Genomic DNA, 1,113,446 nt, shown 5'->3' with positions numbered 1-1,113,446 from the left:
AGAGCAAGAGTCTCTACAAAGAGGAAGCAGAACTCCAGAGCCCACATTTTGTCTCTCCTTGAGGGCTGGGAGTCTTGAGGGTTTGTGAGGTGTCCTTCTCCCTTCTAATAAAGATAGGGAGGTTGATAGTCCCATAACTTTGGAATAAACATGTTGTGATTTGACCTTGAACTTGTCAGACCAGTCCATAGGCAGGAATCCTGCTGGCAGCAGAGAAAGCCCACCATGTCTTTAGGCCTCTGTCTCTCATCAGGAGTGTGAAGAAGAAACGTGGAAGTTTGCCATCTTTAGTCCCCCTTTGTGACCCCTCTCTCTACCTGTCTACCTCCTAGTCTCTCAATACTAGGTTGAAACATAAACTTGTTGATAGAAGTCCAAAACATCCATGAATCTAAGATACAATGTAATATGCTAGTCATGAAATAATTATTAAAAATAGTTATTCTTAATGGGGCATGGCCCAGCTATGGATCTCAAGTTTTAAATTAATGTTTTCAGTTGGCTCAATATAGCCTTATGATATATGTAGAAATTAACTTAATGAAATTAATTTAGAAATTTGAAAGTCAGCCTTTAACGTTTTTGATAACTTGAACCTTAGGCCAGAAAGTAAATCTATCTCTTGAGACTTGACTATTTCATCATGTCTGTCTTTAGCTTTTTCTCTTTCTAGTATTTTCAACTCCTCAAACCTCCAAACACTATATGAGGTAGATTTCATATTCTTATGTTCTCAGAGGGGAATATAATTTGTTTTGATGTGTTTTAGGGCGCACAGTTTCCATTGTTCAGAGCTATGCTGCTCATGGCTGTCCTCTCCCAACTATGAACACTGCCTTACAAAGTCGAAAAAGAAGACTTAGTGATGAGCCAGCTGAAATAACAGCTCCAGCAATCATTTACTGAGCACTTCCTATTTAATTAACAATCTCATTTAGTTAGATATTATTACTCTCTCTCATTTCTAATGACAGAAATGCGGCCCAAGATTAAGAATCATAACCAGGGTTATGCATCTGAAAAGTGTTGGGTCCAATCCAACTGTCTTAGTCAGGATTAGTATGTTTGTAATAGAGCACCATGACCAAAAGCAACTGGGAAAAGAAAGGGTTTATCTGGTCTCCACATTGCTGTTGATCATTGAAGGAATGCTCTGCCTGCTTTCTTATAGAACCCAGGAGCACCAGCCCAGCCTCATACAATCGGCTGGGTCCAATCCTATCAATCACTAAGAAAATGTCCTACATGCTTGCCTACAGCCCAGTCTTGCAGCATTTTCTCAATTGAGGCTCTCTTCTCTCTGATGACTCTGGTTTGTGTCAAGTTGACATAAAACTAGCCAGCAGGATAAGGAAATTAATTTTCAGATTCTTGCTCACCCTTGTTAGATTTTTTCTTTTTTTGCTATCCATGATAAAAGCAGACAAAAATAGCAAGGAATGAATGCAGTAGATGGTGGTCTCTCTCCTGTCAACATAGCTTGAACGGGTGCACAGCTAGGCTTCCTGCATGCTACTCTGCCTGTTTTCCTTTACTTACTTGTTATTTATTATGTTCTGTGTCTCCAAGCAGACATTCCCTGTTATTGGGGGGCGTGGTAATGATGATGGATAGAGAGAGAGGGAGGGAGAGACAGAGTTAGACAGAGAGATAGACAGAGACAGAGAGAAAGAGAGACAGACAGAGATAAACAGAGATAGCAAGGGAGAGAGAGGAGGGGGGGGGGGCGGGCCCAGTCTTCATCCCAGCTTCCATTTGAAGGACAGATCTTTCAATCTTTTATCATGCATGTGATATAAAACTGTTAAAAAACTTTTAAGGGAACAGAGCAACTATTTGTCAAAGGTGAACAAACACAGAGCACTACAACCTCCAAACTGCTCATCTGTGATGGCAGGTGATGAACCTGGAGATTACCGAGATAACTGAAATAAGCCAGGCCCAGGACAACTAATACGGCGTGCTCTCAGATGTGAGCGCTGCAACAGGTGACTGTAGGAAGAGAGTAGTATGGAGGTCATCAGAGGCTAGGGGGAAGAGAAGGGAACTGGGGGAAAGGTGGATCTGCCGTCTTAAGGTTCAGCTGGAACAGGAGCAAGATGTTCTGCTGTGCTGTTACACAATCAGTTCACGACAGGTAACAATTGCATGCTGAAGGTCTCAGAACACGTAGGGAAACGTGTCTGTGTTGAGAGGGCTGGTTATCTTGACCCCCAAAGTAAATGCCTTGTATGCTGTTGCAAACAAAACCACAAGTTGTAAAACTTCCAGCCACTCCTGAAAGGTTAGAGAGAGCCAGAACTTCACATTGTTCTGGGGAATCTGTCACCATGAGGTTCTTCAGGGGGGATTTCATCTAGAGATAAAGGCTGCTCTCTGAAGACAATCCTCTGGCCTCTCTAAGTTATCCCCTTCACGGTAGCATGTTCTCTCTCTCTCTCTCTCTCTCTCTCTCTCTCTCTCTCTCTCTCTCTCTCTCTCTCTCTCTCTCTCTCTCCCTCCTTCCCTCCCTCCCTCTCTCCCTCCCCCACTCTCTCCCTCTCTCTCAGTGTGTTGGTGTCTGTCTGTCTGTCTGTCTGTCTGTCTGAAACTGCAGGCTTTAATGGGAAGAATCTCCAGCCCCTTTAAGGCCCCTTATGTTCAGATCTCTTTGTATTATATTGCTTTTGTCTAATGTCTCCCTCCTACCGTGAGTTCCCATCACGGTGCTGGTGTCCTTTCATTATCATAAACCTCAATGAAAGGGATTTCCCACCAGGGTCCTATGTGGACACACTGTTGGGATATTTGCTTTATCATCTTCTCTAACGAAGTTAATTGTATTGACAGAAAAAGAAGAAAAAGGCAGAAGATAGCCTATACAAAAAGAGGAGACATTTAAAAGTTACTTTCTCCATAGGAAAAATAGCTGGGCTGTTAACATACAGATACTTCAGCATTCCTTTTGCAGTGTGATATTTAAGGCAGAGGGCTGGGCACGGCTGTACACACCTGTAATTTCAACATTCACAAGACGGAGGCTGAGAATTGTGTATCTGAAGCCAGCTTGGACTTTGCAACAGTGAGGTGCTGACCGAAAGGAGGAAAAACACTGAAGGCTGAGGGAACTTCATTGTCGGGCTGGTTGAAACTGGCCTGGCCGGTTGGAAAGTTGGCTATCTCTCTAATGCTGATTTATCTGGGAGTGTTTAATAACAACCATTGTTTCAGTGTGTGGACATGGAGTTTTGGCCTGTGACTCCTTTTGGACTCTTAGCCCTGTCTGTTGGAGCTCTAGTGCAAGAGGCTAGTCTAAAATAGACTCCCGGTGCTTCTGGCTGTGCTCTGGCTTGAGTTTGTATTTACACGATGCTCCACAGAATCCCGGCATTTCTACGTCCTCGCCCTTTCTCGGGCCTCCCTTTGTCCTGTGGAAACCGGGACGTCTCGGTGGCTGTGCTACCCGCGGCTCAGTCCGGAGCTGTGAGGACAGAAAATAATATCCAAAGACATTTTTGCACTAGCAGATTGATATGTAGCAAGAAAGATGACCAGTCTGTTCCAGCCAATGAAATTTCCCAGAAGGCAGCAGAGAGCCAAGGCAGGGGAAAGGAGACTTTGAAAAAAGACCTGCTGGACATTATTAAGGACATGAAAGTTGACCTGAACACAGCAAATGTGAAAACAGCAAAGCCGCGTGGCAGAAAACCTTCTGCCAGTCTGGAGGCTACCATTGACAGGCTTCAGAAAGCTCGGGAAGACCCTCCAAAGAAGAGGAATGAGTTCCTGAGTCCTGAGTTGGTGGCCGCGGCGTCAGCCGTCGCAGATTTTCTACCTTTCGACAAGCAGACAACCAAGTCAGAGCTGCTCAGGCAGCTGCAGCAACACGAGGAGGAGTCGAGGGCTCAGAAGGACAGAGAGAAGCGCAGGATCAGCTTCACTCACATAATATCAGATATGAAAATTGCCAAGTCTTCCGTGAGAGCTAGTTCAAGGCCACAGCACCAGATTCAGTTTGACGAAGACATGGACAGTTCTCTTAACCAGGAGAAGCCAGCTGATTTCAGAAAAAGGAAATATTTATTCAAGGGGAAAAGACTTTCAGTTTTTGATGTTAAGGCGTTTGCTGATGAAGCACCTGAACCAGAAGCATCACCTTCTCTCTGGGAGATAGAGTTTGCTAAGCAGTTAGCCTCGATAACTGACCAGCCCTTTGGGAATGGATTTGAGGAGATGATACAGTGGACCAAGGAGGGGAAGCTGTGGGAGCTCCCAGTCAACAATGAAGCAGGTTTAGATGACGATGGCTCCGAATTCCATGAGCATATATTTTTGGATAAGTACCTGGAGGATTTCCCCAAGCAAGGACCAATCCGTCTGTTCATGGAGCTGGTGACCTGTGGCCTTTCCAAAAACCCATATCTGAGTGTTAAACAGAAGGTCGAGCACATAGAGTGGTTTAGAAATTATTTTAATGAAAAAAGAGATATTCTCAAAGAAAATAACATAGCGATCACTTAACATCACAAAGAAAAAAATTTTATTTAAACTTGAAGATGTATATTAAAGCTAAATAGAAATTTTATCAAAAAAAAATAAAAATAAAATAAAATAGACTCCCACATAATATTTATATTACTTTATTTATTAATTTTGTGTGCTCATGTATTAGGAGGGAAGGTTAAGGGGAGTCAGAGGAGGGGTCTATTTTTTCCTTCTACCCTGTGGGTCCTGAGGACCGAACTCTGGATGTCAGGCTTGGAGGTAGGCTTCCTCTTCTTCTTCTCCTTTCTCCTCCTCCTCCTCCTCCTCCTCCTCCTTCTTTTTTGGCAGGCAGGCATCTTTAATCAGCCATCTTAACCACCCATGGTGTGGATTTGTCTGTTTTTGTCTGGTACTGAGAATTGAACTAGGGGTCCCATACATGCAAGACTGACTCTGCCGCTAAGTGATATTTCCCTACTGTAATTTTAACTGACCAGTATTTCCCATATCCCACATGGATCCGCCCCAGTGTTCAAAGCTCCTGGCCATCACAGCTATATTGAAATGCCCTATCTATTCAACATCTCTAAATACTCTCTTCAGCTTCTTATACTATTGCCAACAGGGCACTTCTCGTCTGTCCTGGAAGATTCTAGGTCCTAGTTGGTAAGACATTCCCTGTTTTACCTTGTAAACAGATGGCACCCAGCTAACATTCAGCAGTCCTCCTTGGCTTATTCTTCAGATCAGGGCCCTTCCTTCCCTTGCCCCAGCCTCTGCTTCGCCTCTCACTTTAGGACACTCTGTAAGACTTTACCACTGCCACGTAAACTCTCTCTTTGGGTCTTAGTGTCCTTAAAATAAAAAACTCAAAAAAAAAAATGGTTCAGGAAGAAGCTCAAGGACAATACTTATTAAAGTTGGGGAAAGACAAAAACAAAAGAAAACCAACAGTAAAAACAAACAAACAATAAAACCCAGGACAGGCAAGCTGAAAATCCTAGCCGCCAACAGGAGGAAGGGAGATGAAAAACAAAACAAACCAAAACAAAACAGATAAACAACAAACAATAACAGAAACAAAAACATGCCTTTTAGGTTAGTCATGGAGTTCAGAACAGGAAAAAATCAGAGAGTGTCAAGCAAAGCCTGCTTAGGCGTGCCGAGCGAACGAGCTTCGGGTCTAGGCCAGAGGGCACCCAGTTCCAGGCTTTTGTGTCCCAGCACAAAGAACTGTCCTACTTCAAGATATTTTATATTTAAATTGTCCCTTCATATATCTGGGAGATTGGATCCAGGACCCCTCCTCTGTACACACACAACTCTAAATCCAATGAAAGTCAATTTCCACTTGTGTAAGATGGCGCATTATTTGCCTAGAACCTATGCGTGTTCCTCTGTGCGCCTTTCAATTATCGGCACCTGTGATAACACACAATACAATGTAAATGCTGTACAAATTGATGTGCTGTATCGCTTAGGAAACGATGAAAAATATGGCTGTGCTCAATACAGACAGTTTTTTTTTTTTTCAGATTTTTTTTTAATCTATAGTTGATTGGATTCATACACCTAGAGCCCACAGACCCAGAGGGCCAGCTGGGTACGAGGCCAACAGAGTGCTGTGAGCATGTGTGTTTTCCTTGCATTCTGAGGTCCGCTGTGTGCTGTTACCCAGGAAGAATAGCTAGTGAGCCACTTTTCTGGTCATGTGCTTTGGGAGCCCTGTGGTCTAAGTGATGCATTGATTCCTTCTCTGGATACTAATCATGGCATCTGCTTGTTTGATAAACAGTTGACTCTACAGACTCCTTCACAATTCCTAGCTTGCCACAGCACAAAGAGAGAAGGACACCACCCCCTGCCCACCCCACCCACACCCCCTGCACCCCGAATCAGGGTTGGAGATTGTGCCAAAACCCACTGAAGGAAACACCTGAGAAACAAGCGATTGCAGTTTGACTGGAACCTGGAAGCCCAGGTCTGCACTGTAATGAATGGAGGCCGGTGTCTATCATGGGCAGCGGTAGTCAGTGGACTCAAAATATCAGAGATTCTTTGGATAAAGGCTATGATAGAAAGGCAGGAACCTACTCTTTTAGTCCCTGCTCTGGCTTGTGGCCCATGTGCTCTTTGCTACTGAACTCTTTGTCAACAGCCCAGAAGGGAGTTCGGATGTGTTTAAGGGTAGTGCTGTATTGAGGGACTTGGAAGTGCTATTTTTGGAGAGTTAATTTCTGCCTTTCATTTGGCTCAGACTGCAGAAGTGTTTTACTATTTACTATCTCATATTTAAGTCTGGTGTCTTTCTTTTTTTCTTTTTTTTTTCTTTTTCTTTCTTTGTATTTCACAGACACTATGGAGGTTGAATTGCCTGCCAGCCTTAAGGAGAAGGTGAGCTCACGTTTTGCATGAGAGTTAGGTGTAGGCTTTTCTCCTATCTCAAACACAGAGTCCTTTTCAACTGTGTTGACTTAATACTTTCCCCTTTAAAGAGAACGGGCTTTTACATTCGGTAGCATCTTAGCTGACATAGAGCATACCTCTGGGCTCTTCATTCTCTGTGGATGAAGGCATAAGTCACGTGGCAGCTTCTGGCAGATGATCCTGAGCTTCCAGCTCCCTCCGAGGTTCTCACTCTCTTTAGCACGCGTATTTAAACTTGCTCAAGACCCATCTCTCTTGTTCCACTGTGTTACAACTAGGATTCCCTTGTATAGGGTTTTCAGACTCTGCCCATCTCCTGCTCTCCCCTCCCTTCCCCTCCCCTCCCCTCCCTTCCCCTCCCTTCCCCTCCCCTCCCCTCCCCTCCCCTCCTCTCCCCTCCTCCCTTCTCCTCTTGCCCTCCTTCCTTGCCCTCTAACAATAGGTTTATTTGTTTGCTTGTTTTGAGACAGAATCTCACTCTGTAGCCCTGGCTTGTCTGTGTGACTCAGGGAAGAAGTCAGAGAAGAGCGAAGGATGTTTACCTGTAAATAATTCCATCAGTCTCCCTCGACTGAGTCCCCTGTAGTTAGCATCTTGACTATGTGGAAGAAAATATTATTTTTCTCAGACTGGGTTGTGTGGCTCGGTGGTAGGGTGGTAGAGCGCTCGCTGGCTTATCAGAGGAAAAACCCAGCACCTCAAATCCCAAGTTCCTGGTTTCCAGGGTGGCAGAGAAGGACCAGCTCCTGTGCTGAGCAAGTTTTTATACGGATTTGCAGCACAGAATTTGGTAATCCTGTAGACGGTGCTTATTGGGGAACACAGCAAGCTTCGCTGTTTTGTTTCTTAAGAAAGAGTGTCTACCACTCGTGGTTTGGTTTTGTTTTGATTTGTTTCTTCACAGAGTCTTGAGCCAGTCACACTTGTTTGAAGATCCATCCCAATTTGACTGTCAGATAGGCATTCCCGGCCCTCTGTTCAGCCTTCTCTTCTGGACCACATCCAAAGCCTGCATTTCACAACCAATCTGCCTCCAGAGTTTCCCCGGCAAACAAGCAAGAGCTTTTTTTTTTTTTTTTTTTTCTCAAGAGGGATTGTGTATTTAGATCTCTGAGAATGGCAACAGTTTGCTTCTGACTATTCTTGAAATTTTTGTCTAGGGTGACAATAACTCTTTACCCCAGTGTCTCCTTTGAACATTTTTCTTCCCTCGTTGCTATTCCTTAAACCTTTGTCATGGTAATATTGCCAAATCACTATTAGTGCCAAAATTACATTCTTGTGTGCATCTTTTGGTTTCATGCATGATACAAAGATCTCAAGCAGGATGGTGACTAGAAATGGCAGTGGAGGAAGAATAGCTTTCTGTTGATCCAAGGACCAAGGTTGACTACCCCTGCCACACATAGGATTTGTGGGAAGAGAGAAAGTTAGAAGGGCGTTGACCCTGCGGATTGAATGGAAAATAGGCACACAGGAGTTGATAAAGAATTATCTGCCAGCCTGAGTAGGGCCACAGGCCTCATCCAGCCGGATCAGCGCCGGGGTAGCTGGAGCGCAGGGTTGCCTGACACCCGCCAGCTACCCACGACCCCCGCCACAGGATTTTGGGACTGCTGGTGAGTGGAACACAGCTTCTGCTCCAGTCCAATCACGCGGGACCTGAGATTGCTCTGGTTGGGGAGAGAGAAATCCGGCCTACATAGGGCCACAAGCCTCTTCCGGTCAGAAAAGCACCAGGACAGCTGGGGCGCAGGGTCGGCTGACACTCGCCAGCTACCCACAACACCCGCCACAGGATCTTAAGACTTCTGGTGAGTGGAGCACAGCTTCTGCTCCAATCTTTAAACAGTGACAACGATAACAACTAACCCCAGAGATTACCAGATGGCGAAAGGTAAACGTAATAATCTTACTAACAGAAACCAAGACCACTCACCATCATCAGAACCCAGCACCCCCACTTCGCCCAGTCCAGGGCACCCCAACACACCGGAAAAGCTAGACACGGATCTAAAAGCATATCTCCTGATGATGGTAGAGGACTTCAAGAAGGACTTTAATAACACACTTAAAGAAATACAGGAGAACACTGCTAAACAGGTAGAAGACATTAAAGAGGAAGCACAAAAATCCCTTAAAGAATTGCAGGAGAACACTACTAAAGAGTTACAAATCCTTAAAGAAAAACAGGATAACATAATCAAACAGGTAGAAGTCCTTACAGAAAAACAGGAAAACACATCCAAACAGATGATGGAAATGAACAAAACCATACTAGACCTAAAAAGGGAAGTAGACACAATAAAGAAAACCCAAAATGAGGCAACACTGGAGATAGAAACCCTAGGAAAGAAATCTGGAACCATAGATACGAGCATCAGCAACAGAATACAAGAGATGGAAGAGAGAATCTCAGGTGCAGAAGATTCCATAGAGAACATCGGCACAACAATCAAGGAAAATGTAAAATGCAAAAAGATCCTAACTCAAAACATCCAAGAAATACAGGACACAATGAGAAGACCAAACCTACGGATAATAGGAGTGGATGAGAATGAAGATTTTTAACTCAAAGGACCAGCAAACATCTTCAACAAAATTATAGAAGAAAACTTCCCAAATCTAAAGAAAGAGATGCCCATGAACATACAAGAAGCCTACAGAACTCCAAATAGACTGGACCAGAAAAGAAATACCTCCCGACACATAATAATCAGAACAACAAATGCTCTAAATAAAGATAGAATACTAAAAGCAGTAAGAGAAAAAGGCCAAGTAACATATAAAGGCAAGCCTATCAGAATTACACCAGATTTTTCACCAGAGACTATGAAAGCCAGAAGATCCTGGACGGATGTTATACAGACACTAAAAGAACACAAATTCCAGCCCAGGCTACTATACCCATCCAAACTCTCAATTAACATAGATGGAGAAACCAAAGTATTCCACGACAAAACCAAATTCACACATTATCTCTCCACGAATCCAGCCCTTCAAAGGATAATAACAGAAAAAAACCAATACAAGGACAGGAACCACGCCCTAGAAACAACAAGAAGGTAATCCCTCAACAAACCTAAAAGAAGACAGCCACAAGAACAAAATGCCAACTTTAACAACAAAAATAACAGGAAACAACAATTACTTTTCCTTAATATCTCTTAATATCAATGGACTCAACTCCCCGATAAAAAGACATAGACTAACAAACTGGCTACACAAACAAGACCCAACATTTTGCTGCTTACAGGAAACTCATCTCAGAGAAAAGGATAGACACTACCTCAGAATGAAAGGCTGGAAAACAATTTTCCAAGCAAATGGCATGAAGAAACAAGCTGGAGTAGCCATTCTAATATCTGATAAGATTGACTTCCAACCCAAAGTCATTAAAAAAGACAGGGAGGGACACTTCATACTCATCAAAGGTAAAATCCTCCAAGAGGAACTATCAATCCTGAATATCTATGCTCCAAATACAAAGGCAGCCACATTCATTAAAGAAACTTTAGTAAAGCTCAAAGCACACATTGCACCTCATACAATAATAGTGGGAGACTTCAACACACCACTTTCACCAATGGACAGATCATGGAAACAGAAACTAAACAGGGACACAGAGAAACTAAGAGAAATTATGAATCAAATGGATCTGGCAGATATCTACAGAACATTCTATCCTAAAACAAAAGGATATACCTTCTTCTCAGCACCTCATGGTACCTTCTCCAAAATTGACCACATAATTGGTCACAAAACAGGCCTCAACAGATACAAAAATATTGAAATTGTCCCATGCATCCTATCAGATCACCATGGACTAAGGCTGATCTTCAATAACAAAATAAATAATAGAAAGCCAACCTTCACGTGGAAACTGAACAACACTCTTCTCAATGATACCTTGGTCAAGGAAGGAATAAAGAAAGAAATTAAGGACTTTTTAGAGTTCAATGAAAATGAAGCCACAACATACCCAAACTTATGGGACGCAATGAAAGCATTTCTAAGAGGAAAACTCATAGCTCTGAGTGCCTCCAAAAGGAAACTAGAGAGAGCACACATTAGCAGCTTGACAACACACCTAAAAGCACTAGAACAAAAGGAAGCAAATTCACCCAAGAGGAGTAGACGGCAGGAAATAATCAAACTCAGGGGTGAAATCAACCAAGTGGAAACAAGAAAAACTATTCAAAGAATCAACCAATCAAGGAGCTGGTTCTTTGAGAAAATCAACAAGATAGATAAACCCTTAGCCAGACTCACTAGAGGGCACAGGGAAAGCATCCTAATTAACAAAATCAGAAATGAAAAAGGAGACATAACAACAGATCCTGAAGACATCCAAAACACCATCAGATCCTTCTACCAAAGGCTATACTCAACAAAACTGGAGAACCTGGATGAAATGGAGAAGTTCCTAGACAGATACCGGGTACCAAAGTTGAATCAAGATCAGGTTAATGATCTAAACAGCCCTATATCCCCCAAAGAAATAGAAGCAGTCATTAATAGTCTCCCAACTAAAAAAAGCCCAGGACCAGATGGGTTTAGTGCAGAGTTCTATCAGACCTTCAAAGAAGATCTAATCCCAGTTCTTCACAAACTATTCCACAAAATAGAAACAGAAGGTACTCTACCCAACTCATTCTATGAAGCCACAATTACTCTGATACCTAAACCACAAAAAGACCCAACAAAGATAGAAAACTTCAGACCAATATCCCTTATGAATATTGATGCAAAAATCCTCAATAAAGTTCTTGCTAACCGAATCCAAGAACACATCAAAACAATCATCCATCCTGACCAAGTAGGTTTCATCCCAGGGATGCAGGGATGGTTCAATATACGGAAATCCATCAACGTAATCCAGTATATAAACAAACTCAAAGACAAAAACCACATGGTCATCTCGTTAGATGCGGAAAAAGCATTTGACAAGATCCAACACCCATTCATGATAAAAGTCTTGGAAAGATCAGGAATTCAAGGCCCATACCTAAACATGATAAAAGCAATCTACAGCAAACCAGTAGCCAACATCAAAGTAAATGGTGAGAAGCTTGAAGCAATCCCTCTAAAATCAGGGACTAGACAAGGCTGTCCACTTTCTCCATACCTATTCAACATTGTACTTGAAGTCCTAGCCAGAGCAATTCGACAACAAAAGGAGATCAAAGGGATACAAATTGGAAAAGATGAAGTCAAAATATCACTTTTTGCAGATGATATGATAGTATATATAAGTGACCCTAAAAATTCCACCAGAGAACTCCTAAGCCTGATAACCAGCTTCCGTGAAGTAGCTGGATATAAAATTAACTCAAACAAATCAATGGCCTTTCTCTACACAAAGAATAAACAGGCTGAAAAAGAAATTAGGGAAACAACACCCTTCTCAATAGTCACAAATAATATAAAATATCTTGGCGTGACTCTAACTAAGGAAGTGAAAGATCTGTATAATAAAAACTTCAAGTCTCTGAAGAATGAAATTATAGAAGATCTCAGAAGATGGAAAGATCTCCCATGCTCATGGATTGGCAGGATCAACATTGTAAAAATGGCTATCTTGCCAAAAGCAATCTACAGATTCAATGCAATCCCCATCAAAATTCCAAATCAATACTTCAACGAATTAGAAAGTGCAATCTGCAAATTCATCTGGAATAACAAAAAACCTAGGATAGCAAAAACTCTTCTCAAGGATAAAAGAACCTCTGGTGGAATCACCATGCCGGACCTAAAGCTCTACTACAGAGCAATTGTGATAAAAACTGCATGGTACTGGTATAGTGACAGACAAATAGACCAATGGAATAGAATTGAAGACCCAGAAATGAACCCACACACCTATGGTCACTTGATCTTCGACAAGGGAGCTAAAAACATCCAGTGGAAGAAAGACAGCATTTTCAACAAATGGTGCTGGCACAACTGGTTGTTAACATGTAGAAGAATGTGAATCGATCCATTCCTATCTCCTTGTACTAAGGTCAAGTCTAAGTGGATCAAGGAACTTCACATAAAACCAGAGACACTGAAACTTATAGAGGAGAAAGTGGGGAAAAGCCTTGAAGATATGGGCACAGGGGAAAAATTCCTGAATAGAACAGTAATGGCTTGTGCTGTAAGATCGAGAATTGACAAGTGGGACCTCATGAAACTACAAAGCTTCTGCAAGGCTAAAGACACCATCAATAAGACAAAAAAAACACCAACAGATTGGGAAAGGATCTTCACCTATCCTAAATCAGATAAGGGACTAATATCCAATATATATAAAGAACTCAAGAAGGTGGACTCCAGAAAGTCAAATAACCCTTTAAAAAATGGGGCTCAGAACTGAACAAAGAATTCTCACCTGAGGAATACCGAATGGCAGAGAAACACCTGAAAAAATGTTCAACATCCTTAATCATCAGGGAAATGCAAATCAAAACAACCCTGAGATTCCACCTCACACCAGTCAGAATGGCTAAGATCAAAAATTCAGGTGACAGCAGATGCTGGTGAGGATGTGGAGAAAGAGGAACACTCCTCCATTGTTGGTGGGATTGCAAGCTTGTACAACCACTCTGGAAATCAGTCTGGCGGTTCCTCAGAAAATTGGACATAGTACTACCGGAGGATCCAGCAATACCTCTCCTGGGCATATATCCAGAAGATGTCCCAACCGGTAAAAAGGACACATGCTCCACTATGTTCATAGCAGCCCTATTTATAATAGCCAGAAGCTGGAAAGAACCCAGATGTCCCTCAACAGAGGAATGGATACAGAAATTATGGTACATTTACACAATGGAGTACTACTTAGCTATTAAAAAGAATGAATTTATGAAATTCCTAGCCAAATGGATGGACCTGGAGGGCATCATCTTGAGTGAAATAACACAATCACAAAAGAACTCACACAATATGTATTCACTGATAAGTGGATATTAGCCCAAAACTTAGGATACCCAGGATATAAGATACAATTTGCTAAACGCATGAAACTCAAGAAGAATGAAGACCAAAGTGTGGACACTGTGCCCCTTCTTAGAATTGGGAACAAAACACCCAGGGAAGGAGTTACAGAGACAAAGTTCGTAGCGGTGATGAAAGGATGGACCATTTAGAGACTGCCGTACCCAGGGATCCATCCCATAATCAACTTCTAAACGCTGACAACATTGCATACACTAGCAAGATTTTGCTGAAAGGACCCAAATATAGCTGTCTCTTGTGAGACGATGCTGGGGCCTAGCAAACACAGGAGTGGATGTTCACAGTCAGCTATTGGATGTATCACAGGGCTCTCAATGGAGAAGCTAGAGAAAGTACCCAAGGAGCTAAAGGGATCTGCAACCCTATTGTTGGAACAACATGATGTACTAACCAGAACCCCGGAGCTCTTGTCTCTAGCTGCATATGTATCGAAAGATGGCCTAGTCGGCCATCAATGGAAAGAGAGGCCCATTGGACTTGCAAACTTTATATGCCCCAATATAGGGGAATGCCAGGGCCAAAAGAATGGGAATGGGTGGGTAGGGAAGTGGGGGGCGCTATGGGGGACTTTTGGGATAGCATTGGAAATGTAATTGAGGAAAATATGTAATAAAAATATTAAAAATCAAAAAAAAAAAAGAATTTGAATGGCTTTACCTAGCATGGATAGACAGTGCTGCTCCAATATGGCATGAGTTATTGTGGTGTAACAATTTCCTCCAAGGTTGAAACATTCTATCCTACAAAGGAAGTTCCTTAAGCATCAAGGTAAACTGAAAATAGCTCAAAATAGCTTCAGGAAGTCCCTGAAACTGACCAGCTTCCTTGCCAGATTAATATTATAAAGCTGAAAGTCCATCTCAGAAAAAAAGCCGAGCTGCTGAAAAGACTCACACAAGCTGAGCTGTAAAGGAATCCTAAAGAAGATTCAGACAAGACCAGCTGCCTGGAAGAAGAAACCAGCCCAGCTACATGAAAGAGGTTTAGACCGACTGAGGTACCAGGGAAAGATACTCTCCAACTTGTTGAGCTGCCTGCAGGCTGTACAGTGTGCTCTAGGTCCTCAGCTTTGTGAGCTCTCACCCATGCTGGGGTTGGCTTTGGTAAGGCAGCTGTCTCTGAGTCATTTCTACTCCTATAAGTAAGCCCTCACCCACACTCCTGTAAGTAAGCCCAATAAGCTCATTGGTAAACCAAGTTGGACTTTGATGGTATCTGTACTTTGGTCTGTTGTGGTATCCCTGTCTCTCTTTTGAGTCTCTCCAGGAAACTTTTTTCATACAACAGCTATTAAATGAAAATCTCAGCGCTGGGCATGGGGTGCCTTCCCATGATTTAATTGAAAAGTTCCCAGAGGCCCCTAAAATATCAGACGCTATTGCTATTGCTTTAGGTTGCCCACAATGGATAGATAAAAAGATCTTATTATTGAAGACATCAAAGGTATTGCTTGCAAGAAATAAAGTTCAAACAGTTCAAGAGAGCTCCTCTCCATGAGCTAGCTTTTATAGTACCAAAAGTGTTATGCAATCTTCTAAGGAGAAAAAAATATCAATGGCCTTACTAAACATGGAGTCTGCGTGCTCTAAGACTGATGTGCTGGACAAAATGTACCTCATGCTACAATAGTGGTGCAACTGTTAGGGGATAACCAACTACATTCTAATTTGATTGGAAATGTGTTCCACAGGAGAAAATTTATGCCGTACATCTGATCGAAAGCAGAGCCATAGGAAGGAGCCTAGAGATTGCTATTGAATAGGACTCTCCTGAGGTATAATGGCTGGTTTTTGTGTGTCAACTTGACAGAGGCTGGAGTTATCACAGATAAGGAATCCTCCCTTGAGGAAATGCCTCCATGAGATCCAGCTGTAAAGCATTTTCTCCATTAGTGACCAAGAGGAAAGGGCCCAGCCCATTGTGAGTGATGCCATCCTTGGGATGACAGTTCTGGGTTCTATAAGAAAGTAGGCTGAACAAGCCAAGGAAAGCAATCCAGTAAGCAGCACCCCTTCATAGCCTCTACATCCATTCCTGCCTCCAAGTTCCTGTCCTGTTTTGAGTTCCATTCCTCACTTCCTTTGGTGATGAACAGCAATGTGGAAGTGTGAGCTGAATAAACCCTTTCCTCCTCTAAAAAAAAAAAAAAAAAAAAAAAAAAAAAAAAAAAAAAATTATCTGCGTTGTTAATTATACAAGTAATGCATAGTTAAAGGCTAGTGACAAAAGTAAAGTCTTTCAAACTTTTCTCGGGTGCAACACTCTCACAGGCTTTGGTTTGGTGTGTCTTTGGGTCTCCTGTGGCTTAGGCTGCTCTTGGACTGCTGAGGGTGTTCTTGAACACCTCTGTCTTCCACCCCCACCTACCAAGTGCTGGGGTTGGGGGCATGTGTCCCTACTCAACCCCATGTGGATTATTTTCCTATGTTACATTCTGTTTTGTTATTATCATTTAAATCTTAAATAATTATTTTCATTTGTATGCTTACATATGTAAATAACTTTGATTTTTTTAAAAAATATTTTATTAACAGTATAGGCTGTAAAATTTAGTTTTTATATTTAAGATACAACTATGCATCTTATAATCTGTTTATAAGAGTATCAAAACTCTAACAATTGTATTGAAACATTTTTTTTTTTTTTTGGTTTTTCGAGACAGGGTGAAACATTTTTAATTAACGTTAAAGACTAACCATGAGCACAGTTATCTAGACTTTTTTGTGCTAAATTATGTTCATGAAACCAATATCTCATTTTTAAAGTCTACATTTAGCAAATGATATTTTCCTGAGGAATTAGGTAATTCATATATTAAATAAATAACATTCATTAAACAATTGCTTTTTAGATTATCTCAAGATTTCTGTGATGTTATAAAACTAACATATTAATTTAAAATCACTAACCTCAAATATACATTGTATATAAATATAACCTCAAATATACATTGTATATTATTTTGTATATAAAATGTATAATAATACATTTAAAATTAAAACCAAGAGACTTTCATTCAAGTAAAGTACTGTTCTACTGAACCAAAGTATACTGATTATTGGAATACATCATACAAGTGTCTAGTTTTTCAAATATATTATTTTGATTATTTTTAAATGTGTCTGTGTATAGGTCTGTGCACATAAATGTAGGTACCTTTGGAGTTCAGGACGAGGGTGTCAGATCCCCTGGGGCTGCTGAGTTGCCTGACATGGGTGGGAGCCCAGAGCTTTACAAGGGCAGGCTGTTCTCTGGATGTTCTCTGTGTCATCTCTCCAGACACAGATGTGCGCTTTTTAAACATACGATTATTGAGTGTAGGGTTTGCTTATCTTGATATTTGCATATTCATTTCAGGGTTTCTTGGAGTTTATTGTTGACAAATTAAAAAAATTTGCCATCACATGCTTTATTAGGTTATTTCGCTGTACTTGGAAAATGCTTGAAACTGTTTTTTAATCTCTCTTAAACTTTTTTCTTTTTCTTTAAATTTTTTATTGATTCTTTGTGAATTTCACACCATGGCCCCCAACCCCACTCATCTTTCCATCCCTCCATATCCCTTCCCAACCTGCCAACCTCCTCCCCACCCCCCAAACAAACACAAACAAACAACTATTATTGTGAAAATTTTGCTGTGGGAGAAACAGCCTTTCTTGCAAATGTTAATTGCAGTGCGTCCTTGGTTTGGTTCAAGGTCTCTGGCTTCTGCTACACTATCAATACTGAATCTTCACCAGGACTCTTCTTGGATTTCCTGTTGTTGAGTTGTGTCATGCAGATCCTGTAGCTTTGGTTCTGGAGGAGTGGCCCCTTTACCTGCTCCAGCAGTTCAGAGATGGGGTGGATGTGGGGGTGGGCCAGTATCAAGTCTTGAATCTGGGCCTGGGTAGTAGTAGTTTAGATGCTCAGCCTAACAGCTGCCCTACATCCACACCATCTGAGCCAGTTCTCCAGTATTTCTCAGAAGAGGAACAAGGCTGTCTCTTCTACTCCCATATCACCAGGGCCACCTCTACTGTGCAGCCCAGGCAAGCTGCGAGCCACTCTCCCAGTGAGGGGCAGTGCTATGGCCCCAGGAGTCAGTCCAGACAGGGAATGTCTGCATGGTCTTAGGTGGTAACATGGGCCATGGACATCGACACAGTCGCCTGCTGCTGCAAGACTGCGGCAGACATGGCCTTCAGTATCAGCATAGGTCAGGACCTCACCATGGTCCCCGGTGGCATTGAAGTCTACTCATATCAGCTTGTTCATCACTACCCTCAAGTCTCTGGTTGCCCCTCTCTTCATTGCACACACACTGTTCTGCCTCTCTCTCTCTATCACTTACTTGCTCATCTTAGTAGCTCTCTCTCTCTCTCTCTCTCTCTCTCTCTCTCTCTCTCTCTCTCTCTCTCTTTCTCTTGCTCATCTTAGTAGCACCCGGAGCTTCTGGATGTTTTCTAAATGGTGTCATGTAGGGATCATCTTTTGAGTGCTCTGCCCCTGCATCTCACTTAAACTTCTTAATTAAATTTATTATTGCTGCTACTACTACTGCCACTGCTACTATATGTGTGTAAGATATGCGTTTGCATGCCAGTGTGTACTTGTACAGGTTTAACGACAGCTTTACCATATGTGAATCCTAGGTTCTAGTTTCTATATATGTGCATTTATTTAGGAGTGACTGTGTTTAGAGGCCAGAAAACCAAAAAGAGGCCATGAAGGGAGAGGAAGGAGGTTTGTGGTAGGGGTGGAATATATAAGAGGACACGTGTGATATTAAAACTGAGATGGTAATACTGGGGAGTAGAAAGATGTTAGTGGGATTGGGGTGGGGGAAGGAGTGGCTTGGGGAAAGGGCCAACCAGCACTACTGGTATATGAGAAAGCTGTAAGTAAACCTGCTGTTTTGTAAGCTAAATGTACTTGTTATAATCGTTTGTATGAAACTATGGTGTATGGAAGGAAAAAAGCACTCCTAGAAGACAGTAAAAACAACAGCACTAAGGGTGAACTTCCTCTTTGTGCAATGTTATCAGAGAGCCTCTTAAGGTCTCTAAAACAATGCAGGCTGTTGTCACGGCTAGTGGTTGCTAATAAGACTTAGATAGTTTGGCCTGAACAGTAAAGATTTCACATGTGTTGACTGCAGGACACAAGAAGATAAGAAGTAGGGACTAAGATGGATAGCTTTCATTGTGCCAGAAGGTCACTAATAGCAACAGGACACAGCTGTAGACCCTGTGTTCTGCACTACTGAGCTGCCAGCCGAGATGTGCCCACTGCTGCAATAGTAGCACGACTGTTACAGAGTTAACTGGTGGCTTAAATGATAAGTGTTCCTCCACAGCCTCACTTATGTGTCCCTTTGTGGGTGACACTGTTTGAGGTTATATGCACACCTGCTGGAGGAAGCGTGCTACTATGGGAGGACTTTGATAGCACTCTCCCACTTGTTTGCTTTCTGCTTCCTTATGTGGTTGAGATGTGATTTCTCAGTTTTTTACACCTGAGAAAACATTACATGGTAATGGCTTTACCACCTGACTTCTGACTGGATTTGAGGCCCACTCTGTAGTGGAACTTTAATCCAGCACCATGGCTGCTATGGCAAGGGTTCACATCCAAAGACCCACACCTGTGTGATCTGGCTAGATTGTAGACACACCACACACCATTAATCTCTCTGGCTGGAAAAGAGACACTCTCTTAGTACACACCTTTAATCTCTCAGAATGGAAGTAAAGTTAATTTGTAGAAGTAAACAACCATGTTTGAAAATGGGGTCTAATTGAGAGACAAAGTAACAAAGCAAAGAAAGATTTGATGGAATGAGTCAGGTATAGGATACACCCAACTCTCATGAGAACAGACAGGAAAGGAAGGCTACTTAAGAGAGTCGAATAGAGACAGAGAGAAGGAGAGAGAAGAGGCAGTTAAACATGGACAGTTTTACAGAGAGGTTGCAGGTAAAGACAGAATGAACCAGAGAATGAGGAGGAGCCTGAAGATTAGAACAGATTGCCAGAGTTAGTTTGAGGCTAAGCAGAGCAACTCAGTGTGAAGCCGAGAGGAGCAAGATTGAATCAGTCAGCTTGGAGAGGAGTTTGAGCCAGAACAGCTAAGTTGAGCCAGCCAGCCAGAATTCAGAAAAAGCTAGACATAATTTATTCAGGGTGAATTTATTCATCAGTAAACCTTCAAGAGGATAATTACATGTGACGAATTCAAGTTACTTTTACACTGCTCAATAGGAAGAAATGCATGCTTGGAACTCAGAAGCACTAGAGGGGTAGCCTGTATTATTGTTTTGTTAAATGGCTGTGTTGTGCCATTAAACTGCCTTGTGAATGTTTAAATCCACAGACTATTGCTGCTATCAGCCTTGGTGAGAGATTCATTTATTTATTTATCTATTTATTTTGGAGTGTGTGGGTACGTGTTCTGGCCTCGCCTCAGGTCAAGGTGGCTTAGGAGGTGAAACACAGGGAGCTTGACTGCACTTATCCCACCCCACGGCCAGGCGGGTGCTGGGCTTTAGGGAAGCACCAAGCACTGCTCCAGGGGTGGGGAACGCGATCTGAGATGCGAGAAAGCCAAAGCTGGAGTTCTCAGACCCCTCGGGGAGCACCCAGCCATCCATGGGGTGCTGCACCAAGGAGTCAGGGGTCCATAACCAGCGAGGCCTGACCTGGGTACTCTCACACTCTTGAACATTCAAGCATCTGGAGGATTGGGGGGGGGGGTAGGAGCTCCTGTTTTGCTCATCAGTGAAGGTCCTTAGCTTGGCTGCGGTTGTGGCTGGGAGCACAGATGGGCCTCCTACAGGAGATTTAGTCAGCCTGCGGCTCTGTCGGCAAAGGGCTGCTCCGTGCTCCCCATGGCAGTTCTTGATAAAAGAGATAATCCATGGTCCCAAACTGTTTATTGGTTCTTCACCTTGGAAAATGGATACATACTGTACCAGCTTCTCACAGTGGACACGAGATTAAATACTGTAGCCGCCTGTGGCCATACTAACTGGGTTCCTGAGTGGGAGGGAGGCCAGAGCTGTATGGAAGGAAATGGCGAGAGAAATAATGGAGGCCAAGACACGTGTCTGTTCAAGGCCCCAAAGTTTACTAAGAGTCTGTGCTTATAAAGGGGGGAGGCCCATCCCCCGCCAATCCATTCTTGGTGCCTGTTGCTAGCCTGTAGGCAGGTCTGTCCGGTGCTGTCTCCGATCTGCCGGATGCTGTCTCCAGACTATCTCCAGGGCCTCTCAGCAGGTAGCAGTGTCTAGGAGAAGAGCAGCGGGTGGTGACAGAACAATAGAGCCATCTAAGTTGGAAGGTTCCACCCCAGGTGGTTTCATTCTCAATGGCAGCAAAGTCAAAGCCAGTCTAATCATGACTTGGGGAGGCTACAAAATACCCTCTGCAGGGAGGGATGTCTGAGAAGGGAAGCTTATTGGCTAAACCCTCAGGGCCTCTAAGTACCTCATTACCATGGAGAACTCTGTTCTGACCCTAGGGGACCTACACATCACCATTTCCTTATATGGGAAGGGTGGCTTGTGTTCCAGGCCAGTCTGGGTGTGCAGCCACTAAGTTTCCGTGGTCTCAACCCGCTCTACCCACCGAGCTTCTTGGCCTGTTTTACTGTCCCACAGTAGTGGATGGTTAATGTAGAAATTAATAAATCAAAGTACTAGAACGAGTGACGGTTCAGTGCTCATTTGTAAATGAGACATCTGTGTCACCCACTCCAAGGCTCAGGAAAGATTGTGGGAACAAGAGCAGAAAGCATGTAAGAGCCTGCGGAATGGGTAGAGTGTTATAGACACTATCTTTCAGGCATGATGTGGCTGTTGGACTCACTCACGCACTGTTGGACACCATGAGCCATAGTGACCCACATGAGATCTGAACAGGATTTGTCCTATTACCACTCCATCATGGATAAGTTATGGGCTCATAAAGGCTTACTTCTCCTGGGGGAGAGAGAGATTTTCCTAAGTGATGCAGCCACTTGCCATTTCCCCATGTTCTTGACCTATGTTCATGTAAGCAACCCTAGTTAGATTAGGTCACCAGAACAGACAATAACAACAACAACAGCAACAACACAAGCATATAGAAGGGAGATTGATTGGAAAAAGGAAGAGGATCATTGAGTGCGGGGGCAAGAAAGGCTGAATGTGATCTACACATATATCAACATGATATCATGGAGCCCATTAGTATGTATAACTTATAATATGTTAACAAAAAGCTTTTCAGAGAACTGGTCCTTTTAGCCTTAAGGTTTGTTTTTTATTTCTTAGGTCTCTTTCATCCTTTGAACTTACTGGCTTTTTTCTTTAGCTTTTTTGAGTAGAACTCCTATTGCACTAACTTTCCTTTTCTTGTGTTCTAAATTTTATAAAGACACTTCTTTAGCTGTTTTCCCTAAATTTGATACACATAGCTTCAGATATCTTTTGTGCTTATGCATGTATGTGTGTCACATGTGTGCAAGTGCATGATTTGTGCTTAGTAACATGTGGGGGGGGCAGTGCATGCACACTTGTGTGCCTATGTGTGTGAATGACAGAGGCCATCTCAGGCATCATATCTCTGGAGTGGTCCACCTTGTTCTGACTGAGACAGGATTTGTTACCAGGCTGGAGCTCACCAATTGGCTGAGATTACTGGCTAGCAACCCCCAGATGAGAGAAACCTGTCTCTGCCTCCCCTTTGCTGGAATTCTAAGCACACACCACCATTCCTGATTTTCTTGTTTTCATGTGAGTGCTGTGAACTATATTCAAGGGCATATGTTTACATGGCAAGCACTTTACTTAGAAAGCTTCATCTTTCCAGCTCCAAGACATCTCATGATTCTAAATGTCTTTCTAATTTTTCTTGTGTTCCCAATTTTAACCCATGAAAATTTCTAATTTTATTGCTGTGGATTCCCTGGTTTCAAGCTACCTATGAGAGTTGAGGACTCATTTTAGCTATATGAAATGTGTTGAAAGTTTTGAATTGCCCTCCTCCCCTTTGGGTGTATGATGAATGTGTATATGTATGCTAGACTTCTTGTAAGTGTGTGAGGGTGGGCATATGTCATAGCACATCTGTAGAGGCTAGAGTAGCCTTGACTATGAGTCCTTGCTTTCCAGCTTGTTTGAGCCAGTGTCTCTCTTTTTGTTGTTTTCCACTGTGTATTCCAGAGTAGCCAGCCAGTGTAAGGATTCCCTATCTCTGTCTCCTATGTCACATAGGAGCACTGGGATTACCCACCTGACTTCCATGTAGATTCTTTTTTTTTTTTTTTTTTTTTTTTTGGTTTTTCGAGACAGGGTTTCTCTGTATAGCCCTGGCTGTCCTGGAACTCACTTTGTAGACCAGGCTGGCCTCGAACTCAGAAATCCGCCTGCCTCTGCCTCCCAAGTGCTGGGATTAAAGGCGTGCGCCACCACCGCCTGGCCCCATGTAGATTCTTGTGTTTCAAACTTGGATCTTCACATTTGTACCACTTTACCCACTGAGCCATTTCTCCAGCCTAAGCTTGTCTGTGTGTGTGTCTGTGTGTGTTTCTGTGTGTCTGTGCGTGTGTGTGTGTGTCTGTTTATGTCTGTGTGTGTCTGTGTGTGTGTGTCTGTGTGTGTGTGTCTGTGTGTGTGTGTTTCTGTTTGATTCTGAAGGGAGATAAGCATCCTGATAATGATAGTGGTTATTCAGATGCCAACAATGGGTCTTCATAAAAGCAAGCCTAGCTACTCAACTAAAGGCCTTGCACAAATTGCAAAGTCTTGTTCATACAACTATGCTTAAATAAATGAAATACTTTCAATATATTGAACTTCTTTATGGGCAACCTAAGTCCGTTTGTTCTTCTTCTCAAACCAACCATTCTTTAGAACCTATGTGTATCACCGCTAGAATACTCACACACAATTCACAAACTGTTTTGCATTTTTGTAAATGCTGGTCTAGTTTGTTTATCCTGGTATTGCATTTCTCAGTCAATATATGCAGTCATAGAACATTTGATTCTATAAGCTTACTGTATAGACTTACTCAGTTACTGACTTACCTCCAAGCAGATTCCATATTATGACTGTTGCAACATCTTAATGAATATTTTATTCTGTCTTACTCTTGCTTATTTGGCAGAAGTTTCTAGGCAGTGTAGCATGTAGTTTCTACTACCCACTCAAAGCTACGGGTGGACTGCCCGGGTTCCTTTGGATTGGCCGATGAAACACACACACACACACACATACACACACACACACACACACACACACACATGCACTCACATGAACACACAGACACACAAACACACACACAGACATATACACAGACACACACACACACACAGACACACACACGCCCACACACAGACACACACACACTCACATGCATACATACACACACACACACACACACACACACACACACACACACACACACTGACAGATGCACACAGATGCACACAGACACACACCTCATTTTTAACTTGCCTGATGACTCAGCAGCTGGGCTCTTCTAATCCTCCCTTGGCTAGGGTGCCTTTTTCTTTACACTTTGCTCAAGGCTCTAAATCTGCCCTTAGCTTGATTGCCTGATTACCTTCTCCTTGCTCAATACCTTCATCTGCCTTCATCTTAGTTGCATTTCTAATCTCCCACCTGGGGAGTGGCCAATGGCCACTCCACCTGAGATCTCACATGCCTGGTGACTCTCTCTCTCCTTCAGAAGCACGACCTTCAGTGTTCACATGCAGATTCCCAATCAAAGCATCAGAACCACCCCCCACAAGGCAGTTTACTTAAGAGTAAGCCTTGTAACACCTAGTCCTAAATGGGATGTCTTCATCTCCTGGCAGGGAGTTATGGCATAGACAGAGGAGGCAGAAAGAGCCAGAGACATCATGGAAAAGGTGCCTTCCAGACACAACAGACTAATGCACATATGAACTCACAGAGACTGTGGTTGCATGCACAGGTTCAAACCACAGGTCCAGCACTGAGAGGGGAAGTGGACAGGAGGCTCCATCCCTAACCCAGGACTTATCTAGGACTTATCCAGGAATGGCTTGTGACAACTACTCTCAAAGGAAAACTTAGTTTTCTCTAGGGTATTTCACTGAGTATAAAAATCACATTTAAGGACCTGCCCAATAGCCAGCAGTAGATGGCTAACACAAAACTAAGTGGTTTTTTTTGAGATTTCTTTTCCCTCTCATACTGTTTTTGTTGTTATTGTATTTTTCTTTTGTTTATTTGTTTGTTTAACCTTACAGGTCTATATTTTGATTTTTGATTTTGTGTTGTATGCATGTATATGTGTGTGTGAGAGAGACTATATGTTTCTTGTACTTTAAAAAAATTAATTCTGCTGGGCTGTGGTGGCGCACGCCTTTAATCCCAGCACTTGGGAGGCAGAGGCAGGCAGATTTCTGAGTTCGAGGCCAGCATGGTCTACAAAGTGAGTTCCAGGACAGTCAGGGCTACACAGAGAAACCCTGTATCGAAAAAATAAACCAATAAATAAATAAATAAATAAATAAATAAATAATCTGATTCGTTTAAATAATTTTGCCTGTTTGTTTTCTAAAGACAGAAAGAAATAACATGTGATACTGAATGAGTTGGGAGGATCTGGGAGGAGATGAGGAAGGAGGATCCATGATCAAAATATATTATATAAAAATATTTTCAATAGAAAGAAAATAAATAAAATAAAATATTCAATAGAAATAAATAAAATAAAATATTTTTATTTAATTAATTTTTTATACTCCATATTTTATCCCCCTCCACACTCTGCTCCACATCACTTACCTCCTCCCCATTCCCCTGTCTCCACATGAATGTCCCCACCCCTCACCCCACTTTGTAGCCTCCCCTAGCCTGAAGCAGGCTGGCACAGACCTTGTCACCACTGAGGTGGGGCCACCTGTGGTGCAGCTTTCCAACTTGGCTGGCTTCTTTTGAAGTGACAACTGCCCTGCTCTTCTGCTACCTGCCTAGAGAGGCTGAACCTGTCTTCCTGAGACATTCCTGAATAAGCAACCAGCCTGGTGACCAAGTGCTGGCAGAATGGCTCCAGGCACCAAGAATGGGCTGGTGGGGGATGGGCCTTCTCTCTTATAAGCACACTCTCTTAATAAACTTGCAGGCCTTGATTAGAACCTTTGTCTTGGCTTCATTATCTTCTCTCAAAATCTAAGTCTCTTTCAGCCCCAGCCTGCCTCCCAGGTGTACCCGGTTCATGTAGGCCACAGGCCGGCATACAACACTCACTGACCGCTAAACTCCCTGGGGCCTCCACTCTCTTGAGAGCTAAGTGCATCATTTCTGAATGAACACAGACCTGGAAGTCCTCTACTGTATGTGTCTTGGGGACTCATATAAACTGATATATGCTGTCTGTTTGGTGCTCCAGCGTTTGAAAGATCTCGGGGTGGGGATGGGGGAGGGGTCCAGAATAACTGAGACTGCTGGTCCTCCTGCAGGATCACCCTCCTCCTCAGCTTCTTTCAGCCTTCCCTAATTCAACAACAGAGGTCACCTGCTTCTGTCCATTGGTTGGGTGCAAATATCTGCCTCTGACTCATTCAGCTGCTTGTTGGGTCTTTCTGAGGACAGTCATGCTAGGTCCCTTTGTGTGATTGCTCCATAGCCTCAGTAATGGTGTCAGGCCTTAGGACCTCCCCTTGAGCTGGATCCCACTTTGGGCCTGTTGCTGGACCTTCTTTTCCTCAGGCTCCTTTCTATTTCCATCCCTGTAATTCTTTCAGACAGGAACAATTATAGGTCAGAGTTGTGACTGTGGGATGGCAACCCCCTCCCTCACTTGATGTCCTGTCTTCCTGCTGGAGGTGGGCTTTACAAGTTCCCTCTCTCTACTGTCAGGCATTTCATCTAAAGTCCCTCCCTGTGAGTCCTGGGAGTCTCTCACCTCCCAGGTCTCTGGTACATTCTGGAGGGTCCCCCCAACCTCCTACCTCCCGAGGTTGCCTGTTTCCATTCTTTCTGCTGGCCCTCATGGCTTCAGTCCTTTTCCCTCACCCAATACCAGATCAGGTTCCCCTCTCCCCACCTCTCCCCACCATCCACTTTCCCTCCCAAGTTTCCCCTCCCTCCCTCCCCACTTGTGATTGTTTTCTTCTCCTTCCCAATTGGGACTGCGGAGTCCTCACTTGGACACTTCCGCTTGTTGAAATTTTAGAGTTCTGTCTGTGGACTATTTTCTTGGGTATTCTGTAACTTTTTTTTTCTAATATCCACTTATTAGTGAGTACATACCATGCACGTCTTTTTAGGTCTGAGTTACCTCACTCAGGATGATATTTTCTAGGTCCATTCATTTGCCTACAAAACTCAGGGTGTCCTCATTCTTAATAACTGAGTATTCCATTGTGTAAATGAACCACATTTTCTGTACCCATTCTTCTGTTGTGGGACATCTTGTGTTTTTTTTGTTGTTGTTTTTTTTGTTTTTTCAATAAAATAAGCTTTATGGTAAATGCTTATTTCCAACTCTCCTTCTGGAATCAGTGTGTCAGTGGACAGGACGCCTGGACTCACCAACACCATTGTCTCTTCTCTCACCGTCTGACAGGGGTAAGCACATCTAATGTGAATTCATAAATTATTTATATTTTAATCTATAGAGATGTAGATTATTTAAAAGCAACTGAAGTTTTAAAACATTTAAATATCTATCGTGTGTGTGTGTGTGTGTGTGTGTGTGTGTGTGTGTGTGTGTGTGTAGGAATGGAGGTGTATACAAGCAAGTGCTGGTCCCTGCAGAGATCAGAGAAGTTACAGATGGTTGTGAGCACCAAGTGGCAGTTGGGAATCAAATCTGCTTTTCTGGAGGATCAGTGGGTGCTTTTTCCTATTGAGCTATCTCTCCAGCAATCTTAAAATTTTTATAGTGATATTTTAAAAAATCATAAAGTACCACAGTAGTCTCTGAGAGAGGACACTTTTCTTTTGTGATGATGGCCTTGGCCTTTGGTTTTTCATTTATTTTTAAAATGTATTAAACATTTTACTTGTTTACATTACAAATGTTGTCCCCCTTCCTGGTCTCCCCTCCAAGAACTCCCCATCCCACCCCCTTCTTTGCCTCTAAGAGAGTGCTCCCCCACTCCCCCACTCCCACCTTACCCCTCTAGCATCCCCCTTCTCTGGTGCATCAAGCTTCCACAGGACCAAGCCAGATGAGGCTATGCTCTGCTACATATGTAGCCAGAGCCATATCCCAGCCCATGTGTATTCTTTGGTTGGTGGTATAGGCCCTGGGAGCTCTGGAGGTGAGGGTGGGGTCTGGCTGGTTGATTTTGTTCTTCCTGTGGCATTGCAATCCCCTTCAGCTCCTTCAGTCCTTCTCCTAACTCTTCCATTGAGTTCCCTGGGCTCAGTCCAATGGTTGGCTGTGAGTATCTGCATTTTTCTTAGTCAGGTTCTAGCAGAGCCACTCATAGGACAGCTGTCCTCAGTCACATCTTCTGGAATTTGGTGTGTGTGTGTGTGTGTGTGCTGATGTGTGATCAGTTTCTGTTATAGCCCATCGTTATTTGATACATATTTATGTTTTTATGAAATACAGTTTTCTCCCTATAAATGAAAGACGTGAGTAGATGATCAAGTATGTATAAATATGTATAAATATGTACATGTATAAATACATTGTTTTGAATGTTGCTGCTTCATCGTCATTTCACCGGAAATGTTCCAGTTTTTTGATGTGTCTAGCCTGGGATGACTGTTTAGTTTCCAATGTGGCAAGAACGTATATTACCACGTCGGAAGCACAGACTACGGCAATCTATAAATGATTTGTGGCATGAGACTGATGGCCAAATTTGGGGGGAGGGGAATGATCTTACTTAAGCATTTTATGGAAATTGAGTCTCTCTCCCCGAGACGAGGGTGATGAAGCGGTATCCACGTCTGACTCTTCTTCAGTAACATGCTTGTTATCACCAACGTCCAGCCGATGGTAATGAACTGAAACAGATGCGCTTGAAAGAGATGAATCAATTTGAGATTTTACAAATTGGGTCAATTTTTGTAATGCCCAAGGACCGAAGGAAATCAATAATAGGAGTCCCAATAGGGGCCCCAAAAGGGAGGGCAACAAGGTCAAAATCCAGGGGGAGGTTGAAAACCAATTTTGGTACCATGACTCTTGTTGTGCTCTCTCTCTTTTTCTTTTTTCTAAACTGGCAGTAACCTTGGCAATGCTATCTTTAACTAATCCAGTTTTATCAACACATACGCAGCATTCTTCCTTAAGTGCAGCGTATAAGCCTCCTTGTTGTAGAAAGAGCAAATCTAATCCTCTTCTATTTTGAAAGGCAACTTCTGAAAGGGAGACCAAGGAATCAGTAAGATCATCTAGGCCCCTTTTTATATTCTCTATATCTTGGCTAATAGCCTCATTGAGCAGATGGTAATTGCGCGCATTCTATTGAGACGACACAAGGGCTGCGATTTCGGTCCCGGTCCCAGCAGCACCCAGGCCAAGAAGGACCGCAAGGGTCACCGCTGAGATAGGCTCTCTTCTTTGGTGGGATGGCAAGGAGGCACCTCGATCCCAAAACTTCAGTAAGTCATCTGACTCATGAATACTAAAATTTGGAAAAAGTTGAACCAAGACACAATAATCTCTATTATTTATAAAATTTTGTATAATAATGTACCATGTAAGGACCGTGGAACATGCCAAAAAAGTATCATTTGGGGCAAGAAGATAAGAAAACCCATTTTTATTTACTCTAAACGTGTTATTGCAAATCTCTAGCAAGGGCCACGATGGAAGCATGCCTGGGCCCAACACACAACTTCCTACCCCAGAGAGTTCTGTCAAGGTAAGCTGAACTGACTCAAAGGGAAGCTGCCTAGCATCTGAAAGAGGGGTAAAATTTCCAAATAAGGCTATGCCCTCATAAATGGGCGGGGAAGCAGAAAAGCACATCCAACAATCTTCAAATTCATTATCTCTTTGTGTCTTATCCAACAAGGCTAAAGCAGAAGCATTCAATATAGACCACAGCAAATCAGTGGAAGAGCCCCCCCCCCCCCCCGGGAGAAGGTACCTGGAAGTCAGGGAATGTTTGGGGAATTAGGGTGATGTAATTGGGGGTTAGGTCCTATAGATGCTTTATATTTGTTAGGGATTTCCTTTTGTAGTTTAATCTTGAATGTCAATCCCCAACCTGTGCCCTCTTTATATATGCGCAACCCCCAAGAGAATCCTCTCTTGGTCCAGTCAGCAGTCCTTGCCGCTGTTGTAAAGCCAATTTGTAATGGGTTGCACCACCCTTGTCTAGAAGAATTGGGGGAACAATAGCTATTAAGGGGTTGTTTTCCAGGGAAGGTGACTTTGGAATTGGGGTAAAGTCATTTATCTGTGACATAATCCCAAGAGTAGGATGGGGTCCAATAGGTATCCCCAGTGGTTTCACAGCCCCAAGAGGCGCAGTAAAAATCATTTTCATAGCCACATTTATAATTTAGAGATCTATCTCGATGAGTTCCCGGACAGACATATATACCTCCAGTGTGTAAGGCCAGGGCAGCACGACGAATATCACTGCTGCAACCTGGATCAATCTTTTTATCACCGGTTTTAACTGCTGTTAATTGAGGCATATAATAATCAGGGGTGCCCCAGGCGGCCTCTGCACCCAATGCGAGGACACAGATATCTACTTCTAACACGGGCCAATGGGGCTCAGCACCAATCTTGGAGCTGGAGTTAGAGCAGCCCCAATGGCCAGGCTAATAGACTTAGAAACTTGTTGAGATAACACATCTACCTCATTACAAAGCTTGATCATACCATTTATATCTAAACTCTTGATTTTACCTCTCAGGGCAGCCCTACATGCCAAATTGGCGTTTTCAAGAACAAGTTGTCGGACCAACAGACCCTCACTTACCTCAGGTCCCAAAATTCTCTCAACTGCTTCCTGCAATCTGGCAATGAACTGCACATAGGACTCTTGGGGCCCTTGTATAATCTTGGTTAGGGGATTAGTCAGTGCCCCTGCAGCAGGAACAGCATGCCAAGCTCCAGGGCTGCCTGTTATTTTTGGAGAGAGGCTCTGTATTTGTTTTGACAGGAAAGGAGAAAAGACTTTGGACCACTTCCAGAGTGATATGGATCAGATATGACAGAGGAAGACTCCCTGAAGATCTTAGCTACAGAAAAGAAAAAAGAAAAAAATCAAACAGGACAGGTAGCTTGATCTGCTGATTCCTGGACATGGGAACAGCTTTATAACTGACTTAGACATAAAAATGTCTCTATCTAAAACTTTAGCTAAAATTAGACAATTAATCTTGTTGGTTGTGGAATTCTTAAGATTCATTGTGCCATCCTTCACATGGCATGAATGAAGATTTATCACAATTGGTTATTGATCAAATTAACCCATAAAAAGTCAGTTGTCTTTCACCTGCTCAAACAAGGAGCAAAAATTCATCCTTAGCTGATCTGTGCATCTTTCACAATCCATACGAATATTTTATAGTACTACAGTTTTGGGTGTGAGATTCATATATTGCAGAATGTACTGCTCTGACAAGGTTCATTCATGGGGAAGCTGAAATGACCTGCTGTTACAGCCCTTACTTCTTGAAGCTGCTTCCAAACAGCTTCTGGAATAGCTGTGAATAGGTGATTCCAGAGGACATTGCTTCATTCAGCCTTTCAGACACATCCAGTCTAGCGCTGAGCCTCCTAAGCATACAGAGACTGGATAACAGATGCTAAAGCTACCTTTCTTAAGTCTAACCAATTTTTCTAATTTTTCTACCCCTCCCTACCCCTTTAAAGAATTTTCATGGCCCATAATCACCTGGAAGAAGTTATGGAGTGTTGTCATACCAATCCCTTTGCTTTGGGTACCTGGTTATGGTTTTTTAATAAATTATAGGTAGTTTGTCATTTTAATGAATAATTTGGAAATGGTCATAGTTTTGAACAGGGAGGAAATGAGTGGGATGAATTACTAACTTTATTTTTGAACAAAGCATTGTGTAGCCATAATCTTACATTGATAGAAATCTTCATAATTGATGCAAATTAAAGTTATAATTTTCTACATTGGTATAGAATTTACATATTAATATAGATTTTAGGTTTTCATTTGTATAAATCTTTGTATATTGATACAAATATTAAAAATTAATATTGAAATTAAATATTGTTTGAAATTAATATTGTTACTCTTAAAGAAGCATTATGCTTATGCAACTCATTTAAGGATACAAGGCTTTGACCCAGTCTTTCTGTAGCTGCCATTACAAATGGTTTAGGATGATTAAGTCACACAAGTTAAGGACCAGATAGTAAAATTCATGGTTATATAGATTCTGATTAAATTAAAATAGAATTTTTCAATATTATTAAAATAGAAATACCTAAGAGTAGTCAAAGTTTAGCAGTTCAGATACACTTTATAGAGATAGATAATCTTAAAAAAAAACCACCAGAAATCCACAGAATATGACATTTAATAATACTAATTCATTATTAAAGATCATTTGACTAGAGACAGGTCTGCTCCTGACAGCATCCCTTCATGGTTCAAAGAAGAAATTGAGCATCAAATCCTCCATATGGAGTTGCTCCAGTTGTGGTAAGGGAGCTACTGGACAAAAATTGCCCTAATTCACCTACAGACAAAAATTATTTTCTAGGAAAGGACACACAATGTGGGATAGTGGACAGCATAGCTCTGCCAATACAGAGTATGCTAGTCCTTTGTAGTTCCTGCTTCACTTAAAGTCTGTTAGGTGGTTATGGCCCAGAATGCTGAAGACAGATGCTCTGGTGCTTTGAATAATAGGGGACTGTCCAGGTGGTCAGCTGTCTCTACAATTTGTTTGATTTTTGGAATCTATGTTTTTGTGCTTCCTATATATTCAGATAATATTTTAATTTGTTCTCGGATTTCTGAAAGGGTTAAAAACTAGTTTTAATCTCATAGTCAAACATGAAAGTTAATGTTCTTTAACATTGAGGAAGATGATAAGATTCAAATGGATGGTTTCAGATGGTAATTGTAAGCTCTTTAAGTTAGGATATATGTTAGAATAAGTTTTATAAATTGACAAAATTGATGGACTGAACGTTATTAGTGTATAGCAAACTATATAACTTACATAACTGTTGATTATGTTCAATGTATATATAAGAGAAAAGAGCCTTTTTTTATTAGACAAAAATGTGAGATATTGGGAATTTGACTTGTGCTTACATGGAAATCCTCACATTAGCTACAGGTCTCTGACAATAGTTGGGTTTTTTTTTGTTTTTTTTTTGTTTTGTTTTGTTTTGTTTTGTTTTGACTAGTCAATAAAGAGCCTGCAGGCAATGGATGGGGGCAGAGGTGGGACTTTTCCTGAGAAAGAAATGCACAGGAGAAGAAGGGGTCCACAATGAGAGGTGTGTAGGATGGTGCCCCAGACCCTCTGGGCCCCTTTGTCTGCATGGAACAGGTCTCTAGTTGTGGGTGGGCAAAGCGTCGGATGGAATGACAGACAGATGTACACAGAAGAGGTTGTTTAGAATCTGAATGTAATTTGTCAAATCGAGCATCAAACTTTTTATACAGAAGGCAATAAGGGAGTTGGGTGACATACCTGCAAGGTACAAAGAGGTTACTGGATTCTTACGTAAAACAGAGGAATGCAAACAAAGGTCTAACAGGAACCACCTGGGATAGAATTAATTGTTAACAACTGAGATCAACAAGAGCTCTACCTAAGATTTACTTAATCTTAGAAGCCAGGGTCAAGGGCTTCGTGCCCTTGCCATAGTTCCTATTTTAGTCTATTGTATAGTCCACCTTTCCCATAGGCCATTGTAAATACGTGTGTATGGGTGTAACTCAGCTATCTATAGTTCTAAGTATCTATTCTGGTTTCTTCTTAGGTCTCAAACTTCTTTCTTCCTAGAAGATGGTAAATTCCTGTGTAGGGCAGTGACTTAGCTTTTATTCAAAGTGATAGTGTAGTACCAAAGGCAATTCTGAATGTCACTGAATAGCAACATTCTTACTGAATTCCAAGCTGCTCAAGGACTTTCTAGGACATTGGAATACTGGTGAAGGCTTTAGCTATGTCAGAATTCAATCTTAAAAGGCATTTTAGGGCTGGTGAGATGGCTCAGTGGGTAAGAGCACCCGACTGCTCTTCCGAAGGTCCAGAGTTCAAATCCCAGCAACCACATGGTGGCTCACAACCATGTGTAACGAGATCTGGCGCCCTCTTCTGGAGTGTCTGAAGACAGCTACAGTGTACTTATAATAAATAAATAAATCTTTAAAAAAAAATTAAAAAAAAAAGGCATTTTAATACTAAAAGAGAACATGTGGATCCATACACTAGACTAACGCTGGAATGGAATATTAATGTGTGGGTTGGAGAGGACGCCAGACTCCAGGAGGTGAGTTTCCGTGAAACTCTTTGCCTCGTGAGTAGCTTCTAAGCCTCTCGGCCTGTCAAGCTGACTTGACCAGAGTGTGTGGCAGGATGGATCATGCCATGAAGGAGCAAGAGGTGAGACAGCTGAAGGTAGGTGCAAAGGGAAAGCAGCCCCATGGGAGGGCTGCCCAGAAGGAAACCAGACAGCAAAGATAAAATATAGATTTATAAAGTGTTAAATAAGAAATACTGGAGGGGAGTGAGTGCTAGTCATGGGGAGGTTTGGAAGTGCCCAACCATTAAGCTTGTTAAGGATATTAAATATAAATGTTGCATGTGTATATCTTTCTTTCAAGAATCTCTTGGGTGTACCTGAGAGCTGAGTGGGTACCTGACTGGAGCATAGAGCAGACTTTCAACAATTTACTGCAACAGCCTTTTCTGCACCTGATGTGATGACCATGTGTTTTGTTTTTTTGTTTTTCCCTTTCAGTTTGTGTATATAATGGATTACATTTATGGACTTACCTGAACCATCTCTGCATCCCTGGGATGAAGCTTACTTGATGATTGTGAATGAACTTTTTTTCTCTTCTCTTCTCTTCTCTTCTCTTCTCTTCTCTTCTCTTCTCTTCTCTTCTCTTCTCTTCTCTTCTCTTCTCTCCTCTCCTCTCCTCTCCTCTCCTCTCCTCTCCTCTCCTCTCCTCTCCTCTCCTCTCCTCTCCTCTCCTCTCCTCTCCTCTCCTCTCCTCTCCTCTCCTCTCCTCTCCTCTCCTCCCCTCTCCTTTCTCCCTTTCTTTTTTTTTTAATTTTTAATATTTTTTATTACATATTTTCCTCAATTACATTTCCAATGCTATCCCAAAAGTCCCCCATAGCGCCCCCCACTTCCCTACCCACCCATTCCCATTCTTTTGGCCCTGGCATTCCCCTATATTGGGGCATATAAAGTTTGCAAGTCCAATGGGCCTCTCTTTCCAGTGATGGCCGACTAGGCCATCTTTCGATACATATGCAGCTAGAGACAAGAGCTCCGGGGTACTGGTTAGTTCATCATGTTGTTCCAACTATAGGGTTGCAGATCCCTTTAGCTCCTTGGGTACTTTCTCTAGCTTCTCCATTGGGAGCCCTGTGATACATCCAATAGCTGACTGTGAGCATCCACTCCTGTGTTTGCTAGGCCCCCTCTCTCCCTTTCTTTCTTTCTTTCTTTTTTTCTTTCTTTCTTTCTTTCTCCCTTCCTTCCTTACTTCCTTCCTTTCTTTTTTTTTGATATGTTCTTGGATTCAGTTTTCAAGTATTTTATTGGTAATTTTCACATATATGTCCATAAGGAAAATTGGTCTGTAATTCTTTCTTTATTGGGTCTTTGTATGGTTAGGTAGCAGAAGATCTGTGGCTTTGCAAAATGAATTGGGCAATGTTTCTCTGTTTCCATTTTGTAGAATAATTTGAGGCGTATTGACATTAATTTCTCATTGAAAATTAGGTAGAATTCTGCTCTAAAAGCAGAATTCTTAGTCAAGAGTGTTTTATTTATGGCTTCTATTTTTCCATGGTTTATAGGCCTCTTTAAATTGCTTATCTGATATTTATTTAACTTTGGTAGGTACTGTACATCAAGAAAATTATTCATTTCTTTTATATTCCCCTGTTTGGTAGAGTACAAGTTTTTCAAAATATGATTTATGATTCTGAATTACCTCTGTATTTGTTGTCACATCTCTTGCTTCTTTTTTTTCTTTAAAGATTTATTTATTATTATACATAAGTACACTGTAGCTGACTCCAGACACAGCAGAAGGAGGGGTCAGATCTCATTACGGATGGTTGTGAGACACCATGTTGTTGCTGGGATTTGAACTCAGGACCTTCAGTGTTCTTACCCACTGAGCCATCTCACCAGCCCCCTCTTGCTTCTATCTAATTTTGTTAAACAAGATTTTCTCTCTCCACCTTTTAGTTAATTTGGACAACAATTTGTCAATCTTATTGGTTTTCACAAAGAATCAACTTTTATTTTAATCTCACTCACTCCTTGTATTGTTCTTGGTTTTGCTATTTCTATTTTATTGACTTCAGCCCTGAGTTTGATTGTTCCTTGCCATCTTCTCTTTCTAGTTATGATGTTTTTTTTTTTTTTTCTTTTTGTTCTAGAGCTTTCAGGTATGTTGTTTAATTGCTAGTATGAAGCATCTCCAATCTTTTAAATATGGGCACTTAGTGCTGTAAACTTGCCTCTTAGAACTGCCTTCATTGTGTCCCATAAGTTTGAATATGCTGAATATTAATTTTCATGGAATTCTAGGAAGCTTCTAATTTCTCTTTTTAATTTCTGTCTTGTAGTCCAATCTATTTGTTATTCTGTGTGATTATTGAACCTTTTTGTTAGGGTTGCAGAAATTTCCTTCTAACATTTTGTTAAACATATATTTTTATATTTTAGACACAGTTTCATCTCTTTATTCCAAACATTCTTAGATTTTGGTCTATTCATATTTTCTTAGATTTCCCAGATATATTGTGCCTTTTTAAATCCAACAGTTTCTTTGACAGAGATCTCCATTTCTTCTACTGTGCACTGTCTACTGTGTACTGTCTACTGTGTACTATCTACTGTGTACTATCTACTGTGTACTGTCTACTGTGCACTGTCTACTGTGCACTGTCTACTGTGTACTGTCTACTGTGTCTTTAGTGCCTGAGACCATCCCTTCCTTCTCTTGCATTCTCTTGTTGAGTTTGGCCTCTGAGGTTTCCATTCAATTTCCTAAAATTTTTTTCCAGTTTTTCCTCAATTTGGGTTTTATTGTCTATTCCATTTCCTTCCTCATGTTTTAAACAATTTTCTCCTGTTGTACTTGTTTTGTGTTTTCATACATCTCATTAATGTGTATTTATATCTTCTTTAAGTTCCTTGAGCATGTCCATAATTGCTCTTTTGAAGTCCTTGTCATGCACGTTTCTCAGGGTCTTCTGTGGTGGGAAATTATTGTCTTGGCTGTTGTTGATTGTGTTTTGACACTGGTGTCTAGGCATTTGGATTTGCAGATATTGTAATTATAGGTACTAATTAATATCTGGTCTTGCCTTTGTTGGGCAGGTAATTTGTCCTTTGGTTTCTCTTGCCTTCTCTCACTTTTAGGAGTTTATGGTCTCTGTGGGTTGCCTGGTAGGGAATGCTTCCAATTTTTTCAGATGTAGAAACTGGGGGTCCCTGGTAGAATACATTTATAGGTATTAGGAGGTAACATTAAGAAATGGGGATTGTCTAGAAAGGGGTTGTTAGTGTTAAAAAGGTTTATAGGAGGAAAAAAATCTGAATGCAGTACTAGGATCTGCATAGACTTCTGCACATGGTCAAAGAGCAAGAAGAGGCCACAGCTGATGTTCTGCTACAATGCTGTAATGGTTTGTATATGCTTGGCCCAGGGAGTGGCACTATTAGGAGGTTTGGCCTTATTGGAGTAGGTGTTTCATTGTGGGTGTGTGCTGTAAGACCTTTATCCTAGCTGCCTGGAAGCCAGTATTCTGCTAGCAGCCTTCAGATGAAGATGAAGAACTATGAGCTCCACCTGCACCATGACTGCCTGAATGCTGCCATGTTCCCACCTTGATGATAATGGACTGAACCTTTGAACCTGTAAGCCAGCCCCAATTAAATGTTGTCCTTTATATTCATGGTGTCTGTTCACAACAGTAAAAACCTAACTAAGAGAGAAGCTGGTACCAGGAACTGGGGTATTGCTGTGATAAGCCTGACCAGGCTTTTGTTTGGAAAAATATGGATTTCGGGACTTTGGATTGGAAAGTTCTGGAATGCTTCAAATGGGGCTGAATGGGCCATCCTAGTAGGAATAAGGAAGACTTTGTTGCTGAGAGTAATTTGAACTGGGCAGACTTGGTCCAAGAGGTTTCAGAAGAGAAGAATTTCAGTATGTGGCATAGAGATTGCTTTTGTGGTATTTTGGGGAAGAATGTGGCTGTTCTTGCCCTTGTCGGAAGAGTCTGCCTGAGGTTAAGGTAAAGAGATTTATATTAATCACATTGACAAAGAAAGCCTCAAAAAGCACAGTAGAGACTTTATTCTCTGTTTAAGTCTCATGAAGAGCATTTTGAACAGGCATAGCAAGCTTAGAAAGGTAAAATATAAAATATATGCTTCAAGTATTAGAGGGGTCTCAGGAAGTGAGACGGAGCTGGATCCTGTGTTCTAGGAGATAACAGATTAAGGGAGTAAAACTTTGGGGCAAGATCCTACCTGGCTAAGTTTAGATCCAGGCATAGTGGTACATGCTGCAGACCCTCTGGGCCCCTTTGTCTGCATGGAACGGGTCTCTAGTCACAGGTGGGCAAAGCGTCAGATGGAATGACAGACAGATACACACAGGTGAGGTTGTGTAGAATCTGAATGTAATTGTCAGGTTGAGCATCAAACTTTTTATACAGAAGAAAATAAGGAAGTTGGGTGATACACCAGTAAGGTACAAAGAGGTTACTGGATTCTTAAAACAGGAATGCAAACACAGAAGGTCTGACAGGAACCACCTGGGATAGAATTCACTGTTAACAACTGGGATCAACAAGAGCTCTACCTAAGATTCACTTAATCTTAGAAGCCAGGGTCAAGGGCTTCGTGCCCTTGTCATAGTTTCTATTTTAGTCTATTGTATAGTCGACCTCCCCCCTAGGCCATTGTAAATATGTGTGTATGGGTGTAACTTAGCTATCTATAGTTCTAAGTATCTATTTTGGTTCCTCTTTAGGTCTCAAACTTCCTTCTTCCTAGAAGATGGTAAATTCCTGTGTAGGGCAGTGACTTAGCTTTTATTCAAAGTGATAGTGTAATGCCAGTGGCAATTCTGAATGTCACTGAATAGGCAACATTCTTCCTGAATTTTAAGCCCATGTCAGCTTAAGGACTTTCTAGGACATTGGAACACTGGTGAAGGCTTGGCTATGTCAGAATTCAATCTTAAAAGGCACTTATAATAAGATAAAACTAAAAGAGAGCACGTGGATCCATACACCAGACTAATGCAGGAATGGAATATTAATGTATGGGTTAGAGAGAATGCCAGACTCCAGGAGGTGAGTTTCCATGAAACTCTGCCTCATGAATAGCTTCCAAGCCTCTCGGCCTGTCAAGCTGACTCGACCAGAGTGCGTGGCAGGTACACACCTTTAATCCCATGAGACAGGCATGTTGATCTCTGAATTCAAGGTCAATCTACAGAGCAAGATCCAGGACAGTCAAGCTTAGGCAGTGAAGGAGTTGGAAAGAGAAAGCTGGTGATAATGTAATAAAACAAGTGGGCTATGTTCCAGCTCCTGCAAGCATCAGAATTTGGCAGCTTTAGCCATGTGGCTCTAGCTTTAGAGTCCAGAATAGAAGGGACTATTGAGACTATTGATGCTACTTAGCTGGAGCTAAGAAATTAGTGGTGATTGAGACCAGCATCACTGAGATGAGTGTTTTCTAAGAGCACAAAGAAGCTGTGTTCCAGTGATTGCCAAGGTTCTACTCCAGCTATTAGTGAAGCCTAGTTGCAGCGGAAGACCCCAGTGTATTGGAGATGCCAGCACCATAGATGATCACCAAGAACAACAGCAGCAATGGAGTGGAGTCAACCAAAGCCTCCCTTTCTCAGCCGAGCCCTTTTGATGAGACAGAGGCTTGCTATGTACCTGTGGCTGACCTTGATCTTGCTCTAATCCTCCTGCATCCTCCTCTCCATTGTTAGGATTACATTAGCATGCCTAACTCATGATTTTACTTCCATTGATAGTACATTCAGTTCTTTTAAAGTATTGCCAACATTATGTCTGTCAATTCTACCAGTTTCTAATGAGAGAGTCCTGAAGTTCTCGACTACAGCTGTGGATGTTTATCCTTTATTCTTTCCCTTCTGGCAGTGACTTTTCCCTCTGACATCTATGTTGTCTGTACATACACATCATTTTGGCTTCCTGGTGAATTTGCTTTATCGTTATTTATATTTTGGGTTTTTTCCCCTATACGTTGTTCATTATGTGCTCAGCTTCACTTAAAACTACTAATACAGCCTCTCTGATTTTGTTTTGACAAGCATCTTTCCTATAGCCTGCCACAACGTTGGTAGACAGCAAAGAGTTGGTGAAGTTCTCGTTTTTTTAAAAACTTGTATTTTGCCATTCTTTATTCTTAATTGGTCCATTCAGTTTCCTTAAGGTAATCATCGCCTTTTCAAGGCTCATCTAGTTTATTAATCACTTCCCTGGTTATCTATCTCCATTTGATACTTGTGTGTTTTCCCCTTCCTCTCTTCCAGTGGAATAGGTGTGTGTGTGTGTGTGTTCCATATTTTTTGTTGCAGTGGAGCGCATGAGGATGTGTTGTGCCCCTTAATTCCTTATGAGATAAAATAGGATAGAAGAGAATTGAATTTTATTGTTGATTTTCATTTCAGTTTCTACTCTCAGTTGAGTTTTTTTGTTTTGTTTTGTTTTGTTTTGTTTGTTTTTTGTTTTTTTGGTTTTTTTTTTTTTTTGATTAGTTGGTTGGTTTGGCTTGAAATATTTTTTGCTTATTTGCTTTTCTCTTCTTTTCTTTCTTTTTTTTTTTTTTTTTTTTTTTCTCACTAAGAATCCCTGGTAGCCAGCCTGGAACTTAGCCAGCCTGGAACTTAAATGTATAGACTAGGTTGGCTCAGAACACACAGAGATCCACCAGCCTCTGCAGGAGCTGAGAATAAAGGTATATTGCTTCTTTAAATCTCCAGCCCAGGATTTTTCTTTCTTTTTAAATTACAGTTTATTTTTATTAATTTAGTTCGCTGTATGGTGGGGGGGAATGGTATGTACATATGGGTGCAGGTGCCCTTTGGATCTCTAGAGCTGCAGCAGTTTTCAGCTGCCAGATGTGGGTTCTAGGAGATGAACTCAATCCTTCTACAAGACCAGTGTGTCCTCTTAACCACAGGACCATCTCTCCAGTGCACCTTCAGAGATAATGTTCTTTTGCTTTATCTTTCAGGAGTTTTAAAAACCTTGTCATGAATTTTAATAGAGTATGAAGAAAAAAAACTATGTAAGTTTTCACAGACTGGGTGAATTTTTACCAGCTCTCAAACTCAGCCATTTTCAGTTTTCAGAAATTTTTACTCATTTATTTGGACACCAACTGTGAGAGTTTATTCTACTGGTAGTTTCTTCTGTTTCTTTTCCTTCTTTCCTTCCTTCCTTTCTTTCTTTTTTATGTTTATATGTGTATGCTTGTGAGTCTATGTTCTGTGTGTGTGTGTGTGTGTGTGTGTGTGTGTGTGTGTGTGTATGTGTGTGTGTATGCCCAGGGAGGCCAGATGCTATAATTCCCAAATCCCCTGGAGCTGGAATTACATGTGACATCTAACGAGCATCTAATGATTGTCCTGGCAACTGAGCTCTGGTCCTCTGGAAGAGCATCAAGTATTCATAACCACTAAGGCATCTCTCTGGTTCTTTCCTCAACGTCTTGAACATATCCATTTATGTCTTTTATATAATTTAGAAAAATGAATCATTATATTCACAATATCTTTTATGGCTACATTCATTTTTCTCCTCGTATTCAACAATGATGACACAAAATACTACATCCCTTGTTATTATCTCACTTTTGCCTAATGCTCAATTAATTTAGAAACAATTTATGTTGGTTTCTTAGATTCAGCCATTTCTCCTGACCTATTTCAAAGCTCCCTGGTTCTTTCCTTGTCCTTCCTATTGTAGTTCCAGTCCAACCACTGAGGTTTCTTTACGGGCTGACACTTTTGAGTTCCAGAATTTCGCTGCGGTTCTCTTTCACATCTTCTATATGTTTCCTCTTCTTGCTGTCCTTTTGCTTTTTGTTTTTGAGACATTATCTTATTATGTACCCCAGGAGGAGCATAGGTCCATGACCTACTCACCTGACAGGCATGTACTAACTACAATGTCCAGCTTTTCTTATTTGCTGCTATTTCTAAATGTTCATGGTTGCTTATTGAGGCATTTTGATAAAAACATTATTCCAGTACTACTTTATTAGTGTCTGTCTGTGGTCTGTCTGTCTTTCTGCCATCTTTTCTCATTTACTTTGAGACTGTTCTTGTTCTTGAGATATGATAGCTTTGCGGTGTTATCAAAGAACTCACTTCCTATCACATCTGCTCCACTAGCAGACTGTTGGGCTTCCCAATGCACGTACTGACCCTCGACTGTTGTTCAAATGCAAGTCATTACGAAGCTCCTAGCGCGTTCCAGTGGCTTCTCCCTTATTGTGCACAGGTCATGGCTCGGCCTCCAACAGCCCCAGCTGCATGGACAGCAAAGCACCACATTTTATTGTAAGCCAAACTTTGCAAAGAAAAATTTGTGACCTTAACTGCCCTTAGCACTTCCCCATTACTGCAGTGCTACTCTAAATTGGAGGTCTGTAGCCAGCCTGTGTGGGCAGACGCAACTTTCTGTTGTTGCGGAAAAGGGGTGAGAGTTGAAGTTTTTCAGGAAGCCTCTGAGAGAAGGGAACTGACTCTTGCTTCAAGAGTTCTTGAAGTCAGAATCTGTGGAACTTGTTATTACAGCTGAAAGGGAAAGCCAGGCCTCTGTGTGCTTGCTCTGCCCTGCAGTGTACTTGAGATTGTGGACAGGGTGTGGTCTTTTGCCTGATGTTCATTCTAAGAGAAGCCAGGTAAGATGAAAGGGTTTCTGTCTTTTTGAGGGCCATTTTGCTCAGTGTGAGGTTTTTTGTTTTTTTTTTTTTTCTTTTTCCCCTTAAAATTAAATTTCAATCCTGGGCTGGGAGTGCTGGCACACATGCCTTTCATCCCAGCATTTGGGAGGCAGAGATAGGTAGATCACTCTGAGTTTGAGGCCAGCCTGATTTATAAAGTGAGTTCTAGGATAGCCAGGGCGATAGCACAAAGAAACCCTGTCTCAAAAAGAAAAGAAAGGAAAAGAAAAGAAAAGAAAAGGGAAGGGAAGGGAAGGAGGAAGGAAAGGAAAGGAAAGAAAAGAAAAGAAAAGAAAAGAAAAGAAAAGAAAAGAAAAGAAAAGAAAAGAAAAGAAGAGGAAAGAAGAGGAAAGAAAAGAAACAATACACCCCACCCCAAATATTCAAACCTGTACACTGTATGTTGGTCATGTGCACACCCCCAACTCTCTCTCTCTCCAACTTTCTTTCCCATACATCTCCTTCATAATTTCATGTCATCTTTTTTCCTCCATAATGCACTGAGCACAGTTAGTGGTGTCACCATGAACTTAGATGTGGCGCATAAGTCACCTAGCAATTACCACCTTTCCTAAAGAAAAGCGGCTCTTGTTTCCTTACTAGCCATCAACTGTCTTTAGTTCACTATCTAGGATAAGGCACTGGGAACTGCTTTTCCACTCCGTGTTGGGGCTGGGACCTTTAACATGATCTTTTACAGATCTTGTTCAGGGAACCACGACTGCGGTGAATGCATGTGCACACTCAGCAGTTACACCACGCCCAGCAATCGAGAACACGGCTTAGCACTTCTTCCCATTTTTTGACCTCTTTTCTCTCCCTCTCCAGGGATGGTCCCTGAGCTTTGGTGGGAGGAGTTGGAATGGACTTCCCATCTTTGGCTGAGTACTCAGTCTCTTATTTTCAGCTCTCTGAGTGATGTGTCTCTGCCTACTGGTGCTCTCTGTAACCTCTGAGCAAGATTGAAAGCAACACAGATCTATGAACACAAACACACACATTTATAATGCTGTTGACAATGGGACAGTTAGAAAAGCATTGTGGGGGCTTGAATGAGAATGCCCCTCTTGGTTCAGGCATTCGAACCAAGACTCTGTCCCCAGTGGCTGAAGTCATGGAAAGGAGCAGCCTTGTTAGAGGAAGTTCATCAGCAGAGGAAGACTTTAACAGTTTAAAGCCTCACCCTGCTTCCAGTGTGTTCTCTGCTTCACGGGTGTGTTTGAACATGACATTTCTCTGCTTCCTGCTCCTGCCACGAGGTCTGTTTGCTACCATGCCTTCCCATTATGATGAACTCTTATCTCACTAGAACTGTAACCCTAAGCCCAAGTAAATATTCTTCCCTTAGTTGCTTCTTGTCAGTGCTTTATCACAGCAACAGAAAGACGATTAATGCAAATACCAATAGTACCACTAGGGTCTATGGTGTTTTTTAAGCCATAGATTTTTGAACATGTTTATAATATCAGCCATTAATACCCACCTGTGGAGCAAGCTTCAAATCCAAGCAAGGGAGAGGTCAGCTAGCTCCAGGAGCTTTCTCGCCACTATGGCACCAGTGGGCCCATCTTGCCTGAAATGTCTTTTAGCACGCAGGATCGAGTGCTAGGTAAGAATACTGACATGTTTTCTATTCCCAAATCCTGCACCGCACTTTGCAGCACTAGGAGGGCTAAAGAACAGTGAGAGAACTTCCTGTTCAGTTTAAGATTGATATTTCCTTGTCCTGCAACCAAAGTGTAATGTGTCTACTGCAGTCCGAGGTCGGACCCACTAGCTATAGTGGGAGACCAAGAGTGATGGCAATACTTTGTGTTTTTTGGTGCCTCCAGAGTTTCTCTGACCATTAACTCACAGCGACGATTTCCTTGGATATCCTTGGTCTTTTATGCCTCTATCTAAATTTTGACAATGACTTTTTTGTCTGTAAAGAAAGGCCCTGACTTTTTTCATTGACATTGCACTGAATCTGTAGATTATTTTTTTGTAACATGATCATTTTCATAATATTAATTATTCTAATTCATGAGTATGGGCGGCCTTTCCATCTTCTGGTGTCTCCCCCAATTTCTTTTCTTTCTTTTCCTTCCCTCCTTCCCTCCCTCTATCTCTCTCCCCCTCCCCACCATGTGTGTTGTGTGTGCTCATTGCAGAGATCTTTAGCTTCTTTGGTTAGGTTTATTTCCAGGTATTTTCAGGACTTGCAGGGCTGCTGTGAAAAAGACACTGCTCTGACTTCCTCGTCAGTGTGTCAATACAGAGGTTATTGGTTTTGTGTGCTTATTTTGGGTGTATGTGTAAATGTATGTGTATGTGTGTCCATGTGTATGTCTGAGAACATTTTTGTGCATTTGTGTGTATATATGTATGCATGTGTGTCCATGTGTGTGTGTGTCTGTCTGTCTGTGTTCGTGTCCATGTGTGTGTATGTGTGCCTGTGTGTATATACGTGTGTGAGTGTGTGTGTATATGTGTATGTGTGTATATGTGTATGTGGGGCATGTATGTGTGTGTAGGTGTGTGTAGGTGTGTGTGTGTGTGTACGTGTGTAGAATGGAGTGTGTTCATATGGTCAGCTTGTTTGGGAGCAGAAGTTTCTACAGTTCCAGCCTTAGTAATTGCTTGTTCTCACTGCTACTGTTAGTTTATTGAGACTGGGACTTGCTTTGAGTCCAGATGGCCTTGAATTTAAGACTGCCCTGCCTCAGCTTCCCTCGGGGTTAGCATCACTGGCTTTCTTGTCTCTACTTGTCTGCTCCTGAGCATCCCTACTGTCCTTCCTTCTGAAGGGACTTTGGTCTTCCAGGGTTCTCTTCAGAGTATCCACTTAGGCTGCAACAGGAGATTTTTTTTTTTTTTTAGTAACATGCATCCTGTCTGCTATTTTTAATATTTCAAAAATTCGAAAACAAATCTTACAAAATATTAAAATCAAATTATTTAAGACTCATTTAAAACTTATGCATATCATAAAACAATAATGTACAGAGAGATTTAAATAAAAGTATGGACATTAGTTGGTATAGCATTTAAATAAATAATAAGAATTTTCTTTGCTTTCTCTATGTAAAGGAATTTTTAAAAATCAAATTAAGATACTGTTAGAGTTTTAAAAAAAAAAAAAACCTGAAATAAAACTCCTGAACTCTTCTGGTCATGAGAAAGAACCTTTGTCCTCACCAGTTGAGCAAGGTCACTCATTTGGCCAACCTAGCTTCTGGTGGATAGCAGGGTCACCCTAAGCCATTCTAAAGCAATAGTGAAATGCTCAGGCCCTCAGTGGGATGACGCACTTTTAATTCCCAGAGTGCTTGCTGCTAGTACATCAGCTTTCCAGGTAACTAAGGAAAATGTAACTTCTCCTTCTCTTCTTACTCTCTCTTCTCTAATCTTGCCATCCTTAACACTTTGGGTTTCCCCACTATTCCCGGCTTCTTTACCTGTTTTCTGAAGCCTCTTTCCCTGCTATATGGCTTATCGTTCGTGTGTCTGGCCCATGCCATCTGAGGCGAGTTCCCGTTCTTCTCAAGTCTCCTCCTTTAGGAAGCTGCCATGTTTTTATTACTACCTTTGTTTAGTTTGTTTTATTCTTTTAGTAAAATTGTATTTGTACTACACCTTGAGTCTGTTAGAAGTTATTATATTATTATTATTAATTATCATTAATGAGAGCAAGAACTCCAAGAAGGGGCCTGATTCCCACTGTATCAGTATGGGATGGGATGACGCGTGGGAAATCAACCCTAAGGTTTTTAGGAATAGTTGTTATGATTGTCTCCATTGACTTCATAGACTTCACAGCTGCAGTGACACAAAAGTCAAATTAAAGAGGTAAAGCAATTGGGTGAGAACCTAAAACGAACCCAGAGAAAAGACAAATACCTTCTAAAAATGACCTGTCAGAAGTCAAAAGGTCTATGACAACCCATAGTTGAAAATAAGGTAATTTTGAAAGGCAGTATGGGGTTGATTATTTATTGCAAAAATTGCTTTTATTTATTATTTACCATTGTAATTAACATGGGCATACTTTTAACAAAAACAAAATCATGAAATTAAAGAGTTAAACTAAAGTGAGAAATAACTTAGTCTTTTATTCGATGGGTTAGATAAATTCTCCAGCACTGGTGTCCACCATCACTAGCAGCCAAGGCTACCCGTTTCCGCCGGTGCCTTGGCTATTTTCCCCTTGAGCATGCGCCGAAACCCGCATTAAGCCTTCACCATCATGGCCTCTCTCTTTCCCATCTAGGCTCAGAAGCAGTCTTTTGCATACATGCCTCCCCAATCAATGTCTTGCATGACATCTGGTGCAGGTTGTGATATTGTGGCCCTTGGATTGCCACAAAACACTTGCAAAGGTGACTAAAGTTCATTATATTTGCAGGAAAGTGTCAAAGGCAAAAATATACATTAAAAATTATTGTCCTGAAAAATTCTGGCTTTACTTTTAGCATTCGGTCCATCCTGCTTTCAGTTTTTTTATTTTCTGTGTGTCTTTTCTGCCTCTATGCTTGAGTCTGATAATTTCAGTTTTCTATGTGAACCATGTGACATCTATGCTTTTTACCGCTACAGAATTTTGGCTGAAGCCTTTGTGAGTGACTCTAAACACTTGGTAAGGGCTTCTACATTTTCCTTTTGCTTTCATGGTAACTAAGCTGGGTAGCTTAGTTACCGTGCTTTGTGCTTTGTGTTTTGTGTGCTTTGTGTTTCCAAATAGTTGGAATATTTGTTATTAACTTGGAATGTGAAGAGAAAACATAGTACAGTATGTTTACATTGCTAACATTGCTTACTTTAATACTGTTGTGATAAAACACCAGGACTAAGACAGGTTATAGAAGTGAGCTTTGAATTGGGCTAGAGGATCCAGAGGGTTAGAATACATGATGGTGGTAGAAAATGCTGGGGGGCAGGGGGGAGGAAAGAGAGACAGAGAAAGCGAGAGAGGGGGGTAGGAGAGGGAGGAGGAAGAGGGGGAGGAAGAAAGGATGGAAGGGAGGGAGAGAGGGAGGGAGGAAGGGAGGAAACTCAGTGACGTGTGTTCTCTAGCAAGGGCAACTTTTTTTTTTTTTTTTTTTTTTTTTTTGGTTTTTCGAGACAGGGTTTCTCTGTGTAGCCCTGGCTGTCCTGGAACTTACTTTGTAGACCAGGCTGGCCTTGATCTCAGAAATCCGCCTGCCTCTGCCTCCCGAGTGCTGGAATTAAAGGTGTGCATGAGCCACCATCGCCCGGCGCAAGGGCAACTCTCAATCCTTCCTAAACGACCAGCAACTGGGGAGAAACTCCTCGCAGGCCAAGACTTCGGGTGTCTCACTAACGCAGCCGCAGCCTTACATAATCTGTCCTTTGGGGACTTTACTGTTATGTTTCTTTGTGATTTGAGATATAATCAAATATATTAGCTGGGGACATCTCAATAAGTAGGGAACTAGGCGCTAAACCTGATAGCTTGAGTTTGATCCCAGGGATCGATGTGATAGAAGCTGAGAGTCAGCTCCTTAAATTGTTTTCTGGCTGCCATGAACTCTCTCTCTCTCTCTCTCTCTCTCTCTCTCTCTCTCTCTCTCTCTCTCTCTCTCTCTCTTTCTCTCTCTCTCACACACACACACTCACACATCCATCAATGAAATAAAATGTAGATGTAAAGATAAATAACTGTTCTTGTCTACTCTAAACGTTATATAGTCTCTTTTTTTAAAGCCAAAATATTTCTTAGAATAAACATTTCTCTTCAGGAGTGGTGGTGTATGCCTTTAATCCTATTACTAGGGAAGTAAAGGCAGACAAGTCTCTTCGAGCTAAAGGCTAGCCTGATTTCCATAGCAAGTTCCAAGCTACGTAGGGTTACATAATGATACCTTGCCTCAAATATACATTTATATATATATTTGTGTGTGTGTGTCCCTGTCTGCTATGTGCTCAAAGCTATCCTATGGTCTAGTTCTGTTATTATTCACTTGGTCTAACAAACTGAAGGTAGACTATAAATTCTTCTTCTATCATTATTTGTTATAAATTTTGTTTTTATTTTAGAGCAACACATTTGGAATATAAATATAAATATAAATTGCCGTGTCTTCAGAAAGAGTAGCTGTGGCTGGCTTTCGCCATATCCATGGCTTTATTTACTTCCTTTCCTAGAAATGGGCCTTGGTTACACAGTTGAGAGCACCAACTTGGTGGTTTTCTGAGCTCACTGAATAATAACATATGGCCTAGACTAGCAGATAGATTCTAATCACCTCGACAACATAACTGTGAGTATGTTCACATTAGTAATGATCAATAAAACATAACAAAGCATAGATAGTCTGTTAGATTGTGATCATAAATACAGGCAGCAGCTAAGGGCTAGTGAGCAAAGACTGTGCCTATTTTGTAGCAAACCATGCCTTAAGCACCTCCCATAGTCTGTAATTATTAGTCAGCAAAATATTCTTGCCCAGGCAGGATCAAAGCAGCTTCAGTGCATTGGAGAGAATTATTTTAAAATTCAAATCAGTCCTGAATGCATAGTATTCTTTCTTGAAACTAAAGGTTGTTCTCTCTTAAATGTCAACACTTTTCTTTTAAAGCCTCCTCTCAAGTCTATTTTGTTAATAGTTGACCTTTCTTCTTCAATAGATGCATCCACAGTAGATTGAAAGGATCTGGATTCTCTCCTTGTTTTTTTCCTGAGAGCTAATTTCAATGATTGGTGTAAGAGGTTTCTACTCCAGCTCTGAAGATATTTTATGTTGCCAATCTTGGCTTATAATGATTTCAATTTATATAAACGAGGAGAAGGTAAGACATTTTGTGCTTATTGTCAGGGATAAGTTATTTTTCTCAATATTGAATTCTAAATTAAATTCCATATGAATTATATAAACTGATTCTCGGCTCAATTTACAGCTAGGTATCTGTTACCTTTAGGAGTACTGCTACATTTTAAATTATCTGTTATAGCAGAAAAATTAAAGGATGTACTTTAGAAAAATTACAAAAATATTAATGGTTGGGGTAAAAGGTATTTAAAAATACAGCAGCACTTGATCTCACCACCCCTATTCCTTTACAAAGGTAACATAATACCTCATTTCCAACCAATATAATCACTCTTATTATAGCCATATTTTATTCTGGGCATACCTGGAGCTTGGCAAGCTCAAGTAGAGTGGCAGGGAGACCTTTCTTTGTAGGACAGTATGGTCAGCGCCCCCTGGAGTCCCTCGTTCTTCTTTTTCCTCCCAGGCTGGATACTGAGGTGTCATGTAGTTCAGTGGGATGTGCTCAGACTGGCTTGGAAAAAAAACAGGCACATGAGAGGATGTATTCATGAAATAATGATAATAATAATAATCAGCAAAATATTAAGTTAGAACATGTTCAAAATACTATGCTAGTGTAAAGGTAAGAGCTCACAAGTTGTAAGCCATCTTCCCGGTCCTACGGCCTTGTTTTCTTCCCAGGAGAGCAATGTCTTCACAACAGAACAGTATGGTTTAACCATCACAATATGGTCACTTACCAATTCCTGCTGTGTATCCAGGCTCAGGCAGATGAAGTCAACAAAATTCAGTCCTGACTGATAGTTTACAGTGTTTGTTTGTTTGGTTGGTTGGTTGGTTTTTGTGGCAACAATATAGGTTACCCTGACTTTACTAACAGCAGATGTGAGCTGAAGAAAGTTAGTTAACATTTAGGCCTTACTCCATGGAAAATACTGAATTCCTTGCTAGAACACAACACTTAGTCACTCCATATTAGAGCAACTATTGACTTTAGGGAGAGAGGTTGGATGGTTGGGATACCCTGATCACAAGTAAACTAGAAACATTACAAAAATGTGTATACAGAGCTATCTATAGAACTATCACCAGGATGTAGACTTTTACCCACAACCATTTATGTCCCAAATCATACTACTAAGTATACTGTTCATCAGTCAAACTTGACCTCCAGACCTCATCCAGGCAACACAAAGGCTCCTGAGCCTTTGAGGTGATGGTGGGGACTCCTATAATTAGATTGGCAGGTTGTATTCCTCCTAACCTCGGGGGCACCATTTACATCTCAAGAGATTTGACCACATTCTTGAAGCAGGAGGGAAGGGAAAATAGAGCATGAAGCAACTCACCAATTAACATTTCAATAAATTATCCGGCCACGTGCATTTTGTTTTTGTTTTTGAGGGAGGAAGAGAGTCTATAGCTTTTATTAGATTCTCAAAGCAGAGAGAAGCTGATTTCATCCAGCAGTGGATGTATGTCAAACCTCTGTATTCCACAAAGCAAGAAAACATCCCATTTGCATGGCTTAGAGACTCTTTTCAGAGTGCTGACACAGCTATGAGCTTTGAGTGGACTCATTATTTTTTTATTAAATTGGGTCAGGGTGGAACTTGCATTCAACCCAAATGCAGATGGGGTCACTGTGAGAGAACTGCAATATACACAATAGGTAATAAATTCTGGGAAATGAAATCTGTCATCAGACCACTTTTTCACTCAACAAAAACCAATATGGGGTCTAACATTAGGACTTCAGGCAGAAAAAGAAACAACCCTGCAAGATAAAGAGGCAGAATTGCATTCATTGAGTTAGAAAGCAGGGGCAGGGGTAGAGGGCATCTTTTATGTATTGGACAGGAAAGGGTCAGGAGCTTTTCACTCAAAAGCATATAAAAGTACTGAGCAGAAGAACATTGCCGTAATGGAGGGAGCGCGTGTCCAGCGTGGACTTTTCATAAATAAATGTGGATACCTGAATGGGAACATCATTATCAGCCCATCTTCAAGTGCAGGGAGAGAAAGCTTTCAGAGTAGCCGGGAAACCACTCGGGGTTAATGAAGAGAGCCTGCACTAAGTCATAGCTGTCTTTTTAAGTGCTCACGAAAAAGATTATTTTTAACTGGCATTTAATTTTGTACAGAATCCAATTGATCAGACCTAGAGCCACAATTAATCAGTTGAATAAGGCTAGGCACAAATGGATTCTGATGGAAAGTAAGCAGATGCCCAAGTCCCATTTTCACTGATGTCCTCGAAATGGGTACTCTCGTAGTGCTGCTTTCCATTGCCTTTAGAGGATGCTGGAAGCCACTGCTTAGGTCAGTTCAATTTAGTCTTTTGTTACTCTGATTTCGCAGTCCTCTAATAATTTAAAAGAATCAGAGCTCTCAGCATTTCAACTTGTTATGTAATCATACTTCATATTTTGTGTGTGTGTGTGTACGAGCGTGCGTGCAGGGTAGGGGGGTCCACATGTGTTTGTGTGTGCTTCTGCGTGTATGTGCATGTGAGTGTGGAGGCCAGAGACCAGAGGCCAGAGAATGACTCTCGTGTCATTCCTTCTTTTAGGTACTGTCCTCACATTTTTGGAGACATGATCTCTTACCTACCCAGAGCTTCCCGGTTGAGCTATGCAGCTTGCGAGCAAAGCCCAGAACCTTCTTGTCTCTGTCTAGTTCTCTGATTGAAATCTGATCCTCACTATTGTGTGGCAAACACTTTGCTGCCTCCCTAGCCTCTTACCAATTTTTTTTCCCTATCATCACAGAAATTAATTCACCTATAGAATGATTGCTTACAGCGCTTGGAGACGTTTGGGCAGCAGGAAGCAACACACCGTCCCTCTGTATGTGGCGATGCTCTCACCTCCACTGTCTGCCTTTTTACTTGTGAAATGGGGAAGCATGCCTTCCAAACAATACAACTGGTACTCTAAGTTAAATCCCCAGAGTGGTGCTTGGATCTGGCTGATACTAAGGAGCCATTTTCTTGAGCCAATGTCAGAGTGGGAGTGACCAATGCATATACACTTTTGTCTTGTGAATTCTAGAATGGTAAACTTTTTGAGCTGGAAACATCCTCACATTGGGAAAATGGAGACTTGGAGGGGAAAGGAGCATGGCCAAGGTCTGCACCATTTCTTTATTCAAATGTCCATCTGTTGAATGGACCACTCATCATCAAAAACAAACTTCCTGTGTGCCAAGTATTGATCTATTCCTATACATGTGGGATTGAGATTGACACGTGACCACAGGAAACGTTAAAATTGGAAAGTGATTAGAAATTTTACATGAAAATTCCTCATCTGAAATAGAGTTTTCTGTTGGGAAATATGATTAAGCTTTACTCTTGAATGTAGCTGGTGTTTTGTTTTGTTTTGTTTTGTTTCTTTTATTTGTTTTCTTTGAGACATGACCTGCTGTAGCCCAGACAGGCCTCCAGCCTTGAACTCCTGATCCTCCTGACTGAGATTACTGTGCCTGGCTTACTAGCTTGCTAATTTACTTTAAAAAGTGACATTGGCTTATAATGCCAAATCAGTTGTTTACTTAGACTTTTATGCTTACTGTGTTTTCCTTGCACGTTAAATAAAAGGCCTCAGTTGCACATGGATAATTATGAGAAATAGTAAGGATTTCAGTTGGTTCATTGCTCATTCAACCCCATACAATCACAAAAATAAACTCACCAGTGTGTAACACAGATCGCTTGACACACTTCTGATGCTTAGAACTTAGGAAGTTTGACTTCCCGGTATGTCAGTCTTATCAGATTTATATGTGAAAAATACCTAAATGGCGGATTTCCATATAAAAGGAGAGGACATTATAATGTATGAATTTTAAAATAGTGGTTTTTGAGAAATTGCACTGTGGTAGTCCTGCCTTCCTGGGGTTATTCAACAGCACTTCAGCTCATATAATTGCCACGCATGCCTCCCATACAGCACCCACAAGGCTCCCAGGTCGGTTACCATGGCAACAGATTCTGAATGAAGCAGCCCATCCTGATACTCTGCATAGGGCTTTTTCCTGGAAAAAGTTTTATGTATTTATTTATTTTAGTTTTAACATACTCTTCCAAATTATGGCTACACAATTTGTGACTTCTTGTGTTTTGTTGAATATATATGTAACGTAGCTACTAAATACCTGGGCACACACAATTTCTTGAGCAATAAAGGAAACCCGGTATAAAAATGTAAATAGAGATTGCCTTTTCATGATGGTACCATTTTGAGAAGAAGAGAATAATCTTTCAGAACAGAGAACACGTGATGGGATGGCCATTGGAGGAAAGCAGCTCCTTCCATCTTCATGTTGCTATGAGAAGCTTCATCCACAATCCACAGATATAAGTCCAAATAATTGCAGGGTTTTGTGTGTGTGTGTGTGTGTGTGTGTTTTAAAAGAATGAACACACACTTGCTGTAAGCTTTGCATTCAAAAACATCCTATAGTAATGTTTTCCTCAACCAATAAACAAGAGAGCACACAGACTTGTGTCTCCTGACCACACTCATCCCTCCAGGAGGCCCTGAACCACTGGCTAAGTGTGAGGCTGCTGGTGACAGCCAGTCCTGCCAGGCCTTGCAGCTGTGTGACTGAATGGAAGAAGAAAGGCTAGCAGTGCTGACCCATCACTAGGAAATATGACTCCAAGGCCCCGGTCCACCTAATAATTCACTTGAAACACAAGGAAGCCTCTCTTCTTTCCTATAGTAAAAAAGATTCTTGCATGTTTTGTCAAAAAAAATCCTTTTTAAATTTCCAGGGTTGCAACTTCTTCACAAAATAAGCTTAGCTCTTACTGTGATTTATTTTTAGAGACCTCAATTTAACTGATTTTATCCAGTATTTTCATTTTAGCAGCCTTGGTTTGATTTGATTAAGCCCTGGATCATACCATAGAACCCTTCCCATTCAGTTCATTTTCGAGTGTTTTCCATATACACATCCTTTGGATTTCTGGTAGCCCATTTCTGAGGAAGGATCTGTATTGTCCACTGAGTGCTATGGGGGGTGGGGGTGGGGGAAGACACATAGTCCCTTCAACTGTTCTGCTTGCTTCATCGAAGTCAGACATGGTATTGAATGAGCTCTACCTTGCCAGAACCTGAGAGTCAAAGTAATTGTCCCATGGTTTTTAATACAGACTTTCCTTTGCAAAATAATTTTGATTCCTGCTTGCTCTTCTAACTAATGGGAAACAGGAGCAAGATGAGTAGGACTTTTTCATGTGCCCAGTCTCCAGGTGTATTTAAAAATAAAATGCACAAACAGGGTCACACTAGACTTAAAACGAACTTAATTAACATGGAGCAGTGACTTCTGGGAGGAATGTGTGCTTCTCTTCTGGCATCTTGAATGTACCTAGCTGACTCTGCATATCTTGCCTCTCTCTTCTTCTTCTTCTTCCTCTTCCTCCTCATCCCCCCCTCCTCTCCTCCTTCTCCTCCCCCTCCTCCTCTCTTCCTTTCCTCCCCCTCCTCCCTTCTCTTTTCAGACAGGGTCTCTCTATGAAGGTCTAGCTTTCTCAGAATTTGCTATGTAGACCAGGTTGACCTGGAACCTACAGAGACCCACCTACCTCTGTCTCCCAAGTGCTGGACTTGCAGGTGTTCGTCCCCATGACTAGCTTGTTTGTTTATAAAGGCAAATGTTCAAATGTTTGGTTTTTTTTTTTTTTTTTTTTTTTGGTTTTTTGAGACAGGGTTTCTCTGTATTGTCCTGGCTGACCTGGAACTCACTTTGTAGACCAGGCTGGCCTCAAACTCAGAAATCCACCTGTCTCTGCCTCCCAAATGCTAGGATTAAAGGCGTGCGCCACCACCGCCCGGCTAAATGTTTGGTTTTTAATTAGTCTGAGATCCTAACTCAATATCCTCTTGCTTCAGGAGAGAAATCTCCTCACCAGAACATTAAGTTCAAGGGGGACTGTGTGTTTAAAACTTTGGATTTGATTTCAGTGGAGGCATAAATGGCAAGTTAGTCAAGGCTGCTGATTCTGGAGTAGTCGTCATGCATACTAGAGACAATTCTGGTTGTTTTACATATGGCAACATGGTCTGCTTTATGAAACTGTAGAAGAGAAACTGAAACCACAAGGCTACACAGTATCCTTGTGTCTGTGCTCCTGAACACTACAACATTCTGCCTCTTATCCAACACACAGCAGAAAGCGTAAGGACTGGAGGATGGGTCCCCAGAAGGCAGACATGGTGGGGGTCGGTAATAAATTAGGTGATGGTTAGCAATCTGTGGATTGTCCCCAGGGTTGAGGGAATTGGGTACATGAGGTTTAGATCTGCGCTCATATTTTCTCTCCACAGAATGTGTCACAGGCAAAATGGAAAGCATCATTGTTCTGTGACACATGGAGTCAGGGCAGTTGCGCAGACCCCTGTGCTGAGAGCAACCCACCACGTAGATTAATGATGTGTTGCTGCCATCTTGAAAGTCTTAATTTTCGAACCAGGAACTCTCGGTTTTCATTTTTCAGCATGTTTGTGGGGTGAGGGAGGGTGGGCAACTCACGAAGCCCCCAAGGTTCCATGTCTCTGTGAGTCCTTTGGAGCTGTAATGCTAGGAATGTGCAGTGGGCGCCGAGGAGATTCGCATTCTGCTGCAATGCAATCCTCTTCCTCGCAGAAGAAAGCAGTCAGTTCTCACTAATAGGAGTTTTAATGACGCTTTGCCAGAGTCCATGTGCACAGCCTGGAGCCAAAAGGCTCAGAAGGAGCTTTGAATTCAACAGCAGTGTTAACCACAGAGGGAGCCTTTTGCAGAATGATAAAACACAGCTAACCTCAGTTGGATTTACAGTTGGCCCCGTGCGGCCCTCGGCCGAATAACTCTGGTCTATGTACAAAACTTCAGTTTTGTCCTCCGGGAAGCTTGACCTTCCAATTCAGAAGTGTTTGCATAATTTAGGCAAACTGACCAAAACTTGTAGAGAAAACAAAACTGCCACAGTACAAAAAACCAAGCCGATAGGCGGTTGGCTTCCTCCGGTGCTGCTTGAGAAGGTTGGCACCAGGATAAATAATAACAGCTCACCGGCGGTGAGTGTCTAGGCAGCCCGCTGCTGCGGCACCTCCCTCCGTGCCTTTCTCCGAAGTGAACGGTAGAGTAAGCAGAATGTGTCCACCAGCACAGCCATGATACCAGTGAGCAGAAACTCCGTGGTGGGGAGGGGCATATCGAGTTCTCCGAGAAGAAAGGGAGGTTTGCACCTCTCACTATCAGTCAGGAGAGTCAGAGCCTTCATAGTCAAAGCAAGCTGCCTTGGTACACTGAATTAATAATGATGGCTAACATCTTCCAGCATTGACTGTGCCCCAGACACTCTTGTAAAAGGGCTTTACACATGTCAACTTAGTTAATCCTCACAACAGCTCAATGAGGTACATATTATTATGATCTCCGTTTTAAAGGTGAAGGGTGGGAGGCACGGAGAGAGGGCAAGCGGTTAAGTCAGGAGAGCAGCTGCCTGGCTGTGGGAGCTACAGGTTTATCCCGGACAATAACAGGCACTGATGAGTTCCTGGTGCGGCCTGGCTGGCTGTGCAGCTGCAGAGCTGGCGTCCTGTTTGTGCTCACAATAAGCCCCCATTAATGAGGGAAGCACGATTGGGCTTCCTTGCTCTGGCAACCTGAAAGAGCCTATAGAATACAGATGCTATTGTGAACGCCTTTGTAATCTGGAACTTCCCCCACCCTCTTAAAAAAAAATAAATAGAATAATCAACTTCTTAATGTATCCATAGGGAATTCAGGAAAGGGGTGAAGAAGCCGCTTTTGTTTTTGAGGCATTTGCAATCATTGTTGGCGAGACAGAGCCAACAGATGGGGAACAATGGGGAGAGACTTGAGGCCGGGTGTAAGCAAACAGCCCTGTAGTCTGCCTGTGAATGGTGTGGGAAACAGAGGGAGGCAGACCCTTGATGCCTGCGAGGGGGATGCAAAGGAGAAAGTGAATGGTGCTGCCCGCAGTTCCTAATCTTCAGCTTTTCCTGAGCTGAAAATGAAGCCATAAATTATCTTCAATAAATTTCCAGCTCTAGTGTACCCTTTTATGCAAGGGAGATTTTTATGGGTGATATGTATTAAAAGTCAGACACACCCAAAACTGGTATGCCCAGACTACAGATCACATGTTCAAAGTGATACAGTTTCTTGACCCCTGGGAGCTCCCAAGTGCATACAGATGCCAGCTTTCATCTCACCCTTCCCTTGGCAATTAATCTAATAATGATGCTAGCAACATTCTGCCCTTACTAATATCACTTAGTTATTTGTACTTTCATTTGTGTGTCTAAATATGAAATTATAGTATACAAGAGCTACAGATCTTAATAATTCAACTGATTTGACTTTTCAAAGAAACAAATTTATCAAATAGGATAATTAGGCATCTTGTTTGTTATCGCTTAATTTTTTTTCTTGTCTTTGTCCTGGTATATGTTTTAAATATTTATTTATTTATTATGTGACTATCTATTTTTTGAGGCAAGGTCTGACTATGTAGCCCAGGCTTGTTTTACACTATGTAGTCCAGACCAGCTTTGAACTCTATTGACGACTTTTCTGTCTGAGATTCCCCAGTGCTGAGAATTCATACAGGACTATGCTATAACACATGGTTATTCATTTAAACACTTCAAGTTATTCTAACTACTAATAACTGATTGTGCTTGCTGAGCTGAGAATATAGTTTAGAAGTAATAAAGTCTGTAATGGGAATGCAACATATTATTAAAAATTGATTTATGTGTCATTAAGCACACTTTTTTTTTTTTTTTTTTTTTTTGGTTTTTTTGAGACCGGGTTTCTCTGTGCAGTCCTGGCTGTCCTGGAACTCACTCTGTAGACTAGGCTGGCCTCGAACTCAGAAATCCACCTGCCTCTGCCTCCCAAGTGCTGGGATTAAAGGCGAGCGCCACCATTGCCCGGCTCACACTATATTTTTAAACAGTAAAATGTTTTTGCCAGGCGTGGTGGCGCACGCCTTTAATCCCAGCACTTGGGAGGCAGAGGCAGGCGGATTTCTGAGTTCGAGGCCAGCCTGGTCTACAAAGTGAGTGCCAGGACAGCCAGGGCTACACAGAGAAACCCTGTCTCGAGAAAAAAAACAAAAAACAAACAAAAAAAAAAAACCAACAAAATGTTTTTATGCCAGAGACATATGGCTAAGATAAAAAACAAAAACAAACAAACAAACAAACAAACAAACAGAAAGTGGCTGAAATGAAGGAGGTGAGATTGAGAAGATACTTCTGTGAGTGATCCTAAGGTTGGCTTTCTGCAACAGGAACTCTCCTCCAGTAGAGCTCTAGAATACTCTCTGAAGCCTGGGACCATTAAGGGTGGGTTTCCAGACCAGCAACATTGACACTTAACAAGTTCTAGATACCAGACTTTATCAGAGATGGCCCGGCAGGCTTCTGTAACAGTATCTTCAGCTACTGGTTCAGAAGCACATCAGCCTTTGAGAACTACTGTTATAATGCAAGCTGTCGATAGCACAGTGTGTGGCCATACATCATTCCTTACATAGTCCCTTGCTGTGCCCCCCATACAGAATTTATGCAAAAAGACAGGGTGTGCATGATGCGCACTGATTCCCCATTGCATATTGTTTTCAGTAGGAAGTACTTTTACTGCATGCAACTAGAGCCTTTATGGATTCAAATTGTGTCTCCAATGTTATGTTCCATTCCTCTTGTGAATATCATTTATTTATTTATTTATTTATTGAAGGTAGATCACATGCATGCTTCCCCCTTAGTCTTCTCTCCTTGTCTTGAACTATCATGGCATCTCTATGAAGGCTAGAAATAGTCTCGAAGAGGCTGTCCATCTCTAGAAAGAAAAACATCCTTCCTCTAGCCTCTTGGCCTCTATTTATCAAATCCCTTTCTCAAATACCATTTCTTCAGTGAAGTGTTTCTCAAACCCCCATACCAGTTGATATAATCTCTCCCTTTTATAATGCCCCATCCCTCAACTTTTCTGGTTTTGATTCCTATAGACCAGATTTGCATTTTGTATCGTAGTGCTGTGTGGTTTCTTTCATTTACCTAAAGGAACTGAGATCTGGATTACAATTCACTGTCTCTTGGCTTCTGCCCGGTGGATCCCAGTAGCATACAGCAATAACTCAAGTCCATAGCCATTGAATTACGGTATGTGGAGGCAGGGCTTCCAGCCAAGCCAGAAATGTGTCAGATAGCTTTCAGCCCAGGCAATTTATTGTAGCATGTTGGTGTTTGTTCCTAAGTCGCCTTTGCAGGTGACTGTTGTACCATCCTTCTAACACTCCTGGAAAACTCATAGTCATGTTGAAGAAAGAAATTCACCCAGGAGAAACGCCAGAAGGATCAGGACTACAAACTCCCCGCCTTTTTATGCCCTGGAGCTATCAAAGGCCACCTATCAACATTAGACAGGGAAAGGAGGGCACATCTTTGATTTCTCAGTCTTGCCTGGGGCCTTGACTGACAGTAGCTGCTGTTTTAACCTCCATCTGTGTCTTCATGCCTTTTTAGAAGGGACTCAGGAAACCTTGCTCTGGCATTATGGCGAATATCATCAACCTAGGAGGAGAATTCTGAACATGAGATGCAAGCTTGTCTTGCTTTCCCACAGCCCAAAACAGACGTATATGACAGTGAGTATGGGAAATAAACATATAGAAGAAAACACATCTAGTTTGTTTACAGCACACTTCTTAATACCAGTGACGAAGGAGCAAAGGATCGTGGGTGGGCGGCTACTCCTCCCTGACAAGCCTTAATTACTTTTATATTTATTAGACACACATCTTGAAATGATTCTATAGCAAACCTATGGTAAAATTTCAGCAGAGAAATTCATCCTCGAAGCAAAATTTAATCAGCAAGGATAATGGTTTATATGGATTAAAACACATTTTTTAAAATCTGTGTTTGATTTCATTTAGACCTCGTTTTTTATCTGCATTGGCTCATTTCTCCCATTTTTGAGAGATTTTGCAGCTGGTCTTTCAGGTTCATTTTTCAAGGAATACTGCCCTCATGCGGCCGGGTGTGCCAGGACCGCTCACTCTCTGATTCCCTCCAGAGGACCGTCTGTGTGGCTCTGTAAGAGCTTTTGCTGCTTGAGGCTGTGTCTGTGGGTTCCTTTCGAAAACATGAATCCTTAAAATGCTTGCCAGGGGATGCACTCTGGTGCAGCTTTTGACTCAATTATCTGCTTACTGCATCAATAACCAACACATGCAAAAATAATCAGTCGCTGATCATTTTACACACTCGGAAAGTCCTCACAAACCCGACTATTTTAAAGTCAGTAGAACGCGTTAGCCTTGTTTATTCCCGTTAGCTGCCTCCTTGTTACGATCCATGTAAATTAGCCAAGGCAGAGAGAACAAAACAAGAATCCTAAGATGGGGTGAGGGAAACTTGTAAAGGACTGAAATTTGACTCTCCTCAGTAATTAACATAGTGAACAAACAACGGAGGTGGGCTCTGTACTTTCTTAAAAAGACAAGGTTTGACAAGATACTGTTTCTCAGCTCCAATTCAGCCGTTCTATAGCAAGAATATCTGTTAAGCAGACAGAAAATATGCAACCCTTCTCTCCACTTTTCCCGGGTCCTGCAGCTTTATTTGCATGATCCACTCCAAACAAATTCTCTGCAAGAATGTCGATTTTACATTATATCCAGGGAAATGCGCAAAGTACTACCCCAAAAGGTAAAATCAAATCGATGAATCTTTGCAACTGGTAAACAGCTTCTTGGTTTCTGTGAACTCTGAGGGCTAAAGGGCATCCTGCGATCTTAGGAAAGAAGGTTTAGAAGCCTGCCATATTTCTTTCCCACATGAAAAGGAAGGGCAATTTTCTTCCCTAGCTATACTTTGCCTTCAAAAATTTGTCAGAGGTAAAGAAAGAATGCAAACGCTGCCTGGAGTACAATTGCGGGGTCAATGTTCTGATTGAGACAGAATTATGGCGAATTATTCCCATGAGTTGATTTTGTGAAGTGTGTGCTGGTGTGAGGGTGGAAATACAAGCCGGGCGCTAGTGTTTAAACAAGGCTGCAAGGGCAGTTGCTAGGAGACCCCGCACACAGCTGATGCCCCCACTGCGGGCTCAGACATGCTTTGTCTGAAGAACCCGGCCTTTCGCAGTCAAAGATGACATTAAATGTATAGTCTGTCAAAATTTAGGTGGAGGAAAAATTCAGGTGGACCAGGGCTCCGTTATTGCTTGTGTCAATCTAGCTATTCTGACGTCCATCACCCATTAAGGATGAGTTTTGAAAGGGAAAATATAGCATTGTGCCAGGAACCAAGAGCCTCCGGAAACGCTCAAGGGAATTTAGTTACAAACGCAGTTTGAATACCCCGATATGAAAGGCAGATGGTCTGGGTACCAGTTCCGGGAAGCAGGCGGCCCCAGCTAAGTGATCACTTCAATGTTCCAAATAGAGGACCTCGAGTCCACAAACAGAGACTTCTAAGAGGAAAGGCGCGCGAGGGGGACTTTAGATCCCGCCGTTTACAAACAACCATTTTAGTCATTTGTGGGAACCGTTTAATAGACTTTTATGAGAAACACATAGGCTTCCAGTTTGTAATTTAGACCTTAGAGATGCATCGAACTCGAGAGCTGAAAGTGGCTTAGAAGTTCCTCAAGCGCCCCCAACTGGTAGAACGAGAAAACTGACCCGCTTTGTGGATAAGTGCAGTCTAAAAAAAAAAAAACGTTGCTTCCTTGGTTTTCAGTAACTCAGGCAAGTAAAATAATATCACCCACCCTCTGCCAATGCTCAAGATACGATACCCGGTGAGGAGTAAAGTAGAGGAAAGAGGAACATTTTGAATTTTGTGTTTTGAATATCAGTAGCACGGGAGCCAGAGACACAGTCTGGGGGTCCTACTCTAGCCTTCCTTGACAGTTAAGACTGCCTGTCTTCTCCAGGAGAGTCATGTTGTTCTGTGAGCATCGAGACCAGAATAATCCACAACTCTTTGTAGTGCTTTTCCGTGTACAAGCACATTCTGTGTATTGAGTTTTTTCATTTGTTTCACAGAGTCTGGCAATTGCTCTTACATGGTGGTGGTGAAACTAACAAGGATTTGATACAAAGTTTAGTTGTAACTCCACTACTCCAAATAAGGAGTAACTTCCTTGGCCAGTGATCTCACAGAATAGCTAATTGAAATCCCAAAGTGGTTTGAATTTTTAATTTTGTTTGTTTTGTATTTATACTTTATAGCCAGGAAAAACAAAACAAAAAACAAAAAACCTCTGTACTTTTTTTTATGAAAAAAGAAACCCCATCATCACTTCCCATGTTGGAGAAATTAGTATATACTAGCCCTGGTACATAGTAACGTTCAGAATGTTGTTCCAGGCAGCCTTGAGAGAACTGAGCTTGTTGGGTTCAAGAAACAGAAGAAAAGAAATAAAAATTACCCATCAGTCCCGCTCTTAAACTTTACTGCAAAGAGATGTATTTAGAGAGATGGAATCCGGTGGCCGAGCATGGCGCCTTTGCATCATCTCGACAGAGTTTAGGGGCCCACAAAGCTCTGTCCTTAAAGAGAAAACCAGTCTCGATGTTCCCTCCCCTCCCCTTTTCCTTCCTTCCAGGAGATGCCGACCACCATGCTGGGAGGGTATTCAGACAGGCTCCTAGAGAGACTGTGTGGACAGAAAGCAAGGCATCAGCATCAACTTGTTAGTTCACTAATCAAGTCAGTTCAAAGCGGGATCAGCTCACCGGTGCCTGGCCTTCCGGTCTTTCATCTGAGGTCTCATGCATCAAAGCGCCAAGATAAGCCTTTCCATTGTCCTCTGACCTAGGGGAAGTTACCTGAGAAATGATTACAAGCTTACATGGTTGCTTCAAGCCAGCACATTTGGGGACTGTTTGTTAGGTGGGAAAAAAAGAAAAGGAAAGGAAATAAAAACTCCACAAACACAAAAACAATCCAAAGTAAACAACTAACAAACAAAAAAAACCAAAAATTATTTGCCATTTGTTGTTGCAGAGGTCCACATAACCCTTGGTTCTTTTTTTGTTTGGTTGGTTTTGTTTGTTTGTTTGGTTTGGTTTTTTCGAGACAGGGTGTCTCTGTATAGCCCTGGCTGTCCTGGAACTCACTTTGTAGACCAGGCTGGCCTTGAACTCAGAAATCCGCCTGCCTCTGTCTCCCGAGTGCTGGGATTAAAGGCATGCGCCACCACGCCCGGCTACAACCCTTGGTTCTTAGTTTTCCTGACTTCTGCATTATAAGTAATGATGGTAATTTCAATTACAGCACTATCCCTATTGCCTGTTGGTATAGAAACCTTGGATCAGATCTCTGCTGAAGCCCATACAACTGGAGGCTCCCACTGCATTTGTCCGCGTTGTCTATTAACCCAAGTAAATCTACAGTTAAAGCAATCTCTGTACAAAGCTTTAACATGCAAATATATGAGACAACAACAGCAAAAATTGATGCAGTGTCCTGAGATTTTACACAACTCCTTAAGTATGACAGGAGAAAAAAATGGCGGTTTTCAAGCAATCCCATAATGCACAGCTGTGAGTCCATAGCAAGGATAACCCAACAACTCATCTGCCGGAACGTCAGAGAGGGCAAAGGACTTTGCTCCCACAAACATTCTAATTTCTGAAGATAAGTTTTAGGAATCTGCTTCTTACTTCTTCCCTGTGTTTGCATTTAACAACTGTAGCTTAATAGTGTTAAATCCACGTTTAAAATGATATAATAAACAAAGGAACCATTTGTGTTCCAGAGATAACACACAGTGGGTAGCTTGTATGGTATACAAAGAGATAACACACAGTGGGTAGCTTGTGTCGCATACAGCCATTGAGATAACAAGCACCTGGGCCTTTGTGCCTTCTCAGGTTCCCAGGGAGTACAAGAGGGTTTGGAACCATTTGCCTCAACACCATTGTCCTGTCAGGAAGGTCTTCCTACCATCAAGATCAGAGGACATGTCTGAGACATGTTGTTAAACACTAATGAAAAACACGTTGTCCAGGACGGGAGTTTTCATTTTAAGAGACAAAGCGGGGGAGGGTTCCTGTCAGGCCAGACTAGATGGTGTAAAACATGGTCACTTCAAAATGTGGTCTCCTGTGGCCTAAGCGATGGATGCTATTTGAAGCGAAGCCTAGGTAATGACATCAGGCCTCAGATTTTTTGTTTTCATTAGTCACAATATTCCAGATATGTTGCTATGACTTCAGTGGGTAATTTAATTATACTTCTGTTTTTTTTTAAAAAGATTTATTTATTTATTATATATAAGTACACTGTAGCTGTCTTCAGACACTCCAGAAGAGGGCATCAGATTTCGTTACGGATGGTTGTGATCCACCATGTGGTTGCTGGGATTTGAACTCGGGACCTTCGGAAAAGCAGTCGGCGCTCTTAACCACTGAGCCATCTCGCCAGCTCCTAAACTTTTATTTTTTAAAATGCAAATTATCTCTGAATTTTATTCTTTGGTTCTTTGCTTCTAGTAGAATGGTAGAAATAATGTTCTTAATTTTGAAAGTTTCTTCACAGAAACTTTGCTTTCTCAAAATATTTGACAAAGATACATTTATTTTTTTACAGCTATGAACCTGGATCTTTAGAAAGGCAGACGTTATACAAATCAGATATTAATAAGATAAGCTTTTGGAGGTTGGGGCAGTAATTGAGTGGAAAACACTGGCCTAGCATTCATGAGGCTGTGCATTCAACCGCAGCATCCAACCCAAACTGAACCAAAAGACCAGCAGCTGCCCCCAGCGCAGCTGAAGCAACAAGAGAACAACAGAAGCAAGGACCCGGGGGCTTAAATAATAGCATTTGTTCCACAATGCAATGATAAGCCCTGTATCTTGGGAGAGAGATCAATGGGCTAGTTAACCTAGGAAGAAAAAAGTAAAAGTTAAAGAGGAGTTAACACTTCCCAGATTAGGCATTTTCTAGCCAGGATGAAGTCTTGCTGGATTAGGAACAGAGATACAAACTAGTCCTGGGGTTAACGATACAGTCCCCATCCCTGTTCACACTCTTTCAATGTGCTAGCTTTGCTCTTTATGGTCCCTGCATATGGGGTGGGGGTGGGGATGGGGGTAGGGTGGAGGGTGTCTCTGGAGAGAAGTCATACCGTTTCTGAAATGGCCAATAATTGATTGCCCTAAAGTATCCATGTGGCTACAATGAATGAAGAACCCATAGCTAGTGGCAAATGACTGGAGCCACATACTGTATGAGCAGCAGAAGCTAGAAGGTGACTAAAGCTAAATAAGACCTGGTGAGTAGAAGGAGACACTCTACCACCCTGCACAGAGTTCAGGGATGGGGGTCCAGAGAACGGTGAGCCCATTCAGGACTCCTTTATTCTTCAGACGCACATGGTTCTGGCCATACCCGTAACTTATGGCATAGTCTTTTATGTGCTGCTTGTTAAATACCGGTGCTTTAAATATTGTGTGCAATGATCACATCTTCCTGAATGTCCTTTTACAGGGAACATCAGAACTGGCAAGGATACCCTTAACTCCTAGAGTTGTGACTACTTATATAAAGAGACTATTATGTATTTGGACCATATTAAACATATCTGTTTGGAATAAAATTAAATTGCCCTTTACTTAATTGCCAAGCAAAGTAGGGGTGGGGGTATCTGTGAAGGGTATCAGATCAATGGAATTGTCACAAGATACATTCTGTGTGAAAGTCAAAGAAGTTTGTAACTTTGTGAACAAAATCCATTTGGACAGGTGATGGAGAAGGTCCTAAGTCATTAACACAAAAGTCTACTTCAGTGGGGATTCTTGGATGTTTTTCTCATTGATACATTTCCAGTGTTCTGAGTAAGTGACTGTCATACACTAAGTATTTGCTGAAGAAGGTATCTGTGGCTAAGTTCAGGCAAGCCTCTCAGAAGAGTCTCCGATATAAGTTCAACAACAGCAAAAGGTCTTAACAGTGTCCTGGGGTCTAGAGCCAGGGTTGAGCAGGCACAAGGTCCCTGTCTCTTTTTTTCCGTGTCTCTTGATCATCTCACCCTTGCTGGAGCCACCATTGTAAAATATGTATATAAATTTAAATTAGTAAACTTTTAAAATTTCAAATCAAAGTTTTTTAAAAAGTATTTAGAACTGATCCTCAGTGTTGGAGGTCGTGGTAGTGGGTGTTGGCAGAACGACTGTTCCAACGAAGAGTGTGTGAGGGGGTTCTGGTGGGCTTACACTACTCTGTTGGGTCCGGGTGTTGAATGTGAAGACTGTTATGATTTGGTAAGTTCTGTGCTCAGGCCTGGCCAGTTTTGTATATTTATGTTCCACATCAGTGCATCAAGTGAAAGGGAATGCTGATTTGCAGTTCTGTTTATAGACATATGTGTTATTGAAAAATTAAAAAAATTCACACTGCAACTACTGCAGGGATTTTTTTTAATATCATTTTTCTGAACCTATCCATGATATGCAAATTACAGCTAATTTGTATACTAGTTAGCACTTGATAATTTTCTGACATTAAAGACACTAATAAGTAAAATTAAGTCTTCAGTTTTGTCTCTAACTTTTTCTGTTGAAAAACTAACAGGGAGAAATTTTAATAATAAAAACTAGCAGGTAATGCATGCATATTGCCCATGACAGTAACCAGCTGCTTAACTTTGGGCCACATTTGTTCCCTGTGTTCTCTCTGTCTCTGTGCCTCTTGTCCCTTGCTCTCCGTCCTATTTACATGTTTGAACTATTTTAAAACAAAAGTGTTAAAGACCTTGGATGGAGTTAGCTCAGTAATAAAACACAAGCTGTGTGAGTCCCTAGCAAAACACACACACACACACACACACTATGTAAACAGACAGAGGATGTGTGAGACAGTGTGCTAATTGATTAGGCGTTGCTTTAATTGAGGACAAACGGGATTCTTTTACACAACCCAGATACCTGACTCACATGTTCAAATCAATAAGCTCATAGTAGAAAGTAAGATCCAGCTTGTATTGTTTTTGTAATTTGTTCAAACATGGCTTTTTTTTTTAAAACTGACTTGAGAAATAAAATGCAGGGTTCAATAAAGTCCACTCACTTGTTGCATTGATTTTCTTGTTTCTTCAGGTTCTTTTTTTCCCCCTAAAACGACCCCCCCATCTCACTACCCCACCCTGCTTTTTTCATAATATTGAAAAACTTTTAAGTGTAGGTTACTGGCAAACCTTCTGTTTGTTTTTAGATGTGCATAATTAGGCTCGATTTTACAGGCTCATTTCACAAAATCATTAAAGGTTTTCAGTAGCACGTGTATCAACAACTGAAACAAATTCTCATTTGGGGCTATTAGTTAGTCAGACTAAGATACTGCGGCTCCAGCCAGGCGCCAGATGTTTTTTGTTGAGGAGAAAACATAAAGAGAATTAAGAGCTTTGTAAATCTTACACTTTCACTTTGGTCTTGTAAGAAATAATTGTGACATTTCATGCTCGGAAATGTGTCACAGAAGCCTTCCTTCTTATCGACACCACGTACAGCGGAAGGGACCTGCTTACGTATCTCCAGTTTAAAGGACCTGAGAACTCAGGGAGAGTCTGGGAGGATATTTTGAAGTTTGAAATGATCCCTATATAAATAGAACCGGTCAGCATAACTTTGGGATAAAATTAGCCGGCAGTTTGTGGGCTCTCCAGCCTTGCCTGTGTGCTGGGTGCTGCTCTCCTGATAAATCATTGCTCCGCTTCCACAGGGCTCCGAGGATGGACGGCATCACTGCCCCTATCAGCAAAGCTGGAGCTGCCAAATTAGTTAAGAAAGATTTCCTGGAGGCTCTAAAAACAAATGACTTCGGAAAACTGAAGGCTATTTTAATCGAGAGGAAAATAGATGTGGACACAGTGTTTGAAGTTGAAGATGAGAACATGATTTTGGCATCTTACAAACAAGGTAAAAGAACTGGAGAGGTGTAATTGTGAAATTGATACAAAATGGATTTTTAGGTCAGTAGGTCAGCTTTTGTCTTTAAAGCAGTCGTTCTTATTATTTAAGTATTTGTTTAGACAGTATTTCTTATTTTTAAAAATCTTCCCTTCCTTTTAAAAATCAGAGCGCATTTGGGGGTGGTTTTCATAGATCCATACAGATTTTTGTCTATGTATTTCTATTTATTGCTCTTTTCCATTCTTGCGCCTGGAATTTGGGACCCTGGGAGGTTGTATTTGTCATGCACGGTGTGTGGGAGACTTCCCTTGTGACTGTGTTGGTACAGAATAAAGAAAAGCCTCTAGGCTCTGCTTAAAGACGCTGCGATCTCTGTGTGACAGTGTGGCTGTCGGTCTGGCTGCTGATTCTTTCCTAACAGCCACTTACAGATATATCACCTCTGTGTCTCCGTGGATGAGAAAGGGGACCTTCTTTTCCATTTAGAGAGTTAATGAATGGCGAAAGATGCGCCAGGGGCACTTTCATGGTCTGCGTCGGTTTAATGGGTTTCAGTGCAGGAACAAAAGCTGAACTCTAAACACCACAAAGTTAACTTTTATTTTTCTTTTCTGCTTGGCTGCAATAGTAGAGAAAAAAAAATTGAAAAATTAAAATTCAGAATCTCTGCTTTGTCCAAAAAATTGGAAATCAAAAATTATAACAAAATTCTTTAAGTCTCCCCCTCTCCTGGAACTCCTCTTTAATAAATCAGAACAAGATTAACACACTCATTCTGATTTCTCAAATCAACTAGATAATGGGAAAACTTCAATAGTTAGACCCTTTGGCGAGCATACTGCAAAGAAAGACTCTCTGTATCTTCACTGCTGCCTAGAGAAAATATGTGGGAAAGTCTTGGGAGTGAAGGGAGTCCTATTTATGTTCAAATATAAATCTGTTTTTTATTCATACAAAATCGTTAGTGTCACCAAGTTGCAGATACAAACACAAGTAGGATTTCTCTCTACCTAATTCTCTGTCATTTCTGAAATAAGTAGAGATGAGTTGAGGTCAGTTGCTGGACTTGCTCTTTGAATTGTGTTTTATGATAAACTGTCATTGCTGTTTTGTCTGAAAAATTAAGAGTTCTATTTTTTTTTCTACAAAGTTCAAGAGATTCTATTGAAGAACAAATTATATGCTGTATAATTAGGTGTCTTGGACCTTATAACTTTGTTTCATGGTTCAATCTGGATACTAAGTTTATTTAAAGAAACTTCTGTATGCCATATACAACAGGGCTCAGACTCAAGCAGTAGCTAATCTATTTGATATTGAGCAGCAAATACCACCTTTTTTTTTTAATCTCTCAGACAGGTAAACCCTGCAGACAGGCTCAGAAGTTCTGAGACAGGGAACTTAGAGGTTTGGGCTCCTGGAGAGCAGGCTGTTTTTTTCTGTTATTTCTTGGGTATCATAATCCCCAAATGTGAAGAAACTGTGTTTTAAATTCTTCTTGTCAAAATAAGCTAATTCCTGTGGTCCCTGTGGAACTAACTTTTTATTTATGCCAATGATTGTTTTACTAGCATTCAGGCTATGAGGTGTGGCTTACAGTTAGAGGCAGAGATTTAAACTGTCTCCAAAAGAAAGAAAAGTCTTATGTAGGTGTCCATGTGGAAATATCAGGGTTTGTGTTTGTATTTTCAGGGCTGTCCAGGAGATCAGTGTGCGTGTGTGTACATAATATCTATAGAAATAACTTTTCTCTCCATTTATCATGAATATGTAGTTGTGAGCCTGGGGTAAAAATCCCACTTTCTCAAAAGTTACTTGACACTTTTTCCTAGGTGCCCACCTCCAGGATTAATGCCAGCTTTTATACTGTTAGGTGTAGGAACGGAAGCAGTGAATGGAACCCTCGCCTCTGCCCTGTAAAGTAGATCTAAGTGGTGATATCAATGTCTTACCTCACAAAGAAATTCTCAGAACAGTGTGGGACAGAGCGCTCTACAACTGGGTAGCTAATTAGTCAGTCCCCTTCTGGAGTTTGTCTAAGGGATGGGGCAGCCCCTGTGTGGCCTGGAAGAGTGTGTGTGGCTGGATTACTGTTTCTGAGACTTTATTATTGTTGTTGTTGTTGTTGAATAAAAGCAGACTGTGGGGATTGGTGAAAGGCTACGTGTTACTCTTTGATTTTTTTTTTTTAAAAAGTACATGGAAAGGCTGCACTCCTAAAACTGAATAAGGAAAGTTCACACAACACTCTGGCTCAGTTTGATTGATTTTTATAAGACGTGAAGAATCTTCGTACTCACACATACTCTCAGCAAGGGGACACATCTGTCTAATCTCAGAGTGGCTGTCTTCAGCTCAGTTGGCATTGATAAATGAAACAAAGTCTACTGTCAGCAACAGTTACTGGTCACCTTGAGACTTTCTTGCAACTGATAATGTGAGTCTGTATTCAACAGTTGATTATCCTCAGAGGACTAGCTGGTCTGAAGTCCACCCTTAACCAATCTGAGTTTCCTTTAAAACACCCTACCTCCTTTTCCACAGGATTTCAAAAAGTAGTTGAATTTGTTACTAAATACACCCTGTGCCAGATAATGTCAAGATCCCTGTGTGAGTGCTGAGAAGGTAACATAGAAATCCACTGGCAAAGATACCAACTCAGAAAATAAACATCCCAGGAACACTAAGCTAAAAACCGCAGCAAGTGCACCAGTAATTTAAAGATAACACCGCTTGCTCCCCTAAGCTAGTGTGCATTCTGTAAGGAGTATAGAGCAGAGATATTGGGCTAGACGGCTCTTTCCTCCTTCTGTTTCTGGATCCTTCTTAAGAAATTCCCAACAGCGAAGGCAACCGGTTAAAGCAGGCTCTACAATAGTTCTCAGTGTGTGCCAGGGGTTTGCCCGCACTTAATATTAATTCTTAAAGCCAGCACTCACTCTTTTGGCACACCCCGTTATTTTCAGTTTTATCATGAAATCTTCAGATAAAAAAAATCCCAGTTTGTTAATTTTAAAAGTCCACTATTTTCACTTTGTAAAGCTAACCAACCATTAAAGCATGCTGGTCTGTATTTCTGATAACTCGCAGAGAATGACAGGCAGAGATGGGGGCAGAGGGGTTTAAAACATAGAAATATAAGCAAAATACAATCTACTGGACCATCACTTTATTTTTATTTTAAGCTAGTGAAGCCACATGTTATGGCTCAAAGGACAACTTGTCTGAGCTGCTTCTCTTCTTTTGCTGTGTGTCACAGAGCTCAAACTCAGGTATTCAAGCTTGGCAGCAAGCACCAACTCAGCCATCTCGACAGTCCAGACAGTTGCTTAAAAATCACAGCGACACAAAGAAATCCTGACTGCCCAAGTGAGGTGGTAAACTGCTGGGTGAAACTAATAGTTGAATGGTTAAAGGGAAGTTGTGACATAGTTTATTCTGAGACAAGTAGAAAACATTTAGGGTAAAGTCATAGCTAGGAGAAATCTCCAGAGCTTTTCATGATATTGGTTCTCTCTGGTAGCCTATATTCTGGAACCATGGGTGGATGTCCTCCAGGCTGTTTTTTTGTTTGCTTGTTTGTTTTTGTTTTTGTTTTGTTTTGTTTTTCCCAGCTATATATTTTGGTTCTTCCTCAGATGAGCTTTGGCTCCCTCATGAGATAAGCAGAGTATCAGACCTATCTCTGGTATGAAACTCCCTGGTCAACAAGGTTAATGAACACCCTTTATTAATCAGTGCAAAGCACTTTAAGTACTTCATTTATGGCCCACAGCTTCTTCTGGTCCCTTGTATGGTAGTCATAGTTTTAATTAAAATAATCAATGAATGATTTCACTTGAAGACGTCCTGGCAGATACTCTATCTTCCTAAGGAGCAGCTGATGCCCAAACATCATGAACACTTTTTATGGTTAACAAATGATCTCGTTTTCACTTATTTTTTCTTCTTTTAAAAATTTTTCTTTCTTCCTTTTTTTTTTCTTTTAATTACTGGTTGGAGATGGGGTGGGGACTTCCCCTTTTCTAGTTGCTGGAAAAGTTTTTCTCTTTAAAACTTGGCATTTCAAGCCTGTGTCTCTCTCTCTCTCTCTCCCATCCTCTACGGAACCTCTGAGAATTAGCCTCAGAATGTTAGCTATTAAACTAGTAGCCTAGAATTGTGCTTGGGTCTCTAATCTTTCAGGGCTGTGTAAACACAGGGGCATGGTCCCAGAAACTGTCTGCTAATCCAACCAGAGCAGTGGGTGCAAACTTTGGCGGCAGCCAGAGGTTTGTCCTGGTGTGGGGCTGGTTTCCCTTTGATAACATTAGCTCTGATAACTGCTGTGGAGCCTGGGTTTAAGCTTTAATTTAACCAGAGATGTGTAGCCTTTCCAAGTGCTGGAGCAGAACCAATGCCCCCTTTCAAGGGTGGGCTGCAAGCCTTCCGTCCTCACCACATTCCTTGAATGAGGGTGCTTTCTGCGTAGCTTGCAGGCTTATGACTTCAGTCTCAGATTTATATGAAACACTCAGAAGTGTACACATAGCTCTACATAGTTTTTATAAGGCTAAAACTTGTAAAATTTCTTTATAACGTTTAGCTGTGCAGATCAGAAGTAGCTTCTGACAGCTTTGGGGAGATTGGAGTTTGAGAGTTAAAAAAATGTTTTGTTATTACTTTTAAAGATTTTCTTTCTTACAGGGACATATGTACCTAAAACACAAACTCACCCAGTCTTCTCTCCTACTAATCTCACTTCTTCCCTTGAGAATTTCATTTCTACTTCATTTAGTCTGTACACACGCGTGTGCTCACACACACACACACACACACACACACACATACCATGGCATCTAGGTATTGTAAAAGACAGAGAGACATATTACCTTTCTGTAGCTAACTTACTTTGATCATTTCCAGTCACATCTATTTCCTGAAACCATAGAACTTTCTTCCCTTTTAAGGCTGAAAGAAAAAAAAAATCACATTTTTCTCACCTGTTCTGTTTTGGGCACAAGCCAGCAGATCACAGAGACACGTGTACAGCCATACCTATGCATAACTCAGCCATAACACTGCATGCTATGGATGAGATACAGAGCCAATGCAAGTGTCAAGCCACACACTTAGAGAGTTTGGCCTCTGCCACTAGTGTTTAGATGAACATGGTTGTGTCCCATGATTTTGATTCGACCCACACTAGGTATCCCTCATGGAAACCCTTGCCTGCGTACAGATACACTGTGGTACGCTCTAGGTGGACTGCATGAGCAGATTACATCATGGTGTGAAGAAGGGCAGCAGTAAACATGAATGCTACAGATCCCTGTGGACATGGCTTGGACTGGGGGGTTTGTGCAAAGGGAATATCCTTGTTCCTGTCTCAGCCTCTCTTCTACTAAGCCCATTGCTGAAGCCAAGCTTTTCTGAACCCAGCTTGCAGCCATAGGAATATGAGTGGCTTTCCCGAGAAGAAGGCAGCACCTTCTTTCCTGCCCCTACCCACAAGTGTTTTATCATCTCCTTCCTTTCCAGCCTGCCCTCTGTGCAGCCCGAGCACACAGTTCAGTGGCAGCTGGCCTGTGTAGAGGTGCACAGAGCTGTACCTTCCAAAGGTCAAGAGCAAGTCACGTGCTCCTGGCGTGCTGCAGCTATTGGTGGTGATACTACATGTATGTGTGTGCAGGCACGTGCGCATGAGAAAGTTCTGATCTGTTGATATATAGGCGTTAGCAATAGCACATGAATTGGCACACCTCGTCCTTGGTTTCAGAAGCTCGCATGACCTCAGATCTTGTTCTCTGTAAGGCTCAGTGAACTTATTTCCATATTTTTCTGGAGAACCTGTGCTCCAGCCCGGTGTTAAAGATGGGTCTCTTTGCTGAGGAGTGTTCTTTTTCTCTGCTTAGCACAGTTAGCTTTCCTGCTTTGCTGGGTTATTCAGGCCCTTCCAATGCTACCTCCAACCCTACCAACAAAGTTCTGAAGTTCAGACTAAAAGCAAACATAAGCATATTCACAGTCTGCAGTGAGGCCTCTAGGGGCAGCAGCTAAGGTGTGCGCTTCTCTCCCAAATACACCATGCTATGGGAAGGAGGGGTGGTGGTGGTTAGAAATAGTTCCATTGTAGCCTTGGTGACATTCCAAGATCCTGTGGTCTGTGAGCCTGGTTCTCCAGTTCCCAGCTATGATTATAGACAGATGAAACTGAGTTTTGAAAGCCAAGGATAACTGACTGGTCCATGTAGTTAAATGTTAAAGGAAAACTCTTTTGGTGCTGCTGGGAATTTAGGAGAGGGAAACACAGTAAGCAAACACATTTCCATGCCAGCAACGCGGCACGTTACAGATGCTTTCAGGAGTATCTTCCCTTCTTGGTAATCTGTATCATCGTCTTGGAACTAAACCTGTACCATTGCCATAAAGACAAACAGAGATGGAAACCCTGCATGGCAGTAGCCCATGATATTGGACTGAAGCAGGAGATCTGTGCATCTAGCAGGCTGAGAAAGTGGCACTCTTGTCATCTGGAGAATCAGAGGCTGGGGCAGGATGATCTGCCCTCCAGAGCCTGCATCCTGGGTTTCTTTGGCTTTACATCAAAATGGTGTTTTCTTAATCAGCTCTCTGTTCTTTCTTCCAGGCTCACTCTTTTCCCTATGCAGTTGCAGGCACAAGTTTTCAGTAAGTTGCAGCATGACAGTGACATAGGAATAATGATAGGAAAGATCATGCAGCATCTTTGCCGCCAATAAGCAAACAAAGTACACTTTGGTTTTCAGGTTCAAAACCAGCTTCATTCTACGCAGATTATGGAAACTGTCATTGCAAGTTGCTTGCTGAGGAGCGTTCAGTACAGAACGTTGGGATGATCTGGGTTCAGTGGAGCAGGCCTATTGTCCCGCTACCAGAGAAACTAAGGGAGGAGGATTGCTGTGAGTCCAAGGCTCATCTGGGCTATACAGAGAGACTCTGTTTCAAAGAGCTAGATTAGAAGAAGAGCAATCAAACATTTCAAGTGGTGAGAATGATCTGTCTAAGAAAGTAATTCTACAAACATCCTCTTTACTAATTTGTACCTAGTCAATGGGCAAAATTGTAAAGGAACAGGGATCGAGGAGCCATAGAGATTGTAAGAGTTGCAAAAAGACTGACCCGTGTCATATCTCAGAAAAAGGCTCTGAGAGACTCAGTGGCTGCCAGTGACGAACTCCTGATCCATTTTTAATTCAACCTTGTAATTGTGACCAAATAAAACACCTTGTCAAAATCCTTCCAAAGCAGGAAAGACCAATGGGCAGAGCAGTTAAACTCCTCTCCTATCCTTTTTCAGGCTATTGGTTGCCCAGTTATAAGCTGAAGTCTTCCTGGGCCACAGGCCTGCACCTCTCAGTTTTGCTTGGTCATGTGGAGTGCCTGATGGTACTGCTGGACCACAATGCTACCATCAACTGCCGTCCCAATGGGAAGACCCCTCTGCACGTGGCTTGTGAAATGGCCAACCTCGAGTGCGTGAAGATTCTCTGTGACCGTGGCGCAAAGCTCAACTGCTACTCCCTGAGTGGGCACACTGCTTTGCACTTCTGCACCACACCAAGCTCCATCCTCTGTGCCAAGCAGTTGGTGTTGAGAGGTAAGACACGCCTGGTGACGGGTGTTGGGCTTATACACACATGGTTTTTTGTTTGTGTTCATACACACATAATTTGAGGACTTCGTCATTCCGCCTGGCCTCAGGTTGATGTGGTAGGCCTTCCAGCACCTTCAACCTGATTTCATGGTGGAAATCTACATATACATGAGTATTTACATCTTTTTTGTTGTTGTTGGTTTTATAGTGTGTGTGTTTCCTACTGAGGTCCTTCAGTGACTATCACATACAAATCTTAATATTTAAGTGTAAGAAATGAATTAATTTTTATAGCTACTTAGTGTGTTTATTTAACCCTTATTATGCATCAGGTAAAGTAGTAACAAAGAGAAACCAGTTTCCATTCTCAAACTTATATATATATTTATAGATGTACACAGGAATTTATGTATATGTGTACATATTTCAGTCGAGGAGGATATTAACAAAATATTAACAAAATAAATTTTAATTATAAAAGTAGGGAAGTGTCATCAAGGAGAAAATATCATGTATGTTTAGAGTCAACTGTTACAAAATATTAAAGACTTTTTCAGGTCAATTAGTTGTTTTAGTTGCCAAATAATATTTCATGTAGACGTGCCATGCATTTTACACAGGTCTCAGTCAAGAACTTGTCAACTTTGGAGAACTGTGAATGTGAGTACCTGTGTGTAGATTCCTGTAACTGGACACATTTTGATTTCCCTTGTAATACACATCTAGAGGTGAGAAGATGGATGGCACACTTATAAGAGGCTGACACCCTGCTTCCCAAAGTGGCCAGATCACTTCTTAAATTCCATCAGCAATGTGTGAAAGCTCCAGTCGCTTGCTAGTCCTGCCAAAATTGATAAAATATTTTACTTTATCTTAAAGTACAGGTATTTTACTTTAAGGGTAAAAAGTTTATCTCTCTCGTAAGTGCATAGCAGTGTCTCTCTGTGGCCTGAGGGTTGCCTCCTTTCTGGGTGAATGTCATCAAATAATACTTGATGGATAAATTTTCACTTGGAGAAATATCCGTCCCTTTTCATGAATGAGCTGCTGGCTGCTTGCTTATCCTGTATACAAGATGAGGAGTTTGCCTTTATAAGATCCTTAGCTAGCATGTAATCATGTTCTCTCTCTCTCTCTCTCTCTCTTTCTTTCTCTCTCTCTCCTTTCCTCCTCTATTTCCCTATTTCCTTACCCTCTTTTTCCTACTTTTTTCTTAATTTATCTCTCCTCATTTTTTCATGACAATGTCTCACTATATAGCCAATGCAGTCCTGGAATTTAAGAGTTCTAGCACTTTGGGAGACTGAGACAGGAGGATGACAGGTTTCAGACCTGTTCAGGCTATAAAATCAATGAGAAATTATCTGTAAAACAAAAGAAATAATAACAAATCAAAAAGAATGAATCTAGACAAAGTCAAGATAAATGCTAACATTTAAATGGACCAAAGTCTAAGGAGAATGAGAGGGACTGAGGAGCTTTGGTGACTCAGGACTAAGAAAGAGGTGTGCTCAAGAAGCAAGGACCAGCCAGCTACAGGAAAAGCTTTCAAGATTAAATGAGATAGTCCCTAAATCAGGTGAAAGGTTAACACCAACGAATCAAAACAACAAAACTAAACAAAACGAAAACCGGTTTGATGGCATCCCATGGAAGCCCGATTAGGCTGGGGAGGGTGTAAATGGATGTTTTGAAGAGAATATGGTAAGAACCTCTGAAAGCTGTCTGCCTGGGGAAAGGGCTCAAGAATAACCTGATTATGATGGCTGCGGCAGGCTGCAAGGCTAAAGGTGACTGTAGGGGAGGCCAAAGGAAAATTGCAGACCACGGGCACAGCAGACTTACTTTAGTAATATTTCAAGTACCCAGGTTTCCAAAGATAAGATGGGATGAAATCTGTAGATGACAAGACAATTTTAATAACAATGCCCTATAAGATGATTTCCAACACCAGAGTAGATAAGGTGAGTCCATCCAAGTATGAGGAATCCCCCTCAACCATTCGGAGGCAAAGGCATTGGCGAAAAATGAGAGAAAGCAGGAAAGGTAGATATTTCTGTGAGAGTAGGGACGAGTGCAAAATAATTTACTCAAGAGGTGTAGTAGCACTACTGAGTCCAAAAGATGCCCCTGAAACCATGGGAATGAAGGGGTCATCAGCATTGCTGATCTCTGAGGAGGGAGGGGGGAAGGGGGAGAAGGGAAAGGGAGAGAGACAGGGAGGGACGGGAAGGGCTAGACTGAAGTGAGTGAGAGAGAGAGACAGAGAGAGAAAGAGACAGAGAGAGAGACAGAGATAAACAGACAGAGGAAATGACAAACACAGAGAGAGAAAGACAGAGAGACAGAGAGAGACTGATAAAAGGACAGAGAGACATATGGAAAGAGACAGAGAGATGGAGAGAGACTGAGAAAAGGACAGAGAGACATATGGAAAGAGACAGAGGGAAAGAGAGACAAAGAGATGGAGAGAGACAGAGAGAAAGGGATACAGAGAGATAGAGATAGAGAGACAGAGGAAATGACAAACACAGAGTGAGAGACAGACAGAGAAACATATGGAGAAAGACAGAGACAGAGATAGAGACAGAGGCAGAGAGATGAGGAAAAGAGAGAGAGAGAGGCAGAGAGAGACAGAAAGAGAGCAAGAGAGAGAGGGGGAGGGAGGGAGGGAGGGAGGGAGGGAGAGAGATAGAGATAGAGAGAGAGAGAGAGAGAGAGAGAGAGAGAGAGAGAGAGAGAGAGAGAGATGAACGAATCACTGTTACCAGCTCGCTTAGCTCGTATGTTCTGAACACCCCCACATTTTATATTTACTTCCTTCCTCATGTTAGATTGAGTTTGGATTTTGTTCATATTTAAATAGTTTAAACGTTAGATTTCATATCACAAGAAATGACAGATCTGTTGTTCTGTTAGCAGGGACAGCAGGGTGACACCTGGAACCCACAAGCATGTCCTAACTGTCCTCATTCTCCTTTCCCATTTTTAAACCTTTAGAATTCCATACATGTATACAATGAAATATGACGATTCATCCATCATATCCCCCACAACTACTCCTAACATTTCCTGCCTTTATATCCTCTCCGGCTTCTGTTTAAAGTAACTCACTAAGTTCACTTGGTGCTTCCCATATAAGTGTGCGTGTGGAGCCATCTCCTGGAGCATGGGCTGCCTAGCAGTGCCTGCACTGCCAAGAAGAGTGAGGGAGGCTTCCTCCAGCTGCTCTTCAGCGGCAGCTGCCAGGCTTCCTCTCACACACCCCTAAGGTAGTACACACTGGGGTGAGTCTTGACTACACACACCACCTTTTACTTGGGAATCCCATTTCTGGGATTAGAGATTCGTTTTGGACAGGAAGGCGTTTGACCCAGAGGTTTAATTTATTCCCAGGCCCAAATTCAAGCTGTAGCTGTCCCTCCAAACAGGGCTATCCAGAGAGTTGGAGACAACAGAAAAGGCGAGCTAGACACATTCAGCATGAGTCTAGGACTGGGCTCCGTAGCTTCCCGTGCATCTGCAGAACAATCTGTCAGCCACACAGTTTGTAAACTACGCCTGAACTTCCAGACTTTACCTATTATACATACATACCCATACGTATGGATAGATACACATATATGCATATATGTATATTGTGTATATGTATGTATATAAATATATATATGTGTATATATATATATATTTATAAAATGTTAAGACATACCTGATTTACTTTCACCACGACAGAATTATGTATATTACTGAAAAATTTAGAAATACTTGTCTTCTTAGTAGAATATTTTGTTATGCTATATACATCCCATGTACAAATTAAATGATGTAAAAGTGTGTTCATTTGTACAGACAGTTTTTATTTGTTTGTTTGTTTATTTATTTATTTATATAGGGTCTCACATTGTAGCTCTGGCTGGTCTGGAACTCAGTCTAAGGGAGCCTCTAATTTGTAGGAATTTTCTTGTCTTACACTCTTGAGTGCTGGGGCTACAGGCATGAGCTACTCATTACAGTTAGACTTGGCTAATGTTTAAAATTTTTTTAAATAGGCTTTTATATGAAGGCATGAACAGTATAGATATATATTTTAATTATGTAATACTATGTGTATCAGAAAATAATATGTAAGTTATTTATCAAACATTACTGTTAGCTAATATCTAACAGTATCTAAATAACTTTTTGTAATCTTTGCTTACAGTGTGTGTGTGTGTGTATGTGTATGTGTTTGTGTGCTTGCACATGAGTGTGCACACACACCATGTGGTTGAGGTGCAGAGTTCAGAGAGCAACTTTTGGGCTTCAGTTGCCTCCATTTATCATGCACCTGTTGAGCCATCTCTCTGTAGTAATCTCTCATAAGTAATTTTTTTTAAGGCACGTTATCTATAGGTTAAGACCCTGAATTTTAGGACTTTTTAAAGATAGGGTCTCTGTAGCCCAGGCTATTCTTTGACTTGGTATGGAGTCCGGGATGGCCTTGAACTTCCGTTTCCCCTGCCTCTGCCACCCAAGTTCTGAAATTAGAGGTGTGTGGGCTTATGCAGTGCCAAGCCTCATGTCTGCTGGGCAAGCATCCTAACGACTGGGCTACAGTTCTTGCTCCCTCTTCCTATTTGGAAGGAATCAATAGAAAAACAAAATTGCAAATGAAATAATTGGGAAGTGGTTTTTTTTTTTTTTTTTTTTTTTTTTCCTTTTATCTTTGCTGCTGCTTCCTTGGAGGAAGGAAAAGCAGGTACGTGCTTGTGGGCCAGCCTTCCAGGCTGGAGATTCCAGAAGAGTCTAAGGTTAACGCTCCTGCCTTTCTGGGCATCTTCGCGTCCTCACCTCCGGGGGCAGCACTTGCTAAGCATGACTGCACCCTCTACCAACGAATTAGTGCGAACTGTCAGGGTCACAGCTAGTAATGGGGAGCTCCAGGCTGAGCTCGCACCCCTGTCTCTAGGGAACTCGGTTGAGTTCTGTCTTGCTGGGATGATGTCGTAGGTAGGTGCTTTGGGGAAGAAGTCACATACATGTCTTCCTGACCGAACAGGAGAATGGAGACGGCACACAGGCAAGGAAAATAAGCCAGTCTAACGTGAACCTCGGGACCAGAGAAGTCCATTAGAGGAAGAGCCAGTGCCATGGCAACTGAAAACCGATGTAATTTCATTTGCTATTTAATGGGCTCTTTGTGGGAAAGTGCTCTTTGTGGAAAAGGCTAATTGAGTCCAAAAATTGCATGCAATTTTCTCTTAAAGGATTTTGCCCTGTTTTTCACTGTTGCAGCGGTGACTGTGTCCCACGCTGGATTTTGCCTGCTATTTTTTTGTTTGCCTTTCTACTTAATGCCACCATCTTCTGGCCTTTGTTTCCTTTGGTGTTAGTATAATGGTGTTCCGCAGTCGAGAGGGCTTATTTACCTCAGCAAAAATGTCCATTCTTTGCTTTCTGCATTTCCCTATGAATAAAGCAAGTCAGATCAGGTTTGGCTGGCTCCTAAGCTGTGCATTATTTCCACTCAGCCCCTTTCCTAAGAGGAAAATGAACACTGCTTGCTTTGGGCCACATGAAGCAAATCCTGACAGTAGGAGGAAAATTTGTTACCTGAGGAAAGCTATAAAAATTCAAGTGGCTTCTGACAGAATGTAGCAGGAGGGGAAATGTAAAGAAGACCCTGCCTTTGAAAAGACCACCCTCTGTTCCTGAGGACCACAGTAACCCAAGTCGCCTACCTACTCAGGAGTCCCTGACCGTGAGGCCCTCATTTTAATAAGGAAGCACCCACGCACGCTCGCACAGGACAGCCCGCCCTCTCCCTGCCTCGCTGCTGCCCACATTCCCATCCCTTGTGCTGTGCACTGTGATCGCATAAATCTGGCCGCTTCATTCATTCATAGCCCACTCCAAAGATGCTTCTGTGGTATTGTAAGTATATGTAGGCCAACTGAAATTAATTTTTTCTCTAAGTTGGTGTTATTTGTTAAAATTATTTTTAAAGGAAATGACATCACTACTAAAACAAAACAAAACAAAAAAAGCAGCAAAGGGAAAAATCTTTCATTGCCCAAAGAGAAACAGAAGCAGTAAATTATAGGCATTGACTTTGGTGACCGCCACCTGCTCAGAGCTCGTCCTCTATCGGACGGCAGAGAGTGTCTCTAAATGGCTTTGTCTTCCGAATGCTGCCTCTGTCACCTTGTCTCCTGTACCGAATGAGAGAATGGAAATAAGTTGGGGTCCTTTCTCATCTCCATCAGATAGCTGCTTCTCCAGCCTTTATGGAGAATCACTGCACATTTTGTAAAACACAGCCTTCAGCAGGGCCCTGTAAAGTCAATGATCCCTTGTTAGTGGAATGTTAAAGCCTCCTTTTCAGAATTGAGGCTACTTTCTCCACATCTCCTCAGCCCTGGGGTTCCTGGGGGGAGTCTCAACATAAATAGAAAAGAGGAATTAATAATGTATGAGGAGCAAAGAGGAGGAGGAAAATTGCCACTATTTCCTACAATTATGTTTATCTACATAAAAATAAAACCTTAGAAAAATCTACCATCAAATGGTGAGGACTAATAATTGAGTTTAGCAGTTGTTCTGCATCTCCAATCGTTCTACCAACAAGTCAGCTGTATTTCTATATGTAAGAAATAAGCAGTTAGAAGTTGTAGAGTAAGAAGATGCTGTATAGGCCTGGAGAGATGGCTCAGTGCTTAAGAGCACTGACTGCTCTTCCTGAGTTCAATTCCCAGCAACCACATGGTGGTTCACAAGTGTCTGTAACAGGATCTGATAATGCCCTCTTCTGGTGTGTCTGAAAACAGCTACAGTGTACTCATATACATAAAAATCAAATAAAAAGAAGATGATTTATAAAATCACAAGAAATTGAAGAAATCCAGAAATGCATGTAATACAGGAGATAGGATAATGTGCTACTTGAAAAATATTAAGATATTACATTCAAGGTTCATTATGAAAGATGCAATGCCCTTTTTTTCCTTAGAGGCAGCTGCTTTTGCTTCTCTAGTTTGGTTAGCCTAGAGTTTGCATATTGCCAAACAACTGTCACTTATTTACGTTTGAGAACAGAGAAGATGTAACAGTGTAAGTTCTGTGACAATCAAAATTAGAGAGGCATGATTAGGACCTATGTCCTTTTTGTCTTTGGAGAGTCATATGACACCTACCTGCACTAGGTCCTTCTCAGGCCCCAGGTCCCTGATGAGTTACATTATAACCCAAAGCTCACCACAAATTAGAATAACAATGTCTTCTTTTAATTAGTATTTTGTCTTTTTTTTTTTTTTTTTTTTTGCTTAGATTTTGATGACTTGTTGATATTTTAAGCCTTTTTCTTGGTATAAGTTGCGTTGTTTTTGTTTGGTTGGTTGGTTTTTATTACAAAAATATTTAACCTCAGCCAATATTTTAATCAACTTCATGTTCCAGGAGGAGGAGTCCCTTCTAAAGCCTTCATGTCTTGTCCTGGGAACCTCTGTCACCCTGGGGATCTTTTTTTGACATCCAGGTCTCCCTCCCCTGCTTAGGTCAGATTCCTCTCTCCCTGAATCATGCTTTTTCTTCTTCTTCTTCTTTCTTTTTAGTTTGTTGCTTTTTGAGCTGACCAAATCCTTAACAAGAGCTCTGAGAACTCACGCTGGAGATGATAAACACCAATCTTCCTTGATTGACAGAGAAGCCCGGATTCATAGTTATTTCCCTCTAGCGTGATGAAAGCATTCCCCCACAGCCTCTGTTTTTCAAGATGTTGGTGGCAAATCTGAAGCCTTTCAGCCTTTGCTCAGTGACCTGTGGTACTCTTTCCTGTTGCATTTAGGGTTTTCTTCCCACCCTTGTTCTGAAAATTCACAAAGATCTGCTGGCATGCATTTGCTTTAGTGTGCTTTCCCAGGTCCTTCCAACCCACTCAGTACTTCTCTGTCCATTTCAAGTGTTTTTGTGCATGAATTCTTTCCTGCTTTTTAAAGTTGTTTTTGTGTGTGTGTGAATTTTTATCATTTGAATATTAGTTCCCTGGCTTTACTCTTGCGCCTGCCTTTTGCTAATTTCCTGTCCTGGATAGGTTTTACCTTTGTGCTTGCTTTCTGGATTGTCTTAGAATCCTTGGCTGCCTCTCTGTATGTAAGATGGAATGACTGAATTTCAAGTAAAGTTTATACATTATTAGCTTCACTCATTCTATAAGATTTGGCTAGATTAGTCATTCAAATTTTTTTTTACTGGTTAGATTCTCCAAAGGAAAAATCTGACTGGCTTCTTCCTAGAGGATCAAGGTAGAATTGCCAGTATTCTCGGTGATGGGTCACAGGTAGTGCAACCACAGTAAATCTACCTCCACTCTGGGATATTACCCTCTCCTTTTTACAGTGCTAAAAGCTACTCCTGCGTGAGCCTTGAAAATAGCCTTCCATTCTGAAGTCCATTTTCCATGCGCACCATTACAGCTGCGTGTTATGTTCCATATTCCCATCAGACATTGTTAGGCTCTCACAGGACATTGTCATTTTCTTTTATCATACTTATCTTTGCTTACTTCTTTGATTAATGTCTACTTGTGGGTTTCAGGAGGACAGATCTTTTCCCCAGCATAGCTAAATGCACAGTAGTACCTTTTGCATGTTGACTGTCAGGTCTATATTTAATCTTCAACCCAGAACAAGGGCTAGTGCTTGAGGGACCAGTGTACTTAAAACCTTGCCAGTACCAGTACCGGAACAGTTGTATTCAGTTTTTGGCTTATTGCATTCATTTCTTTCCCATGAGAATTTACTTGCCAGAGAGAGAAGTCAGAGACATTCAGTGTTACTAGGAGATACAGTGAGTTGGGGATTAGGAGATCTCTGTTGATCTGGTGTCACAGATGGTGTTAAATATTGCAAAAATTAAGAGACAGGAACAGAACTGAAGATATTGATGGCTAAAAGCGAGGTGAAAAAAACTTAAAAAGTATTATGAAGGGTAGGCAAGAGGGCGATTCTTCTTTTTTTATGAAACACCTGAACATAAACAAACAAAAATATTAATGGAAATTCTACTTGGTGTTCAGAGTTTGAAGACAGAAAGAGGTGGGTGGGGGTGTGAGGTGTCTGACAAGTTTAGGTTCCACGGTCCAGAGAAAGCAATAAGATTGCCTCTGGAGAGGAAAACCCCACTTCTCCCATACCCTACAGTGAAAATGCGGGAGGATGGAGACTTTGTTGTGTGGTTGTCAGGGTCTGAAGGAGTCTCCATTTGCACTGCATTGTCTAAGTAAATCAAGTCATAAAGAGATCGGCTCAGCACAAGGATTTAAGACTGAGAGAAAAGTGTTTGGGGTAAAGACTATAGAGCATGAGAAATAAGTTAGAAAGACAAATGCTGGACCGCCTGGAGGGGCCAGCTAAACCTCTCCACTGACCTCTGTGTTGGTACCAGGCTTGTTCTGAAGATGTCATAGCCACAGTGCGGTTCTTGCCAAATGGCATTCAGCTGTTTGGAAGCAGGCACTGCCACCATCACATCTAGTGTAAGCGGGTGCTGTGATAAAAAAGGGAGGGAATTGGAAATTTGGGCAGCAGAGAGGATGGGATGGTAGGGCATAAAATTATCTGGAGGGGATGGGATGAAAGTAAGGAACTCCTAAGGGGCAAAGAGATTGTAGGAAGAACATCCTGCAAGCTCTCAAGATGGCTATAGGCAATGGTATGCTAGGCAGATGTAAAGAGAGACGGTAATGTCAGAGAATTGGACATGTGAGTGGATGGTTGCCAGGGACCAACTAGCTTCAGAAATGGCGCAATCCATGCTGGACAGTAAGTAGGAGTTAGAAGGGAGGGAAAAGTCACTGATGAGAACGGGGTCCAACATCTGAGAGGCCAGGGTCCTGGGTCATCCCTGCGTGTGTTTATTAGACACCCAAACGAATGGTGGGCTCTTCTATACTAAAGCGAAATGCAACACTCAGGTGTCTGAATCTATAGAAGCTGATGGGAAGATAAATGTATTTAGGAAGGAGGTTAGGTAGCTAAAGAAGCAAAGCCTTCAAAGAACCAGGGATGTTCTTTTTATTTATCCCCCCCCCCCGGGAATTAAGGAGTAATTGGAAACAGCAACGGGGAGTCAGATATATGAAAAAGAACACCCTGCTCTATACTTCAGGCCAGAGCTAAGCATCCTACATTCCTTGCCTGAGCTTGGAACAGAGCAATGTTAGCTTGGTCGCCATGGTGACCAACGCCATGTCTCCGCACTCATTAATCCTGTGTTCCAAACTAAGCCTTAGCAGTAGCTCCTGAATAAATGCAACAGGGCTCTGCATACTGAAAAGGGCACATTCATGCTAAGCAGGGGAAAAAAGGTTTTCAATTTCATTCATTAAACTTGAGTAAATAATTTAATATCTTTGTGCGCCAGTCCTCCAAGCTAATGAATAAGGATAAATGCTTAATGGAAAAAGCTGGCTTAATAAAGTTAACAGCATCGGCTCTACACATAAAAGAAATTGATGTTGCCAGCATATATGCACGCGGAGGAGAAAATGGGAAGGAAAAGAACGTAGATTAAGCACGTATGGTATGGATATGTCAGGGACTTTAGAATAAAATGTTTCATTTAATCCTCTGACAACTGTGAGAAGTGCATGTTATTTTCCTCATCTCACAGATGAGAAATCAGAAACTCAAGAGAAGTTAAAAGAGGTTCACCTGGCTTGTCTCATCTGAGCAGGCTCAGGGCTGTTTTCACCAAGTCCATGTTGGTTGGTCCTACTGTGCCTCAATGCAAAATGTATGCCGCTCTCCCTTCTGAGGCGGTGGACTGATTAAAGAATTCTACAGAAACTTTGTGCTTCCTTGACCTGATCTGGGACGCTTAACCATTATAAGTCACCCACCATGAGGTGTTTTGGATGTCGGCTGGGCAGGGTAAATGTGCTTAGTTAAAGGACACACACACACAAACAGTTGATGCATCTTTGGCTCCCCCAAAGCAATCATTTATTCCCACTTCATCATTTTCTAGCACACAGAAGATCTAGTTTTGTAAGCAGACAACCTAAGGGAGAACAATTCAGTCCTTTTTGACAGGATAATGCCTTTATATGGGTTTTCTGATTTGCTGCAACAATACAAGGAGGCAGAGGGAAGTGATTGAAGAAGTTATATTAAAAATCCATTTATTCATTTTCCTTAAAATTAAACTCTGTAATTAAAAACACCTCTTTGATCAATTTCCAAATTACTGCCTCCAGCGAGGAGGAATTGCAAGATATTAAGTAACAAAAACAGCTGGGTGGGTGTGAGTGGAAGCTCTGACTTCCAGCAAGGAGACCCTGTAAGATGCTAAGCAACAGATGCAGCCCGTTGCCAAGCAAACCCCTGCCTCTAAACTCACTTGTTACTAAGCTGCTTCTTTTTAAGCGGTACCCATTAGCAATCCAATTGCCAATTATTTTTACCTACAAGACTATTCTAGGATATTTTCTCAAATTACAAATTGTGAGGTGTTGCCAACAGGAGTCTCCAGCATCCTCAAGATCAGTCCCCTCTCCTGGCAGGCTTTCTTGAGTTTAAGCTCCCCCTTCACAGCCAAGGCAGCTTCCTCTCTAAGCTTTCAGACTGGGTGTGTTATCTGGGTGCCTTATAGCTAGAAGCATCTAGAACCGGAAATTAAAGGTTGACATTTTCTCGGGCCTGAATGACTTTATTTTTTTCCATCAGTGCTTCTATAATTTTTCCTTGTTTAGAGGAGCCTGGACCTCATTATCCTGTGAACACTTTAAACACCATTTAGCAGAGAGATATCAGATTTGGAAGCAGAAAGGCACTGTTCTCTTTGTAAGCTCTGCAAGTCATGACTTACAGAAGAATCGAAACAATTCCATCAGGTGCTCCCGGGCCCATAACAATTCCATCAGGTGCTCCCGGGCCCATAACAATTCCATCAGGTGCTCCAGGGCCCATAACAATTCCATCAGGTGCTCCCGGGCACATAACAATTCCATCAGGTGCTCCCGGGCACATAACAATTCCATCAGGTGCTCCAGGGCCCATAACAATTCCATCAGGTGCTCCAGGGCCCATAACAATTCCATCAGGTGCTCCCGGGCCCAGGTTTGGAGGACAGAAGATAATCTAACAATTCCATCAGGTGCTCCAGGGCCCATAACAATTCCATCAGGTGCTCCCGGGCCCAGGTTTGGAGGACAGAAGATAATCTAACAATTCCATCAGGTGCTCCCGGGCTCAGGTTTGGAGGACAGAAGATAATCTAACAATTCCATCAGGTGCTCCAGGGCCCAGGTTTGGAGGTACCCGTTAAATCCACAAGACCCCGAGACTCTCATCTCAGCTCTTTACTAATCCAAGTGAGAAAACTCACAAGGAGGGAAAATGGCAAAAGTATGAGGTGCATGCCTGCTCTTAAGACATTTCTACTCATTGGAAAGGCCCCTGGGAACTGAAGAAAAGCAGACACTTGCCTTTTCTGAGACAACCCCCTTCCCTGCCCCTGCAGCAGTGAGAGGAGTTCTTAGCCAATACCACCAGAGATCCTCAACACAGCATCCTTAGCCTTTGTTCACTGTGGATTTAGGATTTTGGTACACCTCCCCCCACACACACCTTTTTCCAATGGACAAGGTCAGACTTAGTTAAGAAGGGGGCATGATAGAAGTAAAAACAGAATCTGCTCTCTGTAAGGAAGGTTGAATCACTGTAGATAAGGTCAGAAGAACCCTAGGAAATCACAGACTGGACTTAACAATAATTGTAAGAAATCCAGGTGTGATGGCACAGACCTGCAGTGCCAGTGCTTGGGGGACTGGGCTGTGAGGATGCCGAGTTCTAGGCCAGGCTGGGTTATAGAGCTTTGCCAAAAGGAGAGAGAAAACCAAAACCTTATCATACATGGTGTTTTATGGCACACCTGGAATTTTGTCTACACTCCCCTTAACTTTGAAAACCATCTCATGAGGCTAACTGTATTCTCTCCGTTGAACCACTTAAAACAAATTTGGGAGCAAAGAGCTTAACTTGTAAAAACCAGATAGTGTTCATAGTGACCTCAATGCAGAGTACCTGTGCTGGACACTAGGTGGTGCTGTCTCACTTATCCTAGAAAGGGTGACTGGTAAGGTACATTAGTCTTGGGACTGTCCTGGACTTTGCTGTTGCCCTGCTCAAAGAATGTTTGCCTCCACTATAACCTGCATGTCCCTCAATGAACTTGAATTCTCCGGTGATTCTGATAAGGGAAAAGCAGGTCGGTGGCACGTCCTCCTTTGCCAACATTTCTGGTTGGATCAGGGTGGGCAGTGGGCACAACTGTCTTGGTTGTGACAATCTAAACTCTGAAAAGTGACTTCTAAAAATGTAAGTTCTGTAGCAAGGTTTCCTGAGTTAAGATCTTAACTAGTTGTGCAGAACAGAGATGGAGTGACAAGCCCCTTGAATCTTGGCTCTCACCAGTTTACTGAAGACACTGTTAATAGGTCAAGCAATTCAGCATTGGAGGGAATGGTGAAACAAGCAAGACCCCAAGACCCTCATACCTGCAAGTGACCCTGCACCATGTCTGGATCATTCTTTCTGTGTTGTGTCTGTGTGACATCTTTGCTTCTGTCTAGGAATAAATGCTCCAAAGTCCACTGTATTGTGTGGCTAGCAGGTGTGGTACAAAAGACAGACGAATGACCAAATTATTCTGGGTAGGCTCTTGTTAAAGACATCAGCTTCCCTCCAGTCTTGTGCATGATAACATGGGCCTGTACAAAGTTGCCCAGAACACACACATTTATCTAATCACAGAGTTCTGTTAAATATACCACACAGTATTAATATGTCATAGAACAGAATTTGGGAAATGCTGATCTAGAATAATGATGTGGGCTTATAGGTAAAGGAGAAACCCTCATTTAGTGCAGCAAGAACATGAGGTTTTGTATAAATCAGTCTCGCTCCCTGCTACCATCTCAGGGAGCCCCTGGAAAGAGCATCAGTCAGGGGAAAGGATCTCCTCTTGCAGGTTGGGAAGACAATCTGCTTTTATTCAAAACCTATAGATTGAAATGAGAATCTTATCCAAAAAAAAAAAAAAAAATCACTTTTACAAAAAGAAGCAAGGAGGCCAGGGAGTAATATAAAAATGTTGACTTTTTTCATCATGTGTGAGTTTCATATATGTACAGAAAGTAAGGGCAGAAGGGGGACTGTGTGGGTGGGTGGGGGAAGAGGGAAATAGCACGACAGCATGGGGATAAACAAGATACAATGAAGGATGTGTAGTAAGTATATCTGTGTCATAATAAAACACACTATTTTGTATCTTAAATAAATAAGTTAGCCAAATGTTATTGGATCCAAATTTTATCGAATACTATTCTAGATGTTTCTTATGGTGGTGCTTGTTTTAGTTGCTAACTTATTTATTCTTAAAATAAAAAGTTTAAAATAAGATTGGTTGTATCTCAGCTATAGAGTGCTACATGATACCCTATGTTCAACTCCAATAACACACACACACACACAGGAGAGAGAGAGAGAGAGAGAGAGAGAGAGAGAGAGAGAGAGAGAGAGCGCTTAAGCAGATCTTTGGTAATGCAGTGGTTACAGAACACACCAGATAATGCTCATGGACTAAAAGAGCCCTCGATCAAAACACTGGCGGCTCCAACAGACACAAAATTTTTCAACCAAGATTTTAGTTCTATCGCTGCCTCTGAGAAGGAAATGTGTGGTTACTCAGCTGTTTCCTTATCCTGTGATGCTTTCTGCCACCTCGGTGCCGCCCCCCACCCCCACCCCTCATCTTCATACCATGTCGGCATCCTGTCCTAAATCAATGCAGACATGGCTACTCAACTCCATCTCTGCACTGGGGCCATGCTTCCTCTTACTCCGAAAGCCACCAGAGCAGAATTGTGTCCCTGGGTAAAGTAAAAAGCCTATATTCTGTTTTTTTTTTTTCCTTCAAATTCATAGCTATTTTTTAAGTTCCTCTGGATTAGGCTCTTTTTTTCAGTTGAATGGCAATAATAGCATTCATTTCTACAGAAAAGCATTTCAACAGTTTCAAGGGAAGATACGGTCTCACTTCATGTGCCCCACAAGATGAATGCAAGACTGCATAATAACAGCCCATTTTCCACGAGTGTGAGCTATTCACTCTTATCTCTGGTTACTTGGCTAAATTTTAATCAGTGGGTTTTGGAATTAAAAAGATAAAAGAAAATGAAGTAAACATAAGATGCCTGAGCGCAGTCAGTGCTGGCATCTTGTTTTCCAGCTGCACATCTAGAAAGATATCTTTTCTTTCAGGTTCAGTAACCTTAAAATAAACAAAATGATAAATAAACATAGGCTGTTTGAAAAACATCTGCCTCCCAGGGGACGAGAAGCAATATTGTGAGGAAGCCGGCAGGTAAGCCTTGATATGAAAAAGATTTGCTTCAGGAGTCTCAGGGAACTAGTTTGCTATCTCTGCTTCCTGTTCTCATGCGGTTAAGGCAAGCACACCTCAGCTGGGCTTTGGCAGGATGCCTTCTCTAAGAAGAGGCAACTGTGGAGGAGCATGGTCAGCTACAAGGACAGAGCTGAGCTGACAGCTGGGCCCGGCCCGTGCTTTGCTTCAGTGCCGGCAGCCACAAGGACGGCATCTCTTTCTCTGTTGTACAGGGAAGTGTTAGCGCATTGCTACAGGTTTTCTGGTCTAAACTCAAATATGGCTGTGCCCATCCAGTCCCGTGGTTTCAATACCATCCAAAGGTGTTCACTTGAGATTTTCCAGCCTGCCTCACCTCCCGGACATCCAGAACCCTCTATTTCACTGTTTAAAACTCACCACCCCTGGATATTTAATAATGATAATAAATAATGTCAAATTTAACACACCAAGAAGGAAACTGTTCCTGCCCCTCTAGCTACTTTGCCTCGGGGACAAGAGTGAGGAACTTCCTTTGCTTTAAGCCTCAGGCATTTGAATGTTGCTACAGAAACACACTTAACTTATCCTGATTAAATCCTGTCCTAAGGAGAGCTTAGCCTATGTTGGGAATCAAAGAAAAGTTGAATAACTTAGCTAAGGTCACTTGGAAAACATTATCCAGGGACTCAAAGTGAGCCTAACAGGGTGGACACGGGTAAGCATTTAGCAGAGAATCTTCAACAGGCAGGCCATGCAGGTGCTTGATAATGGTGATGAAATTTTCCCCCAGAAGAATCAACCACTGTAACAGAGAGTCTGTTGGGTGGGTTACCCACAAAGGCTCCTAGAACAGTGTCAGGGTAGAGGGAAAAGAAAGAGTGAACCAGAACCTTCGGTATTCTGTGAAATAGAGAAGTCACTGTAGTTGGTGAAAGTACTGATAAGAAAGGATAAAAGCAACCCCAGTGTGTGACATACACTTTAAAGGACAGTCTACAGGGAATGAAGAGGTGTCGGTTTCTGTGGTAATGGGAGAAATGAGTTTTGACTTCACACCACAGAAAATGCAAGTTCTAGGGTAATGGGACCTTAAGGACAACAATCTTTCACTTGAGGTTTCATTTAAGACAGGGCTATGAAAAATATAAGGGGGTATATTTGCTGTAGATTGTAGACCGAAGGGACACAATTGAAACCAGAATAAAGCAGGTAAGTGAAAATATGCTTTGATGGCAGTTAATGACAATCTTGACCCTGTACAAAACTGCATCCTTGACAAAGAAGCAGACCTGAGGAACAATTCTAGAACTCAAGGAAAATGAAGAGCTCTGAACAGGAAAGAAATGAGCTCCAACCTTGGAATAAGAGGTCTCCTGAAAATAATATAAGTGTTAATAAGTGAGAAACAGTATGGAAAGTGCCTGGGAGTGCTCCAAAGTAGATTTCTTTCATATATTTGTAAAGGGGCAACTAGACAAACATGCTATGTTTTACCTGCATGGATGGATGTATCCTGCCACCCTTAAACCGAAGCAGGTGTAGCTCACACCAGTGAGAATGAATGGAAAAGCACTAAGATGAATTAACTCCAGTAAAGCAGCCAGCCAGCTGGGAACTAAACCCTTATGAAGTCAGTAAATGCAATAGGTTCTTCCTGAGACCTGTACTATCCATCTGAATTAATATTTCCTTTGTATGCTCATACGTGTCACGGGTCACCGTAATCTATGGCACCATAAACGCTTCATCCTATTACCATTTGAAATAAAAGAATAGTTACTTAAGATGACGTGAAAGGGGAGGCCACCAAATTGCTGTGATTTCATTTGTATCGTTGAGGACTGTGGCTGAAAAGTGGTAAGAAGGGATTTCTCATCAATGGTGGTAGCTTGATAATGAGTGGGTAGCATCCGAGTTAGGGTTCCAGACCCTGTGGTAAAATACCATGACCAAAAGCAACTTGAAGAAGATAAGGGTTGATTTCAGCTTAGAAACCCCAGGTCATAGACCACTGCCAAGGGAAGTAAGGACAGAAACCCAAGGCAGGAACCTGGAGGCAGGACTGACTGCCTCCCATGGTGTACTGGCTAGTTGTGTGTCAACTTGACACAGCTGGAGTTATCACAGAGAAAGGAGCTTCAGTTGAGGAAATGCCTCCATGAGATCCAACTGTAAGGCATTTCCTCAATTAGTGATCAAGAGGGAAAGGCCCCTTGTGGGTGGGAACCATCTCTGGGCTGGTTCTATAAGAGAGCAGGCTGAGTAAGCCAGGGGAAGCAAGCCAGTAAAGAACATCGCTCCGTGGCCTCTGCATCAGCTCCTGTTTTCTGACCTGCTTGAGTTCCAGTCCTGACTTCCTTTGGTGATGAACAGCAACATGGAAGTGTAAGCTGAATAAACCCTTTCCTCCCCAACTTGCTTCTTGGTCATGATGTTTGTGCAAGAATAGAAACCCTGACTAAGTAAGACACATGGCTTACTCAGTCTGTTTTTTTGTTTGTTTGTTTGTTTTGTTTTTTAATCAAGGACATTTTTTTAAATCCAGGGCACGATGCCACTGCCAACAGTGGACTGGACTCATCCACATTAATTCAGAAAATATCCCACAGGCACTCCCACTGGTCAATCTGGTAGGAGCATCTTCTCAAATGAGCTTCCCACTTCCAATATGACCCTAGTTTGTGTAGAGTGACCCAACACAAATAAGAATTTGTTTTTAAAGGATGGCTTTATAGTTTCCAATTTATCAGAAAATATTTAATCTAAAACTATATTATTTCAAAAGGATAGATTAAAATATGAACTCCTTTGGAGAAGTAGACAACTCTTTTTCTTAGAAAAAAATAACGAAAAATGTAAATGTAACCACATCTTTATGATATATGAAGCTTTGCCAATAAAAATAGTAAATCATAAAACATTAAGTAAAAGTTGGTTATTTGTTAAGGAACAAAACTTGGCCAACTTCCATTTCTTTATAATATTCAAAATTTTAAAAATTAGTAAATGCCATCCTTATGGAATTAAAACGACAATCTCATACATACTAGGCAGTCTTTTTACTTTATTTATTAAGTATATTAGTAAATATCAAGGCCTGAGGTGCCCTGCCTGGGCTTACACTCAGTCTGCCTCTCCAGCTGACCTTGTCTTGTGTTCCCAATTCTCGAGGAGCTGGTATTGCAGGTTGTGCCTTAAGGCTCAGCTTTAATGGATATTCTTAATCTAGGATGCCAACAGATGCCTGGCCACAGAGTCCTGACTTATTTAAAAGTAGACCAAGAGTTATCCTACTTAAAAATTCCATTGATCATGGGCGACTATAACTAGATCATGTATGATACATGTAATATAGTCATGAAATGCTTCTGTTTTTTATTCTGGTGTCTCTTTAAATCATTATTTTGGAGCTCTAATTTCTCCCCTACTGTGGAATGTAGCAAACTCATGTTACTTCCACTAAATTTTAGGTAACAAAAGGTTGCCCATCTCAGAAAAACCTTCAGTCTCAATTCAAAAGTTAGATAACCAGGGCTGGCTAAGAACTCAAACTTGATTTAAAATCACACTCCTCTCGGTCCTTTCTGGCTGGGGCTCGCCTGCTTTCAGCCAGAAGCATACACCACAGAGAGGCTGCACAAAGTCCTCCCATCCATTCACAAGCCACAGGATAGGGCCAGAGAGAGGTAGCAGATAGGATCCTCTGACCTCTCGGGGTCTACCTTGGCTACCTCTGGAGTTTACCTTAGTCACTGTGAGTCTGGTAGTTGTTTAAAGCAGTAAAAATATGTCAGCTCACAGAAAGAAATTTACCTTAGCTTGTTTATCATTCAAGCAAAGGCAATATTCAAAATAATTAGAAAACATCCACTTTAGAATGGAAGCTTTATCTGTAAGTGGACAAGCAAGGAGGATTGAGTTGGGTGTTTTCGAAAACTCTGTCTTATGGCAAAGAGTAAAACCTTCCAGATAGAGGCAAGTCATCTGTGTGCTTTAACACTTATTTAATTTTATATGCTTGATTATTGCATATTTAGAAAAAAAAAGCCAAAATTTAGTGCTATTGTAATAATAGATATTTGGATGCAGTAACACAATAGAGATATAAGCTAACTCCATTTTACATATAAATGCAAAACACTTTGGCATTTTAGAGAAATACGGGCATTTCTGGGAATGCAGCTATAATAAAAATCAGGGTGGTTTTGGTTTTGTGTGCTCAGAACTTTCCTAACCTGTTTCTCCTTTGAGAGCGTCATTCCTCAAAGAATAAAATTCAGCCTACAGCAGAACAGAGTACACAGCATTTGACCACACTGTAAATTCCTGTTGGAGGCCCAGTGTCCTTTGAGCCTGGATCCCCATTCTGTGACTAGCCCCACTCTCCTTTCCAGTCTCTGCTCTACCTCATCTGTCTGCCCGGTTCTTAGTGCACATGAATTACAGTCCTTTGCCCACTGACAGATTTTAAAACTATCTCATTCTTTGCTACTTGGGGTAAAAGTCAGTTTGTATCTATCTCCTTCGCTGCCATTGAAGCTTCCTTCTGAAGACAGTCTTACAGCAAGGATTTCGGTAGGCTCTCCCACTGTGAAAAGTTATTTCATCCCTGAATGATTTACCCTGCTCACTTAGAATGAAAATACTTGCAAACGTTTGGGGATGTACCTTATGAGAATGTAAAACAATCCTTTTAAAGAAACCTCCTCCCTCCCTCCCTCCCTCCCTCCCTCCCTCCCTCCCTCCCTCCCTCCCTCCCTCCCTCCCTTCCTTCCTTCCTTCCTTCCTTCCTTCCTTCCTTCCTTCCTTCCTTCCTGAGACAGGATTTCTCTGTGTAATCCTGGCTGTCCTTGAACTCACAGAGATCTGTCTGCTTGTGCCTCCTGAGAGCTAGGATTAAAGGCCTGAGCCACCACTGCCTATCAAGAGGCCATGTTTCTGTGCATAAAAACTCCATGGAGATTTAAAGTCTTCCTAAATCCATATGTAGATCAAAATAAACCCAAGAGCAAGCAAATGTTAAATACCCCCTGGGGGAAAAGGCTAGATTTTAATTAATCTGGAAAGTCATTGGACCTTGAAGTAGTAGTAGACCATTGTAATGCAAAAGCAAAGAAAATAAGCAATAAAACAACCCACAAGGAAAAACTGACTAAAGTCATTATCACCATATTTATGAGAACTCAAGCTAAAATGGCTAAGAAGATATTCCATTAGGATACTATACACTTAGATCTCCATTGGAGAACTCATACAAATGCAAATCACTCAGAGTTCTATACGCAAACAAGACTGTTTGGATGATTAATCAAAGAAAAGATTTTAAGAGTTAATAATTATAAGGTGACTAAATAAATTCAAAACTATAAGAAATGGTATTTTTAACTTTCAGAATTAGCATAAAATTTTAAAAATGTGTAACACACTGATAGCAGAAATATCTACTCCACTGTATCAGTGGGATAAATGTAAATATAATTCATAAATATGCCAAACACACCAGACATCTCTGCTTTATAATTCTGTTTTCATAAATTTATTACAAGTAAGCAATACTAAAATTTCTACCTACTTATTATTACTAGTGTTAGTTATAAGATCAAAATTTTGAAAGAAAAAAAAAGAAGACCCAAAGTAAGGCACATTTGCTTCATGGATCATTACTTAATTATTTTAAATAGTCTTTAAAGTCACAATTTAGTAGCATAGAAATGATTAGGAGAGCAAATTTTAAAAGGAATACAAGTATTATACCACATCTAACTTACTCAAAATCTAGGGGGAAACATTAAAGCACAATGAGCTCTCACTGTGCATGTACCAGATTGATTGCAGTTAACCGGACTCAAAGTTTCATTCCTGATGAAGGCGTGGCTTAATGAGAACCCTCCCACGTGAGTTACTGACATATAAGCTGGTCCAGCAGCATTCATTCATCCTGTTTAATGAAACTGAAAGATGTAGTGCAGCTGCTTCATTCAGAAGTCAGAGAAACTCCCATGAATTATCTACTACTCATAGAAAGGACAAACTGTGGACAGCTTATGCTGAGAGCCAGCGCCAGCAAAAAGAACAGGAGTAGTAAGACTCACAACTGGATGTCGGGTGAAGGAAGCAAACCAGAGATATTTCCTCATGGTTCTTGTGTTCAAACTTAGAAAAGGAGACCAAACCATCTGGTTTAGAGTTCTGCATACAACTGGTAGACTAAACAGAAGTAAAGATGGTACTTGCTTATGAAGAGGCTGATGAAGGCAGCTAGAGTTGCCTATGGCTGGATGAAATTCTAACTGGGAAGAGAGTAGGAGGGCAGGGAGCTCTTCCACATCAAGAAATGTTTGTTTTCCCACCAGGGCATGGTGGTACATGCCTTTAATCCCAGCACCCAGCATGCAGAGGTAGCCTGGGCTATATTAGTGAGACATGATCTCAGAAGAGAAGGAGTGAGAGAGCAAGAGTGAGAGGTGTTATTTGCATCATCAACAGGGATATGATTATAATAATATTGAAGCTGTGCAGATATATTTGTATATATCATATTGCATTTGCTATATTATGAGCTTGAGTCAAATTCCTCAAAAAAAATTCATAGAAGCCCAAATATCTAACATATTAGCCTGTGGATGTGCTTGGAAACAGCATGACTGCAGATGGCATCACTAATAACAGTGAAGCCATTCTTGAGTGGGATGGACCTGTTGGAGGATGTGCAGTGTTCTTCCTTATGAAGACACAGATGAAGAAATGTAGAGATAGAGCTGAAGACTGAAGGAACACTTCTACAAGCAAAGTGCCACCGAGGCTCGGCAGCCAGCACCAAAGATGAGACAGATTCTCTTTCAGAGACTGCAGAGAAAACTGGCCACACCTGCAAACGCTGGGATTTCAGACTGTCCTCTTCATCATCACTGCAGGAAGATTAGCTTAGGAAGTTGTTGAAAAGAAATCCACTAATGTTCCTCCTATGGGGCTGCAAACTCCTTCAGCTCCTTGGGTACTTTCTCTAGCTCCTCCATTGGGGACCCCGTGCTCCGTCCAATGGATGACTGTGAGCATCCACTTATGTGTACCCCCAGAGCTCCTTGGGACTAATCCACCAATCAAAGAAAACAGTGTGAAATTTGTGGCTCTAGCTGCATATGTAGCAGAGGATGGCCTAGTCGGTCATCAATAGGAGGAGAGGCCCTAGGTCCTGTGAAGGTTCTATGCCCCAGTATAGGGGAATGCCAGGGCCAGGAACAAGGAGCAGGTGTGGGTGGGTTGGGGAGCAGGAGGAGGAGGGAGGGGATAGGGGGTTTTTGGAGGGGAAACTAGGAAAGGGGATGACATTTAAAATGTAAATAAAGAAAATATCTAATAAAAAAAGAAAGAAAAGAAAAATAATCCCTTGTATCTTCCTGCTAAAAAGCACTCCTGAAAGTTCCCTCACCGAGCCTCTGAACTCTAATTTCTTGAAGAAATCAAGAATCTAAAATTTAAAAAACACTATACATTCTTTTGGAAAGTTCTTGCTGGAGAAAGAAATTCAATTCTAAAAGTGAGACATTCCAGCTCAGAGAAGGTAACTCTACCATGCATTCAGTTATCCCAAGATAACTGAAGGGCCAAGAGTACAAGTTCAAGTCCATTACAAAAAAAGCCCAAAGGCTGTGGTTCCCTCTAAGTTGGCCTGTAAAATTTTCCTCCTGACTCTTTGATTCTCTTTCTTACTGGAAACTCTCTTGCAGCTGAAGTGACCCTGCATATGGCTTCCAGAAAGACATTTGTATTCATCCTATCTCACCTAGGAGCAGAAACCTGACCAGAAAGGAAAGAACCCTTCCGGGTCAGAATACTGATGAACACGGGCCCAGAAAGAATGGCTTTGATTACAATTCTGCCTCCTGCAAGTGAGAAGCCCCAGTATGTGCTAAGCCGTGCTGGAGAAACCTCACTGGAGAGTTGATTTCTTAACCAGACACAGCTTGTGGGAGAGTTTCCTTCTTTAAGTATATTCTGAATAATCAGGGGATGCTGTAAATAAGGCCAAGAAGGAGCCATTCATGTGAGAAAGCTGATTTTAAATTTATAAAATGCAATGGCATCTCTACTACATCTGGTTTTCATATAACAAGCAATATAAAATTTCCTGCAGAAAAAATAATAATGAGGTAGAATAGCATACTAATAAGGGATTTTTTTTCAAACCAGCTGCCTGCTTGCAAATTTCTGCTTGCAAGCTCAGTACCTTAGTGCACTTTGTGCAATTGTTAACCCAAGGATAACTTTCTCCAACTATAAAATTAGGGTAAAAACTGCATCTACTGCACAGTTGCCGGGAGATTCCATGAGGTTCTGCATGAAGTACAGGTTATGATGCAGTACATTGTTCAACTCCAAATTAATATTGGTGACTGTAATATCAATAACACTACCATCCTCAATAACTGATGATAATGATGATGAGTCTCTTTGATCTTGTATTTGGAGGACCAATGAAAATTTCCAGTACAATTATTTACGACGCTGGCCCTTAGGGCTCATTTGGTCCACCTCTTTAAATTAGGCAGAGAAGGAAATTTCTAGTTTCTCAGGTTGGTAATTCTAACGCTTAAAATTTGTTATCAGAAAAATAAAAAGCACACTGGTTTCCTGTTCTGTTCAGTAAGTGGGTTTCATGAAGGCATTCCCAAAGTGCTGTCCAGGGAAATCATGCCTAAGACTGCGTTTGCCCAGTTGTCTGTGAAATCATTCTCCCAGTCATAGTTCTGTTCCCTCTCTCTCCATGACTGTTTCTATAATGCTGATTTTTACACTTCTCAATACGAACTATGATGTTTAAGCTGTTTTGGTGCTAAAAAGTGTGTGTGCGCGTGCGTGTGCGTGTGCGTGTGCGTGCGTGTGTGTGTGTGTGTGTGTGTGTGTGTGTGTCTGTGTCTCTCTGTGTCTCTCTCTGTGTGTCTCTCTCTGTGTCTGTTTATTATATCACAAAGACATAGCTCCCACGATACTGTGACTTCAGCCAGTGTAGCTGGAAATTTCATGCCACCATAGTTAGTTTGCATCAAACTTTAGATCTACCTGCTTTGAAAGAGAAGAAAGATTATTTTATAAAATGGTTAAAACAATCTTTAAGGACTGGAAAGATGGTTCAGTGGTTAAGAACACTTGCTACTTTTGAAGAGGATGTGGGCTTTCCTCATAGAACCCACAGTGGGATGCTCTTAGTCAAATGGAACTCCAGCTCAAGGCAGGTCTGCGTACATAGGGTGTACATAGAGAGGAGTGAGCACACTCACACAAATAAGTAAAAATTTAAATTTAAAATCTTCATACATTTTAAAGTCTCCTGTATGAGCTGCAGTTTTTAAATATATTCTTTATTTTTAATTTAAAATGATGTTTATCTATCTATTCTTATTTGTGTGTGTACACATATGTGCATGGGACTCACTGGGACCATTAGTGAAAGTTGGTTCTCACCTTCCACCATATGGATCCCAGATACCAAACTCAAGCAGTCAGCCTTCAGTGGCAAGCTCCTTTACCTATTTCCACCCTTTAAATTAAAAAAAAAAAAAGCCCACAAAATTTTATATTTTTATATGCTTGGCATTTTAATGATATAAACCGTTTTGTTATAGACATCATTTACTTCTAAATCTACCAGGGAATGAAGACCAGTGCTCAAGACTTGTGAAAGAGATCAGATTGTTAGCTCTTCTTCTGGGTGCATTTGTTAGCAGTCAGGAGGACGGTGGTGGTGGCTTAAGGAGTGACTTACACTAGGGTCAGGAATGACCCTTTATGGCTAGGTGGGAGTCAGGCGTGATAGGCAAAGGTTAAAGAGAACCCGTGAGAAAGAGTTATGCTCAATGAACCTCATGAGGAAAGTCATGAATATGAAGGAACCATAAACACATTGTATGTTTAAATATCTGTCTGCTTCTAATTTCCTCCACAGGTGCAAACGTAAACATGAAAACCAACAACCAGGATGAAGAGACACCCCTGCACACGGCGGCCCACTTTGGTCTCTCCGAGCTGGTTGCCTTTTACGTGGAGAACGGGGCCATCGTGGATAGCATGAACGCCCACATGGAGACCCCATTGGCCATTGCCACCTACTGGGCCCTGCGCTTCAAGGAGCAGGAGTACAGCAGGGAACACCACCTCATCTGCCGCACCCTGCTGGACAACAACGCCGAGGTCAACGCTCGTGATGATGACTTCAAGTCCCCTCTACACAAGGCTGCCTGGAATTGCGACCATGTGCTCATGCACATGATGCTGGAGGCGGGAGCTGAGGCCAACCTCATGGATATCAATGGCTGTGCTGCTATCCAGTACGTGCTGAAGGTCACCTCCGTGCGTCCTGCTGCACAGCCTGAGATCTGCTACCAGCTGCTGCTGAACCACGGGGCTGCGCGCATCTACCCCCCACAGTTCCACAAGGTGAGGCTGCATCCCCGCTCTTAACTCAAATAAAGGTGTGAGTGCCCGGTGTGTGCGCCCTATAGTCTTCCCGTGATTCCAACTTGTTCAAGACTTGAGTCTTTGCACTAACCTCCATTCGACCGGTCCACCCTCTCATTGTGTGTTTGAAATTTGAGCACAAGCTGGAAAGTCAGTACAGAAAGAAAAGGCATTCCTACCTAATGTCGGGTCTAAAGACTACAGAGCCTGTTTTAGAATGAGTTAGCTTAGGCCAGGAAAGAACTGCACATTCTTCCAATTTGGCAAAAGTTAGCAATAATGTCAGCTAACACATAATAATGATTTGTAATAAATACAGCACATTGTTACAAACATTTGATATATGCTCATTTGATTTCCTTCAATAATTCTATAAAGGATTCATCATTCTGTTTTCCAGCAGAGGAAACTGAGGTGGTGAGATTAGGACCTGACCTTAAATAATTTATTCAAGGATTTATTCACAAAATAACATACAGCATGACCTCTTTTTCAGAACAACACTAATTAATAATCTCTAATGGGCTGGCAGAGAGCAGATGCTAATGATGTTGATATGACCAAGACAAGGTACCTACTAAAGTAGCTTTGTCTACTGGGAAAGAAAAGCACACACAGAGGTCATGACAGAGTAGCGGGACGCAGGCGGTGCTAGCCTCAGGTTAATGATGATCATTAATTTGTAGTCAAATGCATTTAACACTTAAAGCAAGCCAGATGATACTGGAGCTCTGAAAGTTTAACTTAAAGAAGCTGAGAAATTTGGAGACTATTCTTTCTAACTCAACTGAGACCATCCCTCCCATATACGTATATAAAGACATATAGAATACATACATGCACGCATATATACACATATAAACATATAGGGCACACACACATATGTATATGTATACACACACATATATACATACATATATATATGAGGACAATCTGAGAAAAGTTCTAGAGATGGGAGGACAGTCAGAAGTGGTGATGGGCATGCTCCTATTGGTCCAGCATTGAAGAAATAGAGGTAGGGGGATTGTAAATTTGAGGCCTGGGTTACAAGGTAAATCCTTGTTTCATACTATTAGAATTACAAAAACCCCAAGCTAACTACTAAACAAACAAAAAACACAAACAGAAAGGAAAGGAAAAAGTAAAAATGGTAGAAATCACTCAGGAGTAGTGAATTCCATGAGGGAGACCTTCAGATAATCCAAAGTGGGTTAAGACCCAGCGAGTCAGTAATCCTGACTCAGGAGGGAATTCTCACTTGCATCTCAGTATTTCAACTGAGGATTAATCTTCACTTGCTGTTAGGGACAGAGCCTAGCGATTGGGAATGCTAAGTGTCTACTTGGCCGTGTACTGCTGTACAGTGTATGAACACATCCCTTAGTTTCCCAGACCTCCCCTCACCCCCAGACTTCTACAGCACTAAATGGAGACTGGGGGTGGCATACCCACCTGTCTGGTGAGGCAGCGTCCCTCTCTTCCTCTTCCTTGTGCTTTGGGGGCAGGGTAAGAGCTTCTAGCACCAGCCCTGTTTGGTGGCTCCTCCCATTTCTGTGTCCCAAAGAACGCTGAAAGCAGTGTCAGGTTAGTCTTCCTTTGGGTTTTGTTTGCTCCTCTGACTTCCTGTGCTTTAGCTGATTGCTAAGGGATTTAATGTAGGCTTGGATAGTTTCATTGCTGTCCATGAAAAGTGTGTAGGCTTGGGAAAGTGGAAGAAAAACTTCAATGTACTATGCAGATGCTCCGACATGATTTAGAACAACCACTCCACCGCCCAACTTTCCTAAGAGAAAGTCGTCTTGACAACAGGGAAATGACTGACTCATTTATCCCGAAGATAAAGTGATCTGTTCTCCCCTGGATGGGGAATTCAGTTTCCTTATTTACAAGGAACAAGGTCAGAGCGGCAGATGCTGTCTTCCCAATGCAAAGTGGATGGGCAGACATTTCACTGAGAGCCAATGTATAAATTACATAAGCAACGTGGTGGGGGAGGATGATAGGGTCTACGATTGCTTTCCAGGGTACAAAAGGACATTTGATTCTTTTTTTCTTCTTCTGCTGCTAGCATAATTCTGAAGAAAGCGACACCCTGGGGAGCCAGAATCAAGATTTCTTGTAGGTCAAGAAAGACAATTTTTCTGGGGAAGGGAAAGATAATGTGAGAATTTGGGGGAGGTAAATGTGATTTCTGCCATTGAATAATGTAGTGTGTAAAGCCCATTGCTCAAACAATTCCCTTGATAATAAGTGGTGTGTGTGTGTGTCTGTGTGTGTATACACAAAAACATAGCATTCTATAGGGTTCAAGGTAGCTTTAGGAGAATTTCTTATTGAAAAGTGTCTTACAAGTGGCACCTGAAAGAGTTAGAGAGACATCTTTAATCTCCCTTGTGTGTTTCTCTCTGTGTGTCAGGGTATGTAGGTACCTGTGTATGTGTGTTTGGAGGTGAAGCCAATTTAAGGTTGGCTTCATCAATCACTTTCCACTGTATTTTTGGAACAGGCTCTCTCTTTGGACTTGGAATTTGCTGCTTAATTAAGGTAACTGGCCAGCAAGCTCCCAGGGTGGCATTCTCTTATCTCTGCCTCCCCAGCACCAGGAACAGGATGCCAATCTCTTTTAGAAGGTCTCAGGGATAAAAGTCAGGTTCTGTGCTTGCCTAGCAAGTGCTCAACCCATTGAGTCATCTTCCCAGCTCCTCGGATCTATCCCATGTTTGTTTATGCTTTAGGAGTTGGATGATGAGGGGGTGGCATCTGATCCACTCCCCGGTGATCACTGTTTTAGCAAACAATTTTATCTCTGTCTAGTCATTATTCTGTGATGGAAGAAAAAAGTCACTATAGAGACAGAGTGTGAAGTCCTCTGGTGTCCTCTGCTTCTTAGCCCATCAGAGGCTAAGCAGAAACAATGGCCCCCTGTCATGTGTTAGTTTAGGTTCCTGGCAATCAGTGTCCAGTGATGCTTTAGAGTTTGTTATCATCTCTCCCTCTCCCTCTCCCTCTCCCTCTCCCTCTCCCTCTCCCTCTCCCTCTCCCTCTCCCTCTCCCTCTCCCTCTCCCTCTCCCTCTCCCTCTCCCTCTCCCTCTCCCTCTCCCTCTCCCTCTCCCTCTCTCTCCTTCCCTCTCCCTCCTCTCCCTCTCCCTCTCCCTCTCCCTCTCCCTCTCTCTCCTTCCCTCTCCCTCCTCTCCCTCTCCCTCTCCCTCTCCCTCTCCCTCTCCCTCTCCCTCTCCCTCTCCCTCTCCCTCTCCCTCTCCCTCTCCCTCTCCCTCCTTCCCTCTCCCTCTCCCTCCTTCCCTCTCCCTCTCCCTCCTTCCCTCTCCCTCTCCTTCCTTCTCTCTCCCTCTCCCTCCTTCCCTCCCTACCTCCCTACCTACCTACCTATGTATTACCTGGGTGAAATACTGAGGCCTGAGGTGAGTCTAGTTGTGTTAGCCCCAGGAGCTGAGGTTCTGATAATGACAGTTAGGAGGCTGTCAGGCAAAAAAGGATCCTTATACAGTTTGAGAATCAAGACTTCTGTCAGAAGAAAACTTAGTAGTTAGAATGTGTGGTGGTTTGAATAGGAATGGCCCCATAGACTCTTGTGTTTGAATGCTTAGCCCATAGGGAGTGGCACTATTAGAAAATGTGGTCTTCTTGGAGTGGGTGTGGCCTTGTTGGAGGAAGTGTGTCACTGTAGGGGAGGGCTTTGAGGTATTATGTGTTCAAGTTAGGCCTAGTGTGGCAGTCTCCTTCTACTGCCTGCAGATCAAGATATAGAATCTCAGCTCCTTCTCCAGCATGATATCTGCCTGCCTGCTGCCATGCTTCCTGCCATGATGATAATTGACTAATCCTCTGAAACTGTAAGCCAGCCCCAATTAAATGTTTTCCTTTATCAGAGCTGCTGAGGTCATGGTGTCTCTTCCTAGCGATAGAAACCACATCTAAGATAAACCATCAGCAAAAACTAATGCCAGCAATTTAGGCCTGTGGTCTCTGAAGATTGCAAAAGGTCAGGATTTGGTCAAAATATTTGGCCAGATATTTTTCCCTAATGAAAGTTGAAAGTCATTGCTTTGTTATACACAAAAGGATGTTGGGTGCAAATGGAAGCATCAGACATGTGAAGTTTGGTTTCTAAACATCTACATTTCTGTATGTACAACTTTATTTGAACCTTTTCTGCCCTTCCTTTTTGTAATTTCTATTACACATGTCCCAACTCCATCTCTTGGTGTCTCTATGCCCCTTAAGTCACAGGAGCCAGACATCATTACATGCTATTTAGCAGAGGACGGTCAGGCCTGTTGTCTCTTGTTTTCACGACGCTCTTTCCACGGCCCCTAGCTTGTGTTTCCAACCTTGCTATTTGACACACTGATGGAGAGCTGCAGGAGGATTGGGTTGGCTCACTGATCCTTGGACCTGGAGAATATGTGAGCTCTTTGCTCTTCAGGGTGGCTACCCTCCAGAAGTGAGCTTGACAACTAGAGAAGGACCTGCAGACAGAGGGTAGAAACATCATTGGAGCAACAGAAGTCCCACGAGGCTGGTTGTTCAACAATGGATGTAATGAGCTTTCTGCTCTAAAGGTGGCTTTCTGATCTCCATCTACGTGTTATTCTCACCTTATTCTTACTGTACACTTTATCAATAAGAGAACATCACTCACGGGGCCTCTACAACCCTGAATGCTATAACATGGAAGGTCTCAGAGTTGAGGAGCTGTCAGCTCTCCTGTTCATCATCCTCAGTTATCCCTCAGAATCTGGTTCATTCTTTATTCTTTATTCACTTCACCTCAAAAATGGTGGGAGAGTTTTCATGGAGGGTGATGTGTGTGTGTGTGTGTGTGTGTGTGTGTGTGTGTGTGTGTGTGTGTAGTCAACATGGAGAGAAGAAGCCTTGGCAATTTGGGTGTTCCAAATTAATTGTGACACTTGTAGAACTCACACAAACCTTCCTATGTAAACAAGAAGCCAGTGTGGGAGGCACCCATGTGAGGTTATATTGATAGCTAAGACCTTCCTTTCCCCTTACTCTACCTCATCTAACCAGTTGAGAGATGATACACCATGGCGCAAACACTCAGATATGGTGCACACATGCCAGAGACCTTTCTACTGTCCAAGATGGAGAGGGGACCTCTGCTCCTTCAAACGAGGATCTGTGCTGACTAGACCCAATTTCTACAGCTCCCTGGATTGGATTGATGTAGTTTTTATGTTTTAGTTTTATTTTCAAATTTTACTTTTAAGCTTTCATCTTTGGTGTATTTGAGGGACAGGTTACACTGTGTATCCCAGGCTGGCTTTGGACACTCAATCTTGCTTCAGCCTCCTAAGTACTGCCATTATAGGATTGTGCTGTAGCTGGGATTTTTAAAAACCATGTAATATAACCCTTAATTAATTACATGGGCTAACCCTTTATTACCACTTGTCATACCTAGTACATGTGGTTTTGTTTTTTTCTCTCATTATCATAATTAGAACCTAGTGAGGTTTGTGTTGTTTGTTTGTTTTTGCTTTTTGCATATTTCTGCTTTGTCTTCACATTTTGTAACCTAACAAATGCTACTTGATTGCTCTAGCAGATTACGCAATATTGATGGCTAGTAAAAGCTTTGTTCAGGTGGATTAATAATCCAGTTTAGTCTAAATCTAAAATGAAATCCCTTTGTGTACAGTGGGAAATGTTGATGACTTTGGCTCACCATGGTTTTGTTTGCTCAGTGAAGTCTGGAATGGAATATGCTAATGACATAACTACATCTCATGTTACCTTTCATTCTTAAAGAAAGTGACTGAGTATGGCTTGGTATATGATACCAGTCCACTACAGGTGCTTTTCCTGGAAGATGTCTTTGGTTGACTCACTGGTGACTCTTGAAATTTGCTTTGCCACATGGTCACCAGCAGACCTATCATGGTGCTATTGTCCAGCCATTTTATAATAACAGAGTTAACAACCTTGCAGAATTCAAAGCAGCTGGAAGTATGTGTCGAGACTGCCTCTCTCCGCATCACCTCACTTATGGGTAGAGCAAGGAGTTCTTCAACATCGTGTCTTTCTGTTCTTGTTAGTACCTCATCTTTATTGTTCATCGTTGATAAAGTTAGCTTGATTTCATGAATATGCCCATCTACATTGGATCAGGCAGTAAAACCAACCATACCCAAAAGATGTGACACTCCTTAAAGGCAGAGTGCTCCAGACAACATGACAGGCATGGCTATTCTTCATAGATTGTGTGGTCTTGGTGTGGTCCCTTGGTGGGCATCAAGGTCCAGAGTCTTGGTGATCCCAAAGCATACTGACAAGGGGAAACTGAAGACGTGTGAAGCCATAACCAACCTTGGTTGGGGATTCTTGATGTCTGTGAGAGATGTGAGTCATGTGCCCACACCAAGTGACAAGATCTCTGTTTCCTCTGCAGGTGATCCAGGCTTGCCACTCTTGCCCGAAAGCCATTGAAGTTGTGGTCAATGCCTATGAGCACATTCGATGGAACATAAAGTGGAGACGAGCCATTCCTGATGATGACTTGGAGGTAAATGATTCACTTTCTGTGGTCTTCACTATCAAGTGCTGCCAGATCTCTGCATAAGCACTCAGCATTCTTGTTTAACACATTGATTTTGAGAATGCTTTCAAAGCTTATTTTTTTCAAATGTAATGAAACAAAGGATTATAAAATGCAAGTATGAGAAGGTAAAAATCTATGCTTGTATATCTGTCAAATATGTGATATAGGAAGTCTTGGGAATTTCTCTGAGAGAAGTTTGAGTAAATATATAAAGGTGGCAGTTCTATTTTCCTCTAATTTAAATGAGTTAAGGGATACGATCCAGGACTGCTCACTCAGCATTTTTTTCCCAGCACACCATAGTGTTTTATGTCACTAGTTAGTTTACTTTCAACTATATCTAGGTACTTATGACTAAGCAGAAAACACTATTTCAGAGTCTGCAGTGAGCCACACGCAAAACCCTTAGTAGAACCATGCCCTCACTTGTGAACTTAAGACTTTGGTCCATCTGTAGACTAGCCCTTCCCACAGAGCATCCTGTTGTTGACTTCTGAAGTCTCTGCTGTGTCTAGTATATGAGAGGTGCCAGGTACAAAGTTCCCTGAACTTAGAGGCTCATTTGTATAATCTTATTCTGCTAATTGTTAGCTCTTTTACCTTTTTCAAGTTGCTTGCCTGCTAGGCACTGCCAGTGGATATTACCAGGAACATAAAGAACATGCTATAATATTGAGCTGAATTAGAATTGCCATTTTGGTTTGAGTTCAAGCATGGCAGTTTATATCATGTCCTGGATTGTGAACGTGTTCCCCTGCTTTTCTTTCCAGTCTTATCACATGCCACTTTCTACTCTCCCATTTTTGTTTTGTGCTCAGTTTTGTTCACGATCAGAGACTCTAGAAAGCTCTTCTTATGTGGAAAGGAGGGGTAGATGCATCAGTGCGAGTCTTTATCTGGGGAAGCTGAGGAGCCGCCCTCACATTAACCTGTGCCGCCTTGCTTTGCAGAAACACTGGGACTTTTACCACTCTCTCTTCACGGTGTGCCGCAACACGCCCAGAACCCTGATGCACCTGTCAAGATGCGCCATCCGAAAAGCGCTACACAGCAGATGCCACAAAGCAATCCCCAGGCTGTCCCTCCCACTGCCATTGAAGAAGTACTTGCTTTTGGAGCCAGAGGGAATCATTTATTAAGTCCTAGGAGACAACAGTTGCCAGTCCTAGATTTCTAAGTGGACTCACTGGGTAGACACAGTTTGCATGGATAAAATGGTCCTTGAGTTGGTTATCACACTTTAGGGATTTCAAAACACTTTACAAACACCAAGCCATTATTCCTAGAGTAGCATGCTGAGGGAAAATAAGCAAGGAATGTTAAAGAATTTTCAGAGACAATGGCTGCATTTAGAAGGCAGATACTATTATAATAGCTCATGTGACAACATACAGTGACAACTTTTATTAGGTACCTGATGTAATTTGTAAAACTTTCACATATGATTTCATCTCAAAAGGGACCCACATTTTCTTATAACCAATCTCATTCACTACATTGTCAGTAATAAGTTTACATGATTGTTTCATCTGCAAAGTAGCAGGTTTTGTGAGTGAGCGCTTAAGCTTGGTGTCTCTCACCAGTGGCTATTGAGGAGACATTACTGTTACTAGTTTTAGAAACGCCTTCTCCCCAAATCAAAGTCATCCACTCCTTTTGGTGACAAATGCACAGTAGTACAGTGGGAACAAGATCTTTGAGTCTAGATAGAAGAAGAAGGAAAGAGCAGTTTACTTTATAGCCTAGGAATAGACATTTCAACACACTGAGCCAGACACTGGAGGCCACAGATGGACCTCCAGGGTCATATGTTTAAAAGGGGATCCAAACATACGAGCAGATGACTGCTGTATGAAGTGATGGGGCAGGAGTACAGGTGCAAATTCATATGTACTGCTTAACTTTCTGAAGTGTGCTCTGACTTGAAGTGCGTGATTTATTTTATTATTTTTAATCATGAAGACAAAGCACGGAGAACTGTGTAGAGGAACCTGCTACTATTAGAGTAAATGTCTTTGAATTTTTCCAGACTATCAAGATAGTGTTTTATTTTGTGTGGTTCCCTGATTTTAGTACCTTTTCAGAGTCTGAGAAAAAATATTCTACACTCCAGCTCTCATGTAGATGAGAAAGAAATTTACGGAAGTTTTTAGGCAAAAGCAGTTGTAAAGAGAATGTCTTAATTGATTTTCTTGGTGTTTTCATGGAACAGGTAGACAATTTAGAGCATTTTAGCTGATAGAAAAGGAACTTGTGTTTTAACAGTGGCTCCCCTCAGTCAAAAAAAAAAAAAAAAAAGAAAAAGGAAGAAAGAAAAAAGAAAGAAAGAAAAAAAACCCTTTGCATAGAAGAAAATATGCTATAAGACTTATTTAGTATTTGCTAGTACAATCACATTGGTATGCCTCCTGGAGAACTTTGTTTTCCTCATTTGGTTCTCAGTGATCACTGTTGGATTAGCTTGTTGCCTCTGGGCACAGACTTAGTACCAGTTAAAGTAATAAGCAGACACTGTACCTGCCGCTGTGGGCAGACTCCTTTCATTTTTCTGTGGTGTTGCTTCCTGCTTCCTGTCGGATGTTCTCCTGTTGTGGTGACTAGAGATGTTGTCAGACATCCCAGTAGTTCCCCATGTAGCTGTGTTTGTAAATCGAGACCCTCTTACTCCCAGTTTTGTGTAGGTGGACATGTTCATGTATTTGATGTATCAATTTAACTCAACTGATTTCAGAAAAAAAATTATTCTGTATTAGAACAAGATCGCTATCCTGAAACAGAATGCTGAATCTGTACAGATTACACATAGAAAGTAGTTTGCTTGACTGAGTGTTATTTAGAACATATTTCAGAATATTCAAAGGGTTGGGGGCTTCTCTCCATCACCAGGAACATTCTGGCAGAAAAGTCTGTGCTGGACTGATTTATCACAGGTATAGTGTGACTGAGAACAAGCAGACAAGGTTTTCCTCATATAGGGAGCTAGGGATGTTTGTCATAGTGTTGCAATGTTTCCCTTAATCTAGTGTGGATTATGTAGCCACTTGTTTTGAATTGCTTGCACATGGGTTTAATGTGATTATTTCTGTACCTTGTCCTTTAATAAAACTTCAATAAAGATCATAAATAAAGCTCTGGCATTTCCTTTCATCGTTGGGAATTATATGTCAACAAGACTTGTCTTCCTCGCACATTATTGACTCTCAATACTGACACAGACCCCCCCATCCCCACCCCACGCCCCCAAAAGGACTTGTTTCACTGATTACCTCAACATTTAGGAAGAGGGAAAGAATAAAGAATTATACCCAGTCAACAGATAATGTTTTCCAAAGAAAGTGAAAGGAGGTAGGGGTGGGGAATGTGGCTGGAACAAGACAAAATGGAGACTGTCGCCATTTTAGTAAGTGTACTTTAGTTAAACGTAGAAAATTGAACTGAACGCTCCTGGTCTACTTACCTTCTCTGGCATCCTGGGTTTTTCATTTTCCTCTAGACCACAGTCCTCTTCAGAATGCTGCATGAGAGGTGGTGGCTTTAGTATGAGGAAGAGCCTTCCTCTTCACTCTTCTGGACATCTCTGCATCTACGCATGCCTGTGTTTTTAATCACCCAATGAATGGTACATCTCCACTTGTCCTTCCATTTGGAGCCCAGTGGGTTCTGATAATAACACAGTAGTCAGAAGAAGATGGGAGAGATCAGAAAAGCAAGAAACCATTTGCAGTGAGTTATCAGCCTGGCAAAAGATGGCAACACCTTCAGTCTTGGTCCTTATGTGATTGACTGTGACAAACCCACGAAGTTCTCAGCTTATACATTTTTCAAAACTTTTAAAGAAGAATGTAACTAATGCCAGGCTCTGCTCATCACAGAATACCAACAGGGAGGGCTAGAGAAATCCAGCCACGTATTCTTTTTCTTGGAAGAATGCATTTAGCATCTCTACACATGTAGTGGTTAAAGGTGGATGGAAGAGAAAGCAGGCCTCACCGGTCACTGTAAGATCCACTCTCAGTAGGCCAGTGCTTCAGTCTACTTGCTTTTACTCAGAAGTCAAGAATGAAAGGACACAGTGTCTGTGTCTGCTTAATTAGAAACTACCTAATACTATCGAATTGAGCTTCTTTTCGTGACACAGTGGCTGATTAGGCTGGGTTGTGGAAGCTGTCTTTCTGTGCAACATTGCCTTATTCAAGCGTGCAGTCACACCTGCCACGGATGAGCTGCAACCCACAACACAGGCTGAATTCCTCCCCTTCGCCCCCACTGCCCTTTTAAGCAACATGAATTGGATGAGGTACATTTAAATTTGTTCTTTACTAATTGGTTTTCTCAGATAGAGGTGTGCCTCAATGATGTTGGGTAACAACTATGCAAATACATGCTAATTGAGTCCAGGAAATAAAATAAGGATACACTTTGCATTTTCTAAATTAAATAAGGTCCTGGATTACTTTAGACTTTTGTGTTTATCAAGTACAGAGGAACCAACAAATCAGAGTTCTTACTGGAGGGTATGTAAGGCATTCTCAGAGATAGAAGATGGGGAGCCAATCCAGGGGCCCAGATACTATGTTCTCAGAGACATAAAGGAAGACCCCTTCCCCTTTCTAGGTTTGGAGAAAGCTGCAAGTCAGTACATGGCTAATGGGCAGTAAATTCTAATGGAAAATCTAAGCCACCTAATGGAGGAAGGGAAATGTAAAACCTGAGCTGCCCTTCTGAATCCATTCCCTCTTTCTCCTGCTCAGAGCCTTGGAAGGGTGACTTCCATTCAACTCTCAGTTGGAATCTCTTCTCCTTGGGTCCAGGCAATGGGAAGAACAGTGGGAGAGGAGATCACCTTGTCTTGGCTCCCTCTTGCTAAGCTGCTTGCTAGGGGCTGGGTTCATTGACATAAACATAGGAGAGAGGTTTCCGTTCTACCTGGGCTATTGGAGCTGCTGCTTGCTTCCCTTGTTCCTTCAGACCTAGGAGAAGTCAGTTTCCATTGAACTGCCTTTGCCCCCAGCCAGGGCTTTTCAGCATGCTTTGCTGTTTTCTCAGTAAATAGGCTTTCATTAAACTCTGGCCAGTTCTCTGCTCAGGTTCTCTAGGGATCCTGACAGGCCCAAAGTCACCCAGTGTTGCCCAGGCAGTATGAGCATGGATGGCCTTGGTTAAGTGTTCCTGGGGAGGTCACTGGGGCCAGGGAAGGCAGTCAGAAGACATACAGGTGGGCTGGATTCATGATGTGAGAGAGGATGGGGCTGGGGTAAGAGGAGGGCAGGGGAGCCGTTAAGGTCAGGTTGGCACTGGAACAGATAGTGAAAGACATCACACCAATCTTACAGACACGATGGAGGGAGAAATGGACATATACTTGGATCTTGGGGAAAGGTCCTGGAAAGTCATATTGTTACCATTTTCTCCACTTCCCTCAATTCTTCAAACTAACAAACAAATGATAAATAAATATATAGTGCTGAAAAAGTATATAATCATGACAGTAATTAATGCTTTCCTTTGCCTATAAAACACTCCAGTCTTATAGTCCAATTATTCTTGAGTGGGAAATAGATTACATTTTTAAATATTCTTGCATTTTAAGATATTGAAACCTAAGTACTTTTAAAAAACCTATTAAGGAATGGGAACTGACAGATTGGAAGCCATCTTTGGAAATCCAGGATCTCTGCCATTGCCAGCACGGCGGGACTCATTGGTAAACTGTTTATAGGGGCAGAGGATGGTTACAGTCCTTCAGGGTGAGGGACGTTGTAGAACTGATGTCAGAATGGACCGTGAGAGGCTCTGAGGACAATGCAGCAGGGTAAAGTGAGGTGTTAGCAAACTGGGTCTTAAGAAACCACTGTTCAATCTGCAGTGAGTTCATAGAAAACAGAAATGTACATCCCTAAGCTAGCACTGTAGTGAGACATAGGAACAAGCACGCCAATGGTGTCATTTATTACCATTAATAATATCCCTTCCCAGAGGAAGATGTGAACAATAACTTCCCTTCTCCTAAGGTCCCAGTGACAAACTAAGTCAGGATTCCACCACAGTTCACCCTGGGGAGCTAAAGAATTTACTGAGTTTCCTTACAGAGCATAGGTGAAAGGTCATTTACGGAGCTATGGGTGCCCCCACTCTGCAGCAAGCTGCATCTGGAAAGCCTTTGCCTGGCTGGGATGGAGTCATCCCTGTAGCAGATAGCCCTCCCCTCCCGTGGTCTTTCCCTGGTCACTCTAGCCCCTCTCCAAGCCATGCTCACAGCACAGGTGGAGAGGAGCAGCTGGATACTCAGGGGAGGGTGCTTGCCCTCACCCCTGCAAGGTCATCCTTTTGGAATGGAGCAGTGTTAACTCTATACGATAGTCAATAGTCAACTTCCTACCTGGAATGCTAATTCTTCCCTTTCTTTCTTCTTTTTTTCTTTTTTGCAGTGGTGGGACTTGAACACACATCTTTTCAAGGCTAGAACAGCATTGTCCTATGCAGCCACAAACCCAGCTCCTATTTTTTTCTTTTTAATTTTGATAGGCATGATTAAATACCTTTCACACAAGACCCTTTGGGAAATGGAAAGAAATGACACACATGTGCTTAAAATTCATGGATGTCCTCAATCTCCACTCAATGGTTAGAAGGTGTCCCAGTGTCTGGAGACACCTATACTGCAGTGCTGGGTGGCATGCTATGGCTTGGAAGGGAGACACAATTTCTGTCCAGTTCATTGCCCCTTCATTGATACAACTTCCCACACTCCTGAGTTACACTCCAAAGGGCAGCAGTCAGAGCGACCTGTTAATGACTCTTGGCTTTGGGTAGTATGGTCTGAAGGGTACAATGTGGGAGAGCTTTCTCCTGCCATATTGCTGAGCTAGGCAGAAGTAGGCAGCAGTCACTACTGAAATGAAGCCTCTGTTGTGGTTAGTTTTTTGTATACAGCCCAGAAATAGACAATTCATTTCATAGGTCTGTTCATTTAGTTTTTTGTCTTTTTTTCTCCCTCTCTCCCTCCCTTCCCTCACATCTCTTTTCCCTTCCTTCCTTCTTTCCTTCCTTCCTTTTTTCTTCCTTCCCTTCCCTTTTTTCTTTCCTTCTCCTTCTCCTTCTCCTTCTCCTTCTCCTTCTCCTTCTCCTTCTCCTTCTCCTTCTCCTTCTCCTTCTCCTTCTCCTTCTCCTTCTCCTTCTCCTTCTCCTTCTCCTTCTCCTTCTCCTTCTCCTTCTCCTTCTCCTTCTCCTTCTCCTTCTCCTTCTCCTTCTCCTTCTCCTTCTCCTTCTCCTTCTCCTTCTCCTTCTCCTCCCCTCCCCTCCCTTCCCTTCCCTTTCCTTCCTTCCTTCTTTCTTTCCTTCCTTCCCTCTTCCTTCATTCCTTCCTTCCTCCTCCCTTCCTTCCTTCTTTCCTCCCTTCCCTTCCCTCCCTCCTTCCCTTTTCTTCCTTCCTTCCCTTCCTTCCTATTCCCCTCCCCCTTCCCTTCCCCTCCCTCCCTCCCTCCCTTCCTTTCCCTTCCCTTCCTCTGTCCCTTCCTCCCTTCTTTCCTCCCTTCTTTTCCTTCTTCCTTCCTTCCTTTCCTTCCCTTTCCCTCCCCTCCTCTTCCCTTCCCCCTTCCCTTTGCCTCCTTTGCTACCTCCCTTCTTTTCTCTTCCCTCCCTCTCTCTGTCTCTTCCTCCCTTCTTTCCTTCCTTCTTTTCCTTTTCCCTGTCAGTTTTTCCTTTGCTTTCCAGGCTGTGTTTTTTGCCTCTTCTGGGGTAGAATTTCAATGTGGGCATCTAGAAGGCATGTTGAGATCTTTTTAACAATTGACTCGTGCATTCTGTAAATTGTGGCATGCATTTAGTTTACTCTTAAGCCTTGGAAAAAGTGGGAAAGTTGCCCCCACTTTAATTCTTTGTTTCTTTGATTCCAATTTGAAAGCCCAAAATATGGCAAAAGTTCTTCTCTTTCTAGCAACAGATTGTGGGTGAGGTGTAAAGGCCAAGCTAGAAAGAAAATCTACCAGAAAGTTAACAAGAGAGGCTACCTAAATGACACACTCAAGTATCTGTCTGATCCCTATGATGCCAGAGACAAGAACCACATATCTAATCTGGGTAACACAAGCTAACATGTTGGTGTTCTGAGTCAGGCAAGTTCACTGCCAGGCTGTAAAGTTGTAAAGGTCCTTTCCTTGGGGAAGCACAAACTAATTACTTCCCAGGCGACATCAAAACAGCTGGCACTGCCTGGCTCAGATGCACTTTATATCTTTGGCCACTAGGGACAGTGGGGAGTATTTGTGTTTCACTGCAGTTTATGGAACAGTGGGGAGAAAAACAAAACAACCCCTTTCTTTTCCTCCTTTCCCACTTCTCTTCCTTTTTGTTCTTTCTTCACCTCCCCCTCCTCTTCCTTCTCTTCCTCCTCAATCTCACCCTTCCCTTTTCCCTCCTCTTTGTCTTCCTCCTCCTCCTGTCTGCTCCAGGGCCCCAAGCATGCCAAGAAACAGTCTACTACAAAAGTTACGCCACCAGCAGCCCAACTTTTGACAAATTACAGTTATTATTTTATACTTGATCATTTTGTATGATCAAATGATTTGTGGCCCACAGACAAGTCATAAAAGGCTAGGCACACATAATTAACAGTCATGCATGAGTGGAATTCATGCCTGTATCTCTGTGCTTACTGCATATCCTGCAGTTGGCAGGGGAAAACCTGCCCAGTAACAGAGGGGAGACAAAGGCAGCATAGGTCTATTGGCTCAGAAGAGGCCCTCTCTCAACATGCTGACACGTGAACATGTTTTCAACCTATTGTCATCATGTTTTCTGCATTGAAACAGAGATCTAATTCACTCAACATGTGCTTTGCCTTTCTTATTTGAGTATTATTTGGTGCTTAAGTCCAAGCGGTTCTGGAATGGCCAGAGCATAGCACACATTGTGCATAACAACGCTTGGCATAGTTGACCATTCTTGCCTGTTGAAGCCTCTTCAATGCTATGTCTTGACCCCCTCTCCTAATTGCTTGGACCCACTGGGCAACATGAAATAGACTCATCATTTCTGGGTTCTAGGCTCAGTGTACTCCAAGACTCATAGTCACTGTTACAAACCTGGAAGAACTCGGAAGGGGTGAGGGCTCTCTGTACAGGGGTTTGAGGGTCTTTGGATCAGAAGAAGCATGTAAGAATTTGTTAGAAATTTTGCCCTAAAGTTAAATAAAAAAATCATTTAATGTTTTTAAAATAAAATCCAGCAACCCAAATTAGAATTTTTGAAGATCAAATATTCTCTGCCCTACAACTCAAATTACTTACATGCTCATGGAAGGTTTTGTTTGTTTGGCTTTGTTTTATATTTAAAGTTATATGTGCCTATAAGAGAAGAAAGCTTTAGATGATAAAAACACAGGAATTCTTAACACACAATTGTTATCTTTTGAGGGTGATATATGGAGGGATGGTACAAATAGTGCAAAGTGTTTATGTCGTATGTCCAGAACCAAGGGTGCAGTGATGTAATACGACAGAGGTAAGAGCTGCTTAAAACACTCCACGTTCATTGTTTGCTTTATTTTTATAAACAAATAATCGTTATTTTTTGTTCAGAAAACATTTGCTGTTGTAAAAGCTGTCACTACCTCCACATTTAGCAACATGTTCCCATATGCGGTTGTGACTCACTGCTTAAGAAGCTGGGGCTTGCGGTGGTTTGAAGGAGAAAAGTCCCCCAGTAGACTCATGTGTTTGAATACTTGGTCCTTTGCCTGGTGGTCATGTTTGGGGACCTTTAGGACCAAGTGGAGTCTTGCTGAGGAAGTGCATTTCTGGAGGTAGGTTTTAAGGGCTTATAGCCTTACCTCACTTCCTGTTCTCTCTCGCTCACTTGCTCCCCCTCTCCCTCCCTCCCTCCCTCCCTCCCTCCCTCCCTCCCTCCCTCCCTTCCTCCCTCCTTCCTTTCCTCCCTTCCTTCCTCCCTCCCTCCCTTCCTCCCTTCCTCCCTTCCTCCTTTCCTCCTTTCTTCTTTTCCCTTTTTCCTCTCTGCTACCTATGAGTAAACAAAGATGGGATTATATTAGCCATCTTCCTACACCTATTGATACACCAAGCCTTTCTACCACAATGAACCGTATCGCCCTAAAATAAGCCCTTTGTTCCTTAAGTTGTTTTTGTCATGGTATTTTATCATAGCAGCAGAAAAATGACAAATACAAGGCTGTGCCAGATAGGCTTATGTAAGTAGATGCTCACACAGCTATTACAGTCACTAGAACTTATCTCCTTCATTAAGCAACACAGCTGAATATGCAGCCTATTGGATATTTCTCTAGAAAACTGTGACTTAATACATTAGAAAAATCTGCTCTAAATACTCTTACTTAAGTATTTTGTGGCCATATTTTAATTTTTCATAGATAAAGAGAGTTTAGTGAGAGGAATTACGGTTGTCTGTAGGTGCATAATTTCTGGGATGACAACTTGGTATCAGAGAACCAATCATGGAACTCATCCTAGAGGAAGACTAACCCACTCCCTGAGTGACCCGTCCAGCAGGTCCAGTTATTCGAGGGTCTCGAGGGGACCTTCTCCTAAGAACCAAATGGGGGGAGAGAAAGACGGACACCAAGTGTGAGGAACAACGCGGAACCAGTCTGATTAACATCAAGGTGTCACTGTATTCAGCAAGGCTCAAGGCTTAAATGCACAAGCAAAAGGGGAAGTACTTCTCAGCAGGAGGGGTGGGGCAGTGGAAATTTTTCTTTTGGCAACTACACGAGGAAGCAGGAACTTGGTGGCATCAGGGTACATCTTGTGGTCAGGACATCTGATGCTGACTTAGGGCTGGAACATTCTGTGGTTGTTCTTGGAGCGGTGTGTCGGTGGCCCACTTTTGACCCCCTTTTCTTCTCGGGGGGAGAGGCCCAATTCAGAGATCAGGACAATTGTGTTGTCTTAATAGCTCCCAACACCTGAGGAATCATCAATTGCTTCAGCTCTTCATCTTCGCTTGGGGCTCCATGAGATTTTTCTTATCCAGAATGGCATGTCAACTGGTGCTATCATTGCCGACGTCCTGTTTAGGCAGCTGTACTGCTGAAATCTCATGGGTGTCTTCGTTTCCCTGTCATTTCTAGAAGACACATCTCCTAAAAGATTCCCAGTCCTCTGTCTGTTCACACCCTTTCAAGTTTCCTAAATCTTCGGTGTAGGGGTTGTGTTGTGGATGCAGAGGGTGGATTAGTGTTCCTCAAGGAGGTGCTCCGGGATGGGTTCTCCAATACCAACGGGAGCTGTGGCCCCTCCCCCAGCTCTTGTTCTAGCATATTGGCTAGTTGTGGCTTTCTGTAATGGTCTTTGTGTGCTGCAAAAGAAGAGCTTCTTTGGTGAGGAGCGAGACCTTCACTTCCGTGTTTCAAGGCTGAGGACTGAGAATGCAGTCAGAATTATGCTGGCTTAGGAAAACAGCAGAAAAAGGTTTTTATCTAATATCCATGACCTCATTAGCCATGGGCAGTTGACTGTTTATAGTATCAGGAGTTGAGGCCTTCTGTTGAGAGGGCCTTGTGTCCCATTAGACAGTGGTTGGTTACCTCCAAGATATACGTAAGTAGCACTATTGCACCTTTAGGGCTATCTTGCTCTTTCTGTCTTTTTCTATTTTTGTGGTTCATAGGCATTTAATCTGGGTAAGACTATTATTGATTGATTTCCTCTCTTGACAGCTTGCATGGTACCTTCTGCCACTATGAAAGTTAGCCCTCAAGTAGGATGTGTTTGGATCAGTTCCAGGCTAATTTCCAAGACTTCTATGTTCAAAATACACAGTGTTTTTTTCAGCAGCAGGAACTTACTTTCAACTTCCATGAGAAACTATCAAAAAAAAAAAAGTCCAAATGCCATCCATTTCCCCTCCCACCAACAGTATCCGAGGTCTCATCGCTGAGCAGTCTTGCCCATAGTTAGGGAGGTTAGTTTTCCCATCTTTAACCATGCTGAGCGCACTGTGGTTGTCTCTGGAGTTTTAACTTAGGTTTTGCTCAAAGCTGATGATGTCAAATAAATTTGACTTGCTATGATAGTTTATTGTGCTGTCAGCCTTCCTGGATTAAAAGGCACTTAGAAACTTGGAAAGACAAACTTCAGCGAAGGTCTGTAAAATTCTGTCCAGAGATGACTGCTGTGTGAGGCACCAGAGAGGGAGAAGGCCCTCCTCCCATGGGAGTGGCACTCTCAAGCAGGCTGGGGTCTCACTGGAATAAAAGGTAGGAGAGAGAAGCCCATTCTCACACAGCAGCGAGGCCTTTCTGAGGGACGTTGTTATTTGCTGCTGCCATTGCTAGGGAAAGGGGACACTTGATACCAAGTCTTGTGATTGAAGGAATGGTGTGTCGTTTGTCATTGCTGGTTATTTGAAAATGATGAGCATGTGCTCACAGAGGCCTCAGCTAAGTGCTGCTGGCAGAGTCGCCATGAAACAGTTCGTACACTGAACCCTTACTTCACGCTTGAGGAGACAAGAACTGCAGAGTTCCATGACTTTTTAAAAATTAATTAATTTATTATATGTAAGTATATTGTAGCTGTCTTCAGATGCACCGGAAGAGGGCATCAGATCTCATTACAGGTGGTTGTGAACCACCGTGTGGTTGCTGGGATTTGAACTCAGGACCTTTGGAAGAGCAGTTAGTGCTCTTAACCGCTGAGCCATCTCTCCACCCCAAGTTCCACGACTTTATCAAGATCATGGTGTCATACTGTCGAATGTGCTGATCATGTCTGGAATTCCCACATCTATTGTTTTTCATTTTTTGTCGTTAGTTATTAGTAGCTTGATGAATCAAACACAGGGATCATAATTAATACTGCAATTTTGGGGGGGCTATAAATACAGAGATCTAGTGATGCTATAAATACAGAGATCTAGTGATGCTATAAATACAGAGGAGATCTAGTGATGCTATAAATACAGAGGAGATCTAGTGATGCTATAAATACAGAGATCTAGTGATGCTATAAATACAGAGATCTAGTGATGCTGACTGAACAGACAATTTGATTTGTACTCCAACCCTATGACAATATGACAGTTTTCATCATCTAGATGATGACACTGTAGCACAGAAAAATCACGCCCACTGCCCAGTGTCACACAGCTAATTAGAAGTGTAGACAGGATACACGCTTAATTACAAACAAACAATGTCTGTTCATGTTCTGTGTTTTTACACACACAAACATTCATATACATATGTACAGATACATATGCACATATTTAAACATATACATCTCTCATGTCATAACTAACTGTGATCCTCTTAAATTTGAGAGGTTTATGGATCAGGAGGGAGAATTCCAGTAGAGCTATGACTCAGGAGAAAATTGCACGGCAGGAGAGGGCTTACAAGAAGACTGCAGTCAGTCAGCACAGGGCAAGACCTTGAAAGAAAAATCCACAAGGAGTCACGGGATAACTTGCTAGCGGCCTATACAGGGAGGTAGAGAAACAATCAACTTTGAGAAAGAAAGTTCTGGCCCGTCTTGTTTATAAGAACTGGTGTGTGGCAAAGAAATCTGGTCTCTGATTTAGATGCCCTACAATACTTAGATTACTGCTTTTAAGGTCAGAATCCAGAAAGAAAAGCTAGGTTGTTTACCGCTTTTCTATTCACAGGGAGCAAGCCATCTGAGGCCCAGCAGGGACCCCTCATACTAGCTGACCCCTCCTCTACCGGGATTTCACCTTCCAGATAAGGGAGAGCGAGAGGCCTACTCGCTGGCTTTGGCCCGCTGGTGTTAATCTGTGTTATTTTAGCTCCCACAGGGTGAGTAATGTGGCCGGCCAGAGGAGCTCACGGTGGTGGGGGTGGGAGTGGGGGGGGGGGCGGGTGGAGGGGCGGGTTGGGGGGGGGAGGGGAGCAGGGTAGCGGAAACAGGTGCGAGACCTAAAAGCTACCCCAGTGACAGCAAGGAGGTTAGCTGAGACCATATCTATACTTGCTCTTTCTTCGCAAGTGAGTATTTTTGAATCACGATTTACTGGAACAGTTAGGCTCCCTTAAACTTTATTTCGGCCTCAACTGAATGAGTGTCACGACCATACCAACAAAGTGCCTTGGACACGGTGTTGGGTGGAACTTGCCGATCAAGTCTGAGACCTCCTGACACTCCAGACAAGAAATAATTTGTTACAAGGAACAACTTTACTTGGTGGTTGCACAAGCAAACATGTTTTTTAGTCCTTTAGGCACCCGGCAGGGAACATGTCGTTCTGTCTGGGAAGTAGCCAGAAAAGTATGAGAGAGTTCGAGCAATGCCAAGAACAAACAGCCAGGCTGCTTTCTGCTCAAACAGGGACATTGTGTGGTGCTGGACTGCCTACCCTTCTTTTCTCCTCCCTCCCATACTGTGTACATTGCTCTTCTGCCCTTCTCAATCCTTGGCTCGTTTTAAAATTATTACTAGAGTCCAGTATCACCCCGGGCAAGTGCGATCTTGCTATCCAGCCATATGTCAACAGGTTCTTGCTTCTTTCCTGTAGTTTGTGTTTCCGGAACTCATACCATGAAGCTTTAGGGTGGAGCCAGGAGAGATCAGCTGTCACTTTTCCCTCCCTCCCATCCTTGCCACAGATTGAAAATAAAGAGTCTCAGAAGTCAAGCCCCCATTCTCTCTTTGTTCTCGCTATGGCAAAGAAGCTTACGGACCCTTGGAATTCAGCTAGTACCACCGAAGTTAGAGAAAACTTGGCTTTGACTCCAGAGCCTGCACGAGCCTCCACCCTTTCCTGAGTCTTCTGCTTTCCCAGTGTATCACCTTGATTCAGCTACAAACCCAAGTTTATTCATGGTGATCCCTTTATAACAGTGCCGGTTTAAAAAAAAAAAAGCACTATTTCTGTTTACTTTAAAAAGAAATATTTGCAAAGTGAGCTTTTTCAGACATTCCTTATGTTTATACGAGGCATAGTTTCTTGTTTCAAAGTTGTTAAACTGACTTTCTAAGTCTCAGTCCCTTTTATTAGTTTTGAAACTTCCGATAACCAAGAAGTATCTATAAGGTGTCAGCCAGCGAATGCTAAAAATCCTCCTTATTCCCATCCATTCTCGTATTCATCCATCCAACAATCCATCCTTCCGCCTGTCTATCCATCTGCCCATCCATCCACTCACCCACCTGTAGTATCAGGCATATTCTGTGTGCTTAGTGCCTAAGTGTGAAGACTACCTTTTATATGGTAGAAGAATAGCGTAAAAAATCTATTGCAATTATGTGATGAAAATCGATGTATATACACATATACTTATCACTTACCAAATAACTGAAAATAGAAAAGTTTAGGAAAGAATGATCTTGGTGGTTGTAAAAGATTCAGCAGGAAAAAATGCAAAATCTAAAGAGCCCAGCCCAGGTAGGATGGACTCACTCTGGGTTTGGGACCTGTTGATTGCTTTCACATGTGTGGGAATGGAGCCATCACATGGCGGGATTCCAATGTGGGGAGATAGGGAGATGAACGAGGTGCTTTGCTGACAGGTATGCCTCGGTGGAAGGTGTCATCAGCTTTCGTGTGAAGAGTTGACTGACCATTCCAAGGCAGTGAGTCCAAGTCCCCTCTTAGCATTCCTAAGCATGACCTTGAGCTAGTCATTTCCATTGGTTTGGAGGCCACATGTAAGTGAGAAGGATAGTGGATGATGTCCTCTGTGCCTTGTAAATGTCCTACCCACGTTCTAGCAGATGCCACAATTTCTTTTAATTTTTTTATTACATTAAATTGTATATCTGTACATATGTATGTGTGGGTGCCTGTGTGACACAATATGTGTGTGTAAATCAGAGGACAACTTGTGTGAGTCTCTACCATGTGAGTCCTAGTGACTGAACTTAGGTTGTCAAGTTGTGTGAACCTTTACCTGCTAAGCCATCTTACCAGCCCCCTCCTCCACTCCCCAGTTTCCTTTTGTAAGGCTGAATAGTTCATTGTGTATGGAGATTTTTCCTATTGCTTAAGACTGGGCAACTTGGTTCCGAATTTAGTGAAACACAAATACCATAGAGGTCAGAACAACAACGGTGTTATTAAGAGGCAAGTCTATCTCCATACTTCAGTTATCACTTGATGATCATTATCTTCAAGGAGCTGTTGGAGTGAAAGTCACAGCTACAGAATGAGTGGTGTGTCTTTTTCTCCAGCTCCAACAAGTCAGTGACAAGTTCCAAGAGGAAGACCGGTAAAGATTAGATTCGTGTGTAAGAAGTTGAGCCTGGAATCTAATTTTTCAGTTGCATGGCTACTTATGCAATGAATTTGCCAAACTGTTCTTTTCTGCCTACTTGAGCAGTGGGAAAGAAATTTAAGAAGAAAACTCGAGGTGGAGAAAATGAACAACCAGAGAAGGCAGCTCATTCGCCCTAGCTGGCAGAGAAGGGGTTCAGGAGTCATCTGTAGAGGAAGCAAATGCCATGGAGGGCATGAAACTTGAACAATAATGATGGAAGTGCCACCTGACTAACAGTCACCAAGAGAAGAGTCCCAAGAACAGCAATCTACAGGCTGGAACATATCGGAATGGGATCAAAAGGAGACTGTGAGAGACCCGTGGGGATTGACTTCTTATGCTGGGTGGTCACACAGTGAAGAGACAGAGAATCATCAGATGTCACCCAGGAGGTGCAACACTAGGAAGTCCACCTGGGCAAGGGTAGAGGTCCTACCAGCCTCTGGTAAGCAAAACATCTCATTCCGGGTAGTGTATCTTCTGTCTGTGACCTCCACGTAGAAAGAGAAGCAGAAGACAAAGGGATTTGAGGGGTGAGGTGGGCCAGAGAATCTTCCCATCCTGCCACTGAATCCAGTGTGGGTGGTAGACATTTATACTGGTCCACAAACTAAAGCCGATGGCTCTGGAGTTATACCTTTGCAATCACAAAGGCCAGGGAGCTGGGACCTGCTGGAGGTGCCGTAGAGTCTTAAGAACGGGCAATTCTCTGGGGCTTGTTAAAACCAGTATTGGAGGCAAATAAAAACCCGACAGTTTGAACCCCGTGGAGGGCACAGAATTCAAAAGCTTTAAAAGACTGGAAGGAGTTTGACAAACACTCAAGGCTCCACAGTGGTGGATATTATTCCTAGACACCCAAAGAGAGTAAATATTTTGACAATATACACGTATTTTTTTTACTGAAGGGAAAAATACTCTATTTGTAGTTTTGGCTTATGGGAACACACGCTATGCGCTGTCTCCAAGTTTTCATTTCACCTCAGGAAGGGAGATGCTTTTCCGGGGTTCACAGTATTCTCTTGTTGCTGTGGATATTTGCTTTCTTTGGCATTGTGTGGACCTCCCTGTTTTCCAGGAACACAGAGGTCATCTAATGTTGCTCTTACCCGGTTAAGAAAAAGAGCTGAAGGGCTTGAGAAAGGGAAGAGGAGTGTCTGTGGGGGGCGGGGTGGGGCGGGGCGGGGCGGGGCGGGGCCCCCCCCGCTGAGCAAAGAGGAAGGAGGGGAACTACAGTCAGGACGCAAAGTAAAGTACTGAAGTAATTTTAAAAGAAAACAAATTAAAATGAGAAAAGAAAAAGAACTATTTCATAAAGAAAGAAAAGAACAAGTTATTAAAAACAGAATGTTTGCCGGTTGTGGTGGCGCACGCTTTTAATCACAGCACTCCGGAAGCAGAGGCAGGCGGATTTCCGAGTTTGGGGCCAGCCTGGTCTACAAAGTGAGTTCCAGGACAGCCAGGGCTACCAAACCAAACCAAACCAAACCAAACCAAACCAAACCAAACCAAACAAACAACAACAACAACAACAACAAAACCAGAATGTTTTGTGCAAGAGTGCAGACGGATCAATTTCTGCAGACTTATGACACCCCAAGGAGACAGAGTGGCCAGGTAGTGAAATAGAAGCAAGAAGACAGTGGGCTTGGGGCTTAGTGTGTATGTTTTAAACATTTTATTTGTGTGTGGTGGGTGTGCCCCCTGTCACAGGTTTTCCCTAGTGTTGAGTGAGTGACTGACGCTGTGCCCTTGCCAAGGTGTACACGTAGATGTCAGAGGACAGCCCCAGGTGTGTCTTATCTTTTGCCTTGTCTGAGATCAGGATCTTGCCTGTTGTCTGCCACTGTGAACAAACACACAGGATAGCTGGCATTGCTTTCCAGCAGCCTAAGAATGAAGAAAACACATGAATGATATTGACTTTTAATGGAGGCAAACACAAGCCAAAAAGTCTTCATATTTCACGCATATGAACATGGAAAGCCTTAATCCTAATTCTGAATGTTTATTTACAATAAAATGTTATCTGTCTGTGTTAGAGGAGAACAGCCTTGGAGAACGGTGGGCTTTTGTTACAGGCCTCAGTGTTTCTACCGCAGCTGGAGTTTTTGTTACTTAAGGCTCAGCAGTCAGCTGGCTAGATCCTGGGGCGCAGCCTGGGCTGTGAAACAGTCCTTTGTTCAAATAAACAAAACAAATCAATCAGGCAGAGAAGGAGTTTCTATCTCTAAACAGGCTTGACTTCGCTGTCAAGCTGACGGAATTGGAGAGGAGCCTTGTCCTGGGGCCGAGTCCTTGTTCTCTGTAACCCTCTTTCAGGGAAGATCTACTTACATATTCTGGGAACACAGAACCCTGGTATGGGTGAGTCTGTGCTGCCAGATCTGGGATAGTGGGTCAGTTGTCCCCACTTACCAGAGCCTATGAGGGATCCCAAAGACTATTTTTTATGTGGAGTTTAACTCTCTGGGCCCTTCTCAAAGTATGGCCACCTAGCAATTATTCTGTAAATAGTGCAGATCTCAAATTCTTTAGACACTGAAATAATAGTCTCAAGACTGAGAGGCCGGGTGGTGGGGCAGTGGCTTTGCGGGTAGTTAACAACAGCATGAGTTCCTGGAGTTCCAGCTGCTGGAAATGGAGACTGCAATCACTAAACTCATTTTGGCCAGGAAGTTTTCCTCCGTTAACTATTACAGTTGTTTGTTTGATTTTAAGGGTAATGTCAACTTTGGTTTCAGGCAGATACTTATAGGCTATCTTTGAACAGTAGTGGAACCCTACTGTTCACTGACAGTCACTAGTAAAGTGGTATAAGCCATCTGTCAGCCAAATAGATAGGAATAGCCCGGGGCGGGGGGGTACTTTCTACCCCCAAGCTTTTTTTCTTTTTCTTTTTCTTTTTTCTTTTTTTTTTGTATTTTTTTTAATTAGGTATTTTCCTCATTTACATTTCCAATACTATCCAAAAAGTCCCCAATACACTCCCCACCCCCACTCTCCTACCCACCCACTCCCACTTTTTGGCCCTGGCGTTCCCCTGTACTGGGGCATATAAAGTTTGCAAGTCCAATGGGCCTCTCTTTCCAGTGATGGCCGACTAAGCCATCTTTTGATACATATGCAGCTAGAGTCAAAAGCTCTGGGATACTGGTTAGTTCATAATGTTGTTCCACCTATAGGGTTGCAGATCCCTTTAGCTCCTTGGGTACTTTCTCTAGCTCCTCCAAGCTTTTTTTTTTTTTTTTTTTTTTGAGGTAGCAACAGTGGAAAGAAATCTTCCTGTAAGGCAATGTTGCAATTGTGAGCCAGGATCCAGGGAGCGAGGTGAACTGATTGACCAGGAATCTCAGGGAGGCAGGGTGGGCTTGGGAGAAATGCTAGTTGAGCCATGAGCCAAGGCTGAGGCTGGAGGGCTTGACCCCTGAAACTGCACCCACAACGGGTACTGTCTTATGGGAAAATGTTTCTTAAGCCAACAAAAACACAACAAAGCAAAACAAAAACACCAATATAATGGGGTTGGGGGGTGTCTCCGAGATGTCTCAGAGGTCTAAAAAGCTTAAAGTCCGGATTTTGATTCCTGGAACTTTCTCTCTCTCACTCTTTCTCTCTCTCTCTCTCTCTCTCTCTCTCTCTCTCACACACACACACACACACACACACACACTCACACACACACACACAAATCAGTTGTGGTGGAGTGCATCTCCAGGCTAATGATTTGTAGGAAAAGATTGGAGGTAGAAGAGACCAGAGAATTGCGTAATAGTTTGAAGGCTGGGTAGCCAGAAGTACACAGTAAAATAACAAAAAATTAGAGAAGCCTTGCTTCTTCTATGGGGTGGGAGGTGAGGGCTGACTTCTGAAAGTTGTCCTTGACCTCCAAATAGCTCATGAGTTTCCAAACACACACTGGTGGCAGGGATTAAATTAGAAATATTAGCAAACCTAGTCTTACCATCTTAAGAATGGGGAGGAATTAATTTTGTGCAAAATAATAAAAGTAAAGTGTAAGTGAATAGAGTTACAAAATCATCCAGGAAACCGAAGTGTGAATGTGTTAAGGGTACATGTTAGAGGAGCTGGACTGCCCTATTGAGGGCCACTCAGAGAAGCAGCTTATGGTTTGGTCAGGACAGAACACCTCATGTGGAAGGAAAGATGTACACAAAAGTGTCCTCTTACTCTGTGTTCCTGGGAGATGAGCCTTAGGTCTTCCTTAGGCACACATGCAGTTATGTGGCTCCCCCATCCAGAGATACCATAGTGAGGGAAAAGGAGGGCAAGGAACAAATGAAAAGCCATGGCTAGAAGTGACTATGCTTTCATCACGGGGTGAGGAAAGGGTCACAGTTATGACCTTCCCCAAGACCAACAGTCATTGGCATCTCGCCTTCCCCAGCTTCTCACTGTTTTGCTTTTTTGTTGTTGTTGTTTTTTTTTTTATGTCTAAGGAAGTACCATTTAATGATAATGCAAACAGTACTTTCATTATACATTTTATATAGATTGTTTCATGATGTTACATGGAAATTACTAAGATTTAAATTTGTAAAAAGTTCTTCTCTCAGTTGAGAATTCTTTTTTTTTTTAATTTTATTTTTTTTAGGTATTTTCCTCAATTACATTTCCAATGCTATCCAAAAAGTCCCCAATACACTCCCCCCCCAGTCCCCCACCCACCCACCCCCACCCCTTGGCCCTGGCATTCCCCTGTACTGGGGCATATAAAGTTGGCAAGTCCAATGGGCCTCTCTTTCCAGTGATGGCCGACTAGGCCATCTTTTGATACAAATGCAGCTAGAGTCAAGAGCTCTGGGGTACTGGTTAGTTCATAATAATGTTCCACCTATGGGGTTGCAGTTCCCTTTAGCTCCTTGGGTACTTTCTCTAGCTCCTCCATTGGGGGCCCTATGATCCATCCAATAGCTGACTGTGAGCATCCACTTCTGTGTTTGCTAGGCCCCGGCATTGTCTCACAAGAGACAGCTATATCTGGGTCCTTTCAGCAAAATCTTGCTAGTGTATGCAATGGTGTCAGAGTTTGGAAGCTGATTATGGGATGGATCCTTGGATATGGCAGGCTTTAGATGGTCCATCCTTTCTTCACAGCTCCAAACTTTATCTCTGTAACTCTTTCCATGGGTGTTTTGTTTCCAATTCCAAGAAGGGGCACAGTGTCCACACTTTGGTCTTCGTTCTTCTTGAGTTTCATGCGTTTAACAAATTGTATCTTATATCTTGGGTATCCTAAGTTTTTGGGCTAATATCCACTTATCAGTGAGTACATATTGTGTGAGTTCCTTTGTGAATATGTTACCTCACTCAGGATGATGCCCTCCAGATCCATCCATTTGCCTAGGAATTTCATAAATTCATTCCTTTTAAGAGCTGAGTAGTACTCCATTGTGTAAATGTACCACATTTTCTGTATACATTCCTCAGTTGAGGGGCATCTGGGTTCTTTCCAGCTTCTGGCTATTATAAATAAGGCTGCTATGAACATAGTGGAGCATGTGTCCTTCTTACCGGTTGAAACATCTTCTGGATATATGCCCAGGAGAGGTATTGCTGGATCCTCTGGTAGTATTATGTCCAATTTTCTGAGGAACCGCCAAACTGATTTCCAGAGTGGTTGTACCAGCTTGCAATCCCACCAACAATGGAGGAGTGTTCCTCTTTCTCCACATCCTCGCCAGCATCTGCTGTCACCTGAATTTTTTATCTTAGCCATTCTGACTGGTGTGAGGTGGAATCTCAGGGTTGTTTTGATTTGCATTTCCCTGATGATTAAGGATGTTGAACATTTTTTCAGGTGCTTCTCTGCCATTCGGTATTCCTCAGGTGAGAATTCTTTGTTCAGTTCTGAGCCCCATTTTTTAACGGGGTTATTTGACTTTCTGGAGTCCACCTTCTTGAGTTCCTTATATATATTGGATATTAGTCCCCTATCTGATTTAGGATAGGTAAAGATCCTTTCCCAATCTGTTGGTGGTCTTATTGACGGTGTCTTTTGCCTTGCAGAAGCTTTGCAACTTTATGAGGTCCCATTTATCGATTCTCGATCTTACAGCACAAGCCTTTGCTGTTCTATTCAGGAATTTTTCCCCTGTACCCATATCTTCGAGGCTTTTCCCTACTTTCTCCTCTATAAGTTTCAGTGTCTCTGGTTTTATGTGGAGTTCCTTGATCCACTTAGATTTGACCTTGGTACAAGGAGATAGGAATGGATCAATTCGCATTCTTCTACATGATAACCGCCAGTTGTGCCAGCACCATTTGTTGAAAATGCTGTCTTTTTTCCACTGGATGGTTTTAGCTCCCTTGTCAAAGATCAAGTGACCATAGGTATGTGGGTTGATCTCAGGGTCTTCAATTCTGTTCCATTGGTCTACTTGTCTGTTGTTATACCAGTACCATGCAGTTTTTATCACAATTGCTCTGTAGTACAGCTTTAGGTCAAGCATGGTGATTCCACCAGAGGTTCTTTTATCCTTCAGAAGAGTTTTTGCTATCCTAGGTTTTTTGTTGTTCCAGATGAATTTGCAGATTGCCCTTTCTAATTCGTTGAAGAATTGAGTTGGAATTTTGATGGGGATTGCATTGAATCTGTAGATTGCTTTTGGCAAGATAGCCATTTTTAAAATGTTGATCCTGCCAATCCATGAGCATGGAAGATCTTTCCATCTTCTGAGATCTTCTAGAATTTCTTTCTTCAGAGACTTGAAGTTCTTATTATACAGATCTTTCACTTCCTTAGTTAGAGTCACGCCAAGATATTTTATATTATTTGTGACTATTGAGAAGGGTGTTGTTTCCCTAATTTCCTTCTCTGCCTGTTTATCCTTTGTGTACAGAAAGGCCATTGACTTGCTTGAGTTAATTTTATATCCAGCTACTTCACCGAAGCTGTTTATCAGGCTTAGGAGTTCTCTGGTGGAATTTTTAGGGTCACTTATGTATACTATCATATCATCTGCAAAAAGCGATATTTTGACTTCTTCTTTTCCGATTTGTATCCCCTTGATCTCCTTTTGTTGTCTAATTGCTCTGGCTAGGACTTCAAGTGCAATGTTGAATAGGTAGGGAGAGAGTGGTCAGCCTTGTCTAGTCCCTGATTTTAGTGGGATTGCTTCCAGCTTCTCACCATTTACTTTGATGTTGGCTACTGGTTTGCTGTATATTGGTTTTATCATGGTTAGGTATGGGCCTTGAATTCCTGATCTTTCTAAGACTTTTATCATGAATGGGTGTTGGATTTTGTCAAATGCTTTTTCAGCATCTAACAAGATGATCATGTGGTTTTTGTCTTTGAGTTTGTTTATATAATGGATTACATTGATGGATTTTCGTATATTGAACCATCCTTGCATCCCTGGGATGAAACCTACTTGGTCAGGATGGATGATTGTTTTGATGTGTTCTTGAATTCGGTTAGCGAGAACTTTATTGAGGATTTTTGCATCAATATTCATAAGGGAAATTGGTCTGAAGTTCTCTATTTTTGTTGGGTCTTTATGTGGTTTAGGTATCAGAGTAATTGTGGCTTCATAGAATGAGTTGGGTAGCGTACCTTCTGATTCTATTTTGTGGAATAGTTTGTGAAGAACTGGGATTAGTTCTTCTTTGAAGGTTTGATAGAACTCTGCACTAAACCCATCTGGTCCTGGGCTTTTCTTGGTTGGGAGACTATTAATGACTGCTTCTATTTCTTTAGGGGATATGGGACTGTTTAGATCATTAACCTGATCTTGGTTTAACTTTGGTACCTGGTATCTGTCTAGAAACTTGTCCATTTCATCCAGGTTCTCCGGTTTTGTTGAGTATAGCCTTTTGTAGAAGGATCTGATGGTGTTTTGGATTTCTTCAGGGTCTGTTGTTATGTCTCCCTTTTCGTTTCTGATTTTGTTAATTAGAATACTTTCCCTATGCCCTCTAGTGAGTCTGGCTAAGGGTTTATCTATCTTGTTGATTTTCTCAAAGAACCAGCTCCTCGATTGGTTGATTCTTTGAATTGTTCTTCTTGTTTCCACTTGGTTGATTTCACCCCTGAGTTTGATTATTTCTTGCCGTCTACTCCTCTTGGGTGAATTTGCTTCCTTTTGTTCTAGAGCTTTTAGGTGTGTTGTCAAGCTGCTAATGTGTGCTCTCTCTAGTTTCTTTTTGGAGGCACTCAGAGCTATGAGTTTTCCTCTTAGAAATGCTTTTAATGTGTCCCATAAGTTTGGGTATGTTGTGGCTTCATTTTCATTAAACTCCAGAAAGTCCTTAATTTCTTTCTTTATTCCTTCCTTGACCAAGGTATCATTGAGAAGAGTGTTGTTTAGTTTCCACGTGTGTGTTGGCTTTCTATTATTTATTTTGTTATTGAAGATCAGTCTTGTCCATGGTGATCTGATAGGGTGCATGGGACAATTTCAATATTTTTGTATATGTTGAGGCTTGTTTTGTGACCAATTATGTGGTCAATTTTGGAGAAGGTACCGTGAGGTGCTGAGAAGAAGGTATATCCTTTTGTTTTAGGATAAAATGTTCTGTAGATATCTGCCAGATCCATTTGTTTCATAACCTCTGTTAGTTTCACTGTGTCCCTGTTTAGTTTCTGTTTCCCTGATCTGTCCATTGGTGAAAGTGGTATGTTGAAGTCTCCCACTATTATTGTGTGAGGTGCAATGTGTGCTTTGAGATTTACTAAAGTATCTTTAATGAATGAGGCTGCCCTTGTATTTGGAGCATAGATATTCAGAATTGATAGTTCCTCTTGGAGGATTTTACCTTTGATGAGAATGAAGTGCCCTTCCTTGTCTTTTTTGATGACTTTGGGTTGGAAGTCAATTCTATCAGATATTAGAATGGCTACTCCAGCTTGTTTCTTCCTACCATTTGCTTGGAAAATTGTTTTCCAGCCTTTCATTCTGAGGTAGTGTCTATCTTTTTCTCTGAGATGAGTTTCCTGTAAGCAGCAAAATGTTGGGTCTTGTTTGTGTAGCCAGTTTGTTAGTCTATGTCTTTTTATTGGGGAGTTGAGTCCATTGATATTAAGAGATATTAGGGAGAAGTAATTGTTGCTTCCTTTTATTTTTGTTGTTAGAGTTGGTGTTCTGTTTTTGTGGCTGTCTTCTTTTAGGTTTGTTGAGGGATTACCTTCTTGCTTTTTCTAGGACGTGGTTTCCGTCCTTGTATTGGTTTTTTTCTGTTATTATCCTTTGAAGTGCTGGATTCGTGGAAAGATAATGTGTGAATTTGGTTTTATCGTGGAATACTTTGGTTTCTTCATCTATGGTAATTGAGAGTTTGGCTGGGTATAGTAGCCTGGGCTGGAAATTGTGTTCTCTTAGTTTCTGTATAACATCTGTCCAGGCTCTTCTGGCTTTCATAGTCTCTGGTGAAAAATCTGGTGTAATTCTGATAGGCTTATATGTTACTTGACCTTTTTCCCTTACTGCTTTTAGTATTCTAACTTTATTTAGTGCATTTGTTGTTCTGATTATTATGTGTCGGGAGGTATTTCTTTTCTGGTCCAGTCTATTTGGAGTTCTGTAAGCTTCTTGTATGTTCATGGGCATCTCTTTCTTTAGGTTTGGGAAGTTTTCTTCTATAATTTTGTTGAAGATGTTTGCTGGTCCTTTGAGTTGAAAACCTTCATTCTCATCCACTCCTATTATCTGTAGGTTTGGTCTTTTCATTTTGTCCTGGATTTCCTGGATGTTTTGAGTTAGGATCTTTTTGGATTTTGTATTTTCTTTGATTGTCGTGCCGATGTTCTCTATGGAGTCTTCTGCACCTGAGATTCTCTCTTCCATCCCTTGTATTCTGTTGCTGATGCTCGTATGTATGGTTCCAGATTTCTTTCCTAGGGTTTCTATCTCCAGTGTTGCCTCAATTTGGGTTTTCTTCATTGTCTCTACTTCCCTTTTTAGGTCTTGGATGGTTTTATTCAATTACATCACCTGTTTGATCTGGTTTTCCTGCATTTCTTTAATGGATTTTTGTGCTTCCTCTTTAATGTCTTCTACCTGTTTAGCAGTGTTCTCCTGCAATTCTTTAAGGGATTTTTGTGCTTCCTCTTTAATGTCTTCTACCTGTTTAGCAGTGTTCTCCTGCAATTCTTTAAGGGATTTTTGTGCTTCCTCTTTAATGTCTTCTACCTGTTTAGCAGTGTTCTCCTGCAATTCTTTAAGGGATTTTTGTGCTTCCTCTTTAATGTCTTCTACCTGTTTAGCAGTTTTCTCCTGTATTTCTTTAAGTGTGTTATTAAAGTCCTTCTTGATGCCCTCTACCATCATCCTGAGATATGCTTTTAGATCCAGGTCTAGCTTTTCCGGTGTGTTGGGTGCCCTGGACTGGGCGAAGTGGGAGTTCTGGGTGAGTGGTCTTGGTTTCTGTTACTAAGATTATTATGTTTACCTTTCACCATCTGGTAATCTCTGGGGTTAGTTGTTATCGTTGTCACTGTTTAAAGATTGGAGCAGACTCTGTGTTCCACTCACCAGAAGTCTCAAAATCCTATGGCCGGTGTTGTGGGTAGCTGGCGGGTGTCAGCCGACCCTGTGCTCTAGCTACCTCGGCGCTGGTCAGACCGGAAGAGGCTTGTGGCCCTACTCAGGCCGGTTTTCTGCTTCCCTAACTAATGCAGTCTCAGGTCCCGCGCGCAATTGGATTGGAGCAGAAGCTGTGTTCCACTCACCAGAAGTCTTAAGATCCTGTGGCGGGTGTTGTGGGTAGCTGGCGAGTGTCAGCCGATCCTGCACCCTAGCTACCCCAGTGCTGGTCTCAGCTTCTCACTGTTAATCAACTGTGGTTTCCCCTATTTCTGTACACACGGCTGCTGAGATTCGACCTGGTCAATGGAGATGAATGTTACTGCCGTTAGGACAGTGAGGGTCGTCTGGCCTTCCCTTCCTAAGAGTTGAAGGGAGAATCATTAGACTATTAGGTGACAGATATAGAAAGTAAAGAAATAAAAGATGTTAGAATCCACTCAAATAATTAAAGGGTCCTCTGTCCTTAGGGACTATTTATGTTTACAATACAGATGGCCCCCTGCCTAATAATATTGATAATATTGCTACTACTAAAGTTACATCAAAAAGCAAAAGTCCTGACTGTGGTGACCAGTTGCTCACGATGACTCCTATTTGTGGTGTGGAAATTTGATTTTCCTCATGGAACTAAGAATGATTAATTGCAAAAGTAAATAAGTAATCAATCCAGGTAAGAGCAGTCAGTCCAGGGTAAAGTTCGTGTTGAAATAATTTAAAGATGTGGCCTAGTTCCTAGCTGTTTGCTATCTCAAGTGCAGCACTTTGGAATCTCCCTGGCTCGTGCTCTCTCCTCATTTCCTCTTGCCATATATTCAATGGTCCTTGTTTATAATGATGTGTGTGTGTGTGTGTGTGTGTGTGTGTGTGTGTGTGTGAGACTGAGATTTGACAAAAAGTGATAAACTAGGCTCATGGGAAAGTTTTGCTTTCCAATAAAATACACAGATGAAAAAAAAAAAAAAGTTTACTGGCTCCTGAATTCTTTTGCCCTAAATCCTAGTAGGATGTCTGGTGTTATGAGAGCCATCCTTGGGGGAAGCAAGGCATCAAACCTAGGACAAACATTCATCATGGTCAGGGTATCAGAAGGAAAGCAGGAGCAACTCCCAGTGACATTATGGAGGGCCTTGATGCTTGCTCCAGAGTATAGACATTGTAGACGAAAGCAAATCAGAAAAGAAAACCCTGCCAGCGATGTTACTCTGCGTTGCTGTTATTTGGAGTTCATAGAAATCAGAATTCTGACGAAGGACATCCTGAAGCTGGGCCAGTGTTCTGTAACTAAGTTTAGAGCAGAAGCAATCTCAGTCGCAAGCTAGCATGGACTGACAGCTAATCTGGATTCTGGGCTTCGTTGTGTAAAATGGCGAGTCTTGCTTTACAGCAAGTTCCTCTGTTTGCAAGGCGTTTCTATTAACCTGGGGTCCTTGTGACAAAAATGTCTGGGAGATTTTTCTGAAAGAAAGAAGGGTCTTTGTTTGATTGGGTTTTGGTCCCCCCCAGTTTGTGAGGTTTTAATGCATGGCTATTTGATGCTGACATTGTTGGGCATGGAATGAGGTAAAACATCATTGTGGGGTGGACCTGGTGGAGCAAAACTATTCACATTGTGGAGCTGGGAAACAGAGAGAGAGAACATGAGGGCTTGAATTCCCAAGATATCCTTCCAGGGCGGCCTGCCAATTACCTACTTCCTGTAGGTAGCTGTGCCTCCTAAAGTCTCTACTGCCTATAGCCAGTCCCAACAGCTGGGGCCAAATTTTTTCACACATAAGCTTTGTGGAGGCACATTTAATATTAGATCTATGTCAAAAGGTCAGTGACAATGCAAGAGAGCAGTGCCCTAAGCTCTCAGAACTTTCTTTCATGGGGTTGAGTGGGATTTTGTAAAGCTTTCTATGGAGACAATTTTTCTTGCTAGCGATTCCTTCCTATTAATTAGATCTAATCACTCTCACTTCCTAATCATGTCCCCTTTGGCAATAAAAAAAGAAAACACAAGCCTTCACCAGTTTCAAAATACCTGCTTCCTTCTTCAAGGCAACTGAAATCTCACTCTGAGTTAAAATCAATTTTCTGAAATCAAATTCTAAATAAACATTTTATTAATTTATTCTAATTCATAGTGTGTATGTGTGGTATATGTGCTGCTTGTGTGAGCACATGCGCATGTGAGTACCACTGCAAGAATGTGTTTATTGCCTAAAGTAACCCAATCACAACAGAACACACATGATATGCACTCACTGATAAATGGATATTAGCCCAGAAGCACAGTATCCTTCTAGAAGGGGAAACAAAATACTCATGGAAGGAGTTACAGAGACAAAGTTCGGATCAGAGACTGAAGAAATGACCATCCAGAGACTGCCCTACTTGGGGATCCATCCCATAAACAACCACCAAACACAGACACTATGGCAGATGCCAACAAGAGCTTGCTGACAGAAGCCTGACATAGCTGTCTCCTGAGAGGCTCTGCCAGTGCCTGACAAATACAGAAGTGGATGGTCACAGCCATCCCTTGGACAGAGCCAGGGTCCCCAATGAAAGAGCTAGAGAAAGTACCCAAGGAGCTAAAGTTCTGTAGGAGGAACATCAATATGAACTAACAGTACCCCAGAGCACCTTGAAACTAAACCACCAATCAAAGAAAACACATGGTGGAATTGTGGCTCTAGCTGCATATGTAGGAGGAGAGGCCCTAGGTCCTGTGAAGGTTCTATGCCCCAGTATAGGGGAATTCCAGGACCAGGAATGGGAGTGGGTGGGTTGGGGAGCAGGGGGAGCGGGGGGGGGGGGATAGGGGATTTTCAGAGGTGAAACAAGGAAAGGGGATAACATTTGAAATGTAAATAAAGAAAATAGCTAAAAAAAAGAATGTGTTTATGCATCCAGAGGTCGCTGTCTTCACCTTTGCTTTCATTGGTTTTAGTCATGTGACTGGCATGTATCTGAGTGTGGATATGTGCATTTGAGTGCAGGCACACATGGAGGCCAGAGACTTTGGATCTCTTCCTCTCTGCTGAAGAGCTGATGTTACAGATGACTATGAACTGCCAGTGGATTCTGGGAAACAAACTCAGGTGCTCTGGAAGATGATGGCCTTGGCCACTGAGCCATTTCTTCAGTCCTACATCTTTTGCTTTTTCACTTGGGATAGGGTCTCAGGGACTCTGGAGCTCATCAATTTGTTCTTTGGTTAAACTGGTGTTAAACGAACTCCAGGAATCATTTCGTCTCCCCAACACCTCAGAGCTTCTGTCAAAGACATGCTATGAACCTGACTTTGTGTGCCCTGGAGAACCTAACTCCGATACTCAGGCTTGCACAGAAAGTGCCTTATGCTATGAACCACCTCTCTAATTCAAAAGATTAAAAAGGAAAGGGACATCTGGGTCTTAGGAGGAAAATGGGAACATTATTAGTGCAGTAACAGAATTTCTTCTAAACTGATTTTATGTCCAGCAAACTTTATGCAGACTCTTCCAGTGAGTGGGTTCTAGTACTCCAGTCAGCCTGGCTTCATCCACCCAGGATATTTGGGGAGAGGGTGATGTACATTGAACAAGGGGCTTCATGTATACTAAAAAATGCCTTACCACACAATGTTTTTTTTTTTTTTTTTAATGTTGTGCTTCCAGATTGTCTTGTTTCTCCCCAGAACAGTTTGTTTGTTTGTTTGATTTTTGGTGCCATGGCTTCATTATGCTGAGGTAAGGTAAGGTATGCGTTATGGTAAGGTGGATCAAGGTAGGTATCATGCCTTGAATTGAGTTCCTCTCTCAATGGCGTTGTGGATCTCACACCTAGCTGCTGCTATGACCACCACCTTTCATTTTTTTCTAATTAAGTCCTTGCATGTGATCATGAAAAAGTATACCATAAAAACAAAAACTAGGCCTTTAGACCCAGGCTAAGAATGTGACCTTTGTGACTCAATGCTCCAAGGCATGCTAATCATAAAACATTCCTCCACCCACCTGCTTCCTGGGTTCAGGGAGTGTTCGTTCAAAGCAAGTCACCCTGAACCACCCTGACCCACCCTGACCGTTGCTGGAATCCGCTATGCAAAGGTGCTATTGTTAGAGGCTCCTAGAACACTGTCTTGATTTTCCACTTCCTCGTGACTCTTAACTGGTATTTTTGGTATTTTCTTGAAATAAAAGTCCTCTTGCAGTTTGCAGCAAGACCGTTTCTCGTGCGTGATTTGGGGTGTCGCCTCTCCTGAGTCAGAATGTGGGGGAGTCCTCACGTTGTGGGTCTTTCAATCATATTAAGATAAGGTCACTAATTCAAATATTAGAGAGAGGAGAATTTGGAGCTAGAACTAAATGGAGAAGATGGTGTGAAGACATAGGGAGAGTAGAGGCCTGCAGCTGAGGAGCACCACATCACAGGAAGCTGAGAGGCCTGCAGCCAAAGAGCACTTCCTGGGAAGCTGCAAGGCCTGGCATGGATTCCCCCCACAACCCTGAAAGAATCAAGTTCTCTGCTGCTTTCATTTTGGACATCAACCATAAAGAATATTGAAAGACTCCAAGAGGAGCCCCTCGCTCAGGCCTCAGGACAATAGCGGACACCCAAGAACTCACGATAGACTGAGCTTGTTGCAAACCATATGAGGCTTTATTCGGGGAAAGCCAGAGCTCTGGGGATGACTCACATCCCACGCAGGGGTAGAGGAGTCGACCTCGAGAGGAAAGAGGTCCCAGTTTTTATAGGCCCTCAGGGGAGAAAGGATAAGGTGGGGGAGTAGGGGATTTCCAGATCTAAACAATGTCTATTCTCAAGAAATGGGTATGGGAGGGGTACAAAGAAAGAGTCTGGTGCAGGTGTAGCAACTCAGGATTGGCCAGGCTGTGGTTGCTGGGGAGATTTTCTGACTCTTTCTCAGCAACCAATATCACAAACACCTGGCAATGGGCTTCATCAGTGGGCACACACATGGCTCAAGGAACGGTCAAAACATTGGCAGACACACAGGTTCAAGGAGTGGCCAGAGCATTGTGCACCTCTATTTTTCTAAATCAGTGAAGCTAGTTCTGCTAACAGTGACATCTATCTTGCCAATTTCAGGGCTTCTGTGTCCTTTTACATTCTGTCAGGATCTTTCAATATGAGGTGTTCTATTTCTTTTATTTGAGTTCAGTTTAGGCACTGTTTTTTGGGAAGTTCTTGGCCATCGACAGTGGGGGAAGACCTTTGTGGTCACATGTTGATGCTCAGAGTCAAAGCCAGGCAGCTACTCCCGTGATGAAAACAGAAGGATATTTTCAAAATCAATCACCTTCTAAGATTCAATCCAGCAGGGAACACAGAGTGAGGAGACAAATCACAGTGATGGAATTCAACTGCTACACAAAATTTCAAAACTGTCTTCTCCTCGCTGTGGGTCCTGGCTTCTGTCCTGGGCTCGTACAGCAGAGTGTGTCTCTGATGTTTCCTTCATCAAAGTGCCAGTCACAACATGGTAAATCCTGTGTCTTATGTGAGAATACCAAAAGGCATATTGTAAAAACTACTCTACCACCTACTCCGCTGCCTAAAGCAACCTACACCTTCAAAGAGACGGTAGTCAAAACTTTAATGACATTTTTCAGAAACTAAAAAAGCCAACTGAGAATCTGCGTAGAAACACAAAGGCCACAAAGAGCAAGCAGTCCTGAGCCAAAGCAATAAAGATGGAGGCATCAGGCAATCTAAATTCAAAATAGACTACAGAGCTTGGGTTATTAAAATAGCATGGCACGGTATAGAAACAAATCAAACAAACGACCAGCGGAACTTAAGAGCAAGTTCGGAAATGAACTTGTCAGTTTTAGTCAACTGGTCTTTAACAGTGGTCACAGGACCACAGGGTGAATAAAAGAATATCTTCTCGGTGTCTTTGTGGTGGCAAAGCTCCCTGTGGGTATAAGGTGGTCATCTTAGCCCATGTGCAAAAATCAACTTAAAGTGGTTACAGAGCCAAACACAAGGCCGACAGCCATGAAACTGCCAGAAGAAAACAGAGAAACAATTGTCTTAGCAAAAATTCCTTGGCTATGGCATGAAGGAGATACACATCCATACATTCACAAATGAAAGGATACAAATGAGATTACACAAAGCTATAAAGCTTTGGCCCAGACAAAACAAACAAAAACAAAGAAATGGAGTGAAGGGAACACATGGAGTGGCCCAGGACGAACATCCATTATGTGCTGGACATAAAGTGGGGATCTAAAACACAAAGTACTCAACCCTGAAAGAACAACAACTACACAGTTAGAAATGTGGGAAGAGGAGAGGAGTGGAAAGTCCCCCAGCAGAGACAGGCATGCTGTGGGTCAGACACAAACAGAGTGGCAGAGCCACTAAGCATCAAAAACTGGAATTAAAATCACAATGAGAGATCACACCTTTAAGAATAATTCTTATAAAAAAGACAACAGTCGCCACAAGGATGTAGACAATTGTATAAATGCAGTAGGTCAAACTATAAATTAGGAAAACCATTATGGAAAACAATATAGAAGTTCTTTTAAAAAAATTGAACACAGAACTATCACATGATCTAGCAATTCCAAAGGAAGTTGTCAAAGGAAATGAAGTTGGTGTGTTGAGGAGACATTTGTTCTTGCCCTTGCATTCCAAATTTAGCCACAGAGCTAAATTATGGAATTTACTGGCAAGCGATCAGTAGATAACTGGAAATAAATACAATGTGGACATGCTACAGAACACTGTTCATCTGTTAAAATGATGGAACGTCTATATATCTGCAACAAAATGGACAAACAGCACACTATGCAAAGTGGGGAAAGCCAAGCACAAATTGCATAGCTAGCACACATTGCACGTGTGGAATCTGAAGCAGGTGAACTCGGGGTAGCAGCCAGAAGAACGGTGAAGTCTCAGGCTGGGACAGGGCAGAGGAAGGGGAGAGGTGTAGACAATGAGGCTTCCTTTGGGCAGGGAAAGTTCTGACATTCGTCTACATGGCCCAGAAACTCTTTATAATGATGTGTTGCATGCCTGGTAAGCACTAAGAGGACAGTTTTTAAATGCTCTCTCCACCAGACAGAGTGTGTTAGATAACAGATGTGTTGATTTTGTTATCTCAAATTGTGTATATGTATATACATATATGCATGTATGTAAACCTCAATTATTTGTCAATTCAAGTAAAAGCAGTAAAACCTAAATTTATAACCCAACATTCCCTAAACCTCAGTCTCTTCTTTATAGCACATGGTTATGAATCATCTAAACTCAAATTGGACCACCACAGACTTAGCAAAAATGCTATTGGAAAATGCAGTTCTATTTTTTTTAAGCTGCATCTGCATTCCACCTAAAGTCAAACAATTATTTTTGGGGGTGGGGTGGGAGGATAACCCCTTGACATCATGGTTCAGAACTATGTGTGCAGTGATTTACTGAGATGATATACTCATTCATGTATCACCTCTGTTAGGGAGTAAAACTCCTCGGCAAGATAATCCAGAGAGAAGTCCCTGTCCTCCTGGGGAATGATTTCAAGTCATTCTACCATCTTCATGGAGGAACATGGGTTCCTCTAATCTCAAAGGTTTTGGTTTTTTACTCTCACTCTTTTGCCTTCTGGGGAAACAATGGTCTTCAGTTTCTCCATGCTAAAAAGTAAGTCACAAAAATGGAAATGGGTTTTAAGCAATCAGCCGAAAATAGATGGCATCCAGTTTTTATATGGAAGTCCCAAAATACCATGTAGCTCAGATTAAAATGACTAAGGAGAGAGAGAGAGAGAGAGAGAGAGAGAGAGAGAGAGAGAGAGAAGTGGGACAGAGACAGATAGACAGACAGAGGCAGAGAAAGAGAGAGAAGGGGAAAGGCATACTCTTAACTGTTTTACTGATCACACCAGCATGCTTTTGCAGAGCTGTGCAACTGCCTGCTTCCTCTCCACACTCTCATGAACATAAATGTATTTCTAATTTTTCTAAAATCCTCTTTGGGTCATTTAGCTCCTCTGGCATTGGCACAGGACAAGGCATCGTATACAGAAATGCCTTTCCACCAGCCTGCTCTCTATCCTACAGACTTCTTCCGCAAACCTCTCCTTGCAAACTCTGATGTGAGAAATCCTGGATCCCCGAATGTCCCCAGTTACTGTTCGTGGTGGGGACTGAGCCGACCAGGCTTACCAGCAGCCAACACAGCCGTCCTGTGTGTGGATCAACTCCCAAGTCTAACCTTTAGGAGGCTCATCCCCAGGCAGTGATGGAAATGACAGCATCAATCCCTAACTCCTGTTTCCACCAGCTGTCGTCCATGCATGGCTGTCCATCATCCCAGACAACCTCAAAATTGTCACCCTCCCTGACAAGAATGTTCTTTTTCCATCCTTTTTGAGTGCCTCTCTGTTTGGGGAAACTCAATGCACAAACGGAACATTTCTTTACTTGATAACGTTAACAGAAATTGGGCTACCTTCAAATCTCTTCTGAAGGTGTCTCATATGATTCATACAAACAAAACCAACCAACCAACCAACCAACCAACCAACCAACCAACCAGCCAGCCAGCCAACCAACCAACCAACCAACCAACCAACCAACCAACCAACCAAACAGTAACTGTGCAGCTTTTATTCTAATCTCTCCTCATTTTGCTCTCAACTCTAAATCTTTCTGAGAAGAAGAAAGATTTGCTCTCCATGTGTCACTGCTTTGGTAAAACATTCGCACTGGCTCTGCACCTAAAAAAAACAAGACAAAACAAAACAAAACAAAACTCCTCAAACAGTGCTGAATGAAACCCCTGATTTTTAAAGAAAAGCCTCCCAGATTCACCACTGAGTAGGAGTCAGTGCCTTTTTCTTTTCTCAGAGGGACCACAGCCAGTCACCTTTAAGTTCTTTTAAAAGGTTCTTTTGGATGCAGGGGAACATTGGGACATACACTAGAAATGTAGTTAATCTTTTAAGAAAGTGAATTGTTTTTGTCTAAATGTTTGTGCTTTCCCACCAATAGTAGATGATTTTCTGTTGTCTTACTTCCAAGCTAATGAGTGGTAGAGACACATTTAAGATGTTTTGTTATCCCAAAAGTAGTGAAACTTCATATATTTCGTTGACAACCTCCCTGTGAGTGATATGTTTAAAAAAATTTTCATGGGAGTACTTGTTATCGGCATAAGGAACCAAAAATAATTTGCCTAACCTCTTCATTATTGCATGGTATGATTTCTCCTTTAAGACCTGGGGAGTGTTTCATTTGTGTGTGTGTGTGTAAATCCTTTATCAGATATATAATATATCATTATTTCTGGTAGCTCTTATTGATAATCTTATTTTTTTAAATGTTATTTTGACAAGAAGAAGCTTATAATCTTTTTCTGGTCCTATGTGCATGAACAACAGGCCACACTTTTGTGGTATGCTTAAGAAATCGTCCCTAATCTAAAGACAAAGTTTTCTTCCATGTTGTCTTCTAGAAGTTTTATCATCTGGGCTTAGGCTAGGTCCTTGATTTAATTTCTATATTCCTGTGATTGAGGTTCACTCCTTTGTATGTGTAAGTCCAATTATACTGGCTCATTTTCCAAAACCACTATTCTTCCTCTGTTTGATTTCTTTGGCACCTTTGTCAAAAATCAATTGTCCATATAGATGTGGGCTTATTTCTGCACTCTCCATTCTCACCAATTGATTTTTTTGTCTTTTTGGTCTCTTCTGACTCCACATGTTCCTGATGACTGGAGCTTCATTATAAGTGTTGAAGACGCACAATCACCGTTTGCGTCTTCCCTTCTCAAGTTTACTTTGGTTCTTCCAGCTCAATCCCATTCCTGTAAGAGCTGTAGAATGAGTTGGCCAATTACTGGTGAAAAACCTACTGAGATTTTGATTAGGATTGAAATGAATCTAAACAACAACTTGAAGTTCACAGGAGTGACTTCTTAAAAATAATGAGTCTTTTGATCTGTAAGCATCCATTTTGTAGATAGATTTGTCTCACCATGTAGTCACATCATCTTTATTTTCTCTGAGAGTTGTTCTTAGTTTTCACTACATGTGTCATGTTGACTTTCCATCAATTCGATATAGTTATGTGGCTGTCTTTTTATCTTCTTGCTTATATATATATTTGTGTGTGTGTGTAAATGTGTATATGTGTGTGCATGTAGAAGCCAGAGACACAGCTCAAGTGGCTTCCTCTGTCTCTTTTCACCTTAATACTTTTTCCATTTTTTTATTGAAAATACATTTTTCATACAACATATTGTGATTATAGTTACCCCCCCCCAACAAAGGCAGTTAATGTTGGAAACGAAGAAGTCGAAGCACCTTGACTTGCAGATGATAGCATACATAAGTGAACCTAAAAATCTCATCAGAGAACATCTCCAGTAAAAATAATAAGCACTTTCAGCAAAGTAGATGGATACAAAAATTAATTCACAAAAATTAACAGCCCTCCTAATATGCAAATGACTAATTAAGAAAAAAATCAGGGAACTAACACATCGTCAATAATATTAAATACCTTGGGGTAATTCTAACTAAATAAGGAAAAAACTTCTGTGATAAAAACACGACAATGAAGACATTGAAGAGACTGTCAGAAGATGGTAAGATCTTCCATGTTCATGAATTGGTATTAATGTAGTAAAAATGGCTCTCCTACCAAAAGCAATTGAGTCTACAGACTCAAAGCAATTCCCATCAAAATTCCAATACAGTTCCTCACAGATCTTTGAAAGAAAATTTCCAGCTTCATGTAAACACACACATATACACCAAAAAACAAAAACAAAAACAAGATAGCTAAAACAATCCTGAATAATAGAAAAATCTTCTGCAGATGCCAATATCCCTGATTTCTGCTTGTACTACAGAGCTAGTAATAAAAATAGTATGGTACTGGCACAAAACCAGGCACATTGATCAACAGACTAGAATTGAAGACTCAGACATAAATACACATATCTATGGGCACCCAGTGTTTGATAAAGACACCAGAAACAAACACTGGATAAACGACAGCATCGTCAACAAATGGTGTTGGTCAAACTAGATGTCCATATGTAGAAGAATTCAAATAGATATATATTTATCACCCTGCACAAAACTCAACTCCAAATGGATCAAAGACATAAATATAAAACCAAATACACTTATTCTGATCAAAAAGAAAGTAGAGTCTAGCTTTGAACTCACCAGTACAGGAGGAGAACTTCTGAAAATCGTATTGTTGCCACAGACACTAGAAACAACACTTGGTAAATGGGACCTCACGGAACAGAGAAGCTTCTGCTAGTAAAAGGACACCATCATTTGAAAAAGCAGAAGCCTAAGGAATGGGAAAAAATTATTATGTACTACACACATTACACACATTTGATAGAGGGCTAATATCCTATCCAAAATATATAGATACAAAATAAGATAAAACAAACCAGAAACAGGAAAAGCCAAAAAACAAAACAAAACAAAACAAAAAACAAAACAAAAAAACCAAACCAAACAGAACTATCAAAGGAAAAAAACACACAAGAAATACATAAAGATGCAGAGATACCTATGTCTGCACGCACAGAAATCCCACAAAAGCACAAAACTAAAAACCCATATTTACCATCTGGGTCTGTCCTTTAGCTTTTGAAATAGATTTTCTAACTGCCCCTGGAGCTATTATATTCATGTAGACTGGCTAAGCAACAAGCCCTGAGGATCCAAGGATCCTCCTCCTGTCTCCATTTCTCCAGTGCTGTGTATTTTAAGCCTGTGTGGCCACATCTGGCTTCATGTGTTTGCTGGGGATCTGAACTCATCTTCATTGCTTCTCTGCAAGCACATTCCTCATTGAGCCATACTCTAAGCTCCTTGCCTTTTCATGACTTAGGGCATATCACAATTCTAATAAAGCCCTACCTATCAACTCTGCTTTCTTGGGTCATACTTCTGGAATTAATGGCATGTTTTATATACTACTACCTGGCCATGGCATTGCTTTTTATTGTTTTAGTCTTAATTTATGTCATTGCTTCCTAGGTCCTGAGGGCTACGGAGGGATACATTTTGCATGTTTTGATTACTATTGCATCCCAAGTCTAACTTTGTATTCGGCACTTAGTAGATACTTAACCAACATTAACTGATCTACTGCTAAATAGTGAGTGATTTATGGCTTCACTATTCAGTGGATTCTGTGTCTCAATTACAGTATTCACAACAGTCTGAACATCTTTATTTTCATCTAGTTTAGCAGGAAGCTCTACATTCACAAATGTCTGAAACCATGCTGGATTTCCTTGCTTGCACAAGATCACAGGTCAGCAAATGAGATCCTCATCAGGGGAAGGCAAGAGTAGTTTTTATATTTTTTCAGAAGTTGTTAAAATAGCCAAGAAAAAGCAATAAAACATATACAGGTCTACAGGATCAGTAATTGATCTGATTTGCATCAGGTCACCTATTTTCAGCCTCACATCTATAGTCTGGTGACTTACCTTTGGGGTATCAGCTGATCCCATCCTTGGGGATATATAAGAGATCAAAGAAATGTCATCCTTGCATATGCCACTTTAGCATAAAGATTATTTTGACCTCAAAGATGTTTTATATGACACTGAAACCATCCTAGATCTTTCCTTGAATAAGAGTAAAAATCAGAAAACATAGAGTCTCATATGCTATCTATCCAGAGGTTTTATGGCCACGGAGAAAATGAAAAGTCTGTGATGAAGTTGATTAGCACATCCAAGCTTCGGTCTGTTAGTTCTGGTGTGTTGTTACCCTTGATATAGTTTGGTGTCCTAGGAAGGCCAAAATCTTCTGTCCTCTTCCTTCCTTCCTCCCTCCCTCCCTCCCTCCCTCCCTCCCTCCCTCCCTCCCTCCCTCCCTCCCTCCCTCCCTTCCTTCCTTCCTTCCTTCCTTCCTTCCTTCCTTCCTTCCTTCCTTTTTTCCTTCCATCTTTCCTTCCTTCTCTCCCTCATTTTCTTAACTACCTTGTCATCATTTCCTAATTTTTTTTTCTCTAAAGACAATATTTAAGCTCAAGTTCTGAGCATCTATTTAATGATTTGTCACTGGGGACGTGTGTGCACATGTTAAGAAATTCCATTCTTGCACATTAGTTTGCCTTCGGTTAGTCTACCTGACTCTAGCCAGTGAGTCCATTATGATACAAGGAAAGGTTTTTTTTTATTTTTTTCTCCCTATTTTTGTCTACCCCTTCCATGTACATCCACATTGGTTGATTTTGAAAATGACATATGAACAAAATTGGGTTTGTTCCTGACTGCAGGAAAATGTGCAGTTTTTTTCTTCACATTAAGGAACTCACTGAGAAAACAAAAGGCTGGACAGAGGTGAAGAAGAAGGGCTATTTCACAGTATTTTAAGTATGATTCTCCTAGAACCCAGGCTAAAGGACAGATTGGTAACTTAAACGAGAATGGAATGGATGCCATGAAACTGGACTCCCAAGAGGTATATATGTTTATATTTTAAGAATTGATAATCACCCTGGGTGGAGAGATACTCCATCAGTTGTAAATTCAGAGGCCTTGGGCTTCTATCTAACCTGCAGTAATTTATTTAATTCCATTGTGAGAAATGTAGAATTCTTCCTCTTTTCTCTCAAGTGACAAGCTGTGTGCATTAGGGAGTATAAAATTCCTCTCCGTAAAGAAGTAATGAGACAACACCATCTCTTCCTCATGAACTCTTAGATTCTCCTTGGTCTCTTTGCCTATAATCTCAGTCTAGCAAGTGCTGGGTGTTACTCATTGGCTGCCTCGCTGTAGAAGGGGAAAAGACCAGGGGGAGGGAGTCAATGCAGCCATCGCTATAGGTAACCACAAGCAGATGGTCCGAGGCTTAGAAATCTTATGTCCAGTCTCAGGATAACAAAAATGAAGATAAAGCTTAAAGCATCAATATTTACAGCATTGACTTCTGTGTTCAGCCATAAGATCTCATGGGACGAGAATCTTTTTGTTTTATCATAGCCTCCTCAGTCCCTGGCATAAACTGGGCAAAAGAAATCTTTGATAATTGCTTGGTGAATAGTAAGTATATTGTCCCGGGCCCTGAAGAAATGAGGGCTGGTCTGAGAATTCTGAAGTTGTGATGGCTCAGCACATAGGTGGTGCTTTCCTGAGATATCTGAAGTACTCTAGAGATTTGTAGCTGATGGAATCAGCTTAGTGATGATCAAGCATTGCCAGTATTCTCCGTAGGTCATTTTTAGGCTGACCTTGGGCATTACTCTAATCAGGTGCTATCTCAGGTACTTTCCTTAGGGGACTATTTTTACAGAGTGAAGGTTTTGTTCCCAGTGTTAGCTTCAGCTTACCTAACAACTCTGTAGCTTTCCCATCTGTAATATGAAGAGGGTAATACTGCAGTTATTGTATCTGTAATATGAAGAGGGTAATACTGCAGTCATTGTATCTGTAATATGAAGAGGGTAATACTGCAGTTCTTGTATCTGTAATATGAAGAGGGTAATACTGCAGTTCTTGTATCTGTAACATGAAGAGGGTAATACTGCAGTTATTGTATCTGTAACATGAAGAGGGTAATACTGCAGTTATTGTATCTGTAACATGAAGAGGGTAATACTGCAGTCATTGTATCTGTAACATGAAGAGGGTAATACTGCAGTCATTGTATCTGTAACATGAAGAGGGTAACACTGCAGTCATTGTATCTGTAACATGAAGAGGGTAACACTGCAGTTCTTGTATCTGTAACATGAAGAGGGTAACACTGCAGTTCTTGTATCTGTAACATGAAGAGGGTAATACTGCAGTCATTGTATCTGCAACATGAAGAGGGTAATACTGCAGTCATTGTATCTGCAACATGAAGAGGGTAATACTGCAGTCATTGTATCTGTAATATGAAGAGGGTAATACTGCAGTCATTGTATCTGCAATATGAAGAGGGTAATACTGCAGTCATTGTATCTGTAACATGAAGAGGGTAATACTGCAGTCATTGTATCTGTAACATGAAGAGGGTAATACTGCAGTCATTGTATCTGTAACATGAAGAGGGTAATACTGCAGTCATTGTATCTGTAACATGAAGAGGGTAATACTGCAGTCATTGTATCTGTAATATGAAGAGGGTAATACTGCAGTCATTGTATCTGTAACATGAAGAGGGTAATACTGCAGTCATTGTATCTGTAACATGAAGAGGGTAATACTGCAGTCATTGTATCTGTAACATGAAGAGGGTAATACTGCAGTCATTGTATCTGTAACATGAAGAGGGTAATACTGCAGTCATTGTATCTGTAACATGAAGAGGGTAATACTGCAGTCATTGTATCTGTAACATGAAGAGGGTAATACTGCAGTCATTGTATCTGTAATATGAAGAGGGTAATACTGCAGTTATTGTATCTGTAATATGAAGAGGGTAATACTGCAGTCATTGTAAGGATAAAAGGAATCAACTTATAGAAGGGAGTCAATATAACAAGGGCTTGTGATGATAAATGGATTAATTAATATGAAGTGCTCAGAGTTACAAGTTCAATAAATTTGGAGGCTACTTATTGTTGAGTGTTTAAGGTACTTGTTTAACCTAAAAAGAATTAAGAGACAAAATAAAATCTAGTAGAACTAATTTCTAGTCTAATGCATGAGATAGACATTTATGGCCATTGAAAAATATAGTTGCGACATCCAAATCAATTGTGTTGTCTCAAATTAAAAAATTGTTTCTACAAATTCAATAGCTAAATTAATCGGTATAGTAAACACACTCAAATTAATCCATAGTAGAAGGATATTCTAACTGGAACTATTCATACTACTGACTACAGAGATTGCAAGATATGTACAGTCAATCACCATGAAATATTCTAAGAACATGAGTTAAAACAGTGATCTCTGCTTTCAAACAGATCAAAGTACTGTTTCCCAAGGCTTTAAAAAAGCTTGTATTTATTATCAATTGGAGGCCTGCTTTCACAAGGTGAAATTATGATATTTAGGAAACTAGGTGGCCCAGGAAACAAATGAAGTGTAGCCTCCCCCAGCCTGAAGCGGGCTGGTGCAGACCTTGTTACCACTGAGGTGGGGCAACCTGCGGTGCAGCTTTCCGACTTGGCTGGCTTCTTTTGATGTGTCAACTGCCCTGCTCTTCTCCAAGATCCTGCTGCCTGCTGAGACACCTTTGAGACAATCCACATTGAGCAGCATCTTCTGGCTGGCTCCAGGCACCAAGAATGGATTGGCGGGGGATGGGTTTTCCCCCTTTATAAGCACAGTCTCTTAGTAAACTCTCAGGCCTTGATCAGAGAAAATTTGTCTTGGCTTCATTCTTTTCTTGCCCTCTAGTCTCTCTTTCAGCCGCAGCCTGCCTTTCAGGAGTACCCGGTTCATGTAGGCCTCGGTAGGCTTACAACTACAGATTGGCGCCTGAACCAGGGACCTAAAAACGACGGGATACACTGAGGGACCGCTGTCTTATGTGGAGCTCTACGAGAAGGGAAGAATAAAAAGATCATATCGGGCACAGTAAGCAACAGGTATTTATGCTGGTTTTAAACTTCATTTTTTAAAGTGTTGCTGGAGGTACGATAGAATACAGGCTAAGTTGAAACAGAGGAGTAGGGTTTGAAGAACAATTGTTAGAAAACTTTTCAGATAAGACAGATTCTTGTTGCCTATAGTTCAGGGAAGAAAAAAAACTTTAGATAACAGAACCTGGGAGAGAGTTGTAGAAGCTTTGAAAAACACCCAGGCAGATAATTTCACCCTTTGCTTCTGGGCGCTCGTAAAAGATACTATTGAAAAGGAGATCTTATCCCAGCACTCGGGAGGCAGAGGCAGGCGGATTTCTGAGTTCGAGGCCAGCCTGGTCTACAAAGTGAGCTCCAGGACAGCCAGGGCTTATACAGAGAAACCCTGTCTCGAAAAACCAAAAAAAGAAAAGGAGATCTTGCAGGGGTCAAATAGTACCCAGGCAGCGCTTGAAGAATCTCAGGAAGAGTGCCTGACAGAGGACTTTCTCAGAAAGGGGCCCTCTCAACCCTAAATTAGAAAGATATAGAGACTCTGGTGATGAGCTAACTTTAGACAAGGAAGATCATTTAGAAAGAGGAGCCGCCAAGTATTTTGATGAGTATTGGCCTCCTCGCAAGTCTCCTGCTCCACCTATGGCCTCCAATATAGGAGATGCTACTCAAATGGACATGCAACTAAGTAAATTAGAGTTTGAAATTTAGTTGCAGAAATTGACTAATAAGCTTCGGGAGCTAAAAAGGATGTCAGATACAGGGAAGAACAACTCTTCTGAAATGTACCAAGCACTGCTAGAAAGAGCTGTGAGTCAGACTCATGGGAGGGGACAGGATACGTCTGATGTGCTAGCCTTTCCTGTAGTTGAGATAATGGACCAGCAAAATAATAGAATCAGACAATACCAGACTTTGGATTTCAAGGTGATAAAGGAGTTAAAAACAGCTGTTGCACAATATGGCCCTATAGCTCCCTTTACACAAGCAGTATTGGATACTGTCATGGAGTCACACTTAACCCCCCAAGATTGGAAGACTCTATGTAAGGCTGCTCTATCAGAAGGAGATTTCTTACTTTGGGATTCTGAATGGTGAGAAGCCAGTAAGAGAACTGCCGCTTTGAATGCTCAGACAGGTAATCCAGACTGGGATATTAACATGCTTTTGGAAGAAGGTCGATATGAAGGCAATGCTAATCAGATTGGTTTTCCTGTTGGAGTGTACACACAGGTTGCTATGGCTGCCCGCCGCGCTTGGAAACCATTACCAGATAAAGGGGATCTTGGTGAATGCTTAGCCAGCATTCAGCATGGTCCTGATGAGCTTTACCAGGACTTTGTGGATAGGCTATTAATACCTAGTAGGATACTTGGAGACTTTGACACGGGAAGTTCTTTCATTATGCAATTGGCTTATGAGAATGCATCCAACTGCACAAAGGACAGACGGATCTAGCGGTATATATCCATCTTTGTGCAGAGATTGGGCTGTCATCTAATCAGGGTTTGGTGCTCACCACAGCTTTGCAAGGAACCACCGTAAAAGCAATGCTTTCACAGAGAAACGAGGGAATAATGCATGTTTTAAGTGTGGAAGTTTGGGTCACTTTTTTTTTTTAATTAGAGAAAAGTCTTTATTTTATTTATTTATTTTTAAAGATTTATTTATTATTTATTATATGTAAGTACACTGTAGCTGTCTTCAGACACTCCTGAAGAGGGAGTCAGATCTCCTTACCGATGGTTGTGAGCCACCATGTGGTTGCTGGGATTTGAACTCCGGACCTTCAGAAGAGCAGTCGGGTGCTCTTAACTTCTGAGCCATCTCACCAGCCCAAGTTTGGGTCATTTTAAAAGTGATTGTCCTAAGAATAAAGGTGCCAGGAGTGGGCAAGCCGGCCATGTTCCAGGAGTTTGTCCTCGATGCAGGAAGGGCAACCATTGGGCTAGGGTGTATAAATCCAAGTCAGACATTCCAGGCTGTCCGTTGCTGGGAAACGAGAGGAGGGGCCAGCCCCAGGCCCACGAAATACCCACAGCAAGCAGCTTATGGGGCCATGAAGCTATTGCCCAGCCAAAGAAATCTGTTTTTGAACTTGTCAGGCAACCCCAAGAAGTGCAGGATTGGACCTCTGTTCCACCACCCACACAGTATTAACCCCAGAAATGGGAGTTCAAACTCTGCCTACAGGAGTTTTTGGACTCTTACCTGCAGAAACTTGTGGATTTCTTTTAGAACTAATCGGTTCTATTGTAAAAGGTCCGCAGATTTATCCAGGTGTTATAGATAATGACTATGAGGGAGATATTAAAATCATGGCTGCTTCCCCTCATGGTGTTATAACTGTACCTGCCCACCAGAGAATTGCTCAACTTGTCTTAGCTCCTTTACATCCCCTACCATCCAGGTTTGTTAAGAATGAGAGAGGACAAGGTGGCTTTGACTCCTCTGGTGTGCATTGGGTTCAATCTATTACTAATCAGAGACCTAACCTTAAATTGACATTTGATGGAAAAAGCTGTGAAGGACTGATACTGGAGCTGATGTAACAATTATTAGAGGACAGGAGTGGCCCTCAACTTGGCCTTTGTCTATTAAGCTTACTCACCTTCAAGGAATTGTTATGCCAATAACCCAAAACAAAGCTCCAAATTGCTAACCTGGAGAGATGAGGAAGGCAAATCAGGACAAATTCAGCCATATGTTATGTCAAATTTGCCTGTTACCCTATGGGAAGAGCTCTCTTGTCACAGATGGGCGTTATAATGTGCAGTCCTAATGAGGCAGTGACCAAACAGATGCTAAGACAAGGATTTTTGCCCGGTCATGGGCTAGGAAAGAAAGGACGAGGTATTAAGACTTTTGAAGGTCCTAAACCTCACTCTAACACAAGAGGTTTGGGGTATTTTCAGTAATGGCCACTATCTTGCCTGCATCCCATGCTGATAAAATTCAATGGCTTAATGATATTCTGGTGTGGGTTGATCAGTGGTCTTTACCTAAAGAGAAAATAGAGGCCGCCTCTTCGCTAGTGTAGGAACAATTAGAGGTAGGACATTTAGTAGAATCTCAGTCTCCTTGGAATACTCCAATTTTTGTTATCAAGAAAAAATCTGGTAAATGGAGATTGTTACAAGATCTAAGAAAGGTTAATGAAACCATGACACCTATGGGAGCTTTACAACCTGGGCTTCTGTCTCCGGTAGCCATTCCTAAAGGATATTATAAAATTATGGTAGTTCTGAAGGATTGTTTCTTTACTATTCCTTTGCATACTGAGGATTGTGAAAGATTTGCTTTCAGTGTTCCTGCTATTAATTTTAAGGAACCTATAAAGAGATATCAGTGGACAGTTCTCCCACAGGGCATGGCTAATAGTCCTACCTTATGTCAAAATTTGTGGCACAAGCCATTCAGCCTGTGAGACAACAATGGCCTATGATTTACATCATTCATCACACAGATGATGTCTTGGTGGCGGGAAAAGACCCCCAGGATTTGCTTTTGTGTTAGAGATTTACAAAAGGCCTTAGCTGATAAAGGATTACAGATAGCTCCTGAGAAGATGCAAACTCAGGATCCTTATAATTACTTGGGTTTTAGACTTACAAATCAAGCTGTTTTCCCCCAGAAGATAGTTATTCGCAGGGACAACTTAAAAACTTTAAATGATTTTCAAAAATTGTTAGATTTTGTTGTGGCAAAAGTCTCCTCTAATGTGGATACATTCGAGGATTTCTCCTAAATGTAATATCCTGCCATATTATGAAGCAGTAGCTCAGATGATCATACTTGGAAGGAAGCAGGCACTAACTTATTTTGGCAAAGAGCCAGATATCATTGTTCAGCCTTATAGCATAGATCAGTATACTTGGCTGAAGCAGCACAGTACAGATTGGTTGCTTGCTCAAATACGATTTATAGGAACTATAGATAATCATTATCCTCAAGATAGGTTGATAAAATTTTTAAATGTACATGAGGTGATATTTCCTAATATGACTTCCTTACAGCCTTTATATAATGCTCTATTGATTTTTACTAATGGCTCCTCTAAAGGATGAGCTGGATATTTTATGAATAATCAACAAGTAGTCAGAGACTCCTGGTCTCTCAGCTCAGTTAGCAGAACTGACAGCATTACTGAATGTTTTTCAGTCTGTGATGCTTTTAGTATTTTTACTGATAGTTTATATGTTGCACAATCAATTCCCTTATTGGAGACTTGTGGTATGTTTAACTTTAATACACCAGCAGGATCTCTGTTTTCACAATGGCAAAACATCATTCTTGCCCGAAACATCTTTTTTATATTGGTCATATACAAGCTCATTCTGGTCTTCCTGGACCTTTAGCTGCAGGCAATGATTGCATCGACAGAGCTCTAATAGGAGAGGTCTTAATTTCAGATCCTGTTGCTTTGGGTAGACATGATCATGATAAATTTCATCTCTCTAGCTATACCTTAAGGCTCCGACACAAGATCACTAAAGAACATGCCAGAATGATTATAAAACAATGTTCTAAATGTACTACATTATCTCCAGTGCTGCATTTAGGAGTTAATCCACGAGGTCTTATGCCTAATCATATTTGGCAAATGGATGTAACTCATTATGCGGAATTTGGAAAATTAAAATATATACATGTTTGTATTGACACTTGTTCAGGGTTTCTTTTTGCTTCTCTACATACAGGAGAGGCCTCTAGAAATGTAATTGATCATTGTTTACAAGCCTTTAATGCTATGGGGTTGCCTAACCTCATTAAGACAGATAATGGGCCATCCTATACTGGCAACAATTTTACTTCATTTTGTAAGGAATTTAGTATCAAACATAAAACTCGAATTCCTTATAACCCCATGGGACAAGGAATTGTTGAACATGCTCATCCCACTCTGAAAAACTGGCTTTTAAAAACAAAACAGGGGCAGTTATACCCTCCAAAATCACCAAAATCATATCTTGATTTTGTCTTGTTTGTTTTAAATTTTTTTGCAAACTGATGTTAAAGGTCAGTCTGCAGCGCATCACCACTGGCATCCAGTTACTTCCAGTTCTTATGCCATGGTTAAATGGCGGGACCCATTAACTAATTTGTGGAATGGTCCAGACCCCATTTTAATCTGGGGAAGAGGTTCTGTCTGTGTTTTTTCACAAAAAGAAGATGGAGTGTGATGGCTGCCTGAAAGACTGGTTTGTCAAGTGGACACAGATCCTGAATCTTCTAGTAAGTATGATTCTAACCTCGTTGATGGATAAAGATCCTTTTTAGTTGAAAAAGTTAATTTGGAGCACAGCTTCCACTCTCAGAGAATTTTCGGCCTTTCTGCTAATTCTCAAAGTCACCTCCCCCACTCCGGGAGGTCAGAGTCTGAGCTTGATCGTTGCTAATTTGCAACTGAATAAAGTACCTTGACATCCCCAAAGAAGCTTTTATCCTGTTGTTTTTCAACTATCTCAACTTTGTTTTTCAAGCAGACCAGTCTCTCCTTAGAGCCTGATTTCAGCAAGTGTGCAGCCTCTCCTCCAGCAAGCGCAGGTAGCAGAAATTCATCAATATGAAGAAGCATTTTAAGTATATATTGTGGCTTTGGTCTGATTTGGGAACAAGGTGTGCTGTGAGGGCCGGTCAGCCAATGACGGGCAACCAGATTTCGGAACTATATCAATCTAAGACAGAGGTATATGCCAAACACCACAGAGCCATGTTTGTGTAAAATAAACACAAACAAGCTGCATATGTACCCCTATGGATAAGAATAGTTCAGGAAAATCTGAGTCCCCAATCCAGGTGCAGCTGCCAACAACCATAACTCCCAGGCAGGACTATGGAGCATAAATAAATTTTATGTCTCGGTCCAGCTATTTTTATTATATAATCAAGGGAGGAATTGTAGCCTCCCCCAGCCTGAAGCGGGCTGGTGCAGACCTTGTTGGCACTGAGGTGGGGCCACTTGTGGTGCAGCTTTCCGACATGGCTGGCTTCTTTTGATGTGTCAACTGCCCTGCTCTTCTCCAAGATCCTGCTGCCTGCTGAGACACCTTTGAGACAATCCACATTGAGCAGCATCTTCTGGCTGGCTCTAGGCACCAAGAATGGATTGGGATGGGTTTTCCCCCTTTATAAGCACACACAGTCTCTTAGTAAACTCTTAGGCCTTGATCAGAGAAAATTTGTCTTGGTTTCATTCTTTTCTCGTCCTCTAGTCTCTCTTTCAGTCCTAGCCTGCCTTTCAGGAATACCAGGTTGATGTAGGCCATGGGTGGCTTACAACTACACTGAAGCCTAATTGTTAATTGAGCCCATTTTTATCCATTCAGCAAGGAGTCACTCAATGTGTCCTGTGGGCATGGTGCTATGGTAGGCTTCTGTGAGTGTGTTTAGAATGTGTAGTGAGGTAACTGGCTTCTCTGTAGTCATGGAAGTACAGTCTTATGTTCCTAAGGATGTTGCCAGGCCTCACGGGATAATACATGGCTCCACCAACAACTAAGCTCTTGATTGGACAGATTTTAAAATAGGCCAAAGTCTGGGTCAGATTTCCATCTTTCCAGCACTGTTGGATCACAGACCAAACTTTCAGCTAGAGATGTAGTTCAATGGTCACAATCAAGCAACAGGTTACAATAGAGCAGATTTGTTGCTGTAACTGACACATGCCAAGCTAACATTGCATGACTTCAAATCTGAAAGACTATATTTATTACTGTAGGAATTTACCATAAGGTATAATATCAATTAATCAATATCTTTGATAAATGAATGCTATTTATATGAAGTGTTGCATGTGTCAAACACTAGTAATATATTTTATATGTGTTAGCGTCTTTCATTTTCATATACTCTATAAGAAAAGTTTATAACGGCAACTCAGTTTCACAGACCAGAAAACCAAGACGTCAGAACTGGAAAGAAAATCTAGGTAGCTGGTGTAAGAGTCTACAAGACTCACAGCTGTGACATGTGGGTGGGATCTACTGTTTCCATTCACCAATCAGCACATGCAAGATTACTTAACTATTAAGTTAAATCTCAGTGTTAGTATATTTTAATGATTACTGCATCAGATTTTGACTGTAAAATATGTAATGTTGAGATTTTAGTTAATAGTTCCATTTTCTTTTCTGTCTTAGTGACTGTCTTGTTGGTACCTTGGGAACCATATCCAGACTTTTAAAGTATCTCTGTATGAGTAGCCACACTCCTTTGCAACATTCTCAGATACTTTCTTCAATGATCCTTCCACCGCCCCACAGAAATGCCCCTATATATATGAGACACACTAGCCTGAAATTACTTCCATTCTGGAAATTTTCACATTAATTAATACTAATACATTTTCATGGGTTTACTAGGGATTAATGCATCTCCTGAATTATTAATTTAAATTGTTGTTAAGACTATTTAAAATTTCATAAACTCATTTTTTGACTTTTCAAGTTTTCATTGGGACTCTAAACCCCTTGAGAGCCAAGAGCAAGTACTGATTGTGTAATAAACTGCTTGAGTTAGTTGTGTGTGGATATTATAGCTACAGCCCACAGTAAATACAGATTATTTCTAAGATTCACAAAACATATTAAGATAAGGGCTAACAAGGTGGCCCTTAGGGTAAGAGTACTGATTGTTCAGTCCTGAAGATCTAAGATTAAAAAAAACCTGGAAGCCAAGGTAAAAGAAGAAAGCAAGCTCTCAAACGTTATTCTCCGAAGTTACTCTCTGATTCCCCTCCTATGCTTGATGTCCATACATGAGCCTCTGTACACAACAGAGAGAGGCCTGGAGGATGGCTCAGTGGTTAAAGCATTTGCTGTACAAGCAGGAAGACTAGAGTTCAGATCCCCAGATCCCACGTCAATGTGGAGAAGGCTTGGAGGCCGACCTGTAATCCTCCTGTAGAGAAGGGAGAGACAGGAGGCGACCAAAACAATCTGGCTTCTGAGCCTATCTGTGCTGGTGAGCTTTGTATTCAAGTAAAAGACTGCCTCAATTAATAGTGTAGACTATCACTAAGAAAGACCCCAGCTATACTTTTATTGTATGAGTTTAGCGGATGCTGGGATGCCCAGTCAATGGGGTTGGGATTTAAGATGGGTCTAGGAATTTGAATAGTATGAAGACAAAAGAGGAGAGAGAAAGGTATTTAAGACTGAGAGAAAGGTTTGTGTTCAGAAGAAAGTTTATTGAACAGATAGAAATTGCATGACTGCTCTGTTTGACTGGATTGTACAAGACCACAAGCATTGCATAAATGGCAGCTTCTTGGGCATTACGAAATTACTACAGGAACTTTTGCTTACAGTGATATTGTGAGGCTGACTTAGAGGAATTAACTTGGAAGTTGTGTTAGAGTAGTAGGGTTATTCTGTAATAGGAAATGTAGATTCTAAAAGTTTTACATTTGTAACCTCTCTCTTAAATTTTAACCCCAAACAAAGTTATTATTCTTGGAAATAAATTTAAGGGGAAAATACTAAAGGGAGTGTAATTTTACCAAATGCCAAGGTATAGTTAGTGGCCAGAACGAGCCAGGAAGGCATAGCTTTGTGAAACAAATCAGACCTCAGAATTTGCATTCAGCAAATAAGCTTAGGTATTAAAGCAGTTATTTACATTTATGAAAGTCAATATCCTAATAAATAATTTCTAGCGGTGCTGCATTATTTGATACCACTCCTATGTTACCAACATGGTATTAAATGGAAATAGTAGAATAAAGTAATATCTTATGTTTGTTGATGAACTCTCTATGTTTTGTTATGAATTTGTCATTATGTGGGCTTATATCATTTTCACATCATCTAATAGATTTGACATATTATCAAGATTGTTGAAATTTCTGTTTTGAGTGGATTTTAATTTTAGCTTATGCATGGAGAAAAACTAAATATGCTCATTTCTAACAGGGGCTATCATATTTGGAGAAAAATGGGTTTCATCAGAGCTCAAGGAAGCAAGAAAGAATACTCATGAAATCTGAAAGAACTAGACCCTGTGCTCAAGAAAGTGGCTCAGAAATTTTATTTTCTATAACTTTTAATTTCTTGTGGAATACATGGTAATTTTCAAAGGCTAGAGGTGCTCAATGAATGTAGTATCAAAGAAAAGCCAGCTGTGAACTAACTAGTTTGGAAACAGATTCTGGAATCTCTGATTATAATTTTAAGTACAAATCCTATGCAATGTATGCACTGCTATTTGTTACAGAATTCCAATCTGCTTTAATAGCAAGGATTGGTTCCAGGACCAGCAGTTAAAAAATATGTTCATTTATGCATTTCTTGAGTGACTATTCATTGAGAGCCTAAATTTCAGGCTGTAAACAATAAAATTGAGCCATGTAGTGTGAAGGAGAACTTCGAGACTAGAAAGGTGATGAGGGTCAGAATGTTTCATTTTAAGTGTTTGTGGTGGAAGTTCCTTGACTTCTTATACAGGGTCCAGTTGAAGAATAGTAGTCCCTAGCCTCTTCTGCCCACAGGCCAGATCAAAGTATACAGATGATGCCAACACATAATTTGCAGTGTGAGTACATGGCCAAATGAAACTGAGCCCTTCAAAGTGCAGTAGGAGATCAAAGCAATTGTCAAAGTTCATGACCTGCTTCTGGTTTCAATGATCTCTGTTTGGGTAACAGTAGCTGAGATCAAATAGTCTTACCATGTATAACTAAGTTTGAAATGTGGGAGAAATGGTCTAGAGATAGACTGCACAAATATCTGGCTCCTTTGTTGTTTAAAGGAAATAGTTTCTTATGTGGGGGCACACATTGACTTGAGTAAGAAAGGCAACATTTTGGGATGTGAAGATAAGACAATGGACAGAGTATTTCTTGCACAAGTATAAGGATAGGAGTTCCACCCAACGAAATCCATGGAAAAAGCCAGGCACTGTGGTGTGCACCTGTAACCACAGATCTGTCTCAAAAATGAGAGGCTGATTGCTCCTGAGGTGCAATACCCCATGTTGAACTCTGGTCTCCATGCACACATACATGCATATGAAAGGAAATAAAACTTGAGACCTGTGATTCATGTAATTTATGTCAAATAGCCCAAAGAGTTGTTTGTGAGCTTTAAAACCTGGGGCTGAGAACATAGCAGAACAGGCCAGGACATGCCCAGACAGGCCCGTCGTTACATGTCCTGACTGGCCTAGTGCCTCCCTATCTCCCGCCCTTCTGACAGTCTGTTGATGTTTAAATGGACCAATCATGTAAAACCGCGCCAATTCATCCCCTGGCCCCACCCCTTTTCTATAAAAGTCCCTAGCTTCCAAGCCTCGGGGTCGAAACCACTGTCTCCTGTGTGAGATACATTTCAACCCGGAGCTCCGCCATTATGGCTCCACCATGTGGTCGACACCTCTGTCTCCTGCGGGAGATATGTGTCGGCCCGGAGCTCCATCATTAAACTATCTCGTGTTCTTACATCAAGTTGGTTGTCTGTTTGTGATTCTTGGGTGTGTGCCGAATCGGGAATTGAGTGGGGGTTTCCCCACTAGGTTCTTTCACATAGATACTTGCACACATGCATGAACATACAGACATATCTGCTCACATACACAAAGATACATGGGTGAAAGCTTTGAGCATTTACAGTGTGTATTATAAGCAGCCTGAATCAAGGAAATTGTACAGTCCCCCTTCTGTATGTATATGTGGGTATGGAAGAGAGAGACAGAGACAAGGGATAAATGGATGAATGGACACATGGACGGATAGATGGATGGATAGATAGATGTACATGTTTTCTTTAGAAAGTACTATGCCCTTCAATTAGAAAGAAGAAAATGTAGTTGGGGAAAAAAAAAAGCATCATTGGTGAAGAGCCTCTGTGAAGGTTTTTTAAGTTGGTAGTATTTTTGCTTTAAATATAGTCTTTCAAATTTTAGTTTTAGTTAACCCATTCCACTAATCTCATTACCCTAATTTCTCTTTCTCCTTCTCTTCCCTTCCTATTTTCCTTTTACAGAAACTTGCCCTGTGTGGTAGTTTCAATGAGAATAGTCCCTATAGACTCATATGTTTGAATATGTGATTCCAGTTGGTCAAAGCCTTTGGGAAGGCTTAGGTGTGACATTTTTGGTAACAGTGTGTTCCACTGATGGACTCTGAGGTTAAATCTTTCCAACTATAAGTTGCCTTGGTCATGAGGCTTTATCACAGCAATAAAAAGTAAATAATACAGAAGTTGGTAGCAGACAGTGGGCTATTGCTGTGACAGACATGACGATGCTGGTTTCTGGGGGGGAATACAGAGGTTTGGGGAGTTTGGACTAGAGAAGCAACACTATAAACTGAACCAAATGAACCATACTATCAGGAGCTTAGAAAACAAAAGTGACCAAGCCAGCTCAGCCAGTCAACAAGGTCTTCAGGGAAGGAGCAAGAATTGAAAAGAAAAAAGACAATTAGACAACACTGTAATATGACCCTAGACAGTTCTGAAGCTGAGTTGGGCTTATTTCTTTCCAATCTGCTTTTATATCATTCTAGGTACATACAACGAATATGGCCAGTCCTAAGGCATAAGCAAAGTAGTCAAGGAACAAACAAAACAATAAACAAAATGCTGTGATCACTTTGTCTAGGGGTTTATCATGATGACCAAGATACAAGGAATACAATACATTGCTTGGCTGTATTTACCTTGAGCCTACTTTGTTGTCCTAGCCCAATGTCAAATCCCTTCCAAATTCATAAAAGCATCCCCAAAAGCTCTCCACACAAAAAGAACAATGTGGACTACTGATGTCTAACTCAAGAGGTTTCAGAGGGGAACAATTTTAGCAACTGAGCTAAAGACCTGCTTTTATGGTATTTTGGCAAAGGGTGTGGCTGATTTCTACCATCATCCTTAGAACTTGCCTGACACCAAGTTAAAAAGTAATGGTAATTTATCTGGTAGGAGAGATTTCAAGGCAGCCTAATACTGACGCTACTCTGAGGTGATTAGTCGCCACTGTTGTGCAAGTGTACAATGAAAAGGAGCGAGTGAAACTCAAAGAAATTCATGGTGGGCACTGAGAGAAAAAAGCACCAGAAACTTTACTGTTGGAGCCAAGGTTCGTTCTAAAACAGACAAAGAGATTAAGAAGACTCCCATTCTACACTGGAATTAACCAAGGATGCCTTCATGGAGCCAAGCTTCCAAATTAGGAAAGGAAAAGACCCCTGGAAGTAAGAAACAAAACAAAAGCTGCTGAAACTGGATTCAAGGGGTAGGCGGGGTCAGTAGTGTAGGTCTGTGGTTCTGGTTTCAGCGTTATGGCAGATAAATGAGTGAAGAGAATGTAGGCACTCCCTCAAAAGTTATGGAGACTTATTGATGTCAGGCTGGTGGCCAGGGAGTCTCTGTATTAAGGCCCTGAGAGGCCTGCGTATGAAGCTGTGAAAATGATGCCTAGATTGTGTTGGATACTTCAAGATGTTGGAGATGTCAGAGCCATGACAGGGAGCAGAACCTGTAGTACAACCAATTGCAGCCTATCTACTACTAGCTTACAAATAAATGAGACTCAGAATATGGCTATTTTATTTGGCTTTGACAATTACTGAGGGGGTAACTCCTAATTTTCTCTTCTAACTGCTGGCCTGGCTGCCTCCCCAGAGGTATACCCCAGATACTTGCTGTTTCTCCTGGCCTTGTGCTCATGGTTCCTCTCCCCTCATGGCAACTTCCTTCTCTATCCCTTCTTCCTCCTCCTCATTCCCCACTACCCCTTCCCAACCCACTCCAAACTCATCTACTGAAAGTATAATGTAAAAACAAAATTCTAGGCCTTTAGGCCCAGGCTTAGGAATGTGACCTCTGTGACTTAATGCTCCAAGGTATGCTAATCAGATAGTGACATTCCTCCACCCACCAGCTTCCTGGGTTCAAAGAGTGTTCATTCAAAGAAAGTCACCCTGACCATTACCGGAACCTGCTATGCAAATGTGCTATTGTTAGGGGCTCTTAGAAACTGAGAGTTAACTGGAACAATTACCAGGTATTCTTTGTGACTTTGCACTTCCTTGTGACTCTTAACTGGTATCTTTGGTATTTTTCCAAAAACGCCCTCCCTACTTCCTTGAGTTGTGGTTTCTTCCTTTAAATATCCCCTTATACAGCTACTCGGGGCGCCACAGTCCTCTACCCCTGCGTGGTGTATGACCGTGGGCCCGAGAGCGCTCTTGAATAAAAATCCTCTTGCAAGTTGCAGCAAGACCATTTCTTGTGGGTGACTTTGGGGTGTCGCCTCTCCTGAGTCAGAACGTGGGGGAGTCCTCAAGTTGTGGGTCTTTCATTTGGTGCATTGGCCTGGAAACGTGACCACCCCTCCTCACACCTGAGAACTGACTTGGAGGTATGGGGATCCCCTCTTGTGTGTGTGCCGGCGGGTGTCTCTGTTTTGAGTGTCTGTTTTCTGAAAGGAACATTGGAACATGTGCTTGTTGTGTTGGGTTGTTTGTGTCTTGTCCTATGTTTCTGAAGCACAGCGAAGTCTGAGTTTGGATCCGTCTGAGTTTATTGAATTTGTGTCTTGGTTTCAGGGTTACGAGATCGTGGGTTCGAGTCCCACCTCGTGCCTTTGTTTTCCGGTTACAAGATCGTGGGTTCGAGTCCCACCTCATGCCTTGGTTCTACATCTGGCAGAGTGAGGAACGAGTGTGCTTTTCTGGTTTTGGTCGTCTAGGTTGAAGTGGACGAAGTGGACTACGGTGTTGGTAGACGATAGGGTAATGGGGTTTTCTGAAATGCGCGCAGTCTGTATTTTCAGCTGTCCTTTTGGGCCGTAAGGATCAAAGGACTGTGGTCGGCAGACATGCTAGGAGGACCACAGGCTGCCACCCTGGGGGAAGCCCTGGGAAGTAAGGAGAGCCAGGGACACCTGGCCGTCTCCGGGGATTGGTCAGATGGACCGAGTTCTGTTGAAGTGGAAGCTTCCCCCTCCAAAATCGTCTAATTCTTTTGCCTGCTTGTGGAGGACAAGAAAAGGTCAAGTGTGTCTGGATCTGTTGGTTTCTGTTTTGTGTGTTTTTGTGTATGTGTTTAGAGCTATGTGAAAATCTAGGGAAGCAAAGGTAATTCTCATAGGTGCTTTATACCCTGACTAGAGATAGTTTACACCTGAGACGTGAGAGCATGGGTTTTGAGAAAAAGCAGTACTCTCCGACTATCTGGGAATAATTTAGTAATAAAATAAAATAAACAGTATCAATTGGTCTTTGGAGCCCTGCACCTGTAGTTAGAAATCTAGTGTGTCTGGAGAAGCCCTGCTAGGAGCTGATTATAAACGCTGCTCTTATAGGGACCAGCAGCTTCTCAAGTTGTATGGTAAGGGAACAGATGGCTGTTTTTCCTAGAAAAATCTCTGTGCTTGTGATTATTAGATTCATCAGGTGACAAGGTGCTCCTCTCTTGAAATTACAGCTAGAAAAATTAAGAATTTTGTTTGGTTTAAATGGGCAAATGTATACAGCCATTTCATTTTTGTTTCTAAATAGTTTCAAAAGTATAAATATGTTTTATATGTCTTGGTTATAGATTAGTAGCTCATAAGTTATTGGTTATGAGTAAAAATTTGTAACATTGGTAACAAAAAGTTGGCTTAAAACTGGTAACTCTGGGTTAGAGTAATTCAGAACATGTGGCATGAGCCAACCCATGGGAACAGGTCTCTAAAGATACACCTGAATTGTTTTTAGAGTTCATTTTTAAAGAAAATAGATTGTTTTCACTGTTAAAATTGGGTTTTGCTTCTCAAAATTGTGCTTGTATAAAGCCTCCTGAGTGGCCTAGTCCACAACTTTCCCCTTATCCACAGCCTCAACCCCTGCCAATGGAGAACCCTGAACCCCTCAGGGTGGCGGGAGGAGGACTGCTGCGGGTACATGGAGCTGCAGAGTGGAGGGCAGACTCTGGTGGACCCGCCCAAACTTTAACCCTTCAGTACTGGTCATTTTCCTCTGCTGGTACTTATAACTGGAAAACTAACCACCCCCTTTCTCAGGATCACCAATGCCTCACAGGGTTGGTGGAGTTCCTTATGTTTTCTCATCAGCCTACTTGAGATGATTGTCAACAGCTGTTGCAGATGCTCTTTACAACCGAAGAGCGAGAAAGAATTCTGTTAGAGGCTAGAAAAATATCCCAGAAGCCAACTGTGGTCTACACAGCTACAAAATGAGATGGACATGGGATTCCCTTTGACTCGCCCCAGCTGGGACTGCAACATGGCTAAAGGTAGGGAGAGCTTAAAAATCTATTGCCAGGCTCCGGTCTCCAAGGTGCCTCAAGATGGGCCCACTAATTTGACTAAGGTAAGAGGTACTGCAGGGGCCAATCAAACCTCCCTCAATGTTCCTTAAAAGGCTTATGGAAGCCTTCAGGTGGTTCACTCCCTTTGATCTTACCTCAGAAGCCCAGAAGGCCTCAGTGGCCTGGCCGGCCTTCATAAGGCAGTTGGCCCCCGATATTGAAGAATGGAAAATTCCTGGTAACCTGCTAAGGTCATAAACACTTGAGTCATAGGCATCTGGTCCCCAGGCCTCAGCCACTCCCGGGACATACCTTACCTTTCCTGGAACAATCATAATGTTCCAACGACCTCTGTAGAATATCTCAACGCCCCAGAAGCATTGCCTAAGGTAGCGCATGATCGATGATCTAATTGTTGAAAATATTTATGATTTCCCCTCCCTTCCCCTGGTTTGTGGTTTTTTCCTTTAAAAGCTCTGTAAAACTTCAGGCCGGGGTCGAAACTCCTCTACTCCCGCCTGGAGCATGAGTCTCGACCCCAGCATGCTGGCCTGAGCTCTCGTCCTGTCTCGTTCTGTCTCACTTTCAATAAACTTCCTCGTGTGATCACAAGAACCGGTCTCAGTGTCCTACTGGGTGCGCGGCGGTCCCGAGACTTGAGTGAGGGTCTCCCTACGGGGGTCTTTCATTTGGGGGCTCGTCCGGGATTTGCGCGACCACCCAGGGGTCCTAGACCCACTTAGAGGTAAGATTCTCTGTTTTTGTCACAGTACTGTGTCTGTATTCTGTGCGATCGCGGTTTCGGTTTTTGCGGACGCTCAGTGAGACTACGCTCTGGGAGAGAGAGTGGTGTGGATAGAGGGTAGACGTACCCAGGTGTTCACCGTCCGTTCGCCCTGGGAGACGTCCCAGGAGGACAGGGGGAGGACCAGGGACGCTTGGTGGACCCCCGTGGGTAAAGTCAGGAGATAGTCCTTCTCCTTGACGATCTGTGTCAGCGTTCTGATTCTAGGCCGACTGACTCTTTTCAGTGCCTTTGGTCGACACAAGGTCGACGTCGGTTTTGGTTTCTCTTTCCTCTTGTGTTTGTGTCTGCTTTTATTGTGTGTGTTGTCGAGCTCGAAATGGGACAGACAGTGACGACCCCTTTGACTTTGACTCTTGATCACTGGACTGAAGTAAGGACTAGGGCCCACAATCTGTCAGTGGAAGTTAAGAAGGGACCTTGGCAGACTTTTTGTTCCTCCGAATGGCCGACCTTCGGAGTAGGTTGGCCACCGGAGGGAGCCTTTAACTTACCTCTTATTTTTGCTGTCAGGCGCATTGTTTTCCAGGAAGTAGGAGGACATCCTGACCAGGTCCCCTATGTCATCGTCTGGCAGGACCTGGTCCACAATCCACCACCTTGGGTTAAGCCTTGGGCCGTGGGGCCCTCCGGAATGACGGTGGCAGTCGCAGAAACTAAACCCAAGCAGGCCCGACCCTCGGCTGGTCCTCCGACACCCCCGAAGATCTACCCTGAGATCGAGGACCTTCCGTGGGCAGAATCGCAGCCGCCCCCTTACCCTCTGCCACGGCCGTCTGCACCCCCTGCCCAGGCCCCGCCACAGGCCCCTGTTGAGAGAGACGGAGCGGTAGGGCCTGCGGCTGGGACACGGAGCCGGAGAGGTCGTAGTCCGGAGGGGGGACATGGACCTGATTCCACTGTCACTTTACCCCTCCGTGCCTATGTTGGTGGCCCCCCACCAGGCCCCGACGAACTTGCCCCATTGCAGTACTGGCCTTTTTCATCAGCTGATCTGTACAACTGGAAAACTAATCACCCTTCCTTTTCAGAGAATCCCTCGGGCTTGACTGGGCTTCTCGAGTCCCTCATGTTTTCCCACCAGCCCACTTGGGATGATTGCCAGCAACTTTTGCAGGTTCTCTTCACCACGGAGGAGAGAGAAAGGATCCTGCTGGAAGCCAGGAAGAATGTCCCAGGACAAGATGGGACCCCCACTAATCTCCCCAATCTTATAAATGAAGCCTTCCCCTTGACCCGTCCTAACTGGGATTACAACACTGCGGAAGGTAGGGAGCGTCTCACGGTCTACCGCCGGACTCTAGTGGCGGGGCTCAAAGGGGCCGCACGGCGACCCACCAATTTGGCCAAGGTAAGAGAAGTTCTTCAGGGTCCAGTGGAGCCACCCTCTGTTTTCTTAGAACGACTAATGGAGGCTTACAGGAGGTATACACCGTTTGATCCCTCCTCAGAGGGACAAAAAGCAGCCGTGGCTATGGCTTTCATTGGTCAGTCAGCCTCTGATATCAAGAAAAAGTTACAGAGACTAGAGGGGCTCCAAGATTATACTTTACAGGATTTAGTAAAGGAAGCTGAGAAAGTGTATCACAAGAGAGAGACAGAGGAAGAGAAACAAGAGAGGGAGAAGAAAGAGATAGAAGAGAGAGAGAATCGGCGTGATCGCCGCCAGGAGAGAAACTTAACTAGGATTTTGGCCGCAGTAGTAGGTGAAAGAAAGTCAGAGAAAGGACAGTCAGGGTACCTGGGCAACAGGGCAAGAAGACCTCCAGGAGAACGGAGACTTCCACTTGAAAAAGACCAGTGTGCTTACTGTAAAGAGAAAGGACATTGGGCCAGAGATTGCCCCAAAAAGAAGCCAAGAGGACCTAAGGTGTTGACCTTGGGAGAAGACTAGGGGAGTCGGGGCTCGGATCCCCTCCCCGAGCCTAGGGTAACACTCTCTGTGGAGGGGACTCCTGTTAATTTTTTAATAGACACGGGAGCAGAACATTCAGTCTTGACTAAACCGTTAGGACAATTAGGAAATAGAAAGACTATGGTAATAGGAGCTACTGGCAGTAAATTTTACCCCTGGACCACTAAGAGAGTTTTGGAAATAGGGAAAAATCAAGTAACTCACTCTTTTCTTGTGATTCCTGAGTGCCCTGCGCCCCTTTTGGGACGGGACTTGTTAACCAAACTAAAGGCTCAAGTTCAGTTCACCTCAAGGGGGCCAGAAGTCACCTGGGGAGAGACCCCTATAGCGTGTTTGGTTCTAAATTTAGAAGAAGAGTATCGCCTCCATGAGCAGGGTCCCAAGCAATTGCCAGACCCCGAATGGCTATCTGCTTTTTCTGGAGTCTGGGCTGAGCAAGCAGGAATGGGATTAGCTAAGCAAGTACCACCGGTCGTGGTAGAGTTAAAAGCCGATGCCTCCCCCGTCTCGGTCAGACAATACCCTATGAGTAGGGAAGCCAAAGAAGGCATCCGGCCACATATTCAGAGATTGATAGAGCAAGGAATTCTAGTGCCTTGCCAATCCCCTTGGAACACTCCTCTCCTGCCAGTACGGAAGCCTGGGACTAATGATTACCGACCAGTGCAAGATTTGAGAGAAGTTAACAAGAGGGTGCAGGACATTCACCCTACCGTTCCAAATCCTTACAACCTACTAAGTTCCCTCCCGCCAGAGCGGACTTGGTACACTGTTCTAGACTTAAAGGATGCCTTTTTCTGCCTTCGATTACACCCTAACAGTCAGCCATTGTTCGCTTTTGAGTGGAGGGACCCAGAAGGAGGACACACGGGCCAGCTAACCTGGACAAGGTTGCCCCAGGGATTCAAAAACTCCCCTACTCTTTTTGATGAAGCACTCCACCGTGACCTTGCGCCTTTTAGGGCGCAGAACCCTCAGATTTCTCTCTTACAGTATGTAGATGACTTACTGGTTGCAGCCTCAACTCAGGAACTGTGCCTTGATGGAACCAAGAAGCTCCTGAATGAATTGGGTGAGTTGGGGTACCGGGTATCGGCTAAGAAAGCTCAGCTATGTCGCACCGAGGTGACCTACCTAGGATACACCCTCCGAGAAGGAAAGCGATGGCTCACCGAGGCCCGGAAAAAGACTGTGATGCTGATCCCAACCCCCACCACCCAGCGCCAAGTACGTGAGTTTCTGGGGACGGCAGGCTTTTGCAGACTCTGGATACCAGGGTTCGCAACACTGGCAGCCCCTCTATATCCACTTACTAAAGAGAAAGTCCCATTCACCTGGACTGAGGAACACCAAAAAGCCTTTGACAGCATAAAGGCAGCCTTGCTTGCAGCCCCCGCTCTGGCTTTGCCAGATCTGACTAAGCCTTTTACCCTATATGTTGATGAGCGGGCTGGAGTAGCCCGCGGGGTTTTGACTCAGACTCTGGGGCCCTGGAAGCGGCCAGTGGCCTACCTATCTAAAAAGCTCGACCCAGTTGCCAGCGGCTGGCCCTCCTGCCTGAAAGCCATCGCGGCAGTAGCCCTGCTTGTCAAAGACGCTGACAAGCTTACTCTGGGTCAGCATGTGACTGTAATCGCGCCCCATACTCTGGAGAGTATTGTACGACAGCCCCCTGACCGGTGGATGACTAATGCCCGGATGACCCACTACCAGAGCTTGTTGCTAAATGATCGAGTGACTTTTGCTCCACCTGCCATCCTCAATCCTGCCACCCTCCTCCCCTTGGTGGATGACTCTGTTCCTGTACATCGGTGTGCCGATGTGTTGGCTGAAGAAGCTGGAACAAGAAAAGATCTGACTGACCAACCATGGCCGGGTGTGCCAAATTGGTACACAGATGGCAGCAGCTTCGTGGTGGAGGGAAAAAGGAGAGCAGGAGCGGCAGTGGTAGACGGAAAGAAGGTAATTTGGGCAAGTAGCCTTCCGGAAGGGACTTCAGCTCAGAAGGCTGAGCTTCTGGCGTTGACCCAGGCACTGCAGATGGCTGAAGGTAAGGCAATCAATATTTACACTGACAGCCGCTATGCATTTGCCACAGCCCACATTCATGGGGCCATCTACAAGCAGAGGGGACTGCTCACCTCAGCTGGTAAAGATATTAAAAACAAAGAGGAAATCCTAGTCTTGCTAGAGGCTATCCACCTGCCAAAAAAGGTGGCTATTATCCATTGTCCAGGCCACCAAAAAGGGCAGGACCCTGTGGCCCAAGGAAATCAGATGGCTGATATAGCAGCAAAGCAGGCAGCCCAGGGGGTGATGGCTTTGGCAGGAAAGAGTGGGCCCTCATCAGGACCCTCACCAGTGACTCACCCTAATTGTATATTCTGCCAAAAGGAAGCAGTCTTGGTGGGGGGAGGCAAGCCCCAGCCCGGACCTCATCAAGCAGCTCGCCAGGACCAAAAAGAAGAATATGATATCAGGGAGCTCATCTGGACTGCGGACCGGCTTCCTTATTTTTCTCAAGAGCATATCGAGCTGTCTGCCAAACAAGGGAGAGAGTTTGTCCAGAAACTGCATCAATTCACCCATCTAGGGGTTGACAAACTCTTGAAACTTATTAAAAATTCCAGGTATCAGATCCAAGGATTAAATGCGGTGGTACAACAGGTAGTGGAGTCCTGTCGGGCTTGTACGCTCACTAACGCTGCCCGACCTTATAAAGAACAAGGAAAAAGGCAACGAGGAAACCGTCCTGGAGCTTACTGGGAAGTTGATTTTACTGAGATCAGGCCAGGAAAATATGGTAATAAATATTTGCTAGTATTTATAGACACTTTCTCAGGATGGGTTGAAGCGTTCCCTACAAAATCTGAGACGGCGCAGGTGGTTGCCAAGAAGATTCTGGAAGAGATTCTGCCTCGGTTTGGGATTCCAAAGGTAATTGGCTCAGACAACGGGCCCGCATTTGTTGCCCAGGTAAGTCAGGGATTGGCCTCACAGTTGGGGACTGATTGGAAGTTACATTGTGCTTATAGACCCCAGAGCTCAGGACAGGTAGAAAGAATGAATAGGACTCTAAAAGAGACCCTAACTAAATTAGCCATTGAGACCGGTGGTAAAGACTGGGTGACCCTCCTTCCCTTTGCGCTCCTTAGAGTCCGAAACACACCTGGACGTTTCGGCCTCACCCCTTATGAAATCCTGCATGGGGGACCGCCCCCCTTGACCGAGTCTGGCGGGATATTGGATCCCTGTGCTGACTCTTCCTCACCCTCTGCTCTGTTTACTCATTTAAAGGCCTTAGAAGTTGTCAGGACACAGATCTGGGACCAGATCAAAGAAGCATATGCACCAGGGACTACAGCAGTACCCCACGGGTTCCAGGTTGGAGATTTGGTCCTTGTCAGACGACATCGAGCCGGTACTCTTGAGCCTCGGTGGAAAGGACCATACCTGGTGCTGTTAACAACCCCCACGGCAGTAAAAGTAGACGGAATCGCCGCCTGGATTCACGCCTCCCACGTCAAGAAGGCTCCTAGCCAGGATGAAGACAGCTGGACGGTGGCAGCTACTGACAATCCTCTTAAGCTTCGCTTGCGTCGCAAGAATCACCCTAGGCCTGAAGGACCACAACCCACACCAGCCTCTGACCTTAACTTGGCAGGTTCTCGGTCCTGATTCGGATCAGGTCTTGTATACCGCTTCCAAACCGGCACCACCAGGGACGTGGTGGCCAGACCTAGCCTTTTGCCTCAAACAGATTATTCCAGCTGCTAGAAGCACTCCCCCTAATTTAGTAAGAAGTTATGGGTTCTATTGCTGCCCAGAGCACGGTAAGCGGTCCGAGTGTGGAGGGCTAGCCTCCTCTTATTGTGGCCAATGGAGTTGTGTTACTTCCAATGACGGTGATTGGAAATGGGCTAGTAGTCATGCCCCTGATAAGGCTGAGTTCTCTTTCCAGAACACAGGGCCTGGACCGCATGCCATAATGGAACTGTATGGAAGAACTGACTGTCGCTCTGATGATCTAGATAGAATACTGATCAAATTTACAGACACAGGGAAAAATCAGGACTCCAAGGCATGGATAAGGGGCATGCGATGGGGAGTAGTTTTTTATGACTATAACGGGGAGCCTGGATCGTCAGTCATAGTTCGTTTGAGCATCAGTAGCCCCCCAGCCCAACCAGTAGGACCTAACTCTGTTCTAGCTGAAAAGCCCTCAGCACCGCTTCCTAAACCTACTCCACCAGACAATTTGGCCAAGACTCACACTCCTTCCTTAGATCGGGTTACTCCCAGGCCCCCAGACACTGAGAATCGCTTGTTTAGCCTAGTACAGGGGGCATTCCTGGTCCTCAATCGCACTAATCCCAACATTACTCGGTCTTGCTGGTTGTGCTATGCCTCAAGCCCCCCTTATTATGAAGGAATTGCTCAGATCAGGACTTATAACAAAACTTCAGACCACTCTCTATGCCCTTGGGGGGAGAACAGAAAGTTGACTCTGGCAGCAGTCTCAGGAAGTGGACTTTGTTTAGGTCAGGTACCTCGTAACAGACGGCACCTCTGTAACCAGACCCAGGACGTCCAGTCTAGTGAAGGTGGTCAATATCTAGTGCCCCCCAGGGACACAGTATGGGCTTGCAACACAGGTCTCACTCCTTGTGTGTCTACTTCTGTTTTTGATGGTTCCAAAGATTTCTGCATTCTGGTTCAACTTGTTCCTAGACTCCTGTATCATGATGACCGCTCCTTTGTAGATGAGTTTGATCACCGAGTCCGCTGGAAGAGGGAACCTATCACCTTAACCTTGGCCGTACTTTTTGGACTAGGAATAGCCGCTGGAGTAGGTACAGGTACCGCTGCCTTAATTCAGACCCCCCAGTATTATGAAGAATTACGTGCAGCTATGGATATTGATCTTGGAGCTATAGAACAGTCTATAACCAAATTAGAAGAATCTTTAACTTCCCTGTCCGAAGTAGTTTTACAGAACAGGAGGGGACTGGACTTGTTATTCCTTAAAGAAGGAGGACTCTGTGCTGCCCTAAAAGAAGAATGTTGCTTTTATGTTGATCATTCAGGAGTAATCAGGGATTCTATGGCCAAGCTCAGAGAACGCTTAGATATGCGTAGAAGAGAAAGAGAAGACAGACAAGGATGGTTTGAAAGTTGGTTTAATAGGTCTCCATGGTTCGCTACCCTTCTCTCTACTATAGCTGGGCCCTTAATAATTCTTATGCTCTTACTTACTTTTGGACCGTGTATTCTCAATAGACTAGTGACCTTTGTAAAGGAAAGAGTAAGTGCTGTTCAGGTAATGGTCCTGCGGCAGCAATACCAGTTTTGGCAAGAAGATAGCATCTAGCTCTAAGATTAGAGCTTTTCACAAAAAGGAGTGGGGAATGAAGAATGGAAAATTCCTGGTAACCTGCTAAGGTCATAAACACTTGAGTCATAGGCATCTGGTCCCCAGGCCTCAGCCACTCCCGGGACATACCTTACCTTTCCTGGAACAATCATAATGTTCCAACGACCTCTGTAGAATGTCTCAACGCCCCAGAAGCATTGCCTAAGGTAGCGCATGATCGATGATCTAATTGTTGAAAATATTTATGATTTCCCCTCCCTTCCCCTGGTTTGTGGTTTTTTCCTTTAAAAGCTCTGTAAAACTTCAGGCCGGGGTCGAAACTCCTCTACTCCCGCCTGGAGCATGAGTCTCGACCCCAGCATGCTGGCCTGAGCTCTCGTCCTGTCTCGTTCTGTCTCACTTTCAATAAACTTCCTCGTGTGATCACAAGAACCGGTCTCAGTGTCCTACTGGGTGCGCGGCGGTCCCGAGACTTGAGTGAGGGTCTCCCTACGGGGGTCTTTCATTATCAGAAAAAACTTCAGAGAAAAGAGGGAGACAGTTATACGATCTAGTAAAAGAGACAGAAAAAGTGTATGTGTGTGTGAGAGAGAGGCGGGAGGCAGAAAAAGGAGGGATCGTAGACAAGAGAGAAATTTGACTAGAATCTTGGCCACAGTGACAGGTAGAAAAAGAAAAAGACAGGATCTAGACAGAAAACCTGGGCAACTGAAGACCGAGCCTCAGCTAAAAAGGCTCAGCTGTGTCAGACTGAAGTTACTTATTTGAGATACACCCTTCGAGATGGGAAGCAGTGGCTAAAAAACAGCCAGGAAAAAGACTGTAACTCAGATCCCCACCCCAACTACACCAAGGCAAGTTGTGGGTCTTTTACTACCTCCTATCCCTTCAGTAGTTGGCTGGCTCCAATTTTATTTAAACAAGTTTTAAATCAAAGATCAAGGTTTGCACAACAAAAGGTTGTAAACAGAAGGCCTATGCCTTCTGGTATAGAATTTATCATTACAATGCATAGCAACAGACCAAACCTCAACATGAAGCAGCCCAAGAGAGCAAAGCCAGAAGGGTGAAGTCATCTAAGTCCTTTGACACTGGACTTGGAGCTTCAAGGATTTAGAGTTTGTCCTGCTGAGTTTGGTCTTGCTTTGGTCTAGTTATTTCCTCAGTATGTCAGCATTTCTCCTTTTTGGAACGATAATATGTATTCAGTGTCATTATATATTGGAAGTGTGTGATTTGGAATTTGATTTTCCAAGAGGTTGCAATTAAGAGACTGCCTTGAATTCAGAAAATACTCTGAACTCTTCTGTATTGAGACTGTGAAAGACTGGAGGCTTTTGGAGTTAGACTAAATCTATTTTGCATTCTATGGGCACAAAGGGGTCAGGAAGTGCAATATGGTGGTTTGGATGAAAAGAGCCCCACATTGGCTTTTATGTTTGCTTATTTTGTATACAGTTGGAGGTACTGTTCAGGAAGGATTAGAAGGTGTTGTCTTCTTGGAGATGATGTGTTGTGGGCTTCAAAAGCTTCCAGTCATTCCCAGTAAAGTCTATTTCCTGTTTGTGAATTGGAGTGTAAGGTCTCAACTACTGCTCCAGAGCCATGAATGTCTGCCTGCTGCTGTGTTCCCTACCATTATGGTGACAGTCACTTATCCCCCAGGAACTGTAAGCTCCAGATAAACCCTTCCATTTATATTGCCTTGATCACTGTATTTTTTTATCACAGCAATAGAAAAATAGCTAATACACTATGTAAAAATGCTATGATGGGAGCAAAGTTGGTCATCTAAAGGCAGAGAAGGATCGCATTAAAATTCAGGGACAAAAATGGAGCAGAGACTGAAGAAAAGGCCATCCAGTGACAGCCCCACTTGGGATCCATCCCAAGTACAGGCACCAAACCCTGGAACTATTACTGATGCTATGCTGTGGGGGCAGACAGGAGCCCTAACATGGCTGGCTGTAGGTGCCTGCAGCTACATGAACCGGGTTCCTGAATGGGAGGCTGGGGAAACTGCAGGAGAAATAAGGAGCCCAGGACAAGATACTGATCAAGGCCCCAGAGATTACTAAGAGTCTGAGCTTATAAAGGGGGAAGGTCCATCCCCCACCATTTCAGGCTCTTGATGCTTTGTCGCCAGGCTGTCAGCCCTTGGTTGCCAGGCTGTTGTTTTTTCAGGAATGTCTCAGGAAGACAGGCTCAGCCTCTCAGCCGGTAGCAGAGTCTTGGAGAAAAGTGCAGAGGTGGCAGAACAATAGACCTATCTAGGTCGGAAGACTCCACCCTAGGTGGTCTCATTCACAGTAGCAGAACAGGTCTGAGCCAGCCTGCTTGAGGCTGGAACAGGCTACAGCTGTCCTCTGAGAGGCTCTACCAGTAGCTGACTGAGACAGATACAGATGCTTACAACCAACCATTGGACTGAGGTCAGGGACTCCTATGGAAGAGTTTGGGGAAGGGCTGAAGGAGCTAAAGGGGATTGCAACCCCATAGAAAGAACAACAGTATCAACTAACACAGATCCCTCAGAGCTATCAGAGACTAAGCCACCGACCAAAGAGCATACATGGGCTGGTCCATGGCCCCCTCTACATATGTAGCAGAGGACTGCCTTGTCTGGCCTCAGTGGGAAAGGATGCTTTTAATCCTGTAAAAACTTAATGACCCAAGGAAGGGGGATGCCAGTGTGGTGAGGAGCAAAGGGGAGGGAAATAGGGTGAAAACCTGATGGAGGTGTGACCAGGACGGGGGCAACATTCGGAATGTCAATAAATACAAGAATTAATAAAAAAGAAATAAAAGGGAACATGAGAATTCTAGGAAATGTGCATTGCCAAGCAGTTACTGAATACATACTTGTAGGTAAACATGTTTAGTTCTATTTGTTCATGGAGCATATACAAACAAGAAAAAGACAGCCACAATTTCTGTACTACTCTAAAACACTTTGGTTTTAAAATTAGGATGTTAAAGTTGCTTTTAATACTTTTCAAAGCCTATGCCAAATGTGTAGATGAGTTATATCTAAAGAAAAATATGAGGAACACCTTTAGTTGATATCGTTCATTATACTTTGAGATTATTCCAGAAAAGAATTTTATAAGACCACATTACTATTATAATAAAAATATTTATTATAAAATTATCACAATTCTTTGCATATAAACTAAAAACATAAATGTAATTCACACATTAATAAGTTAAGTGGGCCTGGGCATTTAGCATCTATCTACAAGAGTTTAAAGCCTCCCATGGTTCATAAGTAATAGGGAAGACTATTTTGATTTAATTTACACAGGTGACGCTATTGAGAGCCTAAAGGTTTTCTCTATTACTTTACACACAGTTCAGGATATTTGGGTTAATAACCAAATGCCTTAGATCTTTGGTAAACACAAGTAAATATTCATGTGCACAAATGCGTAGCTGAAATTTCAATGGAAACGTCAGCAACAAAACAACAATACACCAGATAACCCAAATGCTGATAGTTTTGTGTGATCAACCAATGTGGGAGTCAAAGTCCTGCTGTTAAAGTCACTGCCCTGATCATTTAAGGATAACATCTACAATGCAAAAAAGAAAAGAAAAGAACAGAAAAGAAGAGAAGAGAAGAGAAGAGAAGAGAAGAGAAGGAAGGAAGAAAGAAAGAAAGAAAGAAAATATTTGTGGCTCCCATTGCCACAACCAGGAGCACCTCAGCTCTAGGTCACTGTGAAATTAAATACAAATTTCAAACTCAACTGCGACACAGGACTGATAATATTACAATGCAGGAAAAAATTTCACATTATTTGACATAAATTATTATTTCACCTTGTCTAGTAAGAGGGAGACCCATTGAAGAAGCCATACTGCTTTCAAATATACCAATACATCCTCTTATCCTCCCCAGGAAAGGCACAGGGCATTCCTTGGGTTAGCATGTGGGGAAATTGGATGATGCCAGCCTTCTGGTTCCTTTCTTCCTTCCCTCTCTCCACTGCTTCCCTTGCTCCTCATTTTAATTCTCTCCAAAGGGATCCACATGGATGGCCTCCCGCTGATCCTTACACCTTCAGCCTCCCAAGCCTCATGCATATCACTAGTTCCTGATGTCCCAGTGCTTCACAATGAAATCCTCCTGATATGAGAACATTTTACTTCCAGACTACTCTCATGAAAGATACTCCAAGAAGGATTTAAATTTTCACACTCTGAAGACAATTGGCAACTAGAAAAATTTCAATAGATATGTTAATGTTAGAGTGTAGAGAATGTAGTTATAATATACAACGCACATCTTTTTTAAGAGTAGAAAGTAGATGACCTTGAAATTTTCACTACTTCTAGGTAGCGAAAGTTTACCACCATTTCTTCGCAGTAAAGTTCTAAGTATGAGATTTCTTTCTCTAATATGGGTTTCCCAACATACACAATCCTTGGATCACTTTGGCAATTTAATCTCCCTTTTGAACTCGACTTTCCGAAGTCAGTGCATATTTAACATTTCACCCAAGCCTCGGCACCAGCCAGAAGGCACTGGGTTTTTGAGTGCAAACCTAAAAAGCTACATGATACTGGAGCTGTCTTGACAGAGACACTTTTCTTCTGGGTTTGCACATAGGCTGCCACACTCAGCCACAAGCTCGATAAAGTGCTTTGATTCCTTCCATCCTGTCCTTTCTAGAGCACACTAACACCTATACAATGTACATTTACCCACATTTCTCCCAAGGCGCCAATCTTTGCATGGCGGGGAAACACTGAATATGTTCACTAAACACCAATTTATTTGGCTGGCAGCAAGAACCAACAAACATCCAGCTGTTGCAGCTGCAAGCCTCAGACTCTGTACTTGTTGAGAAAGCACTGTAACTCAGAGGCAGACGTCTTTTCAGTATTTGGAACAGTCATGAGTCGTTCTGCATTGCCAAAGAAGAAGTAGGACACCTGCTATCTCCTGGAGCCCTGCCCTGACTTCTCCTGGGTCATCCAACAAAGCTCTGTCCCTCAGCAGCTCAACGTCTGTACTCATGTTTGTGTTTTGCTTGCTTGGTTTTGTGTTGCATTGTTTTGCGGAATCTAGAGTCCACACACATTCACGAAGCAGCAATGCCACAGACCCACTTTGATCCCGTAAAATGTCAGGCATCATCCGCTTCACACTGCCAGCTTCTCCTTCGACAGGTTCTTCGGTTCCCTGCTTGGGATACACCAGTCATCAGCTTCGGAGCTCATCTGATAATGTTTGAAGGCTGACTTGTTAAAGACTGGGAGTTTTTCTACAGACTCAGAAGATAAAGCCTAAAAGGAGAGTAGAGAAAAAGAACAAATTAAAGAAATGACACATGGCTGTACTGCATTACTCAAAATACATTCAGAGGTATGATTTAATATTCAAGTTCTCTCATTTAATTGACTTTGTGGGAAAAATGTACCAAACCCAGGGTGTTCTAGATATTTCACAAAACATGACTAAAATACTATTATCTTTATTCAATAAAAGCTTAAATTTAGTGTAGTGTGAAATGGAATTAGAAAAAAAAATTATGTTTTTGTGGGTCAATATGCCAAATGTGTTCTGGAATAAATCCTGTCTAATCCTTACTACACTGATGGTCAAGAGAATCAAAAATAAATAAATAAATAAATAAAAATCTGAGACTAGTAAAGTAAAAAAAAAAAAAGCTTAAATTTTAGGTGTGGGATTGTATATACTTCGGTACAGATTTTTTGTTAATAATGACCGTTGGAGACCTCTGGTATAATGGAGTTGAAAAGAAAAGAAAAGAAATTCTTTTCAGAAAGAAACCTGGGTTTCTGTGATGGGGACCTGAGACTCATCGGTCATAGGCTTGCTTCCCTACAGTTTGAACACTTTTGCCCCTTTCAGAAATGAGTAAGTACATCAAGTATTTGAGAAAGTCAAGGGTACGTGAGTATTTAATTCCACCGTACAAAACGGAAGAAGCCTAGAAGCCACTGAGGTTGCAGGTTTTACCAGCTCTAAAAATTTTTTTTGTTGAAAACAGAGTTGGGAAGGTGATCCTAACAAACAAATTTAAGCTTTATCAGAGACAGGAAAATATGTAATCAGTTTTAAATTTCAAACAGGAAATACCTGGCACCCACTGATGGCTTGTGAGTAATCTTCCCCCTGGGTTTTAAATAGAGCCAGCTTAAGGTCACAACGGTCTTGGTTTTTGTTGTTTTAGTCTGAACCTTCCTTAGCACTATATAGCCCACAAGGCTGAGTAAAAAAGAACTCTAGCTATCCTCAGAGATGCCAAAGAGAAGTTGTCTGAGAAAGATTCCCATCAGGATGCTGCCTCTCTGGGGCTCAATCTGTGTCTGGGTCAGCACTGAGTCAGGGAGCACACGTTAGCTTTCTCTTGGGCAAGCTGTGTGATAAGTATGGTGTGCACACATGCAAATAGGAAAGTTAATAGCTGGCTGTTAGACTAACTTCATTTGAAGAGTTCACAGAGGACCGGAAAACACAGAGGTGTAAACCAATCCGTGGCTTTGAAAAGATGGCTTTTGACTGAGTTTCAGGCATACCTTTAAGTAGATGATAGCGTCTGTCCCATAACCTGACATAGAGTAGAGATTCAGATCTCCTTGAAAATACTTGGCGTAGAGACGAGAAATTGGCAAGCCATAACCAAAACCAGCCTGGAGGTAGAAGGTCAAGGGTTAATGAAAATGCAAACATGATCACTGGAATGCCAAATATGGAAAGGCGTTAGGAGCCTCACTGATACCTCCTCCTAATCAGAGTTCTTAGGATCTTCATTCTAATCTTAGCTAGCTTGGTCATATTTCTCATATGCCTGCGTGCCTACTTAGCTAAATAGATTATCTAGCTTAAATACTTCTTTATAAGTCTCATCCTATGTTTACAATGAGGTGGTTTTGAGATAAGTTGAGCTGTATCATTGGCCTTACCAAAGGGGCATTCCGGGAATTGTCCATCACAGGTGTTGGAGCAGTGGAGTACGTGTAACTAAAGAGGCGGTCAGTAATCCTCAGAGGGACACCGCCTCCTCGGTCAGAAATCTGAAACAGGCAAACAAATAGGTCAGCACTGTACTTTCCCGACAATGGGCACCTGTTTACAGAAAGAGGCCTTTCCTCTCTTCAAAGTCACAGGGCACATGTCTCATGGCTTTGAGAGTTGTCCCACGAGATTCCCCATGTCATTATCAACCCTTTTACCCCTCTCTCTAGATAGAACCTCCAACAAAAGCAGGGAGTGGTCACCTTGATTGTAAGGTCTTCTTTTCCCAAGACGACAGTGGCCTCTACTGGGGTCAAGGAAGGGCGGTTTTCTTGATGCTCGACTGTGGCCCTCATGGCATTCTAAGCACAACAAAACCATAAGGAATCAAAAGGAGGGAAGAATAAATGATGAAGCCAATAAATAACCGGTTTTATGTTTAAACTAAAAGCAGGAGAGGATAATTCAAAGTTCCTATTTCTTAAGTGAGTGATAAAACATCTCTGTAAACATAGCCATTTATGAATGTGTCATGTAGAATGTATAATTCAAAATCTTCATTTACCATGTAACATAGCTCCTGGGAGTAATGTCTAATGGAAAAACGATTCTGCTGGCTGTCAAGTTCTTATTTGTAAGCTTAATTTAAATGTAGAAATTGGTTTTTATAGTCCATTTCCTAGTGCCCCATTTTTCTGTCTTTCCATTACATTTTATATCCAAACACCAAAGACTATTACATAAGGAATGAACAGTGAATCATTGGACCAATTTATTGGCTTTTATAAAACTTGCTGGGGAAAAATAAGGTTGCTACTATTTAAAAGGACAGTCAATAATTCTAAATTAAATTTCTATTTGCATTTGAATATGATCTTAACTTTCACCAGGGATGGGAGAGTAACTCTGTGAGTTAGAACATTCAATTAAAATGAAAGTAAATTGATGAAAAAGCATCATGTCTTCTTCAGCGTCAAGGAAACTCCAATGCGCCTTGAGCTCACAGAGGAAACGCCCTGTGGGCAAGGCCTCATTTCACCAGTCTATTTCCCACTATCCTTTGGTGTTTGGGTATGACTCCAGATATTAATGGAAGTGAAATAAAATAGATCAGGTATTTGGAGTTTAATCAATACCTCATTGCCAAACATTAGGATGCCTTGGGAAACAGTATATTCTGGCTTTATGTCCGTATTAGAGGCAGATTTTACTTTGAAAAAGACTCCCTTCCTCCAGTCAGTCTATGAAATCGTCTTAGAGAGCATCACAAACTTCAAGTAACTCCTACTTCCTGGCTCTAAGTTCAGAGCATGAGTACTATCTCAGAATACAGAGAAGGATATGCTGTCAGTACTTAGATACCCAGAACAGAGGGCTAGAGGTGCAATTCTCAGATCCAGGGAACCTAACTACCTCCATCAACAAAGATGGTGGATGGCTGTGACATATACCATCTGAGAACCAGGGGTCTATAGGCTGGTTAGAAAGGGTGGACTGTGGATAACCATCATGTCCTTGGAAATTAAGAATCCAGGACACCACTCCTGACCTGCATAGGAGTTTACATTTTAACACACTCCACATGTGAATTGTGTTCATGTGATGGGATTGGCTGTTCTAGATTCCGAATACCGCCACCCCACCTATAGGACCTCTGCCTTCAAGTCTGCCGTGGTAGAGTCTGTAGTATGGAGGTTGCAAGACTTCATTCACAAAGACCCTGTGACCTCTTCTAAAGAATAAAGGACTAGAGCTTTGTTACAAATCTGAAGAAATGATGGAAACACAGTCTCCACCCTACATTACTGAGCTATAACGAACCATGTTGTATATTCTCAAGTACATTGTTTTACTGTGATCTCTATGTCCTTTCCTAAACACTGGCTACATAGCTTCGTTATATAAAAGTATTCTTAAGAGAATAAATAGAGGGTCTTATTTAATGGAGAATGATAAAACTAAGCACGAAACTATGTAGAGACAAACCCATGATTGCTGGGAAATATCATACCTTGAAGAGTTCAAAGAGCATGTGGTGAAGGTGTGAAGGAACGTACACAATGTGGATTGGTTGGCCTGGAAATTTTCCTAGAAAAAAAAATTAAACTCGTTAGCATCAGGGAAACAATTATTTTGCTGAAATGAACATTAGAGTCTTTCGGATCAATGTTTTAGTTCTAGACAAGATTGGGAGAGCTGTCATTTTCCTCACCTGAAAATTGTGACTTAGAACATTCCCTTTTAAACAGTAAAGACAGCTGGCTTATGTATCCAGTATGGTTCCAGCTGTTTCTTAGCATTCAAGGTTAAAGTTTGCATTTCCCTGTCAATGTTTGTAGTTGGCTGAAGTGTGAGGTCGTGGGATAAATCGTTACATAAGTGGGTCTATTTTCAACATGTTTAAAGTATACAATTTCACTAGTAATACTAAACGCATTTGAAGATAGGAGAAATAAGTATGCTTAGGACAGTAGTAGCTGTAATTTTCATATTTTAATACATATTACATGACATGCTTTTTAAAAATCACCAGAACATTAAATCTTAGAAGCTAAATGTGTCTAAGCTTCCCCAACAGGATAAGGAAAACAGAAACATAAGCTCCGTGATACCGCTTGAAAACAAAAATAAAAGTATTCTCTGATGCCCCGGGCCTTGGGAGACTTTGAATAAACACCAGGAGGGCCTGGCACAATCCTTCCTCTGTGTTGTCCAGCGGTTCGAGCAGTTTATCCCCAAATGTCACACAATTCTGCTTACTCTGGGTTCGTCATTGTCAGCCTTCCTGCTTCGATTTTAGTGTTCCCTTCCATTCCCTTGCCCTCTGTCTACGAGTTAGTCTATTTAAATCAAACAACTATTAATCTCGCCCTAGTAAATATCACTGTATATACTACTTGGAAAAAAACCTGTATTCAGAATGGAAAGGAATGGTCATTTCAACTTAAACATGCTTTGACCGGAGAAGCCACTCTCTTCTGGAATAGAAGAGAATAAGATAAAAATTGTCCCTTGCATTGATCATATAATCACTTTGACATGTGAAGACTTTGTCTCAGCAGACAACATAGAGTTCAAGTTTTGAAGTATGTTCCATTTCCAAATAGCATTATATATTTGCAGGGCATCTTTAAAATTCGTAGTAACAATATTCAAATGAGTATAAGCATACTTTAAAAATTCTTCAGTGTATAGTTCAGTACTGCTAACTATGCTGTGCACCAAATCTCTACAACTTATTCTTCTTACACAACTGACTTTTTATAGTTATTCAACAACAATTGCTTATCTCTTCCCCCGAGCCTTTGGCAAGTACTGCTGTAATTTTCACTTATGTGATTATGAATAATTTGGATATATATCTCACATGACCAGAATCATGCAACATCTATCATTCTGTGTGTATCTTATTCCTTATAGGGCAATTTGTGAAGTATTTTTGTCCTCTAGTCCCATGGATAACATTGTGAGAAGGTTACTGCCATTCACAACTGCTTTCTGTACTTCGGATATCCTTCTTCGTCATATTCTAGCTGTGACTATTCTCCTTTGGGGGACAGAGTCTTAGATATGTTTAGCTGGCCTGGGGGTTGAAGGACATGTAGGAAGAACTTGAGCTGCTCCACCTCCTAAGTTGTAGGGTTGCGGCACCACGCCTGGAGATGATCTTACACATTCTATAGTAAACAATCTTTCGTCATAGTCCAAAAGAATCATAGTAAGCAAGTGGTATACACAATTGAGGCTTTTCAGCTGAGGCAAATAGGGAGAAGTTTGTCTTAAAAAAACAAAACAAAACTTTTACAAGTTCTAAGCAAGCTCAGGAGAATAAAAAGAACACAAAAGCTGCCTTGTATTTGCAAAGACCCACAGTGCTACATTTTAATAGGTTTTCTTATGTCTTGCTGCTGCTAGCTTACCATTGACTTGTGTGAGGTTTAATTCTGGCGATGTTAGATAATACTGGTCGCAGAGCATCTTTGCACACTCAAAGGCATCTGGAATAGAAAAATTTTCATAACAATGAAATAAATTTATTCCAAGTACAGTTGTCATGTGGTACCCAATATGTTTACTACACTTAATCTAAAATTCTAATCACTGGAGAATTGGCTTATGTGTGTGAAAGATGTCTCTTTAATATTTTATTAACACATAATATTTTATTGAAGTTGTAGTAATAGGAATACATATACTTTTAGATCAAATACATTATATAATAATATGGCACATGGACCACTTATGTTTAAATTTTTTATAATACTATAAATGAGTGTTTATACTCCTGACACTCTAAAGCAAGGAAGTTTGATAGCAGAATTCATAAAGCACAAACAGAACACGGTGAACCCAAATTCATTAATGGAATCACCTAGATTACAGACTTGCCAACCATGTATTATACATTTTCAATAAGAGAAAGTCAGAGGTCTTGAAATTACCTTGGACTACTGCTACCACATCACAGTTTGGGTCGATACTTCCAATGTGGCTTGGGTTTCCTGTCTTTGAGTCACTGAATATGAGGACTGTTGAAAAATGAAAACAAAAGCATGTTATAAAACTCGGGGTGGTGACTAGAGCGACCACAAACCCCGTGAGTGCCCAGTCTCGGGCCCTGCGTCAGCGTAGCGTGTGCTCAGTGTCCATGCCTGGGCCATGCATGGAGAGGTTCACTTACTGTGCTGATTCATGAGCATCCGAGTAGAAATGCGGTTCATGTAAAACCGGTCCAAAAAGTACTGAAGATTTTGATTGGTAACGGGGTCCACTGTGCAGGTGTCTTTATACTCCAGGATCCCTTGAGCCATCGTAGGGACCACATTATGATGTCTGTTTCGAACTTTGACCAGCGTGTCTACAAACCTAAGCCAGACATTCATAGTTAGTGGACATTAAAGAAGTTTCCCAAATGTCTCTTGCTTATGTTACTTCAGAGAAAACTAAAGCTCTTTTTGCAGGACCAACCTAAGCACAGTCAATTACAAAATTCTGGGTGAAACTTCTTTTGGGCCCACACTCTACGTTCTTCTACAGTAGCAGAAGAGGCAGCTTCATGGAAGGCTTTGTATTTCCACTCACGCTATGACTGCTGCCTCTATTAAAAATGTTCATTAAGTCTGCTTGTTAAAGACTATTGAAAATCAAAGATGATTCTAGCAAGCCACTGTGGAAAATAACCACAGGGTTTTTTTTCCTCCTCTTTTTAAAGATTGCTATTTAGCTAGATAGAAATTGTCACATGGGAAGGAAGTATGCAATCACTAACGACCCAGGAGTCCATTAAAATTATGTTATGTCAAACTCCCTTGCAAATATAATCTTTGGACTAAATTTAAAGTAAACCTGGCATTCATTGGGAAGCACAAACTCCAAGTTCTCCGCATTGGCTCACTCCAGGCATTCATTCCAGCCCTACATTTCTCCACTTCTAAAACCACAGTTTATAAGGGGTAGCAATTTACTGTGAGAGGCTACAGCTCTGTAAGCTTAAAAAAAAAGATCTGGGAGACATGTCCAGAAGAATCCAGATTTCTAAACATGTATTTGCAAGAAGAAAGCTTACTCTGATAGAGCTTTCTGGTCTTCTGGGCTCTTCTCATGGAACTCCACCAAATCCATCAGGCTCTGGATATACCTGTGAAGACAGACGTTTTGAAATCAATGTCAGATGCGATTAAAATACCTTTAGGAATAACCAGAAAGGGGAAGGGGACCACTACGTTTCAAATTGAAACTTTTCTTCAAAATGTTTGGAAAATAATAGCTTAACATATTTTTAAAGCTGCACTTTTCCCACCCCTCTATTTTCCTGACCACTTTGGTTGGCAGATGTTTTCCATTCTTTTACTAAAAACACTCAGAATCAACATTTAAGAAAGCTTGAGAGACTCTTAGGGCTCAAAGGGAGGGACCTTAGATGAAATGTCCTACAGTGCGGAGAGGGAACTTGTAGAGCCCACCCTCCTCCAGCAGAAACACAAGGTATCAAGTGGAGGGATGGTCTTGCCATCCCACAGTCAAAAACGCTGACCCAGAATTGTTGCTGTCTGAAAGAACTTCAGGAACAAAATTGAAGAAGATCCTGAGGAAAAGGAGGTCCAGCAACAGGCCTAAATTGGGATTCAGCTGAGGGGGAGGGCTCAAGGACTGACGCCATTACTGATGCTATGGTGTACTTACAAACAGGGGACTATCATGGCTGCCCTCAAGACACAACAAGCAGTTGAAAGTCAGATGCAGATATTTGCACCCAACCGATGGATAGAAGCTGCTGACCCCTGTGGTTGAATTAGGGAGAAGCTGAAAGAAGCTGAGGAGGACGGCTACCCTATAGGAAGACCAACAGTCTCAACTAACCTGGACCCCTGGGATCTCTCAGACACCGAGCCACTAACCAGGCAGCACACACTGAGCTGATATGAGGCACCAAACTCATATAGAGCAGAGGACTGCCTGGTCTGGACTCAGTCAGAGAAGATGCACCTAGCCCTCAAGAGACTTGGGGCCCCTTTTGGAGATTGGGGGAGGAGGTGTGGAATGTGGAACAGTCAGAGGGTGGACTGGGAGGAGGATAAAGTCTGAACTGTAAAAAAAAAAAAGATTAAAGAATAAATAAAAAAGAGAAGAAAAACCTAAAGTATTCTGTTTTCTTTTTCCTGACTGTACATCTCTGCAGGAGAGCTAAAGTCTTGACAGTTGCAATGGGTACCACAGCCTGCACGTAATATTTCAGATTGGAATAATTCTCTTTGCATACCATATTTCTTCCAATCACTGGTATGCTGCACAGTCAGTCAATGGACTAGAGTAGGACTCTTTTTCTACTACAGTTTATAGCATGGATCTTCCCTCCAAACATCTGCTTGCTAGGCATCTCTTAGTTTGAAGAAAACAGTCAAAGTATTGAGGTTGAATGTTGGCCACGTGCTTGCTTTGTCTGTCTAAGAAATAAATTACTCCCTTTAATTATACGCAGCATTTCTTGTAACAATAGGTGGGCAGGGAGGGTTTCAGGCACTTGCTAAGATGCTAAGGGAGATGCCAAGATCGAATTTGAACCCAAGGATCGCTTTGCTAGTTGCTGAAAAGGAACAAAACTTAGACCCTCTCCGAACAGCAGACATCTACATCTATTTCTAGGCAAAAGATTGTTTGTACAATTTCAGATTCCATCCTTTGTTATGTAAAGGACAAAATTTTTAAAAAAAAATCCATTATGCCAATTATTCTTCAAACTTATCCCATACATCCAAATTATATTGTAATAGAAGTTGGGTATGGTAGTACATGGTTAAAACCCCAGCAACTAAGAGGTGAAGATAAGTAGAAAGGACTTCAAGGTCATCCTAGGCTATATAAGGAGTTCCAGGAAGCCTGTGATTCACCAGATCCAGCCTTAAGAGCCAAATAACGACAAGGAAAAAAGGAAAAGGAAAAGAAAAAGAAAAGCAAAAACAGAAGCCACACACCTCCAAAGTGAAGGGGAATGATTTTTTTCTTTTTTAGGATATTAACAAACATCTATTTGTAGATTTGTAACAATCCTAATGATAACCTGCCCTAAGTTAATACAAACTTACTTACAACTTTCAAAACTATTTTCTCTTAAGACTGCCTGTTATCCAAGCACGGTGTTAATATGGTATAAGAAGTGGTGCTCAGGTAACTTGTAAAGCCAGAGCCTTCAAACAGTGTGTCCTCACCAGCTCTTCACCAGCTGCACCGAAGGGGTGTTCACTAATCGGTCAGGGAGGATGTCGATCTCCTTCAGGATATTGGCCAGGCGGACGGGCAGCTCTTGCCGCAGAAAAGCAAAGGAAGTCCTTTCACAGGCATTTTCTGAACCTGTCGTGGGTGAAGCGTGTTCAGTTTGGGGGGAAATTTGAGACTAAATAGCAAATACAAAGGATGTTGTAAAATAATATCTTAACTACAGTTAGGTTAGTGCTTATAGACACTTTAAAGCTAGATCTGTAGTGCCGTTTTCTTTCTGTCCAATTCCACCCCCTTTTCACTTTTTAAGAGTGACCAATATAGGTGAAATACTGTTTATTTTCTTTATGAAAAGAAAAAAATAAACCCACTGTGGAGAAATCAGACCAACTCTCCAGTTATTTCCATCTGTGAGTCCAGGGCCAGCCTGTACCACAAACTCAACAACACACCCTCTAATGGGTATGAACCTGAAAGGGTCTGGGTAGAAGGAGACAGAGGCGTTTCCAGACTAGCAACAAACAATGCCACATTGACATCTTGAAATGGTCCGTATGCCACCGAGGCAGAAAGGGAGTAACTTTTCTTTCTTTTTTTCTTTTTGTAGTAGTAGTAATGTAAATACTTGTAAAACAATAAAGGAGAAATAAATAGTAAAGATGCCTGCTAGGCATGCCAAGAGATCAGCGGGGTGTGTGGGGAGGTGGGGGTATGAGTTTAAATCTGTATCTATCAATCTAAGGTAAGTTTGTGTTATTAGGAAATTGGGAAGAAAGGAGTTAGTTTAGCTTCGAGTCCATTATTAAAATGGTGGCTGAAAGGATATATATATATACTCAAATGATCTAGACAGTGAGAAGAGAAAAGTAGACTCCAAGTTGAGTGTCATTATGATTACAAGTGACTTAGCCTTTCTGGTACAAACTGGCAGAAAGTAACCAAACTAGGAAAACAGGTGCACAGCCTTTTGAGAATCCCGAGGTCTTCAGCCAAAGAGACCTCAGAGGTCCTAGCCCTGAACTCAACCCTTCCCATCCTGGGGCCTCCCCAGCCTCAGCGCCACCCTCCTGGGCCCTGCATCGCCCGCCTCTCACCAAAGTCCAGCAGCTGCTTCATGGACAGCGGGGACGGGCTGTAGCGGGAGAACAGCTCGACCTCCCTGGGGACCAGGCTGGCGCTGCTCAGCGAGCTGGCGCTGCGCATCACGAAGCGGGCTGCCTTCATTCTGACGCCCACCTAGGCTGGCGGTGGCTAGGATCCGTAGGGTTGGCGAGGGCTGCGGGTCAGGAGCGCGGTCGAGAGGGAGCAAGTGGGTTGTGGTCCCAGGGTCCCGGGTGCTCGAGCCTGGGTGAAGGGTTGACACTTGGGTCTTCCCACAACCCGATGTCTTGCCTTTTATCTACCTCCCCGCCCTCTCCACAACTCCAGCCAGGAGGAGGCTCTGGGACTCTGAACTTGGGGCCACACCAATCAGCTCAGAGAAAGAACTTTGGGCTCCTCCCTTTGGCCGCGGTCACTAGAAAGGCCTGGCACAGTGATCCCGACACGGTTTCCACGGCCTGCAAGGGGCAAAGGGTGAGAGGGAGGGAGGGTTGGGGTGGGATGGGGGAGCAGCTACAGCAGGCATCCGGGATGACGTGGGCCCCCCTTGGGATAGATCCCAGGTCTCTAGGACTTCAGGCCCGCCCAGACTTGTCCTTGTTTACAACTCCAGAGCCATCTCAAAGTCACGCATTCCTAGCCAGAAACTGTTTCCAAGAATCTCACCGCTGCGTGCATTGGTGTTCGCTCAGAGCGGGACTTTTACAGTAGCCAATCATCTGCTTACTAAAGTATGAGCTTCCTTGCCATTGGACCTCGAAAGCAAGGACCACCCTACAGTTTTACCCACTTTCTTCTTAGCAAACAGCTTAAGTTTAGAAACTGCCTAAATAGGCTTATTATTACTGTGGTGGAAAAGCCCAGTTCACTTCTCTCCTGTAACACTTTCTGCCTGTTAATTAAATGCAAACTAAAAAGCGATTTGCTGAGAGTTTGACTGGCCCTGTAGTCCCCCTTCCCTGTCATCCCCTCTTTTTCTAAGGCCTTCTAGTTTGCTCTTGACCGCCCTCCACTCCCCAGTCTGCTCCAAAAGCTCTTTCTTCATTGCGGCTGCCCTCCTTCCAAAAAGCAGCCTTTGTCACTAGCAGGCACCAGTAGCATATTTTAGTTATTTGGGCTCTTTCATTTCCCAGAGGCTCAGTGCATCCTACCCTACTTTGTTACTGCCCAATATTGGCCTACCTAATGACTGCTGTTGAAACATATTAGCGGGTCATAAAACTCTCATCCTAACCTCTCTCATCCTCCCGTTCACTCTAAATGGACTGTAGAATGAAGCCAGTGTTTAGGGACGCTGATAACGACTTGGTTGCAAATGTAATATAATGGGAACTACTACTACTAATAAACTGCCAGGGCAGTTTGTTATCCAAGGCACCCTTAGCCTTCGACCCTTGCATTTGAGGAGAACGGGGTGTTATGAAAGTCATAGATGATGGTGGGTACACTCTTTGCATTTTCCCCTATGAGACCTCACCCAGTCACAGGACTGATGTCTGATTTCTGCCTCTAGTACAAACTGCACCAGATCCCAGCGTTCTGCTGTCTAGTGGACTTGTGCAGGCACACGTCTAGCATCAAAGTTCCTCCTCTTAAACCTTCCACCAATACTGGGGTCTGAGCTAGTCCTGCCTAAGGTTGTGTCCACTTGTGTGACTTGCTTAGAAATAACACGTTGGCTTTCTGTCCATCCCCCAACCTCTGTCTAGTGGTCACATATAAGTTCTAGCATTTATGCCTGCCATTGTGTCCAAGCATTTTTTCTCAGTCCTATGGGAGAAAAAAAATCCGGTGGAGACCTTCAACAGTCACGGTTTTCTGGTAATGAGTATCTGGTGCAGGTTCTTAAAGACCCTGAGAAATAACCCAGAGATGGATGACCAGACATCAGCAACTGACTCTTGTGAGAAAAGAGGAAGAAAAGTAGGCAAAGTAAATGCAATTCATAGCACTGTGGCTCCAGCACTGAAGCTAAAGGAGCTTAGACAGCACTGCTGGCTGCACACAGACACCACCAGAACCCATATGTCAGCCTTGGAATCACAAAAGCTCAGGGAAGCAAAGAACTGTCCAGGAGATTATAAAACAAACAAAAAGAAAAAGAAGCAAGACTCTCTCTCTCTCTCTCTCTCTCTCTCTCATCAGTCACTATATATCTTCTTTGTTTTCTCTTCAGTTGTAACACATTAAATGACTTGGACAATACATGTACTCAGTACTGGGTTTTATGGACTGGGAGCTTATACAACACTTATGTCAGAATCTCACAAGCACGTAGGAAATGAACATGTTTTCTTGGGACTGTATTTTCTTTTTTTAATGCTAACAATTTTACTCTTAAATTAATATAAATTATGATTAATTAATTGTAAGTTTTGCTTGCAAGAAAATCAGTCACATTGATATGTTTCACATGTGAATGCTTGAGTGACAGACTGTCTTTGATGAAGCAAGTAGAAAGTAGACGTTCCCCTTTTACCCTGGACACACAATCACAATCCTATTTCCTTTCAGGCAACATTCGATGCTACAAAGAATGATATTCTTATCTAGAGAGGGAAGAAACTGTAGGATATGATACGTAGGTTTCATATAGAAAGTCCCATTTTCTCATGCCTATTGTGTGCTCAGCAATACCTTATGGTGTTGTGGGGTGACTAAGGATCAGGTGGTGTCATATGATGCTCACAGAGATGACTAAAGGTTAAGTGTGAACCAAGGTCACACTTAAAATTTTGTTGCCGAGTTATCCTATCCAATAATATTTACCGCGTTGCTCTCAACACACAGCATTCCTCTATGTCATTTCTGGGTGATGGTGGCACACAACAGTGTGGTTATTGGCAGTACTGACGGTAGCTGAGCCGGAATGACCAGGTCAGGTTTTCTTTTTACCTAGTTGGCAAATGTTCGATGTGGCACGGTGACTAGAGAGTGGCCTGGGATCTCTAGCCTCAGACGGGTCACACATCCTGGAAGGGATTCAGTTGAGACAAAGGTGAAGCACAAGGTTTGTCTGAGAATCACGGGTGTGACCCAATCCAGGAGTTCATCTGAGTGATTACAGAACATGCCAAGTCTCCTCCCTGACTCAGGGCTGCGAAGTGGGATCTGCAGGATACGGCATCTCAGCTGGAAGCATGGGATTCTTTCCATTTTCAGCTGGACTTCCACTTTACATTGCTCTGCATCAATTGTCTGGTGAAAACATCATAATATAACGCTGTTAGGGAGCTTTGAGAATGTAAGCCACAGTTTGGCCAGTGTGTGAGGCATGGGCTCAGATTGACAAAATGGATCAAAACCCAGAAAGAGAACTATTAGTCTTTCCCTCACTCTAGGGGCATAGTCCAAGGAAGCCATGGAAAGTGCACATAGCAAAAACTCCAAAGCCATGATGGAAAAGCTAGCAGATTTGACCATAGAGTACTTATTGTTAAAGGAGGATCAGAAAATTTGGAGAAAATGCTTACAAAATATGTCACAGATAAATGGTTATTTCAGAAATGGCTGTTCGAGTAGGATCAAAGTAGTCATGGTTGGTTGGTTCCCTCTTGGAGACTCTGGACTTGGGGAAGGAAATGGTTATTGCTAAAGCAGATGGACTCTGAACCTGTACATTAACTCAGGTAAAGAGCTACAAAGAACATGTTCATGAAGAATGTAGGAACTGGAGTAACCTTGGACATGGTGGTCAGAGATAGACTCCTGGAGAGAATGACCATGAAAGGAGATGGAACAGCTTTCTGTTGGGCTTGGCAGACAATGATGGTGAAAGCAGATTGTCGTAGATAATTGGGTAGATCCGAACCTAACACTTCTTCCACTTGCTAATGACTTTGAACATAGTAGGCCCAGGAGCTGAATTAGGGGTCTTGCTGGATACAAGGCCATCTCCTCTGAATTACCTCAAACTCACAGTGGATGACAGAAAACAATGGTCTTTTATTTTTATACTTATGAGACTTTCATTTAATAGACAGCATAAAAGTTATAACTGAAGACATTAAGACAATAGTCCACAAGAAAGACTTAATCAATGTCTCATAGGCTCTGCTGACAGTGATAATGCCAGACAGCAGCAATGCTATTGAGGCAAAGGGGCAATGGGAGGGAGAGATAGGTTGGTGATCAGGGACTTCTGTCTCTGAGAGTTGCTAACTAGGATCATCTTGGGAGGATGAGTAAGATTGGCCAATTATTAGTAGGAAGGGAACTTGTGTCTTGATTGGCTACAGATATTCTGAGCTGCAGACCCACAAACGAATTAATGGCTAGTTTAATCTGCCTGTTACCTACAGCGTCCTGAGAGAAAAGGAAATGGGAGGCTATCCCACTTGCTCAAATTCATTAGCAGCAATTGAATTCTACTAAAGAAGTTATATGCACCATCGGTGTGAGAGTGGAGCAAGCAGTCAGGGAACCATGTGTGTTTTAAAGGTGGAAGAGACCCTCATATGCAGGCAAGGGAAGGGCACTGACATAGAGAGGGGAAGAGCTAAGAGGAAGCCACTGTGTTTGAAGAATCTCTGGGTTTTGTCAAACACCAGGATGAAATTGACTTAGTTACTTTTTGAAGTTTTTGAAGTAGATGATTTCATCAGTGAAAGCAAAACTATTGGGAGAGTCAGGCAGGTGGACTGGGCTGACTATCGGACAGCTCATGTGACGAGCTGGTCTGAGAATGTGTTTGTTAACAAGCATCCGTGGGAGGGAGAGTCTCAACTCCCAGTGAAGGGAAGACAAGAACCCAGAGGTCACCTAGTCACTGCTGAAAGATGACGAGGATGTGGGTTCTGTTCCCAGACTCTTCACTCAAAGGTCTCTTTGTCTAGCCTCCAGCTATGGCTCTCTTCCTCTTCCTTCTGGAACAGGCTTTTGTTTCAATCTCAGCTTTCTTTCTTTCTTCTTCTTTTTTTTTAAATTATATATTAACCTCAGCTTTCCGACACACATCAGGGCCTCAATGCTTCACAACACAGAAAGTCAACTCATTCTTCTTGCTGCCCTGGTGACTCCAGACCTACCAGAAAAATGAAGGAGGGGTAAGGGAACAAGGGAGGGAGAAAGGGAAGAAGAAAAGATGGGAGGGAGTGGGAGGGAAGAAAGGAGGAAGGAAGAGAGAAAGAAAGGGAGAGATGGAGGGATGAAGAAAGGGAAGAAGGAATGAAAAGAAAACAAATGAATAATTCTGAAGCTCTTAAAAATTTTGCAGGCAGACAAGAAGGATGTTTGTCTCGTGATAACTTATAATTGATCTTTCTCCCAAGAGTTTTTCCAATTACATTTGATGTTTGCTTTTATGAAACAAGGAGGCAAGGTGAGCCCTGGAAATGAGAAATTACTCACAGAGGAAAGATAGATGTGTAATAAGCAAACAGAAGCAGGCCCAAAGTAATGATGACTATGAAGATAAATGTAAGATAGCAAAGCATTATTATCTGCCATCAGATGGGCAAATGTAAAGAAGCCGGTGGAATACACTGATGAAGCTTTAAGTCATGACAATCTTCAGTGTCCTTTGTGTTGGTGTAAAATGACAATTGGCTGATGTGCTGGAAACCTTAGTAATGGTTATCCTGAATCATTCCAGAAGTCTACCCTCCAGCTTTAAGCACAGAGAACACGAAGATTTGTGTACAAGATAACCCATGGGAGCATTACCTGTAACAACAAAAAAATCGGAGAACCTGCCAATCTCAGAAATGAAGTGCAGCCCATGGAATGCATAAGGTAGAGCTTCGCAGCAGCCTTGGAGATCTGTCATTCAAATCTTGTTTGAAGCAAAGGTCGCTGTTAGTTTTGGGGAATGGAATTAGCTGATAGTTCTGGGCTATAACACCTTAAGGACTGTTACAAGATTTAAATAGAACACCTTGACGGACAGCCCATATGGCCATCCCAGGTCATCTGAGGCCCATCAAAGTCTATCCTACTCAGTTCTGCTTGCCATGTCTCATTTTCTGTTTCAGGAAGCAGGTATCCACCATACTTAGAAACTTTCTTACTCTCCTCTAATTCCTCCCTAAGAGAAAATGAGATCAGAACGGCTGTCACCCAGGAAGGGACTGGAGCAAACAGATCCTGCAGGAGTCCCACACTGGGCAGGGAGAGGTTGCTTCCCAGATCTGCAAATGTGTATATTTAACATGGATTTGCATACGTGGCAGGCAGAGTTTGAAATAATTCCATACTGGAATATAGGTCTATGGAGCTAGAGCTGTTAAAACAGGAAAGGCCAAGTTTAAACCCTTCACTTGGAGTTTGTAGTGTCACCCATACTTAGGAATGCTGGCACCACATTTTCATGCATCCGGATTCATTTGTGGTACCTGGGTGGCCCTTTGTGGAAGAACTGTACATGACCACAAACCTTTGCAGTAACAGCCCTAACTACTCCTGCAGAGAAGTACAAGTTCCTATACTGGACACAGTGTTGTAGTTAGAGCATAATAACCGGCAACTGCCATTGTGGAAAACAGTATGCAGATTCCTTAAAAACGTTAAGATCAGTCTGACTGAGGTAGGTGTGGCTTCAGCCAAGAGGTGATTGTTAGCACGTGAGAGACAGCCTCACTCCCAGGTTTATTCTAGCACTTCTCATAAGAGGCAAGAAATGGAAACACTTAGGTGGCCAGTAAATGCAGTACATGGTGACTAGATAAAGAAAATATGTCACACATGCACAATGGAATAGTGTTCAAACTTAAAAAATAAGGAATTCCTGTCATAACACTATGTGATCTTGCTTGTGTGTTCACCCCATCAAAACTTACCACAAGCTCAGAGCTTGGCGTCTGAGAAGATATTGTTCAAAACCACAAAATTCCAGTATTACAACATCAAATGAATTTCATATGCAGCATGGTGGCTATTGTAAATAATAAGGTGTACATATACTTGAAAATTGCTGAGTAGATTTTGTGTTCTAACCACATTAGAATTGTATGCAAATATGTTAATTTGTTCCACTCCGCTGTTCCACAATATGTATATTCACAACATTGAGTATACACTGTACACCATAGATTTATAGAATTCTTGAAAATTAGAGTGTTTAGAAAGGAATAGATTCAGTGTTAAATATGAGAAATTATGGCTCCATGTTCATAGTATTAAGGCACTAACTTGGGTGAGCTCGTGCTGTTCCTTCTATTCAGCCTCTTCCTTTAAAGCCTGACACACTCTTGGCTTTGCATACCAAGAATGGATGTGGACTCATTCCATACACATGCACGAGCTTAGAAAAAAAGCTTTTTTCAAACTGACGTATATGGAATATAAATAATGTACTCTCATTCTAAAGAAGAGAGACAGAGACAGAGAGACAGAGAGACAGACAGAGAGAGAGAGAGATTCATGTATATGCATAGGAATTAATCTGAGGCCAGTGTCTCGGGAACCACAGTAAACAAGCCAAGCACTACAGATGCATGGTAGCAGGAATTTTCACTCCTTAGTTTATAAGTCTTTCCTTTATTCTCCATGGTGCTTACCTCAGGGCATCACACACTAAACCCAGCAATAATCTTTAAATGAACACTGTGTAAGCAGACTGACCTAGGATTTTGTTGTCTCAGGATCTTGCAGGATCCACCAACAGTGACTTGGGGCAACCAGGCATGTGACATCTGCTAGTGACCCCTGCTTGTTCTAGTGTTCCTCTGTGACTTCCATTATACAAAAGTTTGGGTAGATAAGAAGAATCTCATTTCTAGAAATAAATTTCAGACCGTTGGGTGATGATGGTCCAGACATATGGCATGCTGACTCAATGCCAGTGTGCTTAATGACAGAACTGGGGGCTCTAGAAAGAAATATAAACCTACAAGATGTCAAAGTCAAATATCCAACCCTGTAGTCATCATTTTTCTAACAATTTAATCCCAGTAACTTGGACCCAACTCTGCATCTCCATCAACCATTTCCATGGCGCATCACACTTGCCACGCCAACTGATATAGTGGGAATGTGCTCCTTCAAAATGTCGTGGTGAAAACCACAAAAGTGGCATGCAGAGGAGGAGTCTTTAGGAAGCTATTAGATCACTGAGGCTCTGCTCCCTCAAATGAATGATTTACTCATATACAAGGTGGGGAGATTAGCTTAAGCTTTTGCTGTTCTTTAGCTCTTACACTGTGTGAGGTCCGGACTTCTTTCCACCAGATAAGTCAGCAAGGCATCCTCTTGAAAGCAATGAGCAGCCATTATCAGAGAACAAAATTGCTGGCAACCTAAGCCTGCACTTTCTAGCTCCCAGATTGTAGGAGATCAATTTTCATTCTTCATAAATTGTCTGGTTTCACCTTTTTTGTTACGGGTGCAGAAGTGGGCTGTGTACTGTAGTTTTCAGGTAGAATTGCTTCATATCTAAAAACAGGGATTTTCCTGTCTTTTGGGTCCCCACCATCTCTTCTTCCATTTTTTTTATTTGTTCACTCTCTAATATTGCTCAGGCATCCTTCCATTAAGATCTTTTGATCCTAACCCATCCTTTTTTTTTTTTAATAACCCATCCTTTTTATTTACAGAGTGCCCTCCATCTCATTTTGCATCCCCCACCCCCACCTCTAGACTATAACCCGTCTCCATCACTTCTTTCAGTCAAAACTTTATTTCCTTCTTGTCCTTCTTGCTTTCTGGCTAATAACCATTATCTTCTCAGTGATGTTTCCTACCCCCTCACCAGTCTACTAAGGTATAGCATGACAATAGATGAATGGCCAGGCTTTTGCTAAACTTTTGTACATTGAGGAATCCCCCTTTTAGTGCATATAGACTCTGAGTGAACAGTGGCCTTTGGTTCCAGTGATACAGCCGATGACAATCTTTATGTTGCATTCACTGATCATCAGAGCTTGCCTGCATTTGCCTACATCATGCCTAAAGTGCTGATTTAACTGAAGATCCTCTGGACACACTCTCTCTCTATTTCATCCATATTTGACTCATCACTCCTCTCAGTTTCTCTGGGTGTACTCTACTGTGACATAGTTCTCAGTCCCTCTGACTTTTCTTCCAAACACCCCTCCTCCCCCAAAGCTCAGAGACTGTTTCAATCTCCCCACACCCTCAGTGGGGGCGGGGGATGCAAAATGAGATGGAGGGCACTCTGTAAATAAAAAGGATAGGTTATTTAAAAAAAAAAGGATGGGTTAGGATCAAAAGATCTTAAGATTCTCTGAATCTTCTTTTTGTTTTCTTACTGTCATCTGAGCACATCCCATTTCATGGGAGTCTCAGTAGAGATAACTTTTCTCAGCATAGGGCACTTGGTCTGAGGGTGAAGTCACTGCCCTTCTCCTCCATCTCAGCTGGTACTTCTGCCTCCACCCACTTCACATCAGTTCTTGAGCACCATGGAATCCATAAAGATAAAGGCATCAGGTAATACTGGCCACAACCTTTTGTTGCTGGCATTTATAGTACCTGCCTCTGTCTTCATTGCCATATGGTTCCTGTCATCACTGTGGTTGAGAGCAACCCTTCTGTGAACAATCCAGGTACACTGGTTGCCTAGGTAACCAATCTCTTCACCTTACCCCTCCTCAGAACCCAACTCGAGTCTCCATTTCCACGATCATGCTCTTACTGTCTTCACAACCGACACCACCATGTCCAAATAATCCACTGGCTGTGCCCCATCCCCTGAAATCTGCTTTCTATACTTTGAACATTTATGTCACTCCTTCTCTCAAGTACAATATCTCAGAAATATAGATACTTTCTTTTCACTTCCCTTTATCCCTTGTAAGTCTCCACCTTGCTCTTAGCCAACCATGCCTCCAGGGTCCAGCACTATGATTTTATCCTGGAGAAAGCGTTAACTGCCTCTTGATGTTTCACTGCTTGACAAACTAACCCTTGTTAAACCACTCCAAATACAGAGTGTGGGTTCAAACTTCAGTCCATAAACATGATTTCTGCTGTGAGGCCCTTGGATGAATGTAAGATTTTACTTTTTCTTGTTGCCAGGGATGCATTTATATTCCCAGGAGCATATAAACATCCAAATGTCAGGGCAATGAACATTTAGGATGGTAGTGTCCACCGAAATGCTTCTTATCAAATCCGGTCCTAGGTTGTAGTTCACGGAAGCTATTGATCCAACATGTGTATTCCCATCCAAAAGACCAACTTTTGCCTGGCAAACCCTCTCTGGGTTTCTAGTCTCTGGGAAGTATTTTATTCTGCCGCTCCTGAAGCATGCTGGCACATAAGCTTACACTCATCCACCCCAGTGCCTCACTGGGGTGCCACAAAATTTACAAGGCTGATCCACACCTGTGTATCTGTAGTTCCCATGCAAATAGTCCTGTTCCTGCTGCCTTCTGAGTATCTTGGTGTCAGTGTGAGTTCGAAAAGTTTAAAAATTGAAACAATTTATGGCACTGTGAATCTACAATAAATCACATAAAGATTCCAACAATTACCACCTCCTCCCAGCTATGAAATATTCTTTTTGCATAGAGGGGATAAAAGTTGGAGAAGAAATGACAACAGATTCAGTTGACCCATAAAAGGAGATAGTGTATAGAACATAAAAACCATGATTTGGTTTTGTGGGTTTGAGAACAAAGGCAAATCAATATTTTAATTTCCTCAGTAAAGTTAATCTTAAATTTCTATTAAGTATTTTTGGCTTCTTCTGAGGGCTGCCTTATCTCCTCAAATGGGACAAAGTGTCATGGAATCATAAGAAATATTTCCAAAATCCCACGTGATTGATATTTTGAAAACTTAAGCACAGATGTACTCACTATGAAGACTGACAGGATGTCCATAGTGCTTAGATGTTGGTGATGTTTATCTTTGCTCCTTAAATGCATCTCTGAATGTTAAACAATGAAATGATATAGTTTTTAATTGTAAGCAAGTAAATATTTCAAAAGTTAAAATGGTGATATATGGAGCAAGAGAACTGAAGAATTTGGCAAATACATTCTCTTAAGTAGTTTTTAAAAAATAATTAATCAGAATAAATAAATAAATAAATAAGCAAGGTACATTCTCTTAAGAAGGTTTGAAAAAATTAATCAGAATAAGTAAATAAACAAACAAATAAATAAGGTAGTAGAAATGAGCTAGCATCTCTCTTGTTTTCTTTTCAATCCCCTTGCCATGAAGCACGAGCTAGGTCCTCAGGAGCTGGTGTCCTGCTCTGCTTTCCATTTTCACTTAGACCCAGTGTCTTCTGAGAACTGCTGCTGGGCTACGGCAAGCTGGAATTCCGAAACCTTCCAAGGCCTCTTCCTTCCCTCTGCTTACTGACCATTGCCTACGTTTCCTAAGATCATCACCAAACAAGATATTCTTCTTCTGTGTAGTCCCGGCACTCTCGGAACCCATGTAGAAGTCTAGGCCGGCCTCAAACCTGTACTTTCCTTTCTTCTGCCTCCCAAATGCTTGGACAGTGTGCACACCACTATCCACTGACAAAATACACATTTAAAAGTTTTTTCTGCTTTAAAGTTATTGTATTATTATTATTATATTGAAGACTGGTTGTGTGTGGTGAAGAAATGTGCCACAGCCGTAGCTTGTGTGTGTGAATGAATACATGTGCTACTGTGTTTGTGTGTGTGTGTGCAAGAGCACACAGAACACACATGCCATAGCTGACTGGATCCAGGCCCCTGGCAGCTATTGCATTGGGGGGTGGGGTGGGTATGGGGGACTTTTGGAATAGCATTGAAAATGTAAATGAGGAAAATACCTAATTTTAAAAAAAAAAAGAAAGAAAAGAAAACTCCAGTGCTTGTCCTAACCTGTCCTTGGTTCATGTGCTGTGACAGCCTTTGGTAACCTTTCTGACTTTCCACACAGTCAAGCACTCACAGCCAAGTCCTGGGTCATCTGGAAGACACGCATATTCTCTAGAGGAAATCGTTTTGTGGGTGTTTTTATTTTCTCTAACTCAGAGTAGTGTTAAGACAGACGTTATGTCAACATTACCCTGAGTAAGTCACTTCTTGTCGGTCAAAGGACAGAGGCCCAGATGTTATCCCTAAACTGAAAATACTATTTAAATCAAATGTATGGTTTAAAATTGGAAGTTATTCCTTTCCCATACCGCTGGGTCTGCTTCACAAGAAGGTAGATTGTTACCTCTTTTTCTGTTTGGTCTAACTTGCCTTGCCACTCAGCCCTCCAGACATGGTGGAGTCAGTGGCCAGCTTGGAGAGGCTCCATGCTTCTGTCTCCTGGTCTAAGGGTCCACCTGGGCTATGAGCAGCAGCATCTGGCCTGACTCCTTTAATGATACAGGACAGTCCTTAGCATGACTATAGGAGGTAAAAAATTAGAATCCATGTATTATCATACTCTCCTCACTTGCAAAAGAGGACAGAGAGAGCTAGCAGGAAGCATGGATGTGCTAACCCTCAGTTTGAAGAGAATCCTCTGCCTCACTTGCCTGGGGTTCTACTTAAAAAAAACAGTAAATGTTAAGAAAAACTTTTACATTAGTCTTTTTGATATCTGATTATTAAGAATGTCTGTTTACTTAACAAAGAAAACAGGCAACAGTGTTAACTGAGTTTGAAATACACCAGTTACTGTCTACTCTGTATTTTTGTGATTTGAGGGTACTGATGTTTTCTTACATGTAAAGATTGGGTCAGATTTGTCTGAGATAAACTAGAATATCTTTGTAACCATCCTGGCAAGACTGAAAATATTCTAGAGACACTGGTCCCCTCCTTTTGACTATCAGACTATTGAAACGATGATCCCCAAGGAATTGGGAATCCCCTGGAATCGGTTGGGACAAAAAAGAAGCTGAACTCCAGTGCCAGCCATAGGAATATATCTTCCAGAAAGAGATTTCACACAGTTCTGACGATGTTTTTGGACCACCTGGCAGGCAAGACAGGGGCTGGCTCAAAGGGACCCACCCAAACTTGATTATGCTCTTATTTCTGTTTATACCCAGAGATAGACTTGGGAGGGAGGACTAGACTTCTTGACAATGTGGGCAATGGAATATGTCTTCCTCTGTTTTTCTTGTCTCTGTAATTACCCTGTTGAGGATTGTGGAGGAGCCTGGTTTGTTAGGGCTTCCAGGGCCCAGGCTCTGACCCTAACAACTCTTCTAACATCTTCAATTTTAATATCACCACACAGACACACAGTTCTTTCCTCTGCTCTAAAAATAAATTAGAGGAGCCGAAGTGCTGAGTTCAGAAAACATGTTTATAATCTTGAGTGACAAATAGGGTCTGGCTGGATTTCAACAGCCAGTGCTGGGGCCAAAGAGGACCCAGGCAGAGTATGAAAGGTCGGGGCTCGCTCTCCTGTTGCATTCTTCCTTCTGCCCTTCACACACTGGGCAGCACCATCTTTTCTTTTAATGTCCAGACTCCTGAATGCATGCTGATTCGAGCATTCTTTACTTTAACAACGTGCTATTTCGAGCACAGGGATTATTTTACTTTGCCAGGGCAGTAACTTGTTTCTTGTTTGAAAATAAAGGGACTTCCTGTCCCCACAGTTTTATCAGGGTTGTTTGAGAAGGAAAAAAAAAAGTTCGTCTTACAGAAGCCAAGCAGGTACCACCTTGCTTTCCCAAGCCAGATGAAGTGGGTGAAAGGTTAGTCGCACACCCACTCCAACAGCCCAGCCGGAACTGCCTGGCAGCTCAGTCAACACGGGGAAGTTTAGTAGGTGAAGGGTCACTCTTGTGCAGTAATAACCTTCCATGCATCAACGCCCAGGCATCTAGTTTCTGTTTGTGGAAATAGAGTTCTCTGGGGGAAAGGTTACACCAACCTTAGAATAGCCCATGTCATGCCTATTCTAATAGCATCCAAGAGAGGAGTCTAATGTGCCTTTTCTAAATTCTGCTGCCCAAGTGGAAAAACAGGTTGTGAAGTGCTGTAAGGGGCCACCCAGTTCTGACTGAGAGGAACTGAATGTCTTGCAGGCTAGATAAATAGTATACATAACAGAAAGGGGAGAGATTCTTTTAAAAAATCTATTTCTATAAAAAGAACCTGTGAGTTTTCTTACTCCTAGTTCTAGGCTAGATCAGTAGCCCATCTTCAGGCCAGGCTAGTAAAGACACTTCAAAACATGCTCTAAACTCCCGACTTAGAAAACACCATAGCCCGTGTTCCACATTGTGAGCTGTATGGAGCAAGTGGGCCATGGTGTCTGTTTTCGAGGTCATGTATGGTGGGAAAATAAACAAGAACAAAGTGGGAAATCATGCTTGTAATGATGAGATTCTTAAAATTAATACTTTTCATGCAGCTCTATGTAGACTGGTATAAAATCTCTATTCAAGAAACTAGAACAAAAGCTGTGGCCTCGAGCCCCTTCCCTTGTTTCTTGCCCTAAGACTCTGGCTATGCTGGGCGTGGTGATGCACACCTTTAATCCCAGCACTCGGGAGGTAGAGGCAGGCAGATTTCTGAGTTCCGGCCAGCCTGGTCTACAAAGTGAGTTCCAGGACAGCCTGTCTCAAAAAACCACACACACACACACACACACACACACACACACACACACACACACAAAGATTTTGGCTATTAGATTTTTGCTTGTTTGTTTGTTGTTCACTTTATTGTTGTTTTAATAGGCTCTAGATTTTATAGGGCAGGGAGGACTGTGTTTGGGAGGCTACCATGGCATAGTTTTAAGAGAGACCTTGCAAACAAGGTTCCATGGTTCCCAGAGTTAGATAAATTCGATCCTGCCACCCCTGAGAGATGCAGAATAGAAGGAATGAGCATGAACAACATCTCAAGATGAATACATACAAAAGACAGAGAGCTGGCTTACTCACAGCACAGACGAAACTTGCCCAATGTCAACTCCATGGAAAGAGAACAGGGTGAACTTAGATAGGTTCATGTTTGCCTGTCTTATCTGAAATCATTGGGTGGTAGACGAAATGTTCTTGACGGTGTCAAGGAGCAGGCAGCTGGATAGACTGTTATTCTGAGAGGAAAGGGTGTAAATACTGACTGTTAAGGAGAAAACCTAGAAAAGGAGAGCAAGGTAATGGGGGGGGGTGTGTCTATGCTTTCACCTGAGCCCTCTCCTCCTTTCCTCCACTTCTTACTGCTCCCTCTTATTTTTCTCTTGGTCTTCTTTTAAAGACTGATTCTGATTTATTCATACCCTTTCATGACTGTTAGTGGATATTACATTCCATGGCACTTTCCAAGAATCTATACCAACTTGATAGCCGATAGGAGGCCACTCTTACTAGACATACCTTTGAGATCTCCAAATGACTGGGGTTCCAAATTCCTCCATATTTTAACCTAACCTCTAATGGAACTCCTAGTTTCTTCTGACTCTGCACTGAAGAACTATTAGGATACACATTGTCCTTCAGAGAAGAGTTTCTAATGTCTGATCTACCTATTTTAATATTTTGAATTATAAAATCTTTCCAAGCCAGTAAATTGCTACTTCACTGTTGGCCATTTCTCAAGAAGGGAAGATTTGTATGTTTTGGCAACCAAAGAGAAAATTAAGGTAATTTCTCCATAGATCTGGAAAAAGTGGCAATAACTAATGGGTCTGTCCTTTACGAAACATTTTAAGTGAACAGCACATTGGCTACAGAGCCATTTAATGCAGCCCGCACCAGCCATTGGCAGTTTTTCTCATTTAGGCCATGGTTAAATTGTTGCATCTGAGTATTGTAGGAGACATATCAGATAAACACTGGCAAGAATTGGTGAGGTATTGATTTTTCTTCAGTCTAAAAGTTTGCTAAGTAAATGAAAAATAATTTGCCTTCACTGTAACATTTTCCTGAGGCCTCCCTGAAAGCCAACACAGGCTTTTCCGTTAGCACCTGAAGTTTAATTACCAGAAAAGCCAAGGACCTGTTAGTCAATTAGACCTCATACGAGAACATTAGATTCATTTAGGTGTGAATGCATTTTTGGCCCTGACCTTTGATACCCTTCTCCCTGCCCCCTCCAGATCACACCCCTGTGTTCACAGTAACTCTGATAACACCAAAGGGTAGCTACGGGGTCTTCAGTACACTTTGTATGCACATCCCAAACTGCACTCATTTGAAATAGCAGATGCTGTGTTTTGCAACAGGGAAGGATAGGATGAGAATAAACAGATCACGGGCTCTTCATTTCTTTCTCTTTTTCCATTAAAGATTTTCTGAAAGTAAATATAATCACACAGTCTCCCCCCCCCCCATCCCCGCCCCTTCTCCTTTAAATACTTACTCACTGAGAGTGAATCTTTGGGAGAGAAAAGTCATCCATTTATCTAGGACTCAGTTTCCACTGTAATAAAAGTCAAATGTTGCACAGATGAGCTCTGGGGTGTAGTTTGGCTTTACTATCTTGCTGTTCACTCATTTCCCCACAGGATGAGTCTGAATCCTTATTGCAGTTCTTTTGATTCATGTTCACCAAGCATACGCCACTTCTCCAAGGAGGAACTCTGTACAGCATCTGTGGTGGTTTGAATATGCTTGACCCATGGAGTGGTACTATTAGGAGGTGTGGCCTTGTTGGAGGAAGTGTGTCACTGTGGGTATGGGCTTTGAGACCCTCGTCTTAACTGCCTGGAAGACAGTCTTCTCTAGCTGCCTTCGGATGAAGATATAAAACTCTCAGCTCCACCTGCATGTCCTGACCTGTTTTTATCTGTGGAGACTCAGAACTCCATAGTCTCTCCACCCAGCTTGCTAGGTTACCCTCCCCACAACCTTTGTGGTGCTCCTCAGACAAACCCATGCTTTGCTGCCATACCTTTCTCTCTTGAACCTGGACAAGCCATCACATGAAAGAAAAATACAATATAAACTTAGTTCAGAAATGATGATAACTCAATAACTGGGTGCAGCATTAAAATCCTAATCTTACAAGCCTAATTAAATCTAAATCCTCTGGTGGCGAATCCTGACAGATCCGCCACTGAAGCTAGGACACACTCGTAGCCACATCTTGTCCTCCTGCTATCCCCATCACCAGAAAAAACAAAGCGTGACTAACACTCTTGTAGTATCTTCACCAAGCAATTAGTAAATGATTGGCCTGACTTACAGCTGAATGTCAGGTAACACCCTGGGTTCCTCTTGGAGAATATTTCCATTTTGTTTTGTCCTGAAAGTTTGCCTCCCCAGGAAGGAAGCTGGGATCTGAATCAGACTCCTTGATCATCCCTTAATGTAGCTTATAAAAACTTAAGAATTTTCAGTGACGTATATGGAAGGGTATGTGTAAGTAAATACAAGTGGGTGAGTATCAATGGAGTCTGAGCTGTGAAGACCAAATAGCTCTCAGCCATGGACCCACTAAGCTTCAGAAATCTCTACTCCTAAACTCTTCACATCTTTATTGAAACTAATCTTCTTAGCACTTAGAGATTTTTGTGGATACAGGTTAGAGGCATTGAATCTTCCTGGAGATGCCATCAGGGGTATCTGTAGGCCACATGCCATGGATGCTGGGAACTGAACTTGGATTTTCTAAAAGAGTGAAAGCCATTTCTCCAAAACCTCTCATGTAGTCTTGAATCTCATGTGAGCAATGCAGTTGTGAGAATGCTGACAGGTGCTGATCAGTCTATTATTAATGAAGGCAGAGCTGTGAGTACCAAAGAGCTCTCAGGCATAGACTTCAGAAATCCCTACTCCAGAACTCTCAGACATCTTTATTGAACCTGATCCTCTTACCACTTAGAAACTGTGTAAATAACTTTTCTTTTTGGTTCAGATAGTACAAGTCAGGGGCAACTACATATTTGTAATCTAGACCTACAAGCTGATAATCAACACACCGGTAGGAGAACCTATGGAATTTTCTCATGCATATGTAGATCAATACATTCATACTTATACATTACTTTCCTAAGACTTGCCTCTGACCATCCTCAGCCCTTCTGCATCTCATAGACTTACAGTCATACTTAGCTGTAAAGTCTCTCTTATTCTTTTACTCATCTCTTGACAGTGTTGACAAGGACTGAAATGGTTTACGAGGTACCAGTATCTTGCTGTTTGTTGAGCTTACTGTTGGCCGAAACTCCCATACCTAGTCTACACAAACACAGACACTTAACTACTTGCTGCTTCAACTACAATAAGTTTGGTTTGTTTTTGACCTGTCCAAAACTCAGTATATCCAAATTCCTTATGTTGTTTATCTCTTTAAAAAAAAAACTTGTATCATCTAAAATTTGACAACCCCAATCTTGTCATTGAACTAAAGCTGTTGATAAGGAGGGGGTCAAAGCCTAAACTATTTATGTGATCTCTAGAAACTGTTTCTGAAAGAAAACAGAATAGAAATCCAGTTTTCCAAGATGCAATTGAGGGAAGACTCTCTGTCCCACATGCAAATGAGAAATGCTGTATTATTAAATTGTCCTTTGGTGGATTTGAAATACATATGTATGCATGGTTATAAATCTGAAAGGACTTCAGTTAATCTTCCAACTGTAGCCTGGGCTGTGCATGAAATACAACTGAGCCACCAGTGGAAGCAATCCAGTAAACAGCACTTCTTCCTCCTTCTCCATGGCTTCTGCTTCAGTTTCTGCCTCCATGTTCCTGCTCGAACTTTTCCTTAAGCATCATCCTCAATGGATGATGGACTGTAACCTGAAGGCCCCAAACCCCATCTTCTCCAAGTGGCTTTTGGTCATGTTGTTTATCACAGCAAACTATGATAATATTCTTTACCTAAATATGATGAAATAAGCTGGCAAAAGTAAACTTTTGCGTTATGATCAACAGACAACATACACAATGTGAAATATATAGAAAAGCTATTTAGCTTCTATTCGATCTACTGGGCCACAGAGACTTCCTTCCTTTATCAAGCATCTTTTGCTAGTATGTGAACTCAGCCGTCAAGTTTTTTTCACAAAGACTCTTTCAAGATTGATCCGGTCAGTTTGGTAGAGATATCTCAGGGGATATTTGGGGGCTGTGGCTGTTCCACCAGCCCCATATGTCCAAAGTGTCCTACCTGATTTCATGTACTTTGTTTCATTGATGACACACTTATATCAATAATGAAGAAGCATTAAGACTACGACTTCTTGAAGAAACCAGATTTCAAAAACCAGCTTTATTTGGTTTAGTTCTACTTTATTTTATTTATACATTTCATTGAGTCTCACATTTCCCAGGCTGGTCTTGAATTCATCATGGAGCTAAGGATGACCTTGATCTTCCGATGGTTCTGCCTCCACCTTGTAAATGCTGTCATCACAGGTATGCAAGTCATACTCAGTTTAGATGGTGCTGAAGTCTGAACCTTTGCTTCAATGCATGCTAAGCAAATACTCTACAAATACAGCTACACATACAACCCCAGACCCACCAAAAGCATCTCTTTTAGGCATTATATGCTAGTAAAACCTTGAAAATATGACAAGTTAAAAAATGTGTTATTGCATCATCTACCAGATATCCTAGCTTAAGTGTAGCAAAAGAATGTACAATATTGCTTTCTTTGATTGCATAGATGTTGTCCTCTTGAGATTGTCGCTGACTGGGGGTTAGGACTGGCCTCTGCTATACAGTATAGAAAGACTCTTATACTATATATTGCTACACTGAGGCAGTGGAGATCAGAAATGAAGCAGTTTCTAATAAATGTTTATCACTTTTGTATGACAAATTCAATCACATTTAGGGTATGGTGTCCTAAGTAAGGTGGTGGGATACATGTATGTGTATACACACACACACACACACACAGAGAGAGTACTTTAGTATATAGTACACATTTTCTTGTTTATGTTCTCAATTTCATTTCTTAAACAGTTCCTGTGATGGAAGCTTATAATTTTGAAATCTAATTATTTCTTTAATGTCCTCGTTTTTATTAGCACTGAGCTTTTCTAAGGACTCTTTGCCCACCACATTGCCCACCAAGTTTGTGGTGATTTGTCTCAGCCTTTGTGTTAAGACTGTCTCTCTCTCCCTTTCCTGTCCCCTTCCTTCCCATAGACAGCTCATTACCTGTCTGAAGAAGCCTCTAGGCATTGGGTATCTACATTGTCTATTAAGGTAGATCAATAGCTCTGCTCAAGTTTGAAAGATCAGAGAGAATTACGGTTCCTAAACATTTTAAACTGCAAGAATTTTTGAAAGGCCTTCCTTAAACTGCACAGTTACATAAGGCACATCAGGATAGTCTTTATCACGTCACATTGGAGACTTTATTCAAACACAATTATCATTATTTTTAACCATTGCTTGTTTACAAGTTTTCCACCTGACTATCACATCTGCATTAGATTGTATACATTTTATATAAAGTCCATCAGTGATGACCGACTGACTGACAGACCAACTGACTGACAGATCAACTGACTGACTGACTGACTGAATGAATGAATGAATGAATGAAACAATAAGGTCCAAGTTACTGTGTGGCTGGCTATAATGACATCAGTTTGGGATTTCTGTTTCCTAATATTTCACACTGGAAGCCTTCCCTGTAACTTCCACCCACCACTGTACTCTATATCTATTAAGTTACTCTGTGGGGTAAGGAAAGACTTTGCATGGAATTGCAAAGTCCTTTCCTTTAAAAGGAGGCCAACCCTCTCTTACTCCATTTGAATAAAAATCAGTATTCTCTGAAACTTCAGGTGCTCACCCTTTCTTGAGTAAGGGAGGATTCAGGATAGGGCTAATGGAGGAATTATTGTGAAGATTGCTTTTTTCTGTAATTTCCTCTCTAGCCTTTTAGATGGGTAATTAACAACAGAATATTGGTTTTTGTAGATTGTTGCCTGGTAGCATAAGCTTGGTTAAAGCAAATCTGCTGGCATTCTAGAAAGGGTATCATTTACTGGTGTTTATCATTCAGATGCTGTAGTTCACACTAGGTGAAAATTGGCTCGTGACAGCTCTCAGCTCAGTTGCAACTTAGAGGAAAACAGAGCCTGCTTTGCTTAAATTGTTTTCGATTGACTGGGTAAGAATAAATTAAAGGTCCTAGTAGGTAATAGCTTCTGAATTCAATTAAAAATATCAGGCAGCTGCTTTCTTTTTTCTTCCTGAAAGTACAGAAATGATATTGAGCTATCTAACTTTTTTTTATGAAGTTTTTTTTTTTTTTTGACTGACAGGTTGAACCAAATTCTTCCTCTGCATTTTTCCCTCACACAAATATAGGGGCACAGCATGGGAATCAGGAGAAAGGTATAATTACCCCACTATGGGAAGAATCTGTTAAAATCTTAAAGGTCTCAATTTGTCCACCCATTTCCACACTGATTTATTGAACAAACATGCACCTTGTGACTTGGCAAAGTTTCGCAGGGCAAGCATTTAATGTCTCCTCATCTGGGACTTCCTGTTTACAAATCTCTCCAGTCTAGTAGTCTCGAATATTAAAGCCATCAGGCCCAGGACTGGCAAATGGGTACGTTCTCAGAATGGTTGACAGTGTATATGGTACTTTAGGTGAGATTTAAATGGAAGGAAGGAAGAGATGGAGGGAGGGGAGGAGGGAACAAGAAGATAGCAAAGCCAGGGGATAGAAGACACCATGATGTTATCTTCATGTTGAAAATCATGGGATGTTGAGCAGGCAGTGTGCATATCCATCAAATATACCTTTCCTTTTCTCTTTTCAGGAAGGGTAAAGGGAGCATCTTGCTAAGGATGTCTTTTATCACTATTGCTGTGATGAAGCACCATAATCAAAAGCATCTTTGGGCAGGAAGGGTTTATTTCACTCACAGTTCCATATAACAGTTCATTATCAAAAGCAGTGATGGCAGGAACTCAATCTAGATAGGACCCTAGAGGCAGGAGTTGATGCAGAGTCCATGGAGGAGTGAGACTTATAGGCTTGATTTCTTTCTATCACTTGCTCAGCCTGCTTTCTCATAGAACCGGTTACAACTACAATGGCCTGGGCCTTCCTATACAGATCACCAATTAAGAAAATACCCTACAGAATTCCCTACAGCCTAATCTTATGGATATATTTTCTCAACTGACGCTCCTTCCTTTCTAATGACTCCAGTTTTTGCCAAGTTGACATAAAACTTTCCAGCATAGGGAGACACCACAAGAGGTTTTTTTCACCTCAAGTCTTCTCTTAGTTACATTTCAATTATTGTGATAAAACACCATTACTAAGGAAACTTATAAAAAGAAACATTTTGTAAGTTTTGAGGCTTATGGTTTCAGAGGACTAGAATCCATGATGGCCAGACATGGCAGAAGTAAGAGCTGAAAGCTCACATCTTGATACCAAAGTAGGAGGCAACTATAGACACTCAGTGACCATCCCCCAGTCGCATACTTCAACCAAGGCCACACCTTCCAATCCTTCCCCCAAAGTTTCACTAACTGGAGACCAAATATTCAAACCTTAGAGCTTATGGGAAGCAGTCTCATTCAAACTACCACATTCTACTCCCTGGCTGCCACAGGTTTGTAGCCATATCTAATGCAAAGTGCATTTAATCCAACCCCAAAGTTGCATAGTCTTTCACTTTCTCAACACAGTATAAAAAACTCCCAACATCCAAATCTCTTCTGAGAATCAAGGCAATCTTTTAGCCATAACCTATTACAAAAGCAAAAGCCAAAACAGAAATCAAACTTCATACTTTCAACACACAATGAAACAGAATATATATTACAATTTCAAAATGGAATAATTGGGACATAATGGGGGCATACTTGACCAAAGCAAAACCTAAACCTAGAAGGGTGATCTCCAAATTGTAGCTGATTGTTTGAAATCAAAGGACTCAGTTGTCTTCACCTTTCTAGAATTGCTGCCAGTAATACAATTCTCTCCCTTGGGCTAGTTCCAGTCCCTGTGTGCACTTCTCCTTGACAAACGTCTCATGTCTTAGGTGCCTCCCACATTTTGGGGCTTCACTTTCACAGCATCGTGAAATGGCCCCTCAGGAATTCCAGAGAGGACTTCCTTGTCATATGCAAGGCCTCCGAAGCTGTTCCTAACTGTAGGGGAAGATTACACAACCCTTTAAAATATGTCCTTAGGACCCTACATCCAGAAATACATGGACAGCACTGACTGCTGCTTGGGAAGGAGTCTGGCTCCCCTTAAATTCCATACACATAACCTTTCCTTTGCTGTTGCTTTTCAGGAGCAGAAAATGCCTCAAGCCTTTCTGTTTTTATTTCTTTCAATGCAAGCTTTGGCTTCAACATTAAATTTACTACTACCTATTTCACTTCAAATTATATATTTTGTATTTCTTTTTATTCTGTTTGCCCTTTTTCATTATGAACCTGAATAACAGTGATTACTAATAACCACATCATAGAATCAATATTAGACTGTCTTGATTTCTCCTCCACCAAGGAAATCAATTCAGTGTCTTTCAGTTTAGCCTCAGGAAGATTTTTAGGACAAGGGCAGAAAGCAGCCATATTCTTCTCCAAAACATCACAAAGCCACCTCTAGTTCAGTTTCTCATCTTGTTCCCTTCCGAAAGCTCCTTGGGCTGAACTTCTGTAGTTCACATTGTTCTCTGCACTGTTGTCTTCTAAGCTCCTGATTGACTTATGCAGAAAGCACTAAGTTCAATTGCTTTCCCAATCCAAAGACCTAATTTCTTTCATACCCCTCTAAAAAGCAGCACAATCAGGTTTATCCCAGCAGAGTCCCAAGTGCTGGTTATGTTCCTATTGCTGTGATAAAATACTCTGATCACGTAAACTCATAAAAGAGGTTTTCCTTTGGGGTTTAGGGTTCCAGAGGGTTAGAATTTGTGATGGTGGAAGAAACATATGGTGACGGGAAAAGCTGAGAGCTTACATTATGATACCCAAGTAGACAGCAGAGAGAGAGAGAGAGAGAGAGAGAGAGAGAGAGAGAGAGAGAGAGAGAGAGAGAGAGAGAGGTGGGGGAGAGATTGGGAATAAATAATCTGGAATAATCTGGGTCTCTTGAACCATTAAAACCTGTCCCAGTGACACACCCCCACCAACAAGGCCACACTTCTTAATCCTTACCAAAGAGTTCCAACTAGGGACTGAGTATACAAAGAGATGAGCCTTTGAGAAGAATTCTGATTCAAACCACCTTAGTTATGTATGCAGATTGTTTTGATTTTGTTTTTTGTTTTGTTTTGTTTTGTTTTGTTTTCTGAAGCAAAAGTAGACATTACTGGGTTTCATTAAATGCCATAGAATGTCAGGCTATTTTCTTCACATTAAAAAGAAAGCACTTTTCATATTTTGCTGTAACACAGGTAAGGAAATCTAGACTCAGAGAAACGTCTGTGGGGTTTTAATCTATCTTTATTCACTAATAGTCGTGAGACTATGGGCAGCTTGTTTTTCCTTTTTGTAATGTCAGGAATACGTATCCACTGAAGTCTGTAGAGCTAACATGTTTATCCATGTAAATTCACTCTATGGAAAGAAGTACTTGAAGGAAACTTATGCTGATGCTATGAGGAAGAACTGGGATGATTCTGTGGTTTCAATCCAAATGGACTGCTCATCTAATTGGCAGATACCTTGTGACTGAAGCCACCCACCAAGCTGCATACTGTTTGGTGATTCCATTTTTTCTCATTGTCACAACTTGTTGTAGTAAGTGTATGGCAGGATATGTGGAAGAGTTTTGGAGTGCTGTTTAGTTCTCTCTCTCTCTTTTATAATAACCTCATGAGATTTTACATGAGTATTCCTGGGCAATAACGTATCTGTACATACTTATGCTTTGGTCTCTTTATGGCTGTTAAGCTTTAATACAGTAAAATTCTAAAATAATGCAGAAATGAGGAGAAATAGGTATCCATAATGCAATCACCAAGTTACAATGATTAACCGTGTACTCTACTTTCCAATCTTTCCTCCGTTCTTCACAACTACTTCGACATATACTCAGATGATGAAAGTTGATGAAGTTCATGCCTTATAGTTTTATATGAACATACATGAGAAAATGCAGTTTTGTTTTCTAAGCCATTCTTTAAGGGTGGAACGAAAATACTTTGACATTTTCTTTATTACTAAAAAAGTACTCAATAAGAATACTGTTGTATGCCGACCTGTGGCTTACAAGGACCTTACAAGGACAGGATACACCTGGGAGGAAGGCTTGGGCTGAAAGATACTTAGGAGAAAGATAATGGAGCCAAGATGATTCCCTGTTCAGGGTTCAATGTTTATTAGTAGTCTACGCTTATAAAGGGGGGAAGCAGATCCCCTGCCATGCCAGGCTTCTTGATATATTGTTGCCAAGTTGTTAGCACTAGTCCGCCAGAGCCTTTAGCAGTAAGTCACCGGTTCCACACTTGGTGCCTGGAGCCATTCCGTCAGCACTCGGTCACCAGGCTGGCCTCTTATTCGGGAATCTCTCAGGAAAACAGGTTCAGCCTAACATCAGGTAGCAGAATCTCAGGGCAGTTGTCACTTCAAAAGAAGCCAGTCAAAAGAAGCCAGCCAAGTCGGAAAGCTACACTGCAGATGGCCCCGTCTCAGTAGCTGCATGGTCTGTACCAGCCCACTTCAGGCTAGGGGAGGCTACCGAATACAAATATATAGGATATGCCAGGAACGGTTCCTCAGAAAATTGGACATAGTATTACTTGGGGATCCAGCAATACCACTCCTGGGCATATACCCAGAAGATGCTCCAACATGTTATAAGGACACATGCTCCACTATGTTCATAGCAGCCTTAATTATAATAACCAGAAGCTGGAAAGAACCCAGATGTCCCTCAACAGAGGAATGGATGAGAAAATGTGGTACATTTACACAATGGAGCACTACTCAGCTATTAAAAAGAATGAATTTATGAAATTCTTAGGCAAATGGATGGAACTAGAAAATATCATCCTAAGTAAGGTAACCCAATTACAAAAGAAGAGACATGGTATGCAATCTCTGATAAGTGGATATTGGCACAGAAGCTTAGAATTCCCAAGATACAATTCACAGGACACATAAAGCTCAAGAAGAAGGAAGACTTGAGAGGCTGCCAGTGCCTGACAAATACAGAGTCTCAGTCAGTGTCTCAGCCAACCATTGGACTGAGCACAGAGTCCCCGATGGAGGAACTAGAGAAAGGACCCAAGGAGCTGAAGGGGTTTGGAGCCACATAGGAGGAACAACAATATGAACAAACCAGTACCCCCAGAGCTCCCAGGGACTAAACCTGGAAAAACAAAGAGTACACATGGAAGGACCCATGGCTCCAGCCGCATATGTAGCAGAGGATGGCCTTGTCAGTCATCAATGGGAGGAGAGGCTCTGGGTCCTGTGAAGGTTCTTTGCCCCAGTGTAGGGGAATGCCAGGGCCAGTAAGTGGGAGTGTGTGGGTTGGTGAACAGGGGGTGGGGGTGGAGGAGTGGGGGGCAGGAGATGGGGGCTGTCAGAGGGGAACCCAGAAAAGGGGATAATATTTAAAATGTAAATAAAGAAAATACCTAAATAAAAAAAAAGAAAAGAAGGAAGGAAGGAAGGAAGGAAGGAAGGAAGGAAGGAAGGAAGGAAAGAAAGAAAGAAAGAAAGAAAGAAAGAAAGAAAGAAAGAAAGAAAGAAAGAAAGAAAGAAAGAAGGAAGGAAGGAAGGAAGGAAGGAAGGAAGGAAGGAAGGAAGGAAGGAAAGAAAGAAAGAAAGAAAGAAAGAAAGAAAGAAAGAAAGAAAGAAAGAAAGAAAGAAAGAAAGAAAGAGAGAGAAAGACCAAAAAAAAAGATATGCCAGGAAAAAGCACAATTGACTTTTGACCCCGCCACCTTGTTTCCGAGAACACAAGCGTCATAAGAATTTTGTTACAAGTGATTCCCAATCTTTTCCAAGAGTACTTAACAAAGCAGAACCAGTTTTGCTCTTCCATTCTTGACTCTTGACTGTGCAACCTGTTACTCTAAGATTCTTGATTTACCAAACAGAAAGCTCTTCTCCATTCTTAGTTTGAGTCTGCATTTCTGGTGTGTTGGTGAGGTATATCCTAATTGGTCTCAGGCTTTATAGGTCTGTGTAGTTAGTGTTGTTAAGCACTCAAGAATAGAGGTCAACTTAGAGTCTATCTCACTTGCATGATCCAAGGTAGGGATGCTGTAAATGCTGTTATTTTGCTTTCTGTCTAGAACTTTTTCTCTCATCATGGATAAATCTTTTCTGTAGTTATTCATGTCTCTGCTGAAAATGGGTCCTTATTCAAGGTATGCTCTACACCCCTGAAATGATAAATTCCCCCACTTTAATTCTTCTGTTGGTATACCCAACATTAAATGAAACACTTGGATTTTAGAATATGAAACAAGGCTTTTTTGGTCTTGTTTAAAGGTTAGAAATACAGTAGATCATTAGCCAATTTTTATTGAAAGAAGTAATGTCTCCCCTCGTATAAGACAGAAATTTAATTGATCTCTGCCAGTTCTCTAGCTCTAGGAATGCATCTAGGGAAAATGTGATTAAGAGTAGGCAGAATTGCATATTGTGGCAGACAGTGACAACAAAACATTGAATAGTATTACAAACTTGATTCTGTTGATGAGACTTTAGAAAAATCTTTTTCTACCAAGTACTAGCTTGACGCTCACAAAGTCAAAAAGTCTTTAAAGTTCTCTTCTGTTATCCAGAAGGACTAATAAAATCAGATAATTTTCTTTAATAAAGCTGAAGGGGAAAGTGAAAATAGATAATATAGAGCCTGGCAAACTCCTTAGGTTAGAGTGGCTCATGCTGACTTATAGTAATTTCTTTCATGGTATCCTGAATCCCAAAGAAACTCCTAACCATTCTATCATTATTTATTTCTAAACAATAGAATAATAACAATTCATTTGATATTAGAAATATTGATGCCATGTTTTTCTAGGAAAAAAAAAACACAAAGAAACAAAACTAGACTGTCTTGCAATGATGTTGTGGTTTTCTGGAGTACGTTGGTGCACAGTTTGGGACCATGGAGCCTGCCAGATATCCTCAACAATATTTGAGACATGGTTCCTATCATTCCACTTTCATTTGGTTGAGGAATGTTATAGATATTCTTAGGACAAGATGATTAGCCATGTTTGACTCTGGGCTCACAAGTCAGGTGATATTATTTGACTATAGCATATGATATCCTGACACCAGATTTGAATATTGCTATAAGCATGTACTAATGTACATGCCAAAAAAGCATGTACTAATGTACATGCCAAAAAAGCATGACTTACTTTGCCATGAGTGTTGAGGTTTGGTCTGTTGCTAAGTATTGTAATATTAAGTGTGGACCTCAAGACCTGGTTACCCCAGAGATGAGAGAGCCCACACTTATACCAAAGTGACACTATGTGACCTTGCCACCCAAATTATTTCTGATTGGTAAATAAAGGTGCCCACAGCGTACAGCTGGGCAGAATTGGGATAGATGGTGCTCAGTATTCCCTGAGAGAGAAAAGGGTGAAGAGAGGAGAAAGATGTCATGGGTTAGGAGTCAAGGAAATGTGGCCCTTAGGGCTGGCCAATTGGAGTTAAGAGTAGCCCAGATAAAACATAGCAAGAAATAACTCAGGATTATTGATAGGAAAGTAGATAATACCATAGAGGATAGGTATCTACCCATCTCTTGCGACATTTAAGGCTTATTGTAAATAATAAAAGTTGTATGTCTTTTATCTGGGAACTGAATGATCAAAGGTGGGATAGAAACTCAGTATTGGGATTTAAAAAAATCTATAACACCTAACAGACTATATTTTCACTCATTTTTGTTCATGTGTAGCATTACTATGCTAACGTATACTGGTATGAATTCATGCTATCACAAACTTTTTTGCTAATAAGTAATTTACACTCTGGATTAAACAAAGAACAGAAATATAGTCATATAGGTAGAACACATTTGCTACTTAATTATGTCCAGAGAGTTCTTGTTGGTAAACAAAGTCTTTTAAATATTCTTCTAATATGGGGCACAGATGAAGTTACTATTTAACAGTAACATGAGAATAATTCTTTTAGTTCCTTACTTAAATGTGACTGGATGTTGGTGTGACCAATGAAATATCACAACCATACTTTATGAAAAAAGGGCAGATTAACCTGTGTATTTAATGATTCTATGGTGGCAATGTTTTGATGATGATGTTTCACTATCATCATGGTAACATTTCTTTTTCTCTTAGTCTTTGGATTCTAGATTCCTAGTCACATGAACCACTTAGTTGAATAATCTTGGATAGTTTAAAGAAATAATTAGATTTCCTGTAACATAACTTTGGAGATTTCACCTTTAAGATTCAATTATATTTAAAGAAAGCAAGCATGCTTTCTTTTTATTTGAGTAGGGGCAGGATCCTGTTTGGGGGAATTAGTAATCTCAGAGAAAGATTAGGACATGAAATATACATACATGTATATGTATATGTATATGTATATGTATATGTATATGTATATGTACATGATGTATATGTATATGTATGTCATGATTTAGCACTCTAGGAAGAAGAACTACAGGCACTATAAGATTTGAATATAATGAACCACATAGACACAATATGCCCTATAGAGTGAGTACTCAGTTCCACACAAAAAATTGCAAAGAATAGAGAACGTGCTGAGCCATAAAATAAGTCTCACTAAATTGAAAGTATTGTGATCATACAAACTATATGCTCTAACCAGAATAGAATTAGAAATGTTTATCAGTCAGCAATTTATAAATTTCGTAAGTATGTGGAGGGATGGAAGTTAAAGAACCCATTTAAGGACAGTCAAAAGAATTAGAAAATTCATTACATAGACAAAAATGAGACGAAGTAAGCCTGTATTAATAAAGAACTCCCTCACAAAGCAACAACCTCACTTTCTACTTTAAAACAAGAAAAAGAAGAAGGAAAAAAACCCTAATCATAAAATGAGAATAATAAGAGAAGTAACAGCGATAAAAAGAAATGGATGAAGCAGAGAATGAAAAATCAAGTAAGTCTATGAAACTGTGAACAAAATTGACTGAAGTTATTCAGAAATGTATAGAACACTTGAATGCAGTGCAAGTTCATACACAGAGGAAGTCTTCACGTTGGTAAAATGGCAACACCACTGAGCTGTTCTTCTTACTTTAAAACACTGAGAAACTGGGCTTAAATCTGCATGGAAGTTGAAGGAAACTGTACTAATTAAAAATTGAAAAACTAAGTGTCTCAACTTCAAGTTGAGAAGGATAAAGCTACAAATCATAAAAGCAGTGGTTGTACTGTTGTAAAGATGGGCATACAGATCAATGGACTAGAGTGACAAGATGATTAAGTGGATAATTAAGTGAAATATAACCATTTCGATAATCAACATTGGAAGACCTGGCAGCTGTCCTTCTAAAGAATGAAGCTGAACACATATTTCATACAAGATTCTGAAACTCAATAGAAGTGTATGGAAACCTAAGTGTAAGGACAAAATATATAAGAAGTACAGAAACATGGGCATAAATGCTTGTCATTATTGCCTTGGTAATAAGCTCTTAAATTTGACACCGAAAGTACAAACAACCAAATAATAATAATAATAATGGGACCCATCTAAACTAAAACAATTAGAGCTACAAAGATGTCCCAGCTGATTAAGTGCTAACTACTCCATCATGAAGCCCTGAATTCAAGCCCAAGCACCCATGTTAAAAATCACAGAGTGGCCACCCATGTTTGCAATCTCAGTTATGGGAAGCAGGAGACAGAAAGGTCTATGGGGCTTGGTAACAAGCTAGTCTAACTTAGTTGATGAGCTCTGGCTTTAGTAAGACCTCGTTTCAAAGCATATGGCCGAGATTGTCTGAGGAAGACACCTGACATTCGCTTCTGGCTTCCACAAGCATGCAAACACATGTACCATATGTATTTCCACACATATACATGCAAAGATAAAATTCTAATGGAAAGTTTTGTTTAACACAGAATACTATGAACAAAATGAAAAAACAACTTAGTGAATGGGAAAATATAGTTACAGATTATATATCTTTAAAATGATATGTATCTAGAATATATAAAAGAATCTTACAATTCAATAGTAAGTTGACAAACAGTCCAATTAAAAATGGCAAGTGTCCTGAATATTTATCCAAATATTATATATAAATGGCAAAGCAAAGTCATAATGAGCATCAATACACACTTAGTAGTTACTGGGGGCAACTACCATAATGAAACTGATAATCAAATATTAGCAAGAATATGAGGGATTTAAAATGATATACCTAATTTGGAAGACATCCCAGAAGTTCTTCAAAAGGTTAGTGAAGTGATGGTTTACGTTCTTCTTCAAGACCCTTTACTTCACTACTCCCAAGTAGGTGGCTAGGTTTCCAGTTCCGGCCACAATTTTTCTCTTGTTGGTTGGACTTACTTCCAGCCCAGGGATGTTGATTACCAGCAAGGTATGCATGTCATTATTGCACTCCTAGGGATAGCTTGCTATGCTGATGGTTGTAAGGCACTTTTTGATACTACCTCTCAAGGAAGAGGCTTTTGGGTTAGAACCAACTTAGAACTGTTGGATCCTGTGTCTGAAGCACATAACCTCTTCATCAGTCGGGCCATACCTTCGCCTCTTGGAGGCAACCAAGAACACCAGCAAAAGCCTGTTTTAGCCTGGAGTCTATTGGGGTTTACTGGAGAACACTTAACTCAAGAGGGCCTTTTCATACCAGTGTTGTTGTTAGTCTATGGCTCTTGAGGAAAGCACTATCAATCCAGATATACATATATACATACATGTATTCACATAATTACATATATTATAAGTAATCCATGTTTTATGTAGGCCAATAGTATGACTTTTTATGAATCTCTAGACATCCTTAGTTATTTCATCTTTCTGCATTGATTTCTGTCCCCTTTATTTATTAAAGCCATTCCTATCTCTCCAATTTCCTCATTCAAATCACTTGAACTCTGCCCTTCCCCTTTCTGTTGCATTACTCCCTTCCTATTTCACTCTCTTTCATTCTGCAGTTGCTCCAAGTTGTATGCTCACATCTGAAAGTTTGCAGTTTGGAAACTCAGATTAGAGAGAACATACAGCAGTCGTCGTTCTGGATCTGGGCTACTTCAATCAATATTCTAGTTCCACCCATTTACCTGAAGATTTCAGGATTGTATTTTTTTTTCTTTACAGCTGAATAGTGTTTCACAGTGTAGCTGTGCCACACTTTGCTTATCCATTCCTTAGCTGAAGCAAATTTAGGTTGTTTCCGTTCCTTAATATTGGGAACAGAGCTGCAATGAACATAGTTGAGTAACATGTGTGAAAGGACACTGAGTACTGAGTCCTTTGGGTATATGTGGAGGAGGGGGATAACGGGATTAAAAATTTATGTTAGCCTTATTTTAGAAAAGAGACTGATTTCTGGAGTGACTGGACCAGTTTTCAATCACACCAACAGAAGATAGATCTAATTTATTGTCATGAAAAACATTAAGAACTTGGGTCCCCCACCCCCACCCCGTATGTTGAATATGCAATGAAATGGTCATCTGTTGGTTAGACTTGAGAAAATCTATCCTATATAATGCGCCTAAGTCATAACCTCAAAAGGTATGTTTCTGTGGTAGTATGCTAAGTGCCTCTTCATACCATCCACTACCTTCTTGTGTTCCAAAGTATCTTCTAGTGACTTTTGTATGCTGAAGACTTATTTTTTCCATGATGGCTGGATCCAACCCTTCAAACCTCATGATTACACAGTGTACTTTCTCTTTATCTAGAGTCAGGACAGCTTTGCTAATGCTGACATCAGCATTCTGCTGGCTTCGGTGATATCAGCTTGAACCTCTACCATCATTTACTTAAACAGGCCAACCAGAAAACCAACCAGACTCTTCCCCACTCTGTGCATTATTTGTCCTTAGCACTAAGCAGAGACTTGGCAACAGCTGGAGGAAGCAGGAGGTGATTTGTTTGGATTAGATTGTCACCCTTGGAGATATTTAACCCTCATCTGTTGGGCAGCAGTGCTCTCCATTCCAATGTCTCACTGCGCCCATAAGTGATTTTGGAAAACCTCTCTCATAAATAATGCAGGGAAAGATTGTTCCCCTCTTCCTTTTCCTCTTCTTCATCCTCCTCATCCTCTCCTCTTCCTCCTTCTTCTCCTCTTCCTTCTCCCCCTTCTTCTTTCGAAGTTCACCTTTAAATCAATCTATATCAATACAGTGTCATTGCAATCTGCCTGTTTACAATGAATTCCAATTTCTATAAGCTATCCAGAGACGTAAAATTGCATAGCTGCTTGGAAGAAGATTCTCGTGTTTAATAATCTGAATATTTTTATTCGCATGCTATATCAAGTTTAGTAAATTAAAAAAAACAATTAAGTAGAGATGCAAAGAGCTCTCTTTGGATGTTACTGTGTAAATTTTAAATTATGCATCATATTTTGATGGTAACTCTTCTTTGGAAAACATGTAGGCTGCCCATGTCTGATACTCCCGTTCTTCCAAAAGTCTTTGTTCCTTTGAACACTCTTTATTCATTTGCCACATCCTTTATTTTACATGATTATAGAGAAACTTCATGGTTTCCAACTTTGCCTACCAACTTTGTTTTTTGCAACAATTTTAAGATGTAGGAGTCAAATATTCTTTGATTTTTAATTTTGTTGACTACAAAATGTCTATCTTCCTAGAATTAGTGAAACTCTAATGAGGTGGTGATGTTCAGTGATATATCTGGAAGGGTGGAAATGTCCTGTGCAAACTATTTGTAACATTTGGCTTTAGAAGTAGAGTCACTGTGAGAGTATGGTGTAAGGAACTAAAAACTAACCTAACGGGACAGAAAATGATATTTAGCAAATCTAGAGAAACCTGGTGATCACATTAAACAAAGCCATATTTGGGGTTGGGTGACAGTTTGGTCAGTAAAATACTTGCCCAAAGACTGTCAAGTCCTGACTCTTAGCCCCAGAGCCCATGTGAAGAATGTTGAGTGTGGTTGTATGCGCTTGGGAGCTCAGCATTGGGGAGGAAGCGATGGTCCCTAGTTCACTGACCATCCAGGTTAGCCTACTGAGTGAATGGCAGGCCAACAGGCCATCAGGCCTCAAGACATAAGGTGAATGGCCTGTAAGGAATGACATTGAGTTGATTTCTGACCTCTACATGTCCCTGATCACAGATGGACAAACATACACATACACATGCACATCTATACCCCCCACTACCACTACCAACACCAACACCAACCACAAAAATCTGCAAAGCCAAACAAGATGCCATGTAGTTTCCTGGCCCCTTCTAAGTATTTCATGCCTGCTTCTCAGTTTGCACACAGATGGTTAATTGTGTTTCTTTTGCATCCATCTTCTGTCTGCAAGAATGGTCTTTATTTTTATTGAAAACATTTACTTCTAGAAAAACAATTAAGATATGCGTCATGGAGGAACTTAAGGTCTATATAAGTCCCATGAGTAATTACTGTTTTGAGAGTCACAGTAGGAAAAAAAAATCATTTGCTAAACAGGAGGAAGAATTCTTTCTTGTTCTTACCACAGTCAAACTAAATCAGGCAGATTTTTTTTCCAGGAGCTTCTCCAAGATCCACGTTGTTTCCATATTGCAAGAGGCAATCTAGAGTTCCCATGCTACCAGGAAAGGAAGGGGGTTGGAAAGGAGGTGAATGCATACTTAAAAAAATATATATGGTTAAATTTCCACTGACTAGAACTTGATATGAGGCTCCAACCCAATTAAAATTGTTAAAATGAAATGAACACAAATTAGAGAAAGATGCTTCATAGATCATCTCGTGGAGTCTATTTGCTTCATTGTACAGACCAGAGAAGAATCACTGACAACCTGACCAAAGTGCTTTATCAAAGGCCTGTCTTAATTAGGATTTGCTATGGTCATAGCTCATGTGGTCAGCACCTGTCTCAAGCCAGACACTTACACTTATCTCTTTGAGCCCTTAGCACTCACCCTGTGAGAGAGAACAGTTTTGTCTTTAAATTAAGGGGGAAAAAATGAACAGACTTCTCGTTAGGAGACAAAGGGCAGAAAGGAAGGAAGCACAGGCCTTTGTTTCTGCCCACAGAAGACAGGCAGCCTTGTTGTTCTAGTCTCTGGATTCCCATTATCGTATCATCAGGCTGCTGCACGGCTCTAGCATAAAATGTCAGTCTTCCACCAGCAATGAATGGTGCTACAGGATCTTTAAGATGCAAACAGCCCTAATATTCTTGTCTTGAAGACATGTCAAAGATGCATAAATATTATTGGGTTCTAGAATGGCACCAGAAATTTGCTGCTGACTGTAAACAGGTAAGACCCAACCGTAAAGAAGTCCTTCCTGCTTCTTGGTAGCAGATTTTCGGAATAGCAACAGTACACTCACAAGTATAAACGGGGAAAAAGTATGTGCGTGGGAAAAACAACGATTGTGACATGTTCAAGCAGCAAACAGTAAGTCGGACATCTAAATCATTTCTTGGTTTGTTCTTCTAGATGGCAGCAATAAGAGCAGTTTCCATCATAACTACTCACTTTCGAATATATAGTAAGGATTAAAGCTTAGGCCTTTACACTTAACTGCTTGATTATCAGGACAAACTTTCCCATTTATATAAAGAACTGAGAAATATTGTTATAAGATCAAATTATGGGAAGCCCCATGTTGAGCATTACAAGGCAAAAGCCACTCCTCCTCCTCGCCGATCTTCTTTTTCCTCCCCTCCTCCCTCCCTCCTTTCTTTCTCTTCTTCAAACAAGGTGGTAGTCTGTAGCTCAGGGTATTGTGGAACTCACTATGTAATCCAAGATTCCTCAAATTCGAAGTGATCCCCCTGCCTCAACAGCCTAGTCCTGGGCTTGCCAGTGAGCCCACAACCCTGCGGTAGCCCTTCTTGTTCCTAGCTCCTTCCACAGTTCAGCTGGTAAATCGTTTTAGAATCAATTTCCTCCACTTTCAGACTTGATATTATTATTGAATTGTTTATCACAGTGGAAAATTAAAACCACTTCAGGGGAGAGATTAAATTGTTCTTTTTGTAATAATGGGATATTAACCCAGGACCTTAAGCATGCATTTCAAGCACTCTACAAATGAGACAAATTTCCAGCCAGTCTTAAACTTTTATTTTACTCGAGACAGAATCACACTGTCTAGACTGGCCTCAAACTCCTTTTCCCCTGCCTCAGCCTCCTTAGTATGAGATATCAGGCATGTATTACAACAACTAGATTATTCTTTCTAAAGTTGCCAAATGTCCAGGTTATTTTGGCGTGATATAGATGAAAAATCATGCGACCAGCCAGCATAGCAGACAGGAAACCTAGGGAAGGGGAGAATATATTTGCCAGCTACTCATTAGACAGATAGTATTCAAAAAATACATAAAGAACTAAAATCCCTTAATAGCAAAAATCAAGAAATTGAATTAAAATGAGCAAATTATCTAAATAATTATTTTAACAAAATACAAATGGTCAATAAGCAAATGATAAACATTCAATATTCCATCTCATTAGGGAATATAAATGAATATTACAAGAAAAATACCATCTCACTAAGATTAGAACAGGTATTATTTATATATGTTAGTGAACACACAGAGAAGTTGAAAATCAGAATACAAAAAATAACAAGTGGTGAAGATGTAAATTTAAAAACTTACTCGTATGCTTTCTTAGTAGGAATGGTAAATAGTAGGTCATTATAGAAATTGCTATGGAAGTCCCTCACAAACCTAAAATCAGATCTCTGATAGAATCCAGCTACACCCATTGTAGGTCTGCATATTAGTGGGTTTTCTCTCACTGTGATAAAATACCATGGCCATAGGTAACTTAGAAGGAAAAATGGTTGTGTTTGTTTTGCTTTTTAAGCTTTCTGTACCAGAAGAGATATAGTTTCGAGGCCAAAAAAGGCAGCATAAGTGTAGGTCAGGCCTAGAAGCCAGGAGGCGGAGAGATTATGGTCATCTGCAAACCATAGCAAAGAAAGAAAACAAGAGACAGAAACAAACTTGTGACACCTTAAAGCTCACCCCTAGTGACATACCTCTTTCAGCAAGGATCCATGTCCTCAAAGTTCTAGAACATCTTCAAACAGTGCCACCAACTGGGGACTAGTGTTCAAAGAAGTGCCTCTAGGAGCACTTTTCATTCAGAGATGATGAGGGTGAAGCTGACATCATTAAGATGTAGCAGGAAGAGTGTTCAGGTTTGTGTGTGTGTGTGTGTGTGTGTGTGTGTGTGTGTGTGTGTGTGTGTGTGTGTGTGTAAGAGAATTTGAAGCCAATTAAGGTCCAAGAAGGAGTCCCTTTGGGCTTGAAGATGGCCATCTACAAGCCAAGATGAGAAACATGACTAGTAATGCCCCCACTTTGAACTTCCGGGCTGTAGAACTGTGAGGCAATGAATTTTTGTTGTTTAAGGTACCCAGTCAGGGGCATGTTGATAGGCCTTATTGAAAATACACTTAAAAAGAGAAGAGATACCAAGCTAATCAGGTTCCACCCATCATATCTCTGTAAAGGGAAAATGTGTAGTTAATTATGGAGTTCATTCTAGAAAGCTGAAATCTAACGTGTAAGGCTTACTTCTACTAGAAGAAAACAACTTACTTGTCTTTTTAAAATTCTTCCTTTAACTAAACTACTCACTTTTATCTCTAAAATAATGCAGTTATAGTATTCTTACTTTAATGATGATATTTCTACCTTCGAATCTCTAATTAATGAGAATCAAACTATTACTTAATAGCACTGTTGTATTGCTTTGAAGAAACACCATAACCTAAGCAGCTTAAAAAGAAATCATTTAAATGGCAGATTGCTTACAGTTGCATAGGATTGTTCCATGATCATCACGGTGGGAAGCATGGCAAAATGTAGGCAAGATGCTGGAGCAGAAACAGAAAGCTCATATCTGATTTGCACGTTATAGGCAGAGAGAAACAGAGACTGGGCTTGATATGGGTTTTTGAAACCTCAAAGCTTACCTCCAGTGACATACCTCTAACAAGGCCACATCTCCTTATCCTCCTAAACTACAACCGATGAGGAAACCAAACATTCAAATACATGAGCCTATTGGGTCATTTTCATTCAGACCACTGCAATCCACTCCTGAACCCCTCCCCATAGGTTTATAGACATTTCATAATGAAAAATGCATTTAGCCCAACTTCAAAAGTCCAGTAGGCTTTCACTGTCTCTTGACTGTTTAAAAGGCCAAAGTCTCTTTTGAGACTCAAGGAAGTCTTCTAACTGTAACCCAATATAAAAGGAATTACATATATTCCAACACACAATGGTATGGAATATATGTCACCATTCCCAAAAAGAGGAAAAGATGCAGAGTGAAGAAATACTAGACCAAAGCAAGACCTAAATGCTGCAGAGAAAACTCCAAATTCTTTATTTTTAGGCATGATAGCAAAGGTTTTATCCAATGACTCTTCCCCTCTCCCAGTCTTTCCAGTTTTGTTGATCATAACACAGTGTCTCTTGGGCTGGTCCCATACCCTATATGCAGCTCTCTTTGGAATGCTATCACATGGCTCTGGTACCTACAACCTCTGATGATCTTCAATGCAATCCAGGCTTTACAATCACAGCTTCAAGCTATGGCCTCTCCAGGACTCCATGAAGGGACTCCTTTATCATATGTCTGGTCATGGTGGCTTTTCTTAAACACAAAGGAGGATTCTATAACACACTTTACTCTTGTATACTTCATGATAAAACCATAATCAAGTTTTTCTGCCTGCTAGAACCTGGTCCCCAAATTGAATTACATTTTGCATAATTTTCCATTGGTATTATTGTTTAGGCCTAGAAATCCTTTTTTTCTTTCACAGGTTCCAGGATTAGCAAGGTGGGGTCCCCTTCACCCCACCATTGAGGCTACCATTCCTTGTACTCCATTTAACATTTGTTTAAATTTGTCATCTATTTGAATACAGAATTTTCTGCCAAAATTACATTTCCTCATTCTATTTTTTATTATATATCACTGTGTATTTTTATATCATTTTGCCCCTACATTATTCACTGTTCTATTGCTATGAAGAGACATCTTGACCCATGCAAGAAAGCACTTAAAAGAGAACTTATTTAGAGTTTCAGAAGCTTAGTTCATTACCATCATGGCAAGGAACATGGTGGTATGCAGGCAGACTGGCATGCTGGAACAGTAGTTGAAAGTGACATTCTGATCTGTAGACATAAAGATACACTCTTGGCTTGGCATGGGCTTTTCCAACCTCAAAGCCATGCCCCAGTGATATATTTCCCCCAACAAGGCTATACCTTCCAATCCTTCTAATCCTTTCAAATAGTGCCACTCACTGGTGACTAAGCATTCAATTATGAAACTGTGGTGACCATTCTTATTCCAACCACAACAGCCCCTGTTGTTCCTTTTCACTGTAGGTCTAAGAGTGATCACTAATAACTATGTGACACAGTCAATGCTAGATTGTCTTGAAAACTTCTCAGTTTATCCCTAGGTAGATTGATTGATTGATTGATTTTTCATTCATATGTTCATTCATTCATTCATTTTTTGGACAAAGGCAGACAGCAGCCACATTCTTTGCCAAAATACGGCAATAATCGTCTATAATAGTATTTACCTCTAAAAACTGTGTCAAAACAAGTAAAAAAAAAAGAATAAATTAAAAATAACATGGTGAACATAAGAGATAGAAGAAAGAATCTCAGTTGCAGAAGATACCATAGAAAACATTGACACAACAGTCAAAGAAAATGCAAAAAGGAAAAGGCTCCTAACCTGAAACATCCAGGAAATCCAGGAAACAATTGGGAGAGGAAACCTAAAGATAATAGGTATAGATGAGAATGAAGATTCCCCACTTAAAGGGCCAGTAAGTATCTTCAACAAAATAATAGAAGAAAACTTCCCTAACCTAAAGAAAGAGATGTCCATAAACATACAAGAGGCCTTCAGAACTCCAAATAGATTAGACCATAAAAGAAATTCCTCTTGTCACATAATAGTCAAAATACCAAATGCACAAAACAAAGAAAGAATATTAAAAGCAGTAATGGAAAAAGATCAAGTAACATAAAGGCAGACCTATAGGAATTACATCAAACTTCTCACAAGAGACTACGAAAGCTAGAAGATCCTGGGAAGATATCAAAGAGACTATAAGAGAACACAAATGCCAGTCCAGGCTACTATACCCAGCAAAACTCTCAATTACCATAGATGGATAAACCAAGATATTCCATGAAAAAAAGCAAATTTATATAATATCTTTACATAAATCCAGCACTGTAAAGGATAAAAGATGGAAAAAACCAACACAAGGAGGGAAGCTACACCCTAGAAAAAGCAAGAAAGTAATCTTCTTTTATCAAACCCAAAAGAAGATAGCCACACAAACATAAAAACAACATAAAAAATAACAGGAAGTAACAATCACTATTCCCTAATATCTCTTAACATCAATGAACTCAAATCCCCCAATAGAAAGAGATAGAATAACAGATTGGATACGTAAACAGGACCCAGCATTGTGCTGCATACAGTAAACTCACCTCAGTGTCAAAGACAGACACTACCTCAGAATAAAGGGCTGGAAAACAATTTTCCAAGCAAATGGTCCCAAGAAAAAAGCTGGAGTAGCCATTCTAATATTGAATAATACTGACTTTCAACCAAAAGTTATCAAAAAAAAAAAAAAACCAAAAAAAAACAAGGAGGGGCACTTCATACTCATCAAAGGAAAAATCTACCAAGATGAACTCGAAATTCTGAACATCTATGCTCCAAATGCAAGGGCAGCCACATTCATTAAAGAAACTCTAGTAAAGTTCAAAGCACACATTGCACCTCACACAATAATAGTGGGAGACTTCAACACCCCACTCTCACCAATGGACAGATCCTGGAAACAGAAATTAAACAAAGACACATGGACACTAACAGAAGTTATGAAACAAATGGATCTAATTGATATCTACTGAATATTTTATCCTAAAACAAAAGGATATACCTTTTTCTCAGCGTCACATGGTACCTCCTCCAAAATTGACCATATAATTGGTCACAAAACAGGCCTCAACAGATACAAGAATATTGAAATTATCCCACACATCCTATCTGATCACCACGGACTAAGGCTGATCTTCAATAACAACATAAATAATAGAAAGCCAACATTCATGTGGAAACTGAACAACACTCTACTCAATGATTCCTTGGTCAAGGATGAAATAAAGAAAGAAATTAAAGACTTTTTATAGTTTAATAAAAATGAAGCCACAACATACACAAACTTGTGGGACACAATGAAGGCAGTCCTAAGAGGAAAACTAATAGCCCTGAGTGCCTCCAAAAAGAAACTAGAGGGAGCATACACTAGCAGCCTGACAGCACACCTAGAAGGTCTAGAACTAAGGGAAGCAAATTCACCCAAGAGGAGTAGACGGCAGGAAATAATCAAACTCAGGGTCGAAATCAACCAAGTGGAAACAAGAACTGTTCAAAGAATCAACCAAACCAGGAGCTGGTTCTTTGAGAAAATCAATAAAATAGATAAACCCTTAGCCAGACTAAGTAGAGGGCACAGGGACAGTATCCTAATTAACAAAATCAAAAATGAAAAAGGAGACATAACAACAGAACCTGAGGAAATCCAAAATAATATCAGATCCTACTACAAAAGGCTATATATACTCAACAAAACTAGAAAACCTGGATGAAATGGACAACTTCCTAGACAGATACCAGGTACCAAAGTTGAATGAGCACCAGATTAACAATCTAAACAGTCCCATTTCCCCTAAAGAAATAGAAGCAGTCATGAATAGTCTCCCAACCAAAAAAAGCCCAGGACCAGATGGGTTTAGTGCAGAGTTCTATCAGACCTTCAAAGAAGACCTAATTCCAACTCTTCTCAAACTATCCCACAAATTAGAAAAAAGAAGGTACTTGTACTGGCTAGTTTTGTGTCAACTTGACACAGCTGGAGTAACCACAGAGAAAGGAGCTTCAGTTGAGGAAATGCCTCCATGAGATCCAGCTGTAAGGCATTTTCTCAATTAGTGATCAAGGAGGAAAGGCCCCTTGTGAGTGGGACCATCTCTGGGCTGGTAGTCTTGGTTCTATAAGAGAGCAGGATGAGCAAGCCAGGGGAAGCAAGCCAGTAAAGAATATCCCCCCATGGCCTCTGCATCAGCTCCTGCTCCCTGACCTGTTTGAGTTCCAGTCCTGACTTCCTTTAATGATGAACAGCAGCATGGAAGTATAAGCCAAATAAACCCTTTCCTCCCCAACTTGCTTCTTGGTCATGATGTTTGTGCAGGAATAGAAACCCTGACTAAGACAGTACTCTACTCAATTCATTCTATGAAGCCACAATTACTCTGATACCTAAACCACACAAAGATCCAACAAAGAAAGAGAACTTCGGACCAATTTCCCTTATGAATATGGATGCAAAAATACTCAATCCTTGCAAACTGAATCTAAGAAAACATCAAAATAATCATCCATCATGACCAAGTAGGCTTCATTCCAGGGATGCAGGGATGGTTTAATATACGGAAACCCATCAATGTAATCCACTATATAAACAAACTCAAAGACAAAAACCACATGATCATCTCTTTAGATGCTGAGAAAGCATTTGACAAAATCTAACACCCCTTTCATGATAAAAGTTTTGGAAAGATCAGGAATTCAAGGCCCATACCTAAACATAATAAAAGCAATCTACTGCAAACCAGTAGCCAACATCAAACTAAATGGAGAGAACCTCGAAGCAATCCCACTAAAATCAGGGACTAGAAAAGGCTGCCCACTTTCTCCCTACCTATTCAATATAGTACTTGAAATTCTAGCCAAAGCAATTTGACAACAAAAGGACATCATGGGGATACAAAATGGAAAGGAAGAAGTCAAAATATCACTATTTGCAGATGATAAGATAGTGTATATATAATTGACCCCAAAATTCCACCAGAGAACTCCTAAACCTGATAAACAGCTTCAGTGCAGTAGCTGGATATAAAATTAACTCAAATAAATCAATGGCCTTTCTCTACACAAAGGATAAACAGATTGAGAAAGAAATTAGGGAAACAACACCCTTCACAATAGTCACAAATAATATAAAATACCTTGGTGTGACTCTAACTAAGGAAGTGAAAGATCTGTATAATAAGAACTTCAAGTTTCTGAAAAAAGAAATTGAAGAAGATCTCCGAAGATGGAAAGATCTCCCATGCTCATGGATTGGCAGGATTGATATAGTAAAAATGGCTATCCTGCCGAAAGCAATCTACAGATTCAATGCAATCCCCATCAAAATTCCAACTCAATTCTTCACTGAGATAGAAAGGGCAATTTGCAAATTCATCTGGAAAAATAAAAAACCTAGGATAGCAAAAGCTATTCTCAACAATAAAAGCACCTCTGGTGGAATCACCATGCCTGACCTAAAGCTGTACTACAGAGCAATTGTGATAAAAACTGTATGGTACTGGTACAGTGACAGACAGATAGATCAATGGAATAGAATTGAAGACCCAGAAATGAATCCAAACACCTATGGTCACTTGATCTTTGGCAAGGGAGCTAAAACCATCCAGTGGAAAAAAGGCAGCATTTTCAACAAATGGTGCTGGCACAACTGGCAGTTATCATGTAGAAGAATGTGAATTGATCCATTCTTATCTCCTTGTATAAAGCTCAAGTCTAAGTGGATCAAACACCTCCACATAAGAACAGAGACACTGAAATTAATAGAGGAGAAAGTAGGGGAAAGCCTCAAAGATATGGGCACAGGGGAAAAATTCCTAAACAGAACAGCAATGGCTTGTGCTCTAAGATCAAGAATTGACAAATGGAACCTCATAAAATTGCAAAGCTTCTGTAAGGCAAAAGACACTGTCAATAAGTCAAAACGGCCACCAACAGATTGGGAAAGGATTTTTACCAATCCTAAATCTGATAGGGAACTAATATCCAATATATACAAAGAGCTCAAGAAGCCAGACTCCAGAAATTCAAATAACCCCATTAAAAAATAGGGTTCAGAGCTAAACAAAGAATTCTCAAATGAGGAATACTGAATGGCTGAGAAGCACCTGAAAAAATGTTCAACATCCTTAATCATCATGGAAATGCAAATCAAAACAACCTTGAGATTCCACCTCACACCAGTCAGAATGGCTAAGATCAAAAATTCAGGTGACAGCAGATGCTGGTGAGGATGAGGAGAAAGAGGAACACTCCTCCACTGCTTGTGGGATTGTAAGCTTGTACAACCACTCTGGAAGTCAGTCTGGAGGTTCCTCAGAAAATTGGACATAGTACTACTGGAAGATCCAGCAATACCTCTACGGGGCATGTACCCAGAAGAAGTTCCAACTGGCAATAAGAACACATGCTCCACTATGTTCATAGCAGCCTTATTTATAATAGCCAGAAGCTGGGAAGAACCCAGATGTCCCTCAACAGAAGAATGGATACAGAATATGTGGTACATTTACACAATGGAGTACTACTCAGCTATTAAAAACAATGGATTTATGAAATAGACCAATGTTCTTTTGTTTGATTCTTTTTTTTTCATGGTAAATACTGGAAACCTTAATGATAACATATATGGAGATAATCCACTTAATTATAAGAAAACAGGAGGGAAAAGGTTAATTTTCCGTGATAAATAAAGTTTTAAACTTAATCAAACAAACAATTATTTCTAACAAATAGAATTTCCTATGGTATAAAAGGTTCAGGATTAACACTTATGACAAATATTGTATTTCACAGCTTGCACATCCTGGAAACTGTCTGCCCTTAGAAGGCAAATATTTAAGAGTACATATAGTTCTGCTTTCAGCAGTCAGTGCATGCATGGGTAAACTCAGAAGTGCACCAGTAGACAGAAAGAGGACTTTGCCCTTTTGTTTCAGAATTGTATTCAATGGGATCTTGATACCTAGAGATATCAGAGTCCTCTGGTAATCCATCTCTTGCTGATGTGAGAAAACAACTCTACAATGAATCGGAAATATTTATTCTAATTAAGCTCTCATTTCTTGTCAAATACACTTTTGCCTTGTACACAAACACACCTTTTTTATTTTAACCACATAGAAATTACGTTAATTTTATGTTTAATATATTTTCACAGACTAGTTATCTTCTGAAAAATTCCCAGTCTGCTGCTTCATGTGAGCTCAAAAGGTGGGATGCTAGAGATGACAATTTTAAGGACAAGCATCTGCTATGAACTGAGTTGGTAGAGAGGAGCTAGCTCCTTTCGATTGAAGACAATAGCCCACAAGGGCTTAGAGAACAGCATGTACCACAAATAACTCCTTAAAAGAGCAAGAAGAGGAGCAGGAGAGAGAGAAGGAGGAAGAGGAGGAGGGCAGAGAGGAGGAGGAGAATTAGAAGAAGGAAGAGGAGAAGAGGAGGAGCAAAAAAGGAGGAGGAAGAAGAAGGAGGAAGGGGAGGAGGGAGGAAGAAGGAGGAGGAGGAAGGAGGAGAAAGTGGAGGAGGGAGGAGAGGAGGAGAATTAGAAGAAGGAAGGGGAGAAGGAGGAGGAGCAAAAAGGAGGAGGAAGGAGGAGGGAGGAGGGAGGAAGAGGAATGAGGAGGAGGGAGAAAGGAGGAACAGGAAAAAGGACAAGGAGGAGGAAAGGGAGAACGAGGGAAAGGGGAAGAAGAAGAAAAGAAGAAGAAGAAGAAGAAGAAGAAGAAGAAGAAGAAGAAGAAGAAGAAGAAGAAGAAGAAGAAGAAGAAGAAGAAGAAGAAGAAGAAGAAGAAGAAGAAGAAGGGAGAAAACTGCAAATATAATCTACAGGTCTCTGGAGCTTCACATTAAGCTTGCAGGTCTCACATCAGTTCTGTCCTGGCCCATGAAGTTCTGGGTGGATCAGCATCAGCCTTCCCATTTATGAGGCCATCTGTTCAGGATTGTGTACATTCCCCTGGTGGCTGGTTGTTACCTATTCCTAAGAACCTTACAACCCTTGCCTGCTCCTCCACACCTTTCGCGATGTCTTCTCCCTTTTCTGCCTTTGCCCCCAAAGGCCAAACCCACCCCTCTGCCTCATTTCCCAAATCAGAGTTTACCACTAAACTTTTGCCAGAGGACCACAAAGACTATTACAGGGCAATAGGAGCCCAGCACAGATGAAGATGTGAGAACAGCTATTTTCACAGGACGTCGCTGACTTTTGCACAGGACGATCCAGCAGAGGTAATCTTGTGTTCAGCATCGACTGTCATATGGTGCTGGGATTTACAGGGTCCTGTGTTTTCTCTCTTCCTAGAATTTCCTGGGACTTTGGATGCTTTCATCCCCGTTAGTAGGCAGAGGACAAGACTGGGGAGTCAGTGAGGTTCTGAGTGAATCTATGCTGTTGCCATGGGCACAAAGTTGTCAACGACCTCTACAATTCAGCCCTATGGGAGTAGCTAAGCTTTGTCTTGGTGTAGAAATGTTGATAGTTTGCACAGAACATGTCCATTGTCACTTTCTGCCTGTGCCTACAGCCCGTTCTTAACAAGATTAGCTAAACCTTCTTTGTTTAGTTGTACACCATAAGCCTCATCTCCTGTATGCAATGACCCAGCTTCTCTGTTTAACGTCGTGTAATAACCATGCGTGCTTCCAGGGTGTCGATGCTTCTCCCTCTGAGAGTCTGGACCACCCAATCGCAACCTTTCTATAGATACGCGGTATGTCTGTCCTTCCATTCCCTCTCTACCCCTAGTCATGTTTGTGAGATGCAAGCCATGCAAGGACATGACATAATACTCAGATACTTTACTATTGAACACATGTGAGCTTCTGGTTTTTCTTAATCCCCTTTCCTATTGGATGAAAAGAAAAAAAGAAAGAGAGAGAGAGAGAGAGGAAGGAAGAGGAAGGGGAAAGATCATGTCTGGCCTGGGGTTTCAGTATCGCATGAGTGAAACAAGAAATACAAAGTAAAGGAAGCTAAACTCAGGTCCTCATGCCTGCCCTGAGGGCACTTAACCAATGGAGGTATCTCCCTAGCCCTTGCTGCCATTTCTGAGAACTAGCTTTAGCTAAGGGGCGTGGCCCTGGGAAGAGCACAAGGGAAATATTTATCGTGTTTCCAATCCACATGTTATTTTTCAGGTCTACTCTCATCCTTATGAAATACCATTTGCTAACACCGGTGCCCGCTAAGGTGCTAGCTCAGATTCCAAGCCTATTTTAAACCATAATGCTTATTTACAGAATCTTCCTGGCTTGGTCTTGGTGGCTTAAATGGCTGCTGTCTCACAGAACTTTCCACTCTTATGAATGCGCTCTAGCTCAAGGGCAAGCAATGCTAGAGCCTCTCCCTTTATCAGCACAAGGACCCCAGGTTTTTACCTCTGCTTAGTTCAGAGATCCAGATGTTCAGAGCACCAGATGTTCAGAACTCCAGAAGACAATGCTTGCTTCACCCAGGTGAGAATACGGAGGAGAACAAAGCTGACATTGCGTGTGACCACCTGACAGCCAGAAAGTCCCAGGGAACCTGGGTTGCAGATCAGTAATCAAGATAAGGCCTCTGACCCAGGTGACTTAGAGGGCTCTTGCTTGGAGCATGTGATTAGTATTTGGCTTCTACTACAACTCTAGGAGAAGCCAGTGCTCATGGCACCTGCCTGTCAACTGTATCTGGGTCAATAGACCTCATCTCGGCTGTCCATCTGTTAACTTCTTCTTGGCCTGACTGACAACCTGGCTTCATCCTATCTTTCCAGTAAGTAGGAACCTGTTCTTATATGGAAGTCCCCATATCTGAGTCACTAAGAACCATAACAAGACCACTTTGCTCTCCTCCTTGTTCCCGTCTACATCACTAAGGCCAACGGTGCTATGTATGGCCTGCAAGCCGTTTTCTTAACCACTGGCATCTGTTCATATTTATGGCTTATAGCTGTGGCTACTATACCTTCTCCTTGTCCCCAGAATGTCCTTGAGCTATTGATCTCTCATCTTGACTGTTAAATAGCTAATCAGTCTCTAGGAACAATATCATCTCCACATTTGTTGAGTACCTCCTAATATCAATATTATATCTATAATCTGTGCATTCCATCATATCTCTGGGTATGTTTTCTTCCCTGTTTTGTAAATAAGAAAAATAAGTTTCACATTCTTCCCCTGACTAGAAGATGGAGGAGACCGAATCTGGCTGATGTCAGGCATGAAGACCCAAGCTCATCCATTTTGCTAAACTGCCTTTGCTTCAGAACAGGTGGGGAGCAATATCTTGAATCGTCATCAGTACTTTCATCTTCATCTACAGACTCTGGGTGGCCAAAATAATATGTGAGTCAAGACTGACTCAGAAAACTTTCTTCTGCATGATACTTTGTTCTGAAGTTTCACTTACTGTGCTTTAAAAACCACACACTTTCTTGGTAAACACTCAAGCTTCCACTTGCATCCATTGAAGTGCCTGATAACAAGATCCCTTGATACTGCAGCTGAATGCTGAATCGTGGGTTTGGACACTTTTCTTCCCTTCTGTTGTTCAGCCTCTTCATCTGCCCCCTCCACTTGTCCATAGAATGATTCATCTCTCTATCTTCTCTTACAGCAGGTTTCAATTGTCCCTAAGGATGTTTACAGAATTTGAAGTATCAGCTAAAATGTCAAGTTTAAATTACAGTGAGGGATGGAGCTCTCATTCTTCCAGTGACTCATGTGTGCTGATTGGCACCCTCTTTCCCCTTGGATAAATCTATGTGGGATGTTAAACATATAATTAGGAGGTGGGTTAGCAGAGTGAGAACCAGAACAAGAGAATTTAAGTGGGGTGACTTGCTGTGACAGGATAACAAAGGTTTAGCACGTCATCTTTACATTTGGGATTTTGCTACAATGCCCTGGTCTCTTTACTTGAACCACAGAGCCTGGGGAGACTTCCTGTTGAGGTTCAAACAATTTTAAAGAAATTAGAGGCCCCTTGGTCTTGCAATCTTTATATGCCCCAGTACAGGGGAATGTGAGGGCCAAGAAGTGGGAGTGGGTGGGTAGGGGAGCAGGGTGGGTCGAGGGTATTGGGAACTTTCGGGATAGCATTTGAAATGTAAGTAAAGAAAATATCTAATAAAAAAGAAATTGTGAAATTGTCTAGTTATGATCATTAAATATGAAAGTTTTCTCGAGGACTGTGTTAAAAAAAAAAAAAAAAAGATACCGTTTACCTGGATACCTGGCCAGAAACAACATGGGTAAAACTTCAAAGCCTCTTTGTGTTGTTCTCTTATCCCTTTTGATGTTCATTATATTTTACTTGCGATCTACCATTTCTTTAAATCTTCAAATACTTGGACTTTAGATAAAAGGAATAGTACTGCCTGTGGTTTTAATCTTATAGTGTTAAAACTCAGTTTCTCTTTGTGTGGCTGAAATCCATTCCATTGCATCAGTATGCAGTACTCCATTATAACAACACACACCGCACGTTTGTTTTATGTTGATCGGTTGCTTAGAGCTCACTGAGATAAACAATGCAGCTGTTTACATTCATGAGCATTTATTTTGGTGCCTTTATGCATCTATGTCCTAGAGTAGAATCCCTCTGCTTTAGGATTTGCAAAATTTCAATTTGATTAGAAAATAAGGTATGCTTTAAAGTGGCTGTGGCCATTATTGAGACTCCTCTGAATTGTAATAAACTCTCTCCTTTTACCACATCCTCACCAGAGTATAAATTGACAGACTTTCATTTCACAGGTATTGAGTATGTGTGATACCATCTCATTTGGGTCCAAATTTACCCTGCATAATTTCTAATAAAGCTAAGCATCATCTCATACATTCATCTCCTTTACAATTACTCGTGTGTAGAACTCTCATTCAAGATGTTTCCCTTGGGATACGTTGTTTTCCTTTCTTTTGAATTGATTCACTAGAGGTTCACTTTCCTTTTCCTAACCACATGTTGGTACTAATTTTTCATGAGTTTTATATATGTTAAGAGGAACTTTTCTCCATTTTGCACATTGATTGCATGTACATTTTAATTAAAATGATATAATTTCGATTTCAGTCTGGGTTTTTGTGGGTGTTAAGATGCCTTTCCATTGTATGGAGAAAAGCTGTTTTCCTATCTAGTTTTTCCATTTCTTATCTAAGATTTTCATTTACTGAATCTTGGAATGAATTATAATGTTTGATAGGGATATCATCTTAGTTTCTTACCTGTGGATTCCCAGTTGGGCCTGGATAATTAATTGATAAGTTCTTCCTTTAAAATGAACTGCTATACATTTCAATCTGTCCCCAAGCTCTTCTTCATCAGAGTAGGCCAATCTCAGGACTCTCTAGTTGAGTCAGTTGAGTGTCCACGTAAAGGACTTTACCTTGGTGATAATGCTCTCTGGAGGAATGCATGGCCCGAGGACACACTCTCCTTCACATAGACCTTTTGCTTTTCTATGTGAATTTGTAAGTCAGCTTGTCAAGTGCTGCAAAGCTCCTGTTGGCATGTTGATAAGATATCTCTTATTCCCAATCGGTTTTAAAAGGCTTAATTTTTTTCCTGTGGTACCACACTCTCTAAGCTGTGTGCACATACATCAAGCTCTCTAAATCTTTGTTGGTTTACATTTTGTCTTTCAATAAGGTTTTATACTTTCCATCATACAGTTCTTGAAATTTTTATTTTTCCAAACATGTTAGGATTTTGATGTTATCATAAAGGTAGTTTTAAATTTAAATTTCTGTTTTTGGTATTCTGGTTCGTGCCTAGAATCTCTGTAATCCCAGAACTCAGGCAGGCTGAGAGAGGAGGACTGCCATGCATTTGTGGCCAGCCTGTGCTGCATAGTAAGTTCTAGGCTAGCCTAGGCTACCAAATGAAGTTATATCTCGAAACAAAAAGCAAACAAACTAACTGAGAAAATACTAGATTTTCTGTTTGTTGAAATTAATTCTTCATACTGAAGTTTGTATCTTGAAACCATGGCAAGTAAAATGACAAAAATAGAAATATACCATTATGAAACCCATTTCTTGATATGAAAAATATTTATTCATGTTTTTAGGACTGTTATACAGATATTATATCCATACAGCATTAATGTTCTTTATTCCATTGCAACTTCTTTCTACCTTTTAATGCCTTAATAGTTAATATTCTGTATTTCTTTTAAAAGATTTATTTATTTATTTCAAATATGTGAGTACTGTAGCTGTCTTCAGACACACCAGAAGAGGGCATCAGATCCCATTACAGATGGTTGTGAGCTACCATGTGGTTGCTGGGAATTGAACTCAGGACCTCTGGAAGAGCAGTTGGCACTCTTAACCACTGAGCCATCTCTCCAGTCCCAGTAGTTAATATTCTTAATGCTAAGAGTGCCAGTACAGTTTTATCAAGAAGTTCTAATAGAGGTCATGGTGCTAGTCCAACCATTAAGTTTGTTGCACATGTTGTTTGTTGGTACTTTGTCAGATTAAGGATGTAGAATTTCTATCAATTGGTTTTTGTCAGTAGAGATGATTACATCACAGTCTCATTTCATTTAGTGATATGAAAATACACATTAATTGATTTCTTATATAAAAGTCCAATGTCACACTGTGCTAATGTAAATGTTTCTACATTGTATTATTATTGTTTCCACTTCTTGTATATTATGCATGAGCAAGATTAATCATATTTGTTGGATGTTATATCAAAGTTCTGCTAGTGTTTAAAGCCACCTAAAGATACCATACTGTTCTCTAATCTGAGTTTTGTGAGATTGTAACTATGTTTTTCTTTAATGTCTGAATTCATTTTCCTTTATTGTTTTCTAGATATTTTTACCTTCCCCACAAATAATATCAGTGTAAATATGGCAGTGATAACACATACGTAGGCAGAGGCAGGCAGATCTCTGAGTTTGAGGTGAGGCCAGCCTGATCTACAGAGCAACTTCCAGGATAGCCAGGGCTACAGAGAGAAAGCCTGTCATGAAAAAAAGAAAAGGAAAAAAAATGAAAGAGAGTAAGAAAAAAGGGAAGGAAAGGAAATTGTTAACCAACAACAAATAGGCCATATTATTTAATTAAAAACAAAACTATGAGGGTTATTTTAATCTGCTTGTTCAGTTTGTGATGGTTATGCATTTTTACCTTATACTCATTACATTTCCTATTTTTTCCTAAATTAATTTTGGTGAGCCACAATGTTTTTTTTTTTTTTTCTAGAAATGTATTCGTTTGCCCCAGGCTTCAATGTGTCTGACATAAAGTTGTTTAAAACAGCATTTTCTTGTCTTTGTAACCTTTGGAGCATTGCTGATTTCCTCTTCCCAGTGCTGTGTGAGCCTTCTCACCTTTTCAGGATCTGTCTGCAGGGTCTTTGTCCGTTCTAGTTGTTCTGTCAAAGAGTCCTGAGATACAATTTTTTTCTGGTATTTTTTGAGGAAATTTCTCTACCCTCTTGTAAAACCATTTCCTCTGTCAAGCAATGACATTTGAAATTTGATATCACACTGGATTCTTGAAAAATGACTATTTTTCTCCCAACTATGTTGAATGTTTCTTAAGTATGAATTTGTGTTCAATCCTACTAGGAGAAGTAATTACAAAGGCAGCTCAGCTAGGGGACTAGGAGATGAGATATTTCTTACACAGGAGAGATTCATGAAAAATTTTATTAACTACCTTACCTCCATAAGCTTTTTTTTTTCTTGGTTTGGTTTGGTTTGGTTTTTGGTTTTTTGATTCTCTGTATAACCCTGGCTGTCCTGGAAATTCGAAATCCGCCCACCTCTGCTTTACAAGTGCTGAGATTAAAGGCATGTGCCACCATAAGCTTTTACTAACAGATTTTAACCTGCTGTGTTTAAAGCCCTCCAATCAACCTGCCAGCTCAGAACCGCAACTAATAAAAATTATAAACAATGCATGTTGCAGGATTTTCCCTGTCCAATTAGGGCAGCAGGAGGCCTGTGATTGGACAGGGAAAGGGAGGCGGAGCTAAGAGTTGTAGAGACAGGGCACCTCTTGGGAGAGAGGGAGGAGGAGAATGTAGGCTGACGTGATGCTTTCAAAAGATTAGATTAAGTGGGATAAAGCTTTTATCATTTTCAATTGGCTTTGAAATTATTGTATTGGCATCTTATAAATTGTGTTTTTATTGTTACATAAATCTGATTGGTTAACTATAAGCACTGAGCCTTGTTTTTACAGGTTACTGGGTATTGCGTTATTGGTTATTGGAACATGGGACAGAGCCAGTGGGAGTCGCCAGGACATACTGTTGTGGTCCGCTGGTGCCAGTACTAGAGTGGGAATGTGGCCTGGTAGGGCCAGAGAGTTGGTGGGTTGAGAGAAGCAGGAGCGTGGAGAGTTGACAGATTCATTTTTTAATATTTCCCGCAAGAAACACAACTCTAGCTGCTTCATCTGGAGAAAATGATAACATGGTGGGATTAGGTCTGAAGGTCATAGAAATAAATGCTTTCCGCAGATTTCTTAGTTGTTCTCTGCTTCCACACACCTGCAAGCTTAACAGAAACTTGTATTGCTGCATAGACAGGTCCTATGTTTGATTGCTTGACCCCAGTTCTTCCTCTGCCTGCCTGGAATTCTTTCTTCATTTCTCTTTTGTCCCTACCATATCTATCCCCAAAGACTTTAACAGACCCCATTTGAGTCTCTGTTAGACCATGTCCTTCCTTCTTTGAATAGCATCTTTTACTCTGTACAAGACTGTGGCCTGGTACTTTGTGAATCACACATAGCATTTTATATTTCTAGAGCTTATCTGAGCAAAATGACTCTGGCTCAAAGCTGAGGCTCTCAGATCTGCTCCTCAGGTGTTGCACCTCAGAGATTTCCATGTTTCTCGGGGGTCTCTCTCCCCTTTGACCTAGATGATGGATGCTCTGAGGCTGTGGATATCATTCTTCAGGCATCCACTTTGGCTCATGTATCCTCAGAAGCAGCCATTCCATAAATGAAGGCAAGGTAGATGCACACAGCTAAATGCAAAGCCAAGAGAACATTAAAGGACCAGGTAAGGTGAACCTTGCTTTGCTGAGCTTCATATTCCTAGTTCCAGCCCCTCACTGGGCTCAGCACTTGACAATCTTAAATCCCAGGGGCTACTTTTGTATTGAAAACACAACAGCTGCAAAAAATGCCACTTTTCCCATTATGGGGAAGTTTTATATTCCTCCTATGGAAATGTTTCCATTAGTGCTTGCTCAAGTTTATTCTGCTGTAACCTGCAGTATATAATTTTATTTTAAAAATACTATATTAATTTCTACTTTAAATACTTTTGCTTGAGATTGTAATTTAATTATGACACCTCTTCCTTTCCTTTCTTCTCTCCAAAAATCCCAAATATTCTCCCTCACTTCCTTTCAAATTCATGACCTCTTTTTTCATTATTTGCTAATGTATGCATATACATATATATCCTTAAACAAAAGCAAGCACTCCCTTACCTATAGCTAAGGGAACATTGAGGAAGAAGAAGCAGAAATATTGCACAAGCTAGAGGATCAGAGAGTTGGCTGTGAGATTATGTTTCTTAGTAACATCAGAAGCTACACTTGTGAAGTCACAACATCATGACCCCCAAATGTGAACTGAACAGAATAACACCCACAACATGGGGGATGGGGAAAAGACCACAAGGCTTCAAACTTATACAACATCTACACGCAACTAAGTCAAGCTTGGAGCCAGTGAGGTTGTCCACCCTACGGGCATCAGTTGGTGGTCCAGTACCAAACTACAAGTCCTGAAATCCTACATACATTTTTGGATTTAAAATGAATATATCATATGCTGCCTTCCTGAAAGAAAGATCAAGATTAGGTTTGGTTTCTGCCCTCCCCTCTTTCCTACTCCACTTTGATTATGTCACAATGTTATATCATTGCTCAGTAACCATAGGTGTGTGTGTGTCTCATAGTACATTATATACATTACATATTTCCTTTCCCCCATTCTCTCCTGAGTCACCATCCCATACCCTCTAGTTCTCTGTGCCTGTTATTCAGGTTCTTATTTTATCTTACAAAGCCTTAAACCTCCTCACAGCAAACACATCAGCTGCTTTGTAGGTGCATCTCCCATCCCACAGCTCAACGTGATCTGCCCTTTCCTTGCTGCTGAGACCCCCTTGCCATTTGTATAGCTGCCCTGAAGCTCTACTCCCAGCCACACAGAATGTTCCTTTCTCTGCTGTACAATTCCCAAATGTTTCTCAACCTCTTTCCACTGTGGGAGCCCCCTGTTTCACAGGTCTGCTTCATTCTTGTTTTTAAACTATGGCAACCTAGAAAAAAATTATTTTTTCCACAGAAGTGTAAAAGTTCGTTATCACACAGTGGAACTAGGATTTGTCTTATTCATTTTTCTTGATAAATCCTTCGGATCTGGTTTTAGAAGGTTTCTTTTTTCTTGGAAGTACTTTCTCTTTCCTTCAATCTATTATCAGGGAATTCAAGTCATTGAAGAGACTTTCTGGGATCTCGTCTCTAGTTTTCTATTTTCACAGTTTCTTGTTTATCTCCAGTGCTTGGGATCCAACCTGGGGTCTTATATGTATTTCCTTATGATCTTGAAATTTCACTTTGTGGCCTCTTTACCACTTGCGGCGCTTTTTTAAACTGAGTTTTAGAGAATTCTTATATTTTACCTTTTTAGAATTCCTACAATTTTTGTTTTCGTTATATACTGAGTGATCCTTTTAAAGAATTGTTCATAATTCATGGATTCATATTTTCTCTTAGATTTGTAACCTTATTAACTATACTAATATTCTGTGAATAGGTATGAACCAGATCAGGAAGTATCTGTGTGTAATGAGTGACAACAGAAGTTTTCCTTGGGGGAAATGTGTTTAAGACAAAGAACTAAAGAACTTTGTGAGGTTGAAGGTTTGGTGTGAGAGTTGGGTTTATTGATTGCTATGGTCCCAATTATGATGATTAAGGAAGAATTCAACTGCCTTTTGTTAGAAGACATCCCCCACATTTCCTTTTGGACCAATGAGATTTTCCAAACTTTCACTGAGAATCTTGCATTGGGCTGACTTACACAACTTACTTGCAAATTGTGTGTGTGTGTACATGTGTGTATGATTTCATTTTCATCCATTTTAAATTTATTTTATATCATCATCACAAAATAGGCCCTTTTTTCCATGTTACAGAACTTTTATAAGTGAAAATGATGGCAAACAGCATCAGAAATTTTAGCTTATTTTGTGCCAGGAACACATTGTCAATAGGAAATAGACTCTTTACTGGAAAAACATATTAAATTAATGAAGTAAAATATGTAAGAGTCTAAAGAAAGCTGATTACATTTAAATACAGATATTAAACTATTAGACAATATTTACACTGGAGTAATGAGTATAGTTTCCCAAATGCACATTAAATAACACCCAGTGATGGTCTAATAACATCTTTGGTTTTGCTTTAGAAAAGAATCCAAGCAACGTTTTATTATGCCTGCAAATTTAATGTAATAAGAAAATAACTATAATTTCTCTGATGAAAAGGGCACAGATTTCTTGCCTATGTTCTCAAGAGAAGAAAATGCCAAACCTCGGTTAGAATTTTTTGAAAATAATGATGTATTCTCCCAAGTTCATAAGCCACTAAGTCAGATCCATGAACACCATGGACAGGGAAAGAAGAGAGAAACTAACTTTGTTACAGACAGGCAAAAGTGAAGAAAGTCTTATCTCCCCTGACGGCTCCTTGGCTTTGGGCTGAGGAATGAGATTTAGTTCGGTACCCAGCAGCATGTTGTACACACCTTGGAAGAGACTCAACTTCCTTTACCTGGGTTCAGGCCACATGTGCAATGGCAGCCCTGCAATTCCTGCAGAATCTTTTCACGAACCATCAGGAGAGTTGGTTTGCACCAACCAAGTGCAGTGCTGTTTCCACCAAACTTCTCGTTACATCACCTGATGCAGCTATGAGTGAAAGAGATGAGCAGAAGCCTATGAGATTACCTGTAAGCATGCCTCAGACTGGCTACAATGTTAAGGTGCTGTGTACTTCAGCCCTTTTTAGGGAAGCCAACATCTGCACTGTACATTATTTATTAAACAATGCAGCATTTAGTATTTCCTGATGAGTTTAGAAATGAGTTCAAGTTTGAAGTCAGAGTGCTCTTGGCCCTAGTAAATAAAAAATGGAATGAAGGGGAAATGGTTAGTAGGTAAGAAACAAAGAATAAACAAAATGAATCTAAGTCTTTGTATCAGTTGCTCCAACCAGCAACATTACACACACACACAAGACCAACCCCCCCAAGACCCCTTAAATTCAACATATTTCATGTTTTCAGGGTAAACATTAATTCAAATTGAAATATACTTACTATCAAGCACACAGAATGGAAATGTTTTAATAAACTAATTAGCAGTTGGTTGTGCTCTGGAAAACATTAAGCATGACATCTCTGTACATTCAGGATTGCAAGGTATGTGTGACACTACATGTTTAAAATTGGTTTCATTTGCATGAGTATTCTTATGCATGGAGATACTAATTATTAAGGTATTCTTAAAAATATGATTCCAGGGGAACTGTGGATCTAGTTCTCTGGCTAAGTATATCAACAACTACAATTTGTCCTTTGACCTCTGTAATTCTATTTCTTTGGGCCCTAAATGTTTGTTCCCCACTTTATGCTTTCCCAAATTTGTAAATGCCTTTGGGGGTGACTATGTGAGAATCACTTGCCTTAGAGCTGACAGCTGGACAGCTAGATTCCCAGACCGTGAGATGGCAGAGATAGGTAGATGGGATGGGAAGGGACAGTTTGTGTTGTCACATGTCATAGACCCGACTAGGCTGGCAGTGCTGACCTTGAGCCTTGGTTTCCTAGTCTTTGAGGGACAATTGACTGTGATGCGGCTTGTTCTCTTTCGGGGAAATGTATGCAGCGGCATTGTAATCCACATATGTTCCCTTATTTCTTAGCACTTTTATGAGTCAAAGAGTCAAGAAAGTAAATAAAAAGTAAAATGAGAAAGAACATAATTTTTGATAGTTTTATCCAAATTTTGGTTGAGCTTTAGACCTCAATGGTCACAAGGAACAGCTGAGAGATAGTTCAGCAGTTAAGAGTGTCTATTGATACAGTGGCGGGCCCAAGTTAACTCCCAGCATCTGTAGCTATAACTCCAGCTCCCAAGCATCCAACTGGCTTCTGGCTTCTGGCTTCCACAGGTACCTGCATTCATGTGCATGTGCCCCCAGACAAACACACACAAATACACACAATTTTTAAAAAATATTTTAAAATAAAGGACAAAAGAAGCTTTTTATGCGTTTTATAAGGAGTAAGATGCCTCCAATTTATCCATCCACTGCTAACCAAGCATCTGACGTAAAAATTCCCTGGTCCTCCTCTGTGGAGGACACAGAAAGCACAGAGGCTGATAAAGAAGCCAACTCCTAAGCTCACTCTAAGCTAGAGAGTCATAGAGTTAAGATATATTTATCTTCATTCATTGGGATTTCTTGCAACCCACATCTTAAATTTCTGATTCTAAAAATGTGTAGCCTAATTGAAGCTACTTATGGAAGAAAAGTTCAAGGTTTTCTCAAACTGTCTGCACACTGATTTCTGGAAGACCCAGAAAATTATCTGATGCTATAATTCTTCCCCCCCCCCCAGATTTATTTTTATTTAGCGTCTATGAGTGTCTTGCCTGCATGTGTATATGTGTACTGTGGGTCTACCTGATGCACTGAAAGGCACTAAGAGGCAGTAGATCCTCTGGAACCGGAGTTACAGACAGCTGTGAAGTGTCATCTGAGCCTCAAACCTGGATCCTCTGCTAAAGTAGCACGGGTCCTTAACTGATGAGTTCGCACCTGCCTCCAACCTGAATAGGAAATTAGAAAGTGTAACACCAATACTGTGAACACATACATGGATGGGTGAGCATGGCAGGAAAATGACAGGGGTACATGGCTTCTCAAGGCATATGACAATCTGGTAGTAAGAAATAGCTAACACCGGGTGATAGAGGTTGGGTGTCATGGTGCTACATGGAGGCTGAGGGAGGCAGACCAGTTCTCTGACCTCCACACAGCAGGCTCTGGCTGGCACTCTCACATTCATCTCACCCCACACTAATAACAGCAGTAATCATAAGAGTTTTAAAAATGAAGAAAAAATACAAATAATTAATTCTCTTTTATCATGGTAATCATCTTAAGATAATCCCATAAAAGTTGAAGCAAAATTATGAAAACCTTTGTGGAGTAAATATCACACACCCTTCTCAGCTGCCTAAGTGTGTTTTGTGCCACACATAAGGGTGAGGCTATAGCCTGTCACAGTTTCATGCTACCTGAGAAAGTTTCCATTGTTTCCTGCTTTCAACTCATATCAACTTTGCTCCAGCTTATGGGAGAAGGTAAAGAGACAAAAGTTTAATAGAACAACACAGTGGAATATTCTTGTCTTTATTTGCACAACGAGGCATGTGCCAAAGAGAACCTTAGTATGGATTAGAAGATTTCTGTGAATCTGAGCAAGCCATTTAACCATCACAGATGTCTGTAAAATTCCAACAGACCTGCTGTGTATGTGGATGCTATGAAGGTCAAGTTAAATCATATAGGAAAAACCCTTTGCACTTTATTTCTGTCCTCACTCCCTGTTCCCAGCCATATTCTGTAGGTATAAGACATTGATATGATTCTCAGCTATGTGGCCCGGTGTACATTCTCCCATTCCCCGTTCTGAAGCCGCTCCATGCAGGGGAAACAGATCTTCTTTTATTGATCATTACTGCTAACTGTCTAATGGAAGTGTGGTGACATGTATTCTGGAAGCTCTGCTCATCGTGCCGAGGACGGAATGGCATAACCTTGTTATAAAGGGCGTCACTATTCACAGATTACCAGAGGTTCTGGCCCTGTCTCCTGGGTGCAGGATGATTTATAGCACAAGCTATAATAGGAGCTTATAATGCAGCAATCAGGGAGCAGAGATCCCGCTGGTGTTACCCAGTAGACTATACATAATTCTGTTCACAGAATGCACCATCTTCCTCTAATGGTCTGAAGAATGTACTAGCAGAACAGAAAAAGAAAGTAATTTGGGAAATAAACTCAACTGTTATTAAGTGACAAATAACATTGTTAGTTACCAAGCCATTCTTTGGTCTCATTACACATTTATCCATTCTGTGAAAGAAATTAACCGCGCCCAATCTGATGTCTCTCTAATGTAATGGACTTTCTAAAGAGTTTTCATGAAATATTTTTTAATTTCTACCATAGTCAAATAGGGAAAGCAGAGTCCCTCTGTCAATTTTATGGAAAGCAAGATTCAAGTTTGAAAGTCATGACTAGAGTTTGTTAGTATTAACTGTGCATCACACTAGAGTTTTGAACTGGGTTCATTTTTCCCAGGGAACCACAGTCTAAATTCATATTGGCATCAAACGTGAGCTGTGAGCTATACATAAGAGGGTTTGGTTTTCTACTTTTACATACAGAAGATTCTGGAGTGTTCTTCCTATGGTACAACAAATAAATGTACTCTTCAGAAAACCAGAGAAACCAACCAAGACGTCACACAAAAATGTAAACCTTCCCTTATTTATCAAAATGTAGCGTCTATATACAAGGACCTCAGCTGCTCTAGTTGAATCTATATTCATTCACTGGATAAAAGATGAATATTTCATACCTTGTTTTTAATTATTCTGTGATTGTTCCTGTTGTGTATGAGTGTGGTACAAAATGTACTCATCTGATAGCCATTGGCAAGATTGCAAAAATATTTGCATTGGATTCAAAGTCCACTCTTTGCTTTCTCAGAGATAAGAGGCTGAGGTGTAGGGCAAGTCTGTCCACAGCAGTCAGTGAGGAAGGGGATAGTGATTTGGTTTTCCAGTTCAAAGTCTTATTCCATGGCACTCTTAGCCAAGTCTTGTTTATGTTCCTCTTCGAACAAAGTCCTTTGTCCTCTAAGATGTGCCACGCTGTTCCAGGACACAAATATTGCACTCCATTTGGGGAAGATAAGTTGTTGGATGCCCCTCCTCTAAGCTTATATGATACAAACAATTGCAACTGATGGTAGGGACCTAGCTCATTCCAAGGCTCAGTCTGTTGAAGAAGTTTTGTGAAAGAAGTTGACGTGAAAGAGGAGGCTGCATTTAAGTTGCCTTGTCCTCCCTGCACAAGTTGCAGCCACACAGCACTGGTTAGATGAGGCTTTGGCAATTATCTAGCTAATGTGATCAATGTTAATGGACAATCTGGTTAATTTGGCCTTTAAAAGTAGATTTCATCAACCAGCAATGAAATGAGAGAGCTCACAAATGAATCTCCTTTAATTTTTAGGGTAATTTGCAGTTCCTGACGTTATTTCCCAAATACAGCATGATATTAAATAGGCTTGTTGTAATAATAACAGTTTGTTATTGAAGATCCCCTTGCATTCAATTAGTTCAAAGTACATTTGGGATATATAAAGATTGCCAGTGGCATCCAGCCTTGGGGAAGGATGGTTGAACTGCAAAAAAATCAGCAATTTCCTGACCACTGTATTTCTTGTTCTTCCCAGACTAGAACAGCATAATGGGTTTTTCAGCTCTGTACATATACTTACGAATGACTGCAGAGATATACAATTCTTAAAGTTTAGATAGACAAAAATTTCATACTCCTTACTTTAATATGTGAAGCTAGTCTTACCTCTTTTTCATTGTGTAACTATGATGCTTATTAACTCACATCAGTGACTGTTTATTAGCCACACATTGGTTTTATGAAAGAAAGAGGGTTCAGGTTGATTTAGATGAATTTTCTAGTGCGCGGTTACTTTTGCAGTTCATAATTATTTTGTGTGGTTCATCTTAATGTGTGAGAGGCTAGCACTTAGCTTCCTGCCAGCAGCAATCATTATAAACCAGTGCTTTCAAAAAAATTCAGTCCACATACATCACTTAAGTAGCTCAAAGTATATCAATACATTTATTTAGCTTTACTTTAGTCTAAATTGGCCATAGCTTGTTAATGCTTCTAGTATCCCAGCAGATATGAGTTTAGGTATCATCTAAAGGAGACCCTTCACTTAAGTCCTGAAAGAGTCCATATGATGTTTTGAGGGCAATCTGCAGTACATGGCCAAGAGCAAGAAAACCTGATATAAACGCATGGAAAAACAGATGAGGGCTGTGAGAACAAATTGTAAATGATCATGTTCTAAGTTCAATAAAGGAAAAGCTTAAAAATATTGTGAGGGAAGGGAAATTATAAATAGAATGGCAATTTTTAAAGAACTCAATATGGCTGCTAAAATATATATGACTGCAGGTCAGTGCAATAACTGAAAACTCACCAATAAGCAAACAAGAGACCCAAATGAAAAGTTCGACAACTCACAAAGAAGATATACAATGGGAAATGAGTATGTTGAAAGATATGGAGTGTTTGTTATGTTGTTGGGAAAATTCAGGAATTTTGGAAAATTAGGAAATTGACAGTATCACTTATTAACTCACTTCTCAAGGGAACTGAAACCCATTTTATAGTACAGTATGCTAACTACAGAAACAATAGGAACCCCATTTATTGTTTGCTGGGATACAAAATGTTGCAATCACTTTAGAACACACTTTGACAGTTTCTTATAAAGTTAACAATAGCCACGCACCCAAGCGCTGCATCCCTAGGTATTTACCCAAATGACCAGAAATTTAAAAATCTTATGTCCATATAGAAACTTTTCCACAGTGTTTATCAATGGCATCATGAGTTATTCCAAACATGGGAACAATTACGATATCTTTGAAAGGGCAAAGAGATAAATAAGTTGTGGTATGGCCATGCAATTAAAAATTATTCAACAACAGCAAGAATTCCTAACTCTTAGCTATGAAAAAGACAGAAGAGAGACTTAAACACAAATTAGTAAGTAGAGGAAGCAAGTATAAGCTATTATGTTATATGATTCCAGGCATCTAATGTTCTGGATTAAAATACACAAAATCATAGAGGCAATGAAAGGCTCAGTGGTTATCAGGGAGTTGAGGAGTCGGAGGAAAGGGAAGAGTGGTTACAGAGAAACATTGGATTTTCTAGAGTCGTTAACTTAAGTGGTGAACATGTGATACATTTGTAAAAACCCACAGAACTGCAAAACTCAGAGTGAAGGTCAAAGTGACTTCGAGAGAATTGGTAAATGTTATTGAGCCACTTTAGGCGTGTTTATGTCACTGCTACGATTCACTGTAGTGAAGTAGCATAGGTGGCCTTCAGTGGATTGGGGCCTAAGGAAATCATCTACAGCATCTATACACAATGGAGCATTACTGGGTCATACCAAATAATGAAACAACGCTTTCAGGGAACGGATAGAACTTAAGTTCATTGTGTTAAGGAAAATAAGCCAGATTTCCAGAAAAGTCCATGTTTTCTGACACATGATGACTCTACACTAAACCTTTAAAAATGACCTGAAAGCAAAAAGAGGTTCCTGGGAAGCAGAGACGTGAGCTGTTAACTGTGGGAGGCAAATATGATTAAAATACATTACACAGTTGCATAAAACACTGTAACACGATTCATTACTTTCTATAGTTCCTATGCATTAATAACAATGGACAAAGCCATGGAAATACCCAAGGTCATCTGAATTTTCTCTTGTGCTGTCTTTTAGAAGTTTCTGCCATTCTCATGTGTTCAGTTGATAGGAATAAGAGATCCACTCAGAAAGAGAGAATGTTGAAGAGAAAATGCCTAAGTTTTTTTTTTTTCAGAATAAATTCACCAATGGTCATTACTACAAAGCCCACCTGTGTGGGCGGGGTGTGTAGAAACATGACTTGTTTGGGGGTAGAAGTGGTTTTAGAGAAGATCAACTTATTTCTCTGAGTGTGTGGGAGATGCTATCCTGAAGAGAGAAAAAAGGCAGCTTAGCTTCATCAAATCTCTTCATCAACTGGAATTTCAGATAAATAATCAAAAATACTTGCTATGCAGAAAGGTACATATCCCTAGGATGCCTCAGTGAGTTGCCTGTGGACTACTTAGCAAACAAGCCCAGCATCTCTAGATTCTCAACACAGCTTCCCCGAAGAGCATCACAATTTACACAATTCTTGAATCTATGGTGGCGACAACTCATACACTAAACACTCTACTTCCGCTGCAGTACAAGCCTGAAAACTATCATCTGAAGCCTCATGTGTTATTCTAGGTCAGGGAGTCCATGTCTCATATGGGTAGACAGGACCTGTGAAGTGAGTGCCCTTTGATATCCCAGACTATCTGCTTTGTCTGTGCTTTCTGGTGGCCCACACTATGCAATTATTAACAAAGTTTATTGCTTCACAGAGTCTCTGACCTTGATTTGACCATCTGGTCTTATATATTAGCCCACTCCTGAACTCAATAAATGGAGCTCTACAATTACAGCCTGGTTCTATTCTGATCTTTGTTCTACTGAGCCACATTGAGAGATGGAGATAAACCAAAATAGATAACAAATGATTAGTCCTTAGAAATTATTCTACAACAAGGGACCTGTGAATGTTTCTAAGTTAACTATGCTCAAATCAATATCCAATACAACATGAGAAGTCACTCTAGAAAGTCTGGTGAGCATGTGCTGGGATTTCAGTAATAGTTGGGGGGGGGGCAGTGACATACGGGATTTGGTCACTTTTCTTTTACTTTCTCTGTTCTCAAAATATTTTGTATTGCATGCAAACTTCACTTTAAGGAAACATGAAAGATAAACTCTAAAACCATAATCACTCTTGCATAATACACACTTATCACAGAAATGGTTCTTTTTAAGCACACAACAGATAGACTGAAAGGAAATAGACCATATGCTCCTTAGATTTTCTTACAATTGGTAAGATTGGAGTGTTTTGTTTACACTTTTGAAATGTTTCTAACATTTTAACGAGTGTGAATTATCCTTCTAATTAAAAAGCTGAATGTCTATGGAATCCTATGTAATGCAAAATAGTTTTTTAACTATGAAGCTCTGTCTTCATTGATGCCCTCCTTCAACCTCTTATTTCTGTAAAATAGTGTTTGGTGTGTATGTATATGTGCATGTGTATCCGTGTGTGTGTGTGTGTGTGTGTGTGTGTGCATGTGTATGTGTTTTGGATACAGCCACATGTTTGTGCCTGTGTGTAGAGGCCAGAAATAATGCCAAGTATTTTGTCTAGTCACTCTCCACTTTAGCTGTTGAGCAGGGCCTCTCACTGAATCTCTACATTTCTTTGGCTAGGCTGGTTGGTCAGCAAGCCCTAAGAGTCCTCCCCTGTCTCTGCCTCCCCAGTGCTTGGATTGCAAGCATGCCTCTGCACCCTGCTTTTGTACAAGGGCACTGTGACTACATGTTTGCCCACCAAGCATTTTAACAACTGGATATTTAATAGTCATCCTGACTATTTAATAAATTTAATCTTCTGATTAATAAATACATTTAAATCTCTTGATATTTAATAGTAAAAAAAGACAATGTTTATAGACTTTGAAGTTAGCACATGGTAGTTAGAAAGCCACCAACGCCTTCCCTGACCATTATCAATTTTGTTAAAAATGCTGTTCACCTCATAGTCTTATCTACTCTTTTATTACTCCCATGCATAAAAATTTCATCTGATGAAACTAGTCTAATAATTTGAGAGCTGTGTTCTTTACTATCACCCTATGGATATATATTATATTACATTATATATTACATATTTAAATATATTTATATGTAAGTATATAAATAAGTATATTCTATAGTATGTTATAGATGATATTACCTATATATATATTTAATGTTTTTAAGCGTTGTGAGTAGTGCTGCAAACGCATGACACCCATGGCTAAGGCTTCATCAGAACCCATGCAGGGCTCCCTTTCCCCTTTCTTATGTTTTCTCAGTAACTTCTTGAAAGTAATTCTCTGAAGGTTTAAGAATAGAATTTTCATAAAAGTAGCTACAAAGCAAACAGAACTATTTAATCTAGTTTCAGAGCTGAGAGCATAGATTCAAGCTTATGATGCGCTTTGCTGAGTTGTTCCTCAAACATAGACTAATGCTAATTACCATTCTTTCATTTAGCAAATGGTCCCTAGTGACACTTACAGGGTAGAAAATTCAGGAGTGCTTATGGTTGAGCAAGAACTCCCACTGTCCCTGAGCTTGCTGGCCCTGGCATTTTCAGGGTAGAAAAGTTAAGATGTAGAAAATTAAGATGCATCTATAACCTTTGATAAGAGCTTCAAAGGGTTCTTTAGAAAGAGTATGAAGAAGGCCCTGATTTGGATTGAGAGTTGAGGAAGACTGATTGGAGGAGTGTGGGAGGGCTTTGATAGATCACTTTGATAGTGTCATGCTTGTATTATGCTTCAGTTGTCTGTGTCGCCTTACATTGGTGTCCACGTATTTGAAGAAGTTAGCTTCCCTGTCAGTCATCACAGACAAAGTCAAGACTTTTCCTGCTGCATCTCCAAGTGAAGTGGATTGAATCCTGTCTGCTCCCTGCTTTCACTATCTCCAGTTCTTTGAGGTCTTTGGAGGGTCTGTAACCAGTGACCCAATGGTGTTGCTCCCACTTGGTCTCTGGAGATGTCCTGGTTCAATCACTGGTAGGCTTTTCACCAGACCATGGTCACCCTGAGAAGAAGACCAGAAAAGAAAGCCTTTAAAACTTATTTATTTTATTTAATATGTATGGGTATTTTGCCTCCAGATATGTCTATGTACCATGTCAGATTCTTTGGAGTTGAAGCTACAGGTGGTTTTCTCTATCATGTGGGTGATAGGAACCAAACCAGAGTACTCTCCAAGAGTGTCAAGAGAGCTTAACCACTGAACCATCTCTCCTGACTCTAGAAATGTCTTTTCATGAAGAAATAATAGATAATGGAGTCTGAGGATGCTGAAGGGGAGGAAAGCATCAGACTCAGAATAAACAGAGCCAAGGAAGGGGTGGCTGAGTGAGAGTAGATGAAGAAGCCTGTAGTGGAAGTCCATCCCAGTGTCCTAGAACTGACGGACCTGGGATTCCCATGAAGGGCAGCGCAAAATCATTCCAGAGTCTAGAGCACAGGCATGTTAATCTCACCAATATATAAGTCCAAATGAATGTTGTCTTTATATTAGAAAGCAATCTCATGCCAGCATAGTACATGTGCCCCTTACGCTAACACTCAGGGAGCGCTGGCATGTGGATCCCTGAGCATTTGTGGCCATCTTGGTCTACATAGTGAGTTCCAAGTCATTCAGGCCTACATAGTGAATGACAGAAGAGAGGCACAGAATTTCACACTTTGAAGACATAACTGTAGATGGCCTGTATGAACACCAAACTTAACATTAGAGTCTCTGGAATCAGGGACATCACACAGCAAAGAACTTAAGGCTTGGGCCTTGACACCAGATGTTTGCTGTCCCTGCTTTGTCTGTGTGTGACTTAGAGAAAGCTTCTAAACCGGTACAGTGGGAATAATTTGTTGTTGTGAGAACTCGATGAATAATACATATAAAAGTGAACATTGTGTCTGGGACACAGTAAGTGATCAGAAATCACAGCTATTATTTCCTGACTCACTGCCACCGGGAAAGGATGAGATCGTCACACAGCAGACCTTTATGCTCCTTACATAAGCTAATGCCAGAGCTAAATTGTACTCAGTGTTTTCAGAGTAATGAGCCAAATACATTAACTCTTCTGGAAACAGATGAAGCCTGACTATTTTGACTAAATATAGAGATAATTCGAGTCTAGACTCTATCTGTTGATAGGGTTTGGGGAAGCATAATGAGAGTAATCAGGCCATAATAGAATAATACACAGGGCTAAAGGGAGTCAGAAATTTCACAACAGAGATGAGAAACAGCTAATTTTATTGATGTGAGAAAAACATTATTAGTCAAATTTTTCTTACACTCTTAGGATGGCCGTTTCATGCTGTAACAACACCCTAATAAAGTAATCAATTATGCCTTTCTGTCCTGGTACTGTGGCCTTTTCTTCCCCCCAAGCACAGTTTGGCAAAATTATCAAGTGCCAGCTAAAACTCTATTCTGTAGTGTCATAATATGTATCAAAATCACCCAACCTTCGATGTGATTCGATAGAGACATGAAAGGCCCTGACAGATACTGTTTTTCAAGCCAGAGGACTATTTTTCTATATAAAAGGTATTGACTATTTTGCCTGTAACAAGTCCTGCATATATCCACAGATCTGAAATTAAAATTGCTTCCCAAATATCCTATTTTCTGAGTCCTGATATGACATGTAAGGAGAAAAATTCCTGTTTATGAAACTTCATTTCGTGTATTGACATTTCATGCTACACTACAACTATATACATTTTACACTATAAACATACTATATAAAATTAACTGTAGGCTATGTGAATGAAGTGTGTGTGTGTGCGAAGCATGAGTAAATCTGGAGTTAGGGATTCGCTCCAAGATCTCTCGCTATACATACGTAAATTTTGCAATAGGCAAATAAATGCTGGCAAAACTTAAAAATCAAAACACCTCTGACCCCCAGCATCTCATGTCAATAGGAAATTAATTCATATTACCAGGAAACAACACCAACAGAATTGAATAACACATGAGTAAATCTGCAATGCCAATATATGACAAAGGAAAATGATGGACTAAACCACTAGGCTCTGGCCCAGCCTCAGGACCAAGAGCTGAGCTGGTATGATACAACCATTGTGTTCCTGTGTTCCTCCATCCATGTGGCAAGAAACACTATGACAGAATGACTGCTTCCCTATCTTCTTGTGCTTTCCAGTCATAGTGAAGCCTCAGGTCTGAAATGCCAAAATGAGCTGTACTGCAAATTGGGTTGCTAGAAGTTCTGAAATCAGATGGAATTCACTAGGCTAGAATGTCAGGGATCACTTGCAACCACAATTCACTCCTCATGAGTCCTTGGCCTAAGAGAAAAGAGAAAACCAAAGACACAAAAGCCCTTGTTCCAGGTGGTGAACGGTTTAGTGTTCTTCACTACTTTGTATGTGAGACAAACGGGTAAAAAGTTATTTTTAATTAGTGGGATTTTTTTTTCTTGGCAACATAAAATGTTAGGTAATGCCAGACTGCAAAGCATTGAAACAGTTCTTTCTTTAAAGGAAAATTTAATGTACTTAAAAAAAAATCACAAGTGATAATTATCAATTTTGAGCAGTACAGTACAATGTTTTAATATGTTATATGGTGTGAAAAGAGCAGATTGGGATAGGTGGAATATCTGTCACCTCTGATAATTATTTCTTTGTATTGAGGACACTGAAAAAATTCAACTAATTGTCAACTGATTTACCCTACCTACTGTGCCATAGGATATTAAAAATTTTTCCTTGTACTTCTTAACCAATTAGACCCTCTCCAACTCTCCTCAAAATGTCTTCTCTGGGCACTAAGTATGCTAGCTTTGAACTCACACTTGACAGCAAATAACCTTTTCAACTGACCCCTCCCCCCTTTTTTTCTTCATATCTGGAGAACCAACCAACCAAGCAACCAATGACAGTGGAGCATAGCAAGACAACAGAAGAGACTTCTGCTCTCTCAATCCCCAGGGTACAACTTGCCTACAGTCAAGGCTGCTTGTCTATGCAACTTTTTCCTCTTACTTCTGAGCTGGGGTTCCTGGAGAATGCAGTATTGAAGTTGACCATTCTTACTACTTAACAAACATCCTGAGAAGGCTCTGCTTCAACATTCTAGGATGTGCACTTGTAATCTCTAAAAGGGGAGTCAATAATACTTAGTTTACAATTAAATCCCAAATGGCCTTTTACTGTTCTGTGGTTGCTGGGTTAGAAGTATTCATGGTCTCTTTGAGGAATTATAATGTAGTTATAATATACTTTAATATCCTCAGACAAAATAAATTATATCAATATATGATAATTAAAACCCACTATTAGAGAACCTCTGTTTGCTTTTGCTATATTTAACATTTCTAATTTGCAGCATATTGCTGTCTCTAATTGCTCTTTCTCAGAATGACTGTATGCGATGAATTGATATTTTTATGCTTCTCCACTTTCTCCCTTTCTAACACGATTCAGATTTGTTCAGCTCACACAAATCAGTGGTGAAAGCTGGCTTGAAGAGGTCCCTGCTCTGAGGGAAGAGTAATATTGGCCATGTCGGGGAACTCTGTATGTCATGGATAGGGCTTTGTCTTAGGTCAAGGAAACACATGAAACCCCTAGGTTCCAGTACAATAGTGAGAACACAAGACTGGAAGACCCAAGGCAGAAGTTGATGCTGTTAGAGGATCTGAGGTACAAATGAGCACCTTTGTTGGGGCCGGCCTGCGGCTCTCATGTCTGGGTTCGAGCCTGGAAGGCATCTTGGAACTGAAAGAAAAGAGGGAGCCTAGGCGGGTTGAGAAATAATGGAACCAAGACAACTAGTCTGCTCAAGGTTCAAATGTTTAATGGCGGACACGCTTTATAAAGGAGGGGGGAAAGTCCATTCTCACCAATTCATCCTTGGAGCCTGGAACCAGCTGCAGGTGATGACGTGCAGGATAGGGCGTAGTCTCCAGAATAGCTCCAGGGCAGGCGAGGAAGGCTCCACCCTAGATAATCTCCTTAGTGGCAGCAAGGTCAAATTCTGGCTCATCCTGCTTCAGGCTTGTGGGAGGCTACACACCTTGTCCTTAGTGAACTAGAAGACAGACGTCAGCACTGACAGGTAGATGAGACAGGACATAAATAGAGTGCTGGGATCATTCCAAGCTACATGCTGTAGAGGTGTTGAGGATGGAACCCTCAGGATGGGGTTAGTGCCCTCACAAGAAGAGACACCATTGGGCTGGCTAGAACTCCCTTCATAACAAATGAGGGCAGCCATCAACAAATCAGGAACGCAGGCTTCCCAGGATTGGAGGCCTTCCCTTAGCTTTCCAGCCTCAGATTATACATTTCTGTGGCTTAAGCCATCCAATCTACAGTATCTTTGACATTGCAACCTGAGTAGGCCCGGACAAGAAGATGTGAAATTATTTTCCAGATTAAGCTGATTGTCTGGTCAGATTTCACTTTCACTAAAATGGTAGACCAAGAAATGAATAATGGTTTTTAAAACATGCCCTCTCAGGAAGGGCCATGGAAGTGGTAAATAGCGCCATGATGTAAAGATATATATTGTTTTCAGGACAATGTCACAGCGAAATCATCATAGATGGTAACACCATCAGATTTATTTTTTAAAGAATAATTAGAAAGGCAGTTGAGTGCTTACATCCCTGAGCTTAGAGAGCGGAGGAAGGAAGGGTACTGTGTTTGAGGGCAGCCTGGGCTACATAGTGGGACCCCGATGAACAGAACAAAACAACAACAAAATAGATTACTTGAAAGATGAGATCTGAAATTGTGTCTGAATTTTAGGGATTATTATATTAAAAACATTGATAGAGCCTTAGAAATATCAATCCTTCTACCATAAGAGTTCCACAAAGGGGCTGGAGAGACAGCTCAGCAGTTAAGAGCACAGGCTACTCTTCCATAGGACCCAGGTTCAATTCCCAGCAATTACATGGCAGCTCACAACAGCCTGTAACTCCAATTCCAAGGAATCTGAAGCTTTCTTCTCCCTCAGAGGGCACTGCACACACATGGTACACATGCATGCATTCAGGCAAAATACCCATATACATAAACAAAAGAAAAAAAGAGTTACACTAAAACTAAGACATAGGACAGAGGAAGAAGAAAATTCTCTCATGAAAATGTTAAACCACAGAGAGTTAATGTGGCTACAATATAATATAATTGATAATTTTAAATTGTAAGTAAAATTTAAAATGCATGAGCATAGGAGGAAAAATGTACATATATATACAGTTTATATAGCAACAAGGAACCAAATATTTAAAGAGAGCTTGGAGAGATGTCTGGGAAACCAAGTTCACATCCCCAGCACCCACATAAAGCTGGGTGCAATGGCACACATCTATAACCTTGGCATTTGGGGAGAGAGGTGCTTTGTTCCATCTTGACAAAACAGCAAGCTTTAGGTTTGGTGAGACCCTCTCTCCAAAATCATAGTGAAGAGCCATTAAAGAAGATACCAATAGTGGCCTATGGTCTCCATGAGCACACACACTCACATACACACACACACACACACACACACACACACACATGAATTTCTATACTCACATACAAACATGTATATACATTACACACACAAATGTAGACAAATTCATTACCATCAGATATTAATTCGGAAATAAGAACACAAACATCAAATATTTATAAATATTCATCACATGCTGCAGAAAAATTAACAAGTTTGATCTGATTTAATAATACAGAATCCCAAAGAATTCTAGAGAAATCATAAAGAGTATAAATGCTATTTGCTTTTACACATATGCAGAATATTTAACAAACTTGGACACATAATGGTTCCCAGAGCAGTCTAAATGAGCACTTCTGGTTCTAGAGTCCACTTTATGCAGATATTTTGGAATTATGAGAGAATGAAATTTAAAAAAAAATCCTAAACCAAAAGGTAATCACCCTGTTCAGAAAATTTTAAATGTGTTGCTATGCATTATGTGGGCCAACAAAAAGATTATTATATCAAAACTTATGGATTGGAACAGGAAGCAACCTTTACATGAATTACATATGTTTCAGAAAAAAAGTACAAGTTAAAAATATTAGAGAGGAAAGCATTCAGAAGTCAGCAGACAATGGCAGAAATTTGAGCTCCTGATATTTTACAGGCACTGTAGACCATGCTCATGCTGAATCAACGTGTATGGATGCTAACCTGACTCATGGCTGCCCTGCTGAGGAGAGCAGGAGATCCAGGCTGCCTTTGCATGTGCTTCCGTCCGTTAGGAGCTGTGTGATGCTGAGCATACTGCATGATACTGTTGGTGAGGACCAGCTTTCTCCTCCTACTGTACAGTAGGAGCCATAGAAAACAACAACATCCACGTTCTCATAACGTAAGGCTTTACAGGGCTATAAGATATGCCGTAGTATGGAAATGCTAACTAATGAGGTAACATTCTCGTCTTTGGAACCCCAGTTTGAGTATCTTTCTTCTGCACAGCCTCGTCTCCTTTTGTTGGTTGCTCTTTTCCTACCACACACAATGTTTAAATTTTCTGCCATTTCAGATAATGACAGTTAAGCATATCAAATACACACGGAATGAAAATACAAGTTATTGAGGATGTCACTAAGTCAATAAAAGTGGGAAACTCTTTGAGTCGTGTGCAAAGCCATTGTTAAATATTAGGCAGAATTAAAATGTGGTAACAGTTCATGAAAATAAATTGACCAGAAACAGTAGCATGACAAGCATTTGAAAGACTACTCTCTCTATTATTAAGTACTGAGGAAATGGGTGAAAACCTCAAAGGATTTTACATCATCAATCACGTATGGTTGTGTTGAAAATAAAACCTTGAATATAGTTATTACTGGCTTTTATAATTCTTTTTACAAGTTTTTAGTTTAGTTTATGTTTATGAGTGTTTTGCCCCTGTATATTGCTATACACCACATGTGTGTCTGGTACCTGCAGAGGTACCAGAACAGGACTTCAGATCCCCTGGGACTAGAGTTACAGATGGGTGAAAACCACCAAGTGGGTCCTGAGAATCAAACTCCTAGTAGTTCTGGAGGGGCAACATGTATTCCTAATGGCTGAGCCATCCCTCCAACTCCTTTGTAATTTTCTTGGAAAAAATATCCCCCCTCAAACTCCACTTGAATTACTCTTTGTTCATATAAAGAATTAATAAAAATTGAAATTATAATGTTGATGTAAGGTAAACTATAGGTGTCATGGTAATGAGTTAAAACGTAGTATTGTGATCTGCAAAAAAATGGCTCTATGATTAAGAACGAGTTGCTGCTCTTACAGAGCACTTATGTGTGGCATATGACCATCCGTAACACCAGTTCTGGGGATTAGACCCTCTCTTCTAGCCTCTGAGATACCAGGCACATAGGTGGTGCAAAGACATACAATGGAGGCAAAACACCCATACACATAAAACAAACAATAATAAAATAAAAATTAAAAAGGATACTGTTATGGTTAAGCTCCCTGTGTGCCTCACGATCATATACACACAGTTCATCATAAACTGGTGAATAAATGGATTCCGTTTGAAGTGAGACATTTGAATTGGCCTCTCGTGGCACCCAATTATATTTGGATAAGGAGAACCTCATGAGCCTTGAAGAGCTCAAGGTTATTATGTACCTTAATTGAGATAACGACAACAGACTGTTGGCTAATCATCCCATGGAAAGCTATAGCTCTAACTTGAAATGCTCCTCATGAAAACTTTCAATGCAATCTAGTGCTGTTTCCTGGATCAATCCTTACAATTGCACACGAGGCTCTTTATATCTTCCCTGGACACTCTACTTCATATTCTTTCTATGCCCAGATGTCTTTGCCTGAAGTCTAAATTCTGCATGTCCATAGTCTTCAAGGTTCAGTTTCAACACAGCTTCATGAGAAGTCCACTCATACCTCTGTTTGAACAAATATCTTCTCTCATTTTGCGTGCTTTCATGTGAGCTTTCTGGTGATCCTTAACTATGGTTTCCAGGAGGGTTTTACTTCCTGTACCAGCCTGAAATCACTGCTAAGAGAAGGGCCAATGTATGAATTATCTCAATACCTTCCCACTGTCTTGCATGACGTCTTGCACATAACATATTCATTCACCTACTCAGTTATTCACAGACATTTGTAGACTGTAAAAAATAATAGTTTGCTCCTAATACCTGTGTATCACTGAGTGGAGGAGTTAGAGCAGAGCATTAAGTAAATGTATTGGGAAATTTTCTTTTGGCTTGATTATTAAAATCCATCCCCACATTTTCTAAATGATGAGAACGTACAGAAGGCGGTGTGTGTGCCCTTCCGGAGATGCACTTGAAGGGGTAGCATGTGTTATTCATTACATCACATATAACCTTTTCAAGTTTACAATCAATCTTGCTTGGAAGGCTAGTGTCATTTAAAAAGTACAGCAGCGTGCTGGAAGCAGAGACAATCTGAGCTGGCTACAGACTGTGAATCCAAATACCCTGTTTAAAGGTCCAAACATGAAGAAGGGGATGTACTAAACACATCATTTTCTGTCCAACTGATTGAAAAGGGATGGTACATGGAAGCTTTGTTGGGTTTCAATGCATTGATTTTTTTCGCTACCTATTTTTCTTGGGTTTGAAAGGTACTTAAGAGTCTATTTCAAGTTGCCTGCAGACTTCTTTTTTGTGTTTCTTAAAACTATTTGTGATTAAATCGCCCACATTGTCTTCAAGGCTCTAATGACCTTCTTCCTGCTGTACTCTATTTTTTCTTTACAATATTCTGTTTATCACATCTTTATTTTCCACTTCACTGCTTGATTTTGGTTTCCCTGTCAGTTTTTCTGGTTTTCTATTTTTTTTTATCCTCTGTTCAGTCTGGTATTCATTCCCCTATCTACTTGTTCAGCCTCTGGGACTTTCAGGGCATCTTCTAGGTCAAATGTTATGCCAGGCAAAGACTAGTTCCTGAATTTAAAGACATCACAGCCTGAAGTGATGATAGAGTACCCCAAGTTATTAATGATAGCACGTGGCATCATGAGCAAGCGTGGATTAATGCCACCCATATCATGCAGGCATTGCTACTGAAATGCCAAACATTAGTTTTGAGATAGGAGTGGTAGCTTAGATGATAGCATGATGAAAGTTAGCCTTTGAGGAAACCATGGGTAAAAAGAGGACTCTTAGGTTGTATTAAAGAGAGAAGCAGAGATGCGGAGACGTCTGATAGGATAATGGTTGATGCCTGATAGACAGCAGTGTTTCTGAAAGTGCCATAAATGGTCTGATGACATTGGGTCCATATTCTTGAAGCCTTAAAATTTACATGTATGTGGACTTACCCTCCCACAAAATTGAACTGGATTTTCCAGAAATCATTAAAACTGTCTTGGACCGACACTCCCAGATTCAGTTTGTCTCTCCAGGGGTTTAGAAAGTCTTGCATAGAGAGAAGGGGGTTTCAGTTGTCGTGGTTTGATTGACTTACCCAACAAGACTGAAGATGGCATATAAGGACTTCAGTAGCAGAGGTTGTTTTTGTTGCTGTTATGTTACATGGTGTGTGAGATTCCTACCACAAAAGTTGTCAGCTCTCTACTGGCCGGTCCAGGACAAAGGAAAGAACCCAGTCTGGCTGAGTCTCTCAAAGCTGAGATTCACCAGGCCAGCCGGGAGTCCTCAAAGCAGGAACTCATTTTATTGTATTAGTCTTTTGTTTATATAGGGTTGAGGAAGAAGGTGGGGATTTTTGCTGAGGTGAGATGACATAGGGGTTGGGGAAGGGCGACGGAAGGTATGGGGTGAGATGACCAGGGGTGTGGGGTGATCTCACGGGGCCTATAAGAAATGGACACATCAGTGGTCCTAGACAGAGGCAGGCTTAAGCACGAAGTGCTGAGTCACTCCAGTACGGAAGTGAACAAGACAGGTCTCTAAACTCAAGCAAAGGCTCAGCCTTCCTCACTAGCATTTGGCCTCAGTTTCTGGCCGAATAAGGCCTAACAAGAAATGAATATCAACATTTTTATGTGCCTAAAGTTTGGAAATCTCTACCCAAACTCCAAACCCTCAGCTCACATGACCACCTCAGCAGTTAAGCTGCTTGTCTTGACCAAACCCCTCTGACTGCAAGCTTCTTCCTCTGACAGCCTTCCTTCTCAGCATTCAGAAATCGAAATAACAAGCTCCAAATCACCAAACATCCAAACCATTCTCAAAAGATGTGGCAGAAATAATGCACTCACTTGGGAAAACAAATGTCTGTGGTTTTGTACTTTCTCTTCCTATTTTGTTTTCTATTCTTTTTTTCAACTAATTTTTAATTTTTTTCATTAACTTATTTATTGATTTTCCATTCCAATTACAGCACTCCCCTCCTTCTGGTCTCCTTCACACAGTCCCTCCCCATTCCCTTCTCCTCTAAGAAGGGGGAGCCCACCTCCACCCCAGGTATTCGTCTACCCTAGCATATCAAAGTCACTGCAGGACTAAGCACATTCTCTCCCACTGAATCCAGACAAGGTGGTCCAGCTAGAGGGACAGGATCCATGGGCAGACAACAAATTCAGGGACATTCCCACACCCTTTGCTCCAGTAGTTGGGGGACCTGCATGAAGACCAAGCTGTCTATCTGCTACCTATGTGTGGGGCTTGGGAAGCTAGGTCCAGCTCAAGCTTACTTGTTGATTGGTGGTTTAGTTTCTAGGTGTCCCCAAGGGTCCAGGTTATCACCTCACTTTCTAAAGAGACTGTTAATGGTTCCATAGTATGCAGTCTATTTGACACTATAATGCTACTCACCAGCCAGGCACTTGTCATTCAACCGACCAGATTCCCTAGGTTTTTTGGGCAGTTAGCTCTGATTGCACCTTGATTGTGATTGAGGAGAGGCTGGTAGGAGAGTCATGGAGCTTACTAAAGGGACAGTGCTTGATTGTCTTGTTTTCTGTTTCCTTCGTCATGGTAGAACATCGATGAGAAAGCTCAAGTTCCAGAAACTGACTTGTACCATGGTATGAATTTGAGATATGAACTACTCATAAGGTGGGAAGGAGAGAGCAGCCTCTGGTCAATACAATAATGGAATGGCATTCCAGAGCAAGAGACTGTGCCAAGATTTGTTAGACCTGAAGAAGAAGTGTTTCTCCTGTTTAAGCAGTACTATTGCAAGCTTTAGTGTCAGGATCCTAAGCAATACTCCGTAGTACTCTGCGAATCCCCTTTCACGGCTACTTCCTGGTGATGTTCAAGTTACCCGTGATACTGGTACTCTTCACGGCACACAGCACCATTGGCCACTTCTCCAATTAAAGCACTCCCTCCTTGGGATGTCCATGAAGAGCCCTATAGAATGGCATCAGGAAAGGAAATTTAGGATATCCCACACAGAGGCCAAGCACGGCATCAGTAACTACTTGTAGCCCCGTGGCATTGCATGACCTGACCTTTTATATCCAAATGTTCTTCTGTCCTTACTTATCCCTTGCATCAGAGTTCTAAGGCTGGGTAACTGAGAAATTCAGGTTCCTAAGCCTCAGTGCCAGTGAATCTTACATCCTTTTCAGAGATATTGTGTTGGCACGTCTGATCTTTATTAACTCCCCAGAAATCCAGACATAGGATAAAATAGCGTACATATTTCTGGGTTGAAGACCACTGTAGACCTGAGACTTCTATTTACTGCTCTGGATTTTCAGCCTGAACAATCTCACAGTTTTCCAATTTGTCACCACATACATACTAGCAACATTGAAACTAACCATGCCAAGTCATGTTTGAGCTTCAGACTCATGGATCCAACAGCCATTTGGAAGCTCCAGTGGCTGTTTCATTGACATCTAAGGCTCAGCAGACACAATTGCATCTGAATTTTTTCTGGTTCCTCTTCTGTCTGCCTTTACTCTCTATGAATAGGACTGTGATTGCTTTAGTTGTGGCAATTAGAAATTTCAAATCCTTCTCCAATTCCCTCATCTTCTCAGATGCCTGTTAAACCCGTTCTAACACTGGGGATGCCCGGTTTTCCACTCGTGCTCCTTTCCATTCGCCCCTGCCATTTCTGGGTTGAAGCTGCCGTTGCTTCTTGCTCCATAGTCTTGCTTTCTTCTGGCCCTTTCCACAGTTGCTGGGGTGAACATTATAAAGTAGAAATCAACTTACGATGTCTTTGCCTACAGCCCTCCAGGGAGTAGTCATCGATTTAGGATGGATGTCTAATTCTGTTGCCTGACCCACAAGAGTCTCATGCTATGCTACTGTTTTGCTTTCTCACAATGATATGCTCCTGCTTTGTCTCCTAACTCAAGGCCCACTGTTCTTCTCACCTTCATGTATCTTACAGATTGAAAGAGAGGAGCACTCCCTAATTTACACACTCCCCTCCCCTCCCCTCCCCACTCGGAGATAACCCTGGAATATTCTAGAATGCCCTGCTTTGTTATTTTACTAAATAGTCTGTAATGTTACCTGATTGTGGGAGCAGTGTCACGCAGGGCGTAGGAGACTCAACATCAAATGGCTTTGGCCCCTCTGTGGGTTGCAGCTACCACAGAGCCGACCTAATGGTCCATTTGATAGTTGCTGAATGAATGCAGATTCTTAATTATCCTGTAGATAAGTTTATAGCAGTGTGATAATCCTCTCACCATCACGTTAAGAGCTCTAGCTGAAGCTACACTTGATCAAGGCTTGCTGTTTCCAAAGCTCATGCTCATGTCACGTAAACACATAAGGGCATTTTTATGAAAAGGCTGTAATAATGATGATACTTAATACTTTAAAATGTTTTCTGGGGCCTCATTATATTTTCTCATTAGCTGTGGCTTCTGCTCATCAAACAGCAATCTGAAGATGTGCGCATCTAAAAGCAAAACATTTGGTCAATTAAATCAACTTAGTAAAAGAAATAAATAACACAATTGAGTAGTTCTTTGGGCATCCCTGCATACCACCTTCCATTGTAGTTAGTTTTCTCTTCTCATTTGGATTTAAAATCAGAAAACTACAGCTTTTGCTGCTCTTTGCTTCCTCATATCACCCAAGAGGTCAGGGTTGGGTTGGGAAGACAGATGCCACCCAAGTAATATGATGGCTGGAAAGGCCGATGCTTGTGCCGCCATCTTTCCCTGGAGCCATGGTGGCACATGTTCACTCTCAGGAAGATTCTATTACAGGCTGAGGAGAAACAATGGAAAGGAAAGAAATATCCGCCCCACAGAGGAATGACTTGTGCAGCTACCTCACCCCACACACCTACATATGAGCTGTTTGCTTGACTCACAAATAATATGCATGAATCAAATCGGAGAAGAGTCATAGCCTCAGGACCACAGACATGTCATTGTCCCTTAGCACAGGGGCTGAAGACAAAACTGGGCCTAGGTGCTTCCCAGAGATTTCTTTACCTAAAAACAAGTTAGCACTCATAGGGCATCTATACATCCTCTGAGTGCTCACATGTCACCTATACATCCTCTGAGTGCTCACAAGCAATCTATACATCCTCTGAGTGCTCACATGTCACCTATACATCCTCTGAGTGCTCACAAGCAATCTATATATCCTCTGAGTGCTCACATGTCACCTATACATCCTCTGAGTGCTCACAAGCAATCTATATATCCTCTGAGTGCTCACATGTCACCTATACATCCTCTGAGTGCTCACAAGCAATCTATACATCCTCTGAGTGCTCAAAGGCAATCTATACATCTTCAGAGTGCTCACATGTCAGCTACTCACATCCTATAAGTGCTCACAGGCCATCTATACATCCTATGAGTGCTCACAAGCAATCTATAATCCTGAGAGCTCACAAGCCATCTATACATCCTCTGTGTTCTCACAAGCCATCTAGACATCTCCTGACTGCCCACAAACCATCTATATATCTTCTGATTGCCCACCAGCCATCTATAAATCACTATTTGTCCATTAAGCCTAACTCTGATTGGTTTGCTAATGCCAGTTGTCAACCATCTCTTAACTTTTTCAGTAGTGTCTCATAAACTTTTTAAGACTTGCCTAATCTTACTCAAAACAAGAGACGTCATTTTCAATGGAGACAAGTACCATTTTTACCTTTCAGGCTGGCAAAACAAAACAACAACAACAAAAAACCACCCCAACCCAGATCCAATTGTTTAAGCTATGTGAGCCACACTATGAAATAAGAGCCTTCATGAATTGCTGATGAAGTGTATGTTGGCAATGCTTATAACGGACAATGGGGGAATGTTTATGAAAATAAAAGCTGCATGGGCTATTACCCTGCAATCAAATGTTTATAAATGTATTCTACAAATGTACTTGGACAAGTGAAAAATGGCATGGGCATGAAATTTATTATGTGTTGTGGGTAACAGTGCGGGATGCAATCGGCACTAAGTGCCCACCAAAGGGGACTGGTTCAGGAGCAAAGCACCTCTGTGTGATAAAGGATTCTAGAAGTAAAATTCTCAAAAAAGAAAAAAAAAAGCAAATCAAGAAAATTTAATGTGATGCACATTAGCATGAAGATATGTTGTTTATAATTATGCGATCACATTCATATATGTCTGGAGAATGCACAAGAAAATAGTGAATTGTAACATACTGAGAAAAGAAGCGTGAAGACAAAGAGACGGGAGACAGAATGAAAGAGAGCCTGTGTGTGTGTGGGGGGGGGGGGCACACATGTGTTTGTCATAGCAATGTATCATTTAAACATCCAGCAGATACCTTTAAAAGAGAATAATAGAGCCGACCAGTTCATTAGCATTAAAATCTCCAAGTGCATGTTTAGCACTTGGTACTTAACTGTTAACTGCATGCATTGGCTTGCCAAGCTTCTTCTTCTGATCCCTTGCAGGGATCTGAAATGATCTGAAATGATCATCCGTGGTTCAGACGACCCCTTCAGGATGAACTGAGAAGTGATGGGAATGCGTTCTCTTTAAAGGCAGAAGAGCTAAGGGCCCCCAGTGCACGGTTGGTAGTTGGGGACCACAGCTGTCCAGTTGTTTCTGTAGTCATAGAACACATATAAATACAAAGAAGCCAGTTCCCAGAGAGCACATCAGAATGCCAACGTGCTGACGAAAGGAACTCCTGGGGTGGCCTCGTCAAATGCTGTGACTATGGGCAAAGGCCCTTGGCCACTCTGAGGCTTAGTTTCCCTAGTAAAGGTTTTGTTACCATTTTAGATCTCAGAACTCAAGGAGATTAATTGTATCATATTAAGAATATGATACAATTTCTAAGGTAACCTCAAGTCTCCTTAATGCCTGTCTAAGTATAGGACTGCTCAAAGCACAGCCAGAAAGAGACTTTCTTGAAGAAAAACTCTTTAGCGAACAGAACCAGACTAGCTGGATTTTTATTCCCAAGGAACTCTTTAGTGCAGCACAGGCTATTCCTGCTACCTCTGTCATGGCCCCTTTTTCTACATGTTCTATAGGGTTTTGCTGCAATTCTCTTATTGTTTAATAATAAATACCTTATACATTGATTGAAGATAGCTAACAATACAATTTGCTTATGTAGAGATTGCTGGACCCAAGGAGCCATGCTTAGAGCTGACTGAGACAATTTATAAAAGAGCTACCAGGGAATACCACCCAGATGGAACACGAACAGACACACACACACACACACACACACACACACACAGAGAGAGAGAGAGAGAGAGACGGAGAGAGACGGAGAGAGACAGAGACAAACAGTGTATGTGTGAGTGTGTGTGTGGGGGAGAGTGTTATATATGCCCATTATTTGATAATTAAATTTTTTTTCTTTTCATTTTGGACACTCAGAGTTGGGTGTCCTAACTCTTACAATTGAAACAAAAACAAAAACAAAAAAACAAACTCAATACAAAAAGCAAGCAAACCAACCAACCAACCAACAAGACCAAGAAAAAAAAAATTTTATTCAATAAATAGGTGCTTAACCTAACACATAGGCATTGGGGATGAAGATAAGACCCCACCACCTCACCAGTTAACATAGCTACGAGACCAACTGTCTTCATAATATTGTGTGATTTGGCTTATGGAGAACTCAATTCACCACATCCATTTGGAGATGTTTGCTAAAGTCAAAAACACGTATGTCTTGAATCTCACAAGTTTGCTTCTAAAATTTGCATTACAGGGGCACTTTGTCCATGAAATAAAGATGTATTGATTATATCATTGTTTGTAAAACGGTTTGTAAAACCGTTACTATGGCCACCGGTGAGGCATATGTAAAAGTTACGTTCCTTCCAGAAGCTCTGGAAGCCGTGAAAAAGAACGGGTTTTTTTCTTTTTCTGTGAACACAGACAACCCTGTCAACAAGCATTGCTTCAGAAAAACCTTAGAGGCCAGATATTTGTGTAAAACATTTGTACAAAAATCGACGGAGGAAGGGATATCTGCTCTTATGTCTGAAAATACTGAAAAAAAAAATTATTCAAAGTATTTATGGGCTAAGGTGAGGTAAGATCCAGGGAACAGGACTGTTTGTGGGGTTTGTTTCACTGAATTAAAAATTTGCCGGGCATGGTGATGCACGCCTTAATCCCAGCACTTGGGAGGCAGAGGCAGGCAGATTTCTGAGTTCGAGGCCAGCTTGGTCTACAGCTTGGTTCCAGGACAGCCAGGGCTACACAGAGAAACCCTGTCTCGAAAAAACAAAACAAAAACAAACAAACAAAAAAATTGGAGCTATAGTTATAAACTCTTGATAAATATTTCAAAGGAAAAAAAATGCAGCGGCAGTAGAGTTGCCTCTATAATTCTAAGCGCTGGTTCTGAAATGTCAACTGTATAAATTAGACACGCTGGTTTTCCTCCACCTTCTAGAACATGTTTTGAAGAGATCTGTTTGTGCCGCATTGCAGCAGAGCTAGCCTGTGGCAACATCGCCATCTAGCGACCACTGTGAGAATCTTCAGCGTATTTTCTAGTGGGAAGAGCTATGTTGTTGCTGCCTTGCTGATAGCAAGATTCTACCGCGGGTGCTGAACGAAAGAGTTGCCGGTCACTAGCAGTTCACAGTCACGCTTATCTTTTCTATCGTTTATTGTACAGCTGTGAGTAAAAACACTTAATCTTTTGATTCAGCTTTAAATGATTTATCTTAGACATTGCATTTTCCACGTAGGCTATAGTACTATGACACGAAACGTTTTAGTTAATGTTTTTAAAACCATTGTTTCTTCAGGTTTCAAATGTGGATAATATACACCTTACAATGTTGCTTTGGTAGTATTTTGAGTGAGTTGTACCAGTTTAGAACAAGGACCCTGCAAATACGATCTTTCCTCTTCTCCTTTATTTTTGGCACAAATGTTTCAGAACAATATCTTCACCTTAAGATTTTTCTCCTAGCAACATGTCTTGAAGTTTTACATATTACTCACCAATGCATATATTGATTGGTAATTTTTTTCAAACAGTGATTACTCAGACCCAAAATGCTTTGATAGGAAGTGAGTTCTACCCAGGATTAACACACCCCTCCCCCAGAAAAGCTATGAATATGCAACCCAGGAGCCTCCTCAGTCAGCAAGCAAAGGCCACCTTTGGCATCCAGTGGAGGTGGCACAGGTAGAGAAAGATGGAGTAAAGATGAGAGAAAGAATTGTTACACAGCCACTGTTACCATCATTAGAATTCTTGGACCTGTGACTTGTGTCCTGATTATTTGGAGCTTTAGGGCTTATATCCACTTATCAATGCGTGCATATCATGTGTGTTCATATCCACTTATCAATGCGTGCATATCATGTGTGTTCATATCCACTTATCAATGCGTGCATATCATGTGTATTCATATCCACTTATCAATGCGTGTATATCATGTGTGTTCTTTTGCGATAGGGTTACCTCACTCAGGATGATATTTTCTAGTTCTATCCATTTGCCTAAGAATTTTATGAATTTGTTATTTTTAATAGCTGAGTAGTACTCCATTGTGTAAATGTACCACATTTTCTGTATCCATTCATCTGTTGAAGGATATCTGGGTTTTTTCTAGCTCCTGGCTATTATTAAATAAGGCTACTATGAATATAGTGGAGCATGTGTCCTTGTTATATGTTGGAGCATCTTCTGGGTATATGCTCAAAAGTGGTATAGATGGGTCCTCAGGTAGTACTATGTCCAATTTTCTGAGGAACTGCTAAACTGATTTCCAGAGTAGTTGTGCAAGCTTGCAGTCCCACCAGCAATGGAGGAGTGTTCCTCTTTCTCCACATTCTCTCCAGCATCTGCTGTCACCTGAGTTTTGTTTTCATTTTAACCATTCTGACTGGTGTGAGGTGGAATCTCAGGGTTGATGAGAAGGAAGAGCAAAGTGTGGGTGCTTCAGTCCTTCTTAGAAGGAGAACAAAATACTCACAGGAGCCGAGATAAAGTGTAGAGCAGAGACTGAAGGAAAGGCCATCCAGAGACTGTCCCACTTTGGGATTCATCCCACATACAGTTACCAAACCCATACACACTATTGTGGATGCCAAGAAGTGTATGTTGAAAGGAGCCTGATGTGGCTGTCTCCTGAGAGGCCCTGCCAGAGCCTTACAAATACAGAGGCTGATGTTTGCAGGCAACCATTGGACTGAGTGCTGGGTCCCCAATAGAGGAGTTAGAGAAAGGACTGAAAGAGTTGAAGGGGTTTGCAACCTCATAGGAAGAACAACAATATCAACCAACCAGACCCCTTCAGAGCTCTCAGGGACTAAATCATCAACCAAAGAGTACACATGGCTCCAGATGCATATGTAGCAGAGGATGTCCTTGTCATGCATCCATGGGAGGAGAGATCTTTGTTCCTATGAAAGCTTCATAGATGCCACAGTGTAGGGGAATTGAGCGTGGGGAGGCGGGAGTAGGTGGGTGGGTGGAGGAACGCCCTCATAGAAGCAGGGGAGGGAGGATGGCATAGGGAGGGAAAACAGGAAAGGGGATAACGTTTGAAATGTAAATAAAGAAAATATCCAATAAAAAAGAAAGAAAGAGAGAGAGAAGGAGGAGGAGGAGGAGAGAAGGAGAGAAGGAGAGAAAGAAGAAAGAAAGAAAGAAAGAAAGAAAGAAAGAAAGAAAGAAAGAAAGAAAGAAAGAAAGAAAGAAAGAATTGAATTCTTGGACCCAGGCACGCTGTGCTCTCCCGGCATGCTGTGCACACTCGGTTTGCTTTGGCTCTTCAGTTTGAAGGCCTATGATCCCTTTTCCTAAAGCCTGAGGTAGTTTGTTTGCTGTTTTATTCCCTCCTGTAATTAAAATTCTCTGAAGCATTTCATATTAGAAACTTTGCTCGTGATACAAGTGGAAATTAAAATGTGATAACGTTTCCACCGATTGTATTGGCAAAGAAAGAGAATCAGCACTGAGGATGCATGTTGAAGGCTGCATTACAGTGAAACAGACAATCTCCTGTTTCACTCGTGAAGGTGGAACAACCCTTAAAGGGATCTGATTAGGCTTATCTGTTAAAGTTATAAAGTCCTGCAGGTTCAGGCCCAGCGATTACGCTTTTCTGTCATTGGTCCCAGATATAAATACTCATAGTTGTAAAATGGGGCATACATGAGATTACTGGACACAGCACTGTTCCAAACAGCAGGCAATGGGGATCCACCTCCATCACCCCCGTCAGACAGGCACTTCTATCCACATGGTGCAATACTCAGAAGTCCATCAAAGGAAGCGAGTGATTTAGTTAGGAGCTGATAATGGAAAGGCCCACACACCAAATAGCTGTGTAAAGAAAAAAAGCAGAGGACTGTGGGCAGCTTGCTCTCCCTGATGTTGAAGGGGATGGAGAAGGTCCTGTGCTGGCATGTACTTGCATACACATTAAATCTTCTGGAAGAGTAGATACATGAATTACCACCACCAAGATTAGGAAAAGGAAAGTGGTCGTTAACTGACAGAGATGATACGGGGAGGGTTGTTTTTAATGAAGACTCTTTGTACCTAATTTCTTAATCCTGTTCTAACCCGTTTAAACAACCCATTAAAAACAAAATTAAATGGGGGAGATTCCTGTTGTACGGTGGAGACACAAACTCCTAGGCTCCTGCATGTGGGGATAGGAAAGGTACTCACGTGGAACAATACACGAATGGGCTCCACATTCTACAACTTCATCATTTACACCGTTTTCATCCCCGAGAGAACTAGAGGCAGGGTTGGAAAGAAGTGTCCTGTGGTGACCTAGACACTCACAGGACAAGCAGAGGGTGCCTGAGCTCTGTCTGAGACTGAGAAGAATTGGAGACATCAGCAGGGAGCTGATAAGGAACAGTGACCTTCCTCAGAGCAGCTACTTACTGCAAGCCAACTTTCATAGAAACACGTGGGAGGCCCAAGGTTTGGTTTGAAACATTAGTTTGTCAATCATTCATATGTATGTATGTATGTATGTATGTATATTTTTAACATTCCTCTTCATGACTTGAAGGAATAGCAGGGGAGCCTAATATTTCTGAGCTATAAGGTCTATAGACATGAAATGTGTGATATGCTGTCTATACTGTAAGTTAGTGCCTCAAAATTCGTTAAGGAAATTATTTGTCTAGAGAAACTCCAAACAGGCAAACAGCAACGTGCGATTATTCAATCCTTAAGGCAGTCCCCACAGTCCAAGCCCACTGCAACAGTCAGAGAGCTGTTGCATGCCAAAGAGACAAGAGAAAAGTCTCCTACTCCAAGGTCCCCAGCCCCAAGGGGCCAACTAAGATCAAAACAAACAAACAAACAAAGCAGATCACTTCAGCCCCAGGCCAGCAAGACCTTGCAGTTTTCTACAAACTGTGAGATTTCTGATGCACTGAAGTCCACATTTCAACCAGATCCCACTTTCCTGTTTAGCAAAGGGATGCTTTTGTAATTACTGTGTTCTTCCTCTCTTTCTTCCCACTCCGGTCATCCTGGAAGTACAGGCTAATAGGACGGAGGGAGCCACACTAGCATAAGCCCACCATTAAGTGTGGGCTTAAGGTAGTGATTAGAAGAATCTCTGTGGTTCCCCTGAAAAAGAGGAGGTGTAGTGTTAAAGCATCGAGTGATGACTTGATTGGATAGATACGAGTTTTCTTGAAGGGACACATGTGACTATCATGGTGTTGGGCTGCCAGAGGCACAGGTTATACAACACTCGCCCTGTGTACAGGCTGGCAATAGTTTGCCTTCTCTGTGAAGTACCATTTTGATCTTTCAGTGCCCAACTGGACTTCTTATCTGTCACCTGGTCCGTGTAGTTGAGTAATTCCAGCTCTGTCCTTAGCTCCCTGAGAGTGGTTGATTCAAATCTGGCCAATCAGAACCCTGAACCACAGACTGAGTGAGTCTTCTATTGTCTAGAATGTCTAGCCTAGTGTACAAGTAGATATCCTATGATAAGGGTGGCATCTGCAGGAAAGAGTGAGAATTTTTCTGCTTTCTCATTATGGATTATCCGGATCTGCAAAGGAAGTTAGCACAGTATGGGTGTATGTAGGGGGGAGGGATGAATGGAAATGTCTCATTTAGAGCTCCTCAACATAAAAAGTTTGTTACTAACTACAGACAGATAACAGTGAAAGCCTCTCTCTAAAAGATACCCAGGAAGCTGTGAGGAGGAGGAAGGGAAATGGGAAATGTACTTCCCTACATACTGACTCCCAGCTGCCTGGAAAAAGTGAGGTCACTTCATATTTCAGAGCTGGGAAATTAATGTAATAAAACTGGCCTCACAAGGCTCGTGCCTTGTGACTTTATAAGAGTGACAATTCCAGAGAAACCCCACACCCAATGGTCTCTTGCAATTGTCTTCAGCCTTTGAGGTGAGCTCAGGACCTAAGATCCCTTCCCTTAGGAAATGACACCTTGAACAGAGACAGCCCAGAAGAGGCACCCTTAACAAAGGTGCCTGCCTCTAATGGGGCCATGGAAGATTAAAGAAAGGAAGAAAAGACAACCTTCCAAGGAGGCTGAAATGTATGAGTGGAGTCAGGTCCACCTTAAGGTTTCGGGCCCTGCTAAATACGCCGGAGATCAGAGGCCACTGGGCCCTGTTTTCTCTTCTGCTTTTCTATATGAAAGGTTTAATTTCAGTTGTCACCATCTCCCTGCAAGCACACTGTGAGTTATGGCATTCATTTAATCACTTTGCTGGATTTTGACAAATCACATTAATACCTGACCAGGAAGAATATTCATCTCCTGCAGATTCTGAACTTTGAGCAGTACCTGGCTTGTTGATGTTGCTGGCTTGCACACCTTGGCTCCCAGTTGAAGCACAGGAGCTCACCAGGCAGAGTTTAATCACATGACAGTGACAGGGACATTTGGGAAGATGTATGTACAGGTACAAGGGTTTGCTGTCCTGTGGCTTATCCCAGACTAAAGGAAGCTGTACACATCTTGTGTCGACGGCAGCGACTTGGTGAAGTTGAGGCCTGCAGAACCTGGTATCACTGCTGAACCGAGCTGGAGTTGTGACAATGAAGGCCTGGTACCGAGAGGAGATGAAGGCCTGGTACCGAGAGGAGATGGGTCAGACACAGGCTCAGATTTGGTGATATCTTAAGTCTTTGGACCAAAATGCAGATGAAGACAGACGCACGGATGTTTTATTGCTGCTGTTGCTTTGTTTATGCTGTTTCTTCCAATTACATTCTCTGTTCTTGGAGTTGAATTAATATGAAAGGGTGTTAAGCTTCCTCATTGAAAAGAGAAATTTTAAAAAGGAAACTACATGAAGACTCTTTTTAGTAGTGTTGACGAAAGCACTAACATTCAATAGCATACGCTTGGACTGCTGTGGGTCAGGGGTGTTCACACATAGACTTTAGTAAATATGGAGAATGCTATACAAAGGGAAACTATCTCTCTCCTTTGACTAAGAGAGTCCACTTCTCTGACCTTACTGTGTACCTATAATATATTCATGTTTCACACTCCAGGGTTTTAGTTCCCAGGGGTCATTCTCTATCCTAAAGTATTAAAAGGAAAAGTCTAGAAATAAACACTTGATAGAACGCTTGAATTTGCACGCTCTTTTGAGAAGCACAATGGAGCATCAGACCGGCCTACGTCATCCTGCCCAGAGAACTAACCACCCCTTTGTCCACTGCACCTGCATGCCACACCTATCCTGGCCCCTAATTATTTCAAAACCCTCTTAGTGATCAGAGCACACACGCCTGCATCTAACCCTTGGCATCCGCATTCTGCTCCAAGGCTCCCCATTCTGAACATCATCCACAGGTTAATTAATAGTGGCCTAAGTCCACGGGGCAGGGCCCGAGTCATTCAGTTCAGTTCACTTCATCTCCTCTCCTGGGCATTGTCTCCTCTCAGACCATCACAAAACAAAGGAACATGGTGAAATGTTTTGAAACAAAGAGAAAGAGGGAGGGAGGGAGGGAGAGAGACAGAGACACACACACACACACAGAGAGAGAGAGAGAGAGAGAGAGAGAGAGAGAGAGAGAGAGAGAACAGCCATGTAGCTTTTATCAGCATATCTTATCGTTCTTACTGTAGTTCTGTTGTAGTATTAGTTATTAATCTCATACCATTTCCAATTCAAAAGTTAAGCTTTAACATAGGTATATATGTATAAAGAAAATCCAATGTATGTAGATTTCCTTATTTTCTGTGAATCCAGACACTTCCCCAATGGGTAATGGAAGGCTGAAGTAGGAATAGAAGAGAAACTAGTGTTTCCAGTGTTCCCCATGTCTAACCTCGGTTCTTTGCTGCCATGCTTGGACTTCCGGGTGCTAGCCTACTGAATACACTGTAGGTTCCTCTCCTCTTGACTCTCCTTAAAGAACAGATGAGTGAGAGGAAGTGGTGCACAGTGAGGGGGGAAGAGAGAGAGAGAGAGAGTCATGAATTATGGAGAGTGTTCTACAAGGGGACATGCTTCTCTGTGATCACAGCTGGAGTCAGATGGGTTCTCCCATGGTTATCGCCATCACCAGGTTCAGGCAATATGAGTCCTTCTCCATGGTTCCTACAGGTGAATGCTTGTAACAGATTTCTGCTGCGGCTAATCTCTGGGTACTCATAACCCTGCTTTTGCTTTTGTATTCCATAATAACTGTGATACACAGCAAACATTAATTACTTTCCATGTCAACGTAAAGTTTGCACAAATATATTGAGGTATGTTGACTTAGCACATCAATTATATTCACTCAATACCCACAAGCTTCTCTGTCAGCTCGCCTTATCCATGAAGCCCTCTACCACTCCTAGTTCTCTCTCTCTGGCCCAAGGAAACAGACTCTCAAATGGAATTTGGGGTCTAGATTGTACATATTACGTATTTTTAGACTCATTATTTCTATATGTGTATGCATGTACAGGCAAATACAGGTGCCCTTAGAGGCCAGAGAAGACATTTTAATCCTCTGGAGTTGGAGTTACAGATAGCTGTGAACCACTTAACCTGGGCACCAAGGAAACACACTATGGTCTTCTATAAGAACAGCAAGCACTCGGAACCTCTGAGCCATCTCTTCCATGTTGCTTGCAATTTTATGAGTCCACAGACACCATCTTCTTGGGACAATTAAGACACACAAAATTAAGACTGGTGAGGTTATCACAGGTGTGCAATGCAGATCAACTAAATAACAAGGCATCATTAAATGACTGTCGTTCTTTACATGGTGAGGAATTCAATTTGTACTCTAATCGTTTACAAAAGAGAAGAATAGAGAAGAAAAAAGAAAATGGGAAGAGGAGAGGAGAGGGAAGGGGAGAGAAGAAAATGGGAGGGAAGAAGAGGGGAGGGAGGGAAACGTCTGAAGCACGAGCTTGCAAATCAAAACACAATGAGATGATAAAGAAGCCGAGAGAGCATGGCTTTTGACTGTTCTTACACGCCATGTGGATGTGACTGAAAATTAAGTCATGTGCTGACTGCATGCCCTGCAGCTGAACATTTAACCTCTCCAGGTATCATTTGCTGACTAAGACATTTGGGAATAAGGAATTGATTTTTGAAATCAGAACACAAACATGTATATTGCGCTGTGTGTTTTGATCCCTGAAGTACCCCTGGATTGTCCCTCTTCCCCAAGGAATCTTTACTTCCCTCACATACATACATCTTGCAATAGGGTGGTTCCCTCTCCTAGTCCTACCTCTTCTCAGTTACTCCCAGACCTGTAATAATATTTTGATGCTAGCACAGCCAAAAGGGAAGAAATCAAGGTTGGCAAGGGATACATCTCCTTTGGGATGGAGGTAAGAGCTTGCCCTGTAAATTGGTCAGAGTTTTGGACACATACAAAGCATCTGAGTGTAGCAGATGAAACACAAGTGCAGAATGAGTCAGATGCGCAGATATGGAGGTTCACAGCTGACTCCTGCTTCAGTGTGCCACTAGAACACCTGTGTGCCTAACTGAATGAGGTCCAGTCAATGAATGACAGCCTATGGTTAATGAGGCCGTGATAATAACTAGCTTGATTAAAAAGGAGACATTTGGAGTAGGTGAATTTAACATAGATTGCAGAGCCACCTTCCCACCTCAATCAGAACAGCCAAGAGGGTCACAAAACTTTTCATTTACTAAAGGGTTAGGAAATATCTTCAAGTCCTCAATTTAAAAATTCAGATTTAATACGTCTGGAATAACGAGGGGATGTGTTGCCATGGAACAGGGCTGATGTCAATGGCACTAATAGGATCCAGGGTAGAAAGAAGATGCCAAGTGTCTCTGTTTGGCTGTCAGAGATAAAATGAGAGTGATTATTTTAATGAGTCACAGACACCCAATGGCAACCAAGGTGTTTTGACTGGTTCATTAATTTGATACAACGCTAATTGGTGCTGGTAAACAGGAAGAGGAAAGCACCGTAAGTGTTTCTGTGCGATAGATGTGTGCCAGATGCACAGAATCCTGCCTTGCTGATAACATTTCGAGGGCTCAGTGGTCTTAGCATCTGTGCGACAGGTTAGCTGTTTTACCTCTCCATATCATCGAAAAGATGGATGACAGTCACAGTGAGCTGTTTAAAAACTCTTGAGAGAATACCACACATTTTTGGCGGCACCATTTCAGTCCCTTTCCTGAGAAAACCTAGACCAACAGTTTGATTGGAGTTTAGACAAAGAAGTAGTTAAGGCCAGTGGTACACTGATAGACAACCTCCAGCTCCTTAGAAAAGCAAGAAGGCTGGTTTGCAGGATTTATTTAGATTTACAGAGTAAATCCTCAAGCACGGTCAAGTTCTACTTAAAGTTGTGTCACCAGCCAGTGTACAGCACTTCTGAACTCCAAATGATTGGCTCTTCTGAGCCAGTGTGTGTTGTGTATAGCACTCTTGGAAGACTAATGTGCAACAACTAGCTCTGCCTTTAAGGGAACTAAGGACCAACACACACCTGATGGCATCCGACACATTTGTGAATACCGCATGAGTGTTTAAATCCCTCACAAGTGTCACAACGTGACATTGCTATGACTGTGTGTGTGCATGTCTGCATGTTCATCTCTGTATCTACTCATTTGGGCATGTCTCTGTTTATATGTCACATATATGTTCGTTTATATATATATATATATATATATATATATATATATATATATATGTGTGTGTGTGTGTGTGTGCAAGTCTATATGCATACATCTGGGTGTTTGTGTGTACATATCTACAAGTATTGGTGTGCACACGTAAATTTGTACCCTCTGGTGGGCAAAGCTTTAACACTGAAGGTGAGTAAAGGCCAAGCTGAAGCTGTCACTTACTTGAGACACACTCCCACCTTTGAGCTGAGGACTGGTAGAAACTGTGTTTCTGATTGCAGGACTCAAAGACATGCTCTGATGCAAATTCTCACTCATAATCAGTTCTACTCACTCATACCTGCTCATTGTTCTCACTAAGCCACACTTTACTCATTGTCAGCTGTGATCAGTCACCAATCTTCTATGCCTTATTCAGAACATAGCTCTACAGAGGACATCAACAAGGCTTCTAGTTGAGTTTGGCCAATGCAAGGAGATTGACAATCAAGAGGAGAGTGAGAGCAGAGCTTATCTTTACCTACCTCCATCTGCCACCTTCCTGCTACAATTCTGGCAATGGCTGTGCTCAGTCCTAGGACACATGACAGGAGTTATCTTACATCGCTCCAGCTCTTGCCAGCCTGAAATAACACAGTCATTTCCCTTCACTCAGCCTTGTGATAGTGAAGCAAGACTCAGTGTTTCTTAGTTAAGCTCTCTCTATTCACCATCTCTAGTGGGTTTCGTTCCTCTTGCCTAGCTCTATGAAAACAGTTGCTTTAATATTCTCTCTTCAGTTGAACGCTTGAATATATCTTCTCAGTGGCTGACAGGTCTCTGCTTGGAGTAGTGAGTAATGTAGAGAATTACCCCTCCACTGTGACTCCATTTGGAAGAGTAAGGATCGGTGCTTGGGCGTAAGTTTGTTGACAGTGATTCCATCAGGCCCCGGCTTTGTGACCTTTGGCAAATTATTTGTCTTCTCTGTGATTCAGATCACTCATCTGTGTAATGGAAATAACACCAGGCTCCTTGGTGGGTTGTAGTGAGGACTGAGTTAATGCAAGAAAAACACTGAGAAATAATGCCAGAACTCCGAAAGTACAAAGTGAGTGATGTATTGTAGGACGGCTTTTATAGCTTCCATCTGTCTTCCTGATGAACTATCGTTCCCAGACATGGCCATACCTTGATTTTAAAATATAGAGGTTATTTGGAGGAATCTGATCTTAAGCGTGTGACTTCTGAAAGCAAAGAGCTTTCTCCTTCCAGGGGCTTTTGCTCACCTTCAGAATTAGAGCTTTGCTGGTAAAAGGATGGCGCAGATGTTGGACAGATGAACATGGAGCTTTTCGAAGACCCACTTACCTGCAACGGAAGATGGCTGTTCAATTTTTTAATAATTAAGTTTTGAAAAGGAAACAAAAGAAGTTCATAAGCAAAAAAAAAAAAAAGGAATGGGTGGGTAGGGTAGTAGGGGGAGGGTATGGGGGACTTTTGGGATAGCATTGGAAATGTAATTGAGGAAAAGATGTAATAAAAAAAAGAAAGAAAAAAATTTTTTAATAACCCTGCCATTCATTTACATCTCAAATGATATTCCCCTTTCCCGTTACCTCTCCACAACTTCCTCATCCCATACACCCCTCTTCTCACTCCCCTTTGCCTCTATGAGAGTGCTTCCCTCCCCCTCCCCCGCCACTCCCACCCCACCATTCCAGTATCCCCCTACACTGGGGCATCAAACTTCCATAGGACCAAGGGCCTCCCCTCCCCTTCATGTCAGACAAGGCCATCCTCTGCTACCTATGTATCTGGAGCCATGGATCCCTCCCTGTACACTCCTTGGTTGGTGGCCTAGTCCCTGGGAGCACTGGGTGGTCCAGTTGACATTGTTCTTTCTTTGGGGTTGCAATCCCAATCTGCTCCTCCATTCTTTCCCCCCAGACCCCCGACCAGGGTCCTGAGCTCAGTCTGATGGTTGGCTGAGAGCATCCACATCTGCATTGATCAGGTGCTGGCAGAACCTCCCAGGGAGCAGCCACACCAGGTTCATGTCACAAGTACCTCTTGACAGCAGCAACAGTGTCAGGGTTTGGTGTCTGCAGACAGGATGGATCGCCAGGTGGTGCAGTCCACAAATGACCCTTCCTTCAGTATGTGTTCCATTTTTGTCCCTGTTTTTCCTTTGGACAGGAACATTTCTGAGTTAAAAACTTTGAGATGGGTGGGTGTCCCCATCTCTCGACTGGAGGTCATGCTTATCTACTGGAGGTGGTCTCTACAGATTCTATCTGCGAATTTCAGCTAAAGTCATCTCCGATGGGTCCTGGGAGCTTCTTGTTTCCCTGGCATCTGGGAGCCTCCAGTGGTTACCCCCAGTTCCTCATCCCCCACTGTTACATATTTTGATTTGATTTCCTGGTCTTTTGTACCTCTCTTCTGATCCCTCCAATACCTTATCTTGCCCCCTTTTCCATCCCCTTCCTCTCTTTTTCCCAGGCCCCCACCCCTCCCTCCACCTCCCAAATCATCCTGTTCCCCTCTCTATACAGGATTGAAGCATCCACACCCTGGTCTTCCATCCTTCTAAGCTCTATAAGGTCTGTGGGTTGTGTCATGGACGTTGTGAGCTTTGGGGCTAATATCCAATTACCTGTGAATACATACCATGTGTGCTCTTTTATGTCTGGGTTACCTCATTCAGGATAATATTTCCTAGTTTCTTCCATTTGCCTGCAAATTTTATGAAGTTATTATTTTTCATAGCTGAGTAGTACATTATTGTGTAAATGTATCATATTTCTGTATCCATTCTTCCATTGAGGGATATCTGGGTTGTTTCCAACTCCTGACTATTATAAATAAGGCTGCTAGAAACATAGTGGAGCACGTGTACTTGTTGTAAGTTGGAGCATCTTTTGGGTATATGTCCAGTAGTGATATTGAAAGACTCTGAGAGGAGCCCCTCGCTCAGGCCTCAGGACAATAGCGGACACCCAAGAACTCACCATAGATTGAGCTTGTTGCAAACCACATGAGGCTTTTTCGGGGAAAGCCAGAGCTCTGGGGATGACTCATATCCCACGCAGGGGTAGAGGAGTCGACCTCGAGAGGAAAGAGGTCCCAGTTTTTGTAGGCCCTCAGGGGAGAAAGGAGAAGGGGGGAGTAGGGGATTTCCAGATCTAAACAATGTCTATTCTCAAGAAATGGGTATGGGAGGGGTACAAAGAAAGAGTCTGGTGCAGGTGCAACAACTCAGGATTGGCCGGGCTGTGGTTGCTGGGGAGATTTTCTGACTCTCTCTCAGCAACCAATATCACAAACACCTGGCAATGGGCTTCATCAGTGGGCACACACATGGGTTCAAGGAACGGTCAAAACATTGGCACACACACGGGTTCAAGGAGTGGCCAGAGCATTGTGCACCTCTATTTTTCTAAATCAGTGAAGCTAGTTCTGCTAACACTGATATCTATCTTGTCAATTTCAGGGCTTCTGTGTCCTTTTACATTCTGTCAGGATCTTTCAATATAGCTGGGTCTTCAGGTAGAACTATTTGAGATTTTCTCAGGAACTACCAGAATGACTAACAAAGTGGTTTTACCAGCCTGCAGTCCCACCAGCAATGGAGGAGTGTTTCTTTTTCTCCACAGCCTCACCAGCATCTGTTGTCACCTGAGTTTTTGATCTTAGCCATTCTGGTTGGTTTGAATTGGAATCTCAAGGGCATTTTGATTTGCATTTCCCTGAGGACATTGAACAATTCTTTAGGTGCTTCTCAGCCATTTGAGATTCCTCAGTTGAGAATTCTTTGTTTAGCAATTTACCCCATTTTAAAATAGGGTTATTTGGTTCTCTGGAGTCTAACTTCTTGAGTTCTTTGTATATTTTGGATATTAGCCCTCTATTGGATGTAGGGTTGGTAAAGATCTTTTCCCAGTTTGTGGATTGCTGTTTTGTCCTATTGACAGTGTCCTTTGCCTTACAGAAGCTTTTCCATTTTAAGAGGTCCCATTTGTATATTGTTTATCTTAGAGCCTAAGCCATTGGTGTTCTGTTCAGGAAATGTTCCCCTATGTCAATGTGTTCGAGGCTCTTCCCCCCTTGTTTTTCTACTAGATTTAGTGTATCTGGTTTTATGTGGTGTTTCTTGATCCATTTGAACTTGATCTTTGTACAAGAAGATAAGAATAGATCAATTTGCATTCTTCTATATGCTGACTGCCAGTTGAACCAGCACCATTTGTTGAAAATACTGTCTTTTTCCCACTGGATAGTTTTGGGTTCTTTGTCAAAGATCAAGTGACCATAGGTATGTGGGTTCATTTCTGGGTCTTCAATTATATTCCTTTGATCTATCTGCCTGTCTATGTACCAATATCATGCAGTTTTTTATCACAATTGCTCTGCAGTAGAGCTTGAGGTCAGGCATGGTGATTCCCCCTGAAGTTCCCTTATTGTTGAGAAAAGATTTTGCTATCCTGTGTTTTTTTGTTATTCCAGATGAATTTCAGAATAGTCTCCCAACCAAAAAAGGCCCAGGACAAGATGGTTTTAGTGCAAAATTCTATCAGACCTTTTAACAAAACCTAACACCAATACTTTTCAAACTATTTCATAAAATAGAAACAGAAGGAACACTACCCAATTCATTCTATGAAGCAACAGTTACGCTGATACCAAAACCACACAAAAAACCGACAAAGAAAAAGAACTTCAGACCAATTTCCCTTATGAATATCAATGCAGAAATACTCAATAAAATTTTCGCAAACCGAATCCAAGAACACATCAAAATGATCATTCACCATGATCAAGTAGGCTTCACCTCAGGGATGCAGGGATGGTTCAATATACAGAAATCCATCAATGTAATACACTATATAAACAAACTCAAAGACAAAAATCACATGATCATCTCATTAGATGCTGAAAAAAAACCCTCTACAAAATATAACACCCCTTCATGTTAAAAGTCTTGGAAAGATTAAAGAATTCAAGGCCCATACCTGAACATAATAAAAACAAAATACAGCAAACCAGTAGCTAACAGCAAACAAAACAGAGAGAAACTTGAAGCAATCCCACTAAAATCAGGGACTAGACAAGGCTGCCCACTCTCTCTATACCTACACTTGTCCTAGCCAGACAACAAAAGGAGGTCAAAGGGATACAAATTGGAAAGGAAGAGTCAAATATTACTATTTGCAGATGATATGATAGTATACTTAAGTGAGCCCAAAAATTCCACCAGAGAATTCCTAAACCTGGTAAACAACTTCAATAAAGTGGCTAGATATAAAATCCACTCAAATCAGTAGCCTGCCTCTGCTCAAAGGATAAATGGGCTGAGAACAATATTAGGGAAACAACACTCTTCACAATAGTCCCAATATAAAGTATCTTGACTCTAACCTAACAAGTGAAAGATCTGTATGACAAAAACTTCAAGTCTCTAAAAAAAGAAATCGGAGAAGACCTCAGAAGATAGAAAGATCACCCATGCTTATGGATCAGCAAAATTAACATAATAAAAGTGGCCATCTTATAGAAAGCAATCTACAGATTCAATGTAATCCCACATAAAAATCCAACTCAATTCTTCACAGAGATAGAAAGAGCAATTCTCAAATTCATCTGGAATAACAAAAAACCCAGGATATTGAAAACTATTCTCAAGAATAAAAGAACTTCTGGAGGAATCACCATCCCTGACCTCAAGCTGTACTACAGAGCAATAGTGATAAAAAGTTCATGAGCAATCTTAAATTATGAGTAAACTCAGAAGAATCAATAACTCAGTGAAGGGAACATGTGCTAGAAAACATAATCTTAAAGGTAATTCACTCATAATTAACTATCCAGATATTATAACAGAGTTATGAGTCAGTCTAACATAGGTGAATTGATTCTCTATTTCATGATATTTATACCAAATAAAAATTTAAAAAACTAGCCAGGAGTGGTGGCGCACGCCTTTAATCCCAGCATTCGGGAGGCAGAGGCAGGTGGATTTCTGAGTTCGAGGTCAGCCTGGTCTACAGAGTGAGTTCCAGGACAACTAGAGCTATACAGAGAAACCCTGTCTCAAAAAAACAAACAAACAAACAAACAAAAAAAACTCGACAGTAAAGAGGTATAACGGTTCTGATTTGAAACAGTAGATGATCTGGACAGAAACAACAAAACAAAACAAAAAAATCAACAAACAAACAAACAAACCAACAAATGAACAAACAACCAGAATCCCGTGTTTTCCCAGATTCCCCTGCAGGTCATGAAAACAGAGAGGATGAAAATAGCCCAGAGGCTCTGGGACATGGGAGATAGCAGCAATCTAGATGACAATAGTTATAAAGAGTGACCTGTCATTACACTAAAGTGGTCTATGCTGTGATGGACATAGACACTTTTCAGGGTTTGTACTGTAGCTTAGAGGCAGAGCATATGCCTAGCATTTATGTGGACCATAGCAGTTTCAATCACCAGTGTGGCAATGAGTAAAATCAACACAGAAAGTATTGCATCGGCAACACTTCAGGGGCCAGAGAGATGGCTCAGTGAGTGGTAAGATCCAGAGTTCAGACCCCCATAGCTCACATAAAACTGTATCTCTAATCCCAGTAATCCCCGTAATTAGTAAAAACTAATATGGCAATATATGAGGCAAAGACAGAAGGATCTCCAGAAGCCCCTGGGACAGCTAGCTTGGCATATGCAACTGTGAATAACCGAAGAACTGTCTCAAACAAGGTGGAAAGGGAAGACATATATGTATGGGTCTCCTCGACCTCCACATGGGATCCACGGCACACATGTGCCCAGTCATACACATACACCCATCATGGGTGTTGTGCAGAGGTTGAAGTCACAGTTTCCACCAGAAAATAATGAGTAGTTAACCTAGTAACAACACATTATATTAATAATAACAAAGTATTACTTAGGGACACATATCAGATTGGGAAACCAGAAACCACATAGTAATATATGCACACCGTGCTCCTTTGCACTATTAAACTAAACTTTTAAAAAGCATGGGATTTAGAAAAATTTAGGTCATAGGTATTTGGCTAGGTTTCCAGTTCCAGACATGGCCTCCTTCCTGTTGGGATATATACACTTATATATTATATGTAATTTTAGGTAAATATAAAATGGTAGAATTCTGTAAGGATTTTTCAAACACTCTTAGTGTTACTTGTCTCTCCTTCTTCCTTCTGTATTGCCCTCCCTTCCTCTTTCCAATCAAAGACCCCTTCACATTTTTCTCATTTTCATATTGCCCCCACATACAACACTAGCACCATGGTCTCTTCATATATGTTTGGTTTCTGATCCAAGAAGTATAGTCACATACGGAGATGTAAAATTAGAAAGCTCAAATGAGAAAGAACATGCCATGTTTATCCTTCTGGTTCTGGGTTTTCTCACTCAATATAATATAATCTTCTGGGTCCATCCATTTACCTGCAAATTTCATTTTTCTTACTTTTTTTTTTTGCAAACCAGGCCATCCTTTATTGGGAGTAGAGAGCAGCACGGCACAGTGACCAACAACAGACGGAGGCACAGCGTCCTCCACGATACGGGCTTTCTGCTGGCAAACCTGAACTGGAGAATGGGTTCCTGGGGGCAGCTCCCATCCCTGAAGACGACTGTGGGCCACTAGAGATACAGCCCCTCAGGGGTGCCTTCTTGTTTTTTATAAAGAACATTCTCTTTAGATTTTTTGAAGTCTTCATTTGTTACTTTCATTCTGTGTTCCCGCAAGGCCATCAAGCCAGCTTCTGTACAGATTGCCTTGATGTCGGCCCCAGAGAGGTCATCCTTTGCCATGATCAAGTCATCCAAGGTTACGTCATCAGCCAGTGTCATCCTGCTCGTGTGAATCTGGAAGATCCGCTTCTTGGTCTTCTCATCAGGCAGCGGGAACTCGATCTTCCTGTCAATGCGGCCTGGCCTGATAAGTGCTGGGTCCAAAGTTTCTATTCGGTTTGTGGCCATGATAACTTTTACATCTCCCCTCGAATCAAATCCATCCAACTGGTTCAACAGTTCCAACATTGTTCGTTGAATTTCTCTCTCACCTCCAGAGTTTGAATCATATCTTTTGGTCCCAATGGCGTCGATCTCATCAATGAACACGATGGACGGCGCATGCTCCTCAGCGACCCGGAAGAGCTCCCGAACAAGTTTGGGCCCATCACCTAGGTACTTCTGGATAAGCTCTGAGCCAACCACGCGCAAGAAAGTGGCTGAAGTCTGGTTTGCTACTGCTTTGGCCAATAGAGTTTTACCTGTTCCTGGCGGACCGTAGAGAATGACCCCCTTAGGGGGCTTTATCCCCATCTCCTCGTAATACTCAGGGTGGGTAAGCGGGAGCTCCACAGACTCCTTAATTTCTTGGATCTGGTTGTCCAGTCCCCTGATATCTGCGTAGGTCTCCTGGGGGGCCTTTTCCACCTTCATCACTGTGACCAGGGGATCCGTGTCATCCATTAGCACCCCTATCACAGCGTGCACCTTGTGGTTGAGCAGGACAGAACAGCCTGGTTCCAGCAGATCCTTGTCTACAAACGACAGGATGCTGACGTAGTGTTCAGAGCCCACAGATGTGGACACAATGGCGTGATTATCATCAATGATCTCTTCCAAGGTTCCTACAGACATGGGGGTCCCCCTGAGATCATCCACTTTTGATCTTTCCTCCTCTTGCTTTTCTTCTAATGGTTTCATCTGTTCCTGATTTCTAATGAATTCCTCCTCCATGAGAAGATAATCCTTTATTCTCTCTAGCTTCAGTAATTTCAGGCGGCACTGGGTGTGAGGTGTTACCAGTGGCAGTTTGCTGGCAGCATCTGGTTCCTTCATTTTCTTCTTCTTTTTCCCCACTCTAGTTGGGACAGGAGGTTCGTATTTCTTTTTCTTGTCCTTGTCATCCTTCTTGCCACCCCCAGGACCATGGCCACCACTCTGACTTTGACCCATCTTCCTTCAGTCGTCCAAGTCGCCCTCATTTTTCTTTACAGCTGAATTATATGTCATAATATACTTATACTTAGTTAGGGTTTTACTGCTGTGAACCGACACCATAACCAAGGCAACTCTTATGAGGATAGAGTTTAGTTGGGACTAGCTTACAGGTTCAGTGGTTCAGTCCATTATTATCAAGGCAGGAACATGACAGCACCCAGGTAGGCAGAGTGCCGAAGGAGTTCTACATCTTCATCTGAAGGCTTCTAGCAGAATACTGACTTCCAGGTAGCTAGGTTAAGGGTCTTAAAGCCCACACCAATTGTGCCACACCTACTCCAACAGGACCAGGCCTTTTAATAGTGCTATTCCCTGGGCCGAGCATATAAAACCATAGCATATGTCATAGTGTATATGCAGCACATTTTTAGTATTCCTTCATTATTTGAGGGACATTTAGATTGTTTCCATTTCCTGGCTATTGTGAATCAAGCATAAGTGAGGGTAGCTGAACAAGTATCTGTAGAGTAGGACATAGGCCAGGGAGTGATGTAGCTGGGTTCTACAGAAGAGTTAGGACATAGGCCAGGGAGTGATGTAGCTGGGTTCTACAGAAGAGTTAGGACATAGGCCAGGGAGTGATGTAGCTGGGTTCTACAGAAGAGTTAGGACATAGGCCAGGGAGTGATGTAGCTGGGTTCTACAGAAGAGTTATTTTCAGCTCTGTGAGGATTCTGCACACTACTTTCCAGAGTGGCCGCACTCATTTGTATTGTCACCAAGAGAAAATAGTGAATTGTGTTGAAACTACAGATAGACCCTGCTAGTATAGCAAATCTGACTGATGATGAGTATCTACAGTATATTAGTGCTTCTTCTGTGTGTTTGATCAGCATTTTATACTTTGTAGCCAACCGTTCTTTATGTATTTTGTTACATTTTTGGGGGTACCTCATTCAGGATGACATCTTCTGGTTCCATCCACTTGCCTACAAAGTTCACGATGACCTCATTTTTAACAGCCAAGTAGTATTCCATCGTGTAAATGAACCACATTTTCTGTATCTCTTCTTCAGTTGAGGGACATCTGGGTTGTTTTCAGTTTCTGGCTATTACAAATAAAGCTGCTATGAGCATAGTTGAGCAAATGCTCTTGTTGTATATTTTTGGGGTATATGCCCAGGAGTGGCATAGCTGGGTCTTCTGGAAGAACTATTTTCAATTATTTGAAAACCACCAGATTTATTTCCAGAGTTGTACAAATTGCACTCCCACCAGCAATGCAGGAGTGTTCCTCACCCTCTCCAGCATATGCTCTCACCTGAGTTTTTGATCTTAGCCATTCTGATGGATGTAAGGTAGAATCTCAGGGTCATTTTGATTTGCATTTCCCTGATGACTAAAGACACTGAACATTTCTTAAGTGTTTCTCAGTCATCAGAGATTCCTCTGTAAAGGATTCCCTCTTTAGCTCTGTACCCCATTGTTAATTAGGTTATTTGGTGTGTTTGTGCCTAACTTCTTAAAATCTTTATATATTTTGGATATCACCTCTCTATCAGATGTAGGGTTCGTAAAGATCTTTTCCCTTCTATAGGCTATGGCTTTGCCCTATTGTCACTATGGATGTTAGCCATAAAGTACAGGATACCTGTGCTACACTTCACAGATCCTATGAAGCTAAATAACAAACCGTGCCAAGGGAGGGTGCTTGAGCTTACTAAGAAGGGGAAATAAGATGGATAGTCATTGGAGGTAGATGGAGGGAGGGAACTGGGTGGGGATGGTGAAGAGAATGGGAGAGGGGAGTCAGGTGTGAATAAAGCCTAGGAGGACCAAGAAAGTGGATGGAAATCAGTGGCTGATGGAGGGAGTGCATCTCTAGGGCATGCCAGAAACCTGGGATGTGGTTGGCTCTAGAGAGTCTATGAGGGAACTCTGGTTGAGACTCCTAGCAGTTAGGGATATGGAGCCTAAAGTGACCACTCATATAGTCAGGCAGAACTTCCAGTGGAGGGATAAGGGCACCAACCCACCTATGAAAACCTTTGACCCAAAATCTGTCCTGCCTGATTTCATAGAGGCTGAGGAAATGGCCAACCAATGACTGATCCAACTTGAGACCCATCCCATGGCCAAGAACCAATCCCTGACACTATTAATGATACTCTGTTATGTTTGCAGACAGGAGCCTAGCAAAACTGTACTCTGAGAGGTTCCACCCAGTTGCTGATGGAAACAGATGCAGATACCCACAGTCTCCACATTAGATGGAGTTGGGAAAGCCTTGTGGAAGAATTGGGGGAAGGATTGAGGGACCTGGAGAGGATAGCAACTCCACAGGAGGACCTAACCTGGATCTTTGGGGGATCTCAGCAGACTGAACCACCAACCAAGAAGCATACATGGGATGGGCCTAGCCCCTCCCCAACATATGAAGCAGCTGTGCAGCTTGGTCTTGATGTGGGTCCCCCAACAACTGTAAGGGGGTTATCCTTAAATCTGTCACCTGCTTGTGGACTGTGTTGCTATAACTGGGCTGCCTTGTTTGGCCTCAGTGGAAGAAGATATGTCCAGTCCCGTAGTGACCTGATGTGCCAGAGTAGGTTGGTTACCAGTGGGGGCCTCCCCTTCTTAGAGGAGATGAGAGGGGGTTGGGAGGAGGGGTTATGTGCAGAGGACTGGGTGGAGGGGAGGTTCTTTCGATTGAAATGCAAAGTGAATAAGTAAATAAATTAATGGAAATATATTTTGTTTTGCGGATGTCTGATATAAATTTTTGAGTAATTTCAACAGGCTTTGAATTTTGCTTTCTAATGATTGCTGCTCATCTACAGAAAAAAATGATGTTTGATAGGTGTAGGCCTGGTATCTGCAATCATTTATTAGTTCTAATAATTTTTAAAAATTTATTAGTTATAGGTATACTATTTTCTGTAATATGAGCTGATCTTTGTGCTTTTGTTTTGTTTTTTTTTATTTTTGTAACATGATTATGGCCATTGGTTTATGGTTTGCCTTTAGCTATTTGCTACAAAAGTATGAGCAGGCAATGGCAACAAAGACCACAGTAAGTACAAGTAATTACAAAGCTGATGATATGGACTATTTAGCACTTAACAGAATAAGGTTGATGATATATGCTATGGAACATGGCATGATTCGTAAATGGGGCAATTCAATTTTCATTTTATTAACTACATGAAAAAAAAATATATATATTCATATATATATATATATATATATATATATATATATATATATATTCTTGTCTTATTGCACTTACTAGGACTCCTGCACCATGGTAAATATGAATGCAGACATAGCACATGCTTTCTTTGTTTATAATTGTACAAGGAAAGTGATTTGGCTTTTCCTTAGATGGATGGTAGCTGTAGGCTGTGTTCATTTTCTTTATGACATTGAGAAGACCTCCCTATATTAGCTGTAGATTGTGGGGCTTTCTTTGTGAGGTTGAGAAGGCTCTTCTGTGTTCCTGATTTTATGATTGCTTTGTGATGAGTAGATATTGAATTATTTTCTGTGTCAATTACAGTAGATCTTCTCTACCTGATTCTTTGTCTAATCTAATTACCCAGGAAGAGGGTCTCAATCAAGGATTGTCTAGGTCAGGTTGGCCTACGAGAGTAACTGTGGGTTATTTTCCTGATTGTTCATTGACATAGGAAGTCCTAGTCTAAGAACAGGGGACACCATTCCCTGGGCTTGGGTTCTGAATCATTAGGGGAAGTGAGCTGACTGATAGATGTGCAGAATAGAATCTCCCTCTGCTCTTGACTCTGGATGTGATGTAAGTAGTTGACTTAAGTTCCTGTCGCCTTCCCTTCCTCTCAGTGATGGATTCTAACGTGGGACTGTAGGGCAAAATAAACGCAGTGTTGAGCCACATTGATTTTAAAATCAGTTTGTGGCATTTGTGGCAATTTGTGGAATGAGTCCACTTAGCTGTGATTGAGACTTCTCTGTTCTTGATATAATTTGGTAATATTTTTAAAGATTATGTTGTTTGTAGTGTTCTTACTTCATGACATCCTTTTCTTTTGCTGCTCAGGTAATATTAGTTCATAGAATAAATGGAGAACATTTTGTTTCTTTAGTTTCTCTGAAAGTTTATGCAAGTGTTTATGAAATTGTTAAATCAGTTGTGCATTGAGACAGTATTAAACTATAACTATCCTGACCATTTTATTTCTGGAGTTTTATGTTTCCAAATCAGTTAATCAGGTAGTGCCTTGTCTCTGGTAAGTAATCTTGTCAAGCTGGGTTTTTCAAGGACAGATTTTTGTCACCTAAGCGGTCAAATCCCTGTGTGTGGCTGACGAGAGTCTCCCCTTTGAGCCTTCTATGTCTGCAGATAGTAATTCTTCAGTGCTTCATAGCTGTCATTTATGTCTTCTCTTTTTCTTGCCAGGGTTTTCTAGAGGCTTCTCAATTTCATTGATATTTTCTTCAACAATTAGCATTTGATTTGCTTGATTGTCTTTCTTTTTCACACTTAATACCATTGATTTCTGACTATGTCTGTGCTCCCTTCGAATTCCTGGCTCTTCTTTGAGTTTGTTCCTTTCTAGAGATTTGTTGTGCTGTTATGAGTTCTGCCTGCTGGTCTTTTTTAAACTGTTGTTATTGTTGTTTGTTTGTTTGTTTGTTTCTTCAGCCACTCACATTATTTAGGTTGTTTCCCGACTGTAGCTCCAATGTCAAGATACGTTTCAAAGCCTCCATGGTGTCACTGTAGGCTGTACTGCTCACTGCTACCCAAAGATTACCTGATGCTGGATGGCACACTGCAGATCAGATAACTTCTCAACACTTGCTGCATGGTTGGGGTTGAAGAGAGGCCTAATAGTTAAACACACCATTGCTGTTCTCACAGAGAATTAGGGTCCAGCTCCCAGAACCCACATTGGGTAGTACACTAGGCTTACTGTGTCCTGTCCAGCTCCAAGAGAATCTAAGACTCACTTTTAGTCTTTGTGTAAATACACATGCACACACAGAGACACAGAGACACACAGACACACACACACACACACACACACACACACACACACACACACACACAGAGAGAGAGAGAGAGAGAGAGAGAGAGAGAGAGAGAGAGAGAGAGAGAGAGAGAGAGCGCAGCATTATAACACCTCGTTTCCCAGTTCTGGTGCTTCTTCTCGCCCAGTTCTGTTTCCTCTGGCGGTAACTATGCACTTTGTTCAATTCTTTCTATGGTGGTTTTTGGAAAGGGTTTATTGAAGTATGTTTACTTTTCCTTACTTTTTCATCAGCTCAGTGGCTTCTTTATCTGAGTATAACAGCTTCCTAGCCATGGCTGTCCCTTCATCATTCTGATTTCTTTTTTATTTTGTTTCAAAAATTAATGTATTACAGAGGCACTCCCCCCCTCACCCCCACTCTGGCAGGTCTCTGTTTCTTTCACAAGCATTGACTGCCTGCCACACAGGAAGCTTGGCGCTCAGGATGTTTGTAGATGAGCCCTGGAATGCTATCCTTAATTGCAGTGACTTCTGTGGATGCGATTGCCAGAAAATTGCTGCTTCTGCTTCTTGGAAACAGAAGATGGGCTTGAAACTGTTCTTATTCTCCAGCATCTAGAGGATCTATGTACTTTTCAGGGTCCGATTCACTCCAAGGAATATCAGTCCAAAGTCACAAAGAGAGGGTTTCTTCATGGCAGAGGCATTATAGAAGATTAGGGAGGATAGGGCGAGGCAATCCATGGTATTACTTCAGCCCATCTTCATACACACAGTCAACATTCATGAACAAATTTCTACACATACTTAGAGAAAACAATAACACCGCCAATGTTACAAAATGCTTCTTTTTTTTCAAGTTTTTATTAGATATTTTCTTCATTTACATTTCAAATGCTATCCCAAAAGTCCCCATACCCTCCCCCACCATGCTCCCCTACACACCCACTCCCACTTCTTGGCCCTGGCATTCCCCTGTTCTGGGGCATATAATGTTTGCAAGACCAAGGGGCCTCTCTTCCCAATGATGAATGACTAGGCCATCTTCTGCTACATATGCAGCTAGAGACACAAGCTCTGGGGGCTGGTCAGTTCATACTGTTGTTCCACTTATAGGGGTGCAGACCCCTTCAGCTCCTTGGGTACTTTCTCTAGCTCCTCCATTGGGGGCCCTGTGTTCCATCCAATAGATGACTGGGAGCATCCACTTCTGTATTGGCCAGGCACTGGCATAACCTCACAAGAGACAGTTATATCTGGGTCCTTTCAGCAAAATCTTGCTGGCATATGCAATAGTGTCTGATTTGGTGGCTGATAATGGGATGGATCCCCAGGTGGGGCAGTCTCTGGATGGTCCATCCTTTCATCTCAGCTCCAAACTTTGTTTCTGTAACTCCTTCCACGGGTATTTTGTTCCCTATTCTAAGGAGGAATGAAGTATCCATGTGTTGATCTTCATTTTTCTTGATTTTCTTGTGTTTTGCAAATTGTATCTTGGGTATTCTAAGTTTCTGGGCTAATATCCACTTATCAATGAGTGCATATCAAGTGAGTTCTTTTGTGATTGGGTTACCTCACTCAGAATGATATCCTCCAGATATTCCATTTGCCTAGGAATTTCATAAATTCATTGTTTTTAATAGTTGAGTAGTACTCCATTGTGTAAATGTACCACATTTTCTGTATCCATTCCTCTGTTGAGGGATATCTGGGTTCTTTCCAGCTTCTGGCTATTATAAATAAGGCTCCTATGAACATAGCCGAGCATGTGTCCTTATTACCAGTTGGAACATCTTCTGAGTATATGCCCAGGAGAGGTATTGCTGGATCCTCCGGTAGTACCATGTCCACTTTTCTGAGGAACCGCCAGACTGATTTCCAGAGTGGTTGTACAAGCTTGCAATCCCACCAGCAATGGAGGAGTGTCCTCTTTCTCCACCTCCTTGCCAGCATCTGCTGTCACCTGAATTTTTTATCTTGGCCATTTCTGACTGGTGTGAGATGTGATCTCAGGGTTGTTTTGATTTGCATTTCCCTGATGATTAAGGATGCTGAACATTTTTTCAGGTAAAATGCTTCTTTCTACAAAAGAACACACCCTATCTCCAGAAGATCTCAGTGGGACAGTCTTCACATCATCAATTTCTGAATATTGTGTATTCTTTTTATTGTGAGTATATGTGATAATCCATTACCAATAAGAAAAGGTATAATTAAAGTGCATAGCAGTTTGAGCCCCCAGGGAAATGAGAAAAGAAGTTAATCTTATGTGGCTTGTAAAGGAACCATGGTTGACATTAAAAACTAAATATTCAGAGCTCTCTGATTCCACTCTTTGACACAAAAGAGCTGGTTTTCCTGCCTCATTGGAATAAGTTTGAAAAAAAGCAAGCTGACTGGGGGCTTCACCAGCACCTACAGGCAGAACAAGTATTCATGACTTCTAGATGAAAGCACCTGGTGTCTGAGCCAGAACTGCCCCATTCTTCCTCTCCACTAAGATATATCATGTTCTGGGTGGCAGAACTGCCCCATTCTTCCTCTCCATTAAGATATATCATGTTCTGGGTGGCAGAACTGCCCCATTCTTCCTCTCCATTAGAATATATCATGTTCTGGGTGGCAGAACTGCCCCATTCTTCCTCTCCATTAAGATATATCATGTTCTGGGTGGCAGAACTGCCCCATTCTTCCTCTCCATTAGAATATATCATGTTCTGGGTGGTAACAGGGGCATAGGATCCTCTGTGTCAGTGTGAAACATATCTGCCACTAGGTAAAGTAAGAGTTAAACGTGGGTTGTATTAACTCGCTGTATTTTTAAAATTTACTTCTAACCAATACCAGAAAACCAACTTATACATGCTAATGGGATACCATGTGACATGCAGACATATTTATGTTACATAGTATACAAATCATCTTAACCATTCATTTCCTCAGAGATTTACAATACTTTATGTTGAAAACTTTTAAAACATCCCTTTTGCTAACTTTGTGAAATGTTCAGTACATTACTCTTTTTTTTTTTTTTTTTTTTTTTTTTTTGGTTTTTCAAGACAGAGTTTCACTGTATAGCCCTGGCTGTCCTGGAACTCACTTTGTAGACCAGGATGGCCTCGAACTCAGAAATCCACCTGCCTCTGCCTCCCGAGTACTGGGATTAAAGGCTTGCGCCACCACGCCCGGCCAGTACATTACTTTTATAGTTATCATGTTATGCAGTAACACATCAGAACTGTTTGGTGTTATTCAGCTACATCTCTGAATCCATTGATCAATGTTTACTCATCCCACTTTTACTCTGCCTGGTCTTGTCTCTAGTAAATATTATTCTTCCTCCTTCTCCTCCTTGTCCTCCTCCTCTCTCATTCCTCTTCTTCCTCTTCTTCCCCTTTCATCCTTCTCCTTTGCCTTCCTCCTTCTCCTCTTCCTCATTTTTGAATTAGGTCTCATTGATCTGAGGTTGGCTTCAAAGATGAGAATGATTTTTCCAATCTTCACCCCAGGCATGGTGCACACCATAATGCCTGTTATATGCAGTGCTGGGGATCAAATACAGGGCTCCACACGTGTTAGACCAGTACTATCTCAACTGAGCTACTTCTGTTATGCACAAGTTGCAGGTACCCAGAGGCCACTGAGGAGCCAATCCGATGTAAAAGACATATAAGGGTCGTTCTTATGAATTCTAGAGCAAGGTCTCTCATTGTCCTTGTTCCAGAGTAAGAGACCCGAGTCTAGGGGTGAGGGGTATTTATTGTAGTTACAGCAAGCTTGGGAAATTTCCATACGGGTCAGCAAGTTAATATTGTTAAAACAGCATTTATGGTGTAATCTGCAGGAACTGAACATGGGGGCAAAACCACCTGCAAAACAAGATAGCTAAGTCATCTACTCTCTGCAGGATGTCTCAAGTTATCTATCTCTACCCTGACCCTGCTATTGTAGCCTGACTGGCTGTTGCAAAGAGGAGAGGGGGGTGCCATAGAATGCTTGCTCAGGAGGACTCTTGTGAGTTTCTTCCTGGAGTTTAGCCCCTGGTCTGAAACACAAGTGGTATTTGTGTTTCTTTGTTGGACACATCTCCATTTTCGTCAATGTTCTTACTTTTCCTTGCTAAATAGTATTCCATCACATTTTGGCAATTATCTTCTCTGCCCAACCATCAATTCCTGGCTTCCCAGGTTGATTCCCTTTAGGGTCCTTGTGAACAAGACTTCAGTGAGCATGGGAATGTAGATTCCTTTGACATCCTAAATTCATTTCCTTTGGATACATATTAAGTCGTGGTATTATTCAATCATACAGTAGTTCTATTTTTAATTCTTTCAGCAGCATCCATGCTTTCTTTCAGAGTGAATGAACTATTTTATACTCCCACCTGCAGTATGTGTTGGTCCCTCCTCTGCACGGCCTCACAGACACTCTTTTATCTTTAGTTTTTTCTGATCATAGTGACTCTGTTTTTCCTCCTCTGATAAGTCTTAGATTCAGCCTTACGGGTTTTTTCTTATTTATTTATTTATTTATTTATTTATTTATTTATTTACATCCTGAATGCTGCCCCCTCCCAGTTCCCTCCTCACAGAGTCCCTCTGCATCCCCCTCTCCTCTGAGAGGTTGACCCTCCATATCTCCCCAACCCTGGCACCTCAAGTCTCTTCCAGACTAGCTGCACCCTTTCACAATGAGGCCATACAAGGCAGCCCTAATGGGGAACATGTACCACAGCTTTAGGGAAGGCTTCCACTCCAGTTGTTGGGGGACCCACATGGAGACTGAGTACATCAGCTACATATGTGCCCGGGGCCTCATTCCAGCTGGTGTGTGTTCTTTGGTTGGTGGTTCAGTCTCTGAGAGCTCCCAGAAGTCCAAGTTTGTAACTCAGGATCAAAAGGACATGCATGATATGTACTCAATGATAAGTGGATATTAGCCATAAAGTACAGAATACCCATGATACAGCCCACAGACTCAAAGAAGTTAAACAAGAAGGACCAAGTGAGGATGCTTGAATCATACTTAGAAGGGGGTACAAAATAGTCATGTTGTGCCAGGGAAATGTTAGTGATTCCCCGCAAACACTCACAGGAGCCAATCTGATGCAACTCACAACAGGGTCTTTATCCTATTTAAGCTAGTTCAGGCCCCCTCAACGCACTACCATCATGCAGGATGGTTTTGGTGTGTGTGGGGGGGGGGTACCAAGTGTCTATCGGGGCAAAGCTTTATTGTAAGCAGCAAGCAGGGAATCCATGTGCAAGCATCTAATTGGAAAGCTGCTGTGGCCTTTAACATGATTGGCTGGTGCTGGGAGTCACATCATAAACTTACCTTCTGCTCCCCTCTCCATTGGTGGTCATTAGGAAGGGGATGGGCTTGTAACCTGGGGGTGCAGGTTTGTTGGGGATATAACCAGGAGACATTGGTTTTGTTGGGGTTGTAACCTGGAAACTCTGTTCTTGCTGGGGATTAGACGAGAGACTAGAGCTAGGCTCAGGTTCTGTTGGGGGGCAACTTGGAAACTAATGCTAGATACCAGCCTGTTAGTCTACCTAAGTTTAAACTTAGGTCAGCTTCTCTAAAATGGAGCCTGAATTTAAAAGCTTTGGCATCTCAGTCACAGAAGGCAGGGAGAGAGGGACCTGGATGTGAGAATGGAGGTTGAGGGGCATGATAGGGCATATGTGGGAGATACAGGAGACTCAGAAAGCCAGGAGAATGAATGGAAACCTACAGCTCCCAGGTCAGGGTGTTGGCATGGCCTTGGTGGGGACAGAATGACATGGTTCCTGCTCCTGGGACAGAGACTGAGGGTGTGGACCTCCACATGTCTCAATGGCTGCTGTGAGTGATGGCTGCTGTGGGCATAGGGCTTGTTTGTTTAAATAATGTACATATTTTACAGTCCTCTCTGTTAACTCTATGCTAATCACAGATAGCATAAGTCCAGGAAGTGAAGGTATAGCAAATGTCTTAGAAAAATGGTAAATGTTGGAACTTTTAGGACAGCCCTTACATCTGTGGAAAAGTCTTAAAACATTAGCCTAAAAACATTAGTTCAAAAATAAACAATTTCTCAACTATGCAAAAATATAAGGATGGATCATGAGTTGTATAAGAGGCTTTACATATCTAAAGGAACAGAGGCAGCTATACTTTGAGCCAGTTAGAAAGATATACAAAGACAGGCAGATACAAATGCAGGAAGATTCCTGAGTTCAAGGTCAGCCTGGGACAGAGCTAATTTAAGTCCAGGTGTGGTAGAAATGGTAATTTTCCCACCCTTGATAGCTTATTCCTCTGTGATTAACAGGCGGGCAGATCTCTGAATTCCTTTGCAATGTTAAAAGAAAATGTGTGCTTGCTGTCTCCTAAGAATCAAGGAGCTGGGTCACAGGATGCTGATTCATAAGTTAGTCAAAATAGAATCCGGAGTAAATGACTGGCTTGATATGTAAAATAAAAGACTGGACTTAGTATCTGCAAGAGATGTCTTATGCAGAGAATTTTTTAGAATCGTGAGAGAGTACTGCTTGGAGAAATGTCTGGAGCAAAGCATTAGAGCTACTTGGAGATCTCCACAAAAAACAGATCCCAGAGAAAGAAAGCGAAAGAGAGAAATCAGGCTGGAAAGCTGTCACTAGCAGAGGGTAGGCTGCCAGCTTCTACCCAAGATTTGACTTCAAGTCATTTGTATTTCCGCTCCCATGCATCCCTTCTCGCAGAACCCCTCTTCAAGCTGAGGCTGGTCCTTGGCAGGGAAAATCTTGAGGATGTCCTAGAGACCTGAGATGCGGGGAGGCTCCTAGAAGTCAATGTGGGTGATTTTAGCCTAGATACTTAATGGTGGGGACGTGGAACCTGAAGAGGTCACCTCCAGGCAGGACCCCAGTAGAGGATAAAGACACCAGCCCACCCACAAAACTTTCGACCCAAAATTTGTCCTGTCTAAAAGAAATGCAGGAACAAAGATAAAGAAGACATTGAAAGAAGGGCTGACCAGTGACCAGGTCAACTTTAGACACATCCAATGAGTAAGCACCAATCCCTGACATTATTAATGATACTCTGTTATGCTTGCAGACAGGAGCCTAGCATAGCTGTCCTCTAAGAGACTTTACACGGACTGAAACTGATGCAGTTACCCACAGCCAAACACAAGATGGAGGTCAGGAACTCTTATGGAAGAATTAGGGGAAGAGTTGTAGGCCCTGAAGGGGACAGGGACCCTACAGGAGGGCCAACAGAGTCAACTAAGCTGATAGCATCACTTACTGGGGTGAAGTGATAACTTATTGTGGCTTTGACTCACGTTTCTCTAATGATGATGACAATTGTTATCTTTGTTGTTTGAAACATACCCACTGGTTAATTGTATGATGTCATCTGAATAATGTCTTAAGAACTTTTGCCCATACTAGACAAGGCTGCCCACTTTCTCCCTACCTATTCAACATAGTCCTTGAAGTCCTAGCCAGAGCAATTCAACAAGAAAAGGAGATCAAGGGGATACAAATTGGAAAGAAAGAAGTCAAAATATCTCTATTTGCAGATGATATGATAGTATATATAAGTGACCCTAAAAGTTACACCAGAGAACTCCTAAACCTTATTAACAGCTTCAGTGAAGTAGCTGAATATAAAATTAACTAAAACAAGTCAATGGCCTTTCTCTACACAAAGGATAAATAGGATGAGAAAGAAATTATGGAAACATCACTGGAAAGAGAGGCCCATTGGACATGCAAACTTTATATGCCCTACTACAGGGGAACGCCAGGGCCAAAAAGTGGGAATGGGTGGGTAGGGGAGTTGGGGGGAGGGTATGGGGGACTTTTGGGATAGCATTGGAAAGGTAATTGAGGAAAATATGTAATAAAAAATATTTTTAAAAACATTTAAAAAACTCTAAAAAAAAGAAATTAGGGAAACAACACCTTTCACAATAGTCACAAATAATATAAAATACCTTGGTGTGACTCTAACTAAGGAAGTGAAAGATCTGTAGGACAAGAACTTCAAGGCTCTGAAGAAAGAAACTGAAGATCTCCGAAGATGGAAAGATCTCCTATGCTCGAGGATTGGCAGGATTAATATAGTAAAAATGGCTATCTTGCTGATAGCTATCTATAGATTCAATGCAATCCCCATCAAAATTCCAACTCAATTATTCACTGAGTTAGAAAGGGCAATTTGCAAATTCATCTGGAATAACAGAAAACCTAGGATAGCAAAACTATTCTCAACAATAAAAGAACCTCTGGTGGAATCACCATCCCTGACCTCAAGCTGTACTACAGAGCAATTGTGATTGAAAACTGCATGGTACTGGTACAATGACAGACAGGTAGATCAATGGGACAGAATTGAAGACCCAGAAATGAACCCACACACCTATGGTCACTTGATCTTTGAAAAGGGAGCTAAAACCATCCAGTGGAAAAAAGACAGCATTTTCAACAAATGGTGCCGGCACAACTGCCGGTTATCATGTAGAAGAATGTGAATAGATCCATTCTAATCTCCTTGTACAAAGATCAAGTGGATCAAAGAACTCCACATAAAACCAGAGACACTGAAATTTATAGAAGAGAAAGTGGGGAAAACCTCAAAGATATGGGCACAGGGGGAAAATTCCTGCAGAACAGCAATGGCTTGTGCTGTAAGATCAAGAATCGACAAATGGGACCTCATAAAATTGCAAAGCTTCTGTAAGGCAAAAGATACTGTCAATAAGACAAAAAGGCCACCAACTGATTGGGAAAGGATTTTTACTAATTCTAAATCAGATAGGGGACTAATATCCAATATATACAAAGAACTGAAGAAGCTGGACTCCAGAAAATCAAATAACCCTATTTAAAAATGGGGTTTAGAGCTAAACAAAGAGTTCTCAACTGAGGAATACCAAAGGGCTGAGAAGCACTTGAAAAAATGTTCAACATCTGTACTGGCTGGTTTTGTGTGTCAACTTGACACAGCTGAAGTTATCACAGAGAAAGGAGCTTCAGTTGAGGAAATGCCAACTGTAAGAGATCCAACTGTAAGGCATTTTCTCAATTAGTGATCAAGAGGGAAAAGCCCCTTGTGGGTGGGACCATCTCTGGGCTGGTAGTCTTGGGTTCTATAAGACAACAGACTTAGCAAGCCAGGGGAAGCAAGCCAGTAAGGAACATCCCTCCAATGGCCTCTGCATCAGCTCCTGCTTCCTGACCTGTTTGAGTTCCAGTCCTGACTTCCCTGGTGATAAACAGCAGTATGGAAGTATAAGCTGAATAAACCCTTTGCTCCCCAACTGCTTCTTGATCATGATGTTTGTACAGGAATAGAAATCCTGACTAAGACAACATCCTTAATCATCAGGGAAATGCAAATCAAAACAACCCTGAGATTCCACCTCACACCAGTCAGAATGGCTAAGATTAAAAATTCAGGTGACAGCAGATACTGGTGAGGATGTGGAGAAAGAGGAACACTCTTCGATTGCTAGTGGGATTGCAAGCTTGTACAACCACTCTGGAAATCAGTCTGGCGGTTCCTCAGAAGATTGGACATAGTATTGCCGGTAGATCCAGCAATACCTCTCCTGGGCATATACCCAGAAGATGTTTCAACTGGTAATAAGGACACATGTTCCACTCCTCAGTTATTAAAATCAATGAATTTATGAAATTCTTGGGCAAATGGATGTATGTGGAGGATATCATCCTGAGTAAGGTAACCCAATCACAAAAGAACTCACATGATATGCACTCATTGATAAGTGGATATTAGTCCAGAAACTTAGAATACCCAAGATACAATTTGCAAAACACAAGAAAATCAAGAAAAATGAAGACCAACACGTGGATACTTCATTCCTCCTTAGAATAGGGAACAAAATACCCATGAAAAGAGTTACAGAGACAAAGTTTGGAGCTGAGATGAAAGGATGGACCATCCAGAGACTGCCCCACCTGGGGATCCATCCCATAATCAGCCACCAAACGCAGACACTACTGCATATGCCAGCAAGATTTTGCTGAAAAGACCTTAATATAGCTGTCTTTTGTGAGGTTATGCCAGTGCCTGGCAAATACAGAAGTGGATGCTCACAGTCAGGTATTGGATGGATCACAGGGCCCCCAATGGAGGAGCAAGAGAAAGTACCTGAGGAGCTGAGGGGATCTGCAACCCTATAGGTGGAACAACATTATGAACTAACCAGTACCCCCAGAGCTCGTGTCTCTAGCTGCATATGTAGCAGAAGATGGCCTAGTCTGCCATCATTGGGAAGAGAGGCCCCTTGGTCTTGCAAACATCCCTTGCCCCAGTACAAGGGAACTCCAGGGCCAAGAAGTGGGAGAGGGTGGGTAGGGGAGCATAGTGGGGGAGGGTATAGGGGACTTTTGAGATAGCATTTGAAATGTAAATGAAGAAAATATCTAATAAAAAATTGAAAAAAAAAGTGCCCGTTTAAAAATCTGGTTATTGAGACAAGGAGATGACTCAGTGAGAGAAACATTTGCCGCACAAGTATGTTGATCTGGGTTCAAATCCCAGAGCCCACATAAAAGCCCAGTGTGGCAGCAAACAACTGTATCCCCAGATAGGAAGCAGAGGCAGGAGTGTCCTTGGCGTCTGGCAGGTCCGCTAGCCTGGTGTACACAGCAATGAGCATGGAAGACCCTGACCCAGACCAGGTGGAAGGTGAGGGCAGTGCTGGATTGAATGAGAACAGCACTGTAAACTCTTGTACTTGAAACCTTAGTCCTCAGGGTGTGACACTATTTGAAAAGGATTAGGGGGTGTGGCCTTGTTGGGCTTTGAAGTTCAAAGCCCCAGTCAGGCCTAGTGTTGCTCTCTCCCTTCTCCAGCTCCATGTCTACCTGCAGGCTGCCATGTTTCCCACCGTGAAGATAATGGACTGAACCTCTGAACCTAAGCAAGCTTCCACTCATTGCTTCACTTTGTAGGAGCTGCTGTGGTTATGACTTCTCTTCACAGCAACTGAACAGTAACTATGACAACGGCTGACACCCAAGTGTCCTCTGACTTCCTCATTATCATGGCAAGCCTGTATCTGCATGCAAACATGCACACACACACACACACAACTGGTTAATTGTCTGCTGCCATTGAATTTTGACAGTTCCTTGCATACTCTGCATATCCTTGATACATCCTTGTCCGATGCACACATTGGAAATGCTTTCCCATCCTGGAGGCTCTCTCTGCTCTGTTTTGGTATTCAGAGGCCTTTTAATTTGACAGAATTCCTTTTTCTCTCTTTGCTTATGTTTTTGGAAAAGAGACATTACGAAACCCTTGCCTACTACAATTCTTGAAGCCTTTCCTTTAAGTTGTTTTCAGAAGTTCCAGGTCTCCAGGTTTGGATTTCAGTCTTAAACAGAATTTGAGTTGATTTTTATAATTGACAACAGTGAAGGTCCTCGCTTTGTGATCTGCATGCACACAGCCAGTTTTCCCAGCATCATCTATTAAACTCTCTTTTCTTCAATGCATTTTCTTAGCCCATTTGTCAAAACTGAGTTGGCTCCTGATACAGGATGACTGCTAGGTTCTCTATGCCATTGGTCGAGACATGTGCTTGTGTCAGCATAGTACTGTATGAGTTATCAAAGCTTTGTAATATGCTTTGAAGAAAAACACTGCTTTTTCTTCTGTTCAAGATGGCTCTGACGTCCTTCCCATCTTGTGCCCTGAATGCTGGGCTTGCAGGTCCACTTCATTATATCAGGCTTTATGTGGGTTCTGGGGATCCAGTGTCCAGCCATCATGACTTTGGCACAATCACATGACCACTGAGCCATCTCTACCTCGGCTTCTCTTTATAGTCCCATGGCTCCATGCTTGAGGCTGTGTGTCATGGCGGCAGAGTGAATGGTAAGGGCTATTTATCTGGCAACAAAACCATGAGGGAGAACTGAAAGTTTCAAGGACCGTGGGTAACTTTCAAATGCATTCCCGTTTAGTGACGCTTCATTTCTTAAAGTCTGTATTTAAAATAGTGCTGTCTAACAAAGTCATTTTACATTCAAACCATAGCATACTATGCCTGGCTCCCAATAGCTTGTGTGTCTACCATCTGGAATTCCAATATGGTTCAAAGGTTGGAGTTCAGCGTTTCTGACACCCAATGCAACCTGTGGTGTGAGGCTCTGTAAATCCAAAGGAAAGGACATACTTCCATTATGATGACACAGAATAAGGAAACATTCTCACTCCAAAAGTCTCGGAGCACTGAAGCTTTAAAAGAACATGTATGCTCTTTTTAATTTATTTTATATTTTAACTTTGTACTGGCTGGTTTTGTGTGTCAACTTGACACAGCTGGAGTTATCACAGAGAAAGGAGCTTTAGTTGTGGAAATGCCTCCATGAGATCCCACTGTAAGGCATTTTCTCAATTAGTGATCAAGGGGGGAAGGGCCCCTTGTGGGTAGTGCCATCTCTGGACTGGTAGTCTTGGGTTCTATAAGAGAGCAGGCTGAGCAAGCCAGGGGAAGCAAGCCAGTAAGGAACATTCCTCCATGGCCTCTGCATCAGCTCCTGCTCTCTGACCTGCTTGAATTCCAGTCCTGACTTCCTTTGGTGGTGAACAGCAATGTGGAAGTGTAAGCTGAATAAACCCTTTCCTCCCCAACTTACTTCTTGGTCATGATGTTTGTGCAGGAATAGAAACCCTGACTAAGACAAATTGGTACCAGCCTAGTGTGGTATTCCTGTGACAACCAGACCATGTTTTGGGGAAGACTGTGGAAGGACTTTGGAACTTTGGGCTAGAAGATCCATTTGATGTTAAGAGCTCTGTGGGATGTGTAGGAGCTTGGAAGATAATGTTGAGAACAGTGCAGAAGATGGAGGCCTGGCTTATGAAATTTCAGAGAGAAGATTAAAGACTCTTTTCAGGACCATTGCTATTTTGATTGGGAAGATTCTGTGGTTCTGGTTAGCTGGGGCTGAAGAATCAGCTGTGATTAACAAGATACCAGAACAACTAAAGTGAAACCTTTGCATTACTGGAACTATTAATGCTGGTCAGCTGGAGCTAAGAAATTAGCAGTGATTAAAAAGAGACCAGCATCACTGAGGTGACATCTTCTGGGAAGTGTTTTCTGAGAGCACAGAGGCTGTGTTCCAGAGATAGCCAAGATTATACCTTATGCTGTGACTGGACTTGGTAATGTGTAAGAGTCACCCAGGTAGTACTGGTTTTGAAGGCATGAAGGGGGTCACACAGAGCAGCTGCAGCTCGGCACTGTGAGAGACCATGGAAGGCCACTGGTGAAGGTGCAGCTTCAGTTGCAATTGACAGCCCAGGACTGAAGGGGTCATGCAAAGGAGTTGAGGCTTGGCACCATGAAGAGAGCCTATGAGAGGCTGTTGGTGAAGCCTAGTTACAGTAGAAGACAGCAGCGTTTTGGAGATGTCAGTACCATGAGATGACCACCAAGAACAGCAGCAGCAGTGGAATACAGGTAGATGGAGCCTAGAAGACAAGCTGTGTGCTACAAAGGACAGGGCTAGAGAAGTGACCCAAGCCCTTGGAGGAGCCCAGAAGATCTTGAGTGGATCCCAGACATTGGACAGTTGGAGTTTGATTTTGCTTTTGATTGTAACTGTGCCCTGATTTTTTTTCCTCTTGAAGGAAGAAAATATTTTAGTGGAGCCCACAGATAAGAGACTTTGAATTTTAAAAGATATTTTACCTTTTAAAGGGATTTAACGTTTAAAAAAAATTTATTAATTAGGTATTTCCTCATTTACATTTCCAATGCTATCCCAAAAGTCCCCCATACCCTCCCCCCACTCCCCTACCCACCCACTCCCACTTCTTGGCCCTGGCGTTCCCCTGTACTGAGGCATATAAAGTTTGCACGACCAATGGACCTTTCTTTCCACTGATGGCTGACTAGGCCATCTTCTAATTCATATACAGCTAGAGACAAGAGCTCTAGGGGGTACTGGTTAGTTCATATTGTTGTTCCACCTATAGGGTTGCAGATCCCTTTAGCTCCTTGGATACTTTCTCTAGCTCCTCCATTGGGGGCCCTGTGATCCAACCAATAGCTGACTGTGAGCATCCACTTCTGTGTTTGCTAGGCCCCGACATAGTCTCACAAGAGACAGCTATATCAGGGTCCTTTCAGCAAACTCTTGCTAGTGTATGCAATGGTGTCTGCGTTTGGAAGCTGATTATGGGATGGATCCCCAGATATGGTAGTCTCTAGATGGTCCATTCTTTTGTCTCAGCTCCAAACTTTGTCTCTGTAACTCCTTCCATGGGTGTTTTGTTCCCAATTCTAAGAAGGGGCAAAGTGTCCACACTTTGGTCTTCATTCTTCTTGAGTTTCATGTGCTTTGTATCTTGGGTATTCTAAGTTTCTGATCTAATATCCACTTATCAGTGAGTACATATCATGTGAGTTCTTTTGTGATTGGGTTACCTCACTCAGGATGATGCCCTCCAAGTCAATCCATTTGCCTAGGAATTTCATAAATTCATTCTTTTTAATAGCTGAGTAGTGTAATTGTGTAAATGTACCACATTTTCTGTATCCATTCCTCTGTTGAGGGGCATCTGGGTTCTTTCCAGCTTCTGGCTATTATAAATAAGGCTGCTATGAACATAGTGGAGCATGTGTCCTTCTTACCAGTTGGAACATCTTCTGGATATATGCCCAGGAGATGTATTGCGGGATCCTCCGGAAGTACTATGTCCAATTTTCTGAGGAACTGCCAGACTGATTTCCAGAGTGGTTGTACAAGCTTGCAATCTCACCAGCAATGGAGGAATGTTCCTCTTTCTCCACATCCTCGACAGCATCTGCTGTCACCTGAATTTTTTATCTTAGCCATTCTGACTGGTGTGAGATGGAATCTCAGGGTTGTTTTGATTTGCATTTCCCTGATGATTAAGGATGCTGAACATTTTTTCAGGTGCTTCTCAGCCAGTTGGTATTCCTCAGGTGAGAATTCTATGTTTAGCTTTGAGCCCCATTTTTTTAATGGGGTTATCTGATTTTCTGGAGTCCACCTTCTTCAGTTCTTTATATATATTAATATTAGTCCCGTATCTGATTTAGGATAGGTAAAGATCCTTTCCCAGTCTGTTGGTGGCCTTTTTGCCTTATTGACGGTGTCCTTTGCCTTACAGAAGCTTTGCAATTTTATGAGGTCCCATTTGTCAATTTTCGATCTTACAGCACAAGCCATTGCTGTTCTATTCAGGAATTTTTCCCCTGTACACATATTTTTGAGGCTTTTCCCCGCTTTCTCCTCTATAAGTTTCAGTGTCTCTGGTTTTATGTAGAGTTCCTTGATCCACTTAGATTTGACCTTAGTACAGGGAGATAGGCATGGATCAATTCGCATTCTTCTACATGTTAACAGCCAGTTGTGCCAGCACCATTTGTTGAAAATGCTGTCTTTTTTCCACTGGATGGTTTTAGCTCCCTTGTCAAAGATCAAGTGACCATAGGTGTGTGGGTTCATTTCTGGGTCTTCAATTCTATTCCACTGGTCTACTTGTCTGTTGCTATATCAGTACCATGCAGTTTTTATCACAATTGCTCTGTAGTAAAGCTTTAGGTCAGGCATGGTGATTCAACCAGAGGTTCTTTTATCCTTGAGAAGAGCTTTTGCTATCCTAGGGTTTTTGTTATCCAGATGAATTTGCAGATTGCTCTTTCTAATTCGTTGAAGAATTGAGTTGGAATTTTGATGGTGATTGCATTGAATCTATAGATTGTTTTTGGCAAGATAGCCATTTTTACTATATTGATCCTGCCAATCCTCGAGCATGGGAGATCTTTCCATCTTCTGAGATCTTTAATTTCTTTCTTCAGAGACTTGAAGTTCTTTTCATACATATCGTTTACTTTCTTAGTTAGAGTCACGCCAAGGTATTTTATATTATTTGTGACTATTGAGAAAGGGGTTGTTTCCCTATTTTCTTTCTCAGCCTGTTTATTCTTTGTGTAGAGAAAGACCATTGACTTGTTTGAGTTAATTTTATATCCAGCCACTTCACCGAAGCTGTTTATCAGGTTTAGGAGTTCTCTGGTGTAACTTTTAGGGTCACTTATATATACTAACATATCATCTACAAAAAGTGATATTTTGACTTCTTTCTTTTCAATTTGTATCCACTTGATCTCCATTTGTTGTCGAATTGCTCTGGCTAGGACTTCAAGTACAATGTTGAATAGGTAGGGAGAAAGTGGGCAGCCTTGTCTAGTCCCTGATTTTAGTGGGATTGCTTCCAGCTTCTCACCGTTTACTTTGATGTTGGCTACTGGTTTGCTGTATATTGCTTTTATCATGTTTAGGTATGGGCCTTGAATTCCTGATCTTTCCAAGACTTTTATCATGAATAGGTGTTGGATCTTGTCAATGCATCTCCAACGAGATGATCGTGTGTTTCTTGTCTTTGAGTTTGTTTATATAATGGAAAACATGGATGGATTTCCATATATTAAACCATCCCTGCATCCCTGGGATGAAACCTACTTGGTCAGGATGGATGATTGTTTTAATGTGTTCTTGGACTCGGTTAGAGAGAATTTTATTGAGTATTTTTGGATCGATATTCATAAGGGAAATTGGTCTGAAGTTCTCTATCTTTGTTGGATCTTTCTGTGGTTTAGGTATCAGAGTAATTTGTGGCTTCATACAATAAGTTGGGTAGAGTACCTTCTGCATCTATTGTGGAATAGTTTGTGCAGAACTGGAATTAAATCTTCTTTGAAGGTCTGATAGAACTTTCCACTAAACCCATCTGGTCCTGGGCTTTTTTTGGTTGGGAGACTATTAATGACTGCTTCTATTTCTTTAGGAGATATGGGACTATTTAGATCATTAACTTGATCCTGATTTAACTTTGGTACTTGGTATCTGTCTAGAAATGCATCCATTTCATCCAGGTTTTCTAGTTTTGTTGAGTATGGCCTTTTGTAGAAGGATCTGATGGTGTTTTGGATTTCTTCAGGATCTGTTGTTATGTCTCCCTTTTCATTTCTGATTTTGTTAATTAGGATGCTGTCCCTGTGCCCTCTAGTGAGTCTGGCTAAGGGTTTATCTATCTTGTTGATTTTCTCAAAGAACCAGCTCCTCCTTTGGTTGATTCTTTGAATAGTTCTTGTTTCCACTTGGTTGATTTCGCCCCTGAGTTTGATTATTTCCTGCCGTCTACTCCTCTTGGATGAATTTGCTTCATTTTGTTCTAGAGCTTTTAGGTGTGTTGTCAAGCTGCTAGTGTGTGCTCTCGCTAGTTTCTTTTTGGAGGCACTCAGAGCTTGAATTTCCCTCTTAGAAATGCTTTCATTGTGCCCTATAAATTTAGGTATGTTATGTCTTCATTTTCATTAAACTCTAAAAAGTCTTTAATTTCTTTCTTTATTCCTTCCTTGACCAAGGTATCATTGAGAAGAGTGTTGTTCAGTTTCCACGTGAATGCTGGCTTTCTATTATTTATGTTGTTATTGAAGATCAGTCTTAGTCCATGGTGATCTGATAGGATGCATGGGACAATTTCAATATTTTTGTATCTGTTGAGGCCTGTTTTGTGACCAATTTTATGGTCAATTTTGGAGAAGGTATCATGAGGTGCTGAGAAGGTATATCCTTTTGTTTTAGGATAAAATGTTCTGTAGGTATCTGTTAAATCAATTTGTTTATTAGCTTCTGTTAGTTTCACTGTGTCCCTGTTTAGTTTCTGTTTCCACGATCTGTCCATTGGTGAAGTGGTGTGTTGAAGTCTCCCACTATTATCGTGTGAGGTGCAATGTGTGCTTTGAGCTTTACTAAAGTTTCTTTAATGAATGTGGCTGCCTTTACATTTGGAGCATCAATATTCAGAATTGGAAGTTCCTCTTGGAGGATTTTACCTTTGATGAGTATGAAATGTCCTTCCTTGTCTTTTTTGATAACTTTGGGTTTGAAGTCGATTTTATTCTATATTAGAATGGCTACTCCAGCTTGTTTCTTCAGACCATTTGCTTGGAAAATTGTTTTCCAGTCTTTCAGTCTGAGGTAGTGTCTGTCTTTTTCCCTGAGATGGGTTTCCTGTAAGCTGCAGAATGTTGGGTCCTGTTTGTGTAGCCAGTCTGTTAGTCTATGTCTTTTTATTGGGGAATTGAGTCCATTGATATTAAGAGATATTAAGGAAAAGTAATTGTTGCTTCCTATTATTTTTGTTGTTAACGTTGGCATTCTGTTCTTGTGGCTGTCTTCTTTTTGGTTTGTTGAAGGATTACTTTCTTATTTTTTCTAGGGCATGGTTTCCTCTTTGTATTTTTTTTTTCTGTTATTATCCTTTGAAGGGCTGGATTCATGGAAAGATAATGTGTGAATTTGGTTTTGTCGTGGAATACTTTGGTTTCTCCATCTATGGTAATTGAGAGTTTGGCTGGGTATAGTAGCCTGGGCTGGCATTTGTGTTCTCTTAGTGTCTGTATAACATCTGTCCAGGATCTTCTGGCTTTCATAGTCTCTGGTGAAAAGTCTGGTGTAATTCTGATAGGCTTGCCTTTATATGTTACTTGACCTTTTCCCCTTACTGCTTTTAATATTCTATCTTTATTTAGTGCATTTGTTGTTCTGATTATTATGTGTCGGGAGGAATTTCTTTTCTGGTCCAGTCTATTTGGAGTTCTGTAGGCTTTTTGTATGTTCATGGGCATCTCTTTCTTTAGGTTTGGGAAGTTTTCTTCTATTATTTTGTTGAAGATATTTGCTGGCCCTTTAAGTTGAAAATCTTCATTCTCATCTACTCCTATTATCCGTAAGTTTGGTCTTCTCATTGTGTCCTGGATTTCCTGGATGTTTTGAGTTAGGATCTTTTTGCATTTTCTTTTTTTTTTTTTTTTTTTTTTTTTGTTTTTCGAGACAGGGTTTCTCTGTATAGCCCTGGCTGTCCTGGAACTCACTTTGTAGACCAGGCTGGCCTCGAACTCAGAAATCCGCCTGCCTCTACCTCCCAAGTGCTGGGATTAAAGGCGTGCGCCACCACGCCCGGCTCTTTTTGCATTTTCTATTTTCTTTGATTGTTGTGCCGATGTTCTCTATGGAATCTTCTGCACCTGAGATTCTCTCTTCCATCTCTTGTATTCTGTTGCTGATGCTTGCATCTATGGTTCCAGATTTCTTTCCTCGGGTTTCTATCTCTAGTGTTGCCTCATTTTGGGTTTTCTTTATTGTGTCTACTTTGCTTTTTAGGTCTAGTATGGTTTTGTTCATTTCCATCACCTGTTTGGATGTGTTTTCCTGTTTTTCTTTAATGACTTCTACCTGTTTGGTTGTGTTTTCGTGTTTTTCTTTAAGGACTTATAACTCTTTAGCAGTGTTCTCCTGTATTTCTTTAAGTGAGTTATTAAAGTCCTTCTTGATGTCCTCTACCATCATCATGAGATATGCTTTTAAATCCGGGTCTAGCTTTTCGGATGTGTTGGGATGCCCAGGACTGGGTGAGGTGGGAATGCTGCGTTCTGATGATAGTGAGTGGTCTTCGCTTTTGTTAGTAAGATTCTTACGTTTGCCTCTCACCATCTGGTAATCTCTGGAGTCAGTTGTTATTGTTGTCTCTGGTTAGAGCTTGTTCCTCTTGTGATTCTATTAGTCTCTATCAGCAGACATGGGAGACTAGCTCTCTCCTGAGTTTCAGTGGTCAGAGCACTCTCTGCAGGCAAGCTCTCCTCTTGCAGGGATGGTGCCCAGATATCTGGAGTTCGAACCTTCCTTCTGGCAGAAGTTGTGTTCCACTCACCAGAGGTCCTAAGATCCTGTGGAGAGTGCTCTGGGGACCTTGCGAGTGTCCGCTGACTCCACGCCCAAGGTGACTCGGTGCTGGGGCCAACTGGAAGGGGCCAGGATTTAACTTTTAATATGTAAAGACTGTGGGACTTTTATTAAAGTTATTTAGATCTTGGGGTGAATAAGAAAGTAAGGGTTGAGGCTTACTAGTGATGTGTTTGTGTGTCAAGTTGACAAGGGGTCAATTGTACTGGCTAATTTTGTGTCAACTTGACACTACCTTGAGTTATCACAGAGAAAGGAGCTTCAGTTGGGGAAATGCCTCCATGAGATCTAGCTGTAAGGCATTTTCTCAATTAGTGATCAAGGGGGAAAGTCTCCTTGTGGGTGGGACCATCTCTGGTCTGGTAGCCTTGGGTTCTATAAGAGAGCAGGCTGAGCAAGCCAGGGGAGTCAAGCCAGTAAGGAACATTCTTCCATGGCCTCTGCATCAGCTCCTGCTCCCTGACCTGCTTGAGTTCCAGTCCTGACATCCTTTTGTGATTAACAGCAATGTGGAACATGTAAGCTGAATAAACCTTTTCCTCCCCAAGTGCTTCTTGGTCATGATGTTTGTGCAGAAATAGAAACCTTGACTAAGACAAACTTCATCTCTTTATTTATTTATTTTTATTTTATGTTCATTGGTGTTTTGCATGTATGTACATCTGTGTGAATATATCGGATCCCTTGGAATTGGACTTACAGACTGATGTGAGCTGCCATGGGGTGCTGGGAATTGAACCTGGGTCCTTTGGAAGAGCAGTCAGTGCTCTTAACCCCTGAACCATCTCTCCAGTCCTACGCTTTATCTCTTTATCTTTTTATACACCTTATTCTGCTATGATTTCCACTGAATCTTAACCTTCCACTGACTTTGGATTCTGGCTTTCACTTATTTTCTAGTTCATTGAGATTCAGTAATTGGTTACTTGTTGTCTCTCCACATTTTGGCATGTTTATATATGGCACACGTGTGCATGCATATCTGCACGTGTGTGCATATGGAGGCCAGGGGTTGACATCACATCTTCCTCTATCACCCTTTACCTTTTATATTGAAGCAACAACTCTCTTGGGACCCCAGATCTTGTCAGTCCAGCTCGTCTGACTAGCAGCTGACTCTGGAGATCCCTGGCCTCTGCCTTCCCCACACTGGGATTATAGATGGGCTGCCACAATCCCACCAAGTGCCTGCACGGGTACCAGGAACCCGATCGACTCCAGTCAGTCCTCCGGATAATGCAGTAAGTCCTTTCCCCACTAAGCCTTCTTGCGCCCCCCTCTCTGTTTTACATGGCCTCAGGATACTACAAACTTACCCCTTAGTACTGCCTTTGCTGTGCCCTACAGCCTTTGACATATTGGATCATCCTAGTAATTTATGTCAAGAAATGTTTGAGCTTCTTTCTTGATTTCTTTCTTGTTATTTGGGTGCTCAAACAATACCTTGATTTTAGGGCTGGTGAGATGGTTCAGGGGTTAAGAGCACTGACTGCTTCCTTGGTGGTTCTGAGTTCAATTCCTACAACCTACGTGTCAGCTAACTACCATCTGTAACTCCATTTCTAAGGGGTTCACAGCCCTCCTCTAGCCTCCAGAGGCACTGCATGCATACATGAAAACATTGTTCTCGAGTTGATATTAGCTGGGCGTGGTGGTGCATACCTTCAGTCCCAGCACTTTGGAGACAGAGGGGGTGGGTCCCTCAGTGCCATGCAAACATGTCTCACTGCCCTGTTGCTTCCACATTGCTATCCGCTCCTCCTATACAGTTTTAATGTCACTTACAGTGCTTTTCAGGTAAAAAATATGCAATTTTTAAAGCTGCTGCCTTCTCTTTATTAAGTTTGGAAACAATTCTCTGTGTCTTTTTTTTCCCCTAAGCTCTTGAGTTTCCTTTAACATGCTGTTTTAAATTCTATGAGTGTTTGTCCATAAATCGGGCACACATTAGGTCCAAACTGAGGTTATAACTTCCTGAAAACTCTTGATGTTTGTTGGAGTGTGACATGATTTGAGCATTTAACAATCAGGTGTATATTCTAGTCCCTAGTCCCGCTTCCTGAGGCCTTTGATTTTCTTTAAAGCGGCAGTCACTTTCACTGTTTCAACGCTAGATGGCAGCCGTGTCCAGAACTCTGGGCAAAGTGCCAGAGGATCCTACCCAGCCTGCTCCAGGATAACTTCTGCTATTCCAAAGGTCCTTGTCAGGTACTCGTTGGCTTCTGTGAGTATCTGTGATCACGGTTATTTACATCAAAACACAACCAAAATCTCAGTTCTTGTGTGTTCTACTAAATTTTATTAGGGTGGTCTTTGATTCGCCCTTATTATTGCTCATGGCAGTACCGACAGATAGTGCAGAATTCACACCTTAAGCAGAGCTTCACCCACCTATGTCCACAATTCATTACCTGGTGGCAACTTAATGTATAATTAACTCCAGCCAGCTCAGCCTTGCCCTAGATGACAGGTTATGCTAGATTTCAGTTTCAAATGACTGAACGATATTCTCAAGTTCAATTTCATTGTGTCCCTTACTTTGTCCCTCTATGACAGGTTGACTTATCAAGCAAGAAAGCTAGCAAATGAAGCACTTTCAGGTTGATAACAGATGTACCAAGGAGAGGAAGTATTTGCATTTATTCCTGGAGCCTTGTTGAGAGAAAGCATACCAAATATATTAGTCACTTCTTCAAAGATCATATGACATTTTCCCCACCGGCAGCCTGTTAGTCTTAAATTGTGCAGTAGCTGAGTCTCCAGCTGGCTTTCATGTTAGCCCATGATCTCTCTAATTTTTACCTTGTGGGAGCTGGACAGAAATTTTAAGATAGAATGTTTTCTATAAACATTAACTCTCAGGCCAGGAGCAAAGTCATGAAACTCTGATATGAACAGGAACGAATGACCAGGTTTCCTCCGTTCACCCCATTGGTGCCTCTTGTCCCAAGTGCTCAAAGGCAGATTGGCTCTGGTACTCTTTCAAAAAGAAACTGGACCAGAGATGTGTGTACTTGAGAACAGAGGGACAAAGAATGGAAGGAAAACTGACTACGTTAGGAGGCCCGTGTTTATGTGTAACATGTGTGCCTTCTATACGGAAAGCAAGTTTTGTCTAAGAAGTACGTCGCTGGTTCGAATTTCTGCCATCATCAGATCTGATAAATCTGATGTGCCTGGTGATTCCTGGATAAGCAATTTAGGTGGTCACAGGCTCATTTCTGCTCATCAAAGTCCACCTCCAGTATCGATCTTGGTTTCCTGCTTGTTTGCATGGTTGACATTTTGTTTGTTGTCGGACACTGTCCGTTGGATGTTGGCGAGGACTGGGCAGTTGGAGTCCTTATATGTTTACTTTGAGAATTGTTCTTATTTGTTATCTGCAATATTGGAATTGCTGAGGTCCTTTTCAACACAGCATGGATTTCAACTCAACAGATCTGATAAGCTAAACTGTAGCTCATGCTGTGGCATTGTACTGCTGGGTTCTGGAAATCTGAGGAGATGGGAAATGGTTAAGGGAAGGAGGTCATCGAGGATGGGCCAGTGGTGTACTTTGTCCCTGTTCCTTTCCTGCTTCTCTGTCTATGTCCCCTGCCTGACACCAGTGCAGTCACCTACACCAGTGCAACTGGTACCATGATGATAGACTTCATCATAGAGCGAGAACAGCAGAGTATCCATAGATTGAAACACTTGGATAAATGAGGCAAAATAAATCTTAATTTAAGTCAATTTTAGAAGTCAGCATAATGATATTAACTTACACAGCACTCTTTGAAACACAGAGGCTAGGGACAGAATAATTGTTGTCAACTTAGAGTGGTCAGTGAGAGAAGACAAGCAGCAGGCAGCGACTGAAGCTGCAGACAAACATGAGAGGAGTCCTTTTGTTAAGAGAGGTGTTCTGGGTGGCAGGGATGGGGCAGAGACAGAGGTGTTCTGTGGGGGGCCAGAGACAGAGGTATTCTGTACATTAACTACTGCAGACTCATAGCCTTAGTTGCTGTGCTATACTGTATTTTTGAAGAATGTTACAGTTGGGGGAAATAGAGTAAGTCATTACACCATTTACACAAATTGTGCATTAATTAACATAATATCAAAGTAACAAGTTTCATTACAAGTCTCAACTCACAAAACTAAATAATAATCAAATGTCATTAATCAAACATTATTAAGAAACAAAACCCCCAAATTATTAACAACCAAAAATCAAAAGTATTAAGAATCAAAAATTATTAAATCATTAATTAGTAGTAGAAATACTTTACAGAAGAAGATATAGGGGCAGGTGAAAAGTCCACTTAGAAGTTGACTTCATTTTGACTCTGTCCACTGAGACGCCCCTCAGAAGTCAGGAGCACAGCACTTGTAGCATTTGCATAACAAAGACTTAGGAATCATGACCTAAAGCGTAGTAAGATGCTCTGGCATACAGAGCGGAATGGTTAAAACTTAAGAACTGGGACATGCTGCTGAGGTGGCGCTCTGAGCTCTCATCATTTCTGGTGTGGTAAACAATGACAGAGTCACCTGGACTGAATTTAGATAACTTCTTGCAAAGATAAAGAAATAATATCTCTTGCTAGCATACCATTCACCTTTACAGCAGCTGTATTTGCAACCAACAAAATCCGGAAACAAGCCAAGTGCCATCTTTATTCTAAATGGAGTAGAAAATCCCCTCTGTAGAGATTTTAAGCACCACGCCAATTGGGACATAGAAACTGTAATCAGAAAGACCTGTTAGGTTAGAGACTTAAGATAAGGCATGGTCCATAGGGGTGGCTCTCCTGGTGGGTATACTCAACAAAGAGACACATACATACATACATACATACATACATACATACATACATATCATCAGTTGGCAGCCTACTGAGAGAGATGTCCAAGGAGGACATACGTCAGAGAGCAGTTTTATGTACTTGAAGCACCCAGTCACTGAGAAAGAGACTTACACTCTAGCTGGATGCATAAGGAAAACATGAAGGTTATAACCTTTATAGTATAACTAGAGAGATGGCTCAGCTGTATAGTGCTGGCCTCAGAAGCATGAGGACCTCAGTTAAGATCCCCAGCATCCACATAGAAAGCTGGTCTGGTGGTGAAATGCCCACCTGCAATTTCAGCACTGGAGAGGCAGAGGCAGGGGCAGAGGGGGGCTCAGTGCAGAGGCAGGGGTGGAGGCGGGGGCAGAGGAGCCCTGAGTTTGTTGTCCAACTAGTCTAACTGAGTCAGAAAACTTCAAGTCAGCAAGTGACCTTTGCTCAAAAGTAATACGATGGAAAGATACTGAGAAAGTCACCTAACAACCACGTCTGCCCTCCACACACATGTGCACGCACACCTGCATACTCGCAAACCTACAGTATTCCTAATGCACATTTAATGTATAAATAAATGGCTAGTCAACTCTTGTTGCATCTGTACATGGAGATACCCCAGATCAGTCAAGGAAACGTTGCTTATAGAACTCATGATAACAAGACGGATTCTTAAAAGCATAGTGCTAAGTAAAGGAAGTCGCCTCCAAAGTCTGCAGTGCTAGCTGACTCCACCCACCTGGACTTGAAAGGCAAACGCTCTAGGGAGAGAAAAGCCAGCAATTTACAGACGCTGAAGAGATCTGACCACAACGATGAACCTTAGCAGTGATGAGATTCTGCATCCTCACTGGAGTGGTGTCTACCTGCAGGCGTGATTCCAAACTTCATGGGCATATATGCTAAGGAAAACTGAACTATGTGTCGTATTGTAGAAATTATGTTTCAATGAGCTTGATTTTTTTCCCTAAGTATGAAAACTCGCTGGAAAGCACTCTGCCCTTTCCCTGCCCAGCATCAAGATTGAAGTGAGAAATCTCTACCTTTCTCATCATGGATGTGCTTTCTCGGCCGAGGCTTCCCATTTTTATAACTATATTCTAACCTTCTGTCCTTCTGAAGTTTTGCTTTTTCCTCCTGTCCTTTGATAGCTTCAAGATAGAAAGCATAAGGCCTTCACAGTTCTGGGATGTTCTCTGTGTACTCTAGCCATGAGGCACCACTCCCACCTTCACGGTCCAGCTACTCATTACTCTTCAAACGCTTTCCTGCTTTAGTTTTGTTTCCTACAAATTCAGGATATTAACATTTCTGAACTTAAAAATACTTATTTTATCTAGAACTTTGTCTTAGTTAGGGCTCCCATTGCTTTGAAGAGACACCTTGGCCAATGAAACTCTTGATGTAACTGGGGCTTGCTTACAGGTTCAGAGGTTCAGTCCATTATCATCAAGGCAGGAAGCATGGCAGCCTCCAGGCAGGCATGGTGCTGGAGAAGGAGCTGAGAGTTTTACATCTTGTTTCAAAGGGAACTAGAAGACACAGTTCCAGGCAGCTAGGAGAAGGGTTTCACAGCCCACCCCCACAGTGACACACTCCCTCCATCAAGGCCACACTTCCTAATAGTGCCACTCCCTGGGCCAAGCATATTCAAAGCACCACAAATGTTAAGGTTTATGTCTTTTAACCATAATTTCAAGTCCTCCATATTCTGCTGAGCAGTGTCACACAGCTGATTAAAAGAGGAAGGCACTAAAGCCAGGACTGAGCAGCACTGATCTGGTCTGGGCCCTTTGTGGCCATGTGGTCAGATATTAAGGGGATGTCATGGAAAGAGAGTTGGAAGATTCTAAGAACCAGGGGACCAGGACATTGGCTTCAAGGCAGCTTTTTCTATATATGACAGGGAGGCTCCAGCCAGGAAACCTCAGGAATATGAGCACTTAATACAAGACCTGAATACTGACAAGAACCCCAGTTAACATGCCAACACAGATGTGAGGAAACCTCACAAGGCCCCTCCCCTGGACGAAGAGCTGCAAGCAATTAATGCTGAGAGAGAAAAGTCAATTTCTCCAGGGACAAGGTCCATGGTAGGCTATCTGATTCCAAGTGGTTATGCCAAATATGTGAACACATAAGCTGCACTAAACAGACTTGAGAGGTTGAACTTACACACACACACACACAAAGAATAAAAATTAGAGAAGAGGCCATAACTATGGAAGGGGGTGGAACAGGCAGGAATTATGTAAGTATAGTTCTCCTGTATGAAATTCTCCAAAACCTTAAGTTTCAGAGAATGTTAGTCTTCCTTTGATGCCTCGTTCTCTCACCTATGAAGTGAAGGACGTGGACTGATGATGTCTAGGTCCTCTTGCTTTGTGGTATGTCAGAGCAGCTGTCAGCCAGGGAACCTGGGGCACTAGAGGAACTGTGTTAGCTTCTCGCTTCTGCTTTTGGATGTGGCACCTCCTCTCCAGTTCTTCACTGGTACACATACATGCATACACATGTATGCACACACACATTCACACACATGCACACACACATATGTACATACACATTCACACACATGCACGCACATGTATGCACACACATTCACACACATGCATGCACATGTATGTACACACATTCACACACATGCACGCACATGTATGTACACACACATTCACACACATGCATGCACATGTATGTACACACACATTCACACACATGCATGCACATGCATGCACACACACATTCACACAATGCACGCACATGTATGCACATACACATTCACACACATGCATGCACATCTGTGCACACACACATTCACACACATGCATGCACATGTATGTACACACATTCACACACATGCATGCACATGTATGTATAAACATGCATGAACGTGTATGCACACTCATTCACACACATGCATGCACATGTATATACACACATTCACACGCATGCATGCACATGTATGTACACACACATTAACACACATGCGCATCCTGAGGGAAACACCTGCTTCACTTGCCAAAATAAAATTATGCATAGTCATAGAATTGCTTGATATATATTGATAAGAGACAAATTATATCTCCAAAGGATACATACACATTTAAAGCACCACCAACTTCCCTCACTGTTCTAAAAAGCTACAGCATCACTTACAATCAGTTTCTCTGTGTAGCTTTGGTTGTCCTGGAACTTGCGATGTAGGCCAGGCCTCAAACTCAGAGTTTTGTCTGCCTTTGCCTCCTGAGAGCTGGGATTGAAGGCACATGCCACCACACCCAGCTTAATAATCAATTCTTTAAAAAAAAAACTTATTTATTTATTTATTTATTTATTTATTTATTTATTATTTTAAACTCCAGAGTTTAATCCCCTCCCAGTCCACCCTCCGACTGTTTCACATCCCATACTTCCTCCCTGCCTCCTGTCTCCACAAAGATGTTCCCATCCCCCACCCCACCAGACCTTCCCACTCCTTGGGTCTTCCAGTCTCTTGAGGGTTAGATGCATCTTCTCTGGTTAAGGGAGAAATAAAGTCAGAAGGAAACAGGAAAAAAAAAAAAAAAAAAATCAGAAAGGGCTCGTTGCAATTCTAGTCTGCGTTCACTAGAGGGCGATATCACCTAGCAAATGAGCAAAGCTTTTGCGGCACTAGAGATGCAATCCAGTTGTCAAAGTCAATGTTCTCCAAGGGGATTTTCTGCACCTTGGCAGTGACATCATGGTTTTCTGACTGGTCTTTTGTTAGTCATGTTAATAAGGGTTTTCTCTCAGCAGGTATCGGCACTGGCAGCTATTGAAAACTATCCTTTGTTTCAGTTTTCGTTTTTCCTCTTTTTCTCAATCCATTTTAAAAAGCATCGGCCACACTAGACATTATTTTATTCTTTTCCCAATCCACATTATCTACTAAATAAATAACAAGCAAAACTAAAGAATAAAGTAAGTTGAAGGAAGGATAAAGACTCAAAAACAATGTCGTTCATAACCACAGCTCTCCTCGGAGAAGTATGTATTTCAGCGTGTGTCACATCTCATGTACTCAGAACGTTTCACAAACAGTCCTTATTCTGTGAAAGATAGAAATTCTTCTCCTCCTTTCTCCATCCCCTCCCCTTCCCTCCCCTCCCCTCTCCTCTCCTCTCCTCTCCCTTCCTTAAAATACATTTCTTCTTTTCTTTTTCTTCTTTTCTTTTCTTTTCTTTTCTTTCTTTCTTTTTTTTTTTTTGTTTTGTTTTTTTTGTTTTGTTTTTTTTGTTTTGTTTTTTTTGGTTTTTTTTTTTTTTTTTTTTTTTTTTTTTTTTTTTTGAGACAGGGTTTCTCTGTGTAGCACTGGCTCTCCTGGTACTCACTCTGTAGATCAGGTTGTCCTCAAACTCAGAAATCCACCTGCCTCTGACTCCCAAGTGCTGGGATTAAAGGTGTGCACCACCACTGCCAGGTTCTTCTCCCTTCCTTTCCTTTCCCTTCTATCCTGTCTATCCAGTTCTCACCTCTCTTCCTCTGCTACCCCCCCTTGTCCCTCTCTTTCCCTCTCCCATGTCTCCTTTCTCCTTTACTTCTTCTCTTTGTTTTGAGAGGGTCTCATCTGTCCCAATCTGGTCTTGAATTTAACAGGTAACTCAACATGACTGAATTTCTGATCCTTCTGCCTCCACCTCCTTAGTGCTGGGGTTAAAGGCATGCACATTCCCACCCAGCTCATGTGGTGCCGGGGATCAAACCCAGGGCTTCGTTCATGCTACTGCCATATCTCTTCTAAGGAGACTTTGCTACACCATCCCATGTACCCTCAAAGGATATAACCAAGGAATATAATGCTACCTAAGAGGAATGCCAAAATGTGAGAGCAGGTATCTCAGGTTAGAAGGTAAATGTCCTTACCATGTTAGAGAGACTATAAAATGGTGCGGGAAATAGTGCTTCCATAAGCAAAGTGAGTACCTGCATGCCCAGTTATTTAAAGCAGCCACACTTGAAAGCACACTGTGTTGTGCTTTCAATGCAGAGTAGAGTTGGACACAAAGAGATTTTTATGAAACGTGGAAGATGGAACTGAAACAGTTCCAGTCACTCTCAGTACACTGTGGTTAAACGATGTGCTTGACAGCAGATCAAAGCTCCAGGTCTGAGTGATGTCTCTCATGTTGGAATCTGATGTCCAATAGCAATCCTAAGCTGATTAAAAGGTGTTCAGCTGAGGACCCACAGAGAGGCACTGCTCAGAGGATATCGCTTCCCGAAGACCACTCCACAAGGTGCGGCTCCTGAGCCTCTTTCCTGGGTAAACATGTCTGGCCTTGCAGATGTTCTGACAAACCTGAGGTTCTCCCCCCCCCCCCCCCCCCCCCCCCGTGCTGCCCCATGACACTCTGGCTGAGGGACTTCCTCTGCTCTCTGGCTCGCCTAGATTTCCACTACCCCAGAGAGCAGGAAAGGACTGGCTCCTCTAATGCACATCCTCACTCTGTAACTGTGACTACATTTCTGCTTCTCTGAGGGACTCCTAAGTAAATAAATAAATCATTTAGCAGAGGGGAATAAATAATAGGGCATACGGTAGGAAACACTCAACTTTCCTTAAAGGTTTTAAAGTGGGAGATATACAACAAGAAAGCATTCATATATCATGACCAAAAGAAAAATAACAAGATGAAATCTCTTAAACTACAAGAACATACCGCACACAGAAGTGTTTAATGTAGAAATTAAAAATCCCCATGTCCCAAACATCCTAGAATGCACATAAGTGACTTTGATATTCAGATATGTGACTATCAAAGTAACTGTGTGTGTGTGTGGGGGGGGGAGACTATTGACCTAGTCTTTTAAAAAAGTAACACCATTGAAGAAATGTGGGATCAGTGTGTGAGACTGGAACAGCAGACAGATCACCTGCAGATACAGTTCACTTAGCAGGCATGGGGCAACCTGATTTTCATGGGGTGACTCTGATTTGGGGTTACCAAAACCCAGGGGAACCAAGGATGCAAAATAACCCAGCTGCAATGCACAGACCCAGACGGCTTTAAAGGAGAATGTTGGCGCATAACAAAAGCCATCTGGGGCAAGTAGGAAGGTTACCCTGGATATAAGAGGTACTGAGAAGTCACTGCTGACTTCTAAGTTGCTAGAACCCTCTGGAAGAGCAGTCTTAGGACTATTGTGAACTATTTGGGCTGGAGTGACCAATGGTTCACACAATTTTCTCTGATTCAGAGAGTAAGCCCCTCTGATTGTCGGTCTAGTAAGCATGTATTTAGCTCGGTAATTTTTTTCTTTCAGATGAAGAAACAGAAAAGAAATAATAACGGAACAGTGTCAACTTCTCAGCCGTGAAGTGGCAAGGAGCACTGCACCGGCCTAGGTGGCACTGTTGACCCACCCCCGAGGACACAGACACAGCCACTGTCCCCACCCTGCAGTGCTCCCAGCAAGAACCCGTAGACAATCTCTGTGTTTATCTAGGGAAAGGCCAGGTGCAGATCTTATGAATTCTTATGAATTCCCATAAAAGATATTCTACCTGGTATCTGTCCTCATTGACCAATTGAGCAAAATGCCCACTAATTCCCCTTGGTGAACCTTTGCTGTCTTCCTTTCCCACAGACCTCTGAACCTTGGCTTGTGAGGTTAATCAAGCCCTGAAAAGCAGAATTACTTTACCTAAAACCCTGGAGAAGGGTCTTTCCAGCTCCGTTCTTTGGCCTGCTACTTGGTCACCCAACATTCTACCTCCCAGTTCACTCTGGCCTTTTCAGTTTGCCTGTATATTCAAACTTGCTGGCGTCTCCCTGTGCCTACCTAGAACCCAAGCACTTGGGAGAAGTTCAGCAGAGGCTGCAGCACTCATCTTTGTCTTGAGAACAATTTTTAAAGTCTTTATGTTTGGCAATGAGGATGCTTTTTGTCTTGAGGAAGATATCTTCTCTGATGCAATTTCCCTCCCATGTTAAAATACTCTTAACAATCAAGTCACTGTGTGCATAGATGTACTTTTAGTTTGACAGATGGATAGAGTAGACCCCATGTCATTAAGAAGTGCAAGAAGTACACAGACAAGGAGATTTTGGATTCAGGAACCCTAGGTCACAGACACTGGACTCCAAGATAATTGCTACAAGGGCTTTGAAGAGACTATGATCAAGGCTCAAGGGACACCTTGGTGACTTTATATCCTAACCTCAGATATGTAGTATGTAAAGTCTCCAGTACTATGAACAGGTTACCTCTAATTAAGTTCGTGGAGAACCCCAAAACAGCCCAGTCTGTGGCCAAGACTCTCTCCACATAAGATGGTAAGGCCTTATGGCTGAAGACATTCCCTGCACATTCACTGAACACAGAGAAGTTGAGCTGGTGCCTACATAGATAGAAAGGTAAAGACCAACCCAGCTACAGACCCTTCAACGTACAATGGTTCACCTGCCTGCAGGATATGCTGGTGTAAGAGTGGCCCAAACATTGTGGAAGTAGCCAACCAATATATATTTTGAGTTAACAATATGTATCTTTCTACTCTGTGAGGTAGAACCCATGCCTAATGTCACTTGGGTACCCAGAGACCTGAGAAAAAAACAAAGCACTGCTGTTTTTCTAAAGGAACACAGCAACAAAAATAACTCCTAACAGCATTCCTTATATCCTTGCTCAGCCATCAGGAGAGAAGCTTTCTAATGCAGCAGATAGGCACAAATACTGAGACCCACCACTGGACAATATGTGAGAAACCTTGGAACACTCTGCCTCAAACTGTATGTCTCCATCACGAAGGCCCCCAGGTCTCAGTGAACTAGGTGAAAGAGGAGGTGAGAAGATTGTAAGAACCAGAGGGTGGAAGCCACCGAGGAACCAAGGCCTTTAAGACAGGAAAGGGCTTGTGCAGATATCAATCCACAGAGCAGCATGCACAGGGCCTGCATGGATCTGCACTGGGTGGGGTACGAGACCTGAAAGGAGAGGTGGATGCACACCCCATCCCTAACCCAGAAGCTCTGTCCCATTGCTAGTCACTTGCAAATGAGAAAAGCAGTTTCCCCCAAGGGAATCTCATTATGGAAACAAACAACTCCTAAGGTCAGGCCCCACGCCCAGCAGTAGATGGCCAAAAGAAAATGGATTCAATGGCATCGTTGGACATTCTTTTTCTCATAAGATTAAGTCAGAGTTTATTTCTGTTTTAACCTTATAGGTCCTTTACATACATATTTTGATTTCTGGCTTTGGTTTTTCGTGGGGTAACTGTACGTGCAAACCTCTGTGGCTCTGTATCTATATGTGCTTCTTGGACTTTTTCTATGGCTATTTTCTTCTTTGGTTGTTTTGTCCTATTCCAAATTTGCTTTTGTTTTATTTATTCATTTATTATATTCATTATTATATTATTTCAATTATATAATTATATTTTATTTATTTTAATTACATAATTATATTTAATATTATATTAAATGTTATTATATATATTAATTTGTCTATTATATTGTATTTTATTGTTATTCCTTAGATGTCTGTTTTCTAAGGAGACACAGAAAGGATGTTGACTCAGAAAGGAGGGGCAGTAGAAAGGAACTGGGAGGACTAAGAGGAAAGGAAAATTTAATCAGAATATACTGCATATAAAAAACTAGTTTAAATTAAAAAAAAAATCAAGCATTTGTACAACTTGATCTCCTCCAGCAAGTTGTTCATTGGCTTGCAGCGAGTTTCCGGCTGACACTGACAGTGTAGAAACCGAAGCTCAGCGATCACCTTGTTACTGACCGGGAACTGTGTCCTGACCTGAACGACAAACTCCACACAATCACCCAACCCTGAAAACTGGGCCGCATACTTGGTGGAGTCGAGGCTCTAAGGTCTTCCACTGGAGAAGACAAGTAGGAAGTCAGAAGCATTGCTCCTGGATAACCTAGACAAGCCACAGTTGTGTTTGCCATGTTTCCTTCAGTCTCCATGGAACTTCGTTGTCCACAATTACAATGCTGTGGTGGTCTGAGTAGGAATGGCTCCCATAGACTCGTGTATTTGAATACTTGGCCCATAGGAAATGGGACTGTTAGGAGGCGTCCTCTTGTTGGAGTAGGTGTGGCCTTGTTAGAGAAAGTGTGTCACTGTGAGGGTGTGCTTTGAACTCTCAGACACTTAAGGCCAGGCTCGGTGGCACGCAGTTCTGTTCCTGCTACCTTGGGTCAAGTTATAAAATATTCCACTCCTTCTTCAGCCTGTCTGCCTGCATGCTGCCATGCTTCTGGCCAGGATGCTAATGGACTCAACATCTGAAACTGTAAGCCAACACCAACTAAACGTTTTGCCTTCTTAACAGTTCCCGTGATCGTGGAGGTCTCTCCACAGCAACAGAAACCCTAAGACCGATGCAGAATCCACAATCGCCCATTTTAAATAGTGCCCCACTATTCTAGGTTTGGAATTCTTCCCAGGAAAGACAAGCAAAGCAGCACATTCTCAGTTTGTCCTGCAGGGGGCGCCCTTGCCCTGAGCTAAATCTTTCAGTCACTCCTCCAGAGGTAGGATCAGCTGGCGGAACACTTTATACAATCTGCTTTTCAGGATCACAACTCTGCCATGTGTGTTTGGAGACCCTTAGCTCCATGATCTTTTGGGCTACTCGCTTTCTTTTACATTTTATTTGCATGATGTTTCCTATTTTTTTAATAGGTGATATATTGGTATAGTCCTTAAATCACAAATACCCAGTAAAATCTCTCTCATCACTGCCTTTTCTGCCAAGTTTTTGTGTCTCAAATAGAAGGGCAACTATTGTTAGCGTTTTGCGAATCTTCCCTGCAGTCATATTATGCGTATGCAAATGTAAGTACAAGTTACTTTGACCCATTGTTTCATTCAGATACCACACAAGCTGTTCTTCGGTTTCCCTATACCATGGATTTCTAAAGGATGCATTTATTTATTTGCGTGCACGTGTTTCAGCACAGGCACCTGTGTGTGTGGGCATCCAGGCCTTGTCCTCTGTGTGGAGGTCAGAGGGCTGTGCTCAGAAGTTCTTGCTCCATTGCTACTCTGTGGGATTTGGGTATCAAACTCAGGTCATCAGACCTGCCTACAAGTGCCTCTACCCTCTGAGCCATCACGCTCAGGACCTAAGTTAATATATCTTTGAGTTCTTTAATTTCAAATAGCTATATCGTATTCCATTTTATGACTGCATTATAGTTCACTCAATTTGCCTTTTATATTTTAGGTTGATTTTATTCTTTTGCCATTAAGTAATAAAAAAAGAAAGAGGAGAAAAGGGGGGAAGAAGAACATGAAGGTAGTGGTGGGTCTGGTGGTGGTGGTGGCGGTGATGGCGGCAGTGGTGGTGTTATGCTGTGTCTACCACTATTGCTGACCCATTACTATTTAAATCAAGCTATAACCCTGTAAAACTAGAGATTTTATTATAATCATATTATAGTTGGAGGAGGAAAAGCAAAGAAAGCTCAGAAAACTGATGTAAGATTCTCCAGCATAAAGGTGGGGAATATAGACATGGGGTCAGGAAGACTTGGTGGCTGGTGTCAAGTCATGATTCCACTGAACACATGGTTGGGGAGGTGAAGCACTGAGTACTTTTTTTTTTTTTTTTTTTTTGCAAGTAAGGAGTTTTATTTCTTTTTTTTTTAAATTTTTAATATTTTTATTACATATTTTCCTCAATTATATTTCCAATGCTATCCCAAAAGTCCCCCATAGCGCCCCCCACTTCCCTACCCACCCATTCCCATTCTTTTGGCCCTGGCATTCCCCTATATTGGGGCATATAAAGTTTGCAAGTCCAATGGGCCTCTCTTTCCATTGATGGCCGACTAGACCATCTTTCGATACATATGCAGCTAGAGACAAGAGCTCTGGGGTACTGGTTAGTTCATCATGTTGTTCCAACTATAGGGTTGCAGATCCCTTTAGCTCCTTGGGTACTTGCTTTAGCTTCGCCATTGGGAGCCCTGTGATCCATCCAATAGCTGACTGTGAGCATCCACTCCTGTGTTTGCTAGGCCCCGGCATAGTCTCACAAGAGACAGCTATATTTGGGTCCTTTCAGCAAAATCTTGCTACTGTATGCAATGGTGTCAGCGTTTAGAAGCTGCTTATGGGATGGATCCCTGGATACGGCAGTCTCTAGATGGTCCATCCTTTCATCACAGCTCCAAACTTTGTCTCTGTAACTACTTCCATGGGTGTTTTGTTCCCAATTCTAAGAAGGGGCACAGTGTCCACACTTTGGTCTTCATTCTTCTTGAGTTTCATGCGTTTATCAAATTGTTTCTTATATCTTGGGTATCCTAAGTTTTGGGCTAATATCCACTTATCAGTGAATACATATTGTGTGAGTTCCTTTGTGATTGTGTTACCTCACTCAAGATGATGCCCTCCAGGTCCATCCATTTGGCTAGGAATTTCATAAATTCATTATTTTTAATAGCTGAGTAGTACTCCATTGTGTAAATGTACCATAATTTCTGTATCCATTCCTCTGTTGAGGGACATCTGGGTTCTTTCCAGCTTCTGGCTATTATAAATAGGGCTGCTATGAACATAGTGGAGCATGTGTCCTTTTTACCGGTTGGGACATCTTCTGGATATATGCCCAGGAGAGGTATTGCTGGATCCTCCGGTAGTACTATGTCCAATTTTCTGAGGAACCGCCAGACTGATTTCCAGAGTGGTTGTACAAGCTTGCAATCCCACCAACAATGGAGGAGTGTTCCTCTTTCTCCACATCCTCGCCAGCATCTGCTGTCACCTGAATTTTTGATCTTAGCCATTCTGACTGGTGTGAGGTGGAATCTCAGGGTTGTTTTGATTTGCATTTCCCTGATGATTAAGGATGTTGAACATTTTTTCAGGTGCTTCTCTGCCATTCGGTATTCCTCAGGTGAGAATTCTTTGTTCAGTTCTGAGCCCCATTTTTTAATGGGGTTATTTGACTTTCTGGAGTCCACCTTCTTGAGTTCTTTATATATATTGGATATTAGTCCCTTATCTGATTTAGGTAAAGATCCTTTCCCAATCTGTTGGTGGTTTTTTTGTCTTATTGATGGTGTCTTTTGCCTTGCAGAAGCTTTGCAGTTTCATGAGGTCCCACTGTCAATTCTCGATCTTACAGCACAAGCCATTGCTGTTCTATTCAAGAATTTTTCCCCTGTGCCCATATCTTCAAGGCTTTTCCCCACTTTCTCCTCTATAAGTTTCAGTGTCTCTGGTTTTATGTGAAGTTCCCTGATCCACTTAGACTTGACCTTAGTACAAGGAGATAGGAATGGATCGATTCGCATTCTTCTACATGTTAACAACCAGTTGTGCCAGCACCATTTGTTGAAAATGCTGTCTTTCTTCCACTGGATGTTTTTAGCTCCCTTGTCGAAGATCAAGTGACCATAGGTGTGTGGGTTCATTTCTGGGTCTTCAATTCTATTCCATTGGTCTATTTGTCTGTCACTATACCAATACCATGCAGTTTTTATCACAATTGCTCTGTAGTACAGATTTAGGTCCGGCATGGTGATTCCACCAGAGGTTCTTTTATCCTTGAGAAGAGTTTTTGCTATCCTAGGTTTTTTGTTATTCCAGATGAATTTGCAGATTGCACTTTCTAATTCGTTGAAGAATTGATTTGGAATTTTGATGGGGATTGCATTGAATCTGTAGATTGCTTTTGGCAAGATAGCCATTTTTACAATGTTGATCCTGCCAATCCATGAGCATGGGAGATCTTTCCATCTTCTGAGATCTTCTATAATTTCTTTCTTCAGAGACTTGAAGTTTTTATTATACAGATCTTTCACTTCCTTAGTTAGAGTCACGCCAAGATATTTTATATTATTTGTGACTATTGAGAAGGGTGTTGTTTCCCTAATTTCTTTCTCAGCCTGTTTATTCTTTGTGTAGAGAAAGGCCATTGATTTGTTTGAGTTAATTTTATATCCAGCTACTTCACCGAAGCTGTTTATCAGGCTTAGGAGTTCTCTGGTGGAATTTTTAGGGTCACTTATATATACTATCATATCATCTGCAAAAAGTGATATTTTGACTTCATCTTTTCCAATTTGTATCCCTTTGATCTCCTTTTGTTGTCGAATTGCTCTGGCTAGGACTTCAAGTACAATGTTGAATAGGTATGGAGAAAGTGGACAGCCTTGTCTAGTCCCTGATTTTAGAGGGATTGCTTCAAGCTTCTCACCATTTACTTTGATGTTGGCTACTGGTTTGCTGTATATTGCTTTTATCATGTTTAGGTATGGGCCTTGAATTCCTGATCTTTCCAAGACTTTTATCATGAATGGGTGTTGGATCTTGTCAAATGCTTTTTCCGCATCTAACGAGATGACCATGTGGTTTTTGTCTTTGAGTTTGTTTATATACTGGATTACGTTGATGGATTTCCGTATATTGAACCATCCCTGCATCCCTGGGATGAAACCTACTTGGTCAGGATGGATGATTGTTTTGATGTGTTCTTGGATTCGGTTAGCAAGAACTTTATTGAGGATTTTTGCATCAATATTCATAAGGGATATTGGTCTGAAGTTTTCTATCTTTGTTGGGTCTTTTTGTGGTTTAGGTATCAGAGTAATTGTGGCTTCATAGAATGAGTTGGGTAGAGTACCTTCTGTTTCTATTTTGTGGAATAGTTTGTGAAGAACTGGGATTAGATCTTCTTTGAAGGTCTGATAGAACTCTGCACTAAACCCATCTGGTCCTGGGCTTTTTTTAGTTGGGAGACTAATAATGACTGCTTCTATTTCTTTGGGGGATATAGGGCTGTTTAGATCATTAACCTGATCTTGATTCAACTTTGGTACCTGGTATCTGTCTAGGAACTTTTCCATTTCATCCAGGTTCTCCAGTTTTGTTGAGTATAGCCTTTGGTAGAAGGATCTGATGGTGTTTTGGATGTCTTCAGGATCTTTTGTTATGTCTCCTTTTTCATTTTTGATTTTGTTAATTAGGATGCTTTCCCTGTGCCCTCTAGTGAGTCTGGCTAAGGGTTTATCTGTCTTGTTGATTTTCTCAAAGAACCAGCTCCTTGATTGGTTGATTCTTTGGATACTTCTTCTTGTTTCCACTTGGTTGATTTCGCCCCTGAGTTTGATTATTTCCTGCCGTCTACTCCTCTTGGGTGAATTTGCTTCCTTTTGTTCTAGTGCTTTTAGGTATGTTGTCAAGCTGCTAATGTGTGCTCTCTCTAGTTTCTTTTTGGAGGCACTCAGAGCTATGAGTTTTCCTCTTAGAAATGCTTTCATTGTGTCCCATAAGTTTGGGTATGTTGTGGCTTCATTTTCATTGAACTCTAAAAAGTCCTTAATTTCTTTCTTTATTCCTTCCTTGACCAAGGTATCATTGAGAAGAGTGTTGTTCAGTTTCCACGTGAATGTTGGCTTTCTATTATTTATTTTGTTATTGAAGATCAGCTTTAGTCCATGGTGATCTGATAGGATGCATGGGACAATTTCAATATTTTTGTATTTGTTGAGGCCTGTTTTGTGACCAATTATGTGGTCAATTTTGGAGAAGGTACCATGAGGTGCTGAGAAGAAGGTATATCCTTTTGTTTTAGGATAGAATGTTCTGTAGATATCTGCCAGATCCATTTGATTCATAACTTCTGTTAGTTTCACTGTGTCCCTGTTTAGTTTCTGTTTCCATGATCTGTCCATTGGTGAAAGTGGTGTGTTGAAGTCTCCCACTATTATTGTATGAGGTGCAATGTGTGCTTTGAGATTTACTAAAGTTTCTTTAATAAATGTGGCTGCCTTTGTATTTGCAGCATAGATATTCAGGATTGATAGTTCCTCTTGGAGGATTTTACCTTTGATGAGTATGAAGTACCCCTCCCTGTCTTTTTTGATGACTTTGGGTTGGAAGTCAATCTTATCAGATATTAGAATGGCTACTCCAGCTTGTTTCTTTCTACCATTTGCTTGGAAAATTGTTTTCCATCCTTTCATTCTGAGGTAGTGTCTATCTTTTTCTCTGAGATGAGTTTCCTGTAAGCAGCAAAATGTTGGGTCTTGTTTGTGTAGCCAGTTTGTTAGTCTATGTCTTTTTATCAGGGAGTTGAGTCCATTGATATTAAGAGATATTAAGGAAAAGTAATTGTTGTTTCCTGTTATTTTTGTTGTTAAAGTTTGCATTCTGTTCTTGTGGCTGTCTTCTTATAGGTTTGTTGAGGGATTACCTTCTTGTTGTTTCTAGGGCGTGGTTCCTGTCCTTGTATTGGTTTTTTCCTGTTATTATCCTTTGAAGGGCTGGATTCGTGAAGAGATAATGTGTGAATTTGGTTTTGTCGTGGAATACTTTGGTTTCTCCATCTATGTTCCATATTATGTTTACCTTTCGCCATCTGGTAATCTCTGGGGTTAGTTGTTATCGTTGTCACTGTTTAAAGATTGGAGCAGACTCTGTGTTAATTGAAAGTTTGGCTGGGTATAGTAGCCTGGGCTGGAATTTGTGTTCTTTTAGTGTCTGTATAACATCTGTCCAGGATCTTCTGGCTTTCATAGTCTCTGGTGAAAAATCTGGTGTAATTCTGTTAGGCTTGCCTTTATATGTTACTTGGCCTTTTTCTCTTACTGCTTTTAGTATTCTATCTTTATTTAGTGCATTTGTTGTTCTGATTATTATGTGTCGGGAGGTATTTCTTTTCTTGTCTAGTCTATTTGGAGTTCTGTAGGCTTCTTGTATGTTCATGGTCATCTCTTTCTTTAGGTTTGGGAAGTTTTCTTCTATAATTTTGTTGAAGATGTTTGCTGGTCCTTTGAGTTGAAAATCTTCATTCTCATCCACTCCTATTATCCGTAGGTTTGGTCTTCTCATTTTGTCCTGTATTTCTTGGATGTTTTGAGTTAGGATCTTTTTGCGTTTTACATTTTCCTTGATTGTTGTGCCGATGTTCTCTATGGAATCTTCTGCACCTGAGATTCTCTCTTCCATCTCTTGTATTCTGTTGCTGATGCTCCTATCTATGGTTCCAGATTTCTTTCCTAGGGTTTCTATCTCCAGTGTTGCCTCATTTTGTTTTTTTTTTTATTGTGTCTACTTCCCTTTTTAGGTCTAGTATGGTTTTGTTCATTTCCATCATCTGTTTGGATGTGTTTTCCTGTTTTTCTTTAAGGACTTCTACCTGTTTGATTGTGTTATCCTGTTTTTCTTTAAGGACTTCTACCTTTTTGATTGTGTTATCCTGTTTTTCTTTAAGGACTTGTAACTCTTTAGCCATGTTCTCCTGTAATTCTTTAAGTGAGTTATTAAAGTCCTTCTTGATGTCCTCTACCATCATCATGAGATATGCTTTTAGATCCGTGTCTAGCTTTTCTGGTGTGTTGGGGTGCCCTGGACTGGGCGAAGTGGGAGTGCTGGGTTCTGATGATGGTGAGTGGTCTTGGTTTCTGTTAGTAAGATTATTACGTTTACCTTTCGCCATCTGGTAATCTCTGGGGTTAGTTGTTATCGTTGTCACTGTTTAAAGATTGGAGCAGACTCTGTGTTCCACTCACCCGAAGTCTCAAAATCCTGTGGCGGGTGTCGTGGGTAGCTGGCGGGTGTCAGCCAACCCTGCGCTCTAGCTACCCCGGTGCTGGTCAGGCCGGAAGAGGCCTGTGGCCCTACTCAGGCCGGTTTTCTGCTTCCCTAACTAATGCAGTCTCAGGTCCAGCGTGCAATTGGATTGGAGCAGAAGCTGTGTTCCACTCACCAGAAGAAGCACTGAGTTCTTACCATCACCACGCAGCACAGAATATCCTGCGTCACAGTGAGGGGGTTCCTGTAAGCTGGGGATGTCCAGATCTCTGGACCCAGACCACACACATGTTAGGTGTGTCAAAGCAAAGAGACAAGAACATATGGAGATTCAGGGTAGAATAAGTCATAGACTGCTGTAGGGCTCAGATGGTTCTGTCCAGTCATTCACGAAATGATGTGGATGCTGATAGAAAATGCACTCATGTGCCTGGAAACCATCTCATAAGGGCTTCATATCACTATCCATTTTTTTTTCCTCAAAGATGTCCAGTCCTTGCTCAGGAATTTCCACCTGAGTTCCACCATCAACCTTAATGGCTCTTGCATCTGTCTTAACTGTGATTCAAGCCACCACCTGCTTCTTTGTCCCTGTTAACCTTTACTGACTCACCTCTCTGCAATAGCTCCTGGCACACACGATTCCCTTGTGCAGATGGCAGTCACAGCTGGCTGCACCCTAGATCTGTATCTAGAAAAAGAAAGCCATTCCCCTTAGTCTTCCTTGATTTGCTGTTAATAGCATGAACATGAGAACTACCTCGTGGTCTGGCAGACGACTCAAAGTCTGCAGTCTGTATCACCTTGCTTGGGCTGTCCCTCATACACATCAATTTCATGTGCCAACACTGCTAGTACAGGTATAAGACATTGCCACAACCTCCAGTGACTTTCAACAATGTCATCTCTCTCTCCTTTTAAGAAATCTTTGTATTAATCTATTTAATTTATACCCCAATCTTCTCCCTCCTCACCTCACCTCCTAACCATCCCCCTCTCTGCCCTTTCTACTCAGAAATGGCTCATAAAAGGGGAGGCCTCCTATGGATGTCAACCTGCCTTGTCATCTCAAGTTGTCTATATCTTCATTGTCAGGATATCAGTGGTTCAGTCCCATAGCAAACACCAAATACAGCTAGGCACATCTCCCAGTTGCAGCTAGGCAAGGCAGTTAGCAGAAAGGGATCTAAAAGCAAGCAGAGTCAGAGACAGCCTCTGCTTCTGCCTTAGGAGTCCTATATGAAGACCCAGGTGCACAACTGTTACATATGTGCAGAGGGCCCAGGTTCTTCCCATGCATGCTCTCTGGTTGGTAGCTCATCTCTATGAGCCTCTAAAAGCCAGGGGTTAGTAGATTCTGTGGGTTTTCTTGTGGTGTTCTTCACCTCTCTGGGTTCTTCAATCCTTATCCCCCTCTTCTAGAGAATTGCCAGAGCTCCCTCTAATGTTTGGCTGTAGACATAAATTCTTTCCAACCTACTTTAGTAAATGTTCAACCTCTCCTCTAGCCCGCCACCCACCAGAGGTCGTGAAAGAGAAAAGTTATTAGGAAACAAGGAAAGTAGACCTGTTTAGAAATATTTGGGGTGGGGGAGCAAGCCCAGTCTTCTTTGCCAGGATATCAGCAGTTCAATCCCTTGGCAAACACAAATGTGAATCAGCAACTGTAGTTCAATCCTCTCAGTAAGCAAACACCACGTACGAACCAGCAGCTTCAGTTCAATTCTGAAGAAGCTGCAAGGCTCACCAAGTGGCCCAAGGCTGTGGAAGCAGCAAAAGCCCACAGGAATTTCATGAGAAGTTCTTTGGTCAGTTTCTCTCTGGCAGCACTAGTGGAGCTCAGCAAATGCAATGTAAGGTGAACCAAGCTTGTTGTTAGTGAAGAATAGCATTGCAGAGCAAAGCAAGCCAATCCTCGAGCGCCTACTGTCTGGGGAGTCTTATGAATAGTCCTTCATCATGCGCCCTTTCCTGAGTCTGTTATAGAAAAACATCTTTGACCTGTGCCTGCTTCAGCAAAACATTCTTTCACCTGTGTACCCTAGCAAAACACCATTTGATGTAACTGACTTTCCAAACAAACCAGAAGTTCCCACTTCATTTGGCTATGGGTCTCAGCATCTGTTTTCATCAGTGGCTTGTGATGACAGTTGTGCTAGACAGGAGTCTGCTCGTAGAAGAGAATATAATTAATAGTGTCAGGGTTGGGTTCTCTATCATGGCATGGGTCTCCAGCTGGGACAGTCATCAGTTGGCATTCCTTCAATTTCTGTTCCATCTTTTAATCAGGAGAAATTGTGGGTCTAAGGTTTTGTGTTTGGGTTCGTGTCACAGTCCCTCAATTGGAAGTCTTTTCTGAAGGAGACAGACAGTTCAGGTTCCATATGCCCCATTGCTAGGGATCTTAGCTAGGGACTCATAGACCCCTCCTAGACTCCTGAGAACTTTCTTTCTTTTTTTTTTTTTTAATATTTTTATTACATAATTTCCTCAATTACATTTCCAATACTATCCCAAAAGTCCCCCATAGCGCCCCCCACTTCCCTACCCACCCATTCCCATTCTTTTGGCCCTGGCATTCCCCTATATTGGGGCATATAAAGTTTGCAAGTCCCATGGGCCTCTCTTTCCATTGATGGCCGACTAGGCCATCTTTCGATACATATGCAGCTAGAGACAAGAGCTCCAGGGTTCTGGTTAGTACATCATGTTGTTCCAACAATAGGGTTGCAGATCCCTTTAGCTCCTTGGGTACTTTCTCTAGCTTCTCCATTGGGAGCCCTGTGATACATCCAATAGCTGACTGTGAACATCCACTCCTGTGTTTGCTAGGCCCCGGCATCGTCTCACAAGAGACAGCTATATTTGGGTCCTTTCAGCAAAATCTTGCTAGTGTATGCAATGGTGTCAGCGTTTAGAAGCTGATTATGGGACGGATCCCTGGATACAGCAGTCTCTAAATGGTCCATCCTTTCATCACAGCTCCAAACTTTGTCTCTGTAACTCCTTCCCTGGGTGTTTTGTTCCCAATTCTAAGAAGGTGCACAGTGTCCACACTTTGGTCTTCATTCTTCTTGAGTTTCATGCGTTTATCAAATTGTATCTTATATCTTGGGTATCCTAAGTTTTGGGCTAATATCCACTTATCAATGAATACATATTGTGTGAGTTCTTTTGTGATTGTGTTACTTCACTCAAGATGATGCCCTCCAGGTCCATCCATTTGGCTAGGAATTTCATAAATTCATTCTTTTTAATAGCTGAGTAGTACTCCATTGTGTAAATGTACCATAATTTCTGTATCCATTCCTCTGTTGAGGGGCATCTGGGTTCTTTCCAGCTTCTGGCTATTATAAATAGGGCTGCTATGAACATAGTGGAGCATGTGTCCTTCTTACCGGTTGGGACATCTTCTGGATATATGCCCAGGAGAGGTATTGCTGGATCCTCCGGTAGTACTATGTCCAATTTTCTGAGGAACCGCCAGACTGATTTCCAGAGTGGTTGTACAAGCTTGCAATCCCACCAACAATGGAGGAGTGTTCCTCTTTCTCCACATCCTCGCCAGCATCTGCTGTCACCTGAATTTTTGATCTTAGCCATTCTGACTGGTGTGAGGTGGAATCTCAGGGTTGTTTTGATTTGCATTTCCCTGATGATTAAGGATGTTGAACATTTTTTCAGGTGCTTCTCTGCCATTCGGTATTCCTCAGGTGAGAATTCTTTGTTCAGTTCTGAGCCCCATTTTTTAATGGGGTTATTTGACTTTCTGGAGTCCACCTTCTTGAGTTCTTTATATATATTGGATATTAGTCCCTTATCTGATTTAGGATAGGTGAAGATCCTTTCCCAATCTGTTGGTGGTTTTTTTGTCTTATTGATGGTGTCTTTAGCCTTGCAGAAGCTTTGTAGTTTCATGAGGTCCCACTTGTCAATTCTCGATCTTACAGCACAAGCCATTACTGTTCTATTCAGGAATTTTTCCCCTGTGCCCATATCTTCAAGGCTTTTCCCCACTTTCTCCTCTATAAGTTTCAGTGTCTCTGGTTTTATGTGAAGTTCCCTGATCCACTTAGACTTGACCTTAGTACAAGGAGATAGGAATGGATCGATTCGCATTCTTCTACATGTTAACAACCAGTTGTGCCAGCACCATTTGTTGAAAATGCTGTCTTTCTTCCACTGGATGTTTTTAGCTCCCTTGTCGAAGATCAAGTGACCATAGGTGTGTGGGTTCATTTCTGGGTCTTCAATTCTATTCCATTGGTCTATTTGTCTGTCACTATACCAGTACCATGCAGTTTTTATCACAATTGCTCTGTAGTAGAGCTTTAGGTCCGGCATGGTGATTCCACCAGAGGTTCTTTTATCCTTGAGAAGAGTTTTTGCTATCCTAGGTTTTTTGTTATTCCAGATGAATTTGCAGATTGCACTTTCTAATTCGTTGAAGAATTGATTTGGAATTTTGATGGGGATTGCATTGAATCTGTAGATTGCTTTTGGCAAGATAGCCATTTTTACAATGTTGATCCTGCCAATCCATGAGCATGGGAGATCTTTCCATCTTCTGAGATCTTCTATAATTTCTTTCTTCAGAGACTTGAAGTTTTTATTATACAGATCTTTCACTTCCTTAGTTAGAGTCACGCCAAGATATTTTATATTCTTTGTGACTATTGAGAAGGGTGTTGTTTCCCTAATTTCTTTCTCAGCCTGTTTATTCTTTGTGTAGAGAAAGGCCATTGATTTGTTTGAGTTAATTTTATATCCAGCTACTTCACCGAAGCTGTTTATCAGGCTTAGGAGTTCTCTGGTGGAATTTTTAGGGTCACTTATATATACTATCATATCATCTGCAAAAAGTGATATTTTGACTTCATCTTTTCCAATTTGTATCCCTTTGATCTCCTTTTGTTGTCGAATTGCTCTGGCTAGGACTTCAAGTACAATGTTGAATAGGTATGGAGAAAGTGGACAGCCTTGTCTAGTCCCTGATTTTAGAGGGATTGCTTCAAGCTTCTCACCATTTACTTTGATGTTGGCTACTGGTTTGCTGTAGATTGCTTTTATCATGTTTAGGTATGGGCCTTGAATTCCTGATCTTTCCAAGACTTTTATCATGAATGGGTGTTGGATCTTGTCAAATGCTTTTTCTGCATCTAAGGAGATGACCATGTGGTTTTTGTCTTTGAGTTTGTTTATATACTGGATTACGTTGATGGATTTCCGTATATTGAACCATCCCTGCATCCCTGGGATGAAACCTACTTGGTCAGGATGGATGATTGTTTTGATGTGTTCTTGGATTCGGTTAGCAAGAACTTTATTGAGGATTTTTGCATCAATATTCATAAGGGATATTGGTCTGAAGTTTTCTATCTTTGTTGGGTCTTTTTGTGGTTTAGGTATCAGAGTAATTGTGGCTTCATAGAATGAGTTGGGTAGAGTACCTTCTGTTTCTATTTTGTGGAATAGTTTGTGAAGAACTGGGATTAGATCTTCTTTGAAGGTCTGATAGAACTCTGCACTAAACCCATCTGGTCCTGGGCTTTTTTTAGTTGGGAGACTATTAATGACTGCTTCTATTTCTTTGGGGGATATAGGGCTGTTTAGATCATTAACCTGATCTTGATTCAACTTTGGTACCTGGTATCTGTCTAGGAACTTCTCCATTTCATCCAGGTTCTCCAGTTTTGTTGAGTATAGCCTTTGGTAGAAGGATCTGATGGTGTTTTGGATTTCTTCAGGATCTGTTGTTATGTCTCCTTTTTCATTTCTGATTTTGTTAATTAGGATGCTTTCCCTGTGCCCTCTAGTGAGTCTGGCTAAGGGTTTATCTATCTTGTTGATTTTCTCAAAGAACCAGCTCCTTGATTGGTTGATTCTTTGAATATTTTTTCTTGTTTCCACTTGGTTGATTTCACCCCTGAGTTTGATTATTTCCTGCCGTCTACTCCTCTTGGGTGAATTTGCTTCCTTTTGTTCTAGTGCTTTTAGGTGTGTTGTCAAGCTGCTAATGTGTGCTCTCTCTAGTTTCCTTTTGGAGGCACTCAGAGCTATGAGTTTTCCTCTTAGAAATGCTTTCATTGCGTCCCATAAGTTTGGGTATGTTGTGGCTTCATTTTCATTGAACTCTAAAAAGTCCTTAATTTCTTTCTTTATTCCTTCCTTGACCAAGGTATCATTGAGAAGCGTGTTGTTCAGTTTCCACGTGAAGGTTGGCTTTCTATTATTTATTTTGTTATTGAAGATCAGCCTTAGTCCATGGTGATCTGATAGGATGCATGGGACAATTTCAATATTTTTATATCTGTTGAGGCCTGCTTTGTGACCAATTATGTGGTCAATTTTGGAGATGGTACCATGAGGTGCTGAGAAGAAGGTATATCCTTTTGTTTTAGGATAGAATGTTCTGTAGATATCTGCCAGATCCATTTGATTCATAATTTCTCTTAGTTTCACTGTGTCCCTGTTTAGTTTCTGTTTCCATGATCTGTCCATTGGTGAAAGTGGTGTGTTGAAGTCTCCCACTATTATTGTATGAGGTGCAATGTGTGCTTTGAGCTTTACTAAAGTTTCTTTAATGAATGTGGCTGCCTTTGTATTTGGAGCATAGATATTCAGGATTGATAGTTCCTCTTGGAGGATTTTACCTTTGATGAGTATGAAGTGTCCCTCCCTGTCTTTTTTAATGACTTTGGGTTGGAAGTCAATCTTATCAGATATTAGAATGGCTACTCCAGCTTGTTTCTTCATACCATTTGCTTGGAAAATTGTTTTCCAGCCTTTCATTCTGAGGTAGTGTCTATCCTTTTCTCTGAGATGAGTTTCCTGTAAGCAGCAAAATGTTGGGTCTTGTTTGTGTAGCCAGTTTGTTAGTCTATGTCTTTTTATCAGGGAGTTGAGTCCATTGATATTAAGAGATATTAAGGAAAAGTAATTGTTGTTTCCTGTTATTTTTGTTGTTAAAGTTGGCATTTTGTTCTTGTGGCTGTCTTCTTTTAGGTTTGTTGAGGGATTACCTTCTTGTCGTTTCTAGGGCGTGGTTCCTGTCCTTGTATTGGTTTTTTTCTGTTATTATCCTTTGAAGGGCTGGATTCGTGGAGAGATAATGTGTGAATTTGGTTTTGTCGTGGAATACTTTGGTTTCTCCATCTATGTTAATTGAGAGTTTGGCTGGGTATAGTAGCCTGGGCTGGAATTTGTGTTCTTTTAGTGTCTGTATAACATCCGTCCAGGATCTTCTGGCTTTCATAGTCTCTGGTGAAAAATCTGGTGTAATTCTGATAGGCTTGCCTTTATATGTTACTTGGCCTTTTTCTCTTACTGCTTTTAGTATTCTATCTTTATTTAGAGCATTTGTTGCTCTGATTATTATGTGTCGGGAGGTATTTCTTTTCTGGTCCAGTCTATTTGGAGTTCTGTAGGCTTCTTGTATGTTCATGGGCATCTCTTTCTTTAGATTTGGGAAGTTTTCTTCTATAATTTTGTTGAAGATGTTTGCTGGTCCTTTGAGTTGAAAATCTTCATTCTCATTCACTCCTATTATCCGTAGGTTTGGTCTTCTCATTGCGTCCTGTATTTCTTGGATGTTTTGAGTTAGGATCTTTTTGCATTTTACATTTTCCTTGATTGTTGTGCCGATGTTCTCTATGGAATCTTCTGCACCTGAGATTCTCTCTTCCATCTCTTGTATTCTGTTGCTGATGCTCATATCTATGGTTCCAGATTTCTTTCCTAGGGTTTCTATCTCCAGTGTTGCCTCATTTTGGGTTTTCTTTATTGTGTCTACTTCCCTTTTTAGGTCTAGTATGGTTTTGTTCATTTCCATCATCTGTTTGGATGTGTTTTCCTGTTTTTCTGTAAGGACTTCTACCTGTTTGATTATGTTATCGTGTTTTTCTTTAAGGATTTGTAACTCTTTAGCAGTGTTCTCCTGCAATTCTTTAAGGGATTTTTGTGCTTTCTCTTTATTGTCTTCTGCCTGTTTAGCAGTGTTCTCCTGCATTTCTTTAAGTGTGTTATTAACGTCCTTCTTGAAGTTCTCTATCATCATCAGGAGATATGCTTTTAAATCCGTGTCTAGCTTTTCCGGTGTGTTGGGGTGCCCTGGACTGGGCGAAGTGGGGGTGCTGGGTTCTGATGATGGTGAGTGGTCTTGGTTTCTGTTAGTAAGATTATTACGTTTACCTTTCGCCATCTGGTAATCTCTGGGGTTAGTTGTTATCGTTGTCACTGTTTAAAGATTGGAGCAGAAGCTGTGTTCCACTCACCAGCAGTCTCTAAATCCTGCGGCGGGGGTCGTGGGTAGCTGATGGTACCCCGGTGCTGGTCCAGCCGAAAGAGGCCTGTGGTCCTACACAGGCCGTTTTTCTGCTTCCCTAACTAATGCAGTCTCTGGTCCCGCGTGCAATTGGATTGGAGCAGAAGCTGTGTTCCACTCTCCAGAAGTCTTAAGATCCTGTGGTGGGTGTTGTGGGTAGCTGGTGAGTGTCAGCCGACCCTGCGCCCCAGCTGCCCTGGTGCTTTTCTGACCGGAAGAGGGTTGTGGCCCTATGTAGGCCGGATTTCTCTCTCCCCAACCAGAGCAGTCTCAGGTCCCGCGTGATTGGACTGGATCAGAAGCTGTGTTCCACTCACCAGCAGTCCCAAAATCCTGCGGCGGGGGTCGTGGGTAGCTGGTGGGTGTCAGGCAACCCTGCGCTCCCGCTACCCAGGCGCTGATCCAGCCGGATGAGGCCTGTGGCCCTACTCAGGCCAGTTTCTGCTTCCCTAACTAATGCAGTCTCAGGTCCCGCGCAATTGGATTGGAGCAGAAGCTGTGTTCCACTCACCAGCAGTCCCAAAATCCTGCGGCGGGGGTCGTGGGTAGCTGGCGGGTGTCAGGCAACCCTGTGCTCCTGCTACCCCGGCGCTGATCAGGCCGGATGAGGCCTGTGGCCCTACTCAGGCCGGTTTCTGCTTCCCTAACTAATGCAGTCTCAGGTCCCGCGCAATTGGATTGGAGCTGAAGCTGTGTTCCACTCACCAGCAGTCCCAAAATCCTGCGGCGGGGGTCGTGGGTAGCTGGCGGGTGTCAGGCAACCCTGCGCTCCCGCTACCCCGGCGCTGATCCAGCCGGGTGAGGCCTGTGGTCCTACTCAGGCCGGTTTCTGCTTCCCTAACTAATGCCGAGAACTTTCATTGTACTAAGTTTCCAGTTTCTTCGTCCATTCTAGATTTCCCTCTCTCCCTCACTTGATCTCTCCTGGTCCCCTCTCCAACTCTTCCTCTACCTAGATTCCTACCCCTCATGCAACCCCCAGGTATATTCTATTTCCCGTTCTTAGTGAGATTATTGGGCCTCTTTTTAGTTATCTTCTTTGGATCTGTTGATTATTACATGATTTTCCTGTACTTTATGCCTAATATTCATTTATAAGGAAGTACATGCCATGTTTGTCTTTATGGGTCTGAGTTAACTCACTCAGGATGAGCTCTTCAAAATCCACACAGTTGCCTGAAAATTTCATGATGTCTTTGTTTTTAATAGCTGCATAGTATTCCACTGTCAAATGAACCATATTTCCTTTATCCTTTCTTCAGTTGAGGGACATCTAGATTGTTCCCAGTTTCTAGCTATTATAAAACAATGCTGCCAGAACATAGTTGAACAAGTGTCCTTGTGGTATGGTGGAACATCTTTTGGGTATATGTCCAGGAATGATATAACTAGGTCTTAAGGTAGAATTATTTCCAATTTTCTGAGGAGCTGTCAAATGGGTGTCTAAAGTAGTTGTACACATTTGCACTTGTATCAGCAATGGAGGAGTGACCCCTCACTTCACATCCTCACCAGCATGTGCTATCACTTGAAGTTTTGACCTTGTCCATTCTGATGGTTGTCAGATGAAATCTCATAGATTAATTTACACTTTCGCCATGACCAAGGATATTAAACATTTCTTTGAGTGTTTTTCAGCAATTAGAGAATCCCCTCTTGAGAATTCCCTGTTTAGATCTGTACCCCATTTTAAAATTAGGTTATTTGGTTTGTTGATGTCTAGTTTCTCAAGTTCTTTATGTATTTTGGATATATCCAAATCTATAAAGCCCTCTATCAGATGTGAGGTTGGTAAAGATCTTTTCCCATTCTATAAGCTGCCATTTTGTCTTTTAGATGGTGTCCTTTGCCCTACAGAAGCTTTTCAGTTTCATGAGGTACCATTTGCTAGTTGTTGACCTTAGTGCTTGAGCCATTAGTGTTCTGTTCAGGAAGTTGTCTCCTATGCCTATGTGACCAAGGCCATTCCCTACTTTCTCTCCTATCAGATTTAGTGTATTCAGTTTTATGTTGAAATCTTTGATCCACTTGGACTTGAATATGTGCAGGGTGATAGATACTGATCTATTTGTTTTCTTTTACATGCAGACATCCAGTGAGTTCAGCACCATTTGTTAAAGATTGATGTGAGCTATTAAGACAACGCTATTGTCCTGATCTCTGAATTGGGCCTCTCCCCACGAGAAGAAAAGGGGTCAAAAGTGGGCCACCAACACACCATTCCGAGAACAACCACAGAATGTTCCAGCCCTAAGTCAGTGCCGGATGTCCTGACCATACCCTGATACCACCAAGTTCCTGCTTCCCCGTGTAGCTGCCAAAAAAATTTTTTCCACTGCCCCACCCCTCCTGCTGAGAACTACTTGTACTTCCCCTTTTACTTGGGCATTTCTACTGCCCCACCCCTCCTGCTGAAAAGTACTTCCCCTTTTGCTTGTGCATTTAAGCCTTGAGCCTTTCTCAATACACTGGGACCTTGATGCTACTCAGACTGCTTCTGTGTGTCGTTCATTGCACAAGGTTCTCGTCTCTCTGTACCCCCCATTTGGTTCTTAGGAGAAGGTCCCCTCGAGACCCTCGAATAACTGGACCTGCTGGACGGGTCAAAAGATGGTTTAGTTTTGCTTCTTTGTCAAAACACAGGTGTCCAGAGGTGTGTGGGCTTACTTCTGGATCGTCAATTTGATTCCATAATGACCAACGTACCTGCTTTTATGCTAATACCATGTGGTTTTTATTACTATTGCTCTGTAGTACAGCTTGAAATCAGGGATGGTGATACCTCCAAATGTTTTTTGTTAAACAGGATTATTTTAGTTATTCTGGGATTTTTAATTTTTCATATGAAGTTGAGTATTGTTCGTTCAAGATCTGCAAAAATTGTGTTGGAATTTTGATGGGAATTTCATTGAATCTGTAGCTTGCTTTCGGTAAGATGGTTATTTTTAGTATATTAATCCTATAAATCCATGAGCATGGGAGATCTTTTTATCTTCTGATATCTTCTTCAGTTTCTTTCTTCAGAGACTTGAAGTACTTTTTATACATGTCTTTCACTTCCTTGAATAGAGTTACACCAAGATATTTTATATTATTTGTGGCTATTGTGAAGGGTGTTGTTTTCCTCATTTCATCCTCAACTCCTTTATCATTTGTGTAAAGGAAAGCTACTGTTTATTTTGGGTTAATTTCATATCCAAATACTTTGCTAAATGTGTTTACCAGCTGTAGGAGTTCTCTGGTAGAATTTGTGGATCACTTGTGTATGCTATCACATCATCTGCAAATAACAATACTTTGATTTCTTCCTTTCCAATTTATATCCCCTTGATCTATTTTAGTTGTCTTATTACTCTAAGTAGAAATTCAAGTAATGTATTGTATAGATATGTAGAAAATGGAAAGCCTTGTCTTGTCTGTGATTTTAGTGGAATTGTTTTAAGTGTCTCTCTATTTAATTTGATGTTCACTATTGGTTTGATGTATATTGCCCCTATTGTGATTAGGATTGTGCCTTGAATCCCTCATCTCTCCAAGACGTTTAACATGAAGGAGTGTTGGATTTTGTCAATGTCTTTTTCTGCATCTAATGAGATGACCATGCGACTTCTTTCTTCCTGAAACTGGTCAATCACAAAGGGAGGCTGACGGATAGCAACAAAGGGCACAGTCTTAGAGTTAAACACAATCCAGTGGCCTGTCAGTTACTGGAGTTGCTATCATAGGTTTGATAGAGTGAGAGACAGGGAGAAGCCAAATTATGGGTTATACTTTAGTGATGACACTTACGTGATCCCGAATAATAATAATTATGGAGTGGTGGGAAAGGCATTTTCATTTTTTTTAATTATACTTTTTATTTTGAGATAATTGTAGATTAACATGCAGCTGTAAGAAATATAGAGGTAGGAGAGAGACAGGGAGAAAGAGAGAAGGAGGGAGGGAGAATGAAAGAGGGAGGGAGAAAGAAAGGGAAGACATCTTTATCCCCAACAGTAGTATGTTTCACACTACAGCACAGTACCACAGTGAAAACGCTGATATCAATAACTGTAAGTTACAGAGTATTTCCACCACCACACAGATTCCCCCTGTTTCTTTCTTGCAGCCACACCCATTTCTCTCCATTCTGCATATCCTATTCCCTGATATCCATTCATCTGTTCTTCATTTATAGAAATTTGTCACTTATCTATTCAGAGACTCTGCTAAGTTGTTATATATACTAATACTTTGTTTCCTTGTTTTGATGAGTAGTGTCCCATAGCATGGAGTGCATTGTATTTTATTTTTGTAGGCTTGACTGGCTATAATTTGTTTAGCCATTTACGTACTGAAAAACACTTGGTATATTTCTAATTGTTACTGATTTTTAAATATCATTCTGGTTGGATAACATTTTCATTTTTTAATGCTAAAAAAATAAACTCAGCATCTCAGGTGATTCCATAAAATTGTATAAGCAGTCACATCGATAGGTCCCAACTTACTTTCTTTCTTTCTTTCTTTCTTTCTTTCTTTCTTTCTTTCTTTCTTTCTTTCTTTCTTTCTTTCTTTCTTTCTTTCCTTTCTTCTTTCCTTTCTTCTTTCCTTTCTTCTTTCCTTTCTTCTTTCCTTTCTTTCCTTTCTTCTTTCCTTTCTTCTTTCCTTTCTTTCCTTTCTTCTTTCCTTTCTTCTTTCCTTTCTTTCTTTCTTTCTTTCTTTCTTTCTTCCTTCCTTCCCTTCTTTCTTTCTTTCTTTCTTTCTTTCTTTCTTTCTTTCTTTCTTTCTTTCTTTCTTTCTTTCTTTCTTTCTTCCTTCCTTCCTTCCTTCCTTCCTTCCTTCCTTCCTTCCTTCCTTCCTTCCTTTCTTTCTTTCTTTCTTTCTTTCTTTCTTTCTTCTTTTCTTTTTCTTTTTTTTTTATTAGGTATTTTCCTCAATTACATTTCCAATGCTATCCAAAAAGTCCCCAATACACTCCCCCCCCAGTCCCTCACCCACCCACCCCAACCCCTTGGCCCTGGCATTCCCCTGTACTGGGGCATATAAAGTTGGCAAGTCCAATGGGCCTCTCTTTCCAGTGATGGCCAACTAGGCCATCTTTTGATACAAATGCAGCTAGAGTCAAGAGCTCTGGGGTACTGGTTAGTTCATAATAATGATCCACCTATGGGGTTGCAGTTCCCGTTAGCTCCTTGGGTACTTTCTCTAGATCCTCCATTGGGAGCACTGTGATCCATCCAATAGCTGACTGTGAGCATCCACTTCTGTGTTTGCTAGGCCCCGGAATTGTCTCACAAGAGACAGCTATATCTGGGTCCTATCAGCAAAATCTTGCTAGTGTATGCAATGGTGTCAGCGTTTGGAAGCTGATTATGGGATGGATCCCTGGATATGGCAGTCTTTAGATGGTCCATTTTTTCTTCACAGCTCCAAACTTTATCTCTGTAACTCTTTCCATGGGTGTTTTGTTCCCAATTCCAAGAAGGGGCACAGTGTCCACACTTTGGTCTTCGTTCTTCTTGAGTTTCATGCATTTAACAAACTGTATCTTATATCTTGGGTATCCTAAGTTTTTGGGCTAATATCCACTTATCAGTGAGTACATATTGTGTGAGTTCCTTTGTGAATATGTTACCTCACTCAGGATGATGCCCTCCAGATCCATCCATTTGCCTAGGAATTTCATAAATTCATTCCTTTTAATAGCTGAGTAGTACTCCATTGTGTAAATGTACCACATTTTCTGTATACATTCCTCTGTTGAGGGGCATCTGGGTACTTTCCAGCTTCTGGCTATTATAAATAAGGCTGCTATGAACATAGTGGAGCATGTGTCCTTCTTACCGGTTGGAACATCTTCTGGATATATGCCCAGGAGAAGTATTGCTGGATCCTCTGGTAGTATTATGTCCAATTTTCTGAGGAACCGCTAAACTGATTTCCAGAGTGGTTGTACCAGCTTGCAATCCCACCAACAAAGAAGGAGTGTTCCTCTTTCTCCACATCCTCGCCAGCATCTGCTGTCACCTGAATTTTTGATCTTAGCCATTCTGACTGGTGTGAGGTAGAATCTCAGGGTTGTTTTGATTTGCATTTCCCTGATGATTAAGGATGTTGAACATTTTTTCAGGTGCTTCTCTGCCATTTGGTATTTCTCAGGTGAGAATTCTTTGTTCAGTTCTGAGCCCCATTTTTTAACGGGGTTATTTGATTTTCTGGAGTCAACCTTCTTGAGTTCTTTTTATATATTGGATATTAGTCCCCTATCTGATTTAGGATAGGTACAGATCCTTTCCCAATCTGTTGGTGGTCTTTTTGTCTTATTGATGGTGTCTTTTGCTTTGCAGAAGCTTTGCAACTTTATGAGGTCCCATTTATCGATTCTCGATCTTACAGCACAAGCCTTTGCTGTTCTATTCAGGAATTTTTCCCTGTACCCATATCTATAGGCTTTTCCCCACTTTCTCCTCTATAAGTTTCAGTGTCTCTGGTTTTATGTGGAGTTCCTTCATCCACTTAGATTTGACCTTGGTACAAGGAGATAGGAATGGATCAATTCGCATTCTTCTACATGATAACTGCCAGTTGTGCCAGCACCATTTGTTGAAAATGCTGTCTTTTTTCCACTGGATGGTTTTTGCTCCCTTGTCAAAGATCAAGTGACCATAGGTATGTGGGTTGATCTCAGGGTTTTCAATTCTGTTCCATTGGTCTACTTGTCTGTCGTTATACCAGTATCATGCAGTTTTTATCACAATTGCTCTGTAGTACAGCTTTAGGTCAGGCATGGTGATTCCACCAGAGGTTCTATTATCCTTGAGAAGAGTTTTTGCTATCCTAGGTTTTTTGTTGTTCCAGATGAATTTGCAGATTGCCCTTTCTAATTCGTTGAAGAATTGAGTTGGAATTTTGATGGGGATTGCATTGAATCTGTAGATTGCTTTTGGTAAGATAGCCATTTTTACAATGTTGATCCTGCCAATCCATGAGCATGGGAGGTCTTTCCATCTTCTGAGATCTTTAATTTCTTTCTTCAGGGACTTGAAGTTCTTGTCATACAGATCTTTCACTTCCTTAGTTAGAGTCACGCCAAGGTATTTTATATTGTTTGTGACTATTGAGAAGGGTGTTGTTTCCCTAATTTCCTTCTCTGCCTGTTTATCCTTTGTGTACAGAAAGGCCATTGACTTGCTTGAGTTAATTTTATATCCAGCTACTTCAACGAAGCTATTTGTCAGGCTTAGGAGTTCTCTGGTGGAATTTTTAGGGTCACTTATGTATACTATCATATCATCTGCAAAAAAACGATATTTTGACTTCTTCTTTTCTGGTTTGTATCCCCTTGATCTCCTTTTGTTGTCTAATTGCTCTGGCTAGGACTTCAAGTACAATGTTGAATAGGTAGGGAGAGAGTGGGCAGCCTTGTCTAGTCCCTGATTTTAGTGGGATTGCTTCCAGCTTCTCACCATTTACTTTGATGTTGGCTACTGGTTTGCTGTATATTGCTTTTATCATGGTTAGGTATGGGCCTTGAATTCCTGATCTTTCCAAGACTTTTATCATGAATGGGTGTTGGATTTTGTCAAATGCTTTTTCAGCATCTAACGAGATGATTATGTGGTTTTTGTCTTTGGGTTTTTTTATATAATGGATTACATTGATGTATTTCCGTATATTGAACCATCCTTGCATCCCTGGGATGAAACCTACTTGGTCAGGATGGATGATTGTTTTGATGTGTTCTTGAATTCGGTTAGCAAGAACTTTATTGAGGATTTTTGCATCAATATTCATAAGGGAAGTTGGTCTGAAGTTCTCTATTTTTGTTGGGTCTTTATGTGGTTTAGGTATCAGAGTAATTGTGGCTTCATAGAATGAGTTGGGTAGAGTACCTTCTGATTCTATTTTGTGGAATAGTTTGTGAAGAACTGGGATTAGTTCTTCTTTGAAGGTTTGATAGAAATCTGCACTAAACCCATCTGGTCCTGGGCTTTTCTTGGATGGGAGACTATTAAAGACTGCTTCTATTTCTTTAGGGGATATGGGACTGTTTAGATCATTAACCTGATCTTGATTTAACTTTGGTACCTGGTATCTGTCTAGAAACTTGTCCATTTCATCCCGGTTCTCCAGTTTTGTTGAGTATAGCCTTTTGTAGAAGGATCTGATGGTTTTTTGGATTTCTTCAGGGTCTGTTGTTATGTCTCCTTTTTCATTTCTGATTTTGTTAATTAGAGTACTTTCCCTATGCCCTCTAGTGAGTCTGGCTAAGGGTTTATCTATCTTGTTGATTTTCTCAAAGAACCAGCTCCTCGATTGGTTGATTCTTTGAATTGTTCTTCTTGTTTCCACTTGGTTGATTTCACCACTGAGTTTGATTATTTCTTGCTGTCTACTCCTCTTGGGTGAATTTGCTTCCTTTTGTTCTAGTGCTTTTAGGTGTGTTGTCAAGCTGCTAATGTGTGCTCTCTCTAGTTTCTTTTTGGAGGCACTCAGAGCTATGAGTTTTCCTCTTAGAAATGCTTTCAATGTGTCCCATAAGTTTGGGTATGTTGTGTCTTCATTGTCATTAAACTCCAAAAAGTCCTTAATTTCTTTCTTTGTTCCTTCCTTGACCAAGGTATCATTAAGAAGAGTGTTGTTTAGTTTCCACGAGTGTGTTGGCTTTCTATTATTTATTTTGTTATTGAAGATCAGTCTTAGTCCATGGTGATCTGATAGGGTGCATGGGACAATTTCAATATTTTTGTATCTGTTGAGGCTTGTTTTGTGACCATTTATGTGGTCAGTTTTGGAGAAGGTACTGTGAGGTGCTGAGAAGAAGGTATATCCTTTTGTTTTAGAATAAAATGTTCTGTAGATATCTGTCAGATCCATTTGTTTCATAACCTCTGTTAGTTTCACTGTGTCCCTGTTTAGTTTCTGTTTCCATGATCTGTCCATTTTTGAAAGTGGTGTGTTGAATTCTCCCACTATTATTGTGTGATGTGCAATGTGTGCTTTGAGCTTTACTAAAGTATCTTTAATTAATGTGGCTGCCCTTGTATTTGGAGCATAGATATTCAGAATTGATAGTTCCTCTTGGAGGATTTTACCTTTGATGAGAATGAAGTGCCCTTTCTTGTCTTTTTTGATGACTTTGGGTTGGAAGTCAATCTTATCAGATATTAGAATGGCTCCTCCAGCTTGTTTCTTCCTACCATTTGCTTGGAAAATTGTTTTCCAGCCTTTCATTCTGAGGTAGTGTCTATCTTTTTCTCTGAGATGAGTTTCCTGTAAGCAGCAAAATGTTGGGTCCTGTTTCTCTAGCCAGCCTGTTAGTCTATGTCTTTTTATTGGGGAGTTGAGTCCATTGATATTAAGAGATATTAGGGAGAAGTAATTGTTGCTTCCTTTTATTTTTGTTGTTAGAGTTGGTGTTCTGTTTTTGTGGCTGTCTTCTTTTAGGTTTGTTGAGGGATTACCTTCTTGCTTTTTCTAGGATGTGGTTTCCGTCATTGTATTGGTTTTTTTCTGTTATTATCCTTTGAAGTGCTGGATTCGTGGAAAGATAATGTGTGAATTTGGTTCAATCGTGGAATACTTTGGTTTCTCCATCTATGGTAATTTTTTTTATTTTTGATATTTTTTATTACATATTTTCCTCAATTACATTTCCAATGCTATCCCAGAAGTCCCCCATACCGCCCCCCACTTCCCTACCCACCCATTCCCATTCTTTTGGCCCTGGCATTCCCCTATATTGGGGCATATAAAGTTTGCAAGTCCAATGGGCCTCTCTTTCCAGTGATGGCCAACTAGGCCATCTTTCGATACTTATGCAGCTAGAGACAAGAGCTCCGGGGTACTGGTTAGTTCATCATGTTGTTCCAACTATAGGGTTGCAGATCCCTTTAGCTCCTTGGGTACTTTCTCTAGCTTCTCCATTGGAAGCCCTGTGATACATCCAATAGCTGACTGTGAGCATCCACTCCTGTGTTTGCTAGGCTCCGGCATAGTCTCACAGGAGACAGCTATATTTGGGTCGTTTCAGCAAAATCTTGCTAGTGTATGCAATGGTGTCATGGTTTGGAAGCTGATTATGGGATGGATCCCTGGATATGGCAGTCTCTAGATGGTTCATCCTTTCATCACAGCTCGAAACTTTATCTCTGTAACTCCTTCCATGGGTGTTTTGTTCCCAATTCTAAGAAGGGGCATATTGTCCACACTTTGGTCTTCATTCTTGAGTTTCATGCGTTTAGCAAATTGTTTCTTGTATCTTCGGTATCCTAAGTTTTGGGCTAATATCCACTTATCAGTGAATGCATATTGTGTGAGTTCTTTGTGATTGTGTTACCTCACTCAATATGATGCCCTCCAAGTCCATCCATTTGGCTAGGAATTTCATAAATTCATTATTTTTAATAGCTGAGTAGTACTCCATTGTGTAAATGTACCACATTTTCTGTATCCATTCCTCTCTTGAGGGGCATCTGGGTTCTTTCCAGCTTCTGGCTAATATAAATAAGGCTGCTATGAACATAGTGAAGCATGGGTCCTTCTTACTGGTTGGGACATCTTCTGGATATATGCCCGGGAGAGGTATTGCTGGATCCTCCGGTAGTACTATGTCCAATTTTCTAAGGAACCACCAGACTGATTTCCAGAGTGGTTGTACAAGCTTGCAATCCCACCAACAATGGAGGAGTGTTCCTCTTTCTCCACATCCTCGCCAACATCTGCTGTCACCTGAATTTTTGATCTTAGCCATTCTGACTGGTGTGAGGTGGAATCTCAGGGTTGTTTTGATTTGCATTTCCCTGATGATTAAGGATGTTGAACATTTTTTCAGGTGCTTCTCTGCCATTCGGTATTCCTCAGGTGAGAATTCTTTGTTCAGTTCTGAGCCCCATTTTTTAATGGGGTTATTTGACTTTCTGGAGTCCACCTTCTTGAGTTCTTTATATATATTGGATATTAGTCCCTTATCTGATTTAGGATAGGTAAAGATCCTTTCCCAATCTGTTGGTGATTTTTTTGTCTTATTGACGGTGTCTTTTGCCTTGCAGAAGATTTGCAGTTTCATGAGGTCCCACTTGTCAATTCTCAATCTTACAGCACAAGCCATTACTGTTCTATTCAAGAATTTTTCCCCTGTGCCCATATCCTCAAGGCTTTCCCCACTTTCTCCTCTATAAGTTTCAGTGTCTCTGGTTTTATGTGGAGTTCCTTGATCCACTTAGACTTGACCTTAGTACAAGGAGATAGGAATGGATCAATTCGCATTCTTCTACATGTTAACAACCAGTTGTGCCAGCACCATTTGTTGAAAATGCTGTCTTTCTTCCACTGGATGGTTTTAGCTCCCTTGTCGAAGATCAAGTGACCGTAGGTGTGTGGGTTCATTTCTGGGTCTTCAATTTTATTCCATTGGTCTATTTGTCTGTCACTATACCAGTATCATGCCATTTTTATCACAATTGCTCTGTAGTAAAGCTTTAGGTCCGGCATGAAGATTCCACCAGAGGTTCATTTATCCTTGAGAAGAGTTTTTGCTATTCTAGGTTTTTTGTTATTCCAGGTGAATTTGCAGATTGCCCTTTCTAATTCGTTGAAGAATTGAGTTGGAATTTTGATGGGGATTGCATTGAATCTGTAGATGGCTTTTGGCAAGAGAGCCATTTTTACAATGTTGATCCTGCCAATCCATGAGCATGGGAGATCTTTCCATCTTCTGAGATCTTCTATAATTTCTTTCTTCAGAGACTTGAAGTTTTTATTATACAGATCTTTCACTTCCTTAGTTAGAGTCACGCCAAGATATTTTATATTATTTGTTACTATTGAGAAGGGTGTTGTTTCCCTAATTTCTTTCTCAGCCTGTTTATTCTTTGTGTAGAGAAAGGCCATTGATTTGTTTGAGTTAATTTTATATCCAGCTACTTCACCGAAGCTGTTTATCAGGTTTAGGAGTTCTCTGGTGGAATTTTTAGGGTCACTTATATATACTATCATATCATCTGCAAAAAGTGATATTTTGACTTCATCTTTTCCAATTTGTATCCCTTTGATCTCCTTTTGTTGTCGAATTGCTCTGGCTAGGACTTCAAGTACAATGTTAAATAGGTATGGAGAAAGTGGACAACCCTGTCTAGTCCCTGATTTTAGAGGGATTGCTTCAAGCTTCGTACTGTTTACTTTGATGTTGGCTACTGGTTTGCTGTAGATTGCTTTTATCATGTTTAGGTATGGGCCTTGAATTCCTGATCTTTCCAAGACTTTTATCATGAATGGGTGTTGGATCTTGTCAAATGCTTTTTCCGCATCTAACGAGATGACCATGTGGTTTTTGTCTTTGAGTTTGTTTATATACTGGATTACGTTGATGGATTTCCCTATATTGAACCATCCCTGCATCCCTGGGATGAAACCTACTTGGTCAGGATGGATGATTGTTTTGATGTGTTCTTGAATTCGGTTAGCAAGAACTTTATTGAGGATTTTTGCATCAATATTCATAAGGGATATTGGTCTGAAGTTTTCTATCTTTGTTGGGTCTTTTTGTGGTTTAGGTATCAGAGTAATTGTGGCTTCATAGAATGAGTTGGGTAGAGTACCTTCTGTTTCTATTTTGTGGAATAGTTTGTGAAGAACTGGGATTAGATCTTCTTTGAAGGTCTGATAGAACTCTACACTAAACCCATCTGGTCCTGGGCTTTTTGTGGTTGGGAGACTATTAATGACTGCTTCTATTTCTTTGGGGGATATAGGGCTGTTTAGATCATTAACCTGATCTTGATTCAACTTTGGTACCTGGTATCTGTCTAGGAACTTCTCCATTTCATCCAGGTTCTCCAGTTTTGTTGAGTATAGCCTTTGGTAGAAGGATCTGATGGTGTTTTGGATGTCTTCAGGATCTGTTGTTATGTCTCCTTTTTCATTTCTGATTTTGTTAATTAGAATGCTTTCCCTGTGCCCTCTAGTTTGTCTGGCTAAGGGTCTATCTATCTTGTTGATTTTCTCAAAGAACCAGCTCCTTGATTGGTTGATTCTTTGAATAGTTCTTCTTGTTTCCACTTGATTGATTTCGCCCCTGAGTTTGATTATTTCCTGCCGTCTACTCCTCTTGGGTGAATTTGCTTCCTTTTGTTCTAGTGCTTTTAGGTGTGTTGTCAAGCTGCTAATGTGTGCTCTCTCTAGTTTCTTTTTGTAGGCACTCAGAGCTATGAGTTTTCCTCTTAGAAATGCTTTCATTGCGTCCCATAAATTTGGGTATGTTGTGGCTTCATTTTCATTGAACTCTAAAAAGTCCTTAATTTCTTTCTTTATTCCTTCCTTGACCAAGGTATCATTGATAAGAGTGTTGTTCAGTTTCCACGTGAATGTTGGCTTTCTATTATTTATTTTGTTATTGAAGATCAGCCTTAGTCCATGGTGATCTGATAGCATGATTGGGACAATTTCAATATTTTTGTATCTGTTGAGGCCTGTTTTGTGACCAATTATGTGGTCAATTTTGGAGAAGGTACCATGAGGTGCTGAGAAGAAGGTATATCCTTTTGTTTTAGGATAGAATGTTCTGTAGATATCTGCCAGATCCATTTGATTCATAACTTCTGTTAGTTCACGGTGTCCCTGTTTAGTTTCTGTTTCCATGATCTGTCCATTGGTGAAAGTGGTGTGTTGAAGTCTCCCACTATTATTGTATGAGGTGCAATGTGTGCTTTGAGATTTACTAAAGTTTCTTTAATGAATGAGGCTGCTTTTGTATTTGGAGCATAGATATTCAGGATTGATAGTTCCTCTTGGAGGATTTTACCTTTGATGAGTATGAAGTACCCCTCCCTGTCTTTTTTGATGACTTTGGGTTGGAAGTCAATCTTTTCAGATATTAGAATGGCTACTCCAGCTTGTTTCTTCATACCATTTGCTTGGAAAATTGTTTTCCAGCCTTTCATTCTGAGGTAGTGTCTATCTTTTTCTCTGAGATGAGTTTCCTGTAAGCAGCAAAATGTTGGGTCTTGTTTGTGTAGCCAGTTTGTTAGTCTATGTCTTTTTATCGGGTAGTTGAGTCCATTGATATTAAGAGATATTAAGGAAAAGTAATTGTTGTTTCCTGTTATTTTTGTTGTTAAAGTTGGCATTCTGTTCTTGTGGCTGTCTTCTTTTAGGTTTGTTGAGGGATTACCTTCTTGTTGTTTCTAGGGCGTGGTTCCCGTCCTTGTATTGGTTTTTTTCTGTTATTATCCTTTGAAGGGCTGGATTCCTGGAGAGATAATGTGTGAATTTGGTTTTGTCGTGGAATACTTTGGTTTCTCCATCTATGTTAATTGAGAGTTTGGCTGGGTATAGTAGCCTGGGCTGGAATTTGTGTTCTTTTAGTGTCTGTATAACATCTGTCCAGGATCTTCTGGCTTTCATAATCTCTGGTGAAAAATCTGGTGTAATTCTGATAGGCTTGCCTTTATATGTTACTTGGCCTTTTTCTCTTACTGCTTTTAGTATTCTATATTTATTTAGTGCATTTGTTGTTCTGATTATTATGTGTCGGGAGGTATTTCTTTTCTGGTCCAGCCTATTTGGAGTTCTGTAGGCTTCTTGTATGTTCATGGTCATCTCTTTCTTTAGGTTTGGGAAGTTTTCTTCTATAATATTGTTGAAGATGTTTGCTGGTCCTTTGAGTTGAAAATCTTCATTCTCATCCACTCCTATTATCCGTAGGTTTGGTCTTCTTATTGTGTCCTGTATTTCCTGGATGTTTTGAGTTAGGATCTTTTTGCATTTTCCATTTTTCTTGATTGTTGTGCCGATGTTCTCTATGGAATCTTCTGCACCTGAGATTCTCTCTTCCATCTCTTGTATTCTGTTGCTGATGCTCGTATCTATGGTTCCAGATTTCTTTCCTAGGGTTTCTATCTCCTGTGTTGCCTCATTTTGGGTTTTCTTTATTGTGTCTACTTCCCTTTTTAGGTCTAGTATGGTTTTTTTCATTTCCATCATCTGTTTGGATGTGTTTTCCTGTTTTTTTTTTTTTTTAATTCTTCTACCTGTTTGATTGTGTTATCCTGTTTTTTTTTTTTTAAGGACTTGTAACTCTTTAGCCATGTTCTCCTGTAGTTCTTTAAGTGAGTTATTAAATTCCTTCTTGATGTCCTCTACCATCATCATGAGATATGCTTTTAAATCCAGGTCTAGCTTTTCAGGTGTGTTGGGGTGCCCTGGACTGGGAGAAGTGGGAATACTGGGTTCTGATGATGGTGAGCGGTCTTGGTTTCTGTTAGTAAGATTCTTATGTTTACCTCTCGCCATCTGGTAATCTCTGGAGTTGTTATAGTTGTCTCTGTTTAGAGGTTGTTCTTCTGGTGATTCTGAGTACCGTCTATCAGCAGACCTGGGAGACAGGCTCTCTCCTCTGAGTTTCAGTGGTTAGAGCACTCTCTGCTGACAAGCTTTCCTCTTAAAGGGAAGGTGTACAGATATCTGGTGTTTGGACCTCCTCCTGGCCGAAGAAGAAGGCCCAAAACAGGACCTTTCCCAGATGCTGTGTTGCTTTGGTAGGTCACAGAAGCTGTCAGCTTCTGTGGTGCACACTCTCACCTGTGCAGACTAAGTTCCTAAGTTCGGTGGAGTCCTGGATCCAAGATGGCACTCCCTGCTCCTGAGGCAGAGGGCTCCTGTGCAGGGCAGACCACTGTCTTTCGGCTGGGAGGGTGCCGGATATCTGTGGCCCCAAAAGGGTGCTGCCTCAGCAGCTCTGTGGCTCCCGCCTGTCCCAGAAGCTGTCTGCCTCTGTGGTCCTCACTCTCACCTGTGCAGACTAAGTTCGGCGGAGTCCCGGAGCCAAGATGGCGCTCCCTGCAGGGCGGACCACTGTCCTCCGGCTGGGAGGGTGCCGGATGTCTGCGGCCCCAAAAGGGTGCTGCCTCAGCGGCTCTGTGGCTCCCGCCTGTCCCAGAAGCTGTCTGCCTCTGTGGTCCTCACTCTCACCTGTGCAGACTAAGTTCGGTGAAGTCCCGGAGCCAAGATGGTGCTCCCTGCAGGGCGGACCACCGTCCTCCGGCTGGCCCATCTATGGTAATTGAGAGTTTGGCTGGGTATAGTAGCCTGGGCTGGAAATTGTGTTCTCTTAGTTTCTGTATAACATCCGTCCAGGATCTTCTGGCTTTCATAGTCTCTGGTGAAAAATCCGGTGTAATTCTGATAGGCTTGCCTTTATATGTTACTTGACCTTTTTCCCTTACTGCTTTTAGTATTCTATATTTATTTAGTGCATTTTTTGTTCTGATTATTATGTGTCGGAAGGAATTTCTTTTCTGGTCCAGTCTATTTGGAGTTCTGTAAGCTTCTTGTATGTTCATGGGCATCTCTTTCTTTAGGTTTGGGAAGTTTTCTTCTATAATTTTGTTGAAGATATTTGCTGGTCCTTTGAGTTGAAAATCTTCATTCTCATCTACTCCTATTATCCGTAGGTTTGGTCTTCTCATTTTGTCTTGGATTTCCTGGACGTTTTGAGTTAGGATCTTTTTGGATTTTGTATTTTCTTTGATTGTCGTGCCGATGTTCTCTATGGAGTCTTCTGCACCTGAGATTCTCTCTTCCATCTCTTGTATTCTGTTGCTGATGCTCGCATCTATGGTTCCAGATTTCTTTCCTAGTGTTTCTATCTCCAGTGTTGCCTCAATTTGGGTTTTCTTCATTGTCTCTACTTCCCTTTTTAGGTCTTGGATGTTTTTATTCAATTCGATCACCTGTTTGGTCTGGTTTTCCTGCAATTCTTTAATGGATTTTTGTGCTTCCTCTTTAATGTCTTCTACCTGTTTAGCAGTGTTCTCCTGCAATTCTTTAAGGGATTTTTGTGCTTCCTCTTTAATGTCTTCTACCTGTTTAGCAGTGTTCTCCTGTATTTCTTTAAGTTTGTTATTAAAGTTCTTCTTGATGTCCTCTACCATCATCTTGAGATATGCTTTTAGATCCGGGTCTAGCTTTTCAGGTGTGTTGGGGTGCCCTGGACTGGGCGAGGTGGGAGTGCTGGGTTCTGATGATGGTGAGTGGTCTTGGTTTCTGTTAGTAAGATTATTACGTTTACCTTTCGCCATCTGGTAATCTCTGGGGTTAGTTGTTATCGTTGTCACTGTTTAAAGATTGGAGCAGACTCTGTGTTCCACTCACCAGAAGTCTCAAAATCCTGTGGCGGGTGTCGTGGGTAGCTGGCGGGTGTCAGCCGACCCTGTGCTCTAGCTACCCCGGTGCTGGTCAGACCGGATGAGCTCTTTTTTTTTTTTTTTTTGGCTTATTTTTTAGTTTGCTATGGTTGTTGCCCATCCTCACTCCCTAGGTGCACCTTCTAATAAAGCACTGATATATGGACCTTTTTCCTTCTGGTAAATGCATGTGAGCCAGGTGCCATTAGGTGTTGGTCTCTTATGTTGTTAGTCACAGTCTCAGAACTTTCTCTGTGTAGGAGGCCCCATCATTGAGAAGGTGAAGGGAAAGCTACTAAGCTGGGGCAGAGGTTTAGACAGTACTTTAGTTGTCCATATCCTTAATTCCTCATAGGAAAGGTTTAAAATGAAGTCTAGGGGAAAACGTGTGCAGATTTATGAAATGAGAGAAACAACAGACAACAGGTTTTGGAAAAGTCAATCCCAGTATATCTTTTTTGAGTGGATTGAAGCCACTGTCAAAGTTATGTTTGCATCTCCATGTTTCTTGAAGCATTTTGCAAAATATTCCAGGTGGGGAAGCAACCCACATTACTATCAATGGCTGAAGGAATGAGTAAAATTAAACAAAATCATACACACACACACACACACACTCACAGAGGGAGAGGAACAGGGAGAGGGAGAGGAGGGAGAGGGAGGAGGAGGGGGAATGGAGGGGGAGGGGAGGGGGAGAGGGAGAGGGGCAAGCATGGATAGTATTCAGGCTGAAAGACAAGAAACTCATGTCATCTGTCATGGATGAATCTAGTAAGTATTATATTAAGTGAAATAAGCCAGACATAAAAAGGTAAATTATACATGATCTTACTATGTGGTAGCTTAAAATATCAAACTCAGATCAGAAAGATAGCCCAGTGTAAAGTTCTTATTGCTCAAACACATGGTGTGTGTGTTTGTGTGTGCCTGTGTGTGTTCTTTTCATTGAAGACAGAGACTCAGGTTTTCAAATTCATAAGTGGATTTAACTGCTATTAACATGAAGTCCAGGGAAGAGTTTGGTGAGGACCATGAAGTAAGTAAAAGTTTAACCTAACAAAGATAATTGTATTTTAAATTCTGACTATTATGGAATGTCATGTTAGAGCAAATGGCTTTGTCCATGTGTATCATCAAATTCTCCTGAAGACATGAGACACGAGAAGAGAGAAGTCACACCTGGTAGAAGTGTCTGGCGTGGAACAGTGGCTCAGGGTGTTTCTGTGCAGAAGCAGAAAGGGAAGTGAAAGGCTAATAGCCTCAGAAGGACTATGGAGGATCCTGGGTTTGCAGATGACCAGAGAAGGTAGATTTGGAGCTGACCTTATAAGGTTGGCACTGCGACAACTGAGTGCCATACGGGGAACACATTGTGTCTCAGCAAGGGATGAGCTCGGAGCCAGGAAACTTCAGTGTATTGAGACTTCTGGCTTCTTTAATGAGAGGAAGCCTGGGAGAAGCCACATTGAGACCTTGCGTTACAAACTCTTTTACATAGAGGGACAGTGGTATACTTGAAGTACTTTTATAACAGGTAGAACCCATAGAACCAGATGTCCCTGGGGATACGGTGGTTGCATTTAAGATTCCCATGTATGGCTGTAACCTTTGCAATATGGAGCAACATCACACCCCCACTAATAAGCTCTTCTTCTGTGTCCACTCCCACGGGACTGGGCAGTGATTCAAAAGTTGTCATTCTTGCAGTTTTGATTGCTGTGCCCCAGAAACAGAAATGTAGGTGACCCATTAGATGTTGCCAGGCTTGAATCTCAGCTGAGAGAGGAGCTGCCATTTGTGATGGGGGGGGGGGCTTGCATTCCATAGATTATAACATCTATCTGCAATCGTGCATTCATGAACCCGTAACTTCTACAGTCTTCCCAAATGAGCATGGGAGACTAGCAACGACAGAAAGGCTCAAGGTGAGAGTAAACAGTAGATGCTTCCAGAAGACAATGGGTGAGGAGAGGCAGAAGCTAACACAATTAATGAGGGTTTCTAGAAGGTACTCCCTGCCTCGGGTGTGCCATAAGAAGAGCTGGTCATCTCTTAACATTCACTGCAGAGTGATCAGAAATGAATGCATAGTGACTCTCCCTGAACTCTGGCTAAACTAACCAGAAGAGATGTAAATGTAGCGAGGCAAGGCACTGGGCTCCAGCCCTCTGAGACTTGTTTAGCCAACTCAAGGCTGGGGGAAGGGCACAGCTCCAGGCCCATGTTGCCACACTCAGCACAAGATATGGATTCTGGGGATTCAAACTTGGGTCCTCAAGCTTGTGTGGCCGACCTGTTACTAAATCTTCAATCCCTCTCCATCACTCTTCATGTAAAACTTGAGTCCGTCTCACACAATGACTTACATGGTATGGTGTTTTGGTTTTTAACAATATCAATAATATCGACTGACACCCAAAGATGACTGGCAAATGTCCACTGACTGCAGTGGCTGCCTCAGGTCCTGTGTGCTTTCTTCCTCTCATAACTGCACCTACTGAAGAGGCTTAAGGATCATTGCCATTGTTTCTTCCCTTCCCTTCCCTCCCTTCTCCTCCCCTTTCCTCCTCCTTCTCCTCCTCCTCCTCAACTCCCCACCCTTTGCCTGGGTCTCTCTCTCTGAATGCAGTAGATATGAGAAATCAACCTCAGTTGTCATTCCTCAGGAGTCATGCACCTTGACTGTTGTTGTTTAAGAGCCTTTTACTGGGACCTGGGATTTGATGTTTAGGTTATCTGGTCAGTAAGCACCAAGGATCTTCCTGCCTCCACTTAACTAGCACTGGGATTAACCAAGTACATAGCACCTTGGGTAATAGGGACCAAATGCATGTCTTTATGCTTGCACAGTAAGCACTTTACTAGTTGAGATTTCTCCTCCCTGTCAATGTCCTCATTTGCTTTTCAAAATATAACTTTATGTATCCAACAGAACCTGAAATTATCATCAAAGGAAGGTTTCACATAAGTGATTTATGCTATTTTCTATTTAAGTTGACACTACTGAAACTGACAATAGTTGAGCCTCATAGACCTATTTAGACATCCGCTTTTCCTGCCAACTTTGATCATTTGGATTTTCTAGAACTATAGCAGCATCACCTACACTTTGTATGCATTGCTATAAAAGTGCTTATGATATATTGACATGCTTTTATTGTTTTCTAATGCCCAGAAAATCTCCAGAGATGCTACAGCCTTCTTCTATTTGATCCTTTTCTCATTTCTTATTCTTGTTAGAGATTTTCCAATTTTTAACAAACCAAATTTTGTTTTATTTTTGCAGCCGTGGGCTTCTTGCACAACCTCATTAAAATTTGCCTGTATTTTTATTTTATGCTTTACTATATGATCACATAGAATTTTAAAACAAGCTTTGCCATAGAAGAGAAATACTTGTCCCCTGGAGTCTGACTTGTGTCTCCTAATGTAGAGATTGCAGTTTCATCTATTTTCCTATAAATATCATGATCTCATTTCTCTTTCTGGCTGCATAAAACATATGTGTACAGCATTTTCATTACCCATTCATCTACTGACAGACATAAGCTAGTTCCTTTTCCTGGATATTGTGTTATCTACTGACAGACATGGGCTAGTTCTGTTAGGATGCAAGACGGCCAGAGAATGATATCTCAAACTTAAATAGTATGCAAAAGGAAAAAGCGTTTATTCAGCAGAATTTCCCACATACAGGGGTCTCCTCACTTGGGAATGGAGACACCTAGTGGGCTCTCAGGTCCAGCTTTTATTGTCAGTTAGGGGAATTCCAGGAAGGGGTGTGTACCCTTTTACCTTGATTGCTTAGCTCTATCTCTAGGGTCTGACTGACTCTACAATTGGTTAGGCTCTGGAGACTTCCCAGGGGCTTGTACTCATTCTAGCTACCTATGCTTATTTCAGACCAGATGACAAGGTGTCCTCAGAGTGGCTGCCAGTAGATGTGGTTGGCTGACTACAGGTTCCTGGATCTGAGTTTTCACTTCCGGGAAATGGAAACTTAGGACTACTCTCTCAAACTGTCAGTTTGTAGCCTGTCATGGAGTCAGCCTGTCTCTTACTTAGCTTAGTTCCTTCAATTCCACTTCCTGCATATTGTCTCATCTACAGAGAGACATTGCCTAGTTCCATTTTCTGGATATTGTGAATAGCACTGTAATAAAAATGAATTGCATGTGTGTGTGATATCCAGTCCTAGGCATGTGCACAGCATGTTAGAGTTGAGGCAGATGGAAGATCTATCTTCAGGCAGTTGCAGAACCTTCATACTGACTTCCATGGTGGCTTTACAAACTTGCATTACCACTATTCTTGAAACAGAATTCCGTTTCTGCACATCCTTACTAGTGTCTGATGTCATTTGTTATCTTGATGACAGCCATTCTGACTGCAATGAGATAGAATCTTAAAGCAATTTTAATTAAAAAAAGGCTACAGATGCCAAACACATTCAGATATTTATTGGTGTTTATATTTCTTCCTTTTATAACTGTCTATTGAGTTAATTAGTCTATCTACTAAATGGATATGATTTTTTGGGTACTCAAATTTTTGGAGTTCTAGAAATGAACCCACACACCTATGGTCACTTGATCTTCGACAAGGGAGCTAAAAACATCCAGTGGAAGAAAGACGGCATTTTCAACAAATGGTGCTGGCACAAACTGGTTGTTATCATGTAGAAGAATGCGAATCGATCCATTCCTATCTCCTTGTACTAAGGTCAAATCTAAGTGGATCAAGGAACTCCACATAAAACCAGAGACACTGAAACTTATAGAGGAGAAAGTGGGGAAAAGCCTTGAAGATATGGGCACAGGGGAAAAATTTCTGAATAGAACAGCAATGGCTTGTGCTGTAAGATCGAGAATTGACAAATGGGACCTCATGAAACTGCAAAGCTTATGCAAGGCAAAAGACACCGTCAATAAGACAAAAAGGCCACCAACAGATTGGGAAAGGATCTGTACCTATCCTAAATCAGATAGGGGACTAATATCCAATATATATAAAGAACTCAAGAAGGTGGACTCCAGAAAATCAAATAACCCCATTAAAAAATGGGGCTCAGAACTGAACAAAGAATTCTCACGTGAGGAATACCGAATGGCTGGGAAGCACCTGAAAAAAATGTTCAACATCCTTAATCATCAGGGAAATGCAAATCAAAACAACCCTGAGATTCCACCTCACACCAGTCAGAATGGCTAAGATCAAAAATTCAGGTGACAGCAGATGCTGGCAAGGATGTGGAGAAAGAGGAACACTCCTCCATTGCTGGTGGAATTGCAAGCTTGTACAACCACTCTGGAAATCAGTCTGGCGGTTCCTTAGAAAATTGGACATAGTACTACCAGAGGATCCAGCAATACCTCTCCCGGGCATATATCCAGAAGATGTCCCAACCGGTAAGAAGGACACATGCTCCACTATGTTCATAGCAGCCTTATTTATAATAGCCAGAAGCTGGAAAGAACCCAGATGCCCCTCAACAGAGGAATGGACACAGAAAATGTGGTACATTTACACAATGGAGTACTACTCAGCTATTAAAAAGAATGAATTTATGAAATTCCTAGGCAAATGGATGGACCTGGAGGGCATCATCCTGAGTGAGGTAACACAATCACAAAGGAACTCACACAATATGTACTCACTGATAAGTGGATATTAGCCCAAAACTTAGGATACCCAAGATATAAGATACAATTTGCTAAACACATGAAACTCAAGAAGAATGAAGACCAAAGTGTGGACACTGTGCCCCTTCTTAGAATTGGGAACAAAACACCCATGGAAGGAGTTACAGAGACAAAGTTTGGAGCTGTGACAAAAGGATGGACTGCCATATCCAGGGATCCACCCCATAATCAGCTTCCAAACGCTGACACCATCGCATACACTAGCAAGATTTTGCTGAAAGGACCCAGAGATAGCTGTCTCTTGTGAGACTATGCTGGTGCCTAGCAAACACAGAAGTGGATGCTCACAGTCAGCTATTGGATGGATCACAGGGCTCCCAATGGTGGAGCTAGAGAAAATACCCAAGGAGCTAAAGGGATCTGCAACCCTATAGGTGGAACAACATTATGAACTAACCCCGGAGCTCTTGACTCTCCTTCATATGTATCCAAAGATGGCCTAGTTGGTCATCACTGGAAAGAGAGGCCCTTTGGACATGCAAACTTTATATGCCCCAGTACAGGGGAACGCCAGGGCCAAAAAAAATTGGAATGGGTGGGTATGGAAATGTGGGGGGAGGGTATGGGGGACTTTTGGGATAGCATTGGAAATGCAATTGAGGAAAATATGTAATAAAAAATATATATATATAAAAAGAAAAGAAATAATGTTTTTCTACTTAAGTATTATCTAGTGAAAAAAAATTTTTTGGAGTTCTTTATAGATCCTTGGGATTAGCCCCCCATCTGTAATATATTTGTCACTGTCCTTCCCTCGTTCTGAGATCTTCACTCTGATAATTGTTTACTTTTAGTGTGCACAAGGTTTTTTGACTTAATGTATTCTCATTTGTTAATTCTTGAGATTGTTTTCTGTTTTATTAGGAAGTTCTTGATTGTATGTGTGCACCATCTAAGATATGAATCTGGTTTTAGTCTCCTACAGGTGGAAACCCAGTTTTCTTTGACTGTTTGTTTGTTAAAATTGATTATTGGGTCTGAGAATTTCTCAGTGAAATCTTTGAGGTCTTTTAAGTAAAGGATTATATAATCTTAAAGTAGAAATAATTGACTTCTTTTCTGATTTACATCACATTTTTCAGAATCTCTGGTCATATTGCTTAAGCTCTGTACTGAGTAAGCCTGGAGAGAATGATCGCTCTTGTCTCAGTTCAAGTCTAAGAGAAAACGCTTTCAGTTTTCACACTGAGTGTAAAGCTAACTTTGTGCAGCATGCATAGTTTTTACTCTGTTGAGATATGTTCTTTCATAGTTTCTTTGGGGTCTCTATTATGAAAAGATGTACTTTATCATATAACCTTTATGTAGTGACTGAAATTATTACATAATTTCTGTCCTGATTAATGTGATATATTATATCCATTGCTTTGGATATGTTGAACCAATTTTGCATCCCTATAATGAAATCAATTTGGCCATAGTGTATACTCTTAAATTCTTGAACTCTTAACTTTACCAGATTTTTATTAAGAATTTCCCAGCCCACAACTCTGGCAGAAAGCCACTGCTCTACTGGGGGCTATGCCGGTAAACAGAACCCCAGCGGCCACTCTAATACCTGTGACACCAGAAACCACTCCAGCTCCCAGAAACCCAGAGGCAACCCCCACATCCAAAACCCTAGAGATCAAACCCTTCAGGCTAGTAAAACACCAACTGCCTGATACCATGCTGTAGCTGAAAGCTCACCACTCACCAAAACCACATGGCTACTCAGATCAGAAGACTAGAGAGGAATCAGAAACCAAGGGGGGAAAACATCCATCTGATGAAGATAATCTCAAAAATGATCACCTACACTTATAATCACCCTGAACCCAGATGCCTACAGGCCACAGTAAGTGCACAATTAGGAAAAGCACCAGGGTTCAGCCATCCTGCCACAAGCAAGCCCTGTGTGTTGTAAAAGAGGCAAAACAAAAGGAAATGACCTTAAAGGGAATCTTAGGAAGATAATCAAGGCCCTTAAAGAGAAAGTGAATCCAGGAAAACACAAACAAACAGGTAAAGGAAATGAATAAAACAGTTCAACACATGAAAACAAAAATAGAAGCAATAAAGAAAACACAAGCTTATGGAGTCTTGGGGATGGAAAACCTAGGTAAGGAAGCACTGCCAACAGAATACAAGAGATCAAAGAGAGACTCTCAGACCTAGAAGATATAATAGAAGAAACTGATATAAGTGTCAAAGAAAATGTTAAATCTAAATAGATCCTGACACAAAACATCTGGGAAATCTGGGACACTATGAAAAGACCAAGCCTACAAATAATAGGAATAGTAGAAGGAGAAGATCCTTAGCTCAAAAGCCCAGAAAATATTTTCAATGAAATCATAGAAGAAAAATTTCCTAAACTTAAGAAGAACATGTCTGGAGCTGGAGAGACAGTTCAGAGGTTCGGAGCACTCGCTGCTCTTCCAGAGCACTTAGGTTCAATTCCCACATTCACATGGCACTTCACAACTGTCTGTAACTTCAGTTACAGAGGATCTGACACCCTCACACAGACATACATGCAGGCAAAAACCCAATGTACATAAAATAAAGATTGATAATTTATTTTCTTAAAGAGGACATTCCTATGAATTCTCATGACATAAGATAGGGAAATAGTTGATAACTGTATTGAGACAAGAGGCAATACTCATTGGAGATCAATTAGAATTATTGAGAGAACAAATGAAATGAAAATGTGATTGGAATGTTAATTCCTATTTTATTACATGTTTGAGATTGAGTAACAGCAAATATCATAGGGAAAATGTCAAAGTACATTTGTTAGGTCATCCTAATTCTTCTCAAATGATTTATGATTTGCAGCAAGAAATTATAAGAAACATTTTATATAGACTGCCTAAAATAGCAGGGATGGGTGTGATAGAATGTCATGTAAATGTTGTAGCTTTATTTAATCTCATAAATCATTTTGATAAGTTTGTTGCTCTTATAATTTTTATAATTCTATTTGTGATGATAATTTTACTTGCTTTGAAATGCATGCTGATTTATTTGCATAAAACTGAGAAACAACTAGATAGACAAAATGGCATATTTTCTGTACAGTTTCATAATCTTCAACATTATTATCCCTAATCCACTTAAAAACAGAAAAGAGAAAGATATAGTATAGTAAAGTCTTTATACCTGGCTTTAAGTGAAATGTTATAGTAAAGTCTTTGTATCTGGATTTGAATAAAATGTTTCAGCAAAGCCTTTTCTATGTTTGGTCAATCAGTAGTGCCTGAGAAATTGTCTGAACAGTTGAAGACTGTTTGAGCCTTGAAGATATGTTGTCTCTTTAGAGAATCTGCACTCAGTGCTACATAAGGGCTTCCAGCTGCACCAACCTTGGTCCTAAGACAGTTCTGGTAAACCTGAAGTTTTTACATTTGATTATGGGTAGCCATGGTCAGAAGACACTGAGATTTGTGTGGATTGCTTGCTCTAAAGGGCAAGATAACTTTGGTAGTTGAAACCTTTCCCAGCCCCAACTAACCTTGTATAATGTTTGGATAAAGTAGCTGGAGTGAACTAGATGGAAGTCAGTCTCTTCCAGGAAGGCTGAACCTCTCTGCTCCTTCAGGAAATGAAGACTTAGCATCTTGGTGAGCTTTTCTCTCTACTGCAGAACCTATGACTAACATAAGTCAATACCAACGGACAGAGCATACAGACAAAAACCAAACAGAGAAATAATGGAACTAACAGATGTCATGACTCTAATAGAGCTAACAAATATTTACAGAACAATTCACCCAATCATAAAAGAATAAAATTTCTTCTCAGCAGCTTATGGGAACCTTCTCCAAAATTGAACACACACTCAGTCACAAAACAAGTCTCAACAGATACAAGAAAATTGAAATAACCCACCATATTCTACCAGACTACTATGAATTAAAGTTGGATTTCAACAATAGAAACAGCAGAAAGCCTACAAATTCATGGGAAACTGAACAACTCTATACTCAATAAGCACTGGGTCAAAAGAAGAAATAAAGAAGGAAATTAAAGACTTTCTAGAATTCAATAAAAATAAGAGAACATGTTCGAACTTATGGGACATAATGAAACAAGTGCTAAGAGGAAAGAACACTAAGTGTCCTCATAAAGAAATTAGAGAGATATCATACTTCTAGTAACTTAGCAGCACACCAGAAAACTCTAGGAGAAAAAGAAGCAAACGCACCAAGGAGGAATAGATAGCAGGAAATAATCAAACTAAAGCTGAAATCAATAAAATAGTAACAAAGAGAATCAATGAAACAAAGAATTTAATCTTCGAGAAAATTAACACACCTTAATCCAAACTGACTAAAAGAGAGAGAAATAATATTCAAATTAACAAAATCACAAATGAAAAGGGGGCATAACAACAGATACTGAGGAAATCCAAAAAAAAAAAAAAAATCATTAGACCACACGTCAAAAACTTCTACTCCACAAATTGGAAAATCTAAAAGAAATGGACAATTTTCTTGATATACATCACTTATCAGAATTAAATCAAGATCAGATAAACAATTTAAACTGACCTACACCCATAAGGAATCAGAAACCATCATTAAAAGTCTCCCAATCCCCCCCAAAATCTCAAGGCCAGATAGTTTAGTGCAGAATTCTACCAAACTTATAAAGAGCTAATGCCAATAATCCTCAAATTATTCTACAAGATAGAAACAGAAGGAACATTGCCAAATTCTTTTTATGAGCTATAGTCACCCTGATACCTACACCACACAAAGATGAGAGAGAGAGAGAGAGAGAGAAAGAGAGAGAGAGAGAGAGAGAATTACAGACCACTTTCTCTCATGAACATTGATGTAAAAATACTCAATAAAATATTCCTAAAGCAAACCCAAGATCATATCAAAACAATCATTGGGCATGATTAAGTAGGCTTCAAGATGCAGGGATGGTTTAATGTATGAAAACCTATCAATGTAATTCACCACAAAAACAAACTGAAAGGAAAAAAAATCACATGATCATCTCATTAGATGCTGAAAGGGCCTTTGACAAAATTCAATATCCCTTCATGATAAAAGTCTTGGAGGGATCAGGGATTCAAGAGAAATACCTAAACATAATAAAGGCAATTTACAACAACCCTACAGAGATTTAACATCAATTAAATGAAGAGAAACTAAAAGCAATTTTCCTAAAATTAGAACAAGAAAAATTTGTGCACTCTCTTCATTTCTTTTTTTTTTAATTTTTAATATTTTTTTATTACGTATTTTCCTCAATTACATTTCCAATGCTATCCCAAAAGTCCCCCATCCCCCCCCCCCCACTTCCCTACCCACCCATTCCCATTCTTTTGGCCCTGGCATTCCCCTATATTGGGGCATATAAAGTTTGCAAGTCCAATGGGCCTCTCTTTCCAGTGATGGCCGACTAGGCCATCTCTTCATTTCTATTTAATATCAGACTTAAAGTTCTAGCTAGAGCAATACGACAAGAAAAAGAGATCAAGGGGATACAAATTGGAAAGGAAGAAGTCAAAGTATTGCTATTCACAGATAATATGATAGTATACACAACTGACCCCTAAAATTCTACCAGGAAACTCCAACAGTTGATAATCACCTTCAGCAAACTGGCTGAATACAAGATTAGCTTAAAAAAATCACTATCCCTTTTTTATACAAACAAAAAAAGGACTGAGAAAGTAGTCAGAAAAACAACACCCTCACAATAGCCACAAATAACATAAAATTTCTTAGCATAACTCTAATCAAGCAAGTGAAAGACCTGTATGTCAAGAACTTCAAATCTTTGAAGAAAGAAATTGAGAGATATCAGAAGATGGAAAGATCTCCCATGATCATGGATTGGTAGTACTAACATAATAGAAATAGTCATCCTACCATTCTATGATTTCATTGTGAAAGAAAGAAAACTAAATTCAAGACTTCAAAGCCCTAGCCAGAAAGTTTATTCAAGGCCCATGACTCATGTGGCTTGCTAGTTAGGAGGGCTTTTTGGGCTTAGAACAAAAAACAAAGGCTGTAAAGTCATCCCAGGAACCAACTTGCCATAAAGATAGGGAAGACATACAAGAATGTCCGATCTGGCCCAGCGCCTCCCTATCTCCCACCCTTCTGACCTAAGTTAAATGTTAACCAGATGCTCTGCTGGTACCTCGATCTACATGTACAGTCTGCTGATATTTGAATGGACCAATGATGTGAAACCGAGCCAATTCCTCCCCCAGCCCCAGACCCTTTTCTATAAAAACCTCTAGCTTTCAAGCCTCGAGGTTGAATCCAGTCTCCTGAGGGAGATACGTTTTGACCTGGAGCTCCGCCATTAAACTACCTCATGTATTTACATCAAGATGGTCTGTTTGTGATTCTTTGGGTGCACCGAATGGGGAATTGAGTGGGGGTTTCCCCACTAAGTTCTTTCAATTGCAGTTCCCATCATCATTTAAATACACTTCTTTACAGACTCTGACAACTTCTTAGGAAAAAACAGAAATCCCCAGAATAGCTAAAACAATCCTGTATAATAACAGAACTTCTAGAGATATCACCATCCCTGACTTCAAGATCTACTACAGAGCAATAACAGCCACACTGTATTAGCATAAAAACAGACAGGTTGAGCAGTAGACTTTAACCAAAGACTTGAATTTAAATCCACACCACTATGAACACATTTTTTTTTTTACTTATTCACTTTGTCCCCTTCCCAGTCACCTTCACCCACAATCCTTCTTCCATCCCTTCCATCTCCCCTTCTCTGAGCAGGTGGAGACTCCTCTGGGTATTCCCTGGCCTGGCACTTCAAGTCTCTGCAATGCTAGGTGCTTCCTTTCCCACTGAGGCCAGACAAGGAAGCCCAGCCAGAAGAACATATTCCTTGTACAGGTAACAGCTTTGGGATAGCCCTCAATCCAGTTGTTTGGGACCCACATGATGACCAAGCTGCACATCTGCTTCATATGTGCAGGGAGGTCTAGGTCCAGCCCATGTATGTTCTTTCCTCGGTGGTTCAATCTCTGAGAGTCTTAGGGATCCAGGATTAGTTGATTCTGTTGGTCTTCCTGTGGAGCACCTCTCTCCTTAGGGGCTGCAATCCTTCCTCCTATTCTTCCATAAGAGACCCTAAACTCCATCCACTGTTTGACAGTGGGTATCTGCAGTCAGTTGGTGGATGGAGCCTCTCAGATTATAGACATGTTAGAGTCTTGTATGCTAGTGTAACCTTCCCTCAGCCTGAAGCTGGCTGAGCCAGAATTTGACCTTGCTGCCACTAAGGAGATTACCTAGGGTGGAGCCTTCCTCCCTAGATCACTCTATTGTTCAGTCACTGTTCCTCTTCAAGATACTGCTACCTGCTGAGAGGCCCTGGAGCTATTCCAGAGACTACACCCTATCCTGCACATCATCACCTGCAGCTGCTAGTTCCAGGCTCCAAGGACGAATTGGCGGGAATGGGCCTCCCCACTCCTTTATAAAGTGTGTCCGCCATTAAACATTTGAGCCTTGATCAGAATACTGTCTTGGTTCCATTTCTCTCTCGTTCACCTAGTTTCCTTTCCTTTCAGTGCTGGCCTGCCTCTAAGGTGTACCCCGTCCATGTGAGCCACTGGACAGCTCGCAACATGCAAGCATAACAGAATATCATTAATAGTGTCAGGGATTGGTGCTTGCCCATGGGAAAGGTCTCAAGTTGAGTTTATTTATTGATTGGCCATTCCCTCAGTCTCTGCTCCATCCCGAATCCCTTCATATCTTGTAGATAGGAAGATGAGTTGAGGAAGAGAAACTTACTTGTATGTGAAAGGACAGCATAAACTCCATTTGTCTCCCGTATAAGGACCCATTTGATTCCATTTAAGGACCAGGCCTGATTTCGGAACAACAACAACAAAAAAGGCTGTAAGGAACCAACTCTAGTAACAGACCATAAGTTCCAGAAACTAGGCCGTAAGACACCAGCTCCAGGGACATACCATAAAATCCAGAACAAAATCATAAAACCCCTGCCAAAGAAGAGCCTGGGAATAATCACAAAAATGGGAAAACATCTTATCTCAGAATCTACCATCTCTGCTGGGCAGCCTTATCTCATCCTATGGTTAAACATTCATGGCATAGGAATGCAGACCACTGATCACTTGTGACCACCCAGCAGCCACCAATGAAATTTTAGATTACATAATCCCTCTAGAGAATTCCTCCAGCTCCCTATGAAAAGGCCTGTGTGCCTTTGTTTGGGGTCGACATTTTGAAAAATGGTTGACCCCCTTCCTCCTGCATGCTGGTTGTTTCTGTAGAATAAATGTTCTTTGGTTTTGCATACTATCTGAGTCTTGGGTCTTCCTTCAGTGATTTTTGGACCCTTCCATAAGGTTCAGGACCCACAGGTCTAATGAGGGTTGGCAAAGAGGTGGGGGAGAACAGAATTCCCCCTGGGCTGTCAGGTTGCTCAAGTCAGCCCCACTTGCTCCAGAGGACTCAGCAAGCAGAGAGGATGGGTGGGGGTAGGGCAGCTTGCCTGTATGGTTCAGGCTAAGCAGGTGAAGGAGGGAACAGAGGTGGTAGGAGAATGGAGGGAGGTCCCCCTGTATGATGCAGGGTCCACAGGTCTGAAGAAGGTGGAGGAGAGGTAGAGAAGAATTGAGTCCCCTCCTCCCCCAGATAGCAGGCTGCTCAGGGTAGCTCTCTCTCTCTCTCTCTCTCTCTCTCTCTCTCTCTCTCTCTCTCACACACATGTATATATACATATATATATATATATATATATATATATATATATATATATATATATAATGCTTTCTTAATATATTAAGAAAGCCAGAAATATGCACTAGAAAGCATCTTCAATAAATAGTCAAATCGGGTCAAACTGGATGTGAAAGAAGGCAAATAGATCCATATTTATCACGATGCACAAAACTCAAGTCCAAGTAGATCAAACACACTGGAACTGATAAATAAATTGGGAAACAGCCTTGAACACATTGCACAGGAGACAACTTCCTGAACAGAACTCCAATAGTACAAGCACTAAGATAAAAAATTAGTAAATGGAACCTTATAAAACTTAAAAGCTTCTGTAAGGCAAAGGACACTGTCTACTAAACAAAGAGGCAGTCTGCTGAATGGAAAAAGTTTTTCACCAACGCTACATTTGTAAGATATCTAATATCAAAAGTATATAAAGACTCAAGAAATTCGATATCAACAAAACAAATAATACCATTAAAATGGTGTACTGACATAATCAGAGAATTCTCTATAAAAAATTGCAAATGGCTAAGAAAGACTTGAAATATTTCAACATCCTTAGCCACCAGGGAAATGTAAGTCAAAACAACTTTGAGATTCCATTTTACAGCTGCCAGAATGGTTAAGGTCAATAACACAAGTGATAACTCATGCTGTCAAGGATGTAGAGTAAGAGGACCACTTCTTCATTGATATTGGAAGTACAAATTTGTACAGTCCCTATGAAAATCAATATGTCAATTCCTCAGAAAATGTGGAATTAATGTAGCTCAAGAACCATCTATACCACACTTGGGCAACACCACAGGATGCTCTGTCCTACCCCAAGGACACTTGCTCAGTTACGCTCACCGCGACTTTACTCGTAATAGCCAGAAACCGGAAATAACCTAGATACCCCTCAACTGAAGAATGGATAAAGAAAATGAGGTACATCTACACAGTGGAGTATTACTCAGCAGTTTAAAAAAAATGACATCATGAAATTTGCTGGCGAATGGATACAACTAGAAAAAAAAATCATTCTGAGTGGGGTAGCACAGACTCAGAAATACAAATATGGTATGTACTCACTTATAAGTGTATATTAGTCATTAAGTAAATAATAACTAAGCTACAGTTTACAGACCTAGACAATTTAGATAAAGGGGAGGACTCTAGGGCAGACATATGAACTTCCCTGGGAAGGGGAAATATGTGGGTGAACTTGGGGCAGGTGGAAAAAGGAGCAGGAAGGATCCAGTGGGTGGGGATGGATGGATGGAGAGAGTGCAGGGAGAGACAGCTGGAACTGGGGATCATCAGCACAATTTGGTGTGGAAACCAAGTGCAGTGGAAACTCCCTGGAATCTATGATGGTGACTGTAGGTAGTGAGTACACCCAGTAATGGAGGATACAGAGTCTGAACTGGCCTGCTTTTGTAGCCATTCAGGGCTTCCAGTGGTGGGACTGGGTTGCAAGAGAGGGATCTGTGGAGATTCTTAAACAACCCAGACTACTAATACAAGGCAGAATGTTAATTCCTGAAAACTGACAGGGGGAGGGGAGTAGGGGGACAAACACTAACTATAGAGCTCATTTATAAATATAGAGCTCGTTAGTGCCAGTTCATTAAATGTAGGAAGTTGGGTTCTGCATGGAACCTGCACCCTTATGTTCTAGTCTCTTTAGTGAGAGAAGGTACTGTCTAAGCTAAGAAAAGAGAAACCTGGACAGCAATCCAGCCACAAATCCCTTGACCTACAACCCACCTTGCCTGCAAAATCTACTGGAGTAAATGGTCGCTCCAAAATTGTGGGAGTGGCCAACTAATGTATAGTTTAACTTAAAGCCCACTCAATGAAAAGACGCCCATGCCCTACACTGTCTGGATGGCCAGGGACCAGAGTGGATGGCCCAGAGACCTAGGGTAGAACCAAACACTACTGGTCAAAAACATCAGTGAAATGGTTCCAAGTGGCATTCTGCTACAGTCATAGATGAGTGCCGTATGCAGCTGTCATCAGAGAGGCTGCCTCCAACAGCAGGTGAGAGCAGATGCAGGGACCCAGAGCCAGACATTTTCCCGAAGAGTCTAAAGTAGAGATCTGCATTACAACATTCTCCTGAGAGATCCAGGAACCCCGGGGAAGAGGCAGAGTAAAGACTGTAGGAGTCAGAGGGAACAGAACGTGGCCAGCCAAACCAACTAAGCAGAGCTCACAAGCACTCACAGAGACAAACATGGGGTCTGCATGGGTCTGTATCAGGTCCTCAGCAGTGTACGTTGTGGCTGTTAGCTTGGCATTTTGGGCGGACTCCTAACAGGGGGAGTGGGCGTGTCTCTGCCTCTTTTGCCTGTTCTTGGGCCTCCTTCCTTCTATTGGGTTGCCTTGCTCAGTCTCAGTATAAGGGCTTTCAGCTTGTCTTGTTGTATCTTTTGTATCTTGTTTTGTTCTATTTGGCTGTCATCTCTTGGAGGCTTCCTCTGTTCTGAAGAGGAAATGAAGGGGGAGATGATCTGAGGGAGAAGAGGGGGGGGAGTAGAGGGAGGGAAAACTGGCTAGGATGTATTATATGAGAGATTCCAATAATAAAATAAAATAAGTGAGTAAAGAGGCATTAATAACTGAGAAATCTTTTTATTTATTTTTTTCTTATGAGATATTTTCTTTATTTACATTTCAAATGTTATCCACTTTCCTCATTTCCTATCTGAAAATCCTCCTATCCCATCCCCCATCCCACTGCTCACTAACATACCCAGTCCCACTTCCCTGTCCTGACATTCCCCTACACTAGGGCATAGAACCTTCACAATGCCAAATGCCTCTCCTTTCATTGATATAGCACAAGGTCATCCTTTGCTACATATGCAGCTGGAGTCTTGAATCCCTCCATGTGTACTCTTTGGTCGGTGGTTTAGTCCTTGGAAGCTCTGGGGATACTGTTTTTTTTTAATATTTTTTATTACATATTTTCCTCAATTACATTTCCAATGCTATCCCAAAAGTCCTCCATACCCTCCCCTCCACTCCCCTACCCACCCACTCCCATTTTTTTGGCCCTGGCATTCCCCTGTACTGGGGCATATAAAGTTTGCAAGTCCAATGGGCCTCTCTTTCCAGTGATGGCCGACTAGGCCATCTTTTGATACATATGCAGCTAGAGTCAAGAGCTCCGGGGTACTGGTTAGTTCATAATGTTGTTGCACCTACAGGGTTGCAGATCTCTTTACCTCCTTGGATACTTTCTCTTTTTAAACTGCACTTTGGCAAAAATCAAGACATATTTGAGAGAAATTGTTTACACTTCATGTATCATGGACCCTGAATTTAGGTGAAATATGTAACCCCGACATATCAATGATATCCATTCAGGTAACACAGAAAGAATGAACAATATATTTTATATATTTACGTTTCACAACACGGAAAGGTGAATAACAGTAAACACAAGGAAAGATGCACAATGTTCTTGATTAGTGGGGAAAGAAAATTGAGACTACAATGGGACCTGGCCACATCCAGTAGAGTGACTAGAATCCCTAACTAGCAAGGCGCCCTTTTGGTGAAGATGATGCGCAGCTGACTTTCTTCCTCCGTATAATGGTATAACCATTTCGAGACTGTCTAGGCTGTTTCTCATACAGTCAGCCATCTCCCTTGTATTAGAGTTCCCTAGAGAAACAGAACTGATAGAGAACACATACACACACACACACACACACACACACACACACACACACACACACACAACGTGCACTCGGGCATACACACAGGATTTATTAGAGTGGCTTATAGGCTGTGGTCCAGCTACTCCAACAATACCTATCTACCAACAGAAAGTCCAAGCATGCAGCAGTTGTTGAATCCCTGAGGAGCTGCGTGTCTCAGCTTGTCTTCAGTCTACACTGGGATCCTACTGTAGGCTCTAATGCTAGTGAAGGAGTGAACTTGCAAGCAAGAGTGAGGGCAATCAAGCAGATAGGAAAAGCTGCCTTCTTCCATCTCCTTTATACAGGGTTTTGCCACAAGCTATTGCTCAGATTTAAGGTGGATCTTCCCACTCAGAAAGTCTGGATTAAAGGTCTTCCCACTTTAAATAATTTAATTAAGAAGAACCATTCACAGGTGTACCCAGCCACTTGGGTTTTAGTTAAGTCCAGATGTAGTCAAGCTGACAACAAAGTAATAGCCAGCACATACCCATTAAGAACTTTACTAATGCCACTAAGGCATTTCTTTTTTTTTTTTTTTTTTATATTTTTATTACATATTTTCCTCAATTACATTTCCAATACTATCCCAAAAGTCCCCCATAGCGCCCCCCCCACTTCCCTACCCACCCATTCCCATTCTTTTGGCCCTGGCATTCCCCTATATTGGGGCATATAAAGTTTGCAAGTCCAATGGGCCTCTCTTTCCATTGATGGCCGACTAGGCCATCTTTCGATACATATGCAGCTAGAGACAAGAGCTCCAGGGTTCTGGTTAGTGCATCATGTTGTTCCAACAATAGGGTTGCAGATCCCTTTAGCTCCTTGGGTACTTTCTCTAGCTTCTCCATTGGGAGCCCTGTGATACATCCAATAGCTGACTGTGAACATCCACTCCTGTGTTTGCTAGGCCCCGGCATCGTCTCACAAGAGACAGCTATATTTGGGTCCTTTCAGCAAAATCTTGCAATGGTGTCAGCGTTTAGAAGCTGATTATGGGACGGATCCCTGGATACAGCAGTCTCTAAATGGTCCATCCTTTCATCACAGCTACGAACTTTGTCTCTGTAACTCCTTCCCTGGGTGTTTTGTTCCCAATTCTAAGAAGGTGCACAGTGTCCACACTTTGGTCTTCATTCTTCTTGAGTTTCATGCGTTTATCAAATTGTATCTTATATCTTGGGTATCCTAAGTTTTGGGCTAATATCCACTTATCAATGAATACATATTGTGTGAGTTCTTTTGTGATTGTGTTACTTCACTCAAGATGATGCCCTCCAGGTCCATCCATTTGGCTAGGAATTTCATAAATTCATTCTTTTTAATAGCTGAGTAGTACTCCATTGTGTAAATGTACCATAATTTCTGTATCCATTCCTCTGTTGAGGGACATCTGGGTTCTTTCCAGCTTCTGGCTATTATAAATAGGGCTGCTATGAACATAGTGGAGCATGTGTCCTTTTTACCGGTTGGGACATCTTCTGGATATATGCCCAGGAGAGGTATTGCTGGATCCTCCGGTAGTACTATGTCCAATTTTCTGAGGAACCGCCAGACTGATTTCCAGGGTGGTTGTACAAGCTTGCAATCCCACCAACAATGGAGGAGTGTTCCTCTTTCTCCACATCCTCGCCAGCATCTGCTGTCACCTGAATTTTTGATCTTAGCCATTCTGACTGGTGTGAGGTGGAATCTCAGGGTTGTTTTGATTTGCATTTCCCTGATGATTAAGGATGTTGAACATTTTTTCAGGTGCTTCTCTGCCATTCGGTATTCCTCAGGTGAGAATTCTTTGTTCAGTTCTGAGCCCCATTTTTTAATGGGGTTATTTGACTTTCTGGAGTCCACCTTCTTGAGTTCTTTATATATATTGGATATTAGTCCCTTATCTGATTTAGGATAGGTGAAGATCCTTTCCCAATCTGTTGGTGGTTTTTTTGTCTTATTGATGGTGTCTTTAGCCTTGCAGAAGCTTTGTAGTTTCATGAGGTCCCACTTGTCAATTCTCGATCTTACAGCACAAGCCATTACTGTTCTATTCAGGAATTTTTCCCCTGTGCCCATATCTTCAAGGCTTTTCCCCACTTTCTCCTCTATAAGTTTCAGTGTCTCTGATTTTATGTGAAGTTCCTTGATCCACTTAGACTTGACCTTAGTACAAGGAGATAGGAATGGATCGATTCGCATTCTTCTACATGTTAACAACCAGTTGTGCCAGCACCATTTGTTGAAAATGCTGTCTTTCTTCCACTGGATGTTTTTAGGTCCCTTGTCGAAGATCAAGTGACCATAGGTGTGTGGGTTCATTTCTGGGTCTTCAATTCTATTCCATTGGTCTATTTGTCTGTCACTATACCAGTACCATGCAGTTTTTATCACAATTGCTCTGTAGTAGAGCTTTAGGTCCGGCATGGTGATTCCACCAGAGGTTCTTTTATCCTTGAGAAGAGTTTTTGCTATCCTAGGTTTTTTGTTATTCCAGATGAATTTGCAGATTGCACTTTCTAATTCGTTGAAGAATTGATTTGGAATTTTGATGGGGATTGCATTGAATCTGTAGATTGCTTTTGGCAAGATAGCCATTTTTACAATGTTGATCCTGCCAATCCATGAGCATGGGAGATCTTTCCATCTTCTGAGATCTTCTATAATTTCTTTCTTCAGAGACTTGAAGTTTTTATTATACAGATCTTTCACTTCCTTAGTTAGAGTCACGCCAAGATATTTTATATTATTTGTTACTATTGAGAAGGGTGTTGTTTCCCTAATTTCTTTCTCAGCCTGTTTATTCTTTGTGTAGAGAAAGGCCATTGATTTGTTTGAGTTAATTTTATATCCAGCTACTTCACCGAAGCTGTTTATCAGGCTTAGGAGTTCTCTGGTGGAATTTTTAGGGTCACTTATATATACTATCATATCATCTGCAAAAAGTGATATTTTGACTTCATCTTTTCCAATTTGTATCCCTTTAATCTCCTTTTGTTGTCGAATTGCTCTGGCTAGGACTTCAAGTACAATGTTGAATAGGTATGGAGAAAGTGGACAGCCTTGTCTAGTCCCTGATTTTAGAGGGATTGCTTCAAGCTTCTCACCATTTACTTTGATGTTGGCTACTGGTTTGCTGTAGATTGCTTTTATCATGTTTAGGTATGGGCCTTGAATTCCTGATCTTTCCAAGACTTTTATCATGAATGGGTGTTGGATCTTGTCAAATGCTTTTTCCGCATCTAAGGAGATGACCATGTGGTTTTTGTCTTTGAGTTTGTTTATATACTGGATTACGTTGATGGATTTCCCTATATTGAACCATCCCTGCATCCCTGGGATGAAACCTACTTGGTCAGGATGGATGATTGTTTTGATGTGTTCTTGGATTCGGTTAGCAAGAACTTTATTGAGGATTTTTGCATCAATATTCATAAGGGATATTGGTCTGAAGTTTTCTATCTTTGTTGGGTCTTTTTGTGGTTTAGGTATCAGAGTAATTGTGGCTTCATAGAATGAGTTGGGTAGAGTACCTTCTGTTTCTATTTTGTGGAATAGTTTGTGAAGAACTGGGATTAGATCTTCTTTGAAGGTCTGATAGAACTCTGCACTAAACCCATCTGGTCCTGGGCTTTTTTTAGTTGGGAGACTATTAATGACTGCTTCTATTTCTTTGGGGGATATAGGGCTGTTTAGATCATTAACCTGATCTTGATTCAACTTTGGTACCTGGTATCTGTCTAGGAACTTCTCCATTTCATCCAGGTTCTCCAGTTTTGTTGAGTATAGCCTTTGGTAGAAGGATCTGATGGTGTTTTGGATGTCTTCAGGATCTGTTGTTATGTCTCCTTTTTCATTTCTGATTTTGTTAATTAGGATGCTTTCCCTGTGCCCTCTAGTGAGTCTGGCTAAGGGTTTATGTATCTTGTTGATTTTCTCAAAGAACCAGCTCCTTGATTGGTTGATTCTTTGAATAGTTTTTCTTGTTTCCACTTGGTTGATTTCACCCCTGAGTTTGATTATTTCCTGCCGTCTACTCCTCTTGGGTGAATTTGCTTCCTTTTGTTCTAGTGCTTTTAGGTGTGTTGTCAAGCTGCTAATGTGTGCTCTCTCTAGTTTCCTTTTGGAGGCACTCAGAGCTATGAGTTTTCCTCTTAGAAATGCTTTCATTGCGTCCCATAAGTTTGGGTATGTTGTGGCTTCATTTTCATTGAACTCTAAAAAGTCCTTAATTTCTTTCTTTATTCCTTCCTTGACCAAGGTATCATTGAGAAGAGTGTTGTTCAGTTTCCACGTGAATGTTGGCTTTCTATTATTTATTTTGTTATTGAAGATCAGCCTTAGGCCATGGTGATCTGATAGGATGCATGGGACAATTTCAATATTTTTATATCTGTTGAGGCCTGCTTTGTGACCAATTATGTGGTCAATTTTGGAGAAGGTACCATGAGGTGCTGAGAAGAAGGTATATCCTTTTGTTTTAGGATAGAATGTTCTGTTTGATTATTCACCCCTGAGTTTGATTATTTCCTGCCGTCTACTCCTCTTGGGTGAATTTGCTTCCTTTTGTTCTAGTGCTTTTAGGTGTGTTGTCAAGCTGCTAATGTGTGCTCTCTCTAGTTTCCTTTTGGAGGCACTCAGAGCTATGAGTTTTCCTCTTAGAAATGCTTTCATTGCGTCCCATAAGTTTGGGTATGTTGTGGCTTCATTTTCATTGAACTCTAAAAAGTCCTTAATTTCTTTCTTTATTCCTTCCTTGACCAAGGTATCATTGAGAAGAGTGTTGTTCAGTTTCCACGTGAATGTTGGCTTTCTATTATTTATTTTGTTATTGAAGATCAGCCTTAGGCCATGGTGATCTGATAGGATGCATGGGACAATTTCAATATTTTTATATCTGTTGAGGCCTGCTTTGTGACCAATTATGTGGTCAATTTTGGAGAAGGTACCATGAGCTGCTGAGAAGAAGGTATATCCTTTTGTTTTAGGATAGAATGTTCTGTAGATATCTGCCAGATCCATTTGATTCATAATTTCTCTTAGTTTCACTGTGTCCCTGTTTAGTTTCTGTTTCCATGATCTGTCCATTGGTGAAAGTGGTGTGTTGAAGTCTCCCACTATTATTGTATGAGGTGCAATGTGTGCTTTGAGATTTACTAAAGTTTCTTTAATGAATGTGGCTGCCTTTGTATTTGGAGCATAGATATTCAGGATTGATAGTTCCTCTTGGAGGATTTTACCTTTGATGAGTATGAAGTGTCCCTCCCTGTCTTTTTTAATGACTTTGGGTTGGAAGTCAATCTTATCAGATATTAGAATGGCTACTCCAGCTTGTTTCTTCATACCATTTGCTTGGAAAATTGTTTTCCAGCCTTTCATTCTGAGGTAGTGTCTATCCTTTTCTCTGAGATGAGTTTCCTGTAAGCAGCAAAATGTTGGGTCTTGTTTGTGTAGCCAGTTTGTTAGTCTATGTCTTTTTATCAGGGAGTTGAGTCCATTGATATTAAGAGATATTAAGGAAAAGTAATTGTTGTTTCCTGTTATTTTTGTTGTTAAAGTTGGCATTTTGTTCTTGTGGCTGTCTTCTTTTAGGTTTGTTGAGGGATTACCTTCTTGTTGTTTCTAGGGCGTGGTTCCTGTCCTTGTATTGGTTTTTTTCTGTTATTATCCTTTGAAGGGCTGGATTCGTGGAGAGATAATGTGTGAATTTGGTTTTGTCGTGGAATACTTTGGTTTCTCCATCTATGTTAATTGAGAGTTTGGCTGGGTATAGTAGCCTGGGCTGGAATTTGTGTTCTTTTAGTGTCTGTATAACATCCGTCCAGGATCTTCTGGCTTTCATAGTCTCTGGTGAAAAATCTGGTGTAATTCTGATAGGCTTGCCTTTATATGTTACTTGGCCTTTTTCTCTTACTGCTTTTAGTATTCTATCTTTATTTAGAGCATTTGTTGCTCTGATTATTATGTGTCGGGAGGTATTTCTTTTCTGGTCCAGTCTATTTGGAGTTCTGTAGGCTTCTTGTATGTTCATGGGCATCTCTTTCTTTAGATTTGGGAAGTTTTCTTCTATAATTTTGTTGAAGATGTTTGCTGGTCCTTTGAGTTGAAAATCTTCATTCTCATCCACTCCTATTATCCGTAGGTTTGGTCTTCTCATTGCGTCCTGTATTTCTTGGATGTTTTGAGTTAGGATCTTTTTGCATTTTACATTTTCCTTGATTGTTGTGCCGATGTTCTCTATGGAATCTTCTGCACCTGAGATTCTCTCTTCCATCTCTTGTATTCTGTTGCTGATGCTCATATCTATGGTTCCAGATTTCTTTCCTAGGGTTTCTATCTCCAGTGTTGCCTCATTTTGGGTTTTCTTTATTGTGTCTACTTCCCTTTTTAGGTCTAGTATGGTTTTGTTCATTTCCATCATCTGTTTGGATGTGTTTTCCTGTTTTTCTGTTAGGACTTCTACCTGTTTGATTATGTTATCGTGTTTTTCTTTAAGGATTTGTAACTCTTTAGCAGTGTTCTCCTGCAATTCTTTAAGGGATTTTTGTGCTTCCTCTTTATTGTCTTCTGCCTGTTTAGCAGTGTTCTCCTGCATTTCTTTAAGTGTGTTATTAAAGTCCTTCTTGAAGTCCTCTATCATCATCAGGAGATATGCTTTTAAATCCGTGTCTAGCTTTTCCGGTGTGTTGGGGTGCCCTGGACTGGGCGAAGTGGGGGTGCTGGGTTCTGATGATGGTGAGTGGTCTTGGTTTCTGTTAGTAAGATTATTACGTTTACCTTTCGCCATCTGGTAATCTCTGGGGTTAGTTGTTATCGTTGTCACTGTTTAAAGATTGGAGCAGAAGCTGTGTTCCACTCACCAGCAGTCTCTAAATCCTGCGGTGGGGGTCGTGGGTAGCTGACGGTACCCCGGTGCTGGTCCAGCCGGAAGAGGCCTGTGGTCCTACACAGGCCGTTTTTCTGCTTCCCTAACTAATGCAGTCTCTGGTCCCGCGTGCAATTGGATTGGAGCAGAAGCTGTGTTCCACTCTCCAGAAGTCTTAAGATCCTGTGGTGGGTGTTGTGGGTAGCTGGTGAGTGTCAGCCGACCCTGTGCCCCAGCTGCCCCGGTGCTTTTCTGACCGGAAGAGGCTTGTGGCCCTATGTAGGCCGGATTTCTCTCTCCCCAACCAGAGCAGTCTCAGGTCCAGCGTGATTGGACTGGAGCAGAAGCTGTGTTCCACTCACCAGCAGTCCCAAAATCCTGCGGCGGGGGTCGTGGGTAGCTGGCGGGTGTCAGGCATCCCTGCGCTCCCGCTACCCAGGCGCTGATCTGGCCGGATGAGGCCTGTGGCCCTACTCAGGCCGGTTTCTGCTTCCCTAACTAATGCAGTCTCAGGTCCCGCGCAATTGGATTGGAGCAGAAGCTGTGTTCCACTCACCAGCAGTCCCAAAATCCTGCAGCGGGGGTCGTGTGTAGCTGGCGGGTGTCAGGCAACCCTGCGCTCCCGCTACCCCGGCGCTGATCTAGCCGGATGAGGCCTGTGGTCCTCGCCACTAAGGCATTTCATCCTCCGTGTGAAAGCATGCATTTACAGAGAGAATTATGTAAAAAAAAAAAAAAAAAAAAAAAAGCTTCTTATGCCAGCATTGCATATAGTAGCAAAACATTGGAGAGAATCCAGATGCCAATCAAGAGAATGCATAAACAAATTACAGTTTATTCATACAATAGAATGCCAATCAGCAGTTAGGAAGTACAAGCTGACTCATGTGACAATATAGATTAGATAAGTCTGAAATACTATGTTGTAGAAAATAAATCACATAGAGAGGAAATCCTGTTTAGTTTATTTCTATCAAAATCGAAGTTTATTTAAATCAAAATAAGTGTTTCCTCTGGGCAAGGAGGGTCAAATGCCTAGAAAGCTACTTTAGAAAGGTAAAGTGTGATGTCTGCACCACGGATCATATTCTCTTTTGTTTTTTTTAAATTTACTTTGTTTTATTTTCATTGCTGCTGTGTCTGCATGTATGTCTGTGTGAGGGCATCAGAAACCCTGGACCTGGCGTTACAGACAGTTGTGAGCTGCAGGGTTGGTGCTGGGAATTGAACCTGGATCCTCTGGAAAAGCTGCCAGTGCTCTTAACCACGGAGCCATCTTTCCAGCTCCATGATCACATTCATGATTACACCATCTATACTTATGTGACACACTGAGATGGATTTTAAAGTTATTTTATTTTAAATTATGTAATATTTAAACATTTAAGTATCAGCCGGTGTAAATTATCACATTAATAGAATAAATTACAAAATTATGTAGTTATCTAAACTGGAACTCAAAAATATTTGATAAAATTCATCCTAATTGATGAATTAAAAACAAAAACAAAAGCAAACAAACAAACAAACAAACAAAATGACCTTGCATCAGGGACTGGAGAGAGAGTTCAGTGGTTCAGGGCATTTACTTCTCTTGCAGAAGAGAACCCTGACAAGACAAGGGATGCAGGTGGTAGGATGCTGACCTAGATTATTCACCACCCTAAGTGACTGGGAGCAGCTCTCATCAACCCAATAACCTTGGAGTTGGGTGCTCTGAGCCTTAGGCCAATGGTAGTGGAAGTGGGAGGGGGGCTGCAAACGCTGATTGCAGTAGCAGCAGCAGCAGCAGCAGCAGCAGCAGCAGGAGGAGGAAGCAAGCAAGCAAGCAAGAGAACAGGTTGTTTTTGTTTTTGTTTTGGTAGGAATGTGTTTTTTAAGTAGAAAAAGGGGGAGTCTGTGCTAGGATGATTTGGTAAATTCTGATTGGACACATTAGCCAAATAAGGAAATTTGATTGTTGGACCTTGGTGTTTTGTCTCAGGAATTAGTCAGCAACCAAATAAGGGAATGGGCCTTGAGGGCTAGCTTTAGGAATGTAATCTAACAGTTTTTAGCAAGGGGGAGATGGATAAAAAGTAAAACATATTTGCCATTCTCAGGCCTGCTTGATCCCTTCAAGCGCGTTATCACAGAATCCCATAACGCCTCAAATACTGAAACCAAAGATACAGAAATAAGAAAACTGTTGGATCACGATTTCCAAATGTTTCTGGTATAAATAATCAATGATCAGAAGGAAGATACAAGCAAGCAGAGGAATTCAATATAGGACCAGCAGTGGGTGGGGGTGGGGAGGCAATAACAAGAGGAACTGTCAGCAAAAGGGAGGAGAAAATCAAGAAACATAAATGAGCAGCAACATAAATGAAAAATATTGGTGAGGAACGTTGAGATGAATGGATGTATTGGTCACTTTTCTGTTGCTGTGATAAAACACAATGGCCAAAGACAACCTAAGGATTTGGCTTTCTGATCCAGATGTAAGGTTAATAACAGCGAGGGAGGCATGACAGCGGAGGGCCAGAGCAGGAAGCTGAGATAGTTTCATGAGGCAGGGACAGGGAAGTGGACATGGAGTAAGGCGGTGAACTCTAAATAGCAACCCCTGTGATTAGCCAGGCTGCACCACAAAGAGGTGGTACCACCATAACATCCTCCAAACCCTGCTACCAACTCTGGACCAAGTGTTCAAATACTTGAGTCTGTGAGGATGTTTCTTATTCAAACTACTACAAAAACAGGGCGCTAAGAAGAAATTCACCCTCACAGCACAATAAACTAGGAACCCCCTCATTCATTTGTGTCTCTAAAAGAGAGAGGAAGTAAAAGACAGCAACCCAACCATCAAGAAAAAAAGTAACAACATTGCAGGAATTAGTAAATGGCCTCAACTCACTGGATTATAAAACTAGATCTAGCTACCCTTTGTCTCCGAGAAATAGGGTACAGAAGTCCAAACAAAGCTGGCCTTCTATGAAATAGGGGGAACGAACACTACCAAACTGTCTTTATTAAAAACAGCATTGCCTTGATACTGAACCAGAGAGAGATAAAAGAAGATTATAACCTTGTTTTTCTGTTGAACATAGATAAATTCTTTTTTAAAGTTTTTTATTCCTCTTGCAAGTATTACATGTTGATAGCAGTTTACCATCCTTCCTTACCTCCTAATTCTCCTGCCTCATCCACTCCTCCTCCCACTCTCTTCAGAAAATTGCAGGCCTCTTTTGGATAGCAACCAAACCTGGCATATAAAGTTGCAGGAAGACTAAACACCTCCCTTGTATTAAGGTTGAACAAGTCAACCCAATAGGAGGAAAATGGTCCCAAAAGCAGGCAAAAGAGTCAGAGATAGCCCCTGCTCCCACTGTTAGGAGTCCCACAAGAAGACCAAGCTACACAGCTGTAACATATGTGCAAAAAGCTTAGGTCAGACTCATGCAGGCTCTCTGCTTATCAGTTCATTCTCTGTAGGACCCTATGCGAGCCCAGGTTAGTTGATTCTGTGGGTTTTCTTGTGGTGCCTTGGACCCCTCTCACTTCTATAATCTTTCCTCCCCCTATTCTACCTATCAGTTGGTGGATGAAGTCTCTCTGATGACAACTGGGTTATGCATCAATTTATAGGTGTAACAGAATATCATTAGGAGTCATTTCATTTATTTTTGTTTGGTTTGGCTTGCTTTTCCAGTCATGTTTGATTCTATCCTACGTCTCTGGGCTGTTTAGCTTCTGGTTCCTTGCCCTCCAGGACGTGTCAGGGGTGGGTTTCCTTTCATGGCATGGGTCTGCAGATGGACCAGTCATTGGTTCGCCACATTACCCTAGCACTTCTTATAGGCAGGACAAATTGTAGGTAGGAGGTTTTGTGGCTGGGTTGGTGTCCCAGTTCCTCCATTGGAAGTCTTACTGTTTACAAGAGATGGCCAGTTCAGGCTCCATATCTCATATCACTAGAAGTCCCAGCTACGGTCACCCTTGTAGATACCTGGGAGTTTCCATTGCCTAGATTTCTAGCTCATCCCCAAGATACCTCTCCATTCCAGTTATCTCTCTGAGTACTTTCTCCCCCCATCCTTTCCAAACAGAATCCTTCCTGTTCCCGTGAAGCCTCTCCTCCTAGTCCACCTGTGATACATATGCATTCTACGTCCCTTCTCAGGGAGATTCACATATCCCCCCTTGAGTCCTCCTTGTAACGTAGCTTTTCTAGGTCTGTGGTTTGTTACATGGCTATCCTTTACTTTACAGCTAATATCAACGTATAAGTGAATACACACCCTCTTTGTCTTTCTAGGTCTGGGTTACCTTACTCAGGAGAATTTTTTTCCAGTTCTATTCATTTGCTTGCAAATTTCATGATTAAAAAAAAAAACAGTTATGCAGTGCTCCATTGTGTAAACGTGTCACATTTTCTTTATGTATTCTTTGGTTGAGGGACATCTAGGTTGTTTCCAATTTCTGGCTTTTACATACATAAAGATGCTATGAACATAGTTGAGCAAGTGCACTTATGTTAGGATGCAACATCTTTGGGTATATGCCCAGGAGTGGGACAGCTGGGTCTTGAGGGAGGTCAATTCTAAGTTTTCTGAGACACTGCCATATTGACTTCCAAAGTGGCTGTACAAGTCTGCATGCCCATCAGCAGTGGAAGAGTGTTCCCCTTGCTCCACACCCTTGCCACCACTTGTGTTTTTAATCTCAGCCTTTTGGATAAGTATAAGATGGAATCTCAGAGCCATTTTGATGTGCATTCCCCACTTGGCTAAGGATGGTGAATTTATATTTATGTGCTTCTCATCATTTGAGATTCCTCTGTTGAGAAATCTCTGTTTAGATCCTTGTGGGTGGGTCAGGGGTGGTGTGATGGATTGAAATGAGGCAGGAGTATTGGGAAATGCAGCTGGTGAAAGACGGGGTTATCCCTAAAAATTTGGTCTGAGATAAGAGATAGAGTGGGGAAGGTCCATGGAAAAACTACCTTGTCTTCTGCTTGTTCATTTTATTATTTTTGCTATCTTAAGAATGCAAAGTCATTGTCTACATTTATAAGAAGTTCATTGCTTTTGCCTTTATGATTAACAATCCAAATATTTTTGCATTAGATTTTATGTATGAGTTATAGGTCAAGATTATTTTTTATTCACACACATATCTTGTTGATTCAATACAATTTATGGGAAAACATGTTTGGTTGCATTTCTTTGGCATAATTGTATATCAAATTCTGAATTTCTTTTTTTTAATTAGATATTTTCTTTATTTACATTTCAAATGCTATCCTGAAAGTTCCCTATACCCTCCTCCTGACCTGCTCCCCTACACACCCACTCCTACTTCTTGGCCCTGGCATTCCCCTGTACTGGGGCATATAAAGTTTGCAAGACCAAGGGGCATCTCTTCCCAGTGATGGTTGACTAGGCCATCTTCTGCTACATATGAAGCTGGAGACACAAGCTCTGGGGGTACTGGTTAGTTCATATTGTTGTTCCACCTATAGGGTTGCAGACCCCTTCAGCTCCTTGGGTGCTTTCTCTAGCTTCTCGATTGAAGACCCTGTGTTCCATCCTATAGATGACTGTGAGCATCCACTTCTGTATTTGCCAGGCAATGGCATAGCCTCACACGAGACAGCTATATCAGGGTCCCTTCAGCAAAATCTTGCTGGCACATGCAATAGTGTCTGGGTTTGATGGCTGATTATGGGATGGATCCCCAGGTGGGGTAGTCTCTGGATAGTCCATCGTTTCATCTTAGCTCCAAACTTTGTCTCTGTAACTCCTTTCATGGGTATTTTGTTCCTTATTCTAAGGAGGAATGAAGTATCCACGTGTTGGTCTTCCTTCTTCTTGATTTTTTTGTGTTTTGCAAATTGTATCTTGGTTATTCTAAGTTTCTGGGCTAATATCCACTTATCAGTGAATGCATATCTAATGACTTCTTTTTTGATTGGGTTACCTCACTAAGAATGATATCCCAAGTATTTCATAAATTCATTGTTTTTAATAGCTGAGTAATACTCCATTGTGTAAATGTACCACATTTTCTGTATCCATTCCTCTGTTGAAGGACATCTGGGTTCTTTCCAGCTTCTGGCTATTATAAATAAGGCTGCTATGAACATAGTGGAGCATGTGTTCGTATTGCCAGTTGGAACATCTTCTGGGTATATGCCCAGGAGAGGTATTGTTGGATCTTCCAGTAAATTCTGAATTTCTTATTCTGCTCAATTTTTGTCAGTGTTCACAGTACCTGTTAAATCAATGGCTTTCTATTGAGGGAAAGAAGCAGTTCCAAGGATCTTCTGATGTGCTTTTTCAGTGTTGTTTGTCTGATGTGTTTATAAAAAATAAAGAGAGCAGGGGTAAATTTTGCTGGATACGTGGTGAGGTATGGGGGGAGGGGGTGCCTCTGTGGGCCCATGCTGAGGGGGAGGAGAGGAGGGGAGTTAAGAGGGTTGTAGAGGCAGAGAGAGAGAGAGAGAGAGAGAGAGAGAGAGAGAGAGAGAGAGAGAGAGAGAGAGAGAGGAATAGAGTAGAGGCGAGTCATGGGCACATGGAGGTGGGAAGTGGATAGGGAAGAGGAGGAGGGATGAGAGGACAGAGTTGATGCAGGAAGGCAAGAGCAAGAGAGAGCAGAGGGGGCAAGCAGCCCCCTTCCTTTATAGTGAGTCAGGCATACCTGGTTGTTGCCAGGTAACTGTGGGGCAGAGCTTAGACAAAATGCTAACATTGCCTACTCTGAATTTTCCACTTTTATTTTGGTTGTTGTTGTTTTTCGAGACAGGGTTTCTCTATGTAGCCCTGACTGTCCTGGAACTCACTCTGTAGACCAGGCTGTCTCGAACTCAGAAATCCACCTGCCTCAGAAATCTGCCTGCCTCTGCCTCTCGAGTGCTGGGATTAAAGGCGTGCGCCACCACTCCCAGCTCACATTTTTGTGCCAATTATTATTAGCTTAACGATGTATATTACATATTGCAAGTATTTTTATTGGAGTTGAAATAAAAATAATTAATAAAATGAAAACAAGTCAGTTGTAAAGACAATTGATATCTTTCCAACTAGGTTTCCATTCAGTGAACATGAGATATTTTTTTCACATAGTAGATGTTCTTTAGAACTTTCACCAAGCTTTCAAAATCTTCTAAACAGAGGAATTTTCTAAATGAGTCTCATTATCAGTATTCTTGGCACTTCACATTTTCAACACTACTGTAAATAGTATGATTTATATTTCCTTTTCCAATGTATAGGCATACAATGCATTTTTAGTATTTTTTATTATCTTTAATGTCTCCTTATCCTTTCCAATTTCATTGATGAATTGCTTGGAAAGTCTTAGATACTGATGGATGTCAAAGCAGATGTCGTTCCCTTAGTCTGAGACTTAAGAGACATCATTCAGTGCTTACCATGAAATACTATGCTAGCAACAAGTTTTGTGCTTGACTATGATCAGGTTAAATTTGTGTTAGTGTCTCCCCATTGCAGCAGAAATCCATTCCTTGTCTAGTATTCTGCTTATCTAATATCATAAAAAAATGGTGGTCTTTATCAGTTAGCATTTGCTTCTATTGCCATGATCTCATCATTTTTATTTTCTCCTTTACCAAGGTACCTTTCCTTTGCTTGGCTTTCCAAAGAATATCAAATGCTGTATTCCTAAGATATAATTAGTTAATCATGATGTATATCCCCTTATGCCTCTGAGCTGGGGACTAAACCCGGGGCCTTGTCCTTGCTAGGTAAGAGCTCTAACTCTGACTCAAATCCCCAACCCCTATTAGTATTTAATACATTTCAGGGCTCTTTTAGCCAAATCAAAAAAGTTAAATGTAAAAATTTAATTAACTATGTGTTAATTTAAAATTTGTGTGTGATCATATGTGTATGTGCATTCGTACAAACTTTGGAACATATGTAGAGGTTAGAGGACAACTTGCTGGAGTTGGTCTCTACATCAACTGTGTGGAATCTGCCTCAGGTTTGGCAGTAGGTACCTTTACCCACTGTTCTGGCTAGTTTTGTGTTGTCAACTTGACACAGCTGGAGTTATCACAGAGAAAGGAGCTTCAGTTGGGGAAGTGCCTCCATGAGATCCAGCTGTAAGGCATTTTCTCAATTAGTGATCAAAGCAGGAGGGCCCCTTGTGGGTGGTGCCATCTCTGGGATGGGAGTCTTGGGTTCTATAAGAGAGCAGGCTGAGCAAGCCAGGGGAGGCAAGCCAGTAAGCAACATCCCTCCATGGCTTTTGCATCAGCTCTTGCTTCCTGACCTGCTTGAGTTCCAGTCCTGACATCCTTTGGTGATCAACAGCAATGTGGAAAGTGTAAGCTGAATAAACCGTTTCCTCCCCAACTACTTCTTGATCATGATACTTGTGCAGGAATAGAAACCCTGACTAAGACACCCCCTAAGCCAGCTCTCCAGCCTCTACATTTTTATTAAGGCTCCTTTGTCTATATTCATAAGAGGTATTGGTGTGTGTATTTGACCGGAGATATTTGAAAATAACATCTGTGTTTCTCTACTCCTTTAAAGACATTGTTTTTATTGTCTACCTTTCTGTTTGATGGAGTCCACAAATTAAACCAGCAGAGTCGAGAATTTTCTTCCTTAGAAGGTTACAGATTGAATTTATTTAGGATTTACATTAGTCACATTGTCCTGGTGTTTCTGTTAAATTTTATTTGTAGGTCTATAATTAACATCCTATTGCCTATCCTTCATTGTGTCATAAAGGAAAGTAATGCTTTTCTTCCTGAAAGTGTTTCAGTTGATCAGCACAGTTTTTTGGAAGACTTTTCTTGAAGAGAGTAGTCAATGATTGCCACAGCGACCACACATCTTGAGGCTTTGTGTTTCGTTCCCATTCTGTTCCTTTGATCTGAATATCTATACACCAACATAAGTTCTCTTCATCAGTGTAGCTCGATTGTATGTTGTGAAAAATATAATATGTTCACCAAGACTATTCCTTGTCAAAATATTTTTTCATAATCTTCCAATCTTTATATTTGTTTATTTAGACTAACAACACTTAATTTTTCCCAGCAGAGATTGATAGCTTTCTATATATCATTTTAAATACATTTTGCTAAATACATCTTTAAACACTCAAGGTTCACTGCTACTTTGAGCATGTGAATCTTGTTAGTGTCAACTACTAAACTCAGTTGATATAGTAGACCAGGTAGAGAGATTAGATGGTGACTGACAGGCAATCATGTTTTCTTCAAATAAAGAAATTTTCTTTCTCATTTTTTGTTGTTATGTTATTCCTATGTTATCAAATGATCTTGGAATCTCATTATAAAAATGAATTGGAGTGATGGCTCTGGTATCATGGTAGAGGCCTTTACTCTTTCAGTCACAGGTATTTAGTAGATATATTTTTATTAGGGTAAAGAAAATTTCTGTTCTTACTTAATTATTTTTCTTGTCAATGAGTGCTGAGGTGGTTTGGATGAGATGAGACTATCTCCCATGGGTTCGTGTTTAAATGCTTGGTCCAGAGTTCATGTAACTGGGAAGAATTTGGAGGTTTGGGCTTATAAAAGTAAATATGACCTCATTGGAGGAGGTATGTCACTGAGGGCTGACTTTAAAAATTCAAAAGCCTATGCCTCCCCCCACCATGTCTACTCCTCCCTCTTCTCTCCTTCTCTCTTCTTCCCCCTCTCTCTTCCTGTTGCTTATGGATCAGCATGTAAAGCTCTCAGCTACAGCTCCAGGGCCATGCCTGTCTACTTTCTGCCATGATGACTAAGTAAACCCCAAATTAAATGCTTAATTTTTAGCGTAGTTGTCTTAGTTATGGTGTCTCTTCACAGCAAAAGAACAAAACAAAACAAAACAAAGAACAAAACCAGTATCTAAGACACATGCTTAATTTGTGAAGCATTTTTCTGACCCAGTTCTAATGATCCCTTGACATTTCCTTTTTAGTCTATTAATAAGAACTAAAGTGTTTGGTATTCAGCAGTAAATTAATCTATTTTTTGCACTCATCTGTAGATGTATGTGTACATGTGTGCACTTTGTGAGTGCACATATATGTGCCGGTGCATAGATGATGCAAATATGTGCTTGTATGTTTAGAAATCAAGGGACAGCCTCAATTTCGACTCCTCAGGCCCCTTCCATCTTTAGCCATGTACTTTGTCAAGCTGGCATGTGAAGCTGTTCACTGAGCTCCAGGTATACTTCTCAATCTTCCTGGCCATCTCTGGGATGACGAGCATGCACCACCATACTTGATGGTTTACATGGGTTTTGGAAACAAACCCAGGTTCTCATGGACCAACTAAGTCATATCCCAGTACCCAGTTATCTATTATTCTTTGTATATGTGATGGATTTGATTTACTAATATTTTAAGGAATCTTGTTTCTTTTCATATATAGTATATTAAAGCATATTTTAAGATTATGCCTGCTGGGTCCCCCATAATACCAAGCAGCCTTGAGGTTTACTCTGTCCCTTCTGCACTTTCCAGTCCACATGTCCACACACCTGTCTACACATCCATACCTCTACCAGCAACCTCAGAAGCCTCCAGCCATCAGAGAAACTCCTATCCCGATTCCCTCCCTGACAGCCTCTCTGGGCAAACCCAGCAGCAGTAAGTTCTGACCTGTCCCTCTGCAATTCATTTCAGTAGACACAACTCTACCTGCATCCCTTAACACCTGTTGCCACCGAGGATAATCAGGTGAAATCTCCAAAGCACCAAACCCCTGCCTGCAAGATCCCTGTCAATTCCAGCAGCCATGTGGTTGCTTATCCACTTGGCGCTCCAGCTTCCAGTCCATAACTCTACCTGCAATTCTAGAGGAGGAATAAGGACACCGACCTACACATAAAACCTTGGAACCAAAATGTCTCCTGCCTACAAGATGTGCAGAAACAAGGATGGAGTTGAGATGGAGGGAATGGTCAACCAATGACTAGCCCAACTTGAGACTCATACCATGGGCAAACACCAATTCCTGACACTATTAATGATACTCTTTTATGCTTGCAGACAGGAGCCTAGCATATCCGTCCTCTGAGAGTTCCACCCAGCAGTTGATGGTAACAAATGCAGTGACCCACAGCCCAACATTAGACAGAACTCAGAGAGACTTGTGAAAGAGCTGGAGGAAAGATTGAGAGACCTGAGAGGATGGGACTCAACCAAACCAAACCAAACCAAACCAAACCAAACCAAACCAAGACAAAACAAAACAAAACACCCAACAGAGTCAACTAACCTGGAGACCCTTGGGGCATCTCAGAGACTGAACCACCAGCCAAAGGGCAAGCATGGGCTGGACCTAAGACCCCTGCAAATATTTAGCAGAAGTGCTGCTTGATCTTCATGTGGGTTTCCCAATAACTGGAGCAGGGGTTATCCCTGAAACTGTTACCTGCCTATAGATCATGTTCCCCTAACTGGGGTGCCTTGTGTGGCCACAGTGGGAGAGGACACAGCACTGAGTTGACTATATATGTGTGAGGGATGGGGGTATGGGGGAGGGGGGTCGTGGGATACCCAGTGGGGAGCTCCCCCTTCTCAGAGGAGAAAGAGGGGGAGAAAGGGAAGGTTTTGTGTGAGGAGGTACTAAGAGGAGAAGGGCAGCTCTAATCAGGATGTAAATAAATAAATTAATTGATAAAAAAAAAGGCAGAGAGGCTCTGAAATCTATAGTATAAATCCAGTAATACTTTATTCTTAAAATTACATTTATTATTTTTTGTGAGGCCATTCATGTGTGTTTGTACCATTTTAGCAGGAATTTTGGATGTATCTTCAAGGTAAGATTATAAGATAAAAGTTGGGGGTTACTTCTTGGAATTCATAGTTTCATTAATAAAAATATTTAAGCATGGACAAAAGTATACTTTTCCTTTCAGGATCTTACTTTAAGTTTGATAACTATTTTTTTATTAGGTATTTTCCTCATTTACATTTCCAGTGCTATCCCAAAAGTCTCCCATACCCTCCCCCCCCCCACTCCCCTACCAATCCACTCCCACTTCTTGACCCTGGCATTCCCCTGTACGGAGGCATATAAAGTTTGCATGTCCAATGGAACTCTCTTTTCACTGATGGCCAACTAGGCCATCTTCTGATACATATGCAGCTAGAGTCAAGAGCTCCAGGGGGTACTGGTTAGTTCATAATGTGGTTCCACCTATAGAGTTGCAGATCCCTTCAGCTCCTTGGGTATTTTCTCTAGCTCCTCCATTGGGGGCCCTGTGATCCATCCAATAGCTGACTGTGAGCATCTACTTATGTGTTTGCTAGGCCCCTACATAGTCTCACAAGAGACAGCTAAAGCAGGGTCCTATCAGCAAAATCTTGCTAGTGTATGCAATGGTGTCAGCGTTTGGAGGCTGATTATGGGATGGATCCCTGAATATGGCAGTCTCTAGATAGTCCATCTTTTTGTCGCAGCTCCAAACTTTGTCTCTGTAACTCCTTCCCTGGGTGTTTTGTTCCCAATTCTAAGAAGGGGCAAAGTGTCCACACTTTGGTCTTCGTTCTTCTTGAGTTTCATGTGCTTTGTATCTTGTATCTTGGGTATTCTAAGTTTTTGGGCTAATATCCACTTATCAGTGAGTACATATCATTTGAGTTCTTTTGTGATTGGGTTACCTCACTGAGGATAATGCCCTCCAGGTCCAACCATTTGCCTAGGAATTTCATAAATTCATTCTTTTTAATAGCTGAGTTGATAACTACATTTTTAAGATTAAAGGTTCAAGAATGATATTCTTGTAAACTCTAATCAAAAGAAAGCTAATATAGTATACTAATATAAAGTAAATAATTCTTTAGAATACGTAATATTATCCAATTCCAACTCATCAAATTAATAAAATCAATTTAAGTTAATTCATTAAATTGAATTCCAATTAATTAAAAAGGTTTGTTTTAGCTATAGTTACTACTGCTATGATGAAACACGTGACCAAGATTAATACGGAGAAGAAGATTTTATTTCACTCCTAGTTCCATAAACAGTTCATTATCAAGAGCAGAGAGGGTAGGAACTCAAGCAGGGGGAGAACTTGGAGGCACCAACAGATGCAGAGGCGGCTGGCTGTGGAGGGGTGCTGCTTACTGTCCTGTTCTATCCATACCTTACTCAGCCTGCTTTCTTATAGAACCCAGAAACCAGGCCAGGGATGACCACACTCACAGTGGGCTGGGGCCTCCTCCATCATTCACTAATCAAGAAAACATTCTTGATTACAGCCAAATCTTATGGAGCCATTTTCTCAGTTGGGGGGTCCCTCTTCTCAGAGGATTCTAGCCTGTGCCAAATTGATATAAAAGTAGCCAGCACAGCCATACAAATAAAGGACAAAGGAACCAAATGGAAAAATAGACACATCCAAAATTATATTTGGAGATTATGGCAGTCCTTTCTTAATAATCAATGCAACAATTTAGGCCTCAATTTATCGATCCAAAATGAACATCAATATCCAAAAAACGAGCATCTCTCTGTTAGGAATATGAGCAAACATTCTTGAATTTGTTAGCCCACAAGAATAGTGTCAACCAGGAGCTATTTCTCTGGTATTATGTTCATTTTCTTACAATTGTGACAACTTTACATCAACCTCAAACTTCTAAATTAAAAAGAAAATTGAGGGCATGGTAGCTGTGGTGGTTTAAATAGGTACGACCCACATCGACTCATGTGTTTGAATGCTTGGCTCCTAGGAATTGGCAGTATTAGGAGGTGTAGCCTTTTGGGAGTAGATGTGACCTTAGAAGAAGTATGCCACTGTGGAGGTGGGCTTTGAGGTCTCAGTGAAGCCCATTCTGCTACACAGTCTTTTTTTCTGCTGCTTATGGATCAAGATGTAGACCTCTCAGCTCCTTCTCCAGTACCATCTCCAAGTATAAACTGCCATGCTCCCTATCACGGACTAAACCTCTGAAACTGTAAGGCAGCCCAAATTGACAAATGGGACCTCATAAAATTGCAAAGCTTCTGTAAGGTAAAAGACACTGTTAATAAAACAAAAAGGCCACCAACAGATTGGGATAGGATTTTTACCAATCCTAAATCTGATAGGGGACTGATATCCAATATATATAAAGAGCTCAAGAAGCTGGACTCCAGAAATTCAAATAACCCCATTAAAAATGGGGTACAGAGCTAAACAAAGAATTCTCAACTGAGGAATACCAAATGGCTTAGAAGCACCTGAAAAAATGTTCAACATCCTTAATCATCAGGGAAATGCAAATCAAAACAACCCTGAGATTCCACCTCACACCAGTCAGAACGGCTAAGATAAAAAATTCAGGTGACAGCAGATGCTGGTGAGGATGTGGAGAAAGAGGAACCCTCCTCCATTGCTGGTGGGATGCAAGCTTGTACAACCACTCTGGAAGTCAGACTGGCGGTTCCTCAGAAAACTGGACATAGTACTACCAGAAGATCCAACAATACTTCTCCTGGGCATATACCCAGAAGATGTTCCAACTGGTAATAAGGACACACACTCCACTATGTTCATAGCAGCCTTATTTATAATAGCCAGAAGCTGGAAAGAATCCAGATGTCCCTCAACAGAGGAATGGATACAGAAAATGTGGTATTTACACAAAAAAAGCTATTAAAAACAATGAATTTATGAAATTCTTGGGCAAATGGATGGATCTGAAAGATATCACCCTTAGTGAAGTAACCCAATCACAAAAGAACTCACATGATATGCACTCACTGATAAATGGATATTAGCCCAGAAACTTAGAATAACCAAGATACAATTTGCAAAACACAAGAAAATCAAGAAGAAGGAAGACCAACACGTGAATACTTCATTTCTCCTTAAAATGGGGAACAAAATACCCATGGAAGGAGCTACAGAGACAAAGTTTGGAGCTAAGACGAAAGGATGGACTATCCAGAGACTACCCCACCCAGGGATCTATCCCATAAAACCACCAAACCCAAACACTATTGCATATGCCAGCAAGATTTTGCTGAAGGGACCCTGATATAGCTGTCTCATGTGAGGCTATGCCAGTGCCTGGCAAATACAGAAGTGGATGCTCACAGTCATCTATAGGATGGAACACAGGGCCCCCAATGGAGGAGCTAGAGAAAGTACCCAAGGAGCTGAAGGGGTCTGCAACCCTATAGGTAGAACAACAATATGAACTAACCAGTACCCCCAGAGCTTGTGTCTCTAGCTTCATATGTAGCAGAATATGGCCTAGTCAGCCATCACCGGGAAGAGAGGCCCCTTGGTCTTGCAAACTTTATATGCCCCAGTACAGGGGAATGCCAGGGCCAAGAAGTGGGAGTGGGTGTGTAGGGGAGCAGGGCGGGGGGAGGGTATAGGGAACTTTTGTGATAGCATTTGAAGTGTAAATAAAGAAAACATCTAATAGAAAAGAAAAGAAGAGAGGAGAGGAGAGGAGAGGGGGAGGGGAGGGGAAGGAAGGGGAGGAGAGAAGAGAGAAGAGAGAAGAGAGAAGAGAGAAGAGAGAAGAGAGAAGAGAGAAGAGAGAAGAGAGAAGAGAGAAGAGAGAAGAGAGAAGAGAAGAGAAAAAAGTTGTTTTGGTCACCCAAACTAAGACAGTAGCACACATAGTTAATCTCAGAACTCAGGAGGCAGAGGCAAGCGGATCTCTATGCATTCCAAGACATATGGTCTACTAGGGAGTTCCTGCTAGTCTGGACTACATAGTAAGAACTTGTCTCAAAAACAACAACAAAATTGAAGTGGCTTGAAGTTTGCTTGATACTATAAAATCATGCCAAAACCAGGCACCCCAGACAGGTGTGCAGTCCACTGCACTGTGTCTACACCACCTTGGTTTGCTCCCTAGCATGCTGCCATGCTGCCTAGCATGCCGATAATGGACTAACCTGGGAGAGTGTATGTGTACAGTTCCTTTGCATGTGTACCTGGTAGTGTATATTAACTCTTAAATTTTAATTGATTTTTTATATAGTGTAGATAACAGTCTAATTTCATTTGGGCAAACTAAATGGATCAAAGATTAAGCACTACAGCTTCATTTCTGACAAACATGGCTTGTGGTTGCACTATTTGGTTTTCAACGGGCTTGTCCAGTGATTCCCCCTGCGTCATGTTACCATGTCCATGATATTTGGGGCACATGTGGCCTTTTGCTTAAGCTGATTCCCGTCACTCCCTGCACTTTCCTCAGCAGGTGACCCATGTTATAGCATCCTTGTATCATCCCTGCAACTTCGATTTCAAGTCCATAGCTTCACACAGTGGCTCTTTAGGACTTCCATGTAGGACCTCACCTGTTTCACCTGGCCTGGCCTTATAGGTTTTCATCTGGAATCTTGTCAGAAGCTTAAATCATGCAGTAACTCTTGTATCTCTTCATGACATAAAACCCAGTGCCATACAGATGGCACATGTCCTGCTGACAGCTCCAGGTATAAGTGCACCTTCTTGGACCATAGCTTCAACAGCTTCTGGATATATACATGATTGGGCATTTGTCTTAGTTTGGGTTTTGTTGCTATGGGGAGACAACATGACCATTTCCTTATATAAAGGAAAAAATTGGGGTTGCCTTACAGTTTAGTCCTTTATTACCATAGCAGGAAGCATGGCAGCATACAGGCAGACATGGTGCTGGAGAAGGAACTGAGAGTTTTACAACTTGATCCGAAGACAGCCAGGAGACTTCTTCCACGGGCAACCAGGAGGAAAATCTCCCTACTGTACTGGATGGAGCTTGAGCATAGGACCTCAAAGCCAATACCCACAGTAATGCACTTCCCCCAACAAGGCCACACCTATTTCAGCAAGGCCGCACTTACTAATAGTGCCATTTCCTATGGGCCAAGCATATTCAAACCACCACAACATCTGAAAACATTTACATAGATGATTGGGTTTAAGCAGAGCATTCTTTCAGGAGCACCAGGAACTTTTTTTTTTTTCTGGTGAATTTGCATTTTTATGCCTTTGAGCTTTTTTAAATGGCATTTTGCTCTCAAGGAATCTTTCCTATTGTCCTACAACAGAGCTCAGGGCATGTGATTTCTTTTCAATGGTGTTATATTTTTTAACAATTATAACCTCTGTCCATAACGTTAAATGGAGTGGGGCTTACCTTGACTCTGTTGTCTGCTTGTAGATCCTGCTCTCAGGCTGTCTTGTCTGACCTCAGTGGGAGAGGATGCACCTAGTCCTGCAGTGACTTGAGGTACCAGGGTGAGTTATTTCCCTAGGAGGGACCTCCCCCTTCTCAGAGGCAAAGGGGGCAGAGTGGGGGCGGGGGGAGGGCAGGGGAGGGTCCATGTGGGGGGAGCTGGAAGGAAAGGGGGGGTGCAATCTGGATGTAAAGTTAATAAAATAATTAATGGAAGATATGTTTATACATCTTTTCTCACTAAACTGAACATGTTTTACATTTCTTAGCTCTACTTATTGCTCTGTATAAATGAAGTTAAAAGCATCGAGTAATTAATATCAATGCTATGTTGTTTTGTACTTACCTACACCAAAGAAATTAGGCCACTCAGATTTTCAGGATACAGGCCAAATGTAGCCACAATCTTTGCCAGAATGTAACATTGTCTTAGTCAGGGTTTCCATTCCTGCACAAATATCATGACCAAGAAGCAAGTGGGGAGGAAAGGGTTTATTCAGCTTACATTCCCATGTTGCTGTTCATCACCAAAGGAAGTCAGGACTGGAACTCAAGCAGGTCAGAAAAGCAGGAGCTGATGCAGAGGCCATGGAGGGATGTTCTTTACTGGCTTGCCTCCCCTGGCTTGCTCAGCCTGCTCTCTTATAGAACTCAAGACTCCCAGCCCAGAGATGGTTCCCACCCACAAGGGGCCTTTCCCCCTTGATCACTAATTGAGAAAATACCCCACAGCTGGATCTCATGGAGGCATTTCCCCAACTGAAGCTCCTTTCTCTGTGATAACTCCAGCTTGTGTCAAGTTGACACAAAACTAGCCAGTACAAATATGAATGACCTTTAGCCTGTCTCCCAGTAGAGAGAGTCCTTGTTCCCTTCTGAAACTACATGAAAATCATTTACTCAATGTTATCGGCATTCTTGTCCTTTGAATTCTTTGGAGAATGGTCCATTAAGCTCTGCTTACAATATTCTAGGACGTCCCTACGCTACCCTTGCAAACTCTTCCACATTCTTTCAACAAAGCATTTCTAAAGGCTAATGAAGTACATGGACAGGTACACATCACAGTAGTGACTTCACTCTTAGGTATTGCTTGCCTGTGTTGGTTATTTTATCCATCGCAGTGACTAAATGATTAATAAACAGAAAGGCATGTTTTGGTCCACAGTGCCATGGCAAGAGATCACAAAAGCTGAAGCTGCTTGGCCTGTGGACATCAGAGCTTGCTGTGTCTTGTTCACATTGTGTGGCTGTCCACTTACTCTAACTACAACTCATGCCCAAGGATGCCACAACCTTTGAAAAACAGCAGTACAACCTGGGGATTAAGTACCTAAAATGTGGGCCTATGATGAATATTTCACATTCAAATCATAACAGACTCTATTTTCAGATCAGCCTTGGTGAGTGGACGTCCATGTGGTTGAGCCCAAGCATAACCCCTATCTCTGCCACCATGGCCACTTTGTTCATGTGCCCATTGACCAGTGACAGGGATGGCTGGGGAAAGAGGGTGACTGTCCACAGAATTGGTTATCTTAGCCACGTGATTACTGAACTCTTCAGCTGAAGTAACATTTTGATGAGCGTTTACATAGGACAGATATCTTCACATTCTTTGTCGATTTGGAGAGATCTAGCCACATACTTCTTCCCCGCAGACGTCTTTCTCATTAATTTTCCTATCATGCTCTTTCCAAGTCCCTAACCAAAGAGCCAATTAATTAGCTACAGCCCATGAGCCAGTGAACAATCATACATCTGGCCATTTCTCCTTCCAAACAAACTGTAATACCATGTGTACTGCCTTTAGTTCTGCCCACTGTGAAGATTTCCCTTCACCTGTGTGTTTCATGGTTGTCCCAGAAAGGGGTTATAATGCTGCAGCTGTTCACGTCAGGATGGTACTTGCATAATGTGCACAACCATCAGTAAACCAGGTCCTAAATCTCTCTTCTTCAGTCAAACGATTGCAGGGAACATCCCATGAGGCTATAGGCGCATGCTTGGCAGCAGATGGCATTGTAACAGGAGTAGAAACCATAGCCATTTGAGCAACTTCTTCATGTAACTTGCTTATGACTTCGGGACCTGATTAGGCTTAATTGCACATATATCACTTTGATTTGATAACGGACAGCTGCCATGCATGACCTACTTTATGGCTTGGTGGATCCGATAACATCCAGTTAATGATGGGCAGTTTAGGTCACATGATAACTTGGTGTCTGTGATGGTTTGTATATGCTTGGTCCAGGGAGTTGCACTATTTGGAGGTGTGGCCTTGTTGGAGTAGGTGTGTCACTGTGGGCTTGGGCTTTATGTCTACTCCTAGCTGCCTGGAAGCTAGTATTATGCTAGCAGCCTTCAGATAAAGATGTAGAACTCTTGGCTTCCTCTGCATCCTGCCTGCCTGGATGCTGCTATGTTCTGCCTTGAATGATAATGGACTGAACCTCTGAACCTGTAAGTCAGCCCCAATTAAGTATTGTCCTTTATAAGCCTTGCATTGGTCATGGTGTCTGTTCACAGCAGTAAAACCCTAAGACAGTATCCTATTGTCAAACATTCAGTTTCCACTAAGGCCCAATATCAGGCCAAGAGCTATTTTTCAAAGGGAGAATAGTTGTCTGCAGATGATGGTAGAGCTTTGCTCCGCAGATGTCTTCTGTGATTCACCTATAGTGGCCTGCCAAAGGCTTCAAAGACCATCTCTACCTACCTATTACAGACCCCACACAAAGCTAGCAGCTTTCCCAGTCACTTGGTAAATGGGCCTGATTAACACCTCCAAGTGAGGAATATGGTGTCTCCAGAATCCAAATAGACCCACTAAAAGTTGTACTTCTTTCTTGGTGGTGGTACAGGCCAGGTCCAATAACTCATTTTTTACCTTAGAAGGAATATCTCTGCATGCTCCACACCATTGGACTCCTAAGAATTTCATGGAGGTAGATGGTCCTTGAATTTTGGTTAGATTAATTTCCTGACCTCTCATAAGCATGTGCTACCAATAAGTCCAAAATGATTGCCATCTTCAGCTCACTTGATTCAGTCAGAATAATGTCATCAATATAGTGCATCAACGTGATATTTTGTGGAACAGGCAGACATTCAAGATCCCTTCTAACTGCCACAGAGCAGGAGAGTTAATATATCCTTGCTTCAAAACTGTAAAGGTATACTGCTGGCCTTGTGAACTGAAAGTAAATTGTTTCTCATAGTCCTTATGGACAGGTTCTGAGAAGGAGGCATTTGCCAGATCAATAGCTGCATACCAGGTGTCAGGAGATTTGTTAATTTGGTCAAGTAATGAGACTACAGCAGCTGCAGTCGGAGTTGCTACCTGATTTAGTTTTTTATTATCAACTGTCACTCTCCATGATCCATTTGTCTTCTGCACTGGCCAGATAGGAGAGTGAAAGGGAGATGTGGTGGGAACCACCACCCCTGCATCTTTCAAGTCCTTGATGGTTGCACTAATTCCTGCAATTCCTACAGGAATATGATACTGTTTTTGATTCACTATTTTCTTTGGCAGAGGCAACTCTAAAGGCTTCCACTTAGCTTTTTCAGCCACAATAGCTCTCCCTCTACAGGTTAGGGAACCAATGTGAGAAGTCTGCCAACTTTTAAGTAATCTATCCCAATTATATACTCTGTAACTGGGGAAATGACCACGGGATGAATTTGGAGAGCTACTGGACCTACTCTGAGTCGAGCATCAGTCAAAACTCCAATACTCACCTGTCCTTCATAAGCCCCTACTTTAACTGGAGGGCCACAGTGTTTCTTGGGATCTCCTGGAATCAGCATATTTCAGAACCAGCCTCCAATAAACCCTTGGCAGTCTGGTCATTTCCTTTCCTCCAGTGTCCACTTACACTTATAAAAGACCATAGATTTGGAGAAAAGCTAACAGCAAAACTTTTAGGTGTCTTACCAACATCCTTCCCAAGGGGAACCTGGCCACCCCTTCATTCATTCATTCTGGCTCTGCAAACTGGCTAGAGTCTGGAAATTGATTCACTGGCCAAGACTGCATTTTGACACAATCCAATGTAGCTTTCTTTCATTTGTTTGATAATTTGTCTGCTTATACAGATCAAACAGATATGCAGTAGGCTTTTTTATTTTATCTATTTCATGTTTGGAAACACCATGATTGACTAGCTAGCACCAAAGGTCCATATGAATCATGCCATTATAAATTTCACCTCTCCTGTGCTGACCACTATGGGATAGGTCATGATGAACATTGTTTAGTCTATGCTGCCCATAATAACTATGATCACCTTGTCTCTGGCAATTCAATTGTCTTGCCCAGCATTTTCTTCAGAAAAACTCATTGCTGGTATATCAGACTATGAAGGACTAACTTCCTCATGTGAAAAAGGCATTATTTCCAGGGGTGGGGCTGAGGGTACTACTTCCTCAGGTCAGATAAACTCTTGAGAATCTGAGGATTCAACGTTCTAGGCTTCAATTGGGACCTCCCACACATCTCCATTCCAAGTTATAGGGTCCCAATCTTTGCCAACTAATGACCTTACATCAAGTGCTGACACCCTCTGAGGCTGAGACTTGAATTTTCGCTGTCATTCAGCCAACCTTAAAAGGGCTTCAGTTTGATTTTCTGCAACTCAAGCTCTACAGCTGCTGGAGAGAAGATTCTCTTCAAGGGCACACTTTAAAACCTTTAGATTATTTATTTGCATCTAAAACCATTCAATATTATCATACAGTTCATTCCTTTCCTTTAGCAATTTGTCCAGAGATACTAAGAGCAACAAGCCAGCAAAACCATTTTGCTTATTTTCCCCCAAACAGTACAGGTTTTGTATACCAGGTCACCTAATTCATTGTCAGTCACAATTGATGCATCAAGATAATCAAAGACATTATTTGCCTCTTTAATTTTGAAATATAGTTTCCACCACAGGCCATTCATGTTCTCTGAGCTCCCAGGAGAGAGAATATCTGAAGAGGTTTCAATAATTGAAGATGCTAGAGAATTGGGAGGTACTGGCAAAATATTAAGCTAATTCCAGATACATAAAAGATTCATCTTTACATTTCTTATCTTCCAGAACCACTCCAGGTACCAACTTCTGTCTTAGTTAGAGTGTTACTGCTGTGAACAGACACCATGACCCAAGCAACTTTTATAAGGAAAACATTTCATTGAGGTTAGGTTTCCATTTCAGAGGTTCAGTCCATTGTCATCATGATGGGGGTGTGGTAGCATCCAGGCAGGGATGGTGCAGGAGGAGCTGAGAGTTCTATATCTTCATCTGAAGGCTGCTAGGAGTAGACTGGCTCCCATGTGGCTAGGAGGAGGGTCTCATTGCCTACCACACAGTGACACACTTCCTCCCACAAGGCCACACCTTCTCCAACAAGGCCACACCCCCTAATGATGCCACTCCCTGGGCCAAGTATATTCAAACCACCACACAAGGTATGTTTTAGTTCACAGTCTCATGTCAAGTGATCACAAAAGCTGAAGCTACTTGGTCTGTGGCAATGGGAGCTTGGTGTGTCTTGTTCATATTGTGCTTCCAGCTGTCCACTTATTCTAACTATACCCAAAGATGCTACGACCTTTAAAAAACAGCAGCACAAACTGAGGATTAAGTATTAAAATATATGAGCCTGTGATAAATAGTTGACATTCTAACCATGGTGGACTCTATTTCTTCCGTGGTCTTTGAATCTGTTTTTACATCTGTACCATTATGTTTTGACAAGCATAGCTTCCTGATGATATTTTTTAAAGTCACCATTTCTAAATAGTTCAATGTAACAAGTGTGCCCAGTAACTAGTCTTATTAAATTCCTATTGCACTAATGGTCAATGGAGTTTTTTAAAGCCCAATTTTCATAATCGCTGCTTCAAAGACATACATGGATTCTTCTGGAGTGCAAATATAGTTCTTGCTACTTCAGTATCCAGCATGTTGAATTCACATATCCAGAACAACAACAACAAAAATAGCATTATAGCCTAGTTGTTACTAGGGGAAAAACCCATTATATCATTTTTTATGACTCTTGGCCTGCTTCTCATCACCTAATATTACCCTCTCTTGGTCTCTCTCTCTGTTGGTTGAAGCCTATCTACTTTCCCCCTGGTACTTCTGGACTGTAATTCCAGGAGGCTACTTACCCTTGCTCAGATATGCAAGCATTCCTATGCCTTCATGCTTTAATTGGCAACAGAGGTAGACACACGGAATCCCCTCAAGCAACAGTTGCTTTCCTAAAAATACAAAGAAAAATTTTGTTTGTGTTGGCAACTACGGAAGTAGTAAAATTACCTGTGTAATACATGCTTAATTACTTTATGTAAAAGTTTATAACTCTCTCTACCCCAGCCTATTATCAATCTTTCTTCCTTTCCTTGGGTCCCTTCTTGACTCACAGTTTTTATTACTTATATTAAAAATGACAATATCATACTAGTATGTGGTGCCCAGTGGTCATAGTCACTCCATCATCCCATCTCTCACCTCCACACTCCCATCAGTCATTTTCTGCTCAATGACCCCTTTCTGTCTACCCTCATACTCTTCCCTCCCCACTTCTTTATTCCCCCTCCCCCTGCATCTCTTTCTTTCTTTTCCCCTAGGCCCCACGCATCTTGTCTCAACTGCTGTGTATTGGTAATTACAATATCCATGCTATATCCATATAACGATACTCCACCACACTCCTCCCATCCTTTGCCTCTCACGATCCTTGCCTCATCTTCTGTGATATTTTCTAGGTCTTCGAGTGGATGCCATATGTGTCTTGCTTGGGGTCAAAAGCTCCACAGTCACTCATCTTCAGAGAGCATCTTCTACTCTTGGTTCCTACTTCAACAGCTGCGCTCTGCTGAGGGAGGCACTGCTGACCAAGGCTGGGCACTGGGCTACTTTATTGGTAGAAACACAACCTTTAGAATAAACCATGTTTTAGATAGTTCATAAGGTAATAGGGTTTAATGGGGTTTTTCGTATACATGTAGTTTTGGTTGATCCTCTTGCTGAAACATGACTTTCCCCACATCCTGCAAAGCTCCCCCTTCTCTAATCTTCTCTTCCCTAGTTCTCTTTTCTTCTATCCACATGCATTACAGGTTTGCTACCACTCCACTTCAGGACTCTTCCAATTCTCAAGTCTTCTTTCTTGATTTATGGCACTTCAACTTAAACACAGATTTCTGAAAACTTGAGTCAGAAATTGGCCTGTCAGATAAAACACAGTATTTGTCTTCTGGGCCTGGAGTACCTCACTCAGTTTATTTCCCAGTTCTATTCATTTACTGGAATTCATAATTTTATTTTTATTTAAGGCTGAATAGAATTCCACTGTGTATACGTACCACATATTCACTAGATATAACCATTTAGTGTGATTCTATTTCCTAGCAATTATGAATAAGGACACATGGGCATGGTTATGCAGGAATCTCTCATGTGGAGATTAGAGTCTGAGTATATGCATAGGCATGATATAGCTGGTATAGTGGTGTAGTCATATGGCAGGTCTATTTTTAGCCTTTTGATAAACTTCCATTCTGGTTTCCATGGTGATGGTACAAATTTATACTCTCACCAAATGTTTGTGAGGGTCCTCCCTTCCCCACATGATTTCCAGCATTTGTTGTCATTTGTTTTCTTGATAAAGGCCATTCTTACAAGGGTGAGATGGAATCACGAGGTATTTTTAAGTTGAATTTCCCTGACAAGTAGGATGCTGAACAGTTTCTAAAACATTTATTAGCTGCTGCTGTCTTGTGGATTCTCTGTTCATTACCATAACCCGTTTTTTTTTTTTTAAGTTAGGACACCTGTTTTCTTGATGTTTAATTTTTTGACTTGTTTGTATATTCTAGATAAATATTTCCTCTTATTCTGCGGTCTGCCCCTTCATCCATTTGACAAAATCTTTGTTGTACAAACTCTTCTTAATTTTAATTTCATAAAGTCCAGTTGTCCATTGATGACCTTGTTCCTGAGCAAGCAGACTCCCATTAGAGACCCAGCCTATGTCTTATAACGTGCTGCCACCTTTCTCCTCTAGTATTTTAAGAGTCTAAGTTCTTATGTTGAGATCCTTGACACATTTGGAATGGATTGGGCTGGAAAAATGGCTCAGTGGTTAAGAGAACTGACTGCTTTTCCAGAGTCCCAAGGTTTGAGTTCCAGGACCCATGCTGTGACACACACTGTAAATTCCAAGTGGGGATCTGACACCCACTTTTATTCATTCTTTTCTATTAGATAGCCAGTTTCCCAGCACTATTGTTGAAGATACTGCTTACCAGTGTATATTACTGGCAAATTTGTAAAAAAAAAAATATTAAGTGACTGTATTCCCATGGATTTACAAGTGAGTGTTCTGTTCTGTTCTGTTCTGTTCTGTTCTGTTCTGTTCTGTTCTGTTCTGTTCTGTTCTGTTCTGCCCTGCCTGCCCTGCCCTGCCCTATTCTATTCTATTCTATTCTTCTATTCTATTCTATTCTATTCTATTCTATTCTATTCTATTCTATTCTATTCTATTCTATTCTATTCTATCCTGTGACTGTTCTTGTCCCAGTCCCATGCTGTTTTTATAACAGCTCTGTAATATAATTTGGTATCAAGTGTAATTATGGTCCAGAATTGCCCTATGTGCTCAAGATTGTGTTGGCTATCTGGGGTCTTCTGGGATTCCACAACAATTTCAACTTTTTTTTTTCTATTTCTGTGAAGCTATGATACAAATTTTAGGTAAGACTGCACTAAATATGTAGATTTCTTTTGATAAAATAGACATTTTTTTATAATACTAATTCTTCTAATCCACAAGCATGGAGATTTTTCCTCCTCCTAGTATCTTCTTTAGTTTCCTTCTTTAAATGTTTATAGATTTTGTTATAGAGGTCTTTTCACTGCCTTGGTTAAGTTAGGTTTATTTCAAGGCTTTTCTGTTTTTTTGTTTTGTTTTGTTTTGTTTTGTTTTCAAGACAGGGTTTCTCTGTGTAGTCCTGGCTGTCCTGAAATTCACTCTGTAGACCATGCTGGCCTCAAACTCAGAAATCTGCCTACCTCTGACTCCCAAGTGCCACCACTGTCTGGCTTCAAGGCATTTTAAGGCTATTTTGAATGGGATTTTTCCCCTCCTGATTTCTTCTTTACTGTGTTTTTCTTGGTATATAGAATGGCCTTGATTTTTCTATGTTGATTTTATATCCTGCAATTTTGCCAAATATATGTATCATCTCTAGTAATTTTCTTGTGGGGTCTTTGGATCTCTTCTGCATAGAAGCAAATAATCTTAAAAACAACAATAATTTGACTTCCTTTCCTTATTTTTATCTCTTTTATGTCCTTCTGCTCTATTACTCTAGTTAATACTTCAAACATTATATTGAATAGAGATGGGGAAGTGGATAGCTTTGTCTTATTTCTGATTTTATTAATAAAGCTTTAAAATTTTCCCCATCTATCATGATGGCTAGAGCTTTATCAAATGTATGGGCTTTATTATGCTGAGATATGTCTCTCCCATCCCTATTCTTTTCAGGGCTTTTATCATAAAAGAATGTTAGATCTTGAGTGTTTTATTTGCATCTATTGAGATGGTCATGTGAGGGCATTTATATATTTACATGTATTACATTTATTGTATGCATTGTGTATATTGAGCCACTCTTACAGTCATAGAATGGATTGGAATGGTGAGTGACAATATTGGTGTGTTTTATAACATTATGTTAGCAAGCATTTTGTTGATACTTGTTACCACCATTTCATCAGGGGTGTTCTTTTTTTTTTTTTTTTTGGTATTTTAGTTTTTTGTTGTTTATTTAGTTGTTGCATTAGAGTAATACTAACTTTGTAAAGGAAACATAGACATGTTCCTTCTTTGTATATTTTATGGGATAATTTGAACGTTAGTTTTTCTTCTTTAAATATCAGGAAAGAGAATTCTGCTGTGAATTCATTTTGTGGCTGGTGTTTTTGTACTTTGCTAGGAAATAGTACTATTTCAACCTCAGTGCTTATTCTAGGTCTGTTTGCATTACTGGCAGCTTAGATCAGACACATCTAGATAGCCATTTACTTTTTTTAGATTTTTAAACTAAGTAAGATATAGGTTGTGGGGTTTTTTATTCCATTGCTATAGTTTACTATTTCACTGGTATCTGTTTTATAATTTTATTATTTTTTAAATTTCATGGTTATCTGCTATAATATCTAACTTTTCATCTCTAATTTAATAATTTATGTCTTTTCTTCCTTCCTTTTGGTTAATTGTGTAATGGATTTCTCTTTTTGATGAATCAAGAGGAAATGGGAGAGGAGGAAGACCAGGCTAGTGGAGGGAGACCAGGCTAGAGGAGGAAGACCAGGCTAGAGGAGGAAGACCAGGCTAGAGGAGGGAGACCAGGCTAAAGGAGGGAGACCAGGCTAGAGGAGGAAGACCAGGCTAGAGGAGGAAGACCAGGCTAGAGGAGGAAGACCAGGCTAGAGGAGAGAGACCAGGCTAGAGGAGGGAGACCAGGCTAGAGGAGGGAGACCAGGCTAGAGGAGGGAGACCAGGTTAGAGGAGGGAGACCAGGCTAGAGGAGGGAGACCAGGCTAGAGGAGGGAGACCAGGCTAGAGGAGGGAGACCAGGCTAGAGGAGGAAGACCAGGCTAGAGGAGGAAGACCAGGCTAGAGGAGGAAGACCAGGCTAGAGGAGGAAGACCAGGCTAGAAGAGGGGGCACATGAAGGAAACCTAGCTCCTGTCTTCTGCCAACAGAAACACCCAGAGATTTAACATGCACAGTGCAGCTTCTCTAATAACCATATACATCACTTTTTGGTCCTTAAAGGAAGCTGCTGTCTGACAGGAGATGATTAGATCCTGACACTGAGCTACCAAGGAGAGTAGACCATCTCAAAAAAGCCATGGCCATGCAAAGACAAGATCACTCAAATTGTAGGGAAATGAAGAACACAGGGAAGGAGATACAAAGTGAAAATCAAACCAACTTCCATTGCTTCTCCAGGATGAGCAACAGGCCATTGGAGGCAACTGAAAGAGAAAGATGAGGCTTTTTTAGCAAAACTAAAGGAAAAAGAAAAAACAAACCTCCAGATCATGCCTTCATTTCTAAACATCTACTGAGCCCAAATATGTGAAGCATGTGACATCAGAACTGGAATTATTAAATGTTGGTATCTGAAATAAACACAAAAATTAGAAATGCCCCCAACTATTATATCCAAAGTCAAAAATTATGGCTATAAGCTTCTTAGACAGTGTTCTGTCCCAGACAGAATTACCAGACGACTTTAAGCAATATAATTCTAGATTCAACACATTGAGAACACATTGTCTCAGAAGATAGAAAAGTAATAAAATGTGAGAATTTGCACAAATTAGCTTACAGCTTAAGAAGACTCTGTAGATTGCTGTCTACAACAGGTGAAGGTGGGGGAGATAAGGCCAGAGCCTGTGACTGTGCGGTGAAAGGGGAAAGACAAGGCTAGAGCCTGTGACTGCGCGGTGAAGAAGGAAGGCAGGCTGAGAATTTTAGAGATGAGTACAGAGCGACAGAGGGACTGAGGGGAGACAGAGAGGAGGAGACAAGATAGAACCTATAGGAGAGGAAGAGAAGCCAGAACCACTCACTCCTGGGAGCCACAAGTTTTGGGGATTTCTTAGATAGATGATTAAATAATAAGTAGGGTGTGCTCGCCCCATCGAGGTGTGTAGCTTGTGTTTATATCAATTGAGTTCTGAGTTCATTGTGTGGGCGTTTTGTGGGTTGAGAATTTACTGATATAAATCTGACTCTAAAGTTTTGGTTTTACCGGGTTACAGGGATGTGTGACAGCTAGCCACAGGGGGCAGATGGCTAGGAATGTGAGCAGGATCTGCCACAGGAGAACTGCAAGTAGGACTTCATTGCATGGAGACCCTGGTGTCAGGGGAAACCCGTTACTAGAAATGAGCCAGTGCTAGAGTGGGTGCCTTCTTTATATATTTCATGCAACAACTCCCCCCACCTCTAGTCCCCCACCTGTTCTAGTTTCTAAGTGACATAGTTCTGGCAGAACATCTAAGAAGAAGTAGGGAAAGTCATGCCTAAATCAATCTTGTTGGTCAGCAGGAACTCTTCCCAAAGGAAAATAAGACTCAGAATCATTTGGTGCAGCAAGAGGATTGCCATACCCTGAAGACTGGCCTGCCCTATGAAACTGCAGGTTGTCTTGGTTTACTGAGTGATATCTAGGCCCAGATAAAGAGAGGATTCCAGCAGAGCTTGCTTTCCAAGCTAAAGGTCACACCTTTCTTTCTCCTGTGCACTAGCTCTCACTATCGCAACCTCTGGAGCTCAATTCTCCTAGCACCCAGCAGCTACACGGAACTGGCTCCAGATCACAGGCCGCACCTTCCTTCTACTCCCTAAGCCTTAGGGACTGACTCCAAGTGGAACCCACTTGCAATGTCTCAGGCTAGTGTGGTGTACATTCCCCAATGCTTCAAAATGGAAGTCCAGCTTGCTCCACATCACCTCAGAACACACTTTCCTGATCTGCAGTACCCTAAACTCCAAGCACCCCAGAACTCACCAGGAGCTTGCCCAGATTAGAGGCATCTTTCTCTCTCCACCATCCAAATTCATACATAGCCTTTCCTACATCGAGTTTCATCCTTGGGAAGAAGCTATATCTCCCCCTTTCTGGGACCCAACTCCAAGTGTTTCAGGACCCATGTGATGCTCATTCATGGAGGCCTATGTTAGCAGCTCCACATCATCCTATCCCCAAACTAACACCCAGCGTATCAGGACCCTGTAGATTTTCCTTCTAGGTCAGAGGGTGCAAGTGCCTCCTTTCATTGCTATAAGCCCTAACATCTCAGGACCCAAGTGATGCCTGCTCTCAAGTGCCTTCAGATTCATTACTCCAATTAGACACTGTCCTCAGTTGGAATACTAGTACTGTGATGAAACACCAAGCAAGTTGGAGAGGAAAGGGTTTAGTTGGCTTACACTTCCACATTATAGTTCATCATTTAAGGAAGTCAGGACAGGAACTTAAACAGGGCAGGAACCTGCAGGCTGCAGCTAATGCAGAGGCTATGGAGGAATGTTCCTTACTGGCTTGCTTATCATGGCTTGCTCAGCCTGCTTTCTTATAGAACCCAGGACCAATAGCCCAGGGATGTCACCACCTGCAATGGACTGGGTCCTCCCCCATCAATCACTAATAAGACAACTCAATTCCCTACAGCAGGATCTTATGGAGTCATTTTCTACACTGATGACCCGTCCAGCAGGTCCAGTTATTCGAGGGTCTCGAGGGGACCTTCTCCTAAGAACCAAATGGGGGGTAGAGAGAGACGAGGGCCTTGTGAGAATAACGACACGAAAACCGTTCTGGATTGCATCAAGCCCCAAATGTATTAGCCAGGCCCGAGGTTTAAATGCACAAGCAAAAGGGGAAGTGGCTTTCAGCAGGAGGAATGGGGCAGAGGAAATGCACCTCAGCAGGAGGGATGGGGCGGTGGAAAAAGAGGAAGTACTTCTCAGCAGGCAGGATGGGGCAGCGGAAATTTTTCTTTTGGCGACTACACGGGGAAGCAGGAACTTGGCTGTATCAGGGTATGGGTATATCTTGAGGTCAGGACATCCGGCACTGACTTAGGGCTGGAACGATCTGTGTTGTCCGGTGGCAGCTTTTGACCCTCTTTTCTTCTGGGGCGAGGGGGGGGGAGGCCCAATTCAGAGATCAGGATAATAGCGTTGCCTTAATAGCTCCCAACACACTGAGGTTCCATCCTTTCAGTTAATTCTAGATTGTGTCAAGTTGAGATAAAACTAGCCAACACAGAGACCATGTCTCCTGCCATGCAGCATCTAATCTTGCCACTTCAAGACCACGAAAGGGGTTGGCTATTCACATGCTGGAATAGATGGGTGTCTCTCTTAGCTTGGTGGCTCAACAGCTTAGACAGACTTAAGCAGGACCCATCTCCCTTACGTTTGCCCCATTCCAATTTCTGAAGCTGTGGTCTGAATTAACCATTACGTGGATCTTCTTACTTTTGAAGCCCCATCCTTTTTTTTTAATATGTATTTATTTTTGACTTTATTGGATATTTTCTTTATTTACATTTCAAATGTTATCCCCTTTCCTGGTTTCCACTCTTAAAACCCCCTCCCTCTTTTCCTCCTCCCTCCCTCTGCTCACCAACCTACCCAATCCTACTTCCTGGCCCTGGCATCCCCCTACACTGGGGCATAGAGCCTTCACAGGACTAAGGGCCTCTTCTCCCATTGATGTCTGACTAGGCCATCCTCTGCTACTTATGCAGCTGGAGCTATGGATCCTACCATGTGTACTCTTTGGTTGGTGGTTTAGTCCCTGGTATCTCTGGGGGTGGGGGAGGGTACTGGTTAGTTCATATTGTTGTTCATCCTATGGGACTGCAAACCCCCTCAACTCCTTGGGTCCTTTCTCTAGTTCCTCTGTCAGGGACCCCATGCTCAGTCCAATGGATGGCTGTGAGCATCCACTTCTGTATTTGTCTGGCACTGGTAGAGTCCCTCAGGAGACAGCTATTATCAGGCTCCTGCCAGCAAGCACTTGCTGGCATCCACAATAGTGTCTGGGTTTGGCGATTGTATATGGGATGGATCCCCAGGTGGGGCAGTCTCTGGATGGTCATTCCTTACAGTCTCTTTCCACACTTTGTCCCTGTGACTCCTTCCATGGGTGTTTTGTTCCCTCTTCTAAGAAGGACTGAAGTATCCACACTTTGGTCTTCCTTCTTCTTGAGTTTCATGTGGCTTGTGAGTTGTATCATGGGTATTCCAAGCTTCTGGACTAATATCCACTTATCAGTGAGTGCATACCATGTGTGTTCTTTTGTGATTGGGTTACATCACTCAGGATGATATTTTCTAGTCCCATCCATTTGCCTAAGAATTTAATAAATTCATTGTTTTAATAATTGAAAAATACTTTATTTTGTAAATATACCACATTTTCTGTATCCATTCCTCTGTTGAGGTACATCTGGGTTCTTTCCAGCTTCTGGCTATTATAAATAAGACTGCTATGACCATAGTGGAGTATGTGAGCTTATTAAATGTTGGAGCATCTTCTGGGTATATGCTCAGGAATAGTATTGCTGCGTCCTCAGGTAATACTACGTCCCATTTTCTGAGGAACCACCAGACTGATTTCCAGAGTGGTTATACCAGCTTGCAATTCTACCAGCAATGGAAGTGTTCCTCTTTCTCCACATCCTTGCCAGCATCTGCTGTCACCTGAGTTTTTGATCTTAGCCATTCTGACTGGTGTGAGGTGGAATCTCAGGGTTGTTTTGATTTGCATTTCCCTGATGATTAAGGATGTTGAACATTTTTTCAGGTGCTTCTCAGTCATTCGGTATTTCTCAGGTGAGAATTCTTTGTTTAGCTCTGAGCCCCATTTTTAAATGGGGTTATTTGGTTCTTTGGCATGTAACTTCTTGAGTTCCTTTGTATATATTAGCCCTCTATCAGATGCAGGATTGGTAAAGATTCTTTCCCAATCTGTTGGTTGATTTTTTTGCCTTAATGATGGTGCCCTTTGACTTACAGAAGCTTTGCAATTTTATGAAGCCCAATTTGTCAATTCTTGATCTTACAGCACAATACACTGGTGTTCTGTTCAAGAACTCTTCCCCTGTGCCCATATGATTGAGGTCCTTCCCCACTTTCTCCTCTATAATTTTCAGTGTCTCTGGTTTTATATGGAGGTCCTTGATCCACCTGAGCTTGAGATTTGTACAAGGAGATAAGAATGGATTGATTCGCATTCTTCTACATGCTAACTGCCAGTTGAGCCAGCACCATTTGTTGAAAATGCTGTTGAATGGTTTTAGCTCCTTTGTCAAAGATCAAGTGACCATAGGTGTGTGGGTTCATTTCTGGGTCTTCAATTCTATTCCATTGATCTACCTGCCTGTCCTGTACCAGTACCATGCAGTTTTTTTTTTTTTTTTTTGGTTTTTCGAGACAGGGTTTCTCTGTATAGCCCTGGCTGTCCTGGAACTCACTTTGTAGACCAGGCTGGCCTCAAACTCAGAAATCTGCCTGCCTCTGCCTCCTGAGTGCTGGGATTAAAGGCATGCACCACCACGCCCGGCTTACCATGCAGTTTTTTTTTTTAATTTTTAATATTTTTATTACATATTTTCCTCAATTACATTTCCAATGTTATCCCAAAAGTCCCCCATAGCGCCCCCCACTTCCCTACCCACCCATTCCCATTCTTTTGGCCCTGGCATTCCCCTATATTGGGGCATATAAAGTTTGCAAGTCCAATGGGCCTCTCTTTCCATTGATGGCCGACTAGGCCATCTTTCGATACATATGCAGCTAGAGACAAGAGCTCCGGGGTTCTGGTTAGTACATCATGTTGTTCCAACAATAGGGTTGCAATGCAGATCCCTTTACCTCCTTGGGTACTTTCTCTAGCTTCTCCATTGGGAGCCCTGTGATACATCCAATAGCTGACTGTGAACATCCACTCCTGTGTTTGCTAGGCCCGGCATCGTCTCACAAGAGAAAGCTATATTTGGGTCCTTTCAGCAAAATCTTGCTACTGTATGCAATGGTGTCAGCGTTTAGAAGCTGCTTATGGGATGGATCCCTGGATACGGCAGTCTCTAAATGGTCCATCCTTTCATCACAGCTACGAACTTTGTCTCTGTAACTTCTTCCCTGGGTGTTTTGTTCCCAATTCTAAGAAGGGGCACAGTGTCCACACTTTGGTCTTCAATATCCTAGATTTTTGTTATTCCAGATGAATTTGGAAATTGCTCTCTCTAAATCTATGAAGACTTGAGTTGGAATTTTGATGGGGATTGCATTGAATCTGTAGATTGCTTTCAGCAAGATGGCCATTTTTCCTATATTAATCCTGCCAATTCATGAGCACGGGAGATCTTTCCATCTTCTGAGAACTTCTTCAATTTCTTTCTTCAGAGACTTGAAGTTCTTATCATACAGATCTTTCACTTCCTTAGTTAGAGTCATGCCAAGGTATTTTATATTATTTGTGACTATTGTGAAGGGTGTTGTTTCCCTAATTTCTTTCTCAGCCTGTTTATCCTTTGTGTAGAGGAAGGCCACTGATTTGTTTGAGTTAATTTTATATCCAGCCACTTTGCTGAAGTTGTTTATCAGGTTTAGGAGTTCTCTGGTGGAATTTTTAGGGTCACTTGTGTATTGTAGCCTCCCTCAGCCTTGAAGCAGGCTGATTCAGAATTTGCTGCCACTGAATATGAGATCACCTGGGGTGTAGCCTTCAGATTTAGATGGATATATTGTTATGCCAACTACCTCTCTGCTACCTGCTGAGAGACCTTTGAGACATTCCAGAGACACATCCTATCCTGCAGCCTACAGGCTGGCTCCAGGTACCAAGAATGGATTGGCAGGGGATGGGCCTCCCCCCTTTTAGTAAACTGGGGGGTGGGGGTGGGGCTGGTCTTGATCAGAGAAAAATTTGTCTTGGCTTCATTCCTTTTTAGTGTCTGCTAGTCTCTTTCAGCCCTAGCCTGCCTTTCAAGAGTACTGGGTTCATGTAAGCCGTGGGCAGCTTACAATTTCAATGTATACTATCATATCATCTGCGAATAGTGATATTTTGACCTCTTCCTTTCCAATTTGTGTCACTTTGATCTCCTTTTGTTGTCCAATTGCTCTGGCTAGGACTTCAAGTACTATCTTGAATAGTTAGGGAGAGAGTTGGCAGCCTTGTCTAGTCCCTGATTTTAGTGGGGTTGCTTCAAGTTTCTCTCCATTTAGTTTGATGTTGGCTGCTGATTTGCTGTATATTCCTTTTACTATGTTAGGTGTGGTTGAGGGCCCATCCTTCTTAGAAAACAAACATATGCTGTAACATCAGTGATGGCAAACTGATGTGGAGCTACATTTAAGAGTGATTAAAGTACACCCTGATGACCAATGACCAGAACACAGAAAAATGGCTGAAATAATATGTATTATGCTGAAAGATTCTCGTTAAAATTAGAAATCGTAAATGAATAAAAAAAATAAATGAAATCACAGAAAAGGGAAAAGAAAGTGGAATCGTTACTGAATGAAAAAGCAAGAAAGGAAAGAAAGCGATAGAGAAATGAGATTTTAAAATGTAATTGTACAATAAAGACAAGTGCCTAAACGAAACTAAGTAGATATAACAAGAAAAAATAACAAACAAAAACTTTAAGAATATGAAGTCAAAATACATGGAAAGTAGAGTTAAAATCTTAAAAATGGGAGAGGGTATAAAAAAGGAAGCCCTGAACAGGGCATGGTGGTGCACACCTTTATTCCCAGCACTCGGGAGGCAGAGGCAGGCAGATTTCTGAGTTCAAGGCCAGCCTGGTCTACAAAGTGAGTTCCAGGGCAGCCAGAGCTATACAGAGAAACCCTGTCTCAAAAAAATCAAAAAAAAAAAAAAAAAAAAAAAAAAGGAAGCCCTGGAGTTTCTTCTGGGTGTTCCGTAACTGCACTCAGCCAGGTAGAGGGGCAGCGTAGTTGCTAAAAGACAGGTTAGTTGAAGTTAGTTGAGGGAAATCGGTTGACGTTGGTGAGAGGCAGGTTAGTTGAAGTTAGTTGAGGGAAATCGGTTGACGTTGGTGAGAGGCAGGTTAGTTGCCGTTGATAAGAAACATGGTAATTGAAGTTGGTAGAGGGGTGGTTAGTTGAAGTTGGTAAGGGGCAGGTCAGTTAAAGTCAGTGAGTGGCAGGCAGGTTATTTAAAGCTGCAGACCTGTTTTTCCTATCATGTAGGCTGGTTCTGGTCTAGTATGGGATTCTGTCTTCCCTTTAAATACTTTTGTACACCAGGAGCCTCTGCTGACTACATTTAGCTTTGCAGTCTGTATGCTGGTCAAGCTCCCCCAAGCTTTTGTTTTTATTTTTAATCACATTTTTATAGATGTTCTCTTTATTTACATTTCAAATGTTACCCCCTTTCTTGGTTTCCCCTCCAACCCCCCCCCCCTATCCCCTATCCCTTCCCCCTGCTTACCAACTCACCCACTCCCATGTTTTTGAGATTCATAAGTTTTTATACCCTAGGGTCTAAATGTGTTTTTATACCCTAAGGTGTTAATGTGATAGCCAGGTCATCTATAGCCAGAAGCGTGGGTTTAGCAAACAGGTCACCGAGGTTTACAAGGGAAGACAAGTTCTGTCTGTGCTTCCAAAACCTACTCTATATTGAGCATCCTGCTGGAGGGATGCAGCAGGGGACTCAGATGTTAGTTGGAGCTTCAGAGTTCTCCTTTCAGGAAGGGGTGAACCTCAAGGCAGATGCATAGTTCTAGAAGTTAAGCAACCTGCTGAACTCAGACTTAGGACCATCAAATTCACAGTTATCATCAACTGGTGGGGCCAGCTCCTAGCTGCATGGCCAAAGCTGCATCCCATAAAACATTGCCTGGCAAGTCTCCTGATGCAGGAGCATCTCAGTAAGTCAGTGCCTGATCCTACCCCTCTTCCAGACAGACAGTCACAGCTGCCTGTCCCCGGAGCTGTGCCGGCTAAAACCCAGTCAGCTTATTATCAGGTGCCAGTGGCTCCTTCTCAGGATGGCACATGAAAGTGTAAAACTGGGAATTTTTCAAACTGCTCTGGCATAGTGCATGAGATACCACTATCTCTCCAAAGCCTCCTCCAACTGGATTCAAGGCTCTGGTGGCCTTCAGGCTTGTCTTGTGGGCAGGGCTGCCAGCCTCTTTACCCTACAGTTGTCTGGTATGCCTTTGGGGTGTAGCTGTAGGAGGGCTTCAGCTGAAGCCTGGTGCTGCCTGCTTCTTTTTTTTCTTTTTCTGTCACCCTTCTCCTCCCCCCCTCTCCCCCTCCCCTCAGCTTTCCTATTATCTAGTATGTAATCTATAACACACCTCTGATCATTCTTTCCATTCAGAATAGCGTCTATTCTTTCTTATCCTGACACTATTCCTTTACCATGTGGCATGGAGGCAGCTTCTTATCGGCCATCTTACCTCCTAAAGTCCAAATGTGTCTTGAAAGCACAGACATAGATCCATTTATGACCACATTACATTCAATTGAGAAGCAAGAACTTAGTGCTGCCCCATATGTGTTGCTGCATGGGTGGTCTGTCCCTCTCACTATTTCCCTTTATGAAGAAATTATTTTCTACAATGATATGCTTTGCTTCTCTCTTTTTTATCTTTTGTGCAAGTCTTTGTATTATAGTTCCCATGGTGCCTACATAAAATGTGTTATAACAAGGGTTAGCCCAGTCAAACTTAATCTCAAAACAATAGAACTTCGTTTGCACATACCCTGCATTTTCCTTCTTCCTTCCCACATTTGATGTGTTTGATTTTATAGTTTACTTTTTCTAATGTATCTTTTGTACCTATAATACTGTAGGTTACAATTGTGAAATTATTATTTATTTTTAATAGTGTTCGACATGCCCCCTCCATACAGAAGTAGGTGACTCACACACACACACACACACACACACACACACACACACACACACACACACACACATACACACTGCCATCGCAGTATACAGTTTTGAGTTGACTATGCACTTACTGTTACCAGTGAGTTCTGTACTTTTGTTTACATGTTACTAACTAGCATCACTTCTTTTTCAGTTTGAAGAATCCCTTTGGTATTTATTGTAAGGAAGGTCTAGTGACCATAAACCTGACAGCTGAATTTTTTGTTTGTTTGTTTGTTTGGTTGGTTGGTTGGTTGGTTGGTTTTTTGTTTGTTTGTTTGTTGTTTTTGTTTTTTAAGATCTATTTATTTGCAGTTTATGTGTATGAGCATTTTGCCTGTGCACTGCATGCATGCAGCACCCACAGAGGCCAGAAGAGGGTTAGGATCCCCTAGACCTGGAGCTGCAGTCAGTTGTTGGGTACCATGTGGATGCTGAGAGTTGAACCTGCTCACAACCACTGAGCCACCTTTCCAGCTTCAAGCTCATCAGCCTTTGTTTGCTAGAGAATGCCTTTCAAGAAATGGAAGTATTAAATTTGTAGTCTTATAACTTGGAGTGACTCGTGAACCATGAAAAAGACAAACTTGTCATGATCTGAATCTCAACAATTACTAGTAGAAGTGTCATGTTACTCCCATCCCCACCAAGAACGCCTGTGTGGTACACACACACACACACACACACACACACACACACACACCTTGTTCAGGATTGCTAAAAGAGAAAAGGCCAATTTCTTCTACAACAAACTTATCACACAAACAGAACAAAAACTGAGAAAAAAAAGCCCAGACAGAAGGGAGAGATTTCTTCTCTCGGGGTCACTTTTCTGGCACGTGTTATCCAACACCATGGATATTGGTAGCATGGCCTCTTTCTTTAGCTTTGATACTATAGTCACTCATGCTAGAATTGATAGGGTCCCCTCCTTAGCACTCATTCCTATAAAATAATCTATAAAAATTGTTCATGATGCTGATTAGGCTTAGGAGTAAGAGACACTGGTGTATTTTGAGCCCCACTATCGGCAGAAATCAAAAGGTTTAGTATTGGTACCTAACTCAAGTGTTTACAAAGTTAGTTTATATCAGAGACTGGCACAGAGGGCAGTGGGAAGGGGTGGGCTTGATTGGGGAGGGTACTTATGACAGACTCGTGGGAGGTCAGAGAGCCATCCTGAGCAGAGCCACTTAAGACGGCACAAAAAATGGCTGGGGAAACACTGAGAACATGGCTGCTTTTCATCCATGCCCCATACACTGGCGCCGTGATTTGATGTGCTAGTTCTACCTTCCAGGTTTGATTCCTATGGTGATAACTATCAATGCTATCTAACATAGGAGTGTCAGCCTGTGCACCAAGCCATGTTCAGCCACTCATCCTCAATAAATCAATAAATGTATTCAGATTTATAGTGGTGAGCAGAAAAAAAATTCAATACGGCAACATTGGGAGGCAGAAGATCCAGATACTCCCTAAGTCTGTGTTCTGGAGACCTGAGGTGAAATTTAAATTTAAAAAGAGTAGCAAGGATTTGCACATCTGAGCAGTCCTGGTCAAGATGTAGTCCTGACCACCCTGACCCATCACTGTCAGGCCTTCAGACGCATCCTAACAGGTGGTCTGACAATATCAGAACTCTGGCAATGGGCCTTCCCTTCGCACACATGACTCTTACGGAATTTCCCATTTCTTTGGTGTTCATTTTTCCAACAGTATGGCACTCAATTTGAGAGACTGAATGTTTCGGGCATCTTTATTTTTGCCAGCCATGCCATGCCATTTACAACAGAACGTGTATGTGTATGTGTGTGTGTGTGTGTGTGTGTGTGTGTGTGTGTGTGAGTGTGTGTGTGTGTTGGTGTATATGTATGTGTGTGTGTGTGAGGGTGTGTGTGTTGATGTGAGTGTGTGTGTGTGTGTCAGGGGTGTGCTGCACTAGCCTAGCTTTTCCACAGCTCCCCTTCTGACAGTTTGTTGTGGGTTTTTTTCTGTTCCCTATCTCTGGGTCTCTTGGCGAGTCTGTGTTGCCCACCCCCTTTTCACATAGTTTCCCTCTGTTCCCAGTAACAGCTGAACAGCTGCTACTATTTAGTCTTACCCACTATTCTAAAAGAAAAAAAAAAGAAAGAGAGAGAAAGACAGTGGGGGTGGGGGAAAGAAAGAAAAGGGAGGAAGGAGGAAGGAAGGAGGAAGTAAAGAGAAAGAAAAGACAAGCCACCTTAGAGATCTACCAAGACATAATTCGAGGTAATAAATAGTCCCCCGGATTTAATAACAGTGAGCACTCTCTGTGTGTCGTTTTCTAAGTGATTATGCTCTGCGAACATGTTTCAGCCTCAGGATGGCCCAGTGGGATCGGTGACCTCCGTCTTACCATTTCACAATTGAAGAATCCAAAAGACAGCAAAGCAAGCTCACTTGGCTGAGGTCAAGTTAATATCTATCTGGCTGTAATTAAATTTCTGAAAGTCTTGAAATCTGGCTCTCTGCTTCGGTGCTATCACAGACCTTATGAAACGACCATGGCTGTGCAGCTCAGCAAAGACTGGGGTTCTGGCTTCATGCAGCATGAATTGACGGCCTCACCTTATGCTTTACAACCAGTGAGCTTGGTCAGCAAATTACTCATTGTGGTGATTAATCCTCTTGTCACCTTGACCAGATTTGGTGCTTCCTGGAAAACAACCTCTGAGTATACCTGTGAGGCTGTTTCCAGAGACTGGGCTGGAAAGACACAGCTTGAGTGTGAGCAGCAGCATCCCATGGGCTGGACTCCTGGCCTCAATAAAAAGGAGAAAATAGGAGAAAGTGAGCTAAGAAGAGGTATTGGCTTTTTCTCTGCTTGTAGACTGCAGACAGACTTGACCAGCTACATCATTTACTATCATGAAGGAGCTACTCTCCCCCTCAGCGCTTCCCTATGGTGATGATCTCTCAAGGGTAAACAAACAATCCCTTTCTTGTGGAACTTGCTTGTCACACATTTATTTTGTCACAGCAATGGGAAGAGTAACTAACACAATGACCCTTCCACAAGGGTATGGGCCATGAGATAATTCCAATGGCCTCGATATGCCAGGAGAAACCTAACATGAAAAGGAAGCTGCATCTTTAATTCCTGGCACATAGTAGACATTTGGAAGGTATTTGTTGAAGGTCAGCTGTTGCAATAGAACACACATGTATGAAGACCAAGTAACATGGCCCTTCTTTGTATACCTTCAAAACCCCTTCATTCCGCCATCATTTGAGAAAACTTAAAAATGCTTAAGTATTAACATAAGATTACTTTTAAGACAAGCAATATAAACCGGCAATTTGACACATCAGTCATTTACTTCAAAAAACAAAAATGAGGGCCAACGCCAAATCTCTCTCATCCCACAAAATTGATGTTCACTCTTGGGCATAGCTATGGCTGAAGCATATCTGTGATGCTTAACATGTCTTACGTATCCCTTTGATGGTGAAACTCTTAAACATTTCTCTTGGACATGCAGGTGTGGTACCGTGGTAGAGCACATGCTTAACACGTGAGGCTGCCTTTTGATCCTCACACCAAAGGGAAGAAAAAAATAGAGACAGCCCCTCACTGTCTTTTCCTGGTACCCTGGCATAATCAATTATGGGACTTTTGCATCAAAATCTTGAAGAATTATTGATAACTTGTGAATGGTGATTAAAGTGTAAATTTTCCATAAATTTATTCTACCTTAAATAATGTTCATATATATGTATATATATATACATATATATATACATATATATGAACATTATTTATATATGGGTAGGAAAAATATCTATGTGATTGTGAGAAAAAAATTCAAAGAGTAGAGTAAAATCTGTTTCTGAAATTTGTCACCATGGAAATTTTATAGGGAAAAATATAGTCTAATGAAGGAAGAATTCAATGATGCAGTTGGTAAGTTTGTGGACAGGATAACAAGGTAGTTAAGTGCAAATATCAGCCCTCCAGTTATCTATTTACGCCTAGGTAAAAATCCTGGATTTGCACTGGAAAATAAGCCTTGCTTCTAATTATAAATCTTGATGCTTAAAAATAGCAAACCATATGTTCCCAACAGAGAGGGGATATTTAAAAACTGTTAGTGAGACAGTTAGCATCCATCGAAGGCTAAAACGACTGGAACAGTAGAACAAAGCACTCCATCCAATTCGAGATTAAACTCGGGTTGACTGAGCGGTGTCTGCATTTGTCTGTAATTTTTCTGTTTCTTTGAAACATCTTGCCAAGGGTCTAACTGCCATTCATGTTCTCCCCACCCCCATATGCCTCCCTGCTCTCCTCTCTCTTCCTTCCCACTCTACTATATTGTAACACAGAAATGAACATAAAACATACCCTTGTTATCTTGATTGAACAAAACTTGGAATGCTGTTGCCTTGCTGACCTAATATGCTTCTAAATGATTTTACTCAAAGCACAAATTTTTATTTTCAGTTCTTTTAGAATAAAGAAAAAAAATTGCTTTCAGACACTTAATGCTAACCATCTCATTTGACAAAAGTCTGTCTGTCGCATGACTTTGGGAGTATTTGACAAGTGAGAATATTAAACTCTTGGAATAGTTCAGCAATTTATCTCCATCAACACAAGTCTTCAGTGAGAAAGAAAGTGTGACTTAAAAATCATGAAGTAATACTAAGAATGCCAAAGTAAAATATGTAATTGCTTTAAAGAGCTTAGGATAGCTCATCTTTTGCTTTCAGTCCAAATGATAAGGGCATTTTAATAAGAAAAAGTTCTTTAGAAAAAGACATATCTGAACCCACTGACAAAAGCTGAAGATAAATAAGTTTGAATTTTTAAAATACTCAGGATATGTTTATTTACAATACATTTGTTTACTAGTTGTTTTTGTCTGTGCATTTCTGGGAACCAAAACCAGGACCTGATATATATAGTATGGGCATTCCACAAACAGCTTAAATTTTTTACTCATTATCATCCAACCCGAGAACAGCAAAGGTGACCTCAAGGCTCAGTGACAAACAAACAGACAGCTAACATCTCTTCAATGTCGATGGATCATCTTTCTCAACTTGTATGTGAGTGGGCAGTAAAGAAAGTGCTGACTTGCTCACTCCATTATTAGGGGGAAAGTGCTTGTTGTGAATAAGAGAGAGGAAGTATCCAGAGGCATCTGGAAGAGTCCAGGGCAGAGAGGAAAGAAAGGAGACCGCACATGGCCAAGGCTAAGGAATCAGGAAGTGAAAGGGCAGAGATAGTGAGACAGCAAGACACCGAGAGTAAGGCATAGCAAGAGAGCAGGAGAGAGAGAGAGAGAGAGAGAGAGAGAGAGAGAGAGAGAGAGAGAGAGAGAGAGAGAGAGAGAGAGAGAGAGAGGATATAGAGGATAAAAGGAGACAGAGAGAGTGAGTTGAACAAATTATATAGACTACAAGGAAGATGAGTAGCTGGATTGAGGGGAAGGCCAGGAGCTGATATGGACTTAGAAATGTTTTGTGGGTACTTGTGTGATACTGAGAGAGCCTAGGATTTAGCATGGGCTTTGATATGCCGACAGGTACCACAAGTATCCATAGGTCTCTTCTGCGATAGGGAAAAAACCAAAACAAACAAAACTCCTTTTGGCAGATGAGAAATGCTTTTACAAGTTCTTGGGAGAATGATGGCTTTTATCTAACCACCAGAAATCCTTCTATAGTTCAGCTTGAGCTCATTTCTAGATATATGGACTACCCGAGACCTAACAAACTCCAGACCAGTATTTAATGTTGGCGTACATAATTGCACACAATTACACACATTCACACACACACACACACACACACACACACACTGAAAGATTCACTCTATCTATTTGAGCTGGGTATACTATTGCACACATAAAATTAGCACCAAGAACAGGGCACACACCTTTTATCTCATCACTATTGGTGAGATCTCTGTGAGTTTCCAGACAGCCTGGTCTACATACTAAGCTCAAGGACAGCCAGGAGTACATAGAGAAACCCTGTCTCAAAGAAACAAAACTACTACTACTACTGTTGTTGTTGATGATGATGATGATGATAAAGTTAACATTAAGAGTCAGGGCCAAGAAGGATCATGAGTTACTATAGGTCCTCCTGGGCTATATTCTAAGACCCTTTCAGTATATAAATATACAGGTACAACTTAGAAATCTTTCCCAGCTTAGCAAAGACTGTGGTACATCACTATAGAATGCTAGAAGGGACTTCCTTCTTATCTTTTATAGCTCAATGTAACCAGATTGGTGCATGCAATAATCTAAGTCGTCTGTCCTAGAGAGGATACACAGAAGAAGGTCATGATATAGGTTTACACAGGCAGTGTTAGAATGTGAGCATTCCCCTCCACCCCAGCTCCATCCATACCCTGACTCTCCTTGTAGCATGGGGTACTGCAGTAACAGTAAATTCTTGTATTACACCACAATCGCCGCTGAGTGATAAGAATTGGTGTATGTTCAGGATGTGTAAAAAGGAAGAAATTGCCATATACATGCTGACTTTTGTCTGTAACTAACACTTCTACTACACAAACAAAAACAACACTGACATCTATCAGGCTTGCTGGGAAACACAATGCACATTATATAGAAAATATGGCAAACTCAAAAGATATGATGATACATATAATTCCCATGTATGATACAATATAATTCCCTGGAAATGCCATCATAACACTGTATGTGTGTGTGTGTGTGTGTGTGTGTGTGAGAGAGAGAGAGAGAGAGAGAGAGAGAGAGAGTACTATAAATAGAGATGACTTAAAACATGTTCAAAGGCCTCCAAAAGACAGGTATCACACTTCTCTGTTACAGTCAGTCTTTCTAACTAGTGATTACAAAAACTACAAAATATGTTTTTTGGGATCATGTAGAAAAGGAATGTTCCCAAAACTGGGCTATTAATTATTTTAATGCAGGTTTCTTTTATGTATATTAACAGAAATTCAAAATAAGTAATTAAGTAATAAGTTAAAACAGAAATAATATACACACTGATTTCATGTCATCTAGGCAACGGTAGAAAGTGAATTTGAAACAATAAACCCAGTTGTTGTGTAATCATTGCCCATCGGTTTATATTATTTAAATGATATTTCTCAGGTGTAAAGCTCTTCCTTGTTGCTGTTCAGGTAGCTTCCATGATTGTATTATATATGAATTGTTAAAACCATGCATTTTGGGCTTTGTACAATACTTGAAAGAAAAACTGGTCAAGGAAGCACAAGCAGGCGGGTAAAGGAGACGGTACAAAGACACACCGATACAAAAGTGAAGTGGCAGGAAAATGGGTGCTTATGATCCAAGTCTATTACAAATATAGGCAATTACAGTATAATTAGAGTTGTTTTGGAAATTATACAAAGAGTTACTTTGAATAACCGCCTAGTCACACAGCAGACATCTCAGCTCATTGTTCCAAAACTGAGAACAATTATTTGGGGCATAGTCTTGCAGGTGCTTATTTATTTATAGCAAAACCTTTAGCATACCACTTAAAAGCATAGATGCTGTCTCTTAATGAAAAAGGTTCATGCAATAAAGATTGGGAATTAGGGAGTCACTGATTTCTCCATAAGTCAGTCTTAGGTTTTAAAGACACATTCAAACAGAAAACACATACCCATTCCTGCACATACAGTTCCCCATCTGAACAAACTAGCTTCTGTTTAGGACAAACACAAACAGATAGATGGGAAGTGGTATAAATTTGTTTCTTCACAGATGTTTTATTACTTAACCTAAAATACATCATATGAACTATAAGTAAGAAATATTTCAAGCGATTTTCCTTAGTAAGCATATTACATTGTATCATAATTAATTAATCAATATGTTTACTTGGGGGTAAGTCCTCATACAGCCTAGGCTGTCCTCTAATTCACTAGATAGTTAACCTTGACCTTCTGATCCTCCCAAATGCTGGGATTACCTCTTACAGTATGAGGGATGAGCCCTAGGGCTTCACGACAGCTGGACAAACATTCTTCTAACTGAGCTGCGCTGCCAACCTCAAGCACTTTACATTTTAACAGCTGATTCTGGTGCTTCACATCTTGTTTTAATAATTTAGATACCTTGAACCACTGAAGTTAATTTTCAGGGTGTGTGTGTGTGTGTGTGTGTGTGTGTGTGTGTGCATACTAGCAGAGGTACAATAAACTGAAGAATGATTTGCAGAGGAGACTTTGGGCATGGGTGAGACTCAAGGCATCTAAGTGTGCTGTTGGACCTCTATGCAATGGAGTTCTACAGGAAGAAGGGAGCAGGTGCAGAACCACACCCGTATCCAGCACGGATGAAGGATGGGTGCTCTGAGCAAGATGACTTTGTCGTGAAGTCTGGTAGCGATCTGGCAATATCACTGTTTTAGATTATTATCACTTGAATTCTGTAGGCTACAAAGGTTTACATCCCATATAGGCTGATTTAAAGCCTTTGTTAGGGACTGTTATAAGTATCTTTATAGATTAAGTTATTGAAATATCATAGGAAACAAATGTTATTGCTTTATCCATAGTCCTAGGAGATTTGAGTATCATAAGAGTCTAGGAATTTGCATACAGACTAGTGAAACCAGCAAGGTGTGTGTGTGGAGGCGCGGAAGGACTTACATTTGGATCCACGGTCTAATTCCACATGAAAACGTAGCCATACCATTAATTCCTTGGAGGAATCTGAAATGGCTACCTCTTCATGGCCAATGAATGGGAATTTCCCAGTCTATTCTGATTAGCTGGTTAGCTCCTTCTTGAGAACTTATTTCTATCTTGGGAGCGAGGGGTTACTCTTGGAGTTGAGACTATCATCTTGTGGATGATTTTCTTTCGTTCTAATTCTGAAGTCTCTGTAGCCATTATCTATTGGAAAGACAGTTTTAAAACCCATAATACAAGCTCTCAGGTAATCACTCACAAAATACAATAATTCATCACAGAACAATGGATTGTCAACACTGTACAGAATCTTGTTGGAGAGGTTTACATGAGAAAGGTACCCCACTGGCTCGTGGATTTGAACAGCTATCCCAGTTATTGGCACTCTTTATGGAGGTTATGGAACTTTATGTCATGGAGGCTTGCTGGAGGAAATGCATCAGTAGGGATGGGGCTGGAGGAAGTGCATCAGTAGGGCTGGGGATGGGGGAAGTGTATCAGTAGGGATGGGGCTGGGGGAAGTTCATTAGTAAGGATGGGCTTTGAGAGTTTAAAGCCTTGGCCCACTCCCAATTTTTTACTTCCTGTGTGACAAAATGGGACAAGCCAGCTTCCTGCTGTGGCTGCTGGCTGCCACACCCTCCTGACATAGTAAACTCTTAGTCTGGTACCTGAGCCAAACTAAGCTCTTCCTTCTCTAAGCTACTTTTGGTTTTGGTGTTTTATTACAGCAACAAAAATAACTAATACACTTGTGTAATAAAAATAGAAATACATTTAACTTTTTTGTGTTATTGAATAAAACAAGACGCAATATCTTTATTTTGCTATCCCTTAATTCAGAACAAAGTCCACTCTCTGATCCTGGATTATGCCAGAACAGCTGGAAAGATGGAATTTGGTTTGGAAAGCACCACACGATGAGCTATAAGATCTTTACACGGACACATCATTTCAAAGAGACAATATATGGTTTACACTGTCTTTTAAAAGAACTAGCACTAAAACAACTAGAGACCTACATGTAAATAAACAACTAGAGACCGACATGTAAATAAACAACTAGAGACCGACATGTAAATAAGTCAGACACAGATAGTACTTTTTTTGTAGGAACTACCTCAAAATCAACAGAGATTTAAATGTAAAATGTAACACTACTAAACTTTAAAAGAAAACATAGAGATTCTATATATTCTTAGGTCTGGTAATAGCTTTTTAGCTAGAAGAATGAAAAAATACAACCCATGAAAAATTACCATTCTTCTTCACTGAAATTTAAAACTGCTGGAATTAAAGGTAATGTGTAAAACAGAAGAGAAAGGCAAGTATCAGAATGCAGAAAATACTTCCTATCACAGAGCATATATAAAATAATAAATACAAAAACTAAGAACAATTAAAATCCAAGAAAGTCTAAATTCATAAAATGAACAGATATCTGAACAACGAACTTAGACTGATGCAAGCAAACAGATAAAAGACAGTTCACGGAGCATTCTGTGGGGGGGCTCACCAGTTAGAACTACACTAATGTGCAACTACACATCTATCAGAATGGCTCACATCCAAAACACCAACAGCACTCAGGGTTTGTGCGTATCTGAGACCACAGGAATGTCATGCGTTGCTGGTGGAAAGCAAGATGTAGCCACTTTGTAAAAATGCTTATCAGTACCCTAGAAAGCTGATAATTAAGTTTATCAAAGGATCCAGTAGTCATGATTGTAGATATTGATCCAAATGAATCACAAAGTACAAATGCTTGTAAACCCCTGCTTAGGAATGCTCAGAAGAATTGTATTCATCATTATAAAAGCTAGAAGCAGCTAAGATGTCTTTCAGTACATGAGTGGGTAGAATAGTACATTAAAAACTAGAACACTCTGCAGGGCGGTGGTAGCGTACGCCTTTAATCCCAGCACTTGGGAGGCAGAGGCAGCCGGATTTCTGAGTTCAAGGCCAGCCTGGTCTACAAAGTGAGTTCCAGGACAGCCAGGGCTATACAGAGAAATCCTGTCTCGAAAAACCTAAATAAATAAATAAATAAATAAATAAATAAATAAATAAATAAAATAAAAAATAAATGAACCACTAGGACATAAGAAGAAACTTTGCCAAGACAAAGAATCTATGTACCATGTAAAACCACCATATTGGCATTATGGAAAACACAAAGTTGGATGTTAGCTAGATTGGTGGTGGCCAGAGCCTGGAAACAGGGTCCTTCATTTCATGTCTATTTCTAGTCTCACAGTATATTGTACCTGGATAATGCATAATGAAAATCATTTATCACTGCCTTTTTATTGTTAAAACACACAAGCTAAGAACAGTATCTCAATCATTCTTAAGGGTATAATTCAATAGTGTTAAGTATATTCTCATTGTTAAACTATCAATCAATGGAGCTTTTATTCTTACAAAAGCAAAGCAAAACAAACAAACCTTTAATCATTCCTGAAAGTTTTCCTCTTGGAAACTACCTGCATATTTTGTTCCTTATTTTTATTCTTCTACATACTTTATGTAAATGGAACTACACAATATTTTCCTTCTGTGACTGGCTTATTTCACATGACATACCACATTCTACTTTCTTCTATCTTACTGGATTCAACAGAGGGTTTTTGCGGCTGCACAATACACACACACACACACACACACACACACATCTTCCATTTCTACGTAGATGTTTGAGTTGCTTCTACTCTTTGACCATGAGACAACAAAATGTTTCAATGAACATCAATGTTCAAATGTCTCTTCAATATCCTACATTGAATTCTTTTTGAGGAATAAAGTGAAGTAATTAATATGACTAATTTTTCAACTGAGGGATGAACACTTGCTTAGTGCCAGATATTTGTAATGATAGAACTGGACAAAATCATGGAATCCTGTACTGAACTTCCAACTGGTCTTTTCTCCCTTTACTTGTAGATCCAGTCTCCATCCTATGGATGCTCCCAGATGACTCATCCCGGTTTGGGGGCTGTTTTGTTTTGTTTTGTTTTCCACTCAAATGCCTTTAGTGGGTCACCAGTACACAATTTCAGCTTCTGTTAGGGCCCCGTCATACTCTTCATGAATCTGTCACTCTCAAACACAATGGCCTACTTACCGTTTGCTGTGTACATTTCGGCTTTTCTCTGCTTTGGAATTGTATGTGTAGCAATGCCACCCCTTCTTCATTGCTACTCTTAGAATAGCTCTCTGTTCAAACAGCCACAGTCACAGTTGTTTTTAATTATATTTCCTTTCTCTCCCATCCTATCTTTGAGAATAAAGACTGTAGTTTCCTAGGTTTTGGATCATGTGACACGACTACCGCAATGGTTTGAAAGTAGTAGGCGCTGGACACTTTTGTGTTGTAAAGGCAGAAATTTGGCTTCCCAGGTGAGCTGAGTATTAAGGTAAATGTAATTTAAATCTCAGCTAGGCTGTTCAGGAGCTCTGGTGCTTTGTAAATGCGCGGAGACGCAGGGTCCTTTTGTAGACTGTTTTTCAGGGTTATATAGAGGGACATAGTTGAGTAAATGGATATTGGATATGTATTAAAAGAGGATTATTAGATCAACTCAAATGATACAATGTAGGTTGTCAAACAATAGCTATCTTCATACTAAGGAAAACAAGAACCCACTTGTCTTAGGGTTTTACTGCTGTGAACAGACACCATGACCATGGCAGCTCTTAGAAAGGATAACATTTAATTGGGACTGGCTTACAGGTTCAGAGGTTCAGTCCATTATCATCATGGCAGGAAGTGTAGCAGCATCCAGGAAGAGGTGGTGCAGGAGGAACTGAGAGTTCTACATCTTGATTCGAATGTAGTTAGGAGAAGAATGGCTTCCAGCCAGCTAAGAGAAGAGTCTTAAAGCCCACCCCTACAGTGACACACTTGCTCTAACAAGGCTGCACCTACTTCAACAAGGCCACACCTCCTAACAGTGCCACTCCCTGCCCAAACATATTCAAACCACCACACCAGTCCTGACCAGTTAAGGGGATGGATATTTCTGCAGTCCTAGTCCAGTGCAAAGGCCTAGGGAGTTCCTGCAAAGCCTCTGGTCTTCAGCTCACTCTGGAAGTCTGGTGAAGCTGGCTTCTGATGTCTTCAAAGAATGGCAGCATAGCCATGGGTGAGGTAAGCTGGACAAGATGTTAACTATATAGATGTATTTGCCAGGATAACGGGAAAGTACTAGAAAGAAATAATTGGGAAAATGTTTCCCAAATTTACAGTAGGTCTTCCCTTTCAGAAAACCTAATCACAAAAATGCCTAACAGGTGTGGCCAAGGGATGCCTGTGAGTTGATTTCAACTTTAGTCAGGTTGACAACCAAGAGTAAGCATCACACAGCTCTCACAACATTTTGTCTACTCTATCAGGTAATAGAAGTTTTAAAAGAAAATTAATCTAGAGTTGACCTGCATTGAGCATTTCCAGTCCATGGCAACGACATATATTGACTCATGTTATCTTTCTTTCTTAGGATATCTTGAATCTCTTCAACCTAGAAACATTTAGCCTTAAGTCAACTATTTCTATGATCAAAAAGAGCATCCAAGAAGACAAATCTGAAACAATGATAGATAAGACACTGTATTCACAATTGGATCTTATTTTGAAATTACTGTGACATTGGCCAACTGATAAAATCACAAATATTTGGGTATCTATGGGATGCCCCCCACATATATACTCTCTTAGCTGCGCAGTGGTGACCAGGATGTTCCTGCAAAACAATGAAAAGCTCATGTAGAAAGTGATGCCAACCCCACACTGCCATACATCCTAAACTCCTTCCTCAGCGCTGTGACAGCGAGGATGGTAAGCTTCGGGGAAGTCCAAAAGTGTTTCTAAAGCCAAGACATCAGAAAAGCAACGAGAAGCAAGCTACACACACACACACACACACACACACACACACACACACACACTGTAGATAACATATGTACATACATAGGTGTACCTATGTATATCTATTCCTGTATGTCTACATGTGTGTATCAATATGTATTTATGTATATATGATTTATAAACACACATATGTGTGTAGATAAATAGATAGATAGATAGATAGATAGATAGATAGATAGAGGTATGGTATAGGTTTGTATGTTTAACTGTTTGTGTATTTGTATATGTCTGGGGAAACCTGTGTTCAACTGTACCTGTACAGCACAGATAGATCTAAGCTTGTCTGTTTCTTTTTTAAAGACTTAAAGTTTCTCTGTGTGGGAGTGAAAGTTGCCCATGGAGAAAATCATCAGGAGCTTGGCAGACTCACAGCTCTCCTTGGCAGTAACTTAGGTGTGCGCTGCCTGCAGCCTAGGACTGACTGCCCCTGGGTTCCCTCCTCCCTGCCAGGCTGGCCCGAGGCGGTGCTGCGCTGTGCGGAGGCCCTCCCGCGGGAGGCGCGGGCGTGGAGGGCGTGGGCCGTGGGCGGGGCGAGCCCTGCAGCCCTGGTGTTGGGAGCTGTCAGTGTCAGGCTCAGGAGAGAGGAAGTGATCGCTCCGGGAGGAGCGCTAGCCTAGCCGCGCAGCGTGAGACAGCACATCCTGCTGGCGCGGGCCCGCTGCTCTCCGTCCTCCCGCGCCTCCTCCACGACCCCCAGTGAGCCTCCGCGGACAGCATTCAGGTAACCCATGGGTGGGAGGTCATGTCTATATGCAACCACCTCTGAGCCCCGAGCCCCCGGCTAAATCCGCAGGACACCGGGGAGCAACACCGCAGCAGTGACTGCTGCAGCTACCGCTGGGCACACAGCCTGGGCCCCTTTCCCCGTGCTCCTGCATACTGTAGCGCCCCAAGCTGGAGCCCTCCAGAGGCAACCCTGGCTGCAGCTCCCCAGGAGCGGAGAGGTACAGGCAGAGGAGGAAGGGTCAAGGGTGTCATCACCTTGTAGCCCACCTTGTACACTGGGAGAGGGGCATGGCAAGGTTCTTCACCTTGTTTATTTCTCCTCGGGAGCAAAAGGCCAGAAGCTGTGCTGTCCACATCCCCGTGGGCTACCAGCTCATGGCCCCTAGAAAGGGAGACCTACAGAGTGAGGGAAAGGATGCTGTCTGATTACATTTCTGAGCTGTCTGCAAAGCTCTAGGATGCTGTTGCTACCCGCCAAGTCGGAGGGGGCCAATGCACTTCCAACCGAGCTTTAATTAAACACTCATGCAAGATGCCAGTTTCTTTCTCTGCTGGATAAAAAAATAGTGTGGCTGGGGATGTGTTTTGGTAAACACCTCCGCGGTTTTTCTTCCCCCACTCCCACCCAGAATTGCTCTGGCTATGTAAAGCTCTGAATCGTCACCAGAGCACTGATCCTGGCAGAGCTGGGGAGGAACTGAGTATGCGGGTGTCTCATGACTTCTACCTCGGTAAACCGGAGGCTGAGGACCAGGGGAAAGTATCACTTAGGAAACCGGAGGCTCAAGGAAAGGCAAAAAAAAAAAAAAAAAAAAAAAAAAAAAAACGAATAAATATACCGGCTTTCCTGGACTGTAACCACACCTAAGGCAGGAACAAGTAGCCAGCCATTTTCTTGCTGGAGTTGTGTTTGGAATGAGCATTACAGACTTGATGCAGTTTGAAGTTGTGAAGGAATTGCTTCCAGACATTGCAGACTAGCAGGAAGCTTAGCTGACAGTGTAGCATGCCGGCGACAGTCCAAGATAGTCCTGGATAATGGCATAGATATAACTAACCTTCCCCCAAATACGTTTGTGCCATTGTGGAAGTTACCGGGGTGGGGGGCATGCGTTAATCAGTGTTAGAGTATTGGCATCTTTGAAATGGGAACATCCAGTGCAAACTGGATCTTGCATCCCCCGCCGCCCCCCCTTCCCCCCCCCCCCCCCCCCCCCGTCTTCTTGAGAATGTCTGTAATACTTCCTCCATTGTTGGTGGTGGTGGTGGGGGGGGTTTTGTTTGTTTGTTTGTTTGTTTTGTTTTTTAACAATGCCTAGTTTGCTCCTAAAGGTTTTCTATAGGGAAACATATTTAATTCTGTTCTTCTATCCATGCTTCTCAGTGGAACAAAATCTGGCAGTCCTAGCCCTAAGGTTGTGCTCTCTTCACTAGACCCAGCTCTTCAGAACTTCAGATCCAGGCAGCCAGTGGCTAGGAGAAAAACCATCCATCACAATACTGGAGTGCCGAATGTACCCCTTTCCAGCCTGCCCAGGGTTGGGCACTATTTTCCTCCCAGAACATTTTGTGCGTGTCTGTCTTGTTTCAGGTTTCTGCCATCTGTGCACCTGCCCAGATCTCTGGGATGCTGAAGCCTTTTGCTCACTGGCTTCCTGAGGCAGAGAGGGCTGCTTCGTGGCTTCTGCCCAGTGCCTGTCTGACCCCCTTTTCTAGTGAATATATGCCACGGGTTGGTGGTCCATTAGACGCTAACTTGCATCTTTATGGAGAATCATTGTTGAAGTTAGAGGCAGAGGAGAGAAGAAACTCGATACACAAATTGAATAGGGCAGAGTCACTAAACTGTTCGTTTGTTGTGCTTCTTCTCTGTGCTTCTGAGATGGTAGAAGGGACTTTCTGCTAGCATGCTGTCTGTTTAAGAGGAGGTACTGTGAAATTTCCCCTCGTACTTGTCTTTCCTAAAAATATTAGTCCTCTCGTCTATGTGTACTGAACTTTCCCCCTTGATTCCAGTGTTGATCAAGGCGTTCATAGGAAATCCACACACTCTGTGCACGTTCAAACAGCTATGTAGGCCAATGGTGCAGACCGAATGTTGAGCTTTTAGTCACAGGCTGGCCACAAAACAGGCATTATCCTTTATCCTTACAGACTGCTCGTCTTTCCCTGTTTTGTTTTTTTGTGTGTGTGTGACTTGAACAAGCATCCAATGAAGGGATCAAAGACATCCATGGAAAGCTAAACATCATCTTCTCCTTCTGCTTTCTCCCCTTCACATTGTGTTCACTGACCGTAGCCAAACTGATAGGAGCAGTGGCTACAATGTGCTGAACACTTTTTTCCTGAATCCCATTTTAAATATCCTCTCACTAGAATTAAAAAAATAATAATAATCTCATAGGAAAACTTATGACACACAGGCATTGCTAGTAATCCCTTTAAAGAATTAGGTCATAGTGATGTCAAGTCACTCCCTAAAGTTTACTCAAGTTAACCGGCGAGGGTCTTTGATGTAGAAGGCCAGGCCTCTCCTTGTAACCACACTTCCAGACTATGAAGCAATTCTGATTGATTTAATTTCAGACACTGGGTTGTAGATGCTGTTGTTGTTGCTGCTGCTGCTGTTGCTGTTGTTGTTATTGTTTTTGTCCTTAAATTGGTTTTACAAGGTAGACACCACTTAACCATGAAGCAGAGTTAAAGTGATATATATGTGTGTATATATATATATATATATATACATATATATTGTATATATATATATATATATATATCATAGTTAATAATTGGTAGAAGTAGGAGTCTGACCAGGTCAGGCAGCTCTATCCAGAACTCATCCATTTTGGTTACTGTCCTGTGATAAGAATAACACAGAGTGGACTGTAACTGTTCTAGCAGTAGATGACTCTTAAAGAGAGACACTTGGCCTATCACACTATTGAAACAATGTATGCCAACTATTTAAAAGCCACCTCCACACCCCCCAAAAAAACCCTTATATAAGGGGAAGAGAAAGGCCGAAATCCTGGAGTCAATCAGAGGCAAAATTGTCTCCTAGGAAGAGATTTCACACTGTTTTGACTTTCGGAAAACCATCTGAGAACAGGACCTGCAGCCTGACAATGACCACTGTAGGACCACTGCTCAGTTACACATAGCTCCTGCCACAAACTCAACACAAACCAGTCAGGACCTTAAAGAGAAACTTGAGAGGCCCCTGGATCCCTTTGTTTGTTTTTCTTCCCAAGTAGGTGATGCTGAGGAGAGCTCCTTTCTGTGCTTTCTGCTATTATCTTTTTAATCACTGTGTCTAGGATGTGTGGCTTAGCACACCTTGTTGGAATGGGCAGGGTCGACTTTCACCATAGAAACTCCCCTGACATCTCCTAGATTACTCCTGCAGCTACAAGTGTAGCCATATTTTTTCCTCACTCAAGTGGTACCTGTGGATGACATCATAACTCAAAACTCCATTTATTTACCCTTTGGAATAAAACACTGAATACCATGCCCCAATAGAAGATTTCAAAGCTGTGTAAATTGCTGCTCCCTTGACCACAAGTACTTTTTATTAAAAACATGTAGTATCTATATCACCTAGAAAATGTGCAACTGTCTGTCTGTTTGGGTACGTTCCTGGAGCAATGGACAGATTGATATTTTGAGTAGTCCTCAGGCTCCTCAGCCCCTTCCCCCCATACATCCTGGGATAGCTTCCTTTGCTTTGCTGTGTAAGAAAGCCTGTTTGAGAATGGCTAGGTACATAGTCTCCCTGATTATTATTATTATTATTATTATTATTATTATTATTGCTGGAGTTGACCCCTTTATGTTCATAGACACTGAAGAGGAAGCACCAGGAAGTTTTAGGGTAGGCATTGAATCTAGCAACATTGATGAATATTTAATGCATATCTGTATAGGCATTTTAAGGGAAATTTAAGAAACTTTTAAAAAATATGAGGTTAAGAACCACTGGTTCTTAAGGAGCTGGGGCAGGAGTTGGCAGGGGCACAGAAGTTACTGCTGAAATGTGTTGAGTCAAAGGTATGGTGCCAGGGCTATCCAAGAAAAAAGATGTTCTTATCTGTTATATATACAGCATTTCACCTACAGTACAGGCGTCAGGAATGTCTACATGAGTTCAGTTTGCATGCAGGTGAAGCCTGCAGCAGTGGCCCTGGCTGGAACATTGGTCCACTCTTCTGGTACTTACCTGGAGCATGGTTTATTGACACCACTGTTCATCAAATCACCCCAACATCCCGTAAGGTAGATAGATGCTCTTATCTTCTTACACAAACAAGGAGATGCTTAGAAAATCCAGCCGCTTGTCCCAGGCCACATGAGGCCAGCTAAGGAAGTGCTAGATTTCAAATACAGATCAGCCTAACTCCAAAGTCCATTCATTCTCTTCCTGCCACATCTCATTGTCTCTCCATCCGCGTGGGTTGCCCAAAGTGCCCTTTAATGTGGCCTTTTGTTTATTAAGGTAGCACTCGGCATCCTTCCAGACCTTGCTCACACGCTGATAGGGAAAGGCTGGGCATATTAGCAGAAAGAACACAGAACTTACACATTTCTCATTTTGACCTGTCTTCATTGACTGAAGATGAAGCCTCACTCATGTCTGTCTGCCCTGGGCAGCAGCAGCAGCAGCAGCTCAAGGCTATTGCAAAGATGAATTTCCTCCCAGGCTTCTCCTTCTTCTAGGACTTTTCTGCTACAGTAACAATGCTGTGATATGGAACACTGGCTCTGTACTAAATCCTGGGAGGCCTTGAACTCCCCATGCGTCCTTGGGCTCTGCTGGCAGTTCATAGCAATCCTGAAGTTATACTGCAGAAATGGAGAGTTGGAGGGCAGGATGCTCTCACGTGTAAGATTTTGCTTTAGGCTTGGCATCTTTACATTTTGCTGTTTTCTGCAGTACTTCCATAGCATGCCCCATTGTTTCAGTTTATGGTATAGAATAGCTAGTGCTATCAGTATGACCCATGTATAAAGCATTTCTACTAGGGTTTATGAATTCTTTGCAATAAAAGAGGCAGGTCTGAGGTACTTTAATGTGTAATTATGTCCTTAGCCAACAGCTGAGATGGCCACAGGTATCAGTGAACTTCATTATGATTCAGCACAACGATTCTTGAAGAATATTTTTATTTGTTCGTTTTGAGACTGGGTTTTTCTCTGTAGCCCTGGCTATCCTGGAACTCTCTCTGTAGATCAGGCTGGCCTTGAACTCACAAGATCCACTGGCCTTTGCCTCCTGACTGCCACCACTGCCCAGTCCTAAGAATTTTTTCTTTTTTTGAAATTCTGTCACCACTTCTTGGACATCACATTTTTTTTTCGGTTGGCATCTAATGTTTTTCATAATGGATTTTAATAATTATCACAGAGGAAGGGGAGATAGCTCATTGGGTGAGAATGCTTGCAGTACAGTCCTGAACATCTGAGTTCAACGTTCCCAGAACACACGTAAAAAGCTGGATGTAGCTTCATGTTCTTATAACTCCAGCACTCTACAGGCTGGAGATAAGCGGATTCTTGGGAAGTGCTGGCTGCTAACCTAGTTACAAGTTCAGTGAGAGACCTTGTTTCAAGGGAATAGAGGAGAGATTAATAGAGCAGGGCAGCAGATGTCTTCCTCTGACTTCCGTGTGTGCTTGGGTGTGTGCACCTGTGAACACACATGCCAGCCATCTGCCTGCACGCCACACAGATACACCACACATGCTCACACAAGCAAAAGAAAGTGACTAAGTTATATTGAATGTGGTTTTCAGAGTGTGATAGGTTGACAATTAAAGATAAAATAATGACATCCTTCATTAATTCGATTGAAATGTAAATATATTAACTATGTTGAAGATCTCTTTAGCAAAGAGATATTTTTATAGCTTGGGTCAAAAATCACTAAAATTTGGAACTCTTTTCCTCACAACCTCCCTTCCTCCTTCCTTCTTCCCTGTTTCCCTCTTCTTCCTTCTTCCTCCATCCCCCTCCTTCCTCCCTCTCTCCTCCCCTCCTTCTCTTATCCCCTCCCTCCCTCCTCTCCTACCTCCTTCCTTCACTCCCCCTCCTCTCCTACCTCTTTCCTTCCCTCTCTCCCTCTTCTCCCTCCCTCCTCTCCTCCCTCTTTCCTCCGCTCCCTCCCTCCATCCCTCCCTCCCTCTATCCCTCCCTCCTCCCCTCCCTCCCTCTTCCCCTCCCTTCCTCCTTTTCTTCTTTCCTTCTTTCTTGCATTTCTTATTTTTTCCAGTAATATGAAAGAAATGCCTTTGTAAATGGAGCAGGGAATGGAATCCCCACTGAGGCACATTCTCCAGCAGACCAGCTTTAGAGGAGCAGACACACAGAATCTGTAGGTCTAAGATTGGTGCCCTTAGCACCTCCCTTCTCTAGCTCCTTTTGTGAAGCCTCTGTGTAGTCAGTTGCTCCATGACTATAGTGCAGTTACTGGCTCCAGGCGTCTTGTCCTTTGTAGTTATGTTAGAGGAGTGGAGGGCAGGAAGTCTGCAGAGAGTGGATGGACCATCTCCACCTTGCAGAGAGAGGTGGCTGTGTGGACAGTTCCTTCCACTGTTTAAAGATTTTTCAGTAAAGTTAAAAAAAAAAAAAGGAGCCATTTTATGTGTTTTCAGATTGCTGGCTCTTAGCTAAGATCATTTCTCTGTGATTCTGGAATCATTGGGCCAGGTCTGGACAATATCACCTGCTACATTTGGGCAAAGGGATTGAAGCTAGCAGCAAATGGGGAAAAGTACAGGAAGCTGGTAGGCACTTGAGACCCCACAGCAAAGAGTTATCTGGCCTCAACTTTCAGTGAGGCCAAAGTTAAATCCTTCTTAAAATTCTCTAATTTTCTCATTAAAAATTTCTACGCAATTTTAGCCCATCTCCTTGGCCTTTGACAAGGTAGCTGGATCATGGCATCTAAAAGGGAGCATATAGTCATAGGGAGAAAGTGTGAGATGGCCTACCTCCTGCCTATGTGGACACCAGTTTGTTCACTGTCTATGGGAATGACTGCCCAGCCCAGAGAATTAGTGTAAGGATTATTGACAATGAATACACGGGACCCAGGGGATGGTACACAGCCCATCTATGGAGGATGCTTCCTTCTGTCAAACAACTGCACATTCTCTTACCCTTCTCTTCTCTAGGCTGGGCATTACCTTGCCCTCTGAGAACCAATGATAAGCTCTTCATGAAAAATGTTATTTGAGCTTACACTTATTTATACATCTGCCTGCTTCCTTTGCAGACTCCCAGTTCTCTGATACATCCTCCTGTTTCCCAGTAGATTCTCTGACATATAGAAAGCCCACAGCAGGCTTTGGTTGATCTGAAGGAGAAATCAGAATAAATCCCACTTAATTTTCTTAAAAGATTGGATTCCTCCCTGCTTTAGGCCATTTTAATGTTAAGAAAAATTCACTGCCTAAAATGTAGCATCCATTATCAGTTTGGTCCCAGTATACATTTGGACTTGACAATGCCTAGGATTTTGGAAGCCTTGCCTTCCTCAGTCACAGTCATATGGTGCATCTCTGCTGTGGCAAGGAGAGTCTTAGGATCGTTCTGCTAAGGAAACAGCAGGCAGGATGATTTGGGCATATGTTTCCTCCGTGACTCCCTTAAGCTAATTCCTTTGAGACAAACAGAGATGGAGATGCAGTGAGACAGACACACAGAGACGCAGTGAATACATGTTGGCATGATGTAATGTACTAGGTGTGCACATGGGCTTATGTGTGTGCATACGAGTGTGGAGGCTAAAGTTCAGTGTTAGTGGACATCTCGCTTAGTCTCTTCGTGCCTCTCTTTTTGGAGTCGGGGTATGTCATTGAATTCGGGTTTACCCAGTCACCTAGACTGGCTGGCTAGAGAGCTCCAGAGACCTTCCTGTCTCTGTCTTCCCAGCACTGGGTTATAGACTTGGGCCACCATGATGGTCTTTTTAGGTAGTTGCCAGGGGTCTGAAGTCAAGTTCTTCATACTTATGCAGCCAGGGCTTTACCATGCAGTTCCTCTTAGACTAGTTCGTCTGATTTGGCTTTCTATCAGACGCTCTTAACTGAGCAATTCAGCGCTTTGATTCATAGCTAATGTGATGAAGAAAATTTATGACTCATTATTGGGTTTACATTTCATTACAATGTCCCATGTGAGGCCATAATAATGATGATATTTGAAATGGTGCCAGCGGATAAATGACAACAGAACATTTCATCTCCTTTGTCTACAAACAGTTTCCTTTGCAAAATGCAAACTAGAGTGTCTGCTTAGCTTAGGTCTGAAATGGTGCCCATTTCTATGTTGGAAAAGATGAGGATTTTACTAATTGAATAGGAGTATGGTTTCTCCTTTAGTTAAGGTTAAGGTTCTATAGCTCAACCTGTGGAAATGTTTAACTATTTTGTCAAGCTGCTGAATGTTAAAAATGTGAGTACAGAGGACTTGAGAGCCTAGTCTCAGAAAGGAATTGTAGATGTCTGCAGTTGGTGGGATTTGGTCACTGAAAGGGAAACAGGCCCAGGGGAAATGTGTGTTTAGACAGTGTCCTCTTTTGAGATGGCCTGCCTCTCCTGTTACATGGTCCACCCTACTTGCATCAAAAAAGCAAGGGGTTGTGGGAAATGCTGTGTATTTTTGTGGAGGAAGAAAAACCAAACCTTTCTCTGCTTGCTTCCTTTGTAAGTGTGACTTTGTTCCCTCTCAGAAAGGTATAGGTTACTCCCACTGGGAAAGAGGAGCCTCCCTGTTTGAATGCCTCGGCCCAGAGGAAGGCAGGAATCTATTCACCTCAGTTAAAATGTCATGATAGATCTGCTAGTGTAAATGTAGACCTCCCAGGGACAGCACAAGAGGAGGATTTGGCCTAAAGTGTTTCCTTGCTCTTTCTTTCAAGCTGTTAAATATTTCCCAAATCCTGCTAAAAAGCCATCAGCACCTCAAACAAGGGTGAAATCCCACATCTCACATCATTCAATATAAAGGGAACTGTACTCAGTTCCCTTAAATTTTCCAAAATAAATATGCATAACTATCCATAAGGGCCAACAAATTAAAGATTTTTGTTGAAAGTGGGAGAAAAGCATTTACATGGGAGGAAGAAAAATACTATTTTTCAGTGTGTCCTTTCTTTGCTACATTCTGTGAGGGCTGGGCCATGTACAGTAAAAATGTTAGCAAAACTTTCCTTTTAAGGCTGGGTGAGGATATTGAGGACATCTGGTCAACCTCATGATTCCTTTCTGCTACACTGGGCAGTAAATGTGAGCAGCATATGTGGTGTTTTCTCAGCTGTTTGAAGAAAAACAAAAAACAAAAGCTGCTTTAGACCAGTGAGTATGTGTTTTATAAACTGAAATGTCAGTACCATGGTATGGTTAAGGGGGAAGTTTCTGTTGTAGATGTGGGAGAGAGAACAGCCAGAGACTTCTGAAGAGTCCAAAGCAAAGAGAGAAAGAAATAGACTGAACATGGCCACCAAAGTGGATATGGCCAGGGGTATCTGTGAGAGAGGGAGAATATCAGAAGATAAAGAACAGAAAAATCATAGTGTAAAAAAAAACAGGATCAGAACATAGAGGGAGAGAGAGAACAAACACATTGAGAATAATGGGGTCACATGGAAGATGAGCAGTTGCAGAGAGAGAAGGCTGTGAGCTGGAGAGGGATGGGGTAGAGGAAGAGGTGAGACAGGCAGGATGCTAGCTAGCATGGACTTTGAAATATGTGACAGATACTTGTGATACTGAGAAAGTCTGGAGGTTTGGGTTTTGATATACTAATAGATGCCACAGGTAGCCATAATATGTCCCTTCTGCCATACATGAGGGAAATGCCTCCTTTGGAGATGGGAACCGGTTTCACAAGTTTCTGAGAAAAGCTGGCTTTTATCTAACCACCAGAAATCCTCTTACAGCCCAGGTCGAGCTCATTTCTGTGTATTTGGACTACCTTTTAGAGTTTGGGGAATTGGAATTTCCTCTGGACCTGGTAATATTGGATATGGTGCTTTCTTATACTTACACCCTCTTCATAGAACATTATATAGCCAGGGGCAGGGAAGACGTATCCTTGGCCATTTCCAAAACTTGCTCATGAGACTAACCAGAATCTTGCCTTACTGGGATGGAGTAGGGCCATAGGGTACACTGATCAGGTCAGACTGTAAGATAATACTGTAGGAAACAATTCCCCTTCTCCAACAAAGCAACAACGGAAGACTTCCCTTGCACATGCTTCATGTGTACTGTGTGGGTCAGCCAGGGTCTTTCACATCATATGCACTATAAACCCTAAATGTTGAGGCTCCATCTTGAACTGTCTTCACTGCCACAACATTACACATGAATAGGCGCCTCCTTTGTGGGATGACCCATGGCAAGCTTTTCTGGCTTGTATTTCATTGGCAAAAGTCAACCACACAGCCTCACCTTATGGCTTCTTGAATGAAGTGGCAACGAGTGGAACCTTTTGTGATTGACAACAACAAAAAAGACACTGGAAGGGAAGAGGGTTTGCATGGGAACTGCCTATGCTGATGATAACTATTGATGATAACTTCTTCCTAGACACCTGCTCTAATCCTACTCCAGTAGCACCTGAAAAATGCCTGGTTTTGTTTTAGAATGCATAGAAATTGTTAGAAGCATCATGATGAAAATAGGTTCTCAGAAGAATGAGCTTACATATCTGTATTTTTGTTGATAGTTAATAATATCTATGTAATATTAAAATTAGCTTTCTATCTTTCTTTAGCAGTTTTTCAATTTTGGTCAAGAATATTCACTTAGGACTTAGACTGTCTCAGCTAAGATTAATCCTCTGAACATTCTCCCCTTTTGAGTTTGCCAGTCAAACAGACTTCAGTTTTATTGTAGCAAAACCATTTCTACTGATATTCTAATCTTCATTCTCCTCTTTTGTTCTTAGATTTGCTGTGAGAGAGAAAGAAAACATAAAGTATTTATGATTCAGTGGGAATGGATTTGCATGACTAGGAACTCAGATTCAAATCCACTCCGACTGCTTACTATTCATTCAACCTTGACAAGTAATTCTGTCTTCCTGTACCTTGTTTTCCCCATTTATAAAATGGAATTAATGTCAAGAGTATACATTTTCTAGCGCCCTGACAAGACTTAAATAAATAAATCTTAGTTAAGTTTCCGTTCCGTAAGTGGTTAATTTTTCACTTTGTTATTTTTTTAGTATGTTCATCACAAACACTGACTTCCAGGGATGAAGGAATTAACACATTGGACATTTGGGCCTCAACTAACATGGGCTTAGTAAGTCTTGACACTAGATGTTTTGGGTGGAGGGGCTTCTGTCTCCCCAGCTGGCCTCCCATTTGAAATGTAGATGAGAATGACCATGAATTTCTGACCCTCTTGCCTCTACCTCTTAAGTTCATCACCACACCCAATTTGATATCATGCTGGACATGTTAGACAATCACCAACTGAGCTACATCCCTAGTCTGAATCTTAGTTCTTCTGTTGCACGATCATGTTGTAGAGTCTATGTTCTATCTGTACCCAAGAAGAACCTGGCTCAAGGTTGATAGGCTAGAATGATGAGACATTCACTCAACACTCTTTGGGCTTATAAGGTGTTCATAGTTCAGCGATCACAAGAGTGTCAATATGACATCCATTCTAGCCTAGTTACTCAGGTCTGTTGAGATTGTATTAAATTAAAATAAAACAAGGTATAAATCCCCTGTTAAATCATGGAGACATTCTGCTTTTGTGTGTTCCAGAGAGTTGGAAAGGCCATGTGCTTATAGTGTGAACTTCTAAAATAATCAGCAGCGCAGGCAACAGTTGACAACAGTTGAGAGTCTGCTGTGGGCCAGAGGGCAGGTCTGCGTTTGACATCGGTAGGTCTCTTCTATCTTCCTCTTCCCCTGCAGCACCGCATGGTGGTAGGCAGGGCTCTGTGTGTCTATGGTCTTCCTGTGCTGTGGAAATGGAGGACAGATCTGTGGGCGTCTTTCCCCACCCACACCATGTAACAGGGCTGAACGCAGGTCTCTGTCCATCTTCCACTTCCCACGTGGTGCTGCCTGGATTTGATTTTTATGTGTATTAGGTATAAAACAGCTTGGCCAGCAAGCCAGGCATCAAGATAGGATAAACAAAGAATTGTCACCTGTTCTGCCCCTGACTGATAGGTGTGCAACACTACCAAGAAGGTGTGTGTCTCTTTGCCCATTGCTGGAGAAGAGGTTATTTTCTTGTCTTGCTTTTCTGATTTGTTTTTGACACAAGATTTCATGTTGCTCCAGTTGCCTTTAGACTTCTGATCCTCTTGCTACCTCCTCGGGGGCAGGATTATAGGTGTATGTGATTGCCACCAACTTCAGACCAATTCTTTAATGCAAAATGGGAGGAGTTTGAAGGGAACGACACTCAGTTTGTGGGCTGCACACATGCAAATGGCTACATCTAAGGAGTTTATCTTAGCAAACAGGTGTGAGGATGCTTATTAATTGTAACCCAGAATCCACAGCACGGAGATAGATCCCTTGTCTTAACTTATTTAAGAGGTAGACTGGGCTGCCTCTGAGGAGGGAGTTTCTAATTCTCGGGCATTTCAGGTGAGGACTTAGGGATGAGAGGCCAGACCACTCTGTAGTAACTGCTACATGACTTTTCTTCAAATTTAAAAATCTATAACTCTATATCCTAGTTACCCTGCTCTGGTAAGGTCCTGCTGTGGACTTGGAGCCAACCCAGACATGAGTCACATTGAAGCACTAAATGCCGTGGTCTGTGTTGACTTCTTTCCCTTCTAATTGTTCAGTTTGCAGTATTTATCCATTCATTCTTTCTTTCATCTGTTTCTTTGATAAGCGTTCACTAAATTCCTATTAGTCATGAGAAGGGCATCAAAGTATCAGGTGTAGCTGAGGAAAGCTCGTAATGACAGCTTGTAGCAGCCATTAATCCAAACAGAAACAGAGATGTGGTGACACATGCCTGTAACCCAGTACTCAGGAGGTTAAGGACCCCTCCTTAAGCTACGTGACTTAGTGGATAAGAACACTTGCTGCTCTTTCAAAGAACCCAAGTTCAATTCCCAGCACCCATATTGGGTGGCTCATGACTGCTCATAACTCCAATCCCAAGAAATCTGATACCTCTAGTCTCCACGGGCACTCAAAATCAAATGCTCATACATCATACATACACATGCGTAATTTTTAAAGTAAGACAAACAAATCTTAAAAAAAAAAAAAAAGTCAGGCAGTGGTGGCACACACCTTAAATCCCTGTACAGGAAGACAGAAGCAGGCAGATCTCTGAGTTTGAGGCCAGCCTAGTCTACAGGCTGTTCTCCAGGACAGCCAAGGCTACACAGAAAATTAAAACAAAACAAAACAAAACAAATAACACAAAACAAAAATGCAGACACCAAACAACGATATTGTCTCTAAGGCATAAGCCTTTACTCCCTAACCCCAACTATATTGTTTCTAGTTCGAGAAACACAAAACCATCAGATGAGTTGGGAGATAGAATTCACACTTTGAATGCTTACATTATGCAAAGAATGTATATTAGACATGCCAGGGTATCCAGTTTGAAGCTTAATTTCTCACATTTTCCTGCTATAAAGCAAAGGTGTGATATGTAAGAAAGTGTTAATTTGAGTTGTTGGCATTGGTTAACACACTGAATTCAATAGCATTGACTTAATGTGTAAATGCTCAAATTTTTTAAGGTTATTAAATTTTTTTTAAAAAAAAAATACATGTTTTTCTTCTGTGTTGCAACAGGACCAGAAATCAAAAATAATTGCCCTGGGTCACTTATATCCTGAGAGGATAACTTATTGCTCATTGACTCTCTAGCCCCCCAGAGCATTCAACCATATGCTGCAGTCTCATTGAGCTATGCTTTCCCAAAGACACAGCCCCACTTCTGTGACTGGCTCCTACTGTTCTCCATCCAGTTTCCCGGGTCCCACACTAAGCACAAGTCAGTGTCTGGCTGCTGCCGCTCTCCCTTCACAGAGCCCACTTCGTGTTCCAGCTACAGCATGCTGTCTGCAGTGTGCCGTGCCATCTCCTGCATTTACCACATTTCCCCATGCTGGGTTGCCAGGGTTTCCCAACCCAACCGTATTATAACTTTTTGAGACAGGCTCTATTTTGATCGTCTGTGTAAAGTCCCACAGTATACTCGGAACAACACTTTTCTTTGATAGATCCTTAGTAAGTTGTCATTCTGTTAATTAACATAAAGACATAAATTAACATAACATAACATGAAGACAGATTTAGCAATATGGATGTAACCATGTGAGCTATTAAGTCTTTGCCAAAAGAGAAGTTGATCTAAAGGTATTTAAGAGTTGGTTAAATTTTTTTATTTTAAACCACACGTTTCTCTATTATATGTAAAATCTAGACAATAATATGTGCATGTATGTCATATGCATGTATGTATATATACTTTGCACATGTGGTTATAGGATGATATGAGAAAAGAGAAGACAAACTAACTGTAAAGGGATGTGGAGAACGGAATGTAGGTGATGGACATGAGCTATGAAAGGATAAATAAAGACGATTGCCTTCCAAGCTCTGATTCTCTGTGGACCTTTTGGCTTTGGCAGTAAATACGTACGTAAAATATACTTAATTCTGAAGGTATAAAATGTAATGGGAATTTTCCTCAGCTTGTATTTGGAATGCATAGACTGCTTAGAAGTTCCTCAAGATTTTGAGTCTAGTTCATTTTTGTGTGTGATGTCTCTATTTTCAAGGATGTATCCTTTATAATAAAGTTTATAAAATTTAAAAAAGTAAAAATAAAATTTAACTCAAAAGTTTAGCTTACAATAATTGCTTTATAAAGTAATGTGACTCTTCTCACCTTGCTTGAGGTATTTATGTCAAACACTCAAGGAGTTCTCTCTTCTCTTACATCAGGCATGGCACTCCACATTTCTCTTGGCCAAGCCCTACCCTTGTGTAAAGACTCACTCATACAGCAGAGGCTGAATCTGAGGGGAGAACTATGTTCTGATTGCCCAGATGAAATTGAAGTTAATAACTGTGTGTATACCTGTGTGGGTGCACACTCACATATGACTAGGAAATGGTTCTTGAACAACCACAGTCTTACATGTGACGATGTGTCATATTGAAACTATGGATATGGATGTGATCTGAGCTAGCAATTAATATACACACAGGCATTACTAAGGTATGGATTTCAGCCGTGAAATTCTAGATTATTCTTATATAGCCCAAGTCCTTTAGCACCATGGCAATGAATAAGCACACAACCAATGTAAGTCTACATTATACATTACATATACATGATATGCCAACTTTCAACTTGCTGGGAGAAGCCCAGCCTCCTGTGTGTTTGGTTTTGAGAAACGACAGTAATTGACCATGCATGACTTACAAATTCTTCCAGAGTTCCTTAATATCATTACCTGCTACTCAAACTGGAGATGACGTTACATCTATTCTGATATTTTGCAACACTGTGATTGGTTGGGAAGCATCTAATTAAGACAAGGAGTGACCTGGAATAGGGCAGCCTGCTAGAGAAAAGGAGACGGAAGAGCTCTTTTCAATTGCTACATTGCATATGTTGTCACTCCTTGACATGATACAACTTCTCCACCACTTTACAATTCTTTCTGCCAAAACTTGTTCTCTTTCAAATTGAATATATACAAGCCTATGTTCACTCAGAGAGCAGATGGTTGAAAATGGCTGCAGCTAAATTAAAGTTTTTGAATTTAAAAAAAAAAAATGCATGTAGTATCAGGCAGGATTACTCCTTTTTAAGAACCGGTAAATCTGTCCTGAATGCTGTCTCATACCATGGAGTTAGCCATTGAAATACGGCCCTGGGCGCCAGGTCTCAGGCTGCGGTATTTGTAGAAGCTTTTCAGATAGCCATTTGCTTTCTATCAAAGGTATAAAGATCGTGCTGATTGGACAAATGGCCACTACACAAAGCCTCGAGTGTCACTCAGCATTTGTGCTGACATAATGCGCAAGAGCCTGTTCTGCTCCTGCATGTCTGGCAGAGCAGTGTGGGGTTTCTCTAATTTTGTGGAGGTACTGGAATAGTTAAAAATGTAGGTTAAGCATCAGTCTTCAGGGACTTAGCTTGTGTTTTCTTCTTTCTGCTTGCTGGTTGACTTAAACAAGTAGAAGCGATTGATTTTTGGAATTCTGTGGGAGATTTTCAGTGCCCTACGAGTGGGGTATATGTTGTATGTGTACCCAGAGAGTGAAGCTACTAAGATGAACTGGCTCAGTCTCCTTTGTCAGTGGTCATCATCCATTTCTGCCCACCCTGGTATCTTGTGTTAATGTCATGACTCAGGAGTATCATAGCAAGAAAATAATTGATTGAGAAAGAACAAAACTAGAGACAAATTTAGAATTTAAAGTGTATTAATTGTAGAAATAATAATGATTTCTCCCTCTAACTTCCACAAGCAATAATAAATTATGTGGATGTGGTTGCCCGTTCATTACTAACACCATGAAACAGTATTTTCCTTTAGCATCTGCTGTAATGCTTCTAATTTATTCATAGCCAGAACGGCTGTCCACTAACATGATTTCAACACTCTGCAGTGAACTGGAATCCCTGTTTTAAAAGGATGGTACAGTACACAGCTTGTGATAAAAGCAAATTATTCACTGTTGTACATAGTGAAATTCTCCTGTTTCTCTCCTACCTGCAGAGAACGTCAGATCTTCTTGGAGCATAGTACAGCATATCTTTCACTGTAGGGTGACCACTTACCTCGGTGTAGTATTGAAAGATCTCCCCCCTTTCAGGTTCTCTTGCATTTCTGTGCAAACTAGAGTAGTGGCTAACACAATCTCAGGGGTCTAACCTTGGATTTCAATCCCGTTTTCATATCTCCCACCATTTTTGTACTTAATATTGCATCCATATCAAATTACTCATCCTTCAGATGTATCACCCTTCCTAACCCCACCCCAACCCCTTTGTCCATACATCCTCCTGTACTTGGGAAGCACCACTCACCTAGGCTTTCTTGTGTCTTATTTCTTTCGTAATGTGTTTGATTCACCTACTCTGTGAAGCTCTGGCTCATTCTCTCTAGGGACAAGTAAGTCACTGATTTGCTCAGTTCTTGCTAGCTCTGTGTTGTAGTTTCCTTCCGCCCATAGAGCAAACGCTGGGAGGACAACTGCTGACATAAAGCAAGTGACTGCAACCAAGAAACAAAATAAAGGAAGGAGAACAACTCAATTAAATGCTAAGACCGCTAGAGCAGGTTGTGGGACAGAGAAAATGTAGGCATACATAGTCTGTAAGAGTCTGCTCTGTGAAGAGTGTACCTTAAGAGTGGCTTGCTTTGGACAAATTCTCAACATGGTCTTGTTGCACTTCTGTTTCTCTACTTTATGTTGTGTAGGGTTTGGTGGTCCCTGCCATTTCATACACTTGCCAACATTCTATACCAGGAGAGAGGACCAAGATAGACAGGTCTACCAGCCGATGCTGTCAGAATCTAATCCACTTCACAGAAAAATATGGCCCATGTATAAGAACATCAGGCTGGTGATAGTCACAGCTAAAGCTAGTCAGATACAAAGATTTGCTTATTAACAGTTCCATTAAGAACTGATTCTCCAGGTTACTTGAAAGCCACTTATTTTTAGATACACTCATTTATTATCTTAGCAACTCAAAGAAAGCGTCTCTAAGGACAACAAAGAACACTGGGCTGAAGCACAGATTATTTTTAAAGTTTTAAAAAGAAAGAGCAGCCTTCAGCTTGATGATTTAGTCTCAAGCATTTGGGGAAATGAATCCTAGACTGCTGAATTTATTACTTGCGATTAAACAATAGAGGCTGCTAATTATCAATTCAATAGGTTTTGTTAACTAGCCCATTTAGAGTCAGAAAATAGAGATTAAAAATATAAAGCAGGCAGAAAAATTTGTATCAATGGACTTATAGTGGTAGTAATGTAATAAAAGATAGTTTAATATGCGATGTGATATTGGAGTGGGTGTTTACTGTACATTTGTGCCAGTGGGTGTGGAAAGAGTTTCCTTTACCATGGAAATAAAGTGGCTTTGGTTTTGCTTTGTTTGTATTCTTTCATTTTGTCTTTTATATAACCAGGAAATGTCTTGGAATTTGTTCTTTACAAAGCGCAGCATGCTTGAGAAAATGGTGACTGGAAGACTCCCGGCATTTTGCTGAAAGCATAGAAAACTTGCTATTCCTATGTCGTGGTTGGTAAGCTGCAGCTCAAGGGACAGTCACTGCTTACTGAGCTGACTGCCTGGGGCAAGAGCTACATTGCTCACTTAGCTGTGACCCTTAAATGGGGAGCTGTCACTGAAGGGGGAATGTCACACCAAGAGAATGTCGGTATCATGGTAGCACACACCACCCTTTCATCCTGCACAGGATGCTAAGGACACCTGTGAGGTTGGCTTTGCCCATGTTTATGACATGGCCAGGATACAATCCCACAGACCGTAGCACTGAACTGGTGAAATGTGAGAAACAGCGTGCATGAGAAGGTGTTTTTCTCCAAAGTGGTACCCTCATATGAGACATGCCCCTGCCTTGACACAGAAGGTACCCTCATATGAGACACGCCCCTGCCTTGACACAGGAGAACGGTACATCCTTATTGCTCAGGTTCTGTTCTGTATCACCAAAGATACAGAACAGAACCTGGGCAATGGGTCTAATTAATTACTCTTTGGTTATACCATTAAAAAATACATTTGTTTATTTGTTTGCTTGTTTATATGTGTGAGTGGGTGTGCATGCCACTGTGTTTGGGTGGGGCGGGGAGCGGAACCAGGCAATCCCTTCCAACCTGTGGTTCTGGAACTCAGGTTGTCAAGCATGGCAGCAAGCTCACTCACCAACTGACTCATTCCACCAGCCCTGACTGGGAGTCTATATTCTTCATCAAATCTCTACTAAAAACACAAGCTTATCTATTTATTTATGCCTTCAGCCTTATAGAAGGGCAGAAGTCCCCTATGCCATCTAAAACTTATATAAATAGAACTATAATTTTACATTGTTAATTTGTTGTTTGTTAGAGGGTCCTCAGAGAGTGAATTGAAAATAGATAGAAGGAAAAGATAATTTTCCTCTCCCAAATTTGTTGGCTTACAAAAGCTTTCCTGGAGGTCTTCCTGAGTTGATGTGCAAAAAGGTGAATGGAGATGATCAGAGAATGAGTAATAAGCAAACTGTTTTTGAAATTTACCAAGTTATAAAGGCATGGAATGGTTTGGTATGTGATGTCAAAACAAGAACTGGGAAGTAGAAGTCTATGGATGAAGGGATGGAGGAAGGAGAGCATAGTGTAGATGTGTTATAATGAGAATTCATCAGATTTGGGTGACCAAAGGATCATGCATTCATTGTGGAGGGTTTACAATGAGAAACTAGGTTAACAAAGAAGGAAATACAAGGTTAGGAGAGTATAGGGACCACCAGATGAGCAATGATAGAGATTATAAATGGGTGATATGAATGGATCTGAATAAGGGGTGGCAAGATTGTAAAGTTTACATAGTTAAATGTGGCGGACTGCTGACACATGTCTGTGGGCTATGGCAAGTGCGAGGGTTTGGAGGCTGATCAAGGAATGTAGAAAAATATGACATGACAACATTGTGTAGGAAGATTTATTAAATACTTGGGTAGGATTGTTTGAAAGAGGAAGTCCCTCACAATAGACTCTACAACCATAACCACCTGGCCAGAAGCAGAAGAGCTCAAGGAAATTCCAAGTGATGGGAAAAGGAAGCCCACATGTGTTATTGTAGTTGTCTAGAAACAAGGTTGGGGGTCTGAGGGTCAGAGAGCTCTGAAAAGCCTATGATATTCACTGTTGTCTTATTCATGGCTAGCAGATATCACAGGATGTTTTGTCATGCATGCAAAGAAAGCCATGGATATGTCAGAGTTTCTGTTTGTTTCTGGCTGGTAGGCTTTCGGCTAGTAGTATCAGCCAGCATCACAAAAGAAAACCAAATAGAAGCCAATAAACAAGAACCACCTTGCCTTCTTGGCACAGCATGTGTGTTTTGGATGCCTACTCTAGGCCTGGCGTGGTGATGAGGACCTAACATGCCAGTTCCAAAGGAAGCTTTCATCATGGTTTATGGAGATGCTGCCTGCTCCTTCTCATATGTTTCTTGGGGGCATTTAGGTGGAAATTTCTTTCTATTTATATCTACAAACTTTAGCATCTCCAGAACTAGAGAGGTACACTTACTTTTTACCTAAAATACCAGGCTTCTTGGTTTAGATACCTAGCCTGATATTTAACCAAAGTAGATGCTTCGTCCTTTTCAGATGTTTTGATCCATGCATCCTCTGTAAGCCCTTTATCTCTCTTCCTGCTGTTTTCCTTTTGACATTCCCTACAGGGCTCCCATGCCCTCACTTGTGGTTCCATTTTCTCATTCCTTTTCTGCCTTAATTTTAATAGATACAATTCCACAATGCTTCCCTATAGTTGTCCAACTGTTCTATCTCTGCTCTGCTTTTGTAGGCATTTAAAGATTGTACTTTAAATTCTCATTTTCTAAGGACTCTTGATATCATCTGAGCATTTCCTGAGAGGAAATACTCTAAGACCTAAATGGCTGATTCTCTTAATTGAGAGACAATTCTTTTTCAAAGAGAATCATGCTGAATCTCTAAGTTAATGAATGCACTGTAGGGGTCAGAAATAAGACTGATATTTTTCAACTTTTCAGCAAAGATAACACTGGCTTTCGGCTCCTTTAAGATTGAAGAGCTCTCATACCAACTCAGTTAACTGGATGAGGACAGATTCCCTATGGATTGATTTTGTTCTCTAGTATAATGGGTCTCTGGGCTGAGTGCTTGAGTCTCTCCTGTTTAATGTACGCAATTTCCAATTCTCAAATTTCATCTTAAGCAGGCAATTTGGCTCCTCAGAATCAGGAGGCAAAGAAAGAAGGACTAGTGATAGTCCACAGACATGACAGTTATAAACACACCTCTGAAAACATCATGAACATAAAAAGGACTTACTTTGAAAATATTGCCTCAGTTCCTAGTTAAGAACTTACAGGAATACAGTTGAAAGATATATAGAAACAATATAGATATTCAAAATTCTGTGTCTGGGTAGAGATGAAATAGTTGTGTATTGAAGAAAATAGATTCTTTCTAGGTAGATAAAACTCATGTAGTCCTGAAGACCACCCAATACTGGTTTTGAAGATGTGCTTGCAGATTTCACGGGCAAAGGCTTTCATTGCAATTCACATGTTCTGCCATGAGGAGGTGGTATAGAGTAATAGAAAGATTGAATTGAAAGTAGACCAAACTGTGTCCATTCCAAAAGCCTTTTACGGTTTTTCTTTGGCTTAAAGTGTATGTGCATGTGCTGAGGGAAGACAGGAAGTGGGGCACAGAAAAGTTTTTGTTTAGGCATTTGGAGGGGATCCCAGGACCTGTTCAAGTAGGCAAGAGCTCTACTAAGGAGCTACATCCTCAGCCTGTGAAAAAGCTTTGTGGTTCGTATTCCTTACCTCTTGCCTTGGTAGCAAGTGAGGCATCTTTCACATGCAGTTCTACTGGAAGTTTCTCTCAATGCCTCATCCTACCCTTCTATTATTCTGCACTCTGTGTGCTCATAAGTTTTCCTGGTGCTTCTAAACTGTCTTCTGTGGTAGAATTCCTGTACCCAATCTTATTTCTGTGCTTCATGATTTCCTAGTGTTTCTTTCACTTACTTGTTTCCTTAAAACAAAAAGCTCAAACTTGTTCTTTTGGGTTATATCTTACATAGTGACATTTTTATTAATTGAATGTCTCTGCAAGCTTTAGAATCAACTCCATGTTACTAGAAGCAGGTTGAGTAGGAGTATAGTTTGGAGATCTTTTCAGGCTCCAACACATACTTAATGTCTTACATATCAAAACTATTTTCATAATAACACTAAGAGAAATAACATTGATAATTTTCTTTGTAATGATCTTTGTAGGGAGAATAAAAGAAACCTTGAGTTTAATTGCTGGTGCCTGAGTATGGCTCAAGACAGGGGTACCACACCACTAGTGATGGCAGCAAACTCCATCCATTCCAAAAGCCTTTTACGGTTTTTCTGCTTGAAAAGAAACCCAAGTGTGCTTAAGACTATATTCTTCATGAGCACAACTATGAACATTCCTGAACATTCCTTCTTTGGAGTAAATACCATTGTGTGGCAAAGAAAATACAGAAGTTGCCGATCAACATTTAGTGGTTGTCATAAGAAAAATCCTTGTTGTGATAGTTTGAATAGTTTGTGAACTCAAAATATTGCCTTTTCCCTGCATAAATACTAGTGTTTTATTTGAAATAACAACTGACAGACTATGAATTTGGGGATTCAAAAGTTCAAAAAACCAAAATGATTTAGAAATATTGGAAACATTTGTGTGCTCAGAACATAGCATAGAGAACAGTAGTTAGAGAAAATGAGGCCCTTGTGGAAAAGTTCTTATACAAATAAATATGGATTTTCTTTTCACTTGGCTACCTCAGGGAAGGGCCAAGGCATCCTATCAGGGATGGGGGCGGTGCTCAGTGATAAATGTCTTGCCTGGCAAAGGAATGCAGACATATGTCATGTGCAAGGCCCTGCTTTGGGGAGATATTTTTCTAAGTCCATTCCTGAGCTTGTCTCTAGGAGAGTGCAGCCATCTATAATGTTTTGCTAGTGATAAAATTTGAGCTATTAAATTCATTTGAGGGGAGCTTTGATTTGCCACGAGCATGAACTTGAAAGTTCTACAGCGCCTGGAAAGGACATTGGCAATGGCAGTCTTCAGTTTGGATCCTTGGACACTCCATAGCGAAGCTTGTCAACAGTCGGGAGAGTTTGCAAAATTCAATATTCTCCATTTATTGAATTTTCCCAAAATAACTATTATATGACATTAGAAAATCACACATGGCTAAAGGTGCACTCAAAGTGCAAGTCTGTGGACTTGACTGTAACAGAAAGAAGTTCAGTGCACACAATGTTCGTGGGTCGGTGTGCTCTATATGCACATTGCAGCTCCCTTCAAGGAACTGTGCTAGATGTTGACTTTTAGCATAAAATCAGGGAAAGCCCACAATTACCTGAAGAGGCTACTTGAGTTCTTTCTCAGACTGCATATCTATGGGATATGCTTCTTCATATACTTCAACTAAAATACCACGTCACAGCAGACTGCACAGAAGTAGCTAGGAGAATCTACCTGATTTCTACTTAAGATATCTGAAAAGCATAAAAACATTCCACTCTTTTTAATATTTTTGTCTTAGAAGACAACATTTTTAAAATAAAAATGTTACATTTATTGTTCTAAAATTATTAAGCATATTTCTATTTTATTAGCTTTAGTATTTAACATGGTTCATGTTAATAGATATGATCCAAATAAACAAAAGCTGTTAAGATACTTGATATTTTATAAGACAATTTTTATAAGGAGGGTATTAAACAGGTACATTAAACAAAATATTTGAGAGCTTTTCTTGTACAGTGTCACGAGGCCTGGATCATGAAACAAATGTCTTTAGTATTTTCAGTCTACTGGTTGGGTGTAGAAATCTAGGAAATGAGCTAGAATGGTAGCTCAGTTGATAAAGAACTTTCCCTGGGGACCTGAGATCAATTTTCTGAATCTGCACTGAGAAACACCACAAGCACTCAAAGGCTAGGCATAGTAACGTGTGCTTGTAATCCCAGAGATCAAGTGGGACAGACAGACAGACAGACAGACAGACAGACAGACAGATCCGGGGCTCCCTGGCTAACCAGCCTAGCATACTTGATGAATTCCAGGCTGGTGGATAGACCCAGTCTCTGAAAAGAGGTGGGTAGTACTTCCTCTGGCCTCCATATACACACACTCAGTTTTGGAAAGCATTCTGGGGATTTAGCCCCATGGAGTACTTGCGTCACATATGCAAGGCTATGAGATACTTGTTCAGTGCTACAACTACTCCCAAAAGATTAAATACCCTTTGTAAACCTTCTATAGCCCACTCTTAATGGAGATATCTGTTTGCCTTCTATTGTTTTATTGTGAGATGTAGCTATGAAGATGAGTGAATGTTTGTGGTTGGTATCGTCTCTTGTTTTCCCATCTGAGTAGACTGAGCTGTGTACTTCATGGGAAGCCAGGCAGGTGCAGTAAGCCTGTCAATGCTCAGATTTCTTACACATACCCTGTGGCAGATGGAAAGTCCAATACCTGATAGTGAAGAGCTGAGGAGAGCAACTGTTTTCAGGCAGGAAATGATAACTTAAGGCTCTGTGTTTTGTCAATGCATCTGGCCTCAGCTAAGCATGACTTAAAACTTATAGAATTCCAACCTTAAGCTTAAAAATACATTCTCGTATGCCAGCGTTAGAAATGGAATCTCCAGCTGCTGCCAACCTAGACAGCCAAAGGAAATAGAGATTCTGTATTGTTCAGAAGCACAGCCTTGGGAGGGGCTGTTACTGGGCAGCTGTGTAAACTGAGCTAATCCTGTGGCTTCTGCTGCAGACTCTTGGTTCTAAGTGGGAATGGACCATAAGGACATGGGAACGTAAAGGTGTTGGGTCATATTCCTGCACGCTGAAGGTGTGCATTTCCCTGTGGGTATGGATGGGTATAAGAACGGTGCAGGTGATGGTAGGGGAGGTGGGGAGTCATGACCTTGACTGTGCTTTCCTTGGGCTTTATCTTTTTAACTTTCTCATTTCCTCTTTCCCTCTTCTCCCATTCTGTCTTCTGATGAAACTCACACTCCTTGGGGGCAAATGGGTGGTAGCCTAGTAGGATCATGTCTGCCTGGGATTATTACATGATTCCTGTGTTCACAGAGGAATTGATTAAGTCACTGCATTTAATGCATTTAACTTTTTTTTTAATATTTTTATTACATATTTTCCTCAATTACATTTCCAATACTATCCCAAAAGTCCCCCATAGCGCCCCCCACTTCCCTACCCACCCATTCCCATTCTTTTGGCCCTGGCATTCCCCTATATTGGGGCATATAAAGTTTGCAAGTCCAATGGGCCTCTCTTTCCATTGATGGCCGACTAGGCCATCTTTCGATACATATGGAGCTAGAGACAAGAGGTCCAGGGTTCTGGTTAGTACATCATGTTGTTCCAACAATAGGGTTGCAGATCCCTTTAGCTCCTTGGGTACTTTCTCTAGCTTCTCCATTGGGAGCCCTGTGATACATCCAATAGCTGACTGTGAACATCCACTCCTGTGTTTGCTAGGCCCCGTCATCGTCTCACAAGAGACAGCTATATTTGGGTCCTTTCAGCAAAATCTTGCTAGTGTATGCAATGGTGTCAGCGTTTAGAAGCTGATTATGGGACGGATCCCTGGATACAGCAGTCTCTAAATGGTCCATCCTTTCATCACAGCTACGAACTTTGTCTCTGTAACTCCTTCCCTGGGTGTTTTGTTCCCAATTCTAAGAAGGTGCACAGTGTCCACACTTTGGTCTTCATTCTTCTTGAGTTTCATGCGTTTATCAAATTGTATCTTATATCTTGGGTATCCTAAGTTTTGGGCTAATATCCACTTATCAATGAATATATATTGTGTGAGTTCTTTTGTGATTGTGTTACTTCACTCAAGATGATGCCCTCCAGGTCCATCCATTTGGCTAGGAATTTCATAAATTCATTCTTTTTAATAGCTGAGTAGTACTCCATTGTGTAAATGTACCATAATTTCTGTATCCATTCCTCTGTTGAGGGACATCTGGGTTCTTTCCAGCTTCTGGCTATTATAAATAGGGCTGCTATGAACATAGTGGAGCATGTGTCCTTTTTACCGGTTGGGACATCTTCTGGATATATGCCCAGGAGAGGTATTGCTGGATCCTCCGGTAGTACTATGTCCAATTTTCTGAGGAACCGCCAGACTGATTTCCAGAGTGGTTGTACAAGCTTGCAATCCCACCAACAATGGAGGAGTGTTCCTCTTTCTCCACATCCTCGCCAGCATCTGCTGTCACCTGAATTTTTGATCTTAGCCATTCTGACTGGTGTGAGGTGGAATCTCAGGGTTGTTTTGATTTGCATTTCCCTGATGATTAAGGATGTTGAACATTTTTTCAGGTGCTTCTCTGCCATTCGGTATTCCTCAGGTGAGAATTCTTTGTTCAGTTCTGAGCCCCATTTTTTAATGGGGTTATTTGACTTTCTGGAGTCCACCTTCTTGAGTTCTTTATATATATTGGATATTAGTCCCTTATCTGATTTAGGATAGGTGAAGATCCTTTCCCAATCTGTTGGTGGTTTTTTTGTCTTATTGATGGTGTCTTTAGCCTTGCAGAAGCTTTGTAGTTTCATGAGGTCCCACTTGTCAATTCTCGATCTTACAGCACAAGCCATTACTGTTCTATTCAGGAATTTTTCCCCTGTGCCCATATCTTCAAGGCTTTTCCCCACTTTCTCCTCTATAAGTTTCAGTGTCTCTGGTTTTATGTGAAGTTCCTTGATCCACTTAGACTTGACCTTAGTACAAGGAGATAGGAATGGATCGATTCGCATTCTTCTACATGTTAACAACCAGTTGTGTCAGCACCATTTGTTGAAAATGCTGTCTTTCTTCCACTGGATGCTTTTAGCTCCCTTGTCGAAGATCAAGTGACCATAGGTGTGTGGGTTCATTTCTGGGTCTTCAATTCTATTCCATTGGTCTATTTGTCTGTCACTATACCAGTACCATGCAGTTTTTATCACAATTGCTCTGTAGTAGAGCTTTAGGTCCGGCATGGTGATTCCACCAGAGGTTCTTTTATCCTTGAGAAGAGTTTTTGCTATCCTAGGTTTTTTGTTATTCCAGATGAATTTGCAGATTGCACTTTCTAATTCGTTGAAGAATTGATTTGGAATTTTGATGGGGATTGCATTGAATCTGTAGATTGCTTTTGGCAAGATAGCCATTTTTACAATGTTGATCCTGCCAATCCATGAGCATGGGAGATCTTTCCATCTTCTGAGATCTTCTATAATTTCTTTCTTCAGAGACTTGAAGTTTTTATTATACAGATCTTTCACTTCCTTAGTTAGAGTCACGCCAAGATATTTTATATTATTTGTGACTATTGAGAAGGATGTTGTTTCCCTAATTTCTTTCTCAGCCTGTTTATTCTTTGTGTAGAGAAAGGCCATTGATTTGTTTGAGTTAATTTTATATCCAGCTACTTCACCGAAGCTGTTTATCAGGCTTAGGAGTTCTCTGGTGGAATTTTTAGGGTCACTTATATATACTATCATATCATCTGCAAAAAGTGATATTTTGACTTCATCTTTTCCAATTTGTATCCCTTTGATCTCCTTTTGTTGTCGAATTGCTCTGGCTAGGACTTCAAGTACAATGTTGAATAGGTATGGAGAAAGTGGACAGCCTTGTCTAGTCCCTGATTTTAGAGGGATTGCTTCAAGCTTCTCACCATTTACTTTGATGTTGGCTACTGGTTTGCTGTAGATTGCTTTTATCATGTTTAGGTATGGGCCTTGAATTCCTGATCTTTCCAAGACTTTTATCATGAATGGGTGTTGGATCTTGTCAAATGCTTTTTCCGCATCTAAGGAGATGACCAAGTGGTTTTTCTCTTTGAGTTTGTTTATATACTGGATTACGTTGATGGATTTCCGTATATTGAACCATCCCTGCATCCCTGGGATGAAACCTACTTGGTCAGGATGGATGATTGTTTTGATGTGTTCTTGGATTCGGTTAGCAAGAACTTTATTGAGGATTTTTGCATCAATATTCATAAGGGATATTGGTCTGAAGTTTTCTATCTTTGTTGGGTCTTTTTGTGGTTTAGGTATCAGAGTAATTGTGGCTTCATAGAATGAGTTGGGTAGAGTACCTTCTGTTTCTATTTTGTGGAATAGTTTGTGAAGAACTGGGATTAGATCTTCTTTGAAGGTCTGATAGAACTCTGCACTAAACCCATCTGGTCCTGGGCTTTTTTTAGTTGGGAGACTATTAATGACTGCTTCTATTTCTTTGGGGGATATAGGGCTGTTTAGATCATTAACCTGATCTTGATTCAGCTTTGGTACCTGGTATCTGTCTAGGAACTTGTCCATTTCATCCAGGTTCTCCAGTTTTGTTGAGTATAGCCTTTGGTAGAAGGATCTGATGGTGTTTTGGATGTCTTCAGGATCTGTTGTTATGTCTCCTTTTTCATTTCTGATTTTGTTAATTAGGATGCTTTCCCTGTGCCCTCTAGTGAGTCTGGCTAAGGGTTTATCTATCTTGTTGATTTTCTCAAAGAACCAGCTCCTTGATTGGTTGATTCTTTGAATAGTTTTTCTTGTTTCCACTTGGTTGATTTCACCCCTGAGTTTGATTATTTCCTGCCGTCTACTCCTCTTGGGTGAATTTGCTTCCTTTTGTTCTAGTGCTTTTAGGTGTGTTGTCAAGCTGCTAATGTGTGCTCTCTCTAGTTTCCTTTTGGAGGCACTCAGAGCTATGAGTTTTCCTCTTAAAAATGCTTTCATTGCGTCCCATAAGTTTGGGTATGTTGTGGCTTCATTTTCATTGAACTCTAAAAAGTCCTTAATTTCTTTCTTTATTCCTTCCTTGACCAAGGTATCATTGAGAAGAGTGTTGTTCAGTTTCCACGTGAAGGTTGGCTTTCTATTATTTATTTTGTTATTGAAGATCAGCCTTAGTCCATGGTGATCTGATAGGATGCATGGGACAATTTCAATATTTTTATATCTGTTGAGGCCTGTTTTGTGACCAATTATGTGGTCAATTTTGGAGAAGGTACCATGAGGTGCTGAGAAGAAGGTATATCCTTTTGTTTTAGGATAGAATGTTCTGTAGATATCTGCCAGATCCATTTGATTCATAATTTCTGTTAGTTTCACTGTGTCCCTGTTTAGTTTCTGTTTCCATGATCTGTCCATTGGTGAAAGTGGTGTGTTGAAGTCTCCCACTATTATTGTATGAGGTGCAATGTGTGCTTTGAGCTTTACTAAAGTTTCTTTAATGAATGTGGCTGCCTTTGTATTTGGAGCATAGATATTCAGGATTGATAGTTCCTCTTGGAGGATTTTACCTTTGATGAGTATGAAGTGTCCCTCCCTGTCTTTTTTAATGACTTTGGGTTGGAAGTCAATCTTATCAGATATTAGAATGGCTACTCCAGCTTGTTTCTTCATGCCATTTGCTTGGAAAATTGTTTTCCAGCCTTTCATTCTGAGGTAGTGTCTATCCTTTTCTCTGAGATGAGTTTCCTGTAAGCATCAAAATTTTGGGTCTTGTTTGTGTAGCCAGTTTGTTAGTCTATGTCTTTTTATCGGGGAGTTGAGTCCATTGATATTAAGAGATATTAAGGAAAAGTAATTGTTGTTTCCTGTTATTTTTGATGTTAAAGTTGGCATTTTGTTCTTGTGGCTGTCTTCTTTTAGGTTTGTTGAGGGATTACCTTCTTGTTGTTTCTAGGGCGTGGTTCCTGTCCTTGTATTGGTTTTTTTCTGTTATTATCCTTTGAAGGGCTGGATTCGTGGAGAGATAATGTGTGAATTTGGTTTTGTCGTGGAATACTTTGGTTTCTCCATCTATGTTAATTGAGAGTTTGGCTGGGTATAGTAGCCTGGGCTGGAATTTGTGTTCTTTTAGTGTCTGTATAACATCCGTCCAGGATCTTCTGGCTTTCATAGTCTCTGGTGAAAAGTCTGGTGTAATTCTGATAGGCTTGCCTTTATATGTTACTTGGCCTTTTTCTCTTACTGCTTTTAGTATTCTATCTTTATTTAGAGCATTTGTTGCTCTGATTATTATGTGTCGGGAGGTATTTCTTTTCTGGTCCAGTCTATTTGGAGTTCTGTAGGCTTCTTGTATGTTCATGGGCATCTCTTTCTTTAGATTTGGGAAGTTTTCTTCTATAATTTTGTTGAAGATGTTTGCTGGTCCTTTGAGTTGAAAATCTTCATTCTCATCCACTCCTATTATCCGTAGGTTTGGTCTTCTCATTGCGTCCTGTATTTCTTGGATGTTTTGAGTTAGGATCTTTTTGCATTTTCCATTTTCCTTGATTGTTGTGCCGATGTTCTCTATGGAATCTTCTGCACCTGAGATTCTCTCTTCCATCTCTTGTATTCTGTTGCTGATGCTCGTATCTATGGTTCCAGATTTCTTTCCTAGGGTTTCTATCTCCAGTGTTGCCTCATTTTGGGTTTTCTTTATTGTGTCTACTTCCCTTTTTAGGTCTAGTATGGTTTTGTTCATTTCCATCATCTGTTTGGATGTGTTTTCCTGTTTTTCTGTAAGGACTTCTACCTGTTTGATTATGTTATCGTGTTTTTCTTTAAGGATTTGTAACTCTTTAGCAGTGTTCTCCTGCAATTCTTTAAGGGATTTTTGTGCTTTCTCTTTATTGTCTTCTGCCTGTTTAGCAGTGTTCTCCTGCATTTCTTTAAGTGTGTTATTAAAGTCCTTCTTGAAGTTCTCTATCATCATCAGGAGATATGCTTTTAAATCCGTGTCTAGCTTTTCCGGTGTGTTGGGGTGCCCTGGACTGGGCGAAGTGGGGGTGCTGGGTTCTGATGATGGTGAGTGGTCTTGGTTTCTGTTAGTAAGATTATTACGTTTACCTTTCGCCATCTGGTAATCTCTGGGGTTAGTTGTTATCGTTGTCACTGTTTAAAGATTGGAGCAGAAGCTGTGTTCCACTCACCAGCAGTCTCTAAATCCTGCGGCGGGGGTCGTGGGTAGCTGACGGTACCCCGGTGCTGGTCCAGCCGGAAGAGGCCTGTGGTCCTACACAGGCCGTTTTTCTGCTTCCCTAACTAATGCAGTCTCTGGTCCCGCGTGCAATTGGATTGGAGCAGAAGCTGTGTTCCACTCTCCAGAAGTCTTAAGATCCTGTGGTGGGTGTTGTGGGTAGCTGGTGAGTGTCAGCCGACCCTGCGCCCCAGCTGCCCCGGTGCTTTTCTGACTGGAAGAGGGTTGTGGCCCTATGTAGGCCGGATTTCTCTCTCCCCAACCAGAGCAGTCTCAGGTCCCGCGTGATTGGACTGGAGCAGAAGCTGTGTTCCACTCACCAGCAGTCCCAAAATCCTGCGGTGGGGGTCGTGGGTAGCTGGCGGGTGTCAGGCAACCCTGCGCTCCCGCTACCCCGGTGCTGATCCGGCCGGATGTGGCCTGTGGCCCTACTCAGGCCGGTTTCTGCTTCCCTAACTAATGCAGTCTCAGGTCCCGCGCAATTGGATTGGAGCAGAAGCTGTGCTCCACTCACCAGAAGTCTTAAGATCCTGTGGCGGGTGTTGTGGGTAGCTGGCGAGTGTCAGCAGACCCTGCGCCCCAGCTGCCCCGGTGCTTTTCTCGCATTTAACTTTTAAAATAGAGTTTTCTTGGTGTCACACCTCTCACCAACTCTTTTGCTTTCCTTCATTTGTAAACTCTGGTAGGTGGAGGTCTTTCTGTCCTGCTCTCCCCTCTCTAACGGCCTTAGACTTTCAAGAACATGGATTGATGTTCTTGGCTCTTGGCTTCTGATAGTAAATCAGTAGAGTGCTATGCCTGTAAGGTGTATAGCTATTCTTTGATTGGCAGAGATTGTTGGAATCTCTGAGTGATGAAGTAGAGTGGATCTGGGGATAAGAGCTAGGATTCACATGAAAACCAATACTCCTAATAATTGATAAAAATAGAAGTAAAAAGAATCAGATGTCTTAGCTTGAGGGACTGTCGCTGTGATCAAACACCACCACCAAAGTAACTGGGAGTAGGCAGTCTACTTGGCTTACACTTCCCAGCATCACTTCTCATCATCAGAGGAATTTAGGGCAGGAACCTGGAGGCAGAAGCTGATGCAGTGGCCATGGAGGGGTGCTGCTTACTGGCTTGCTTCTCATGATTTGCTCACCCTGCTTTCTTACAGGACCCAGGACCACCAGCCTAGGGATGACACCACCCACCACATGGGCTGGGCTCTCCCCCACCAATAGCTAATTTTAAAATTTCCCTGGCAAGTTTGCCCACTGCCCAATCTTGTGGAGGCATTTTCTTAATTGAGGTTCTGTCCTCTCAAATAGCTTTAGCTTGTGTCAAGTTGACCTAAACTATCCAGGACAGGGGTGGAGGTGCAGGAGTGTTGGCAGAAGAGAAACTCCTGTGAGTGTTTAATATCTGCCAGGCACTGTGATGAGATCTTTCCTTACGTTGGTGCATTAATTGAAGTCAAAAGCATGACTGTTTGCCTTAACCATAAACAAACAGAAGCCAAAGTGATCAAACCTGGGTTTGTAACACCAATGAGTAGAACTGAGGTCATATATGTGTATGTGTATATGTATGTGTCTATGTACATATATAATTATCATGATAGTTAACATGAGGCAGGAGCTCAAAGATGGACCAGGGAACAAAACAGACATCAGAGACAGTTGGAATCGGACTGATTGGTGATTGGTGTTTGGAATCCACACCATATAGAGTAGATAATTTGTAGTAGTCAGTAGATAATAATAGTAGTCAGTGTCACTAGATAGAGGAAGAAACGGGAAAGGTGAGGTGAGCCTGTGCTCCATTACATTGAAACTGGAAGGTTTGGGGGTGCGCGATGAGATGTGGGAGGCTGAGGAATTGTGGGAAGGGTGAGTTTGGCAATGGACACCAGGGAAAGGAGCGCAGCAAGAGAGACCCTGGGGTGAAATGAGAAGAGAGAATGGAACTCTGCTATGGCGAGCAGAGCAGGCACGGGGGTGGCGTACATCGACCGATCCTAGAATGGATGGAATTGAATATAATTCAGCTGCACTTGGCCTGAAGCCCAGTAGAGGAAAGCCATGAATTGGATAATGAATGAGAGGATATGCTATGATTAGACAGGGAAAAGCCCGTCCTCCGAGATGTGTATGATCTGTCTTCCCGACGGATTGCCATCCGTAAGTGGGAAAGACAAGCTTTTCAAGTGTGTGAAGTGAGCATTAGTTAGCATGGGTGACTCTGTTTTCTAGACTGAGTGTCAGAATCACCATGGGACTTTGTTTGTTTTTTGTTTTGTTTTGTTTGTTTGTTTTTTGAGACAAGCATGGGACTTTTTAACTCACTTACCTCAAGTTTTGTGTCCCAACCTACCCCCAGATGCTCTGTTTGATGTGCGGGGAGATACCGAGGGTGGGGCTGGCAAGGCCCCTCAGAAATCCTGTGGAGGTTAGTGCTGACATTGCGTTTAAGTCACTGTGTAAGGAAGGCACTGCACTAGGCCTGAAAGCCCATTCATTTCCCAAACCCTTTATGAGGCACTCTATTGAGGTTTCTTATGCCCCTGGGGGTGATGCTAAGTGTCTAGCTTGGAACCGATCCAAACAATCAATACCCAGTCAAGCCCTCTAGAGTTGAGTCCTTGACAGTGGCTCTGCTACACATAAACAGACGAGCTTTACACTTGTGTCCTTAATCCACTTTCTTTTTTAGGCTCTTTGGTGCTTTTTGGGTTGTCCTAATAGTCTTAGCTCTATGGCTTACAATACCATCATTAGTAATTAGTGCCATCAGACATAGCTGTCTGCCTGCCTGCTCTGGGCTGCTTCCTTATCCTTGTACCTTGCTCAAAAGACAAGCTAACTCTTCTTGTGGTTGCGCTTTGCAGCTATGGTGGCCTGCATATGACTGAACCTGTCTGCAGTCAGTTATGGATTAGGAATGAGCTTCTGGGTGCCCTATCCCTCCACATTGAGTTGTTGCTTACTCATGGATTCTAGAGGAGACACAGCCAGTGTCTTCAGCTGTATGTGGACTGGTGAGCCCATCAGATACAGTGGACAATGACAAACTCTTGGTCACACAGACAACACTGGTTAAAGTCAGTGGGTCATAATACAAAGCAAAAAGGCTTGGAGGTAAGCAATTTGTCAGGAGGAGGAAGACTTGCTGACATAGGATGGGGGAGAAAGAAGGGAAAATGGCAGATGAGAATAATTAGAATGTATTACGTATGTATAAACATGTATGTATATGTGTGTGTGTCTGTGTCTGTGTCTGTGTGTGTCTGTGTGTATGTCTGTGTGTGTGTCTGTGTGTGTGTGCATTGTGTATATACAAGGAATTACTAAAGAAGAAAATTAATTAAAATATGTAACAACCAATATAGGTTAATTTTGGAATGTGATTTGTTCCAGATGACTGGAATATGTAACTAAAATGGGGCCAGGCGATTTTGACCAGGAAGCACATAGGAAATAGTTGGGGAGAGAGAGGGAACAAGGAAAACTGGATGCTCCACAAGTTTCCCCTGTCTGCTTTGAGCTGAGGACAGCATGACTATTGCTCAAACCGTGATTTTCATATTTAAGGATGATACTTTGGCCACCGAAACCTTTCAGCCTCATCAATTCCAATAGATTAGTCTCTACTAGCGACGAGCATGGGAGCTCCTCAGACGGCTTTTGTAAGTAACACCACATCATTTCCCCTGCACACATCTCACACCTCGGGGCTGAACAGTGTGAGCCACCAGTATTTTCTTGATAGACTTTTGTTCATTCTGTCACTTTTGAAACAAAGAAAGGAAAGAGTAAGATCAAAACACATAACCGTTTAGATCCATGGTCCACCACACCAGGTAAAGCTACCACATCGGGTAGAGCTCTTGTGAACAGGCTCCTTGAGCAGGTACTTCCTTGCTACACAACTCCTCAGGTTATTTACATGCCCATGGATTTGGGGTTCAGATTTTAAGTCCTCTGCAGGTGAAGGGCTTCAAGCTTTATTCCAGACCCTCAGCCCCTGGGCTCCCTTTTGATATTTTGATGTGTCAGCTGTGTAGCTGTGATTTCTGTCCATTGACGCCCAAATGTCAGTGTGCTCAAAGGTTGCTGGTTGATGAACACAGATTAAACTTTTCTGACTGCCATTTTGCTTTTGGTCCTCTCCTTCCATTCTTTTTGGTCTTCTCCCTCCATTATCTGAGCCATCTTCTTTGCTCTCTCAAAGCTAAATTGTTGTAGAATATTTCTCTTTTCCTTCCATATCCCTCAGTACCCCCTTGAAGGACTCCATCCTCTGGCTATGCAAGACACAATCTCAATGCCTGACCTGAATTCCACTTCCTTCCCAGTGCAGGTGCAGAAGAATCGGAGCGATGCTGGCACAGTCTCCCGGCAGCTTGCCTAATTTCTAGTGTCTGCTCCTATTGTCATACAGGCAGGGACAAGTATAGGGTTGAGCAACTTCCAATTTTACTTTGTCCCCTTCCCTTTCAGAAAGCTGCTGTGATTGGCTGTCTCCCACTTCTATCAAATAGAAGTCTTTTTTTTTTCTTTCCCTGATACTCTCAGGCTTCGCCTCTGTGCACATACACACTTCAACTGAAGTTTATAACTCTTTGTCTGGATTCCTCACTTCTCTTGGACGCACCCGCCAGGCTTCTCATCTTTCTGCATCTCCATCGTTCCACATTCTGATCTTCCCATCATTTGTGAGTTCCTGATACTGTAGGGTATCCAGTTCATGGTCTGATAACTCCACTGTGCTCACTGTGGTCGATTCTCCCAGATCTTTGCTATGTATTCATTTATTTTGATGGGCACTTTTTTGAGGTTAAACTTCAGGGTTTGGATGCGTGTTGTGGATCATAGTACATGAAAGCTTGAATTTAGTTTCCACACCATGCAGTGGCTGGACAGCCTACATTTCAGTGGGTTCCTCCTTCCTTGTTTCCAGAATGGAAGTGTATGATCACTAGTTACTAATAACAGTGTTCTCCAAATTTCTTGTATTGGAAAATGCTTTGGCCCCATTATCATAAACACTGCCATGATATCATTAAGGTTAAGCCTCAGGGCTGGATAGATAGCTTAGCAGTGAGAATATTTGCTGTTCTCACAGAAGACCCAGGTTCGAGTCCCAGTACCCACATGGCTCACAACTACCTGAAATTCTAGATCCAGAGAATCCAATATCCTCTTTTAACCTCTCTGCAGACTCAATGAATGCATGTGGTACACATACATTCATGCAGGCAAAGCAATAATATGCATAAAATAAGTGTTTTTTTAAAGTGATAAATAAAATTATACCTCATTTGAATGAATTTTCCTCAGAATTCAACCCAGGGTTAGCTCCTATTTCTTGTGTACATCACCACCCTTTACTCTGAGTGAGGTCAGTACCAAAATAAGAATATTGCACTCAGTATGCAAATGAATGTTTATAGAAATCGTGTTATTTGGGAGATGAAATTAAGTGTGACAGATTGGGAGGAGTTTAGAGAAAGAAAAAGATTAGCATGTAGGGTCTTCGGCAGCTGTCTTCTGAGAGGCATGTAATGGTAGGCAAAATGGAATTTCCCTAAGCTCTGTGGAGGACTGTTTATCCAGTCCATAGAAATCTGAGCGGGGGCACACTCTAGGGTTCCTGACAGCCTATTTTCTTTGTGCAGTGTGGAGATGAATTGCTCCATTAGCATCTAAACTCAAAGCCATCATGAGACTCCCCCGCCCTTCTCTTCTTTTGTTTATCTGTGAAGAAACTTGTACAGAAAACTCCTTGCGTCCCTGAAAGTCAGTTGATATTCTTTTTCAAGCCAGATGACAACAGCGAATTTTTTTAGTCACTTTATGGATACATAATAGGAAAAGAATCACACTATGCTATAGCAAAGCTAAGTTCCTGTTGCTGCTTCTTCACCACAGGCTAACTAATACAACCTATTATTGTCCCAGAGTCACATTTGTGAACTGCATTTCCTTTTGAGTGATTTTTGTAATGATAATACAAATAGGATTACTTAGATAGTCTCTTACTTCCTTTCTCTCCTTTTCTCCAAGGAAGCAAACATGTCTGACAAGAGCGACCTAAAGGCTGAGCTGGAGCGCAAAAAGCAGCGCTTAGCACAGATAAGAGAGGAGAAGAAGCGGAAGGAAGAGGAGAGGAAGAAGAAAGAGGTGAGGCTGGAATTGGGTTGCTGTGGGCTAAAAGGATCCCTGGGACCTGAGGGACGGGTTACATGGATGGAGAGAATCCCCTTTGAGAATTCTCATGACATTTGAATAAAATGTGTGAGCGTTATCTACACACGCTGAAGAAGAAGGGCATTTCTATTGGGTAAGTGCTGTCAGGCATTACCTAAGCAGTGGATACTGTGTGACTCAAAAGTTCCAAGCCCATGTTCACTCCAGATTTGAATAGAACTCTGGAAGCGGTTTGTGGTCCCTCTTCCGGTAGCCGTTCTTTAACCGTCCCGGGATTTGTTCTCCCAGCCTTACATTGGGAGCAATGATACGTTTACTTTATGGAACTTCTAAGATTAGGAGGCCCTTCTCTCTGCTGCCTGGAACCTAGTAATAGTTTATACTTGTGTTAGTTTTAAGGGAAAAAAAAAATCTTCCTATGAACTAATTTCCATGTACTTATTTTGTAAGAAACTACCAGTACAGTTATTTTAGAAGACAAAATAGAGAACAGTGCCAGTGGATTTCAGTTTATTCCAACACATTGTGCATTTCCCCTGATAAAAATCCTTGGGTCAGGTAAGTGGGTTACAGTAGGAAGGTGGGTGGATAGCGTAGAATAGTGTCAGCTGCTATGGTATTAGGGGGTTTTAGAGACCTTCTGCTGTGGTCCTTCTTCATGTCACCAAACAGCAAGGACCCAGAGGCAGGACAGCTTTTCTCCTGGTAAACTCAGAGGTCGAAGACTCTTGACCCCAAATTCAAAGCATGTCTGTCATATGTCGTCGTCTCCCATCTCAATCCAGGAAGTGATTTATTCTTTTATTCTCCAATTTGCTGTGACAGTTTAGAAATGATGCATTTGATGAACAAAAACCAGAGGGCAAAGATATTTGTCAATAGTTTTCTAAAAAGAAATCTTTGTACAGTATGATATCCCTGCATTAAGGGAAACTGGACCTTCTCCCCACACAGGAATTTTTAAAAAGTGCACATTGGTGCCTCATGATCTAAGTAGATGCTGCTTCATTCTACAAGTTTAAGAGAGTGAAATAGCAGATTTACAATGTTTATTATTTTCCAACCAAGAAAGACGGAATTGCAGTTACAGCTTAGCCTTCTGGCTTCTCCCACCTTTCCGTGCCTTACACTGTGACTGATGCGGTAGCGTGTTTGTCCTTGATAGTCTGCATAATGGTTTTCTCGGCAAGATCTTTGCTGTTATGTATGCAGGCTGTGGGTGAAACAGAGGTGAGAGCTGACATGGATGGCTATTCATTTGTATGGGAAGCCCCAAAAAGCATTAGGTAATTATGTTTCCCTTCTCTCAAACGTCAACAGTTACTGTATCTTCAAAGCACCTGCTATTCCTTGCTAATAATGGGTTTCCTTTTAAACTGACATTCTAACATCCAAATTGAATTTCATGGAATTACTATGAAGGATGATGTGATATAAGAAATCTGGTTCCAAATTAGGCTGTCTGTTCCATCTTTTTTTTTTTTTTTTAATACATTTTGGGAGAATCGTGGGCCAACAGCAGTTCAAGGCTAGCTTGCTTTTATTTATTTATTTATTTATTTATTTATTTATTTATTGTTATTATTGGTATACCAAGCAGTTTTGCAAAGTAAAGGTCTCACCTCCTGCACAGCAAAGATTGCTCCTGGAGCCTGGGAGGCAGGCAGTGCTCCTGGCCTCCATTTGCCTCTAGCATCGGAGCTACAGAAGATCTTACTCTCTTCATTCCTTAACTGGCAGGGCAGTTCAAAGACACAAGGGCAATTCAGAGTCCTTCACTCTGATCTTCACTACCATTCAGGAGGTTCAAATCAGCACTCAATTTTGGGTTGCCCTAGCCATATTGTATTTAAAGCATGCCTTGGTTTGAAATATCCCCTCTGCACCACCTCTCATCCCTCAGGAAGCTCTTTCTTTTGTATCATTTAAACATCTGTTTTTTTTTTTTTTAATCCAACTCTTTGTCTATTTGGTGAGTGACTAGGTTGGGACATGTGTGTGCTACAGTAAATGTATGAAGTTCCTTCACTCCTTCACTCCTTCCACCACGTGGGTCCCAATGATTGAACTTGAAGATAATCAGGCTACTTATAGATGGGCTTATTTGGGACTTACATTCCAGAGAGATAAGAAATCATCACCACCCTGGCAGGTGGGGAAGGACCAGAGCAATAGGAAAAGTGATAGCTTTCAGGCTCCTAGCTCAAGCAAGAAACAGAGAGCGTGACCTTGGTTAGTGAAGGCTTTTGAAACCTCAGAGACACACTTCCTCCAGGAAAACCATACCCTTATGCCTCCTCAGACAGTGTCATCAACTTGGGGGCAAGTATTCAAGCCTGACTCTATGGGTGACATCTCATTAAAACCACTATCCCTGGGCAGCCATCCCACCAGTCCCTCTTTAAATATCCTGTGTAGACAGTCTGGCTCCATTTGCTTTGAGCAGCCAGTGTCATCAGACAGATGGTTTTAAGCCTGCTTACGTACAGGGGCTTTTGCATTGTATGCCACTCAGAAAATTGGTTCTGCCCTTTACAGAATGACTGTTAGTGTAGGCCTCTGTGAGCTTGACTTTTGACAGAGTTCTGTGTAGATTCCAAAAGATAATAGAGAGAAATGAGTTAGTGAATCCTAATAACCCTTCTGACTCATTGTTGTGACCAAGTACCTGGCAAAGGCCACTTAAGGAAGAAGGGATTGTTTAGTTCAGTTTAAGTGATAAAGGCAGAGACTGCGCCACCTAGGGATCCATCCCTTCTGCAGACACCAAACCCAAACACTCTTGCTGATGCCAAGAAGCACTTGCTGTTCCCGGAGAAGTTCTACCAGCACCTGGCCAATACGGACTCAGATACTCACAGCCAACCATCCGACTGAACCTGGGGACCCCAATGGAAGAGCTAGGGGAAGGACTGAAGGAGCTGGAGGCAACTGCAACCCTATAGGAAGAACAATATCAACTAACTGAACCACCCGGAGCTCCCAGGGACTGAACCACCAACGAAAGATTACACATGGAGGGACCCATGGCTTGAGCTGCATATGCAGTAAAGGGTGGCCTTACCTGACATCAGTGGGAAGAGAGGCCCTTAGTTCTGTGAAGGTTTGATGCCCCAGGATAAGGGGATGCTAGAGCAGTGAGGCGGGAGTAGGTGAGTGGGTGGAGGAGCACCCTCATAGAGGTGAAGAGGAGGGGATAGAGGGGAATGGAATGGGGGTTTGTGGAGGGGTAACCAGAAAGGGGGATATTACTTGAAATGTAAATGAATAAAATGATTAACAAAAAATACAATAAAATATAGACACTTTTTTAAAAAGGGGGATAAAGCCTTTTCAGGTGATAAAGACATCGTAGCAAATGCTACTTTAGTTTTGTCGACAAGAGCATGAGACATCTCGTCACATACCCTTAGGGACATTCCTGTGTGTCTCTTAGGTGATTATAAGTTCCATGAAGATGCCAATCAAGATTAACCACCACAGTGAGAAACAGTTCTTACTGTGCTTCTGAGGTCAGAGATGAGGGGTGAAGGGGCCCATAAAATAGATGCATACTGATTCTCGGTCAGGATGGGATCCTAGAGTCCAAGAACCCTCGCTCGTGAGATTATGGTATCTTTAATGATTGCTTATTTTTAAAATGTGTGTGTGTGTGTGTGTGTGTGTGTATACGCAAGTGTGTGCTTGCGTGTGCGTGCATGAGCGTAAGTACATTTGAGAGCAGTTTCTTATAGATACCAGTGGCATAGACTCCCCCGGAGCCTGAGTGTTTGTGAGCCACTGGATGTGGGTCCTGGGAACCAAATTCAGCTCCTCTGAAAACTCAGTTCTCTTAGCTGCTCAGCCATCCCTCCACCCAGAGGTTACAGTATTTTATATATGAAATATATAACCAATTTATTTTGACCTTTTTCTAATGAAGAAATAAGCCACCCATGCAAGAGACTGGCTCTCTTTGGTCTCCAGCTTCATGGGGGAGTCTGGCCAGTCACTTCATTCGCACTCAGACCCTTGGCATCATTCCGTTCCTACAGGTTGCAAGCATCATCATGGTATGGAGAAGTGTAACAAAACGCTTTTCTTCCCCTTTTTCCACATTCCAGCCAAAGTAGCCTACAATTTAAATATATAGGTGATATTCTTGAGACCAAAAGTATTTCCTGCTTTGGATTTTGTTTTTCAGATCTGGAAATGTCTATACACGCACAAGTTGGAAATGTGTTGGGAGACCTAACACATTTTATACATGAAGTTCATTTGCCTCATAAACATTTTATACACATAGGCTAGACATAGTGTGTATAATGCTTAAAATAATCTTTTTCAAAAGCAAAGTTTCATGGTATGGAATTCTGCATTCCCAAATCATGTTGACATTGAAAGCCTTTGAGATATTGGGATATTTTGCATTTCAGCTTGGGGATGCTCAATCCATATGCACACATTCCTCTATCCACACTCTGCATGGCAAGTTTGCTCTATTCCTCTCATATCGTCCTTCACCTGCTCATTAATTGTGCACACCCATGCATCTTTCTCTTTTCATCTCTCATGTTCCTCACTATGGCAAGCTATCGTTGACCCTCAGGAATCAACAGGGGTAGGAGTCTATACTTTTTTTTTAATTTTTATTTTGTGTCTAACACATGTTTTTCCACATAGTATATGCCCAACAAAAATAGACATGAAAGCTGTTTGAGGCAGGTACTGAAGACGCTGGTCTGGCATTATAATACCATGAGGAGTTCCGACCTGCAGATTCCCGTGGATCTCTGACCTCAAGGTTATGCAGTGCTTAAAGTGACTGCCACCATTACTGACACCTGAGCTAAGATGTTCTGTGTTTTGTGTTGTTTGAAAGGAGTTAGAAACTGGCTTAAGAATTTAAGTTTGATGTTTTATAAACTTTATTTAGGCCCATATTTTAAATGAAACAAATAGATTCAGAATTAAAAAGGAACAAAGTGCCCTTTTGGCGCAAACCTCAGTGGCTTCCTGTCTACGATGATGGAGAGAAGAGGGAATTAGGGCCACCTGGGTAGATTATCCCCAACAGTGGAGAAAATTGCACAGGGAAAACTCACTTTCCACTCCCTTGGATGCCAATTGCTTTCTTGGCTGTGGTATTATGGCTAAAATCTGATTTTAAAATAAATATAGTGGCTAGCATTTAAGAGACAGGCCCAATTTCATGAAAACTGGGCTTCAATGCAGTGAGGTGAATTTCACGGAGGCCATCCTGAAGTTTTTTTACTCTGACCTTGGTCTTAGGCTGAATTGCTAGAAACAGGAACAGACTAAGGCTTTCTACCCTGTCTTCACCTATTCCCTAATGAATGTGAACCTGTCTTTGAAAAAGGATGGACAACGCTCAGCTGGCAAATGTTCTTTCTTTGGTTATTCTCTCTGGAGCTCAACTGTGATTATGCCTCACAAACAAAAATATCGTTTTCTGGGAAAGGCAGCTTTTGGGTTTTTAATTACTAGTGATGCTAACTCAGTCCACGGTGAGTCATTAAATCATGGCAGGACTCTATAGTTCTTACTAGAGAGAATCGTAAGGTTTATCCCTAGGCCTCTAACCTCAGTTTCTTTGAAGAGATTATACTTGGTTTTGTTTACTGTGCTGAGTGATAACTGGCTTGTCTCTGATAAGCTCTGGTTATCTAAGTGCACAGTTCTTCTGGCCAGCTTTGGACATTGATAGCTTTCCTAAGCTTTTGAAGGCCTAGATAAGCAGTTACTTTCAATATATTCCAGCTTGCTGATTTGTTTCTTAAAGAATTAAAAAAGCAAAAAATAGAGCTAGTGGGATGACCAGGCAAAAAAGCACTTGACCCTCAAACCAGGCAACCTGAGGACAATCTCTGGAAGCTACCTAGGAACCAAGCTATGGTAGCCTAGAGTACACAGCAGCAAGACACTGTAAGAGAGACACTGCCTCAACATGGTAAAAGGAGAGAACTGTCTTCCAAAAGTTGTATTCTGACCTCTACACTCAAACTGTGTGATATGCAGGCACACCCTCACTCTCTCTCTCTCACACAGAGAGAGAGAGAGACAGAGAGACAGAGACAGAGACAGACAGAGAGACAGAAAGACATACACACTAACAAATAAATAATACAAGTGTGGGCTTGCGAGATGTCTCAGCAGGTGTGGACACTTGCCACCAAGCATGTTGACCTGAGTTTGAGCCCCAGATTCCACTTGGTGGAAGGAGAGATCCAACTCCTGCAAGTTGTCCTCTGACCTCTGCATCCATGCCTCAGCACGTTCCCACCCACTCTGCAGTCCCACACCTAAATAAATACATGTAAAAAGTTAGTCTGGTAAAGGAAGACAAAGCAGCCAATGAGTGGAACACACACGTAGTACAGAGGAAGTGAACATTTGGGGATACTGTTTTGGTACAATGTGTGTTGGCCATGTTGACACATAATTTGGCCTCTATTATATTTCGTGAGGGCACATAATTTAATTAGAATCTCAAACCCCAAGTCCTAGCTGTACCTTTCCACAGAGAACGCCTATGGCAGAAGGTTTGGTCAGCTATGCCCAAGTTCATTTAAAAGGGATAGATTAGGGAGGTCATTTTCATTTCCTCTGTGAAGTCTTCACTAGCACCTGTCATTTCCATGCTTTTGTGAGCTCTGAACTTCTAGACTTCTAAATATTTCCTCTTCACAGTAGTGTGGTGAAGGAAGAGGCCCCTAAATGGAGTGTAGTTGAAAGGAATTAACCTAAGAAATATATTCACCTATGATTCTATGACCATAAAATAATTCCTGCCAAAGTTAGATATTAATTCATTCATGAAACACATTTCTACTATGTGTTATATCTCAGGCACTGACCCATGGATGAACTCGTGGTGAACAGGTCAACTATGTTGTTCTCAGTAAAACTGAGAGTTCAGTTGAGGCTAAGCTCATCTCTGAAATACCATGCTACTCCATGCAGCAATACTAAGGTTTTTCTTAACCTGTATTTCAATAGCAGCTGTAGCACATCTATTTTCTTTCATCCCTCCCTTCCTCTCCCTATCCTTCTTCTGCCCCCTATCCTTCTTAACTGTATAAAACGTGGACATGGTGGAGATCCTCATTCTCATCATCTGTATTTTTCTCAGATCTGTCTTTGCTCATTGTGTGCACTGACTTTGGAATATGCTTCAGTTGTTTAAATCTCATAATTGGAAAAGAGCATCCATTTTAGTATCATCGCAGAGACAGAATTGCCTTTTAAGAATGGGGAGTGGTGTGAAAAGGCTGAAATCTTCTAAGACTCTCTTCAGCTCAATTTAGATCCCAATGACAGTCTCTCCCTAATGACAGATAGACTGCACAAATAGATGTGCACTTTAAGGCCAAGATGAATAGGAACAGAAGTGTTGAGGCCATAGAACACACAGATACACACAGGCCTTATAATAAAGTTGGAGGATACTGTCTGAGGCAAGCCAAAACTCCCTGCATTATTCTGTCTAGGGCACATAGAAATTAATTACACTCATTGAAGCAATACACCCACTAGGATGCCCAATACCAATGAAAGATAAAGGATGTCTGATAATTAATGGGATAGTTGGTTTGATAGGCTTCAGAGAGCTGCCCTTGTGTGTGCTCATAAAGGTTGCCTGTGAAGTAGATCCTAGTAATCTCCTGGTGTAGAGTTGGGCAAATGGCCTTAGTTACAATTCCACTTAGAATACTTTTCCTCAGGTTCCTTTTAAAAATATTTTAGCTAATTATTTAAGAATTCCACACAGTGCAATTTTGTTATCTTTGCTCCTCCTCCAAGACCCATACTACATTTTTTAAATTTATTAACTCATTTTGGCTTCTCATATATTTTTTGGGTGTGTGGCCATCCATCTAGCATGGTCTATGTACCAGTAGCATACTCTTAAAGAAAACTGACCCTCCATCCCCCAACAGCTATCAGCTACTGACAGCTCCTCAGGTAGAGGTGACCCACCATGCCCTCTTCCAACCGATATTGTACTTTTCTTTGCCAGAGCTTACCCACATCTTGTGAATGTTGTCATAAGCACTATGAATTCATACTTGAAACCTCTCTGTTGGGTCTTGAAAACAGTTTCATTTTAGCCATTCAGTACGCCTCTATCTTTATAATCTCTCCACCCCTCTTCTTCAATGATCTATTGCCCTTGGAGAAAGGAGTATGATCAGTGGAAAGCTTCCTCAGAAAGCTCAAAATAGATCTATCCCATGATGCAGCTATATCACTTTTGCATATGTCCCAAAACTCTGTATTCCACTACAGAGATATTTGCACACTCGTGTTCACTGTCACTCTAGTCACACTAGCCAGGAACTCAAAACATCCAAGATGTGTATCAGCTGATGAATAGATAATGAAAATAAGCTACAATTTAACAATCAAAAGTAATTCAGCTGTTAAGAAAAAAGAAGTCGTGACATTACCAGGTAAACAGAAGGAGTTGGAGGCAGTCATTCTGACTGAGGTAACTCAGACCCAGAAAGTACCAGTGGTTGTATGCTTGGGGTGTTTGCATATGTGTGTTCTATTGAGATACCCATAGAGGTCAAGAAATGAGTTAGAGGCCACGGAGAGGGGCCAGTGTCAAAGGAGGGGAGGCAGGATGCACTATGGTTTGCACTATGGTTTCCTACTAAGTATTTTGAGTTAATGTGTTAATGGCTCCTGAGGAAATCTGAATCTAGGTTTTTTTTTTTTTTCTTTCTTTCTTTAAGTGTATAACGGGGCAATAATGAAACATGGCTGATTACATGGAGTGAGGAATAGGAGGGCAGGATAAAGGAAGGAGTAGCAGGAGGGATAACAGCGAACAGATACTGAACTCCTTTGATTTCTACAGCTACCAGTTTAGTTTGTCACAACCCTGTCATTGGAAATGTAAATGAAATAAATACCCAATTAAAAAAAAAAACAAAAAAACAAAAACAAAAACCACCAACTAGGCATAAAATCTGACTTGAGTCTCTTTCAAGTTGAGTTCTAGATAATTCATGAAAGAAACTCCCAAGCAGAATTTTGTTCTGTTTTATTTGCACTATGGTTTCCTACTAAGTATTTTGAGTTAATGTGTTAATGGCTCCTGAGGAAATCTGAATCTAGGTTTTTTTTTTTTTCTTTCTTTCTTTAAAACTAAAAGGTGTTTTTTTTCCAGCTAGATTCCAGAAATTTCTGTAATGTGAGTATTACTAAGAGGTGCTGAGCAAGAACCAGGAGTAGCATAGAGGCCAAAACAGATAGGATTTACTTTTACAATAGCCCCATCCAGAAATAGTTTGCCTTGATGGTTCTTTCCAAATTCGGAAAAGTTTCTCGTTTTATTTCTATTTACTGCATTTTATTTGTTTTGTGTGCGTCTCTTTTGTGTGACACACAAGTGGGTTCATTTTCCACCATACAGGTTCTAGAACTCAAACTTGGGGCATCAGGCTCAGACGCAGGTGCCGTTACGTGCATCTTCCCAGCCTGGAAAACTTTCATATATACCATGTGATCGAGGTCAGGAAAAGCCCTCAACCAAAAGAGAGAGCCTCTGTCAGTTATTACCTGAGCCGTTAGCGTGGTTTTCATCCTCCATGCACAATTATATCTATGGAGCGCTCTGCCTGGGTTTTGCTCCAGGCGTTTTCCACTTCGATGAAGAAAAATCTTGTCCTTAATTACGTCACTAACTTTCCTTGCTGATATCAAATCTTTTAGGCAGATATGCAGCAGAAGAAAGAGCCCGTTCAAGATGACTCTGATCTGGATCGCAAACGACGGGAGACAGAAGCTTTGCTTCAGAGCATCGGCATATCACCGGAGCCCCCTCTAGGTACTTCCCTAAGCTTACGTTGCTACTCCTCTTGTAAACATACCATGTCCAGCATTACTGTGCTTTTAAGTGTTAGCTTTATTGTTGTTTTCTATGCTTAAAAAAATCTAGGGCTTACTGTTCTAGTTGCACGTACGTTGTAGAACTGAGAGGGCTGGAAGGAGATGGGAATGATACTTAGTCATCAGCATCTGCTAATCTTACACTGGCTGACTATATGCCCATAGTTTTCCCTTGTGTCACTACCAGATTCGTTTATATTGTTAAGAGAGTATGTAGAAGACATCTTGGGATTTTTTTAAGCATCAAATTGCTCTTTGCTTCTGTGGGTGAATCCTAACCTCTCTTTGCATATTCAGACAATGCTAATCTGGTTATAAATCCCGGGAACACTACAGACATAGAATTATTCCATGATGAAAATAGAGTGTTCAGTGGGAAATTTGTTTCAATTCATTTGGCTCGTGTGTACCTTGATTTCATTGCTCGTTGACATTTCCACTGCGGCATTTCCTCCTCCTCCTCCAGCTCATTCACTTCTAGTTGATTGTGAAGTCTTTTGTCATGGAGGTCTGGGTACAGATTAATTTGTATTTTATTTGTTAAAGGTAGTTTGCATGAGCTTATTCTGTCACTATCTTGTTTATCTTTCATGGGTTCTTTTCTTTTTCTTTTCTTTATCTTCCATACATCCTAAAATAACCCAAAGGTGTCTGCAAAACTACATAATATCCACTACATTCAAAATAAAACCATTTAAATTCTGTATAGGAATAAATACTATATCAGGGCCATTTAAAATGTTTCATCTTTAAAATTCCATTCTTGGATTCCATATTAAAATAGAATCCCTTTTATTCTCATAGATACTTAAATTAAGAAAAGAATTACCTATGTGAAATAATCAATATAAATAAGAAAGAGAATATATCCAACTTAAAATTAAGTATTGGTAACTATGATTTAGTGCATAAACATAAAACTAAAATCCTACTAAAAAGCATACAGTGTATCTCAATTGCATGTAAAAAGCATATGTCTATTGCTATAATGAGCCCTCATAAAATTAGATTTTATTTAACTTCTTATTATGCAAGGTGTAATCTATAGAGGATTTGGATGGTGGATCTTCATTGAGAAGTTGGCAAACCTCTTTGTACTTAGCTGACATGTGATGTAAATTAGACATCTATCGATCAATTATATTTTCGCTTCAAAATAGTCTGAAATGTTGTAGTTGCTATGTCAATACTGGTTAAACCCAGTAGAAGTATATGTGATCATCCCTTATCCTGAAAATAGCTGGTGATTAAATTTTAAAAACAAAATACTTAAGTATCCCCAGTCTGCAACTACCTTCTCAACTGCACATGAATCCTTTCCAAAAGGCCCATTTTTCATCTCTCTCCCCAGCTTTCCCTCTGCCCTAGCACGAAGGGTAATCAGATAATTAACTGAAGAGCCACAAGGAAATGCCCAGTTCCTGGGCAATTCCGTCTTTGTGGTACAGAATTTGAGGGGAGAGAGAATAAAAACCTGTTAAACCTTATACTCTATTAAATAAATAAAAGGGACTTGCACATGATTGAAAGAAAATGGGACTCTATGTTCATGCAGCCTCTTTCTGCACATGGCTTCCTTGGCATGTGTGATGAGTCCCCTGAATTGCCTGGCCTGGAGCCATTATGCCTCTTGGGTACAGCAAGTGGCTGATGGACATTTGGCTTAGATATGGAGGTTGCAGAAAGAAAACACATCTCTGTTTGTTTTGTTTTGTTTTGTTTTCCCTTGATTATCCTTGCTCAGATTATCAGCTGACCTGGATCTCTGAGCATCTTTCTCCCACTCTCATGGTGGCAGTTCACTTCTTGTCTTGTGTCAGCATCTACAAGGGCTGCTAGGGACAAAGAAAACAAGTCCCAAGTGAAGTAGAATGTAGGGTTGGGTGAAACCATTTATTAAATGTAAAAATAAAGCAGGCTGGCAGTTTCCTTTGTTTTGAAAGAGATTTTTTAATTACCAGGCTCAACATTTACCCTTCCCCTCTGTCATACGGTCTTAGCACAGTTGTTCATCCACCATGAACCCTTACATTTCTCTCCAAATTAGATACGCAATAGAGCTCTCACCACTTTTGAGCATTTAATTGTTTAGGCTCTTCCAATTTCATAACGTTTAAAGTTTTATAGACACCTCATCTTTTAAATAGGTCACGTCTATACTAACAAAATAAAGTGAAGAATTAGAATGAGCTAGACAGTTCCTACCGAAGAAATGTAGGGTGAACTATCTGGATAGCTATTGTGGTTCTCCACTTTACTTCGTTAGGTGGACATGACCTTGGACTCCCTAAGTTAATTCTGTCTAAATTCATTTCAGACTTTCATTTTCCAAAATATGAAAAATTCACTTGACTTTCTTCCTTTTCTTTCCTTTTTTTTTTTTATCCCATTTCTATCTCTCCTGGCCATACAACCACTTTAATTTGGGCCCGTTTGTTTTGATTTGTCTGACACTGCTCTTCCCCAGTGCAGCCGCTGCATTTTTTAACATGGGATACCTGTTATTTTCATTATTTAGTCCCAACCCCTATGTCTCCCTCTTCGAAATCAGTGAGCACTCCCAGTGATGCTGGAAGCCAAGACTCGGGCGATCTGGGGCCATTAACAAGGTAAGAATTGTCCTTCTAAAAGGCCATAGTGGTATGTCAATGTCGCAAGACAACACTGTTGAAATACCTTTGGATGTGCATGCACCCGTTATATCCTCCCCATGCTTAATTCATGCTGAGCTGCAATATTTAGTGACAGAATGGTTCTTGTGACCACTGGAAATGACAATACCATCCTTCTCTGAGTTGGCTCATAAAGACCACGCATCTTCATTAATCGGCATCCCCATTAGCTTAGGCCTAAGAGAAACAGGAAAGAACCAAAGTTCCAATGAACATATTCTCAGCTTTTCATTGTTCAATTTGACTTGGTTTTTAACCCTACTTTTCATTTCTTTAGCTTCTAGTTTATTTACGAGAACTGAGAAATTGACAAACTCTTTTGTCAAAGCTTTGTTTCTGTTGTGAATTTTAGCAGGTGCTCACTGCCATTCCTGAGATAGTCAGCGACCACATTTTTATTACACTCTGTGTTCAGAAGGTTCTGAGACAGGATGTGGCCATGCTCTAGTTGGAGCACTTGAAGGGATCTCTGAAAAGGAGAGGGGTGGAGAGAAGAAAGACGCTATGAGAGCCATGTCTCTGTTGTGATTGGGTTCTGCATTGCTTGTGTTCTCTGGGATCCCCATATACAGGTGCAACTGTGATGGTGATATGTGTGAATGTGGAGTGGAGAATTATAGCACCCAGACTGTTCAGGCAGCATCTGGTCTTCCTCCTACTTCAAGAAGTTTGAGCTCTACAACAACATGGACTCAATTTGTTGACATCTCTTAGGTTTTCGCAAGAAGATAGAAATTACTTTCAGTGAAAGAAGACATGAGCCTGTCACCTATGGCTGGCAGCATTAGACCTCTTTGTGATTCTTAATATGGACGATTATAAAATATTTGAATCAAGCTTCAAATAAAGCTCTACACTGCACCCTCTACACTGCACTCAAGACAAGCTAGCTTTTGGCTTTTGGTTGACAATGTACCTTTCATCCTTTCCCTACCCATGGACCGATCTAACTACCATACACTTTACTAAAAGAGATATGCAAAATTTTGCACTTTTATTTTTCCAAACAAACCATTTTCATATGCATTTTCTTCTTGTGTCATACACTATTTCCATAGAAACCGAGGCAATTTGGTTGGGAAAACTGTGGCTAAGTAGAAATTGAAGGCACATTCTTAAATCTAGACACTCAAAAGGCTGAGGCAGGAGGATCATAAATTCAAAGCCAGCTCAAACATACACACACACATACACACACCAAACAGGAAATACTCTGAAACCATCCAGACCTGTCCCGAGTTATACATTTGTATTTTTCTTTCCGAAATGACATAGTAGGATCAGAAGTCTCTCAGGAGTAACAGACCAGTGGTGTGCTCAGAAAAGAGCATCTTGTTTTGGCAGACCTCTGGAAGCAGTGGGCACTGCTTTTAGTTTTAGAAGAATGGAAGACTTGTATGGGGGCAAAACTGGTTATTTTAGCAAATTGCCCTCGTGATTTGGGGCAGTATATATCTGCTGTCATCTGTTGCTTTGAGTGCTTCAGAAGGTCTTTGAGGGCTGACAGTAATAACAACATAGTTGGATAAGATTTAACATTTATTTGAGAGCTGACATAATGCGGTCACATTCCTTAGGGCTCCACTGGCCTCTCCTTAAGACACTTGACTATACAAAGATGTGGCTGTGTCACTTAGCTCAGCTTCGAGGGCTGCAGTTGGCTGCATGGAATTCTATAACTGACTTCACAGCTGATGAAGTCTCTTTGAAAACTTGCTAACCTGTGCTGCCCTGTGCTAAAACACTGCCCTGTGCTGTCACCACTCTGGGGACAGTAACAAGTACTGCTCCTCACAAGACCCTTCTTTCCTTTTACCTTCTTAAAGGGGTGTGTGTGTGTGTGTGTGTGTGTGTGTGTGTGTGTGTTTCATGTTTAAACCTGGTGCATTGCTTTAAAGGAGAGAGGCAGTTCCTATTCTCCAGAGTCAAACTCTAGAGAGTTTTACTTCATTATTAGCCAAGTTCTGAAGAGAGTAAGTAGCTGAGAGCCAGAGAGCAAATCCCTGCAAAAGTCTACATTCGTTGTTTCAATAGAATTCAAGAAAATTGGCAGGGAAAAAAAAAGAATTATTCACAACAATGACAACCAAGCATTACTCTACCTGAGGAGAATGAGTTAGGAATATCTTAGGACATGTTTGCCCTTGTTTTGAATGTAGATTTCCAGACAGGTATATGCTTTTGCTTTAGTAAAGTAGGCATGTGTTTCAGTATAGGAGAATATCCTCCTCCAGATTTTAGAATTCCATTTTAAATGTGTTTTTTTTTCCCTCATGTAGAAGTGACATTTTTGAAAAGTCGCTATCGTCTTTAACACCTCACAGAACTGCACATGACCTGGGAAGGTGCTGACACCCTGCACGCAGAGAAGCTTGCCTATTTGCTTAGACTACAAAATCTTTTAAGAGATGCAGGCATCTAGTTAACACGTCTGTTTGTAGCTCAAGGTATACATAAATTCTGCTATTCCTTTGCCAGGATTTAAAGCTCAAACTGAAAAATGTCTCCTGAGAGCCAGAAGAAAATTGCCATACTTCATGTCCCTTAATTAATACAGAATTATAAATAGAAAGTTTACCAAAATCTCATTTTACTCATTTTGAAGAAATAAATGTTTTAAATAAAAATACAAAATAATTCCCAATTAAGTGGTATGGATTAAATATTTTAAACCTACAAGTGTTATAATTTGTTTTACAATTTCCAATTTTTGGTTTTATAGCCCATGTCTCATTCACAGCTTCTTTTGGGGATGTTTTCCTCCTTCTTTTGATTGATTTAGAATAATCAATTATTTCTAAATTAATAAGTATTAGGAAAACAACAGGCTCTTAGAATTAAAAAATAAGTTATATTAATAAAGCATTTGAAAGTGTAATTTTACTTATAATCATAGATATTTTTTATAAAAGCCTTATTATACAACTAGACTACCACAGAGTGCACAGAGAATACTATGTGTTTTATATAATTGATTGATAATTATCGGTAAAAATGCAAGAGTAGCTAATGCATAAAAATACTAAAGGAGAATCACAGGTATTATAGCACATAGAGAGAAGTTTGCTCTATATGATAAGGAATATTAATCTGAACCCTTTAAAATGCCCTCTATGCACTGCAATTGAATAAAAGATACTTCTCAGACCTTGAAGGATGACTTCTGTTTATTTGAATTTGTTTCTTCCTTGAGAAATAATAGTTCTTTGAAAATGAGCAGTGAATTTGAAGTTGAATTCATGAGGTAAGCATTTAGGGGATGATTTTGAATTGATGAGTCTGTTGCCTCAGTTTCTGGTATCAATTGCATCACTGCGGCATGATGAACACTCGCCATTTTTTTCAAGTACACACAGAACAAACATAGTCGAAGTTCTTGTTTTGTTCCAGGCGGATTTACATGAGTTTTCATAAGCTATGTCTGTCCCTTACATTATCTCAAGGAACTAGGACACATGCCACAGAAGGCTCCGCTGAAAAGGAAGCCAATGAGTATTGGGAAAGACCTCGGAAGCAGCATGACATAGTGACTCTGAATCTTAGATATTATTGTTGTAACGATACACGGTTTAAATTATTCTCGCTGAGAATGTATGTGCCATTATCAAATTTGATAAGCATGCTTACATCTTCATCCAAGTAATTGTGTAAACATTTAGGACGCCAGGCCAAGGGTAGATTTAGTCTTATCAGTAGGGTTAGGCAAGCCTTGCTCATTGGACCTTCAGGTTATGAGACAGAGGTGAATCTATCACATGCACCCTCAGGCCACGCTGATTCTTTTCTTTTACATGGTGGGCTCATAAAGGACTCCATACTTGCTCTCTTTCCCTGTTTTGCTGTGGGAATCTTAACATTTTCAAACACACACACACACACAACGAAACCAGCATCTGTGATGCCCTGAAAAATATGGAAGGTATATTGATCTCATAATGTTCACCAGGACCTCAAGTCGGAATCACAGTAGAACTTTTTAAAATGATTCCACATATAACAACCTCACAAGGTAATTGCATAGTGTCTGGTCACCCATTGTAACAATGTCAGTGTTTTCTGGCACATAAATATTCAACATAATCAGAAAAAAGATCTCTGATGTTTGCTTTTCATAAACGGCATGCAGAATGACAACAATAGTCATTGCCACTTTGGTTGTCTATTTTTTTTGTTTGTCTGTTTGTTTATTGACCGCCTGTGGTCTTAACATTGAGTTCTATTTTCAAAATAATAGAAATATTGCATCCCACCAATCATTTTATCATAACTTTTCATTTTCATTTATTTATCTCTGTGTGTTTGTGTGTGTGTGTGTGTGTGTACATGTGTGTGTTTCATTAGTATTTAACACTTGAGCATGTGCATGCGATTGTGAATGTGTGTATGGAAGCCAGAAGTTAATGTTCGGTTTCCTCTTCAGTTGCCTTCTATCTCCCTGCTTGAGACAAGCAGTCTTTTACGTGAGGTCTTTTCCTGACGCCGAGCGCATCAGTTCTGTAGGCTGACTGCTCAGTGAGATGCAGTGATCCACCTGGCGCTGGGCCTCAACCCAACTCCTGGTTGCAGACATGTGTAGCACATCTGGTTTTCGTGGATCGCTGGGAATCTGAACTCTAGACCTCAAGTTTATGTGTCAGGAACCTTTCTGACTGAGCCATCCTCCAAGATACCTGATATTTTATTTTAGTAATCACTATTGAAATATTATCTGTGCATGTAATATAATTATAAAACATAAACAAGTCAAAATAAGAACATCAATGTCCTACCACCAGCAATGAACACCACACTGTATATTCTCTCATATAATATCTATGACATCTTATATACAATTTTATAAAAAATCAATAGCACCTGCATGTGTTATTTTTATAGTCAACTATCTTTATTTTTCTATTCCAACTTTTCTCTTTACTCTAATATCAGCACAATCTTCTAACTTCCGTAATTGCCTCTACTATAAATACTCCAAAATACTTGGAATGGATTTATCACTATCTGTTGTTTCCAAAAGTTCTAGCAGTTTAACACCTGACAGAGTGTCTCTGGGACTTTTATTATTACCTTAAATTCAGATTCTCCAGGACTCTCTGGAGCTACATAAGACTTAGGGACTTTTGACCCACTTTGATGAAAACATTGTCATCTGTCACAGCAAAACTAGAAGTCAAAAGGAAAGTATCAAAAACTTCAGAGGGATAAAAAAGTAACAAGGTAACTAAAACCATCAGAAATTGAATAATAACACCAAATTGTGTTTATTCAAGCATTCACACATTACCATTATTTGTGGGGAATTTCATAGGACACTGTCAGAGAAGCTAAAGACACTGGTTTGAAGCTGACTAGAATTCAGTCTTATTGGGAGCATGAGAGAGCTGGGTTCAGTTCCTAGCACCCAGGACTGACCACTCACAACTACATGTAACTCAGTTGCAGGAGATCTAGTGCCTTATTTTGACCTCTGAAGGCACCTGCACTAATATGTACATGTGCATATATAAATACACACACACACACAATTAAAACTAATAAAACATAAGCATTTTAAAAGTCACTCTCTTTGGCAGCTAAGATTTATGATACAGGATTTCTTTTCTCCTTATGTAGCACACTAATTGATAAATTAAAATGCTGACCTCCTGTGGCTCTGTCTCCAGGCAGAATGTGCAGTGCCTCCGACATGGCACTGCTCACAAACCGAGCATCTGTTTTGGCAGTGGACGCTGTGCCTCCTTCCAGAGAAACCACTTGCTTGGCAGTAGGTTATGTGTAAGACTGGAAAGAACATGTCCTTGTGCTATGCTGAAAATTCTTCATTTCATTTTGAGTCCAGCTCAAAGGGGCACCCTAGAGGCTTTTATGTGGCCTCAGTGTCACTGTGTATGAGGGCTTGGGTGTTGGGGGAAGAGTCTGACATGGAGAATAAAGAAAGGAGGCTTGCAAAGAGAATCTGATAGAAGCACATGTTGCAATGTTCCAATTTTGTTTCTAAGAAAAATAATTTCTAAGAAATAAGAAAATCTTTATCTACATTATTGCCAGTCCCAAATAAGGAAATAATTGGGACTGAGAAGTAAAACATTAATTCTTTATCAAATACCATCGTTAATTGACATAATTTTAATGAATGTGACAGATTGATAGGATGGATTTTTAAATGCCCCTAATTATTTAGTGTTTTGCTTTTAGAAATGGCATTTTAAAAATTATGCACTGACTGAAGATTTCTGCTAGGCACTATACTTGTGTTAGCCTAAATTCTTTTCCCTGTCTGATTTGGAGCTAGTGAAAACACATGACCCCAGAGTTCAGAACAATTCTGATACACAGGGAGGACACTGGGTTCTGCCCTTGACCTTCTCCATCTTGGCGAGAACAGGAAGTACATGGAAACGTGGGTCCCATTTGCAGGGATTCCTTAAAACTGCATAGGGCCCAGAAGACGAGGCCTTCTGACCCTCAGTACAGCACGGCAACATAGCCAACACTTTAGTGACAGGGCTTTCTTCTTCAGTGTGGACATGGGTCTTAAATACCTTCTGAGAGCATATACTGGCATCAGGACATACACAATGGAGTTATTGAACATAGTGGGTCACATAGAGACACAGAGACATCCATACACACACAGACACACAGACATGAAGGTAGAGGATGACTAGTTATGAAGAGGAAGGAAATCATCAAGAGTAGGAGGGGAATAAGAGAGGGTAATGGAGGTAAATCTAATCAAATTCAATATATATATATATATATATATATATATATATATATATATATGAATGTCACAATGAGAATATATTCAATATATACATGAATGTCACAGTGAAAATATATGCAGATATAAACAAAAATAAGTATGTGCTGAATTAATTACAAAAATGCTTTGGTGGATATTTTTTTTATTTTTAATATTTTTATTACATATTTTCCTCAATTACATTTCCAATGCTATCCCAAAAGTCCCCATACCCTCCCCCCCCCCCCCCCCCCCGCTTCCCTACCCACCCATTCCCATTTTTTTGGCCCTGGCATTCCCCTGTACTGGGGCATATAAAGTTTGCGTGTCCAATGGGCCTCTCTTTCCAGTGATGGCCGACTAGGCCATCTTTTGATACATATGCAGCTAGAGTCAAGAGCTCCGGGGTACTGGTTAGTTCATAATGTTGTTCCACCTATAGGGTTGCAGATCCCTTTAGCTCCTTGAGGCAGACACACTCTGACTCATTTTTTAAAAGAGGAAATAAAAGCTATTCACTTCCACCGAACTGACCATCTTACTTCACTCCCATCTACAGGAAAGGCAGGTATAAGCCTACATTGACTCATTCATTCATCACTTCTGTCAGTGACTAGTTGAGACTTCATAGTCTGTAAGGCTTTGCCAGATCTCAGGAAACACAAAGTGGATTCTTTCTCAGAGAGAGAGAAAGGCTCCCTCTTGTAGATTTAATGAAGCCATCCAAGGAGATATTGTTGTACTTTATAGCTCTCAAATATGTGTATTTATAGAGATGAACAATAATGGTATAAAGCATTATTCAAAAATCACCATTAAGAGGTTTGTAATATTATAACTGGGAGAGGTGATTTGAATTCATTTTTATGGCACCATAATGATGTATTAGATACTTGGAAAATATTTATTTGTGTATGTGTCAGTAGCACACATAAATCTGGAAGAGATTGGTGGAGAAGAGATGTAGGTGTTCAGATGAGGACACAACCAAAGACAAGGCCTCTGTGGTCCAGAGAGGGACAAGCAACCTGAGGAAAGTAAGGGTGGGTGCTACTTTGGGAAACATACTAGACATTGCTATAGCAACTAAAGCAAAGGGTGATAATTGTCTTTCAGAAAAAAACAAAAAAACAAAAACAGGAATCCAGTTTCTGGGCTCAGAGCAAGAGTATTTAGTCCTGCTTTTAAAACAACAGCAACAACAAAAGCAAAACAAAACAAAAAAACAAAACAAAACAAAACAATCCTGAAGCTATCAGGACCGCTCCTAATGTCAACTGGATTGTTTATTTACCAAGAGACTCATTTAGTAAGCAGCCACATTACCTCTGTCTAACTCACACCTCATAGAGATACACATTATTTTGCAATGGTCTTACTGTACATACATGTATTTTAGGCTGAGCCTTCCAGAATGCACACGTTTTGGAAAGGTTGAGTTTGGAGGGAGACATTCAGGTACATAAGATGTAGACTAGGGATTAAACAGCAGAAGATAAATAAATAACAAACTCTAGGAGACGAAGTTAGATCGCTAGTTCCCTTACCTGCCCCTCGTCACTCAAGGCACTTAGTAGTTTGTTACTGATGTAGGGTATGATGGATGTCAGCTGGGTCCTGGGTTGTGGCATTTTTATGATGTTTTCAAGACCTGACCACTCACATGGGGAAAGAGAAAAGCTGAAAGTCTAAACGAGGGTTGTGGGGGTAAATAAAGAATGGAAAGAGAGATGAGGAACCAAAGGGTAGGTTTGTCAACAGATAAAACCAAGGCGCATTTGAAAAGGTGGAATTTGGAACTTGGTGGTGATGAAGATGTGGGGGTCAGTCAGTGACAATGGTCCAAGGTAAGGCACAGAAGTGAAAAGGGATGGCATACCCCTGTCTAGGCAGCACACCTCACTATAGAATGAGAAGAGGAGAGATTAAAGAAGAGAAACCCACGTTGAGCATGGGATTTGATGGCACAGAAATCTCATTGCAATCATTGCCATCAGCATCTTCTTTTCCTTTCTCTGAGATGATTTTTATGATCCAGTCTTACTTACAGACTGAGTTTCGTGAAATAAAACCTGTCCATGAGGCAATTCAGTTATGGCTCTTGGTGCCTATTAGCATATGGCTTTAAAGACTATACCAATTTTAATGTCAACGGCAGTGTGCCAGTGGCTCAGCTGTGCTGGGTGGTAGAATTACACATGACAGTTCCTGCCCATTGTGTTCCAAATACTTATTGGTCATTTTCTCATTAGTCAACACCCAGAAAGGGTATGAGCAGAGATGATTTCTGGGGGAACTGTTTAAGGCTTTTGACACTAGTGTGTAATAAAGACAGAAAAAGCAGAAACACGGCCACGCATGGTAAGAAGTGCACAGGAAGCAGTTACTCCCAGAGGTCCATGCACACGCATCAGGATAGCGTGTCTTTTCTATTTAAGTTATACTTCCAGGAGATGGCCAATGATTTTTCTTTTTTAATCTTTATTATTTATTTATTTATTTATTTATTTATTTTTGGTTTTTCGAGACAGGGTTTCTCTTTATAGCTCTGGCTGTCCTGGAGCTCACTTTGTAGATCAGGCTGGCCTCGAACTCAGAAATCCGCCTGCCTCTGCCTCCCGAGTGCTGGGATTAAAGGCGTGCGCCACCACACCCGGCTCTTTTTTAATCTTTAACCTCTCTGGTAAGCTGAAAGTGAGCAAATGAAGAAGGGATCTTACCAGGACTTAGAGAGTTGTAGGTTAGCAAAAAGTATAAAAGAGCTGACATTCTATTAGGTATTCACAAAACCATTGCTATATCGATGATTTTTATGTTTTATCTATTCTTGTGTTTTACAAAATATATACATAAAAACTCAAAATGACCTTCTAATTGTAAACTTTTACATACTTTTACATACTTTTCAGGACTAGATATGAGCAGGTACATTATCTGACACAGATGAACTCAAATAAGTTCTTACTGTGTATGACATGGGAGGCTTTGTGCCTAGTATTTTATACAAAGCTGAAAATTGTGGCCTTAATCATTATCTCTATAGCTGCCAACCAAAATGTGGGAGCATAGGACTTCGATGTCCTTTAGTACAAGGCTGGTAATTCACTGTCTGAACAAACTGAAGGTACCTTGAGAGTTAATCCAAGAAGGCATCTACAATGACCAGAACAGCAAACACGTGGCTTTAAAGCAAGGATGCTTTCCCAGACAGGAATCTTGGATAGAAATCAAATTGACTTAGTTTATTAAAAGAACAGGAGAAAGAAGAGAAGGAGGAAGAAGAAGGAAAGAAGGAGGGAGGAAAGGAAAGAAAGAAGGAAGGAAGAAAGAGAGGGATGGAGGGAAGGAGGAGGGAGAGAGGGGGTTCTAACGAGAAAGAAACAAGTTAGTCTGCCTACAATCTAGAGAAGACTTAAGACAGAGATATGGCAGAGACATGGGCAATGGTGGTCATTATTAGACAGATGAAGACACTTTGGAGAAAAAACAGGGGAGTCTATAATGTTTAAACATCCAACTTCCCCTCTGCTAAATTCAAACTCTGACAGCCATCTTGCTTCAAAGGAAGCTTGTATTCAAGACAAGAAAACAGTTGAGTTTGTATGGTTATCTAGCCTAGAAGTTATTGTTCTCATGATAAATTGGTTAGATGGCAGCTAAAGTCTAGGGGGTCTTATAGAATAACTCAGCCATCATATGCAATAAAACAGGCACTGACAACAGTAAGTGTATGCCCAAATCCTACTCTATCAATCAAGGGCTTAATTAGATGAGATTTCTGATCCCCATGGAGAAAGAGTGTCTCCTACTCTGGCTCCCAAAAGACAGAGGTGGCCCAGCCCACAATCTGACCAGCCATCCAGAGGAGTAACTTAGCAAAGTGAACTTATAACTGCTATTATCTTTAATCGCTTTTATGACATTTTATGTATGTGAGCACACTATTGCTCTCTTCAGACACACTAGAAGAGGGCATCGGATCCTGTTACAGATGGTTCTGAGCCACCATGTGGTTACTGAGTATTGAACTCAAGATCTCTGGAAGAAGAGTCAGTGCTCTTAACCACTGTGCCATCTCTCCAGCCCCACCTTTTATGACATGTATTTAATTATCATCTAATATTAATTGAATTTTTAAACTGTGACAAGCCCTGCACAATTGATGGGAATTGTTTTCTTCTTGGTAAGATGTTATAATTAGGTATGAATACCCATATGTCTAATTTCCCTTATTAAATGTCACATTCTTAAATAGAGTTCCTGTGGCTCTCTGCATATCTGGGGCACCATTGCTGCGCCATGTTTTGCTTTCTAACTTGTCCTATGAGCCCTTTGTGTACATTCCATCACCCCATAGAGAACAGAGGTTGACTTGAAGGTTTTTACTTCTTTATCCCAGTATTTTATGCATTAGGATCTCATTAGATGTTTCTCGAATAAGCCAATGAATGTCCTGATCAAAGAAATTCTGTGCCCTATGCACATTAAGTGGCCCATCCTCCCCCCAAAAAACTCCTAAAACATGAGACTAATGTCATAGTAAATATGGTAATTTCTACATGGAAAAATGTATGACTTTATTTATTTAACTTACAATTATAATACTATTTTCATTTCCATAAATAAATTCCCTGAAATATTCCAAATCCTCTAGGAAGCTATGGATTGAACTACCATTTTATTTTCAATAATATACTAACTTGATAAAGTTACAAAGTAATATTTATGTCAATTGGCTCAATAAAAATATCCCAGAAAGAGGATAACAAGTCAAAATGAAGTCTAATAATATTCTTATTACTGAAGGGCTTTAGACCCATTCTTTCTTGTGTTGGATACAAAAGACTTGTCTGACGGAGCGCAAGCCACACCCAGAGCCCAACACTCTCACCTTAAGGTTCAGATGTGGCTTCCTCAGGAAGCTGCCTCTTGCCCTTTTGCTTCTCTGTGAGTTTGCACACAGAAAATTCAGTGATCACTTAATACAGGGTCCTCAGCCATCCTTGAAAACAGAAAGCAATGTTTGCCTAGTTAAGGAACTGACTTCGAGTTGCTTTTTAATTAGAAAAAAAGAAAGTAGTACACTCTTGGTAACCTGACCTCTCTGCAGATCATAATGGGAAATATGAAAAGAAAATAAAAGCAGCACATGTCATTATGTCTTCAGTTTTACTCCTCATCCCTCCAGCTTTCTGCTGGTAATACCTGGGATTTCTTTCACTGACTAGAGTGTCTGATGGAGTGGAACACACTTGTTTACATGCATCACATCTGTTGCTCTGGTTACACACGCAAGCATCAGGGGCTTGAGAGGCAGCTAAACAGTTACAAGCACCTCGCCACTTGTGTAGAGGACCTGAGTTTGGTTCCCTGCACACAAGCTGCGCTGCTCACAACCACCTTTAGCTTCAGCCCCAGAGGATCCAACACCTCTTCTGGGCTTCAAGGGTATCTATATTCACATACACACATTCAATCACTCACACACACACAAACACAAACACACATATGCACATAGTTTAAAATATAATAAATATTTTAGAATCCAAGCATCAGATTGAATCTTTATTTCTTAAGTTGATGATTCTGATAGAAAATCAAAAGTTAGTAGTCTTTCTAAGTGTCCAATGGGTCCATAGGCAGCAGCACAGCTAGAGCTCTGACAGCTGCACTCTTCTCATGCCAAAGGAGTAGAAGACGCCAGGAAAGTTCACCCATTCAAACAAAACGTGCAGGCACACTGTCTTTAACCTGGGTCCAGCCCTGATCTGGACATGCTCTTCAATCAGTGAGAGTCAGAAGCTGCACTTCTGTCTGTAACAGGAACAATGCCGTTAAGTTAGAGCCCCATAAGTGCTCATGATGGCTTCCATCCCGGGTACTATTTGAACCAAAGTGAACCTGCATCTAGAACAGGCAGAGCTACTTGCTTGAGCATGGAATGGTTCCAGAGCAATGATTCCTATCTCTGGCCATGTGTGAGAAGCACTAAGGGGGATTTCAGTAATTTTAATGCCTGGATCTTGCTTGCCTCAGGCATTCTGGTTATTTAGCCTGGAAGTGGCCAGGCTAAACTATCCTTCAGCGCCTGGTGGGAGAGCTGAGCTGATGCTCTGCTTTCTATATGCTGACAACGGAAAAGCTTCCCTCTACCCAGTTGTCCCCCAAAGACTGTCCCACAGGCAACCTTACACTTTCCACTGGGAACATGATACTCAGACTCTCACCCTCCTCCATCCCAGAACTACTAAAGCAGAGTCTCTGAGTTGGAAGTCTATGTTTTGTATTTCACAAAGACCTCAAGGTCAAGACCCTGATAAACAACATGATCCAGAGAGCAGCAGCATCCAGATCTCCTAAAACTGGCCTAAAATGTAAAATTCCAAGCCACCGAAGCTCTGTTAGTCCAGAATTGGCATGGTAACAAAAATTTCAGGCATCTGCGTTAACCTTGACTCTTTAGAATTGCTGGTCTAAGAAGCAGTGGCCAGTTTGTGCTACCATGGACTTCAGTGCTCATCTTTTTGGAACATTCAGGTAAGAAGTCATGAGCACAGTCAGAGACAAATAGGCAATCTCTGCAAGTTCATCCTTCTGTCTTTGCAGATGGGCTGACGGAACTCTCAGAGACAAGTAGCGCAGGGACTCAGAATGTATTTACTGGTAGTAATGTGCATAGTTACTGATGATTGAGTGTTGTTCATCCTTTCTACGTGCATGTAATCCATGCAGACAATCGGAGAAAGACTCCCTCATTCACTCACCCAACAAATGTTCCACTAGATTAGCACCTGAGACAGGCACAGTTCTAGGTGCACTCCTGCAATCTGGAGATGTGGTTGCATCTGCCATGCTGAGTCTCAAGTCCGGAATCAAACGATATCAGCAATGAACGAAAGGATATAGAATGAAATCTCAAGAAGGTATGGACAGTATGAAGGAGGGACTTCAGGATGACAAAGTCCCACTTAAGATGAGGTAGAGAAATGGAAGAAGGAACATAGGAGCCAAGTTTTGAAAGAAGAGAGTATCCAAGCCATGCAGAAATGGATACAGTTCATCTTAAAGTAGGTGAGGAAAAAAAGGGGTTTTTAAATAATTAGTTCAGAAGATACCAAGCACAGCCTGCATAGCCTTATAAGCCAGGGTAAGTCTTTATAACAAGGAAAGCAAGCAGGAATCCTCAAACCTTAACTTGTTCACAGTAACCTGAGAACCTTGGAAAGCTGCAATCTGGCGCCTGTGTTTTCAGTGATATCTCAAGAGATACCAAGGTTGTTGTTTTTTAATCTATATATTTAGTGAGCAAAGGGGTCCAGTGGCTGAGAGTTTGAACAGCATTCCCAAAGTCACCCAGTTGGTAAGTCAAGCTAGATTTGAAGCACCCATGCCCAACAGAAAGACAAAATATCCATCAATTGTCTCTCAGAAGATCTCATGCTTGCTTCACTGGGGCAGATTCTTTGTTGAAGACTGTAAGGAGCCTACCTGAAGAAGGTCTCTGTGCATACTCTTTTTAAGATAGAATAGTTATCCCATCTTATTAGTAGAAAGAGAAATTAGATGCCATTACCGACATTCTGTGCTATGTGTTACAAAACATAGAGAATGTAAGTAAGACATACTTAATCTCTGGCATCTCAGAGACAAATGTTAACACTGGAGACCATTTCCCGACAGTCTGTATGGATAAAAGGACTCATTGGTTTCAAATGTAATACTGCTATATTTGTCGTAACTGACCCGAGGGCGCCAACTGTTCCCCAGACTTTACAGTCACACTCCATTAAGTCTGACTTTCGCAGATGCTACCATCCTCGTCCATCTGTATTTAATTCTCTCCACTCCATGGAAGAGCTTAGAGCTCCAACATGTGTTTGGGCTCTGAGGTCAAAAGTATATCAGGCTCACATATTCAGTCAATGAATCTGGAGCACGTATGTGTGTGCATGCACACGTGAGTGTGTGTGCGTGCGTGCGTGTGTGCGTGCATGCGTGGCACTGGAATAATTGGCTGTAGGCTGTCTTCCATGAAAATGGCCATAGTTTTTTATGTTAAGCAGCCATTCCTAACCTTCTTTGTCCTAATCCCTGGGGGTGGAGGGGCTGTTCTGTGTGTGTACCGTATATGACGTTGCCTTGAAGAATGACACGGTTTAGTTTGTTCTGTTGCCCTCCCTCTTTGTTAATTCTCTGTGTTCTTTTTCCTTTGTGCTGCACGATTAGGACCCTGCAGTGGGACACAGACCCCTCAGTGCTCCAGCTGCAGTCAGACTCAGAACTTGGGTATATGTCTGCTCTTTTGTTCCTCCTCCTATGATTTCTTTGCTATGGTTGTGTTACGGTGCTAGAGCTCTTGTTGCTCTGGCTTTCTCTCCTTTGTTGAGACCCCCTGTTTGATAAGTTTCATTTCTTCCATTAGTTTTCCTTCTACAGCTTGGGCTAAAGTCTCTCTTTGTGGACAACCCCACAAAAAGATGACTTTTGTCCACCCCGTGATAAATCCTATCAGTGCAAAGTGACACTGATCCAAAAGAAAATTACAAACCAAAGCCCATACCTTCACTTAGAAGTGTCCCACATAAAGTCCAGAATTGGGGATACATGTGGCTTTATCCTAACCAAGTTCCCCTCTTACTAACAACTAATTGTGTCTGGGATCAGTATTAAAATGTTGTGTCCTGTTTGTGATCATTCTTTTTCATTTGTTAAGAGAATTCACAATAAACTCTTAATGTCAGTTAAATTACGAACAACTATAATTCTGTGAAAGAATAAGTCAGTTTGATCACTGATTCAAATATTTGGTGTTAGGTAATGTCTCATAAAGAACGTGTGTTCAGATGATGTCTTTCGGGGGTTGAAAGGTAGCTAGCTTCAGAATTGAAAAGTCAGGAATGAAGTACTGGGCTTTAGTTTTTGTTTTCATTTTCCCTCAGAGGACTGGAGTTAACTATAGTCACACACGACATGCTCTCCATGGGATGCTTTCGTAGCTCAGTCTCAAGCTCAGAAGACCTGACTGTGTACTTTTTCAGCTTCAAGTACAGTTTTAGCAACATGAGATCAGCCATAGCAGGAGTATCTACACAGAAACTGAGAAAGACTGTCATAGAGACATGGCTTCCCCTCCCTTCAGGCTGACATGACACCATTGAGCAACATAAGACTGGATACCTCCAAAAATAGATACCTCAACATTTTATAACAGCATTTTTTTTAAAAAGAAAAACACATCAATGTATCTCCATATGGGTGTTTATTTATTATTTATCCTGAATTCTTCAGCTTGCTAAGCCCATGTCTCTGGGTTTCCATCCATTTCAGCACCTACTGTGCCATTAACATTAAATAGCATGTGTATGTGTGGGGACCTTTGTGCATGCAGGAGTTTGTAACTGACTCACAGTGATACTAAACCAAGGACTATAACACCTTAGCTAACAAGCACATTGGTTATAAATAAGTTCAGAAGATAGCTGTGAATTTTTTTTTTATTTTAATTACTAATTTTGAGGGGGGTTTTCATTAAAATTACTACATTTTGGGATATTTTGTGAGACCATCCATTATCTGTTTCAAATTCTATACTTTTTAAATAATCGAGAAGTATGATTTATGTGAAGCAGAGAAACAATCAGTATATAGTAAGACTATACTGTACACCTCCAAGTTGATACATTGTAGATAGGATGCAGGATTGCTAAGCTGGATGTGCTGATGCGGAGTAGTTCTGGAGTAGTAGCAGTAACAGGAGTAGTAGCAGTAACAGGAGTAGAAGCAGTAGTAGTCACCTTGGTCTGCTTTCCAGGTGGAAATTGAGCATGTTATTTAAAGCATCCTGGGGACAAAGCATACCTGGTGCTGTCTCCTCCCCTGCTTCATCTCACCTGGAGCACTCACTGCATCAGAGAGAGATAAAGAGATGTGAGGTTGCACACTGAGAGGGGCTGGTCTTTAAAAGTTTGTAAGGAATTTTTAGAGAATGTTGGAGAAAGATTATTCAGCCAGCTTACGATTTCAAATACTGCACCATGACAGTTTCCCCTTTTAGTAGGTCCTAAATATCTTTAGGGTACATACCAAAGTTTATGAAATGCTCCACAGGCAAGAAGATTTTTCTTGAGACAGTTTTATTTCCTCAACTTAAAGTCTGTAATTTTCTCTGTGTCTTCACTTAAGAGCTGTACTGAAATCTAACTGACAAAAATTACTATACATGAGCTATTGAAATTGATGTTTGGCATGCTTACATGCTTATCAAACTGTCACTGCCATCAGGAAAGCAAACAGTTGTCACCCTCCAAAAGTGTCTTCTACCTCTGCTTGGATGTAATAATTTCATTTCTTCTACTTATTTTGTATTTAATTTGCATTTCTTTGGGCTGATTTCTTAAAGTGGAAACAGAGAATACTTCCATGTCTATCTCTCTCCTCTTGACCTTTGCTCTGCTATTACTAAATGTTTCACTTTTTGTATATGTTAGGAAGTATACTATCCATTTGCTCTTTTATTCAGCTGATGATCTTTGAAGAGACTTCAGGGACAAATGTAGTGTTCATCCACACAGTTCAGTTTTTTTACTGTTCTTCATTCCCTTGTATAGGCCTGCATTTCTATCTGTGTAATCCTCCTCCTCCTCCTCCTCCTCCTCCTCTTCCTCCTCTTCCTCCTCTATGGGCATTTTTTTTTCAGTAAACTGTCTTCAAATTCCCTAACAATTTTTGCTTGATCAGGCTAACTGTTTTTCAGTTCAGAATGTGTCATTCAGTTCTATGGTGGATATAGTTGGTCCCTTTCTAAAATTTCTGTCTCTTCATTGAGTTTCCTAGCATATAGTAGATTTTTACTACTTACCGTGAAAGCACTGAACTCCCAGCCTCATTGTCATCTCCATGACTGACATTTTCAATCCTCCACTGAGTAAGACATATGGCTCCATGTCAGTGGTGTTGCTTCTGCAGATTCAGGTTGTTCTTTTGTGGAAAATGTATTTCCTTATCTCTCCATTTCCCTTAACTCACTGGTGTTGGCACATTAGGCAAAGCATCACTTCTGGAGATCCCCTCAGATTTGCCCTGAGAGGAGATGTTCTCTCATCACCTCACCTAGGAGTCCTGGGTACTCCAAGACCTCAGTGGTTATACAAGCAGACGTCTATTTTCCTTTGTGGTTCCCTGGAGGCTAGAAAACACTAAGTCCCACATGCGCCCTGACACAAGAGAGATAGGAACCAGTTCTTCCCAGGGCAGCTGGAGAAGTTGGGTTGCTTGACATGTGGTGTGATCCCTTCTGTCTGTAAGATAAATCTAGGCACTGGCATCTATTACCCACTAGCTCTACCAGAAGCTAAGAAAAGACTCTGTGGTAGATTCCTTTATGCTTGTTTAGATGGCATTCACTTTTAAGTACTTTCATTATCCTTTGCAATCTACAGGAGCTGAGTGAAGTCAGCCCCCAGCAGCTTTCAGACACAGGCAGGTTAGAGGCCAGTCTTGGTGATAGCAAACAGACGTGGGGGGCTAGATGGGGATCTGACTCTTCTAGAACGATCCTAGAGAACAGACTTTATTGCTGACTTCAGCTATGGAGTTGATTCACACAGGAAATATCCACACATTCATTCCATTCCAGGGACTAGGATTTCCTATCTATCGGACCCAAGAAACCAGTGAGCCCTTCACCAGCAGCTGAACAAGGCATGAAAGGAAGCATGCAGGATGGCGCTTTCTGTGAATGAACTGGGCCTTGCTGCTAAAGCAAGAGAGCTAGAGTCAGTGCGAGGCCCCCAGAGAGGCTCAGAATCCCCATTTTGTTCTCTGTAGACCTCAGTACTAGGAAATGATTGTCTAGCCCTCCAGCTCCTAGAATAGACAGGTTAGAGTTAGACTTCCAGATAGCTGGAAGAGCAATGCTTATTGCAGAATTTACTTCCGGTTAGAAGACAAAGTCTTATTTATATCATTAGAAGAAAGGTTGTTGTGGAAAGCCTGGAGTGGGTCCATACTTCCAGAGTACTGACTTGTCTTTCTTGTGAGCCTTTGGATACAAGGAAGTTAAAAGCCACACTCTTGGACAGCAGCTAAAAAGGTCAGATATTTGATATCCAATCTTCTCCTTCCCAGGTAAAGGCAGGAGTTAATCTTTATGGCCTGTTGCTCTGTGCTGAGCCAGGACAAAGAGAGAGGAAGAGATCTGAGTACTTGATTTAAAGCTGCTTTTCCTCCCTCTGTGGTCACAGGTGGCTGTGCATGCTGGGCCATCTGGATTTGCACCTGAGACAGGTCATTTGGTAGGAGCCCTGCAAGTGTGGCCCAAACCCTTTAGTCCCCTGGGAGAAGCTCAGCTGAGGTTTGCTTTCTGATGTCAGAGAAAGGTTTACGGCGAGGCTGTATCGCAGTTTCTCACACACTGATTTTGAAGTGGGCTTATTTTCAGTTCTCCAGTTTAGAGACTGTCACTCATTCCTGTATTTTCTCAGAGGGCGGTGGCTAATCTGTTTATCAGATGTCTCTGTAGGGTGAGGGAGGGTGCTGAGCCTCCTGCCTGTGGGTTTCCTTCAGGTCAGGTATGTCTTTGGTTTAGGGGTTTTTTGTTTGCTTTTATTTTATTGCTATCAGAATCTCTGAGTATTACTTTTGTGAGAATTGATTATATTTGTATTCCTGAAATCATTAAAATTTAATATAAACATATTTAGAGGACTGAAGAGAATGTTTAATGGTTAAGAGTACCCAGGTCAGTTTCCAGCACCCACATGGTGGCCCCCAACCATTTGTAACTAAAGTCCTATAGGATCTGATGCCCTCTTCTGACGTCTATGAGCCCATGAATATAAACACTGCAGAGCTGTACACTCAGGCACGCGTGCACACGCATACATGCACACTCTAACACACACTAAGTTCTTTTTTCATTTAAATCATTTTATTTCTAATATCTTTGCTCTGTTTAGATTAGGAAATTTTTGTTCAATAAATAGTTTTTAAAACACCTGTTTACTTAAAAGCAGCTTTGTTTTTTTAGGTCTTACTTTTGGGTTACTTATTTATTTGGGAGCTTTTTTTTTGATTCAGCATCTTTTCTTCCTCACCCAGCCTCACTTCCCTTCCATAGACTCCATCCATTTCCCCAAAGAGTGAATGACTATCTAATGACAGCTCTGGCCTCAAGCTCTGTCCAAAAGACAACATAGAGCATAGGTACTGTACTCTCCCCTTCAAACTGCCCCAGTGAACCCCAGCTTCACTGCTCACTCCGTGGCTCTCTCCACGTGGTTGTTGACCTACATCTTCTGATCCTTCCACTTTGTTCTTGGCTTTGCTGCACTACAGCACAGATCACTGTGCTCAGACGAGCTCTTGCAGCTCTTGGCCATGTAGTTCTTACTAACAAGACATAATTTGTATGGTGTTCTGTACGAATCTAGACTTGCATGGAGTCTTAGCAGTCTGATAGAAGCTGAGAAGATATTCTTGTCCTCAGAGAAAACCCAGAACTGTCACCAATCATCCAAGAATCAGGTCATTCTTCCCTGGGTCTTGGTGGTATTCTGATATAGACTGTGGGTGACTGTGAAGTCTAATTGCTCTTCTGCCTAGCACATATACTGCATGCCACCTGGCCTTGCTTCTGTACCATAGCTGGAAGTGCTATGGGGACCACAGACTGGGACAACTGTGGGGCTTATCTTGGTGTTTCCCCTGTTTCACGCATCTCTGTTATTTCTTGTTGTCTTATAAGGTTTTCTTTTATTCAGACAGATGCTGGTCATTATTTCAGCTAGAATGGTATACCTGGGCATACAACTCCATCTTGGACCAAAGCAGAAATGGTTTGCCCTTGGTGCCAGATTTGCCTGTTAGCTATGTGATCCACATATCAACTAGCAACAGAGAGAAATCTAAAAGGTGATTACTGAAAGAAAGAAAAAAATCCTCCAAGATAATGAGAGAGGGAGAGAGAGAGAGAGAGAGAGAGAGAGAGAGAGAGAGCTTAGTCTGTTTGTTTGTTTTAACCAAACAAATAGCCAATACTTGCTGACATACTAAAAACTCTTTTCATTTTTAGACTACAACTGTAATAGAGAAAGCAAAGTAAAAATGGTGGGAGAAATAAAATGACAAGACATAGGGAGCCAATAAAGTTTCCTCCTGAGCACAGCGACCGTCACACACACAAGAAATCACCTGAGTGAACTGACGAGGGTGTGGTTGCCTGGACAGTTTCGAGAGAGATCACACTGCACACGTTGCCTTTAGAAACGAGCTGAAGAGCAAGTGTCCGCACGAGATGTTCAGTCTCCAGGGAAACAAGCTCCCTTGCTATGGAAACAGAGTGAGTCTGAATAGGGAGGGAAACGTCCTACATCATAAGCAAAAATTAGCTCCAAATTGTTGAGCTCAATAGCCAGGTCTTGTGTGGTATCAGCCTCCTCTGCAGAACGGACTGTATGTAGATAGTGTGCTCCAGTACGTGGAAGAAAAGGCAGAGTTGGGGAAAGGGTCTCAATAAGAATGTGGTCTCCCCTTCTTAAGGAGGAACTAAAAATTTGTTCCAGGCTTTGATTTAAAAGAAGATGAACTTCAGTTTGACCTATTCACCACATATTATTGACCTTTTCTTCTTTGTATCAAACTCAGACAGTCACACATGGCAGGCTGCATATTTGTTAGCTCTGCCTCAGAGCTCAATCCCCAGTCCTGCCAAATAGTCTTCTGTGTGTTGCTTAGATCTCTCTGCCTTGAAATAGTTTTCAATGTTTCCATGTAACTGTATGTCATAGGGTTTCTGTTGCTGTGAAGAGACACCATGGCCCAGCAATGCTTATAAAAGCAAACATTGAACTGGGCCTAGCTTGTAGTTTCTGAGGTTTAATCCATTATCATCATGTTGAGAAGTATGGCAATGGGCAGGCAGACGTGGTGCTGGAGAAGGAGCTGAGAGGTCTACATCTGGATCAGCCCACAGTGGGACATGAACTGGATTGAGCTTCTGAGATCTCAAAGCCTACCTTCTAGTAACACACTTCCTCCACATTTACATTACAAGACCACACCTACTCCAACAAGGCCACACCTCCTAATAGTGCCACTCCGGTGGACAAAATATTTAAACTCATGGTGGGGGGCTTTTCTATTGAAATCATCACACCTTCTTGTGTATCATGTAGGTTGAGCTCCCAAGCAAACTGAAAACATCTGTGACTTCAATAACATTTAATTACAATTGTACTTTCTACAAAAAATGAAAAAATCTTAAAGCACACATACATGCATATCAAAATAACTAGTAAAGTGCACTCAAGAATCTAAATTGTATAGATGAGTATTGACTCATCAAAAGGGTTCATGATGTGGCTTTAAAGGCGCTGATCAAAACCTTGCTGCAAGACAGGGAGGATGTACTCTCCTTGCCTCTTATAATGATCATTATTTGCCCCCGAACAGTTCTCAAGAAGCTCATGTTTGTTAGTCTTTATTTTATGACTCGAGAATCTTTAGCAAGCTATGTTAATTTTTTGTTCTGCCGTAACAGTTCATCTTCAAAAGGGCGGCGTTCCTGTTGCCGTCTGGTTCAGGAAATGAAATCCACTTGGGGAAGAAAGTGCACTCTCACTGAGAAACTCAGTGCCTTACTTGGAAGGCTCTAATTACACAGCTTCATATTACAGATGGTATGAAATTTACTCAAAGTCATCAAGAAAATAAAAGGTCATTCCTGAATATACTTTCTGTCACATCTGTAGCCACACTGGAAAGAACACAGGTCTCTATCATTACTGTCCTGCATTTCCCACTTCTCATACTCGAGGGCAGAGCCTCCACCAGCGTGGCTGTGATGGTTTTAACTCATGTCTAACTCCGAAGTCTTGCAAAGTTTGCTTGCATTGCAAAATCTGAAGCAAATCTTTGGGCTACGGCCATTCATTAAGCCAGTGTTGACATTTGCTTCTTTTCAGGAAAAAAAATGGGTCAGAAGCCGAACTAATATCTCTGCACAGCTAGAAGCAGATACAATGGAAATGCAACAAACACTTCCCAAAAATGATTTATAATGCAAATAGGAAGGATGGAAACCCATCCTTGTGTATGATGTGGGAAGGCCAACGCTCATGCTGCTTCTCTTGGAGGAACATGGCACTCCCCTGAGCACAGATGAGCCTTATGTGTGTGGCAAGACGACCACAGAGCCAGTTACTCTCTGGGTATGGTGCCCTGTCTTCTGTTCTCATCTCTCCCAGAGGAATAGCCTATTGCCAGCTCTGGAAATCTACGCATAAGATGTTACAGCTTGCTACCCACTGTTACCAGAGCACAGTATTTAAGAAACAAATGAATTGTCATTTAAAAATAATAATTAAATTTTTAGAATTTCATATAATGTATTTTGATTGCATTCACCTCCAACTCCTCCCAGATCCACCCGACCTCTCTACCCACTCAACTCTATGTCTTTGATGTTGTTATTTTTCAGATGACCCATATTTTTATTCTTTTAGGTTATAGATTATGAATGTCAGAAACACAGAAGGAAGTTATTTTGGTAAAAAAATACTGATTAATTTTAAAGTAAACTCTTACAGCAGAAGCAGCAGAACTTGTAGTGTTTGCTGTTTAAACATTACTTGACATCCATAAGATGCTAAGGACTTTCTCGGCATAGCTGATGCACTTTCATGATATTGATATAAGACAGAAGTTACAATTGGAGCTAATTTCCACCTAGACAAATATTCTCAATGGCATGCCAGCAAATATACATGCTTGTACATGCATACAAAGGCAGGAGCAATACAACTGCAACACATAGGCATATTCATTCTAATGCACAATAACTTTCATCCAAAATTACTCATGCCTATAGAAGATGCACAGAGAAATGTAAAAACATTCATTCAACCAGGGGCTTCACCAACCTTCATAGATGTAAGTATAAATTTATATTCACAGGTGAACATGTAGAAAAAAAGACATAGACAAACACATAGATACACTCACATGAAACACACACATGCAAAGATCCATAAATACATGCTTATGTACATTTAAGCATTCATGTACAGACACACATAGAGTTAATATTTTTAACCCACTAAGTCCTATTTATAATACTGGAGTAGAGAAGCAATCATGCTCTTACACAGTCGTGAACCCTGTGAGCTACAATAATGAGTGGCCTGGCAAGAGATGTCTACCTGTGCAAGAGTGGTATGAATATCATAGGAGTAACCAAGCACTCCCTGGTTGGACTTAAGGGCCACCTCATACAATAGAACCCACACCCAGCACTATTTTCATTATTTTTCTTTTAAACCTTTTATAGTCCATGATCTGTTTTTCTATGGTTGTGGCATCTTCTTGTGTGACCTTGTGTTGATGTCTGCCAAGGGCTACATTTTCGCCTTTGTCTTCTCTTAGCTCAAAGTCTTACACCTAGAAAACGCTTCTTCAACTCCTCTATGTCTTTGCAGTTATCCCATTCATTTCTCTTCCTACAAACCATGATGCCTTGAAATGTCACTTGCCCATTCCTTCCCTTCTTCACCTTCCACGCAACGTTAGCTATTAATGTAGCCTCTGTTGGTTTTTAGAGTCCCATTCTCATCACTCTTGACCAAGTCTCCAACCTTGCCTTGTTGCCCTGTTTCATTTTCTATTCCATTCTTGAACCTTCAACTTTGTTTGGGAATCTTTTCTTTTCTCCTCTTTCTCCACACTTGGCTTCTAAGATGAGGTCATTTCCTACACCTGACATCTGGCTCCTGATTTTGTATTTCCTATATTGGTTATGTTAATATGATTTAAATACTGCTTTGCAGCTGTGAATTTCTTCATAACTTCCGACAATTGTTCAGTGTCTATGCAAAATCCAAGTTCTTTAGTCTCTAATAATCTACCTTCAATATGCTCCTCTAGATTCATCTTAAGGCCATTGCTCTCCCAATTCAATACTTGTATTTCAATTTTTGGTATAACGTGTAAATTCTGTCCTCGGATCTTTATATATGCAGGATAAGCTACCTGCAGTGTGGCCTACTTACACAAGCTTATCTTTGGAATCTAAACCAGGTCTTCCATTCTCAATGAAGTGAACCCCATTTTTTTTGAAACATAGAAATCTGCCCACCACCCAGTCTTCTCCTAGTTAGGAGACTCATTTATGTTAACATTTACTGTTGTTTGCAGCCTGGAGATTTTTTTCCCTCTCTGATGCATATCTTCTTGCTCCTCGTTCTCTTTGTGTTGTGCCGATCTGGCATGGTGCCTTGCTCAAACACAGTTTATGGTAGCAATGAATGATGCTGATCAAAGTAGTTCCTTGCCACTCCTCAAGGATACTACTCCACCCACGTCATAGGTTGAACGAGGAAGAAAACTGTTATCAACATTACCTTGAGGGTTTATCTATTAAAAACACCTGAAAAGCTTTTAGGAAGATAAATGGGCAAATCGCTGGCAGCATCTTCAAACGCCAGCCGCGAGATTGACACATATGTGTGACTAAGCAAAATTGACACATATGTGTGACTAAGCAAAATTGACACATATGTGTGACTAAGCAAAAACAAAACAAAACAATGAGTTACAGTTGATTTTCATGGGCCAATGCAGACTTCTTTTCGTGCTACGACCTTGGCCTACTTTGATATCTAGCCAAATGACTCCTTTTCCCTGGGAACATTTGTTCCTGGCTTTTTATCTCTTTGTCTGTCAGACTTCCTCTTGCTCCAGAAATGCCCTGTTACTGCAGTGACTTCTTTGCTGTTTCCAGGAGTGAATGCCATTCACTAACCTCTGACCCCCACCCCCTTCAGAAATTTTTCCAGTGAGAAATCTGATTGGTGGATCACTGGTTGTTGAATATTCTGAAACCCATATTTGACACAATTCTTCAGTGTCTTTGTGATTCACTGTTTATAAAATTTGGAAGGTTTCTGAACTCAAGTTTTTTTTTTTAATTCAGACTTTTCAGAACTAATATTTCTGATTCGTTATGTCTGAATTGAGGAAAGGAACCTAAGGGTGTCAGGCTGGCTATACACTGTAACTTATCAATGTAATATCAATGATATTTTCATATCAATGATATCTTAAAAGTAACCCAAATTCTGCTTTTCTGTGTTTCTGTGCTTCAGTCAACAGTTGTCTCTCTCTCTCTCTCTCTCTCTCTCTCTCTCTCTCTCTCTCTCTCTCTCTCACACACACACACACACACACACACACACACCACACACACACACACACACACACACACACACGGGGGGGGGGGAGAGAGAGAGAACTACTTGAGACCAGATGACCAACTAGGGACCTCAGTGCTGGGTAAGGCTATTTCTCCCATTCTCAGCATCCCTAGTTGTCTGTAGTTCCTTGTCTCTAAGTGAGGCCCTGCAGGATCTCCCCTCTTTCACACTGGTATGTCTATTAGTATTGTCAGCATTGGGGTCTTGCTTAGGTAGCCATGCTGTCTAGGGTGTAGCATCCCTGTCGTTTCTAGAAGACAGTCTCACAGCAGATTTCCTGGTTCTTCGGCTTGTATAGTCTTCTTGCTTCCTCTACTGAAATGTTCCGTGAATCTTAGTTTCAAGAGTCGCAATATAGTCGTGATATCAGTGGGGGCTAAGTATCCCGCCATGTATTTCTTCTCTGGTTTTTTGTCCACCAGTGGGTTTTTTGCAATGATCTCCTTCTGTTGTAAAAAGAAGTTTATTTGATGAGCAGTAAGAGCTACATGTGTTTCTAAGTATAAGGATAAATATTTAGAATGCACGTAGGAATTAAGCACCGTTATTGTTAACATCTAGGCATGGGACATTTCAAATACTACCCACTGGTGGGTGAATTAAACCAGTGCATATGCATTCATTAGTATATTCATCATGAAGAAACAACTTATATACTAATTCATTCTACATCCATAAGCATTGAAAACACAGATGGATGGGGACACTGGTTGAGGAGTGATCTTGCAGCTAATAACAGATCAGTACCTGGGCAAATTGCATCCTGCTTGTGGATAGTTTGTTATCTTTTCACTCTGAGAGATACCAAATAACCTTCTCAAGCTTGAAACAGCAACATTCTTCATCTTCAGCATTCTTTTCAGAAGAAAAAAATCTCTAAGTTGGACACAGTGTTGCTTTGCAGAACCAGCTTCCTCAGGAGAGAGGGATGTTTCAGAAAGGACTTACAGGGATCGAGAGGAGCCCAGCCTCAGTCCCATCCTTGTGACAATGTGGCCCCTGTGTCACATTAGGATAATGTGAGGTCATCTTAGGAGAGACCATGGCCCGCTACTCAGTGTATCCAGGATGCCTCACTGGTGCCTTGGGGGTTTTAATTCAAATGCATCCCAGCTCTTTGTTCATAGTTTGTGCACTGCAGTTGGATTTACTCAGTGTTCCTCTTCTTACACTTTTGTTCATCCTGCCCTGCTTCCTAGACCTTCTTAAGGCTGATTCAGAACTGTCTCCTTCTTTCAGGGGCACTAAGTCATGTGCTCTGGAACTAGACTGCTGACTGGGGAAGTCAAAAGGGTTCTGTTCAGACACTGAAGTCCATCTCTCTCCATTCTCTGATATTGCCAGGCCAGGGAAACACAACCTTTAGTGGCCATTGAAATTCTTGGGGATGAGGAGACATTGGTCAGGCTTTCAAATTACAGATGAAGGATTCTAACCCCCAGGTGTTCGCGCTGTGGATTTAAGGTGGTAACTGTGGCTTTTCAGTCTTCTCTCAAAATGCTGTCTGTGCTGCTCATCTGGAAAACCAGCCCCAGGGCTTCACCTATTTGAGTTCCCTCTGTGTTCATTAAACACGGCCACAGTTCATCCAGATAGATAAGTCTTTATTGTGCCTTTTAGGTGATTTTGAATTATTTACTTTATTATAGTTCTATGAAGTCCTATGTAAATCTAGCTTAGTTGTTGAATTTTTTTATTAAAATCCCTTATTTAAAAAAAAAAAAAGAATTGGCAAGGTGAAACTGTGCAGGGTGATGTAATAAAAATGACAAACATCCAGAGCAGAGCCCATTTCCATTTCAGCCTTTATTTTCACAGTGCTTGTTCTCCATCCTCTCTTAGTCCTCCTTTCTGTCCTCCTCAAGAAATGAATTCATAATGTTCTCTCTCTGACATTGCAGTAAGCCCCATAGTGCAGGGGTGGGTAAAGACAATCCCAATAAGTTTCCCTCCAAGTCAGAGCGGACAGACATGGAAACTAGAGAATGCAAGGCTGTGCACTAGGGGTGAGAGTAGAAATGACCTTGTGCCGGGACTATGTGCTATTCTATGTGCTATGTGGGAGGAGCAGCTATGATGTGCTATGATGGAGGAACAGCAAAGAGCTTCTAGAAGCAGCATGGCCAATATGGACATGATGGCTTAATCAAAAAGAATAACAATAGTAGTAGTATTAATATGACAGTGGGTTTTCCCTGTATTTGTTAAATAGTTTCCCTACACCTCTGAATTAAAGAACTATGAGTTTGTAATGCTTTGAACAAAAATAAGGAGCCAGCTGCTTAATGTTTATAAAGGAAAGTATTATATCCTTTATCTGGTAGTCATAAAATTATTTTGTCACCTGATAGAGTTATAGAAATAGTTTGGGGAAACTAAATATTAAAAGACAGTACAAAGCTGTGTGTTCTGGACCAAATAAAGCGTGGTCTGGCATCACATAAGGCCAGCCATGAAGAGACATCACTGCAGAAACAGCTAAAAAGAGGGCTTTGCTATGAAAGCGCACCAACTTCTGGCCAACCTTCCTGGACCCCTCACTACTGAGATCTGTTATGTGCTACTTAATCTCAGAAACAGGGTCTTTCTGTAGCATCCTGAAAATCCAGGCAGGAATCCTACCTCATATTTATAAAATGAACACATACAAGTGGACTGAGACAATGTTAGGTTGTGAAAACCACGCTATAATGGGTGTGGCCATTGGCGTGAGACAAGGTCAAGGTGGCACACGTTTCAAGGACACAGCCCTTTGGCTTACTGTCCAGTAGACTTGAAGCTTGGCACCTACAAGCCAGGAGTAATGTATAGGCACCACTGACCCCGATGGCTCATCTGTGAAACTGGAATAATGTTATGCAATCTTATTCAGTATAAAACAAGATATGTCAAAAATGTTTAGCATAAATACATGATTACCAGAAGAACAGCAAAATTGCCCCAAAGAACACTTCTATTAGAAATGTAATTTAATGTAAATGCACATTTACCATAACTGTAGCTTTGTCAATCCAGAGCTTATAGGGTGCTGTATTACCTAAAATAGCTCAGGATGTATTACAGCAGTGGTTTTACAGTTTTCAGTCCTTTGGGACAGGTCTACTCTGTGGACCAAGAACCCCCGTTTGCCAAACTGTCAACTGATCAGTGCCCTGGGAGATCAACATGGCGACAGTTCAGCTTTTATTTGTTTATGGTGGCTCGGATTGAGCTAAGACCCTGATCTCCCAAACATAACACCACTGAGAGGCTGGTTGACAATTTCCAATAATTATTGAAACAAGAAAATATTTTGTTTTAGTTAGATAAACTCATTTATTCAAGCCAAGGTTTGAAAACTTGGAAATTTCACAGTGATATTTTTAATTAATGCAAAAGTGAATGGAGCAGCCAAGCCCCATACCATGGTACCCCTACCAAAGTAAATGAATAAATGAATAAATGAATAAATAAATACAAATTGAAAGTAGGAGTACAGTTCTTGGATTTTTATTGCCAGGGATGGATAATCAACTCTACAGACTTAAAAACAATCTTACATTTAGAATATCCATGAATCGGCCTCTTCTGAAGTTCCGTAAGTTAAGCAATATCATAAGCAGTCCAAATGATGTCCTGGACACCAAGCTGCCTGAGCCAAAAGCTTCAAGCTATGCCAGGCATCAACTACAGACTTTATGAGCATCAGCCTCATCTAACCCCACAGTCTGGAATTTACTAGGGGTGGGGTGGGGGTGGGGGACAGAAAAATGAGACTTGAAAAGATTTGCTACTTCCCTGAATCTTTCTCCTATTGTTTATTCAGGTTGGTGAGTGCCAGAGCTGGGGATGTCAACCCCGTTTCTATGGGAATTTGCTTCAGTGGTTTAAATGGACTATCAAACTGTGCACTAGCTTTCATATGCTGATGGCCTATTCCTCATTGTCCAACAAGATAGGACTAAAGTCCATGTCCTGTTAGCAAGACTCCCAGAACCTTGCCTGTGTGTAGAGTGCTCACTCCACAGTGCCTGGAGAACCCTGGGCCTTAGACATATTGGTGGAAGGTTAGAAGCTGGGTGATCTCTCTATCAAGGTGGCGCTGACTTGAAGAGATAGTGGTCCATTCCTGAACCCTGTGGTAATAACGGCCCTACTGGGTCTCAGGAAGATGGGTTGGGTGACTAAACAGAACAGTGACCTTTGCTGCAGGCAGACCTGATTCATATTGTCCTCCTCATTCCAGACTCTAAGCCCTTTACCTGTCCTGGTCATTTTTTATTGATAGTCAACTCTGTGTGTGTGTGTGTGTGTGTGTGTGTGTGTGTTCCTTAAATTAGCTTTAGGGAGGGTATGTAGAACTGCGGTGGGGAGACCAGCCAGGACCCGATGCTGCTAACTCTGTATCCTAAAAATCAAGTTCAAGAAAACATTCTAAGATAGATATGTCTAAAAGTTGTACGCATGCATGTACATAACATATCTGTGGTTTATGAATAGCACATTCATGGTGCCTGTGCATTACCAATAAGAATCCCAGCAGAGGTACCATCATCTCTGTTCCCAGAGGTCAGAGCACACACAGAGAGAGCAAGGCCAGGGCCGCTTTGCGTGTTCCCATAGACAGAGGTGCCTCTGTGGGTGCCTGTTTTCTGAATAACTCAGGAGGACCAGGTTTTTGGAGTCACTCACAGTTGCCATTAAGAAGCTTAGGTAGAAATTTGCCTTAGGGGGGGGCATTGTACCAGGATTCAAGTCAATAATAGCATACGGTTTTGTGGGGTCAATAGTGTTTTAACCCGGGTTCCACCAGTTGTAAATTGTATGCATTTGAGCCCTGGAACTGAATCTTTTCCTAGATAAAGTAGAGAAGATGGCATTCCACTCTTCACCGAGATGTCATGAGACAGATGCCATAGTGGGTGTACAGACATCTGGAAGCATCTGAAGCATTACATAAATATTCAAATATGATTACTTACATGGGTGATCATAGCTTGGAGCTACTGCAATGAGGTTTTACTAGTCTGCGCCCATTGATTCTTACATTCATTTGTGCTATCTTAGTGCACCTTACAAACACACTCATTCATTCATTGATTATTCTCCTGGATCAATGAAATGTGTTGCATTCTGCCCAGAATAGGACTCTCACTGTTGCTGGCTTCATAAACAGTGTGTTATGGCATGTATGGCATGGTAGAATTCTCTTTTACTTAAACTTAAAAACTCTCCCACACTAAGAAATTAGAATTTTATTGCAAATGAAAGTTCCTCTATGCATCCTACCGGAGCATCACCAGAGATGCCCAGAGACAAGTCTCACCCGAGTCTGAGCAAGATTTTACAGATGGGAAAGGGGAAGGGCCACTGACAGAGGCTTACATGGTATCACACATCCAGTCTGGGCCATGGTTCCTCCACACCAGGGCCCTGAGCCTGACACTGCCCTGAGAAGCTGAGGACATCTTGGTTTGTTTCTTTTTGTGTTTTCTGAACTGACAGGTCTTTTGAAATAAACCTATTTCCTTCCTAAGCATTTGCCCTCTGCTACTTACAGGAGACGACTGCACAAGCTGGGCGTGTCAAAGGTGACCCAGGTGGACTTCCTGCCTAGGGAAGTGGTGTCCTACTCCAAGGAGACACAGACTCCCCTTGCAACACATCAGTCTGAGGGTAAGCGAAGACGACTTTGCTCCCTTTGCATGCTGTGTCTGCAGAAACTGCCAGGGAACAGCGTTGACCTCAAGTTCCTGAGGTCTTCATAGGATAGAACCTGAGCGACATCCTGAAAGGCAAAGGTGCCACTGGCTCTAAGTTAGAAGGCTCTGCTGAGGGAATTCTTTCGGATTCCTCCAAAGGTCCATGGACTTTCAAGTGTCTAACCGACCTGTCACGTTTCTGTGCTTATCTCTGGACAATGGAAACCATAAAAGTAGTGAATGGACACTTTCATGGTACACACAGACAGACACACATACATATAAATAAAAATAAAGAACTTAAAAATAACTTCATCATTTGTAGGAACACCAAACTACAGCCCACCACCTCTTCCTAAAAACAGAATATTATTGGGCACAGATATTCCAGACAATACACTTATGGCGAATATTCATGCTATAATGGCCTGGTTGGAGGAGGAGAGGACATGGAGGAGACCTTAGCTGGCCCACAAAGCCTAAATTTTGGACCCAATCCTTTATAGGAAACCTTTCCTGCACCCTGATTTTCTGAGCAGTTCACATAAGAGCACACAGGTTAACAATATTCTCCATATGTCAATGAGTGAGGATGGAATTGCATACCTCTTCTATACATACCAGAAAATATCAAGTGGAAAATCTGTATATAAATCTCAGAGAATCATTAAAAGTCAATGTGATGGTTAATCACATTTACCTTGCTGGAATTAGAAGTGGGATGGACATGAGCCTTTGGGTATGTCTGAGGTTGGAAGACCTGCTATATATTCTAGACTTACCATTACTTGGACTGAGGTCTTGGGCTGACTTAAACGGAGAAAGCCACCTGAAAGCCATCTTAGAAAGCCACCCGGCACTCACACACTTGCCTGCTTGTGCCAGCTGCCTCAAGACCCCGCTCCCACAGCCCCTCTGCCATGACGGACTGTATTGTCCAACTGCAAATCCAGATACACTCTTCCTTCAACAGTCTCATCAGGCATTTTTTTTAATCATAGTAACAGAACAAGGGACTAACATAGACAACAATAAGAAAACTTTAAGCTGGTAAATCTTAATGTTTCTTGGATGTAAAATATGCTGAGGGACAGAGATGTATCTCAGTGGCAGACTGCCTATCTAGCATGCATGGAACCCTGGGGCAGTTCTCAATACTGTGATAAACAAACATACAAAGAAGGAGGAGCATGACACTGAAATAAGATTTTATGAAAATCAGAGAGATCCCTACAGAGCACGCTTGGGTAGGTGTGGTTCCATTGTTAGAAAGTGACGTCACTCATAGAGCAGAGCAAACGGTCTTTTTACTTCATGTGTCACTGGGGTTGGGAAGAGGATGTTAAAATACTGTATAGTAAATACTGAGCAAAATCCTAGATAATGAAATACATTAGCATTTCATACTCCGTCTGTAACAGACTTAAACCAGGACAGCTCGGTTTGTGCCAGCTACAGAGATTTTTCCATTTGCGTTGTCCAACACATAATCTTAAAAATGAAGTGAAATCTTGTTCCTTGAAGTTCAGGCTTCCTGCATATCTTCTAGAGAGCTTTACTTAGTAATGGAAGTTTGTAGCGCCTATGAGGCCCTGCAAGGAAATAGCAAATTTTAGACGCAAACAAGTAGCACCCTCTAGTGGTGAAACTGTAAACAACCTAACCAGCAAATTAAGACCTGTGTATTAACTTGACAGGAAAGGCCCTGCGAGAAAACACTTCAGGAGCCCTGTCCTTGGGCCTCCAGACAAAAGCGATTGGGGGAGGGGTGTGGAAGGGGGGATCATTAAGAGGCAACCTCACTACCCAGCCAAAACATTTGTTTGAGTTAATTTGCTGCCAGAGGCACTTGCAGAGCTGTAGCCAGAGGTGTGTTTGTTTAGCCTCAAGTCTGACCTGAAACATAAAGTGATGCATGTGAAACAGGAGGACTGAATTATTTTTAAGAATGTGTATGCTGAAGACCTTGGAAACGGTACAGAAATGTTTACAGGGAGAGATAAATTAAGGATGAAAAGGCATCAACTGTAAACTTCTAACGTGGAATACATCAAAAGGAAAACCCGTAGAGTTCATTTTATTATTGCAGGGAGAGGTTGGGAGCCCTCATTATGCTGGGTCCAAGCAGCAGGAAAGGAGGAATTTATTTCTTAGCAATTGGCAGAAGTTCTTTCTGTTTTCTTAACAAGATCCATAGAGCTTTCTTGTGGTGATGGTTCACATTCCACAATACAGAGTTGAACCCAAAGCCAGCTACCAGAGCCTCCGGGAGCTCGGGAGCTCGGGAGCTCGTGGGAGTACAGTAACACTCAGCAAGTGTAGATGAGAAAACCTTCTTTATTGTCAGCTCAGCCCAGGTCTTGACCCTTGACCTTTGGCTGCCTGGCTGTTGAGGGTGCCCAGGGCTTGCGTACCTTTCACCTTCGAGGTGAGTGACAACAAAGGCGAGCACAAGCGTCAGCAGTGGGACAGTCCACCGTGAGGTCCTTCCAAATGGGAGACTTGGGTTGGTGCCAGAACAATGCTGTGATGACAAGGACAGCCTTGCAGGGTGACTACTGAATTTGACAGCACAGTAAGGCTCTTGGATGGATAATGTTTGCCAACTGTTGTGCATCTAAAGCCCATATGAGTTCTTTGTTAGCCATAATTTATAAAGGCTGGGTTTTTTTTTTACATTGTTTGAAGACTGAAAATTAATGTAGCTCAAAGTAGCACCTTCAGAGCACTGATATGCTCTGCCTTGACTGGAATGCTAGTGTGTTCACCCCGCTACACAAAACATATTGTCCTTAAACAAGCACAGGGGAAGGAGTCGGGATTTGCCAGAACCTAAGCCTCCCTCTTTCTGTACTACACACTATAATGAGCGTTTTCCTCGTAGTGCATTAGCTAGTCACATAATGATCTGCTGTGAGAAATACCCCAAGATGATTTAAACTAGGAAGATTTAGGAACCGAGTCTCCATCAATACAATTCTTTCAAGTAGCTTAAGCCATCCTAGTCTGGATAGGTAATGACCTAGCCAGTCACAGGGAAAGCTTGAGAATGGAGAACTCTGATCAGGAGCAGGCTATGTCTACCCTGAAATGCTTTAAACATATGCTTTTCATTTTCAAGTAAGGAAAGAATATGAATATATATATACATATATATGTATGTATGTATGTATGATTTCTCTGCAAAATTGCCTCTGCTTTGCATATTATTATTTCCCTGGCTGTCCATGAGGTCCTGAGGTCAGAAACCAATGCTGTGTGTATTTGTTAAGATGAGTTAAAGGCTGGTGAGCAACAGGTACCATGCATGGCTGACAGGGATTCTTCCCGATTGCTGTGGAGTCCTCAGGTTTTGCATGGCCACTGGGCAGTGATAATATTTTAATGTGCTGGGAGGATGTCAGCTGAACTGGACAAAAGAAGATGCTTCTGCATCCTGTTGGTAATTTTGAAGGTTCTCTGTACTTCCTCTTCATGGGATCTGATAAGTGGGCCCTTGGGCTTTGTCTTGTCCACGTGATGCCTTCACTGCTTCCTGTCTCTGATTTCTTACTTCCAAGGAAAGCGAAGACTACTGGACTTTTTCAAGCACTCCTGAAGGCTTGTGCTTCTAAGCATGTGTTTATGCTGTTTGCCCATTTTTGAGATGCCACCACCTCCACGGGCCTTCTGTCAGGAGTGTGCCCCTGGGTCAGCTTCTAATCATTGTTAATGCCTGTTTCCTCTTTATTATTGGGTATTGATTCTTCACATGCCTCTCCTAGGCTGTAATGTCCCTGTGAGCAGGGTGTGTGTGATGTCCCTGTGAGCAGGGTATGTGGCCTTTCCCCACTTTGTGCCTCACACTATGCCTGGTTCAAAGACACACTCACCAGATGTGCTGAGGAGCTAGAAGCATCCTATGTATTGGAGCCTGATGCAGCAGGAAGTGGTAATCCTTGTGTTTTTCTGGAGGGAGGAAGGCCATCCTTGTGAAATGGCACTGGTTTTTTTAGAGGCTTTGATGGACACACTATAGAGGTAAGATTCTTCTTTTCAGGGGACTTTAATGTTTCAGCCAGGTTCCTGTTTATGTTCTCAGATGAGAATAGGGATTAGCTGCCCATGAGTGTGCTGTCAAAACTGAAGAACAGAATTACAAGGGCAGCCTGGGTTGGCCCAGAGCAAAGCATAGCAACCTGAAAGCTTCACTGTGCAGAGATGTCTGTAGAGGACCTTGGAAATGGGTATGCAGGGAGGTAGCTAGGGAAGACAGTAAGTTCACCTTTGCACACTCCCCAAAATATGCTCTTGCTAGGGAAAGATTTCGACCTTAACTTTCCATGATCTCCAAGGTATAGTCACCACAGAAGCTACAAACAAATAGTGGTTGTCTGTAAAGTCAAATAGTCTGGTCTAAAGTTGTCCAGTGAAATCATAAGGTGCCACTGATAATTTTAATAATATATTTTGATTGACTCCATCATTTCAAGATACTCAAATTTCAAAATGTAATCAATGTGAAATTATCAATGAAACATCATTCCTCTTCTTTTGTACATAAACTCAGCCTTCAAATGGTGCTTTCTATTCTATCCTGGCAGCATACCCAACTTCAACAACTCCTCCTCCTCCTCCTCTTCTCCTCCTCCTCCTCTTCTTCTTCCTCTCCCTCCCTCTCTCTCTCTCTCTCTCTCCTCTCTCTCTCTCCCTCCCCTCTCTCTCTCCCCCCCCTCTCTCTCTCTCCCTCCCCTCTCTCTCTCCTCTCTCTCTCTCTCTCTCTCTCCCTCCCCTCTCTCTCTCCCCTCTCTCTCTCTCTCTCCCCTCTCTCTCTCTCCCCCCTCTCTCTCTCTGCCCTCTCTCTCTCTCTCTCTCTCTCTCTCTCTCTCTCTCTCTCTGTCTCTCTCTCCCTCTCTCTCTCTCTGCCCCCTCTCTCTCTGCCCTCTCTCTCTCTCTCTTTCTCTCTCTCTCTCTCTCTCTCTCTCTCTCTCTCTCTCTCTCTCTCTCTCTCTCCCTCTCTCTCTCTCCCTCCCTCCCCCCCTCCCTCCCTCTCTGCCCTCTCTCTTACACATTAAGAAATACTTATTGCTGGATTTCATTAACTTTATGATCAAAAAAGGAGATCCATGTGCCACTGTTGTCCGACATGTTCAGATCTTTTCCAATCACAAAATCTAATGTCCATTTTAAAAGTTAAACCCAAATTAATTTTAGTGAGCTAAAAGTACAAGTGCCTCGGTTGCACAGCTAATATTCCAAGGCTGAGTTGTGATACAGGGTCAGTGCTCTTATATGGGACAGCCCTGGTCTTTTAGGATCCATCCTTTTATAAGTTCAAAATCTAAGAGCCAGAATAAACATGGGAGCTTCAGTCCACCATCACTAGGGAGAAGGACCATAGTGAGAAGACCTCCCTGACACAGGGAAGCCCCTCAGATGGAGTATTTGTCTTGTCTTTTGTGAGATCAGCCATATTGAGCAGGGTTAGATGGTTGGACCAAAGCAAGGTTGTACCCAGAAGGGTAACTCACATAGGCCCCAAATAAGCCTCTTCCCGATATCAGAGAGGCATCCACGAGAAGCTTCCGAATGTCCTCTTTTCATTTTTAGTTGAGTCATTTGGATATACAGTTCTCTCATCCTGTCAAATGGAACACCAGAATCCACATAGGACATTATTGGTTATCCTGGCCTCTGTGGTTTCCCGTTTTCCTTCCTTCTCTGAGTCAATGAGTGATAGTAGTTGAGATGGAAGGCTAGCCTACCAACAGATTAGTTATATCTTTTCTCGTACTCTTTGGCTTCATAAATATACTCTATGATTTTAAAATATCACCCACTAAGGGCATTTTTCAGAGAATAAAGGGAAATAATTCTTTTGGATCTGATATTTGAAATCAAGCACTTCCCAAATGGAAGCCAATCCTGAAACACCTTGAAGTTACTTTGAAGAAAAAAAAAAAAACCTGGTAGATAACCTTGACTTAAGTATGTTACAGGCTCCCAAGACCCCTGGGCTCTGCCTCTGAATGTATTACTTAAAAGAATAGCCAAGTGGTTGTTGATAAGCTGTAGGGGTGTCTGGGTGCATATTAAATGTTACTACTAAGGTGAGATATCTTGCCAGTATCAATGTTCTTTAAGTGCAGATAGAGGGTCGAGTCCCTAGTCCTGTTGTTAATAGATGTAAGGATTGGTAAACCCTCCTAAAGTAGGAAATATTTCCCCACTTTCTCTTTTCGGATGCCTTCACTGAGTATTGACAGTACCATGTCCCCAGGTAAGATGCTCAAGGTCTGCTGTTAGGACCAGCTGACACTGGGTACCAAAGATCAAACAGAAAACACAACCATTCACTGTGAAGCAGGGCTCAGTACTCTAGGTAGATGGAGGATGCCCAAGCTTATACATTCCACTTCTCCGTGGCATTTGCTGTTATGTTCTGATTATTATTATAACTTTCTTGCAAATCACCTGTGACACTGATAACTTAGCAGCTTTTATCCAGGGACCCACAGAGTTTACACTTTGTGTTTGTTTGGGGAAACCATTTCTATAAATATTTATGAGCCACAGAGGAAGTCCCTGGACCTATGCTTTGGGAAAAATGGAGGTCTGAGCTTGTCACTCACTCTTCAAGCTATCCGGCACCATGAGAAGTAGACTTCCTCCTAGTGCCACGCACTCAACTCTGTAGCAGTGACAACACAATTCCTCCAAAGCCTTCTTTCCAGTGGCTGCTTCATTAAAGATCTGCACAGAGGAACCACTACTCAACTGTTTGTTACTTCCAACATATCCCACGTGTGAACTCTGAGATTCCTCTTTAAAACCAGCAAGGACACAACCAGTTTCCCAGATAACATGATTCAGATGCCAGCCTTCAAAGTAATGTCTGAGTCTGTGGTTGCCAGAATAGAAATGAAGTCTGCTTCAGTTGAACAGAAAATAATCTTTGGCAGAAGATATGAGATACTTTACAGAATTGATATAAATGCTTGGGAATTTTGGTCAGAAGTAGATATGAGGCTAGGCAGCATCTGCAGTGGACTGAATAGTAGTATGTTCTTAAAATTCAAATACTGAAGCCCTAAGTGACCAGGGCCTTTAGGGAAAAGGTGTATGGTTAAAAGACATTATAAGTGGGTCTAATCTGATGAGATAAGTGACCTTATAAAAAGAAAGGGCACAGTGCCCTTTCTCCGTGCAATATACAGGGGGACATTTGAGAATACAGTGAAGAAACCGTTATCTGATGCTAGCTGAAAGAGCCAGGTTAGAAGTTCTGATGTTCCTTGCACAGGATGTTCACGTTTGTGCCCAGAATTCAAACTCTGCAGTCACCGTCGACTTGCAAGCTTCTAATTTCCCTGTTCTTTTTCGGTGCTCCCTTGAAATTTGAAGAGCCATCTAGAAGCCTATTAAGTAGTCTTGAGTTTTAAGCCCCAATGTTAGCAGTGAGAGGCGATGCAGGGAAGGACCCCACATGCTGTCCTTGCCACATTCAGCTTCCACAATGTCTGGGCAGACTGCAACTCCACTTTGATCTACTGCAAAGCTCCTCTCCAAAACAGAGTATTGGATGCTGGGTAGCTAAAAATATATATGGAAAAAAATAATCACTGTGGTGTAAGAAATGAAAAAGAGAGGTGACCAGCAAAATGGTATTTATGATGTGTGCAGAACTCTCCTATACATTATGAGACTAGAGTGTTGCTGTAGAATTTACTCACCTTATAAATCAAGAGTGCAGAGAGAACTTGGGTCCTTTATTTTGTCTGCAGCTGTCTACAATACTACTGGTTGTCAAGGAAACGGTATTAAATAAACAACCATAGTCCATTCTTTACTTTTAAACAGTTTCTGTTAGTATGTTCCATTCATCTTGGATAGAAATCTTCAGGCTCTCCTAAGGGTCCACTCCTACCCACTTTCCTCCATAATTCATAGCCTAATGCAGGGAGAGATGTGGGGCTTACATGATCATATAACCAACATGGATGTAGAGACAATGTAAAGGAATCTGCCTGGGGCTGGTCCTTGGCTCACATCTGTTGTCCTTTATCCAATGACACTGGTACTCTGGACACCAGGACAAACTGGTACATAGAACACAACATGGAGCTAGTGGAAAGGCGTGGCTTGTCAGTGATTCTAGCGAGCATTCGCCATGGGTTTCTTGATGACTTGATCCCTTCCTGGCTTTCACTGTTTCCAGGCCTTGATTTGATGCCTTGTTTTCTACACAGCCCTTGATCCAGATGTCTGCCTACTATGGTTATCAATCTTCCTAATGCTACAACCCTTTAATATAATTCCTCATATTGTGGTGACTCCCCAAACCATAGAAATATTTTGTTGCTAGCTTATAACTTTAATTTTGCTATTGTTACGAATTGTAATATAAATATCTGATATTCATGATATCTGATATGCAACTCCCAATAGGGTCGAGTCCCCTGGGTTGAGAACTGTTATGGTTTGGGGTTTCAAGATGCAGCTTTTAAGAAGAGAGTTGAATTTTAATTTAGTATTCTATTTTCATTCTTCTATTTAAATTCTAGTCTCCTTACTGGCATCTGAGTACACTAAAAGACTCAAAATGAGAATGACTTCATTCAGACAAATGGAGAAACATACAAATAATTTTTAAACATAACTTCACTCTATACCAAAATGAAGAGAGTAAATATATATACATTAATTAATGCATGTTAAATATATATATGTATATATATATATATATATATATATATATATATATGAAGAGAAAATAGGAGTAGTGAATATTACAGATGTTTACAGGTGATTTTTTTCTCTGAAGAATAGCAGTTCATGTTCTGCTTAACCCAAGAAGCCTGTAGTAGCCCCACTTCTAGCCTGACAACATGTCGTGTTCTGGCCATCCCACATACTTCTTTAAACTCTCTGGAAATTGTAGAAATAACATTTAGCAAGTAAAGAATTTTCAAGAGAACTTATCAAGACTTGATAAGAGCAGTAAGGATCTGTGATCTGGCTCTCCACCTATCCTTGACTCCAGTCCTACTGCTCAGCTCTAAGGAAACTCCTGTCCATACAAAGCAAAGAACACACCCCACCCTTATCCTCACTGGAGGCTGATGGTGTATCCCTGAGAGCAATGGGGTGTTGGCATTTCTCATTCTTCCTTCCCTAATGTGGAAAAGGCTATATTCCAGGTATGTATGGCTGTCAGGCGGAAGCACTTTCCTGCAGCTCTGCCCGGACAGGAGGGATGGATGGAAGCCTTACCTTTGCTTCATCTTAAGACTATGAAGGCCTCAGTTGCAGTTACACTGACTTTTGTGGAAATGTGTTTCTGGATTTTGGCTCTTGGGGAAATCAGAAGGAAGGCAAACTGAGTGACCAGAGGCTAGTTCTGCTGGACACACCTCCAACCCCTTGTTCTTAACATAAAAGTCTAGTTCAAAGCAATGCCACACACCCACAGTCTAGACTCTAGACCAGTGGCTCAGTGATTGTGCTGAGGGAAAGTGGGTACAGAGGAAGAGAGCATGGAATTGAATCCTTTTGCATCAGAATAAGGGGTACTCTACTGTAAGCACACCCTCAAAAGCAAAGCAAAAAGTCACACAAGTTAGACTTAGAAGCCAAACAAAGCCAACAGGGTATGCTGGTGCATGCCTTTAACATCAGCTCTCAGGAAGCAGAGGCAGATCTGGCGTATCTCTGAGGTCAAAGGCTAGTCTGGTCTACATAGAATTCCAGGGTATCCAGGACTACATAGGGAAACTCTGTCTCAAAAGCAAACAAACAAACAAAAGTTAAAACACAGGGCATTTTCTAGAAAGAGCCTGGGGAAGAGACAACTGAAGAGCCCTCCTGAGGTCATAACAAATCTTAAAAACTGAGTTAGAAAACGCCTGTAAATGAGTCAAAATTTAGTGGAAATGTCTGTGCCCCTGGGCATGATGGAGCAGGCGGTCAGTAGTAGAGGTTGACGGTTGATGTCATCTGAGAAAGAGGCTACCAAAAACATTACCAAACCTGTCATTGTAGAACAAGAGAGCACCTGCTGGAGTCTGTGACCTTCAAGGAGCACTCTTTGATACTAAAAGGGAAAAGGCAGAACAGGTTCTACTCAAACCATCTAATCCTGAGAAGGACTAGTCCACAGAATTGCTACATTATCAAATGTAGTTCCCTACACGCTTTTGCAGAAACTAGAAAGCCTGATACAGGGTGAAACAGGCAACAGAATTGTTGTTTGTAATAACAATAGGTAGATTTAGACAAGGCTCACACACACACACACACACACACATGTGCAGTCATATCCAAATAACTATGGAAATAATTCCTAAATAAGTATATATGGTTGTTATAGGTAATCAAATGGATAATAGTGAATTGCTGTAGATGTTATTATAATTCTAGAAGAATAGGGAAGAGAAAAAGGAGTAAAAAATATTAAAAGAAATAACTAATGGGATGGCTAGGAAGATAGCAAAATATGCAGAATGCATATACAAAGCTGGGAGCCCTGGCACACACTTGTAATCCCAGCTCTGTGGAGACAGACATGTTACTGGGGCTCACTGGTCAACCAGACTAACCCACAAGGCAAATTCCAGGACAGTGAATAAAGAGAATGGGGGGAGGGTGCAGACGAGGAGGGAGGGGGAGAAAAAGAGAAAAAGGAGTGGAGGGGAGGGATGGCTAGTGCCTGGAAACAACCTCAAGGGTTGTTTTCTGCTACACACTCACACACACACACACACACACACACACACACACACATGCACGCACGCATGCACAAATCCACATGGACATACACCCTAACATACAATATGACAATCAAAAGTCCATCCTAAGAGGTGGAAGCATTTCAGATTTGAGGAATCACTTTATAAAGCACAAGAGTCAACAGGTTTCAAATGGAACAATCAGAGCTCTAGTAACAGATCACAAGATAAACAAGGTGAACGTTGGAAGCAAAGAACAAGGAGCAGGCCCTGGAAACAAACTGAAAACGAGTCTCCTCCTAAAGCAGACCCCCCCTGAAAGGATTGACCTCTGACCCCTTGTGAAAAACGACGAGAGGACGCCCACCCTGGAAAATGGAGTCAAAAAAAGCACCCCGTCAACCCAAACTTAAGACTTAAAAGAGCTGTCTGAACAGTGGAGGTGGGATAAGGACTCTCACCACCAGCCGTGGAGGCTGCACACCAATTTTACAGAAAATCTTAATGGTCAGGTGTTGAGCACAAAGCTTGAGTATTTTATAGCACACTGGTTCCAGCCCCAGCAGCACCAAAATGAAGTAAGTAAAATGAAAGCCACAGAGAATATTCTCCTTGATACTAGCAAGTGGCCCCAGGCAGGAAGTTAAATGCACAGAAAGGGAAAACAAAGTAGGCATGTAGGCTGCAGAAACTGCATGTTTTTCCCTTCCTACATTCTGATTTAAAAAGCAGCTGTGTGAATGTAGCATCTATACTTGTGCTGTTGGACAGATAATACATAGAAATACAATCTACTCTGTAAAAGCGGCATGAAGAAGCCAGGTGGGAGCCAAGCTGTAGTTGACTTAAGGAAATGACTCCAAGAGACAGTCTGGTGCCCTGGGAAGAAATGGCCCCAGGAACCAGACCTGAGAACAATGAACCTTACATAACAAAAGCTGTAAGTACATAATTGCAATCCTTTCTTCTCTCAACTTCCAGAAAATGTGTAAAACCCTAGAAAGTAACAATTATAAATGCATCCCTGAGCTTGTAACTTTTGTGGATATACTGTGTATATAATGATAGCATTAAAGGGGAACAAAGGGAGTAGACATATATGGGAATAACATTCCTATATTTCATTAGAATTATGTTAATAGGAATTTGAAGTTATAATGTACGTGGTTAGGTTTAGGGCAACCATGGTGATAATAGCTCAAAATAATAGTGAACAGTCACTTAAAATTAACATGCTACATTAGAGAACATTCACTTAATGTAAGGAATAATAATGGGACAAAAAAAGTCCTGAAACACACAGAGAATACAATGTGCTAAGCACATGATGCCGTGGCAGGTTAGAGAGCGGTGAGATGGGGTATGGATAGTGACCCAGGGAGATAGTGACCCAGGGACTGACCCAAGGAGTGACCCCGAGAGAATATACAAATGCACACGAGCAAGTGTGTGTGCCAATACAAGCAAGGGTGTGGTTAGCAGAAGAGAAATTCGGTGACCTCTAAAGAGATGTACACTACAATACCAGGAAAAGGATGCTTCAGTAGAAAAAAAAATGTACTGCTAAAGCAAAAACGGAAAACAAACCAAAGACACTAAGATGACATAAACTAACATCATAAGGAGATAGTGTAGTATCAAGGACCACAGCACATGACGACATCAGGCATACTTGAATAGAAACAGCTTCAGAATCCAGGGAAATACACAAGTCAGGACTGTTTCCGGGTTGAGAAAGATTCTGAGACTTGATCCCACTATATCTAGCGTAAAGAAGCCCTCAGGGACGTGAGGTAAGAAACAAGCTTGTTTGTTAGTGTAGTGCTGTCAGTAGGAATGGCCCCCAAGGATTCATGTGTCTGAATGCTTGGCCGCAGGGAGTGCTACCTATTAGCAGGTGTGGTCTTGTTGGAGGAAGTATGCCATTGTCAGAGGTGGAAGCTATTTTGCTCATACATGCCCAGTGTGGCACACAGTCTCCTTCTGCTGCCTTAGGATCAAGATGTAGAACTCTCACCTCCTTCTCTAGCACCATGTCTGCCTGCCTGCTACCATGCTTTCCATGGTGATAATGGGTTGAACCTCTGAACCTGGAAGCCAGCCCTAATTAAATGTTGTCCTTTATAAGAGTTGCCTTGGTCATGGTTTACTAGGCTTCACAGTAGTGAAACCTTAACTAAGACAATTAGCAAACCTTGTTTTGAACTAGTGTTTTGCATTGAGAATTTGCATTTTTTATGTTTTGTTAGAAGCAGGTAATGGATGACTTTTCGATGAGTTTGCTTTTAGAAAACTCCCAATGTCCTTTGTGTTACTTTCCCAGCCTTCTGACATCCATACCATACTGACAAGCGTTAAAAACTCTTAATGAAAAGGCATCTTTTTTTTGTGGGTGCAACGAACTTTATTGATGGTATTCAAGAGAGTAGGGAGGGCTCCCTAGGCCCCTCCTGTTATTATGAGGTCTGGGATGGAAATTGTGAGGGAGATGCTCAGTGTTGGGGGCCGAGTTGGGATAGGGACTCCTCAGCAACCGAGGGCCTCTCTCTTGCTCTCAGTGTCCTTGCTGGGGTGGGTGGTACAGGGTTTCTTACTCCTTGGAGGCCATGTAGGCCATGAGGTCCACCACCCTGTTGCTGTAGCCGTACTCATTGTTATACCAGGAAATGAGCTTGACAAAGTTGTCATTGAGAGCAATGCCAGCCCCGGCATTGAAGGTGGAAGAGTGGGAGTTGCTGTTGAAGTCGCAGGAGACAACCTGGTCCTCAGTGTAGCCCAAGATGCCCTTCAGTGGGCCCTCAGATGCCTGCTTCACCACCTTCTTGATGTCATCATACTTGGCAGGTTTCTCCAGGCCGCACGACGGACACATTGGGGGTAGGAACACGGAAGGCCATGCCAGTGAGCTTCCTGTTCAGCTCTGGGATGACTTTGCCCACAGCCTTGGCAGCACCAGTGGATGCAGGGATGATGTTCTGGGCAGCCCCACGACCATCACGCCACAGTTTTCCAGAGGGGCCATCCACAGTCTTCTGGGTGGCAGTGATGGCATGGACCGTGGTCATGAGCTCTTCCATGATGCCAAAGTTGTCATGGATGACCTTGGCCAGTGGGGCTAAGCAGTTAGTGGTGCAGGATGCATTGCTGACAATCTTGAGTGAGTTGTCATATTTCTTATGGTTCACACCCATCACAAACATGGGGGCATCGGCAGAAGGGGCAGAGATGATGAGCCTTTTGGCTCCACCCTTCAAGTGGGCCCCGGCCTTCTCCATGGTGGTGAAGACACCAGTAGACTCCACGACATACTCAGCACCGACCTCACCCCACTTGATGTTAGCGGGGTCTCGCTCCTGGAAGATGGTGATGGGCTTCCTGTTGATGACAAGCTTCCCATTCTCGGCCTTGACTGTGCCGTTGAATTTGCCGTGGGTGGAGTCATACTGGAACATGTAGACCATGTAGTTGAGGTCAATGAAGGGGTCGTTGATGGCAACAATGTCCACTTTGCCATGTGGAGAGCAGAAGGCAGCCCTGGTGACCAGGCGCCCAATATGGCCAAATCCGTTCACACCGACCTTCACCATTTTGTCTACGGGTCGAGGCTGGCACTGCACAAGAAGATGCGGCTGTCTCTGGAACAGGGAGGAGCAGAGAGCCGAAAAGGCATCTTATAGACTAAGAATGTTAAAGAAATGAAGACGGAGTGGGTGGGGGAGTGGGTGGGGGACTTTTGGGATAGCATTGGAAATGTAAATGAAATAAATACCTAAAAAAAAAAAAAAAGAAATGAGGACATAATTTGAGCATAAGGAGATACAAAAATAAAAGGCGGCACACAAACACAATAAAAAATATTCACAAGAAGGGCAGGCAAGATGGGTAAAGAGGTGAAAGTTCCCACTACCAAGCTGATGATCTGAGTTGATAGAAAAGGAGAAATTATTCTACACACACAATACACATGCAGTGGCTCATTCTCTCTCTCTCTCTCTCTCTCTCTCTCTCTCTCTCTCTCTGACACACATAAATGCTAAATAAAAATATAATTTTTAAAGTAATTTCTAAATAGAGGAAATGAAGACAACTTTAAAAGTGGAAGGAAAAGCAGGCTTGGCTCTTGTGGAATAAAACAAGGAGGAAAGTCGTAACCAATGAGGACTCAAACCGTTAGAAAGTAGGGCCAGTGTTTTGCCTGGCTCCCTTTAGAGAGTCAAACACTTAATTCTGAAACATCTCATTAAAGAAACTGGCCTTGTGATAAGGGAGAAGTGCCCACTCTCCCCTGACTCTCCAGAAGGAAGAACATCCTAAGAGTATCTTGATACAGGGCTTTTCTTTAAATACCAGTCAAATTATAAGGAACCTGGTAGACAGGAATCAGTGGCCACATTCCCTTTGTGCTGTAACTGATTTATTGCTATTCCTAAGAAGGGAGAGGTCTAGAACCTGGGAGAACGATGCCACACACGTGCGCACCTTCTGAGCAGCTTCAGTTTCCCCATCCATCTTACCGGGAGTGAGGAGGGCAGCTCTGCCTCAGCTTATGTCAGTCCTGATCTCCGTGGCCAGTCTGTATCTTAGTATAAAAGAGTAGTGCTATGAACTTGCCTCTTTATAAACCCAATGTCTATAGGGAGCCTGGAAATCTCAATCAAGCCTTCCTCATAGCGAGAAGGATTTCTACCAACTGGACACACTTTCTATCCACATTCAATGCATCTTCCTCATAAAGGCCAGCTAGGGAGGTGTCCTTGCCTTCCCAATGCTCTATTTCTGTGCTGCAACCTGTAGCCCCGATGCCCTGGGATAGGCAGGGCCTTTCTCAATTATAGGTTTGAAAAAATAAGCTGAACATTTCAGCACACCTCTGATGTTCCCTTAGGAGAACCACAGCACGTGGAAGGAGCACACATCCCTTCCCTCTACTGTGAGTTATAATCAAGACCCCCACAAAAAGGGAGGCCCACCTCACCATTGCCTGTGAGTGGGTGCCTACATCAAGAAAACAATATTTCCATCCCTTTCTCTCTCAGCAGGCAATATTTTATTCTTACATCTTTCTATTTTTACTTTGGTTTTATTTCCCACCTAGGTACTTATTTGATCAGCTTAAGAATAACAATATATATTATCTCTGAGCCCTAAAGGAAAAAACATAATGGTGATAATGTTAATTACTCTAGGTAATTAGACACTAAAGAGAATCTGGGTAGTAGTGTCCACAGTAGTTACAGGAATAGGTAGAACTCACATCCAGAACGGAGTGAGGACAGGGATTTCCTATACTGAGCTAGAAATTGTTAGAATTCTTCATACAGTGTTAGGTACGGAGAGGAAGGAGTGGCCATCTGCACAGATCACAAAGCAACTGAGAAGAGACAGCTTGGGAGATAGAAGCTCCATGGTGTGATTTGTCTCAAAAGAAACAAAACTAAATCCTGCACTGTTACCATAGACACAGAGAATGAAAGGTTTTCTATAGCCTTGTCAGCATGGGACTCTAGTTTTGATACCTAGCTAGAGGAATTTGTTGCAGGAAAACATATATATGACTGTGCCTTCCTTTTAATAAATAAATGATAGGACTCTAGAAACAGTCAAAACTTTTTAAAACTGAAATTTGCAGTTTGGAGTATTCTGTAACGGAGTGAGTAGTCATCTTCACCGTGAATGTGGTATATTGAAGCTTTGTCTCTTTATTGTGCATGATGGGAAACCAAATAGGCTAGATGATTTTAAGGAAATGAGAATAAGCTCTAACTCACCTCTACCTGACGACACTCTAGCATCACATGGTAGCCTCTCGTTGCCCACTCAAATTTCCTGATTGAGCAGTTTGAGTCAGGCATGTGGCCTCGCATAGAACAATACCGGGGATAATAAAAGTTCTAAGAGAACAAGAAGCATGTGACATGTGTGTGGGTTTGTAATGTGTTAGCTGTTCTGTGGATAAGAATTGCCTTAGACACTGCTGGTTGCATAGTGCCCACAGGCTCCCTTGGGTTTATTGTAAGATCACACTGATATCTATCTCCCTATTTTCTGGAGACCAATAAAGAAACGCTTGCCTTCCAGCTTTGAACACTAATTTCTCTACTTCCAGAAGCAGTGTTTTTGATTTGTTTATCATCACCAAGTCCGTGTCTCCTGTTGAGTCTTTGTGAAGAACAGATCATGAGGATAAAATAAGAAAACGGTAGGAGAGTGCTTTTCCCGAAACTGTTATTTTCAGAGATAGGGAGTGTGTGACTTTACAGAAGACTGAGAGAAAGTATTTCTGTCAACATCCCCTCCTGAAATGGACCAAGAGGATGATGGGAAATGAAGGGCTTCTTCGCACTGATGAGCTTTGGAAGCGACGTGCTGACAGTGCTTCTATCAAGTACCTGGCTCACAAGCTGGAGCAGCCGCATCCTCTGCCCTCTCAGTTCCTGTACAGTAGTCCTCAGCTGGGCCTCTTTGCAAAACCAAACAGCATCTGTCATCATCAGATGTTCTCAACAAGCAGTGGTATGGGCTGTTGTAGGGATCCCTGGGTGGGCTCGCAGAGATGCACCTTCCAATTGCAGTTACTCAAAATGTCAGCTTAGGTGAATGTGTGTTCATCTGGGACCATTTGTTTCTTACCCTGCTTTAATATAAGCCAGATCTTGAGACTGGAGTGCTATGTCGAACATGACCTTAGCTAGTGATGGTGAAACGTGACGAGGAAGGGGAAAATGTTCCTTCCCCCACCCTTCCAGTGACGACTCACTGAGGAGTGCTGCTCTACTCACCCTGTTTAGGTAATCCTTGGCTTGGCATGTTTCAGTAAGAAAATGAAAGGTTACCCTACATAGCTGAAATCTCTCGTCACTTTAGATCGTCTGACGCCTATTTGTATGTTGGGATCATTCTATTTGGTTTTGGTCAGGCATGAAAGTGTTCTGTGGTCTCCTCTTCTAGTTTTTTCGAGGCCTCTGACTTCTGGAAAATTGAGTGACTTCATCCCTGTCTGGGCTCCTAGCAAAGTCTTGTATTTTTTTTACTCAAATTACTTGATCAATTAGCCATGTCAGCTGCCCAAAATGTACCTTTTTATTAATAGCGCCTTTTATCAATTCACTGGAATTAGAAATTGCAACCCTGGTCTGAGGCTGGTAACATCTTGCAATAATTTACAAATGTTACTTTTTAAAAATGCACCGCAATTGCAGATTCGTGAGCTTGCTGGATGTGTCCTTGTGTGAGAAACTGCATCTGTATTCTTATTAGTTTTGACAAACTGGATTAGAGCTGGCCTATTGTTAAGTGGTTCTATCTGTCCTCAAATCTACTGAGAGACACAGCATTTTTAATGAATTTAATTAAAACTGCATGTGGTTCATAGACTTCTCCCCAGTTGGTTTGCCATTCTTCCTGCCCAAATCGAGTTGCTGCTAATATGTTATGTTTTATGTGAGAGTCGTCGGGCTCTCAGCTAGAAGCACCAAGGTGGTTTCCATGGAGTGACATGGTGGTGAAATAGTAAAATTCTAAAAAACTTCTTTCTACTTAAGTGAGGCATGTTTACACTAACTAATGTATGCATAAATGTGTTAAGTATGTTTGTGAGAGACATGGGTTGTATTTCAACACCAGCAATATATTAGCAGCTAGAGGTTTCGCAAAATTCGATCCTGGCAGCAGGACTAGTATGTATTATTCTTTGAAGTATGAAAAAAAAAAATCAGACCTTCGTGGAATTTCCTTTGGAAGTTCAGTTCAGCGAGGCAATCACTTTTACTGGCTCTCCTCTAACAAACAGGGATTGCATGTAAAGACAGCTCCCAGCATCGACTTTAAACAATCTGAAAAGGCATCAGTAACAGAACTGTGTGGGTTACTTTTTTAAACGAAGATACCTAATTTGTTTCTTAAATATTTTTGGAAACTGTTTGTTCCATAAAACTTCAGAGAGGGTGTCAATGAAGACCTCTAACAGATCGGCCCCAAATGCTGATTCCTGGAGATGATTTTCGTTGGGAATGGCAGGAAAGTGCACATGTGTGTCGGGGGGGGGGGGGGAGGAGCAGGGCGGGCAGGGAGGATCTCACGTGCCTAGGTGTGCTTATGCATGTGGAAGCTAGAGGTCAGAGGTCAACATCATGTGTTTTTTTTTCAGATGTTCTCTACCTTATTTTTGAGACAGGGTCCCTTGAACCTGGAGCTGGCTGGTGAGCTGGCCAGTAAGCCCCTGGCAGGTAGGAGGAAGAGGAGCGTCTCCTTCTTGTACACCTGGAGCTGCTGTTACAGGCACTCACTGTTGCAGTTTGCTGGCTGTTTGTGTAGGCTCCAGGAATCACTAGTACGCAGCAAATTTTAGCAGTTGAGCCATCTCCCCAGCTCCCAGCTTTTAGTTTTTAAAACACTAAAAACATTACCAAGGGATAAAGTTTTTAAATGTCACCTCTGGTAAATATATAACGCAATAGACTTTCATGGAAATGGACAGGACCATTGTGAGTGGTTTCATAAGATTAGAGGGGGGATTTATGGTTCCAGGACCTAGAGTCCATATGGGTTGAAAGGAAGGCATGGGGTGTTTGCAGAAGGAAACCAGCTGGTTGCATCTTTATGTCCACACAGAAGGCAGAGGAGGTAACAGGGACGGGGAGAAGAGGTAGCACAGGATGTGACGTGAGGCTATAAGGCTATAAGCCCTCAAAACCCACCCTTGGTGATGTGCTTCCTCCAGTGATGCTGTTCCCCCTAAGGGTTCCAGACCTCCCCAAAGAGTGCCACTAGCTGGTATGAAGTTCAAATGCAGGAGCCTGTTGTGGACATTTTCTCATTCAAACCACAGTAGGAAATAAGAAGTTTTAGGCAAGCAGCTCTAAGTGGATTAGAAATTCTAGAAATGGGCACTATGGGGCAAGAGAGATGAGCCCAGATTGTAGGCAGGGGGTGAGCTATGAGTATCCCATGGGGAAAGAATGGAAGCAAAGAGAGGTCATGGCAAGGCGAAAGGTTGAGCTCTTGAGAAATTAGTGAGAAAACGACAGGAATGATCAATGGGTGGGATCTGAGGAGCAGAAATGGACAATGGGTTACGTCTACATTCATCTGCCTCCTACATTTTTAGTGAGAACAGATGTAGTTAGCACTAAAAATCATGCAAGCTTGGGTATGGTCAAATATACCTGTAATCCCAGTACTTCGGAAGCCGAAGCAGTAGGATTGTGAGTTCAAGTCCTGCCTGGTGCAGTCTGGGCCAGCCTGAACATGATCACACACATACACACACACACACAAACACACAAACACACACACCTCATAAAACCAAATTAAAAATAAATATATTGCATAACACTCTTAGTAAAAGTCTTGGTATGGTACCCATGTTAATAAATTTTTAAGATAAAAATTACCATTTAAACATATTATTGGACAATATCTAGAAATTTCCATAAACAGTTTCTTGTATCAGTTAAAAAATGATCAAATATCCTTTCAATAAATATCTTTCACCACTTAAAACTGAAATAATTTTAGATGGTATCATCTTTTCCAAATATCTCATTAACAGGAAGAGAACACTATTGAGCGTTTTAATCAAGAATAAAATTTAAATTCTGCACAGGAAAGGTTAAAAAACAATCTCAGCTCAGTTGGATAAAAGAAGTATGGGTTGCCATAGGCATTGTCCTGGAAAAAAAAGGGTTTTATTCCAGCGCTTCCTTTTTGTCAGCCTTGATTTTAGGACATGAAAATAATCTCTCAGAAGAAAATAAGATGTCTTAGGTCACATATTAACTCTTACCTTTTGGACACAGGTGATGCTGTGGGTCAGCTCCTCCTCCCTGCCTAGTGCCGGCTGTCCACGCACTTCCTCTACAGCCCTCCTGTGCTGGGCAGATGAGAGTTTTACATCTCATAAATTCAGAAGGCTTTCCTTGCTGGCAAAGAGCCAGTGTCGACTTTGCAGCCCGACCTTCCTGACTGCAGTCCCTGCTCCGTGATGCTACCAGTCAGTCACTCTCCTTTAGACAGCAGCAGTGTCCTCTCAAAGCGCTTTGGCATCGGTGAATTGATCAACACTGTCCGAGTGTGCATGCCTTTGACAGAGACACGAAGAAGGGGCAAAATCAGATAGAACACAAACAAACAACAACAAGAACAAGAACAACAACAACCCCCTACCATATCTTGGTCTCCTAGGCAGGTGCTGAGCTGACATAAGCATGAACAGGTGGGAGCTGTTCCCTTTGTGAGCTATGCTGTTCAGGTTCTGTGGACACTGGGCATGAGTGGGATAGGCAAAACCTCCTGGCTAGCCACTCCAGCTTCATGGGTTCCATAGATATGATAGGGTAGCTTTCAAGAAGGTTAATAATGACAGTTGATCCTGGCATCCTTGCTTAAAAACTTCTGCAGGCACCTTTTGCTCCTACTGGGTTGCTATTTCCAGCTCTAATAGAAGGATTTGTACCCGGTCTTTATTTATTTATTTTTTTTTTTGGTTTTGGTTTTTCGAGACAGGGTTTTTCTGTGTAGCCCTGGCTGTCCTGGAACTCACTCTGTAGACCAGGCTGGCCTCGAAGTCACAAATCTGCCTGCCTCTGCCTCCCAAGTGCTGGGATTAAAGGCGTGCACCACCATGCCCAGTTTTTTTTTTTGTTGTTTTTGTTTTTGTTTTTTGTTTTTGTTTTTTTGTTTGCCCAGTCTTTTTTGTATCTTGTTAAAGCATGTTTGGTGGATATCCCTGGGAAGCCTGTTTTCTCTTCTCTTCTCTTCTCTTCTCTTCTCTTCTCTTCTCTTCTCTTCTCTTCTCTTCTCTTCTCTTCTCTTCTCTTCTCTTCTCTTCTCTTCTCTCCCTCCCTCCCTCCCTCCCTCCCTCCCTCTACCCTCCTCCCTTCTTTTAAAGGGAAACAGAGGAGTTGATCTGGGGGAGAGGGGAGGTAGGGGGGGATAAACTGAGAAGAGTGGGGGAGGGGAAACTATGGAATGTATGAGAGATGGGTAAAAGTTTTAAAACAAACAAACTAGCAACAACAACAACAACAATAACCAACCAACCAACCAAAACAAAACAAACTTGCCCCGACTTCTGGACAAGCACAGACCCCTGTGAGCACAGGGGCCTCCCGCAGAGTTCTCACCACCCAGTATCTGTCTGGACTTGCCTCTTCGTGCTCCAGTCTAGTGCTTCTGAAGCCCGGCTGCACACTACTAAGATTTTGGGAGCTTTAAGACACACAAATGTCTCATCTTCACCCCAGGGATTCTGATTTAGTTGATCTTGAGTAGGGTCTTTAGCTCTCCAAGGGGTTTAGCACACACAGCCAAGGACTCTAGAACACTTCACCCACCAAAGACTTCTGACAGGAATACATTCTCTTCCACCAAGTTCAGGGTGCAGTCTTCCTCTGGAGACAATGGCTTACTTTAAAATTTAAATATGCAAATTGCAAATGTTAAAAATTAACGTAAAGAGAATTACACAAACCTTTAAACAGAAGTATCAATATCATTTTTTTTCAGATTATATCTGAATTGATCCCAAGCCTGGATCCCAGGCGTGTTCCCCAAAAGTAAGAATCATTCTAGAACATTGCAAGCCCCCAAAACTGTATTCGTAGTGGTGAAAAGTCTGGGTGCATTATACTCAGGAAAAGCTCCACAGTTCTATGTTCTCAAAGTTACCCATGTATGACCCACCCACATGAAAAAAACTCCCCAAAGAGGCATTCAGTGCTGGCAAGGATCTAGGCTTGACCGTGGTGGCTTGGGGCTAGTTCTCTGTCTTTCAGTCCTTCATGTTGGTCAGGCCTATAGCCTGAGGTTAAAGGCCTTCAAAAATATCCTTATTCTGAGGTTAATTTAGCACAGCATCTATCCTTTGCATTGCTGAATATTTTTAAATGAAAAATGGAATTAGCTGGGCGTGGTGGTGCACACCTTTAATCCCAGCACTTGGGAGACACAGGCAGGCAGATTTCTGAGTTCGAGGCCAGCCTGGTCTACAAAGTGAGTTCCAGGACAGCCAGGGCTATACAGAGAAACCCTGTCTCAAAAAAACAAAAAAAAGAAAGAAAGAAAGAAAAGAAAAGAAAAGAAAAGGAAAGGAAAGGAAAGGAAAGGAAAGGAAAGGAAAGGAAAGGAAAGGAAAGGAAAGAAAAGAAAAAGAAAAAGAAAAATGGAATTAGAATAAGAGCTTTATGTTCTTGGCTCAAGAGAAGTGCAGGTCCCTGGCCTAATTACTCGATCAAAGCAGAGCTGTGCACTGCTGTCCTCCAGCGAGTCACAGAGGCAAATGTTCATGTGATTATGTAAATGTTTATGTATTTCAGGAATATATATATATATATATATATATATAGTCTTAAACCAAACACTGCCAAAGATCTGGTTTTCCGCTAAAAGAATAAAATTCGTTTTGGCAGGCCACCTCTGAGTTCCCAGTGTCTCATTATTTGCTGCTGAAATATTTGGGACTAAAACTACAATAATCAAAACATGACTAGGAAAAAAAATATGACTTAGTAGCTGATCGACATAATTTTTCTATTCCTGGGCACAAAATTGCCAAAAATGCATCTGTCTTCTCAATTGAACTTATTTGTAATTCTAGAACATAAGAAAGAAAGAAAATGAGAAGGATCTCCGCTTAGGTCGGTAATTTTGGTAATTCTGAGGCAACGTGATGCAGGAATTTTGATCAGTGCTTAGCTCCGCGTGGGAGATCTCCTTTCAAAGAATAAAACACGGGTGGAGGAGTCAGAGAGAGTTGCCTGAGGTTTGACCTGCATAAACTGAAAATAACACGAGAAACTGAACATGGTCCACATAACTAATTAGTATAGTTAAATGTTGCATATACGTAACACATAATAATTTTAACACAAAATAATTGCCACAGATGAATTTTACCCTCAATCCGGTGAGACGCTGTTTTGCATCCCTATCATAAAACTAGTGGTAAAATTCAAAGTTCCAAAATTGCAGAAGGTAGGAGGTGATGGGTCACATTTTCAGAGTTCTTTGCTGACCAAACCAAGTACCAGGATCGTCCTTATTTTTCGGTGCGCTGAAGTTGCCACATAGTTTTAGAGATGCTCAAATCTCAAGTGTGCGGGAATGGTCTAATTATAGCAAAACATGATGGATTGACAGGGTCCCCACAATTAGAAGTCCTCTCCTGCAAAGCACTCCGTGAAGGTCACACTGTTACTCTGGTCTGGTGTTTGACAACCACGGCTTTGTTAAAATTCCACATAAACTGCGCTTTAGCGACAAACCATTGAAACACCTGCAAATATGGCCTGGGAAGTAGAATGTCTAACTTTGCCCACCCCATCCTTACTGTGAACCCCTAAACTCTAGACCCTCCAGTGTCACTGGACTTTATAAAGGCTCTTGAAAGGGGGTAATTAGGTTAAAATGGGGTCGTTTCCAGGATCTTTCATCCATTATGACTAGTTTCCTTATAAGAAGCAAAAACGCGGTAGCTGGGAAGATGGCTCAGTTGGCAAAGCATTAGAACCTGAGTTTGAACCCCAACATCTACATAAATAGTTGGGCATTGTGGCATGTGTTAAAATCCTAGCCCTAAGGAGAAGAGGAGCCCTAGGGCTCACTGGCTAGCCAGTCTTGTTTAGTTGGTGAACCTCAGGTCCCAGGGAGAGAGACCTTCTCTCTCTCTCTCTCTCTCTCTCTCTCTCTCTCTCTCTCTCTCTCTCTCTCTCTCTCTCAAAAAAAAAAAAAAAAAAAAAAGGCAATCCCACCCATGGTGGGATCTCTGGCCTCCATAAGCACAAATGTATGTTTGCACCCAAGCACACACACATGAACGTAAATACACATGCACATGCAGAGCAAAGGACACATAGACACAGCTGTACACAATGGGTGGAGCTTGTGAAAGCAGAGCGGTGTGCAAGCCACAGGGAGAAAGAGGCCGGAGACTAGAGCCACCAACACCTGTGAGGAACTGATATTTTGTTATTTAACACACCCAAACTATGGTTAAGATTTCCGAAGCAAACTTGCGCTGACTGTGGGCTTCCAAAGGGAATAGCAGTGGTAGTTAGAAAAGCTGACTTCACTCGCTGTTTGGCACTGAGTCGATTAGTAGGAAACAAGTTGCAGAGAGTCTGAAGGAGACCGACCCCTCTATGTCCTGGGCTTCCTGGACGCATTTGACTTGGTGCGCACGGGTTTCGAGAGGGGGCCCTCATTGGTGATGCGGCAGAATCTTGGGGTCAGGGGCCCAGTCTGGAGTGGGTGGGGAATTTCCTGTCCTTGGACTGTTCACTTCTGAGGATGGTGAAGAGAATTACAGGAGGGGATGGGAAGGATGTAGAGGGTACTGGGAGGGTCCTTCTTTGCCTGCTTCCGGTCTTCAGAACCTGAGCTGATGTGACTTGGGATGTGCCCCGCACCCTCATAGGCCGTACAGTCAGCGTTCACATCCTTCTATCCGTCCTTCCTGGCTGTGCGTTTTAGACGTTTGAAGTTTCTGATGTGGTCATCATTCCTCTGTAAATACTGCGCCTCAGTCACAGAGCCGGCCGGGTAAGTTTTGTTTGGAGAAACATTTTTATTACAAGAATTTCCTCCTGGCAGTACAAATTCCATCTCACACCTGAAGAAAGGAAACATGTTCCCGTACCATTTTCATGACTGTGTCTAGGCAAAATTTAATCGCTGGCTTTTAATGTTTTTCTTCCGGCTCTGTGACTACTGAGAAAAATACCATATTTTTATTAAAATGTGGTACAGAATTGCAAATTGTCTCACAACTTTCTCCTAATAACTTTCCAATTTAATTGGGTTCATGCTTCTTAGTTTCTTGGTGGGTTCTTTAATATTTTCAATTTAATTGGGTTCATGTTTCTTAGTTTCTTGGTGGGTTCTTTAATATTTTCGAACACTGGGCTTTGATAGATTAAAATAAACTCCTGGTTTTAACTTCTATACACATTTAATTTTTAAAGCAGTCTCAAACCAGCTACATTTTCAAGGAATGAATATATATGTATATATCTCCTAAAGTTGTATTATTGAGGAATCAGGGGTGGAATGGGGAATTAATTTGGGGGAATTTCTTCTTCAAGATAATCTGAGAAACCAAATTAATATTTGTAGTAAGACTTGTGACCCTTCAGCCTGCAAGATGGCTTAGCATGTAAAGGGGGATTCTATCAAGATGGATGATCTCAATTAGATCTCTGGGGCCCATGTGATGAAAGAGGACTGACTCCTCCCAGTTATCCTTCTGACTTCCACATGTTCACTGTATGTACATATATACACACACACACACACACATATACACTTATATATACACATATGTATGTATGTATGTGTGTATATATATATACATGTGTGTTAACATAATACACATGAGTATATACACATATGTGTACATATATGAAATTTTTATTTCTAAAGATTTGGATTCAGAACAGTTCTATTCATATATTTTTGGCCCTTTTCTCCAGGATTTTATTATCAGAGGAAGGAAGGGTAGGAAAATGCATGGTATGTTTTGCAGCAGAAAATCCAATAATCCTTTATGAAACAGGCCATTTGAGTATCATCGAGTTTGATTTGCAAATGTCTGGGCCTTTTGTTTAAAATTCTAAAAATGACAAATACAAACCCTCACTTCCAGTACTGCCTTAAAGTTCAAGGCAGTAGGAAACGTTGCCAGGGTTTTATGGTCCCATAAATTGCTTGGCTGAGAACATGTGCCCTGTGCCTCGCTCCCTGTTTTTACACAGGGTCAGTAGTATTGCTTGGCACACCATGAATGTCAACTACCAAATGTACAGAATTGGGTACCAGAGACTGCTGATGGGACAAAACCTGCAGAAGGAGGAGCTGTGGGGGGATGGCACAGCCAGACTCAAAGGCTTTGCTTCTTTGAGCTGTCAGAACTACTAATGTAAATGGAAAATATAGTTAATACAGACAGATGTCAAACAAAGCCAAGGGCCGAGAACAGGAAACGAGAATATTAAATCAAACAGCAGTGAGCTGAATGGGTTGCGACTCAGAGGGGTGGGTCTGCCCTGAGAAATGTTAAAATAGACATTTTGCTGTGGAGGGAACATTTCTTTGGTTCCTCGGCGGATAACCATTTCCCAAGCAATATAGAATTTCTAGTGAAGCCCTGGGTTTTGTCCTCTCTCTCCAGCTCTGTGATGGTTGATCTTGGTTGTTAACTTGACTACATCTGGAATCAACTAAACCCCAACCTGAGGGAGGGTTTTTCCTTAATAAAGTCAACTGAAGTTGGAAGACCCGCGTTTAATGCAGATCTTTTGAGGTGGGGAGGCTACCTCTAATCTGCACGTCAGTTTCCTGCGACAGCCTGGAGAGAGAATGTGGAAGAAGACGCCTTCTCTCTGTGTCTGTTAGTATTCTCTCACTGCCGCATACTCTTCAGGATCCTGGCATATGTTGAAGACCAGCTGAAACAGCCAGCCTCATGGACTGAACATCTACTAGGTTCTTGGACTTTTCACTGGTAGACAGCCATTGTTGGGTTAGCTGGGCCACAACTTGTGAGGCACTCTAATAAATCCCTTGATGCATTCATACATACATATATGTGTCTATGTATGACTATATACATATATTCACTCTATCAGTTCTGTTCCTCTAGAGAACCTCAACTAATAGAAACTCGCAATATATTATTATACTACTATTTAATTATTTTAAATGTTAATGTTATGGTTATACTACTGTTGTGTGAAGCTGCAAATACCAGACTCTTCCTTATATCTCAGAGGCAGTATCCAAAACTACTATCCACATTAGTTCATTGTAACTGCTATAACAACATACAGTGAACTGGATCCCTCTGATTTGCAGGCTTCTCAGTCCACAGTAAAGGCTCTAGGAAGCTTTGTGTAATGAGCTGATCCTTTCTGAGTCACAAGCACTGTCCTCATCTGGTGGGAGAACCTATTCTTTCTGAGGTCTCTTGTAAAGGCACTAATTCCACTCATGAGTCTCTGTCCTAATCTCTGAATCCTGGTCAAAGCTAATCATCACACTGAGTACCATGGCCGTGACAGTATTGATTGTTGGCTTATGGAGTAGGGAAACACAATCATTAGATCCTTTGTATTAGCACTGTGGGAGTAGGAAGTAAGGAAATGTGTCCTCCTAAACTTACATAGTGACAATCTCATCCTAAACTCTCCCCATTGTTAGTGCTGTAAAGACTGGCCACTCACCTGAAGGATGAGTGAGTGACCTTCGGGGGTCATACTGAGGAAGTCAGAGAAACTATTTTCGGCCTCCGTTTTATCCTAGAGGAGTTATTTAAGATGATAGCCAGAAGAGGGCGCTCTCTGAACCTCAGCCTTCCCAGTTTAAGACTGGTGCTTGGCTAGCCAGGGCAGAAGCTGGCTTGCTGCCGAGAAAACTTGGACATAGCTTGTTAACTAATGATGGCTGCTTTCTCAGGCAGTTACAGACACAGGTCATTAGGAGGGTGGCTTCTGATGGGAACAGAAAATCCCTGATGGCAACCATCTGCTCCGGCTCGTTCAGTGAAGTACCCCGATCTTCAAACACCATGGCTATATATGTGTGACAGGCATAAATGGAGGAATAGGCCAGAGTCAAGAGAGTCAGAAACCCTGATGTCTTTCCAGGAGACAAAGGACAAACTAATAAGATTGATTGATGATAAAAAACAAAATTGTGTTGCCTAACATCATGTAATGGCTATAAAAACATAATTTCCCACAGAGCCCTTCAAATTCAGTGCTCCATTTGGTACTCCCAGCAACCTTATAAATCAAGACTGAGTTTTCTTATGATCAGAGAAAAGGGCTGACAAAGATAGACTAAGAATGTGGACCAAGGCTATACAGAAACTAGTTACCATTCAGAGATGGTTTCACTTGGTTCACTGTGACTTGGATAGTCCCATATACTTTCTATTGAAACATGCTCATTGTCAATTTAGGAAGGGTGACCGGGGTGAATGTTGGTGGTGCACGCCTTTAATCTCAGCACTTGAGAGTCATAGGGAGGTGGATCTCTGACTTTGAGGCCAGCCTGATTTACTGAGCCAGTTCCAGGAAAGGCCGGGCTACACAGAGAAACCTTGTCTCAAAAACAAAGCAAGAAAACAAACAAAACAAAACAAAAAGTCAGTAAAGGCCAGAGTGATATCAGGTATTTACTTCATCATCCTGCTGTGTGTGGCCAACATTGCTAGTAGTGATAACACACTAGCCCCATCTTCCAGGAGCCTTGAACACCAAACCCGTATTGTTCTCAGACATTCTGTTTCTGTTATACTAACCCTCTTAACCAAAGTTACCAGGCCGAATTCATACAGAATCCAACGAAAGGGTTTCTTTTTAAAATTTTAAAATCCGACATATGTCTAATATGAGTAAGTAAACACTGGCCGACTTACTACCTACATTGTCACCACATACAGGATGGCTGGGAATTCATATCAATTATTCTCATAAATACATGTATGATGCCACCGTCTATGACTTCTGAAACCAACAGAAAAGGTATCTCTAAGTTACTCAAAGAAGTTGATAAGTTTGGAGTTTGCAAAGTAACACACCAGGGTCCGTGGAGATTTAGGGTGAGGGGCAAGGCTTTAACTGTGTGAGGAAAGGGAGACTTTGAGTTACAGCCTTTGCCACAAGCCGGTTATGCGCACATGGTCATTAACGTGGATCCCCAGGTTCCTGAGCAGGAAGCAGGTCAAGTAACAAACAAAGAAAGTTCCGAGTTCCTTTGAACTTTATAGAAAGGCAGTTTATAAATCCCGGGCAAGCGGGTTTGTGTTATAATTCGTCCAGAGTGACTCAACTTAAAACTCTTGTGAGAGGGGAGGCCAGTACCACATACCGTGTACAGCCAGCCTCTCTCCCTCCTCAAGTAGCGCAGGCCTGCTCTCGACTGCCTTGCTTTCTGCCAACAAGGTTTCTTTTAGATCCCCTTTCCAGCACACCCAGATTAAATGCATGAAAATCTCCACCACCAAGAAGCCTCTCTAACAGGAGGCCTAGGGCAAGAAGGAGAACTCTAGCCTTTGCCATGAGGTAGAATGAATGAGTTATCACCCTCCGGTGTTGATTAGATAAGCTTTTCATCTCCATCCACCGTGAATGGCTGTGCTTCAACTGTATCACAGCTGATCTACCTTCTGGGCAAAGGACGGTTGGTTTTTGTTTGGTTTTTTTTTTTTTTTTTTTTTTTTTTTTTTTTTTTTTTTTGCATTCCGAACCTTTATAGTTGAGTTGATGATTTTTAGTTACATATATAATAATGATACGCTTTCAGTGCTGTGTCATTTTCTTTACCCTTGTAGAGAGATAACATGCAATTATGGAGTGATGTCAGCCTATAACATTTTGGTGTAAAACTTTGGTCACACCAAAATACCAGGCTCCTTAACAAAGCTGGCAGACGCGTCTTTTGGCAGCAGCTGCTCGCCGTGTGATTTAAAACTTCCTGTCACTATAATTGATGTGTTTTTATTCTTTCCATTTCCTGAAGCCTGATCAGAATTAAAATTGCTGTTGGAATTTCCTGTCAAAGCAACTCGTTTATTCTCTGAGCTCTGCACTTTGATTGGACATTGCCTTCAGCAAGAATCAGGTGGAGACTGCGGGAATTACCCTCTCCACACAGGTTTGATGGCCAAGCACAGACATCTGCAAGTAGATGCAAGCTGTCCATCACCGGGAAACTTGTCCTAATGAAAACTCCACGTGCAAAACGTTAACGATTTGAATATCAAGCTTGACCGCCTGCTGGGTGGCTCTGGGGTTCTTGTTCATTTAGGAGGTCCCACAGAGTTTCAAACTGATTGTCTCACCGCAGAATTTAGATCTCTGTCCCCGGTCTCCATTGTCAGAACTTAGAGCCTCAGATCTCATCCTTGCTTAGATAACAAACTTCATAAATCTTCCCGTGCCCACTTTCTTCTTTCCCATATGTCCTCCATATGCTTATATAGAAAACATCTCAGAGCAGCTGAGTGTCAAAGGGCGAGGGCCTCAGAAATGTGCAGTTGCCTTGATCCCTGTTTGCTCAACTAAGGAAGATGCAGGTTGGTTGTAACTAGAGGATGGTAGAAGGACCTAATTTCTATTTACTGTTACATTTTTACATTTATTTTTGTATCTGGAAAAAAGAATCCATAACATTCCTCCATTCATGAGAAAGAATCATGATTTTCCTCAACTTGCCTGTGAGCGCGGAGAGGGGTGTTTGATCAGTTCTAGACTGCCAGTGTGTCATTCCTCACATGGCTGCTTTCAAGTTGAAACCAGGAAAGAATTGGGGTTTGAAGAAGTCGCTTCTGTTCAATACTCGGGACACTGCAGATTTTCTTCGCACACCACAGTGGCGATCCAGGGTGTAGGTGTCTTGATGGGGACCTGGTGTGGCTTTAAAAAGAAATAAGGAAAAATGCATCAAGCTTTCTTTGAAAGGAAACACAGAGACCTACAAAAACAAACACGAACAAAACCAAAAGATCTTTACCATGGAGCGCCATTCCTGGACTGTGGTGTGCCTTGGCTGTTGCAGTGCCAGTGGCTCTTTCTCTGCTTTGTTTTGTTTTCCATTTTCAATACAATTCTGGTCTTTAGCTTGAGATTCTCTGAGAATCTTTGAAATATGGTGTTGCACTTATGAAGTGTGAACTCTTGAGCCGGGGACCCTGCTTTAGTCACTGCTTACCCTACCACCTAAGACAGTGTTTTAAAAACTATATATGACTCGGCTCGTACTCATTATACAGTTGAAGAGACTCAAAAGAGACATCCAACATTCCAAAGATAGAAGAAAGAGATCACACTGCATCTGGAGCCAAAGGCCTAGCACATTAGCAACTTTGTCATTTTTTTAAACTTTATTTATCTTATATTCTCACTGAAGTGCCCCTCCCTTCCCAGTACCTCCCTCTACTTCCCCTCCCCCTCCCCCACCTGCTCCCCCTTTTCTCTTTAGAAAGGGGCCTCTTGGATGGCAACCAACCATGGCATATCAAGTTGCAGTAGGACTAGGCACTACGCTTGTGTTAACCTAAACAAGACAACCTTGTACGGGGAAAGGATCCCAAGGCAAGCAACAGACTCAGAGACAGCTCCTGCTGCCACTGTTAGGAGTTTCACATGAAGACCAAGCTACACAACAGCAACATATGTGCAGAGGGCCTAGGTCAGTTCCATTCAGGCTCCCATGATGGAGGTTCAGTCTCTGTGAGCCCCTATGCACCCAGGTTGGAGCAACCTTGTTCTTGATACATGACAACTGTTTGTCCACTAGAATCACTAGTTGAAAAGTGGTAAAGCAAACAAACAAGCAAACTAACTAAAACTAATATCCAGGTATTCTCGGGGCAATTAAGTTTAAGTCTATTAGTTGGAATCAGAGACGGATGTCAACCTTTGTGCAAGCTCAGTACTCTTGACCTTGAACCCCAGGCTCATCTTGTTCCAGAAGGTCAGGCCTGATTTGTTGATTCTCTAAATTAAGACTCTGTGCATGAACAATGGAGAGAAGGGAGGACAGCTGGTGGAGAAGAACAACCTACAGGCTCACCTTGGGTGACACAACAGGCGTACTGGACACCAGAGAATGAGAAGGCCATTGAGATTCGGTGTTTTCAGTGTTAGATATTCAGAGCAGGAGGAGAGAAAAGACATGACGGAGGACTTTCTCTGGTATTAGGGTAACTTTTGAATGTTTGATATTTGGCATGACGAGTCCCCCAGACACACCTATCTCCACTCTATCATCTGGCCTCTACTTGCCCTTTGTATACGTTACACTTTATTCACCAAAGCCCTTCACAGCAGGGTAGCCCACAGGAAGGTCAATATAAACAGTTTGTTCTTTTAAATATGGTAGGAGGGTCATGTGTACTGTGCACATGGGAAATGTTTGTTCTGTGGAGCTCATGAGTTTTACCCTGACAATATGGAAAGCTTGTACAAGTATTTCTGCTACCTTGTATGGCCACGAGCTTAGGGGATTCTCTCCAGAGGGTTCCTGAGGCTAGGAGGAAGATTGGGAGGCTCCTTCTTCATTTTCAAGAGCACAGCACGGGCTCAGCCCTGGAAAGGAATCCTATTTTGATTCGTATTTCCTTTCCCCTTTAATTCTCATCTCCTTTGGACATTCTGCTCTTCTTTGCCACAAGCCGCTGCAAAACAACCCATACAAGAATTTCGCCTGCTCCTTGGCTAGGGTAGGAGGCTCTTTAGAAGCCACAAAGCCACATCTCCAGGGAACAGTAGCTTTATTAATATAATAATTACCATCCTTGTGGCCTGGTTATGATGCACGCATTACTTTGGAAAGTGAAGGAAGGACAACCTGAGTTTTTTCTGGAGAAGCTGCACTTGAGGTCTCATGTGTAGTGTTAAGGTGGGGTCATGCCAAGGTCATCTCTAAGGAGACCTGGAGTTGGAAGTCCACTTGGAAAATGTTTCCCCATGGAAGCCATCCACTCACCATACAAGCTCACTTTTGAAAAATATCAGAATAGGAAAATATGAGTGCTTGATCCCTTTGCAGACTCAGGCTTTTCTTGGCATCTTGGCTGGCTTGTAAAGGAGGCTCTCTGGTGCTTACTCTTTGCCATTCACCCTCCGTTTCTCAGAGGAATTCAGTAAAAAGGGATTGAAAGCTTTGTTGGCAAGATACATACCATATACGCCTCACTGGGATTTTTTAATTCTATAGAACATTGAGAATAAATGAGTTGGGGCACTCTCTGATTGTTTGTTCTTTGCTGTTTCCAAGTAAGTTTGAATAGTTAATAAGGTACATTCTCAGATTGAAGTTGGTACAAAAAGAAACTATTAAAATTGCATCTCAAATTTCCATTTATGTGTTTGTTGGATATGGGGGAAAAGAAAAGGAAATTAAGTATGGTAAACAAACTGACTTAGCTTCCTCTTCTTTGAGCAACCACATCAGACTGGATACAAGTGACGGGTGCCAGCCTTGGTGCTGGAGGCTTGTGGGAGGTAGCCTGCTGACATGGCAGCCACTCTGCCTCCAGCTGATGTTAGGCCCAGATAACTACCCCTTTCAGCTTAAATGATGCTCTGCCCTAATTGACCAGTGCCCAGTTGAGCTGGAGCTGTGTCCTTTTGGAAGCTGTTCAGACCAACTTTGACTGCCTCCAAATGCTGGGCCAAGATCACATTGGTTTCTAGAGCCTGATGTATAATTCAGGCTGCAATCTGAAGGGACAGTGTTCCTGAATGCTAACAGAATGCAGCAGTGAGTGCACTGGCTACCTTTACCAAATTAAAGAATAATTAATACCAGTTGAAGGATTGATACCAATTGAAGTTACATCGTAACCTTTAGCCAAAACAGGCTAAACACTAAATATCATTTTCTAGCTAGTCTATAAGTTCATCGGGTCTTCTTCTCTTTCTCTTTCTTTCCCTTTCCCTTTTCTTTTTCCTTTTCCTTTTCCTTTTCCTTTTCCTTTTCCTTTTCCTTTTCCTTTTCCTTTTCCTTTTCCTTTTCCTTTCCCTTTCTCTTTCTCTTTCTCTTTCTCTTTTCCTTTTTCCTTTTTCCTTTTCTTTTTTCTTTTTCTTTTTCTTTTTCTTTTAGGAATACCTTTCCTTCCTCCAGCTGCCTCAAGCAGTTGCCCTTGGACTGTTCCCAACAGGTTGCTGATTGAGTCCCAAATGTCTCCCTTTACTTAAAGGAAAACACTACTAGAAGGGTTTTCCATGGATTGTTCAGTGCCATTGCTTCCAGACAGAGGCTTGCAGTCTGGGAACTTGCTAGATGGGTGAGGCCTGGTGTGCTTAGTTAAGGGCTGTCACCTGCTCCAGTCTCTGCTAGACACCGGGATAGCCTGGTGCCAAGACACACTTTTACTTCTTTACTTTTCTTTGTTCTTTTCTCTTTTCTTTTTACTTCTGTTCCCTTCCCCCTCACTCCTTCTTCCGCAGCCTTTCATCGTATTTGTCTTCCAGCACTGGAAGAACCAGCACCATCAGTTGAAAATGCTGTCTTTTCCACTATATGGTTTTAGCTCCTTTGTCAAAGATCAAGTGACCATAGGTGTGTGGGTTCATTTCTGGGTCTTCAATTCCATTCCATTGATCTACCTGCCTGTCACTGTACCAATATCATGCAGTATTTATCACAATTGCTCTGTAGTACAGCTTGAGGTCAGGGATTTTGATTCCCTCAGAAGTTGTTTTATTGTTGAGAATAGTTTTCGCTATCCTGGGTTTTTTTTTTTTTTTATTCCAGATTAATTTGGAAATTGCTCTTTCTAACTAAGAAGAATTGAGTTGGAATTTTGATGGGGATTGCATTGAATCTGTAGATTGCTTTTGGCAAGATGGTAGTTTTTACTATATTAATTCTACCAATCCTTGAGCATCTTCTGAGACCTTCTTTGATTTCTTTCTTCAGAGACTTGAAGTTCTTGTCATACAGATCTTTCACTTGCTTAGTTAGAGTCACACCAAGATATTTTATATTATTTGTGACTATTGTGAAAGGTGTTGTTTCCCTAATTTCTTTCTCAGCCTGTTTATCCTTTGAGTAGAAGAAGGCCACTGATTTGTTTGAGTTAATTTTATATTCAGCCACTTTGATGATGTTGTTTTTCAGGTTTAGGAGTTCTCTGGTGGAATTTTTGGGGTCACTTAAGTATACTATCATATCATCTGCAAATAGTGATATTTTGACTTCTTCCTTTCCAATTTGTGTCACTTTGACCTCCTTTTGTTGTCTAATTGCTCCGGCTAGGACTTCAAGGACTATATTGACCAGGAGAAGGTGGGTAGCCTTGTCTAGTCCCTTATTTTAGTGGGATTGCTTCAAGTTTCTCTCCATTTAGTTTGATGTTGACTACTGGTTTTGCTGTATATTGCTTTGATTATGTTTAGGTATGGGCCTTGAATTCCTGATCTTTCCAAGATTTTTATCATGAAGGGGTGTTGGATTTTGTCAAATGCTTTCTCAACATCTAATGAAATGATCATGTGGTTTTTTTATCTTTGAGTTTGTTTATATAGTGAATTATGTTGATAGATTTCCACATATTGAACCATCCCTGCATCCCTGGGGTGAAGCCTACTTGGTCATGATGGATGATCATTTTGATGTGTTCTTGAATTCAGTTTCCAAGAATTTTATTGAGTATTTTTGCATCTATATTCATAAGGGAAATTGGTCTGAGGTTCTCTTTCTCTGTTGGGTCTTTGTCCAGTTTACTTATCAGAGTAACTGTGGCTTCAGAGAACACATTGGGCAGTGTTCCTTCTGTTTCTATTTTGTGGAATACTTTGAAGAGTATTGGTATTAGGTCTGATCTGAAGGTCTGATAGAATTCTGCACTAAACCCATCTGGTTGTGGATTTATTATTTATTTATTTATTTATTTATTTATTTATTTTGGTTGGGATACTATTAATGACTGCTTCTATTTCTTTATGGACATCAATGAGAGAATAGGCCCTTAGTCTTGTGAAGGCTCGATGCCCCAGTGTAGGGGAATGCCAGGACAGGGAAGCAGGAGTGGGTGAATTAGTGAGGGGGGGTGGGATAGGGGCTTTTAGGAGGGGAAGTGTGGAAAGGGGATACAATTTGAAATGTAAATAAGGAAAATGTCTAATAATAAAAAATTAAAGGATTATATTCATATATGAAAAAAGGAAGAACACTGCATTCCTGGCCCTATTCTTACCTTCTTATTTTGAGACAAGGGCTCACTAAAATAGAGAAGTGTCCTTGAACTCATCCCCTAGCCCAGGCTAACCCTCTACTGTTGAACTGCTGAGCCTCCTGCCGTATGCTCCCAAGTGGCTGTAGGACAGATCCAGGTAGGACTGTCCATCCATTTATTCTGACTTTCTACTGGAAGTCACTGCTGTATAGGTGGATTATCAGTCACTGAAATGGGCTGATCTGCGTGCTGATGCTGACTGATTAAGAGAACACTCATTTCCCAGATCCAGTGACCTCAGTATCCTCTGATACAGCCAAGCCTCCAGAAGGCTTGTGGAGAGGACCAGTGCCATCTCTTGATCCTTGAGCTGCTTCCTGCCAACACTGGTATTTAGAAGTGCCACTAAAGTGACCAAAGAAAGTTGGTGACATTTAAAGCAGACGCCATTTTCCTCCTCCCTTCCACGTGTACCTATTACATGGGTCCAGGAGGAGATAGATAACTACGTGCTGACTCCTTGCTCACAAATAGAATATTTTTCTCTACCATTGAGCCTCACTGAAATGGTTGACGTGTAGAAAAAAAAAACATGGGGTATTAAACTAAAATATGTCTGTCTAGGGATCCATTTAGTTCCCTCCAAATAGCTCCTTTCCTTATGAATGCCAGTGTGTTTATATATATTTAAATGCCCCATTTGCTACACTGGTTTTAGCTTCTTGTTAGCATCACTTCTTGTTAGCATGATGCTCTGCAGCTCAAGGCAGCTGGAGAAGGGAAACACATGTTAAAGAATTTATGCAGTGTCCTTAGTTTCTTTCATTAAAGGCACTGGGAATAAGAGGTGCATATTATAAGGTTGCTGTGCTAAGCAATAGGTTGTACCTGTGTTTGACAGATGCCTTATTTACATTCACATTATATATGGGGGGACTGTAACATTTTAAAGAACGCAGCATTTTAAAACTAATATTTATATTGTGCCTCCACACACGGGGAGCAGTCCTCTGAAAGAATATGATGTACGTTAAATCCACATCATATTCTTGCCTGCTTCTTCTAATGAAAGCGTCCAAGTGTTTTCCTCCCGAGCAGTGGCTCCGTTTATTCTTGACTCGGGCCATTGCAGGTCTACCAGCTGTTCAGGCTCGGTTCATTAAAGGAGTCCTCGTCTTATCTCACTTCAGCTTCCTTTACTTGGAAAATTTTAACCTCCCGCCTTTCCCTCCACGGAAACAGGATTAGAATTGTTATTTTCTAATATCCAGGTTGAGCTCTAGGTTTGATCCTCAGAATTCTCAAGCAAGAGCAGAGAGTAATGACATACACTGTAAGTCCTCCACTGGGAACCTAAAGACAGAGGGAACTCTAGGACTAAGGCAGTCAGCCAGCCTAAGAGCAGTCAGCCAGTCTAGACTAATAGGTGAGCACATCTGAGGCTGACCTCTGGCGTCCATGTGCACATTCACATACTAATTCACACATACATACACACACATACACATGTATACACACAGACACACGTACCATACACACACACACACACACACACACACACACACACACACATACACATACCACATACATACACACACACTACTGGAAGTCACTGCTGTATAGATGGATCATCAGTCAGTGAAATGGGCTGATCTGTGTGCTGATGCTGAGTGATTAAGAGAACCCTGATTTCCCAGATCCAGTGACCTCAGTATCCTCTGATACAGCCAAGCCTCCAGAAGGCTTGTGGAGAGGACCAGTGCCATCTCTTGATCCTTGAGCTGCTTCCTGCCAACACTGGTATTTAAAAGTGCCACTAAAGTGACCAAAGAAAGTTGATCTCTCTCTCTCTCTCTCTCTCTCTCTCTCTCTCTCTCTCTCTCTCTCTCTCACACACACACACACACACACACACACACACACGTACATCTGGGCATAATGTGGTCATAATAGCCTATGCTATAATACCAGAAATAAAAAGGTCAGGAAGCAGACTTTCATGAAATTCAAGGTCATTCTCAGCTGCATAACTAATTTGCATCTAACCTTAGACATATAAGACAGAAAGACAGACAGAGAGAGAGACAGAGAGAGAGAGAGACAGACAGACAGAGAGAGAGAGAGAGAAACACAGAGATAGAGATAGAGACAGAGACATGGAGAAAAAGAAAATAAAAGAATAGAAAACCATTTTTTCCTAGCTGTTTTTGGAATTGAGGCTGACCCCACCCCACCCCTGACTCCCTGCCATTTCCAAACTGACCCGGGAACACGTTTCATGTCAAGGATAATGTCAGTGGGAAGAGGCTGCATTAGCCAGGCAAGACCATGTTAGATTATTCCACATCTATATTTGGTAGCTTGGTAACAAGCCTTTCCACACTGAGGGAGAATGTGAAGCAGGAGACTATGAGAAGGAAAGATTATTTTCAATAAATCAGACATGGTGACAGGTGCCTGAAATTCCAATACCCAGGAAAAAGAGGTAGAAGATTTGAATATAACCTACAACTACACAACAAGGTCAAGGATAGCCTGAGCTACGTAAGACCAGAGTCGAACAGGAGGAGAGCATAAAGAACCAGTCTACCTTCCCCCACACTCTGCACAGCTTTAAGGCTGAGATCACACTCTCTTCTCAATATTCTTTGTCCCCTTGTATCCACACACACCAAATCTATGAGGGAAAGTGTTCCTTTTAACGATTACAGCACTGTGCATTTCTGAAATATCCCTTTTCACCCCCAGAAGAGAGTGGCAAGAATGGTTCTATTTGCTTCCAGCTAGGTAATTAATCAAAGCAAACTCTAGAACCCAGAGGAAATAAAGATGCAGAAAAAGTACAGAGCTGAGATAAAGGACAGGCCCAGGGAGGAGGACTGAACAGAGGTCAAATGTGGTGTGTCAGCCACGGTGTCTGTGTGCAGGACCCAGGGGACAGAGATGGCATAGCCTCGCTGCAGAACTGTCAAAGTCCAAGATTCATGGATTGCCTATGTCTCAGTCCTAGCTTATGTGTTTTGAACTGCTCGTTTGATTTTAACACTGCATCCACACTGTGGGGGTACCAGTCTTCTTTGTTGGAAAGAAAACTGAAGCTCACGGAGAGATCACAATTCTGATATAGAAGCATTAGAAGCAGAACTAGAATCTCTACAATGCCAACTAGGAGGAATTTGCCCCCCCCCCCATTGGCAGTGTGGATCCAGTAGGTTGCCAGTATTCAAGAGATCATTGGCTGCCTCTGCCACTACTCTCTTGAATATACCCCAGGCAAGCAGAGCCAGGAGATAAAGGCAGGTAGAGTGCAGCTTCAGGGAGTAACTGGAGGCAGACCTTAGGCAGCTGATATACAGGCTCACTTAATCCTGTATTTCAATTTGTATATATAAAGCTCTATACTGCACTAAATTTGGCAATTCCCTTCCAGTATAGTCACCAACATCACAGAATGCACATGAAATCAGTACCATTGTTCTGTTCACGGGGGATGGGGTGTGGAGGTGAGGGTAGGGTACACACCTTTAGTCCCAGAACTTGGGAGGCAAAGGCAGGCAGATTTTTGTGATTTCAAGGCCAGTCTAGTCTACAGAGCAGAGCAGTCATCTCTACACAAAGAAACCATGTTTTGGGGGGAAAAATTGAGTTCTGGTCACAGGGACCTTGACAGCAGCTCAGACATTTGATTCATAGTTTCAGCTCCTCTTTATCTCATCATCTTTGAAGGTAAAGGGTGACTTTCACAGCAACTTCTGGATGGACTTCCAGAGAGAAGGATGAGTTATGTTTAAGACACATAATGATGAGGCTTGTGAACCTCACCTGGGGTCTCCTACAAAAAGGATTCATGAAAAATATTCAGGATTGGCCAATAATAGGTCAGAATATGAGACAAGTGGAGGTGCATGTGTGTGGGGGGGAGGGGTGTTGGATTCTGAGCAATGAAAAAAAAAATGTTATCAGACAGTGACAGACCCAAAACATACACACACACACAGAAAGACATGCTTGCCTGATTTACACAAGTATACACACACACGTTTATACTTTTTGCAAACAGACAAATGTAATGTGAGCTTGAATACTCTGAAGACTGCTGTTTTGAAATTTCACATCCATAACAGACTTTTCCAGTTTAACTATGTTTTGAAAACCATGCGAGCTCCTTCTTTGGACTATCTGCACACAGCTAAATCTTTCCTCTCTAACGCCTTGGCATAACATTGCACACGTTGAATTTCCTAGAATCCTCTTGAATGTGCTAATGTTGTATTAATGATCTCCTTAACCCTGAAAACATCCATCCAAGCAGTCAAAACTATTGTTGGAGCTAGTGTTTTTCATAAGCTACTCTCTAGCTACATTTCTTATCTCATTTCTTCAAGTCCTCCGTAGAAGCTAACTGCTTAGGGTAACAGATGACTTTATTGGTGCTGACTTTTGTTATAAAATGTTATTTTTGTTGCCAGAGAGATGGCTAAGCTATCAAAAGCACTGCCTGATCCTCTAGAGGACCTCGGTTTAATTCCCAGCACCCACATCGCAACTGAAAATTGTCTGTGACTCCAGTTCCAGGAGAGCAGGCATGCATGCGATGCACGTATCTGTGCATAAAGGCAAAATCCATACACATAAGATAAAACAAATACATCTTTAAAACATGTTATTTTCATGTACGGTGCCTCTACTGTTTTCTTTACCTACTGGAATGCCTGTTGGAGTATCAAAGTAGCAAGCTAGCCTTATAAAGTGTGGTAGGTAATAAAAACTAGGTGAGGTAGTTTGGAAAGTAAGGGGTCAAAAATAGCAGTATCTTAGAGATATTGAAGTGTAGAGGTCCACATGTGACAAATACAGACACCCTAAGATAGACATTGGTCAACTAGACCAGAGAGTTCCATCAAATCTATCAGTGCCCCAAGAGCTCCAGAGAGTAACTCTGCATGCTTATCAGTGCTTATCCACACTTGAGCTGTGGACCCACCAGCTACAGATCCAAAGTCTGCAGTTCTTTTCCTGAAGAGGTCACCTGGTGCGTCCAGCTTAGGGACGAATGATTCACAGGCTCACTCTAGCACTGGCGGTGGCTCTGACATTTGTTTGTCACTTACTAAAGGTCCCTGATTGTCATGAAGTATTAATACTTTGCTGTGTGAGACATTTTCAAAGGTCATTTTCTAGAGACAGAGATGACCCAAATTACTCATCACAGTTCACTGAGTTTTAGTATTTTTGTTGTCATAGAAGAGATCTTATTCTGCTAATAAACAGATCAAAGTGCTAAATTTTTCATCATAATAATAAAGCCACAAAGGTTACAGTTTTTAATCTTTCAATCGCATACGTTTTTATTTTTACAGTAATGGGGACTGAACCCATTACTGGATGCATGCTCTATCACTGAACTAAATTTCTTCTCTTTCTTTTTTTTTTTTTTTTTTTTTTTTTTGGTTTTTCAAGACAGGGTTTCTTGTGTAGCCCTGGCTGTCCTGGAACTCACTTTGTAGACCAGGCTGGCCTCGAACTCAGATATCCTCCTGCCTCTGCCTCTCGAGTGCTGGGATTAAAGGCGTGCGCCACCACGCCCAGCCTCTCTTTCTATTTTTAAACAAGGCCTTATTAAGTTGCCCAGGCTGGCCTTGAACTTGTAATCTTCCTGACTCTATACCATTGGACTATTAGGTTATGGTTCAATTTTCCTCATATTCCCCAGTTGGTTTGTTTGCTTTGGGGGGACATATTTCTTGGTGGTAGAGCTTACAATGGTGAGAACATATTGATGTTTAAAAGTGAACAGCAAGTTATTACAAAAATACTCCTATTGTGAGATAGATATAGAGCAGTGTTACAGATTTTCTGACTAAGCTATGTTCAGCCAGTAGCTTTTAGAAACTATATGATCACGTGTTAGCTGACAGCCCGTTTCTTTCCAGCAACTTCTTGATGTGTAATCCATACAGCAAGGAAGGATGGGAACTTCCACAAGTCATTTCAGCTCCCTGAGACTGTAGTTACTACATCTGCTAGTGAGACAATAGCACCTACTTCTTGGGAGCTTTCATGGGGCTATTTGCAGATCTTGTGTAGAAACGGTCTTGACCACTTGCTGGAGTAAGGAGCTCAATACTGCTTGATAATTTTTCCTCTCATCAACACATGACTCTTTCAATCTAACTTCTCTGGTGGTTTTAGAAACACTGCCTTCAGATAAGTTCTATCAGGGCTTCAAATAGATTAGGTTGAAGGATACATTTTCTGGTTTATTTATTGTTACTATATACTCTTTTGCCAGGATAAAATTGAGACTTGGTGCTTGTATTCAACATATAAACAACTGGTCTTTATGATTCCAGCGTAGTCTTTGCTAGGTAAAATCACCTTCCTAGAGATCAAACTTGCTGATGCTTGTTTTATTTATAGGAAGCTGCCACATGAAACAGTTTGAAAAACTACAAGCCATTCAATTTTCCCCAAGAAAATGAAATGCTGGGGAAAGGGCTCAAACAAACAAACAAAAAACCCCAAACAACAACAACAACAAAAACTTTCCATGTAAAGGTGAATACCTGATGTCAATCGCCAGCTCCCCTGTGCAAAACCCAGACACAGCAGCTAGCACCTCTAATCCTTGTACTGGGGAGACAGAGACAGAAGAATTTCTGAATCTCGCTTGCCAGCCATATTAACCTACGTGTGAGCTCCGAGGTCAGTGAGAAACCCTGACTCAAAACAATAAGGTGAAGACTGACTGAGAAAAGACACCAGATGTCAATCTATAAACTCCACATACAGCATACACATGTGCACAGACCACGTACAAGCGTACACATGTGAACACACACACACACAGAGACCAAAAAAATGTTAGTGTCTGTGCCACACAGTGGGCAGCTCATTCTCCATTGCTCACCTGTGATTGATGCTCAGGGGTGGTTAAGGAAAAACATCACAGAGGGATAAACCTGAACACTCATGAAAGAAAACAGAAGCATTTTATCTGGGCTTCCATTCCTTTCAACAACACTGGTCACAGGGCTGTGGTTTCATAGCCATTTAAAACAGGGTTCACAGAGAAATTCCACTAAACTCCTTAAGCTCTCTGAGCAGGCTGGCTTTCCCAGCTTCCTTCTGAGATCTGATGGCTGAGCACCCCCTTTGAAATCTGCAACCCAGTCACACATAGGGCTGGAGATCTCTCAGTTACTTGCTTTTTCTTGTCCTGTACCTCTTGGCTTTGGAGGATGCCTGAGAATGAGGTCAGGTCATCTAGGATTGGCTGAGGTCAAGTCGTGAAAGAGTTCCCAGAAAATACATATGGAGGAGAAATGTCAGAGCTTCTGTCCTGCAAGGGAGTCAGCTGGCACCCACAGCTTCTCTCATGGCTGTCTGCTCTCTGCTTGATTCCAATAAAGAATCCCTCAGTGCCCTCCCTTTTGGGTCTCTCGTGTTTTCAGTGGATCAGGCTCCTCAATCTGGCTTCTTACACTCACTCTCTTACTCTGCAAATGCTGGTCCGCCTGCTACATGCACACGCCAGTCCTTGACTGCTCAAGACCCATCTCGCCACAGCGATGGCCTGTGGATCTTCTAAATAAGTTCAGGTTCCCATTCTCTGACTTCACCATAATCATTTCAATTAATATGACACCTAAGTGACCTTCCTTCCTTCCTTCCTTCCTTCCTTCCTTCCTTCCTTCCTTCCTTCCTTCCTTCCTTCCTTCCTTCCACTTATTTATATGTATGTATAATCTGTGTACTTTTGTGTTTGTGTGTGTGTCATCTATGAGTGTTTGCATGTTGGGAGTACACCTGTCTATGCTGATACATATGCATATGTGTGTGGAGGCCTTGATTGATGTCACAAGTCTCCCTCAGTTGGACTCCACGTTATTCACTAATGCAGGGCCTGTTATTTGAAACAAGAGCTTACTAAAATGGCTACTATAGCTAGTCAGCTTGCTTCGGGGATCCTCTGTCAGTGTTGCCATCTAATATGGCTAGGGTAGCTTGCTTTATGGATCCCGAGTCCCTGTCACCATGCCCACCCGCCATTTATATGCATGCCAGGAATCTGAGCATCCACCCTCACCCTTACATTGTAAGTCCCTGAAACTCTGAACTACACGTCAGTCTACATACATGGAAATGTGCCTTAGTCAATGGTTTTTGTTCCACATGGAGTCTCATATTTATTAAAACTTTAGTGAGGGTTAACAGAACTGTAAGTAGAAAGTTAGAAAAGTATAAACACATCGAGATTAATTTTCCACTAATTTAATACGACAGGTGTGAAATAAATGGAACAGTAACAATAGAAGTCACCCAAGTTAGAGCTTCCAGGGAAGGCTGTGTGTGGGGATTTTATAACCATTAAGCATATTTAATTCGCCTGTTATGACTTATACATTAATGATAGTAAGTGCTATTTAAGTGTTGACAAATTCAGTTAAATGTCCTATGGATATTTTATTAAAGGAAGAAAAGCATGATAATTTTTTATGTATGGGGTTTTTTTTAGCCTTGCTGAATCTCCATACAGGCAAAAGTTATTTTTTGACAATACTCTGATATTTTACAAAAATGCAAGTGTTTTCTCTATAGCTTTAATGATCCATAGCTGTTTCAGGATCTAGAGCACAGAGGTCTACAGATTCGCAAATGAGCTATTTTTCCTCATTCTATCCTGCAAGCAAACCTCTTTAATACCTGAGTAACGCTGTGTAGGTACAATTATAAGTTATTTTAGATTTAAATTGTTTTTGAAGTTCAACGACAATTTTTGTAACAATTATGTCTTTTATCGTTTGAAGTATTACTAGGCACTAATCATTAGATAGAAGTGTTTGGGAGGCAATGATTCAGCTGCTTCAATCAGTGATAAAGTTAAAACTTATTGGTTTTGCCCAAAGGGAAGTAACACACAAAATATTAGTTTGAAAAGTCTTAAACTCTGTAGTTTCTCCCACACATTTCGGTGGATTCGTAAGATTGAGATTTCAGACTAGTAGCCCGGCCTCTTCAGAAGCTGAGGGATCTCCTTTTACAACCAGACAATGGGAGCATCCGTGATTGCTTCTAAGTAGTGGAGGAATCCAGGCCTCTGTTTCCCTCCAACACCCGGCTCAGAGTCCAGCAGGCTGAGATGCAGGGTTGGGGGCCAGGGGGAGGGACATCTGCAAGCGTTCCCTGGTGCTCTGCACTAGAGAACTAGCAAACTTAGCATTATCCTAAGTCAGGAGCAAATATATCTTATAATCTAAATCTGTAAAGAAATAAAAAGCTACCTATAAGAGAAGACACAAACTCCATCACAAGCCACTAAGTAGGATTGATGAAAGACTATGGGACTATGGGAGAGTTAAAGAAGTGAATGTAGATAGTGCCTGTCTATCACTGAGCGGAGGGTGGGGGTGGACAGAGGGGAGGGGGAGGGGGAGAGGGTGAGGGAGAGGTGAATAAGATAATAATTCTAAATGAAAGGGAGTGAATAGCAAAATGGAGGGTATCTTGTAGGAGAAGAGATGCCAGTGGATAGAACAGCAAAATAAACCCTGCTGGAAAGTCAAACAGGAAATGGGGTGGAAAGGGCGCATTTGTATATCCTGATAGTGCCATATGCTCGACCATAAGACCTCTGCTTTGGGGTTACATGCACAGTAAAGACCTGCCCAGCCCTGGCACTTCTGTAATCTCAATACACCCTTATGGGATGTCTTCTGTGGAGCCCTGTTATCCTGGCGCTGAGGACAGGGTGGACAGTTCCCACAAATCTCATGGTCTCTCCTGCAACATGAAAGAAGAGAAAAAAATGAAGAAGGAAAAGCAAGACCTGGCTGCGTCCAGAAAGGGTGAAGCTGGAGAGGTGGCATAGTTAAATCACGTCACTGCTACAGGCTGTGGTGGTGGCCGACCTAGTTGTGTTTACATTGGAGGAGGGAGGGGTTTACCCTACAGCTTGTAGCTGTAGTCTGTCATAAAGGGAAGTCAGGAGAGTAACTCAAGGCAGGGAGCTGGAGGAAGGAACTGAAGAGGGGGGGCATGGAGGGGCGCTGCTTACTGGCTTACTTCCCATGGCTTGCTCAGCCTGCTTTCTCATATCACCCAGGATGACCAGCCCAAGAGTGACATCACTCATTGTGAGCTGGGCCCTCCCACATCAACCCTTAATCAAGAAAATGCCTCCCGTGGACCTGTTTCAAGGCAAATCAGATGACAACATTGTCTCAATTGCTGTTGTGCTTCACAAGTGACTTTACCTTGTGTCAAGTTGTACAGACCAGGACATACCTTCAGTTTCAGAACTTAGGAGGTGGAGGTGGAGGAGTGTTGGGTCATCAAGATCAGCCTTGTCACCATAATGAATATAAGGTTAATCTGAGCTAGAGAGCCTAGGTCAAAAAATATTACATCATTCATTTGCCAATGGCTGACATCAATTTCAGCTACTACATACATTATCTTCACCACCTGCTCTGAGCCATCTTCTCAACCATTTCACCTTCTTTGCTAGTCTTTCTCTCCTATCAAATGTATTAATTTGCTCCCTGACTAATAGCCTACCTTTGTAGCTACTTCAAGCCCCACTACCCAGTGTGTTTAGCAGCAGCTCTCTCATTGGCCCCTGGTTTTCATCATCCAGCAATGGGCTCTTGCTGAACTTGTCAGTCAGATCTTTCTAGCCTTACCTCATGCTGGCTGCTCCGCCCTCTCCTCCTCTGACCACACAGATGACTTTGTCACATCACCCAGCTTCCATGGTGCTAACGATGCACAATTATCTTATTACAGGTCCTTTACTTGGATTCTCTCCTAGAAGCCTTGGGACCTCAGGGAGTCTGTGTCCGTCTGTCTTTTAGCGCCTAGTTCAGCACCTGACATTAAGCAGGAGTTTAGGAAATACTGCGTGAAGGGTAAATGTTCCCTCTCATTCGGGACATATTTTGGTTTTCCCCAAATAAGAGCATCTATGCCTGTCTGTCCTCTGCCTTTTCTAGTGCTTTTAAATGGAGAAGGCAAGTGGCTAAACCTGTATGCCATCCCTTCAGGGACACGCACGCGTACACACACACACACACAGCTTCCTTAACTTAGCTGGTAAACCCTGACTCTGTTGTCTTTCATGGTGCCCTTCTCTTAAACCACAGATGCTTATGCAGCTTTGGGGGTGTGTACCTCTTTCCCTTGTCACCTCCCCTACCTTTCTCTTAACCCAATGTCATTCTCCTGACATGCAGATGATGAGTTGACTATCTTCCGACCTGAGGGCTATAGAAGTTATGCCAACTGTACCACACTCCCAGCCACCAGGAGCACTGACCTCCCCCATACCCGGTGGCAGGACTCCTGGCACAGTTAGTGATTGGCCGTTAGCATAAAAGTCACATGTTCTGCCTATGGGATGAGTTCCTGGGCTGGGCTCCTGTCATCATGAGCACTGATCACGTTATAATCATTCATGCTGGGTTTCAGACAGGGCTTGTGTTTCAACACTCAACACCTGACAGTGAAGGGTTGCCTCACTCCCTAGCTCCATCCTGTGGCCTGGTGTATTCCCTTACTCACCTAGTGTGGTGACATTCTAAAGTTTTCCCTTTGTGCTCTCTGTCCTGTGCATTCTTGGCACTTGGCCTCTAGTTATGAGTTAACTGTGAGTTTACTAGTTTATTAGCAATCCCTACTCCCAGGTCAGTCATTGGCTCCCAAGGAAAATGCAGGGGTTTTAGTGGTACCACAATACATTACCACAAATTTAGTAGCTTCAGACCTCATGCGTGAGCTGCTTTGCCTTTCTGCTCATTGGAAGCTTAATGTGAGCAAGAGCAAGCTAAGCTCAAGGTGGTGGCAAGCCTGTGGTCCCTGCTGCTGCTGCTGCTGCTGCTGCTGTGGAGTCTGCTCTGATTTACCTAGCTTCTGAAATCATCACATTTCATGGCTCTCAGCTTCTTTGGATGCTCAGACTCAGGAATGGGCCATCAACTTGTTTTGCTGGTGCTTTCTTGAATCCTGTCTCTGCTACACGAAAGGAATCTTTTCTTTTGGTGATATTAGATGTACTTGGATAATCCATGCAACTCTCTTTGTCTCACGTCTTCTAATTAGTAAGCTAATTTCCACCTATAACCTCACTTCCCCCTTTCCATGTGAGGGGGAGTCCCATGTTCTAGTCTGTGAGTCCTTACATTTCTGTGTACTCTATGAGCCCATTCTGTTTGATTCACCAGTCTCTGTGCAGTGTCCAAGATAGTGTTCAGCACACAGTAAACTGCCGATAGACTGATATCTTGGCTAATTTGCTAACGATATAAAATATATATGGAGCAAGAATGTAGATTAATGCTAAACATCCATGTCAAATAAGCTACAGTACTCACTACTACAGAGCTCTGACAAACAAAACATGGCACTCATCTGCGCCAGCCCGTGTATGAACACATACATGCCCCATGTAAGGACATCTCTAGCAAATGCTGTTTGGGAACCCAGATCAGGAGCATGGCTGCAGGGTTATCTCTGACTATGAGACTTGTCCTGGCCTTACCTCTACTTTGTTGCTCCAGCAAGGATGCTATGAGCATGAAGACACTGCTCCTTGCTTTGTCCTGGACATAGAACTTGGGGCTATTCTCTCTCCCTCCAATTTTCACTCCATGCTGAATCCGTCTTAGGACCTATGGATTTTTTTATTCATATCTCCTTTTAATCACCCAAGAGATAAAACCCCAACTCCAGCCTTTGCTGCATCCCACCTCTTAAAAAAGTAAAATTGAAAACTTTCTAAATTGATTTCTGTATCACTTGATCCCTGCTTCCTCTTCCTGCCCATATGAACAGGCAGAGGCATTCAGAATTTTGTGCTCAATAGGCAGATATTTTGTATTTCCATTGTATTATCAGACATACCTAGCCTTTCTTCTTTGCCACTAAGGCAGAGTGTTAGCCCTGAAGGGATAAGTGTGAGCCTAGGTTGTAAGGTATGGCTTAAAATCAGAAGAAACTAAAAGGAAGGGCAGGGTCTCACAGAGAGCGAGCCTAACATTGGCAAGAGTTTGAAAGCAGGCAAGTGGGTTCAAAGTAGAAGGGTACACGGTCAGGGTACCAGGTGTGGTAAGCTTTGGATGCCTGGCCGTGATACTTGGAGCAGTAATGTCCAGTGCTTAGATTATGGATGTTTATAGTTTACAGACCTGGGTTCAAGTTTCTTCTCTACCATTCTCCAGTTCAGTGAGCATGGAAAAGCTCACAACCCTCTTGCCTGTAGAGTCAAGGTACCAATAGCACCTTCTCAGGTGGTTGTTTGAATAGTAAATAAGATATATGCATCCATCACACTGCTGCTTGTGATCAGTGCATAATAAATGGTGGGCTTCATCATCTGCACTCATACCTTCTTCTCCCTGACCACTATTGACTAGTATAGGGTGTGGAAGCTGTGGAGTCTGTTAGGTTGGAAGGCGAGCACAGACAGCACCATGACAGCAGTGCTGCAGTGCTCTGACTTTCCAAGGAGGCTGAGAAAGGATTTTTCTCCAGGTGCAGACGCAGCCCAGCTGGACTCAGCCAATAGCAGGACGGACAAGTGCTGAGCATGACATAGACGTGGGCAGGGGAGATGTAATAAAACTGCTGCTGTTAAAGATGACAGAGAAGACTGATAGAAACTAGAGAGATCAGCCACCAGTTAAAAACAATCATTCTGTCAATGATGGAAGCAAAATGGGCAGAAGCCAGAAGAAGCTCTGAGACAGGAAAAGGTAGGCACAGTTAGGACAAAGCGCAGCCTCAAACAAGGCAGCCCAGGGAGAGGCAGCTTAGATGGACTTTCTCTTCTGGCCCTAGAGGGCACTTGCATGCAAATGGTAGACACAAACTCAACTCAACCAAGACATAAATCAATCTTTTTCAGTGTCACTAAGATAGCTCTTGTGGCATGCTTGAGATAGTTACCCAAGAAGGTTGCTGCAGTAGAATGAGCCTGGCAGGTCCCTAACTGCTTTAGCTTCCTGTCTCGCCATGCCATCATTCTCTCTTGCTTCTGTGTAATACCTCTTGCCTAAAAATTTCCATTGGAGCCAGGCTGGTGTGAACTTTTAAATATCCACAACTATTAGTCAAATAAAGCTCTTTATTTTGTAAAGTTACCCAGCCACAGGCCTTGTGTTACAGGAAGAGAAAATGAACTGATACAAATCCAGAGAAGTCTCACAGAGGCAGTGCCTGTGTGTGTTGTACGCTTCTTCTTGGGGTCAAGGCAGCTGACCAGAGGTGATGGGAGAGATGAATGCACAGGAGGGGCAATATTCCCCATACCTGTGTGTCAGAGATCAGGCTCATAAGAGAATCTGAGGCCCAAGCTTCTATTTAAGGTCTGACTGAAGTGGCAAGGAAGATAGCAAAGAGCCTGAGCGTGCATCAGAGTCACCTGGAGAGCTCCCGCAGTTCAGACTGCTGAGACCCATCCTTCACATGAGGCCTGAGAAAATGGGCACATAGTAGGTTTCAGGACAACACTTTGTAGGGACACTATTTGGAGAGCCACGGTGCCAAAAGGTCTACACAGCCAAGAAGATGAACAAGGAGAAAAGGTGCAGCTTGTGTTTCAAGCTCACATCAACCAGTTACACATGGCTGATGAGAGCACTCTGGAGACTAGCAAGGGTGCTCCTTGTTCTCATCTGCATTTGAGATGTCCCCGCCCAGGCTCATATCCAAGCTTGTTCTCCATCTGGCAGAGCAACTTTGGAAGGACTTAGAACCTTCAGGAAGTGCAGCCTCCCTGGCAGAAATGTGTCACCAGCCGAGAACCCTTGATGGCTATATCCGGGCCCCTAGTTTCTTCCTCTTTCCACTTCCTGTTCCAATGTGATGGGAACAACCCCTGTCACCTGCTCCTGCCAGGAATCAAGCTGCTCCACTGTGGCTTTCCTGTCACAAGGGACTGAAACACTCTGAATCGTGACTACAAAGTCTTTCATCCCTTCCATTATTTCTGTCCAGCACTTCTGCCATGTCGGGGGAAAGAGAAGCAGCAAAGCCCATGACTCTGGGGCTGGGCAATCCGTGAAGACGTCATGCAAACTGTTCTAAGGTCTCCACTCATCAGATGAGGGCTGAAGAGATGGCTCAGCAGTTAGGAGCACTGGCTGCTCTTCCAGAGGTCCTGAGTTCAATTCCCAGCAACCACATGGTGGCTCACAACCATCTGTAATGGGACCTGCTGCCCTCTTCTGGTGTGCCAGGGACAGCTACAGTGTACTCATATACATGAAATAAGTAAAACTCAAAACAAACAAACAAAAACCTGCACATCACAACCAATATCCATCCATGGCGCAGCGGCCGAGAACTCAGATCCTCACTTGAATCATGCATGTGCCCTGCTTGTAAGCCTTTCAGCTCTGACCTATTCTGTGGCCAGAACTATATACAGACATCCCACAGTATCCTGGGGAATTGGTTTCATAACTGACTCCCCCTGCCCCTGCCTTGGACACTTAGGTCTGGGCATGCAGAAGTTCCCTACAGAAAAATGGTGTAGTGTCTGGATGCTACCTGTGTACACCCTACCACACTCTTTAAATTGTGTAGGTAACTCACAACATTGAACACAACACAGATACTATATATTATCTGTGAATCTTTGGGATAGAGATTAGCTTTGAAATTATGTTATGTCTATAGTCGATTAGATGCCCCAATGTAGAACTCCCAGATATCAGAGTTCCTTTGTGGCTCGATGTTAGCCTCAGCCTGCTCTGCATTTGTCAGATAAGCTAGACAACAGGCAAAAGCACTAATCTGTCACTCCTGGAGAAAAACAACCCAAGCTCCCTGCCTCTCATGGCCGTGTGCTTGTGCTCATTTCCTCTGCTCTGGGAAGCCTGGAGCCCTTCCCTTGGCAGGACAGGCCTGGCTGCTATCCCTACACATCCCCTACTGTTTCCATAGACAGAATCTCCCAACCTTCTTGTGTATTCTTTTCTATTTTGGTTGTTTTCATAAGATGCTTGTAATAATTTTGTAGGTTGCAGATTAAGAAAAGGAAATTTTTTAAATAGGACATTCAAAGTACATGCCTTACCCATATTAGGTCAGCCATGCCATTCCTATGTGTGGATAGAACATTTTCACCCCTTAATAAGATTAGTAACTGAAGATGATATTAGTCACAATATGAAATAATGTTCCCTTTTAAATGTGATGATCGTTCTGATTTATTTCCCCATCGAAATGAGATGAGATGAGAATGATAATTACCCCTTTGAAAATATCATATGGTCAAATTAGTTAATGTTGGACAAGCATTTCAGAATGAAGATACCTAATAATTTATTAGTGGCTCCGCTGGCATGCAATTTGAGAATGAAGTCTGCCTTTGAGGAATTGGCACTTGTGTTAATTCATGTTTTCCTTAAATTCCATGGAGCTCACGAATGTACTCTCTCCTCTGGGTGCCAGCCATACCCAACTGTGGCACATGGCCTTGTAGCCTTTGCCCAGCACCATGGCCACAGCACATGGCGTTGCAGCCTCTGTCTGGAGAAGACATGTCTGAGAGGGCAACAGGCTGGCAGTCAGGATCTGAGGTAGAGACTGGGCAGATAAGCCACTCACATACTTCTTTTTAATTTACTGCCTTCCTTTTGATTAAAAGACTTCTGTTTTTGATTTGTGAGGAAAGGAGAAATCTCACAGCACCCCATTTTCTGCTCTGTGTTCCTCGAGAGCCCTAGACCCATTCATGACCTTGGACAGAACAATCCTATGTCTTAAATGAGACAGGAAACACGAACGCTCATCTTCGTTTACTCCCTTCAGTGCTAGCTTGATAGCAGAGCACTTCCTAATTCAGAAAGCAGTGTTTTCTCTATTCACAAAGGAACCCGTGGAGAATAAACATTTAATTACTAATACATAGTGATAGCTGTCCCTCACTAAATTCTGTATTCTGGAAGCTCCAGCTGGTCTCTACACATCAAGTCCAAAAAAGGCTGTAGCTGGCAAAAATTCATATACCTGTGTAGAGTAAATGTTGGTATTTGAACATGTGTCTCTCTGGTCCTTCACTTTCCTTATTAACATATATTTTCTGGACCCAAGGTAGGGTGTTATATTTCTATACATCTCTATAAAACAGTATGAAGCAAGGTAAGAGAAGCTATCAAATATTCAATGTGGGTTTCTTTCAATGGCTCTATGATAGATATCAGTCAAGGGAAAGTCATGGGTTCACAGAATGGAATTCTTATTTGTCAAAAAATTAAAATCTAAAGGTTTTACTTTTTACTCTGTAAATTTATGTATGCAGATTCCTACATCAGCAATGTCAGAATATTCCCCTTGACCAGTTTTCCTTTGGTATCTCTTCAGCGTTAGTGTCATGCTAATAAAAAGACTCTCTGCACTGCCAGGGCGTGCTAAGAAAGCCCAGAGAAGGAGGGGATCAGGGGATGCAAGAGAGAGTGTGGAGGGGCACTGCCAGGGCGTGCTAAGGAAGCACAGAGAAGGAGGGGAATCAGGGGATGCAAGAGAGAGTGTGGAGGGTAAGCACACAGCGGAGCCTGGTAGATATATGTGTGCAAATGTCAGAGTGAAGCCTATTTCTGTATACAAGCAATACACAGCATGATAACAACAGTTAGGGCACAGGACGGGTTCCTGTGCAGCTTACAGGCAGAGGAAATAAAGCGCCTGGCAGCTCACTCACTCAGTAATAGGAAAGGTGGGTGGGGACTGGACTCCCCAACAGGAAGAGAAAGTATACAACTGCTTTTGCTACTTTAAGTCAGTGCACCTGGAAAGCCTTGAGCTGTTGTCTCTGGGAGGATGTGCCTGGAGCTGTAGCACTCTGCCTGCCTGACAGAGCATTTAGGAGTTACACTGATCCCCCATATTTGAAATACTTATTTAAGAGAGAGCAGTCACTGATGGGAATATTTGTAACTAAAAATCTTGCTCAAGTACTATATATATACATTATACATACATACACATATACATACACACCACACACACACACACACACACATATATATACAATACTTGCCATTTAAAGTCCCTTGGTTGTGGGCTTTGGGACTTCAGGACCAGTAAAAAGCTTCTTGTTATTGTTCTAAATGTGAAACTGGGAATTTGTATGCAGATCCTAGGGAATGGGTGTGAAATTTGTTTAAATTATGTGAATTTCAGGAATATCACTATGTGTTTAATTGTGCAGTTGCTGATGAAGAAGAATTTTAATTTGAGTGTGTATATATTTTTTAAAAAGATAAAGTAGACATTTGCATGCTATAAACCACATTTTCTCATCTTTCTGACAGACTTACATTACATTTAGAATAGCTAAAGTTTCTCACTTAACTTGTAACATGTGAGTACAAATAATTTCCTTAGCATATGTCTTCTTTTGGACATTCATTCTCTTATCTCTTAAACCCTTCTTAGCCCCGCTTTCAATCCTGCATTCACCTCTCTGTGCTTCAGTCTCCCTCTTGTAAATGGGAGTAATACCTACCTCACAGGGTTGATGTGGGGATTAATTAGAGAGGAACTCTGTAAAGCATTTAAAAGTTTCTTGAAGAAGGCGCTATATAAATACAAAATAATATCTTTTTTTTAAATCCTGCATTAGTTCAGAAAACAGCCAGTAGGCGGCGCTGCTGGCTCGCTTTTTGGAAAACCGCTGGCACCCTGGTTTCAGCTCTTTTGAAAACATGGGAATTATTTTAGTTTAGTTAAAGCAATCAGAGTGAGAAAATTGGATGAAATACTTCAAAGTTGTCTTTTCGTGTCTTTTGCTACCTCGATCCAAAAACCAAGAGTAAAGCTAGGCTACTGCTTTTTCTTTACGTGTCTGAGGCGCCCTTAACTGACCCACAGTAAGGATGGCTTTGGGAGGTGAAGGTAACCCAGTGTGATTATCTAATTTTTCCATCAGCTTGAGGTTCTGATGTGAAAGTTCTATTCATGGAGAGCCAGAAGAAGGGGGAAATAAAAACCTGTTTACACTTTCACTTTCCAACTGGCCTTGCCAGTTATTCCTTGACCTGGTGTAATGATGAGAAAATATCTATGCAGCCTTGGCCTCCCGAGCTGTGGGCTGCGAGGGGTCTGTGGGGAGGTTGAAGCCGGGGGAGGGGAGAAGTACAAGGTAAGACTTTTGCAGATTCAAACGCATTCTCCCAGGGTGCAGATGTGTCTTGACACCCTGTGGAGACTCTCTGAAGCCATCCAAAGGGAACTTTCCACCCTTGCCTCACACCTCCATTCTTTGAGATGAACTATTGACAGTCCCTCTGTGTTTTATAAACCGCCATGTAAAAACCGTTGCAAACTGAATTAGCCAGCCAACACACTGCGAAGACTTCTTCCAAAGAAAATGCTTCAGCTAAGCATTTCTTACCAAGAAATGCTGGAACCTCCCCAGCTCGTATTCTGCACAATTCCCCCGCCCGCCAGACACCCCGGACCATGTGAATGTTCAAAGTGTTAGGTTGAAACAGGCACTATCCAAGCAACGACACGTGACCGTCGTTCATCTTTTTGAGTGTGCCTGTTTTGGTCGTGCCTGCGGAAGGCATCTGATGCATCCCACCCAGGGCATCTGAGCTCCCCTTCATGTGGTTTTTCTCCCACCCCACCCCCACCCCCCGCCATTGAGCACTAGCTGGTAGGTGACACTTTTGGCTGGCCTCGTAGCTGGCTGCAGCCGTCTGTCTGTCCTTCCACGGCATGAAAAATGTGTCCACTAGCTAGCGACTGTAGGCTCAGAGAAAGTTCTGGCCCTGGCCTGGGGGCTGCAGTAGCATTATCAATCAATCAGTCTCTGAGATGAAGCCTACAGGAGCAGGGGAAATTTGTGCAATCCTCAACGGTAAACACGGGGACCAGTGGTTGAGGTTTCGGAATTGAGAAACATTTGAAAATGTCTATTTGAGTATCTAAAGTAAACCTTTCTTTTCAAGAGAAGGGGGCGCTGAGGGGAACTCTCTGGGTGGCCTTAGGGAGCTCAGCTCACCTTTTGCCTTCATGTCCCCTTTCTCAAACGGTGGGGGTGGGGAAAGAAGGGGAAAGAAAATAAAACCTTGCTTGCTTTTCTGGTTTGTAGATGAGTCCTTTTCAGTTCCCTTCTCACTCAACGGCCAGTCAGCTAACTTAATTTTCATCCATCTTCTTCTCACAGCCCCTCATACACCCACAACGCATGTTCTACGCCTTCTCTCTCAGCTCTGTGGTCAGCACCAACCAAGCCCTGATGTGACCCCCGGCCCCCATGGCTTTACTGTAGGTTTCCCTTGGAGTCTTCCCTTAGTCTTCTAACTTTTCTTCTATCGCCTGAAGCTCCTTACAGCTGAAGTGCTTCCAAGTCCTGGCAGACAGCTTCCAGCTCAGGAGGACAAAGACAGAGGTGTGGATGGATGCAGAAGCAGCAAGGGAAGCCGCAGGTGTGCACGCTGTGTGCGTGCCTACGTACCTGCGTGCGTGCGTGTGTGCGTGCGTGCGTCCATCTTCTACCAGTTGGCTTTCTTTATCCGGTATGTTGCTGCGTGGCCAAAGAAATCCTTTAGGAAAGAAAGCGAGCTTAACTAACCCAGAGGTGAAGAGAAGGTTGCCGGGGCCTCACGGGAAGATGTGTTTAGAGCTGACATCTTACTCCCCTTTATGCTTGCTCATCTTAAAGTCCTTATTTCAAACACATACTTGTGTTCACAAACCCCATCCTAATTTATTTCTCCTTTCCACCATGGTTTGCATGTCTTCACTTAAGAAACAGGTTCTGTTTCCCTGGATTCCTGCATTTTCTGTTTTAACATAAGAGCCTCTCAGGATTTCACTCTTGTGAGGACTTTGTGAGTACTGCTTAAAGTCCTGGAAACTGCACCATGAGGACAAGATGGGAGAGACAAAAGTCTTTGCTCCTTTGTAAAACAGGAGACCCCAAAATAACCATGAATGATGATTCAATTGTTCTGCAGTAGTGGCTCCTCAATATTAACTCTGCTGTGTTTCCATATCTATTTATGGGAGGCTGTGACCCTAGGAAATTAGCAGTGAATTCTAGTGAAATATGTAAGAGATGTTGTCTGTGAGTTGCACTACTCTCAAATAAGTCAAAACATGATCTAGATATGAGGTTTGATGGCTGGCTCAATGTCCCTTTAAAGGGAGACAAGTTGGCTGCAGGCTAGACGGTTAAAGGCTTGTCATGCTAATTTCGGTTGTAAATGCCATGAGATTTCCATTTTTCTTTCTATAAGTATGGGTTAATTTCACAAACGGGGTTAGTTAGGTTTGAGGTTTGCAAAAGAAAAAGGAAAAAAATGGTCTCTTTTCACAAAGCAGTGTTTGGAGGAAAATACATGAAGCAAAGTCAAAGAAAGAGTGTGAGGCTGGCTGTTTGTGGAAAGCTGTAGCAGCCAGTGCTGGAAACAAGAGAAACCAATGGATGCTAAGCACGTGATTGTCCACCAAGAAAGGACAAGCTCAACCAATGCCTTTATATGCGACAGACAGCATGTGGCAGACCTGAAGACCTGGCCTTGATGTTTAAAAGCATTGAAAAATCAGCATGAAAATTGGCATGTTCTTGTCTTGTACAACCTGGGGAGATGGGACACAAGAACGGAAAGATGGATTAACATATTTGAAAGTGAATCTTTAAGAATAAACTGGGAACACAGCTAGTGTCAAAGCCAGAACACTCTGAACAGAAATGGCGCACATTCCAGGTGGTGGTGGAAGTGTGAGATGCTCACCCTGCGTGAGACCAAAGGCTGGGATGAGCCCAGAGGACGCAGACAGGAGCTTCTCGGTAGACAGTGTCTCGGGCGGAGGCCATGAAACACCACCTGCAGCCCTTCAGATAACTCCTGACCAAGGGCATAGAGTGGGAAATGGGGTAAAGAGTGACCTCCTGGCCAAGAAACCAGGCAAGACCTCAGCCCAAAGGCCACGGTCCACTGCAGCAACAGCAGTTGCCCTGGGACCAGCTGTGGGGTCCTCACCAGAGAAGACTGCTCAGGCATGGGTTCAGCCAATAGAAGGTCTTTATTACCCGGCCAGCTGACGGCTATAAAGGGGTTTGGGGATCCCCCCAGTGTAGCACCAAACCTTTCTCAGGTTGAGCTTTTAAGCAACACCCCCACCACCACCATGTTCTGGGTTGACATACTCCAGTTAACAAGAAGAGTTCACCAGAAGCAAAAAAAAAAAAAAAAAAGCAAAAAAAAAAAAGCAAGCTGATTACATTTTGAGACTTTCCCAGAGCTGTGGACTTTTGGATTAAGCCTTTGTTGTAGTTTTGGCAGGTGATGCTGTCTGCATGCTGAGGTTTTACAGCCTGAATGGCACTCGCATCATGGAGTCATTTGTGCTGAGGTCTGTGGTCCTGTAACAATAGCACGTGTGATAGTATAAGAATGTACTGCCCTTATGTGCCACCCCAACTCCAGTCTAATCGTGAAAAACGTTACCCCAAACTGACATCTTCCACAATCTAGGCACGCACTTCTCTTATCTCTTAAGGTCATCCAGATCAAAGAACTGTTAGGAGACCTAAAAGTCTAGGTATAGTGTGTTTTCCTGGGTAAGATCCTGGGGCAGAAAAAAGATATCGGGTAAAGAGCTGAGGAAATGTGCCCACAGCGTGGACTTTAGATAATAACAACATGTGACCATAAAAGTTGAAGCAAATGACAGACTAGTGTGACACATCCCTGGAGAGTGATGGGAGTTGTGTAAGAAGACAGTGAACTATCTTCAACTGTTTTTGTAAAACGAAAACAGATATAGAAAGTTTAAAGTACATTTTCAAAAGCAATCGTTGTTGCTATGTGTTAGCTCTAAATCTTAATGGAATTCTCTTTCCCAACCCTTAGCAGGTTTGTATGACTTTAAATTAGATAGAGGGAAAATGTCTCTCCCAGTTGGAGCCATGACTAGCGTGGCCGTGTATAGATTCAATATTCTGTTTTGTGGAAAGTGTTTCTCCGAGATAGGGTAGCTTCCTGTTGTAAGGATTGTGGTGACCGTTTATACAGAAGAGAACTCTGAGCGGCCACCACGAGGAGCCAGTTTAACACTTATTCAAAAACTATATAATTTTCAGTGTGTCACTAACAGATAATATCCAAATATCCTCTCCACCTCTGGGATGGCAAAATAGCTGTCTCATAAAATCAGTCATCAGAGTCTGCCTCAAAATGGAATTATATTTTCTTGCATTAATAAGCACTGTGCTCCTAAAAGAAAGTAAAATATATTTCCACTGAGATGAAAAAAATGACCCTTTCATCTAGAATCAACAGCTCACATGAGGTGGAAAATTTATTATGGATATTGCAAAATGTAGTGGGGTGATCTGAGGAATCTAATTATATGTAGTGCCTTGTGGCTGTGAAACTTTCAGAATCCTACAGATCCTTGCGGATGCCAAACCTCGACAGAATAAGAGGCTGTTTGGGTGAGAGTCTTTTGTGGGATCCCAGGGCCCCTTCATTTCACCCATTATGTTCTCAGTTCGCTGCAGACCAAAGACGCCATGCCCGTTTCTTGGTATTCAGATACAATGTGCACAGGGTTTTCTGCCTACAGTAAGAAATACATGGTCTGGGCCTCCTGGAAATTTCTTGTGTGATCCTCGGGTCTTTGATAAATCAGTAAGTTCCCTGCATTTCTCTCGTCTGCAAACACGCTGGTCATCTTACAAAATGAAAGCCCAAGAGTTGAATATGTACCACATTTATGACCTTGTTGACTGACCAGTGACATTTGAGACTGTCACACAGTGAGTGGTGATGCATGTGTCTTTTTCCTCTCTCAAATGACTCCTGTCACAATATGGTTATGGGCAGTAAGGCCCTGGGTTCCCTGTGAACCCGGTAAATGACTCCTGTCTTGTTCTTTGAAGGAATAGTTTAGTTATTTTGAAAGGACTGAGTGAGCGAGTGCCTTGTACAATTACTGTGTATTGTATCTACCCTTGAGATAAAATAATGTCCTGAGAGATTGTGCTACTGTCTTTTAAACCCTTGGCAACAATTTAAGTTCTTAACTAGAACACACTTGAATTTTCCCATGTTTGATCATTAAAAAGGCAAAATTTAATTCCATCAAGTGCAATCAAAGAATTTTTCATAGTAGCAATTAAAAATATGAAACTGGAATTTGAATGACATAAAAATCAAACAGCTGCTAAGTTGTGTTTTTAATCTTCATTCAAATCAAATGCAGATAAATTTTTCATTAGGAATTTTACTTTTCTTCTTTAACATCAGTGGGTTGAAAAAAAATGGTCTGAGTAATTTAAAAGCTCCTGACACAGACTGGTATATTTTGAAATGGATTAAAGCCTCATTTTAACGTGAGCAGCTTTTGTATTTCTGTGGGACAGAGAAGGTAGAGCTCTTGGGAGGAGGACCAACTGGTTAGCTTACTTTGGCATGGGGGGACTTCCAACCATACTGAGCTGTTGATCGAAGGAAACCAAACTCAGTTTTTCCCCCCTGGGTTTGCTGTCTTCGTTGTTCTCCATGTGTGGCACCTACAGTAAAAAAAAAAAAAAAAAAAAAAAAAAAAAAAAGTACAAACCACACATACAGCAGGGGTCTTTCTGCTCCCTCCTTCTCGTTTCCATGCTGGGTAAGAAGAGCTGTCTGTTTTTCCATTTTCATGTGCTTGTATGGTGTCTCTATGTGTGTGTCCATGTTTGCCTGTGTGATCACACTAGTGTGTAGACAAGAGAATTTGTGGGTACATGTGGAGGTCCCAAGTTGATGGCAAGAATCAGCCTCTGTCACTCTTGCAGCACATTCATTGAGCCAGGCTCTCTCAGTCGTTCCCAGAGTTCTAAGTCCTGCTAACCGGATGTCTGCCTCAGCGGTATGGGGGACTTTTGGGATAGCATTGGAAATGTAATTGAGGAAAATATGTAATAAAAAAAAAAAAGAAATTACAAAAAAAAAAAAAAAGTCCTGCTAACCAGCTTCCTCAGGAGAATCTCTTGTCTTGTCTCCCCATCCGGCGTTTTGTGTGAGTTCCTGAGATCCAAACTCTGGTGCTCTTGCTTCTGAGATGAGCACCATAACCACTGAGCCATCTCCTTAGCAAGTGTAGCTGTTTCTGCAGGACACAAACATTTTTATGTGTTTATGCAGACACGAACAAGCAGCAACGTAGGCTGGCTGTAGGCCAGATGATGTCTGTCACTTCATGCACAATGGTACTTCATTATGCTTCCTTGATTTTTAGGTATAAAAGATGAGGGAAATTAACAGAGAGCTCTGGCTTTAAAAAAAATCTTTAAACAGGCTGTCCCTAGGCCTCTGAGCACAGATGTAGCAGATGTGCAGCTTGGTCTTCATGTGGGGCCCGAACAAGTGGAGCAGGGTCTATCCCAAAAGCTGTCGCCTGTAGGGGGGATATGTTCTTCTGGCTGAGCTGCCTTCTCTGGCCTCAGTGGGAGAGGATGCTAGCATCACAGAGACTTGATGTGTCAGGTTGGGGGGGTGGGGGGATACACAGGAGGCCACCACCCACTCAGAGAAGGAGGGAGGGAGGGTTGGGGAAGGATTGTGGGAGGGGGTGACCAGAAGGGGGACAGTGAGCAGGATATAAAAGGAGTAAGCAAAATAAATAAATAAATAAATAAATATTTACACAGATTTATCCTTATCCTATGATGCAAGCCTCTTGGTTTCCTTATTTTTTCTCTAAAGATAGAATTAAATTCTGTGGTCTTGAGTTCTAAAGGTGTTGGTTTAAGGTCACTCTTTCTTTTCATGAAACTTCACTCCTGACTATGCTCAGCAGATTCTTTTGAAATATTTTTAAAAAATCAACCTTCCCACCTGAGTTTTAATTATTTAGGTCCATCTTTTTACTGTTTTTGTTGTTGTTAGAGGCTGGGATCTGTTAAAGGCTTAGCTCTTCTTGCACCAGGTGGGAATTCCTACAAAGCGAATTCAAAGGGTAGTCACTCTAGAAGCAAAGCCTTCAGTCCACCATTTTGTTTAATTATAATCTACTGAATAATAGGGGGATTGTTTTGACTGGTGAAGTGGCTTCTTCCAGGGTTGAGTAGCTTTGACCTATTCGTTGTGGAAAGCAAATATTCTGTAGTTATCAAGCCAGATGGAAGTCATTGATAATATTTGTTTTAGAATATTTTAAAAAATCAAAATGCCAGAGATCCATCCTTCAGGGGCTTTGCATATAAAACCATGTGCACAAAGAAAGCAAAATGTAAACTGTTGGAAACGAGGTAACAGAGGGCTTGTATTTCTCGGATCTCCCTATTTGTGCCGCCCAGTGTTTCTTCTAAAGTTTAATGAAACAGAGTAAACCATGCTTTGTAAACAGTGAAGTCCTAGCCTCATGTGAAGTATTATTATTATTACTAAATTATAGGTTGTATTGCATGAAGGAAGATGGCATGCAGAGAATCATTTTTGTGGGAAAACTACATTTTATAGCTCATTTGCACAAGCTTCCTACAAAGACCAATGGTCTGTTATTATGGGGAAGCAGTTTAAACTCTCCCATAACATCTGTCAACATCTTTTAATTGCTCCTAACAAGTCGTACATATTTGCAAGTTGTATGACTTCCTCATACAAATGGTACTTGAGGGGAGTGGGATTAAAATAGAGAAGTGCCTACCAAAATGTTAGTAGTTCATTGACAAGCCAGGCATCTGCACTTGGCACCAAGGTGCAGGGACAATTTTGTGTGTTCCTTACATTGTTTCCAAGGGACAATAACGGAGGGTATGGCTTTTCATATTGGAGCCTGTATTGAGGGAAGTTTTGATTTTATGTAGCCCGTCACAAGGCACATGTGGGCACTGCAAGAGAAGTTTAGAGAGACCCTTCATAGAGTTTCTTTTTCCTGCATTTTGGGGTTTGTGAAACACAGTGTTTATGATTTATAATCTCCCAAACTTTGAATATCAAAATATCCTTATATTGCTTAGACCTATATTTGATGATGGTGATTTATTACCAATTTTGTGAGGACTTGGTGTGTATGGTGGTGGTGGTGATGGTGTGTGTGTGTGTGTGCATGTGTGTGTGTGTGTGTGTGCTGTGTGTGTGTATACATGTGTGTGTGTGGTGTGTGTGTGTACATGTGTGTGTATGTGTGTGTGGTGGTGTGTGTGGTGTGTGTGTGTGTGTGTGTACATGTGTGTGGTGGTGGTGTGTGTACATGTGTGTGGTGGTGTGTGTGTGTGCGCGTGTGTGTACATGTGTGTGTATGTGTGGTGTGTGTGTGTGTACATGTGTGTGTGTGTGTATAGTCACACTTGTGTGCGAGGCCAGAGGAAGCTGTCCAGTGTCCTTCTTTATCACTACCTATTTATTCCCTTGAAACAGCGTCTCTCTCGGAGCCTAGAGCTAGGCTTGCAGCTTAAGCCCCAGACATCTCCCTGTCTTTACCCCGAATCCACACTCCCCAGGTAAGGTTGCAGGCTCCCACAGCCCTGCCTGCCTTGCTCCTCAGGCGTAAGCAGCAAGTGCACTCCCAGAGAGCCATCTCTCCTGCTCCCTCAGCACCTTCCCATTTCTGTACACGTCTAGTGTAGTGGCCAGTGCTCACAGGAGGTGGCTGAGCATCTGAAATGTGCCCATCCAGGTTGAGATTCTTGCACAACAAACATCAAACACAGTAGATTTTAAAAAGTCAGTGTAAGAAAGTAGTAAAACTCAATTATTTTACATTGATTCTCTATTGAAATCACTGTGTTCTTATCGTTAATGTAACATACTATTTATATTTCTACTTTTTGAATGTGGCTACTAGGAAATTTTAAATCACATGTGTGGCTTTTGCTATATCCCCATCAGGCAGCACTAGACTAAATGGTAGATAGATGGCTTTTCAAGATTTTCATAAGCATGAGAAACGACTTGCAGAATTTTGATATTAAATAAAGATTCGCTCCAATGTGTCTGTTCAAAGACAAGGACATACCATGCTAGCTCAGCACAGTGATCCAGACCATGGCCACCGACGTCCTAGCATGTAGCCACCTGAAGTCACCAGACTGAGTAGGCTCTGATGCAGCTTACACCTTTAACCTGTCCCAAAGAGACAGGACTCCTCTCTCATTAAGACACTCTGGACTCTAATGTGGCTGTGCCCAAGCAGTATAATCACGGCAGACGCTTCTACATCACCGAAGAGCAACCCTTTCATCTCACAACATGAATGCAGTGTAGCACTAGCACTGGTGACTGAAAACTCCAAACTAATTCCCGGTGGCTTCAAGTTTGCGTCGGTATTCATAAAAATGCCTTTTGCCTGTCAAAATAGGACGGATTGCAATATAGGTCTTAGTATCTGCTCACCGTCCTGTCCCAGCTCGGGAAACATGTCCATTACCATTAGGATAGCCTGGGCAGCTGGGTTGGTTCATGTAAGTGGGGACAAGGCTTGCCAATATGTTATCAATGTCTTGAGCCTAAAAATACCTGTTTGGATGTTCGGCAGTGAAGATTTGTGTCTAATCACCCCCTTTCCACTTCCCTTTTGATGAAAATCATCAACATGTTAGGTGAAAGGATCTAATGGGTTGTCTGAGTGTTTTGCCCAGCCCTGTTGGAAATGATTGAGGCATCGGCTTTTCAACATTTCCTCTGAGAAAGCAATTCCAAAGGTTGGTGTCAACTTACAGTTTAGTAATGGACTAATACACATTATCCTGTATGCAACTTGAAATTATAGCCTGCCAGCTGCGATTCGGAACTTTGGAATAGGTTCTGTCCCAAGATTCTAAACAGAAATGGCTTTGACTGCTGCGGGCATGAGTCTGTCTAACCCCTCGAAGGATGGTCTGAATGCAGTAACATTTCTATTGATTTTAACATTCAGCTCTCTGGAAAATAGAAAATAGCCAAAATTTGACAGGCACTTTGCAAAATGATCTGACCCTTTGGAGACGCTGAGGAAGAGCCGTGTTCTCCGGTGACATTTGTGCTTGAACTTGGAACAAACCTGCCTTCTCTTGAGCGCAAGTTTTGTTTTATGGCATAGAATTACGTTTTACTGGATTTGAACCTAATGCTTTAAGTGTTGCTTCATCTTTTTAGTTTTTATTTTTGTCATTTAAATATTTACACTGAAAACTCATAAAAGGAGATTATAAACATCCATGGAAGTAATTTAATGTTATATACATTCTAAAATTCCAAATTCAAAGCAGGAGGCATGACGCGCATATTTAACTGCTGGAGATAGTCCCCGGGGGTGGGATGGGTGTGGGTGAGGGCTTTCCTGCATCACTGCCATGGGAAATAAGTGTAGCAGCACATTTCTCCAAAGCAAAAACATCCAGAAGACCTATATACTGAGCAGTTTTGTCTATATGAGTCAACTCTCCTCAGATGAGCTAAAACACGAGAAAAAAGACCAAAGTATTAGAATGCTCCTTATAGCATGACTATGATACCACAAAATAAATCTTCTAGAAATACCGTGAGTAGGATATCAGTTATGTAGATTAAGGTGCAATTATAAACTGAAGTAATAGCACCTGAGATGCAGTTTAATGATACCTTTTTAGGGAGAAAACAGAAAAAAACTACAAAATAAAAAGGCTACCAGATATCTAAGCGTGTTATATGCTCTATTTTATCAGGTGTTATCTACTTGATGCATATGCCTAGAAATGACTCATATGAGTGCATCAATAATAAAGATGATTATCTTTGAATGTTAAAAAGCTTAAAGATTTTAGGGGCTGCAGAGATGGCTCAAAAGGTAAGGACAGTTGTTACTCTTGCAGAGGACTTGGGCTGGACTCCCAACACCTACAAGGTGGCTCACAACTGTCCATCACTCCAGTTCCACATGACCCATCACCTTGCCTGGCCTGAGGAAGCACCAGGCACATATACATGCAGGCCAAACACTCACAAAGTAAAAATAAATTAATTGAAAGTATATGAGCTTTGATTTTTGCATTTAAAATCTACTTATTGTCATGATTTGAGAAAATACAAGAGGTTTGGCTGAGTGGCTGGATTAGGTATTGGTAAACAATTGACAAACTTTTGATAGCTCCTGGGGAATCCTTTAAGTCACCTCTATTCCTCAGAACATGCCTGGATAAAGGAGTGCACAAAAACTTGTCCTGGGACCAGCACAGGAGCAAAGAGAGTGAAGGAATGACACCATGTGTAAACGCACCCCCTGACTGCCCTGACATGGCCTCGTTAACTACACTGTTGGCTTTGATCGGTTATGATTGTAAAGACCATAAATTTGCCTTCTCCCAAGAGCCTTTTTCAATACAGATACTATGTCTTTTAACTTTCTCATCTTAAATATACTCAGTCCATAGCCAGAATGAACATGGACTGTGTTTTCATCCAATGAGTTACATTGGATTTGTGATCCACAGTTTGAACAATCATATAACCAAATATGTAATAGTTGACAACACCATGGGAGTTTTGTAAATCTATTTCAACAAAATACTCAAGGGCAGCGAGCTGCCATTCCGTTGCTGTCGCTTGATGGTTGTTTTTTCAACAGACTCTCTCAGGCCAAGAGGGAGGAAGTCTTTGTTGTTGTTTTGTTTGTTTGTTTTTCTGAGACAGTGTCTCTCTGTGTAACCCTGGTTGTCCTGCTGTAGGCCAGGTTGGGTCTCAGAGATTCACCTGCCTGTGCCTCCCAGGTGCTGGGATTAAAGATGTGCACCACCACCTGGCTTTTTTTTTTTTTTAAATTGGCATCATGGAAGTCATGAAGTCATTTCATATAAATTAAATGATTCAATACTCTTGGGGTTTTTTTTTTTTTTCAGCCTTCAAAAGGCTTGCTCTCTTGTATTTTAAGGCAGCAATCAAGCAACACAGTAAGGGCAAGATATAATAGTCACAAGAGAGATAATCTACGCACCGAGTGTCACAAGGAAAAAGGACCTGCCAGCGATGGTGTCTTGGTAGAGGTCCCACTTGGCAGGGTCTGAAGGGTGTTTTTAGGTTAACTGACAAAACTGTATATTAATAATAGATTAGTAAACACGGCTATGTCAATAAACTTATTGAAGGCAGTAACTGTTCTATCATCCCTTTAACCAAGAAATACATGAACTGTTTAACAAATGGGGTGATATATTATTTATATTATTGAAATGTCTGAAACAAGAACTTTGTTCTTTGCAGTGTGGCTATTCATTTGAAATCCTTTGCAGGTAGAAAGGGTTTTGTTTTTTTTTTTTTTTTTTTTTTTAGGCCAGCTCTCAGATAAGAGGCTCTTTTGAGGGCAGCTGTCCTTACCAACTATCTTCTGAAGACAGAGCCAGTGCCAGCTTCTTTTTCATTTCCCTCATGTGGTTCCTTGTAGCTATTTGTTGACCTCACTAGACCACTGCATAATTTCACACAAGCCAGGATGGAGGGCAGCGGCGGCGTCTGTGTTACAGACCCACGGCCTGAAATAGCAGGAGCCTGTGTTGCGGTGTGGGGAGGAACCAGGGGTGGCCAACCACACTGGGCCTTGTTGGTTCAGCGTTTTGCTATCAGCCCCTGCCTTGTGGAATAATAGCCAGTGTGAGTAGAGAGAGCTGAGAGGCTGGCTTACAAAACAAAGCCTTCTGCCTTCTGTTGGACCTTGCCCTGTCTTCCTCAGGAAAGCATGCCTGTGTCTTTGAACATTGTGCTGGGAGAAGCTGAGTGCTCTCATTAATGCTATAATACTTTGCATCCCCAGCTGGAAGATGCTGAGTCCTCATTTTTAAGGTCCAGATAACCTTCTCTAACACTTTCACAAGATGACTCAGACCCACACTTTTAAAAAGCCGCTATTCAAATAATATGTTTTCCAGGGCCGTGTATATTCAGGCTCCCTGAGCAGGGTAAGAACTCCAGTGTGAACGCAGCCAAAGAAATCACCCTGCGTCTGAGCCTGTGGGGCTAGGAGACTCCAAATGCTACACTCTGGCTGTGTGGTAGGCTGTAGACTATCATTAGTCTGTTCTCCAAACAATCTCTACTGTTACCAAGGCTGTAAAGACTGTGATGCTCCACCTTTAAACACAGTTCTCCAAGAGCACACAATGTGTAGCTCAGAGTCGGACCCATCGGGCTCACACAGCAGCCCTACTGACTGCTGAAACTAGGTGGGCTGCAGAAAATGAATGAGCCTTGCACAGCCTCATTTGAGCACTCATCAAATGGAGATATTAATAGTTCTCAGCTCCTAGAAGGCTGAGGAGGTAAAACACAGCAGACCGTGTATGCAAGCATGCTGTACAGAAGGCAGTTATCAGTGCTGTGCCTGTCCCACCCATGCACGAATGACTTTGCCTTTCTTTCCCTAAACATACTGACGCTGCTCTAAACTGGTCCAACCGTGCTTAGGGACACTTCTTTGGAGATGAGAGTCCTATAGTGGGATATGATCCAGATGTTCTTCAAGACTCTGAGGTGTACTCCGTAGATACAAAGACAGTGGACACTTAGTTGTGTGGTCTTATCCTTAGGAGTGTGGTTTTCCTTTTCTTCTTCTGTGTATTCTGCACATCTATCTTGCTCTGCACTACACTGCCAAGGTCTAGAAAGTCCCTCTTACCGAGCTCTCGACTTGAAGCCTGGCTTAGTGTCACCTGAAGAATTTGCTCATAAGATAAGCAGGAGAAATTGCTTCCAGAGCACCTTTTACATGTAAACCCTTGATTAAGACAGCACGCTTTACTTTATAAGGCCATTTCACCTAGCCAGTTATAAATTTCTGGAGGATGAATATTGCCCTGGTAACTCCAGCTCCTGCATGAGGCCCTGGAGACAGATGCACTCCCAGTGACCTGTATGGAAGCTCCTGCTGCTGCTGCTGCTGCTGCTGCTGCTACTACCTTGTAACCAGTCTCTAGATAAGAAAAATATCAGGGAAATCCAGAATCCCTCTTTAGTTCTTATTTACCCTGGGAGTAACTCTTTTCCTGCCCTTTATCGTCACAAATTAGTTTAGACTGCAATGGAACGTTCTGGAAACTAAATCCAATCCTGTACATGCCTTTGTTTCTGACGTCTTTCACTTAACACAATGTCTGTGATGCATTCATGCTCTGTGTGCTTGAAGTTCTTTCTTCTGAACAGATCATATGCAACTACATGGATATAGATCATATTCAACTACATGGATATAGATCATATGCAACTACATGGATATAGATCATATGCAACTACATGGATATAGATCATATGCAACTACATGGATATACCCATATTTGTTCTCCATTCTTCTGTCCGTTGGCATTGGGAAACAAAAGCCTTGTGAATTGAATTGGACACGACTGTCTGTCTATCAGGGAAACAGTTCCCCCACTCAGGCCTACAGGGAATAACTCTATCAAATCCAGACCCTACCCAGGGAACCCTGAGAAAGGGGAGGCATACTGTAAGAGCCAGGAGGGATTGAAAACACCAAGAAAGCAAGGTCCTCTTAGTTAACATGCTCAAAGCTGATAGGATCTCACAGAGACTGAGGCAGCATACGTAGGGCCTGCATGGGGCTTTACTGGGGATGGGGTGGAGGTCCCTTGCATATATATTATGGCTTCCAGATTAGTGTTTTAGATGGATTCCTGAATGTTTAACAAATGGGTCTCTGATTCTTGTGCCTTCTTCTGGGTTCTTTTCTTTCTGTTAGTTTGGTTTGTTCAATTCCAATGCGTAGGTGTTTGCTTTATCTTATATTTCATTTTATTATTAACCCATAGAAGCCTGTTCTTCTCTAATGAAAGGCAGAAATGTAGTGGATCTGGATGCAAGGGGAAGGCGGAGATGAGCTGGGTGGAGTAGAGGCAAGGAAAGGTAAAAAAAAAAAAAAAGAAAAGAAAAAGAAACTGAGGAAAAGGGATAGAATAGATAATCGAATGTGTATCCACCAAAATGTCTGCTCTGACACCTCACCCTATGGGAAAGAGCACCGAGGGATGATATCTCGTGCCTACATCCGGCACATCGCCCCCAGTTGGGGTGGACTGTTTGCTGCACCTAGGAGCCGTTTATTCTGTAGCCCAGCCATTCATGAAATTGGTGAAAATCAGACAGAGATCCTTGGACAGCCTGGTGTTTTGAGACTTTTTTTTTTTTTGAGTGTGTTTTACTGGTGATCGTCATGATGGGGGTGGGGATTGTAATCCCTTGTCAGTCTAACTTGGTGCCAGAGTCTTCACTTCTGACACCGAGACACCGTCGAAAATGTCTTTCAGAGGATTTCACTAGCATTTCTGTGACTTGTTTGCCAATAAATACTGAAATGGCATTTTGTCTTATATTTTGATGTCATTGCTTTAATGGGTGACTGTCTGCATGCTCCCCCACCCCCACCCAACACAGATGGCTTTTCCTCCTTTCTGAAGGAGGTTTCTAGGAGTTGGGAGGTGTGAACTTCGGGTTCACACTTTAAAAGGTAAGCTGAACCTCTAGAAACAATAATATCATTATTTGCTGTCTGTGTTAATGATCCCAGTTACAAAGCTTGTTTTTTCATTAATCTGCAATGATGTTTTCTTTTAATTTTTTTCTCCCTCTTCCTTGCTTCCTCCCTCTCTTTCTCTGTGTGGAGTGGATGTGGAGGGTATTTTGCATGCATATATATGTATATACATATATATATATATATATGCTGCATATATATGTATATAGTATGTATATAATATATATATATATGTATATATATATATGTATATATATATATATGCACTATATGCATGCAATGCCTGCAGAGGTCAGTAGTGTTAGATCCCCTGGCAACTTTGAGCTGCCATGTGAGTGTTGGAAATTGAACCCCAGTCCATTTGTAGAGCAGCCTTAACCCCTAAGCCATCTCTTTAGCACTGGAATGTGCTTTTGATACAAGATTTAAAATGAAATGTAACACAGTGCAGCTTGTTCTATCATTTACTTGAGAGGCCAATTGTCCATGATCTTCTCTGAGTGGGATTCTATCTCAGTGGTCTGTGCTTTTTTAATTCTGCAGGCTCTGAGCTGCAATAATTTTGTGTGCATAGGAGAACGAATAGGAGAACAAACCCTGGCATGTTTCTGGCAGGAACATTGCTTCTTGTGATTTTAAAAACATGGTCAAAAACAGAATATTGATACTTCAGATACCAACAGAAATGGTTTAAAACATTATTGCAATTGCTCCTAATTATATAAATAAGTTGTGAATCAATGTTAAGTGGAGAAAAAAATGTAACACTAGAAGTAAGAGAACGTTTTCCTTGACCAGTCCTCTTCGGCTCTGTTTTGTTGCTGTTGTTTTGTTTGTTTGTTTGTTTGTTTGTTTGTTTTTAGAATGAGAAAGCCTTTCCCAGGCTAGTCTACATATTTCTAAATCAGCAGCTGAGCCAAGGCCAACCAGACTCCCACATTTGTTTAAAATTTGGTTGAAATACAGTTTAGATGTCTCTGGATGCTCCCACAGTGTAAGAGCTGAGCAGCGTAGCTCCAAGAGAGAGCGCACAGTCCACGCTGCTGGAAGGTAATGCAGAGTGGACGTTTGCAGAAAGTTTGTTGTCCCTGCTCCAGCTTTGTTTTGCTTTGCTTTGCTTTGCTTTGGTTTTCAAACAGAGTCTCTATGTAGCATGTCCTTGATCACCAGACCACTCCTGGATGCTATGATTGTAGACCTGTACCATCATACCTGGCTGAGATATTTTTCTTTACATCTTCATACACTTGAACTAATGTGGAATTTGTAAGTCATATCAGATCATCCTGTATTGTTCAATACTTGGCTTTTTGTCCCTGTACCTCCACAATTATTTGGAAAACTATATTAACAATTATAGAAGTTAATGTGCTAACCCTGCTACTGTGAAGGAAAGAGGATTAATAAACCCAGTCTGAATCTCAAAATCAGACAGCAAGCATGATGTAAGGAAAACATTTTGTTTTAATTTCCAGCCAGAGCCTCTGTTCAAGGCAGATCTGAGGAGAGTGTCAAGATTGAAGCACCTGTGTTAGAAACATGAAAATTTTGAACACCAAAATTTCTAAGAACTTGCACCAGCTGAACCTGCTCAGTGTTTTCTTTGGACTCTGAGCCTTGCACACATTAAGTGATGTATGATAAACCTCTGTGGGAGGCTGGAAGCATGACTTAGCTCGTCTCCCCGTAGCCTCTTCAGTGTCCTCCACTGGAAATGCCTTCTTTTTATAATTCAAGTGGAATGCAACCAACAGGAGCTCATCAGTCAAAACTCATAGAGTCTATCAGGGCATTTGAAGAACTTTTGAAAACATGATTTAATATGAGAAAAATCTATTTCAGTAATGTCACTTCTGACCTTGTATTGGTTGTTGCCCTCCTAGCAACCCAGCAAAACGAGTCTGACTGATTGATGGCCTGGCAGTTTGGAAATCTGTGCATTGGCAACGCTAGAGTCTCTGTGTGCATTGCAGAGTCAATGGAGCGCTGGTGTAAAAGTCACTGGTAGAACATTTGTCTAAGCAGCACAAAGCCTTGGGCTATGTTTCCAGATTTCCCACAATGTGTGTGTGTGTGTCGGTGTGTGCATGTGAGTGACTTAGATTCAGAGGTAGTCATCTTAGCATGTTCATGCGACTTGCATACTCATGTGCTTTGTGCATGAAATGTTCCTTTAAAGGATGCACACATTGAAGGCTTGGTTCTCTGATACAATAATTTGAAGTTAGGCTTTTGGGAAGTGATTGCATCATACTTCTGACCTGATCTATGAGCTAATCCACTGACCAACTTGTAATAAACTTGTAATAAAAAAAACCAATTTGATGGTTGCTATTCAAAGGTGATGAAAACTAAGAGGCTGGATCTAACTGAAGGAGGCAGACCACTGTGGGTGTGTCTCTGAAGGATGGAGCTTATTTCTGGCCCTTCTGCTCTTGTACTCTCCACTGTCTTGCCCTTCCACCACAAAGATTTATCCTCTACAGGGAGCCAGAAATGATGGAATCAAGGGTTCATGGACCGCAACTCCTAGACCTTTAAGGCAAAATGTATCCCCCCTTCTAGGATGGTTTCTTCAAGTGTCTTGTCACAAGGACAAAAATGTCTAACATGCATCACAAAGCTTTAAACCAACATAAAAATGTAATATTTTAGAACTGTAAGAAAATTGTTTGCTTCTACTAAAGAAATAACCATAAACAGTCAGGTGAATTAACATTTTTCAAGGCTTAGATGTAGCGACCAACCACTGATGAGACCTTCATTTTCACAAACACATGGCTTTCAAATACAGTGTAATGTTCATTCATGAGGGGTACACCATTTGAATCCAAAATCCTGTAGAGGATATATGAAACTGCACAAAAGGGAGTGATATGCAATTGAACAGCACAAAATCACGTAAACCTTTAGAGTTAATGAAACTCCCGCCTTCAGGCTGTCTTTGCTATGCCTCCCACACTTTCCCTCTGTCACTGTTGTTCACGAGATTTATTTTCAGCCTGGTGGTGGTGAAGGAAGAAACACAAAATGCAACCTGATACTCAGAGAATGACTTATTCTTAATTCATAAATTCAGTCTTGGGTCACTTGTGATGCCAAAGAGAGACTTACTTAGAAAACAATCACAGCTCACAGTCGCTAGAGTAGGTAGAGGGTTTTGCCAGTGAAAACTGCCTCTATGCACGTGCCCGCAGTAACTGCCTGGTGGTCTTGGAGCAGAAGGATAAAAGGGAAACAATTAAGGTGAACTCAGCCATTTAGTTTCTTGGCCTAAAAACCATAGAGATCAGGGGAAAGCAGTTGGAAGACAGCTAGCTGGCCCTACCAATGTCGATGACTACAAGGGAAAAAAACAATGTGGGCATTTTGTCAGAGGCACAGGAGGACACTGAGTGCCACTGACTTCTCATGAGGTGCATGGTGTGTGGCTAGTGCTAGAGGGTGCATCATAAAATACAGGCAAGATCTTTGTTTTCCAAATTATAGCCATGGTTTACAAGAACAAGACAAACACATCATAATGAGCATCCACATGGGAATATCTTTCTTGTCGTTCTAGGACCAAGATTTTTAAGCCCTCTCTTATATAAAACAGTGGCTGAATGAATAAATGAAAGCCAAAGTAGGTTGAGGCGGGGGGTGGGGGTGCGGGGCTCAGCTAGTAAAAGAGCTTGGTGCACAACCCAGTGACCTGAGTTTTCTTCCTGGAAGTAATGATAGAAGGAAAAAGTTAATTCCTGAAGGCTGTCCTCTGACTTCCACTCACACACTATGGAAAACGTGCAGCTTTGCTCACCCCACACACCACATGCATGTGCACACACACAACCAATGATAATAATAAATGAAGTCTTTAAAAGGTTATGGTATGGGCTGGAGAGATGGTTCAGTGGTTAAGAGCACTGTCTGCTCTTCCAGAGGTCCTGAGTTCAATTCCCAGCAACCACATGGTAGCTCACAATCATCTGTAATGGGATCTAATGCCCTCTTCTGATGTGTCTGAAGACAGCTACAGTATACTCACACATAAAATAAATAAGTGATTCATTTTTTAAAATGTTATGCTGTTATTTGGGCTTTATAAAAAGAAAAATCCACACAATTCGCAGTATAAAACACCATAGTCACACAATAAAAGGCTCAGAGATCAGGAAAAGGACTTTACCAAGTACCAGTTTTGTTGCTTTTGTTCGATTCTTGGGTTTTACTTACAAATTTTAAAGATCCTGTTTGACTCTCTTTGTCCGTTTCAAATTTAACGGTATTACCTGTTACTATCACTTAAGTATTAAACTCCATTTTTAATACTAACATTTTAAAAGTTAAGAAAATGTACACGGAGTGATAATTTTAAAAGGAAAACAGAGAAACATCTCAGCATGAGAAGATCACTAAGACATTTTTAAGTTTCTGTCTGGTTTGGTTAGGTTGTGCTATGTGTTGTATGGGTGGCCAGCAAGTGACCTATGTACAACATAGTTTTTAAACATGCATGTGCTACTTGGAATACAGGAGTGACGAGCTAAAGCAGGGTCCTAGAAATTACTCACAGCGCTTGACAGACGGTCAGTGCTGCTTCTCCTCTCTCCCAGCCTCTGGTCACGGTGGATCCATTCTTAGACTCTATGAACTTAACTATTGAGATGCCACATTCTAGTCAAACCATGTTGGACTCAAACACTACTATTTGACACATCAATCCATACTGATGTGTAATGTAGAATTTCCTTTTTGGAGACTAAATAAATAGGATTCTGTCTTGCATCTATGCACATTGTCTTATTGTTTCACCTCTACCTAACTTTCCAAATATTCAATGTCTTCACTCTTGGCTACATTGAATAGGGCAGCAATTATCCCGAACATACTAATCTCTCTTTAAAATCCTGATTAAAATTCTTTGTGGTAAGTATCCAGATATAGGGTGGCTAGATCATATAGAAATTCTATTTATTTATTTATCTATTTGTCTATTTAGGAGGAACTGTCAGTTTCTTCACACGGTGGCGTTTCCAATGGCTCTGTGCAGAGAGAGCCAGTCAAAAAGTATCTGCATACATAACAATGACAACGTAGTAAAAAAGCAACCTAAGAACGAATTATGAGAATTTGGAGAGCTGGCTCAGTGGCGAGGAGTGCTTGCTGGTCTTCCATGTGAGGTGGCTCACAGGAAATCTTACTATTACTAGGTCCCAGCTCCTTCTGTGCCTGAGGCATTTCTTACGTGTGTATAACTTCGTGTGCTTCTAAATTCCCTCCCGGTGAGACCTTAGCTATTTGTTATGCTTTCTTAGTCAGTCTGTCAGGGAGACCTTCCTCTCACTTGCATTAGCTCAGAAGAACATTTTTATCTAGATGTATAGAGCTTACATATAACAAATTGGCTGTGTATCTCTCTGCTCACTGATACTTGATTTAGCAGACTAATCTGCTAAGCACCTACTTCTCACGTTATAATAACATTCATGGCAGCAGTGACTTTGATAAAGTTTCTGAGTCTCCAAAGACAGGAGCCGATTGCTTGCAGCTACATGACATCGAGCTAATGCAATAAAAAATTATTCTCATGTTGATAAGATAAATGTTATTTGAAAGTAGGGGGGAAGTGTTACTAAGTTAAGAAAACACAGAATTCGCAGACATGCTGACTTGTGCTTTTGGAATGTAGATTCTTTCTACTCTGATATCGTTTTGAATTTGGTAACTTAACATAAAAAAGTCCCTTCATATTCAAATGATGGTTCTACTACTTTTCAACTTTAGGGAGCTTATATGGACCATGAAGTACATATCAAAATCTCATAGGGATGTTATAAATATTCAATAGGAGCATGCACAGAAAGATTTTTGTAAACTGTAAGAGTTGGTGGAGTGGTAAGGACAATGGTGTAAGGTGGTGGACTTGGTAGCATATAGCAACAACAGAGAGAGTAATCAAGGGAAAAGAAACCTTGATAAAAAGCAACTTGCTGAGATATTTATTTTAGGGATAAATTTCCCGAGGAACCCCTGGTCTCAACCCAATGCATTCATGATAATGTATTTTTAGGGACTGTACAAACCACTGTAAAATAAAGTTTATATACATGAAGATGTGGGAAAGAGGTGTATAACTTGCCCCTAGAATTCAATTATGAGAATCAATATTTATCTTACAATTCAGTCTTTCTAGGAAAGGTCCTATTCTATATAAATCACAACAATTTAATAGTAAGGCTTGCGCCTTCTAAAGAAGGACTTTCTACTAAATGTACAGATCTCCAATTTTTCTCAGTAGTACTAATTTTGCACAAGTATTTCTCCAATTTGAATTCATTTTTTCTGTCACTCTTGTCTTGATTATCATGGAGAAAAGTACTCTCTATAAATAAGTGACATGAAATCGCTGTAAGATGAGCTATCGCATATAAATTCACTTCAGAATCCCATTTTGTGATTTCCCCCCTTTCTTAAAAAAAAAAAAAAAAAAAAACGTACAATGGACTCATTTCTACAGGTTAAATTATCATCATTTACTTTCTTAACATTAAACAGCTAGCAATTTGTCACCCGAAAGACTTCTAATACAAGTATAAAGTAGGGATTTATATAGTGGGGCATGCTTGTTGTCCCAGCACTCAAAGGCTAAAGCAGGAGGGTTGTGAGTTCTAGGGTAGACTAGGCTACATAGCATACATAGCAAGAATGAAGCTGAGTAGCAATAACCAGAAACCAACCAAACAAAAAATACCGTTTCGGATGTGATCTTTGTATAGGAATCAAGAACGTGAGCGGAAGTTCCATTTGGGAGTAAACATCAAGGAATAAATTAAAGAACGGGGACTTATATAATGGGAGAGTGGGTCACTGTGTAGCTCGGGCTGGCCTGGAAGTTGTGCTCTTGCTTCAGCCTCCTGCATGCTAGCCCACAGCTCTGCACCAGTTTGCTGGATCAGCAATGCTTTAATGGTGGATGGTTTTATACCGAAGCTCAGTGTCCTCATCAGGCTTAGGAGATAATGCCACAATGTCACTTGCATTTTTAACCATAAAGTCTCTTCTGTTAGTTCTTCCCAAGCTACGGGTCTTCCTCCGATCTGTAAACTGATTCTCTGTGGGAGGGGATGTGGTTCAAGGTACAGCAAAGATAGGTGAGCTGGAGAAAATAAGAACTTTGTAGGAAGCTCAAAGTCACATGCGTGCTAAGATGAGTGTGGGCATGGTGAACATGCCCATGTACCGCCTGTGCTGCTAGGAACACGTGGTCAGAAAGTGCAGCTCAGGAGAGCCGTTTCAGGGTCTACTCCTATGCACATGAATCCCTTCTGGAATTCTCACCTTCGGCCCTCACAAGGGCAAGTATCCTTGATGCATCCGATCCTTGACTGTTGTGGGACAAATCAGTTAGAGGTGGAAACAAGAGACTGGGCAAAGCCAGTTCCTGCACATTGAAGCTGTGCCTCTCGGTGGCCGTGGGCCTCAGCCTGATCTTCAAGGCACTTGACTTTTAATGAAGGATTGATTTTCTGGGAATAACCTTCCTGGTGTTGTAAGAAATCCAGGGAGATGGCTAGAACCGGCACATGAGCCCTGCTGTTCCCTTGCTGGGTTCCCTTTAAATGCTCAGCGGGAAGTCACTCAGCTGGCGTTCTCAGCACCATGTTAAGAGGGTTTTGTTTTTGTTCTGGGCCATGGCTAGGAACTAAGATGGAAACAGGCTGTTTTCAGCTTACATACTCCTTCTTCTCCTCTGAACTCCAACATCCGTAGGAACTACTGAGTACTTCAGTGCAGGAGGTTTCAGTGAATGCGGCCAAGCGCTCTACCTGTTAGATTTTCTGTTGACATGACTGTTAAGCAGGGGCCTTCCCTAGCTTGCCATAGCAAGCTCTGATCTCCAGGTGTGTTTGCTTTATACTCGTCTCCATTCCCCCTTTTAGAAATGCTTACCACGGCCAGGCCGTTTAGCTCTCCCCCCTCCCCCTTTTCTTTTCATTAAAAAAAATGTAGCACAAAAAAAGAAATAGGGAAAACGGTTGCTTAGAAAACCTAAGGGCTCCGTTAGACTTTTGTATGTCTAGAAGGATTCAGAGAGAGGAAACACTTGGGACATATTATACTAACAAACACTAGACATGAAGGTGACACGGCTCCCTGTTCTCTGGACATAGCTTCAAAGTGCTATATTTGAATTTAATTTTTTGGGGGGAGGAGCAAAGCAGATAAACTTTTTTGTTTACTTTTTTTTGAAGACTAATTTGGTCTGTTTTGGATCCCGCTACATCTCCTTCTTTGACTCCTAGCTGAAATATGCCTCCCTGTCGAATGTCTGAAGAGCAAAGCTTCTCAGTTGTTCTGATCCGTCGGTGCCATTGAACCTGTACAGAACAGCTCATGTTACCCATTAGCAATCAGGAACCCTGAGTGTCCTTTGGCATTGTTTTGGTTTTACAGTTGTAGTTCTCTGGTGGGCCTTTACAAAATTGTCCCAACAATCCTGGGCAGAAAGGCAGGAATTAAGAACTAATTCAAGGGCTGGAGAGATGGCTCAGTGGTTAAGAGCACCGACTGCTCTTCTGAAGGTCCTGAGTTCAAATCCATCTGTAATGAGATCTGACACCCTCTTCCGGTGCATCTGAAGACAGATACAGTGTACTTAGATATAATAATTAATAAATCTTTAAAAAGAAAAGAATATAAAATAAAATAAAATAAAATAAAATAAAATAAAATAAAAGGACCAATTCAAGAGCAAGAATGAAGAGAAATGTGAGAAGGAATACCACAGACAACTGGAAACGATAAACTGTAACCAATCATGAGCTGGCTTAACACCCAGGACCAAATCCAGCTCAGAAACACCACCAACAGCACATGGGTAAAATGCAGCCTTGAAGATGGATGATATTGGCCAAAGGTGGGATTATCATGACACAGGGCTGTGAATCGATCCTCTGTAGAAGGTCCCTCCGTTTCCTCTGGTCTTTGTCTCCCTGTGAGTAGCCATAGAACTTGCCAAATAAACAGTTCTAGTGAGCTAAGAATGAGCAGGGCTAAGACTGAGCAGGGCTAAGACTGAGCAGGGCTAAGACTGAGCAGGGCTAAGACTGAGCAGGGCTAAGGATGAGCAGGGCTAAGGATGAGCAGGGCTAAGGATGAGCAGGGCTAAGACTGAGCAGGGCTAAGACTGAGCAGGGCTAAGGATGAGCAGGGCTAAGGATGAGCAGGGCTAAGGATGAGCAGGGCTAAGACTGAGCAGGGCTAAGACTGAGCAGGGCTAAGGATGAGCAGGGCTAAGGATGAGCAGGGCTAAGACTGAGCAGGGCTAAGACTGAGCAGGGCTAAGACTGAGCAGGGCTAAGGATGAGCAGGGCTAAGAATGAGCAGGGCTAAGACTGAGCAGGGCTAAGACTGAGCAGGGCTAAGAATGAGCAGGGCTAAGGATGAGCAGGGCTAAGGATGAGCAGGGCTAAGGATGAGCAGGGCTAAGGATGAGCAGGGCTAAGGATGAGCTGGGCTAAGGATGAGCAGGGCTAAGGATGAGCAGGGCTAAGACTGAGCAGGGCTAAGACTGAGCAGGGCTAAGGATGAGCAGGGCTAAGGATGAGCAGGGCTAAGGATGAGCAGGGCTAAGGATGAGCAGGGCTAAGACTGAGCAGGGCTAAGACTGAGCAGGGCTAAGGATGAGCAGGGCTAAGGATGAGCAGGGCTAAGGATGAGCAGGGCTAAGACTGAGCAGGGCTAAGACTGAGCAGGGCTAAGACTGAGCAGGGCTAAGGATGAGCAGCGCTAAGGATGAGCAGGGCTAAGAATGAGCAGGGCTAAGGATGAGCAGGGCTAAGGATGAGCAGGGCTAAGAATGAGCAGGGCTAAGACTGAGCAGGGCTAAGGATGAGCAGGGCTAAGGATGAGCAGGGCTAAGGATGAGCAGGGCTAAGACTGAGCAGGGCTAAGGATGAGCAGGGCTAAGACTGAGCAGGGCTAAGACTGAGCAGGGCTAAGACTGAGCAGGGCTAAGACTGAGCAGGGCTAAGGATGAGCAGCGCTAAGGATGAGCAGGGCTAAGAATGAGCAGGGCTAAGGATGAGCAGGGCTAAGGATGAGCAGGGCTAAGAATGAGCAGGGCTAAGACTGATCAGGGCTAAGACTGAGCAGGGCTAAGGATGAGCAGGGCTAAGGATGAGCAGGGCTAAGGATGAGCAGGGCTAAGACTGAGCAGGGCTAAGACTGAGCAGGGCTAAGACTGAGCAGGGCTAAGGATGAGCAGGGCTAAGGATGAGCAGGGCTAAGGATGAGCAGGGCTGAGGATGAGCAGGGCTGAGGATGAGCAGGGCTAAGGATGAGCAGGGCTAAGGATGAGCAGGGCTAAGGATGAGCAGGGCTAAGGATGAGCAGGGCTAAGGATGAGCAGGGCTAAGACTGAGCAGGGCTAAGAATGAGCAACGCTAAGGATGAGCAGGGCTAAGAATGAGCAGGGCTAAGGATGAGCAGGGCTAAGGATGAGCAGGGCTAAGACTGAGCAGGGCTAAGACTGAGCAGGGCTAAGGATGAGCAGGGCTAAGGATGAGCAGGGCTAAGGATGAGCAGGGCTAAGGATGAGCAGGGCTAAGGATGAGCAGGGCGGACCGAAACACACTGCTGTATTTGGATGGCAATGATTATACCTTTTAAAGTTCTGAGAAATACAACCTTACTATTCTCATTATTTTCTGCTCAGTAGACAGGACAATTCTAGAAGTTTGCAGGTGTAATTGGAATTGATTTTTCTCCCCCAATGGAACAGAGCTGACATTCCTTCAAGGTGCTGCCAGCTTTCTTTCCTAGGCTCTCTCCAATGCTGTGGTAAAAAGAAAAGAAAAAAACCTCACTTCATCACATTTTGTTAAAACAAAAAGGTTTCTTTATTTGTACATATATGTGTGTATGCCTGTGTATGAGGCTATTAGATCACCTGGAACTCGAGTCAAGAGTGCTGTTGAGACACGCCCCATGTGGATTATAGGATCTGAATCCAGGTCTTCTTCAAAGACAAGTGTTTTTTGTTTTTGTTTGTTTGTTTTTGTTTTTTTTTTTTGTTTGTTTTTTGCACATAAAGACATACATGGGCACAGAATGCTTTAATAGCCCAAGTTCCACTGTGTGACACTCACAGATGCTCCAAGTTCCAGGGATCTGAGTACACAGGTTGTGCTGAGCCTAGCTCTATGCAACTTCGGCCCTCCACAGAGCTAGACACTCCCAGCCAGAGATTAAAGCACACCTCTGCTCACAGGCAGGTCTTGTTTTTGGGCATCGAGTCCACTCTCATATCCTCCTGTGCCTTTTTGTCTGTGTGTTTGATTTTTGTTGTTTTTTTTTTTTAAGACAGGGTTCCTCTGTGTAGCCCGACTGTCCTAAAACTCAGTCTGGTCACTCTGTAGACCAGGCTGGCCTCGAACTTGGAAATCCACCTGCCTCTGCCTCCCAAGTGCTGGGATTAACGGCGTGTGCCACCACTGCCTGGCCCTTCTGTGCCTCTTACGTTTCTGTTTTTATCACCTTTCCCAAAGTACTTTACTCAGAGCTGTGTCCTTGCTTCCCTTACCCTGGCCATACTCCGACAGACGGCATCTGTCAGGCCGGCTTTCCATCCTTAAATGCTTCGTTTTCTCCCGGAAAGGACTGCTGTCTTCCACAGGCAGACCATCAGCCAGGAGAAAGCTGCCCTCTGTTCTCCGGAAATGGCCGCCGGCCTCATAGCTGGAGAGCTTCGGTAAACGCATCTCAACACCCTTTATAAAGTCCTCCGACTTCCTGGAATGCCTTTTCTTTTTCTTCTTTCTCTTCCGCTGTCTATGGAGGTCAGCATCAGAGTACGCTCCTGAAAAATCAGATTCCTGCTGGTGCCTGCTTTCTTGATCCCGGTGTTTATCTTTGGACTTCTTTTTCTTTTTAGACTTTTTGTGCTTCTTCACCCTTGGCTCCTCTAGCGCGTCCGTCTCCAGGCTTTTGTGGACTTTCTTTTCTAGACGGCCATCATGATTTTCTAGAGTCTCATACCTTTGCTTCCTCGACTTGACACTTTCGTGTTCATGAAAGCTCTCAGGGAGACTGTGGCTGCTGTCCTGTACACTCAGTGCAGCCTTGTCTTGGAGATGTCTCTCGAGGGGCACAGCAAGGCTAGGGACCTCTCGGGGGCTGTTGAAGTGGGGCCATTCCTTCCCCCGGGATTGCAGCTCCCAGCCCTTGCGGCCCCAGTAGCTGTCCTTGTATGGCCGTCCAGACTGGACAAGGCGTTCATGCTCACGGCCATGCAGAAGCCGCCATTCGCGGGCGTCCCGGGCTGTGTAAGACAAGTGTTCTTAAACACTAAGTGGTCTATCCTTCCCAGCCCTTAAGTCTCATTCTTTTTTTGATTGCTCACCAAGTTAGACTTAGTGGTATATTTATTTTAGTCTCTCATGGACTTTCTGTCTGGGATAAGTAGACATGTGTACTGATCATCAGGAAAAGTCTTATCACCTAATATTTATAGATATACATGTATATTTGAATTGTCTGTCTACTGAAGATAATTTTTTACATCCACAAATCAGCCACCCTCCTCCTAACACCACCTCACACAGGACCTCCCCTGACATCCCTCCCATACCTATTCACAAAACCCTGCCTTGAGCATCAAGCACTGGTGATGAAGGTGGGGATGTGCTCCCAGAGGCAATGATGCTGAGGCTTTCATGGTTTGGTCCCACCCACAGTCAAATCCAAAACCTGGATTTGGAATTTGAAAACTTCCCTGGAATCTAAAAGGGTCTTTGGGTTTTTTCTTGTTCGTTTCTTTTTCTTTGTTGCTGTTATCTTTCTGGCAAATAAATAAACAAGTGTCTATTCACCCCAGAGAGGGCACTAGAGACAGATCAACTATATCTTGGTTTATTCATGAGTTCATTGGGATTACTTATGGGATCATGAAGTGAGTGGGGGGTATTTACAAGAGCATAGGTCACCTTGAAACAGCTCGCTCATGAATGGATGGCAACTTCCACACATCTACATGGATGGAAAACTTCCTTCAGTTAACCATCCATATATATATATATATCCTTCCCCAAGACCATGTGCAGCTGCAGCAGGATACCATGCAGCTAAGGGGGAGGAAGTTTCAGGAGAAAGAGTGACAGGAATCTGTGGGGAGGGTCTAACAACACTTCACTTAGGAATCGTCCACAGGCTGGTCTGGCTGAGGGTCTCCTGCAGGTTGGATTACAGCATCTCTGAATAAGATGAATACGGAATAGGGTTCCTTAAAAATTGCATTCAGCCCATCCCCACCTTTATGTAAATTCTCTGGATCACGTTTGCATAGAAAATAAAAGTGTTTGCTTTGTAAAAAAAAATCGCAGTTATTGGTTATATCTTTAAACAATGTATGGAATATAACCTTTTTATTAGAGATCAAAATAAAAATACGTCTTATTAAGGAGCAGTCCTATGAAAGTTTTGTTCATGTTTCAAAAACATCCTGCAGAAAAGGAGAAAGAAAATAGATGATTCCATGGTCCCTCCATTTTATGGAAGGGGAGGCCACATGCCTAGCAGAAGGATCCCTCTGCTGGGGTGATCCCACAGCAAGATGCACATGACAGAACAGTTTCTTTGACAGGCACATTCTTGCTTCTCCTGTGACACCTTCACGCTTGGCCATGTCAAGGGCAGGATCCCCCATCTTCATGCTTCTCTGTGTGTGCCTCTCAGTGGTTCTCCAGAGCCTCGTGGGATAGATTCCTTTCAACATTCCATTATTTGCAGATGAGAAATAACCCAAATTGACAAACAGAGAAGGACCGATTTCACTTAAGTTTTGACTGCCTGCATGATTTTGAAATGTGTGCTCTGAGCTCTGGGAGATTGAGTCTGATAATAGAAAGTAAGACTTGACTTGTCATCCCTCTAGATTCTTTTCCTCCTTCTTCTCCTCACTTCCTTTCTCCTTCCCCTCTCCTTTGTTCTTTGTATTTTCAGAGTGTGTTTCCCCCCACCCCCCAGGAACAGCCACTAGTCCCCATGAAGAAATCTCTCTGTCCTTCGGACTCATATTTGTCCCAAGCCACTGTTAATGCACTTATCACATCTGACATAAGGTGATGGATTTTTCTCAGCTTAGATTTCCCTCTCCTTCGCAGCTCCCTTCACTAATGGCAGAGAGTGACAACTGGTGATTACGGAAATCTTGAAAATGCCACTAGACACTCAGCTTTGAGAAGAGCCTCAGAGAGACTAAGAAATACATTCAAATTCCATCCCCAGGGCCCCTCCCATTTCTTTTATACCCCCCACCCCCTTTACAGGCGAAACCTAAGTCCCCTCCTCCTCCTTCCTGACCCGGGGGTTCTTATTGAAGTCCTCAGCAAGCCCACAAGGGGCACTGCCCCCACCCAGTGCTTTTACGTTGCCCTCGCTGCCCTCCTAGGCAGTATTTTGAAAGCATCACTGTGTTATTACTGTACCTGGCCAAAAGGGGGAAAAAAAACCTTTTTGTGTAAGTGGAGACATAAAACTTGTAAGTGGTATACAATATGCTTAAGAGAAAAAAAGCATTTTTATGTCCTTTCTCTGTCCTTCTGTTTGGTTGTTTTTTTTTTCCTGGTTTCCCTTGTCCTTTGTCCCCTCTTGTCTTCATTTCAAGACTTGATTTGGCATAGTGCTGTTGAGTTCAGGGTGGATCTTGGGGACCAATGGGTCATATCAGATCCTCAGGGTGTGCATGTCCAGCCAGCTCAGCTTCATCCAGACTGCATGATTTCTGGAGGCTCCTCCAGACAGGGCCTGACTGGACAAAGTAGCTAAAGGCCTAATATTACATGTCTCCCTTCACAAGCCTGAGTGTCTACTCAGCAAACACTTGCTATAAGTGTTCTGTGTGGCTAGCTGTTGCTCAGAGGAAGCCATGTAAATAAGGCAGACAGTTCTTCCTTCACACTTATCTCTTAGCCAGTTGCAATTGTTGCAAGAGATTCTTGCTTCTTTTAGAAATAACATTTCTTCCTTTTCGTAAGTCCTTTTTTGTTTTGTTGTTGGTGGTGGTTTTTTTTTTTTGTGGGGGGGTGTTTGGTTTAGGTTTTTTTCTACAAAAGTTAAATGTTAGCCTTCTTTTTATGGAAACGGGGGGAGCCCTCCAGAAGATCTTTTACTTTCTCCACCCAGTTCCTTTTCACCTACGAGAGATGGTGGGCAAGTTAGAATATTCACCACCTGCTTATGGTTAGTTCTTTATTTTAAAATCTCTTTCAAAACAGATCAGACATTACACCGTTGAAAACAATTTTCACTGTAGGTATTGAATATCATACTGTGCTTGTAGTAATAACTGATAGATATCTAGAGTAATCTTCACTGTGGACCAACTTTAAAGAACTGTCAATCATGGACTTTAACTTTAAACACAGATGATTTGAATTCCTGTTAGCAGCGTGAGGAAGCCGAGGAGAAGGAGGGCACTGCTTGGGGAAGGGATGACGGGATTACCTCTGCAGTTCGACTTGCTGGCTGCTTGAGTCACTAAATCAAGGCAAAGTTTATGAAAAGCCTGTGGCTGGGGTCTCCAACTCCTCATTCCCACTGAGATTTCCCCATTATAAATCTGCTGTCAGAAATAAGTGCTTTACTTGTGACTTAATTCTGTGCAGGCACAAATACCTTGACTCAACACTTTGGCCACAAGGCCTTGACTATCTTGAAAGTGAGAGTGATGGAGATCTAATTAACATGGGGTGTTAGGAAGGAAAGGGGTTCCCTGCCCCTCCCCCCCCAGCCATCATTCATCCACTGTGCTGGCAACAACCAAGTGGACTCTGAAAGCCAACAGGAATTTAAGGGACCGTGGGGCTAGGGCCTGGAAAGGCTGGGTGGGTGCTCTGGGTTCTAGTAGAGGGAGTTTGTGTATGGAAAAGCATTGTCCTTTTGGACAAACAAAACAAAACAATTTTGCTTTTAAAATATTTCCATGCCACATCTTTATAAAAGCTCTTTAAAGTTCATCTGGTTTCTGTGATCATGAAGCAGACCTGAGCGACTCAATAAGGGATCACCAGCCACATGGCCTATCTAGACTTAAGGTTTCTAATGTTAATTATTTTTAAGTGTGTTCCTGTGTGCCACACAGATGCAGGTGCCCGTGGGAGCCACAGGTATTCAGGCCTGCATACCGGAGTTTACAGGTAGTCGTGAGTGTTGAGAGAACACTCAAGTCAACCACAAGAGCAGTACAGTTCTTTACAGCAGAGCCATCTCTCCAGCTCATTGTTTTTATTTAAACTAACATTTCAAATCACATATTGAGCTTGCTCTAGCCTGCTTTTCAGTGCTTAGGAGCTGTGTGTGGTTTATCAGGCAACATATTTCTGCCATCTCGGAAAATTCTGTTGGACTGTGTGGTTCTGGGTTTGCAGAAGGTCTCTTTCTTGGTGTTTGGTTCTTCGGCACTTTCATGTTGATTGGACAGCTAAAGTATTGAGAAACAAGAACTGAATGATGTACAATATTCCCATCCTTAAGACTCTGGCTTTATAGAAATTGTCTTCACACTCAAGATAGACAAGTAGAGGCTGGTGGGATGGCTCGGTGAGGAAAGGCACTTCCCGATATATACGCCTGATGACAAGAGTTAATGCTGGATGGTTTGCCTTTTAAAGCAATCTCTACTCCTAGATGACATTCTCTACCTTAGAGGTCTCAAATTGGAGCAGAAGTAGCATGTGTGTGACTGAGGGACATGTAATGCCTCTTTTGTCCCCTGGCCAAGGTTGGAAGATGTGTCCTTCAGCAAATGAAAGCTGTTACTGTTTGAAGAGTATTACTGTATTTGAATTGAAAGAAGATATGTTTTCCTGACTCTCAGCACAAGGGCGGGGCGGGGGGGGGGGCTTCCCTCTGATGTGACTGACAGTCTGTAACAGAAGTATCCTCGGCCTCTGTCCAGTTCCTCCCCACTCTGACGAGCTGCATTTCTGTGCACTGCTTCTTGGGAACCAGTCTACAAAGTACAGGCGTATCCTTGGCTTCAGTCCCATGCCATCCCAGCTTGGCTAGCTATGTGCCTGTGCCCTCCATCCTGGGGACCAGTCTGTGCAGCACAGGCTTATACAGCTGATTAGTCGATGATCTGTAGAATTCAGTGATCACTTGCTGGCTCCCAGCTAAAGGAGAAGACTGTTATCTACCTCAACACGCACAGTATGTGCTCAAACAACTTCATGTAACCAGCTATGGGAGCTATAGGGTACAATAAAAAAAAACAGGTATGCTTGACCTACAAGTCAGCCATTGTGTTCCACTGGTGTAACTTAGATGACATATTTTGCTGCTGGTGATTGTTGTGGAGGCTAGAGTATGTTGTTGAAACTCCAGCTTGATCCGTGACTTGTTTTATGACATGGAAATAATTCTTATTTCTAGGTTCTGCCAGTCCTTAGCCTAAGAAAAATAGCACTGGTTTGTATTAGAGGTGATGCAGTGTAGCGATGAAATCGAACAACTACTATGAAAGGCTAAAGTATTCATGAATAAAATGCTACTGCAAGCCTACCAGTTTTCATTGGAACACTCTGGGATATATCTTGCACATCACAGGAAGCTGTGAGCTGCAGTTTAGAGTTTCAGAGTCAGTAGCATCCTTGTAAAGCCTGGCATTTTAGGAAGCAATCCCCAAAACTGTCTTCTTACCTCATCCCATCCCTACACTTCTTCACATCATTTAACTGACCCAAAGCTCGTAACATCTAAGACAAGACAGAAAGCTATCCAAGCTCTTCAGCCTCTGCTTCAATTACTGCTCATTTGCTGCCTTAGGATTCTGGTCGTTCAACTTCTTGAATGTAGACATTATGGTTGGAGGCCCATCTGTCTGTGGAAGAAAGCTCTCACCCTACAGACCTGTGGGTACGCTCCTGTCTGTTATAGCATGCAAGGCAGGCTACCAGAAGTAGGGTGGCTGATGGCTACAACCTGCAGCCTTTACTGAGAGGAAGCAGCCTGATGCAGAGAGCCCGTGTGTAGCAGTAAAATGTTTCTGCTGACTACAGGATTATAAGAAATTACACACACTTGGAAATGAGTCAAGGGGCCAGTCCTGAGGAATACAGAGTATATCCTTTTTGTCTTGACTTTTTAATGCCTCATTAATGCCCAGAGAAAACACCTTCAACACGAGAACCTTAGTCAGGCCAAGGAAATACTGCTGAGTGATATCCAGGGCATCACAATTGCAGAAATCTATCTCCAGAAAGGAAGGGATGGGCGTTCTGGCTCTTGGCATTGTGGGTGTCAAGCCTGGTGCTCCCTTGATGCTTCTGCCTACTTACTCCAATAGTGAGCACCGCACACATCACAGATGAAAACATCCTCAGATACAATTCAATTATCCAGAATTTGTTTAAATGAAACAAAAGTTTCTCGGTATTGAAAAGCTGCACCATAAAGGTATTCTCTGAGGATTTCAAATGTGCTGCCACTTCTGAAAAGAATCCTAGTAGCTTTCTTCTTGGAAGCGTGTACTTCATATGTCATCACCAAGTGGTTAGTATGAGCATCCTCTTGTGGGACTTGAATACAAACACCTTTAAACATTTTCTAAGCCAATCAAGTCTGAGACTCACATAGGGAATCTGAAGATAAATCATATTCAAGATAGACTGATGAATGGTGTAGACTCTGTGCCATATCTCTCAGAGTATCTTCCTGTTATTTTAAACAATAATTGACTACCTACTATGCTCCATATATTTGGGACACACACCCACCCCCCCTCCACACACACACACACACACCCCATTAGGAGTTTAGAACATTGTAGCAATGGATTGCTAAGCATCAATTATGAAAGAGCGCTGTTCTACCCAGGGGGAAGGAAACTACATCAAAGTGAAGTTGTAAGGAAAATGATCGCGGGGAGACCAAATCAAAGTCCTATGACTACCTACTATGTATTGCAGGATGAATGTGTTAGCAGGATATAAAAGTAAGCAAGAGCACAATGGGCAGGCAAACTGTGTAAAGACACAGAAGAATGAAGCAGCCTGTGTTAAGATCATAAAGGATAACTGGGTTAAAGGACCACATGGCGCAAGGGCATAAAATGAGGTGAGCATTAGAGCCACACTATGCAGGCTTTGGGTGCTGAGCTCAAAGCCATGATGGAGAAACTCTGGCAGAATTGTAGCAAGGGCAGAACAGAAGCTCTTGGCAGCTCTTCTGCACATTATTGGAAGCGCTTAGATAAGGAAGCATGATCAGGAGGCTGCTCCAATGCTCCTGGTGAAAGCTGATAGAGACCTAAATCAAGCTAAGGCAGGTTAGGCAGGAGAGGGTAAAGGAGCTCTTTCAGAGATTAAGAAATCTAATCTACTAGTCTGTGGAGTTCTAGACATAAAGTAGATATTCCTGGTGGATCTCAAACTTCAAGTTACAGTGACTCAGTGGCTTATTCTAATTTTTACAGATAAAAGAATCCAGGTAGAAGATCAGTTTGGGACCTGGAAATATAAGACAGCAGGATGGAGTGGCTATAAACCTTTCAGTTCTTAAGGAGACTGGATCTATATCCAAGTTCTGTTTTGAATGTACTATACTTCCTTGAATCCACGACACTTTTCTGAGCCCTGGTCTTCTCACCTACAAAGGGGTTAGCGCATCAGTACACACTTGGTAGATGATCATAGGGGTTCCATAAGATCATTATTGAAGAAATGAATGCCAGTGCTTGCTGAGATGTTCAACGCACATAAGCCACAGCATGCAGACTCTGGACTTTCTCAATCCCAGGCTGCCCTTAAGCCAAGCAATCCACCCCAAAACAAGTACACATCGACATTTTAATACAGTGCCTCTGTGAAGCAACCATGTGGAGATTAAGCTGTTTAACTACACCTTGCATTAAGAGGAATTATGCAGCATATGACTAACAAACTAGCCAAGAGTTTGATCACAAGACACCTCATGTGACAGCCTTGTTCCTCTCCTAAGTTACAGAAATTCAGTGTCAATGAATTTGCTTCATTCCAAGTAAAGAAGTAAGATGATGATAAAAGCTGGAGCCATGTTAAGGATTTCAGTGTGGAACATGCCTCTTAGTTAGATCCGTTAGTTCAGACACAATCTGTGCTGGGAACTTTCTTTTCCGAATTTTCAACCCTGCAATAATTCAGCCATGGTCGTCTCTAGAGGAGTTTCCAGTCCTTTGTTTCTATGATGATCACCAACTAGAATGCCTTCTCGTTTCTTTTGCATAGCCTCCTTAATAGTATGCAAGCTTTTGTGACTGGGTGAGTCATTGACCACCAAGAAGCTACAAGTGTGGTCACACTCACCTCCCTTTTAATACCCACTTTGCCCTTTGCTAGCAACAAAGATCTATTATTGCTTTCTTTCACTAGACAACTGCATTATGTAAGTAAGCACAGACTTTAACATCCCTCATGTTTGGATGAGAAAGCAGACACTGGAGAAAGTGAGAACGTTGTGTGCTGCATATCATATAACAATGATAATGAATGGGACCCTTCTTCCCCATGCTATCTGTCGGGAGATGAAGGCAGTTTGACACATGAAAACTGTTCTCCTAAGATGTGGTAATGCTGATTACCTAGAGATCCTTAAACTCTCTCAGCATCAACTGAGGCAATGTTGCTTTATGCTGCTTCTCAATGGAGCTGAGGAGATCAAATAGCATAGGTGCAACAGCTTGCTTTTCTTGATCTTTATCCTGTCATTAAGGCCACCACTTACTTCCTCTGCAGATCTTCCTGCCCTTCAGTGTCCACATCTTCCCAATACTGTGGATCTGTGTGTCTAGACTGACCAGAAAGTGAAAACAGGAGAACACTTTGAAACCTGCAGATCTGACCACAACTGAGAGTTGTACCTAGTCCAAGGAACTGGAAACTCGGTGTTTTTGGATCAGACAAATTCTTCCTTAAGACTTTCAGTTGGCTAGTTTCTTCTTTTATAACTCATAGAAAATTATTACATTGACAGACAAGGGACTTCGTGTTTGAGCCAATGGGAAAACATGAAGTTAACACTAGGGGAAATGACTTAGCCCCCAATAAAGCTGCTAATGCCAGGATAAAAGCAAACAAATCTGTTAATGATCTTCGTTCAGAATCAGACTGCGACAGATTATGATGCATTCTCAGATGGGAATTATGTCAGTTCTCCTTAGTCTGAGGATTAGCCAACCAAATTTGGAAATGCTTAATTAAGAAAGAGCCAGCAAAAGACATCACTGTGTCCTTTCTATCTATGGAGAATTTGAAAGCAAATTCTGCGTCATATGTGACTCCTGTATGGAAGAGTCAGATCTGCGGATCTGCGAAGCTCTGGTTTCCATAATCTGGCCATCCAACTAATATTTATTGACACCTGTCATGGACCCAGCTCCTTTTAGATGTTGTGAATTCAGTAAAAACAAGACAGGGTTTCTGACGTTGTTGAATTCTTATTTCTTTTGCTGGGAGAGAAAAGAACTAGACATATAAACAAGTTCATAAGCCAGATAGTGGATAATGTTAGGAAATTGTGATAAGGTTCTGGGACTTAGCTGGCTACAGGATCTGCTTAGGAAGAGAAAATAGGAACGGATGAGATGCCTTGGTGAGCAGAGTCTGTGTTGCTCAAGCCTACGAGTAAGAAATCTATGGGAGCCATAGGGGAAAGGGAGTTCTGACTCCAAGACCTTATCCTCTGCCTCCACATATGTGCTGTGGCATGCATGCAGTTGCACTCATGCATTCACACATTACACACGCACACATGCCTAACCAGGGTGAAGAGAAACAAGTGCTTACTCCTGGTAGAATGGAATGCACTGTGCTGCTGCATTACTTAGGCTGGAAGAGGGGACTTCTCATTGGTAGGATGCACCATGTGTGTATTGCTCATTTTTCTTATTGATGTGACAAAGATACCTGACCCTTCCCCCCCCCCAAGAAACCCCTCAAGGGTTTCTTTTGGCTCATAGTTTGAGAGTATGTTCCATCATGATTCAGAATTGATACCAACAGCCAGAGGCAACGGGGCACACTTCACAGTTAGGAAGTAGAGGTAGATGAACACTGATGTTAACTTTGCTTTCTCCTTTTTATTGGGGCCACAACCTCAACACTTGCAAGTACCACCTACGCTAAAGGTGAGTCAGCTTACCTTAATCAATTCTAGAAGACCCCTTTATAGGCATGCCCAGAGGTTTGCCTCCTAGGCGAGTCTAGATGCTGTCAATGTGACAGCCAATAGGAACCCCCCTGTTGCGTTCCACACTGTTATCATTGCACATCTCTAGACCCTGCTTTATTTCTTCTCTGTCTCAAGCTCTATCTAGGGAAGCCAGAGCAATGTGATTTTGCTATTAGCACAACACCAATCCAAGAAAGGAAAAGAGTCTGTTTTCTTAGGGCTTAGAGTGACTGGGAGTACTGGCTTAGCTAGAATAGTCACCCAATCCAATAAAAAGAACAGTCCACTTCTTTGACACAGGAGTAACACATCTTGAGTTTCCTGAGGCAGTTGATTAATCTGGGAGAGGAGAGGAATTTGCCTTCCTGGTGGATGGAGTCACCACAGGTTTTAGCTTGTCCAGACTGTCTTCAAGCATACTTGCTACCACAGTTTAATTATTAATTGTATATCTAACTCTCTCAGAAGGATTCCAATTTATGGTTCCCTCCACTATAGTATTAAAAACGTCCAATTCTGAGACCAGTCTTGTTGGCTACCACAAGAGATTCAAAGCCTTCCCTTAAATTTTACGGAGGACTTACATGGCTGAAAGTAAGAGGCATGTGTCCATCAAAGAATGAAGGGACTGTTATCCCAAGGAATGGGGTAGTGGCTTCTGGGTGGCCAAAGCCACAAATGTCAGTTACAGTTCCCCTTTCCTCTTTATAATGTTTGGTACAATTTACTAGCAAATTGAAGGAGACTGGGTGTTATAAAAACATGGGTTTGAATCTTGGCTTGGTTGCTTCCTCCAGCTTATTGACCCCAGTTGGATCATCCTGCCTTTCTAAGCTCCAGTTTCCTCATATATACAGAAAGCTAATCATATCTGCCTGGGTGAGTTATGAAGATTAAATAGGTTTAAGGAATATAAAGCCTTTGCCACAAAAACTTGACATATTTCATTCGATAAGCTGATAGGCACTGGATTTCATGGTTCAAAAGAACAATAGCTGGAGCAGATCTGAGTAGCATGGGAAAGTACAGAGTGAAGGAAACCTGTTTGTGTCATGGTAGCCAGAAAACAAAAGGAGCAAGAGAAGGTACAAGGGGCCCAATGACTTCTTAAGGGTACCCACCAAAACCTAAGCATAAGCAAGAAAACAAGCTTTCAACACTTGGGCCATTGGGGGACATGCCATATCCAAAACACAGCACTAAGTAGATCAGAAAATGATCAATGACATTTTAAAGTAGCATGTTTTGTTGTGATGGGGGAAAAAAAACACTTTTAGAGACACCCCGCTGAAATGTTCTGAGGGGCCTGGAGGATAGAGGAATCCTTACTGTCAAGGTAGAGTGTGAAATGAGACTTAAGGAACTGGAGGTCACTAAAATCAGGTCTGAAGGACAACTTGTCTCACATGTGGACATAATAAAGCCTTGGAAGCCCTGAATAACTGAGGTACACCCTACCTGTGTGCCTTCTGCCAAAGAAGGCTCCCACCGACCTGCTCTGCTGCTTCTTCGATCCTTTTGTCTCTAGTATTAGCTCTCAGTAGGGACTTCCCTTCCTTCCTTCATAAAATGGCAGCTCTCACCAGTTCCCACGCTATTCATCTTTACCACCAGCAATTCTTTAACCCATTATGCCCTCTACATGTTGTTTTGTCTTGTGCATTGTTACTTCTCCCAATAAAATGCCAGCAGCACAAGGGTAGGACTTGTTTGCCTATTCATGGCGATATCTCTAGTCCCTAGAATAGTTCCTGGCACCTAAAAGGATAGGAGGGAGGTTATGTCTGAGAGGAAGCCACGAACCAAATGTCAATCAGTATGTGTTTGTGTACCTGACGAGTGGATTGGGACACATGTATGCAATGTGAACAAAAGAGAGGATTGGTACAGAGGAAACACATTTGTACATTTTGAAAACAAGCCAGTTTTCCTCTGCTTGGAATGGAAACAACTGTATGTGTTCCCATGAATGTGATACGTGGTTCTGTTTCTAGATGAGCTATCTAACAGCAATGTTTGTAGCCTGAGTTGGGATGGAGAAAGGTTGGAGGCAAGCACCCCAGCTAAAGACGATCATAACAGTAAACTACAGGAGCTATGCTGGCCTTAAATAACCCTGAAAGGATTAAGAGAGATATACATTAGAAGAGTATCCAATGAAAGAGAATTTAGCAAGAAAAGAGAATTTTTATTTAACATAACTAAGGAAATAACTAAATCAATGCAATTAGAGAACGCTTGATAATGGAATGGCCTGCATGTGGCATTGGCGTGGTAACTGATCTGGCACTGGGAAGCAGAGAGAGGATGAAGAATATCAGGGATAGAAGATGTCATTTTCTCCTTGGAAACGAGATCTTTAATGGGAAAATAATGCTTATGAGCACCTTCTGCTTCTTTATTCTGATTTCATAAATCAACACAACATCAAAACCATTAACACCTGGAGGTCTTGACGTAGCTATCTTCCTTTCAGACATAGCTCCAGTTATTGCTAAAAGTTAAAGATTGTGGTACCTCTGCTCCTGTTACTCCAGCTTTCTTTCTCACAATCAAGTCTCCCACTAAATGGAACTACAGGTATATATGTCTTCAAAACAATAGATTAGTCAAAGCATAAAATTGTCCAAAAGGAGAAGCAGGTGACAAAGGAGTTTAAATCTACAGATCAAACATATGTGTCCTTCTTTCTAAGAAGCTGGAAGTTGCATTTTCAACTGCTTTTGTACAATGTGTATATGTAGTGTGTGTGTGTGTGTGTGTCTGTAAATAGGGATAATAAGCAAAGCCATAGAGGTGATAACCTATACAATTGAAGCAGGTTTTCTTCTCATAGAATACACTGGCAATGATGCTTTTTTAGAGTTGAGCTTGTTATGCCCACTTGGATAAAGAAAAGACTGACTGAATATAGAGGAGAGATGAGAAGAGAGGAAGAGAGGAGGGGAGGGGAGAAGAGAGGGGAGGGGAGGGGAGGGGAGGAGAGGAGAAAGGGAAGGGGCTCTGAGTTTTCAGATGCTCTTACCCTCTTAGGTCCAGAAAAAGCTGATACCATTACAGGTTGATTTATCTGGGTTACCATAGACTGATACAGCAGTGTAAACTCATGTAATTGACTTCTATGGCTGAAGAGTCCGTGACAGTCTGAGAAAGATTTGGAGACATACATGACGATATGAAAGACTAAAGACGGAGAAGATGGGTGTGATGGTGCACCCTTTTAATAGCAGCACTGAGAAGACACAGCAGGTGGATCTCTGTGAGTCTGAGACAAATGTGGTCTAACATAGCAAGTTCTACATGAGGGCTACACAGTCGGCTACTATCTCAAAAAATATTGATAGATAGATAGATAGATAGATAGATAGATAGATAGATAGATAGAATAAGAAAGGCTAAAGAGTGGGACATTCCAAAACCACACTTGGCCTATTCCACACAGAAATGGACCAAGAATTGTCTGACTTGAGAGATAACTCGAGCCATGTAACAATGGACCTTAAATGTTATGCTAATAGAGGACTATAGAAAATGTTTAAAATTGAAAACTGATGGAAACATAAATCAGTCAGCCCTTCTTGTATGGTATGTAAAAGTTATTCATGGTTCCTGACTGAGTACTTTTGGACAATGCATTGTTTGCCACACGTACTGCATGATCACTTTTACCTGTTCACTATGTATTAATTATATATAGTGTGTATAAGCACAACCATACGCTTTAGAAACACCTACTAAAGCACTCATTGCTGGCCTATCTTCCATTTGAATATTTTCTTTCATTTCCTCTCATTTGCAATGTCTTGGGTGACATTCCAACAGGAAGTAAACTTTCCAAGGACTGTCATGTTAGAACCTTAGGAGAGAAGTGATGTGGCCAAGAGTGTTAACAGGGGTGCTCTGTGTGATGAGAAATGTATGTTTTCTTTCCTCTAGCCAAATTTTTCTAGTCCAGAAAGTGAAGGTTTATTCAAATATTAGCATGTAATATATTTAACAAAGTGCTTACTGAAAATCCCACAAAATATGTCTTTCCTGCATACTTTTAAAGCACACATGTGCTCACCTTGGCTTGTGTAAGCATTGAGCGGTACATGTTATACTTTATTTTGGCTGGTGTGACATGTATTAGAAGGGTGGCTCTCTTCAGACTCTGGGTGAAGTTGGCAAGCTGTATACAGACTTGCTCCAAGGATAGGATGACTCTAGTGAGCACTGTACAAGAGCCTTTACTATCTGTTGTGCAAACACATGGGGGAAATTCACAGCTCACGTAGAACTCCCCTTGGCCACCTAGTCAGGCATGGTTAACATCTTGTTCTCTGTGGTTGAGTCTGGCCACGGCCAGCCTTTTGGTTGTTCCCTGACTTGAATCCTGCCCTACAGCCTTCCAGCTTCCATTTTGCCTCTGTAACCTTAAAATCCGAAGGTATCTCTTATTCTTAAAACATCGTGTTGTTCTCCAGAAGAGACTTATGCATGGGAAGTCAGGCTGCCCTTGAAAGACATGTCAGAGCCAACTGGGATGGATAGCAATATGGTTTCAAATGTCTTATTTAGCATTTGGTACCTTGTCTTTCTTTTGAAAGCTTAAGAAATTTTTATGAGCAGAATATGATATACTTGTTATAAGAAAGATACTCTACATGGTATAGTATATGACTAATGTCCAGAAAAATGTTCCTTTAGTATTATTAGTATCATTTTTATTCATAGTATTGGTCACAAGAGTTGACATTGATGATGCTAACATCAGGTCGAACTTTGAGTAACTCATTTTGGTTGTACAGAGGGATAAATAAACTTCACTTAAAATGCTTCCTCTGAGACATCTCTTAGAGAGGTGAACAGGGAAGTGTCAGAAACATGGAGGAATCATATAGATTCGCTAGAGTGAGAGCAGCACCAGAAAGACAGTGAAGAGAAAGTAGACTTGAGTCCAATTTGGAAGTGGAGTTGTCTGTTCTCTTCCATAGGCCCTGACTGAAAACAGCAATGAGCTTCATCTCCTGGATCCAGCTGTGATCCCACGAGAATGTGGTAACAGTTGTCAGAACTGGAGAACTCAGTGAGGGGCATGGGTCTGAGCAGAAGTTAGGTGAGATGCCAGAAGGCCTAGTAGACCCTGCACCCTAGCAGAGATTTGTGGCCAGGATATTAATTCGGGGGTGAATAGAAGACACAAATGTACATATTATTCAAAATGAATGCATGATATGCCAAAGGCTAAAAATATTTCTTTAGATGATCTTTTTAATAAAAAAGAAAGCTTAAAGAAATAGGTCTATTTTTCTATCAAAGAGTTTTAAGTATCTTCTGAGAAGAATTATGACATAAAATGTTCAAATACAGAATCATATAAAAGTGGCAAGAGCATTTCCTCTTTAGTTGAGAACATATCAACAACAGTAAACCTCAAGGTTGAGGGAACATCTCACATAAGCAGGAGGAAAGATTGTAAGAGCCAGAATATGGTAAAGACTGCAGGAAAGAGTGTCTCCTGTATGGGACCCAGTCACTGTTCCCATAAGCTCACCTACAGCTGTGACCACCTGCCAGAGCTCTGCACAACACTGGCTTGTCACCATTTTGTCACACATGGCAAAGGACTCATGAGGCCCCTTCTTCATCAAAAGTCTATTTTTAAAAAGGACATCAGAGATGAAAGGGGAATTTCTGGGCAGGATTTCAGGGAGGGGAGGGGACATGCAAGGGTAGTAGGAAATAAAAATAGTCCCAACTAAGTATATACCTATAGAAAATCCTCAACTATCATACCCAGCTGTAAAGCCTACAAACTATAAAAACTACCTGCCACACAACACATATGCCCACCTGTGCAATAATGGCACAAGGGAGACCAATTGTTCTCTGATTAGCTTCAAGGTCAGCTTCACAGGACTGTAAGCCCCATCAATAATAATAGGAAGGTTATAGGCCCAATGAGGGAACTTACTATTATTATTTAATTAAATTGACATATCACTAAACTGTCTTCTAAATATCTACATTTATGCATATAAGCAAATGCTACACTCAGCTTTAACCAAAAATACTTCTCTTTGCAGTGAACAAAGGAGAATATAGAGGGACTCATAGCTGCTCAAGATGCCTTAGGATGACCTGGCCTTAAGCAAGACATTTATACTCTACCTCTAAGGCTCAGGAGCCACTGCTGAAGAAGGGCTAGGAATAGTGAAAGAGTTGGAAGATAAATGATAAGAACTACAAAATGGTGTCTTTTGGACATGGCATAAAAACTGCAGTCATGAGCTCACAGCAACTGCCGTTACTTTCACTGGGCCTTCGAAGGACTGGGTCAACTGTCAGTGATGGATGAGGAGAGGACTCATGGGTCCCTACCCCTTACTCTTGAACTATTGGCTATTGATAGGCTCTGGAAGATATGGAGTCATTGTCTTTTTCCTCAGTTGGGCACCCACTGCTGAGCTCTGCATCACTCCAGTGGATCTCCAAAGACATGGACCCAGTTCAACTCAGAGGGTCACAAGCCAAAAGAAATAGGCAGGAATGTGGGAAAGATTTGTAGGGGAAAAGGGAGTTGAGAGGAGTGGAAAGGAGTTATGAGAGGTTGAAGTGCAAATCACTAGTATGTAATTATTATGTTATATATATGTATATATATATATGAAATTGAACAAATTTCATTAATAAAAAATGAAAATCTTGAAAAGTAAAAACAAATAGCATTCCTCTCTCAAATGGCATCCCTCTCTACCTCTCCATGTGCCATCAATAGATCCTTAGTGATTAGAGCTGCCTTGGTGTCTTTGACATTTCTTTCCCTTTTGGAAGCAGTTTCTGCTAATTTTATGAGCCACAAACTCTTTTATGAACTCCAATATTCACAACTTTTCACAGTAGAATGGATGATGTAATGCAGTTTAAATAGCAAAATAGCAATCAGCTTTCTTAGGAGTGTATAAAGTGATCTTCCAGACGTTGACCTGTTCAATTCAAAGCCCTGTGGTAATTGATTTGGGCCTCCCACTTTGGACATCAGTTGTATGCCCTTTGGAGACCAGGATGGAGTGACATGGCCCTACTCTGCTCTCTCTATCCATTTTCCACCTGACCCAGACAAGCTGTCTCCCTGAGGTGGCAGATGAAGGAACCATCGCCCTCTCCTGAAAGGCAGCAACTGAACAGCAAAAGCTGTGGCCAGGCCTTCAGCCCTTCTCACCCTGAGGTTTTGCAGGTCCTGGGAGGACTGGGAAAGCAACAACCTAGTGACCTTGTAAAACAGAGGACCTCCCTGTGTTCTCGGGGCTCTGGTTGCAGGCAGCAGACACCAAGTCCAGTGGAATTTTCTAGAAGGAAGTCTGGGGCTGACACCACCTCTGGTGGAATTTATTAGAAGGAAATCTGGTACTTATAGAATCAACAGGAGACAGATGGAACAGTCCATAAAAGAGCCATTGACCAAGGGAATCCAGGCCTAGGTCCTCAGGTCCAATCTTGCCAGCATGTCGGGCATTCATGCTCTAACATCTTGATGACTCTAAATTTATCCCAGTTGTCGCCTTCATTTTACCTCCCAAAGACAAAGTGTGAGTTGGGAATATCTAATCTGTCTGCCGAGGTCTTGCTTTTATCCCACCTCCCTTCTGGCTTCAAAGTTGCTCAGGGCACTATCTTCTAGACAGGAGATATTCCCAAACAGTGATAAACTTTCCACTAGACTCACTTTCCAATATTCCAACTCTTTAAGGCTAGAAGGGCAAGTTGGGGAAAGGCCACCGCATGTGAAAATTGGCTGCCCTGGCCTTATCTGAATCAAGGATTAGCAGAGGAAACTCTTCCAGAGCTCACAGACAGGGCAGGCGGTCCTGTGCTGAGCATGTCACGTGTTGTCGCTGTATAAAAACCATAACCCCTGAGCCTTTCACAAAGTCTCCAGGAAGGAGGACTGTAGTTCACAAAGAGTTTTCTGACCAGGAGAATGACTGTGGCAACTGGAGGTGGCTAAACATGGGTGCTAAATGAAATCCTGTGTCCAAAAGATGTCATTGTATGAAGAGAGCCCCTAGGACACAGGTAACTAACTTCTTCCACTCACTTTAATTTCTTGTGTGAATCCAGCTACAGGAAACCATACAGGGGTGGTAAAGGTTTTTTGGTTTTTTGTTTTGTTTTTTTTTGTTTTTTTTTTCCTTTCCCTTCCAATCTCCAAAGAAATGTAACTGGGAATGAATGAGAGGCCCAAGTCATACATCAGTGGTCTGCAGAGGGTCTACATAAATCCTTTTCTTTAGAGTTATTGAGCTGTTTTGAAAACGGTCTCAACAGAAGTTCTTCCAAGTGCACCAGAAAGGAAACCAAGGCTTACAGAGGAACACACTCACTTTGCTCAGCAAGGCAAACACACCGGGAGTCAGAGAAGCAAACCAGCCGCTTGTGTTTTACTTCCTCAACAAATTCACAGGAATGCTTACTTTATGTCTTTAGAAGGCTGATAGACAAGGAATTGTGTGGCTACTAAAAATTAATACCTACAAATGGTTCATAACCACTTAAAAAAAGGTGGGCACTTGACATTTTCTCTCTCTGTTGTCTGAAGTTCTTTATTGTGGTATTTTGCATATTGTAAACACAGCACACATTTTTGTGCTTTAAAAAAAATACAAATGGAAAGCACACTCTCGGGGAAGAGTTTTCTTCTATCTAAGGAATTAGAATGCAACGTTCCTGTGTTCTTCTATGCATAGACGACAGCATTGGATCACAGCCCTTTGTCTGGCCAAGCACCTAGTAGAGTAATATTTTTCTAATAAACTCTTCATGGCTTTCTATTGTAGTAGGCTTTTAAACTCTTCTGAGAACCATTGTTTAAAATCAAAACCCTTCTATCTGGGAAGACAAGAATGGGCTACTATTTAAAGGTGACTAATGTAGTCATTCGATGAAATGCCTCCAGTTTTGAGATCATGAAGATGCCAGCGTACAGATGAGACAGCTCTATCAAAACCAAAATAACTGAATGTGCACCTTGACCTTTTTCTTCACAGAATGAGAGAAAAGACGTGGCTCTCATCTTACTTCCTCTAGACTTTCGCACAACTCAGTCCCTCAGTTCTCAAGGTCACCCCATGGAGCTTTTCCTGGTGAAAATTTTTTGGTGGGGAGGCAGCCTTCCCAAACCAGAACACTGGCTCCTGTTATCCTTGATAATGTACTTTCTCCGTGCTTGGAGAACGTCTGTGATGCTTAGCATCTGCTGGCATGGTGGTACCACAGGACTGGGGATCTTACACGGAATCTGTACCAATTTAGTAAATGAACGTGTAGAAGAGAAGAGAAGGAGGGATTATCTAAACTCCATTAGAACCAATGAAATAAACTACCTACTTACGTTACTAGAGTAAATGTAATACCGTATTCAAAAATCCATGAGAACAGCTTTCGATACTTTTTCTCATTTGTATTTATGAGTTAGATTTTCCTGTGATACCTTGTTCCCTAAATCTGCTATGTTTCCGTCAGTGGTCCTGAACGCTCCCCTAAAGGAAGCAGGTGGAGAGAGACCCACATTTTCACAGAGCAGAAAGGGCACCAGTTAACATCTGGCCAGTGGAAGTTGCCTGGGCCCATTTGTGAGAGCTCATTGAATTCACATGAATTCATGAACTGTTCTGAATTTGTAAATGCTGTTCAGTCTAGGTTGTTTTCTCCCAGACCAGTGGCATTGACTTTGGGGGTCTGTCCCGGCTTGTTTACTTGCCAGTGGCATTTGACCTGGGGTTAGACCTGTATTTAACCCTTTCCTGTAGGTCAAAACCAAATTGATTTGACAAAGATGAAATTGGAAATGAGTCATGTGTGCCCCAGGTGTCCTGTGCTCAGAAAGCACTGCAGGTGGAAGCATTTTCAGACCTGTTTCTGGGCCATCTCCTAAGAAGCTTCAGAGGTCATGAAGGTGATTCCACGGCATCCCATGTGGTCAGGGTCTGGGGAGGAACCTAACAGGTGCCCACTTGGTGCAGTTTTCCCAGCAGGTTAGGAGGCTTTCAAAGAGGTCCGTTTGGAAGATAATTTATTCATGTATTCATGAGCATTTGTCTGGCATTTTCTGTGAAGTGATTTACTTCAAAGTTGCCCTAAACGACTGGAACTTTGCACTTTATTTTACCTCCCACCATCAGCCGAAGACTTTGATTTTTAAGATGAAAAAATTTTGCATTTTTCTCTTTCTTCTTTCTAGAGGATGAGGACGATGAGGAGATGGTAGAACCCAAAATTGGTCATGATTCTGAACTGGAAAATCAAGAAAAAAAGCAGGAGACAAAGGAAGGTAAGGAGACAAAGGGAGGTATCTTTGGCGGATACACTGGGTTACCACTTGGTTGTATTGTTTTCTTTTACCAAACTAAGAGACAATAGAAGCAAAGAAAGCTGAAGCTCACATGCCCTTTGTATAAGATTTTGTATGACAACTCAGTACATTACCTTTGAAAACAGACGCTGGAAGCTCCAGGTCAAGAATTGGTTGCTTCTAGGCTGGCTGAAATGAATAAAGTAGAAGCAACTTGGGTGATAGTCACAATTTCATAGAATGACTACTAAACACAGAGATAACATCGCACAAGCTGCCAGTTGCCATGTTAGAGCAGAAAAGATAATCGGGAGGAAAAGGAACAGCTGCAATTACTTTATCAATTAGTTCTGAAGGGTTTTTTGTTTTTTTAGTTTTTTGTTTTTTTTTAAATTTTTTATTAGGTATTTTCCTCATTTACATTTCCAATGCTATTTCAAAAGTCCCCCATATTCTCCCCCCCCCACCCCCCGCACACTCCCCTACCCTCCCACTCCCACTTCTTGGCCCTGGCGTTCCCCATGGGCTGGAGACATGGCTCAGCCGTTAAAGGCTAGGCTCACAACCAAAAATAGTTGTGAAGTTTTATAAATAGAAACAGTAACGGCAATCGTTATTCTGCTGAGTAAAGGGCTCTTCCACAGCTCTGCACATGCTAAGACAACTAAGCACATGTTTCAGTGATAACAGTTACTAACACTGCCGAGTTACTTCAATGATAGAGCAAATTTTTTCATGGTAATTGCAAGGTCCTGAATTCAGATCTCCTCACTGGAAGGGAAAAGAAGACAAAATAAAAACTGGCATTGATTAAAGGCTTACAATATACTTGCCTCTCCTCCAAGCAGGTGAAAAAACACTGTCTACTAATCAAAATGTCCTTTGGATGCGTGTACTATTATTATCATTATTGTACTGGCAGAGAACTAAGAGAGAAAGATTTTAAAAAACTGCCCCAGGATACATAACGTATGAGTACGTTAGCCAAAGCATAGGTTGAAGCTTGCATGAGCTAAGTCTTAGGTTGAACCTACAGCCTGCATGCTATACCATAGTGCCATGTTCATGACTTTTCTTTAGAAACTTCTCTTGTTTACTAAGACAGACAGAGAATTTGAATTGTTCTTACTGAAAAATGGCAAGTGGCCCCTGAAGAACTGGGAGCAGGCTTTGAAAGACTCTCCTGAACATCTAATTAGTCTTCAGATCAAGTGCACATCAGCATAAACCTAATAAGCAGCTCAGTTCATATCTAAATTTTAAAAAATGGCTTTGGATCTGGCTTGGTGCGGGTCAAGTTCTTGAGTCGAGAGTTTTATAGGAGTGTGTCTTGCTCCAGTTCCTTGCATTCTCATGAGAAAAAATCCATTTGGTCTGAATAGCTGCCACAGACTGCACCCATGCACACTTAGTAGAATCTTGCACAGATACGAAGTGGTGACACTTCTTAACTTTTGAAACTTGTGTCCTGAGGCTAGAAAGAAGTCTACGCAGTTCAGAGCACTGTTGATCTTTCAGAGGACTTGAGTTGGATTATCTGCACCTACATAGCAGCACACAGCCATCGGTAACTCCACTTACCGAAAATCCAGAACCTTCTTCTGGCCTCTGTGGGTACCAGGCACACAAGTGGTGCATACATGCGTGCAAAACACCCATACAAATAAAATAAAAATAAGCAAATTCTTTTAAAAAGAGAGCGATTAAAAAATAAAAATTGCCTCCTGCTAAGTAAGGCATATTTGAGTTCCATATGTGTGTTTAGCTGTGTCTTGATTATATTTATGCAAACAAGGTTATAGAAAAACCAGTGTAAAGTAGTGAAGCAAAAGAAAGGGGTCTGCAGCCAAGGTGCTTGGATCAAATCTTGGCTCTGCCACTCCTTAGCTCCATGATCAATAATGACTAACTTGGCTGACTTACCTTCTTTTGGCTCCAGTTTCCTCATCTGGCAAGCAGAGATAATACCTACCTCATGAGTTTGTTTTTTAGTGTAAGACTCAAAGGGGCCAGTATGGAACAACTTGGCATGAAATAAGCACTGTGGAAATGTTTGCCAAATTATTATTAGTTGTCTTGCCTTACAGTACTGGGTCTGTAACTGTGCCCTACACATGATGTTATGGCCTTGTGTGCCCCAGTTCCCTGAGCTCATGTTCGGCATAACCCATAGCTTTGAAATCAAAAGATTCAAACAGTTTGGCTTTTTTCTTCTGTTTTGGAGAGCCATCGGTAAGGCTCTTACCATGCCCAGTTTCAGGCATCAAGGAAATAAGGTTCCAGGAAGGACTGAGAACAAGAGAAAGACTCAGTGTCTTAACAGTTGCATCCATAGAAGGCACTGGGGTTGCCTTTTTTTTCTGAGAAGCTCGAAACAGATTGCATAGGAAAGATTTCACATCTAAACCTATACCTAAAACATCTTATTTAAAAAAAAAAAATCAATGAAGTGAATGCCTTTATCACTGGTAAAGCCAGGGATGAAATAAGCCAGGATCCACTGAAACACATTCTGTTTTCTTTTGCAAAACAGCTTAAAACATGCCCAGTGATATACAGCCTCCAAGTTCTTGGTAGGCCTTGGCAGGGACTCACCACTGCCATGCCACCCCCAACCCCAATCTCCAGACCCTCTTCCTGGCAAAGTCAAGCGCCTCCTTCTTAACATCCAAGCAAAAACACCCCTCAGTTTTAACTGCTCCCCCATGCTTATGGAGTTGATTAAAGCCATACTAAAAGTCAAAAAGGAGCTTGAAAGAACATTTCCTGTTACCGCAGCACCCTGTGCCTTGTTCTCCATTAATGACATTTCTGCAAATTAGCACATAATGGGTTAAAAGCATGTTTATGTTAGCATCAAACTATCTGGCTTTCCCCCACCCCCACCCCCTTTAAGCAAGACAGTATTTTACAAACCTTTAAAAGAATCTGTAGCAGATCTAATTGTGGCGCCATTCACAGGACTGTGGAGTAGGGCTGTGTCAGCACTTCCAGCAGGAACCCTGCCTTTAGGGGACTTAGTACTCAGCCATAAAAATTTGCTCTGGGCTAAAACTTGACATACAGCTCCAAACCAGGGAACACATTTTTGGGAAATCTATCTCTCTACCCCTCCCTCCTTCCCTCTTTTCATTTCTCCCTCCTTCCTTCTCCTCCTCCCTCCCTCTTTCCCTCCCTCCCTCCTTTCCTTCTTCTTCTCTTCTTCTCTTCTTTCTCTTCCTCCTCCTCCTGTTTCTTCTTCTTCATGAAGAAAAATATAATAAGACATGGAAAATTCAATATGCACTAGGTTTTTATTTGTTTGATTTTTACATAGTTCTCCATCTGACACCAAGATGCCTTGAGGATAAAGGAAATAGTTTTGATTTACTATTTTGTCATGTGCACTTTCTTGCACAAAGAATATACAATGTTGCAGGTTAGCTTTTTAAGTTTGCGTCAAAACTCTGGAACTCTCCAAATGTCCCTGTCAGGTTAAGGAATTCAGAACAGGAGGATTGGAGCCCTCAGTCCTGTAAATTCAAATGAAACATTAAGCCTCAAGTTAGCTTCAGAGTCCAGTGCCTGTCTGTGTTAGTTTCATTGGTTCCCTGCTGCTGTTTATGAACTGATTGTACTGTAAAATTTCCATTAGGACCATTTGCCCCAATTTCATCTCATGTTTTCACTGGCTGCATGGGATGCTTATTTTTATCTTTTAGATTGTCTTGCAAAACATCTTTTAAGCACCATGTTTTATATTCCAATGCAATGCTGGATTGTAAAAACAAGGCAAGCCATTTATAAAGTGGGTATTTTACATATTAATCTAGACTTAAAATGAGATGAAGGGACTAGGGAGGTGGCTTAGTCAATAAATTCTATGCAATGCATACTTGACCTGTGTTTGTGTTCCCAGCACCCATGTGCAAAGCTAGATGCAGCAGCCCCTTGCCAATAATCCAGGCATTGGAGAAGCAGAGACAGGTAGACCCAGGAGCTAGATGGCCTTTTCTAAATAACTGATGAGGTTGGGGTTTCCTGCCTCAAAAATGGAAAGTGATTAAGAAAGACATCTGACATTGTCTTCTGGCCTGCACACACACACACACAGACACACAGACACAGACACACACACACATACACACACACACACACACTGAAATGAAAATATTCAGTATAAGCTGTGAGCTTCATTATGGACACTTTGTCTTTGTAGAGGCAAATGTTCTAAGAACCCTAGAAACAAGAGAAAGTGGATATAGTAAATGGAACAGTTAAAAAGAAGCTAAATACATATTTGTAAGAAAAGTCAAGAATGAGAAAAAGAAAGAAAACAGAGCCAGTGGGATAGAACCGTCTTAAAGGGTGTGTGAAAAATGTAAGACTTCATACATAAGACTAAGGAAAATTAACACTATATAATTAAGTAATAAAAAGCAGATCCTGAATAAAATTTGTACTAGATTTTAATTTTGCATGCCACAAGCTCATATAAATTCATGAGCATGTTTCATCTCTTCCATGGATGTTATTCAGGCTAACTGTAACTGAATGCATTTATAGGTTAGCTTGTTCTTTGGATACTAAGTAAGTCATATGTATGGAGTCTATTTTTCACACAGATTCTTCTTTTCAAAGGACATTTTAAATGCATAAAGAATTGGGAGCCATCAAGCTCCTGAAAGGAATTCTTTATGCTTTATGTTATGACACTAAATAAAATATTATATAATTCACACCCACATTTTGCTCTGATGTGGCTTTTGATGATAAATTAATTCTACCTTTTTTACATCTCCCTTGAACATATTTTAATATATGTGTGTGTATGTGTATGTATATGTATATATACATGCATATCATATAGATATATACAATCCATTGGACTTAAGAGACAGGAAGAAGCAGCAGAAAGATATTCCAAGGGGAACTTGGGAGTGTATCTGGGGAAAAGAGACTGTTGACTGGATTTGTTCATTTCTGTATTTAAAGCATAGAGGACTCCACTAACTAACACTTTGTTTTTCTGTCTGAGGTTTTATTTTTTGGTTCCTCTTTTAACTAGGTACTCCATTAGTCTCTCATTTCTATTGTAACAACACCAATTTAAATATTTTGTAAGCATTGGGAGTTCAGTTTTAATCAAAAGTAGGTAGGATTGTATTTAATTTGTAAGTTGAATATTGTTTATGACTTTTTGAAAGCGCTCATCTGCACGTGAATGTTATTATTTTGTGCAAACAAATCATGTCATTTGATCCCTGTTAGACATCAAAGCTGAGCATAAAGTGTATCCTTTGTTTTGGTTCAGTAGCAATTTGATTTGGGGCCAAACATTGCATTGTTAAGGATGCTGTCTGGAGAGGCGGCTGGTTTGCCTACCTGGACTCAAGCCTCTGCAAGGTCACTTTGATCAGCCATTTATGTTCCTCCCAAAGAAGAGGTTGTATGTCCTGAAAGCTGAGATCAAAGTGACAATAAGCTGTAGGAAAGAAAAAAAATTACGGAAAATTACACAGATAGTATTTTTTATTCAAGGTAATAGACTCGTAAGAGGAGATACAGGGTGAAATAGATGTGGTTCAAAAAGATAAACAGAGAGTAGATTTTCTTGTTGGTTTTTTTTTCTTGTATTCAGAGTAAAAGGCAGAAGGGTAAAGGATGAAAGCTCCTGCTGTTTTGTTTAATTCCAAGCACGTCTTGAGTCATCTATGAAGAGGAACCAAGCCCGAATCTTTTTAAAAGACATTTTGCTTGGCCCATGCCAGCTTTGTTTGGTGAGGGTAACTCATTTGTTAACAATATTAACCAAACCAATTGGACCTAGAATTTTATGGCTTTGGTCTTTGTTTCACCTGGTTGCATTTAGTAGCTTTACTGTACTCATCAAAGAGATAATTCAAGCTTCACCAGGAGGCTAGGAAAATACACTGATACATTGGTTCTTAATCACTTATGCTTGATGCTTATCTATTTTGGGGTTGTATATACTTTTTATTTTTAAACTGAACTACTGCTCAGAGTTTAAGCTCAAATTAGCAAGAGTCAGAGCTAGAAAGTGGCTGGTAAAATGGTGGTTTGGTAGCATTCTCCTCATTATTAATGGTCTCTACCAAATCCCATTCTGAATTCTGAATCTAGACATCACCAGCTTCCTCATTTTGCAGACTAGCACCTGGGCAAGACTTCACAGTCGAGCTTGAAGGGAATCTTGGAAAGCCTCAATACACCCAGCAATTTTAGGGCTCTGGCACCTTAGAGTTCTAAGAACTGTTTCTGATTCTGTTCAGGACTGCCAGAGGTGATGAGTGGCTTGTGTTCGCAGGTCTTCTGCTGTAGTTGATAAATCACATTTTGCCATATTGCTAACCGGGCAGCATTTCTGAAGCATGAATCAGCTCCATCAGAGTCAGTCTCATTTTTTTTACTATTATGAATGGAATCTTGAGTCTTTTCAAACTCTCAGTAGAAGGGTCTGATGCAAGGAAGGGGGAAGCCCAAAGGAAGAGGAAAACACCCTGCCATGATTCTACAGAAGGGCTTCTTCATCCTTCAGATTTCTTAGAACAATGCCTTTAAATGTTATTAATCAAGTTGAATAAAACTTCTATAAAATACTATGTAGCAGCTGACTGTATCTAAAAGATTCCTCATATCGTGTGGCCAGGGAGAGCATGGTCCTGATTGTGGAGCTGCTCTGGAGTCTTGTGAAGCTCGGAGGAAAGCTAGTTCATCCAGGACACTAACTGCGATCTTAATTGGTTACTCTCTGAGCTAAATGCCCAGTGTTTTCTTCAGACGTGATAGTTCAACTGTCCCCTGGATGTGTTCAGGGGAGAAGTAGAGCTTCTAGAGACCATAAAGGCTCCGCTGAAATGACTGCCCAGAGACCTTTCCCAGCCTGGGGGAGTTGCTAATCTCTTCCCTAGAGCTTTATGCAAAAAGGGTTGCTGAAGAAATTGCTTATAGAATTTGCTTATAGACTTTGACGTCAGCTGTCTTGTAGGCACCATGGAAGCCTGAAAGTTACTTCATGTCCTTTTTTTTTTTTTTTTTTTTTTTTTTTTGGTTTTTCGAGACAGGGTTTCTCTGTGTAGCCCTGGCTATCCTGGAACTTACTCTGTAGACCAGCTGGCCTGGAACTCAGAAATCCACCTGCCTCTGCCTCCTGAGTGCTGGGATTAAAGGCATGCACCACCACTTAACCAGATGGAATTACAATAAAATAACCACTCTGAGTAACAAAAGAAACTGTAGGATGTTTCAGAGAAGCCCTGTGTGACTTCAGACCAGGAAGGACATAGCTTCCCTAACGATGTCAGTGTCCAGGATACAGGTCAGGTGGAATCACCCAGGGAGAGCAGAGCACACATCTGCACATCTGCACGGATAGACTCTAGTGAGTAAGATCTTACTCATGCATTTTTCTGCCTTATTTAGGTTTTTTTCCACTTCATTTTGAAAGCAAATAATATTTAGAACTGATATCTTAAAACATGCCAATCTATTTTTACTTACAATAATTTTTACTTCTTAAAAATAGCAAGTAGGTGAATATGAGACCTTTAGGGGGGAATAGCTACAAATGCCTTTGGCATGTCGATGGTCACAGTCACTATAGGATGGAACACAGGGCCCCAAATATAGGAGCTAGAGAAAGTACCCAAGAGCTGAAGGGGTCTGCAACCCTATAGGTGGAAAAACAATATGAACTAACCAGTACCTCCAGAGCTCATATCTCTAGCTACATATGTAGCAGAAGATGGCCTAGTTGGCCATCATTGGGAAGAGAGGCCCCTTGGTCTAGCAAACTTTATATGCCCCAGTACAGGGGAATGCCAGGGCCAAGAAGTGGGAGTTAGTGGGTAGGGGAGCAGGGCAGGGGGAGGGTATAAGGGACTTTTGGGATAGCATTTGAAATGTAAATGAAGAAATATCTAATAAAATGTGGGGAAAAATTTTAAAAAATGAAAACAACTCAAAAAGAAAAGAAAAACCACGCTGATCTGCATTTAAAAAAAGGAATGATTTATAATCCTAATTAACAATGGTTTGCTTTCCTGTGTATTATCTCTCCCCTGTTAAAATGCAAGCTCTTTCAAGGGCAGGATTTCTGTGGAACAGTTTTCAATTGTCCCCTTTCCTTCTTAACAATCTGTCTTGCATAAAAAGCCCCTCCAAGAGAGTTGACGGAGGAAGAAAAACAGCAGATCCTGCACTCGGAAGAGTTCCTCATCTTCTTCGACCGGACCATTCGAGTGATTGAAAGAGCTCTCGCAGAGGACTCGGACATCTTTTTTGACTACAGCGGTCGAGAGCTGGAGGAGAAAGATGGGTTCGTTGCTTATATACACTTTGAGAAACGTAGTGTGATAAATTGTTGCTTCTATTTTCTAAGTGTTCTTTTTAGGATGTGGGGTCCCTCTGAGCTTCCTAAATTGTTCCTGTACTAGACTCAAGCAATGATCTAGGCTCAGCTTCTCCAGTGCTTTATCCGGATGCTAGTTCAGCTTAACTCACTGATTTTAAATACATTTGTGAATTTGCTAGGCAAACCCTAAGTCTAGCAAATGAGAGGAAGATGGGAATTCCAGGACTGATCTTACCAAACATCTTTGACTGTGGGCTTTGTTTATAACTTCTGGCTTAGCATTTCCATGTAATTATCATGTGCCCCTATGAAATGCTTATGAACTTGCTATCAGCAGTCCAGTCCAGGTGATGGAGACAAACAGAGTCGCACATATTGCCCTTTGATAAAACATTCTCCTGTGTGGCTGGGGGAGATCTGGAGATCGAGATTGATTATTGCTGGCTAAGCAGGCAGGAACCTGGAGAAAATAAACAAGAGCTAGATAGGGCAACAAGAGAGGTAAGAAACAGTCTAGACCGTGCATCTTCTTTTTCGTCCTATAAGGCTGTGCATGTGTTACATGTGCACATTATAGGAAACACAGATGCCAAAGAGATGTTTACAGATAAAACAACCAAAATCTATTCAAAGAAACTGAGGGAGAGGGAGTCCACATGACTTTCCCTGTAACTGTGATGTAAGTGTTAGAAAGGACAGGAGCTGCCAGCCATCACCATGGGATGTCGGGTATCACTTTATAAGACTTTTAAGAAACAGACACTGTTGGATTGTTCCTATAGATTTCTTTTGTCTGGGAACAATGTGTGAAGATAGGGTCACCTGCTTTTTGCATCAAATTTTATTTTTTTTAAAGCTATGTCTAAAATTCAAATTCAAATGCATTCTTAAAGGACAAAATGGTTATGTAGCGGAGGCATGGTAATTATTGACTTTCATGCAGTGTTCTGAAAACATTCTCAACAGTTTGGCATAGTTAAACTGTGCAGAGGAGAGAAACAGTCTAAATTTGCAAGTTCTACCAATAATTGGCTTCTTTTAAAAGGGCCATTTCTAGTGGTTCAGTTGATTGTAACAGTCTCCCTTCCTATCTGAGTACACAGCCCACTACAGTACTGCTTTTCTAACAGGACTTAGTTTCATTCATCTTACCTATAGTGCTAGCACTGTCCTAGGATTAACCGAGGGGTCTAGAGCCAAGGGGTGGACATGGAAACCTTGCTATGTCAGATCACCAGAATTTAGATAGTTTCTGAAGCCAGGCTACTGAACAAGAACTACCAAGTTGAGTAGTACTGACATAACGTAGTGGAGTAAAGTGAATGGAAGGAGGGTGACTGTAGACAGACTCCAGGGCTGAATGAAAGCGAGGCAGTTTAGGCAGATTCTTTTGCAGAACCAGTAGCTGCTGGCACAGAGCAGGCATTACTCAATTTAAGAACACAGGCCCTTGAAGGAACTGAATGACCAGTGCAGAGTTCTTCAAAGGCAGTACCAAGGTCAGTTGAACGTTAGCCAAATATACACTGGCCAACTTGCAGTCAGTCCTCCGAGGCCCAGTGCTCCTTTGGTCAATGACTGACACAGTTAATGCCTGGACCACTCTTGTGATTCCCCAGCTCTCTACCACACCTGCCTCATGGCAGAAATGATCACCTACTGTCTCTCAAGGAGTCAGCCACTAAGGCCAATCACAATTCACAGATAGAAACATGGATATCATTTGGGGTCTAATAGTACAGAAGGTATTGATAACAAGAAACTCCATTCATTTTATGCTCCTTTAAGAGAAGACGGTTTAATTTTTCTATTTAGTCTTAGTGTGTGTATAGCGTGGGGACTGAAGGAGAAGTGAGAGGCAAACCTTGGGAGTCAGGTTCTCCTTCTACTAGAGGATCAAAGAGCTGAACTTGGGATATCAGACCCACATAAGTATTTTTATAAGCTGAAACAAATTTGATATTTTACAGCAGGCTCAGAGCAAATACTAAAAGCCTTTCTGAGCCGGTAGAAAGAGCCTTTTGTAGAAAAGAATATCTTTAATTCATTTACTCATGATCATGTGCTACTGCCTAGACACAACTTTGTCCTGGAACCTCACTTTTACCTCTGTTGCTTAACCTACCTTAGGGATGTGCAGGCTGGTGCCAACCTGTCTTTCAACCGTCAGTTCTACGATGAACATTGGTCTAAGCATCGGGTGGTCACATGTATGGACTGGTCTCTCCAGGTAAGAGCGCTGGCAGGAAAATCTTGACAAGTGTTTTGGTAACATCTATATGAGGAAAAGGATACTTGTTCTATTTTGGATATATTTATTAATCTATGACTCTGCCTACTGTTTTTGTTCACATTTTTCAAAAGTTTGGGGGCTAATTATCCATTTAGATATTGGTACTTATTAATTAATACACTCATAGAAAGGAACAAGCAGCCAGACCGTTCTGTGCAGGAAGCTCTTCTACGCATAGTCACTGTTGGTTTCCCACTAACCAACTTGATGAACGAGCAACCTCTTGACTATACATGAGTCACTATGCCCAGCACTGAGCAGTTAAGCAAGGTGTAACAGCACACAGTTAAGTTGTGGTGAAGTCAGAATTCGAATGCATGTGGTCTAAATTGTGAGCCCATACATTTTTTATCTGTAAAGCTTACATGCCAAGCACTATAGAAACTGCCTTGAAAGTGTCAGATTATTTCACCATCAAGAGAATTATATAAAGCAGCCACTATCAAGATTTGCATGCTGTAGCTGAAGAAACCAAGGCTCAGTAGATGCTGAGTAAGTCACTAACCTTCACTCACTCAGGGTACAGGAACAGTGATCTCAAACATTGCAGTGCTCTACTGCATTGGTTTTAACTGCTTTTCCCCTAAAAACAAAAACAAAAACAAAAAAAAACAGAAAAACTTGCTTATGAAGCTGAAAAAGAAGCACTTAAGGGTGACGGAGTATCCAGACAGACAGCAAGCATTGTTTCAGAGTGGAGTGTATGAGGGGATCACTCTCTGGTCACATCTCTGAAGACAGATCAAGGCAAAGAAGGAGAAGGTGATGCAGGCAGATAAGCAAGTGATGATATAAAAAGAGTCTCATTTAATGTCTTTGGGAGTTGGGGGAGAGCATGATCCCCATAACTGTATGGTCGACAGCTACCACTTAGGTGGGGTCCTCTGCTCTTGCACCATCTTTGGCATCCAAACAACAGAGCACAGAGAGTATGACTGTACTAAGACAGTCAAGCTTGCTCAGTCTCTCTGCAGTGTGTGGGTGGTCTGAGAGCATGCCCTGGTGTTCACAGAAATCAGATCCAAGCCCTAGCAAACACTTAGCTTGGAGTGTTCACTCATTCATGGTCTGGAAATCATGCAGGAGCTTTATCTGACACATACCCCAACAAAGGCAACTGCTAGTGGTGGCTAATACTCCCCAAAGAGACTGTTGGGTTCCCCAGCCTCTGTGTGTGTTTGCATGGGGTTATTTCCACAAAAGTTCCTCCCCATGGGACATTGTGTTAAAGGAAGTGTTTCTCTGTCCTTTCTCTCCCTCTCCCTCCCTCCTCCCCTCCCCTCCTCCTCCTCCTCCTCCTCCTCCTCTTCTCTCTCTCTCTTTCTCTCTCTCTACCTCTCTCTTTCTCTCTGTCTCTCTCTCTCTGTCTCTCTCTGTCTTTCTCTGTCTCTCTCTGTCTCTCTCTGTCTCTGTCTCTCTCTCTCTCTCTCTCTCTCTCTCTCTCTCACACACACACACACACACACACACACACCTTCCTGTCTATACTGTGGGAATTGATTTGAAATTGTAAGACATGCATTTTATAGAGATTTAAAAAAAAATTTAGAATCCCTAAAATTCTGTATCATAATACTTTTGTGAGTTCAAAGAACCAGCTTTTCATGCTTCTGAGACGAAGTGACACTTTGAATTGGAGTAGACGCACTTGGACATAGTAAGACAAAAAAAGAAGGGCTATGGTGTAATGGCAGCAGTTATGCCTTGGAGTTTCTTGTGTGAAACAAAATAGAACCGCAGGAAGAAAAGGAAAGAACTGTGAGTGATAATTCTGCTTTATATTCTGACTTCAGTAGGCAATAACACTCTAATTTTGCAATGCATGCAAAATATCATATAATCATTGCTCACTCAAAAAATCTGGAAACTCAACACCTGTAGGACCATGAAAGGCAGCCTAGTTCCTGGTGGAGCACAAGCTGGAAACCCCGGTGACCCTGACTGAGGAGCAGCAGGTGTTTCACCTGGTTCCCAGACACTAGGCTCCTGGCACAAGGTCACAGTTCTCCATAGATTTGTGCCCTTCAGTCACATAAGGGCAAGACCCCCACAGGTAGAGGTCATGTAGTCTCTCACATAAGGTACACAAGGCCTCTCTGTGCACCTTAGCCATGACCACCAAGCCTAACCAGCGGTCCATCGACAAGCCTAGGACTCCTAGAGGGATGCAGCCGGAGTCCCCCTGTCTTTACCCCCTTAGCCCCAGGCTAGTTCCAGCCCATGGGCCTCCACTCCATTTTCAGCTCTTCCCCAGCTCCCAGCGGTGCCTGGATACCCAAGAGCCGGAGAACCAGACTGCCCCAGCATCCCTGCAGGCCCAGAGACCCCTGAGCCAGCTTTGGCGAGCCCTGGTACCTCAAACTGTGCTTCCCCAACCTCAAAGTAGTGTCCCTTGACTTCCCATAGCCTGACACCCACTGACCTGGCACCAGCGTGGGGTAAGAACACTCAAAACTCCTGTGTCCCGCCTCTACAAGTGGCCCCAGCCCTGTGGCAGACCCTAGCAACTCTTCCATCTACTTAGCGGTGTTTAGTATAAGAACACTGTCCATAGCCCGTGTCAGAGTGTGCATAAAATCAGACTTTTATGTTGGCCACACAGTATGTATGTATGTACCCGTCTCCTGTGTCAGAGCGTGTATAAAATCAGACTTTTATGTTGGCCACACAGTATGTATGTACCCGTCTCCTGGGTCAGAGCGTGCATAAAATCAGACTTTTATGTTGGCCACACAGTATGTATGTACCCGTCTCCTGTGTCAGAGCGTGCATAAAATCAGACTTTTATGTTGGCCACACAGTATGTATGTATGTACCCGTCTCCTGTGTCAGAGCGTGCATAAAATCAGACTTTTATGTTGGCCACACAGTATGTATGTACCCGTCTCCTGGGTAAAAGACATCCTTCAACCCTCTAGTCACATAAGACACTAAGCTGAATAATCTTCAAAGCTTGTCTGGTTAGGAATTCAGTCAGGTTTGGAGAAGCAAAAGAGAATCTCTCCTGGTACTAATTCAAGGCCATTAAAACTTGGAGTTGACAAACATTTCATGCTGTGTTCTCTTTCTTGTCTAGCTTGAAAAACAGAGTCCTTGTCGGCATCTCTACATCTAGTCTCAGAATATAGAGTTACTATAATCATTTTTATCATTTGTAAAGATTAGATATATGTTTTTATTGAACAATTTATCTTTTGTATTATCTCTTTCTTCCCTTTCCTCCTCCTTACCACTTCCATGAGTTCCCCTAACTTGTTCCCTCTCAACTTCACGTCTTTTTTCTTTATCATATATACATATGTACACATATACACATTTATACATTTATGTACATCTGCATACATACACATATGCACATGTGTACATATATGCATATATACACATACATATGTGTACACACATATACACACATGTGCATATTTACATATCTGGATACATACAATATCTGCATATATACCTAAATACACATATGCACATATAAACATATACACATATGTCCTATATACACATATGAACATATACAAATATCTACAAATGCATGTATGCACATGTATGCATATAGAACATGCTAAACCTATTTAGCATTGTTTGTATTTATATGATTTCAAGGACTGAATAATCAATTAGGGGCCTCATTCCTGGGGACAAGTAATTCGCTGTCTCTCATCACTTCTTAGTTGCCTATAGTTCTTTGTCTAGAGGTACCAACCCACGAGATTTCCTTCTTTCACGATAGCATGCCTATTGATGTTATTTTTCAGCTTCTATTAAGGTAGATGTATTGTTGAGGTATCATGTGTGTAGCTTTCCTGTCATTTCTAGGAGACAAATCCTCGTTTTCTGGTCCTCTGACTCTTACCCCTCTTACTCAAGATCTCCCGAGCCTTAGATGCAGGTGTTGTGTTGTAGATGCTTCACCTGGATCTAGGCATTCCATAATTACATATTTTGACCAGGTATGCGTGTCTTTATACTGGTTCTGTCTGCTGTAAAGAGAGACTTCTTTGATGAGATGTGAGAGCTACATTTGTTTGTGAGTATATAAAGATAAGAATCTGGAATGAAGTTGGGAATTAAGCTGGATTAGTAACATGGCAGTAGACGATTCTTTAAGACACATGACCTCACCATCCCTGGGAAGCTAGCTAGCTACTTTTCCAATACCAAGTATGATGTCACTCCTATAAGTGTGCCTTAAGTCCAATTAGACAACTTTTGGTTACAGCTAAGATATGAGTGTCACTACTGCACTGTAGGAATATCTTGCTTTACTGGCTATTGTGATTCATAGGCATCACAGCTTGGCCAAAGTATGGCTGTTCCCCTTCCATAGCAGCTTCCATAGTTTGCAAAAGCTAGTCCTCAGGAAAGAGGTGCTCATGGCAAATCTAGCTCAGCTCTTCGAGTCCTGTGTCCCAAGTGTTTGCTGTCTTTAACGATGGAGAGTCCCTTCAACTTCCCGGAGGCAAGCAGGGCAACTGCAGTGGAGTATGTTGCTTTGGGAATCTCTTGGACTCACCTGACCAGCAACTTCAAAGAGGGGTTTGCATGCCTAGCACTGGAGGATTTTAGTCTACAGCTCTCAGTGACAGGCAACATTGTCAGCTCAAGTGGCATAGCTTCATTTTTTAAAAATGCAATTTTAGGTTAATAAGCTGTAGAATTCCTTATGTTTGTTAAACGTTGTCAGTGTAATTTTCCCTCCCCATCTCTCTCCTTCTGATTTTCTTCTCTACTCTCTCCCCAGTTAGGTCCCTGCCCATGTCCCTCTTGTATCATGTCATCCCTATCTCTACAACCCCCCAATTATCCCATTTTACTTTTCTTATTTCTGGAGTTACTCCAGATTTTATCCTCAAACTTAAGGATTTGGAGCTAGGAGGTGCAGATGAGGAAGAACATACAGTGTTTATCTTTCTGGATGCACTTTATACAATATGATCATAAGTCCATCCACTTACCTGAAAAATTTATGATTTAATCTTAGTTTTACAACTGTATAGCAATCCATTGTGTGTACACAACATTTTCATGACGCCTTCATTGACAGAAGGACATTTAGATTGTTTCTGCTCCCTAACGATTGTGAACAGGGCAGCAATGAACATGAATGAGCAGATATCCACGAGAGAAGATGCCCATTCCTTTAGGCATATGCCAAAGAGTGGTGTAACATAAACATATGGTAAAAATATTTTTAGGTTTTTGAGACTTTTTGCCATTTTTGCTTCTCAAATGTCCTTCCCAGCTGACTCATTGAAATATCCACCCCTATCTTGACCCCCAGCACACGCCCATGCCCATGCTTGTACAGAATCCTGTGATTCCTCCCTCCTAGCACACTTTTTTGGCTCTAATGTTTGAGCCAGTGTTATTCCTACATGTATCATGTATCTCACTAGCCAATGGTGAGCTCCTATACAACAGAAATGCTAACATGAATGGTTTTGTCCTATGTTGAACTTAATGGCACATTTCATTTATGCAGTGGGCACAATGCCATAGTGGACATACAGGGATGTAAGCCTTTGACCCCAGTTGACTTCCATAGGGTTTCTCACCCTGTCATTCATGAGCATTCTGACTTAGAACATGTCACTTTCCTAAGGATTCATCTCCTTTGCCTGTAGAAATAAGTAAACCATTGTCTTCTTCATACAGACCTGAGTTATGACGGTGCCCGCTCAGTGCCTGAAACACAAGGTCCATAAAGCATGCTGGCTCTATTGTCTCCAGGAAATCTTAGATTCCATTTCTCCTGAAGATATAACTGGACTTGAGAGCAAAGTCAGTAATTTCTGGGTAAAATTTGTCTAAATTAAATATAGGATAATCTAGTCCTTATGTGTAATTAGGTGACCAGAAATTTCACAATTGTTCAAAAGTATAATTTTAAACATTTAAATTTCCATAATTGCTTGGAAACTTGATAATGAGTAAATATGACTAGACATGTTCAAACAAATAGTTTTCTAAAAGAAGTACAAGAAGACACTTTGAAATCATACCAGTCTGCGTTAGATAACATGTAAGTCAGTCCGTTTACACCTTGTAATTCCTCTTTTAGAAAACTTTGCCAAAGGCATTTTCCTGGAGTTTTTGCTAACACACAGCCTGTTTGCTAAAGAAACTTGAAAGCCAAGCAAGTTAAAATATTTTTAGATGGACAAAAAAAAAAAAAAAGAAAGAAAGAAAAGAAAAGCTGCAAGTGGGTGTGAACGATGAGACCCAGATGTGAAACTGTGGGATGCTATTCCAGACACATCTGGCTGCTCTCTGGCCCCTGCGGTAGTGGTGTCAGTGTTTATAGACTTGCCTTTTCACATGTGACATAGTTAAACTTCAGATGGACAGTCTGGAGACTTCTGTGTTTATCTGGATGTTAGTTTCATTGAACGGGCGCTGAATCAAAGGCCTTGCTTAATAGGCTTTGAGTCATCTGCTAAGGAGCATTTTCTAATAAAGAGTGATGACTTCCCTTGGTGGCCACATCCATGTGTGCTACAGGATGCCTCTGTAGCAGGCAGTAAGCTGGAACTCTCCGTAGCTGAAGGAATGAATGAGCCACACTGATGACTTAGACTTAGTTATGGTTCATATGAAGGAAAAGTCAAAGTTTAGGTTCACATTAAGTATTGTTTGGTCTGAATATATACATAGTATAGCAATCAGGAAGAGAAAACTAGATTATATGGGAGGCGAAGCTCATATGAGGTTTAAGAATTCTGGTGTGTAATAGAGCCACTCATGAGAAGCCCAGGTAGGAATAACATTTGTGTGAATTGTGTTCTAACTTGGAAATTGCCCATGAGACTGCATATCTGTTTCTTCATGCTCAGGACAGAGCTCATGTAGGGTGAAAGATGTTTTCAACATCTCTTTGAAGCCTTCCTTCTTATTGCATGACTATGCTTCTTATATTTAAGCATTTAATTATTGTGGTGTTTGATAATAATGGAATTAATATTTATGCTGATCACAGAGCTACTGAAATAAAAGAGACTTTCTAAGATAAAAATGATGAATTATTCAATAAACTTTTTTACCTTAACACATCATATGTTTGTGTTTATTAAACTATGAATTCAGCAGTAAAACAACACAATAACAGCAAGAACACCCTAGTACTAATACTCAAGGACACTGCAATTTAGGGAAGAGACACTGAGAAAAGAACATAATACAACTGAACAAATGTTTTAATAGGGGCATCAAATCAAGGATGCTAAGAGGCAAGGAGGGATTAAATGGTTAGAATTACCTAGAGGACTTAGTATCTTTATTCAGTCTCAAATGTAATGAGATAAACAACACAGAAGGGGCTTCCAGTGGGCATGTGATTAGAATCATAGGTACACAAGTAGCAGCTATGTGCTTCATGGTTAGCTGGTAAGTCTGGGTACAGTGTGTTTAAGAGTGAAAGAAAAAAAGCCAAAAGACATTAAACAGAAGTGATAGAGAAAGACAGGCCCAACAAGATTCTACGTGACTTGGATCGTTCCCTTGAAAGCCATTAATTGTCATGCTGAGGGTAGCTTATCAAATATATACTTTACAAATTCATCCTGACAAAGGTTGGAGTAGGGAGGAGGTGGGCACAGGCTATGGAAAGCCTGATATGATTGTGTCTTTTTATTGCTGAACCTATAGTTTAATAAGTCCCTACCTATGAGAAAAGGCAGCAAATCTGATACCTTCATCAGACAAGAGGATAATTTTGGTGTCTCTGCCCTAATGAAACAAAATGTAAATTCAAAATGCGTGTAGTACATAGTGATAAACAGCATTTGGGGAAGCAAAACAAGGAACACGGAAAGATGGAAATAGACTATTGGGTTTGGCCAGTTAAGTGAATACCATGTATAAGGCACAAACGTGGTGGAATACAGGTAGAGCAGTAAGCTGTGTGGTAAAGCCTGTGGAGTATATTGTCTATGTGTTCCTCCTGGTATTGATATGTTTTTGTTCATCCTGATCAAACCCCAGTGGATAGTCAAATATTAATACATATAGCTCTGAGAAATAGCAAGCCTAGAAGACATTTAAAAATTATCAACATATTAAGCTTACCAAAAAACCATTGGCATCTATAGGATAACCTGGCAAGAATGTAAAAATAAAAGGGAAAAAATAAGAAGAAAGAGAATAGCCTTGTCTGGGAATGTATATAACAAAAGAAGAATCTGCATGAGTTTTACAAAGCAGCCAAGAAAGAAAATCAGAACCAAAAGTTGTCATGGAAACCAATATAGAAGAAAGGGGAGGGTAGCCCATAGTGACTGATTCTGTAGGATCTGAGCATGTTTCCAGTTTAGTGACCATGCATGCACACACAACAATGAGAGACAGAAAGCAGGGTGTGTTGACTTGATATTAAATGTGCCAAAACTTAAAAGGATAGGACTACTTGAAATGTGTAACACAGCACACATATGTAGGATGAAAAATTCTTATGAGTCAGTAGTGGTGCACACTGATAGACTATAGTGTAGACAAGGATGCAGTAGGGTCATGAGAAAATTCCTATGCTGTCATCTTAATATAATGAATCCTTGTGACCTCTTTCATTTAGTACCCTGAGCTGATGGTTGCTTCTTATAGCAACAACGAAGATGCTCCCCACGAGCCAGATGGAGTGGCCTTGGTTTGGAACATGAAGTTCAAGAAAACCACACCAGAATATGTCTTCCACTGTCAGGTATGTGTCATCAGAGTAAAAATAATTCCTATCTCCTACCACACCGAACACAGTTCGAGCTGCACTGCATCTGTATTGGGTTGGGAAGAAGAACCAAGTTTAAAAATGGAATTGTTGACAATTTTGGAAAATTCCCCCACAGTAACCTAATGTTTTTGGAAAGTGGCAGCCCTGCTCAAATGATTAGGGAGCCTGGTTGGGAACTGTGTGTCATTCTCGTTCTATTTAAAACAGCCTCCATGAAAATGAGTTTATAAAGATCTCACACTCATGAAGAAATTGTGGTGTGCCACTTCCTCTGCTTAGGGGCAGCATATGCTAGCCCACCCATGTGGACTCCCTGAACGCATTACCAGTCAAGTTCCCCCTGTCTCGGAAACACACTTCAATGGATGTCGCTGTTTCTAAGTCTCTAGGTGCCGTATTGTTTTGGAGATAAGGATACTTTTGGATCTGAGTTGGGGGAAGCTTGACCACCAATATTACCGGAGTTGTTGAGAACGATAGATGCTGTTTCTACTTTGCAAGTGCAAATTGTATCAGGGCACTGGGGGTGGTTTACTCCCTGACTCTAATGACATGTGACTTCTTTTCTCTTTGACACACTGGCACTGAAATTAGGGCACACATGTATGCATTCAGCTTTGTTCTATTGCCATGACTTTGCCCAAATGACAGGCCTTGGTGTTGGCCAGTATAGCAAGCCCTTTATTAATGAGATTATGCATAGGAAAATGGAAAGCATGCATTCTACATCAAAATTTCAGTTCCTCAAATATTAGAATTTGGAGGCTCCGAGAACTCTGAATGCATTTGTCTAAAGAGGCAAATCTGCTTGTTTCATCCTAGGACACTTTGTGCCAGGATCTATCTAAGACCTGAGTATCTTTTTGAAGTGAAATATGTTTACACTTTAGAACATTATCAGATATAATTTGAGGAAAAGGAGCTGCTGGAGTAAAGGCCTAGCTTCAACGTGATTGAGTAACCTCTAACTCTGGCCATGTTTTTCTAATTTGCTATCTCACAAACGACTTAACAAGAAGCCTCGGCCTGCATAGTAAATAACCTTTCTTTTTCTGAACCTTTGAAATGAAAACAGGGTTTTTTTCTTTTCCTTCCTTTCTTTCTTTCTTTTTTTTTTCTTTTTAAAGATTATCAAGTTTGTCAGCCTGATAGGCTCTTTTTGTAAACATAGAAGCACAAAATTCTAATGCTGTTCAGTTTTAAGGGTTTGCTGAATTGCCAGGAAAATACTATAGGGCTTATGGGATAAGGAGAAGCACATTTCTGAAAGCCAGGGCCTTTTAAACTGTTTTGATATACAGAAAGCATATCTTTCATTTTAAAACTCCAAGAAGTAGCCCATGCTGTTTCAGTCAATGCTTATGATGTTTATCATAACTTAAGGTTTTCTAATTCTATTAGCTGAGTACTGGTGGCCTGTGGCAATAATGGGTAATATGGTTAATACTCACAATATTATATGGTAAACAAGCCAATGGGATCATGATAACACTGTATAAAGAAGACCAAGTCTTTGAAAGTATCAGAACCTTTTTAATGATTTGTGTTGTCAGGTCACAAAGCTAATACCAGCATTGACTGAGGCAAGGATCCTTTCTTCCTTCTCATGACGGTTCGGGTATCACTTACTAAAGACTTAAGTGGTCATTCAGCTTCAGTTTTAGTTTCTCATTTAGATGATCCAATATATGTGTTTTAGAAGAGAATATGGTCCTGATTTGATTTGATTTGATTAAAATCCAGGCATTATGTGAATAAGCAAGATAAAGTCACATAAGAGATATGAAAAGACATTGAATAAAACTTCTTCATCTTGGTGCTGGAGAATTGGCTCAGAGGATAAGGGCATTTGTTATTCTTGCGGTGGATCCTGGCTTAATTCCGAGCACCCACTTGGAGGCTCACCACTCTCCTAGGCACCAGGCAGGCATGTGGTGTACAGCTATATGGATGGATAAAGCACTCATGAATACAAAATAAAATAAATCTAACAATAAAAATAAATAAATAAATAAATAAATAAATAAATGTATGTATAGATTGGGGGGGGGACAAAATAAAAAAATCAAAACATATCTCTTCATCTCCTAAAGTGCCCCTACTGTCTTTAATTCATTAGGTAACCAGAAGCAGAAATGACAATTTTAAGCTTTATCTGATATCTTCTGGAATATTTAGGATTCTACCCAAACTGGGTAATTTGATCCTCACTGGTGCTGAAGACTGTAAAGAACTTAAAACTTTAGGTATCAACTCAAAGCTATTTATTTACATTTTATTAGATAATTTTTTATTTACATTTCAAATGTTATTCCCTTTCCTGGTTTCTCCTCTGAGAAACCTCTATCCCCTCCCCCTCCCCCTGCTTGCCAACTCACCCATTCATGCTTCCTAGACCTGGCATTTCCCTACACAGTGGCATAGAGCCTTCACAGGACCATAGTCCTCTCCTCCCATGATGACCAACAAGGCTACCCTCTGCTACATATGCAGCTTGAGCCATGAGTCCCTCCATGTGCACTCTTTGGTTGGTGGTTTAGTCCCTGAGAGCTCTGAGGGTACTGGTTGGTTCATATTATTCTGCCTATAGGGCTGCAAACCCCTTCAGCACCTTGGGTCCTTTCTCTAGCTCCTCCACTGGGGACCCTGTGTTCAGTCCAATGGTTGTCTGAGAGCATCCACCTCTGTATTTGTCAGTCACTGGCCTTTCAGGAGACAGCTATATCAGGCTCTTGTCAGCAAGCACTTATTGGCATCTACAATAGTGTCTGGAATTGGTGACTGTATATGGGATGGCTCCTCAGGTGAAGCAATCTCTGGATGGCTTTTCCTTCAGTTTCTGCTCCACACTTTGTCTCTATAACTCCTCCCATGGGTAATTTGTCCTCCCTTCTAAGAAGGATCGAAGTATCCACACTTTGGTCTGCCTTCTTCTTGAGCTTCTTGTGGTCTGTGAACTGTATCTTGGGTATTCTGAGCTTCTGGGCTTATCAGTGAGTGTGTAACATGTGTGTTCTTTTGTGACTGGATTATCTCACTCAGGATGATATTTTCTAGTCCCATCCACTTGTCTAAGAATTTTATAAATTCATTGTTTTTAATAGCTGTGCAGTACTACTATAATATGCCACTAAATAAATATACCACTTTTTCTGTATCCATTCCTCTGTTGAGGTATATCTGGGTTCTTTCAAGCTTCTGACTATTACAAATAATACTGCTGTGAACATGTGTCATTATTACAAGTTGGAATATCTTCTGGGTATATGCCCAGGAGTGGTATAGCTGGGTCCTCTAGTAGTACTATGTCCAATTTTCTGAGGAACCGCCAGACTGATTTCCAGAGTGGTTGTACCAGCTTGCAATCCCACCAGTAAGGGAGGAGAGTTCCTCTTTCTCCACAACCTCGCCAGCATCTGCTGTCACCTGAGTTTTTATTTTAGCCATTGTGACTGGTGTGAGGTGGAATCTCAGGGTTGTTTTGATTTGCATTGATTGGTTTTGTTGAAAGATTACTTTCTTCCTTTTCTAGGGTGCAGTTTCCCTCCTTGTGTTAACATTTTCCATCTATCATCCTTTGTAGTGCTGGTTTTGTGGAAAGAGAGTGTGCAAATTTGATTTTGTCATGGAATATCTTGGTTCCTTAATCTATGGTAATTGAGAGGTTTTGCTGGGTATAGTAAGTCTTGGCTAGCATTTGTGTTCTCTGAGGGTCTGTATCAGATCTGTCCTGGATCTTCTAACTTTCATAGTCTCTGGTGAGAAGTCTGGTATAATTCTGATAGGTCTGCCTTTATATGTTACTTGACCTTTTTCCCTTACTGCTTTTAATATTCTTTCTTTGTTTGGTGTGTTTGGTGTTTTGATTATTATGTAACAGGAGAAATTTCTTTTCTAGTCCAATCTATTTGGAGTTCTGTAGGCTTCTTGTATGTTCATGGGCATCTCCTTGTTTAGACTAGGGAAGTTTTCTTCTATAATTTTACTGGCCCTTTAAGTTGGGAATCTTCACTCTCTTCTATACTTATCATCCTTAGATTTGGTCTTCTCATTGTGTCCTGGATTTCCTGAATGGTTTGGATTAGGGGCTTTTTTGTCTTTTGTATTTTCTTTGATAGTTGGTGTCAATGTTTTCTATGTTATCTTCTAAACCTGAGATTCTCTCTTCCATTTCTTGTATTCTGTTGGTGATGCTTGTATGTATGTTTCCTGGTTTCTTTCCTAGGATTTCTATCTCCAGAGTTGTCTCCCCTTGTGATTTCTTTATTATTTACATTTCCATTTTTTGATCCTGGATGATTTTGTTAAGTTCCTTCACCTGTTTGGTTGTGTTTTCCTGTAATTCTTTCAGGAATTTTTGTGTTTCTTCTTTAGGATCTTCTACCTGTTTACCTGTGTGCTCTTGTATTTCTTCAAGGAAGTTATTTATGTCCTTCTTAAATTCTCTATCATCATCATGAGATGTAATTTTAAATCAGTCTTGCTTTTCTGATGTGTTGCGGTAACCAGGGTTTGCTCTGGTGGAGAACTGGGTTTTGATGATGCCAAGTAGTGTTGGTTTCTGTTGTTTATGTTCTTGAACTTGCCTTTCACCAACTAGTTATTTCTGGTGTTAGCTGGTCTTGCTGTCTCTGACTTTGGCTTGTCCCTCTTGCAAGCCTGTGTGCCAGTACTCCTGGGGATACCAGTTCTCTCCAGGAGGAATTTGGGTATGGAGAGCTGTGGTCAGAGTCAGCTCTGTGATTCTGACAGAGACCAGAAGGATCCTGTGTCCTGATGACTGTGTGAGGGTCCCTCTTGGGCCAGGAATTTGAAAAGGATTAGTGGTCTTACCTGTGTTAACAGGTGTGTAGGCCCTCCTGGGAGACCTGCTCTCTCCTGGAAGTATTTGTATAAGTAGCTTTGTGGCACAGGATCAGCTCTGGGTGCAGATGGAGACAGAAAGACTCCTGTCCCAGGCAGCCCCTTGGTTCCTGTGTCCTGAGGGTTCTGAATGAGCAGCAGCCATGGTCCTACCTGCACTTAGAGGCCTATCTGCACTCCTAGGAGTCTTTATCCTGCCCCACCCCCCAGTGCTATTTGGGTATGGGGCCCTGTGGCAGAGAATCTGCTACAGACAGAGATGGAAACAGGAAGGCTCCCCAAGTCAAGACTATTTTACCTAGTTACATGTGCATCTGAAGATATCTAATAGCAGAACTATTCTCTCAAATGTCAAATAGGTACTTCATGGAAGTGACCTAGATATTCATAAAAGACCAATTTAGGAAATCATATTTAAAAAAACATCACACAGAATGCAGTTATACTATACTATCTAGTTTGTGCCATTATTTAGCAGAGCTTAAGCATTCTAACTAAAGCAACTGCAGGGACCAAACTGTAGAACCGGTTTTCTGAAAGGTGAAAAGAATGAGCTCTGAGCCCTTGAAAGGAAGGAGATAGTGAGAGACTTGACAGTCAGTTCTCGACATCCTCTGGTTCTGTGTGCATGAAGTCAACTCACTGTGGTCTAAGAATATCTGAAAATAAACTACCTCTACCAAATACACACATACTTTTTGTCATTATTCTCTGAGGAATATAGTAATAAGATGTATTCCATTTGCATTGCATTAGTTACTGCAAATAGTCTAGAGAATGCTTTAAGCATACAGGGAAATATGTACAAGATATATATATATATATATATATATATATATATATATCACCCTTTTTCACAAAGATTTGTGCACCTACAGATATTTAAAGGAAGGGAGGTCCTGAAACCAGTCACCCCAAAAATACTGAGGTACAACTCTATACAATCCTTCTAAAGACTCCCAAGATATATTAGGCCAGGTTTTGTTGGTTTGATTTTCACAGAAAAAAAAAACCAATGGGAAATATATATCAGATATTCAAGAGATAAAGTTATCCTTTGAAAGGTAGGAGAGAGAGAGACTTTTAAATGAATTTGTTCATAAATTTGGAGGTTGGGCAAGCCTAGAATATGTAGAGCTGGCCAGAGGGTAGAAATTTAGGTAGTGGGGGATGCTGTGGTCCAGAGACTGAAATCTGAAATCTGTAGGACAGGCCAGTGAGTAGAACTTCCATGCTGGCAACAGAACCAGTTCTTCTTTGGAGAACTCTGGCTTCCTCTCTGAAGGCCTTCAGCAGATTAGATGAAGCCTCTCTCATTATTGAGAATAATCTGCTTTACTCAAACTTTACTGGTTTAAGTATTAATAATGTCTAAAATATACTTTCCACTGACATCTAGACTACTGTTTCATCCATAAACTGGGTGCCAACAGGGTAGCCAAGTTGACACAAAGTTAATACTTTTATTTCGTCCAGAGCAACCCAGGATAGTCAAGCTAATGGCAGGTCACTTTGGGATAGCAAGCAAGTAAGTTCATCCAGAAAGCTCACCTTGAAGAGAATATGAGCATCCCTTGGTAATGACAAAACGCATATTTGAGATAGTGGAGAACGTGTCTACAGTACTAAATCTTCACATATACGAGTGTTGAGAATTCTTGACATTTGTTACCATAAACTCTCAGTGACTGCAGATTAGAAACTGGCTCCAAAGAATGATGAAACAAGATAAGTATACACAGGGAGGAAAGCGAAGTTGAAATCAGTTGGCATTTCCTCCAAAGACCATATCCCGGGTCATTGTGTACCAGTCAGGGCTGCAAGCACATGTCGGTGTATGACCTTCTGCTGTGGAGGGAGGAGCATGAATAGAGAAGAAATGAACCAAGTTGAGCCTTTACTTTGGCTGACTGTTGCAGCCACCTGGGTGACTTTAGAATAACTGATGCCTGGGTTGCAACCTCAAAAATTACCTTTAGAATTCTTTATCCCTGGGTTCCATTCTGCGAAATCCTGGTGTACTTTGTATGTGGTGTCAATGGGCAAGCACTAGACCTATAGCAGATCATCAAAGCTTTCTCCCTGGCAGCTTGGCTCTCATAAACTATGGGATTATTATTATCTTCTAACCTGACAGAGAAGTTTGGAGAGCCAACAGAACTCAAATTAATGTGAGAAATCTGGCTTGGTAGCACACTCTACAATCTAGCCCTCAGGGTGTATGTAGGTAATGAGGGCACCTTTCTTTCTTTCTCTTTCTTTCTTTTCTTTCTTTCTTTCTTTCTTTCTTTCTTTCTTTCTTTCTTTCTTTCTTTCTTTCTTTCTTTCTTTCTTTCTTTTTAGCTCCATGCTAGCCAGTGCTACAAAACCAATAAGTCATATATGTCTGAGAAAGCAAATGCCCTCCATTGCAGTATATGACCTTTTCTGACCTTTAACAAATTTTGTTTGTTAAAGCCAGTACTTTCCTGATGCTAGCTCACCAAAACCAAGTCAGTTGAATCCTCTCTCTCTCTCTCTCTCTCTCTCTCTCTCTCTCTGTGTGTGTGTGTGTGTGTGTGTGTGTGTGTGTCTTCTGTGGCACTCTGGTAATTTAAAGATTAGATGAATAGTGTGCTTGGTAAGACGTATGACTGTGGAGTAGGAGAAGGATGGGGTATTTTACGGTGATGGTACTTCCTTCGCTGTAGCTAATGGTTTCTTGTAACTCTCCATTGTTCCTATAAGTGCAAACAAATCCGGGTGCCTCATAAAACCATTGTTTCAGGAAACAAACTTCCATTCCTCTTCCTTCTACAAGGCCTGCCGAGCTTTCAGCCTTGTCATGCAAAGCTTTCATATGAAAGCTTGTTTTTTTTTGTTTTTTTTTTTTTTTCTGTTGTGAGTAAGAAGGCCAAATACTTTCTCCCTTCATGGGCGGCTTCATGTGTCTACTACACTAAATTTTTCATGTGGGCACTGGGCCTGCATTTTCTATTTTCATTTCAATAAAAGCTGTCTATACTTGGAAAATATCGGTGCGCTCTGCATAGAAATCAGCCACACGGCCCCATCCCATTCTGGCAGCGCTCCTGCTGCCTTCTGTAGTGGCTTCACACACTCTCATTAGATTATATGTCTGGCCACCCTGCATTGCTTACTCTGGTGTGGTTGTTCTCTTTAAAATGGAATGAAGGGAATCGGAAATATATATCTTAGAATTATCTGCATCGGACTAAGTAAAAAGTGCTTTATTTAGTGGCTTAGTGTGGTCAGAGGTCTTCTCTCTTCTCTCTCTCTCTCTCTCTCTCTCTCTCTCTCTCTCTCTCTCTCTCTCTCTCTCTCTCTCTCTCCTTCTTTCTCTCTTTTCCTATTTTCCCTGATTTGGCTTCTTTGTTCAGGGCCTCTCCTCTATTTCAGGACTTCTGGCAGTTGCCTGCAACTGACCATAGCTAACCCACTATGGTTTGGGGAGGAAGGCAAAACGTGAAGCAGGGTGATATCAGTTGACCTTACTGGTGCCAGTGTTAAAAACCCTCGGTTATATTTTTTTCCTATGTGTGGCTTCACTTCTCATTAAGATTCTGCAAAGATTATAGATAGAGCTGGAGCTGGTGGCCTCAGCTGCCCAGCCTTTGGGTCTGCTAAGGTTCCCAGTGACCTCAAAGAGAGTTATCCTTGTGAGGAGTAATGCTAAACCAGGATAGTGTCTAGGCTGCTGGAGCCGGGACAGGAAGTCCGACACTGAAGCTCCACTCCTAGCTGACAATACAGCTCGTGGATCCTGCTGGCCCTGCTGGCCTTGTTATGCTCCCTGGTCCTATAAAGACGCCTTTTCCAGCCTCTGGCAGGATCGTGAGGTTCATTTTAATTGGGTCAATTTCCCAACAAATTATGTCCCTGACATTCATAGTCCAGACATCTATAAAGCAGCATCCCATAAAAAGTTGTTGGACACAGCTCTAAATGAATTTGCATTTCTTTTCTAGAGTATATTTTAACTAAGAAATATTAGAGTGTGGCTTATGATTTTTTTCTTTAATACAGAAGGATTAACTTTCTTAGGAACAATCTGGGAAAACTATTTTTAAGCAAGTCTCTTGATTTGCTTAAAAGGGCCTTATTAGCAACCAGAAAGGAAACGGGAAAAAGAATACAAGATTCTTTGAAGATCTGTGCTTCTTATTTATTGTAAGTTCCTGACATTCCAACTGAAACACGTCATAGGTGCTTTGTAATGGGAAAATCAACTCCATGGTCAAGAACATGCAGGCCAAGGAGAGACCCAGTTTTCAAATGAGATGTTTGATACCTCTGAGTCACCAAACAGAAGAGGATAGCGCCACAGCTCTTCTGCAGCTATGACACACGTTTCATAGTACAGAGGTATGAAAAACTAAAGATTACCTACAGGAAGAACATAAAGGTAAAATTAACTCTTAATTGAAAAAAAGAGAAAACAAAACAAAACACTAGAGTGTCATGGGTCAGATGAGAGGAATAGGCCTTACTGACTTTAAATGTGCAGACTGACATCAAACGTGGACATAAGGAAACAATTCTTTTATGCAACTAAATGTGACTGGTCTGATGATTGAAGTTTGATCTAGATAGGGGTTGTTATTAAATGAAACAGAAGTCACTCCATTTTCCATTTGGCCCAAGAAGCTAGAAGCAGAAAATCAGGCTTACTTTCATTCACCCTCTACCCTCTATTTGGGTCTTTTCCAAATGGTAAGTGACACAAGGACTGGGCCCAGAGGTGATGCCCCTAATCTTAGCAACGAGGAGGCAAAGCCAGGTGGATTGATGTAAGGCCAGCCTGGTCCATGTGGCAAGTTCCAAGTCAGCTAGGGCTATAGGGTGAGAGCCTAATTGTAAACAAATAACACAAGAAGTAAAATTAGATATTGAGATAGATCTTGGGTAAGATGGATTGTTGTATAGGTTATAGCAAAGAGATGGAATTCGAGGTGGTTCCTTATCTGAAAACAGCAGTTAAGGGCTGTGTATATGTTCCTGAATGCTAGTGACCAACAAGCAGTGACTGACTTGATGCCACCATAAAATAATCATATAGCTTTTGAGCAAACTGTTTTTAAATAGTTTCTTCATCTTGCTATAGCACAGGTCAAGCTGAAGCTTCCTGGTATGATAACTAAAGGTGTCCTATGAATATGTATTTATGATAATAAAGGTGTCCCGTTAATGTGCATATATCCATCTAGACATGAACACCAGAATTTTATATGGCACCCATTCTCCTAAATGTCTTTCCCTCCTCTTCCCCATTTGTGCTATAGCCCCCTTGAAGGATTTTCTCCATCTGTGCTTCAAGGGATTGCCCCCACGAATTGTTGTTGGTCATGTCCATCACAACCAGCAGGCAGTATGAACAACTTCTCTGGCCTATGACATTCACATCCATCTTCATTCCCAGTAGCTATTCACCAAGTCAGGGAAACCTTGATTTGGGTATGGAGCTGAGGAAGAGTATTCTGAGGGGTCCAGGATTAATGAGGAAAGGGGTCTATACCCTTCTTAAGATAACTGTGCTGACAAAATACAACATACAAGCCAGTGAGACAGTTCAGCAGACAAAGATTCTTGCAGCCAAGTTTAATTACCTGAGTTTCACCCTCAGGACCTTCATGGTAGATGGAAAGACCCAACTCCAGCAAGTTGTTCTCTAGTACAACAAAACCACTATGGCATGCATGTGCATTAATACATGCGTGTGCACACACACACACACACACACACACTGTGTATGCATACACAGCTCTTCTTCTACCATCTGAGGACACAGAAAGGCAGCAAGCTCTCAAACACTTCTTCCAGTAACACTGATCCTATCTTATTAGAGCCCTACTGTGTGAGCTCAGGACTTTTAAGTATGCACGGTTACCAAATGTCATCCCATCCATTGTTAGAGCATCAGCATAATGCATTTAGAGGACCAGGGGCGTAGGTCAGCCCACAACAAAAGGAAGAAGAACATTGCATGTTCTTCATTCACTAATACTGCAGAAGAGTTCCATGGGAAGAAACTGAAACCTAGCTAAGCATCCTCATTCTCTCACTTAGCTGTAACCTTGAAACGGTTTTGAAAATTCATCCATTTGTTCAACAAATTTTTACAGGATACCCACCCTAACCATTCCCACGAGGCAACAGTTGGTTGAGATTCTGAAGTAGCTATCGCTTCTCCACAAAACATGGCTGACCTACTTGGTCTTTCCTAGACTTCATTTTTAAGCACCTGGCCTACACTCCTAGATATAGGAGTTGCTTGAATCCTGTTAGTGTTGACTAGACTAGTTTAGGTGCCCCTTTTATGCACATGTCAAAGAAAGAGGAACACAAGACAAGTCCAGAATCCTCTCATGCCAAACATTGAACCATTGCTTTCCAGACTGACTGGTTATGAGAAACCTTCTGAGTCCTGGGAAGTCATTAAGTATATGCTTAGGTAAGTGTATATGGACCACAGAGCCTGGAATTACAATTTACATCTATTACTTACACACTACCTTGGGGAAATCGAAGGCTTGTTAATGAGACTGAAATATGTGAGCACATATAAAACACTTGTATGGGGCACACTTTAAGTGTCCAGTGGATATCAGCTATAGTTATTACTTAAGGTACAAGAATAAGTTTCAAAGCCTGTAATAATCTGTATGTGCTGCTTAAATGGCAGTGTCTTTAGTTTCTGAATGGGAAAGATTGTGACTAAGCGGTTCCAAGAGAAAGAATGAGGGCAGCCAGGCAGCAGGAAATATGGGGGGAAAACACTTTTAGTATGAGGGCAGAGTGAACTAACTAGTAACTGGCAGGGACACCTGGATTTCAGTGGATTAAGTACCATGCCTGCTATTACTCCTGGCATGCAGGAGATACACATACATTTTGGGGGGGTTGGATGAGAGGTCTTTATTTTTGTTGTTGTTGTTTTCTGTTTTGGATTACCTTCTCATACTGATTCCCTCAGTTTTATCACAGAACTCATAGCTCATGTGGCTGTCTGGAGTCCAGTGTAGAGTAGGCTGGCTATTTGTTGTCTTTTCTAGAGATCTGTAAGCGTGGACACTCTCGAGCATTTTCTTTACCCAGATTCAGATACCTGGGAGCAGGTTTAAAGGCATGTCAACAGGAGCATGTGGTCTCAGGAGGACAGTGGTTTCCATCACAGGTCTATAGAAGACAGAAATAGAATCCCCTCTTGATCCTTTCTTTCTAAAATGCTCTCTCTCTCTCTCTCTCTCTCTCTCTCTCTCTGTGTGTGTGTGTGTGTGTGTGTGTGTGTGTGTCTGTGTGTCTGTGTGTGTGTATGCACGAGCTACCTAATATCACCAGAACTGACCAGTTTGCATCCCTCTCCCATTACTAATAAACAAATAGACTGATGTTTCTCTAGCCACACGGGATTCACACAGTTTTATCAAAACAGTTCAGTCAGGGGGGTGCCTCAGAAGTATGGCCACTGGTGCCTTGCCCCTCCTAAGGCAAATTATATCCCACCCACATGCTTGCAATTAGACCTATAAACGTGGAAGGAGGACAAAGTCAGAAGGTATTTGGTGGGAGAGAGAAGGGGTGAAGAGAAGAGAGTGGAGAGGGGGCTTTGGTGAAGGAAAGTTACACATTTGTGTGAAATCGTGAAAGATTCAATTTTTAAAAGAAGTTGATTTTTTAAACTAAGTGCTTGTTAACAAAGAGAACCAGTGAAAATAGAATTATCATCTTTAATTCCAAAAAAAGCCTTATACCCTTTATTATAGCAAGGAGTCTATATTTAGTTCTTCCCACGTGCGTACTGATTATTAGTGTTGCAAAGACATGCTTACTCCTAGATAAAGAATTTAACAGAGTGTTGTTTTTTTTCTCGAATCAAAGATTTAGATTGGTTTCTTTATGCTTGATCATAGCTGAAAAACTGAAGTGTGCCTGGATTGGGTATCTTTAACCACAGTATCCTCAAAAACCAGTTTGTCTTGTGTCTTAAAATCGTCCTTGGAATCATCATTTACAAGTTTCACTTTCTAATTCAAAAGCTGGTATGTCTCCTGCACTCACCCATTTAAAAAGTAACTGCAGCGCCTGTGACAGTGAGCTTCGTTAGTTAGCAGTGCACCCTTGCTTATCCTGTAAGCCCATCCTTGGTTCTGTGGAGTAAGTGAGGGCAAACACAAGCATGCCTTATATACAGCAAAACCGTTTGTCTCTTTAAAATAAGTTTACTACAAATATATTCTGAAATATGCAGAGAATGGAATCAAAATGTGGACACAAGTGCCCATGTTCATATAAATACATGCACACAAAGTCAACCAAGACTCCAAAATCCCAGTCAAAAGCTATATTTCATAAAAGAGAATTATAGTAATGTTGATAGTTGGCCAAAACCTCAGGCAGGGACAGAATCCACAGAGTGTCCTGAGAGAGATGCCTTTGCAAAGCCACGCCTTGCCAGATGGTTCAGATTAGAGATGCTTAAAAGCACATGGCAGCCTGAGTTTGGCTTAGAATTCATAGTTAATTCAGTAGATAGAATAATGCAAATTTGAAACCCTATCCTGTGTATCAGAAAAACCATCAAATCTTATGATTGCTCTTAGGGGAGGTTGGTATGTAATGTGTTGATTTTTAAATGATCTAATTGAAATAGTAAAATTAACCAAGAAGACTTAGACGGGATTAAAATAAGGGAGCACACAAGTAAAAGCCCCCCTCCCCCCCATCAAGAGTTATTCCTTTAAGCTGTCATAGCCAATCAATTTGTATGGGATACGATGGCCAATTGTCATTTCCTGAGATAGACTATGCATAGGGGTCATGTTTCAGAGGCAGCATGAAAAAATGGAAAAAATAATTTCAGTGCATGACGCCAAGAGAAACCGAAATGTCCTTAAAGACCATGAAGTGCTGCCTAGATCCCCTCACCTTGCTAATAATAGCAAAGAAAACAGCTTATGCACGAGGTTTTTCTTGGACTTTTTCAGCTCTTCCTCCTGCAGGCTCTTAGTCCTCACTGTCCATATCCTGGTGTCTAAAAATCTACTGTGCCACCCTTGATCCCACAGCTGGCCAGCCTGCAAACGACTCTTTGCAAAGGTCTGCAGGAGAACCGTGGTAATTCAGAACGTAGATAGTCACATGTATTACTTACTTACAGAACCAAGTCGGCCATCACTGGAAAGAGAGCCCCCTTGGTCTTGCAAACTTTATATGCCCCAGTACAGAGGAATGCCAGGACCAAGAAGTGGGAGTGGGTGGGTAGGGGAGCAGGGCAGGGGGAGGGTATAGGGAACTTTCGGGATAGCATTTGAAATGTAAATAAAGAAAATTTCTAATAAAGAAATAAAAATAAAATGAAAGGAAGGAAGGAAGGAAGGAAGGAAGGAAGGAAGGAAGAAAGAAAGAAAGAAAGAAAGGAAGGAAGGAAGGAAGGAAGGAAGGAAGGAAGGAAGGAAGGAAGGAAGGAAGGAAGGAAGGAAGAAAGAAAGAAAGGAAGGAAGAAAGGAAGGAAGAAAGCATCTCAGATACTCAAACTCTGCCATCAAAGCAGTGCTCACTCAAAGACTCAGTTTGCTACTTCCCTAGAACAGTAACACATTCTAAGAATTTCCAAGCATAAAAACTGGAGTTGTGGTTTTTAATAACTAAATAGAGCTTTACAATCAAAACAAATGTGTTTCTCCAGCAGCAGGGACACACAGGGAGAGAAATATGGAGGGAGGTTGAGAGACTCATATGTACAGAATCTATTGAACTCACAGGCATTTTATTTATTTTTTAAATTAACATAGAATTACTCATATTAGTAAGATGGATCGTGTTCCTGTCAGAACCTGTGTCCACTGTTTAATGATCAAAACAGTGAAGTCAGCACATGCTTCATTTTATATACACCATTCTCTGTGGGGAGATCTTTCAACATTCCCTTGTCTGCTACTTGAAAATGTTCAGTACCCCATTATAGACAGTTTTCCATCTTTGAGACATAACATCAGAACATATTTCTCCATGCTCTAACCTTGTACCATTAACCAGTCTTTCTCCATTCCCATACTTGTCTCTCTGTCTTCATCATGAATATTATTACTCCTTACTCTTTTTATTAGAGAATCTCAGCTTCTAATTAAATGAGATACATATATACAAGCATGATAGCTGGGTATAGGATTTTATTGTTTTATCTTCTGGTTGTACTTGGGGGTGGAAGGTGATTGACTGATCAGGGAGATACAGCCATTTGAGGGAGTTCATGTGTATCTTCCATTTTTTTTAACACTAGGCCAACTTCTCACAATTAAAACTGCTGAAAAAGGACTTGTTTTGAGATAAGGAACTCATAGGAAAGAACACTAGCTATATGTGTATGCCCTTTTCCCAAGCCACAGCTCTGATCATGAGCCCTGTGTTCTGGTGGCATTTCCCTCAATATTCTTGGTGTAGTTCATGAGAGCTCTGCAGAGGCTCAGAACTAGACTTCACTGATGTTGAAGACAAATCTCCTGCCACTCAAGCCTCAAAGTGTGTTTGTTCCTTGGTGTATCTCTACAGTAGCCAAGATCTACAAAATATCATCAGTTTGAATAATAAGGAGAAAGGCAGCCACTTCTTAAATCAGATATGGGTTACTGGAGGGGAAGAGGATAGTGTAATTAAATTGGTTTTTTAAAATAATCACGACCTCCAAATTTTCCTTTATTATGAATGAGAATGTTCATTACGTCAGTTTCTTTAGCATGATATCTGATACTTTTGTATACTGTTAAGCATAATACTATGCGAAAAACCTGGACTTACGGGTTCTGCCTATGTTAATCAAGATTTGAGGATATTTTTGTTATGTATCTAATACCAGGAATTGTAACAACAAACTATTTTTTCACATTATCCATTTAGCCACCAAGTGCTCATTTTTTCTCATATGTAAAAGAACACCAGTTCTCCTTGGTTATCCAGGAGGAGCATCACAGCTAGGTAGACAGTACTTGTTGCGGAGAGAATATGGTGGAGGGGCTCTGTGAAGTCCTTAGTCCCAATATTATTAAGCCAAATTTTAAGGACTCTTTATGTTTTTGACATGTTGCTCATTTTGTGGACATTCACCCTCTAGTGAGGATGTCTAGTTGGCTATTACCTACATATTGAATTATCCAAAGCCGTAAATATTCCGAATTACTGTTCCTTGCCTCAAAATCTTTTAAATCAAGAGTTGGAATGAAGGAAGGAAGGAAGGAAGGAAGGAAGGAAGGAAGGAAGGAAGGAAGGAAGGAAGGAAGGGAGGAAGGGAGGGGGAGGAAGAAAGCTCATAAATGATATGTTGTTATCTTATAAAGTTCCTAATGGAAATCCTCATGAGATAGAGAGAATTCTACCTGCTTCACACCAATAGCGTTTGTCTTCAAACTTCCAATGCAGTAGAGTGCTTCAGTTAGATTTGTTGGGGGGGGGAGGGGGAGAAACTGGTCAAAGCTTTATGTAGTTCCCTACAAAAGTCAGCGTCAGAGGTTCCCAAACAAACATGTCTGAACTTTTGGAGGTGTCTTTGGCTCCTCCTCAAAGTAACATATTTAGAAAATAGCATATTTTATTAAGCACAAAAACTTTAATAGTGGATTTTGCCTGTGTTCAACTAATGGGAATCCCAGCACAAAAAGCTTATGTGCTTCTCTGGCAGCAAGAGGATATGTGTGCCCTACAGAAAAATATGACAGAGAGTTGAGAGACTCTAACCTAATACCAAACTTGCCCCAGATAGAACAGTCTCAGGGCTGAAGAGATGGCTCAGCAATGAAGAGGCTCGTGATGCTCCTTCAAAGGACCTGAGTTTGGTTCCCAGCACCCACATATAGCAAGCAGCATACAACTGCCTGTGATTCCAGCTTTGAGTAACTCAGTGTCCTTTTGTCCTTAATGGCCTCCATGGCCATTGCATACTAACAGACACACACAAATACATACCCACACAATTCATGAAAACAAATCTTTAAAACATTACAAACAAAAGAAATTCTATGTCTCCACACAGAATTTCTTAAAAACAAAGAGCAATGGGTTTTAATTGTCTACTCTTTATAATCTAGGTACAAAAGATGATGTGAAATAAATTTATATAAGAAATACATCAGAGTTCTTTTATGTCTGAAGCCTCATTGCTTAGACCCTGAACTTTCTTCTGTCTGGATCTGAGCCAGAGGGTTCACATCTATTTCACTAATGCAATAGCCAGTACCACCTGTGATCCAATTGCAAGGCCAGACCAAAAAGAAAGGCAGCCTGCTGAGCTGCTGAGATCCACACATACAAAGCCGCTGTATTTATTATTCCATCGGGAATGCTCTGCTGGCAAGGCTGATCTGACAGGAGTAGAATCACAGGCAGCAGAGCAGGTAAGCCATGAACTACAAAACCAGATTCCTAACATATGTTTAATTGGAGTACCTCTCCTTTAAAATACCTCCTGATTCTAAGTCCACATTCTGATTTGCCCAGTCTTGTTACCATTTTCTGCTGCCTGTTCTGAATTAATCCTTTGAGGTGGTCATTCCATGGAAAGAAAGAAAAAAAAAGGAAAATGAGAAGACAGAGGCAGAGTTGGGAATGTGAATGAAAAAGAATGGGAGAAGGTCAAGGGAAGGGGTCATTAAATGGAGTCTGCTTTCAGGAGTTGAGTTTTCTGGTCCATGGGAGAATATAGAGGCAGAAGAGGAAGAGAAATAGATGCCAACTGCCCTCAAAAGGTCATTTGCTAGAATCCCAAGAAAAGAATGAAAATTACCCTTTGCAGTAGAGTTCAATTTACAGATTATTTTGATTCTCCGTCATACTTCATCTCAAAGAATTGGTATAATCTAAAAAGTGGTTAAAGTTATTAAAACAGTTTCCATAGTAGAAAATTAAATGATTTTATTAACTGTCAAAGTCAGTGTTAAACCGAGATAATTTGAATTATATTTCATATAGTGATCATGTCATCAGGATGTCTAAATATTCTCTCTGAAAGTAATAATCTGACTTCTCATCAACAGAAAACTGACAAAGGTTAGGAGTATTAGCAACCATCTGTATTATTTGTAAAATATAAATAGGAGAATAGATTTGGGAGGAATATTTATGTAAATATGCTTTCCACCTTGGAAAAATTAACCCTTTAGGACACTTTCTAGATTTAATCCTTTGACAAATTTTCTTTTCAAAAGACCATGAAACTATTACAAGTACTTTATGTATATTTAAAAGTGAAGTAGCAACAGCTTATGCAGTAGCTTATGCTATTCAATTTGAAAAGCAGTAAATATCTTAATGAATATGATAAGAGCAACATAGCAACATATTATACTGCTTCAAATCACCAGATTCATTATCTGTGTAGCATGCATATCTATTATATGATTTATCCATGATCTATCTGTTGTCCATCTATCTAATCTAAGTTTTCCTAAGTCACATAAAAGTGTCCCAGTGAACTCGAAAAATGCTCAGTAGCTAACAGCACAAGTTGCCTTTGAAAATGGCCCAGGTTTGGTGCTCAGCACCCACATCGGGAGGCTCACATCCATCTGCATCTTCATTCAGGTGATCTGATACCGCTAGCCTCCAAGGCTACTCACACACACACACACACACACACACACACACTACACATAATTTAAAATAATAAAAATAAATCTTTTTTTTTAAAAAAAATGGTACTATTGACAAAATAGAATAGATTTCAACTTAGTCCTCTGGACTCTTCCAATACTACCTTTTCTCCCCCCTTGAAGCTTCCATAGAAAATATCAATTGTACTCATGAGTAAAAATTCCAGTGTCTGCTGGTCAACCCAAAATCATTTTCAGGAATTCTAGTTTCCATACCTTCTGGCCTTGTCCTCTGATCTATGTCCTGTGTTCAGGTATCCAAGCCTCACCACGCTTGATGATGTAGCAGCAGTGAAGCCCAAGCAGCTCAGTGACTTCTAGAACTTCTAGTTAATCAAGTCAAAGAAAGTGAAGAAAGTGACCCAAACTATTTTTGCCCCTCAAATGTGTATTGTCTTAAGGAAGGCTGTCAATACAAGCAGATGCTTGACTGTCTTCAACATCCATAGCATGTATAGTCTTTTTTATTCTACCAGTAACACTACTATAACAATGTAGTTCTGCCAAACCATCTCACTTACTGGCAATATATCTGCCCACCCAAACTGTATATTACTGTTTATGCTCAACTGAACTGTTCAATGTTATTTCAAATATGATGGCCTTCTTTTCAATGCTAGGACAGGTAAGCCATGAACTACAAAACCAGATTCCTAACATATGTTTAATTGGAGTACCTCTCCTTTAAAATACCTCCTGATTCTAAGTCCACATTCTGATTTGCCCAGTCTCGTTACCATTTTCTGCTGCCTGTTCTGAATTAATCCAGAACAATCCGATAGATAGTTAGTAAGCCCAGAACCACGCTCATTTCTAAGATAATGATGAGTATGCTCTGTTCCATGCCTTTGAGGGACCTGTCTGTCGAAACTAGAGTGTCGGGAGAAAGAGATCAGTGTTAAGAACGCTCCACTGCTCTTGGAGAAAGCTAAGGCTCAGCGTAGAGTCAGGATAGTTAGTTTGGTTCGTGTCAAACACCTCTGGACGGCTGAGCTTACCTGAGGCAAGAGGCAGCCTCCCCTGGAGGATACCTTACATCGTACTTGAGAATCCTTCAAATGATCTGAAGATGATTGAACCACAGGTATTCCCAAGACTGGTTCTCATTAGGAGGGAAAACTAGAAGCTTCGTTCTCCCTCCTCCTTGATGTGAAATGAAACCAGGGAAGGCAGCTACTATTTAGACAAGTGAGTGAATACTTTTCCTTTGGGAGCCTCTATTCTTAAGAAGAGACTGACCACAGGAAGTCACTGAAAGTCTTTGGGAGCTAGAGGAAGAGTAGAGCTTGGGTGCCATTCAAGAACACAGGAATGATGGACTATTATGTTGGGGCTAAATTCACCTAATCAGAATCATAAGGAAAGTCTTACCTTCCCATATATGTTTTGTTATCCTACAAATAAAATATGTGGCTGAAATACTGGCACGGTGTCTGTCTACACAAGGCCGAGTGTTTGAGGAATAGAGAAATACCTAAGAGAAGTTTGCATTACCAGATGCTTGGCATCGAGTAGTCAAAACATTTTGAATGTATTTCTGAAATAGTCTTCCAGATTTGTGGCAACTTATAGCCAGCCATAGCCCTTATCTACATTTTGGAAGGAGGATGGTAATCTGAGGTACTTACTCAAATTATACGAGAAAATCGAACTCTTTACTGCCTACCTAGCATGATTGCCCTTCAAAAAGAAATTTAATTCTACATTGGGGAGATGGGGGGAGGGGAGTCTTTCTACAGATTTCTTCAACATTACATTTAACTTGAAAAATAATAGCCGCAAAAAGGCATCTGTAAGTATCTTGGAATTGCCCTATGAAAGATCTCATTGCCATCACATTCTGATCTGCTCCTGAGAGATGCCAACTAATTCTGAACCTCACTTCATTTTGTGCTTGTTTTTTCCCTATTCTTTAATAGCAATTATGTTTGATTCCATACATATCAGCTTACCCAGTTTCTTTTCATTTTAAGAATAATGTTCAAGAACATGGAATTTAATGAGGATGAAAAACTAAAGTGTGGTAGAGCTTTTATTTTAATTCTTGAGCAGAATTTTTCAACAGAAATTCTTAGTCTTCACTGAAAGATTTATGCTCTGTGATTCAAACTGTAGGCTGTTTTTAGGTGTCCACAATAAAGCTAAAGTTTTCAGTGATCTGGAACCTAAGGAAAAATAGGAAAATTTTTACTTTGTGAGTTTTAGATAGATATCTAGATATTTTGACAGATAGTTTTATCATCTAGTCTAAGAAATATTGTTTAAAAACAATAGACTTAACAGCCTCAGTGCGTCATACCAGTTTGCTACTGGTATGATGTCATTGTCATGTCTAAGATAAGAAGAGGTCTGGTAGCAAACCCTAAAGTGAGATCGCATGCCTACTAAGTCTTCAATAATTATACCTTCCTGCACTCATACTAAATACAGTGTTCAGTTGATTTTCAATTATTTTTAATTTTTCTTTGATGTCTTTGTATCTGATACATTAGTGGAAGGAATTCTGAGGAAGTATAGCAAATTGTTTTCTATAGATAAGTTAACGAGAAATGGGGTTCCTATCGTTGCTCTAATGGAGAATCCCCACATGAACAGACTAGGATACAGAAAGCACCAGCATCCAAACAATTGATGAAGTTAAAAAGGAAAACCTCTTCCTCTTCTTCTAGCTTTCCTACCCAAACCATCCAAAAACCTTTCTGCTTCAGTGGTTGTCTGATAAATGTCTTAACGTGGGGTGGGAGGAGTGGAGTTGAACAGCTTTGGCCAAAGGTCCATAGATTTTGACTGAAGACTGGAAGCTGACAGAGTCATTCAGAGAACATGCCTTAGATCTGAAAGATTTGAAGGAGAATGTTTGAGGTACAGTGGCACACTTAGGGGATTTGCTCTTAGGATTCTAATGCGCCTTGTCTCAACTCCTACCTAAGGATGTTACGTTCTTCCTTTTTGTTTTAGGAAGACTACCAAGAGCTTGTGGAAAGGAACTTGGAATCTCTAGCATGGTTTGGTTATCATCTGTCTTGAGGGACAGTGCACAGTTCACATAATCTGGTTAGGAAAGTATTCTGTCGGGAGAAAGTATAACAGAACCAATGTGCATTTTTGAGCCAAAATATTATGGCAATGTGAGGGTTGTGTTCTTGGCAGGATCTCAAGTATACATGTGACTGTGGCCTTAACTATTGATCTGCTAACTAACACACATACAGTGCAAACTATTTAATATGTTATTTTATCAACATTTCTACAAATGTATTAATATTTATTGAAGGCTAGTAGATAGAATGTTCACCCAGAGATATCTGGGTCTTAACATCAGAACCCTATGGAAAAAGAAAGTTTAGAAATGTGATTGTTGTGTACTTCTTAAAAGAGGGATATTATCCTGTGTTTGCTAGTAGACTGTTTAGAAGGAGGGAAGAGTATCCCCTCGGAGGAGGGAAAGTAACAACAAAAGACATCAGAGGGCTGTGGGGGAGGAAACTGGACCAACCATGGCTGGCTTTGACAAGGAATTAGATGGGCTCTAGAAGCTGAGCAGATAACACAGAAATAGATTCTTCCCTGGAGCCTCCAGGGAAGGATGTAGCTCTCTCTACCCACTCTTTTAACCATTCTAAACTCCAGCACTGTAACATAATGGCTTTGTTATTCTAAGCTGTTGTGTGCTGTAATTCATTACAGTAGGAATTAGAAACTGACACCCACATCTGCTGGTTCTTAGGAGCTGTTCTTGGCACAGAAACCAACCTAGGATAAGCAACGCAGCTTCTGGTCCTGTACCTGAGTCCCACAGGTCCTTTGCATTTTGCCTATGAAGAATTAAGCCTATTAAAATTGGCATAATTTCCCTATAGAAAACCATCCTTGATTGACACTTCATAAACCTTCCTATCACCTCTGCATCCTATGTATGTAGAGCCTTGGAAGGTGCATCCCACCACGCAATCAGTTACCCAAGGGCTGTGCTGCCTTCCTCTCATACCCATGTTAATAACAATCTAATCCTTTTTACTCATGAGGAATTAGAACCATCTATAGAGTACAGTACTGAAGGGCTGGGACAGCCTCCTCAACAACTGAAAGAACAGTGGCCCTTTCCCTAAGGAAAGGACTCCTACTTGGAAAAACTATCCTGGAGGGATTTTAATCATAAGAACAAAGCAACACAGTTAACTAAGAGAGAGCTGCTAGACCTTCCAGTCACCATGTCTTCTCTGCACACACTAGGGTGCCCTGGTTCCAGCTGCTGCTCCAGAATCTGACATGGAAATATGCCTTTTCTAACCTACTTCCCAGCACAGTGCAGATGACAAAGGGAAATTAACATGTGAAGAAACCCTTTAGAAGCTAAAGGGGCCATGTTCCTTCTCTTGCTATATTATTTGGCTGGAAATGTTAGTGTCATTTTCAAATATGGGGTCTGATTTAGTATAGGCAGCCAACAACCATGGATCTCATCAAATGGGGCTCAGAACATATATAATAGCTTTCAGTTGAGGGGGTCTGGGGAGAGCCATACCAAATATCTTTAAGGTTTGGAGTTGTCTGACCAATAAAGGAAAATGTATTCGAACAGAGCTGAGAAATCAAGCTTAAGGATCTTGTTTTTCAGGGCTATTATAGATAATTCGTTATAATTTATCACACTGATACTCTTAGATTGGATGAAGCCCAAACACAACTGAGTTTGATACATATTAAATTACCTCTTTCTTAAAAGGAGGGTGGTCCTACCAGGGCAAGATGGAGTTCATTAGCAAGCTGAGAAGGTTTTCTTAACTCTTCATTATCTGGTTTTATATTGTTCCATATTCCCCCTGCATCAATGGGTGTCTTTCTTTCTTCAGTTCTTGGAAAAATCCCACTGGCTCTCCGTGATCTTACCTATTTCTAATTCCAGAATCAGTGACAAAACGTTCCTCCTTGCAAACTTAAAAACAAATCACAGATTTCTACAAACTCCTCTCTTACCCTTTACATAAAATCAGTTGGTTTTCTGTGTGACACAAAATAGTTCACTCCAGAATGGTAATTGACTGATACACACACTGTGGTAGCAGGCTTAGCTTTTATGTCTACATTTCCAATGGCCTGCACAGCTGCTTGTGCCATTAGAGGAAAGCACACGGTCAGGTTGGGACTCAGCTCTGCATGGTCTTTACTAGAGCTCCAGTCTCCTTCCAGAACTGGGAACTTCAAAATCTACCTAAATCCCCTTTGATCTGTGTGTCCTAAGTCTTATGATTAGCGATCGTTTTAGCCCTGTAAGAAAATATCCTCCCCCCTAAAGAGATGTAAATTTAATCAGTTGATTCTAAAGGAATTTTCAAATTTCATCTATTCCTTTCATTTTAAAGATAGCATAGAAAGTAGTAGGATCTGCCATGGCATTTTCAAACATAAATATCATTATGCACTGTTTTTGTTAATTCCCCTCCCCCACCGACCTTCCACATCCCCCTGCTTCTTTCATTGGTACCCCTCTCCTTGTCCCCAATAGACCTTGCATGATGAATTCTATTACTGCCCTCCACTGAGCTCTCTACGTCCCCTCTTAGTCCTCTTTGAAAGGAAGTTAACTCACTGTACCCTTGACTCTTGGTGGGTTACCAGATGGTGTTTTCTTTTTAAAACTAGCCCAGGCTGCACTCGAGGAAATTTGACCTATTTATCTACTTGTCTTCTTTTGTGTACATGAGTACCGTGTTAAAAGGAGATTATCTGAAGTAAAGGAGGAGCCCAGGACAGATTCCCAATCCTCTCAGCCTTTGGATCCCATAGGAAACCTCAGAGATCTACCAGTCCCAACTCTTCTCCAGGCCTTAAGAATAGCATACCTAACTACATTCATGCGTAGGCTTACTCTGATATCCCACCTCAGAGCCTCACACTGTGTTAGATGCAGGACTTTACTTCCTACTTGCTTCCCAGGGTCTGTATTAGCCAACATCTTTTAAGTGAAAAGAACTAATTCCATTCTCGACGGATGATTGCAGTTTCTTGCTAAGTTTAGAATGACTCTACGGATTCCAAGAACTGCTGCAGCTAGCAAAGCCACCATCGTGACCCAGACCAACTGTGCAGCGTCTGCATTACTGTGGAATACTTTGTGTTTCATCTTTAGCTTTTTTTTTTTTCCTTGATGGTTCCCTGTAATTTCTGACCTATGTGGCTTGGTAATCATGATCTAATGTGGGATAGCCTGTGACCCTTTGGATGGAGCATTCAAGTGAAAATGAGAATTTGTTGAGTGCCATATGGGGGTGACATTTTTCTTCCTTCATTTTCACACAACTGGCCAATTTATTATTGTGCTTGAAAACTAGAGAGGAAAATGTCAGGAAGGAAAAGGGAGAAGAGGAGAGTGAAGAAGAGAGGAGAAGAAGGCAAGCAGGGATGGGTGGGAGAAGGGGATCAGGGAAGGGAAAGGAAAAGAAAACATAACTGAATTTATTCTTTTTGGGCGTTGTGTAGCTAAATTCCAAGGAAAGAAAATGAAGCTGTGTTGATATTTGTTTATATGAGCTACTCTATCAAGGCTGGGGAGAGGGATTGGGCCATACGTATGCATTCTGTGTTTGCCCCTTTGCAAGGACTTAGTACTTTTTCAATAAAAATAAATTTAATTTATGGCCTCACTTCAAGGAGGATGATCGGTTGGTTAAAGTGGATCGGTCCCACCCATAAGTTTAGAGAAATTGCGTGGCTGAATCCCTTAGCGTAGCTTTCATGTGGCTGAGCTACCCATTCTAGAAAACCCCAAGTGTTTTTGAAGACACGAAACTGGTGACATGCAGAACTCTTCCCTCCCTTTCTCCTATGAATCCATCATGTTTGAACAAGCAATGAAGCCAACACCGCCTCCCAACTTCCTGTTGCTTGGAGCTCTTCTGCATTCTTGAATAGAGTAATCTGGTTTGGCTAGTTGATACTCAAATAAAACGGGGTGAGCATTGACACATACTATATATAATTTTTATATATTTTTAATTAATCAAGTTTTAGATATTCCCTCTGAAGAAACCTGGTGCTTTTACATACAAAGGTAGTGTATGTTTTCTGCCTGTTTATTAATTTTGTTCCTGAAAGGAAAAGGTAGCTCTAAGCTTGTATCTCATGCTTATTCCAATCTTGGCAGAGCAACTTGTGTTGAGTTTATGCTGAAAGCCCAAAATGAAGGTGATAATAGACTCAAAGTCCATACAGAAAAAAAGCATTTTTGAGCTGAGACTGTTTCACAGGGCATTGTTGTCTGATGCAATAACAAACCCCTACCCATTTTACCATAATAAAATTTTGGAAAATAAATATATAAAAAAGTGAATGTATCATATGGCAATAGATAAGCAGATTGCTCAATAAACAGATGATAGAGGATAGATAGATAGATAGATAGATAGATAGATAGATAGATAGATAGATAGAATAAATGATTATTGTCATGATGCTACTGTTAAACTTTTTAACCAGCTGAGCTCAGTATTGAAAACTTTTTGGCTCTTTTTTCCTGTTTTATTGTAGACTATTTTGTGCAGCCTCCAAAGATGTGTTTGACTCATTATAGTGTCAATATTAAAAACAAGAAAGTCAAACCCAAAGCAAGAGATACCTATAAAGTCCTTTCTCAAAATAGTGGAAATCTCAAGAACTTTCACAGCTAGAAAGGTGTAAGGAGACAGGGTGGTCAAGTGTAAGGTGGCCTCCGGGATGGGGCTTCTAGAGTAAGAAAAGGACTCGAGGGTGGGGGGAGGGTATGGGGGACTTTTGGGGTAGCATTGGAAATGTAAATGAGGAAAATACCTAATTTTTAAAAAATGGAACTATTAAAAAAACAGAAAGAAAAGGACTCGATACAAAAGCTGAGGAAATCTGGCTGGCCTGTGGGATTTGCTGAATAGGATTATAAGTATGGCTTACTTGGCTATGACAAAGTCTCTGTGTTAACATAATGACAAGAAGATGGTCCCAATAGGAAAATGGCTCCATGTATATAAACTGACCGCATAACTTTCCTATAAAAATTAAAACTATTATAAAAACTTTTAAGCATTGTTCTGATGACTCACTGCAAGGATTGAACAGGAGGGATGGGAATCACTTTCTCTTTTGAAAAATTTTCAGCATTTTTGTAACAAATTTGGCCTTTACAAACAAGAAAATAGAAATTCTGCAACTGTTCTGCCATGTGACAGCTCACCGACAGCACGTCACCTCACTCACACAGGCAAAGTTGTGCTGCCTGGCGTGGTGGATGGCAGAGGCACCTCTAAGAATGACCACATGGTTACCAACTTGCTGCTGAGATTCTTGGCCTCGATGCTAGAATGTTTTTAGTAAAAATGTCTCTTTCTCTGTATGTGTGTGTGTGTGTGTCTGTCTGTCTGTCTCTCTGTCTCTGTGTGTGTCTGTGTGTGTATGTGAATATGTGTTATGTGTGTGTATATATGAGTGTGTGTGTGTATGTTTGTGTATGTGAGTGTGCTTTGTGTGTATGTCTCTGTGTGACTGTGTGTGTATGTGTTATATATGTTTGTGAGTGTGTGTGTGTGTGAGAGAGAGAGAGAGAGAGAGAGAGAGAGAGAGAGAGAGAGAGATGTGTGAAGATTTAACCTTGAATTTTTGGCTTGTGTCTCTAATATTAAGGGTTTCTGTGTACAAATATATACAGAATGCACCTCAAATCTTCCATTCATATTTAATGAATTAACTTTTAAACTTTTCAAAGGCATAAGCCATTGCTTTTCTCAGAACAATGTGAGCATTTTACTTAAGATGATTCTGTCTCACAATGAGCCTGCTATAAAATTAAAAGATATATGAATTTAATTTTTTTATTTCATGAGTTCAGAAGAGTGTTAGCCAGCTCCTACGTGGAAGCTTCCAAATAACAAGTCACCTTCCTTCAGGAAAATCCACGAGACACTGTTTGGGTTTTTTTTTTTTTTTATAATAATCAATAACAATTCGTCTCATTTGAGAGGATAGATATACTCACAAAGATGGTTTTGGATTTTTGTGGTGTTTTTGGTTAGGTTGCAAAGTGATAAGATAAAAACAAAGACAAGAAGAAAATCTCCCAAAGCAGTGGCAATAAACAGAGAGCGTGTGAGGAGGGGCCATGGCAGCCCAGCAGTGGCGGGCGGGTTGTTCAGTAGACTCTCAGGAAACGATTAATTGGCCCCAATCAGTTCTCAGCAGGAATACCCACCTCATGGTAAATATCACCACGATTGGTACTAATTACCTCGGTTGTCACCTGTCACAACCCATAGGCTGGGAGCTGAGTGAGGAGGGCAGCCGCCTTGATGGGAACAGCAGCCACAGAGCTATAAAGGGGTCAGTGAATCACTGCCAAGGCCACTGGAGCAGGCAGGGGGCCCACCAGCCCTCCCTGCCATATGGGGCACCACAACATTCAGGGTGATTCCAGTCTGATGGAAGTGAGAAAATCCTGAGTACGGGTGCAGGGGAAGGATGGTGTGTCCCAGGAAAAGAGGGAACTAGCATTCAATCCTGACAGTTGCTCTTACACACTGGCTGAGAAGCTCCCAGGTTGTATTTCAAATCTAGACTTTGTCAGTCTTCTGTGTGTTCTATCATAGGTCAGTGGCTGTACTTTCTGAGCCTAAGTTTCCTTATCTGCAAAGATATAGGCAAAACAAGCTCCAAACAGGCCTGATAGAGTGTTATCTCAAAGCCTCAGGATGCCACCAGATGACACAATTATGTAATCTATGGTGATGGTAATGTTTATAAGCTTGCCCGGTGGTAAACAAGAAGGCTCAGCATGTCCCCTGATTTCATGGATAGCCAAGAAGAAGACTGTAATGTCACAGTCATTTAGCAAGGTCTGAGAGTCTAGTTATTAAGGAGAAGGAGGAAAGCAAGTAGGGACATAAAGACTAGCAGCATTGATGGAAACGAAGGTGTAACACTCTTGGGGCATCCTATAATACATTTCTCCGATGGACCAACTTTTAAAATGGTGTGTATGCACATAAAGAAAGTGTCATAGGCCCCATACAACATTTTGCAAAGGGATACTCACCCCCTAGGAGAATGCTGGGCCATTCGCTACTAAAGTATTAACTTTCGAATTGAGTCCTTCACATTTCTGTGTAATAGAAATACTGGGCTCCTGTTAAATACACAGACCATGGGCCTCTTCCTCTGATTTGACAGATCCAAGCATGGACACAGGCATCTGTCTGTATGTGTTTACTCGCTTGCTTATTTGTCTTAACTAAGAAAAAATTGTAACATAGGACATGATGTGTTGATGTATGGGTGTAACATACTATGACAGAGTTGAGCGATAATCCCTGTGTACACTTTTTTATGTTTGTATATGTAGTAAGAACACTTACATGCACTTTGGCAGTTTCCAGATATGCAATATACTATCAACTATAGCCATGAGGATGTATAATAGATGGCTTGAACGTTTTCCTTCTGTTTCACTGCAATTGTATGTCATTTGATCATGTGACCAACATCGTTATAACCCTTCCTCACAGCCACTAGAAAGTGATCTGTATTTTAAAGGAAATTTCCAAGGAATGTATGTGAAGTTCTTCAAATGTATGTGGAGAACTGATTACAATTGGTACTCTTCACCTCTTACTATATACAGACTTTTTTTTTTTAGAAATACTGATGTTTTGCATGGGATGTGGCCTAAACATAGGAGATTTTTTTTTTCAAGTCCTCTGCTCGATAGTAAAAGATCCACAAATTTGGAGTGACAGTGACTTAGAAAATCACTTTAATTGTACTGTAAATGAAAACTAAGCAGTAGTCAGATGGAAAATTCTATCAGAGATCAATCAATCTAATTAGATCTATGGTTTGATGTCTAGTTGTTAAGAATAAGAATTCAAAAGACTTTAAGTCATAAAACAAATACTAATAAAATGCTTAAGTCATTAAGACTGGAGCAAGGATTTATGTGATAAAGATACACTGGCCAAAATGAGGAGTCCTGTGGATTTTCATTATGTTTGCAAATATTTCTTTAGATCAAGAGCCACGTCATTACTAATTCTATGTGGGACAAATTATTTATTAGAGTCTCCAAAGTGCGTCCATGGACCCTAATTGCCCAGGAAGAGTGAGAGGGCAGGAGAATGCCTTTGTGTCTTCAGGGTAACAACTATCTTACTCCTTTTATCATTTGAAAATTACTAAGTCGGACACTCTGAGGTCCACCTGTAATCTTTTAGTATTGGGGAGGCTGAGACAAGAGAATGACAGAACTGCTCATGTTTCATAGCAAAGTAGTACCTCATAAATAAATAAATAAATAAATAAATAAATAAATAAGGATTAAGATTTAGATAGCTCTCAAATATAGAAGTGATTATTGTTGAAAACAAAAATTACGGAAGAAATGAGCTTGTGAAAATAGAAACCATGTGCTTTATTATAGATTGTAAAGTGATGAAACTATTATACAGAATAGTTTTTCAAAAGACTGCAACTAGAACTTCAATATGATCCCATCATTCTAATTACAAATATAAACCAAAAAGAATTAAACGCATGGGGCTGGAGAGATGGTTCAGTTGTTAAGAGCACTGACTGCTCTTCCAAAGGGCCTGAGTTCAATTCCCAGCAACCACATGGTGGCTCACAACCATCTTTAATGGAATCTCATACCCTCTTCTTGTGTGTCTAAAGACAGCTACCGTATACTCATATACAAAAATAAATAAATAAATCTTTTTTAAGAAAAGGAAATAAAAAATTAAACACATATCCCAAAGATATATCGTCATACCCATGTTCATAGAAACCATACTCACAGAAGCCAAAGGAAGAAGCAACCCAAGTGTAATGTAGTAGAAAAATCAATAAAGCAAAAGTGACCCATAAGGACAATAGATTGCTATTCAGCAGTTAAAAGGTAGGACATTTTGCATGTGCTCTCACGTGGACATCCGTGAGAATGCTTTTATATAAGACAAATACTCCACAGTTGATTCTGCTAATATGCAGAAGTTGATTCTGCTAATATGCAGAACTTAGAGTCCCAAACTAGGGGTTAAGAGAAGAGGAGGACCGGACAATCTGTGTTTAATGGAAGCATAGTTTTCACTGGAGATGATGAAAAGGGTCCAGAGGTGACAAAACGCTGTGAGGACATATTTAGTGCCACCGAACTGCATGCTTTCAGACTGTTAGAGCAATATTCACATAGGGAAAGTTTCACCGTTTCTTTACAATTTTAATTTTTTTAAGATTTATTTATTTTTATGTGCATTAGTGTTCTATCCACATCAATGTCTGCGTGAGCCTGACTGATAGCCTAGAACTGGAGTTACAGATAGTGGTGAGCTGTCGTGAGGGTGCTAGGAATTGAACCCAGGTCCTCGGAAGAGCAGCCAGTGCTTTTAACTGCTGAGACATCTCTCTGGCTCCTGCTAGTTTTAAAAATAGATAATTTTGATGGTGTGACAAAAGTAAGGGCTATAAATTTCTCAATTGGTAAAAACGCCTGCTGCACACATTTCAAGACATGAGTTCAGATGCCTAGCGTTAATGTAAAAATCATGACACAACAGTGTGTGTCTGCAACCCCAGTACTCTGCAGGCAGACACTACAGAGGCTAGCCAGGCCAGCTAATTGATGATGATGACGATGACGATGATGACAATGATGACGACGAAGATGATGGTGGTGATGGTGATTATAAGCTGGAGAAGTGGTTGAAGAGTATACCTTTTTGTTGACCTCTGGCTTCTGCATACTTGTGTACCCACACACGTGTGACCACATACATAAAAATATATACACACAAACAGACGGAAATACCTAAGGTTCAGAAAAGTGGCACATAGGGTAGATGTCAGAGCAGAAAGCCAGATCTTGGACCTAGATAGAACCCTGGTAACCTCTTCATGTCAGTGCCTCTTTGAGCATGGAAACTGGAGGGGATGCTCAGAAAGAACATCAAGGGCAATGAACAGATAGCAATTTCAGCAATACAGACATTTGTTCCAGAGATGAGAAGGCTGGTAAATCTGCGAAGCTGGAAACGTCTGCACTCTTAAAAAGTGATTCATATCTCACATACCTTGCGTCATGATTGGGTTTGATGCCAACTCACCACAAATTACTGGGGGCCTCACCTGAAGCACCACACCAATTGTCTTGATTGATGTGGGAAGGCTCATTCCAATTGTGGGCAGCACCTCCTGGTAGCAGCCCAGATACAAACAGTAGAGCAAGAGAACGAGTTTCTCACCTTTTCTCCATGGCCTTCCTCTTGCCAGGAGTTGATTTACCTCAGGGATGCTGCTGCTGCTGCCCTAGTTGACAGCCAGAGACCAATGTTTCTAATCATCCATCATGAACTAGGGAACAGCTGCTATCCAAGAAACTTCCAGACTTTCAGGGCATATTGGAACTACAGGGGCACCCTGTGAACAAGAGTAAGGTCAAGATGTGTCCAAACACCAAAAATCTCATCCTGAGATTGTCAGCAGGAGTTAGAACTGTTCCCTCCTTGCTCTGGGTCTGCATGTCATAGAACATGTAGCCTTACAATCCCTACCTCTTATGATCTGCCATCCTTCAGGTAGTCACTTAGCCTGGTGGCCAAATGACAGGTTTAACTTCCTGCCTTCCTGTAAGGACATGTCCTACAAGCACCTGGAATTCCTCTTCATGCAAATGAAGCGTTCCCAGAACCTAGGCACCAGCCAATAATGTACATTCATCCTGAAAACCCCAACCCACTCCCCAAAGCTTATAGCCCCTATTACACCCTATAAAAGAGAGTTTTACTGAGAACAGTCTCGGAGAAGACTGTTTCTCCTCTCCCTCACGCCATCAGAGTCCCTGGATCCTGCCAGGCTGAGCTAAGCTTCATTCCCTGAAGTCCGGTCTAATGTGCCTGGACACCCCAAGGGCAGAAGCAGAACTGAGCCAGCACCCCACCTTGTGAATTGAGTCACTATTGGTTGTCACACCCATTCACATCCCAAGTGAGAGCCAGCTGTTGTGGGAGGGGCTCCTCTGACTGCTGAGACATGCAGCTTCAAAGATCGACTTAACTACCAGGTTCTCAGACCCTTAGACACAACTTTAAACTGTGGTTACTATTTTAAGTGACTTTGTAAATCCACATATATGTACATGATGTATATGTACATTCATCCCATTGGTTCTGCTCCTCTAGAGGACCCTGACTAATACAACATACATCCGAATTTATCATCTACAGCTTTGTACTTTTTTAACAAAATTTTCCCAAAATGTGAAACTGTCCTTTCATGACTTGTCTGGCTTGGTTCTCATAGAAAGAAACCTCTCAGCACTTATCCATATTAAAGCCCACATGGTACTCGTGCCTTTGTGTTGCTGAACAACATTCACAAGGACTTATCACCTTGTTTGTGCCCTCTCGTCTGTGGTGGGCATTTCAATTGTTTCTGCCTTCTTACTGTTAGAAGTGGTGCTGTTATGGACATTGGTGCTTCGCATAAACCTCTGGATTCAGTGATCCTGGGTAGTCACCAGGGAGTGGAATGACTGAGTCATGTGGTAACTGTTCTGTCTGCGGAGGAGCCACGAGCCCCGTTTGCGGAGTAGCCTCACTATTGTGTCCACTCCCACTGGCAGTTGTAGTGAGCATTCCATTTTCTCCACACACGCTAGTCAGTGCTTGGAGTCTGCCTCCCACCTTTTGTATGGCTGCAGCTGCATAGCCCCTGCTGTGACTAGTGAGGGTCTCACCAGAGAAAGGCATGCTAATGCCAAAGAATTCCAAAACTGCTTCTTGGGATGATTGGCTTCTCCGTTTTTGAAGGAGTCAGATTCTAAAATCAGCTGCTTTACTGTTTTTTTGTTTGTTTGTTTTTTGTTTTTTTAAATGCAAACTGAGAAGAGAAGTAATAGGCAAGCTAACTCAGTGTCTGCCAGAGAGATCTCAGTAACAATCAAGTGACAACTTTTCGTGCATGGTCTGGTCCTTCCTCTTACAATTTGGAATCATGGAGTGCACGTGCCAGGATAGACTGTCAGAGAGAGAGTGGGGGTGGGGATGGAAGAAGGACATGAATTGGGACCCTTTCCCTCCATCCATTGAGTGTTAATTCCTGTCTCCTGGGAGCTTTATCGCCTTCACGTCTTCCACACGTGAGCCTTTGGTAGCAACACTCTCTTATTACACGTGCTTCCATTAACAAATATCTCTGCGAGGTTCTGAGGTGCTTACAGAAATGCACACTAGTTCAGTGGTAACCAGAAGGATCCGATCCATCTGCCTAACGGCCTTCTGGCAGTTAAGCATTTTACTTTAACGCAAATAAAATGTCAGCCACCATTAGGCAGCATCTGGCAACAATATGGTCATTTCATCCGTGGGGACCAACCTCTCCCCCAGAAGAGATGGTACTTGAAATAGGAGAGGTTTTTGAATGCAGGACCTCCTATCCCTCCCACCCAGGCATGGTGGCTAAGGAGTGGGCAGACTGCCACCCACAGAAGGACACAGGGAGCCAGATCAAATGTGAACCTAGGGGGCAAACTTCTCAGACAGCAGTGACCAAAGGCTGTTCACCCTCACTATATGGGTCTGTGGTTAAGGGGGGAGTCTGATCTCTAAGCTGGCCTAGATTAGCTCTACAAAATGTAAAACAGCCTCTGCAACCACTTGAAGAAGAACTTGGGCTGACTGAACTAAAAGCAGCAGTGGGCTGTGAGTGAAGAGAGATGCTCAAAGAGGAGACTCCGCCCTTTGGAGTTCCCCGCCCACCCCCTTTCACCCACCCGTGAAAGGGGCAAAACAGCAGTTCTTTTGAAAGAGAGGGTGAGGATGTGTAACCTTCTCTGGTGGGAGCATCAGTTTAGGGGTTCAAGACCACATGGGTAATAAGAAGAGCTAATTTGCTATAATCAGGCAAGCTGCCTAAGACTGGAAAAATAAGACATTTCTTCAATAGTCTGGGCAAGTGTATGAGTAGAAAAAAAAACCAAACTTATCAATTGGGCTGGCTTGCTTCTCACACACAGTGCTGGGATGTTCCCTGTTCTGAATTGGGAGGAATTGTGTTCTTCAAATAAGCCAACTGTGCTGTGCGCCTTGCTGGGAAGCACATTCCCACTGTGGCACGGTCTCTGTGGGAAAGAGATGCAGGGTAGGCAGTTTTCCATCAAGCTCCTTACATCTAGGCTTATATTTCTAGGCCTCCAGTTTGACCAACATGGTCACATCAATGAAATCATGAGCTTTGGAAAAACAGAGTTCAACTGGAGTGTCAGGAGCATTTACTTTGATGAAATGGTTGACACTGTCCAAAAATCCTCACCAATGTCATGGCTTCTCTCTCAGGCACTACCTTACTAATATTGGTAAAGTCTACACTTATTGTTTCAAAGTAGAGACCCTAACGCTTTAAAGAATAAAATACAAGAAGTAAAAAGGTTTGAATGTAAGAATATTGGTACACACATGTGTTTGATTTCTTTGGTTGTTTGTGAATAGCTCTAACGAAGTAGAGCTGGCCTCAAACTCCTCATCTCCTGCCTCTACATCCCATAGATGGAATCCCACCCCTCGGATGTAGCGTTCAATGCACATCACCCAGGTACCACTGGATTGGGCCACATGCATCTTCCTATAGAGCCCTGAAAAGCAAAGAAAGCATCCTCATTCCAATCAATCTTTCTTGTTTTAATTTTCTTAGTCTTAGTTTAATAATGCCTTATTACAATATTAGAAAACTAAACTACTGCACAGTTTTAATGTGTAGGAAAGTGGTAAATTTTAAAGTAACACTAATATTAGTTTTAAAAATGTTTTCCAAGATAATTGTCTTTGGGAAAATGTGTTGCTAATAAATAAATAAATAACCCTTATTCTTTTCATGTTTATTTTATTTTTATTTTATATACATTGATGACTTGAATGCATGTATGTCTGTGTGAGGGTGTCAGGTCCCCTGGAACAGGAGTTACATACAGACAGTTGTGAGCTGCCATGTGAGTATGGGGAAATGATCCTGGGTTCTCTGGAAGAGCAGCCTGTGCTCTTAATTGCTGAACCATCTCTCCAGCCCCCACCCTTCTTCTTTTTTTAGACACGTCAAGTACCTTTTCTGAGATATGTCTTCCTACCTTTTACCTGACAACTATAAGCAGGAAGGTGATGTCACCATTTGGGCTTTTCATTGGCAGTTAGGAAATTCCATGACAGTCCCAGCAGCAGCAGCAATTAAGTCAGTAGCTGTATGCAGGAGAGACACAGATGTTTCCAACACTCCCCCTTTCCCTCCCTGCCCCACGATGGTTGATGCAAAAATCCCCAAATCTAAAGAGATGGTCTCACTACCAGGAATGTGGCTGGAGACTGAAGGAGCCTAAGCTTTGAGGTGAAATGTTTGAATCTTTAAGCGAATCATGCAAATGTTTGCCATCATTATGTCAAATATTGGTGGTTTTAAGAACTGCCCAAGAAATGGCCAAATTCTAACTAAACTCTACATGTATGCCATGAAGATCACACTGCTGGCATGTTTTCATATGAAAGATAATAAATATCGCATCACATGTGGTGAACCCTGGAGATGTTTGTGGAACTTTTTATACAGAAGCCTGTGATGAGGTAGATAGAGACAGAAGCACAAACAAGATGATAGAGAATGTAGATTGTGCATTTATGTAAATCATCACATAATGCAAATGTGTTATGATTGATATGATATGCATAAAATAAGAGAAAATTTATTAACATACCTATACATCATTTACTAAATATCAGGTGAAAATGAGTATGTGTGCTTTTATTCCTCTTGATGATATCATAAAAATTGTGTTTTGAGTGTTCTCTGAAGTTAAAAAATAGAACTCTGAGCCGGGCGTGGTGGCACACGCCTTTAATCCCAGCACTCGGGAGGCAGAGGCAGGCGGATTTCTGAGTTCGAGGCCAGCCTGGTCTACAAAGTGAGTGCCAGGACAGCCAGGGCTACACAGAGAAACCCTGTCTCGAAAAACCAAAAAAAAAAAAAAAAAAAGAAAATAGAACTCTGGATCCCAGATGGGGCTCTATGATACTTGGAAAGTTATAAAATGGTTCAGCAGACTTTGGTGCTAATTGTTTGATGGCTGAATGAGTGAATGAATGAACTAAGTAGGAACCAGTGAATGAATGGACAATCAGGTATTATTAGTTCTAGCCTGTGGAGTGGATCCAAGCAATTGTTAGCTCTGTTCGTTTCAGAAATACCTCTTACTATTTTTTTCTCCAGTTCATCCTAGCAAGAAACTCTGTGAGATTTGCAGGGAAATTTGCTGGGACTTAACTGAAACACGGAAGCAATCAAGTGGTTGAATTCCGGGTTTTTCCAATTGAATGACATTCCTTTATCCGTATTGATTTGGGCTTTGGTAAATTCAATTGGTGATCCCACCTGGATGATTTTAAGACTCTCTGAAGCTTCTTTTTGTTGTTGTTTGCTTTAAGTTTCCAACATAGCTCAAGGAACATAAGAATTTCATCAATTGAAAACTAAGAATCGTTGCTGTGGGATGTGTAAAACAAGAAGCTGACCAGAATTATGCTCCTTTTCTTTAATTCGTCGTCATTATTGAGAGTTATTCTTGGATTTTATGAAAACCAGATTGGAGCATGGGCATGTTCTCTGTCGAACTGTGTTCAAGGAATTGGAACTGAAAATCATTCAAACCAGGAAAACATGACATTGAAAAATAGTCTGCATTCTTTCCTCTACCTCACACTTTCTGACTGGAGAGTCCTACGTAGATTCCAGATCTGTTTTTATTTTTTATTTTTATTTTTTGTTCTTATTGAAATGCACAGTTTGGTGGAAGATCTAGTGGCACATTCCTTTAATCCCAGCACTTGGGAGACAAAGATACCAGATCTCTGTGAGTTCAAGGCTAGTCTCGTCTTTGTAGTGAGTTCTGGGACAACCAGGGCAACATAGTGAGACCTTGCCTCAAAACACCAAGAGAGAGACACATGGGGTGGTGGGGAGGGGGAAAGTGAGTAAGGAAGGGACGGATGGAAAGAAAGAGAAGGGAAGGAAGGAAAAGAAGAGAGGTAGGGGAAAGAAAGAAGTAAAGAAAAAAGAAAACAAAGACAGAAGAAAAGGAAGAAAATTAGGAAAAAGGACAGTTTCCCATCAGAACAAGTCGCAGAACAAGTCTTTGCCTTGATGACTGTTCTATCTGCTTATCAATTATAACATTCTGGTATTTGAAAGCTCAAAATCTATGCTTCTTCCATGGCCCCTTCCAGCTCAATCAGATAGCAGACTGGTCAACAGTCTTCAGTTCACCCTTGTGATCTCATTGCTCTCAAGTGCATTTCTTGTCTGCTGTACCTACTCAATTTTCCAAGAAGAGTTCAAGGTTTAACACATCCCCTTCCATGAAGTCCTTAGAAGTACCCTGCTTTTTCCGATCCACTACCTTCATCAACAGATAAACAAATTCTATCTTCATCTTTATTGGCCAAGGCGCGTGACTGGCCTCGTAGTGTTGTCAATGCCAGGAGGTGCCTTTCCCTACTTTACATTAAGGCACAGCCTCCACCAGCAGTGGCTCTGCTCATCTGAACTCATGTTTCTTCCATTCCCTTTAGCAGAGCACACATCTGTTGAGGCCTTTCACGGTGCCTCTATTTACTACATCATTCTTAGTATAATGACTTCTTTATACAGAGTAAGTTCTCAGCAACTGTTCACTGAGTTTAATTGAAGGAATGAAATGTGTTTATTGAAAACACTACCTCAGCTTATAAATGCAATATGGAAAGTGCTTTCAGGAATTCAGAGGAACGGAGCAGATGTGGGACTTGTCTGCCTTTGAGTGCCTCCACTAACTTGTTTCACATGAACTGCAGTGCCAAGCAATCTTTGGTGGAATTTCAGAAGCCACACTGTGACATTATGACAGAGCATGGTCAAGTTGGATTCAAGTCCATCTCTGACTGCTTGTTAAAATAGGCAAAGGGTAACATTAACATTTGTCTGAAGTGGGCAGGAAAAGGTCATGAAGAATGTCCATGGGAGGTGCGGGAACTTTGGGAGGAGCAGGTTGTGCCCATCTGAGGTCAGGATACTTCCTAGAAGTCTCCACTATGCCAATAAAATAAAATAAATAAAATTTACGTTAAAATTCTTGAAACTAGAGTTGCTTTGCTTCTCTGCTGCATTCAGAGTGAAGAACAGCTTTGGTCAGGGCCTGAGTGGGAGAATTCATATTGTTTCTGTCATAATTTTATTCAAAGATGAGAAATATCCATAGTGCAAGATTCATAGACCACAGAACAATGATGTATTTAAGATAGGTTTTACGCCTATTCAGCAACAGAGGCAAAAGTTCAAATTTCAGGTTTCAAGGAGGAAAGCCATTTGCTGACCTCTAAAAATCCTGTATTGGTGTATAAAGTGTCCTACTATGTATTTCCCAATTCATATTAACATTAATTCGTGTCTTCCATGGGGGAACTGAACTTGTCTAATGAGGGATTTTCTATCCAGGAAGAAAACAGACAATTCAATGACCATTAACTATGTTTTTTTTTCTCCTTCTCCAACACAGTCTTCTGTGATGTCAGTCTGCTTTGCCCGTTTTCATCCTAATTTGGTGGTTGGTGGCACCTATTCAGGCCAGATTGTCCTCTGGGACAACCGCAGTCATCGGAGAACCCCTGTCCAGAGGACCCCCTTGTCAGCCGCTGCACATACAGTAAGTTAAGCTTCTACCATACCTTTGTAAGCTACCCCCACTCTGAAAGGAGAAACAGCTCACAGGACAGCGCTGAAGCTGAGGTAGAAATAACTAACTTCTAGTGCCTGGTTCCTCCTGACTGACTACAGAATGACTTAGTGAATAGTAGATAAAGCGTGATGCCTCATGCCTCTAATCCAGCACTCTAGAGGCTAAGGCAGGAGCATTGCAAATTTGAGGACAGTTGCTACTACACAGCAAAACCTGTTTCAAAAAAATGTGGGTTAAAAAAGCATTAGCTTATACTTGGGAGTCACAGACAGATTGATGTCTATGGGATCTGGCCCAGTACATATTGAACTCCAGGTCAGCGAGGACTACAGAAGAAAAAGCACTTGCTGGTCGGTCAGTGGTGATGCATGCCTTTAATCTCAGCACTCGGAAGGCAGACAGAAGCAGGAAGGTCTAAATTCAAGGTCAGTCTGGTCTACACAATGAGTTTCACAACAGCCAGGGTTACACAGAGAAGCCCCGCCTCAATTTATAAACAAACAAATAAACAAATAGGAAAGGCACTGACTTTGGAGAAACATATTAATAATCTTAACTTTCTGTAAGTTTAAGTTTGAACACACGGAAAGCTTTTCTATGACATTCTAGAGGTCATTCATTAAACAGGTTTCCTGTGACTATCTTCCTAAAGAATCTCTTCACGTTAGTATTTGAGATGCAAACATATATTTCCAAATAGACTGCAGAGAGTACCATGGCTAGGAGTAGTGCATGGGGCATGTGTTAACATGCCTCTTCCATTTGCAATCTAAAAGGGTACTATGACTTTAAATTTGGGAATGTGTAGTGTTCTCAACATGAAGTCTACTGTGACAGTATAATCCCTAAGGTTAAAAATCAACATCTCAAACCCATTACCCATAATTTAGTAGAAGAGGTCCAGCATAGTGTTCACAAGACAACTGCTCTGTCATTTCCGTTAAGAGAATGACAGGTGTGAAGAGCAATTGTTAGGAGGGACGAGGAGACAGGCATGTCTCCATCAATTGCTGTTACCTTGACATTCAGGGTAGCTGATGTTCCTTCTCTGAAATGCCTAAATTATATCCAAGGATACAGCACCAGCATTGTTTCCACTTTCCTTAATACGATTGCTGTATTGTTTCATCTGCTGGCCACAAAACCATTCCAGCCTATAAAATGGATGGATGGGCCACTTAGCTGAAACAAGGCGGAGGGGAATTCTCCTGCTCTTGTTAAGCTTGAAAATGGGAAATGACAAATGCCACGTCAGTTTTAATTTTGATTGACTGGGGCCTAAGAGTCATGCAGGTAAAAAATGGTTCTTGGGACTCTTGGAAAATTGATCTTACCTACCCCATTTCTCCAAACTAATAACAGAAAATAGTGACCCAGGAGAAGACCAGCCCAGTGCAGGTGTCCAAGTAGCATAAAGCCTATTCCTTGGCCCTCTGTGGATGTCTGGTGCGTTTGCGAACAAGCTTCCAATTTTTCTAAAATTATGAATCCAACTGCTACAAGATTTCAGAAAAAGCTTTTGGGGGGATTCCAAATTCAGAAGTTCTTCCAAAGCCTTACTATTTCTTCTCCAAGTAATGACTGGTGTGAGCATCACAGGTCAAAGCTACTATGGTCAAGCTGAGAAGCACTGTTTCTGTTAGGAAGTAAAGCACAAACAAATTTCTTCTCTCGCTCACTGTGTTTTGTCTAATCCATTCATAGATCCATGTGGACAGTTTGTTTTGTGTTTGTCTTTCAACTTCCATCATGGCCGGGCTGATTGGTACCAGGATCAAACACACAAACAAAAAGCTCTCTGCAGATGACTTGCTAATTCCTTTCACACCCACCACACATATGTATTTGGGATAACAGGAAATCATAGTTAAAACAAAATCCTGTTGCCACACAGTACATTTATTCCTAAACTAAATAAAGGCAATCTGGCATTTCTGTTGGGGAAGAAAAGAGCTATACTGTTGCCTTCTTTGCTCATTTCTTTCCAGTCAGTAGAGCTTGTGCCATTTTCTTTCTGTTGAATAGAGATGTGTACTTGTGTTCATTCGGCTCAATGACTCCTCTTGGCCTGTCTTTTCTCCCCCTTGCATCTTTAGACTTCTGAACTTCTGAACTGATTACAGTTTGGATCTGGTTGGGGGGGGGGGTTGATTACATTCCACTGGAGTCTTTCCTTAAAGAAAAAAATACCTCTGTTACCTTTCAATTCACATCCGTGAGGCATGCTTTTCACTCAAAGGGACAAAGGAAACTTTACATCAGTGTATGCTTTCTGAGGTCAGTCCCAATAGGTCGAAACCACAACTTTCTGAATCTTCATTCACACATATTCATCACTTTTACTAAATCAGATATTTTTAAGTGAGACTAATACATTCACTTTACCATTTAATCTCCCACAGTGGCCCTGGGTGCTCTGTAACTCGTGACTTAAGTTTGATGACAGAGTGCTTTGAGTTCCAAAATACCAAAGACCTGAGAAAGACTGTTGGCTACCGTCTCAGCCCAACTTGTTCTTCTTTTATTTAGAAACTTGATTAAAGTGACATTAGTTTCAAATATCTGTTGTACTTGCCATTGCGTAGATCCCATAATGCCTATACACAGGAAGGTGTCAATAGAAACATGGGAACTCACTACCTGTCCATCAACATAGGTAGAAGAGGATTGAACAGTTAAAAACAAGTGTACTCTTATGATACATTATCATGGTTTATGTTTCAGTACATTAAAAGTGAAATCCCTGCTCCACAGATTTCTATACTGTACAGTCAATTGCTGGTAGGTGGTCCTGTATCATTCTTAGAATATTACCCTTAGGGAACTTTGATAAAAGACAGAAGTTTGTTTGAAACAAAAAAGAAATGTTGAGAACTAGATAGCTAAGAAAGAATGGAAGGAATTCATGATGGCTAGCTTAAAGAAAGAGGAGTTAAGAATGAAGATTATAAAACAGTAATCTTAAAATGTTTACACAGTTGTGTTGTTCAGACTCAAACGCGCTAAGAGTAGGTCCCCTGCTACTGGAGGGGAAATCTCTCAGCCGTTCTTGCTAACACTGACTGCCCTTTAAGAAAGGTGTTGCAGACGAGTTTGGACAAGTTCTAGAAAGAGGCAGCCAAGCAGCTACACTCAATGATTATTGCTGCTCTTTCTGACCAGGAGTTTATATGATAATGATAGTCTCGGAACCATCTTTCTGTAATACCAGTTTCCGACTATTGAAGGTTGTTTCATTGTAGTTGTGGCTAGGTATTACGGACACTAACTCATTGAGAGTATGGCTTAAACTGTCAGCTGTTTGTACAGAGAAGCATCAAGTTAGCTGTGGTTAGGCCACTCGTGGCTAAGATGCCTGGAATCTAACCCCAATTGCTATGAGATTCTGCTTATGCTAACCTTCCATTTTCTGTTTAGTGAACAGCTGCAGATAGTTTTAGCCTACTGTGTAGAATTCTACAGAACAGGATCGACTTCTAGAGTTCTGACAGATGTTTAGTGCATCTTACTTAGTTCCCAGGATATGTAAATGACCTTTGTCAAGGCTGAGGCCAAATTTCAACCTCCATACATCGTTAACTGGTATTCTGAAAAATAAATCTCTCTCTTAGATTTTGAAATAACGTGAAGAAAACCCTAGCAGGATGGTGGTGGCCCAGGCCTTTAATCTCAGCACTCAGGAGGCAGAAGCAGGAGAATCTGTGAGTTCAGACAACCTGGTCTACAGAGAGAGTTCTAGAACAGCCAGGGCTACATGGAGAAACCTGTCTTAGAAAACCAATAGAAAAAGAGCCAGGCAGTGGTGGCACATGCCTTTAATCCCAGCACTTGGGAGGCAGAGGCAGGTGGATTTCTGAGTTCGAGGCCAGCCTGGTCTACAAAGTAAGTTCCAGGACAGCCAGGGCTACACAGAGAAACCCTGTCTCAAAAAACCAGAAAGGAAAAGAAAAGAAAAGAAAAGAAAAGAAAAGAAAAGGAAAGGAAAGGAAAGGAAAGGAAAGGAAAGGAAAGGAAAGGAAAGGAAAGGAAAGGAAAGGAAAGGAAAGGAAAGGAAAGGAAAGGAAAGGAAAGGAAAGGAAAAAGGAAAAGAGAGAGAGAGAGAGGAAGGAGGAAGGAAGGAAGGACAGAAAGAAGGAAGGAAGGAAGGAAGGAAGGAAGGGAGGAAGGAAGGAAGGAAGGAAGGAAGGAAGAGAAACCCCATTCCATCTCACTAAAGATATAATGATATTAAGTCCACTACCAATATCCCCCTCCTGAAATTAAACTAGTGTGTATTAACTTCTTTGTAAAGACAGTCCTATCAAATGTTTGGCCTTGGCCAGAATACATTGCACTTCAGACTTAGTAACACGTCGTCCTTCCCAGACTGTGCTGTGTCTTTGAAGACTGCCTCTTTTCATACTCATATTGAGCTTAGAAGCTATGCTGTGTAGTAGAAACAGTCATGTAACTCAGGCTTCCTTCTTCTTGCTCCTGCCCCAGTAACGCTCCTCTCTTCTCGTTCCCTTCAGTTCTATTGCGTTGCATAACTTAACAAGGCGGAGCTCTGCACATATTTGCACTGCTAGCAGTTGCTACAGAACGTTTCCAGAAATTAGGCTCACAAATGGCACATGACGGGATGCTCCTGTGCTAGCCAGATGATGTTGTTGGGTAGGCCTTGTCTTTGAATAATGTGCTCGACACTCAGATGCAATCGTTTCCTCTTGCAGCAGTGCCTGATCCTCCATGTTGATGTTTTACAGCATCCTGTGTACTGTGTCAATGTTGTTGGGACCCAGAATGCTCACAACCTGATCACTGTCTCTACTGATGGCAAAATGTGTTCCTGGAGCTTGGACATGCTCTCAACCCCACAGGTGTGTCTGTTTTCACCTACCCATTGAAGGATTCTGGCTCAAAGACCTGCCTTTTCAAGAACACATCTTCTAAAGGCCCAAAGGCCTGGTTTCAGCAAGTCAGCCCTTGAAGCCAAAATCTATTTCCTCTACCACAAATTATGTCATTATTGCAATCTGTTAATCCTTGGGTCCGTTTCAAATGAAATGGAATAATCAATTTTAAAGCATGGGGATTACAGAACTTGCCTGGAGCGAGAATTGTACTCACCCTACAGCATTGGGAAGTCATGCAAATGAGGTTGCAGCTCAGCAGAGCAGCCCTTCCTGGGGACTTGCCTTGAAGGAAAAGTATCCCAGCAAAACAGAAACTCAATCTGTTGCTTGTTTCTGTACCCTAGACAACCGCCTGTTTTCCTCTCTGGAGTGTTTGCAAGCATTGGCTCCTGCCAATCCTTGCCCAATAAGTGAGAAGTTGGAAATGAATCAGTGCCAGTGACTCCAGACCACTACTGATCACAGCCATGGAAGCCAAACCAAGGAGCAGAGTAGGGAGGACTGCTGGAGGCAGGCATCTGAGTGTCACCTTCAGAGCATGCACATGTGACATGCACATGTGTGCAAACATGAATGCAGACATGCTCATACTATCCACATATCTTTATGTGAAAAGGCACAGTGCTCTCCCCCAACTTAAAACCATGAAGAGTTCGTTCACTGGGCTAGTGTTTGGCAGGTATGTGAGGAAGATCATAGAAAATTTCCAGAAAATAATTCTGAGTCTTACCTTTGCCATCCATTCCCCTGGGAATGACAGCTCTAAAATATCTCCCATTTGATTTCTAAAGAGCACTAGTTTCAAGATATATAAGGACATATGGAAGCTGTAGAGAATCCCCTTTAAGTCTCTACAAATGTAGACAATACTAAAGGGAAGTTCTTCCCATAACTTTAGAGGCACTGAGAGAGTGCTAAGATGCAGCTCACAATTCAGGTTCCTGGTTTTGCCTGACTTTATACAGGCCTGCAGTTGTGTGCAGAGAGCTTATGGTTTTGCTTTAAATTTTTCAGCAATGTGTTGTTTTCTTTTAAAAGCACAGAGATTATAAACAGATATCAGAGCAAACCCTCTATTTGGGAAGTTTTAATTGCCCATTTTGCTGATTAAATGTGTTTGTTTGGGTTAAGCAAGTGGTGTGGGAGCTCCAAGCCCATTTTTATTAGTGTTAGCATGCCCACAGACGCCTGGCTCTGTGTGGAGACAGGGTATTTCATGGTCTGGACTCCAAGGACAGCAGAGACAAGTGGGGCATCGCACAATTGCCTGCCCCTACCCCTACCCCGTCTCCCAGGCCCACCTTCACCCAGTGAGTTACCATCACGAAATCCCTTCCTTGCTGCTAACTTTAGAGGCAGGGCAGAACATCAGATGTTCCTGTTTTCTGTGTTACTGTCATCTTTCCCTTTAATCAGCATCCTACAATGCTCTCAATGTAGGGATGTCAATGTAGGATGATCAGTATCACATGGGGCCTCAGGGTCCATGTGACTGTATCCTATCAGCAAGCATTTCCTATTCATAGACCCTGTGGCCAAAACAGCTTGGTTAACTTACAGAAAAATCCGAGTTCCTGTACAACTCCAGGAACAGTTTGTTCCAAGCTTCAGACACATAAAATAGGCTGTTTGATATAAATAGCCAGGAGTAATCAGGAGCATGCTTGATAGGTTTCCTTTATTGTCATTAAACTTAATTGAGCAGAGCATCGTTTTTAGACACGTGTATCTGTGTGACTGCACACTGTGTGTGCAAAAGTCCCCATGCAAGTCAGAGGCATCAGGTCCTCCGGAGTTGGAGTTACAAGCAGGTGTGAGCTGCCTTCCTTGGAATCAGAGAATGGAACCCTGGTCCTCTGGAAGAACAGCCAGTGGTCTTAACCATCCATCTACCAGCATCAGGGGTGACTTTTGACATACTCTCTAACTCTCCATTTAACAACACATTTTATCATAATAAAGACTCCTGCACTCTGTTAGACCCTGTACAACTAACAACCACCCTTCGTGGGATCCTCTTCCCGTTGAAGTCTGCCTTTATAGGACCTGAGTGACAATTCCCTGGTCTCAGTGCCTGCAGGACCCACAGTCCCTCCATGACAAATGTGTTTAGTACATCTGATATTAATACACGAGTATTCTCATGAACAATTGATTTTGAAAATGTTTGTAAATACAAGGGTATTGTGTGTTTTATTTAAGCCTGGAGCTGACAAGTGTAATCATTACCGTATTATCTTTAGTTTCTGCACCATTAGTTTCAAAATTCTCACCTGTCATCTCTGACTGCGTGGGGAAGCAGCGGTCCATGCTGATGAAATCCAGTCGGCCTGAAACCAGAGATACAGAGTGGCCTGGATGTCAGGGGCAGTTGAGTCTGGCTTCTAGCACAGTGGGGGTCTTTTGTAGCACGGTGTGAAAAGCAAACAGACCATTGAGCCAAATGGTTTTTCCATGCTATCTTTGGCATTGTGAGGAGTTGACAGATGGAAATGTAACTACACCATGTTTTGGTAGGAGAGCATGGAGCTGGTGTACAATAAGTCCAAGCCTGTGGCTGTGACGGGAATGGCTTTCCCAACGGGAGACGTCAACAACTTCGTGGTTGGCAGTGAGGAAGGGACCGTCTACACGGCTTGTCGACACGGAAGGTGATTTTTCTGTTTCCTTTCCTATGACATGGTCCTCATTTTCCAAAATCTTGCCATCTAGATTATAACCACCTTGCTTTGTAAGATAGTTATTTCTGAAAAACCAAACGCAACGCACAACCCCAAGTTCTTACTAGCTTAAGGCGCACATCGGTCTGGGTTCCCGGTGACTGACAAACCTTGCTCACTTCACATCACCTTGAAGAGCAATGTTTGACTTCTTCACAGAGCCTATCATACTCTCGGTCCCTTGCCAGACTCACTTTTTGCACATGCCATCAAGCCCCAACCATGTGTCCTGCAGAGATTAATAAGCACCCAGTATCGCCTATCCCTCCGTGCCTTCGAGACTCAGTTGCTCTGTTCTCTGCTTGGTCTAGAGTTTCTGAGGTTGTTTTTGCCTAAGCCCTCCTCATTAAATATCCAACACAGGCATGGTTCCACACTGAAGTCTTTCCGATTCTCTTTCCTTTACAGCTTATGGGAGTTCACCTTGTTCTGTCAGTTCATTCATTTAAGGAGTGTTTGATAAGAACTCGCTCTGTATCAGACACCATCATAAGAATACAGTAGGGCTGGTGAGATGGCTCAGTGGGTAAGAGCACCCGACTGCTCTTCCGAAGGTCCAGAGTTCAAATCCCAGCAACCATATGGTGGCTCACAACCATCCACAACGAGATCTGGCGCCCTCTTCTGGAGTGTCTGAAGACAGCTACAGTGTACTTACATATAATAAATAAATCTTTAAAAAAAAAAAAAGAATACAGTAAAGTGTAAGGTGCTCATGAGTTAATGTCCTTTGTGAGAGTAAAGACCAATACAAAAGCAAAGAACTGAAGTAGGATGAGCAGGCGAGGACCATTTTTCACATTGTTTTCCAGACATTCATCTACCACATTTCTATCACGATACGATTCCCATTTCATCTCTTATTTCCTGCCCCAGTACCTTGCACTCAGCAAAGGAATGACAATATAAATAAGAAATAAAGAAATGACAATATCTAAATAATGAAAGAAGTTCCTTAAGATCCTCCCACCAAGTGAGAAGGTTTGAATCAGTGAAATATACACAGCACTCTGCAGTTCCCAAGAGAGACTGGCAGGTTTCTCTGAAAACAGCCATAACACCGAAGTGGAGTCCAACCATTTGGACTTAACAGGTGGCCTCACATCTCTTGAAAGGATCCCTGTACCCACAAGGATGCTTAATCTCTCTTTCACCTTTACAGTTCTCAGCCAATTGATGTTTTTCATCGCTTGCACTCATCCCAGGCTCTTTAGGTTTAAGCTCAGCCACATGAATTTTTACACTCCAAGCACACAAGCTGTGATGTTTCCATTGGTTTTGGTTCCAAACAAGCCATGTTTGCCCTGCTTAGATGATTTAAAGAATGACCTGGGAAGACAGGGCATACAGATCCATGTCCAACATCTCTACAATAATAAGACTTGACTAAGCCCACACACCTAACATAAAAAGATCTGATCAAGTGATTCAGTTGTTCAGTCACTGTGCTCCTCCTCTCTACAGAGAGCCTTGCTGGATGTTCTAAGTGTGTAGGAACCATTGAAACCTGGTTCTTGTCATCAGGGAGCTGACAGCAGCATTTCCCACACATACATAAATACATGCAACACTAATAAAATGCCATTATATGACACACAGAGCCCAGTTAGGGAATCATGTAGCCACAGGTCCATCTCCATGTGCATCAATAAGACAGGCTTTTGGTTAACCCAAACCAGTTACAACCTGAGTGTATACACTCTGGCTGCTTAAAATGTAAATTGGAGTGTAAATTCTGACTTTCTTTTTCCATATTTTTTAAGTGAATCACTTTCTAAGTGATGGGTATTTTTATTTTGTGGCCATTGTAAGCGGGAGCATAATGTGCATTGTTGTGCAAAAGAATGTGCACACCACATGACTCACACCACAAATTTCTTTTCCTAAAAATCTAGCTTTGATTTTGACATTGGTCTATCCATCTGAAATATAGGATTTGAATCTTGATGAGCTCGTTAAGCAGCAAGCACTGGCTCTGTCATATTGTTAAGTGGGTTATTAAGGGTTACAACAGAGAGCTGGCAGATTTCTACTTTTTACCCAAGTACAAATCCACTTCCACAAATTAAACAAGGTCTTCACTTTGCACCCTATAAGAAAAAAACAAAAACAAAAACAAAAACAAACAAACAAAAAAAACAAGTGGGTTTCACCAGGGGACACTTCAAAGATCAGTGACTCATGTTCATCAGAGCACATTTTGCTGATCATGTGATGGAAGCACTGTTAGCCATTTTCCTGGATGTAATCATTGAGTGTTTGTTACATGGTACATACATACCCAACAGTGTTGTCCTCAAATTTTACTCAGCACACTGACATTGATTAGTGCCCATGGGCCCAAATGTTTTATTAACTGAATTCAGTTTTGCTATTAGTGACATAATACTGAGATTCCACGATCCCTGTATGTTTGTCATACTTACAACCTCATGTATATGGATTTTTAAAATACAATATTGTTGGTATATGTTCTATGAGTTTTCTAATTATGTATGTCTGTATGCAGACTATTACATGATTTTTAAAAGGCTGGAAATGATCCTTGCTTGGTTAAATAATCCATGTCTAAGAATGGCTTTTAAAATGTGTATTCCTATTCTCAAGTGTGCTTTTTAAAGAACATAAGTTTGTCTTTCTTTTTTGTTATATAGTTCAACAAATATTTATAGAGTACTTATTGTATACTAGACACTTGGAAGAAATGTAAAAAATGTAAACTATCTTCCCTTATAGAATTTACAAAACGAATCTCTAATCTCTTTATAGATTCCAGAGAAACGAGCATATCATTTTTTTCAAATTATATTGAAACCATGTGAATTATTTTGAGGTAGCAAAGATTTTTATGAGATGTCACAACTCAACTTAAGAAATTTCCTAGAAGGAGTAAACAACTACTCTTTCAAAGAAGAACTGAACTGTAAAGCCAGTGACCTCCTTAGAGAGCACGCAAATGGGGCCTAAGTATCTCAGGATTGGTTGCATCTGAGAACACTTCTGAGATTTCAAGTGCGTTTGTTTCACTATAACAGTGGCCCAACGATTACAAAATCTGCAAGACCACAGGAAATAGATAAACGATACAAATTGTATTATTAAATTCTCAAGATTTCTTAAGCATCAATGTCTTCCTTTCAAAATCACTGTGAAAATGGTTTCACTCCTGATTGTGTATGGTTGTTTTTAACATATGCAGAGATGAGAACTGTTGTTTGTAATACATTTTTGCTTTGCAAAGGTCACTGAAATGCTTCGTGTTTTCTTTCTGCAGCAAAGCAGGCATCGGTGAGGTCTTTGAAGGTCACCAAGGGCCAGTGACAGGCATTAACTGCCACATGGCAGTGGGTCCCATTGACTTTTCTCATCTGTTTGTCACGTCATCATTTGACTGGACTGTCAAACTATGGACCACAAAGGTAAGGATGCCTTGATAGAAAATGCTCCATAAAACACAGGGGGAGAGGATGTTTCCTTTCTGGGATAGTTACAGAGTACAGCTGTTGCCTGGCATTGAAATTCAGACAGCCTATTGGGGAACTCCATTTATCTGAGCAATATTGTAATATATATATATCCAATTGTTATATACATATAGTAGTATTGTAATATATATTTTTTTTCAAATAATGATGAATTCACAGTCCTTCTTTACTAATCCCATCAATGTTCACCAACATAAATCTTGTTGAAAATCTCTCTAGGCCGTGTAACATTTACTTACACACATTCACAGCTAGGGGGGAAGTGTTTGTGTGGTTAGTCTTGTCTTGTTCTTTGATTGTGTATCTTTCGTCTATTTTGGTTTATTGAACCTTTCGGGGTTTCTCAACTGGTATGTTAAAATATAAGTTACTTGTGATTTAAATGTCCTTTGTACTATGACAGAAAAAAAAAGTGCAGTGGCCTAGAGAACAAAGAGTGTTATAGAGCTGGAAAGTTTGGGACAGAAGGGAAGAAGATGACTACAGATAGAAATCAAAAGAGACGATAGCCACAGAGGTGGCTGGTTAGTGACTTCACTGGAAGGACTGTGATAGAGTCAGCGATACCTAGGGGATCTGGCCAAAATGAGAGACTCCGGGTTCAACAAGGGCCCCTGCCAAAATCGTAAGATAGAAAATGACAGACAGGATGGAAAGCACCCAGCACCAACCTCTGGCCTTCACAGAAGCACACACATGTGCACACGTACATGCACACATCCGCACAGACATGTCCTTGCTCAAAGAAACTAGTGATGTGTGGTAGCCTTCACTGCATGTAGTGAAGCACACCCAAGGAAGGACATGTCAGGGGAAAGCCTAGACAAGCTGAGCTTGAGGTTTCTGGGAAGTTCAGTGCAGAGCTTTGAGCAGGCCGTTTGCTGTGAAGCAGAGAAGGAGAGGGCTTGAGCTGCAGTGGCGGATATAGTAGCCGTCAGAAAGCAGTGACAGTTGTAGTTGCAGGGTCTGGAAGGAAGTGTGGAGACTCAGTGGAGGAGGGTCTCAATGGTAATCAAGAGCTGTAACAACAGAGAAGGGAGCAGAAAGCAAGGCAAGAAATGGGAGAGAAGCAGTTTTGTGGGTCTATTCATGGATCTTCGGGGAGATAATAATGTTAGGATGACAGATGTGGCCCGAGATTGTCTGAAAATATGCACAGCCTCATTTAAAAGGGAAACTCAAATGAAATTCGCATTCAAAAATTTATTTCCAAATATCAGGTGAACAGAATCTAACAATTTCACATCTGAAAACATCCAGCCAGTCTTGTACTTGTTGGGAATGCAAAATGGTGCAAATCATGGGGAATCATTTAGGAAGATCTGAAAACATCGCAGACCCTAACAAGCCATTCTCTTCTTAGGGAATCCATGCTAAAGATGCACGGGCCAAAACACAAAGGGTGTCTGCTGAGGCACAGTCATTGAAAGATTAACTAAAGAACCAAAAGCTGAAAAAACCCAGAAGTCTTCATTAACAGGGTTCTGTGAGAGGAAAAATAGAGAAAAATGACTTCTCCACACTATTATAAATTGAACTCTAGAAACTATATCTAAATTAGAAGAGCTAGGCAGAAAGAACTGAGACTAGTACTTTGTCATTTCTTCTTTATATAGTTTTGAAACTTTGAACAACGACCAACACACATTATGTGCTTAAAAAAAATAATGATCACATTTCTTTGAATATACTCTGCTTGGTACATTTGATATGGAAGTCATTAAAGTATTTCGTAATTTTAAAAAAGTAAGACAACTTAGAAATTGATTCATAAGAGAATTTAATTTGTAAGAAAATTTAAAAGAACATGATCTGAATCTCTTTAGTGTACTTCAAAGTGATGACAAAATCCCCATACCGAGAAATGGTTTGAAGTGGCTTTAACATCCGACACTTGGGGATCCATTCCTAGAGCTATATATTTCAAGAGGAAAAATACCAGAAAAACAAACTGCCTTAAACCATTTCTAAAACTAACATGACTGCTAGGCATTTGCTGCCACTGCTCTGACTGTTAGGTCTGTAGGTCCAGATTAAATAAACAGCTATGTGACTGTCACTGAGAACTGTCATAAAATCAGTGGGTAGAAAGGAGCCACAGAGGCAAGGACTGAAGTGACAGTTCTCTAGGACTCCTGGTTTAGAAGTATCTGTAAGACTTTGGGGTAAGGATTACATTTTCATTAGAAAAATCCATTGTTCTACATTCAAGAAAACTCTAGGAACTCTAGAAAGCCTATGGCAAAGACCTCCCTGATTTCCAACTGTTCTCCCTAAGTGCAAGTTCTCCTAGTAAACTAAGGACACAGTAGGACTATCTCCTCCGCAGTCTGAAGCAGGGTACATGTATAATTTTATGCCAACTACTACAAAGCTTTTCAATCAAAGGACTTGGAACTCATCCTGAGTAAGTTACCAAGAAGGGTGATAGATTTAAGACTGTTTGGTGAATTGAAGAAAACAAGCCAACATAAGCATATTTCTGAATCACATTTGGAAAATAATAGACAAGTAAGCTCACTGGTTTAAAATTTGGTGAGTAAGAGAAAAACATAATTATTCTATATTTCCAAAAGACTTGTGCTACAGGGTTGTTAAGTGGGGTGTGTGTGTGTGTGTGTGTGTGTGTGTGTGTGTGTGTGTGTGTGTTTCAGTTGACACAGAAATATGAAACATATTTGAATTGTATCATTTTATATCCCTAATGGTTCCAGTAATGATTATGGCTAATAATATTATAAAAATTAGGAAGGATACTTGTAACTAGGATAGTAGGGACATCACTTTTATAGAGGACTTACACTAAAAAAATCAGTCCTGAATTATATCAATCTTCATCTCTCTGAGATTAGATACAAAAGTAAGCCAAGAAGCCACATGGTAAATAACAGCACAGGTGCATAGGTAGCCCTGCCAGACTGTGGGGAAATTGACAAGACAAGGCATTTCATTTCTACAGCAAAGCTAAAACAAACAACAACAAAAACAAACAAAAAAACAAATTAAATAGAAAATATATATTAAAATAAAATAGAACAAAAAATCTGCAAGAAAGGTAAAACAACAAAAACAAAACAAAAAACCAAAATATTAGATAGAAACTACATATTAAAAAATCAAACAAAAACAAGCTTGAGACTTTACAAATATCTCAAAATAGGGATCTCGCACAAGTCTTACTTAACACTGTCAGCTTGTTTAAAAGGTTTAGAAAGCTGTCAAAGACATATGACTACTATTGAATGGCTTTCATGAATCTTTAAATATGATATTATAATAATCTTAAATGGCATTACCTTCTAGGGATGCATACCAGAATATTTATAGAAAATATAAATATATTTTCTATACTGCTGCCAGTGATTTGCTCAAAATAAGCCATTTGGGAAAGGGAGAGCTTGTGAATACAGATAAATAAGATTGCATGTGTGTTGGTAATTACTGAAGCTGAGTGATTGACATTAGTCCATTTATCAATATACGTGTGCCATGTTTGAAGTCTTCTCTAACAACATTTAAAGAAAACCTAAGAGTAAATAACCCTGACAAATATTCAGAACTGGGATATGCCCCTGTATTTGCCAACCCAGAAGTCTCCAGTGCTCAGCAAAACACAGTTTCTTTGGAGCATGAGAAAAGAGCACAAATTATAATAGATCAAGGCCTGAGAACAAGGTGAGAAGCAGCTGGGGCACCCAGGGTCTTTCCTTATTTCTTTTGACTATTGAATTTTAAAATGGAGTCTCTTGTAGACCAAGATGGCCTCAAAAATCACCCCATAACAGACCAGCCTTGAACTGCTGGAGCACAGGCCTGAGCCTCCCTAGGACTGGGATGTCAGACATGCACCGTGGAGGTTGGGTTTTGCTGCTGCTGTTGTTGTTGTTGCTTTTGTAACTGTTTAAGGACTGTAAGATGCTTGTCCATGTTGCTGTTACAGAAGGACGGGTAAAGGAAGAAAACAAAATCTGTAAATGTATGCTGGAGGGAAATGTAGTTAAAATGTTTGCATAAATAGTACCCCTAGCACGGGCAGAGCAATGCAGTTTAGCTTTGAGCAATGACATCTGTTCTATAATAACAGAGGGACAGGAAGTACTGGGTGGGACAAACACAATCCAGCAGGCTTAGTGACTGGAGGAGAGCAAACATTGATAATGACTATTTTGTTAATAAAGTAGGAGACTCGGGTCTCTGGTGAATGGAAGTAGAAACGCTAGAGGAAACAGATTTCAGCTAGTGTAGATTCATGAATACAAAACAAATTGTGTAAACAAAACACAAACAGCTCTGGGCACGGTGGTGGGCCGTTTGTGGTCAAATCAGTATTTTCCTGTGTCTATCTTTGAAGCAGACTTTTACCAACGGAGGTCAGCGGTAGAAGTTTCTACATAAAGAAGGGAAGGAAAGGTTTCTGGGTTGGAGCTTTACCAGAGTGTGATGGAAGTAAACTAGAACATGGGACCTGGAGATAGAAGAAAGGAGGCATTTGGTTTTATAAGCTCATGAAAACAGGAAATAAAAACAGACAGGAGGAGGAAAGGGTGCGAGCATCTGGAAAGCCATGGAGGATCAAAGGATGGGTAGGAAGCAAGGAACTGGGAAAATGATAGCAAGAGATTGCTGTAGGGAGTAGGATGTAACGTGGATGTAGCATTTTATGACTGGCCTAGCTCCAAACTGTGTGCAGTTGCTCACAGTAGAAACCTAGTGAAGGTGGAGGTCACTCGAAATAGGAAGAATATAGAGAAGAAGGCAAAGGTGCTGCGACACAGTGGGTTTGAAATGGATCAAATCATCCTAGATCTGACTATAGCAGGGCAGAAAGAAACCGTGATGGCAACGCTTAAGTTTTCAGTGACCCGGGCTTTTCCCTGGACTGGAAGAACGATGAAGCAACCCCAAGGAGCAAGAAAGAAGCCTTTTCACTCACTGTTTGGAAAATGCACACACGATAACAAACAGCTGCCGCCTGAGCAAGGTCAGCCTTTTTACGTGGCGGGGGAGGGGGGGATTTACTGTAGAACGAACGAGAGATCCACAGTGATGGGGATGGGGATGGGGGCACGTTGGAAACATCTGGAAAACAGCAAGCTGTGAGAACAGATTTTGACAGATGCATACCTAATAGAAATTTCTACCAAAAAAAAAAAAAAAAAAAAAAAATCCTGTGCAGACCTACAAAGAAGGAGGAAGTGGGGCGGGGCTTAAGTTCCAACTCGGAACTCTGCAGCTTGAGGACAGCTTGAAGGGAGTCAAGATTAAAACACATTACACATCCATCCTTAGCCCCAACCCTGACCATACCAAGTTTCATCACTAAACCGCTGTCAGGGAAGACTTCGCTGCGAAGCAGAAACGTTGTTGGAGTGGTTTTCCTCATTTTCCTCATAAACAGAGGGCCAGGCTGCATTCCAGGCAGCTGAGTCAACAAACACAGAAGCAGACATTTTTATCCAAAAGGCTAGAAAGTCGGGGTCCAGTAGGGAAGTGACACTGGAGAGATAGCTGTGCTTGATACAGATTTTCAGTTTATTAGATGATGGGGGTAATTAATTACAATTTAATTATAAAGAATTTTTGTGATACAAAACCAGTTAATTTGCATTGGGTAGCCCACATCAACATTGCGGTAAACGTTTCTTTTTTTTTTTTTTCAAAATTTTTTTATTAGGTACTTTCTTCATTTACATTTCAAATGCTATCCTGAAAGTCATCTATACCCTCCACCCCCACCCTGCTCTCCTACCCACCCACTCCTGCTTCCTGGCCCCAGCATTCCCCTGTACTGGAGCATATAATCTTCGCAAGACCAAGGGCCTCTCCTCCCATTGATGACCCACTAGGCCATCCTCTGCTACATATGCAACTAGAGACACAGCTCTGGGAGGTACTGGTTAGTTCATATAGTTGTTTCTCCAATAGGGTTGCAGACCCCTTTGACTCCTTGGGTACTTTCTCTAGCTCCTCCATTGGGGGCCCTCTGTTCTATCCAATAGCTGACTCTGAGCATCCACTTCTGTATTTGCCAGGCACTGGCATAGCATCACAAGAGATAGCTATATCAGGGTCCTGTTAGCAAAATCTTGCTGGCATATGCAATAGTGTCTGGGTTTGGTGGCTGTTTATGAATGGATCTCTGAATGGTCCTTCCTTCGGTCTCAGCTCCAAACTTTGTCTCTGTAACTCTTTCCAAGGGTATTTTGTTCCCCATTCTAAGAACAAAGGAAGTGTCCACATGTTGGTCTTCCTTCTTCTTGATTTTCTTGTGTTTTGCAAATTGTATCTCGGATATTCTTTTACTGGGCTAATATTCACTTATCAGTGAGTGCATATCATGTGTGTTCTTTTGTGATTGGATTACCTCACTCAGGATGATTTTTTTCTAGTTCCATCCATTTGCCTACAAATTTCATGAATTCATTGTTTTAATAGCTGAGTTGTACTCCACTGTGTAAATGTACCACATTTTCTGTATCCACTCCTCTGTTGAGGGACATCTGGGTTCTTTCCAGCTTCTGGCTATTATAAATAAGGCGGCTATGAACATAGTGGAGCATGTGTTCTTATTACCGGTTGAAACTTCTTCTGTGTATATGCCCAAGAGAGGTATTGCTTGATCTTCTGGTAATACTATGTCCAATTTTCTGAGTAACCTCCAAACTGATTTCCAGAGTGGTTGTACCAGCTTACAATCCCACCAGAAATGGAGGAGTGTTCCTCTTTCACCACATTCTCACCAGCATCTGCTGTCACCTGAATTTTTGATCTGAGTGATTCTGACTGGTGTAAGGTGGAATCTCAGGGTTGTTTCAGGGTTGTTTTGATTTGCATTTCCCTGATGATTAAGGATGTTGAACATTTTTCAGGTGCTTCTCAGCCCTTCGGTATTCCTTAGTTGAGAATTCTTTGTTTAGCTCTGTACCCCATTTTTAAAAGGGTTATTTGATTTTCTGGAGTCCAGCTTCTTGAGTTCTTTGTATATATTGGACATTTGTCCCCTATCAGATTTAGGATTGGTAAAGATCCTTTTCCAATCTGTTGGTGGCCTTTTTGTCTTATTGACAGTGTCTTTTGCCTTACAGAAGTTTTGTAATTTTATGAGTTCCCATTTGTCGATTCTTGATCTTACAGCACAAGCCATGGATGTTCTATTCAGGAATTTTTCCCCTGTGCCCATATCTTCCAGGATTTTCCCCACTTTCTCCTTTATAAGTTTCAGTGTATCTGATTTTATGTGGAGTTCCTTGATCCACTTAAACTTGAGCTTTGTACAAGGAGATAAGAATGGATCAATTCCCATTAAGAAGAACTCAGAAGATGGAAAGATCTCCCATGCTCATGGATTGGCAGGATTAATATAGTAAAAATGGCTATCTTGCCAAAAAGCAATCTACAGATTCAATGTAATCCCCATCAAAATTCCAACTCAATTCTTCACCGAGTTAGAAAGGGCAATTTGCAAATTCATCTGGAATGACAAAAAATCTAGGATAGCAAAAACTATTCTCAACAATAAAAGAACCTCTGGTGGAATCACCATGCCTGACCTCAAGCTGTACTACAGAGCAATTGTGATAAAAGCTGCATGGTACTGGTACATCTACAGACAGGTAGATCAATGGAATATAATTGAAGACCCAGAAATGAACCCACACACCTATTTGATCTTTGACAAGGGAACTAAAACCATCCAGTGGAAAAAAGAAAGCATTTTCAACAAATGGTGCTGGCACAACTGGCAGTAAACATTTTAAATATGATATCAGTCCATTAGATCTTCACCATGAATCTCTGACTCAATAGTATCCCATGTACTAGAACAGGTATGAGAAGGATAAATGGCTTAACTAGTACACTTGTCAAATAATTGGAGAAACTGTATCTAAACTCAGTTTTGTGTAACATCAAAGCCTAATGGAAAAAGAGTGCTGCAGTCATTATACTGTGCTAGAAACCTGAGTGTGTTGGAGTCCAAAGAGAAGAGACAAGAAAAATGTGGATTAATAGTGTGTGGTCGAAGCATGGGGAAATGTTAGGTGTTGTAGGAGAGAGGTACCTGATGGAGGGTGGGAGTGACTTGTCTGAGCTTGGATAAGCTGTTACGGTTGGGTCTAGCTAGTGCTTATGTAGAACAGAGAGGACAGAAAGGAACTGAGTTTTCTGCTGGCCATGATGAGAACTGAGATATGGTAAGGAAAGTACTGGTGTTTATTCCAGAGTTCTTTGCAAGAGATAAGAACAATCCCTTACTCTAAAGGATCCCAAACCTTGCAGACTTGAGGACCAGCATCAGCTAAATACGGAAGCTGATTTCTGTATTTAAAGTTACAAGACTACAAGAAGAGAGTCTCACCGAGTGCATTTTATAATATAAATATAAAATATATTATATATAATATATATACATATAATAACATAATAATATGCTGCTTATTCTATTTGGGAGGGTATACCTACCCAAATGATTCTCTCCTTCCAGGTGGCCTTGGGGAAGTTGTTATCCTTGAATTGGTCTCTGTGAGAAAATATCAAATATGAACAATTGAACGGAAGGAAGGTTTATTTTTGCTCACAGTTTCGAAGGCTCATTCATTTGGATCGGGAGCAGACCTGTTCATCTTATGCTAAAGTATGCAAGGGAAGGAATATGGGGCAGGGAAGTGCAAAGTACACATTGCTACAGTGGCCTACTTTTTCCAGCCAGGCCCCACCTTCCACCACCTCACAAGATCTCTATCAGATTATGGATCTTTCAAAGGATTAATCCTTTCCTTCTGTCAGAGCTCTTGTGACCTAGTTGTCTTTAGAAGTTCCTTCTTTGATGTACCCAGGGATGTGCTTTTCTGATCTCCGGGGTGTTTCTCCTAAACCAGAAGAAATATAATTTTCTTAAATCACAGTATCTTTCAAATTGCTTATTAAATTTTTTCAAAACTTTAACTGAAAATAATCTGAACAAAAATAACAAAAATTTAAAAACTAATCTTGTTTTGAAATGATGAATAAGAGTTATTAAGGCAGCTGCAGTGTGCGTCTGTAAGCCCAGCCTTGGAGAGGCAGAGGGAGGGGGATTATTGCAAGCTTGGCACAGAAAGCTTGAGCTACGCAGAAAGATTCAGTCTCAAAAAAGTTAAAATTTAAATAAAGGCCAAAAGAATTATTTATAAACAAGGCTTTGGTTTGTTTTTGTTTTTTGTTTGTTTGCTTGCTTTATTGTTGGTGTTGATGTTGTTTAATCTTACTGGCAATGAGTTTTTAAAGAGATTTACAAAAGAGAAAGAAATGAGCTGAGATATCATCCAAGTCTTCCCTTTTGGGAGGGGGTCAGACAGTTAAGACAATAAAATTAATAACACCATTTTATTTGATTTATATTGACTACTTGTTTGTTTTTCTGATAGGACAGAGACACTAACCTAGGAGTTCACATGTGCTAGACAAGCATTCTACACTCATCTCTAAACCCAATCTTATTTTCAATTGTAAGCATTGAGACCACTTTTTATAATACTCTTTGTTCACTTTCTTAAATACCAGCGTATTTTTCCTTTTAACTCTTCAGAAGGTGCTGTAATGAAGGAGCAAGGAAACAAATGCTGTAACCGTCACACCAGGGGATAAAATGTAAATAGATGTAGAAAATACTATTGTTATGGTTAATTACCAATATACATGGGTAATTGACAACATGTAGGAGATCTCAGTGGATGGTAGGGCCATCTGCTGTGTAGTGATAATACAGGCTTTTTACCTGTGGAAACCACCATGGGACATCATTCCATGTCCGATCTGATCACCTCATCCTGTTTCTCTACTTTTCTGATTTCCCTCCAGTTTATTGAAACTTTTCTGCCTTGTTTGTCTCTTGCCTTTTCCGGCCATGCAACCTCAGCCTCCACAATATCCCTCCGCCCCCAGGACCTCATCTGGACCCTCTCCTTCAAAAGCCAGCCACCCTTGCTCTCTTGCTGTTCCAAGAGTCATTTTGCCGTTTTTGTTTCTTATGATGACTTTGTCGCTTTAATGTTGGTTTGTCCTTCCGAGCAGCCTTGCAGCGATCATCAGAGAATGAGGCGGCCCTGGAGGTAGAGTAAAATACTTTAAGTCTATCCTTGATGGCCCTTTTAAAAGTAAAGCATGCACTGCTTGAATAAATTCTGAGTATCAACTCCTATGTTTTACTGTACCTTAGCACATTACGTTTCCCATCCATCAAATAGGGCTGCAGTTGATGCTCAGAAATAAAGTATGTACTCTTGGCTGAATTAGAACATTCATTATTCCACTCTGCCTCTCTGTTTGCTGAGGTTTGGGCTCTGCTTCCCCCTGTGCTGCAGTTTAGCTTAGTGGCTAGACAAGTTATGAGTCTTTAGACTTTTTATCATTTCATCCAGTTGGGAAAGTTTCAGTGGATTCCAATTAAACATTAGGTTAATATTTATTTTGGCCTTGGTACAGTTTCTTAAGGATTTAGCTTCCTGATACGGCTCATGTATTTGCCAGGTCGGTTCCTTTCCTTGAACTTCCAAGAGCTAATGTTTCTTCTGCTCATATTGACACTATCTAAATTCTTTCTGCATTAGATTTTTGAGATCTGACATTTAACTCTCTTATATTGACTGAGCTAGTATATGGCCTGACTTAACTCCCATGTTGGTATTTGATGGCTGTGCTGGCCACAAGCCTGGTGGTGTATGTTTGATTGACAGACATCTCTGCCTCTCTCTGGGTACATATTGACATTTCAGACTTTGTCCTGGTAGATGAAATGCATCTCTGGCTGCTAATCTTTTAACAGAGCAGTGACTCTAAGGATGGGATGTTCTAAGTGACTGACAGATAATGAATTCGCACAAATCATCATCCTCCGCGTCTAAGCCCTCACTGTGAAACCCAGAGGGCTTCCCTGACGTGCGTAGCCTCTGCTGGGGCTAAAATTTAAAGCAACTCTCTTAACTGACTGCTGTGCCCTTGGTTACTAAAGATCAATAATAATTTGAAATTGCTCCAAATAAAGGACTGTAAGGTGCTTTCCCTTAAGAAACAAATGTTAAGCCAGGCAGCGGTGGCGCACGCCTTTAATGCCAGCACTTGAAGGCAGAGACAGGCAGATCTCTGAGTTTGAGGCCAGCTTTGTCACAGAGTTAGTTCTAAGACAGCCAGGGCTACACAGAGAAACCCTGTCTTGAAAACAGAACCAACCAAAAAAAAAATAATTAATTCTTTTCAGATAAATTAAGAATAATTATGTATTGTAATACTTTTTTTTAGTGTTTTTTTATTAGGTATTTTCCTCATTTACATTTCCAATGCTATCCCAAAAGTCCCCCATACCCTCCCTCCCAACTCCCCTACCCTCCCACTCCCACTTCTTGGCCCTGGCGTTCCCCTGTACTGAGGCATATAAAGTTTGCAAGCCCAATGGGCCTCTCTTTCCATTGATGGCCGATTAGGCCATCTTCTGCTACATATGCAGCTAGAGTCAAGAGCTCCGGGGTACTGGTTAGTTCATATTGTTGTTCCTCCTATAGGGTTGCAGATCCCTTTAGCTCCTTGGTTACTTTCTCTGGCTCCTCCATTGGGGGCCCTGTGATCCATTCAATAGCTGACTGTGAGCATCCACTTCTGTGTTTGCTAGGCCCCGGCATAGTCTCACAAGAGACAGCTATATCTGGGTCCTTTCAGCAAACGCTTGCTAGTGTATGCAATGGTGTCAGCGTTTGGAGACTGATTATGGGATGGATCCCCGGGTATGGCAGTCTCTAGATGGTCCATCCTTTCTTCACAGCTCCAAACTTTGTCTCTGTAACTCCTTCCATAGGTGTTTTGTTCCCAATTCTCAGAAGGGACAAAGTGTCCACACTTTGGTCTTCGTTCTTCTTGAGTTTCATGTGTTTTGCAAATTGTATCTTATATCTTGGGTATTCTAAGTTTCTGGGCTAATATCCATTTATCAGTGAGTACATATCATGTGAGTTCTTTTGTGATTGGGTTACTTCACTCAGGATGATGCCCTCCAGGTCCATCCATTTGCCTAGGAATTTCATAAATTCATTCTTTGCCTTCATCTTCTGTATTGTAACACTTTTTACAATTGGTAAATATATGTAATACAAAGATTAAAAATACTTTTGTCCACTAAACTACAGTGATTGTATATCTTCTGTGAGACTCTGGGGTCCTTGAGGAGAAATACGTACCTCTTCAACTTTCTCTATTCCTAGTGCCTGGCACAGGACCACCAGCCTGGTATACACTTATTAAATCATCTGGTTAGCATGTGTACAAATAAACCCAAGATTCTATGTAAGGTGTGTGTTAAAGATATACTATTAAAAAGGTTTTATTAATGGTGGTATTAGGCGATGAAATTCATAACCATAATTTACATGTATTATAGCACTGGCATTAGGCATTAAGAATCTAATTAGGAAATATTTAAGAGACCATAATAATATGGAGGTGAAAAATCCCCTGGGCAACCACCCAGGAATAGAGTGGAAATCCTCATGACACCCTTTACCAGGCCAATGAGTAGAGCTGCAGTTCCCCATTGAAAGCACACTAGAGCTCTGAGTCCCCAGAGTGTTCTCTCTCTAGAACACCCATCCAGTAAAGGGAAGAGTGTCTCTGGGCCCAAGATGCTTGCTCCTGAACAATCGCTCGCTGGGATGTTGTAGCCCTGTGAGCTATAACAGGAGTGCTCTTTCTAAAGGTCATGATTAAAGTCTCACTCTTGTGTACTATCATGCCTCGAGAGGAGTAGGGGCCTTGAACCTGTCCAAACTGCAGTTTATAAGGGATGTTTTCAACTCACAGGAAGAAAACATGGAAAGGGGGGCCCTACATGGGCATCTCAAAGCCTGTGTCATTCAAGCTGAAGTTGGAAGGAGGTAAAGAGGAACAGGAAGGGAGCTCAAGCAGGAGGAGAGTGTGTGGATGTGCAGAAGCCCAGGCTGTTAGACTCACCAGTGGTGAGTCTATAGTGATCATTTAACCTCTTGGTGGTGTAGCTATTCACCCATCTCTATTTCATCAGTGCATGAAGGTTAAACAGTCTAGTGTAGGTGAAACTTTTAAACTATGGCCAAACACACACTGAAAGGTGTAACGGCAGTTATTATCATCATTGCTATTAAATACAGGATTGCTCTTAGTGTGGTTTGTATGTTTAAGTGATTTAGTGGGTGTTACAGTTTGATCTTAAATGTCCTCTGAAACCCATGTATCAAACATGTCCCCAAAATGGTATCATTGGGAGGTGAAGGCAGGATAGAGACCCTTAGCCATCTGAAGTATGTCCCTAAGAGGAATTATGGGACTCTAGTCATTCCTTTAACTTTTATCTTTCCTAGATCATAGTGCAATTGAGTTTATTCCTGTATAAATCCATCCATGAAGGGGCCCCTCTAGTAAACAATAGGGCCACCCCATTATGAACTGGAAGTCTCAAAACTGTGAACCAAAAGGAAGATGTGGTGTCACGTGATAGAGTGTGCACTTTCTCCTGAAGACAGCAAGGGTGACTGACAGCTTATGGTAGAGTGTCATGCAGTGTGACAGTGGGTACTCAGCACATGTCACCTCCCTCAGTCCTCTGAGCACAATGATAGGCTAATAACTCATACCAGCCTTATCTACGCTCTCCACTCACTCCACAATGCATTCCATTCACCTTCGTGCTTTAACGTGTGTTAACTGTGCACACGCTCATAGTTCCATGGAGTTTGATGGTAGGTACTGAATCCATGCATAGGTCTTCCCTTCTGAACCCTTCTATAGACCTCCTCTCGAACGTTCTTGATGAACTCGAAAGTTCTTGATGAAACGGATTATGAGCACTGTGCCTGTGGGGTCACTCGATTTTATAAATACAGTCCTATGTGACCTCACCTGTTTTTCCTGTCCTCCCTCTAACTCTCCCATGTACCCCTCCCCTACCCTCCTTCAAATTCATGGCCTCTTTTTTCATCAATTGTTATTGCATTCATAAATAAAACCTGTTGAATCTATGTAATGGTCAATTGCATGTATGTTTTCAAGGCTTACTGTTAGGCCCTGAACAACCCATTAGTGTGTTCTTCTCTTTGGAGGACCACCTCTCCTGCTGCCAGCCTTACAAAGTCTCCTCCAGTTCCTGGCTTAGGGTTGAGCCCTACTGAGCTTTTCCCCATTCAATTTGGCACATCCATTGGTGTCCCTGTTCAGCTCACCTTTGGGCTTGGTCATGTTGATGAGACTCCATGGGTGTAGCGTCTGATGTTACTAAGAGACACAATCTCACAGCAAACTCCCTGATCTCTGCCTCCTGAATCTATGCATTCAGTCTACTGTAACATTCCTTAGGTCTGGGAGTGTTTTGTAGATGTGTTAACTGGGACTAGGCTCCACAACAGTGTGTTGATTGCTTGCTTTTCTATGGGTCTCTATGTGTGACCTCATCTTATGGTTCCCTGCAGTTTGTCTCTGATGAACTCTCTGTCATCTGAACTCTCTGGTGGCTTTCTGATCATTTGCTTTAATACTGTATCTGTAATTGAACATTTTTATCAACATTCTTTTCAGCTTTAGATCAGTGTGAAGATTCATTTCCTCGCCCTTCTTGGTTCCAGAAATTGACATAGCTCATAATCTACACAAATCCTAATATTTCTTAGGGAACTTAAACACACACACACACATGATATATATATCTATCAGCTATATATTTAACCTTTATGATTATTCAGTGCTTATTAGTGATTTTTTTAGTGATTATTCTTTTTTCAAAACACAATATTGCTTTGACTTCATCCTTTATTCAATTCATTTAGTTTGCCTATATTGCACGTAATAGAAAATATAGCTCTCTTACTCCTGCTTCTCTCCCTTGCCTATTCCCCACCCCCTTGTTTCCCCTCTCTCCCCATGCCCTTCCCCCCTCTCTCCACGTGGCCATATCCGGCCTCTACTTCTCTTCTTTCTCTCTCTGCCTTTCTCTGCATTTACTATCCTCTTAGCTCCCCTCCCCATGCCCTGAATAAACTCTATTCTATACTAAAAAAAAAGAAAAAGAAAATATAAAAAGTATGATTTGCTCATTAGAAGAAAATATGCCTGTATCAACTCCACACAATGCATATTGAAAAATTATCTTATTCTTATAGAGCTTTGTAAATAAATGGAATTTTGTAGTGGAAAAATAAATATAATTAATCAATAAAAACTCCGAAGTGGAGCAACCAGCCTTCCCATAAATTCACGGCAACCAAACCTCTGTGTTTACCACTGGAAGCTCACCGGTGTCTGTGGAAATTTCTGGAAAGGAATGTTGTGCAATTGGCAGCAGATGTAAATAACTTTCTCTCCTGTCCCCGGTTCATGGGCTCGAACTCAGCCCAAGTCCAAGGCAGGCAAGCATCTGTGTTCAGTCACCGGCTCCTTTCTTGTTCGGAAGGGATGATTCCTTCCAGAATGACTGGAAGCTTGGCGCCTGCTACCTCTTTGCCAGGCCAGGCTGCACAGCAGGCCACAGAAGTCATGATTCTTGAGAGCTACACCTGAGACACGACTTCCACTCACCTGCGAACTTGATTGGTGCTTGATTTGTTTGATCCCCAACCTCCCTCTCCTTATCCTGCTTTATCAATGGTCAGCAAATGACTGGCTTCTGATGAAGATTTACTCTTAAACCCATTTTCTTTTCTTTTTTTTTTTTCAGGTGTTTTCTTTATTTACATTTCAAATGTTATGGCCTTTCCTGGTTTCCTCTCCAAAACCTCCCTATCCCCTCCCACCCCCCCTGCTCACCAACCCACCTACTCCTGCTTCCTAACCCTGGCATTCCCCTACACTGGGGCATAGAGCCTTCACAGGACCAAGGGCCTCTCCTCCCATTGATGACAACTAGGCCATCCTCTGCTACATATGAAGCTGGAGCCATGAGTCCCACCATGTGTACTCTTTGGTTGGTGGTTTGTTCCCTGGAAACTCTGGGGGTACTGGTTAGTTCATATTGTTGTCCCTTCTCTGTGACTGCAAGCCCCTTAGCTCCTTGGGTCTTTTCTCTAGCTCTTCCATTGGGGACCCTGTGTTCAGTCCAATGACTGGCTGAGAGCATCTACCTCTGTATTTGTCAGGCACTGGTAGAGTCTCTCAGGACTCAGCTATATCAGGCTTCAGTCAACAAGCACTTGTTGGCATCTAGAATAGTGTCTAGATTTGGTGAATGTATACGGGATTGATTCCCCAGGTGGGGCAGTCTCTGGACGGTCATACCTTCAGCCTCTGCTCCACACTTTGTCTCTGTAACTCCTTCCATGGGTATTTTGCTCTCCCTTCTAAGAAAGACCAAAGTATCCACACTTTGATCTTCCTACTTCTTGAGTTTCATGTGGTTTGTGAATTGTAACTTGGGTATTCTGAGCTTCTGGGCTCATATCCACTTATCAGTGAGTGCATATCATGTGTGTTCTTTTGTGATTGGGTTACCTCACTCAGGATGATATTTTCTAGTCCCATCAATTTGCTCAAATTTCATGAATTCATTGTTTTAATAGCTGAGTAGTACTCCACTGTGTAAATGTACCACATTCTCTGTGTCCATTCCTCTGTTGAGGAACATCTGGGTTCTTTCCAGCTTCTGGCTATTATAAATAAGGCTGCTATGAACATAGTGGAGCACGTGTCCTTATTACCTTATTACCATCTTCTGGGTATATATGCCCAGGAAGGGTACTTCTGGGTCCTCAGGTAGTACTATGTCCAATTTTCTGAGTAACTACCAGACTGATTTCCAGAGTGGTTGTACAAGCTTGCAATCCCACCAACAATGGAGGAGTGTTCCTCTTTCTTCACATCCTCACCAGCATCTGCTGCCACCTGAATTTTTGATCTTAGCCATTCTGACTGGTGTGAGATAAAAATGGACTGATTTGCATTCTTCTATATGCTAACCACCAGTTGATCCAGCACCATTTGTTGAAAATGCTGTCTTTTTTTCCACTGGATGGTTTTAGTTTTAGCTCCTTTGTCAAGGATCAAGTGACCATAGGTGTGTGGGTTCATTTCTGGGTCTTCAATTCTATTCCATTGATCTACCTGCCTGTCACTGTACCAATACCATGCAGTTTTTATCACAATTGCTCTGTAGTACAGCTGGAGGTCAGGCATGGTGATTCCACCAGAGGTTCTTTTGTTGCTGAGAATAGTCTTCACTATCCTGGATTTTTTGTTATTCCAGATGAATTCGCAAATAGTCCCATTTTCTTAACATGGAAGTCTGTGGACCATCAACATGAACTTGAATGCATACCTATGTGTACTCTTCTTTTCTTCATGGTGTTTTGTGTTAATCTAGATCTTTAATAGATTAGAATATCCACGTTTCTTTCTAAGAATGCTCCTCCTAACCCCAGACTTCCAAAGTCCATTTCATTGGTAACATAGCATTGTCTTTATTGAGTTTGTGACAAAATCAAGTTTCTCTGAAGAGGGTCTCACTCATGCTCCTATATCATTATTTGAGAGTACACCTTACCTTATACCAATTCGTTACACAGAGAGAGAGAGAGAGAGACAGAGACAGAGACAGAGAGAGACAGAGAGACAGAGAGACAGAGAGAGACAGAGAGAGAGACAGAGAGAGACAGACAGAGAGAGAGAGACAGAGACAGACAGAGAGAGAGAGACAGAGAGAGAGGGGGGGAGAGGGGGAGAGAGGGAGAGAGAGAGACAGAGACAGAGAGAGAGAGACAGAGACAGAGACAGAGAGAGACAGAGAGACAGACAGAGAGAGAGAGAGGCAGAGAGACAGACAGAGAGAGACAGACAGAGAGAGACAGACAGAGAGAGACAGACAGAGAGAGAGAGGGAGAGAGGGAGAGAGAGAGAGAGAGAGAGAGGGAGAGAGAGAGAGACAGAGAGAGAGAGAGAGAGAGAGAGAGAGAGAGGTGGCTAAGATCTAAGACTCAGACCGAGAGTTTTCTGAAGTTCTCCAGTTCGAATCCTCAATTATTTGTCAGAAAAGAAAACTGAGCTCTGTGGAAAAGTGGAAAAGGGTCACGTATCCCATAGTTTTAGCCCTATATTTCTACCTCACATTCATTATGATTGCATTTAAAATCAGTGTACTAAAATGTAAGCTGATTTTCAAAGTGTCCACCTATTATTTCAGCACCTTAATAGAGTGCCAGTGATTTTTATTTAACTAAGAACCCCTGCTGTCTTTCCCAGTAAGCTGTGAGCTTCTTGCAGGCAGCGGCTCTCTCTTATATCTGACCTGTATTCCCTACAACTTTCAGTAGGTTTGGGAGGTTTTATGTTTCTTGTGAATTTATTTCAACTTATGCTCAGGCACCCCAAAGAATGAAACATAGCCAGCTCCCCAGTGAAACCTGCAAACCTCTTTTTATTTTCTGTCTAGATCCAGTTCAAGTTCCTTAATTGTGTTGTTCGGATCACCTCGACATTGGAGTATCTGTAAAGTTTATTTGACATTATTACTAAAGTGCAAATTGGAATCGTTATTAGAGTTCCTGAGACTAGTGGCTAGACTCTTGCCTCAAGTGTGGAGAATAAAAATGGGGGGCAGGGTGAGGAATGTGCTCCTGAAATGATTATAGAGGCTAGAAGAGGGGGATCATTATGTTTCCAGGATCTCTGTTCTCTCTTACCCTCAGGTCTAGCCTTCACATTCCATCTCTACCTAGGTTGGCTCCCACCACTTTCCCCCTCTGCTCCACTCCTTTTCTCTTCCTGCTAGTATCCACACCCATGGATTTCACTTATGCTCCTAACACTTAGGGACTAATTTATCTACAATATTAGCATCAGCATCACAAAACTTGAAAAAAAAATACAATGAAGACAGAACTAAGATTCTACTGCAAAATAAACACAGGTATTTCTTTCCCTACCTGCTCAAAAGAGAAATCGATTCGGTTGTTTATTCACTCATGAGATCAGCACTCAAGGAGAATTCAATGTGTTCTTAGTGTGCTACCAAGTCCTATAACAGACATAGAAATGAGCCCCAATTCCTAACATCAACCGGTTTGATAGCATACATTTTTTGTAACCTTAAATAATGAATGGAAATTCTTTTTTCCACTTAAACACAATGTCTTTATGTAACGTGGGCCAGCCTGGAAATCACCACATAGACCAGCCTGACCTCTAAATCCCAAAGATCTGCCTACCTCCTGAGAGTTGGGGTTAGAGGCGGCGTTTGCCACCACATGAACCTGGCAATTCTTTAAGGACCAAAAGTTCCTGCATGTTTTCCATAATCCCCCATTTTTATTATAATGAAGCTAAAACACACCTGCACCAGAACAACGGACCTACACATTCATCACACAGCTACTTACTAAAAGTTTGTATTGCCAAAGCACCACATAGCAAAGGCATGCAGCCGCGTAGAGTGTGCAGCACTAATTCTAATGGGAAGTTGAAACAGAAAGAAGCAAATTATCCATTCTTGCTATTCACCATAGCTATAGTTGTTAAAGTTGTCATAAAAACTGCGGTGACAATACAGTATTACTGCTCTAGGGGACATTCAGGGTTAGGATTCTACAAGCCTGGGTCACAATATTTTTTGTCAAGCAATCCATATGTGATCTCATTTTACATGTGTTTCTGACACAGAATTGATACAATGTAAGATAGAATGCTAGTTCATTTTAACACTGTCTCCAGTTAACACTACCCACATAAAGTAGTTTCCTCCTAGATCCGCACGCTCTGGGAAGGTATACCATATGCTACTGAAGCTTAGAACACCCGATGGCAATCAGTCCTCTGGCCAGGCTGAACAGCGAAAGTCACCAAGGACAAACACAGAGAGGCTAAAAGTTCACTTCTTGGAACCCACATGATAGAAGAAAACAAGGCCACTCCTGTGAGTAATTCTGACCTCCACACCGGCAGCACACACATGCATACATACATACATGCATGCATACATGCATGCATGCATAGATGCATACACACATATATACATACATGCATGCATGCATAGATGCATACACACATACACACACACACACATATACTAATATGTAAACAAACATACATATGAAAACAAGCTTGGAGGAGGTTGTGAGCAAGCCCTGCTTGCTGTAGCTCACAATAGAGATTACAGGCGAAGAGGAATCCCGCAAAATGCTCAGCCAGTCCCCCAGGGAGATCGATGGCCACATTTGAACCCCCGGCCTGTCTTGCAGCTGCAGTGGCCACGAGATCTGTGGCCTGACACTTTCTCAATGTAGCGATTTGTAGTGAGCCTGTCACTAGCTCAGCGGGAGGTAAAATTTACTTGACAGTGTTTCCTGGCTCTCTCCCAGCCTCAGCGTGAGTGCTGAGGGAGCGTGTGGGAGTGCCGAGTGAGTGGGTGGGTGCCAGGCTTGGGGAGTCCTTAAGACCTGCAGCCCTGGGAGCCAGCAAGCTGAGCGGGAGAATGAAGGGCTCAAGGAGGCTTACACAAGACACAGGTGCCAAGCAAGCATGCCCCACCACCACCACCACCAGTCCTTGCCCTCCATCCTCTGTCTTCAGTAGGTAACTCTCAACACGCCTGGTCTCCATGGCAATGGACTCATCGATGAAACTCATTCAATCCTCTCCACCCCCATTTTCAAAGCTCACACTGAAGTTCTGCTATTCTCTGGTTCCATCGGCTTGCTGTTAAACTGCAGATGTGAGCCACTCACCATATGCGGGCCACTCATTTAAACCTTTAGCCTTCTTCAGGAAGGGTGACAACGTTTGGGATTTCGGGGCTTTTTGGTTTGTTTGTTTGTTTGTTTATTTGTCCTACCAGAGTCTTGAGTTTAGGCCAAAAACCTCCCAGGCCCAAGATGAATGTGCGTCAGACCTCACTTTCTGTCAGGAGGCCAAGTGGACTTGGGAGAGAGGGTGGGGCCGTCTGCGGAGACGCGATTTTCAGCTTTGCCCTTTGCCTCTGGAGCCAGGGCGCTGGCCCACAGCCAGCCGCACGGAGAGAAGATTATGGTGTTTTCTAGGTAATTTTAAAGAGTACAAGCCCAAAGCAAAGTCAGGTGGTCTCGAGTCTGCGTTGAATTTTTCATGTTCAGGATTTGTCATGAGCCGGGTTTTCGACAGAACTATATTTTAAATGATGGAGGGGGTTGTAGTCTCCTGGAGACAGGCATGTTTTGGTTGTTTGCTAATGACCTCTGGTTTTGCTTATGTGGAGTCTTGTTAACAAATTGAAATGTAGCAAAATAAAACATTCTCTTTCTTTCCTGCTTTCGTTTTTCCTTTTTTTCCTCCTTCTTTCTCTTCTTTTTTAAACAATAGGAACCGTTACGATAAACTGTCAAAACTGGGCTATAGATATTGGTTATTGTAGCATCATTAATACTGTGCAAAAATAAATTAGTCACTTTGGCAATCAAACACATTCTTCTTATCTCCTGTCTGTGCTTTAAACAGAGCCTTCTCCTTGTGTTTGATAGGCCCTATTGTTAAGAGAACTGCAGAAATGTATTAAAAAATTCTTTGAAAATTTTCCAACTTCGGGAATGTATTCAGCAGTAATTAGCCTTCAAGGCAGCTGCTCGGGAGCGCTTGGCAGGGGGCTGCTCTTGAGTCTAAAAATGCACCCCAGGCCCTGCATGAGAGGGTGTCAGCTTTAGAATCCGTGCCAGCTGAACCAACCCTGTTTGCCTACCCTGCCTGTTCTTTCACCACATCCCATATCACCTCCTGGACCTCTGGAAGCTGAGGCAGAGGATACAGGATGTGGAAAATCAGACCAAAATAACCTCTGAACTCAAGTGCAGAGAATAGTGCCTAAGGACAAGGAAGTAGCTCAGTGTGCAAAGTGCTCCCTGTGTGTGAGGAGGAAGTGAGTTCAAATCCCCAGTGCCCCTGTACAAAACCAGGATTGGCAACACTTATCTCTGAGACAGGAACAGCAAGATCCCAGGGACTTGCTAGGCAACCAGCCTAGCCAATCAGTGAATTTCCAGGCTCAGTGATAGCCCTGTGTCAAAAGAATAAATAAATAAATAAATAAATAAATAAATAAATAAATAAATAAAGTGAAAAACAGTGGAGGAAGCCATCTATGATTGGCCTCCACATCTTCAGGCACAGACAAATATGCTTGCATGTAGGTACATGCACATACATGCATTCAGTACACATAGACAGATATTAAAAGTCAGTCGAAAATAACTCTTGCTTCAGGCAAGAGACTGACTTACTACAACAGGGCTGCTATTTCCTAGTTAAGTTTGGGCAGATCCCTGGGATAGTGTGTGCAGAGACAATGTCACTTCCCATGGAATGCTCTTTTCCCTGTCATAAGTGTTTGTCACAGACTGTTTCAGAGTGACAGGCATGATATAAGCCAAGTTGAGGTTTTTCTAAAGGTTTTGCTGTCTCCAGAAATGAAGCACATATTTTATATTCATTACAGGCATTTTGTTCCCTTCACCAGAAGGTGCAGTAGAGCTAACAGAAGAACAACTATCACTGGTCCCAAAGGGACGTGCTCAAAGAAGACAGAGGTAGCTGCTTAGAAACAGGGTGTGTCTCGTATTGTTAGAGACCCTTCTATGGAAGCAGAAATGTCAGTAGATAAACCCCAGAGGGCACCGGTGGATGAGAGGAAGACGGAAGGCTGTACTGCTTGCTTCCCTTTAAGTTCTGAATCGAGTAGGCCTGCCTGAGTAAAGTATCACAGGCAGAGAGGCCTCACCAGTAGGAATGTGTCTCCTCACAAATCAGATGCCAAAGTGCCACGAGGGCCAGCTTCTTGCCAGAGAGCCTCTCCCTAACCTGTCTTAGCTCTGTGTCTCCAGGCACTCTTCCCCTGGATGTGGCTGGGTCCTAATCTCTCCTCGTAAAGACACTGTTCAGACTGGGTTACACTCCCCAAAGCAAATTTAAACATAATTACCTGCTAGAAAGCTTTATCTCCAAATACAGCAACCACATTCTAAGGTACTAAGAATAAAGACTTCAGGACAGGAGTTTAATTTTGGGACCATTGAAATTCTTCCCATAATGAGAACTGAGGGTACTTCAGTATCCTGGTTTACCCTTGTGTACCAACCAAAACCAAACCTGGTCAGCATCACAGGCTACACAGGACCTCTCTTCACCACCCTGGCTCCTACTGCCTGAGCACTGCAGTTTCTCCAATACTAACACCCAGGGCCAGCAGGACCCTGAAGGGAAGTACAGTCGGTGAGATGAGGCTGCTCTGAGAGTTGGCTCTGCTGATAGTGAATGGAAAGACCGTCTTCGCAGGGGTCCCACCTTGACTCATGATCTGCCCATGTGTCGCTGGTGCACAGTGCTTGTTTGAATCTAGGCTCTGTACCATTCAGTTTCCTGGCGTGGCTCTTCCCAGACAGACACATGAGACTACCCCAGGAGAGCTGTATCATCTCTGTCCTTCACACGTACATACAAATCATTTGAAATGCAAGAGTTACATACAAAAAATTTATGGCTATATACTGGTGTGTTTTTTAAACTTATCTAAAGCTAGGTTTTTATCTGTTTTTAATGAGCGAGAACATATTGGATGTTTAATTTCTTTTTCTCCTAGGGTACAAAGACTGGCCACTCTTGGCTAGAGTCCCCACGTTGCTTTCCAGAGTGGCCGATCTGGTTTGTGGTCCCAGCAACAATGTGTGAGAGCTGTTTTGTCCCATACCCTCGCAGCCACCTGTTGCCATTTTCCCTTCCCTTCCCATTCTCAGTGGGATAAGAGTGGATCTTGGTGTAGTTTTGGTGTGCCCTTTCCGGACAGATATGAGTGGTGGACGCTTTTTCATGTATGGATTACACGGTTGCTCTTCTTTTGAGAGCTCTTCACTCCACTCCCTTGCCCATTTATTGCCTAGGTGGCTGTGTTTGGGGCTTTAACTTTTGAGTCATTTACGTATTCCAGACATTGCTCGCCTGCCTGTCAGGTGCACAGCTTACAGAACACAGCACGGGTCGGCACCGAGCACAGCTTCTTCCAGCCCTTCCTTAACCAACATTGCTGCTTATTTCACGCGTCTGTCTTCATCACCATCAGTGAGGCCTGAGCCGATAAATGCAAGGAATTCCCGTCATCAGCCATTGCCTAACACTCTGTCTAACGCTCATTCTTTCTGCTCTCTCCATCCTGGATTCCATTCTACTGCTTGCCCTTGGCATAGCCTTTTCCTCTTCATGACATTTTTTTCCTGACCCTTGACCCTTCTTATACAAAGTACCCAGTTCTGTCTTAGCAGCTCCATGTCTGTATTTCTATGTCAGCTTAACAGGAGAGTCACTTCCAAACCCAAATGCATCAGGCTTAAAAATGCCAATCACATCTTTTCATTTCTGGCTCAATTCCTTCTGTCTTGCATTCAGCTAGAGGCGCCCACCATTCAGCCATCCATACACAAAGCAGATGTAAAGTTGCACATGAATATTAGACATCGTCAGATGTGTTTAGTACATGGCATGTTTCTCAGTGCATACTTAATAAATGAGCAGGTATTGCATCAGGAACTTTTTTTTCCCTTTTTCCCAGAATTTATGTTTTATTCACATTACATTCCAATCACAGACCCACTCCCTCCTCTTCTCTCAGTTACTCTATTATCTATACCTCCCACACTACCTCCCCCTTTTTCCTCAGAGAAGGGGAAGCCCCCTGTAGATACCACCAGCCCTGGGACATATAGTCCAGTAGATACCACCAGCCCTGGGACATATAGTCCAGTAGATACCGCCAGCCCTGGGACATATAGTCCAGAAGATACCACCAGCCCTGGGACATATAGTCCAGTAGATACCGCCAGCCCTGGGACATATAGTCCAGTAGATACCGCCAGCCCTGGGACATATAGTCCAGTAGATACCGCCAGCCCTGGGACATATAGTCCAGTAGATACCGCCAGCCCTGGGACATATAGTCCAGTAGATACCACCAGCCCTGGGACATATAGTCCGAGCAGTACTAAGCACCTTCTCTCCCACTAAAGCCCACCCAGGTAGTCCAGGTAGGGGAAGGAGATCCAATGGCAGGGAATAGAGTCAGAAACAGCCAACATGTCCACGATCAAAATTATTATTATTTTACCTATGTGGACAAATGCTCAGGCCTCCTGGAGATTTCCCAGCTCTTATCTTAACTACTAGCTGGTATGTGACTATGTGACTAGCATGCTTTTTTTCTCTTCAACATGACTCTCTTCCTTCCTGTCTATCAGGGTCTCTACATCTTTCAAAGCAGGTCTCCTCGGCTGTCCTAGGCAATACCTTCCTGGAGCACATCAGATGTCAACCTTAAAGCTCATCTTAGAATTCCTCTGGCATCTATCAACTGTAGCACAGAATGAGCACCTGGCTACATACCTGTTCTCTGTCTTTCGCATAAACAAGACAGGAGGCAGGGTGTTTTGGGTGTTTGATAGGGAAGATCTTCTTGGAATATGGTGTGAAAACAGATTTTCCTAGTATTCATTTCAGATGGCCTATTCTCCTACCTGTACTGTTAGTGCTTGAGAGCGGAGTGAAATCCCAATTCCTGTTGATGCCTAAGGCAGGAAGATCGTGGCCATCCGATCTGAAATGTGTGTTCAGTAAAAGAAAGTTAGAGCATCTGCAGCTGGGATAAATGCTTTCTAGAATGATGTCACTTTAACAAAGGGGCTCTTCGTGTATGTGTTTCTGCTGCTGTGCTCTTAAATATCCAAAATGTCAAAAGGAAAGCACACACTGTACAAGCTAAACTAAACTTACAACTTCTCCAAGCGAGAAGATGAACAAAACTGGGAAGGTTTACTGGAGAACAGAAAACAGAATGTGTCCACATCTCCAAAGGTCTGTTGGTGCCTTTCTGATAAACACACTATCAGGCAGTGTCTGATTTATTTGATTTTTTTTTCCTTTATGTCCATTTTTATCCTCTCTCCTCTCCCTTCTCAGCATCAGAGAGTAAATATTAAAATTGGATTTGATATATCTGCCTGTGTTGTCACCAATTCTGTCCTGCTGCCCGTATCTGTTGCATCCTTTTTAAAAAGCTCACCCACGCAGAATGCTTTAACCATGAAAGAAACCACAGAAGGAATCGGAAAGCCGCCTCCCAGCTTCCCCTGTATGCATACTTCCTGTCCTTGACTTCCATAGCCCTCCTCAACACTCAGCCGTGAGCACATGCCTTTGAGCTGCTGAATATGTATGCAGACATGTGTGACCAATTCATAGAACTACAAACACTTTGGGGACTTAAAATTCACCCAGCTCACTGGACTTTCTTATTGTACAAGAAGGTATGGGCTTGGTACATCCTTTGTTTTGCTCTTTCAACCAGCAGGGGAGGGAAATGTTAGCCTCTGAATTTTAATGATATATTACATAGGTTACCTTTTCAAGCAGAGCCTTCTAAATAATATTGTTGGGTTTGGGAGAGGTGCACGCCAACGACTTACTTATGAAATTAAAGGCTCCCTGCCACCAGGCGTCTGCATTAATTATCATTGTGTATCTAATATCATAACACAAATCTGACCTCACATTTCACCCCCAAGGCGTTGCTGGCGCATCAAACCCATACAGGCTCATCCTGATGGGCTTCCTGTGACCTGTTAACTTTGCAAATTGCGTAGAACAGAAAGCAGTCCAAGTAATCACATGGCTATTTCTAATATCCTGAATCACCTCACCTCACCTCACATTTAGTTCCTGTTTGTTTCTTCAATAGAAAGTCATTCCAGCTTTCCTAACCAGAATGGAATAGACAAGAAATCTGCTGCAAAGATATAGCTAACTCAAGCAGAATGTTTTGAACTTTTGCTTTGTAGAATTCTCTGTTCTGGTTCTCAGCAAAATTAAGAGAAATGTGTCAGCTATATTAGTATCACATATTATATAAGAGGCACAGTACATTTGTCATAAGATATATAAGCAAGATGAACTCTCAAACCTCATTCGGGTTCTGAATGTGCACGCAACACACACACACACACACACACACACACACACATCCCTAACAGTTATATTTAAGTGTAGCGAGTTCGCCAATATCACATTAGCTCTGGTAATTGGCAAATACCGACCTGCCCATTTGTGAAATAAATATGATGGGGGACTCTAATAGAATCTACTGTTTGAGATTTGTAATTTAAATTTTTTTAAATGTGTGCATGTACAACATTCACTTCAGTGCTGCCTTCTGTTGTTTGTGAACTCACATTAGCTGTCCTTAGCTGCACAAGACTGGGCCTCGCAGAAATGCATCACCAACAGGAGAAAGACTCATGAGACCCCTCCCCTCCCTAAGGGTCTATTACACCTTCATGGTTTCTGGAGAGGCTAGGAATGGGAGTGAGGTAGCAACTCCTAAGTTGTCCTTGCTCAAGTGACTAACACCTCACCCAAGTTCACGGAAGCAGCCCTAATTAAACACTGGGTTACCAAAAAGTTTAAAATACATCCAAGGACTAGGGGACTCGTGAGAAGAGGAACAGTTCAGCGGGAGTGTAAGGGGAGTAAAAAAGATTAATTGGGGAAATATAATTTTAGTATTTGGTGTATGTGTGAATATATGCATGTATGCATATGTGTGTTGTACGTTTGTGTGTGTATAAAACTATGAAAGAATAGATTTTATATTTAGTGAAGGATTGATGCTAGCAGATAACTACCTGCCATGCACAAAGCTCTGTTTTTTCTCCAACGTTGCATAGTTCAGGAGTTCAAGGTGATCCTTAGCTTACATAGTCAGTCCAGTGAACCAGAGCTACTGGACACCCTGCCTCAAACAAGATCAGCAGCAAAAGAGCATTCCCATTCAGATGGTGATAAGATTGATTGACAGGGGAGATCACCACTTAAAACCATTTTGATGGAAATATTTGCTGTGTCGCCTACTAGCTAATGAGATACAATTGCACAACCTGACATCAAAGTCATAATAAATAAGCAGACACTGACTGACTTGTTTTATTCTTCTAATTTTTTTGGGGGGGGGGTTCTTTGCGAGACAGGGTTTCTCTGTATAGCCCTGGTGTCCTGAAACTCACTTTGTAGACCAGGCTGGCCTCGAACTCAGAAATCCTCCTGCCTCTGCCTCCTGAGTGCTGGGATTAGAGGCGTGTGCCACCACCGCCCAGCTATTCTTCTAACTCTTCATGACTTCATGGTACAGACACAACCACATGTCTTGCTTCTTCTAGGCCTAGTCCATTCTCCCTCTTTGTACCTCCAATCCTTCACACTGGTATTCACATCTTCTGTCCATCTTTCTGGGGCTCTTTAATCATCCTGACCCTCATGGATACACAGACGTTTTTTGCCTAACTAATATGATGCTGAATATGAAGCCCCTCAGCCCCAGACATGAACATGAACGGAGCTGGGAAGCATGCAACCAATTCAGGGGACTCTTTTGAACCTGCTTGCCCCTCTCTGTTACTCCGCTCTTCCAAAAGAAAGAGCGTGGCTTGAGAGAAAACCTGTTGAAGAAATGAAGCAACTCAACTGACCCCACTGTTAGAGACACGATCCTCCTCTCTGCAAGTCCTAAGAGCTGCTCCCCAGGCTTAGCGTTTTCACAATGTGTCCATAAAACGTGTGACACTAGAAAGCCAGTTTTAAAGAAGGTCCAGCTAACATTCATAAAAATGACAGTGTGGGAAACACTCCGTTTAAGAATTAGGCAAAGCTTGTAGCTTTCCCCCGTGGCTTTGAGCACACACATACTAGTCAAAACCTGTGAATATGTATACATTCTTTTTTATGGATAATTGGGCTCTTTATTGGTGGCGCCTCCTGGATTAAGAGGATTCCTCCATGCAAATCAGCTGTAGAGGAAGGCAGAGCAATAAAGAACGCCTTTCATGTGGCCTCAGATCTCAGGTAGCAGGCTGCTACATTCAGACAGAGACAAACGTCAGATTCCTGGATGCCCATAATTGTCTTTCATATTGTTTTAAGTCAATTAGTTAATGTTGAAGTCCTCAAATAGTTTTGCTTAAAGCATGAAAACAACCAACTGGCCTGCTGAACATGTTCCGTTGAGAATGATTCCCCAAAGTTTTAACGTCTAAGCTTCAACTCGTGGACAGAAAGACAAGCTCATCAGGCAGCTGACATACAGATTGCTTCAGTAACAGGCCACAGAAGTTAAGATAAATAAGACATACTGTGTGCATTAGAAGGACCTCAAATTAAGTCACACACAAAGCTTTCCAGAGATGGTACCACATTTGCAACACCTCTCTGAGGCCAAGAGGAGTTGGTTTCTGTGCTTTGGTTTGTGAGTTTCTGTCCATTTGTTTAACCATTTTCTTTTTTATGATATAAGCATCCATTTTGTATGAGCTTAAAGTCTGGTCTTTTATCTTTGTTAAAGTGATAATGTAGTCTCTGATTTCAATAGTTCCTGGAAGAACTGGATGTCTCTTTGCTTTAATTGCTTCACAGGGACCACAGGACAGATTTTGGAGGGTATCTTCATGTTACTCATTTTGGTCACCATCCTTCTCCCCAACAGGATATTGTTTCTAGGTTGTATCTTTTTGCTTTCCTTCTGATTCAAAACTCCAAGTTAAAAACTATTATTAGTTTTCTACCCTTTCACCTATCTATCTGCATACTATCCCCTAAACAATGCCCCTCTCCAGCAAATGAAATGCTCCCAGATTGGGTAATCACTTCTGTGTCTGCTTGGAAAGTTGAGCATTTACACACAAACCCAACCTCAATGAGCACTATGGCGTCTGAGGCTGTTGGAAAATGTTGTAACACCAACACTTTCATCCTCTTGCCTTTGGGATACTAAATTATGTTGGGACCCTTGGAGGTTCCTCCCATAAATGAAGAAGACAAAGAACACAGAAGAAAATGGTCATTTCCATCTCTGTAATGTCAGGAAAGGGAAGCCAGCCCTATAGACATCATTTCTGAGTTAACACGTTGGTGAATGGGCAAGCCTGTGTGTTTTCACAAGTAACTGGATTGTTTCTGAGTCTTTGTGGAAGAATGTTGACTATTGTAAGGTTTTGTTTCTGTAAACATATCTCACCGACTAACACAAATTCCATATTTCTGATTTTTCAGTTGATCAAAGAGAGAAACTATTACAGCTCCTGTCGTTTCAAATTTCCCAATTTTTTGATACTATTTTACTGACTGAGAAAGTTTAGAAAGCATTTTAAAATTTTTTGGAGACCCCTGGTCCAAATTCTAAGAACACCAAGAAAGATGGGCTGAGAGATACTACATACTATTGAACAGCACTTTAGAAAGACAGAGGCGTCCGTAAGCTTTACCTCAGCCCCTTCCTTGCTGCGTGGTACAACCATGGCACACAGCAGAGCTGCCCTAACATCTTAAAGCTAAGGAGAACCCAGCGATCAGAGAGCCTCCTTCTCATAACACATAACAAAACTGTCATTCAAAGGTCTGAGGTGAAATTTTTTCTGAGGGCTGTAGTTTCCCATCTTTCCTTCCCTTTCTGACTCGCCCTAGCATTGCTACTCTGCTTTCAGCGGTCATCGTTGTAAGCCCCCTCCAAGAGGCTCCCAGTCAGAGAACTAGAGCCAAGTCTCTGCCTGCTTGCTCATTTTATTCCACTTTCCAAGGCACCGCCATCTGCTCTTCTGGCTAAAGGACAGTCCCCATCCTGTTCCTAGCATGTTAGAGAATTTTCTTTTCCTCCCACCAAATGCTAATGACTCCTCGGAAGTGTGGGTGATGCCCTCAAAATCATTAATAACTGGTTTAGGGAAGAAAAACAGTCATTAATAATTTTTTAACTGCTTGTACAAATCATTTAGTGTGTGCTTAGTAAATATTGGTTGAATTGAAGGAGAGTGTAAAGAATAAGGGTCGATGGATTTGTCATTCTCTCTGTAAAGAATGAAGACCAGATTGAAGGACCCTAAAGTGCCTGCAAACACAGAATGTGCCTAGTGCTAGAAACCCTGAGACCAAAAGCTACCTCCACCCCTCCCTGTGGCTTTATGAGTTACTAACCTCCCTAAGCTATAATTTTCTTTTCAGTAAACACCATCTACCTTACAGAAATTTTATGCGGATTAAGTCAGACAATGTGTGTACAGAACCCGGTCCACAGCAAACCTTCGTTCCTGCCCTTCACATAAGTCGGTGCTGGCCGACCGCTCTGCTTTGTTTGAAAGTCAGTGAATTAAAAGCCAGCTGGGCTGTGTAGCTTCACGCACATAATCGGAGTGGCAGACCTGGAGGCCTGATGAAGCCTTGGGCCAGGCTTTCTTTCCGTGGTGTGCCACACATGCCCAGGTTGTGAGTGATGGCATTTTCCTTTTCCTTTCCTTGACATGTTGCTGATGCTAAGCATGGCATTTGAAAGGAAAACATACAGGTGAAGGGGGCGTTGTCCAGTGAAGTTTGACTGCTTTGCAGGACGCTTTCCACAGCAATATCCTTTGGAGCAATATTTAGTTAACTGAATGACCTCAGGTATTTTTCTAGAGTATATGTTTTAAATCATGACACCTCTATGGCTTTGATATACACAGAGGATATTGTGAAATTCCTCCTCAAAAGCATTGACAGTGTTTGTTCCCATACTGTCGTTTGAAAATCTGTGGTGTTCTAAAATCAATAGCCATACTATAACAAATTTGTGGGCTCTGGAGTTTCTTTTGCACAAACTCCAAAGCAATGTTCTTCAGATTGAAGAATATCAAGGTCCTTTTGGAAAATGTTAATATTTTATGATATTAGTATTTACCATACATTTTTTTAAAACATTAAGCATTTGAGGAAGATCTTTAATAATGTGATACTTGGAGACAAAATAAAATAGAATGATAAAAATTGTGTTTTGGACAAAGTGTAATTGCTATTCAAAATAGTACTGGTGTACAAGTGTCTTTTGCCTGCACTGGTATTTTATGCCTCTATGGGACATGGGGTCTAGCGGTCTGTAGATAGAAGCCCAGAGCATACAGTAATGAGTTCTGTAAGTTTTCCAACCTATCATCTTATCAAGGTTAAACAGAGCCTTTGAAATGTAACACCTTCTCCCTTTTCCCAAGCACACACCTACTATGGACAAGTGTTGCTTTCATGGTGACTCTCATAATAGAAGGTTCAGCCCTGGGGGTGGGGAGGGGGTGAGGAGGAGGCTCCAGAAAGACAATCGAGAAAGCGCATCTCTTATCAACCTGGTGAAAAGGAAAACACTGAGAAGAAGAGCAGTTATTTCCAGATGTTTCAAAAGTGGTGTCTCCAGGATATAGTGTAATCTTTACCGAATTTATCAGTAAAGAAAATTTCAAAAGGGAAAAAAGGAAGACTACCATAGAATGAGCAGGACGGAGACTATCATAGAGTGAGCAGGATGGAGACTATCATAGAGTGAGCAAGATGGAGACTATCATAGAGTGAGCAGGATGGAGACTATCATAGAGTGAGCAGGATGGAGACTATCATAGAGTGAGCAGGATGGAGACTATCATAGAGTGAGCAGGATGGAGACTATCATAGAGTGAGCAGGACGGAGACTATCATAGAGTGAGCAGGATGGAGACTATCATAGAGTGAGCAGGATGGAGACTATCATAGAGTGAGCAGGATGGAGACTATCATAGAATGAGCAGGATGGAGACTATCATAGAATGAGCAGGATGGTTTTAAAGGGATCAGCGTGTCTCGTGTTGACAGCTCCTTGGAGAGGGATTGTTTGAAGCTGGATGGGGTTTTAATTGATCAAAACAATAATGGCAGGTGTGTTGTGTGTTTGTCATATGATTGCATGTGTGCCCATATCTACAGCTCTGTGCGCTTAGACGAACTATTGACTGAGTGAGAAGGAATACAAAGAATCCACTCTGTAAACCACACATGTCTTTAGCTGTTAATGACTAAAAGAAATATGTTGTATTCTCTAACTATTAGTGGCCAGTTAAGTATAGAATCAAGAGTCTGTGGTGACATTCTTTTTTAAACAAAGAGTCCGATTGTAATATACACGATGGTCAGAGAGAAGCAGCGGCTATTTCGTGTTTTCTTTTGGATAAATAAAGCAAAATGGTACAATCATGCTATCAGGTGATAATTTGATGCTTGGATTGTCTAATAAAAGTATGAATTATCTAATATAAACAATGAGAAGAAGGCATAAGCAGTAGCTGAAAAACAAATAATTTCGGTTTTAGTCATATGACAGAAATGAGATTTAAAACATGTTTATATAGAAATTATAGAATAATAATATTACATCACTATAAAACAAATATTTGGTTTGTTCCTTCTTGGTGTTTCAATGGAAATACTTTTGAAGTTAAAAATATGATGCATCTATCTCTTAAAATAACATCACACACAGACTCACACACACTCAAACACAAATACACACACACACACACACACACACTGATTTATCTACAATCTGTACTGCCTTAATCTATCTAAACTTTGTTTGCATCAAACCAGTTACTTTTACGCGTCAAGGAAATGCAAATAATGGAAGTTATAGTTCCTCCCTAACTCGTCGGTGCATTCGGTTTCAGTTTAAGGACTGTGAGTTTGCACTGATTCTCCCCGCTCCAATCTCAGCCCATGTACTGTGGGCAGCTCGCATTCACAAGCAGCACACATTGGCAGTTCTCGCTGATAACTTGGAGCGGATTCCCTACAGATGAGTTCTTTGAATATCCAAGGCAGAAAGGATTTGATTGTTACATTGTATGTTATCTTTTCTTGATCTTAAGGTCCCGGCCTGTGTAGACATTCCACAGAGCCTGAGAAGAGAGTGCAGACAGCTGACTGGAGGAAGAAGACAAAAATCCCCATTGTTTAGATTTCTGTCAGAGGATATAAGAATATTTCATTTCTTTTATCTCCGGGGCTTTCATTATCATTTAAATTTCATTTTACATTAATTGATCAGGGATTAGTAAAGCCATTATGCAGAAATTAGAATAAGACAAGCCAGATGGGATGAATAATTCATAAAGTCCAATTACGTTTTATTTCTGGTGTACTTTCAAACTTGCCTCTGACTTCTGTGCTATTTTGATGTGACAATATTCGCTGGAAATCAAGTGTGCCATTTTAATTTATTATATCCCTCTGGAGTGGAGGCATTTGTATGCAGTGGAAAAATGTTCTGTGTTTGCCCTCAGAACATCAACTTTAGGGGTCTTGGAAATCCTTGGTGATTTAGAAAGGATTTCATATTTTCTGTGTAAGTTCAGAGGTTCTAGAATGAGCCACATTGCTCCACTTGGTTCTGGTGAACTAACCCCATACAGGGAGGCTAAGGTCTTGAATGGAGAGATTTCCACTTTTCTGTAAGAGCGGAAACCTGCATTTAAAGGTATTTGTCTCCTTCTCTCGCCGCACAAAAAGAGTTAAAATATGAATTTGGCCTGCAGTTGGACTGGAAGAAGCCACCGTTGCTGCAGCGACAAGGGAGGACCACGAGGTGGCAGACGTTGCCTTCGGTGCAGAGCCAGGGTCGCCAGGGACCGCCTGGGTTTCGGAGCATGCCAGCAGGTCCAAGCCCCTCAGCCCACTGCTGGGTTCAGGCTCCCGCGACCTGCATGCACAGCTTGGCCCGGCAAGAATTCCGAGCTAATGGCAGTCGCGTCCACCTGTCTGGAATGTCGCTTACAACTGTGTCTGAAACCGCCTCGCTCCGCGGGTCCCGGCCCCGGCCCATTCAAAGTACACCCCACCCCCGGGGATTTATTTATGCCACTGGACAGTTGTAGTCACATTAAAGCTCCGGTTCACCTTCTCGAGGACTTTCATCTCGGGAAGTTTTATGACACTTGGTGAATGTGCAAAGTTTTTAATTAGGCTCTCTAGACAGCCCGAGGCGGCGGCAGCGCCACTAAGTCTTCACGGTCTCTCTGCTTTACAGCACAACAAGCCGCTCTACTCCTTTGAAGACAATGCAGACTATGTGTACGATGTCATGTGGTCCCCCGTGCATCCCGCGCTCTTTGCCTGCGTGGACGGGATGGGGCGCTTGGACCTCTGGAACCTCAACAGTGACACCGAGGTGAGCGACAGGCGCCCGGGCCCAGGGATGGGAAGGGGGACCCGGGTCACTCTGCAGTCTGGTCCTTCCTGGGGGGAAAAAAGCCCTTTGTGGACAGACCCTCCAATTGCCTGTGGGCACAGTCCATTGCCCCCACTCCCAATCCCCCAATTTTTGACTACCCAGAAGGGAACCAGAAGATGCATTGGCCAAAACTCCATGTCACTTCATCCCTAAACTGTACCAGATCTTAGACAGTTAACGACTCTGCCCCACACACACCTTTTCCCCCAACAGCACAAAGTGTGTTCACACTTTTCCCTAAGGGGAAGGACACATAGTGTTGAAATAACTTTATTGGCAGAGACTTGGAAAAGTAAGCTTTTGTGGGTGCTGTTTTTAGACTGGATTATTGAAATGAGGTTACTCTGTCAACGCTGGCTATTTGTACAATTTCTGTTTCGACTCCATTGAAGATGGTTCTCTACACTGCTTTCTGTTTAGTTCTACCATCCATTTGATTTATTGCTGTGGAAACATTCCTTGTCTACAATATTGAACTCAAAGGCCATAGTGTCTAAGTTTTACATGTATGCAAAACTCAATTCGTTTTTAAAATGGGATTTTAACATGTCATATTTAAAGTCATTCACAAGTGAAAATAGGCATCTATTTAAAAAATGAATATTTTTGAAGGATGTCATCTTCTTTGTTCCTCTTCTTTCAATCCCTCAAAAGTATTGAGGGTCTAACTCAGGGCCTTGGGAATGATGTTGTTGCCAGGGAACATGTTACATGAATATTGTATGTCCTAAAATGGCCTCTGCATCATTTCTTGGGTTTTGGTTCCGGTACAAATACCCAGGTAAAGAGTCCATGGTACAAGGTATATGTCGAGTAAAGCAGGCCTTTTGAAGTTCTTGGCGCAGGAAGCCATTCAGCCTTTTTAATTAAGGATCCTAAGGCTGGAGGACATGAAGGAGAAGCACAGAAGGCTAGGATTTTTTGTGGGAGGGGACAGGGAAATTTCCTTCAGGTGGTGTTGTGTCTGGGTACCTATAAGTACACAGATACCTGTAACTATCACCAGACAAATGGTTTTCTATTGCGGCCATTTTTCCTTTTACCTCTAAGAACTATGGGAAAAGAAAGTAACGTAATGAAGCATCTTTGAAAATGATCAGAAGGCATGAGTGAGATGCCCATCATTTGGGATGCTGAAATGTTTATAACATCACTGCATTTAATAGTATGATGCTATTACCTTACCTTGTAATGGTTTCCAAAGTCTTTCATCACTGTTGATTAAAATCATATTGCTTCTATTTGCTAGAAGAAACTCACTCAAAGCAAAAAAAAAAAAAAAAAAAAAAAAAAAAAAAAAAAAAAAAACTCTTTCCAGATTGACTCGGGAGAGTGCTGTATCAGAAAGCAGGCCAGGCTGGGATGCTTCCATGACACCCGGCTCCAAAGCGTACGAAGGGATGTAGTGGCCCACACCCTACTTAATAACTCCCACCTATCAATCTCTCTCTCTCCTCTCTCTCTCTCTCTCTCTCCATAAAAGGAAAGCAAATCTTGACACTGGCTTTTCTTTCTATAGGTATCAAAGAGAGAAACTCAGAGAAGTTTTGTGCTTAACATTTAAAAACTCACGGTTGGTCATACATACAGTTGAGTCCAGGACCTCACAGTTACAAACTTTTTTTTTTTTTTTTAGATTTAAGTGAGATTACGAAATAGATTTTTAAAAGACAGAGGGAGCCTACATTCCCCATCTACTTTGTTGTTCTTGAAATTATTGTCGTTTTAAACCAAATTGTCACCTCCACCCCCACCCCTCGGCAAAAATGGCTATTTACCCTTGATGCAAGCGACTCTTACTGCTTAGTAATTTATGCTATATACATCTTGTATTTGCAATTAAAATGACTGTGCCATAAAAACATGAGAATACTTATGAAATCAAAGTTGGAAGTAAGACACATGCAAAGAGCATGCAGATTATTTTAATAAAGATTTCCGCATTTGAGCTTCAAATACCACAAATTATTACAGATATATTTTCCTTCATGTACTTGTTAATTTTTAGCATATAAAATATGATAGCATATTTTATTTTTTTATATTTTGTATAATAGCTATGAAAAGAAAGCATTTTGGATAATCTTTCAAAACTCACTTCAGTTATATTATTTACATTTCAAGTAAACTAATTTCTTTAGAAGCACTTTAGACATTGTTTTAACTACATGAGAAGGTCAGGGTTTTTTTAATTAATTTTTTAGTTGTGTTCCTATGAAGATTAAACATTTTACTCAGCTTTTAGATTATTCAAGATTAAATTCTATGTGGTGCTTTTAAGTCAGTGTTAAAAATGAACTTTGAAGGGTCTACAGCTGAATCATGACTCAGTTTTCAGGCCAGCCCAGCGATAATAAAGTGTATTGACAGAATTATAGTCTATCTAAATTCACATTGTTTTTATTCTTTTCAAGGTTTGGTTAAAAATTCAGACTCCAGCTTGCACAGCAGGGACCTTGATTGTAGAAATTGGGTATTTTTTTTAAATGAGCTGGGGATTTTCATTTTACGTTTTTGTTCACAATTGACATGCAATGATTTAAGCAGGTGAAAAGAATTTTTTATTGATTTCAAGATGAAGTTTAAACGTAGATTCTTACATATGATGGAGTTTTTATTGCTGTTTTAAAGATAGGAATTGGCTCAATAGTTTCCCATAAACAGATGGTTTCGACCCTGTGACTAGCTGAATGCTGGGGTGCTATGTGGCAGAGCGCGCCCTGTTTCCATGTTGGTGAGATTCACTTACTGAGCACAGGTGTCACAGAGGGGCAGGAGATGCTCGCAGTGGCCATCTTCCATCTTTCTTTCCATTTTCCTTTCACATGTACCATCTTCTCTTTTAAAGGTGTGCTGTCATTTCCGAATCAACACCCTCATAGAAGGCTCGGGAGTTCTAAACAATTATAAACTTCCAACCTTGAAGACAAGAGTACACACACTGACAGAAGACAGATCGAGACACTCAAAATCCTCCCTCCACATACCACAGTTCTTGAGACAGACAGACAGATAACAGATAGACAGACAGATAGACTGACAGCAAGTTCTATTTCAGCATTGCCCAGTTCTCTGAAATGATGATTATTAGCCCAATTATCAATGGTTGTGGATTTCCAGTGTTTGTTAAAGGAGTCACACACATAGCCACATTTTAACAGGATGTCTCTGTAAGGACAGTGAAAACCTTGTAGACCATTCTCCATATCTTGGTGTTGCCACAGGGACAAAGGAAGATAAAAGAATAAAAAGAGAGTTTATGATTGATTCTTCAAATTTTGTTTTTGGTTTTTTTAACCTGTACACACATTTATTTTAAAATTTTATCTACATTGATGTTTTGTTTTCACATACATCTGTATGAGGGTGGAACTGTAACTACAGGCAGTTGTGTACTTCCGTGTGGGTGCTGGGACTTGAACCTGGTCCTTTGGAAGAGCAGTCAGTGCTCTTGACTGCTGAGCCATCTCTTTAGCCCCCTTAACTGTATACTTCTTTTCCTCTGATCACCCGCTTTCTGGTAAGGTGGATAATTCTCTAAGAATTAGCACATGTACACTAGTATTGTTATGAAGACTCAAGTTATTTGAGCAACTGACTGTTTTCCTACCCTACCATAGCCTTTTATAGATCCTCAGTCTTTGTAAAAATATCAAGCATCTTCCCTGTCCCCCGACATATCCCGCATGATCTGATGGTCAAGCATTGCATTTAGCTGGCATGCTTCTATGCTGGACATGCACTTGACAAAATCCAGAGAGAGATTCCTGCCACTGGCTGCCACGACGGTGGGAAAGTATATCCATTTTTCCCTTTTTGTTTCTCGTTTCTACTCCCAAAGTCAGTGGAGCGTATGATTCCAGAACAATGAATCCTGTTCACCCTTTCTCATGGGTAGAAGTGGCTTTGTGCACTGGAAGGCAGTTGTGGAGTAAAACACATCACTGTATATTAGTATAGTTAAATTCATATTCATTTTTCGTGTCACAACCCCTTTGGCAGGTGCCAACAGCAAGTGTGGCCATCGAGGGAGCATCTGCCCTAAACCGAGTTCGTTGGGCACAGGGTGGCAAGGAAGTTGCAGTAGGGGACTCAGAAGGCCGCATTTGGATCTACGATGTTGGAGAGGTACGTATTTTTTGTTTTGTTTTGTTTGGGGACTTGTGTTTCCACTTTAAAGACCTGCTGAAACTACTAACAAGACTTTCCGAGCCACGAGAACGCTCTCTATTGCGTTTTCAAGTTTCCATTGACTTCAGTGTGAGTTTGGAGACACCTCCTTGGGGTCTAATTTGGCCCGTGTCTCCATGCACAGGACACTTTAGTTAATGATCTGGACTCTTTCTGTTTGTGTGGTAGAAACCCCAGCTTGCCAGGCTGAAGCATGACATGGGATGCTGTCATGTGACTAAAGCTGGCCAAACTCATGCTAGGATTGAAGTTGAAATGTACCATTCACTCCGAGAAAGTGAAATTGTATTTAGAATCCTGATTCAAAAATCATACGATTTAAGTACAGTGCTTCCAACTAAGACGACTGAGATGAATCAATTTTATATCACTTTTGACATTTATGACATTATCATGTAGGACCTGTGCCTCTTTTGGTATGTCTTATTATATGACATGTAAAATTGAGATATAAAGAGAATGCCATGGCATGTATCAACGAGAAAATAATCCATCTTTTACTCCAGAAAAATTCTGCACTTGTGTCCTAGCTTTGCTCTGCCATTGCTGATCAATTGTGCTGTTTAAATCAGTTTTCTTTTACTTCTTGAGAAAGTATTTGTTTAAAAACCTTGATTTCTAGTAAAGGTAAGGATTTTTGTTTTGTTTTGTTTTGTTTTTCTCTTAAAGACAAAGAAAATACAGGAAAGATAACTAAAAGTGTTGTGTGAGTTTACTTAGGCATAATTTGAATCTACATTTGGATTCTGAAGAGAAAGCAGACCAAGTTTGTATGCGTAGTGTGCTAGGCCTGACAGTGCTCTGTGACTACCTGGTAGACAGCTGAGCTGATCTCACTAAGGAGGAGTCCTCAGTTTCCCGAGTCAGCATCATGGGACTTTGAGAATCCCAGCTGGCTGCTGAGCAGAGGAGCCTCTGATGGAACATTATATAATGTGCTGTTCTACAGCTCATTGTGCTGCCACAAGCTAAACAGGGTTTTCAGATTTCAGCTGGGCATAGAAACTGAATAACTTTAGAGAAGGGGCTTTCCATCCTAGCGTGCAAAATGGTAAATACAACACTTAAACATCTCTTGGCTGTCCTGTAGTTAGACTCTCTTCCCCTGCCCTAGTTATTCCTGATGCCGCAAGTTAAGATAGGCAAAGTGGCAGAGACGATCAACACTGGCCTACACGGTGAAGATCCAGATGGCCAGGTGCCCCACTATTTGAAGCTTTGGAAAGCGAATGACATTTGAGCCAGAAATATTTATTACCCATGATTCTCTAGCCATATTTTCTACTGTGAGGTTTCTTTATGTTTGATGTACTTCTTCATGGTCTTCACCCAGATGATACTAAACAACAAAACCAATATTTATTGTTGATCTCTTTCCTCAAACATGAGAGAGAGAGAGAGAGAGAGAGAGAGAGAGTGAGAGAGAGAACAAGGGACAATTAAACATGCTTTCTTTTTTTCTCTTGTGTGTTCTTCCTTCCTTCTTTCCTTCTTTCCTTCCTTCCTTGATAACAACTGTTTTTTGGAGGAGAAAAATAAAGGTGAAAACTACCCAGAAAAAGCAGAAGATAGTCAAAATATTCAACCCCTTCTCTGTCTCGCAAATGCATACTGTCCACTAACTTTCTTTAGGTAGTACACATTACTTGTTTTCCCTTTTGTTCTAGCTAGCGTAACAATCTGGTTTACCTCATAAAAGCCTCCTGAAAGACATCTGTGCTTATAGAAATATTACATAGGTATAGAGACACAGCTAGACTAAGAAAAGAACCAACCTATCATGAACATCATTTCCTGCAGTAAGGTACATTGATAGCTTGTGCCCACAGTGGCTGGGATATGACGCTACCTGGAGAGTATATTTGATTTTGCAGAAGTTGCTTGGGCTGGCATGTATAGCTGCTCAACGTCTTTCTAGGACACTATCATCATCTCTAAACTGTGAAGGGTTGCCATGTTCATGTGTCTGCTATCACTGCAGGTCAGGCTGGTTTTCATTTTTGTATTACTGCCCTTGCTTTTCTAAGTGATATTACAGGCTACAGAAATGTCTGTAGCTAGAGGCCAGTCTCGCCTATTGTCTGGAGTCTAGACAGGCTATAGAAAAATCTCTGTGACATATAATAGGCCAAACAATTTGTAGGGTTGTTTATCCTTACAAATTCACCAGGAGGAGAGGAAAGGGGGGAATATACCATTCTACTGAGCATAGGTAATGTTACAATCTCTAGTCCTCCTCTGAATGAGTGAAAGCCAAGCTTCAACACTTGAACAATTCTTCCTATATTGTTCGATCATGCACAAAGCAGTGGTTAGCTGAGACTTAACAATGTCATGTAGACTAACTGTCATTTTTTTTCCCTAAGTGTTTCTGTAAAGTATCTTTAATTTATTTTTGAGGTGAGGAGAGTCATTTCTGTTTCTCCTTGCTGAATGCTGTAGCTTTCTTTAAACCTTTGAAGACCACAATTGTCAAGGCACCCAGTACTGACAGGAAGGACAAAGTCTTACAGTTGAGGCTTCACTGAAGCTAACTTCTTAGAGATGTTAGATACACCCTGGGCAGCTGCTGCCGTTACTGTAATTCCTATTATATCTCTTACCAGCCTGGAACTGACAGAGTATTTCTGAACTTAGAATGGAGGGATGCACTCCCAACGGCACCTTCTCAGATTCTAATGCGCCTCTACTGCAGAAAGCCACCTGGGCGTGCTTACAAGACAAGCTGGCCTCTTGGGAATTAAAGGTCAAATCTAAGGCTGGTACATGGCTGATGAGAGGAAGAGATTCTGAGCAGGAAGCAATTTAAATATAAGAAATATAGTGGGAGAAGAAACATGTATGGCATTGACAACCAAATTGTCAGTAGGCTGTGCTACCGCGATCAGCATTCAACATCAGTCCTCTGGTCCCCATTAGAGTTGAATTCTTCACCAGGGTCATGCTGGCCTTTGGAAAGCCTTGAGAGAAAAAGATACAAACACTTCTAGGTAACTCTTAAAACACAGTCTGTGTACCAATGAAGGGGGCAGTTTCCAGAGTCCTCAGTGTTGATCTGCTCGCCTTGAGATCCCAGTAAACTGGAGAGGGGTCGGTCTGTGAGAAGTCCTCTCACACCTGTTTTTTCCATTGCTGTTGGCCCGAGACCTCTGTGAGACTGGAGGAAGAAGGCAGCTGCTACTTTTTCCCAGATCTTGTTCTCCTTGTGAAGCCAGCAGCACTGGTGTGTGACTGGTGTGGTTTCACAGGGTCCTATGCTTCAGGGCTCTGAGCTGAGCCCAGTGTTCTATTGTCATTGTCTGTTGATAAACAGTTGTTAACAAGAGGCTCCATATTTGTATTTTGTAATGAGCCCTGAATATTATGTGGCCTGTTCTGTTCCTAAGAAAATTGATGGTAAAACAAATAAGAAATAAAATATTTTGGCCTGGATCTGGATCATTGGGAAAAACAAAGAGAAATCTTTAGAAATGTGGCTCAATAGAGTGCGTACAACATCAGTCTGTTACCTACTTCTTAAATTATAAGACCATAAGCCTCAGATGGCGCATTCGTGTAGTGCTTAAGCCAAGGTAGAGTTCCATGACACCTCCCCCAACCTCATTCCCATCCCACCATAATTTAAGACATACTATTTCTTTGGAAAGTTTTCTACAATTTTTGCTTCATTAGATGAAGCACGGTGGGACAGACTGTCACTGTTCTCTCGCCATTGTAACTTCCCATCAACTCCTTTGGAGACATCTCCATTTCGGTCCAGGTAAGAAGGCCACTGCACAGAGGGACTCTGGTGTCACCAGTTGCTAACAATCGTGTGCCTTCTCTACCCCAGCTGAGGTGCAGCTGCTGCTGGGAGTCCCAGCTCAGAGCCCCAAAGATAGTGTCCTTCTCTATTACGTACAATTATCCTTAGGATGGTGGAGGTGGCTCAGATCCAGGTACTGACGCAACTTTATTAGGGACTTGTGAAGAGGTAAACAGAGGGTTGTGTAGGAGCTCACTGAAATCAACAAGTTGAATTTGTCTACCCACCCCCCATCTTCTTTACCTTTTGTTACATTTAAATGGCAAAAGTGTGAGTAATCTCTCAGGGCCTGTAACTCGGGAAGTAAAAACATAAAACAGGCATGTTTTCAGGCAGGCTACTTGATGCTGTGTTTGTATAGCACACACTCTTGTTTGTTTGATTTCAGCATTGTGTCTGGAAATCTATTGTGCATATTTATTTTCACAGATAGGGGCCTATTTCCTTCACAGAACAGGTGTTTAACTTCCATTAGCATAAATAGAAGCTACACAAATCCAGTATAAGACAAAGAGCCCCCCTTTCACTATTTGGCTGTAATTTTTATTCTATTTGTGCTTTCAAAAATCACTTAAAAAGAAAGTGGCTGCGTGCATCATTTAAAATTTTTGAAATCTAAAATCAAGGGCTGAAGAGCCAGCTCCACAGTTAAGGATGCTTGCTGCTCTTCCAGAGGACCCAAGTTCAGGGCTGAGTACCGGCATCAGACTTCTCACAACTGCATAGAACTCTAGAGGATCTGACACCCTCCCAGGCCTCTTAGAGCAACTGCACACACACACGCACACACACGGACACACACACACACAGACAGACACACACATACCCAGAGACACACACAGACACACACACCTCTAAATAAAAGAAAAATAGATCCATTTTTTTAAATGAGCCTAGCCTTTGACAATCTTTTGAGAAATGTCTACAATACAAGATGCATGACGCTCGCACTGTGGGGTCTCATTCAATTAATTAGAACATGAGAGAAATAACAAGCCACAAATTAAGCCTAACTATAACCTCAGATGGATTTAGATCAGAATACATTCACAGAACTCTGTTGAGAACTGCTGGCATTTGTTTGTTTGTTGTTTGTTTGCTTCAAGTGATGTGTGAATGCACATACCTCAAAGACTTAAAACTAGAAATTACTTAGCTACCGTGTTCCTTTTCTGACAAGCAAGCTGTTTCTGCATGTATACACAACGGGTTTCTCACTGCGCATGCGCCTTGTGTACAGAGGTATTGCCGAGTCCTTGTGATTGATAGTCAGCCTATCTACCTGTCTTTCTTGGAGATGTGTTTTATGGAAAGCCCGTTGTCATTGTTAATGCTTCACTGCAGTCACACGGACGCGGCTGTCATAAATATCCCCTAACGACGACGTTGGTTGCTTATCTGAATTAGTCAGGACGCTGTGCGAAGCTCTGCTTCTCAAAGGAGCAGTTTATCTTCCACCTCCTATTATTTCTTTTTCCATTAACCTCTTCCAGGGAAGATTTCGTTTGCAGTTCTGATAAATACCTGCAGCTTTTGGATCCCTGATTGCATTTTTTTACACTGTACACGTGACAAAATTTCAAAACTGTTTTCAGCTTAAAGGAGGATTTGCAAAATAAAATTATTACCTTGAAGCTGTGATTTATGGGGACGGTAAATATTAACACACTGACTGTGTTTGTCTGACCCACTGAACAATTAGTAAGTAGAGATATGCATATGTCTTTAAATTGAAACTCTTAACTTTGGGAACACAAATAACTCATTTGGTATAACCACTCACGGGCCAGAATGACAGCAATTATATTATTACAATCTCAATGGATGCAGTACATTTGTCAGTATATAAATGCATTGAATAGTTCTTGGGATGGAAAACACGGGTGAACATGTTATATCAAATGTTATTGCTAAAAAAAAAATAAAAATAAAATGTGATTTTAAGTATCTCTTTGAAGATTTTAAAACAGAAGTAAAAAAGTAGATTCAAAAGTTTAATCAGAACCCAGCAAGAAAAATGACCCGTGCTCTAAACTTTAAAACAATGACCAAGATGTTACTTGTAAGAACTATTAAAAAAAAAAACCTCTAGGGCGTGGGATATAACTCAGTGGCTAAGAGCTTAGAAAGAAACAAAACAAAACAAAAATATTGTTTTCCAACTTTTACGCAGCCGGCAAGAATAGGAATAAACAGAAATTTCCAGGAGTCATTTCTCCTCCAGTTTGTCCTAAATAGCATTCAGTAGAGAAAAATCTGTGAATGCTAGAAGTCGGATGGGGCCTGAGTGGCACAAAATCAACAAAGCATATTTATAGTTTTTTTCCCCCAGTGGATTATACGAAGCAGTAATTGTTTGCTCTTCACAGTTTCCAGCAGGACAGGGTATACATTATTCTCAAAAGCAGCCTGGGTCTTTGTATGAATAACTGCTCTCCTTGGGAATTGGGTAGACAGAATGACAAGTAGAAAGTTAAACTGAAACCTGGGTATTAAGTCAAACAAGAGTTCCCTCTCGACCAAACTGTGTAGGAAGGTAGCCGTGCGGTTGCTCTCGCCCTCAGCTCAAGAACGTAGGTGACAGCTCAGCTTTAGCAGTTTCCAGGAGCAGGGCCGGGCTAGTGTCACTTAGCAACATCTGGTTGTGACCATCCAATGCGCTGGTGTTTCTCATTAAGAAAGTGTGCCTGCAACTTGCTAGAGTCTCGACGGGCCATGGCAAGGACTGTTTTCTTTGACGGAGAAACAGTTTTAGATTCTCCAGCTGATGCTGTACACTTCCTTTGGTTTCCCCTTCTCAGGGAGAGAGTTAAAGACAGGGACTGTTTCTTCCATGGTACCAAGCGCCCAGATAAAAGCTGACAGTCTAAACCCAAAGCTCTGTCTGTGGTGTCTGTGCATTTGATAACGCAAACACTGGGATTTGTGGTTGAGCTTTTTAGATTTCTCACACATTTTTAGGGTGAGAGCCAGGCATTGAACTCAAACTACACAAAATCATATTTGTATGGGAAATTGGTGATATTAATAAACATCATTGTAGGAAAACAGTCAACCTGAATTAGTATATTAACTCACTTCTCTGTCATAGTAAGTTACATGCATTTAAAATGATTGGAGTAAAATAATGTCTAATTATAATTTTAGTATTAACATGATTTCTCCTGTGCAAAGTGCATAATTTTTAAAAGAAAGGAAAATGTACTATGAATTCCAATAAAATTACTTATTTTATAGTAAGTATGGTAGCAGTGGCTTCCATTTGATAAGTATATGTGTAAAAGACCATGATCATGATTAGATTAATTACTATATAAATTGTGTGTTATTGAGGTAGCATTTGGTTTATGAAAATGGATTTACAGTATTAAAATCTTTTCAAGCACATTTTTTTCCCAAAATTGATACAAAGTACTTACAACTTTCATATTTTGTGAGTTGTTGACTAAGTGGAAAGCCCTAATGTTAAGTTTATATAAACCATGCTAAAATGTGTCTAGTGCTTTTCAATGGCCTATGAATATATACCTCCTCCTGAAACCAATGTCAGCTTGACATTCTCTGTCTTCAGGATCTGTTTGCCATTTCTCAGTCGTCTTTGGTGGTTGTTTGAATGCTGAGGCAGTTGTCATTGGGTTAAATGTTTTATGACTGACAAATTGTATGAGTTTTATAATTGCAAAACTTTGTGTTGGTTGTTTTTTGGTTGGTTGGTTGGTTGGTTTCGTGTTTTGTTTTGTTTTTGGCGTTTTGAGGTAAAGTTTTCTTGTTTAACTCATCTGTCCTGGATCTTGCTCTGTAGACCAGACTGGCTGCAAACTCACAGATATTCACCTGCCTCTGTTCCCCTGGGCTGGGATTAAAGGCATGTGTCATTGCTGACACCAAAACTGTTAAATTTTGTCTCAAAAAAGTGTCAATGAGAGCAGCTACGTCAAATCACATCCTGCAAAGCCCAGGATAAAGATCTGCCGTGCTAGGAAGAGAGATTCTTTGGTCTGCAAAAACCCTGAGACTTCTTGGTTTGGTTTGGTTTGGTTTTTTGGTGTGTGTGTGTGTGTGTGTGTGTGTGTGTGTCCATGTGTGTTGGCATATTTGAAATAAAATATGAAATCAAATATCTGCTTCTGTGTTTATATATACATGCATATATACCACATAGGTTGGGCTTGAAAATGAGGAAGAATAAATGACCCATTATCCCCTGGTCAAGGAAGACTTGAACGTGTATTTCCTAGAATATCAGCTATCATAACATCTTTCACCTTGGATTTTTTTATTTTACTTGAAATAAATTAATTATGTATCATTTAAGTAATATCCAGTCTTCTGGTATTGTAGGAAAAAACCTTGTCCCTTTACCTGGTAGGCAGACAAAACAGATCGGTAGCCCACTCCTAGGCTGTCTTCTGGTGACAAGGTAGTCATTTCCCAGTATTTAGATTAAATCTTTATTCTTATTGACCTTGGCATTAAGCTCTCTTGAATAGTAATTGAACACCTTCTAGCATCTAGTATTATAGAGTAGACTTGTCTAGCAAATATAACAGCAAAGTAGTATAGCCTTTGGAGAACCAAGTCTGTAGAAACACCCAAAGATAATGTCCTCCTCTGTTAAGGCAGGCACAGCGTGGCCAACACAGTGTCTGTCATATAACAGGAATGAATGAGTCCCGGCGTGAAGTGTGACGGGACATTTAAGCAAAAGCTTAATTGTACAATGCATTCGGAATGCAGCCTCCAAACCGAGTACCGTCTGGTAGATACAGGAAGCATGACTGTATCTGCACAGAAAAGGAGTTTTAGAAAAGACTGTTTGTCCTTCCTCCCAGTCATTACCTGGTCTTCCTCCCTCGATTTTAGAAGAGAGAGATTGCCTTGGCGGCCAATGCAGTGAGAGCCTAGTAGTTGACTCAAACGCTTGTCAACCGCTGGAAAAACGCTGCCTTTTCATTGTGCTTTTTTTTTTTTTTTGGGACACTATAGATATGATAAATCATGAACTGCATTATAAAAATACTTCCTTTATGCCCAAACATTCCGTAGGAGGAAATGACATTTCTTTTATTACCTTGGTAAATGTTTTTAAGGTGTTTAGCGATAAGCTTTCTTTTTGTCAAAACTGCCTAGATTCCGTGGTTGCTAGGAATTTACTGGAAAACCTATAGTCAATAACATGCAGGAAGAGGCAGCAGCATGGTTAGTCAGCTAATGTGTGGAGAGGCTTGACTGGGAACCCTTTCTTTTTGCCCTGCCTCTCTCTGTGCGTCTTTTGTGCTATGGAAAGGGAGGCGATTGGAGCTTAGGAAGGTTATTCTCCATCATTGTCCATCAGCCATTGTTTCCAGCACTTTCTGCATCTTTCGGGCTGAGAAATGGATTGTTCCCAGTAGTAGACAAAATAATAACATCCAACAATTTCAGGAGACAGGCAGCTGATATGATTTCAATATGTGCACAAGCAAGGGCGTCTCCAGGACTTGCCGAATGAGTTCTTTCTTTCTCAGCTGTTGTTTGGTTTTGGTTTTCTCCACAGGAAAACACCTCTGGATTTTGGGTACCCTTGCTTACAGGATACATTTTAGCATGAAGAATAATTGTAACTGTTAATTTCTCAAGACAAGTGTTTAAATTGCTTATTTCCTTCCATAGTTAGTGGCTTATTGCCATTGCCAAACCCGTATCTGTTACGACTTACTTTGTCTTTTATGTCTGACTTTCGTTTCTTACCTTAATTAGGTGGTTAAAAAAAAAAATTAACATTGGTTTGAGAAACATCACCCGTTTAAAGATAGAGGAAAAAGGGCTTTGGCAAACAGGTCCAGGTTAGAAAGCAGGTGACCTCCCTAGTAATTTTAACCTATTGACTGGCTGGTAATAGCAGTCTCCAGAGCAGATGTGCATGTGTCCGGCTTTCCTGACTTCTCGGGAGCTTTCTTCGAAGGCTAAGTCGTCCCGCCACAGTCTACCTTGTGCTGGAAGGCTGTAGTGCGTCTTTGCCTGTGTAGCTGCGTCCTGGCACGGATTCTGGTCCGTGGTTTCCTCCGTTGCTAACAGGGACCTAGACCTTGCCTCTCTGAGAATTAAACACAGTGAAGCTGCGTTTATGTGAAGCGGGTCTGCCCGGCTGCTCCACTGCGGCTGTTTCAGAACCTGCTACCTCCCACTTTGCTCCCATCTGTGTTGTCAAAACAAAAAACAAAAAACAAAAAAAAAAAAACAAAAAAACCCAAGACAAAACAAAAAACAAACAAAGAAAACAAAACAACAACAACAAAAACAACAGACTTTCTCTGAACACAGTTGCATGTGTGCATGCCAGTGGGTTTACGCTCTCCTGGATTTGGGTGCCATTAATATCTGTGGGTCGGTTTGTTTGGTTTTAACCTTTTGAGTCAAGAGGAGTTAAACTGTCATCCTGAGGGAATGTACACAAGCTTCCCTCATTCTGTAAGGCACTAGAAACAGTGTGCATTAAAATAAAAAGGTCATTTGTACAATATCTTTTTAGCAGAAAACTTTCCTGCTGGTGTTAATATTGAATATGAAATCGTTCTCGTGTCTGTTCACTATCGGCGGTTCGTGTCATAGCCCCACAGACTTTTTTAAACGACTCCACTTAATTGAAAGATTACAAAGACACCGATGAACCACACATCCACAAAAGTATTTATCTTGAATTTATCTTGAACCTAGAGAACACCTCACTTAGTTTTTTGGCCATGATTAATGGAACTGAAAAACCTAATTGAGATTATGGATTTTTTTTCAACCTCTTAATTATCCAAGGTTTTCCAACCATGCATTTGTAAGTGGTGCCTGAGATATATTTTATCACAAAAAGATTCATAGCTAGGAGTCAATTGCAACTATTTAATGGAGTATAGAAATGATCCTTGAAACAGAGTCTTTACTGCAGCTATTTAAAATCAGCTGCTAGGGACTATAAATCCTTAGAATTTACTGAAAAATGAGGGAGACTTGACAGAGGACTGTTCAGAGCTGTTAGCTGTGTGCTTATAAAAAGAGGCACATGAATGATACCTGTGTGTTTAACCCCGATTATAAATAATCACTTGATTTTTATTACAATGTGTTCAACAATAATCCAGCCTTATAACCTGTGGTTAAAGTAGAATCCTGCTGCAGAAAATGCTATAACCCAAAAAAAAAAAAAAAGCTGCATTGAGATGCATTGATCCCGTGTGGAGAAATAATAGAGGTGTGGAGAATATTTGCATATACGTACACACAAATATTTATCTATAAGTAATATATATTTAAATTTAATTTTAATGGATAATAAAAAGTAACTATGACAAACTTCTCTTACAATCCAAAAAAAAAAAAAAAAATCTCTTTCCTTACAGTTATCCCAGTAAAGTTAGCTATTGTTTTTTGTTTTTTGTTTTTTTTTAACTCTTTAGGTAGTTATGTGTAATATTCAGAGAAATTAAAAAATGCTTCAAGATAAAGTAAAAAATATGCAGTTCTAGAGAGGTAGGAAGAAGAAAAACAGGAGAGATAGAAGAGGAAAAGAAGCAAGGAAGTGAAGGGGATAAACATGGAGAAAGAAAAATAAGAAGAAGGGGGATAAACATGGAGAAAGAAAAAAAATAAGAGACATCATTTAACAGGGATTATAAGGGGCCAAGCACTGTGTTCATTTGTTTCTTTCTTACTCATTTTACTACCAGTCATTAGGTATACTCTCCAATTTCCTTCAGCTAAATAAGGGAGATCAGAGAGGTTCCTAAGGACACACAGCAAAAAGTGACAAGCTGGGAGGGGAAAACAAAACAAAACAAAACATCATTTGGCTACTCTCTGTGGTGGATGAAAGCCAGTCCTGGCTTCCATCTCCAGTTCTAGCTATTCTCCTGTCTGTGCCTCTTACAAGGTACCCAAGATGCCCAGGCGTGACAGGCTATGGTCAGACTCACCAGTCAGTGAGGCTACAGGCAGCTGCTGACCCACTTAGAGAGAGGCTCAGCTCCCCTGACCTAGCAACGCAGGTCGGGTGGACAGACGGGATGTGGGAGAAGTTAAAATCACCCACATATGTGATTTTTTTTCTTCCTACAAGTTTCGTGCCTTTGCTCTTTGCTTGTGACCTTTTGTCCCCTAAGAATTTTGGTTACAGTCTTTGGAATCTTTTAGCGGATAACTCAAAACTTATTATCTGCCAGCCATTCTACCGTGGAGGGCTGGCCCTTTTAGAGTGTGAGGTGTTATCTGCCCCACACGGACTTGTGAAACTGACTTGAGAAGACTGTTTAGCTGACTTTATTTCCCTTTTCCTTGTGGGTAAAGATGGGTTTCTTAATGTTCTCATAACAGTCAGAGTTCATTCTTTTAGGGAAAAAATGGTCCTCAGAAACATACTGAAGAACAGGTGTAAGGTACCTGTCATTTTTAGGACCCTCTTTCATCAGAGTGACAGCTTACAGCGTGAATACCATATGAAGGACTCAGTCCCTCTTCACTCAGATTACCTTTCCTGTCTTCACCACGGCTCTGTTGATAAATGGTCCGATGTCCCCATCCCCATTTGACAATCAAGGCAATGAGAGGATAAAGCCTGGCTCTTGCCGGCAGCTGAAATAAGAGTAAGACTCGATTGTCCTGACCGAGTATGAGGTTCATTTCCCCCTCTTTCTTAAAGCCAAATTGCTACCTCAATAACTACCTTTGGCCTTCAATCCTTTGGCTGTTAATACAGGGTCATTCCAGATCTATAAAAGGTGGGCGCTTCTAGAGCTGAGAGTTTATTATCTTAGAAATCAGAGCCCTCGGTGCTTAAGGCATTCAAATGCTTTAAACACTTTACCCTTCCCCAGATTAGGCAGCAGTTCTCAGGCAGGGTGGACCAGCTATGGGTGAGCTCTGCTCTGAGAAGCAGTGGAAAATAGGAGACTTCCATGACCTACAGTGTGACTCCGGCCGACCAATCTGCAGCACAAAATGCTTTCAGATCCAAGTGGGCCCAACGGAAGGTTTCTAAAGTCTGGCATTGCCTTTATTTCACTATGCGTGTTTTTCTTCTTATTGCCTCTCATGGATATTTCAATTGATCAGGATTATCATCACCATGAGAAGTGCAAATACTTTTCCGATCATAATCTATTTATTTATGTGGAGACCAGGTTTTACTATGTAGCCCAGGATGTCCTGGAACTCACTATGTAAACCAGGCTGGCCACCAAATCAGAGATCTGTCTGCCTCTGCCTCCCAAGGGCTGGGGTTAAAGGCATGAGCCACCTCACCATGCAACAAGTGGAAATCATATAGGAATTCTCGGAAACAGTTCTTTGCAAGGGGCAGGGAGTCGTCCTCAGTGATGCTTACTGCTCTGCATTTTGAGCCTTTCCTGCCTTGATAGAAACTGAAGAGAGGCTGAAGCAACGCCTCAGCTACCTGCTTGACAGGGAGACATCACTTACGGTAAGAACACACTTCTCCACGCTATTCAGTTTCTGAATCTACGCCAGTATGCACTCATTTTGACCAAAGCCAGCATTCATTTTCACCTCCACTTCCTGGTCATCACATTTCAAAAGGGTTGTCAAGGGTCTCTGGTTCTAACACAGGGCCTGGCACGCTCACTCGCTCACTCACTCACTCACTCGCTCACTCACTCACTCACTCACTCACTACTGTGCATGCTGATTATGTGCAGGGTAGGAACAAAGCCTTTTCCTAACCAGTGAGTGAGGTGTGGTTAGAAACGCCCCAGCACTTCTCTCAACTCCTCGCTCTGTCTGAGAACACCATGAAAGAGACTGGGAACTTCCCAGGGTAAGAAGGACAGCTCAGTCCAAACAGATTTTGTTTAGAGTCATAAGAAACAGACAAGAGTGGCCATCCCGTTTGTGAGGCACCTGCTTGGTCTCACCTACAAGTCATTCAGATGCCAGCAGTGATGACTTCAGCTGTGGAAATGACCTGTGAATACACGTTCGCACATTTGGGCTAAGATTACACTTAGAGTGCTTCCTGATGTGATATTTCATTCTAAAAATGGAGCAGTGTGCTGTGTGGCTTCTACAGCGAACAGTGCATTCAGGTTGGGTTATTTTTACAGCCAACTGGATGAAAAGGTGCAACGGATGTGCTAGGAAAATGAACTTCAAGTTTCGAGAAGCAATTGTGTTTTTATCATTTCTGTTCCAGAATTTAATGTAGACAAAGCAAACTAATATTTCTGTAATGCACATGTACTTCAGGAAGGAAAACACTTGAGGGAATGAAATTTAAAAAAAAAAAAAGGTTAATATGTGTGTATATTTGTGTGAGTGTGTAGCGTGATTTTTACACAAAATATTATTAGCATATTAGCAAGAAGAATATTACAAAATGCCTTAGGCATAATCTGCATATTTAAATGCCTGTGAAGACAAACCTTCATATGGAAAATCATGTTTTACCATTTAAGTATTTTACGTTGGTTTCAGTTCCATGAAAGAGGCCAAACATAGTTTAACTGCTAGAATAATTTTGTTTAGTAGAAACATTTAGGTTTGAGTAAATTTAGTTTTTATACAATAGAGATGTGGTTTTATATAACATGCATGGTTGCCAGTTTCAACCTGTGTCTGGCCACTATTTGAACTTGATGTTCCAGAATCTAAACTGAGGTGGCTTCTTAAGCATCTTGCTAATATTACTACATGAAACAATGCAAAAACCTGGGCCTATTTTCCTGTTCTGATGCATGAGTCCTATACAGTGCTATCAATAAAATTGTTATGCAGGCCATCAAATGTTAATATTTTTGCTGCATGAAGAAATAGTATAGTCTTATGCTTGTGTGTGGGGGTGGGTGGGGGGTCCTCATCTGTTTGTGAGCAGAATGCTGCTGGCTTGGCTAAGTTTTTTCTTCAAGTGTTTAATGTCATACAGAGGTCAGAGGTGCTTTAGTTTGTAACTCTCTCAGCTTTATTTTCTGAGAGAAAAAATCACGCTCTCTTGATTGAGTTCCTATCTCTCCTCCAGCTTTCGTTACATAGTTCTTTTTGGAAACATTAGCTCTGGTACCAGGAGAAGGAAAGGAAATATGGACCTGTTCTTTTACTTAAATGATACCAACCCTCTTGCCTGCTTATGCTGTTGGTTACCTATTTTGAATCTTTTAGTTTGGGGGTCTCATTTCCCCAGGGAAGTATTATCTTTAATGGAAGACAAAATGAAGACTAGTGAAATCCGAGAGAAGATCTCAGCATAAGGAAACTGGTCTGAGCTAAGGGTAATGATGTCACTCGGTATTATTGTGAATTTGTGTCATTGATGCAAGAGAAATTTAGATTCATTTCAGTAACTAGGGGAGTGTCTCTATTTCACTATTCCATAAAGTACTCATATGTCTGAATGAAACTCTCACTGGAGAAGCATTTCTGATAACGAACTGAATGCTTTCCCACCTGGACATCAGTGTCAGAATTATATTTTTTGAAACGTTTGACCTTAGTACTAGAAGTCACTTAAGAGCATACTTTATAGAACGGCACTGCCACTCTCCAGTCAGTTTTCTTGGACAGATAGTATCGGAGACTATCATTTCCTCTAATAAAACCTTAAAGGTTCTAATCATCTGGCTGTGTATAGTGAGAAATTTTCTAGTTGTAGACATAATTTGAACACTTACTTTCTTCTTCCTCTCTCTCTCTCTCTCTCTCTCTCTCTCTCTCTCTCTCTCTCTCTCTCTCTCTCTCTCTCTGTGTGTCTCTCTTTACTTTTAATAATGTATATTGATTGAGTTGATTGTGTTCTTAATGTCTTAATGTGTATGGGACATATGGATATCATGTGTGGGATACCATGTGTGGTCCTAGTATGTAGATGGATTGGTCATACCATTTTACAGGGTGAAACAACAAGAAAATTCTTGTAATATAGAAATCAATTGCCTATGTGCTCCTTCAGCACTCTACTCAGTCATGTGCTGTTCATCTTCAGATTTTTTTTTTGTATTTCAAACAATAATAATTCTTTTTGTTATCTTTAAACAACAAATTTGGGATGCTATGTAGTGCAATCACAATCTTTATTGCAGCTAAGAAAAATTCTTATGCAAAATTTCTACACAAGGGTATGTTAGTTCCTCTTCATTGAACGGCAGACAGCAAAAGACACCATTTGGGAAGTGTCATAGAACTCCCCCTCTGGCAGATCAATATAGCTTATCAATTCAATGGTGAAATTGCATAACATTGGCAGAGGTACTTGCTGCTTTTGTAGTCCTGGTAGGATTTTACTCCCCCATGCCTCAACCCCTACATCCTGCTTGTCCTTCTATAAAATGGAAATAATTTGCTTGCATACATAGGGTAAATTTACCATACCTAAGACTGCTCTGAGGTATGAGTTAATATATGTGAAGTACTTAGAATAGAACCTTTGCTCAGTGCTAGTTAGTCCTGCAGTTACTCATAGCCATCAACACAGACTCTGCTGGAAATGCTCAACCGTGACCTTCTATAGGAAAGGCTCTGTGCATATGTAAGCTATTTTTTCTCCATGTGTATTGACTCATTAATGGCTCTTTAGGAAACAAATCGATAGCTTCGGCTAGAAAGAAAGTGCCATAGTCATTCTGAAATCATGGTTAATAATGCAGCCTTTATTTGCTGAGTTCACTGTAGGACCCAAGAACAAAGAGAGCTCCTTACTATGAGTGCTTTAATGTGGCCTCTGGGATTGTTTACTTAACACACATTTTAAAGGTTTTATGCATTCCCTGAGTGATGTCCCTGCTAAGGAGTGAAGCTGTAGGTTAAGTTCCAGACTTCAGTCCCCCTGCCCCCCAATTCTCACAGTATTTGGTTTCCTTTGCATTCTTTGGTGAGGAACGATTGTTCTGATAACAAGGAGTATAAGATACAAGAGATTATCTTGCTTATCATTTCTCTGTTGATTTGCTTTGCAGCTTGCAGTTCCCCACAATGATGAATGGACAAGGTTTGCCCGGACCCTGGTGGAGATCCGTGCCAACAGGGCTGACAGCGAGGAGGAAGGGGCTGTTGAGTTAGCTGCCTAGATGTGAGATGAGTCTGCCCACTCTGGTGCCCATCCTTCCATGCTAGAACTCAGTCTGCAGTCAAGGCCCCCGTGCAGTGTTTGGCGTCCTTTCTGTATCAGTATCCCCGTGGCATATTGGGTGCCATATTGTGCAGTGTTTCCCCATATTCTCCACGTGTACCTACTGACTCAAAATCCACCCCAGCGTTTCTACCTTTGTGTCCCTGTCTCAAAAACAAATGGGGGAGGGAACCCTTAGGGGTTTAGTTTTGCCTTTTAACTACTTGGTAGCTGTATTTAATAGCTGGAAACCTCTGGTTGAATTTGTGCTTACATGTACTTCTGGCGTAGTCCTATTAAATCCATATGAAGGCAGATATGATTGGGTGCAGATGTGGCGTGCCTCATGATATGGTACAGGGCCAAAGACTTGAGATGTGGTGTTTTACATGGTGATTCGCATTATGAATGGATTTACTACAAGAACATTGCTGCTCCTTATTTATTGTAACGTGCTGCATGGAACATATTTATTTGAAAGCATTAAAATAAACGATCTTAGAGCATGTGCGTAATGAGAGGACTCTATTTTCTCTGCTGCTGCTGAGGTTACATTAAGTTCCAAATAACAATTACAGTATGCCAGTTCCACTGAGAACACGGAGTCTTTAGAGGTTTGTTGCAGTGAACGGAATGAATTTTAATGCCTATTATTTCTATGCACTTTAACAATATTTCAAATATAGTTGACCATTGATACTTGTCGTCCAAGCTAGCACAGCCCTGCAAAAGTCTGTGGTTCCTAAATATGACACAAGTATTACTAATAAAATGTTCCAACTAGGTTTGTATCACTGTGGGGAAATGTTTTGCTTAGCAGAAAACCTGACATGAAGTTTGCTTTGACAAGGGATTAGAGAGATTCGTGAAGAACCATGTTAAAGACTGAACACGGCTTTTTAAAGGCCGACATGGTGGGCTTAAGTCAAGACCCCGAGATGTCTTTGTATAAGGCTTCATATGTGTATTTTTTTTTTTTACTGTTGTTTGATTTTTAGCAGTAGACAGTTCATTGCCCCTTTCACCAAAGCCTCCAAGTTTAAAAACAAACAGTCAAATGGTAGAATAAGGAGGGACAGGATGAAATAAACAAACGCAGTATGTTCTACAAATGTGTGTTTTTAAATTCACAAGACAAAATGCATTAATCACAATTAAATTAAAGACTGCCTATAGGCAGCTTTAATCGTGCTTCTCCGGGGTTATCTTATGGCTAAAGAGAGTAAATATGAATTATGGTTAAATAATTAAAAAACTCACTTATCAATAGGCTTTTGATATTTTAGGAAGAAAACTTCCATCCACACATTCTTGGTAAGGGATCCTTGAACTAATATAGTTAAAAATTATTTTTAAGGTATATATTTTCCTCCAACTGCTCTATAGTACCTACATAGTTACATTCCCTTACAAACAGAAATTAACATTTTGTAGGTAAAAATGAATGTCTTCATGTATGTGTATTTAAACTCAGTGGATAGAAGTATGAAGAAAAACATTTGAAATTGTCAGCAGATTTTCTGTTTTATTAAAGGAGAAAGTCTAATTTAGCAATATAGGGATCACTCTTTAGATGTTATGAAAATATGTCAGTGTATTTCTGCAAAGGTAAGCCAAAATACCATTACGACAATATGATGAGGCACAAGACAAAAAAATGTATCCACAAACAATGCTAAAATCTGGTGACCTGTGATCTCTCAGGACTCATACAGTAGACAGACAGAAGTGACTCCCACAAGTTGTCTTCTGACCTCCACATGTCACACACACACATACACGCACATTCACACGCACGCACACACATGCATACAAACAAATAAATGTAAACATTTTAAATTCTAAAAGCAATCTAGTAAAAAAAAAAATTGGACAAAAGGCTCTCAGGCATAGGCTGAATCATCATTAAGAGTAAACCAAAAGTCTGGGTTGTGATTGAAGACCAGTCTCTGAGTGTTGCCATGAGCGAAGCCTGTGAACGGCAACAAATCAGAGGCACACTGAGGAGCACATTTGATGAGACATGGTAGAGTCCTTATAGATCCCCTGAGACAGCCAGCCTCCCGATCATCCTCAGACCCCTCACTGAGTGGGTATCAGCCTCATGTGATTTACAGAATAAGGGGACATTATGAGGAGAATAATATTCAAGGTGGATTTTTGCTCCAGCACTCTGAGATTCTGTTGTAATCTAAAGTGCTAGCCTGGGCATGGTGGTATACAACCTTAATCCCAGCACTCAGGAGACAGGGACAGGCAGATCTCTTTGAGTTTGAGGACAGACTGGTCTACATAGTGAGTTCCAGGCCAGGGCAATAAAAAGAGATCCTGTCTCAAAACAAACAGACAAACAAACAAACAAACAAAAACAAATGACTAAACAAAAACAAACAGATAAAAATCCAAACAAAAAAAAACAAACCAACCACAACTAATAGCTGCCTCCTCTGATACATGATAATTAGCTATTTGGCTGAGCAAAAACTGTCCGTGCAACTGTAAATTTGATAGCCACTTAATCTAAGAAGTCAAGTCTCTCAGCAGTACCCACCTAAGCACTGATAGCATGGAACTCCCCAGAGTCACTGGTAATGAGTTCCATTAGGAGGCCAAAGAAGGGAGAGTCTTATGTCCATGGCTGATCTCAGCAGAATGCTCACTGCTTTTCCCTCAGACCTCTTTCTAGCTAGAATTCGTTTTGGAAGACACTTCCTACTTTGAGAGTAGGGCTTTCTTCCTCAGTTGACCCTCTCAGGGAGCACCATTATAGTCACTCTGGGTGATGTGTCCCCTGGGTAATTTTAAATCTCATTGAGTATCAACAGATTCTCATATGTGCCACTAGTCATATGACGCTAAGAGATGAATTCAAAGATGATTTAGGGACCTGTTACTTCAGTGAGCCTGCTGATATTTGCTCCAACATAAAGGAAAAACTGCTGATATTTAAAACTCTCATCATGTAGAAGAAAACCCAGCATGTGCTAGGTTATTTGGGACTTCAAAGCCAACACATTCTATGTCTGTAGTCCACATGCTAGGTGGAAGGCAAGGCTTTTGGTGAACAAAATATGCAATGAGCACTAAGCTTAGGCAATACAGCCACAGATGTTAGTGATGCAAACATTAATGATGAGGAGAGACAGTGTGATACTGTTGGAATACCATGCATCATCAGCACCAGGTCCTGTAGAAAAGGATTCCCTTGCCCTAGGATAAGAGCATGCCATGCATTTCGATGTTCTACTGTAAGTTAAGCCATATTGGCTCCACTGAACCATAGTTAGAAAGAGCTAGAGGCCATTTGTAATATAGAAATTGTGATCGGAATCAAAGAGAGCTTGAGTAACTTGCACAAGCAAGTAGCCCAGGAGTCCAGTGTCACTCAACAGAATTTCACCAGTGCCTCTACCCCATGCTTGTACACACGGTCATGGGTGGGGGTAGGGAAATTTCTGTATGACCAGCAGAAAGAACAGAAAAAACACCAGTGCTTGGTGTAAATATAGGCTGGCTCAGTTCATGGGAGAAAGTTAGACATGGATGACAGCCACATATTAAAGCCGTCTTCTGGACTTTGAAAGACAGTACAGAGAAAAAACTCTTTTCATAAATCAGAGATTTGGGCTGTACAACCTGCCATCCACAAACATGAACCTATGGGGGCAATTCCACATTCAAGCCACTTTGAGTGAGCTGAGAACGGGCCAGGAATTCACGTGCCTATGGCCAGTCTACTTCTAGCTCTGTTTCTGCAGTAGCTCTCACCCCTTACCTTTCAGTCTGTCTCTTTTCAGAATAGCTACAAGAGCTGTGTTGTTCAAACACAGAAGTCACCAGAACACACAGCGGGAAGGTCCAAATCCTTATCATGGTCTATATTCCTAGATTATTTGACTTTGACCTCAAGTGTTTGTTACATTTTTCCTTGTTGTGATGAAACACTTGAACAAAACAACCCAAGGGTAGGTTTATTTTAGCTCCTGGTTGAAGAGACACAGTCTCTCCCCATGAGAGGGAAGGTTGTGGAAGTGTGAGGTGACTGCTTCACATGGTCTAAAGTCAGGAAGCAAAGAGTGGGTCTAGCTATCCAAACTCATGGCCAGCTTCAATACCTACCACCGCCAGAGGCTCTCCCGCTCCTGAAGTTTCTACAACCTTCCAAAACAGCACCAGCAGCTGGTGACCAAATGTTTGAACACATGACCCTCTGGGGAACATCTCACAACTGAACCAGGTCCTCTATGGTCTTATCCCTGAGTGACCTTTACGACCCCACTCAAGTTGCATGGGTCTGTTCATTCTTACACACAACCAGTCACTGAGCCTCTGCAGCAACTGTTGAGAACATTGAACTTTCACGCACATGTCCTGAAGATCCACCCTTTCATCAAGGTCATTCTTCTGACTGACTGAGTTTTCAATTAACTTTTTAATCTGTGAGAGCCGCATGCCCCTTGTGGCCTAAGGTCAACGTCAATGTGAAAAGCTACAGCCTGGAAGAGCAATAATAGCAAAAATAATAAAATGCACCTGCTATTCCTCATCAGTGACAGAATTAAAATAAGAAAAGAATGATCTTTTTCTTTTTACAGTTCAGTGGATAAAGTGTATAAATATCAAGAATTTGATTGTTGACTTTTTAAAGTTAAAGATTATTAAAATACTTATTCTTGTGAGTACAAGCATTTGACTGCATATATGTGTATGTACCATGTGCATATCTGGTGCCTATAGAGGGCAGAAGAGACCTAGAACTGGAGGCTCACAGACTGTTGTGAACCACAATTTGGGTGCTGTGAGCCTAAGGTAGGTCCTCTGCAAAAGCAGCAGATGCTCAGAACCACCCAGTCACCTCTCCAGAACAACACTCTCCTCAGAACCACCCAGTCACCTCTCCAGAGCAACCCTCCCCTCCTCAGAACCACCCAGTCAGTCACCTCTCCAGAACAACCCTCTCCTCCTCAGAACCACCCAGTCACCTCTCCAGAACAACCCTCTCCTCCTCAGAACCACCCAGTCACCTCTCCAGAACAACACTCTCCTCCTCAGAACCACCCAGTCAGTCACCTCTCCAGAACAACCCTCTCCTCAGAACCACCCAGTCAGTCACCTCTCCAGAACAACCCTCTCCTCCTCTTAGTTTTTTTGAAGATAGGGTCTCTCTATGTAACCCTGGCTTCTTGGGCACTCACTATGCAAAACAGTCTAACCTCCACATTTAACCTCTCCAGCATTCATCTGCCTCTTAATTGCTGGGATTAATGCTTGGCTTTATTCAACAACTTTTTTTGAGGGGGGTGGGGTGGGGTTCGAGACAGGGTTTCTCTGTGTAGCCCTGGCTGTCCTGGCACTCACTCTGTAGACTAGGCTGGCCTCGAACTCAGAAATCCACCTGCCTCTGCCTCCCAAGTGCTGGGATTAAAGGTTGTGCCACCACCGCCCTGCATTCAACAACTTTTAACAGTTATATTTGAAATGTTTAAAAGGCCAAGGCATGGTTTTGGATCTGGTTACCTTTTCATTTGTACTTACATACTTTGAAGTTGTTACTAGATACATAGGTTATTTCTCTTGGTAAACTGACCTGTTCATCTGACATATGAGGACTGAGCTCAGTGCCTTGTGCAAGGCAAGGACAGAGCAGGCCAACCCTTAACCCTTTCACGTTTACATTAGTTACTTGGGTTAGTGTTCTGTCATTTCAGCCGAAGGGCTCACTGTAGTGCTTGCTACTTTGCTTTACCTCTATGCGATTGCCAGTTTCGTCTTTATCTCTGGGGAATGTTTTTCTTTTATCAAAAATGGATCTTTCACCGAGAGATTTTTTTTTTCTTTCAGAACTTGAAATATCTCAGACAAGGCTGCAGAGATGGAGCAATTCATAAAGTGCACAAGTGTGAGGTCATAATTTTGAGTCCCCAGAACTCATGTGAAGCTGGGCAGGGTAGTGTGTAATCCGTAGTGCTCCTATGGTAAGTTAGGAAGCAGAGACAGAAGAAACCTGGCTAAGCTCACAGGTCAGATAACCTGGCATAGAGAATAACAAAACAGAAAAAGCAAGGTTGTCCAGGGGCCTGCAGCCACATCCACATAAGCACATGCACACAGAGGTTGTGTGGGGTAGGGGCTGGAGGGTAAAGGTCTCAGCCCACTGCCTTCTGCCCACCGCAGTTCCTCTTCTTTCTTTACATTACTTACAATTGTTGTTCTATTATAAATAGGTTTTGTTGCTAGTTCCACAACTATGTTTTGGGGTCTTTCTATTATTTCTTTTTTACTTAGTTGTGGCTTTTTTGTCTTTAAGATTTTAAAATACTTGTATTCCTTTAGTTATTGCTTTTGTGTTCTGACAGTTAATGCTTGGAGTAGGTGAAGTCTTTGTGAGGCTCATGTTTTTTGGATCATTAGGAACAGTGTAGCGACTGTTAGCAGCAGCCTAATTTAGCTGTTCACCTGACACTCTTCTGAGATGTCTACTTGGTGTGCTATGTAGGCTGAGGACTTTCCTGTTGCTCTCAGAGCTGAAATTCCTTCTCCTCAGGACCTCCAGAATTTTCATTCTTTCTTGGTTTCAGTGATTCTCTCCGAGTCTCCCAAAGGTTCTTTTCACATAGAGCTGGATTAGTACTTGGCCCAAAGCTGGAGCCCTCAGCTAGGATGGGCTCCTTTGTCTTACAGATTCTAGCTAACTTGGTCTCTTTGATTTCTATCTGTTCAAACAGTCAGGGGAAACTCGGGGGGTCTCTGAAGATCTGCTATTCTGCACCTCAAGTAGAAACTGCCTCAGGTGACAACCTAAGGCAGTGATAGTCTCACACCCCAAACATGGCCCCTTTCTTTCCCCAATACCAGCTGCTTGAGGAACCCTGGGTTCCATAGTTCTGTTACATTCAGGATTTCCCAACTGTCCCAGAAGCAGAATTTTTTTTTTTTTAAGATACAACTTTTCAAGTAGAAAACAAAGGTGGAAAAGCTGATCAAATTTATGTTGGGGACATTGGTAACTCATAGTTATAGAATTAAAAAAGTATATACAAACACTTTACAGATGAAAAATATAAGATATCAGTGAGGACATAGTGATGCCAAATATTACCATAAAGCAGCCAGATATGCATGGAGAGGATTAAGAGATGTAGTCATTCAACGGAGACTCTTCGTAAATTAAATGCAAGGAGAAAAAAATGTGAGCCTTAACTTCAAAGGGGCAAAGCTGATGTCTTCTCTGGACCCACAGTCACAGGCCAACTAAAGACAAAGGAAAAGAAGGTTGCAGACTTTCTGAATGGATAAAGGTTTGGGTTAAGCTCAACCTGCTTTTGTAGTAAAGAGGCTCCCAGTGCCCAGTAGGGCAGGACAGAGCCCCAACTGAATGAGAAAGAGAGGCTGGGCTGCCATAGCAACAGAACTGGCCAAACTTCTCTCTGCAGAAAAAAAATAAATACCCGGGCCCTGCTACTGATGTCAGTGGCTTCTCTTCTTCCTCCTTCTCCTCCTCTGACTTTCTGATTTTATGAAAGCAGAGCATCAGCCTGATATAACAATGAGACTCTCCCAAATGACAAACTTTATCATAAGAGGCAGATTCTTAAAGGCTGGAGAGACAGCTCAGAGGCCGAGCACTATGGCTCTTGCAGAGGAGATGGGTTTGCCTCTCAGCACTGACTTGGTGACTGGATGGTGACTGAAAACTATTACTTCCTATTCCAGGGGACCTGATGCCCTCTTCCAGCCTCTGATGGCACTTGGAGTATATATGTCACACAGACACAAATTCAGGCAAATAAATTAAAACATGTTTCAAAAGCAACCATAGATGAAGCGATTAACTAGTGGAAGACATACATTCTCAGAATATAATAGCACACATCAAATTGTGTAGCACTTAAGTGGCAAATTCTGCTTCAGAACAGAAGTATATAGTCTGAATAAAACCATGACATTTCGATGTTGTTTTTTTCCAACAAGAAAGTGTTGCAAGTTTTTGGCATGGTTCATCAATAACTTGGTCACATTTGTGTGAGAATGGGTGGCACAGTGATGGTTTTAGATTTGAGGGGTCGTAGGAAACCTCTTGAGGATATCTTTCTATTAGTGGTGGTGCGACTCTCATGAGCAAAGTCATCACATCACCTCCACGTTCTGGAAACTGTCTCTAGTCCCTCCAGACACTGAGACCAAGTATCCACAGATATTTATTTTTAACATGGTTTTCCATTATTTCTAACCCTTGTCTAAAAAATGGCATTTTCTAGTTAAGAGATTTTGAAGATGATCCAGTTCTGTTTGCTTCATATCACATTGCACTCTAACTTTTTGTAAACTTACCTCTGCTTTTTCCACATTACCTTCCAACTTTACTCCCGTGGGGCAAATGCTTCAAGTTTACCTCAATCCTCTTTACTGACTTTAATAGGCTGTAAAATTGTTTAAGAGGAACCTCAAAAGATTGCCTCAGGATTCACCTGGTCCTCAAGTCCTGGAGTTCTTTGAGGGAGCAAATGTACTTGGTAAGATAAACAATCAGAGGTCATGCTTCCCCCTTCCTCAAAGGTGGGTACGGTTCCTCCGAAAGTGAAAATTGACCACCCTGGGCACACTGTCCTAAGGCCTCTCTGCACTGAGTTTTACAAAGAAACCTTTCTAGTGGAGGGTGGGCTTTTAGGAAACCAGACTCAAACCTGAGCTCTTTCACTGTGGTGCCTAAGCAATAAGACACTTATTGCTGGTCTCAGTCTCCTCATTTTTAACATGGAAAAAAAAAAAAGGATACCTCTTCAAGGACCAGGAAGACTTAATAAGATCGTGTCTGGCGTGTGACGGCTCCTGTTTAATAAGTCCTTACAAATCCGAGAACCCTATCCTTTAAGAGGAGTGTGCAGGGGACCATTGCAAGAGCTTAGGCTGGCAGAGCTAAGGCTGAGCTTTGGGCAGAGGAATGGGATATGTGCTTTTAGTGTTGTTTACTCTCGACTTGTTTTTCCCTATCTTATTGTACAAGTCTGTTCTGAGAATTTGCATCAACTTTAACCTCACCGTCTTAACTCTTCCACCCTTGTAGAGTGTCCCACCAAAACAACTGAGGCACCAAAGCCTTGGTGGCCAGACCAGAGTAAAGGGAGGTGTGTCTATGACCCAGAAGTCAGCTTGAGACCAGCACAATTGCTGTGTCTTCCTAATTTTCCTCCAAGAGTTATTCAAGGGGACTGTGGTTTTGCCTTAAGCAAAACCCCTTTAACATCCCAGCATCTCAAAGCAAACAACATTATTTTATTAGGTGCCTACCCCAGCAGATGAAAGCACGTGTTCCATCTGTGCTCTTCTCGGGCAATTAGTGCATTAGCTAAAGACAAACCTCCCTGAAAAGAAAACCACTGTTCTCAGCAGCCTCCGATAGACTTGGGAAACAGAGAGCAAGCTTCACATGTGTATTCACTGATAAGAGAAATGATTCACAACTCACCTCAAGCCCAAAGTAACATTCAACATGAAGGAGAAGATTTTTTAAAACAACAGTTTAATTTTCACAATGACCAGGGAATTTAAATTCATCTTTGAGCTCATGCCATTCTTCCTGGCTCACAGAAACAAATTATTAATAATTAAACCCCAATTTACAGCTATGTTGATTTAATAAAAGATTGACTTGTGATTAGCAGCAGAAAGGCCCTATCAGGGACAGTGTGGAAGTCCGTCTGATAGCACAGCCTGTGTCCTCAGCCTGATGTCACAAGACTGTATTTCCAGGTATTTGGTAGGTTGAGAGGGGTAGATTAACAGTTTCAGTGTGCTTGAGCAACTTGTAAAGGCCATGAGTCAAAATTTTAAAAAAGTCAAAAGGGCTGCGGTTACCACTCAGTAATGTAACATTTTATCCAAGGCCAGAGGGTTTAATTCTTTAGTATCATAAAAACCACCAAAAAATAAGAGACGGCGGAGGAAAAAAACATTTATTAAAAATTCACCCATTCAACTGTTCCTTCATGCATACTTCAAAATGATAACTTCAAATGTTAGTGGTCTAGAATGGCCTCTCTCTTACAGAAAGCCCTGTTTAGGTTTCAAGGGAGAGGCTGCCACTGTTGAGAAAAACACACATGAGGATGTTGGTAGGTATCCGAGACAGGAAAAAGCAGGCAAGTCTGTAAGTACATTTTGTCTTAATACCAAAGGCCAAACCTTTGGGAGAAAACTGTGTCCCATCTGCCTCCCCTCCCCCAGGTAAGACAAAAGGCACACACGCCTTTGTGGAAGACGCTCGTGGAAAGAACATTTTAGAAAGTTCTGGAAAAATCCACATCCTGAAAGCATTTGATTACCCAGAATTGAAAATGGGATTTTACTCAGTGGCAAGAGTACAAATTCATCCCTACAAGTCTGGCTTCTGCGGTCAGAGGCACACGAGGGTTTGGAGGGAAGGTTAATTTGGAAGGCAGATAAACTGGAGCCTAAGACAGATTCAACAAATATTATCACTGAAGTGCCCCCATCATAGCACCTGAAGCGTCCCGACATGCCGTGCATTCTGAATACACAGTCTGAGGAGGCTACAAACAGTTTCAAGCGCAATTTGTTCCTCGGTTTTTATTCCCTGCACACCGAGTTATGTGCCGCTAAACATTTCCAGAAGACTGTCAAAACGTAAGCGTCCCGAGGTTTACACAGGCCACACCATTAAATAACATATACGCACAAAGATTTAAACATTGTTTTCCAGCAATGCTAAATATTTTCGCTAAGTAAAAACTGAAGCTTGAAATGCAATAAGCATTTAAACGACTCTTTTCTCTGTGCCAGAATTCTTACTTTTCCCTGTGCGACCCTGGCTGCTGGGATTAAGGCGACCCCAGGGAGCTCGGCAAATGGTTGTGGGTTATGAGGTGCAGCAGGGGCTTGGCGACAGCGCGCCACCCAGCTTCAAGAAACCCAGCCACGACTGGAACCCAAGAACCAGTGTGTTCACTCTGTGGTCAGCTTTGCATTTTCTCTTCTCCCTGGAAAAAAATTAAAAAGGCTGCTACGAAAAGCAGGCCTGTCTCCCCCGCCTTCCAAGCAATCACTGGCTGAGCCAAGCACAGAGCGGCAGGGCTCCAGGGCTCCAGGGAAGGCATGGAAGCACACAGGAGCGACATGCCTACTGGGCCTTTCCCCTAAAGAGGGACACCGTCCAAGGACTTAGTGTAGCAATGACAGGAGCCACACCGCTCCAAACACACTGTGCTGTCACTCTGGGGAGAAGAAAAACCCAGAACAAATTTTACGTGGTTCTTACCGCATGGTGATTGCAGGCCAATTCTAGGCCTGTTACAGGCATGCCACCCACTGAGCAGAAGTCATGGAAATTAGGCCTCCTTCAAAGGCTCTCAAGTCACTGCCTCACGAGCAGAAAAAGTCAAGGATTTCAAAGAAACACGACAGTGTGATCCTATCTCCTATTGGCTCTTGGGCCTCTCCTGGCTTCTTCTTCTTCTTCCTCTCCCCCTCTTCCTCCTCCTTCTTGTTTCTCATTCGTTCATTCATTCATTCATTCATTCATATATTCACTTTACATCCCAGTATGAACCTCCCTCCTTCCCCATTGTGGAATCACCCTCAGTCCCAGGCAGAACCAAGATGCTCCTCCATCAAAACCAACAGCTCATAAAGGGATGAGTGGACTATATGCTTTTGATGAGATCTGGGTCACTGGGTTTTTTTTTTCCATCAAAATCTGATCTTTTATAAAATTTCCAACAAGTGTCAAAAGGGAGTGTGAGAACTCAGGCTTCCTTCCACACTCCCAAGCCCAAAGCTGGAACACTGGGTTTTATACCATCCTCAAACTGATACCTGGTCTTCGAGGTTGCTATGTAGTAAATACCACGTTTGTCCCATTTCTGGTAAAGATCCACACCTTTACCAGGCATGCAGATCAAAAACTTGTGAGTGATGCTGAAGATTTCCAGCTTTGATTTAACTGCAGGGGCAGGGATGGAAACCTTCAGGGAAGAACACTCACAAACCCTACTGATCTACTGATCAATCAGCATCACCTTGGGGTGATGAGTGCTGTTGACAGTAATCACAATTCCTAAGATTAGCTTCTTTTCCCAAGTCATCACAATGAGAAGGGCTGGATACAGCGAAATTTGCTTCTGGTATAACCCAGTAGTAACTTACATTACAGGTATCATAGCACAGTTCTTATGGCCAACTTCCCCTGTGGCTTTATGTTACTTTAATCATCATGAGAAGAAATTGTAGCAAGTTGGGCTGGGGAGATGGCCCTGTCAATAAGGTGTCCACTGTTCAAGCTTGGGACCGGAGTTTGGATCCATCATTCACACAGAAATAAATCCAGGGCAGAGGCACTCACATGTTACTCAAGAACAGGTGGTATGTTTGGGATAAGGCACAGGTGGATCTCTGGAGCTCATTGGCCAGTTAGGTCGCCAAACTTACAAGCTTTAATTCCACCAGAGCCTCTCAGTAATTAAAATGGCAAGAGCAAGGAAGCCATCCAGTGCTAAACCCTGGTTTCCATACATAGATGCATACATGTGCACTCACACCCAAGCACTTACAGATAAATGTACTCCCCCATGAGCCCACACGCTTCCCAAACACACAAATTGTCTTAAGTATTAAAGATGTTTAGGGTGAGCTGGAGAGATGGCTCAGAGTGTTAAGAGCACTGACTGTTCTTCCAGAAGTCCTGAGTTCAATTCCCAGCAACTACATGGTGGCTCACAAACATCTGTACTGTGATTTGATGCCTCCTTTTGGTGGCTGGAGAGATGGCTCAGCAGTTAAGGACACTAACTGTTCTTTCAGAGGTCCTGAGTTCAATTCTCACCACAACCTTCTGTAATGGGATCTGATGCCCTCTTCTGATGTGTCTGAAGACAGATACAGTGTACTCATAAATAAAATAAATAAATCTTAAAAAACAACAACAAAAAAATAATGGTTTGGGTGAGTGTATCTGTCCAGTTGTTCTTTCTTTACTCAGAGTGAAATATATGTTCTCCTACTCATTCTGAACCATGAAAATGAGCCCACACATTACTCTGAAAGCCAGCTTCAATGGGAACACAATGTCCCCAAACGTGGCATGAAGAGTTTTAAGAGTCCACTAATGACAATATTTTTGACATTTATCATGGAAACACATAAGAGCAAGCAATCAACAGCTTTAAAAATAGTTTATTTTTCCCTTCACAAACACACAAGCCTCTGACCATGATACAAGGCTCCCCAAATCAATTATAAACTTAGAGTATATCTGTCTGCCATGATTCAAGAGAAAGTTGATTTTTAAGGCAAATGGGTGCCAACCATGGGGACTCGAGGAGGGTGGTACCAGCAAAAAGGGGTGTCCGTTATTCTTACAGTGTCTGTTAAAATTGGAATCAGCATGTGTTCATCATATACATATTTATTTCAAATCAGTACACTCAGGAGCAGAATTGTGTTTCTTCTGTCTCTATAATAAAAAGGCCAAAAGCACTGCCTTAACATTCGAGACTTTTCCCTAGTAGACTTGCTATAGTAAGAGAATACGATTGCTAAACATCCTGAATGTGGTTTTCATTATGAAAAAACATGTTTCACATAAAACCTTCATAATATAATCCAGAGGCCAAATTTGTGCATGTTTAAAATTTGAGTCCAGGCTAGATATTTGGGTTTTTTTCCTTTCCAGTGTTTTTCATTTTTATAAATATATACCTTGCTTTCTACTACTTTAAACATACTCAGAAGTCTTTTGGAAACCATGGCCGCCTTTCAGTAGCATTAGTGAGACCGTCATCCAGGTAGGAGACCTCCTTAATTTCCCTTCAGACTTACTCCACATCAAGTTAGGATTGACCAAATCCCAGGATTTAAAAGATACAAACACAGGTTGTGGGCAGAGTGCCAAAGGATAATTAGGAATAATTCCCCATGATCTTGCTACAAAAACATCCAGAAAAATGAATGATTGCATTTAATATAGGAAGCATTGATCTGCATTTAAATGGGACAGATGTGGAAGGGACGGAGCCAGGCCTCAGACCCAGATGAGGCATATTGTGGTTCCAATCATTTTACAGGCACGTCCAGGTCAGTCCCTCTAGGAGTCCCCAGCAGTCACTTTTGAGGTAGATACTGATGGCTTAAAGAGAGGTAGGTAAAGTCCAAATTTGTTCTCAATCCCTGCGAATGTTGCAACGGCCAGTTTGTAGCCCCCGACGTGGTCAGGATTGGGTGCAGGCAGAGTAATCCGGGATTTAGGAACCGGCTCAGATCCCACGGGCTTCCTATGAAGAGAATAAAGGGAGTGTCAACTGACTCTTTAAAAAAAAAAACAGTAGAAACCAATAAAACCATGCAACATGAAGCAATGACTGAATTCTAGTCAACCGTGTGCTCCCTGCGAAATGACCTTGTGGACGTTGTCACAGGAGGCAGTTAGCTCCCTGCACTTTTCTCAATGAGAACCGAGTATTAGAGGCTGTGGACATTTAGCAGTGAATTCGCCATGACACTTACACGCCTCCAAAATCGACATAGAACCACCGCTGCAGCAATTCATAGGTAAGCAAGGTGACACCGAACTGGGGAGAGGAACGGAAGACACGAGCTAGGACCAAGAGGGGAAGAACAGACACCATTAGAGTCTTAAGAAATTTCCCTGACACCAAAGATTAGTTAAGAACCAATTACTTCCATACCAGCAGCTCCTTTCCACAGTGCTTTGGGGCCCTCTTCTCGAAGTATCTTTCTGAAGCAGTCGGTCACACCGTTGTAAGTGGTTTGGCCAGCCCGGGCAGCCACCTGTAATCTAGTCTTGATAACATCAGCAGGGGTCACTAAAGATGCCGCAGGCATACCTGGAGCCGAGACACGATACCATGTCAGTCCACTCACATTCTCACTATATAAAAATAACTGTGCTTTGAACTGCTGGCCGTGGAAAGAAAGTTAAGCAGCCAGTGCAATAAAATGCCTATTTTGCTGTCCTCTGGAGAGCACAACGTGACAGTACTGTCTGCAACAACCCCCCCACCTTCATTTGTTGTTTCTATTCTTAAATACATAAATATTTTTAAGCAATTATTTATCCGTAACACTATTTCAAGTGGTTGAGAACAAACAGAGAAAGTGGTTTTCAAAAAAAAAATTTATTTTTTTATTTTTTTGCTTTCCTGTTGAAATCAGAACCTCACGAAGTTATTAGGTCTGATTTTTCAGAGGCGAAGCTTATTATGTGTTTCCTCTTCATGGTTTCCTGGCTGCTGGCAGCCACAGGATGCTGCTTTCCCTCACACATCCCGCTACCCTGTACAACAAAACCCCAACCTCTCCTACCAGAAGGCTGTACTGATGGCTAAGCAAACACCAGGAGCCTGTTTGTGACTCCACACACATATTCCCCACCCCCCCTCAAATCGATACATCTAGAAAACTTTAAAACAGAAAGCTTAAAATTTATACTGGCTGGTAAATGATAAAGAACAACAACAAACAAACAAACAAATCCCTCCCAACAAGTCCCTCCCAAAATTACCTACAGTAAATTTTTTTTACAGTTGCTTTTTATCCAAAAATGGGGCAGCCCAAGTTGAGAGTTTTAAAATGGAGACCATTCAGAAGACACTGTCTCTTACGGTTTTATTACTTTTCCACTATGAACCTATTCCAAACCAAACTGGTCAGATGCAGATGCATAAATCTCCTTTGCTTTTTTTAAGGCTTAATAATTCTGTAAGAATTTCTGTCCAAACCAACATGGTCTGGCTTAGAACTCCATCTCATCCTTCAACAGACAGTTTTAAAGTCACATTGCAAGTGAGTGTGTGTGGAGGGGGAGGGGGTAACTGTGAACTACTTGCTCCCATTTCTACCGGAAGAGCAGCGAGTGTCTCTTGGCCTTCCATCTCCACTCAACTCCTCTAACACTAATTCTTAGGCATAGTCATTACCCAAACACTGCCTTTTACATATGCAAAGCTCACTCTCTATCCAGTGTTCATCTAAGAAGCAGCATTGGGCTCCTATTAGCTTGGAGGGATTATTGTAATTTTGAGCCAGGAATTTATCTTCTGACATGACGAAAGGAAACACGATGCTTAGAAACCCACTGTTCACACTGGCCATTTTGCTTCACTCCCTGGTTTAAAGAGAGTTTAGCAGGGAGTCTCCTCTAGACATGAAATGAAGTAGTCCTAACCATGCTGCAGATGCGATCATGTGGTGCTGTGAAAGACACAGGGGTAATAACGAAGGGCACATTGTTTTCTCACAAAGGTATGTTTCATACACATTTCCTGGTCATGAGAGAATGCTGGAAGAGAGGAGAGCATGAAGAATACATGCAATGAGAATACAAATGTCTGAATGAAATGCTGAAAGAAAACACATAAATTACTTAACAAGATGACTGGCAAAGCAGATTGATTTATGTGTGTGTGTTGGGGGTGTGTGAGTGTGTGTGTGCTAGAAATCCTATGACTCAAACACAAGCCCAGCCATCTCGTCTGTAGCCCCCACACCCTCAAATGGATGACGTCTAGGCTCTCAGAACCATTACAGACATGTTGTGTAGACTTCTGAGGGGTATGTGTAGTGGGGAGTGGGGTTGACATTAAACTTGGAAAACTGAGTTCAGTTACTCTAAAAGTTGGCTCTGTCAAATGTCCCACAAAGAGCTTGGTCATCTGACAGCTACTGGTTTTCCAGGTCCGAGTGGGCAAAGATTATGAATCAATTTGCCAGGTCATTCTCTGCCTTATGCCACATTGATGAAACAGCTTGAGTGTGGAAGAAGAGACCAGAAGATAGGAAGGGATCATCTGTGTCCTCACAGGAAGAGGGTGGGCATCCTGCCTGATTCATTATGGACAAGACTCGTGCATATGTAACCCTGCATAGCCTCAGCAACAGAAATGACATGAGGTGCTCAGAGGCTAATAAAAACAACTGTGGGATTTCTAGGGAGCCAGCAAGTACAGACGATCACCGACAGCAGGAAGAAAACCTGACTGGGTGAATCCAGACAGCTTTGGGGACAGACATTCATTTTTATAAGTATCATATTAGGATTAATAACTTTGTGTTTTCTCCATTTAAGGCTTAAAGGTTTGTTACATATTTATTTTAGGTCAAAGGTAAGGCTTTCCACATTACACTTTTAAGCTATTAGCTATATGATCAACCTACTCGGTTGATGACTGACAGCAATGTGATAAAGTCATTTACTAAGAAGGAGGAAAATCAGCGGGGCAGTGACAGTGCACTCCTATAATCCCAGCACTCAGGAGGTAGGCAGATCTCTGAGTTCAAAGAGAGCCTGGCCTACAAAGTGAGTTCTAGAACATCCAGGGCTACACCGAGAAACCCTGTCTTAAAAAACCAAAAGGAAAAAAAAGGAGAAAAATCTCCTGCTGCTTACCCTTCTTCTAGAGCTGAACTGAAAGCCTCGATCTTCACTGCATCCATTTCTGCTGACTGTGGCTACTGGACTCTTTCCTCATGTCCTGTGTATGTTTCTGAATCCTCCACTTCCAGTTTGATCTCCATATCTCCACTAGATAAATACACATCGCCGCGACATAGCTATGGCATGTATGTATCTACCACATGGGTGCGACTCTAATATGCTCACACCCCCTTTCTTTCCTTCGCGTGTCTTCTTGCACAGTAAGTATGAACACCAGTGTCAGAGGCAATTTGGATTGATTCACAGCTTTTTCAGCCCAAACTTTTCTCTGTCAATATTGCTTCAAGTATCCCATGTGTCCTTAAATTCACTCCTGATCTGGCTGCCGAGAATGGAACCCTCGCAAGCAGAGCAGATGCAGGCTCTGTCCTCCCCTTGGATGCTACATCGCTGTGGGCCACACCTCATGTCCTGGGCAAGTGGGAGATACAGTACTGTTGCAGACTAGAAACCCATCTTTTACTAACTGGTTTCTGTTCTTCTTCCTTATTCTCACATCAAGGTAATATCTTTTAAACAGACAGTACACCTATGTTATATGCCCCTTCAGTTCTGATTTTTTCATCTCTGTATTTTTATGCCATATTCTAGGGGGTGATCTTTACCATGTCTTTATTTCCTAAAGGTCCTTTTCTCTTTTTCCTGATTCTTTACTTAACACAGATTCTCAGGCTGTCCTCAAACTCTTAATTCTCTTGCCTTAGCTTTCTGAGTGTTGGAATTATGGGCAAGCACCATGACATATGGCCTAGCTTGGTTTTCTTTGATCATGTCTGCTTTATCATTTAGAAACATAGAGATTTTTAATTTCAACAATCATTTCATTAATTAAAAACCAAAAAACTACTCAAGGCCTCTTTGGTCTACAAAGGTTTGCCTCAGTCCTTCTAATGAGAAACTGTCTTAAGATAACCAAGTAATCATTGCATTCGACCCTTGGGCCCATCCTCAAATAAACACATAAAATAAATTTAAAATGCCACAGGACTCTGACATGTGTTACATGTCAATTTTCTGAGTTTAACCTTGTCCGACAGTTATGAAGGATACATTCCCAGGAAGAGTGGGGGAAAGATTACTATATTGTTTTTACAACTTCCTGTGGACTTACTTTTATTTTAGAATAAAAAGTAAGATAAAACGAATCCCCTTTCCAAGCTTCCAATTACAGTTCTTGCAAGTTCCCCTGTGGTCCCTAAATTACCGTTTTCTCTGTAATTTTTCAGTTCACATGCCCTGCTGCCCCTTCCTGTCTGAGCATGGCTGGCTGTCTACTGATACTCGGGATCAAATAAAAGGCTGTCCATGCAATGCACTCAGCCCTGGGTGGCATCTGCCACCCTCCAGACATACTTCCCCACCGCTTCCCCTATTGGATGGGCAAGCGCTCTATGCTGCAAGGGCTAAGGCAGGCTACAGGGCCGAGCTTTCCAGAATTCTGGCATGTAGAAAGCCAGCTGAACTGTGCAGTGAGAATACTTCATTTTCCACTCTGCTGAGGAAAAGCTGTTAATTTCTGTTTTGCCGCACCTGTGGTTAAGGTCTGACATGAGCTTAAGCTCTGTCCTGCTTCCTCTCAGTTCTACATGAGCGTTACCCGGCCAATGGCCCATTCTCTACGTTACAGTTCTCAGTTTTAACTTGCAGACAAATGTTGCTTTCAGCTCTAGGTGGCACGGGGAGGGGCCAGGCTGGCTATGTGTCCAGAAAGGCAGCTTCCTGCTTTTAGAATACATTCTTCTGTTTACTCGGAGGTCAAGAGTCTTCGCTTGCACGTTACACTATCAATAGTTTTTCCTGCCAGTTCTGGCCTATGACATCAGCAATTTCAGATGCAGGGTGGTTGCTTTCTGAGTATCGTATTTTCTCGCAGTTTAAGACATTCGGGAAGAAAGATGTATGAGTGTGTGCACTTCACTACCCAGGCCTGTCTCACTACTTTATATTCTCAAGGCACCAAGAATTGAATTATTTAAATGTCAAATCTTCTGTGCCAGCAGCTCTTCCTTCCCAGGAGTTTGAAACAGACCTCAAGCCATAGACACCCCCCAAAAATGCTCCTGACCCACACCCCAAAACATACAGTAAGTATGTGTTTTAAGCTGAGAAGCTCTGAGTTACTAATAGAGACACCCCAGGTATACTGGCTAGATTTATGTCAACTTGACATGAGCCATTGTCATCTGAGAAGAGGAATTTCATAATGCCCCCATTACATGTGAACATAGGCAAGCCCATGGTGATTTTCTTTTTTTTTTTTTTTTTAAACTACAATTGTTTCTTCAAATGATCTATTTTTCTTTTTTTTTTTTTTAAAGGTTTATTTATTTATTATAAGTAAGTACACTGTAGCTGTCTTCAGACACTCCAGAAGAGGGCCCCAGATCTTGTTACGGATGGTTGTGAGCCACCATGTGGTTGCTGGGATTTGAACTCTGGACCTTCGGAAGAGCAGTCGGGTGCTCTTACCCGCTGAGCCATCTCACCAGCCCCCATGGTGATTTTCTTAATTAGTGATTGATGGACAAGGGCTCTGCCCACTGTGGACGGTGCCATCCCTAAGCTGGTGGTCTTGGGTTCTATAAGACAGCAGGCTGAGCAAGCCAATAAGTAGCACCCCTCAACAGCCTCTGCTCCAGCTTCTGCCTCCAGGTTCTTGCCATGTTTAAGATCCTAACCTGGCATCCTTCAGGGATGAAAAGTGATGTGGAAGGGTAAGCCAGATCAAATGTTTCCTCTCTAGCTGCTTTAGGTTGTAGTGTTTCAGCACAGCAGTTGTAACCTTGACTAGCATGCCAGGTGAGTGCACAGGGAACAGGATGGCTGCGGGGCTAAACACCAGCACAGAGGTGGTAATGACGCCAGAACCTCAAGACTAACGTGGTTTCATGTAAAAAATAATCAATCAAACAAACAAAAACCATTCATACTTTCTACCAGCAACCTTAGTTCTAAGAATCTATTTCTCCAAAAAGGCGGTCAAATTCAAAATAGAAAAGTGTTTAAGCCTAAAGATTTGCTTGTATTAATAACATCATTTATATAAAAGTTTCAGTAATTTGGACAGTTCTAAGTATTGTGATTAAGAGGTATATGACTCTATCTCTTTAATTGAAGTCTATTCTAAAATCCTGGATTGTCATCATCATTTCCATCAGCATTATGTTTGTGTTTCCTTGGGTATCACTCAGGCACTTGATAGATCATAAAAATGTAGGACATATACACAATAGGTGTAATGGCCCTTAGTGGTTGTCCACGTGACTCATCTAGAATGAACTACAATTCAGATTTTTTTTTTTTTTAACTAAGTTTGGAGTGGGTGAATCCACTTCTAGTCTGGGCCTTTGAGGTAGGAAGACACACATTTTTGATCCAGGTCTTGAGCTTGGAAGACACACCTTTAATGTGGGCCACACCTCCTGCTGAGATTCTATATAAAGAATAGAAGCAGGAAGCTTTTGCTCTCTGACTGCTTGCTCTTACCTTGCTAGCACATACATTCGCTCATCAGCATCAGAGCCCACTTCTTTGGGGTTCCAGCATATTCTGAAGGCCAGCTGAGGCATCTATCATTGTGGACTAAGCAATTCCTGGATTCACAGCCAGGCATTGTTGGAGTAGCTGAACTCGGGCTATATGGCATTACAATAAATTCCTTTTATCTATCTATCTATCTATCTATCTATCTATCTATCTATCTATCTATCTACTATCTAGAGATTCATTATATAAGTTCTTTTCCTCTAGACAACCCTGACTAATACAATGAAATACTACTCGGCTACAAAGAAGAATGAACATATTGAGTGAGGTATTCCAGACAAAGAAAGGCAAATGTTACATGTTTCCTCTCATCTGATGTTCCTAGGTCTAAATCTTCTGAAGAGAGTATATAAAAACTAGGAAAGTAAAGAGGGACGCTGATGTGTGAATATGGGAAGGCTTTAACTAGAGGGGAGAGAGATAAACACCAAAGGAGGGAGGAACGTAAAATAACTGAGGGTATCTGAAAAGATAATAAAGAGCTGTACTATTAGCTATATACTGAAAACTACCTATAACATATACAAGTATCTGTATACATATCCATAAAGAGTTTGAATGAAAATTTCCCATCTGGGCTGATGATGCCATTCCCAAGAACCATAAGCTATCTATAAGAACCTTAACACAAGGCATGAAACACTCACTTTTGAGTTACTGATCTGTGTTGTCTAAGAGAGTCCCAAAACATTATAGGCTATTGTTGGTGTCCTTGGTTGCCACCTAGAGGAGAAAGGGTAAGTTTCTATGCCTGAAGACACCATCCACTTCAGACATAGGACCAACAGGATCGGAGCAGCGATAGGACCTAAAAGCCTTCTTCCTATGGACCATCTTTCATGGTACCAGAATGCAGGTTTCCAAAGGAGGGGAGAAACCAAAAGTCCTACCCAACTATGATGCCTCTGAACCACGACTGGTATGACAGAATAGCCCTAAAGTTGCAGTAATGGCACACATATCTTGGTGGTAACCAACAGTTTTCTAATTGGACAAAAGGCCTGGTCAACAAGAAATAGAATCATGCCTTCTGCTGGATACCTAGCTAACTTCCTAGGACTAGTAAAGTCATAGATCTTGGAGGAAAACCTACACTTGCCTAAACTCTTAACTAAGTATTTTTCCTTGTACCTACAGACGACTGTAGTTCTGAACCCTCATCAAGGAACCTTCTCTTTCCAACAAAGACCACTACAGAAAGCACAACTGATCAAAGTGCAGAGTGACGGATCCCAGCCCCAACTGAACATCTACACTCCAGTTTCTGTAGCTAAGGCTCAGGGATACTTGTGGAAGAGGGGCAGATAGATTGTTGGAGCCAAATGAACATAGAGTTTGCTTTCATACTGTATCTCCTTGAAGTCTTAATAACAGGGATGCTTAAACAGGAACTGAACAAGGATGACATCAATAGTCTTGCTAACATAGACTCCTAAGGAATGCTCAAAGTAGGAAAAATAGTCTTCCTCAAAAAGAGCACACCAATTGATTATCCAATACCAAATGGTCAACTCTGAAAACATACACATAATATAACACATACTATAACATCATATAGACTGAGCAGGTTGAATTTCTATATTTAGAAAACACACTGATGTAACAAGCTGTTAGAGAAAAAAGAGACATCTGTTTGAAAAGGAAGGGGTGACAACACAGACTTAGGAAGGACTGTGGGGAGAAAAGGGAAATAATATAATTATATTATAATCTCAAAAATTATAAAGAAAAATAAGGGTATGATTATCCAGCAGTTAAAACTATGTTTAAGGAGTTCAAAATTATACACATAAGAAAATCACTATAGTTGAATATTTCTGAATACTTACATGATGTCAACTACTTTAAATCTTTGTCTTTTTATTCCACTTAATTTTTTTTTTTTTTTTTTTTAGGTTTTTCGAGACAGGGTTTCTCTGTATAGCCCTGGCTGTCCTGGCACTCACTTTGTAGACCAGGCTGGCCTCGAACTCAGAAATCCGCCTGCCTCTGCCTCCCGAGTGCTGGGATTAAAGGCGTGCGCCACCACGCCCGGCTTTCCACTTAATTCTTTAGTGAAGCTAAGATTGCTCTTATCCCCCAAAGTGGGCCACGAGGGGATCAAAGGCTTGTGTGAGTGACCCATGCAGCCTGAGTCCACAGCCACTAATCATCGCCCTGCAGTAGTCAACACTGCCGATGAGGTGAGGTGCAGTGTGATGGAAACTCCATCACAAACCGCGAAGGTAGGCCAAAGCAGAAAGGCTGGAGAGGTGGTTCAGGGCTTAAGGCAAGTGCTGCCAGGCCTGCCAATCCAAGTTGGATCCCTGAGAGCCACACAGTAGAAAGTAAACTGACTTCCTCACCATGTCCTCTGGGATCTGTCCACCTGGGCATATGTACATATGCATAACTTCATAAAGTACATGAATAATTTTAATAAAATTTTAAATAAAGTAGAAAACCTCTTCTAGTAATAGAACTATGGATAATATTTACCCTTTCTAAACATTTTACCACAAGCAGTATCACTTGCATAATCAGGAAAAAAAAAAAAGAAATGTTGAAATGTTCAGCTCTAGTAACATGGGCTAGCTAGCATATTCCTACACACCTTAAATTGGTTCGCTGTGCCTCTTTCCCCTGAGAGGAGAGTGAACTATTTTCTATACTTTGAGGAAGAAAAGGCTACGTGAGTCCTTCATCCTGAGCTGAGCTCCAGTATTCATCCTTAACCTCCCATCTGGTACTTGTGGAGTGACTGGATGCGCCATTTCTCCTAGAATCTAGATTCAGTCTACATATTTCCTGAATACATGACTCATGATTGACACTATGATAAGAGCTTCCATGATGCTCCCCTCCTTGTGACAAATCCTGGACTTTATAGTATTATTTCCACTCAAAGCTGAGGAAATCAAGTCTGGTGAAGTAACAACTGTCAAAGGTCACACATCAATAAGTGGCCCTTACTTTTCCCGAGGCCCTAATCTTACTTCAATTGACTGGTCTGAAATAAATTATATAATACCTTCTTTCCATTCTTCCTCATGTTTACATATGTAAATGGCAACTCGGGACACAGCAAACAAGTGGCCACATTGGAAATGAAATACGGATTCTGTATTCCAGATCTTGCTTCCTTAGTGTTGGTGTTTGGATCTTTTTATTCAGCAACTAAAATCCTCAACCACCCAGGACATAACAGCCCCGGCTCACAGACCAGCATCTGTGCCTTTGAGGAAGAAAATGTTAAGGATAAAGGAGAAATGGTACAACTTCCTGCTACTGGGGTTCCTGCAGAACATGGAGGCATGAAGTAGCGATTCAAAGCTGAGGCTCACCTCCAATCTTGTTTTCCAGTTCTAACCTCCAATCTGAAGCTCAGGACGGCCCTAGGGTTTGTTGACCCATAATAAGCTTGCTACCACTTAAAGAGCTAATATAGCCAGATTCATCCCTTAGATTCTCAGGACAAGGAGTTTCCCAAAAGCCAAGCACTGAGCCCCTGACTGTGCTGATAATCAGTATCTATTTTTAAGTCCCTATTTTTCTGTATAATATTCATAATTATTCCAGCACAGCACTAAAGACAGAAGATAGCCACTTCTATGATTCACTAAAATACATGTAGCCCCTGACTTGACAGCCACTTCAAGAAATAAATCTAATCACCCTACTTATGTCTAGTTTTATTGTGCTTCTTCTAACTATACAGTAATAACGTTTACTTAAATTCTGGACAAGCTTACATGAAATCATTTGTTTAGATAACCTTTAAGGCGTGAGCCTTTAAGGTTTTAAAAAGTTTAGGTCAAACCATTTTTATTTTTCTATTACTAAGTAAAATTAGGAAATAATACGGAATTTGAATTAGAATCTAACAGTATCACAGAAACTAAAGAAACAAAGAAATAAATAAAAATGAACGAATCACTAGCAAACACTTTCTAAAAGCTAAAGTTCTTCTAATAATCTAATGTGGCAAAGCACAAATTATTCTCTTATCTGCCTTCTAGAAGCTAGTCAAAGAAAGTCAGGTATACTCAGTGGAAAACTGTCAGAAAAAAAAAAAAAACCTATTTGTGTAACTTGGGTGGAGTAAGGCTAGATCCTGGGGGCTTGGAGGGGGGAGCTCTGCTGCATGGATAAGACTTACCAGCAATAGCACCAGCTAAGAGCAGGCTTCCAGGGCTGACCTGCCCATCTTCATTTGCAAAGGAAGCCTTCACATGGGCATAGCACGGGAAGTAGATGGCTGAGAAAGGAATGTCCCTCAGAAAGCATGCTTTGGCGCCCTGTGGGGTTTGCAAGGAGAAGAAAAACCACATGAAACACACATCCCATGGAGAAGGTCAGGCTTCTCTGGAACTTACCTCAGAACAAAATATTCCTGGAGAAGACCAAATTTGTACTCACACACTGAGGGGGTGGGGGGAGGGGGAGTGGGGACAGTAAAATGTAACCTCAAAGCAACAAGTTCTCAAAGCAACAAGATGCAGACTTGTTCTTCCAAACACAACTAGCTTTGTCATAGGGTGTGAAGACATGGGAAAAGGGAGTTCCTGGTTACTCTAAAGCTGAGCTGTCAATTCAAACAATTTTGGAACCCTGTCTGTGACTCTTTTCAAGTCTCAATGGGTGGAAGTCACCGGCATTTCAAGGAAGATCTGTTGGGGTGCGGGGTCTCAAAGCAAGGCAGGAGGCCACAGTCAAGGTGTCTCTCTGTTTATACAGGAGAGAGACAAGCAGTGAAGGTGCTACGGAAGAGGTCCAAGTTTTGTATTATTTGAGAATCTGATGAAAGTTCTGGAGTCTTTCCCAGAAAAAAAAAAAAATTACATGTACATAAAAATATATCTTTTTAGAGAGTTCTTGGATTCTTTTCCTTGTTTAGGGTTTATGAAATATTGATGAATGCCTACCCTAAAATATTTACCGTAATTCTGACACATTTAAGAGCTCAATGTTGAACAATTAACTCCAGAAATGAAGTTTTCCCTAAATAATTTCTGATGCCAAAATCATGCCATCCTGAGATCTCCAAGCACTGATGATACCAAGGGAAAATAATGGTGCTACGGTACAAGCTACAACACATACACTGCTTCTTAGGCGGGCTGAGAAGTAAGGAAATGAATAATTTAATACTGTTTCTTTCATTGATTTCTAATGCTCCAAATATCCACCAATTATAAAGATTCCCCAAAGGAAATAACGAGTCCATCTAGACTCAACAGATCTAGCAGCATCCACTGACACGTATGCAGGTCTAGTTGTGAAGTATCGAGGGCTTCTGTCTGATGCTGCCTCCAGTCGGTCACAGCTCTCTCTGCCACTCCTCTGTCAGTCACCGTGACTGACTTTTCCTACCAAATACATTTCACTCCTGACTCCAACTGAGATCTTGGGGTGTATATAAAGCCTGCAGTCTTTTTTTTCACAGAAACTGTTATTAGCCCAGGCCTACTGCAATTTAATTAGTTGTCTTACACAAGTAATACAAGTGGAACTTTATACCTAATCCTATTAAATTTAATCCGAGTTTAGCTCAACCTTCCAACCAGAACAAAAGCTTGGAATCTGGATGCTGTCCAGGTCTGACTGGCTGTGGATAGTCCTCTTTTGATTGACCCATGGAGACTTTGTGTGCTCGTTCTGCATGAAGGTACTAGAAAAAGGGGGCTGCACCCCCATCCCCACTGCTCAGGAACTGTCTTGCTAGTCAGCTCGTGCAAGTAGGTTGTGACTCTCCACACTGTTAGATGTCAAATAAAAAATAAGAACTTTGTTAAGTCCTCATTTCACACCTGTGAATCCTGATGCCCGGGACATTTATCTACCAGCTGCATATGGAGGTCGTGTTCCAACGCCGTCTTAGAGGTATCTGCAGAGCCGCCTAAACCTCTAGACGCTGAGATTTGTGCCCCAGCTCTCTCTGCTCTGGGGAGGTCTGCGATAGAGTGCAGCGTGAGTATCTATTGATCTACGTGGAGCACCCAGTGCTTCTGTTACGACTTATTCTTTATTAAATAATCCGAGGAAATTCGTCACCCCCTTTTAATTTCTCCTTTTCTCCTCCAGTTTGATTCTTGTCTTGGGCTTTCCTGCGAGTTCTAGTTACCTGTCCACGCATGCGTGCTGTCCATGCACACCAAATAAGCAATTCCAATAGAGACTGATTAAATATGCCTCCCTCAAAAATCACCTCACGCTACTCCCAAAATAAACCATGACGATTGCTTAATTGATGTTTCTTTCTACAAAGTTTTCTTTTTACTCTACCTCTAGCCGTAAAGCTCTCCAATGTTATATTTCATAGGCAGATCTCTGTCCTGTTCTTATTTCTTGCTACTAATAGTTTCTCCCAAGGAAACTAAATTTCTCTCTAAAGAAATCCGGCTATAATTATTCTGTGTGTTTAAAAACCTACAGATTTAATCTGGGGTTCATTGTTGCCACTTTAGAGATCACCACAGCAAGCGTGGGAAATGTTTTCAAGCACTGTCAATAGAAAGATAAGCGCAACTCCAGAGCTGAGGCCATGCTGAACGTCTGTCCTCTGGCTCATTCCTTTCCTCCCTAAACCCACAGTGCATGGCTGTGGCTTCTTTTGATCAGGAATGTTGTTGTGCCCTCTTCGGCCTTTAGTTGTGTTGTCTATAACTGTGTTTACTTGCTCCTTCAGCACGCTTTCCTAGGTTTGGGATATCCTGCAGATAGGTTCCCGTATTCTCACCCCTTTCAAAGCTTTGCCCCTCCAGGTGCCTCTCACTGATAAACCTAAAGTCAGTTACAGCCATCAATGCTCCACTCATCTGAGCCGCCACAGTGTCCCAGTCCCTGTCGCTCCTCACCTTCTCTGATGATCGCTCTGCGGGGGAGGCGGACCTTTTAAATACCATCTTTTCATTCATCTAACCCCCAAACACCACCATCTCTATTGAGCGTCTTTTAGGGAGCATAGATTCCATATGGCTCCACCCTATCTCGATCTTCTCCATACCGTTCTGAGTTTTCATACTTACGTACCTGTCCCTTTCCGTGTTCGGGTTGCCTGCTTCAGATTGGAAGAAATCAGAGTTCAGGGAAGGCTACCTGATTTAATTTATACAACACCTTAACAAAATCTGGGGGTGGCAGGCATGTTCTTGATGCCAGTGATTTTTGCTTTGGTGATGTCAGTAGGAGGGAGCACAACTAGAAAGTTCCACAAGAGACTTTGGAATAAGTTAGTTTTCTAGAAGGGCACTAACTTGCTTCTTTGAAAAATATTCTCAATAGCAAAACTGTAATTTCAGTTTTTGAAACAAAGATGCATTACTTGTTTGAGCCTGGCAAACTGTAGCAGAAAACAGTCATTTTGTATCAGACGCTAAAGCTAAAAAAATGGCAAGATGAGTCTGTTTCAGGCTCTGTAGATTCACCGTGATGTACGGCCAAGCATAAGAAGGTAAGGAACTTGAACTGAAAACATCCCTGGAACACGGGAAGCACAAGGGCACATTGCATAACAAGGAGCATCCTTATCTCCCAAATCATACTATCTCCCTCCTTTCTTGACAGTCAATTGTACATCTCTGTGAGAAGAAGTAAGGAGACTGAAGGGATGAATAAAGACCGAAGGCAAGTGGCCCTGTAAGAAATCAACTTAAAAAGAAACAAAACAGAAAAGCAGGGTTGCACTGGTAACACTAAGGCACACAGTAGGAGTAGTATTTGTACACTATGAGCACCCAGTAGGAGTAGGCTATATTCTTTCAAGAAACAGGAGATGTGGTCAAACAATTTATATAAACCCAAACAAATGTCAGGCTTAGTTAGAGGTCTTAGGCTGCCAATGATATGAGAATGTAAGAGACATGGAACAGGCCAGGGAGAAAACCTCCCTAGGCAGGATGGCTGTGCTAGCAAGGGAAGCCTAATAGCACTTCTCTGCCTACTCAGATCGGGAGAACACTCCACGGAAGAGCCTCTACTCCAGGAAGAGCCTCTACTCCATTAGCGCAGGGCAAGTGCTGAGCTACGGTATACTCTGACACCATGGGTAGAGGAGGGAGTGGGCTGCAGGAAGGTGTGAGTAACGCCTGTCCCCGTCCTGTGACATACTCACTGTCACAAAAAAGAGAGGGACAAATGTAGACAGAAGGATTGTGTTTCTTCACCTTTCCTCTGGTACCTACCTCTATTGTTCCCTAAACCTGGCCCTGTTCAAGAGACTCCTTTCAGCAAATCATTTGGTTTGAGTCAGAAGTGACCTTAGCCAAGGCATCAGAATCTAATCTTCCTGCAGAGGTAACTTCAAAACCTATTCAATTTCCCTGGCCTCCTTTTCTTGACCACTCCTTCCTTCTAGGTCTGAGTCACAAAGGCAGGTGCCAATTTGCAGGGCTGCCTCAGGCAATCCCTGACCTGTTGCTCCCACACAATGGGAAGGGAAGCTGGATGCTGAAAGGGTTTTTAGGAGGTTCCAAGGATGAAGAAAATTCTTCTCTACCAGATCCGCCTGATAACCTCTTCATTCTGTGGCCAACACACATTTTCCCCGCCCAATCTCCAAAGAGGAAGCTGCTTGGTTTGAGTTCTACCTGCCCAGTATAAAGTCTTTCCTAAGTGATCAAGTCCTCCTCAACAGGCGACCCTGCAACAGAGAGACAAGCTGTGCTGCTCTGCAGCCTGCGGCAGCAATGTGCAAATTACAGCTTCGGCTACTGAAAATGAACAAATCACATAGAGTATGCCATTTCAACCGTCCTTCCTGCTTCTGTATGAAGACGCCCAGTCTCTGGCTTCTTTCTTTCACTAGTCATCTAGGTGAAATTTCCTGTATCTTCTGATTGGCCTTGAATTTTCTGGGTACACAGTAAAATCACATATGGAAAATTACTAAACACAAAATACAACTCTCTAACCTAATCACAAAATTAACCTCTATCTCCAAAGAAGGGAAATTATTATTATTATTTTAATGAAAGGCTCGTTGAGGAACAGATGTAAGCAATAAAAAGCATTTCCAGGCAACTTAATATGCAAATGATTTTGAGCTGATGGTCCTCCAATTCTGGACTATTCCAATGCCTTCTATCACCATGGCTACTTGCAGATAAGACAAGCATCTTCCAGCCTGATCTACAAAGTGAGTTCCAGGACAGCCAGGGCTCCACAGAGAAACCCTGTCTTGAAAAACCAAAAAAAAAAAAAAAAAAAAAAAGGCTCACTTCAGGTTTACAGTTTAAAACTGGTAGGGATCTGGTAGGGATCATTAGTAGCTTGAGGATGCTGGCCATAGTATCCTTATAACAAAAGAATCATTGTTTTTTTTCCTCCAGAGTTCTTGACGTGGAAACAGTTTAAAGCCCAAAGGAGCTTTAATCAATTCTTAAGTTGCTGGAATTATCCATTCAAGTTTACTCCAGCAGTTTTGTTGGGCATGAGACTCTCATGAAACAAAACACAAGACTGCCCTCCACCTGTCTCTGACACACACACACACACACACACACACACACACACACACACACACATACACCTTCTTTAAAAGCTCTTCCTCCAGTTGTACTCCAGCAGCCCCATCAACCTAACTTTAGGCAGGAAAGCCAGTTCTAAGGAATGGTGCTGATAAAGAAGTCAGAGACAGGGCAGGTCTTTTTGCATGCTAATTCCTGCTTACTCCCGCAGTACCTGCAAACACAGCTCTAAACAGACTATTTCTAACACAGGGAAAGGTAATTACATTCACAAAGGCACCTCTGTGTCAGTCGGGCACCAGGAGCCAGCAGGTCTGGGGGACTGGGGCTTAACAGAGACTCCAGCAGTGAATGCACATTGTCTAGCATAGGGGAAAATGCCAGACTGGGGGACCCCCACAGCATTCAAGACAACAGTGGTGCACCTTGTCTGTGGAGGTTATTTAATGCTCCTGGCACCTGTCGTCAGAGCCACCCCCTCTTCCAACCTTACAGGTTTAGAATTTATTTGGCATGCATAATTGTATATTTTGATCTGGAGCTGCAAACAATGGGCAGCGTGTCATGTCTTGATCCCTTAGCATTTCTCTTGGCTTCCCCTCAGAAAGTTAACCCTTCCATGCACAGCCAGGCAGTGGGGGTGGGGAGGAGGTGTTTCTGTGCTAGACTCAGTACCCAGTGTCATTAATAACGGGGTAGAGAGTTATGTAATATACTTCAAGTAAAACACAAACTGCTTACAGGTAAATAACTGAGATGAGATGCAAAAGAAAACTCCAACTTTTGTATATGACCACATAATAGTAACACCATGGAACTTGAGCAGGATTTTGCTACAAATTCTCCCCAGTATCAAGAGCTGCTATGAAGATGGTACTGCTGTTAAAACCAACAAACCAGCCACCAACTGAAGAAGTCAGAGAACAGCCAATGACTTCAATTTGAATATAAAATAAGGGCCTCCCATCTGGCTCTCCTTAGGGGACTTTTGGTGCCATTCTTCTTAATTTCATTGGAATGATAAAAAAAAAAAAATCTCAGCAGCCTCTTGGTGGAAACACCGCAGGTGGTTCAGTTCTTGTGTGAGACTGTAAGTTGCTCTGTTACCAATAGGGCTGTCACTCAGATAGATGGAAGCCCTGTGACAGACACAAATTTTTTTATTGTGGAGCTTTAGTCTCATGCCATCAACAGGGCAGCAACCTGTGGGAAGGTGCTTTTCTTAACTGTTCTCAGTCCTTCCTCCTCCTCCTCCCCCTCCCCCTCCTCCTAGTTACATCCATGTCTAGCAAGCATATTCTTTGTCTGTTTCCTCTGTTTACCATAATACAGTTGGTAAATTTATCTTCCTTCTCTGCAACACACATTCTTCTGACTACTTAAATTAAAAGCAGTCCTCATTTTATCATTATGACTATTAATTACAGTTAATAATAATAATATAGTTACACACAGAGATATGTACATATACATATTTTATCATCGGAATGATAAAAAATATCTCAGCAGCCCGGAGTCTCTTGGTGGAAACACCACGGGTGGTTCAGTTCCTGTGTGACTGTAAGCTGCTCTGTCACCAATAGGGCTGTCTCTCAGATGGAAGGAAGCCCTGTGACAGACACAAATATTTTAGTATGGAGCTTTCGTCTCATGTCATCAGTATTATATATTTATATATATTATATATTAATGTAAATATAAAGACAATGCTGTCAAACAGTCCCCAGTGTTTCTATTTCATCCCTGCTGCATGATTACCTAGTTTCATTTTTTCTTCTTCCTTACGCGTATTGTAAATTTCCTCCTTTTCTCTCTTTCTAAGTAGAACTGGGGCTTGAGTCTGTGGCTCATGCATTCTAGGAAAGGACACTGTCGCAGAGCTGTAGTGACAGAATTTCCTTCTTTGTTGTTTGTTTTGCTATTCTGACTAGGTCTCATCATGTAGTTCTGTTTAGTCTGTAACTATGTTGACCAGGCTAGCCTCAAACTCAGAGACCTGTGTACCTCTGCCTCCTGCAAGCATCACCCTGCCTGGCTTAATCTCTCTCTTAATGACTAACTTGACAGACCTCTTGAGTTTTGTCAATCTTTCTTATTATTTTTTTTAAAAATGTATTACCCTTGTTTCTAAAATATACTTTTACAAAGTATGGCATTCTAGTCTGAAAGCCCCCCCCGCCCCCCCCCCCCCCCCATACATGAGGACGCCATGTGAAGGACTGCCCTTTGAATTGGGATCTGTCATCGTCTCTGGCACCGAGGTGGAGCCTCTCTGCAGCCCTGAGACAACTCCACAGTTTGAATGAGCTGCATAGAGACTGAATATTTTGCCTCATTCTGCTCCTGCAATTTGTTATACTTCAGTAGTCCTGGGAATCTTCAGCCATCGGGTCTGCCTTTCCTTCCAACTATCTTTCATACATAGTAAGTCATCTCAAAATTCTCAGTCTCGAGCTCTCTGCTTTCTGAATAAGTCCTACCTTCCAGTTCTCTAATTCTTTACTTAACTGTGTTCAAATTTTTCAGGGCCACCCGCTGAATGCACAGTTCTAATGATCATAAATTTGCTTGTTTTTTAAATCTCTAGTTTATATTTCTGACAGTTTTAGGATCTTCACATTTTCATTTAGAATGCTTCCTATTCATGTTCTCTTACTGCCTTGTGTGACTCAAGATCATGACTCTTTTATTCACCCTGGAACAGCATCTGAAAAAACCCTTTGAGCTTAGGGTTGAAAGTGGGCTCCTTCTCGGAAGACTAGTGTTACATTGTGTCAGTCTCATAGAAACACTCCCAGCCTGGCATCCCACACCGCAACAGAGAAATACAAATTCAGCCTGTAAACTCAAGTCAGACCAGCGTAAACCTTTGCAATGTTAGAAGAGGGATTCCTCCGCTTTCCTTCTCCCCACAAGCAGGCTATGCTCTTTGCAACGGATGTGGGAAGGTGCAGCTAGTTTGCCATCCATCAAGGGTATAGCTTCTGGAGGTTGGAGTTTTGTGGAGGTAGATTGTTTACCACCAGGAACCAGATCAGAGAAGTGGAGCTTGGGCAGAAAGGATGCACGTGCCAACGGTCTGGGTTTGCACAGACTGGTGACCTCTGAGAACAAATAGCCTCCTGTCTTAGTCAGGGTTTTTATTCCTACGCAAACATCATGACCAAGAAGCAAGTTGGGGAGGAAAGGGTTTATTCAGCTTACACTTCCACACTGCTCTTCATCACCAAGGAAGTCAGAACTGGAACTAAAGCAGGGCAGGATGCAGGAGCTGATGCAGAAGCCATGGAGGGATGTTCTTTACTGGCTTGCTTAGCTTGCTTTCTTATAGAACCCACGACTACCAGCCCAGAGATGGCACCATCCAAAGCACCCCTTCCCACTTGATCACTAATTGAGAAAATGCCCCACAGCTGGATCTAGTGGAGGCACTTTCCCAACTGAAGCTCCTTACTCTGTGATAACTCCAGCTTTTGTCAAATTGACACAAAACTAGCCACCTCCGAAGTTCTGTGACCACTAACCCTAAGCCCAGCCTTTAGTTCTCAGTGCTTCAGGCATTACTAAGATATCTGTTTGATAAATGCCCACTGAATTCGCCAACCTTTGTATTCCCTTCCTTACTAACTCATGAAAGGCCTTTCCAAAGTATGCTCCTCAACATTTTTTAGCTGTTTACATGTGGATGCTCTGGCAATGGCTGGAGACCCTATAGAGAGCCCTTCCTAGAGGAATCCCTAACCCCATCTTTAGACTATGTCTTTCCAAGTTTCCTTCAAAACACCAAAGAGCACACATGATTAGCTTCTCATTTCTTCTAACCCCTTCATTACACTCAGTGAAGGTTATTTCTCAATAAACCAGCAGTTATGGATGATCCCAGCTATGCCCGAAATCCCTTCCAGTTTCATACTGGCTGGTTTTGTGTGTCCATTTGACACAAGCTAGAGTCACCAGAAAGGAAGGAGCCTCAGTTGAGGACATGCCTCAATTAAATCCAGCTGTAAGGCATTTTCTCAATTAGTAATCAAGGAGGGAGGACCCAGCCCATTGTGGGTAGTGCCATCCCTGGGCTGGTGGTCCTGGGTTCTATAAGAAAGCAGGCTGAGCAAGTGAGCCAGTAAGCAGCATCCCTCCAAGGCCTCTGCATCAGCTCCTGCCTCCAGGTTCCTGCACTGTTTGAGTTTCTGCTCTGACTTCCTTTAATAATGAACAACAGCAATAAGGAAGTGTACCAAATAAACCCTTTTCTTCTAAACTTGCTTTTTGGTAATGGTGTTTCATTGAAGCAATAGAAACCCTAATCATGGTAAGTGTTAACATGGAATACAGAGTCTGCCGAATGTTCACCCATTGTAAAGTGGGTGGGAAGAGAAGACTTCACCTCAGATAGGCAAGAAGTGTAGCTTCCAAAGAAACAATTATTGGAATTCGGACTGGATTCTAAATCATGGTTGTTCCGTGTAGGAGCCAGAACACAGGCCTTGCACTCAGAGGACTTTTTCTATGTCAATATAAACTTTATAAAGACATTACATGTAAATTAGTAATAACATAAAGTGCCTAGTATAATGTCCAGTATGGGGTCCTCCAAAAAGGTGACACCAATTGCTATTATCAATGCTCAGTACTTTGTTCTATCAGACGAGAAAATGCCAACAGCCAAGGTATATTCTGTTAACAGTGCCAGCTGTGAAACAACTGGCTTCACAACTAAATCATGATAGAGTACAGTTTTCAGCCTGAGAGTCAAACTGCTTTTAGTGAAGAACCCAGGCCTACTAAAGACGTTTATACAAGTTCCTTCAACGGATCATTCTCCACACAGGCCTCTGCTCCCACAGATCTATCTAACTAGTGGTTAATTAACATTTATTGAGCAGACTGTCCCTTAGTTTATATTTCTCAGCCACAATTAGAAAACAGAGAATGAAAAGTCTGGCTTGGTAAAAAGAGAAACAGATCCATCACTTCTGGAAAAACATATTGGGAGTAGTATATGACTAGAGGGTTATCATCCATCTACATCCTTTCTATGTATTTATATTTCTATCTATTATAGTCTCACAGTTTAGATAGTTCAGGATCCTTGTAAAGATAACAGATCAAAAATTGAAAACAACAAAACAAAATAATAGACTTGCTAAAAGTGCTTGCCTATGGAAAGGCAGATTCACAGACACTTAGGCGTGAACAAGGTAACATCTTATTGTCATAAGCCCTTTTTCTGAATTTTCTGTGTTGACTATTAAAATACTTTCAAGAAGTTGATGGGACCACAATGCCATGTTTACATTCCTCCAAGGCCTCAACACCGATCCCTTTGAAGGCCACTGCCTTCAGATATGTCATCTGTGTGACTTCAGTTAACCGATCCCTTTGAAGGCCACTGCCTTCAGATACATCATCTGTGTGAACTGAAGGATAGTTGTGGTTTGAACAAGAAGGGCTCCACAGACTCACATGCTTGGTCCCAGCGACCATGGTGGCTCACAACCATCTGTAATGGGATCCAACGCCTTCTTCTGGTGTGTCAGCAACAGCAAACTCATATACATTAAGTGTGTGTGTCTTGTATGTGTCTGTCTGTCTGTCTGTCTGTCTCTCTCTCTCTTCCACTGCCATGTCTGTCTATTTCCTGCCATGATGATCATGGACTACCCTCTAGCAAGTTCCCAACTTGGTCATGGTGTCCCTTCTCAGCAATAGAACAGTAAGTAAGACAATGATCAAACAACCATTTGTGTTTTTTAAGCACCACCCTCTCCTACAGCTTATTTAAACACTCAATTCCACCAGGTACTATTCTGTTAAAAATCCTATTTCTAAAACCCGTCTTTCGCTTCACTTGCTCTTCCAGTGTTCTAAGCAGGCTGGGTATGGTAAAGCCTACCTGTAATCCTGGTGCTAAGGAGAGGGCCACAGGGTTAGGAGTTCAAGGTCATCCTCCCTGGCTACATACAGAGCTTGAAGCTAGCCTAGGAAATAGGAACCGCCCCTCAATCCTTCAAAAATAACAACAAATAAGGAACTAAAGGCCCAAAGTCCACGTGACACTGGTAGTTGGGAAAGGGGAGACAGAAGAGTTTAATGGAGAACCTCAAAGATTACCCAGGGCTAGGCCAAAAATTGAAAGAGCAGGGTAGGAATTCGTTTATAATCTTTGAGCTGACGCCCTCCAGGTAAGAATTATGACTAGTAAGTAGTGCATCACCTGCTCTATGTGCTAAGCTCTAGCTTTGTGTGTGTGTTATATGCACACAGATGTCTAGCTTTGTGTGTGCTTTATATGCACACGGATGTCCACTGCCATGAAAATCTAAGGTACCATGCATGTGTTCTTTCCTACCTGTCTCAATATATGTTGTAAGATACATCAAATTTCAAAGAGGGATGTGGTTGAGTTTGAAGTCCATACTCACCACTTAGTTGACCTAAACCCATCAAGTCTTCCTTTACTCCGCTGTAATTTGGAGTGTCTGCCTGATGGGCTGTGGTGAGGATTAACTGATACAAAGCAGACACAGCTATAAGCATGGGCCTGGGAGAAGAATCTCTCCATAAACAGTAGCTTGAATGAACTTGTAACTACACACATGCTGCCCCAGCTCTGAATCTCTCTCTCTGAATCCTGAACATCCTAGCTGGAGCTGATCTTGCCAGCCTCAGCTGTGTCAAAGACTACCGTCACTGGCTCTTTTTCTTCTGTCTACAGATAGAAATTTCTCCCAATAAAATAACAGCAGCAGCAGCAGCAGCAGCAGCAGCAACAGTCAAACTCCTAGGTTTGAGTGGTTTATATGTTTGTATTTCCTCATGGAGCCTTCTGTTTCCACGATTCTATTTCTACTGGCTTCTTAATGCTAGCCATTGGCCTGCATCTTTAGCGTCAGACCTTAGCTCACCTTTTGCTCCCTTTGTTGCTGTGTTGACATTCCCCCTCCCCCTTCTCACTCCTCCCTGTTATTTCCAGCCTCCATCTTTTAGCTTCAGCTGCTCTGTCGCTCACCTGTAACTCCTGCCTCACTGGGTCTCTCTGTGCCATGTTAGATTCCTGCAGGCAAAGATATCAACACTCCCGTGGCTTCGTGCTGGCAGATGCTTACACAGCATCTTCTGTGGCCATCCCTCTGCCTTCTAGAACCTTCACAAGAGGAAGAAAACTGGAGATGGATCAGGAAAGTCTATCTTTGCCCTGCTTGCCTGCATCACCTAGTTAAGTTTCCTTACATTTCTGGACCTCTGTTCCTCAATGACGGGGAGAAGAGCAGACAAAAGAGCTTTTAAAGCTTTCTTGAAGCTTCTCCAAATCTGAAATTCCAGAAAATCCCGTCACTGCCTGTAGTGGCTATTCCTGGTGGTCAACTTGACTATATTTGGAATGAACCTCAATCCATAATTGGAAGGCTCACCAGTGACCTTTATCTGGAGGCTTGGAGATAGAAGTTTCTGATCTGGATCTTGGTATGGAGATCTTGAGGCATAGTGGCTATGGATTCCAGAAGATTAAATCTGAGTTCAAGGTCATCTGGGATTAAATGTGTGGGAACACACCTTTAATCTGGGCTACACCTTCTGCTGGAGACAATATAAGGACACTGGAAGAAGGGAGTCTAGCTCTTGCTCCTTCGCCTGCTTGCTGTGTGAGACTGAGTAACTGCTAGATCCTTGGACTTCCATTCACAGCTACTACTGAACCATTGTTGGGAATTGGGCTTCAGACTGTAAGTCATCAATAAATTCCTTTACTATATAGAGACTACCCATAAGTTCTGTGACTCTAGAGAACCCTGACTAATACACCTGTCACATTTCCTCTCTCCCTTTTGTGCTTCTCAGGACTTTGCAAGACTGACGCTTCCTTCAAATGTACCCTTAACTTCTATTCTAATGGTCCCTGCTCCATGCCACAGCCACGTTCTTCTCTTCTTCCCTGCCTTACTATCAATCATGATAATCTACAAGCTGAAACCATGGTTCCTGTCCTCAGACCTTACTGGGCTATTATAACGAGCCTCCCACTCAGCTAACTGTGTGATGCCTTTCCACACCACCTCCTTCAGGAAGCCCCTGGCCCTTTTGCTGGGAGTGAGGTCAGCCTCCCTCTCAGCTCTTCACTCCCCCAACGCTGTTCTTGACTTCATATAGACTGCAATCCAGAGATCTGGGAGCCGCATGAGACTACAGGCATGAGATAGTAACATGCTTCTGTCACCTCCCCGGGGCTGGGGACGTCTCTGTTTCCCGCCCCAACTTTGCAGTATTGTGCGCGTTCTTTGGTCACTATGCAGCAGTTCGCTTGCTTTCTGTGCATGGATGCCCTCGTCTGTAACAGGAAAAAGATTTGGCTTCCAGTTATCACTTATTTGCCCAACAATCCTTTATCTGGTGTCTACTCATGTGCCAGAAAAGGCTACAAAGCAGCAGTGAACAAGATAAGTCCCTTATCACAGACACTGTAGAAAAAATAGGCACAGGCACGAAGAAGGTGTCAGATGGTCATACGAGCTCCTAGCAGACAGTAATTGAGATGTGACCACACTGCAATGGTCGCCTTCCTGAGAATGAGCCACCTGAGGTAAGACGCGCAGGGCCAAGCCTTCAGCACTATCTAACGTGTTGGTTTCTGGAAGGCAGACTTGACTCTTCTAGCTTCCAAACTGTGTGAGGCATCTCAGCTTCTCACTGCCACCTTCTAAGTGGCCACAACAGAGCCAGGCCCAGAGTCAATTCTCAGAGTAAGAGCATTCACCAGTCTGTCTGCCTCGGCATTCTCCAGTCTGTCTGCCTCAGCATTCACCAGTCTGTCTGCCTCGGCATTCTCCAGTCTGCCTCTGCATTCACCAGTCTGTCTGCCTCTGCATTCACCAGTCTGTCTGTCTGCCTCGGCATTCACCAGTCTGTCTGCCTCGGCATTCTCCAGTCTGCCTCTGCATTTACCAGTCTGTCTGCCTCGGCATTCACCAGTCTGCCTCGGCATTCAGCAGTCTGCCTCTGCGCTTTCTTCTTCCAGGATGTCCTGTAGTGTGTTCAGACTTGTGTCTTTCACATAATGGCACGAGTTTACCTTTCCTTTGTCCCTCCTCATGGCTTTATAGTTCATTTTTCTTTTTAATTCAATTTTAATTTTATTTAATGCCTATTAATGTTTTGCCTGCCATGCACGCTGGTGCACCATGTGTGTGCGCGGAGCCAGTAGAGACCAGAAAAGGGCGTCCTACCCCCTGGAACTGGAGGTATAGATAGTTGTGAGTCACTATCTAGGTGCTGGGAATTGAAACTGGGTATTCTGAAAGAACAGCCTGTGCTATGAACCGCTGAGATCTCTCTCTAGCCCCCAGCTCATTGTTTGTTTTGTTTTGTTTTAGCATTTTTTCCATTGTCCAATATACCACAGTACGTTCATCCACTCATTTACCAAGGGACATCTTCATTGCTTCTAGGTTTGGGCAATTATAAATAAAGCTTCCATAAACAATAACACATGTGTGCTCAGAGAGTGGATTAATTTTATTTACATTATTTCAGCTGCTGGGTTTTGGAAAAGCCAAGAGTCACAGAAAGCCCTCAGGAGGCTCCTACAGAGGTCCAGTTAAAAGATAAAAGCAGAGATGGGAACGTGGGAACGGCCACTAAGGTGGATGCAAAGTGACAACGTGTTCCCTTCTCAACTGAGGTGCTCTCAAAAAACAAACAAATACCTGCACAACTGCTTTCTTCATGTGGGCATAGATACATCAAAAGAGATACTCTGTAAGCTATGCAGACACACGGGTAATTATTCTCATCGGTGTCGATAAATAGGTGCAATTGATTAAATCCACTAATACCGAAATGTTTACACAAAGTGATCTACAATTTCATTTCTAAGAATTTGTCTTTTACATACACTCCCAAAGGTGTGCCAAGCACACACAGGAATCCACCGCCTAACTTCTCATAAGGGATAATATGCTACAGTCCGTTGCCACTATGATGTTTATAGTTCATCAGTTAGAGATAAGTGGGAGCTTCCAGGCCTTTCCTCCCCCCGGCTGGCAGCTGGCATCGGCTCTCTGGGGACTCCGAGACTTGGAAAGTCATAGGAGATGTGCTATACGAATGAGCCTGTGATTAGAAAAAGGGGCAGTTTCAAGGCCCAGATTATTTGTTACTCCCAGCCGGTAGGAGAAGAGGACAGGGGCTTCTCAAGTTTGGAAGACTTTCAAAATACCAAGTCAGTGTATTAGCTATTCTCTGTGCTGTGTCCCATTCTGCAGTGTATTAGTGTATCAAAGGCTGCTTCTTTTTCACTAATCTCTTGAATTTATTATAACCTACTTCCAACATCTATAAAATTAGAAAAAAACAATTGCTGATGATTATAAGAAACTAGTTAAAAAACTTTTCTTAGTAACACACACACACACACAAACCCCTTAAAACCATGTGGCTATGAACATGACAGAAGAGACCTCGGATGTACTGTTTAGAAACGCTGGATTTATAAGGCACTCATACTCTCGTATAGTTTGGGTTATAGAGAATTAGTTTTACTCTCGTACTCTGGATGGTTTGAGCTTTTGAAGCAAATAAGCTGATGCTATACTTGCTTTCAGAGCACACCGACAATAGCTCCAGCAACCTATTGACACAAAATGGTTGTGCATGTAAGCGTTTTGAGGTACACAGATTTAAAACAAACTTACATGAACAATGCCCAATAATACAGTGTAATAAAGCGAACAATGTAAGAGGAGCCCATATTCCTAGGTGGCCTCTCCCTGGCAGCTGACACCTGGGATTACAGTAAAACCCTTTCTGTTAAAGCAGGGTGGTGCCCATCCTTACTCCTCAGTGGCCAAGTTTTGTCTGCAGAGGCCAACTGTACCACTGCTGCCTTCTAGTGAAACTGTTTTTTGACCTCCATTCGTCGGCTTCCATTTGATGCTAAAGGATAAGCTTTATAAACTGACAGGTCCAACACACAGGTCAATTCACAGTCCTCTTTCCATAGCAGACCATTTAGTTTGTGCTACAGGAACACAGGCCATAAAACAGGGTAAGAGTACTCTATCCACATACACATACGATGCCTTGACTCTCCCTGCTCCCCACTCTCTGTGAGCGCACACCTGCACACACAGCACAGGTAAGGACTCCATCACTGAGCTGCAAGTGCAGACCTTGCATTCTCATGCCCTGAGGAAAAGCAGGGCGTGGGCATTTGTTTTGACATTTATCTTTTGGGTTTTTTTTTCATATTAAAGAGTCTTTGAAAGGCAATTACTTATTCTCCCTTTATTCTCATCATCTCTTTCCTGTCTGCTTTAACTAGGTCTCAAATGCTACCAGTTTTTGTTTACATAGTTTGCTACATCTTTACTGAGTTATTTCCAACTTCAGCAGTGTAATGTGTTTACTGTACATTTTGATTTTTCAGTTGCAGATGTATTTTTTTTTTTTAAGGCACATATTCTAACTGCCATTTACTGGGTCACAGAAGGCTAAGGTACTTTGCAAGTCAATTCGTGAGAGAAAAAAAAACAAAACCAGAAAGCTTGGTCGAATCAATTCAGTTAAGGTTAAACTCAGCAGTCCTAAACACACAGACAGAATCAATCACACACCCCCCGGGGCCTGTGGTATTGTAATGTTAACAGAGCAAACAAAGGGGAGCCTGGGAAGGAGAAGGAAGAGCACTGCCCCAATAAAAGTTAGGCCTGGGGTCCTTCTCTTAAAGACTTACCTGAAGGGACAACTAACAAAGGTAAAGTATCAGGTTGCTCCATCCATTTGCATTTTCTCTAATGAGCTAAAGCTACCTGGAAACTGGGAGTAGAAAGCCCTCCCTCACCAAACAAAATTCCCCTGGGACCACATGGAAACTACAGCGGTGAAGCTCACTCCTAGCAGTTCTTAAAGAGATGCCTGGCCAAGGAACAGTGAGGTAGAGAGGCCTGGAGTCCAGGTTCACAAAACAAAACTGGAATAACAAAATTGAAGCTGTCTGGGGTGAAGCCACAAGCAGACACCACCAGAGAGGTCCCAACGGCTGGGCAACCTTTGAGTCTCTAGGACTTTGGCTGATGGGGATGCCTGAAGGAAGGTTATGGCCAGGGCACTTTCACACAATGAAATCAACTTTTCGGCTCACAGTCACTAGTAACTTCATGTGGTAATTACCAATTCACCAAAACAGCATTTTGCAAGGCAGCGCCAAGCCTTGGGGAATGCTTCTGAGCTAGATTAAACCACTAGACTAGTAATTAACTAACGTATGGGAGAGCGCACTTGCTCAAACGTGAGCCATCTTGCTCATTTCAGAAAAGCAACTTTAGCACAAAAGTGCAAACAAGCAACGGCTGAGCCTCCCCTCTCAGCTCAAAAACCGCGGCTGGGAGCCGCTGCTCACCCAACTCCAAAATCAGGGTGCCTGTGACTTCCAAGGAGGGTTACAGGGATTAAGATTGAGAGATAATATGAAGACGGAAAGCACCCAGCCCCAGCCTGGTGTCATCTGCAAGAGTCGCTCAGTCTGCTCTTGCATCTGCAAACAAGTTTCTACCATTTCATCTAAGGAGATATTTTGATAACAGTCCCTGCTATCATTCCAAGTGCTTTTTACTAGACAGCCTGTTGAAAGGCTGCCTGGCATCCTGTCAAAGTGACAAGCTACTACTACATCATGTCACAGAAGGCAAGGGCCTACAATGTTAGAGGGTACTTGCTCTCAACAATGCTGTTAACGTCTTATAGCTGGTAATACATTTGCAACCAAAATAGCTATAGAGACTGTTCATTGCTCAATGAAAGGATGAGCATCTTTGGTGCTATTTAAAAATAAAAGAGCCATTTTTAGGGATGGCTTTGTGGGTAAAGCCTCCCGCTACAAGCCTGGCACCTGAGAGTGATCCCATTAATCAATGTAAAGGTGGACAGAGAGAAATGACTCTTCATATGTGTCCTCTGAACTTGATATGCATACCCATGCATGCGCTCACGCACGCACACACGCACGCACGCACGCAGAGTTAAAAGCAAAACCACTCTACAACCATAAATTTATTCCAAACTAGCTCACACACCTACCTCCCTTCTTAGATAATGCCCAGTAGAGAGAGGCACATTCTATCTGATCCTAGAGGCTCAGATCACGGGATACTCGAACACCCACAGGATCTGGAGGGATGCAGAGAGCCATCTGGGGTGCATGGAGTTGTCTAAAGGAAGCTCCACTGAATTCTGAATATTCACTGGCAGAACCCAGAAACAAAGTACTCGGGGAATGAGAAGTTAAACACCACGCTGGCTGAAGGCCCTAAATGCTCAGAATGGCCGGTTGTTACCCATTCAGGGTCCCTTGTACCCACATGGGATGACGGGGAAGGGAAGACTTCAGTGTGTTAGTGTTAAGAGTCTATAGGGTAAATCCCCAGGGCCTTGGACATCAAATGCACTTCACATGCATGGCTTAGTTGAAGATAAAGACAGTGTACTCTAGAAGTCAACCTACGTAGTGTCAAAAAACAGTAAGGAATGGTGGGGTACTGCTTAAAAATTGAAAATTCACACAAATATTTTGAATAAAACATTGATTTGTGTGTATGCTCTATTAATTATCTATTTTTCTGCATATATAAATTAAGCTACTTCAGGCAGACTTTGAATTTCCACCCCATTGAGTTGGCAACAGATTCTATTAAAATCTTATTTGAATAGAGTGGGAGCCGGGCGTGGTGGCACACGCCTTTAATCCCAGCACTCGGGAGGCAGAGGCAGGCGGATTTCTGAGTTCGAGGCCAGCCTGGTCTACAAAGTGAGTTCCAGGACAGCCAGGGCTACACAGAGAAACCTGGCTTTGAACTCTCTCTGTTAAACCAGGCTGGCTTTGAAATCATCTGTCTCTCCCTCCCAAGCACTGGTATTAAGGGCTATTCCAGTGCAATTCTTTGGTAGAAAAGTACGGAAAACTTTTCAAATTTCCACTAAAACTTGACACCGTCATCCTGGAAAACCATTTTATAAACAAAAAAATGAGTGAGGTTTATAATAATGAAGAAGAGGTACCAATTGTTACCAATTATTTACCAGGAAAGCTACCTGGTGACAGAATATATGTAGCATCAGAAAGTTCTTGATCTAAGAATTTGGTTTGGGGTTGGGGAGATGGCTCATATTTTGCTTGTCTTGCAAGGTTAAAGGCATCAGTATGGATCTCCAGGGCACACAGAAAAAGCTAGCTGTAGTCACATGCCTGTAACCCCAGTGTTGGGAAGGTGGAAACAGGAGCCACGGGGACTCATTGCAAGCCAGCCTAGCCAGTCAGTGGGTTCCAGATGCAGTGAGGAACACATGTCATAAAACAACAGAAAGTGGTAGAAGACACTCAGTGTTGATCTTTGGGTATCCCAGCATGTGTTCACACATTCAAACATGTGTGTACCCACACCCCATGTACACACACACACACACACACAAAGAGAATCCAGTTCTTATATCAATATAAGTCCAAAAAAACCAAACAAACAAAAACAAAAAAAGAAAAAAAACACCTGCAGCCAGTGGCTGAGGTCAGTGCCACTGAAGAGACTGGCACTCACAGACTCTTATCAGAAGCCACTCCCATCACAGTCCTTCTGAGCCTTGGTCTCTAAGGGCAATTTGCTGGCAGATGGTAGGCAGGGTCTCCTCCTAGTTGACACGATAGTGCCCTATGGGTTCTAGCAGAACTTAACTCTTATCTGCTTAAAATAACAATAATTAAGCAAGTCAGTAAAACAAAAGTTACCTTGTAGATGCCAAAGAACCCCAGGTCTCGCACCACCGACAGAGCGCTGACTCGGGGGCCAGTGGTGATCTCTCCGGCCACTTGCAGGCGGATCTTCACAATCTCTAAAGGATTTGTGAAAATCACTTGGGAGCCTCCAGCCTAAAGAGAAAAGAGAAACTTAGCATCAAAGCTGAAACGTGTTAAGGGATCAAGGCAAGAAGAAAACTTTCTCTGAACCAAGTTTGGGATATTCTATCACCATGGATTGATGGTCTCAGATAACTCAGTTCTATCTACCAATTAAAACAGATGGTCCATCAGTAAGATGGCTAAATGGGTAAAGGTACTTGTCGCCAAGCCTGAGGACCTAGTTCAATTCCTGGGACTCATGTGGTGGAAAGAGAGTTGACTCCCAACAGGTTATTCTGTGACTTTCTCAACACACACACACACACACACGCACACGCACACACACACACACACGTAACTAAATTTTTAAAAAGAATCAAAATACAGCTAGAGACTTATGTGAATCAAAATCCACTTTTGGACTCCAGCTTCCAGGACAGAGATGCTAGTTTTGTGGACAACAAAAGAACCCATGGAGTTGAAGGAGACTGCTGTGGGCTCGGCTTGCCCTGAAATCAGAGAGAACTCTAAGTGGTGTGCACAAGGCCTTTTGCAAGCATAAGACTCCAGTTTTGATCCCCAGCACCAGGAAAACAGGATTTCAGAAAGCATGGATAACTGCTACCAGAACACCCAAGCCAAGGATACAAAGGCATAGACTAAACTCAAAATAATAAAATAAAAATTAATTAATTTTCAAACAAATGTGTGTCTCGAAAATAGGAGGGAGCAAGGAGGACAAATTGTGTCACAGATTTCCTGATTCTGGCAGTGATTTAAAAATTGCCAAAATCTTGTAAACTCAGAGGGAGAAAATCTTAAGAAAACCCAGCAGGATTCAAATTCCATTTATTTACTCTTACAACTTTATTTATACATTGACTGTGTGTAGAATCATTCTTTTATGTAAAATAAATGATACATTGAATGGTAAAGATATGAATTAAATTGATTACAGCCTAAAGTTCCTACACTGTGTGCTCATCCACTCCAGCAATGACTGGGTACCACACCCCAAAATTGTCAGTGAAATGTTTAGAGAGTGCAACACAGGAAACCTCATTTTGAAGCTAAGTCCGTATTAATTGTAAGCCTGTATGTTTTTTTCTTAATGGCCTCCAACTTGTTATTTCTTAATTAGAAATATACCAAATTTTATATAATCCAACTAAGATTAGTCCCGGTGTGGCACAAATTTGAATGTGTATTATGAAATGATGTCACTCACTCCAGAACACAGATATGAGACTCACACAGCTTATGAGAGGCCATTATGCAAACAGGTAAATCAGTGTTGCTATCAAATGGAAGAGCCGTCTAGAAGATTCTCTACTCCTGGGACTCAATGCATCCATCTCTCAAATGGTCTGTCTGTATGCACTAAATGGAATGCATTAAGCTCCGAGAGTGGTCTCTGGACTATTGTTCATGATATCGTGCAATAAGACTCAGAAACAGCATAATCATCCAACGGTGAGAGCAGATGAGATGAATTTGAGTACACCCATGCACTGAACACTTCGCACCAAGTACTGTGTTACATGTCCACTGTACGTGCTAAGTGGAAAGTGTTACTGCACACAAACACCCATACCAAAGGGATGCTTCAGAGGTGATAAAATGACAGAGTTTAAGTTTGCCTTAGTACATTTTAAATTTCTGTATAGATGCTGTGTTACTATGACAAAGGTGCTAACAAAAAGTGGAAGAAATGCTTGTTTATTGTTTTTCTCTTTTCAACAATGTAGTATCTTCATCAGGACACATTAGCTCTTTTTTTTTTTTTTAAACGAAACAAAGCAAAACAAACTTTCCCTGTCTCTGCATTTACAGAGCAGTGGTGTTCACGCATTTTTTGGATGCAGGCTACCCCTCCCTGTTCACTCCCAGGATGTGTCTTGCCCATCCCCTGGTCTAGGAGGCCATCCGATCAACTTGGGAGGTCCCGGGAAGGGCTGTACAAGGTAGGAAACAACGCCTGAGGCAGCATGTCTGGGAGCTTGTGTCCACCTGGTCCATACAATAATATCTTGTCCTCTGCTCAGAAGAGCTGCCTTTGCAGGAACCTGGTGTTGGCAGGGGGAAGCCCCTGTTTCCATCACCCTAGAGCATCCTGTGGGTCTGCAGGCGATTCCTCCACAACATGTGGTCAGCTGATGAGCAAGACATGACCTTAGTTACCAAACTAGGTACACAGGGAAGAGTCGTTTAGTGCTTCTGGACCAGAGAACTCTTCATATTAAAGTGGAGATCATTATCAAATACAAAATGAGCTTTAAGGGGGGAGAGGTTCTAGCTGGAGCAATAAAAATTCTTCCATGGGACAAAACCGAGTAGGACAGAATTAACCTAAGGGCTGGTTTCTCTTTCTGACTTTCATTGTTTTTTAGAGTAGAGAGAACTTTCTGAGCATGCAGTGTCAAGGGCAGGAGGCAAGGCTACCAAGAGGCACTGCAGCCTGCAACCGTAATGCACAATTTCTCCAAATGGGTAATTCTTAGAACAGGCCAGGGTTCTCACATCTCACAGCAGGTGAGGAGGCAGCCGAGTGCCCTGTGGAAGATGGACCCTCAGCTCACTTGTCTGTCAGATTGCCTCACTTATTACAAAAAGCAAAGAAATGCTGACCATGCACTTTCCTGCCCAGCTGGTTGGCGGGCAAGGCTGAGCGGTGGCACTACACAGATAGGGGCCCATTTCTTTTGTCACAGGCACCGGTTCTGGGCCCCAGCCAGGTTACAATCACCTGCTGAGCTTGTAAGGGGCAGTGACTTCTGGACTCCACACCAGATAACTAATTAAGAATTTCTGTGTCTGTGCTTTTTAAAACTTTTCCTAACTGGTTATACACATGGAGGACTGAAAAAGCTCTTTAATATGCAATCTGGAGGCTGCCTGTCAATTCTGAAGGTTTTCTCATCTTCTATAAAAGCTATGATTTCTAATTCCAGTCCCCCATATTATTTCAGAGAATAGCTTTTATGTTTTCCTTTTGATCTCACAACCAAGCATTGCCATTATCAAAGGTATAATTTTTAGACACAGAATTGTCTCATTATTTTATTTCTTTACAAACACCTGTAAAAGTTAACAATGTATCCAATAAAATAGGAACTTAACTCTCAAACTCTAACTCCAAGACAGCAGACAGATACCGACTCTTAGGAACAGCAGAACTAGATTGCAAGTTTCGGATACTTGAGATGCACCAGAGAAAAAATACCCTTCGTAGGACTGCAGAGACTAGATGCACTAGAAAGAAGCTGTAATGGTAGTAGAAATGGAAGAATGTATACCTAGCCTCCGGCAGACTAAGAAATAAAAAACCCACAGACCCAGTGTGGCACACTCGAAAGGTGTCAAAGATTAGACAGGTCCTTTGGAGTCTGGCAGGGAGGAAACGAGACTTGAAGGCACCAAGTGAAGATGCTTATCATTTGGTGCACAGTGTCTGGGCATCTCCAGGACTTGATCACTACACAGTACACTGGCTGCCTGCTGCTCTTCCAACTCCCACTCTATTGTCCATTCATAGTACCTTAGCCACGTTCCTCCTCTGTAGAGATCAAAGAGACCTCATACGGGCCAACAATGAACAGGAACACCTATTGTACACAAAGGCGTTGTGTCCCTCATCACCTGAGAGCTCAGGATGGACAAAGATGCTGGCTTTTGTGTACATGTGGTGTTTGCCAGAAATCATTTTCTTATGACTTTCTGGAGTCTCTGGCAGAAAGAAGGCAGGGACTTCTTTCTGGTTTTCTTGCTGTAGCTTCTGTTACTGACTCCAACATGAAAAGACAAACAAACAAACAAACAAAAACACAGACTCACTGTGGTGGTTTAAAATGGGAAATGTGCCACTTAGACTCTGGTATCTGAAACCTTCGTCCCCAATTGGTGGCACTATCTGGAGAGATGTGGGGAGTTGTAGACTTGGAGGAAGTGCATCACTGGAGGTGGGCTGTGTGTTATCCCACTTCTGGTTTGTCAGCTCCGTGCTTGCTATTAAAGACTCATATTTCTCAGCTTCCTATTCCTGCTGCCTATCTGTGGCCAGCAGGATAGTCCCTTGCTGTGATGGATGGACATGTAGGTAGCCCTCTGGAACCATAAGCTCACAAAAACTTTTTCATGAGGTATTTGGTGATGGTATTTTATCACTGCAACAGAAAACTAACTGATACACTTGTTTCTGCTCCTGAATATCTATTCACACAATTATTTTCTAAATGTTTTATAAACACTGATGTTCAAAGTTGTGCTTAAGAGCTTGCTGTGGGAGCACACTATCTGTAACCTCAGCATGTGGGAGATGGAGGCAGACAAGAAGACGAAGAATTCCTATGCTGTATAGAAAATTTGAGGTCAACCTTCCTTGGAGCAAACTTCCTTGCTTCACCCCCAAAAGGGCAAAGTTCACCCTGGAGATTTTGCAGAAGCAAGAAAACATTCCTGTTCTTGGAGAACTTAAAATAAGAGCAGAAATAATAATGGACATCCAGTTCATATCTCACATGGATGACTTGGACCCTGTTTTGCATGTACTGTGTATCTTTACATCAGGGTAAGCACAAAAAGGTGACTGTACAAGTTAAACTAGTTTATCAAAGGTCACAGATGTCTATGACCAAGTTGAGATACCTAAGCACCTATGCTTCAGTGAGTGCATGTATTTGGAGACGGAGCTTCTAAAAACAGTCTTACCATTGTGTTTTGTTTTTTTGTTAAGTGAGAAGGAGAAAGATTAGGTCTTGCTATATAGTCCTGGCTGGTCTGGAACTTGCTTTATAAAGTATGCTGACTTCAATCTTAAGTGATCTTCTTGCCTTTGCTACTTCATCACTTTAATTTTGTACTGTCATGAAGCATACTATGAGTATTTAGAATATCTGGTATGCAATTCCCCAAAGGGTCTCAACCCATGGGTCGAGAACCACCGATTTAGATAGAACAGAAGGGTATGAAAGAGAATGGCAGAAGATGAAACCACTGAGCCAAATCATGAGGAAAAAAAGTTCTGGAAAGAAGGACTGGACCCTGACCACCATCCTGAAGAAGGAATGTACAGTGGATGTGGTGCAGTTAAATCTGAATGAAGAGAGGGCATGTAAACAGATAACTCAGAACTGCAGGGGAGCATCCAAGACTTGGAAAGAGGCTTAGATAACAAAGGGCTGTGTTTGGTGCTAATTTGGAAAAAAAGGGGCCCAAGCCAAGGGTAACAATTAGGGTTTTAGCAGATTGGGTAAGAGAGAAAAGGTACAATTAGAACAATTATGTCTGTAATGAGAAGGGAAGGGATGAGAGGCCTTGGGTGCAATGACAACCAACAAGGTTAGAATGCAGCATGGGAGGGAAGGTGGAAGGAGTTAGGTCTGCAGCCCTTTCAGAGGACAGAGAATAATAGAGAGCCATCTACCCAGAGCGTGAAGTGGGCAGAACTAAGACTCAGTTGAGGGCGCACTCCACTGAAGCTCCAACTAGGATTTTGTACGAGGTTGGAAGGAGAATTAAAGGTAAGAGTGGTGAATAAAAACACTAACTACAGTATTGCCCTGGGAATTGGAGCAGAGAAGTAAGTCAGGAATGTGGCTTCTAGAAAGGAGCGAGCTGGTGGACTAGTCAACAAGATTTGCACACACAGACACAAACCTGGTGACCTAATGTGAAAGCAAAGTGGCTGCTGAGGCAGAGAGGAAGGCTCTGAGAAAAGGACCATCACTAGGAGACTATGCAGAGGACAGTGGGTATTTAGAGTCACCAAGGAGTGCAGAGACGGAATAGCTGGGGACTTGTTTTCTTACTTAAAGCAAGATGCTATCATTTCTGAGTACAGGAGGAGAGTGAGAGATAAAAATCTGAACACTTTCCTGGGAAGCAAGCTTTAGGCCAGCCTGAGCTACAAGGCATTTCCGACATGAAATCACAGCCGTATCCCACCCCCTGGAACTGACGGCAAAACAAGAGTCAGGCACTCTACAAGAAGTTATGATCAGCAACATAGAGGTGATGGTGACGATTAAAGAGGAAATGACTTGTGTATGCTCTTGCTAAATTCAACAAAACCAGCCTGGAAGCTACAACAGACAACAGAGTACCTAAACATAATTTAGGGCTGTATTGGTCCCTGTCAGCAGAGGAGCCAGAGCCATAGGCAGCACCACATGGGTATTCGACAAAGAGCCTACTGTGTGTACACATGACCCATAGATGAATAAGTTGGGTACTGTGTGGATTCTTACCCAAGAAGTGACTATACTGAGCAAGAATATTTGACAATCCACTTTATTTTACTGAATAATAGCCAAAAAAATAAAAATTAAAAAATCCAACTATTACATTTCTAAACAGAAAGAACTTGATGTTCAAAAATATTACATATCTTTAGAGGAGAGAGAAAGAATGGGTATATCCAAAAAGAGTTTATACTTCAACTTTTTTTTGAAAATAAGTATCATTAGCAAGAAATAACTATGTAAAATACACAAGATCAAAATGAAGAAAATTACAGGTTTTCTGTTTTGTTGTAACAAGGATAAAAGATTTGAAGGCTGGGAACCAACTATCGTTATTAGGAAGAGTGAAAGTTATAAACGTATATTTGCCCATAACTCAATTTCAAATGCAGACATTACTAAAAAAACCACCATTTAAAAAAATTAAATCAAATATTATTAAAATTTCTTTTTCCTCAAATTAATTTAACATTCAAAGCATTTTTCCTAAGTAAAATTTTAACTTAGTTTTCAAAATATGTTAAAAAGAAAAGTCACATGGAGAATTTTATTGGTGCCCATCCATGAATTAGAACAGAAAAAAAATTAAATGTAGCACAAGCCACATAAATGAGAAGACCCATAACTAGTGACACAGTGCACTTAAAAGCCCTGTCCAGGCAGCACAGGCAGTAAGCAAGAAAGGCTCTGTCTGCCTATAGCTAGGAGCCCCTTTACTCTGCATATAACCTGTGTGCCTGATAGTCAGTTGCTGTTTGCTGATCTTTTCTTCATTAAAGGGGGAAGCTAGGGGACTGGTTTGGGTGTGTATCAGCAGTAGTCCCATCAACCATGAAGAAGGAATCTGCCTTAATGATCTTTCTGGCATAGTCTCCAGCTTCTATTAACTGCTGCTTCCCAGGATTCTCATCTAGAGCATAGCTAGCCAGGGTCCTGTATGCTGGAGGAGGGCCAGGCACAGACAACACACCAATGCAAAGCTCACAGGAAGCTGCATTGGAAGCTGCATTTAGTTTACATTTGTCAAGCTGTGATTGGCTGCGTATGAAGGCTTTCCCAGTAGAAGCAATACAGCCTTGAACTCACAATGAAGGGCAGGCTGGCCTCAATCTCACAGAGCCACCTGCCCCTGGCATTAAAGACATGCACCACCACACCTGGCTAGCTGCCTCTTAACATCTCCTTCATGTCTTTAGTTTTTTGAATGTGCAAGCTGCTCAAATCCTTCTGGCCTTCTTAGCACCAGGAGGTATCTATTGGTCCTTATCTAGTAAGACAGAACCCCTACTGTGACCACCACTACAGTCATCTCCAGCAAGCTTCTGACAACACCAACTATCCATGCATCAGTCCTGAAGGTCCCTTTCTGGAATGATGTGGCTCCCTAATAAGCAAGGTAAGGGTAGACTTTCATTTTTGGTGGTAACGATGGGCCTTGTGCAGGCTAGGCAGCCCCTCTTCCATTATGCTATCTGTATCCTGGGACCTTGGAAGAATAGTATTTGTAGACTCACTTCCCAAGAATGAATGGTTCATAGGTTCGACTAGAAACAAGTCATAGTTATAAGCCTTGAATGACAGTGCCCTCACAAACACTTTCTCTTTATGCTTCTCTGAAGAGGACAGAGTCAGACATTTGTGGAGCCCTTGCAGCGCAGTACTGAACTCACATCTTTGTCCCCTTCCTCCATTCATGCCAGTGCAGGTTCTGTTGTTCTTGCTTCTCTAGAGATGAGAAAGGAGAGACAGAATTCTGTCCACGGCAGAGATAAAAATTGAGCCCAGACTGGCTGAATTTCAAACCAAAGCTCAGAATCTTTATGCTAATTTATTACCAAAGACACTGAGAATTGGAATAGATTTTGAGTTATCTTTCCTTCTTTGTGTACAATGCCTGCTCGTGTCTTTGGTCAATCTGATCTGAGCCACAGTTCCTAAGAACTGCGATGCTTTTGTGAAGCACATAAATCCATATGCATTAAAGAGATATGAAGAGGTGTGCTTTTTAGATCTATCCCATTTTCTCTCTGTAGATTAGTCCACAAATCACACAGAAGTCAGACAAGTTGAAATTATAATCTCCAAATCATTAAAATATGAATCTTTGAGGCCTGCTTTAGACTCAATCAGAAATGGGTAATTAGTGGCAATTTCTATTTTATTCAGATGGGCTGGCAGAAAATGGTTATTGTTGTTGGTATAGATTTTACATAAATACAGCATTAGCTCATGATCAGGACAATGGACACCCCACCTCTACATACAGTGCTTTTCACACCTCCATACAACAGCTTTGGCTACTGCAATTCCGGTCTGACTCCCATCATCAACACAAATGCACCTTTAGAGCCTGTGGCCGGAGAGCAACCAGAGAGGGAAATGGGTTGTGGCAGCCGCAGCTCTGTCAGCATGGAGCCCACACACCAAGCTTCTCAGGTGAATATGGCTCTCTCTACACAAAGCATCATCATTTCAAAAAATGCTCTAATTTCTCACATGATATGATTTCTTGGGGCTCAAAGTAAAATTATAGTTTTTTCCTTCTAATATCCTCTCTCAGTAAAATGGGCTAGATGGCTACTCTGCAAAGAACCTGAAATATGGCTTCTATCACAGCTTCTTTCGATCCATGCCTAGGTGTTTTTATAAGCTTGCTATCTTTACTTTCTCACAAGTTTGCAACCCCAATTTCCCTTCTCGTGTTACAAAAAAGGCTTGCTTTACTGTTGACGCCTCTGAAAGCACTGGGAACATTATGGTTGGGGGTGAGGGTGCAGTTACCTCTTTAGTAGTACAGCATTTCAAGAAATATTTAGAAAGGCAACATAACTCTGATATATTGCCCTCTTTCTCTAAACATCCACAGAACAATGGCCCTCAATAAACCTCACTAAACTGACAATACTCTTTAGGTAGAACGGGTACAGGCAAATAGGGTTTCTTGTTATAAGTCGAACAGGTACATTATCACAACTGCAGAAGGTTATCAGCCATCTAAATATCTTACATTATCAGGGGGCTCCTCCTCTTCCTACTCCTCTATAGTCCAGTTTTTTACATTTGTCTGAATACAACAAGCTTTTCTGCAAAGTGTCCTTACTAAATGAGACAGTATCCCCAAACATTCATTCTTGGACCTGGGGGTTCCTGTCATAAGTAACTAGGAAAGTAAAAAACAAAAACAAAACAACAACAACAAAAAACAAAAACAAAAAAACCCCAAACCAAACCAAACAAAACAAAACACACACAAAAAAAAACAAACGCAGCCTTTAGTCACCAATCTTGAAAGAACACGAACAGCCTTCCTTTGAAAACAATTGAAGCCATCAGTCTGCTGTCCACAGAAACACAGCACTATATTTTAATACAACATAATTTCTGCTATGTTTTAAACTAAAGGCATTAAATATATCCATAGTTTAATCACCTTCCTTTAATTTGAATTCACATGGTAGATACTTATAGCTACTTAAAAAATTAAGTGGCAAAATGTATATGAAGAATATGTATCTTGATATTTTAATTATGTTCAATTGAGTGTACTTAGATTTAAAGTGCTTTCCACAAATGACATGTGCTAAGAATATCTAATTGCACACTGACATTCTAAAATATGTGTTACATGTGTCAAAAATAGATTAATATAAAGTTATTGGGTAACTTTTTTTCACTAAACCCAAATACATTATTTGATTATTTAGGTACAACAAAATTGTACCTACAAATAAGCTCTAGCCTAGCAAATGCCTACTGACTTGTCACATAGAACGAACACATACAGTTGTGACAGCATTTGAGATGTGAGGATGTTAGAAAACAGGCTTCTTAAGAATTCTTAGGCTCGATGTATTTTTCCATTTACTCGTCCTGACTTGATGTCTGGAAGCATCAAAATAATTCAAAGGTAGGACAAGTGTTTTTACTCTTCATAGAGATCACAGATAGAAAACAGTAACAGTCATCAAGTAACAGGTGATGGCTTAAATGAATGTATATTGTTCAGAAACAGTCAGGTATTAAAGAGAGACCAGCAGCAGCCTCCCAGGCAACCTGATAAATGTGACCAATTGCAAGAGTTCATCCAATGTCGTTCACTCCATGCTGGGTCAGGTCCCTTATGAGAAGTCTCCCCACCTGCCCACAATCAGGAAGTTCTTCTAGGTGGAAAACAAAACAAAACAAAACCCTTCGCTTACCTCTTGACATTGGGACACAATATTAAGCTCAATCAAGAATCACAAATCCCACTACGCTTTAAGTAAGGTGACCATTTTGTGCTAGGCCAATTAATAGCTCTCTTCAGCAACATGTATGTGGGTCGCACATGCCTAGAATCCCACTTATTATGTCCTGAATCATAAAATCCAAAATTTGTACATTCAGTTGCTAACTCCACATATGTCAAACTGCATTTCGAGGGAAGTCTTTTTTTAAAGAGGTAATTCAAATACTAAGAGGCTTTATAGGGTTGACCCTGCTCCATGACTGGTATCCTCAGAAAGCATTGAGACACAAACACAGCACACCGACTGAGGGGACCCCCATGAGGACACAGAGAGGATGTGGGCATTCTAAAGAAAATGCATCTTGAAAGACCTCAGCCTTGGCCTCCTAGGGTCCTGAACTGCGGAGAGAATATGTAACCGCTGTGTATGCCGCCTGACCTGTGGCACTTAGCTCTGGCAAACCGAGCTTGTGAACACTGAAACCACCGACCTGAACACCCTCAGACACAACGCCATATAGGACTTCCCTCCTTTAGCTGGGGATATGAATTTAACAACTCTGAAAAGAGGCAAGAGCAAATTCTTACCACTTATTTGTTCCTGAGATGCCGAACTGGAATGTTCTAGTCTTAACATTTTTAACCACACAGCAAAGGCGAAAAGGGGTCCTTATGTTTACACATTTTATCAACATCAAATTTTATATTTTCAGCTTCATGGGGTTTTAATAGGCCCTTAGCAGCCTGGCCAAGAAATCAAAGTGGAATATATTTGACATTAAAAAGCAATTAAGTTACGGACCTGTCAAACATGTTGATATTCAGGGTCTGACTGTTACACTGTCTACTGTGACTGCTACCACTAAAATCAGCTCATGCTTAGCAGGTTATTGGTGTCTGAACTACTAGGATCACTGTGGCTCAATCATTCCTCAAATTCTCATATCATAAGAAACCCCTCCTCGGGCTGGAGAGATGGCTCAGGGGATAAGAGGACTCTGCTCTTCCAGCGGACCTGAGTTCAATTCACAGCAACCACATGGTGGCTCACAACCATCTGTTCTGGGATCCAGTGCTCTCTTCTGCTGTGTCTGAAGAGAGCAACAGTGTACTCACATAAAATAAATAAATAAATCTTAGAGAAGAAAAAAAAAAAAAAAAGAAACCCCCTCCTCTATTTATTAGAAACCCAGAAGATGGCCACAATGTTTCAGGTGTCCTGAATCAAATATTTTAACTGCTGAAGAGAAGGGAGAAAAATCCAACAACAAGTTATCTGGTGGGCTGGGTGTCTTGAAAGCTGGACTTCCCTCTACTAAGAAGATGTTTCATCATGTTTCGGCACTGCAGCCTGAAAACATGAAGACATTAATGTGTTTGGATCAGATCTGTCTATGGATTCTAGGAAACAGCTTCTTAGTCATGTGCACACGACACCAAGTGATTCATTCCTCTGGGTTCCAGAAGCTACATCACGAAGAGAGGTCGGATGCCAGAGCTGCACAGGGCACCTTCCTAGTTCACGGATGTCATCTTCCTACCGTCTCCTCACATGTCAACGTAAGGAAGAAGCTGGGTGCTCTTGACCTTCTCAGATTGGCACTTCCTCCTTATCATGCTGTCACACTGGGCCTTAAATTGCCGTGTATGAACTGGAGGAGGAGATGGCCACCGAGTCGAGAGCATCCAAAGTCCTCAGCATCATCAGGCATTGTTCTCAGTTTTGCCTTCAGTTCAAATAAGAGTCATCTAGACAAAGCTCTCAACAAGGCATGTGGAGACACATAGGTACTGGAGCTCTGTTCCACATCGAGGCCTAAGCCCCATCCCCATGGAACCTTCTCGGGTGACTGTCAATGGAGATCCCTCCTCAGCCTTGAAAAATGTCTCCAACTTTGGATATTGCTATGGTAAGCACCTTTTTTGGCTGTTCATCATCTCCTTTTTAACTCCTCTCTTTTCTGGTTCTTTCGTGGTTTTGTACAAGTTCAGGAAGACTCTTTTCGACTTAAAACCTGAGTCATCATAAACAAACTGTTCCAAGTGTCCCCAGTCATTATCTTCATCCTGTTCTTAGGGCTCTGATGTCATTTTTAGAAATGAAGTCAAATAAAGTAAATAGGAACTTTTCAAAGGTTGGTTCGATTTCTGCGTGCTCAGGGACTATTTCTTTGTGAACCCCCTTTGATAAGGCGATATGTGGTCATGGCTACACCTCCTTCACTTGCTCTTCTGGAGTTAACACTCCCCCTGGGCCACCTATTTGTAAACTAATAAAGTCTGGCACACAGAATAAATACCTCTACTCTCTTTACCGACCCCTCTTAACCAAATATGTAGTTACCTGATGCAGATTTCAGGCTATGCAAAAATTTTTCCCTGGAATGTTTCAAATGATAACAATAACAAAAATGTAAAATAAAGAAAAAATCATTAAATTTTAATTAAATTATAAAGATATACGCACCAAAAAATAATAAAATTATATACATAGCATTTTCTTGGCTACCTGACCTGTTATATCAGAGTAACATCAAAGAAACTCCACTTAATGACTAAGCTAATGTCATCTGATACTTATAAGTAGGATAGGTGTAGACTTGTGAAATAAAACTGCTATGAGGGCACATCTCTACAGGAACCCTTGAGAAAAGAAAGATCATAAAAATAGGACTTAAATCTACTTCAGGCTAGCTTCTCGACAGCTCTGACTGACAGCCTGTGTATTCATTATTGAGAAAAATTTCTCCCTGATTTGAAATGGCTGGGTTTGAAATCACAAGAGATTTCAAGTTCAATGATAAGGCATCTGGCTTTGGGTATATTTCATGACCCAAGCACCTATACTAACACTCAGGCCTACTTTCTTACAGAATTCAGAACTCAAACTAAAACACTCCAAGAGGGTTTGATCGTGTTCTTAGATGATGCAAATGAAGTCTTTCAGAATATCTAGGTAAGAGTCACAAGTCAAAACCATCCATAATCAAATCTATCCACTAACTTTCTTCTCTCAAGGAATAACTGAGTAGGCGAGCATAGCTAAGCAACATGAGGTAATTACCTAGGTCGGGGGGTGTGGGGAGGGGTGCTGAAGAGGTTGAAAGGTCAACTGAAAGGGCCAGGTGCCTAGGGAGAACATGAAGCAAATTCTGAAGGCAATAAATACCACGGAGAGGGGAGACTGACAGCAGACAGCTAAGAGGTGTGGAGAGATGTTAAGTCACTGTGAGAGGGACCAACCGGTCTAGTGGAGAAAATGAAGACAGCACTGAGTTTGCAGAAGTGCCAAATTTCAAGTTATTTCATGTTATTTCACTATCCCCTCAAGGTAAGCCCTTATTGGTTATTGCTGCTGAGGTGAGTTCCTGATGCTCTCTGTGAACAGTGGCAATCTGGAGTAGGAAAGTGAACGTGAGAATCAACAGAAGACAGGAAGACGCTGGACCTGCTCGGAAGACTTCTTAGACAGAAGGCAATGAGGATGCTCCTGAACACTGCTTCTCAAATCTGTTAGTGGCTTACAGGTCACTGCTGTATTGAAGAGAGATTCTTTCTCTGAACCTGGGCTAGCCTCCCAAACTTATCTGATGCAAAGAACACAGTGGAAGAATAGTCCAACAGAAGTTTTACAGCTTCTGTCGAAGATCCTGAAGCAAGGCTCCATTGCAGAATCAAGCTACCAAGGTTTGCAAAGTCCAAGCTACACAGAGAAGCAAACAGTAGATGTTCTCTGGACGACAGCCCCAGTTATTAGCAGCTGACAGAGGAAAGTGGTGCCAGCCATGAAAGCCCACCATCTTACCATCCACTTGAGGCTAGGTGTTAGAAAATGCATCCCCAGTAGCCCTTTGCTAACAACACAGAGGTCCTGACTGAGAGCCACCCAGCTGAGCCCAGTCAACACAGAGAACCTAGAGAAATGCTGGTAAAACGTCACTGTGTGAAGCCAGGAAGTTTTCAGTAGATACTCAAGTCAAGCCTAGAACCAGAACTGACATGCAGTCTAGGTTAAGATGGAATAAGAACTATATTGAAAAGATCAGGGTTCATGGTGCAGCTTCGTGGTGGAGCACTTAGCTTGTATATGTGAGAAGCTGGTTCTGATACGCAATGTTATGGTTTAAATAGGAAAGATTCCTAGAAAACTTACGTTTCCAAGGCTTTGTTGCCAACAGTGGGCTTCTGGGAAGTGTCCACAGCATGATAAATTCAATGATAGATTCTTAGTGTGGTAGTGTTACTGGGACGTAGTTGAAATGAACAGGTTGAGCTGATTGGGAAGTTACCGTGCCTCTGCGTTTTGAAAGTATTATCTGTCTCCAACATTTTGCTTCCGGCCTACCAGGCAGTAACCAACAATCCTTTGAACAAGCTTTGCTGCCAAGTCTCTGTTTTGTCACAGGTCTAAAATGGGAGCCAAGTGATGCTGGACTGATGCCCGTGAGAGTGTGGGACAGTGAGCCAACAATAAACCATCTGTGTGGGATGTTGCCACTGTGACAAAACCTCCCATCGACAGTATGGCAGAAAGGATGTGGAATGTCAAGAACTCTCAAGGTGGCACAGGGCCTCAGGGGCTGCTGTAGTCAGACCCCAGTGCCCTTCCTTATCTCCCAAGGAAACGGAGCATGGTTACCTTTAGTCCTATCCAAAAGGCTGAAGGGGAACATTTACTGCCACAAAATCTCGTATATGTCACATATACCAGGAGTTCATAAGACAGGGAGGACTTTCTGATTTTTTTTTATTATTTATGATAATTCTTAAAAATGAGTTCTGCAAAGTTTTGAAAAGAACACTTTCAGTGTGTAAAAGGATGGTTCACCCATGTGCTTGCTACTCATCTTGACCTGGAGAACGTGGGGAGCATGTTGTAGGGACAATGGAGAAAGATGATGGACAGGAAGGCACACGACCAAGAGCAATGAGAAGACACTCATGCCACCAAAATGTCACTGAAATGTTTCCTATTTAACAAGATCACTTTTAGTTCTCGTACTGAGTACTGAACCTAGGTCATGAGTGTGGCAGGTGAGTCCACTACCACGGGGGCTATTTCCCACTGTGCTTTTTACTTTTTAATTTTGAGCCAGAGTCTCACCAAGTTATTCATACTGGTCTTGAACTCACTCTGTAGGACAGGTAAGTCTTAGCCCAGCAACTAATTCTCCTTCCTCAAACAAGAAGCTACAATTACAGGCCTATATCGTCTGGTCTGGCAATGAAAATCACTTTGAAGAGCAGTTTTGACTTCAAAACTGTTTCCTTTATCAAATATTTAATAAGCACCTGATGGCAAATTGTCATGTATTATCTGAGATCATTGGAATATGTTAATGAGTAGAAGGCTTGTCTATTATGTGGCAAGAGGAGAGACACACAAAATACAGAGAAATTATGAGAAATACAAACATCATATAGGAAGATCTCTTGAAAATGACAAAGAGCGACGATGGGAGAGAAGAAGGAGAGAACGAAAAAGAAACAGGAAGAGAGGAAGCACCTACAGTAAGGCAAAAGGAGAGGACACCTGTGGCAGAAAGCATTGACATTTTGAGTTTACCCAACATTGGATGTAAGTTAACATTATAAGACTCTGAAGGAAATATTGCAGTCTTGGTTAGAAACCTTCTGTTGGTTAACTAGCCACAACACACTGTCCTAACTATAGGAACCTCAATGTAACAACTCTGTGAATACAAACATCTGTAACAGACACTTGCAAGATAGGTAGCTTACAGCCTGGGGAAGTAATGATCCCATTTTCTGCTCTTTGCTGACAAGCGAGGCCCTGATGGGAAGGTCCTGATGGACAGCATGGGTTGCTCCTGGAACACTGGGCCTGAGCACAGCATTCAAAAGCAAACGTTTACATTTCTCAGGGATACACTCCGATGTAGCATAGAGTAGACAGAAGAAGCCTTACAGTGAAGAGTTACCTAACTCAAGATAATGATAGCCTCAGGGAAGGAGGGAGGGAAGGCCACGAGGCAGCTACAGAAGGACCTCCAGTGGCCCTTCAGAGTTTGCCATTTTACCATAACAGGGAGTCATACATAGGTTCATATCTTTGCATTTCCCACCTGTTTTTTCAAAATAAACATGAATATCAACTAAATGTGATGTAAAAATGATGAGTAACAAGGTGTGCCTTAAAGATAGCACCTGGGGTTCTGGAGCCCAGGGAGACAGCTCAGCTGTTAAAAACACCAGCTACTTTTACTAAAGATGCAGGTTTGATTCCCACGTGGTGGTTTACTATTCTCAGGGGATTTGACACTTTCTTTTAGGTGCCTCAGGCACCAGGAACACAGCTGTTCCACAGACATACATGCAGATAAAATAAAAACAAATAAAATAAGATAACAACAACAACAACAACAAATGTAAACAGTTTCTAGGATATCCCTGAAAGGGTTAAGGGGTTAAGGCACTAACTAGCTGCCAAGCCAAAGTTTGATGACTGGAAGACATGTGGTGGAAAGAGAGAGAGCCAGTTCCTGTGACCTTCACATGAATGTGCACACACACACAGAGACACACACACAGTCACAGACACACACACAGACACACACACGCATACACACACACACATGCACGCGCGTAAAAATAAGTATATGGCCAGCATGGTGATATACATATGTAATCTCAGCACTCAAGGCCTGAAGCAAGGAGACCTTGAGTTGCCAGTCCAGTTTGGGTTACACAGCCAGACCCTATGTCAAAGAAAGAGCAGCAAAACAACTAATACACATCTACACAAGCAGATTCAAAAATCACAAACATATGAGAATTACCATCACAGTGAGAATACAGAAGCTGGGCCCAATGGCACAGGCCTATAATCCAAGGTACTCAGTAGGCCAAAGGAGGAGGAAGACAAGTTCAAGGTCTGCCTAAACTATAGCCTGAGTTCAAGGTCTGTCTTGGTAACTTAATGAGACCTTGTTTTTAAATTAAAGTTGGTGGGGGGGAACGAAGTTGTGAGGTACAGTTCAGGGCTTGCACACCATACGCAAGGCCCTCAGGTTAATCCTTCCCTAGAATCACAAAAGAAAAAGAAAGTAGAAATACAAGCAGATAATAGCATGGGGCCCTGACCTTTGCTAGAGAGAGTAACTAGATTACAGCTCCTACCTTTCCAATCATGCTCTCCTGTTGTCTGCACATGCACACACAGGCACATCTGTGTGCAGTTACAAGAGTTAGTGCACATGCAATGTGGAGGCCTGACATAGAAGTCCAGTGCCTTCCTTAGTCTTGTTGTTCCTTTCTTACCAAGGCTGAGTCTTTGGCTAGTTTCAGCTGGTCTGGCTGGCTGGCTGGCTTTGGAGAATTCCTGGCTCTGTTTCCAATAAGCTGAGATCACAGGAAATCCACTGCTCCCAGTTGGCTTTTACACGAATGTCTCAGATGACAGCTCTGGTCCTCACACTAGCGTGACCAGTATTTTAGCTACTGAGCTACCTCCATAGCCCTGGCAGTGCTATCTTTACCTGTCATTTCCAGAACAAGTGATGTCATCTTATCAATGACTTTTCCCATGAATGATGACAAACTCAAGCCATCGTATACACTCACGTATGTATGCACGCATGTGAGTGCACCACAACAGGGAAATACCCAGACTGTATTACTGCAAGTGCAACCACTGCCTTTACAAAAACTATGACAGAATTTATTTTCTACTGACATAGAAATATATAGATAGATATAAATATAGATATAGATAGATATATAGACATATATATTTTAAACTAAGAATGAGCTTTGTAAAATCAAAGGTGTTGATACAGTTTTTCTGGCTAGTATTAGATTTTCAAGCCAGATACTTTCTTAAAAACAATCCTAGGACCGCATTTGGCTTTCCTTACCTGGTATTTAATAAGAACAAAGGAGCAGAAGAACTCAGGCTGCTCACACGCCTCACCTAGACTTTAATCCTTTATTCATCTGGATGCATAGAAGAGAGAATGACTACAACTCACACACTGTCAGCATTGTGTGCTTTGATTATTATTATTATTATTTACTTCTTTATTTTGGTAGAGCTACAGGAAGAAGGCTCACGATATACCCAGAGCTGGCAGGTGAATTTTTGGAGTTGCTGGCAGGGCTGTGGTCACATGTCTTTTCCTCTACCAAGTTCACCAATACTGTATCCCTTGCAGGTTATCAGCTGCACACACTGTTTTACAGAAGGAGTGGTGACCAAGAAGGGAAAAGCTGGAAAGAGAAGGTATATATATATATATATATATATATATATATATATATATATAGTTGTTCAAGGGGAACCAGGGGGCCCAAGTTTCTCTCAGAATTCTTGCATCAGTGAGTCTAATTTAAAAATCAGAATGCCACCACCAAGATTTCTTTCTGATGTAAGAGTTTATAAACTCCACTCTTAGCATCTAGTTGAGTTAGGGATTATGGTGAAAATATCACTACCATTCACGGTTGATCTATTTTTTAAAAAATGCTTAGAAAACTAAAGTCAAATTTAGGCAGGATTCTATACTAGAACTAATCTCAGTAAGAAATTTAAAATTTACTTTTAATTAAAGAAAAGTTTCACCTTTGCCCTTTCATGTGAACCAGCTTTACAAAATGCTATTTTATGAAAATAACAAGGAATAGGATACGTTTTATTGAAATGCTGATGACTGTCTCCCTCCAAATGGCCGACATTCATTCTTCTAAAATGAGTAAATAAATGAGATCAGCCAAGCACTATGGAGAGGTAGGTTACAAGCCAACGATCTTTGCGTATTTTTCCTGTTGGCAAAACCATTGTAAACCAGAGACGGCTTTGTTCAAAGGAATGAACAGCTTTGGTTGACGTGAGGGAAAAGTCAGCCATGTGTGCTAACACTCAGCAATAACGCAGCATAGTGAGCTCCAAGGGACTTGAAAGTCAACGCCCAGTGATGCTTGGCTGAGCTAAAGCAAGAAACTGCTCATGTGACACGAGGTCACAGAACCCTTTGTGTTCCTAATCACACAGACCAGCCCATAGAACTCATGACTTTATTCTGTGATATGTACCAGCTCTGAAAGGGAGAGACCTCAAAAAAGGATGAAAGGAGAGATACTGTTATAACATACACACATAGACACAGATATACACACAGACACACATGCAGACACATATACTCTCACAGACAGACAGACAGACAGACAGACAGACACACACACACAGAGGCACACAAACATCCATTTTACTCTCTCCTGGGATCTTTGCTCCCTACATGACTGCTTAACTGAACTTAAAACTCTTCTTAAAGCTAGTGTGGGGAGGGGCGCAAAACCAGAGATGAACTTCAGAGGGCCGCCTTTGAGGTAAAGGGTGGCAAACCTCATTTCACAGATATTTTAAGTAGCTGTAAAGCCCAAGTGGCTCCAATTTTAAGCCTGTGTTTAGATCAAGCTTGAAAGGGGTGCGTCTCTTTACAATAGCTAGGCACCACTTGTGATGCCAATCAGTGCTCTGTGTTTGAAATGGGCCACCAAACTTGCAAACAAGACCACCTACAGAGGGCACCTTGACAATGAATGCATGCCACAGCCAATCTCCTCAGCATCCAAACGCATGCACAGGCATTAGGGAAAAAATACACCTCCACGCTCTGCCATTTCACATTTTAAATTCTTACATAACTCTAGTATCACGTGTCTACGAAGTTTAAAACTGTAATCTATAAAATATAAAATAAAACCTCTATCTTTTCCTGACCTAAGTACCCTGCTATGTCAAGCAAGACTCTTTGCAACACATTCAAGGACTAGGCTAGACTCAGCCTCAGGAGACAGACATCTAGTCAATGTCTTAGGCTCATTGCAACATTCTGAAGGACTGTGCTAGATCCAACCCACAGAAGCACCTACTTAAATGTTAGAAACCAAGCTGGACGGGTGAGTAGCTCAGTAGGTAAACACAGATAGTGAGTGCCCTTCCCGAGGGGCCCAGCGCAGTTTCCAGCAACCACCTCAGGCTGCTCACAACTAACTCTAGCTCCAGAAAACATTAATCCTTCACTTGGGCAAGCACACACTTAATATCCATTCACAAACACACATATTAATTAATTAATTAATTAATTAAAAATAGAACTCCTTGTTCCTGGGATGGCAAAGGCAGGGTTGCTTGCAATGAAGAGCACTTAAGAGAAAGGACTTCTGAACCCTCTGATGATTGTCGTGCATCCTTTGCATGGAGGAAATAAAGGGTCCCCTTCTCCATCCTCACTGCTCCTAGAGTTACAGAACCCGGGACCCTACCTGGCCACTTCTGACAGGTCAGTGATCAAACAAAGAGTCAGGCAGCAGTCAAATTCCATCCTCTCTTGAAGTTACCAGGAACAAGGACTCCTGGCAGCTCCTACATTCAGCATGAGGCAGGACCGTGAGCCTTTTCCACACAAGCATTTCAGGTGTCGGCCCAACTTCTACACTCAATGATTTTCAAGGAGAAAAAGAAAAAAATATGTGTGCATTTGCTGCCTGACCAGGCCAATAAAAAAAAAAAAAGAAAGAAAGAAAGAAAGAAAGAAAAATGTGACCTCATGTTTTCTTATATGAAAAGTTACTTAAGGTTAGTGGGTGAATATATTGATATTGTATTGCCTGGGTGATCAAAGTCTGTTTACTTAGTGAACCTTATCGTTAAATGGCTCCAGCCTTTGTACAAGAGTTAATTTTCCTGAAGTAGTTGTATTCACATGGACAACCAGCTCACAGTACAGAGGCAGACAATGTTCTGCTGAGCTTTAGACCAACATGCAGGTTGCTCACCCATAGCCCAAAGTCATCTGTCCACACGTTTCTGACAAGGCAGAAACACCCTTGACCAGCTGTTTCTCAGCCTCTCTCCCAAAAGCACTGATGCTGGAATGTTCGAGGCCACTATCAAGACAAAGCAAAGCAGAGAGCTGGAGCGGCTGACTGCAAGCCACAGACTTTCCTGCTTGACCCAGCAGAAGATGCCACAGGAAACAAGATGCTACGAGGAAAATTCAGGAAGGGGTGGTAAAAGGTCTTTCAGGGGTCAAACACCTCCTTGGCAAGATGAGCTGAGGGCAGAGCTGACTCCAAGCAGTGAGAAATGTTAACAGGCATGAATGAAGAAGAGGGAGAAAGATCAGCAGCTCACCCTTCACCTCAGGAACCACAGCCTGTCTAGGAAACACTGGCCTTGCACAGGATCTTCGGTCAAAGAGAAGTCTTAGGATACACTTGCTGTTCACGGCAGTGATACATAAATGAAGAACGGCTTTCCAATACAGAAATGGAGAAAAGGTACTTACACAGCCTCCAGCAAAAATCTCTGCCAAAAGTGGGACGGAGCCATCTTTGTGCATAAATTTATCTCTCACAAAATCATTCACCTTAAAGAGAAATATTTATAGAAGCAGATGAAAACTATAAAGAAAATCATTAAACACATATAAATATATATCTGTCAATATACGTTACTTTTTCTCAGCTGTTTGCCTAAATTAATGGATCTTCAAATAATCTAAGAGATACTCTTAATAGTGTACAGGTAGTTTTTAATTTATATTTTGTAATCACATAGATATAAATTCAAAGAAAAATGGCCTAGAGAAGCAAAAATTTACAGATGCCCTGCAATTATAGTAGAAGGAAATGCTAGACATTGATAGTGCAGATGAAAACATACAGTCTATAAATTAAAAAATGTCTTATAAGTTGGAATTAAAGTCATAGTAAATCTTTTAACAGCATTTAATTTAAAATAGTACTCCTCACTGACGCAAATTTAGGCTGCTGAGTGGTTTTTTGTTTTTTCTTTTTCTTCTTCAGCTTAGTAGATACTTAGTATCTAAACCTTCCTCAGAGGCCAGAGAGAGATGGCTCAGCAATGAACAGTGTCTTATGTTCTTTTAGAGAATGCCCAGCACCCATTTCAAGTTCCTTCTAATTGCCTGTAATTCCAGCTCCCGGACGAGCCAAAACCCTCTCTGTCATACACTAACAGAAATTCGCTGAGTATCATAGTCTCTGGGTGAAGAAGTACTATAAGCAATTTTAAGAAACAACGTTTATATCGCTTGGGCAGGTCCGGGCCAGAGATTAGATATGCCACAGTCATGCCATAAAGTGCCACCAGAAGCATTTCAAGGACCAAGACTACACGGTCCTATCTAAAAACCAGAGTTTAACTCTCTAGGGCTCTGGGCCTTATGGATGTGTATGTAGGATTTATGCACCCCAGAGACACTAAAAGTGGGTACCAATCACCTGCAGGTGAGCTCACTGATGGGCAAACATCAACTAGAAACCAGAGCTCTCATTCCTTGGCTTAGAATGCTCTGAGGACAAACCCTAACCATGCACTCCATCAGCACGGAGAATAAGAGCAGGAAGACACAGTCACCAGTCCCCAAGCCTGACTTAGCATTCTGGGTCTCTGACTCATGAATCATGAGACTGAGAGTGTAGGCTGCTTGAATCCTATCAGCCTCACTTACTGTGCGGACTCAGTGAATCCCATCTTGAGCTGACTATCAAGTGCCTACTATGGTAGGTACTGTAGAAACATCACTGTCGCTGCTGCTAGGATGAGAAGTCATGATAGCAGCCACCTGTAATCATCTCTATGCTCACAACTACATTTTAGGATGTTAAATGCTACACGGAGAACAAGGAGAAGCTCTGTGTGCTGACGGTTCCGACCCTCAAATTCATTAGCATGGTGGAAGGACCACAAACCTGCTGCATCCTAGAAGAATACCTGCTAGACTCTTGAGTCTGTGAAAGTTTCCTTAATAAGAAGCCCCAATTCAAAGACTTACTGTAAGTTTTATGGCCTTCTCCGGGGCGACTCCCAGTAACTGTGGCAGCAAACCTAAAAATCAACAAGAAGCAGAAGTGTATTAAATAAATTAGCATTAACTACACAAATCAACAGCTCTGCAGAGGGGATCACCACTTGAAAACTGGGGCAATCTCTGCTGCAATTTTCTGCTATTACCTTTAATGAGAACACTTGTGACGGAATTTAAGAACTGACTTCTAATAAGCCACATCAGCCCCGAGTAAATTCCCTTCCACATTCCGGACCATTTGCACATTGGGTAAGTCAACAGTGTTAGTAATACAGGAAACCTCATTATCTCAGGGAGTCTGCTCCTTCCCCTCTCCTCCCAACACCTTTCTCAGATCTGCTAAATGCTCACTGTGCAGTCATCCAGTGATGAGCACCAACAAATACCCAGGGCCTTGATGTTACAAAGGAACTTTCTGGAACTTGACAACCCGAGGTGAATACAGCAGGCATGGAAAACAAGGGAGAGGAAGCCCTGTGCTCTAGAAATAAGAAGAACATGGGTCTGGTCCACAAGGAGGCGGGTATAGGTGGCCACCAGATGCTGCTTACATCAGAGGCCAGGAGACACTGCCTACTCATTCTGTTAGGTGAGAAGCACGTATGTATGTGTGTGTGTATGTATGTACATACGTGTACACACACACACACACACACACACACACACACACACACACACACACACACACACACACTTTTCCTTCTCTTGTCCTTTACAGGCTTTCACTATGTAGCTCTGCATGGCTCTAAACTCTATGCAGGACAGGCTGGCCTTCAATCCATGGAGATCTGCCTGCCTCTTTCTCACAAGTGCTGGGACTAAAGGTGCCTGCCACTATGCCTGGCACAAATTTATAGTTTTAAAAACTACTCTAGCTTTTTAGAGACAGTATAACGTGTGTGTGTGTGTGTGTGCGCGCGCGCGTGCGTGCAGCTGGGAAAAGGACGTTGGGACACACTACAGTCGCTGCAGTTCTTTACAGCATGAACAACTGGGCTGAACTGAGGAAGCCAAAATAAGACGTTTGAGGAAATACATGAAGAATTCTGTTGGGACCACATGCAGGATTCCCAGCTTGGGAAGGTAAGGCCTTTGACATTATAATCAATAAGACTGAGTAGCTCTGCATTTCTAAACCAAAAATCAAGCTCTTTTTATTTGTTCTTTCTAAGAAAATAAATAAGTAAAAGAAATCAAAGATCAGCCTTCCCTTGGAAACACACCTAGGTGCCCTGGAGCCTGCTTCTTTCTTCTCTTCTTAAGAAGAGCTTCATGTTCACCTTAGTCCACAAGTTGCACATATAAGCTCCATTTGCATCCTCTTCCTAGGGGACAAATATTATTGTGTACATTCTTTTTTTTTTTTTTAAAGATTTATTTATTTATTATATGTAAGTACACTGTGTCTTCAGACACTCCAGAAGAGGGCGCCAGATCTCGTTACGGATGGTTGTGAGCCACCATGTGGTTGCTGGGATTTGAACTCTGGACCTTCGGAAGAGCAGTCGGGTGCTCTTACCCACTGAGCCATCTCACCAGCCCCTATTGTGTACATTCTTAAAGGCACGGCCTGAGGCCAGAGCTTGCTTCCTGTGGGCTGTATGGTTCCTGTGGCCTAAGCATGTGCTTGATTGAATAGCCCAAGTTTTTAAACAAAATCCATCTAAGCTCTTTGCCAAGACAGAACGACACATCTGACGGCCTTGGGCCTCTTGGTAATGTCTGTTTAAAGACAGGTGACACTCTATTCTTTACCCAGAATCTATGTATTCAATCTCCAAGGTACCCACCCTACCCCATGGCAGACATCAACAGACCAGTGCCCTGTGTTGGCTTTCATTTTACGGTTTCATTGGCATTCTCACAGTAGAAATAAGCCTCTTTTTGAGTTCATGGCAATATAAAAGGGATGGTAAGAACTAAACACCCCATAATAACGCCATGTTTTAGGAAAAAGGAAAGGAAGTCCATTTCAGTGTGGAAGTAAACGATGAGGATGCTGACATTACTGAAAACTGAAGACACACTATGTGCAGGGCGCCATTTGAAGTCTCTATTATCCCGTTTAGTCCCCGTAAGCACCCGTAGAGAGAGGAAACTAGGGCTTGCAGGGGTTAATGTCATGTGTTTGGTAAATGGTGAGCTGATGTCAACCCTAGGTTCTTTCTAGTCAAGAGCTTGTACTAGTGGGCACCACTCAACTGCCATGGCATTAATAAGTATCTCCCACTCAGCCTCTGCGGTTCCCTGACATAACCTGCTGGGGTCCTTCGGCCTTTGAATTTCTAACACAGTCTCCACACGGCTACATTTTTCAGATCTCACTCTATTCCTGGGGTTTCTGCTAAGAGGATAATATGCAGGCTATGAAGAGCTAAGCAGCCAGTGACTTAGCAAGCTGACCTCTGTGAATGGGAACCGGGCCATCAAGGAGCTCTCCCCAGAAACAGGACTCACTGTTCTCTGAGGTAATGCACCCCAATTTGCACAGGGGCAGAAAAATGAAAAGCTGTCTCAAACGGCACAGGGAAAATGGCCAGTTGGATGCTAGGCATGTACTAAGGTCACAAGGAGGCAGAGACCATAATAAGCAAAGGAACCCGGTTGGTGCAGTGAAGAAACTGTGGTGTACAAAATATGAGAAGAGGAGAAAACAGTGTAAAAATAACCAAGAACCTAGATGATTGAGAGACAGCCACCACCTTCTGAGCCCCCGGGGCCAGGCAGGCTTCAGGCTAACTGCTGTCCATGACTTGCTGGGAGAGTTTGCCTTTACTCAGTGTGGTGATTTAAATAGATTCATGTGTTTGAATGCGTGGCCCATAGGGAGTGTCACTATCAAGCAGTGTGGCCATGTGGGACAAAGTGTGTCACTGTGTAGGAGCTTTGAGGTCTCTACACTTAAGCTTTACCCACTGTAGACTTAGAGTCTTCTCCTTGCTCCATTTGGATCAAGATGTAGAACTCTCAGTGCCTCCAGCACCATGTCTGCTTGCATGATTCCATGCTTCCCACCATGATGATAATGGACTAAACTTCTGGAACTGTAAGCCATCCCCAGTTAAATGCTTGTCTTTATAAGAGCTGCATTGGTCATAGTGTCTCTTCCCAACAATAAATCCCTAAGGCAGCTGCTCTCATGTGCACTAGAAGTCTCTCTCTCCCCCGTACTTGCTACTTTGGAGGATGCTGGGCTCTCTACAGTCTAGATGAGGCACAGCAGCACAGGAGGGAGTGGGAAGAGAACACAGGCTGCTGTTCTTGCCCTATGCAAGCACTTTGTCTATGGTGCACTTGTTTATCAGCCTCTGAAGAAGCAATTTCCAATTCGACGAAAGGCTCTGTTACCACCCAGTGATATATTAATTTCTCCTATGAAAACATAGGCAAATGCCATTTAAACTAATTCTTACTATCTTACTATCTTCTTTCATTCAGACTACACCCCCCAAAGTTTAAATATTTATTTCCTCCATGTGTTTTTTTCTCATCATTAAATTGTACAGCAAACCTGGACACACCGTGATTAAAATGATTACCTCTTGTCTGTATGGTTCTTTTAAGTGACTAACACAACCCAGCTAGACTCAAATGGCTTTGTATTACCTACAGTCATTTCAGCCAGCTTTGAAGCAGACTGAAATGTGTCCTTCTTGCTATAAATATAGTGACACATTTTTGAACATCAAAATACAAAACAGAAAACCTTAATTTAAGACTAAAAAATAGAGCAAAAATATGTATTTGTGGAGCAACTATCTCCCCAATACTTTCTGCTTGTGTCTGATAGAATGAACTGGGAAGAACACAAATGAGATTGGTGGTTTCTTGGGGTGAAAAATCTGTTTACAGAAAGGCCTTCTTGTCTACCAAAGTACACATGGAAAATATCAAGATCTGGGTCCTTTCAGAGTCAGCGAGATAACTGGAGATGGTGGAGGAATCACAGATCTAATAACAATGGTGCTGTTTATAGCATTCACTGCACACCAGGTATTACATCTGGTGTCTTACATAAATTAATACAATTAATTCACATGATAATCTTTCTCGGTGCAACACCACCACCATCATGGTCCTCCCCCTCGCCCCCGTCCTCCTCCTCCACCTTGTCATCACCATCATCATCTCTTAAACCATGAAGAAAATGAGGCTGACTTCCAAGGAGCTGCAGGTCCCCTGACTGCTGGATTGGCAACACAGTTCACTTGGACAGTTAGCACACTGCTTCACACATTGCCGCCATGCTAAGGAACATGGACCAAATTCTGCAGACACATGGGGTGGCTTTTAAGATGAAGAGTGAGGTGTAAGAAGTAAGAAGTTCTAGTGGCAGTTGGAGATATCTGTCAAGGCCAGAGGTAGTAAAAAAAAAAAAAAAAAAAGAGTAATAGTCAGAGATCACAAGCTTCCCTTTAAATGAAGACCTCCAGCAAAACAAACAAACAAACAAACAAACAAACAAGCTACATATCCACCCCTGAGACCTGGGCCAGGTTCTGGTGCTCAGCAAGGCAACAGGAAGGAACCAGTCTTGCCATTCTTGCTCTTAACTCTCCTATGGCTCCACTGGAAAGTACTGGTGACTCTGGGTTATCATATGAGGCTACAGACAGGCATGGCCACCATCAACTTTGAGCAAAGGTCTCCTGAAGGAATCATAAAGTGCCAGACTGTGAAAAGCCCAGGGGTGGGGGTTCCACTCACTCTGCTTCTGCGTGCTTCCCAGAGAAGGAGGAGAGGATGGCTTAGCAAGCCTCCAGCTGACATCCCAGTTACAGCACCTCATCACAACCACACTTAAAGCTCAAGAACAGATGTGCTTGACATCTGGGTAACTCAGCAGAAAAAGCAGGTTTCTAGTAATATGTCTCTGGTGGTCCCCCAGAAATTCATTTTAAACCACTCCGAACAGAAACGGGATCTGTGTGTGTGTGTGTGTGTGTGTGTGTGTGTGTGTGTGTGTGTGTTGTTTCTAACTTGACAAAACAGCAGTCCATTTTCCAGTCGCCTCAGATGAAATTTATTAGTGTGGTTACTTCCCTAATCTTCTCTTTTTCGTTTAGCTCCATCGGCACACATGGCAATTCTTCCTTGGCATATTTTACCAGAAGGCTGCTAATGCGAGAAAAGATTTACAAGGCACAGAATTAATGCAGTGTTTTCTCTTCAAATTTCATGGGCTGAAAATATAATTCACACAGTTTCTTCTCCCTTAAAGAGGCCAATGAGAACTGAGCTATGGGCGAGGACACTGAGCCCTCCCCAGGAGCCTGAGCTTCACACAGCACCCCAAAAGGAGGTTCCTGTGAGCATTGTGCTCAAGTAGAGACCAACTCCACAGTCATGTGCCAAAGAGATTTTCATGAATACTTACAAAATAGTATGTAATTCTTAAGCATTTCAGAGTTGGCCAAGACTGGGGAAAAAAACTTCTTATCAACCCAAGCCCAATTAAAGTTTGTTTATTCCTCATAGTTGGTAATAGCTGAATACTGAGGCACAAGCCTTAAAGAGAAAGAGAGATCTGGGTTGCAATTCTCGGTTTGTACCTCTTCCTGGTTGAGATATCATTATAACATTTGGCCTCAAAGTTGGAGCTCCCCATTGGTAAAACACAAATGCTAGCTGCTGTTTATTTTGATAATCCAGAGAACAAACGTTTACAAAGCACAAGACCCTCATCCTGTTTACATATTCCAAACAGGATGCTTCTCTCCTCCTTTTCAAGCTGTAGCCTTGCACTGCTTCCGATTTCTAAGAGGCAATCCAGGCTGAAGAATGCTTTTCACTCAGAGGTAGGTAAGGAATACAGTACTACCCACAGGACACCATGCCTGCCCTTGGAAGAGCTCTCCTTAAACAGGGACACCTGGACTAAGTGTCTAGCTGCCCCCACCTACAAAAATAGTGCAGGAATAAGACAAATCTTCAATTGTTTATTTTATGTTAAAGTAAAATCTTTTATTTAAATATTTAAGCACTTCTTGACCTCTGCTGGTAAGCAATTGTTTAAAGTGTAGTTTCTCCTGGGTGACAGAGGAGCCATGTGACTGGGGCCATGAGTCTGAAGCTCCCACTGTAAGGTTTAGCTTCCAACTGTTATTTATTGGCTGTGAAGTTGTCTGAGGGTGAACTGATCTTTCTGAACCTTTGATTTTATCCCTTCCTTCATGGGAAGATCATAGTTACCCCTTCTTAGGGTAGTTATGGATAAAAATGAGTTTATACGAATCTTCATTACTGCCAAGCACACAGTAAATGCTTCAGAGGTGGACTTCACTCGTCATTACCAGTACTATCATAACAACACTGAACATTTATTCTCCATTTCTTCATGGGAAACAGACTCCACCCAGAGGCTAAGGAAGTAGCCTGTTCCACAACACTGCAGCAATCCGCCCATGGTTTTTCCAGTTCAGTACAACTCTCACAGCAGGTTCTATCTAAGCCTTTCATATTTAGCTTTTCTCTCTAGTAACCATACTGTTCAAACTTTATAAAGGGAGCCCTTCGTGCAACAACACCGGGTGGGTGACGTCACACCTCCTACTCAGCCGATGGATCATGAGCACCAGGATCTCTGGAGAAGCCAGTGATCAGTGGTTGGGCTGATCAAGCATGGAAGCCGTGGCCAATGCCAGTGTTCTTCTAACCATGCTACACAAGTCAGGCAGGACCATCAAAGCAACAGGGTCTCTAATAAGGAAGAAACTCAAAACCTAAAGGTTCAAACAAAAGCATTGCAGGGGCATTCTGCCCTGAGAAAGGTGGTGCAGCCTACAATGAGAAGGAAGGCATGCAGGGTGGAATTTGGTAGGGAAAATGAATACACATGACACCAGTAAACCCTTTGAACCCAGTGGCAACCCTCTTGTGTTGTCTTACCCTCCTGACCTCACTGTGGAGGCCACTACACTTGTCCCCAAGTCACCAGAGAGCACCCCCTTGCTTTGAAAATCAGATTAACCCCCACTGGCTACCATCCCTGCATGTAGCCTGCCTTACAGCTTTGACTCTCCTTTCTCTCCACACCAGTTCAAGCATTTCCTCCTCCTCCTCCTCCTCCTCCTCCTCCTCCTCCTCCTCCTCCTCCTCCTCCTCCACAGATTGTCTATTGCTTCTGACTCACACTGCCCCAGGCAGCAGGCTCCTCCACCTTCCCAAACACACTATCCTGTTTCAAAGCCTCACTCCCTTTCTCCACAGGCTCTACAGTGGCTTAGATTATGAGGCCAAGAAAGGGGAGGGAGAAGTAGTTGGGGTTTCCACACCTGTTTCTAGGGTCCCATGCTTTATTAGAAGTTTTGACCACAGTCTATGCTATGGTTTAGCATTCTTTTGGGAGTCTGAGTATTAAAACATAAGAAGGAATGGCACCCATAAAGGTCTAGAAGAAAAAGCCGATCTTTTGATGGTTCTATTTTGTCTGGGGCTTCCCAGAAGTAGACTGTTAAGAAGTGTCAAACACTCTTCTGTTCTCTAGTGACTTTCCAGATGCTGGCCACTTAGTATCTAAACTATGAGGTTTCAACTGTTTCCATCTGAACAAGGACAGCAGCTGCTCAAATACTACAGCTTCATTAGTTTAAACAAATTTGTCATTATACTCTCCTCCAGGTTCCCAAAATTTGTCACCCTCCCAAGTTTGCTGAGCTCATCACTGTTCCTACCCAGGGCTCCCAGGCCTTCACCCACTTATCACCATCAAGTGCGGGTCATCTCAGTGTGTGCTATAAGCATCCTCTGCTCCCTAAGCTTTGGAGTGCCAAGGTTTCTGCTCACTCTTGGTTTCCCACAATCAAATATCTGTCCTTTGAGTTCTAGAATTTATCATCACACATGAAAAGGTGAAGAAACAGGACAGGAAAATTAGACTCAAGGTAGCCCATTCTGCACAAAATGAACGTTCTGCTGGACAAGAGTGGACCCACGACTCAAGGCGGTTCACAGAGTAACTGTGATGTCTTCAAATACGCACGTGTTATTAAATGATGCCAGTAAGAGTTATGAAAAAACGTCAATGGTTTTATTTTTAGCCTGAAGGTTTCTGGGTTCATTTTTATCCACAAGAGCAAAGTATGAAGGAGGGCTCTCATGAGAACCCCACGGAATCTAGATTCAGCCATACACTATAGCAAGAGTCTTGGTTTAAACCAGCTAGCTGGTCCCCAACTTTCTTCTAGAACATACACAGATCAACGGCTTCCTGAAATATCAACCCATCATCCTCTAGATGTCACCTTGAGAACATGCCAGGATGGAGGATAACTGCTTTCAACCACAAAAAATATCCTGAAATAAATAATCCTGAAATGCATGCAGGATTCAACAGGCTGACTGGAAGATGTTTTATTTTTTGTGGAGATTAATTTTCATTTTATTATTTATTTGTTAATAAATACTTAGCCCAATTAAGGTATGGCTCATAAAATTAACTAATTTGCTTTTCTGGAATTTTTCTTCTTCTTCTTTTTTTTTTTTTAAATTTCAAAAACAGATTTTAGGAATCTCCTGCCAATCAATAGAAACAGAAATCCTTTAAGAAATGTTTCTGATGTACTCTGCTTTCTCTTGAATATATTCGCTGTCTCGAAAGTTCTCCTCATGGCTGAGGCCCCTCAGGTTACCACCTGGGCACTGCAGAAGAGAGGAGGGCGCTGTAAGTCCAGGAGCAGCAATTAGTTGTTTCTGGAACGTTAAGAACATTTGATTATGGATGACTACCCAGCAATTGTTTCTCTCAGACCAGCTCAGACTCTGCAGGCCAATGAGCGACTGGACTTACTCAAGCAGTTCCCTCAAATCAAGGGACCTGTCAGGGAATTCATTCAAGTCTCAAACACCTTTGAGTGAGTTAAATCGGCCTGGAAACCAGGGAGGAAACAAAGATTTTTAGAGTGACTTTGGGGAATCCTGGATTATCTACTTAGCCTAAGGGTGACATGTTCAAAATTTACAAAAATACCTGAGTCATTTTCTTGTAAAGAAAGCCACCTGCCCTACAGAGGGGTTTGAGGTCAGAGTCCTGGAACTCCTAAGGGGATCTTTTCCAGCAACCAAGAGTTGTGTAAAAAACCCACAGTGGTCCTAGGGATGGAGCTACAGGACCCTACACTGGGCACAAAGAATGAGTGCTCATGAGCTCACAACATTAGCTCTCTCAACTCCCAAAAGCACTCCACTGAACTCCATCGTTGGCACTCAGCCTTCCCGGTGACCATGGGCAGTGACTCTGGTGTGTGTTCTGACTACCACCTGGCAACATGCCACACTCTGTACAGATGCCACCAGTTGAAGAAGAAAAAGCCAAATGAGCCCTAAAGCACTGCTCGTTCCCTCTGGTTCGAATGGGAACTACTTCTAAATAAAAAAATACTTTCCTGTGTTCTCAATGTTGGAGTCGTAGCAGGGAGGTATTAAGCTTGGAATAAAAACACATGGTGAAGAAATGCCTTTTTGACAGTGCTTGCCACTCTCAAAGTAGCAAACATATGCAGTGTGGGAGAGCATTTGCAGAGATAGTTTCAAATAGGGGAGAAACCTTATTTGTACCAAATTTTCAAATTATCCTATTTAGAAAATATAATGGAGAAATTTTTTATCTCATGCAAATTCTAAAATGTGAGAGAATGCCCAATATTTTATAGCTCCTTTATAAATCAGATATACTCCAGTATTTCAACTACTGACAGTAAAGTACTACAGCAGTGAGTTTATATTCTCTAAGTCTAAATTTGATCACTGTCCTCTATAATTATGAAACTTTAAAAACCAATTACATTACATTTAAAGAAAAATGCAAATAGAGCTGCTTGAGGCTTTGCTTTATATATAAAATGACTTTGCATATAAAGGCCGAGTCTCAGAAATACTTGTCTTTTTATCCCTATTGCTTTCCTTTTTAATAGTGAGCATTTCCTCTGGGTTACCTACAGTAACACTGGTCTCTCTCTGATCCAATGACACACATTTACGATCACACAATGATTGTGTACAGTGAACTCAAGAGTACCGCTCCCTTGGCAATCCAGAAAAGGAATAAGACATTTTCAGGGCATACTGTCTTTCATCTAACTATATTAATGTCTATCATCTCTTTGCTTACGAACTAAAATAAAGATAGGAAATAAACAAGAGTCTTATTACAGTCACCTTTTTCTTTTAAAATCCACCCTCTCGCAAAGATAAGCGACAGGAAGAGGAAAACATAGGTGAATCCCAATGCTATTCTTTGTATATTCCCATTCTATTTATCCCCACGACAGACAGCTTCAACCGCTGCCCTGAGGGTTCTCATAGCCGAAGCAGGTTGGATAAATGGCTATTGAAGCTGGAAACAGGTGAGAGCTATCTCTTGGAACCTGAAATGAGCTCTTTCTCTACGCCTGCTCAGTCTGTGGTCTGGAAGTGAAAAGGAGCGTCTCTTCTCTACCCATCCCCAGCTCCATCCTGAAGAGGAAGGAACTGCTCTTTACAGCCCACAGTCGGTCATTCAACACGAGGACCCCGGGAGCTCCTCTGTCCACGGGGTCAAAAGGTGAGGTCACAGAGAAAGACCTAGATATAACCAGGAATCAGAGCCTGCCAGGTGTAGTCTCGGAAGAGAGAAAGGACCGAACATTAAAAGCAAATCAACACAGGCAAACTGATGAACACTGCTAGGTGGGTCTCAAACCTTGAAAGACATCCTTGCCATTAATTTCAATACCATGAAAGCCCACAAAAGTGGTGCACGAAGCAACACCAAGATTCGGACATCTACGCACACTAGAGCTTCAAAGCTTAAAAGAAAAACAAACAAACAAACAAAAACATAGAAGTCGGTAATCTGGCCACTTTTGCCTGAGCTACTGTAAAGACTCATTGTGACATTAACCTTGTACTACATAGAAGCCATTTTATTTGAAAGGTTGTTGTCAACCAAAGAGGAAAGGCATTTCAAATGGAAGGTGGTGACCCTACAGGGGTCATCATTAATCACCCGGGGTCAAAGACTTTCAAAACTGTAATAGGAGGCAGGGGGCAAGGGGAAGAAGGGAGAGAAAAGATCAAAAGGCCTTTGATGAGGGTTATCTACCTACACAATAGCACCTGTGGAATGGAGCCTCTCTGCAGTTGGAAGCCTCCCAGATTCTAAGGTGAATTAAGCCTCCCAGTTTCTGTTCATTAAGTCAGCTCACTTTGGAGACTATAGTCAGCAGATGGCAGAAGAGGTCTAGAGGTCTCTCATGGCTGTCACTTTCATGGTACCTCAGTGGAGCACAAAGCACTATTTTCTTTTCCAAGACTAAGCACTATGAAAGGAGGGAAGAATTGTAGCTGGACAAACAGTAGTGGACCGACAGGAAGCTCCAGGCAACTCCACATTTTAGTTTATGAAAACATACGAATCTGTTCTTTGCAAAAAGCAAACATAGACAGGAAGTTGGGAGTAAGCATATGTTTCCTCAGGCGAAGACAACAGAATAGAAGGTCTGTGGGATTGTTGGCTCAATGACACAGGCATTCCTTGCTCCTGTTAACACTGTTTAATGAACCTTCCATGTCAAAGAAGCAGGTGGACAGAGAGACCATCGTGGCTATTGTAATGCGTGAGTCCAACCCTTTCACAGGAACGGAGGAGGCAACTAATTCAGGATGAGGTGCAAGCAAGGCTCCAGTAAACACTGGGTTACCTGCCTGACAGGATTTTCCTGATGCAGTGGTCTTCGCACCATCCTGCTAGGCTCATTCCAAGACCCTCAGTGGGTGCTTGACCTTTGACAGTCCTAACGTTGGCTGTTCCATTCTTCCCTATATGTATATACTCAGGGCAAAATGGAATTTCCAAATATGACACAGCAAGGTGAACAACAACAATAACACTAACAAAACAACCATAACTATGTACAGTAATTAAAGGCCTATGAGCATGGCCTCTCTCAAAGTAGGGTAGTGTATTGTCCTCACTCTTCCTATAATAGATAATGCAAGCGGACACAATACCTTGGTGAAGGGAGGGAAAGAGGGGAGTGGCTGGGAGATGCAATGTTGAGATGCTACCGACCTGAAGAGACTTAGGCAAAACAATGGCTGTATTTTGTAGCAGAACCGTGAGCAAGTTCACAGGCTAGTACAGTACTCACAATTCGTGAGTTGCTCCTTCCTGGAATTTTCTAGTCTGTATTTTTAGAACATGGCTGACCATGAATAACTGCATTATGGAAAGTGACACTATGGGATTGGGGATCACAGGACATTCCAGGAGACTCAAATCTCTGAAGCAAGCTGTGTCTTGTTCCTAGGGTAGCTCTCCCTGGTAGATGGGGAGTGGAATACTTTAACAACATAAACAAGGAGCCTTTCAAAAACTCACTAAAAAAAGTGTATAAAAATAATTTATTATTTTAAGAAATCAAACACACAACGGAGCAACATAAATGGCTTTCAGACCATGGGCTGCTTTGATTAGCCATGCCCTAGATGCCTACAGCCTACACCCATAGCATGGATAATTGAGAATCCACTGGATTTCCATTTGAACACAGGCTCTCTAATTCATTTCAGGCTCTGAGACGGGAAAGCAAACCCTTGGCTCCCACTCCATCTGCACGAATGTCGCACTGCCCCGCTCTGTGCCACACTAACCTCGGTACAGCCCAAAGAAGCCTTCGTAGCGGAGCACCTTCTTAAAGCAGTCAAAGCTGTTTTTATACATGAGCTCCCCCACGAAAGAGCCGGTTGATCTCTGGTTCTGCATTCGAGTCTTTACAAGATCGATGGGATACACGGCAGTGGCTCCGACAGCTGAAATGAAGGGATGCCAGTAGCTCAGCCAGAAGTAAGGTGATGTGGGGGAAAGAAATAGGTGGATAAAAATCAAAGAAAGGACTGAAAACAGAAGGGTTTTTTTGTTTTGCTTTGGTTTTTTGTTTGTTTGTTTTTTGAGACAGGGTTTCTCTGTATAGCCCTGGCTGTCCTGGAACTCACTCTGTAGACCAGGCTGGCCTTGAACTCAGAAATCCACCTGCCTCTGCCTCCCGAGTGCTGGGATTAAGGGCGTGTGCCACCACACCTGGCAGAAGTATTTTTTCTTATGCATAGATCTACCAAACTACCTTTGCAGACTTTTAATTTTTATTCTAATGTCCTCTGACAAGAGGATATCACTAGAGTTTAAATTAATAGCATATCAGGAATGGCTAACCTCACAGAAGGGAACAAAAATGATCACTTGTAAGATGCCGAGCATGCCCACGTTTAGGAAAAGCCCCCTTGGCTCTGGTCCACACCTAACAGATACAGGCAGGTTGATAACTGACTTGGGGAACAACCACTGTTAGCAGAAGGTGGAGAATCTGAGAGAAGACTGAAGGAACAGTGACAGTGACACTTAGCCATGACTGACCTCCAGCAATAGAACCCAGTCCAAACCTGTAGGCTGACTCTGCGAGCTGCAGAAGAAAGGGCCGAGCAGCATCACCTGAGGCCTTCTGCTTCACGCGTGCCATAAGCAGGAAGCAAGCAAGCCGAGAAAAGAACAGAAATGCATACGGTCACTTAAAATATCACTCACCGGACTCTCAGTCTCATATAAGTCAAATACAAAAAGGAGAACTCGGTGCAAGTTCATCAATTCCTTATTAATAAAAGTGTTTGCTGCTAAGCATGGCTGAAATCATATTGAGACATAAAATCACCACGTGAAAATAACGGTGTAACCAATTTTCAAGTGTTCAATTCTCAGAATGATCATAAAAATGTCATTGTAAAAACTATCAAGGAGACATCATTCTTGATTCATCAAACTGGCTTTTTATTTGAATTTTTGTCTTTGTTTTAAATGGTAATACTTGGATTAGTAAGAATTATTAAAATGTTGTTCTCAAACTCACTGTTAAAGCAAATATGAGCTTTTGAAACTATAATGACATATACCTAAACGCTTAAGTTGAATTTACACTCTGATGCTGCGATTCTTACTTAAAGTTACTGGAGAATTAACAGGAAAAAACGAGTCGGCTCTTTCAAAAGCAGCACTCAGTGCAAAACTTGTGGAGCTGCACTAAATGACCAGTAAGAGAGGATTCAAATCCTGTACTGGTGAGCACTGAGGCACATCTTTACTCCCAGTGCTTAGGAGGCAGAGTCAGCTCTCTGAGATCTGGGCCAGCCTGATTTACATAGCAAAGCCAAGCAAACCAGAACTACAGAGGGAGACCCTGTCTCAAAATTAAATACTAAAATACTATCACTCTTAAAACGAAAGTAAATCATTTAAAATGGTATCCTTAAAGATCAGATGTTGGTAATGAAAAACGTTCACAAAACTCTTTTTTTTTCTTCAATTTTTTATTAGATATTTTCTTCATTTACATTTCAAATGCTATCCCGAAAGTCCCTCATTCCCCCACCCACCCTGCTCTTCTTTGATAAAGAAAATGTAAGGAGTGGGAAAGATGGTTCAGTGCTTAAGGGAACAGGCTGCTCTTCCTGGGACTCCAGGTTCAATTCCTGGCACCCACGGGGCTGCTCACAACCCTGTGTAACTCCGGCCTTTGGGATCTGACGCTTACGGGCATGCGTGTGTTACACCCATGGACATACAAAGAAGGCAATACATTTTAAAAAGGAAAGAAAACCAGCTAAAGGCGCATGGCAGGTGGGTAGGTGTTTGCTATATTCCTTTTGTCTTTATTAAGTGTTTGCAATATTTCATGGCATTTTCTTTACATGTGTGAGTGTTTTGCCTGCTGTATGTGTATATATATATATATATATATATATATATATATATATATATATATATACCATGTGTGTATCCAGTGCCCATGAGGGTGCAGTACCTCCAAAGCAGGAGTTAAAGATGGTTGTGAGCCACCATGTGGGTGCTGGGAACTAAACCCAGGTTCTCTATAAGAGCAACAAGTGTTTTTTTTTTTTACAGTTGAGCCCTTCATGGTATTAACAAAAAATTAAGAGAGTAGAATATGAAGGCTTTTGTTGATGGTGTTAAAATTGTTTGTGGATATATATGTATATATACAAATATATATATATATGTGTGTGTTTTATACATACATACATACATATATATGTGTATATGTAAATATGTATATATACACATATGAAACTAGTATGATATTTTGGCATCTCTATCACCCCGTGACACTCAAAATGTTTATGATGGTCATAACTGAATAGATGAATTATAGGTGATTGAATTTTTCCTTTTTTTTTTTGGCCATCTTCCTAAAATTCATATTTCAAGGCAACCAGATATTTTGTTGTTGCTTTTCTGACCTGTTATCATTGGTATTACTGAGGCCAAACTACTTTTAAATATTGTACTACCCTGTCTGTGTAAATAAAATATTAACTTTGTCACACAAAGTTGTCAAGTGAGAGTGACATTCAGTCAGCACCTAATAACACCTGTTGAATGAATAAATGCATTCAATAAAATTTGTTTTCAGAAGGCGCGATAATTAACATCAGTGAACAATGAAAACAATCACCAAGCTCAGCTACCAACGCACTGAATTTTAACTGCTGTCAGGGCAACACCATTCCAATACAATGAGATCATTTGAAATCTTCAGTCATTTAACTGAAAACAGCTTTACAGAGAAATATGCTTGTCTAAGAAGGGAAAACATTTCTTCCACAAATTCCATGCGTTGTCTCCAATTCCACCCCTGTAGTCTACCTTCATGGTGACAGATGCATTCAAAGAAAGCACACTATTTTATTTACATGCATGAGAACATGCCATACGAAAGATGCTCTGGCCTCAAAACAATGAATGAGAGTATTCTGAAGATGTTAAAGGAAGGAACCTGCCATTACTGCTAATTCTACCTGGAAAGGACAAATATGTTCTTAAAATGACACGCAGGTAAAAGCGTCCATCTGCATGGCACCCCTGTCGAGGGCAAACACTCCACAGGCTGTAGGGTGCTAGGACATGCAAACTGCCCATGCATAGAGCACCTGACTTGCTTGATCTTCCAGGGGCAGTGGGGGTCATGCATTAAAAAAAAAAATCACCCTAAATTTCAGGTAGGTTTGCCATGAATTGCTCTAAACCTCTGAACACCGGCCAATCGCTTCCTACTGTAAATCTCTTCAAATTCCTCCAACCCTTTCAAGGCCAGTACCAGCAAGCACCCATTATAAGCCCCCTCAAAGCTGCAGAGGGCACACAGGGAAATGAAGAGGTGCTGCCGCCAGGGGGGAGAGCAGGGGAGATCTGAAGCAGTCCCTCTACTTTCCTTAATCCCCAAATTTCTACACTAGCTGGTGGCATGCAGACGAAGAGATAATTATCTCAGACACAGTGTCTGAAATCAAAGGGAGGAGAGAGCAAGGCTGCTTCCTCCTCTGCCCAGGATTACACAGTTCTTTCTCCTACACCAGGGGGAATGGCTTCCTCTTTTAACCACAGCCAGCTGGTTTCCCAGAGGTGCCTAGTTAGGATTTACGGAGCACACACCCACTCCTTCCATTTCCATGCCGCACACAACTCGCTGCTGCCCTTGGGTGGGAAGGAGCTAAAGTGGTGGTGGTGGTGGGGGGGGGGTCCTGGCTCCAGGCCTGACAGTCCTAAAAATGCAGCCCGCGTCAACCCATTGTGGTCAAACTGGCGTCGCTGTTCAGACCCAGAGCTCCAAGCCAAAAACAGTTAAGTCTCACAAGATTTGAAGATGGCTTTGCCTTAAAGGAAGTCCTTTTCTTAAAAAAGAGAAAAAAAAAAAAAAAAAGACATTCTGTCTGTTCATGGATTTATTTTACAAGCACCATGCAGGCATAGCCCATGCAATGAAGGCGTGCTCTCTCAGGCCCAGCTACAGAGCGAGGAGGTCCTGTGTCTTAAGTTTCTAACTCCCACAACTTTGAGACATGGGCTTCTGTTAACCATAAAATAAAACCTAGCATTCCTAACATTGTTTCCACATAGCTTATGAATCCTTTCACAGAGAAAATAGGTCTAAAAGCCTCTGAACTATGACTCCAGACTAAACAAAATTATCTCATTTCGATACTCAGAGAAACGGAAGGCATGGCTGTTAGACAACGCTCTGACAGTACCCCACTGAGGTGCAACGTTATCGTTCATTTAGCAAAGCCAGATGCTGCTGGGGACAGTCACAAGAGCAAGTGCTTCATGCCCATATGCCTCAGGACCAGATGTAAGGAAGAAAAGAACTACTTGTTTTGGGAGTGTTGGGATTTCCATTGTTGGGGCCACAGCCCGGTCTTTCTAAGAAACACATGTTCGTATCTGTTCACCAGAAGGTTGCTCAACAACTCCCCTTTCAGCCTCCTCAAAATGCCTGAATTTGGGGACCAGAATTGGAAAAACAGTTAAGTCAGAAACCAATGCTGGAAATCCAGTGGAAGTGCTAGGGGCCTGGGTATCTCTGGAAAGCACCAGGAGAGAAGTCACTCCCACCACTCACCTGCCTCTGGGCCTCGGCCAAGTTGAAGGGTAACATTCCTTCCTCTAGGGGGGCGATCCGCTCAATGTCTGCTAAGGTCATGCGCCTGGACAGAAAGCAAACGATGATGAAGTCCCAGATTTCTTAAATTTACATGATGGAATTCTAGAACTTTCCTTTTATCGCTTCCCATATTTCAGCGTAGGCCTTCATTATTTGGTTTCTGTCTCTCTTGCTGAAATCTCCCTACACCTAGCTCCTAACCTTATTTTATTAAACTAACTTAAAAAAGGCAACTTACCCCCTCGGCTCATATAAATCTGCTAACTGAAACAAGATGTCAACTTCCATGGGTGTAACCTGACCAAACTTCTGGGCTGCCAAAGCGAACTCCTCTGTATGGAAAGAGAGAGAGAGAGAGAGAGAGAGAGAGAGAGAGAGAGAGAGAGAGAGAGAGAGAGAGAGAGAGAGAGAGAGATTCAGAAAGATCAACGCTAAATTCAGTGTTCAGCCAAAGCGCTAGAGGTGTACACACCACCACAGTTATCATGAAGTCATCCCAGCTCTTTCTCCCACTTGTTCAAAGGATGTAGAACTCCATCCCAACCACCACTGGGAGTAAAGCTGGGTGCCATGTGAACGCTCTAACAAATGACACGGGACGGGATTCAAACTACACTGACATTTCGGATCCCCAAGTTATTTTTCTAGGGTTGTTGTTTTTTTGATTTTTTTGGTTGTGTGTGTGTGTGTGTGTGTGTGAGAATCCTATTGAAATGCTGATAATATCTTCTTCAAGTTCATGGATCACATTATGCTATCATCAATACAGGTTTGTGGGACCCACATGTGTTTTTGAGGTCCACTGACCGTTTCGCTTAAGTTCTTGTAAAAAAAAAAAAGATTCAACAAATCTTGTATCTTCACTTCATTCAAAGGCTGTTTTCTGTTTCTCAAAAACTGAGTGTAGATTGCTTTGTTTGCTTTAGTTTGTCTGATCAAGGTCTGGAGGACACACATCACCAATTAATTTACCATGTATTGGAAATGGAGCACCAGGAATGGGACAGCAAATTCTACTATAAACTCCAGACTGCCTTCTTCACTCCCTGTCCCCTGCTCCCTAAGACACTTGAAGCAAACATTTTGATATGCTCACTCACCCTTAGTCACCTCCACGTCTTTCCTGTTGCCAGCCAGAGTACTGTAGATCTTCCTAATGAGTTCCATGTTGTTAAGGAGCGAATTAAATCCATTAAAATAGGAGAAGCTAACTTGATGGGACCTAGTGCCTCCAGCAGCCTTGCCAAGTTGAAAACAAGAGAGAGAGAAAAATAATAATAATAATAATAAAATAAAAGAGATACAAAGGGCAAGAGGTTACAAAAGTACATATATTTATCACTGTTTTGGAAGTAAAGGGGAATGAATATACAAAAAAAAAAAATCACAATATTTTTCTTTCACTTTAGAAAAAAAAAAAAAAGCTAGAAGTGAATTTTAAAAGTGACTGCAGATAATCATGACCAGGACTTATACAAGCCCTGGAAAACTAAATAAAATACATGTGTAGGAGTATAACAGGACCAGTAGTCATTTACAGAGTTCAAATTTCAGTTGGAAATGTTTTATAAGTTGGTTTATTTCATCTAATGAGCAAATCTTAAGGCCTTAAACATAGAAAGGATAGCACCCGCTTGCATGTGTTCACGCATGCAAAGCTGCATTATGTTGGTGCAGACAGACTCTGAGGAGCAGCTAATGCATCCTCAATATCAAAAGTTGTCTTAATACTTAAGCCAGCAAGAAATAATCACTTAAGTCCCGAGCCTTTACATTGGTGGACTTAGCCAAAAGAACACGTGTGCTCTGGTAATATTTGAAGATGCCATGTGCCTATCTAGATGGGGGTTGAAGCTGATCGAATTTCTAATAATCAGAATTTTTAAGGAAACATTTCTCTTCACAGGGGACAGGGAAAACAGATAGTATATCCTCTGTGGATAGAACTTCAGTTTGGGGTTTCAAATTCTGTCCGTCCCTAACAAGGCAAAATATTTTTATTAGCAAAGCGCTTTTTTAAAACAGCCACATAAATCTTCCCTTAGTAATCATTCAAAAGAGCTGACCTGAGAGATCACCTGGGAGTGGCGGTGGGGCCGGGGTGAGATTGACATGGAGCCAGAATGGGAAGGGCCATGTATTGGAAACGGAGCACCAGGAAACAAAGAAACTTGCAAGGCCCATGGTCAGCACTGTGGGGAACCCAGACGGCTGTGCATGCACTCACAGTCCAGCAAAGGGAGAGTTTCCAGAGATGTGGCTCCCAAATCCTAGGAATCAGCTAGAAGCCTTAACATTTAGATACTGAGATGTAGCTACCCATCGGTAGTGAAGCACAGACCTACAGGAAACCTGGATTCCATCTGTAATGATCTTCCCTGGTGATCTAGATTGTCCGTGGCCAAGGCCTGGAACCACTACCGAGCATGCTTCACGACACCTCTGAGTTCCAAGAGGTAGTAAGGACATCAGCTGGATATCCTTTGGGATGGGATAGCTATGACACAGGACGGCAGGGATCTGCCTATGACAAGTACTACTGCAACCCCAACAGACACCAAGTGACAATGAGAAATGTCAGCTTTAGACCTTCGGATCTATCTGTGACTCCAACCAGACATCCAAGTGTGCATGTCTGCAGAGGTGCTTGCCTGCGTGTTTCTTTTTCCTTAAATTAGAAACACAAAATCAGCAAGTTGACATATCTTAAAAGATAAGGCAAAATGAAGATGAAGTCATAAATTATTTTTGTTGTTCCTCTTTCTTTCTAATTAGTTATTAACAGATGGGCCCTCTGTATTTATGAATTCTACCTACGCAAATGGAACCAAACAGAATTTTGCAAAGATTTTGGGGCGGGGATTACATCTGCACTGAGTATGCACAGATGTCTTCCCTTGGCATTATTCCCTGACCAGCACAGCAAAACAAAGACTTAAAAATACTGCACTAGATATTACAAATAATCTAGCCATGATTTAAAGTAAGAGAAAATACGTGTACATTATATCCAAAGAGATGTCACTGTGAAGAAATGATCTGAGGGCCTGCAGACTTTAGCATTTGATAGGACTCCGGTACAGGCCTCCAGGGACAGTAAGAAACCACTGAACACATCCCCGAAACACACGATGCAGACAATCAATGAACCTACCCACTAAAATGAACCAAGATATATTTTGGTTTGCAAGGGTGATAATATACATGATCACGTTAGGGTGTTAAACAGGACAATTCCAAGGACTGCTCTTTATTATTCCCGTTTACTTGGCACAAATTAGGGAGAATAAACTACTTCATTAGGACAATGCACAACTTACAGCTACTAGACATTCCTCAACAAAAGGCGTCAGGACATGGGGACGGATGGTGACCATGATGTCCCGGAAGTCAATGGCTGAGACTTTGCCCGTCTTGGCATTGTCTCGTTGCACAAAGGCTTGCTTCGCGTGCTCCAACTGTATTTCCTACGGTTAGAAAAGGTAAGACAGTTAATTTATGTCTCTTTCTTACTGCAAATGACTGCTCATTTTTAAATCAAACAAAAGAAATAAGCCTACATCGTGATTTCACAGGCCCCACCTGCCTGTTTAAATGCTTCCCTCTAAAATACATTTTCCTTTGAAAGAAAAGAACATTTTTCAGAGCAGTGAATAGAAAGCTAATAAAGTACACTGCATTTTAAAGCTTACACTCAGCAGAAACAGAGCCAGGCATGGTGGCACATGTCTGTGATCTCAGCACTTGGGAAGCAGAGGTGGGGAGATCAAGTTGAGAGATTGTCGCAGACACATTGTGACTCTGGTGTCAACCTGGGCTGTATAAGAAAGCTCTGTGTCTAAGTTACTGTTCTAATGCTATGAAGAGGCACCAAGGCAACTCTTATAAAAGAGTTTACAGCTTGTTTCCAGCTTTAGAGGGTTAATCTAAAACAGACAGTCATGGCAGCAAGCAGCAGCTGAGAGACTGTACATTCTTATCTGCAGGCTGAGAGAGGCACGGAGCCAGGGATGGGATTTTGAAACCTCAAAGCCTACCTCCAGCAACACACCGCCTCTGACAAGGTGATACCTCCTAATCCTTTTCAAACAGTTCCGGTAACTGGGCACCAGGCATGAGCCTATGGGGGCCATTCTCATTCAAACCCACCGCACAGTGTTTCAAAAGAAGGAAGAAAAGGGAGGAAAGCAGGAGCACAAGGAAGAGGAGGAGGAAAAAAGTTCAAAGGAATCAAATCAGGCACCTTTCTTCTAGAATCTGAGATATGAAGAAAATAAAAATAAATGAATAAATACATACATAAAGGAAGGAAGGAAGGAAGGAAGGAAGGAAGGAAGGAAGGAAGGAAGGAAGGAAGGAAGGAAGGAAGGAAGGAAGGAAGGAAGTTAGTTCAGTAGCTTCAAAGCCCTGGCTAGATCCAGCAAGCCAATGTGACCACAAGCTAACAGGTAAGCACAGGACTTAACAACAGTGAAGGAATGTTCTCTGCTGGAAGGTGCTAATCCTCACCACTGGCGCTACCCATATGTGGGGCAGGTTAAGTCATTGTCACAAAAGGCTGCCCTGTGCCTGTTGATCCTCCCAGTAGCTGCTGGTGACTTCTCCACCCAAGGCTATGAGGGTCAAAAACAATGCCACATAGAGCCCTGTGTTCTAGACTAAGAAGCTGGAGAGTTTGTGCATCAGAGGAGGAAAAACTGTAGCAGCACACTGGATATATAATTCATATGGCCAAACTCCAACAAGAGTCATAGCTCTCTACTGCTATGCCCAAGAGACAAGTGTAGGCATTAAAACAAACATTGCTTCCCACTGGGGCTCCCTTCATACTACTGCTGCGGAAAGTCGTGTTACCACTTTCCGCAGCACCTTGTCTACCTTCCACACGGACCTCAGAAAGCTAATCTGCATGAAACTTACAAGTATCACCAAAGGGCTATCAAGGATTTCAAATTATTTAAGATGAAATGGGGTTTCACTGGTTAAGGAAGCCATCTCTTAGCTTTGATAACAAGGTGACACTCATCGCTCTATGGGTTACTGCAGTTTGAAGCGACCAGAGTCTCATGCTTCTGTGAAGCTGACTACCTGCTTTCCTTGTCCTGAATGAGAGAGAGGACAAAATGTGATTGACAAAACATTAATAATGACTGGACCTGGGTAATGAATACAGTCATGAGTTATGCTTTCCTGTCTCATTTTCTGTACTTTAAAAATGCAAACACTGGAATTTGAAAGATTAATGACTAAGTGAGAAAATGGTCACTATCTTATTGACTGTTTGCCCTTAGTTACCTACAGCATTGGCCACTTTCAGTGCAGGGCACCCAGATGAACCTTCGTGGGCCCAGATCCTTCTAGAGCCCTGTACTTGATCTTTACTTAAGATGTGCCCCCATCCTGCCCCGGTCCGCAGGTCTCTCTGCTTTTCAGGAAAAGCGCTGCCACAAAACTTCAAAAATTTCTTAGGAGCTAATGATTACTGTCTGCCTCTAAATCTCGCACTCCTACCTGCTGGACCAGCATTTCTAAGGATATATCCTGGATGTATCTTACAAAGGCCATAAAATGACGCATCACTAAGCCCACTATGAATGTCCCCACCTAGGACTCAACTCTTGTCTCTTTGCTGGCTTCAAAGCTTAATTATGGGCAGGTTGGTTTCCCAGTGACACCACCTGAAAAGCTGTCATTTTCAATTCTGTAAGCTTCCTTCCTCCCAAGTGTGAAGCAGTTGCCAAATTATGTTCCCTGAGCCTTTAAGAGTCCACTCGAATGCATCGTTCCTTCTCTGACAGCAGTGGTTCAGTGCTTCCTCAGACCTGGCCTAGGTTCCCTGATTGTCCTCACTGTCAGTCTCTGACCACAGCAGTCCGCCTCACATGCATCCTGCCACCTTTCAAAGTCCCAGATCTAGCCTCCTCTTTCCTCAGTGAACAGATGCAGTGGTCTGAATCACCGAGACCGATCTCCGATGGAAGGTGCTCAGGATCCTGGGGGAAGCACTCAGGGCTACATCTCTGCCATACAGACGCTTTATACAACTGGAAAACTCATCCTGGCCTCTGCACTAAACATCAGCACACTGTCATGTGGTTCCAGAGATGAGCATGTTTGGAGATTCCCCCTTCCATCAGAAATAGAGGTGACACTGTTGGCTTTCCCACCTCTGCCATGGATGAAGTGACACATTCTGCCTATGTCTTTCCCAAGCTGTGCTGTCATCATTCTAGGTACAACGGACACTCTGTGCCACAGACATTATCAATGACAGGCAGTCCGGAAAGCCAACTGAATGAGCAAACCAGGATCTAGTCAACAAAAATGGAGTTGTCTATCCAAGAACCTCCAATTCAAGAGGAAAAAAGACTAACTGCTCAAGACACATAGTGATAAAATGACCTCAGTAGGTATTCTATTGAAAGCAAAGACCATAATAAGTGTTCAATTGAAAGGAGATGAAGGGGCACCATTCTCAGACACACTGTCAGTGCTATAGAAAGCCAAGGTTACCCTGAGCAACAGCAGAGGTGCCCTGTGGGTACTTTCTATTTTCCTAGTTAGAACTCAGTCTTTAGGATCCAGAAGCAGCTTCATATGGCACAGCCAACCTTTCTCCTCACACAGCAGAAACCCAGAACATGAAGACCAGATTGTCTGGAATGGCAAAGGGAAAAACAGATACCACAGGTTGTAGAAGGCCCATGACGGCCACACCAAAAAAGACGGGGTGTGTTTGTGGTGGGAACATATCTGTAAAGGGAATATTGCTTCCTTTGCTGACTGCATTGTCTCAATAGGAGAGCTGGCAGCAGGGATCCTACAAACAGGCAACAAAACAAAACAAAAATTAAAACAAAAAATAAACAAAACAACAAAAACAGCTCCTTTAATCCTGAGGATGAGAAAATTGAGAGCTCATATTTTAACAACTCCTAAAACCTGGAGACATTAAAATTCCATGCTTGAACTTGAAGATGGTTTTGGCTGGTTCTTCTATGTAAACTACATCACTAAAATCAGGGCCTGCTCCCACCCCAGCACGTGAGGGCAGGTCCTGACATGGAACCTAGGCTTGACCAACCTTGACTCCTCCGAATCCTCTTCCCTTGGGTAGTGCCATCGGATGCAGCACACAGGTCATAAGCATTAACCTTACACCATCCAGGGAGGGAGCTGAGGTCCCCCTGCCAGGGGCAGCAAAGCTGGAACTCAAGTCCGGGTGTTCCTTACACACACACACACACACACACACACACACACACACACACACACACACACAAAGTGCCTGCTTGCTACCTGACCATGGTGCATGGGAAGCCCTGGAAAACCTACATTAGGGAACTTGACCAAAACTACACCTGACACTTGGCCATCTAAAAACTATAAGAATTTTATTTTATGTTACTCTATGTATTTATTTAAGCCTGGGCTGGGCTCAAACTTTCTGCATAGCCAAGAATGACCTTAAGCTTCCTTTCCAGTCCCTCCTCCTGCTGAGTACTGGGATTATGAGCATGTGTCATCATACCCAGCTCATTACCATGCTGAAGACTGGACGAGGGCCTCATGCCTGTTAGCTAAGCCTCTACCAAGTGAGCTGCATCCCCAGGTAGGCTTCTGTATTACTCTTCATGCTCTAGATTTTGTCTGTGCCTGGTTTTGTGAGAATATGATAACATTCCTAAGTTTCCTTTGAGGCAAAACCCAATGTGTCCAGAACTCTTGGATCTCCTCACTGATCATCACAGGGCGTGCAAGGTCAACCCATCGGGAGGTGATTCTTCCCCCAGGCTCCTTTCAGCCCTAAGAGCCTGAACGGGGTAGGAGGTGGGAGTCAGGGATGGAGGTGTGGAGTGGGCAAGGGTGGGGAAGCCTGTAGAGCGAAATGCACAGACAACTCTGCAAAGGTTAAACTCAGTGCTGTGCTAGCTTTGAAATGAAGACTGGGCTTAGTACCCACGATACAGTGACCTAAATCCCCCGACAGTATCTATAGCTACCAAAGAGTATCTAACACAGCTATCTGTAAGGGCCACCAAGAGGTTCCTATATGTGTGGCAGGAGGGACAAAAGTGGGAAGGAGAACACAGATGATAACACTCATTTCCTAAGGGCAGGGAACAATGGGAGAACTGTCATTATAATAAAGTATTTACAGGTTAACAGACTGGCAGGTTAAAGAGCCAGGGAAGGAGCCAAGTCACCGTTCTGTATTTCTTTTAAAAAGAAAATCAATGGGAAGAAGATACTGGGGTAGGTTGCAGCATAATACACTAGTCTCTCACTTATAAAACTATTGAGCGATGAAACATCTCCCACAAGCAAGTGTCACTGGTAACACTGTAACTCTGGGCAAAGGGACACCTGTCACAGATTTCACTTTCCGTTGATGGAGGGGAGTGGCAGCCCCAATGACAGAAGACTGTAATGCACCATGACACTATATGGCAGAGCTCAGGTGAGCTAGCTGGTGTCTTAGGCCCTAAGGCTTTTCCTACAAAATGCACACACCAGGGCCTGCTGTCTGGGTCGTGTGTGACAGACACTTGGTAAGTGGTAGCTTTGATTTCTGTCAGGTGAAGGGCTAAAACACCTGTAAAGTCCTTTCTAATCCAGAACCGCTGAGTCATGAGAACCAGTCATAGGCACAGAATGATGGACACATGGACAGGGCAGAGAATCACAGTAGCAGCTCAACCCTAAACATTTACTGCTGGACTAAGGTTGAGGTAGGGTTTTCTTGAAGCCTGTAATAAAACTTATCTTCATTTTACAGAAAGACACATGAAGCAGAGCACAGGGGTGGGAGGGTGGTTAAGTTGACTCAAAGTCACACAGCAGCTGAGCTGAGACGCACACTGAGGATGGTGTGACTCCAAACTGCGAGTCCTCATGGCTGGGCTACTCCGCTCTGGGGAGGATCACAGTGGGATCATAAACTGGCTTAGACCCTAACAAGAAAAAAGAATTTCAGAAGACCTTGAGGTGAGCTGAACAGATTAAAAATACTTTCATCTGTGAGAGAGATGCAATGGGTGGCCATAATGAGAAACAGATTGGACACTTTATGTTAAAAACAAAAGTTAAGCTTTCTATAAAAGGAACACTAAAAGTACCTGGGAAAGTCATATGGGCTGTAAGTCAGGAGAAATGGAAGGTAAACCTTGTGCTGAGGGCGTGCTTTACCGGGGGCTTTGCCCTCTCAAACTCTCAATACCTGAGACTGTAGACTCCATGACTTTCATTCTACATATGGAAACAGGAAGTATAGTGCTTGACGCTAAGTCTGGCCCTGGGGTCTGGTGTGTGTGTGTGTGTGTGCGCGCGCCTATCTGTCTGTCTGTCTTTTGCTATGTAGTGTCAAGCTACTCTAAAACTTAGAATCCTCCTGTTTCTGCCTGTGTGCTAGGGTGCCAGATGTATGCTAACACCACTTGTCTGGGAGCCAGTCTTTTTTTTTTTTTTTCTTTTTCTTTTCTTTTTTCTTTTTTTGGTTTTTTCAAGACAGGGTTTCTCTGTATAGCCCCGGCTGTCCTGGAACTCACTTTGTATGTAGACCAGGCTGGCCTGGAACTCAGAAATCCGCCTGTCTCTGCCTCCCAAGTACTGGGATTAAAGGCGTGTGCCACCACCGCCGCGCCCCCCCCCCCCCCCGCTGGGAGCCCCAGTCTTGATAAGCAATTGGCTGTTTGTTTTGAAAGGATGTCTATTTAAAAATGAAAGAAAGAAAGAAAGAAAGAAAGAAAGAAAGAAAGAAAGAAAGAAAGAAAGAAAGGAAGGAAGAAAGGAAGGAAGAAAAAGAAAGAAAGAAAGAAAGAAAGAAAGAAAGAAAGAAAGAAAGAAAGAAAGAAAGAAAACTAGAAGCAAAAACTGTAATTGTAGAAAGAGAGGTTGATTATCTCACAATACTCAGGTAGAGGAGGCAACTAATATCAAACCGAGTACAGAAAATGGAACAAGAGGCCTTAGAGGAGGGGGAAACAACAAGGAATCAAAGAAACCGAACAACGTGAGAAGGTGGCAAGCCAGGAGAGAAGGCACGCCAGCCTGGGAGAGAAGCACTCCTCATGTGCCAGCCTGGGGGAGGAGCACTCCTCATGTGCCAGCCTGGGGGAGGAGCACTCCTCATGTGCCAGGTCTGGGATGTTTGCTAATGTCAGACAGTTTGTGACAGGAACAGAGGGACAGAACCCAGACGACCCACGATACAGACCAGGACCTCTGTCACCTAAGGCCAGAAGGTTCCAGCCAGGCCATCTGCAGCCATCTCTAATGCCCTTCCACTCAAGCCACAGTGAATGTCTCCTCTGCTCTGCTGCATGAGGAGTAATGGAACAGGCTTTTACTGTAGCACATTCCAAAGACTTCACGCACCCATTCCGAGTGCTGTAGGGAAAAAGTCAAACTCTTCAGAATTGCTACCTGTACGGAAATAAACATATACAGGGGTTACCCTGCTTTGGGTCTAAATTCATACTTCTAATAGTTCCAGGCCTGTCATTTCCTTAATAATCTTCAATTTTCAAGTGGGCATATTTTGAATGTAAAAAATTCTTTTCACCTCTATTCAGACATGCCAGTACATTTGTGCTTTAAGCCTGAGAACAATTTATCCGGCAGAACATCATCAACAACAAACAGCAGATTCACTTGCACTATAAAGCAAAGACCATGGAAAGATAGAATGAAATGAACTAAAACCCAGTTCATTTTTTACTTTTATGTTTTCAAAACTTGAAAAATACATTCAATTTTAATAAAAACAGAGTCAAAATTTTTTTTAAAAAAAAACCTGTGGTGGTAGAAAATTCCAGTCAAAATGAAAGTGACTATGACAATGAAGACTAAAATGAATAAGGAATGTTCACCCAGCTCTCTAAACTATCTAACATAAGTACCCCTAAATTTTCATAATTTTAGCTAGCTTGAAAATAACCTGAATTAAGATAAGGATGAACATATGTAAGTGCATGTGTGCATGAGTGGTGTGTGTGCACATGTGTGTGAACATGCGTGCACAAAGGTCAGAGGAAGATATCAGGTACCTGCCCTACTATTCACTGGCTGATTCCTCAGAGACAAGGTCCCTCAGTACCTAGGCTGGTCGCTAGCAAACCTTCACGATCCTCCTGTCTCTGGTTACTGCCACACTGAAATTACCGCCATATGCACAGCTACCCATGGCTTCTTCACGTGTGCTGGGATCTGAAGTCAGATTGTCATCTTTACACAGCAAACACTCTGACCCACTGAGCCATCCATCTCTCCAGCTCCCATATCTACACACATTTTAAAATGAGGGGGGAAACAGAACAGAGCAATGAGTATATAGAGAGTAAAGGCATTTCCATTGTTCTTTTGTGGGAAATAGTAAAACAGAAACTGCCACGTTCCCAAGTTCCATCCAGCTACTGTCTGCCAGCCAACTCTCCGGTGGGGCCAGAGTTATCTTTGCTGACATGGCAGCACAACATAACAACTGCCCACCCCATGGTCAGCCACCATAACACCCAGCAAAACTCTAGAAGCTTATAATTAACAAGTCAGATTTATATATCAATAATTTCTCAATTCACAAGATGCCCACACAATAATTTCAGGGCCAATTGATAATGGTACAAGCTGCCCGGCTAGATTGGACAAGTAATCCCTATTATTCTATCCTTTATGATATCATATCTACCTGTGGCTATTTAAAGCCATGCTGGTTCTGGATCTTCTTTCTGTCTGTCCTCCATCTCTCTCTCTCTCTCTCTCTCTCTCTCTCTCTCTCTCTCTCTCTCTCTCTCTCTCTCTCTCTCTCTCTCTCTCTCATACTTCTAGCTCCACCTCCCTTTTCCCTGTCCAATCACAGGCCTCCTGCTGCACTAATATTTTAATGTAGTTGGACCCGAAAAATCCTGCCACATTTTTCACATCTCATAATCATGAATTTGGCCACACAGTTCCATTTGAAGACTCGAGGTGAAATTCTGCCCCTAGTTCCTTGGGTTGAACCATCAAGAAGAGGCCTTAGAAACCATGCCACCTCCTTCTTCTCATATAAGGCAATACCATGACAAGACCAGTGCGTCTCTATGTCCCCTTGCTTGTATGATTTCCTGCTCAATTTCTCAGTGAGTAGCAGCTGGTGAGATGCTGGATGAAGTGTTTGCTCTCAGCAGGGTGTTACTGTAAAAGCCAGCTCAAGCTGCTCAACAGGAGGGCAGGCTGACCAAGCCTGGACACAACATCAGTGAATCTTGATTTCCTTTGTCCCAAACATAAATGTGTCGGAAAAATGGAATCTAACTATCCAAGTGAGCTGGATTCCACATGGATGCCAAAGTAGCTATCTTCTGTAGAGCAGGGCAGACAAGGCCAGCTTTCTGTCCTCCTTATTTATCTTTGGAACACTAAGGTTACTGCAATTATAAACCAGACCCAACATGCATTACATAGTCTGCCAGCAGCAACTTACAATCAATAGGAGTAGGTTCACACGTTGCAAACCAAAATCCCGATATGGTCTCTGGTTATCAAAAATTTGTAGTCTTGATACTTTCATTAACCCCAACTTCAAACAGTAAATATTTGACATCTGCTTGCGGTTTCAGGACACTATCAACTGTATGTACATGGCAACCATCCCCACATCTGTCCATGAGTCTCTCACAGCTTGTCATCTCTGTGCCTATCAGCTCTTTGACCAAGGCCTTGACAAACCTTGCCTGTTCAACAAAAATGTATTCGTGAATGATCTGTCTCCTATGAGGAGTGATAACAGCACAATACAAGAAGAAAACAGAGAGTTCTTCCCTTTTTGTGTCCTCCATTCTCACTCCTTCTTCTTCCTCCTCCTCCCCCTCCTTTCCTTCTTTTTTTGGTGGTGGTGCTTTGTTTTGAGACAGGGTTTCTCTGTGTAGCCCTGGCTGGAACTCACTCTGCACACCAGGATGGCCTCAAACTCAGAGATCTGCCTCCTGAACGCTGGGATTAATGCATACATCACCAACCAGCTTCCAAGTTTTTCTTATCAATCTCAGATAATATCAAGATCTATCTGTAAAGCATACATAAAATCAAAGCTATGCTTTAGGAGAGGAGGACAGAGGTAGACAGAAAGTCTTACAGAAACATGCCTATGTGCCTTTAATTCTAGCACTGGACAGACAGATGCAGGTGATTCTCTTGAGTTCAAGGCCAGCCTAGTGGATATGGCAAACTCTACGCCTATCAGAACTACTCTGTCACAGAAAGAAGCCTGAAAAACACATACTTAAAAAATGTTCGCTTTATAACATTTACACATGCATGCCATTATTCATGAAGTGGAGATGAAAGAATTACACACACACACACACACACACATATATATAAAGGGAGGAAGTTATGTGTCCCCTAGTGTCTTCCGAAGTCCTTTCCCAGAATTGAGAAACAAGAATCCAAAAAGTGGGTTTTCTGTCCCTGTTGTTCAGCCCTGTATCTGTAAAATCCATACACAAAGTGCAGACAAGAACATATAAGCTCATCATATAAGCTCTGACAGACAGCAGTGACCTCAGTGAGTCACTTAGTGAAAACAGGCATATTTGTTTCAATAGAGCACAGATTTTATTAAATAAAGGGGAAAAAACTGAAGCCCGCAGAGAGTGGTAAAGGTGAGCAACCTGCACACAAGCATGGCTACCATCCCTGCTGGGTTTGAACCAGATGATGTCTTTCCTGGAAACATCAGTATTTCACTCTGTCCCTGAGGCTCCCTCTGCCTCATCAGAGACGGGCCAGAGTGTGCGTGGTGATAAGAGTCAAGCATCTCTGTGCTTGTACAACTGACTACAGCCAGGAAGCAGTGCCTTAGAGTGGGAAAATGGGTGTACTTGACAAAGTGGAAGTCTCAAACACAGGAGACCAAGCTCACTGCCCTAGCGGGGTTCCACTGCTGTGATAAAATACCAGGACCAAGAGGCAAGTTGTTAAAAGAAAAGGTTTCATCACTGAAGGAAGTCATGACAGGAACTGGAACAGGGCAGGAACCTGGAGGCAGGAGCTGATGCAGAGGCCATGGAGGTATGCTGCTTAATGGCTTTCTCCTCATGGCTTGTTCAGCCTGCTTTTTTATAGAACCCAGGACTACCAGTTCAGGGGTACCCTACCCAAAGTCGACTGCCCCCCCCCCCCATCAATCACTAACTAAGAAAATGCCTTATGGCCTGATGTACTGGAGGCATCTTCTCAATTGAGGTTCCCTCCTCTCCATTGACTATAGCTTGTATCAAGCTGGCATGAAACCAGGAAGCACACACTGTTAAGTATTTCAGAAGCTAACTGAATCCAGTACCAATCCCATGGAAGAAAACAAAGTGCCTGACGTAGGGGCTTGAAGCTCAAGCTGCCTGGAGCCATTGAAACATCTAAAATGAAGAGAGGTGACTCAAAATCGTCCTCAAACTCAGCACTGATGGCAAAAGCCCAGCTCCTTCATCTGCTCATTCCTCTGAGGCTGGAGCTGGGCTAAAGCAAAGCCCTTGTCGGCATCGCTGGGTGCTTTAGTCACTTTAAATTAGTAAAAGTTTAAGGCATTTCTTCTTGCTACAAAGACAAATCATCCTAGGCACGCACACACGACACTGTGGGACGTTCCCATGAACCACCATGGGTTAGAGTCAAGTTTAAGCAAATGCCTACAAGCTGCAGCTGGAAAGAGAACAAGCAATTCCTGAATCATCTCATCGTGGACTCAGGCTCCCGACCTCTTGAGGCTCCCTACCAAAAGGCTGCTGTGGGGAGTTACAGTTGACTGCATGCAGCCTGGTGGACACTAACTTTAAAGGTGGTAATGAGATTATCCTTACTACTGCTAACAGCCCACGAAAACTAAAAGTTAATTAGGTCCACAAAGTTAAGTTGAGGCATCTTTCTCAATAGCATTATTGCAATTATTCCTCATCAAATAAACGCTGCCTCCTACCATGTGTCCAAGTCCTGTGTAAACAGTGGTAAGAATCCACCTCACATTCCATTCCCCACCTGAATTACTGAGCTAGGTTTCTGTGTATATAGAACTGGAAATGGAGATTCACAGACATTAACATGTTTAGCAAAGAAAGAATAAAGCCAGAGGTGAGGTATCTTGTCTTTACATTTCACTTTTCTTGGTATGAATATGTGTGTTTGTTGGGGGGGTCGGGGTGGTGTTGTCACTCCTATCCCAGCCTGGCCTTGAACCTGCAGCAAACATTTTTCCTGTCTTAGCCTCTGGGATACTGAGATTACGGGTTTGACCCACCAGGCCTATTCAAAGTATCTTTGAAGCTTTGTCCAGAAAGTAACAGCAAACTTGAAGGGCTGACGAATTCTGTGTATATTAGTAGCATTATTAAAAAATTAAAAGAGAGCCAGGGAGATGGCTCAATCCAATGGCTCTGAGTTCATTCAATATCTAGAAAAGCTTGAAAAAAATTAATAAGGTACAGCAGAGTGGGGCCCACTTGACCCCAGATCTGAGCACAACCAACACCATGTTAAAGGCACCAATCTAACCTTAAATCCCAGCACGTACGCCCCAGCACCTGCCAAAACAGGAACAAGGACTAATCCATCACCTGGTTCACAGTTCCAGGATCCAGGAAAGTCCCTAAATATACTAATCTTATCTTTTGGCTTCTAGTAGTTCTGCTCCTTGCAAACTGAAGTGTGGCAATAGAATATGGATTTATTTTTGCATAAAAGACAAAGAATTTTGAGGATGTGAGCTGCATGATTGGGTTAAGATTTCTTGTGTAGCCACTGGCCAGAAATAAAGAACTCCTATACTGCCTTAGGAGTGTTCATGGTGTTGTCTGGTGAGAAGCTGGGGAGGTGGAGTTTGGTAAATTCCTGGGCTTGTTAGACACAGACACAGACACAGACACAGACACAGACACAGACACAGACACACACACACACACACACAGACACACACACACATTGAAAAGCCTAGAAGAAAAGCACCTTTAAACATTAACTGTCTATATACATGAGGCAGTGCCTAAGCATGGATGCCGAGAAGTGACATTAAAGGGATAACACTGGAGGGGATTTGGCTGTTACCATCCCCACCTCTCCATCCCAGTTCTGTCTCCATCCCCTGCATCTGGCAAAACCTGGGAAAATTAAACAAACAAACAAATAAACAAAGGCGTTGAGATACTAACAACACTTCTGGTAACAAAGAACTGAGAGCAATTCTCTAGGCAGCTTTCCTCCAGGCTCAGAGATGAATGAGCCCATGAGAATAACATCCAACATTGTTTTTTACCTAATAGATTTTGTAAAAGAAGTAAGGTTGCTAAAGATAGTAAATGAGTTAACAAAACCCAAAAGAAATGAATGCTTTATAGAGACTTGTCTACCAATAGATATTGATCCCCAGTGACTAAACATAATGGTATAAATTAAAACATTTTTAAAGGACACTCGAAGAGGAAAACCCAGACATAATCATAATTTTATTTTTTTAATTCATTCTTAGTTATTCTAGAAGAGATGAGATTCATTATATCATTATCATAGAATAAGAACGGTATAATCATATTTAAAAATATCGTTGGGCTGATCTCATCATTGGTCCAATGATCCAATCACAGTAGAGGGAAAGAAGAGGTGTGGGAGGGACAGAGCTAGCTTAGCAGAGGTGCTGGAAAGCCAAGGCCCTCATAGCAGGCCAAGGAAGCACACAAAGTGTGGCACACACACAGTGACAATCTCTAAAGACCAACCCAGGAAACAGCTTCCAAAGCAGCCAGGATGGCTTAAATATGCAGGAATTGGAAACTCAGTGGCTTAATCTATAAAAGATCTCAGAGGAAACAATTTCACAGTTAGAGACAGACAGCTGCATTTTCTCAAGAAAAACACAATATTTGTACATCATGGGACAACCAGGCACAGATCCCGGTTGCAATTCTGATTTTGCCTTCTCAGAAAGCTGCAAGAAGAACGAATGTCTTAGCCACTGAGCCATCTCTCTAGGCCCATGGTTTTGCCTTCACTGACCCCGCAGCCATGAGAAGATCATTTTCTCACAGGAAGAGCTCCTACACAACCTTTTAAGAAACTATGTAACTCTACAATTTCAACAAGCTGAAAAGAAATCGTTCTAAATTTCTAACTTACCAACCTGTGCTGAATCAGGCTTCAGGGCAAACGTGAACCTATACTTCATTCCTTACCTCTTTTCACTTTTTAAGAATAAGACACCAGAAGCAGGAAAGATGGCTCGATAGTTAAGAACACTGGGTGCTGTGGCAGAGGACCCAGGTTCAATTCCAGCACCCACAAAGCAGATAGCTCACAATCATCTGTAACTCCAGTCCCAGGGGATCTAACAGCTTCTTAAACACTGCATACCATTGAACAGACATGTAAGCAAAACACCCATACACATAAACTAAAATAATTTTTAAAAAATTAGAAGAACACACACAAAAAAGATTTTTTTTTTATAAAAGAGACTTTTTTTTTTTTTTTTTTGGTTTTTCAAGGCAGGGTTTCTCTGTATAGCCCTGGCTGTCCTGGAACTCACTTTGTAGACCAGGCTGGCCTCGAACTCAGAAATCCACCTGCCTCTGCCTCCCAAGTGCTGGGATTAAAGGTGTGTGCCTAATAGAAACTGTGAGAAAATTAATTTGGAGGTGATAACATCAGGTAATTAAGAAAGAAAAAAGAAAAAAGAAAACAGAAAGAAAAAAAGACTTGCACCTACCAACAAAAACTGAGTGAACTCCGCATACGTAAGGTGCCTTTTTCTTTCTTTTCCAAAATGTAGTTGCACAAATTCTGAATCCCAGTTAAATGGAATATGTTGATGAATTGTAGTCTGTCCAAAAACTTGTTTGACATCCTCTGGAAAAGAATAAGTTTGTGATTAAAAGAAAGTAGGTTTCTTTGTTAAATGAATTTAAACAGGCACTCCTACTTGTTATTAAAAATCTATGAATGCATATATCACAAAAGTTTGGCAGAAACACAAGTCAGAATATTCATAGGAACAGTTGAAATATTAAAGATGATAGCCGGGAGTGGTGGCGCACGCCTTTAATCCCAGCACTCGGGAGGCAGAGGCAGGTGGATTTCTGAGTTCGAGGCCAGCCTGGTCTACAAAGTGAGCTCCAGGACAGCCAGGGCTACACAGAGAAACCCTGTCTCGAAAAACCAAATAAATAAATAAATAAATAAAATAAAGATGATAACTTAGAAGTCAGGTAACAAGCTAAATTTTATCCCATTTGTTAGTTTGGGATGAAAGAGTGACTGTTTTCTATATAAGGACAAGATTTCATCTTTAGTGGCTATTGTGGTTTGAATGGTTAATGTCCCTCACAGGCTACCGTACTTGAACACCTGGTCCCTGACTGGTGATGCTGTGTGGGGAACTTATGAAATTTTTAGAAAGTGGAGCCTTGCTGAGAGAAGTGAGTCACCAGGGTCCGGCTGTGACGATGCATATCTTGTCCTCACTTCCTCTCTGTCTCTCTGCTTCCTGTGTGGATATATTCCTGTGTGATTGATGTGGCTGGTAGGCTTCTTGCTCCTGCCATCTGTTGTTGCCCCTTCCCCTCAGATGCAGAGCCATCTGGAATCATAAACCAGAAACTTTCTTCTGGAAGATGCTTTTTGTCATGGTGTTTTCTCACAGCAACGAAAAAGTGTCTAACAGAGTAGCAGAAAACCAACCCATACATAGCAAACCTTTACTCCTATCTGTAACACAAATACAAGTCATTCGCAAACATTGTGAAAGATCTGGAACGTAGTGAAGAGCTGAGGAAATCAATGTTCAACACCCTGAGGCGCCGCCATCTCAGCAGAGTCCGTTATAAATCTCTCAAGCTGCGCTTGTGGGAAAAGACAAGAAAACAGGGCAGCAAACAGTCCTAGTTTTTAATTTTAATACCACCACCCCCACCCCACAACCCCAAGACAGGGTTTTTCTGTCTAACTCTGACCATTCTGGAACTCACTCTGTAGACCAGGCTGGACTTGAACTCAGAAATCTGCCTGCCTCTGCCTCTGCCTCCTGAGTGCTGGGATTAAAGGCGTGCGCCACCACTGCCCAGCTTACCTTTAATTTTGGGGGGTGATTGGGGTGGGGTGCTTGACAGAAGTTTGGAATTTGTCCAAATAATTCCATGTCAAGTTGTGTGACTCTGTGTCCCATCTCATCTCTGTTCACCCTTAGACAATGGGGCTAAAGTGTGGTTCACTTGTAGAATATGTGCCTAGCATGGGGTATGGAGAGGGGCTGAATGGTGCATCTGTGTACACACACCCACACACACACACACACACACAGTATAGGAAGAGTGACACAAAATGACATGGAAATTACTTTTCTAGATAAAGCATTATTTGATTTACTAGTCTCTATCCATAATGAACATGTGCCTTCAGAGGTTGATGGGAAAATAAATGAATGAGCACGTTAGTGAATTTAATCCTTGTTTTCCTGCCTGCTTTAATATATTTGTCAAAGGGCATCATTTTTATAACTACACTAAGCCTGGCTCCTTCTCTTCCACTTTCTTTTAATCTATGAAGGAGGCAGAAGAAAAAGCTGAACCATCCCTGGTGCCTGATTCTTCAGCTTCTCCCAAAGTCCCTCCTTCTACCTTCTCGTAATTATGCCCACAAAGTTTTGATCCCAGGTTTTTAAAGGTTCCGGAAAATTTTACTTGTCATGAAGATAGCAAGACCACTGTCAGCAAGTACTTGTGTGTGTTTGCACTGAGAGGGTAAGAAAAAAAAAATCAAAATTATGCTGGACATCAATTTTATCAATGGTGGCAAACAAACAAACAAACAAACAAAAAAACCCCACAAAAAACCAAAAAAAAAAAAAAAAAAAAAAAAAAAAAAACCTCAGCATGGTAAAAGACATGTTATGGAACATTAAAAAGACAATAAAATTAAAATTTCAAAATACCATCCTCAAGTTTTCTGAGAGAGACAGAGAGAGACAGACACACAGAAAGAGGCTAGCTATAAAAGAAAAAATATAAACCAGGAATTAACATTTTAAAGAAAAAATGGTGGAGGAAAGGAAGATGCGAGGCTCAGGGACATCTAGTCAAGGGTCACTAAGGTGAACTTGACCATAAACTCCGTCTGCATTGAGAAGCCTCTGAGTTGTAATTAAAATGTCTAGGGCTCCAACGCCACAGCATAGACGACAGCCACCGTGCCTTGGGGGCCTGCCAAGTAACAGGATTGTTCTGATGGGTCAAGCCCCTTAGCCTGAAGGCAGACTTTGCCTGGCAGTAACACTTCTTAGCAACTCCTGTTTACACCTGCAGCTCCTGTGTTCACACCGCAGCATGGAGCAGGCCCAAGAGATTCAACAAACCCACCACACCCAAGGAGCAGCCACACTCAAAGGAACAGCCACATTCAGGGAATGCCACACACAGACAATGAAGACAGCATCAAAACCACAGGGGAACTGTCCAATCCCTTGAGCCCAAGGTGAGTTCCTCGTAACAAAGCAAGCAAAGGCCCTCAGAGTGGCTGAGGATTTCTTTCAGCCACACAGTACATGGAAATCATTTGAATGCACTAATGGCAGGACAGCTTCCATAACATCTTTTCTTGGCCCTTACTTCATGTTTCATGGAAAGTAAGAGAAAATATGAAACAGACGGAATATACAGCCAAGGCATCCAGGAATTTGGTTGTCACGTGGCGTGTGGAAGAAGGATGTCTGGAGATACTGAAGAAACACGTGCTAGAGGTTTCGACACTTTTTGAACGACTAACACCCCTATATAAGACTCGTATTTACACACACATATTTACATATATGTATGACCTTTAAAGACTTAAATTAGTGAATGCATTTAAAATAAGTTTCATTCTAGCCAATAATTATTTCCCCTATAGTTAACTTAACCGTCATCTACTACTTCCTTGAAGTCAGACCGAAACCTAATACTGTGAACCTTTAACCCTAGAGGTTCAGTTTCCCCACAATTCTAGAGAGCTTGACTTTCGAAGCACTGAAAAGTACTTTAAAGCTGCCTTTTAAAAGCTATGATATTAGGAAGATTTTGCTCAATCCTAAAACGTGCCAACCCTAGTTGTTGCAAAAAAAAGTATTTATGTGGTCTATATATGTATATTTGCCCAGATTTACTATAAATCAGTTCCAAACAGATTATTAATGACTTGATGGCATAGGCCTCATTGTCAACATGTGATTTCTCTCCATGGCTGGCATGGTTATAGGCAGAGGACAACTTCTCTCTAAGTAGTTTACTTAGCTGAACTCAACCAGCAAAAGCTTACAACAGTCAACAGGTCAGGGGGTAGCTTTGGAAGCATGAAAAGTAATTTCTGCAATCAGTGACCAACAGTTCACTTGTACACCTGCTCATCCCAAGTCCCTCTTCTCAGTGACCTTCAGGACAAATAATCTCTATGGTTACCAGCCCCCCCCCCCCTAAGTTTTCCTGACACAAGGGTAAAGGACTGTACTGAGCTATGGAAGAGATTCCCTGGTTGTTAAATTTTAACTCTCCATTGAAACAGCCAATGACTCCGTAAGGAGAGCTGTGGTAGTTTCCAGGTCACCCAGTGCAACAGTCACGTGTAACAGTAGTCATGCGTGGACCCTGAAGGACAAAGTGACTGCATTGGCAAACATTTCTCCCACAGTCCCTGTGAGTGTTAACTCCCTGGAGTTGCACAGTGTAAAGACCAGGTAGCTTCAGAATGTGGCCAATCACCGGCTTCCTAGATGGTTTAACACAGCAGCTCTCGTAGGACAGATGCTGTGAAGAGCTGGCTGCAACCCCAGACCAGCGCACAGTAGAAATGCTGGACTCACTGCTGTGGGAGAAGTGTGGACCATAGGAGGTAAGGAGCTATAGCCAAGTCTAACCTCACAACAGTGTATCAGGGTCAGGCAGACAAAGGGCTTGGGATCACTTGTTTTCTAAAAGCTTTGCCTTCGGGTTTACGAACTGAAGAAATCGCTAGCATTGGGGTGGGGTGTTCTCCACAACACGGAAGCAAAATTTGAGGAAGGAAAGCACAGAAATAAGAAAGAAAGGATTTTTTTTTTCAACTTTGATGTGGGCCCTGAAGACTGCCCTAAGTTTGTCCGGGAAGGAGGGGGCTGGGGGCGCGGTTAACAACGACTTTCACAGGAGTTCTGAAGCAGAAAGCAAAGTTCACTTCTTCTGAGGCAAATCAAAGGTTCAGACACAGTATATGTGAGTCCAAAGCCACCCTAAGACTGATAAATCCTGCTCCAGATACCCAAGGCATTTCCATAGCCTGCCAGCAGTAAGTACTATTCTATTTAAATTCCTAAGACTCAATGCTGCATTTCCAGGATGGAGGAAAGACTGTCTAGGAAGAGCACAGGGCTCCTTGCTGTGCAGAGGGTGGGGTCGGCAAGGCCTAGAGTTGTTTGCCAGGTGGCACAGCTTCTACATTTCACAGTCACTCTCTGACCTTTCTACCAGGATTGTCACCAGGATTGAAATTGTCAAGCCAGCAGACGGGCCACAGCCAGTGACGTCCAGAGCACAGAAGGACATTTCTATTTACTGTCCCAGCCAATGAACTGCTACAAAGCCTCCAAAAATTAATCTGTCATACTAAAAAACACACATATTTTCCCCAAAATTATTTTGGGGGATCATAAATCTGAACTTTTTGTTCTGCTTCAACAAAGGGCTTGGGGACACACTCATTTTCTAAAATCTTCAGGTTTACGAACAGAAGAAATCGCTATAAGTGAAAAAATATCACAACAGTTAGTAGTGCTCATCCCTCAGTGGTGCTCATCCCTCAGTGGTGCTCATCCCCTGATGGAGCTCATCCCTCAGTGGTGCTCATCCCTCAGTGGTGCTCATCCCCTGATGGAGCTCATCCCTCTGTGGTGCTCATCCCTCAGTGGTGCTCATCCCCTGATGGAGCTCATCCCTCTGTGGTGCTCATCCCTCAGTGGTGCTCATCCCCTGATGGAGCTCATCCCTCTGTGGTGCTCATCCCTCAGTGGTGCTCATCCCTCTGTGGAGCTCATCCCTCAGTGGAGCTCATCCCTCTGTGGAGCTCATCCCTCAGTGGTGCTCATCCCTCTGTGGTGCTCATCCCTCAGTGGAGCTCATCCCTCAGTGGTGCTCATCCCTCTGTGGTGCTCATCCCTCAGTGGTGCTCATCCCTCTGTGGAGCTCATCCCTCAGTGGAGCTCATCCCTCAGTGGTGCTCATCCCTCTGTGGAGCTCATCCCTCAGTGGTGCTCATCCCTCTGTGGTGCTCATCCCTCTGTGGAGCTCATCCCTCTGTGGAGCTCATTCCTCAGTGGTGCTCATCCCTCAGTGGTGCTCATCCCTCAGTGGTGCTCATCCCTCTGTGGAGCTCATTCCTCAGTGGTGCTCATTCCTCAGTGGTGCTCATCCCTCAGTGGTGCTCATCCCTTGGTGGTACTCATCCCTCTATGGTGCAGATCCCTCGGTGATGCCCATCACTTACTTTAGAAAACATGAACATGTTGCCCCAGACAGTATCTTTTTTTTTAGTGTTTAAGAAGTGTCCTGAGGCTTCTGAGGCAACGAGAGGAGTGTGCCTCAATTGACAGCTAAAAAATGGGAAACTAAGAAACAAAGCAACATCCATGCCTGGTTAAGCCCCACATTTTGCCTTCCAAAGGCAAATGACCTATATCATAGAGACTCCAGGAGTTAAAACGTGGGACTTTCCTATGACCAAGCTAAGCCCTCACTATATCCATACCTTTCCAGAATTTTCTAGAGCTAAGCTAAAGGTGTTTTTGTTTGCTTTTTTTACATTTTTTTTATTTCATGAGTATTTTGTGTTATCATGTGCATGCAGTACCCACAGAGGCCAGAAGAGGGCATTGAATCCTGTGGGACTGGAGGTCCAGATAGCTGTAAACTCCCGTGTGGGCTCTGGGAATTGAACCCAGGTCCTGTGGAAGAACAGCACCAGAGCCACTGTGCCCCGTCTCAAGTCCCTAACCTGAAGTCTTAGGAAAGAAGAGAAAGCTTTCTTTTTTCTGCCATTTCGTTGCTTTCTTGGTTTATAACTCAATAGCTGAGAATCTTCTGGCATGTTCCTAGCCCCATCACTGACTTAAAAGGAGTGAGAAAAAGGTAAAGGCTTCTCCTGGCATAAAACATAAGATCCTAAAGTCCTATCCGTAGAGTAAGGCCACTCAGAGAGGAGGCAAGCTGGACTGGCTGCCAATGAGATGGCAGCACTGGAAACAGGGTTAAGAGAGGCAGAGGCACACGTTTCTAAGCTCCGTTACTCTTCCAGGAAAGGAAAGCGAATGCAATGCTGAAATCAGCATGACTTCACTTTGTGCCTACTTCTTCCATCAGGTCACCCACCAGGAATGGTGATGCTACTTAAAGCCAAGACTTTACCAAACAAGCTCATTTTCCTCTGACTTTATTTGCAAGACTTTGTTTTCTCTACTGTGTTTTCCCACCCGAAAGTCGGCTATACTTTACATATCGTAAAAGTGTAATTACAATGGACAGGGCGAAGTTGACCTCTAAGCCCAGCGTTCAAGAGACTGTAAATCTGAGGCCAGCTTAGGCTACAGAGTAAGAGCTGGTTTTAAAAGCGATGGAAATAATTACAAAGTAGCAACTGTTTCTTTCTGGAAGATGAGTGTCCAGACTTCCCTCCAAAGAAACATTGATTTGCTCCAAAATACAAGCTGGCTTCTTGTAGAAACACAGTAGCCTATGACAGAAGATTTCAAACTTTTAAAAGCTGGGTCAAATAAATTTCTCTTACACACACACACACACACACACACAGAATCTCAAGGATTCTACTAAAAAAAAAAACCCATATTAGTAAGCAAACTCAGCCAGATCAGAATATGGGAGTTCAGCATAAAAACCCGTCAATTGTAGTTTTACATATATGAAATAGCAATCTAAGTTTGAAGAAACAATCCCATATGCAATGTCCTCAAAAAGCCATGAATTTAATAACAAATATGAAATACATCTACTCTTCAAATGCTATAAAATGCTATTCATTAGAATAATCAGTATTATTTAGATGGCAAAATAAATAAAAATAAGGATTGTGGCTTATCCCTTGAATCCAGTATTCAGGAGTCAGAAGCAGATGTGGGCCAGCCTGGGCTGTGTAGTGAGTTTTAGGTTGGCCTGAGCTACAATGTGAGACCCTGGCTCAAAATAAATGGTGACATAAAATTTATGGTGGGTGGCAGAAGTACATCCCAAAGTTGGTGTTGACTGGTCAGACACTCCAAAGTGACGTACAGATTCACAACACCTAGCTGGCTTCTTGAAGAAAGAGACAAGCTGGAGACAACCTGCTTCTCAAATGCATACAAGAACTCAAGGAACCCAGAAAAGCCAAGATTTTGTGTGGTGATCTGGAAACTTGTGGGTTTTGTTTTGTTGTTTTCAAGATAGGGATTTTCTGTGTAGCCCCTGATGCCCTAGAATTTACTTTGTAGACTAAGCTGGCCCAGAACTCACAGAGATCTGCCTGTCTCTGCCTCCCAAGTACTGAAATTAAAAGCACACACCATCACCATCCAGTGAGCCCAGGAAATTTTGAAATACAAGAACAGAGCTGGACTTCAGTCAGTACAAAGTGACTGCAACTCAGAACTGTGGTTCCAACATAACACAGGCTAACAAATGACCCAAGCTAGGCAAGAGGCCTGACTTAGAGTCAAAGCATGTGTGCTTGCTGCCCTGAGATTTCCAACAAGTATGGCTGACAATCCACCAAGAAACATGAGCCCTTAGCTTGTAAAACAAATGATCTTGTAAGACTCTGTTGAGCCTTAGCTTACCCGGAATCCCCTGAGTGAACCACGTGGAGCCAGAATCAATGCAAAATCAAGAGGAATTTTATTTAATCCAGCATGCTGGGGTCACCCTGCACATAGGCAGAGTGATGCCGGGCTGCCCATCCAGGGAGCCTTTATACAGTTCTCAGGGCCACTGCCATTAGGCACAATATGATTAGCAGAACAGTGTGACTTTTAAACTGATTGGTCTATAGGGAATGAAGTGGGTGGCCAAAGGTCTCGGAATGTGTCCTGGAGCTCTGGTGGTCGGTCCCTCCTCCCTGTGGTCTGAGGAATGTAATTAACCCCTCCCTTCTGGAGCGGAGGGGTACCTATGTTCTTTATGACCTATCCACCCCCCCCCCCCCAGGAGTGGAGGAGGTCCTGTGGATTTTTCTTTTTTTTTTGTTTTTTTTGGTTTTTTGGTTTTTTGGAGACAGGGTTTCTCTGTGTAGCCCTGGCTGTCCTGGAACTCACTTTGTAGACCAGGCTGGCCTCGAACTCAGAAATCCGCCTGCCTCTGCCTCCCGAGTGCTGGGATTAAAGGCGTGCGCCACCACGCCCGGCTCTGTGGATTTTTCTAACAGCAGAGCTGACCTCTTCAATCTCTACATGCAAAATGTCAAGTCTGGCCCTGGCCACCTACTACTAACCCAAGATAAACAAAACCCCTAACAAATGTATCTATGACGTTAAGAGGTAAAGATATGAATATAAAAAATAGAGGCATGATACTGTAGCCTTGGATGAGGAAAACGCTGACTGAATATGAAAAAAAAAAAAAGACAAAAAGAAAAAGAAAAGGAAAAAGCAGATAAATTAAACATCACCAAACTTGTTTTTGTAAAGTGTAACATCAAGAAAGTAAAAGATCTCTTACAGAGTAGAGGTGGTGGGTAGGAAACTGTGTATGATAAATGCTAGAATATAGAAAGGGTTCTCACGACTCAGAAATAAAAAGACTAGTGTTTGTTTGTTTGTTTGTTTTGTTATTTCCCTGAGACAGGGCTTCTCTGTGTAGTCCTGGCTGTCCTGGAACTCACTCTGTAAACCAGGCTGGCCTCGAACTCAGAAATTTGCCTGCCTCTGCTTCCCAAGTGCTAGGATTAAAGGCATGCATCACCATGGCCCTGCAAAAGACTAGTTTCTCATAATTGTGTGTGTGTGTGTGTGTGTGTTTGTATGAGGAGGTTGGAGTGCTGTCATATCCCCTAGAGCTGAAGCTACAGGGAATTGAGAACTCCCTGGTGGTACTGGTAATTAAACTTGTGTTGAGCCCAGCTTGGCCTTGGTAGAGTCAGAGTGACATGGTTCCTGGCCCTGGGACAGGCCCCTGGTATGAGGCTCCGCTAGTGTCAATGGCTGCTGTGGGCATAAAGCTTATTTATGTACTAATGGACATATTTCCTCGTTCCTCCAAGACATGACCTCCCTGTTAATATAGTGACGCCATGATAATCTGAGATAACAGGAGTCCAGGAGTGAGGATGGGACTAATGTCTTGCCAAGACTGGAACCTTCAGGACAATCCTTAGGACTATGGGAAAGAGCTCCAAATATATGATATGTTTCTCAACTATGCAAAGTATAAGGATGCAACATGAATTATGATGGGCTTCATGAATCTAAAGCAACAAAGGCAGCTACACTATGAGCCAGCTTGTCAGAAAGATAAAAAGGCAGGCAGATTCCTGAGTTCAAGGTCAGCCTAGGACAGAGTGAGGTTAGGCCTAGGTGTGGTAGAAATGGTCATTTCCGGGCAGGGTCCCACCCAACTAGTTTCACACCTATGCTTAACAAAGGTAGACAGATCTCTAAATTCTTTTGCAATGTTAAGAACAAAATGTATGCTTGCAGTCTCTTTCTAATCAAAGGGTGGGGTAATGAGATGATGGTTCATAAGATAATCAAAAGCAACCCTGGAGCAAAAGACTAGGTTGATAAGGAAAATGAAACACTGGACTGAGTTCTGCAAGATACAAGCTATCTAGAGAAGTTTTTAGGATAAAAATTATTGTGTGCATGCATGTCACAGTATGGCGTGGGTTCGTGTGTGTGTGTGTGTGTGTGTGTGTGTGTGTGTGTGTGTGTGTGTGTGTGTAGGCCAGAGGACAACTTATAGAGAGAAAGCAGAACATAGCAACAGTCTGGAAAAGCTGGATCAAGCAGAACACAGCTTGGATTCATGATTTGACTTCAAGTCATTCTTTTTGCTGCTCCCAGACTCCCCTTCTTTCAGAATCCCCCTTCATGCCAAGGTCTGTGCTTGGCAAACTTGGGGCATATTCAGGAACAATATGTGCTCTTACCCGCTGAGCCTTCTCTTCAGACCTGACAATTCTACTTAAGATGGACAAAAGATAAAAGGACAGTTTTCGCCGGGCAGTGGTGGCGCACGCCTTTAATCCCAGCACTCGGGAGGCAGAGGCAAGCGGATTTCTGAGTTCGAGACCAGCCTGGTCTACAGAGTAAGTTCCAGGACTGCCAGGGCTACACAGAGAAACCCTGTCTCGAATCATTTTTCTAAAATAAAAATGGCCCACAAGTACCTAAAGAGGTGTCGCACATCATTAGCATTACCAGGGCAGATGAAGACTAATGTCTAACACTTAACGTGGGCATAGAAGAATGTAACAAGTGTTGTTGAGAATGTGAAGACACTGGGACCCACAAACACTACTGGAAATATGAAATGCAACTTTGGGAAACAGGACACTCAGATTGACTGTATGCCTTAACAACGTTAATTCCAAACGTGCAGTCACAAGAAATAGAACCACATAGCCACAAAAAGTACACATGTGAATGTTTATAACAATATTATTCATTGCCAAAAAACAGTAACAAACTATGTGTATATACTCGGTATCTGATGAGCTAAACAATATACACTAAATCCATATAATAGACTATTATCCAAATATAAAAATGGAATAAATAAATCTTAATATGTGGAAAAGGTTGCTAATGTCGTGTATGAACCTTGTAAACATTATGCAAAAAGTCTATACTAAGAGACGACATAAAATCTTAGTTAATTTTTATAAACTTTCAGCAAGATTGCTCAGCAGGTAAAGGGGTCTTCTGCCCCACCCTCAGAAGGGGAGAAATAACTCTGGAAAGTTGTCCTCTGACCTACACACACGCGCACATGTGCACACACACACACACACACTCACACACACACACTCTCACACACACACACACACACGCACACACGCGCACGCACACACACGCACACACACACACACACACACTCACACATGCACACTCACACATGCACACACACGCACACACGCGCGCACGCACACACACACACGCGCACACACACACACACGCGCACACACACGCACACTCACACACGCGCACACACACGCACACGCACACACACGCACACGCACACACACACACGCGCACACACACACACGCACACACACACGCACACACACACACACGCACACACACGCACACACACACACACTCACACACGCACACACACGCACACACGCGCGCACGCACACACACACACACACACAAACACTCACACGCGCACACACACGCACACACGCGTGCACGCACACACACACACGCACACACATACGCGCACACGTGCACACACACACACACGGGCGCACACACACACACACACACACACACACACACACACACACGCGCGCGCACACAGTAACATTAAACACACAGTACAGTAAACATTAAAAACAATGCTGCGAACAGACAAATTGATGTAGACAGACAGTAGATTAGGGGTTGCCTTGGCCTAGAAGGTACCAAAAACAAACAAACAAACAAACAAACAAACAAACAATGGGGTATTGAGAGGAATGATTGACTGGTAATGAATCTCTTGTTAGGGTAATGAAGTGCCTAAATTTCAAAGGGCTAATGGCTGTGCAAATCTGTGACTGTACTTAAAACTAAAGAACTTTGCAGCTCGGAAGAGTAAATGGGGCCATTTTAAAATCTCAATAAAGCAGTTTTAAAAACCTAAATGACTACTATAGATTCACTTCCAACAACTGGGCAAATTGTTTGACTCAACACTTAGTCATTAAAATGGAATAAAATACCTGACTTGGAGAGTTATTTGAGTCGAGTGTGCCTAATGTTCTGCACATAGTAGGTGAGGTGACCACTGAGATAAGACCAAAGGTCTTAACTATACGGGAAATTATTATTTAAGCACAAAATACTTATAGAGGATTTTTAAAATATTAAGCAGAGTGCGATTTGGAAATATCATAGCTCATCCTCTCTCAAAAGGCATCAGTTTTTCTGCAACACTTAAAATCCATCCTTCCTTGAGCTCACATGCTAAAATCTTGAATGAAAAGTGATCAAAATCTACGTAATTTTCTATTATGTTTCTTAAAGTATGAAATTAAGAAAGATTAAGAACCTCCACTCTTTACTTTGAAGATGTTTCAAATACTAGAAATATTTAATTGGCAAATTACTTGCACATGCCATTAAGTGGTTAGACTGAATTTGTTTTTACAAATTCTATGGGCTCTTATTTCTTAACCTCCACCACACTATAATCTAAAATCATCAAGGTCTTCACTTATGCAAATTTTAACTTCTACATCTTTGTTTCCATACAGAATAACTAAATTAATGCTCTTTAATTTCTAGAAGATTCACTTTTCGCAGCTTCAAATCAGTGAAAATGAGTTTCCTATTAAGATAAAAAAGATTCATCAAGCTATTGCAAACACTAAACCATAATATCTCTCCTATTGATCTTACAAAGTCTATTAATACAATAAATGGAAAAAGGATGTTTCTGTTAAACACCCAAGTGAGCCTTCTAAGGAGGCAGAAGGACTATATAGACTGCACTCACCTTCTCTCGGAAGGGTTTCGCACTTCCTCTAACTCTTATTTCTCAAAGGAAATTTGTGTGTTTTCTATGAGAAGTCATATTTCACCTGCTGATACAGCTAACAGCAGCTTATATGGGCAGAGTTTCCAAGCATCGCATAAAAGATGAATTTGAATAGAAAGTTAAAGAACAATAGACTAAGTGGATGCAGACAGCCTGTGTCGTGTGCCCCAGTGTCAAGGTTGCCATTTCAGACCCTTCTAATGAGTACCTTTTTATGTTGATCATAGTGAAGGGTCTGAGGAAGAGAAAAAACGGGAATACTGGCTACAATTGAGGCTCCCTCAAGAAAAGTCTGAGAGAAAATGGATGTCATTAAAACAGTAAGCAGAGAGTGTATCACATTACAAAGGAGTTTTCTCTAAGATCTTATAAAGTTTTTTATTGTTATTTTGAATACACACAGACAGTGGTGATGAGGATCTTAAGGTAGACAGACAAATAGACAGACAGACAGGTAGCATGTGAGTAGCCCAGTTGTGCTCTACTGAAGCCATATATGATGTCAGTGTACTTAACAGAATGTAGAATTTAAAACTCTTCCAGGTTTACACTTGAGAGGAATAGAGCTACCCTAACAGAAGGTCATGTGACATTCTGGAAAGCATGCTCTTTTCGTGCCAGAAGACAAGCTGTGGTTTCTATGCAGCCAGTCACCTTTCCCCACTGAGCCAGCTCACGCACGGAAGAATAAGTGCCACGAGCTATTGTTCACCTGAAGAATGAGCTATGTTTCCTAGGAGAGCTTGTTTAAAACACATTTCCAAGCCTCATGCCTCAACGTTCTGAATCAGCAGGGGGAAGGTGGAGCCAGAGTAGCCACGGTTTTAACAAATGCCACATGCAATCACTGTAAGACCCTAGGGTCAGCCCCATGGATAAGAACCACCCTACTCTAAGATCTGAGCTCTCTAATGCTTAGGCATAGCACCATAAATCACCAGAGTGGATGCTGGTAAGCCATGTGGCCAAAAGGCCAGCAGAGATTTAGCATGAGATATAAATGGCCTCTCACAATTTCTAACTCAATCAACAGTAGAGAGGCCAACTCGAAGGCTTTCCATGTATCTGCTAAAGTATTTTTCATACAGTGCAATGACAAGGTCTTCAGCCGTCACATGTGAAGCAAGTCACTTAAAATAGTGTTTGGAGGCAAACAGCCGACTGGGGTCCACCCCAAGATGTGCTTGCTTTAATCATCTGCTGGGTCAATTATCATTTTCTTTCATCACCTAGAAGGAGCACAACCAAGCACCTCCAAAGCTCCAAAATTTGTAAACAGTGTTAAGAATCCTGATTCATGCTGTAAATGCAAGCATAATATCTATATTGTTTAAGAAAATTCCTAAGCTAGTTTCCTTAGACGGATGTTATCAAAAATAATTTTCTCACAAAAGCATTAACATACATTTAACCCTACTTAATGGCTTCAAGAGCAGATGTGTTGGGAAAGCACACCCACAGCGAGCCCATATTAGTATGAAACTGTTTTATTTCAATTAAAATGTCTAACTATCCACCCCCAACATATACCTAAACTGTAATTTTCTCTAAGAACTTCCAATATGCTCTTGATTTTTGTTTCCTTTATCAACCTATCAGAACAAATCTGCCTTGCAACTGTTGGAAGAAATCAGTCATTAGCAGCAAGATTACAGTGAATTTTCCAATTTAGAAAAACTGTATTTTTATCTCTCTCTCATACTGAAAGAATAATGGTATAATTTTACTATTTTTAAATGAGCTGTACAGTTTAAAATAGTCAAATTTTCCCACAGCTCAAAGCTTCAGGATTTAATGCTAGCAGCTTAGCTGCCCGTCCTCTGCACCTTTTTATGAACAAGTTCTCTTCAGCTTTCATTTTGAACAAACACAGGCATGAGGCATGTGCACACACACACACACACACACACACACACACACACACACTTACACACACAGAGAGATACACACAAACACAAAGACATGCAGAAAGACACAGAGACGTTCAGACAGACAGACACATACACACATACAAATACGCATGCAGATACACACACACACACACACACACACACACACACAAGCAGAAAAAAAGATAGACACATACACACAGATAAATGGGTGGATGGACTGACGGATGGACAGACATAGGGGCTCTCAATCTAATCACTCTATATCCATGTGGAGAATGGTTGACCTCTGGGCCTGTGGTTAACTAAGAGTGACGTCACGTGGCTGTTGTGATTTACTCTTCAATTGACATCACCTTCTCAACAAGTCTGCCCTTTAAAAAAAAAACAAATAAATAAAAGCCCCACTTTTAAAATGGAGTGATGAAGTAGCAAAGAGTACAATATTTTAGCAATTTGAGCATGGACGATTCTCAAATTATCCCACCAACTGGAAGTGCTCTCTGATACCACTATCTTTCAAAATTGAAGCCATTATGGTCAATCGTGCAAATCCGTGTTTAGCTTCTCGTAAATAGCGGATTTTTGACCCAATGAACTGGAACAGCTTCTGAACAGAGTCTGTACTCTGACAGGATGCTCCAGCTTGGGCTCTCTGACAGGATGCTCCAGCTTGGGCTCATTCGCTATCAATGTGCAGGGTCAGCTTACAGAGCTCAGGTCCTTCTTACCTGGGGTCTCAGCCCCACTACAATGTGCCTGAGAGTGGAAATGTTCGCCTCAAACTCAAATCTACTTCCTGTAGGACACTAGGTTTCTTTCTTTTTTTTTTTTTTTCAAGACAGGGTTTCTCTGTGTCGTCCTGGCTAAGTTTCTTTTAACAATACAATATTACCTTTGTGAAATCCCATATCGAAAATCAGTATTAACGAATGATTCTTTTCCACTGAGCTTTAAAAAAAAATGCCTCCAGTGTTTATCTAGTTCCATACCAAGTTTGTCCCAGGCTTTTGGCAAATCTGCCTTTACCTGAATGGTGTGCTTTGCTTTGACAGTTTGTGTCCCCACACAGTTAACTCTCACCCCTTCCTGACACTTCCCCAGCCCAGGACTGGAAAAGGCTGTTACAATGTACTTCCTTATGTCATCTAGCCTGCCTGTTGTCCCAAATGTACACAGAATCACATTTGTCACTATAGGAATTGATAGACAGACTCTAACCGTGAATCCAGACCAGGGAGCGTCACGTGTGTCACGGAAGCAGCTGGCTGAAAAGAAACATTCTGGAATTAAGAACAAACTAACCCAGCAGTCATTTCCGCTGTATGGGTTTTGCGTAGTATGCCTCAGACACCAGACAGAAAGCTCCCGTTCTGACTTGTCTCCCAAATGCTAGTTTGAGCGTTAAAGAGATTCCTTTTCCTGAAGGACTTGTCAGTGCCTTAATAAACTTAAGCTTTTATGCTTTACGACCACCTAATGGTCTTTTTCTCACAACCCTTGTTAACATGCACAGGAAATATTGCACGAAATTAGACATCTTTTGATGTAAAAATTAAAGGACAGAGTCACTGTACTTTCTAATAACGGCAAGACTGGACTGGTTTCTGGGCTGGTTTTGTTCTGGGTGTGAGGCAGGGTTTCACTCTCTGGCTGGGACTTTACAATGTAAGCTGGCTGTTCTACTCACACCGTAAGGCACTGATTTCCCTTGCTTCACCAATAGACAGACATGTGTGAGGCCTTGTCCCACTCAAAACTCCCCCATTCTAAGCATCACCATGGTCCGCAACCGGTGCTGTAAAAGAACTACACCAGCTCCTAACTGCTTTCTTATCAGACAAACTTTTACCAGGGGTCCTGAAGTTGACGTTACATGGTTTCTCCTCCCCAACAGGACCATTCTCATCTCAAAGTCTATACCTTTTAATCTCCTCCTCATCCAGTGTCAAAATCCACCTTCCCTACACTCCCTCTCCCACACCCAGGCAGCCTGCTTGGATAGCCTCCATCTTTTTCATGCAATTACAGGCACTAACCTATTGTAGAGTGCTTTCTCCATTCCATTGGAATGCAAGCTCTGCGAAGAGGGAGTGTTTCTGTCTTGTTCACTGCTCTATCACCTGTTCTATCCACTCATAGAATCTGGTTCAGTGGCTTCAGCCATTTACTTGCTGAGCACCCCTCCCACAAATCCCACCTCTCAGCCCCCACACTCTGGGTCTCAGTGCCTATGCTCTTGCTCAGTAAGCAATGGGCAGGAACCACTATATAGAAAGAACAAAAGCCAAAGCCTCAAAACGGAGCCCCTGCTTCTCCCACCCAGCCTCAATCCAGTCTTCTCTCTCTCAGTTAAAAAGTCTACCTTTCCACTGGATCTGGCCAGACTGCACAATCATTCTACTCTGAATATTCTCTGTCTCTCTGTCTCTTTCTCTCTCTCTCTCCTTTTTCCTCACAGCTGTCTTCTTGATGCATCACATCCAACCTATCAAAGAACCCCATATCATCTCTTTTCAAAAATGTACCCATGTCACCATGATGGCTCAGCAGACATTGGCATGCAACATCGTGAGTTTCATCCCCAAGAATCATATGGTAGAAAGAAGGAGAGAGATGGCTCCAGAAAGTCTCCTGTGGCACTGGTATGTATGCGTGTGTACACACAGACGTAACAAAAGAGACCCAGAAGCTAACCAGGCCCCCTCTTTCCACCACCACCTCTAGCACTCTGTCCCTGCCAACACAAGATCTTTTTTGCTACCCAAGTTACTCTTCTCTCAAAACAAAAGTCAGAAAATATGAGAAAATGCAAACAAGCCCCCCACACCCCAAATAGGGAAAGGCTTTATGGAAACAACATCTGATTACGTTTCCCTCTTTCCATCTGACTTCTGTTTGGTGAGTTCAGGGACCACATTCATGAAGTCAGGTGCACAAAAACGGAAGCCCCCTGCACTCACCTGACCACCTGTGAATCCACACACAAACAAAGAGCACACATGCTCTCACCCTGTATTACATGCAAGGCTGGGGTCTGGGGTAGGAGAATGAGATCACTCTCGAGCCTTCCCTGTGTTCAGGGGAAAGCTCCAAGTGACCCCAGCACTGTGTGATTACGAGTCCCCTTTAAGAGGTAGACAGAGGTAGTAGAGCTGGGAGATCAACACAGCATCTCCAGCTTTTCTCACCAGAGTTACTCATCACTTGTAAAGATGCACACAGTCTTCCAGACATGCAAAGGTGCCATCCTAGACCAGGGAACCTAGAAGAGCTGTAAGGACATGAATGAGAGCCAGTGCCTGCGTGCGCTACAAGACAGCCTCGTGGAGGCAGCCAGGCAGGCTGTGCACTGGGCTTCTGCTCTCTGAAGACTGTGCTCATGACAGCAGGACTGAGTAGGGAAGTCCTCTTGGTTCATCCAATTCCACTGTTGTGTAGACGCCTGGTTGTTTTTATTTCTTCATGTCTCTGATGAATTTCCCATAACACTTTGCTAACTTCTTATAGCACCCGCCATCCAAAAGTCCTTAGGCTACCATGTCCCATTTGACTTTGTTGACTCAAAAGAGTTGTTAGCCACGCCTACACTTGATAACTGTGTGGTACCCTACGAAAAATCTTAGGACTTGTATATTAATCTGCAGTTCAGTAGTCATTTGGATACTTTCGTACTGTGCATTTCCCCAGCTGAATTATCTGGAGGTGAATGGCCCAGCAGACCCAAAGCCATCATTTTAATGAGACCTGTAGGGTGATCTTTCAGTGGGTCTATCATAAATGTCCACAGGTCATACACACCACCTCGTGCTTGGGGATCAAGATGTAAGTGCTCAGTTGTTCCTTCCACCATGTCCTTGTGATGACATCATGGACTCTAACCTCTGAGACCATATGCCCCAAATGAAACTCTTCTATATCGTGCCTTGATCATAGGGTCTTATCACAGAAATAGAAAAGAAACCAAGACAGCAACAGGTAGGGGAGGAGCTTCCTCATTCTTCTATTACCACTTTTATAAAGACCTTTGCTTCTCAGACATCGCCCTGATATGTACTGGTATTTTCCTGTGGTCTCAGAACGGAGGCATTGCCTCTATTTTATAGATGAGAAAATAAATTCAGAGAGCTAAAATCCGCCGTGTGGTGGTGGCACATGACTTGGGAGGGGCTGGCAGCTGGATCAGAAAAATCCCTGTCTCAAAATACAAATAAACAAACAAATAAAAAGAACACACACACAGCAAAGCTAAAGTCATCTACCCATCCGTAAACATCTTGAAAAGAGCTGAGGGAGCCAATTCTCACGCCGCTGTCCTTTTTAAATTCATAGCTAACTCGTGTCTGCTATACTTGCTTCTCCTGCCTTAACCCCTCGCCTTACATGGCTGAAAGTCTGGGTCTGTTGACTTCATGTGAAACGCCCCTCTCAGGCTCCTGGGTTTTGACATGTGACTCCAGTTGGTGGTGCTGTTCTGGAAGCTTGTAAAACTTGTGAGAAGTAGAAACTCACTGGAGGAAGTAAATCACTCAGGGTGGGCCTTGGAACTTATACCCCAACCTCACTTCCGATCAACCCTCTGCCTCTTCACTGTGGTCACAGTTTATCAAGCCACATCGTGTCCTGCCACACTTTCCGGTCCTGTTCCCTGCTGTAGACTATACCCTCAGAACTGTGGACCAGAGTCATTCTCTCCTCCCTTAACTCTCTTTCAGTCAAGTATGAGGAGGAACACCTGGTGCTTCTCCAATGGGGCCCCGAGCCCAGATGTCGCTGCCAATCTCCCTTGCCAATTTGTCCCTGTGCTGAAAAGAGTGCCATGTATCAAGGAGTTCATTTCTTAACTCTTTTCACCCCAGCCCAGCTCCTTCCATTTCTACTCAGATGTGTAGAGCAAAGCAAGTAGAAGAGATGCCACACTCCATGGAACCCACAAGGTAACACTGTCCTGAGAGCAGCTTCTACTGGCTTGCATGCCACCCTGAGCTAGCTGCTCCCAGAGCCACTTCAGAGCCCTTCTACTGGAAGCTGTGTTTACAGAGCTGCTGGGGGAACTGGGTGTCTCGCCATGCAGAAATGAATAGGGCAAAAAGCCAATACAATAAATCAATTAGCCTAGCTTACCTATGGAGTGCTTATCTCCACTTGTGATAAGACAATGGGAACAACTGGGCATGGGGACAAAAAAGAGCAGAGCTGATGGTGGTTACGTGTGTTTGATTGTGCTGTGTGACATCATCTGCATTTGTCCCTGGTCTGTGAACTTCCCACAACACACTAAAACAACACAAGATGTCTGAACAAATTAGAAACAGAATCCAAACATTTAAAGAGGGCATCGTGAAGGGGTTAATCTTCCTAACAACTCGACTGCCCTTAGAATCACCATGCAGACACACACACTTTGGGGTGTATCACTATCTCGAAGGTGTTTCCAGGAAGGTCTAACTAAAAAGGGGATGGCCCACCTTGAATCTGGGTGGCAATGTCCCAGTGGCTGAAGATTCCGACTGAACAAAAAGGGGAAAATCAGAGGAGAGTCAATGTGCAGTGATTTGCACAATATGATGAGCTGTCTCATGTTCCTGCTTTGTGCTCCCCTCTCCAGGCCTTCCTCAAAAGGTCTAATATTTCAAAGTGTAAATAAAACAGGTGTTTTCTCTCTTCAGTTGCCTTCTGTTGGATATGTGGTCACAGCAACAAGAAAACTGATACACACACGTTGGCCATCTCCTTTAAAGTACAACTTCCATGCACAAAGGGCTCCAGGCTTGTTTCTAGGCAAGAGTGGAGCAGGGTTACAGGAATCTTTATCAGAAGCCATCACAGAACCTCTCCAGAACCTCACTAAAAAACTCTTTAAAAATGAGTTTACTCCAGCCTCAGAACCTCCAGGTCTTTGTCTTCTATACTTAGATTTCGGGATTTTCTGTAGCTTTGCAGCAAACTTTGATGAAGATGCACCTGCCTTTTCATATTAAGAAAGGCTGCCACTGGACAAGCTCCATGTGCACAACAGATGGAAAGAACCAGTTCAAAGCTCAAGGGACCCGGAACCATGCAACCGAAAGCAGCAAACTGTTCCATGAAGACCAGGCGACCACAAGAAGTACTGGGAGTGTGGGAACCTCTGGTGTGGGTGGCCTATAACCGCCATCGCCCCAGGCAGTGGAAAGCATGGTTCACAGAAAGAGGAAAGGGGACACAAGTCCTTTCTAGTGGTCACCCTCTGCGACTGTCCAAGGAGTCCACCTAACTAAAACAGTGTATGAAAGCTAAGCCAGAGCAGAGTTCATCCTCTCCAAAGAGAAGACATGTGAGCCATAACCCCGAATGCAGTACAGTTCAAAGGAACATGCTAGCTTCTTTAAAGAATGTGTGGGCCAGCCCTGCCACAAGCCCTTTGATCTACCGTGGTGTCCTGCCTGCGAGATAGGCTAGGGCAACGGTGGCACAAAGCTTGTGGGAGTGACCGACTAATACCTGCTTTGACTTAAGGTTCATTCCACGATATGGAACCCATATCCAACACTGCTTGTGAGACAAAAAGCCTGAGACTAGATGTCCCAGTGACTTAGGGTAAAACCAAACCACTGTTCTAAAAAAAAAAAAAAAGTAGTGAAATGACAAAGTGACTCTTGACCCCTAATGACAATCATGTTATACCCATAGGTCAGTGCCTTGCTCAACCATCATCAGAGAAGTTTCCTCCTGTTGCACATGGGAACAAATACAGAGATCCACAGCCAGACCATGTGCAGAGTGAGAGGCCTTGGAACACTCAGCTCTAAATGCTATGTCTCCATCAAACCCGTCTCTGCAGGGCTCCAAGAACACAGAGGAAGAGGGGGCATAAGAGTCAGAGGGGACTGAGGACACTGAGAAAACAACACCCTCTAAATCAACATGGTTAGAGCTCACGTGAGGTCAGAGACTGAGGCAGCAGGTGTGTGTGTGTGTGTGTACATATGTGTGTGAATGAATGTATATACATGTGTGTGTGTGTATATATATATATATATATATATATATATATACATAGATAGACAGATAGATAGATAGATCTCAAGGCTAGTGCAGTGTGATATCAAGTTTAGTATATATCAGGGGCGTGAGTGAGTGGCTTTCTCTCTTGAGTCTTCCCTTGAGGTCTTCTATATGAGGTGTTATTTTTATATTATCGTTTATTATTATCCCTTAGAAGCCTGTTTGTTCTCTATTGAGACAGAAAAAGGGAGTAGGTCTGGATGTGAAGGGAGGTGGGGGAAACTGGATGGGTAAAGGGGAAAACATAATCAGGATATATTATGTTAAGGGGGAAAGTCAATTAGAGAGGGAGGAAGGGAGGGAGGGAGGGACGGAGAGGGAGAGGGAGAGAGAATGTGTGTGCTTTTCATTCCTAAAACAAAGCAATGCTCCCCCACCACCTTCCTTACCAAAAGTAACCTGTCCTTTGCCAGCTTTGTCAAACAGCTGGAACGCCACCATAAACAAGGCATCCGGAGCACACAGGACAGACTCAAAGGCTACAAACTCTTGGAAGGATATTAACCTGCAACAGAAAATAATAAATATACAAAGTTAGTCCCCTATAGAAAATAAAACTGTACAATCATACACTAAAGTCACAAAATCAGATGGCATGGTATAACTGTGGAATCCCACTTCACACAGCTAGCAGCAGCACGCAGTGTTTGCTTGGGCATCCACTTTGAGGAAATCAATGAAGGGGAGCTGGGAGCCCACGGGTAAACCCTGACGGGCCTGGGAGTTCTAACCTAACTGTCCTCCAGGCCTCAGGCCTCAGTTTTCCCTCAGCACATTGTTGGGTTCTGTGACTGGAGCTTGGATACTTTATAAAGTGATGGCAAAACCCAGAAGCGGTCCCGTTCCTTATAAACAACCTTATACACCACTCACAAGGACCTCATAAGTGCCCATTCATTGTAGCAGCTCCCGACCACACATGAGGTAGGGATGCTACACAGGGAGCTGCAGCTAGATCAGGCAGGTAATGGGACTCTCAGAACTTCTGTACCAGTCTACAGGAAAGACAGATCCAAATCAGGGACCAATGCAATGCAGTACAATACCAATACCGAGAACAGACTTAGGGCAGAAAGTGAAAAGGGGGAGGAGACTACAACATCTCAGCCCTTAAGAGATCTTCTCATGTTGCAGAGACTAAAATTCAGTTCCCAACACCCACATCAAGCGTCTCTCCATGGCCTTTTTGTCCAAAGGATCCAATGGCCTCTTCTGGGCTCTCACCCACATGTGTGCGAATACACACACACACACACACAAATACACACACACTCATTAAAATATTTTTGTACAAAAAGCTTTGTGATGGAAGTGAAACAAAAAATGGACCTTAAAAAGGGAGGACAAATTCAGCTGCTCAGGGAGATGAGCGAGGGCATGCACAAGAAAACGGGAATTGTAATTGATTTATTCCTGGAGGATGAAGCACATAAAAGAATAGTGTGCTAGAGGGCCAGAGGCGGCCTTAAAGGCAGGAAAAGGCCACAACGTCCTTCTGCATAAAAAGCAGAGAGTGAGAATGCTGAGGAATGTCACGTGATCGATCCCACGCTTGAGGAAGAGCATGACAGGCCACATGCCAGAACTCGCACAGAGGAAAGGGCTCCAAAAGGACTTCCTAGGAACGAAGGTCTATGTTGTAATAGGTTCAAATATTTCAGTAATCTACTGGGACAGTCCAAGTCTCTGGAGGCTGTGGGAGAAGAAAATCAGAGTCTTTCCATGTTTCTCAGAACAGTAATTCCCCTGAAACGTCTATAGAGAAATACATTGCTCTACAAAGCTGACTTAGTTGCTTCCTAGAATGTCAGCACAATGCTACAAAGCAAGGAAAACTCCGAGTGTGTCCCGTGCAGCATCTCCCCAAAACACATCTTTTGGAACAGGCTGGACGTTCAGGAATAACAAGCATTTCAAGAGAATACGTGTCCAGAATAGGTCTTACTGGAACACACCAGGGCAAGGTGGGGGATGGGAAGGGGAATAGGCAGGACTCAAGCATTCTTGGCTAAAGTCAGGAGACAGTCAGAGCACACATAACCTGGTGAGTACAAGAGTTGTGCATAAAAAGCAAGCAAAATAATGCATAAGGAGTCCGATGAAGGGTACTTTTTTTTTTTTTTTTTGCCACAGAAGAACTTGAAAGGGCTTCAACAAGTCATGGTATTTAAAACATACATTTTAAAAGCAATTAGATTTTAGAGATCACTTATCTCAAACTCCTTCTACTTTTGAAGAAACAAACTGAAATTTATTGGCCTCTGGCATTTTGTACTACAGAGGGGGTAGACTAGCTGTCCATCTGAGGAGACCTGGAGAGAGGACAGGCCAACATGGATATCCCACACAGGGGGGGCAGCAGATCAAACTGCATACGGAGGACATGGTGAAGAGCCAGAGACCTGTTTGAGTTGTACCAAACGTCCAAGTCAGGAGATGGACCTCTGTGGGTCACCGACATCACCCAAGGTTTTTAGATTAAAATCAAGGTGATATTTCTGTTTACGAAGGACCAATGAAGAGAATGAATTTAAAGGACAGAAGTAGTGGTAGGCTTGAGTAGGTCTGAGCCACATAGGGTCTTGTGGAAGCCGGAATAGAGGACAGAACTAAGACATGAGCTGGGGCCACACAGTGACCATGCTAGTCAGGAGGCAATGTCAGAGGAGAAGCCAAAGGATGGAAACCAGGAACCTCCCATGCCTCCCTGTAAACTGTGAATTGAGTGAGGTGACAGAAACACTACCAAAGGACAATGACCACGGGAGCTTTGGAGGAGAAGAAGCTCTGCAGTTCCGTGATGCTATCACCTGAGTGCAGGCAGTTTGGATGATGGGGGTATGGAATGAATGGTGCCTAGCGTATGAGCTTACCTGGACAAGGGCTCTGGCCACTATGGTTAGCTGAGATGAGGAGCTACTGGGGTAGGATGCAGAGCTGACCTAATGATTAGAATCTTGGACACACATGGACAGGGGTGAGGGAAACACTGTGTGAGGATAGAGGAAGAGGTCATAGTTATGGGTCTACACTAAGTCAAGGAGCACCAGAGATTGCCGACACACCAGCCCCATCTTCCAGGAGCTGGAGAAAGGCACAGAGCAGATTCTCTCTCATTTTCTCCAGGATAGAAGAGCCTCACCAGCAACCTTCATGCCTTCCACCATCCAGGGCATAAAAAGTTAAACTAGACGGCCGTGGTGGCGCACGCCTTTAATCCCAGCACTTGGGAGGCAGAGGCAGGCGGATTTCTGAGTTCGAGGCCAGCCTGGTCTACAAAGTGAGTGCCAGGACAGCCAGGGCTACACAGAGAAACCCTGTCTCGAAAAACCAAAAAAAAAAAAAAAGTTAAACTTTGGAAAAGTTTACGACATACCAATTTTAGTACTTGGTTACAGTGCCTGAGAACACATAATAGAGAAGCAAAGATCGGAAACAAAGAACTGGGTGAGAAGGGGTAAGTTACGGAAGGCTGGGCTGAAACTGTGATAAACAGCTCTGGTGATCCTCCTTAGAATGTTCTAACAGAGGACACCTCTGAGGAACTCAGCCCCTCCCTCCCAAAGGACGACAGGGAGTGGGGTAACTGTCTCTGTCTGCTTCCTCCTCGCTGTGTGCGTCACTCCTTGGCCCCTCACTTGCTGGGAAGTTACCAGAAGCTCTGCATCCACCCTGTCTGTTCACCAGGGGAAGGCCAATTGGGCAGCAGGAGGAGGGTGGTTATTGTGCTGAGCCAGCCAGCAAGCACAGTGTTAAATCAGCCTGCAAAGGCACCAAGCTCATCAAGAGAGCCACACTGTGTGGGGTGTAGAAAAGAAGCTCTTGCTCTGTGGACTGGAGAAGGCTTAAAATTCAACAAAAAGAGCATCTCGCCTGCTTCCAGATGATTTAAAAGCCCGGAGACTCTATAAGACTCTAACAGGTTCTTCTCTGCCGTCTTAATGTCACTTCAAAACCATAACTGGCCAGTAAAGACTGGTATTTTAGGCATGTTACTGATACCAAAAAGGTATGTAATTTGGTAATCCTATTAGATACAAGCATTATACCTCTATGTAGGAGGTATACAGAGGAACCATGAAATCATAATGTACTATTGTTCATCAAGATCATTCTGGATTTTCCAGGTAATCTGACTAGAAGGCCATGGGAATAATTACACAGTACTATATTCACTTACAGAATGGTTTCCACAAACATCTATATTTTCATATAAACACTGCTTCAACCTTACTTTACAGGTTTAATGGGTATTAACATAAGTTATAAGGAAGAATACAAGCTTCATCAAGTTCAGACCTGGCTGCTGTGCTCCTTTTCCACCTCCCCCTACTGCCAAACCTTCTTTCAGTATAACAGATGCCCTTTAAAATACCCACCTAACTCTTAGTAACTCTAGAACCACCAATATTGAGAGGTATTCTACGTCTGCACTAACTCACAGCTAACAGTAGGACCCAGCCAATGAATGTGGAAACACAGAAGTGACATCTCATGACTCGGCTACACAGCTTAGGGGACAATAGGTGTCTGTCTAAATAACCAGAGCATTTTTCTAGCATGTCATTTGGAATTTCTAGAGCATCAGAGCCACTGTTCTTTGCAACCACTTACAACTGTGGCAACTGTATAGCTGCTTTAAAGTCCAGATGAAACAGCCCAGACACTGTGTACCATTGTAAAACACTCGGCCCAAGAGGAACTGGGTATAAGAAGAGATTGAGTCAGGCAAGATCGGCTTGGGGGCTAAAATATCTGTCACTCTTGTCCCATTCAAGGGTTTGAATTCCCAGCACGCACATAGCAGCACACAACCAACGGTAACTTCAGTCCCAGGCGATCTGATGGCCTCTTCTAACCTCCTGCTCACCACACCCCCACATGGTGCACACACATGCAGGCAAGACATTCAAACACACACAATCGTTTGTAAATAAATCTTTTAAAAAATCAGTTTGAAATATGGATTGCATCTGAACAGGTCAAAATGGAGCCCCATTTCTGTTTTAATTGGCACATGCTAAAAGAATGTAGAATCCACTGTTCTGGTTTATGAGCCTGTCTGTGGCAGAGCTGAGGTGAGATGAAGCACAAAGCTGGGAAGTGGGGGACACACTGTGGCATGGCTTCTATGCCTCCTTGCTTGTGAGGTAGGCAGAGGCAAGTGCTGAGGACACAGGGATGAAAGGGGTTATTCTCTACACCCCAAGATGGGCACACGAGAGGAGCAGCAAGTAAGCCAGGAGCCAAAGAAGCAAGGCCTCGATGGAGAGGCACCCAGGGAATCAGCTTGCTCATGTACGTGGGGTAGGCAAGTATGAAGAGCTGCAGTGCGCACATCGGAGCTAGTAGCCAAGGCCTGATAGTTTTATTGACAAGTCCATAATATGCAAATGAGTTGAAAGGAAAAGGACCAGATGTAAGGATGTCTTGGTAGGATCAAAAGAACCAGAGAGGCTTAGATGACAAAGAAAGGCATCCAATATCAAGTACTCATCTCTTTTGTTTGTTTGTTTGTTTGTTTTTGTTTTTTGAGACAGGGTTTCTCTGTGTAGCCCTGGCTGTCCTGGAACTCACTCTGTAGACCAGGCTGGCCTCGAACTCAGAAATCTGCCTGCCTCTGCCTCCCAAGTGCTGTGATTAAAGGCGTGCGCCACCACCACCCGGCAAGTACTCATCTCTTAAGGACAATTTGGAAACAGAACAAAAGTCTTAAAATGTCATTATTCTTTGTCATAGTTACAGTTTCTACTGCTGTGATGAAGCACCATGACCATAGCAAGTTGAGGAGGAAAAGGGTTTGTTGACTGACACTTCCACATTGCTTTTCATCACTGAAGGAAGTCAGGTCAGGAACTCACACAGGGCAGGAATCTGGAGGCAGGAGCTAATGCAGAGGCCATGGAGGGGTGCTGCTTACTGCCTTGCTCTCCATGGCTTGCTCAGCCTTCCTTCTTAAAGAACCCAGGACTTTCAGCCCAGGAACAGTACCAGCCACAATCGCTGGGTCCTCCACACCAATCACTAATTGAGAAATTGCTCTACAGGCTTGCCTATGGCCGGATCTTATGGAGGCATTTTCTTAATTGAGGTTTCTTCCTCTTAGATGTGCCAAGTTGACCTAAAACTGTCCAGCACATTCTTTGACACCATAATCTCACTTCTAGGGATTTATCATAGGAGAAAAGTTAGTGAATGTATACAAGCTTTTACTCTTAGGAAGCCTCACAGAACACACATTGATATTAGCGAAAAAAACTAAAAACAAAACAAAACAAAAAGTCAAAGCAAAAACTCAACATACAATATGTGCTAGGTTTACTAAAAGAACTTTTATATATACAGTACTACCTACCCACCAAAAATGATATAAACAAACCCATGGCATTAAGTTAAAAATCACTTAAACATGATGTGAAGTAACTGACTCCATTAGCAGGGCCTGTTGGTACCTGTGTGCCACCTGAGCACTTAGGAGCCCAAGGCAGGAGGATCTTGGCCTGAACTCTACGGGGAATCCCAGGATAGCTTGAGCTATAGGGTGAGACACCCTAACTCAAAAACCCAGCTCCAGTGAGCTCAACACGTTGATAGTGTTTGCTCCAAGCCCAAGAGATTCATACAGGGTTATCCTGTGCCCTCAGCACATGCATTCATACATATACTCACACGCACATTCCCCAAAATAGCCATAATCAAAAAATACTCTAAAACTAAAAACAAGATAACAAAGCCAAGTTACTCCATTTTGCTAAAAATAAACAAAAATATTTATATAAGCACAAATTCTGAACAAAATCTGAACCATGCCTATCAAAGTGTTAACTGTGCATATCTTTCATTGAATTATTTAAAATATAAGGCTTTATTCTTTATTCTTGCTCATATTTTCTATTTCTCTCCCAATAACACATAGACCATACTGGTTTTTGCAAAAAGGAAAAAAAAATTAAAATTTATACAAAATCAAACAGCAAAAGTCCCCTTGATAGGGGCAGAGGAGAGAGAGAGAGAGAGAGAGAGAGAGAGAGAGAGAGAAAGAGAGAGAGAGAGGCAAGAAGACAAGACTGAGAAAAGAAGCAAAGGTTTGGGGGGGGGTATCACAGGAGCTTCAATTATCCGAGGTGGGTAACTCCCCTCTTCCTCCCTGCTGTGGCTCATTCCAGCCCTGCAGAGGCTGAGACCCCACGTGGTCCTTTCATCATCTCCGGGCCCTATCTCCAGGCCAGTTCTGCGGCTATGAGAATTTACACAGCTGCGCAGGAGGCTCTGATCTGCTCAGACTTTAGGAAGTTTGAGTGTAGACAATGCACCATATCAAAATCCAATTACCACTTTACTCCAATTCCTAACCACAAGAGGCCTTCCCAAAAATAACTTTTGCTTATTACCCCCTTCTGTGAGCTGCAACAGAAGTCAGGCGATTGTCCAGGATTAGTGGCAGAGATAAAAGTGAAAGAGTAAAATCTAAGTCCAGAAACAGAGCTTCCAAGACCACCCATGTGCAAGTACTGTGGTTCTGAAAAGGAGGAGGAGGGAGAAGAAGCAGCAGCAGCAACAGCAGCAGCAACAGCAGCAGCAGCAGCAGCAGCATCTGACTCTGTGTTCCCCAGTAAAGAGCCATGGGCTTTATAATGTTAACATCTCTTAATAACTCTTTGGCTTTCCCAGCTCTGTTCCTTGAATGCCTTGCAAATAATCCACTGGACAGGTAGGGTGTTTCCACTCTAGGCTATGTATGTCCTAGACATAAATGATGACAACTAAAAGAATCTGGGTAATCAAGGAACCACTCTTCAGTGGCGGGTAAAGCAATGAGCACAAAGGGCATCCCAGAACCAGGTGACAAAATGCAAAGAATAAAGAAGACAGATGCCTGAGAGCTGTGCTGGAGCCCCGGGCCCGGATACTCTTCTTCACTGGTGTGATTAGCCCCAACTCCACTGCTTCTAGCCTGTAGGGACCGAGAATCAACAAGCAATTCAGAGGAGAGGCAGGGATGCTTTGTCTGAATGGTTAACAAAGGTGTACAGGAACCATGCAAGGGGGCTAAGAAAATCCAAGACTAGCTAGCCTCCCCAGGGTAAGATGACAGCCAAGGAGTGGCGGGCCATTCAAAGACTTTTATACCCATGTACCTACACATGGCATCGCTGCAAAATGAATGCGGGGGAGTGCCATGTGTTGCCAGAGTTAGAAAGATCCCTTGAGCCAGTACCGCATAGCGCATAGACCAAGCAGTTCTAGTTGATAGCAGCAGAGAGAATGTGGCCAAAGACAGTCTGGAGGAGCATGTACTAGAAGCCCAATTAGGGCTCTGTCCCCCTCAATGACACCAGGAAGCCTGTGGCCGCAGGGACAGCGGCAGTCAGAAGACTGATAAGGGCTTAAGGTCACCAAGGATATTTGAACTGCCCCTTACATAGGTGACAAGGGAGATCACACATACACACTCTTACTTAACAGGCTGGCTGGTGGTCAGAGAGCATATGAAGGCGTCACAGCCCTAATTATGCAAATTCATATGCAAGCTTTAGTGGACGTTTAACATTTAAAACACGCACATAAGAAGAAACGGTGCTCTGTATGGTTTTATGTCCCAAGGCAGCAGGAGTTAGGTGGAGACTAGACTGAGTTCTAGCCTTACCTTAGCTTCACCACCTAGTGGCCTCCTTTCCTAGGCTATGAGGGGTGTGTCTGTCTTGCCTGTCTTCCCCACCCTCACCCCCACCCCCGCCCCATGTGGGATCCTCTGGTCTCAGGGAATTCTCCCATGTCCACCCTGGATCCAGCATGGGCTTGGCCTCATCCAGCTGGAGGCCAGTGTGATTGGCTCACAGCTCAACTGAACTCTGGTTCAAACCTCACTGGGGTGTTTGCCAAGGGCCTATTTAAATTCATTGGCTCCAGCGAAACCTGGCAGATCGCATACCATTCAATCAGGCAGGTTACTGCCTGGCTCTAAAAAGCTATTAAAGATTTTTATTACTGATTTTACTGAGTTGCTATCATGAATTTGGCCTATAAATACCACCTCTGCATACATCACTGCCTTCATGTTGACAACGGCAAAAAATATGTAAACTTTCGTAACTGTGAGCTTACCACAGAGAGTGACTCGTCTACACTGCTAACCCTAACTATGTGGTCACAGCCTTATAGGTCACCTACTCCAAGTAGCATTCAAGCTACTCAGACTGACAGTGTCAACCAGGGGGGATGGCATTCCTGCCTTCACCTTGAACATTGGCTTCCATGACTGAGGCTGGTAATCAAGCATTTAGACCAATATGGTTCATCTCTCTCGTGGTTCTCCTTTGCCGATAGTTAACACTAAATCATACCTTCTGCCAACTCAATTTTTTTTTTTTTGGTTTTTTTTTTTTTTTTGGTTTTTTTCGAGACAGGGTTTCTCTGTATAGCCCTGGCTGTCCTGGAACTCACTTTGTAGACCAGGCTGGCCTCGAACTCAGAAATCCACCTGCCTCTGCCTCCCGAGTGCTGGGATTAAAGGCGTGCGCCACCACGCCCGGCTTGCCAACTCAATTTTTATACCCCATCCTCTCTTTCTTTACCTATTAGGTAACTACTGCCCAGTGGTCTTGGCGGAATCTGTTTCCACGTCTAAGCCACATCCCCAACATTCTACCTTTCAAACGTTGAGATATAAAAAAGGTCTGACTGTGGCCAATTTCACCCTAAAAAAAGAACACCGAAAGCCTTCTAAACTAGAGGCAAATTCCGTCTCCACCATCTCTAGATAAATAGGCATCAATGGTAGAAAATGTCTCTAAAACCTGAAAATTTGGGGCCAGAAAGATGGCTCAGAATCCTCCTCTGGCCGCCTCGGGCATCAGGCATGCACATGGTGCACATACATACATGCAGGCAAACTGTCACACACAATATATAAAAACTTAAAGATGCTTTTGAAAAAACCCTGGAAAGTTACCTTATCACCTATTACATTATACCAATTGCATAAATACTGAGAGTGATAAGTGTATATCACAAATATATATATGTATATATATTACATTAATATTTTAAGATTACCCAAAGAGTTTTTTAAGAAAAAATGTACTGATCTTAACAGGGTAGAGAAAAAAGAAAAACAGCTCACTGCGAAGCCCTTATGTTAATTTCTATATTGTCTTTAAGAAGACACTAAGGAAGGAGGGAGGGTAACTGGGCAGCCTGTTGGAATAATGATTTACCCTAACTGCAGGGTTTTTAAAGCACTGATTCCCACATCTTTTCTGCTCCTTTAGTTAAGGCTGGTTGAGAAGGCTTCGACTTTATTAAAATAGCAAATGATGGATAATGGGAAGATTAAGGCACAGAAAAGCAATCACTCACTGAAAAGCCAGCAGGTGAGCCATCTGTCAGCTGCTCTAAGTGGCCACTAAGGCTGTTGATTCTCCAGTCTCCGGTTCTTGTCTTGCCTTCCCTCCAAAAATGGAGTGGTCAGGCAGTGAAGGGCGAACAAACGAGGGAGAAAGAATACAGTAGGGACGGAGCAGCTCAAGTGGGAAGGCAGGGAGGGACACGAGGAGCTTTTCCATGGTCACTGGTGTACCGGCTGAGGCTGTTCCTGTACCCAGATGAACTCTGACTAACCAGTCCTTTGAAATGCACAGAGAGCAGACCAACCAACATGCAGAGCACAGGCTGCAAACTCTTAGCTCAGCAAACTGCAGCTCCCTGGGCCTCTTAGAAGCAGTCTCCTAAAACGGCCAAGGCTCTCAGTCAGGTGCGGCCCACCGAGCAGTGATTTTCTTCATGGAGAATTTCAGTACAAGACGGTTGTGCCTCTGCTCAAACAGCATTTAACAAAAATCAAAATTGAGCAGGATGAGTTTTATTGGAAGACACTGACTGCTGTTCTCAGTGGATTTTTCTGAATGTCTGAACTCAAGTAATAATAATTAAAACAATACTCTAAAACTAATAAAAAGTCCCCTAAGCTCACACAGGAAGTCACAAGGGCAAATAGGCTGGGATTTTTTGGTTGATGGGTGGGTTGGGTTTTGTTCTGTTCTGTTCTGTTCTGGTTTTCCCTCTACCAATGGTGAGTTTCTGTTTCCTCACTCAGCTTTACACAGTATAAATAATAAGCATCAACTGAAATCATGCTTCGACATATTAAATCAAGTTACACCGATCTCCCATGAGAAGCATTTTTTAATTGCTTACAAATATTTTAGCATTTTCGTTCATTCGATTGTAACTTCTATGTTTGGGATAAAAGTGCACCAAGCTCCCTTCTGCTGTGACGTAATAGAAACCCCAGGCAAAGCAGACTCTAAATGACAGGAAAGCCCCTAACACCAAACAGCGAAGCATGGTGTGGACAAAAAGCCAGAACACCACCCCAAATCCCACATTCATATCTGCTGCGCCAGCTGAATTCAAATTAACCCAATTTTTACATGTTAATTAAACCAGCTATTTTCTTCTTATTGTATTTTTGCTTCTTAAATAGTAGAGTCTAGGAGTGATTCCCAACAGACTTGTTCCAACAACAATGACGTATTCATTTACTTCTATTGTGACCATACAATACAGTAACTGAGCAGTAATTTTTCACAGTCAATTACATGTGTGGTTCTTTATGCTTAAAGATGCTGAAATAATGTGTACTATAGAGCCATATGCCCGAGTCTCTAGCCTGCCAGAGGCAGTTGCCTGGGTAACACATTTTCTCTCCAGTTCAGCATAACCCTTCATTGAATATCATTAGGTGTCATTAAATAGCAAACATTAACATGAACTTCAATATACGACTTGCATAGAGTCATTTTACCCATGTAAACAAGTGTCCCATCAGTTACAGTAAGTTTAAAACAGATTATGATTTTCTATATCTAAGAACATGAAAAAGTGGGTACATGTTGATCCTAAGCTGAATTTGTACAAATTTCTGGTCAAATGAAAAATGAGACTTCGTTTCAGGGACAATAGTTCTCATCAGCACTGTCATAGCATCCCAGGTAAACAGAGAAGGCTGAGGTGCTTTCAATTTACTCCAAGTTGCAAAGAAAGAAAAACCTACTAATTCTCCTATGAAAGTGTTACATTCTTTTCTAACAGGAATGAAAGAGAGGGTGCCCCCACCTTCAGCAACAAAAGAAATTTAAAGACCGTGCTTAGATAGCAAGAGGTTTCTAAGCAAATAGAACGTGTGAGCTGTTTCGTGCATCACCTAAAGCATGCTTCTCGATGGACCGAGGCATAACTGACTCCCAAAACCTGCACGCACTGAAGGTGGACAACTTATTTCCCAATGCAGACACATTCTGAAATCATTAACATAATGAAACTAATTCATCTCAATTATCTCACATAGTTAAAATTTTTAAATACTCAAAATGTAGTGAAGCACCATATAGTTTCAATTACAGGAATAACTGGTTTGTGCAGAGTGTTCTAGAAAAATGCCTTACTTAATACAGGTAGCCGTTCTGCATAATATGTTTTTAAAAAAAAAAAGTCACCCTAGGGCACCAGGAGCAAGCATCTGTGTCTACAAACTGTCTCGGATTGCACAGACACCTCTTCCCAATTGGCCTACCCCTCCCAAATCGCAGAGTGATGTGGCTTTTGAGACAGATCTTGATTACACATAAACTCAACCTCTAAGCCTACCCACAACCACGATTTTTTCTCTGTCACTGCATTGTAAAGAGATACCAAAAGAAAGATACCAAAGTATCTACTTTGCATGGAGGTTTCTACAAAGCAATTAATAGGAAACAAACTGTTGAAGAGATGAGAGGGAGGGACTGTGAGGAGAGGTGGGAGGGGAAGCTGCAATTCAGATGTAAAGTTAATCAATTAATCAATTAATTAATTAATGGAAAAAGGAGGAACAAACTTACTACAAAGATAAATACACCTCTGAACAAAATGCAGCCAAGGAGTATAGGACCCAACCAAGTCAGATGGAGCTATGGCCACGCCCCCCAAAATGGTGTCACAGGACAAGCTAGTTTTAAATCAAGTCAAAGCTGAACTGCATCTGCTGGAACAGCTGGGAAGGGTAGCCCAACAACCTAAAAAATAAATTAGGAATGAAAAGTGAAATTAAAAAGTGGTTTTATGTTTATAAAATTCTGATTAAGTAGTTATTTCTAGATTTTTACCTAAAGTTCACAATAAAGAAAACATTCCTTCTACTCTGCTCCTAGGTCTCGGAAGGATTATCATTTCACTACAGGAACAAAGTTTGCTTTAAGATTGACAGAAATCTGGGCCCCAAAGTGTGAATTTTCCACACAAAATTATGTTTTATTACACAAAGAATCTCAACAAAATGATATGAGAATCTCTGGTTATAACAGGGGTCACCCTGAGATGTAGATTTCATTTAAAAGCATCACAAGAGTTTATTAGGACTGTCTTAAACTTGGGTCTATTCAAGTTTCCATTTTATTTTATTCCATGAAGGCTAAAGAAGAGAAGGAGGAAATGCGGCTGCCCACCTGACACGTGTGCTCAGCCCCACCCCTCACTACCTATGCATTACTTCACCAGCGTTTCTAATGATGTCGCTTTCCTCAAGGCCAGCAACTACAATGCTGAGCAGCCCCAGCATGAGCAGCAGTCGAAGCTGTTGAGTATGCTTCCCGCTATCTTTGCAAAGTAAATTAAGCTACAAGGCTCTGTAGCTTTCCCTAGATAAAGGTTCTACAGAGGAGACACCTCAGCCTTTTTATGCTTTTTCCCCCTTCCTGATGGTAAGGACTCTTCACTCCCTGTCTTAAAAGTAAATCCAGTACCAAATCAGGCAGACTCTCGATCAAAACTTGAACTGCATTTCAGCTCTCCAGTCCTTTCAAGGCTTGGCTAGTTTGTTTCTGAAGAAAAACAAAAAACTACCACTGTTAATGAATCTAAAAACTAATTTGAAATTAATAGCCTGAACCATGATGTGTAATGAGGAGAAGTTGCTGCATTTACGTCTATAGAAGGCAGGAACTAAGCAAATATAAACCATAGATGAACAATTAGCAAGGATGTGCTGGGGATGTCAGGACGAAACATCCTCAATGGGCTCCCAAGTTGGGTCCCTTGCAGGGGTGCTGGGAACAGGACAGGAGCCTCAAAAGAACTATAGTTAAGTGGACTGAAGTAGAAAGTATTCAGTATTTAAGATGTGACATAGAAAAACAAACCCCAGAAAGTATGAGTGAAAACTAAGGAGATGGAGAAAAACCAGAAAAATGGAGCCTGAGATGGAGCAGGCAGAGAGACTGGAGGAAAGCTGCAAGCAAGGTGTGCTGAGAGTAAAGAGAGAAAGTGGTCCAAGAAGGGATGATGGATCACCCATGCTGACCTGCAGGCTAATATGATCATTGGAGTTCGACGTGCTACTTAACAAGGGCAAATTCAGTCCAGCAACAAGGGAAACTTGCAGAGAGTGGTGAAGAATGAATGGGCAGAGAAATTAACTGTAGCTGAGAGCTACAGAAGGAGAAGCTAGACAGAAGCTGGCAGGCAGTGGGTATATCAGGAAAGACTGTTGCTCTTTATGTGAAAGAAAGGCTCTAAGAATCATGTAGAAGGACCCTCACAATCAGGGAGATGTAGAAGATGTGGCCATAGCAGGAACTGGGGAAGGAAGAGGGGAATCGTATCTCTGAGTCAACTGAAGTGGAAGGTAACGGAACACCCACAGATGTCATTCCCTGGGTAGCACCCATCAAGCATCCAAAGAGCAGGAGGTAGCACAATCTTCTCAGTGCCACCACAGGCTCAGAGAGAGCAGGGCACTTGCCTAAAGTCTCAGAGGTTTTAAGAGACCTAGTAAAAGGCAAATGCTGTGTCTGCTACCACTACCGTTACTTCCACTCTGCAATGCTTTTCCTATGAGAAAGAGCCATTATGCCTGATGGCAGGAGTTATCAGAAGTTATATACATGCATACATACATACATACATACATACAAACATACATGTATGTTACAAAAACAGAAAGAAACAAAACATCAAAGCAACCCTAAGAAGTGTTTGGTGCACAAATACAAATACGGGCACATTTGAGCACCTCTGAAGAGCAATTCAGTACGTGTCATGTTGTGTCCATGTTTCTCTCTAACAACTGATTGTTTTTTATATCAACTTGACTAGGATAATGGGGACCCAAGACAAAACACTGCTTTGAGGTGTATCTAATGATAACACTGTCATCTTCCTAGATGGGCCTGCTCCTAGTATGGTGGGCATTATTCAATTACCAAGGCTTGAATGGAACAAATACTTAAGAGCAAAAGAGAAGATTATGGTCTCTAAGCTGAGCACTTGAGCTGCAACACAGACTCGCCACAGATGGAGAGCTACTCTGTGTGTGTGTGTGTGTGTGTGTGTGTGTGTGTGTGTGTGTGTGTGTGCGCGCGCCCGCGCGCGCACGTTTTCAAGTGTATCATCTGTGTGCAAGGCTTATACACCAGTAAAAGTCAGAGGACATTGGGTGCCCTCCTCAATCCTTCTCCACATCTTTTTTGAAACAGGGTCTCTCACTAAACCTAGAGCTTAGACTAACCTACACTGATGTTCATGGAGACTAGGTAACCAGCAAGCCTAAGAAACCTTGTCTCTGCCTTCCTGGCATTGGCATTACAGACATAGCACCCTATCCAGCTTTGTACTCGGGCACAGGATCCCGTACTCACGGCGGTCCTGAGCCTGTGTGCCAGTTCACAGATCTCCTGTGGTCTCAGAACAGAAACTACCACAACCGCAATGGCTCTCCTCAGGCTCCAGGCAGCACAGGCAAGACAGAGGGGCAGCTCAGGGGACCATACTAAGAGCTGATTCCACATAGTAAAACTCTACTAACTACTGACTGTCTTTGGAGGATGTAATTCACACACAAATGCATATTCTTGCTAGAGTGTGTGTCTGTGGGGAAGGGATGGAGAAAGATCATTTATTAGCTGCCTGTTCTGTTTAAGAAGCCAGCGTAAATGCGAATATTAGCATCAGCTCACTTATTGAGGAAGAGAAGCATTCTGTGGCAGGAAAGACTCCAGAGAGGAAGGCACTCAGGGGAGAGCAGAAGCAAGCCAGGCTTCCCAGCAGACATTCCTTCTGTGTCACAGTCTGGACTCTGGGACCATATGTTTTACATACAAAAAAAGGTAATTAAGTCCAAAGACCCCCCACCCCCAAAGAAGAAAGAAAGAAAGAAAGAAAGAAAGAAAGAAAGAAAGAAAGAAAGAAAGAAAGGAAGGAAGGAAGGAAGGAAGGAAGGAAGGAAGGAAGGAAGGAAGGAAGAAAGAAAGAAAGAAGGGAGGGAGGGAGGGAGGGAGGGAGGGAGGGAGGGAGGGAGGGAGGGAGGGAGGGAGGGAGGGAAGGAAGGAAGGAAGGAAGGAAGGAAGGAAGGAAGAAAGAAAGAAAGAAAGAAAGAAAGAAAGAAAGAAAGAAAGAAAGAAAGAAAGAAAGAAAGAAGGGAGGGAGGGAGGGAGGGAGGGAGGGAGGGAGGGAAGAAAGAAAGAAAGAAAGAAAGAAAGAAAGAAAGAAAGAAAGAAAGAAAGAAAGAAAGAAAGAAAGAAAAGAATGCCTAAAAATTGAAAACAAACTGAAACGAATGGACCTAACCATTTATCAACCCAGTGGCAAAATGCACAGAGCAATGGATTATTTCAAATGCTCTAGAACGCAATGCTTTAACTGTGGACATTTCGTGGAATACAGTATAAGCACAAACAGCTGAAAAGAAATCTTAATCTTCATTCAATATCTAAGTGTTAGAAGCCACACAGGTGTCACTGTTTTGACCATCTGCATAACACAAAGGTGCAGTTACATGAAGGCTGCCAGCAACCAGGATTTTCAATGAAAGAGAGAAAGAGGACTAACGAGATAAAACTACTTTGAATTTAGTGGATCAATGTAATTTTATCTGTGAGTTAGAGCTCTTAACGTGAGCTGAAAACTCACCTCCACCCACTCGATCGTAGGCAGTCAAAGTTAATGGCAACCTACTTGTCAGCTAAGTTTCTATACTACTGCTCATGAAAAAGATTAAGAGGCTAGACAAAGGGATATACCGCTAAAAGCCCAACACTTGGGAGGCTGAGGCAGAAAGAGCTTTTAGCTCTTACCTTTTTTCTACTCAAAACCAATAACCCTCAAACTTTCACATCAGATTGCAACTCAGGTCTTACTAAAGCCGGATGTGTACAGTTTATTCTGGGAGGTGACTCATGAACCAGAGGGAATGTTAATAAGCCCTAAATTTCCTAGTGGTTTCCATCTTTTGTGCAGCTGTGGCACTGGGCCATCTATAAACAGCAGATTTGTACTTCCAGTGCTGCAGGCTGTGGACAGGAGGGGGAGGGGCGCCTGTTAAGGCCTCTGCTGCATTCTAATATATGAGATGGCATCACACCAACAAGGCGGGGAAGGCCAGTTTGATCATTTTATGAAAACCACCTTCCCATGCTAGCATCGTTAGCCCACTCCAGAGAGTCCCATGCTTCAGGAGCCCGCCCCTCAATACTGTCACCTTGGGTTTACATTTCCAGCACATGAGCTTTGGGGGACACATGCAAACCAGAGCAGTTGGCTTCAGGACCTCCTCCTCACAGCTTCACTGAAGGTCATTTTTAATGAAGCAACTGTGCCATCCTGCTCTAACACTGACAATGGCCGAGAAACAGACGCGTGACTAGCTTTATGTAACAGTATTTACATTTGCTTGCCTTGCTTTTATAAGTTTGTATTGCTATTCCAGTGTGTGCGGCCCGGAGGAATCGCTACAGCCCACTGTGGCTCTCAGCACCCTCCCTCCTTGTTTCTAACACCTCATCACCCTCAGCTCCCCTCTGCATCCATCTTTTTTAGGGGCCAGACCAGCACTGACTCCAACTCCACTCCAACCTGAGTCCTCAAAATTTTTGATATATTAACCTTCGAATCAGAGTAGTTGCAATGCATTATTGATTCTTTAAAACCCGGACACTCCCCACACCAAGGCCCTCCGAGTCACATCGGTGCGCTTTTGCTAGGATCTCTTTCTCCCTCTTCTTAGCTGCCCAGTCCATGGTCATAACTAGACTTTTAACAGTACCAATAACTCCTTAATCTCAATGTTTTGCTTCTTGCTTTGCAAGCACTGTCTTTTCATTTTCTTGCTCTCTCCCTCTGTGCCCCAACCTCAGCAACTTCCATCCACACTGAACAATGTAAGTCATTAAGGCGACACTTCAGTATCACATCTAAGTTCTCTGTCCCCAACATTCACTTTGCCCCCTACAGAAAATAAATCCACATGGGGGTGTAGCTCAGAGATGGAGTGTTTGCTTAGCACCCACAAGGTCCTGTGTTCAATGCCCAGTCATAGCCCTCCCTGCCAAAAAAAAAAAAAACCCGGAAAATATATACTATATTAAAATTGTTCCCTATGTGTCCCATACCTCTATGAAATATCCTGTACTCTAGATTTTTTTTACAGGAAAGACCTCAACCCTTGCTATACCCAAATCCATGCCAGGGCTGGAACAGCTAAACTTTAAGGAAACGACTAGCACTACTTACTATCTTGTTTGAAGGTGGAATGATTCCCACAGACTTGTGTGTTTAAACACTTGGTCACCAGGTTGGGGGTGGAGGGATGCCGTTTTGGAAGGTCATGGAACCTTTGGGATGTTGACTGACTGACTACCTAGCTTGAGTAACTGTGGCATACCTCGAAGGTGGCAACCACGTCTGAGCTTCTACTATCATTCTACATGCTGACCGGTCAACTTGTGAGTGCACTATGCCTCCAGCTCCTGCCACCACAGCCCGTCAGAGGCTCATCTCCTTTATCCTCCCTAACAAATAGGTGCTATCTCCTGAAACAAACAAAAATAAGTCCTTCCATCTGTCTTCCTTCCCAACAGAAGAAATAAGCTGCTTCTGTTCACGTTATGAAAAGGACAACCAGTGCATACACTCACTGGTCTCAGTGCACACACTCACTGGTCTCAGTGCACACACTCACTGGTCTCAGTGCAGACACTCACTGGTCTGTCTCAGTGCACACACTCACTGGTCTGTCTCAGTGCAGACACTCACTGGTCTCAGTGCAGACACTCACTGGTCTTCTCAGTGCACACACTCACTGGTCTCAGTGCACACACTCACTGGTCTCAGTGCACACACTCACTGGTCTCAGTGCACACACTCACTGGTCTCAGTGCACACACTCACTGGTCTCAGTGCACACACTCACTGGTCTTCTCAGTGCACACACTCACTGGTCTCAGTGCACACACTCACTGGTCTCAGTGCACACACTCACTGGTCTTCTCAGTGCACACACTCACTGGTCTCAGTGCAGACACTCACTGGTCTCAGTGCACACACTCACTGGTCTGTCTCAGTGCAGACACTCACTGGTCTCAGTGCAGACACTCACTGGTCTGTCTCAGTGCACACACTCACTGGTCTCAGTGCAGACACTCACTGGTCTCAGTGCACACACTCACTGGTCTCAGTGCACACACTCACTGGTCTCAGTGCACACACTCACTGGTCTCAGTGCACACACTCACTGGTCTTCTCAGTGCACACACTCACTGGTCTCAGTGCACACACTCACTGGTCTCAGTGCACACACTCACTGGTCTTCTCAGTGCACACACTCACTGGTCTCAGTGCAGACACTCACTGGTCTCAGTGCACACACTCACTGGTCTGTCTCAGTGCAGACACTCACTGGTCTCAGTGCACACACTCACTGGTCTCAGTGCACACACTCACTGGTCTCAGTGCACACACTCACTGGTCTCAGTGCACACACTCACTGGTCTCAGTGCACACACTCACTGGTCTCAGTGCACACACTCACTGGTCTGTCTCAGTGCACACACTCACTGGTCTGTCTCAGTGCACACACTCACTGGTCTCAGTACATACACTCACTGGTCTTCTCAGTGCATACACTCACTGGTCTCAGGTTCAGTCTTATGATAGTCCCGGCTGGGGCCTCAGATGGCTTCTGTCAAGTCTTGCTGTTCCCTTATCCACTGATCCTAGTCAAGATGACTCTAGTGTGTCATTCTCTCCACAAACAACCAATATCTCAACCCACACCTCCCACTCCTGGATTTCCAGGACCCCCCCCTCCCCCATCACTGAAATCAGAAGGAAAGTCCTTTCTAAATCTACCCAGCAGGCCCCAGTACAGACCTCTGCTCTCTACCCTCCTTCCCAGTTTTCCCCTAGGTCAGCAATCATCCAAGCTGTCCTAGGGCAACTCAGCAGCCTATAGATTTCTTGGACCCCACAAAGCTTTAATTTATAAGAACCATATCTGCCACACTATGAGAAATCAAATCTGAGAAGTTTTAAGTGTGTCTATTACTCCACTAAAGAAATCTATAAAACGGTCATATAAATATTTCAAAGATATCTATAGTTTTAAACAAAACAATTTAGTGAAAAAGTATGTTTCTATCTGAAAAAATTTTTAACACCTCAGTCGAAAACTACTGCATTCAATCTGTAGAGATAAGCTGTTTTGTTTGTTTTTGGTTTTTCGAGACAGGGTTTCTCTGTGTAGCCCTGGCTGTCCTGGAACTCACTTTGTAGACCAGGCTGGCCTCGAACTCAGAAATCCGCCTGCCTCTGCCTCCCGAGTGCTGGGATTAAAGGCGTGCGCCACCACACCCGGCTGAGATAAGCTGTTTTGATGACTATGAAACACTATAGGCTCATACGGATTCACACTAAGAAAAGAAAGTCGGGTTGTAAGGGCCTTTCAGGACCTGGGATGTTATTCTTCACTCTAACACCAGCATCAACACGTAAACCTTTCCTAGGGATTAGTGGAAGCTCTGTGGACCTTTCCCCACTGTTACTTTAAAAATCCACACGTGTTGATGGCTTGAGTAGAAAAACCCACGTGTGTTGACGGCTTGGGTAGATCCTCTATGCGTCTGGGTTTCTTTCTGAGCAACTGAAAATACTCTCCCCTGAAGTTATGTAGATCTTCCAAACATTGGGGATGGCTCATTACCACATTTAAAAAGCTAATTTCATTAGTTATTGCCAGTAACATTAAGAAAATCTTTAATATCGGGAATCTGTCACATGAAAAAAAAACTTAATTATTTTAAATAATTTATTCTTGGGGTAAAAAAATTCTATAAAAATTTAATTCAGCTATTAACTGATCATTTTCTCTCAACTATCAAAGTATAAGTATGTAAATTCTTATGTGTACTTCCTACTTAGTCACCCAGTGTATGTTCAAGAATTTAAGAGGTCAGTAACTTTTATACTTCACGAACCTTCTGAAGCAAAAAATATTATTGCTGTTGTTGTTACTATGTGGTAAAGAAGACAATGACGACTCACTTCATTCACACTGCTAAACAACAGAAACATTTTGCTCACAATTCTGGAAGATTAAGGGACACCAGTAGATTTAGTGTCTAGAAGAGACCTGTTCCACACAGACGGTTGGTACCTTCTCCCACGGTGGGAGGAGTGGACAGGTTCCTTCAAGCCTTTTTTTATAAGATCACTAACCCCATCCAGGAGACATAGCCCCACTGACTTAGCCACTTCCTGAAAGCCCCACCTCTTAAATTCATAGTTGTTGGTTGGGGTCAGGTTTCAGCAGGAATTTGGGGACACCCACAACTGGTGGCAAAACTAGCAAGTTAGCCATCTTCAGCCTTAGAGACACCTGCTCAAACATCGCAGCTGTAATAAGAGTAGGCTGCACTTGTATATCTGTGCAGGAGCAGTTCTGACCTCCCAGGCTTCTGAGGTCCTTGAGCTTCCAGGGGTCCACTGAGCACACTCTGAGCACTGCTGCTCTAGATCTCCCCATGTTCTCACAAGAAGCAAATCTCTTAGTCTAGAGCCAATTGTCTTCCCTTTCCTACCTACAGGATCGATTCTCTCCACCTTCCAGAGTCCTGTCTGTCAGCATGCCTCCCCTTAGCAGTCTATACGCAAAAGAAACCCCTGTGACCTTCCCTTCCCCCACTCTGACGATGTCCATTTCTTGTCCTTTCAACAAAACTCTCCCAAAGAGGGCTTGGAGCAGTAGAGGAGGTGGTGGGGGAGGGGCAGGCACATATGAATGAGATGTGAAATCAGTACCCAGTCGCTAATCAACCCTTTCTGGAATTAAAAAGAAAAATACAACCCAGGCATCTGACATTCCTAAAGATTTTTCAAATGCATCAGCAACATAATACCAACCTTTTTAAAAATTCTTTTGAATTTACTCCTCGTAGACAGTGTCTAGCCACCACATTGCATGCACCCCCTTCCTATGATTTCAGACATCAAATATTAAACACGCGGTGAGTAATGCAAAAGGAAAGGGGGTTAATCAGACATCCGCAGAAAGAGAAAGAGAATAACCCTGATTCAATGAGAGCGGTTAATGAGGCCTTTTGTTTTGGTAGATTAATTTGGGAGTCTGATGACTACGAAGAGCATTTAAGCTCCTTGCTTTGGCTGCTGTTGATGATTAGCAAGGCTTTTTTTTTTTTTTTTTTTAATTAAAGAGATGCCTCTGGTTAATTCTCTAGATTATGAATTTCAGGTGTTTACCTGAAATGCATGTCCACCGTAACACGGTGGAAAACTTGGCTCATTAGCCGACAGAAAGGCCTCCTCTGCCGGATGGCGACTGCACTCCACAAACGATGAGCAGCTCAGCCTGTGAACAGCTGATGTTTAAATACATTACCCTAATGCTCTTTAAGCACTGCCAATTGTAAACCTCATTAAATCCCAGCATGTGGCCACGGCCTGGATTTCTTCACCACAGCCTCACAAAGTGAAAACAGGTATATAAAAACGACTTTATCATCAACACTATTACATCCTCCTTCACCCTGGAAAGGATTTAGAGGGCTGTAGTTTCCTTGCTATGAAGCTGTGAACAGGGAAAAAACATAACACTCTTTTACACGGGCCACATGTCTAAAAACCTCATCTTCTGCTTTTTTTTCTTGGCACCCTATAGTCCTCAGGCAGAAGGCCTGGCCCAGGACTGTCTTTGTTCTCTGAACAGAAAGGATTTCTTCCTGGGTGGTGATAATCCTCTCTGATCAATACAGGAAGGTGGGGGCTGACAAGACAGTGCCCTGTACCTGTCAGCTCATCAATAACAACAGGGTATCTGACACTCCCCTTCTCAAGTTTGTCCTCACAGAACGCATATCTTCACAGAGTGAAGAGGGTTCTATACGCAAGGCAGGAAGTGTGGGCTGCGTCCACGGGCCCCAAATGTAAACATTTAACCAGCTACAGCCAGAAAACACTCAGAAAAAGAAATGCATCTGCACGGAGCAGGCACTTTCTTGTCATCACTCCCTGAATAACACGAAGAAGAACATTTCACACAGCATTATATTGGGTTAACTAACTATAATGGTGATTTAAAGCAGAGCGGAAAACGCAATAGGTCAGGTTTAAGAATCACAAAAATGTATAGAAGACACCTGGGCATGAGCAGATCTTGGCAGGATCCTCTGAGGGTCCTGAAACCAATCCACCATGTTCATAGAGAGGCAACTATCTATGGAAAACTTACATGTGATCCTAGCAAGCCAATGAGATATTCCAGCCAAAGGAGCCCCCTGACAGACAGGGTTCATTCAGTACCTTGGCAAGTGGCCAGCTAAGAACTCAAAAGCCCCAGCTCATCCTAACCCCACTTAGTCGCAAAGTTTCTTTGGTCTTAGCTTGCTCTCATGAGCATGATAATCATTAAAAACAACCAGGAAATGTGTTTGGCAAAGCTCATATGGACTAGCATGAGACTCCCACCTGGTTCTTAGTAGGTAAGTAGTATGAGCTGTATATGAAAATTGTATTTTGATAGACACAGCATGGTTTCCATCTTAATTAAAAACTACAGTCACATCAGAGTTTGAAATAAAGATCTGTCTTTAACTCTATTTAAAAAAAAAAAAAAGGCTACAGTCACCACCAAAACTCTAAAGATACATCAGAAGCCATGCACAGTGAACAACAGGGGACCATTCACACTGCTCAATTACGTGGCTTTGTAAGTGGGTCTGTGCCCTGAGAAATTCTGAACCACATCTCTTCCTCCTCCTTAGATGGAAGGTAAACCCCCTCCCTCAGGAAGCCAGAGAGCCAGCAGCTTCCAGTCCCAGGCATTCAAAACTCCTATTCCTCTCCCTCAAGACCCTTTTATGAATTGATTAAATCCGTCCTCAAATTGATTAAGACAGTAGAACAAAGGAACCCCTACACACAACAAAGAAGATCAATAAGGATTATGTGCCCCACAGGAAACTCTGCCAGCTTCCTGATTCCTTCCACAGCCTTGGGTGGCTCTCCACAGCTTAAGATAAATGTTCCATCCTCACCCTTCAGTATGAGCCCTTATATGGTCTGCACATGGCCTATCCTTCCCACCACGTCCTGCATTCCTAGACCCAGACATGCAGGAATCAAATCACGAGATGTAGGGCGGCTTCTCCAGAACCTCTTCTTCCTGCACTAAATGTCCTGTCTTCTGTTCCCGACCCCAGGGCCGACATCCCACGTGTCACTCATGGGATGTCTTCACTGACCTCTCAGTGGGCATGGAAAGTTGATTTTCTGTCTCTCACACTATATTCCTCATCCAGGGCTGTCTTTAACAAGGTCTCTTCTTGTGTTATAACAAATAGCCCTCTGGCTATCTGGAATAGCCCTCTTTGTATCTAGAAAGACCCCGATGGGACTGGAGAGTCAGCTTAGCAGTTAAGAGTACTTGTTGATCTTGCAAAAATCTCCATTTCTGCTCCTAACACTTTCAGATCGTTTTCCTCTTCTGACTTCCTTGGGCACCAAGTATGAATGTGGGACACAAACATAAACGTAGGCAGGACGCTCATACACACAAAATATTGCCAAAAAAAATTGTGTTTGTTTAAAGACTCCAATGATGGAATTTAGAGCCAACAGGGGTAATACATCCATGAGTTCACATGCATTTGCTTGTGCTTCTCTGACTAACGTCACACACTGATTAAATCCATCATTAGAAGTTCCAAACTGAGCTAGGCAGTTTAATCCCAGCACTTGGAAGGCAGAGGCAGATCTCTGAGTTTGAGACCAGCCTGGTCTACAGAGTTTGCCAGGCCAGCCAAGGCTACACAGAGAAGACCTGTTTCAAAAAACAAGAAGAAGAAGAGGAGGAAAGGAGAAGGAGGAAGAGAACAACAACAACAAAAGGAGGAGGAGGAAAGAAGGGGGAGGGGGAGGAGGGAGAAGGGAGGAGGGGAGGAGGGGAGAGGGAGGAGGGGGAGGAGGGGGAGGGGAGGGGGTGGGAGAAGAAGAAAAAGAAGAACAAGAACAAGAACACGAACAAGAACAAGAACAACCTGAACTGCATAGAGTATTTCAGCCAAATTGGGCTAGCAAGAATGACTCAAAAGCCAAAGCAAAGCAAACCAACCTGATGCAAGCAAGCCATAGATCCTCTATTTAATTTGAATTGTGAACACCCTTCTCTTCTAATAGTACACATGGCAGACAGCTTCTTTTCCTTCATATAGTGAGCACACACAACTCTCATTGAATAATGCACGTAGCAACCTTGGAGCCCCGCCTGCAGCAGGCCAGCCATACCTTTCTCAGAATAATGGAGTAAGTTTCTCCTCCCCTATAAACAACCAACAATAGAAACTTACATAGTTTCTATTCAGATATATCCCTAATGTATCCACACAATAGATTGGAAAGTCTGATCTAGCCTAGACTAGTTTGGGAAGCATAAGCAGTAAGGTCATACTCTGTCCTCGAGTGAACTTTTAGAATCCCCTATTTACCATCTTATGTCTATGCATGACCGGGCATGCATGTGATTAAAATCAGATGCATTGTGAGCAGAAGATATGTGCAGCAGAATTACATGAGTTAACCCATCAAAAGAAACAGAGAGGCACACCCACTACACCCCCTTAATAACGCAACTCCTTCTATAGAACCCCACAAAAGAAGTTTCCGTAGCCAAGGTCCTTAAGTACCTTCATTCTTGACTCTTTGAAGTGTATGCATTCTCCCGTGAAGTATATTCTGATCATTTCTACTGCTTTGCTTTAAATAAAGTTTCTCTACTACTTTGCGATCTCTGTGGGCTTTTATTTAAATTCCTTAAATAAGGAACCAAAAAATGCCAGGGGTGGATGATCAGGGGGTGTGGTAGGGAGAGGTGGGGCACACCTTTAAGCTCAGCAGAGGCAGGAAGATACCTGAGTTCAATGCCAGCCTGGTCTACAGAGAGAGTTCCAGAGCAGCCCTGTATGGAGAAGCAGACAAACAAAAACAAAGAAAACCAAACCAAAACAAACCACAATCAAACGAAAGCAAAGAAAAGAAGGAAGAAAGGGAGGGAGGGAGGGAGGGAAAGATAGAAAGAAAGAAACCAAAACCTGAAAACATTTGGCTCACACGTGGACAGCTATCACCAAGCTAAACAAAAAAAAGTCACACTTTAAAAAGGAAAAATGGTAAATACAGCTCACTGGATATGATGGCACACTCCTGTAATCCCAGCATGTATGAGGCTGAGGCAAGAGGATTTCTGAGTGTGAGGGCAGCCTCAGCTATAAAACAAAACCATGTCCAAGTAGGACATAGGCAGTTACTGCTGCGTGTCACAGCCTAGTACATCTCTGGATCAGACCAAAGGTACCACTGGAAGAAGAATCAGATGTTTTTCATAAATTAAACTGGTCACTGACTCTCAAAAATTCTTTACAACTATGAGCTTTCCTTTTTTTTTTTTTTTTTTTTTTGGTCTTTGAGATAGGGTTTCTCTGTGTAGCCGTGGCTGTCCTAGAACTAACTCTGTAGACCAGGCTGGCCTCGAACTCAGAAATTCGCTTGCCTCTGCCTCCCAAGTGCTGGGATTAAAGGCGTGCGCCACCACTGCCCGGCAACTATGAGCTTTCTAATGCCCCAGAGAAAATGTTGTGAATGTGCCTGGTGCTGTTCTTGTGAACCAATCCCCTAATGAATAAAGGAGCCAATCACTGGGCGAGTAGGAGGGACTTCCGGGTTGGATGGAGGAAGATAGCATGAGGTCAAGATGTAGCTTTAAGTGTCTCTCGGTTCCCTAGGTGGACCTGTCAGGATTCGCCACCAGAGGATTTCGATTTAATAAGGCTTACAAGTTTAGTTGTTGCACCCAGCAATTGAGTTACTGTTGTTTCTGAATTAAGTTTATGTTGCATTTTCCTTCACGCTGCAGCTCATCTGGGTTCATGAGAGAAAGCCTGAGGTGTTCCACAAAGGTCTGGGGGTGGAGGGTTTGAAGCATGGGATTGACGTGGTAGTAACCCGCCAGTGGAAACCTAGCGAGCTGGGTGTAGAGATTATGTTTTGAGTCAGAGTCTCCACCAGATAAAAACAGGTTGGCCATTGCCCTCCAGTACATGGCCAGCCAGGTTGTGCTGCTGGCACAAACACAGGAACAGGCCTGTTTATTTTTTAATATTTCCCCGCAACAAGAAAAGAGCTGCTACAGTCAATTATAACAGAGAAAAAGATCAATGTATTAAAGAAATGCCTGTCGCTCCATGCTCACCACAGCAGCCATGATGATGATGTCAACTCAAGCAGGTATCCATACAGGAGTAAATTAAGAATGTGCTATGTACACCTAATAAAACAGTACCCAACCTTTAACAATAAAATTCTGTCACATGTGGCGATGCAGATGAACTCAGAAAATCTTATATTAAGTGAAATAAGCCAGGTATAGAAAAACAAAGGACACGTGTTCTGGCCTATAAGCAGAATCTAAAGAAATTCAGAGTCCACAAAAGCAGAGAGTGGAATGATGCATACACTGGCTGGCATGGGGGAGGTGAGTTGATACTCTTCAAAGAACAAAACAGTTTCTAAAGACAGTTTTGGGCACTGTGGCGTTATGCTTAAGAAAACCACAAGTGTACTTGAGAATTGCTAAGGGAGATTTAAATGTTGTGAATGCAAAACAAGATATGCACATAGGGTAATAGATAGGTAGATTAGTCTACTTTCTACAATCAATATGTACTTTAACATGTTATAAATAATAATATTCTTTATCAATGATAAAGAATAAATCAATGATAAATATAAATTAACCCACCACTAAGCAGGCAGAGGCAGGAGGATCTCTGAGATCGGAGCCAGCCTAGTCTACAGGGTGAGTTCCAGTCAGCCAGGCTACACAGAGAAATCTTCTCTCAAAAAATAATAATAAATAAATAGAATAAACATTACTACAAATTTGAAGACAAAACAGAGCAAAAGTATATATTACAGTTGAGAAACCCAGAATCCCTAAATGAAGGTGTCAACAAGGCCATCCAGAACCTGTCTCCTGAGGCTTTCTGGGAACTCCATCTGAGGCAGGCTTGAGCGGCTGCAGACACTCGCTTGTGAGTGTCCCACTCAGACTGCAGCCTCTGAGAACTATGACACCTGGTCCCCGTGTCAAATCTCCCTCAGCCCCGTCATCAAAGGCGCTTGTCATGGAGATTAGGTCCACCCAGATAACACAAAATAGCATTTTCATGTCAAAATGCTTAACTATACCAGTCCCCTAGATTCTGCCTCCAAATATGGTAAGATTGGCCAATTCCAGAGGGAACTGGTCACTGGGACAAGGCAAAGGGTGCCCTGCAAACTTTTGCCTGTTTGGTTCTGTGCAGTAGAGACTCAACTCTAGCCAGCCTTCCTTGGTAACTGGGAATCATCAGAGTTTTCTGTCTCTCGTTTTCATACCATCTAAGCATTCATGAGACTTAAAGACAATTTAGACAAAGAGACAATCATAGAAGTTATGTCCATAGAGTCACGTTGAAGTTCATAATTTTACAGCTATCTTGAGATATACAAACAGACACATATAAATTCCTAGGTCTCATAACACCTCATCAATTACAACAGCCTCATCAAGCTATAAACAAGTCTTACAAACATGGAGTCCACAACTCTGAAACAATGCTTGAAGAAATACTGAGCTATCATGTCTAAAGTGATGGATTAATAGGTAGAAGAAACAGTTTGGGTCATATAGAGGGTACACACATATAGTGACTTCTTTACCATAAGCAAGAGAAAGTTGGTGCGAGCAGAAGGAAGGTATTTAGAAGCACACATACCCATCTTTGGTCTGATCCACTACACCACTTAAAAGTTCCACAGTCTTCGGGTTGGGCTGGCTTTCTCCAAAAATATTCAAATACCGAGTGACAAAGTCATGAGGAGACATAAAAAATTCACCATTTTTTTCGATGCTCGCATACTGTCGAAAGAGGAGGGAAGAGGTAAGACACGTTATTTAGTATCTCTGATTCTTCAACATACATAACCACACAACCAATAGTGGAAGGCCATGACCGCTCAAAAGATAAAAGCTGACCCGTCCAGCAGGTCCAGTTATTCGAGGGTCACGAGGGGACCTCCTCCTAAGAACCAAATGGGGGGTAGAGAGGGACGAGGGCCTTGTACGAATAAAGACACGGAAACCATTCTGGAATGTATCAAGGCCCCAAATCTATTGAAAAAGGTCCAAGGCTTAAATGCACAAGCAAAAGGGGAAGTACAGATACTTATCAGTGGGAGGGGTGGGGCAATACAAGCAAAAGGAGAAGTACTTATGGGAGGGGGGGCAATAGAAATTCTTTCTTTCGGCAGCTACACAGGGAAGCAGGAACTTGGTGGTATCAGGGTGTGGTCAGGACATCAGTGGTGACTTAGGGCTGGAACATCCCGTGGTTGTTCTCGGAATCCATGTGTTGCTGGCCCACTTTTGACCCCTTTTTCTTCTGGGGGGGGGGAGGCCCAATTTAGAGATCAAGAGTTGTCTTAATAGCTCCCAACAAAAAGTCACACAGACTAGTAACATCTTCAAACGGTGGCTATCATCTGTCACTTTAAAGAAAAAAATTTAAGGAGTCAAATTTTATGCTCACCAGAAGCTCTCACCAATGGCTTGGGGGACCTGTGGCAATGTCTGATAGCAGTTTTCATTGTTATGACTTGGAGAAAGGCAATGTCACTAGCAAATATAAAATAATGCCCTACAGAGGTCTCATTAGGAAGCCCAGGCGACCCCAGCCTCAAGACCTCTGTACCTCACTCCTCCATCGCGATTACAGGCATGCGCACTCAGCTTAAGGATACACGTGTCCTTTCTAAAGTGAGATCAAATGTGAGGTATTAAGTATCCTTCCATAGAGCTGGCAGTGAACGTCTTGCATTCCTGTGTAACAAAGCCCAATTCAATGCAAAGAGAAACAAAACTGATGTTCAGCTGACCTGAAGCCGTCAGAGCGACCTCTTACTCTAGTTTTCTATTTTAGCCCGTCAAATGTATTTTCTTTACTTTGGCTTCTACCAAGTAATTTATAGATGTGGAGCCCCAGATGGCTTGGGGTCAGATGCTACCCAATCCCTAAATCCATAGCTGCTCAAATAATTCACTCAAATGCTTACAGTCCCTGAGAAAAGACGACAAACTGGGCTGAGGAGCTGCCGTGGAGCCACGGGCATCCTCTGTGATGTTGGAAGCAGGTTTAGATTGCTGCACTAGTCAATGCCTTAGTCTCAGCATCGCACTGGGGCTCACAAGCACGGGACTCCCTTCATGGGGTTCTAGGACTCGGTTCACTTTAGGCCAAAAGGACCAGGCTATGTCTTGTTTCTGGGCACACCCAGCTTGTGGGAAATGCTGAAAATAAACACGAGGATGCGGCATCCTCAATGAGGAGAACCAGACCTCCTGATTTTCAAGATGAAAGAGAGCAGGATAAGGTACCTGAGGGCAGGGGTTCTGAAGTGACCAGAATCATGCTGGCAGCAGCAGGGTGAGGAGGGGCACGGTGTAATGAAGAGCAGTACCAGGCTGTGTAGCTGTGGGGTCTGGCTCTTCCCGACTCCACCTGAACATACTGGGAGTTAAACAAAGCTTTCTGGGCTCTGATGCTTCATGTGCAGAATGGGTGTAATAATATTACCAGCCCCGTATGGCTGATGCATGGAGCAGATGAGATAACAACACACACTATGAACGATGCCCAGATCACAGTAAGCACACTTCTGGTTTTGCTTTTTTATTACATATATGTATGTATGCATCTATGTGCATATGTATCCACATATGTATGCACATAGATGCATGCCACAGCACTCATATGGAGGTTGGAGGAGAACTCGTGGAAGTCCGTTGTCTCCTTTCCACCATGTAGAGTTGGGGGATGGAACTCAGGCTGTGCCTTTGTATCAAACACCTTTACCTGCTGATCCACTCTGCTGATCCACGTTTTTGCTTTTCTAATTCATTTCTTTAACCCACCGTTTCACTGAGTGAGATCTGCTGCTGGTATCAAACCAGGTCAAGGATGTAATGAGGGTTTTCTTCCATCACTAGCGACCTGGTCCTAGGCATGGCAAAATGCTAGGATACTATCTTCAAAGTATATTTCTCAGATAACAGTATAAAACAGAGACAGCCCAGCGATGCCACCATCCTTCACTGGCATTTACTTTACTTTGCAGGGAATGGACAGAAGAAAGAATTCATTGTTATTTTTTTCCCCTAAATGAGGACAAACAAGCTTGAAATGGAAGTGGCCTGTCACCGTGAATGATAGCAATCCTATGGTTGGTTATACCGAGGTTGCCCTATGATAGTGATTAATTTACCTTAGAATACAACTTAACTTTTCTCCTGCTGGTACACATTTAGATTATTTCCAGTCTGGGTTATTTTGTACAAAAACCTAAGATAGCCATTCTTATATATAACATTTGTCCCAATTCCTATTTTCAAAGAACAGACTCCCTGAAAGAAGAAATTGTTGAGTTAAAGGACAGGAACCTTCAGGCGCTCGTCGCTTATTATCACGCTGTTCTCCGGAAACGATTGTACCAATCGCTCTGCCACCCACAGCGCCAGAACGTGCTCTTGTCCCTTCTGAGGTCATATTTGTTTCAAATACTTTTCCAGTTTGACATTTTTATGTAATTCAGTCTAGAGGGCTTTTTTTTTTTCCTTTGCCAATCCTCCATTGCTTTCCTGACCTTGGAAATGCAGTCCCTTCTCATGTCAAGAAGAAATCCCAACACAGTTTCTCTCCTGACCTTTGACCAGATCCGTATTTAGCATTAGGCTCCAGGAGATCAGAGCTCTGCTTCTGTATGTCTTGTGGCATGAGAATATTCCGACTTTTCCCAATCTATATTGGCTATTCCAGGCCCACAAACCACGTCTTCCCCGACCCGGCCCTGCTCTTTAAGACGCAGGTTTTTCACTGATCAATTGTCAGATGATCACCAGGGTGCACAGTGAGAAGCAGACTCCACCTGCGCTTCAGTTCTCAGAGGCTGGAAAGGCTCCCTGGGGCCAGAGTGTGCTCTGGAGCTGCCAGGCACAGCACCAAGAATGTGTCATGGACCGGCAGTTCTGACCGATGGGAGACAGTCCAAGACCACCCTATCTTGTTGACCTGTCTGTCCTTGCAAGATAACAATGACTCTTGCTTGCTGCAACTGCAGGGAGGGCCCTGTCAGGACAGGACTTTTTTTGGCTGTGTTCTTTCCCACTGTTGTTTCCGCAGATTCCCAGACTGCTGAATGGGGCTCGAGAAACACTTTCCAGATGAGAGAAAGGTTCAGAAGGCTGCATTACTTTTCTCCTCGAGCTTTTCTTGGCCTGATGGTTATCCTTTGAATTTTCTCCAAATGATCCTGGGAATCATTGTCAAGTTGTGGACCGGAAACTCAATTGTCCCTGGAAATGCAAGCTCAAGCCGCTCACTCTCAAGATAATGAGGGATAATGAAAGTTGGCAAAAACACAGAACATTCCCACATGCTGGTGGTGTAAGAATAAACTGATGGAGCTGGTGAGATGGCTCAGCGGCCAGGAGCACTGGCTGTTCTTCCGCAGGACCGAGGTTCAATTCCTAGAACCTACGTGCCAGCTCACAACTCTCTGTAACTCAAGTTTAGAGAATCACAGACAAGCATGCAAGCAAAAAGACCAATGCACACAAAAATGGATAAATCTGTTTTTTAAAAAATTATACTTGTGTGTGTATGTATATGTATATACATACATGTATATGTGTATACATATGTGTGTATTTATATATGTGAATAAATTGACAAACCATTTTCGAAAACTGCTAAGCAATGTCTACTGTAACTGTGTCTAACGTAACTATAGACTTAGCAATTTCAATCATAAGGAAATCTATAACAAAATGTATATGGACTATAATATCAAAAACGTTTGAGTATTCACAGCAACTTATCTTAGGATGACAAAAATGCTTTAAAAACAAAAACAAAAAAGCAACAGTCCAGAGATCACTCAATGACTGGATACTTAATTGACTGTCATATAGTCACACAATAAAATACAATGTAGCAATAAACTAACTCACTCCACCACCCACCACACAGATGAAGCTACATAAAATCAGGGTTGGAGGTAGAGGTCAGTAGAAGAGTGAAAGCCTGTGTTGACACAGGCCTGGAGCTCAGCAAGAAGTAATAGAGTGGACACAGACCACATCACTATACTTATCCTGGATTGAAATAAAGGACAGAACTAAGGTGTCATGAGAGAATGCAGCCAGTTAGCTTTGGGGGTGTGGTGACTGACTAGCACAGGGAGCAAGGAGCTCCTGGGTGCTAGTGCCATGGCTGAACGCTCACCCTGTAAATAACCGCCGCGATGTGTGCTGAGGATACGCGAACCAGACTCAGACCAGCTGTCACATTATCACCGAGGTATTGGTATTGCCCTCACTTGTTTAGAGGTGATAAAAGAGGTCTCCTCTTAAATGACATGTTAATTTGGATGCAGAATACAGTTGTGCTCAGTTTAGAACAAAGCAGTCCACCAAAGCAGGAATGACTCACTCTGGGGTTCAAGTAAATACATCAAAGGTTGTCTCTTGGACTCATGGACAGAGGCCAACTACGATAAAAGCATAAACTAGGGGTGTTGACAAGGCAGCTTGGTTGTCCTTGAAGCAAGGAACAAGGGTCACTGCTGGGGAAGAGACACTTCCAGCTGCCACAGCTCTAGAATACCGTTCGATACCTCTGACGATAGTCTTCGGAAGGCTTTTCTAGTTCTATAAACGCTCATCAGCTGTGGTAACACTGAATAAGGATAGTAGCAGACAGACTCAGAAAAGGAACCTGTCCCTGCAGGGCCGATTCCACCAGGACTGGAGTTCGATCTGGCTTGCTCTCCACTAGTAATTTTAACAAAGCCTGTGAGTGGTGACCTGGGTCAGAGCCCTTATCATCTGGCCACTTGTGTTTGTCATTCACTGAACCCTGGGGCTGAAAGGCAAATTCCCCTGGACACCCTTTCAGTCAGAGACTCCCTGGGCACACCGTACACCAGGTCCTGTCACCGGCCAGCCTTTACCTTGATTCCCTGTTCCAAGGACAGAATAACACAAAACAGGGAATAAAAATTTTTAATAACTTAAAATTTACATTAATTGAAGATGCGCATTACAGCACCTAAGGTGAATTACAGTAAGTACTCAAGAAAGAGATAAGGAAAGTGTATGTGAAGATGCACAAACCAGTGTGGCAAATACTCAGTTAAATTAAGGGCTAATCGTGTACACACTTGCCTTATAATCTTATTTCTGTTGGAAATTGTCACAATAAAAAATTTAAAAGCTAAGAATCCTGAAGCTTTAATTTAAACAAATTTCTATTTATTAAAAGTAAAAAATTTAAATAACAATTTTCCAACTAACCAGAAAAAGGGGGTGTCTTACAAAAATAAGTCTCAGTTGCTCGCATAAATGTGAGAAATACACTTCCACATTCAAGAGCGACCCAAGCTTCAGTCCACGAAGAGCCTACCATGAGCTACATCTAAGAATTTCTCTTAAAAATATAGTGCAAAAGCCAGGAGTGAAGACATCTTTAATTCCAGCACTTGGGAGGCAGAGGCAGCTGATCTCTCTGAGTCTGAGGCAGGACTGCTCTACAGAGTGAGTTCTAGGACAGCCAGAGCTATAGGGTTTTGAAACCCTGTCTGGAAAAACCAAAACCAAACAAAACAATAACAACAAAAAGAACAGTAGTGCAAGCTAAAGGAAACCTGCAGATAGGAGGCCATGCAACAGGAGTGAGGGCTAGCACTCCGTTGGTAAGGTGCTTGCCAGGAATGCTTTGGGCAGACTTCAATACCAGGCACCATAAAAATGAGGAGTGGGGAAGACCTATTCATTACAATGTTGCATGATAGTTAATCAGAAATGGCAACTAAGTAGACAGTAATGAAGAATGACTAGATAAAGCAGCATACGACGACGAAAATTAGAACTATCGTAGTTTAAAAACTTATAGAACAATAGTTATAACTTAACCCGAGTTATGGTAGACGGAGGGCCCTTAACAAGGCAGTATTTGTATAGTTTTCCTCCTGTTAAGAAAAACAACTGAAAGAGAAAGCAAGAGATGAAGAGGGAAAAGAAAGAAGGGTGGAGGAGAAAGAGAGACATCCGTGTCTGTGCTGAAATCCAAGACAGTTTTCTTTATGCATCTGCCTTCTGAATCTTCAACAATGATAAAAATTGATCGTAAGAAAAAAGTTCCTCAAACGCGAACTAAATGGAGTTTTCCTACACACGTTTCCTGGTGTGTGCCATGCTTCACTTGCCAGCCCAGACCTGAAACTCCACAAAGAGCTCACATCCTCCCTGCTGTGCCTGGCCCCTGCCACATCAGAAATGGAATCGCTCTAGACTCTTATTCATAAAGATTACACATCTCACACACTCCACACTCTGGAGGTACTGGTCTCATCCTGCCCTCTGTGTGTGTGTGTGTGTTCTGCTACTGTGCACTCAGGGCATGTACACTGTGGCCATATTCACACAGCCAGCCCCCACCATTATCAAAGATTGATTAGGCTCCGCACCCTTGAGCATGCCTCAATCCAGCACTTGGGAAGCAGAAACAAGTAGATCTGTTGAGTTCAAGGTCAACCTGATCTACGTAGTGAGTTCCAGGATAGCCAGGGCTATGGAGAGAGACTAGGTCTCAAAAATAACAAACAAACCAACAAAGAGACCAGACACTTTCATCAGACACCCCTCAAAGTACCCCTGAGCAGCTCATTGCCCACTGCTCCTGCAAACACCACCAGAATCAGAGATTTCCAAAAGCATCTCTCTCATGGACCCAAAGCCCACCCTCCCTGTCTTTGCAGTACTCGGAAAGCCCTCAGGGGTTTTTAACCTATCTACAGACATGGCAGGCTTTCGAGGATGCTCACCCCCAAGCTTTCTATCACATCCTGCTCTGCACAGCACCCTCCCTGACAGTCTCGTCCCATCTCCAGGCTTCCACGGGGTCCTCCTCTCCTATTGCTCCCCCATGCTCTCCACCCCCCCCCCCCCGGCTTCTCCCTCCACACAAGGGAATCTTTGGAGCCGGTTTACGCAGTCTCTTTTCCTGCTGTACTCCTGAAAAACCGGCCTGTGCTAAACCTGAGCTCCTGAGACAGCCTTCATTTACTCTCGGTCCTCTTTGCTGGCCCCACTTGTAACAGAGCATCCCTGCCCTTGATTTAAGTCACAAATCCCTTTAAATGAACATGAAGCTTCAGCAAATATACTAGGTAGAAAAACTTCATCAGGTTGAGATTAGAACAGTGTGGAGTTCAGCTTCCACATACACATAAAGCATTGACGAGCATTTTCCCAAGAACAGCCTTCAAAGTGGACGCCATTGGTTTAGCCCGGCGTGTTGCAAACCAAGAACCAACATTCAGTCATTCTCTATTCATTCTACAGTTAAAGGCCGTTCCCTCCATACCCGGGGTACACTCCACTTGGCACGTACTACTTCCTTCCTTTGTCTGGAACAAAATTCATCCCCGTCTCTAGCTGATAAACACCTATTCTTTTACCATTTCAGCTCAAACTTCCTTCTGTACATTTTCATAGGAAGTCGTAATTGGTCTGCCATAATCTCCCTACACATTAATGTTATGTCATACTTACCAACCGTATCGTGGCTCTGTTTTTTTACTTACAGACAGAGAAATATTTCGGGGCAGAAGTCATGGTTTAGGCATCCCTACTAGATGCCCAACATCTAAGAGAACCTCAGAGTCAGGTGAGCAGGGTGAGACTTGAGCCTCCTTCTCAAAAGCATGCAGTTAAGAATCCAGAAGGGGGGCTGGTGAGATGACTCAGTGGGTAAGAGCACCCGACTGCTCTTCCGAAGGTCCGGAGTTCAAATCCCAGCAACCACATGGTGGCTCACAACCATCCGTAACGAGATCTGGCGCCCTCTTCTGGAGTGTCTGAACACAGCTACAGTGTACTTACATATAATAAAGAATCCAGAAGGGTGCCCCTCTTCAGTCTCTAGGTGACTCTCTCCCCGTCTGCTCAGTCTCACGGCTCTCTGACCCAGACACCTAGTACCCAAGGCTCCTTTTTATCCCTCCCTGGCTGCAGAAGAATCCTTCCTTCTGCCTCATTCTTCAGAGAGCTGGCTGGCCTAGTTCACATGGAGTTTTTATGAGAGAGAAAAAACTCAAGTTACATTAACGAACAGGAAACAACAGAGGAGACAGGTTTGCAGACTGGTGACTGTTTGTGCCTACTTAGCAGGCCCCCTCTGCGTCTCAGTCTCCTTTCATCCCTTAGCCACAACCATCATCTATGCTAGACAGTAAACAAGAGAGCCTCCGCACGCTGGGGCGAAGTAGATTTAGGTTGGTCCCACACTATTCAGGCCTGGTGAGGTCAGCAGACCCTGTGCCAGATCCAGATCCTGTCTACTAACTGCTGATTCAGTTTCCTTCACATACCCACCTCCTCCCCCGCATCACCTCAGACTCTAAGCCATAAAAAAAAAAAAAACCCTCTCAAAAGTCACGTAGTCCCCTATTTAGTGCCAAAGATTCTGAGCCGAACTTTGAGGTCACCCACACAGAAACAACACGAGCGGCTATGCAGAGACCCACACCAAATTCCTACTCTTTCTGTGCTTCCTTGTGCCAAATGGAGCCATCTCTCCAGCCCCAGAGCAGTAACTTAAGGAAGACATGAAGAGCATCCATTTTCTTGATTTCAATCATTGGGAACCCATTTCTACCTTACACTATTCTGTTTTTGCCCTTCTTAGCTAAAAGGAAATTGGAAAAGTATGTGTGTGTGTGTGTGTGTGTGTGTGTGTGTGTGTGTGTGTGTGTGTGAAGTCCAGGCATCCTTAAAAATTGAACCCTTTTTCCTCCTCTGAAAACTTCCTCCTATATTACCTTGGGATCTTTGGCTTTCCTGCCTTTGTTCTTGTTTTATTTATTATGTGCACGTCTCTGTGCCTACATGAGTTTACATGCAGCACATGCCCTCAATGGCCAGAGAGCTTCAGAGAGTTACAAGCAGTGTTGTGCTGCCTGACAAACCAGGTGGGAACTGAACCTGGGTCCTCTGAAAAAGCAGTGAGCACACTTAACCCTCCTAAAGACTCAGCCAGCTCTTCAGTCTGTCTTCCCAATATTTGCATCATTTAAATACAAGCACAGACACATTACTGAGTCAACCTGAAGCAGGCCAGGTGCTGGGCAGTGCACACCAGCCAATGTACTGAATCTCTAGAATTTCTCCTAACTTTTCATTAGGAAAATATTCAAACGCACTAAGCAGACAAATAAAAGTGTAATAAGGCTAATATTGCATTTTCTAATTTTAAATATTTTTCATAATACTATCTCCTCCTCCCCCAAATCAGATTTTAAGGTAGATTCTACTATCATACTGTCATCTATAAATGCTCCAGTGTGCCCCTCCAAAAGGCAGCACTTCCATCTTGTCTTTTGAGATGGAGTCTCTATCGTATAGAACTGAGTGTTCTGGAACTTTCTGGCGAGCACTTTCTCTCAGAACAGCCTTCAAAGAGAACTCGAATGTCTTAGCCAGGCATGTTGCAAACCAAGTACTAACATCCGAACCATTCTCTAACCATTCTAACACAGACCACTAAACTTCCCCTTGTTATCTCTACACACCTGGCTCACTTCATTTGCACGGACTGTCTTTTCAACGCATAGAGAATGCCCACATAGTTTGTTTCTATTGTCTTTTAAAAACAGGCCTTTTCTTTTCTTGACTATGTTGAGCCACACACACACCCCAAAATGGTTGGAGACGGAGGAAGACTTTTGTGGTTTTTTTGCTGTACTAACTGTTCCCTGTCCAGAACCACAGAGTTGGAAGTATACAAGAAATCAAAGAACTAAATTCTTAGAGTACCTGGAGAATCCCAAGTGTCTATGATCATCCAGTGACACCTAACGATGGGGATAATGATTAGAAAAAAACAATGGGCTTCTTCTATCTTAGAAGGGAGGACAGTCCTTTCTGGCAGAATAGAGAATTTACCAGGATGCTGGTACAAATCCTGAAACTTCGTAGGAGAAAAGCCACCACTCTGGACCTTCAGAGACCAGTCCTCAAGAGGTAACGAGTCACCTTCAGTCCTCCAAGTCCTTCTCAGTTGAACTGCATGGCGTGAAAGAAATTCAAATAGAAGCCATATCCCCATCACCAGAAATCACATACATCGTTCCCATATATTTTTTAAAAACAAAAGAATAAAGGATACCTTTCATGACTCCTACATTAAGATACTTTAGGGTATGTTTTTAAATTTTTCAACAATGAAATAAAGAGCTGTTTGAAATAATCTTCTAAAGTTACAGAACACAAACCAAACAAGAAACAAAATAGATTCCTTTATACTGACCTTCAAAAATATTGCTTTAAGCTCAGCCGGGTCGGCTCTCTTGGTTAAAGCCACCTAAAAATACACAGAAAATGTTTATATTATTAGAACAAAGCGGAGAAATCAAGCTAGCAGGAGGGAAAATAAACTTTGGGTTAGAAATTAGTACATTTCAGTTTTTTTTAACTTAAAGTACCAAACTGCTCCAGTATGTAAACCGGTCCCCAGATTCTAAGGTAGACTCCGTGTGGCTTCTAAAATGATAACATTCTGTGTGAGAAACCAGAAACGCTTTAATATCCAGTATTCGATGTATGAAAAGCAGGGGGAAAGTTGAAACAGATTAGTGAACACCTGGCTTTTTAAACCACACCCAAGAGTAACTCATACCTTCTCCTGGGAATACTAAATATTAAGTACAACCTGTTTGCCAGTCCTACATAGGAGCACATTTCTTAAAAGTCAGTGAACTAGTAAATCATATTAAGGGCCCAGGGAGAACTGCTTCCCACAGCTCCACCATGAGCAGCACGTACACCCAACAACCTAGACACGCCAAGGAACTCCCCACCTCTCCCCAGCCTTAATAAATCATAAGTCTCCAAAGGTGTGACTATTATTCTTCACATTCTAGAAACTCAAGGGACCGTGGTTACCTTCCACCAGTAAAACTTGACAGATTAGCTCAGAATAGGTGTTGTGCTTAATTCTCCAGGCCACAAAGTCCAAAAACATCACTGGGGGGAAAAGCAAGACAAACTTGAACATGACTGCCCCAGGCCAACACAAAAGAACCCTTATGCAGAAGCAAACAGTGGGCTTATTCACTGCCCATCACCCAGTCCTGCTGGCAAAAGTGGTCAGAAGTCGCAGTTCTCAGCAAGCCCAGTGTCACCCCATGATACAAGCAAGGCGGGGGTCCTGGAACCACCCCAACACTGGAATCATGTCTCTATCCACGAGGAGATTTATGCAAATTGTTGTAAACCCCTTCTGTGTGCTTGCAAAGGCTCTTCTGAGATCTTGAGACAATGGCTTTTCTGTCCTTCAATATGAAACTACCAGAGCTTGTTAGCCCACCACTATCAGGAATATATTTATTAACCAGTCGCTGGAACGGGAGGTAGCCTCTCTGCAAGCTGCTGATTGGTCACGTTGGTTTGCTACCTCTGATAGACTCGTTCACTTCCGCTGACGATCTGACACTATCAGTGCCTTAAATCCAGAATTAGCTGATGTTCTCTGCTGTTCAATAACGGGGGGAAACTAAGACCGCTAAGCAGCCCAGTCGTGATTAACGGTACTCCTGACCACTAGCCAACACAGCCATGATTAATGACACTATAGACCTCCAGGTCTTAGAAGAGAAGGCCCTGTTGGTGGAAAGAGGAAGCTAAAATGAACATTCCTAAAAAAGGCATCACCAAGTGCCTGTGTCTCCACTGGCAGAGCGGAGGCCTTTCTTCCACCTTAGTAAAAATCCTACACCCTTTGACAGGCCATTTACTAGGCATAGGAAGAGGGGCTACACATATGTTAGCCTAAGTTCCTAGGGTTCTTTCTTTGAAAGGGAAAGAGATTTTCTACGGAATGAGCTATGCTTGCTCTGTGTGAATTCATACTCGCACACCTGCTTAGTTCAGTATGCTACACAATTTGTATGAGCAATACCAGACACTGCTATTTAGGATGTCCCTCCTTGGCCCAAGTTCCCACCACATCACACTCTCCTGCTCCCCAAGCACACAAGTCATTCAATGCTCCTATGACACAAGTCATTCAATGTCAGAGCTGGACATCGCTGAGAGAAAAAGCAAACTCTTCCCTCGCAGGGTCTAGGCACGGAAGAGCACAAAGGGAAAAGGCCATCTGGGGGTGGGGGGGACAGTGCTTCAAATTTATGCCACCAAGAATGGACCCTACAGTTTACAAAACATGGCCAGGTCCTCACAGTAAGTCTGAAAGTCAGAACCCATACTATTTTCCCCATTTTACAGAAGGGAAAATCAAGGCTCAGAACCAGTCATGTACCTCCATTCTCTAAGTCAGAAGAAAAGCTAGATTCCCCCTGGCATTTGCGTTTTCTCTGTCTCAAATCTCCCATCCCCCCACATCACCGGCTTACAGAAAATATACGGCACAAGAGAGAAAATCAACTCTATATGAAATTTGACTAGCAAGATGGTATATACCTGAAATCCTAGAACTGCAGAAACTGAGGCAGAAAGATCCAGAGTTTGAGACTAGGCCAGGTTACTAGTGAGATCCATTCTCAAATCACCCAACCAGTGAAAAGGTTTTAATATCAAGACTGTCCTTGAACAGAAGGGAGAACTAGGAGAGAGGAAGGGAAGTTGAGGCTCTTAAAGACACTCACCAAAGCCCCTACCAAACCCTCAAGGCCATCCTAACACACCGGTCCATCCCTAGCTCTCCTAGCCCGTATAACACTACTCTTGCAAACAGCCCCAAAGCTTCAGGAGGAGCAAGGGGATAATAATCACATAGGAATTTGCCTAAGACTGAGAGCCACTGATACTATATCACATCTTAGGCATAGAGAACCATGGAACCAGAAGACGGCTTCCTAGAACTTCCTATCATCTGTCCTCGATCTATCTACTGCCTACTCGGGAAATGATAGGTAGCTATTCGGAATTTCCATTTTGGCTTCCATTCACAGCCCCATGTTGTCCTCAACAGTGGAGGGACAATCACAGTGACTACTGCAGAAAGTTGGAGAGAGAGCTGTGATGTCCTGAAGGTGCACTGAGATAGAGTCTAACTGGTGGCAAGAGCAACACTTGCGAGAAGATACGTGCTGAGGAATGCGAGCCAAAGAAACGGAGCGGTGCTTTGTAAGCCAACACAGAGCAGCTGTTCAGTACTTGGGCTTTACAGCCAAGGAGCCTGGCGTTATTAGACCTAGCTTATTCTTGGGCTACAGAAGCTCCATCACCTTAGGTAGTTTCCAGATGTACATACACACATGGGGGTGTGCATCTTAGATAATAACATGTACATATTTACATGTGCTGGTCATTTAATAATTACTTAGTATCTTATTCTTCATCATCTGCACCTAAAGAACAGAGTATAACACAGTCTAACTTTAAAACAAAAGTTGCACTATGGCTTAAATAAATGAAGTAATTGATTTCCAATCCAAATCTACGAAGGAAGAGACTCTTTTCAAGTGACTAATGAAATATCACTTGATATTTAAATCAACACAATAGAGAATTTTGTATTCAGTCAGGTAACACGTTGCAGTCATTCCAAACTTACGAGGAGATGAAGCAAGGGGCTGCATGTCTGTTACCTCCACACACTGGGAAACATCTAATTTGATTTAACTTAGAATGGAAATTTCAGGTATATTCCATAAGTCCATGATACTAAATGGTAAAATTAGAGAATCATGAAATATGGATTTTACTTTAACAAGATAAATGCTAGTTATAGCCATATGAGGCGGTCATCAACAGCCATCTGAGAAATATACACAAACTAGGTTAAGAAGCTAAAAACCAGTTAGATAATAACCAACTTTAGTAACTGGCTTTTTCATAAAGGGAATAAAAATATAACAGGAAGAACCAGAAAGGTGTCTTTCAGAACAAATAAATTCACTCTAACACGAGTTAGAGTTGCCAACTTCGGGGAAAAGAAAGATTCCTACGCTTAGGAGTAATTTTTTTTTTCCAGTCAGCTTGCTTACTCTGGAATTAAGCCACAGTACCAGGCTCATTACTTTCACAAATTGCAGCAGTACACATTTGTGCACTCAAAATAATTGGTAGGTGTGACAGATGACAGTAGGGACAAATAAGAAATCCAACGTAGCTGGGTACGGTAATCCCAGCCCTAGGGAAGATCCTAGAACCTAGAGTCGGGAAGATCAGGAGGAGTCCAAGAGCCTTCTTGGCATTTTGTTTGGGACCATCTTGAGACGGAGGAGACCTTGTCTTAGGAGGGAAAGGAAAAAAAGGCAGCGGGAGAAATAAAATTGGGTCACTCCTCTCTGGAAGCTCTGAAAATGTGAGACCCAGCTGGATCTCCCTGGGGGCTTCCACAGACCATGGCAGCCTCTACAAAGAACTTAAGGGACTCCTCAACTGACAATTAAAGCATCTAGATGATGGGGCTGGAGAGATGGCTCAGCAGCTAAGAGCACTGACTGGTCTTCCAGAAGTCCTGAGTTTGATTCCCAGCAACCACACGGTGGCTCACAACCATCTGTAATGGAATCCGATGTCCTCCTCTGGTGTGTCTGAAGACAGCTACAGTGTACTCATCTACATAAAATAAATAAATCTTAGAGAGAGAGAGAGAGAGAGAGAGAGAGAGAGAGAGAGAGAGAGAGAGAGTCCTGATGAGTAAGATGTGAGATCTACACTGGTGGCTCTCTTCAGGTCCATGCTCTCAAAATACTGAGGTGAGCTGGGCACGTGCATTCACATGTATATTCCCACATGCAGATGCACAAACATACATGCAATAAAAATATCTGTGAAAAAATGAATGGAGCACTCAAAACAAAAAGAACTACCTCAGACCTGAGTTCTGAATCTTTGCAGTGGACACATTATAGTTTGAATACAAAATACCTCTGGTAGGCTCATGTGTTTGAAGACTTGAGCCCAGGTAGAGGTGGTGCTGTTGGGGGCAGAGGTCCAGTTGGAGGAAGTGGTCACTCATAGGGGAGACTCTGAAGGTTATAGCCTGGCCCTGCCTCCCGTCTAGGGTTCATTTTTTGACAAGGGTAAGCTTCTACCTCCACAGCCAAGAGTCCCTCCTGCTGCCACAGCTTTCCCACCATGGAGTCTATTCCTTTTAACATGAACTAAGACAAGTGCTCCCTCCATTGTGGGCTTAGGCTGCTGATTTTGAGGGTGTGTCTGTGTGTGCTTCTGTGTGTGTGTCTGTGTGTGTTGAGCTATTATCTGCTACAGTCAATTGAAACAAAACCAAATTTTTCATCTTCATGAGACAGAAAGTGCTCCCTCCCTTTAGCTGGTTTAACTGCATAATTTATGATAGTGATAAGAAAAGTAACAAATATAGCATAAATCTATAAAAATGGCAAATACAGCATATCTTTAAAAGATTGCAATGGGTCGTTGGGCAGAGCCCCTGGCTGAAAGCCAGCTGCAGCATCACCATCATCACAGGCCCCCTTCTCTAACTCACTTCCCCATTCTGAGTGAGCCCTGAGCTCACAACACTGGTGGGGTTGCTTACCCAAAGATTGCCTGATATAATGACTGTGTATCTTTGATATAAAAACCAGAAAAGGTGACTCATCAAAAGCAGGCCACCATGTGTATGTGTGAAAGTCAGCATTCGGTGGTAAGAATAAAGGAGCCAGGAGAACCGGTGCCACACAGCCCTTTTCCCTGAGGAACCAAGTGTAAGAGGACCTAAATCCTGAAGCAAAACTGCCCCTGGGGGCTGACGAGATGGCTCAGTGGTTAAGAGCACCGACTGCTCTTCTGAAGGTCCCGAGTTCAAATCCCAGCAACCACATGGTGGCTCACAACCATCCGTAACGAAATCTGATGCCCTCTTCTGGAGTGTCTGAAGACAGCTACAGTGTACTTACATATAATAAATAAATAAATCTTAAAAAAAAAACAAAAAAAAAAAACCTGCCCCTGGGTATTGCTTAGCAACTTAGCAGCTGCAGCCCACATTCTCTCTCCATCTTGCTGTATGGCAGAGCACATAGTTAAAATTCCATTTCTCAGAATCCTTTGCAGCTATATGGCCCAGGAACTATCAGTCAGGAGAAATGTGTTAGCATTTACAAAGAAAAGATTTGGAGGCTGTGGACCATACCCTTGCTGCTTCTGCTAGCAGACACCTTTGCTGAAAGTGTCCCGTTTCCTCCTGTGACACTGTCCTGACCTCCCACATCGTTCATAGCACAACCTCCAAAACCCCCTTCACTTGGCAGCAGACATCCTGGCTGCATAGGAGGCCACTGCTCCCTTGGTGGTCTGGTCTGCTGTGAGGCTCTGGAGTCATTCCTAAGAGCTCAACCTCAAGTCTGTTTCTTTACCCACCCAACAAATTCTATAACCCATTTAATAGCCTTCAATAAATCTCCATCTGCTGAAACCAGCTAGCGAGGACTCAGTTTTCTGCAAGTCAACCTGGACTGATCCAATCAGTTATTGCAAAACAAAGTTTGGAATCCCTGAAACCACAGTTACCATTGCCTTGAGGGAAGAGAGAGAGAGAGAGAAAGAGGCATCTCATCAAATTGACAAAATCCATTTTTTACTGAGGTCACCAAATCAGTCACTCAAGCCTTATGTTAAGTTTCCTTAGGTTCTCTTAGTGAAGAGCTGTAATTATACAGGGAGTTACTGAAATATAAATCAGTACACAGACAAACTGCCCTGATAAGCATTCTTCCAACCACACACTTCTGGGTAATCAACCTTCAATGTCCCTATCACTCAAGGCCTCACTTCTAAAGCATCCTGGGCCGGGGCAGGTCACTCAGGCATGCTGGCTAGAGACGCTTATTAGAACAACTCAGTAACTTATGAGTCTGCTCTGCCACAGACTCCCATTAAACAACTCTAAAACCATCACGGTTAAAAATCTGGCATTAAGAAGCAGATTGTAACAGTTAAGCAATCGATGGTGTCTTATGCTCTGGGTTCTGCTATGCCAAAAAGGCTTCAAACACAACTTGCAGTTCTGTTATTGTCATTACCCTGAAGCTAGCATGCCAGTAAATGTTCCCAGGAGAAAAAAAAACTGACAAGAGACACTAAGAATCTCTTCTAAAATACACACTTTTCTATCTATGTGCTCTTGCCTTATAGAAAAACCAGGAGCTGCTGCCACTGCCTGGGGTCCTTGGACGAAGTTTACAAGAAAATCTTGGGACCGGGCCACGCCTAGTGATATAGATCATATCAGTTATCATTTCTGAGTCTTAAATCTGCACTTACAAAATGATAAGAAAACCTACCTTCTAGCTTTCCTATCGGTATCTGACAGGCCATTAGAATGAAGGAGAAACATCCTGAAAACCTTCAACTGCGGACTGTAGCCTCCCATTAACCTGAAGCAGGCTGAGCCAGACCTTGACCTAGCAGCCACTAAAGAGATTATCTAGGGTGGAGCCTGCCTCCCTAGATCACTCTATTGTTGAGTCACATCACTGTTCCTCTTCAAGATACTGCTACCTGCTGGGAGGCCCCGGAGCTATTCCAGAGACTACGCCCTATCCTGCACATCATCACCAGCAGCTGGTTCCAGGCTCCAAGGATGAATTGGTGGGAATGGACTTTTCCCCCTCTTTTAAAAAGCGTGTCCTCCATTAAACATTTGAACCTTGAGCAGACTAGCATGTCTTGGTTCCATTATTTCTCAACCCTCCTAGGCTCCCTCTTTTCTTTCAGTTCCAAGATGCCTTCCGGGCTGGAACCCGTACATATGAGCCGCTGGCTGGCCCCAACAGTTGACTATCCCCAAATCAAACAAATAGGCTGATAATGAGACTACAGGACACTTCTGCTCCCAAATACAAATGATAGGTGAGGGGGTCCGGAATACTGAACTCAGAACTAGGTGACAAAAGATAACATGCTAAGAAGAAAAATGGTTTGCATACAATGCTTTTGGAGGCCTGAAAGCATAGCTCCATTGATACACTATGTTACTATCAAGCAGAAAAGGTTGGGCTTTCTGTTCCCAGAACTGCGTGGACCAAGCATAGTGGCTCACACCTACAGCCCTAGAACTGAGAAGATAGGATCCTTCAGCTACAGTGTGAGTTCAAGGCTAATCTGGACTACATGAGACCCTGTCACAAAAGACAGAGACAGAGAGATGGAGACAAAGAGCGAGGGAGGGATCGAGTGGGGAAGGAAGAAAGGAATGAAGGAATGAATGAAGAAAAGATACTGTACAATCTCTGCTGTGTCATGAGGAGAGCTGGAGAATCAGCCAAAACCAAGGAGCCACCAACAATGCCCTCAGCTGCCTGGAATGGCTTGGTAAGAAGCCAATATAATACTCAAAGCAAGTCAACAGCATCAGGCTGGGAGAACCAAAGCAACTTCTCCAGACACTGTCAGCTTATCTGCACGTGGTAGAGGGCATCTACTCGGCCCCAGCTGTCATGAACATGGTAACTAGTGACGCTCCACTTGCTCACTTACACACTTCTCTCACCTATAAACCCAGGATCGCCCAGGCCTACTGCCGGGCACTGCCAGAACCCGCTCCAAGGAATAAGGACATACTTAGTGGTGAGTGACCGGCATGTACTGTATGAGGACACATAGTGTGCCAGAAGCAGAAGGTACTGACTGGACCATTTAGTTTTAGCCATGGCAAGATGCTGGCAGCTTTTCCACGGCCAGCCTAGTACTCAATGCTTCAAAGCAGATCTCACTTCACAGCACTTGAGCACTCTAAGGTGAAAAGCCATTCATTCATCTATTTTCCAGAGGAGGAAACAGGTATTTCAGATTCCTAAATGGGTAGCTCTACATTACCAAATCAGAACGGAGTCCAGAATCAGGTCATTCAGATATTCATTTTAACTGAGAGATGTGGGAGGAGTAGCCCAAAGCCCTCCAATGAATCATGTACAGGATAACACCGGACATGCCAATTAAGTCTTTGTCGCTTAGTATCCTGGCCTGCCTAATGAAGAATATTACTCTCCAGTATTATAAGCTGAAGTTAGTCTCGATTTTTTAAAATCATAGAGATCATGGTATAATTAGGAGCCAGCTGCAATTGTAATTATCCCTCCCAATATAATTTGTTACCTATTAGCAAGTGTCAAATTACCACTGCTCCTTAAATGAATAAAACCTAATTGCGCTGTCCTGAAGACGGGAATGCATATTCCTGTTGGGGAACAAAGCAGCAGAAAAGCATAGAACACATTTCTAAAGCACTGAAAGGCCCTACTTAAGCTATCACAAGTTACTAGAGCCCTGACAACAAGTCAAACACAAAGGGCCAGCAGAGAAACGGCTTCCACTGAGCAACACGTTCTCTGTCCAAAATTCTACTGGGCACCAACCTCTTCAAAATGCAGCTAAGTCAAAAACCCAGATGGAAACAAAACCAAAGGATGTTCAAACAGGCAAAAGCCCATCCTGCGAACGACATCTTCCTACACAGCTGAGCACTCCACTACCCTCTGGCATACCCCCAGGGACTTTTTACATCGTTCTAAGCAAGTTTTCCAGCTCTGAGGCCACAGCTGATGCTTCCACAAAACTTAGAATGCCCCTAGCTTTCTTCTAAGCTTTGCAAGCATAAACACAATGGAGCTTTCTAGCTGCTCCCCAAAGAGGTGAAATTATTATGTAGCTTTTGTAGATAAAGAAACTGAAATATAGGTGTAGATAGATATAGAGGAAATAGATATAGATGATATAGATATAGTGTGTGTGTGCTTGCACGCTCGGTCGTTTTATATCAACCTGACACGAGCCAAAGTCATATGAAAAGAGAATACCTCAGGTGAGAAAATGTCTCCCTAACATCTGGCTGTGAGGCATTTTCTGGACTAGTGATTGATGGGGAATGCCCAACCACTGTTGTTAAGTGCCAGCCTGGGGCCACCAGCTCTTAGGTTCTGTAAGAAAGCAGGCTGAGGAGCAAGCCAGTAAGCAGCATTCCTCCATGGTCTGCATCAGTTCCTGCCTCCAGGTTCCTGCTCTGTTTGAATTTACCCTGACTTCCTGTAATGACAAACAACAATATGGAAGTGTTAGTTGAATAAACCCTTTCCTTTCCAACCTGCTTTTTGGTCATGGTGTTTTGTTGCAGCAACAGAAACCCTAACTATAGAGTAACTGGAGGGAAATGTCCCATTGCATATGGTAGTCTTAATAGGCACACAATTCAAGGTTTTCAGATACATAGAACCATCATGAGATGAAGAAAGCAAGAGAACTCGGGTCAAAACAAAGTTTCATTTATCTGGCAATTTAATAACCGCTGAACACAAAAGGGAAGTGGTAAAATGTATACAAGAGTGGTCAGTTATTGATAATCCAATTACTGTAAAGTAATTCAGGTGTTAAAATGACATCATGGATCCTCCTGCTTTTAAGAAATATTATTTAGGGCTTGGTAAGTTCAAAGCCAGCCTGGTATCTATATAGTGAATCCCAGGGAAGGGAGAGGAGTATAAGGGAGGGGAGGAAAGGGGGATGATCCCATAGGGACTGGAGACACTCAGCAGTTAAGGGCACTGGCTGCTCTTCCAGATCATTAAATCTGATTCCCAGCATGCAAAGGACAGCTCACAACCTGTGACTCCAGCCAGGCCACCATGGCCCACACAGTGAGTTCCAGACTGCAGCAAGGCTCTGGAATGTAGCACTGTCTCAAGAAAAAGAATGAAAAGGGGGGAAAGAAAAGGAAGAAAGGAAGGAAGGAAGGAAGGAAGGTAGGAAGGAAGGAAGGAAGGAAGGAAGGAGGGAGGGAGGAAAGAGAGAGGGGGTAAGGAAGGGAACGAAAGGGAAAGAAGGAAAAGCAAACAATAAATAAATAGACAGAAATCTTGTTTAGATGTAGGTCAGTAGTAGAGAGCGCACCTTGCAGTACAAAGGAAAAGAGACAAAAGAAGGGAAAGGAGTAAAAAAAAAAAAAGACAGATGAAAGGGGAGGAAGGAAGAAAAATTCCATGTACAAATACATTCTAAAGTAAAGTGCTTACCAATGATCCTGAGGGGTCTGAGATTCATGTTTAAGACTAAGACTGGAAGGAATAAACTACTGGCTATAAACTAATACGTATTACTGGCTCAATAAGAATAAGGGCTCATGGTACTATTGCACCTTTGCAGATTATGGGAAATACCCACAGGGAGAATTGTAAACAATGTTGTTTTCCTTTTAAACAGAGTCAAACTCCTTTCTCCAGGAAGACCTGCCACCTCTCCAGATTCTCCTCCTTTGGTGCTCCTTGGACCTTGCTTACGGTCTCCGCAAGGGCATGTGCACAACTTTGACTCTCCCTACCAAGCAACAGGTCTGTTGGTTGGTTGTTTCCCCCGCCTGTTAAAAGGGAGAAAGAGAACAAAGACTTGAGGAAAATGCACAGCCTGGGACAGAGGTAGCCATGCTTGGCTTTGCAGCCGCCTGAGCCTTTCAAAGTCAGAACACCCCACCTGGATGGATCAGCACAAGATATCTGAGCAGGGAGACGACAAAAGCGTTCTCTGAATCAGAAGATTTGATCCAAATGGCAGCAGGTCACACTGTTGACCACAGGGCACCAGTGATGACTAGTGAACTCTCACAATGAAACGACCCCAGCTGAGTGAGCGAAAGAGACTGAGAAAGGCACTAGAAAAACGCATGGGTGTTCATAGCTTCTGTAATCTTAATTGAGAAGTCTGGTTTTAAACATGGCACAAATGAGAACACATAGAGGAAAACCAACATGAGGTGTGTACGACCCAGTTAAATATCAAGCAGCAGAGGGAACAAAAACAAGATTCAACCGGGGCAAAGGGGCAAGGTTTTTGATTTAACTATCCTCTCGGAACAAATCAATGTGGAAGGCAAATGACCCGAGAGAAAATCAAGCTAAAGGTCTCTGTTCAAGTTGCTGACGAGACCAAATATGTCCATGAGCCACGCTGAACAGAGAACCTGGGCCTGAGTTTGGCAAAAGAAGGTGGAATCCTCCAACTCAGGGGAAAGATAATGTCCATGTGAATGCTTAGAAGTGAATACATTGATGGGTACAGCAGTCAAAGAAGAGATCTGAGGGGCTGAGAGGGTGGGGAGGGGGATGGCTCAGTCGATAAGGTGTTTAACACCAGGCAAGCTTGAGAATCTGATCCCATCCCCAGCACCCTCATAAAATGCCAAGGGAGGTCGCACACGTATGCAGTTTCAGCACGCAGAAGCAGACATGGGTAGATCCTGCAAGTTTGCTGGCCGAACAGCCTGACTGAATAGGAGATCTCAGGTTCAGTGAAGAATACATCTGGTTTCTGAGAATAACTGAGAAAGATACCTAGCATTAACTTCTGGCCTCCACAAGCTTGTACACAAATTAATAATTAATTAACTAATTAATTAATTAAGATTTTAAAAACTGAATATGAAAACAAGAGACAGAAACTGTACATACAGCTTAGGGAAGGGTCCCCAAAGGCAGCAATTCTGAGACTACCACCTGATTCTCCAGCTATGAGTGTTGGGTCTGCAGTCTGGTTTCCCATCTCCTCAGGCCACCATGCCTGAAGGATATAACTGATGATTCAGAGAAACTCCCAGACCAGACAGCTCAGCAGGCAGAAGGAAATGCTGGTTGGGATCAAACTATGAAGCCCATCTCTTGGAAGAACAAAGTAGACTTTATTTGATGGTGCGTAGGTTGGGGATGTGTGCTAATACAGGCCATCTGGACTGATCTGGAGCTAGGTGCCTTGGCCAGAGGTACCTAACTGGCCTTTGGGAAAAGATTAAGGGGGATTCCTAGAGGATTAAGGGAAGTTGCTGGTGAACTCAACAGCCTTAAGAGATCTGGTTTTCTTGTGAACAGAAAACTTTATTTAGGCTTGTTTACCAAGCCAAAGTCCTTCAGTTTAGGACGATGTCAGCAGCATTGTGGTTTGGGGGAGAAGAGAGGCTTTGGACTTGACAGCTATATATGTGGGTGTGATTGAAACACAAACACAAACACTAATCCCTTCTGGTGAACAGCTTTGGGGCCAAGTGTCTAGATTGTTATGACCAAAATGGATTACATCTATCTCTTTATTTCAGCCCATCTCTTAGATTAGTAGTACCTAGTAGAGTTTCTACTTCAGAATAAGGACTGTCACAGTAGCCCTGAGCAGGGCTCTGATGTGCACTACTGGGGAAAGATGTGTCTTCCCGCTCCGAAGAGTGCCATCTGTCTCTGACATGGAGTAGACACCTAACTTTCTAAACTAACCAATATTTTTATATTATCCAGTTATCCAACTGGGCCTAATCACCAGGCCAAGAAACCACACTTTAAGCCAATGTCAAGTGAGGAATAATTATTCCTTTGATGAGATCATGTATTTCTCCTTCCAGAGATTCCCACCCTCACGGCAGCCATATACCCCGCCATGCAGCTGGAGCATGCAAGCAGCCAGTTTTCCTGAACTAGTCACACCAGCGTAACTTTCCCTTTTTCTTTTCTCTCAGATTCTGGCCATGGCCTGGACATGCTTTCCAGACACTCTGGAATTTCTCTCCCTTCCTCTAAATCTCTCTCCCTGCTACACCTCACTCTTGCCCCATGCATGTCTACCTCAGAACTCTATTGCTGACCTCTGACCCCAACTCAAAAGGCGTGGTTTGCTTGCTTCTTTCTCATCTTCCTTATCTTGGTAGCTTCTGAGAGTTACAGCTTACCTGGTCTGGGATTTTTCTCTTAAATTCCAATAATAGTTGCCCTCAAGTCGATTCTTACAAGACTAAAAACCCTAAGGGAACCCCAGTTTTCCTATCAATTCCCTAAGGGGGGCTCTCCAAAATTTCCAGTAACAGTACACTAAGCCTCAAGCTACCTGACGACCCAGTACTTGGAAGCAGCCTCAAGTGTTGTTGGGAACTTGCTGACAACTTCTCCTGACAGTGACACTGAACTTTTACAATCAAAAGGGTATTTCTCAAGGCTTCACCTTTGGAAGAAGCCTTTCTGTGCTCACAAGAGGCTCATCTCCCTTAGGACAGTCTCAACTCCTCCATGATAGGGTTAACAGCTTGCTCTCCACCCTGCTTTCTCTTGAAGACCATTCATGCATATTTACAGAAATTCCAAAAGATTCTTATTTTGTTTAAAGATGGAGGGGACTAGATGGAAGTGTCATTAAACAGTGAAGAAGTTCCCAACAGATGATGAATATACAGCAGAAAAATTTCCCCTACTCACTTCACCAAGGGTTGGTGTGTCAAAGCAATGTGTAAATCAATGAACAATGCATTAAAATGTCATGTGTCAGATATTTTGACAGACATCAGGGTCGAGAGAAGAAGGTCCTTGTCACAGGAGCTTAAAATGTAACAAGAAACAAAACAATAAGACCATGAGGACCCATTTCCTTAGAACCTCAACAAGACAGTCTCACCTAACGCATCTTGAATATGAGTCATTTCTGTCATGAGCTGAACTGTGTCTCCCTAAATCCTAACCCTAATTGTAGCACCTCAGAAAATGATGTGTTGTAAATGAAGGTCTGTAATGAGGTTATTCAATTGATACAATAAAGATGTTCTCATGACTACAAGTTATACTTTTACCTCTATCTTGCTCCTCAACAAGGTCTCAATAATAAGAAAAAAAGAAGGAAGAGGGAGGGAGGGAAGGAGGGAGGGAGGATAAAGGTAAGGAATGAAAGAGGGAAGGAGAGAGGGTGAGTGGGCTGGACATTAAAATATAACCAAGCATAGGAGCACATGAAGATATAGGAAGACAACTCAGTACCAGCCAAGGAGAGAGCCCATAGGGACAGCCAACCTCTCCTGAATCTTGATATCAGACTGTTAGCTCTCCAATTAATTGTGAAAATTAATCCCAACTCTTTAATCTGACTGGTCTTTGGCATGTTGTTATGGGAGCCCTAGCAAATGAATACATGCCAATAAATACACAGCTGTTCCAACTCAGCCAACTATTGCTTCATTCACAGATATTGCAACTTCAGACTTTTGCACTCATAATCCATGTTTGAAGTTCGATGAAAGAACTTTAGAGATCTTCTTGGACACTTCCCATTGCACCACTTCAGTAGATACAAAATGCCAGCTTCTCCACACACTTAGGACCACTGGGTTGAAATATAATCCCCCTTGTGAAAGTCCCTTGCTCCTCTCATAAGAAGTAAGCCATTTACCAGGTAACACTGAGAAGAAGGGAATTCCAGCAATCATTCACCGAAACCTTTCGTATCTGTAGATAATCCTCCCCTGAGTCAATGATTATTTGCAAATTACATAATGGTTCTTCTCTTGTTTTCTAATTCTGAAATCTTCTTTTACATTTTCCTAGGTGATATATTCTGGTCAACAGAACTAAAAACAATACAATAAAATTAAAAACCTGTACTTTTCTACTCTGTCTCAATTTGACTCCCTTTGAGAAGTAGTAATGGTCCACGATGGACTAATAGAATTCTTTTTTATCCAATGTGTTCTGTCTGTTTCTACGTCATTTGGTTTTGTTTTGGTAATCTAACACATTACACTAAAGGTACCATTTTTTAAGTAAACAGTTCGGTATCATTAGCATATTCAAATGTTTTACTCCACCAGCACGATCTTATCACAAACGTTAACACCCATCTTGTTTGTAATAGCCACTGCGTACATGCATGTGAATAAGCTAGCTTTCACACTCCTTGCTGAGCATGGAGTTAATATTCAAATTTAGTAATCAGCCATTAACAAACAGCAGATGAACCTGGATCACAATATCTGAACCCACTCATCAAACATAACCTCTAAACAAGCAGCCAAGAACCATAGGCCAGGTGAGGCCAGCACTTGGGGGGGGGGGGCACTTGGCATCATCTAGCATGGGGGGGAGCACTTGGTATCACCTAGCATGGGGGGAGCACTTGGTATCATCTAGCATGAGAGGGAGCACTTGGTATCATCTAGCATGGGGGGGGAGCACTTGGTATCATCTAGCATGGGGGGGAGCACTTGGTATCATCTAGCATGGGGGGGAGCACTTGGTATCATCTAGCATGGGGGGAGCACTTGGTATCATCTAGCATGGGGGGGACCACTTGGTACCATCTAGCATGGGGGGACCACTTGGTACCATCTAGCATGGGGGGGACCACTTGGTACCATCTAGCATGGGGGGGACCACTTGGTACCATCTAGCATGCTAGGCAAAACTAAACGCAGGACCCTAATTTCATCAAGTTTTTTGAATGGGTGCTGTCAGAAAACATCAAGAATAAGAAGCATGAAAAGGATGCCTGTAGTCAGTAAACTGGAAGTTATGGGTAAGTGCGGGAAAATAATGAAATTTCCCTCCTGAAATAAATATCAAAGAAACAAAAAAAGAAGGGATAACCTAAAGATTGACAAAACTTGAAAGACTATCTATAAACTACAATGAGTAATCAAAACAAATAAAAATACAACTCTAAAGACAGAGTCAATTCTGAATGAAAACGGCACAGTAAGGAAACCAAAATAGCTGCTGCATGGGTTAAAAAGGAAAAAGTTCATTCCAAACTGCCATTGGCTTTCTCCCAGGAAAGCTGGAGGGAAGCAGCTTTCTTGATTCCAGCACTGCAAAGGCAGAGGCAGGCAGATCTCCAAAAGCTAAAGACCAGACTGTTCTATATAGTGAGTTTCAGGACAGCCAGGCTTATGTAAAAGGACCTTGTCTCAAAATAAAGATGAAGGATGGATGGATGGAAGGATGGATAGATGGATGAATGGATGCTGTCTTAGTTGGGGTTTTACTGCTGTGAAGAGACTCCATGACCAAGGCAACTCTTATTATGGACAACATTTAATTGGTGCTGGCTCACAGGTTCAGAGGTTCATTTCAGTCCATTATCACCAAAGTGGAAGCATTGCAGACTTGGGACTGGACTCCCTGGGTCAAGCATATACAAACCACCACAGATAGTGTCAGCTCTAGAGTCAAGCTGCCTGTGTTCCAACCATGACTCAGCCATTTACAAGCTGTGTGACCCTGGAGAGGATAATTTCTACCTTATGAAATTTAACTCTTCTGTACCATATAAGTTTCCCCATCTGAATAGAGATATAACAGCAGAACCTATGCCTACTGTGAGGATTAAATCATATGATTTATAGTGCTTATTGATGTGCCTCACTCTTCTAAGTGTTATGAAGGTGATATAGCAGAGACATCCCTTTCACATCGTCTTTCAGGGACTCAACTCTCTGACCTGCCAAATGACATTAGCCATACCCTCCCTGTTTGTTGCAGGATGAATGGAAAGATCAAACACTGGAGCTTCTGTCTTTGCTTTCCCTAGGCTCTAAGGTCATCATGGAAACAAGCTAAGCCAAGTGTCTTTCCCCCCATTCCAAACAAACAGCACTTGGAACAGGGCTGGTAAACAGTGGGTGCCAGCTCCATACACTTCAAAATGCAGTTTGCAAGCTGTTAAGTGCTGTGCCTGTGCATACACTGTTGTTACCACCATGGCAGCATGAACCAATCTCTGAGGATTACTCTGGGAGCTGTGGAAAGGGACACAAAGGCAGTGTGGAAGCCACAGTGACTGTGTAACTAAGAAATAATAACGACTTGGATGGAAAAGGACATCGCACTCCAGGATAGGACATGGGTTTAACTGACACAGGCAAATGCCTGCAGATAGCCTCCCAGGGCTCCCTGAAAAGAAACGAGACAGCAGGCAGAAAGCAAGAAACACCAAGAAGATGTACTCAGGTCTGAACGAGAATGGGAGGCAGAAACCAAAATCGCTGCTCCATGGGTTAAAAAGTTCATTTCACACTGTCAAGGCTATCTCTCGGGAAGCAAAGAGAAACCACAGGAGAAGGACTTCCAGGGTTAAGGGAAGAATGCCCAGCACTGACACTGACAAGCCATCACAGTCATTTGTTAACTGAGAGCCAAGTGTTCCTCTAGCCAGAGATAAGAAGAGTGACTCCCTTTTTTAGCAAGTAGGAACTTGCTTCAGGCCCCTGAGAATGTTGGCTTTTGTCTAAAGGTCGGACCTCAGGAAAAGGAACTTCTTGGGGGATTCAGAGAAGTTCTAGCTGAGCAAAGTTTGAAATATCTCTGAGGTCCCCAAATTGAGTTTTACAGCAAATATCGAATAGTACAGGCTGGAGCTCAGCTCCACAGGCATGGGTGGCCACTCTTCGAAAGGCAGATAACAGTCACTAAAGGGAGGAGAGGCAGAGCCCAGGAGACACCAACCTCCTACCACAATCAGGGAATCTGGAGAGACACCCACAAGGGAGAAGTAGAGAGAGTGAGAAGAGATATCAAGTCTGAGAGTTTGACACTAAATCTACAAAACATGGGATCACCTGAGGCTAGTGATAAATAACTTCTTCAATAGGGAAATGAGCCAATTCAAACCAGATTAGATTATATGTAATCCAGGTTTATTGAGAAGGCAAATTCACTGACACCAAGGAAGAAGGCCAGGGAAGTCGCCAAGGGAAGATAGGGAGAGAGTAGTGGAGAAGAGAGGAAAAATTAGCATGTGTGCAGAGAGAGAGAAAGAGAGAGGTAGGAAGGGATAGAGACCAAAATGTCTGGATTATAAAAGGGGAGCCACTGGTGAAAATACAGTCAAGCCCTTAGGCTGGATAGTTCAGGATTGGGGCCAGGCAGAGACTGAAGGATGCTGAGAGAACTTGGAGGCCAGGTCTGCTTTGATCTGTAAAATGTGCACCCCAGTCTTTAGTGGTGTCCTGGACACCAAACAGCTAGCACTGAGAATGGAATGGGAACTTAGTTCACCTGTGAGCACTGGAGAGAATGTCAAAAATCAACAGGCAGGAGAAGAAGTGAAGACATGGACAAAAAGCACAAGCCTTACATAGCACCCTTCAATAATCCCCCTGAGGTGTGCTACAAAATAACTCCTGGGCTCCAAGGGAAGATACTCAAAGCAAAGACCATAAATGTATACACGATTTCGACACTGTGTATTTAGTTCAGCAAAAGGTTGGACTAACAACGAATCCAAAGTTGCTGCATCCTTATTAAAGAAAGGCCTTTAATTGCATGGTAATGAGCACTCCATATGCATACCATTCAAACTTCCATGGGGACAGGATTTCCTGGGGATCTCATTAAAGTGCAGATGTGGACGCCACAGACCTGGGGCCTAGCTCCATGCGCTGCACTTGTAACAAGGGCCCAAGGAAAGCATCTGAGGAGATGTGTCTGCTTGCGCTCTGGATGGGCACGATAAGAATTTCAGTAGCAAGGCTGCCCAAGTGGACCACGTGGACACGCCACTAAGGCATCCATGTTTCAGCCTCCACGGTAAGTTTCAGTAAAGCTCCTGTACGGTTCAGGTACCCGTCCCTTTGTTTACAGTTACGTAGAATGCCTCACAGGCTCCAACAGACATGTTTTGATATTCCTATTAAACATCATGATTTCCAAAATGAACTCACATGCTGCATGCCATGGAGCTGACTCAGCCATGAATGGTCCCCTGTTTCCCATAGGGTGATACAGAGTACCCAGAGAGATCAATGTCCAAATTCCAGTAGCAGAAGCGGGTTCTCCAACTTTCTAGTCACTGAATAAAGATTGTCGAAGAAGGGCCCTGGTAGCTTCTTCCTACTTAGGAAAGTCAACTCGGGAGCTAGCCAGTCCTCTGCAGAAATGCTACCATGCCACCAGCACCATCCACACAGTGACCAGTACTCAGAACAGGCAAATCGGATCCTGTATAATCCTGATAACTCCTGAACACGCACCATCCATCTCTTCAAGTTAGTCTCCCTTACACAGCTTCCTTACCCATGGTACTACACAGCTCTTATACAAGAACTATCTTGGCATGAACAGTAAGCATATCATGAAGTATCGGACTCTCCCATTGTGATGGTTTGTATATGCTTGGCCTAGGGAGTGGCAGTATTAGGAGGTGTGGCCTTGTAGTTATGTCATTGTGGGCGTGGGCTTAAGATCCTCTTCCTGGCTGCCTGGAAGTCAGTATTCTGCTAGGAGCCTTCAGATAAAGATGTTGAACTCTCAGTTCCTCCTGCACCCTGCCTGCCAGGACGTGGCTACACTCCCACCTTGCTGATAACGGACTGCACCTCTGAACCTGTAATCCAGCCCCAGTTAAATGTTGTCCTTATAAGAGTTGCCTTGGTCATGGTGTCTGATCACAGCAGTAAAAACCTAACTAAGACAGCCATCAACAGTATTCCTGGGTAACACAAAACTGCTCTACTGAATGAGCAGAGCAATGAACAGAAGCATCAGACCACGCGCCACACATGCATCGGGGAATTCCCTCCTCGGCAGAGGTCTGTGGCTAAGGCGATCACTTAAGTGAGTTAGCTGGCTGGACCCACAGGAAGCGTCTGGGTGGACAAGTCTTAAGGACAGACTTGCTTAGCTACTGCAGGTTTCCATAGCTACTTCAACAAGTCCATCCTCCTCCCCACATAGAACCAACCCACAACGCCAGCAGGCCAGAGCCTTCAGGCCTAAAGCCCACCTTAAATCCAAGGATACATGAAGCAGGGGGCATGCAAACAACGAGCAGGAAGCGCCAGCGCAAACAGTTCATTGGGCCTAATCCTCACAGATAGTGGAAGATAAAGAAATGGCTCAGTGTGGCAGAGCTGCTCACCTGGGCAAGTGGCCCAAGGGTTGGCCCTGGGAAAGGAAGACAATGCTCCTCTGACATCTTCTAAAAAAGAACTCAACGTCCGAAAACACACCGTGCCAGCTGATTTTCTTATTATACTACACACTGCCCTCCTCACCTACCGTACTGGCTGGGTTTGTGTCAACTTGACACAAGCTAGAGTCATCAGAGGGGAGGAAGCCTCAGTTAAGGAAATGCTTCATTCAATGAGATCCAGCTGTAAGGCATTTTCTCAATTAGTGATCAATGGGGGAAGGCTCAGTCCACTGTGGGTGCCATCCCTGGGCTGGCAGTCCTGGGTTCTAAATGAAAACAGGCTGAACAAGCCATGGGAAGAGAGCCAGTAGGGAGCACCCCTCCATGGCTTCTGCATCAGCTCCTGCCTCCAGGTTCCTGACGTTTTGAGTTCCTGTCCTGATTTCCTTCAGTGGTGAGGTTGTAAGTCAAATGAACCTCCCTCCCACAACTCATTTTATGGTCTTGGTGTTTTGTTACAGCAACAGAAACCCTAACTAAGACACTTACCCTCCAGTCCTCTATCTGCGGACCAGTGCCTGAAGACCTGTAGGCCCTAAATGAGGGAATACTAGAACCCTCGCGTGCCAGAACGGGATGAGGGAAGGGGCTAGAAGTTCAGGTACCCCCAGCCCGGGGACTAGGGGGAGCACCTATTCTGGCCACAGAAAACCACTGACACATTACAAGAATCCAAAGAGTTTCCAGGTGATTTGGGTGCTAAAATCTAAACTCTCAGGTAATTATAAAACTATATGACCTTGATACCTAAGCAGCAGGAATCACAAGCGAGATTAAATTTTTTGGAAAAGAATCAAGTGTCCCCACCTGACCCTCTTCTGAGTTAGAACACCATTCCTCCCAGTTACAGGGCCTATGGGTCTCACTACTCTTCTGTCTTTGTCCTCAAAGCCAACAGGGAATCACAAGACACATCACTTGAATAGTGGCTGTCAGACACACCAGATGTCAACACAGTCCTGAAATGGGGGTGGGAGCCCTGAATCGGCAGCTCTCAGAGCTGTCTAGATGATTCCAGTGCCTGGGAGCCCAAGAACAGTCTTAAAGAGCAAAGGAGTTCAAGTTAACTGAGATCAACTGCAAATTTTCCTGGGACTTCATATCTTTGTCTGGTAGAAGGCAGGATCAAGGACAGGAACAAGATCTTATACTTCATAAACCTCAAGGTACACCCATCCCTAATGATTTCGAAAACTCTAAAAAGTCAAACATGAAAGGCATCGGAGGAATCTGCTCTCTTAAAATCTGTCCTGGCATCCTAATGACAGCTCACTTTATGCAGGATGTGGTGACTAATGCTTGTTATAATCACAGCACCTGGAGAGGAACTGGTAGGGAGAGGGCTGATCAGCTCAAGGTCATCCTGATCTGCATAGAGTTCAAGGTCATCCTCAGCTAGTTGAGCCGTGGCATTCAACAATTCTTTCTTTCCTACATAGCACAAGGATCAGTGTGCTTTATTACTGCACTACCAACGATCTAGCAGCAGTTCTGAAGGCCCACCAGCAAAGTTAAAATCCAGGCTGACTCTCTTATGAACTGAAAAACTGAAGAATTCACACACTTAAGGTGGTTTGTTTGTTTGTTTTTTCTTCTCCAAGTGTAAAATGAAGACAAAACCCACCGGCACACAGGATGCACCCTGTAAACAATCCTTAATTGAAAGTCTGATTTTCAGGGAAGAGTATGACTTCTCCTAAGTCATCGCTCACACCTCCAGTTCTAAATCTGCCACTCCAGTCCTCCCTTGCTGCCTCCCAAGTGTGTTCTTGCCAAATGCTCTGCTGCAGTAGGGACAGTATGGTAGACAGAGCAAAGACACACTCTTGTGTGTCTTCATGTCTTCAGCATGGCAGAACTGGAATGCCAGATTTCGAACTTCCTAATTAGTAGGTCTTAGGTCTCTCACAGCACAGTTCAGGGATTCTGAGTCTTCATCTACTGCAGGGATGGCAGGACTAATATCTAACTCAAAAGGCAGACTCATTAACAGAGTGAAAACAACATTTGGAGTGGAATTTGGTATCTAGCAACCATTCCTTATTGATAGCCATTATTTTTTTTAAGCCCATGCTATTTCCCAATGTAGAATGTGTTCTCATTATCCAGCTTCCGGTTTGCTGTTCCTGACAGTGTGTGTGTGTGTGTGTGTGTGTGTGTGTGTGTGTGTGTGTGTGTATCTTTCCAATTGCCATTCATTCCTTCTGGGAGTTGTCACACTTATAAGTCTTCCCTCAGATTCCCTCAGATTAGGAGGAATGGGCTCCTACTGTGGCATTTGTTTGTTTGTTCAGGTTTAGTTGTTCAGTTGGTATTAACATTGGGGATAGTATCACTTGCAACAAGTACTCAGATCACAGCATACAATGCCAATTGAATGAATTGTCACAGCAACAACACACCCTAAGACAGAAGACAACATCAGCAGCATAAACTCTGGTCCCCCAGAGAGCACTTGCTTCTTTAATTGGTGCTTGCATTTTATCATCAGATTATTTTCTTTAGTTCGAGGCTAATTGAAACCCAGCAATGTACTGATGTCTGGATTTACACATGAGCATCCCTGAGTCTTAGGGCTGAACTTAAATGAGCATTTTCTAAGTTTTCAGTTTCAAGTAGTTTAATTCAATCATCCTTAATGCAGAAGCTTGTCCAGTGCCAACGCCGCTTCTGAGATAATCTCCACCATGCTGATTCAGATCATTATTTCATGAAGAAAAAAAGTAACTCTTTTACTGCTGGGCAGTGGTTTGATGGGGAAGCCAAAAGAGATACAGAAGAAATAAATGATTACATGTGAGGCACTACAAAGACCCAGGAATTAGGATAAGATCAGTAAATTGCCCTGGCTACATCTTTCCAGTCTGTCTACTTAAACATTCCAGTGGTTTACTATAGTAAAATAGTACACATTGAATTCTCTCATAACTGTTGGGTTCCCAAGCTCACAGGCCAGTTTTGTGCTACTTCACTGGGGTGGGCTTTTCTCTCTCATGAGCTCCTCAAATCCTTTACAAGTATGTTAATTCTACCCCTAGCTGAGATTTTTCCAGTCTGTCGCTCAGTGTTCAGCTAACTGTCAACATGGCTTATTATACTCCAAGGAAAAAGGAAGACGCACAGACTTTAAGTCAGCATTGGGCAGAACTAACCGGAAGCTGCAAGAAGCGATCAATAAAAATGATGATGCACAAATGCAACTCAATGGGACACATTCATTCTTGGACTAGGATGGACCCACAACACCTTCACCGGGGACCTTTTAAGTGTACACTGAGTATACTGTCCTTGATCTATAATTAGAGACATTACAAAAAATGACCTTATGGAATCCACAGATGTGGATTTGTGGCTCTCGGTGGCTTTATGGAATCCAGTTCAGATATATCATAAACAAGGACAAAGTTGAGCCTGGTATGGTCATATATGTCTTTAATCCCTGCCCTTGGGAAGAAGAGGCAATGGAATCTCCATGCCACCCTGATATACACAGCAAACTCCAGATCAGCCAAGGCTGCATAGTGAGACTCAGCCAAAAATAGGAAAAAGAAAAAAGAAAAAAGACATAGAGACATAGAGAGTAACTGCCCAGAGAACAGTTCAAAGTGAAGTCTCTCCAAGCAACTGGTCTATCTTTGTTTTGGCAGCTAGACAATGCTGTCACCTGTACCAAGCACACGTTTGGTTTCTATTAATCCAAGTTCATCTTACTTTCTCGTTATTTGTTTGTTGTTGCTGTTGTTGTTGAAGACAGGGTTTTTTAGTTTAACAACTCTTGTCTATTCTGGAGTTCACTTTATAGAGCAGGCTGGCCCCTGCCTCCAATGCACTGGGATTAAACCTGTGTGCCACAATGCCCAGCTTCTCCTTACCTTCTCTTTATCCTGACTTTCTCATCCACTTACAGTTGGTTTTGTTATATCCTATTGGAAGGTATTCTATATCTATATATGTCAGCCATCAGAACTGAAGAGAGGTGACTGTCAGTGAATAAATAACAAAGAAGGCAGGTTTCCAAAGTGTAAAGGTGAAAGGAATGTTTCAGTTTCCTTGGCCTCCTGACTTGGATAAAAGCCAACTGTCCCTGATAGGATGTGTCTCAATTGCAAAAAATGCAACTAAAAAGTTGCGCCTGCTTCCTCACTTGTTACTTCGTATCTGCCCAGTCTTCTATTCTGTTTCTAGGCTTATGTCTCAATTTAGTGCCCATCATTACCGCATCTCCAAAGTAACTACACTCCCACACAGGTGTACAAATGATGAGTGGGTATTTACCCCAGAGAACAACTGATTTATACCAATCGTTATATCATGCAAAGTTAATGCAAAGAAAGGGGCTATTGGCTTGAAAGACCTAAAGTAGCTTCAGAAATAAGTCAAAGTGCTTATCCACAGGCTCATGCGCAAATACACCCAGTGCACACTCCTGAGGGTTACAGAGGAAGGCCACTTAAGGCGCTGAGTCTAGGAACAAGAAAACTGAGGATTTGGGGAGCCTGGAGAGACTAGTCATAGAACACTATTTAAATATATTTGTCTGCTTACAATTTCCATTGCAAATGTGATTAGTTTGCCTGAATAAATCAGAATATGATGTGGTGGCCATGTTTTCCTCTTCAGGGTTATCACAGAGTTTTGATTAAGGACAAATGTTTGAAATGTTGGGTATATTTAAGTTCACTGCACTTAAAATGATCTAAGAAGTTGTATAGGCTTGATTAAAGGGCTGCCTTCGTGAACTTAAAATTAAAAGCAATAAATTCCAATGACTCGAGTGATTGGGACTGAATATGGTACTCTGCCAGAAAAGTTGAAATGCAGTCCAGAGAGGCTGAAATGGTGTGCAGGTTTGAAGAACCGGTGAAAGAGGAAAGGTCAACCTGTCAGAGCTGCCTTCTCCCTGGGTTCGTGAACGATTCACATTACACAGAATTCCTTTTAAGTAGAACTTCACAGGAGTGACATGCTCCTAGCACAATCTGTTTTGTCATTTTCAAAAAGAAGCCTCTCTGAGGCTCAGAGGCTGCCTTGTAAGTGTTGTCAGATGGAGAGAGGAAGGGGAGGGATGGAAGATGGGAGGTGGGGGTGGGGAAGGGTCCAGGGCTAGTTACGCCCAGACGCAGGCCAAGTCTCCCAGTTTCCAAAACGGAAGTCAAGGTGACTTCCCTACCAGCGGGAGGGCGGAACCCTTGAAATGTAATAGGATAGGCTTCAGGCCCAGTTGGGGCCCCTGGAAGGAGAAACTCAGGTCAACAACAGTCCGATCAGAAGCAGGAGAACCCCAAAGTAGCAGAAGGGTTTGTGTGTCCCTGGGCTCTTCCCTGCCCCAGGCTACCTGGCCCCATTCGCGCGCTCCTCCCTGCTGGCCAGGGCTCGGTCCCGCGGGACACCGCTCCTGGCCAGACCAAGTGGGAGTGTCCGGCTGGCAAAGTTTCTGTAGCACGATCGGACCGCGGTACCCACGCGGCCACAAGTGCAGTCCCCCTGTGCCCCTTCCTCCCTCAGCTGCAAGGTGGAACCCCGCGTCTACTACCCCGGCTGGACCCCTCTGGGCTCCAGATCGCCCCGGCCCGCCGTTCTTACCTTGGCGGCCGCCATGCTTCGGCCGGGGGTACAGGCGGCTTTGAGACCTGCTCTCTGGTTGGATTGCACTGGGGACCCCGGCGACTCACTTCCCGTCCCGAGCCGAGGTGGGGGCGGTGATTCTGCCCGGCAGCGTGCGCGCCTGGCCTGCCTCCCCACGCCCTCCTGGCGCGGGTCATGCGGGCGCCGTCAGCCCATTGGCTGGGCCCGGCCAGAGCCTCCCGGGCGCGCGTGATCTAAAGGCCTCTGCCCTGTAGCCAGGGAGGGCCTCAGTATGGGAGCTACTGAGGGGCCAGGACACGTGACTCAGACTGTGCTGTCCAGCTTTAGTAGCCATTGTCATGGATACCCCCGGGGCAAGGGAGAAATGCAAGCCACTGTCTCCAAAGACTGGGGACTTGGTGAGCTGAAGCTGCAGCTTGGGCTGAGGCCAAGGGCTGTCTAGGTCAGTGTCCATGAGAGAGCCAATTAAGAGTGGTTTACCACACAACACCTGGACGTTGATACACATACTCTCATACATGCACACATTGGGTCAGGTTCTTGCCAGGTTCACCTTGGGTTTTGCTTCAAAATGGACCCCACTTTAATACCATCATGAAATCCCTAAAGTATTGACTAATAGAAGAAAAGATAACAAGCAGGTGACTAGCCTCCTCTGTGGCTCTAACTTGATAAACTCTTGAATATGGTATAGAACACACATTTGTAACAACTCTATTTTGCAACAACTATATGAGGACAAAAGAGGTCACGACCTCAAAGAGGTGACAAACTTAAAAACAAAACAAACAAACAAACAAACAAACAAACAAAACCTACAAGCTATTGTTTGCTCTCAGGATACCATAAGAACAATGAAACCAGGAAAGGCTCTCAGAGATTACTCGTGAGGTAAGACTGTCAGTCCAATGCATAGATAGCAAGAGATGCCCCAACCATGCAGAATGAGAGGAGACAGGAGACCCAGAATTGCTGAGGAACCCAAGGGTTTAGTCGGAGAAGGCAACCTAAATTTAGGGACTGCTGGAGGAAGAGTATGGGCAACAGGAAAGATCTGTGTTGTAGAGGGTCCTGGGTACCCTGCAGAAGGACTTAGAAGGCACCTGAGGGCTTCTAAGGCTGGAATCAATATACTGTAAGTACTGATGTCATTAGGGTTCCACTCAGTTGCCATAATGTATCCCAGATTCACAAGTTAGAAATTAAATCAGGAGTATGAAACACTCAAGTCCTATGGGCTCTGCCCTAAGGTCTGCATCAACGGCTTCATACAAAGGGGCTTGTAACCCTTCCATGCTCAGCTCCAGAAAAGTGAGAGCTGGTGGACCAAGAGTTCCAGGCCATCCTAATCTATATAAGGAGACGTGTCAAAAAAGAAAGAAAAGAAACAAGCTCATAGAAGTAAGTTTCCTCTCATTGTCCTCTGCCATGTAAAGCTATAGCTTTCCTCTCTCTGGAAGATACAGTACTCAGAGAAACATCTTGGAAACAGAGACAAGACCTTGACTTGTTGGAACTGTGACCCTAGAGTCCTTAGCCAGGGTGACAACTAAGAGGAGTGAGTTTTTAGCCTTACTCTTGGGTACTGTGTGATAGCAACATGAAGCAGGCTAACACTGATGTATGGGGCATGAGTCAGTACTAAACTATCAGAATATTCAAACAAGATGGGTTGGAGTGAGACAGGACTCTGTCTAGTGTACGAAAAGCCCAAGAAGCCTTTGCCTTCCCAAGGGCTCGTGGTGCTCCTGTCTCAGGAGACAGGTAGCATCTCATTTTTCTCTAACTCTGCTTCTGGAATGTGAGTTCATGGCTGTCTGTAATCTCCCTGTCTCCCATTTAGAAAGTCATGGTGGCAACATCTGTAAAGCTATTCCAGAATTTGGATGGTTGGAAAAGCTCAAGGCTGCCTGGGATACATGATAAGATCTTGCTCACAAGAAACAAACATGAAAAAGCACTTTCAATGGCATTTAACAGTGAGAGACCACTCAGAGAATCTAAGCTATCGCCCCCACCTCCAATCCTCAATCCCACTTCTGAATTTTCTGTCATTAAAAGGAATATGATCAATAGGACCTACGAAGTAGACATTTTAACCCACTAAACACATCATACTGTAAAAATGGATTGTAAACATGAGTGTAAGTTATTTCATTCTCAGTTAATCCTCACAATGACATAAGTGGCATGTCTCATTTATCCCCTCTCTACCCCAGAACAGTCTCCCCACTACCATCATTTAAAAGTAGCTGGCAAGGTTGAACTGTGACCCCAAGATTCCTGACCCCAGTGTCTCACACTGGACCATTATTTGGAAACTGAAGGTACAATCAATTAAGATGAGGTCCCACTCAAGTAAGGAGGACCTTAATCTGACCTGACTGGAGTTCTTATAAGGAGGCACAGATCAGGTATGATGATTCATGCTTTTAATCCCAGCACTCTGCAGAAGCAGGCTTAATCTATACCTCGAATCTCAGCCAGCCACGTCCAGACGATGCAAACAACAAAGAAGGCACAGAAACACTCTGTATATATTTCATATGATAAAAGTAGATATTAGATTGATGGAGCTACAAGCCAAGGAGCATGAAGAATCTGTACCCACCACCTTGAAGGCTCCGGTGCCTAGCAAGGAATAGGAAAGGACACAGCCCCACTGACTCTTTTGTTTAAGACTTTGCATCCCCCAGGAATGTGAAAGATCAAACTTCTGTTGTTTGAAGCCACACATCTTGTGGTATTTCACTGTGACGGCCCTCGGGAATGAATCCAGGTCTCCTAACCACCTGTGCTTTATAGCACATTTTGCCAACCTTGCTGGCTGGGCAAGCAGCCAACCCAAACATTGGGGAAAGCTCACTGACTCAAAAGCACGTAGTGTGAGCATGAGTTCAAGTTCAGAAGAAAGTGTGACGTGGCCAGGTCTGAGATTTCACTGTTCCCAGCTCACCTAGACCTTGGGAATGCCCTTTGACCCATGACCTTTAATGATCTGATTTGTTCTGCTCAGTTAATAACAAACAAGCAAGCAAAGGTCTCCCCCAGTTGGATTGCTAGCTAGTCAGGACGCAGGCCATGCACACTAGTTCCAGGAGGTGTTAGCTGGGTGACTACAAACTGCAAGGTGGATTGTATTTATGACAGAATAAAGCAAGCATCATAATAACAAGAAGCTTCCAGATGTTTATATCTGGGACTGGGGCCACATCAGGACACAGCAGAGGGTTGCACGTGCCTTCCCGAAGAGTGCCCTAATGATAGGTCAAAAATAACCTGTTCTTAATAGACACAGATGAGAAAACTGCCAACATTTTTAGAGTTAAGAAAGGAGGGGAACGAGGAAGTGAGTCAGGAAGGAAGGAAGGAAGCATGAGACACCTTAGGAAAGTGTGACTAAAAACAAGTCCCCAAAATGTTGTGGTATTATACTCTGTGAGCAAAGCTGTCTTGATTTCTTTGTTTTCTCTAAGCAGGGTTTCTCTACGTATTCCTGGCTGGCCTGGAACTCTAAGAGGAAATTTGCCTGCCTTTACTGGGACCAATGGTGTGTGCCACCATGCCAGGCTTGAACAAGACTTTCAGAGCACGTCTCTATAAAACAGCAAGGCTTCTGCCTTCTGGAGATCATTTGAGTACATCCATTTTCTTAGTAACACTTCTAGAATCCACCCACATCCCTTGGGTCACCTTCCCGGTGCCTCTGACCACGTCTTTGTACAACTTTAAAGCTAGCAGCCTAGGGTCCAGTTCCATAGCACACTGGCCTCATCTTTGGCCTCTTTCTCTTCCTCATTTGATGATGCTTATAGCTACATTGTAATCCCTGGATGATTCTAGGACAGCCCCATCCCTATAACAAGTTGAGTAACTTATATTAGCTTACTAAAGCTGCCAAAAGAAAACACCAGAGCTGGTTGCAGTAGTGCATAACTTTAAACCCAGCACTCAAGAAGCAGAATCTCTGTGAGTTCAAGGCAAACCTGGTCTACATCTACATAACGAGTTCCAAGCCAACCAGGGCTGTACAGTGAGACTCAGTCAAGGGAGAAACAGAGAGAGGCAGGGGGAAGGGAAAGAAAGAAGTAGAGAAAGAGACAGAAAGAGCAAGAAAGGAAAACAATACAGACTTGGTGCCTTTAAACATCAGCAATCTATTTTCTTAGGATTCTTTAATCAAGTTGTTAGCAGAGCTGGTTCCTTCTGCACTTCACTTCTTGGTTGCTGAGAGCCATCTTATTCTTATGTCTTTCCTCTGTATGTTTGTCCTGTTATTTTTAATGTGAGGTCACTAGTCCTATTGGATAAATACTAAATTCATATGAATTCATTATAAACTAATGATGCTTTTTAAGGACCAAAGTTCAGTCTCCTTCTGAATGTCAAGTTAGAACATCAAGACAAGAAGAGAGGGTGGGATGTTTAACCTGTAAATCTGGCAGATTTAGCTCCATCTGTTACCTTAATTCTCTTGCATTGGAAATGTTTTTTTTTTGATTTTTAATATTTTTATTACATATTTTCCTCAATTACATTTCCAATGCTATCCCAAAAGTCCCCCATAGCGCCCCCCACTTCCCTACCACCCATTCCCATTCTTTTGGCCCTGGCATTCCCCTATATTGGGGCATATAAAGTTTGCAAGTCCAATGGGCCTCTCTTTCCATTGATGGCCGACTAGGCCATCTTTCGATACATATGCAGCTAGAGACAAGAGCTCCGGGGTTCTGGTTAGTACATCATGTTGTTCCAACAATAGGGTTGCAGATCCCTTTAGCTCCTTGGGTACTTTCTCTAGCTTCTCCATTGGGAGCCCTGTGATACATCCAATAGCTGACTGTGAGGATCCACTCCTGTGTTTGCTAGGCCCCGGCATCTTCTCACAAGAGACAGCTATATTTGGGTCCTTGCAGCAAAATCTTGCTAGTGTATGCAATGGTGTCAGCGTTTAGAAGCTGATTATGGGATGGATCCCTGGATACGGCAGTCTCTAGATGGTCCATCCTTTCATCACAGCTACGAACTTTGTCTCTGTAACTCCTTCCCTGGGTGTTTTGTTCCCAATTCTAAGAAGGTGCACAGTGTCCACACTTTGGTCTTCATTCTTCTTGAGGAAATGTTTTTACCAAGTCACAGATTTTAGAAGCACTAGTTCTTTTGGTTGGTTGGTTGGTAGGTAGGTTGGTTGGTTGGTTGGTTAGAGGGATTTTGTTGTTATTTTTGTTTGTTTGTTTGTTTGTTTTTTCTCTCCCTGCAGTTCTAGAACTCACTTTGTAGACCTGGCTGGCCTCGAACTCACAGTGATCCACCTTACTCTGCCTTCCAAGTGCTGAGATTAAAGACATGTGCCACCACTGCCCAGCTAGTTCTTAGAGTACATTATGCAGTAGCTCTAGCAATAGTCCCATATACACCATGTAAAGCAAAGATGGTTACTCAAGGTAATTATATCAAAACCCCTCAGATTGAGCCCAGATGAAGCCAAATACCCTTAGTCTTGCACCAAATCAAAGTCTGTGGTTATGAATCCCAAATGCACAGGCAAATCCAGCTTGGGTCATCCTGGTCCCCCAGGGCACTCAAAGAAACGGCAGGCTTTGGCAGCCCTCATCTGACTAGCAAGAAGTGGCAGTAGTGTGTGACTCTGCTCACAGCCAGCACCTGGCCCTGTGGCCACCTATGGTTGGGGTGTGCCTTTGAAGACTGGCTGGTGTTTCTGAAGAATTTCTGAGCCTCCTTACCAAGAATGCCATGTGTTTTGATTAATTAGATGCTGGGTGGAACAGTCTTCCCCAAAGCAGTTTTTGTTTGAAGAAGAAAAACTTTATTTCACCAGGTGGCCAATCCTATGGAGACAGGAAAGCCAGCCTCAAATCTTCCTCCCAGAATAGGTTTAGCGAGATTTATGGGATAAAGTAGGAGGGTGGTCTGAGGCCTGGGGAATGTAAGGGGAGGTAAGGAAGAGCTACTGTCTTGTGATTTGTAGAGCTAGGGTCTAAAAGCGGTATTCGTTTTACAAGGGAAAAATCTTACCAGTAAGAATTGGGTGCATATAAATCACTTGGCACATGGGGGAAATATTAACAGCAATACTGATATTAGAAAAGAGAGGTTCAGAACAGCCTCTGAGCCACCTCTAAGCCCAACCTGTCATTATTCTGCTACACGGATGAAGACCATGTATGCCCAAGGCTTACCATCTTGGGATCTTCAAAGGCAGGGAAACCTGGGGGTGGAAAGAAGTAAAGGAAGTAGGGCAACTTAGTAACGTGTGTGTGTGTGTGTGTGTGTGTGTGTGTGTGTGTGTGTGTGTGTGCATTGATGATCAGACTCCAGCCACACACATGCTATCGCTTGCTCTACCTCCAAGCTATATCCCTCCATCCAATACATTACATGCTGGAAACTTACAGTCAGGAAGGCAGAGAGCATGAAAGCACTTACGTATTTAAGAACAGCCTGTTAATGTTCGCTCTAGATTTCCATTTTGAAGATACTGAACCAGACTTTCCCTGTCTGAACTTGCCAGGTGGATACAGTCATGACTCCCGCCTCAGGGCCACCAGCCTTGGCAGCATGCTGACTTATTCTTCTGCCGCCTACGTCGATTAGGAGTCCAATGCTGGGAACAGGCAGCACATGTCACTTCCAAGCTCATTCTGTTTCATTTGTAATGCTGCTAAGATCTTTAAGCAGCAAAAGGTGGGGTGAAAATGGAACCAGACAGCAAAAGAAACAAGGAAATCCAAATTCTATTTGATCCAAAGGTCTAGGTCATTTCCATAAACTTGTTACTCATGGGGCATGACCACCTTTTACAGCTTCCCTGTCCACTACCCCAGGATGCCCTGTTTCTATACTCCAAGCTAATTGTAGGACCAGGGCTTGCTGGCCTCTGCTTGGAGTTTTGTTAGCCCCTCTCCCAGGTCTCTCTCTCTCTCTCTCTCTCTCTCTCTCTCTCTCTCTCTCTCTCTCTCTCTCTCTCTCTCTCTCTCTTCCTCCTCTCCCTCTCTCCCTCTGTCCTCTCTCTATCCCTCCTCCCTCCCTCCCTCCCTCCCTCCCTCCCTCCCTCCTCTCTCTCACTCTCTCTCTCTCTCTGTCTCTCTCTCTCTCATCTTTGATGTCCTTGGCAGTAGGCTGCTACCTTTTAAGGCTTGTAAAGGTATTTTTTGACTTAGTTTTCTTAGCTTCATTACCAGAAGATGATACTGAAGAGCAAGGCTGAGGTTTGGTAGGAAAGATGAATGTGGTCTAGATCCTGGGGTGCTCTCCTGGTAAATGGCCTAACGCATGAACCCTCTCCACATTGTCAACGGTGACTTGAGACTAGGCATAGTTAACCTAGATTAAGATCCACTCTAACTCTCATCTCTTTTTGACTCAGTTTCTCCAACGATGATCTCAGTTAGGTTGATTTTCTCGAGACACAATCAAATACTATCATTTTAATTTCTCTTCCTGAATTTGCTTACACAAACAGCCAGCTTTGGACAGGATCTAGAATGGAAAGGCATTGACTCATGAGAATAAGAAGAGAGGTGGCCTTGGGTTTAAGCTGTGAACTAGGTCCATTCATAAGGAACCATATTAGTTACTTTTCTGTTGCAGTGATAAAACACCATGGCCAAAAGCAAGTTAGGGAGAAAGAATTTATTCTGGCTCACAGTTCCAGAAAATTAAGAGCCAGTCATGGTGGGAGGTGACGGGAAACTGAGAGTTCACATCTTGAACTAAAAGCACAGAGCAGAGAGAGCAAAGTGAAAGTGGCATGAGACTTTTTTCTCAAACTCTACCCTCAGTGATGTACTTCGTCCACCAAGGCCTCACCTACTGTCTTTGTTATGGTTCCTATCACTGAGAAGAGACACCATGACCATTGTAACTCTTATAAAGGAAAACATTTAATTGAGCCTGGCTAATAGTTTCAGAGATTTAGTCCATTATCATCATGGTGGGGAGAAGTGATAGCGTGCAGGCAGGTTTGAGAGCTGAGAGTTCTACATCTTTATTGATAGGCACCAGAAGGAACAGTATGTCACACTGGGCATAGCTTGAGCATAAAATACCTCAAAACCTTGCCCCTACAGTGGCACACTTCCTCCAGCAAGGCCACACCTCCTAATATCCTCATTCCCTTGTGGCCAAACATTCAAACACATGAGTCTGGGGGAAGGGGTGTATTCCTATTCAAACCACAACATTTGATAAACTTCCCAAAACAGTATTATCAACTGAGAACCAGCTGTTCAAATATTTAAGCTCATCAAGACGGACATCATCATTCAATCACTCCAGGGACAGATGCCTATGTCCTATCAGTTACCCTAGCTATCTCCTATGTCAGATAGGTGAGTTTCTAGTCTATATGACAGAAAGTAGAAGCCACTTACCTCCCTGTTTGTCACAAGTTAACTATAACAACCATTTGCTCCTGAAACCTGATTCAGAATAGGTTCTTAGTAGAGCCAGTCCCAAAATACAGAATACCAGGCTTTTGTCTTTTTAGAAGCTCTAAACTATGTGGTCATATCATGGAAGTCGTCATGACTTTGAATCTAAAATGCCCACACAAGCTTAAGTTTTAATGCTTGTTCCTTAGGTGGTGACTACTGTTTTTTTTTTAGAGGGTTGTGCTACCATTAGGAGCTGGGACCTGAACACCCACTGTGACAAGCACCCACCTCGATGTGCACCCACTACTGCATTCTGAGATGCTCTGCAATGTTCTCCTCACTGTGGTCGACAGAAATGTCTGAAACCATGAGCACAAGCAAGCCTATCTTCCCTCCAGATGCTTGGTCACAACAACGTGGGAAAATGAATTCAGAAGAGATGGAAGGGTTCCAGCCTTTCGAGCTCCGCTGTAACAACATGTAACGGTGAGCTCCGCTGTGACAACATGTAACGGCGAGCTCTGCTGTGACAACATGTAACGGTGAGCTCCGCTGTGACAACATGTAACGGCGAGCTCCGCTGTGACAACATGTAACGGCTCACTCACAATCTCCTGAGCTCTCATGTTCAGGGAGTGGGCACGCGTGGCTTTCCACTTGTTCCTGCTGGCCACCGAGGTCTGCATCAACCCCGTGGAGTTCCATGCCGACATTGTGGCAAACATTATCCCCAAAGTGGAATGGGCTGCATTTGTGCAGGCAGCAGACACCTTAAACTTGGCCGAGGTAGCCTAGCCAAAGCGTTGACTGAAGACTATGAGCACGACCAGACATTTTTGAGGAAGATTTACCATGCATTGCTTGAGATTGATGTATTGGATGGAACGCTGCAATGCCCAGAATCTTTTTCCCATCAGCCGGGATCCTCAATATGCTGTTGAATGAGGAGGAAACTGAGATAAAACCTTGCTAGCCACTCCTTTGGTATTTTCTGACCGTGTGTATCTGTTGTATGGTCTGTAAACTAGATGTCTCATGTGTGACCCCAAACTCCCCCCAATGACTCACCATTGTGTACTTGAGCTCCATAGTGTGTATGTATGTGTTTGTGTGTGTGTGTGTGTGTGTATACTTATTAAAGTTTCAAAACAAAACAAACAAACAAACAAACAAAAGAGATGGAAGGAAACAGACCTGGGCTCTCCTGGCCTGTTATTAAGATCACAGAGCACTTAAAGAATAGTAATGAGAACTGAGGTGTGCTGAGAAGGTAAAATAAACACTCAATTCCCACAGTTTTGTGTAGAAAGAATATTCATTAAATATTCGTTAAATAACTTTTACACTGATTGCTTTTGAAATAACAATGTTTGTTTTAAATATGTGGTTTAAATGAAAGACGTTTTGAAGTTTGTTCCATTTGTTTCGTTAAATTTTAATTTTTATTAGAAGTTTTTAAATTAAAGTCTCCAAAATATTTACCTTTTGTATAATGTTAATCTATCTCTAGCTGTGTGTGTGTGTGTGTGTGTGTGTGTGTGCAGGGGTGATTCACAGAGGAGCTACAGATCTCTGAGTGAATCAAGAATGTCTCAGTTTGGACTTGATTGCACTATACATCAGCAAGCTAAAACAAACCAACAAGCAAACAAACAAACAAACCCAGAATGTGAAGGAACTACCTTGAATTGTCAAAGGTGAAAATTCAAGTTCTATGACTTCGAATTAAGCAAGGTGTGATCATTAGGTTTGAGAGCCATAGTGGAGAGGAAGCTGAGATATGGGATCAGATGACACTGTCCTACGCAGCCCTGCACAGACCAAGTGGCACATTGCTCCTGCTCACAAATGGGGAAAGGAGGTCCAAATGAAGAAAATAAAAGAACAATAAACTGGGAAGAGCACCCGGGAGACCGAGCCTTCGAAGCCAGTGTAAGCAGAAGAGGGGCTTTATTTTTCTGATTTTGGATTTTTGAAAACATAGAGGACACGTCAAGAAGAACAGGGGTAGGGCTGGGAAGATGCTTAAGTGGGCAAGACACTTGCCTTGTCCGTAGTAGGATCTGAGTGTGAAGCCCTAGCATCCACAGAGCCCAGCCTGGTGCCTGTGGCAGTTACCTCTGCACTGAGCATTAACGGAGTACACACAGATAGATGTGTGGGGGATTTCCCGGCCAGCCAGTTTAGCCAATTGCTGAACTCAGGACCAACAAATGAGACACATTGTTTCAAAATATAACGTGGGAAGTGGTGGAGGAATGCACTCCACATTAATATCAACTTCTGGTCTCCACAAGTGCACACATGGATGAGGGCAGCTGCACACAGGTGTGCAAACACACAGACAAACCACACACATGCAAATTTTAAAAGAAGGAAAGTAAGTGTCAAGGTGATTCGCTTAATACTGTTAGAATAATTTGAATATTTTAGTCACTGTGGAAAGTTGAAAAGGAATTCAGTAAATTTAGCCCTTGTTTGATTTTGTTGTTGTTTTTGTTGTATTTGTTTTGTTTTAATGGAGGAAGAGTAAGAGGCACAGTAGTATTTTCTAATTCTCCATGGATCATTGAGAACCTGTTTTGGCAACTTGACTATCAAGAACACTTTCATAAACATTTAATCTTTACTGACTATGTATCCACTTATTCTCTTTATCCCAAGTCTCACTTAAGAAAGAACAAAATCATAAAAGATATATATTTAAGCTAGGAAAGATTAAAACTTGAGGTAATTCATAAGAAATATTGTATATGATGAAACTTAACTTTCGGACCTACGAAAAGCCTGAGATTTTATCTTCCCAGCAAGCCATTAAGCCTACGGATACTGACAGAAGCCAGGAGAATCCTAGTTTGGAGACAAAGGGCAGATTAAAGCTAAAGCAATGTTGACGTCAATAGACAGAAAACAATTTTTGGACTCCAAGCCTCAGTTCCCACAGGAGAGCATCTAAAAAGCTACATGATGCCTTCATCTGCCGTGGGTAGCAGTGGGAAAGAGGTAGGTTAGCTAACTCCTGTGTGTTGATACTGCTCTGCATTTGTGAGGCAGATATCTGACCGTCAGTGTTTCAGTAAGACATCCAATGATCCATCATATCATCGGATATGTCTTTCTTCATGTTCACATGGAGGCCTGTGTGGTGCTGGCTTAGTCTATCAACTTTCATTCTACATTCCTTTATCACAGAGCTTAATGTATAATCTATAGAGAAGCCCAGACAGAGATCCTTCCGTGGTGGAGCTGTTTGTTCCTGTGTGGGCTGTGTTAGGTCTCCTTCCATGCGCACAGTCAGGGTACTCTGCCAGCACCGTTGCAAATGTGCACAGAAAGTGAGGGACTTGCTCTGTCCCTGTTGAGGCTGAAATGGAAGCCCAACCTGGCACTCCTGTTTGCTTCCTACATCAGACTCACCCACTGGATATGGCCGAAGTGTTCCTAGTGGCCCAAACTTCTAAAAAGAGATCTTAGATGTTATGCTCTGAAGGAGATGTCATTCTAACGTTGGCATGGATAAGTTATGCAAAGCGTTCACGACTGGAAAAGACATAATCACCATTCATGTATAACAGATTTGTTTATTCTGTAAAGATTCATTTCAGTTGATTAATTATCAGTATCTGTTGAAGGGGGGGTTGGCTAAGAAGGCTGCTCTGATGAGGGAATTATTGAAGTACATGCTTAGAATATTTATCACAGAACATGTATTGGGTAACCAGCACATTTATCATATTCTTTCTGTGTGGAATCTTTCTTCCCCAGAAGAGATTATATTATATCAAGGGTCATATGTTTGGCAATTTCCCATCCAATACACTCTTTTTGTGGAGGGAATATATATATATATATATATATATATATATATATATATATATATTCTGATTCTTTCATCTCCCACAACCTTAGGAAAAACTACTCCAAAATATAAAGCTAATGGCTTCCTCTGACCACATCAAGTTTGACTTTTCAACTATCCTAAATTGTTTGAATACTGCTCAAACACAAGTGATAACTTGTGTAAATTAACATTAGACATTAAATCTAGTGTGACAAAGTAGCTAGATTTAAATTGAAATATTAAACTCAATAGTCTTCAACAATCTATATGTAATGATCTTCAAGTGAAACTTGTGCCTTAAGTGGGGCATGGTGGCACACGCCTTTAATGCCAGAACTCGGGAGGCAGAGGCAGGCGGATTTCTGAGTTCAAGGCCAGCCTGGTCTACAAAGTGAGTTCCAGGACAGCCAGAGCTATACAGAGAAACCCTGTCTCGAAAAACCAAAAAAAAAAAAAAAAAAAAAAAAAAAGAAGAAGAAGAAGAAGAAGAAGAAGAAGAAGAAGAAGAAGAAGAAGAAGAAGAAGAAGAAGAAGAAGAAACTTGTGCCTTTCATTGATGAACATGAAAGTAATAGCTACCATTTATGAATCCCTTACCACATCCTTATCAGTGGAGTACTTTAGATAAGCTTTTTAATTTCATTTTTACAATGGCTTTGAAGTTGATAGTATCACTTCCTGACTGTAGAGGCAGAAAACAAGGCATAGAAAGACTGAACCACTGTTGCTGTGTCACTGGGCTCTACCACTTCCCCATGCCAGGGCTCTCAATTGCTAGGAGTGACCAGACCCAGGCTATCATCCCAGGTCTAGTAATGCTATGCAGTTGTCTTTATTCTTTCTCAGCACCGGCTTTTCCATACCTTCATCTCCTTCCCTGATGGCTCCAATGTATGATGCCCAAATCTTATTTTATTCCTTATCTCTCTCCTTGATCTCCAGACGCATACTATTTACATTCTAACATGTCCCGCCCCGATCCTATCCCAACAACCTCTTCTTATATGGATCTCTATCTCAAAAAATGGTTCCACCAACCTTCCTTACTGTACACCTCTTCTTCCCATGCCGAGCATCAGGGTTCAGGCATGATCGTGTTCTGAGGAGTTGTTCTGATTCAGAGCCCCTTAGCCCATCTCCTCGCTCTCTGCCATAGTGTGCTTCACACCACTCTCTGCTTTGAACCAAATATTGGAAAACACAAATCACATCAGGTACCACTCTGCCCAGAATCTTCCCATAGTTCCTTTAGGCCTCAGGCCTTTAACATTGCTTGATAGCTCCTGCTTACCACTTTAGCTTGCTTTGAACCACGTTCTTCCCTGAAATTCCTCTTAGTCAATCCAAACTAATTTATTTCTTAAACATTTCTTTTGCTTTTGCTCTCTCCTTCTCTCTCTCTTCACCATTCTGTTCACATGTATTTTTTTTATTTATGTCGATCTGAGTTACACCTTCCTAACTGTTTTAGTAGGGTTTCACTGCTGTGAACAGACACCATGACCAAGGCAACTCTTCTAAGAACAACATACAGATTCAGAAGTTCAGTCCATTATCATCAAGGTGGGAACATAGCAGCATCCAGGTAAACATTGTGCAGGAGGAACTGAGAGCTCTACATCTTCATCTGAAGGCTGTTGAGCAAAATACTGACTTCCGGGCTGCTAGGACTAGGGTATTAAAGGCCATGCCCACAGTGACTCACACCTACTCCAACAAGGCCACACCTCCTAAGAGTGCCACTCCCTGGCCCAATGATATTCAAACCATCACACTATCTTACTTTTCCATTTCTGTTTATTTCTAGCTAGCGTTTGAGTTACTAGCCTTGCTTGAGAGAATCCTCACTTCCCATACAGCTGCCTTTGCTAAGCATGCTCTCATTACTGCCTGTTCCCCCTCTGCGATAGAGTGTGAAGACTAAAATCAATGATCTTGAAAGTTCTGCCAGGAAACAACATGATCTACTACTGTTCCTGAACAGGTCACAATTTTCATTACTAGAGTGCAAATTATAAGTAACACCTGCCCTGCTTAAACCTTAGAGAATTTGGAGGATGCTATAAAATGTTTAAGAAAACATTTTAAAAACCTATAAAAGTAAACAAATACAAGAATTTTTAATATTCAGTTTATCCCTACTCCTAATTTGAAGACAGAAGGAAATAGAATTGAATTAAATGTAGCTAATATCTAGTAACATCAAAATCATTTTGGAATATTATTTGGAATAAATTATAAATAGGGATATATCCAGAGATGTTGTATTATTTTAAAATTCTTGAGATGACTCAGAGCACTGAAAAATCTGGGGAGTGGTGACTTAAAACCACTTTTTTCTGATCTCCAAGATTATGGTCCTCATGAGTCACAGAGAACAATGTGGGTAATTTCTTTGGTCAGATTGATCCTACAGAGATAGAGGAAGCATATTTGTCTCGAAAGGAGTCTATCCGAGAGCAGTGATACAATGGCAATTGACCAATCCAGCAAGCAGGTTATATTTAACTTGTGAAGGTCAGAAACTAGTTACCAAGAGGCAAACTTTCACAGAAAATGATTCATAATGGAGGAAGGAGAACTCGGACACTTTGGCTCTAAAAATAGACTATAGCCCGAAATGGGCAAGAAGAAAGGCCCTCCCGCCCTGTGTAAGGATTGAGTCCTGCATAGGTAACGCTCCCCAAAAGAGGTTCTTTGTGTCCTTTCAAAGAGTTACACTGAACTATCTCCCTTTTGCAAACTAACATATCCAGACTGAGATTTTAACATTGTTTTACAGAGTGAGAAATGTATTTGAGAGAGAACAAAGTGCCTTGAAAGTGTTCTGGCAATAATAGTGTTTTAAATTAGGCATCAAGGTACATACCTGCAATCACAACAGGAAATTGAGGAGGCTTCCTTGAGAACCTGAAGTTGTAGCTCACTGGTGGAGCATTTGCCTAATGTGCCAAAGGCCCCAGATTATCAACACAAGGATAAATGAATAAACAAATAAATGATCGTTTGAATAATCATTTCAATTCAAAATATGATTTTCAAAGTTCATAGGGTTTACAAGAAAAGAAATGCTCTTATTTAATTTTCCATTCTTAGAACTTCATATGCAGCAGGGTACAATAATAATATATGCAGAAATAAAAAGTTTTCTGATAGTATTGCTCAAATAAGACATAACTTTATATATAGATAATATGTATATACATACATACGTGTGAACACACACTGTGGAATGAAATCGTTTTCTATGTGATTAAATGGACAGTAAGGCATTTAAATCTCTGAAAAGGCTAGAGAGATATCTTCTTGGTAGAGCTCTGCCCTGATATCTGGAAGGTTCTGGACTCAGTCTCCAGTACTGCAGGGAAAAATTAATCTTTAAATCAGATGTCAGTTACTTAGGTACATTCTCTAATCATCAAATATTTCTTTAGTATCTTATATATGCCATTTTAATTGTCACCAAGTGATGCTCAATTGTTAAATTATATAGCAAGATGGTCACATAGACTTGGAGACTTACCCAATTGTTTATTTCTTTTCTATTAAAGTATAGGCTTATTTTGAAGACTATTAACCAACTGATATCCTGTGTTGAGTAATTTAGATTACAAATTAAAGAAATAAGCTCAGAGCTTTAAAAGTTTCCTGACTTAGTTGTATTCACAGCTGCGATTCAGTCTTTCATTCCCTTGCGTGAGTCTCTCCACCTTCCCGATTCAAGCCACCTGATCCTGGCCTAGAGCAGGGATTCACTTGGACGTCCACAGCTCTCTGCATCCTCATCGCCGACACAGTCTTAGGCTGGCTTCTATACAGCTAGCAGGACTCCTCATTAGGTTTTCCTTACCATGACAAATATCCGGAGAGAAATAACAGAGAGGAAATCTAGTTCTTGTTCATGGGTTTCAAAAATAGCTGTGCACTCCTTCCCTTTGGGCCTAATACAAGGTACAACCCTCACGTAACAGGTAAATGCAGTAAGGGCGCTCATGGCACAGAGGCCAGGAAGCAGGGAGAGGAATCTTCCGGGAAACTCTTCCTTTGCTCTGTGTGAGCTGGCAGGTGGTGGTGCTGTCCACATCCAGTGTTAGTCTTTCACTGGATTACGTCTCGAATAAGCCCTTACACATACACCTTGGAAACATGCTTGACTAACCCTCTAGCTGTCTGTCAACGGAATCAATTGACAATTAACATTATCAATTACCGTCATGTTTGTCCTTTAATTTATAACCTGGACCATGTCACCGTGCTTGCTTAAAACTCTCCAATGTGCTCCCTTTGCAAGCTCCTTGTTAGGGTGCACAAGACCCTCATTCTCCATTCGTATTCTCTCTCTCTCTCTCTCTCTCTCTCTCTCTCTCTCTCTCTCTCTCTCTCTCTCTCTCTCTCTCTCTCTCTCTCTCTCTCTCTCCCCCTCCCACTAAGATTCTTAACCTCAGCTTTTCTTGTGGTTCCTGAATGTCAATCAGTTTCCTACCACCAGATTGCTAGCTAACATGCTCTCCTGAAGCCCCTGCTGTTGCAGCCTCAAGGTCCCTGATTCCCCTCTGGGGGCATTCCTGCTCCTCTGCCCGCATCTTCTGTTACTCCCCAGCTTTCAGACATTCTTCTGCTCCCTTGAAGCTTTCCATTTCTGTATGTTTCTCCCCGCCCCCCCCCCCCCAAGGCCCTTTGAGAGCTCTGCCTTTTTCTTTGTTCACATCTGGCACAGTTGCTGGCAGGTAGGATGCCTTCAACCACTGCTGAAGTCATGAAGGAAGAAATTAATTACAATTTAGAAGTTTAAAGCAGCTAACCTTTTCTTTCCAGTTGAATTAAAACTTGGCCAGAACTAGCTGTTCCTATTTCTTTGAAATTTAAGACAACAGGACCTCACATTTGCATTTATCTTTGAGTGGTACAACTACTCTTTTTTTTTTTTTGTCCTTTTGAGCATAATAAAATACATGTACCCCAAAATTTAACCATTTCAAGTGTGGTACAATGCTGTGGCATGACATTTACTGTGTCATATGACCATAAGAACAAGAACCATTTCCAGAACTGTGACATTGTCCCAAACAGAGGCAGCTGTTAAATGCTAGCTCCCTGCTCCCCCCACTTCAGTCCTGGAGCCCACCTTCTCTTTCCCACCTTTCTGATTTGCCTAGTCTAGGGGCTTCTTACAAGTACAGTTGTCCTATAGGTGTCTTCATGTTTAGGTGATTCCACTTAGCGTAATATTTTAAAGGTTCATCTATATAATAGCACATGGCGGAACTTCCTCTCTAAGAATAAATACTCTCTTGTATGTATTGACAAATCTTATTTATCGGTTTATGTGTTGATAGACCCTTGAGTTTTCTACTGTTTGGCTCTTTTTAGGAAAGCCATTGTAAACCTCAGTGAACATCCTTTGTTTGACACCAAAGTTTTGGTTCTTCGGGATACCTACCTAGAAGTGGCATTGGGAAGTGTGTCACAAATTCTGTTGGGCTTTTTGAGCAGCTGGCCTGCTTACTCTTCCGTGAACTCGCTGACCTTTCTTCTTACCTGGATGCTTTCTGATGCTACGGAGAAGGCAGAGCTCCAGCATCCAGTCCCATTTTGGAAACTCCCCGAACTCTATGCTTTCCATCAGAGTGGATCTGTTTCCAGTTATCTACGCCAACTACCACGCTTAGAGGAACCGTGCCTTCATATTGTCTTCTGTGCTAAAGTATTCAGCTATTTTAAAATATCATTGGATTGTTACAAGAAAAAGACTAGCTAAGAAAAAACAATGTAAACCAATGGTTTCTCCATGAGAAAATTGATCCCTGACCGATTAGGATGCCCAGTGATGGATGTTTGGGATTTAGTCAGTTCTTCAACCCAAGTAACACGGGACTCAAGGTATCAAGTGTTCCCACAGTCCTGGCACCCGTGGGCACATGAAATCTGAGGCTACTATTTGCTTCCTAGCTGTTAGCCTAGGCATTTGTCATGCTCCTAGAACTTGTCAGTGGTTCTCAGCCTGGTGAGGTTTGATGCAACCACATGGAGCTATATGAAGCCCCATTGTTTATGGATCACTTCGTTTCCATTCTCTCCCTCTGTGACTTTCTCCATCATTCTTCTCAGCATCAGAAAAATGCATTCCAAAGATTACAAACAGCAGTTGGTAATCAGTGCATAACAGCTCCCTGTGTATAATACAATCATTAGGTGTACATTAGACATTTGGCATAATGGAAATACTGTCGCTGTAATAGAACTCTGTCAAAGTACCAATGCCTCCTGCTTTGAAAATGCACAGATCAATTTTGTATCACTCTAAAGATGGAGAATGGATGCCAGCAGAATGGTATTACCCCATGACAAAGTTCAATTGATTGTGCTTATCAAATTTTGAAGAAAGACACTATGCATGTAAATGTGTTAATACCAATTTTTATATGCCATTTAATGTCCTTTAGTCTCTCGTCATTTAAGCTGTACACTTCATGCTTTTAAGCTACATTTGAGCATGATTGCAAAGCTTAGCCACAGCTACTACCACAGGATTGGTGAAAATAATGTGTAATGTTGACTGTTAGAAACATCCCAATTATACAAAAATGCAAAGTAGACATGGAGAGGCACATCTGTAATTCCAGCATGAAGGAGGCTGAGATGAGGTAATCTCATATTTGAGGCTAGCCTGGGCTACATAGAAATGTTCTCTCTCTCTCTCTCTCTCTCTCTCTCTCTCTCTCTCCTCCTTCCTCCTCCTCCTCTTCCTCCTCCTCTCCCTCACCATCCTTTTCTTTCTTTCTCCCTTTCTCTTGTTCTCTCATTCCTTCCACCAATACACACACATACACACACCGAGAGGGTGGGGGGAGAATAATGTCACAAAGCAGATGGGTTATTGCAAAGAGGAGGAACACTCATAAGAGGGGCAAGGGATTGCAATGAGAAGGTGAATAAAAATACCATATAGTGATATTTGTTTGAGAATATCACAATGAAAACCTATTTCGTTAAAAAAAAAAATGAAGCAAAAAAAAGACTTGTTCCACAGGTTCAGAAATGTGAAATTTGTCAAATTCCCTCTCCCTCCAAAAAAGAAATGAAAGAAAGCAGTGAAGGAAGACGCAGGACCAAAGTAAAGCAGAGGCGCTGTGCAGAGCTGCAAGCAAAAACAAAGAACTTCAAATAGAAAGAATCTTACGGAGCAGAAATAAAATATTCTAAAATTGAATTTTTCGTAATGGTTTGTATGACTAAATTTACTAACAGCCATTAATTTGTGTGGTTTAAATGAGAAAATTTTATGGTACATAAACTACAATTAAGTGTTTTAGAAAGACTAAACGGGAGAGAATATACTTACATCCTTGTGGCCTGTGTAAGCATATCCATAGAATTGATTCTGACATGTGGAATGTTTAAATTCTTTTCCTGACTATTTTTTTTTTTTTTTGAGTCAAGGTCTTACTGCGCAGCTCAATCTGGCCTCAAACTTGGGATTGTTCTAATTCATAACTTCAGGTTATGGTCCAGCATTGGGGAAGTCAAGGTAGTGGGCACGTGAAGCAGCCAATCACGTCACATCCATATTAATGGGCAGAGAGAACTGAATGTATGCTACTATTCAGACCACTTTTTCTAGCCCTTCGCTCCAGGACCCAAGCTCAGGGAAAGAGGCTGCTGCCCTCAGTGGGTGGTGTCCTCGCATATCAGTTAACAAGCTCAACTTCTTCTTGGGTGCCTCTAGGTTGCATCAAGTTGAGAATTAAAACTATCATAGTTATTTAGCTTTTGCTTGGTTTTAGAACTGTTTGCAGAAGTGCATGAAGTTGCCGCATACTCTTCATCCAATTTCTCATCGATGGTTATCTTTTACATAATTAAGAATCCAATACCAAGAGCAGAAAGTTTATTCTGGTAAAGCCTATCTGATGTCTATGCCATTTTATCACATGTATAGAGTCATGTTACCACCAGTGTGATCAAAATTAAAAAAAAAAAATTAGGCTGTTGAGATGGACCACTTACACAGCTCTGTGAACCTGAGCTTGGTTTCCAGTACCCACTGTAGAGGTATTAGGTAAGAACAAATATTTGTGTTAAAACTGATGTTAAACAACAAGGTTGGAAATACTAGGAAAAGCAAACAGAAGGATTTGAAACCAACTATGAGCTAGCCAAGATGACCAGATAAGAGAAAAGATATGCCTCTTGCACAGGAGGGGCTGGGCTTCTGCCTGATGGCCACCCAGAGATGAGGAAGGGCTTTTCTAGAGCATTCCCTGTTTAGGGGCAAAGGGCATGAATGTTCTCACACTTAATCATAAATATTCACAGAGCATCCTTAAAACCTTCAATGTAGGCTGCCTGGGTTGCCTTGAAGCAGCCCACTGCAACCTCCTCATAGCGCACTTTGCTTAGCTGCACCGACTCATGCTGTCTTGTTGAATAAGCTTCTTAAACGCTGTCCCTGGCTAGACTGAATCCATCCCTTCAAGAAGAAAAAGCCTAAGGGACGCCCTATGATATCTGCTACAGAAGGTGAGAACCACAAACTCGGGAAACTTGTGCTTTGACTTCCACATACAGGCCCACATGTACATGTGTACATCACACACATGTAGTAAACAAAATTCAAAAATTATATTAATATCTAGTCCATGATCACAAACAGCATCTATGCCATGTCCTGCCATTCACCTATCTCCAGCTACACTTAAGCCCTAACGACTCATTTTCTCTCTGTCTCTACAAGCTCATCATTTTGGGGTGCTATATAATTGGAATAGAATGATATGTTACCTTGAGGTTCATTCTATTTTCATATATAATGCCCTTGAGATTTTCCCAAGTTCTCTTTATAAAGAGTTTGATTCTTGCATGCCTTTAATCTCAGCACTGGGAAGGCAGAGGCAGGTGGATCTGTGTAAGTTTGAAGCTAATCTGGTCCACAGAAAGAGTTCCAGGGTAGCCAGGAGCTTTCTAATTGGAGCCATGGAGAAATCAAAGAGAAAAAAAGAGGAGAGTGAAGAGGGCTTCCAGCTAGACAGAAACCCCCGAAGAAAAAGGGCAAGAATTTCAAAGAGCTGAAGATAAAACGGTAAAATGTCTAAGAAATTTTGCCTAAAAGATGCTTTGGAAGTGAAAGGGAGGAGAGAGGGTATTTGCAAAAGCTGAGCACCATTGCACGGAAAGTGCAGGCTGTACCACTGCAGAAGGCTGACCTGGATGACTGAGATGACAGTGACAGAAGCTGGCCACTTCCCAGAGCAGCAGAACTCAACTTAGCATTTGTCAAAAGGGGCAGAGGCGCTGGTGATGCAAACCAAGACTGCTAAGACCTCCTCAGGTTTATCTTAACTCTTGCAAGCCTTGAATGGAATAGATCTTCAAAGGATTAGGAACCATCTAAGGCCTGTGGCAACCCCTAGCTGAAGTCAAGGAAGGCCCTAATTTACAAACAAAGTGAACTGTCTTCCCAGGTTAAGCCTCCCTTGCTTGTCTCTTGGAAAACAAAGCATTGTGTGGGGGAAGGGTCTATGCTTAGAATGTTAGAAAACATTTCGAAAGGTGAATCCTTTCCTGTGATCCTACAATGACCCCCCTAGCAGAAGATGGAGAAACACACCACCTATTTTGAAATAATGCATGTAAGTGAGGTGGGTTAAAGTGTCCGGAGAAAGCAGAATGAAAACAAAATAAAGGACCATAGTTAGAGATGCAGGTTGAAGAGACAGCTGGCAGCTGTCCATCATCCCGTGTCATCCTCCACCCAAAAGTTAGATGGGCCAAAATCGGCTGTGCTTACAAATGGAATACATTCATAAACATTAAGAATTAAAAAATAGGTTAAATTGAAGTTCTTTGGGCTTTTAAATGAAAACCACTTGAAACCACTTATTTCTAGACCAGAGAGAAAAAGGAAAGCAATCACACACTATGCTGGCAACAAGGATACAGGCAATTTTGCATCAAAAAAAATATTAGATGTACTCAAAGTTTTATTCAACATAAAATTCATAACACCTCTACTGCCTGTGCTATTAAACAAGAAGGAATATAAATATTTGATCTAAGCATTCATCTCAAAATATATTGAGAAAATAATTTCAAAATAAATCCAAGAAAAGTAGGAGGGAGGTAAGTTGCAAAACTCAATATTAAATCATCTGAAAACAGAAAACAAACCTGTTCTTCGAAAATTAAGAAAAAGAAGAGAAATTAGAAGTCAGCAGTAGGAGGAATAGAAAATATCTGTCTGACCAGGTTTTTAAAGGTCCTACTAATAGGTAAGGAGGCATGTATGCTCCACATTGTCCTAACACATCACTTAGATCTCCAAGGTATCAGGAAATTTGATCGATGCTAATTTCACTCGCTATTATGACATGAGATAAAGAGAGGTGTGTGTGTGTGTGTGTGTGTGTGTGTATAGTTATATGGAAGAAAAAAAGAAAAAGAGTATCAATGTATCAGTAAACAGTGAATCTGTCATGTGTTTATTATAACTTCACAATTTAACCTTCAGGAACTAGAATAACTGTCTCTCTCCTCTGCTTGGTCATGAGATGTGGGACATCAAATAGCAGAAGTCACATTGAGAAGAATCCAGTAGAAATGAATGAGATACCAAAGTTGAATCAAGATCAGGTTAATGATCTAAACAGCCCTATATCCCCCAAAGAAATAGAAGCAGTCATTAATAGTCTCCCAACCAAAAAAAGCCCAGGACCAGATGGGTTTAGTGCAGAGTTCTATCAGACCTTCAAAGAAGATCTAATCCCAGTTCTTCACAAACTATTCCACAAAATAGAAACAGAAGGTACTCTACCCAACTCATTCTATGAAGCCACAATTACTCTGATACCTAAACCACAAAAAGACCCAACAAAGATAGAAAACTTCAGACCAATATCCCTTATGAATATTGATGCAAAAATCCTCAATAAAGTTCTTGCTAACCGAATCCAAGAACACATCAAAACAATCATCCATCCTGACCAAGTAGGTTTCATCCCAGGGATGCAGGGATGGTTCAATATACGGAAATCCATCAACGTAATCCAGTATATAAACAAACTCAAAGACAAAAAACACATGGTCATATCGTTAGATGCGGAGAAAGCATTTGACAAGATCCAACACCCATTCATGATAAAAGTCTTGGAAAGATCAGGAATTCAAGGCCCATACCTAAACATGATAAAAGCAATCTACAGCAAACCAGTAGCCAACATCAAAGTAAATGGTGAGAAGCTTGAAGCAATCCCTCTAAAATCAGGGACTAGACAAGGCTGTCCACTTTCTCCATACCTATTCAACATTGTACTTGAAGTCCTAGACAGAGCAATTCGACAACAAAAGGAGATCAAGGAATACAAATTGGAAAAGATGAAGTCAAAATATCACTTTTTGCAGATGATATGATAGTATATATAAGTGACCCTAAAAATTCCACCAGAGAACTCCTAAGCCTGATAAACAGCTTCGGTGAAGTAGCTGGATATAAAATTAACTCAAACAAATCAATGGCCTTTCTCTACACAAAGAATAAACAGGCTGAGAAAGAAATTAGGGAAACAACACCCTTCTCAATAGTCACAAATAATATAAAATATCTTGGCGTGACTCTAACTAAGGAAGTGAAAGATCTGTATAATAAAAACTTCAAGTCTCTGAAGAAAGAAATTATAGAAGATCTCAGAAGATGGAAAGATCTCCCATGCTCATGGATTGGCAGGATCAACATTGTAAAAATGGCTATCTTGCCAAAAGCAATCTACAGATTCAATGCAATCCCCATCAAAATTCCAAATCAATTCTTCAACGAATTAGAAAGTGCAATCTGCAAATTCATCTGGAATAACAAAAAACCTAGGATAGCAAAAACTCTTCTCAAGGATAAAAGAACCTCTGGTGGAATCACCATGCCAGACCTAAAGCTCTACTACAGAGCAATTGTGATAAAAACTGCATGGTACTGGTATAGTGACAGACAAATAGACCAATGGAATAGAATTGAAGACCCAGAAATGAACCCACACACCTACGGTCACTTGATCTTCGACAAGGGAGCTAAAAACATCCAGTGGAAGAAAGACAGCATTTTCAACAAATGGTGCTGGCACAACTGGTTGTTAACATGTAGAAGAATGCGAATCGATCCATTCCTATCTCCTTGTACTAAGGTCAAGTCTAAGTGGATCAAGGAACTTCACATAAAACCAGAGACACTGAAACTTATAGAGGAGAAAGTGGGGAAAAGCCTTGAAGATATGGGCACAGGGGAAAAATTCCTGAATAGAACAGTAATGGCTTGTGCTGTAAGATCGAGAATTGACAAGTGGGACCTCATGAAACTGCAAAGCTTCTGCAAGGCTAAAGACACCATCAATAAGACAAAAAAACCACCAACAGATTGGGAAAGGATCTTCACCTATCCTAAATCAGATAAGGGACTAATATCCAATATATATAAAGAACTCAAGAAGGTGGACTCCAGAAAGTCAAATAACCCCATTAAAAAATGGGGCTCAGAACTGAACAAAGAATTCTCACCTGAGGAATACCGAATGGCAGAGAAGCACCTGAAAAAATGTTCAACATCCTTAATCATCAGGGAAATGCAAATCAAAACAACCCTGAGATTCCACCTCACACCAGTCAGAATGGCTAAGATCAAAAATTCAGGTGACAGCAGATGCTGGCGAGGATGTGGAGAAAGAGGAACACTCCTCCATTGTTGGTGGGATTGCAAGCTTGTACAACCACTCTGGAAATCAGTCTGGCGGTTCCTCAGAAAATTGGACATAGTACTACCAGAGGATCCAGCAATACCTCTCCTGGGCATATATCCAGAAGATGTCCCAACCGGTAAAAAGGACACATGCTCCACTATGTTCATAGCAGCCCTATTTATAATAGCCAGAAGCTGGAAAGAACCCAGATGTCCCTCAACAGAGGAATGGATACAGAAATTATGGTACATTTACACAATGGAGTACTACTCAGCTATTAAAAAGAATGAATTTATGAAATTCCTAGCCAAATGGATGGACCTGGAGGGCATCATCTTGAGTGAAGTAACACAATCACAAAAGAACTCACACAATATGTATTCACTGATAAGTGGATATTAGCCCAAAACTTAGGATACCCAAGATATAAGATACAATTTGGTAAACGCATGAAACTCAAGAAGAATGAAGACCAAAGTGTGGACACTGTGCCCCTTCTTAGAATTGGGAACAAAACACCCAGGGAAGGGGTTACAGAGACAAAGTTCGTAGCTGTGATGAAAGGATGGACCATTTAGAGACTGCCGTATCCAGGGATCCATCTCATAATCAGCTTCTAAACGCTGACACCATTGCATACACTAGCAAGATTTTGCTGAAAGGACCCAAATATAGCTGTCTCTTGTGAGACGATGCCGGGGCCTAGCAAACACAGGAGTGGATGTTCACAGTCAGCTATTGGATGTATCACAGGGCTCCCAATGGAGAAGCTAGAGAAAGTACCCAAGGAGCTAAAGGGATCTGCAACCCTATTGTTGGAACAACATGATGTACTAACCAGAACCCCGGAGCTCTTGTCTCTAGCTGCATATGTATCGAAAGATGGTCTAGTCGGCCATCAATGGAAAGAGAGGCCCATTGGACTTGCAAACTTTATATGCCCCAATATAGGGGAATGCCAGGGCCAAAAGAATGGGAATGGGTGGGTAGGGAAATGGGGGGGCGCTATGGGGGACTTTTGGGATAGCATTGGAAATGTAATTGAGGAAAATATGTAATAAAAATATTAAAAATTAAAAAAAATGAAATGAATGAGAATTTTATACTTACATACATAGTATCAAAAAAAAATCCCCAAACATAGGAACAAAATTGTCCTCATGAATGTATTTGATCTATCCGACCACAAAGAATCATTCTGTCCTTATATTTCTGTTCCTCTACCATATCCCAGAAGCCACATTTGTATTTTTACTTGGAGTGGCTCCTAACTGCCCTCAGTGGATGAGATCCAACCTTTGATGGAAATAGGCAAAGGGAAACCCTAGCCGGCAGACTCTGGTTTGGCGCATCATTTCAGTGCTGAGCAGACACTGTGGAATTGGGAATGTGGAGATGTGTGCTAGGCTCATCACAGTAGATAACTCAGCTCTGGAAGTTGGGAATCCATAGACTTACAGACAAAAACCACTGCTGCATATACATGAATGAGTCAGGCTACTAGTTATTGTTTATCGAGCTGTTACTCTGTGCCAGGCACTACATTAAAGTCTCTTGCAATAATTTTCTCATTGAATGGTCATAACTTTAGACATAAACTTTATCATTCTCATTTTCTAATGAAGAAACGATGTCTAGAGATATTATCTTATGACACCAAAGTAGCGGAGTCAGGATCTCAATGCAATCCACTGAGTCCAAAACTCCTCTCCTTAACCCTTAACTCTCTTCTAGAGTTCCGGAATCTCAGATATTTAAACGTATTAGCAAAATTCCATACCTACTCACTCTCATGGAAAGAGGTAAAAAGCACTCTCATATTTAATGGAATTTTTGTGAACATAGTGCACACACCTGTAATCCCAGCATTCAGGCGGCAGAGGCAAAGTTGCCTGTCTGAGGCCAATCTGGGTAACGAGGAAGCCCTTTTAAGTAGAAGAGTAAAGTCTGGGTAACACAATAAATGCAACACAGTTCCCATGTTATTGGGCTCTTCTGTAGGGCAGGCCATTGGTGCCCAGCATCTCTTGTGCACATCGTCAAATCCCATGATTACAGCAGAAGGACACTGTGCTCAGAATCTCTGGCGCCTCAGCCAGGCATTCATGTGATTACACAAAGATTCATATATTTGTAGAGCTCCTACAAGAGAATGGGTCCAATCTGAGATGTCCTTCTGCTTATACCCTCAGGGATGGGATGGAGTGGTGAGAAGAAGCAGGCAAACAAGCAACAGTATTAGCCAGAAATAAATATGGCAGAAAATTATGTAGGCATCTTATTGTACTAGCTTTCTTTTACTGCTGTAAGAAATTGCCATAAGCTTAGAATATTAAAGGAACAGCATTATCATCTTTCACTTCCGGAAGTCCACACTGGATCTTACAGATTGAAGTGAGAAGTCAGGGGGATTGTGGCATTCCTGGAAGTTGTAGAATGCAGGAAGCCAGGTCCGTAGATGATCCGGACTGAATGAGCTCTGCCCTTCTCGCTTGTATCCCTAGTGCTCAGTGTACAGAGAATGCAACATCCGAAACTGAAGAGGAAATGCAGGGACAGCCAGGCAGTGTTCTCATTCCCCTAGAACAAGATGTTCCGTGATACTGAGCTTGGAGATCTAAGTTGTTCCCAGGGTATGTAAACCCAGGGTGCAGTGCCTTCTGTCCTTTAGCTGTGGAATGACATACTAGCTGTACAGAGCCCAGCCTTAAGCATTGTTTCTGAGTCCTGGGGACGAGGTCACCATTTGTCCCTGGGCTCCTTCATCCTTGTTGCAGTTATGTAAAAAATGTGCTTCTCTTGGCTCGTGTCAATGCATTTCGAGTATTTAGAGGCCATCTGTTTCCATTGACTTGTGTTTATGTCTCTTACATTTAAATCATCAATATAACACATTCTTTCACCATTGTTGACACCATCATTGTCATGGTGTGTGTGTGTGTGTGTGTGTGTGTGTGTGTGTGTGTAACTAATGAAGTACACAAATCTAACATTGGCTGCTTCATAATTATAGCAACTCATTTGTATACAAATGCTGTCATGCAGAATTCTTCTTTTATTATTTTTGTTGAAGTTTTCATTGTGGAATCTACCATGTATAAAAGAATATATAAAATGTACATGAACATAAATTGTCTCAAACCAGACCTGAGAAAGAAGCTTTGTTCACAATGTTGACAGCATACTTAACAGGATTAAGAAGTATATGTTCTACTTTGAAAATATTTCAAACGTATCACAAAAAATAAGACAGAAATATTCTTCTATACCAGTTATCAATATTAAATGACTTCTAATATTTTGTTAATTTCATTCTCTTCTCCTTTCTCCTATATATATTTTTCCTTGTAAATCAAGGGTATTTGCTTATATTTTTACCCATTATCTAATTCTGAATATTTGACTTATTAACTATATATTCTGCAATATATGGGTCAAATTTGTTGATTGGCACTTTTATGGCCTTATAAAATTTCTTACTCAACCACACAGGATCTGCCAAAAGGATCACATATTGTATTAGTTCTTCTTTTTCTTTCTCCCCATTCCCCTCTCTCTCTCTCTCTCTCTCTCTCTCTCTCTCTCTCTCTCTCTCTCTCGCTCTCTCTCTCACTCTCACTCTCACTCTCTCTGTTCTAGGTCTCCCTGTGCTGTTCCAGCTGAACACACACTGCCAGGGGCCAGTCCTCCTCTCATTTTGACATTTGAAGTGCTGGATCAATACTATGACTGGCTCTTACTATGGTGTGACATAGACCCTTCATAAGCATTTCCTTCTTTGTTTCTTGTTCATTTGTTTTTGGTTTTTGTTTTTTTAGACAGGGTTTCTCTGTGTATCCCTGGCTATTCTGGAACTCACTCGGTAGACCAGGCTGTCTTCTTACTCAGAGATCTGCTTGCCTCTGACTCCTGAGTGCTAGGTCTAAAGGCACGGACTGCTGCCAGCACCCTGCCGACCTAAACCTTTCTGGACATTAAGACTTCAGAGACTATAAGACAGTTATTTTAAAATATTATTTTTTGTTGGTATTGTTGGAGAAACTGAGTTAAGAGTTTAACAAGAAGACAATTTAGCAAGAAATACAGTTACAGTTGTACCTGCTCACAAGAGGGAGTAGGATTGTGGATTTGAGGTCAGGCCACAGTACATAGTACCAGGACAGCCTGCTTATATAGCAAGACATTAATTTTTAAATTATCAACTGAGTAAAAAGAAGGAAAGGAGACCCAGGAAGGGTGCTCTCATCAGAGTGTCTGATGTATAAGACTAAAGTCCAGAGGTTAGAGCTCTAGCACCCACATACAGTCTGAATGCAGTGGCGCACATCTGTAACCCCAAAACTCAGAGAGTGTAGAGAGAGGCAGACCTTTGGAGCTTATTGCAAACAAGCCTATCCGAATCAATAAACTCCAGCTCAGTGAGATTGACTGTTTCTCACAAAATAAGGAAGAGAGCAATGGAGGTAGAAAACTAAAGCCAACCTCTGTCCTCTATACACATGTGAACCTTCATGCACACCCACATCTCTCTCTCTCTCTCTCTCTCTCACACACACACACACAGAAACACACACACACACACACACACTAAAAAAAGGAAAACTAAGAAACTGATTTATCAAGGACTAGTTTCATAGAATTCAGGATTCCTTTGAGACTGCCTTTATATACCCATTAGACTGACCTTAAGAACTATTCCACTTAGTCAAAAAAGAGCATTAATGTTGGGTTAGGGTTAGAGAGTTAGGGTTAGGGGGGTAGGGTTATTGGGTTAGGTTTAGAGGGTTAGGTTTAGGGTTAGGGTTAGAGAGTTAGGGTTATGGTTAAGGTTAGAGGGTTAGAGGGTTAGGGTTAATGTTAGGGTTAGTGTTACAGGGTTAGGGTTAGGGTTAGAGTAAAGACTTTATTTCCATCATACCACATAGCAATAGAGTAAGAACACTCATACTATTTCCATCTCTCAGATAGGGAAGCTAGGAGTGACTTGGCTAATTCTGGAAATCTGTTTCTGTGTAACATAGCCAGAAAGCAGTGTTGCCGGTGCTCAGGGGACCCCATGTTTGTAACCATCCTTAGCTCATTATCCTTTGTCCTCTAAAACACTTATTATCTGGCCTGGTTGTTATGGATAGCTGTAATCCGGAACAAACACTGCTTAGAAATAATTGGCCTTCAGCACAACTGCCCTTAGCTACATTGGACTTACTACCAACAGGACATGTCTTCTGTCTTGAGCCATGTTCTTCACTTGTCCCCAGGAGACTCTCATAGAATATCCTCATCATCTCATATACAGAGGTAGGTGATTCCTGGGATTGACCGCTGAGCTTTTGTTCTTATTGATCCAGTCTTGTACAATGTACATGATGTATCACCATGGAAAAGTCACCTCTGTAGTGATTATGAAAGATTTTACCAGGAAGGCTTAACAGAGTGAAAAAGATCTGTGCTAAATGTGGGTAAGCAACTTCCCATGGCCTGAGGTCTCTGACTATAAAGGAGAAAAGCTACTGGAGCCCTGATTGACATTCACCTCTCTCTGCTGCTACACTGAAGGGGTAGTGTAAGCAGCTGTCTCATGCTCTTGCTGCTGTGATTTAGGCTCAAACAGTGACCCAAAAGAGCCCTTTATTCATTAGTGTAATCTCATCACATAGTTTATCACAGTGATGAGAAAAATAACCAATACACTCAGGCTTTGCAGCTCCTGTCCTGCTTCCACAGATTTCTGGGTCATCTACACATGTGCACGTTCCTTAGTTATCTCTAAGTCAAACCGCTCCTTGGATCACCCACTGAGTGTCTCCAGCAGTGAATTTAACACCTCTGCTTTGACAGAGGACAAATACCTCCAACTTAGCTTGTCCACAGATGAGTTCCCGAGGGCATCCATCTCAATCCTGCTTTGCTGTAGTCTCCCGTTGGTTTGAACAGAAGCAACTCCAGCGTTTTAGTTGCTCAGTCTTGGGCTTTTGAGTCAGCAATAACTCTTTCAGTAAAACTGCATTCAACCCATAAACAAATCCCGTTGGCCTTGCCTTCAGAGTATACCCAGAGACATCTTCTTCTCACTCCCTCTCTTAAAACCTCCCAGATGCCCTGATTCTCAGCGCCTTATTCTGCCCCACTTTATTTCCTAATGAGTTAGGACAATTTAATACAGCATGCTGTGCTTATTGATTTTAACTTCACCTATTGCAATTTTTGTCTACTCATTTGTTTGGTTTTGTTTTAAGACACGGTGTCTCTGTGTAGCCCTGTCTGTCCTGGAATGCACTCTGTAGACCAGGCTGGCCTGGACCCCAGAGACTCACCTGCCTCTGGCTCCCAAGTGTTGGTGTGTGCCACCACTGCAAGGTGGTTTGCTTATTTATTTATCTTTTTAAGATGAAGAGAACTTCACAAAGGGAAGAATTGTATGTGTGTGCTGTATTGTATGCATGTGTGTGCATATGTGTATGTTGGTGTGCTTGAGAGTATGCGTGTGTTCATAGGCTCAAGTCCAAGGTCAAATATCTTCCTTAGTAACTCTCCTAATGTTCTGAGAGGGTGTTCTTCACTCAACATGGATCTTGCCATTGCACCATACTGGCTGCCCAGCCAGCTCCTAGAATCTGCCTTTCTCCCCAGACCTCCTACTCAGAGCTAGTGTTACCGACATGATTGAATGCATCTGTGTGTGTGTTGGTACTCTGATGGATCTGCGTGCTTATGTAGCAAGCACTTGGGCTATTTTACCTACTGAAGAATTTTCCCTGTTCTTCTCAGGGCTGCAGTTCCTAGATCTAAAGCTGCCTGGCACCACCTAGTAGCTGCTCAAGGCAGATTTGTTATAAGATGGGTTTGTGAAGTCGTTCTTCAGCTTACTCATAGGTTGAAATGTGTAAAAGAATGTCCAGGGCTGAAGGGATGGCTCTTTGCTTAAAGCTTTTGTTGCCTAATTATGAGGACTGTCGATCAGATTCCAGCTTACAAGCCAGGGCTTCTCACTAACACCTATGCCTCCAGTTCCAAGGAATCTGACGCTTTTTTAGACCCCTAGTGTATCTGCACATATATGCGCGCGCGCACACACACACACACACACACACACACATACACACAAACATACCACTGAATTTTAATTTGTCAAAGGACATTGCAAGTATTTTCTATCTACGTATCTAGAAAGGTTGAATTTATTTCCCTTCCTAATAGTCTGGGAGTTATATATAGTTATAGATGAATTACATAATTTCTGAATATAAAAGAAATTCTTGTAGGAAACATAGGCGATGTAAGCAGAAACAATACGGCTAACCAACTCCTAACACAACCACCCAGAGGCTGTAAATAGTTTTGGTCTACTTCTTTCCAGATGTGTTTAATTTCAGTGATCTTTTATTTGAAAGTTTCCTCATCTCCATGAGAAGGAATGCAACAAACAGGCTAGGAGCTCAGTGTGGTTTCAAGCTTCGAGCGAAACCGCCATCCTCACAGCCACAAGCACTTCCATGGAATTTTTGGGCGCTACTATTTTCCTTTTCCAGGAAAGCATGCTATAATTTCGGATATTTAAGTTCCCCAAGCTTCCACGAAAGGGGTCTCCCGTCTAAAGTGACCTCAGAATTCCCAGAAAGATAAATACTTTGAACTTGGGGAATTCTGAGCGAGGGATTTCTATTTGAGCGAAGCACCTAACTAACGGGCTCTTCTCTTGGCCCGTGCAGGTTTCAGCTGGTGCAGCTTCTGGGTTGGTCGCGCTTTCTAAACTATGGCGGCTCAACTGTGAAACACATGCGATCCTGGGCTCAGTCGTGGATATTGGTATTAAGATACAGGCAGGCGGATTTCTGAGTTCGAGGCCAGCCTGCTCTACAAAGTGAGTTCCAGGACAGCCAGGGCTACACAGAGAAACCCTGTCTCGAAAAACAAAACCAAAACCAACCAACCAACCAAACAAAAGATACCAATAAAGGGGCGTGGTATGGCAGTGCACGCCTTCATACCACCATTCAGGAGGCAGAAGTAGGTGGATCTCTGTGAATTGGAGGCCAGCCAGTCCTAGAACTACCTAGTGAGTTCTAGGACAGCCAGGGCTATGTAGAGAGCCCTGCCTCAAACAAAACCAAAACAACCTCAAAGCGTGGCACAATCACAGAGAAGGATCATTGCAATTGAAGTGTGATACAGCTCAGGGCAGCGATGACCTTTGAAACACACCCCCACCCCACTCCTCACAAGCTCAGGCAAGAAAGGACCTCTAACACGTATGCAGCGCACTTTCTCATCACGAGTGTGTGCTCTTCCATTAGCTTATGCAGTCCTGAATTAAAGGATTTTCTTCTCTTCATGTACTGATATAGTATACCCCATAGCTTATGATTCTCAAGATTACAACCACTTGCCCTGTCAAAAATGTTGCACGACAGGAAGCTTAGGAGACAGTCTTCCTAGTTCTGTCGGTTGCCATGTGACTTTGGCTAAGGAAGTGTAGTTATGTGATGAGGTCTAACTCAGCTCTCAAAGTGCATGAACTTTGACCTTTGCAAGGCACTTTCAGTGTCTCCTCTTTGAAAGGAGGGATTGAGCAAGAGTCTTCGCTCACTCTGCACTCCCATCGACACCACAGGCTTCAGCTCTCTGCGCTATCTGGTAATATTTGGAATTTGTTAAATCATTAACAGTCAGTTGTTTACAGCTCAGATCGTGACAATACGCTTTGATGTTCGTTAATTATCATGCATGTTTTAAAATGAGTTCTGAACCACTTCTCTGCCTAATTAAACCTCATTGAAAATTGTTGAATTTTTAAAGAAACATTTGATTTGCAAAAATAAGTTATACATTCAGTAATCTTCAGTATTTCACAAAGGACCCAGAAAATGCTTTTAAGTACTGTAAGGTAAAGTGAATGGGAGATGCCCTGAACTAAATGGTGTAAAATTTAGAAAGCATCATTTTCAAACTCCACTCTTTGTGCTCACAAATTTCTCCTGATAATATTTACCCTGCTATTTTAATGGCCGTTTGCTCTCCTATCTGAAAGTCTATAAAATATCTGTAAACCTTAAAAATTAACTGAATTACTTAAGAAATCATGAATAAATTACTCTGTGGTGTGATTTTTTTTTTCTTGGTTTTTTGAGACAGGGTTTCTCTGTGTAGCCCTGGCTGTCCTGGAACTCACTTTGTAGACCAGTCTGGCCTCGAACTCAGAAATCCGCCTGCCTCTGCCTCCTGAGTGCTGGGATTAAAGGTGTGTGCCACCACGCCCAGCGGCTGTAGTGTGATTTTTGATGAACTTGTCAAGAAAAAAAATTGGAGAGTTTCTCTTGTTTTATTTTTTTTCAAAGGCATACAAGGACAAGGGCCATTTAATATTTATCTCTTCCCATTATCAGTTAAATGTTTATATAGACATTCATTTGAGGATGTAGACCCTTAGATTATGTCTTTACAATGGTAAGACAGACTCATACGTGCTGATATGTAAATTAGTGGAAACATATAATTCCCTTAGTTTCATTTCTTCTGTTCTCTGGCAAGAGCAACTTAGGGGAGAGAGTGTTTATTTTGCTCACAGTTCCAGGTCAGTCCATCCCTGTGGGGACATCAAGGAAGGCCCATCACATCGAGCCCACTCAGAGAGCAATGAGTTAGTGCATGAGTGCTAGTGGTTAGCTTGTGCTGTCCTCCTCTTCTCTCTCTGCTTCCCTCTGCACCCCCTCTCTGTGTCTCTCCCCCCCTTCCTCTCTTTCTTCCCTTCCCTTCCCTTCCCCTCCCCTCCCTTCCCCTCCCCTCCTCTGCTTTTCACCTAGTTCAGAGCCCAGCCCCTAAACTGGTACCAATCATACTCAGGGTGGATCTTCCCACCTCAATCTAATTAAGGCAATTTTCCACAGAGAAGCCCACAGGGGACCTACCCTAGAATGCATCAAGATAAAATTAAAATTGACTAAGACATCTTTTGCTAAGTTCTCTTGAATATATGTCTATGTAACAGTTGTATAAATGGACATTGGAAAAGCCATATAAGTTTAGGGTGCATTCATACAAAAAGATGCTTGTTGACAGTTACAGTTGTGTACCTTTGAGAGATAATTTTTAAAATATTTTACCAGATGGAAAAAAAAAAGGCTCCACATATAAGCATATGGCATGTACCCATGTGCACACATTGTCACTGCAAAAATACAAAGGAAATCAGTGGTAGTGGTTGGTGCATCACCAAAACATCTTATTTGTTTTGAGACAGGTCCTCACTATGTAGGCTCTGGCTGCCCTGAAACTTACATTGTAGATCAGGGTGACTTCAAACTCACAGAGATCCACCTACTTCTGTCTCCCAAGTGCTGGGATTAAAGGCATGTGCCACTACACCTGGCTTAAAGGTTTAATTTTTTTTATAGACTTCTCTTAGAATGGTTTTTAGATTCATAAGGGAATTGAAAAAAATGAAAAGATTTCCCATAAACCTTCTTGCCCCAGGGATATATATACAATTATAACCTCTCCTGTTATCAACATTTGCTACTATAGTAATGCATTTATTTATTCAACTAGAAGGACCTATCATTAATATAGCCCAATGGTTAGCGCTCACAAACCTCTAGGATTCACTCTGATGCTGTGTATTCTACTGCACAACCTAAGAATTACAACCAATGCACAATACATGAGTACATTGTTATAATATCAGGATTTTCCCCTATGCTAAGATTCTCCTGTGGAATTCATAGGTCAGTAACTGCATTACTTGGGAGCTGAGAGGCATGACGAGCATCAGTCCACAACCAACTTGGACTACATAATAAGATTCTATTTCATTCATATCTTCCCTGTGCTCCAGATACACATATACTTCTATTTCCATCCTGAGTCCATGCTCTTTTATTACTGTCACAGATTCTTGTTTCCAGAATGGAATGTAGTCATAATTACACAGAACATGGGCTTGTTACACTGCCTTCTTTCACTAGTAATAAGCAGTGAAGTTTCCTGTGTGTCTCCTCATGGCTTGATGGCTGTCCTGGTTTTTGTAGCACCAAAAAAAAAAAAAAAAAATTTCATTCTCTGAGTGCACCTTGTTTGTTTGCCCATATACCGAATACAAAATTACCTTAGTTTTGTTCAGGTTTTTGTAATTATAAATACAGCTGTTCAAGACATCAGTGTGAAAGTTTTGGGGTGGCTGTAAATTTCTGACTTTTTCTGGTAACTCCGAAGGAGCTCAATTGTTGTATTCTATAAGATAAGCTACAGTATATTTTAGATTGTGTTAGCTCCTAAACTGACTTCAAAAGTAGCTGTATCATTTCTGTCACTGTTTAAACTGACAAAATGACAGCTCCAAGGGGAAGGTTTTTATCAAAGCTACTCAAGAGAGACCAGCCAGAGGCCTCTGGAATAGTTGAAGCAGAAAGAGAAACAAGTAGGCTGAACTAGGCCGATAGACTAGACATGGAAAGTGTCATCTGCAAGAGAGAAGAGAAGAACAAAGGAAAGAGAATGGAGAAAATGGTGAGAGAATCAGGCAGAGAAAGACACATAGAGAGGCAGAGACAGACAGGGAAACAGAGAGAGAGGGAAACAGAGACACAGAAATAGAGACAGAGACAGTGAGACAGGGACACACACACACACACACACACACACAGGACATAGCTGGCTTTTAAGGAGAATGAGTAGCTGTGGGGAAGAAAACTCATGGGTTATAAGGAGTTTATTGTAGAGGAGGAGGTGAGAAGGGCCAGATGCTAGCATGAGCTTTGAATAACATGTACTTGTGATACCAAGACCAGCATGGCCTTTGATATGCTGATAGGTGCAGTAGGTAGCAATATACCCCTTCCCATAGGTAAGGGAAATGACTTCTTAGAGGGAAACCTAGTTCACAGGCTCCTGGGTCTTTAATCTAACTGCTAGAAAGCCTTCTGGATCATACAGGTTAAGCTCATTTGTGTATTTGAACTGGTTTTTGGCTTTAGAAGTTCAGGGAACTGCAGTTTCTTTTGGACCTAACAGTCACCACCAGCAGTGAATGGCAAGTTGGTTGATCTATACTGTGCCAGCATTTGGGGCAAATAAGATTGGACAGGAATAAATTTTTCTTTGTTTTGATAAAAAGTTATTTAAAACAGCAATAAAGTTGGTAAGATGATGAGGTAAGCTAATCAAAAAAGGGACAAATCTCCAAAGGGGAAAAACTACCGTTAAGACAGTAAAATGTGATTCTGTAGAGTGCTTTCTTTCGTCCCCCCTCCTTTGGGCATAGTCCACCTTTTTTTTTTTTTGATATTTTCTTTATTTACATTTCAAATGTTTTCCCCTTTCCAGGTCTACCCTTCAGAAATCCCTATTTCACCTCCCTCCTCCCCCTGCCTCTATGAAGGTGCTCCGCCACCCACTCAGTCACTCAGCTACTCAGGTTTCGCCCCCCTGGCATTCCCCTACATTGGGGCATCAAACCCATTCAGGCCCAAGGGCCACTCCTCCCACTGATGTCCAACACGGCCATATGCCAATTATGCGGCCAGTGCCATAGGGTCCTTCCATGTGTAGTTTTTGGTTAGTGGTTCAGTCCCTGGGATCTCCCGGGGCTCTAGCCTGTTGACACTGTTGTTCCCCCTCATGGGGCTGCAACATAGTTCCTTCAGTCCCTTCTCCAACTCCTCCATCAGGAACCCCTTTGCTCAGTCCAATGGTTGGCTGTGAGCATTTGCCTCTGTATTTGTCAGGCTGTGTCAGAGACTCTCAGGAGACAGCCATAATCAGGCAGGGTGCTCACTTTCAAGGACTGGCAAGGGGAAATGGTTTTGATAGGGCACAGATCACAGTGTGATCTCAAGCTGATGATCTATGCATGCACAAGGCTTCCTTTTGCAGTTATTTTAAAGCTATGTGTCCATTATGTACTATGTAGTATTTTTACAATTAAAACACAAACTATTTTTAATATCTTTTCCTTATAATTCTTTAAAAAGGTGTTTATAGTACAATTATACAAATTATAATCAGTAGATGTACCTTATCTCTTTTGAGTGATGGGGTTCTTTTTTTCATCTTTAATTTTAATTGCAACACATTTATTTAAGAAACATAGAAGTTTTTTTTTCATATTTTAGATGTGCAAAATGTGATTTTTATTAACAACATCTTCATGGCTGTAGCTAACATAGCCCTCTGACCTTTGTAGTTCATCTAGGGTGGTCTAAAGAAGCTGTTCTCAAAGGGTGGTTCTGGACCATAGCCGGTGCATATCTCTGTGTTAGAAATGACTGAACTGCAGGCTCTGTTAAGTGAACCAATAGCTTTGGCTCCACAGGCTAGCACTATGCGATTTCATGAGATGTTTGAGTATTCTGTTGTTATTTTGAGCATAGCTGATATAGAGTATTTATATCATACATTTATAAGTAGTAATATATATACACACATACATATATATGGTATGTGTGTGAGTGAGTGAATAGTTAATAGAACCAGAACTGGTATGTTCTTTTAAAAATCATATAGTAACCAGTACTTTTTCCTTTATGCCAATTGATGAACAACTCTTAAATTACAAAATGAAAATAGTCTAATCCCATCATTCCTTTACATGCATTATACAAAATACTCTGTAAGGAGAAATTTTTCTTATATCTTTTTTCTGTAATTTAATGTCTCTGACAATTTCAAAGTTATTGAGAAGTTCAAAGAATGAAGTGAAAATTCACCTTTACTGAGATTGACAAATTCCTAACATTTGTTAATGTTTCTCTGTGTACATGTACATACACATATGTATGTATGTATATATATATGTGTGTGTGTGTGTATATGTATGTGTATATACATGTATATGTATAGATAGATAGATATAGATATAGATACATACATGCATATATGATAGAAGGCAACTTAAAGAAATCATAACACTTGACTCCTAAATAATTCACTATGAATTTTCGAGGAAGACAATCTCTTTTAAAACAATCTCAGTAATGGAATATCAAATAAATAACATCTTACATAGAATCCTTATCTTATGTAGAATTCACATTTCTCCAGTTATCTTCCAAATGTGCTTTATTAAAGTTATTTTTGATCTCCAATATTATCTGCTGCATATGGTTCCCTTTTGTGAGACTGGTTTTCTCTATACAGTCCTGGCTGTCCTGAAACTCACTATAGAGACTAGGCTGGCCTCGAACTCACAGAGGTTTACCTGCCTCTGCCTCCCAAATGCTATTATTAAATGGATGTACCACTATGCCTGGCTACATGTGGCTCTTACGTTCAATAGAAGAGGCTCTGTTTTCCATGCATGTTATTTTTGAAAGCATTACTTCCCACTGCTTTAGGGAACAAAAGTATTCTTTGATAGTTTTCTTGTAGTTGTATACAAATTAAATATTTTAATGAGAACTATATAAATTCCATGATACATTTTAAAAGATTATATATTATTTTATGAATGCTCTGTCTTCATTCACACCAGAAGAGAGAATCAGATCCCATTATAGATGGTTGTGGGCACCATGAAGTTGCTGGGAATTGGACTCAGGATCTCTGGAAGAGCAGCCAGTGTTCTTAACCACTGAGCCGTCTCTTTTGTCCTGTCCCCAGCCCTGATACATGGCATTGCTTCTAGGGTTGTAACAGGATAATCTGTCCCATTACTAGGGTTGTCAGATTTGATCACCTGGTTAAAGAATTTTCCTCTATAAAGAAGGAAAGTTTATCGTATGAAGATGAGTTCACTTAATTTAGTTAACAGTCATAGTGAAAAACTTAAAGTGAATTGTCATTGTCATATACAGATCTAAAGCTTAGCCTGGAGCTTTGCAAACAGCATTAATCTACAGAGAACACTACCTACTGGTTATACCCAGGCTATCCACAATTCACCCAGGAAACCCTTTTTTTTTTTTAAGATTTATTTATTTATTATATGTAAGTACACTGTAGCTGTCTTCAGACACTCTAGAAGAGGGCGCCAGATCTCGTTACGGATGGTTGTGAGCCACCATGTGGTTGCTGGGATTTGAACTCTGGACCTTCGGAAGAGCAGTCGGGTGCTCTTACCCACTGAGCCATCTCACCAGCCCCAGGAAACCCTTTCTTATTAAAAAAAGAAGAAAAGAAAAAAAGGAAGGAAGGGAGGAAGAAGGAAAGAGAAATGAAGGAAGGAAGGAAAGAAAAGAAATACTGCAGTTAAAACTTCTCTTTTTGTTCTTTTATCTCCATTAAATGGATGCCTATTAATGTGAACACTTACAGTCACCTTTCTAAAAACAGTTGCTGGATTATGAAATTATTTTAGGCTCTCGAGATAAAAGAAAAAGAAATTTTACTTAGTCTCAGAAATACACACACACATACACACACAACAGTGTGCACATATATACATACACACATATCTACTACAGTTAGCCTTCAGAGAAAATAATTTTTCTCTTCTTAAATTCTCAATATTCAAAACCAAAATTCTTTCCTTCGCTCTGTATATGTTTCAAGCAAATTTTGTTATGACTAGAATGGAAGACTAACTTTGTGTATATTGTTGCAGTTGGTACAGGAAAACGAATCCCTTATCCCACGTGGTGCTTTGGAAGGCGTCCCCGCTCTTGTGTTACTTTGATGTCTGAGGACTATTCTTTGGTTACTTTATTAATCACATCATTTCAGATGTGAGTTTATTTTGACTTCCAATTCAGCCCCACTTTTACCTTAGTTGTTTTTTGCTACTCATCTTTCTCTGCTTCGTTCTTGAGTGCTCTGTGCAGACGCCCATGTCTGTCCGTCCTGTCCCGCCCTGTCCGTCCCACATACTTAGGAAAGCAGGAAGCCACTGTTTCCAGCTGAATTGCCTAACAAGAACATTTTTAAAAATTAATACGCATTCATACATTTTGATGTACTAGGTAGATTAACAAGATATAAGCCTGGCTCCTAACTGTTCTGAATAATCAAAACTTTTAATCACTGTAATTAATCTTTATGGGATTTATATAAGCAAGGACTCTTTGGCACTCTTACTTCATTTTTTTCTTTTAACTTAAAGATTTATTTATTTTTATTTCATGTGTATGAGTGTTTTGCCTGCGTGTATGTCTGTGCACCATGTGTGTGTGCCTGGTGCCTACACAGGTCCAGAAGATCCCTGGATGCCTTGGAACGGAAGTTACAGATGGTTGTGAGCTATCATGCGGGTGCTGGGAATAGAACCTGGGTCCTCTGGCAGAGCAGCAAGTACTTTAACTGTTGATCCATTTCTCCCATCGTCTCCCTTACTCTCTTGTGCTATCCAAAGACCTTGGCTATAGCTGAGTGAAGCATAACATAGACCCTGCATCTTCTAACTGGGGAGGGACCCTGCCTGTCTCAGCTTTTTTGCCATCCTGTAGCCTATCCTGTGGTCTCCTGGTGGGGGAAGGGGGCAGGGGCAGTTTCTAAGGCATTAGCCAGCTTTTACGATTACAAGCCAAACTATTTTTTTAAGTGTAGGATATTAGAATGTTCTTTTCAAATAGACTGTAGTATTTGGCTCCTAACACTAGCTTTCCATGCCCCATCACGATTTTCTCCATGGCAATGAGGAAGGGAAATGTAGCAGGAAATGTTTTGAGGCCAAGGCTACTGTAGGACAGTCATGGGTGGCTTGAGAAGCAGTTCTCTGGAATTTAGTACCGGGAGTTACGTTCAAGAGTCGGGGTGGGGGGGTGGGGGGTGGGGTTGGAGACTGTGGATGTGAGCCCGAGTGAGCCCTTCTTGACCTGGTGTCTCAGCACCCCGCCAGGAGGTCTGGATGGAGGGTGGGCACTTGAAGTCAGGCTTGGAAGCCCTTGAGATTTAGGAGTTCGCAGAGGCCCCAAGGGAGCTTAAGCACTCTCCTTGAGCAGCCCTTATGGTGTGGCTCGAGCTAGGAATAACCCCAAGGTATTTTCTCAGGTGCCAGTGCGCCAGCTTGCTCACTGACTGAAAAAGTACATGATAATTTTAACCAATAAATTCCATAGTTCTCCATGGCAGTAAATTAATCTGTTTTCTATGACTGTGAAGAATATATGGGCTTTTATTTTTTGAGTTGGAAAATATATTTCTCTATAAGCATTTTCTCCATTTACTTATCCCTCAAGAGACAAAAGATGATCACCTTCTAAGTCATATTTTTAAAAAGAGCTGTAAATCTTGAAAAGTCTTTTATATTTAGCAGCCTCTTAATTCTTTATATATATATATATATATATATATATATAAGTCTTTCACAAAGCACAATAAAAATAAAAGTTCCCCACTGTTTCCAGACTTCTACCCACACATTGCTGTCTTTAAATGTTCTTCTGTGGTTGAAGTCATTACTTATTTAAAAACAAAACAAAACAAAACAAAACAAAAAAAAAACCCTTTATTTCTGCTCAGAACAAAAATCTATTGTCAACAAAATGCCACAAAAAATACATCCTTTTGTTTGTATTTAGAAGCTTAGTTTACTCTGCAGAAAAGATAGTCTGACATGGCTTATCAACACATAGGTAAATAAGATACTGGAAAAAAGCCGACCTTCATTATCAAACAATACATTGTTATCAAACAAAAAAGCCATATGTAAGCAATGTACCTTGAGATTAGTATATTTCTTCTATAGAAGTTAAAACTTAGAATTATCCTGTTTCATTAACAGCTTGCTCATTTGCATGTGAAGGGGTCAGTTAATCACTATATGACCATTTAAAGGAGGAATAAAGTAAATTTATAGGGTAAAGTGGTAGGTTGATTTGTGAGTCACTCTTAAACCGTGAGTGAAGTGTTTTCAAGTTCATTTTAATTTGTGTGATGACTAATCTTCATGGTCAATCAGACCCAATCAGACCCAATTGGCAGTGACCATAGGGGAAGACACAGCCAGGGTGGAGGTGGGGGGTAGAGGGGGCAGGGGGCGGGGAGCGGGATGTGAGTGGTGGGGAATGTGTGTGGCAGGGGATGTTTGTCGATAGGTGTTTCCAGAGCGGCTAACTGAGTTGGAAAGATCCACATTGAGTGTGGGTGACACTTGTCCCATGGTCGGGGGATCCACTCTGAGGGGAAAAAATGAGAACTGAGCATTATGTCCCGGCCTTTCTACACTCTCACCTTCCTGCCCCGCAGTTGGACCAGTTGTCACCGTGCTTTCTCTGCCCTGATGAACTGTATTTCCTCACAATGGTGACCTATAATAAACCCTTCTTTCCATAGGTGGCTTCTGCTGGGCATTTCGTTACAACAATTAGAGAAGTACTATGGAGAAGGTACCCAAGGTACTTGAATTACCGAAAGCCTGGGTTCTAGGATGATCACCTGACAGCAGCTGCAAAATGGCCACACCCACCTTAGTGGCTATACTGCCAAGAGGTCAATCAATGGTTAACAGTTTCTTTCAGCCATTTGGGAAAGAAGCTTTGGGAGGAGGTAATTTTTAAGAAATGACTTAGCTTCACCTTATACATAGCATGCATGAGCACGTGTGCTTACCTTGTTCCAGACCTGATGTGGCTGAATAACTAGGCTTAGGTCCCATACTGAATGAAAAGGAGAAAGCCTGCCGAGCACAGTCATTTGCCTTCCTCTCCTTTCTTGTATATGTATTTATTCATTTGTTGACTCTGAGATAGGGTCTTTCTTCCTATATAGTTCTGGCTGTCCTAAAACTGACTATGTAGACCAGGATGGCCCTGAACCCTCCTGGCTCTGCTTCCTGAACACTGGGATTAAAGACGTGTACCATACACCTGGCTTCCCTCTGCTTTCTGAGTGCAGCTGCCTGAAACTCTTGCTTCCAGGATGGGCGGGAACTGTGAGCCGAAATGAGCCCTCCCTTAAGATGCTTTTGTAAGATATTTTATCCTAGCACTGAAAAAGATAACGGATAGAGGATGTCCATGTTCTGCGTGTTGGAAGAATCTCAAATAAATCAAGCAGGAGTCAGGGATCGAGGTGGTCAGCCCAGGGCGACTGAGGGCTCTCTGCTCAGGTTAGACCTGCTGATGCCATCAACAGAACCATGAGCCATCATTTTAGATGTCACAACCTCAGAAGTAGAGGATAGCAAACCAGTTGTTAGTACACACTGTGCAGTGTAAAGGGTGTTTCATAGTTTATTAATAAGATCTAGACTGTATTATCAGTGAATTTGGCTATTCTTCAAAATTATGTTGTGTCTGTACATCATACCACAATCAAACACACACATTATATCTTTTGGATCCTAAATTATTGTCACTAACTATTCAATGTTAAGTGTGAGAAAGGCAACTGCATCTCTTTTAGCTTGATTTTTTTGTATGAGATCTGTTATGGAAAACTCTGGAAGTATTGCTCTCTTCTCCTCTCACCTAAGGCAGAAAGAGAGAGAGAGAGAGAGAGAGAGAGACAGACAGACAGACACAGAGACACAGAAAGAAAAGAAGAAGAAGAAAGAATTATTATTATTATTATTATTATTATTATTCTAGGTCTCTTATCCAAGTTTTCTATGGTATCAGAGGGAACTAGGGGGAGAAAAGTGTAGATTGATGCATAGATAAAGTAGGGAGGCATCTATAGGGTCCAATAAGAAGTGATCTTGGTAGACTTGACCTCTGCCTACCATTTTGCAAGAATGGATATAGTAGCTTTAATTAAAGAAACATATACTCATGACGCAGGAAACACATCGTATAACACAGTAATCTGCTGGCCAGCATACCCACATACATAAAGCCTTTCATGTCATCACTGTAATGTAAACACAGCCACAGTGTAGGAGAGTTATGTTTTGATAGTGGATAGATAATGTGCGGCAGCATCCAGTGAGGAAAGATGGTAGAAACCTCAAAACCATGAAACATAGAATGTGTGACACATTTGTAAGGGTGCTGTGCCTCTGGAAGTTGGGGTTCCCTAAAAGAGAACCACCAATGAAGTGAGGACTGGCCAATTCCATATTTTTCTTAGAAACAATTTTTTTCTTAATGTTTGTAACTGAAGTCTATTTGAGTGTGTACAGAGGACTTTTTGAACTTATTAGGAACCATTACTTGAAGGAAGGGTGTGAGGTAGCAGATTTATGATACTAGTGAATCCAGCTTATGGAGCTACATAGGACTTGGGATTAAGATTTTAAAATTACATTTATTTACTTGTGTCTGTAAGCATGTTTATGTAAATGGATGTTTGCGTGCCACCAGACTCTTGTGAAGATCAGAGGACAACTTGAGAAAGTCAGTTATCCTCTTACATCATGTGTGTCCTGGGGGTTGACCTGACGTCATCAGGCTTGTTAGCAAGAACCTTTACCTGCTGGGCCCAGGAGGTCAGCTTCTATTAATGTTTTCAGATATAATATCTTGAATAACCCTTGCAGTGAGTGTTTTAGTTGAAATAAAGTGTGTTTCATTAACTCACTTCTTAATCCAACTTGTACTAGCAGAATATTCATCCTGAGCCAGACTAGAGGTGTCATAATGGTTAAGAGTAACACATATGTGTCATTGGGGACCAAAGAGAGATATGAAGACCCTTCTGTTTACAATTGGTTGGGTATTTGGCTACCAGGATTAAAAAAAATCTCAGAGCTTTTTGTTGGTAGAAGTGGCTTTTTTAAAAGAAGGCGATCGATCCAAAGACAAGCTGGGAACATACATCACTAGAATATGTATCTGGAAAACTTAATGTTTAGAGGAAATGGATGTGGGAGGGACCAGCACAGCTGAGGTCGTGAATTCAATTCTTTCCCAAAGGAGATTGTTACCCTTGAATAGATTTGTTGCAACTTGGCTTAATTCATGGGCCTGTGCTAATAGTCTCTGATAGCTCCCTGATTCTGTTTTATTATTATTACCAAATTTATGTTACCATTCAGGAGCTAGGGTTACACCATAGGTTTGTTCTCAGAGCCAGACCGAAGGTTTTCAGACACATAAGACCCAGGAATGTGAAAAGCCAACCCCAGTCTCCTGGAACTAAATAAATCCACAACCCAGCTCGGATCTGCAAAATCCAGCAGGCAGAGCATATGGGGACCAGGCCAAGCACATTTCCCAGACCTGCAAAGTAAGCAGTGATCAGCCTCCAGCAGAGAGACTTTGGTTAAATGAAGAAGCCAGCAGCAACCCCACTGCCCAGCAAGACCTCAAACGAAAGAGCTATGTCTCCAGCTACACAGCTCAAGTTGCAGCTTGACTCATTTACTGAACAGAATGTGGTGCCTAAGATAGCCCACTGAATAACAGAGTTTGATAACAGCAGGCAGCTTTTACCTAGACTCAATCACTTTTGGTTGTTGAAGTTGGACGTAAGCCACAGTACCTGGTAGAGTTAATGAAAGTCTGAGTTTGTGGCAGTTGAGGCACTGCATGGTCACATGCAAACATTTTATCAGAGGTTTTAATGTGGCTTTTTTCCATCTTGTCCTTTATTATTTTCACTTGGTTCAAGGACTCTTTTCACATTTCTGTGAGGGTGTGCTTACGTGTACATGCAAATGCCTCTGGGTATATGTGTGTGCATACATATGTGGGCATATATGTGTGTGTGCATCCATGGGTGCATAGGTGTGTGTGTGTGTCTGTATGTCTATGACACAATGCCTGTAATGGGATTTTGCGGCATATGAAAATTTTCATGGGGTTAAAGAAAACAGTCTTGAAAAAGAAGCCACATATGATAAAATAAACAAATGTTAAAACATATTTATTATACAGTGAGATCTATGCTTACTTATTAATGCATTAGATAACAATATCTAGGGATGGATATATAAATTGTATCATTTCAAAATGGGGATGAGAATAGAATTTTTTTTTACATTTATTTTTGCTTTCAATGTATCCCAACTGAAGTTTTTCTTCCCTCTACTTCTCACAGTCCTCCTGATTCCTCCTCCGTTTCCCTTCAGAGCAGGTCCCAGTGAACACAGTATAACAAGCTACAACAAGACTAAGGAAGAACCCTTGTCTCATGGCTGGTAAGGCAACCCAATGGGGGGAAAATGGACCCAAGAGCAGACAAAAGAATCAGAGATACCCCTGCTCTCATTGTCAGGAGTCCCACAAGAACATAAAGCTATACAACTGTAACATGTATGCCGAGGACCTAGCTTGGACCCATGCAGACTCCATGATTGTTACTTCAGTCTCTGCTTCAGTCTGTGAGCCCCTGTGAGCCCTGGTTAGGTGATGTCTGTGGGCCATGTACTCTGAGTATCCATGACCCTTTTAGCTCATATAATTCTTCCCCTCCCTCTTCCATGAGGTTCCCTGAGTTCCAAGAGGATGTTCCCAATGGAGATCTCCACTTTGGGGTCTGTACTGGCTAGTTTTGTGTCAACTTGACACAGCTGGAGTTATCACAGAGAAAGGAGCTTCAGTTGAGGAAATGCCTCCATGAGATCCAACTGTAAGGCATTTTCTCAATTAGTGATCAAGGGGGAAAGGCCCCTTGTGGGTGGGACCATCCCTGGGCTGGTAGTCTTGGGTTCTATAAGAGAGTAGGCTGAGCAAGCCAGGGGAGGTAAGCCAGTAAAGAACATCCCTCCATGGCCTCTGCATCAGCTCCTGCTCCCTGCCCTGTGTGAGTTCCAGTCCTGACTTCCTTTGGTGATAGACAGCAGTATGGAAGTGTAAGCCGAATAAACCCTTTCCTCCCCAACTTGCTTCTTGGTCATGATGTTTGTGCAGGAATAGAAACCCTGACTAAGACAGGGTCTCTTTCCACCTAAAGTTTGGCTGTGGGTCTCTGTGTCTGCTCCCAGAGAATGGAAGATATTTTTGAGGCACAAGTGATGTACCAGCTTTTGAGCCAACCTATGTATAAAAAATTCTACATGTGTCCTCTTGCATGGCTTCACTCACCTTCCTTCTGTTACAGTAACGAATCACGACAGGCTCAACACCTTTTGTTTGTTTTATTTTAAAGAAAGGATCTTACTTTGTATCCTGGGCTAGCCTTGAACTGATAATTCTCCTGCTCAGCCTCTCAAACACTGGGATTATGGTGCACATCACCATGCCAAGCTCCTTTTTCTTTTACACTACACAGCAACCTTGTGAATGAGGGCCTGTTCATGTTCCATTCTGGAGATGAGGGTGGAAGCCCCTACCCTTGTGTAAGTTCTTCTCATTTCCTATTGAGAACAGGACAGTTCATTTACTTTGCTTTTCAAATCCCTGAGGATGATTTTTGTCTCCTGAGCTGTATTCCTTCCATCTCTGCTAGCTGACCTTTATTATCTCTGTCTTTCCCAGAAGTACTTTCCCATGGGATGCAAAATCCTAATTCACGTGACTGGTCCAAGATTGAGATTACAGAGAGCTAAGTTCCATGGTGAGGTTAGACCTCCCCAGTCTTTTATTTCTTAATTTCACTTGAACATTTGTCTGTAGGATTTCCCTATTCTTTCCCATTCTCGTCATTTATGTGTCAATTACTCTAGAATGCTTTCTTGGAGGGATCAGGTTGAACAGGAGTTTCTCCTGAACTTTGCTATAGGAATCAGTGCCTTAGCATCCATGCAAATCTGTCTGTCCACTCATTTAAGAATCATTTCTTGGGTTTTGTGGTAGGGGAAAGTGGTCCCTCAAGTTTAGTCATGTTCTGACCCCTAGAAAGTGGAAATGTTAGATTGCATGACAATTATGAACTAAATTCATGTATTTTAGTTCTAATGACAAACAGTATGTCTGTTCTTGAGACCTGGGACTTTAAGGAAGTAACTAAAGTTAAATGGAGTCCGAGAACAAGGCCTTATTCTAGAAGAAACATTATTTTCACAAGAAGAGAAAGAGGAACCTTGAATGGTCACATGAGCTCGAAGGGCAAGCCCATGTGTGTGTGTAATGTGAAGGCAGAGATCTACATGCTAAGAACACAGATCTTAGCAAAAATGTAGTCCTGTGAGCACCTGAATGCTGGATTTATAGACTCCAGAACTGTGAGAAAATAGAATGTTATTGTTTGCCTTCATAGTCTTTGGAGATTTTCATGGCATCTGTGGCTGACCAGATCACCCACAAAGGAAAAACAAGACTGTGGAAGGAAATGAGGTTGCCAGGAGGCTGACTGTGGCTTATCAAGATTAGCTTGAGACCTCCGACAGCTAGAAGTAAAAGATAATAATTGATGCTGTTTTAAGAATTGATCATTTGAACGGGATGATGGTGGTGCACTCCTTTAATGCCAGAAGTAGAGACAGGTGAATCTTTGTGAGTTTGAGGCCAGCCTGTTCTCCAGAGTAAGTTCCAGGACAGCCAGGGATATACAGAGAACCCTACCCCCTAATTGATGATTTAGGACTGAGGTGTGGCTCAGTGGCAGAGCAGATGCTTTGCATACAGAAGACCCTCGGTTTAATCCTCAATCATGAGAAAGGAATAATAAGTAAGTAAATAAATAAATAAATATCAAGCAATATTTAATGTTGGTAATTTCTTATAGCACCGAAAGGAAAATGATACCAGTGCTTCCCAATGTTCAAGTAACCACAGAGACATATTGGTACTATCAACTCAGGCCATATTCTACCACGGAGCTGTAAACTTCCTGTGATGGAGGATCATGTCTCACTTAATTGTAAATTCACTTAAAGATAGTACAAAAGCATTTTCTTTATCACTCTGCTGCCTCACCGAGGTGCCTTTATGTTCCATTTCTCTTCTTGTTACTTAGAGACACTTCTGGTTGCTTGGGCCACCCACATAATGCAGACTATCCCTTCCCACCATTACTAGACCAGTAGTTTTCATTCCCTTGAGTCTGTGGTCTCTTGATTAATGAGCCTCTTTGAATGTACTTTCAAGCATAAAATACACTTTTCCAGATGTGCACAGGGCAGAGGTGAGCAAATTCTTATCTTCTGTAACCAGTATAAAATGCTATATGAACTATACTAGTTTTTTTGTAGGAATAGAGAAATCACTTATTAATCATGTTTAGCCTCAAGTCTGTTTTTAGATTGCAAAGATATATTAAATTGACCTCTCATAATGCCATACTTTTACCATTGATTATTTGAGTCCAAGAGCGCAGAATTCATTTATCCATTTCCAATATTATTGTATTTATAGTTTTACGTTCTTTCTGCCTAGTGAACAAATTTACAATAGCCACCATGTAAAACATCGTTTCCTCTTGATTAAATTCAACATTTATTGAACCAAGTGCCTAACATGGCACTAGACGAATTGGGCCATCTGTAGAATTAATATTCTATGTCACTATATGTGAGTATAAGTTTGATGAATTGGGCAGAGTTGAAATTAGAGCCCTTTCTAGAAAATGTGGGGAATCCATTCATCAACACCTTCTGGATATTGTCAGATATGAGCTATTCTGACCGCACAGTCTCATACAGTTCCCGTTTCTTCACCTCCTTCCTTGTCCTGAACCTTAGCCAAACACCTTTTGGAAATCCAGATGAATTACACTACTATTTCACATCCATGGAGTCATATGTTTTAACAAGGAAATGAGCTTAGATCCCATACCCATGTACCTGTTAGAACCTAGTCCTAAGCTACGCGTGTTACACCAGGTGCACACACTCCTCTCTCTTTCTTTGCTCCTTTTAGGGATTCTCTCTCTCTCTCTCTCTCTCTCTCTCTCTCTCTCTCTCTCTCTCTCTCTCTCTCTCTTACTTCTCTCTCTTTCTCTCTTTCTTCCTTCCTTCCCTCTTTCCTTCTTTCACTTTTTTTTTTGAAATAGAATACTAGCAAATAAGAATTAAAAATCTCTGAAGGTAAAAAATAAAAATCAAATAGGACTTTGAATTGTTTCCTCTTAAAGGGGAGAGTTTGGGGCTGCTGAAATTGATAACAGGATTAAAACGGGTTGTCAGGAAAGGGTATCAAAGAGATACTTTGGAGAAGATACGTGAAGAGCTTGTATTTACAGAGTTGTGATTCTCCATGCATCACCGAGGGTTTGGTCTCGGTGCTCAGCAGAAGGCTGCTCGGTGCGGTGCGGTGCGGTGCGGTGCGGTGCGGTGCGGTGCGGTGCGGTGCGGTGCGGTGGCCTGAGATGCTCCTTAGCAAGGAGGCCCTTTCACGGCTTCACTCAGCCAGGCAGGGAAGTGAGGGCAGCTTTGAGGAATGTGCTGAACTTTGCAAGAGGTGATTTTCCAGCTCTGGGGCAAGTGAAATTAAAATGTCTTCAATGTATGTGATACTCTTACTTCTAAGCCTTATGGTTTAACGCGTTGGCTGGAGCAATGTTCTGACAAAGCGGGTGGTGAGAGACTTAACGACATAAGCAGGCAGTTCAAGCACGCCTTTTCTCCTGCTCACTGGAACACACTATGGTCCCCACGGTGTGAAGAGGCCCACAGCACTCTGGCTGCTAACTTGGGTGGAGCCCTGCCTGCCTGCCTTCTGAAACCCTGCTAGTCATCTTTTCCTTCCAGTTGCCAGAAACATTTTTCTGCTGTCTGCTCTTCAGATGTGTTGACGACGTCCCTTATCTCTAGAATGGGAGGGACTCTGCTGTATGAGGCCCTCAGATGTCGTTCCTGCCTTACTATGACCATTGCTCTACTTTACTCTTTTTGGACTCTTGGCCTCCAGATGGTGTAGCATTTCATGGTCATGTCCAGTCCTCGTTATCCACCATTGCTTGCTACTATTCACTATTTAGATTTCCTGGCCATCATCCACTTTCCCCAAATGTCTTTCCCAACTGCTCTTTGTCTTTCCCCACATTGTGGAGAGAGCAGTTACATTTGACATTACTTGAGTGATAATAATGCTCTTAAACAACACATAGTGACAGCTGGGGATACAGTTCAGTGGGTAAGAGTGCTTGCTGTACAAACATGAAGACCTGAGTTCAAATCCCCAGCTGGTACAACAGCTGGGTGGAGCTGTGTGTGCCTGCAACCCCTTCACCTGGAGATTGAGACAGGCAGGTCTCTGGGTGCTCACTGCATAGCTTGCCTGGACAAAACAGTTCCTGAAAAGAAACCATGCTGCTGAAGGGTGTAGACTCTGCCAAGGTGGATTCATCTATGCAAATTTCAAGGAGTGAGCAAATGTTGGGGTGCTGTAGGTCTTGAGTCTAATTACAGTTAGTCTAGGGCTTCATTGGAAGCTCTTCATTGCCCAGCTCTGTGTCTGACTTAACATCCTTGTGACTATTATGTGAAAAAAAAAACATTTTTTTTGGTGTATTAAGAGGCCACTAGCTTTTGCTAACCCCAGAGCTAAGAGCATCATCAGACAGGATCTGAGGACCAAAGTGATGCAACGGGGCTGTGTGTTTTAATATAAAATGACCCCAAGGAAAAGTAGGTTTCCTTCTTGACCAAAGTCTATGGTGTGTGTAGAGGGTGTGGGGAGGGCCCTTTGCAGCTTTACCTGTTCTAGAGGCCAGAAATGCCATATGTGTTTTGGTGGCTCTGGTCTGTTTTCTGCTTCCTAAATGCCTTTGTGGCGCTCTTCATAGGGGGTCGTGTTAGAGCAGAAACAGTGTTTGGGTAAGAGAATCAAATCTCTAATGTTCAAGGTGAGCTGTTCCTTCACTTTGGTTAAGGGGAGATTCCTACGAAGTGGAGTCACTTTAGCCATGCTAAAGAGATGGGGGCCGCAGGGGTACTTTTCCCTCTCAGAATCCCAGCCCCTAGTGCAGTAGCCGTGGACAGCAGCCGTACAGAAGTGACCAGTCTGCTTACTCTTCAGAATTATTTAGCTAAGCGGTCTGGCTTTTCCCTCTTCCTCCTGCCTTCTCCTCCTCCTGGTTTAAGAAATATTCATTGGTCTTTTCTGTCAAACATTATACAACTTCTGTTTATGACAAAGAACTCAAATCTTTTATCCCTCCCATCTTGTAAAAACCTTTATGCAAATGTTCTAATCTCCCACCATTTAGCCTTTGTTTACAAAGACTCTCAGAACAGGCAGTGATTTAAGTGGCTTCCCACTTCTAAAATTAGCCAATCACAAAAGACTATGAAGTCAAACCCCAGCCTATGGCGAAATGAGGAAGTAACCACCTACATTAGAATTAAACCTAGTGCCTTTGCAGTCTCTGTGTGCTTCTCTTCTGCTTTTGTGAGTAGCAATTTCTTCTGACCAGAAGTTTGCCTTGTCAAGGCTCTTGCTTTGTCACCCTGGATGTGTTTTTAATGTGGACAGAAGCTGAGATTTTACACCTTGCCTCCTGTGGGCTTTCTTTTAAACTCTAATAAAATTGTCCTTGAGCTTAAGTTCTTTTGACGAGATTAAGAACCCCAAGAGGGGACCCCAATTTCCTGGTAGTCCACCCACTCACACTCCAATATTTTTTGAGATTTCGTGAGACTCATATGAGAGCTGAAAATTGTAATCAGTTTCTTGAGCTCTTTCTCCTCTTTAGTGTGTCAGCCACCACAGTCAGTTTCCAGTGAAATGGGTACTCACAGCTTTATGAGCAGCAGGCAGAGCAGCAGACCAGGAGGCAGTGTATTGAGAGTCCCTTTCTGGAGGGAATAATCAGAAATGTCATTCTAAGTAACAGAGAGGACTAAATCTTTGTAGAGATAGAGTAATTCATTTTTAGCCCATTTGAACAAAATGCTCTGCCCCTAAGCAAAATAATGGTGACTCTTAAAGAATACATACTTGATTGAATTAAAAGCTAAGTTATTATGGCTTGGCTCTAAAATGTCCCCATATGATGCTTATGAACCACATACATGCCTGGTTCCCAAGAAGGTCATAAGAAGGTGTCAAATCCATTCTGGAACTAGAATAACCAATGGTTATGAACTACCATGTGGATGCTGGGAGCAAACCCAGATCTTCTCCAAGACTAACAAGTACTCTTAACTAGTCTTGTTATTTGATTATTTTAAAAATGAAATATTTTAAAATTATATATTTTTGTATTCATCCCTACTTTCCTTCTGTCCTTCTCAGATCCCCTGTATAATGTTCTTTCCTAACTTCAACTTTGTTTTCTTCTTTCTTTTCCTTTTCCTCCTCCTCCCCATCCTCCTCCTCCTCCTCCTCCTTTTAAATAACTCCTGAGTCTGATTGGTGCTGATCTTATGTGCATGGGTTTGTGGACATCTGTTACAGCATAGTTGAATTTATTTGATTTTGAAACTCCTTGAGGGGCTGAGTGTGTGGCTCCGTGACAGAGTGCATGTTTAGCTTACATGTTTAGGATTCAATTCCTAGCAATGCAAAACAACAAAAAAATAAAGTTTGGAATTGACTGTTAATTGACTTCTAATGGAAACTTTCAGGAATCAAAACACCATACATAGAGCAAGTTCCAGAAGTTACTCCAGCAAGAACAGTAACTAAACCATGCAGGAATGTAAACATCACACACAGACCAACTCCCAGACGTTACCCAGAGAGAAGATCAGGAGCACCAAGAAAGCCATGGGATGCAGAAAACTGAGCAAAATGACGAGAAGCCACATAAGAGAGAACCTAACACAAACACTCGTGAGCAAGCTATCTTATCTATCAAAAGTAAGTGTGGGCTGGAGACATGACACGGTCCTAATGAGTACCCACATCATGGAGTTCAGAACTGCAGGTAACTCCAGCTGCAGGGTATCTGAAGCTCCCCTGGCCTTTGTAGGCACCTACAGGCATGTGAGCAAACATACACATATGCGCATAAAATAAAAATAAAAGAAATCTTTTAAAAATATTAAATAAGTACTCAACAGGTTTTTAGAAACTATGCTGTCAGAGATAAGGAGGGTTTATGCTTTGAGTGTAAAGACTCCATGGGGTAACTTCATGTGATGCTATGGTATGGTTTTGAAGTGTACTATATAAAGGCTCATGTGCTGGGGACTTGGTCTCAGCTGGCTCCACTATTTTTTTTTTCTTTTTAATTTATCTTTTCTATATATGTGAGTACACTGCCACTGTCTTCAGACACACCAGTAGAGGGCATCAGATCCAGTTGCAGATGGTTGTGAGCCACCATGTGGATGCTGTGAATTGAACTCAGGACCTCTGGAAGAACAATCAGTGCTCTTAACTACTGAGTCATTTCTCCAGTCCGGTTCCACTATTTTTGATGCAGTGGAAGGTCTAGGAGGTGCATCGTACTTGAAGGAAGTAGGTCACTGGGTGTAATTCCTCACTGATATCTTGCCTCTGTCCCCTTCCCATCTTTCTGCTTTCTGTCTGTCATGAAGTGTAGAAACTACTCGACCACACACTTCTTCTGCCATGATGTTCTGGCCAAATACAAAGAGGCAAGACACATCATGGATTGAACTCTTAGGAACTGCAAGCCAAAGTCTTTCATCCCTCAAGTTTATTTGTTCCAGGCAATGCGTAAGTAGCTGGCAAATAGATTTTCCTCAGTGTGACTGGGCATTAGCCAACCAACTTGATCTGTTTATTTATAAGCCTGAATTTAAAAACAGACTAACAAAAATTGGAAGAAAGGAGAGTTCTTTCTCTCCATCTGAGTGCTTGAGTGGGGACATCTGTTTTTTCCTATTAGGTCAGGGTTTATTTGTTTATTTTGTTTGTTTGTTTTTTGCCACTGTGATGACAGTATAGCCTATAGAAGGAAATATTTCTTTTTTTGTTTTGTTTTTGTTTTTTTAGCCTGTGGTTCAGTGAATAGTGGGCCAGATATTCCTTTTTGGTCCAAGATGAGGCACAGCATTATGGTAGGGATTATGTGGCAGAACAAAGTTGCTCACCTCATGACAGCTGGGAAACAGTATGAGAGAGAATGACAGGAAAGGGCTAGAATAAATTATTCCTTTCTAAGAGTTCCTCCAAGACATTTTCCTCCCAGTAGGCCTCTCTTCCGGGTTCCTACCCTCAACACCAGCAGTTATGAGTCCATCAGTGGATCGGCCATTGATGACATCAGAGTCTTTGTACTGTAAACCTTCCCTTGAACACAGTGGCACTGGGACCTTCACTCTTAAGACAAGTCTTCAACACGTGAGCCTTTTGGTCTTTGGGGGGTTCAGGCTGAAACTATACCACCTGCTCTCATGGATGTCTAGTTTGTAGTTGGCCTTTTGTGAGAGTTCTTAGCCTCCAAAACAGTGTGAACCAATTACTTATACCATTACTCGGGAGACAGTAATATAGAGTAACATTAACACTAATACTAATAGAATAGAGGAGGCAGCATTTACCTTAGATCTTGAAGTTGGGTGGAGTCTTAAATGTGGGGAATGAATGAGCAGGAACCTATGAACAGAAAGCTAGATTCTTGATGCACAGTGAATAGACTGTTTTTCTAAGAAATGCCAAGTCCCAAGTGGTCTTTGGCCTACAATCTTGATATATATATATATCATCAATGTCTTTCAGTTTGGCAAGTCTGTATATCCTGAAAAAATAACAATGTTGGAAAAGGTCAAAGGAAGGGCACCTTAAACCATCAGAAGGGCAGAGGCACCTCGCAGGATATGATAATAGGCCAGAAAATGAAGGGGTTTCTAACTGTACTGACAAAGAGAAAAGCAGGAAGGCATTTTGAGAGACATATTAACTCTTAAAGGAGTAAGGAAAAGGTAAATATGAATTAGTTCACCAAAGACATTTTTACTTCAGTGGTGTAATCAATAGATGACTGAAAGTCTTACTGTTTTGGATGAAAAGCAGCAGTGAGAATAAACAAAAGCCAGTGCTACTTTTCCATCTCCGCTGCATAGGAGCTGTGTGGCACCACCAACAGCTACCAATAATGATAATAGTAATTGGTTAGTGAATAAAAAAATCTTTTTTTTTTCACCAGTGACCTCATTGACACCATGTCACTGCGCCAAGCTACTTTATCTAGTAAGTATCACAGTTGAGCTTTGTAGAGTCGTAAGGAGAACTTGGTCTTTTATTTAATTAAATTTACTTTAATTCACTCTTAGATTTTGTTATATTGGTGACTGAGTCCAGGGCTTTGTACATTCTAGAGAGCACACTATTTTTGAGTGGTCCTAGTCTAGAGTAGCTTTCTTTCCCTTCCTCTTCCTCTTCCTCTTCCTCTTCCTCTTCCTCTTCCTCTTCCTCTTCCTCTTCCTCTTCCTCTTCCTCCTCCTCCTCTTCCTCTTCCTCCTCTTCCTCCTCTTCCTCTTCCTCTTCCTCTTCCTCTTCCTCCTCTCCTCTCCTCTCCTCTTCTCTCCTCTGCCTGGCCTTGAACTCACTATGTAGCTAAGGGAGGATGACATTGTACTTCTGACCTCCTGCATGATCCCCCTGAGTGTTGGGACTACAGATGTACACCCCTTTGCTGAGGATCGACCTGGGGTTTCTTTTTATTTTTCTTTTTATTTTTTTAATAGATATTTTCTTTATTTACATTTCAAGTGCTATCCTGAAAGTTTCCTATACCCTCCCTCTGCCCTGCTCCCCTACTCACCCACTCCCACTTCTTGGCCCTGATGTTCCCCTGTACCTAGGCATATAAAGATTGCAAGACCAAGGGGCCTCTCTTTCCCGTGATGGCTGACTAGGCCATCTTCTGCTACATATGCAGCTAGAGACATGAGCTCTGGGCGTACTGGTTAGTTCATATTGTTGTTTCACCTATAGGGTTGCAGACCCCTTTAGCTCCTTGGGTACTTTCTCTAGCTCCTCCATTGGGCACCCTGTGTTCCATCCAATAGCTGACTGTGAGCATCCACTTCTGTGTTTGCCAGGCACTGGCATAGCCTCACAAGAGACAGCTATATCAGGGCACTTTCAGCAAAGTCTTGCTGGTGTATGCAATAGTGTCTGCGTTTGGTGGCTGATTATGGGATGGATCCCTTACCTGGGGTTTCTCGTATGCTACACAAGCACTCTCCAGACTCTAGATGACTTTTTTGAGCTGTGGTGAGACAGCTGTTGTTCAAGGAGTGCTGCAGAGGAGGTGATGGTGTCACCTTGCAGGTGACCATGGGGGCATTCAGAAGGCAGGAAACTTAAAGAGAGCAGTATTGGCCTGGGACCAGGTTGAAAGTGGACTGGACACACAAGCAGGAAAGAATTCCTTAACTTAAAAAAAAAAAAAAAAAAAAAAGCATGGGAGTTATGCCAAGACATGCAGCTTGGTCTACAGGCTGCAATTAAGGGTAAACTTTAAAGAGGAAAATGAAATAGAAGAGAGTTTGGCCCCCCTTTGAAGCTGTAATGACATAATTTGCATGTTCAGCTCCTAAGCTTCCACCATGCCTCAGTAAAATTATGTCCTTTCCAACATGGAGGCAACAGACGGGTCACTACAAGAGAAAAGGGGAGGACAGCATCACAGGGCCACAGCATAGACAGGGATACAAAGAGGACCTCAAAGCTTGAATCTTTTATTGAAGGAGCTTTGCTTACTCATTTGCTCTCTCTCTCCTCCCCCGCCCCCATGCTGGGAATGGGACATGCCAACACCTTTGAAAACTCTGTGATTTGCTTCCCCATCTCTCAAACGACTACGCTGGGGCCAGAGTGATGACTTAGTGGTTCGGGGTCCTTATTGTTTTTGGAGAGAAATCTGAGTTTATCTCGTAGGTTCCACATTGGTTGGATCAAAACTGTCTGCAGCTGCAGCTGCAGGTGACCCAGTGTTCCCTTCTGACCTCCAGCAGCACCTGCGCTCACACGTGCATGTGCTCGCACACAGATACACACATACGCACAGAATTTAAAAACATAGATGTTAAATGAGTAGACTGTTATATTTCCATCACAGGTAATTTTTGAAAAACTGTGAGTTTGTCCTCCGACAGAGGACATCACCGGCCCTTCCTAGTCAGGTGTCAAGATACCAATAGTATGCAAATTTGGGACTAAACTTTGGAATGAAACATTGATCTGTGCCAGCTGTAGTTACAAATTCGGCAAAACCTACATATAATTATTCAAACCACAAATCTAACTCCATCTTACATGCAAACAGGAGCTTACTGTATAGCTTTAATAGAGCCTAAGCATCCTAGGTATAGGGCTTTGCAGGTTAGTGTTCTTCAGGACTGTTGTTATTGTTTGGAGATTTCTTTAATTTTATTTATTTATTTACCTATTTGTTTACTTTCATGTAGCCCAGGGTGAATTTAAACCCACAATTCTCTGAGTTTTAGAATTGTGGGCATGTGCCGCCATGCCCACCCAGAGCTTTAAAAAGCTGTTTGTACTGTTTCTATTGTTATGTTACAACACTGCTAGAAATCCTTTGTTGTGAACATGGCTTATACTCATCTTAGTTTGTGTTCCAGCTGATGAGTCAAAGCACAAATCTCATATTTACATATGGATCTGGCTATTCCACTACCTATACCTATCTATGTCTGTCTTCCCAAGTGTTTTCCTACTGGGATACATACCATTTATACCAACCATTTTCTTTGTATTTCTAATTCATGTTTTTCTTGAAGTGTAAGCATAGGCTGGATATATATAGTTTATACACACACACACACACACACACACACACATATATATATATATATATATATTTGTGTATCCACAGGTGTGAGTGTGTGTGTTGAAGCTAGAGTTTGATATTGGGTATCTAACTCTGTCACGCTCCATTTTCATTTTGAGACATGGTCTGTTGCTGAGCCTGAAGCTCACTGATTCAGCAAGGCTCGTTGGCCAGTAAGCCCTGGGGATCCTGTGATTCCCATATCCTCAGCTCTGGGATGATAGGTGGGTAATGACATGGTTGGCTTTTTATGTAGAGGCTGCAGATCCAAACTCAGTCCCCAGATCCTCTAGAGTATATTACTTTTCAAAACTTACTTAAATCACATTGTATTACTACTATGATTTTTGCTTGTGCATGTTTGCATATGCACATGTGTGTGGGTGCATGCACATGCCACCAACACATATGGAGATTAGAGGTCAGCTTGTGAGATTCAGATCTCACTTCCTACCACATAGGTTCTAGGACTCTATCTCAGGTCATCAGGGTAGGGTAAATGCCTTCATCCTCTGAGCTATCTTGCCAGCTTGAATTCATATATTTCCTTAGAAATTAGCTTGACCTAAGGAAATTAATAGTGTATATTGACTATACATCTCATTTTAGGACTTAACGAAATGTTTGCTGTGAAATGGCTTGGGCCTGACAGGATAGGGAGGCACTGACCAAAGCTGCCAGAGTGGGCAGGGATCAGAAGTGTGTGTGGAACAGTAAATGCCCATCACCCCACATCGCTTCCCTCCCTGATCTGAGTAAAGGAAAATTACAACCAATTTAGGCCAAGGAGGGTCAAAGGGGTGAGGGAGGACCTTCCGGAGTTGACCACAATGCCCCAGAGTTTTCATCTTTGGTTTTTGAAACAGAAGTTTCTGAATTCATAATACCAGATGATCTGAAAGAAAATTCACAACAAAATCCAGAACCTTCTGGGCTTCTCAGGCAATAGGGAAGGGATTCCATGTGCTGAGAAGGAGACGGTGTTAACCGATGTCAGATGAGATCAAAGACAGCGTTCTTCCCTCTGCAGACTTGACAGAGCGGAGGCAAAGCCACACATGCAAAGGACATGGGTCAATATATTCTTTGCATGGAAAGGTTTGGCTCTCTTGGCATGAAAGTTTTGTGTCTACAACAACCTAAATGGACCCAAGGAAGATCATACTTAATGAAATAGGCCAGATACAAAGGGGGCAAAAGCTGTCTGGGTGAACGAGGAAGGAACGGAAGACAGGCGTCCGGGGTGCAGCAGGAAAAGACTCAGAGTTTATGTATAGTTTTTATTGTATTAATGAAAAGGTTAGGATGTAATAGCAGCAATGGCGGCATGGCATTATTTGTGTGCACAATACCGTTTAATGTACACTCCAAATGACTGTTGGATACTATAGTATGTATATCTTGTCTGAAATAATTAAATTAAAAAATAAATCTTACCTCAGAAAAAGAACTCAGCTTCTAAGTTCTAATCCAATCTGTGCCTTGACTATGCAGATGTCACATTGTTCCCGGTCTCTCCTCACACACTCTTCCCAGCGGTGATCCATACTGTGAACACGCCTTTCTCGTGGGGAAAAGAACAACAGAAATCTTCCCCATTACACGACTCTCAGATCTTTAAATCCTATTTTTAGAATAAAGCAGAAAAGTCTATTTGCCTGACATATATGGAAGTTTATCCAAACACATTTTAATAAGTGAGAATGGTTTTAAGCTCCTATTCCTGTCTCTGTTCCTTTTTCACAAGCAGGCTGATTTCTTTGGGCAGTCGGAGGCTGTGGTGGATCACAGACCCAAGTATGCACAGGGTCATCTCTCCAGTCCTTCTAGATGTTTTTAAAATGAAAGCAATCAATCAATCAAACAAACGAACAAAATGAAAAAACCCAAACTTGTCGCTTTCCACATACTTTTTTCTTACCAGATTTTTTTTTTTTTTCTACAAAGAGGATTTTACCACGTCCATGGGGAATGGAAAAGGTATCAACTGATGCTGCGTAGATGGTTAGTGGTTAAGAACACGGTGCTGTGGAGGAGGAGGACCCAGGTTTTGGTTCTTTATGTGGTTGGTGGCTCTCAACTGTCTATAACTCCAGTTCCAGCAGATCTGACACTCCTGACTCTGAGGGCTCCTGCACACTCATGGTGCACATATGCCTACCCTGCCACACCCACACGTGTTCTTCTTTCTCTATCATTCCCTTGCTCATCCTGACCTCTGCCTGAGGTTCCACGTCTCTGGCCCTACCTGTAAGTTAAAGTCAGGGCTAGTGAGAGGTTAAGGACATCTAACCTGACTATATCTGTGCACACATGGATGCAGTTCCTGCAGAGGCCAGAAGAGGGCATCAGAGGCCCTAGAACTGGAGTTACAGATAGTTGTGATCTGCCATGGGTGCTGGGGATAGAACCTGGGTTCTTTGGAAGAGAGCTCTAAGCTGCTAACTCATTTTCTCCAGCCCCCTCCAAATCTCTGATTTGGAGAGATTGTTTGGAATGAAATTTCTGCCTTCGAAGTTTATTTACTGTGTGAATGAAAGATGGCCCGGTCAATCTACTTGGGGAGGCAAACAGATCTGTGCCAGGTATGACCAGAACTTCTAGGACAGTTCTCTGCCAGGTCAGGGGCTGACAGCAGGTTCCTCCATCTCCAGATCACCCTGACAGATGCAAGAGAAACTTAAAAATACAAACAAAGCAAACCAAAACAAAACCCACCCTCTCGGGGCTATAAAGTTGTATTTTTTATTTTTTTAAAAATTTTTAATTTTATGGGAAGGACAGAGTGCCCACAGACACACTGAGCAAATGTTTCTTCTGCCGGGAACATGGCCCTTGATGGTGTGTGCAGGTGGGGGAGCCAGAGGAAAGAACAACCCAGAAAAACCCACGTGTGAGACTAGAAGGATAAGTGGGTTTTTTCTTTGTTTGTTTGTTTTCTTTTTTCATTGTAATTTTAAGAACTGTAAGAAAACTGATGTGTGACCACCCATGAGTCATTGAAGGCTTGGTTCTGAAATGTCAGAGGGATGGGTTTAGAGTCTTTCATGAGGAGAGACTAGCATTTGGGAGGCTCAGAGAGAGCACTGACTGCGAGGCTGTGTGAAATTTCTAGATGACTTTGATGAGGGCAGGTTGGTCTGGGCTGAGAGGCTTAACAAAGCCAGGGTACAGAGGAAAGGTGCTGCGGTAATAGTCTATTTTCTTCTCAACCCCCTGTAGTGGCTAGATAGCCTGCTCACAGGATCTAGGTCCCGTGTCACTTGGATGTGACCAACTGCCAACAGAGAGAGGAAAGACAGAAGCAGCTGCTTAAAAGCCAAGCCCGGGGTTTGGAAGTTGTCTCTAAGATGGCAACAGGCTCTTGGATCAGACAAATCAGCTCTTTTGGAGAAAAAAGCCTTCTGCTCAAACACGGCAGGTATAAAATACGGAGGAGGAACTTCATAGCTCAGAGCGCAAGTGTGACTATTTCCCCACCAGCCCAACCCACTGCTCAAGGTGATAACCCTGACTCCCCTGTTGTGATCACTGGCAAGGGTGGGCTGTACTGCTATCCTCTGTCCTTAGTAAAGTTGTCCTGGACTCAGTCTGGATCTTGCTGGACCTCTGACTCCATCTTGAGTGGCCTGTGGGGCATCGTTAGCCGAACTGGGTTTCTTGTGGTCAAGGAAGATACAAAAGAGCTGGTGGGGTGGCCACGTCAAGGCCTGGCTTGTTCAGGGAACCTTCTCTCACCAGGAACCGCGGGAGGCCTGACCCCGGTGCAAGGCCACATGGAAAAGCTGGCAAAACAGCCTGCCATCGGCAGAGCACAGGAAGCGGTTTGCTCTGTGGCTACACCACCCATGTGTTACACAATGTGATACGACGGGGGAGAAGTGGCTTTCTTCCTCTTCCAAATTAAAATAGCCTTTCCTTAACGAATTAATTTTTCCTTAAATTTAAGCTTTTTTTTTTTCTTTTTCTTCCAAGTATGAAGAATGGTCTAGAGAAACTTGCCTGTTGGCTGGCGAAATAAACAACGTACTAAGGTTGGAGGGGGGGTGGGGGGGAGACATGGATACGTTGACATTTCTTTCCCTCAGCGCTGAGGGTACACAGAGACAGACAGCTTGTTTCATACTGGTCAAGAGCATGTGGCTTGCTGGTCAGGGGACAGGCCAGGGAGTCAGAAAGTCTGGGTTGTCTTCCCAGCTCTGGCACCAACTCACTGGGTGACCCTGACCAGTGGCTGCACCCTCAGCGTCTGTATCCAGAAAACAGGGATTTAATGACAACCCCTAGAAAGGAATGTTTGAGCAGTTTCTAGGCATATGAGGCTCGATATTTTGAGGTCTCAGGCAAGCAAAGAGGACAAAAATTCCAAGATGAATTTTCTTACACAGGGAAGCCTGGTTGAGAGCTTTTAGCAACAATTGGGGCAGAGAGTGTGATAAATCCCCGGGACTGTTATAGGTAGCCTTTGATACATGGATTTAAAAACTCTCACATCTCTGAAGCCACTTTGCCACCTCCCAAAATTTCATACTGTTGGAGCTGTTGAGTTTACTGGAAAACAATTTAAAATTAAATTCCACGGCAGTGAATCCTCTCCAGCCAGGCACTAAATATTAAGGAGAAAATCTTTTGTGACATTTAACACGATGGCTTTTCTGAGGTCTTGGATTAGATTTTTTTTTTTTTTTTTTTTTTTTTTTTTTTTTTTTTGGTTTTTCGAGACAGGGTTTCTCTGTGTAGCCCTGGCTGTCCTGGCACTCACTTTGTAGACCAGGCTGGCCTCGAACTCAGAAATCCGCCTGCCTCTGCCTCCCGAGTGCTGGGATTAAAGGCGTGCGCCACCACGCCCGGCCTGGATTAGATATTTTAAAGATTTGTAATTTAATGTGCTGTCTCTTGTATGAACTCGAAGAAGCCACAATGTAGATATTTTTCAACTGGAAGAGGAATATTTTGGATTTGAGAGTAGGACATTTGTCTTTTGGCAGATCCAAACTTCTATTTGTCCCATAAGGATTTCTGTGTGTGTGTGTGTGTGTGTGTGTGTGCATGTGAGTGTGTGTGTGTGTAGACATGAATGATGCCATACAAACCATAACCATGCTGGTGAGATGGCCTATAAGGCTCCAGACACCAAGCCTGACAATCTACATCCAATTACCAGGACACATATGGTGAAGGAGAAAACTGTCTCCTTCAAAATTGTCCTGTTACCTCACATGATACACATCATAGCTTGCCCCCATCCCATACGTGTCATTCCTACACACACAAACACCCCCCCACACACAAACACACCAGAAATAAAGGCATGATAATAATAAAAAAGTTAAAAGCCTCAGTTAACAGAGCAGAAGTTGAGGTAGGATCCTGATCCTGGCAAGTCGGCTCCAGTGAATACGAACTTTTGGCTTACAAATCCGTTTTTGTATCTGAGAGGTTATTCCACTCTTTTTCCTTCTATCTATCTATCTATCTATCTATCTATCTATCTATCTATCTATCTATCTATCTATCTGGCTATCATCTGTCTATATCAATTATCTACAAATCAAAGTCATTTCATGTACAAGAATCTGTGGGTGGAACAGGGAGGCAGAACTGGGGCTTATTTACAGCCAAGCCATGTGGGTTAGTGGCTCCTGTGCTGGGTTGAGGGATGCCTATTTTGGGTTTTGGTCCAGTCATTAAAAAAAAGAAGACCTTGAACATTTGGATGAAAACCACTCTGTAATGCTCGCTTTGATGTGCCTCGCTCTGTGCCCAGATGCACTCTGTGGACCCGGGTCGGCCCAAGCATTCCATCCTCAGTCTGTCTTCTCACTTAAAACTGACTGAATGTATCATGGATCTTTTTTCTTCATGTAAGTAGTTTCATTTGAAGAAAGTAAAACCTTATTAAAAAATAGTTTCAATAGTTAGGAGTTACTTTTTCCTGAATGGAAATAGCTTTTTAAAAGAATGAAAATGAAACCATGCTTACTTAAAAACATTACATATCATACAAAATATAAGGATGTTTCACCTGCTCTACAGCCCTAGCTCCTGAGTATGGTTACACAGTACAGCCCTAGCTCCTGAGTATGGCTACACACTACTGTGCTAGCTCCTGAGTATGGCCACACACTACAGCCCTAGCTCCTCAGTATGGCCACACACTACAGCCCTAGCTCCTGAGTATGGCCACACACTACAGCCCTAGCTCCTGAGTATGGTCACACACTACAGTCCTAGCTCCTGAGTATGGTTACACAGTACAGCCCTAGCTCCTGAGTATGGCCACACACTACAGCCCTAGCTCCTCAGTATGGCCACACACTACAGCCCTAGCTCCTGAGTATGGCCACACACTACAGCCCTAGCTCCTGAGTATGGTCACACACTACAGTCCTAGCTCCTGAGTATGGTTACACAGTACAGCCCTAGCTCCTGAGTATGGCCACACACTACAGCCCTAGCTCCTCAGTATGGCCACACACTACAGCCCTAGCTCCTGAGTATGGCCACACACTACAGCCCTAGCTCCTGAGTATGGTTACACAGTACAGCCCTAGCTCTTGAGTATGGCCACACACTACAGCCCTAGCTCCTGAGTATGGCCACACACTACAGCCCTAGCTCCTGAGTATGGTTACACAGTACAGCCCTAGCTCTTGAGTATGGCCACACACTACAGTCCTAGCTGCTGAGTATGGTTACACACTACAGTCCTAGCTCCTGAGTATGGTCACACACTACAGTCCTAGCTCCTGAGTATTGTCACACACTACAGTCCCAGCTCCTGAGTATGGTTACACAGTACAGCCCTAGCTCCTGAGTATGGTTACACACACACTCAGAACTGTGGTTAACATGTTTCCATAAAAGTTTCTTCTCTATGTACATTTTCTTATACTTCTTATCAAGCATCATGTTTTTGAAAACAGAGCATTCATTTAAAGATGGGCTTGTAGTTTATGTAACTATATAGATCCTGAAATATGTGTATCATGAACACACACACACATGCAACTTACTGTGTAAAGACATAGACTTTTATAGCTCTCAGTTTTTATACTTTATTCCAAATCCATGAAAGCAACACTCATTTTGTTGTTGATGGACATTCAGGTTTCAATCGGTTTTCTGGGTACTCATTTTTATAAACAGCAAGATACTGAATATCTGTGAACATGACTCTAGTCTGTACAGTTGGGCATCTTAGACTGGCTGTATAGACACTTCCCTTTTACCGTTTGTTTGTTTGTGACAGGGTGCCTCTGTGTAACAGCCCTGGATGTTCTGGAACTCTCTCTGTGAAGTTCTCCCTCTCTCAGGCTCTGCAATCCTCACACTCACAGAGATCTGCTTGCCCCTGTCTTCCAAGTGCTTGAATGAAAGGCATGCGTCACCACTACTCGGCTACACTTAAAGTTTTAATATTAGTTTAATCTGTATTAGGTAAAACAAAAAAATCTCAGAGGTTTTAGTTTCTTCTAGAAAACAAAGCAGTACCAGGACCTGTGCTTTAAAATGCAAGGTCTTTGTTGATGAGGCTTCAGACTGACTGCTCTTAAAAGAATAATTATGAGCTAAAGAGAAATAGTCACTTGGTCCTGCAATTTGATGGAGTACTACTTCTAGATGGAGTGGTAGCTAAGGCTCATGGCTATTTTATTAATAACTTAATTTTATTTATATATTCATTTACTTATATTTTTCTATTTCTATTTATTTATGTTTTGGAGACAGGATCTTGCTATGTAGTCCAGGCTGGCTTGGAATTCATTATGCAGCCAGGCTAACATTAAATTTTCAATACTCCCACCTCAGCCTCTTGGAAAACTATAAATATGTTATTCACATTAACAGAATTATTCTTTTTCTTCTTCCATTTTAAGTTTTCAATACACTTATGTAACATTTATTCTTAAAGAGTGATAAGACACAGACAAATGTAGAAGAAAATTGATGTAGTCGTAAAATGGCTAACCCTGAAGCAATTATACCACAGCCTAATTTTAATTTACCATCGGCCCAAGAAGAACTTGCTCTGCAGGGCGAAGTTAAGCTCTTCAGGAGCATCTCTTTGATTTGGCTCAGCCAGCTAAGGAAGAGGCCCTGTTACCTTTTGAGGTAGGAGTTGATTTGCTGTGCTGCACAGCGCTGGCCTGTCATTCCTGGTGACAGCACCGAGAGGGGCCCTTTGATCTCCAGAAAGTTAAAGCAGCAGACAGGAGTCACTACAGATGAGAGAATTCCTATCCTCTGGGACAGCCGGTGTAGCCCATAAGGAAAACTAGTCCTGGCCCAGACAGGAGCAGAACCCTCAGCAAGCCATTCTCCACAGAATAAAAAGAATGGAGGACAAGAACAACTGTTTCTCATTTCTTAAAAAATCTGCTGTCATTTCCTTAAGATTCCACATCCCTTCTCAAGCTAGAAACACAAACCACGCCCTTCCGGTCCAGCCACGCCCTTCCGGTCCACCTTGACAGTGTGATTCTTCTAATCAAGGAAATTGGCACAGGCATTAATTGATAACCACCCACAAACTTTCAAATCACCCACCATTCTCTACGAAAGAAATAGAAGAGACAAGAGATAGAACCCACGAAGCTGCCTCGTGACTCGGAGGTGTTGAACCACTGTGTCCTAGTCACATGTTTAATGAAAAGCTGAAGAGACCATGGCTCACTGGCAACAACCCATCAATGCAATGTTCTGTTGTTTATGATGGAGAAGGGATTTTGAATGGAAGTAGAACTGGTTGCTCTAGCACTATTGTGTGGGCTGTCCTAGGAATTGTTGCTCCTTGTCTCTACTCCACCTCTTACCCTCTGCCTGCACCAGAGCACAGCTTTACCCTGCATCCAGAGAGCATAAATTACAGCCACGGGTCTTGTGCTGCTGGGAAAAGAGCCTACTTTCCTGAGCTACATTCTCAGCTTCTGGTAAATCTTCTTTTTCCTGATTAGTATATTTCAACTACCAAGATAAGGCTAAGAAAGAGCCCATAAACTCAGTTTACCTAGAATGAAAAAATATTGAGGCACAGCCTTACTGTGTAGTCATGGCTAGTGTAGAACCTGTGAGCTCCCAGCTGCGTCTTCCCAAATGCTGAATTACAGGTGTGTACCACCATGCCCAGCCTCTAGGGCAGATTTTTCATTGTCTTAAATTTATTTATTTACAAGGTATTGGACCCCCGTTACAGCATTTTCCTACAAAGTGTGTTTTAGTATATATTCTGTCTACTCTGCAGCCTCTCAATGCCATGCCTCTCTTTGTTTCCCCAGCCTCAAGCCTGAGACAGTCATGCACTGAGGTTAGCCAGACTTGACCTGCATAAGAGGATTAATGGTCCTGGAAACTTTTGCCCGACTTAGAATCTGAGGCTGCACTTGCTTCATCTGAGCGTCAGGACACCCCAGGTAGTTAGCCTCTGTCACCCTTTAGACCCTCTGTTAACAATGAATACATGTGGAGAGGATTTTTATTTTCCTCCAATATACATAGAGAGCTATTTTGTCTTCTTAAAATTATTTTCTTTTTTTCCTCATGATATCTGTGGTCTACTCAATTTTAAAGACTAGATTACACATTTCATCCATCCATCCATCCATCCATCCATCCATCCATCCATCCATCCATCCGTAGTATGTGTTTATGGGTGTATATGATCTGTATGTGTGTTTATAATGCTTGTACCTGTACATGTGCGTGAGTGAGTGTGAGCGCATCTGGAAGTTCGAGGACAATATTTAGCATCGGTTCCCACCTTTCACGGTGTTTGTGGCATGCTCTCTTTTTTTGTTGTTTGCTGCTGTGCATGCTGGCTAGTTGCCCTGTGAATTTCTGGGGACTCCCCTGGCTCTGCTTCCCAGCTCACCACAGGAGCACTAGCATTACGAATGTGCAGTGCCAAGCTGTTGACTTTGAATGGGGGCACTCGGGGGGGGGGAGGGGGGGTAACAATACATTTTTTTTTTTTTTTTATCTATTTGGAAAGCACTAAAAGATTTTGGTATTAGAACCGTTCTTTGCCTTTTGCTGTTGTTGTTTGTTTTGACATGGTCTTGAGACATACCTCAGGCTGGCCGGTACCTCACAATACTCTTGGTCTTCTATGGGTTGGAATTACAGGCATGCACGACTACTCTTGCCTGGCTGGAATCGTTCTTGAATAGCAATTCTTAGGTTTCAAGGATTTGAGAGAGAGAGAAAAAATCCAGTATGAAATTAATATATAGCCTGGTTCTTTTCCGAAGCCTAACACGCTGCTTACCTTTGAGTGGAGAACAGAGAACCCGAGGTAGAAGAAATAGGAATCCAAAGGAAGTCGCTAAAGGATAGGAAAAAGGTTTCAGCCTAGACCCAGTTTTAGAAGCCCAACCAGTGACTGTGAGTCCGGTCTCACTTAGCCTCACCAGCATGCTTATACACAGGACTTGGTGCCGAGCAAATGAGTAAAGGGGCGAACGTGTAGGTGGGTGGCAAGGTGGGAAGGTGTTCAATAAACGCTGATGGGGGCAGCTTCAAAAAACTGACCGTGGACTCATTGATGACGGCGGTTGGGGTGTATGGGGAGTATTTCTTTTTATAAAAAGCAACCCTGTAGCCTGTACTTCAGGAAACAATGGCCAATGGCTGTCGTTTCTCACCAAGTGTTCTGTATTTGGAATGGGTCGGTCCTCCAAGGATTTCTTCCTGCTCCTTGGTCCAATGTCAGCCATCTTTTCCTCACTGCCATGGTCTGGAATGTAGCCAGTGAGCTAAGGATTTGTCCAGTAGACGGCGCTGTTGTACTCTAGCCTTGCCCACCTGGTAAGAAGGTCCGGCCTCTCCGTGGTTCATCTTAGGTTTTCATAAGGACTTCAGACATTTGGGGAAGAGGTTGTTTTTGATTTTGTTTTTGTTTTATGTTTTTTGTTTTGTTTTGTTTTTGCAATTGGGCTCACCTCTCATGTCTTTTCATAGCAGCATAGTAAAAAAAAGAAAATACAATGCAACATTCACATTTTCCAGTTCTAGAATCCAGACAACCTTTGGATGGGATCTTGGCACCTTTGGCTGAATGAAGCAGCCAGTGTGTGTGTGTGTGTGTGTGTGTACATGCGTGCTCGTTCGCGCGCAATGATGGTCACGCATCTCCGACATGTAACTGCCATCCTGTTTTGGTTGAGGGCCCCAAGTCACACACTTGGTGGGAGGCTTGGGTCGCACAGGGTGGGTCTTTTCCTAGTGAGCACAGGAACACTGGCACCATTGTGGAGTAAGGTGTAGGGGGCAGGATGGCTCAGGCACAGCTGTTCCCAGATGCCCACTACCAAAGAGTCTACAGGACAGCACCGGTTTTGACCTCAGAGGGACTGAGGAAGATGCCACTCTGGCCTGGGGTCAGACTGTGTGTGGGGACAGGGAAAGGAATGTAGACTTTGGCAGATCGAAGAGAGGAAACAAGGGCACCTAGCAAAGGCCACTGCCAGGCAGCAGTTTAGGAAGCTGCCGGATGACAGCTACCTGGGAGGTCTTTTTCATAAACCTTATGAAAGTAAAGTGCAACTGGAAACTACAGAAAATGCACAGAGCGCTGCGGGAAGAGCCTCATCTTCAGTTGAAAGTTGATTAGGGATGGGAATGTGCCAGTGTGAGCCTCGGATTTTCCCGGCTTCCAGTTCTGACCGATTATAGAATGTCATGCTACTACTGGGTTTTCTTCATTACTATAAAAACAGGACATTATCCCTGTCCCCCTTCCCTCACTGGGTTGCTGTGACAGTCACACACAACTGGGAAAGTTTGTCAGTTGCAAAGTTCCAAAAAGGGTGTGAAGCCCTGCACTTGCTAGCGACAGGGCTTCTCTCCTCAAAGCACCTCCATGCCACAGCACAGAACTCGGAAATGTTACATACAGTACTCACTAAAACAGACAGACAGACAGACAGACAAATCAACAGTGAAACCAAGGACACGTGCTTGTCATCACTGACAAACTTCTCAGCAGAGTGATATTAGGTTGTGGTGAATAACCACAGTTCACATTCCCTGTCTTCTCTCTTTCTATACAGAGTGTAACACCCTTCCCTCAGAAACTTCAATGTTAAGCTTTTCCATTGCTGTTGCTTTTGAGTTGACTCATACAATCAGATCCAACCCAGAAAGAAAGAAAGAAAAAAACAAAACAAAACAAAACAAACAAACAAAAAACCTGACTGGTTTGTGACCTCAGGAGTTTGAGGAAGCAAGCCTCCTCTAGGATATAATTACACCAGAGATAGAACAAGATAAAAACGAAGTGTTTGTAATAACCTAGAGTGATGGTACGGGATGTTGTGGTGCATGTCAGACTGATTTCTATATAAATGAGAGAGAAAGGAGTTTTAAAAAATTAGCTGTAATATGAGGCAAGACAGAAATATCCTAAGAACAGAGCAAGGAAACAGAAAACAGGGGGACCTCCAAGTCCTTCAGAACCCAGCCAGTGACCTTTAAGTTCCTCTGGAAACAAATACAAACACACAACGAAAGTCAACCTAGGAATCTTGCTCTGCTAATACTTTTTCTGTGTCCACCCTACTACGAGGAATACAGAGTTAGAGAAGGGGGCTGCTAAAGCAAGTCCAAAGGAAAGCGCCAATGACTCAGAGTCCAGGACTGGAGGGCACAGGCTAGAGTGTGTCTGTTTGGATTGTCTGTTTGGGCCCCCTCCCCCATAAGGCCAGCTGCTGCTGTCTCCTGCAGCTCTGTTTTGCTGATCTGTTTTATGCGCCATACAAAAGAAATGGCCACAAAAATTGGGGCACAGGGAATTCTGACATGGAAACTCGAGGCTCTATTAAACAAATAAACAAAGAGATGAACATCCACGTTTGACTGGCGTTTCCAATGTCTGTGGTTAGGGGAAGAGTTAGCTACAGGTGCACTCAGTAGCATGGTGAGATAGTTGGCAGTCATTTAAATGAGCAGAGAATATTGGCCACACCATGATCGAGAGAGGTAGAGTTCCAAAGGTGTGTTGTCAGAACGCCAGCTTGGAAATGGAGGCAGAAAGGATGTGTGGATCATGGTCAGGGCTTGTAGATATGTCGTCATAAACACTCACTTTGATTTTTTTCCTAGTTAAAATCTAGTTGTTCTGGACGCCACTTTGAGCTCCAGATGAAAAGGATAAATAAATAAATAAATAAATAAATAGTAACCCCCCCCTCCCCCAAATAACCAGATCCTCCTCAATGCTGTAATGTTCAATTTCAGTTCGATTAATTTTCCTCCCTCCCTCCCTCCCTCCCTCCCTCCCTCCCTCCCTCCCTCCCTCCCTCCCTCCCTCCCTCCTTCCTTCCTTCCTTCCTTCCTACCTTCCTTCCTTTTGCTCTTTTATGTTCTAGAAGCTATGGAAGCTCTCATCTCATGCTCTGCAGCGTTTTTCTTGGGGGACATCCCAGGTGCTTCTGCTTCTTAAGTGCACCGTTGCTTCTATTGTAGTTAATTACTTTCCTCAAATAAAACCTGGAATAAGATCTTGAAAGGCAGAGATGTAAGCAGTGGGGCAAGACTATGAAAGCCTATGATAGCCTTTCATTTATGTTTGGCTCATAAAATCAGTTTACGTTTAGAGCTAACACTCTAAAAGACAAGAAGAATCTGATGGGAGAGGCTTTTGATATGACTGGCCCTCATCATGATCCAGAGCAACCCTTAGGCAGGGTCTAGCCTCATGTCACACTGGACTTTAGGAAGGGTCTAGCCGGATGTCACACTGGACTTTAGGCAGGGTCTAGCCTGATGTCACACTGGATTTTAGTCAGGGTCTAGCCTGATATTACACTGAGGGTTCCTCACTTAGCTTCGCCCCTGCTGCTGTGGAAGTTTTAGCTCTACAAATATACACCAAGACTCCAAGAAACAGTCTCTGGTAGAGCAGATGAAAGGCTGGGTTTGAACCCTAATCTTCTCATTTCAAACTCAGGACTTTTCTAGTCTAACTTATTTTAGTAAATTGAATCCAATTAATTTATCTTTTAAAAAACAAAATAAAACAACCTTACTTTTTGGTTGAGTCTTACTATGCAACTCAGGCTTAGGCATGTGTCAGTATGACTGGAATGTATTTGTCTTTTTTTTTTTTTTTTTAAACAAAATGACTTTATTCCTGGGTATCCTTTCAAATACTATACTATAATATGGTATAAAATATTCATGTCTTTTTACCAAATAAATATGAGATAAAAGGAATGCAAACAAAAACAAAACAGACAATTGAAAAAGTGAAGCCATCCTCCTGTAGGAGATCAGAGCTAACACAGAGACCACCTCGCCTGCTGGACAAGGTGCTGAGAGTGGACAGTGGACTCCATCAGAATGCAATGTCTCCATCAGATCCCTCCCCTTGGGGTTCAGGATGCTCTGCTGAAAAGGAGGCAGAAGGAGTCTAAGAGCCAGAGGGGATGAAGAACATCAAGGAAACGTGGCCTTCTGGACACAACAGGATGGACACACGTATGAGCTCACAGAGACTATGGCAGCATCACACAGAGCCTGCACAGGTCCCAGCAAGACAGGGTCTGAGAGCTGAGAGGGGGAAATGGACACGGCTCTCATCCCTAATCCAGAAGCTAGCTCAACAAAGGAAAACTAGCTTTTCCCAAAGCAGTCTCCCTGGGAATGCAAGCCGCACTGAATGGCAGGCCCCGAGCCCAGCAGCAGATGACCACACCAAACAAACTCAATGGTATTTTGGGAATTTTTTTTATTTTTTTGTCTCACACTGCATTGTTTGTACATTTTTTTTTTAACCTTACTGGTCTTTTGCTTATAATATTATGGTTTCCAATTTTGTGTTTTTATGGTGTGTATGTGTGCTTCTGATGACTTTTCTTTTTTTCCCTTCTGTTTGTTTTGGTTTATTCTGGTTTGCTTTTATTTGTCTGCTTCTTTGGGGGGTGAGGGGAAGAGAGCATAGAACAGGATAGATAGGGATGATGTGGGACAAGATGAGATAGGGAAAACTGATCAAAATATATTACATGAAAAAATTCATTTTCAATGAAACCAAACCAATAAGATGAGGACATTGCCACAAAGGATTCAATAAATGAATTTTATTTAAATAAAATTATTTTATTTCTAATAATCAGCTTATGCTTGGGCAAATCTGATCCGTAAGAGGCACACCAGTTTCAACCTGACTACTATAAGCTTGGGTGTGATCCTTTAGTTCTACCAGATGTCAGACTCTGGGCTGACAAATTTATGGGTTTGCCTAAGTAGGAGAGTCCTACTTCCATGAGAGCCAGACATGGTCCTTCTCTTTTGATGATGGTCCCTCGGAGCCAGAGTGATTGACACATCACTTAGAGAGGTCCAGCGCTCTGGACAGATCTGAGAGCGGGAGTAGAGCTTACAATTTAGTAAAAGAATGACCTGAAATATGACTTTCTCTTTAATCTAGATTACTTCAAAATTCTGGGAGAGATGCCTGGATCCTTTACTGCGGAGCTGTAAGTCTCAGCAGGTGACACTGTGCTAAGTTTTGACCTGATTTATAGGTGAAAATAAGGAAAGATAATTTCACAATCTGATGCTTCCTCTGATGATGCTCTTCTCTTCTCTTCTCTTCTCTTCTCTTCTCTTCTCTTCTCTTCTCTTCTCTTCTCTTCTCTTCTCTTCTCTCCTCTGTCTCTGTCTCTGTCTCTGTCTCTGTCTCTGTCTCTGTCTCTGTCTCTTTCCTTACTGCAGGCTCAAAAACATAGCACTGGAGAAATAATGCAAAGGTACAGATGAGAAAAAAATCCTGTGGAAGTATGAGTATGCAGAAATTCTCCCCAGGGAGGATGGAAATCAAAGATGTCTTAGTATACCATCCAAATATTTACTAAGTTCAGGAATCTGTGCTGGTAAGTTTAGACATATGGTGGTAGATTTTATTTTCAAGGGCCTTTTAAGTTCATAGGTGATATAAAAATGTAGAATACAATGTAAGAAATAGAACATTTTGTTAGAAATAGAGCGAGAAGTTGAAGAAGCACCTTGACCGCCATGGTAAAGGAGTAAATACTGCTAAGGACCAGAAATGTCGGGAAAGAGGCTGGAAGTTGGTTCAGTGAGTGTCTTAGGGTTTCCATTGCTGAGAAGAGACACTATTACCAAGGCAACTCTTATAAAGTACAATATTTAGTTGGGGCTGGCTTACAGGTTCAGAGGTTCAGTCCATTATCATCATGGCAGGAAGCATGTCAGCATCCAGGCAGACATGGAGCTGAAGAAGGAGCTGAGAGTATTGCATCCTGATTGGACTGCAGCAAGCAGAGACTGTCTTCCAGTCAGCTAGGAGGAGGGTCTCAAAGCCCACCCCCACAGTGATACACTTCCTTCAACAAGGCCACACCCACTCCAACAAGATCACACCTCCTACTAGTGCCACTCCCTGGGCCAAGCATATTCAAACCACCACATCCCCTGGACCTCTAGGCTTGTTCAAACATATGAGGCTATAGGGGGGCATTTCTAGCCATAGTATAATACAAAATACATTTAGTCCAACTTCAAAAGTCTATAACAGTCTCGACAATGTTAAAAGTCCAATGTTCAAAGTCTCTTTGAGATTCATTCAGTTACTTAACTGTAATCCCCTATAAAATAAAAATAAAAAAGCAGATCACATACCCCCAATATCACAGGATATACATTATCATTCCAAAACACCATAGTGAGGAAATACTGGACTGAAGCAAGACCAAAGGCCAGCTGGACAAACTCCAAGCTCTGCATCTCCATGACCTATGTCAAAGTGTTCTTCAGGTCTTCAACTCCTTTCATCCTTTTTGACTGCTGTTGGCAGATTTGGCATTTAGCAGCAATAAACTTCATCCTCTTAGGCTGGTTCCAATCCCTGTATACAGCTTTCCTCAATAGGTATTCCATGGCTTTGGCATCTCTAACATCTAGGGGTATCCAAGGCAATGTCTGGGATCCACACATGATATTTTGGATTCCACCAAAGGGCTTGGGTCACTTCTCCAGCTCTATGCTTTGTAGCATTCTAGGCTCTGGTTGACTCCACTCCACTGCTGCTGTTGTTCTTTCTTAGTGATGATCTCACAGTACTGGCTTCTCCAATTCTCTGTAGTCTTCCACTGCAACCAGGCTTCAGCAATAAGGCTCTTATAGGCTTCTTTCATGGGCCAAGCTTCAACTCCTTTGCAGGATCCTTTCATTTCTGGGCCATCAACTACAACTGAGGCCATACCTTTACCAATGGCCTTCCATGCATCTCACAGTGCCAAGTCTAAACTGCTTTTCCATGACCCCTTCATGCCTTCAAAACCAGTATCACTTGGGTGATTTTTACACATTACCAAGTCCTGTTGAAGCACAAGGTAAAGCCTGGGCAATCTGGAACACAACTTCTTTGTGTTCTTGGAAAACATGTCCCAGAAAATTTCACCTCCGTGAAATCACCTTCTTAATCACTGCTAATTTCTTAGCTCCAGCTAATCAGCATCAATTGCACTAGCAGTCCCTTCTATTCTTGCATCTTTACAGCTAGAGCTCTGTGGCAGAAGCTGCTGAGTCCTGCTGCTTGCTGAGACTGAAACATGGGCTCCTTGTTCTATTACATTATCTCCAGCTTTCTGTTTCCCAACTCATTTACTGCCTAAGCTTGACTGTTCTGGAACTTGCTGTACAGATTGACCCGGAACTCAGAGATCCACATGGCTCAGTTTTCTGAATGCTGGGATTAAAGGTATGTACCACCATGGCTGGATCTAAGCTTTTCTCTATTTGGAACTTGCTCTGTCACCCTAGGTTCTGCTGGCCTAGAAGTTTTGGTTCCAGAGTAGGGAGTGTTTCTGCCAGGAGCATTGAACTGGAAGCTCAGACTTCCTCCTGGTGATTTTGGACTTCTAATGCCTTTAAACCAACAGGCTAAGAAAGGAATACCAGTGTTAGGAGGGGTGATAGATCCAGATCATTATGGGGAAATTGGATTGCCTCTCCACAGTGGAAGTAAGAAGGATTCTATCTGGAGTGGGAGATCTTAGTACAGCCATTTCTTGTGGTTAAAGTACTACCATGTCATGTGATTAAAGTAAATGGGAAAGTAGAAGAGCCTAATCCAAGTATATTCAAATCATCCCAGTGGGTAAGGTGCTTGTCTTACAAGCTCATAACTGAGTTTGATCCTCAGAATGCACATAAAAAGTGCTGGGTCCAGTGCTGTGTTCTTATAATCCCACAGCTGAGGAGGCAGAAACAGGGGAGTCTTTCCAACTCACTGGCCTGTCACTGCAGCCTGCCCTGAGAACTCCAGGCCAATGAGAGGGCATCTCAATGGAGGTGGGTGGCTTTCCTGGGGATGACAATTAACAATTAACTCTGACTTCCCCATGTATACCCTCACACCACAAACATGCACACACATTAAAAAAAAAGTCAGGAAAGAACATGTAAATGGAAACTGCTTAATGAAGAGAGGCCGACTGAAGGTGAGAGGCCTCTGAAAGTGGTAGAAGACCTCCATTATGACCTGAGAATAGTAGACAGATACACCAGCCCTGATTGAGTGCTAAACCCAAGAACTATAACTTAAGGACCGTGTGATCTTTTGAGCATCTCAGAGCTGTATGGAATCTTAAATACTGAATTGTTCTATGGGTAAAAGTGGCCTGCCTTTGCCACGTGGTCAATGTCTTTTTTTTAACTTTTTAATTTTTATTTAATCAATTTATTTTACTTTTCACCTATGAATGTTTTACCTTTTGGATCCTCTACAACTGAGGCTACAGATGGTTGTGAGCCACCATATGGGGTTGGTGATTAAACCTGGGTCTTCTAAAGGAGTAGCAAGTGCTCTTAACCACTGAGCCATCTTTCCATTCCATGTGGTCAGCGTCTTTATGATAAAAAGTTAAATCATGTTCCTCATGACATAATGAAGTGATGAAAAGTTTAGAGTTACTGGGTAGATTTTAATTGACCTTAAATACATACAAAAGGAAGCTTTTTGTCTAGTGGTGGGTCATCAAGCAGGATGAGGTCACAGTGAAGCCAAGATTTGTGGTCATGGCCACATTGGGCTTCAGAACTTATTCACATGAAGATCTGGGCATATCTCTCACCTCTCTGAACTTCTGCTTCCTTAGCTCTAAGATGATGTCTATACAGAACCTCTCTACTTTCCTAGATTCTTACAAGAACTGAATTAAACGAGAGGGCTTATCTAAGTCCATGCTTTGTTCTTCTTCAACAGCAGGAATGTTTTGTGAGTCTTTGGCCCTTCATCTTCCAGCCTCTAACACACTATACAGCAGGCACCTGACAAATTATGTTATATTGCATGTTATGCACAAGGCCCTGAGTTGGATCACCAGCACTGCATAAATCGATGGAGTGTCACATGCCTATAATGACAGCACTTTGGGGACAGAGGCATGAGCAGCAGAGGTTCAAGGTCATCTTTGGTTACATAGCAAATCTGAGGCCAGACTAGACTACATAAGACACTGTCTCAATTTAAAAAAAAAAAAAGTTAGATTGTGTTGCTCTTTAAGCAAGCCACTCTCTGTTGCTTGAACCTCTTTAATGAGTGTGAGCTAGACCGTCCCAGAGGGCACTTCCTCCTTTGGCCCATCATACCGGATCAAGCTGCCCTTCTCTGATGAAGTACAGCATTGTCTTCCTCAGCTGCAGCCACTGAACCAATGATTCCATTATATCATGTGGCTTTCCTTTGGCCCCCATTCATTAATATCCATGCAATGTCATTTGTCCTATGAAGGGATTTGCCGTTCAGTATTGCAAGGTCTGTTCTGTGTTAGTTAACAACTACCCACAGTGGGCAGCTTAGCACACTGCTCAGCAGGAAATCACATTGCAAATGATTTGTTTTATTTTAGTCCTGTCATCCTGGGTAGCTCTGCATTGCTTTATCTGAGCTTGCGAAACAGCCCTGAATGTGAGCAGTCAGAATCAAGTCATGTTCTCGCCCTTCATCGCGCTTGGCACGTTTTCTTTCCGGACACATCCAGTGGATACTGTGCAGACCTTCTCCAGCTAATCTCAGGAAGGCTGAAGTTTTTAGACGGCCACCCTTCATATTTAGGGGTAAGTGGCAAGTGCAGGAAACGCTTCCTTCTGTTTGGATTGTGTTTTCTTAGCGTGGCAAGGAATTATAACGTAATGGGATTGATTAATGACCCCGACAGGAGACACAGCCCTGGAGCTGGAAGTGAGTGAGCAGAGTGCCTAGTTTGCTTTTCAACCTCCCAGGATCTTTAGCAGCTATACAGCACTTACCTCCCCAGCTTACTCTGTGGAGTAGATTCTGTAGTTTTAAAATGTGCTTTGGATGGAAGGCCCAGTGCTCTCTGGGGATGGTTACCTCCAAAATAAAATGATAACGGTGTCTCACCTAGCGGAGAACATTCGAATTTGCTTGGAGTCAGCTTCAGCAGTGTTATCACGTCATCTGCTGATATATTAGATACAGTTGTTCATAGTATTTTACTAATTAATAGATAGCCTCAATGCAATAAGGCAAGACATTGACTGCTCTTTAGGAAAAAATGTTGTAAGCTGTAGCAAACTACTCTCATGGAGATTTCTTTGTGGTAGTAGACATAGCAACCCATGAGGAATTAAATGAAAAGACGAACTGTGTGTGATTGCTTCACCTGCCACAGTATGGGGTGAACTCTGGCTGTTTAAAGCTATGGGAAGTGACAAGGGGCCTGCTGTGGGTTGGGCAGCCAGGTGAGGTTCCTCTGAAGACCATTAGAACAGAGGCTTGATTGGAGAGAGGAAGAATGTGAATGGATCAACCTGGAAAAGGCAGTTCAGACAGATGAACAATGGAAGTGTGGGATTGTGGTAGACAATGTGATCTCTGTAGTTTAGCTGAAAATCCCAGCTCTGTTCCTTGATTAGTTTTCATTGTCAATGTGACCTAGAGTCACCTAGGAAGAAGGAACTGCAAATGTGATCCTGATCACATTAGCATGTTGGCCTGACTGTGAGGCATTTTCTTTATCTCTGATGTAAGAGACCCCAGCCCACTGTAGGGGGTGCCATTCCCTATACAGGAGGACCTGAGCTGTATAAAACCCTGGTGAATCATCAGCCTGTGACTGAGCTAGAGACTGAGTAAATGGCATTCCTCCATGCTTTTTGCTTCAGTTCCACTTGAATTTCTGTCCCAACTTCCCTTCAATGGCTTGTAACCTGGAAGTGTAACCAAATAAGACATTTCCTCCCTTGAGTTGCCTTTGATCAGAACGTTTTATCATAGTAACAAAAAAGCAAACCAGAACACTCTGGGCTTCCCTTTCTGCAGGAAACAGTAAAGGCAGTGGAATTTACTGAGATGTTTCTGTGCACTTAGCATGTGCAAGATCTTGGGTTCAGTTCTCAACACAACAGACATGACAAAAGTGAAGCAAACAGGAAAAGCCAGCACCCACCTCCTGTGTGTCAGTTAACACATGGAGCCTTTCTACACTCATTTTTGTGTTGAATTCTCCCACAAGCTCTGCAGCACTCACATGATCCTTAAATCCATCCTAATGACAAAGAATGAGACGAGGAGGGTTCAGGGTGGCGCCAGGATTCAACCACTCGAGCTTGAGTCAAGAGCCAGTTGTATTAATACCACATAAAACTTGGGATGCACAGTGCCAGCTGTGGGGACGATGGGGTTTCTGTACTTGGAAGTTTTTCCCTCCCCTGCCAGTGACCTTCTCTCTTCCAACTCTCCTTTGGGACATTTGGAGGTGGTTTGGAATGGCAGTTAGCCATGGTCTGCCACCTCTTGTTCTGGAGTCTTTCCTACAAACATCACTCCTAGCTCCCAAGCCTTGGCAAACACCCACCTTGGTTTAGGTAAGGTGACACACTCGGCTCATTAGAAATGCCAGTGGACTCACATTCGGTAAAAGCAGTGGCAGCTGATAAGTCAGGCTTTGCATGGGAACAGCTGTGTGACCTAGGCCAAGTTGTGGAATCCCTGTGCCTGTGTTCTCCTGTGTAAAACCAATTCATCACATGTCACCTGTAGACCTTGCTGACGTGGTTTCTCTGTGTAAACCAAATGAGGTCACAGGGAACATGACGTCAGCTATATAATTAAAACATAAGTAGCACTTGAGCATTACAAAGTGATCATAGCATGCAGACCTATCTTCTGGTCCCTAGCATATGTGTCACTGGGATAAACTTCTGGGCTTGCTTTATATTTCTTTTTCTGATCTTACGGGTCCATGTTGCAGCTTATTCTTCAAATCACATCTCTCTGATCAAACAAAAATAAAACAAACCTATTTCTTGGGTTTTCATCATCAGTTTAAAACTTGCTTTTCTAGAACCTGAATCAATTAGAGCAATTCCTACCTTTGGAATTGAAGCTATGCAACTCTGTGATTTCTGAAACCACATGTATTTACTGAATTGTAGAGAATAATGTTACCCAGAAATCTCAGTGGAATGAGTTTTGTTTTGTTTTAATTTTACTATGGAATCTTACTGTGTTGCTCAGACTGGGCTGTAGCTCACACTCCTCCTGTCTCAGCCTCCCCTGTACTGAGATTATAGGTATATATCACTAAGCCGAGGTGCAATTAGAATTGAGCTGACTGATTCTGGTCTAACTCTAAAGAAAATATGTATTAGAAACCCATCTCTCTGTTTATGCTATAGAAAATATTTTTGAAGTATCAGTTTATAGCTCAGTGTGGTTTGCATACTCTCGATTGTGAATATAAGTCTATGCATGTACATGCATATGCAGACATGCTATGTATAGCAGACTGACCATTCTGAGTATCTCTGCTGAAAACAATGTGGTACAGTGTGGTACACACAGCTTTCTACAGCAAATCAGTGAGGTCAAGATGAACGAAGTCTAAGACCAGTGAAGATCCCATCGTATATTAAAATGATGTTCAAAGCTGTAAAGTGGTTAAGGGTTCAGACTTGATGCTAATTCCCTTGGGAAGGGAGCCTGGCTTGATCACTTAGCTCTGAGGCAGGGGAGAAATTGCTTATTTTCTTTGAATCCCTCATTTTTCACTGGCAAAATGAAGACAGTAAGGAGACCTCAGAATGTTCTAGTAAAGGCAGTGCTGGCCTGCTGAGTATTTTCACTGTAAAGACTACCCGTTGGCTATGACAAGAGCTAAGTCTAACACACTCCCTTCTACTGACTCATGGAAGCAGATCTCTTACTATGCTTATTTTACAGATGAGAAATCTGAGGGGTAGACAGAGGAAGGAACTTGCCTGCGGCCACTCAGCAAGGACCAAGGCAGCTAACCACCCACCCTACATTTGTTCTAAACCCAGACTCCTAGCTATCCCCCTGAAGTGCACAGAGACTTGCTTCCTGTTTCGTCTTTATCTGTCTTCTCCTTTATCTTTGCCTTTCTCTCTCTCCTCTCAGTACACTTTCTCTACAGCACTTCCCCACCTCAACTCCAGTTCCAGGGAATGGGAAATTTAGTGGAACAGAATGGGATTGTGCTGAGCGGTCACTCTAGATAGCTGGTCGTTCAACTCCATCGAACTTAGCTTCCGTGTAATTGTGGCCCTGTCACCTGACCACAGTGGCCTTAGAGAAACCATTTCATAACTAATAATTCTTTTTTGTTTCAAACCTACTACAACCATCTACGATTTACCTCTAGGATGATTTATTATTCTGCTTAGCTTTAGAAAACATGTTCTTGGACACAAGTCTTTTCAACGAATGTGTTATCTTCTTAGAATGTATTCTTCCACAGGTCCAGAGGAAAACCTTAATGGAGTCTAAGGCAGATCATTTGCCTCTGGGTGCACACTGACACTACTCTCTGTAGGGAGGACCCACCATGTCTGCCGATCCTAGGAACGGCTGTGGAGCACCGCTGCATTTTAGAGAGAAAGCAGAAAATTGCTTTTCCATCCAAAAGTATAAGGCTATGACTCACGTTGGAATTGGTTCAGAGTGCTGTTTGGAAAAAAAAAAAATCCAGATTGACAACAACAGCTAAAGGATGCTGGGAGGAAGACGAGGTTAACAAGTTAGAACGCAGAGGTGTGCATCTAGGAAGCTTAGGTTCACTGGAAAGATACGAGGAAGTAAGTTAGAGGTGCCTTCTAGAAGGGCGGAGTTATTAAGGTAAACAAATCAACCAGAGAACACTATCTTCCAAGTGATTTTCATGATCCTAGATAATCGGAGGAACTCCAAGCTCCAAACCCAGTAAGTGAAGGGGAAATCCAAAGAAAACCAACCTAGCCTCGTAAACAAAGTGGAAATTTCCTTCTGCCCAGAGGAGCGCCAGTCCCAGCCATAGAGGAAGCAAAGGGCGAAAACACAGTTCTGCCTGAAATGACCTCCTATTTTAAGAAAAATCAACAGCTCCAAAAGAAGGAAAGGAAAAACAAAGTTCCACCCAGAAGGAAATTGTATGTAAACAGCCCGAAGGGAACCGGAGGTCTGAGAGGGCTAACACACAGAACAGAGCAAGCCGGGAAAGGCACCATTAGCCTCTGACAATGTCAGCTCTGAACTTTGCAAGGACTGCTTTGTGATTGACAAAAAGGGCTTGGGGGTAGGAGGTGCCAGACAAAAAGCAAGTCCCCTCTGCAGCATGGAAACTTTGATCTTTGGAGTTTGCTATTTTTTCCCCCAGGACTTTGCTAGTGTGTAACCCGGGGAAGACCAGCAACCACAAAATGTTGGCTATAATTTTCTGCAATTTGTCACATGCCCTCTTAGAGCCCTGGTGAGATGGGCTTCTTTGTTTTTCTGGCTGTATCCTGTATGCTAGCAAGGTAGTTCAAAAAAAGATAAGAGGAAACTGGAATCTTCCTTCAGTGTTTCCCATTTTGGGGCTACATGAACCCACAGTCCTGTGTGTGTGTGTGTGTGTGTGTGTGTGTGTGTGTGTGCCCACCAGGGGACAAATTTGTGTCTCAGGCAACCATTTACATTCTTTTCTTTTCTTTTACTTTATTTTATTTTTAGACAGGGTCTCCAGACAGCCTAGAGCTCACCAGTTAAAGTAGTCTGGCTGGCCAGTGAGGTTCAGGAATCGCTACAGACTAGTACTAGGAATAGATATATGGACCACTACACCCTGGCCTTTACTTTATTTCATCATTATTATTTTTAATGTGAGTTCTGGGGACTCAAACTCAGGTCCTCCTGTTTATAAAGTGAGGATTTTACCAACTGAGCCGTTGCCTCAGTTCTCTGACAGGGCTATTTTAATTTTATTTTTCTGTATATGTATTTATTTGAACTATATAGCATTTAATCCACCTTTGAGTCTAACACTTAACAATCAAGAGACTCCAAGTAAAATTTATAATTTTATTTGCTGTTGATAACACGGATACCGGGCTAATGTAGGGGTGACATCTGAGGCTGTTCACCTTGGACATGCACGTGATAACTTGACAGTCCACTTGTTTCTGTCACTTCTTGCTGGCCCCTCCCATGGGAATTCATATCCTTTTCCAAACTGGTCCATAGACACCCTTAGGGAAAGCCCCTGTTTAATCCAGGGTGTTCCAGACAGTTAGGGACATTGTATCTGCTTTTGGGTTTAGCATAGAGTTGTATTGCTACTGGTGTTCTCTCTGAGAACAGGGGGACTGGCAGATCTATGTCCTCTATCTGTCCCAAACTGTGAGTAGGACTTCTGCTTCAGTCTATAAGTCAGGTCCAGAGTGAGTCTTAGCCCTCTTCTCCATGATAAGTTCCCTAAATCTGGTACTATTCATTATGTCTCTAAACCTCTATATAAACCCTTCAATATAGAATCTCATTGATGCCACAGAAATCTCATTCTTGTCAGATACTTTATAGGAAGCATCTTGGATAGAACCCAAACAGAACCCAAAGTAAGCAAAAAGGAAGAGCCCACTAGACTATGTCACATGGTTTAATACAAGCCTATGGAGCAATAGCCACCAGTGTGGTGTTTCTTTAACATTCATTTGTTTATTTATCCATCCACCCATCCATCTGTCTGTCTGCCTGTCTGTCCATCCGTCCAGCATTCTTTTAGCCATATTCTGAGACGTCCAGCATTCTTTTAGCCATATTCTGAGACGTCCAGCTGCCTGCTGTAAGAAGCAGGCCCGCAGGTATTCTGTCCACTCCAACTGGTCTTTGCAATCTCACCTTGTCCATTTCTGCAATTCAGTGGAGACCAATATATAACCAACCCTTTCACACAAAATGGCCTGCCAGAAGCCAAGGGGTGAGCTGATTTTCAAAGGTCTCCCACCCTTAAATGAACCTCCTTTGGTGCTTTCATGGATTCTGTTGTTGGAGTCACAAGTACCCTTAAGAAAAAAATCCTTGGAGGCAGCTGGTCCCCGCTGTCATTGAAACCCAGAGGAGGGAACGCCATGGGTGAGGAACTGCTGCCTGGATGTCATGAGGTTGCTTGTATTTCAAAAGAATTCAGCTTACCACCTCTGTGGCTTTTAGCCTCTCTAATAAAGCAGTTTTTAAAAAGCTAAAAACGTAATCTGCCTTTTAAATCTGCTGTTCCTGCTGAGTCTAAATGGGGTTGTAGCAAAATGCCTGGCCAGCATTAGAGCTCCCTGAAGTCAATCAACTGAAATGGGGTTGCTTGGGGGCCTGAAATATATTTGAAAACACTCTGGGGGTGGCGCAAAAATAACTGAACAAAGGCGAATTATGTGAAAGGAAGAAGCAGGCAGAGGCTTCTGAAGAAAAAGAATCCCTTCGGAGTTCTGGGAGGCATGGAAACTGAGGTAGGAAACTGAGGTAGGGGTGTGGACCTTAACTATTGAGCTACCCAATCACAATGTGGTTTCTTTCCTTTTAGCATTAGAAAAATATTATCACAGTGAATACAGCTTCAAAGATAAAGCATGGACTAGTCAGAAATACATAAACTGCTTGAATAAATGCCCAAATACACTCAGAAGACAGGCTGAAACCACAGGTAAGGTAAAGATGGGGTCCTCTCCAGTCTTGCAGGAGTCGCTCTCACACGCTTTCCTGCTCCTATTAGAAAAGTGCAAGAGTTCTGAGTGACTTGGTTCTTGCTAAGGCAAACTCAAGCTTTCTGTGTATCCCATTAGAAACATTCAACATGAAGAAAACTAAAATGAAAACCAACCATTAATAAACTAATTTTTAAAAAATGAAGACATGGTTTTAAACGGTACCTACAAAGAAGTATTATATTCTTATTAATTTCCTGAAAGGATGGAAGTGATTTAGGAAAAAGGTGGTGTATGGTGATTTAGAGTGAGGTAGAAGTCCATTTGGATTACCTAACAAAATGTAACCTAAATGTAACATTGGAAATCTTGTGGGGTATCAAAAAAGAACAGAATCCATCTCTTAATAAATTAGCATTAGATTTAAATGAATTGCCTTTAGATTGCATGTGAACAAACTGAATTTTATACATAGATGTATGGCAAGAACAGCAATAGCAACACAGGAGGGTGCTTGAGGGTGCCTTTCTCAGATTTTCACTTTACACAAGATATGTAGAGTAGGATATTTGGCCAGAGTGCAATGTGCAGTGCCCCAGGACACAAGAGTGCAATGTGCAGTGTGCAGTGCCCCAGGACACAAGAGTGCAGTGTGCCCTGCCCCAGGACACAAGAGTGCAGTGTACAGTGTGCAGTGCCCCAGGACACAAGAGTGCAGTGTGCAGTGCCCCAGGACACAAGAGTGCAGTGTGCCCTGCCCCAGGACACAAGAGTGCAGTGTACAGTGTCCCAGGACACAAGAGTGCAGTGTGCAGTGTTTCAGGACACAAGAGTGCAGTGTGCAATGCTTCAGCACACAGGAGTGCCTTGGGCAGTGCCCCAGGACTCTTGAGAACGTGAATGCATTTGAAAGCAAATTGCAAGGGATTGAAGCCTTGGTTTGGGTAAGAATGGAAAAATCTAGATGCTTAGCCAAGGCAGTTCTGAAGGACTTTGATCTGGATATCTCAGGAGAATGAACTTGAACCATTCCAGCATTCACTGGTTTTGGACAGGCAAAGAATATAGTAAAGAAATAAATAAAACCCAGAATTTTTAATGGGTTTTTAGAACTTCCACTTCTGGCTGCAAGTGGGAGACAAAAGGCAAATAGATATTGTCCTAAAAATGCTAAGCCAGGATTTTTTTTCTAACCTCAGAAAAACATTGGGGTTTGATGAGGTTCAGCTTTGGGGCAAGTTTCAGGACAGTGTTTGTTCTAGCAACTTCCTCCCTTCTCTGTGGAAAGTCTGTTGGAGTCTGTTGTGGTTCTGGAAGCCAAGCTCTGAGGGCTCTAGGCTTCAGTGTCATGAGACGGGCTCCAATCTGTCATTTGCGTCTCTGCCCACATTTTCTTCAGTGTGTTTTTTGGACTGGGGCCTTCCCAGACAAGTCCCTACATGAAGGAGAGCCCACACCCTTTCTCATCCAGTTCTTTCTGGAAGGGTCTCCATGTTTATGCCCAATCTCCCTGAATCTCCTGAATGCAACAGTCTCTGCTCCTTTAGAAGGGTGATCGCCCCGTTTCTGCCTGAGTTATGTCCAATTCCACCATTCAAGATGTGCCTTGGATCTGGGGACATTTATTATATGTTGACTCAGGGCATGAGCTGCATAACTCATTCAACTCTGGAAAATCAGTACTGTCTAGGTCCTAGAGTTTAGGATACATCTTCCCCAGGGGGAAAAATTGGTGATGTCTGCTGTAAAACAAAAGAGAAGAGGATGCAGGAATGTCTCCAGAGTGTAGCACCTGATTTTGTGGACCCAAAGTTTTAATCTCAAGAGCCAAAAAAATAAAAGAAATTTTAGGAAAGAGGATGGAGGAAAAAATAATATTTTGTGAGACTCTAATATGCTCTAAAACTCTGTACTACAGTCTTCCTGTTGAACCTTATTTACATTTAATATCCATGATATAGTATAGAATCCACACTGTCATGAAGATTGTTGGACTTAGCTCAGAGCACAGTGCCCATCTCCTTCCACTACATCCACTTTAGTCATAATCAATGTTTACACACTTGCCTACATTCAGCAAAATACACAGTAATGCACTTTGTAAGATACATCGTCGAATTCTGTTTGTCTTAATAAAATGAATATCAAATTTAAAAGTTTTTAAAGTCTACTGTTACATGAGTTCTGAATTTATCCTCAGGAGATGCAACACCAGGGATTGGAACTTTTTAGTCTTTAATTTATTTTGCACCAGAAAACTAACAGTTTTATGTACTGACATTTAAAGCTTGAATGGTACATTAGTGTAATTTTCAAGATTTCAACATGAACATCGATTTCATATTTTTTTAAAGACTACAAAATTACTTCTCTTTTTGGGTATGATAAATTCTCATTGCAGCACAGAGTTCTTGTTTAAAAAAATCTTTTGTAGAATTCATATGCTAAATATCAAACCTGGTAAGTGTCAAGCTTTGTAAAAATATAAGGAAATTAGTGCTTTCAAATTTATTAGCATATAGAAGCAGGAATTTTGTGGCATACATTTGAATACTAAAAGTTTTACAGTGCTGTTAAATACAAGAGACATTCAGCAACTCTTTTGAACATAGAAATCACCAAGCTGGGGGCTATGAGAGACTCCCTCTCTCTAGACGGTTAGTATAATTCAGTACACCAGGAGCCAACTGCATTTTCTGTAAAGGGGTAGATGGTAAGATGCATGGGGTAGACAGTGAAATGCATGGCTTCGTAGGTTACATGATCTCTGTACTTCACTTTGATCCTTCAGAATGACAGGTACCACAGACAATACAAGAAAGGACGGTGGTGGCAGTGGTTCAATATTATCTTATGAATGTGCACTAAAATTTCATAATTTCCACATGTCATCTTACAGACATAAAAAATGTCATTCTCAGCTTATGGATCACATCCAAGAAGGAAGTGGGTTGAATCTGTTGTCCCATCTTGTGGAAGATATATAAAGAAGAGATTAATGTTGTTATCATACATGTGATAGACATATGGGGACTGAGAATTGAGTTTGGCATTTCACAAGTCCCCATTAAAGGGAAAATTCAACTACGCCAGAGCTCTCAGATAATTTGACAATAAGCAAAATCTCCAAGTGTGACATTCTACTGTTCAGATTGCTTCCATGACTAGATAATACATTATAAATGATAAAAAGAAAACAGTATTGATAGAACTTGATATGCAGTAGTGCTTTCAAATGCAGCCATACTTCGTTTTGATTATGCTTCTTTATATAGCATCTGGAAGGCATGATATTGCATTTTTGGTTATACATTGAAGGTTGGGGGTAACTCTGGTATGAACAAATAAATGGGGGTTGTTTTCCCCAGAAGCAGTGTTCATATGTATCTGTGTCATACTCCCACATGTGGCTTGCTTCTTGAAACCTGACTGGGGCGGTGAGGGAATGAAGAAAGACCAGGCACACAAGCAGCAAATCTGGAATCAGGTGGGCTGCGCTTGGCTTGTTGAAGGTACACCAACTATGTAACAACCCGGAACCTCAGACCATTTGGTATGTGTGGCCCAGGGAGGAAGAGCTAGCTTTAGCTGGAGATCTTTGTCAGGGAGCATTCTCAGCCTGCAGTCATCTAGGAGAAGAAGCTGTAGTCGTTAATTCTTGAACACTCTGGTCAGTCACTGGCAAATGATCATTCTGGCTCACTGTTCACATTTGTACCCAGAGCAGAGAAATGTTTTGCTAATCCCCTGAGCCTAACTGGGGTAAAGCTTTGCTGCTCCTATAGACCTGAGGTATCAGAGTCCTTGACATGGATGGCTCCGCCTATGTCAACATACACATCCGCTCAGGACTTCTTTGCACACCCACTCAAGGCTTCTTCGGTTCCCCATACTTGGCAGGTCTTGCAACATTTCAAACTTTTTCAGGATTACTCATAATATTGGAATTCAATCAGTTAACCCTGATGTGGCCTCTAAGTGTCCTTGCAAGGAAGCGAGTTTGACTCTAGTTTATACACGAATGGAAAGAGGGCAAACCAGCCTGACTGCTGAGGTGGAAAGTGTCAGTAGACTGGAAGAGAGCCACCATAGTATTCCCATGAGTCAACACCCTACCTAGTTCCACGTCCAAAATCTGTAAAAAGTGAGGAATCTGCAGAAGGAAAATGTGCTGGTAACATAAACTGGTTGAGAAGTTTTAGGGAAGAAAGCCATCTCGATAACACAAAAGTGTGGGGGTAGGGAGAAAATCGTGAGAGATGATTTAGAACTGATGCATTTCTGGAAGATCTAGCAAAGATCAAAGGGAAGGTAGCTGGGCTAAACAAAACAATAACCACCTTTTTGGTGTGGACAAAACATCCTTCCACTGGAAGAAGACACCATCTAGGGTTTTCATACGAAGATCGTCAATGCCTGCTTTCCAAGCCTCAAAGGACTAGATGGCTCTTGTAGGTCAATGACTTTGAGTTGAAGCCACTGCTCTTCCATTCTGAAAGCCCTGGGGGCCCTTGACAATAATACTGTGCCTACTCCTCTTGTTCTCTACATATGAACAGCAAAGTCTATCCAGCTGCTTGCAGGGCTGACTGAAAATTTTAACCCCTCTCCTGAGACCCACTGCTCCGAAAAAGGATTTTCTGCACGTGGTCGGTCACCCAAGAGCTGAAAACATACAGTGACATGAATGCTGCCATGTCTCTAATACAACTCCCGCTCATGGAGAAACTCAGCCTTTCAAGTCCTTGTATTTAAGACACGCATCTCAGTGTAGACAGTGATCCTGCTGACAGACCTGGGGGAAGGAATTTGAACACCTCTGGAAAGAGTGCTAGGTGCTGTCAAAGGCTTTTGTGTGTGTGTGTGTGTGTGTTTCATCAGAAGAGTCAAAATATTAACACTGAAAAGGGTTTGGAAGAAGTCAATTCAACCCTTCATGGATGATGGAGACGAAATAAAGACATTAGTGTAGAAGTGACTGGAGAGGTGGTGAAAATAGCAACAGAACTAGAAGTGATGCCTGAAGAGATGCCGAATTGCTTCAATGTATGATAAAACTGGAACGGAGGGAGCATCACTTCTTACAGCTGAGCAAATAAAGCATTTGTCTTGCACACCAGTAGCTATTGAGGCAAAATTGAGTAAAATTTGGACGGCTTTCCAATCTTTCCTTCCCAACTACAATTATGAATTTTTTTTTAAAGTCAATTCTTAACATGGCCTTTTGTACTTCAAAATATGTGTGCTGTTTTTGTTGTTGTTGTCTTGTCCCTAGGTATTAACTATTGGAACACCATGCTATGTTTTTTTCTTCCCTTCAGACAACAATATACATAACAGAGGTAACATTTGCTGGATTTGTATGTGTTTGCTTCATTCTGGATTGACTTATTGTAATTGTTTTGTTTTCAAGAAGCAGGCATCACTTGTATTATTGACGCATCTCAGCTTAGCGCCTTGTTATTTTATGTGGAAGTAAATATGGATTTGACCTTTTACAGGAAAAAGGAAAATGGCATCTTGAGCTGGGATATATACCTGCTGAAGGTGCTGTGTACAATGATGAAATGATAATTAAAGATTTAGAATATCACCTTGGCTTTATTAACAAAGCAGAGGCAGACAGACTTTTGAGAGGACTCTACAGTTACCAAGGCTATAACTTATGCAACCCACTTCATTGTAGCATTAATTTTATGGTGGAGGTCTGTAATGGAACTTCTGGTATCTCTCAGCTATTATGTTTGCTATTTCCTAGAATTCCGAGATTGAGGGATTGAGATCTCAATTTCTCTAATAGGCTAGTTCTGCTCCTGAGACCCAGGGTGGATGTCAGCACAGGTTTACAGCCCTCCCCTACCCAGTCCAGCTACAGAGCATATTCACTGGCTTCCTTGATCTCAGTTGTTCATTCTGTCTTTATTCTGTTTTCCTATTGGTGTAGAGCAAGGTTAGAAACTCTCTTATGGTCTCATGGTTTCATTGTCTTAGTCTTGTCTGTGCCAACTGTCTTTTCCTTGTGTCCTTAACACCTAAGTTAAACTCCAGTGCATTCTCCAAGTCTTCTTTGACCTTCCCAGAAAAATTCTCTTTCTTCTGGCTTTGATGGCCTGCTATACCTTCAAAAGCCCATTTGATCCCATTTGGGTGACCAAGTGTATATTTTCTATATCCTATTAAACCAAAGTCTCCTTAAAGTATCAATCTCCTTTTAACCATTTGTATCTGTTACAACATCCAGTTCAGCAGCCTCGGTACTAGACTAAACACCAGGCAGGAGTCATCTCACAGTAAGAGCTGTTATTGGAGAAATAAAAGAGAATAATTAGTTGTAGTCATGTAATTGGGTTCAGTATATTTTCATTGAAGTCTGTAGGATGTATATACTCTCATTCACTCACTAACTCATTCAGCAACTGTGCTTTGAATATGAATAAAACAGCAAATTTCTGTTGGGGTTTCATAATTGTGAAATGATTTATATCTTATAATTTGTGTGTGTGTGTGAAACAAATTTATACTATACTAGTTAATAATAAGTGCTTAAGAAATGAAGCAAGATATAGGGTTAGATGCCTAGAGGAGAATAGCCCAATCTGGGCAGGAACATGTCTTTAGGCAAGAAGGTACTTGAACAGAGACTAAAGGGATCAGGGAGATTAGACTATAGGGAGATTAGACAGCCAAGGGAAGGTTATTTTAGTTAGACATGGTTCAACAACAGCCTAAGGCAGAAATTTGAAAATACTGAAGTAGAAGAAGAAAAGATTTAAAAAGATGTGAGAATTTCACAAGTTACAGTAATAAGGTTTCTGGAATAAGAATGAAACCAGTGGGTGTTTTTGAACATAAAGTGACAGAAATTACCCATGTTAAAAACTCATGTGGGCTGCACAGTGTAACTCATCTCCTCTTTGACCATCTCCTCTCGTAAGACGGTGATGTGTCTTAGGTACCCCCACACTCCTTTCCTCATCTTTGGGGTGGGCAGGCTCCTATTCACTATCCATTAAATAATCCACATTTAACCAGTATACTGTCTCCAAAATAGAAAAGTTCCCTGAGTTATCACGACTTCAATGATAAAATTTACTTGTAGAACATTTTGAGATTTCTCTATTTATTCCGTGGAGAATTGTTTTGTTTTTTTCTTTCTATATTAATCCACAAGCTAAGGCTTTAACTGCAATAAATGTGAAATGTCACAGCCTTTCTTCCCAAGTATCTTGTCTGAGGATAATACTACGAAGGCTTTGAAACACAGGCAAGGGAACTGCATTCTAATTTTGGCTCTGTAAATAGTCTCGTGATCTTTGAAAGTGAAATAACCACACACCCATTTCTTTGGGGAACATTTAATGTTCTCAGCATCTGCTCACTGTCAAAGGACAGACATGAAAACAAAGGCAAGGAATATAGCAAATGAGGTGGTATGAGAAAATACATGCAGAAACTTTGAGTGTAACCATCCCCAGGTGGTGGTGGTGGTGGGGGGGGGGAGGGATGTCAGAGACTCCAAGGCTAAGGTCACCCAGAAAACACTGATCATATAAAAGTGTCAAGTGCTCAGGGAATTGTAAGGGTTCTAAGGATGGGATGGGGTACAGTAGTCAAGCACATGTCATTTTGTTTCCTGCAACTCATCTTTGGAGACACCATCCTTTATCTCTTCCATGTAGTCTCCATTGTTTGGAGCTGTGTCTGCCTTGTCCACAGTATCGTCAGTTAGGTCATTAAGGATGACCCTTAATAGTGACTTATCCAGGGGAACCATGCAAATGAGTTAAGCAGAAGACTCCTGTGGAATTTGCTTAAAAACACCCGGAGAAGTACGTCTCTTCCTTAGGATCAGTAGATGTAAGAATTTGTGTTTGCATGTGATAATGATCATGTTTCCTGCCAATGAGAGGGAACTTGCCTGAGAATAACACACAGTGGGATCATAGAGCTCACATTTGAGGAGACATATACAATAGCTAGCCATCTCACTTGAAGACAGTATTTGTAATACCCCAGGGGCACAGAATTCTAGAGGACCTCCAGTGATTTCAGCAAGACTTAAAGAATGTACAAGAGGAGTGTGTTATAGCCAGCCACATCTGTGTAACAAAGAGAGGGAAGGACAATGAATGCTAGCAGCCTCAAATGATCACACTTTCTATTCAAACTAATATTTGTTCCATGACCAGGGAATCTTATCATTTCTTCAGCTTAATTAATTTCTGAATTAGTCATTTATGCTAAACATATTGACATGGGGTGGGGGTGGGTTCAGGAAAACACAGGTAATCCATCAGTCCTCTTCCTTACAACCGTTGTTCCCCAGTAAGGTCAAGGTGGACTCTCTTGAGAGAATATGTGCATATTAAGAAGCAATATTAAAGCCACCATATTAGTTTGATACAAAATTCAACTGCTGTGGTAAGAACACACGTATATATGAGCTACTTAAACAGCTAAATGTGTCTTTATAATTAGCATGGGCTTTTGTTTACTTGAGTGGATACTTTGAAGTGTTTTAAAATGAGTGCTTTCTCCTGGGAATCAAAATAGTCTCTTGAAAATTTTATTGACACTAATAATTAGCCTCCTAGGTTCTTTGTGTATTAACAATGAAGACGTTAATTGCCCTAATTTTTTTAAATTAATGAAAATTTAATTCTGATTTTATTGTACTCAACTTCCTAATGAATCAGAGAGAATATAACCATGTAGAAAGTCTAGTCTTTATGTGGAACATCTCTTACGAAGAAATTTTACTTGGAAAGCTCGTCTGCTCTATTAACCCATCCCTGTTGCTCACTTGGAAGAAGAGGACCTTCACTTTCCACTGTAAGAAGAAGAGAGCTTGTGAAGCCCGCTACTGCCTCATGATTTTGTGGCCACCAGTAGGTGACGTTTTATGTTCATTCCCTTGGTTCACATGGGCTCATTCCTTCACATGAAGTGATAATGTGACAAGTGTGACAAGGGTCCAGCTGTTGTCATTCTGTGGTGACCTACTAGGAAGCCTGACTGACTGTGAGAGAAGCTACATTATCGTACCAGCCACCCTCTCTGATATGCTATGCACTGGTGTTAGATTGGTTGATTTCTTTAAGACACTGAGGAAATTTGCGTTGGGATAACAGTAAAGCCTGAAGTGATCATTATCAATTTAAGATGAGAGGTGATGTGGGCTCCCACTCACTATCCTCTTCTGGATCTCTGACTTGGTTCAGAAATGAGGAGAGGATGAAAAAGAAAGATGCATTTAGTTAAGGTCAATGTTGTTAACCCAGTATTGTTGGCAACCAAACTCTGGGCTAAGATCAGCTGAGTTGCCTGCCTTTCCAGATTTCCTTCATTCTCTTTTTAGGTCTTCCATTGCTTTGAAAGCTTCTGTTTAGAGACTTTCTTCAGGGTCCCCAAGGGTAAGTATGAAGGAGAGGGGAGTAAAGGTCTAGAACATACCATGACGCAGATAACAGACGGGTGACACTGCCTGTTCTTCCAGGATGCTGACACACCATTTCCTGCCATGTCCTTTCATCAGATGAATGGCGGACATGCGATAGCAAATGGACCCTTTAATCTCTCCATACTCGGCCTTCATCTAGTGTGTAGATTCTGCACGGAGTTTATGCTGGAATAAGAGATCGGAGATTCAAATGGTTAGATTACTCTTGGGTGAGCTTGTTGAGAAATTCTGAGTTTTATTTCCCATTTTTAAAAAAATAATAAACAAATTTCCAAGATTTTTTATAATAAACAATCCCTACACTAACAATACTTTCCTGGGAGCAAATTAGTGGCTATGAACATTAACTTATCCCACTGATTTTGCTTGGTTTGTGTGTGGCTCTGGCTGGCCTCTTGCCCCAGGCTCCCAAGTGAGGGGCACACAGGTGAGCGCCACCCAGGCTTCAATGTTTTCTAAAGACAATAATGAAGGAGCCGAAGAACTTATTTCAGAATCATCCTTTCTTGTCTGATTAAGCCAAATTCTCAAACAAAACTGCCTGGACTTATTTGTTTTGCTTCAAAAATTCACAGGCAATGTTTCTCTGACAGAGAGGACTTGGTAGACTAATGAGCTCCAGATAGCCTGGTGGCCAGCAGGCTCCAAGGATTCCGTCTAGCCCCACCTTGGGTTTCCTTTTTTAATGATGTCCAGAATAGATCCATTCATCTATTTTTAAACTTTCTAAACTTAGCAATAGGAAAACAGAGCTGGGAGCTGAAGCTATAGGCTACTTTATTACCCCAGTTATTAGCCTGACAAAAATAAGTGACTTTCCATTAAACAGCAGTGACAGAGAAGGCGGAAGGTCTCAAGGTCAATGACTCCTGTGATACGGATGCCCTAAACGTAGCATCTCTCCAGGGACTGTCGGAATGAGCCACTGACAAGCTAATTGCTCGTATTCCCTCATTAAGCAAGCCTTGCTTCATTAGTAGCTTGCCACAATTGGACACCATTTCCAAGGCTCTGAGATCTACCCATTGATAATTAGTGAGCGACTGAAATGAAACCAGCCACTACTTGTTTGATGAGATTAATGAGATTAATTGAGTAATTATTGTCTCATCTAAAATAAAAAAGCAAGGAAATCCAGCTATGAATTCACTGTCAGTCTTTTCCTGGAAAAATCTCCTCACAGACACATGAAAGCTTTCTATTAAGAAGTAGACATGAATCTGATCTGTTTACGAAGAATCCCAACATGGAATTTAACATGGAATTTATAATTTATTTAGTTTTTAACTATTTTCAATAATATACATTGTTGTATATATATACTTAACATCTGTATATATCATTTAAAAGAGTAGCCATATGTATAGAGTTTGAGCAGGCGTCTGACAAATGCTCCGCACATATATAACTCTGTAAAAACTAATAGTTTTAGCAAAGTGTGCTTTGAAACTTTTGGCAAACATATCAGAACACTGTGTTTGGTTTAGTTTGACTTAATAGCTATGATTTTTAAAATTGTTCAACTGTTCTTTTTTAGTACTGAGTTTAAAAGACAAAAATTTACATCAAACTTCTCTGAAAATTCTTTTTTGTGTATCATACATAATTAAGCACTCATGTAAGTTTTTGAAGCTTCAAAATTGGTCACTTTGGACGGTCTATGATTTCATTGTATTCGAGCCTGTTTTTTTCTCATCAAAGATGATTTCAAGTATACAGCTCAAACTGTCAGTAAAAAAAAAGGATCCCAGCTGTCTTGGATATGAGAGTCCTAGTGGAGACTTGATAGTCTGTTCATAAAAACTCATTGTAAAGGTCTGGATATTTGCTGACCCTTCTATCAGTGGGAAATAAGATCTCACCAACAGGGGCGTTGGCTCTCCATTAGTAGAGGAAGAGCAGAGCCTATCATTCTCTACCCAACTGAGCTGGCATTACTGCTCAATGTAAGAATCTCTGGGAAAAGAGTTGAGAATTGGGTTGCTTCGTTCCCCTCCCGCTGACAGCTTGATGAAACTTTCCTCCAGGAAATTTACTCTATTCTACCTAATTAGGTAGAGGAAATGGTGTAGGTCGAGGAAATGGTGACATAGCAGGGGCACCATTTCCTGAGTGTCAGACGGTGCCCAGTCATGTGTATAGTACTGCATGGAATGTGTACTGCCATCCTTGCAAGAGAAGAGTCCTATTCTTGAAAAGCCATGTGTTCGTTACAAAGTCTCATCAGTGGTAGAAGACTCAAACCCTGGAATATCCAGCTGCACAACCATGACCATCGATGGTGATTACGACGCATAGAATTTAGACTATCAAAGCAAATAACACCAGAGAGAAGAGAAAGCTGGGTTGTTGGGAGGAAAATCACCTCTGAGGGAAGATGCACTGACCATAGAATCCAGGGGATAGCTTCTTTGTGAGAACTAAGCTTTGTTCTTGTATGGCAGAGCTGATGTTCCTACCATGGAAGTAGTATGGGATGGGACAAGGCAAGGCAGTCCCACAGAGCAGAAGCTAGATTGTATTAGCAGAGGCCACATCATTAAACCAAGCTCAAGATGGGTGAGGGAAGAGAAAACAATTGTACCTGGCAGGAATGTCCACACACTGGCCAGCAGAGTCTCTCAGTCAGTAGCTAATCTCTCCCAAGTTACTCCAGGCCTGGGATTCAAAACACAGTGGAGCCAGAATCCTTCTCTCCCCGTAATTAATTTGGGCCAACACAAGTATGGGAGGGCACTCCAGCACATAGCCAGAGGCAGCAATGCTATGGGACCCCCACAACAAACCATTGCTGTGGGCTAAGGCAGGTTCTGGTCTTCAGTGCCTTCAACCTCTCTATAGAAAGTCTGAATGTGTCTGGACCTTCCACCTGCTCATGAAAGGCACAGAATTGCTAACTTGAAGTTCTTACTGAGAGGAGAGATAAGTCACTGCAGCAGGTGGGCTGCTGGCTTCCCTCTTCATGACCAGATACTTCCAAAATGCTTGTGTCTTAAATTCCATTTTTTTTTTTCTGGGTAAGTCTTAAGTGAAGAGAAGGATTCCTTGATTAAAACAGAGCAAAACAAAACAAAAAAAAAAAATGTAACAACTTTGAAAGCCAGCAGATTAGAAGATCCCTTTAAGTCTTCTGTTCTGGGCATTTGTTAGCAGAGAAGAATTGAGAACCTGAGCAAGCAGAATCCTAATGGAAAACAAACAAACAAACAAAAACAAACAAACAAAAAAAAAAAACCCAGAAAGCTTGATAAGATCTTCCAGCAAAGGGCCAGGGCCAGCTTCACCTGCATTCTTTGATTGGTCACTGACCCCACTGGGTCACAGCTGTAGAAGGACCTGATGTCAGTCATTCACATGCAGATGCAATTCAACTGGATTAGTGGTCACAGCTGGAAAAGTCTCCCCCAGGCTTCAGTCCCCCAGAGGATGATGTCCCTTTAGGCTTGAGTTTTCTAATTGCTGTTTTGTACAGGTTTGTAGTATGGGGTTAATATATTTTTTAAAATAATGCTTTGAAGTGCAAATGTGCTGCTAGTTATAGACTGTGTTGCCTAGCTCTAAATCTAAATCCTACTGTAGGAGAGATTCTCATAAGTATACCTTTGTGACAAAGAGTTCCAGGCAAACTAAAACCAAAACATTAAAAAAAAAAAAAAAAAAAAAGCGCACTACGAGGGCCTATAGTGATTCTCTCTTGGAGAGTTGAAAGTCTTTCCGAAGGTAGATAACTATCTGCTTATGGCTTCATCTGCTGGTGTTGTGTTTCCTTAGCGTGGCGGATGACCACATTCCCTGTAGAAGTGAGTGCACAGTTGGGTTACCCTTTGCATAATTCATTCCCAGCAGACCATCTCAAATGAAAATTTTCTGGGGAAAAAAAAAGATATGCAAAAGGATCAGGAAGTAGTCTTAGAAACAGATACACAAAGAATGAAAGAAAAATTGATTTATCTACTGTATACTCTGTCCTGATGTTTTTATTATAATTCTCAGGGCAAGACATAAATGATCATAAAGTCCCTGTCTTAGGGTTTTACTGCTGTGAACAGACACCATGACCAAGTAAAGTCTTAAAAAGGACAGCGTTTAGTTGGGGCTGGTTTCCACGTTCAGAGGTTCAGTCCCTTATCATGGAGGTGGGAGCATAGTAGCATCTAGGCAGAGCTGAGAGCCCTAAATCTTCATCTGAAGGCTGCTAGTGGAAGACTGACTTCCAGGCAGCTAGGGTGAGGGTCTTAAGCCCACACCCACAGTGACACACCTACTCCAACAAGGCCATACCTCCAAATAGTGCCACTCTGAGCCAAGCATACACAAACCATCACAATCCCCAAAAAGCGATCATACGTACTCTTGCCACTCGCAATCATGACTGTGAAAGAGCAATTCTACAGGCAAGCGCTCAAAATTCAAAACCAGTGCTTTTAAGTCTATTATTTTGTATTTAAAGAGAGGGTCTGACTATGTAGCCCTGACTTGCCCAGAACTCATAGAGATCTGCCTATATTTGCCTCTTAACTATTGGGAGAGTTGGTGTCTTTAAAGAAGACTTTATGTATGGTTCTCTTGAGAACATGGGAGGCATGTGCAGTATAATATGTTTTCCCTTTTTAAAAATGGGATATATGATATGGCGCATAGAAGGGATTGGAAATAACATATTATAATTTAGCATTTAGCGAATAGCATGATAAGCTTCAAAGTAATTCTATCAGAGTAACTTCGGAGTGTCCACAGCCAAACCTGAGCTCCATCGTGGTACATTTTAAAGTACAGCCCCATGGTAGAGCATATATTTATAAAGATGTTGGACCTTACAATTACCTTATCATGCTCAGGTTCATCCTCAGGCAAAAATAAAATGTGTGTGTGGGGGGGTGAGGGGGAGGGGGGTGGCTAATCTTTGAGTTTGTGACATGCCACTAGTGTCTTTCATGACTCCTGCAGCTCCAAGCCAGATGTTAAGTGGAACCCATGACCTTTGTGGTAAAGCCAAGGGCATCTCAACTATCCTCTTGTCTTCAGGTCTAAACAGACTCAAGCTCCTTTGGCTTATGGGCTAATTGTGACATGTGAGCGGCAGCTAGATCATCCAAGGTTTTTTCTTCTTCAAGGGCTTCACTGTTTGACCTCTCAGAACCTAATACTGACATGCTAAAGGATTGAGTAGATTACTAATTTTCTAATTGCTTATGAAGACTCAGGACAGGATATACACCCCTGTACCTGGGCCATATGCTCTGTCCCAGAGAACCTTGAAAGAGGCTAAAGTCAGTAGCTTCACTTTCATGGAGGTAGGAAAGCTACTCTGTAACCCTTCCTTCCTCCAGTCTCTGGAGAAGGCCAGCCCTTCATTTTAGCACATCAAGCCCACGATGCTATATTAACAGCACTACAGCCTTTTCTACTTAAGTCTATTGGCTGTAAAAATAAAGCAGCTTGGGGGAATGATTACAAATCCTAACAAAGGAACAGAGCACACGTACAGACTTGGCTCTATTAGGAGGGCATGTTTCTCATTTATACCTCTGCAAACATAACACTCTTGTTAAAGCAGGTACCTCTTGATTCTCTGCCTCCCTGATCTCTGTCTCTGTCTCTGTCTGTCTCTCTGTGTCTGCCGTTCTCTCTCTTGCACATATTCATTCTTTAAATGTTGCAGATAGGCTATTCAGCCCATGGTTGGAGTCCCTTCTTATCACAGTCTTCTCTGAATCTGCAGGAGAAACCTCTGGCATTCTCTGGGGAGGAAGGAATCCAAAAGTTTAAATAAAATGGTCGTGGCCTTCAGGAGAGATGCTGTGGTTGCCTCTTACCTTCTAACTGTGGAATGTGTGTCCTGGACTACTAAGATGTTGAGTGGGTTGGAAATCACTAAGAGAAGTTGAGGACTGGGAAGTCTAAATGAACATTTTGACCTCAGCAATATGTTTTAAGATTTATTTATGTAACATGATTCAAAAAATTATACTTATGCTACTAACTGTATGGAAATATTTGTATGACTTAACAATTCAGTTGATTTGGGTTTAATGGAATATACACCCCTCTATCTTGGGGAACCTGTTTTCTCAGCAGGAGTATAGCTGAAATATAGGACCAAAAGTACTTGCCAGACAATGCTCAAACTTACAACAGAGGATGCTAAATATAGTGTCTGTGTGTGTGTGTGTGTGTTGGTTAAAATTTTCTCTCAACAAATTCCAGTTGCCACAGGTAGATACATGCATATGCAGATACGCACTTACCTCGCATTAATTGACCTCATTTAGATCTTGGCTTGTCACCATTTCTTGCTGCCACTGTTGGGTTGGTCCCTTGAACCTGTGTGAGTCCCATTAGCCGCATCCCTATAGCTTCCACCCAGCAGGACCATCTATTATTTTATCAGCCGCATTCAACTTTACAAAAAGATCTGTTTTGATGTGGGCTGATACTCCGTGTACTGATTTCAGACCAAACCCCGCTGTTCTCTCTGCCTTTTCTTTCCTTATGCCTGAATGCAGAACCCCAGAAAGCAGGAGATGAATGGAAATGCAAGGAGTCACTCAGCTCCAGTAAATGCAACAATTGCTTCACAAATCTCATTGGTACAGAGGTTGGGAAGAAACAGTGACAGTGGGCGCCTGGTGCGGAAATGTGAATGCATTGTAGCAAATGCCTTTCCTATGACATGGGAGCTGGGTGGGGGCTGCTGGGTGTGGCAGCATGCTTGTGCAACTGCTCCAGTGTCTGCCCCTCTCAGGACCTAGTATGAGTGTGTTGAGAAGTTGGGCTGTCTCCTCCTGTTCTAATTCTTCATGCAGGTTTCAGAGGAGCGTACATAGCTCTCCATTCTCCATATTTTTCTGTTCCATGTTTACGTCCTGCAGAGAGCAGGACGTGCTTGGTACATCATGCTTTCCAATTGATTGGTGGTTTTAAAATGAAATAATAAATTAGCTAATTTTTTTTGAGCTAGATTATCATGCATTCCATGCTAGCTTCCAGCTCCACTATAGCTCAAAGATGATCTTGAACTCTAACCTCTCTGCCTCGCCTCCCAAGTGTTGGGATGTACAGCTGTGCACCACCATACCTGCTTTATTTGGTAGTAGTATGCCTAGTTTATTTGGTAGTAGTATACCTAGTCTATGTGGTATTTATGTGGCTTTATGCATGCTAGGCACGTGCTGTACCAACTAAGCTATGTTCTTAGCCCTAAAATAATTTGAACAATTAAATGAAAAACCTCTGTCCCTTGCTTCCTAGTTACCTGATGGTGACTCTTGGCCAGAAGTTGAAATTGAATATTACAGATCCTTGCATTGGAGCTCACAGGCTAGATCTCAACCACAGACATTTTTATTGTTTTAAGTCTTCTTTATTCTCTCTATCTCCCAGACAAGCCTAAGATGTAGGTTTCTGGGATGGAAGTGAAGAAAGTTTAGGTTTCTCTCTTTTTCCTACCTTCTTCAGTGTTCCAAGGACCCAGAAAGGAGAGAAGTAGGGCTTGTTCAGTCCCTTCTTCTAAGCACAAATGTGGCACACTGCCTGTAGGTTTGTTTTGAATGTAGTATCTGCACTTCTTCATCTTGGTCAATTTGAAACTTACTAACACTAAAATGAATTAAATACATTTTCTACTGTGAGATTTGCTGGGACTCGCCCTCAGCAGGTTTCACTTCAATCTTGTACATTTTAGGAAGGACAAACTTATTCTTAGTCTGATTTTCACCTCCCTCCCCTTCCATTTTGTAGCCTTTAATTCATTTGTCATCATTTAAAGCCATTGTAAAAAATCTCATTGATGTAAATGTCACATAAGGTAAAAATGTCAAGATCTTAAGCATGCATGCAATTGAATGTTTTTTACATATGTCTAAACACATATTACTATCATGCAGAACAAGAAACAGACATTTCCAGTTTCTAAATTCTGACATTCTTATCCTTAAAGTTACAGCTATTCTGGCCTTCGTCAGCTATTCCATTTTTTTTTTTTTTTTTTTTTGTCATGCAGCATTTATTCATTTACCTCTAGCTTCTTTTGTCCAATAGAATTCTGAGATTCATCAATTGGTAATTTTTTTTTTTTTGCAAATATACCAAGATTTATTTAGTATGTTATGTATCTATCAAATCAAAGGACAATGTTTGAGAAAAACTATCGCCACAATGGAATTCACTGAAAAATTCAAAATCAGATGAAGAAAGAAAAGGGGACTAGAAAGAAGATGCAGTTGTTAAAGTGCTTGTCATACAAGCTCGGAGACCTAAGTGGCTGGGGGGTGGGGGGAACTGGCCTTGGTAGTGTGTATGCAGATACTTGAAGTGAACCTTGCTGGCCAAAGTTTATGAGCTGCATCTTCAATGAGAAACCCTACCTCAAAAAAAAAAAAAAAAAAAAAAAAGAAAAGAAAAGAAAAGAAACTGTAAGACAAGAATACCTGCTGTGGGATAGTGTCTTATATGCATAGCAGGGATACCACATCCACAAAATCACAATGGTATGGCTTCCTAAACAAGTTCTGAATAATGGTACTACTAATCAATATGCCAATAAACATGCTGGAAATTTCACAGGTCTCTACTCCTTTGAGGAAGAGCTTCAGATAACCAAAGGTTGCTGTGAGGGGGAGACAGCCAGCATTCTCTGGGAAAGATCCCCCAGAGAAGGTATCCAGTCCTGAGTGATCATCCCTAAACACATGTACAAATGTGAACCTCTAAACAAACTCAGAAGGGTATGTGTATGTAACAATAATATTTATACAAGAGGTCATGGGATTGAGAGGGAGCTGCGAAAACGCAGGAGCTGGAGTGAGGGGCAGAAATGAGGTAGAGATTTCATGCATAAAGTTCTCAAATTTTAAAGAAAAATATGACTAAGTGAAGTGAAAATTATTTGAGGTAGACAACCAACAATGATTTATGGCTCTACTCACATATGGACATGTTCACATACTTGTATGCACACACATGCACATGTACCAAAGATGAATATGCACATCATATGCATGAACATCTGATGTATGCAGTGGCAGGCCTAATACAAAGAATCTGGAATGGAAGACCTGTACAGAAGTATTCTATAGTGATGTTGCTCAAACTTTACTGTTCACGTGAGTCACCCAAGGATATTTTGGTTTCAGTGTTTAAGCCTACTGTAGATGGCAGCAGCCCTTGGCAGGTGGCCAAGGGCTGTTTAAGGAAGCTGGCTAGGTACAAGTCCAAGAGAGCAAGGCAGAGAATGAAGCAGCCAATAGTGTTTCTCTATGGCTCCTGCCCTGACTTCCTTCAATGGTGAATTGTGATCTGAAAGGATAAGTCTTTTGTTCCAAGTTGATTTGGCCAGAGTGTTTTATGTTTGCAACAGGAGCAAAACTAAACATAACTTAACATGCTGAGGATGTTTGAAGGACAGTTGCATACATTTTAACTTTGATATCAGAATCCAGTGACTTGATCACCACTATTCCAGTGTGTTATTTACATTTCCCCCTTCATTTACTTTCATCAACACATTTAGACCTTCGTAAGTTAGCAAGTTGCTGTTTTGAGTCCATTTTTAGTCTCAATAATTCCTGTTTCCACTTTTACATGTAAAGTATACATTTTCTTATGAGGTTTAGCTTATATAGTCATGATGCATAGTCATGATGTAGTTCTCTGATTTTATTTCTCTAGGTTTTATTAAACTTCATCTCACCTTCATTCTTAAAGAATAGTATTGTTGGATATAGTACTTGGGTTGGCAGAATTTTTCTTTTTTCTTTGTTTTCTAGTACCTAGGATCTATCATCTCATTGTCTTATAGTCTGTACAATATCTTCTGAGGAATCTGTTGATAGTCTTATGGTTCTCTCTGTGTGTTTTCCTCTATCTCTTTGCCAGTCTCTCTGTGTCTGTCTGTCTGTCTGTCTTACGTGTCTCTTCCTCCCTCCCCAACTCTGCACTTTTAGAGTCCCAAGATATGTGTATCATTCTAGTGAATGGTGTCCAACAAGCCTTTCAGTCTTTGTCTTTTAAAACCATCTTGGTCTTAATATTTACCAATAGCCTGGTTTTTAATTCCTTTTTCCTGTTTGATTTTGTCTGTTTTTGAACACCTCTACTAGTTCTTTTTTTTTTTTTTTTTCATTTTATTTATTGCATTCTTTGGCTAAATGCTTTTGGTTCAACACTTTTAAAGTTTTCTATTTCATTGCTTAAATGTTCACTTTGTCTCTGCATTATTATCCTGACCTCAGTGCACTTCTATGAGCTTTGAATTCTTCATCAGGTAAGTTATTAACTTCTGGTTCATGAGGGTTATTTTCTAGGGATGTATCTTGTACTTTTATGGAACATACTTGACTGATTCTTCATTTTGTTTGGTCTCTGTATTGTGTTTCTGTATCAAATAACCATTACTCAGAGTCCACATGGACTGTTTGGTACTAGAAAGATGTCACCGATCAGTTGTGAGGAATCTATTAAACATTTGCACAAGTTCCACACACTTTATTTGCCATTAGTGACTCCTAGGCCTCTAGAGTATGCTCTGTCACATTTCTGCTCTTATGAGTAAGACTGGCACTATTCCTTAGGCAACCTCCAAATAAGTTGGATCATTGAATATGTGGAATATGCTTGTTTTTTTTTTTTGTTTGTTTGTTTTGTTTTTTGAGACAGGGTCTCCTGGCTGTCCTGGAACTCACTTTGTAAACCAGGCTGGCCTTGAACTCAGAAATCCGCCTGCCTCTGTCTCCCAAGTACTGGGATTAAAGGTGTGTGCCACCACCGCCCAGCCTCGAAGGTGAGATATGCTTCAAGCAAGGCCACATCTCCCAAACTGAGGATTTAGCATTACAAATGCTAGAGGCTATAGGCTACCACCACATTCCACTTCCTGGCCCCCATCGTCTTTTGTCCATATCACAATATATTTAGATCAGCTTCAGAAACCCTCACAGACTTTCAGTCTCATTACTCTTTAAAAATCTAAAGCTCAACGTCTACTCTGAGACTCATGGCAACTTCTTAATTGTAAGTCCATGTAAAATTAAATTACACACATATAGTGGCACTGTTGAATATAGTACCAATCCAAAAAGGAGGAATGGGCACAAAGAAGAGAAAACAATGGACCAAAAACCTGGTAGATCAAATACCAATTTTTCCAGCTTTATGTCCAATACCAAAGTGGAATTGGAATTTCCTTTGAACCTGACAATAGGATGGCTCATTAAGCCCTAGAGACAGTGTTCAAATGCTTTTATTTCAAAGTCTTCCACATTCCTCCAAAGAACAAGATGGTCAGGCCTGACATGACGATAGTCACTCCTTGTTCCAAGGTGAATATAGGAGGAAGAGTTTTTCATGGACTTAAAAGACAGGAGTCCATCACTATCATGGAAGGGAAGCATGACAGCAGGCAGGTAAGGCAGAAGGAACATCTGAGAGCTCACACCTTGAACTGCAAACATCAACAAAGCAAGTAAACTGAAAATAGTGCCAAGTCTTTAAGCTCTCGAAATCCACCTCCAGTGACACATTTGCTCTAACCAGAACACACTTCCTAAGCCTCCTCAACAGCATCACCAACTGGAGACCAACTAAATGTCAGTATTGTGGAGGACATTTCATTCTCACCACCATACCTCCCCATGAAGAACATGGAAGCTGGGAGGATTTTTTTAAAACAAACAAACAAACAAACAAACAAACAACTAGTCCCATGGTACTGTGATCTGGTAGGGACTCAGTTATGACAGTACTTCAGATTTCCTATTGGCTTTGATGTGGTTTGGTTTCTCACAAAAGGATCGATCCATGAATCACTGTTGACATTTTGCATAAGAGGGAGGGCGATGAGCATCCATGGTTTTATATCTTGCTCATAAGCCCATTTATGTTGGACAGTTGACTAATAAAAAGGTAAATATAGCCTTAATTGGCTCAGGAGATTGGCTAAATTTCAGGTAAAAAGGGAATTGTCTATCCTTTTGAACTTTGGAGAATACAGGTTTCTTGTTTTGTTTTTCTTTTTTTTCTGTACAATATATCTGGGACGCATGAGATAAAACTAATATTGAGGAACACAGAGCAGAGAGAAAGAAAAAGCTGGCTCATGATGCACCATTGTTCAGATTGTCTTTTTTTTTTTTTTTTTTTTTTTTGGTTTTTCGAGACAGGGTTTCTCTGCATAGCCCTGGCTGTCCTGGAACTCACTTTGTAGACCAGGCTGGCCTCGAACTCAGAAATCCGCCTGCCTCTGCCTCCCGAGTGCTGGGATTAAAGGCGTGCGCCACCACGCCCGGCTCCAGATTGTCTTAAGCTGTGTCCACCTTTGGTGTTCGAGTTGTATGAGGTCATTAACCGGGGTGGGGCGGGGGGTGGGTGGGAGGTGCGGTGGGTGGGTATCAGAGAGCTTTGTGTAGTGAGGAATATATATGCTGATACATGGAGTCAGCATCTGGGGATACAGATTTATTTAGCTAGAGATAATGGTTGAAAATAATTTTGTAGGGAAGCCATGAGACATGAAGCTAAAAACACCTGATGTTAGTACCTCTACTTAATAATGGCTATATCTTATGCAAGTCACATGAGCTCTTTTTGCATCTGCTAATATGTAAACAGTTAAGTATTATTATTTATCAGAAAGGGCATCAGTTACAGGGAGATGATATACATCTCTCCCTAGCCATAAACATGGTAATGACTAGAATTAGTCATTATGGGAAAGACTATTTTAGAGCCACTCCTCTTATCTTTAAGTTTCATAGTGAAACTTTGCAGAGGAGCTGATTAGAATTGCTTTCTACATTCCTCAGATTCAAATCTTTCTCTCAGCCCACTATAATCACCACTTAGATCTTGTCTCAATGTCATCCACTACTTCCCCATTGCCAAATGCTGGCTCCTCTGGATCCTCATCAATTTCTCCAAATGGTACCAGACTTACCAGTAATCCTTTTGTTCCTTTGTAACACTTTTTTTTTTCTTAGCTTTTGGAAAATCTTTCCTAGAACTCCCACTGCCTTTGTTTATTGCCCCATTTGATGGATTTTCCTTTCTAAGGTTGTGAATGTGGGGATATCCCAAAACAGAGTGGTACCCATCTTTTTTTCCTTCTTTCACCTCCCCATGGGACAATTCAGATTCAAAGCTTTACTTGCCCTTACTCTGATTTCGCTGCTGTGGCTGAGTCTTCAGCCCTTCTCTAGTGCTCTGAAGCAAGCTTCTTGATTTACCACTCCATCTAGTTGCCTGTTAGCATCTTAATGTAAGCATTACAGAGAGCCATCCTTCTTTTATACATAATAGCTACTGTATTCATGTCTGTGGTACAAGTCTGGTCATTCTGTTCCTCACCAGCCACTCCTTAATTCATTTTCCACACAGCAGCTAGAGTGGTGTCCTTCTTACATCAGGATTCAGAAGTCACCTCTTCAGTGCCTGGCATATTCCAGTGGCTTCCTACGATAAAGTCCAAATTTGCATCAGGGACAAGACTGTCCTAGTCTTGTATCTAGTGTTCCTTAAGCTTCAACTGTCCCTACCTTACAGTGCCTGTGGTGTCCTTCTCTGGGCCTGGCCCAATTCTATTCTATTTGCTCACCATCTGGAAACATATTTCTGGTAGCTGGATTTCTCTCATTTAATTTATTTAGTCTCTAACTAGAATGCTATGCTTCTGAGAGACTGTCCCTAAAGGTTCCAACGGCGCAGTCACATGATTTGCTTCCGATTTCTCAGTGCTTATTACTCAATGGAGCATCTCCTCATTCACCTAGGTCCTTCTCAGATTCGAGCTGTGGTAGAACAGAAGCACCAACTGGACGATTAATCATACTACTCCCTTCATGGCGAACAGGGCTTGGTCCCTGGGGCTTCTCAAAGGCTCTTTTCCTTCTAAAGAAGAGAAAATGAATGTGTACTAGTAGTATTAGTTATAATTAACTAATATATCATCTAACTTTTTGTTGTGGCCTTTCCTTTACATTGCCTGGTGTTGTTCCTATGATAACTTAAGACAAATATTATTTTTACATTCATGTACAGATGAACTAAATATTCTTTGTCCTTTCACCCTCCATGCCGAAGGGGAAAGAACTGCATTTTTGAAGTCTCTATAGGAGAAGAGAGTTGAGGAACGTTAGTGAAATTGCTTAATAGGCTGAACTAACCATCTGTGAATTTTTGCTTTTTGTTCTCAATCAAATGTTAGAAATTGAACTACACGTGTTTCCATCCCACACACTACAAACCATTCAGACAAAATGTTCTCTATTATCCTGGGTCCAGATGTAAGAGGTCCATGGTAGTCAATGCTCTGTAATTAAATGAGATTTCAGGCCGAGCTTCTAATCCCCTGAGACACAGACTGCGCAGCTGTACTAATAACTCGGCTGATTATATGGAAGGCCAGCCGAGTCCTTATTCCTTTATGTACATGCACACATACACATGCGCACATGCGTTCTCGTTTATGTTTTTAAAGCCAACAACAATTGAAACACACGGTTCTCATTCTATCTTTAAATATGGGAAATAATATTAGATTAAGTTAATGTAATCACTAACATCATGTTCTGTAAATTGAAAACTAATGCGGCTTTGTCCCCCAGACTGCGGAGAAACCAGTATTTGCAGAACACCCAGATCTATCCTTTCCAATGATAAAAATATATGTAGCCCACTTAGAGCAAGGTGTATGAGTTATGATTTTATTGTGTTTGATTTATAGGCTTCCTCAGTCCTTATTAAATTTAAGATTTTACGATTGAGGAAAGGCCTTAAAGAAAACATATTCTGTGGTTAAAGATGCATCCCACATGTGCTGGCTTGGCAATTTAAAAGGCAGGAACACTCCTCCGTGTGGCTCCATGGCACGGCCAAGCACTCTAATCACAGGGCTGAGGTTAGTGGGGCTGGAGTAGAAGGTACCAGCATTGGGAATACATGTTGAGAGCAGTGCTTTTTTTTTTTTTTTTTTTTTTTAAGACTGATGTTAATATAAAAATCTACTCCAGGACAAAAGTTCAATACAGAGAGGCTTTGAAGCGTTGCATCATCATTTGTCTTTCGAAGCATTACGTAAACACTTCTGTCTTTTACCTTTATTTTTCCCCAGGTACTAAGGATTTAACCCAGGACCTTCCACACATTGAATTCCCCTAGCTTGTGTCGTGGCAATGTCTTCCCTGAGAACATATTCAGAGTAGCAATGCCTAAACCTACCAAGAGCTGGACAGAACCCTAGAGACGTGCAGCTAGAGAAGGATGGTACAGAGGCAGACACTCTCAGCCTAGAACTCCAGGTCATATTCCTGTGAACAACTTAGTCTTCAGCACTCTGGTCACCCACAAGCATCTCTGTTCTAGCTCTGACACCACTAAAGGATGGAAAGACTCTTTCAGCTTGTTCAAGCCCTCCTTTCCCCCAGGAATCTTCACCCCAGTCTACGCCTTGTCTACTTGGGTGATGTTTTGGTGGGCCCTAAGGAATTGTCTTTGAACACTTCTGCATCTTTTTGTGTCTGTTCTATCAGTGATTATGTTCTGTCCTGCCTTCTATACTACACAGGGACAGGCAGCTTCGTTCTCTACTTTCTTTTTCTTCTCTCTCATCTTAAGCTGTCCTTGGTTCTTTCCCCTTCCCCACCTACTTTACCACAATTGTCAGACCTTGCTGAGTCTCTCCTCTCAGTATCTCTCGAAACTGTGGTTTTTTTATATTCCAACAGTCTTCTATGAGTGCACGTCAGATCCAGGCCTTGCTAGTTGAATTACTTTTCCCACTCAAGTCTCATCCCACTGCCTCCTAACTTATCTGGTCCTCACTTTGCAGCCAGAATCATGGTTTTGCAATGCCGACAACCACATTCCCTGCTCCACCCTTCAGTGCCTTCTCCTTTCTAAGCCCCTTAGCATGGCTCACTGTGTTCTCTGAGCATCTTCCCCCTTCTGTCCACACTTGCCCGATGATTTACACACAAGACATCATTCCTGCTACTTTCTTCATGAAAGAAAGCCCTCTTGGGGCTTTGTCTATGCTTCCTAGTACTCCGCCTGGACCTTCTCCATGTTCATTCCTTCTGATGCTGTGTTCATCTTAGATACCCCTTTAACCTGGATCTCTTCCCCTCTCTACCTCATCTTGCCCTTCTCTCCCTTCAAGTTTTGTCCTTTTCTCATGCAGCTCTTAGCCATTGTTATAACTAATCCCCTCCCCACAGTCTTTCTTCCATTCAGAGTTAGAAACTCAAGAATAAAGACTATTCTTATCTCCTCTTTTATGTCCTTATTACCTAGTTCCATGTGTGACATAGCAAACATCATTTAACAGTTACTGGATAAACCTTTATTCTTACATCTAGCATACATTTTGACTCAGTGCCTTGCACACAGTAGATGTCCAGTATCATTTTGATGAGTCTGACTCAACTGACACATTGTTCAAATTGTTGACTTGAAAGCCAAGGTCTTTCATTTGAGAATAACAGAGTTGACTCGTTTAAGAATGACCAGGAGGTTTATTTGCTGAAAATAGATTTGACTCGCTGGTCTGTGACATTTGACCATGAAAATGACAGAATAAACAGATCACATTATGACTGCTATTATCATTTTTGCAGGCATTGATATAGAACCTCTATGGGGCAACTTCATCTATTTAATGCCCCCAAATTGTCTGCTAACAAGTTTCTCAAGAGTGAAAGTGATCGTATGATAGCTATATTAATATCAACTGTTAACATTCTTACATTCTTTACATTGCCAGTCATTTACTACTCACGGTGGGGCTATGAAGAAGCTACCGTGTTTTCAGTTCTCCTATGTAGTAGCTAAGGCAAAAGAAGGTTAAATGTTTAACACATTTAACAACACATTTCACACAACTGGAGAGTTTGGCAGAGCTAGTATCCGAACCTCCATGGACTTTCTTCAGATTCATGTTGTTTCCCAGTGACTGCTGTGGAGATTGTGAGTTTCTGAGCTACACAAGAGCCTGGGAAGTCTTGCAAGGGCAGCATATGTAGTACTGCAGAAACAAGGTCAGCCTCCTGTCGTACCTGCTGGACTTGATTTTAATAAAGTGCTGTGAGCAAGGCATGAGAGAAATGGGAGCAATTTGGAAATAAATTACTTCCATTATGCCGCAGGATCTCCTATGTACTGTGGCATTTAGGAATTATTCACAGATGTATGTTTACAGTTAAAAAATCAACTATACTGTGCTCAATTATATGAGGGGAAAACTCTAGTAAACAGTTTATAATTGGATTGAAATTAAGATAAATTTAGGATAATGAAGGAAAATGTCTTAACAGCAAGATTTATAGACTGTGTGCAAAACTCCCATTGGAAGTGAAAGAAACCCAGTATTTTGAGATGCAAAATTTACATGCGCATGAGGAAAATAGATTATGTGTTCAATCAATTTCCATGTAGTCATGAAATTCTTTTGAAATCATTTAGGGTATAGACGTGGGTTACTCAGGAGGCAGATATGAATGTTTGCTCTTATAATGTCCTAAGCTAGTTGCTAAAAGAGATTTTAAATTCTATGAAATTTAGTTAAACGTTTCAGTAACTTATAGTCTACTTAACTGTAGGTCTGATCTGTTAAGAGAATATTAGGAGTGGACATAATATCTCCATAAACTGAGAGAATTGGTTGCAACATGTTCTTCTGGAAAGATAGTAGTACACTTAGTAAAGGAAGAGACGGGCTCCTAGAAGCACATAGAGTTTTCAAAGGAGAGAGACATGGTTTGTTTTTCTCCTCCTCTAATCCTAGGTTTTAAATGTAATCACACACTTATGGGACATAGTATATAAAACCTTAAATTAGATTGTTTTAAATATTAGCAAGATGAAGTAGATATTCTGCTGGGTATTGCTTAGGTAGCTATGAAATGTGATCAGGACTAACACAATGTGGGTTGTGAGGAGCGGGTGTGGCAGCAGTCCCAAGATGGCGCCCGGGACTGCAGCTAAGTCTTATGACTTGCACCCGACTTCCTCATACACCTGAAAATAAGCCACGACCATCGTGAGAGCTGCACAGGTGCACCATGATGCTGGCGGTGTAAACAAGTCCATATTTGGTGGAGATGCGCCCCTGCAGTCCTGATTGGCTGAAGCTGTGTGCCTGGTGAGGTGACGTGGCCTGCTGTGAGTGGATGGGGGCTGAGAGTATATAAGTAGGGCTCCCTGGGCGCCCTGGGTCCCCGTAGAAGCATCGAGGCTTCCTGCAATAAAGGCTGTTGAGAAGAATCCGACTGTGTTGTGTTGTTCTTGCTGGTCGAGAGCAGATGCAACAGTGGGTATGCTTTAAGGTAGCTTTCTGGCCTCTGTAGGAATCTATGACAGTGGTTTTGTTATCTTATGTCAAGGTGGGACTCGGTATTATAATTCCCTTATTTGTTACTTGCTTTTTCTCCATGTATGCATGTGCTCTTGGTAACATCTGAAGACTCACTTGAGATGTGGGTTCTTTGAGTGTGAAGGAGTCTTTTGCTTAGCTCTTGGTGGACTTGAGGGAACAGATACCAAGGTCATATCACCAAAGTTTGATTTCTCAAGCCCAGGAAGAAGGAAATGCAGACAAGGAATAAGCCGAGTTAAGGTAGCCTTGTGAAAGGACAGTGAGAGAGAAATGCTGAGAGCAGGAGGGGACTACAGGAAAGGAGGACCTCCATGCTGCACTGTCCAGTAGGCTTTCATGGACCTTAAGTGGGAATTGGATGGAGAATGAGGTAGTCTTTACTGCAACTAGTCATTTTGGGGAGCATGGTAGGTGGAGCCAATAAAGACCCACCTGAGTAAAGATGTGCTTCACTCAGGATCCTGTATCCCAACCAAAGAGTTTACTCATTCATTCAGGGGAGATGTTATGTGTGCCACTGGACTAGATTATGATTCATTACAGGCCCTGCCCTTACTGCCTATAGGAGGCTGCACTCCCATCTTTGTATAAAAGGGTTTATGCATTGTGACAGAGTTTTATTGAAGAGTTCTCAGCTTAGGGGCACATAGATTGACAGGTAAAATCAATTCTACCAAGTCTTACTGGGAATTACTGGTTAATTCTTTTCAATTGCTGCAAGTATGTGTTGTATTTTTTTTATAGGTTAATATATCTAGGGAAATAAAATTTTTTAAAAGGTAAAACTTTCAGGAAAAAGAAGTTTAAGGAAGTAGACACTAGATTCAGTATGATGTGGCTAGATTTTTTTCTTTTAAGCTAATGAATCTTTGAACAACAAATAAGAGATTTAGAAAAGACTGTTAGAAAATAGGTGTATAAGTACTTTTTGCATGTGAACTGTGGAAAATGGACAAAATAATAGTAAGCTACCAAACAAAAGGCAGAGGTAAGAGTAACAGTGTGTACTTAGTTTTGTTTGATGACAAAATGATGGATGTAAACTGTAACAATGACTGAAAATGATATATACAAGTTAAAAGAAAGAATTTTAAATGCATAATTGAGCTAGGAACTTAGAGGGAAGCAGGCATCTCGAGAGGCGAAGAATCATTAGAGTAGGCGGTTGTTCTATGTGCCTACAGATCACTTTCCAGCACCTCTAAGGAGAGACAAGCTACAAAGTCAAAGGCATACCTATAGAAAAAGGTAGGAGTGGATGTGATGTGTAGGGCCTAAAGTTGTATCAACAGGGAACCCTTAGAAGAAAAAAGTGGAGAAACTTGCTATCTATGAACCCCGTTCTCTATTATAGTTGAGGGGAAAGAGGTATCTTCTAAATGTTTGCATCTAGACACCTGCCCTCAGGTGGACTGGGAAATGTTACCTAGACTATTTAAGGAGAATTTACTTCAAAATGTAGGTGTGTCAGTGGCCAATATGAACCGCTTTAACCAACCCCTTTGAGTTGTTCCCTGACCTCTACCTGTGCAATGTGCCACAGGCAACTCTACCACCCCATCAAGATGAATAAAAGCAAAAAAAAAAAAAAAGATCCAGTTGTCATGAATATCCCATAAGTAAGCCCCTAATTATAATAAAACATGCTAAATACTTCAGTAAATCTTAATCTCAAATGTAGGACAGAGTAATCAATACATGTTTATGTGAATTTCCTGAGGAGATACAATTGTCCCACTCACCCCAGGTGGGGCACTAATAACACATCAAAGTAATGATTTGATATGGGTCTATCTTGGTAAAGCAATGAATTTATTGGACTTAAATGTAGATTTAAGGGTGACTTAAAGTCAGCTATGCCATGGAGAGCCCACACCAGCAAGGATTACAACTCACAAAACCTGCATCCCTGGAGTGTCCTGCACAGCTGGACTGTTAGAGCATCCCCTCTTTCCAGCAGTGGTATAGCTCAGGGAGGGTCCTTGTGAACCTTGTGAGCTAAAGCTCTCTGGGACTAAGTTTTGTTCACGTTCTGATTCTTAAGACTAGTGTGGCTTCTGCACATGTTGGAATACTTTTAGTCATAAAGAGTGGAGTTAGTCATTTACAGAACAACTGGTACAATGGAGAGTAGCCATGTTAAGCTAATTAAGTCAGTCTCAGACAGTATCATATGCTGCATTTGCTAATATCAAGGACTTAGAACAAGCCCAGCAAAGTGGTGAACACCTTTTATTCCAGCACTCAGAAGGCAGAAGCAGGCAGATCTTATGAGTTTGAGGAGATACTGGTCTACATGGCAGGTTTCAGATCAGCCAAGGTTATGTATTGTAAGAGTCTGTCTCAAACAAACAATAACCCAAACTATAACAAAATCTTTAGGACAAGTCCGTGTGTGGATGCATGCTCGTATTCCTTGTATTGGGGAGGCCGAGGCGAGGGAATTTTGATTTTAAAGCCAGTGAGATTGTCACAGCAAAACCAAAAATCCATGAAACAGCCTTAGGATGGATGTACTCAGCGGGTAGACAGTCTTGGTGTTTTATGCTGATTTGGAACAGAAAAGATGTCATAGTTCAGAACAGGTTTGCAGACACCTATTCCCTCTCTGTGTGTTCTCTCCAAACACTTTCAGCAGCATGGGCCTCTCTGCCGAGCTCTGCTGCTCCTGAAGGATTAGATCAAACAGTAATAAAAGGAAGGGAATCGGGCCAGACCACACTTCCATATGAAAATCTACCATCTTACACTAGTGGGCTTAGTAGGCTGGGTGGAGCCTTAGGGAGTTATAGAACCCAACTCAATTGTCACACACTGTTTCATCCAGAAGAGACACTGTCTAAGGAAGCCCAAGGCTTGGTAACATTGTGATTGTTCATGGTTTTAATTCTCTAGCACAAAGCTTGTTGTTGTAAATAAGTGTTTGGCAAAAGGCCAACACTGGATAATGTTAACTATTGTGGCTGTAGTACCTGGACAGTCTGTGAATTTATGCATATGGCATGAGTAAAATATGCCAGGTTATCCCAAATGCTTGGTAGGTATGAGGTAGTATGGCTCTCCCATACAAAGATGCCATTTCTCTAGTTGATATTGGTTTTGTCTGGGTCTCTCATATGAGAATCCAGTTAAGGTGCACTGATTCCTAATTATAGTCAGGATCCCTGATTTCTTTCAGTTGACCCAGTCCCTTGCAGCCCAGTTGAAAAAGATACAGCCCCAGGCTCCGTCTCATCTTCAGTAGTGAGCCTGTTGCCTACATCAGCACAAAGGAAAGAGGATGAGGCCAGCAGAGAATTCCGGCTTTCTGTATCTAGGGCTCCTCTGTTTGGTAAGCCTCATCACATGGTCCTCACAGCATCCTTCCCTTGCTGCATCTCCATTTGAGTCCCCATGGCCAGAGATTCTCTGTCTCAAACCCCAACCCAAACCTGAGCTGCTGAAGTCCCTGTTATTATGTAGTCCAGGGATCCCACAGATAGCAGGAGCCTGGTGGTTTGAGGGATGGCTGGCAGCTTGGCTCCTGCTGGTCCTGGCAGCTGTTATGGCTAGAGATTGCAGTGTGATGCAAAGGGAGCCATTTGACAGTGTTTGCACCTTATCATTTCCAAGGAATCTCTGCTCTTGAGACAATCAGTGCTCTCAGCTGTCTGTCAAGTCCATGCACTCTTCACTGTAAACATACCCAAGCACTGAGCTGAGGAAACTCACCACAAACGATATGATTTGTGGAGTTCAATTTCCCCATCTCTGTGCCTTTCTGTTACTCTTTCTTACCCTGTCAGGTTGGGGACATCACTGGCCCCAAGGAACCAGTTCTTTAAAGCACTTTATAATTTTGCTTTGGAGCTACTGGGCAGTCTCTGTTTGATGAATTCAATGCTTGATGGTGAATAAGTCTCTTCCTGTGGGCTATCACTTTCCTGTCCTGGTCTAAGGTCAAAGATGGCATCTTTTGAGAACATCGTGCCTTATACCTGTATTTTGTCTGGTAAGGAAACTGGATGGACACTCAATAAACCAACAGACCTGAGGGGGTTAAGAAGGGTAGTTTTCTTCATTACAAATTGTTACATAAAATACACTGTGTGTCTGGGAAACTAGTTTGGTGGAAGAGTGCTTGTATAGCATAAAGTTGGTCCATGGCTTTACTTCTATACTGCAAAATAGTATTGGATATATAATAATAATATTATTAATAATATTTGTATATAATAAGATATATAGTGAAAGTATATAAATATGATAAAACAAATTAATCTTATTTTCCTGCTCTGATAATGATACCCTTATAATAACAGGAGCAAAAAATTTCATGCAAAGCTATGGTTTCTTTGTGACTTCAATTTTAATAAAAGACTCAGTTTCAGAGAGAAAAACAGAACCTAATAGAGGAAATTCTGTGCTGGCATCCCTGTGCTCGTGTACAAATAGGCAGAGTGGGGGTATTGGGAAGAGAGAGAATTAGAGAAAAGAGGGAGAATTAGTATTGAAGGACAGATATAATATAATATAATTAATATAATATGCATATGCAAATCTACAGGCTAAGCATGAAATAGTAAAATTGTGAAATGCTCCCAGGCATCCTAAATGCCTTTTTTGAGTGATGTGCTAGCTGGGGAACATGGGAACCAAGAATGAGCAGGGAAACCCAGAAGAAAGGAGTCTTAGTGTACTTGAGAAACAAGGCATCGCTATGCTGGAATCTATTGCATTCCTGTTATTTTAAAGGAAGACTTTTGAACTGTTTGTCTCTTCTCTTAACCCAACCCTGCATGCCTTCCAAAGCAATGCCAAAACCCACTGTCCTCCTGGACTTTGGAATCAGTTAAGCAGTTGTTTTCAAGATGCTGTCTTCTTCACACTGCAGGAGAGGTAGAGGCCTTTCCCTTCTGCCTCAAAGCATGAGAGTCACAGTCTTGACCACACTTTCTCTGAAGGCCAGATCTTGACAGAGAGGTGTATATTGGTGTGCTGCAGTAAATGTCCCTGTGTGATAATAAGATGTGGGGTCCTCTGAACTCTCTTCTGCCTGGCTTTCCAGAAGCATTCTACCCATTGATCCTCATTACAAATTCCAGAAGAATCTGCAGGCCATTAGAGTGGAATATGTCATTCTAGATTTTCTTTCTTTCTTTTTTTATTAGATATTTACTTTATTTATATTTGAAATGTTGTCCCCTTTCCTGGTTTCCCCTCTGAAAACCCCCTATCTCCTCCCCCTCCCCCTGCTCATCAACCCACCCACACCTCCTTCCTGGTCCTGGCATTACCCTACACTGGGTCACAGAGCCTTCACAGAATCAAGGGCTTCTCCTCTCAGAGGATGACAAGGCCACCCTCTGCTACATATGTAGCTGGAGCCATGAGTCCCACCATGTGTACTCTTTGATTGGTGATTTAGTCCCTGGGAGCTCTGGGGGTACTGGTTAGTTTATATTGTTGTTCCTCCTATTGGGTTGTTAACTCCTTTGGCTCCTTGGATCCTTTCTCCAACTCCTCCATTGGGGACCCTGTGCTCAGTCCAATGGTAGGCTGAGAGCATCTGCCTCTGTATTTGTCAGGCACTGGTAGAGTCTCTCAGGAGTCAACTACATCAGGTTTTTCTCAGAAAGCACTTGTTGGCATCCACAAAAGTGTCTGCATTTGGTGATTGTATATGGAATGGATCCCCAGGTGGAGCAGTCTCTGGATGGTCATTCCTTTAGTCTATGCTCCATACTTTGTCTCTGTAACTCCTTCCATGGGTATTTTGTTCCCCATTCTAAGAAGGATTGAAGTATCTACACTTTGGTCTTCCTTCTTTTTGAGTTTCATGTGGTTTGTGAATTGTATCTTGGGTATCCCAAGCTCTGGGCTAATATCCACTTATCAGTGAGTACATACCATGTGTGCTCTTTTGTGACTATGTTACCTCACTCAGGATATTTTCTAGTTCCATCCATTTGCCTATGAATTTCATAAATTCATTATTTTTAATAGCTGAGTAGTATTCCATTGTGTAAATATACCACATTTTCTGTATCCATTCCTCTGTTGAGGGGCATCTGGGTTCTTTCCAGCTTCTGGCTATTATAAATAAGGCTGCTATGAACATAGTGGAGCATGTGTCCTTATTACATGTTGGAGCATCTTCTGGGTATATGCCCAGGAGTGTTATTGCTGGGTCCTCAGGTAGTACTATGTCCAGTTTTCTGAGGAATTCCCAGAGTGGTTTCCAGAGTGATTTTACCAGCTTGCAATCCCACCAGCAATAAAGGAGTCTTCCTCTTTCTCCACATCCTTGCCAGCATCTGATGTCACCTGAGTTTTTTTATCTTAGCCATTCTGACTGGTGTGAGGTGGAATCTCAGGGTTGTTTTGATTTGCGTTTCCCAGATGACTAAGGATGTTGAACTTTTTTTTTTTTTTTTTTTTTTTAGGTGCTTCTCAGGCCTTCGGTATTACTCAGGTGAGAATTCTTTGTTTGCTCTGTACCCCATTTTTAATAGAGTTATTTGGTTCTCTGGAGCCTAACTTCTTGAGTTTTTTGTATATATTGGATATTAGCCCTCTATCAGATGTAGAATTGGTAAAGATCCTTTCCCAATCTGATGGTGGCCTTTTTGTCTTATTGACGGTGTCCTTTACCTTACAGAAGCTTTGCAATTTCATGAGGTCCCATTTGTCAGTTCTTGATCTTATAGCACAAGACATTGCTGTTCTGTTCAGGAATTTTTCCCCTGTGCCCAAATGTTCGAGGCTCTTCCTCACTTTCGTCTCTTTAAATTTCAGTGTCTCTGGTTTTCTAGATTTTCTATACCCTGTGTGTTGATTTGAATGAGAATGGCCACCATAGCCTTATATGTTTGAATACTCGGTCTCCAGTTAGCAGAGTGTTTGGGGAGGACTAAGAGGTGTGGTTTTGTTAAGAGAGGTGTATCACTCAGGTCAAGCTTTGATGTTTCAAAAGCCCATCCTGTTCCCAGTAAGCACTCTGCCTCAACTTGTGGATAAGGATGTGAGGTCTCAGCTACGCTCCAGCAGCACACTTGGCTGCCTTGTGCTATGCTCTCTGCCATGATGGTCATAGAGTCTAAGCCTCAGGAACTATAGGCCCCCAATAAACTCTTTCTTCTGTAAGGTGCCTTGCTCACCTGTCTCTTCACAGCAATAGAAAACTAACTAAGACATTTTATTTTCACCTACGTGAATATGCCTTATACATAATAAATCTATCTGGTTTTGTTTATAATATTACATGTGAAAAGAGACCCCAAACGACTTTCTACCCAGTGCAGGGATGCCTGTGAGATAAGAATCCAGCCTTAGAAAAAGGCTTTCTTTAAATACTCTAGGGCGTATGTGGCCCAGCCAGGTGACTCAGTCATGGAAGGTCCCATCACCTTTGGCATTTGATAATCACATTGTCGTTAGAAATAGTCAGGCAGAAACTAAGAATATTTGTAATCAAATCAATCTAAGAAATAAAAAGACAAGACTATATCCAAGGCACACAGTTAGAAGTCAAGATGAACCACTAAAATGAGTAAGACAGACTTATTGTCCTCATGGGGCCTGTTTACCAACACCCAGCTTGGTTTTTGTTCTGAATAAAGGACAGATGATTGAACATTTAACAAGAAAGGGCACTAGACCATTGGAATAGATTGCTCTCGTCAAGCAAATTATCTGCTAATTGTAGGTACATGTTTACAATGAAAGGTTTAGAGATATATGCCCCCAGACACTGTCTAATAGTATGGCACAGTGTGGTTAATTTTCCTCATGCTAGCCATGGAATTGACTGGGAATACTGTGGAATAAAATAAGTTCTGCAGACTTGCTATTTTCTTTGAAATTTGAATGTGAAGTAGTAATTGGAATTTAAATACTTATCACCCTATTACTTCATTCGATCAATAGCCCCATGGGGCATGCAGCATTTAGGTTTATTATTTTTACATGTATTTGCTTCTGGTCCTAGGGATTGAATCTAGTTCCTTGTGCCTATGTGGTAAGCTGTAGACCTCCTCCCCAGCCCTATTCCTTTTTTTAAAAAGGGGGCAGGTTGAAGCTTGGAGAGGTTTTGTATCTTGCTTTAGATAACATGGGCAGAACTGATAGCAATATGACTGTGTCCATGAGTGAAGTTGCTGTTATCTCAGACTGCTCTGACAGGTAAAAACTCTGTTCTTCGTCACTTTAGGAGGAGAGTGACTCAATTGCCAGGGAGCCTGTGATGATTATACACATCAGGGCAGGCAAGACTCTGCTAAAGTACATCAGCCCATCAAATCTTAGCATCAAAACACATTCATTTCTCATTCACCCTGTGTGTTCATCTTATAGCAGCTAGCGATGCCCTTGGGTCTCTGCTTTCTCAGCACAGCGAGAAGATGCTCTTGAACTCTATTATCCTGTTTTTTCCCCACAGTGCGGGGATTCTAGATGTGCACCATTGCACCACTGTATCTGACCGGCGGCTAGTGGTGCCTAGCATTGGGTATATTGATATTTACTGATCCTTCTGCTGATCTGGGGGCTTGTACTGATGATTCCAGAGTTCTCTTGGTTGGTGTGCTGGTTTTGGTATTCTGGGTCATTCCCCATTATGCCATTCTTCCCTTGCCTTTGCCCTCCATGTATTGCAAAGGCTGCACAGACATGAGGGGCCTGTTGAAGAAGCTGAAGGAAGGTACTGTCCCAGAACTTGCAGGTTGTCAAGATTGGAAGGGGCAGGCACTCATCTGTGGGTTATTCATTCATTCTCTCTCTCTCTCTCTCATTTATCAGACACTCCTTCATTGTGGCTATCCAAGTTTGCTGTCATCTAGTCTTGCCTTAAGACCGAGGAACATGGAGTCAGACTCCAGCACACACTAGCAGTTACTGAAACAGAAAGCTTTGGAGGAGGCCACCTGTATATCCAAACTGCCCTGGGAGGGATGCCGGCCTTTGTAGTTGTTCTCCTTCAGAGAAGGGAGTTAGACTGCCTCTGCACCATTGCCCTAATGAAGCTCTTCTGTGTTCCAGGAAGCAAGGCCCCCTAAGGGGACTTTGTGCATGGAATGTCCACCTCTGTTCTAACTTACCTATTGTTAGTTGACATACATGACTTGTAATTACTTATTGGATATGGTTTTATGACTGGATACAAATATATGTTGCTTATTGACCAAAGCAGAGTAATTACTATTTTCCATCTCCTCTCACAGTGATTTTTTAAAAATTTATTTTCAATTTTTTATTAGATATTTTCTTCATTTATATTTCAAATGCTATCCCAAAAGTCCCCTATACCCTCCCCCCGCCCTGCTCCCCAACCCACCCACTCCCACTTCTTGGCCCTGGCGTTCCCCTGTACTGAGGCATATAAAGTTTGCAGGACCAAGGGGCCTCTTTTCCCAATGATGGCCGACTAGGCCATCTTCTGTTACATATGCAACTGGAGAGATGAGCTCCGGGGGTACTGGTTAGTTAATATTGTTGTTCCACCTATAGGGTTGCAGACTCCTTTAGCTCCTTGGGTATTTTCTCTAGCTCCTCCATTGGGGTTCCTGTGTTCCATCCAATGGATGACTGTGAGCATCCACTTTGGTATTTGCCAGGCACTGGCATAGCCTCACACGAGACAGCTATATCAGGGTCCCTTCAGCAAAATATTGCTGGTGTATGCAATGATGTCTGTGTTTGGAGGCTGATCATGGGATGGATCCCTGGGTGGGGTAGTCTCTGGATGGTCTATCCTTTCATCTTAGCCCCAAACTTTGTCTCTGTAACTCCTTCCATGGCTATTTTGTTTCCTATTCTAAGGAGGAATGAAGTATCCACGCGTTGGTCTTCCTTCTTCTTGATTTTCTTGTGTTTTGCAAATTGTATTTTGGGTATTCTAAATTTCTGGGCTAATATCCACTTACCAGTGAGTGCATATCAAGTGACTTCTTTTGTGATTGGGTTACCTCACTCAGGATGATATCCTCCAGATACATCCATTTGTCTAAGAATTTCATAAATCCATTGTTTTTAATAGCTGAGTAGTACTCCATTGTGTAAATGTACCACATTTTCTGAATCCATTCTTCTGTTGAGGAACATCTGGGTTCTTTCTAGCTTCTGGCTATTATAAATAAGGCTGCTATGAACATAGTGGAGCATGTGTCCTTATTACCAGTTGGAACATCTTCTGGGTATATACCCAGGAGAGGTATTGCTGGATCTTCCGGTAGTACTATGTCCAATTTTCTGAGGAAAAACCAGACTGACTTCCAGAGTGGTTGTACAAGCTTGCAATCTTACCAGCAATGGAGGAGTGTTCCTCTTTCTCCTTGCCAGCATCTGCTGTCACCTGAATTTTTTATCTTAACCATTCTGACTGGTGTGAGGTGGAATCTCAGGGTTGTTTTGATTTGTGTTTCCCTGATGACTAAGGATGTTGAACTTTTTTTTTTTTTTAGGTGCTTCTCAGCCCTTCGGTATTCCTCAGGGGAGAATTCTTTGTTTAGCTCTGTACCCCATTTTTAATAGAGTTATTTGGTTCTCTGGAGCCTAACTTCTTGAGTTTTTTGTATATATTGGATATTAGTCTCTTATCAGGTTTAGGATTGGTAAAAATCCTTTTCCAATCAGTTAGTGGCCTTTTTGTCATATTGACAGTATCTTTCGCCTTACAGAAGCTTTGCAATTTTATGAGGTCCCATTTGTCGGTTCTTGATCTTACTGCACAAGCCATTGCTGTTCTGTTCAGGAATTTTTCCCCTGTGCCCATATCTTCGAGGCTTTTCCCCACTTTCTTCTCTATAAGTTTCAGTGTCTCTTGTTTTATGTGGATCTCACAGTGATTTTATGTTAATTCCCACCAATCTTCCTCCTTTAGCCACTTGTGGATGTGCTGTTGTATGTGGTAGATTATAGTTGCCCTGCTGTGCTGTAGAAAACCCAAACAACGTTTTTTCTTCTAACTGTAGTTTATAAGAGAGAATACCAAAAATGTCTCCAAGGAACACCTGGAGAAAAGACAGTATCATCAAGAAATGATGTACCTGCCTCTATCACCTTGTACCAATGAAAGAAACCAAACCAAAAAAGCCACTACAAAAGTATCAAGGACCTCAATGTGGAACCTGGAGTGTTAAAATTGCTACAAGAAGCTGGGCAGTGGTGGCACACGCCTTTAATCCCAGCACTTGGGAGGCAGAGGCAGGAGAGGAGGATTTCTGAGTTCGAGGTCAGCCTGGTCTACAGAGTTAGTTCCAGGACAGCCAGGGCTACACAGATAAACCCTGTCTTGAAAAACAAAAACAAAACAAAAACTGCTACAAGAAAACATAGGTAGAGTCTGCTCAGATATAGGTGTAAAAAATGATGTTCTCAGTAGGACTCTATTTGCCCAGGAATTAAGTGAATAATTAAGTGGGACCTCATTACATTAAAAAGCAAGAAAACATCAAATGAAGAGAGATCACATCTGACAGCCAATATTCAGAGTATATAAAATGCTCAGAAAACAGTCAAGGAAATAAATGATTCAATTTAAAAATGGGCTATTGATCTGAACAGAATTCTTTTAAAAAGAAATACAAATAACTGAGAAGTGTTTTGTTTTGTTTTGTTTTAATGCTCATCTTTAGGAATTCCTGATATGTTGCCGTGCAGTGGTGGTGCACACCTATAGTTCCAGTGCTCAGGAGGCAAAGGGAGGCAGATAACTGTGAGTTCGAGGCCAGCCTGGTCTACAGTGTGTATTCAAGACAGCCAGGGCTTACAGAGAAGCCCTGTCTCCAAAACAACAACAACAATAACAACAATGAAACAAATACAACACAAAAATGAGAGAAATGCAAATCTCAACAACTTGTCTCTGACAGAATGGCTATGGTGAAGAAAATAACCAGTCACAACTGCTGGCAAGAATTCTGGGAAGGCCCTTCCGGTCCGACCCAGCTGACACCCACCAGCTACCCAGGACACCTGCCATGGGATCTTAAGACTTCTGGTGAGTGGAACACAGCATCTGCTCCAATCCAATCGCGTGGGACCTGAGACTGCATTAGTTAAGGAAGCAGAAAACTGGCCTGAGTAGGGGCACAAGCCCCTTCCAGTTCAACCAACACTAGGGTAGCTAGGGCGCAGAGTCAGCTGACACCCGCCAGCTACTCACAACACCAGCCACGGGATCTTAAGACTTCAGGTGATCCGGCCGGATGTCTGATCGGGTTCCAGACATCCGGCCACCCTCCTGGCCAGAGGATAGGTCTCCGCCCGACCCGGGAGCCCTTTGCCTCAGGAGCGGCAGGAGCCATCTTGGTTCTGGGACTCCGCCGAAATTAGGAACTTAGTTTGCACAGGTGAGAGTGTGCACCACAGAACCTGACAGCTTGTGGGACAGGCAGGAGCCACAGAGCCTTTGAGGCAGCGTCCTTTTCGGGCCCCAGACAGGTGTCCGCCCAGCCTGGGAGGCGTTTGCCTCTAGATTGGCGGTAGCCATCTTGGTTCCAGGACTCCACCGAACATAGTCTGCACAGGTGAGAGTGTGCACCACACAAGCTGACAGCTTCTGTGACCCGCAAAAGCAACACAGCTTCTGGGAAAGGTCCTGTTTTGGGCGTTCATCTTCGGACAGGAGGAGGTCCAAACACCAGATATCTGTGCACCTTCCCTGTAAGAGGAGAGCTTGACTGCAGAGAGTGCTCTGACCACTGAAACTCAGAGGAGAGAGCCTGTCTCCCAGGTCTGCTGATAGAGGCTAAGAGAATCACAAGAAGAACAATCTCTAAACAGAGACAACTATAATAACTAACTCCAGAGATTACCAGATGGCGAAAGGTAAACGTAATAATCTTACTAACAGAAACCAAGACCACTCACCATCATCAGAACCCAGCACTCCCACTTCTCCCAGTCCAGGGCACCCCAACACACCGGAAAAGCTAGACCTGGATCTAAAAGCATATCTCATGATGACGTAGTGGACATCAAGAAGGACTTTAATAACACACTTAAAGAAATACAGGAGAACACTGCTAAACAGGTAGAAGACATTAAAGAGGAAGCACAAAAATCCCTTAAAGAATTGCAGGAAAACCAGACCAAACAGGTGATGAAATTGAATAAAACCATCCAAGACCTAAAAAGGGAAGTAGACACAATAAAGAAAACCCAAATTGAGGCAACACTGGAGATAGAAACCCTAGGAAAGAAATCTGGAGCCATAGATGCAAGCATCAGCAACAGAATACAAGAGATGGAAGAGAGAATCTCAGGTATAGAAGACTCCATAGAGAACATCAGCACAACAATCAAAGATAATACAAAATCCAAAAAGATCCTAACTCAAAACATCCAGGAAATCCAGGACACAATGAGAAGACCAAACCTACGGATAATAGGAGTAGATGAGAATGAAGATTTACAACTCAAAGGACCGGCAAATATCTTCAACAAAATTATAGAAGAAAACTTCCCAAACCTAAAGAAAGACATGACCATGAAAATACAAGAAGCCTACAGAACTCCAAATAGACTGGACCAGAAAAGAAATTCCTCCCGACACATAATAATCAGAACAACAAATGCACTAAATAAAGATAGAATACTAAAAGCAGTAAGGGAAAAAGGTCAAGTAACATATAAAGGCAAGCCTTTCAGAATTACACCAGATTTTTCACCAGAGACTATGAAAGCTAGAAGGGCCTGGACAGATGTTATAAAGAAACTAAGAGAACACAAATGCCAGCCCAGGCTACTATACCCAGCCAAACTCTCAATTACCATAGATGGAGAAACCAAAGTATTCCACGAAAAAACCAAATTCACACATTATCTTTCCATGAATCCAGCCCTTCAAAAGATAATAACAGAAAAAAACCAATACAAGGACAGAAACCACGTCCTAGAAAAAGCAAGAAGGTAATCCCTCAACAAACCTAAAAGGAGACAGCCACAAGAACAGAATGCCAACTTTAACAACAAAAATAACAGGAAGCAACAATTACTTTTCCTTAATATCTCTTAATATCAATGGACTCAACTCCCCAATAAAAAGACATCGACTAACAGACTGGCTACACAAACAGGACCCAACATTCTGCTGCTTACAGGAAACTCATCTCAGAGAAAAAGATAGACATTACCTCAGAATGAAAGGCTGGAAAACAATTTTCCAAGCAAATGGTAGGAAGAAACAAGCTGGAGTAGCCATTCTAATATCTAATAAAATCGACTTCCAACCCAAAGTCATCAAAAAAGTCAAGGAAGGGCACTTCATACTCATCAAAGGTAAAAATCCTCCAAGAGGAACTATCAATAATGAATATCTATGCTCCAAATACAAGGGCAGCCACATTCATTAAAGATACTTTAGTAAAGCTCAAAGCACACATTGCACCTCACACAATAATAGTGGGAGACTTCAACACACCACTTTCACCAATGGACAGATCATGGAAACAGAAACTAAACAGGGACACAGTGAAACTAACAGAGATTATGAAATAAATGGATCTGACAGATATCTACTGAACATTTTATCCTAAAACAAAAGGATATACCTTCTTCTCAGCACTTCACGGTACCTTCTCCAAAATTGACCACATAATTGGTCACAAAACAAGCCTCAGCATATACAAAAATATTGAAATTGTCCCATGCATCCTATCAGATCACCATGGACTAAGGCTGATGTTCAATAACAAAATAAATAATAGAAAGCCAACACACATTTTGAAACTAAACAACACTCTTCTCAAAGATACCTCGGTCAAGGAAGGAATAAAGAAAGAAATTAAGGACTTTTTGGAGTTTAATGAAAATGAAGCCACAGCATACCCAAACTTATGGGACACAAAGCATTTCTAAGAGGAAAACTCATAGCTCTGAGTGCCTCCAAAAAGAAACTAGAGAGAGCACACATTAGCATCTTGACAACACACCTAAAAGCTCTAAAACAAAAGGAAACAAATTCACCCAAGAGGAGTAGATGGCAGGAAATAATCAAACTCAGGGGTGAAATCAACCAAGTGGAAACAAGAAGAACTATTCAAAGAATCAACCAATTGAGGAGCTGGTTCTTTGAGAAAATTAACAAGATAGATAAACCCTTAGCCAGACTCACTAGAGGGCACAGGGAAAGTATTCTAATTAACAAAATCAGAAATGAAAAGGGAGACATAACAACAGATCCTGAAGAAATCCAAAACACCATCAGATCCTTTTACAAAAGGCTATACTCAACAAAACTGGAGAACATGGATGAAATGGACAAGTTTCTAGACAGATACCAGGTACCAAAGTTAAATCAAGATCAGGTTAATGATCTAAACAGTCCCATATCCCCCAAAGAAATAGAAGCAGACATTAATAGTTTCCCAACCAAAAAAAGCCCAGGACCAGATGGGTTTAGTGCAGAGTTCTATCAGACCTTCACAGAACATCTAATTCCAGTTCTTCACAAACTATTCCACAAAATAGAAACAGAAGGTACTTTACCCAACTCATTCTATGAAGCCACAATTACTCTGATACCTAAACCACAAATGGACCCAACAAAGATAGAGAACTTCAGACCAATTTCCCTTATGAATATCGATGCAAAAATCCTCAATATAATTCTCGCTAACCGAATCCAAGAACACATCAAAACAATCATCCATCCTGACCAAGTAGGTTTCATCCCAGGGATGCAAGGATGGTTCAATATACGGAAATCCATCAACGTAATCCAGTATATAAACAAACTCAAAGACAAAAACCACATGATCATCTCATTAGATGCTGAGAAAGCATTTGACAAAATCCAACACCCATTCATGATAAAAGTCTTGGAGAGATCAGGAATTCAAGGCCCATACTAGGCCATGATAAAAGCAATCTACAGCAAACCAGTAGCCAACATCAAAGTAAATGGTGAGAAGCTGGAAGAAATCCCACTAAAATCAGGGACTAGACAAGGCTGTCCACTCTCTCCCTACCTATTCAACGTTGTACTTGAAGTCCTAGCCAGAGCAATTAGACAACAAAAGGAGATCAAGGGGATACAAATTGGAAAAGAAGAAGTCAAAATATCACTTTTTCAGATGATATGATAGTATATATAAGTGTCCCTAAAAATTCTACCAGAGAACTCCTAAGCCTGATAAACAGCTTCAATGAAGTAGCTGGATATAATATTAACTCAAGCAAGTCAATGGCCTTCCTGTACACAAAGGATAAACAGGCTGAGAAAGAAATTAGGGAAACAACAATATAAAATACCTTGGCGTGACTCTAAATAAGGAAGTGAAAGATCTGTATGACAAGAACTTCAAGTCTCTGAGGAAAGGAATTGAAGAAGATCTCAGAAGATGGAAAGATCTCCCATGCTCATGGATTGGCAGGATCAACATTGTAAAAATGGCTATCTTGCCAAAAGCAATCTACAGATCCAATGCAATCCCCATCAAAATTCCAACTCAATTTTTCAAGGAATTAGAAAGGGCAATCTTCAAATTCATCTGGAACAACAAAAACCTAGGATAGCAAAAACTCTTCTCAAGGATAAAAGAACCTCTGGTGGAATCACCATGCCTGACCTAAAGCTGTACTACAGAGCAATTGTGATAAAAACTGCATGGTTCTGGTATAACGACAGACAAGTAGACCAATGGAACAGAATTGAAGACCCTGAGATGAACCCACACACCTATGGTCACTTGATTTTTGACAAGGGAGCAAAAACCATCCAGTGGAAAAAAGACAGCATTTTCAACAAATGGTGATGGCATCACTGTCGGTTATTATGTAGAAGAATGCGAATTGATCCATTCCTATCCCCTTGTACTAAGGTCAAATCTAAGTAGATTAAGGAACTCCACATAAAACCACAGACACTGAAATTTATAGAGGAGAAAGTAGGGAAAAGCCTCGAAGATATGGGTACAGGGGAAAAATTCCTGAATAGAACAGCAATGGCTTGTGCTGTAAGATGGAGAATGGATAAATGGGGCCTCATAAAGTTGCAAAGCTTCTGCAAGGCAAAAGACACCATCAATAAGACAAAAAGACCACCAACAGATTGAGAAAGGATCTTTACCTATCCTAAATAAGGTAGGGGACTAATATCCAATATATATAAAGAACCCAAGAAGGTGGACTCCAGAAAGTCAAATAACCCCATTAAAAAATGGGGCTCAGAACTGAACAAAGAATTCTCACCCGAGGAATACCGAATGGCAGAGAAGCACCTGAAAAAATGTTCAACATCCTTAATCATCAGGGAAATGCAAATCAAAACAACCCTGAGATTCCACCTCACACCAGTCAGAATGGCTAAGATCAAAAATTCAGGTGACAGCAGATGCTGGCAAGGATGTGGAGAAAGAGGAACACTCCTCCATTGTTGGTGGGATTGCAAGCTTGTACAACCACTCTGGAAATCAGTTTGGCGGTTCCTCAGAGAATTGGACATAATACTACCAGAGGATCCAGCAATACCTCTCCTGGGCATATATCCAGAAGATGTTCCAACTGGTAAGAAGGACACATGCTCCACTATGTTCATAGCAGCCTTATTTATAATAGCCAGAAGTTGGAAAGAACTCAGATGCCCCTCAACAGAGGAATGGATACAGAAAATGTGGTACATTTACACAATGGAGTGCTACTCAGCTATTAAAAGGAATGAATTTTGAAATTCCTAGGCAAATGGATGTACCTGGAGAGCATCATCCTGAGTGAGGTAACACAAACAAAAAGGAACTCACACAATATGTACTCACTGATAAGTGGATATTAGCCCAAAAACTTAGGATACCCAAGATATAAGATACAATTTGTTAAACACATTAAACTCAAGAAGAACGAAGACCAAAGTATGGACACTGTGCCCCTTCTTAGAATTGGGAACAAAACACCCATGGAAAGAGTTACAGAGATAAAGTTTGGAGCTGTGACGAAAGGATGGACCATCTAAAGACTGCCATATCCAGGGATCCATCCCATAATCAGCTTCCAAACGCTGACACCATTGCATACACTAGCAAGATTTTGCTGAAAGGACCCAGATATAGCTGTCTCTTGTGAGACAATGCCGGGGCCTAGCAAACACATAAGTGGATGCTCACAGTCAGCTATTGGATGGATCACAGGGCCCCCAATGGAGGAGCTAGAGAAAGTACCCAAGGAGCTAAAGGGATCTGCAACCCTATAGGTGGAACAACATTATGAACTAACCAGTACCCCAGAGCTCTTGACTCTAGCTGCATATGTATCAAAAGATGTCCTAGTCGGCCATAACTGGAAAGAGAGGCCCATTGGACTTGCAAACTTTATATGCCCCAGTACAGGGGAACGCCAGGGACAAAAAGTGGGAGTGGGTGGGTAGGGGAGTGTGTGTGTGGGGGAGTGTATTGGGGTCTTTTTGGATAGCATTGGAAATGTAAATGAGGATAATACCTAATTGAAAAAAATAATTCTGAAAAAAAAAAAAAAGAATTCTGTGAAGGGAAAAGTCATACACTGCTGCTGGTATTGCAAACTCTTGGAACCAGTTCGAACTTTTTGCAGACATTTTATTATTTTCAAACTGTATCCAACTTTGTTAGGTACTTTCATGAATAGGCACAGTATTTTAGGCAAACAATAACTGAGAGTATACACACACTTCCGATTGTCCTTGGATGGATGACAGCCCAAGTCAGAAAGCCACTGAAAAAGTCAGAGAAGATTTCATTTGATGCAGTGAATAGGGAAAAGGCTTGAGTCAATCCTGGCAATTCACATTCTGGCTATAGTTTAACAACCTTTCACAAATCAACCGTGACATTCAGGGAGTAAAATAGAAATGGCAGAAGGACCATTCTGTAGAGATTCAGTCTCAGACAAAGAATCACTGCTCTTTTGGGTATGCCACCTCAGGGATGTCACCAACACGTCCAGCTCTCCTGGGGTCCTGCAGAGCTAACTGTAAGGAGGCGGGGTCAGCAGATCTCCAGTTGACTGGGGATTTGTTCTTGATAGAATGGGAGGAAGACATAGAAACAAATTTTCAGTTTTTCCACACCTCGGGTGACTTTGTGCCAAAGTGGCCCAATGGCTGAACATCCTGGGTTCTGAGAGGAATCTTTCAAAATTAGCCAAGAAAGATGCCTTCCCCACATCAAGCCAGTTTCAGATAAGTGTTTTAGGTGACACATGTACCTTCCCACACAAAACAATGAGGCGATTCAGATGCTAACAGCATAGCTTAAAATAAGTAAAACAAAATTCTGTACTTTTGTAAAACTTAATAAAAACAGCATTTAAATTATACAGTCACCGCAAGTATCGTTATTACAAACAAACACACTTTACTAGGGCCTCTGGCATCTCAGCCTTCTGTGTCTGGTCTGCTTTGTCATCTTCATTTTCTAGAGAGTTGCCACCATCCATGGGTACCAGCATTTGCTTTTCCCTTATGCCCTTTGGAGACTATCTTTGGTTTCTATTGCTCTGATAACGCCCATAACCAAAGGAAGTCGGGAAGGAAAGGGTTAATTTAGCATGTGCTACGGTATCCTGCCAAGGTATTTTCTTCACTGACTGCACGTTCCAGTATTACTTGGTATCAGCTCATTAGAACATAACTGCACACCTGGAGGTGAAGGGCTTTAATCCTAGCTATGTGGGAGGGAGGGACGGAGAAGGATTCCAAATTGAAGTCCTGTTTAGTCAGCAGGAAAAACTTCAAGGCCAGATCTGACAATTTTACAATACTCTTGTCTCAAAATGAGGGCTAGGGAGTACAGGACAGTGGCACAAGGCTTGCAGAGCAAGTGTGGGACCCAAATCCATATGGAACCAGGGCTTAAACCACAACATTGGGCGAACTTCAAGGACTGGGAGAAACAGAGAGAGAGAGAGCAGTGTTGCCAATCTTATTAGATCATCTCCTCTGAGGAGTCCTGGCTCCCGAGGGCACAGCGTACTCCAAGAAGAGGGATGGCGCCTCAGAGGCGTAAGTTCGACCATTTAATAACTTTCCTAGTGCTTATCAGAGGTGACTTCACTCTTTCTCCTAGGATGTTTTCTAAGCCAAGATCACCTACGATCTCACCCATGCGCTGATTAGGGGTAATGTTACAGACATGGTGATTTACAGCGCAGATATATTACCCCAGATCCTCCAGGTGTTGGAGAAGCTAAGCCGAAGATGTGGTCACGACGAAATCCCCTAAAGAAGAGCATTGTTCCGTGCTTACAAGAAAGGCTTTCTGCTCGAGGGAAGGCACACGCAAATCAAACAAATGTAAACACGAGTCTGAAACCATTCATCTCTGAAAAGAAAATTAAAGCTGCAGCGCTCCTCCTGTGGCCTTTACCAAAGTTCCGCCCCCATCCTTAGTGGTTTTCTGTAGTCACTCACACACTGGATTGGTTATGGCCAAGGGCAGAGTTCCACACCAAATGTTCTCTACTGTCCTGTTGTACTCTTTGGGATATGGAGAAAAAGAAATGGCAGTTATCTAATAACTGAAGGAAAAAAAAAAAAGTTGGCCCTAGCCACGCTTTGGAGTTCGAGGGTTTAGATGCCCTTGATTTCTGCTTCTGTTACAGATACTGTCTCCATGTAGGGCCTCAGCGGTCCCGTGTCCCAATGGCAATGCTCTGAGGGCAGCTTCTACAAATTTGGAAATGACATGGTTGTCCAGGCTACCTTTGAACGCCTGGGCACAACGGATCCCCCTGCCTCGGTGTCTCCAGAAGCTGGGTGGGTAGAGGTTTCCAGAGGCACCATTCTCAGTGCCGTTCAGGAAAACACACAAATTACTCTTTTTGTTTTCTATGATATTCCTGCTTATTGCTTTTTCTCATTCCTGTTGGTTAGCATCCCTTGCTCTGTAGTAGCTATTAACCAAGCATTTAGACATCGGCTTGTGTCAGTTAGGATCAGCTGGAGAGCTTTTTAGACTACAGGTGGCTGGGTCTTCACCCTAGAGTTTAAAATCTGAGAAGTCTGAGTGGGCCTGCAAATTCTCCAACCTGGGAATCACCTGGGGTGCCCTTGTAATAATACTGATGCCATGTTCACCTGAGACTAATCAAACAGGCAGTTTGGATGTGAGGTATATATCAGTTTCCTAGGCTGCTATAGCACAGCATCACAAACAAGGTGGCTAATAGAATGTTATTTTCCCCAGACCATAATGCCAGAAATCTTTTGTTTGTTTTTTTTTTTTTTGTTTTGTTTTGTTTTTCGACATGGGGCTTCTCTGTGTAGCTCTGGCTGTCCTGGAACTCACGCTGCAGACAAGACTTGACTGGAACTCACAGAGATCCGCAGACCTCTGGCTCTTGAGTGCTAAGATTAAGGGCATGGGCCACTATTGCCCGGCTTAGCCATCTCATTCCCATCTCTACCTCCACAGGGCCCTCCTGACAATTTGATGCCATGTCTTTGTCTATTGAATTGGATTTATCTTACCTTCTTTCACTAAGCCCCCCTCTTTATCTCTCAGCTCATCTGAATTTTTTTCCCCCAGGTAAGATCTCATTCTTGCAGGGCCAGGTGGACACAAACTCAGCCAGGGTCAGTAAGGGGAAGTATTCAAACTGCACCCACTCCCCCTCAGTGGCAAGATTCCTGTGCTGCCTGGCTTCCATGAAGACTCTGGCACAGAATACTGACCTTGTGGACAAAGCCCTGTGTGCTCTGACTTCACAGTCTGCCTAGCAGACAGAGAAGCACGCCCCCATCCCATCTTAAAAGCTTGTTAAAGCTAAGTGCAGTCCTCAAGACTTTAAAGTGTTTATCTGTGAGTCTCACTCAACCCTAAATTAAAGACCTGTCCTCAAGCAACTGGAGATACTGAAGGCATTTCTTTGTAGGAAGACCCGAGTTTTGTTCCCCAGGGCTTTTTTATAGGCAACATACCTATAAAGAGTCCAGATTATACACTTTGGAAAGCTTTCAATGATAAGAAGCAATGTTTTTGAACTTCCCATTATGAACCAGAAATAATATTTTCACTGAAACAAAAATGCTAAATTACTTAAGTACCTCCCTGGGGTTTTGAATCTCGTGTAGTATAAATGACTGTTTTCCGTGAATGAAGACCACAGAGGTGTCTCTTTAAAATGCCTGTGATGCAAAGCAGGAGGCAGGATGCCAGCTGTCTGTCTAGTCTTGGAGTTATAGAGACTTTTATTCATGAGGTGGGGTGTGTGTTGTGTGTGTGTGTGTTGGGGGGGGGTGCTGACAAACAGACTAAACAGGGCTAAGACAAATGTGCTCTTGTATGGGACTCTGTAATCTAGATTATAAATCACTGAGCATTTACAGAATAAGTGAGGTTCTTTTTGGACATGGCTTCAGAGGCAAACAGCCAGTATTGTCTGGTGGGTTTATTCTGCTATGCCTATATTGGGTATTGGGGTTAGTGTCATTAGTGGGGTTCTATGGCTGATTTGTGACCCCTGTAGTAGAACTGCATGTAGGAATATGTGCGCTTATCTCAGAATTAGGATGCTTGATTCTGGTCTCAACACCACTGTAAATGACCTTGGAGTTTCCTGCAGTTTTCAATTGTGCTGACGGACGAGTTACTGGCGTAATTAGTAGTATCTGATTTTGTGTGCTGGCTTTGCATTGTTCTTTACAAAAATGAAGCTGAGATTCAGCCACTTGTTTAGACTTTTTTGGAAGAACTTTTCCATTAGTGTAGTTCTGGTTTTGATAAACATTATGGTAGGAATTTCTTTCTTACAAAAATCAGAAATTATCATTACTTAGCAAAATGCTAAGTGCTTTTGCGGCACTTATGATGATCTTGAGATCTTTATAATTACATGCTCAACAATTCTAATAATTTCTAGTCTTCTTTTTGAAACTAGTGTCAGTGATAGCTTCTCACCCTGGCAGGGTCTCAGGCTTCTCTTCAAGTGTCTTCTCTGCTAATGAAGTGCAGAGAGACTGAAATTCTCTGCCTATTCCTGTGTATGCTCTGTGTGTGTGTGTATTTTCTGTGTGTGTGATGTGTATGTGTGTGTGTGCACTGTGTGTGCGTGTGTGTGTGTGTGCTGTGTATGCTCTGTGTGTGTGTGTTTTCTGTGTGTATGTGAGTGTGTGCACTGTGTATGCGTGTGTTTGTGTTTGTGCTGTGTATACTCTGTGTGTGTATGCTCTATGTGTGTGTGAGTATGCTCTGTGTGTGTGTGTATGATGTGTATGCGTGTGTGTGTGTGTTTGTCCTGTGTATACTTTGTCTGTGTATTCTCTATGTGTGTGTGAGTATGCTCTGTGTGTGTGTGTATGATGTGTATGCATGTGTGTGTATGCTGTGTATGCTCTGTGTGTATGTTCTCTGTGTGTGTTGTGTATGCTCTGTGTGTGTATGTGTATGATGTGTATGTGTGTGTTGTGTATGCTCCACGTGTGTGTGTGTGTGTGTGTATGTCTGTGTGTGTATGCTCTATGTGTGTATGTTCTGTGTGTGTCTGCTCTGTGTGTGTGTGTATGATGTGTATGTGTGTGTGTGTGTGCTGTGTATGCTCTGTGTGTGTGCTGTGTATGCTCTGTGTGTGTATGTGTATGATGTGTATGTGTGTGTTGTGTATGCTCCACGTGTGTGTGTGTATGTCTGTGTGTGTATGCTCTGTGTGTGTATGTTCTGTGTGTGTCTGCTCTGTGTGTGTGTGTGTATGATGTGTATGCGTGTGTGTGTGTGTGTGTGCTGTGTATGCTCTGTGTGTGTGCTGTGTATGATGTGTATGTGTGTGTTGTGTATTCTCCGTGTGTGTGTGTGTGCTGTGTATGTTCTGTGTGTGTATGCTCTGTGTGTGTATGATGTGTATGTGTGTTTGTGTGCTGTGTATGCTCTGTGTGTTTATGTGTATGCTCTGTGTGTGTGTGTCTGTATGCTCTGTGTGTTTATGCTCTCTCTGTGTGTATATATGATGTGTATGTTTGTGTGTATTTGCTGTGTATGCTCTGTGTGTGTTTGTGTGTGTGTGTTGGTACATTCACATGCATGTGGAACACAGAGAACAATTGCAAGTGTTCATCAGGCATTTTTATTTTTGAGGCAGGGTCTCTCACTGGCCAGAGCTCTCCAAGTAAGCTAGACTAGCTGGCCAGAAAGCCTGAGGGGGTCTCGCTGTCTCTGCCTCTTCAGCACTGGGACTACAAGTTCTTGTGTCACCATGCCTGGCTTTCTTCAGTAGGTCTAGGAATCAGACTCTGGTCCTTATAGTAGCAAGACAAGTCCTGTGCAGATGGAGCCGTATGGCTGCAGCTCTGTTTTCCTTTGCTCCAGGCTTTGTGTCAGGGAAGAGGTGCTTCCTGACTGACCTGTCTTCCTTTGTTCCCTGCCAGCTCTTCTGTGAAGATCTTCAGGTCAGTATGAATGAGACACACAGACTCCTGAGGTCTAATTCTGTGGAGGGCAAAAGTTCAGAGAATGCTTTCTTAACTGCAGAGGAAACTCATATTTATGGAGAATCAGGAGATGCAAAGGAATTTCATATTAGTTCTTTTAATGCTCATCATTGTATCCAATAGAGATGAGCTAGGAAGTGGCTGAGTCTATGATGATCCAGGCATATAGATTTCAATTGTCCTTTTGAAAAATTTCTTTGATTTGCTTTCAGTGTTTATATGTAGTTTTTCTTTGAGACTCAGTTTCCCCCAGTGTGTGAGATTGGATCCAGGGTGTTGCATACTGCAGGCAAGAGGACTACCACTAAGCTAATACCCCAGGTCAAACTACTTTAAAAAAAAAAGGCAACATGCGTAACATAAAGCTTATTATATTAACTACTTAAAACATATAGTTCAGTAAGCAAACTCATACTCCTGTGATATGACAGGGCTCCATCTCCAGAGTCTCTCACTCAAACTGTGTCTGTTAATAAGCAGCTACCAATTCCCCTGGTAGCTACTGTTCTGTGTTTCTTTCTGACTTTAGATATTGCAAGTACCACATATAAGAGAAACCATACAACACTTGTCTTTGTGGATTTGGCTTATTTAACTGTGGTGCTGGGAATGAAATCCAGGCCTTATACGTGCTACGCAAGCCCTCTACTATGTAGTCACACCCAACCCATTCTTTCACTGATCTTCAAGACTTACTCTCTTTGTAAGAAGTGTCAGAGTACCATGTATTTTGAGTATGAACAGTGTTTGCTATTTTGTAATTATAATATAATTACATTTCCCCTTCCCTTTCCTCCCTCCAAACCCTCTCATACACCCTCCTTTTTCTCTTTCAAATTAATGACATCCTTTTCATCAATTGTTATTGCACACAATAATATATGTTCCTAAGTGTAACCTATTAACAGCATTTCATTATATATAAAACCACATTTTATTTATTCATTAATTTGTTGATGAACCTTTGGGTTTGCACTTCTTGGCTGCGATGACAAAGCTACTATGAACATGAACATCTGTTCAATCCTTTGGGATTATAAATCCAAAAGTATACTATAGATCACTGGACAGTTTTCATTTAAATTTTTAGAATCTATTATTATTACTCTCTCTCTCTCTCTCTCTCTCTCTCTCTCTCTCTCTCTGTATGTAATGTGTGAGCAGTTGTGTGCCGTAGTATGGACATAGAGATCCTAAGACGTCTCGGTGGAGTTGGTTGTCTCCATTCACCTTTATTTGGATCCTGAGGATCAAACTTAGGTTACGAGGCTTGGGCAGCAAGAACTTTTACTTGCTAAGCCGTCTCCCTGGCCCAGAATGTTGGACTTTTAAATATAAGCAAATGGATACATCTTTAATGTTTTGTTTTTCCTTAGCAAAGCACACAAGGAGAAATTAAACACAAATTTTATCCATCAGATTTGTTCTTTGGCAATTTCAGTGAATTCTGTTACTCTTACCCCCCACGTTGTTTTAAACAATGCATTTCTTATCTCCTAATGTCCCCATTTCTCCTGGTGCTGACATCATCTCTTATTTTCCTAAGTCTAAGAACAGCCTACCACTCTGGACTCTGCCATTCATTCCCTGCTTTTGGTTTGCCACATACCATTGTTTTTATTAGATATTTTCTTTATTTACATTTCAAATGTTATCCCCTTTCCTAGTTTCCTCTCCGAAAATTCTCTATCCCCTCCCACCCACCTCCACCCCCCACCCTCGCTCTACAACCCACCCACTCCCACTTCCTGGCCCTGGCATTCCCCTATACTGGGGCATAGGACCTTCACAGGACCAAGGGCCTCTCCTCCCATTGATAACCAACTAGGACATCCTCTGCTACATATGCAGCTGGAACCATGAATACCACCATGTGTTTTCTTTGATTGGTGGTTTAGTCCCAGGGAGCTCTGGGGGTACTGCTTAGTTCATATTGTTGTTCCTCCTAGGGGACTGCAAACCCCTTCAGCTCCTTGGGTACTTTGTCTAGCTCCTTCATTGGGGACCCTGTGCTCTGTCTAATGGATAACTGTGAGCATCCACTTCTAAATTTGTCAGGTCCTGGCAGAGCCTCTCAGGAGACAGCTATATCAGGATCCTGTCAGCTAGCTCTTGCTGGCATCTGTAATAGTGTCTGGTGGTTGTTTATGGGATAGATCCCCAGGTGGGGCAGTCTCTCGATGGTCATTCCTTCAGTCTCTGCTTCGAATTGTGTCTCTGTAACTCCTTCCATGGGTATTTTGTTCCCCCTTCTAAGAAGGACTTGAAGTGTCTGTCCACACTTTGGTCTTCTTTCTTTTTGAGTTTTATGTGTTTTGAAAATTATATCTTGGGTATTCTGAGCTTCTGCGCTAATATCCACTTCTCAGTGAGTGTATATCATGTGTGTTCTTTTGTGATTGGGTTCCATCACTCAAGTTTTCTTTCAATAATCTGTGAAGAACTCATCTGATCTCTGACCACCATAGATCACTTCCATGGTTCAATGACCTAGTTTGTAATTGTAGATTGTTCCCTCACAAACTTTCCAAAATTATTGTCAGAATGATTTTTTAAAACATCAAGTGAAAAATATTTATTTTAAAAGTTTTCATATGAGTATGTATTGTGTAAGCATCTGCCAAGCACATTCCTGCCCAGTTACCTTCTTTTTTCTTGTCTCTCCCAACTCTACTAGTCCAATCTGTTCCCTTATGGCCGTGCGTGTGTGTGTGTGTGTGTGATTTTGTGTATCTATTAAAATCTAGGAACCACAAATGAAAGAAAACAAACGCCATTTTTCTTTCTTAGACATACTCTCTGACTCTCTAGTTGTAGCCGTTTTCCTGTGAAGAACACATCTGCATTCTTCCTAAAGGCTGAAGATGTCCCACTGTAAAATAACAAGTCTGTGAAGGAACTCTTTCCTCCATAGAACGCAGAGTCTTCGGTTCAGGACCCTTTCCTGCCTTCAGTAGCACAAAGCCTCCTGGGTCACACAGAGGCACCAGCATTTTAATGTTTGCTTCTTGCATTTTTTCCTTTATTCCAGAGATCCCAACCTTTTCCAAGCAGATTTCTACCATTTTCATTCATGCACCTAATCCAAGATGAACCATTTTCCATCCCATCCCACAACAGTACACAGTCTTCATTGATCTCTTACAGGAAGTGGTTTCGCTTCCTCCATCCATGCACACAGCTCTTGAGGACAGAGTCTCTGACCTGCAACTTCTAAAGATTCTGGGAAGTTTCTAGAGGGGCAATTCATGAAAGAAAGACTCAGTAACTTGAACCCACAAATCTCAAAATGTGGAAAAAGAATTTTATCAATACCATAGGACGAGACTGCTTTTACCTAAGAAGAAAGCTCTCATGGTATTTGTCAAATACCAGAACAGCGAGGGCACAGCCATTTATAACAGTTCCTTATGAATCCTTTACATGGTAGTGTGCACACTTGGACCAGCAAATATTTAAGATGAAATGCTACCCAGGTGAGTCTGTTTCTCATCTTATGTAATTCTCAAAGTATGTGAAGCATTCTGAAAGCGTTCCTGCTCTTCTGAGGGCCCCATTGCTCTCGGCATTGGAAACGCAGTGCTCTGTGATGCAGGAAGGGCTCTTGGCTCTGCCTGAGTTTGGGAGCTATTTTCAGAGTAAGCTTTTAAGTCCTGTTAATACACAGAAAATATCCCCCTTGGGCAGAAGTTAAGAAGGACAGTTTCACACCTATTTTTAATAGTGTGAAACCTAGTTTTAATAATAAATGGATAACTTGACACTAAGTTGGGAATAGAAATCACTCTTCTGTAGGCAGATGTGACATTTGGAAAGTGAGCTCCAGGATTGGGCATGGCAACCGATTCGGTATGGGTTTAGAGCTGCAGTATTGATGGATACATGGTAAAGACATTCCCAGAAGGTCAGAGCAATGAAAGCTACAGGAACTGAAACTGTAAGGAGGTGGAGAGGAGAGCAAAGAAGACAGGAGAATAAGAGAGGGGAAGAGAGGAGAGGGGAGGGGCGAGAAAAGAAGAGGGAGGGAGGAGAGAGGAGGAGAGGGGAGAGAGGAGGGGAGGGGAGAGGAGAGGAGGAGAGGAGAGGGGAGAGGGGAGGGGAGGGGAGAGGAGAGGAGAGGGAGGGAGGAAAGGGGAGGACATGGGAGGGGTGTGGAGGGGAGAGAAGAGAAGAGAGATTCTTTGAATAAATATTGCAATAATGTTAAAGGCCATAGGGATATTGTGAAATTTTATAAATATGCATATTAATTATAGGCTGCTAAGGTTTTGAGTTATAAATAATAAATAACAAATGTATACAGCCAGATTAGTTCATTTCCACCTCCTATTTATAGACACAAAATTAGCTTTTCAACAAGTGTATACCAAGTTTGAGATCAGTGAGACCAAGTGTGGCCTGTATCTGGTTCTCTTCACGTTGCCCGTCTTAGGGACTCCTGCGGGTCCTCAGGGGTTTTATTTAAATCTATATTCTCTCTTAATTACCACTAGTGGAATACATCTGAGAAATAAAGATAGCAATGAGTACTTGAGGGTTCCTGCTACTGATGTGCCATGGACCCTCTATTGCAATGACAAAAGTGAAAACATAAAATGTCAACCTCTGTACCAATGTGTGGTTAGGGCTACCGCAGCACTGTCGCCCCAGGATGCCCTGAATAAACCATTGTTGTGGTTTCCCTGACAGACAGCTTGTCGGCAAATGATCAGTATTGGCCATGATTTCGGGCTAATTTCATGGATGTTTTCCAGTTTCCGTGATCTTCCGTTCCCATTTTCCAAACAAAAGTGCTTCTGAAAATTTCTGTTTAACATCTTTCACTTTGAATAAAGAGAACACAAAACATTCCCCTCACAGCTGGTCTTGGTGAAATTACTTCTCTGGAGGGCCCAGCAGATGAGGGGTCTTGTTAGCGAGGCACCAGGCAGAAGGTCTAGTTCTGTATCAAAACCCATGCTGAGACCTGCAACCTGAGCTCTGTCACTCACCGCCCTCTCCACCTACACACACACACACACACACACACACACACACACACACACACACACAGTCTAAATGAACACAGATGGCTGGCACACAGACTAGGCATCGAGGAAAGCAGCCGCAAGCCTCTCTGGTTGCTGTCATTTCACGCCACAAACAGAGCAGCTTCAAGATGCTGGTGTCTCTGAATCTGAGATCAATCTGGAGTGGCCATTCAGCCACTTCCTGTTGAGACACGCAGAGAAATTGTCAGAAAGATACTCAGATCCTGATTCAACTAAAATCACACATTTCTTTAACTGACAAGTTTGCTGTTGTTTTTAGTGGAAACTATACTATGATACTATGATAGAATCCACATCAAGTTCTGATGGACAACTTGGTTTGTCTGTTTTTTGGTTTTTGTTTTTTTTTTTTTTTTCCTGGAGAGGTGATCTGCATCAGCGCATCTATTTGCTTCTCTGTGTGAAATAGATTAACTTTTAAATGTAATGGAAAAGAGGATAAAAACTGATTTCACAAATGTTGAAAACCAACGAAAATCTTTAGACCCTCCTTCCAATCAAGCAAAACGTGCCTTGCCCTGTTTGTTTTAATATAAAACATGCAAACAATTACCTAGATATGGAAGACATAATTATGGAGTGGTTGATATCTGAAAGGTTATTATTGATTTATGGACTTCTTTAGTTTAATAGAAGACAGATTTAGGAATAAGATATAATTTGGTTTCTGCAGGAACAATAAATGTCTCAATGAGGAAATGTAAAATCTCATTGTATGCCTCAAAATGCAAGGATTACATTTCAAAGGTAATTTTTGATAAGTATGAATTCCTCAGTTTCCCTTTGCGATTTCCAATTCTCTGTATGCAGAGTAAACATTGTATAAATATGTCTTCTTGTTCAAGTAAAAGGTTTAGTGTAACTCACACCATTCATGTGTGTGCGGTTTTTCTGTGTCTTTTACAGACACATACTTTCTACAATCTAACTGAGCTTTGAGCAATGTGATCATGCTTAATATAAGCATGAAGAGGTATAAAAGTTCAACCCTTCCTTGCATCATCATTCCGTGCATTTGGTTTCATATGTATATTAAACTGTTCTTGCAATGCCAGCATATAGGAGAACTTTACTTTCAACATTTAGGGATTGCATGGCATTAATAGCCAGAGTAAAATAACAACAACAACAAAATCAAATTTTCTTCTTTTAGGAAAACCTTAATTGACTAAGTCATTCACAAAAGACATAATTGTATCTTATCTAGGATTTAAAATTCTATAAAAGCTTCAAAATTTGTGGCTTTTTACACAAAATTGGCCCAGAGCCAAGAATCTAAAAGCTAAATGTTTTCAGAAGGGAGAAACACACACACACACAGAAAAATACCCAACAGACATAATGCATTCCTAGATTGAGGAATATATTTAATAACACACACGAGCCTGTGCATTCTGCCATACGTTGCACTTGTTATTTCTTTAAATTTATCTTTAGATCTGTAAAGTTTGCACCTAGAACTAGCTTTTGGAAATAATAGCTAAAGATTTCAACTTCTGGCGAGGATGGAGCCAGAAAGACTGGATTCAGTATCCCACCTTGAACGTCTAGGTAACTGTCATTTCCTGCGAAAAGGAAAGCAAAGGAAGTGAGTCCTATGATTACAGCAGCTTAATGACTGGAGTGTGTCAGGGATGAATGTGTAGAGGAGCAGTCTAACGTTGTGGTCCAGCTGAGAGAGGCAGAACTGGCGTTCATGGAGGCCAAGACACTTAGAATTTGATAGACAGAGTTTTGGAAAGCAAGCATTACTGGCAGAGGGAGAGAGAGAGAGAGAGAGAGAGAGAGAGAGACAGAGAGAGAGAGAGAGAGACAGAGAGAGAGAGACACAGAGAGAGAGACAGAGAGAGACAGAGAGAGAGAGAGAGACAGAGAGAGAGACAGAGAGAGAGACAGAGAGAGAGACAGAGAGACAGAGACAGAGACAGAGAGACAGAGAGAGAGAGAGACAGAGAGAGAGAGAGAGAGAGAGAGACAGAGACAGAGACAGAGACACAGAGACACAGAGGCACACAGAGACACATAGAGACAGAGAGAGAGACAGAGAGATAGAGATACACAGAGAAACACACACAGAGAAACACTCAGAAAGAGAGAAAAAGCAGGAAGAGATGGGATATGAGAAAGAAAAAAGGCAAAATCAGGAGAGAGAGAGTGATGTTTCTCATAAATAATAAATGTATTCTAAAGAAATATTTATCTCCTTTCCAATTACTTCTGTAACAAGTATATAAGCTGTTTCCTATATTTAAAGGGCATTATTATGAAGAAGTGGTTACCTAGAAATTGTATGTTGGAGAGGTGTCCACAAGTTTCTGGCTGAGAACTGGTTTGTACACACATGAGAGTAAAGTTTGATGTGAGGGAAAGGACCACTGAGAACTCGTGAAGCAAATGGGATGAAGCAGCTCATATTCCTACCAACCATAGTGGAAAGACAGCATCAGAGACATCAAAAGAATCCTCAGCAAAGGTAGACTGAATTAGTTATAGTCCAAAGCCTCTCTGAATATACCCTAGCACTTTTGAAAATCAAGCTTTGAGGTTTCTAAATTTATTCCAGGTAACCCAAATGTGTGGCAAATCAAAATCCAACATCAATTAAATGAAATGTACAACATGCAGCAGCTAATAACCAAGTTTATAATGTAACAAAGGTGTCATTGGTATATTATTGTTTCTGCTGTTGTATACAAATATTTTGAGGTGTGCATTTTATTTTACTCATAGTTTTGAAGCTGAATATCCATGAATAAGAAGCCATATTACCTTGGTTTCTGATTGAGACATAGGTTGCAGGATGGACAGAGGTTCTCTCTCTCTCTCTCTCTCTCTCTCTCTCTCTCTCTCTCTCTCTCTCTCTCTCTCTCTCTCTCTCTCTCTTTGAACAGGGTTTTTCTGTGTAGCCTTGGCTATACTGGAACTCATTTTGTAGATCAGGCTAGCTTCAATCTCATTTTGTAGATCTGCCTGCCTGTCTGTGCCTCCTAAGTGTTGGTTTTAAAGACATGAGCCACTACTGCCTAGCTGGGCAGAGGCATTTTTGGTTTTTTAAATTAGACCTAACTGGGGTCCTGCAAGAACTATATTACTTCATTCTGAGAGCAGCACTTCAAATAGCTAAGATAACTTCCATTAGGTCCCACCTTTAAACTTCTAGCAATTGAACCTTCAAACTACATCTGGGGAATATTTCAAACTACATCTAATTCACAGTATCGGATATGCAAAAGCAGCAATAAAATATGATCAAGAGTTAGGAGCGTATCACCTAGTAGGAAGAATAGGAAACAGCAAAGATGACAGAATTAGGAAACGAAGACTCTAGAAGACAACTACTATACGCTCCACAGGTTTAGAGATGGAGAGGAACGCATACGCACCAAGAGGAAAGAACAGTAAAGAGTCAAAAGGAACTTTTCGAGACAAAAATGTACATCTGCAGCAAAGAATGCTAGCTAAAGCTTACTGAGCATTTACAAGGCGCCAGATGCTGGACGCAGAGTTTCATACACAACCTCTCCATTAACTCCCATGGCTTTTCCATAAATGTGCCTTCACAGACAAGGCACCTTGCAGGAAGGAGGAGTAATTGAACAAAGCAGAGCCAGAATTTGCAACCAAGTAGTCTGCCTTCAGGGCTCATGCTTCTAAGTGGCATTCCATACTGCTTATATTTCTGTCTACAATAAAATATATGTCAGGCTAAAGAATGAGCCTCGTCCAAGGATGCTTACTGGGATTCTAAAAGGATCTCACAAAAATTGACCATCTGTGTAAGTGCGCCCATGTGCATAGTGGATGCTGTAGATGGAGATGTGTTGACGATCAGAGAGGATTTTCCAAGATTGTTGTGAGGTCTGAGATGAAGAATGATTGAACTTATTTCTATCCTGCTGTTCTCTCAGAAAGCCATGATGGAGATGAATTGAAGGGAAGTTGTAACTTAATGGCGAAAAGAAACGATGGGAGATTGGTGTGCTCTTTTTTCCTGCTGCTAAACTATTCTACAACTGCTACTTCAAGTGTGCAATAATACGAATGGCATTAATTGGGCAAAGTCACTGATTGCCATGTGTCATGCCCGGTGCTAGAACACACATATTAGCACACTTAATTCTTAAAATGACCCTTGGAGATAGCTTTTACTCTCTGTAGAGTTGATCAGAGGAAGGCCATGCCTGAAGTTACATGAACGAAGGCTGTACAAAATACTCCTTACATGACTTACTCTTGGTGAATGCAGTTAATAATATTTTGTCTCCCATTGTAAGTTTTACATAGTTTGTTTCGATATTTTTCCAGTGTATGAATTTGAAAGGAAATTATTCAAATGAAACAGTCTTAGCTACAATTATACATAAAGAATAAAAGCACATAGAGTTTAAAAATGTCTGAAATGTGAGTATGAAGACCAGCAATGTGGTAATCATAGTTATTCTCAAGAGCGCCTTGACTTTTGTTTATGCTAAGATGAAAATGTTTCACCTCCATAATTCCCAGAGCACGTAATTATGTTAAAGACAGTTTTCCTAAGTAGCCCATACACTTATTGTCTTTAAACAAAGACTGTCAGGCAACAAGAACAGTTTGAGTTTTTCACTCCTTGCAAGTACAAGGCAAAGTCTAGTTGAGTGATCATGTCACTTACAGAGCAAGTTGGAAATAAAATCAAATAGAGCCACGCTATAAAAGCCTGCCACCCACTCACGTAAGGCAAGGGACCTTGTGCTGGGTGCCAACTGGATGAATGTGGCTCATTGTGAGAAGCTCTCCTAGGTGTTGGAAGAGCCAAGTTACTTCTCTTTCAGTAGACATTTACTGAATGGGATGTTGGGCACATTTGCAGTTAAAGGTGGAACTTCAAAGTTCCAGGGGCCATTCTCACTGTGTAAGCCAAGCACCTCTTAACAAATAAACATACAAAGCTATTGTGCATATTTAGTTTCAGTGACGCAGTAGAAAAAAAATTCTGTTCTACAAATAGACACTAGGCCTGGAGAACAGAAGCTTAGCGACGGCTTTCTTGCCACACTCTCCTGTCAGCTACAGGCACTGCTTCTGAGCCCCACAATTCTGATTTCACAGGCTTGACAAAGCTTTCTGAAAATGGCCAGCCACTATTGATCAAGTAGAATTAACAACAAAGGACAGACTACGTTGACCATCAGCATCAAGACATAAGGACATTGTTTCATAATAAAAAATCAGTAAGAAAATAACCTGTTGGCCTTTAAAGGTGCTTAAACTCAATAGTTTTATGTTTATAAAAGAAAACTCCTTCCATTTTTCCCTGTGCCATAGGAACCTTGTTAGGTTGAGAGCCTTTTGTAAATGCCAATCTGAAAGCCACTTCCTAGGGATACATTAGCTAGCGTCTGTGATAAACATCAGAGGCATAAGAATGGAGAGGCAATGGCCAGGATGGAAGGATGCAGTATTTGGATGGAAGGGAACTCAGCCTGCTGATCAGGCTTTGGTCTCTTGTGATTTATATCATCCAAAGCAGGTACTACTCATTGATAGCTGAGTCCTCTTTGGGGGTGAAGAGTTGCAACATGCTGCAATGCTTTTGTTTAATGGATGTTATTTGTGTTCTTTGTGATATTAAAAGGATAGGTCAATGTGCCTGATCGATGTCAATTCCAAATGATGAAACCTATATAGTGTTCATTTGCTGTGGTTATGCTGTAATAGAATGTTTAAGAATCAAATAAAAGAGATAATCTCTTCCCTTCAGGAAACTACATATATGCATACCTATACAAATATCTTGCATTATCCCAGGGGGAAGCCTGAGACCTATTAAACAGATTCCCAAATAGAGGCATCTGCTTTCCTGTAGCAAGAGACTTGTAGTCTATAAACCACTACTATTCTAAGACAGCCAGCTTCCCTAAACTCTCATTTTTTATGCCATACCCAGGAAGCCCTTAGTTATCCCGTGGCAGTCTTCTCTCATATCCCCTAATTTATAGTTGTAGACTGAAAGTTAGATATTCATCTTGGCCCATTTTCATTCCCTGCTCCTTGCCAGGTCTGGACTGCATTTGGCTGTGATCCTGAAACTCCACCTAACTCTTACCACATTTTCCTTCCCCTCTTCTCCATCCACTTGCCAAAGGTTTCTCTTCAGCTTCAACTGGATGATGCAAAACAACAGCCTTTCTCTTATGAAATCCCAGAGAACCAAAATGTTGCCACCGGTTGACCTTCACAGATTAGTGCTACCCTAGGACTATTGGCACAATCCTTCTATTGTGAGGCCAGTCTTCTTGGATTCCATTGCAAATTACAGTAAGACTGTGGGTATTCTAAGATTAAGTATGGTTCATGAAAGAACTAGTATGTCCTCTGGTCCTGGCCTACTGTTTTCTCTTTTCCCTTATGTCTAAATTGTCTCACAATTTTTAAAGGATAGAACAAAACCTAGATTTGATACTGAGTCTTCCTATGTGAGTGGAAAGAAATGGCTAAGGCAGGTGTTAAAATGTTTACTGATGTCATTTGACAATATTGATTTCTAGTCGGCAGGGATGCAATCGAAGCAACACTTGGTGAGCTGTCTTTAATTCGTTGACTCAACATATTTTTTTAGTGAGTAGAGCTTTTGTAGAACCTGTTTTTAAAGCTAACTATTAGTTTGTAGTTGATAAAGTCCTTAAATTAATTGACGGTAACTATAGTCTCTGTTGTTAGAGAAGATTAGAAACCATACAAATGTGATAGACATTGAGTACACCAAGATGTTTTAATCAGAATTTATTAGATATTTAGTAAGTAAATAGCAAACACTCAATAAATGTCAATTATTATCATTATCCTTATCATTACCATGTGTAACAAACACACTAAAAGCTTTACTTAATCTTCAGAAAGTCTCTCTGAGGCAAGGCATATTACCTACAGTTTAATGTTGTCAATCTATGTAGAACCACCAGTGAGCCATGGGCAATGTTTTTTAAAAGAAAAAACTCACTGGTTCCAGGGCCTGTGTGCTGTAAATCACCACATTCTATCGCATTGTTGTCATGAAATAGCCTCTCAAAACGAGTACATGTTTTAAAGCAAGGCTTTTGGCCACTGTTTCTGTTCCAAAAGCCATGGTTTAAGACAGTAATTAAGTCTACAGATCCTGAAATGAAACAGCCTGGCTGGGTTTGAACTCAGAGTGTGTGACTTATAAACCATATGACTTTAAATACATGACTTAGGTTTTCTTGGCCTCGGTTTTCCATTCATAAAATGGACTGTGACAGTCATCTCCTTGGCTTGTTTTGAGAGTTAACATGTGTAAGATATTTAGAATATGGCCTGATAATATGCTAAGGGCTCATTAAGCAGATGTTATTGTTACTGGAGTTGGCTCAGCTTTACGATCTCCACTCCTTTATGTTCCAAGGGAAGAGTAAACTCCAGGCCAGCAGGAAAGAATGATGATGTCATGCTCAAATCCATTATCAAACTGTTGTCACTCAACACATGCTCTAGTTCCTCCTATGTGTAAGGCATCTGCTCAGCCATAGCTGTCTTCTTCTGGGGTAGGGGCCAAGTGAATGTAGACCAATTATATAACCTCAGCGAAAGAGGCATTCTTTACCCAGTGACTCATTCTGATGTAGCCCAAATGGCTTCTATTTTTCACTTTCTTCTGAGCCCTTCCCGAGTTTAAGACCCAGCAACAAGAGCCCCTTACTGATGGATTGGTGAGATCTTTTAACCCTAAGCCTCGCCCAAATGGTGAATAAAACAAGCCTGCACAGTTGACAATAGAATATGTTAGACATTATTTCTCTGCTAGAAGCATAATTTTATCTTTAGATAAGAAGGTCCTCTAAAATGCTATTATCAAATCGCTTATTAGAGACATGCCTATTGAGTGAAACATTAAACTCTTTTATCCCCAGTATAACCTCCAAGAACCAACAAGCAATATTCTGTCTCATTGAATAGTTACCTCCATCCTTGAATAGTGAGTAGTTCGAACTCTATGTCCATTGGGATGTAATGACAGGCTTGACATGGAAAGGCTCATTCTCTCTTGTGAAAGTTCTTCTTGTTGACTGCCAGAATCACTACCATCACTCTTTGCTCGGTAGGCAAGGAGCTCTGGTTACAGCTCACAAGGGAAATAGAATTATTCTAGGGAAACACACCATGTCTGTTCTCATCTTGAAGACCTAGTGTTATGGATTGTGTGACTCACCAGAAAAGACACATCCTTGGGATGGGCTAGCCAAAGCAAATATCCAATGACGTTTCTATTCATCTTTTATGTGTCTGGTATGCTAAAATAACACAGGGCTTCCTAAACTCAACCTAGCCTCATTTTTCAGCACCAGAGGGACCATTACTGAACCAGGGTCTTCATGATGAATTAGAAAATTCCAGTGCCAGTAGATATTCTTATATTAAATGCTGCTACCTAAGAATTCCCTTAACTGAAGACTGTGGCTGCTATGACTTCGTGAACCCTGATGGCAATGGTTGTTATGGTGTACAGGGTCAGGGTTCCCTAAAACTGCTTCTTTAGCAAGGAGACTAAGAAGTAAGAGACTGGTTACAAGTACAGCCCAGACCCTATGGGTACTATCCACCCAGACACTGTAGTGCTGCCCAAGTATCGGATTAACAGTGGTACCCACAACTGTTAACTTCCTGTTGGTTTTTTTATGGAACCCATAGTACATGTTCTCAGTTTTCCTCATTTTTCCCTTACATCAGGAGTTTTTTTTTTTTTCCAGAGTTTCAGGGAAAGGGAATTCCTTTTATGGCTTTGTAGGACAGAGTATATACTTTGTCCTCAGAAATGCACACATACAAAGGCTGAGTATAACTTTTTTTGGAATTTGTAGAGTTTTTGCAGTCCATGCTAGCATCCTCTGTGATTTAAACATCACAACTATGCTGTTGGGCTAGGTATATGTTCTGGGATTTGTTTTAATGACTGTCAAGTCACATGCTTTTCTAAACTGGCTCTTTTTCTTCTTGAATCTGCAACTTCCATCTTCAAAGACCACAAGCAGAGCTTGTGAAAAAAGAAAAGCTTGGGGTCTGGATTCCACATCTTTTCTTTTTTTTTTTTTAATATCATGGGACATTCATTTTTACCATGTATAAAAGACAGAATGGTCTAACAACTCCCCACACAATGCATTTGAGAACTGAGCCTACAAGTATCAGCTCATCAGCTCAGGGTCAGCCTGGCTTCAATTATACCAAAAGTCAAATGCTGGAGGAAAGTCCAAGGTGATTTATTATGATAATGGCTACGTACAACATTGCCGATAGCTAATGTTGCTGTTGAGAACTGTATGGTCAGCAGTTCTTCAGAAGCAAGTAGTATCTACCCATATTTGAGGGAAACGTTTGTCAAGTGTGGTAGCTCTTGCATACTATTGGGAGTACTCTATCTTGGTCTAAATATTGAAAAATATTACAAAACATGTTGAATATAGACTGTATTTAAGAAAGACATGTATTAAATGAATCAGTGACTTTTTTATGGCATAATCTTGTTGAGAATTCAGTGTTTTACAAGAAAATCAAGAAGAGGGAAGACCAATGGGTGGATACTTGGTTCCTCCTTAGAATAGGGAACAAAATACCCATGAAAGGAGTTACAGAGACAAAGTTTAGAGCTAAGACAAAAGGATGAACTATCCAGAGACTACCCCACCCAGGGATCCATCCCATAATCAGCCACCAAACCCAGACACTATTGCACAATGCCAGAATGAATTTGCTGAAGGGACCCTGTTATAGCTGTCTCGTATGAGGCTATGCCAGTGCCTGGCAAATACAGAAGTCGATGCTCACAGTCATCTATAAGATGGAACATAGGGCCCCCAATGGAGAAGCTAGAGAAAGCATCCAAGGAGCTGAAGGGGTCTGGCAACCCTCTAGGTAGAACAACAATATGAACTAACCAGTACCCCCAGAGCTCGTATCTGTAGCTGCATATGTAGCAGAAGATGGCCTAGTCGGCCATCACTGGGAAAAGAGGCCCCTTGGTATTGCAAACTTTATATACCTCAGTACAGGGGAATGCCAGGGCCAAGAAGTGGGAGTGGGTGGGTAGGGGAGCAGGACAGAGGGAGTGTATAGGGAACTTTTGGGATAGCATTTGAAATGTATATAAAGAAAATATCTAATAATAAATAAATTAATTAATTAAAAAAAGAATTCACTGTTTTTAAAAGAACTTCTCAGTGTTACATATTGCCTGAGGGTGAACACATTGTTAAAACTTAAGGCATAAACTGGAAGGGTTTACATCATTTCAGAAGACTGCCTATCTCTTAAGAAGAGGAAGGCTGGGCTGTGGCAAGGACTTCACTGACACCTTTTGTGCTTTCTTAAAAGAAGAATACTGGAAAAGGCGAAACAAAAGACAAAAAAAAAAAAAAAAAAGAACTCTTTGAGAACACAGATCACATGAAGCCATTTAATTCATCCTATTCGCCATGTGCCAAAGTGGTCTGTAATTTTATGTTTCAGCCTGCCTGCTCCGTTTTTTAAAGTAAGATTATATATATATTCTCAAGGATGTGTGCAAACGTGTGTGTTTACACAATTGAGATTACTAAACTGCTCAGTGTCTCAAAAACACTGCATCTTACATTTATTTTCAAAAGTGCTCTGTGTTTTGCAGCAGTATCCCGGTCAAGAAAACATGGATCTTTATTTTTGCCAATAGTATTTTATTGAGGCAAAAATTACCGAGTGCTAACTGTACCCTTAGTCACTCCATGTATAACCATCAGAACTTGAAAGGAAAAAAAATACAATTCCAAACAACACATTCTGGTCACAGGAACTGTTCTCTAGCATTCTCCTCTCAGCTTGTTTGCCAATATGACCTAGGAAAACACCAAGTTTTGTCCAAACCCTTTTATAAGCCAGTGCTGGACCTCTTCAGTGACCTACACTTTTAAAGTTGAAGGATGGTAACTGTATGGCCCTGCATACAAGGATGCTAGCAATCCTAGTTGTAGACTGGCCTTCTCCATTCTTTGTGGTACTGTTATGACAAGTTCTTTACAAGAACCAAAAGACCATTGCAGTGAATCAGACTTTCTTCTCCATGAACACTATACCATGGCAGGGATGCAGAAGTGTTTCATTCTCAAGAAAATTCATGGATTACTGGAATGTTGCTGTCTTACCTCTTCTCTGTGGGGTAGGATGGATTGAGAGCAGCATTCAATTCACTGAATGCCTGTCTTGCAGATACTGAGACCTCTCTGGTGTTCTGGGATGTTTCTTTGTTTGCTTTTGTGTCCTATAGCATGCTTACATTACATTTCTCAGAAGAATATCTTTGGTGGTAAAATTTTATGTTTGGGGACTGGAGAGATGGCTTAGTGGTTAAGAGCACTGACTGCTCTTCCAAAGGACAGGGGTTCACAGCACCTACATGGCAGCTTACAAACAGTCCATAACTCCAGTTCCAGGTGAGCCAACCACTTAAGCAGACATACATGTAGTTAAAAACACCAATGCAAATAAAATAAAATAAAGAGCTGTGATGTGTAACACAAGCTGGTGAAACTACTAAAAAGGAATGAAAGAAATGGAGTGAAACTCTAGTCAGAAAATAGGTGAAATAAAAATGAACAGGAAAGGCCGGGCGTGGTGGCGCACGCCTTTAATCCCAGCACTCGGGAGGCAGAGGTAGGCAGATTTCTGAGTTCGAGGCCAGCCTGGTCTACAAAGTGAGCTCCAGGACAGCCAGGGCTATAAAGAGAAACCCTGTCTCGAAAAACCAAAAAAAAAAAAAAAAAAAAAAAAGAACAGGAAAACAAGATTAAGGGTAAGAGGAGAAGTTTGGGGAAATGAAGACATGATAATTAGGAGGGATCAACATTTATTGTCTTCATGTTAGAAAAGGTGAAAACATACTTATGCACTCTTCATGTGATAAAAATTTCATGCAATTTAATAAGAAATAGGGAAGATGAGGACAAAGGAGGGAAAACGCAGAAGGAAAAGGAGGCGAAGCAGTGGTGTCACAGCTGAATATAGTAATCTATGTTAGTGGCAGGAGGAAGCAGTTTAGGGTCAAAAAGAACAATGCAATTACAAAATACTACATTCATGTGTACATGGCCCAAGTGATAAAGCCAGGAATAAAATCCAGATTTCCTGATTTCTGGCCCTGTGCCTTATGTATTAAATCATGTTGCCTCTGCTTCGAGATAATCATCTTGCATCTGGAACATAAATACAGTCAATTCAAATATGCATCTTGATCTTATCATGTGGTTAGCAAGCCACGCTGTTATTACCGTCAGTGAGACTGCAGCCCATTAATACCACGTTCAGATTTTGGCTGCAGATCTAGTGGGAGAGTTAAGGTGGATAAATATATTATTGAATGAGATCAAAGAAAATAGTGCCCCATCAAAATACTATAAGGCTAATGGGAAGCTCCCAGGTAGCGCTGTTATAGAGAGTCTTCAGGGAGCTTAAGGCAATACTGGGAATTTTTACTTTCTGTGGATGTGTTCAGCCTTTGGAACTGAGAATCAAGTGGGATTTTTTTTAAGTGTCATGATTTGATTACAAACCTATTTTTAATGAAATGCTAGTCCTTATTGTAAGATTACAATCTTTATTGCTATATATGCTGAAGTTAGACTTCTACCATGTTCCTTTACAGTTCTCAGATTCCTCTTCGCATTAACTAGCATATGCTATGGTGATCGGAGGACCGATGAGCAGACTTTCACTTATCTGAAGTGTGATGAACAATCAACAGTACAGGTTCTGACAGTGAACCGCTAGAGCAGCACACGCTAGAGCTCGGGCCTCCTCTTCAGATGCTCTGGTTTTATGTTCACAGTGCTCACAGTTATGGAAACCTAAATTATATTTTATGTGCTTGTGTTCATGGCTACATTCATAATGGAGATAGTGGAAATAACCCAAGTGTTCATAGAAAGAGAGAAACAGAACACGGTGCATGCAGTTTTATGTTGGCCAGCTTTACCAAGGAGGGGAAATCTGATGCAGGCTGCAACATGGACCAACCTGAAAGACATGGCTGCATGGAATAAGTCCAATGAGAAGTGTTAGACATCACCGGCATTGCTGCATCCATGCATATGTCGAAGATGCACGAATATGAAAAATATCTAGGACAGGTAAATGCATAGAGACAGAAAAACAGTATCTGTGGGCTACAGAAATGCAGAGCTAGTGTCTAATACAGAGTTCGCACAGAGTTTCCACTGGGAGAGACAAAAGTGTTCAGGAGAGGAACACAGGCCTCATCCGGCTGGATCAGCGCCGGGGTAGCGGGAGCGCAGGGTTGCCTGACACCCGCCAGCTACCCACGACCCCCGCCGCAGGATTTTGGGACTGCTGGTGAGTGGAGCACAGCTTCTGCTCCAATCCAAGTGCTCGGGACCTGAGACTGCATTAGTTAGGGAAGCAGAAACCGGCCTGAGTAGGGCCACAGGCCTCACCCGGCCGGATCAGCGCCAGGGTAGCGGGAGCGCAGGGTTGCCTGACACCCGCCAGCTACCCACGACCCCCGCCGCAGGATTTTGGGACTGCTGGTGAGTGGAACACAGCTTCTGCTCCAATCCAATTGCGCGGGACCTGAGACTGCATTAGTTAGGGAAGCAGAAAACCGGCCTGAGTAGGACCACAGGCCTCATCCGGCCGGATCAGCGCCAGGGTAGCGGGAGCGCAGGGTTGCCTGACACCCGCCAGCTACCCACGACCCCCGCCACAGTATTTTGGGACTGCTGGTGAGTGGAACACAGCTTCTGCTCCAGTCCAATCACGCGGGACCTGAGACTGCTCTGGTTGGGGAGAGAGAAATCCGGCCTACATAGGGCCACAACCCTCTTCCGGTCAGAAAAGCACCTGGGCAGCTGGGGCACAGGGTCTGCTGACACTCGCCAGCTACCCACAACACCCGCCACAGGATCTTAAGACTTCTGGTGAGTGGAGCACAGCTTCTGCTCCAATCCAATTGCACGGGACCTGAGACTGCATTAGTTAGGGAAGCAGAAACCGGCCTGAGTAGGACCACAGGCCTCATCCGGCTGGATCACCGCCGGGGTAGCGGGAGCGCAGGGTTGCCTGACACCCGCCAGCTACCCACGACCCCCGCCGCAGGATTTTGGGACTGCTGGTGAGTGGAACACAGCTTCTGCTCAAATCCAATTGCGCGGGACCTGAGACTGCATTAGTTAGGGAAGCAGAAACCGGCCTGAGTAGGACCACAGGCCTCACCCGGCCGGATCAGCGCCGGGGTAGCAGGAGCGCAGGGTTGCCTGACACCCGCCAGCTACCCACGACCCCCGCCGCAGGATTTTGGGACTGCTGGTGAGTGGAACACAGCTTCTGCTCCAGTCCAATCACGCGGGACCTGAGACTGCTCTGGTTGGGGAGAGAGAAATCCGGCCTACATTGGGCCACAACCCTCTTCCGGTCAGAAAAGCACCGGGGCAGCTGGGGCGCAGGGTCGGCTGACACTCACCAGCTACCCACAACACCCACCACAGGATCTTAAGACTTCTGGAGAGTGGAACACAGCTTCTGCTCCAATCCAATTGCACGCGGGACCAGAGACTGCATTAGTTAGGGAAGCAGAAAAACGGCCTGAGTAGGACCACAGGCCTCTTCTGGCTGGACCAGCACCGGGGTACCGTCAGCTACCCACGACCCCCGCCGCAGGATATAGAGACTGCTGGTGAGTGGAACACAGCTTCTGCTCCAATCTTTAAATAGTGACAACGATAACAACTAACCCCAGAGATTACCAGATGGCGAAAGGTAAACGTAATAATCTTACTAACAGAAACCAAGACCACTCACCATCATCAGAACCCAGCACCCTCACTTCGCCCAGTCCAGGGCACCCCAACACACCGGAAAAGCTAGACACGGATTTAAAAGCATATCTCCTGATGATGATAGAGGACTTCAAGAAGGACTTTAATAACACACTTAAAGAAATGCAGGAGAACAGTGATAAAAAGGCAGAAGACAATAAAGAGGAAGCACAAAAATCCCTTAAAGAATTGCAGGAGAACACTGCTAAAGAGTTACAAATCCTTAAAGAAAAACATGATAACATAATCAAACAGGTAGAAGTCCTTACAGAAAAACAGGAAAACACATCCAAACAGATGATGGAAATGAACAAAACCATACTAGACCTAAAAAGGGAAGTAGACACAATAAAGAAAACCCAAAATGAGGCAACACTGGAGATAGAAACCCTAGGAAAGAAATCTGGAACCATAGATACGAGCATCAGCAACAGAATACAAGAGATGGAAGAGAGAATCTCAGGTGCAGAAGATTCCATAGAGAACATCGGCACAACAATCAAGGAAAATGTAAAATGCAAAAAGATCCTGACTCAAAACATCCAAGAAATACAGGACATAATGAGAAGACCAAACCTACGGATAATAGGAGTGGATGAGAATGAAGATTTTCAACTCAAAGGACCAGCAAACATCTTCAACAAAATTATAGAAGAAAACTTCCCAAATCTAAAGAAAGAGATGCCCATGAACATACAAGAAGCCTACAGAACTCCAAATAGGCTGGACCAGAAAAGAAATACCTCCCGACACATAATAATCAGAGCAACAAATGCTCTAAATAAAGATAGAATACTAAAAGCAGTAAGAGAAAAAGGCCAAGTAACATATAAAGGCAAGCCTATCAGAATTACACCAGACTTTTCACCAGAGACTATGAAAGCCAGAAGATCCTGGACAGATGTTATACAGACACTAAAAGAACACAAATTCCAGCCCAGGCTACTATACCCAGCCAAACTCTCAATTAACATAGATGGAGAAACCAAAGTATTCCACGACAAAACCAAATTCACACATTATCTCTCCACGAATCCAGCCCTTCAAAGGATAATAACAGAAAAAAACCAATACAAGGACAGGAACCACGCCCTAGAAACAACAAGAAGGTAATCCCTCAACAAACCTAAAAGAAGACAGCCACAAGAACAAAATGCCAACTTTAACATCAAAAATAACAGGAAACAACAATTACTTTTCCTTAATATCTCTTAATATCAATGGACTCAACTCCCCGATAAAAAGACATAGACTAACAAACTGGCTACACAAACAAGACCCAACATTTTGCTGCTTACAGGAAACTCATCTCAGAGAAAAGGATAGACACTACCTCAGAATGAAAGGCTGGAAAACAATTTTCCAAGCAAATGGCATGAAGAAACAAGCTGGAGTAGCCATTCTAATATCTGATAAGATTGACTTCCAACCCAAAGTCATTAAAAAAGACAGGGAGGGACACTTCATACTCATCAAAGGTAAAATCCTCCAAGAGGAACTATCAATCCTGAATATCTATGCTCCAAATACAAAGGCAGCCACATTCATTAAAGAAACTTTAGTAAAGCTCAAAGCACACATTGCACCTCATACAATAATAGTGGGAGACTTCAACACACCACTTTCACCAATGGACAGATCATGGAAACAGAAACTAAACAGGGACACAGTGAAACTAACAGAAATTATGAATCAAATGGATCTGGCAGATATCTACAGAACATTCTATCCTAAAACAAAAGGATATACCTTCTTCTCAGCACCTCATGGTACCTTCTCCAAAATTGACCACATAATTGGTCACAAAACAGGCCTCAACAGATATAAAAATATAGAAATTGTCCCATGCATCCTATCAGATCACCATGGACTAAGGCTGATCTTCAATAACAAAATAAATAATAGAAAGCCAACCTTCACGTGGAAACTGAACAACACTCTTCTCAATGATACCTTGGTAAAGGAAGGAATAAAGAAAGAAATTAAGGACTTTTTAGAGTTCAATGAAAATGAAGCCACAACATACCCAAACTTATGGGACGCAATGAAAGCATTTTTAAGAGGAAAACTCATAGCTCTGAGTGCCTCCAAAAGGAAACTAGAGAGAGCACACATTAGCAGCTTGACAACACACCTAAAAGCACTAGAACAAAAGGAAGCAAATTCACCCAAGAGGAGTAGACGGCAGGAAATAATCAAACTCAGGGGTGAAATCAACCAAGTGGAAACAAGAAAAACTATTCAAAGAATCAACCAATCAAGGAGCTGGTTCTTTGAGAAAATCAACAAGATAGATAAACCCTTAGCCAGACTCACTAGAGGGCACAGGGAAAGCATCCTAATTAACAAAATCAGAAATGAAAAAGGAGACATAACAACAGATCCTGAAGACATCCAAAACACCATCAGATCCTTCTACCAAAGGCTATACTCAACAAAACTGGAGAACCTGGATGAAATGGAGAAGTTCCTAGACAGATACCAGGTACCAAAGTTGAATCAAGATCAGGTTAATGATCTAAACAGCCCTATATCCCCCAAAGAAATAGAAGCAGTCATTAATAGTCTCCCAACCAAAAAAAGCCCAGGACCAGATGGGTTTAGTGCAGAGTTCTATCAGACCTTCAAAGAAGATCTAATCCCAGTTCTTCACAAACTATTCCACAAAATAGAAACAGAAGGTACTCTACCCAACTCATTCTATGAAGCCACAATTACTCTGATACCTAAACCACAAAAAGACCCAACAAAGATAGAAAACTTCAGACCAATATCCCTTATGAATATTGATGCAAAAATCCTCAATAAAGTTCTTGCTAACCGAATCCAAGAACACATCAAAACAATCATCCATCCTGACCAAGTAGGTTTCATCCCAGGGATGCAGGGATGGTTCAATATACGGAAATCCATCAACGTAATCCAGTATATAAACAAACTCAAAGACAAAAACCACATGGTCATCTCGTTAGATGCGGAAAAAGCATTTGACAAGATCCAACACCCATTCATGATAAAAGTCTTGGAAAGATCAGGAATTCAAGGCCCATACCTAAACATGATAAAAGCAATCTACAGCAAACCAGTAGCCAACATCAAAGTAAATGGTGAGAAGCTTGAAGCAATCCCTCTAAAATCAGGGACTAGACAAGGCTGTCCACTTTCTCCATACCTATTCAACATTGTACTTGAAGTCCTAGCCAGAGCAATTCGACAACAAAAGGAGATCAAAGGGATACAAATTGGAAAAGATGAAGTCAAAATATCACTTTTTGCAGATGATATGATAGTATATATAAGTGACCCTAAAAATTCCACCAGAGAACTCCTAAGCCTGATAAACAGCTTCGGTGAAGTAGCTGGATATAAAATTAACTCAAACAAATCAATGGCCTTTCTCTACACAAAGAATAAACAGGCTGAGAAAGAAATTAGGGAAACAACACCCTTCTCAATAGTCACAAATAATATAAAATATCTTGGCGTGACTCTAACTAAGGAAGTGAAAGATCTGTATAATAAAAACTTCAAGTCTCTGAAGAAAGAAATTATAGAAGATCTCAGAAGATGGAAAGATCTCCCATGCTCATGGATTGGCAGGATCAACATTGTAAAAATGGCTATCTTGCCAAAAGCAATCTACAGATTCAATGCAATCCCCATCAAAATTCCAAATCAATTCTTCAACGAATTAGAAAGTGCAATCTGCAAATTCATCTGGAATAACAAAAAACCTAGGATAGCAAAAACTCTTCTCAAGGATAAAAGAACCTCTGGTGGAATCACCATGCCGGACCTAAAGCTCTACTACAGAGCAATTGTGATAAAAACTGCATGGTACTGGTATAGTGACAGACAAATAGACCAATGGAATAGAATTGAAGACCCAGAAATGAACCCACACACCTATGGTCACTTGATCTTCGACAAGGGAGCTAAAAACATCCAGTGGAAGAAAGACAGCATTTTCAACAAATGGTGCTGGCACAACTGGTTGTTAACATGTAGAAGAATGCGAATCGATCCATTCCTATCTCCTTGTACTAAGGTCAAGTCTAAGTGGATCAAGGAACTTCACATAAAACCAGAGACACTGAAACTTATAGAGGAGAAAGTGGGGAAAAGCCTTGAAGATATGGGCACAGGGGAAAAATTCCTGAATAGAACAGTAATGGCTTGTGCTGTAAGATCGAGAATTGACAAGTGGGACCTCATGAAACTACAAAGCTTCTGCAAGGCTAAAGACACCATCAATAAGACAAAAAAACCACCAACAGATTGGGAAAGGATCTTCACCTATCCTAAATCAGATAAGGGACTAATATCCAATATATATAAAGAACTCAAGAAGGTGGACTCCAGAAAGTCAAATAACCCCATTAAAAAATGGGGCTCAGAACTGAACAAAGAATTCTCACCTGAGGAATACCGAATGGCAGAGAAGCACCTGAAAAAATGTTCAACATCCTTAATCATCAGGGAAATGCAAATCAAAACAACCCTGAGATTCCACCTCACACCAGTCAGAATGGCTAAGATCAAAAATTCAGGTGACAGCAGATGCTGGCGAGGATGTGGAGAAAGAGGAACACTCCTCCATTGTTGGTGGGATTGCAAGCTTGTACAACCACTCTGGAAATCAGTCTGGCGGTTCCTCAGAAAATTGGACATAGTACTACCGGAGGATCCAGCAATACCTCTCCTGGGCATATATCCAGAAGATGTCCCAACCGGTAAAAAGGACACATGCTCCACTATGTTCATAGCAGCCCTATTTATAATAGCCAGAAGCTGGAAAGAACCCAGATGTCCCTCAACAGAGGAATGGATACAGAAATTATGGTACATTTACACAATGGAGTACTACTCAGCTATTAAAAAGAATGAATTTATGAAATTCCTAACCAAATGGATGGACCTGGAGGGCATCATCTTGAGTGAAGTAACACAATCACAAAAGAACTCACACAATATGTATTCATTGATAAGTGGATATTAGCCCAAAACTTAGGATACCCAAGATATAAGATACAATTTGATAAACGCATGAAACTCAAGAAGAATGAAGACCAAAGTGTGGACACTGTGCACCTTCTTAGAATTGGGAACAAAACACCCAGGGAAGGAGTTACAGAGACAAAGTTCGTAGCTGTGATGAAAGGATGGACCATTTAGAGACTGCTGTATCCAGGGATCCGTCCCATAATCAGCTTCTAAACGCTGACACCATTGCATACACTAGCAAGATCTTGCTGAAAGGACCCAAATATAGCTGTCTCTTGTGAGATGATGCCGGGGCCTAGCAAACACAGGAGTGGATGTTCACAGTCAGCTATTGGATGTATCACAGGGCTCCCAATGGAGAAGCTAGAGAAAGTACCCAAGGAGCTAAAGGGATCTGCAACCCTATTGTTGGAACAACATGATGTACTAAACAGAACTCTGGAGCTCTTGTCTCTAGCTGCATATGTATCGAAAGATGGCCTAGTCGGCCATCAATGGAAAGAGAGGCCCATTGGACTTGCAAACTTTATATGCCCCAATATAGGGGAATGCCAGGGCCAAAAGAATGGGAATGGGTGGGTAGGGAAGTGGGGGGCGCTATGGGGGACTTTTGGGATAGTATTGGAAATGTAATTGAGGAAAATATGTAATAAAAATATTAAAAACAAAACAAAAAAAAAAGTGTTCAGGAGATCTATTGTGATTGTTGTACAGAAATGTGAATGTACAGAATCCTACTGTGCAATACTCAAAACAGCCCAGTGTTTTATGCTATCTTTAGATACAACTATGGAAAAAACCCCCTAACTGGCGTGCTAACAGGTCACATAAGGAGGAATATATGGGGTTTATCTAAGGAAGAGTAAGCATATCTACTCAGCTGGAGGACACTGCAAAGTGGTAGAGGAAGTGAGGCTTGAAGGTTAGGTTGGGCGCATTATAGAGACGGGAACTTTGAAGGTTTGTGGGTCCTACACAGAATCTGTAGAAAGAGGAGCATTGCATGCAGATCAGCCAGCTCCTTACACCTAAGAACAACCTGGAAGATGGACTGCACAATCAGTAGAGAGTGGTGTGTTAAGAGATCACGACTCTTTCTTATTGCCTATTCTCTAGGTCTCCCACTCTGTTTCCTGCTATGAAAGCCACACATCATATCAAGCGAACTCAGTTTCACAAACCTTCCTTTAAAATGGGGATTCTAAAGAAGATAAAATGCATACAAGTCACCCAGGTAGCCTGCTAAATTCCAGATTTTTATTTGGTGTTGGCCCTGGATTCTGCATTTCTGAAGCTCAAAGACTCTGATGTGACTACTAGAGGGCAGTTTGAATTGTCTGGCTCTTAAGTTCCTAGATTCTCAGCAACCATTTCATCACTGTAACTCATTATAAGCTCTTGAGGAGATGTCACAGTGGCAGACTGAGCTCCTCAGGCACGCAGTCATTCCTACTGTTCCCACAACCAAAGCCCTGCCTCCAGGCCAAGGGTTCCATGTTGGCAAAATGAACTTGGCTTTATTGGAATGGACTACAGTGTGGTGAGCTTGATGGTAGGGGCTGTAGTACAGAATAGATACAACTAAGGTCCTTGATGTGGAGTAACATGCATGTGAATAGCATGGTATTCGTGGACACACCTGATGTTTGGTGGGATTCATCTGAGATCTGTTACAATCTCAAAAAAAAAAAAACCAAATTAGCTAGTACAAATGAAGTTAATGAGCCTCTACCACCTGCTTATTCCACCTTAGGCTACAGGTACTCTGTGAGCAGGCTTGGATCAATTAGTCAATGTAATTGAAGCCAAATGTAATTAATTATATAATTTGGGGCTGTTTGAGCTTAATTTCACTAAATTACATTATGAAACAGAGGCATTATGAGGGATTAGTGGGAAAAGAGAAACAGGCTTGAGCAAAGCTTCCCCAGGAGCAGTGATGTGTGTATGATTTCTTGACCTGCTACTGTTAGAAAGTGATGCATTCAACTCTCCACCGTTGTTGCTAAAAACACATGTTCTCCTTATTCATATGATAAAGTAGGAATGCACAGAAGGCCTGAAAAGGCCTTGCAGGTTGAGCAGGTAGGGATGGAAAGGACAGGTGAGTCAGAAAGAGTGTCCATATTTTTGGTATTTAATAAATAAGGAACCCAAACCAGAAATATGGTAGATAAGCAAAGAAGCCTAAAAATGAAACTATACCCCCATTTCTTTCACTGAAGTGTGATCAGCAATGTTGGTTGAAGTCCTAACTTCAGAATTTCTACTAATATGGTAACTTTGGAATCACTGTTGAACCTGTCTCTGAACCTGTCTCTAAAGTCTGCATGATAATATGGCCATTTTGGAAATGGAGGTAGGTGATCAAGCAAAGAGGAAATCATTAGGATGAACCCCAAGCCAAGATGACTCTATTTTCACACAAGTGAAAAATTTGGACTTGGAGAAGGAGGAGGATGTGAGAAAACCAGGTAAATAGCACAAAAGCAATAATCCCTGAGTGCTCCAAAGCAAGGAGAGATAACTCACATTGAGAGAGTAAATACACATCTCAGCGTGATGTGCCCAGACAACGAAATATTATTCAGTACTTAAAAAAAAAAAAGAAAGAAAGAGCTACCAAGCCATTAAAGCAATGGAAGACATTTAATACCATATTGGTAAGTGAAAGAAATCCATCAAAAAGTATGCATGCTATAGAGTCCAGTTATGTGATACTCGAGAAGTGGGTAAACTGTGGATACAATGAAAGGTTAGGAAAAAAGATTTCTGTAGACTGATGTGGTGGCTTGAATATGCTTGGCCCATGGAGTGGCACTATTAGGAGATATGGCCTGGCTGGAGAAAGTGTGTCACTCTTGGGATGGGCTTTGAGACCCTCCTCCTAGCCACATGGTTCACAGTCTTTTCCTGGCTGCCTTCTTCCAAAGGCTTCTCCAGCACCATGTTTGCCTGGATGCTGCTGTGTTTCCTGACTTGATGATAATGGACCGAATCTCTGAACCTGTAAGCCAGCACAACTTAAATGTTGCCCTTTATAAGAGTTGCCTTGGTCATGGTGTCTCTTCACAGCAATAAAACTCTAACTAAGACAACTGAGAAGAGGGAAGGACAAATATTTCCAGCCAGTATTTTTTGAGCAGTGAACATATTCTTGATAGGGTGAGGTTGGATATGTACCAATACATTGTCCAAGTCCATAGGATGACCAATACCAAGAGGAAATCCTCACGTAACCCTGACTTTGGTTAGTGCTTTATAAATGCATGTCTAGAGATTGTAACAAAGGTTCCACTTTGGTAGGGGCTGTTCAAAAAGGGAGACTGCTTACATGGAAGTAAGAAGATTATAGACATTTATGTACCTTACCCTCAATTTTGCTGTAACTATGAAAGAGCTCTGAAAAGATAAATCTTTTAAAGTATTGTGAGGCTGCACTCCAACTGTATTATTCCCTTCTTCAAACTCATTTCAACATTTATGATGTATTTCTTTTAGTTTGTGCTAACCTGGAAGCTGAAAAATCACAATCTCAATATTTTTAGACTGTGTGTCTGTGGCCACCAGACACTGAGAATGTTTTCGTATTTCTAAACATCTGAAGTTCTGTTATGTGAATGACCTGTTCTTGGCCTTTGATCTCCCTTGGTAGTTGTTGCTTTGTGCTAACAGAGTGTTTTATATGTTCAAGATAGCAGCAAATGGTTATACTAAACAAATTTCTAATGTCATTCTACATGATCATTGCTCCTGTGCCACGTATCCCAATGCATTGTCACTTAAATATAGTTTAAGTAACTTAGACACTTTGAAATGTAAGCAGACACGACTTGCTATACATTTAGCATACCCATGTCCAAGCCTTCAGCATAGAATGAAAAGATGATAACACAGTTGTAAGGACTGACAGATTTTACTCCATGATGAAAGTACCATATTCTGAACTGAAAGAATACATGTGGACTCGTGTACAATGCTAGAGCATACAGTACACATAAGGAATAAAAGGGTCAGTGTTTGGGCTTGACACGAATCATAGTTTATTTAGTTTTACAGATCATGTGAATAATAATCCATTCTCATTGAATACATATATGAAGATATATGTGTTGAGGGGACATCACACTATAGTCTCCTTACTCAACACTGAGACTGAGAGTCTTTCCAGTGTCACCAACTAGCAATGAGCATAACATATAATGACCTTTACAATGTGCTGGAAGCTTGTAGACTAAAGCATGCTTTAACATGTGAACTTCATATATATATATATATATATATATATATATATATATATATACACACGCACACACATATATACACACACAACACACACACATGCTCTTTGATGGTAAAAGTGTCACAATGACTATTAACACAAAAATATGTTATCATTAAATCAAGACAAGAGATTGACAGTCAATATGGGAGTACCTGCTAGTGTGAACATCTGGTCTAGAGTCTATATTTCTACTAAATAGAGTCAGGACTATCACTACTGCCAGTAAAATAGAACCAAGTTCATTCACTTTGCATTTATAATCGTTATGTAATCTTTAGTTAATAATATAGTTCCATGAGCAGCTTGATCCACTGGGAAGATAATTCTCTCTTAGCCAAGAAAAATATTCTTATCAACCTGATACATGAAGATTCATTACCAACTCCCCTCCCCACAATATGTTCCAATAGCAACTGATTATTCTGTAGGATAATGCTCAGTCGATATATGCGATGGCCTGCATGGGTGATTATGTGCTCCTGTGCTAGATTTGTCTCTACCATATTTTAGTCTGAATAGATTGTCAGTAGCTATTGCTGACCTCTGCATGGTATTCCATGTAACACACATGAGTTGGCCATTATTGTGACAGAAAGCAGAGAGAAGGAAGTTGGGTAGCCAATGATAGTGCAGACAAAGCATTTCATAATTATCAAAATAACAAAACTGCCCACATACTTCTTATGAATAAAATAATTCTTAGTTTCACCTGATTTGGTGCTCTATAGGCAGTTTTAAAAGAACTAATCAATTATGGCTGAACAACAAATCTCTATATCTGAGAGACATTATCTTGGGCTTTTGCTTCAATAAATGTCCTTCTAGTTCTAAAGATGCTATGATTAATTGCCTTGGTGGAGGCAAGTAGAGGCAAATTAGCGATTTTGGAGTTATAATACATAAGAAACACTAGTGATTGGTGAAGACAAGCAAAAGAACATTCTGGAAGTCTAATAGAGGCCATTAATAGAATACATGGATGAGGAGAACATTAGTGATTCAACAAAGTATTTTTGAGCAGTTACTGCTTGAAGAAGTTGGGATATGGTTGCCACAATAATATCCCAACTCTGTCCCCTCTTAGAAATTAATTCAAGAAGGAGGTGAGAAGCAAAGAAGAACAGACAAATCAAATAAGTAAGTTACATGGTACTTGAGGTAGTACATACTATAGGCAAAGGAACTGTAGGGCAATGTAAGGGGGAACAGAATGCAGTGAAGTAAGTAGACTGAGAATTTAAGTAGGGTAGGGATGGGGATGACGGCTCACTGAAAGTCGAGGCTGCAGGAGTGACTACTGGAGGAGGTAGAGGCTGGAGGAAGCAAGGAAACGAACTACCTGGGTATTGTAGGCAGAGAGCTATCATACAAGATTCTCCCTGCATCTTAGATGCTTATAAAGATTCCAGAATTCAAATGAAAAAACAAAACACTGTTCTAGAAATATCCCCAAAACTTTTGTATGTTTGCTAAAACTCTACAAGAGTACAATGGCATATTCTGTAAAAAGTTCTTCCCAGAGCTGTACATCTCAGGTAGACTAAAAAGAGCAAGCTTGTTTTCTTGGTGGTGGTGCTAGCAAAACAGACTGCCTTTCAGGCATGTGCTTGCAAGGAAAGGAGCCACATAGGAAGAAGAGATCTTTTGATGGGCTTTGTAATCATCAGCCTGGCCTCTATCTGATGTGAACTGAAACCCGTTCCTATCCTGCTTGTGCTGGTAAGAAGATCCTGTTAGGGAAGACTTTGATGCATTCCACGGCATGCAACTTTAGGAACCAGAAAGAAAATGTTATAATGATCTCACTGGAGGAAACCACAGCTG

At 41.9% G+C, this 1,113,446-nt stretch overlaps 5 protein-coding genes, 3 long non-coding RNA genes and 3 pseudogenes across 22 annotated transcripts; 6 read left to right on the top strand and 5 right to left on the bottom strand.

Annotated features, from left to right (window-relative positions):
- The first annotated feature begins 3,313 nt into the window (after window positions 1–3,313).
- Window positions 3,314–4,557, top strand: LOC110296500 (small ribosomal subunit protein mS31). The gene has a single exon (XM_021165206.2). It carries the CDS (start codon window positions 3,349–3,351, stop codon window positions 4,498–4,500), a length of 1,152 nt encoding a protein of 383 aa, XP_021020865.2. The 5' UTR covers window positions 3,314–3,348; the 3' UTR covers window positions 4,501–4,557.
- Window positions 4,558–47,353: 42,796 nt separating this feature from the next.
- On the top strand, window positions 47,354–52,939 carry LOC147004039 (uncharacterized). The gene is made up of 3 exons (XR_015047533.1): window positions 47,354–47,395; window positions 49,665–49,826; window positions 52,383–52,939. It is a non-coding gene; the product is annotated as an uncharacterized LOC147004039 (long non-coding RNA).
- A 15,489-nt stretch (window positions 52,940–68,428) lies between these two features.
- On the top strand, window positions 68,429–111,883 carry Asb4 (ankyrin repeat and SOCS box containing 4). Of its 2 annotated transcripts, XM_021165306.3 has the most exons (6): window positions 68,429–68,474; window positions 68,581–68,777; window positions 76,090–76,389; window positions 101,735–102,225; window positions 108,675–108,788; window positions 109,775–111,883. In XM_021165306.3, the coding sequence occupies exons 2-6, from the start codon at window positions 68,591–68,593 to the stop codon at window positions 109,961–109,963; spliced, it is 1,281 nt and encodes a 426-aa protein (XP_021020965.1). In that variant the 5' UTR covers window positions 68,429–68,474; window positions 68,581–68,590; the 3' UTR covers window positions 109,964–111,883. The 2 variants fall into 2 exon arrangements, with proteins under 2 accessions (XP_021020965.1, XP_085696960.1); XM_085840834.1 differs by lacking the exon at window positions 68,429–68,474 and having other exon boundaries at window positions 68,512–68,777.
- A 66,491-nt stretch (window positions 111,884–178,374) lies between these two features.
- On the bottom strand, window positions 178,375–191,586 carry Pdk4 (pyruvate dehydrogenase kinase 4). Its single transcript, XM_021165409.3, has 11 exons — window positions 191,281–191,586; window positions 190,177–190,318; window positions 188,037–188,108; window positions 187,152–187,336; window positions 186,913–186,999; window positions 186,391–186,468; window positions 184,482–184,558; window positions 182,734–182,832; window positions 182,419–182,529; window positions 182,032–182,145; window positions 178,375–180,774 (listed from the first exon to the last, which is right to left on the bottom strand). Exons 1-11 carry the CDS (start codon window positions 191,408–191,410, stop codon window positions 180,631–180,633), a joined length of 1,239 nt encoding a protein of 412 aa, XP_021021068.1. The 5' UTR covers window positions 191,411–191,586; the 3' UTR covers window positions 178,375–180,630.
- A 93,807-nt stretch (window positions 191,587–285,393) lies between these two features.
- On the bottom strand, window positions 285,394–286,422 carry LOC147004038 (uncharacterized). Its single transcript, XR_015047532.1, has 3 exons — window positions 286,346–286,422; window positions 285,565–285,646; window positions 285,394–285,466 (listed from the first exon to the last, which is right to left on the bottom strand). It is a non-coding gene; the product is annotated as an uncharacterized LOC147004038 (long non-coding RNA).
- A 5,366-nt stretch (window positions 286,423–291,788) lies between these two features.
- On the bottom strand, window positions 291,789–293,290 carry LOC110296731 (26S proteasome regulatory subunit 4 pseudogene; annotated as a pseudogene).
- A 148,386-nt stretch (window positions 293,291–441,676) lies between these two features.
- Window positions 441,677–753,466, top strand: Dync1i1 (dynein cytoplasmic 1 intermediate chain 1). Of its 12 annotated transcripts, none has more exons than XM_085840827.1 (17): window positions 441,678–441,936; window positions 478,808–478,924; window positions 488,675–488,789; window positions 491,319–491,460; window positions 506,492–506,551; window positions 523,052–523,167; window positions 626,434–626,523; window positions 634,699–634,861; window positions 637,028–637,127; window positions 645,763–645,888; window positions 684,994–685,140; window positions 689,919–690,032; window positions 692,586–692,719; window positions 696,063–696,207; window positions 731,144–731,284; window positions 735,350–735,475; window positions 738,145–743,189. In XM_085840827.1, exons 2-17 carry the CDS (start codon window positions 478,817–478,819, stop codon window positions 738,280–738,282), a joined length of 1,965 nt encoding a protein of 654 aa, XP_085696953.1. In that variant the 5' UTR covers window positions 441,678–441,936; window positions 478,808–478,816; the 3' UTR covers window positions 738,283–743,189. The 12 variants fall into 12 exon arrangements, with proteins under 12 accessions (XP_085696955.1, XP_085696953.1, XP_085696956.1 ...); XM_085840830.1 differs by having other exon boundaries at window positions 441,679–441,936; window positions 491,403–491,460; XM_085840828.1 differs by having other exon boundaries at window positions 441,679–441,936; window positions 491,370–491,460.
- Window positions 536,413–537,501, bottom strand: LOC147004037 (glyceraldehyde-3-phosphate dehydrogenase pseudogene; annotated as a pseudogene).
- A 12,125-nt stretch (window positions 753,467–765,591) lies between the features above and the next one.
- On the bottom strand, window positions 765,592–944,158 carry Slc25a13 (solute carrier family 25 member 13). 3 transcript variants are annotated; one of them, XM_085840826.1, is made up of 19 exons: window positions 943,994–944,158; window positions 918,033–918,086; window positions 917,669–917,788; window positions 907,386–907,528; window positions 878,640–878,755; window positions 856,297–856,436; window positions 841,889–842,035; window positions 839,669–839,807; window positions 838,807–838,900; window positions 838,527–838,611; window positions 834,473–834,560; window positions 833,713–833,871; window positions 821,050–821,102; window positions 819,538–819,618; window positions 797,651–797,791; window positions 777,573–777,711; window positions 767,121–767,279; window positions 766,939–767,029; window positions 765,592–766,706 (listed from the first exon to the last, which is right to left on the bottom strand). In XM_085840826.1, the coding sequence occupies exons 4-19, from the start codon at window positions 907,493–907,495 to the stop codon at window positions 766,520–766,522; spliced, it is 1,929 nt and encodes a 642-aa protein (XP_085696952.1). In that variant the 5' UTR covers window positions 907,496–907,528; window positions 917,669–917,788; window positions 918,033–918,086; window positions 943,994–944,158; the 3' UTR covers window positions 765,592–766,519. The 3 variants fall into 3 exon arrangements, with proteins under 3 accessions (XP_085696952.1, XP_085696950.1, XP_085696951.1); XM_085840824.1 differs by lacking the exon at window positions 917,669–917,788; XM_085840825.1 differs by lacking the exon at window positions 917,669–917,788 and having other exon boundaries at window positions 834,473–834,557.
- Window positions 813,724–820,138, top strand: LOC147004036 (uncharacterized). The gene is made up of 3 exons (XR_015047698.1): window positions 813,724–813,806; window positions 816,403–816,470; window positions 820,058–820,138. It is a non-coding gene; the product is annotated as an uncharacterized LOC147004036 (long non-coding RNA).
- Window positions 944,159–952,982: 8,824 nt separating the features above from the next.
- LOC110296464 (multifunctional methyltransferase subunit TRM112-like protein pseudogene) lies at window positions 952,983–953,365 on the top strand (annotated as a pseudogene).
- The last annotated feature ends 160,081 nt before the right edge of the window (window positions 953,366–1,113,446 follow it).

This window comes from Mus caroli, unplaced genomic scaffold (assembly GCF_978045245.1).
Source record: "Mus caroli unplaced genomic scaffold, Mus_caroli_1 scaffold_7, whole genome shotgun sequence".
NCBI classification, from domain to species: domain Eukaryota; kingdom Metazoa; phylum Chordata; class Mammalia; order Rodentia; family Muridae; genus Mus; species Mus caroli.
The sequence above is the reverse complement of the archived record's forward strand: the minus strand, read 5'-3'. Positions and strand labels throughout refer to the sequence as shown.

What these genes read in the sequence shown, in the direction of transcription:
- LOC110296500 (XM_021165206.2), top strand. Translation starts at nt 3,349, where the DNA reads ATGCTCCACAGAATCCCGGCATTTCTACGTCCTCGCCCTTTCTCGGGC.
- Asb4 (XM_021165306.3), top strand. Translation starts at nt 68,591, where the DNA reads ATGGACGGCATCACTGCCCCTATCAGCAAAGCTGGAGCTGCCAAATTA. An exon ending in ACCCCCCACAGTTCCACAAG is followed by an intron (nt 102,226 to 108,674) that starts GTGAGGCTGCAT and finishes TTTCCTCTGCAG; the next exon opens with GTGATCCAGGCTTGCCACTC. An exon ending in TTCCTGATGATGACTTGGAG is followed by an intron (nt 108,789 to 109,774) that starts GTAAATGATTCA and finishes CTTGCTTTGCAG; the next exon opens with AAACACTGGGACTTTTACCA.
- Pdk4 (XM_021165409.3), bottom strand. Translation starts at nt 191,410, where the DNA reads ATGAAGGCAGCCCGCTTCGTGATGCGCAGCGCCAGCTCGCTGAGCAGC. An exon ending in TGTGGTAGCAGTAGTCCAAG is followed by an intron (nt 186,469 to 186,912) that starts GTAATTTCAAGA and finishes TTTCTATTCCAG; the next exon opens with ATGCCTTTGAGTGTGCAAAG. An exon ending in AAACCTCACACAAGTCAATG is followed by an intron (nt 184,559 to 186,390) that starts GTAAGCTAGCAG and finishes TTTTTTTTCTAG; the next exon opens with GAAAATTTCCAGGCCAACCA.
- Dync1i1 (XM_085840827.1), top strand. Translation starts at nt 478,817, where the DNA reads ATGTCTGACAAGAGCGACCTAAAGGCTGAGCTGGAGCGCAAAAAGCAG. An exon ending in TGTCAGCCGCTGCACATACA is followed by an intron (nt 685,141 to 689,918) that starts GTAAGTTAAGCT and finishes GATGTTTTACAG; the next exon opens with CATCCTGTGTACTGTGTCAA. An exon ending in ACATGCTCTCAACCCCACAG is followed by an intron (nt 690,033 to 692,585) that starts GTGTGTCTGTTT and finishes ATGTTTTGGTAG; the next exon opens with GAGAGCATGGAGCTGGTGTA.
- Slc25a13 (XM_085840824.1), bottom strand. An exon ending in AGTTCACTCAGTTTTTGTTG is followed by an intron (nt 842,036 to 856,296) that starts GTAGGTGCAAGT and finishes TTCTAACCGTAG; the next exon opens with GAAATACAGTTGGAGCACGC. An exon ending in CTTAGCTGGTGCTATTGCTG is followed by an intron (nt 767,280 to 777,572) that starts GTAAGTCTTATC and finishes TCTCGGCTCCAG; the next exon opens with GTATGCCTGCGGCATCTTTA.